This window comes from Amblyomma mixtum, chromosome 4 (assembly GCF_055824585.1).
Source record: "Amblyomma mixtum isolate Tamu chromosome 4, ASM5582458v1, whole genome shotgun sequence".
Taxonomy (NCBI): domain Eukaryota; kingdom Metazoa; phylum Arthropoda; class Arachnida; order Ixodida; family Ixodidae; genus Amblyomma; species Amblyomma mixtum.
The window spans coordinates 149,142,013-150,111,726 of NC_143015.1; the positions used below are offsets into that span (position 1 = coordinate 149,142,013).

The 969,714-nt window shown below is 47.4% G+C and overlaps 17 protein-coding genes, 2 long non-coding RNA genes, 1 other non-coding gene and 1 pseudogene across 41 annotated transcripts; 13 read left to right on the forward strand and 8 right to left on the reverse strand.

Moving 5' to 3' along the window:
* The first annotated feature begins 59,127 nt into the window (after window positions 1-59,127).
* On the forward strand, window positions 59,128-60,629 carry LOC149348726 (sorting nexin-24-like). Its single transcript, XM_089588292.1, has one exon. The coding sequence runs from the start codon at window positions 59,280-59,282 to the stop codon at window positions 59,787-59,789; it is 510 nt and encodes a 169-aa protein (XP_089444418.1). The 5' UTR covers window positions 59,128-59,279; the 3' UTR covers window positions 59,790-60,629.
* A 3,765-nt stretch (window positions 60,630-64,394) lies between these two features.
* On the reverse strand, window positions 64,395-584,737 carry wake (ankyrin repeat and fibronectin type III domain containing protein wide awake). Of its 5 annotated transcripts, XM_089588277.1 has the most exons (21): window positions 584,614-584,737; window positions 580,748-580,971; window positions 577,544-577,810; window positions 216,363-216,643; window positions 210,957-211,061; window positions 88,136-88,268; window positions 85,490-85,642; window positions 83,916-84,160; window positions 81,492-81,596; window positions 81,020-81,098; window positions 75,111-75,348; window positions 73,737-73,815; window positions 73,386-73,508; window positions 72,582-72,770; window positions 72,167-72,366; window positions 71,332-71,535; window positions 70,769-70,882; window positions 70,226-70,617; window positions 69,512-69,763; window positions 68,528-68,783; window positions 64,395-68,275 (listed from the first exon to the last, which is right to left on the reverse strand). In XM_089588277.1, exons 2-21 carry the CDS (start codon window positions 580,816-580,818, stop codon window positions 67,394-67,396), a joined length of 4,368 nt encoding a protein of 1,455 aa, XP_089444403.1. In that variant the 5' UTR covers window positions 580,819-580,971; window positions 584,614-584,737; the 3' UTR covers window positions 64,395-67,393. The 5 variants fall into 5 exon arrangements, with proteins under 5 accessions (XP_089444403.1, XP_089444405.1, XP_089444404.1 ...); XM_089588279.1 differs by lacking the exon at window positions 85,490-85,642; XM_089588278.1 differs by lacking the exon at window positions 81,492-81,596.
* LOC149348728 (uncharacterized) lies at window positions 152,652-154,617 on the forward strand. Its single transcript, XR_016292295.1, has 2 exons — window positions 152,652-152,790; window positions 153,970-154,617. It is a non-coding gene; the product is annotated as an uncharacterized LOC149348728 (long non-coding RNA).
* LOC149348729 (uncharacterized) lies at window positions 236,035-237,379 on the forward strand. The gene has a single exon (XM_089585893.1). The coding sequence runs from the start codon at window positions 236,107-236,109 to the stop codon at window positions 237,016-237,018; it is 912 nt and encodes a 303-aa protein (XP_089442019.1). The 5' UTR covers window positions 236,035-236,106; the 3' UTR covers window positions 237,019-237,379.
* LOC149348730 (uncharacterized) lies at window positions 348,336-350,059 on the forward strand (annotated as a pseudogene).
* Window positions 584,738-585,261: 524 nt separating the features above from the next.
* Window positions 585,262-595,626, forward strand: LOC149348731 (thymidine kinase, cytosolic-like). Of its 2 annotated transcripts, XM_089588290.1 has the most exons (7): window positions 585,271-585,706; window positions 585,769-585,800; window positions 585,906-586,019; window positions 586,106-586,199; window positions 587,839-587,928; window positions 591,640-591,759; window positions 592,973-595,626. In XM_089588290.1, exons 1-7 carry the CDS (start codon window positions 585,632-585,634, stop codon window positions 593,063-593,065), a joined length of 618 nt encoding a protein of 205 aa, XP_089444416.1. In that variant the 5' UTR covers window positions 585,271-585,631; the 3' UTR covers window positions 593,066-595,626. The 2 variants fall into 2 exon arrangements, with proteins under 2 accessions (XP_089444417.1, XP_089444416.1); XM_089588291.1 differs by lacking the exon at window positions 585,769-585,800 and having other exon boundaries at window positions 585,262-585,706.
* A 1,881-nt stretch (window positions 595,627-597,507) lies between these two features.
* Window positions 597,508-623,876, reverse strand: LOC149348732 (sorting nexin-8-like). 2 transcript variants are annotated; one of them, XM_089588283.1, is made up of 13 exons: window positions 623,679-623,876; window positions 623,399-623,526; window positions 618,701-618,827; window positions 616,589-616,812; window positions 616,146-616,260; window positions 615,204-615,325; window positions 612,141-612,221; window positions 610,348-610,508; window positions 609,065-609,197; window positions 606,505-606,573; window positions 604,513-604,605; window positions 601,404-601,559; window positions 597,508-600,311 (listed from the first exon to the last, which is right to left on the reverse strand). In XM_089588283.1, exons 1-13 carry the CDS (start codon window positions 623,698-623,700, stop codon window positions 600,234-600,236), a joined length of 1,509 nt encoding a protein of 502 aa, XP_089444409.1. In that variant the 5' UTR covers window positions 623,701-623,876; the 3' UTR covers window positions 597,508-600,233. The 2 variants fall into 2 exon arrangements, with proteins under 2 accessions (XP_089444409.1, XP_089444408.1); XM_089588282.1 differs by having other exon boundaries at window positions 604,513-604,650.
* On the forward strand, window positions 623,460-645,408 carry LOC149348733 (uncharacterized). Of its 6 annotated transcripts, none has more exons than XM_089588287.1 (11): window positions 623,460-623,617; window positions 624,402-624,620; window positions 625,153-625,226; window positions 628,259-628,372; window positions 629,186-629,224; window positions 630,447-630,511; window positions 631,714-631,808; window positions 632,946-633,036; window positions 635,185-635,509; window positions 639,565-639,750; window positions 643,201-645,408. In XM_089588287.1, exons 2-11 carry the CDS (start codon window positions 624,479-624,481, stop codon window positions 643,312-643,314), a joined length of 1,245 nt encoding a protein of 414 aa, XP_089444413.1. In that variant the 5' UTR covers window positions 623,460-623,617; window positions 624,402-624,478; the 3' UTR covers window positions 643,315-645,408. The 6 variants fall into 6 exon arrangements, with proteins under 6 accessions (XP_089444413.1, XP_089444412.1, XP_089444410.1 ...); XM_089588286.1 differs by lacking the exon at window positions 623,460-623,617 and adding an exon at window positions 624,072-624,120; XM_089588284.1 differs by lacking the exon at window positions 623,460-623,617 and adding an exon at window positions 624,080-624,111.
* Window positions 627,827-627,900, forward strand: TRNAT-GGU (transfer RNA threonine (anticodon GGU)). The gene has a single exon. It is a non-coding gene; the product is annotated as a tRNA-Thr (tRNA).
* A 3,384-nt stretch (window positions 645,409-648,792) lies between the features above and the next one.
* LOC149348735 (putative RNA-binding protein Luc7-like 1) lies at window positions 648,793-679,474 on the reverse strand. Of its 2 annotated transcripts, none has more exons than XM_089588299.1 (9): window positions 679,290-679,474; window positions 669,831-669,925; window positions 666,477-666,575; window positions 664,109-664,219; window positions 662,172-662,363; window positions 657,505-657,827; window positions 654,730-654,882; window positions 651,649-651,731; window positions 648,793-649,136 (listed from the first exon to the last, which is right to left on the reverse strand). In XM_089588299.1, exons 1-8 carry the CDS (start codon window positions 679,348-679,350, stop codon window positions 651,668-651,670), a joined length of 1,098 nt encoding a protein of 365 aa, XP_089444425.1. In that variant the 5' UTR covers window positions 679,351-679,474; the 3' UTR covers window positions 648,793-649,136; window positions 651,649-651,667. The 2 variants fall into 2 exon arrangements, with proteins under 2 accessions (XP_089444425.1, XP_089444424.1); XM_089588298.1 differs by lacking the exon at window positions 679,290-679,474 and adding an exon at window positions 671,291-673,881.
* A 421-nt stretch (window positions 679,475-679,895) lies between these two features.
* Window positions 679,896-714,448, forward strand: LOC149348736 (uncharacterized). Its single transcript, XM_089588293.1, has 12 exons — window positions 679,896-680,188; window positions 680,762-680,853; window positions 684,013-684,122; window positions 688,603-688,725; window positions 705,433-705,578; window positions 706,150-706,382; window positions 707,808-707,952; window positions 709,826-710,016; window positions 710,869-711,060; window positions 711,615-711,690; window positions 712,505-712,557; window positions 713,502-714,448. The coding sequence occupies exons 1-12, from the start codon at window positions 680,062-680,064 to the stop codon at window positions 713,619-713,621; spliced, it is 1,608 nt and encodes a 535-aa protein (XP_089444419.1). The 5' UTR covers window positions 679,896-680,061; the 3' UTR covers window positions 713,622-714,448.
* On the reverse strand, window positions 698,807-732,834 carry LOC149348737 (uncharacterized). 7 transcript variants are annotated; one of them, XR_016292807.1, is made up of 8 exons: window positions 732,326-732,834; window positions 729,367-729,690; window positions 728,666-728,830; window positions 716,466-718,607; window positions 715,365-715,406; window positions 711,532-711,662; window positions 708,523-708,624; window positions 698,807-699,678 (listed from the first exon to the last, which is right to left on the reverse strand). XR_016292807.1 is itself a non-coding variant. In XM_089588296.1 (4 exons), the coding sequence occupies exons 1-4, from the start codon at window positions 732,764-732,766 to the stop codon at window positions 726,225-726,227; spliced, it is 1,218 nt and encodes a 405-aa protein (XP_089444422.1). In that variant the 5' UTR covers window positions 732,767-732,834; the 3' UTR covers window positions 720,684-726,224. The 7 variants fall into 7 exon arrangements, 2 of the variants coding, with proteins under 2 accessions (XP_089444423.1, XP_089444422.1); XR_016292806.1 differs by lacking the exon at window positions 698,807-699,678 and having other exon boundaries at window positions 706,467-708,624; XR_016292808.1 differs by lacking the exons at window positions 698,807-699,678; window positions 711,532-711,662 and having other exon boundaries at window positions 706,467-708,624.
* A 13,386-nt stretch (window positions 732,835-746,220) lies between these two features.
* Window positions 746,221-753,943, reverse strand: LOC149348738 (uncharacterized). The gene is made up of 4 exons (XM_089588300.1): window positions 753,109-753,943; window positions 750,945-751,268; window positions 748,612-748,776; window positions 746,221-747,003 (listed from the first exon to the last, which is right to left on the reverse strand). Exons 1-4 carry the CDS (start codon window positions 753,820-753,822, stop codon window positions 746,521-746,523), a joined length of 1,686 nt encoding a protein of 561 aa, XP_089444426.1. The 5' UTR covers window positions 753,823-753,943; the 3' UTR covers window positions 746,221-746,520.
* A 183-nt stretch (window positions 753,944-754,126) lies between these two features.
* On the forward strand, window positions 754,127-758,572 carry LOC149348739 (centrosomal protein 20-like). Its single transcript, XM_089588301.1, has 4 exons — window positions 754,127-754,319; window positions 754,639-754,839; window positions 758,213-758,297; window positions 758,387-758,572. The coding sequence occupies exons 1-4, from the start codon at window positions 754,292-754,294 to the stop codon at window positions 758,469-758,471; spliced, it is 399 nt and encodes a 132-aa protein (XP_089444427.1). The 5' UTR covers window positions 754,127-754,291; the 3' UTR covers window positions 758,472-758,572.
* An 810-nt stretch (window positions 758,573-759,382) lies between these two features.
* On the forward strand, window positions 759,383-768,767 carry Hap40 (Huntingtin-associated protein 40 kDa). Its single transcript, XM_089588303.1, has 11 exons — window positions 759,383-759,487; window positions 759,656-759,702; window positions 759,830-759,902; window positions 761,296-761,587; window positions 764,641-764,698; window positions 765,448-765,507; window positions 765,632-765,720; window positions 766,523-766,610; window positions 767,263-767,309; window positions 767,384-767,439; window positions 768,171-768,767. The coding sequence occupies exons 1-11, from the start codon at window positions 759,426-759,428 to the stop codon at window positions 768,232-768,234; spliced, it is 936 nt and encodes a 311-aa protein (XP_089444429.1). The 5' UTR covers window positions 759,383-759,425; the 3' UTR covers window positions 768,235-768,767.
* frj (membrane bound O-acyltransferase domain containing farjavit) lies at window positions 768,510-784,758 on the reverse strand. Its single transcript, XM_089588302.1, has 8 exons — window positions 784,605-784,758; window positions 781,713-781,959; window positions 780,277-780,403; window positions 777,487-777,634; window positions 775,902-776,053; window positions 774,756-774,964; window positions 772,912-773,097; window positions 768,510-772,065 (listed from the first exon to the last, which is right to left on the reverse strand). Exons 2-8 carry the CDS (start codon window positions 781,928-781,930, stop codon window positions 771,720-771,722), a joined length of 1,386 nt encoding a protein of 461 aa, XP_089444428.1. The 5' UTR covers window positions 781,931-781,959; window positions 784,605-784,758; the 3' UTR covers window positions 768,510-771,719.
* Window positions 784,759-785,020: 262 nt separating this feature from the next.
* Blm (Bloom syndrome helicase) lies at window positions 785,021-820,464 on the forward strand. Its single transcript, XM_089588304.1, has 7 exons — window positions 785,021-786,836; window positions 788,739-788,932; window positions 791,821-792,268; window positions 801,016-801,312; window positions 809,538-809,720; window positions 817,263-817,784; window positions 819,593-820,464. Exons 1-7 carry the CDS (start codon window positions 785,121-785,123, stop codon window positions 820,067-820,069), a joined length of 3,837 nt encoding a protein of 1,278 aa, XP_089444430.1. The 5' UTR covers window positions 785,021-785,120; the 3' UTR covers window positions 820,070-820,464.
* A 48-nt stretch (window positions 820,465-820,512) lies between these two features.
* Window positions 820,513-822,876, reverse strand: aft (cap methyltransferase 2). Its single transcript, XM_089588306.1, has one exon. The coding sequence runs from the start codon at window positions 822,711-822,713 to the stop codon at window positions 820,743-820,745; it is 1,971 nt and encodes a 656-aa protein (XP_089444432.1). The 5' UTR covers window positions 822,714-822,876; the 3' UTR covers window positions 820,513-820,742.
* Window positions 822,877-823,095: 219 nt separating this feature from the next.
* Window positions 823,096-832,764, forward strand: LOC149348744 (uncharacterized). 4 transcript variants are annotated; one of them, XR_016292813.1, is made up of 4 exons: window positions 823,096-823,475; window positions 825,578-825,618; window positions 825,931-826,113; window positions 827,696-832,764. It is a non-coding gene; the product is annotated as an uncharacterized LOC149348744 (long non-coding RNA). The 4 variants fall into 4 exon arrangements; XR_016292811.1 differs by having other exon boundaries at window positions 825,931-832,764; XR_016292814.1 differs by lacking the exon at window positions 825,931-826,113.
* A 14,130-nt stretch (window positions 832,765-846,894) lies between these two features.
* On the reverse strand, window positions 846,895-849,476 carry LOC149348745 (uncharacterized). Its single transcript, XM_089541839.1, has 3 exons — window positions 849,458-849,476; window positions 847,775-848,386; window positions 846,895-846,902 (listed from the first exon to the last, which is right to left on the reverse strand). The coding sequence occupies exons 1-3, from the start codon at window positions 849,474-849,476 to the stop codon at window positions 846,895-846,897; spliced, it is 639 nt and encodes a 212-aa protein (XP_089397965.1).
* Window positions 849,477-878,929: 29,453 nt separating this feature from the next.
* LOC149348746 (ATP-binding cassette sub-family C member 3-like) lies at window positions 878,930-964,954 on the forward strand. The gene is made up of 27 exons (XM_089588307.1): window positions 878,930-879,027; window positions 885,319-885,477; window positions 893,965-894,099; window positions 894,860-895,000; window positions 898,018-898,152; window positions 903,511-903,572; window positions 908,102-908,212; window positions 911,956-912,087; window positions 916,013-916,175; window positions 917,361-917,618; window positions 918,315-918,518; window positions 922,146-922,292; window positions 923,552-923,648; window positions 925,965-926,167; window positions 927,702-927,878; window positions 942,844-943,011; window positions 945,184-945,365; window positions 946,148-946,223; window positions 948,724-948,937; window positions 949,787-950,097; window positions 951,174-951,506; window positions 954,940-955,041; window positions 956,909-957,079; window positions 959,497-959,655; window positions 960,667-960,833; window positions 961,646-961,840; window positions 964,804-964,954. Exons 2-27 carry the CDS (start codon window positions 885,322-885,324, stop codon window positions 964,952-964,954), a joined length of 4,350 nt encoding a protein of 1,449 aa, XP_089444433.1. The 5' UTR covers window positions 878,930-879,027; window positions 885,319-885,321.
* Window positions 964,955-969,714: the final 4,760 nt, after the last annotated feature.

A 969,714-nucleotide genomic window follows, 5' to 3' on the forward strand; every position in this document is an offset into this window, starting at 1 on the left:
TCGTGTATCGCATTCCCCTTAGCTGCGGCCGAATTTACGTGGGCCAAACGGGGAAATGTGTCAATGAAAGGTTGCGCGAACACGCAGCGTCGCTAAGGACGGGTCATGGCTAGAACCTTCCCCTGCACTGCAAAAAATGTAAGGATTGCGAGGGCGGCTGTCTGCCCAACTTGGGTGCGACAAGTATCATTGGGCGCGGTAGAAAGAGAGTGGATAGAGAGATATTGGAGGCTTCGAACATAATCGCCGCAGGTGACGATTTCTGTGTTAGTTCTACGTCGGTGTTTTTGCTGGGAAAAGAGCGCAAGTTTCTCGGTATCTCTTAGCAGGAGTGGCAGCGTTTTCATGCAGGTTTCGCGTTTCGCATGAGCTGTTTAGGTGCTTCGGTCATCCCGGGGGGTTTAGGTTCTTGTCTTTATTCTTGTCTTACGTATTTTTTTTAAAATTATCTTTGTTTAGTCCGTTGATACAGCAACGTCATGTTTTTATTTGGGTTTTTATCTTGTTCACACGTGCTGAATTTCGTGGCGCATGCTTACCGAGTGAGAAGTGTTTTTCGACCAAGCTTCAGTTGCTAGTGCGCTCTTGTCCTGTCCGTTCTCCCTGTGTTCTGCGTGTTTTTTCTGTGCGCCGTTTTTAGATGGATCGATACCAACTAGCCCAACTTTCTGCTTTTCTGACTCCTTCTGTGCGTCATCGGTGGCGTGACAGACGTTTCGAAGTGACTGACAAGTGTCCGCATTGTGGTGCTGCGCCAGATCATGTGTGACGAAAAACACTTGCTGTGGAGTTGCCCGGCTACAGCTTCCGTGAGACTGCGCTTCCTAAAGAAGGTAGGCCTGCGATGGGACGTTGCAGGCGACTATCGCAAGTGGACTCATGATAATCGCTTTATCGTGAACTTTTGCCACTTTTTAAGCGAGGCTTGTCTACACTCCTTCTTATAACTTTATTTCCCTTTTACATTATGCCTAATGGCAAACATCTCGAATAAAAAAAAATCCTTGAACGTCGACTTATCATGGGTGACCAGTTTCTAGGCAGTTTTATCATTCAATAGCCTTCTCCATAACCCTATGAGGTGTACTCGGCCTTGGAATAAATCTGAGTGCTGAATGCTCGTCTAACCTCCAAGTAGAAAACTTTTTTCAAAGCTTGAGGCGAGCGTACGTTGCCTCATTTGCATTGAGATTAAGCACGCGCCATGCAGTGCCGGTTCGCGAGGCGACCAATATTCCGTGGCCTTATATACGCTGACCCCTTAGCGCCGCTAGCGCCACGTCGGGGCCGACAGCGAAAATTTATTATTGCGTGTTCACTCACTACTCGTTTCGCACCTACAGATTCCAAGACAGTGAAAAGTAGGAGTGAACGTCCTTGGAGGACCAGTGCTTTCCGTAGTGAGGAATGCGATTTCGCAGGTGAAGGTTATAGGAGCGACGAGGAGGTACTAGTAGAAAAAAAAAAGGCTCTTGACCTTGGGTACGTGGAGAGTAATCACATAGCCGAATTCCAGGCTCAACGCATGGAAACTTAAGGGAAAAGTACACAGTGTAGGAGGGTTGAAAAAGTGGTTGGGTTTTCACGTAGTGAAACCAAGTAGAAGTGCGAAAGCATGTGTTTAGGCTGGATGACTCAGGGTTTTGCTTAGCTAGGTCGTCGACACGTGTGGCATTGTAGTCCGATAATAGTATTAGTGGATGAAGACGACAACGTGCAGTGCACAGTACGCGAGCGTGTTGCAGTTTAACTCGAGGCGTGATCGGTTGCGCAGATAGCACAGTGCTCTGGTGCACAGGCCAGCGAAACTGATCTGTTCGCGCCGCTGCGGGTTGGGAGTCCTTTTCCAGCAGTATTTAATTATTTACGTATTTATGTTATTGCGTTGCTGTGACGCTACGGTTGGTATGTCGTAGTTACTATGCTATTGGCACAAACCCACATTTGTCACTAGATCTTGCTCCGGGTTTACCTATCGGAATAGTACTTTCACACGAATAAGTTGCATACTGGGTGCTTGGCTCGTGGTTTGAACGTTCGCGAGCAATCCGGCTTTGTTCGCTTCTTTCATCAGTTTTCTTTATCACCGTGTGTGGTCACTGTGTTGTCACTGTAAGCTTGTCTGCATGGAGAAGTAACCTATTGATATCTTTTCTCGTTTGCACGTGAATCGAAGAAAACATGTACGGTTATACTCCCAGAACACTCCGGGTTAATCTCGGCAATATGTCCATTTGTTATCTCGGAAGTGCTATGTCATGATAAAAAAAACCCTTGTTAAGAACCACAGTAATATAAAATGACCCATTCAACTGTGTGGGTCACCATCTCTTGCCCTTTAGCCAGCATCCAAAAGCAAATTCCCACGTAGACTGCATTGGCAGGAAGTCCATGGTGTCTATTGTTGGCATCACAGTTGGTCCTCAGCGCTAGGATTCCTTGCAAGCTATTATGTCGGCACTTTGGAGCGTTAGAAGGTGGCGGAGCAAAAAACAGGAATACCTTTAAAAGCAAGAGCAATTCATAGTCCTCCCCACCTCATCCGTTTAAAATTAAAGAAACAAGACATAATAGGGGACCCAATCGATAAGCCTTCAAATCCCATTCAGGAGGACCAAATATGCCCCTTTACACCCATCGAGCTTTGACCGATTTGTACGGGCACGTAATCTTAACTGCGCAATTCGAATTAGACGTTTACTGCCGAACTCGGATATTTTGAATCAATGGCTATGTCGAAAAAGACATTATCCCCCTGAAAATCCTGTGTAAAAGTACAGGAAAGTAGCACTGTATATAGAACTGAAATTTTTCAGGCCATTACATCGAACTGCACTCCATGCCCCTGCAAGCGGCGCTTCTCCTAATCCCTCTCTTCCATCACTTTTCGTTCGCGGAGACGGGGTCTCCTGCACGGCCTTGGGCGACTGCTGGCAGAGGTATAGCAGGGAAACCATGTGACGAGGTAAACATAGGCTGGGATTGCGGGTGGTCTTCGGTCTTTTGCACTCATTTTCTGCGCCACGCAACTGTCATGCGGCGAATCCAACTTAACTAACTTAAGCTCAGAGACGACCGTCGCCCAGCGTGCTTCGCTGCCGAAGGCAGTGCGCAAACCAATTGCACCGTAACTTTAATGACTGATTAATCTACTTATGGTGGACTGCTAACAGGATCATAGCTCTTATGACAGACCCTGGCTAGTTCTAAAGCACCGTCCGCAACGGATTTGAGGCTACGCAGGTTAGGCCTAATTATCACTTAGCGAGCGGCACGTCGATGCAAGAAGCGTTTCGCTAGCGTGAGTGGAATGTATCCTCGCTTCTAGGTTACAGATTTACTGATCTACTGCCATTTTTTATGTATCGAATCAACAACATATCGAACTATTTCGCGATCCCCTTCTAGTTCGATATATCTGAGTTGACTGCATCCCCAAGGTGTCACGGAAATCCCTCAAAGTTATTGGAGGAGAAAAGAGGGTAAGAAAGAAAAAGAAAGAATTTTTTTTCAAGCGTCGAAGTTACTTCCCACAAAAAAGAAACTTTGTTTACTCCTTGTTTAATGGACCGAAATAACGTTGTCCCCCTCCCCTCCAAAAAAGAAAAGTAATTTTCCCCGGGGAAGTCACGCTGCTTCGAAAACAATGCTTCTAACGAGAAAACAGCACAAAACGAAGTCTGTAATGGCGCTCGCAGAGAAAAGCCCGCCAGCATCTTGTTTCGAATTGGAGCGCTCCTATTCAAGGGCTCTCAACAATGCCCTCGGGAGTACAAAGCTTCGAAGGCGCAGAAAGAGGCCCCTTGACTCGCGAACAATAAGCTCCCTGGATCCCCGCGACACGCACAAACACAGGTTGCGCCTAATTAAAGTGGAAGGTCCCGAGGTCCTTCCAAGTTCCTCAGCAACACTATAGCGAGCACCCTTGTCGATGAATATATTCAACAGAACAATGTAGTACACCGGTTCAGCAAGAATGATTAAAACGTGACCGCATCAAACTAAAGACGCTTGTTTAAACACAGCATACTTTGTTTACAGCGATGTTGAAATTGGAATCGGAATTTTATCTGCCTAAAATTCAGGTGGATTACTGGAAGTGACACGAATAGTTCTCACAACAAACTCTCGAGAAAAGACTGAAAATGTTGCGCACAAAACAATTAATGTGTTATTCGCACTAACGTAGAAAAGGGAAAAGTATGATTCAGTGAAGAGTAACTGTGCACTCTGGAATGCCGTCACTAATTGAATTAAACAATACTCTAATTGAATTAAACAATACCAGAATAGAGTTTGTGCAGTCTGTTAAAACTCTGGGCGTTTACTTTGCAGCAGATATGTCGTGGAATGACCATATTAATTACGTAGTTCAGAAACTTTCCAGAACCGTTGGTATCATGCGCCGCAATTGCTTTAATTTTCCTATGTCAGTCAACATGTTACTTTACCACTCTTTGTTCTCTTCTATAGCCAACTACGGATGTATGGTGTGGGCAACAACAACAGCTGAAAATATTAACAAACTCACAGTGTTACAAAAACGAATTATACGCATTGCATGTAAAGTGCCATATTTCTTCCACACTGCGAGCCTTTTCCATCGACACAACGTCACACCAATGAAGTCCATGTATAACTATAGGCTGTGCTATAAATATAAACTCGCCATAATGAAAAATGATGACTCCTTACTTACACTGGCTGGGCTAGAGCAAAGCAGAACTGTGTATGATGCCCGCGTAGCAGAACCTTGGAATGTTAAGAAATGCCGCACAAACTATGGCAAACAAATGTTGCAGCATACCTTACCGACACTTCTGAACCAGTTGTACTGCCACAAGAATCTTGATCTATCCAATATTTCTCTGAAAGAATTGCGCCAAATGTTCATGTAGTTTTTTTTCTTCCTATTACCACTTTGAGTGCGCCTGTCAATTTTGCTGTCATTTACTTTCTCCTCCCTGTGTTTGCCTTTATAGGCTCTTTGATCTAATGTAGTTCTTCTTTCTTTTATAAGCACAATGTACTGCGTATTGAACGTACATGTCTCATTCTCTGTACCGAACATACTTTACTTACATCTTGTTTGATGTCGTACTCCGCCGCCGTCAATGCTGCACTGTAAGAGGAAGCCAGGACCTCTCAAGCTGTCTATACAGCTTTTTCCCTGGCTGTCCTCGCAACACCCAGTTGCGGAAATAAACCTTCAACCTCCAACCTTCAACCTAATTGAATTTCTCGTTCTAACAGCGGTAGATCAAAATATATGGGAGCATACCAATACAAAACTACCAGAACAAAAACGCTCTTAACGCAAAGCCAGCACAGACACCACGCGTATTATTGAAACTCGTCAAGCAGCCATCGGTAATTTGCGTCTTTGTGGATGGATCCGGTGCATTGAAAGCAAAATCCCATTTTTGGAAATCGATGTGCGGCCGAAAGGGCATCTTTGCTCACCTTGTCTGTTACCTCTATGTGATGCCTGCATCGACTAGCGACAAGGAAGAGGTTTTCGCAACAGCCTATTTCAAGAAGGGATCTGTCGATGCTTTCTTTCAGCAAAGGAAACGTCCTTCCTCTTATATTACTTAATAGGCGTCATTCGTTGCGCAACGTCAGAGCAATTACGCTTTATTTCACCGAGCCACAGACAACAAGTATTAAGGGAGTAATTACTCATTGACATCCACCCAAGGGCAGCAAGATGTCAATGAGTAATTACTCCCTTATTACAAATCTACTCCACCTTGGGGGATTCCCCTAAACATTTGACCAGTCAACAAGTATTCTTCCATCCCGAACGCATGCTACAATCGAGAATGGAGGCTAAGGCGAGAATTTGGGCCCCTTTTCTTCTATAGATTTTAGTTTCCCCAGTGAACAAACTTCTGAAGACTGAGCTTATGCTATAATTCACGGGCACAGGGCCAAAGTGCACGTGAGAAAGCCGTGTCTCATGAACAGAAGAATCATCAGACTGACGCGTCATAAGTTGCATGCAGTGGCTCAGCAGTTCAGCACAAGTATTGATCGGAAGACAAGGTCATTTGTGACACGTGACCGTTTCCGAAACGATTGTTTCGTGTTATTCGTTATAACACTTGCTATTTACGGGACAAAATTGTACCTCGCGTTGTGTGAGTCATGTCGGATGTAGTGGATGCTTCCGGAATACCACATGGTCTTCTTTTAATGTGAATCGAAATTTCTCAATACCCTAGCGTTTCTGAACTTGGTTTCCTACACTGAAATGCAACCGCTGCGGGAGGGTTCGTACCCACGACCTCCTGTTCACTCACAGAATGTCACAGCAAGACTGAGCGACCGTGATGGGTTCAGTTCCGCGGGTCACAACAAGAATCGACCCAATAAGCCAATAGTCTATTGGACAAATGAAAGCAGCAAGTGTGGGATGCTCTGTCACAATCCACAAATACGAGAAACAATAAAGATAACACCTGTGCAGCGAAGCACGATTTCTTGCTTGGTGTTTTGTTCTGAGTGTGATATTTCTCAGGACACAAATGCAGCGCCAGAGAAAAGGAACAGAAATACCGTATACCACGACGGCAAAAAGACACCTTTTAACTATATGATGTGCCTTCTGCTCATTTGGTTTATTTCGAAGTTCTCCGTCTAACAAATGTTCAACTCAGCTCGAAAGGCCCCGCCGCGGTGACCAGTGGTTACGGCACTCGGCTGCTGGCTCGAAAGACGCGGGTTCGATCCCGGCCGTGGCGGCCGAATTTTGATGAAGGCGAAATTCTAGAGGCCCGTATACCGTGCGATGTCAGTGCACGTTAAAGAACGCCAGGTGGTCGAAATTTCCGGACTCCTTCACTACGGCGTCCCTAATAGGCTGAGTTGATTTGGGACGTCGAACCCCAATCACCAAACCAATAACCAATCAGCTCGAAAGTCAAAACTTAATTCCCACTCAAAAAGTAACTGTTGGCGCTCCTCTGTTTGTTTTCATTCTTTTTTAAACTAGAGTTCAACGCACTCCACGTCTCGGCGAAAAACAAGCACCCGGGAGAAATAAAAAAGTATACTTTCCTCTTGAACTTGACGAGCAAACGTTGACTGCACTGTAATAAAGCGTTCGCCTTTATATTGCTATGGCCTGTACAGTGTCAATCCCACTTTCAATACCAGGAAGCTTCCAGTGCGCGCGCCGCCAACACCGACTGTGGAGCCGCCTCGCCCACTACGCACGCCCAGCGCAACCGTTCACGCGGAGGCGGCTCTTCCTTTAAATCACGGCTGCACGAGCAAGCCGGGCGCGTCACGCATTCCCTACGCCACCGCTCGAAAGGGGAAAATGGGTTCAAAAGAAAGCGAGAGATAGAAAAGGGGAGAAAGCGATGGGAACAAGCGGCGCGGCGCCGCAATAGCATGAAAGGCGCGGGGCCGCGAACTCGCATTAGAACCGAGTATGCGTGACTCGTAAATAAAACCGATGCGCCGGAACGAATGGCAGCAGCAGCCGCACAAGCCGCCGCGCTGGAGGAGAAAGGGAGCTGCTGGAGAGGAGGATGTTTCGTCGTTCGGGAGTAGCGCGGTACGGAGCGGAGTCGCGAGCAAAAAAGTGCAATGTATACAGCACTCCTATGGGATCCAATAATAGCTTGTTTTGTAGACAAAGGCGTGGCTTTTCGCTAACGGTCCACTGGCTCTTAAACTTCTACGTAGCTAAACCACGTGTCAGTGTTAGAGGTAACCTCGCCTTTAATATAGTGAAACTAACTAAGGGCTGTTGAGAGTGGCGTCGCCTATCGGCTGTATTTTTTGTTCGCCGAAGTTCATTCTTACTTCAGGTATGAAATTTATTTTAAGTTCATAGGGGTTTAACTTCCCAAAGCGACTCAGGCTATGAGGGACGCCGTAGTGAAGGGCTCCAGAAATTTCGACCACCTGGGGTTCTTTAACGTGCACTGACATCGCACAGTACACGGGCCTCTAGAATTCCGCCTCCATAGAAATTCGGCCGCCGCAGCCTGGATGGAACCCGCGTCTTTCAGGTCAGCAGCCGTTCACCATAACCACTGAGCCAGCGCGGCGGCTGCTATGAAATCAAATGATAGCTAGGCGGATAGACAAAGGCGTGGTCTTTCGATAATGGTTCACTGGTTGTGAGGCTTCTAAGTAGCTAATCCAGGTGTCCGGGATAAAGGTAACCTAGCGTTTAATACGATGGCAGGCTTTTAACGTAGTTTAACCGAGTAGATGTGCGAAAGCATGTGTTTAACGTGGTATCGAAACGATTTAGCTTGCGGCTGCACAGCCACCAGAGCGGCGCATGCGTCAACCACAGCGTCTTCGGAGCACCGTAGTGGGCGGAGGCCCAAGAGGCGAACGCGTGGACCTGGTGGCACATGCTGAGTGAGACGAAAACGCCGTGCGAGCTCCCGGCATTATGTAATGCGCGCGCTAGTGACACATGGTCCCGTGGCGCCATCTACCAACACGGCCAGAAACCAGCTCAGCTCGCGAGGGTCGCCCTCAAGGTCAAGCTTCACACAATTTTCTGGGCCTCGGTTGGACCGCGTTAACGAGTGCTATTCGCGCTGAAAATCTGGAGTGGCCTACCCTAGTGAAACGTAGCCTATCGGCTGTAGTGTTTTGTAAAGGTTATTCTTAGTTCAGGTATGAAATTTAAGTTGAAGTTTATGGGGGTTTTAACATCCCAAAGCGACTCAGGCTGTAAGGGACGCCGTAGTAGAGGGCTGCGGAAATTTCGACCACCTGTGTTTCATTAACGTGCTCTGAGATCGCATTGTACACAGGCCTCTAGAATTTCGCCTTCATCGAAATGCGACCGCCGCGGCGGGCATTTGGGTGAGAAACCGAGCGCCACAACCACTGAGCCACCGCGGTGGCCTTAAGTATGAAATCTCATCTCCGAATTTGAAGGCCATCTTTGAAAACAGGTAATTAGTATTTACTAGATAATTATCTTGGAGAACGAAAACATACAGCAGTCTATAGGCAACGTGACTCTCAACAGCCCTCAGTTCGTTTCACTGCGGCTAGGACACTCCGTTTGTTTTTGTTACCTGTTGCTGGAACTCATGGTATGCAAAATGTTTGCTCAACGCCTAAAGGGTGAGTTCTGCGTCGACTGGGGCTGCAGCTTTCCATTTAAAGAGAATTTCGTACCACTTCTGCAGACGGTTACACTGTTCAAGAGAACAATTTGCATAAAATAACGAATACTGCTATTACTTTTACGCTGCAGTGAAGATGCCTCAAATGGGTGCGCATCCAGAGCAAAATCATTAGAACAAATGTGCAAGCGGTTTTTATGCGAAGCATACTAAAATAGCCCAACCCAGCTCCTCGAGCGCGGCGGTGTCGTTACCATTGACCTTTCGTGACCTCCATGTCATACCACGTGATGCGTGACGTCACAGCAGATGAAAAACGGGGGCCCAACTCGCGCCGTCGCGCGAGGCGTCGTGACCAAGGATGACCACGTGGTGCGTGACGTCACAACAGATGAGAAACGGGGCCCCAGCCAATACCTACTAGAAGTCTTTCTAGGAGGTATTGCCCCAGCTCGCGCCGTCGCGCGAGGCGTCGCGACCAATGTGTTTCCTGCTTCTGCCGCTAGGTGCGCTGTAGTGAACACGTGATGCTGGACCGGCGGTATACAAGGGGGTGTGCCTGCCTCTGCTAGGCGTACACGGGATAGAGATGCCTCCTGGAGACAGGGCTGCTCGTTGGAATGAGAAGCAAAAGTTGCGGCGTGCTACAGAGACTGATGATGAGCGTGAAGAACGTCTAGCCAAACGGCGTGCTCGATATGCAACTCGGCGACAATATGCTTCGCATCTGACTAGGCTTAACCTAAGCTAAGCCTCAGCCATTTTTTTCCCTGATATTTACGGAGTGATCATTGTTGGCATGCTTATAAGCTGCTCCCTTTCTTATTTTAGGCTGCCTGTACATCGCTTCTTTGTTTTCCTGTGGCCCACGCCCGAAAGTACTAGGAAGGTACTATTAAATCCTGTAGAAAAGATTTTTGTCCTACAACGGACGGAATCTGATTACAATAATAACGATCATTACGATTACGGCGATAATGGTCAACGCAAGGTTAAATCGTGCGTTCATTACTAAGCATTTGCTTTAATTGCCTGCGCTGAGAAGATATTCCCCTATATCGGAGTTTCAACATAACCTCCGCAGCGTCTCAGTTGCATAAGTTGCGTTACGATGATAATCAGAAGGGGAATTCTCTGCAGCCTGATAAGTAGGCTGTTTTTTTCTTGCGTATGCCAATATAGCACCGTATATAGCACCAAGCACCTTGCGTAAGCAATATAGCACCAAGGTCAAAGAAACCCTTGTTGAATTTTTCTTCCGGCCATTCGAAGTTGATTAAGAATGGCATTGCGTTGAATGCATTAAATTCGGCTTTCACAAAGTCCTTTTTCCATCGGATGGACAAAGCGTTCGCTGATCAGGTGACCAGACTAAAAAACGCGGGGTTCCCGGCCTCTGTGCTGGCTTCGGTGTCGCACCGGATCCTTACGGTACAGAAACAGACTGCAAAGGGAACTAGGTCGCATAAAGAGAGCACAGAGGGAAGGAAAAAGCTCGCCTGCATCCCTTACATACATGGAGTGTCTCACAGCCTTAAAAAGGTGGCTCGCCGTTATGAGGTGGACTTGGTGTTTTCAGCCAAGAATAAGGTAGGGCGGATATGTGCCGCCATTGAGAGGTGTGACGCACCGCGGGAGAGAAGGAACGCGTGTGGGGTGAAGCACTCCAACCCGTTTGTGGACTGTGCTTGCGGTGTGGTCTATTCCATTCCCCTAACATGCGGTCGACACTACACGGGGCAGACTGGACGCTGTCTGAATGTACGCCTCCAGGAGCACGCCAGGTCCCTTGACGGGAGTTCGGGGACGCACCTGGCTAAGTATGTAAAAAGCCACAAGTGTGCACCATTGTTCAAGGAAACGCGCGTTCTCTGGAAGCATAAAGATAAGACTTCCCGGGAGATTATGGAGGCCTTCCGCATAAGGAAGTCGGCAGATGTATGCGTGAGTTTGCCATCCTTGCTACTGCTTGACGCCGAGGTTGATTATCTTCAAAGAACACTAAACCATGATAACAGGTAGATTCGCTGTGATTTAACGTGTGTTCTTGCCTGTAACCTTTGTAACCGTGTTATGACTGTGCATCTAACCATAGGTTTCGTCTATATATTTTTTGTGCTTTTAATAAACTTTGTCAGTTGTTAGTGAGCACTTGTGTTGTTGTCACTATGTCTCTGTCCCTGTCCCTGTGGTGCCACACCAGTATGAATTCGTACCAACTCGCCCAATTTTCAACCCTTTTTAGCACCGTAGTTAGGCAAGAGCAGATGTGCAGATTTGTTGCTATAAATGGAGCTTAGTAAGTGAGGCAAGTATGAATGCAGGTGAAATCTTCGAATTTTATTGTTTTTCAATAAGATGCATACTTTAATGGTCAACAACTGAGCCCACCTATAATAGTAGCACTGAGCAAACCTCTGTTGTTACCCCAACCAGCATTTCTCAAATGTCTTGCGGGTGCCGAACAGAAGTCAAATGCTAGGCGTGGCCTCTTGCTTGCACTGGGTCAGTGTTTCGCGCTCAAGTAAGTGCAGTGCATCACAGTACACCGAAGTTTGGTTTCCTTCCTTCCTTCCTTCCTTCCTTCCTTCCTTCCTTCCTTCCTTCCTTCCTTCCTTCCTTCCTTCCTTCCTGCCTTCCTTCCTTCCTTCCTTCCTTCCTTCCTTCCTTCCTTCCTTCCTTCCTTTCTGTTTTCCTTTCTTCTAATTCCTTACCAGCTTAATTTTTTTGCTTTGTTACTTTATTTTTCCTTCTCTTCTTTTTTTTTTCAAGCCACTGTAACTCATTAGTTGTGGAGCTTGTCTGAGCCATTATTCAAATATAATTTAATCTTTCTTTCTTTCTTTCCACCTTTCTTCTCTCTCTTTATGTTTTCCTTTCCTTCCTTCATCTTCCTTTTTCTACTTCATTATTCATTTTTCTCACATTTTTCTTCTTCGTATCAGGTGGCGACAAGTGGAAATGAGGCTACATCCGCTCCGTTCGGCTAGTCTACGCTGAGCACCATCCTCGGGACCAGTTTCTTCTATGGGCCGCCGCCGTGCGCGCCACCGTGGGAAGCGACTGGCGGCCGAGACCACGAAGGGGCTGGAAGTAAGGAGGGCTTCCTTTCGTTGCCCTGCCAGGAATGCCGTAATTAGCTAATTAATAAAGTGCTCCCCAGACGAGGGGAAAGACAAGAGGGTAGAGAAGGGGGGAATAGGGGATGAAGGGAGGAGAGGGAGAGGAGTGCCAGCGTACGCGACGGCACGACGAACCTACGAAAGGGAAAGAATCTGGCAGCGTGGTTCTTCCAGGCAAGAACAGGACGCACGAACCAGACACCCAGCGCCGATAGCGCGAGCCGGATATGGAGCAAGCGCATTCGATCCGTGATTACAGCAGAGACAAGAGGAGAACAACACGGCCAGATTAAGCAACTGAGAGCGCGGAATCACGGCGGTTATCTCTTGAGATCTGCTCTTCGCCATGTCACGAGTGTGCTGCGCAAGTTCGCCGAAACAAGGACGGAAGCTGACTCTGACCAGACTGTAACTGTTTCGTTTGTGTGCAAAGTATACAAAGCATCTGCTTCGGATTAGAGCGTTGCCCTCACGAGGCGTTTTTGTAGAGCTAGCGATTAATGCGTCGTAGGCTCCAATATAAGCGCGCATTGGTCGGCGCCTCATTCGCTCTGCATGCTATCGAACGTATTCGTAGTAATGGTTATTGACGCTGTCATAGCTAAGCCTGGTTGGATGTCTGTGTCCTGCTATCCGACTGAAACTGACCAGACTGCGTTGCTTCTTTGCACGCAGCAAAACTGCGGCTTCAGTGTATCCCGTCGATAACAGCAAATCGGGTTCTCCTCTTATATGGCCGGCAGTAGTTTTTGGATCTGAAGTAACACAGACTGCAAGTATGCGGACGCTGGTTAGGTCACCTACCGTTCCTTTTGCAATAATTACAGCCCGCTGCCACGTATGTGCGAGTGAATACGCCATGGTCAAGAGAATAAAAGTAATACTGCACTACGAAAGGAAAGGGGTTGGGGAGGGAGGTCAGGTCCCCATTCAATTTGTTTGGCCTGTCATGTTTAACGCAGGTAGTTTGGGTTGGCGCCGCAGTGCGTTAATAAAGCGTCACGTGACCCTAACGTCATCTGCAGTACCTACCAGAAGCAGAGACACTTTGATCATAAAAGCTATGAAATTTTTTCCGAAACCCCACCCGTGAATACCCGTGGCCTTCTTGCGGATGTATGAATGGATGGATGCTAGCAGCATCCCCTTTGAAGCGGGTGGCAGCGGGTTCCCAGAGGCTTAATATTTTTCTTCTGTATATTAATTTAACCGTAGTTTGAAACTTCAAAAGCACCAACCAGAAATTCCCTCTTTTTAAATACAAGAACCCTTAACCTTTACAATGTACCAACCTTCGAACCTGAACGTCCGTTTTTAGGTCACTGTCCAACTTTTGGGCCACAGTGGGGTTAGCAGATAGTGGTGCCACATAGGAGCGGCATATGAAAACAGTCGCCACTAGACATCGTTCACTTCAGGGCCTCATTTCATGACTTCAGAAAAATGGGGGGGGGGGGGGGGGGGGGTCATAGCTTTACAGGCGACGGTCAAAATTGCAATACTCGAGTGTTTCCGCTTTTCGCTTCAGTCCGAAGGCAGCCGAAAATAACGGGATATAAACCGCGGCCTTAGGAACAGCGGCCCAAAGCTATCTCCAGCCGGTGAGCTGTAACGTTCCACCGGATGTCGGAAGTGGCGTCGTTATCTGCAGCCAAACCATGTCCACTGCAGAGCCAAGGCCTCTCCTAAACCTCTACAATTTAATTTTAGTGCTCATAAATTTTAATCATGACGTAGATACGAATATGTAGATATTTTTAATAATGTGTACAGGTTAAAAGTGGAGACAGTATTCTATCAGCTTCCTCGCGCACTGTTATCTCACAAAATCGCGCCTGCTCTTTCAGTTTGGTCGCAATCAGTGGATGCAGCGTACGTAATGATTGCAAGGCCACTATGATACCGTATTTTCTACAGGTTTTCTTCGGTTCTTACCATCCACCCATCTGAGTACATGTTCCGAGTCACAGCGAAGCCATTGGGCAATAACGCAGGGCTAAAATAATTACAGCGAAAAGTTCAAGTAAATAAATATATTTCAACGGATATTGTGAATGAAGATGAGGTGAACGAAGTGTCTCGGTGGTGCGCGTGTTCTCGGCTTGGGTGCCATGTGCCGTGGGCTCTGTGCTCCCGGTCTGTGCGCTGTGCCCGGGTCGTTCTTGCGTCGTCTTCGCTTTGGGCCTCTTCCATTGGTAGCAAATCACCGTACACGCACACCGTAATAACTCCTGCCATTGCAGGGACATCCATGCAGGGAACTCTTCACGCTTCTGTTAGCTGTGTATGCTGAGCATTGGTTGTTAAGAAATAGGAAGTCATATTTGCATAGCAATATGGACTTAACGAAAGCTACGGACGGTTCCTTCTGGGTCCCTACCTGTGCGAATCGTATGAACTTTGGACACTTTGTGTTTCGGACACTTGCGTTGCTTGTGAGTGTATGTATGTGTGTTGCATCGGGCGACATCGGTCGCCGTAGTGTTTCTTCTGTTTTGTAGAGGGACGGCTGTCCCTTGTATGCTCCAGGGTCCAAATAAACTTCTCTTCACACATGGAGCTTCGGTTTTCAGGGGCAACTGACGATTATAATTAGATAAAACGGTACCGAAAATTCAGTGGTCATGTCCCACGTGCCTTCTTTCTGCCTCTGCAGCAGCGCCATGTGTTCGCGAAAAGACCATAGTGCAAGCCGCGTTCACTTCCAATCCAACACATTTCCCTCTCCCTTTTGCCACGCGCCGTTCACAAAGCTGTAATGCTACGTCTGTGAACCGTAAAACACGTAAATTAAACAATACAAAAAATACACAATTCCTGCTCTAACCAGGGGCGCCAATGCAATAAATATTCAGGAGGTCCCTTGCATTCCTTTGAGATTACCTTTGCCTCACTGCTTCTAGCGCAGGAACGCCGTCACATTTTCTTCTTTACAGCTGCCGCATATTTTCATTTCGTTTTGTTCTTGTGAGTCGAGGCTAGTCATTAACCGTTAACTAATATTACGCAAGCCCCGTTTCAAGGAGCCCGCTCAGAGTTAACATCAAAAAAAAAAAAATTCTTTACTAGATGCGGAGCCCTGTTCGGGACTTTCGGGTCTTTATCACCGAACCCATTTTGACGCTATTTCCGGTACCACGCTTTCGGGTCATTAGGTAGTTAGCGAGAGTTTCACAACGTTCCCTGCGAACACCCGTTTCTCCTGTGCTCCACTGTTCCGTGTCAGCACGCGCTCGAATCAGCACGCGAACGTCACGCCCCAATGAGCGGTCGCCGTTCACGCCTGCATCCTGGTTTGAACGAAGGCGAATCCACCCCAGAATTCGAGGTGCTCGATGTAGCACGAAAGAGCAGGGAAGGTTGATGCATCCTTTGCCGTGAAGAGAAAAATAGGTAGGCGGTAGAGAGGAAGCGATTTTAGTGAGGAAGATACGAGGGTTTGGGTGGCATTACGGTGGGGAGGTTTCGTGTGACGGCGTTGTTTTTCATTTCTGTCAAACTTTACGTGGCACCACCGTGTTGCCCTTCCCTTTGACGTCGCTGCGCCCTGAGTGTTCACGGACAAAGTAATCACAGCCGCCGATGTTAGTTTTTGGCAACAACTGTGGACTTTTGGAAGTTCGCAGACTCGTCCAAGAGAGTTTTGAGTGGGGGATTGGCGTGAACACTCGACAACCAATTCTTTTCTGCGTTTACTTCCTTGATTATCTAGACGCAGTTAATGGTTCGTTCGGTGCAGGAATGTTGTCTAAAAGAATCGGTAGGAGCTCCTTGTACTTGCTTTCGCATCAGTTCTTGAACAAACTATAGGAATGCAAGAGTTGCTTTCTTTTGGAAAAGAAAATTACTTCAATTTTTCTTTTTGTTTTTCGGGCGTCGGTGTTCGCTTTGTTCATGATGTCTCTTTTCTGAAATGGATAAGTTTACTAAGCGTTTTCTTCACTGAAAAAAAAAACATAGCATTTGAGGTCTCGTTTATTGCATGATACGAGAACTTGCATGATATGAATGCCATGATACGAATGCATTCATGATACGAATGCATGATACGAATGGAGCAGAAACGTGGAGGCTAACAAAGAGGGTTCAGCTTCAGTCAAGGACAACGCAGCGAGCTATGAAAAGAAAAATGATAGGTGTAACGTTAAGAGATCGGAAGCGGGCGTGGTGGGTGAGAGAACAAACGCGGGTTAATGACATCCTAGTCGAAATCAAGAGGAAAAAATGGACTTGGGCAGGGCATGTAATGAGAAGGCAAGATAACCGGTGGTCGTTAAAGGTAGCGGAGTGGATTCCAAGAGAAGGCAGACGTGGCAGGGGGTGGCAGAAAGTAGGGTGGGCGGATGAGATTAAGAAATTTGCGGGAATACGGTGGTCACAACTGGCGAAGTATAGAGACATGGAGAGGCCTTTGCCCTGCAATGGGAGTAGTAAGGCTCATGATGATGATGATGACGACGACGAGAACTTTGATAAGGCAGGCTGAAGGATATGTTTGTGCAGAAAGTGCAGAAAAATTGATGGCATCCCAAACAGTCTACTCTGGGAGTAGGCGGGGCGCCGGATTTTTCGTGCAGTGCCTTAGAGGATGTATCTCACTGTTGTAGCTGATGTAGTTGGTGTTTCATATCCTTCTTCGGTCACCTAGCTCCTTATTTTTGACTAAGCGCCTTGAGTATTGGTGTGTTATTTCATGCAGGGCGCGTTTCTTGAACTTCTTTCATCAAAGTAAAAAAGCCACGTGGCTTTTCCAAAGAAAAATTACTTGCTCAAGGAAGAGGAGCTTGTCACCGTCCCCTTCCTCTTTTAAGTCCACCCATCGTTAAAGTGCAGAGTAGACTCGGTTCAGGTGGTGAATGCCGTTTCTAAGTAGCGAGAGATATCGCACACGATACCTATGCCGGGCAAATTACCTTCGGAAGCGAAATGATTTATAAAAAATGTGGTGGAATTAAACTATCCGAGCAGACAATGCTGGGTCCCGAAGACCAGAAGAGTTCACCACCCTGTCCTATTTGCATTGCCGTTAAGTAGAATCATTCAGTTAGAATTCCGGAACTTGTGTATTATTATCTGTGCTTGGTTACGGGAAAAAAACTCTCAGCACGCGGACAAGAGCAGGCTTCTTCCAACACTAATCCAGAACGCCAGAAAAGGCGGATTTATAGCTATTCCATCTGGGAAGAAACAATCTAATCATAACGCACATTTACCATAAACTCGGGAGAGAGAGAAAGAAATTTTAATGAGAGGAAAAGGTGGAGAGGTCGGCCCGTGGTAACATGGCCCTGGTCTGCTACTCCACACTGGGGAAAGGGAAGGGGAGGAAAGGGAAAGTGCGAATGAAGGTTGATGATGGCATAATACAGTGAGTTTCATGGGTGATGTCCACACACACACACACACACACACACACACACACACACACACACACACACACACACACACACACACACACACACACACACACACACACACACACACACACTCCCTGGCACTCACATGGCGGTGAGTAGGCGCACGTGAAGCTCCTGTCTTGAACACACACACCGACACATGTCACTGACACATACTGGAGTAGGGGCTGCATTAAAATCAAATGTAAACCATGTAAACTGCGTAGGAAGCATAAGAGGGTTCTCACGCAGCTTCCACCCTCTTCGTTCGATGACGTTCTACGTCACACCTGCGGTAACTCAGGACGTTCCACGTCCGCCGCTTGTGAACGTGGGTGGCGCTGATGAACACTCTCAAGGTTAGGTTATTTGTAAACATAAATACCCCCGAAAGCAGAAGAATTGACAGCCGTCGCCGTAGCACAGAGGTAGAGCACCGGATGCGTAATTCGGAGGTCGTGGGTTCGGATCCCACCGGCGGCATGTGGTTGTTTTTTCTTCTGCTTTTCTAATCAATTAGCATTAAGCGATAACATATTAAGTAATATTCTAAATTGATCAACACCACAAATTAAATAAATAAATTTTAAAAAATCCCCTGTGCACCTTGGTTTCTGTGGCTGTTGGCTTCTGTCATATATAGTGCACAGGCGGATACAGACGGGTATCCAGGCCTGTTTCACACAAAAACGTGAGCACGGCCTTTGTCACACACCACGAATCAGAACGCTTCGCCCTGGCGCCTAGAAGAGTTTCTTCAGAGAGAGGGTGAGAGTCCAGTTGTCTCACGGTCACTTCCATTGTTTTCTACCATAAACTAAAATTTCAAAAGGGAACCAAGCGAGCATAACAGGTAAGCGAAAAGAAATAAGAGCCTCTGGAACCGTTTCGGCACAGCACGGGAGTCGCGTGCAGGAACCTAAGTCGGCGCCATGGAGGAAGCAGACTGGGAGCAAAAGCGAACTGTGATACATTTCCTCCGGTCATTTCGCCCCGGCATTCCGCCACGAAAACGAAAGGCACGTCGCGTGCCATTTGCGCGTTACGCGAGCCCGGCGTCACGCCACTGCGTCATCAGGGGAACTGCATCCTGGCTCGTACGCACTTCTTGAACAGCCGTGGGCATGCAAGCACACATTGTATCGAATGGGAGCCATGTACGCGAATCAAAACTATTGCCGCCTCACACAGTTGCCTCCAGCTGTGGCGCATGAGCATGACATCCAGCAGCTTGTAAAATCATAAGCGGGCTTGCATCCCTTATACAGAGAATCAGGGATAGAGTGTTGAGCCATGGGAACGCCGTGATCGCTTAATTAGTGTTGCCTCTGGGAAGCGCTAGAACTAAAGCTGAGTGACTCTAATGACGCTGCTGCTGAGTCAGTCACTATACATCGCCCTTTCCTCAGTAAAAGCTTGCCGCTCTCCGCGTAGTTGCAGTTCATGACAACCCGGCCGCACTTTTATTACTGGAGCAGGCTAAACGGGAAGTTCTAGTGCAGAGGGCCCGAGACATGACCAGAATGAGTTGCCGCTCGGAAGAATAACCATCGAGCAGATTCAGCAGACTTATGAAACATCGTATTACGGCAAGTACCCTTTTAATCCCGGAATGCAATTAATATGTGCATTTCTACCTCTCTTTGTTCACGAATTTTTGTCCCTCCGTCCGTCCGTCCACTCACACCACGAGGAAACACGAAAAACAACTGCGCCACAATCCCTGCCGTGTGCAGACAGAATAGAGTTGAAAGAAACTGATGTGAAAGAAAATACTGAAAGAATAAGCCCATCGCAGCGACTGCTGCAGCAACTAATACCACCTCAAGAAGTTCTTTGATTTGGGCTAGTTGGTTCATATCTTGAAAGTAGTGCGGACAGCGCGAAAACAACAAAGACAAAGGAGACACGAATACACCCCGTCCTGATGTATTCGTGTCTCCTTTGTCTTTGTTGTTTTCGCGCCGTCCGCACTACTTTCAAGATAATACCACCTCCCTTTCAAATCGTACGCAGGTCGGAGAAACTTATGCATAGAACACTTGCTCGCTTAATAGTTAGCTTGCAATTACTGCGTTGTTAGCAACAACAGCGTTGCTGAAAAAATGGCTTCAAGTGGCATTAAGTGTAGCTTTTAGTCGGATATTTCGTAAATGGTCTGTATCTTCCACGTTCCTGTATATAAACGCGAGTAATAAACAACTTTATTAGGGGAAAAACGGCTGCGATGGTTGAGCGGTTTAAGCCATTGGAAAACGAAGCTTCTCTATATTTTTTTTTCCGGTGGTAGTATGTTTAAATTGTTTTGCACTGGATATACGATCCCGACGAAAAAGTTCGGAAGTTTTCGTATAAGTTCACCTTGATGTTTGGCCTCCGCTTGGGTTTGATATGCCGTTCAGGTTCGCCTCAGTTTCCGTACGATGTTCGCTTCGACTTGTCAAGAATGAGGGCTAAAATCATATCATACTTCATTAGCATCTATGAAATATATCTTCTCTGGCCCGCTGGCATCAGCAGTTTGGCTAACACTGGCGGGAAGATATGTGACAGAAGCGAGAGGTCAGACAAAAGTGGAGACATCGGTGCACAGTTAGAACACACGGACAGGTGCAGAAATGTGGCGTACGCCAGTCTGTTCTTTCATTTATTCATTATGACCCCGAGGTGCAAATCGCACTGCAGAGGGGAGCGTGAGTATTGTTACTTGGCTGGGTGACAGCACGAACGCGAGTGGCAGACGAAAGAGTGACGTTGCATGGCGTCGACGAGAAACCGAGCGCCGGTCGCTGTCGGCCGAAATTTGGAGACATGGTGAGTAAATCACCCATAATCGTACCGAACATCGTACAAATAGGCGCACGTGATCATGATTTTTCCAGAGCGTGGTGGTCGCCACTCGCGTTACCAACGAAAGCGATGAGACAGTGATAAACAAAGAACGTGCACAAGGCACAAACATGAAATAAAACAAATCTTCGAGGCATTACTCCTGTGTTAAATAAGCGTCACTCCAATGCTTAAAACTAAGTGCGAGCCAAAAGCTACCACAGCAGAAAACATGGAAGACGCTTAAGTTCCGCCTTAAGAGTAAAACACGATAGCTCCTGCTCTTTATACCATCTACATGACACCATTACTCCGCACTTTTCCTAGGCGCCCCCGTCCGCAATGGAAGCTTTTGTTTCGGCTTCTTCAGGAACAAACATGGAGGAAAAAAAAAACTAGGAGAGAGTGCGCTCAGCCTCTGCAAGCCATCCTCCTCTGACGCCGCTGCCGAGGGCCCTTTTGCGCACTGACTCTTGGGAAATAGGCCCTCTTCCACAGTTACTAGACTGCCAACCAGCGGTGCTTTTTATTGAACGTCCGTGCTCCGATGTAGCGCAGAAGCGCAGCGCCTGTGTTGCAGCTTCGGCGGAATGCGTACCGAGCTCGAGGTTGTCTGAAGGCTCCGCGTCTCAACACTTCTGTTGATTACACTCGAGTTTTTGGGAGCACTGTAGAAAAGTGGAGGTAAACTTTTCATCAAAGGGTGCGGCCGCGACCTCGTCACTGTTCAACTGTGTTTCATATAGAGAATAGAGAGAAATTCCTCTCGTCGTTATACACAAATACGGAGCGTTTATTTCAGCGCATGCTATAAGCGCAGAACTCGAGAGTAGACAAAGAAAACGAGCCTCTAAAAAAGGGTGCAGTGGCTTCCAGAGCGCTCACGGCGGACGGCGGACGCTCACGGCGCTGCGCAAGATACTATTTCTCGCGCAGGCGGACTTCGGCCCGCTCATGGGCCCGCCGTTCTCCGCTAATCTCGAGGCACAAGTCGCGCCGAATACGCTCGCGCTCCAACGTGAAATGCGGCAGTGAAGTATTTCTCTCTCTCGCTGTCGAGAGAGAGTGCCGGCGGCTTTACGTCTGCCCCTGCGCGGGGTCTCCCGGCCACTGCGCACAATCACTTACAAAAAGAAGTAAACTGTATGTACTACGTAGCCGCGCGCACGTAGCGTCTTGTCTCGGACTAATCGCGCGCTCGGCACACTGCACTAGCGGCCGGGGTGGGGCGCCCGGCCGCGTATACCGTCCGAGGTAGCACCAACGGAGCGTTCGTGTCACGCGTGCACTACCTGGCAAAGAGCAAGCGGGAAGTCAAGTCCGCCTGCTTGATGAACGCACAGAGGCTCACCATTGTTCTGTCACGGATGCGCGCACTGCCGCGCGCCCACAGGAGCGCTTCGAGACCGTCCGGGGTGATACCCAGCGTCCTGTAGGCCGCGAGCATCTCGCGACGCGGCACTGCAGAAGCGGCACAGCGAAGGAGCATGTGCTCCAATATCTCCACTGCGCCGCAGTCAGCGCACGCGTCGCTCAGGGATGGTGGCCGCTGCGGCGAGCGAGCAGTTTGTGCTCACCACGGAGCCGTCAGTGAACACAAGCAGATGGTCGCGCAGTTGCTCGTAGAACGAGAGAGCGAAACCGGAACCGAAATCCGGCTAAGAACTACCGCTGCCTTGTCACGTGAGGGCCTATTTCCCATGATGCTTTCCACTATATTTTTTATGACTAGGCTTCAAGATTGTGACGTCATGCTACCTCCTAGTTTTTTTTCTTCATCCATGGGAACAAACGATTACGTCTAGGGTGCCTCGATGCCAGCGCCGCCGTTCAGGGTGGTGCCCATGGAGGAAGAAAAACTAGGAGGGAGCATGACGTCACAGTCTTGAATCCTAGTCATAAAAAATATAATGGAAAGAATCATGGGAAATAGGCCCTCACGTGACAAGGCAGTGGTAGTTCTTAGCCGGATTTCGGTTTCGGTTTCGCTCTCTCGCTGTACGAGCAAATGCGCGACCATCTGCTTGTGTTCACTGACGGCTCCGTGGTGAGCGCAAACTGCTCGCTCGCCGCAGCGGCCACCGTCCCCGAGCGACGCGTGCGCTGACTGCGGCGCAGTGGAGATATTGGAGCACATGCTCCTTCGCTGTGCCGCTTCTGCAGTGCCGCGTCGCGAGATTCTCGCGGCCTGCAGGGCGCTGTGAAACATCCCGGACAATCTCGAAGAACTCCTGTGGCCGCGCGGCAGTGCGTGCACCCGTGACAGAATAATGGTGAGCCTCTGTGCGTTCATCGAGCAGGCGGGCTTGACTTCCCGCTCGCTCTTCGCCAGGTAGTGCACGCGTGACACGAACGCTCCGTGGGTGCTACCCCGGCCGCTAGTGCAGTGTGCCGCGCGCGCGATTAGTCCGAGACAGGACGCTACGTGCGCGCGGCTATGTACATACAGTTTGCTTTTTGTAAGTGATTGTGCGCAGTGGCCGGGAGACCCCGCGCAGGGGCAGACGTAAAGCCGCCGGCACTCTCTCTCGACAGCGAGAGAGAGAAATACTTCACTGCTGCATTTCACGTCGGAACCGCGTATGTGCGCTAGCGTATTCGGCGCGACTTGTGCCTTGAGAATAGCGGAGAACGGCGGGCCCATGGGCGGGCCGAAGTCCGCCTGCCCGAAAAATAGAATCTTGCGCAGCGCGCCGGAGCGCTCGTTCAACACGTCCGTCCGCCGTGAGCGCTCTGGAAGCCGCTGCGCCCTTTTTTAGAGGCTCGTTTCTTCGCCTACTCTCGAGTTCTCCGCTTATAGCATGCGCTGAAATAAACGCTCCGTGTGTGTGTATAACGACGAAAGGAATTCCTCTCCATTCTCTTCATGAACCACAGTTGAACAGTGACGAGGTCGCGGCCGCGCCCTTTGATGAAAAGTTTACCTGCAGTTTTCTACAGTGCACCCAAAAACTCGAGTGTAATCAACAGAAGTGTTGAGACGCGGAGCCTTCAGATAACCTCGCGAGCTCGGTACGCATTCTGCCAAAGCTGCAACACAGGCGCTGCGCTTCTGCGCTACATCGGAGCACGGACGTTCACTAAAAAACACCGCTGGTTGGCAGTCTAGTAACTGTGGAGGAGGGCCTATTTCCCAAGAGCAAGTGCGCAAAAGGGCCCTCGGCAGCGGCGTCAGAGGAGGATGGCTTGCAGAGGCTGAGCGCACTCTCTCCTAGTTTTTTTTCCTCCATGGTGGTGCCATCCTTTGACCGCTCCAACGCCGCCTCTCTCTCGCTGCGGCGCCATTTTGAATCACAGCGGTCGGTCGGGCTGCTCTCAGCTGCATGGTGCAAGCAGCTGAGCTTCCGTTTTTCGAGGCCCAGTGGCTGCGGACGATCGCTGGCGGCTTTATTTGTTTGACAGTGCTCTACCGCATGACTGAGGAGCTTGCCAAGTCCACCGAGGCAGCATGGCGGGTCGTTGTGTGCCAATGTGCGCCGGGTCAATGCGTAAACGCCTACGCTGTTTTCGCTTCCCTCGAGACTCTGAGCGAAGGAAAAAATAGGAAGCTCAAGTAAAGCGGGATCAGCCCTAGAGTACATTGCTTTAAATGTTACACCTCACTGTGCTTTTTTACCACTCTGTCTCGTTCTGCTATTTCGTGGTTTGCATCTTTTTTTTTTTCATACTTCGTTTTCATGTTTGCGGCGAAGGTTACACCACAATGTGCACAACAACATTTTTCCACTAAGTCTTGTTGACTTATTTCGTGGTTTTAACCTTTTTTCATGCTTTGCTTTTATGTTTTCCTTTAAGGTTACACCTCACGGTACATGCCCCACTTTTCTGTCCCAATGTCTTGCTTACTTATATTGTAGTTCGTGTTTTTTTTTATGAGCTGCAATTACAGTTGGCATTAAATGAATAATTTGCATTGTCTTTTGTTTTGTTCTCTGTACCCTCTGTAAGAGGGTAGGCTGAAAAGCTATGTTACATATTTGTCTTCATCAGTAATAAAGATCAACTTTTAGGTAGGAGGAGGAAGAACATTTATTTCCGCCGAATATGGCGCGGCAGCCACCTCCGGGTCCGCACGCAGGCGTCCGGGGAGGCAGTCTGTCGCACCGCCTAACAGCCTAACCCATCAGCACACAATTTTGTAGACAGAATAGGAAATACACGGATAGCCAACGTTAAAAACCGCGTTTTTTTTAACAAAACCCTCTATGGTCGATTTTTTTCGCAAAGCGTGACTTTTCAATGTAGATTAATTCTATTTCTAATTTAAAATTTTCAGAATTACTGCAGTTTTTTAATGACTAAAATCCGCCATTTTTTTAGCAGGTTTACATGCATGGTTTATTAATGAATACCGATTGACTTGAATAAAATAAATATGAAAAATATGGGTAGAATTGTGTTTCACAAACTGAGGAATCGCAGGAGAGCAACTGGTGCGTATGTCCATGGCGCAAGCGAAGTGTGCATGCGAGCGCACGCAAGAACATTCGGTGGTTGTGCACCCCTCATAAAAATGAAACGAGTGAGAAACTTCCAGTAATCCTTTATGCTATCGCCAACGAGGGGCGATTCGTTTTCTTTGGCCTCGAGAAAGAAAACGCAGGAGCAGTGGCAACGTCGGTATACGATGGCATCATTTGTATATACCAGCGCCCGCCCCATAAGCAGATGGAATTGCGCCCTTTGAGCAATAAACGGGCGAGCAACTCGCAGTTACTCTTTGAAAGATTAGAAGGCAGACAGACACCAGTTTTTGCGAGCAGCAGAAACGGAAACAGCCTGCGCGACGATAGCGAAACCAGCCGCAGCGCTCGGGCGGCTGACGACACGCGGGCGTTGACAGAACGTGGGAATTAAAATCCAAAATATCGTGGAAAAAACAGAGGCAGCAATTTCTTCTATCCGCATGGAGCAGCAGCACCTGCCCGGCAACAGATCTTTAAAATATTTGGTTTTTCAAACCAACAGACGGAACAGTAAATGTTCAACCTCGATCAGCTGGGGCTGTAAAATTAAGTCATGCAATTACGTCTTCGACCCTCGGATGTTAAAATGTCTATTATGAGTGAAAAGATACGCAGTGCGAAGTTGATGAAAAAGACTGTTCTAGTCAAAACCACCCTCACGCCCGCCGAGAGTAAGAGTGGCGCCGTTACACATGCTAGCGCAGCTGATGCCGTGTGATTCAATATGGCGGCACCCACGATGTTGTCTCCACCCTGAACGGCGGCGCTAGCACCTAGGCACCCTAATTACGTCACACTCACAGCGCTCCTGGTGGCCACCGCGAGAAGCGGAATGCTTCCGTTCTTTCAAGCTGCACAGGGCCTCCGCGGCTGGTGCATCCGGGATTTTTCAAGCCCTAACGACGCGACCGAGCCGCGGCAGCGCGGCGACGCCGACGACGGCGGCGACTGCGCCAGCTTTTCCGCCTCACGAGCTCCTTAACGCTCTCACTTTAATAACTATAAAATAAGCAACAACGCGAGCAAATATTCGGGCAAAGCTTACCTAATGAAGAATGCTGATAATGCCTCCTGAAAATGCTGGCGCTGTGCAGTGACAACAATGGGTTCCAGAAGGTGGTTTCATTCTTGCGATGAGCATGGAGCAAAACTGAAAGCAAGGTTTTGTGCGACATGAGATTATACCTACGCTAAGACAGAGATCGATGCAATATCCGTAGTAATGAGAATTCCTAATCACCTTATTTCGAATGCCATAGTTAGAGGTGATTAGGCTACTCAAGTTTTTTCTTCATGTTTTGAATAAATATTCAGCTTTGTTTCAGTTTCAGTTTATTCACTTTGAATGAAGGTTATACAAACAGGGTGATAAAAGCATCTGGGCCCTTAGCAAGCTGCTAGTTCGTGCCCATGCAATAAGTGTACAAAACAGCGTACCCAGGCGTCAACATAAGAGAAAAAAAAATGTACATTTTATATGAATAGAAGATGTTACACAAAACTACAATCAACTGAAGCAAGCATATGCAACCAATGAATGAAAGAAAAGACAGCAGAGGACGTTCGTTACAAGCATTGAATAATACATCAATACAGATTAAGAGTATTAGCTCATTCTATACAAACCAAGTAATACACTTTTTAGTGGACTACATTTCTGCTAAAGATTGAAAGTTATTTCTATAGATAATGTCCTTTACCAAGCGAGAGAAATTTTGACTTCTTTTAACCATTACTGGAAGAGCGTTCCAGATTTTTGTACCAGTATATGTTAATAATCGCCTGCTGTATGTGTTGTAAACGGCGGGTAAGTTAAAATTATAATTATCCTCACTTCGTGTGTGCCTTTTTGGGGGTATAAAGATGGTGGAGGGAAATAGGTTATTGCTTGACAGAATTTTATGCACAGCACAAGCTGTTTTGTAATCCCGTGTGACTGTGAATGGTATAATCTGTAGTTCGGGAAATAGTGCTGCAGTGTGTTCTCTGTAAGATGAAAAGGTTAGAATGCGCAGAGCACGTTTCTGCAGAATGATGAGTGGTTCTAGATATGAAGGATAGGTATAGCCCCATGGGTCAACGCAGTATGTGAGATGAAAGTGAAAAATTGCGAAGTATATTGCTCTGAGCTAGCGTTTTAAGGGGAAAGTATTGTCGGGCTTGAAAAAGTACAAAACATGCATGGCTTAGTTTCTTGCAGACGTAACTGATGTGCTCCTTAAAATGCAATGACGAGTCCAGCGTGACACCTAGGTATCGGCATGATTCGACTTGATCAATATCTTTCTGACCAATCCTAAAGTTAATAGAACCTTTGTTTTTGCTGCCTGAAGATGTGAAAATTGCGTAATTTGTTTTTGTGCAGTTCATCGTTAATTTATTGGCAGTAAACCATTCAGCTATATTATTTAATTCTTTATTAGCAATTTCTTCTAGTCTATTTATAACTTTACCGGAAATGAGTACAGCTGTATCATCGGCGTATATTACGGCATCACCATCTTTTAAGCAGTTGGGAAAATCAATTATGTATAAGGAAAACATAATTGGCCCTAATACCGATCCTTGTGGTACCCCATGTGAGACTGGCAAAAAGTCGGACGTGTCTGTTTCTATGTTGTACTCTTTGCTGTCGGTTTGTGAGATAGCTTCGAAAGAAGTTTAACGCTACGTCGCGGAACCCATAGCAAGCTAATTTCATCAATAATAATTCTTGTCTCCTGAGCAGGAACACATTCTCTTCCTCACTAATTGGTGCATATCTTGCGATCGCTCGTTGATACTTAAAAGTGATTCGGGATCCATAAAACTACAAAGGCAACAATTCATTTGACTATAAGGCCGTGACATGGCGCCAATTCAAAACTGCGCCAAGAACAGCAGAGCACAATTAAACCTGCCACTCCGCCGTCATCAAGAATGCGGGCGTGGTTACAAGGGCAATCTTTTCGTGCAGGCCGCAATTCCACGATAAGAGACGGCAGCCGTGTAATTGGAATTTCTCGTTGAGATATGTTGTTCTGTAATGAATGCTCGGACGGAAACGGATTACAAGAAACTGCAAATATACTTGACTAGCAATGATGTTTGCGTTGTGTTTAATAAAGAAGAGGATAACAGAAAATCCAGAATAGAGAGAACTGATGTTATTAGGAGCACTAAGCACGCCTTTGTATCACCACGGCATATACACGTTGCTGCATCCACGTTTTGTTGTTATTCCAACTGTTGCGAGATGCACTGCGTGACTTCTCTCCTGAAGAATTAATGCAATCATAATGGCCAGAGACGTTAAAGCAGCCGCAGTAGTCAGGTTTGCTTTCTGTTTTAAGAAGCAGAGTCTTATAAGTCTTTCAGGATTCTTGGTGTTGCGCTTATAATAAAAAAACATAGATAATAAAAAATGTTCAACATTACAGTTACTGAATGCTTCACTTTGAGCAGTCTAGAGAAGCCGCATGAGTTCAACCCCAAGTACCATCAGGGGCGCACGAGTTGCATCCCAGGTACTTTATGTTCAGCACACTACACCCAAAGTACCACCTGTGAGGCATGGTTCACACCCTAAGTACCATCGAAGGGGCCCAAGTTTCCAGGGCGGAGCCCAGGTTGTATACCAAGTGCCATCAGCAGTATCTAAAGTCATTCCTGCGGTTCTGTGTTCAAATAAATAGCGGACATGACCAGTGAGAACTTCTAGGTTTGATCGCAGTGTAAGCCACCGTAATTAAAGAAACGCTAAACAGAGCTGGCGTTGCGAAGGAACATGCCTTTTAACTCTGCGAACAACCTATATATGCCGTGGAGGTCACATATCGTGCCGCATTCGGCTAACCGGCTAACTACGACTTGTCGATAAATCGAAATGAAATTGCCTACCCCTCAGCGCACAGTTGCGAACAACGAGCGCGCTCGAGCGCGATGTCGAGCGGCCCAACTGGAGACGCCTGGACCACGGGGCCCGTGTCACATTAGATGAAGGACATTTGCTCGGGGGGCCCTTCCCATCGACCGGCGCTTTAATTTCGCATCTGCGCAAGCTGCCGCGGGCCGTGACGCAGTGTGTCTTGCCGTGGCTACCGATACCGTCCTTTCTTCCCTCATTTTCGTCTTCCTTTCTTTCCTTCTTTCCTTCCTTCTTTCTTCCTTTCTTTCCTTCCTTCTTTCTTTCTTTCTTTCTTGTCTTTCCTTTCTTTCTTCCCTTCTTTCTTTCTTGTCTTTCCTTTCTTTCTTTCTTTCCTTCTTTCTTTCTTTCTCTCTCTCTTTCTTTCTTTCCTTCTTTCTTTCTTTCTTTCTTGTCTTTCCTTTCTTACTTCCCTTCTTTCTTTCTTGTCTTTCCTTTCTTTCTTTCCTCCTTTCTTTCCCTCCTTTTTACTTCATTCCCTTTTCGCTTTATCTTTCTCTATTCCTTCTCTTTCTTTCCTTCTTTCTTTCTTTCTTTCTTTCTTTCTTTCTTGTCTTTCCTTTCTTACTTCCCTTCTTTCTTTCTTGTCTTTCCTTTCTTTCTTTCCTCCTTTCTTTCCCTCCTTTTTACTTCATTCCCTTTTCGCTTTATCTTTCTCTATTCCTTCTCTTTCTTCTTTCATTCCTTCGTTTTGTATTTGCTTTTTTTAAAAAAAACAGCCGTTCTTCAGCTTCACTTTTCGGTTTGACCGTCATCGCGGCAGCTTTGTCTTCACGTCTGTTAAATATCGTCCACTTTTCGCGCCTCACAAATGCTCAGCTGTTAAAATCTCGTTTTCATCGCTGCATTCTGTGTTCTTTGCAACGGCGCAAGACTGGGATGCTGCAGAGCTGGTGCTCCGTCATTATTAGTTCTGAACCTTTTCCGGTGCTTGAAAGCATTTGGATTGCCATGCAAAATATTATTTATTCGTTATGTCCCGAAGTAACGCGCTGCGAGATGAATGACACGCGTAACAAGGCGTTTCCGCTTAATTTCTACCCTGCTCAACAATATCAACTCTGGGAAGCTCGTTTTTTTTTGTTTTTTTTTTTCAGATATTCCCCCCTTGAGAATAAAGGTGTCGCTACCTGGTATTGAACTTGCCATCACCAAACTGAGTTAAATCAAGCGGTTTCAAGTTATGTTTTTTCTAGGATAAGATTAGATAAGATTTCCTACTTCGCGCTGCTACTCCAAACCGCGCTTCACTTCGATCCCGGCCGCGGCGGCTGAATTTCTTTGGAGGAGAAATTCGAGGCCAGTGTACTGTGCGATGTCAGTGCACGTTAAAGAACCCCAGGTGGTCGAAATTTCCGGAGCCCTCCACTACGGCGTCTCTCATAGCCTTAGTCGCTTTGGGACGTTAAACCCCATAAACCAACCATAAACCAACCAACTTCTTATTTCCCCCAGTGTAAGGCCTGCCCCCCCCCCCCTCCCCCCTCACCTTTTTCCGTCGGCCTGGTTAACCTCTTCCTGCTTGACCGTCTGTGAAGATTTTCCTGATGCTTCAATCCTCCTTCCTGATACAGTCTGCTTCACCTTGTATCTAGCCTACCATGCTACATTATGCCCCTTCACATCTCTCTCATTCATTCCTTATGAAGCTTGCCCTCCTTTCCTTGCGACACCCCGTCTAAAGCTTCCCTAACTCTAACTTCAGAGTGCCATCTTATACACACCAGACTACATTCCTCTGCAGCTATCTACGACAATCCTGGCCAGATATATATCTGCCACATATAGGTGTCCAGATATATGTACGACCATATATATCTGTCCGGCGAAGATGTAAGACATCCATCTCGAAAGAAAAGATACCCAATCAACGTCGTTCGTCCCAGAAGGCAAACATTGAGATAGTATGAAGAGACAATTGTTTCCTCCAAGGCTTCGGGCGTCCGTTTAGGTTCTGTTCTTCGTGCTCTATCGCCGCGATACAAGCTCGGTACCAGCCCGAACAAAAACTTTCTCCAGGCTTTCAGCAAGCGAGAAATTGGATTCTCAGCACGACCCTTGCGAGACAAAGGAAAAGATCGATAACATTGTTTCTCTTCGAGTGCAACGGCGTCTTTCTTAATCAAAGTGTCCGGGTCCACCAAGAAATCCCTCGGAGACAACGCAGTCCCGCGAACAGCCCGATTTAGCCCACTCAACTTTGAACAAGAAAAAAAAATCTACTAAGAGGCCAGGGAAAAGAACGGCGGAAGTAAATCAGATGGTCTTGCAAACGCCAACGCTAAACACATCACTGAAGAGAGGAAGGCTATTAATGCAACACATTGGTGAGCCAGCTTCAGTTAACGCGCCGCACTGTGGACCGAATGAAGAAAACATCAAAACCGCGGTAGCCGTCAGCGGCGCAGGAAACGGAAGCATAAACGCACAAAGGTCAAATAAAAGCAGGCAGGAGGAAGCGGTGTTCAAACGTGACCGGCATCGCCAACGAGCGACGTCTTCACCGCAACGCCCAACAGCGTTGTGTCGAGTCGGGCTTTGCCCCGAGGCGGCGAGGCCTCGCTAAAAAGCCAAACCCCAGGCGCGAACTACAGCGGCGGGGAACGCAACACACGGCGCCCATTCATCACCATCATTCCCTCCTCCCCCGTTTTCTCTCTTTCGCACACCTCCCTCCCTCTTGCTCCCTCCGACGCTCATCCATCCAGAGCTGCTAGTAGGTTGTTTGATTTGGTGCCTCCATCTATTGTTTTGTTTTGGTTTTTTTTTTTACTTTGTGGTTGCTCGGGAGCGGCGGCGTCTGCTCGCGTTCGTGGCGTTGCCCTGCAAGTTTCGTCTGCTCCCTGCTCGTCCCTCGGTCATTATGGCCGGGATGCCGTTCGCCTCGGCTGTGGCCGTGGGGATTGGCTTCGGATGCGGCTGTGGCTGCTGATGCTGCCGCGACTACTCTGAGCGACGATGCGCTGGAGCAGAGGCGATGCCTGCTGTGCGGGTAAGCTCTCTCCCTCCGCAGAGAGCGGGGTTGGAAACGCAGTCAAGGTTAGCGCATTATGCGTCTTTGATTCTCTCTCACCCTCACTGTGCTTCCTGGTGAGCAACTAAAAGACAGACTGGATATCGCTGAGAACGTAGAGAAAAATCAACTCGCTGATACACTGGGGTCTTTATACGGTGAGACAAGTTAATGAGCAACATATCAGCAACCAAACGGAAGTCGTGCTTCACTCCGTTAAGCCTACAGCGCCAGGAGCAGGGATTTGCAGTCATGTGTACTTGGCGTATGGCCGACATCCAGTGTCAGCTAAGTGCTAACAACAGCGTCATGCACCGCATAACTGAAATAAACTAGGTAATGGCGGATGAAACAGATAATTAACGGCGATTACATTTGCTACGGTCTTGGCTTTCAATTTATCTATTCTTATATAAGAGGTAGGGCAAAATTTTCCAAGCTTTTGCTTCTGATGCAGGTACCTGCGGGCGACGTTGAGTTAAAGTAAGAGAACAAAATAAAAACAGTTACTATCAGAACTGCTTACCATCAGAACCAGTCACCATCAGAACTATGAAACCATCTAAAATGCAAGGGGCAAAAGGCGGCTGATGAAGTATTCCGAAGTGCGTGCGCTGAAGCACTACATGCTTTCTAGTTACTGTTGTGCCGGTAAAAGCAAGTAAAGTCATACTTTATTGACTCTAACTAACCACGTACGCCTAACCATCGCTAACTACGTACACCTAAGAAACATTCCGAGGGCACAGGCTGGAGTCTGCTGGTTACTTAAGCGAAATAACCGCGCATAATTACAAACACGTGGCTTCAGTTTTGCTTAAGCTGCAAAGAAAGGTAAAGGTTTCAGCATTGAAATACCGGCACGCGTGTCTCAGAAACACCCCTAGGGCTCGCCGGGATCTAGTAATAAAGGGTCGAATAAACTAAAAAAAAATACGCAGCATAAGTTGGTGGTAATGACGCCATCGCAGCCTTGAGGGCACTTTCACGTTATCGGGACTGATTGGGCAATACGCGACACATGTCTTTCGGGGAGCAGGTGTCCCTAAGTGCTTCGTCGTTCGTTCTGGGTCGTTGTCACGACAAGAGTCATTAAAAGTTTTCAGGGGGATTCTTCTTTTTATGTTTTCTTTACCACTTGCAGAGACAACGCTATTAGGACCCATCGAAGGCTGCTAATATCTTCGCGCTGTCGCATGCATTTTATTCTTGAGAACAGGTTAAACATTTCAGAATTTATGGGTCACCGCCGAAATGAAGTTATTCATTTTTGAAGCAGTGAAACAAAAACTTCCAGACCTTCCAACACCCCGGAGAGCCCCGCAAATTCAAGAATAAGCAGCATACAGACTGTGTATTCAAACTGACTCTCTTTTAACAATCTAAATATAAATTTCCTGGTTACTATACTGTACAGGTGCTGCATATAAATGTGCTGCTCAGTACGTACACTGTATTTGTACAGTCTATATATTGCCTATAGACTTTCTTTTGGGGGCAAAAATAAACTTTTTTTTTCCACGAAGAAATAACGGTGAGTGTTTAGAGCATTCCTGTCTGCCTCCCGTTATAAGATCGCTCACACCCCTGCCCGAGTCTCTCTTAGGGTTCAGATGGGCAGATTGTCTTTAGGCAGCAAGTGAAAACGGGAGTTTTTGCACATGCCTCATTACGAAAACAGTCACCCCCGCAGTTATCGCTAGTAAAAAAGCTCTCAGGACGGTTACCACTGCAGAAGGCGAAATTCAGCGAGAGCTGTTTGCCGCGGGGCTGGATATATTATCATTGTTATTTGTCTTCTTCTCTGGTACAGCGTGCAAGACGTTACTATTCTGTCAGTTGTGACGTCACTCCGGACCACTGAGCATGGCTAGTTGCCCAAGCGCATTGCAGTGACGTCATGTGTGACGTCTCATGACCATTCAGCGTGCCGCAATGTTACGCTATCGCCGCGTAAGCAATATTCATGCCCTTAAGAGCTTGAGCTGCAAAACGAAAGACTGATTCGTAGAGATAACCATGATTATACCCATGCTGGCCCTTAAAAATTAAGTAGCATTTGGGAGCAGACCTGGAGCATTCAAAGCGCGCCTCTTGCATCCAAACACCAAGTGCGAGAGAAGACATGGCTGCAGTTGAGTATTTTGTCTGAACACGACTCAGTGGCTTTAGCGTTCAGCTACTGTTTCCACGTGACAAAATGGAATCTTGTCAGCGACACCGCAAACCGATGGAGGTGAAATGCATGTTTCCCATATAATGACCGATGACAGTTTTAATTAGGAGCCTTCTACTACGAGGAGAGAAAGAGAAACCATTTTATTACGACGTTGGCTTAAACGTGAAGGGTATACCCTGCGCTATAGGGTCACCAAAGACCACAGGTCTATCATCTGCTGCCTCAAAGCCGACATGCAGTTTTTGATGGTAAAAAACCCCAAATAGGCGATATCATACCTTTGAACTGCTCTTTGCGACTTGCTCCCATGGAATCCTCGTACGTCAGAGCGGTTCGCAAATTCTTAAGCCTTCCTCATTGGTTGGCAGTGAGGCTTCGGGTATTTTTATGTTCGCCATAACGACTGACAGGACTTGCGTGTCAGCCAGTGAAGGATCCTCTGCAAAATTGAGTGATTGATTGATTGACTGACTGACTGACTGACTGACTGACTGACTGACTGACTGACTGACTGACTGACTGACTGACTGACTGACTGACTGACTGACTGACTGACTGACTGACTGACTGACTGACTGACTGACTGACTCACTGACTGACCGACTGACCGACTGACTGACTGACTGACCGGCTGACCGACTGACCGACTGACTGACTGACTGACTGACTGACTGACTGACTGACTGACTGACTGACTGACTGACTGACTGACTGACTGACTGACTGACTGACTGACTGACTGACTGACTGACTGACTGACTGACTGACTGACTGACTGACTGACTGACTGACTGACTGACTGACTGACTGACTGACTGACTGACTGACTGACTGACTGACTGATTGATTACTCGAGGTCGGAGACCTTATTTCACTGGCTATGTTTATAGTGAAGGGCCGTCTCTGCCCCTAGTAATGATACGCGCCTTGCTTGTCGCCTATGGGTGGCTGTTTCGGGAGATCACGAACCAATTCTGTGTGTGTAGAGGCCGGGACAAGTTTTTAAGCGCAACTCCTATTTGCACGAAATCTTTAGAAGCGTTTCGTTCAAGCCAAACTCAACGTGAAGAGCACAGCTCAATCCGTGCAACGGGTCAGCCTTCGGTCCACTTCCCTTATTGTGCCTTCCTGCCTCACCTCGGCACAGCCCTGGGAGCTGTCAGGCTGACGCCCGCGGAGGCCGAACCGGCCGCCTCTGAAACCACTCTTTTTAATCTCGACGCGCGTTGACGGATGAGGTGGGATCATCAAGTCGCTCCTGTTCGTACTTTCATTCTTTCCTTTTCTTCCCTTTATCTTCCCTCCAGCGTCCCCTCCCCAGACCACACCTGCCCTCTCCCTCCCTTCCCCATAGACTCCCGTAGCATTCAATCTCGTTGCTGGCCCCCCTTTCATTTTTATTTCATTTCTCTGTTCAGCCTGTTGGATACTGGGTCCGTTGTAGTTGCTTATCTCTTTTTCCCTAGCCCCGTTGTTTCCCTAAATCAGCAGACATTTTCTTTTTCTGTTCTTCGCCCCTTCCCTTTCTTCCCTAGTTGTTCCTCCCAGTTTCCCTCAATTTCGCGGCGCGGTTCCTCGCCTAAGAGCCACTCCGGTGCTCGGCCGCGCTTGGCTTGACCTGGTGTGGCCGGAGAACGGCTTGCAAAAAAGGCGCCCGCTTTCTCGAGGGTCTTCAATCTTTGGGCGAGCGTTGCTGGGGGATGCCTTCGAGTTTAGTTCGAGAAGGTGGTGCCGGTGGCGAACTGACCGATCCGGGCGAGAAGGTATCCCAGTTTTGTCCGGGTTTCGCCAATCAATCACACCGGACTGCGAGGGAACAAAAGTTTTCCTGGACGGCTTCAGTCTGAGAAAATTTCTTTTCTGTGTACTGCTCCTGCATAGCTACTTTATGTACGCTCGAAGAGATGCCAAAGGTGCTTGAAATGTCGGACCTGCTACCGCTACAGCTGTGCGTTCATCGCTTTAATATATTTATGTCGATCGCAATGTCCAGGTTAAACATTAAGGCTCCCTCTACGAGCTTTTCTTGCGAAATAGTGGAAAGTTTCAACAAACTTTTTTTTTCCGAACCGTTGCTTTAGCTGATTTCTTAATCTTAGCTGGATGAAAGTCGAAGTTGAGTTCAAAAACATATTCCCTATAGTGCCAATAATAGAATGCGATATGGCAAGCCCAGCCAATACTAAACGATACAGTTTATTCGCCAGTTTTCCATACCTGGTCAGCCTGTGCTGCAAATGCAGGAGATGCTGTTCACTATCAGTGTAATATTTAGAGCCTGTTCTATGCGTAACCACCCAGTCGAAAAATAATACAGAACCATGTCAAAAATACCATAAAATCTTTTGTACTTTTGCTGTAACGACCAAATTGTCTCTTGTTTTCTTGTAGTTTTTGCAGTACTGTGATTTTTTCTGTAGTACTTTTCTCCAGCCTGTAGCTCTGTACTAACACAAAAATTCTGTTGTTTCGGAAGAAATTTCTGTTGTTGCTGCAAGTTTTTGGTGAAAAACATTACAGAAAATTTGCTGTGACTGCAAGAATTTTTGTTTTGTTTTTTTGACTGGGCACGCAATGTGTTACAAAAGAAACCTCTGTTGTTTCTACAGAAATTTATGTTGTTACTACAAATTTTTTAGTCAGAAACATTGGAGAAAATTCGCTGTGCCAGCAGAATAATTTTCTGATGTCTTTTTTGACTGGGCACCCAATGTGTTGCCGTGTTCTACAAAGTCAAAGGAGAAATAAACTTGAACTTGAAGGATAAAGGTAGACCGAACACAACTCCTTTGCACGTACCTGAAATCCGCGTGTAATGCAAGGCACCGGGGTTTCGGAGAAGGACGCTGGAGATCAGAGAGCAGTCCTGGAAAAGGAGACCGGATTCGAGGAAGGGGACAGCGAACTCCCTGAGGGAGCGAAGAATATTCCCAATTTAATTACGGTAATGACCCGAGACGCGGCGGAGACTGCGGAGTGCGCCCACCGGAACAGCCGCCACTGCATAGGAAGAAGAGGGGCGGAAGAGGAAGCCCTTCCGGAAGCAGAGAGGAAGCAGGCGAACTGAGGAACCGTGCCTCCACTTCCGCTCTCTTTTCCATCTCACCAGAAGTTTCAAACTTTGTCATTGTGTCTTCATTTTTCATTCCAGGGATCCGCGGGTGTGCAGTTCTTTTGAACGTTATTTTTTTTTGTTTAAAGACGGGCTTAGCGAATCCAGTAGCGCACAAAAACGGGAGCTAAGGTGTGAGAAACTGAGTTCGTCCCAATTTCGTCCTCATTAAATCGCACAGCCGTGTGGCATTTGCCCTCGAGAAGTATCGGTTCCCTTTCGAAACGAACCGGAAGTAGCGGCTTTCGAAAACGTATCGTTACCGCGCATCGTTAAGGCAGGCACTGGAAAGCAAAGAACGAAAAAAGTCATACGGCTCGAACTTGAGAAAGGCGGTTGGAAAATGACGCCTGCCCTTACCGGGCATACTCACCACCTTCCAGACCGAAGGAATTGGGATGTCAGTACATGTGCGGAGAGAGTATCGGTGTGTCTTAAACAGAGTCGAAGTTTTACTCAATTCCGCTTGATCAGTGTACATTCGTTCAGGGGCGGTCCCGTTAATGTATAATATGTATGAAATCTGTTGCATTTGAAAGAAAAAAAATCTTGTAGAAGTCATCAAGATTACACCTTTGCTGCTCCCGCTATAACTGCAGCCATTGGCCGAAAGCAGTAAAAAAAAAAGGCACCACAATCTCTTAAATTTCTCCGCAGTAAGTAGCCGGAAGTTGCAATCATCAATGATTTCGGGCTTTTTTTGTGACTCTAAAGCGCTGCGACAAAAACAATTAACAGATTTTTTTTGGTAAATCATGCTTCTTACAGTTCTCGAAGCCAATACAGCTATTCGAGCTACAATCGCAGGTCACGGCGTCATCTGCCACATGTTGTATCAATTGATGATACCGTCAGTCGCCAGTCTTGTAATGCCTCTTGGACGCTGTGTGAGCGTTACGTAAATAAATATAAAAATGAATCAACTTTAACTGCTTTCTTAGGAGGATGGTTTGTAACACGTTTGGAGCGCGGTAAGAATTAAGGCAAGACAGGAGATATTCCAAATGGCACCCGGCACGACCTCACCCCTGAACAAGGAGCCCCCGACGGCAGAGCTCAAATAAAATGTCCCCTCTTTCATTCCCCAAGAGAGCGAAATCTCGCATAACGTAGATCAGTAAATGGTTCGCAATTTAAAAACAAATCGCGAAGTTAATAGCATTAAATGGAACAAAAAGAAAACGTCTCGGTGTCTCAGTTCGGTGAACTTTGATGCTTGAATAAATCTCGGCCGAGTCCCCCACTTCTGCACCAGGGCTTAGTCCCATTTTCTAATCTATGCCAAATGCCTGCTCTCTTCAAACCTTCCTGGAGACTCAGGCGTTTCCCTCTAATCATTCCCTCTTCAGGAATCCCACTAAAGAAGATTCTGGAGCGGAGACGTGATTTTGCCACTCGGCAACGATTTCGGTTGGAATCCATCGCATTTGAAGAATCATGTATTAGCTTTTTTTTTATTTTCTGTTTTTTTTTTCTGCACTGCCAACTACGCCTGTCTCTATAGCCTGTAATTGCGGTCGTTAGTGCTCAAACTCCGCGGTATCCTGTGGTTGAATGACACCTGCGGAAATATTCGATATTTTCGTGGCACGTATTTTCGAGCGCTACCGCTTCCTCTTGGTTTTCTTTTTTATTTTCATTGCGACGAATATCTTTGAGGGCAGTAGCTTCCCAGATAGGAATAATAGAAGGTGGCGTACCGCTCTACCGTTGGGACGTGCTTAAGTACTTATCGAACGGCATGATATCTTTGAGAAGCGCATTCCTCTCGAAATCGTTCGAAGCAGATATTTGTGCAGGCATGAGAATTTCATTCACTAAATTGAAAAAAAGTGTAACTGAAATTATTAACTTTCATTCGATTAATAAGTTCGAACCCACAGATGGTGTAAATGCCTTTCTATTTCAAATCGTACGAATATTTAAGGTTGAGCCGATGCCAGCTATGGTTGTCGATAAAGTCCACTTAAACTGAGACAGTTTTTCTTAGCAGTTAATAGGGCCATAATAGAGCCTAGTATTAATAGACAAAGCGTTTAAATTATGCTTGCGGGGCCGCAGAATGCGGGTATGGCGTGTATTCTTTGGGGCACTAGAATTAAGAATACATGAAGCAAGCAATCCCTTCAAACAAAGGGAAACGTTGAGAACTATTGATCTAATCGTCTTTTTTGTTTGTTTATGCTGTCGCAAGACATCGAGGGGCACCTACAGATAAGGTAGCTAGCCGTGCGAGCTGTTAATATGTACATTTTGAAAGGGCAGTCCAAAAGCCAAAACACACAAAAGAAGACAGAGAGTACACTCTGACTCCCCACTCGAATTCATTTTAAAAAGAACACATTATATACGCTAACCATATACGCAAAACGTCTCTGCTACCTGTAGTTTTACAATGTTGATTTTGTTTTCAAGGATCCTAATCAGACAACAAGAGAGATTAGTGAAGTCTACCAGATATAAAGTGCAAAGGCAAATTTCCAGTCCCTCCTCCAGTGACCTTTCATGATAAAAAGATTACCTTTCTGGGTGCTGCTTGCGATGTTTGGTGTTTCTTTTTGTTTTTTTTTCTTTCGGTGTCAAGAGTGAGTTTGCGCTCTTTCTCGAATAATTTTCGCTTGTGAACCAAAACGCATTCTGTCCCCGCTTCTGTGTGTTTCGTTTCGTCTTTTTCGCGTCCATTCCACAGTAACCTAGCGATGTTTTGAGACAGGAATAAATTCCACGGAGTAAAAGAAAAATCATGCCGTCGGTGGAAACATGATCTTTACATGTCGTGTGTGGAGTGGGAACGTGTACCAACCGGCTTATTGTGGCGTATGTGTCTACTTTCTAAGGTATTTCTCATCTGCGATGTGTAGTCTAACATTTAAGGAATTCACCAGGACCACGCCCAACCATAACTGTGGACGTCGCACGCTCCTTTTAAACTGCAAGAGCGCCTTGCAACGTGCCCGATGGTCGAAAGAGGCAGTCTTGCGAAGTCTAACAGTAACATTGTTCCGGTGCTACCTAAGGCAACAAGACAGCTCCAACCGAGACTGCCACTATGCTGTGAACAGACAAGAATAATCAGATAAGCATATTGCCGTTACAAATATAATGTTTTAATTTCATTGGGGACGAAATGCGACTAAGGAATCATTTTGGGCTTTATTCGACAAATTCAGCAGACAACAGAATGGAAAGAGATGCTAGCTATCACATACATAACGCAATCTAACAGTCACTGAACCGAAAGAGCATAGGTGATGTCTTTTTTTTTTTTGTAGTTTTTATCAGTGGGAGATTTAAAAAATTCAGGGGGGCACTTTGTTGACCTAAACTGAGGTAAGGCGAAAGCCTTTAAAGGGAAGCTGAAACGGTTTTTTTGAAAATTCGAGGTTATTCAAGAATTCGAATCTATCAAGCTTCTAGATAAAGCATGCAAAATATTTTTGCACTAGCATTCAAAATGGCGACATAATCGTCGATTAAAACCGCCACGATGTTTAGGCTTCTCCTCGCTACGTTGGAGGAGTGCGAGGAAACTCGGCAGTGACGTCATTGTTGCCGAAATTTCAGATGTTCGCTGTTTACGCCTGCGTGCTACTGTGGGTCGTCAGATGGCGCCAAACAGTGCATCGCGAGCTTCACCTTCGATGGCGTCGGTTTTCTTCCATGGAATAGCCGTTTCTTCGCTGGAAACATACTGCCGTCATACGTGACGTCATTATCGGGGCCTCTGCCCGTCGCTGTGCACTTCAGAGAAGCTGAACGCCAACGGCGAATTTATTCGGCGATTACGACACCATTTCAAATGCTAGAGCAAAACAATTTCGCAGGCTTTACCTGCGCATTTTGCACATTCGGCAACCTTAAACGCACCGAATTCTAAGACCGCTTCAGTTGCCCTTTAAGCGCAGTATTGCTGCTTGTGTCACTGATGTGTGGTTAAGATGTTAATTAAGTACACAATTGTTTGTTGTGAATCTTAAATGCTGGGTACACTGGAGGGCGTTTGGGAGACATCCGTTTGATTCGACGCCTTTCTGCAAACACTCTCCAGCGTCCTAGACAAGGAGAACTGCATATGCGTTGGCAGGGAATATGTTACTATTATGTTTCTGCCACGTAGCGCCTACCTAGGTGCTCTGTAAATAGTTGTTTTTGTGTGTGTATATACACACACACACATATGTATATATATGCTTTGTATACAAAACCATGTAAATAAATACCATGAAAGAAAAGAAAAAAAGTAGCGCAGCCATTAGCACGCTCGGCTGCGGAAGGATGGTAGTTCGAATCCCAACGTGCGCAAAGATTTTTTTTTTTTTTGTGGTCTGACCAGAAAAAGCGTGACACCTCTGCTGACAACCTTTTGTCGACAGTGACGAGGCATTAAAGGCTTTCGCCTTAATAAAAGCAGTAGAAAGAACAACCATATGCTGCCGGTGGGATGCGAGCCGACAACCTCGTTCGCACCCACCGCGGGTTCGAACCCACCGGCGGCATGTGGTTGTTCTTTCTTCTGTTTTTTTTTGATCTCCCATTAAGAAAAACTACCCAAAAATTAATTCCTTATGCTCCTTGGTTCAGTGACTGTTAGCTTGCGTCATATACCGGGTGTTTTTTTTAGAAGGTCCAAAATTTAAAAAAAAACGTAAATGGCTTTAGACTTATTTTAGCACTGGGGCTATACTGGAGGCTACGGCGGGCGCCAGGCAAGAGGAAAACTGCTTTAATTAGTTCGCTGATCAACTAAATATGTTAAGATACTTTTCTAATATTTATTTTAGGGTGTATGTTGTAGCCGCAGAATTGGAGATCGTCCTCCGAACAGTCCAACCGAGAAAAAACAATTTTAATAAAAAATTTTTCACGCACATTACGAGGCGCGAAAAAGTCACCCTGGTAGGCATCTTCACACCGTAACTCAGCGGCGATGAGCGCCTCGGACGTAGTTCGCTCCGCCCTCCGCTTTGCGTCACGCGTCCCGGACGGGCGGCCTGCGCTATCGCTGCTTATCTCGCTTCGCTCCACGGCCTCACGGAATGCCGCGTTGGAACAAAAACGCACTGGCACAAAACGCAGGGCGGAGCGAACTACGTCACAGGCGCTCACAGACGCTGTGTTGCAGTGTGAAGCTGCCTACCAGGGTGACTTTTTCTCGCTTTGTAACGCACGCAAAAAATTTTTTCATTAAAATTTTTTTTCTTGGCTGGACTGCTTGGAAGACGATCTCCAATTCTGCTAATACAACATATCCCCTAAAATAAAAATTATAAAAGTTAATTAATGTATTCAGTTAATCACCAACTAATTAAAGTAGTTTTCCTCTTACCTGGCGCCCGCCGTAGTATTCTGAAATAGCCCCAGGGTTAAAATAAATCTAAAGGAATTTACCTTTCTTTAAAAATTTTGGACCTTCTAAAAAAATTGGCTGTGGCTTAGCTTGGTTAAGCCTGGTAATTGCGAAGCTCGTCTTCAGCTCGTCGATTGGAAAGCCGTTCTTCTCGTTCTTCTTCTGTCTCCGTAGTTCGCTGATGCTTTCTCTTTGCAACCTGCCGAAGCATATAGGCTGGAGGCGGCATCTCATGGGCTTGACGAGAAGAGCGCAGTCAGGCCGCGGCCGTCGCTATGCGCCGCGCAAGGCAACGGCGTGAGATGGGGCCCCGTTTTTAAGCAGATGGTATGACGTCACATAGGGCGCAGCGCCCCTGGTGAGAGGAGCGGGAGTCAGGCCGTGGATATATTCGCCGCGCAAAGCGACGGCGTGAGATGGGGTCCCGTTTTTACACAGATGGTATGACGTCACGCAGCGAGGTCACGCGAAAGGTCAAGCGTGGCTATGCGGCTGCGGCACGGCACGGGCTGAGGTGGTAGCGAAAGTAGCATTGCTTCGCAATAAAAAAACACCCGGTATGATTGGACAAGGTAGAGCAAAAGACAACATGGCGCCGCCAGGGTGTTCCCCTCATATCAAGATCGTCCCGTGCATTTTACCGCATATATGAGGAAGCTAAACATAGAACAGGCCGATGTGGGTCATGTCATCTAGAGAGGATGCGCCTAAGATTTAGAAGAGTAATGGCGGTGTAACGGCCTGGAGGCAGCACTCCAGCTCACTTGCCGTTTTGTGCGTCTCCTTCTTCGAAAAATCGTTGCTCAGAAAATAAAGAGAAGGGAAACTATAGCGGGTCCCATTTGTGCAGGCAATAAGTAACGTGAATCGACAAATGAATGTTCTGTAAAAAAAGGAGAGCTGAAAAAGGCCACCTGCCCATTCACGCGGTGAAGGGGCCGCCATGTTTTAAGCTGGGCACTTAGCCAAAGTAGCAGAGTAGCAACAAAAAATAAAAGGAATACAAATGACTCGAGAAGCGCAGAATAACGAGGGGCACCCTCCGGGAAGGCAGCGCACTCCAGGGCCCTTTATTAGGGACATACGTTTTCCCAGAAATCCCGAGCGCTTCAAATTAGGGAACTTGGGGGCCTCTCTAGCTCTGGCCTGTGGCCATTTTGCACGGAAGGAAAGAAAATGCTAAGCAAAACTTTATAAAGGTTCGTCTTTGGGATGTGCAAAGTTCAGTGCAGCACATCCAGTTCGAAAAGCATCGGATAGGTTTATATGGGAACAAGAGGTCCCATATAGGTCCAGTGTGGGTTCCGGTACTTGCATCATCGACCGGATATGTAAAATAAAAACGAGTAATACATAGGCTAAGTATACTAGGCCCGTTACAAGTGTCGTCGAGCGGATTATTTTTTTAGGAATAAACAGATCCTGTGTAGGTCCGGTACGTATGTCGCCAAACAGACCGACACAGGAACAAATAAGTACTGAATAGTTTAAATGTATCGTTCAAGTATTTAAGACATCATAAGTATACAGCATACGGACAGACGGTTTCTGCATGTGTCCGGCATAAATGGAACAGGTATTGAACGAACAGTCCGATTTGATGTGTGAAAAAGGCTCAACATGGCAGTTCCCATGTGGCAACAAGTGGTCAATCATTTGACATGCTTCAAAATATTAACGGCGCATTTTTCTTTACCAAGTCAGCTTTCCAAATTTGAAAAGGGAGCCAAAAACCATTCATTTTCCTTGCTCGAAAATTGACATCATAAACAAAACTGAGAGCCAGGCAGAAGCAGGTAAGAGGTACTTCAAGACGGAGTACAAAGGCCTGCTGTATGCAATAGGCATTTCATGACTATCGATAAGGTAAAGCTGCGCTATGAAGTTTCAAGTTATGATGTGCATAAAGGCGCTTTAGGTTGTTAACTGAAAGGACAGAAACACCGGTGCACGTGGGAAGCGTACTCTTGTTTCTCTTGTCAGCTAGGTTTCTGTACGCTGCACGCAAGTTTGAGAAGCACCCATGACCACAGACTGGAAATACGAGGGCGTAAAGTGAAGTCAAAAGAGACAGCAGGCAAGGAAGACGCTTTAGGCGCCTTTGTTTTACGGGTGCATTTGTGCGTGGCGTAAAATAGTGTCCACAGCAGTTGCGTGCTTCTATGTATCTGTGGGAACGTGTGTCAGTTCCCTCTTTGCTTGCGGCGACCATCCGGCGTCAAAGGTTTACGGGGTTCCTGACTCACGAAAACCTATCCCTTCTCAGGCTCGCCTCCTGTGCAATGAGTAAGGCAGGTATATCTCACAGAGAAGCCCGCGCCGCACACTTGGATTTCGGGTCTCATGTTGCTTTCTTCTCTTATTTGTTTCGTGTTTTCCACAAGCTTTTTCACTCTACTCCGGAGAAGTCCGACGAAGAAGCGTAGAAGACAGAAACTAAGGAAACAAAACGACGCCCACTGCTTCCCAGTTCTAATCGGGGAACTTCTCCCTTTTTCGGAGAATTTAAGAACGAAATTCGGCAAAAAGAGGACGTTCAGGAGTTTTCTGGGACATTAAGAACCGAAATTATATCTTTTTTTTTCAAACTGATGGATTTCCCAAACTGCTGACGAGAATTCGGACCAGAAGTAGGAATTCTTGGTTCTAACTAAAATTGTTATCGGCTACGGCACGAAACACCCATCTCTGCTACCCCAACTCCGATGACCACCTGGACCACATACGATCTTTTCCGCGTTTGTTCCCTCACCCACGCTGCCCGCTCATAACATGAGCTGCAAAGCATGATCAATGAGTTAGACAGGCGAAGCAGAACGGTAGGTCTTAAAGTTAACATTAACAAAATTAACATGCAGCGCTGACATCGTACAGCACACGGCCTTTGTGTATTTCGTCGCCATCGAAATACGGCCGCCACGTCCGGAATCGAACCCGCAACCTTGTAATCAGCAACTGAACGTCGAAGCCACTCAGCCACGGCGGCGGGTAGTTAGTTTGTAGAGGAAGAACTGTTGAGCCTGATGGCTGAGAAAACGTATTTTTAATATGTGCATGGTAGCACTTATATTTAAGAAAAATATTTCGACTGTGGCTGACAAAGCCAACTCTTGCTCATGTGGGAAGGATATATAGAAAACCGAAGTGCTGCAGCGTTTGTGAAAGCTTCAGGCGAGTAATGAAGATTCCTTAAAGGAAGGAAACCAAAGAGAACCTTCGCATTTATGGCACGTTCGAAGCCCGTGCAGGGATAACGGCAGATGGCGGACAACCGGGGCGCCAACTCAGAGGCTTCTGATCTTAAATTGCGCAGTGGGTCGCGAACCAGGGCCCAAGCCGCTGAACAAAATCAGCCTCAAAGAAAACAAAAGGCTTCTGCCGCTGGGGAAACAAGAATCGCTCCGCAAGATCGCTCCTCCCCATCGCTTACTAAGCCTTTAATTCCAACACTTGATTTGTGTCGCAAATCCGAGGCCGCGCACGGGGCTTTTGGAGGAAGTAAACAAGACTGGGGAAAAAAAGAATGAAAAGGAGGAGGTCTGCGGTGGCCCAAAATGCCCTGCGGGGGGAGGGGGGCAAGGGGGGAAGGGGGGGCGTGCTTCACGCCAACACCCTTTCCTATCTCTCGCACCAACCCCTCTTGCACAGTGCGGATTTCACGGCCCAGTCCACATCGGCAAAAAGGAAAGGAGAATTAGGGAAAACGGGAGTGGGAGGGCGGCTATATAAGCCTGGCATTTTCCTCACCACCACGCATCCCCATCCCGTGCATGACAGTGCAGCGCCAGCGCCCCCCCCCCTCCCCCCCTCCCCCCCCCCCCCCCCCCTCGCGTTGTCTAAAGCCGCCGGGTGGGCCAAGTCGTTCGGCTCGCGACGAATGCGTAGCCGAGATTATGGGCTCAAAACCACCCGCGCAAAACTTTTAACCCTCCTCTTTTCCGGCTGCCAGCCCCCCCCCCCCCCCCCCCCCCCCTTCGCAGCAACAGCAAAGGTGCCTCTCTCCTTCCCGATTTCTCAGCCCATACATCCCAACATTCTCTCATCCCTGCGCGTGCTTACAACACTGCTTCTTTTCTTTTTAGGGATTCACAGTAGCGTACGCACGTCGGTTCAGCCGACCAACAAAAATAGTATTGACGTGCTACCTGTTCTTTCGTTTGCAATACCTGGCCATCTTTAACCGTAGCTTTCTCTGTATGACCAAGACGTTGCGTACATCGTGAATAGTGAATGAAAGCCCCCTATCTATCTCTCTTTCTATCTCTGTTTTTATCTATCGCTATCTCTCTACCTCTCTTTTTAGAGCGTACGCTCTACTTCGCGGCCAAAGCTGCAAAAGCCAGGTCATCGCTGAAGACTCGACCTTGAATAAATAAAGTAAACATCGACGCGAGTGGGATTCGAACCCGCGGAGGCGCGAACAGAGCATCTTGGCTGGCCACTGCACGAGAGCACTATGCTATTGCCGCAGTTTTTTTTCTTTATTTCATGAAAATAGTGCCGAAAAGGAACCGTGAGGCAGCTGTTGATGCTTCTTTGTTGTTGTTGGCCTCAAAAAGATAATGGCGCATATCTACTGCGGGGGATTGGCCTAGACACAGGCAGCGACTGGCAGGGGCTCAAAATGTTAAAAAATGAAACAAAATCAAATTAAAGAGAAGGTGATAATAAAAGCACACACACTCTCGCGCTGTGCGTTGCACGTCGTCGTCTTCATCAACTTCCATCGGCGGCGCAAATAGCTTAAATTCGATCACAGCTCATCCTGAGTCTAATGTCACCAGAAGTGCTGACGACCCAGCAAAGCAAAATCATGAGCCAATCAGGCTAAACACATGCTTTCGCCAGTCTACTCGGTTGAACTATGTTAAAACCCGACCATTTCTTTTTTACGAACGGCATGACTAATATCCAGCTAAACTTCAGTTTCTTGCTGTGTAATCAGACACTTCAATTTTTGTTACTTTAACGTGCTTTTCTCCGTGCGTGTCGCGAAACATTGTTGAACAGTTGTAAATCGCTTACTGTATACTTCCATTTGGAGATATATTTAGAGCATAATAATATTAAATGCTTGCACCATTTCGTGCTTATTATTGCCCACCTGTTTGGTCTTTTTTTTTTTTTGGGGGGGGGGGGGGTGCGCCGTATGTTGCCACGTAAATAAGTTAACCAAATGGGCCATTCATCTGGACGGCGTTCCATCCAAGGTATGGGACATAGAGGAACGCTTAACTACAACACCTCAAAGCCATTCCCTATTTCCCGGATCTTAATTCTACCGCTTGTTGAGCGCGGTTTTTTGTTCGTTCGGATCCCCTTCCTGATCCCCAGCAGTGCCCAGTTGAGGCCTAGTTCTCGTTTGCATTCCCCACCGCACGCAATCTGTTTGCGGCTCCGCCGTTCCTTGCAGATCGTTATTCTTCCCTAGTTATCCAACATGCCCTCCCGCGCGGAGCATTTCTGTTCGCACGCACGCCTACACATAAGAACTATAGACTCGCGCTGTCCACTACGAAAGTGAGCCCGCTGCTGCATTAGCCGAAAAACGGTTGCTTCGCAAAGGCGCAAGAAAGTTGGAGAAATCCCTACACGGTCGGTAAGGTTGCCGTGGCATGCCCAACAGCGAATATATATCATACCCCGCAATCCCCTCTGCACCCAGAAATCCTCCGTTCTCTCTGGATAACTGGAGCCACCCGTGTCGTGTGCACTGAGTACTGCTCGTCTAAATCCCGCGCCATTTCCTTCCCCAGAAACGTCTGCGTCCCGAATGGAGTTTCCCTGTTTCCCCTTATGGCCCGTTTGTGTTTGTCTTCCTTGGAAAAGAGGAAGGGGACATGGAACCAGGAACTGAGCTGACTTGTCGCCGCCACCTTCCATAACTCCTGCTTTGACGCCCGCAGTCACGTGGTACACAAGCAGCTATGCCATTCCTTGTGTGGCCCAGCGGACGACACTGGAGGTGTCGGGCTGGTGTTCTGAAGTGCGTAACCGCCATTTTGGGTCCCAGTGCAAGACTGCTGGAGAAGAGATCAAAGACGAAATTGTACACCCGTGGCTGTAAATGGTTTACACTAAATGGTCGTCAGGAAGAAAGCGACTGAAAATCAACAGAAAGAGATTTTCGTGTCGCAGTGCGGCCCTTGCCAAATCATATGCTTTGCACTTGGCCTGAAGGGAAAAATGAATAAGGAGTGTAAAAGCAAAGAGAGAAGGTTAAAGAAAGTAAGTATGGAAGGAAGGAAGGAAGGAAGGAAGGAAGGAAGGAAGGAAGGAAGGAAGGAAGGAAGGAAGGAAGGAAGGAAGGAGGGCAGAAAGAATGTAGGAAAGGATACAGAAAAAAAGCAAAAACAAAGGAATGAAGGAGGGAGGCACGAAAGAAGGAAAGAAAGACAGAAAGTAACCAAGGGGAGAAGAAAGAAGGAACGAAAGAAAAAGAAAGGGAGACGCAGATGAAAAAAAAAAATGAATGAAGCAAGCAAGGCAGGAAGATAGAAAAAAGAAAATAGGCAGAAATAAAAATTGAAGGAAAGGAAAGAAGGAAGAAAGCGCGAAAGAAAGCGAAAGAAGGCGCGAAAGGGAGGAAGAAAATAGAGATTAAAACAAACAAGGAAAAAAACATTACAATATAGATAAAGAAACAGGAAGGAGTGACCAAGAAACAAGACCGAAAGAAAGAAAGAATTTAAGTGAGAACGGAAGGAAAGGAACGCGGTGTCCGGCTTGCAGAGTACGCTTTCATCACCTGCATGACGGCCGCGCCCTAGTCACCCACCCCCGGCGAGAGTGTGCACAAACGCGGTAGCACTCTCGTAGCGAGTCGACTGTGGTTCCCTTCGCACCCGCCCACCGCCAGGCGTGGGCTGCATCTGCAAGTCGAAAGCTTTCTGCTCCGCTGCCAGCTGGCCGGGGCTTTGCCAAGCGGGAAAGGCTTAGCGAAGCCGCGTACGCCTCATATTTTGATACGCCAACCCTCCTTACTTTTTGCCCAGGCTCCGATTAACTTCCCCCAAAGTGGCTTTGTCCGGTCGCGGTCTGCCGACCGTGTTTATCTTGGGGCGGCCGCGCGGGTTTCCCATCTTCATAATCCGCCAAGCCTATAACCCCACGAGTTCCAAGGCGCCGCCTGGAATAGACAAAAAGACGACGGGGGAGCGATAGTCACCTTATTGCGCCTTGTTGGATTTTTGCGGCAAGTAGGAGAACGGAACGGAGGAGCTGGAGATAGCGCGATATGTGAGCCTCGCCAAGGCTCCGACAGAAAGGTGTTTCTACGCCGCGTCGACGGTTTTTAGAGGCGAAACCACGCGGCGTTCGGCTCATTATTTGTTCGATATGTGGTAGCGTTAATTCGTTGACAATAGCCTAGCTCTTGGAGTAAGATCAACAACGGTGAAGACTCACCATTTGAAATGCTTCGGTTGACGAATTGCTACACTGGCCTCATAGTTCTTGTTTCATCGCTCCCTTCCCGCTCTCCCTTTTACGTACCCTCCTCCTTGGGTCAGGGTAACCAATCGGAAAAATCTCCTGGTTAGCATACTTGTTTACATTTGAGTGCTTTTCGTGCTTTATTTCACGGGCGGGAACTGTGAATATTGTCGGAGGTTAGGGTACCTTCTCGGGTATACAGTATGATTATTGCGGTAGTTTTATAGTAGTGAAATTAAATTGTAACTCTACAGGCCACTCCTGACGTGAGGCGAGGTAAACAAAGCACTCATCTGAGCAATGGCACGATATTGAAGCCAGGTAGTTTGCGTAGCTGAATTCTTTGCCGTCGATCTCTCAGGAAGCGCAGAGTAGCATGCATGCTTCACCGCATATATATGGTAAACAAGTGGCATTTGTGGAACAGCGAAACAAGTCTTTTCTTTGCTTCAATGATCTCCTTGCAACGCTATGCAAATATCGCCGCCTGGCGATATTTTCGCTGCGTGGCGGCGACTCGGTACTCGGTCGCGGTACATGGTGTACTAAAAGCTTCTGTTTAGCATAGCACGTACTGTGTTACACTTAATTACATGCATGCCGATCTCGTTCATGCAAACACGCAGTAAAACGCTATGCAAGTCACCCAAGATTTCTGGGTGAGTTATAAGGTGATCGAGTTTTCAGCGTATTGTTCTCATTCGAAAGAACGCTGGACTGTTGCATCAGTGGCTCTGAATTTAAGCAGTGCATGGAAAACGTGTTGCATCCGATCCATCGTAACTTGCGGCCTAAGGAAAAGCAAGCGATGTACCCAACACTGCCGGCGAAGCCCTAATCATGGCTCCCTTCATACGAGGAGCGGCTTTCCCGCAGAGCTTCGAGCATAATGGCGGACCTTCACGCAACTCTGCTCCCTGCGGGAGCATATGCAGGAGCACTACGAAACGCTCATGGAAGACAGTTGGGCTAGTTGGTGTGAATTCGTTAGTGACTGCGACATTGCAACTAGCGTGGAAAGCACAAGGACAGCGACAAAAGGAACCGACGGGACAGCACGCTAGACTTCAACTGACGTTTTAAAGAGCTCCGACAGGGACGCAAGACAGCAGGCTGCTGCAGTGACGGCCCGGGGGAACGTCCGGTGCCTGTGCCCTACATGCACAACTTGTCCCATCGCCTCAAAAAGGCCGCGGGAAAGTGCGGCATCCCTGTCGTTTTGACAGCCCCACAAAAGCTGTCTAGGATGTGCCGAATGGTCAACAATGCTTACCAGGCAAAAACCTGCGCAACAAAGCACGCCACGCGGTTTGTGAACTGCACCATCGGTGCGGTGTATCTTATCCCACTGACCTGTGGTAAATGTTATATTGGCCAAACAGGCTAGTGCCTGAACGAAAGGCTACGAAAACACCGGACTACAGTCGCAGCTCTGATGGCGGGGGGCCATTTGGCTGCACATTGCCGCAAATGCATAGTAAAATCAACAGGCGGTAATGAAGAAAAATGCGTTCCACTCTTTAGCCACACGAGAGTGCTGAGGCGGCTTCATAGGCAGGGTGATAGGGAGATATTTGAAGCATTTTGCATTGATAAGGCAGGGGACAAGTGCGTGAGCACACCCTCAGTAGCCCTCACGAAAAAAGAGATAATCTATCAGATATGTTTTAGTGCACTGTGGTTCGTACCTCGGGATGGTCTCCGAAGTTGTTCTTCTCTCCAGCAACGTGCGGAATAAGATGCAGCCGGTTACTGCCAGACAAGATAGACGATTTTATTTACAAAGCAGGTTATCAGGAGTCTCTCGGCCAAGAAGGAGGGGGCGACGGCCGTTTCTCGACCTCGAAGGAGAGGGTAAGGAGCCACCGGCGGGCGCACGTGTGCGCGACCAAAACAATTCCCAGAACGGGACACCGGAAGCAAACGCGTACACAAATACACACACACACTCAGCGTGCTGAAACCGGCCGTTATTCACGTAGCCCAGTCCCGCTGGCGCCACTGTCGTCGCTGCAGACGGCGCGTCGAGCCCAACACCTCCCCACAAAACTGTGCGGCACAGTCTTCGAACTTGCTGCACACAACAATCACAGGAGCTCGACGCATTGCTCCCACTTCATCGGTCAACAAGTACCCCTCGGTCCCCCGCCAACGCAGCACCCAACAATGCCATACCTCTCGCAAACCGAGGCCGCGAAAACGGACGACGGTATCTTACTCGCTCTCGTCATTGGCGACCATACGCGACATAGCGTCGGCATTTGCGTTTAGAGACCCCTTTTTGTACTCCACTACAATGTTATACTTCTGGAGAGCCAGCGCCCACCTTGTCAGCTTCGCGCTTAGTGGCGTGGTCAGAGTAAGAAATTTCAAGGGATTGTGGTCGGTAATTACCCTGATTCGTGCACCGAACAGCCACGTGTCAAGCTTTCCCAGCGCCCAAATGATGGCGTAGGCTTCTTTCTCGATTGTAGCCCATCGTGACTGGGCCGGGCTTAATTTCTTGCTCAGGAATGAAATGGGTTGCTCTTTTCCTTCGTAATCCAACTGTGCTAGACATGCTCCGACGGCATAATCTGAAGCATCAGTGGCCAGAATGAACTCTTTGTTCAGATCGGGTGTGCTCAACGCTGCGGCCTTTGTCAAACACTCCTTTACCTTTATAAAAGCACCCTCGGAATCCTCCTTCCACGGTATCTTCTGAGGCACGCGCTTTCCAGTCAGGTTCGTCAGTGGTAGCACCACCTTTGAATACTCCGGAACGTAATCCCGGTAATAATTTGCTAGCCCCAAAAAGCTACGCAGCTGCCTTTTTGTTTGTGGTACAGGAATTTCTTGAATGGCTCTAAGCTTTTCTGGATCTGCGCCGTGTTTTCCTGACCCCACGATATGACCCAGAAACCGCACTTCCTTTTGCGCGAAATGGCACCTTGTGACATTAACTGTGAGCCCTGCGGCCGCTAGCGAAGCCAGTACCCTTCCGAGGTGTTCGAGGTGCTCTTCCCATGTCTGCGAGAAGACGCACATGTCATCTATATATGCGCACGCATATTCACGGTGTGGTACAAGGATCTGATTGATTATTCTTTGGTAGGTGCTTGCCGAATTTCTCAGTCCAAACGGCATAACCTTCCAAGCGTACTGTCCAGACGAGGTGACAAATGCTGTGTACTCCTGGGCTCTTTCGTCCAACGGAATCTGCCAATATCCTCTTAGCATATCGAGCAGGGTTATGTACTTTGCCTGCGCTACCTCGTAAATTAGGTCACCTGGCAGGTTCATAGGAAACGCATCAGGCTCCGTTGCTTCATTCAGCTTGCGATAGTCACAGCATAACCTGACACTGCCATCTTTCTTAGCAACACACACCACGGGATGTGCATGGGAGCTTTCTATCGGATATATCAAACCCCACGACCTTAGCTCTGCCACCTGTCGGTCAACTTCCTTTCTTAGTGCCATGGGCACCTTGTAAGGGTACGCACGCTTCAGCTGCGCCCCATCTTTTAGCTTGATTTTGTGCACTCCCCAGTTGCAGCGGCCAGGTTTATCACTGAACACCTCACAGTGCTTCCCGATTAGTTCCTTTACCTGCCTTTGCTGCAGCAGATCTAAATGGCTGAGAGTTACCCGTTCCAGCTGCTCAACTGCTGTCGTTGTATCTGACCACGCGGGAAGTTCTCCAAACTCCGTGTCGCCTTCAAATACTATACCTACAGTGTTGACCCTCGCGTTGTATGGCCTAAGCTTATTTGCATGCACTGATCGGCGCTTGCCATCACTTAGCTCAATCGTATAGCTATATGGCCGCACCTTTTCCACAACTGTTACTGGACCTTTCCAGTGTGCCATTAACTTCCCATCGCCTTCTTTCTCCAGCCAAAGAACCTGGTCACCTGGAGAAAATTGTTTGTCGGTGGTCCTCAAGTTGTACCTCCCCACATAAGCTTGCTGCGTGAGCTCGCTACTTTTTGCCGCTTCCCTACTGGATTCCTCGAGATCACTTCTCAATTTCTCGAGATAGTCTGCTGCTGGCACTGCCAATGAGTCGGGAACAACCCAGTCTCCTGACCACGTCTTTTGCAGTATAGCCAGAGGTCCTACAGGCATCCTACCATACATAAGCTCGAACGGTGATTTACCCGTGATGGCATGTGGCACCTCTCTATAAGCCCAAAGCAGGAATGGCACCATTCGATCCCACTCACGTCCATGCTCGCTTACAATGTGAAACAGCATCCTTTTAAAAGTGCCGTTCCACCGCTGCTGCTCTCATTTGCCCATCGCTGGAGATCCTGTCGACTGCGCCAGATATGTTTTAGTGCACTGTGGTTCGTACCTCGGGATGGTCTCCGAAGTTGTTCTTCTCTCCAGCAACGTGCGGAATAAGATGCAGCCGGTTACTGCCAGACAAGATAGACGATTTTATTTACAAAGCAGGTTATCAGGAGTCTCTCGGCCAAGAAGGAGGGGGCGACGGCCGTTTCTCGACCTCGAAGGAGAGGGTAAGGAGCCACCGGCGGGCGCACGTGTGCGCGACCAAAACAATTCCCAGAACGGGACACCGGAAGCAAACGCGTACACAAATACACACACACACTCAGCGTGCTGAAACCGGCCGTTATTCACGTAGCCCAGTCCCGCTGGCGCCACTGTCGTCGCTGCAGACGGCGCGTCGAGCCCAACACTATCTGTCAAAAAACTTGCGCGTCAATTTGGTTTAAATGTTTTGCTCTTTGTTATGACAACCTGCTTCATGATAAAGAGAAGGGGGCGGGGGTACAGTCTCCTGAGCATGCGCTGAATAGAAGTGTAAAAATCTGTTATGTGTGCATTAAAACGTCAGTTGAAGTCTAGCGCGCTCTCCCGTCGGTTCCTTTTGTCGCTGTCCTTGTGCTTTCCACGCTAGTTGCAATGTCGCAGTCACTAACGAACTACGAAACGCATCTCGGACGCTGCGGGTAGCCGCTGCAAAGGTTGCACCACGGCCGTGGTTGCACGAACCGCCAAAGTCTGGGTGCGAGACGAAAGTGGTCACGTGATCCGCAACGGACCGACGCATAGTCTGGCGGCGGGTGTGCGGCTACTGTCATCTGTCTGGGAACCGTCCTGTAGAATGCGCTAAGCATTTTCGGCAATGTGTATAATGTTCTCAGGGGAGGATTCGCTGATGAGGCAGTCGCCCCCTTACCCCAATCGAGAAATTTTACATGAGAAAACCGTGCTGAACCCCATTACTTCGTACGAATTCAGTTGCTATATATGTCTTTCCTCCTGAATCGTTGCTTGTCTCGTAAATGGGCCGGCGGGCTCTAGTCAAGTCGCTTGCCTCTAAAGCGACTTTTACCCGCAGTCTCCTCCATCAGTGATGGAAATAAAGAGGTTATTATTATTATTATTATTATTATTATTATTATTATTATTATTATTATTATTATTATTATTATTATTATTATTATTATTATTATTATTATTATTATTATTATTAACTACATGGCTTAAATGGGACACCCCAACCATCCATCCCCTAGAAGCGTGAACCATAAATCCGCCCCTGGATGCTGATCAATTCGCTTTTGCCCTAGCAACTGCTAGCATTTAGGTATAGAGCCACTGCTCCAAATAGTGTGGGTCCCAGGTTCCATCCCCTGAACGGGACGATCTTTTTTTTTTTTTTTGACTTGCGAAACTTGTGAGAAAGATATGTAGAATGGTTCAGCTGAAATTCTTTAACTCCTAATTTACAGACAGGTTTGCATCCAACGAAAAATAATATCCACATCAGTTTGTTTAGATTTTTGAGGCTGCCATTTTGGTCGCAGCTGCAGCACAAGGAATTGTGGGAGTGCATTCGGGTGAAACCAAAATCGCGCGGCCGGCAAGAGTGCTAGCCTCGCCTACAAGCAGCCACTGCGCGGCATACAAAGTTTGGTTTGGCTTATGGGGTTCAGCGTTCCAAAGCGACTCAGGCTATGAGGGACGCCGTAGTGAAGGGCTCCGGAAATTTCGACCACCTGGGGTTCTTTAACGTGCACTCACATCGCACAGAACACGGGCCTCTAGAATTTTGCCTCCATCGAAATTCGGCCACCACTGCCGGGATCGAACCCACGTCCTTCGGACCAGCAGCCGAACGCCGTAACCACTGAACCACTGCGGCGGGGCGCATACGAAGTGATTTTTAAGGCGATGGAAGGTCGGATGAGTACACTTTAGCGTAATAACGTGTCATATCTCGGCAGGAACGTGATACCTAGAACATTCTTCCTCCTTTCATTATTTATGGGCCATTTCATCTTCTTACCCCTGGACAGTGGCATGGTTCTTCGGTGCGCATATGAATCTCTCTCTCTGTTTGTCTTCGTGCGCATCTAGCGCATGATCAGTAAATTTAATAAACAGGTGACTTAGCTTCCTAGTAAAAAAAAAAGAAAATTTGATTTCTCTTTGGAGGTTTACGAAGGTAAGCTTGGCATTAGTATCCGCATCAGTACAGCATTGGCTCACTTCTTGTCGACCCCACATTATCGTACAAATATCTCGGCCTCCACCTAACCCCATCACTATCATGGGTAACCCACATTCAGAAGATTTGCGCAGAAGCCTCACGCACACTCGGCTACTTACGACGTAACTTGAAGGCCGCATCCCCTGAAATAAAGAAACTAGCATACATGACATTCATTCGCCCGAAATTAGAATATGCGTCATCCATTTGGCATCCATCTCAAGCTTATCTCGCCGCCGACCTCGAAGCCGTACAGAACCGCGCCATCCGCTTTATAACATCTTCCTATTCAAGAAAAACCAGCATCACTGCACTGAAACAGGCCGTCTCCATTCCATCGCTCGTGTCACGCCGCATCATATCTCGCCTCTGTCTTCTGCATCATTTCTATTATCATCCGCGCTCACGCCACGCAAAACTAGAACCCCCCCATAGGACTTCTAGCCGCTTGAACCATAATCATAGCATCGCTCGCATCAACTGTCGCACGTTAGCACTCAGTTCTTCTTTTTTCCTGCACGCAATAGCTCTATGGAATGCCCTGCCAAACACCATTGTATCATGCACTAATCGCAAATCATTCCGTGAAATGCTAAAGGACCATTTTTCGTGAGAGCAATCTTTTCAGTTATATGTTGTGCTTAATACAGACAAGTGTCCTTGCTTTTTTTCATTCCTTAGCCTTTGTTTACTCATGTGTTAATTTTTTTTTACTTGTTACACATTGTATAACCTTTTCGACGCCCCTTACCTGCTGTACATTTCTATTCCTTTTCACTGTTATTTTTTTTTCTCTTTCTTTGTAGTGTTCTTGTCATGTTGGTACAAATCTTGAGTTTGCTCCCCCCTTATGTAATGCCCTCGGGCCTTTAAGGGAAAAATAAATGAAATGAAATGAAGTTCCAGAGGCCTCTTTCCTGTCAAGCATGAGCGTGAGGTGTTAAGTGGCTACAGCTAACTAAATTTTGTGTTTTGCACGCTGTTATTGTTTCGCCGAAGTCAGGCAATAAAGAAAAAAAAGTGGCTATAGCTCACTCGGTAGAGCACCGCACTCAGAATTCGGATGTCGTGGGTTCGAATTCCACCGGTGGCATCATGCTTTTTCTATTGCTTTCTAATAAATTATCTTTAAGCGATAAAATAATTACACTATTAATATCCCGTTCATCAGCACTGCAAATTACAAGAAAAGCTCCCCTATGCTTCTTGGTTTCGGTGATTCTTGGCTTCTTTCATGTATGACATAATGAGCCCCTCATTTCCTTTCCCTTGTCTGCTTAGAAGGCAGAACAAGCATTTATGCCTTTTTGTAATAGAGATACAGTGCAAAGACCGTTAATGAGATAGCGCTGTGGAAAATAAAACGTGTACGGTAGATATGAAAGTGACCTCGGACTTTATTCACGTATATACCCAAGAATTGGGATATTTGAGAATTGTTGAAGAGGTCCGACTTAGTATCCCGAGAGGAAACATAAAGGACAAGAAAAAATGGTTCTTACGTTATCGTTGTGTTCTGTGAATACTTCTCCCCGTCTCTTCGCAATAATCGTCATGCCGGCACCCTACATACAGAGGCTGGCATACATGGCTTTCGAAGATTTCTTTTTTTTTTTCTGAGCAAATTAATCGACTAATCGGGCAAAAGCATCGCACACACAGTAGAATATTGTGTTCTATTTTCTCTGAGAAGTAGGTTAACATCGGCATGTGCCTACGTTACCCTAAACTACTGTCGGCTGAAAGTAGGGTTTTGGGGGATAAGAGCCCAGACGCAAATCTAACACGCTGCGCCATATGACGGGCGTGGAAGCAACTGAAGTGTGCGGGCGGGTTGCGCGGTTTATTTTGAAAGTTACTGTCACATTTTGGCATCTTTTTTAGTAAGAGTAGCGATGACCCTTGGCTTGTGACTTCAATTTCATTTAGTGTGCCTCAATAACGTAGAGCCAACCTAATTTCAAAGAGCAGTCGGAGCAGTATTTTCAAAGCAACCGCGCAATTTGGCCAATTAACGAACCTGGTCGTTGGTTGCTTCTCCGCCCGGCAGGTGGCGCAACCTGTTAAGTAAGTGGAACTCGGTGACTTTAGGTCAGCCAGAGTTCCAGTGCTCTAGGTCAGTCTAAAGTGAGGTCAGCTCACTGATCTCCATCCGCAGTGGAGATCAGTGGTTCAGATGCTGAGATCACCTCGACAAACTAACATGCCTAGAATATTCTAGACACTGCAGACAAACTGTACTCGCAGCGGTCAGTAGTTTCTCAATAATTACTTACAATCCAAATAAACGTTGATGTTATGCAGGACACATTATGCTGCTTTGTCCACGATTTTTCCTCCCGAATAGGTCGATAGTCTGCAGAGAAGAAATTTTTTAATTCTGGCCACCAAATATGCAAGGATTTGCATATCACCCGCACCTGTAGGTGCGGGTGATTAAAATGCAAAGAGCGTATGATTACGGCAGGGCGAGCAAGAACGAAAACTATTCGACAAAGAAAAAATTGGTGGTACTTTTGTGAATAGGGGCTAATTCGTAAAAGCGTAAACACGCTTACTACTGCTCCCGTTACATATTCAGATGCTTTCAAAACAGAAACCGAAACTGCCCCATCTTCTTGATTCAGCGTTAGGGAGGGGGCGCGACATGTAGGCTCCCTATTCAGCGTGAGATCATCTCGCCATCTGTCGACGGTAAGGTGAGATGTCGCAACGAGCATGGCGCAGCCCAGGCCACGGGCCAGGCGTTTTCCGTGAAGTTGCGCGCCTGAGGCGTAAACACGCCCGTGAGTCGTCGTTCTACGCCCTTCGGCGCGATGTGACGGTGGTGACGGAGCGTGGGATTCGCGCAGCGCAATGATCCGCGTATTCGTGCCCGCGTACCGTCAAGTGGACATTCCGAACGGGCGGCGGTATATCGTGTACTGCGTCGAAGTGACCGTTTCGGGCGTCTGTCACCGGCTGGAGCGCAGGTACAGCACATTCCACTCTCTCCACAAGAAGGTCAAGCGCATGTTGGGCAGCCAAGCGCCTTCGGGGTTCCCGCCGAAGCGTCTCCGCGGCCTGAACCCGAAACTGCTGGAACAGCGGCGCGCGGGGCTCGAACGCTACCTCCAGGACCTAGTGCGGATTCCGGCCCTGTCGTCCCAGCTGCTCTCTTTCCTCGAAGTGCCTGCTCCGCTGTCGCCTGCCGCTAGCAACGGGTCCGTCGACAGCGACGATCAGGAGTTCAAACCCCTGCACCAGCCCATTCTCGGTTTCCCAAAGGACCCGTATTTGGATACTTCCAGCAGCGACTCGCTTCCCGACATCGTCATGCAAGGTGTCATGAATGGTCTCTTTGCTGGTTATGACTATGACGACTAACGGCAGCTACACTAATTTCGGTCGGTTATTTTCGATACGTTACGTCAGCGTGAATGATGTGCAGCTAGTCGTACTAGCCTTACTCCGCATCGCCTCCCCCTCAGCGATGTCTGCCTTGACGTCATCAGCGACGCGCGTTTTAGTTTTTCTGCATCTCTTAGAGGGATGCAGGGCTTCGCGTTGAATTTCCGCTTTTCGCAGAGTCACAGTTTTGGCCACAGCTCAGGTAAAGTTATATAGAAGCGTATTTTTCGTTTGTTGAGCAGATGTAGCGACGTTTATGTTGACGTTTAGTTTCTTCCTTACTACATTCTCCTGACAACCTTTAAAGTAACAATTACTAAGGCTTCAGTATTCGTGACTATTAAGTTTTTCTTATATAGCGAATTATAATGGTGTGTTACAATATTGCATTGTTGATGCTTTTTTTTTTTCTATTCTGTGTTGCGGTCCTGCAAAGCATCTATGGACATACTTGCCTCTATAAAGATATGCAAGGCATTTGCCAATGTGCGTCACAACTTTACCTGCACTTTAACACCATGTATTTGCAATAACAGGGCCTACAATATCTTGACAATCGATGTTTACTTTTTGATGTAATGTAAAGTAGCTAGAAACTGTCCTGTCTAATCAGACTGCCATGCAGTACTCGTGCACAATGCTGTTTTGAAATGTAGGTCAACATTGGCAGGTAGCGTAGGGGTGGATGCTTGTTCCTTTAGTGTTTTGAAAATATTTTTGAATTCACTTACAAAACAATTTGTAACCACTCAGCATTCCTGCTAATTTAATTCTGCTGAAGTCACATAATAAAGCATTATTTTGGAAACTGGTCAATTCTTTTCTGCTTTGATGTCCTGTAAGAACCAGGTACACTATAAAATATGTATGAAGCAAACCAACAGTGACTGAAACCAAGGGAAACAGAGTGGAATTTTTTTTTAATGTGTGCTGTTGGTTGGTTGCAAATTAGTAACGTGGTCATTTTATAGCTGAAAGATAATTAACTAGAAAGTAGAAGAAAAAACAACCACATGATGCCAGTGGTACCTGATCCAGCAACCTCAATTGTTATTGTTTCTTCTTATTTATAATCAGATATTATTTGATATTTCAATTAGACTGCTAATTTCCAATTTATCAACACCACAAATTGAAATCTTTGGGGCCTTTTAGAGCACATTCTTAAAGATGAAAGTGTGATAGCATTTGGAAGTAGGCCTTCCCCAGAAAATGGATAAAGGTGAGTATAGTAGGTGGATAAAGGTCAAACAGTGAGCCTGGTTATTATAATCACATATGATAATCAAATAGAAGTTACTGGAACATCTAGCCCGCATATTTTCAAATTTGGTGGTGCTGATGTTGTCACAACCCTTTCGACCAATCAAGGAATTTCAGTACTGAGAAACACACTGGTTTCGTCAAGATGATAACCGAAACACTATTGCATTAAAAACAATTCCCTGTGCTTTCCTTTGTTTTCGTCAACTGTTACCTTCCTTCATATGAATGTCATTATGATCCCCTCCATTCCTTTCCCTTGTCTGCTAAAATGCAGGAAAAGGTAGTTCGAGAGCAGCAGTAACTTCTGTCTATTAAAATAAATAAAATTAAATGGCAAATTGAGCCATTTTTCTTCTCTATGTATAAGTACTATGCACAGCATGTCGAGGAAATATTCAGTAACGAATGCAACCAGGAAATTTAAACTCTCGCTCCTGCATGCTTAAAAAATTGCTGCTCATTAATGACGACTTTGTCTGCAAGGAATACTTGCCTCTTTTGTGCTCCAGGTTAGAGCACCCTTACAAATGTTGCCAGGCTCATTTCCTAGTTTGTAGAGTACTCAGCCAGACTGCTTTTTTTGCTTGTTTGTTTGTTTTTTGCACACAACAGGGGTACTGGGCTGAAACATGACAGGCTTTTAGGGCATGGGATATGCCAAAGTAACCGTTCTTTCTAATGCATGAGTCACATTTTTGAGTTGGAGTCCCAATCCAACCCGCAACTTGCCTTGGTCTTTTGCAGCCACTCTGCATATTGACCTCTTTGAACCTTTCCTGTGCCTCACAAATGTATAGCTTTCAAGCCTACCATGTTTTTCTGATCAGACTGCCATAATCTGGCATTCAAAGCAGAATACAGCCGCTTCTTGGCTGCTGATTCAGATGCATTTGCATGGATTTCTTGCAATGTTTCCAGAGTGTACATTTCCATGTTTCGGTTAGTCATTTTCAGGTGGCTAGTCACATGTGCACTCGCACTTTTTTGTACTGCATTAACATGTAGCCCTTGCTTTTTCTTTAGCTAAAATCTTACCTTTTATCAACTTAAATATGTTTCAAAAGCACTGTAATTCCTAATGCCATGTGTGATACTATGAACGAACCTTACCAAGAATAAGAGACATTTTCATTTTGGCAGTCTCTTTAAATTTTGGTCTGCTTTTGTTGAAAAGGTGAGTAGAAATCTTGCTAAGAAATCCCTATGAAGGAAACCAAGGGTAGCATTTCAGTCTTTCTCTGCTGTGGCACCACAAGGACTTAGACGGTGTGACGACAACACACGTGCTCACTTACAACTGAATATATATTTCGTGTTTTTAATAAATTTTGTCAGTTGTTAGTGAGCACTTGTGTTGTCGTCACTCTGTCTACGTCCTTGGCCTTGTGGTGCCACTGCAGAGAAAGTATGAATTCATACCAACTCGCCCAATTCTCAACCCTTTTGAGCATTTCAGTCAAGTGAAAATTTTGGCTTTGTGGCTGTACAGCAGCTTTCTGGTAATATTAATATATACAACCTTTGGGAAAATTTACTGACCAAAAGGATGTGCTGCAGGATTACTCTGCGAGGCTCTTGTTTCACCTCTTGATCATCCAACTGTGTGAACATTTCAGACAGTAGTTTCCTTACAAGCGATTTGGAGAACTGGCAATGCAAAATTAGCCATGCTGTTTGGCCTAGATGATTAATCAGTGAGCTTTGCAGTCTCAGCATAGGCTTTACGTATTGCAACAAATTAGCTGTGATGATAAACTGCGCGATAATGAACTTTACAGATCCATGCTATAAAGTACGAAACAGACAAGAACACAAGTGTGAGCATTATCAGTTGGTAGAGAATACCAAAGAGGATCAGAAGGTCAGTTGACAGTGCCAGAATTTGTTTTCTCTTGTAGTTGCTTGTTCTGTTCTTTCTGTTCTTGAGTTGTAATAGCTACAGTTCATCAAATGTCCTGGATGCTAGGAATGCATGGGACGTTCAAAACTAAAGCTTTCTGTATTCACAGTTTCACTTCTTTCTCAGTTTAAAGCATTAAAAAACAGATGGGCTCTTAAATATTTAGAGTGCTGACGTTTCCATATTAAAGTTCGATATTCTTGCTGTACATGTAAGTTCAAGCCAAAGCTGTCTTTTTTGCCTTAGGTCAGCAAATACTGAGCTGACAGTCCATTTCTACAGTGCAGTGCCACACCGTATATAGTTTGTTGCATGTTACCAATGGCAGATTTGGTGTGGCAAATTTCTTAGTACTTGTATTGAAACTTCTGTCACCGATACTTGCCTGTTTGTCATTACAAACTACATACCACTATCTCAGCAAAACCTGAGCTGATCTGTATTCTTCCGAATCTCTTCACAAACCAAATTCCCTGTGTAAACACATATACCTGCACAGCATCTGTAGACTGCTTTTAGGGGTGTGCGAATATTCGAAATTTTCGAATATATTTCGAATATTATATTTTTAGTATTCGTATTCGATTCGAGATCCAAGTATTCGTGTTCTTTCGAATATTCGACCCGACGCGAATATTCGTATCTAGCCGAATATTCATTGTGAGCACCGGCGTTCATTTCGGTCCGCAAGCCCTACCGACAGAGACATTACAACATGGCGGCGCCCAGAGCAATGCGCATAGATGAAGGAAAATTTTTCCTTCGAATTTTTCCTTCGAGGAAGGAAAATTTTTCCTTCCTCCTAGGACCATGCCGCAGCTGACTGCGCTGGTGAGCTTTTTTGTGGCTATACCTGCGAAGCTGGTATAGTCAGCGCTGTGCACGAAGTACCTCATAGTACGTGCCAGGTCAGTGCCAAGTGAGAGGGCATTTTTTGTGGCTGGGGGAGTCGTTTCAGCTAGAAGGGAACTACTTCTGCTGACCATGTGGATCAGCTGGTTTTCCTTCACGACAACCTTTTATGTTCATCCCAGGCAAGCTGATGGCAAGCTACCCTTAATCAATGCTGTGTACTAGCCATTCTCTCTGATATTTCCACTCTTCTAAAAATAATGTTCGAGACTTTGATACTTTTTGTGCAGCCACACATGCATTTTGTGTTCATTTGATCATTTATAGTTGAACTCTGACGTTCTTGGGTGCTCAGATAAATGTTTTGTAGTGGTTAAATGCGTCTGTCCTTGATTATTCGATATTCGATTCAATATTCGGAATCAAGTATTCGTATTCGATTCGTATTCGAAAAATTTAATATTCGCACACCCCTACTGCTTTTCTCGAAGCTCGCTGCTTATTCATGAAAGGATGACACGTGGTGGAATGAATGATGAGTTGCATTGAAACAGTCACATGTATGCAAAAGAACAGAACGTTTATATACATGTTGTGCTTTCAACAGTATTGGAACAACATATTTTGTCAACACAAACAGATGCAACAAGAATAGAACATTGCACAAGGACTAACATACGCCAAGAGGGTTGTTGTTGCTGCAGCTGGTAAAGAGTCTATAGCATTCCTATGCTTTGGAATGGGAACATTGCGAGCTCCATTTAGTCACTGCTGTACCATTTAGCCTTTGGACTTTCTTTGAAGTGTGTTTTTGTCAGCTCACTAAGTGTCTGTCTGCTACAATAAACCAGATGTTAACACCTTTTCATAGCAGATGCATGATGCACGAACTTTTATCAACATTGCTTCTATATACACAATACTCTGGGTCTAGCACCTCATTGAAGTAAGATATCAAAACATTTTGAAAATTTACAGTAACCATTTTGATATTGGTTTCAGTGAAATCAAATTTCCAGCAGGTCGGTGCTTTCTTTTGCAACACTGTTGTGTATTCTCGATGTAATGCACACCAAATGACCTGGCTAAACATTTAATGAAGCAGAAGTCTGGACCCAGTTTGTGCACATTTGACAAGATGCATCACTTGTCAGCTGCATTTCGAAGCGCACTGCAAGGGCTGCACGCCTAATGTTGAAGAGGGGGCGATTTTGCCACTTCTTACAGCTCAGTACTGTGAGGGGAGAGAAGAAACAAAGCTGAAAACACGAAACACATCCTTTCATCTAAACACCAAAAATGGGAAAGTGCTAGACCTTTTAATTTGCTTCAGGATTCTACGAAGAGAGCAATGTACAACAGTGGCCACAACGACACGAGAAATATTTTTTCTTTAGTTACCGCAGCCTAGGAAAACGCACATATCACAAGACACACTTTGACTATGGCTGCCACATTAACACCCACCCATATGCGTCCAGTGTGTGCAAGCTGTTGATGGAATGATGGGTTGTATCTAGGTTTGGCTCTCAGGAGCATCATCACTTGAAAAAGTGTGCACTGCTGCCAATGGACAATTTGTAATTGTGCATTTATTTCCAGAATTGCACCCCAGAACTGTGTTATGAACTGCATGACATTCCTAGCGTATTTCTCAATGTATCACTTTCAGTTTGACTTCTTTGTGAGGAGAGCTCTTTTCAGTTCAAAGAAGTTCTTTAACAGATATCTGGCATTTTCAGCTATTTTTACTTGGCAGTGGCAAAATAACAAATGAAGGGTTTTTGACGAGGTTTAGGCCTCTCTCTCATCTTAGTTCTTTGCTTTATGCCATGCCGCTCTTTGGAATATTTAAACATATTTTTCTTCTATGTTAGAGTGAAGCGTCATGGAATAAACATTCAATTCGTGATCTTCAAGCTGCATTTCAAAGCACAATTGTATATTTGAATGTGAGGGAAATTTCACTGTTAGATGGAAAAAGTTGTCAATTTCGATCTATGTTATGCTAGGAGCATTTGTGTTCGCCATGAACGCAACAAGTACTACATGCAAAGTAGTCACTACCACTGCTTTGACCACATCACATAATGCAAGTAGTACTTGCTAAACCTTAACAAGTCACTAAGACTAAATACCTAATTTCAGTGGAGTTTAATTAATATACCTTGGTTGTAGCTTCCGAGTGGCATTTTGGTCAAAGCAAATGAAGATTGCTATCTGAAATTTTTGTACTTTATAGCAGCTCGAACAGGCTTATATATGCATTGCCTTTGTTTCCTGACAAAATGGAAAGCACTCCAAGTAGCTTGGTATATCCTGCATCAAGCTTAAACATGCAGCAATATCTTAATTTCCTTAAATCATATTTGCAATATTCCCCATAAATTCCTGATACAAATGTGTGAGGCCTGGTGTAGGAAATATTGACACTGAATTGAAAATGCTTGAGAAGTGAAAACTGCTGCCGCAGGTAGAATTCAGCGTAGTAAATTTTTGAGGACATACACAGGTTATTTAGCTAAGAACAACCTGTTTGGTTTAAATTCATGTCCTTATTTCATTTTTATATTTCAGTATGACTTCTTTGTGAGGAGAAATCTTTTCAGTCCAAAGGAGCTCTTCAACGGATAGTTGGCATTTTCAGCTGTTTTTACATGGTAGTGGCAAAATAACACATTTCAGTGTCTAAGCTGGTGCATTTGTTCAAAAACAGAATCCTTTAATTTAGTGACGTTCGTTTATTTAATGCCTGCTGTATAATCCAAATAAACCTAGCATGTGAATGGCTGCTTGGGAGGGACAGCGTCTTTTGGAGCAGAGAACAGAGAACAGACTTCTAACACACAAGCTGTCTTGCCGCAGCCTTTCCTCGTGGCAGCCAGTCCCACACAAGAAAGGTAAACAACAATGCTTACAGCAAACACAGAATGACAACAATCAAAATAAATTAGAGGAAAACAAGATGGCGCCCAGCACCACTGAGGATCCATACATACTTTGAAATAAATTAGGAGTGACATCAACCAAGTCACGCATTTCAACTCAAGTTACACTTTCCAAACATCTACTGATGCGTCCATCAAACCTTCAGAGTCTCTACGCGACCACACATGCGCCATTGTTGCGTGACTTTCAGCTGTTTCATGAAACCGTGAAGTGACATGGTGGCTTCGAGAGTCTGCTACAGCCCACCACGAGAGTGCAAACTAAGTGCATGGCTTCTCAGTTGCACCATGCCTTGACTGACAGAGAGAAAGGAATGCTGTCAAACACTACAGTCCAAAACCATTTAGCTGCCAGTCTAGCACTCTTTCTGAGCGCTAACTCGACATCTTTTTGAGTCACTGACACGAGTTTTGTGCACTTAAAATGCTGCACTTCAGTCTCGTGACTGTCGCAAGTGTACTTCAGAGACCAGTTTTTTCACAGTGTCACGTCACTCTGGAGACATCTCTGAAGAAGCCACAACCTTGCTTTCTGGTCATGCACGGCCCACCGACCACCATGCAGTGAGCTGTTCTCAGCGCCCCACCCAGCAGGGTCCACTAAGCAGATGAATCTACGTCTCCTCCGAGTTCCGTAACCTCACAAACAGCCTGCCCTTGGTCCAGGGGTTCTGCAGCCTCAAGGGCTGGAAGTCCGCGCTCAAACACCGCTCTCGTGAGCCCACCACAGCGACGAGGCAGAAGTCCGGCAGCCGCTCGTCGCCGTACAGGGGACCCGTCCTCCCCTTGGCGACCACGGCCGTGTTGAGCTGCCTGACGACGAGCTCCACCACTTCCCTCGCCGTGGTCTCGGGCGTCACGTGCAGCTTGATGCTCGTGCCGGGCGGAAGACCCGACTCGTACGCGGCGTACACCCGGAGTACGCTGGGCGCCAGAGCCGCCGTGGACGTCACGGTGTCCTCCGCACTCTCCTCGTCGTAGTCTTCGTCGTCGTTGAGATCGAAGGACACATTCCCGGCGCCATCGCGGCCTTCGGTCGAGGACGTCTCGTCGATGTCGTCCATGTCTTCCTGCGGCCTCTCCAGGGCTAGCCGCGACGCTGACGCGCAGCGTCTGATTTCCATGGGGGCACCGCCAGCTGTCCCAGATGCATTGGGGCCGCCGACGGTGAGGAATAGCTTGGCGTCGATGAGATCGTCGACGCGTGAGGCTCGCCGTGCCTGCGCCGAAGAGGGCGCCATGGTCGGGGGCACGATGGACGGCTGCGTCTGGCGCCTGCGCGTGGGGCTTGACGAGGTGGGCGAGGGCGCTGTCGAGCCTGGCGTCGTCCACACGGCGCTCATGGGGAGGCCTCCGTTGAGCGAGCGGTCGCGTGCGAACGACAGGGCGTCCATGATCCAACGCATGCCACGCCACGTCTGCTCCAGCTGCGTCTGGAAGTCCTGCAGCTGCGTGAGCCGGCTCCGAGCTGCAGCGACTTCCGGCGCCGAGAAGGCCTGCAGAGAAGGAACCGTGCGAGTTAGCCAAGAGGTAACAAAAGGGCAACATGCTTGCAGTAGGCCGGGACATGGTCCCTTTCAACTTTGGTCGTGATCCTTTAACCTGAAAGCTACCGGAGGACCCTGGTAGTGACCGAGGTGTAGGAGTTCACTTAATCAGCAATAATTCTTGATGTTAAAAGAGGGGCATTCATGAATATTGCTCTCAGAGAAGGGCTGGGGCAGCTTTCGGCCCGGTGAACAACGCACCTCTCGATTTGCGTGCTGCGCGAGCACCGTGTCCGTCTCGAGCATGGCGGAGACGCGCGCGTAGCGGGCGATGAGAGGCGCCTGGTAGGTGCTCAAGTGGACCACCTCAAACACCTGCACGGGCAGGGCGAGGCAGTCTGCGCGCGACGTGAGTTCGTCCCGCTGGCCGGGCACCGAGCACACGCTCTCCACGGCCGGCAGCACCAGCAGGAAGCTCACGCCCTCAGCCAGCTCCACCACCTCGGCGTCGTACAACCTGCACGCACAAGACGGTGCATCAGTCATTAGGGGGGCGCTCCTGATGACCACAGTGAGCGGGACAGAGGTTCTTACCATCACTAAGAACAAAGCAGTAGCACTTAAAGGGAAAGCATTCTTATTGCGTCTTGCGAGAGAGAATGAACATTTATTGTATACAAGGAGACAGGAGCGGATTGTGGGTGGGGTCCTCAGTCCAGGACTTCAGTACCTTCCGCAGACGCTATATGGTGATGGCGACTACAGTACCTCCTAGTATTCCAGGGTGCTATTGGCCAGCGTCATCTCTAACTGCTCCAGCGCCGCGTTTTGCGACTTTAAGCGACTGGCTTTAACTGTACATGTCCATGTAAGGTGTGTGAATGTAGGAATATCACCACACCAGGGACATATATCTGCATATAATGTTGAGTGAATGCGGTGTAGATGGTAGAGATTGGGGAAATAAATTCATTCCTCCCGCATTCACATAACCAGTCTACTGCGAAGGTTAACGTTCTCCAAATTAGAGCGGTTACCAGTGCAACATCGAAAGGCTCAGAAGGAGTTCTATGATTATAAGCCTCGCTGAATGCACCTAAGTCATACCTCGATTCCAAATATGCAAGCCTCTATCACGATATCAACTACGCATGGATCAAAGACGCAAAAATATCGTGATATCAACCACGCGTGGATCAAAGAGCGCCAACAGGAGACAATGCGATGCAGAATTAAGTGCAGTACCTGTGCGCGTCGTACAGTTCTGGCGGCACTTCCAGCTGAGCGAAGAGATTGCGGGCGGCCGCCGAGACTGCGCGCTGGAAGCGCAGCTGCGATTCATCGGGCTGCTGCTGCGGCGGCCTGCAGCGGTCGGCGGCCACGTCACCGGTGTCCGGCGCTGACGAGGCATCTTCGGGCCGAAGCTCGTCGCTGGACTGCGCTGGAGGCGAATGGCTGGTGTCACCGCCGAGGCTTTTCAGCCACTGCCACTCTTCCCTGCAAAGGTGTGTTGAAGATATCTTTAGACTCCACATATTACATCCTGAGCTATTTGTTCATCCTGGTATGCGCACCTGCGTTTACCTAAACTATAACAAAACCACTGTTTCCCACCTGCTGTGCATACAGGGAGGCTGCTGAGATTAAGGTCTACAGAAATTTTGGTATCGGTCTTCAAAGTGCTAGCTATAGACCTAGACAAGTTGGGCAAGTTGGTACTGTTCCATGAATTACAACAGCACGATATGGGGAGCCAGAGGGAAGAAATGCTTTGTAGCTGTACACATGATTGGCACTGTAAACTGCCTGGATTGTGTGTTGCTGCAAATCATGACAATGGAGACCTTTGCATCAGACAAGCACCACCTTATGCGTGACAAAGAGAGAGGTACGGAAAGAGGCGTTGTCCGTATAAACGGCAAGCATTTATAGAAAAGATGCCGAAGGATACGCACGTACCGGGAGACGTGAGGGTTGTCCCTTATGCGGCAGTGGGGCAGCACGTTGGGGTTCCGGTAGGGCACCATGATGCTGATGAGGTCCATGGAGCTCTTGAGCTTCAGGTAGCCCAGGTAGAGTCCGCGGGGCAGCGGCCGGCTGCTGGTCTGGTTGTAGGTCATGATCTCCTGGATGGAGGAGACCAGGAGCTCGGCAGCCGAAGGCAGCTCGCCGCCGTCGCTGACGCTGGGCATGCGGCGCTGGATCTTGGCCAAGGGGATCCAGCGCACGGACAGCGCACTCACTGTCTTCGGCTCGCTCACGTACTTGGCCACGCACACCACCGCCGTGCCTTCGTAGTCGCGCAGCGGCTTGTAGTACACCTGGCCCAGGTCTTGCACGCCCAGCGCAGACTGCAGAAGGAAAAGGAAGACAAGTGCTGTGTTTAACTAGCCGTAAGGGAAGCATCCACCAGTCGTCACCCGCTGCTCTTCTGACGTGCTAAATGCGGACCGGAAAAGTAGACCTCATCCACTTTGGCGGGGAAAGGAGGCGACGCCTCACCTGCATCTGCTCGACGGTCTGCAGCAGCTTGCTACGGAAGTGCACGTTAGACGAGCTGTGGCTCTTCTCCATGTCCAGCCGGAGGGTCTTGACGTCATCCCACGTGCACGCCACCTGCACGCCAGCGAGATAATCGTTTTAGTCACCAGTGCTAAGAGCATGCAGGCAGGCATTAGTCCCACGTTTCCGTGCAGATGAGTTTCCGTGGTTTAGAAAAAGCCGTTGCCGAGGCCACAACCACAATGCCCCCACCACATCATAGCCACTTCCTAGGAGGACATCTCGGGTGGGCATTTGCACGGCAGTCGCTTGTTCTTTATACTGCACGTACACTATTGTCTAGCATGCTGGTTAGGGCACTCGGCCATATTGCTCGAGGTGCAACTTTTGTATAGAGAGTGTTATTTTCACTCGGAGATCTTGGACAGTTACGCTGCCTCTGAGCTGCCCATCGCCCTCTGCTCCAAATCAACTCGTATCCGGTTCAGCTGTCCACTGACGCTCTCTCTTCACATCAAGGTACAGCCAAGTATAACTATCGAGCGAGTCAAAGGAGCACTCACCTTCATGAGCCAGTGGAAGTCGGTCTGGAAGGAGGCCGGGTAGCAGTCGTCTACCTCCAGGATGGGTAGTGTCTCCTCTGTGGTAACCAGGATGCGGTCCTCGTTGTAGAACAGGCAGGCCAGGTACACGCCCCGCTTCAGCGTGCGCTGGAACTTGGGCGCCGCGGCGAACAGCTGCCGGATGCTCTTGCGCATCTGCCGCCTCTGCAAGGGGCGAGCGAAAACGGCGTCACTGTCACGTCACGACTGATCTTTGTATGCCAAAGGGTATACCGCCTATGAAGCCTAAAATGCACCACTTGCTTTCGAAGGGACCGAACACAGCCGTCAGAAGGAACAGCCCTTAGAAAAATTTCTTCAGACAGTTTATAAACTTTCATAACGTCCATCGAACTTATAAACGTCCATAGACTTTTATTTATAAAGTCAATAGACTGTCTATAGACAACTCCTATGGAACAGTCGATAGGCTATACAAATCGAATAGACAGTCTATAGACAACCTATAGATTTATGGCCATACACTTTTAGTAGACTTTTGTCTATAGACCATGAATGACAAAAAGAAATATCTATAGGAAGGCGATAGTCTATAAGAAGTCTCTCGACTATCTATAGACAAATCGTAGAGAGTACTCTATAGGCAGATCTTATAGACAGTCGATAGATGATCTGTATTTTATGGCCATATACTTTTAGTGCACTTTTGTCTATAGATTAAGAATCGACCAAAGGAAATATCTATAGGAAGACAGTAGAGTCTATTAGAAGTCTATAGACTGTCTATAGACCATTTTTGTAAGGCAGAGTGCATCCAGAACTTAAAGGCACCCACCTGCTGCATGGGTGTGCTCTCGCACAGCTCCCCGGAGCCTCCCAGGGCCGACGCCGTGCCCAAGCCCCCGGCCGTGTTGCTTCGCTGGAGGTCGGAGCCCCCATGCTGGGGCCGAGACTCCATCACTTGCAGGAAGAGCGAGTCCAGCCGGTCGATGCGGCCGGTCCACCGAGGAGAACAGTCCTCCACGTCCCGCCAGCCTGGTGGGAAAGAGAAGCATCGACACACGACGTTAGTCTTCAGCAAGCATAAAGTGAGAGTGATACGACACAGCGAACAAGTAAATGTCTCGCACTCTTAACCCAAGCAGCATTGCGTATGATCACTTTTTGTGGGACGTTCTGCAGATGAACGTGAAATCAAAGGGTCGATCTCCTCGCAAGCGTATGAATAGGGCACGGGCAGTGCTTCTTACTCGAAGGCCTGGCACATAGCGGCCACGAGGTCTGGTAGGCGCTGAAGCCCTTGGCGTTGCCTGCGGCCACCCGCACGAAGTAGGGCGTGCCTTTGTCCAGGTCCCGGATGACGTACTCCAGGCACTGGACGTCGTTCAGGTCCCTGGAGCCCACGCCCAGGGCGAAGTCCTCGCGTTCGCACCACTCAACTGCGCACGCGGGGAGAAACGAGGAAGACGGAAAAGGACATCTTCAGTGACGGCCCAGAGCTCCTTACACCACGCTGAATATTCAGGCGATACTTAAGGTACCAAGGTGCAAAAACCACAGGTACAAGAAGGTTTACAAGGACACCTAAGTTCATTAGGCGTTGGCAGTGCGACAGCATTAGCAGCTGTTGATGCATTTACTGGAAGTAACATTATTTCCCTCCAGCCGATGGGAATGCTCCGGTCCGGTTACGTCACTTCCCGTTAATGGTATTGCATTAAATGTCAATTTGCCAGAACCAACAACTATGAAAGGGAAGAGTTCCAAGAGCGCCGAACTTGAGTATATACATGGCCATGTCTGCCATCAGCGTCATGGTAGATCGGCAGCGATTGTATCATGATCATCATTCGTGTTACTGACAGTGATATCGCTGTTTTTTGCGCTTTGAGCCTCTTCCTACATCAAAAGCTTGCGAGATATCAAAAATGCTTCACAAGCGCTGCAGGTCTTAGCTCGGACACGTTTCATACAGTACCAGGCATGTTAATTTCCGCTCCAGGGCGTCTAGAGTCACTTTCCCTGTCGCACTGGATCTAGTCGGGTGCACCTACCTCGGTACTTGGTGACAAAGGCCCTGGCCTGCATCGCGGACAACGGCGGCTCGCAGAAGCGCACCCGCAGGGCCTGGGTGCCCACCACTTCCAACGTCACGCGGCTGGGCGGATCCGGAGGCCCTGCGAAATGAAGGCGAAAGGGATTCCTCGGTTGAAGATCGGAAGAAGCGATGGTCAATTATTCCTCGCGCGCAACGACAAGAAGGAAACTGTAGCACTCTAAACACCAATACGACATATGGGAGGAAAAAGAGCTGTCCTCTACCCCACTTCCTCCTTACACAGCTTACTCCCTTTTTACTCCTTTCTATTTGGAGTGCACAGCAAGACGACAGAAGCTGGACTCACGGAGTTCGTCGAAGCCGGCCTTCATCTCCGAGATGAGCTCCAGGCGGCGCTTCCATAGGCTCAGCTGGCGCTCCTTCTCCTGGAAGAGGGAGGCATAGACGAACGTCAGTTGGGGCTTTTCTTTGCACACATGGCGATCGCGCAAGAGCCGTCCTGCCTGTTCGAAAAATCCGATGGACGTGTGTAGCGCATCCGTGGAAAGGTTTTAGGAAGCATCCGGTTCACTGGACTCTGTGCCACTTGTTCGCAGTGCAGCGGAAGCTACGAGTTCAAGGTGCTTGACAGCTTTTACAGTTCCACTGCAATCCTCACGCTCTTAGATGCTGAATGAACTGCTCCAGAAGGCGTCGCGTTCGCAGCTTGTAGAGAACATTTATGTTCTGCTTCACCCTCTTATTTCAGATAGAAACTTAGAAGCTTCGTTTCCTCCAGAGGTCTGTCTACCAGAAGTATACCAGAAGGTCTAAGGCAATTCTTGAGAAACAAAATGGCGTCTCTCGACCGAACAAAGGTCGTCGCTACCCTGAACAAACGCGCTGACGTGGAGGCACTTTAGTAATTTCCCCTCCACTGCGAACAAGTTGTGGTTGCCCATGTACTGTCGGGGACAAAAATCTCCAGGACGCGTCATCGGGAACCGAAGCTGATATCTCCGTGATTATCCGCTGGCTGGAGACCACGCTTATCAAGGTGAAAGACGGACTCGCGTGCTGTGATGCGTGCTAGTGCTAGCAGGTGACCGCCAACAAATGTGACAGCTATTAGCCAAAAAATCGCTTGTCGCGCGTCCTGGAGAATTACGTCCCCCATCATCATCATCAGCCTGACTACGTCCACTGCAGGGCAAACGCCCCTCCCACGTCTCTCCAATTAACCCTGTCCTTTGCCAGCTGTGGCCACCCTATCCCCGCAAACTTCATAATCTCACCGGCCCACCTAACTTTCTGCCGCCCCATGCTACGCTTGCGAAGCTTCTCTTGCAATCCACTCCCGTCACCCTTAAGGACCAGCGGTTATCTTGTCTTCTCATTACATGCCCTGCACAAGCACACTTCTTCCTCTTGATTTCGACTAGGATATGTCATTATCCTGCGTTTGTTCCCTCACCCACTCCGCCCGCTTCCGGTCTCTTAGCGTTACACCTATCATTTTCCTTTCCATAGCTCGCTGCGTTGTCCTTAACTTAAGCTGAACCCTCTTCGTTAGCCTCCTCGTTTCTGACCCATAGTACACCCTATAGTAATCCAGTGTGCCCCCTATACTATAGTTCGGCGCAGGGCTATCCTTCCTGTGACTTCACTCTACCCCGAGAGATCAGGCATACCAGAGCAGCGTGTGCCATAGTTGGCACAGAGCGTATCCCATGCAGCGTACCTTGAGCAGCGCGTTGGACAGGCTCCCCTGGTTGGCCGATGCGGAGGCCACGCATCCCGCCAGGTCGTCGACGCACCGGTGCGCCTCGCGCAGCAGCGCCTGCAGCTGCGTGGCGCGCGCCTCGGGCGTCGGGAAGCGGGGACTCTCGCTGGCTCCCCGGGACTGCAGGAGCCGGGCCAGCGAGGCCTCGCCAGTCAGCACGGCCACGTCCAGCGCCGTGAAGCCATCCGTGTTCACGCTATTTAGGGTGGGAGTAGAGGAAAAGAAAAAGAGGGGCACGCATGTCCTTCACTGCTCCGTCCACTGACGGTGTCTTCTCTTAACAAGAACCACTGTGAAAGGACGACATCAGGTCGTCCTGTAACATACACACACCAGGCATACAGAAGTCTGTCAAAAGCGTTCGCATGACACGGCATCGAATCAGCTCCATACCTCCGGGGCGAGCAGACCTCTCGTTGTTAAACGTGCGGAACGCTGGAGTTTATTGATGTCTCATAGGAGTAACCAAAAAATGCTCTCAATTCCCCCCTTTAATCATCTCTGTTATTTAGCGCTGCTACTATGGCCTCTCATTCTATAAGCACCAACTAGTCCAGCTTTCTGCCTTAAATGCCTCTTTCTGGGTTTTCTTTACCCCTGCAGTAGCGTGGCAAATACAACGATTTAGAAAAAGCGAGCATATTTGGACTCTTAAAGATTCCCTAAAACTCCGCAAAGATTCTCTTATTGGAAAATTTTACTCCGAGAATTCCCCGAAAAAGGGAACATTTTGCCGAAATAGAATATCGCTGCCGGAGTTTCAGGAACGCCTTACCCCACTGCAGGGCTGACCGCGAATCTTGTGGGCTGGACACCTTTGACAAAGACTGCACATGACAGTCCAGGGGAAAAATTCTCCGCCTAGAGCTTATCAGGAGGGAACTCATTTCTTGCGGATGAAAGGTTACAGGCCATGCGTGTTGCGATGGAAACGACGTGCGCTTCTCAGTACGGGTTGATCGTCGCATTCTTAATTAACTACAGCGGCGGAGGGAAATGTCATGGGGTCAAATAACTGCGAACTTTCCTTCGACGTGAGGTCACGGCACCAGGAATAGCGTGCAAGACGATAACAACAAGAGAACGGAGGGGAAGGCGTAAATGCCTCCGCCTTGCCTTCATATCGATAGTGAGGGCGGGAACTACTCTTCAAGCGCGTCCGTTTCTTATTTCCTCCTAGATTCTGGAACAAAACAACCGGCGCCACAACCTTTTGCCGCTCCAGAGCCACACGCACGTTTTCCAACGTAAGGTTTTTCCTATGCGTCATCGTTACCATAAACTGCGTTCACTGCTGCTCTCCCCACCCAGACAATTGATGAACGCAACGGTAAACATGGATACAAACCGATCAGTTGACGACCGGAACAGTGAACACGTATACAACGCCCTCAACGACGAAGTAGTAACGACAGGACAGCAATGTAACATGCCCAACAACTCTGGACAAAAGTAAAGTAAAGCGTTCCCAGTTGCTTTTCTATGGCAGTCTCAACTTTTCGATGCGATCGATGGAAAAGCTTTACAATAGAGATCTTGCAGCACGTCGGAAGAATGGGCCATTAGCTTCACTATTTCCGTAACAGTGCCTTACAATTTACAAATATCCCAAATTTTCGTCCAGGAATGTTGGACACGGAACTCACACGTATTTCCGCTTCATCCTGAGTCGAACCGCAGAGTCCGGAAAAAGAGAAACTTTCACCACTGTCCGGTGTATATCGCGGTGAAATGGTCAACTTCTAAAGGTCGCACAGTCATCGTGGGTCCATAGGGGGTTCCGTCAAGCGAACGACGACGTCACTATGCGAAGGGGTCATCGCGGCTTCATCGCGCACGTAAAACTGGATGACCACGAAGGATAGCAACGGCCGGGGGGAGAACGACGGGAACGACGACACCCGGTAGACAGCAGCTGCTCGTATTCGGCAGCTCCCCTAGTTGTCGCTCGCTCGGCAGCGTAGGCGGCTGTGGACCGGGAAAGCCGTTCGACCGTGACTCCTAACCCCTCGACGAACGGACGGACGGTGTCGAGCGTACTGCCTGTGTGTTCGAGAGCGCGTCGAGCGGAGCACGATGTTGAGGAGTGACGGCTGGCGGAGAGGGAGGGGGGAGAGATTCAGAAAGAAAAACCGTTTCTTTCGGGTCTGCACCCCCCTCCTGGGCCGGGCATTCTTTTTGCGGAAATGGCGCGGAGAAGACATGATGCACCGCGGCCGGCGGGCGAGAGGAGGAAGTTTACACGCTCCGTGAATGACACGTGTGTGGCCCGTGAAAAGAAAAGAAAAGAAACAGACCATAGAAGAGAGGGAATGTGCTGGCCCTGTTGAGATAGTAAAGACGGAAAAAGATAAAAAGAGTAGGAAAAAGCTCCGAAAGTGTTGCTAGTCTGCTCTATAGTCTGGCCGAGTGTTTTTGAGAACATCCTCACGTTTTCGCGCTGTTCTTCTTTCCGGATAAAAAACCACGGACCGACTAGACTAACACAGCCTTTTCTTTTGACTACGTGTTTAAAGGCATTAGCCTGACACACAGCATTCTTGGTCACCTGACGGCATCAGCAGTAAGACACTCAACGCGGAAAACTTCAGCGTACAATACCTATACTTTGCTTTACCCATGTGTAAACATGAAAGAGCTCATGCGGTACACGTTTCAAATCGATCGATGCGTTCGATTCTTGAGTTGTTTAGAAGAGGCACGCATGTAATTCCTTGGGGCATGGTGAAAAATATTGTTTTCTTGGTACTCAAAGCGCAAGACTACCGGCTCTCGTTCTTTCTTGTTCGAGTGCGGCGGAGACAGCTCTTTACATGCTTTCACTCGAAACAGGCCTCGCCAGATCCGAACGCCCCTGTGAAGCTTAACTATCAGCATAGTCTCCGCTAGCTCCAGGTCACCGCTGCAGAGAAACCGCTTGCCGGGCTAAGATTTTTATGCTCCCAGACGCTTCACTCGGTTCTTAGAATACAAGTAGAGCCAGCATGAAAGGGAACGTTTTACCAGTACCAATTCATAATTAGTTCCTCTGGGTGCATGATTTCATTGGTGCCTTTGCGAGTTCAACGCAACGGGAAATATAAACCACTCTTCCGTAAGAAAATCTGCGAAGGAAAATGAGTAGTGTTACATATCAACTGGAGCTTCGTTTAATTTATACAGGGGACGAACACATGACCGCATTGCAGGCAAGCTCCTGGTGAAAACGCCACCTTTAGCACAAGCAATGGGCCCTGTACTAAAAGGAATAAAGATGACGTCTTCAGCTCGAGCATTCAGCACGAGTCATTATTTAGTTTAGTTGACACTTCGCACACAGTTTCGGTGTTCGTGTTTCAGAGTCTATGTTCGTTCCCTCCATCTTTAAGCGCTGTTCGCAATAATTCGTTAGTGTTCTGTTATAGGCACGCGCCTAGAAATCACTGTGGTCATGCGATGTCTCGTATGGAAAAAGTATGAGGCACGGCGCCATAGATGACTTAGACGCCCCTTTGGCTTGGCTCATTCTTGTAGATCTTCCTCTTTTGCATTGACGCACAACGCTTTATGTCAGCTGTCCCAAGACGGCAGCAGCAAGTCGTAATATGATGCCGTTTACAGGATAAGACGTATAGATCAAGACAATGTTTTGCCTCGGAGGTGACCTTCCTGCCCCGGGTTCACAATCGAGGACAAAGTGTTCGTAAGTGAAAGCTGCAAGCGATGCACGCAATCTACCGACTAGTTTGACTGACATCTGGGCCCAGATAGAGCAAATGTGAGTATGCAGCCGGAGGCAAAAATGAGCAGGCCGCATGGTTTTCCGTTGAACTCTTCAGTGGGAAACTAACGCCACCTATGAAAGTCCAGGTGAGGAGAAAAGACTTGTCTCTCCCTGGTGAAATTCGGAATTTCGGGGTGCTGTATAAAACACCCCGGTAAGCACGTCAACAACAAACCTTGGGGTACGTGTAGGATTTTGACCATAAGAACCACGTCATCGCCGTAGTCACGCGACAGGAATGGCTAGCAAGCCCCTGACACTATTTATGAACTTGCTCGAGAGTGCAACGGCAAGCAACATGACAGCACTGCTTCAGCATTGCACTTTCAGCTGACCTGAAACTTAGTTTAAAACCTGAGTAGACCTGAAAGCAAGCCGCGAAGCTTCTTTTCCACACTGTCCCGGGAATTGCCGACCCGCAAACCCAGACACACACAGCAGGAGAGTGGCGTTCAGTACCCCACTCGTCGGAACTGGCCGAGCTGTGGGCATCGCCGAAGACAGATGTTCCCGGGGGGTTTAGCACCGCAGACACTTTGTTTTTCCTTCCAGTAAGTGTAAATATCCACGCGAGCCACCCATCCTGAGCGTTCGTTACTTCTTTCGTTCAGGCATCCCATTGCCTACGTGATGCGGGCCACGGAGCGTGTCGGTTTCTCTCTCCCCTTCTATTTGCTCTTCCTCTCGCTTTTCCCTCTTCCCCTGTCTGCGGAAGTCCCGGGAAAAAGAGGGCCGATCCCGCGCGTGGCACGTAGAATGCAGCGAACAGTATGGAGTCGAAGCGACTTTAGATCGAAAGCAGCGGTCGCACCTTCATCCCCACCTTCGTTATTAAAACTCCCAGGGACGTCATCTGGACGTCTTAAACGTCCTCACGACGTCCAAGGCAGTTCCACTGCACACTGGGCGTGGTGACAACCATTAACATCACGCCAAGTGACAGCCTCCCGCTCTCATAACGATCAAATGCAAAGCTTAGGGCAAAATTCCAATCGGTGATCCCCAGCAAGTCTTCTTTTCCCACGAAAGCGAAGAGCTGTTTCAATAGACGATTTGGATTAAGATCCCAAATTCTGAATGGACAGCGGCGGCACTCATCTTCCTCCAGCGCAGATTCTTTGGGCGTTCCAGATCACGGATTCGAATTCGCTATTACAAATTTTCCAACATAAGTCTTATAAGATCCCGTGATTTCGCCCAGTACCGTGACGGCCGCTATTGAGATGAAACTGAAACTTAGACGCATTCCAGCAACGTTTCTAGTTTCAGGGCGCTCAGGAGTACAAAAAAGTTCTTGTTTTTAAGCTTCGAACGCTTGTTCAAGAAGAGCGTCGTTAATTTTGCGTCTCATCTTGAGCAAGGGCGGACAAGCGCTTGTCAACCATTCACGTGCGCGAGTGCGTCGAACAATTCGAAGCGGCCGGATGCGCGGCGCGCACTGCGTAACGAACGTTCGCATTCCCAGAGCCGCACACGCTTCGAGCGTGCCGGTGCCCCGCTCCAGATATATGTGACAGCGTGCGTGCGCGTCCCACGAGTTTCCGAGGGCCGAAGACAGGAAAGAGGAAAGCGTGTAGGTATGCCCGAGGGGCCTTTCTCTAGATGACTCACCGGTATTTGCATCGGCGCATTACGCCCGGTGGCCTTCCCCGCGTACGGTATACATCTTCGTTAGAAGGCGTTAAGAAGTACGGGCACGACTCCTCTGAAAGCACGCAACCTCCACCCGCGCACCTGCTGGTGTAACTCGGTCGCGTTGGTGCACGGACTGCGACTACGTTCGACCTTTTACTTTCTTTTGACTGCAACAACAGTATGAGTACTTTTTTTAAAGTGAGAGGCGCAGGAGAGACCTTCTTCAAGGTAAAGTCGTGCCGTTGTTTGTCGTGACATAAAACTTTAGCCTTCGCCTCTTGGCCAAAGACAATATCCCTCATGTGGGCTTGAACCATACGGGAAGTGTGGGTGAACTCAAGGATGTACCACCTGTGCCTCATATGGTCGAGGTAAGACTGGGTGTGAATGCACAAACCGGAGAAAGGGGTGGGGTAAGACGAAGCATCACACTGCTGTACATGTGAAGGGGTTCAGTGGCGTAGCTCACCTGTTGACGTCAACGTCGCTGGACTCGAGAATGGAGCGTGCCCGTTCGATGTGGTGGTGCTCGACGGCGGCGAACAGGGCTGCGAGACAGAGGACAGCTCGTTAGGAACAGCGCTCCTGCCTTTGCCACTATGTCCAGCGATAAACGATGGGACGCCTGCCGGCTGGAGCTACTGTTATCATTTCACAACTTGTGGACTGTCTAGGTAGCTGTCTTTTACACTGAACAACATTGAGTCATGGTAAGTGTCAATGGACGGTGCGTATCATTTCAATTGAAAGAAGAATCGCAAGGCAGGAATGATTTCGGCTGGCTCTCAACGAAACAGTTTAGCTTTCGATCAGCAAAGACCTGTTCGCTGAGGAGCTTCGTACAGTCGGCAGATCCTAAACCTAACGTTCTCGGGAGGTACTCAAGGTAAGCACATTATTCGCGATCAGGATAATCCGCTGGACAGGCAGTGCTAACTCACCCTGGAGATCAATGTTGAACTTGTTGAGCTTCTCGAGCTTCTTGCGCTCGGACTTGGACAATGAGAACCCGTCGAGAAGCAGTTCCACACTACTCTGACGGAGGCCTGACGTCACCAATCACCACGACCACCACCGGGACGATGCAGGGTGCGGAGTTTCGGTTTGTGCAGGACACGGTCGAGGCGGCCGCCAAGAAGGTGGAAGGCAAGGCCAGTGACGGGTGGACACCGTGCAGGGGACGGGCGGTGTGAGAGTGGTGGACAGGCGGTGGAAGAGAGGAGAAGGAGGAACGGGAGGGTGGAGAGAGAACAGAGGACACAGAAGTGAGGTGGTGAGTGTGCGCAACCCACAAGGCAAACCGAGCAGACCAAGGACAGCAGTGTGGTGTGTAGAGAGAGGTGTGACCAAACCCCATGCCCTACACAGACCGTGTGGCCCAGTACGGAAAAGGTGCCACGGCACAGCTCCGTGGCGGCAAGAGCATGGCCCAATGAAGGAAAGCCAGTGCCATTGCTCAAGACCACCAACACAGTGTACTGTGCCGTGCTGCCTATAGGCAATAGCATAAAACACAAACATCATGGTGTTGTAGGAACAGTAAACTCTGTGTCGTCAGCTGTAGAAGGATGTTTGTGCTTTGTTGTACACAGTGGTGCATGGTATTGTCGAAATTGCCACTGTGTATCCAGTGCAGTAGCACACAAAACACCGCAACACATGCGGAAGCAACCGCCAATGGTACCTCATGCCCTTTTCGGCACTCAATACCAGCTTAGACACTAACTAAACATCTGCAGTAATCCTCCGTACCAACCCTTGAGCTGCGTAAGAGGCATTTTTCTACCTTCAGGACACGAAACAATGCTACAACAAAACCGTTATGAATCATTTCTAATTTACGAAATTACACTCGCTTATCTATTCCTGCTTCGCTAAAACACGCTAAATGAAATTATCACCGAGGATAAAATGTAAAGAGCAGGCCAAGATCGCTACCAAAACGAAACTATAAAATAAACATGCGTTCCACTCTGAGACGATGTCATTAAACACGTGCACCAAATAATTGCCCACTGGCAAACTGTTCTGCCTTGCGAAAATCCAAACGGAAAGTGTGTTAGAGAGCGTTGTCACAGGAAGCGCGATAAAGTGAAATAAATACTAAGAAAGACGTGCTAACACGACCGGCTGATATCAATGGCTCCTGAAGAATATACAGCCCGCGAAACTTATGCATCGTTCCAGCTATCACGAAAATCGTGACGGCAAACTAAATAGCGTTAACAAGGCAAAGTCGCCCCAACAAAACCAAATCAGCTGTGTATAAGGCGCTCCATGAGCATAAACAATAAAGGTAAACCTATGTAATATCAACCTACGGCCAACGAGGCTGTTTAGTTTAGGATGGCTGCTAATGCTCATGCAACAAACATGCAAGCCCATACATGCGACAAGAACCCTGACTGCGCCTCAAACTCCATGCTTTCTGTTCCAGCTACGATAGCCAAACACACAACGGACAATCTTCAGAGCCAATGCAGCACAGGGCACATAGATACGACAAAGCAGTGGCGTTTGGTCAAGAAGCACTCACAGATATGACAAGCAGGCGAGGAACAGACTATAATGCGAAGGCATGCAACGTGTGCGCTGAAACAGTGCTCTCCTCTGAACCTCTAAGCAGCCTCTCAGCAATATGCAAAGTTCGCTTTCGCCTAGACATGGACGTTTCCGTCGGACTCCCTATCACCGTGGTGCAATTACCCTGAAACTCCGCAGCTGACATAGGAACCTTGCTGTCCTAAGTTACGCGCACAACCTCCTGTTGGGACTGGGCAGTCAGCGTGCCGCGCTGTAAGGTCCTAGTCAATGCAAGACATCAGGAACAGTGCCCAACCCTTACAAAAAAGTTTTAGACAGTCTATAGAGTGTCTATAGACTTCTGTCTATAAAGTCTATAGACTGTCTATAGACAAAAGGTATAGGCAATGCAAATGCCATAGACAGTCTATAGACAATTTTTAGTTTTATGGCCATACACGTTTAGTAGTCTTTTGTCTATAGACTATGAATAGACAATAAGCAATATCTATAGGAAGTCAATAGAGTCAATAAAAAGTCTATAGACTCTCTATAGACCATTTTTATAAGGGAAGGGCGCAAAAAAAGGTCCTGTAGAGCTAACTTTCCGAATTGGTTCCCAAGCTGCGCATGTAACTGGCCCAATATTTGAAATGCACTCGCAAAGGTCAGTCCTACAAAGGGCCAGAGTGAAACCATCTTATTCTAATATCGGGCCCATTTCCTGTGCTGCTTGGGAACTGCTGACGGCCCCGAACTATGCCATAACAGGTCCGTCACGTGACCACACATCTGCACAAGTATACACGGTGTCGGAGGTGGTACGGAAGCATCGCTCTCACCTGGCACTCCCTTGGCGAGCCGACTGGGGACGCTGGGCGAGTTGGGCAGCGCCCCCGGTCGTGGCGAGTGGCCCGACGTCGGCGTGGTCTGGAACGAAGCTTCGTCGGCCGGGCCGTTGGGCGAAGGGGCCAGGCAGGAGGCGTGCTGCTGCTGAGCCGCAGCCGCTGCCGTCGCGTCCAGAAGGCTGTCGATACTGGCGGAACGGCGCAGCGGCGTCGACGGCACTCCGGGAAAGCCCGTGGCCCTGTCCCAGCGGACGCAAGGAAGGGCACAACGTTACTCACTGTTCATCAGGCTCCAACAACAAGCAGTTGCTGAATGACGCAATGATGATGACGTTAAAGAGTGTGTCTGACGTGGGTTTGGACATCCACCCGTGGACGTGGCCATTGACGTGTGCTCGGACATCCACGTATGGACATGGCCATGTGTCTTGGGAACCGTGTGAGCAGCTCACTGCGTTGTGCCACCAGCGCCTGCATTCTTTATTCTCTCTATTTTCCTGCCATTCACCCTTCCCTTCTCTAGAGTGGAGTAACAGCATAATGGGGCACTGAAACTACTCTGGACATACTGCGGACGTCCTAAACGTCTACAAGACGTCTACAGGACGTCAAAGGGAGGCTTAATACTCACTGGAAGCTTAGAGGCGTGTTGCTTCGGTCGATCTGTCCACATTTCCTCACTACACAGCCTCCTCTATATCTGCTCAAATGAAACCAAATTGTTAATTGCCTCAAGCTAAACGAACTGATTGAAGTCCAGTTAAACGCTCGTCTATAGTCAGTTACAACTCCAGAATGCAGCGGCGAATGCCCCTCAGAAAGGATGCCCGTCCAGCGAACGGCGTCATCCAGTTCTCGCTTTGCAGCAGGGGCTAGACAGGAAACGGACAGTGGCCTTTGTGCTCAGCGCTAGCTACCCTGCACCGTCTTTTCAACTTCCCATTTAACCCCAATGGACCCAAACCCTAACAACGAACGCCCGACTTCCAACGGAATGGGAACAAAGACCCTTCTTCCCTTTCTTGCCTAGCCTCTGCCTAATGACAACCAGTTGACGCCATTGACTGGAGGGCCTTCACTGAGGGGAGTTCGCCGCTGCATTCTTGAGCTGCAACTGACTACAGTCGGATAAAACTCAAGAGCGAAGCGGCTTTTCCCCGTCAAAGGAACCCACTTCTAGTCAATGGCGCCGGCCGATTCCCATGACCCTGCTAGGGTGACAATGCAGGGAGTGCCAGATGAAAGGGGATAGTCCCCTCCATGCATTGTCAAGCCGCTCCCTGCATTGTCTGACAAGCAGGTTCATGAGAATTGACCGATGCCTTTGGCTGGAGTGTCCTTTCTTAAAGGACATTCATCGCTGCATTGTTGAGTTCTATAGTAAAGCTCGACCAACTACCAGAGAGTCTACCCATTGCATGTCCTTCTGCGTACACGCATTCTTATCAAACGTTAAGTTTATCGAAGGCCGGACGCCAGAAGATAACGACTCGCGTAGGTAGGGGCGTCACGAACGGAGCCGATGTAGAGTTTAACCCGGACACGTGAAGGAAGTAGTGTATACGCACGGATCGAACACGGACGATGTGGAGGAGGCGGGCCCAGGCGGCGACAAGAGCGTGCTGCTGGCCGAGGGTGGCCGTTCTCCGGGCACCTTCTCTTTCTGCATGAGCAGCCGTGCCAGCTTGGCCAGGCCGCCGCCCACGCCGCCCTGGTCTTGCCTGCGTGACGGCGGGGAATAGAGACGCTCTAACTTCGCGACAGCAGTGGTGAATGGAGGAGAACGCATAAGGCGCTATCGAGAACAATTTCAGCCCTCGAAACCAAGTCAAACCAAAAGCGACGATAATATCACAAAATGAACAAGGGAGGGGCAAACCTAAGGGTGCTTGCCGACGTTTCGACAAGTATCTTCGTCTGACCCAGACGAAGAACAGTCCATTTGTCGAAACTTTCGGCAAGCACCCTAGACGAAGAGCAGTCCTGTTGTCGAAACGTTGGCAAGCACCCTTATACGAAGAGCAGTCCTTTTGTCGAAACGTCGGCAAGCACCCTAGACGAAGAACAGTGCTCTTGTCGAAACGTCGGCAAGCACCCTAGACAAAGAAAAGTTCTCTTGTCGAAACGTCGGCAAGCACCCTAGACAAAGAAAAGTTCTCTTGTCGAAACGTCGGCAAGTACCCTAGACGAAGAACAGTCCTCTTGTCGAAACGTCGGCAAGCACCCTAGACGAAGTCCTCTTGTCGAAACGTCGGCATGCACCCTAGACGAAGAACAGTCCTCTTGTCGAAACGTCGGCAAGCACCCTAGACGAAGTCCTCTTGTCGAAACGTCGGCATGCACCCTAGACGAAGAACAGTCCTCTTGTTGAAACGTCGGCAAGCACCCTAGACGAAGAAAGTCCTTTTGTCGAAACGTTGGCAAGCACCCTTATACGAAGAGCAGTCCTTTTGTCGAAACGTCGGCAAGCACCCTAGACGAAGAACAGTGCTCTTGTCGAAACGTCGGCAAGCACCCTAGACGAAGAGCAGTCCTGTTGTCGAAACGTCGGCAAGCACCCTAGACGAAGAAAGTCCTTTTGTCGAAACGTTGGCAAGCACCCTTATACGAAGAGCAGTCCTTTTGTCGAAACGTCGGCAAGCACCCTAGACGAAGAACAGTGCTCTTGTCGAAACGTCGGCAAGCACCCTAGACGAAGAACAGTCCTCTTGTCGAAACGTCGGCAAGCACCCTAGACGAAGAGCAGTCCTGTTGTCGAAACGTTGGCAAGCACCCTTATACGAAGAAAGTCCTTTTGTCGAAACGTTGGCAAGCACCCTTATACGAAGAGCAATACTTTTGTCGAAACGTCGGCATGCACCCTAGACGAAGAACAGTCCTCTTGTCGAAACGTCGGCAAGCACCCTAGACGAAGAAAGTCCTTTTGTCGAAACGTTGGCAAGCACCCTTATACGAAGAGCAGTCCTTTTGTCGAAACGTCGGCAAGCACCCTAGACGAAGAACAGTGCTCTTGTCGAAACGTCGGCAAGCACCCTAGACGAAGAACAGTCCTCTTGTCGAAACGTCGGCAAGCACCCTAGACGAAGAGCAGTCCTGTTGTCGAAACGTTGGCAAGCACCCTTATACGAAGAGCAGTCCTTTTGTCGAAACGTCGGCAAGCACCCTAGACGAAGAACAGTGCTCTTGTCGAAACGTCGGCAAGCACCCTAGACAAAGAAAAGTTCTCTTGTCGAAACGTCGGCAAGCACCCTAGACAAAGAAAAGTTCTCTTGTCGAAACGTCGGCAAGTACCCTAGACGAAGAACAGTCCTCTTGTCGAAACGTCGGCAAGCACCCTAGACGTCTTGTCGAAACGTCGGCATGCACCCTAGACGAAGAACAGTCCTCTTGTCGAAACGTCGGCAAGCACCCTAGACGAAGTCCTCTTGTCGAAACGTCGGCATGCACCCTAGACGAAGAACAGTCCTCTTGTCGAAACGTCGGCAAGCACCCTAGACGAAGAAAGTCCTTTTGTCGAAACGTCGGCAAGCACCCTGAGGTTTCTCCTCCTTTGTTCACCTTGTGATTATCCAGAACCATCTGACCAACCTCTCTCTACCAAAAGAGACAGTCTGATTTGGTATCAATTTTGGCCTCCTCGGTCATCTGTCGCGCCACAGTCGCGGTGAAGACGAAGAACAGCGTTTGTTTGACAATTTTTCAGACAGTAATAAGTTTATCCTCGGCCTGAATGCGGACAACGTAATTTACTAATGGGGGCGCTTGCTACTGGTATTTACACGGCTTAATGTATTCACCTGATTCGCTAGGATCAGTGCAAGCAGACCAATTTTATGTGATGATTAAAGGAACAGCCCAGTGTCGCCTAACCTGCCGCGAGTGTTTAAAGCAGTTAAATAAGCCCGTCTTCACGCCTGCATAACTGAATCAATAAGCTTTTGTCTGTTAACAATGTCTCAGAAAAAAATCCAAACACCCGTCTCCCAGACATCTTCTTTGGCTTCGGATGCTGTTTAGCGATTCATTCACCTGGCCCGACTACTTCAGGGAATGCCCCGACAGAGATATGCCGCAATAGGGCCTAGCACTCTTCAAAGCACTCTGAGCACACTGCTTTATTTAGTTTTAGTTAAGTACACATACGCTAGGCCTGCCCATCCCGCCTTAAAGAGTGCGTTTGGACGTAGGGTAAGGTGAGAGAAAGATAGACTCACTTTTTGGAGCTGGCGCCATCGCCTCGGTTGCTTCCCTGCGAGGCACCCGATCCCGCCGAGGAGAGGCTGTGGCGGGGAGACGGGCTCGGAGAGACGCGAACCCCATCTTCGTCCTCCACCAGCAGCTGGCATCCTGCGACGGAGACAAGAGACGCAGGTTAGAGAACACAAAAGCCTGCCTCGGTAATCCAGGAAAAACAACGACCACCGCTTCCATCACTATGTTTAGATCACTGAGCTTAGTATTCACCACACCATTTGGAGCAGCGTGCGTACAGAAGCCCACAAAAGTTTTCGGAACGCCGAAATCACAAAAAGCCTTAATTTTCTCGCCACGTAGAGGCACAGCCAGACATTAAGAAGTGCATGATGTTGTTCGCGGATGAAAGTACGGATTTCATCCTTCAGTTCATGGATGCAAGCTCAAAGTGCTCAGAAATTAAATTTTGTTGCAATTTTCGCGTTCCGAAAACTTTTGTGGGCACCTGTACAAATAAGCTTCAGTGTGAAAAGGAACACAATTATCTGCTTTCAGCATATAACTACTCCTTCGGTATAAGCGAAAAGCACAATTTTTTCTTTTGTTCTGCGGATAGTTTTCCTCTGAGCGGATAATGCTCACAGCCTACTTTAACTTAGGTGTCAAGTGACAACACATTTGTTCTTGTGTGCAAAATAATTGTGCTTCGTAATAGTGGAGCTATATCTTTACAGTCAAAATCAGTACAAAGGTTACCGGTTTCGTTTCGGTCGGAAAGAAACAAAAAAAAAATGAAGTACGATAAATTCCACTGATGCGGAGGAAATGCAAGACCATTATTCTCTACCGTCCCTTTCTTCGTGGTATCGGTCTTCAGCCCGAGCCACGAATTTTACCACTACCGCTGCTTGTAACCCCGTCACTATCACCAGTCATTGAAGTGTCCTTGCCGACTGCTATCTCCAGTGTTTCATAGCAGCCGTTGATCGCTTATAGCCGGTGATTACTTAGCCTAAAGCAGCCAATTTCAAATCGCCCCAGACTGTATACAGTCGTGTTCAGTGTGACCTGCAAAGCTCCGGCTATGATCTCATTACGCTTCCACACAGCAGTTGAGGACGCAACGATGCAGAGCGCTACCTGCAGGTTATGCAAAGGCGTGTTATGCAAAGGCGCAAGGCATTGCATGTATGGCGTGGCTCGCGTCCTGAAGTAACCGAATGCAACGTCATGTACAAAACTAAACTACGACGGCGCTGCTGTTAACCCTACTGCTAGGGACAAAAACTAAATGCGTTAACTGTTTCTGAACCACCGGGCTCACACGGCTGGGCGGGGCCCTGACTTCATGGGCAATTATTATGCGCTACAGGTTGTCGTAAGCATGGCAAGACTTCTGCACAGTGCTGTTACCGCTGCTGAGGGAAATCTGGTTTCGGAGTAGCATCTTGTGACAGAACACTCACACACATGAAAAAAAAAACCTTCTCCCCTTCCCTTCAGTCCTCTTTCTACAACACGTGATATTGCCTACTGGCTTGCGAGCAGTGAAGTTTTGCTTCCAAAGAGAAAGCCTTAGGAAAAGGATCATGACTCGCGGTAGCGACATCAGAGAGCAATTCCCTCCTCCCTATCTTCTTGGCAAGGAGCAGCGCGCATAGCTCGCGGAATTTGCAATACAGCATCGCAACAGAACCGAGTTGCTGGAATCGCGACGAGATACGGAGAGACCTTGAATGAACTGAATTCTTCCTTCGACGCGGGCACCCGCGCATTGTATGCGCAAAGTAATAACAAGAAGAAAAAAAAGACTTGCCACTCGGGGCGAGCAAAGAAAAATAGAAGCCACTTTTATACAGTGGAGAATGTAACTGCGCAGTCGCTGTCGTCCGGGCAAGTCTATAGGGCGAGATACGGATACGCTATATCTTCGGCCTCGAAGGCCGCTTCCCGAAGGACGTCGCGGAGGAAGCGAGCAAAAAAAGTGGAATATATACGCGAAGAATGAAACTATAATCCCGCGATTAGGTCGCCCCGGGAGGCGAATCTCCTACCCTTCGTCTCAGACTCGGCGAAAGCAAAACAAAATAGAAGCGTGATTAATTGCACGAACCCGCTACCAAGGCGAGACAATCAAAAGGGGAGAGAGTACAGCAGGTGAAGCCAAGAAAGAGGGGAGGGGGAAGAATATAGAGCCGGGTTATGTCACCACGATTATTCATTTCCAATCTTCTTTTGATCTTTCACCGTTCGGGATCCTGGACCGCATCCAAAATGGAGGCGACGGAAAGTAGCTCACATAATATATTACCAAGCTTATAGGAACAGCAGGTTGGAGGCAAGGAAGGAGAAACGGTTAAACGGATGTACGCGCCTGGCGTATTTGCGTACACGATTCATATTGCACACAATGCACGTCAAAGACGCGCTGGTATAGCGAATGGTCACCTTCGCATTAAAGAGGCTATTTCGCGGAGCAGCTATAAGGTGCGCGCCACGCTTTTAAATTAAGAGGGAGTCAAGAGATCCGAATCGGGAAATCGCTGCGCGCACACTTAAGGGTGCGCAGTTAGAAACCACTCCGCGATTTTAGAAGCGCGACCTGATATCGCGCTATTATTTGAAATCAGCGGAGCTAATGCCAAGCGCGAGCGCTCAGGCTCTTGCAGCGAATAAGCTGTTCACTAGAGGTTAAAGCAGAGCGCTTAAATCGAGCCGGTTGCGAAACTTTGTTTCAAAAAGTGGATAATCCCAGTAACCACTTTACGGGCACTTAAGGATTGCGGCGCCATCTGGAAGTGGCAAATAAAAGCTGCGGGCTGAAGTAGACAGGAACCGCGGCGCCATTTTAGTGCGGACATTGTTGAGCAACCGGGAGGAGTAGCGCGTGAAAGGGAAGACAGGAACGAGAAGAGAGGCAGATACGGGGGAATGGGGATATGGTGGTATAGAGGTATAGACAATGGTGACAAGATGCAAGGTGCGCTGGTGTAATAATTGTGTCAGCTAGCCGATAGTAAAGCAATGTAGCGGCATAAAGCAAGGAAACGAAAAGGGAAATGACTCATAAGAGAACGCTCGGGCATACGCAGACCGAGCTGAACAGAGGTTTCGAAATCGGTAGCCACTACAGTGCTCATGTCTGGCTGGTATGACTGTCCCCAGATCTTATAAATATATATACCGCCGACGACATGTCGACGGTTTAAAACAGCACCGCAGATACGACGATGTTTTACGCGGAAGCGCAAAGGCCCCATGTCGCAGAAAAGTCGGCGTTGCCGTCGGCGTCCCGGAAAAATCCGAATTGGTTAAAAAGGTGGCTGTTACGAGAAGCTCCCATAGATGGCGCCAGTCACATCAGTGGCGCATGGGTTGCGAGTCGCACACGCTGCCGCTAAGGTCACACAGGCACGTTTGTACAGCTTGGTTAAAGGGCTTTATATGTATGCAGTATGATGATCGTGATTGTGCAAGAGGAAACAATGCTCATGTCTGCGTACACTCTAAACAGAAAAGAGTAAAAAGGGTATAAGTTATCCTCTCACACCCTTTAAAAAGGGAGTGCGAGCACACCCTTTAAAAAGGGAGTGCGAGGAGAGCTTATACCCCTTTTACTCCCATATAGGTGTATTCATGTTTAGAGTGCGGGCAAGAGGAATCGCTCTCGCGTCATACCCTTAAAGGTGGAGCTTGAGTTTCCCACCAGTTTTTTTACTTCGGCTTCGACATACACAAACACTGCAGTAAAACGAAAGAAAATGCGGGCATGAAACAGAGGTACATTGGAGGACTGGGAGCAAAGCTGAAAAGTAAGCAAGCGATCCTCTAGCCTGCCTGTTAAGGTAACAGATAACAGGCAATACGCTAACGCAAGTGGAGTTCGCGCATCTGGAGAACTGGATACGACAGAGCTATTGTGTCGTGGCCAGAAGACCTGCAAGATGAAACTGGTTTCTTTGGATGGCCAAAGCAGAGCTGGCGAGTATCGAGAGCGAGCTCCGCGCATCAATTCGATCGAGGCGTGTCCGGTGAGCTAATGGAATCAATTCGCCGCGCACGGGAAGCGCATTTATGACGCCTCATATTTTTCTCGCTATCGCATTTTCTCAACTTTCGTTTTATTTCCTTCTTCAAAGTCGGAGCGCCGTCGGCAGCGTCCGCGCTAATGGCATCCCTGTCGCGGGTGCCAAGACGGACATCATAAAACGCGGCGCCGACTTAATTCGGCCGGGGGAATTTTCCGACCAGAGACTCGGGTGTCACACAAGGCGTATAGAATCAGCAGCGGCAAATTCCGACGCCCCACGGTCCGCCGGGAAACTGTCCGCATCTGTAGCGCTGTACAGGACGTACGAAAATTGAGAAAGGGGAAGAACCGACGATACGTACTGACGTCAGTAACTGGACAACGACTGAAGCGAGCGCTGGAATGATCAAGAGGTGTGAGTACTCCTTTAATGAGCAACAACCAGGAAAGTGGATAATGAGTCGCATGGCGAAATTACTGCAACGCAGAGGACAAGCCGTGAAAAGCACGCGGTCCACAGAAGGTTTGGCATCTGTTCGCTCCAGGTACGAAGAAAAAAAGAAAGGGGGGGGGGGGTGATATAAGAAGAACACAAACAAGAGTGCTGCAAAAAAGTTGACAACTAACATGGAGAGCCTCTGTCACCCCCCCCCCCCCCCCCTCTTCTGCATGTAGTAAATCATTTGGTTTTGAGGAAAGCCGCCGTAACTGTTCCAGTCTCGGTGGAACCCTCAACAGCGCCGTGAAGGAAAGGGCGAAGGGGATTTGAAAGAAGCAGAGAAAGAGAAAGAGGAGAATTGTAGTGGAGAGCTCTGGAATTAGTTCGACCACCCGTGGTTCTTTGAAGTGCACTGACACCACACAGCGCATGGACGGCTTTTGCATTCCAGCGAGCCCTCGCCGATGTTAAGACTTGCGCTTAAAAAAAAAAAAAAAACTAATAAGAGTGCTAGCTCCAAAGCGCATTCTAAACCTGTCAAAGTGGAGGAAAGAACGAGCCTCATATTTTTCAATAATAAATCAAAACTCTGCCCGGGCGGTGAGATGCACAGAGCCGCGTTCGCGCTAAGACGAGCCACAGTGCATATCAATGTTCAGACTGAGGTCGGATCACATGCCTGAGGTACTCGCCATAACTGGGAGCGGTGCATCTGGCGGAGAAATGAATTTGGTTGATTCCTCTGTACACCGCCAAGGTCGTCAAAAGACGTGCCCATGTGAACGTCCATAGTCTTCTCATTGTTCAATGCCAATAGCAGAAAAAACGTCGGATACGTTGAAGGCACGTAAATGGCAGAGAACATGATCGAAAAGCAGTGTCGAAGTACGGGTCCCGGCCGAAACATGGGATATAAACTGCTCTTCGTCCGTGTCCTCTGGCATACGTATATAAAGGCTATTACTTCGTTACAGGCGTAGCTTCATAGCCTGTGATGTCCGAGCTTTCAAGGGGAATCGCCATTTCTTCGTTATATACATAAATTCGTTATAAACGGTTTCGTTATAACGAGGTTAGACTCTACAAGTACATACACTTTTACTAAGACTTCGCCGTATAAATCAGTGAATCGTCGAAGTGAACTTCACAACGTTAATGAAGCGGGATTTCCACACCGGTGCCCATGTCTATCAACCGCGCTTGTTTTCTTGTATGTAAGAACCCGCCACAAGACAGCAAACGTGATATTCGCAAGCTCAGCAATGAAGCTAGCCCAGTGCCCACATAGCTATGCGAGAGCGCACTTAGTCCATGGCGAATGGAAATGAACTTATCGGAGACACCATTCCACTGCATCCTGATGGTGTCGGCCCGCTGTGAGAGAGTACAAGAAAAAATCTTCGTGCATTTATTAGTACAGGCGCGTCCAACATTGCGCGTGGCAGAACATTGCGGCCGGACACCATGTGACGTCACACTACGCGCCAACAGCATAGCAAACAGCCTAGAGAAAGCCCGTATGGATGGGCACGCCCGGCGTGCTGAAAACGCGTTCGGCGCCGACGGCGACGCGTTCCGAATGCCGAAAGGATGCCCTGCAACTGATGCCGCTGGCGCTTGCCGCCACCACTGTCGACGGCGTCTTTGAAGGGGAATCCCCTGCGGCACTCCTCAAACTATACGAACAACCGACGGACAGGGGAAGACCGCTGCATGATCGAGGCCGACCGGCGGGACGTTTTTTGAATGTGGAGGATTGCGCCTGTTTATTCGGTGCTCCGCTCGCTCTGGCATCATGCTGGAACGTGCGAAGCACGTTAACGAGTCGGCCATGCAGAGGTCTAAAGGCACGGCGCCTGCGAGCCGGTAGGTACTGACAGAGTCACCGGGGCTCAGTTTAGTGGTTAGTAAGAAAAAAAAAAAACAGTCAGTTGAGTGGTCGCCTACAGAGCGAAGGGGCACAGGCCGTGATTGATGACGTCGCCGGCGCCCAGTGTATACGTCACCGGCTTGGAACGCCCCAGATTTGACAGCTCTGGGGTGAGAGAATTCCCTGCCTGAACGGAAACGTAAACACAGCAGCGCTTTTGACACCGCGACGACAGATTTCAATGGTTTCGACAGGCGTCTTTCCAGTCATTGCTTTGACAACGTCTGGAAGCATGACGGGCTGAGACACGTTCTCTATCAGTGACTTGCCCCGCTATTTTTCAGACAGCTTTTTCAGACATACTAGGTGGGTGACTATGTCGGCTACGCAGAAGCTGAAGCAGGCGAACATACAATCACAGTCAGAGCTCTCCAGCCATAATAACACCGAATCTCCCCAGGGAGCCCATGTTTACCCGACGCGGTGGCTCAGTGGTTAGGGCGCTCGGCTACTGTGCCGGAGGAGGTCCCGGGTTCGAACCATGCCGCGGCGGCAGCGTTTCGATGGAGGCGGAACGCAACAGGCGCCCGTGTACTGTGCGATGTCAATGCACGTTAAAGATACCCACGTGGTCCAAATTACTCCGGAGACCTCCACTACGGCACCTCTTTCTCTCTTCCTTCTTTCACTCCTACCTTCCTCTGTTCCCTTAGGGCGTGGTTCACGTGTCCACCGAGATATGCGAGACAGATACTGCGCCTTTTCATTTCCAAAAAACAAACAATTTCATTTGACCTATGTTTAGAAATGTGGTGCTATGATGGGTTAGGCTAGGTTAGGTTCTATTAGACTTTCCGGCATTCATCTATGGGGCAGAAACGTGGAGGCTAACGACAAGGGTTCAGCTTAAGTTAAGGACAACGCAGCGAGCTATGGAAAGAAAAATGATAGGTGTAAAGTTAAGAGGCCGGCAGTGGGCAGAGTGGGTGAAGGAAAAAAATGCGGGTTAATGACATCCTATTCGAAATCAAAAGGAAGAAATGGGCTTGGCCAGGGCATGTAATGCGAAGGAAAGATAATCGCTGGTACTGAAGGGTAACGGTGTGGATTCCAAGAGAAGGCAAGCGTAGCAGGGGGCGGCAGAAAGTTAGGTGGGCGGATGAGAATAAGTTATCGGGGTTACGGTGGCCGCAGCTGGCGAAGGACAGTGTTAATTTTAGGGACATGGGATAGGCCTTTACCCTGCAGTGGGCGTAGTCAGGCTGATGATGGTGGTGATGATAATTCAGCCGACGTGACCCTCGCGGATTTCATGTGAACTGTTTCGCGCTGTCAAAACGCGCAACGAAAAGAAACGAAGCAGAGCGCCACTACTAGTTGACTCCCTTGATCCCAGGCGGCGCCACGATCCGCTAACCTCCAGAAAAGTGGTCGCAGGTCGTGGCCGGACTTCGAATCAGGGTTTCGCAATGGGCTGATTTAAGGAACTCTGCCCACATAGCCTCGATACCTCGTTTCGCCTAAGACCAGCTTTGATTTCAAAAACTACGTCACTGAACCGGAACTTACTAAGCTTTTACACGGCTACCGAACACGAGGCTATTGTACACGTTTCAGCCAGTTACGGCGAAGACCCATGCGTCACCTCAACGCGGAGTCATGCGTGCTTTCTCCCAGGGGTCATCCCGGGGGCGGTCGTCGTCATGAGCGGTAGATTTCTTGCCCGAGGTGACTAGTCGTCACTGCCTACTCGAAGCGGCACAGCGAGGCTGTCGTGAAGCACCGGTGTCGAAACACATGCCCGTCTCGTTCAACGAACGCACCCGCGGGCGTTTTTTGTCGTGCTTAGCATTTTTATGTCCGTTCAGTAGGAGAATATCGCTTTACACAACACCACTACCGCGGCGCACATTGGGGACACGTTGCCACTGCTGTCGGCGCCGTGGTATAACCGAATAAAAAGAAAGAGAAAAATGTAGAGTTCCGCCATTTCAAAGCACGATAAGTGGCACGCCTGCCAGCATTCCAGCTAATGCCGGACTGCAAATTAGCCGCTTTGCATTTGATCTGAGGGAAACTCTTGAAACCGCAAAGGGGAAATGAAGCCGCTGGTTGGACTCGAAAGGTTCGCTCGAATTGTGCGCACGTATCCTGCTACCCGTACAAGCAAACGAAATCAAGTCTTGTAACGTGTTTCTTTTTATTTTATTTTGTAATAACTACTTGCAGTCGTACATTTATTGTTCTTTAAAGCCCTTAATACTGTTGAAACTCGTTATAACGAAACAGTTTATAGCGACACAATGGGTATAACGAAGGAATGATGATTCCCTTGGAAGCTCGGTCAACACGGGCTATAACGAAGTTACGCATATAACGAAGTAATCGGACCCCTTCAACTTCGTTATAACGAGGTACATCAGAAACTCGCAGCACTGTGAGTAGGATGGGGTCCTCTAAAGTATCACGAGACCCTGCCGGTAAAAGCGAAGTCACGAAAAGGAAAGCGGTTGACCAACGTTATGGTACGAACGTATGAATGAATTATGAACGCACCGGGATTATTTATTATAAATCGAAATTTCAGCGCAGCCAGGGTTACTTCTGCATTTCGCTTCCTTTGAAATACTGCTGTCACTTTTCGGAAACGAAGCCGCGACGTCGTGTTCACTATAAAACTCCAAGTAATTTTTTTTTATATGCACCGAACATGAGCCGCTAAGAAAAGTAACGCCTGCAACAAAGAGAGTGCCGCTCCTCAAGTGTTTAGTAGCCGGCTGTTGTTCGAATTTAAATTAAATATTAAAAACATTGTCTTTCGTATTCTTTTTAAAGCCACGGAAAGGACGAGAACCGGCGTATTCAGCATGGTATGGCCGATGCACGTTAAAGAACCCAGGGTGGTCGAAAGTTCCGGAGCCCTCCACTGCGGCGTCCCTCATAGCCTGAGTCGCTTTGGGGCGTTAAACCCCATAAACCAAACAAAACCATGGAAAGGAGTGGTTTCGGAAATGATTAACCATGATTAACCCCTGTGCCGAGTCCGAGTCACAGGGGGCCATCCAGCCAAAGGCACCCACCGGTTGTCACGATATCATAGTTAATCCCCTTGCACTAGCTAGCGTGACGTCACAGAAGGCTGGCAAGTGCAAGGGGATCAACGATAGATTAACGGATTAACCCCTATATCATGACAAATGGCCCATGTTATTGGCTGGACAGCCTTCGATGGGGTACATTTGCCGCTTCGTACTTGACTTGTATACGACAACAGCAGTTTTTGTTAAATTATACCAATGTTACTTTGTTAGCCCAGAACGCAGCAATTAGTGTCGGAGAATCTCCTTCCCTCAAACTACTCCACAATTCTTAAGCCTCACAATTCCCTCTGCTCTTGACTATCTAAATCGAACATACTAGTGCACTAGCGAATACTTGGAGTGGGGCACACAAAAAATCGCCCAGTCATGAGAAGTACAGGCGATTACTTCCTGTCGTCAGATAACCATCCTCTCAAAAATTTCGTCCACGGATCAGTATCTCAGCGGCTCGCACTTAGAGAAGGTCACGATTGGAAGATTGCCCGATATTGCTTAATCCGCACAGGAGGCGCTCGCAGTGCGTATAATAGCTTCAGGCATCGACTATACGGACGGCCGCTGTGCCGCTGAATGCCCCGTGATAGGCAAATCAGAGAGCACCACAAGAAGCTCCACGAGCGAAAAAGCCATTAAACGTGTTTATGGTGCCGCCTCTAGAAATCGCGCTCTTAAGACAGTTGCGCCACCATGCGAGATCTACGTGCGATAGACTTCCCCACTCCCATAGCGTTCCGTTCCATGGCATTCCGACTCCCATGGCCACGCAGTACATCCACACTTTTATATTTCTTTTGTGTTTTTCAGAATGCCGTCCTGCTCTGACTTTGCAAGCTATGCAAAGCCAGAGCTCATCTCAATCACATAACCTGGGAATGCCCTCAGTCTCTCTCAGGGAGAAGATGCATAAAGTCTTTACACCATAGGGAGACCTTATACTGCTCAGCTGCCATCCGGAAATTGAACTAAAGACCGTCTGATGTGTGTGTCTCTATCTTTCAGTCCGTGTCTTTTAAGCGCAGGTATATTTCAATATGGCAAACCAACTCGCCCAACAAACCACTCTGCTAACCATCTGATCGGCCGAAGCCGCCACTGGGGTTCAAGAAGTAAAAAGGGTGTAAAGTTACATTCTAGTGCACACCCTTTTAACATGGTGTTTAAATATTGTGTAACGTTGTTTAATTTTCTCCAGTTCTTTCCAATTCCTTGAATGTTACAGCTCTCCCCACATAGTACTCCGGCTGTAGTTCACGCGGTTTGGTTCAAAAGCGACTTAGGCTACGAGGTGACGCCTGAGGTATTGGCATAAACAAATAAATCGGTAAGTGGTAGCCGAATAATAAATAAATAAATACGCGTTAAAGATAGGCCACAGTGTGACAGCACTTTAGGTGAAAAGAAGGGCTGTTAGCCTCGGCACCTTCGCGAGCTATAGAGCGTGCTTTCGAAGTGTTGCCGAGTAGCGCAAATGGACCGTGCCGAATGCTCCTGTTGTTTTTCGAAGCCATCGCTCGTAAAAAAAAGCCCGCGGCGGGGCGGTATTGACAAAATAAACTTGACGCAGAAGCTGGCGCTTTCCGAGAGCGACTGAGATTCCTTCGACCGAATTGCCGAGCGGTGCTGGAAGGGGGGGGGGGGGGGGGGGGGGGGGAAGAAGAAAAGCGGTGGGAAGCAGCCGTAAGCTGTTGACGTGACATGACAAAGTTACGAGGGTGCCTCCGTTTTTCTCAAGACGCAAACCTGTGCTATGAAAAGACCGTGAACCGATCAGTGAAAAAAATTCACAGGAACAATTAACTAATTACTTTATGAGTTGGCATTGCGTTAGCATTAGAACCTGTTAATGCATTTACCGGAAGTCACGCCACTTCCGGTCTGCGGACGTTACTTCGCTCCAGCCAATGGACGAATTTTATGAATGACGACGCATTTTTTTCCCCGTAGGACTTCTAATGTTACCGCTTAACAAGTGCCCAGAGCGCTGAAGGAATTAAGGAAGAAAGAATCCGAGAACAGCTGCTGAAAGCTACCGACTTAAGTCCACGACTTCCATAAAAATAATAGCGTGCTTGTATACAACGAACAAAGAGTGTCCCTTCTATTATCTGATAGTAATACTAATAAAAACCGTCTAAATATATGTAAGATAGAACTGCGACTCGTTCTTCTATACGCACAGATTGGGGCGGTTTTCAGACACTTCAGGTTCGTATACCCCAATAGAAGAATCATCCCCACTCCTCTAGGATAGCTCTTGAAAACGGCAAAAGGCTCCTGATAGCGTGGAACCGACGAATTCAGTATTTCGCTTATCGTAGGCACAATGCACAGGATGGATTCCATGGATGTCAAAGAGATATGCGACATAACTGACAGCTCCGTGAATTGGTGTCGATTAAGAGATAAGAAAATTAGATAGGACGGAGCAACGAGGCAGCATCTGTTGAGTACCGCTACTCGCTAACACCGATTCGTTCAGTGAGTGTCACAGTACATCTGCCACACGTAAACGCAAAGAGCCATTGATTCGCTAACGCATTCAAAAATCACTGCATGGTAGCTCACAATAACTCAAGCTGAAATCGCTACATTTTCTGAATTGGACGTAACAAAGGGTAATCGGTTACAGAGGAAATGCCGCTAACATTTTTTCGCCTCATTGTAAGGATGCCATACTTGCGCTGTGTAACTGTGCAAGTGTTGCAACGGTGTGTTCCAAAACGCATGCCGGTAGTTCTGCAGGAGCTATGTGCGAAGAACTGCAAGAGCGGCTGCACGTTGAGTAAGCCAGCCTGTCTTTGTATCGGGGCCGCTACATTATGTTACTGACAGAAATCATTGACAAGCCACTAAATAGACGGAAGAAAATTTGCACCAGTTATAAAATTGAGTGCGAATACTCACTATATCCCTCAGGATGCGCTGAAGGTCTCTGTCCATGAGACTGTTCGCTCACCACGATCTCTCTAACTTACAGTAGAACTCCAGAGAACACACAACTATACAACCATAATAAAGCAAAACGTTTGCATGAAGAACAAGATAAGTAGGATCAAGGCTGTTTCCGCTAACCTAATACCTGAGGCGAGATCACGCGCGAAAATCCGGTTCTCATTCTTCAAAACTGAGCTGGAATTTTTTTCCCAGCCTGAATTTGCGTCACAGGCCGGCTATATTCGAGAAGCGACGCCGTATTCCTTTTCACAAGTGCGCAACAAAGTAACAGCCAGCACTGCAACGCGCGTCTTAAGTCTGTACGAACATAATGGGCCCAACGCACGCAGTCTTAAAGAACAGATTCGCAGCTTTGGCGCAGTGTCTTCGGAGGACGCCAATGCCGCTGACGTCACCACTGCTACGACTCATGAATTTTTATGTCGCCAATACGGACATCGGTCGAGAACAACGACTAGGACGAGCGGACATTGGTAACGTATAATCATACAAGCTCGCTTCCAATATATCCAATAGCGGAGGCGTTCTATCATCCATATACCTCCGGGTCACCGTATACATTCCTGTTCAAACGCTGTCTAGTCACATATTCGATCATGCGGGACCTCTGACCCACGTGGATACCGAACCCTTCATCGTCTATAGCTTGTTTTTGTTCCTGTTCTTTTTTAACAGCAGTTCACATTTATTCGACTCGGTGTCCTCCAAGGCCCCATTTTTCCTCGGAACGCAGTCAATACGCAACCGCTGGTCGCATCAATTTCTTTCTTCGCGAAGAAAGGCTTATATCACGCTGAGCCCTCGTTTTTTTTAACGCAAGTTTCGCCCATACGCGTTGTGTGGCGCAACAACAATCGTTCCCGGTGAGGGTCGGGAAAGTCCGAGCCGGGAAATCGAACCGATCCGACGTGATCGCGGAATGCGGATTTCGCTTTAAAACACGCGTGGCCTCGAGTAGTGGGACGCGTCCAGGCACGTATAGTAGGTACTACATACATGCATGTATGTACACGTACCGTCGTGGGCAAAAGTAAAACACCCATCATGCCCTCCGAGATGACCACCTCGCTCGTAACTGAACGTGTGCTAATAATCTCAGAGGCCATGCACCCTTCCTCCTAGTTCCGACCCGTGCCGCTCTGCGTGGGGGCGCCACCTAAAGTGCTTCGTCAGGTGGCGCCCCTACGCAGAGCGGCACGGATCGGAACTTAGAGGGGTGTCTCTTTCATTTTCATTTGTCTTCACTTTATTTGTTTCATTCTGATTAGAGGAACCGGAGCAAAGGCAAAAAGCAAGAAGCCTGACAAAGGCCTTTGCTCCGTATGCAGTTCAGCACACAGGCGTGAGAAACACATAAAACCACAAGTGCCAAAAATTGCTTCTCTTTTCAGGGGACAAAAGGGATAAAAGAAGCAACGCTGAAAGGTCATAAATGCTGCCAAAGCACAAAGAAAAATAAATCAAATGAATTTAATATTTTCTTGTAATATTACATTCTTGAGTAACTTTTCGGGAATTGACTTGCTGAAATCTACTCTTTCAGAGTGACTTAGTAGAGACGGTATTTGAAACTGTACGTGTTGCCTACAGAAATTTGTCCTCACAATAGGGATGCTCTCGATATTTATATATACGCATGCCCACCGCTGCGGTGGCTCAGTGGTTATGGCGCTTGGCTGCTGACCCGAAAGACGCAGGTGCTATCCCGGCCACGGCGGTCGAATTACGATGGAGGCGAAATTTTGGAGGCCCGTGTACTGTGCGATGTCAGTGCACGTTAAAGAACCCCAGGTGGTCGAAATTTCCGGAGCCCTTCACTACGGCGTCCTTCATAGCCTGAGTCGATTTGGAACGTTAAATCCCCCGAAATTATAAAAAAAAATCTGATATGCACATGGACGAATTCGCGCGACATTCGATCCAATTGCTATAGCTGCTCGTAGCAAGGTCATGTCGTGACTGTCGCACACGATCAAGACGCGCTCGTTGGACTCGGTGGACAGCGACCTCAGCTCTACTACACCAGTCGTAAAGTGGTCGAGGCCTCACACAAGGCGTTTTTTTTTTCTTTCTTTTTTTTTTCTAAACGACGGGTATTCGCCTTGTTCTTATCTATACCTGCGCTGTCTGACTTCGATCTTCATTAGTTTTTTTTTTTTTGTCTTTTAAACGCAGTGGCGATGGATGCACCCTTCATATTTCAGTCTTTCTAGGGGTAAACGCGCTTTTCGATCGTGCACACCAGACACGCGTGGAACGCATGTTAACGAGAAAAATGTGACGAAACGATAGTCCCGAGGTTAAAACCCTTTCTTCTTGTTCTGAAGAGGGCAGCGCATTGTTGCACCGAAGGCGGGAGAAGCGAATGCCGAGGCGCTTAGAGGAAATTGTGTGGGAATAAAACGTGTCCAAATTGAGGCGTAAAAGCGGCAGGCGAGGCTGTGCATTATTAGCAGCTCTGGGCGAACCGAGTCCTTCGGCACGGGCGTCTTCAGTGCGCTGATGACTTTCCTTGGGGCGTACAGTGTAGCGCGTACAGTCAAGGTCATTACTTATGAGTTATTATGTATGAAGGTAATTATTAAGTGAGTTTTCTCTCTCAACTCTTATAAAAATGGTCTATAGACAGTCTATAGACTTCTTATTGACTCTATTGACTTCCTGTAGATATTTCCTTTTTCTATTCCTAGTCTATAGACTGTCTATGGACAAAAATCTACTAAAAGTGTATGGCCATAAATCTATAGATTGTATATAGACTGTCAATGGTATTTGTATTGCCTATAGACTATTGTCTAGGATTTGTATATAGACACCCTATATACTTTATAGACCGAAATCTATAGACACTTTTTGTAAGGAAATAATCATCACGCGAGAGTTTTCTCTCGCGTGATGATCACGAACTGTCCAATAAAAATGACCGGTGAAGGGTACGTACAGTCGGGCTCAAAAGTCCCTCGACCACGTGTTCCTCAAACGAAGCCGATAGCTCTGCCATTAGGCGGCGGCTGGAGATCACACTTGTGGAGGTGAAGGACAAAATTCTGTTCTTTGATCTCCAAAAGTGTGGGCTCCAGCTGCCCGCTATTAATAGAGCTATCGGCTTCGTTTGAGGAACACGTGGTCCACAGAGTTTGACCCCGACTGTACAGTCTTTGTGAAAAGTATACAGGCCAAGAAGTCTGCTTCCGAACCCTGCTGCATAATAAGTGACCCTAATCTTAACAAGGAAGGAGGAGTTTAAGTCCTCAACCGACTCAGGCTTAGGACTGCCATATGTGCTAAAGACCTCCGCTACACGTCTTTGAAGCAAACCACTTGGGCTGTATATTTTTGACAAAGATTGTATTTACCCGTCAAACGAGCTTATATTCTGGTATATCTTAGCTACATATAGGTTGCGTCAGAAAAATGTCCTTCTGCAGTACCGCTGCTGCTATACCAGTAATGCCCTTGCTATTATTCTGAGCAGGTAGAACCTCGACGGTCCGAACCTCACGGACTACAAAAAAAATTCGTACCATCCGAAATTTCGTGTCATCCAAAACGAACCAAACCAGCGTGCAGAAGCATGGCAAATGCATTCAGGCAAATGTGTTAACTGTCCACGGGGTTTATTTACGGCTGACGGAACGGCTGTTCACCACTGGCGCTGTGCGAGACGCGACTGGCGATCGCGACGTCACCGACGTGCGGGCAGTTCTCACTGCTAGAGTGTAGGGTTTGGCTTGCGCATTCGTATCATTCCTAGTGGCGCGGAAAGCGATTGGAACATCCGAAATTCTGTATATTGTATACAATGCACTCCGGCATAGGAAATTGGAAAATTCGTATCATCCAGAAATTCGTATCAACCGTATTCACATCATCATCGGGTTTCTACTGTACTAATAAGACGCGGCGCTCATTCGAAAGACAACCCCGCCGCGGTGGCTCAGTGGTTACGGCGCTCGGCTGCTGGCCCGAAAGACGCGAGTTCGATGTCGGCCGTGGCGGCTGAATTTCGATTAAGGCGAAGTTCTAGAGGCCCGTGTGCTGTGCGATGTCAGAGCACGTTAAAAAACCCCAGGTGGCCGAAATTTCCGGAGCCCTTCACTACGGCGTCCCTCATAGCCTGAGTTGCTTTGAGACGTTAAACCCCAATAAACCAATAAACCAATCATTCGAAAGACAGTGCATTGAGTTATAACTGAAGCAATACAACCCTGCAGCGGCGAGAGTCGAACCCATGAGGAGTAATTCAGCCTTTTCGCTGTTAATTAGATTCAAAGTGACAAGCTATGGATAGTCAGGAAAGTCCGCGTGGGCTGCAGGCTGTCGTTTTGCCAGCCGACTATGTTGTACCTCTTAACGCCGACAAGAGGGGAAAAAAAATACTGAACGTACGAATGATTGAGTTTTGTAGCACTGAAAAAAGAAAGCATGAGATAGAGAGAAAGAGAAAAGGCAAAATAATGTACAGTCTAAGTACACTCGAACACAGTGCTCATCCATATAGCCAAGGATTCCGCAGCGCGCTATAGGACGTATACGTAACCACACGGGATCGAGGACAGTGTGTATACCAGGCAGAGCTGGGCCCGAAGGCCGCCTAGAATCCGGTTCACCAGCGGATTCTTTTCCGAGAACCGCTTGGTGAGGATTACTCCCAGCGACCACGAACAGGAAGCCCCCAGGAGCCGGCTGCGCAGGAATTGCAGAGCCCTGAAAGCGTCGGCCTGCTCAATCACCGACGTCGAATTCTTAACGCGTCTGAAGAGGCTGCAAGAACACGCTCAAGTTCAAGGCGCCTGAACCCAGCCCTTCCAACTATATTGACAGCTGACTGCGAAAAGAAGCCTAGGCAAGCACTTGAAGGAATTTCCAGGGGTAGCATGGTCTCGTCGTCTCTGCAGGCGTAGGCAGTGAAGGTCGGTCATCAGTCGCCGTTACTTTGGGCAAGGCCGGCGAGGGGAATGTTTTATGTCCATGGTTCGTGGTCGCGTGTATGGCATGTACACCGTGTCTCTGCAGTCGTAGTGGTGGTATGCGTCAGTAGTATGGCCGGATACAACTTAACTCTCCAGTGAAGCTCCGCACACATTCATGAACAACCCCCCCCCCCCCCCCCCCAACACTACTCCCCTCCGCGACATAGAAGTTGCCTACTGTTAATCCTTTTTCTTGTTAGTTAAACAGAAAGCTAATTGCGAGATGGAATTTTAAGCGCAACAGATTTGATGCTTCTCACATGTTTCATAAAAATGAAGCACTAAAATGCTGGTTTCGATAACAGCTGTGATTAACGCCGTGTGAAGAGCGGGTGTTGGGAACTGAAGTTTGTTTTTTAATGCGTTTTAATTACTACCTTAACTTTCTCAAAAGCTGTCTGTTGCGTTGGCTGTCTATCTAGCGTGTTGTGGTTTGTGTGTGGGTGGGGGGAGAGAGGGGAAGGCCATAATGAAGCTCTCCTCTCCCTCATCGATGTAGAAAAGTTACCTTGGGCCCCTCCTAAAAAAAAATGACTACCTGCCTGGGTAATCAGTTATAGCATATCGGGAAAGCTTACAAAGACGCTCAAAAGCAGATTTATCTAGCATATTTTTATACCACGCATAAAATTAATGGCGTAGTAAACTCCTGGAACACACAAAGGAAGCAATGTTAGCAGCATAAATTATGTGTATAAAGGTAAACACGTGCAAATATCAAACGAAGAAACAAAAAGTGCAGTCGAACTGTGCGGACGCTTTATACAAGAAAAAAAAAGTATTTTTAAAGGTGTAGGACAAAGATCCTGGACACAGATTCTTTGCGTCAACGAATGACTGAAAATTTCAAATAAAGCTTCATTAAATAAAGCTTTTAAGATTTAGAGTTGAATCTCGCTATAACTAAATTGCAGGGGCCCGTCTATTGCTTCGTTATAGCCGGAGCTGCGTTATACCCCGTGTTGATCCAAGAGAAAACCTCCAAGAGAAATCCTCATTTCTTCGTTATATCCATTATTTCGTTATAAACCACTTCGTTATAACGAGATTCGCCTGTATTTGTACAAATAAAGGCTTTCTTCTTTTGAACTTCGACGTTTTCACAGCGCCAACTCCCGCACATGGCGCATATGCAACCTCGAATCGTCGACATGGCAGGGGGAAAGAGTCGAACGAGTTCAGCCAGTCCCACAGCCGCATATGCATGCAAGCGCCGATATGCCTTCCGGCTCCGAAAATCGGCGCAAGGACGCCGCGTTCTCGGACGGCGGGGAAGAAAAAAGAAACAAACAGAAAGCAGCGCGGTCGCCTACGCCTCTAAGGACGAATGAGACAAAGGAAGAATACGAAGGGAAAAAAAAAGTCTGCGCGGTGGCAACAATGCAGAAAAGGTCGCGCGGTAGCAGCGGCCAGGGAACTGCCTTCCTGGTATACACGTGCGTCACAAACCGAGAGCTAGCGTCTTGTAATCACCGACCACTCCCACCATAGCGCTGAGGGAAATGTTAGTAATGACAAAAGTGGGACTAGAGAGACTGCACTTGTACAGAGCGCTGTGCTTTGCGCCTGACTTCTCGGAACTATGAATACAGTAAAAAAAAGTATGCAGAGTGTGTCCTCAGACATGCAGCAGCGCACTCGCCATTGTATTCTATTGTGTTCACCTTGCTTTTTCGCAAAAAAAAGTTAGCGTGATTAAGCCGGGAGCCAAGCTTGACAAAAACCTCTGCTATGCTTTCTTTTTTTTTCGGAGTAGTTTGAGTGGAAGCCCTGACAATAACAATGTCACTAGCAACAAAAAGAAGAAAAGTTCTTCATTTCCATCCGTTTCCTGAGACTACAGTTCATAATAGTGCACGGCCCACCCACAGTCTGAGCGTCGGGAAGTTTTCCTGCACACAAAGCGCCGTACTCGTAAATAGGATCGAGTGCACCTGAGGTGGATCCGATCCGGACACGTATATTATCTCGATTGTAATAAAATTCTATTCATTTTTGCGCTTCGCCATTCACTCAAGCGTTGCCATGCCCAATTATATCGCGCGGATCACCAAGTCAACCGCGATGACGGGAATGCAACAGATATTGAATAAAAAGGATTTCTGTATTATATTCCATAACTGAATAAAGAAACAAATATATAAACAACGAATCTGCTATAATCCGCACTTCTCTTCCCCAGACGGCTCGACTAAATAAATCGGGCGTCCCCTATAGCCTGAGCCGCTTTGGGACGGTAAACCTCACAAAACCAAACAAATACGTATACCGGCCAGTCACTACCCTGTCTAGAGCTCGAGCGGTTTACCACATCGCCAACATGGAGACCCTGTGGCCATTAGAGGCAGACCTGCGTGTGTACGGGCTGAAAAAATGGCTGGAATTGTTTTTTTAAAGCGCAGAAAGACAGCAAACGAAAAAAAGAAACGAACTTGACAGGACAGTGCAGAAACGTCCTCGCAAGATAACAATGCGAGTGCACTCCGATATACTTCACTATTTTTTTTTTTGTTTCGCTGCTCTTCTCGGATGAATCAAAAGACGTCAGTCCCTCACTTCTCTCCGGCATGGCGTCGTTCGAACCAGTGACGAGGAAGTTCAGAAAGACGAAGAATTAACAGAATTAGAACACAACTGGTACCGTTATAATCCCGGATCGGCTCTTCTCCGATCAGCTCACCGCGACAACGTGGACATCACGCCACCACCCGCATGCACACGTAAACAGGTAAAAAAAATAAAGCCACCTCAACCAAAAGGCACTGCAGGAGTGCCCGCATGCGTTTATTTATTGGGAATCGGTCCACGCGTGGAGATGTATGCGATAACGGCAACGGGACGCACGCTGGCGGAGCCTGGTACCAAGCGTGTATACATACTCCAACGATATCAGATAAGCGTCTACGGCTCTCCCCCTGAGTGCGCAGATAAGAGGGCGCAGGTACACATGTCATTTATCAGTGAGTGCCTGCGCTCGCTCAGAAGGCCGGCCGCGGGCAAGATACAAGCTGGACGGCACCGAAAGAAAGTCGCAAGGCTGAATGTCAAGGCGCGTGCCGCCGATGCGACCCGATAATTGCTGAGGGTGTCAGCTCACACGGAATTTCTCGCCTGCTGCTGTTTTCTGTATTTTTTTTTTCATCAGCAAAGCTCTGTTCTTGCTCAGATCTGCATAGGTCATCATCATCATCAGCCTGACTACGCCCACTGCAGGGCAAAGGCCTCTCCCATGTCTCTCCAATTAACCCTACATGTCTTTCGCCAGTTGTGGCCACCGTATTCCCGCAAGCTTCTTAATCTCGTCCGCACACCTAACTTTATACCTCCCTCTGCTATGTTTGCCTTCTCTCGGAACCCACTTAGTTACTCTTAAGGACCAGCGGTTATCTTGCCTTCGCATTACATGCCTTGCCCAAGCCCACTTCTTCCTCTTGATTTCGACTAGGATGTCATTAACCAGCGTTTGTTCCCTCACCCACTCCGCCCTCTTCCGGTCTCTTAACGTTACACCTATCATTTTTCTTTCCATAGCTCGCTGCGTTGTTCTTAACTTAAGCTGAACCCTCTTTGTTAGCCTCCACGTTTCTGCCCCATAGGCGAGTACCGGTAGGATACAGCTGTTGTATACTTTCTCTTGATGGATATTGGTGAACTGTCATTCATGATCCGAGAGAGCCTGCCACATGCGCTCCACCCCAATCTTATTCTTCTAGTTATTTCCCTCTCATGATCCGGATCAGCAGCCACTCCCTGCCATAAGTGCACGTATTCCTTTACGACTTCCAGCACCTCGCTACCAATTGTGAACTGCTGTTCCCATACGAGACTGCATAGATGGCATGCTTGAAATGTGATATCTTCCTCTGGTGCTTCTTCCAGATTTGTGGACGCCAACTGAACAGTATCCGTTCCTTCTCGTATACGAGGTTCGGTGTACTCAAATGCGTACCCAGTAAAAATGTGCTGAGAGTTTAAAAATCATCACAAAGGAAAATCTCAAATCAGGCAACCAAATGAATGGAAGGAGCTCGCTTTTGAGATGAATGCCTCTGCGTCTTACGGTAGCTCGGGTACGTCTCCGGTCAGCCTGTCTGCATGCTTTCTTTCTGAGTGGCTTGAAATGTCTAAAATGTATTTATTCACTCTGTATATAACTTCCTTTTGTCTGCGTTTAGTCTATGGATTTTATACAGAAGAAAGCCTGCTAAAAGTGTACAGACATAACTCTACGCATTACCTATAGACAGTCTATACGATTTGCGTTGTTCACAGACCATACCATAAAATTCGTCTATAGAAGGTCTGTATACTTTATACACAAAAGTCTATCAACGATCTATATAAGATTCAAGAACTTTTTGCAAGGGAAAAATTATTACTCACAACGAAACATGGAGAGAGTTGTCCTCAGCGACCAGCTAACACAAAGATAGATGCGCCGCCTAGGAACCCAGAACAGTAAAAAGTTAGTAAAGAAACAATCGCTCTTGTTGTATAAAACTGTACAAAAACATCGCATAAAAAAAATTTCGAGGACACTTTGGCAACTAAAGTGCTGAGAGGCGAAAGCCGAGTACACTATGCCCTGACGACTTCCGGTGGGTGTGACGTCACACTGTACCCGTGGCTATATCGATACCCAAATTGTACATCTTTCGGTGATCTTAAGTGTTAATTACGCTTAATTACGCATTTTTTTTTCATTTAATTTGACACAAATCCGGCGTTTTTCCGACCATTCTGTGACAATTTTCACTATGCCGTGACGACTTCCGGTGGATGTGACGTCGCACCGTTTCCGTGACTATATCGACGTCCGCACTATTTCGACGCAATTTCGCCATTTCTGCCTATAATTAATTAACTTATAACTCTACAGTCATGAAACCTGGCTTCTAAGTTCATTTTTTCCTCCTCTATCTGAAGCGACCATTGTTTTTCTTCTATCTTTTTTAGTTCCCTAGTTAAACGCGTGTGACACGCTTTGTTAATCGACGACAGTATGAGCCATTAAAGGCATTCGCCTGAATAACAGCGTGGCATCCAGGCGTCTGAGCAAAGCGCGCATTTCGCATTAACGCGCCTTACGTTCCGGAGGCATGACGCTATTGCTAGAGCAATTAGTAAGATGCTTGGCCCAAACGTCTGCCGTTGCAATGTAACGCATAAAACACGCCTCTCGTGTCTCCACAAATCAAATGCGCTGCGCTGGATTAAGAGAAGCTCAGGTGTCTAGAAAAAATCTTACGCACGTGGGTAAAGGGAAAGAAAGATACTGCGTTGTGCCCAAGCGTGCGTTACCTGCACTTTTTGCGTAAACATGTTTTTCTCACTAGTAGGAATTTATGAGACGGACGCGCGAGTCACGTGACTTCCAGCGTAAATGGTCCGCAGGGGGAATGTTGGCAATACCCGCGAGATTTTTGCGCACTTTTTGTTTGTTTCTTTTTTATTTTTGCAGCAAGAAGAGCTTTCGTAAAAGGCGCCACAGTCCCGTACTGCAATCCGGTGGAATGCGACCGTTAATTGATTGCTCGATTGCGTCAATCCAACTCCGTTGCTTTCGGTGGAGGCAATCAGAAGAAGAAAAAAATCGGCTCAAACACCGGAAAGCGCAGTATGGGGCGGTTATCATTCCGTCTCGAGCTTTCTACTCTAGCGATGCCGCATTCTTGACGCGGTTTCCTCTCTCATGTTTCAAAAGGCGTGGGAAAAATAAAAAAATATAAAAAAAGTAAAACTCCCCCCAGAAACATTTAGCTGCGCGCTAATCCCTGGCTTCCCGTTTTGTACCACGTGGATGAATGTGTGTGTATATACATAGGCTGGACACGTCGCGACACAACGGCGCCGCCATCCGGCAATTTATTTCGTCCGCAGACAAGACACGCAAACCGGCAAAAAAAGTCTGCGCACTATAAGCGACGATCGGATTGCGTGAACGCTTTCTCGCCGGATAATGTGAACGACGCGTGGGAACACCCACAGAATCACATACGTTCGCTCTCGAAGTGCTTCTCATGCCACTAAGGCGCCTTGAGTGCAATACGTTGGATACAGTCAACAAAGCGCGTTTAGTGCAAGGAATGCGCTTTGCGTGTTATAGCTTTTTTTTTTTCTTGGGGGGTTTAACACGGAAAACAGGATGATCGGCCTCTCAATCACATTCCTACAGTGTTTACAGTCGGAGAGACTACTCCGGAGTATTGGCGCCTTGACGTAAGGTTTCAATGCTGAACATGTACGAAGTCCCAACACCTTCGCTGGCACACGCCTCGCATATGTGAAATACAATCACGTGTAACGCGGGCTTCAAGGCGTTCCTGCGCGAACGAAGTTTAGCCTCGCACACTACTCTGCGTTTGCGTTGTGGGGAATTTAACCCTGTGATTTTTCACTGCCTTCCCGTACAAATGGGGCATCCCACCATGCCTGCAGATGTTTGTCCGTTATGCGCTAACAGGGGCGAATTAAAAGGGGAAGTCCGGAGGTTCAGGGGGAGGGGGGCAAGCAATTTTCTGTGGGAAAACCACTTTAGTCACTAATTTCACCCCATGGAGAAGGTTCAGGAAGCGTATTGTGGAAATACGACCCCCCCTCCCCCCTCCCCTCAGTTACAGTGACCGCCGGCACCTCATAAGAATGGTCTATAGACAGTCCATAGACTTCTTATAGGCTCTATTGCTTTCCTATAATATTTCTTTTTGTCTATACATAGTCTATAGACAAAAGTCTACTAAAAGTGTATGGCCCTAAATCTATAGATTGCCTATAGACTGTCTATAGCATTTGAATAGCCTATAGGATTTTTCTAGGATTTTTCTATGGAGAGTCTATATACTTTATAGACAGAAGGCTATGGGCAGATAATGGACTGTTTAAAAAAACTAACGTCTTGAACACGAACTTCTTAGCCCCTACCCGCAGCAGCAAAAAAGAAAGCCCCAGAATTTGATAATTTTATAGAAGACCCTATTATATATTCAGCTTCAAGAGACACCTGATTCAGACATGAAATTATAACTGAAATTACATATGAAGCTAAACGTAATTGACATTGCAGGCCTTTCTCGTGGTCGATACACACTTCGGAAGAAAGTGGTTCATTCGAACATTGCGCGCACTTCGATAGGGTAAGACGGCTCGAATTTTTCCCCAGCAGTATACCGACGTACTGCTTCCAAAGAAATACAACGATCAGTAGCGCTACAGGACTACATAAACGAAGAGTCTTCCTAGACAAGTAAACCTACAGAATTTTCACATTTAGAAGAGGTGTAAATACAACGAGAAAATGGCCAGGGAATGCCGCACAATCACGCACTTCATAATCCGCCCTCTACATTTCCTTGGGACACCACTTGAGAACCTGCCACTTCCTAGTCTGCGTCCCCCTTTTTTTTAAACTACCTTTTACAGACCACCTTTTTTATAGACCATCCTTTATAGACCACATTTTTTTCTAGACCACCTGATTTTCTTGGGCACTTGAGCGCCTGATTGATTCCAACAGACATGAAGAATCTTTGCCGCATGCGCCAGGATCGCCATCTCTACTATCCATGCGGTCAAGATCCTCGCCGCCTTCGAAATATATGCGACGGAATTAAGTAAACACGGCACCAACAAGAAGGATCACAGCTATCCGTTAATCCTGCTTTCGAAAAACACGGCCGCAACAAGGATCTTGTCCGCATCGTTAAAGCATTATCAAAACTTTTTTTTTATATACATAAAAAACTAACGCCGCATCTGGCACCGACTGTCGCATTCCATACGGTTCCCTGATCCATCTTGCAATTTTTCTCTGTGTATTTTGCCCGGCATCTACGCTTTGCAGTAAGCCTTCGCCCTTAATACCTCCCCCCCCCCCCCCCCCCACTGCTTTCCCACCTGTAATCGTATTACACATCAGTTATTTATGAGTACTGTCAAAAACAGCCCCAGCCCCCCGTAAGAATCCGGCAACGTGCCACCGCCAAAGAAGCTGTTTTCAACACTCGCGCGCGGAGCCTATAAATGCCCCGCGTTCTTATCTTGTTTTCCCTCCGCTAGTGGGAAAAGAAATTACTTCGAATCTCTCTTCTTATTTCTCTCTCTAACCATTTAAACCCAAGGCTCCCGAACGGCCTTGCCGTCGTTGGCAACACGGATAAGTTTCTCCGCATCGCGTGTTTCCTTTGTGTACAGGCAAGAACGAGAGCTGTTCTCGTCACACGCTATATGGCTCGCGTGTGTGTGTGTACGACGCGGTTACACGTGAATACTTATACAGGGTGTGTTGTTTTCAAACTCGTCGCAAAGCTCCAGCTTATAACGCTATGGGAGAACTCTGTACGTTGCCTACAAAGTAATCGCGCTCCGTCGATTCTATTTCTATTCTATTCTCCTTGAAGTTAACTTCTGTGCAATATTCATAGACACACACACGAGCCACTGGTTCTGGTACAACTTATTTGTTGTCTGCCAGAACACGCGAAACGGCACTAGAGAATACAGGTCACGTCTAAATTTCATTTTTTTTTTCGGCGAGAAAAAAAAAAAAAATCTCATTGCATGGTTATATCCTATTTCCGCATGGTTATAGAACTCACTTTTTGTGACGCACTTAGCATCCACGCGTCTTAAAAATATGTTCATATGTTAATCAACTGCTTCTCTACAAGTCGTTGGTTCGTAGTAAACTAGAATATGCTGCATCTATCTGGGACCCCTATCAAGAGACACTAATATACCAACTCGAATTATACAGAACCGTGCGGCCCGTTTCATTCTCTCGAATTATCACCGTAACTCTAGCCTCAGTGCCATGAAATCAAGCTTATCACTCCCATTACTGACGCAACGTAGAAATATATCCCGCCTTTGTCTATTCCATAAGATTTACTATGATAACCCCATCCTTAAGAGAAAATTTATAACGCCACCTTGCTACGTTTCAGCTCGGATCGATCATCGTCATAAAGTTGGTATTCTTTCATGCCAAACAAACCACTTTTACAACTCATTCATCCCCAGCACATCGGCACAATGGAATCACCTTCCCCGATCGGTCGTCGAAATAAGTGACCATTCTGTGTTTAAATCGGCTTTAACTAACTTGATGGTAACATAGTACATGTAATTCTTGCGCCCTGCCATTTATTCTTTTCAGCATATGTTGTAGTTCAAACAGACCTGGTGTTTTTTTTTTGTTTTTTTCCACTTCACAATTTCTGCTGTTTAAGGGCATGACAGAATGTGTGCACCAGTGTTTTCCTGCCATTTTCAACAATTTCCACGTGTTTTTTTTTGTTTGCGTGGTATGCTTACTTTTATCCTTTGCTCATAATTTCGTGTTAAATGACTGTTAATTTGTTTGATTGTATTTGCTGTAACCTACTGATTTGCGCGAGCCATATTTTTGTTCATTTTGTGTTACTTGTAACTGCTGTTCTTTTGTCATTTTGTCTATTGTACCCCACTTTCCTCTGTAATGCCCTCGGGCCCTGAGGGTACTGAAATAAATAAATAAATAAATAAATAAATAAATAAATAAATAAATAAATAAATAAATAAATAAATAAATAAATAAATAAATAAATAAATAAATAAATAAATAAATAAAGGCTTTACCATGAGGTTAGAGGACCATCTACTCTTCCCTCTCCTAGTTCCCTGGATTTGTGCCTATGTGAACCTTCGGTGGAAGTACTGTGGTGCCGGAGCAGGGATTCGACCCCGCGACCCGAGTTCTGCAGCCAAACAGCAAAGCTAGTAACTAAGCCATCGTTACGGGCACCTAGGGAGTGTTCAACGAGACAGACCTTTCTACGCTACTTCACAAACAAAATAAATTAATAAATGAACAAATAAACAAACAAATAACAAACACAACGCGTGCCAGAAACTCCGTATTCATTATAATGATCAAGGGACTTCTGTACGAAGGTACTTCGTACAACCACATCCAGTTCCATTGCGCCAATGTGCGTTTCCTGTTCTGTGCAACTCGTAAGCGCGATGCTTAACTATTTCCCCTATACCCCAGTGAGGCAACTAAACCGAGCGACTTTCCTCATGGGGTACCCAGCTTTCTCTTACGTCACGTGCTTAGTATGAAAGCACGCACCAGAACGACGACCGATGGCAGCTTTCGTTTACGCAGTAACGGTGGATTTATAGCAAGGAGTGGAACGCGCTCAGCAACGACGTTCACGTAGACGGTCATTTTTCGTCGAGCAGCGCAAGAACGCCTTGCGCAGAAATCTAACCCTTTTCTCCAGCCCCATCTATCTTTTTCCGCCGTACAGAATACCGACGAACGTGCGTGCCAATCGGTCGGCAAGTTATGCAGGCGTTAACTAATGCCGCTTCAAGCGTATTCATCACAGCACAGAGATATCGACACAGTGTACTGTGGGCCACAAAATTCCGCGGGAAGCGAGTGTGCAGGGGGAAAATTACTTCGACACAGTGACGTAAGCCAATCGGCCGAAAGTGTGTGGGAAAGAGCATGCTCCATCAGCTGGTAATATTACCAGGCGGCTCGATTGCGAGGCAGCACAATAGTTAATTTTTGATGCCGCTAATACACTTGTAGGCATACCAGCAAGCCTGTAGGCATGCTAACGTTACGCATGTCGGTGCATGTACAGGCATGTTGGTGTGACACCTGTAATCAGAAAGTCCGTACGCAAGCTAATGCTATGTACGCTCGTATGAAGTCTACAGGAATATTAGCAGAACAGTCGTATACCACCAAGTCTGCAGGCATGCTAATAGTGTGCAGCCTGTCAGGAAGTATATAGGCATAATGGTACTATGTACAATTTGTATATACCAGCATGTCTACTGTCTGCGGCATGTTGATCCTTTTCTGAATCATAGATGATTCTGTGTACAGTCCCGCATGCCAGATCGGCCTTAGGTGGGCGAAGGTTTAGAATACTATGTGCCGCTTTTTAGGCACGAAGAAGCTAGTGTCGCATAAAAAAGAAAACAACGACAACCGTCTGCGTTCCTTGCAGGGAAAGGTCTGTCTGTCTAACGTAAATACAGAAACGCCAGTTTGGCCCTCAATAAACCTTTCATTAAGCGGAGCGTTAATCCGTTACGTTAGGCTGTGATTTACGGGTACAGGAACTCGTACACGTCCCATGAGAACAAAGCTGATTCAACTGGCTTCTAATATTAGAATGCGTGAACTGAACGTTAGGCCACAGAATGTAGCACATTTGCTTCCATTTCCTAAGCAAACAGGTATAAGCGGGCACAGTTTCACTAGTTGCAGAGAAGTACCTGTCCTATCTTCCCTGCTCACCCCCCCCCCCCCCCCCCCCCCCCCCCCCCCCCCCCCCGCCTTCTTTTACGTATAATAAACAGAGTACATTTCAAAGAGGGAAGCCTGAACGATGGCAATCGGAAAGATTGGTCTGCTGATAAGAGCGGCTTAAATATGCCACCGAGCTAGAGCGACTTCCGTCTCGACAAGGTCTCACGGCCGCCTATATACCTAACCACATCCTCTCGCGCAAAAGTTAAGCGAAGTGCCCCGCCACCCCCAACCTATATAATCGCCTATTCGAATGCGAACCGGCACGCGATGTGCCACCGACAATGCAGCAGTACATTCGGCTTCGCCTCCTCGACTTCAGCTCTCGCAAACGAAGGTTGTTCGTTCGAAACCCGATCACGCTCCCTCACCCCGAGTGCGGCAGCGCTTTCGACAGACGATGGTTCGAGCCGCGCATAGCCTTAATTCCACTACGCCGCAGCTATGCAAGAAGGACCCCGCAGCTTGTTCTCTTACAGAGCGCATCTCTGTAGTGCTCCGTAGCGTACCGCGTCGTGAATTCGCGATTGGCCGCGCGAAATTCTTCTTTTTCTGTCTCCCCAAAAACCTTCTCTCGCTCACTCTTAAACCAGGCGCTGGCGACCGACAGTCGGGCGCCGGCCACTATTATAACGTTCCCCCCAGGCGCGACCTATAAATGGAGCTTGAATACTAAGCGGAGGACGCTGCGTGGGAGCAGTGTCACCAATGCGAAAGTTCGAATCCCAGAATAGAAAGAAAAATAATGAAAAGCAAAAAAAAAAAGACGTAAAAGCAGCAGGCATGCTGCCGGGGCACTGCATACGAATATAACGGCACATTCCACAGAGCATTCTCTTTCTATCTCTTTTTTTTTGGTTCCCACCCTTTCTCGCGTAGTCTTCTTTTCATTCCAGGGTATAATCGTTACTTCTTTTCATTTTTTTCTTTTTCTGTTCGTTTTCACCGGGCCGGCTTCCTCGTTGCGGCACTGGCAACACGGGGCCACTCCGTCCGCGCAACCTGCGCGGGAGGAACGCACTGAGAATGCTAAGAGGAAGGCTGAGAATGACGAAGGCAGCAGAGCCTGCGGCGCTTAACCGCGGGCGTCATCGATTCCTTCACAATCGCTGCCCTCGGCAAGGAATCCCGGAACACGCTGCATACCTCCGAGGATGAGGAGGATAGAGCATGCGGCCACCGCGTGCTTGATTATCTCGCCGGTCGCGTACACGACTAACGAGGAAGATATAGATGGGAGATTATACGCTGAAGATTGGAAGGCTGGGGGAAAAACCACCCCCGTGTCGACGGATAACGCCCGGATAAAAAAATGTGGAGCAGAAAACTGTGGCGGGATGTTGGATGTCTCGTTTCTATAGCGTGTCTGTCTCATTTGCCTCGCTTCATTTTCGCAGCCACCTGTGCGTGTTCATTCGGTTTGGTTTCTTTTAGGGTTCAGGGGGGTTTAACCTCCCAAAGCGACTAAGGCTATGAGAGATGCCGTAGTGAAGGGCTCCGGAAATTTTGACCACCTGGGGCTCTTTAACGTGCACTGACATCGCACAGTACACGGGCCTCTAGAATTTCGCCTCCATCGAAATTCTAGCCGCCGCGGCCGGGATCGAACCCGCGTCTTTCGGGTCAGCAGCCGAGCACCATAACCACTGAGCCACCGCGGCGGCTCTAAATGGTTTATTTACTGGCTGATTATTTGGTTCAGTTCATTGGTTCATCTGATTGATCTATTGGCTGACTGATTCCCTGGCTGACTAAGTGATTCCCTGACTGACTGACTGACTGACTGATTGATTCATTGATTGATCGATTCATTGAATGACTTCACAGTTTGAGAACATTAATTGCGCGCGAGAATCTACGTACAGCGGCGTTCCTGCATTTGGCCTCCATCGAAATGCGACAGTAGAGGCGGGAATCGAACCCACGTCCTTGGGAATGCCACGGCGAGAACGAACGACGCGATTGCGCAACATTCCGTACATCGCTTTTGCCACTTGTACAGTGTCGTGCCCAGGAGCTGAACGTCGTGCACAGCCGATAAACCACCGCGAGAGATTCAGAATGGCAAGCTGCAGAATCAATGCATAACTGTGAAGTTGCATCGTACAGTCATACTGCAGGCTTTGCTTCGTGAAGCCTGAAGGTTGATGCGTTGCTACCGAAGGATAAATTCGCCGAAGAATGCGACATTCAGTAGGGAAAAAAAACCGCGCCAGATTCGGTCCCACATTTATAAGCTCCAGAGAAGAGGCTGTTTCTTCACCTTTTGGCTAAGGTTATACAGAACGCATACGCGAAGTGCTACCATTTACGGCAGACTTTACAGTATATAGAATATTACCGGTGACGGAGCCGTAAAGTACACGTGGAATGGCTCTAAAGGCCGCTAAACTCTACCAGCAGCTTTATGGAGACGGTATTCGAGTTCGGCGCCGAACAACTGCAAAGTGCGCGAAGCCGACAGTGGTGTATTACAAGTTATCCTTCTTATGACGCTTGTGAGGAAACGTATTCGTATATGCCTATCAATATACGCATATACTCACATATATATTTACCGCATATATCTATGTGTAAGCATATTGCTGCACCAATCACCTGCTGAGTGTGTCACAGGCAGATCAGTTCCAGTATCAGTGTGAAACAAACGAATCCAAAAACTACCGCGACTGCTTGAATTTAGTGTGCGTGTAATTGCAGTGACAAATTTACACGTCCGAGCAGTGTCGAACAGGTTCCCAAGAAGTTCAACCCAGACAAATAATTCACCCGAAAGCCTATCGACTAAGCACCGCCGAATGACAGTTTTCAGAAAGTATGGATAATTCCAGGTAACGGACAGTCCCAAACATCTGGTTTTTTTGACAGTGCATCATCGAGGGAGTAGAAGCCTTCTGGCTGACGTGGATCCTCACTAAAGGTGTCTCCACGTACTCTGTGCTGGGAGTGCAGAGTATAGTACATTGTAAGAGCACAATACTGATGCTCACCGACGCCGCCTCGTTCGTGACCAAGTTACTCAACGGGAACTCGGGAAGCGGCGAAATATGTAAAAAAAAAAGCCGATTCTTGAGCAGATAGAGGGCGAGCCGGCGCCACTGTGTCGCTCCGTGCAATGTACGAGGACCCGCCCTGCTCTCGAAGACGAGATCGAAATCTGCATACATTAACACGGGACACGGCACGCAGTGACATGGAAGGCGGCGTTTAGCGACATCGATAGCGCCCTTTATAATGGCCCTGTCCATGGAGAGGTTTAAACATACCATGATATCATTGTCTTATAACTTTTCCTTCGTTTCTCATTTTCGTTTTTTTTTTTTTTTGCTTCAAGCGCGTGATCTTTCATGAGCGTTGTTTCACCGCTGCTTTGACGCCCATTTGGTCTTTTTTTCTGTTTGCACCAGTTGGTACTACAAAACTACTAGTTTCGTTTATCAAACAATTTAATTTTTGTGTGTATGTGTGGAACAAACAAGCTATTTCACTTTCCTTGTTCTCACAGTTTGCAAAAACAGCCGTGCTTTCTAGCCCAAAATGAAACTGAAAAAATTCAGGAGGAGCGTGGGGGGGGGGGGGGGGGGGGGGGGGGCACTTTGTTGACCTAAAGTGCAGCACAGTGTTGCTGCTTGTGTCACTGATGTGTGGTTAAGATGTTAATTAAGTACACAATTGCTTGTGAATCTTAAATGCTGGAGACACGTGGATGGCGTTTGGGAGGCATCCGTCTGATTCGACGCCTTTCTGCAAACACTCTCCAGCGTCCTAGACAAGGAGAATTGCCTATGCGTTGGGAGGAAGTAGCGTAGCCATTAGCACGCTCGGCTGCGGAACGTAAGGATGATGGTTCGAATCCCATCGCGCACAAAAATCTTTCTCTGGCCTGACTAGAAAAACCGTGACATCTCTGCTGTCAACCTTCTGTCGACAACGATGAGGCATTAAAGGCTTTCGTCTTAAAAGTCAGTGCTACGGGCACAATCTTCGACGCTATCTACGTCATAGCAGGAACGGCCCAGTGACCTTGCTTTGACCCCCCAAACGCAAGTGAGCCCGAAATGGAGGGAAAAACTCACGGAAAGGGGAGAGAGACCGTTCATCCAGCTCATCGTCCGTCGACCCCGTCGAGCGGTTGCCAGCGCCGTTAACGACGCCGTTGACACGGGACACACGCTTATCGGGCGACAGCGACTTGGCGCGCTGATGCGGCTGTCCCGACCCGTAGCTGAATCCGAGGCCGTTCCAGGGTTCGGGTTCGGGGCTTTCGCTCCCCGAAAGACGTGGCTCGGGTGTGAGGCTTCGGCAGAACGCCTTGCCCCGTCGCACTACCTTGCTGAGAACGACGACCGAAGCCTCGGAACCCCGCCTCGCCCATCGAGAAGCTCTCCTGGAAGCCTGCGTTGGGGCGTCGACGATGATCCGAACTGGACCCTTGCCTATTGCTGGCCACAGAGGGTACGAGACGCATGGCGGGCCAGACTTACGCCGTCTGAACGCTTTGTCCATCATCTTGATTGCACGATGTGCGAGAACCACTTGAAAGTTTCGTGTCCCGGGACAGTTTCTTCTGATTTCAGGGCTCCTGGATGAATTCTAAGACTTGAAGAACTGCTGTTCTTTCAAGTGACGGTTCACAAATATTGCTCTCCCGTTGAGGACTCGGCGGAAAGGAAAAAAAAATCAATGTCCTGAGGGCTAAAGCGAACAAGGCCGAAAGCTACTCGACCATTGCGAACGTTGCACCAAGAAAGGCTTTGAGAAACAAGTTAGAGCTTTTCCACGACGTAGTTTCCTCGTAATCGGGACGTCGTTTGGTGGCACTTCTGAACCGGGTGAAAAGATGAAGTCTTCGGCTGAATAGCAGTAGAAGTTTGAGCTGAGATCACTAGAGGCACTTTGGTAGCTTGTTTGGATACTGAACTTGGATATTTGGAAAAGAGCACCACCCTTTCAAACTTGCGGGATTTATTCAAGTAGTAGTGAAACGCTGCTGGTTCTTCTTAACTGAGAAACGCCTTCACTAAACAGGCGGCCACTTCAATGAACAGCCGTCAAGGCACAAGATACAAGCACGGGGGTCTTTGGTGAGGAAGCAAAAAATAACTGAGGGATAAAATAAATACCGACCAAAGAATGGTCAAAACACTCCGAGGTTGCGTGATCGTTTGCGTCGGCTGTTTTACAATCGTGCCGTGCAGATGAGAGAGAACAGAGACGACAATCAAAGTGAACGCATGTGTCTTGCAGTCACTCTAAAATCAAAAGCAGCGTCGAGGGCCACATGAAAGAATGTTCAAAACTACTCATCAGTTGCCACCGATGCTAGCAAATGAGCATGAACGAATAGCCCTGCCTGAGCGGACTGTCCTCAGAATCGGTGTCTTCTGATTGTTGGTGACTTGGAGACTTCCGGACGTCACAGTCCACTCCGTTCCAGGAATATGAACTCTTCGAACCGCGACTAGCGGTAAACGGTTGCTTTCCCTCCATTTAAATCATTTTCAGAGGCACAACCCGATACGTGAAGGCTCACGCAATAGGCTGCGGTAACGCTGCTTAACGTTTGGTGCAAGCGGAACCAGCTATAAGGAACCAGCTAGGCAAGGACAGGGAGTTCCCAGAGTTCCATAAGCAGCCGCAGAAGCCGTTAAACCGCGCGGAAGGCGAAATCCAGTGATTTCTCACACTGGTCCTCACAGGTCTGTCCGAAACGACGGCTTCGACGACGAGAGCAAGGCGGACACCGACGAAGACACACGTCTCTTCTGCAGTCCGCGGACCTCTGGCGCCGGATCGATCATGTCATCAGTCGGTGACCTTCTTTTCTTCAGAAGTCATCGAGCACACGCTCCGGTCGCTGCTGCTAGCACGCACAGAAAACAGCTGGACGGAGCAACAGGTGCAGTGCAACCACGCTCGTAGGCATACATACACGCACGCGCTAACACAGTAGGCACTGGACGCAGAGGTCAGGCCGACACCGTCGACACTGTTGATGCAAGGGCCGGCTACAGTTGTAACGGAACGCGCCAGCGCGTTCACACACACACAGACACACAAGATTGAAGGGCGCGACGCTCGAAGTGATGATCGTCCCTACTCCCAGAGCTCGCGCGCTTTTGACGATTCGGGACGTAGCGCGAGAGCACTTGGCCGCTCGCACCGCTGCCAGAAGGAACACGTTCGCGCGAAGCCGCGTTCGGGCTCGATTTGAGCCAGCCGGTCTGCAAGTGAGAGGGGCGGCAAGCGGGGTTGCTGTGTCGGCGGCGAGCAACCTTGTCCTTCGAGAGGGGGAAAAAGGACTTGTCTCTATCTCTCTTTCCTTTTCTTTATTTTTCTTTCATTCCCTTCTTTTTTTCTCTCTCTCTTCCTTCCCCTCCCTTGAGTTCGCGGCGGTTTCCCGCTCTTTCGCGTTTCTCAAACGACGCACGTTGCGAAGAGCGGAGTGAAAGAGAGAGAGTGAGGAGGTTAGAAAGAGTGCAGGGGAGAGCAGTGGCGGAGGAGCGCAAAAGGCAGCAAACAAGCGTGCGCTCCTCACTCGCACTGCTGGCGCAGCGGCGACGGGGGTGCGATGACGCCTTCGTGGACTCGTCTCGCCGCCAGAGCTCCCGACCGCGCCCCCCACTCACCACTTGCTAGAGCGAGACGGTGATAGCGGTGGTGAGAAGGAGACTTTCGTCACGCTCACACTTTTCGCCCTACCCTGCCGTGACCTGGGCTCCGCTTATCTGTGTTTAACAACGCCCAAAGAGGGCGCTAAAATAAATGGCACCGGGCCGCGGCATTTTGTACTGAAGATTAGGATTCGTCGCCACTGAAAGGAACGCTGAACGGCGGTATGTCCGGCTCTTCACTAGACGTCACACTGTCACGGCTTCGGGACGCAAGTGTTCGAGTGCCGACTCAAAGCAAGGCCACTGCACGCCTTGCCGCCTCTATTATTATTATTATTATTATTATTATTATTATTATTATTATTATTATTATTATTATTATTATTAACACGGACTGCTGACAAGAAGATGGACACAAGAAAATGGAAGGGAAAGAGCGGCCAAATTACACGAGAAGAGGCACAACGTGTGTTTGCTCAGGAAAGGAAAGGGAAGGGGAAATGATGTAGAGAGGGAAAATACGACTCCTGTGCAACGACGCTCGCAACGAAAACGGAGCACAGAAAAAAAAAATCAAAGGCCCGGAGCGAAGAAAAACGAAAACGCAAGCAGCGCGCAAAGCACACGAAACACAATCGAAAAGCGCGACGACTCGTGAGAGTTTGATCAGTTATATCGTGATCGTCACTAAAACAGCGTCTTCCCACTCATTGGCCGTTCTACGACGGAGATTTTGTGGACTATCTGTCCAGAATGCCGATTGCTCACTGTTCACCAAACTCCACCCGCGGCATTCGGACAGCGTTGTCTGCTATAAGAAGAGTACTAACGTCCCATGGCCGTCGTCAGGTGGCATGCTGTAATACACGTGTACCCAAACAGTGACAAGCGACCGAATTTTGATCAATCCATGAGGCTTTTATAGAATAGTGATGCCATAAGCACTAGCGATGTAATCGCCAAGAAGAAATCAGTTTCATTTCCATTGCTACCTTTGAGGCGCCAAGCAGAATTTCTTTGGGTTAAGGGTGTGAAATGAGTTCTAGTCACGAGATTCACAGGCTTGCCAAGCAATCTACAGGCTTTACAGGCTTGTCAAGCAACTCACTGGAAGCCACGAGTATGAGTATATCCGGAGCATCAACCGAAGAAATCCGCCCAATCGATAATTTTCGAATGATCTTCAACAAATCGAATTCTCATTTCTTCGCGTTCACTCAACTGAAGCTCCGCTTAACCCCACCCACCACATGCAAAAATGTCCGGCTGCTCTGCATTCTCAGTGCGCGTTGAAAAACCGCCGGTGGTCGAAATCATTCCGGAGCCCTTGGTTAGCGCGTCCACCCTCAGTGAGACAGTTGCTGTGCTTTTATTGCGGTAGCACTACTAGGCACATTTTCCGATTTCGGGCATACGTAGTAAGGCCTTCCCGGTAAAGGCCTTTAGGTAGAAGGCCATGCTAAACCGCCAGCTAATTCTTTCCTTGCATCTAACCGCCTGCTCCACCTCCCTACCCTCCAACACACACTTCAACATACAGTCGTGGACAAAAGTATACAAGCCTCGTTCCCTTGAGTTCCGAAGTTTGCAGCTCTGTACGGGAGCGCCACCTGACGAAGCCCTCTCGCTGTGAAGACCGGCCCACTCTGCTGCCAAGCCGCTTTCTTGACAGCAAGAGGGCTTGGCAGCAGATGGCGCTCCCTTACAGAGCGGCAAGCTTCGGATACAAGGGATCGGGGGCACTTACTTTTGCACACAAATCTATGTTGCCCTAGTGGCACCCTGCGAGCTTTACCAAGAGTAGCCGAGCAACAGGTATTAAGGCGAAAGCCTTTAATGCCTCATGGTTGTGGACAGAAGCTTGTCAGCAGAGGTGTCACGCTTTTCGGTTGGTCGAAATGGTTATGACGTCAGAGTGCGCGGATTCGCAGTAATGAGGTCACCCACGGATGCCTGGCGCCCCCTTTTGGAGCAGACTACAACTAATAAAATAGTTGTCATTCGCTCCGACAGGGGGCGTAATGCGTCCGTGGGTGACCATATCACATATCTCATCACAGCGAACAGAGCCATAGAAACAACCAAAATTATCAAAGAAGAGAGAGAGAGTCGTGCTAAAGAAGCAGTCAACGTCGGCAGTCAAAGCGCGTGGTTGTAATGTGTAGTCAAAGTGTGTAGTCAAATAAAGCACTCGTACAGCTCAAACAGGAAAGGATTTGCCTTGCAGCACTCTAGAGAGCCAAAGTGGCCCTGAATTTTTTTTTATTCTCAACCATATAACGAAGCTTTTACGGCACACCTAAGGACCAAAAAGTGTCAGAACGGAAGGGTTCACCTTACTTTACACAGATTAAGAGCTTAAGGGCTGCCATAAGAGTTTACTGTGCGGCTAAGAGGCAAACCACGGTTGCCCGGTTACTTTTGGCAAAGGCAGTGCATGCGTTTGCACGTAATATGCAATGGTTTTAGTAAAACCAAACTCGAGTAACTGTAAGTCATCTGCTGGGTGGTTCCCCTGCCCGTTGGCTTTCCCCTTTCGCTTTGAGGCGAAGTGGGCGCAGCTCCCCTCCCTTCCCTTGCCCCCTCGAGGTCGCAGACCGCCCCAAGTGTCATTTCCGGACGGGCGAGAGGGGCGGAGGCCCGAAAAAGCTCCGCCGAATAGCTTCCGCCTCTCAATTAAACCGCTCTCCGCGCGACCTACTCTGCCTCAAATACACGCGAGGAACATGCTACAGCTCAGTCGTGACCTCTTTTTATTGACGACGGGGCAAGGGGGTGGTCTCGAGACCAAACATGGCGTCAAGTGTAATTGCCCAACGGGCCTTAGAGGCGGACATGTCTAGGTCCTTTCGAACCTGTGCGAAAGTGCGAAAAAAGTGCTGTTTGTCACTGTAAATCAAAGAACACTTTCACGGGGGTAACTCCATAAGCAGGCGTTTTTCAGTTTAAACGGTGTCAGCGCCGGCAGGCGCAGTACATCATCTTCCCTTCTTCGCCCCCTGCTGGATAGGAATGGGGAAAAAAATGAATTCCTACAGCATTTGTACTTCAGGGTCTTTAACCAGCAACAACCCCAATTGAGCCAGTATCAAGGTTTTCACTGCTGCATTTATTCTACAGTAGGCCAAACATATGGGGAAACGACAACTGACTCAGTATACAATTATTTCAGGCTTAGCGAGTGGCTGGGTTTTCCGGAAACGATGGAGAAAACAGCTCTGAATTACGATTTATGATATAATTTTGGCAGGACGATGACATTGTCAACTGTCGTCAAGTGGCATGTCAAAAATTAAACCGTAGAAATGGTACGACAAGATCGTCATCATCATCATCAATAACATCGTCTATGCCTCAGGCGCAATCTCGGAGCTCGGAGTCCTAGTTGTACGAAGCCGCCGCCCTCAAAGAACGCCACATATTCGGGGGACGTTGGTTTGTTGCATCCCCTAGGAGGAACATATAGCACCTCCACCAAAAGAAGCCTCATGCAATCGGGTTATTGCACCTCCCGGGACAAATTCCCGGCACGTCCTCCAAAACACGTCCCGTGGAATAAGGGTTATTGCATCTCCCGGGACAAACACCCAGCACCTCCACCAAAACATACCGTGTACGATGTCTCGTCGTATCGCACAGGGCTGATATCCCGGAGCTGCATTAAAATATTTAACATAGGTTGATTCAAATTCCAGAGATTCTGAAGGTCATCCGCAACGCGCTACTGATAGATAGCCGCTGGTAGCTAAAAATCGCTAGGAATTCTGCTGTCTCGTTCAAACTGCACCGTGATAGGAATGCCATCCTGTCGCGCGGCTGAGCCCCATCCGTTTAGCTGACAGTTCAAACTAACATGTACCAACTGCTTTGGATCAGATGCAATCGGTTCGGCGCTCCGTGTTCGCTTATGGGACATGCAAAACGTCGATAACATACGAGTGTTCGACATGTAACGAACGATCACTCGGTGGCATACGAAACAAATCGATTTTCATGATAGGCACATATGGCCTCCCGGAATCTAGACGCTGGATCTTTGTCAAGAAGGCACCCACTGTGTTCTGTGAAGCGCGATTTGCGGGTCGATGGTGTCGGGCACGTTGCCGGTTCACGGACGCGCCGCGTTCATGTAGTAACCCACTCGCTTTCCTACGCTCGCTTCTAAATACAGCGGGCTCCGTATTTCCCACCTCCGGGAATCCGGCCTCTAGATCGGGCCATATCCTTACACCCGGACGCGCTACTGCGTACAGATGGCTTCAATGCTCGTATTAAGACGAAAGCCTTTAATGGCTCATACTGTCGTCCGTTAACAAAGCGTTGTCACACGCGCTTAATTCGGGAACTAAAAAAGACACAAAAAACTGCGTGGCTGCATCAGATAGTGGACGAAAAAATGAACCTAGAAGCCAAGCTTTATGAGTGTAGATTAACTAGTTAATTAAGTATAGGCAAAGAGATCGAAACTGCGTCGAAATAGCGCGGAAGTCGATATAACCATGGGAACGGTGTGAGGTCACATCCACCGAAAGTCGTCACGGCACAGTGAAAATTGTCACAGAATGGTCGCGAAAACGTCGAATTCATGTCAATTTAGATGGGTAAAATGTGTAATTAAGTGTAATTAACTCTTAAGTTCCCCGAAAGATGTATAATTTGAGCATCGATATAGCCACGGGGAACGGTGTGAAGTCACATCCACCGGAAGTCGTGACGGCATAGTGTCCTCGGCTTTCGCCTCTCAACACTTTAGTTGCCAAAGTGCCGTCGCAATTTTTTTCGCCGCCAGTATGTAAACTTTATGTACAGTCTTGGGACAAAGACTTTGACCACGTGGTCTAATTTTGAGCCGCTCAAGGGAATTTTACACGGCCAATTTTACACGCGCTGGATACATGCTAGTTGTGATTCTCTGGTCGCCAAAGGTGGAAGAGTTTTCCTGAACTGAGCAGTCCGGGATGACGCATTTGTCATTGTTAATAGCTTAAGATGATCCCGGATAACTTTTTGAACCCATGTACTGCAGGGCGAGTCTAGCGCAAGCTTCACGATGCAACACAAGAACTTCCGCCTCGAATGCCCATCGCTCGAGAGGGCGGATTACTTTTAAATCGCTCACGTATGGGCCGAGAGGGGAGAAACACTTGGGAATGCAAGCCCCGCAAGTCTGCGCAGCATTTCGCTGTGCACGTAAGCGAATGTTTAGGAATATTGGGAGGAACAACTCGCCTGCTAAAATGAACGAAAACAGATGGATTGCGAGTCTGGAGTGAATCTGCCCATGCAGAACAGGTGCGTGTGCTGCCGTTTTCAAAGTTCGGAAACGGAAACATCTCCGCTACTTCGAGATATGTAGAACAATAAGCAGCCCAACACGACGAAGTCGAACCCGGCGTTGGAGAGAGCTCGTCGGAAAAATTCCACTGACATCCTGAGCTGAGATACGGAAGACGTCAACAACACTGTGCAACCTACTCGTTCTGCGAGCTTAACGTTAACGAGGCCGATAAGAAGACAAAGGTTAGCACGGCGAAAGCATGAGGCTAAAGTGTGGTTGTGACGCCACGGTTACGACGGTGATAATAATGAGGTTTTTTAATGACGCAAGGGCTGTTTCGGCAAATACTGCCATGGCTAACACGTGAGGTTTGCAAGAGGGTGGGCGAAGAGCCCACTTATCGCAAGCATTTCGCCTCATCAATGGCCAGCGGAAAGCTTGTACCGTATGGAAAAGAGGAGGGTTCCAGCGGAAGTGGGGATCGAACTCCACACCTTGTGCAAAAGATATCGTCGCGCTTAACCACAGGCTTCAGTCAGTGTCATCTCAGGCGTCAGTTGAGCCTGGGACTAGGCGTAGATTCAGGCTGACTCTCAGGCCTCAGCGCAATCGGACTGCAACCTCAGGCTAGGTGGTACATGATAAAAGCAACGGAAGAAAGGGCAGTACAGAGGGCCAGTCCAGCCGTGAGAAAAGGGAGTTTGTACTTATTAACCACAACATGTTCCCAAACAAGGAGACGAGATCAAAATGGATGGACTGATAGACAAAAACATCCATTCTGGTACATTAACACGTCTCACACGTATCTTCAGCTGTCTCCTCTCCGCCGCTTTCCCTGTCCCAATCGCAGCAACCGCCGCACACTTAACAAAAATGTCTTTAGACAGTGTGTGGACTGTCCGTAGACTTCTGTCTGTAAAGTCTCTCTATAGACGAATCCTAAGGAATAGTGAACAGTCAATACAAATGCAATAGACAATCTATAGATTTATGGCCATACACTTTACTAGGCTTTTGTCTACAGACAGTCTATAGACTATGAATAAAAAAACAAATATCTATAGGAAGGCAAAAGAGTCCATGAAATGTCTACAGACTGCCTATACAATGTGAATAGACAAAAGGAAATATCTATACGAAGGCAATAGAGTCCACAAAATGTCTATAGTATGTCCATAGACCATTTTTTATAAGGGACGTGTCCCATCTTCTGCACTATACGCTTTGAAGAGATGAATGTTCTGCCCTCCAGAACGGCGGCACGCGAGACGTGAGGTAAGCAGAGAGAGGTCTACAAGGCGACCGTTCACAAGCCGGAGAGCTGTGTTTACCTGTCTCGGGTAAAAACACCGTCCACGGAGCGTGCACAACACCGAGCGCAATGCTAATGCCGCCTGAGTGCTCTGGCGACGGCCAACAAGGAAGCGAGCGTATCTCGAAACCCCGCGCTTTTTCCCAATAGCGAACTGGTTGACGGCACATTGGAGCGCGAATATCAACGAGACCCGCACGCGCCGTACGTGTGCGAGCGTCGAGGAAAAGGCGTCGCGTACCAGGCCGAAAGTAGAGTCAGCCGGAATACGTTTCGTGCCTTCCGCTGGAGCCCTGGCTGGCTGGTATTTGTTGCCTTTCTCGCCCGGCAGGGGACTCCTGGAAATGCATCCAGCGGAGGAGGGGATGTGCAGGTATATGCGAGAGCACCTGTGTGGAGCGCCCGCGAGCCACCTCCTTTTGGCTCGGATAAACTATTCTTGACGCCTGGTCCCCTCGAGGCGAAGGCGCGCGAGAAAGTTCTGGGAAAATAAGCGGCGGTGGATATTATCCCCACGCCAGTGCTGAGGAATAACAGGACGCCTCGGGTCCAGGTACCTCAGTCGTGGGAGGATCGCACCTATAGCGCGCTTTTCATGGGCGTGCGCGAAATTGTTGGCTCCTAGCTGGTTGTGTGGCCCGCGAAGTACTGGGCGTATCCTGAAGATTAATATAATGAGTACGTAGTGAGTGAGTGAGTGAAAGTGAGTGTCCGAGTGATTGTGAGCGAGTGAATTAGTGAGCGAATGAGTGTCAGATTGAGAGAAAGTACTACACACACCACTACTGGCACTATATACACACTATACTACACACTACACAGAACACGTGTAATGTTCTGTGTAGTGTGAGTAAGTGCAGTGCCTGCAAGTTCGCTAGAAAATAAGAATGCACACTATAATAGTACACACACCACTCCTGCCGCTGCACACTACTACCACAAACACTGCTATACACTACACCAAACACTACACAGAACAAGTGTAGTGTTCTGTGCAATGTGAGTGTGTGTAGGGCCTGCAAGTTGGCTAGAAAAGACGAACTTAGGAAGCCATTAATAACTTCCCCAACTAAATGTATTAAAGACCTACGCTAACCATTGCGGTTAGTCTTAGGCGAGTAACGATTGATGTTTGAGCCAGTCATGGGACTAAGGCAACGTAATTAGTTCTCAAAGTCCACTGAAAAGCCTTTTTTACAGTCCATTCGCTCTGGCTTAGTGACTCCAAATAAATATATTTAGGGTTGTTCGTTTTCGGGTAAAACCCGATTTTATCCGATTTTTGCACCCCGAACGTGTTCCTAAAATATCGGGTAAAACCCGATTTTTCCCGATTTGTGAAACAATTGTGCTCATGAAATTGTGAAAACTGGGAGCCGTACTCGATCCGCTCCAGAAGCGGCTGCTGAGTCAGTCGTTTGATGACTACCGACCTCTCTTTATTTCCGTGATGGACGACGTAGGCTCGCTTCGCGAGGAGTTTAACCAGTACTTGCTGGAAGCAAGCCCCACAAATGAAGGTGTTGAAGTGATGGACTATTGGAACGACGCAACTGTGCGTTGCCCAAGGCTAGCAAATGCGGCGTTGTCTTTGTTGTGCCTAGCTAATGGCAGCTGCGACGTTGAGCGAACGTTCTCTCAGCTAAGGTACGTGCAGAGACCAGACAGGTCTCGGATGGGAACCGAGATGTTGCGCATGCAGACGATTATGTATGTTAATAAGGACGTGCAGAACGTCAATGACCAGCCCTCGTGAATAAAATGTTTTTTTTTTTCTCAAAACTGACCGTTGCCTCTCACTGTGAGTAATAATTACTTACCAAAGAAACGCCAAATTTGGCAATACTTTCTTGAAAGCAGCCAAAAATATAGTCCTAATTCTTACCCATCGGTTAGAGCAAATCGAATAAATTATTAGTTTGTAAATTTAACTCGATAAAACCCGAATTTCGGAGTTTTTCCACGAAAAACCCGATTTCTCCCCTATTATGAAGCCGAAAAATAACGCCCGATTTTTACACCCCGAATTTGAAAAAATATAACACCCGAAAACAAATAACCCTACATGTATTATGACAGAAGCCAACAGCCACAGTCTGTCATATTTATAACGAGCCCCTCATCCCCTTCCCTTGTTTGCCTAATACCTACATGTATTAAATATGTTCCCTAACCATTGCGGTTAGTCTTAGGTGAGGAGTAACGATTGATGTTTGAGCCACTAATAGGACTGACGCAACGCAATTAGTGCCCAAAGTCCTCTGAACAGCCCCCTAACAGTCCACCCGTCATGGCTCGGAGTCCATGCTGCCTGCACACGCTCGTAGGGTCACCCGCGTACATGAAGAGCAGCGCAGGTGGGGAGCGCATGTAGCCAGGACGGCCTCTCTGCTTACAAACACACGCCGACCCGAGGGCAAAATTTAGCCGCGCGCCACGCTTTAATTCGGAGGCGCTGGCGGATTCTGAAAAAAAAAAAAAAAATACAGGAAAGAGCGACTGGAAGCAGAGGCAGCACGCGAGCCCGGAGAGGTAAACTTTACCCGCAGGCTGTAAATCATACGGCGCGGTGGTGGTATACGGCGGAGGGGGCAGAAAGTCCTCCGAGACGGCTTACGCGTGCGTGACGTAAGAGGAGTCGGTCACGTGGTCCCCTGTTCGCGCCTCCGGTGAATCACCACTGCTCGAAATGTGCGGCAGTGGCGCGCGCGTGATCAGTCTCTCTTGCCAGGCAAAACATGTGCGAGTTGAAAATACATATATAAAAAACAAAAATCCGCCCAAACGTCGTAAAACAAATTCTCTTTCGTATTCAACCGAAATCCCTGTCAGCAGTTACGCACGGGCGGCCCGTTAGGTGAGATCGGATTACGTAGGCGTAATTTTATTGCCCGGAGGAGATGCCTAGGCACGCTTCGAAAGTGATTTACGATGGGGTGTTAAGACGACTAGCAGTTTCGTATCGGGAGCAGAACGGCTGTTTTACTAGTACGTGCGATGGAAAAACACCGCTGGCTTAACTCAACACTATTGCACTTTTTTAACACGTCAACACTCTGATCCGAGTTGAGGCCTTTGGAGGACAAAAGGCTCATTACAATGACTTACGTTAAATTCCTTCTTTGCGCCTATTGCAATAATGCTATTCCAGCATATTCTTAAATCATGCCAGCCAGTTCGACCTACCTACATTACGTTTTGGTTTTTTAAGTACGGGCTCCATCACCGGATGTCAATTTGATCGCGTTACGTGTGACATGTTCTCCCCATGTCTATTCACTATTTTCATTACAGATGAGGTATGCTAGCTGTACTCGCGTTTCCTCTGTAATCCATGCTTTTTTCTGCCTATCAGTAAAGAAGTAACCATCTGTGACCGCGCTCTTACGACTGTAGCCCTATATACTAACAATTGAGCAAATGTCCTAAACCTACGCGTCTACAGAACTGGAAAAGTGCGATGGTAGTACTAAGTTCCGTTGCAATTCAAAGCGAGGTGTTTTGAACACCTCTACCGAAGACAGCAGATAATTGCGTCAAATACCAAATGTAGAGCACTGAAGCAAGACGCCTGATACAAGTAAGCTGCGGGTAACGAAAGTGCAAGGGGTAAAACAGGGTCTGCTATACCCACGGCAGTGGTGGAACTTAAGTTTCAAAAGGGTTGAGAGTTGGGCGAGTTGGTATGGATTCATCCTGCTCTGGCACCACAAGGCCAAGGACGAAGACGGAGTGACGACAACACAAGTGCTCACTAGCAACTAATAGAATTTATTAAGAGCACAGCTACTTAACACTGAGGTTCATTATCTTGAAAGAGCATTAAACTATGATAACAGGTAGATTCGTGGTGCTGTAACACTTGTAATTGCCTGGCGCCTTTGTAGCCTTGTTCTGGACTGCGCATGTAACCGTTGGCTTTTTTGTATATATTCTGTATTTTTAACAAATTTTAACAAATTTTTACGCCGACGTACCACATACCCATACGCACGAACATTAATTATCACTGTAATCATCATGATCAACATCGTCATCATCACCCTAAATATGCCCACTACTGAACAGAGTCCTCTCTTATATCCCTCCAGTTAACATTTTCCTGTGCCAGATGCGGCAACTTAATCCCTCAAAACTTCCTAATACCATCCACTCACCTGATCCTGTAATCTGTGCCTTGATCCTATAATTGCGTCGATCCTCTAATCTGCGCCGTGCAAGCGGCATTGCTTACTAAACCCATCGGATAAGGATTATGCTGTCACAGAAGTTCAAGCTTAGTGAAATTTCAACACATACGGCCAGATAAGAGCCGAACTATGCGGAATGATTTCTCGCTTGACGTTCACGATGAACCGATCGCCATTGTACCAGCAGACGTCGTCAAGGTTGCTGTGCGTCTGGCCACAAATGTAACGCAGGACAACGTGCTATGCGCCGAACCGATAATCGGAGGTTCATTAAGATAGCAGACTAGAATACAGGGGAAAGGAAACCTAACTGTGGGAGATTGGGGATTTGCTATAGGACTAGATAGCAGCGGAGAGGTTGGGAAAGTCTGACCGTAGACCGATAGGAGAGGCCTTTGTCCTGCAGATGACACTACCTAGCTGACAGAGATGAAGTTGGAAAATACAGGATTCTTGCAACTGTGCTACGACAAAAGAGTTTTGACGCTCGATATTCCAACCGTCTCAGACTACCAGTGCCGAGGTTTCTGCAATTTCTGCTCCAGTTTTGGGGTATCCATTCAAATTACCAATCCCCTGGCGCTGACATAAAGCGGTCAGCGAAATATTGAGGCCGTTTCATCGGTTTAGCGAAAGATCAATTGCCTTGAAATTTAACAGGGCCATCCGCGGCTCCTTTGAGGCCCTCCAGTACTGTGATGTCTCACGTCCCCGTTCTGTTAAAGGTCATGCAGCCTAATACAACCTAATATAAGTGGCGTCTGTATTGTTTCCTCCCCCTTACATGTGTTCGTTTTAGTACTGCTATTTTCATGGTGTCATGCAATCACTAGCCCCAAATAAACACCTTGAGCACAACGTTTCTTGTGATTCCTTCGGACGTGTCGCATTCACTGGGACGCAAGCGTATCGCCATCTGGTGGATACTAAAGTAAATGGGTCGCCGTATCGAAGACCTAAGCATGCGAATCAAGAGGGCCGTCCGCGTGAACTATATCCGGAAAAACAACAAAGGCAAACATGCGTTGACCTTTCTTTGCAACGCTTGCGGTATTCATATCCAGAGGACAAAAGCCTATCTCCATCGTGAACAGGCACTTAGCCGGCGGGTCTTCTCCCACTATGAAGCCACACACCGAACTGTCCGCCCACACAAGCAACTCACGTAATGGCTACTTCCGCGAACATAGACGACGCTACGACGCCGTGTAGCAGCAGCTATAGGAGCAGCCGCATGCTAATACGGGGCTTCGGGTGCTAAGTGCTCGGCGTGCTTCTCGACGCCCACCGGATGGAGGAGAGAGGGGTTGTGGTGAGGAGGATGAAGAGAGGGTAGACGTCCTCGCCCTTCGTGTCTAAGGCTGAAATGATCCCGTAGCGCTAAGGGGTTCGCATAGGGCGAACCGTCGCGACGTCGTTCATAAACATGCCAGAGAAGAGACGGAGAAAAACTAAAATGAAAAAGAAAACAAAAAGCAAATAAACTGGCGATGGCCCCAAGCGCCGCCGTGGCACAGACGTCAAGCCTCCCCAGATGAGACACGTTTTTATTTAACATTCGCCAAGTGGAGGTTATTTACTTTGTTCGGGCCTTGAAGCGCTGCATCACCATGTCGCCCGTGGTGAGAGAGAGAGAGAGAGAGATAGACAGAGAGCGCCTTTCGCGATGTGAAGAACGAAGGTTTCTCGAAGGAACGGCTCGTATTCGTTACCTCCGAAAACTGTAGAACGCCACTTCCCGTCAACAGAGACTGCGAAAGAAATGTCTGAAGACACATACGGAACAGAACTGCATACATCTCTTAAACGACTACCGTCATCTTAGATTTCGTTTGTGGCGTGCGTTGACGAACATTTTGCCGGAACGGACACTTAAGAAAAATTGAAGGCGGCCTACGTCTATACACTACCGCGTTCTAATGACAAAGGCGTTGCTTCCACTGAAAGGCGTTTTTTTACAGCCTAAAAAAGGCCAGAAGGCACGCACATTACCGCCAAAGGCCGTTTTCCTTCACGGAAGCTGCGATGACGTCATGAACTTTGTTTTCGATCGCGGAACTTTGGGTCTAAGCCTCATCGTCGTACACTGCGCTGTGTTTTTTAGCATTTAACAGCATGCGCGTCGTGAGAAGGCATTGCCTGTTTCCAGAGACCCAAAGATCAGTAGCACGAAGCATGGATAAAGGTCGTAGATAGAGCACTAACGTTAGACCTACCCACTGTTCACGTCTCGAGTGTTTGAGTGAACACTTGCAAAATAATCTTTTGATCAACGCTAACAAACCGAATTTCTGCTCGGGTCTGTAAAGGATCACGAATGGCAGTTTGCCAATATCCCTCAAGAGAAAAGTATACAACAGCTGTATCTTAGCGGTACTCACTTATGGGGCAGAAACGTGGAGGCTAACAAAGAGGGTTCAGCTTAAGTTAAGGCCAACGCAGCGAGCTATGGAAAGAAAAATGATAGGTGTAACGTTAAGAGGTAGGAAGCGGGCTGTGTGGGTAAGGGAACAAACGCGGGTTAACGGCACCCTAGTCGAAATCAAGATGAAAAAATGAGCTTGGGCAGGGCATCTAATGCGAAGGCAAAATAACCGCTGGTCCTTAAGGGTAACGGAGTGGATTCCAAGAGAAGGCAAACGTAGCAGGGGGCGGCAGAAAATTAGGTGGGGGGATGAGATTAAGAAGTTTGCGGGGATACGGTGGCCGCAGCTGGCAAAGGACAGGGTTAATTGGAGAGACATGGGAGAGGCCTTTGCCCTGCAGTGAGAGTAGTCAGGCTGATGATGATGATGATGTAAAGGAGGTTTAAGATTCACCCTCCTAGCATGCTTGGACTTAGTGATGAAATCAATGGCCGGATAAATCTGCAGATACCGCACGTGTGTGGGAGACCCCAGCTATTGTCGCCAGTCGGTCAGGTGGCCGATAAGCATCTGGCACCAGGCACGGGATGGCACGGCGGGTGGCCCACAACACCGGCCAGCGACCCTCCTCGCTTCACCCCAGTTTTCCAAGGTCGCTTCCAGGGGGAGCCACGCGCGGGGCATCGACACAGTTCGGAAAGCGAGCGCTGGTATACGGAGGCCCTTCGGTATAACACGCGGGGAGCCCAGTCAACGACATATATCCCGTGGTCGGAAATATTTTTTTCTTTATTCATGAACACGGAGAAGTGACGACAGCCCACCGAGCATAGACCGGGCGAGCAACGCGTTATACAAGGGAGAAGAAAGTCATATCGCTTTCCTTTCTGCAGGTTTGCTGTATTTAGAAGTTGCGTTTTCCTTTAGGTATTTTATGCATCGAGTGCTCAAGGCGGTGAGAAACGTTCGGAACCCAGAAGTACTTGTTGGGCTATTTGGTTCATCTTAAAATTTCGAATGGCGCAAAGGAACACAGGAAGACACGGAGACAGAATCGTGTTCGTAAATTTTTATGCCTTGTTCTGCGAGTAGCAATTCACCGACTTTTATGCATAAATATTACTTTTTTTCTGTACATCTATATTTTTATTTCTTGTTGGCTCGTCCTGGCTATGATAACGCACTGATGATTATCGTGTACTGGCGTATTAAAGTGGTGTTTTCCGCAATAAACTCAGTTGGTAGTAGGAGCTCTTTCTGCCTCCGTGTCTTCCTGTGTTTGTTCCTTTTATGCCATTCAGAATTTTTGGGAACCCCTTTGAGGCTTGTCCTGAAGTGACGCCAGGATGTGGGCAAATGAAGCCATCGCGGGAATCGAGCCGAGGACTTCGCGATTCGAAGACCAACGCTGCCAATATTTAGCCGTAGCCGTATCAGTGACAGCAAGCAAGGAGTAAGCGGGAATACAGGCTAAGTTTTGCACTAATAAGGTACCGTCAGCGTCGAATTAAACAAGAATAAAACAACTCAAACGAAAACTTAAACAATCAAAAATATCACCGGCCGGAGCGGAAATAAAACACTTCCTTTACGCCTTCGGTGCGAAAATAAACCGCTCTGATATTCTGCCTCTTTAGTGTAATATACACCAGTTTTGCAGTGTGCCTCTCAATCTTATGTTCGCGTTTCATTTGACGGTGATAGTACAACGCTACTGCAAACCAAGATCAGTATCAAATCTCGAGTAAGTGATAATTTTTTGTCTTGGAATCAAAATAACTTGTTCATGTTGAAAATAGACGTTGAACATCGATAAAGTGATGATCATGATCCAAGATTATCGCCTCCACATGTGGCCATTTTTTTACCCCGGAAAACGATCAAGCGATGGTTCGGAATTAAGTCACGTTGGAGCCAGACAGTAAATATGATATGGCGCACTACGACAGGTACAATGCGCTTACGGTGTGCGATCCGCGGTGTGCGATCAAACAGCGCGTTTGTGCGAAACGTTTTGCGTGAAGTCGTACCGTAGACATGTCTTAGTCGAGTAAATTAGGGGAATTACCCAAAATGGAGTACATTTGGATTCAGACAGCATTCACGATTTCAAGAGAATACCCCTCAACTATTACTTTCAGAGAATTTCTTCGGCAGTACTTTCAGGTATGCTGTCGTGTACAGAAATGCGTCTGCCAGAAAAAGCCTTCTAAGTGCTGTATCTTCGACAAATATTTTCCGAATAAAAAAAAAAGACCACCCAAGCAGACACCTGCACATTCCTTCCATGAATCTCTTATGTCCAACTCATAGTAATCACCAAGATTTCGATAAGCAACACGTGCTTTTCTTCGGAAGCATAAAAGTGACCTGGAGCCGCGGCCTCTCGCATGCGCTATCGTACGCCTGCGAAATATATCGACCGTGCCAAAGTATTACGCAAATTGGAAATTAAGAGTCGCGCACAGACAAGGATACGGTATATCGCGAAGGCGGCTGCTACGAGGTTTATGGCGAGACCAGTGTTCAAGATTTTGAAACAAGGCTCAGATACATCCTACGCGCACCATCCACGAAGGACCATTGGGATGCCCTACTGGGAGGATTTCACAATCTGAACGCTATCTCGTGCGTCCGTTGCACATTTCCCTGGCTTGCCCGCATTGCGTGTAGCACCGTTAAAGTACGAAGTCAAAATAAAATAAAAAAAACTTTCAGATTACTGCGCGGCGGCCCCCGTTGGAGCAATGCGAGAGCAAAACGTCCTTTCCCGGGCGCGGCCATTTTGAACCGACTGGCGCGCCGCGGTGCGGGCGTTTCTGTGGGGATTGCGGGGCTGCGGCAGTTCAGCGGCCGCGCGTGCATATAGCCGCGCTTCGGGCGCTAAAGAAACATTGTCGAGCATACTTCCGCTGCGTGGCTGTGTTGCAGGAAGTATTTACGTGATCACAGCGATAACATTGACGCGTTTTAATGACATTTAGTTTGACATTCAGGCTAATTGTGCCGGCGCTTACAACGCGCTCGTGCTTATATCGAATTCCGTCTTGGTGCTCCACCGCAAAGAAACTTTTTGTTCAATATCAAGCGTTAGGTGTGCGGCTAGCATGCAGTTCCAATTCCCATGCACTCTTATTCCTTCCTGCCGGCCGGCCATAAAGGCCCCCCTCCACAAACAGGGCTTTCTTGTCGCCGCGCCAATTTATCAACAAATTACCGCTGTGAGCTCAACTGAGTCGCAGCGCCAACAGAAAACAAATTTTGTCATGGTTTATGCAACCTGGTGCATAAAAACGTACTTTCGCTTAATTTATCGAAGCTTGAATAGATATGAGCTGCTAATCCAGCTTTCACTAATTCTGAGGTCCGAAGTCGCGTTATTTTATTCAGGAGCTCTCGCCGCGTGTGAGAGCGTTGCGTAGCCGTTTGGCTAAGTGTGGAAATGTAATGAAATCGCCGATATTTTTCTATGAATAAGGTAGATACCGCACCGCTGCGGTGGCTCAGTGGTTACGGCCTCGGCTCCGGCCCAAAAGACGCGGGTTTGATCCCGGCCTCGGCGGCCGAATTTCGATGGAGGCGAAATTCTAGAGGCCCGTGTACTGTGCGATGTCAGTGCACGTTAAAGAACCCCAGGTGGTCGAAATTTCCGGAGTCCTTCACTACGGCGTCCCTCATAGCCTGAGTCGCTTTGGGACGTGAAACATTAATAAACCAAACCAAACTAAGGTAGATACAAACAGCAGAAAGATACTATAGATAAACCTTTACCGCCCAGATACCTCTGACATGCGTGCGGAAAAAGCAGCTGAAATCGGTAGCGGTCGTGCTTACAATCCTGTGCATGAAATGTGTTTAATGGGAACAAGAGGAAGCTCAGCGCAAGGATGCCGAACACGTACTGGTGATCGAAAACACGCGCTCCGTCGGGACCGAGAGGACTGGAAGGCGGCCCTGCTCAGCTGCCAGGAACTATCGGCCAAACAGGCCCTGGTTCGGCGGACTTGTGTAGCGGTCTCGACCAACAAAATCCCGAATGAGGGACTCCGCCTAGTATTGTAAGGGGTGAGACCCATTAGGGGCCTCTCCCCGAGCACCTCTCTGTACATTACTCAATAAATGCTTTTCTCCTCCTCTCCGTCGGGACAACCTTCAGTCTGCAGCTCGCCTATCCAGTTGCTACTCCACTGAGTCAAATCAATAGATCTACATTCTGATGCATAAAATTATCATAGATGATATCGCACGTAAAAGGCGACAACAAACGACACGACAGCGAAGAAATCTGCTTAGTAGTGCCGGTTTCCAGTCCGTACACTACCTGGTCGACTACCCTCGGATGTCACGTTAACGAGTATCTGCGCACAAGATAACCGCAGTACTGTCTGGAAGAGGGAAAATGTGAGCAGTGACGCACAGCACACACCCTCATAGGTTAGCTGATGGAGCACAGCAACGGCAGAAGCGAACACGTAAACATGCGTTCTACGCGCGGCGCCGGCGCGACCCGCAGTCCCTCGGGCCGCGCGCGCCGACAGATGGCGACTGGTGTCGAGTAGGAGCGCGCCCGCTACCTGCGTGCGAGGGTAAAAAAATCTGGTCTATATCGATGTCCGTGGCTGTTGTGACGACCATGTACTATATCGACGTCCACGGCTCTTTTGACATCTAAGTGTATTTTTCGCGTTTAATTACTACACCAAATAAATCAAACTTTTCCCACGGCAACATTTTGTCACACACTATCTGTCACAACCACACTTTCACTCCGTAGTGCAGGACGTCTTCCAAGGCGCTGCGTCGCGAACTATTAGCGGAACAGTTCAGGTGCAGGCCAGAGGCAGCGGTCAGTTCAGAGCACGCACGAGCATCGGAACGCTGTTTCACTCTTCGTTCGGGAGCCGAAGGCCTGTCTTACAACTGCCCCGGTGCGAAAAGGCGCCATCCTGACGACGGCGGGATCGTAGTACGGTTTGAGACCGTCCGTGTGGCCAATTTCACGGCCTCGGCGACGGTGATCAGTGGATGGAGTAAGGGGTTCGATGAGGTAATTGACGGGGGAGGTCTGCTTAAGAACGCGGTAGGGGTACTAGTTGAGAAGTTTGGAGGAGAGGCCGGAGGAAGTCACCAAGAGCCAGACCAAAGAGTCAGGAAGATAAGTGGGAAGAAGTGCAGAGGGATCACGGGTGCTTTTCTGCTGCTGCTGGGCGTGTGAAGTGAAAGACCGGGCAAGCTGACGGCATTCTTCGGCATAAGTGGCGGCTCGAGAAAAAGTCGTAAATTCAGAAGCATCAGGGCGGTAAGGGAGTAGGTGTTCATTGTGCAAGAAGGCTCACGGCGGCGTAGAGGAGAAAGTATGGAGAAAATCCGGGGGTTGCAAGAGCAGCGGAGTTATAAGCATAGGTGACGAAAGGTAGAACGCGGTCCCAGTTGCAGTGATCGGAAGCCATATACATGGCCAGCATGTCGCCAAGAGTGCGGTTAAAACGCTCAACCAGGCCATTTGCCTGCGGATGGTAGGCGGAGGTGGTGCGGTGAATGATGTTGCATTCCTGAAGAAGAACTTCTTCAAGTTCATATAGAAAGGCCGGACCTCTATCACTGAGCAACTCTTTGGGAGCACCATGGCGAAGTATGATGCGATGGAGGATGAAAGATGCAATGCCGTGGGCTGTACCAGATGGTAAAGGCGACGTTTCGGCGTAGCGGGCAATATGATCGATGGTAACGATGATCCAGCGGTTGCCGGCTGATGTGCTGGGAAGAGGACCATAGAGGTCAATGCCAACACGCTCGAAGGGCTGCGCTGGGCAAGGTAGCGGTTGCAGAGGAGCGGCGGGTCGGCGAGGTGGTTTTTTCGACGTTGGCATGCGGTGCAGGACAGAACGAACTTGCGCACATAACGGTACATCCCACAACAGTGTTACCGATGTCGTAGACGGGTGAAGGTCTTCAAGAAGCCGGCATGGGCACACTGCGGATCATTGTGGTAGGGAGAGCAAATGAAGGAGCGCAGATGGGTCGGAATGACAAGCAGCCACTTGCGACCATCCGGAAGGTAGTTGCGGCGGTAAAGAAGCTCGTCTCTGATGGCGAAATGGTGGGACTGACGACGGAGACCACGGGAAGGAGGTCGAGACGATTGGCCAGATAAGAAATCCAAGAGGCAAGCGATCCACGGGTCTCTGCGTTGCTCGGAAGCCATATCAGCGGGCTGAAAAGTTAAAAAATGCAGGGCGGATATAGAAGGCACTGCCTTAGAGGGCAGAGGGGAACGTGAGATGGCATCAGCATCGGCATGTGTACGGCCTGAACGGTAGACAACGCGGATTTCGTACTCTTGAAGTGGCAGAGCCCAGCGCGCCAGTTGACCAGAGGGATCTTTCAAAGAGTGATCGGTGACAACGTCAAAAGGGCACCCGTACAAGTAAGGGCGGAATTTGACGATCGCCCACAGGATGGCTAAACACTCCTTCTCAGTGACCGAATAGTTGGCTTCAACTTTTGTTAATGTCCAGCTGGCGTACCGACGCCGCTGACATCAGTGCGGAGTTTCGTCGGAGAACGAGGATCGAAATGACGCAGAATAGGTGGAGTGGTCAGGAGGCGACGGAGTGTCGTAAAGGCTTCATGACAAGCTTGCGACCAGGCCGAAAGGTCGTGGCCGGAAAGGAGCTTGGTCAGAGGGTCGATGATAGTGGCGAAGTTGTGGAAAAAACCGGCGGAAGTAGGAGCAGAGGCCGACGAAGCTGCGGAGGTCTTTTACGAAAGAGGGTTTCGGAAATTCTGCTACAGCTCGCAACTTTTCCGGGTCGGGGAGAACGCCATCCTTGGACACGACATGTCCGAGAATGATGAGCTGCCGAGCTCCGAAGCGGCACTTTTTTAAATTGAGTTGGAGGCCAGCGTCGGCCAGGCAGCGAAGAACGGTCTCAAGGTGCTGGAGGTGAGACGAATAATCCGGAGAAAAGATCACAACGGCATCTAGGCAACAAAGGCATATGTGCCATTTAAGCCAGCCCGCGGAGTAGGTTGTCCATCATGCGCTCGAATGTGGCGGGGGCATTGCAGAGGCCGAAGGGCATGACATTAAATTCATAGAGTGCGTTGGGTGTGACGAATGCAGTTTTTGGGCGATCGGCCTCTGCAGTCGGCACCTGCCAGTAACCAAAGCGCAAGTCCAATGAAGAGAAGAACTCAGCGCCCTGCAGGCCGTCGAGGGCGTCGTCGATACGAGGGAGAGGGTAAACGTCCTTGCGTGTAATCTTGTTCAGACGACGGTAGTCAATGCAGAACCGGATGGAACCGTGTTTTTTTTTTTTTTTTTGACAAGGACCACCGGCGATGCCCACGAGCTTTGCGACGGTTGTATCACGTGGAGCTTGAGCATGACGGTCACCTGTTCGTCGATCATGCGGAGCTCAGCGGCTGACACGCGGTACGGACGTTGGCGCAAAGGGGCATGTGTGCCGGTGTCAATACAGTGGGCAACGGTGGTTGCGTGGCGTAATGAAGTTTGCTCGTAGTCAAACGAAGCTGCAAAGCGGTGCAGGACGGCGAGAAGTTGGGCCCGTTGGGTAGGCGTCAGGGCGGAGTCGACGGAACGGTGAAAAACATCGAGAGGAGACGGATTGGCATTGGGAACAGGGGTAATGGCGCTGACATGAAGGCCGGCCGCGCTCTCAACGAGGGGGAATGCTGAGGCGGGATCGAGCAAGGCAACACTACCAATCAATTGGCCACGGAGTAAAGTGGTAGGGCAGGAGAACGGGTTGGACACATAAAAAGCGCTTGAGCCACGAAGAATTGTAAGCAGGGCATGAGGCAGCAAAAGAGATTTCCGGTTAGCGCATCTGAAAGAGGGCGTGTAAGTGAGTTGAGACAGAGAGAGCAGCACAAGAAAGAGACACCAGCACTGTAGAGAAAGGCGGAAAGTCTGTGTGCTGTGAGACGACCACAGTAGCGGCAGCAGCACGGGGTGCGTCGAAGGGAGCGTCACTGAAGGGCGATAACTCAAGCTGAGCACGGGCGCAGTCAATAACGGCGTGATGTGTGGAAAGGAAGTCCCAACCAAGGATGACGTCATGAGATGAGCGGGCGAGTACAATGAACTCTGTTGTGTAGGGGACGTTCTCGATAAGCAGGCGGGCGGTGCAAGCGGCTAATGGTCGAATGTCCTGAGCGCTGGCGGTGCGGAGAGAGACAGCAGGAAGAGGCGTCGTCACTTTTTTGAGTCTGCGACAGAAAGTGTGACTAAGAACGGAAACGGCTGTGCCAGTGTCAACAAGTGCTTCGACGGCGACTTCCTCAACGAACACGGTGATAATGTTGGCGGGCACTGAAACAGGTCTTGAGCGAGTCGCTGGCGGCGCAGTTCTTGCCTCCGGAACTGCGGCCGTTAGTTTTCCGCTTGCATGGCGGGTTGGCGGCGGAGCATCGGAGAACGTGATCGTCAGCCAGGGGAAATGAACGGTCGGAGCGGAACTGGTAACTAGAAGAAGAATCCGGAGGCGGCTCATGTGACACAGGCGAGGAGGACGGCGGAAGATCGTACGGCGGCTCACGTCTATAATTGTACGGACGAAGGGCGCGACTGCGGCACAAATGAGCCACGTGGCCAGCGACTCCACAGGCGTTGCAAATAGGGCGATTGTCTTGCGTGCGCCAGGGTTTGAGGGGCTGAGGCTCAGATCATGGGCGGGCAACCGGACCATAAGTGAGAGCTGTAAGTCGCTGGGGTTCTAACATGTGGTGAGGAGGCCTGTAGACAGGAGCAGCAGGTGAGGGCCGTGGTCGCCCCACAGCATCAGCGTACATTAGAGGAGCCGCGATCAGTGACAGCTGAGTGGGTGGAGGAGGAGGGGACAGTGCCTCGGCGACCTGCTCCTGTATGACACGCTGGAGACCGAGAGCGAGTGGCGGCGCAGGCGTAGGTGGGCAGGTAGTCAAGCAGAGCTGGCGGGCGACTTCCTCACGGACTCACTGCTGAATGTGCTGGAGGAGCGACTGGTGGTCCAGAGCACCGTCCCCGGGAAGAGCCAAGCCGGTTATTGTGGCGTCTTGAAAGCCGGCTCGGCGGGTGGAAAGGGGCTGTTTGCGCAGCTCATCGAAGCTTTGGCAGTAGCTTGTCACGGCGGAGACAGACTGGGGATTTTTCGCGACGAGCATCTGAAAGGCGTCATTATCAATGCCTTTCAGAATATTTTGGGTCTTGTCGGCCTAGCTTATGGGAGCGTTGATGCGCTTGCAGAGGTCAACGACATCTTCGATGCAGCTCGTAAAATTTTCTTCGCTTTGTTGTGCCCGACTGGGCAAGCGTTGCTCGGCACGAAGCTTAAGCACAGCGGGACGACCGAAGACCTCTGTGAGGCTGGTTTTAAGATTCGCCCAGCTGGAGATGTCCGCCTCGTGGTTGCGGAACCCCAGATTGGCCACGTCGCTCAAATAAAATATAACGTTGGTGAGTTTGACGCTGTCGTCCAACTTATTATACGCACTTACGCGCTCATAGGAGGCCAACCAGTCCTCCACATTCGTGTCATCAGTGCCGCAGAAAAAGGCAGGGTCACGCTGCCTCTCTGCCGAAACAGATGACAACTGAGGGAAGCGGTGATGCAGGTTGGGTCGGGTCTCAGGAATCGCGGAAATGGGAGGCATTCCACGGCTGCGAAGCTCCAGGGTGAGGGGATCGCTGTCACCTCCACCAAGCGTAGTGCAGGACGTCTTCCAAGGCGCTGCGTCGCGAACGATTAGCGGAATAGTCCAGGTACGAACCAGAGGCAGCGGTCAGTCCAGAGCACGCACGAGCATCGATGATGATGATGATGTCCTAAGGCTTAATGGCACATACCCACGGCGGGAGATTGGCCAGGGTACGAGCATCGGAACGTTGTTTCACTCTTCGTCGTCTTCTGCCTTAAGCGCCAGACGCCGATAGTTAGGGAGCCGACGGCCTGTCTTACAACGCATTTATCTTCAGAGAACGATGTAATAGTGCGGAAAAAACTGCGGACACTTTTTGCTGACACGAGAAGAGCCACATAATGTTCTCGCATTAAAACAAACGCGAAGTGGAAGCAGGCGGGTTGGAAGGGGACGTTACGCATGAGACGTGTGTCACACATGCACGCGTCCTAAAGATAAGGCAGGCATTCGCGACTTTAGAGAGGATTACGCCCGAGGGTTCATGATTTTTTAATGCCGTGGAGCCTGTTTTACGAACCAGGTGCGTGGGCTGTTGATGTGATAGGAAGTTAGCGCCCGCCAGCCCGGCTGCGAGCGCGGTTTAGCAACAGCTCCGCGTATACACCTGTCTGCATGTCGCGCAAGACTAATCTGCATGCGCGCTCTCTTTACGTAACTCCTCCTTTTGTGTCTTTGCAGTATGTGCCTTCTTTGTAAGTACCATCGCTTTATGTGCCTTCTTTGTAAGTACCATCGCTTTATGTGCCTTCTCCTAATATGTACACTCGCCGTCTAAAGTAAATCGAAGGTGACCTTGTCGAAAAAATTTAATTTCTTTAAATCTAACGCATAATAGTCCATATTTATTGGTGCACAGTGCAATTGGCACAATCACAATTAGGCTGCACATATCTACTCAAGAGTGCACGAATTGGGGGGCAATGATTAAATTTTTTTCGTTAATATTGCCTTCCACGGCACCTGTACACTCTGTACGTTGCTTCGCTGTATGTTTCTTTGCTGTATGTGCCTTAGCTTTCTGTGTATTCTCTTTGTGTGCCATTTCCTTTTGTGTGCCCTATTCTTTTGCCTTCGCGACACGAGTCTTTGCTCTATGTGGCTCCTCTGTATATGCCTTAGCTTTCTGTCCATTCTCCTTGTGTGCCTTTTCTTTTTGTGCCTTCGCTATATGTGTCTTCACTGTGTCTTCGCTTTATGTGCCTTTTCTTTTTGTCTTCTCTTTAGGTGTATTCGCTGTATGTAACTTCGCTTTATGCGTCCCCCACTCTGTGTGACTTCGCTTTATGTGTCTTCGCTTTATGTGCCTTCTCTGTGTGTACCTTTGTCAGATGCACAGACTCGGTAGCATGTCTGTCCCTTTTTTTTCCATTCTTTGATGACTTCAACCCAAGGCGCCAGTGCTTTGTGAAGCGCGTGAAACCGCTCGACAAGCCGCCATGAATAAGGTATATTTTCCACGGCCTCCGGTTCGCGTCAGCGTTGACGTGCGCGGTGAATACTTTACACGGGGATCTGACCACACCCCGTGTCGAGGATATGCTATGCATGCCGCCGACGAGGAGCGAATGCTAGCTGCGCCTGATAATGGTCGCGGAGGTGTCTACGCGGTATTGCAGTTACAGCGCTTTTCTCACTTGCTGGGGACAACTCAGTGGCTTGACTGCACTGACGCTCTACTTTGCGCAACCTGACAGACGGACGCGGTGAGGTGTGGCGTCTCGCCACTGCGCTTATCGCGTGGGCAGCTAAATGAATGCGGGGGGTGGGGTTCGCTTTTATGATCCAGTAACCGTCTACACTGTCAGCGCCGGACGAATGCCTTCAGCTTCTGTAGCACTCCATCGTGCGCATACCTTTGAAGCGTAAAATACAAATACACCTGAAGAAAAAAAAAACTAAACATGCCCGACGAGTAGTAAGTGATGAAACAAGGAAATGCTTTAAGTGTCACCGTGTAAAAGGACTCCTCGAAGAAACTCTACTACATACTATAAATGAAATTTGAATGAAATGTGGTTTTATGGTTTTATGGAGGTCTAACGTCCCAAAGCGACTCTGGCTATGAGGGACGCCGTAGTGAAGGGCTCCGGAAATTTCGATCACCTGGGGTTCTCTTTAACGTGCACTGACATCGCACAGTAGACGGGCCTCTATCATTTTGTCTACATCGAATTCAGTTTAGTTTAGTTTCTGGGGTTTAACGTCTCAAAGCGACTCTGGCTATGAGGGACGCCGTAGTGGAGGGCTCCGGATAGTTTCAAAAACCTGGGGTTCTCTTTAACGTGCACTGACATCGCACAGTACACGGGCCTCTGGAATTTCGCCTGCATCGAAATTCCACCGCCGCGGTCGGGATCGAGCACGCGTCTTTCGGGTCAGCAGCCGAGCACCATAACCACTGAGTCACCGCGGCCGGTTAGTTGAATGGAATAATCGTTCCCATTCAGTCAGCAGTTTATTTAACAAATGGACAGTAGACATCTCAGTTTCCTTTCACCGAGAGCTAGTAGTTTTGTTCTAACTCAAAGAGCCTATTTAAAAAAAATTCTGTAAAATCTTAGGTGCAACACCCTGTATATCGCGCTGCGAAGCTACGATGTCGTAGCACAATCCTCGTTTTCGATCCAACTATAGCCAAGCTAAAAACGAAGTCTCCCCTCTTCTATATCTTTTTTTTGCGATGGATTAAGGGCTCTTTAAGAAACTCACATAGACGGTTGCGCCTCCTTTCCGTGCAGGTAATTCTGAGAAGCTCTGTATATATCGATTAGGCATGAGGACCACGTGAGCCTATAGTTACTTAATAGGTTCCCAAACATAAACGCAAACTCTGCGTGCGCCTGAAATTCTCAGGGCCATTCTGCAGGCCGACCACTTTTCCCAATGCGGGTGTATAGCATTCACGCTACGTAGCCACCAAGTGGATGCGGAAGTTTGCGACCAGTTCACACGGCGGCCACGTATGTTTACCCGAGGAAAATTCTCATACGCAGACGCCATTGTAAAATAACACGGGGATTTCAGGCTTAGCCGCGGCCACGACGATTAGCCGCGCAGACGTTGAAGCCTACGTCACTTCTTTCCAATTACTCATCTCCGAGTGTTTTTCGTTGTGGGCTAATTGGCTTCTCCACGGGAATGACCGCGGTCGGCCATTACAGAAAAGCGCTACAGCCGTTACAGAATGCGCTACAGCCGAGAGTTGGTGACGAACAGTGGGAAGCACAGATCCGTCTCAGCTCCGAGACAGTGACTAATACACGCCGCGCGCGCTCTGAGCGTCCTTATCTGTTTACGAAGAGGAAAGCAGGGAGAATTTCTCGTTAATTAGCGCGACGACAGAAGAGACAGAACGCGTCTCACATATCACTTCGTTTTGAAAGAATCACTCCAGAATGGAAACCCGCGCCACAAGAAAGGCCGTTCCCAGCATCGGCCGCGTCAGAAAGGAACAGCCGAGCGCTTGATTTCGAGTGAAACTCTTCTTGGCCGCGCGACCTGCTCGTAAAGATAAGCATCTCTGGCGAAACGAGCGTCAATGACGTCAAAGAAGCTGGAACGAGCCCTCGCACCACAGGTGGGCAACTCGTGACGGAAAGCTGGAGGGGCGTGGACCGTTTCCGCCCGAAATAATAAACATTTCGTCGTAGTGACACGTCGTGAAGATACGGAGGAGGTAGGTAGACGACAAAACAAAAGTGTTTGGATGGTGGTTTGTGGTCTTCGCCCAGGGCGACACCGTCCTCAGCGTGCAAACAAGAGAGAAAAGGAATAAAAAAGGGACAGGAAGAGAGCGAAATGCCGGTCATAAAGGTGCAGACGACAAGGTAGTAAGCTAGCAGACGACGCACAAATACCAGGAGGTCGCGCATGGCATAATACGCAGGAACACTGCACAAAATTCCGTGACGCAGGCCGGATGGTGTTTTGTGCGACTCATGTGAAAGAAACTCCGGCGCGCGCCACGGCACAAAACATGTTTAGTAGCGAGTTCGCGCCGTAAAATTCTACTACGAGGAACAAAGGTTGTTTTTTGGTTTTCACACCCTGCATCCTTGTTTCCATTGACTTTTCTCTATTATGAAGTTATCCATTACCCTCCCTCAGGCCTGTTCCGTCTCATCGCATGTCAACCTGTTATGCGCCAGTGGCACAGGTTGAGTAACTCTTTCTTGCATTTGCCTCTTTTGTTGTTGCCAGACATATACAAAAGGTTGATGCAGTGACATCAATCAATCAATCAATCAATCAATTAATCAATCAAAGGAACTGTATTACACAACTAGAAATTTGTACACGAACATTTGGTCCGATATAGCCTTCGCGGCTCCTACCTCATCCAGAACAAAGAATTAATTGCATTGCAGCCACTCGAATTCTTATTTTTCTGCAGATAAAGGCAATTAATTACCAAGAAAGTGATATACTGAAACGTTGAATGTGATAGATAAAGGCGTTTTGAAGTGACATCGAAGTTTCCGTGGAATTTGATTTCAGTGTCTTTCAAGAAAGAACTCCATGCATTGCCCCATTTCCTTTTTCTGCAAAAACTAGCTTGTTATAAATTTCTCCAAAAGCAATATCCAGGACTGGCGAATGCTTCCCAACGCGTGCTTGTCAATATGGAGCTGAATCTATCATTAGTGATGTTAAATTGGGAGTTTCCCAGGGGTCTGTGCTGGGGACCCTGCTCTTCCTAATTTATATCAATGATAATAACGTAAATATCCAGTCGTACATAGGAATATTTGCCGACGATTGTATAGAAAAATAAGTTCAGAGAACGACTGCACTGCAGTTCAGAGTGACCTCAGAAAATACATAACTGGGGACAAAAATGGCTCATGAACTTAAACCTTAACAAGACGGTATACATGAGGTTTTCTAGACAGAAAATTCCAGGGAAGTTGCCGCACAGATTAGACAACACGCTTATAAGACTCGTCACAGAATGCAAGTACTTGGGTGTATTTTTGGTTGCTTCTTTATCTTGCAGTCGGCACACTGATTACACTGTCGCTAAAGCTTGTCATAGTCTGGGCTTCTTGAGACGTAACACTCGAGAGTTTCCTCAAAGCCCTCAGGATGTGTTGTACAAATCGCATCTAAGGTCAATATTAGATTAAGCTTGTGCCATATAGGACGCTCTTACTTTAAAAGACAAAATCAAACTACAAGTGCGGACATTAGCAGCCCCATATGTGCTTGGCATACCAGTACGAGAAAGGAAGTTTAGTTCAGTGCAGGCCAAAGGAACATTGCAATGGGACTTAGCACTGGAGCATCTCAGAATGATGTTTCGCTTAAAGCTACTTCATGCAATATATTGTTCACTTAACGGTGTCTCCCGCAACACCTATCTCTTTCCCTCTTATCACATATCGGCCCGTGTGGACCACGAACACCAAACTTCGGAGTACAAATGTAACACTGTAGCATACAAAGAAGCGTTCTTTCCAAAAACGATTCGGCAATGGAATCGCTTGCCTGCCGCTGTTGCACGGCTTTCTTCCAGCGAGGCGTTTTATTCTTTAAAAGTGATAAAACCTGTTTGACAGTGTGTTGTTGTTTTTCGCTGTTCTCGATGGTTATCTCGGAGTAGATCGCTGTTATTTACGAACTTTTAGCCTAGACGTGCATTATCTCTGATAGATATCACTTTGCTATATTTCGGTGTGCTTTTTCTACGTTTTTTTCTTTCCGTATTGACCGGAGTGCAATTCTTGTCATCGTGTCACGCCTGCTGATGTTTTTTTTTTCTTTTTTTTTATGTATACCACCATTCGTTAACAGTTGAATCTGTTATCCCCCCCCCCCCCACACACACACACACACTGTAATGGCTTACAATGACGCTGTGGGTAATAAATTCACAAAATAAGTTATGTAACCAAAAAATTCTAACCGTTCCCCATAAACGTTGTCTTTCTTTGTTTGCACTCCAAGCACTGCAATCCGTAAAATTATAGTTCGCATAAAGCGACTTCCTCGAAGAAGAGACTGCGGTCAAGAGCTGGTTGGCAAGAATAAAAAGCGCAACAAGACGACACAAAGAAGGAGGAAAAACGACAGGACGGGCGCTAACTTGCAACCAGAGCTGGGTTAGGCAGTGGGGTGAAAGTTCCGGAAGTAACCTGATAATGATAGAGGCCGAAAGAACAATGCAGGCGAAACAAGAGTATGTCAGATGATGAACCACTACGAGCGGCAACGACATCAAGTACGAAAAATATACCAGCAAAGCAAACTTGACTGGCTTTTACGAGCGCCATTTTACGGCCCCTGGAAACATGACATGTGTCTCGAACGTACACTCAGGGTAGAGATAACGCCGCGGCCAAGAGAGGAGTTCCAAAACAAGGGAGTATAGTATTGAGAACGGGCGCCGCGGTGCCCCTGACTTTATGACCCATGTACCAGCATCGACGCTCACCGCGCCACGTCAGGCACGTGGAACGGAAACGCGTGGCTACCGCTCGCTTGTTTTGCGTAAACGAACACTCGCGAGGGACCCTCTGCACACATGTAAGTCCCGACCGCTCTGTCCCGTGCGTTGCCACCCTCGAACGTGTGCTTACAGCCGACGTCATCATAAAAGCAAACGCCTCCGACGGACGCACTCGGCAGCTCGTAAACAAAAGATTTTTTTTTTATCGCGCACTTCTATCGGAGAAGTTTTGGCCGCGACGCAGCAGCTAGTTTAGTATTCTGGCGAAGAAATAAATTCCAAAGCCCGCACGCAACTTTGCTAGTAAACTCTTTTATCGATCGAGAGAGGGTCGCGTGATTGAGTGTCGGGCCTTTTTTATCGCCCGCAACCCATCAACACATTTTCCGGTGCCAGTTAGTTCCATCTCTGCTGCCCCCTTCGGACTAGACATTGATGATCACTTTCCTCCGTGGCTATTGATGCAATTGTGACAAGAATGTAATACACAGCAACGGGCAGCCAGACGAAACCGTTAACGGCATACTTCAAAGCACAGCGACCTCTGTGTGCTGATGGAGCCGCGTCTTCGTAGCCAGGTGTGGAGCTACAGTGTTGTTACGCAGACCACACTCCCCCCTTCCCCCCCCCCCCCCCCCCCCCTCCCCCGCGCCTGCTCCCAGGCGCCCGTGCGTACAATGAAGATACGTGTCGTCTTGGAGAAAGCAGGTGTAAAAATGAAGCGAGTAAGTGCTTGATGTTCTAAAAAACCGTTTTCCAAAGAAATAAAGCTGTTTACCTCTGTTTCTGCGTCGCAGCAAGATCAACATAATGATGAATTGTGAAGATCATTTAGCTTCGCGTGCGGTCCTCGCGATCATACCATTTTTTGGCAAATGTCATTGCGCATTATTCTGAAAAAACGAAACTGAATTGACAACACTGTTTGCAGCATCTGTTCAGGTTACGGCGCTGCGAAAATTCAAATGCGCGATTTATTCAAGGAGTTAATTAACGGCAGAAGATTCTGTCCACACTAAGCGCTGAGAGCGAAGTAAGCTTCTTAAAGAAATCTCCGGCGTGCACTACGTCCATTGTTGCCCATATGAGTCTGATCCGTATAAGGCACACGAGGATCAAAGAGTACGCGTTCTAGAGAATGTCATCAGCGGTAATGCGGTTGCGGAGGACCTAGATGATGATGACGATTGGATTTTAAAGACCGCCGTTTTAAAGATCGCATGAAGTTAGGATATAATTCTCTTTTTTTCCAATAGCTTCAGCCAAGAGGAACGGAGCCAGGGGAAATCCTACACCCAACCCAAAACCCAGGGTCACTGGGGATCGAACCCTCTGCCTCCAGCATACTCGGGGGATGCCGATGGACCTCGGATCGGGTGGACACAATGGAAAACGGCTACAAGCCTGGGAGATCTTTAATACACTTCACAGGGCTTCGTTTTTTACATGGATGTTAGCAGCCCCGGAGATGGAAATTCCACGTCGATTATGACTCCTAGATGCACTACCGCTTCCGGTAATGTCCATTGCACTGCATCATCGTGAACTGGAGCTCCTGGCACACTTTGGTGGTGTTTGATACTAGCCGCTGTGTTAACTAATTACCAGGTAAAGTTTGTCCTTGGGCTTCGCTCTCTGCTTCCTTTCCGGTCGTTCTTACGCAATTTCCGAGATACTTTGTCCTTGACCTTTGTCCGGAGGATCCACCTCCCCCGGTCCTAATTCAGCTCCTAACTTCCGAGCAGTGGGAGGCCGTGCTGCTCAGCTCCGACCCCGAGACCCAACTCCGGGCAGTGGAGCCAGCCAACGAGATCGCCATAAGCCACGAGCTGACGGCCATCTAGCGCGACCAAGATCTCACCTTGAACCACTTTCTGCCCGTGAATAAATGTTTTCCAATCCAATGTCCTTGACCTTCTGCTTCGGTTTTGTTTGGTTTCTTCTCATCTCTGGCCAGAAACAAACAAGCTCTCGCCCCGGTCAGTGACCTTTCTCAGACACGTGCGCGAAGAGGTGGGACAAAATTATGAAAGCCGCCGAGCACAGTATTTTCAGACAACACGCGCGCAATGTTGCAACCGGTACATAAAACCCAGACGGGAGCGAAGTCAGTCCAGGTGTGCAACACAGTAGATTACGAGAGCACCGCCGCAGAGAGCTAGCCAGTGTCGTCTGGGCCGCGCACACCACCCCATTTGCAATTCCAGCGTCTCGCGGACCCTCTTACTCCGTCACACCCGAAGAGCGCCCCAGCGTTTTCACGACTCCTAGTATATGCGGAGTGCCAAGGCTTAGAACGAGACAGCAGCGATACACGCGTATTCTTCAGGGTGTACGCATATAGAAGGCAGCGAAATACGCCAGCCGACATTATGCACTCCACGGCACCCGGAGGACCTTGGACAGGTCGAGACACTTACTCAAGCTCCGTCAATGTGTTTTTTTCGCGGCGCCTAGCGCAGGTTTCTTGAGTAAGACGGAGTCCCAGGCCGTCTCAAAGGCGCTTGAGTTCTCGGCGTCTACGTGTGCCTGTATATGTGGTGCGTAGCCTTTGGCTAAGAACAAGACCCCGGAACATCACCAAGAACAGCAGCGTCGAAGACATACCTGCGTCAAGGTCTCCGCCCCGACATGATGTGGCGGCAATGAGTCCTCAAGGCCACGAGTTTCCATTCAGAGGTGCATGTTTTATGGTAAGACGTGTGCGCGCGAGCGTGAGAAGCTAGCACATGTGGGTGTGGGTGCCCACATGCCGTTCCCAACGTCATTTGCGTGACGTGGGGGCGCTGGGGTGGCGTGTACTAAGCGTGCAGCTAGCTTCCTCGGAGGGCGGAAGGCAGTTTCGCGTGCATTGTGAAATGGTAGCTCGCATATATCGGCCCACGCTGGCGAGCGTACGAGTCACAGTCAGCGCAGAGATTATAACGTGTAAGCTGCCGGTATAGAGAATATACGTTGCAGTGGGTCGGCGAAAATCAAGTACGAATATTGCGCAAGGCGAGATTTCCTGCGAAATCTTGACATCTGAAGCGTGCACACGACCAAACGCATAGTATACACTTCTGGCCCGTCGGTGATCTTGACGGACCCTCAAAACAGTTTCAATACATAGCCTACAGATTGCCTGTATGGGATATCACTGAAATTTTCATGAGGGTAAACTCTGAGACAGAAATTTCGTTCCGATTGTGCGTTGGGACATGGTCTGCCCGTTCTGAAACAGTATACAAACTGATATAATAGCTATGAGTAAGAATTGCCTAATGACGTTGTGCATTTCTCTGGAGTGGAATGCCGCAACTACTAAGACACGTACTGAAGACGTTTATTTGGACCCAGGAGCACAAAACGGACAACCATCCCTCTACAAAACAGAAAACACATAGGATAAGACTTAAGACCACGTACTATGCCCGCTGACAGTTCACCATGGAACCTTGTATTAACGTCCTCTTCCCCAGCCCGCGTAGGCGCCCAAGTTTTAATCTCAGCCTGTGCGCCCCGCATCCGTCAATAATGCAAGCAGAGAAGAGAACTCGCGGGATACGATCTACTTCGCGTTCTGCTTAAAACCTTTAGTATATCTGAATAAAAACAACTCAGGAATCGAAGAAAACTTCAAAAAATCTCATTGCGAGAACAAAGTTTCTGCTGGCTGCTTGAATTGGTTTTAAGGAAACGGCAAACGGCAAGAGCGAGAAATTATTCCAGACCTCCGCTACGGCACCTCTTTCTCTCTTTCTTCTTTCACTCCCTCCTTCCTCCCTTCCCTTACGGTGCGGTTCAGGTGTCCGCCCAGGTATGTGAGACAGATACTGCGCCATTTCCTTTCCTCAACAACATATTTACCAGTAAATGTCGCACTTTTCGGTAGACACCTCAACCATGTCTTACGAGAAGAAAGAAAGAAATAAAGAAAGAAAGAAAGAAAGTAGGAAATAAAGGAAGAAGGAAAGAAAGAAAGGAAGAAAGAGAGAAAAGGAAGAGAGAGAGAGAAAGAAAGAAAGAAAGAGAGAGAAAGAAAGAAAGAGAGAAAGAAAGAAGGAAAGAAAGAAAGAAAGAAAGAAAGAAAGAAAGAAAGAAAGAAAGAAAGAAAGAAAGAAAGAAAGAAAGAAAGAAAGAAAGAAAGAAAGAAAGAAAGAAAGAAAGAAAGAGTTGCCCTAGTGGCTAGTGGTTTTCCACCGAAAAGTGAGACAGATACTGCATACGCCATTTCTTTTTCTCAAATACCACTAACACTAATGGAGGGCTGCTGAATTATTTCGATCTGGGAGACCACGGCAAAGCTCTCGGGTATACGAGAGAAATTTTGTGTATCCGGCTTCGAGCCCTTTGATCGCGGCGCTCGAAACGTCATGAGCGAAGGTATTCGGGGAGGCAGAACTTCCACACGTCGCGTCAAAATGCGCCAGGGGTGCGTCAAGGCTAAGAGCATGTACAGGGTTGGTCAAAAGTTCCCAGGCCACATGGTCCGCTTTTCATCGGTGTATCCTGGCACTTAAGATTCCGATAGAGCTATCGAGGTTCTCAGATGGTAGAACGATCCTTCGTCTATTCTCTACAGTTATTTTAACCTTCGAGGGTGTCTCAACAGCCCGACTATGCCGCTCAAAAGCAAACCCCGTGGCCTTGGAACTTTTGACTGACCCTGTACATGCTTACACAGGCTGGCAATATTAATGAAGTTTGAAACTTGTTTATTTTTTAAAGCGTCTTCTTTTCGCCGGGAAGAAATTTTCTCATTTTTTATATCCTTCTCTCTTCCGCTACTACGACAAGCGGTTATCTCTCACTCCAAGACGACAGAAGGTCTCGGCAGTATAAGGGATGTGAGGTTTAATTATCTCCACAACTCGTTACCGTCCCGACGCCACACTGCTTTTTTTTTTTTTTTCAACGCAGGCTATAGGCAAACGCGAAGTTCCTGCCTGTCGGAGATCACAACGAACGAGTTTGTCGAAGATATATGCTATAGACAAAGCAGAGAACGCAAAAGCTCCCAAGACAAAGTGCTCGCGGTGTACACAGAACCTGCCACCAAACCCGTACATGGAATCGTCTGGGCGCCAACTACACACTCCACTTTGCCTCTTATTATTTTGTCGCCTCGACGACCTTAGCGTGACAGGAGGTAATGAGAGACCGACGGCACGCCGCGCTCACCGGCCGCGCGCGCCAACGAGCTTTGAATGGCACGCTATATGAACCCTGCCTGCGTGAGGGGTGTGCGAAAGCCAGAAGGTTATAGCGCTGACCCATTAAGAGGTGGCGCGATATGCTGGCGTGCGGTGGAGGCAGTTGGAGCTGCAAATGGGCAAGCTTCGTAACATGTTAGCCAAGTTGTTTGTCGCTAAACAGTCGGCGCTACTAACCTACTCAACGGTTTCCGAGGGACATTACCGGGATCCATTAGGAATATACATGTATATTGAGCGTTTGGTCACCTGCCTGGGTAATGTGCCGCGGAGTGTTATGACCTCTTCAGTCGGCTTTATTTTCGGCCTCGCAGAATTCCTTTCGCGCGGTTCGGCTTGCCCCGTTCTCTTTGTGGAGTGCATGAGGTGATTAGCAAACAACAGGCCAATGTTGAGAGACGTCATAATCGGCCATAATGCAACAAAGTTGCGCAGTAGTCAACGCTATCTTTCGTGCGCCGAATTGATTGCTGCTGACCGATTCCCGTCGTATTTGTTTCTCAGTGACTGGAGACAGCGCAGTCGCCCACACACGAATAGGGCAACGCAGATCAGTAGGCACATGGGGAACATGTCCTCAGGAGCACAGCTAATCGCCCCATTGTTGTAGATATATTGGAACAGGCCGGCATTATAAAGGCTCAGAGTAAAGCCACCCATTCCCAGTATTGGGCCACTTGCCTGTTCTGCATGGGGAAGTCGTACTGCACTTGCAGACAGAGGACACAGAGATGGAATATAGAAGGGATGCGTGTAACTTTAAAACTGTATAAATATGAAAGAAAATTCATCATAATCATCATAATCATCAGCCTGACTAAGTCCACTGCCGAGCAAAGGACAGCTTCACTCTGCAGTAGGTGGCGGCATATATATCGTTGCGAAGACAAGCAGCGATTGGTTGAACCAGCCATTCGTATGGCATGCTTGTTGATTGCGTGGTGCAATTTCTGGATGACACATTTTCATTTCATTTATTTAACCCTCGAGGCCAAAGGCATTAAAGAGGAGAGTGGTTAAAAAAACAGAAAATACATAATCAGATGTGATGCATGATACAAAACAAAGTATTATCATAGTCCTGTTATACCATGTTAGCTAGTGCAGAACAAAAATGCTGGTTATCACTTATGTCGAAGATATCTGCGGGAAGGCGGTTCCATTCGCGTGATGTTCGAGGCAAGAAAGACTGAAATGCAGTTAGTGTTACACGTTTCAATGCCAACTTTGTGACGATGATCAATCCAGTTGGACACGTATTTGGGGGACGAAATGAGGGAATCATGTAGCATGGGATGATGGTATAGTTATGGTATGAACTCTCGCTGCATCGTTTAAGGGACTCGAATGCCTTCTGTGCACGTACCTTCACTTCATTTCACCGTTTATTTCCTACGATATTATAAAATATAAAAATGGGTTTGTGGCTTCGCGCGTCCTAAGTACTGTCTACTCTTTGTCCAGCGTCTATAAGCGCTGTACCGCTCCCTAGGTAGCTCAACGACCTGCACTGAGTGTGACTGCCGTGGCTTGTTCAGACGAAAACAAACACAAAAATAAAGAACTCCCGGAAATATTTGACCTCACGTTGGGAACGGAAGCGAAAGCGACGGCTGTCTCTCACGTCAATCGCCCACGGCATAGGCACGAGTTGCACTACGCCGCTGATTAGGCAGCCACACGACCGTGAGCGGGGTGGCGTAAACGTCATCAGATACGTCAACGCTCCATCCGCGCGTGGTAATACATAATGAGGGAAGCGGAGGCCGACGCTGCATTTGCCGCGCGCGGTATCCAACGTACATCGCCAATGTTCGCAGTGGGGATGCAAGGTACGCCAACGTGCGCTCGTCAAAAGTCTTGCAGCGTCCATATACTCACCTATGTGACTATGTTAATTAGGTGCTACAAGCGAGCAGTTAAGGGAAAACTTGAGCCGTTCCTAACACAGGCAAACTTACAGAAAACACACAGCGTCTACCACTATCGTCATCAGGTACCCTGGAACATTGCTTTTTCGCGTACATACTACGGCCAAAAAAGAATTGCTCACACGTTGCCGAACGTTCTTAACCGCTTCCACTCGGAAGGCGTGGATGTGGAAAGGGTTAAAAACAACCGAATTTTGCAGACATTCTTAGACATTCTTGTGATGCCAATAGAAATAATCAATGTGGATAAGTTTCACTTCATTGTAATTATTAGTGTTTTCGCTTTAGGGAAACGCGTTGCGTCCGTATGACTCTCTTCCCCGTATATTTGTTCGATCTTCATTTTTTATATTTCTTTTTTTTTCTGTAAACATTTACTGTTCTTTGCCTTGTAGCTTTGCTACTTCGAATCTTTGAAGCTTGTAGTCTTGTATGCAGCATTTAACTTTTTTTTTTTTTAATCTATGGGCTTTCTCTGTAATCTTGAAACGTGAAATATGCACGCTGTTACCGTTGCCTTTGGAGGGATGGAGCGCTGTCAGGCTGTGTTCACACAGCTTTTTCGCCACCCTCCCTTTTCACTTTTTGTGTGAAATAAAAAAAAATGTTCTGTTCTGATCTGTTCTAGGTCCGCATCCTGAAAGTTTTCCGATTTCTTGGAGCCTCAAATGCGGACGCGACGGCTGCGTGAGGACAGGCGACCCGCCTTTCCTGCTACGTCATCTCGACCGAAATTGGCCTAATATCGGAAATGTATTGGTGAAGGTCGGCCCTACAAGGACCGGAGTGAGAATAGGTGGTCGAAATTTCCGGAGCCCTTCACTACGGCGTCCCTCACAGCCTGAGTTGCTTTGGGACGTTAAACCTATAAACCAAACCAAACCAAACCAAAACATTTCAAATATTGGGCCGATCACCTGTGCTTTTTGGGGCACTTCACCTGCCATTGCATCAATGATTGTAGTACAATAGTGAATGTTAGAGAACTCGAGCGATAAACAGTTACGATTTATACAAAAGCGTAAACAAGCGCAGACAACTGGTCGGGGCTGATTTGAAGGTGGTAGGAGCTGCCTCTACGCAACTAACTTGCTCTTCTCCAAGACGGCGGTGTGCTTCGTTTTTCGCAGAAGAAGGAAACGTGATCAGTCCAAGACACCTCCATTTAGTGTACACGCGCAGAATACACGAATACGGAGAGGAGACCGTCGTCTCTTTCTCTTGAGGACAAGACCTGAAAGTCGGCTAAAAACAAGCCAAAGAAATGAACGCATTTGCGCACTATGTACGGCGACCCCCCACCGGGCCAGCGAGTGTGAGCCGTGCCCTATCATATCGCGTCCATCTGCGCGTCGTCGACGGAGAGGTCGAGGTCGACGGGACGGCCCTGGCCCGCCGTTAATGCGCAAGCACAGAACGACAACACCGATGGAGCACGCGCCGTGCGTTCCTCGCCCCGTCGCATCCACTAAACAGGGCCAAATTATGGCGTGCCAACGAGCGAAGCCTATAACGCGACACAAATTAACGCATCCCCGATGCCTCTGATCGCCGGGCGTCTCATTAATATGCATCGGCGCCCTACAAGCGCGCACATGACGGTGTCCCAAAAGCAGGTGAAGCGGCTCACCACAGCTGGAAAAGATCAAAGCGAAAGCCAGACTCGAGCAGCGCTTACGCGTAATGGTGAAAGTGTGCCATGGGCATCGTTATCCAGTCAACTACCATAAAGCCGGTGCTAGGGGCTCTGTCCCGAGATTGCTGTCATTGCGGCAGCCATCCCAAAGCTCATAGCCTGACACCTCGAATAGAAGGAGCGGGGGATGCAGTCAGAGATCGTACCTTTCACGCATAGCGGTAGTGACGCCGGGTGTCAACCGGTTCTCCGATGTGTACAAGCTTTACGTCGGTCATGAAGCTCTGCTTTCTTTAAGCGCAAATGTTCGAAAACAAGGGTATTTGACCAAGCCGTTGCTTCTTCCCGTTATTTATTTTACTTTTTTTTTTTTCACTCTGCGGGAGGATTAGGGAGGGGTCTACGGTGGGGAGGGGTGTGAGGGAGGGCCACGGAGTGGTCGCATTGATATACTGTATCGAGTGGGGGAAATAAGAGGACTTGTAAGAGACGACAGCAGCTGATATCGGAAACGTAGCGGGGCGAAAATGCATCGTACGCCAAGCAGTTTGGGCCCATAATGCTTAGCAGTTGCTTTAAGCATTCTGCTTTCAGTCAATGTTCGTAGTACCGGTTCCTTTATCGTGCACAGATATGCGGCTGCGCTCGGAGGTATTATTAAGGGAGGCCTAGTTCTTGAAAGACTCACGAAACCATTCAAAATAAACTTCAAGCGATTGGTAATCTTTGTAAGCTGACGAGAAGTGCGAATGATGACGTCTTTTAGAACTGACAAGCTATGGCACAGAAAACACACATGAATTCAAACAAAAGACCGTAGCGCCCAAACGAAAGCTGGCAACAGTTCTGCGCTATTCAAAACCATGACGGCACTGGGCCAGGCAGCTAAGTTATGAACAGTGTCATAATTTGAGCACTAAGGCAGCAGCAACTCATTGTTTCTGAGGACATCGGATGCAGTACGCCGCCGTCCGCCTTATTCAAACACGTGCCGAGCACTGCATTTGTTAGATACTTGTAGCTGGGCGTGTGGGCGCATATTCAGGAAAGACACAGTAGCGCAACGATACGAACACTAACGTAGCAAGGGAAAGGTACGAGCCTTGATTCGTTCCCTCACAACTTCCGTGATTGCATCTTTGCGCTCCTGTGTCTTTGCTGAAACTGCACTTGTAGGCCCTCAAACTTTCGATACGCCTCGGAGTCTGCCAACCGAAAGTCTGTGGGTCCCGTTTCGGCGTTCGCTTACACAGTCGACGGATACCTGGGACCAGTAATCATGCTATTTTGTCACAAGGGCTTCTTTCAAAAACTTTCACCTATTTATGACCTGTCAGTGCACACCCACATAGGCGAGCGTCAAAGTGCCGGAGCTATCCATGTTGTTACATGAGCAGGGAACAGATAGCGCATCTACGTACGTGTTTATGTTATTCCAGCAACGAATGGTTAAACAAAAGCCGCACCCAGTCAAAAGAAAAACGACAGGTTCGTGTCAGAAATACGGCAAAATGTTTCGTCCTTTTCTTGCAATGACAAATTTCTCTCGTGATTTATATTATTCTTCTTCAGTCATGTAATCCTTTCTGTAGCACTTTTCTGCTGTCTGTACTTCTGTATTGCTTTTCAGTAGTAACTACGCATATTTCTGATGTTACTAGAAAAATTTATGCGGTGGCTACAAATTCGTGGGCAAAGACATTACAGAAAATCCGCTGTAACGATAGAAAATTTCTCTTGAGTTTTGGTAATGGCATGTGTGCTCGATCCCACCCACCCCTTCCCTTGGTGTGATGTTGGTTGGAATAAGGGAGTAATCGCTCATTGGCATCCACCAGGCACAGGCATACGGCTACAGAGGAAAGCTACAGAAACTTCGAAATTCGTTTTGGTCCGGGATTCGAACCCGGGACCACCACTGCACCGGAGCAGTCGCTCCATCAACTGAGCTAACCGGGACAGCAAGCTTTGGATGAGTCTTGGAGTCTGCCAACCCACAGTCTGTGGGTCCCGTTTCGGCATTCGTTACACAATCGGCGGATAGCCGGGACCCGTAATCACGCTATTTATTTTGTATAGGGCCGCCTCACTTTCAAAATCAATCGTTCGCCCTGTTTCTTTCGCTTAGGTCAGTGCGCGTAAAAAGGTGCCCTGCTGAAATCAGGTTTTCGTACTGCTTGTTGATACTCGCCTGCAGCAGAATTCAACGCCACGACGTACCACGCCACCTGGGGCTGTGAAAAAAGCCCTTTACTAACCAAGATAACTAGTCCTAGACTAGAGTAGTGGGAGGCCTTTCTGAGTGACTCCGACCCGAGCATACAGCTTATAATGTTTTCGAGGGCCAAAGCGGAGGCGGAGGCCAACGGGATCCTGGAATAGAGAAGACTGACCGCTGAAGCTCAAAATACATCTCTCTCCACCCCCTATGCTCTAACTCACTCTTCCGGAATAAATGTTCTTACTACAACAACTACTCAACGAATGCACTACATGTAGAGGAACGATTGCCACGCTACGTCGGACAGCCCTGGTTTGCCAGCGTTCACGCGCACCAATTTTGGCGCAGTTCGATTTCCCGCGCAAAAATCGCGAAACACGCGCTAAAGCAAATAGCTGCGACGAGTAAGACGCGTAACTCTGCTGACTTCGCGGATTCTCTACAAGGGCTGTGCAAGGTGACAAATCGCTGAGCCAGCCACTGCTCAGAAAGGAGCGATGTTTACAAAGGCGAAGGAAAGATGGCGGCGCGGCATTATTACGTCCACGACCAGCGCGTTCCCGGCTGGTAAATACCGTATCAGATGACACGGTAGTGGGTCAAGGAAAAGACGGCCATCGGAGACGACGACAGCCGTGCAGAACGGGAAGCGAAAAACAAAAGATTGCCGAGGGAAAGGGAAGACACTATAGTTCTTCCACCTCTCACTAGGGGGCCATGAGAGGGTTGTAGCAGAATGGTATAGGTCTAGGAGAAGGGCGCAGAAGCAAGGGTACAGGTGGCACGATGCAGGAGAGGTATAAGGCGTGCTTTCTCTCTCTACATATCTACTCTTCCTCTCTCATCCTCTATTTTTCTCTTCTCCCCGAGGAAACAGGAAGCCGAGGCGTTGTTTGCCACGACCTCCGCGATCCGATCCAGGTGCCCTCGCCGCCCCGATCACTCATGACGTGGGAACCGGTCCCGACCTGCTTTAAATCAAAGCCCGACGGGTGCCTGCAGGAGCGCTTTCTCGCCGGCGCGTATACATTATATGCAGGAGCTGCTGCAAGACAAGGGTAAGGGAGGAGAGGGAAAGGGCGACGAAGCCGAGGTAGGCGTGCGAACGGCATGAATCATCTATGGCGCAGAATTAGGTGGCCACTGTATAACCGGGACGGAGGTCGAGCAAGGCCGATTGCGCAGCTCAAACTTACTCGTACGTTTCTGCATTTCTGTAGTTCGTTTTATAACGGCACCGCAGCGGTGGATTAGTCGTTTGAGCATCCGCTCTCGCATGCTGGAGGTGCGGGGTTCGATCCCCAGTGGTGCCGGGCACCCACCGGTGAAGCGATGGGTACAAGCTTTCCCCCGGCCTGGTGCTTGGCTGCTTTAGGAGGAAATGCTCGGGAGATGGGTCGTTGACCCCACCTTGATTAAAAGAAAGAACCTTGTGCCATGGCACTTCTTGGCGACAGATTCCCTTGCGCCATTAGAAGTCATCGTCATCATCATCATCATCATCGTTATGTACTGGCACAACCTACTCACCATTCATTATTGTGCATAAGGCTCTACAGAGCGCAGTGAGGAACTTCCGAGATCCAGCACCACCATCATCCCTATCATCATCTGGTCGTTATCAATATATTCGGTCCTGCCGCGTTCACTGTAAGTCGAAGGCTTCTCTCACTGGCTTCCGATTAACTCTGCCTTATAACATCAAATTCTTATCTTTTCCGATCTTCTCAGCAATGAATATGTTTAGCGTGGCCACCAAGCGTCCCAGAATAGATTGCTATAAGGAACAAAAACTGCTACGCGTTGTCCTCAATCTGATTTCACGGCATTGGTGACGCTGCAAGACCGCAAAGGACTCACTTGCAATAATTTGGGCATTGGGTCGTAAAAAGATAGCCCTTAAATGAATAAAATAATATGTCTGCATTCACACTTCGACCATGTTCCTACGTGGCACTAGCGGTAATAGAGGCCGTACTAAGTCCGCCGCTATGAGCGAGGGTGGCGCTGGTGAACACTCTCAAGGTTCGCTTACACTGCACATAGATACACACGAAAGCAGAAGAGTGGACAGCCGTCGCCGTATACCTCAGCTGTTAGAGCACCAGACGCGAAATTCGCACGTCGTGGGTTCGAATACCATAGGCGACAGGTGTTTGTTTTTTTCTCTGCTTTCTGATCAGTTATCTCTAAGAATAATTACCCTATCGTTCTCCCACTGATGAATACCACAAATTAAAAACAAGAAAGACATTCCCTATGCTCCTTGGTCTCTGTGACTGTTGGCTTCCGTTATGCATGCCATAACGAGCCCCTCATTTCCTTTTCCTTTATGCTCACTTTATGAAAGTACTAGCCAAACCGAGAGGGATAAACGGATGGGACGGATGTGAAACGTGCGAGTTGGCGAGCGAAATACTGCGTAAGTAACTATGTGTACTGTATGAGTCATACTTAAAGAGCACGAGAAATGGTTAAACCTGTTCTTGGCGCCGACAGGGGTAGGCTCAGGCCCCTCCTCAAGCTTCAGGTTCCTCCTCAGGCAGGTCCAGACTTCAGGCATCTCCTCCCGTACTCATTTTTTTCTTCGCTTTGCGGTGAAACCTATTTTTCTCGAGTTAACATCCGGCTAAACTAACTTTCCTTATGTTCCCTCTAAGTGTGACACGTACTGTATTATGAGCAAGAAAAGAAACACGAAGATGACAACTGAGCAGTTAACAGCAAATCAAGAAGCTCTTAGCCAGGAGAAGCTCAAAACTAGCTCAGGTTATTTTAACTTGGAAGGCGCGAAGACGTTTCTTCACAAGTTTTAATCAACCTAGCTTGTATTTCCTTTCAGGAGCTAATATGTCAGTATTCTCTTATTCTCACCTCAGTTTTTTTCTTGTTCGCACTTCATTCGTTGCTGATAGTACAACTCCTTTCAAAAACACACAACCCATTGCGTACGCTCTGTGGTTGTACCTTGTGGCTTAGTGTGCACTGTCATTACTTGCCAGGGGAGATCTCCCCCTTAACTGCTTGTATTCTAAGACGGACTGCCCCTGATCCAACACCCAAAAGAATCATTTGGGCTCCTGGCCACTAGGGCTTACGAGGTAATGAGGCCGCTGACGCGGCTGCCCGAGCGCTTACTCACCGGGCTCCTCATCCCAGCTCTTCTGGCTCGGAGACTAACCAGCCGCTGCTGCGATTAAGGGAAATAATTACGCCTTATAGCGACAACCACCGCCTTTTCCCGGCCCCTGCAATGGGCTGAGTAAGACGGAGGAGCGAACTTGAAGGCGCCTGCAGAAAGGTATCCTACTCTGTCCTGCAATCATAAAACATTACGATCCTAACACGGATGAGCGATGCCCGCACTGTGGGGAGACCTGTGATATCCTCCACATGGTGTGGGCATGTACTCAAAATCCCCATCTCCCCCCTTCCCCTACCCCTACCAGAGAGGCATGGGAGACTACCCTCCTCAACTCAAACGCTTGAGTCCCAAAGGGCTCTGGTGAAACGGGCGAGAGACGCGGCCTCGTCATGCGGTGTCCCGGTCTAGGGACGCCGACCATGTAGCGGGGCCACTCTGTGGCTCCCAAACTCTTCCATCAAATGAAAGTTTTCACCACCACCACCCTTAAGATATCTCGAAACTGAGAGGAACTCTCATCGCCACTCGTGCGAAACTCAGGGCTTCCAGGAGTGCTAGACAACCTCACTACGTGGCTTAGAAGGAAGCTTGTTTGGTAGGCTTCTCAATCGCAAAAATAAGAGTAGCTTCGGCAAAGCGCAGATACAGATACTCTCGTTGAAGCCCGTGTCGATAGACATTTTTTTACCCGGGACTCAAGTGCAACGAAACAAAGCACAGTGACGAGAAAACAATGATACGGAAACCAAGTCACGTGTGACCAAGCGTAAAGAGGGGTAGTAATTGTCTCAACACTGAACAAATGTAAGCGTCAAAGGAAAAGGGTTGAATTTAAATCGAGGACAACACAGCGAGCTATGCAAAGGAAAATGACAGTTGTAAAGCCGAGAAAAAGGAAGAGGGCAGAGCGGGTCAGGGAACAAACGCTGGTCAGTGACGTCACAGACGAAATCAAGAACAACATGTATTCAATGCGAAGGCGAGATAATCGATGGTCGTTAAAGGGTGATTGAATGGACGATGTAGACGATGACTTGTGAAAGACTGATCAACCATTCTTTATTAAGTAACGCCACAGGTTGCGCTCACACGAATCTCATTGTAGAAAAAAACACTTTCATTTGGTGTTTACCAAGCGCACACGTAGGGGTCCGGATGCATTCGGCCTCAAAATGGAGTTGTTGTTGACCACAGGTGAAAAATGGCACATATCCACCAAGCGAACGTGTTTAGCAGGGCTTCATTAATAACTACGCTCCCCTCTAAAAAGAAGAAAGAAGAAACAGCGTCATTACGGCCATCTTAGGACACTGATTCGCTGAGTGCTGTAGTAAGGCGAAATAGACTGAAAAACAACTACCGCTACTCCATCTTAGGCTTCGTAGGCAGAGGAAGAGGTCGACTGCGCATTAAACTTTCGTCGGATGCACGAACGCGGTGAAGAACGATGACGTCAGAAAATCCGAGTCTCAACGCTTTGTGGTCCAACCGACAGCCGTGTATAATGTATGCAGCTAGTGAACAACAACAATAAAAAAGGCGGACAAATCTAGCGGAACACAAGTGCAGCTTTCGAGGCAGAAGAAAAATGTGATCGGATGCGGAGGCCGTACGTCATTTTATCACGCGCTCGCGAGAGACCGTTGGCGCGATAAGGGAATCGGATAAGCGCTATACGCGACTCACATTTACCCGCGCGTATACGCTCGCCTCAAGAGAAACGTGCGAATGCGTGCGCGGAGCAAGCCATTATGGCTGAGAATTTACATTTTGGACACTTTCCCACTAAAGAAGTAGTCTTTATTCACCCCATCCTTTCAGCATGCACGCCGTTTCTCCTCACTTCCGCGTTGCAGAGATTCAAGTTTTATGGCGACATCCGTGTGAGACTCTCCCCCCCCCCCCCCCCCCCCCTCCCCAGCCCGGTTGCAACGTTGTCCCCGCCAGCGTCTATATGTCATGACAAAAACTCTCGCGCTCAGCTTCAGCGCCTTCAGGGATTTGCCTGGACCCTTATAAAGTGGTCTATGGTCAGTCTATAGATTTCTTATAGACTCTACTGCCTTCATATCGATATTTCCTTTTGTGTACTCATAGTCCATAGACAAGTTTACTAAAAGTGTGTGGCCATGAATCTATACTTGCAAGTCCCCTAAAAGTGTGTGGCCATAAATCTATAGATTGTCTATAAACTGTCTATAGAATTTGTATTGCTTATATAGACTGTTCTCTAGGATTTGTCTATAGAGAGTCGATAAAATCTATAGACAGAAGTCTGTAGATGGTCTGTAGACTGTATAAAAATTATAAGGGAAGGGCTAGCGCCTTTACGTGCAGCGCGCTTTCTGCATGCATAATGCGCGAAAGCACAATGCGGTTTCAAGATATAGGCGTCATCACCATCATGATCATCGTATGATGAACACCGGACGAACAAAGGCCTTTAGCAATGAGCTCCAAACACCATCCTCCTCCAGCTGTGGCAACCTGGTGCTCTTCAAACTCCCTAATTTTATATGCCAACCTGACTTCATGTCACCCACCCTCTGCTATACATCTGTCTTCTCTTGGAATACGACTCCCGTTACCCTAAGCGACCATCGGTTGCCTGTCCGGCTAATAGCGTGCCCTGCCCACGTCTATTTCCTGTTCTTGATTTCTCCTAAGATATCATTAACTTGTGTTAACGCTCTAAGCCAAGTTATGCTATTCCTATCAATTTACATATATGCTGTTGAAATTACTAATTCAATAGCTTTACGAATCATGACACATACTGTATAAACCGTCCTCATGTCTTTTTGTAACAAATCTTCCGTTTCCCATTTTAGATACTCTTTCAATGGCCGTGTGGTGGATAGGGTCTCTCAGTACAAATATCTTGGTGTCATATTCACGCATAACATGTCTTGGTCTAAACACATTGATTACGTATGTAATAAAGCACTACAAAAACTAGGTTATCTACGACGCACGCTACCCAATTCACCAAAAGACACAAAGCTACTGTTGTATAAATCTCTAATCCGCCCTGTTCTTGATTACGCAGCTGTAGTGTGGAACCCGTACAAGCAATTCGAAATTAACATGTTAGAGGCAGTCCAAAATAAAGCTGTGCGTTTGATATGTCATCGTTATGATCGCGATTTCTCACCCTCTTCTACACTTCTCTCATTGAATTTAACCACGCTGTCTGCCCGTCGCCACACTGAATCATTAAAATTCTTACATTGTGTTGTCAATTCCTCAGTAAGGTTCTCAGCTAACCACTACATTAACTTTGCACCATTATCATCTACAAGAAGTCATCACGAGCTTAATTTGATACCGTATTTTGCGCACGCTAATTTTTTCAAATTCAGTTTTTTTCCCCGTTCAATAGAAGCCTGGAATTCTTTACCTGGGTCCATTCGTTCTCGTCCATTTCAAAACTTTGTAACTGCCGTTGAAGACGCATAATAGCTGTGTAATCTTACCCTGTTGTTAACAGTTCCTTTCTTGTTTGATATTTCATTTGTGATTTTAACTTTTTGTATTTCTCACTTTGTACATTTTGCTGCATTTTGTTTCCTTGCATTTTGTGTTTTTCCCACTCCTGCCATAGCGCATATAAATTGCGCTGCAGTATGTATAAAAATAAATTCGAAATGTTACAGGTTTGTACCTTCCTTGCCAAAAGTAACCGAGCACAGGTTGCTTGTTTCTTAGCCGCGTAGCGAAGCACTTGCGGCACCCCTTGACTGTTCATCTGTGTAAAGTAAGCTAGGTTAGCCCTTGTCCTCACGTTCTGACCCCTTTCGGTCTTTAGGAGAGCTGCTCCACTCTACGGTTGAGAAGCAAAAACCTGTTGCTCGGCTACTTTTGGCAAAAGGGGGTACATCTACGGTTCCCTTTGGGCCTTACGGGCCTCTCACGAATAACCACCCGTGGTGAATGTAGGACAGGATGTTCAGCGAACCTCTAAAGGATACGAATATAAAAACGAGACACTGAATCGAGGAAGCAAGCGTTGTGCGCACGTATATCCAGGAATGGCATAACGGTTGGAATAGGAGACCAACCAAAAACAAAAAAATGTAAGACAGTTCTCGAGACTGAAGAGTGCACGCGGCACGCATTTGCATGAGACGGTGCACACGTCCTCCTGGCACGAGCCGACCGTTCATTAATCGTGAAAGACAAAAGACCTCGCTTTATTTTTTCTTTTCTTTCTCCTTCTTCGTTCTTTTCGTGGCGACATCATTAGGAAACGTCCTCACGGAGCGACCGGACACGTAAATAGAACGTGCGCGGACCACGCAATTATTATTCGGCCCCGGACGTGCGGCTCGCGGACGAGAAGAAAAGAAGAGAAAAGAACAAGGAAAGGATAGGCAGATGAGACCGACTTTGGCACCGTTCGTCCTTTAGTGCGTCACATTCTTACCAAGGACGTCCCTGCTGGCGGTCACGTACTTTCTCGCAGGCCTGCTCGCCAAACCTGTGCTAGGTAACAGGTAGCCACGAACCACCAGCGTGGAGATGAATACTAGGACTGGACTGGCGCTGGGCATCGCGGTAGACAGTATGCAGGAGAAAGAGTTAGGCAGGAAGGCCGGAAATGACGTCGCACGAACGACGTCATTATGTGGTAGTCAGCCGCTGACACGCAAACAGGATGTTGCACGCAGTAGACCCGTTCCGAGGTGCAGAATCTTCCCAGCGACACAACGCCAAGCTCGTACGGGACAAAGTGCGGCGCCATAGGTGTAGCATGCTGCAACTTTGCAACTCCGAGAGCCTTCCTGCTAGCCGGTGTGAATGTAATCCGCGGTGTCGGTGACAGGGACGGATTGTGTTAGCAACAAGTCTTCTGCTGTCATCTATGGCCACCTGCGGTCGTCTGTTGCTACTTGTCATGATCTCTGGCTATGTGTGGTCCTCTGTGCTATTTGTTGTCTGAGGTCACCCGTGATCATCTGTGACCATATGCGGTACTCTGTGGCCATGCGCCACCTATGGTGAGCTGTGGCTGTTAGCAGTCATCTGTGGCCACCTGTTAGCATTTGTTGCTCTCTGTGGTCATCTCTGGCTATCTTTAGTCGCCTGTGGTCTGAGATCACTGGGGGCAATCTGTGTCGATATGTTGTAATATCAGGTCATCTGTCATCTATGGCGAGCTGCGGCCATTTGCGGCCACCTGTGGTCACCTTTGGCCAGCTGTGGTTCTCTATACTCATCTGTGGCTATCTGCGATCCCCTGTGGTCTGAAGCTACCCGCGGTAATCTGCGTCGATGTACGGTAGTTTGTGGTCATCTGCCATCTACGGTGATCCATGACATCTGTGGTCACCTGTGGTCATCTGTGGTTATCTGTACTCATCTGTGGCTGCATGTTGCAATCTCTAGATATCTGCGTTCCTCTGTGGTCTGAAGTCACCCGTGGTAATCTGCGGTTTTCCATGGTAGTCTGTGGCAATCTACCATCTACAGTGATCTGTGACCCACCAGGGTGGAAATTTGGGCAAGTCGGTATTGATCCATAACATAAGAGTAGCGCAAAACCAGGACGACGGACACAAGGGGAGAGAACACACACCAACAACACAGGCGCTAACTTCCGACTGACGAAGAAAACCAAACCCAACCAAGTGAACGGAACCTGAGCAAAAGTAGCGCATGCGCTGACCTAAGATAAAAAATCGAAAAAAAAATCGAAAAAAAGGTGCGAAAATTGCGATAAAAAATGTGAGATCACGGCTGTTTTGAACCCAAGAAGGCCAGCTCTCGTTTAGACAAGGAAATGGAAGGAGTACTAACGCAGTTATCTTGTAAGGCAGCAATCTGTGCAGCGTCCACAATTTCGCGAGTTAGCTTATCTCTACTCTTAGCAACGACTGAATCCAAAAAAGGCACGCACTTGCAATCTTTGCAGTGCAAAGATTGCAAGTGCGGAAGTTAGCGCCTGTGTTGTTGGTGTGTGTTCTCTCCCCTTGTGTCCGTCGTCCTGGTTTTGCGCTACTCTTATGTTATGGATCTGTGACCATTTGCGGTCGTCTGTGACGAGCTGCTGCCCACGTGTCATTCATGTAGGTATGAGAGCGGGAGCACACGTTTCGGTCGGAAGGCGCGGCCAAGCAAGGAGAAAGGAGGAGGGAAGGCGGTGGTCCAGGCATAACGGTTACACCTTCGCTGCAGTGGAGGATGGACAACCTTGCAGTTCTCCTCTTTTTACGCGCACTATGTGTTATGCGGACCGCTTTCTGTAATCATTCGCAGTGCACCGGTTTAAAGACTCAAAAGGCCATCCCCTTCTCTTGCGCGTGGCACCTCAGACCTTTGTCGACACCACTTTTTTTTTACTGCATCGTGCGCGCTCCACTGCTTTTCGAATTTAAAGCAGACGTCTAGGCAGACCGGTTCCTCTGAACACGGCGAGACAGTCAGCGCTAAAGCACAGCGACCGAAAATGAGCCATGTGCACGTTTGTCCATCTTTCCTTTTCCTTCCAAGCCTTTCGGCTGGTATAGCCGGGCAGAGTTCAAGAACGAATCGGTGAGTGCCTTTCAAAAGAGGCGCTCCATTCAGCCAATGGCGTCGACCTGTTGTCATGCCTTCACGGTCAATCGCCTTGCAACTGCTAGCGCAGAGTCAGCTGGACTGACTAGCAAGCGCAATTGACCATGACGCCATATAACACTAGGTCTACGCCAATGGCTGGATCAAGGGCCTCCTTCGAAATGCATTTATCGATTCGTCCATGCCTTATATACCATCAAGAGCGTGTCTAGAGCGACCAGAAGCCGCGCCTTGTGAACACTCGAGCCCCCAGAACGCCTTCCCAGCACGAAGTGCAAGGCACACTTTTCCTGAGAGACAAAGCGGCGAGCTTTGCTGCCACGCGAGGATGAACAACTTCCTTTCCGACGTTGCTGGAAGCCATCGATTCAAAAACCGAAACCCACGCTGCCTCAGACACATACACACAATGTACGCGTGGCGCGCGACAACAGAAACGAACAACCCGAAAATAACTGCCAGTCTGCCGAGAGCGGTACAGACAGAGACTTGTAAACACTTCTCTCTCTCTCTCTCTCCGTGAGTCAGCGGAAGAAGTGCACTGAGAACGTACCAAGCCAAAGGAGGGGAGAGAGGGGGAGGGGTGGAGGGGCGAAGGGTGCGCTTCCCCCTACAAACACAGTTCTTCCCGTGACGTATGTGCTGCCCCCTCCGGACAAGGACGCCCCTGTCTTCAAAAACAACGCCTCACAGACGCTGCTGCCCCTGCCGCCGCCAAGCAAGTCAAGTCGGACGCTGTGACGTCAGCGGGGCAAGTGACGAAACGCGAAGTTTCGGCGCGGGTCTCCCCGCCGACATATATACATACATCTGTCTGCATGCGCCCGCGAGGGCAAGACCTTGAGAACGGCCGAGAAACAGGGAACAAAGACGCGCCGCTATTTACGTGTCTGCACTAAAGCGCCCTCTTGCCTTGGCATCGTACGATTGCCCGGTGTCTTAGAAACTTAGGTTCAAAAAAAGGAAGGGCACAAATTTAGCTTTCAACCGATTTCACCACCCGCCATTTCTCAATTCCGTATTTGAGAAACGTTCGTTTTCCAGGCAGCGCAGAAATAAGTAAAAAGAGCGGCATTGGGAAGAGGCCGAGATTTTATCGAAGTGTGAATAGGGAGGGTGCAACGCAGAGAAGGATTTATTAGGGATTAGGGGGCAACTGCTCCTCTCCCCTTCAGGCGGAAATTTTTACGTAGGGAAACCATGCCGAACGCAGGCCATAAAAGTAAAAGAAATACATAGCTCAGATGGACTCCCCCCCCCCCCCCCAGCCGACACCTTCGAGAGTGATCCATAATGAGCACCTGTGCAGGCGTTGGGCAAGCTAATGAAAGGCCACAAAGGAAACCAATGCAAGGCACGCAACACCAAGGCGAAGGCGGAAGTGGGACAACACTACACTTCCGACTAAATGCAGTACAAGGAAAGTGACATCAATGCAATGGAACTTAAAAGGCACATGATGATGATACTGATAATGACCGCTAGGAATGGGAGTTCCGGGCGATTCGATGTACTCCTTGATATAAAATGAATGACTTATAGCCTCTTGGAGAATGTACCGCTCGCAGCTTTTGGGTCGACGGACACCATGCAGTTCTCAGCCGCTCGCTGGCTTCCGCTGGTCCGTTACCTACCAAGAGTAAAAGTAAGAGTTACCGCGCCTTACCTTTTTTTGTAACCTCCTCCACGTCCTGCACCCCCCCCCCCACCCCCCCGGGATATATTTGTCTTGTTCTGCCCCCGGAGTGACTCAGTGGTAACAGCGCTCATTTCTCGGCCGAAGCATACTCGGGTTCAATCCTGGCCGCGGAGGCCGCATTTCGATGGAGCAAAAAAGCAAAAAACCGCCCGTGCGCTGTGCTATGTCAGCTCACGCTAAAGAACGCCAGCTCGCCGAAATTGGTGCCGAGCCCTCCACTAGGGCGCGTCTTTCTTTTTTTCACTTCCTCCTTCGTTCCTTTCCTCACGGCGCGGTTGAGGTGTCCACCTAGACTTGAGAAAGTTACTGCGTCACTTTCTTTCCTCAGAATCCCTTTTTATGCGAAGCATATTGCTAGAGCTACCACTCACGCCGTCGCCGTGGGACCCCCACGTGACACCGTGACGTCACACCACGTGACACCGTGACGTCACACCACGTGACATCGGATGAGAGAGCCGGCCTCCACCTCGCGCCGTCGCCGTGGGACCCCTAGCCGTCACGCCACGTGACACCGTGACGTCACACCACGTGACATCGGATGAGAGAGCCGGCCTCCACCTCGCGCCGTCGCCGTGGGACCCCTAGCCGTCACACCCGCGCATTCCCGCGCATTTCGAACGCGCGTTCACACTCGGTGTAGGTGAAACGCTCGCTCCACCGGGCAGGCAGACGCAGCTTCCGTGGCAATCCAGGCGCTCACCCAACGCGCGTCTCGGGGTTAGTCGGCGTTCCGCTGCAGCCATGCCGTTGTCTTCCCCCACGACGAAGGCTTCTAATGGTTGTATTAAAATGACCAAGTATTCAACCAAGGAAAGCCATGTATTACCAAGCCTAGCCACTAATATGCTTCGCATTCCCCAGGCTTAGCCAAGCTGAGCCTCAGCAATTTTTTCATTCATCATTTCATTCTGCAGGGTCCGGGTTTCCAACAGATGGCGAGTAATTTAATGCGCTCACTGGAACCAGAGCGAACAGCATCTGGGAAGATATGGGCAAATATGCTGAGTTACCTCTGCAAAACAGTGTATAGAGCGTGGCTCGACCACCCGAGGCGTCCCTCCATGTGTTTAATAGGTCCCTACCTTACCCTTCCTTGACAACGCAATTCCCTAGCAAACGGCCTAGAGCCTCGCTTTATAGATAAACAACTCTTTCAATTAAGTTTTGCAAGGAGCCACGCAAAGCCAGTGGAGAAGGCCGAAAGAGCGCTGGACAAAGCCTCCGCATAGCTGAGATATTCTTTGCCTACAGCGAAAGAGAACAAGTGACAGGTCGAAATGCGAGCTGTACACAGCTTTGGAAGTGGATTCGTGCGTAACCTTCTCCTGCTCTTGATGATGCTGTGTGCCCGACGTCGCGGCTTCGACATCCACCGATACGGCCGCCTCTCCAACGAAGGCTGCAAGCAGACTCGCGTCATCATCATCATCAGCCTGACTACGCCCACTGCATGGCAAATGCCTCTCCCATGTCTCTCCAATAAACCCTGTCCTTTGCCAGTTGTGGCCCCCATATCCCCACAAACTTCTTAATCTCATCCGCCCACCTAAGTTTCTGCCGTCCCCCCCTGCTACGTTTGCCTTCTCTAGGAATCCACTCCGTTATCCGTTAAATTAATTTCAGGCTGCCGGCCACTCTACAACATGCTCCAGTACACGGCAGTACTCCAACGTTGGGATCTAACAATGCAGTTTAACTCTCATGCCTGCAATTACACGACCAGCTTCTTATGTTAAAGTTGGAGTTGTTGGCCCTTAAACATATGCGAAGTTTCCCGCTTTCAACCCGATTTCACCAGCCTTCACGAACGATGTCGAAACCGGCCCACATCTGCGATCTAACTTCAAAACAACGCCCTTTGTAAACATCGCGAGGCCTGAAAGGTTACTCCCCCCCCTTGGTGGACAGCAAAGAAGGCGCTGTTCTCTTCTTCCTTTGTGCTCTTCTTTCCTACTTTTCCCGCCTCCTCTCCCCTGTCCCTCCCCCTTCTCTTTAACATCAGCGAAAGTCCAGCCCCGTAAATGCTTGTAATTACGCAGAAGCGTCACGCCAGAGTTCGAAGACTGACTCCGCGAGGAATGCGTGGCTTCGAACTCGGCGAGTTAGGTAAAACACAAGGAAGGGAATTTTACTGGGACAAAAAAATTGCCGTTAACGGCGCTACACGTGTCAAACAACCTTCCGCATTTGCTTGTCGTCCGTAAACGCTTTCTCCTGAGGTTCAGGACCATACCAACGGGCGAACAGTCGAGGACCAAAACGTAGTTCCGAACGGGCTGACCGACTCCTTTCGCGCTCTAAGAGACATACCGCAAAACCACACACACACACACACACATACACAAACCCGAGGATCTTTATTATTTAGATCACTGGCTGGCCGGTTCCGTAGAGTTGTTTCCCGACCCCAAAACCCGAAAATAGCACTCAGGGAACGGCCCCATTCTTACATACAGAAATTGATTTTCCCGGTCCACACACACTTGCGCACGGGACGGGGATTTCTGCTCCAAACCGCCGCATCCGGGGGCACCCACCGTGGCGTAAGTGGCTTTCACAACAACCCCCCCTCCCCGCTTTCACTGTCCAAATCCCGTTGGAACGCGCTACACGCATTGAGAGCTTATCTTATAGCGGGCCGCACTTCGCCGGTTCGGTTCGTTCTTAGAAGGAGCAACAGCAGGTTCCGAATCGAAATAGCCAAAAGCACGCTGGTCGAAACAGATTGAAAGCGAAGGAGAGAAGGAGAGAGAAAGACAGCGAGAGAAAAGCACCGATGCCCGAATGGACGCGTGCTGGTCTCCGGCACGTGTCAACAGTCGGCGTTGCTTGAGCGGCCGTTCTAAAGATAAACCTGTTATACGCGGAGCACCCCAACACGTGTCCGTCCGCCGGCCGCCGAGGAAGAGGAAACAAACCAAAAAAGAAGATACGCAGAAATAAAAGATAAGATATACACCGCTGGACGCGAGTGGGTTTGTATATATGCGTGCTGCGTGTGTTATGCCCAGGTCCTAAACGCGGCCAATAGTGGGGAGCCCTGCTGTCTCCGGACGCTGCAAGCTGCTGCTTGGTGCTTTGAGACGGGAAAGCAACGGAACCGGTGCCTAGCGGCGAAGCGCTCATGAAGTTAACGAGGGTAGAAGTGACACAGCGGCTACGAAGGCTAATTGGCACTTGCCACACGTCTGGCGTAGTGGAACTAGAGAAGAAAGATCACGCGAAAAAGTAGGACACAGGACAGCGGGGGACTTGCCAAAAATGTTTAAGGCAAAATGTCTAGCAGTGTTGCGCTTTTGAGAAGACATGGTTCCGGTCTAGTTGGTGCGATGCCGCTTGAGTGGGCCAGCTTAAACACTCGGTGATGTGTCCTGCTTGTTTTTCTACGTCCGTGTCTCAATGCTGAGGCTGCCCCACTAAAACGGACAAAAGCTCTTGGAAACTTCGACAGAAAATGGATACAGCACAGAATACGGAAGTTCAAACTAAGACCGTATACGTGTATTGTGTGCTGTTTCCCGTTTTGTGTCCAAATTTCGAAAAGTGCAGCAATGCCCGACCACGATTCTAATCAACCAACCCAGTTTGAAATGCTGTTAGGCCTACAACGCAGGACCATGATAATAAACAACCAGCCAAATTAAACCTCCATATTAGCGCAATCTACTCAGGGTAAACCGCCAGGCAGAGTAGATTTCAATTAGGCTGTAATCCCAATACACCCAAGCACAGTCATACGGCCACCAAGGAAAGCTTTCTCAGAAACTTCGCAGTTGAAGGCTACCGCATGCCTGAGTACAGATAGATGCTAAAGAGTGTGTAATCCATGGTTCAACTTAGGTTTTATTGAAAGGGGCTCAATGTGTGTCACCAGGCAACGAATGCGGATCGCACATGAGCAAGCAAATCCGTGCTTGCCGCATTTACGTCTATAACAAGCGCTGCTCCTTGCTTACTGTGTTTTAATGGCGTACGTAAGCAAGGGCGCAGTTTGCACGTCGCAAGCAATCACCTTTGCGTGTTCCGCGGATATCAGAAAGCAAAGCGTCAATACCGCCATTTCATCGATCGGTCTTGACTCCGCACTAAAGGGCAGTGGTTCTGACCGTCGACTCTAAGGTGAGGCGTTGCTCTTTGAATGTGCCCTAGTTCCGTCTGCGTATTGTAACCGTCCCCCACTTCTTTCCTCCGTTCTTCCTTCGCCTGTGCCTAGCAGCAGCGTGGAATGCCATTATTCACGCCGTTCCACGAGCCTTCCTTCAATTAATACTGTCTCTGTAACTATATACACGAGCAAGTCAAGACAGTGAACACTGCCGGCTGCTTCATAAGTCCGCTTACAGGTGCACTCTGTGGGGACGCCTTCGTCCCCTGCGTTCACTTTCCCGCATTGCACCCCACTGTTGTTAGCTGCCCCCGAAAAGCACTCCTCTCGGTTCGGTTACTTTTAACTAACAGGGGAGGGCGCTCGCGTCGCAGCGACACCAGCGCCACGGATGGCGTTTTGCTGCGCGCGCGCGAGGGATAGCTGGCTCTCTTCTCCCTGGGATCGGGAAGCGACCGGACGTTTCGCTCGCAGCTTCGCTCTTCGTCGACGGGCGCCTCTTGGTCGGAACTTGCTCCCGCCGAGCCCGTCCCGCTCGGCCTCGGAGTTTATCCCTTTGCCCTACCGTGGACGAACGTTCGCTCGTAGCCGTGCTGGTGAGTCGGACATCCTCGATTCCTCAGTGCATTTTGTTGCTAGCTGGCGTTATTGTTGTTATAGCAATAAATGCCTTGTTTGTGTCAGCCAGTGTGTCGTTCCTTTGTTCCCGTAGAGCAAGGCCCGCCGTGGTCGGTGTGCGCTCGGTAGCGTACGCGACCACGGGGTGGGGTCCGCGCGGTTTTGAACTGTGTCAGCCGCGCTTAAACGGGCAATACGTATTTATCTCCCCTATTTTAAACCCCACATTTGGCGCCCAACGTGGGGCCTGCTCTTGGAACATTGGACGACTGTCAGTTCGGTTCGAGGAACGCTCTTTGTCCGGACTTGACAAGTGGTAGGCCTAGTGTGAATTTTGATCGCTAGGACCTGCGGCATGCTTTCTTGAGTGCGAGGTGTATTGCGCTACAGCATGTTTGAACTTTTCGACATGCTCAGCATGTTTTTTTGTAAAGTTTTCTTCTTGGAGTTGCTTCAAGAACCACTTGGTCCGCATCGAGGGAGCGCGAGGCCTAGCGCCCGCGGAGTTGCCGAGCCCGAAGCGAGTGAGTACGGAAGCCGCGTGGGTGGTCCGAGTTTTCTGTATATATTTTCTCGCTGTCTCTTTTTCGACTCTGGGAGTCGCGGCTCAGGGAGCCGGGTGGCCTGGGACCACGGGTGCAGCTACGAGCTCGCTGGTATTGCAGCTCGGCACCGGGCGTTCCGACACCGTCCGATACGGTGGGCGCCGATCGCTCAGAAGCTGCTTTGTGCAGTGAGCGGGGAGGACCACCCCACAAAGCTGATGTCTCCTCGCGGCTGCGCGCACGAAACCCGTTTCGGGTCTTTCTTTTGTTGGGGGTCATCGACCCTCACTATGGTAGTGAGTCCTAAGGCTATTCATAGCTGCCTGCACCTTGTCAAAAGTGACATGACCACCGGACCGTGGTGCTGAGAGGGGGCGCACTTTGCTGGCCGCCCGTTTTTTTAACCTCGCATGAACCGAGCATTCTCGTTCAACTCAAGAAAGGGCTTTGTTCACTCGAACTTTGCGTTGCACAGCCGCCCGACACGTTTTGCTAGCGAGTTGAGCATTGAGCCACCAGGCCCGTGTGTACGCCGTTTCCCCTCCCGTGACCTACGTTAAAGGCGTGCGGAGTGTGTTTCGGAAATTTTTCAGATCCAGCGGAGCCACTCCGGCTTGCTGTCTGGTGCACATCGTCTCGCTGCCGCCTGCTGCGACGGAGCGGCTTGTATCCTGTTCGCCGCATCCATCCGGGGCAGCCGTGGCGAGACCAGACAGCAGCCACCTCCGGCTTCTGTTGCCCTGGCGACTACTGCGGAATCTTGGACTTCAGTGGTCAACTGGCCCTCCTCTTCGCGGGCCTGCGGGCACATAGTCCGCAGGCCATGCGAGTCGTCCCAGCGGAGACCTTCACGCCGCCTTCGGAATACTGCGGAAGACTGCGTGCACTCTGTCGGCGTGACCTCCGCTGCACGACCTGCCTCAAGTGCATGAAGACCAGGAGACTCCTCCGTAGCATGTAACTTGCAGGCGCGTGGGTCTATTTAAGGTTGGGGGGATGTGGGGACGCCTTCGTCCCCTGCGCTCACTTTCCCGCATTGCACCCCACTGTTGTTAGCTGCCCCCGAAAAGCACTCCTCTCGGTCCGGTTACTTTTAACTAACAGGGGAGGGCGCTCGCGTCGCAGCGACACCAGCGCCACGGATGGCGTTTTGCTGCGCGCGCGCGAGGGATAGCTGGCTCTCTTCTCCCTGGGATCGGGAAGCGACCGGACGTTTCGCTCGCAGCTTCGCTCTTCGTCGACGGGCGCCTCTTGGTCGGAACTTGCTCCCGCCGAGCCCGTCCCGCTCGGCCTCGGAGTTTATCCCTTTGCCCTACCGTGGGCGAACGTTCGCTCGTAGCCGTGCTGGTGAGTCGGACATCCTCGATTCCTCAGTGTATTTTGTTGCTAGCTGGCGTTATTGTTGTTATAGCAATAAATGCCTTGTTTGTGTCAGCCAGTGTGTCGTTCCTTTGTTCCCGTAGAGCAAGGCCCGCCGTGGTCGGCGTGCGCTCGGTAGTGTACGCGACCACGGGGTGGGGTCCGCGCGGTTTTGAACTGTGTCAGCCGCGCTTAAACGGGCAATACGTATTTATCTCCCCTATTTTAAACCCCACAACTCTAAATCCGAATTATCCTAAAAAGGGAGTAGAAAAGAAAGTAAACCATCCTCTAGCACAAAGCCTAAAAGGAGCACGGTATGCTCGTCATGTCCTAGGGTAGATGTCCATCATTAAAAATAGGGAATACTTACGGTTGGAAACGGAAACACACTCCGTTTTTCAAAAGATACGAAGTTCTTGCAGTACGGTTGGAAACGGCAACAGGCTCCGTTTTTCAAAACATGCTAAGTTATGGCAGTTCGGAAGATTTTAACCGATGTTTCAATCTTCTCTATTTGCTAACCCCAAGACCTGCGGTGCCGCGTTTCTCCTTGCATTGCTAACTGCTTCAAGTTACTATGCTCTGAGGTGGACATATGCCTCCACTACCAGCCGTAACAAAAAAAGTTTTAGTCAGTCTATAGAGTGTCTATAGACTTCTGTCTATAAAGTCTACACACTGTTTATAGACAAAAGTCTGTAGGCAATACAAATGCCATAGACAGTCTATAGACAATCTATAGATTTATGGCCATACACTTTTAGTCGACTTTCGTCTATAGACGGTCTATAGACTATCAATAGACAAAAAGCAATATCTATAGGAAGTCAATAGAGTCAATAAGAAGTCTATAGAATGTCTATAGACCATTTTTATAAGGGAGTAGTAAGCATTCCGTATATTTAGTGATAGAAATGTACCTCAGAAAATGGTCATCATTCTCTGCTCCTAAAAGGATGTGTGCTAAATGACTGTTTACTCCCTTTTTACTCTCTTATAAGGTAATTCATGCTTACAGGCGACTTTTTCAACACACCGAGATTTGGCTATATACGACGGCATGATAATATCACGGTCCCTTTGCTCGACGAGAGTCATGATGTGCTCCGTGATGCGTGTCGAATGATTGACAGTTCCGCCCACACATTCGGGACAATGATCGGGACGCCTTAAGGCTGGTTCCCATGCAAGCGGCTGAGCGAATTGAGCGGTTCAGCGGCGCGTCGGAGCGGAAAATTTTCAACCTGTTCGATCACAGCAACAAAAAATTGGCAGTGGCTTAGCTCTGGTTAGGCCTGGATATACAAGCGAAAAGCCGCAGTTATGCTTTGTTTGACGTCATGGCTGTCGCAGTTCGCGCACAATGCACTGGGAGCACCGCGGTAACGGTGTAGGCAATCGCGTTATATAGCCCTCCTTGCGCATGCGTAGTAACTGTGGTAAACACGCGGCTGCAACGAAAGGTCAAACGGTGGCGAGGAGGCGAGCGCGCAGTAGTAGCGGCGGTGAGGAGGCGGCGCACATGCGCAGTAGCGCGCGGCTGCGCCGAAAGGTGAGGCGGCGGTTGCGGCGGCGGCCGCTCCGACCACCTGCGCCTCTTCTGTGACGTCACTCGGTTCTGCGCACGCGCAGCTGTGGCTAATTCTGATCCCAGAGCATACGCCAGACCTGATGTTGACTAGCCTAGTGAAGCTTCTCGCTTCAAAACAAATGATCCCTTTCCTCTTAAACTGTTTAGATCACCGCTAAGACAAATAAGAGCCGCCACTAATAACAGATTTAACCTACCCTCATGTCACAATACTAAAAACAAGAGGTTACGTGGCGTCGTCTACAGACGTCTATACAGCTCGAACTGTACACACTGCGGCTAATGAGCCAACTACGATCACATCCTATATAGGACTCCAAAATAGAGTCACCTCCGGGTGACCTACCTACCGCTCCTTCTCTTGAGCGGTGGGAGACCGTGCTGGCTAGCTCTGAGCCCAGAACCACTATACCCAGAACGCAAGTTCTGGCGGTGGAGTAGGCTGACAAATCGCCGTGGGCTATGTACTCTCGACCACTTAACGCGACCTCTTAGCACCAAGCTCTTTCCGACGAATAAAATGTTTTACAATCAATTATGGTCAAATACTATTAGAATACAATGGTGCCCAAATATGGAATGAAGTACCACGTGACCTTAACCTAAATATAATTTTCCGCCCTCATCGAAAAAAATTTTTTTTGTCTTTCTAGAACTGTGGGACTAAATACGTTTGCTTGGTTTTGCGCACTTGCGAACTTATTTTTTGTCTTGTCTCTCGCGCTCGCCACATATTTTTCATTTTTTCTTTTTTTTTTTTAGAATATTTCTGCGCTTTACATATCTCAAATGCCGTGGTTACACTTAACGTGTTTTTGTATTTGTTTTTTGAATGTCTGCAATTCTTTTCTAAATATGTTGTATATGGACATTTTGCTAGCCAAGTTGGCAATGGGTCCAGTCAAGTTTGTATGTATTGATTTGTCAAAATCAATACACGCAAATGAAATACACAAAACGAACAAAATAAGCAAACAAATTAAAAATGAGAGAAAGGGATAGAACCTCCCCGCTCGAGAAGCACCTACGACTCAAAACAGGTTTTTCCGCCGCGGCGGCAGGATTCGCTACCATTTTCACTTCCATGTGAAACAGGCTTTACTTCGGGACCATAGCGGAGTTTGCGCTACTCGTCTACGCGTCGCCTATATTGGAAGAGAAAAAGGGAGGGACCAAGGTAAAAGCAAAGAGCCAAAGAAAAAAACAAAGGCAAAAATGGAACAAAGAAAGGAAGACAGAAGGAAACCAAGAAGGAAAAAAATACATGAAAGATGGAACAAAAGGATGACAGAGAGAGGATGTAAAACATTCTTTTTTCGCTTTCAAGTTTTAAGTTTTGTTTACGTCAGGCAATGGTTTGTTCTTTGTTTAAGGGAAAGAAAGGAAGGAAGGAAGGAAGGAAGGAGGAAAGAAAGAAAGAAAGAAAGAAAGGAAGAAAGGAAGAAAGAAAGAAAGAAAGAAAGAAAGAAAGAAAGAAAGAAAGAAAGAAAGAAAGAAAGAAAGAAAGAAAGAAAGAAGAATACTTTTCCCATTACTGCAATGCGGTTTCGCAGTACCCTGGAGCGTTTTTGAAAAATTGGCGGGGCTTAGCTAAGGTTAAGCCTGTATATCTCGAAGCGAAAAGCTGTGGTGATCCGCCATAAGCGCGTTTGCGGCGAACGTCAAACGATGACGCATAGCGCGCGGCAGCGTGCGCCTGTGCTATGGGCAAGGGCGCCTTATACAGTCTAGCCCGGTTATAACGAAGCCGGCGGGAATCGGAAATCACTTCGCTATATCCGCTATTTCGTAATATGCGGACTGCGAAAAAAAATGCAAACATCGGCATACCGATTTATTGCCGCTAAAAGAAGTCGTCCAGCTTCCCCTGAACACGTTTCGCGAGTGCAGACTTCAGGATTGCGGCTTCCATACCATCAAATCAAATCAAATCTTTATTTCAGCACCGCAAAAATGCTGAGGGTCGTGGACAAAAAGCCTCTTTATGGGCTTGACTAGGCCCACGGCCCTTTTCTACATGGCAGCATGGCATACAGCAAGAGAAAATTGTTCTAAGTTAATTGTACACAGCTCTCAGAAAAAAAAGAGAAAAAAAGAAAAAAAAGAAAGAAAAGGAACACAAATGGAAGTTCACAGAAGGTAAGCGACTTGGTACAGTTGTTAGGAATATAAATACAGGCATGTATGAAACAAATCTACTATGAAGGCAGTTCTTAATAGCATAGAAATATTGCATGAAATGTCAACAAGAGAATGACTGCAATAAAAACTAAACAATGACTAAAGAAATATAAAATTCGTAACAAAAAGAAAACCGAAAAAAAAAAAGAAACTTCTACCTACATTTGTTTAAGTATGAGGGAAGGAGATGACGCAACATTTGAAGTCCATAATTTGTTCGTGAGTATGGAATTTCCCAGGTTTCAGCTTTTCGTGTAGTACGAATACTAGTTTTTAGCTTTAGGTTTGCAATCTTAACTAATGCGGTATTATTCTTTTTTATGCCAGCTTCATAGCGCCTGAACAAGTTAGCATCGTACATGTCCGGGATAGGAAGTAAGTTTAATTCAGTAAAAAGTGGTTGTGTGTGACTGTCAAATGGTGTGTTCATGATGGCGCGAATTGCTTTCTTTTGAGGAATGTAGAGTTTATTTTTATTTGAAACAGTAGTAGTGCCCCATACCAGGTGACAGTAGTTTAGACTTGATAGAAATAATGAATTATATATTAGAAGTTTAATGCGTTTTGGTAAATATGATCGTAATTTTAAAAGAATACCAGACAGGCGAGAGACCTTTGTAGCAACTGATTCCACTTGCAAGTTCCATGACATGTGTTCATCGAAGAATATTCCGAGACACTTGACTGCAGGCACGATGTCAATCACTGAATCATTCAGCTTTAAAGCAGGTAACTTGCCCAATATACGGTTTTTTGATCTGAAGAAAACAGCTTTAGTTTTTTTTGTATTTATATTTAGTGAATTTGAACAACTCCAGGATGATAATTCTACGAGTGCTTGGTTGGCGTCTTTAATTATGTCAGCGGGGTTTGATCCGGTAAGAAGCATGGTGGTGTCGTCAGCATACATGACAAACTTTACTGCACTGTTAATGTTAATGTTGATGAGGTCATTAATGTAAATGCAAAATAATAGAGGCCCCAGGATACTTCCTTGTGGTACACCTGCAGTAATTAACTTCAAATCAGAATTTTTATTATTAATGACCACCATCTGTTTACGGTTCTGCAGGTAAGACTTCAACAGTTGTAGAAAAGTGCCACGAAAGCCATAATGACCTAGTTTTTCCAAGATAGTGATATGATTAATATGGTCAAATGCTTTAGAGTAATCAATAAATACACCTAATGTGCACAATTGTTTCTCAAATGAATCTAGAATAATTTCCTTTTGTGTTAAAAGAGCAGTTTCTGTCGACAAGCCTTTTATAAAACCAAACTGAGCGCTAGTAATGATATTATGTTTTGTCACGAAAGATGTCATCCGGCAATGTATTAGTTTTTCTAAGCCCTTTGAGAAAACCGGGAGTATTGAGATCGGCCTGTAATTCGAAAGATCATTTAGATCCCCACCTTTGTGTAAAACTGTGACTTTTGCAATTTTAAGTTTCGTTGGAAAGGTCCCGCAGCTGATCATAAGATTAAACAGATGTTCTAGCACAGAGGAAATTATATCTAACACGTGTTTTACTGGTGTAATCTGCAGACCGTATGCATCGCAACAGTTGCTGTTTTTTATAGATGCAAAAATGCTGATTACTTCGTTTGCCGTTGGATCTTTGGTTCCAACTGCGAACCAAAGATCTGGTCGAACTCCGGACTCTCGAGGTACATCCGTAGCGTGTTAACAGCTGCGATGGTCGCTGCGGAGGTGACCGGCTTACGGGCACAACTAGCATCGTCGCATTCGCTGTCGGAGGCGCTCTCCGCCAAGGTCTCTTCCATGACACTCCCGGCAACTTCTTCAGTCGTCAAGTCCTCGGTGGCAACAAAATGGGAATGGGAAATTGAAATCCCTTCGTTATAACCGCTATTTCGCTATAAGTGGCTTCGTTATAAACGGGCTAGACTGTATACCCTTCCTTTCAAATGCGCACTGCGCACGGCTGCGGCGAAGGGTAAAACGGTTGCGAGGAGGAGCAGCGGCGGCGCACATGCGCAGTAGCCTGCGTCGTGCGTGACGTTACTCGTGCTCCGACATAGCGCAGTGTAGACTAGCTCGGCGGAGCTTTTCGCTTCAAAAATTAGTTAGCCAGCTTACGACTTAAGAGGATTCACCTGTTTATTAAGTTAGCCAGATAAGTATTTAAGAGGATCCACCGGCGGCCGCCAACACTGTAATACTGTGGTGCAAAAAGCACATGTTTACCCCAAAAGGGCCATTTACTAAAAAATCGGCAGTGGCTTAGCTTTGGTTAAGCCTGGTAGATTGCGAAAACGAGCGCAGCGCTTCTAACGAAAGGAACGCGGCGCGCCGCGTCTAGAGAAGGAACGCAGTGCGCCGCGTCTACAGGTCACGCGTGGCTACCGGCTGCCGCTGCGCGTTGACTCGATTTGGTAGCCCATCTCTCACACCCTGATATGACGTCACGCTATGACGTCACTAGGCATGGCATGACGTCAGAGGTCATTCTAAATGTCACGCGTGGCTATAGTGAACTATACGCGTGGCTACCGGCCGCCGCTGCGCGACGACTCGACTTGGTAGTTTAGAAGAACTTCTTGTTGGGCAAGTTGGTGCATTGCTTTGAAGGAACCAAGTTGCGCTATAAAAAAGACAGCCACAGGAAAAAACCAAGGAGGCAGACAGGAGTTGATAGTTTGCGCTCTGTCTGTCTCCTTGGTTTTAAGCATGAAATGCTTTTAGCCCCCGTTGTCGGCAGTGTGGTGACGTCACGCCGAGACCGAGAGCCATCATCCGGGCACTGAATTCGTCATCCGGGCTCTGAAACGAGAACATCTGGGCACCGTACGAGACTTAACGAGATTTAACGAGACTCTCTAAGCCCTCCTACGCGACCGGCATGCAAGCGCCGGTTGGTCTCCAAAGGAGTCACAAAAAATAACTGCTGCCAGTGCCTTCTCAATGTTTATCAAGATATCAGTCGCTGTGCGTTTGATAATGCACGGAATTATAATTTCCGATTTCTAATAACGCGTGCAAAAAGCACATAAATGCCACGATACACTTCGTTGTCATACGTGATCTCTTAGGGGCTTCGCGCATCGAAGCAAAGACGCGCAGGCGCACAGGGGCCCGGGGGAGAAGCGCTGCGTTCAAAGGGCAAGGCATCGCGCCGAACGGGTGGTGGCGTTCCTCCCTTCCATTACGGTGCGGTTCGGGTGTCCACCGAGATGGCAGAGAATTACTGCGCCATTTCCTTTCCTCAAAAAGCCTTGCGTTCAAATGGCAAGGCATCGCGCTGAACGGGTGGTGGCGTTCCTCCCTTCCTGTACGGTGCGGTTCGGGTGTCCACCGAGATGACATTAGGCCCGTAAACATTTCATGCTTGCTCTACCCCTTCACCCCTTACCCTAGCCCATTATCATCCCTCCTTCCCCACTCCGGCATGCACTCTATGCCCAGAACCCGTCGCCTCTTCCCTCCACATCATTTCCCTCTGCCCGGCGGACCCTCCCCCGCGGGACCTAGAGAACCTCAAGACCTGGGAGGACTGGGAGACCCTGCTGCGCTCGGAGGACCCGGCCGTGCAGACCATCGCCACCGGCCGTGCTGCCAGTGTTATGGACCTTCGGAACATAAACACTTGAGTGCAGTGGGGTCGTGCGGGGACCCTGGGGCGTGCCCCGAATTCCTCTGTAAATAAAGTTTTCTCTCTCTCTCTCTCGGTTACGGGAGAGGCAGAGATTTCCTGTGGCTGTATTTCCTGTGGCTGTATTTTTTATAGCGCAACTTGGTTCCTTCAAATCGACTTGGTAGCCCCTCTCACACTCTTTCATGACGTCACGCTATGACGTCACTAGACATCGCATGGGTCAGAGGTCGTTCTTAAATGTCACGCGTGGCTACCGGCCGCTGCCTCGCGACGACTCTACTTGGAAGCCCATCTCTCACCCTGGTATGACGTCACGCTATGGCGTCACTAGGCATGGCATGACGTCATAGGTCATTCTAAATGTCACGCGTGGCTACCGCCCGCCGCTGCGCTACGACTCGACTTGGCAGCCCATCTCTCACCCTGGTATGACGTCAGAGGTCATTGTAAAGGTGAAACGTGGCTACCGGCCGCCGCTACGCGAAAGGCCGTTCATGAGCGTACTGTTACTTTCGCAAAAAAACTTTTGTTCGCCGAAACACCCGGTACACGGATCGAATCTCAACGCTCCGCAAGGCAAGAGAGAGAGAATGCTCGCTGCTTGTAAAGCCATCGAACCTAATCTTAATGTCATCTTTCCCAGCCCGCGTAGGCGCGCAAGTTTTAATCGCATCCTGCGTGCCCCTACTCCATCCTTAAAGCAAGCAGAGAAGAAAACCGCGCGGATTGCGACCTACTTCGCGTTCTGCTTTGCATCTTTAGTGTATGTGAACAAAAAGACCTAAGGTATTAAAGAAAAATTTAAGAACTGCATTCCGAGAACAAAGTTTATGCTGGCTGCTTAAAACGATTTTAAGGAAGCGGCAAGTGCAGTAACTGCCGCACTTTTCGGTGGACACCCCAACCGTGTATACGAGAAGGAAGGAGAGAGGAATGGAAGAAGAAAGGAAGAAGGAAGGAAAGAAAGAAGAGAGAAGGAAGAGAGAAGGAAAAAAAGATAAGAAAGAGAGAAGGAAAGAAAAGAAAGGAAGAAAGAAAGGAAAGAAAGAGAGAAGGAAAGAAAGAAAGACAGAAGGAAAGAAAATAAAGGAAGAAGGAAAGGAAAGAAAGAGAGAAGGAAAGAAAGAAAGACAGAAGGAAAGAAAAGAAGGAAGGAAAGAAAGAAAAGAAGAAGAAAAAAGAAGGAAAGAAAGAAAGAAAGAAAGAAGGAAAGAAAGGAAGGAGGAAAGAAAGAAAGAAGGAAAAAGAAAGAAGGAAAGAAAGAGAGAAAGAAAGAAAGAATGAAAGAAAGAAAGGAAGAAAGAAAGAAAGAAAGAAAGAAAGAAAGAAAGAAAGAAAGAAGTAAACCGTGGCCCGGCGCGACCGACCAACCTTTTAAAATTTCACATCATCCTATGATTCCACGCACATGGCATTTTTTTCCTAAACCTTCGCAGAAGGATAGCAAGGCACAACAAAGAGATAGAGGAATATGCGCTCAAACTTTCTAGGCAAAACTGGGAATCGCTATGCGACAAAATGGACGGGAATATAAGTCTGGCTCGCACATGGAGTTTACTCAGATACCTCCTAGACCCTGACGGATGTAAAACGGCCCAGAGGCAAAACCTCCAAAAGATCCAGCATAAACATGAGGGTACAGAGCAAGAGCTGCTCGATGAGATTCGATCTAAGTACATAGGGGACACCGAGAAGGTACCTCTGCATGGTTACTGTGGGATACCCAACGATCGCTTGGACGAACCCATTACTGAATCCGAAGTGCGAGCAGAGCTTGCTAGATTAAATACTAATTCAGCGCCCGGACCGGATGGGGTAAGCAACAAATTGCTCAGAAATCTCGACGACAACTCTATAACAGCACTCACTGCCTACATGCAGAAATGTTGGGAGGCGGGTGAGATTCCTAAGCAGTGGAAGTCGGCTAAGGTGGTACTTATTCCTAAACCGGGGAAACCTTTGTCGATCGAGAATCTAAGGCCTATATCCCTAACCTCCTGTGCAGGGAAATTGATGGAGCATGTAGTGCAGACACGTCTCAACAACTACATGGAAGACCACCATCTTTATCCTATCTCCATGGTGGGATTCAGGTCTCATCTCTCAACGCAGGACGTGATGCTGCAACTAAAACATGAAATTCTGGACTCACAAACGCGGGACGCGAAGGTCATTCTGAGTCTTGACCTGGCGAAGGCTTTCGATAACGTCACGCACAAGGCGATCCTGGATAATCTCAGCCTCCTGGGAGTAGGCCCGAAAACCTACAACTATGTTAAAAATTTCCTTTCCGACAGAGTGGCCCAAATTAACTTCGGGGAAAGTAAATCAGACTACATAGAGCTAGGTAGCAAGGGGACCCCGCAGGGATCTGTACTGTCCCCGCTTCTTTTCAACGTGGCCATGATCGGGCTTCCTAGCAAACTAGCAGCGATTGAAGGTCTCAGTCATTGCATGTATGCGGATGACATTACTATGTGGATTGGCAAAGGAACTGACGGTCAAATAGAGGAGACTCTCCAAATGGCCATAGGAGAAGTTGAAAAGTATGTAAATGATAGGGGGCTTAGGTGCTCCCCGCAAAAATCGGAAATGCTTTTTTACCAACCAAAGAGGAAATCACGGTCGGATCCCCCGCGGATATCTCTTAAGGCTCAGGGACTCGATATCCCGACGGTGGACAGGATTAGAGTCTTAGGGCTGTACATTCAAAACAACGGTTTCAATGGAGAAGCAATAAAGAAGTTGGAGATATGCGCGCAACAGACTATGCGGCTCATCCGCAGAATCGCAAATAGGCGCTATGGCATGAAAGAAACGAATCTAATCAGATTAGTTCAAGCCTTTGTAATAAGTAAGAATGCTTACGTAGCTCCTTTCCTTAATCTCAAGGCAGCGGAGAAGTCCAAGCTGGAAGGGATCATTCGCAGAAGTGTCAAGCAGGCGCTGGGTTTACCAATTCGGACCCCCACCGCAAAACTTTTAGAACTAGGTCTTCACAACACATTGGATGAAATTGTGGAAGGCGTGACAGTCTCGCAGTACGAAAGGCTGTCGGGAAGCGTTACAGGCAGGCAAATCCTCGCGAAACTAGGAATAAATTACGAGAGTCAGCGAGGTCCGAAAGTGGACATGCTTAAGAGCGTGCGCGATAGGCTGATGATCCCACCACTACCGAAAAACATGCATCCCGTCCACCACAAGGATCGCAGAGAGAAACGGGCTGAAGCCCTCGGCAAATGTTTCAAAAACTATCCGATAGAAGACGTGGCCTACGTGGACGCAGCTAATTGCGGGAGGGGGAGAATGGTGATAGCGGTAGCTAGCGCCGAGACATATCTCCGAGCCGGCGCTTCGATCACGACGGACAGTCCCGAAATTGCAGAAGAAGCCGCCATCGCACTTGCAATAGTGGGCACGGATGCGTCAATGATAGTCAGTGACTCAAAGGTAGCAGTGATGAACTTTGCCAAGGGGAGGGTCTCCCCTCTGACGAACGGAATCCTGCGGACTGCAAGGGACGACCGCAAAATTCGCATAGTCTGGACACCTGCACACGCATCCCTGGCTGGAAATGAAGCAGCTCACGAACTGGCTCGAGGTCTTGCTTTCCGAGCCAGTGGCCATACCGAGGGCTTCGCAGACAGGGATCGTCTTGTAGGTTACAGAGAAATCACACAACATTATAGGCTCAATCGAACAAAGTACCCCGCTGCTGATAAATCATTGACAAAGAGTCAGGCCACCTCTTGGCGCCGTGTCCAAACTTATACGTTTCCGAACCCGGTTATGTGTAGTCGTTATTATCCGGGACAATATTCAAACGAGTGTAAGCAATGTAAGGCCAAAGCGGATCTCAACCATATTCTCTGGAAATGCCCTTTTGCCCCCCTGGAGGGACAAAAAATAAAGTCACTTGAACAATGGGAGGCTCTCCTACTCAGCTCCGATCCGGAGACTCAAACAAAAGTCGTCCAACTGGCCGAAGACGCCGCCAGGAGCCAAGACCTTCTGGCCGTCGTTTAGGCGGGGGGCCTATATGCCCTTCAGACTGTTGGCAATAAACGTTTTACAATCCAAAAAAAATCCTAAACTTTCAAAACTGCCCAGCACGTTTTTGGGCCCAACCGTCGTCATCGCGGATGAAGCACTTGTGTTGTTTGGTCTTTGTTGTCCTGAGTGCGCTATTTTTTTCCACGATAGGGTCATCGCGAAAGTGGCGAAACAATGGCTGAACCTGGCACTGCAGCGAGCTGCGAACTCCAGCATGAGCATGACTGTGACGTGACCCTCGATTCCTTCGAAGCTCATTTAAAAGTCAATAGCCAAAGCGGCGTTTCCAAGAGGCGATCGGGACGAAATGTTAAGAGTCGATGCGTCTTATATACCACGACGCTTTCAAATCCTTCCAAAACAACACGACGTCTTTCGAGCTACTCTCCAGCGGAGAGGGAATTTCGGGCAAGCTTTGTAACGAGGAACACAAGCAGGGAAGGAGAAAAAAATTCAGGGGCCACTTTGACGATCTAGAGTGCGCGAGGCAAAAGCCTTTCCACGCAACCTTGGCCGCACGGCCGTAGGCACACTAGGCGGCTATGGGGTGACTTGGTTTGGCTAGCCATGACTAATTAGTCATGACCCATGACTTACTAGTCATGTTTGGATATTGACTAACTAGCCATGCTTGGTTAATGACTAACTAGTCATGACTAGTTAATTGACGACTGTTGAATGACTAGCTAGTCATGGCTAATTAGCTGATGACTAACTACTCATGATTGGTTAGTGACGAACTAGTCATGTCTGGTTAATGACTAGCTAGTAATGACTATCCAGCCTTGACACACCAGTCATGACTATTCATGACTAACCAGTCTTTGAGCAGTCATAACTAGTCATGATTGGTTAATGACGAACTAGTCATGAGTAACCAATCATGACTAACTAGTTATGAGTGATTGATGACTAACTAGTCATGACTAACCAATCGTGACTAACTATTCATGAGTAATTAATGACTAACTAATGACTAACCAGTCATGACTGGTTAGTCATTCCTTAGTCATTAGTAATGACTGGTTAGTCATTAACCAATCATGACTAACTAGTCATGAGTGGTTAATGACTAGTTCAAATGCCAAATGAGTAGTTAATGACTTCAAATGCCAAAGGCCCTGGTTCTATCTCAACCGCGACACTTTCTTTTAGTGACGTCGAAACGCGGACACATCTGCCGACACGGCTGCTAACGACAGTATGAGGCATTAAAGGCTTTCGCCTTAAAAAAAGGCAGGCGGGAAGAAAAAAACGGAGGACCAAATAACGCCGAAGAGCAGTCGAGTCCCCGTTTCCGTGAAACAGGGCAGCGAAAGAGCTTCGCGGAAACCGCTTTTATATATAGGCCAGGAAGCGGCTTTGAGAGCTGCGTTTAGCAACTAAGAGCACCCCCAAAATGCCTTTGGCTGAATCGCTTTCCGAAGAACTGATCGAGGTGGTTTTCGAACGGTTAATAAGCGTAAACGTGTCGCTCTAGAAAAACCGATCAATATCACGTATGGGGAAGGCTGCAGTCTTAGTGCTTATGACAGGGGAGCAGGCTTCGAAGTGTGCTCTGTACACCTATCGGTCAGCTTCAAGGTCGCTGCGCAGTTCGACATGACGAAAGTTGTAGAGCTTGAAAGACATGGAACGGTGAAAATACGAGGTAGACAACACTTCCGCTGTAGTTGGAACTCATCATGCATCGACACTAGTTTGCCAGTTAAAGGGGCTCTAATACGCCTATATGGGAGTAAAAAAAGGAGTAATTTTACTCCCTTGTTACTCCTTTCTATTCAGAGTACTGCAGTGTTGGCGGACACCAGGCAACAGCCGAATCGTGTTAATTAGTAATTTAATTAGTAATTAAATACCTATATTCTAATAGCTAACTTGGTTGAAGTTAGAAATTTACAGCTAGCCTTTACTAATGGTCATACTAGTTTCTAGAACATCGAAACCGCGATTAGTCTCGCCGCCGTGGCTCAAAGTTAGGTCATCCCTCGCGGAATTCGAAAACCGCGCGCCTAGCAGCGTAGCGCTCACAGCGACCTCTATCAAACCGCGCTACTCCATCGACACAGAGACGCACATATCACGTGACCGTTTATGCCCCGCCTCGACCGCAGCAGCAAAGAGCGCAGAGCACCGCGGCGCAGGCGGGGCAGAGCATGTCACGTGACTTGTTCGAGAAAGTCTAATGGCTTAGGGTTTATTGGGGTCTAACGTCCCAAAGCGTCTCACGCTATGAGGGATGCCGTAGTGAGGGGCTCCGGCAATTTCGACCACCTGGGGTTCTTTGACGTGCACTGACACCGCACAGCACACGGGAAACTAGAATTTCGCCTCCATCGAAATTCGACCGCCGCAGCCGGGATTGAACACGCGTCTTTCGGATAAGTAGCCGATCGCCGTAACCACTGAGTCACCGCGGCGGCTAACACGGTGTAATGCTAGTTGAGGTACTGAAGTCTTCACAGTGAGGACAGAGCAGGAAAAGTTTTGATCAGAATTCTTGAAATACATTTGTAGGGTTGTAAAATCACTAGGATTCAAACATTAGCAGGACGTTTACTTTGAATGTCAAACCAATATTTGTAATGCAATATGTACCTTTATTAGTTTTGTAGCATTAAAACAAGGTTCGATTATAACACGTAACGTTACTGCAACTTACACTACAATATTACGTTAATGTTCCGTGTTAACCATGTATATTTACCATCGACACGTCGACGCAGCTGTATTATCAAGATTCTGAAAACATATTACACTATCTCTTTCCCTTCTTTTCCATTGACTGAATTATTTTCATTATAATAAAGGACACAGACTGCACAGGCAGATTCCGCCAACGTCAAGAAAGGGTGTGACAGTTTATATTGTTATTTTTATTTAGAGTCCCTTTTCGTCATGCTCTGCATTTGGGACAGAATACGCCTTCACAAGCACTGCAGGAGGTCGCATAACTGAAAAGCCTTTAGCATGTCCAGTGGAGAGCACTAATGTCTTGGGCTTATCTTAATTACTTCAGCCGAGGAATGCTGGGGTCTGATAGCAGTGCTAGCGCGCGTGAAGCTGTCCTTTCCTCGGTAATATAGACGCGATTCGAGGAAATATGGGTCCAGACGTTGCTGATTACAAAGCAAGTGAGCAGTAAAACAATAACCTGCTCACTGCGTGTCTTGTCCCTGGTGTAGGCAGAAAAACACGGCGTTGCTTTGCGACCCGGCGGCGGAAAGCGTCGGTGAGGAAGCGATATCAGTAGTAAGCCGTGTATACGTTGCCGTGAATAAATGGGCACTTTTACGCGCGCAACGCTAATGCGCGTACACAGCCGGTAATCGGACCTGGCAGCCGGTAATCTGTTATACATCTACGCTACCATACATTTCTGCTATGCTAAAAACCTTTAATGAATCAGTGTGGACAGAGAAGGCGAAGATCGCTCTAGTATTACTAAGCGCAAGTATATTCCGGCTTATAGAATTGGAACGAAGACAAGTTGGTAGGGCGTGCGCGCGCGTGCGTGTGCGTGTGGGTGCGTGCGTGCGTGCGTGTGTGTGTGTGTGTGTGTGTGTGCGCGCGCGCGTGCGTGCGTGCGCGCGCGCGCGTGTGCGTGTGTGTGTGTGTGTGCGTGCGTGCGTGTGTGCGTGCGTGCGTGCGTGTCACGAACGGACGGCCGCTACGAATATTTACGGGGAATGCATAACCCGCTCATTCGCGCAGTGCGGTTCCATGACTCTCCTGCCATCTATGCGAAGGCACACGACCAACGCTCACCAAGCCTTCACATCTTGATCGACAGATGGCGCCGCCAACCAAAGTGCCGTTAAAAAGTCTCGTTGTTTCTGCTTTTAAGTCTTCAGTCTAGCAGACGATGCGAAAGGATGTTGACTAATGCCCGGAAATAATGCCACACACTTAATAAATGGCCATTAGAATGACCAAGTTAAGTCTGATATTGTTTCCGAACAATAAAAATCGTTATACTTTTGCTTTCCAACCAGAAAGCAGCGTCGAAAGGCGGTTCTTCCAAGGCTCGTACCAGCGTCTCCGACGAAAGTAATCGGCAGGTGGTTGTAGTTAGCGGCTATTTGTTAAGAAAAATAAAAGCAAAAATACATATGGAAGGAACAGATGTTGCTAGCCGCGGCATCTGCCATCGAAACCTGAAGCGCCTGAGCTGCAGCTAGCGGGAATAATTGGTTTATTGGTTTACAGTCGAGCCCACTTATAACAGCCGCAGATATAACGAACGCTCGCTTAGTACGAACGAGGGTGGTGCTACCGTCAAAATATATATAGGGGCAATGGCACAGTGTCTCACATAGAACGAACTGTTGTGACCTCAACACTCGGTTAGAGCGAACGCGAAGCTGTCGGGCCCCCGTAGTTGACCGAGCCGGCAGTGTTTGGCGCGGTTTCGCTCGACTGCGAACCCGCGGCAGGCGAATTTCGCGCACTTTGTGTTCCCCTGACAGAGCGCACAAAGCGTCCCCCGGCGCTCCTTTGCGGGTAAAATAAAGTAAAAAAAGAAAAAGAGCGCGTTGAAAAATGAAAACGAAAAAGCGTGCGCGCGCGGTGACGAAAGAGAAAGTGGCGCCGTGGAACTCGTGTGCAGCAGATGCCTTGGCGATGAACATATTACCGCGCTGGAAAAATTAGAAACGGCAGTGATGCGATCAGCTTTGAAGAAGCAGACATGCATCACGGACTTTTTTCAAAAATAAAATTAACTTTCGTCTCGCTTGCTCTTTTTGCCCGTATTATAGGTGGTCCACTTACTGCGAACTTTGGATACAACGAACAAATGCCGCGTGACGATCAAGTTCGTTATAAGTGGGCTCGACTGTATTGGGGTTTAACGACCCAAAGCAACTCAGGCTATGACGGACGCCGTAGTGAAGAGCTCCGGAAATTTCGACCACGTGGGGTTCTTTACCGTGCACTGACATCGCACAGCACACGGGCCTCTAGAATTTCTCCTCCATCGAAATTCAGCCGTCGCGGCCGGGATCGAACCCGCGTCTTTCGGGCCAGCAGCAGAGTGCAGGACAAGGAGAGGACAGGGAGAGGGAAAGAAAGGGGGGGGGGGGGGGGGTCGAGCGATAGTAAGAAAGAATAGTAGTAGCGCGGTAATGTACATTATGTACAAATACAGGACATAATCATGGGAAGTAGCGGGGCCAGTTGGTTCATTTTTCAACTTAAAACAGTGCGCAGGGACAGGACACAGTCGAGACAGTGCTGTGTCTGTGTGTTTCTCGACTGTGTCCTGTCCCTGCGCACTGTTTTAAGTAGGACACAATCGGCATTAGTGAACCAGAATAACCGGCAGCTGTTTGCAGAAACGGTGAATAGCGTTCAACGCAAGCGTTTCGCTCGCATTGGATCAACCGCATCAGCGATTTTGAATGAGCTGGAACGTTGTACGGTCGGTACCTCCGGTGTGGCACTATGCACAGAGCGAAAAAAAGAATCACATGTGTAACGTTGGAGCTGTGTTAGAGGTATACAGTGTATACACCTCCACCCGCTCTTCCGGTAGCGATGCCTTTGACAGCTGTCGGCTGACTGCACCACAAGCGGTTCTCTTTCTTTCCTAGACGAATCTATCTTTTTTCAGCAGTCATGCAGATCGGCCCCGCTTAAAATCACCGAGCTGAACAGAATAGCTTCTGTATGTGTACAAATATGGGAGGGGGGGGGGGGGGGGGCATTTTATCGTCCCCAAACCACGCATTGGCTGTTATGACCGGCGCAGTGGAGGGCTCCGGGTTAATTTAGACCACGTGGGTTACAACTTGCGCTGACATCGCAAAGCATCGGGTGTCATTTGCATGCCGCCTCCATCAAAATCCGGCCGCCGCTACTGGGATCGAACCTGCTACCTTGGGACCAGCAGCCGAAAACCAAAGTCACTGAGCCACCGCGACGAGTCCACTTTAAAATATTCTGCATTAGAAGACAAATATGAAACAAGGCACGCGAGAGAAGTAAACATGTGAACAGTACGAGGGAAAGATATGAAGGACGAAAAAAGGACAGAACACCTCGGCGATGCATCTGCCAGTTTTTCTTCCGCCTTGGGGAAAACAGGAAGGGAAAACCGGGAAAGGCCGCCAAAAAGGCATGCACAGCGGAATGTGCAAGTTAGGAGTTCCTGACACTGAATGTGTTAGCAGCTCCCCCCAAAAAAAGGGGAGGAGAAAGACTTGTATTGATCTGCTTTCCCAGCTCGAGTAAACATTCCCTATTCTGGCCGCCACCTTCCCTAAAGCGGAACCGTATAATATAGGGAGGAACGCCGAGTATACGACTGCGTGCTCTGCTGAATGCCTTGAGATACTCTGTAAAGCACTAGGCGGCAGAAGGCGGCGAGGTAAGGGCAAAGAAAGACTTAGTGCAAGCTTAGCGGGGGATTTTTCTTTTCAGTTTCGCCAGGTGGTAAGACTGCCGCACAAGCAGAATATTTGCCCTTCCCTTATTTACTAGAAGCGCGACTTTTTCGCGAATGTCAAACAGGCACGCTCGGCGCGCTCTGTAGGAAAGCTGCGTACGACTACAGGCCAGCACGAGTTGGCGTTTTCGAAAGCAGTAGTTGCTTCTAAAGCTGTTTCCGGCTCTTCCGGCATACAGCGGCGTTGATAAATTTGTCAGGAGGCCAGCCTTTCTGGTGAACCGTTTCTAGTGACAACTGACTGTTTTTCTTTATTCTTCTTCTTTCTCTTGCATGAACTGTGCTTTTTTGCTGCCTTCAGCTGTTACGCAGAACATAAAAAAAAAAGAATTATGTCCCTGTGCACTTCGCCACAGGGAAGTGGGTTGAAACGAAACAATGGATAAATCGAGGCAGTTCTAGGGTCATCAACATCATCATCAGCCAAACTACGGGCACTGCGAGATAAAGGCCTCTCCCATATCCCTCCAATTAACCCTATCCCGTGCCAGCTGGGGCCACCGTATCCCCGCAAACATCCAAATCTCATTTGCCGTCTAGTCTGTCTGCCGGCCCCTGCTACGCTTGCCTCCTCTTGGAATCCACTCCACTACCCTAAGGCACCATCAGTTATTCTGGCTTCGCACTGCATGCCCTGATCATGCCCATTTCCTCTTCTTGGCTTCGATTGCATTCGAAACAGAAAGGCCCCGCCGCGGTGGCTCAGTGGTTATGGTGCTCGGCTGCTGACCCGAAAGGCGCGGGTTCGATCCCGGCCGCGGCGGCTGAATTTCGATGGAGGCGAAATTCTAGAGGCCCGTGCGCTGTGCGATGTCAGTGCACGTTAAAGAACCCCAGGTGGTCGACATTTCCGGAGCCCTCCACTACGGCGTCCCTCATTGCCTGAGTCGCTTTGGGACGTTAAGCCCTCCAATAAACCAAACCAATCTAAACAGAAAGGAGCAAAAAGAGAGTAAGCTGCACTCAAGCACACTCCCTTTTATAACATGGAGAGCACTAGAGGACAGGCTACTCCTTTTCTTACTCCCATGCTGTTGTGTCAGTGTTTAGAGCGCAGCATATCCTTAACTCACATTAGCTTCCTTACTCCACCTTCCTCTTAATAGCCCGGCTTAACAATGCTATCCCTATCATTTTCCTTTCCGTAGCTAGCTGGGATGTCTTCAATATAATTTCAAGCATAATGCGATGGCATTTCCCTTATAAAATGGTCTATAGACTTCTTATTGTTAAATTGAATTCAGCGCAAAAAAACAGACAAGGGACAAAGAGAGACACACTGAGACAACACGAGCGCTGTGTGTCTCTCTTTGTCCCTTGTCTGTTTTTTTTGCGCTGAATTCAATTTAACATGCTTCACCAACTAGCCCGGCAGCTTGCTCTCCTGAACTTCTTATTGACTCTACTGACTTCCTATAGATATTGCTTTTTGTCTATTCGTAGTCTATAGACTGTCTATAGACAGGAGTCTATTAAAAGTGTGTGGCCATAAATCTACAGATTGTCTATAGACTGTCTATGGCATTTGTATTGCCTATAGACTGTTCTCTAGGATTTGTCTATAGACACTCCATAGACTTCATAGACAGAAGTCTATAGACACTCTATAGACTGCCTAAAACTTTTTTGTAGGGGTTATCTTGTCTCACAAAAAAATTTCCGGCTTCAATGTCACGAAAATCCCTGATTGGTCGAGAGACGTAGGTAGACCTTGTGACGCCATCATAACCTGTCAACCATGGCAGGTGGCGATCTGCCCACCCTTGTCAGATTGAATGCAACTGCCACCTGCCCCACCAGCAGAGCTAATCGGCCCGACATTGGAAACGTATTGGCAGAGGCCGGTCCTACAAGGTCCAGTTTGAAGCCAGGTAATATTAGGCCAATTACCTGCGCTGCTTGGGTGCCCACCTCGGCGCTGCAGTGAGAGTGTAGTGACGTCATCAACGCCACGTGACCACCAGCGGACCAATCGTAGGGCACCGACAGAACTGAAAATCTGAGGACCCCAAGAGGTGCAAGTTGGTTCAAACGCCCGAAATTCTAAAGGAACATGATGTAAAAAATAGCGCACAGGGAACACAAGGGACGGAAAGTAAACGACGCAGACAAGCACTATTCCCTGTGCGCTATTTTTTACATCATGAACGTTATCCAACTTGCCAAACTTTCCGCTTTTATAAAGGACCCCCAAAATTTTGGAAGTGAGCCCACCCCGGAGAATGGATTAAGATGGTGTAGTGGGTCGGATTAGTACAATTCCGTATGATAATCCAGTGGATGAAAAATACAAGTATCATGGCCGTCGCAGAAATACTGCGCATGCGCAGTGAGTGTAGTTGTATCAATCACCTTCAAAATAGAAAAAAAAAACGCAAAAATAAACCAGTCAGCATCAGCGCTTTCAGGGACACGGCACGGACTATATAGGCCCGTTACATGCAGCATCAAAGGCGCGGGCCCTATGCTCTGACACTCGGCTGAAGCGAAGCGTGATGATAGACTCGCGCGCCAGGCTTCTGACAACAGCACAAACATTCAATGCGCGATTTCAACGTCCAATATAACAACAAAGACCGTCAGTTTTTACGCGAGTGCAAACGTTGCAACGCTCGAGAGAGCCGAGGTTCCGAAGGGCAGAGTGAAACCGCGGTGATGAGTCCGCGTCGGTCCATCGCGCCCGAGCCATATTGGCACTTCAAGCGTTGGCCAACAACGCATTACGACGCACCCGTTGGCGCCCAACGCCCCGCGGACGTGTCACCCTACTGTGCACATAAAGGCGCCGGAGGTTCCCAGACGCACGCAATAAACCCGAGCACTCGCATCGTCACTGGCGCCCTGTCTATACCGCCTTCGCGGAACGCGCCCCCTCTGCTTGTGCGTGCGTGGGCCTTGCAGCCACGCGGGCTTAAATGGCGCGGAAACGCTATTGCACATAAAACACCTTCTTTGCACGGAAAAGGCAAACAAAAGAGGAGAAAAATGAGCAAAACGCTGAGGCAGTGTATGAGTATCGAGCGTTAGCAGTATCGAACAGTACTGTCATTAGGCCATCTTCGATATATCCGGTAGAAATGTTTCGTTATATCCGGATATAGACTTTTTGCCGGAACGTACTATCAGCAAGGAATGAAACCCGAACAAGAGAGCTGAGCCACGAAGCGCAAAATAAGAATATTTTAGCCCGAGAAAGCTCAATACTTGCTCAGGTTCTTTTGACTTCAAAGGCTCGAAGACTCTTCTTCAGAAGTGTTAGTCAACCTCGCTAGCGTTGCCACCCCAGGCGCTAATATTGCGGTGTCTTTGAGATGTCCCCTCAGTTTTCTTGTTCGCGTTTCATTCATTGCTGATAGTATACAGCGAAAGAAGACAAATCGTTTGACGCCGCTTCGAATGCCCTGCGTCAATTAGTTTGGCCGCAATGGACGTTTGAAGTTTCTAGAAGTCACGGTTTGGGGAACCAAAGGTCGTCGGTGCGAATTCCTGTGATGTGCTACGCTTTGATTCGACTAGTGATATTATGCTCCGTAATACGCTGAATCGTCTGATACCACTCCGAACAGTCTTCGCCAATTACGTGGTCCACAATCTGTGTGCCAATGGTACCATCCACTGGTGCCATTTTAACAGTCTTGTGTTTCATACTAACTCGACCTTAAGTAACGCGAACGTTTCAGCTAACGCTCTGAACAGGTTGTTTTTGTCTTTGTGAGGGACTATGGTCCCTTTGTATGAATAATCAGTTCAATAAACTTCTCTTCAAGCCCATAATAATGTGAGTGGGTTTAACGTCCCAAAGCGACTCAGGTTTCGTGGGACGCCGTAGTGAAGGGCTCCGGAAATTTCGACCACCTGGGCTTCTTTAACGTGCACTGACATTGCACAGTACTCGGTCGTCTACATCCAACCCGCGTCTTTCGGGTCAGCAGCCGCGCGCCATAACCACTGAATGTCCCACTTACCATTAGTGGGGCGCATGACAATTACCAGTGGGGCAAATCATCCGGTAACCATTGATTATTTTGATGGAGGCGAAATCCTATAGGCCCTTGTACTGTGCGGTGTCAGTGCACGTTGAAGAACCCCAGGTGGTCGAAATTTCCGGAGCCCTCCACTAGGCGTCCCTCATAGACTCAGTTGCTTTGGGACATTAAACCCCCATAAACCCATATATCCCGTGATTGATGCCAGTGGGTCATGTGACTTTGCCTGGGTTGACGACATTATCATGATGTGGGTAACGCCGATGACCACCCCCGAGATATCGCAAGGACCAAAGCTGTAAAAAAATGGTTGCCCTGTCTCCATACTTCGCAGAAATATGCCTGGCTCCAGATATACATATGCTAACTTTGTGGGATAGGTATGTGAAACATATAAATGGCAGTTCAATTTTACATCTGCTGGATTCACGCTCACCTGCTGGGTCCAAGCTACATAGTTACATCAGCAAAATCAACCACTTCACCCAGCATTTTTACTCGGCAATGAAATAGTGATTTAATGAGAACAAATCTTTAAGATTCATTAAGACACTGACGTCCTGCACGCACTTTGCTGACACTCAAGTAATACTGAGTGGTGAATACCAGCACGTACCTTTATTCCAAACGAGCTATTTCTTTTCAACTTTTAGACCACTCGTTGTTAGTCTTTTTTTAATTACAATTCATAAACTACGAATACACCAACGCGCCAGAATAAACTATATGCTCACGCTGCGTTTGGCACTATTAATGCACTATATGGTCGAGCTGCGTTTGGCACTATTAATCATTTTATGGCTCTGTCGCGCCAGCAAAAAGTGTCCGCACGACTATGTTGTTCTCTTGAGATAAATGTGTGAAAGTGTGTAACAGATAGTGTGCGATAAAGTGTTGCCGTGGGGAAAAAACTGGTTGATGAGGTTTAATTAGTTTATTAATTAAACGCGAAAAAAATACAGTTAGACATGAAAATAGCCGTGGGCTTCGATATAGTACATGGACGTCATTACAGCCACGGACGTGGATATAGTATGTGGACGTTTTGCTTTCGCACTGCTCCAACGCGGGTAGCCGCAGTGATCGCAAAGTTTTGACTGCCTCAATTGCCACTGCGCCACGAAACAGCACAACACACCCAAAAGTACTACTACAGCAACACCAACGTCTCCAGCCGCCGCCAAGACAACACCCATTAAGCACCGTATCATGATCGCCAAGCGCAGTCTCCCGAGGTGTGGAAATCAGCGACAGTCAGAGATCCCATAGGACACCTTCCTCGACGATGTCGATACACACACAGACGACAGCGTTCCCCAAGAGATTCTAGTCTGTCCATGGACGGATATGTATGTGGATACTTTGCTCGATCGTCAGCTGCGGAGAAGTAGCAGAGGCGACTTCACGGGTCGAATTGCGCCCGAAAAGAGGCAGGCAGCCCGGCCGGGGAGCATTGCTCTTGTTTCGGCGAAGGACGTCGCCGCGACGCTAGGCGGCGTCAGTGGCGGTGTGGGGGGGAGGCCATCGAGGACGCGTCGGCCCTCATTACGGCCGATACGGTCTGCCGGAAGGACGGCTCCGCTGGGACGCCGCCGAAGAAGGGCGACGCGCAGGCACATGGTGTGTTCTAGTGCCCAACACCCTCCTTCTCCTCTTTGTACCAGTGACGACACTAATCGCTCACCCGACGGGGCCGCTTGGACGCACCCTCCCCGGAGGCGACTCTAAGTGCGCTAGAGACACGCCATCCACAGATGCCGACAGCGGAGAAGTCAATGTCTCGGGTGGGGAGAGAGAGGCGCCAAAAGGTGTGGCTTTCCCCTTTTCCCCACGAACGCTGAGGGAAAAAAGGGAACACGCGGCGACAGAGGGAGAAAAAAAACGGGCGACGCTGGGCGCGATGTCCTTAAACCGCTGCAGTAAACAAAAGACGACAAAAAAAACCCTAAGGGAACCGGCGAAGGAGCAGACACGACCTTGGCTTGCGCCACTCCTCCCCCCCCAAAAAACAAAACAAAATAGGGAAAGTAATCAGAGCTAGGGAAGAAGGAAGGAGAATAGGGAAACAAGCGGGAGAGAGCTAGGTAACCGAACGTAACGACCGCAGACTCGGCGGGGGAAAAACAATGTGGCCGAGACGAGACGAGTGACCGCGCTTCCCTTTTCGATTGCAGCAACCCGACCGCGCAGAGTCCGCAACGACGCGTCAAATTACCCGGTCGCCTCGCCGGTTTCCCCAAAGGGGAGGCCGGGGCTTCATTCCTCGCCGCCTGGCTCCGGGAAAGTTGCAGGGTCGACCCCGGCGTGAGCGTTCAGCCGTCGAGAGCCAGAACTCGGGTGGACAGGGCGCCGAGCGATGGTACAGTGCCGTCTCGGTTCCAGAAAGTAATTAAAGGGCTACAGACACGAAATTTCGAATGCGAACTAGCAATTGCACTTGTTTAATGAGCGTAAGGAGATGCTTAGGGTTTATGGTGGTTTAACGTCCCAAAGCGACTCAGGCTATGAGGGACGCCGTAGTGAAGGGCTCCGGAAATTTCCACCACCTGGGGTTCTTTAACGTGCTCTGACATCGCTCAGTACACGACACTTGTTGCTGGGCTAGTTGGTGCATTTTTCTTCGTACAAAAGCTAGCGCAAAACACGACACACACAAGAAAGGTAGACAGGAAGCGCGTTGTCCTGTCTACCTTTCTTGTGTGTGTCGTGTTTTGCGCTAGCTTTTGTACGAAGAAAAAAGTACACGACACTCTAGCATTTCGCCTCCACCGAAATTCGACTGCCGCGGCCGGGATCGAACCCGCGTCTTTCGGGCGAGCAGCCGAGCGCCATGACCACTGAGCCACTGCGGCGGCTGTAAGAAATCCATTCTAGCAAGCTTCAGACGCAGGTGTTGACTGGAACTAAATTTAATACGATTTTGAATGTTCGAGGAGCCGATCGGCATTTCCACTCCCATCGATTGACGTCAGGCTGCACCTGTCCGAATTATTGTGACATCACCAAACCCAGTGGCTGTTCATAGGAGCAGTCAGTGCTTGCCGGCGGCGCCGCCGTCATGATGTGGTATAGTCCAGATTGGCCGGTCAAGCGTGACGTCATAGGCGACGACCGAGGCTGGAACTTACAGCTACGGAATCGTTCGTAATTGAGAATTCCCAACGCGCACTGGTGTATAAAGCTCATTATCATGATCGCTCGGCTAGTAAGCCTCTTGCAAGGCAAAGAAACTGACCCACAAAAACTTTGTGTCTGTAGTAAAACTGTCGATCAGTTTTAAAGGAAGCCTTTTGCTTGTCGAAAAGTCGCGCTATGGATGCTAGCTTGAAGCAAGTAAGTCAAATAGAAGTCAACGTGACATGAAATGATGAAATTGCTGTTGCTCCCCTCTATACTTCTCCTCACTATCCTCTCCCTTTGCCTTTCACTTCCGCCGGCTGCAGCTCGGGTGCTTAAGATATTAGATAGCAACTGCCGTGGTCGGCAAATTCTTTTCCTTCACATTTTTTTTCTTTTTTTTTTAAATAAACCACTACCCCCACCACCACCTCGAGCGCAACTAGTATGGAGCTTCTGTCAGCCCTTAGAACGCGGGGAATATGTGATGAATATGGACGGGAAAACTTCGTACTCTAAAAGCGAACATATTTTTGCTTCTGCATCGAACCTTAATGGCAGTAAAGTGACCATTGTCGGGAGGAGACCTACTTCGAAAAAAAAATGTAGGGGTGATCAATGGCATTGATGCGAAGGAAATGGGACACTATCTTCCTGCACAAAAGACATTTCTAACCCTGCATTTGAAACATGATGGTCGCTTATCCGCCACAAAAAACAACAAACAAACATTCACAGGACACCCAAAATTTTTATGCTCAGTAACGAGTTATTACAAAACAACTGTTCATTGTAAAATGCAATCACTATTCGAGGTAGCGGTTACATTTTCCGACGTCACCAACTAAGTTATTAATATTAATTGTGGCGTCAGCACCAAAGTGTTGTTCTCTCGGATATCGGCGTTGAAATCACCAACCAGTAACATGCCGGAGCAACTGTCATCGCCGTCTTTACACGCTTGGTGATGACTCCACGAAATTCTCAGAACCAATCGGAGACCTCTGAGGTGGTGTCATATCAATGATGACGTCATGTTTACAATATCCATTCAGAAGTGCCGAAGAGGTCACGTCAGTGATGAGGTCATGGTTCTGAGAACCAATCAAATGAGAGCGATGTGATAGGTGCGTATTCACGTCATCTGCGAGCGGTCACGTGATGTGCTACGCCGACGGCGGCACTTACGCCTGGTGTGAGCCAGTATTAGCTGCGCAGTAAACAACCAAGAAAGCAAACAGCAAACCAACGAACCAATCAAACCTTCCCTTCCGCGTTTCAGTGCCGTGCGTTGAATGTTATGAGTTCACACCAGCCGCAATGGCTCAGTGGTTACGGCACTCGGCTGGTGACCCCAAGGACGCGGGTTCGATCCCGGCCGCGGCGGCTGAATTTCGATGAAGGCGAAATTCTAGAGCCCCGTGTACTGTGCGATGTTGCACGTGAAAGAACCCCAGGTGGTCGAAATTTCCGGAGCCTTTAACTACGGCGTCTCTCATAGTCATGAGTTGCTTTGGGACGTTAAACCTCAATAAACTAAACCATAAACCAACAGCCTTCGGAGAGTTAACAAACGCCTCGCCTGACCAGGGTGGTAGATGAGGAGCATCTTATATCAGAACTCGATAATCTATGACGTAAAACGTTCCTATATTTCAGAGGTGGTAACGGACTGGTAAGCTCTATGGCACCAAGAGTGCTCTCTACATTTATGTCCCCTTCAGAAATGAGGTCAGTCATGGCATCCGAATCTCCGCCACTCTAAAGAGTTTCACGAACGATCGAGCACAGCGCTGTCGCTGTGCATGGGGAAACGCAGCGCTCCATCGTTGCTCCCTTCCCATTCGGCCCCGACAGTCGCCAGGAAGCGCCTCTCAAATCAATAGGTCGTAGTGGCGCTGGCCAAGCACGTGTATTATATATGACCCAGCGGACCGGACCATTAGGTCTGGCCGAGCAGTTTCTCTGCCCAAGTCGCTCTCGGGGGAAAGGGGGCGGGGGGTAAGAATGCTGGCGCGACAGCGAATCTCAGTCTATATACGGAAGACGGCGACTGAGGTCTTCCTGCCTGCGTTCGACCGACCAACACTCGGACTAAAAAATTTGTCTCGTATTGCCTGAAGCGCCGCTGCGACAAGAGTTGTCAGCATGAAATTGGCGAAAATACAGCAGGAAGGAACATAATGAATAAACAGCGCTAAAGACGAGGACGAAGAGCAAACGGGAGGCCAATCCCCCCACGTGGGTATGTGCCATTATAAAGAGGTGAAGAAGAAGAAGAAGCGCTGACTCGCAACCAACGTTTATTGAGGAAAACACAGAATGTACCCAAGCCAAGCAGCACCAATACCACAGAATCATCAAAAACCAAAAAACCATGTCATGACAACCCCCTACACATGCCCTGTTCAAGAAATCTAACCTCATTATCTGTTAAAGCAATGGAAGGGTCACTGACACATTCTTCCCCTAATCTCATGATATGTCCTTCCTCAATGATTTCCCGGTTGATCTTTGCCGAATGGGCGTCTAAAATAACTGTCTCTGATAGAAAAGGACGCACTCATCAATAGGAATGTTGTGAAAGTGGGCCGGCAGAAGGCGTTCGTGTTGATACGACCCGATACACGTTAGATGTGCTTCGCACGGTTCTCTACTGTAGAGCATCATGAGCGAAATTCGGAGGTCGTGGGTTCGGATCCAACTGGCGGCATGTGGTTGCTTTTTATTCTGATTTCTAACAAATTATCCTTTATCCACTACATCATTCCACTTTTCATTTCCCATTGATACATGCCAGAAATTACAAAAGAAAGAATAGAAACATTACCCTATCCTTTCTTTGGTTTCAGTGACTGTTGGATTCTTTCATACGTCATAACGAGCACGTCATTTCCCTACACTTGTCCGTACAGTCGTTGTGTATAGGGCCGTGAAGACTGCAGACGCATGAGTTTTATAGCAGACCACGTGACTGTAGCTGAAAGAACGCCGTCGCCTTTAAGCAACTGCATTCACAACCTGCTTATAACTAAGTTGGGCACATGCAACACATGCCGGCCCCTGCAAAAGGGCTGAGTAAGACGGAGGAGCGAACTTTAAGGCGCCTGCAGACAGGTACTCTACTCTGTCCTGCAACAATAAAGCATTACGATCCTAACACGGATGGGCGATGCCCACACTGTGGGGAGACCTGTGATATCTTCCACATGGTGTGGGCATGTACTCAAAATCCCCACCTCCCCCCTTCCCCTACCCCTTCCAGAGAGGCATGGGAGACTGCCCTCCTCAACTGCTCCTCGCTTGAGTCCCAAAGGGCTCTGGTGAAACGGGCGAGAGACGGGGCCTCGTCATGCGGTGTCCCGGACTAGGGACGCCGACCATGTAGCGGGGCCATTCTGTGGCTCCCAAACTCTTTTTCACAAAATAAAAGTTTTCACCACCACCACCACTCACTCACCCCCATACATAGGCACAAGTGGAGAGAGAGAGAAAGCGAAAAGCAGCAGGAGACGTATTCAAGGCACCCGCTATATACAGACAGACATCCGCCACGGCAAGATTATTGCAGTCGTCGCAATTCGCAGCCTCCCTTGCTTGTAGATCCCTTCTCTCTCGAAGACATCGTATACGGTCAATCCCGCTGTGCCACAAGACGTGACAGGAAATCCAGCAAGACAGAAATAGGGAAAAAAAGGGAAGTACATAAAAGCGAGCATTGTCGGCGGTAAGACACGAGCGCGCGGGAGTGGGGAAGGGGTGGTGTTGCCTCCATCGAACTTGGGGTCGTAATAGAAATTTACGGCACCAATATCGGAGGGGCTCGTCCGTGTGTTCGGCGGTTTCACCCTCTCCCCTGGCGGCGCCGGTCCTTCTCTTCCCTAAACAGGGAAGAGGAGAAGGAGAACCGGGCTTCGCGCTTCCCTCTGAACATATACCCTTTCCTCCCCGTTTTCCCCACACACTCTTCGCGCTCTATCCCTACTTCCCTCTCTTTTACCGCGCTCGTGTAGGCACAATCTGGACCCTTAATGTCCTTCATCCTTCGCCTCGCTTCTCGGTTTGTTCCCGCTCGCTTAGGGAGCGCCGAGACCCTTTCGCGGGAAAAAGGGAGCGCTTACGTAAGAGCATCCTGCTATAGCGTGGAGTAATTAAAGACGACGGTAGAGAACCCCTACAGCAGGAACCTCGGTGCAGGTGATGAGAGAGGACCGGAACTTGGCCGCACTTACTACTTGCGCCGTCCTGACCACGTGTTCGCAGGGCACCGCCCGACGGACTTCGGCGAGTCAGAAGCCGGGCCTGCGGCGGAGACGACTCCGATTTGTCTGGAGAGCCTGCGAGAAGCGACACAGCGGTTGATGTTGAATGTTTACTGGCAAACAGCTATTCGCGCGTAAAGAATACGTTGTTGGTTGAAAGGAACGCTGTATATAGTGAAGAGTTGCGCGTTGTTTGTTGAAAAGCTCGAGTTTTTTTTCGACCAGCAGCAAAGTTTCGGCACAAAGATGCCCTAGTATTAAGCCCCCATCGGAATCGGCCAGCCGCAACTGTCCACAGACTTCAGCCAATAAAGTCTATACACTCTGTGTACACAAATCCTATACACCAGTCTATAGGCAATGCAAATCCTGTAGACAGTCTGTAGACAATCTGTAGATTTATGGCCATACACATTTAGCAGACTTTTTGCCTATAGACTATGAATAGACAAAAAGAAATGTCTATGGGAAGGCAACAGAGTCTCTAAGAAGTCTATAGACTGTCTATAGACCATTTTTATAAGGGATAGCTGGTGCCCGTGAAACGTCGGTTCGGGGATCACCGCGTCAGATTCGGCACGAACCACACACGTGAGCTGAGATGCAGCGAAACTGGAAGTGGACAGATACGTCGGCTATTCCATGGGCAGAGCTAGCGGAGAGAGCAGTCGGTCTGACGGTCAGGTAAAGCGAGGGGAATCGTGATTCGGACATCAAATGGTCGTAGAGCTGCTACCTCCGGCCTGGTTCCCATTAACCGCCACAAACTGCGCTGCACCAGAACAGTTTATCCTAGGATGAATTAAAAGGCATGGACGCTAGCATGCAACAATCAAAGCATGAGCTTTACTCTTTCCGGAACTATACGCATGCATTAGCGCGCGCCGGCACGGGGACCCACTGACTGATATGGTTGGCTGCCCAAGTCAAGATTGCGATGCGAAGTTGAGAATTTCGATGTTTGCTGTCGACGGAGGTTAAAGTGGACGAAATCAATTCAGCGCGGTTCGCTGCACAGGATGCCCATCAGTCACAGTGTTACTTTCCTAATATATCGATCGGTCGATCTCCTTTGATCCATCCGTCGATCCATCCATTCGTCCGTCCGTCCGTCACTCACTCACTGACTCGATCGATCAATCAGTCAATCAGTCAATCAATCAATCAATCAATCAATCAATCAATCAATCAATCAATCAATCAATCAATCAATCAATCAATCAATCAATCGATCAATCAGTCAATAAATCAATCAATCGACATGGAACAAGAGTGTACTGGCTTGGTACGAGAAATATTTCACCTGCAGCTCAGTTAAACATACTGAAGCTTTATTTTTGTCGGCGCAAATTTCTGCTGGAGCCTGCAGAACGCATCTATCAGGACAAGTTAATTATAGGTCTTTTTTGCGCGCCCACCAGAGACGACCTCAGTCGTTTCCAAATTCTTTCACGGTTCTCTGCTAGAGTCCAAACGAGTCCAGTAAGGCGAACATCCGCCTCTCTCAAAAGGTTTATCGATCGAAGAAGGCAAGAATAAAAGAAAATGAAAAGTCCAATATCGCGATCAACACTCAGGGGTAGGCTTGAGCCTAGGACTCATTGCAGGCGCCTTCCGGATTTCTATAACCGCTCAGCACTGTATAGACTTGAACTTAAGATCTTCCCCGGGGCGCCGTCACAGCAGAACTTAAGTACCTGCGTCGGGGTCAAAGGTCGCGTAGCCGTCATTAAGGGTAAAAGAAAAAAAAAACGCACGGAAAAGTGGTTCGTAATCCGGCACTCGAGTCCAACGGTACGTGAAAATGAGTTCACCTTTTTTCCCCTTCTCCTTTATAATCATTTTCAACTCTGCCGCGATGCTCTAGCAGCGATACTTGAAACTCCGCTCTTCCAAACTCTCCCCGGGGCCAAAAAGGACAAAAAAAGATTAGGCGACAAAGACGATTCTTCGCGTATCCGGGGCCCAAATTTCACCGAACCCGAGCCGATTCGATACCGGAAACGTTAGAGAGCGAGAATGGGGGGCTGCAGGGGATAGAGCGTCCACGTCGCAAAGTAACTGCTCGAATCTGTCCGTTGCCATTGTGAAACGATGATTCCGCCGCCAACACAGCACTCAATATAGACTCCTCGAAGATTGCGCCACACTGTGTCGATTTACTTAGATACAAACGGTGTTTTTCGCCGGAAACGGGACGCTGTACACAAGCTGTCTACCTTTCGGGAGCGGCGGGAACAATGGACGTGCGTTTCGATGTTCTTTGAGCCCGCTTTGAGACACGTGGCTGAGAGCTTGTTCTCTTTGGAGTGGCTAAATCATGAACCCCGATGGTTCGCTGGAAACCGTCGTCTCGATACGAAGCGCACGGTGATTGCGAAGTTGAGGAGAGTGGGGGCGTTTGTACCTCGATTCCCTTGTACGTGGTTTGTTCTGACCCGCAGCAGAGCCTGAGAAAAGTTGGCCTAAAGGTAAGGCCGGAGCAGCCTTTTGTGACATTTAAATACACTTTTTTATCCACTGTGACGCAATACTGGTTGGCAAACAGTGCAGCGAAACAGTAGCAGTAGTGGTTTATTAAAATAATTAATTAAAAGGAAGGAAAAGATTTTTCCTAGCCCCGGTATCTGCCATCGCTATGGGAAGCACCTGAGCTGGGGCAGCTGAGACAGAGCGATAGCAGGCAGACTGGAGAAATGAAATGAAAGAGGTGAGGGCACAGGCAGAAAGGATAGAAGAGTTTCCTTTTCTGCATTAGGAGTAAAAAAGGAACTAATCTGTCGTCTAGCGAACTCCCTTTTAAAAGGAGTATACTAGAGGACGGCTTACTCTCTTTTTACCCCTTTCTGACTACAGTGTGGAGTGTTCGTCGGTCTCCCTTGCACCCTAACAAGGCAAGAGCGGGAGTAAGCTGGTGCAACATAGTGGTAGCACCATAGATGCCGCTCTGTACATGTTCTGCGTTTCCTATATCAGCCTAGCGCGACATCTAACTTTCACGGTTTCCTTCTTGCTGGAACGGTCTACCTGTATAACCTTCGTTACGATTTGTGAATGGGGGCCGTCGTTGTTTTAAATCTGCAGCGTCTTCTAGGAGAAATACGAAGTTTTCCAATAGACTGCCGATAGTGCGAAGTAGAGTCGTATAAGCGTTGGTACATCACACGGGCGACCAATGCTACAAAAAGAACTGTTTAGAGAGGCACCAACAGTGGCGCTGGTGTTAGCATCTTGCCTTTAGTCAGTTATGTCGCTAAACTTTCATGGGTGATCATTCTACCGCGCACGACATGCACTGAACCGGGATGCGAGTGACTTGCCCCCCCCCCCCCCCCCCCCCCCCCCCCCCCCCCCCCCCCCCCCCCGCTCCCCTGGGAGCTTGTTAGCAAATTGTGGCCCGTGCAGTGCGATCCCTAATTTCACGGACATGACAGCAAAATATAGGACCGAAATGCAAGTCCGCACAAAAAGGACGAGGATCTAACCGGTTGGCATTTCAGCAATAAAGAGGCGTTCTAGAAAGTGCCTGTTGCTCCTACAGTGTTGCTGCAGCGTAGAAATCCTGTATGTTGATACTGCTGCAAAGTCCCTATCGCACCTTCAAGAGCAGGTGACGAAAACATTGAAGCTATGCCACAACCCCTATGAGTTCAAGTGCAAGCATGACAGGTGTAGATGTGAGGGCACCGCACTGCAGCCATTAATTGCGTTGTAGTCGCAGGTTGCACCAGCTATAGCAAGTAGTAACAGGCCCACGGGAAGAGCCAAGAGTGACAAGCTCAGCTTATATTTACATCCCCAACTTCTCGAATCCAAACAGTTGCATTTTCAATCATTACAGTTTGGAATTCATCACCCTATGATATTAAAATAACTCCATCGTTACCACCATTTAAAGTGTAACTTACTATGTTTAATTCTAACTGATAGTATGCTGTTTTCTTGTTTGATTGTTTGTTTACTAGTTGCCCTGTGTTTGCCCTACCCGTTCAATCTCTTTTGTGTTGCAACATCTATATTTGATCGAATATATCATATTTACCTCATATGCCTGAACACACTTCTGTCGCGGCTGCTGTGGCTAGCAGTCAACTGTAATTAGTGTATCCATTTTATTATAAGGAGTCTCATCACCGCATATTGCTCTGGGACCTTAATCTGATGATAAATAAACCTTTGCAAAAAATTTCAGACAGTCTATATAGTGTCTATTGACGTTGGTGTATAAAGTAGATAGATTGTCTATAGACAATGCAAATCTATAGATAGCCTCTAGAATATCTATAGATTTATGGCCTTGCACTTTTGTAGGCCTTTGACTGTAGACAGGCTTAGAATATGAACAGACAAAAGGAATCATCTATAGGAAGGCAGTAGGGTATAAGGTAGGTACGAATTGCGCACAAAAAACACAGAGAGGAAAAAACAAGAGGGAGACTGAAAGAGCGCAAGAGTGTGTGTCTTTTGTGCGCAATTCGTATCTACAACAGTATGCACCAACTCGCCCAACGAGAAGTTCTTCTTAACTAGGGTGTAAGGAAGTCTATAGAGAGTCTACAGGCCAATTTTATAAGACAGTGTATACATGTACGTTTCATGTATTTAAAGAAAATAAACTTCAAACTTCACACCTCTTCACCAGGACGAGGCAGGCTTCAAAACACCCACACTTTGGATTACTGTGAACCGGTGCAGAGAGATCACATTACCACTGCGTTCTATGGCGTTCGCGCCAGTTGCACAGGGCAGTCCAGCGAACAAAAATTCAGGGGGCACTTTGACTGTCTAAAGTTCGCAGAGGCGAAAGCGTTTTCCGCACCACTTTTGACTGCCCCTGTGGCACTGGTGACGTCACCACTGGGTGACGCCACGCATAATTGACGACGAAGTAATGACAAATCACAAGTTAATGACTAATTACTGTTTAATCACTCAGCACTAATTGACTGCTAATTAATGGCGCTTAAGCTTCGCCTTTAGGAGTGGAACGCGACAGCGTGTTGTAGCGCTGCCAGGTAGTCCACGGTACGCCACCACCCGTTCGGCGCGATGCCTTGCCATTTGAGCGCAACGCTTTTTGAGGAAATGAAATGTCGCAGTAATTCTCTGTCATCTCGGTGCACACCCGAACCGCACCGTACAGGAAGGGAGGAAGTAGGAGTGAAAGAAGAAAGAGGGGCCGTAATGAAGAAACTGAAAATTGTATTTGAGGAAAGGAGCAACTGCCTCACTTATCTCGGTGGACACCCGTCAAAACGCGGACACATCTGCCGACACGGCTGCTAACGACAATAGAGGCATTAAAGGCTTTCGCCTTAATATGGCGGCGCCCAGGAAGCGCTCTGCAGTAAAGTGTCTACTATGTAGTACACCGACCTCTCCGTGAGTCGGTCTGCTTCTTCTTGGCGTGCCTCTGCCGGTGCTGCTGCGTCATGGCTGCTGCCGACTGCGCGGTGGTGCCGGCGTCGAGCTGCGCCTGGATGATACACAGGCTGGGCGTCACGATGGCCGGCAGGGTGCGCGCCCGCAGCAGAGGGGCGGGCTTGCGCCGGGAGCCCGAGGAGGCGGACGTGCCTCCCAGCAGCAGGCCCTGGGCCAGGCACGAGCCTCCCGCGGCTGCCGCTGAAGACGAGGAGGACACGCGCTCCGACACTTGGCTGCAGAGGGTGCAGGAGAGAGGAGGAGAGAAAAATACCAGACTGATTAGAAGCGAAGACACTGATAGCAATATTAATAGCCTTATTTGTATCATCTCCCTATACACAGACAGACGCCGACTGCTGTTCCCTCAATGCGGCTAGTAAGGCTTTCCGCCTCAAAACTATTCAAACCACCAGGAGTCGACAGTAGTAGAGGAAGTGTAACAATGGCCATGAACAGTTTTTGTCAAAAGTATATAGCCCAAGTGAACTGCTTCTGAGCTCTGCAGCGCGGCCCATGGTCTTTATCCCCGCCCGCGTAAAGGTCTGTCAAAGGCGGAGGAGCGGCTTCTGTTCCGCCTGTATACTAATACTTTGCTGTGCCCAGCAGTTCTGAAACACTTCGACCCTTCTTTCTCGGGCAGCTGTCCGCACTGTGCGGAGAAGTCTTCGGACATCTACCACATGGTGTGGGCCTGCCCCTCCAACCCTGCTATCCCCCCTCACCCCAACCCAACCCGGGAGGACTGGGAGGCGACCCTGCTCGGCTGCTCTGACCTGCAGGCCCAACGGGCCTTGGTCGGGCGAGCCTGGGCGGCGGCCGATGCCATTGGGGTCCCGAACTAGGGACCTCCACCTAGTATTTGTAAGGGCTGGCCCCCTCTGGGTCAGCTCATGCATAACCTCCTGTATTATACCTGTACATAAATGTTTTCTACCACCACCACCATCCTCTTGAATACTCGGGGACACTAATCTCACGAAGGCGGGATGAACGTAAGTCCTCAACCCTCCGAACCTCAGGATTATCAAATGTGCTTAAGAGCCCGGTGGCTCAGTGGTTATGGTGCTCGGCTGCTGACCCGAAAGACGCGGGCCCGATCCCGGCCGCGGCGGCCGAATTTCGATGCAGGCGAAATTCCAGAGGCCCGTCTACTGTGCAATGTCAGTGCACGTTAAACAACCCCGGGTGGTAGAAAGTTCCGGAGCCCTTCACAACGGCGCCCCTCATGGCCTGAGTCGCTTTGAGACGTTAGACCCCATGAACCAAACCTTAAGAGCCCCACTATATGGCTTGGAAGAAAACCCCTTGGACTGCCTATTTTTGACAACGATTGCACGTAATACACAAGTTTCGACCGCGTTAGTGGACCGTGCGTGAGAGGCGTGTAAGGCAAGGCATTCATTCGCATGGTGGAGCACACGTGGCACGTTTGGAGATCGCTGCAGTAGAAGCGACTGGGAGGAGCCGTCATCTTGCAGACTTGTATGTTTGCCTCTGAGGGCGTGAGAAAATCAATTTTGGACCCAAATCGCTACTGAGTTCTAGTGCACATCTTGAGAGGTATATAGGCACGAAAATACACGGGGATAGAAAACCTATAGGGGCATTTTGGCAGAATAAAGTGCGCTAGGCGGAAGCCTTTGTCGCGCTACTTCGACTGCCAATGACTGCCTGCATTTGTGACGGCTGCACCGCTTGGGAACCATCCTCCTCCACTAGCTGCCGCACACCGACTGACGACGGAGCAGCGCTCGACGCCGCCGCGCCGACAGCTCCACCTGTCGACGAAGATGGCAGCTGCGCTCGTCGATGAGTTACCCCAGGCGCTGTATGTAACACAGGACGGACTGGCGGGAGAGTCAGCCATTAAAGGCTTTCGCCTTAAAAAATAGGCTGCGGTTCGACTTGGCCGAACCGAGTTAACCTTAGCGAAAGCTGCGGCGCGAAGCTCTCGTTTGTGTACAACTCTCGACGCTCACGTCCAGCCCTCGCTCCATTACGCCACAGCCACGTGGTATCACGCGAAGCTCACGTGACTTCTTGCACACCTCTACACCAACTGTAAATCAAAGGTCAAGGTCAAAGGGCAAGGGTGATCCACAGAGTGGACCACACATGCAAGGAATAAGCGCAGAGCAACTCCAGCCATAGCTCAACCAAGGTCATTCAAGGTCGGCAGCCAATCACGCGAAGTATGAGGCATCTTAGTGGATCTTTCGCTACAAAACTGATGACGAAGAGGTCTAACTGCCACTGTCGTTTAGTGGCCAATGCAGGGCACGAGGTGATGGGATTCGATCGCGACCGTTATGGCGGCCGCGTCGGTTATGGCGAGAGGAGGGTGTACTACGGTAACCACCCGGAATGTGGTTACCAGAGAAGGAGGAGCAAGGGTATGGCGAGAGCGGATAAATATAGCACAGTCCATCTGCGACAGCTGTCGGAAACGCGCCGCCCGAAGAGAGTGGTTCTAGTGCGGCAGCTGTACTCCTCGGGGTACAACTTCCGTTTTCGATGTGGATGAGACAAGGACCTAATGACCTTCAATGCCTCACAAGGTCAAACCGAACATAGCTGCATGGTGGTACGGCCCAAGGTATGGTGGTATGACCACATGATCATATGACTATGACCATTGAGCACCTGACCTTGACCGCGACCTTGAACTTGGCATTTGATTTGAGACAGTGCGCCCCATACCGAATAGACGTTCAATGCTTTACAAGGTCAAACCTAACAACTTTGTGGTGGTATGGCTTAGGCTATGGTAGTATGACCACGTGATCATATGACAATGACCATTGTATACCTGATCTTGATCTTTGACCCTTGACATTTGAATTGAGAAAGTGGAGACAATGCTTAACAGAGCATTCGCTTATATAACCAGGTTCAAGCCGCACTAAACCCCAGTCACTTTTTTAGTGTTTTTTTGGGGGGAAAGGAATGACGCAGTAACTTTCTCACTTCTCGGTGGACTCGTAAACCGCGCCGTAAGGGAAGAGAGAGAAGTGAGAGTGAAAGAAGGATGAGAGAAAGAGGCCGTCGTGGAGGGCTTAGGATTAATTTCCTCCACCTGGGGTCTGACATAGCACAACACACGGGCACCTTCTGCGTTTCGCCTCCATCGAAACGCGGCCGCCGCAGTCGGTTCAAACCCGGGTACTCTGGCTCAGTAGCCGAGCGTGCTAAGCAGAGAAACATCGGCTGGGCTGCGCTTTTAGAGTAGTTGACTGGACAACAGACCTAGAAGAAAAATGACTATGTGTGGGAAACTAAAAAATTCAAGGCGGCACTTTGTTGATTTAAAGTGCGGTGAGGCGAAAGCCTTAAGCGCGGTGTTGCTGCTTGTGTCACTGATGTGTGGTTAAGGTGGTAAGCTTCGCCTCTAACAGTGGAACGCGACAGCGTCTTGCAACGCTGCCAGGGAGTCCACAAAACGCCATCGCCCGTTCGGCTCTACGCCTTGCTCGTCGGTAAATTGGTTCTTTAGGAAAGGAAATCTATCTGTCGCATATCTCGGTGAACACCTGAACTTCGCGGTAACGGGAAGAGAGGAAGATGGGAGTGAACGAAGACACCGTATTCTCTAGACGCGCCTTTGTTCATTCCAAACCATCGAGCTGGCATGGCGGAGTGGTTAGCGTGCTCGTCTCGCACTCCGGAGACCCTGGCTCGATTCCCCAACTCGACCAATTTCCCACTCGGTTTTATTTATTTAACTAGTCTGACAAGAAAGGCTAATTAGGCTACTTGGTCAATTAAGCAATTAACTAAGCTCAGTCCCACTCACTTGGAGCATCACTATACGATTCCTTTAAATGGTTGCATGGTTACTGGACAAAGTACAATTGGCCCCGTTTGAAATTCGCGCACTGTGACACGACCATTTCTAACAATCGAAACAAGGTCAGTGTAGCTACGGCGCGATGGCGCGACGGCGGCCACCCGAGGTCACGCTTTGGCTGTCGGAGTGTTGCTTTCGCAACAAAAAGAGTGCTCTAGACTATAGGGAGGTGTATTCTATACTATACAGATGTGGGTGAGAGAGAGAAAAGATGTGAGGTCGTTCTCATATTCTCAACATATCGTTCAACAGCTGTCGCAGAATCTCTCGTTAACACGTGGTAACCGTCTGTCCATTGTTATTGTTTCTTTACCTTAACCCCAGAGTAAGAGATATGCGGGTTGTGAGACATCACATGAGAGGGTGGCGTGTTACCCTTCGTTCGCAAGGCTGCAGGTGAACAGTGCAGGTAGAAATTAAACATGGCCGGGACACTTATGTGTGCTTTACACCATGGTGCAGGGGCACGAGTGCGTGAAGAAATTGGCTCAAGAAGCAGTGGGTTGGGAAACAGCTCTGTCAGCTCCCAGAAGACGAGTTCCTGCGGCGGTGGAGCACCCGCTTCATCGCCGCCAGCGGGGGCCGCGTGATGGTGCGGCTCCTGCCGTATTGAGTGTGTGGTTCGCGGTGTCGGTGCGCGTTCATCGTATTCAGTGAGCGTGCTTCCCCGCGATGCCTGGACATTATGGACCCTTTGAACATTTTGTGCTGTGAATGATTTTGTGTGAACGGCGGCAGCAGTCGCCGTCGTGTTCTTGTTTCATAGCTTGTTTGTACCGAGCGACACTAGTCGCTGCCTTGGTGTTTTTGTCTTTGTGAGGGACTATGGTCCCTTTGTATGAATAATCAGTCCAATAAACTTCTCTTCAAAGCTCGGACGGAAAGAGTCAAAAGCAACTCATCGAAAGAGCCCGGACAGCAGCCTACGCCAATGGGGTTACGGACTGAGAGCTCCAACCACGGCTACAACCTCCTAAACCATTTCATTAAAATATTTTCACCACCATCGAGAAGCGGTGATGAAATGTCGCTCATCTCTTGTTTTTGTTTTACATTTGTGTGTTTAGCCTATTTGGTCTAACGCGGTGGCCGCAATAGACGGTGGCGGCAGTTTTCCCTCTACGTAAAAAATTACCGAACTCACTTCAGAAATTCTAAAGTGTGCTTGGTGAAAGCCTCGTCCGTTCCGCCTCCCTGACTGTGCAGCCTGCTCGTGGCCCCCCCCGCCACCGAATACGGGCCGGTGTAGTTTCGGCTACTAGGCTTTGTTTCGGTGCAATGCCAGCAGTGGGGATGGGATGGCCGGGACCCATCCTCTGGGGATGCAAACCCCCAATGGGAGTGGCAGCGACTCCCAGACGACTGTGAGGGCCAGTCGTGCACGTGAGGTCCGATGCCTGAGCGGAGGCAGGCCTGGGTTTATACTCAGGTTGGACCCACGAAATCCGGCCCGGAAGGCATGTCAAAACGCCAAAAGGTTTCAAATACATGCTACCTTCCTTCCTCTGCGCGCGGGGGCGTGCAAGTCTGGCTACCGACGCGTCGGTTTCTGGTTACGGAGAAACCAGGTCCGCGCGGGGGTTCATAGTGGCCAGGCTCTGAGGACCGCCGCCTCGGGGAAGCGGCCTTACGGCTGGCCGCAGGCTTAACCGCTTGCGGGATGCCGGGGGATGAGGGCTTAGTACTGCCTCGTAAGAGTCTGGCGAAAACCGAAGACGTGTGGAGTACCGGTGGAGTAGGCCCGGGTCATCTCATCCTAAGCCACGTTCTTGGTTAGTGGCCCGGTCGCCCAGCCTTGAACACTCTCTCCTCTGTAGGAGAAGAGTAAGCTAGGGGAGGAAATAAGTGCATGGATGGTTGGAGGAAGCACAGATGGACCCCCCGGAGTCTGTCCAGTTCTGAGGCCGCGAGGCCGTTGACGTTCTGGACCTCCACTGGCTCGGGACTATCACACATACTTCCGGTGTCCGAAAAACCGCGAAAAACCTTCGACGGCTAGTAGCCGGCAGGTGGGAAAGGCCTTCTAGTGTGCGAGAGGAGCCCCAGGTAGCTACTGACCCCGTGTTAGGTTTTCCTGTCTCCGACGGTCGGAGCCCGTTGCGTATGGTGGGTGGTCGGGCATCCCGTGAGTGGGGCCGCACCATTGGGCAATCTCGATGCTCTCCCTGTCCTGGCCAGGTGGGCCAGTAATGAAGTCGAGATAATTGAAGGATCAGAGCAAAAAACCTTGCTGTCCCCATTCCCTTCCCACGTCCCATTTCCCTTTCCGCTACTTCCCAGGGGAGGTCAGGGGAGCCTCCCCGGGCCCGCTCTCTCGGCTGTGGGTCGCTAATGTAGCATTTTCCCTAATATTTTATTTTTCCACCCACGGGTGGTCAAAATACAACTTGCGTACGGGCCGCCTCTTTTATTTTACAATTGGGTTAAGCCTGTTGTGAGTAAACGGTGCAGGCAGGGGCCTATTATTTTTATTTCCTTTTCGGTTGCCCCAACCTATTCAATGTCCCTAGCTTTGCAACTCCATCGAGCGTACGCCTCCGAGCCGGACTCCGCATGGCTGGACGCTGCCTGCACGGGTGATGAAACGACAGCAGCTGCGCTGGACTCCTCTTCATCCACCCTCCTCACACTACCTCTCCCTCCAGACACCTTCCCAGAAGCTGCAGAGGAAGCCGCCATTGCACTTGCTATCACCCGCACGGAAGCCCGGTACATTTTAAGTGATTCTAAAGCTGCGATTCTCAATTTTGCTCGAGGCCGAGTCCATGTCCCTGCTTTTGGCATACTAGACTCGCCCGATGCACCCCCGCCCCGCCAAGTGGAGCTGATATGGGTGGCTGCGCACTCCGGGAATCCCGGAAACGAGGCCGCCAACCTTTTAGCCCTAGGTTCTTTAAGCCGGGCTCAGGTGGCCTCGGATCGGGGATTCACGAAGGAGCGCATGCATTCATTCAGTGAGCTGACCCAGGCATACAGAGCCTCATGCCAGCTCTACCCCCCGCCCTACCCCTCCCTAGATAACAAACACGCAACAGTCTGGCGCAGACTACAGACACACAATCTCCCCTCACCCCTTACCCTAGCCCACTATCATCCATCCTTCCCCACTCCGGCATGCGCCCTATGCCCAGAACCCTTCGCCTCTTCCCTCCACATCCTTTCCCTCTGCCCGGCGGACCCTCCCCGCGGGACCTAGAGAACCTCAAGACCTGGGAGGACTGGAAGACCCTGCTGCGCTCGGAGGACCCGGCCGTGCAGACCATCGCCACCGGCCGGGCTGCCAGTGTTATGGACCTTAGGAACATAAACACTTGAGTGCAGTGGGGTCGTGCGGGGACCCTGGAGCGTGCCCCGAATTCCTGCTGAAATAAAGTTTTTCTCTCTGTCTCATCTGGTGACATGTTCAGTTGTCGCATGCGCATTCGCTCCTTGCTCTTCTGGCGTTTGGTGTTGGGGGAATCCGGCGTCCGCTTCCCCGAGCCTCTTGGCGCGGAATCACTGGGCCGCTTCTGAGCCATGCGTCCCACTCAGAGAGAGAGAGAGGAAACTTCAGGGTCTCCCAGCAGGGTCTCCCAGTCCTCCCAGGTCTTGAGGTTCTCTAGGTCCCGCGGGGGAGGGTCCGCCGGGCAGAGGGAAAGGATGTGGAGGGAAGAAGCGAAGGGTTTTGGGCATAGGGCGCAAGCAGGAGTGGGGAATGAGGGATGATAATGGGCTAGGGTAAGGGGTGAAGGGAGTGTGTGTGTCTGTAGTCTGCGCCAGAGTGTTGCGTGTTTGTTATCTAGCTCGACTGCAACGAGACGTCAGGCGAAGGAGCGGCGACGCGGCGGTGTAGCTGCCACCGCCGACGCGCGCGTGCTCGTTCTAACCCCTACTGTGTGACGTCACGGTTGGTATGCACAGCTGGGCCCCCAACCGGCGTGCCGGTTGCTAAAGAGGGGAGGAGAATGCGCCGCTGCGCGGAGGAGAGGCCACAGTTGTAACGATTCTAGCGCACGGACGGACACCGCTTAAGCTTAGCCTTTAGGAGTGGAAAAAATGGTTATTGAGGAAAAGAAATGGAGGAGTATCTGTCTCACATATCAAGGTGGACACCTGAACCGTGCCCTACAGGAAGGGAGGAAGGTGGGAGTGAAATAACGAAGAGAGAAAGAGGTGCCGCAGTGGAGGTCTCCGAAATAATTTCGACCACCTGGGGATCTGGAACGGATAATCCAAATCATTTTAAGGAAGGAGAGCGCGCGCGGCGAGGCACGCCAGCTGTGCGTAGTGACGTCACTTGCTCCTCGTGCATGCGCAGTACGGCCGTGCAAGAGCACTCGAAACGGCGAGACTGTGGGAAACGTAGCTCATGAAACACCATATGGCTACGCGCAGATGTTGCTTTCGCAATCCACTGCAGGTTTAACCAGAGCTAAACCGCAGCCAATTTTTGTAATATAAATCGTGTCGTGAGCGTGTGCTTGTGTTCTGGATTAATTAGAACATCACGAGCGTACGAACTGTACATATGTGAATATGTAAATAGATTTCTTATAGTGTACCTCTCCCCCTTTACAGTTTATACAGTTTATTCTGTCACAATCTGCAGGAATGGTGCCGAAAAAATAGCCTGATACTAAATGAATCCAAAACAAAATGTATTCTTTTTCGTACACCCGGAGTCCTACCTGGAATATCTCCCACCATTACTTTCGATCCGTATACATTTCGGCTGGAAACGTGTGTGAAAACGCTTGGCGTTTTCTTTTCCGAGCACATATCCTGGAACGAGCATGTTCATCTGTCGACAAAGCTAAGTAAGATTGTAGGTACAATAAACAAACACCGTCACACCCTCCCACCAGCTACAAGAAGGCTCTTATATAATGCCCTTTTCTATTCACAACTCCGCTACTGTATACTGCTTTGGGGAAATACCACCAAGTCATACATCAATAAACTTGCCTTAATACAAAAGAGGGTCATCCGCATTATTGAAAACACATCATTTTGAGAGCACGCAGGACCCCTTTTTCTCAAACATTGCATTCTAAAAGTTGAAGATATGTACTCTTATAACCTGTTAAGTAAGTACAAGAATGCAATACAAGGAAAATCTGAGACATTTCTAGACTGCAAAAATCAACAAATACGTATTCATTTCGCTATCAGTCACCATGGCTCATCCCATTTTCCTGTACAATGTACGGAAAACAACGACTAAAACACGCCATACCGCATGCGCTCAATGAACTGGATGAAAAACAAACAGACATTCTGCAAATGTCGCACAAGGGAATTTTTAAAATTTTTGTTTAACCTGTACCGCGGATTTTTTTTCTTTTTTCTTTTTTTTTTAAATCTTGTTTCAAGTGTCTATTTTGTTCATTGTTCTGCACGTGACAATTGACTGCTCTTTTTAGAGGACTGTTTTATCAATTTTTGTAAAACTATGTGCTGTGCAAGTGCTTGCTGTCTGGGTGGCGGGAGCTTTGTCAAGCTGCAACTAAGCGGCTTTTTCTTCCGTCACCTTCCGTCACAAAATAAAGATACTTCTTCTTCTTCTTCTTTCCTTTCCAACTGTCCCCCCACCTCTTTCATTTCATTTCTACACACTGCCTGCTATCCTTCTATTTCTGCTGCCCCAGCTCAGGTGCTTCCAGCAGCGATGGCAGATGACGGGGCTAGCAAAAACATTTTCCTTCCTTTGATGTTTAATAAAACCACGTACTACTACTACTCGAATTCCTGCCGCAAGCTAGGCTCCATCTTAACTAGTAACTTTATGCTGCACGAAACGGTGAATCGTATGACACCATCCGGAACATTCTGCGGCAAACGGTTGGCATGGTACGAGTTTTTTCGGTGCTCAGCCCCGACTATGTATGGGAAACAAGAGGGCGCCCTAAAACCGCTCAGTCCCGCGTTATGTGGCAACCGTCATGTCAGTTGTTTCGAAGCGAAAGCTTCACTACGGTACCTCGTGCTTCGATCAGCATGTGCCTAGTTTTCACCTTCAAATGACCTTGAGCTTCGTAAGCAAACGAAAGGAGCGTAACTGGCTCGCTGAGACAATGGACACTTTAGTCGCGCTTTAAGCTACGAAACCGATTGAGCGGGAGCTTGCAAAGCAAAGTAAAGGCGCATAACTACCCTCTTGGAACAGTGGACACCTCAAACGTGCTTAAAGCAGCGTGGCGGTAGTGACAGATGTGCGCTCCATGCGTTGGCACTGACAACATTATGCCATTTTAAGGAAAGGAAGTGCGCATAACTGGTTCACTAGGTGAGTGGGAGCCTGACTCGCGCTTATAGGTACGCGGGGTGGTGATAGAGAGATGTGGGCTGCATGCGTGAGCGCTGACAACGGTGAGTACTCTCCCGATCATTAATGCCACCTGTCAGGGTGGGCGCGCTGCGCAATCCGTCCTCGCTTCGGCGGGCGCGGCTTCGGCCGCTTATCTGTTTTCAGCAGCGTTCGCTCCGGCGGACGCAGTTGTTGCTGCGACGCGCGTCTTTTCTTTCCTTTTTCTCTTTCCTCTGATCTTTTAACTCTCCTCTATCTGCACGTGGCAGCGGTGGTGGCTTGGATCGAGCCAGTAGGCAGGCCCGTGCAATTTCCTTTTCATCCTTCTCTCAGTCGCAGCAACAACAACAACGCGCTGCCTATCCATTGTCTGGAACGCACTCAACGTTACAGACGCCAAGCCGCTTAGAGTTGCCCGATACACCATAGCTTTGGCTCTCTAATCAGGTTCAGCAGTAGTTGAACCATAGAAAATTTTTCTTTACCTTAACCACACCGTAAGAGATATGCGGGTTGTGAGACACCACAAGCGAGCGTGGCATGTTAGCCTTCGGCCGCAAGGATGCAGGTGAACAGAGGAAGTAAAAATCAAAACATGGCGGGGGACTCACGCGTGCTTTACATCACGGCGCAGGGGCGCCAGTGTGTGTTAAAGCAATCGGCTCAAACAGCAATGCATGTAGACTGTACTCGCGTCGCTTCTTTGTTTTCGTTTTCATGTGCATGTTATAGAAACTGGTTTGGTTTGGTTTTATGGGGTTTAACGTCCCAAAGCGACTAAGGCTATGAGAGACGCCGTAGTGGATTGGTTGGTTGGTTTATGGGGTTTAACGTCCCAAAGCGACTAAGGCTATGAGAGACGCCGTAGTGGAGGGCTCCGGAAATTTCGACCACCTGGGGTTCTTTAACGTGCACTGACATCGCACAGTACACGGGCCTCAAATTTCTCCTCCAAAGAAATTCAACCGCCGCGGCCGGGATCGAACCCGCGTCATTCGGGACAGCAGCCGAGTACCATAGCCACTGAGCCACCGCGGCGGCTCCGGAAATTTCGACCACCTAGGGTTTAACCCAAGGTGGTCGAAATTTCCGGTGCCCTCCACTACGGCGTCTCTCATAGCCTTAGTCGCTTTGGGACGTTAAACCCCATAAAACCAAACCAAACCAAACCAAACCAGTTTCTATAACATGCACATGAAAACAAAAACAAAGAAGCGACGCGAGTACAGTCTGGTTATGGCGCCCATCACTACGGCGTCCCACGTAGCCTCAGTCGCTTTGGGACAATACACCCCCATAAACGACTTACAAACTTGCAGAGGCACCCGGCGTATAATTTAACCTAACGCGGTAGCCGAAATTCCGTACCGACGGAAGCCTGCACGACAAGTTTTATATACAACAAGACGTCCTGGTAGTCAATACACGATCAGTTAAAACCTTGCCGACTAATCTAAGCTAATACCCGAAAGAAGCCGGTTCGATCCCGGCCACGGCGGCCGAATTTCGATGGAAGCGAAATTCTACAGGCTCGTGTACTGCGCGATGTCAGCGCACGTTAAAGAACACCAGGTGGTTGAAATTTCCGGAGCCCTTCACTACAGCGTCTCTCATAGCCTGAGTCGCTTCGGGACGTTAAATACCAACAAACCTAAATAAATCTGAAATCCAAGCTACGCATGGGCTATCCGAGTGCACGAGATGCAGCACGGTATACTTAGTAAGGGCTCATATCTGCGCGCTATCATCGTCAAGAATATCATCTACTCTTGTAAACACATGTTCACTAGAATGGTTTACAAACTATGAATATTCGGAAGTTAAGAAAGCGTTCGTTGAACCATGTATGCGCTGAACACTTGTGCAATTAAACAAACATCAGGATGACAGCCAGGTAGGAATAACGACGCTGTCCTGTAGTTGGAGGAATTTTATTGCGTAGTTTATAAAACGGGCAAAATCTTGCTACCTTATATCGCGATGCCAGGGGTGCTAGACCTAAGGAGGATTTTATACCCTCTGTGAACATGAGCGTATTCACGCATTTTCTTATTTACGGCGAAATCTGTAATGGCACTCAAAGAGCCACATACGGGTTACAAGGGCGTAGTCAATGCTACACCACGCACGTATTAAATTGTGGAGAGGAGGAAAGCCTGGTACGGCGGCAGCGGCGAGCTAGGTATTTGGTAGTGTTTGGTGTCAGATATTCAGTTAGGTATTGGGTACTGAGCGGTTGTGTTTAGCCAAAAAGTGACCTAAATATGTGTCTTTCCTCAAAACCAAGTGTGAGCTTAGACCATAGAGTTTAATAAAAAAAAAATGGCTGAGGCTTAGCTAAGGTTAAGCCTAGTCAGATGCGAAGCATATTGATGGCTAGGCTTGGTAATACATGGCTTTCCTTGGTTGAATAATTGGTCATTTTAATACAACCACTAGAAGCCTTCGTCGTGGGGGAAGACAACGGCATGGCTACAGCGGAACGCCGACTAACCCCGAGACGCGCGTTGGGTGGGCGCCTGGATTGCCACGGAAGCCGCGTCCGCCTGGCCGGTGGAGCGAGCGTTTCACCTACACCGAGTGTGAACGCGCGTTCGAAATGCGCGGGAATGCCGCTCGAGGACATTCCGGTGTCTGGGCGATGGCATCGTTCTCCCTCTCCCAGCGCGTCTGTCGTGACGTCATTGTGTCACGTGGTGTGACGTCACCATACCACGTGGTCTGCACGGCGTGCAACCGCAGCGACGGCACGAGTTGGAGCCCCGTCTCTCATCTGTCGTGACGTCATTGTGTCACGTGGTGTGACGTCACCATACCACGTGGTCTGCACGGCGTGCAACCGCAGCGACGGCACGAGTGGGAGCCCCGTCTCTCATCTGTCGTGACGTCATTGTGTCACGTGGTGTGCACGGCGTGTAACCGTCACGAAGGGCTTGGGTTACCTATTGTAATATGCTTCGCATAAAAAAAAGGGAATGCGGGCGCCGCTACACACCATCGATTACAGAGAGGCGCAGCAATGCCGTGAACACGAGGTTTAATACTCGGCTTGGCTATGGTTGAGCGTAAAAAACAAATCGAATTTTTTTTTATGAGGAAAGGACATGACGCAGCAACAGTCTCGCTTGTCTTGGTGGACACCTGAATCGCTCATGATATGCAGCCCTCGATTATAGGTGAGCGGTTCGGATCCCTGCAGCGAGCTAGGCTCCAACTTAACCAGCAAGCTTATGCTGCACGAAACCCTGAATTGTATGACACCATCCGGAAGTTTCTGCGGCAATCGAATGGCATGATAGGATTGTTTCCGACGAGGTGAAAGACTTTCATGCCTCATACTGTCGTTAGCAGCCGTGTCGGCAGATGTGTCCGCGTTTTAAGGCGAAAGCCTTTAATGCCTCATACTGTCGTTAGCAGACGCGTCGGCAGCCGTGTCGGCAGATTTGTCCGCCTTTCGGCGCCACTGCTTAAAAAGAACTGCACCGAGGGTGGGAATCGAACCAGGGCCTTTGGCATTTGAAGCGGAGACGCTACCACTCCGCCACGAAGGCTCAAGGTTGGAGCGTGAATAAAGGCGCATCTAGTGAATCACGGTCGTAGGTTGCGACTGAGAGAAAAATGAAAAGGGAAAGTGCCCGGGCCTGCCAACTGGCTCAAGCCGAGCCACCACCGCCGCCACGTGCAGATAGAAGACAGTTGAAAGATAAGAGGGCAGAGTAAAAGAGAGAGTAAAGACGCGCGTCGCAACTACCGCGTCCGCCGGAACGGACGCTGCCTGAAAAAAAAACAGATACACGGCCGTAGCCCGAAGGCTGCCGACCTCGTCACCCCTACGCATCTAGTGAATGCATGGGTTTCATAAATAAAAGAAAAGAAATAAAGTCAACAAAAGGAAAACTAAAAATAAAACAGACAATAAACAAGAAATAAAAACAAAATAAAAATGGGATATGAAAATAAAAAACAATAGAAATAAGAAAAAAAGCAAAAATAAATAAAAAAATATGAAAAATAAAAAGTAAATAAAAACAAACAGTGCGCCAGGAAACGCTTTCGCCTTGCAGCACTTTAGAGAGCCAAAGTGCCTCCTGAATTTTTTGACGGGTGTCCACCGAGATATCCGAGGCAGTTACTGCCTAATTTCCTTTCGACAAATACAATTTTCAGTTTTTTTCATCACTGCACCTCTTTCTCTTTCACTCTCACTTCCTCCCTTCCGTTACAGTGCGGTTCGGGTGCCCACCGCTATGCCACAGAATTACTGCGCCATTTCCTTTCCTCAAGAAGCTTTGCGTTCAAAGGGCGAGGCATCGCGCCGAACGGGTGGCGGCGCTCCGTGGACTCCCTGGCAGGGCTGCAACACGCTGGCGCGTTCCACTCCTGAAGGCGAAGCTTAAGCGTCATTAATTAGCAGTTAATTAGTATTTAGTCATTAATCGGTAATTAGCCCCTAATCAGTAGTTTGTCATTACTTCGTCATCAATTATGTGTGACGTCATCCAGTGGTGACGTCACCAGTGCCACAGAGGCAGTCAACGTAGTTTGTTCTAGTAACGTTGGAGGCAGTCAAAGTGGTGCAGAAAACGCTTTCGCCTCTACGCACTTTAGACAGTCAAAGTGCCCCCTGAATTTTTTTCAACCCCAACATATAGCCTTAACAGTTGTCGCAGAATCTCGCGTTAACACGTGGTAACCGTCTATCCATTGTTATTGTTTCTTTACCTTAACCCCAGAGTAAGAGATATGCGGGTTGTGAGACGCCACAAGCGAGCGTGGCATGTTAGCCTTCGGCCGCAAGGATGCAGGTGAACAGTGCAGGTAGAAATTAAACATCGCCGGGGCACTCACGCGTGCCTTACACCATGGCGCAGGGGCGCCAGTGTGTGTGTGTGCGTGAAAGCAATCGGTTCAACAAGCAGTGCTTGTGCTCGCGTGGCTTTTTTTTTTTTTCTAATGTGCATGCCATAGAAACCGGTCATGGTGCCCATCACTACGGCGTCCCACGTAGCCTCAGTGGCTTTGGGACAATACACCCCCATAAACCGCTTACCAACTTGCAGAGGCACCCGGCGTTTAATTTAACCTAACGCGGTAGCCGAAATTCCGTACCGACGGAAGCCGGCACGACAAGTTTTATATACAACAAGATGTCCTGGTAGTCAATACACGATCAGTTAAAACCTTGCCGGCTAATCTAATCTAATACCCGAAAGAAGCCGGTTCGATCCCGGCCACGGCGGCCGAATTTGGATGGAGGCGAAATTCTACAGGCTCGTGTACTGCGCGATGTCAGTGCACGTTAAAGAACCCCAGGTGGTCGAAATTTCCGGAGCCCTTCACGACGGCGTCTCTCATAGCCTGAGTCGCTTCGGGACATTAAATCCCAATAAACCTAAATAAACCTGAAATCCAAGCTACTCATGGGTTATCCGAGTGCACGAGATGCAGCACGGTATACTTAGTAAGGGCTCATATCATCTGCGCGCTATCATCGTCAAGAATATCCTCTACTCTTGTCAACACTTGTTCAATGGTTTACAAAGTATGAATATTCGGAAGTTAAGAAAGCGTTCGTTGAACCATGTATGCGCTGAACACTTGTGCAATTAAACAAACATCAGGATGACAGCTAGGTAGGAATAACGACGCTGTCCTGTAGTTGGAGGAATTGTTATTGCGAAAGCAATACTACTTGCACTTTCAAGCCTTTGCCGTGACGCGGCGGTGCCACCATTGACCTTTCGCATGACCTCTGTGTGACGTCAGGCCGAAGAGCTGAGCAATTAGATTGGACTGGATTGCAATGCAATGCATTTGATTGGATTGGATTAGATTAGATTAGATTACATTACATTGGATTGGATTGTATAACCGATGCATCACCACAAGTCTAACCACAAGCACCACAACCAGCTACACTACCAGCTGAACCATGGCGTAGGTACGGATATTGCTTTGGAAATTACCGGGCTTAACCAAGCTAAGCCACAGCGAATTTATTGCGTAGTTTATGAAACGGGCAAAATCCTGCTACCTTATATCGGGATGCCAGGGGTGCTAGACAGAAGGAGGATTTTATACCCTCTGTGAACATGAGCGTATTCACGCATTTTCTTATTTACGGCGAAATCTGTAATGGCACTCAAAGAGCCACATACGGGTTACAAGGGCGTAGTCAATGCTACACCACGCACGTATTAAATTGTGGAGAGGAGGAAAGCCTGGTACGGCGGCAGCGGCGAGCTAGGTATTTGGTAGTGTTTGGTGTCAGATATTCAGTTGGGTATTGGGTACTGAGCGGTTGTGTTTAGCCAAAAAGTGACCTAAATATGTGTCTTTTCTCAAAACCATGTGTGAGATTAGACCATAGAGTTTAAAGAAAAAAAAGGGAAAGCGGGCGCCGCTACACACCACCGATTACAGAGAGGCGAAGCACTGCCGTGAAGACGAGGTTTCATACTCGTCTTGGCTATGGTTGAGCGTAAAAAACAAATCGATTTTTTTTTTTATGAGGAAAGAATATGACGCAGCAGCCTTCAGTGAATAGAGACTAGGGCTTAAATTGTATTCTGTTTTGGTGACATGGAGGAGGAGTCACTGACCATATATAGCCGAAAGAAGGGAAGACGTTCCGAAAACTCATACAGGATTTTTTTTTGGGAGCTCTCAGTGACCGAAGTAGTGGCATTAAAAGCGCAAAGTGCATGTTAAACGTTTTCTTTGTCGTCCAGCCGTCCTGGAAGGGTGATCATGGCAATATTGAATAGGAGGTGTGATTGTCTTGGTGGACACCTGAATCGCTCATGATATGCAGCCCCCGATTACAGGTCACCGGTTCGGATCCGTGCAGCGAGCTAGGCTCTAACTTAACCAGCAAGCTTATACTGCACGAAACCCTGAATTGTATGACACCATCCGGAACTTTCTGCGGCAATCGAATGGCATGATAGGATTGTTTCCGACGAGCGGTGCCAGCAACTACAATTACAACGCCGACAGCTTTTCAACCGAACGAGCTGCAAACGCTGTCGCGTCGACTACGCGTGGGAAACTAAAAGCAGCGCCCTAGAATATATGTGAGGTCACTCTGATATCTTTAAGGCGAAAGCCTTTCATACCTCATACTGTCGTTAGCAGCCGTGTCGGCAGCCTTGTCGGCAGATGTGCCCGCGTTTTAAGGCGAAAGCCTTTAATGCCTCATACTGTCGTTAGCAGACGCGTCGGCAGCCGTGTCGGCAGATTTGTCCGCCTTTCGGCGTCACTGCTTAAAAAGAAACTGCATCGAGGGTGGGAATCGAACCAGGGCCTTTGGCATTTGAAGCGGAGACGCTACCACTCCGCCACGAAGGCTCAAGGTTGGAGCGTGAATAAAGGCGCATCTAGGGAATGCATGGGTTTCATAACTAAAATAAAAGGAATAAAGTCAAGAAAAGGAAAAAATAAAAATAAGAAAATAAACAAAAATAAAAACAAAATAAAAGTAAGATATGAAAATAAAAATAAATAAACAATAAAACTAAGAAAAAAAGCACAAAAAAAGACAAAAATTAAAAGCACAGTAAAAACAAACAGTGCGCCAGGAAACGCTTTCGCCTTGCAGCACTTTAGAGAGCCAAAGTGCCTGCTGAATTTTTTTGACGGGTGTCCACCGAGATATGCGAGGCACTTACTGCCTAATTTCCTTTCCTCAAATACAATTTTCAGTTTTCTCATCACTGCACCTCTTTCTCTTCTTTCACTCTCACTTCCTCCCTTCCTTTACACTGCGGTTCGGGTGTCCACCGCTATGCCACAGAATTACAGCGCCATTTCCTTTCCTCAAAAAGCGTTGCGTTCAAAGGGCAACGCATCGCGCCGAAAGGGTGGTGGCGCTCCGTGGACTCCCTGGCAGGGCTGCAACACGCTGTCGCGTTCCACTGCTAAAGGCGAAGCTTAAGCGTAATTAATTAGCAGTTAATTAGTATTTAGTCATTAATAGGTAATTAGTCACTAATCAGTAGTTTGTCATTACTTCCTCATCAATTATGTGTGACGTCATCCAGTGGTGACGTCACCAGTGCCAGAGAGGCAGTCAAAAGTGGTGCGGAAAACGCTTTCGCCTCTACGCACTTTAGACAGACAAAGTGCCCCCTGAATTTTTTTCAACCCCAACATATAGCTTTAACAGTTGTCGATTTATCTCGCGTTAACACGTAGTAGCCCTCATGTCAAGTGTCTTTTTTTTTTTTAACTTAAACCCCAGAGTAACAGGTATGCGGGTTGTGAGACATCACATGCGAGCGTGGCGTGTTAGCCTTAGATCGCAAGGCTGCAGATGAACAGTGCAGGTAGAAATTAAACATGGCCGGGGCACTAACGCGTGCTTTACACCATGGCGCTGGGGCACGACAGCGTGAAAGAAATTATCTCAGAAAGCAGTTTTGAAAATGCGAACCGATTTTTTTCTTTAGCATTGAAGAAGTATTCGGTGAATTATCACCCCACTAAGCTATGAGCGCGATTCAGGCGTCCGCTGACCCAGGGAGCCATTCAGCACACTTGCTTTCCTCAAAATGATCGGAGTGTAAAACGTTGTGAACGCCAACGCCAAAGAACACAATGAACGCCGACGGCCTATAGCTTCACCGCCGAGTTTCTGCTGTCGGCCTAATGCTCGACTGGGTAGCGTAGTGTAGCATTTGAGGGTTTACAAAATTGCAGAGGCGCAATGGTGCCAATTTGGTCTAACGCGATAGCGGCAATAGACTGTGGCGGCAGCTTTCCCTCTACGTAAAAAATTACCGAAGACACTTTGGAATTTCCAAAGTATGCTTGGCGAAAGCCTCGTTCGTTCCGCCTCCCTTGCTTGGCATCTGGTGATATGTTCCTTCGTCGCATGCGCATTTGCTCCTTGTTCTTCTGGCGTTTGGTGTTGGGGGAATCCGGCGTCCGCTTTTAGTATTTTAGTATTTGCGAAGGCATTGGCAGCAGCGGCACCGACGAGCGAGCAGCATCTCAAGCCACATCTTTCATTGTGATCTTGCAGATACAGAGCTGCATTGACTGTTCGGGCACATGCGCATCGCTGGTGATCAAGAACGACGCCTATCACCCTGGAAGCTGCCTTCCTACGCCGCTAAGACCAACACCGAGCGCTGACATCGACGGAAGGCTACAAATACAGCGAGACTGAACTGGCCGATCGCATTGGCAGCAGCGGCACCGACGAGCGAGCAGCATCTCAAGCCACATCTTTCATTGTGATCTTACAGATACAGAGCTGCATTGACTGTTCGGGCACATGCGCATCGCTGGTGATCAAGAACGACGCCTATCACCCTGGAAGCTGCCTTCCTACGCCGCTAAGACCAACACCGAGCGCTGACATCGACGGAAGGCTACAAATACAGCGAGACTGAACTGGCCGATCGCATTGGCAGCAGCGGCACCGACGAGCGAGCAGCATCTCAAGCCACATCTTTCATTGTGATCTTGCAGGTTAGTGGAAGTCAGGTCCACATATCAATGTTTTAGGTATCATTTCAATCGCTGCTGCTGCTGCCAAGGTGTGACGTTTTGTGACAATGCCCCCACATTTGCAGTGCTCTGTGTGTTCTGTAGATTGCACTTCGTCAGATGGCACTATTGACTGCAGTGAGTGTGGTCACAGATACCACACTGGGAAATGCGCCGGAATTACCGATGCTACGCTCAAAACAAAGGGAGATGAATACCGTAAAGCCTGGCGCTGCATCTTCTGTAGGCGCTCGAAAGCACGCACGCCGGCTACGCAGGATGCAAAACTCGCCAGTGATGATAGCGTGGATCTGAGGATCTGGATGATGGCAATTAGTGATAAGCTTGACCAGCTGCTGCCTCTTAAAGAAACGATTGACGGTATCGAAGACTCATTGCAGCTGTTAAGCGACCAGTACGATGATTTGCTTTCACGCACAGAGCGGAACGAGCGCGAGGTGAAAGAACTAAGGAAGAGGGTGGAAAAGGTCGAAACACAGAATGATGCTGTCGCTCAACTGAAAGATGACATTGATGACCTTGAATGGAGGAGCCGCCGCCTCAACCTAGAATTTCATGGCATCCAAGAAACTGATAAAGAAAACCTGTTGGATAAGATAAATGCACTGACTGCCCAAATTAAACTTCCTGCACTCTCAGAGAATGATGTAGTGGCAGTTCACCGTCTGCCAGCAAAAAAAGATAAGATCCCAGGCATAATTTGTCGTTTCGCAAGGCAAGCTGACAGGGACGCGTGGTGGCAAAACAGAAAGAAACTGCAAGAAGCAGACGGAAATATCTTCGTGCTAGAAAACCTAACGAAAAGAACCCGTGCACTGTTGTTCGAAGCTAAGAACTGGGCAAAAGTTAAGAAATACAAATACGTGTGGCATAGCAATGGCCGAATTCTGGTACGAAAGGCTGATGGACTGAATGCCGAATTGGTATCGAGCGTTGGCGACCTGGAGAAGCTTGCCTAAAGGCGGATGACCCATGGATATGGCGTCCTACGTTTTGCCGCACGACTTCCAGAAACACATAGGGAAACCGTTTTTGCAGTCATTCAAATGCTTTCATCTGAACATAAGATCAATCAAATACAAAAAATTAGGTCTGGATTTACTTCTTGATGAGCTAAATGAGTCACTAGATTGTGTATTGCTAACTGAGACATGGTCAACGGACAGCACCGACGTTTATAGACTTGCTGGGTATGAATCTTGTTACTTAAATCGCTCCTCTGGAAGGGGTGGCGGAATTTGCATTTTGATAAACAAAATGTACGACTATGAACTGCTTGAAAATTTTTCCATCGTTACAGATGATTATGAAATTGTATCTGTTCTTGTTCACAGCAATTTGTTGGTAGTTTGTTACCGTCCTCCACATGGAAAGATGGCGCCTTTCTTTGACTACTTAGAAACGCTGTTCTCCTTTGTTGATATTAATCGTTATAGTATTATATTTGGTGGTGATATTAACATAAATATGATGAATGCTTCTTTGCAAACTAACTTTTCTGTTTTGTTGAACACGCATGGTATTAGGAACACTATTGATATGCCGACGAGAGTGACAGAAAGTTCATCCTCATTAATTGATGTGTTCCTTACAAATATTGACGCATGTAGAATCAAAGCGGGTGTACTTACGTCAGATCTCAGTGATCACTTGCCTATATTTTTGTGCGCCAAAAGTCAGTTCAGCAAAAATAAAGCACGACATACATATTTCGTTCAACATATGACACACTGCAACCTTTCCAAGTTTTATAGCAAAGTTTCACGCACTTCGTGGGATCAAGTTTTTGGTAGCGAAGATGCGAACGTTGCTTATGACACATTCATGAAAATACTGAAACCAATCTATGAGGAGAGTTTCCCTTTAGTAGCAAGGAAGAACGGTAGAAAAATCCGAAAACCATGGGTTAACGCAGAACTTTCCGCGAGGATTAGAAAAAAGAATAACTTGTACCACCAATTTGTCAAAAGCAAAGACAAAAAAATACTACTAGAATTTAAAGCTTTCCGTAATCGTCTAGATAAAGATATAAAAAAAGCCAGACGTGAATATTTAGACAATGTATTTATGCCTGCAGCAGGACAAATGGATGCAGTTTGGCGTAGACTGAACTCGATGCTAAATTACAAGATAGGAACTGAAAAAGTGTGTAAGATTAAAAGACATGATGCTGAGTTAACAGGAGAAACCCTCGCGAACGCATTCAACCAACATTTTGTTCAAGGTAACACCGCCATTTGCTCCAATGACCTAGCAAACTTTCCGCGTAATGATAACTCGGTGTTTCTGACTCCAGTAAGTGAAACAGAAACTGCAAGCATAATTCTGAATTTAAGAAATAGCAGTGCCAAAGACGTAGATGGAATTCAGGTGAAACCAATCAAACACGTTGCACATTATCTCGCTCCATGCTTAATGCATGTACTTAATTTATGCTTTCAGCAGGCCATATTTCCGCCCAAAATGCAGGTCGCTCGAGTAAGCGTGCTATATAAGAAAGGTGACAAAAATGATATGGGAAATTATCGGCCCATATCGATTCTCCCGGTCTTTTCCAAAGTCTTTGAAAAAGCTATTTTAAACCGATTGACAGCATTTCAAGAAAAGCACAAATTGCTAGCTAGTAGCCAGTTCGGTTTCCGCAAAGGATTTAGCACTGAACTTGCCCTCTTGACGCAGAAAGAACACATTTTAAGTGGTTTGGAGAAAGGTAAGCTAGTCTTGGGCCTTTACGTTGACTTCTCGAAAGCATTCGACACTATCAGCCACGCAATACTTATTAGGAAGTTAGAACATTATGGCATTCGCGGAAAGGCCGGTGTTCTTATGGAGTCCTACCTTAAACATCGTACCCAAATTGTAGCCATTGGTGATTCTTTATCAGATGCACTTCATGTTTCCCAGGGTGTGCCGCAAGGCAGCATCCTGGGCCCCTTTTTGTTCAATTTGTACGTGAACGATGTTTACGGTATCGCTCCATCCGCTACTTTTGTGAATTATGCGGATGATACAAGCGTGTTTTTCACAGGAGAATCAAGTGATCACCTAATAGCTGCAGCAAATGTAGCGCTTGCTAAGCTTGATGAATGGACCCAAAAAAATAGCTTGAAGATTAATGCTGATAAAACTAAAGCAGTTTTGTATCATACTAGGAACAAAAACATAGACACACAAAACACAATTACACTACGGTCAACTCCTGTAGAGATTGTGTCTAGTTTTAAAACTCTGGGTGTCATTTTTCAAAACACAATGTCATGGGATGCCCACATAGATTATATTACAAAAAAACTATCACAAATAGTAGGCATTGTTTCGCGAAATCGCCATGCATTCCCTCGCCACATTCTGATGCTGATTTATAATGGTCTTTTCTCCCCTAGACTTAATTATTGTCACTTGGTATGGGCATCGACTACTAAATCTAATATAGACAGAGTGCTCATTCTCCAAAAAAAGTTTTTAAGAGCTGTCGAAAACGTACCAATGCACTACCACACACATGAATTATTTAAAAAATACAATGTAATTCCAGTAACAAAATCCTATGACTACCGGCTTTGCAAGTTGTTCAAACAAGAAACTAAATGTAACAATTGTACTATTCAGAACATAGCTCAGCTAGAAAATAATGTAGTTTCATACCAGACGCGTCATTTTGAACCATGGAAGGTTAACACAAATAGAACTACATGCGGTCTCCAAATGCTGCAAAACAAGTTACCCCGATTACTAAACAGTTTGCAAGCTAAAAATATCCAACTCGACAATATAACTTTCAAAGCACTGCGCAATCTTTTCAAAACGAAGTAAAACGAGATTTTGTGTCTATAATATTTCCCCATGAATGTATTAAAAATGTGAGTACGTGTTACACTGAAATGTGGTAACAGTATATATGTTTTAGCGTTTTTTTTTCTTGTAATATGTTGTTTTTTTTCACTTTTTTTTCTTTACGTGTTGTGATAAAATATGCTGTGTATAAACTTTTTTTTACGACATTCCGCCAACTGCCAATGAAAGGGGGCCTGCGGCCCTGTCAAGCTGGCTTCTGGCAGCTTTTTCTGCAGGCTTCCTGCATCATGTAATGTGATGTGAATAAACTTCTTCTTCTTCTTCTTCTTCCCCGAACCGCTTGGCGCGGAATCACTGGGCCGCTTCGGAGCCATGCACCTCACTCACTCGACTGCAACGAGACGTCTTGCGAAGGAGCGCCGGTGCAGCTGCCACCGCCGACGCGCGCGCGCGCTCGTTCTAATCCCTACTGTGTGACGTCACGGTTGCTATGCACAGTTGCGCCCCCAACCGGCATGCCGGTTGCTAAGAAGGGGTGGAGAATGCGCCGCTGCGCGGAGGAGAGGCCACAGTTGTAACGATTCCAGCGCACGGACGGACACCGCTTAAGCTTAGCCTTTAGGAGTGGAACAATTGGTTATTGAAGAAAAGAAATGGAGCGGTATCTGTCTCACATGTTCGATCCCGGCCGCGGCGGCTAGAATTTCTTTGGAGGAGAAATTCTAGAGGCCCGTGTGCTGTGCGATGTCAGTGCACGTTAAAGAACCCCAGGTGGTCGAAATTTCCAGAGCCCTCCACTACGGCGTCTCTCATAGCCTTAGTCGCTTTGGGACGTTAAACCCCACAAAACCAAAACCAAAATCACATATCTAGGTGAAACCCGCCGCGGTGGCTCAGTGGTAAGGCGCCCGTCTACCGAGCCGGAGTACCCGGGTTCGAACCCGACCGCGGCAGCCGTGTTTCAATGGAGGCGAAACGCAAGAGGCGCCCGTGTGCTGTGCGATGTCAGTGCACGTTAAAGATCCCCAGGTGGTCGAAATTATTCCGGAGACCTCCACTACGGCACCTCTTTCTCTCTTTCGTCTTTCACTCCTACCTTCCTCCCTTCCCTTACGGCGCGGTTCAGGTGTCCGCCTAGATATGCGAGACAGATACTGCGCCATTTCCTTTCCTCAAAAACCAATTTACCAATTTACCATATCTAGGTGAACACCTGAACCGCACCGCACAGGAAGGGAGGAAGGTGGGAGTGAAAGAAGAAAGAGAGAAAGGGGTGCCGTAGGGGAGGTCTCCGGAATAATTTCGGCCACCTGGGGATCGGAATTATTCCGGAGACCTCCACTACGGCACCTCTTTCTCTCTTTCGTCTTTCACTCCTACCTTGTGCTTCGATCGCCGTGCGTCTAGTATTCACCTTCAAATGACCTTCAGCTTCATAAGCAGAGGCGCATAACTGCCCGCTGGGACGGTGGACACCTTAGTCGCGCTTTAAGCGACGAAACCAAGGGAGCGGGAGCTTGGAAAGTAAAGGAAAGGCGCATAACTAATGGACACCTCAAACACGCTTAACGATATGTGGCGGCAGTGACAGATGTGCGCTGCATACGTTGCCATTGACAACGTTGTGCCATTTTAAGGAAAGGAAGTGCGCATAACTGGCTCCCTGGGTCAGTGGGAGCCTGAATCGCGCTTATACGTACGTGGGGGATGAGAGAGAGAGATGTGGGCTGCATGCGTGAGCGCTGACAACGGTGAGCAAACTCTCCGGATCATTAATGCCACCTGTCAGGGTAGGCGCGCTGCCTATCCATTGTCCGGAACGTACTCAACGTTACAGACGCCAAGCCGCTTAGAGTTGCCCGATACACCATAGCTTTGGCTCTCTAATCAAGTTCAGCAGTAGAACCATAGAAAATTTTTCTTTAGCTTAACCCCAGAGTAAGAGATATGCGGGTTTTGATACACCACAAGCGAGCGTGGCGTGTTAGCATTCGATCTCCAGGATGCAGGTGGACATTGCAGGTAGAAATTAAAACATGGCCGGGGCACTCACGCGTGCTTTACATCATGGCGCTGGGGCGCCAGTGTGTGTGAAATCAATCGGCTCAAACAGCAATGCATAAAGACTGTGATCGCGTGGCCTTTTTTTTTTTTTTCTAAATGTCCATGCTATAGAAATGGCTATGTCGCCCATCACTACGGCGTCCCACGTAGACTCAGTCGCTTTGGGACCATACACCCCCATAAACCGCTTACAAACTTGCAGAGACATCCGGCGTTTAATTTAACCTAACGCGGTAGCCGAAATTCCGTACCAACGGAAGCCTGCACGACAAGTTTTATATACGACAGGACGTCCCGGTAGTCAATACACTAGATCAGTGTACAACCTTGTAGACTAATAGAAGCTAAGACCAGAAAGAAGCCGGTTCGATCCCGGCTACGGCGGCCGAATTTCGGTGGAGGCGAAATTCTACAGGCCCGCCGCGGTGGCTCAGTGGTTACGGCGCTCGGCTGCTAACCCGAAAGACGCGGGTTCGATCCCGGCCGCGGCAGCCGAATTTCTACGAAGGCGAAATTCTAGAGGCCCGCGTACTATGCGATGTCAGTGCACGTTAAAGAACCCCAGGTGGCCGAAATTTCCGGATCCCTTCACTAAGGTGTCCCTCATAGCCTGAGTCGCTTCGGTACATTAAACCCTAATAAACCTAAATAAACCTGAAATCCAGGCTACACATAGGTTATCCTAATGCACGAGATGCAGAACGGTATACTTATATGAAGTAAGCGCTCATATCATCTACGCGCTATGACCGTCAAGAATATCATCTACTCTTGTAAACACATGTTCACTAGAATGGTTTACAAACTATGAATATTCGGAAGTTAAGAAAGCGTTCGTTGAACCATGCATGCGCTGAACACTTGAGCAATTAAAAAGCCACCAGGATGACAGCGAGGTAGGAATAACTAGGCTGTCCTGTAATCGGGGAAATTGTATTGCATAGTTTATGAAACGGGCAAAATCCTGCTACCTTATATGAGGATGCCAGGAGAGCCAGACCATTGGAAGATTTAATACCCTCTGTGAACATGAGCGCATTCACGCATCCTCTTACTTACAGCAGAAGCTGGAATGACACTCAAAGAGCCGCATACGGGTTACAACGGCGTAGTGAATTATACACCACGCATCATTACGCATCACACTCTGGAAAGGAGGAAAGCCTTGCACGGCGACAGTGGGGAGCTAGGTATTTGGTACTGTGTTAGGTATTAAATGTTTAGTTAGGTATTGCGTACTGAGCGGTTGTGTTTAGCCATAAAAATGACCCAGTTATGTGTCTTTCCTCAAAACCAAGTGTGTGGTTAGACCATACAGTTTAATATAACAGAGGGAAAGCTGGCGCCGCTACACTTCATCGATTATGGAAAGGCGCAGCAATGCCGCGAAGACGACGTTTCATACTCGTCTTGGCGACTGTTGGCCGTAAAACGTGGATTCAGCCGTAAAAAATAGGACTCTTTTTGGGGCTAAGAAATGCTGTTAAATTTTTATATGCCAGCCCCACACTGAGCTTCCACTACAGTAAAATCTATTGAAGTGAAAAACGCCGTTTTGAAATATCTTAATCTGCACACAGAGGAGAGCATCACTTCCAAAGTACCGATTTCGAGGTAAATCCACGCTTTAGGTCCAACACGAAATCCCGCCTCTTCCCGGCATTCTGGCAGTGGACGAATTGCTGTTTAGAAAGACGCATAGACGGTGCTGTTAGCTTTCCCTGTAAGTAATATTTAGGAACCATAATGATTTAGTCCGCGAATAAGATTAGGTACAGTAGCGTGGGTTTTTGGGCTTGTTGGTACATAGTTCCAATATACTGTAGCGCAGCAAAAGACTGTGTCTTCGTCTTTTGCTGCGCTACAGTATATTGGAAGATTAGGTAGTCTAGTTCCCAGTCTAGTCTTATTTGCAGTTGTTGTTAGTGGCTATATATATGTAAAAAAAAATGGCTGAGGCTTAACTTGGTTAAGCCTGGAGAATGCGAAGCATCATCGTGGCGCGTAATTTGGAGGCGCACAACCACAGCGACGGCGCGAGGTGGGCCCCCGTTTCTCCACTGTCATGACGTCATCGTGTCACGTGGTGTGACGTCATGTATCACGTGATTTGGAGGCGCACAACCACAGCGACGGCGCGAGGTGGGCCCCCGTTTCTCTACTGTCGTGACGTCATCGTGTCACGTGGTGTGACGTCATGTATCACGTGATTTGGAGGCGCATAACCACGGTGAAGGGATGAAGTGGTAGCTACAGTAGTATGCTTCGCATAAAAATAAAAACGGAAGGAAAATACGTTGCTATCCGCGGCATCTGCCATCGAAACTTGGAGCAACTGAGCTGCGGCTAGCGGGAATAAAAGGACAGAGAGGGGGAAAGAAAGATGGGAGCAATAGTAAGAAAGGATAGGGGTAGGGCGGAAATATAGACTATGTACAAATACAGGATATAACCACTACGGCATTTCTTTCTTCCTTTCTTCGTTCCCTCCATCTTTTTATCGCTTCTCTTACCGCGCGGTTCGTGGTGACAGAAATCGAATCCCTGCCGGAGCTAGGCTCTAGCTTAACTAGCAAGTTTGTACCGCAGGAAACGCTTAATAGCACGACACCATGCCGAGCATTCTGCCAGGAGCGGTTGGCACGATACGTTTTTTTTCTACGCGCGGTGCCGACAACTACAACACCGACGGCCTTTCGATCGGCGGCCAGAATTTCTTTGGAGGAGAAATTCTAGACGCCCGTGTACTGTGCGATGTCAGTGCACGTTGAAGAACCCCAGGTGGTCGAAATTTCCGGAGAAGCCCTTCACTACGGCGTCTCTCATAGCCTTAGTCGCTTTGGGACGTTAAACCCCATAAACCAACCAACCAACCTTTCGATCGAACGAGCTGTATACGCGGCCGCATACCCTGTGACCACCTTCCGCCCTTTCATGTTGCACGAGCTGAAGCAGCAGACCCTTTCATACGCTCCTTTCTCGCAAGGCCATTTCTCGCGAAATCTGCTGCGTCTTCGGGTGGACAAAAATCCCACAGTGACATCATCATTTCCCCGAAAACTCTTCTTATAGCGCCAGGAAACTTCGCCAGCTAGGTTTCAGGGGAAATTTTTGGGCCGGTGAAGTGAGCTGAATAGCTTCGTAACATACGTTCATATCAAAGCACTCAGTGTGAAAATGTCTGCGGGAACCGAGACATCGCTTAATATAGGCTTCCAAAAAAAGTCGCAGCCTGTAAAAGATGTTGCCTGGTAAAAAGAAAAGTTATTCGTGTTAAACATGGCTATGTTTGCATTCGGTTATTAGGTTTCTCCCAGTTATAAGCACGCTTGCCAAGAACTTGCTAGCTGCGACGCGGAGGTCTGGGTAAAGGGGAGATGGGTGTTGAATCCAAGCACCGAGCAAAGTTAAGACCCGGCGCTTATCTCAACCAGGCGCAAGTCCGCCCGCCCGCTTTTTGAGTGCCCTCCATATCCGGTTCAAAGCCTTCGCATCTTAACGACTTCTTAAGAGCCGCCGCGTACAGCGTTTGAATTCGGGGCCTCGAAAACGAGGCTCTGACGTTAGAAAATTAACTCACTGCTCCTACGCAGCGCCATCTAGGGGCGCGCGGCGCAGGCTTCCATCCGGAGCTGTATGGCTGGCTTGAGAGCGCGTTAAAGCAGCACGTTTGTGCAAGTCGTTGCCTTGCGAATGTGAAGCTTGTATCGAGCGGCTGTTTTAAGATGCAGAGAGCTGATACGGCGGCCAGGAAAAAAAAAAGACTTTTCTGGACGCTTTGAAGACGAAATGAAGAGGTAATTATGCCACGTTGACAGGCGCGAAAGAAGTAATGATATTACTTGCTGGATACCAAGTTCGGACTGTGGTTTAATTTAGGGTGGATTTCGCGAAAACGCGTTTCGCGAAGTAGTAGTAGTAAAAATATTTATTGTTGCAAAAGGAAGAGTTAGGGAGTAAGGGGTGGGGGATAGATTGATGTGGAGCTTCAGTGAAAGGACGCACTTTTTTCACTTTTATCCTTTTCAAACGTTTACATTGGCATGAAGTGGAGCCTTTTAGTGAGTCAGTCGCCTTACTCAAAGATAAGGCAAACGGCGAGTTGCCAAACTTCAAGCGAAATGAGTGGGGAAATGTGTGCATACTTACGCCAGTGTGGAGGTTTTCGAGAATTAATAGTGTAGTCTTGAACACGACAGCGTTAAAGGTATCGTTCGATCGAAAACACCGCATCGGCGTCGTTGACTAGAAAAATCTTGATTGGTCGAAAGCATAGTGACGTAGATGAGGTGTTTCACTGAAAAGGAAAGAAGACGGCTAAGCGGAATCGAACCGATGTCCTGAGGAAAGTTCGTTCAGCGGGATAGATGGCGGTCTTGTACGAGTACCACAGAGTACACGAATTACATTACAGGCACACTTAGTTAATTATGGTCATTAATCAGCGTCATGGAATATAATCCAATTTTTATTTAACCATTAATATGTGAGACAAAAGTTATGCTAAGCAGGAAAAGTACGAAAGTGCTAACATGGAGGTGTACCTCCTGCGAGTAAATTCACAGAAGAGCACTTGCATGAGCAGCATTGCGTCACAAAAGGAATTAGTTAAGAATATAGACTGACGAATTTATTAAATACTGCAAGATGTTAAGAACACAGTCATAAAGCAGAACGTTTAAGTGCTTAGCTACTGATTTTTTAACATGTCGAGACGTTCCCGACATGTATCAAATAAAATTCCCCCTGATCCCGGGCGGAATTTTCTTAAGCTCCGAACATGTTGAGGAAGCCGAGCTGTTTTCCTTTGTAGTCGTAAAGCCAGTCTTTGATAGGTACTGATGATTAATCACTACTTTATTTTGAGGGAATTGGCTTGGACAGCCTTCCTACTTCGTTTGCGTGGAGCAGAAAGGAAAAACAGTAAAATCAATGCTAAATCAATGCAGGTCTAAAGGTAGTGTGCACAGAGTATATTGGAGAACACGGTGGATGCGTTCAACAAAAGAAGCGTGCAATAATTCGTTTGGCACAGACGAGATGGCTCAGTGGCTCTGGCGCTTGGCTGAACCCGAGGTCGTGGGTTCGAATCCCAGTCACGGTGGCCGCATTTAGATGGAGGTGACATACAAAAGTGCCAGTGCGCTTAGCTATGCCAGTGCAAGGTAAAACAACCGCATGTGGTCGAAGTTAATCCGCAGCCGTCAACTACAGCGCCCCTCATAACCCGTGTGTGTGTTCGGAATCTTAAACCCTACAACCGTACTACATCGTTCCATACCATACCATACCGTTCCACATCACACCATACCATACCATACCATACCATACCATACCATACCATACCATACCATACCATACCATACCATACCACACCATACCATACCATACCATACCATACCATACCATACCATACCATACCATACCATACCATACCATACCACACCACACCACACCACACCATACCATACCATACCATACCATACCATACCATACCATACCATACCACACCACACCATACCATACCATACCATACCATACCATACCATACCATACCATACCATACCATACCATACCATACCATACCATACCATACCACACCACACCACACCACACCATACCATACCATACCATACCATACCACACCATACCATACCATACCATACCATACCATACCATACCATACCATACCACACCTTACCATACCATACCATACCATACCATACTATACCACCTCATATCATAAAATTGCGAGGACCCTTTGGCAACTGAAGTGTTGAGAGGCGAAAGCCGAGGACACTATGCCGTGACGACACTCCGTTTGCGTGTCTACATCGATACCCAAATTATACATCTTTCGGTGATCTTAAGTGTTAATTACGCCTAATTATACATTCTTCCATCTAATTTGACACAAATCTGGTGTTTTTCCGGCCATTCTGTGGCAATTTTCACAATGCCGTGACGACTTCCGGTGGATGTGACATCACACCGTTCCCGTGGCTATACCGACGACCACGCTATTTCGACGCAATTTCGACATTTTTGCCTATAATTAAATAACTAATTACCCTACAGCCCTCAAACTTGGCTTCTAGGTTCATTTTTTCCTCCTCTATCTGAAGCCACCATTGATTTTCTATCCCTTTTAGTTCCGAAGTTAAACGCGTGTGACACGCTCTGTTAACGGACGACAATATGAGCCATTAAAGGCTTTGGCCTGAAAAGTAGCATTCGACACTACACTCATGCCTAATCATACCGTACCCCATACCATAACGAAACATTAAGGTTCAAACTTGGACTAGTTGGTGCAGTGCCCCCTGTGTTGCCAAGCAGCTACGTAGCGCCTACTCCCGAACACGCCGTACAATATCCTACAATACCGTACCGCACCCTGTCATACCATACAGTACATTACCATACTTTACCATACCACAACGTACCGTAGAATACCTAACCCAACCGTAGCATCGCATCACATCAAACCCCATTTCCATTGATCCCCAATTCCTTCCCCGACGGAGACGTACCGTGCCATACGGCACCATGCATAACCATACTATACCACATCACAAAGTACCATACCATACCTACCCCACCGTAGCATCGTATCACACCAAACCCCATTTCCATTGGCCTCTAATTCCTTCCCCGGCGGAGACGTACCGTGCCATACGGCACCATGCATAACCATACTATACCACATCACAAAGTACCATACCATACCTACCCCACCGTAGCATCGTATCACATCAAACCCCATTTCCATTGATCCCCAATTCCTTCCCCGACGGAGACGTACCGTGCCATACGGCACCATGCATAACCATACTATACCACATCACAAAGTACCATACCATACCTACCCCACCGTAGTATCGTATCACATCAAACCCTTACTTCCATTGGCCTCTAATTCCTTCCCCGACGGAGACCCTCCTGCCGACAGCTTCTCTCAGCAGTGCGCAGCGAACACTTTCGGTGTCACCTTCCGCCACACCATAACAGCTTTTTGCTTCCTCAGCTCAAAGTCAGGATTGCGAGTGACGCCTTCTGAGAGCCGCGGGGCTGCATAGTAGCTCCGAGCCCCCGCGTAGCATGCATCCTGCAAAGCCAGCGCTTTTACCGAGGCAGCTCGAAACGGCAGCGGATACCGGGAACGGCGGGGAGCCGTGCGAACCGTGACAGCTGACGCTCATAACCTTCATTTTCCGCCGCTACTTTTTTCATCCGCTCGGTGGAAAGAAGGAAAGGGTTCCGCGAAGCAGGGGCCGCACGATACTGTCGCGCGGCGCCGAAATGATGCGTCGTATATTTTAATGCGCAATGCAATTAAAGGGCAGCTGCATTAGTTTTAACGCGGAGGCACTACTTAACACGTCCACACCCAACCAATAATCTTGTGGCTTGCATGACCTTGAGCTTGACCTTGACCAACGTGCAGGAATAAAGTGAATATCGCCACGCCTGGGTTTCGAAACCGCGGCGGCGCGAACAGATCGGCTTCGATGGTCACTGCACGAGGGCACTGTGCTATCGTCGCAGTCGATCACGTGTCATGTTAAACTGCAACACACTCTCGCGGTGTGCACTGCATGTAGTAGTCTCCATCAATTTTCCAGCAGCGCACAAAAGCTTGTGCACGTCCTGCTCGGTTTAAATGGGTTGTAACCCTACGATTTCTTTTAGAATTTCGCGACAACCAAGGATTCAGATCTACATAAGCTCTACGTAAAGCACGCCAATATCCTTTTGCGTTTGAATTTGGTTTGGTTTATTGGAGTTTAACGTCCAAAAGCAACTCAGACTATGAGGGACGCCGTAGTGGAGGGCTCCGGAAATTTCGACCACCTGGGGTTCTTTAACGTGCACTGTCATCGCACAGCACACGGACCTCTAGAATTTCGCCTTCATCGAAATTCAGGCGCCGCGGCCGGGATCGAACCCGCCTCTTTCGTGTCAGCAGCCCAGCGCCGTAACCACTGAGCCACCTCGGCGGAGGCGTTTGAATTTAAAATGGTGACGTAATCATTAAGTCTTAGGCTTCTCCTTACAGCATCAGAGGGGAGTGGAGAAGCTCGGTGATGACGTCACGGAAGGCTGGATTTTAGGTGGCCCACGTGCATCTTAGGACACTCTTTAGGCACCACCTGCCAGCTTCATACTCGTGATTTTTCGCTCACAACACCGACGCTGGATTGGTTTGGTTTATGGGAGGTTTAACGTCCCAAAGCGGCTCAGGTTATGAGAGACGCCGTAGTGAAGGGCTGGAGAACGAGGCATTTAAAAGAATCGGTTTTGGAGAAAGGAAACGACGCAGTAACTGTCTCACATACCTCGGCGGACACCTGAACCGCGACGTAAGGGAAGGGTGGAAGGCGGGAGTGAAAGAAGAAAGAAGAGAAAGAGTTGCCGTATTGGAGGTCTCCGGAATAATTTCGACCACCTGGGGCTATTTAACGTGCACTGACATCGTATGTATATATATCAGCAGCACGAACACAACATAGGATGAAGAAGGAGAAGATAGTACTGAGCGCTGACATCGCACAGCACACGGGCGCCTTTTGTGTTCCGCCTGCATCGAAAATCCGCTCCGGCTTAGTAGACGAGCGCCTTAACCAATGAGCCACCGCGGCGGGTCAGGGGCATTTAACGCTATTTCGTTAAAAGGAACACCTGCTGCGTAAGAAAGACTCGGCGTCAGCGAATCGCGCTGCTAATTTCTCACCCCGAGCTCGGTGCGCTGGGACACGCTTCCTTCTGACGGGATTTAAAAGCCGTAATATTGATGTCTCTCCTTCCATCCGCTGGGCGCCGCTGGCAGCGCTGGCTGTATGCCGGCTGCATTTGGCAAACAGGCCACCAGAGATTGCAGCCTTGACGACATTTTGCAAAACAACAATAAGAAGACGTTGCAGCGACGACGATGACGACGAAAAAGGCACTCGAGCGCGAAAACCCCCTTCGAGATGCGTCAGCTTCGAGCCGATCGCATTGCGCTGTCACCGTGCACACGCAAGAGAGGAATGCCTCGGCAAGGATGCAGCTTGGAAAAGAGGGAGAGGGGGGCTATTGCGCGACCTACTGCCGGCGGCCGCCTTTTAATTAAGCACTGCCGCCGACTGCAGCGCAACGGCATGGCTGCGCCGCCGGGGTTGCAGATTTCACGCGCCGGAAAGTGGGGCCGCGGCGCGCTGAAATTGGAATGCGAGCCGCGGGCAGTCGTCTTCGCTCGCTCGAATTGACGGGAGGGGGGTGAATAAGAACAGCTGTCGCACGCGCCTCTGAAGCCTGGAATCCGGTGCTGCTTTCGGTTCCGTCGAAAGTACGGCTTCCTTCATTAAGCGCCACGACCCCCCCCCCCCCCTGATAAAAATGGTGTATTGACTTCTTATATACTCTATTCACTTAATATATATATTTCTTTTGTCTATTCGTAGTCTATAGACAAAAGTGTACTAAAAGTGCATGGCCATAAACCTACAGATTGTCTATAGACTTTTTATTGAATTTGTATTGACTATAGACTTCTCTACGATAGACAGAAGTCTATGACAGTCCATGGAGTGTTCAAAAAATTTTTGTAAGGGCGATTCTATACACACTATATATCACACTAAATTTATCTCCCATAACGGTGCAAATGAGCTTGTACTCAGATGAAAACTCATTGCCACGTACTGGAGGCTAACAAGGGGTGGATAGATCAGCACCCTTGGGGAAAGGTGCAGAGCAGAAAATTTTAGAGGGTGTAATGGTTACACCCTTGATAAAGGGCATTATTTTCCCATAACACCCTAAAGAAATGGATGCTAGAAGGGTGCACCACATAAGCGCATTTGATGTAGTGCATTAAAACGGGCTTTGGCTTCATGGGTGAATCAGTGGGAGCACCTTTCCAGCACTGATTACGTATAGGTGTTAAAGGAAAACAGCATACTTTAATAAGTGTGCAACACGCATTACACCCCCTAAAATTTCGTACTGTGCACCCTTCATTAAGGGTGCTCATCTCCGTAGTATTTTTTTGGAAATTGGTGTTTGTCTGGGGATAAGCTGATTTGCACCCTCATGGGTGAGACTTTGTTTGGTTTCGTTTTGTGGGGTTTAACGTCCCAAAGCGACTAAGGCTATGAGAGACGCCGTAGTGAAGGGCTCCGGAAATTTCGACCACCTGGGGTTCTTTAACGTGCACTGACATCGCACAGTACACGGGCCTCTAATTTCTCCTCCAAAGAAATTCTGGCCGCCGCGGCCGGGATCGAACCCGCGTCTTTTGGGTCAGCAGCCGAGCACCATAGCCACTGAGCCACCGCGGCGGCCTGAGACTTTGTTTAGTGGTATACATGTTTAGGGGAATCCCCCAAGGTGGAGTAGATTTGTAATAAGGGAGTAATTACTCATTGGCATCCACCCAAGCGCAGCTATACGGCTACAAAGGAAAGCTATACAGCTTTTTTCAGAAACTTCATAGTTAGAGAAAAATTGGTTAGCTCAATTGGTAGAGCGACTGCTCCGGTGAAGCGGTGGTCTTGGGTTCGAACCCCGGACCAGGACGAATTTTTCTTTAACTACGAAGTTTCTGAGAAAGCTGTATAGCTTTCCTTTGTAGCCGTATGGCTGCGCTTGGGTGGATGCCAATGAGTAATTACTCCCTTATTACAAATCTACTCCACCTTGGGGGATTCCCCTAAAAATTTGACCAACACAGTTCCCACTTCGAGTTATTGATCAATTCGCTCTCGTCCTACCATAAGCTTGCCGTCCTGGTTAGCTCAATTGGTAGAGCGGCTGCTCCGGTGAAGCGGTGGTCCTGGGTTCGAACCCCGGACCAGGTCGAATTTTTCTTTAACTACGAAGTTTCTGAGAAAGCTGTATAGCTTTCCTCTGTAGCCGTATGACCGCGCTCGGGTGGATGCCAATGAGTAATTACTCCCTTATTAGTGGTATACATAATATACGCCATGATCTTAAGGGGTAGTGTGGCAAACTTGAAGGTACCGCTTTCGTGCCGCTTTTAGAGACCGAGCACGGAGAAATGGTTTGCCTTCACTTGTCGTTCGCGCTTATAGGAAGTGAGGGGGAAGAGGGGGAGGGGAGGGGAGGGGAGAGGAGGGGAGGGGGGAGAGGAGAGGAGGGGAGGGGGAGAGGAGAGGAGGGGAGGGGGAGAGGAGGGGAGGGGAGGGGAGGGGAGGGGGGCAGGAAGTTGACCTTCTTGACAACACAGAACAAACTGAACAAAAATTATGTAACGCGGCAGTGGCGAAAAGTGTCGATTTTTTAACATCAAGGGTGCATATTGTTTGAGATTTCGTGGTGAACTGTGTATTTCGCAACAGTTTTATCTCGCTATTGCTCGACGATCGGGAAGAAACTCGGAGGTTAACGAAATCAGCTTGAAATTTAAGTTCAGGACAGCGAAGCCAGTTACGGAAAGGAAAATGACAGGTGTAATGTGAACAAATGAGATGAGGGCAGATTGAGGGAAAGGAAAAATGTGGAGTTGATGGCGTGCTAGTCGAAATCACGGAGAAGAAATGGACGAGGGCAGGGCATGTAACGCGAAGGCCAGATAACCGCTGGTTGTTAGGGGCAACGGTCTGGATTCCAAGAGAGGGCAAGCGTAGGAGGGCGCGTCAGAAAGCCAAGTGAACGGTCGAAGTTAGGAAGTTTGTGGGGACATAAGGTGACCGCAACTGACATATAGTTAAGTAGAGAGATAAGGGAAAAGCCTTCGGCCTGTAGTGGAAGCCGTTCGGCTGATGATGACGATTATGATGATAACCTGTACTTGACACACTCAGTATTAGGCTGCATGTATTCAGACTTTTACAGTGCTTAGGGTGCGTCCTAGAAAGCTTGTCTTGATGGGCTAAACCACTGCCTTGTTCACGCTATGTTTCGTACACAGGATGCAATTGACGGCCCATCTAGACTGACGCTCGCGGTGGCTAAATTGTGGCGTGAGCGTCGTGCCGTTGACGTACCACCTAGCAGTCACGTGACATCACGTGACTGATGACGTCATCTGCGGCGAGAAGCGGTCCTAGCGCGCCCCGCACAGGTGTCGAAGGAGTCTCTTCATTGCGTAGCAGGCAACGAAAGCATTGATCACATAAGCACGAACAGCTCCGCTGGGGAAACGCCTTAACGAGAAACTGTAATCGTCGGAAAATAACATTTTTGCTCTAATTAATCGGAAGTCCAAGTCCCACACGACGGTGGCCGAACAAAAAAGACGCTTTCGCAACCGCTGTAGCGGCAACGCCATCTCTTGCCCATTCCGAGAAGCTTAGGGAGCAATTAACGTTGCGCGAGTCGACTTCGTCTGCTTTCGTCACTCCGCCGCTGAGATGAGCTGGCGCTGCCAGCGCAGCTGTTACGAAAGCGCCTTTCTTGGTCCGGAATCACCGCACGTTATGCGGACTTCCGATTAATTCTCCCCCAATGAGGCAGGTACACGACCCGAGCTTAGCGTAAAGCAAAAGTTACCGCCAAATTCCATCCCTGTGGCAGCTTGAACGAAAGAGCGGTTTAGCCGAAAGAAACATTTTAGGAAGCGCTCTGAGCAGAGCAATAGTCGGTATATGTTCAATCCTGAGTGAAAATACGTCAGGGATATTAAGTTTTTTTTTTCTTGAGTAATACTGCATTGCATTAAATGATCCATCTGTGCCACGCATGGATCATTCTCCTCCGTCAGAGGGCAGGAGAGAAGTCAGGCTGATTCAGCTGATAGCCAGATGGTGTCGCAAGTTTTCAAATTTCTCGTACCTAGAATCCTTACACGATTTGCGCATACCTGTCTTGCTGCAGTTCAACAAACGCATATATTGTGTGAAGTCTGTACGAAGGAACTCATATGAAGAAGGTCGGGAGAAAAACTGGGCAGGCTCATGATACAGAACTCCAGAAATATGAGAGACATCTACAAGCTGGCAACAAAGATTTAAAAATAAACCGTTTCTGGAAAAAAAAATTACAGAAAGTCAACCCTAATCTGATTTCTAGCAATAACGAAGCGGCTTCTTCGACGACTTGAATTGTTTCACCATCTCCGCTCCTGACGTCACTTTGACGTCACAGGGCTCAAAAATCTACACGCTCAAACTACAGCTGAACACGAGGAAGAAACTCGAAGCGATTCAAGCCACGCAAAAATAAAATGAACAAAACCGTCGAGCGACGCAAAGGGCCGCAACAAAGAAACGTCCCATAGTCGGCCAGACAGAAACGCTCTCTCTCGCCCCTATGCCGACCTAGACTTGGATTTGCTTTTTTCCCCATATAATCCAAAAGCGAAGACAGCTTCGAAGCCGGGCACAAAAATAAGAAAAGAAAAAACGAAACTATGGATACGAAACCGCGGCGCCCTGTCAGACGGCCGGATGACGAGCACTTCCCGACGGGGACCCATTTTATCCGGGGACGCCATTTCATTGAGCGACTCAGCCAGTGGAGCGGAGCTGCACACAAGGCCGCCACGTTTCTGGCCGCACACACAACAGGCCCTCCCCGCAGGAACAAACGGGACGTTTCGCGTGGAGTTAAAAATAACCCCGTTTCCAAAGATGACGGTCCGTTCCCAGTCTCTTCCTTTTTTTTCCGTCTTTCTTTCTTCCCGCTCTTTCTTGAGCTCTGATTGGCTGTCCTCCCTCGTTGCGGCAAAAGAGCGGAAGTCCAGATGACGGCGAGGCGGGAAGCGATGTGATGGAGCGGCGCCTGAGGGGACCTGTATGGGACTTTGTCACCAAGAAAAAGAACACAGCAACAACAAAATAGCAGAGAAAAGAAGCGACGGTTTCGTAATTAAACGTAATATTCGTTTTTATTTAACACGAATCTATTGCCTGCCCCTGGCTTCAGCGAAATTTTGTCCCGAGACGGCAATATCAGCGTTAAATGAAACACGAACCGCACGGTTCAAACGCGACCGGCTAAACGAAAACGCATTTGTTAAGGCGGACTGAATAGCAGCCCAGTTGAATTTGATTTAGAAGGCGCGAAGATTGTTCTTGGAAACAGTCAATGGGCTCCGATTGTACGTCCCCTCTAACAACTAATATTTTCCTGTCTTTAGGTTCGCGTTTCAGGTTTTCTGTACGAATTTCCCTTCACACCACTGGTACGACGCGAAAACTCTTCGCAAGAGGAGAAAAAAATCCATGCCTGACTCTACAGGTATCACATGATCCAAATCAGGGGCACCGATAGTGCGAGCCTGGCGTCTCTATTTTTATTTGATTTTCAGCAAGGTATAAAACTGAAATGATGCTTCGACGACAACCACTTATACAGAAACCACAAAGCGGCACCAAGCTGACTTAATACCATAAAACACATCACTAAGACACACACGATCATAAGAGGGTAAGTCAGCATTACTGTCAGTTAGATCGTATACAGATGTCCCTGAGGTAAGCAGCAACTTGGTGGAAACGTCATTTGGAGAAAACAACTGGTTTGGTTTGGTTTACTGGTGTTTAACTTCCCAAAGCGACTCACTCAGGCTACGATGGACGCCGTAGTGGAGGGCTCTGGAAATTTCGCCTACCTGGGGTTCTTTAACCTGCACTGACATCGCACAGCACACGGGCCTCTGGAATTTCGCCTCCATCGAAATTCGACCGCCGCGGCCGGAATCGAACCCGCGTCTTTCGGGTCAACAGCTGAGCGCAAGAACCACTGAGCCACCGCTGCGGCGGTGTCTCACAATGGCGGTATATTATACATGTTTCCATGGGACGTCGTGTGCAAGAAGAAAATCATGCCCAGAGTTTCACGAACGCAGTGGAGGGCAGTAACGTTAACGCCTCCAACGGAACTTAAATTTGAAGCAGTTCCTCCAAGTCCTTTAGAGAACATTCAAGTAGGAACTGCAGGATCGGCGTCTTAACCAATAAACTACAACCGATACATTTTTGTTTCCTTTCTACTGAAAGTGCATCCCAATAAATAGACAGACAAACACACAAAAATCATTCCTTCAAGGATCAGATCCTACTGGTAAGAAGAGTCAATAGGCTTGCGGAATCAAGCAGAGCCCTGAAATAGGGGCTCCGACCATCGATAGGCCTCACCGACACCTCAGGGTAGGGCCCTTCAGGGACGGTCCAGGCAATACCTCTCTTGTATATAGCATAAATAAATGTTTTACACCACCACCACATCACGACAGCAACGTTGGAGAAAACGGGTTATAATGCTAACGCAATAAAAGAATACATCGCGCGTGTTTGAAAAAGTGACAGCTGACTTAAAGGTAAGGACGCCACTAGGCAGAGGGAAAAAAGTTTGTGGTAACGTAATCCTACAGGATGGGAAATCGTTTTTAAGGAGCGAAAGCAAAAGCAGTAACCAATAACTTCAATAATGAATCATGTAGACTTGTATTCGTGTATGAGTAACAAATGAGCCGCTGTACAAAATATACGTGCTATGACCACTTACTTTAACCCCTTAGCGAATAACTATAAAGGAATCAAACATATAATCAACATCTTCACATTATGCTTGCCTAAGTACCCATATTAAGAGCCGGTATAAAAACTTCTTTAGCACGGGTAAAATGTGAGAAATCGCTGTGTCGCCGGGTACAATTTGTGGAGCTTATCCAAGTTGCATGAAAGACCAAACCTAAGGCCCCGAACCGACTCCAAGGCTCACAGACTCTAAACCATATTTCATCCAGGGAATATCGTCCTATTCTCGCCACAAAATTTGTCAGAAAATGGGAATCGAGGCAACGGTTTGACACTGGCGGCAAGTCGCGAATTCGCGCCGCCTATATCTTCCTTCAGATTGCTCAGAGTGAAGCCAACTTTTTAGTGCGAAAGCACCTATTCAAAGGCTAAGCTGGAAAACGCGAGGTATGTGTGAAGCCTCAACCGTTGACCTTGACATCTGACATTTGGTCTTTAAACCTTGCCCTTTGACCTTGATCTCGTATGCGGTTGCCTTTGAGGCGGTGTTGCCTCATCCACTTTCGCACGTTATACTCGGTTTAGCTACGTTAAAAACCCTACCATTTTTTTCACAAGAAACAGCTAGTTACTGAGAGCATGTTGACATCAAACTTCATATGCAAGTTCCATGTAGTAATGCTTACACAGAATTCGAACGGTACTACTTTACAAGCAAGACCGAAAAACGCGAGGTATGTGTGAAGCCTCAACCGATGACCTTGACACCTGAAATTTGGTCTTTGACCCTTGACCTTGAACTTTGACCTTGATCTCGCATGCGGTCATCTTTGAGGCGGTGTTGCCTCATCCACTTTCGCACGTGCTACTCGCGTATGTAGCGATTTCGCTGCACTCGGTATCAAAAGGTTAACGTGGTCAAGGTGGACTTTATTTTGTTGTTGCCAATCCGAGTTCCAACCCCCACACATTTTACGAAAACGTCTCCGACAGAAAAAAACCTAAATCACACTAAACAATTAAAATCGTCCCCCTCGTCTGGAACGAAACGTAACGGAATCCGGCTTTTCAACACCGACTAAGAAAAATACACACAAAGTAACCAGTCAAGCCTGTTAAAGCCTTGAGCTGTCGCCACGTGTAGCCCCAGAAGCAGCTCTATGAAACGTCTTTCCAGTGTTTCGCAATGCACGGCGGCGCACAAGACGAGACGGAGGATATATAACGAGGACCTCAGTCCTAAGAGCACAAGGAGGGGGAGGAGGGTATTATTCGGTTCTAAAATAAGGGCTTCCTTATAGTCGGCAGGCACTGTATGCGTCGACCACGACGCTGACGAAGATTAGAGAGTGCGCCTACATCCTTGAAATCCTGTTTTGCAACGTGTTCTGTCCCGACAGACCCCCGTGAAAGAAGATTAGGGCGTTATGAAGGAGACGGATTTCTTCTTTCTGGACGGCGGTATTACGGACGGATTAATATCGTGCAACCCGACTATCTTGGGAAGAGCGTCTACACTAGGTCGCTTCGTCGCCTTTATACATATTTATACTTGATTAAAAAGGGCCTTAATCAAAAGAAGGCACACAGTTTCTCAAGGTAATCGTGTCGCATTCTCGCGACCACGGTATACGAAAGACTCGGCGGCATCATTTGTAGCCAAGCATTGACGGGGTGCTCTCTCATTTTACTCGGTACTTCAACAGAAAGCAAGGTCCAAAGCAAAGCTGGATAGAGCCGATGGAAGTGTTCTTTAAGCGAAATAAACACATTCGGAAGGGTAATATACTGCACGCCCCACAAGGAATGCTTACGAAAAGGATCATTCCCGGGCACGAGCGCGCACACGTACACTCGCCGTCAAAAGTAAATGGAAGGGGACTTTGTCGAAAAATTTATATTTCTTTAAATCTAAAGCATAATGTGGCAGAGAAGCGATCTCCTTCGCTAAATTCAATTGAGCGGGCGTCATGCGCCGAGAGCTGTGCGTCCCAGCCTTAGTGCTTCTCGGTCGTTGCGACCAGCACGCCCTTGAAACTTCTGTTCTTCCACTCCGTTAGAGTTTCGTTTCGAAGATATTCTCGCTGTTTTCCTGTTCGACGGACTGTAGTCACCACTACATGACAATGTGCATGTGTGCATATATTTATGTGTGTGCATATACTGGCCGTATGTGTGTGCATGCGTGATGGTGTGTGTGGATGTATGTGTGCCTATGTGTGCGTGTGCATGATAGCATATGTGCATATAATTGCGCGTATGTATGTGTGTATGCGTGAGAGTGTGTGTGTGCACATACGTGCGTATGCGGGCCTGTGTGGCGTGCGTGAGTCAGTGAGTGAATGGAATATTAGGCACTGGATGCAGGAAAGTCGTCCTGCAAAGACACCTTATTTGGTTGGCTGACGTTTTTTTGAGAATGTAGTCATGCGTGTGTAAAACCCCGCAAAGAGCAACGCTTGCCCACGTTCTCCGGAGAGACACAATTATTTCGCAGTCAGCTTGGTTTCATGTTGTAGAGAGTGGACAGCAAATGGAAGGAGATCGCTCAGGAACCACTTCCAAAGCCCTGACTTACCAACTATAAATCAGTGAAAAGTTCTTCGGGTTATTTCACGGCATACCAGAACAAGCAGTCCCAAGAAATGATTGGCGGAAAAAAAAAAGTTGGTTAGCAGTCGAGTGCATGCTACAAGTTTAAAAGGAGAGGACAAATTACACATTGGTATCCACCCAAGCGCCGCCATTCGGCTGCAAAGCCGTATTGATTTGCTGTATAGCTTTCCTTTAAAGCCATATGGCCGCAGATGTCAATGAGTAATTTGCTTATTAAATGTACTCCTCCTCGGAGGATTCCCCCGAAACTTTTGAGTAACCCTGTTCGCACCCCGACTTATCGATCAATCCGCTCTCGCCCTACCATACGCTAGCCGTCTCGGTTACCTCAGTTGGCAGAGCGACTGCTCCGGTGAAGCGGTGGTCCCGAGTTCGAACCTCGGACCAGGACGACTTTCTCTTTAACTACGAAGTTCCAGATAAAGCTGTATAGCTTTCCTTTGTAGCCGTATGGCTGCGCTTCGGTGGATGCCAATGAGTAATTTGCTCCTTTACTAAATTTGCTCCACCTTGGGGGATTCCACTGAAACATCTGACCAAGTTTTAGAACAGGCGTGGTCCTGCGGTCTGCACGACCGTTGTCTACGCTGAGATTTCACTGATGGAGGACCAGCAACGAAGCAGTCTTAGGGGAAACAAACAACCAGAAAAAAAACCACCACTCCCTCAAATGTTCTTCCTCGTAAGAGAGAAAGAAAATAAAGAAAAAAACAACGCCCTACACCGTCTAGTAGAGTAAGCAGAGGCGGGGCCGTCTGGAGCCGGAAAGCTAAACTTTCAAACCCAATTACGTAAAAGGTTGCCCCCAAGCTCCGGGCACCCCCACTGCGGCATCTCTTAGGATGCGCTGCGCGGCCGTGTCCGAAATAAGAAACTCTGGGACCGCCTAGCTCCGCGCAGCGTTCTCTCTTAGCGTCGCGACGGCAAGAACTTTGAGCGCTGCCCGCAGAGACTCCTGCTCGAACTGTTTCCGCATGAAAAAGATCCCTCGAGGCGGTCTGAGCGAAACTGCGAATGTGCAGAGAAGAGGAGTCGGCGGAAACGCAAACTACCGTCGATGCCAGGGCCCACTTTTAACCGGCAGGTGGAAAGAGAAAGGCCTGGTTCCAGATAAAGCATTTCCCCCTCCCCCGAAGAGAAAATAAAAATATTCACGCTTAGAGAGATTAGAACGAAAACGATTATTGAAGACGCAGGCAAAAGGAAACTCCGAGGGACTAAATAAGAAGTTACATCACCCGCTGGGCACGTCGCTTCCAGAGAGGTTTCTCCGGTGCTTGTTATCCAGAGAAACGAGAATTGCTGAATGTGCTGCGGTAGGAGGCATAGAACGGGAGCCAGTTCACTCCGACGGGGTGTTCTAACCGGCACAGTGTGCCGCTTAGAAGCTTTTGTCTGCTTTGCTTTTATTTCCGCTGATCACAGCGCTAACCCGTCTTCCTTCGAGGGACAGCAACGGAGAAATACACAACCCGCCTTTGCCTCGAGCATGTTCACTCAAGAAGAGAAGAAAGTTTGCTAGAGGACGTTATTCATGCTGTCTCCTATTGATGATGATGATGATGTCCTCAGGCTTAATGGCACATACCCACGGCGGGGGACTGGCCAGGGAGCATAGCGGTTCCTGCGCTTACGCACTTATACAGGATGCTTCACCTAAGATTTTGCACAGCCCTTTAAAATAGGCTTTTTGAGTTACAAGAGCGCTTTTTTGCGGCATAGCCTTGTCAGCGGAATAGTAGGTCAGAATACTTGCAGGCTGCTCACCTAATATTGAAAAGTTAGCTTTTTAACTATTCCAGTTAGGCTCCTTAATTATTAAGAGGCGTGTACCTCACAGTAAGTGATACCCATATAAGTTGTTAGAATTTCGAAAACGCGGTTACCATGGGCTCTGTGGCGCAACAAATTTCGGCTACACTGCACCAAACTACATGTGCTTTCGAGAACCTTGCAGGGAAAGCAACCTCTCGAGGGGACTAACTCGTCGAATTAGCCAAAATTTGTTGGGCCACAGCGCCGAGGGTAACCGCGATTTCTAAATTATAAAAGCTAATATGGATATTACTTACGGTGGGCTTACTCGCCTAGAAATAATTAAGGAGGCCAACGGTAATAGTTAAAAAGTTGACTATGCAATATTAGTTAACCAGCCTGCTAGTTAGCACGTCTTAGCTGTATTCTGATGTATTACACTAGTGACAGTGCAATGCTCAAAAAAGCGCTCTTGAAACTCAAAAAGCCTATTTTTAAAAATTGCGCGCAGTCTTAGGCGACACACCCTGCATATTACACAGGAATGGAGCGCAAGCGGAATGCTCTTGAATCTAGGCGCGACCACATTCTTTTCGAGCAAAGATCCGTTCGGATGCATACGCCGCCGTCTTAAAGTCAAGTGCTTAAGGCTTCGCCGAAAATCCGCCTTGCGTCCCGTGTATCCACGCACGAAATAAAGACAAGAAAAAGAAGCCCAAGAGGCTGGGGCACATTCACGAAGCGTGATGAAAAACGCAGCACGAAACCGCCTTCGTTATAAAACCCGGGCTTGCGCAAAATGAGGCCGAACAGAAAACAGGCCGTGGAAAGGAAGACCGTTGCGTAGAACCGTTCAAATTTTAATATAACCAACTCCGCTGCTTTCGCCGGACGCGGCTGCGAAATGACCAAGATTCAGGTTAGGGAGAAAACGAATATAACAGAGAATGGGGCGGCGCTAAGCGGATTGGCCAAAAGAGCCCGCGACAGGCATTCTGGGAAGAACAACCGCGGATCCAAAGGAACAAGAAAACAACCGAAGGATAAATCACGACGTTCTTCCAATGCTAACACACACAGTTGTTCGAATATTCCAGCGCTATTCTCCCAAACAATGTGTACGAAAAGAAGCGGAATTTGAATGCACGTCAGTAGGAAGCGGCGGGAAACGGAAAACCGTTAAACACATAAAGACAGTGGAGTATGAAGCGCTACGAATGTTAGGCCTAAGAGGATTTCTAGCCCCACGTGCGACTTGGTCATACAGGGATTGGAGATGCGGCTCGACTATTGCGCCTGGAAGGCCGATAAGCTCACTGGAAGTGAAGGAACGAAAAGATCGAGAATATAGGAAACAAAGCAAATATATACTGAGCAGCGACGTTTCGAGCGGTCGTCTTTTTAGACTCCTCAGTATTCCACGCAATAACCTAAGGCTTTCGCGAATGCCGTTGGTGGTGCCCGTATGTTCCCTCGAGTAATGCAGATAGGAAGGAGAGTTACCTATTGTTCTTCTAACAGCAAGAAAAGTAGCGTAGACGTCGGAATGCGGAACAGGGGACATAAGCTCTCCTTGTGTTTCCCAGTAGACGAAGAACGAAAACAACGTGTACTGCTTTCAGTCAGATACTGATCTAGATGCAAGGTATGACGCCGGGGACTGCGGCTGAGCGCCACCAAGCGTTAAGATAAAGAGGATAGCCTTTATATTTATATTAACCGAGCGCGATCACAAAGAGGCAAGCATTCCAGAATCCAGAGGACTGCGCCACGTGTAACTATAGAGCTCTGCGGACACGCCACTCGAGCGCTCTGCGCTCCAAACACGAGTACGACTGTGTGGGAGTGAAAAAGGAGTAAACTCTCTTCTAGCGCTGTCGCTTTTATGAAAGGAAGAGTGTTAGATAGCAGCTTACTCCCTTTTTAATTCCTTCTGTCCAGAGTGTATATAGAGAGCTGCGTCAATGAACACTTAACTACATGTACTCTATAGACTGATAGGAACCATGAACGTGTGCAGACAGTCATTAGTCGAAAGTCTAATAAATGTGTGTAGCCTTAGCACTATGGGCTGGAAACTTTCCCGGCGAACTGTCTACAGACGCTCCTCTACGGAATATCTGAAATGCACGGGTATGTAGACTCCCTATAGACAGTCGATAAGAACTGTCGATAGATATAATTTCTAAACGAAACTCCGACACAACTGAAAGGCAGTCAATCAACGGACTGCTTATATAGACTAGCCCGCAAGAATGTTCTACTAAATGCTTATACACAGTTTTGTGAACTGTGTATACTAACCGTCTAAATCTGGTCTAGGGACAAAATTCCGCTAAAAGCGGAATGCTACAAATAAAAAAAAATAGGCATTATGTGCGGTCACAAGTTAACAGAGACAGTCTATAAGAGCTGCCTACAGTCCCACAGTCTTCACAACAAAAGCTTCAAGATGTACGCGCTCAACACAAAATTTTATAAGAGTGCATACTTATACACGGTGCGCAAATATTGGACAAACAAAACCTACTACGGAGTATAAAAAAACGGCAACCATGTTCACAGCTGCGCGGAACACGCACGCATCCGCTTTCGTAACCTTGATGAAATAAACCAAAGAGCTGGAGGCGCACTTGTACTTCTAGACAGCGCGCTCCTACAGGAAATGACGTCACTGTACATCATTGAGGCTATCGTGGACATCCTATAGGCACATGTGAAATAAACCGCAAGGACACAATCCGATGAACTGTTTATAGACAGTCTGCAAAGTTAGAGGACAGACCGTCTGTATACACATTTCTCTGCAGAAGATCTGAAGAGCATGAGTCCATAGGCTGCCTGTTGACGACGGATGGGGATAAACTATAGTTATGGTTCGGATTTGTTGGTCTGTTTGCACAGCGTGGGGAGGCAGCGTGAAAAGTCGAGGACGAACACGAAAGGCGAAGAAGACTGGAGGTGAAACTGCCCACAATTTATTGACCATAAACAGCAGCATTTACACGTCACCGACGTGACAAGGAAACAAGAACACATAGCAACCGAGGGGGAAAAAAAAACATGTTTTGGCAGTGTTTCGTATCATTGGGGTGCTGACGGAATAACTTGTTTTAGATTTATCGAAGAATGACGTTTTGCTTGGATGATTTTTTTTCCTTGATTGGTTTTTGCGCTCGATTCCTTACTTCACGTGTGTCACGGCTCGCATATAAATGCTGCTGTTTGTTCTCAATAAATTGCCGGTAGTTTCAGCTCCAGCCCTATCCGATTTTCGTGTTCGTCATCGATTAGTCGCGCTGTCGTCCCTCGGTATACGATAAGAATAGTCGGCAGTGAGTTTGTGGGTAACAGTCAACTAAACGGATCAAAGCCATAAATCAGTACAGTGTTCATGAAAACTGTACCGTATGAGTACTGCACTGATTTGTGGCCTTCTCGTTTTAGCTGACTGTTGCTGAACACTGTAGTAATTTGTGGCCTTCCACTTTAGTTGACTAGGTGCCCATATTGTTCATGTACACTCCGTGGATTTTGCAGTCTATTGACAGTCATTCTGCCTATTCATACGACATCAGTGTATCGTCACTTAAACGACAATCAGGTTTATCAACTCTTGCCCATCGTCGTCGCATTGCTTCTCTTAGTCTGTTTCATAAGTTTTTTTACAGTTCCCTCGGACAACAACCCTATATCACACCGCCCGCTCGCATATCTCATCGCACCGGCCATCCACTGCAAGTGTCATGCCAACGCGCCCGCACCGTCACTTTTTCCGCATCCTTTTTTCTTCGCACTGCTAAAGACTGGAATGGCCTTCCCCACGACGTTGATGCCATCACCTGCCAATCAAGTTTTGTGAACAATTTAAATATGCATTTCATAAATATCATGTAAGCAATCATATTCAACCTATATTTGTACTCCCACCCCTTATGTAATACCCCCAAAGTGGGGTCTTTAAGGAAATAAAGTGAAGTGAAGTGAAGCCCTTAAAGGGTCAGTCTACTCACCAAGATGAGTGTATAAATAATGGCATATTCTGGTAGTTGGCACCATATAACATCAATAACGAGGGGTCTGCGCCCGGTTTAGGCAGGAATTTATATTTTATTTCGGCGTTAAAAGTCGCGTAAAAAAGCATGGTGGCGACCCCAAACGTTCATTTTGTTCAAGAAAGTGGTAGTCTTTTTTTGTAGAAGCATAAGTGAATATACTACGTACCATTTGTATGCCCCAATGTCAGAGAAACGCACGTTTTGTTCTAGTAAACTGTAGAAGGCGTACTGCTCGCTTTTTCTGTAAATCACATGAATATTTATAGTTACACGTACGCAAAACGCAGGCACATTCCCACTTTTAGTTCAGCGTATGCTAGCAGAGACGCAAAAATAAACTCAGCCTATAGTGGCGCCATCTGGTCGCCAGGACGGGAACCATTGCTGTAAACAAACCGACTCTCTACTTAAGCCTAGGAGCGGTAGAATCGTCACTCTAATTATTAAAATAAAGCAAATTTATATCTTATATGCTTTCTTATAGGCGAGATGAGACGAAGCGAAAGACAGGCGCCCCATTTATGGCCAGTGAACGCACTGAAAAAGGCAGCAACAACGAGAATTCAGTCCGAAGCGAGAGGTCCGGCTTCGACGGGCGCCGCCATGTTTGTCGCCGCGCGGCGGAAATCCAGATGGTTGCCAAATGAGACTACCATCTCATACAGATGTGTTCCCACATTAATAAATTCTATTTTAAAATGTTCTACCGCACTCCTTGGCACCACAGCTGGCTAAACGGTAATTTGAGCAAAGAGCTATCGGTTGCCGCAAAGAAAATATGGTCGATAAAATTCAGTAGACTGACCCTTTAAGATTTGTCTACGCTTCATGGACTTCACACACAGTAAAGAAGAAATTTACACTCGTCGTCGCAAGTAAATGGAAGAAATTTTGTAAAAAAAAATTGAATTTCTTGAAAGTTAAAGCATAGTGATCCATGTCTGTTGGTGCAAAGTGCAATTCGCACAATCACAGTTAGGCTGCACATATGTATTCAAGACTGCATGAATAAGGGGGGGGGGGGGGGGGCATGATTAAACTTTTTCGTTAATATTGCATTCCATTTACTTCTGATGGCAACTGTACCTATAAGACTTGCTTGAGCGTCTTCTTCTCTGCGTGGAGTTTATTTGTCGGCTGCAGTTCCCTTGGATCATGAAACCCCAACTATCTTCGCAACAAATCCTTTGACACACAGAAGTCTCCAGTATGTATGTAGAAAATAGTGCCAGTTTTTCGTAAGGGCATACAGCATGAAACAACACGCAAGAACAAAGGAAAACCGGCTTCCGACGAACCAAATGCGGCAATCGTTTTTCCACCGGCGAAGAATGCTTCCATCCTGTTTCGCAACATTGCCCAAACACTGAGCTGGAGGAGCTCGAAGCGCTCTCGAGTTCTAGCTCAAGTGGTTTCCGTTTGGTCCCGTCCATCATGGCGCTACCAATGCCAAGCGCCCGCGGCGGCCCGGAAACTCGACACACTTACGTCCGAAGGGCGTGACGCAGACGAGCATGACATATATGATAATGGCCTCCGAGATCACCCGCGCGCGGGTGAGCGTGCGAGTGATCTCGTAGGCCATGATATGATCTTCATCGCCGCATCGCCGCACCTTCCGGTGGCGCTGCGAATGCCAGCGACGCAGATATTTTCCATACGAATTACGTGTCAGAAAGGGTGAGAAAAATTTATACAGTATACGGCTCCGGTTATTATGTCGCAAGAGTCGGGCGCTTTTATTTCGTGCGTTGCGTTTCGTAAGAGACAAAGGAAGGGTGTACAGCCATATATAAAGCGGAATATGATCGGCGAGAAAATGGAGACCGCTTCGCCTTACGCAATAAACGAAGACATTACGATCACGGACCAGGCTCTTGCCTGAAATCATGACCGCAGATCGGCGCTGTGTGACATTTAGTTCTAAATTCCTCTTTTTTATTTATTTATCTTTTTGCTGCACTTAGAAGGTAATGCTTGTCCACAACCGAAACACTTCCTGACGTTGCTGCAGTCCTCCCAGGAAGTAAGGTTAGTGGCCAATAGAATTTACGCGCTGCAGAAACACTGCCAGCTAAAGGAACATGATGTTTAGTTGTTGTTGCTTCATGTTTCGGCGAAGCCATCATTGTCTGGAAGCCCGTGCGTGGACTTGCAAAGAACCTCGAAGAACTACCGGAGATTTTGTTTTTCAATGCCCGCCCGCGAAAGCAACTGGCGTCAACCGTGTTTTTAGGTGAAGAGTCAAGTCTAGATCACGGGAAACAAACAGTTACCAGCAAACATCGAATCAAAGAGTCGAGCAGTAACTCGTCAGGGACGTTATCTTTAAATCCCAGCAATTCGCGTGTTAAGGTATGTCAAAGGGAGCTGGGCTGCACATGCCAGTGATCCACTGGCGCAAAACGACATAGCGAGAATTTTCGCTTCCTACGGCTGCTGACTCGTCAGTGTTGCGAACAGCTCTAAACTGTCGGGAACTGGCGTTCAAATGCCGCGTTGAAGTAATTATCTTTGCCAATAAGAGGAAATTTCTGTCTTCGCCAGTACGCTAGCTCCCAGGCTGAACAAAGGCCCAGAGATCATATGGTGAAAATTCATTGAGCACATCACGTCGCTACGTTTACCTACAATTTTCTTTACAGCCTGAGCCCTTCCAAACCCTCACACACATTCATTCATTCATTCATTCATTCATTCATTCATTCATTCATTCATTCATTCATTCATTCATTCATTCATTCATTCATTCATTCATTCATTCATTCATTCATTCATTCAGCTTCTTCATTCAGCTTCTTCATGGCAGGCATTCTTTAACCACCAGTTATTCTGTGTTCTCCACCAACGTCCGCTCACCATGCAGTCGCAGTAATTAAGCCAGCCGCCAAAACTTCTCTCGGCCCTTGCGCAGCTTTCTGGATGAAGAAGCGTCTGCGTGGGGAAACCTTTATTGTCCAGTTACATACAATGTAAGGGCAGTTGCACAAATTGAGAGAATGCAACCTCCGCTCAGGTAATGCCCGACCCAGCATAGATGCCCCGTAGAGAATCACCTGGGCAAAACACGATCCGGTCGAAAATTACCCGTTATCTAATCATCCCAAACACAATTACGCCCCGGGGTATACGCCAATGAATGTTCCCCTATACACCGCCTTCTTTACTTGCTGCTCGTATATAAGGCCAGGAAGGAAAAGGCCGAGGTGAACACAAATCGCGCTGGTCTCAATCGGGACAGTTGAGAGCCATACGGAATGGGAATATATCCCACGCTCGGCTCAACTCGGCCGGCCCGATCAATAAGCAAAAAGAAAAAAAGAAAAAATACAGAGGTAATAAGGAAAAGGCGAGACACGAGCAGCAATTCAAACTTCCAGCGCTTATCTTATCTCTAAGATTGCCTCCGCCGGTGGCGTTAAGTCGCCTAAATACAGCCAGATTCCCCGCGCCCTGTTCCCGAGGGAAATTAAACGGGGAAAATAGGGAAGGCCCGACGAAAGAAAACGAAGAGTGTGGGAGAGAACGGTAAGAACGGGGAGACGAGGGGCGGGGGGGGGGGGGGGGGGGAGTTCTTGCAAGGGGCTCGCAGCGGAGCAACTTCTCATTTTCGCAAGCCTCCCAAGTACATCACATTTCCTTTAGCCCTCCACAGCGCCCCCCCCCCCCCCCTTCCCATCCCACCCTTTTCGTCTCCTCCCAGCTATTAACGCAGACCACCACCGCCCATCCCGTTCTATAGACCCGCCGACAATTCTCCGGCGCTTAGCCGACAGCCGGGTAACAAGAATAAATCAGCTCTCGCGCTTTCTCGCGCTAGTCCCGAGGAGGCGAGACTTCGAGCCCTGACCGACATAAAGCTCGGTGTACTGACAAGCAGTCAGACTTATTAACGAAGACCGAAGGCAGTGTGGGATGGAAACGAGATAATACGAACCAAATGAAATATACAAAAGAGAACATGGGGAACACGTCTAGGACGTACAAACTTCACGAACCTTCCGCAGCTAAGAAGTAAACGCAACAGGCCAGCTTTTAGCCTAGCCAGTGCTATCTTCTATTCTTTATTTTTATGTGATAGGATCTAGGACGCGCGTTTGTGCTGTCGTCGTTCCCTTTCCTAGCCCTTACTTGCTTCTCGGTATTTGTTCTTCGCTGCATACGCGCTGAGTCAAAAGATGCATTCAATACGTGCTTTGCGCCGCTGCCCCGACGAGTTCGTTTGGTGCTATTGTGGCGCCACCAAAGAAGCTGCGGCGGGTGCGACAAGGAGGCTCGTTACGGGGACCTTTGGATGGGTGAAAAACTCTTCCGTTTTTCTTGACTTCTTGGTCGCGCTGCGCGGACTCCGACGAGAGAGACAGGCTCGCCGGCTCAGCTTTAAAGGGCAGGTGTATAAAAATAAAAAATAACAAAGAAAAAGCACGTGGAAACGAAGATAAGAAAAAAAGAAAGGTCGGGTGAAAGGGTTAGGCGCTCCAGAAACGCGCGCGCACGTTACGCCTGCCGGTCTGAATTGGAGAACTAAGAGTAAGGGAGCGCCAGGAAAAGTGGGAACGCACAGGGCCTTGTTCAGCCTTTCTTCTAGTCAAAAACGTCCTCAGTTAATTTAGGATGATGAAAGAAGGATAATTACCAGAAAATTTCCACTTTGGCCGCTATCTCTCCTGAAACGTCACAAAAACACCCCTGACAGCTGTAAGTGCTCAGGGCTGCATTTTCACCGCGACACTCGTTTTCCAGCGGTGCAATGCGGCATTTCTAAGCCCCACCCTTCAACATTGGTTCCTTAGTACACACTGGACGCCTTATGAGCAGGCGGAGTACGAAAGCATATGAACCTCGCGAATGACCCTCAGAGACTGGTTCTCCATATGACGTCATTTTTTTTTCCTGTTTCCATCATAAGCTAAATAGCAGACTTCAATTCCTAATCGTGGCTCATGTATTTATGGGGCTCGGGTGCTCAGCCGAAAGACGCGGGTTCGATTCCGGCAGCGCCGGTCGAATTTCGATTTCACTACGGCGTCCCTCATAGCCTGAGTCGCTTTGGAACGTTAAAGCCCCATAAACCATGAACCATCAGTCTATAGCCGCACTAACTGATTTGTGCAATCAATCTCCGACAGGGCGCACAGCCCGTTCGAGGTTCGTTAATATTACATAGCTCTCGAAGAACTTGTGAACTATCACTATCAAATGCTTGCAGTGCATTCGCGGGCCTTTCTCCCAAAGTCCGCACTGCAGGCTGAGGTGAAAGCTGCAAAGCGTTTTTTTCTTTTTTTTCTTTGTGATTGTAGCCGAGACGACTCTAAACTAATCCGGGGAAAACTGAGCAAATAGCATTTAAAACAGTGTCCGCGTAGCATGCGTCCGGCTCTGTAACAGCCCCCACTACCGAGTCAAAGCCTGGCTCATTCCTTGGACTATATTCAACCACGTGCCCTCACGCTTGCTCTTGAGTTTAAGAAATGAGCTCCAACGAATGGACTGCATAATGAGGCAGCCTAATCAGGCTTTGTTCTCATTGCGAGATTCTAGGGAGTCGCTGCGCTGGATTATGCTTTGAGCGATATTCGAACAAATGAAGCTCCACTTGGAAAGATTAGCCGCAGGGACAGAGGTTCTTGTCCGATGAGTAGAGACAATGTGAAGGCGAGGACAAAAGTCTACTGGTGCAATGACACGGCAGCCAGCTATCCACGCATAAAAAAACGGAGACAATCAAAACAAAGCGAGATGAAAAGTCAGTACGTCGCACATTTCGTATTGATTTACGGGCCGTTCAACCGGCTCTCTTTGTCCTCAGCGGCCGGCACTTCGAATGTCAAATACACCGGGTTTCGTCTCGCTTGATTAAGACACTCGCCCGTAGTAACAGGCTGAGACAAAGTCCGTTTTCTGAGTTTCATTTTTCTTTGTTTTGCTTAACTATTGTTACCACAGTCTTGGAGGACCAGCGTTGAGAAATGTTACATACCGAAGGAAAAGAACCCATGTGCTTGAGCTCTGTGGGCCTGGTTTGAAACTATACAGGCTGTTTGACCTAAGAATTTACACGTGTTTCAAAACTGAGCTATTTGAGTGAGAACAGTGCTTTTTTTCGGCACGCCATCGTTACTGGTGTAATACATCAGAATAGAGCTAAGATGTGCTAACTACCAGAAATGGTTAACTAATACTGAATAGTTAACTTGTTAACTATTACCGTTAAGCTGCTTACGTACTGAGAGGCATGTGGCCCATTGTAAGTAATACCCATATCAGCTTTCAGAACCTCGATAATGCGATTACCATCGGTGCCGTGGCCCATGAAATTTTGGCGATTTCGACGAGTTACATGCACTGCAGAGGTTGCTTTGCCCGCAAGCTTCTCGAAAGCGCATGTAGTTTGGCGCGATGTAGCCAAAATTTGTTGGGCCACAGCGCCGAGAATAACCGCGCTTTCGAAATTCTAAACACTGATGTGGATATTGCTTACGGTGGGCTACACGTCTCTCAGTAATTTAGAAGCCTAACGGCAATAGTTAAAAAGGCAACTATTCAATGTTTGTTAACCAGCCTGCTAGTTAGCACGTCTTAGCTGAAGTCTTATGTACCACACCGCTTACAATATGCCGAAAAAAGAATTCTTCTGACTGAAAACGCCTAGTTTCGAAATAGAGTAAAGCCTTAGGTGAAACAACCTGTAGACGGGGCACAGCATAAGCTCCAAGCCTCCCATAGTCAGCGCCTGGTAACGGCTGCACCAAAGACCCGTTTTAAGGCGAAAGCCTTTAATGGCTAATACTCGCTGCCATAACTCTGTCCGTCCGTCCGTCCGTCCGTCCGTTACATTTGAAGTGCAAGTCAAAAAGTCATTACTAGTCACAAGCCGTGACTAACTAGTCATTAACAAGTCATGACTAGTAAGTCATTAACCAATCATGACTAGTTAGTCATCAACTAATCAGTTATTACTAACTAGCCAATAAATGGTCATCAACTAATTGGTAATTACTGACTAGCCATTAAATAGTTATCAACTAATTAGTAATGTCTAGTTATTCATCAACAAATCATGGCTAGTTAGTCATAAGTCATGACTAGCCGATCCAAGTTGCCCCATAGCCGCCTCGTGCGTGCCTACGGCCGTGCGGCCACAGTTGCGTGGAAAGGCTGTCGCCTCGCGCACTTTAGATCGTCAAAGTAGGGTGTGATTTTTTTTGCTGGGTTTTCATTCTCTGTTTGATTTGATTGCTTTTCCAACTTCTCTTGCTTTGTTCTTCAGAGTCTGCTTCTACACTCCAGCGGTACACTTGGCGCCAGTTGAGCGAGAAGGTCCCGCACCAGGCTTGCTTGATTAAGCGGGCGCGGAGTCAGTCTTTGTCCCATGAGGCAACCGCCATTCGACCCCTTTCGGTGGTCGGAGTGAAGTGTTACGTAGAGAGAGGCAGCAGAGGCTCCAGCACATTGCAGCTCCTCCTACTCTACGTGCTGCTGCTTCTGAAGCTTTGCTGAAACGTCACGTGACCAGGTTCCTGCTGGAACTAGCTTCCAAAAAGGAGTCCCCACGACAGGGATCACTCTGACTGGAGCTACGGCCACCTAGGAAACGCTGACTCTCAATCAAGGACGTACAACCGCCCTTGGCAAACACGAAGAAAGGACAAATCAAACGAAACGGGTAAACCAAGGGATCTCCGGCATCACGTATTGGTTGTCTCGGCCAAATTGCTCGCACTTTCCTTTCTTGCGTACTGTGCGGTCCGCGACTCGAACAGATGAGTCGACTGGGTTCTACTGATCTACTTGGGGAAGAGCTGTACCCCTGAGCCCTCGATCCGCCTCCATCAAGCTCGTCGAAGCTACTCGGTGTAAAGCTGAGCTCAAACGCCTCGCATGGAGCGAACAAGTTTGCTGGCACTGCCCGAGACTGATTGGTAACCGCCGCCATCTAGTTAGGTCATTTTGTGCCCCTCCCCCCTGCCTCCAGAAAGCGTGTTAATTGGGGAGGGGAGTTTATTACACAGGTGTCCAATGTAATCTGGCGGTCAGGTGAAAAATTTTTAAACTTTAATGATCGACTCAATAAGGCAATGGGTATAAAACACACATACAAGCACACACAAGCATGCACACGCGCACACACACACACACACACGCACGCACACACACACACACACACACACACACACACACACACACACACACACACACACACACACACACACACACGCACGCACGCACGCACGCACGCACGCACGCACGCACGCAGCTCTTTATTCGTAACGTATCGGCCGGGCCACGGCTGAAACGTTAGGTAAAGAGCTGTTTAGGTAAAGAGTATTACGCAACTAATTTCTTATTGGTCAACACCCAAAATGAAAAAAAGAAAATTTGTCTCATGCGTTCCTTACTTTCCATGACTGTTTGCTTCCTTCAATATATTGATACATGCATTCGAAGAAGAGACAGAAGTAGCGCATGCGCTAGAAGAGGAAGAAGTTAGTTGGCTCTCTCGCGCGCGCTCGAACCACTGGGGGACCGCCGCAGGTTTTTTCGTCTCTGCGCGGGTGCTCTTTTTGGCGTTGCACGCTACAGTTTGGTGGAGCAGTGCTGGGTACGCTTCCCGACCTGCGAACTCCGTACAGCGTCACTACGGACCTCACACCGGTTCACCAGCGACCCAGCCGCCGTCTCCGCGGAGAGTCGCCTGAATTTGGGCCCCTTCCCCCGCCAACAAGGACGACGCAGCCTCGACCGCCGAGTCCAACTGACATGGCCACTGACACCAGGACCCAGCCGCCGATCCAGCCTCTACCGTCGAGTCCAACTGCCATGGCCGCTGACACCAGGCCCCTGGCGCCGATCCTTTGCCACCCACCGCGAACACCGCCATCTTTTCACGGTGACGTGTTCGAAGACGCTGAGGACTGGCTGGAGACGTTCGAGCGGGTCGCACGCTACAACGGCTGGTGCGACGAGCGCAAGCTGAATAACGTCTACTTTGCCCTGGAAGAGTCTGCTCGGACGTGGTTTGAAAACCACGAGGCTACACTTCCCACCTGGGAGACGTTTTGCCGGAGTCTCCTGGCTACGTTCCCCAACGCTGACCGCCGGGAGAAGGCCGAAGCTGCGCTGCACTCCCGAAATCAGCGCACGAACGAAAGCGTGCGCATGTACACCGAAGACATGACCCGTCTTTTCAAGCGCGCCGACCCCAACATGACAGAGGAGATGAAGCTGCGCCATCTCATGCGTGGGGTTAAGCAGGAGCTGTTCGCGGGCCTCGTGCGCAGCCCACCCCGCACGGTGGCGGAATTTCTAACCGAGGCGACCACGATGGAGAAGACGCTGCAACAACGGGCCCGCCAGTACAACCGGGACATCAACTGCATGGTGCCCGAAGGATTTTCGTCGTGTCTCGGCGGCAGTGCAGACACCTTGCGTGAACTCATTTGCTCCGTTGTCCGGGAGGAACTGCAACGGATCCATCTGCCTCAGGTTGCACCTGCGCCGCTGGCAGCGCTGTCCGAAGTTGTCAGGAACGAGGTGCGACAGGCTGCGCAGGCACCTCCTGTCCCCGAAGCGCCATCCCGGTTCGATGACCGACCCACGTACGCATCTGTTGTACGTCGCACGACAGGCTATGGTCCCATTACCCCAACGCCTGGCGTGAGCAACATCGACACATGTCACGCAAGCGTGCCTGGCTACGGTGTGACCCCGTCGACCTCCGTGAGTAACATCGCCACGTATTCTGCAACCGCATCTGCTACAGCTGGGCCACGCCCTCGCAAGTCGGATTTGTGGCGTACACCGGACCGCAGGCCTCTCTGCTACCACTGTGGGGAGCCTGGTCACCTCTACCGCGCCTGTCCGTACCGCCAAGTGGGCCTTCGCGGTTTCCATCCCGACGCACCCTGCCCTCAGAACGGCGAACGACCGCATGAGATTGCACAGCATCTCTGGGCACGCCAGAACCCTGCCTACTCTGGAAGGCGCGAGTCCCGTTCCCCTTCGCCTCTCCGTTATCGCTCTTCCAGCCCTGGACGCCAGAGTAGCTCTGCTGGCCGTCGCTCGCCGAGTCCGCGTCGGGAAAACTAACACCAGCGACCTCTGGAGGCAAGGCCGCTGACGTCGGGACGTGTCAAGATCCTCCATCGCGGAACCCTCGAGCCGACGATACCCGGACGGAGAGAGGCAGCGACAGTATCAGATACGCTGCATCCGATTTGCGTGTGACAATTGATGGCACTGACATTACCGCGCTGCTCGATACCGGTGCTGATTACTCTGTTATGAGCCGTGCCTTCGCTGGAGAACTTAAGAAGGTTCTGACACCGTGGACGGGGACCCCCATTCGCACCGCTGGTGGCCACCTAATTTCCCCTGTGGGCAAGTGCACGGCTAGAGTTGGGATTAGTGGTTTTACGTACGTTGGTGAATTTGTCGTACTCCCCGAGTGTTCCAGAGACTTGATTCTGGGGATCGACTTCCTGCAGTCGAACGGCGCTGTGATTGACTTTCAGGAGGCACGTGTCACGTTCTCGACCAAACAGGCCGTGGCGCGCTTTGACTCCCGCGATCCCTGCAGCAACGCTCTGCGCATTGTCGAGAACGACGTCACGGTGCCGCCGCGGTGCAGTGTTCTGGTGCTCGTGCGGAACGACCTCTTTCATGACTACGAGGGCCTAGCGGACAGCCATAGTCCACTGCTGCTTAAGCGGGGACTTGCCGTTGCAAGAGGTCTCGTCCAACTACGTGACGGCCGCACCCACGTCCTCCTGACTAACTTTGCCAACGAATATCAGCACCTGGCCAAAGGCATGGCTATTGCCTTCCTCCACGACGTTGCTGAGGTTCCAGGTTTGTGCACCGTGGGAGGACCCTCTCCGGAGTATGCTGGCCCACATCACGTTCTTCAGTCAGTCAGAATAAATCCTGCCTTGCCGTCGGTTCAGAGGGATCTTCTGTCGGCCCTCTTGGCAGAATTTGCGGACTGTTTCGCTACGTGCTCGAAGGTCGGCCGAACTCCACTCGCCAAGCATCGTATCATCACTGACGAGACTACGCGACCCGTCTGCCAGCGCCCATATCGTGTTTCCCCGGTGGAGAGAGAAGCCATTCAGAATCAGGTTGCCGAGATGCTTGCAGACGATGTCATTCAGCCGTCCACTAGTCCGTGGGCATCGCCTGTGGTTCTTGTCAAAAAGAAGGAGAATACTCTGCGTTTCTGCGTGGACTACAGGAAACTTAACAGCGTGACCAAAAAGGACGTTTACCCGCTGCCCAGGATAGATGACGCGCTCGACCGATTGCGGAACGCCAGATACTTCTCGTCATTGGATCTTAAAAGCGGGTACTGGCAAATCGAAGTGGACGAGAGAGACCGGGAGAAGACGGCTTTCGTGACGCCTGACGGCCTCTATGAGTTTAAAGTGCTCCCATTTGGTCTGTGCTCAGCACCGGCCACTTTCCAACGCATGATGGACACTGTCCTCTCCGGCTTGAAATGGCAGTCCTGCCTGGTGTACCTGGACGATGTCGTTATATTTTCGCCCACCTTTGACCAACACTTGGAGCGGTTGCGCATTGTGCTACAAGCGCTCAAATCCGCGCAACTCACCATCAAAGCCGAGAAATGCCATTTTGGCTTTGAGGAACTTCGCTTTCTTGGTCACGTTGTCAGCGCACAAGGTGTTCGCCCGGACCCTGACAAGACTGCTGCCGTCTCAGGTTTTCCACGCCCAACTGACAAGAAGGCCGTTCGCCGGTTTTTAGGCCTGTGCTCCTATTATAGGCGCTTTATTCAAGATTTCTCGAAAATCGCGGAACCGCTGAACGCACTGACCCGTGACGACACGCCCTTCCTCTGGGGGACCGACGAAGAGGCTGCATTTGTCGAGCTTCGCAGCCGTCTGCAAAGCACTCCGATACTCGGCCATTTCGACGAGCATGCTGCCACGGACATCCACACTGACGCCAGCAATGTTGGCCTTGGTGCAGTACTGATCCAGTGGCAAGACGGTGCAGAACGGGTCATCAGTTATGCTAGTCGGACACTTACGCGCTCCGAGACCAATTATTCTACGACGGAGAAAGAATGTCTTGCAGTGATATGGGCCATCTGCAAGTTCCGACCGTACCTCTACGGACGACCCTTCCGTGTGGTAAGCGACCACCACTCCTTATGCTGGCTGGCGAGCCTCAAAGACCCCTCAGGACGCTTGGCTAGATGGAGCTTACGCTTGCAAGAATACGACTTAACAGTAGTTTACAAGTCTGGCCGCAAGCATCAGGATGCGGATTGTCTGTCGCGCGCGCCTATCCCAATCAATACCGAAGAAACCACCGATGATTTTCCTTTCCTGGGCTCTGTTAGTACCTCCCAAATGGCGCAGCTTCAGAGGGCGGACACGGAGTTGGCGCCGCTCATCGATTACCTCGAAGGCAGTGAAGCTCCCATTCCGCGTGTTTTTCTTCGAGGGCTTCACACCTTCACTTTACGGTCTGGTGTTCTCTACAAGCGCAACTTTGCCAACAGCGAAGAAGTGTTCCTACTTGTCGTACCATCACAGCTGCGGTCTGAGATCTTGAGTGCCTGTCATGATGCACCATCCGCCGGCCACCTTGGAGTCAGCCGTACACTCGCGCGGATTAGACAAAAGTATTATTGGCCCAGGTTACTCCCATCGGTGAGGGCCTACGTCAAAACATGCCGTGAATGCCAACGTCGGAAGACTCCTCCATTGAAACCGGCCGGATTTCTTCACCCCGTCGATCCACCGAAGACCCCTTTCCATCAAGTGGGCATGGACCTCCTTGGCCCATTTCCGAAGTCTTCGTCTGGAAAGCGTTGGATAGTCGTTGCGACTGACTACCTCACACGGTACGCTGAGACCACGTCTCTTGCCAAGGGCACTGCTGCTGAAGTGGCGCAGTTCTACGTCCACAACATTGTCTTGCGTCATGGAGCACCCGCCGTTGTTGTTACTGACCGGGGAACTGCTTTCACGGCCCGCTTAACCCAGTCCGTGATGACTCTGACGCACACGAGCCACCGACGTGCTACGGCGTATCACCCGCAGACAAACGGGTTGGTAGAGCGACTCAACCGCACACTAGCCGACATGCTATCAATGTACGTTGACGTCGAGCATCGAACTTGGGACGCCATTCTGCCGTACGTAACGTTTGCGTACAACACCGCCCTGCAGGAAACAACCCGACTGACCCCCTTTCAGCTTGTCTTCGGTCGCCAGGTGACCACTCCGTTGGATGCTATGTTGCCCGTCGACCCTTACTGCGACTCTGACGCTTACATCGACGTAGATACCTTCGTTCAGCGTGCTGAGGAAGCGCGTCAACTGGCCCGCCTGCGCATCCACCGTCAACAGGAGGCTGACGCCACTAAGTACAACTGTGGACGCCGTTTCGTCAGTTATGCTCCCGGCGACCTTGTGTGGATTTGGATACCTGTTCGTCGCCGCGGGCTCTCTGAAAAGCTGCTGCGCCGATACTTCGGCCCTTACGAAGTAGTGCGCCGCATCAGTGATGTGACTTATGCAGTTGCTCCCGCCCCGACAGCTTGTTCATCGCGCCGGTCGCACCGAACTGAAGTCGTACACGTTGTTCGCATGAAGCCTTACCACGACCGGCTACCTGACTGAACTGCGGTCCACTGCAGCTGTGTTCTACCCTTTCGCTGACTTTTCACTCCCAGCCGCATCGTGTCGATGCTGCAGAAGAGGGGGGCAGTGATACATGCATTCGAAGAAGAGACAGAAGTAGCGCATGCGCTAGAAGAGGAAGAAGTTAGTTGGCTCTCTCGCGCGCGCTCGAACCACTAGGAGACCGCCGCAGGTTTTTCGTCTCTGCGCGGGTGTTCTTTTTGGCGTTGCACGCTACAATATTATGCGTGTATAACATAAACAGTTGAACCCACTTATAAAGTACGTAGTTAAAACATTACGCACAAGAGAGGAGCTACTGCCAAGATATGTATTACAGCAATGGCACTGCATCTTACATAAAACGAACAACCGTGCCCGCAGCATTCGGTCAGAACGAACAAGGGGCGCCGAAAACTCTCGCCCGCAGTCGGAAAAATTGGCAGTGGCTTAGCTCGGCTATGCCAGGATATACGTAGCGAAAGCTAAGGCGCGCGGTGTGACGTCCTGCCAGATGGCGCGGCGAGCGCGCGGCGTCCCCCAGCTGCGGCGGTTGCTAGGCAACGGCTCAAGGTCGGTCTCTGTGCCTCCTCGGAGCACCGCCACAGCGAAATCGCAAGTTCGCGGCCAATGTAGCTTTCGCTACCAAAAGTTACGAAGAGGAGCTAATGAACGCGCTGGAAAGCTAGTAAAGCGTCGTGATTTAAAGAGAATAAACAACTTTTTAAGAAGCGAACAGCTCTTTCGTCAGAATTTGTATTTTCTGCTTTCGTATAGGAAGTCCACTTGCAGCAAATTTCGCATACAACGAACGTAGTCCACGTGACCGTCCGATTAGTTACGAGCGGCCTCGACTTATATGCTTGTCGCTTAGCCGGCTCTCAGGGGAGGGTAGGAGGTGAAGGAGGATAGGGTGCCGTGCGGATATATTAATTTCTTTCAATCAGTTAATTAGCTCTGACACACACTGCTCATTCCTTTCCTTTATTTGCTTTCTTTCATTTTAGCCCATTTGGCGTTACGGGCTCGCAACTTTTTATGTTCATTGTTCAGCCCTTATTCGTGGTCCCGTCCGTGCTAGATAAGACGAAGGAAGGCAATGCGCATACACCATACGCACGAGTGGCAATTAACGACAGTCGTAACCCGAGAGATCGAGGTCACTTTGAGCTTACAAAGGCAAAAAGCGCAGCTGTAACCAGTTCGCAGAGGAACCAAGATAGCGAAAAGACAACGGCAACGAGGAGGAATTCTTCCACTTCCCTGCCTCCAACACAAACAACTTCGAAAGAGCGAGATTTCGAGAGGCTGCGCTTCGCTCCTTTTAACTCGTCACTTAAAACGTGTTCGAAATTAGAAACACCAGAGGACCTCACCAAAAGGAGGACGCGCGGTTCTAAATTGAGCAACAACCGTCTGGCAGCCCGTCATTATCGGGCAGCGCGCATCGTTAAGCGACATCACGCTATGACGCAAAAGGCGAAGCCCACGCACGACGCTATTGGGACATGCGGCCGCGCCGTCGGTTGCAGGCGCGTCGTAATTAGCGGCACACGTCGGCAGAGGAGCGGTGCGTACTTCCTGATTGCCGCGCCCTCCAGTGTTGCGGAATCCGAGTGCAAAAAGCAGAAAAATTCAGTTCCGGATCTGTTCAGCGGAAAAAAACAACGAAGAAAGCGATAGTAAAGCCAGTGAGAGGGCGAGACAACAAGCGCTGCACACATTCTGGCAACGCTAATCCTACGAGCGCGCTTTGCGTCTCGCCGCTAACGACAAGTGTAAACACGCCGGGACAGACACTAACGAACGCCTGATCGTCAAACACTGCCAACTAATTGCAAAAATCCAACACCGCGCGCAATCCGTCTCATTCTTTCTTCCCTTTCCCTCAACACCACTCAGGTAAAGTTTTCTTGCATTATGTACTTGTTTGTTACCATATTCTTTTTCGTTTTGAGAGGAGAAAGGATTTTGCTGGAGATTCAATCAAGAACGTTCTAGACCGTGGGTGGTATTCGCATCAAATAGTGAGGAAACGGTTTCGAATCCGGCCGCGGCGGTCGAGTTATGGAGGCGAAACGCAAAAGACGCCCGTTTGCTGTGCGATGTCAGTGCACGTTAAAGATCATCAGGTGGCCGAAGTTATTCCGGAGCCCTCCACTACGGCATCTCTTTCTCTCTTTCCTCTTTCCCTCCCACCTTCCTCCCTTCCCTTACGGCGCGGTTGAGGTTTCCACCGAGATATGTGAGACAGTTATTGCGTCATTTCTCTTCCTCAAAAACCAATCTTCATTTTATTGCGAAAGCAATACTGCTCGAGGTTTCCGGTCTTGGCCGTCGTCCAGGAGAATCCACCATTGACCTTTAGCGTGACCTATGTGTGACGTCATGCCAGCTGTGGAAAAGCGGGGCCCCAACTCGGCTCGTCGCGATCGTCCCAGCGAATCCTCCATGCCGCAGCTGCGCGGCGCAGCCGCGAGGGGCGCTCGCTGTACGTGACGTCATGCCAGCTGTGGAAAAGCGGCCCCCCAACTCGTCGCAGTCGTCCCTGCGAATCATCCACGATATGTCGGATGATGTGTATAAGGTAAAGCTGCAACGATGTGCTTGCAGTCTTGCTTTCGCAGTCCACTAGGCTTAACCAAGCTAAGCCTCTGCAAATTCTTTCGTTTGCCCACCACGTGAGACAGTTACTGCGACTTTTGTTTCGTAAGCTCCTTCGTTTCGAAGGCTGCATCACACTGCATGCAAGCGCAGGGTAGTGTCAACATTTCATTTTTAAATTATCTGGACGGGTAAAAGCGATCGGTGCGGATGCGCAACGCTCACTGACTGTTGCGAGCATATCTGTTTTTCACTGGAAGTGGATCTGAGTGAACGTGGAAGTTGTTTTGAACGTATTTCGCCAAATGAACAGTAAGTTTGTAAAGCGGGTAACGTTATTGTTCACCGAGACTTAGCGAATACTATATGAAAACAGGCGATTAATAAATAGCAGCTCGAAAAACAAATTCTTATAGAGAAAAAAAATTGAAGAACAGAAACGTTTAATTAAGAACAAATGGTACTTTTTCGAGTTTTAAGTCGTAAGCTACTCGGCCTTTTTGGAGCACGCTCTCCACCGAACGACGGCGTTACTTGACAGTGCACTCTCCAGTATTCCAGTAACGAAGCCATCGTTAGGCAGCGGAGCAGCTAAAGTGTTAACCATTCGCAGACAGCTTTGCAAAAAGTAATGTTTAGCCTTGGCCGCTAATACAAACCCATCACAGCGAGCACAAAGAGGGCGACGAAACGGGAGCCTGACCTCGCTATTAGTGCTATTAACGAACAAACAAAAACTAAGGAGAAAAAACGGACCGACAGGACACGTACACCCACGAAAGGGAACCCGGATACCCGAGACGTGTAATCCGGCCCGCCGACTATCCGCTAACGAGGCCGAGCCAAGCCAAGTCGAGCCACTCGCTAAGCGGGCACAGCGAGACGGAAGAATGATCGATTTTTCTACGTTCTCCAGGAACAAGTGGGAGATGCCAATTAGGCCACTCGGTTCACTTGGTCTCATTCGACTTCGCGGAAGGGGAAAGGGGAGGTCAGTATTTCCTTGCCGGAAGTGGCACAGTAGAGAGAGAGAGGATTTATTGGCGGGAAGCTCAGAGGTCGGCCTGATTAGAAATGACGTGTCCTACTAGACAGTGCAACACAGAAAGAGAGAGGAGGATAGGTGATGATGATGATAGCAACAATGGTGGCTCGATGCGCACAGGCGAAGCAGAAGTCGGACAGTTGATGGATCAGTATAGCTTTAAGAAGGTAGAAACAATGGCCTTGTATTGACTTCAACACGACCTTGGTTTCACCCCTGACAATGGCCCAATGGAAGCTCCAAGGCTGAAAACAAAAATGTAGCCCAAGACAGCTAGGGGTCGCTGTCACCGCTCGGCTGTCATGCAGTTGGAGTTTCCTATTAATACAGTGTCCTACTGACCCATATACTGATTCGAAAAGGATCTACGGCTTATTAGAGGGCAGGGACTTAAAAAAATTAATTACACGAAGTCAAAGAAGCCCTGCTGCAAGTCGTGGAGAGCAACTCGAGAGCATTATTTAATGCGCACTAATTTTTCTTATTCATATAGACATAAATGGATATGCCTGTGCCTGATTGTGGCGCCAGCAACTCCTTTTCACGTAATGGAAGCAAAACACGAAGTGGCAACGAAACACTGAACAAAGCACAGCTACAGCACACACAATTCCCAATAGAGATAATACAATGAACACACCAGAGAAATGACAGCTGTAAAATATAAATATATAATTTAAGTAATGATGTTACCTAACGACGTAACTGACTTTTCAGGCAACTTGAGCATAGCTCCAAACAGCTGGATATACGGGATAAACTGCTTAGACAGCTACAGCGAGCGTACAAGGTTACGCTTTGCCGAGGAGGAGTTCACTTTGTCACTTTGTTGAGGGCATTAAAAAAGCTTGACCAGAAATCATACGCCTTTTTGCTTCTGTTCGCACTGTTTAAATTTCTAGCCGAGAGACACTTCGCGTCTTTGAAGATGAGGAACCCAAATAAATTAATCCACTAACCTGTACAATCGAAGCAAAGGTTCTTTTGGCTCTTTGGGCGACTCCGAAACAATCGGCCTAAGTTTCGCGTCTGCGCGTTTATAGCGCGTTTATAGCGCGCTTAAAAATTTCTTCGTCGTGATTTATTTAGCTAGTCGTTAATATTTTTTAAACTCATCATCATCATCAGGCTGACTATGCCCACTTCAGGGCAAAGGCCTCTTCCATGGCTCTCCAATTAACCCTGTCCTTCGCCAGTTGCGGCCACCGTATTCCCGCAAATTTCTTAATCTCATCTGTCCACCTAGCTTTCTGCCGCCCGGCCCCTACCATGTTTGCCTTCTCTTGGAATCCACTCCGTTACCCTTAAGGACCATCGGTTATCCTGCCTTCGCATTACATGCCCTGCCCAAGCCCGCTTCTTCCTCTTGATTTAAACTAGGATGTCATTAACCCGCGTTTGTAATCTCACCCACCCCACCCGCTTCCGAGGCTCTTTAAAAAGTAATGGCGAATCACGACGCAAAGATCGGAATAAGTTATAGTTTTGCATATTCTACAAAATGTTCAATGAAATACCCCAGGCGGGAGAAAAAACACCACGACAATTCATATTATGCCAAACAACTCGGAAGGCTGGCAGTATTTGTGAGAAACAATGAACAGCGAAGAAGGTCAATGCTCTGTGACAACTTTTCTATATATAAAAAGACCTCGACGGCAGCGTCAAAATAGTAAGCTTAATAATCAGTCCACCTGCTTTGACGGCCATTGAATTAGGTCGATCTTAATTATCAGCCGCTGTTGCATGGCTCTAATTGTCGTTGCTATGAATGCATGGCGTTGAAATAAGGGCAAATTATCTAGGAGCATAATTTGACAGTGCCTTTCACGGAACAATGTCTTGTTCGGCCTACAATATAGGTACTATATGCCGCTTCTAGTGTCTAAAATTATTGTGAATGCTCTTGGCTACAGCATACTAATCATATTGCATAACTCTTTATGAGCGTCCTTCATAGCCCGAGTTGCTTTGGGACATTAAACCCCCCTAAACTTAAACCTGAAACTCTTTATGGCCACTGTGGAGTTCGCTGGAAGACTCGAATGAACTTGATCCTACGTTCGCTGCTGTATAATATCGGTTACGACTTAGGCCTTGGTTCAGATACCAACTTACTAAACATTTTTGGCCCCAGATTTGAATCGTCTTTTGATGTTGTTTTCGAACATTTCCTACCGAGAAAAATATAAGGTGACCAATGTCCCCAAGCGGTTTCATCAATCAAAGGAAACTTGCTGCGTACGCCAGCGGTCCACAAGTTATGGAAAAAAAGTGAAAGATTATTATTTTCCTTTTCACTTTTATATGCTATCTCTGAGTGTTCTTTTGGCCGAAACTAATTATGAACCAAAAAGATATTCAGATATACTGCCAAACATTTGGTTTGCCCCTTTGGCAAAATAAACTCTTTTACTACTCATGATGCGAAATTTTACTATTTAAGAATTATGTTGCTCGCTTTATCTTACAATTACCTCGAAATACAGGACTGTAAGCAATGTAAACATAAATCTAATGCTGATGAGTCATTTTAACGGCGTCGTTAAAAAGTATTTCATTACTGGTTCTATTCTGAACTGTAATTACTTTCCTTTTCTACACGTCCTTATATCTGAGCAGGGGACGAATTATACAACGCTCTCAGAGCCCGCCTCTACTGGCCGGCCCTGGCGACTGTTGGGGCGTGGTCACGGTGTACCAATAGGAGCGGGGCTGGCAGGTTGTTTGAGACTGCCTTCGGACTGAGAGCGTTCCGTAATTCGACCCCAGTATTCGGTGTTGAAAAGGTTTTTCGCCCTTTTTTGTTGCTGATTGAGCTAATCTGATGCGTCATCATGTTTTATACGCAGAGTTGGGGACAAAAGTCTCTGGACCGCATATTCCGTAAACGAAGCCTATATTTAATAAATTAATTAACTTAGTTTTCATTTATTATATTTTTATTCTTAGCCGTCTCCTGAAGACCACACTAGTGGAGGTGAAAGTTCAAATCTTGCTCTTTAAACTCCGCTTGTGTGGCCTCCATTCTAAGGCAAATATTACAGCTATCGCTTCGGTAAGGAAGCACGTGGTCCAGAAACTTTTGACCCCGACTGTACACATTTAAGCGCACTTTCGCTGTAAAACTATAAATTGCCCTAGGGCTTCCTGTTGTATATTATAGTTGGTTTAAGCCTGTTGTACGTACGTGGTGCAAGCAGGGGCTGCTACTTTTCGTTCTGTTTAGTTAAACCGACCAATTGGATGCCTGCCGAAAAATGCCGTTTAAAGCTCTATGAGGCTATGACAGGCCGGATTTTCGTTATTTTGCTTCAATACTGGCGCAGTAAAGCAGTATTATTAATAACTGTCTGGAGGAAATAAATGGATATGTAACCAAAAGCGAGCCAACCGATTTCCAGAAGGCCTTGGACGCACTTCCCTGTAACTCCCGCCGCAGTACGACAAAGCAAGGAGTGCGGAAACCCGTGTCTTCGAGGTCGCGGTACGTGGTGCAAAACATGGGCTCCCACTAAACTACACCACGAACCAATCGGCGCATCAGAGAAGCTGTAGCTGGGGGAAAATAAGACCCGTTCTCATTAAGTCCGGACAGAGTGCTTCCGCGTGACAACCGGATTGGAAGTAGGAAAGGTCAACACTGGGAAAGACTATTCATTTCTTCTTTTCCGAAGTTCTGCAGAACAACGCTAAAGAGACGACAGAGCTTAGACAGCCCTGCCACCGTTTTTGCTTGTGCTTCCACACAGACTGTCTTTCTCAGAGGGTCAACCCGCTCCTCGTTTAAATGGCTCCTTGATACTCAATGCGATGGCCCTGGGGCAAATGGGAGGAAATCGACAGTAGCAAGAAAAACAAAAAAAGAAAAAAAACAGGCGTGAAGAAAATGAAGGACGCATCGGCACTGTGCCAATCCCGGACTCTTTGATCAGACAGACAGAAGAGGCGTGGGTGGAATAGAAGCATAAAAAAAAGGGTATCTTGATCTTCTGAACAAACAGGATCTAATTTCCTGTGAGGACGTACACCCTGGCTGCGACTTAAGGGAGCACTTTGAACACCATGCGGAAACGAGGCCGCGCTGAAGGGATGGGTCCCTTACCTGCGCTGCCACATGCTATTTGAGTAACGCAGAATTAGAGGTCTTTTTAGAAATACCTGTCCCAGAAGAGGCAGCGGTACCATGCCGCCAGCATGACAAAGATGTCTCATACCTTAATGTCGTATTGCAGAGTACGGTGCGGGACGTAGGAAATGAAAGACTAGGTCACAGCTTTATGCTTGTGAACCAATTAACAAAATTACAACATAAAGGTCAGATAGTTTCCTCTTTGATGACAACCCGAGATGATCAAACGCCCGCATCCATTACTAGCATGTGTTTGCGCAGTTCCGCTGTACGTCGAGAGACTGCTGAGAGAGAACACTCGTTCGACTCTGCTTTCTCCTTCCGAGCCTCTGCTCACCGACGCAAGGAGAAAAAAAAAGTAAGATGTGGAACGAGGCAGCACGGTATGGCACGGTAAAGTACGATGTTGTATGGTATGGTACGGTGTGATATAGTATGGCATGGTACGTTATGGCATGTATGGTCAAGTACGATGTCGTATGGTATGGTATAGTACGGTGTGATATGGTATGGCATGGTATGGTTAAGTACATATAGTATGGTGTGGTGTGGTATGGTATGGAGTGATATAGTATGGCATGGTATGGTTAAGTACATATAGTATGGTGTGGTGTGGTATGGTATGGAGTGATATAGTATGGCATGGTATGGTTAAGTACGATGTGGTATGGTATGGTACGGTGTGGCATGGCATGGTATGGCATGGTACGCTACGGCATGGTATGACTAGGTGCATATAGTATGGTGTGGTATGGTATGGTATGGTGTGGAGCGGTATGGTGTGATATAGTACGGCGTGGTATGGTTAAGTACGATGCGGTATGGTATGGTACAGTGTGATATAGTATGGCATAGTTAAGTACATATAGTGTGGTGTGATGTGGTATGGTATGTTGTGGCGCGGTGTGGTGTGGTATGGTGTGGTACGGTGTGATTTACTTTGGCATAGTATGGTTAAGTACGATGTGGAATAGTATGGTACGGTGTGATATAATATGGCATGGTACGTAATGGCATGTCATGGTATGGTTAAGTGCATATAGTATGGTGTGGTCTGGTATGGTGTGATATAGTATGACATGGTATAGTTAACTACGATGTGGTATGGTATGGTACGGTGTGACATGGTATGGTATGGTATGCTGTGGCATGGTGCGATAGGGTATGGTATTTGGAATTAGTTCTGTTGAGTCTGAAGCAGCGAATCTGTACAGGGGCTACGAGGAGTGCGCAGTGGAGGGTCTCAGCTTAATTCCGACTCCGCAAAATTTTTTGCCGTGCTCCAACGTCGTGCAGCACGCGGACGATTGCGAATTACAATACCATCGAAATGCGGACGCCACGGTCGCGGCTGGTAGCTTACCAGCCGAAATGAAAGCCACCGAGCCACATTAACGGGTTGGTAGAATAAATAACTGAGAAAAGGAATCTTAAAAAATACAGCCGAAGCTCAATTTCTTTAAACATCCCCATCATTTGTTCACACTTCTGCCCGCCAAAGAAACAACAATAAAAAGGCCAACCGAAAGATAGCGGGGGGGCATAAATATGGGATGAAAAAAAAGGACCAACCAAGGATCTTCCTAAACAGAGATCTGCTCTGCAACCAGACTCCTAGACATCCGCATCTTAGGAAACTAAAGAATGGCATCCTTCAGGTACAGACCTCGGCATCAATGCCAGGGCTCTTTGGGCATCTGTAAGCAACTAGGCTTCCTGGCTGCTCGTAAGGGCCCTGTCGGAGCATTGTGACTGCGTGGCCACTACAGTGAGACTGAGAATGAGACTGCGTGGCCACTACAATTAGCAGTGGCAGGAGACAGAAGCGCTCCCGCCACCACTCAGGACTAAAGGAGAAGACATGACGGGGGCTTCAGTGCCGACGTACCACGGCACTGCGGGGCTCATTAGTAGCTCTGTGCAGTGCGAAGCCAAGCCGCCGGCCTTTGTGTGCATGACGGACCCAGGACCACGGAGCCCAGGACCGACGAATGGAATCCCGCTCTGGTCGTGCGAGTGAAGGTATGGAGGGAAAGAGTGGAGTGGTGGAGAAATGATTGATTCGACTGCTCCCTGGTGGAAGCGAGTTCCAGCTAGAAATGATCAAGCAGGCGTGAGTATTGTTTTTGTAAAAACAGCGCGAAGGAAGAACGAAGACGTAACGAACAAGACAGCAAGTGCTCGTGGTGTCTATGTTTTGGCTTAATTTTTCGTGTTCTTTGAAAAATTAATTAAAACCAACTGGCCAAGCTTTTTATTCTAAATACGAGTTTCAAGCAGCCTTCTTGTGTGTGAATAATCCAAGCTATACACCCAAGCAGTTCAAGCCACAGCAGCAATGAGTCGGCGATTGAGTAACACGCCGTTGAAGTGTGTTGTTTCAATCAAAACATGTGCCTCCTCCCCAAGACAAATAATAATAATAATAATAATTGCTTATATCCGACTGACACGTTTTGCTTGTTCCTTCGAACTGTGGTTTCTCCAGTAGCGGGCTCCTTGCTTCCTTTTTTTTTCTCTTCTTTAAAGACAATTCTGTGTTGTCCTTTATAGTTCTTTGCCTGCCTTGTACTGCCTTAATGTGTTCTGATCACGTGTTGCATCGCTTTGTGCGTGCTGCTTTCCGCCGCTCCCTTTTTGTTTTTTACTCTTTTGTTATTCGCTGCTTCTGGTTATCTCTCAGACCGCAGTGCACTATAAATAAACAAGTTATCGGGCTTATAAAAATTAGTAACACACGCAACAACTCAACACCTGATTTTTCTTTTTTTTTCAATGCCACAAGTGTCACAACTGCAACGTTCACCGTCAGGTTTCCCGTAATGCAAATCAGTGCGAGACATCAAGAGCGATGTTAAGTTGAAATATAAATAAGGAAGTAGTAATTCTTTTAGAAATAAGGGAAAACAAGATTTTTTTTTTCTTTAGATCGTGCAGGTCACTAATTTTTATTAAAGGTTAGGGCAAAGTGGTCAAGCAACTGGAGTTTAGTGAACTAACGACCTCCACACTATGTCCAACTTTCACGGAGAAAAAGTTTGAAATTTGCTAAATTACAAAACGCTGCTATGGAAATAATTAAGGTTTATAGTCCATTTTTCAGACATGTAGCAAAATCTTTCGTTTAGTATATTTCCATCGATCGCACCGAACAGTTAAGACTGCCATGGAAAACCAATGGGGAACGCTTTTAATGATAGCGAAAACGCTAATAGAAAAAAAAAAAATATACAACACTGCCGTGAGGTGATATACGAATATATTGAGTGTTGTAGTGAGATCTTACAATATATGAGAAAAAAAATGCGTTCATAAACGGTATCCCGCTGAAAAATGCTATTGTCAAGAATTGCTGGGTATGCGGCGTAAGGATGAAGCAAAGTTAGTAGCTTTGTTTAAGGACCTAAAGGGCGATAACTACAGTAAGCCTATGGGGACGAGTGCAGTTCAGTGTGAAGGATTTCAAATAAATCGCACGAACGTCTGGTAGAAGTAACCTCCGCGGCTCAAACTAAAAGGAGACTCTACGTTATAAGAATAGTGATCGCAAGAAAAACGTAAATAGCTTTCCCAATTACACGAAAACTTTTTGCACATTACCGAAAAAGTTCTTTGCACCCAAAACCATGAGCACGTTATTTCAATCACCACCAAGATTACTGCGCATTTAATGCGGAACCAAGATATTCACAATGTGTCTTGGTTTGCGCCCATGGTTTTCTCCGGTTTTAAGAAGGCATAGAAGTAAAAAAATAAATAAATTACTGCTGCTATCGGCATCGTTATGTTCCACGCAGGCTTCCCTTGGCTAGAGCTGTCCGAGGCTAAATGAGTTATATGGGGACGCATAAGCCTCGCCAGGGCGGGGCTGTCTACGTGATGCGAATGTATGCCGAGCAGTGTCCCGCGCTAAGGGACCGCGCACAAAGGTCACCTTTGTCCGCCGATCGGGTTTCCCGTTTGCTCGAGAGCGGCTGGGAGCAAAGCAGGACAACCGGAGTAAGCGAACAAAGCGACGCACATGTTGGCGCAAGGTTCACATCCTCAGCATTCTTCGCCCGCAGACATCCTGGACGCAGCAGAACATGAGATCGCGGCGCTGGGCCCAACTCAACCATACTTGGTACAGACTGAGCGCATTCTACCGTACGAGGTATTTAAAGACCGGAAGCGGGCAGAGTGGGTGAGGAAACAAACACGGGTTAATGACATCCTAGTTGAAATCAAAAGAAATAAATGGGCTTGGGCAGGGCATGTAATGCGAAGGCAAGATAACCGCTGGTCCCTAAGGGTCCTTAAGGGGACTATCTCACGAGCATCGCGGTCTTTTGTGCTGGTTTTGCGTTGCCGTTGAGCAGCGCATGCTTTTGCGTTAGGTTTCCTGGGAGACTGGCTGTTTTCCAATAAAGCACAGTTGATAGTCCAGTCGTTGTGTGTTCCTCGTCTCTCCTTTGTCCCCGTCTTTTTGGCAGTTTTTTTTTCTTAAGTATGTACCAACTAACCCAGATTTCAACTATCCTGAAGGGTAACGGAGTGGATACCAAGAGAAGGCAAGCGTAGCAGGGGGCGGCAGAAAGTTAGGTGGGCGGATGAGATTAAGAAGCTTGCGGGGATACGGTGGCCGCAACTGGCGAAGGACAGTGTGGTGTGCCGCCGGCTAATGTAACAGACGAGCGCCAAGTAATGTGAACGGGCGGACGCGCGCCCGTCCCTTTCTAAAATAAATGCTTTCCTGTTCTCAGCCACCCGTCTGGAGGGTCGTTCTTCCCCGCGCTCGTCGGACACTCACGGCAGGCAGGGTTAATTGGAGAGACATGGGAGAGGCCTTTGCCCTGCAGTGGGCGTAGTCAGGCTGGTGATGATGAGAGTGGTACTGTTTAGGACAGGCGCAGGCCCTTTCTAACTCCTCAGTCCCTGGTTGTGCACGCACTGAATCTTGGGAACACTGTCTATTCGTATCTTCTAGGAAGCATTGTCAGACATGTGACGATCCGAAATTAATTTTTCCTAGGGCCCGATCATCTTTCACGGTGACGGAGTGGATTCCAAGGGAAGGCCGTCGTAGCAGGGGGTAGCAGAAAGTCACGTTTGTGGAAGACAATAGGAAGTTTTCCGGGATAACAGTTATAAAAGTGGTCTATAGGAAGTCTACAGACTTCTTATATTTTCTATTGCCTTCTTAGATATTTCCCTTTGTCTATTCGCAGTCTATAAACTGCCCATACACAAAAGTCTACTAAAAGCGTATGTCCATCAATCTATAATTCCTATGGACAGTCTACAGGATTTGTATTGCCTATGGACAATTTTCTAGGATTTGTCTGTATAGAGTCTAAACACTTTACAGACAAAAGTCTATAGACTGTTTAAAGGAATTTTCGTAAGGAAAGGTGCCTGGAGGTGGTCCAGGTCAGGGTTAAATGTAGAATATGGGATAGGTCTTTGCCCTGCTGTGGTCATAGTCACGCTGCTGCCGCCGCTGACGACTAAGGGGTGCAGTGCCACCAGCCCTGAAGCGAAGATTGCTAGCGGTGACTAAGTGTGCTCTTTTTCCACCCATATACACTAGGACAGCAACACCAAGAAAATAAAGCTAACAGATGCTTCCGCAGCGTGCACTTCTCGCACAGGAAAACGGCGTGCTATGTGTGTTTGCACACGTGGAAATACGAATGGCCTTTGAAAAACGTTTACATGGATTTGACCCCCTTTCGGGAAACGGAAGGTATCAACCCAAACGGGAATGTCGACAGCGTGGACGTCTTTTTTATTTTGTTTGTTTAGTGTTCAAGAAAATACTAATTGCAAAAAGAGAAAGTTCAGTGTTTACGCAGCAAGTGTTTCAATTTTCTCAGTTTGCCGTTCACCCGTGACACCCGTTCGATTTGTTTAGTAGCCCATTACAGACCACCGAATGATTCCGTGCAGTGCTGTGAATACCTCGAGACCAGCTTTGTTCGGTTAACCCACATGCCAAAATTTACAGAATTAATTTAGAAAGGCCACGAATTTTTTTTCTATGATGTCTCAACGTTATCTATATACTACTACCATAGATGGCCAATCGACGTTTGTCAATCAGGTACACACTACTGCGTCTATATTGTCCATAGAACGTGCAGATTTATGGCCTTTCACTCTCAGTTGACCTTTGCTGATGTGGAACGTCTACGGACAACTGTTACAGGCTATCAATAGTTAGTGTGCGTCCCCGCCTTGGTGGCGCAGTGGTTACGGCATTCGGCTGCTGACCCGAAAGACGCGAGTTCGATCCCGGCTGCGGCGGCCGAATTTCGATGAAGGCGAAATTCTAGAGGCCCGTGTGCTGTGCGATGTCAGTGCACGTTAAAGAAACCCAAGTGGTCAAAATTTCCGAAGTCCTTCACTACGGCATCGCTCATAGCGTGAGTTGCTTTGGGACGTTAAACCCCAACAAGCCAAACCAGTTAATGTGCGTACGTATTGAAAAAAGGGTTAATTGGAGAGACATGGGAGAGGCCTTTGCCCTGCTGTGGGCGTAGTCAGGCTGATGATGATGATGACGTACTGCTTATACACTGCGCACGCGCAATGAGTCGCCCTGCTTTCTGGCCTGACCTTTCCTCTATCAGTGCGCACCTTTACTCAGCTCAGGAAACGGCGCCCACAACTCTCTCACTTGCGCAACTAGCTCCGCAGGTTAACGCCCTCCTCCTGCGTAGAATTGTGCAAGACACCGAAGATTCTGCCAATGTCAGCAACGTATACCTTTCCAGGGAGGACCATCGAGACCTAGCAGGCCTGTCCCAGCTGTGCGCGCCAAATAAGCCAGGCACAACACAAGGAAGAAGGGCATGCGTTGTTCCCGTCTCACTCGCGCCCTCTCTCGGCCGAATGCTGCACCGTACACCTGGCCGCCCGGGGCAGTTTGCCGAGGCCCGATAAACGCCGGCCGGGCGAGGTGGGCAAAGAAAGCTCCAAGGCAAACAAGAAGGCCCCGCTGAAGGTAGAGGCAAGGGCGAAGCAATCAGACCGACGACGGAGGAGCTCTTTCGCAAACAAGGGAGGGGCCCCAAACAGTGGCAGCTATGGAAAGGAGGCCGGCCTGGGAACAACGCAAGAAGGAGCGGCGCAGGAGGAGAGCAGGGAAAGCCTTTCAATCTTGAAGCCTTCCTTCCACTCCCTAAATCCCTTTTCTCCCCGCTCTTTTTTTGCTCCTGGTCCTCTCTTGTAGCTGTTGGAAGACCAGCGGACATTCCAAGGTCGCCTACAGGAGGAGGCAGACTAGAACCATTCCAGTGCGGCAGCATTAGTTTGGTTTGGTTTTTGGGGAGTTAACGTCCCAGAGCGACTCAGGCTATGAGGGATGCCGTAGTGAAGGGCTCCGGAAATTTCGACCACCTGGGGCTCTTCAACGTGCACTGACAACGCACAGTATACGGGCCTCTGGAATTTCGCCTCCCTCGAAATTCGACCGCCGCGGCAGGGATCGAACCCGTATCTTTCGGGTCAGCAGCCGAGCGCCATAACCACTGAGCCACCGCGAGGGTCGTGGCAGAATAATAGTGATTATTGTTTGCCGCGGTACAGCGCTGGGGGAGGGGGGGGGGGAATGGGGGGAAGCTCAGCCTGGTAATTGCCTCCACGGGGTGGGTCACCGCAACCGGGTTTTGCTGGGAGGGGGAATAAGAGAATAGGGGAGTAGAAGCGGGTCGGGTTCGTGGCAGGGCACAGGGCAGGAGAGTCCGGCACGAGGGTGGGAGAATTAGTGTTGCCGTCACACCGAAGCCCAGCGGGTTATCAGAGACGAAATTCGCTGGTTGGTCGAGAGAGATCACGTGGCCTTGTGGCGCCACCCAGCCTAGGCAGAGCGTTGTGAGCAACCTAGTTTCTAGACAGCAACTGAGGGAACCAAAATCAAAAATAAAGAAAAATATGATATACACAAATCCCGGCTCATTCGCAGCATAACGCACAGCATAGCGCCTTCTGCGTAGGTACCACCCTCTACCGGGAACAACACACAGCCCCTTCAGCTAGGAAGACATGCGAGCAGCCTATGTTTCGTTTCGTTTCAAGGGTTCTCTGCCAGCTGGCTTTGATTCAGGGTCTACCCAAACAGCACAGGTAATCGGCCCAATGTTGCAAATGGATGGTTTCTCTCTGGTCCTTTGTAGGAACGGCATTTGCCAATACATTTCCAATACTGGGCCGATTACGTGTGCTTCTTGGGTAGAGTTGCGGTTGGTGCACCCTGGTATTCAAAATTGCTTGAGAGTGATAGAACTCACGTCCTGACCACTAAAGAGATTCGGTATTTGAGTGGCGCTACAAGACACTACTACTGCCACTACTGCCACTATGGCGCCACTATCGCTATTATCACCAGTACTACCTACGTATCATCCTTGGTGGCGCCCTTATCTTTTCAGAGGCCTCGCTGCTACAAATCGAGTGCTGCGGTCCCATTAAGCTGTACATGGGCAGCTCTTCCAGCTGCATCATGAGTAAATGTGCCCGATGACCAAAAAATTTGTTTTGATTTCATTTTGTGGTCATAACTACTAGACCCAGCAGCAAGCCGGGTTGTCCGCAAAACTGTGAAAAGGACGGAGCACTAACCTATCATGCTGATTCCAGAAGTCGATACAGCGTGGGGTCAGGACAGTAGGCAGGATTGTGTTCGATTAAGAATGCTAGCCGGAGTTACTAATGAAAGGTCAAACAGAATGAGGCTGTATAGGGGAAGCGGCTTGTCGGTAAAGGAGAACCACGTCACCGCTCATCGTTCAGTGCAATGTTCACACAAGCACAAAGGCTTTCATGGCATGACCGAGGCCGTTAGACATGTTCCAACGCTTTCTGTTCACCGTTTAACTTGTTACGGCAATGTTGAGGCAATAAGCAACGACTTTGTGAAAGCTGGCTTGTTTTGAGTGCATAGATGACCGCCGTGGAAACTTTGACTCTGACCACGCCCACTAATAGGTCACGTGAGCGTGACTAGCGAAAGTTTTGGCATACAAGCCACTTTGGCCCGTTCGCGTAACCTTGTTTCGCGAAGGAAGAAACCCAAATGACAAGGAGTCTTCGAACTACATCGTCATATCCGGGAGTCCCGCGGTTTCTGCTTCCTTCAAAGGTTTAACGTTGCCTAATCTCTGCCGGGCAACGGTACCTTAACTTAGCCCGTTAAAGAAAGTTACGTAAACCACCAAATCACACCTTCGTGCTTCACCATTTTCGCCCACTTCCACGGCCAGACTGAACAACGTTCTAATTCGCAAGCAAGTCAACGCCGCAGTTCCACGGTACGAAATGCTACGACGCAGAGGACGCTTATTATGGACATGGTTCCTCACATCCCTACCGATGCAAAATATCGATCATATCGCTTTGCTAGGAAACCGTACTTTCTCTCCATTTTCCCTTGCCTAAAATTCTCTGCAAAGCGCTACTTTCCTCGTCACAACGTTCGGTTACACGGGTTTGCTTTCTCGAAAACGAAGCCATCCATTTCAGTCCGTCTTCCCTCGCTTTACCAAACACGGCACAGTGCGTCTGTAGCCAGTCAAAACACGGCCAGTTTCCGCCTGAAGCAGAAGGGGAGTGGGGGTTGGAGGAACGCTGCCAAAGAAAAGGCTGATACAAATGGGGCGAAACGCGTTTCCGTATACGCACAGACCCGTTTAACAAAGGAAAATGCGCTGATCGAAGCTTTCCACGTTATTACGCTGCGCCTTTTCCCTATATCCCTTTACTCTCCCTGCAGTGAATTTGAGAAATTGAATGTGGCAGGCAGTTTTCAATATGTCGCGAGTGGCCCATCCCATTAGGGCGGTCTATATCTCCGCTCGAGCTAAGTTCCGTGCAGTGCGGCAGCAGTATGCTCGGAATTATGTTCGCTCCCTACTAAGGCAGCGGACCTGACAAGGGAACCATATTAGTTTAACCAGATGTAACGTTTGGGACTTATTTCCAGCACTCCATAACCGGCGGTCTATTAGCGTGTCACAGTGGATACTCAAACAAGCAAAACGTAATCACAAGTAGTCGGAAGTCAAGATCGAGTGAATAGCTTTGAAACAAAGTTAAACGAGTGCAATAACGCGGACGAACACAAGATAAACGCCAGTGCTGCTGAAGTATGCCTTCTTTTCCTTCCCACATACTTGAGCTGCTTTTACTTTTTTTTTTGAAATATAAATTACCTGGACCGACTGATGTTTGTGCAGACTTTACAAAAGACGTCTAGGAATGATGTGGTCGTGGGTGGCGCCAAACAGGATATAAGTGGCGGTCATTTGGGAAGGGCTGAAGGGAAGGAAGGTCTTTAGGGAAAGAAGTCGTTCTTTGGGGAGGCCTTTGCACTGCATCTGGTGCGACTCCGCTGCAGATGTTGTTGATGATGATTACTATGATGATGATGATGTATGACAATATTCTTCAATAACGTACCAAAATAGACATTTCCAGAGCTGAGATGGCTGGGGTGTGATTTCTTTAGCGAAGAGCAGGCAATTCTGCCGGCGTAAAAGTATTGGCAGCATGCTATAGAGAGATGATGACATCCCTACAAAGAGAAGGGGCAGGGATTCAATTCTCGGGCTGCCAAGTTGTGTATTGCGGAGGAAGGGGTTGGGGGTCAAGTAAAAGGCGTCACAGCTAGACCAAAGCGAGAGCCAAATGCAGTGGAGCGAATATTTGATGCTGAAGAACAAAGTACGGCCGGCACCTGGGATATTGAAAATGCCCTCCAAGGGTTCGATCCAGCTCCCCAGCAACTGTGCTTAGTGACCAACTTAAGATATCCGCGTGAAACAGACATACAAACGGGGGGCTCGAGTATACCTATTTCTGCGTGTTTGACATCGAACGCGTTCCAATTAAGAACAGGCGGGAAGGAGATGGGGTTAAAAGGAAAGAAAAGGAGCCATAAATGTCGCTCTGGGCAGAACCTTGAGCAAACTGTAAGGAACAGGACGCAGCGAGCGAAAAGGTGCAGAGGGAGATAGTTGTACCGGTGCGTATGAAGTGGAAGAAACGTATACAATGTTAGGACGAATACTCAGCCTGGATTCTTAGCGTTCACTGCTGTCTCTATGCTGGTCGTGTTTCTCGAAAACAATATATGCATGCCTAAAGCGTCGCATGTTCCTCAAACCCCCCAAAGGGCATTACAACTCCCATGAACGTCCTGCGGACGTTGAGGACGTAGGAAATCCATAGGAGTTCCAGAGCCCACTGGGCCAAGGCAAAGACCTTGTCATAAAAATAAAAAAAAAGCTTTTAAAGAAAAAAAAACTGAACCAACCAACCCGCCCCGATCTTCACAAGAAGGCCTAATTGGCTAGGCCGTGCATAAGGTATTTAGAATGAACAGAAGAGTTGAAAGCGACATGGAACTTAACTTGCACTCATACGAGCGTGCTATCAGTGGTCATAAATTTTTCCAGATTTCATTTATGATGTTAATATTTTCAAGCTCTTTCCGGATCCAGATAGATGCTGATTCATTTTTCTCACCGTATGTGGTCGCGTATTGTGCTATCTGTTTGTTTCCCCACGAGATTTGCATTAACCTCTATCCTGTAGTGTGTGTTCATGTCTTTTATTTTATGTCTTATGTTTGTACTGTTCACAGGAGGGTTCCCTGTGGCTGTATTTCAAAATTTTGCCTGCTGTCAACTTCCTACGGGAGACGAGGACGTGCGAGGCTTAAGGCCTTTTGCCTTGTCTTCCCCTTTCATTTGAGAGAAAATAAAGTGAACTGAATTGAGCTGTATACCATAACTGCCGCGCGTGCGGTTCTCACGATACTGCGCATATCCACAGCACTGAACAGAACTTCAAAAAAGAAGTGTTTGTGTCCCCCGAAGGGCGCTCGCTGTTGCTGCACGCACGGAGTCTCCGGGAAAGAATGTTTCGATCCACTGGCCGTATCGGAAGAACTGCACGGAAGGAAGGACAAGACGTAGAAAACAAGAAAAACAAGTGAAAATATAACATTCCACCTCCACATACACGGATACCCACCTCTGCGCCCTTGTACAAGGCTTGGCGGACAAGGGAAAAAAGAAAAAGGGTTCGTTCGAAATGGCCTGGACACGTGTGTGTCCCCGGCTCGACTCAGAACGTGACGTCCGCCGGTAATCGACGCACCAGCAGCAAGCAGAGAGGGCCATCCGACTTCGAGGCTGGAAGGGAAGTGCGCTTTGCTACTCAACCATACATGTATATGCCCCTGTCTTTCTCGTGCATTCGATAATGAAGGTGCGGCGCAAAATGTGAGGCTAAATCAGAATCTCCTTTTTCTTTTAATGTGACATGTGCAACGTTCTTCGACAAAAATTTTGAAGTTTGGAAGCCTGCGAGGTATCGGCATAGAAATACTGAAGGGAATGGTTCATTGTTCCGATATGTACCAAAATCTATCGTAGAGTGCCACAGAAAAAAAAGGGGGGGGGGGGGGAACGCTTTTGATGATAGCAAAAAAAGAAAATTCAATCCTGCCGACCACACATCTGCGGATATATTGATGGTTGTAGTCACACCTTGCAATATACAAAAGGTGCGCTCATAAACTCTTTCCCATTGAAGAAATTGGCAGTGGCTTAGCTCGGCTATGCCAGGATATACGTAGCGAAAGCAGGACTCAGCTCTGTCCTCCGGCTGCTGTCGCTGCTGCTAGCGGTCGAGACATCGGACGCTAAACGTGCCCGTCTCACAGCGGCATATTCACGGCGTTTAGCCAGTCGTCCAGCGCGCTGTTACTCTGTTTCCCGGGCGATTCGTTTCCTCTTCATATCGTTCCGATGTCGATGCCAGGCCTCCTTCTGCTTAGCTGACGTCTGGCAGTCCATACTGCCGCCTCAACTGTGGCTGCGGCGCACGCGAGCTCTCCTTTCCAATCCGCCGACATGCTATCGGGCATGCGACACAGCTGGCGAAGCGAGCGCAACGACGAGGCGAGCGATGTGACGTCATACCAAACGGCTGCGGTGGCGAGGCGCGTGGTGTGACGTCATTCCAGATGGCGCGGCGAGCGCGCGGCGTCCGTCAGCTGCGGCGGTTGCTATGCAACGGCTCAAGGATGGGTCTCTGTGCCTCCTCAGAGCACCGCCACAGCGAAATCGCAAGTTCGTGGCCAACGTAGCTTTCGCTACAAAATCTATTTGTTATCATCGCATAGAGCAGTTAAGACTGCCATAGAATACGAATTGGGAACGCTTTTTTGCGACAGCAAAAAAAAAAAAAAACAATTGAAACCTGCCGACGGGACATCTGCGGATATATTGATTGTTATAGTCAAACCTTACATTATGAAAAAAGCTGCGCTCAAACTTTTGCCCGTTGAAGAATGCTTTTGTCCACAATAGTTCGGTATGTGTACTGAGGCGGTACACACGAAGGAAGCCAACAATCACCGAAACCAAGGAGCGCTTATCCTTTCTTTTTTAATATGTGGTGTTTATCGATGGTACATCAATACTGTAACTAATTTGTCGCCAAAAAGTAATTGATCCGAACAAACGACCCCCGAATTTCGCGTCCGGTGCTCTGCCAATTGAGTTACGGTGGCGGCTGGCCAATGCTCTGCTTTCGGGGGTAGTTGCGTTTGCGCGTAACCTTAAAGGTGTTCACCAGCGCCACCCTCGTCCGTAGCGGTGGACGTGAGTTCGGATCCCACCTGCTGCATGTGGTTGTTTTTTTTCTGCCTTCTAATCACTTATCTTTCAGCGATAAAAATAGTTAGGCTATTAACTAACCATTGATCAGCGCCAGAAATTAAAAACAAAGAAGAATAGAAACTATCCCTTGCGCTCATTGGTTCCAATGACTGTTGGCTTAATATGTGTGTGATAACGAGTCTCGCAGTTCATTTCTCTGGTCTGCTCAATATACGAGCTGAAGCCGTGAGGTTTATGCAGAAGGAGGAACTACAATATCCTGCATGGACTGCACTAAGACTGCGTGTATCAGTGATTGAACTAGTCGCAGCGGTGCCCTATAGTGGTTCAAGCATCCGATTCGTACGCCGCAGAAGGATACGGGTTAGATCCCCAGCGCCACCGGGAACCCAGCGGTTTTTCAATTCCCACAAGCTTTCTACTGGCCTCGTGCTCGGCTTTATCCGGGCTGGAACTTTTGGCGCAACTGAGCCTTTAATTCCTAAACACGTCTGTCATGGCCCCCTTTGCTTAGCTCTCTGTGTGGCATTACATTAAATTCGCCATCATTAGTGAGACCTGCGGTGGTGGCTTAGTGGTGTGCTTCGGCACTCAGCTGCTCAACCCAAGGTAGCGGGCTCGTATCCCTGCTGCAGTGGCCACCTTTCGATGCACGTGAAATGTAAAAGGCAACCGGCTTCTGAGCGATGTCGGTGCACCTTAATGAAGGTCTAGATTAACCCTTAGGCCTACACTACGGAGTCCCTTAGAGCCTGTGTGCAAGTCAGCATCAAATACTACCACTATTATGAGTAATTGTGAGATTTGTGAATATTGCACTGTGAGATATTGTTAAAATCTCCTGTAGCAGACACTGATATTTGTTCTTAACGTTCAACATAGCCGTCTTAATTTCAACGTTGCCTCAACTTCCATATTTGCCCCTTAAATACGAATCCAACAGTTAAGGGCAGTACCGAAATGTACACTGACGCCAATGCCACCATTAAGCTGCCTCGTAAAGGAACAAAACACATGAAAAGAAGCAGTTTTGGTAACAAAGCGCTACGTTCAGAAGGAGTTCTTGATGTTTAGCGACGAATCACGAGGAAACTGCGAAGCAAAAAATCGTTGAGAGTTAAGTGTAAGCGATAACGACTACGCGCAACCTCAGGTTATTGCAAACACAATCATAATGACATTTCAGCACTATAGCTTTTGATCCGCGAACGATGAGTTCGGCATTGAATATCCATCACAGAGAAAACAAACCAAAAAACACGTGGTGTTCTACCATTCAAGAAAGCAAAGCTTTCGGGCCGCAATAGGTTGCAAGACGATGTTGTCAACGTCGATCCATAGGAGTAGAAGAAGGAGTATTGTGCCACTCGACTGAGTAATTCTGTCTATGCGACAGCCTCTCCCCCGCCCCCCCCCCCCCCCCCCCCCCCTATGTCGATGAAAAATCAACGCGAGTCATCCACTGCCGCTAGAAAAGGGAAGGCCTCCTGGATAAAAAATGACGTTGCCATTTGTTACGCAACAAGGGACTCAAGCATTGCGAGTAATGGAGAAGGGGATTCCCCCAGCGACGACCTCCAAGGACCATCGAGTCTTACTCGCAGCAAAGGCGTCGTGAGACAGCGCCGATGACGTCACAAGTGGCAGCAATTTTCCCAATAACATTCGTCACCACGGGCCCATGCGCCAAACTCGGCTCAGCGCCTCGGGATTCGCATTGGACGACGACACTCAATTCATCCCCCCCCCCCCCCCCAAATATCGGGGGAAAAAAGCGAAAATCGATCGTCAGGTGATAGACGATGCCGTCACTAGGCGACTAACAACGCCCTGCGGTGATTTTCGAAGTCGCTTGCACTGCCGTTGAAGGTGCCGCTTCAAGCTCTGCAACCCACCTCCCCACCCCCTCTCCCCCCGGGTCAAAAAAAAAAAAAATAAATACGCAGGCGTGATAGTCGCCGTGACGTCAGAGGCGTAAGTAGAATTCGGAGACAAATGGATGTCAAACCATCCAAATCGGCAACCGGCGATGTCGCTTTGTCACAGGGAAGAAGAAATAATGCCCGTGCCTTTTTTTTTCTTTTAGCTTTCTTTCAAGCACGTAACTGTGGGGCTAAGCGAATAAACAGGTAAAAAGGAAAAAAAACGAATCAAATGCTAGGTCTGAAAAGGAAACATGCAGAAATTAACAAAAAAAAAGTCCGACTCGTTTTTTGATTCTTGGCACTCCGTGCCTGTACAGAAAAAAGGGTAGGCCTTCGCTCTGGACTTCCCGGCTCCCACGCCAATACTAATCAATGCGACTGCATGCAGACGCGTGGGAACATAGTGTCATCAGGCACCGGCGCAGCATAAAAACGGCGAAGCTCGAATCGACGAAAAAAAAGGGCTCGGGTTTTTCTTTTCGTCCCTAAACACGGAGCCAATTGTCAAGTACAGACTGAGAGGCGACACCAGTCTACACGGAAGAGCCAGGAGAACAAAGTGGCGGGAAGCGGGGACCATGCATTGGGTGTCCGTCGATACAGGCCGACCTTGCGCAACGGAAGCGTGTGGGACGCGTCAGGAAAAGCGGAACGAGTGCTTAGTCGGAAACGGCGCCGCCCACGGGGCGACAAAAGTAGATGGAAATTACGGTTGCGCAAAACGGGTGAAGAATGTCACGGCTCGCATCTACTTCTCTTCCTTGACGCTGACGTCATGCCCAGGAAGAGGGTGCTACAGAATGTGACAGAAAGTAAAGAACAAAGTTGTGTTACTTGGTGTTTATTGGATAGGTGCCCCTGACATGGAAAGTAGCGAGGCATACGTAAAGGACCAGGAAAAATGAATTGGGTCACGTGAAGACCCCGTTTCTCGAGCTCATTGTGTTCTACGCCCTAGTCGCTATATCGGAACTATTCAAGGAGTATCAACTAGCGCAGCCTAGTGCAGTGTCTCAAAACCACTTTCCTTGTTTGTGTATTTACACGTGATTTAGTAGATGGCATCGGTTGTCAGAACCCTCCTTCCCCCCCCCCCTGCCCCCCCCCCGCCCTCACCCTTCTGTTCGCCTATTTCCGTGGCCTACACTGATGCCGCGGTAGGCACGCTAGGAGACACCGTCTCCGTAGCCGTCGGGGACACAGGCAGAACGTTAGGCGTTGTAAGACACCTTGACTTAAAACCCCTTGTGGCGGAGGAGGTTGCAATAGCGATCGCTCTAACTCAGCCAGGTATCAAATACGTAGTAAGCGACTGCAAAGCCGCAATTAGAAATTACAGCGAGGGACGCATCCACGAAATGGCGGTTAAAAGACTTTATCCCAGCCCACAATATTGAAATCATCTGGACCCCAGCCCACTCGGGTCTGGTTGGAAACGAGGCCGCCCACAGGCTCGCCCGCTCCTCTTTACCCCGGGGAGCCGTGGACACCTCATACGAATTCAGCACTAAAGAGGAAGCCAATACCTTTAATAGCATCACAGACATTCAGAAAAAGAACAAAAGGATCTATCCTCTTCCTGATAGATCACTTAGCTCGGCTGAGGCCTATGACTGGAGAAGACTCCAAGCTAGAAAGTTCGCATCCCCGCTCTGGAGGAGCTGGACAGGAGGTGACACGAGGGAGGATGCGGAGGTGTGCGAGTTCTGCGGTCATACCGCTACACTCGAACACATACTATGGAGACGCCCCAGTGCCCCAGGATATGGCAGAATTAATAATGCAGAGGAATGGGAGACCATACTTAGAAGTGCCGACCTTAGCATACAACGATACGCTACCCGCCTGGCAGCAGAAGCTGCGCGACTATATCGTTGCTGGTCTTCCAGCTGCGACGCTGCCCCTCCCCGGACGCCTGCGTGCGGACCCGGAGGGGCACGGGTCTTCTTCTGGCGGAAATAAAGTTTCTTCACTCACTCTTTTTCTTCTTTGATCCCGGCCCGCGGCGGAAGAATTTCCATGGAGGCGAAATTATTCCGGAGACCTCCACTACGGCACCCCTTTCTCTCTTTCTTCATTCACTCCTACCTCCCTCCGTTCTCTTACGGCGTGGTTCAGGTGTCCACCGAGGTATGAGAGACAGATACTGCGCCATTTCCTTTCCTCAAAAACCAATTTATCAAATTCTAGGGGCCCGTGTACAGTGCGATGTCAGTCAACGTTGAAGAACCCCAGGTGGTCGAAATTTCCGGAGCCCTTCACTACGGCGTCCCTCACAGCCTGAGTCGCTTTGGAACGTTGAACCCAAATAAACCAACCAATTTTTTTCTTCTCGTCAAATATAATCTTGTCAGTCATAAAAGCTTCATACAGGTTGTTTCACCTAAGACTTTACACAATTTTTTTTAAATAGTTTTTTTAGTTAGAAGAGCGCTTTTTTTCGGCATAGCATTATCAGCGGTGTAGTGCATCAGAACAGAGGTAACACGTGCTAACTAGCAGGCTGGTAACTAACACTGAAAAGTTAACTTTTTAACTATTATTATTAGGCTCATTAATTATTAAGAAGCGTGTAGCCCACCCTAAGTAATAACCACATCAATTTTCAGATAGACCCTCGGTGCTGTGGCCCAACAAACTTTGACGATTTTGACGAGTTACGTGCACTGGACTGGCTGCGTTGCCTGCAAGCTTGTCGAAAGCGCATGTATTTTGGCACGATGTAGGCAAAATTAGTTGGGCCACAGCGCCGAGGTCGTGGCCGAGGCTAACCGCGTTTTCGAAATTCTAGGAACTGCTATGGATATTACTTACGGTGGGCTACACGTTTCTTAATACTTAATAATCCTAGTAGTTAGAAAAGTTAACTTTTCAGTATTAGTTAACCAGCCTGCTAGTTCAACATCTTAGCTGTACTCTGACGTACTGCACTGCTAACAACTCTATGCCGACAAAACCGCACTTCAAACCCAAAAAGTCTATTTTTAAAAATTGTGTAAGGTCTTAGGTGAAACACCCTGTATATAAAGATAAAAATACCTTGTCGTCTTTACTGAGAGTTTTTTTTCGTGTGTGTGTTTTTCGCGCTACTTGTCCCGTCAGACGCCAGAACAGCCGACACGGTCCGCGCACCGTCGAATAATGTTAAAACGACGTCGTAATAGTATAGCCATGGGCGAAAAACAAATAAAAAGGAAGAAACGCAGGTCTAACCACGTGGCTATACCAATGACACAGCGACAAAAATCTCGTCCCGGCTGCTCGAATCGATTGCGATCGAGCTGTTTTTTCCACCTTGAACTGGCGACGAAGAAATATATATAACTTTTTTTACGAGCGACCTCTAACTCGCTAGACGAAGAGGGAACAAAAATTCGAGGCCAAAACCACAAGGCGCCAGCGGCTCGTGGCAGTTCCACGTCAGTCTTGCGCAACTTCGCGAACTGGTAGCTGTCAGGCAGGAAGTGACGTACGCATTAGGCAACCGAGGACAACGGAAGACCTCATCGCGGGTGAAGCCACGCTAGTGTAGGAGAGATGGCAGCGATAAAGCAACCCCTGCCCCCCCCCCCCCCCCCCCCCTTACACACACGCAGAGAAAGCAGGCGGAGAATCATTACTTTGAGCGCATTATCCTTCCTGCCAAAATGACAAGCGTATTGTGTTGAGCAAGGAATCCATTGACATTTCATGATCATTATGTAGCAAGCTGGTCGGTGTAATGAGTTTGTGAGGCAAGCTTCGTCGTTACGGTTCATGGTAGCGTGGGTGCAGCAATGGAAATGAGCGATCCTAGTTCGACCTTAGAATACTCGTGAAATTACACAAGGGGCCGCGACGGAAAGACCAGGAGATAGCCACATATAATCAAAGGTAAAACAGAACCGGGAAAAGATTCAGTGGGGCTACAGACAGCCACGTAAACGGACCTTATTTCCACCCCGTATGTGCATGTCTTTACTTTCACAAGCAGTCTCAGCAGCATACTTTGGGTCTTACCAAAGATATTTTGTGCCCGAGTAATATGTCCCCCGACAAGTGCTACTGAACGTGTTGTGTTCCACGAAACCTCTTCCGAAGGCAGGAGTCACTGTTCCTTGCTATCGCGTTTATTCCATCATATGCAAGAACAGGCAGCGAGCCAGTGTATACATATATAGCGATCCCTGACGTCCTGTACAAATATGCTCGGCAATGTACGGTCCAATTCGGCCTGGAATTACCCTGCTGCGATCCTGGTGCTCTCGCTATTCATCTACCCACAACTTCCTCCAGTCAGAACGCACTGACCAACACTGAGCAGCAGAAGCAGTGACGGCTGATCCATCGGGCAAGCGACGTGGCGAGGGTCTATGGGGACCAGAACTAAGGGCTCCACCCTGTGAGGAGGACACCCAGATGAGATGAAAAAAATTCAGGGGGCATTTTGGCTCTCTAAAGTACTGCAAGGCGAAAGCCTTTCCTGGCCACTATTTGTTTTTATTTACTTTTTTATTTTTCGTATTTCGTTCTTTATTTATTTTTTTGCTCCTTTTCTTAATTTTGTTGTTTTTTATTTTCACATTTTATATTTATTTTGGTTATATTCTTATTTTTGTTTTTTTCTTTTCCTGACTTTACTCCTTTTATTTTATTTATGAAGCCCATGCATTCACTAGATGCGCCTTTATTCATGCTGGAACCTTGAGCCTTTTAAGCAGTGACGCCGAAAGGCGGACGAATCTGCCGACGCGTCTGTTGTCGACACGGCTACCGACGCGTCTGTCGACACGGCTGCCGACGCGTCTGTCGACACTCCTGCCGACGCGCCTGCTAACGGCAGTATGAGGCATTAAAGGCTTTCGCCTTAAAAATGCTTCCTCTCTCTTTCCCGTAAGAAGAATAAAAGCACAGGAAAAGACCAGCATAATCAGTCAACAATCGCAAGCGTAGTAAGAGCGAATACCTTTCTGGATCAGTTGTGCCCGAAGTGCTGCGGATGGCAGCATTTTATTTGTTTTTCTGGCCCGAAGGGAGCGGGTTCGATCCCGACCGCGGTGGCTGAATTTCGATGGAGGCGAAATGCTAGAGGCCCGTGTACTGTGCGATGACCATGCACGTTAGAGAACCCCAGGTGGTCGAAATTTCCGGAGCCCTTCACTACGGCGTGCCTCATAGCCTGAGTAGCTTTGGGACGTTAAACCCCAATAAATCAATAAACCAAAAGCATTTTATTTTTGGTTCTATATAAATGAGCTGGGTCTCGGTTGAGTGAACACCAACATCTTCGTTCTTGAATTGATTTAGTACGTGTAAAGGTAATATTACTTAGCCCGGAACCAGCTGTACCTGTTCTTGCAAAGAACAGAGGTGAGGTACAATAAAATACGACGCTCCAGAGCAGTCACATCGCTTCGCATCTTGACGCGTTAGACCACGGGTGGTCGCTCTCGTTCTGGGGGACGCATCCAAATAGAAAATGGGGAAAATGGGTGGGAAGGGAGGCGCGGAGATGCGGCCGGTGGGGAAGATCGGGACAAATGGCCGAGGCCGGGCCTTTCAATATCTCACGCTCAACCAAAGCACACGGCGCTCGGCAGCGCAGATCGAACGAGGCCAGGGCTATTCTCGGACAAGAGGGGGTACGCGAGATCGATGACCGCACGCGGCGTCTTCCCTCTTCGCCCCTTTTTGCGCGTGGCATTATGTGTGCGCGCGGTTGCTGTTGTTTACGGCGCCACGTAACCCTTATGGGGAAGACGCCGCCGCCGCCAAAGTGAAAAGTAGGGAAAAGCAGGGAAGCGATGAAAAACTGGGGAAGTGGAGTAAGCGACGGCGATGACAGGAAGGGGAGGAGGGATGGAGTACGCTGTATTGGGACACTACGCATCCACTTTCTTCCCTATTTTCTGCCTTATGTAAACGGCGAAAATGAAAGCAAGGAAGAAATGAAATTGCGCTTCCCCTTTACTTCTCTTTTCTGGGAAATCCGGAAAGCGACGACCATTTTCCCCCTCCGACTACCCTGTACAGTTCGCATTACTGGCCTGGTGCGCTAGGAAGCCCGAGGCAGCGATATTCTTCGAGATACTTGATTCCCTGCCGGGGAACGAAGTAGGGAAGGAAGGGAGAAACCGGGGAACGAGGTACTAAGAAAAGCTAGCGGAAAATGACCCCAATGAGAGTCTGTAACTCAATAGAGAGAGAGAAAAAGAAAACATTGATTCATGCACTCCCGCCCCGTTCATCGGGGTTGAGGTTAATGGTTCTCCTCCAAGACAGAGAGCAGGTGTGGTGCAGAAGGTTGTCCCAAAAAGAGGTCGTTGTGCCGATGGCGGTGTGTTGCAGAGAAGTGATCGAGGATGGAGTGTGTTTGCTGTCGGACGGCTCCAGTTTGTGTGTGGACACGCTTGAGCGCGGATTCGTGCACTTCGTAATGGTAACTTAGGAGAGGGGCAAATAAAAATCGCGACAAAGGAGATGGGCAATGGGACAATTTATTATTAAGGACAAGCACCATATAGAACTGGTTACGTGATGATACGTTCTTTTTTTTTTTCAAAAGTGCCCCCTGTAAAGACCAATCTTAGCAATAAAGAGAAATAATAACCAAATACGAACGAAAAGAAACAAGGAGAATACACGCCTATTAGACTTTATTTTCTGATGAAAAAATGGCGGGTAAACTTCCGCATCTAGTGTGAAGTTTTGTTTTTTTTTTCTTCAGTAATCTCAAGCATCATACGGTCGCTCCTTCGAACAACGAATCATTGACATGAAATATTGGTGCAGCCGGCTTGTTTTCAATGAACAGCCAAGAGAGAACTATTCGATGTTTTTTTTTAGAGCGCAGCTCTTTGGCGTCCGTTCCTGGGTTTCGCGTCGTCGTCGGCGTCGGCCTCGTAACCAGCCCCGCCCCCCTTTCATCCCCCCAGCGCTATCGGCGTCAGCGGCATCAGTCAGTCGCTGCTATCTCTTCCCTCCTCCCTTTATCGTGTTGTCCGCTTGCTGCGCGCGCTTCTGCCCCCATCGTTTGCCGCTGGGTGTACACGCCGCCCCCCTCCCCCCTCTTCCTGCGAGTCTCCGGTTGTCAAAGCGCCGGCTCGAACTTAATTCCTTTCTTCGCTCCTCCTCCAATGCAACCCCTGTGCGGTGGCAATCAGAGAGCCAGATCGGTGGCGGCGGATCTGTATATGTGCACCGCCCGAGCCGAAATTGCGAATACGTGTGAAAAATAAAAAAAAATTCTGTGATAGCGCATACATGTGTTGCTCGATTTCTTTGCCTCAATCTATCGAAAAGGTGAAACAGCTTATTTGCTGCGCCCAAATTTCGCATTAGGAAGTAACGTAATCGTCGGTAATTTTTTCTTTTCAGAGGTGATTTCTTGGTAGTTATCTTGGGAGGTTATCGCTGGAGGTCCCGACGTCCCTGTGTTCGCTCAGCCGGACACCAGTGGAACTGTCGTTCTGCCCCGCCGGTCGTCCCAAATTTGTCCATGACCCTTTTTTACGCTTCATTCTCGTCGATCGAGTACCAACTCGTCCACCAAGCCACACTTCGACAAGTGGGAAAAGGGTGCTAAAATGCAAGCAGCTCCAGTGTAATAGTGAACGAAATAGTGAGTGCTCTTTAAATGTGGGCGACAAGAAAACCTTTGCTCGCTTTTTAAGTGCTTTTTACCTGGAAGTGTAAATGAAAAATGTATGCTTGCCCACTTCCTCGATTCGCTAGTGATTAATTTCGTTTTTTTTTACCCCTGCCCCAACTCGTAAACCCAGTAGAGGGCCGGACATTAGTGACCCTCGTCCTGGAGAAATATTAAGTGTTGATGGTGCAAAATGAGCCACTTTGCCTGGCCAAAAGTGGCCAAATTGGCGTGTGTATGTTTAACAAAGGCCATACGAATGAGAAGCGGAATGTATGTATGTATGTATGTATGTATGTATGTATGTATGTATGCATGTATGTATGTATGTATGTATGTATGTATGTATGTATGTATGTATGTATGTATGTATGTATGTATGTATGTATGTATGTATGTATGTATGTATGTATGTATGTATGTATGTATGCATGTATGTATGTATGTATGTATGTATGTATGTATGTATGTATGTATGTATGTATGTATGTATGTATGTATGTATGTATGTATGTATGTATGTATGTATGTATGTATGCATGTATGTATGCATGTATGTATGTATGTATGTATGTATGTATGTATGTATGTATGCATGCATGCATGTATGTATGTATGTATGTATGTATGTATGTATGTATGTATGCATGTATGTATGTATGCATGTATGTATGTATGTATGTATGTATGTATGTATGTATGTATGTATGTATGTATGTATGTATGTATGTATGTATGTATGTATGTATGCATGTATGTATGCATGCATGTATGTATGTATGCATGTATGTATGTATGTATGTATGTATGCATGTATGTATGTATGTATGCATGTATGTATGTATGTATGTATGTATGCATGCATGCATGTATGTATGTATGTATGTATGCATGCATGCATGTATGTATGTATGTATGTATGTATGTATGTATGTATGTATGTATGTATGTATGCATGTATGTATGTATGTATGTATGTATGCATGTATGCATGCATGCATGCATGCATGCATGCATGTATGCATGTATGTATGTATGCATGTATGTATGTATGTATGTATGTATGTATGCATGTATGTATGTATGTATGTATGTATGTATGTATGTATGTATGTATGTATGTATGTATGTATGTATGTATGTATGTATGTATGTATGCATGTATGTATGCATGTATGTATGTATGTATGCATGTATGTATGTATGTATGTATGTATGCATGTATGTATGTATGTATGCATGCATGTATGTATGTATGTATGCATGTATGTATGTATGTATGTATGCATGTATGTATGTATGTATGTATGTATGTATGTATGTATGTATGTATGCATGCATGTATGTATGTATGTATGCATGTATGTATGTATGTATGTATGTATGTATGTATGTATGTATGTATGTATGAAATAAGTATTGTGCTCCCCAGGCATTAGCCACGCGCGGACCTGCGAGGCCCTCGATTGTGCTAGCTCCCGTCAACATTAACGACTTGCCAAGAAAAAGAAAGTGGAACCGCCCAAATTTCTGATCATTAAAGCCTTACAGGCACGGGAAGATAAAAACATATTGCGCAAACTGGTTCTCGTACCACCCATCATTTCTCCTTTATATCATTCCATAAAGAACAACCAAATATACGGAGACTACAAAGCCGCCTTTCTTTTAAAAAAGTCAGGAGTAAGCATTACCTGACTGGGCGTTAAGAATAAGCATGTTGTTATCGTCGACATGGAGAAGCTCTCAGTGGGACAACTTGAGAAAAAAAAACGCAAAACAAAAAAAATAAGCCTTCTACTCCAAAGTTTTTCCCCCTATTAAACGAAGACGTCAACGTAATCAGTCCAAATTCGAGTGAACAAGCACGCCAAAACCGTTTCGACCAGAGACGTGGCCTTTCCATAGTGACCTTAAAATCGCCTTAAAGCACGTGCGGTCGTAAAGGATTGGGGCTGGGTGTATGGAGCGGAACATTAGAGAACGAAATCGCTAAAAGCCGTAAAAGTAAGGGACAGCTTGGCCTTTTCCGAATTTCTGTTGCTCGTGACATTCACACAAGAGAGTGAAGGCAGAAATTGGAAAGGAAAGAGTTTAATTTGTATGTTTTGGCTGCGACCTTCAACACAGGGCCTTCAGCAAAAACATGCGTTGTTTGCGTACAACAGGGCCTAACGTTCTTACGTTTTCTTTTTAAATTCGTGTTTGAAATTTCCATTTCAGCGTTCAGCGTGTGCGATAAGGCACACCATGCTTTTGAAAAGCCGAGCGTTCTCGTAATGGCCACCAATGTGAGTAGTCTCCGCGTTTAAAACATCCGCACGTTTAAACCCTCTTCAGTGTGCTACACCCGTTAAGCATCGAGTTTTTCGTCAGCCTAAAAGTCACGCCTTTTCTGCATTTGGTTTGCTGAGCGATATTTGCATAGCGCGTGCGAATTGTGAAACAACCTGTACACTCAAAGACGCTTATCAAATGAAAGGCCACGCACACAGATTGGGTACCCTGCGGTGAATACAAACAAAAAACAAAAATTGAAGGAAATATCGATGCAATGCGAACGACTTGTAGAGAAATACAAGAAAGAGGCACTTCATTTAAATGCATTCGTGTCCCATGGAAGATTAGCCACAGAGCTCCGCTCTTTCGTCAACACCAGATGGCGCAACGAAACAAGACGATTAAAAAATTAGTAAAAAAAGTTAAGAAGTGAACCAATATGTTAATGCCAGCCGGGAAATCCGCAGCCAGCATTTAAATGAATTCTGCTCCTCTAGCAAGACTATTTATTGCTCTATTTGTCAAAATTTCATCTCTCTATAGGCTCAGTGTAGCCCGACAATACAGTCCCAGAAAGGCAAATATTGTACGCGACCGGAAATGTGCGCAAACATTGTGGAATTCTTCGCCGTCGGCATTGGCTGAAATTATGTGCTCTCGCTTTTCACGGCGCTGCCATTTCGCTTGATTAAAAATGCGCACTCGGATTGCATGCGGGCAGGCAAAGTGGGAAACAATATACGACGAGATCATTTTTCCGTTTCTCAAATTTTGCTAATTTTTTCACCCAGCGCCATTTCCAGCCAGAATTAATCTTCCAGCAAGCAGCGCCATCTGTATGCTAGGAGAAAAACGAATAATGAGGAACTAAGCCGTTATTTTTTCTACCGCACGCAGCTGGACTCCTAGCTTCGCTTAAACGCAGAAAAGAAAACAAGGATACTGACACGGAATATGAATTCGCCGGAGACTGCAACGGAACGGGACGATTTGATGCCTGCGTACGATTGGTCCGACGTGAAATCGGCACTTGATTTGCCAAAAACAAATTATCGGGGCTGAAAAAAAAAATATTTGCGCACGCATCTTCGGTCCGTCGATGCATGTGATCAAGGATCCCGTTTTGAAATGGGGATTGAATTTCAAATGAAGTGACCACCATGGTCCTCTCAATAGCGACGAAAAAATAAACATCCCGCGGCTCTGCAATTTAAACATGCATATTGATATGAACATGGCTTCGGCAGCTGTCTCTTTTACAGAGCACAAAACACGCAGAACAAGACAACTGCGTCGTGCACAACCATTTGTTTATTATCGAGCGGGCGGTGCATGAATATACAGCCATGACCGGCAGAGAGAGTACGGTTCTAGAAGGAGCCCTGTATTGTGTGTGTGTCTTTTTTCTTTAAGAAATTCCTCCCATCTCCATCTCACCACAATTCCCAATCATTCACTATGCATATCGACTGGCTATTTGCATGTGGGGATTTTTTAAGAAACTCGATGCATTCGTACGGCGACATCCCTGCAAGGAGTAGTACGTATTGCAGCACTGCCTTCTCTTACATGTATTTATTATTCAAATATACATTAAGCGAAAAGGTTAATGCGGGCTTTCCTCGTGCATTCTTTTTTTTTTTTCGTGTGAGTGCCTTTCCCGACCTTCAGTATTTCTTTTTATGGCGCAACGAGCGACGACAGTTGTTGGTACTAGGATGTTTGCTGACTAAACAGAAATGAATGGCCTGTAAAACAAGGTCCAGCAAAATTTTATAATTAGGTTCGTTTATGGGGTTTAACGTCCCAAAGCAACTCAGGCTATGAAAGACGCCGTAGTGAAGGGCTCCGGAAATTTCGACCGCCAGGGGTTCTTTAATGCGCACTGACATGGCACAGCACACGGGTCTCTAGAATTTCGCCTCCATCAAAATTCGGCCGCAGCAGCCGGTATCGAACCCGCATCTTTCGGGTCAGCAGCCGAGCGCCGTAACCACTGAGCCACCGCAGCGGGGGGTTATAAACAGAGGTCGTAAAGCTTTCTGGGATGTAATAACCAAAAAGGGGTCCAGATTCCATGTTAGATTTCCCTTAACACACTGGATTAGCAGTTGCTAAACGCCAAGATATTAGCGACCATATTATCAGTGCGAAACTGAGGACCTCGATTCAAAACGTGACATTAAGCCAGAACTTCACGGTACAGCAGTTTACAAAGCTAATAAAAAGGTTGAATTTGTGTGGTAAAACTAAAAAAAGAAATGGTAGCGGTTGATTTAATATTGAAGCTCTCTTACAATTTTCACACTTTAATGCGTCTTACATATTTACACCTTTTACACTTCTCCTCCTCTAAGCACCTTTGCATACCACTGAAAAGGGGAAACTGCTCGATCAGGTAAGAGTTGACCCACCCGGAATTGGGACACTACGGTGCCCTGCACACATATGTAAAGTGCAGCGCACACTGCAACTAACAGCGCACACGATGTGAGCTGTAAGAACATCGGGTCGCTGCACGAAGAGCAACGAATACGATGACAGTGATTAAGCGCAAATGAGTGTACAAAAACAAGACAAAAAATACAACTCACTATAAGTGAAATCTGGGTTGAGGGCCGCTTCGTCACAAAATACAATTAAAAAAAAATAAGGCTGGCCTGAGGGAAACAAATTATGTTAATTGAAAGCGTTGTTCCCTAGGGCCTGATGACGAACGACGCTTCAAAGCGGATTTCAGGCTTAGAGAGAGGCGGAGATTGCATTAAAAAATGCTCAAAGGATAGAGGCAGCCCAGAAGACGAAAGAAATATGGCGGCCGGCGGGAGATAGATGCCCCATGCGGTGCCAGTTAAGGGGAAGATGAGCCGAGGGGAAAAACAAGGGAAAAAGGAAAGATATAAAATGTTTTTAAACAGACGTACCTGGGGCTTCAGCAGGGTCGCATCTAACTGTTACGAGCTTAAGCCGCGTCTCTGTCAGCTATTTTTTGGGCCGTCCCGGAATGGGGGGGGGGGGGGGGGGGGGGGGAAGGGACAGCTGACAGACTCACTCTTCAGTTTTCGCCCACGAAGAAGGGCTCCCTAAAAACGGAGGCCATAGAGACGTAGGGAAGTGGGGTTCCCGATTTTTCTGCGTCGAGACAAGGCCGCTGCTTTTGGCGTGGAAATATGTGTGCCCTGGACTCGCCTCCGCTGAAGTTAACACGTATAAAATATCTCGTTAGGAGCATGTCCGCCGCCGTACCATCGAGGACTGACAGTTTGTTTTTTTTTCTCTCCCTCTCTTCACCGTTTGATGCCTTAACTCGGCGCTGCTGTAATCTGATTACATAGATCGGAATGTGAAAATAAAAGGAAGCGAGATAACTTCAATCATTAATCATCATTAATCATTAACAACGGAACATACGCCAAACTACCGACCCTTTTTTTGGTAGGGCAGCCAATTTAAAACATTGATTGCTCCGAATCAGTGAAAAGTGTGGATAATTAAGATAGCAAAGGGCAAAATAATTTAAAAGTTCCAACAAACGCATGCTGCAGTTTTATCGCCGACAGGAAGTCTTGGAGGACGGCGTCACTCAAAGGTAAACTTTTCACAGACCCCAGACACTTTCTTGCGTGTTTCTAGGACTTGCCACGCGGTATAATATGACCGAAAACTAAGTAATTGAAGAACATGTAAGAGAACTTCACTTAACTACTTCGTTGGAGAAGTGTCTAAACTCCGTTAAGTGTCAAAACCACGAGTAGCTGTGCAGTAAAGTTACCAGTAGTTAATCATCTCAAGCCGACGCACGGGAATAACAGAATGTAATGTGAGGAACGAGCGCGAAAAAAAAGTAAAAAAAAATAAACATGTAGCCAGGAAGAAGGAACGACAGAAGATAACGAAAGAAGGAACGGCTTTATGAAAAAATTCTACAAAGAAATAGCGAAGGAATTAAGGAAGCAAATATTAGATTGAAGGGATGATGAACTGACCCGAGCAGCACAGCTAATCGGAACAGCATTGGAAATGTATTTTCAAAGACCGGTTCTACAAACGACCAGAGTGAAACCCTTCATTTCTAATATTGGACCAATTTCTTGTGCTGCTTGGGAAAGAACACGTAAGGAGCGCATACGCAGTGAAAGATACCGTGGAGGGAATGGGCACAGTTGTGAACTTGGGAGAAAAAAAAAAAAGTTATTTTACTCCGAACTTGGGACACGAAAGCGCAGAAATCGACGACAACGAGCACAACAACAGAAACAGTGGTGAATTCCGCCTAAATTTTCACCCTAGGCAGCCACACCTTTAGACACGAACACATCCCTTACCCAAATAGCGGAAGTAATCGGCCCCAATATTGGAAATGGATGGTTTCACTAAGGTCCTTTGCAGAACAGGCCTTTGTCAATGCATTCCAATATTGCGTCGATTAGGTGCGCAGCTAGGGTAATCTCTTCGATATATTTGAAAATGTGCGGCCCGAAAGCCACCCACATTCGAAGCTCAGTCGCACTTGTAAATCCTCATTTCAAACACTGTACACGAAATACGAGGAGGCCATGTCTGAAACGCTGCAGTTCCCATTTCCCCTAAAGAGCGCCTTAGAGCGCCAAATACCAGAATCTCGGAAGTTATTAAGACTCCTGCCTGCAGCGTCGCCCGACGTGAATATATATTGAACATTTTGCGTCCCCAGTGCACCTACTCAAAGCCGAGCCTGCCATTCTTGCTTGTCTATAGGTGGTGCTAGGGGCTTGCTTCCAGTAACATTTGAAGGGAAGAAACAGCGCGAAGGGACAGGGACACACGAAGAAACGACACACACACGAGCGCTCGTGTGTGTGTCTTTTCTTGCTCTTCTGTCCAGTAACACGGTGCTGGGCAGTGCTTTTGAGGCCGCTTATTGTAATACACGCGGCGAATACGAAGAAAATGGCCCGACAGAACATTGCGCTCGTCAGTTGTGCTCGCAAGAACCGTCCTCACTGCTTATGCTGGGGCGGACCTTGTGCTCAGTGAGGGGTAGGCTCGAAGCTCTTTGTCAGAATGCAGAAAACACAGCGACGAAAACGAAAATTCAACGAGAGCGGCTCGTCCTGTATTAAGGCAAGCAGCCCAAGAATACGCTGACCAACTAGCCACGAACAACTGGCTTCAGCTCTGTGATGACATGGTCGAGAGACTCCACACTCCAAAAGTCTGGCACATTATGCGCACCCTACTTGGACAGGGTAAACCTCGTAACACACTTCAAAAGCTACAGTTGGCCCTCTCCGTCTCGCAAGAAGAGCTGGCTGAGCAAATCCGAAATCAATTTTACCCATCCTCTACTTCTCCTGCCAGCTCCCCGTCATACCCTTACACCGAAGAAGAAGCAGACGAGCAAGGAATGAATTCCGACTTTACATTCGCCGAACTTCAGGCTGCTCTACGCTCCCTTAAGCGAAACACAGCACCCGGCCCAGATAAAGTTACCTATGGTATACTCCGTAATCTCCCCGATTCAAAACTAGACGAACTTATTCAGATTATTAATACTGTTTGGCGCTCCGGGAAAATTCCCGCTGCATGGAAAGAGGCACACGTAATTATGATTCCGAAACCAGGAAAATCCTCTGCGCTCATCACTAACCTCCGACCTATATCCATGACTTCTTGCCTAGGGAAGCTGATGGAGAAGATGGCCCTTACCCGCCTCGAATGGCACCTGCATACCAATCGCTGTCTTGCTCCCACTATGGTCGGATTCCGCGCCCACGTATGCACACAAGACATTGGACGGCAAATCTATGAGGATTTGTACGCCTTCCCAAGCAGCGCACAGCTTCGAGTTTTGACCGGCGTGGATATCAAAAAGGCTTTTGATAATGTCGCCCACTCCGCAATTCTCACCAACCTGGCAGACACTCGCCCTGGGGTCCGCATGTTCAACTACATCAAAGACTTTCTTACAGACAGGACCCTCCGAATCATTGGCCCCGACGGCACACCTTCCGCCCCCTTTCCCCTCACCGCAGGTACACCACAGGGATCCATTCTTTCACCTATGCTTTTCAACTTGGCAATGAAAGAACTGCCCCGAAAACTCGCTGAAATTCCTGGCCTACGCCACGCTATATATGCGGATGATATCTCTCTCTGGTCTACCACAGGAAACGCCGGGGAACTAGAATCCACTTTGCAGCAAGGCCTCGACGTCGTTCAGGAGCATGCACGCCGCATAGGTATGAGTTGTTCCGCCGAAAAGTCGGAATACATCGTGGTTTCTAACGCTCCTCAAAAAACCGCTTCTTCCTACCGCGAACTCATTCAACTCTCTCTCGCGCAAACCCCTATTCCCCGACGGAGCCACATCAAGATCCTTGGCTTCACTTTTCAACAAGATGGCAAGTGCAACGTGTGGCTTAGCCAACTCCTGCAACAACTGAACCAAATTCGCCACATGCTGTCCCGCATATCTCGTCAAAAGCATGGACTCAGAGAACACGAACTCTGTCGAGTTATAGAAGCACTCGTTTATTCGAGGGTCATGTACATCTACCCCTATCAACGCCTCACATCCTCTCAAGTAAGCAAACTGGAAGCCTCTCTGCGTCGCTTCACTCGATTAGCCATGGGAGTTCCCATCTACGCCGCAAATGCTCTGATCGCAGACGCCGCCATTTTCAACTCCCTCGAAGAACGCGCAGCAGCACACCACCGAGCCCAGATACACCGTCTCTCTACCTCCGAGCAAGGCAGAGACCTCCTCAGCCTTTTCGGACACACCATTTCCCAACTACCCCCGCTTCAACCATCTGCTCCCCCGTGGAAAAGCCTCCCGCGTCTTACTGTAAAACCCATTCCACGCCACATGTCTCCAACGATAAATCCCGGGCGGCGTGAAGCACTGGCGAACCATTTACCCGTACTGGGCCACGACACTTACTATACCGATGCCCATATCCTCGAGCACCAAGTAGTTACTGCAGTAGTCGGCCCTCGAAGCACCTCCACACATCTCCACACAGGAGTGCCCTCCTCAACCGACGCAGAAACTATGGCCATAGCAGAGGCGATTACGCTTCACGACCACCTGTCCTCCACCATCACCATACGTGCAGACTCTCAGGCTGCCATACGCTCATTCGAATCTCAAAAACTCCCTCCCCATATCCTAGACACTTTGCTGCAATACCTAACAGCCCACCCTACGCTCCATGTCCGCCTTGAATGGATTCCTGGTCATCAAGGTATACCGGAGAATGAGCTTGCTCATGCTCTGGCCCGTGAAAAAATACCACCGGGCCCTCCGACTGCCTGGCCAGCCCATTATAATCCCAAGGCAGACCGCGCTACACACCGACAGGACCGCCGCGAACACCTTCGCAATTTGCGGGACATGCGACGAACCCTTCCGTCACCCTCCCATTTCCTTTGCCGTGCTGACGCCACTCTAATTCGACAGGCACAGACTAACTCCCTTCCCTGCGAACTGTATTCCCACTATATCCTTCATAAACCGGGCAAACCCGCCTGTCTCGTGTGCGGAGAACATCCCTCCAACATTCATACATATTGGTTATGCCCCCGCGCAACTAACTCTCCCACCATACCTTCCTCGCATACCTTGCCTCCCCCCTTTCACCTCACGTGGGCCCGATGGACCGCTCCACCAACCTCTCTGCAGCCCACCCTCTGGCCGCTCCTCGCCGCCCACATCCGACGCATCCAAGGGACACGTGGCCCTACTCTCCCACCGCCGATAAATAGCGCCCACCAAACGGGCAACTAAGAAGGCTCGGACTTGAGCTGAAAAATAAAAGTTATCTCTCTCTCTCTCTCCTGTATTAAGGATAAGAAGTGTTGCAGGCGTACGACCAGAAATGTGCCTGAACAGCGTCTGAAAGGAATTTGACGTGCACTTGCACTTGTTGAACGGGCTGCTGATCGACTGCAACTAATTGTTAAACAGCTGTTTGACTATACGTAGCTAAAGCATGCGACCAGCGCGCATGTATGGTTGTGGTCAAATGTTTAGGGGAATCCCCCAAGGTGGAGTAAATTTGTAATAAGGGAGTGATTACTCATTGGCATCCACCCAAGCGCAGCCATACGGCTACAAAGAAAAGCTATACAGCTTTCTCAGAAATTTCGTAGTTAAAGAAAAAATCGTCCTGGTCCGGGGTTCGAACCCGGGACCACCGCTTCACCGGAGCAGTCGCTCTACCAACTGAGCTAACCGGGACGGCAACCTTATGGTAGGGCGAGAGCGAATTGATCAATAACTCGAAGTGGGAACAGTGTTGGTCAAATGTTTAGGGGAATCCCCCAAGGTGGAGTAAATTTGTAATAAGGGAGTGATTACTCATTGGCATCCACCCAAGCGCAGCCATACGGCTACAAAGGAAAGCTATACAGCTTTCTCAGAAACTTCGTAATTAAAGAAAAATTCGTCCTGGTCCGGGGTTCAAACCTGGGACCACCGCTTCACCGGAGCAGTCGCTATACCTACTGAGCTAACCAGGACGGCAAGCTTATGGTATGGCGATAGCGAATTGATTAATAACTCGAAGTGGGAACAGTGTTGGTCAAATGTTTAGGGGAATCCCCCAAGGTGTGAGCAATATTAAGGAAACGAAGTCTTTGGACAAAACCTCGAATTTTATCAAGCAAGGGAAGGGGAATGAGGGGCTCGTTATAAATATGACAGAAGCCAACCGCCACAGAAACCAAGGGGCACAGGGGAATTTTTTTAAATTAATTTATTTTATGGTGTTGATCAATTTAGAATATTACTTAATATGATATCGCTTAAAGCTAATTGATTAGAAAAGCTGAAGAAAAAACAACCACGTGCCGCCGGTGGGATCCGAACCCACGACCTCCGAATTACGCGTCCGGTGCTCTACCTCTGAGCTACGGCGACGGCTGTCAAACCTTCTGCTTTCGGGGGTATTTATGTTTACAAGTAACCTAACCTTGAGAGTGTTCATCAGCGCCACCCACGTTCATAAGCGGCGGACGTAGAACGTCCTGAGTTACCGCAGGTGTGACGTAGAACGTCATCGAACGGAGAGGGTGGAAGCTGCGTGAGAACCACCGGCGGCACGTGGTTGTTTTTTCTTCAGCTTTTCTAATCAATTAGCTTTAAGCGACAACATATTAAGTAATATTCTAAATTGATCAACACCACAAAATAAATAAATTAATTAAAAAATTCCCCTGTGCCCTTTGGTTTCTGTGGCTGTTGACTTCTGTCATATCTCGAATTTTGTCGTTATTTCTGCACTGAATTTGAGACTGACGTTTGATTACACACGAATCGTTTGATTACACACGAATCGTTTGATTACACACGTCCATCTCATCGCAGATAAGCCGAGCACCAGGCCAGGGGAAAGCTTGTACCCATTGTATCACCTGTGGCTGCCCGGCGGCACCGGGGATCGAACCCCGCACCTCCTGAATGCGAGGCGTATGCTCAAATCAAACCACGCATTCCAACCTGAGCCCCATATCGTCCTCTCTCTCTCCCAGAGCTTTCAGACTAGGCGCTTCAGGAGGCAGGAAAACTATGAAATGAAAAGTTCTGTATAGAGTGAACCGTGTCGATGTACGAAGTGAACCGATACCTATACGCATGCCTCCGAACTTGCTCGGGGACAACTCAAGAAGTTTTCTTTTTCTCATATTGCCTTTAATCAGCGCATTTTACACTGGTGTGCCATGTTGTGGTCTCTTGGACCTCTTCAGGCTGCCCGGAGCAGCTTTTTGCCCCAGAGTGCTAACCATATACGGTGAAATATATTGATTTCAGTTGAACGAAGGGACAAATGCACCCTCAAAGTAGCCCCTTCAGAAAATGACGTGGAACGATTGGCATGCCCTAACGGTTAATCCGATAACCTCCGGTTAATCTTCTAGTAACCGCAATCGCCCTGCGATGTCGCGCTACCAGATGATGCAAGGAGACGACGTCGAGACAACCGATCGACGCCACTGTCTAGAAGGCCTTCTTTGAGGGACATTTCCCACTTCTTTATTGAGTTGGCAGATACAACTCAGGCAATAAACTTCAGCAAACCCTATTCCTCCTCCTCCTCTTTCGTCTCTCTATTCATGCTTCACCTGGACGCGTCCTCCATGACCGCGCAACCACGTACGAACATAACGACGCTCCCATGCAGAGTCCCTGGAGCGCCTCCCTCATTTTGAAGAGCTGGCTGGCGCTTTCCCTTATCCATGATCGACGGCCATCCAACCGTGTAGAAGGCTGGCAGTCGTGCGCAGACAGCGCGATGTATCTCGTCGATAAACCTATATGCAGATAGGTACACGTACAGAGAAACAGATGCGCGCGCGCGCATTGGTGCGGTAAGCCGGCATCTTCTTACCGAGGCCCGTCAATAACCCCCCTTTCTTTTTGTTGCTTCTCGGTTTCGAGATCGCGTTTCGGGTTCGCTGCCACTATTATTCATGCGTCGAGCGATCCCTGTCCAGTCCCAGCAACAACGCGTTCCCCCGAAATTATTCGCTGAGGCGTCGCTCGTTACAGCGCTCCTATGATAAATGAGCCCGCTTTGCGAACATCGAAGACAGTGTAGCCGGCCCGTAGGTGATGTAACCAAGCATATCGAAGAACAGGCGAAATGCAAGCGTGCTGCTTAGTTAAGGCCTTGTTCATTTTGCTGGCGTCAATGACTTCGATGCTTGAGTGAAATTTGCTGCACTGTTTGAGCTCATCGCAACTAAAGCGGATTAGAAGGCTTGTGAGTACATGATGCATGCTGCTCGCTTTGTTGGAACAAGGTGTACTACTACGAAAAACAAAAATTAGACTGATTCGTTTGGTTTGGTTTATCGGGTTTACCGTCCCAAAGCGACTCAGACTATGAGGGACGCCGTAGTCAAGGGCTCCGGAAATTTCGACCACTGAAATAGGGTAAAGGATATGAACGATATAGAATTATCGATTTCGCATGTATGGGCATTAACCCAATAAAGCTGTCACGTCATAACTTTTAGGCGAAGCTTAAGATAAAGTTTCATATATGTAAAAAAATAGTAATAACAATGGTGACAATTTGCGAATTTTTCTGGCGTTTTGCCCCACTCTTCCCAAGTATATCTTTCAGGACACTTGAAATGCCGAGGGTCCGCCGTGGTGGCTGAGTGGTTATTGCGTTCGGCTGCTGACCCGAAAGACGCGGGTTCGATTCCAGCCGCGGCGATCTAATTTCGAAAGAGGCTAAATTCTAGAGGCCCGTGTGCTGTGCGATGTCAGTGCACGTTAAAGAACCCCAGGTGGTGGAAATTTCCGGAGCCCTTCCCTACGGCATCCCTCATGGCCAGAGTCGCTCTTGGACGCTAAACCCCCACGAAGCCATAAAACCATAACTTGAGATGAGACTGAAGAGGATTGCGTGAATTTTACTCACAAGATTTTCGCAAGCAACGCAAAATTCCAGTATCCTTTAGAAACGTTGAAAAGGCCTTCGTCGCACCCCGCCCTGAGGCCGCGTTGTTCTAGGGTTCGAGTACAGTGCGAAGCGACTTGAAAGTGATCCTTTTTAGGGTTTACCTACTGAGAATACAGTGGTCTCAAGCAGTTATTTTTTTCCAAAAAAGCTGAACAAATAAATGAACCTAGCCAGCCATTTCGGTCCTGTATTCTGAAAAATCAATTCGACTGAAGGTCAAGTGGCAATCAAACCAGAAAAAAAAATAATGTCATTATTCAGCCAGAGCGGCGCCGGTAACCTTCAAATCTCGTTAAGAGGCATTCGCCAGGCTATGGGTGGAGCCCTCATGTAGTCCCAGCACAGCCTTCCAAGTTCTAGGTGAGGACGTAAGGCGATTATACACTCTCAACCAGAAAGGAGTTAAAACGGAGCAAGCTGTCCTCTAGCGCCCACCCTTTCAGGGGAAGGATATATTAACCAAAATGGACTAGATTTCCGTCACAAAAAGTGCGGGACACTTAAGGCTGGCAACGCAAACAAATTCCCTCTTCAAAACATGCCAAGTTGAAGCAGTTACGATCTTAACCGTGCTTTCAACCTCTTCCATTTGCACAGCTCAACACCTCCGGTGCCACGTTTAAAAGTCTGCACCAAGTTACTATGCTTTGCAGTGCCAGTATACCTCCGCTGGAAAGAATAAGAATAAGCAGTGATGGAAATCAGCCCTGAAACTTGGGCAGCATACCCTGCCTCGTAAAGGGAGTGCGCTAGAGGACACCTTACTCCCGTTTTACTCCCGTATAGGGGAATTCGTATTTACAGTGTACTCCCTTGTTGCTGCTATATAGGGAATTCGAGTTTACAGTGTACTGCCTTTTTACTCTCATATAGGGGAATTCGTGTTTAGAATGTACAATCGAAAATTAAAAAGCCATGAAAATCCTTCCCAGGATAAAAGAAAATAATACAGCCCGATAAGCGGTCAACTGAGCCGCTAAAGGTTGTTTACACAGAGGAGAAAAAAGAAGCCCAAAACCGCGACGCTCTCGTAGTCGATGAAAACGTTACAAACATAGTAAAACAGATTGCGCGGATAATTCTGCGTCCGGGAGAGGTGGCAGGAGAACGTAATTAAAATTCCGCTTTGTGTACACAACTCGCAACAAATCGCGCCCTGCTCGAAGCCACTCGGAGCCGCGCCACAGTGGGAAAGCATCGAGGCGTGGGGCTTACACCGAGGTCTCGCATGGGCGCCCCGGTGCAGCTGGAATTAAAGATAAATGCGCGCGCACTGGGCCGTGACGCACTTCGGAACCCTGCAATTTCACACGTTCCCGCAATATCAGCAGAAGAGGAGGTATTGAGAGGAAAACGTATAAAAGGAAGCACACTTAGTATCACGCAGAAAGGATGAGGAAACACAGGATAAGCACTGAAAATAGAGGAGGAATGAAATAGCGATAAAAAATTGAGGGAATGAAAGGCACTGGACTGTCTCATTTCTCAGTGGACACCTAAACTGCGCCATAAGGGAAGAAACGAAGGTAGGAGTGAGAGAAGAAAGTGATAATGATGTGTCGTAGTAGAGGGCTACTGAATAATTTCGACCACCTGGACCTAAAACCAGACTGGCTATCAGGAAATCAAAGGCGCAGTAACTCTCTCACTTCTCGGCGGGGGAGGGGGCGGGACACCTCAACCACGTGATGGGGAAGGGATGAAGGTGGGAGTAAAATGAGAAATACAGATAGAGGTGCCGCTATGGAGGAAATTGAAAATTAGTTTTTGAAGAAAAGTAATTGCGCAGTAATAGTCTCACACCTCGGTGGACTCCCGAACCACCCGGAAGAGAAGGAAAGAAGGTGCGAGTGAAAGAGGTGCTGCAGTCGAGGGATCCGGAATAATTTCAACCACCCTGGGGATCTTTAACGCGCGCTGACATTGCACAGCTCACAGGCGCCTTTTGTGTTTCGCCTCCATTCAACGCCGCTATCCGGGGCCGGGTTCGAACCCGGGCACTTCGGCTGAGTTGCCGAGCGTACTAACCACCGAGCCACCGCGTCGGGTAGCGTACGAAATATTGAAAGAAGGCAGCGCTGCATGAAAAGATAGACAGAGTGCATGTCTCAAGTGAAATGGATAGATCGACAGAAAGTAGTAGAGAAATCGAGGGAAAAAAAGAGAGCAGGAGGGAACGAAGAGAGAACAAAAAAAAAAGGAAGCGTTCGTATCGGGCTTCCAACACGTCTTCTTCCACGCTCGGTCGCGTCAAGCGCGAAGCGTGTTTATTCCAGACGTGCATCCCGACGGGGCCGGAAGCCTCTGAGCGTGCGAAGGCGCGTGTTGCCGCCGCTGCCGCGCTTACGCTAATCAAACCCCCGCCAGGAGGCGCTCCATTAAAGACTGCACGCGCTGCGCATGCTCGACCACGCGTGAAGCGCACTTTTTGCACGCCGACGAGAGAGCGTCTGGAAGAAAGCAGGAAAGAAACCGCGACTCCTGTACACGACACGCTTCCAGAACGAACGGGAGAAGAATAAGAATGGCTACAACAAAAAAGAATCCCGCTTCCGAGAATTTCGGAAGAAACGGCGTGTAATTCCGTCGCTGCGGTGATGAGGAGAAGACCAGCGACGAAACAAAATAAAAAATACAAAAACAAACACTTGTGTTAGAAACGCGGGGAGCTCGTTAATCGCCCACACGTGCATGTAGAGGAGTCGCTGCAGCGTCGACGTGTTTGCATGCGCCGGATTAGCGTGAATAATTACGAGAGGCAATCACATCAGCCCCGGATTGCTTAACGATTCGGGGGCTGTTCTGTTCTTCTTCATAAAGGGCAAGATCTTTCCCCTTCCCCCCTCCTCGGCCCCCTCTTCCACCGCATCGTTTTTACGATCGCTTAGTTTATTATGTACGACCCTCGGTAGAGGGCACGTGTGAGCGGCGTTGTTAGCCTCCTTCCTCGTGTAATCACACCTGCTCCTCGCTTTGAGAGATCAAAATCTCCGCTTGGAGAGAGCACGTGTGTCGAGACTGCAGGAGTATCTATGTGTCGATCCGTAATAGCAGTATCATCAAATGCCGTTGAATAACGCGGATTACTCAAGTCAAAGAAGTTAGCGGCAAGGAGTGATCAGAAAGGAATACGGATTTCAGCGACGGAAGGTTCAGCCGCTCTCCGCCAGGTGAGCGAGCCGGCGCTGCAGTCGCGGCGTGGAGCTTGCGGCTGCGCTTTCCGCGGGCGGGACGCATAACATCAGAAACTTCTAGAAAAATAAATTGCGAGCTAGTTCGCCGACAAACTCTGGTCGCTTATTTGAGCGGAAAATGCCTTATATGACTTTTTCTCTGACATGCACTATTTTTTGAGGATCTCTAAGTTTTGGTCAACAGTTCGCTCATTTTTGGCACCCGTCGAATATTCAGAGGGTTCTGAACGGCAACAGCGGCAACAACGACAATAGTGTTCTTTCATGTTTGTTGTCGGCCCTGAATTTTTTTTGTGTGGAGCATTAGTTTGGACTTTTTAAGAATTTTTAACTTAAAAATTTTCAAGTGCAAATGACAAGGTTGTGACTATAGTCCAACATGCCTGATCATCCACTAAGTGAGGATGCTTTGCTTTGCTGGAGAGATTACCTTCTCTGCAAGCTTCTCGAAAGCACATGTGTTTTGGTGCGATGTAGCCAAAACTTGTTGGGCCACAGCGCCGAGGGGAACCGCGTTTTCGAAATTCTAAAAACTGATACGTATATCACTTACGGTGGGCTACACACCTCTCAATAATTAAGGAGCCTAACAGTAATAGATAAAAGTTAACTATTCAATATTAGTTAACCAGCCTGGTAGTTAGCACGTCTTAGTTTTATTCTGATGTACTACACCGTTGACAATGCTATGCCGAAAAAAGCGTTCTCATAACTCAAAAAGCCTATTTTTAAAAATTGTGGAAAGTATTAGGTGAAACACCCTGTATACTCTGTACGTGCGTTTTTACATAGAAGAGTGGTGGCTGTTAATCAGGGTGAGTTTGGATTGACCGACGGATGGTCCAACAAAAATAGGCGAAAATGTGAAACTCTAGGCGCATAATTCGTTCCTGCCTTAAAACAAAAGGCAACTCTGTGCGTAGTGTCAGAATGGAACAGCGCTCAAGACAAGAGTCGTCCTCGGGAGAACTACCGTGGGTGCCGCTTTGTCTGGCTAATAGGAGTATGAGCGCGCGTGCGTGCAAGCATTCGATAATGCACGCAGTTTCGTCACTATACGCGGTGCTTCACAAAGCAACGCGTCCGCCTTACCGGTTGCACAATCCGCAGAGCAACGTTCCCGCCGACGACTCGTGCCCACAGCAGAACCTCCATGCAATAGATTGCAGCACCCCCCCCCCCCCCCCCCCCCCCTTTCAATTCATCTCCATGCAAGGGCTGTTCGATAAGTACCCTCGTTAAACAGCCTGCATACGTGCAGGGAATTTGGAACAAAGGAGCAGGTACTTCTGACTAGGGACGTCTCGCACCAGAACTTTAGCGGCCGCTAAAAATACTCTCAGGCTGTACCCATGCCCTAACTTTGTATCCAAATGAGGCGTCCGATGGCCTTTTGTTCTCTAGAGGCAGACGGTGGCGATGATAAAAATTGATTAGCGCTTCAGTACGGTCCGCGCATTCGTACAAGCACGGAGCTAGACGTGCGTAAGGTCGAGCTAGTCTCGGTCTATAATTAGCGGCACTGCGGCAGCGATGCGATGAACAAAGCGGACCGGAGAGAGTACCGATTGACCAATGGGAAAAATACATATAGAAAAAAGTGATGGTCGATTTGCCTAGTTAGGTCAAATTCCAAATTAGGTGACCTAGCAGTTTGGTTTTCATTTCGGCTCCGGTGTTCAGATGAATGTCCATATATGCTGAATTGGTAATTCTGTACAGTTGTGGATCCGTGGGAGTCTTCCTAGCATTCCTGGCGCAGTGGTGCAGCGGCGTCATGCTCTGTAAAAGGATGATGGCGGTATCTGCTTCGTATACATGTGCCACCACCACGTGCAAAGCGTTCAGTGGTTAGCACGACAATGTGTCACGTGATCGTGCGATGTGGTGACGTCATTCAATGCTGAAGACAACCGCTTGATCTCGGAGAGGAGAGAGGGGAACGGGCCGGCTAAAACAGCTGACGCCGTAAAACTCCTGCCGATCCTGCAGAGAGCGACTGAGTCACATCACAGCCTCTAAATTTCCCTGGGACGAGGCGCCTGCTAAAGGGGCAACCAAAGCATCGAATGAGCAAACATACGCCCTTTCCAAACGCTTCGACAAACTGCAGACTCGGCAGCTCTATGTTTGCGCGAAACGTGATGTTGAACTACAAAAACCATAAATCGCTGAGCCAAGTCCTTGAACATCTAGTCTCCTAAGGAGACCTTCAACTCTGAGGAGCGTGGTGGCAGGCTTCATTTCGGTAAGTTACTGAACAAGCAATCAGATCTGATGACAGTGTTTCACAACGCTAGGCAACTCGCTGAAGAGGCGCAGACCAAACAGACTTGGGAAACTGATGCTCCTTCAATAACCGCCTCACCTCTTCGCAGGAGAACGTGCAACCGATGATTGATCGCGGCCTTTAAAAGTATCGACTGAGACCGCCACCAATCTCGCTGTCCGCGGCTTCACGAGCGCGCATTAACCCTCGTAAACAACGGAGCGGCTTTCTGGTCATTGGGGAAAAAGGCGCATATCGAACCAATTCCGTCTGAAAGCGGCGCCCCAGCTGCCCTATAGCTGTCGCGCTAGAATACGAAGAGTTTCGCGGATCGAAGTGGCTGGCCGGGGAGATACGTGACAGGCTAAACTTCGGGGCCTTTCCAGTGTCGGGGTGAGGACAATGCATGAAGCAACGCAACGAGTTCAGTGGCCTCGAACGGCGACCGACATAAACTGGGTGATAAAAGGCTAGCTTAGACACTGTACAAGTGTGCGACCGTATTGTGTCCCGATGAAGTAGTAGTCAAATTTTGGCCATGTTATAAGTTCAGCTCTCGTACCATTGATTACATGCTCCAATTATGCATTTGTAAATAAATCAGCTCGACTATTGCGTATAATGAACGGAATTGCCTAACCAAGCCCCCCCTCATTTTTTCATATTCTTGCAACGAAATCGAGAAGCTCTGTATCCATTCCTGCAATGTATTTGCACTCTATGCAGGAATACGCCTACACGGGAGTCATCTATCGCATTCCCTTTTATGCGAGGGAGTGCGATAGGTACAGTCTATGTCAAAAGTCTTAAAGCCAAAGGCTTTTCTTTTCAACAGCACAACAGAGCCATTACGGCACTATCAAAAACCGAATGACCTTGAAATGCTAGCAGAAGGTTTCTTCTGGACGTAGAGAAGCTTCTTGCTTGACTTGTGTTTTAATGATATCCGCTACACGGATCTTTCTAGGAACATTCATTTCGCTGCAAGTGAACGCTCTGGCCTCAGGACTTTTGACCAAGACTGTACAAACCGCTTTTACAGAGGCTGTACACTTTCCCCTGACAAGGCGTTCGGCTTCTCTGGGGTGAAACACTTCGAAAATGAGCCTGTGACCGTCGCTTCCTTATACACCTGTCAGACTAGAAGATTTAATGCCATTCAAACCGAATGGCATTCGAACCGTCGAATGCCATTCGGTCCATTTTGGTGCTACAAGGCAAAAAATAATGTCATTCGAAAATGATGGCAGTGGAGAGCAGTGAAAAAAAAAAGTGCAAAGCTTAAAATATCATTTCCGGCCATTATGCAGCACTCTAGCCATCCGAAGCCAAGCCAAGTACAAAGTCAGCCACATATTCGACAATTGTAAAAAACAAAATGGCTGACATGGCGGCGCGCAGGAGAGCGGAGCGTGGAAATGACTTCCAAAAGGTGAACTGCTCAGCTACATCTTTAAGTACTTCCGAGCTAAGCGAACATGGAACGCCAACCGGCAAGAAACACAAAACCCAAAATGACCGACGGTCGCGGGAGAGGCCCTGCTCCACGCTCGCCGCTTGCGTTGACTGCTGCTGAGACCAAGAGTAATAGCTGTCCACAAGAGCCTCTAGTATGAATAGGTTCATACCAAAATTAACATTTTTTTAGCAGTACTAAATAAATACAATTTCTAACTTTGGCAGTGCGCTCATTATTTTTTGCGTCGCTTGTTTCTGCTGCATATCTGGCGCCCAGATTAGGCATTCGGTTCGAGACATAGAGTTTCTTACAATTACCTAGAGGGAAAGCTGGCGGCGCTGCACTTGAGCCACTATGGACGCCCAAAGCATCATGGGGCGGTGAGCTACTTGTTGCGGCACAGTCGTAGTTTTTCGAAAACATGGAGTGGCACTACTAAGACGTTTCATTCCGAAAAGTCTGTTCGTGTGTGCGCAGACGACTTTCGCGCGAACGTAGTGTGCAAAACCCATAGTAGTGAAAACGCGACGACACACGACGCCAATAAAAGGTTTCACTTTTCCGAAATGTCATTAAAAAACCCCTTATAGTATTTAAGCAACAACATCTTTTTTGAAAACATATTTACTTTTAAATGTGTGCCGGTTGATTACGAAATATTAGTTTTTATAGTGTTCATTACTAGGCCAATAGGAGAGCGAGTCGTCTCTTATTTTGGGCAAGCTTTGCACTTAAATGCTTTTATGCTCGTTTGTTGCAATCATTAGACAAGATATTGAATATTAGGACGTTTGTAGATATCAAACAGCTTAACTTTTTTTATTATTTTTTGGCCAAAAGTTGCACTTCCGCAACAAGTAGCTCACCGCCCCATGATGCTTTGAGCGCCCATGGTGGCTGAAGTGGTCTCGAGGGGTCGCCATGCAAACTCCCATAGACGGGCTGCCAGCTTTCCCTCTAGGTAATAGTAAGAAACTCAATGGTTCTAGATCAAATGCGCATGAGTTCCCCAAACTCATTCGATGGCGAATGACATTCGAACCTAATGACATTAAATGTTCCCGTGTAGCAGCCAATTAATGACATTAGGAGCGAATGTCATTCGATGAGAATGACATTAAATTTGCTAGTCTGACAGGGGTATAAGACACAAACACTTTGTTCCACGCGCTCAAACGCCGAGCTGCCTTTGCGGCAGAAAAATTCATCATCATCAGCATACCTCTCCCTCAGCGACCCACCATTACTCCAGCAAGCAAACCTCGCCAGCAAGCCGCACGAAACGCTCGGAGCAACATGCTTGCTTTCGACCCGACTCATTACGCCAAGTAATGCGTCACAGAGGGCGCAGCGTAACACTCTCTATTCAGGCCCCTCGCTTTTTTACTACTCTTGACAGCCAGCGCAGCAAGCCCTGAGGGTGTCAGCGTGTTTTGCCACGCCGATCCGCACTGAAGACGTCACGGAATTTTCCCGTCGGGTCGCGCACCCTGACCGCCTCGTCAGCGCTTCTCGGTTGTGTCGGTGGCGGCGTTATTCCTTCGTGCCTTCGGGGCCGCGAACGGTGACGGGAAGGAGAACGGCTAAGGAAGCGAGTTTGACGCATTGCGGCTAGAGCTGTTAGAAGAAGAGGCTCCGCTCAGAGGGGAAACGGGGGAGAAAGGAATGAATGCGACACTCGTGAGAAGCGCTAAGCCGCGACGCTCTCGCGGCCACAGTCATGAAATAAGCAAAAACAAACAAAAATACAAAGCTGGAACGCTCGAAAGAAAGAGACCCGCCAGCAGTTTCCTTTTGTGAGATGTAAGCACGTTTTAAACTGTTAACATAGCGAAGGAGACCCAGAAACAGCCAAGATCGACCAGCGTAAGAAAAGAAAGAAAGTGTACTGTCAAAAAGCGAAGAAAAAAAAAAGAAAAGCACTGGCTGAGAACAGGAAGAGGAATAGTAGAAAGAGAAGCCTCATCATGTGGGATCTCGGAACTCTTCGAAACAGACCCGTAACTCGACGCGCATGGCGCAGCACTGTTTCATATTCGTTTCTTGATTCTGTTTCGCCGCGGTAACCGCCCCGAACCGGTTATCCGAACTCACTTATCCCTGCGGCACTTGAGCTGTCCAGCGGAGTAGAGACGTCCCCCTCTGGTGGGAATGCAGGAACGACAGAAAGTAGGAAACGAAGAAGCTATGAAAGAAAAAAATGGAAGGTGTAGAGAAGGAGAATTAAGGAAAGGAATAGGCTAATAAATTCGAGCATAATTAGGGTTTAATAATTCCGAGAAGTATCTATATGTGTGCACCATACAGACAGCTCTCTTGTTCGAAGATTCACAGTGGCTTTCGGTTGTTCGGTAAATCAAAAAGTAAAAAATAAATTAAGGAAGTAAGAAGCTCAAAAAGAGGAGAAACAGGGAAAGGAACGAACAAAATGAAAGAAATAAAGAAAGGAGCGAAAGGAAGAGTCGGAAGGACAGAAGGTAGAAAGGAAACGAGGAAAGCATGGGGGACAGTACCACAAAGAGAACAAAATCGAATAAAAACTTTTTTCCTTCCAAATATCTAGCTCACCGCACCTACTTTCGGTCGCGGAGAAGAACGGTCGAGAATTATAGAGTGGTTTCGGACATACCCGGCTATCACGGACACGCAGGCAGTGGGGAAATAAAATGGAGAAGGAAAAAGAAAACTGTCCCGTAGCGCGTGTCCCCATCGGTTGCACGTCCCTCTTGTATTTGTATGCTCCCCTCTCGAAGCCCTTGCTTTGCTATACTTTTCACGACGACTTCGCTTCCTGCGTTGTTAAACGACGAGTTGGACTCTGAACAGATCTCTCGTTAGAACGACACGGCTGCGACAGAAGGACAGCGAGAGAGTTGATAGAGATTGTGTTTACAGTCACAACTATGCAAGGGATAATTAACAGGGAATATCGCAGAAGACGCGACGGAAGAATCCGACAAAATAAGCATAATTTCCTGCGTATCTATTTGTACAGGACTCAAACTGAGCGACCTAACGAAGGACTCAGTAACACAACTGGCGGGCCAACTGGTTTAAAGCTAACTAAAAGGTGGGATGCCGGACAAGATGAAGAGCACTTACACCACTGCTGGACTAACAAATTGGAAGCACTTTAAGTATTGTCGATCAGCAGAGAGAGGCAGGACGGTAGGTAGGAGAACACCGAAAAACGTTGCGGATGATACAGTCGTGGGCAATATAAGAGGGAACAAGTTTTTTCCACAAAATTGCGAATTTTCTGTTTACTTCCTTACTGAATTTGAGAATGAATTTTGATATTACTTGCCGAGGGGAAAACTTGTTAGAGAACAGAAAAAAACTGTGCCGGTCACAGATAATTGGAGCAATAAAAAAAAAACTATTGATCAAACTTTGTTCCCTTTAATAATGCCCACGACTGTATAGTGCGAAATAGACGAAAGACAAAAGCAGAAGACAACATAGACGAGCGCTCGAGTGCTCATCTGTGTTGTCTTCTGCTTTTGTCTGTTTCGCCGCGCACAGTCCGCAACTAACTGTTACCAACTGGCACAGGGAACGGACGGACTGGCCAATCGATCCACTTTGTGCGCAATATAACAGAACCAAGCAAACGTGCTGAATAACAAGGACCGAAAGGATCAGGCGAAGGCACTGGACGGCTCATCGTTCCCTGAAGCAAGGCCGTATTCACTAACACTCTCTGAACCTGGAGGACCCGTTATGTGAATCTGAAACTGTTCACTACACAAGCGCCCGTTGACAGAGAACGCTGAAGCATATATGTCCCGATGAAACGGCCGACCGCGCCGTATCCTACACGCATAGCTCCATCACCGAAAAAAAAAAAAAAGGAAACTTTGGCAACTGAAGCGTTGAGAGGCGAAAGCCGAGGACACTATGCCGTGACGACTTCCGATGGATGTGACGTCACACCATTCCCGTGGCTATATCGACGACCGCGCTGTTTCAACGCAATTTTGACATTTTTGCCAACACTTAATTGACTAGTTAATCTACAGTCGTGAAACTTGTCTTCTAGGTTCATTTTTTCCTCCTCTATCTGAAGCACCCATTGGTTTTCTTCTAGCTTCTTTTTAGTTCCCGAGTTAAACGCGTGTGGCGCGCTTTGTTAGCGGACGACACTATGAGCCATTAAAGGCTTTCGCCTTTAAAAAAAATCTAGTGGAGCTTGCCAAGGCACACAGACAGCAACTTTTCGCTTCAGAAACAAACCACCGGTAAAACGAATGTGCGTGTGCGTGTCCGTTTTTTACTGCCTAAATGCGCTGCATGCCTTTGGAGCAGTAGGCCTTTTTTTATACGGCTTTGTTCCGCACTCAGGCGCTGTGGCGTTTACGACCGCGCTTAAGCGTGGCGAAGTTTGGCCGTATATACAGACCTTGCTTCGCTCTAGGCCAATAAGGCTGTTTTCTATAGTTCGCCAGCGTACAGCCTCAGTGTACTGTCCTTTTTCTTCGTTTTATTTATTCCCATTCCTTTAACGCTTTCCCTGAAATCCTCCCCTGCTGCAGAGACCTCAGCGTCCCTGGAATCCTCGGAGTCCGCCGATCGCTGATGCAGAGGACAGCTTTTACGCGTCAGGACGAAAGACTTTTGGTCCCCCCCCCCCCCCCCCCCCCCCCCCCAACCGAGTCGCCGTCGGCGGCTGTAAACGACTTCTCCCTCTTGTACAGCTTGCGTCTCGGCTTTCGGCTCTGGCTTCGGCTTCGGCTCCGCGGCCTCGGACTCACAATTCTCCGCCGGATGACAGCGCGCCCATCAAAGAGGCTTAACGCGCCCGCCGATAAATTCCCGCCCGTATTTCGTTTCCTCTTTTTTTTCTTCTTCACCGATTTCCGCTTCGCTGTGTGCGGACAAGGCAACGGTCGGTTCGAGAAAACGGTATAGGCCGGCATCGTACGAGTCTGGCGTGAGTACAAAAAAAAAATGCCAAAAAAACGCTTGTTTTTGCCATTCGAGGCTCCGGTTTACTTAGCACTTTGATGGGCCATTTTCCTTGCTGGGGCCACGTGTCCGGCCTTTAATAAACTTCGAAGCGACCTGAAACCAAGCACCGCTAAGAAACTTTGAAATGTACGATTGCGAGCCTTTCCCCGGCAGTGTACTCCTTAACACATGTTTATTTATTTTCACTTCCTAGGGCGCAACAAGAGAACTTCCTTGGCGAGCCGTAGTAAGACTTTGCAGCGCTCAGATTACCGCCCCCCCCCCCCCCTACTTGTCGTGCGAGGCAGAAAAGGAAAGCACCACAATGCGAATAATTCAGAACTAAGCAGTTCCTACACTCTAAACACAAACAGGACTATATGGGAGTAAAATGGCAGCAGTAGAACTTACCGGGCTAGTTATTTTATTACAGATGCAAAGAGAGAACAGCGCAAGCCAGATACGGACAGTCAAGAGGTTTGGTTGGTTTGGTTGGCGTCCCTCAGGCTATGAGGGATGCCGTAGTGAAGAGTTCCAGAAATATTGACCACCTGGCGTTCTGTGACGTGCACTGACCTCGCACAGTACACGGGCCTCTGGAATTTCGCCTCCATCGAAATTCAGCCGCCGCGGCCGGGATCGAACCCGCGTCTTTCGGGTCAGCAGCCGAGCGCCGTAACCACTCTCGGCGGGGCATAGTGAAAAGGTGTTTGTTTGCGTCTTTCTCTCTTCAGCGCCAGTGTCTCGTTCGCGCAGCTCTTACTTTTCAAAAGGAAGTAATCTGTCCTCTAGCACGCTCCGTTTTGCGGCCCGTGTACTGTCCGATGTCAGTACACGTTAAAGAACCCCAGGTGGTCGAAATTTCCGGAGCCTTCCACAACGGCGTCCCTCACAGCCTGACTCGCTTTGGGACGTTAAACCCCCTTAAACCAAACCAAACCAAACCTAATAAAAGAAGGCGCACTGGAGGGCAACTCACCCCCCCCCCCCCCCTTTTTTTTACTCCTTTCTGCTTAGAGTGTACGCACTCACGTCGTAGTCGTAAACAAGACGCTGCAAAGCTTGCGAGGAAACTTAGGCCTAAGGAAGATTAAACCAAGACGTAAAGCTCAGCGTGGGGCGGTGATACGCAATTACCATTATGCAAGAAAACCGAGATAAGCCAAGTATGGGGGAACCGACTTCTAAGAAAACTACAGTGGTGCAGAGGCGAAGGAGAAGTTCATGCATTATAAGACCACTGCTAAGCCACAAGCACGAGTTGGGTGTAGCACAATGCGCCTGCTCGGAGGTAACTCGCTCGCGGTTAATCAAGAAAGTACCGCACGCGGAGATTTTAAAAATTTTGCAAAAACTGCGAGAAACGCGTGGCGCCAGGTGGGGTGGGTGTTAACCTCTTCACGTGAGAGCGATTTCATCTATTTTTTACATTCTCTTCCCAAAAAGCACACCAGTGCAGCCGCTTTACGAATAACCAGGAACGACGCTTGGGGAGCGACAGCTGCTGAAAATAACAAAAACGTCCTTCGTTCTTAATGCCATGGAAGACAGCATCCATCCATCCACCAGCGCGTAATGCATACACAGACGTTGGCGCGACAACCGCAAGGGGCTAAGTTAATCCCGAATGTTTAACTAAGACCATGTATCCTTAGTGATTCACGGGTCAGGTTAGAAGGAACTCTAATCCAAGTGCTGCGGATTTAATAAAACTCGTCTGTGCTTTCTTATTCAGAGAGGTACATTAGGCAAATGAATAAGAATAAAAAATACAGCATACTGATCCCTGATGGAGAAGAAACAAACAAAAAAAAGTGGTAGGGATTTCACGTAGTTAAACAGAGTAGACGTGCGAAAGCATGCGTGCAGCATGGTTGGCTGATGGTTTTGCTTTGCTGGGTCGTCGATACGTCTGGCAACGATATTAGAGGTTAAGCTCTGATCGGGGCTAAGCTGATCTTATCTGTTCGCGCTGCAGATGGATGTTGATGAAGACCACGATGTGCACCGCGTGTGCAGCAGTTGAACACGAGGCGTGACTGGCTGCGGCGATAGCATAGTGCTTTCGTGCAGTGGCCAGCGAAGCTGATTTATTAGCGACGCCCCGGGTTCGAAACCCAGTCGCGGCAATATTTATTTTATTTCTTCACCGGCTGTTTCTGTGCTAGGTTTCGTCAAGGTCACCCTCAAGGTTACCCTCCCATTTACTACAGTTGGCGCAACGTTCCTCAGAACTAATACAAGCTTACCCGAGTTACTCCGAGGCTTCACACAAGATTCTTGATTGAAGCCGCTTCAAGTAGTGATTTCGCATTAAAAAAAAATACCAAGAGTTGTCCTGCACTTGAACCACAGCGAGCCCGACGAACCAAGTGTAGCAACAGCAGAGCGTTACGCCACACTACAGGGGGCGTTTCATACTCATCATCATCATCATCAGCCTGACTACGCTTACTGCAGGGTAAAGGCCTCTCCCACGTCTCTCCAATTAACCGTGTCCTTCGCCAGGTGCGGCCACCGTACCCGGCAAACTTCTTAATCTCATATCCGCCCACCTATCTTTCTGCCGCCCCCTGCTACGCTTGCCTTCTTGGAAATCACTCCGTTACCCTTAAGAACCAGCGGTTATCTTGCCTTCGCAGTACATGCCCTGCCCAAGCCCATTTCTTCCCCTTGATTTCAACTAGGATGTCATTAACCCGCGTTTGTTCCCTCACCATTTGTTCGCACTAATCCCTGCAAAACTATCACTGCCGAAGAGTGTGGTCGCCGTGGGGTGAGACAAGTATAAATCTGATCCCGAACCACTCGAGCTTCCACAGCCTGTTCTACGCAGACCGGAGGTTAAGGACAAGGGGAGAGGGTTGCCAGCCGAGAGAAGCCGGGGGTGCAGAGGGCGCTACCATCGGCGCCTCGCGGCTAATTATACGAGAAAACAGCGCCACGGCTAATGGACTTATCTCATCAGCCTTACGAAGGAGAAGGAGGCGCACAGCAGCCTGCTGTTTGTAGAACAGCGCCCCCCCCCCCCCCCCCTCCGCTCTCACACTGGCCGCAGCTAAGTTGAATCGACGGCTCGACAAGGCTGTTGCGTAAATGTTTCTCTTTACGGAAAGCCACCGCAGCCTACTGCACGAACACTCTCGGGAACGGCGGTCGGCATGCTTCACCACCCCCGCCTGAATCCCGTAGATCGGTGGGAGCCCCTTGTTTACGTAGTTGCAGGTTCTAGGTAATCTCCTCGTCAGAAAAACAATATGTAGGCGGTTTAGTTGTTTGTTCGTTTTTCTTTTTTTGAACGGGTACAGTTCAACATAAAACCTTGTTTATATTCTCAGCGAGAGGGTTAACGCAGCTCAGCTAGAATAAACCTTCACAATAGTCATTATTTGTAGAGGACGTTTTTAATTAGGGTGGAAGCATCACTTTCGCTGTCGACGTCGTATGTAGTGACCGGAAACTATAGCCAGGGCGGGTTAGATGATAAAAATAGTATCAAGGACATAGGAGGCGTTGTCGAGAAGGGGCATTAAGTCGTCAAGCGATGCAAGTGGTGGATGGATGGATGAATTCTACTTGCTTCTTTTAATCTAATCGAGAAATGAACTGCTACCAAACGCGGCCTCCTTTGTGGCGTTCTGGAGGCTCATAGAGAACGTGGGTGCCTTCGATAACGACATATTATATAACGGCAAGCTTCACGACGCAGTTCCCACACGGGCAAGCATACTATACAACCAAAGTTAAAAATCGAGCTGATTTGTTCTGGTTAAATGCTGCGACGAGTATTTTCTACAATAAAAAGTATTCTCGACACAAATACTTGCTTCAAAGGGCACGAACAAAGAAAATGGGACAGGACATAAGATACTCATGCATGTATGCCCTAACTATCTGTTTTTTTACGTCATCGAAGTAAAATCTCACTTAATACTTACAGTACACCATGTTCTTTTCATTTTTTTTTTCATTGCCGCCGTTTCAAGCACAAGGTATTTTTTGAACAGAATACCTTCTACGGCTATCTCTATGAAAGAAAAAGGAAACGCAAATAAATTGCAACAAAGGCGCGGAGAAATTTCGTTCGTTAGGCACGAGGGGAGCTTGCGCAGTAGCGAACGCTATTACTGTTAGGAACGCAAAGCTGCGCTCCCAACTTGGCGGCCGCGCTCATCTGCGAACCATTATTTCCACCGAGCGACGCGCCTTTTCGCAAAGTCCTATTAGCCGCGCTCCGACGCCTCTAACGACGCAGTCCGCACTACGCGACGGCGGAAACCAAACAAAGCGGCTGTGCCTCGTCGCGCGCTACAGCCCAACACCCCCTCCCGCCTACACTTTCACTCGTGTCACTATGAACCGCGCGGAGGCAAGGCAGAGGCTTAGAGAGAAAATAACAACAAAAATTGGAGGGGACACTTACACTGCGTCTAAGGGTGAGACGCGATAGCGTATTAGGTTAATTCCCATCTATGCAGAAGGTCATTCTCTACTCTACATTCATACAGCCCTCACACCCCTCCTGGCGCAGTGGTGCAGCGGTTAAGCAATGCGCCACTGCCCTGCGACGGTAGGTGCTCCCAGTGGTGCCCCTTCCCTCATAAAAATGGTCTATAGACTCCATAGATTTCTTGTAGACTCTTTTGTCTTCCTAAAAATATTTCTTTTTGGCTATTCATAGTCTATGGAGTGTCTATAGACAAACCTCTACGAAAAGTGTATGGCCACAAATCTATAGATTATCTATACACTGTCTATAGCATTTGTATTGCCTATAGACCGTTCACTAGGATTTGTATACAGACAGTTTACAGACTTTAAAGACAAAAAAAATTTATAGAAAAGATTCCCTTTTTAAGAAGTTCATACGGACCAAAAATGGCACTGACCTCTGCGCCTTTAAAAGCTTTCGCAATGCTTTAACTAAGGAGCTGAAGAAGGCGAGGGATATGTACTATCTGCACATTTTCTCATCTTGTTCAGGCACAGATGTACTCTCGAATAAATTAAATTCACTAATGGGACGAAATTCAGCAAAGGAAGCAGTTAAGGAAATTATCCACTAGGATGAAACAATTACTGGGCAGGCTATGGTTGATACATTTAATGATTATTTTGTTCATAGAGATTTTAACGCTGTATCGCAGGTTGCTTATAATGTATTAGGTCAGGCAAATACATATTCATTCTTCTTAGAACCCACAAATACAAGCGAAGTGCAGTCCATATTTTTAGGCCTGAAGAACTCTCACGCTTGTGATGCAAACGGTGTACTGATAAGGCCAATTAAATATGTTATTGATATAATAAGTCCCGTGCTTGCTTATATCTATAATCGCTCCATATCTTTGGGCATATTTCAGTCAGAAATGCAAATAGCACGTGTAATACGTGTCTATAAGAAGGGTTCGAGGCATGAAGTCAACAATTATAGGCCCATGACAATCCTTCCCGTGTTTTCTAAAGGCCTGGAAAAAATAATTCATAACCGTTTGATTTCATTTTGCAATAAACATAGCATTATAACAACATCCCAGTACGGTTTCCAAAAGAACCGGTCTACAGAATTGGCACTTCTGGATCAAAAAGAGTATATTGTCAGCGCACAAGGTGTTCGCCCGGACCCTGACAAGACTGCTGCCGTCTCAGGTTTTCCACGCCCAACTGACAAGAAGGCCGTTCGCCGGTTTTTAGGCCTGTGCTCCTATTATAGGCGCTTTATTCAAGATTTCTCGAAAATCGCGGAGCCGCTGAACGCACTGACCCGTGACGACACGCCCTTCCTGTGGGGGACCGACGAAGAGGCTGCATTTGTCGAGCTTCGCAGCCGTCTGCAAAGCACTCCGATACTCGGCCATTTCGACGAGCATGCTGCCACGGACATCCACACTGACGCCAGCAATGTTGGCCTTGGTGCAGTACTGATCCAGTGGCAAGACGGTGCAGAACGGGTCATCAGTTATGCTAGTCGGACACTTACGCGCTCCGAGACCAATTATTCTACGACGGAGAAAGAATGTCTTGCAGTGATATGGGCCATCTGCAAGTTCCGACCGTACCTCTACGGACGACCCTTCCGTGTGGTAAGCGACCACCACTCCTTATGCTGGCTGGCGAGCCTCAAAGACCCCTCAGGACGCTTGGCTAGATGGAGCTTACGCTTGCAAGAATACGACTTGACAGTAGTTTACAAGTCTGGCCGCAAGCATCAGGATGCGGATTGTCTGTCGCGCGCGCCTATCCCAATCAATACGGAAGAAACCACCGATGATTTTCCTTTCCTGGGCTCTGTTAGTACCACCCAAATGGCGCAGCTTCAGAGGGCGGACACGGAGTTGGCGCCGCTCATCGATTACCTCGAAGGCAGTGAAGCTCCCATTCCGCGTGTTTTTCTTCGAGGGCTTCACACCTTCACTTTACGGTCTGGTGTTCTCTACAAACGCAACTTTGCCAACAGCGAAGAAGTGTTCCTACTTGTCGTACCATCACAGCTGCGGTCTGAGATCTTGAGTGCCTGTCATGATGCACCATCCGCCGGCCACCTTGGAGTCAGCCGTACACTCGCGCGGATTAGACAAAAGTATTATTGGCCCAGGTTACTCCCATCGGTGCGGGCCTACGTCAAAACATGCCGTGAATGCCAACGTCGGAAGACTCCTCCATTGAAACCGGCCGGATTTCTTCACCCTGTCGATCCACCGAAGACCCCTTTCCATCAAGTGGGCATGGACCTCCTTGGCCCATTTCCGAAGTCTTCGTCTGGAAAGCGTTGGATAGTCGTTGCGACTGACTACCTCACACGGTACGCTGAGACCACGTCTCTTGCCAAAGGCACTGCTGCTGAAGTGGCGCAGTTCTTCGTCCACAACATTGTCTTGCGTCATGAAGCACCCGCCGTTGTTGTTACTGACCGGGGAACTGCTTTCACGGCCCGCTTAACCCAGTACGTGATGACTCTGACGCACACGAGCCACCGACGTGCTACGGCGTATCACCCGCAGACAAACGGGTTGGTAGAGCGACTCAACCGCACACTAGCCGGCATGCTATCAATGTACGTTGACGTCGAGCATCGAACTTGGGACGCCATTCTGCCGTACGTAACGTTTGCGTACAACACCGCCCTGCAGGAAACAACCCGACTGACCCCCCTTTCAGCTTGTATTCGGTCGCCAGGTGACCACTCCGTTGGATGCTATGTTGCCCGTCGACCCTTACTGCGACTCTGACGCTGACATCGACGTAGATACCTTCGTTCAGCGTGCTGAGGAAGCGCGTCAACTGGCCCGCCTGCGCATCCACCGTCAACAGGAGGCTGACGCCACTAAGTACAACTGTGGACGCCGTTTCGTCAGTTATGCTCCCGGCGACCTTGTGTGGATTTGGATACCTGTTCGTCGCCGCGGGCTCTCTGAAAAGCTGCTGCGCCGATACTTCGGCCCTTACGAAGTAGTGCGCCGCATCAGTGATGTGACTTATGCAGTTGCTCCCGCCCCGACAGCTTGTTCATCGCGCCGGTCGCACCGAACTGAAGTCGTACACGTTGTTCGCATGAAGCCTTACCACGACCGGCTACCTGACTGAACTGCGGTCCACTGCAGCTGTGTTCTACCCTTTCGCTGACTTTTCACTCCCAGCCGCATCGTGTCGATGCTGCAGAAGAGGGGGGCAGTGATACATGCATTCGAAGAAGAGACAGAAGTAGCGCATGCGCTAGAAGAGGAAGAAGTTAGTTGGCTCTCTCGCGCGCGCTCGAACCACTAGGGGACCGCCGCAGGTTTTTTCGTCTCTGCGCGGGTGTTCTTTTTGGCGTTGCACGCGACAATATTTTGCACAACTTCGAGATAAAACAAGTTGTTGTAGGTGTATTCGTTGACTTCACGTAGGCATTTGATTATATTCATCATAACATTCTCTTCGAAAAATTACAGCATTATGGCATCCGTGGGCTTCCGCTTACTTTGTTAAAAAGCTATCTTTCATATAGGTGTCAGTTTGTTTCTGTTAACACTTTGGTATCGAGCAAGAAGCAAATCATATCCGGCGTCCCACAGGGTAGCATTTTGGGTCCTTTGCTTTTTATTTTGTACATAAATGATCTGGTAAATATAGCTTCAGAAACTAAATTTATTCTTTATGCTGACGACACCAGCATATTTACTGCCTCTCCAAATGTCCATGACGCAATTGTAAAAGCAAATGATGTCCTGCGAGCGTTAGATATATGGACGAGAAATAACCACCTAAAGGTTAATGCTACAAAAACAAAAGCAATAATTTTTCAACCTAGAAGTAAACAAGTGACCATGTCTACTGACCTAATATTTAAATCTTCAAAGATAGAAATCATGCAGTGCGTTAAAGTTCTTGGAGTATATTTTTCCGAACACCTGCAATGGGATGATCATGTAAATTCTGTGCTGAATAGGTTAAGCAGTACGATAGGGATAGTAAATCGAAACAGATGTCTCTTACCTGAGAGAGTTAAGTTAATCATATACAGGTGTCTGTTCGCATCGTACTTAAATTATTCATTTCTAGTGTGGCGCACAACCACAGAGGGTAATCTAAACAAGTTATTAATAGCACAAAAGAAATTTCTACGCATTATTGCTAACGTACCATTCCCGCAATCTACCGCTCAGCTTTTTAAAGAGTTCAATATACTTAGAGTTAGTGAGCTATATAGGTTTAGGTTATGACGAGAATATATTAGTCAAAAGCACGGAAGCAATACCCTAACTGACATTGCCAGACTATGCTTAGCCGATCCAGTATACACCACAAGGTCTGCTCCATTTTGGAAAGTATCTACCTGCCGGACTAATTACGGTCGACAAATGCTGCGCGATCAGTTACCATGGATGCTAAATGACTACATAAATCAGGGTATTGACATTACTAAACTGACACTTTCTGATTTCATTGCCATGTTCACCTGTTGAAACTACTGAATCTTACTCTATTTTGTGTACCATGTGATTGCGCTAAATTGGTGTATGGAGTTTGTTTTAAGAAGTTGCATGTTTGTAACACTTGGTATGGTTCCATTTTTATTGTTGCGTATTTTGCTTTGTTTTTGCGCTGTTCTCACTGCTGCCAGTGCTTGAGGCCAAGGCCAACTCAAGCCGTGCCTGAACGGCTTTTTTCTTGGTTCTTTTTTTTTTCACTGTATAGTGAGAAAAGAAAATAAAATAACTGTCAAACTGTCAAGTCTATAGGCAGTCTATAGATGGTCTCAAAAAAATTTTATAAGAGTTGTGTGGCCCAGGTTATTCTCCCCGAGAGACCAGTCCTTAATTTAACTGCCACCTGCCCCACGGTGGGAAGTTTGCTCACTATCCGGTAGGCGGGTTGTGATGACGTCGCAAGGTCACGTGACCTGGGTGGCCCACCTTCCCCCTAGGTTGCCCTCTGGGGACCACCTGCCAGAGTCATGCCCGTCATATTTCGCTCACAACGCGGACGCCGACAACACCGACACCGGATTTGTTGGTGAACGGTGCCTGTAAGGCCATCGCGTTAATAGGAGAGACTGTTCATGATTCGACATCGCCACTGTTATCTGCGAGGCTGCGCGCGAAGAGACAGAAAAGATGGAGACCAAATCGAGGCATAGAAGCAGTATGAACACATTAGCGGTAGAAAGCCAAAGAGCCCCATTTTTTTTTCCACAAAACAAAACAAGACACAGATATGCTTCACCCTGTGTTTCGCCAATGATAGGCTTAACCGGTTTAACGCCACAAAACCCAGCGTAACTAACCCTCTGTGTGCTTCTATTTTCTCTAAGTCCCTCTCCCGCTCACATCCGCGGTGTCCGTCGTCTCCTGAGGGAGATGCCAAATGAGCCGTGAGAGCCGCTGGAGTGGACGCCAGGGCGAGAAGGAGGGATAACGGGGTGAGGAGGTGGCGCCGCCAGCACCGAGGACGCAGTCATCTTTCGTCTCCCTAATTCTAGGCAATGCTACGGAAGCTGAGGCCGCTAACAAAAACGGCGTCCTCAAGATTCGGTAAGCCATCGGCATGCTAAGAAAAGTACTCGTTTAGACCGGTACAAACGAAGATATGCCGGGTTTCGGCGGGACCTTCAGAAACCAACCGCACGTGAGAAAGGCTGGGAAATGTACTCGTTTTGGAAACTTATAGGTTAGTACCGTGGGTAAAGCCAAGAATGAAAAAAGAAGAAGATATCAGACGCAATCGAAAAAGGATAGGTGCTGCTCCAGCAAAACAGCATTCCTAACGACTTCGCTTGCCTTTCAATTTCGATGCGCCTGTCCTCAAGAGACAAAAAGAAAAAAAAAAGCACCGCTTACCAAGTCAGGGGAATTGGTCAAGACACGGCCATTTAGTTAAGCACTACCACACGCTTCCTCTTCTTCTTATAGGAACTCCCATGACAATCGAGGCATTCTATCGAGGCTCTCTTCTTGGTCTTAATTCTTTTCCTTTTTCACCTCCCTATTCTTCCAATCTCCCGTGAATAACCTATTCTCCACTTAAGCCGCTATGTACAGCCTTTGACAAAAGTTAAGACCCCCGGGGGTTTCATTCTGAACCATGGTGCCCGGTTAGTTATGCTCGACTAGTCTTCAAATTTTCTTGAAGGTTAGAGAACACTTAGTAGTTTACCCTTCGTAACTTATAAGTTCCACAGGTACTGCAAGAGCTCCACTGCTACGCTTTTAAGGGAACTCCTCGGGGCTCTTTACGTTTGGAAAAGGCTGTACATATAGTGTTTGGTTTGGTTTTGTGGGGTTTAACGTCCCAAAGCGACTAAGGCTATGAGAGACGCCGTAGTGGAGGGCTCCGGAAATTTCGACCACCCGGGGTTCTTTAACGTGCACTGACATCGCACAGTACACGGGCCTCTAGAATTTCTCCTCCAAAGAAATTCTAGCCGCCGCGGCCGGGATCGAACCCGCGTCTTTCGGGTCAGCAGCCGAGCACCATAGCCACTGAGCCACCGCGGCGGCGTACATATAGTGTGCCCTTATAAGTTTCGTGGGAGCACCCCACTGCATTGCAGGTGAACATGGTCCCGGGGTATGACTGCGGACATCTCTGCAGTACGAACATAAAAGTGGATCTGCTCAAATCCGGCTTCGGAACGCGAATCTCTGCATTAAAATTGAAGGAAGAATGGAGAGAGACCTCGACTCCGACAAAGAAAAGTCGATGCACAAGGAGGGATCGAACTTATTTTGTGTTTCGTCGTCGCACGAACGAAGCGCCGTCAGAGCTGCACGGAATATTACCTCCCAACCAGTTCGCGCGGCGCGAAAAACCATCCTCGTCGTCGGCGCCCATAGTGAACGGGACGGGGGTGAATGAGAAGGGGGAGGGGACCCTGAAGGGCGACACGGCCATTCTCATTCCGGGCCTAATGTACCGTCCGGTAGGGCGTGATTACATTAGAGGCCGCGAGACGACACCGGCGCATAATGGAACAGGGACGGCGCAGGGTCGGAGCAAGGGAAAAAAGTGAATAACGTGTGTACAGAGTGGTCGACGCGAGTATGTGACGTAACAGCGCGCTCAGAGGGCACAGTGTTCCTTCCCTGAGGAGTCCGGGCACGATGTGAGCGTAAGAGAGAGAGAGTGATAGATAAAGGGATGGAGAGAACAAAAGACGGAGATAATGGGAGAAAGAGTGAGATATAAAGGGGAAGGCACGGACAGAGATAGCGGGAACGAGATAGAGGGAAAGGAGAGAGTGAGACAGAAGGGAGTATAGAGCGGGAAAGGAAGGAAGGAAGGAAGGGGGAGGGAGGGAAAAGACGAAGATGGGGAAGGAGAGAGATAGTGGGCTTTTGGGAGAAGACATACAGTGATAGGGAGATAGATATTGGGAGTTATGAAGAGAGGGAGAGACCTAAAGAGTGAGAGAGATACATAAAATAGGGAAATAAAACGACAACGAGAGGCCCAACGGGAAAAGCAGGCACAAAGTAGAGCAAGTGCGCACGCACAGGTAGTGTGGCGTTATCGATCTTCGTGTGATAGTATCTATCGTAGCAAGTGCACGTGTATTCTTGTGATGCTCGGCGCATGCGTGACGTACTCAGTGTCTGTATATATACTTGTCAGGTTGCAATAAACGTGGCTTTTTCCTTTGGGCGTGGCCTGGGGGCCACGCGCTAGTCTTCATCCATGTGTCGTCCTGCGAAACACTACATGGTGTCAGAAGTGGTTGCCCAGGTTATACGGGGCCCACGGCAGACGTAAGGTTGCCGCCTGTGGCCGGCCGCCAGGAGCATCGTATACCAGCCGGATAACAGCCAGAAAATGTCGAAAGAAACGAAGGTTTCGTCTCAGCCTTTTTTGGTACAGCCGCCAGCGAGCTTCAACTTCGACAAGACGTCCGAGTGGCCTGGGTGGATACAAGAATTCGATGACTAACGATTCGCCTCAGGACTTAATGAGCGAACTCAAGAGGCTCAGGTGCGTACGTTGCTGTACACGATGGGACGACAGGCACGCAACATTTTCAAGACTTTCAACCTGTCCGAGGAAGACTCGAAGAAATACGACATGGTGAAGACACAGTTCGACACCCATTTTGTCGCCACAAGGAACTTAGTCTACGAAAGTGCGTGCTTCCATCGCCGCCACCAAGAACCAGGCGAGTCTGTAGATCAGTATGTTACGGAGTTACATACGCTGGCTGATAGATGCGACTACGGAGAGATGAAAGAGCGGATGATTCTAGACCGGTTTGTAGTTGGACTACGGGACGCAAAGTTGTCGGAAGTAGAGCACTGCACGGGCCTCAATCTGAGGCCCGAGCCCAGCCCGGGCCCGAGACCTGAAGCCCGAGCCCGGCCCAGGCCCGCGGCTTCAAGCCCGGGCCCGGCCCGGGCCCGCTAAGTTATCGCTCTAGCGAGCCCGGCCCGGCCCGTGAATCCAGGAGTGAAGCCCAGCCCGGCCCGGCCCGTTTCACAGTAACACTTGAGGCATACTGCTCACTCTGAGCGAGTAGACTGATACTAGACTGATAACAAACTGGCCGACAAAGGTTCTGAAACCACAGTTTGGCTTCCAGAAAGTTGGTTCTTTTTAACCAAGAAGGAAGTGATTAAAAGTAGTGCTCGCCAGGCCCGTCTTTTGGACAGTGATCTCGTGTAGGTGCGCAAAGATAAACTCGGAAGTTCCGAGAGCCAAATAAAAAGGGCTGCATACACGCGTAATAGACTACTTTCCATTCCCCCATGATTTTAATCAGTTATATTTTGCCGCCCCCAAAGTATAAACATTAAAGCTTCTTAGCAAGCAGTGGGATGATATTTTTTTAGTGAACGCGATCTCACAGGTAGAACTCGTAGCCGAACTGGTCGCCTTTCAGCAGAAACGAAATGCTAAAAGGCTTGAGTATTTCACGGGGTGTGTTTGAAGACTATAAGAGTCGTAAACTAATATGTCCTTCCCGAATGCATTTCTAATTGTTTATAGGTATGTTTTGGGATGACGAGCGATCAATGGCCAATTAAGGCCGGTTGAATTTTACTGCACCGCGGCGTGGAAATAAGGAAAAAATAAGTCAATGAATAAAGCTTAGTTTTTTTCTCAGCGCGTACTATAACTCATAGCTCATCCGTGTCGCTGCGTGCAATACCGCAATTGTGTACTTCACTCTGCAATAGTGAATGAAAAGCCGGACATCAGCCGTTTCTGTACGGACCCAAGCCCAGCTCGGGCCCACAGCTTTAAGCCCAAGCCCGGCCCGGGCCCGCAACTTCAGGCCCGGGCCCGGCCCAGGCCCGGCAAAATAAATCATGTCCCGGCCCGGCCCGGCCCGCGGGCCGGCCCGGGCCCGGGCTTTCGGGCTGGCCCGAGCCCGTGCAGTGCACTAGTCGGAAGCTCTTCAAATGGATGCGGCACTGACTCTAAAAAGTGCTCTCACCAAGGCACGCCTGAAAGAAGCTGTGCAGCGACAGCAGCAGGATCTTCGGAGCGTTGTGGACCGCGAAGTGCATGAATCCCTGACGAGGGCTGATGTCGACACTTTATAGGCGGACACCGAACCAGAGACGTCCGGATCAGCAGACGTGTGCCGCTTGTGGTAGGGGCCCTCATTCGAGGTCGTCGTGCCCTGCCAGAGGAGCACTGTGCTACGTGTGCCAGCGCCGGGGACATTTCGCAGCTGTCTGCTCACGGACACAAAGGACCACGGAACCCGAAACATGGCCTTCAGAGGTAGGCATCCGCAGTCCTCGGGGTGAGCAACCGAACGTGAACTGTGTGACATTTTCCGTGGGAGATTTGGCTGTGTCATCTGCAAAGGCTCGCTTTGTACAGATTGCTATTAATGGTGCAGTTGTTTCGGCGAAAGTTGACACGGGAGCCGAGGTAAATGTTGTCCCAGGGTCGTTTCCAGCGCTGCCGAAGGTACTATAGCCTACGGATGTTATTCTGATGGGACCAGGCGGTGGCAGGTTGAACTTGAAAGGAAAGTTTACTGCCGACATTCTGTGGAAGCGTGCTTCGGTTAGACAGGATGTGTTCGTTGTCGATTCAGTGAGCAATGCGATTCTTGGCTTACCCGCAATAGAAGCCCTGGGAATAGTTAAATTTGTGGACGAAGCATCAGTTCATCAGGTAGTGCAGACGCGATTTGGTTCCTTGTTCCGCGGTCTGGGGACCAAAAGGCGAATACTGTATTCGTCTCAAACCCGATGCAGTGCCCTATGCCATTCACACTGCTCGTCGCATACCCATCCCGCTGCGAGATGACGTGAAACAAGAGCTGAAAGAGATGGAAAAGAATGGGGTCATTCGTAAAGTTCAAGGGCCTACGGACTGGTGTGCTGGCATAGTGCCCGTCTTGAAGCCGTCAGGACAAGTGCGAATATGCGTTGACCTGACTCAACTAAACAAATCGGTGCAACGCGAAAGGTTTGTGCTCCCCACTGTTGATGAGACACTCGGGTTGCTCAGCGGTGCCGTCAAATTTTCCAAACTCGACGCAAACTCTGGTTTCCATCAAGTGAGGTTAGCAAAGGAATGTCAGCCGCTGACAACCTTCATTACTCCGTTTGGCCGTTATTGCTTTGAGGGACTGCCCTTTGGCATAACTTCGGCTCCGGAGTATTTCCAAAACCAAATGTGCAAGATTCTTGAGGGAATTCCGGGCGTAGTGAACCTAATGGACGACGTCCTTGTCTTTGGCTCTACTCAGAAGGAACACGACGAACGGTTGTTTCGCACCTTGGAACGCTTGGCCGAAAATGGTGTGGCCCTAAACAAAGAAAAGTGCCAGTTCAGTGTAAAAGAGCTTTGTTTTCTTGGGTGCCGCGTGAGCCAAGATGGCATACGCCCGGATCCAGCGAAGGTTCGCGCAATTGCAGATCTAAAGCCGCCATCGAACGTTGCAGAAATGCGCAGATTTTTAGGTCTTGCTAATCATTGTTCACGATTCATTCCAGATTTGGCTGAGCAAACGACGCCTTTGCGTCAACTGCTGCAAAAGAACACTGAGTGGGTCTGGGCAGCGCCTCAGCAGATAGCTTTCGATAGCGTGAAGAGTGATATCTGCTCAGATAGGTGTATGGCTAAGTTTGATGCACAACGTCCAACGATTATTTCTGCAGATACTTCGTCGTACGGCCTAGGAGCAGTTTTACTGCAAGTACAACCGAATAAAGAAAAGCGGCCAGTTGTTTTCGTCTCAAGGTCATTGACACCAACTGAGATGCGCTATGCGCAAATTGAAAAGGAGACTTTAGCTATAACATGGGCCGCGGAACGTCTCGAAAGCTATGTGCGTGGACTGCATATTACTGTAGAAACAGACCACAAACCCTTGGTTACTTTGCTAGGAAAGACTCCACTTGATCTGGTTCCGCCTCGCATTCAAAGGTTCAGAATGCGGCTAATGCGGTTCAGCTTTGAGGTGCACTATGTCCCGGGCAAAAATCTCGAAATAGCTGATGCACTCTCCAGAGCACCAGTGGCAGGCCAAAAGACGAAGAACTTTCTTTCGGTCCAAGAAGTCAACTGTTACGTTGCCGGCGTGTTATCTGAGTTGAGTGAGTCGCAACACTTCGGGCTAGTAGCCGAAGAACAGGCGAAGGACGAGACTTGTCGTACGTTGTGTCGCTACGTCCGTGAGGGGTGGCCTAGTCTACCTTCGTTATCGGCCGTTTTGAGGCCCTATTGGCAGGATCGCGCCGTTTTGAGCATATGTAAAGGTGTCCTCATGCACGGCACTCGCATTGTTGTGCCACACTGCCTTAGAAGCAGAATGTTAAAACTGCTTCATGAGGGCCACCAGGGTGTTGTAAGGTGTAGAGCAAGGGCAAGGGAGTCTGTGTGGTGGCCAGGTTTAAGCGCTCAGCTTGCGGTATTCATTGCCGACTGCCGCAAGTGTTACCAAATGGGGAAGTAGAAAGAATGGTAAAAACTGTGAAAGAGCTGTTGCTAAAATCTGGTGACCTACATCTGGCTTTGTTAGCATACAGGGACACGCCGGGACCCCTAGGAAAAACGCCAGCAGAGCTACTCATGGGGCGGCGCCTTCGCACTACCTTGCCTCTCCACCCAAAGAAGCTGGCACCAAAGACCCCCCAATCTCAAAGAAGCAAGGGAAAAAGACGCAGCTTTCAGGGAGACTCAGCGGCAAAATTATGATCGCCGGCATGCTGCCCGACATATGTTCCCGTTGGTGCCAGGTGATTCTGTTTGGGTCAAAGACTACAGGCGAAAAGGTGTGGTGCTTCAGCGCGCAAAGCGGCCACTCTCGTATATTGTGGTTTTGGAGAGCGGGGGTCAGATTGAACGAAACCGGCGAGCGCTAATCAAGCAGGCGCCAAACAGAGGCTCGGATTCCAGGGACGGGGAGTATGAATTTCTGTCTAGCCTAGATGGTACAGAGGAGAACGGAAACTCCGTTTCTATTGCACAAACTGTCCCAGACGGTCCCGAGCAGAACGGAACTGAAGCTCTCCCAAGTGATCCGTTGCAGCCGCCGCCGGAAACATCTTCGCCTGCGGTACAGGGTGAACATGTCACACGCTTTGGTCGAAAAGTAAGAAAGCCGGAACGGTACGGTATTTGTGAATGCCACTCGTGGAACCGCTTACATTGAATAGTTGTTGTATTTTGTTTTGCAAGTTGCTGCTTTAGTTTTCTCAAAGGGAAAGGGAAGATGTGGCGTTATCGATCTTCGTGTGATAGTATCTATCGTAGCAAGTGCACGTGTATTCTTGTGATGCTCGGCGCATGCGTGACGTACTCAGTGTCTGTATATATACTTGTCAGGTTGCAATAAACGTGGCTTTTTCCTTTGGGCGTGTGCCTGGGGGCCACGCGCTAGTCTTCATCCATGTGTCGTCCTGCGAAACACTACAGTAAGTACAACAAAAAAAGTCCCCACACAGCAAAGGTTGCAGTTCCACATGACGAAACAAGGGCAGAAGGACACGAGGAGCCATTGAATTGTCTTCAAACAGTGGCGCTTAGTTTTCAGCTATAAACTAACCAAGGGTGCATACAAATTTCATCGGAGCCTTGGCTAATTCGAGCCCCACAGCCTAAAGACGCTTCAATGCTTGCATTCGAACAGAAACGAGGGCTGCAGATAAGGTCAACGCGCCCATAAAGCAGGCAGGCGGCCTGGAAAGCATCGCGTAGGCCGAGTGACACCCATTCGCAGCAGGAATTAAGATGGCAAGAGCCTCCTCTCATCCCTCACCCTCCCGAGCCGAGTATGCGTGCGCAATCAATGAGCCCAATACGGCTCGCGCAAGGACCATTAACTGCGACAGGACACGTCTGGGGTGAAGCAGCAACTGTCCGAGTCAGCGATGTGATGCATGGCCGTAAATGTTTCGAGGTTATCTAAAGGAGCCGCCCGTTAAAAGAACCATGCGGTCCCTGTTGCTCCGCGCTGCCGAAGATTTATCGCCCGAAACTTGCTGACCGTGCATGTAGTCGAGGTTGCGATCAGGCCAGGCGGACGACACTGGCCATAAGTCAGAGGGTTCGATTACGTAAGCACAACGTCGTGTGCTTGAATAAAGAGAGGCGTGGTGTGTTCGTTGCCCCGACTGTACCATCTCTGGATCGAGGCGCGGCGTAAGGGCGTGAGCAATTACTACGACCGTTATTGAGCTCCTAGCCTGCTCGCACACGTTGGGACTCGCTTTCTTAGATGAACACTGATGACGTCGGACAGAAGTTAACCTACACTGATAGATTACCGCTTTCCAATGATAGATACGCTAGTTTGACTGCAAAGTTTTTAAAACCAAGAGAGGAGCGAGCAATGAATGACACACAGCGCTATAAGCGGCCGTTTCCACACACAAAAAAAGCTGATAATATCAGAAGCGATTAACTCTTGCGCTAACTCCTGCATCGCTGCCGCTAGTGCAACTTTGCCGAAGAGTGAAATAAAAGGCGCAGAAACCTTTGGATACTGCAAGCCTGTTCCAGGCTAACGACCACGTCTCTGCTTCTCTAGTATTACGAACGCTCGATAGTAGGGCGAAAGCACTATTGCGATGGGTAAACCCCGAGAAAGACCTTGCTACGTTTGTGAGTTTGGCCAAGTGAAATAAATAGATAAAAATAAATAAAATAAATATCCGCGACTGGAATTTCAACCCGTGGCGGCGCGAACAATCAGCTTCGTTAGCCATTGCGCGAGAGCTTTAGGCTATCGCCGCAGCCGAACACGCCTCGTGGTTAACTGCAACACACTCTCGCGCTGTATACTGCGCATCTTCTTCTTCGTCCGCTAATACTATTATCGAAGTAAAATTCGCGTTTTCAGCTATGTGACGGTATTAACAGAGATGTGCGCTGCATGCATTGATGTTGCCAACATTGTTGCAGAAACGCGGCACTGTAGCATAGGCTGCCGGCATACATTGGTAAATTGGCATTGATGATGTAAAAGTTGAAGACGCGCATAACTGGCTTCCTGGGTCAGTGGACACCTCAATCGCGCTTTCAGGTACGTGGCGGCGATGTCGACCTGTAAAAAACTGTGATTCTGCACAATATTTCGCGCTTAGCACTGCTAAACCGCCAGCCATTCTATTAGGTAAAGGCTCAATACGACTTCCTGGCAAATTAACTGCTTTTATCGGTTCTACAGAACAAACTAGCAAGCCTGCTAGGTCGTCGGGCAGTCTAATAGTTCAGTGACCAATAAGAGTTAAGTGAACAAAATGTCTACTCTAGCGGCTTCAAACCGAATTTGAGGTGACTGGATTTTCGAAAGTAAGGTTCAAAAGTCCTCGTTTTGAGGTCAACACGGCGGCTTCTAACACGGTGACCCTCCGAGTGCCAGTTGTACTCTAAACTGAAAAACCTGACACGCGTCTGCCTTCCCATTCTCGTTTAACTTCTGTCACTTCTGAAAACAAAGTCTGTCTGTGGTTCACATTCCTGGCATCGAGACCGACAATCGCATCCGAGCGAGCTACTTTCAGCGTACCCCTGCCAAAGACACATCGATCTAGAGCGATCGTTCGGCTGCGCGGCTTCCCAAAATAGTGGGACGCTCAATCGATCACTCACCCTCGGAATGGGTCGCTCAACCTTGCTACATCTAATCCAATCACTCAGTCTCAACTAAACTCGATTTGCTTATTCGAAGGGCCGTTTCACCCCGCGAGAATAACCAAGCGCTCACGTACACTTGGCGTCGCCTTGCAGTTGCTCAAGACATAAAACTCCCTGAACGTGCTCCGTGGGCATCTTTTCCCTCGGGAACGGGCGGCTCTTTAAATTATTGCCTCACGCTTTCATTCTGTCTGATGAACCCGCGATGGCTTTCTGCACAAAGGAATAAATGGCAAGCCATTGCTAAAACAGTGACACGAAGAAAAAAAAACGCAACCCAAGAAGCCAGAACATCGAAAAAAGTCCGCAAAGCGAAAGAACGAATGCAATGCTCGACGACGAAACATGACGCTAAGGCTGAGGCTGACAAAGTTTTACTAAGCGCGAAAGCTCAGCCAACAACATCAGCGCGCTTAAGACTCGCTTCAACCAGTCGTAAAGCTCTCTCCGTTGTTTTCGCCCTGCACTAGATAGATGGCGCAACGTAATCGCGACATGCAGCAACCACCAATGCCTGTAAAAGCAAAAATCTACGCCCAATTGCAGGATCCGACGCGAACCTCGATATAAAAAAGACAACAAAAAAAGTAAAAGAGGAGCAAAAGAGACGAACGCCCCACCAATGCCTCTAACGGCAAAAATCTACGCCCAATTGCAGGATCCGACGCGAAACTCGATATAAAAAAGACACAAAAAACGGTAAAAAGGAGCAAAAGAGAAGAACACCCAAACTCGCCTTCTTTTGTGGCCAGTAATGGGCCCCAAAGTCCGCTGCAATACGTCCTTGGAGGGGAATAAGCATGCTTTGGGGAAATGTATACAATTGCCCATCCCTCTGCGGCTTGTAGAACCGGTTTTTCCCGACGGAAAAAACAAGAACGCATCCCTAATGAACCAAACGAGCCGTACACACGGCCACCAGTCGAATAAGCGTTCGGGAGTCCCTTTTTTATCTTTTCGATGGGCCCTTGCTCTGCTGTTGCGTCTACCTGGAGATGGCAGTGTGTGGACGCAATACTCCTTCCCCAGGGGCCCCCTTACCTGTCCAAATTGGCTAGTGCCTGGCACGATGTGCACTCGCCTCCAAGACGCGCCTCGTACATTACCGCAACTGGGGACTTCGTTTCGTGCGTTCGTTTCTCCTCAGTCTTAGTGCTATTGCGGCAAAACAACATTTACAGGGGCAAATGATGGTACAAGGTCAACGCGTCCTCCGGTGCTTCGGACTCTACCTGAAAAGCCAGCTCCCAGTTTTTTTTTTTCTTCCTTTCTTCCCCATTACGGTGCCTTTAACTGACGTCATTCTGTCATGAGCACAGTCTGCCTGTCTCACAGTGTCTTTGTCGTTTATGTTTGATCGAGAACCTGCTGGCGAGCTCCCACCCTAATGGAAGCCAGCCGGAACTGGTTATCGGAAGCAATACCGACGCCGACAGCCTGAGGAGCCGACACGGCGCCAACCGAGAGACAAGAAATCGCCGAAAGGATCTCGCTCGGATCTTTGGTTCCTCTAAGTGCTTAGTACCATTTCTTCACACTTCATGCGCTGCGAGTGAGGCAAAAACAACTGTTCCCTCGAGCACTTTGGTCACCATTTATCTTTCTCTTCGTGTAAAATAAACCAGGCAAAATAGGGGAAAGACAAGGTAATAAACGATTACATGGTCACGAGAGTTGTCAACCTGTTTCGCCGAGTCGCGAAGCGGTGATGTAAAGCGCTATGGCCCCAATGCGAAGGACGGAAGCAAACAGAGATCCGCAGAAGTCGTAAGTTGAGCAGATGTTGTAAAGTGTCAAAACTCATAAATGCAAAAAAAAAAGCTGTGTGCAGGCGCTGGTGCTTTTGTTTGGTTTTATATATGAAAAGACGTAAGCCACAGCTACCTTGTGTTTGTGCGAGTGTACGCGTACGTTCAGAACGAAATCGTTTAACATCTAGCTGAACGTGAGCATTTATCCTTTTTTTCTTGTTCCCAAAAACTTTCTGCCCACAATATAAAAGACAAAGGAAATACAGTCGAACCTCTTTATAACGAAACTTTCTGTAACGAAATAACGGATATAACAAAGTAACGACGATTCTCTCTGGAAACTCGGTCACTACGAGCTATAACGAAACTACGGCTATAGCGAAATAATCGCCGGGCCCCTTCAACTTCGTTATAACGACGTTCAACTGCATACTCAAATGAAAACGGAAGAAAAAGACACATTCAATAATTAAATGAAAATTTCCTGCATGACATAAGCGTTTTAAAGACATTTCTGAAAGCGTTTCGATGAGTTTCGAATATGTTATTTGAATACGAATTTCTTTTTCATTCCGGAAAAAAATTCCTAAATCTCGAAACGGTAGTTCAGCGATCACGCATATCCAATTATGTCCCTGAATTTCTGCCAGAAACTGCAGTTTCTGAAGAATAAATTTTACCACGTCGAATCCGCAATGTTCATACGCAGGAGAGGCACTGCGCCGGTCTATTTTAGTCAGTTTCTATCCGTCGCTAACTGCAGGCGCTGTCGGTGACCGAGAGGGCAAGAATAATGGTAATTAATTTATCGTCCTACGAAAGAGAACGCGTAACTTTATATTCTCAATATCTCATTTGAGCCCACTTATAAGCTGCAGCCTGACCGAATTGGCGAATCTCCGGGCCCGAATCTTGCCACGTTCGTCCTCGACCGATGCCATGCAGTTTGCATTTTCATTGAAGCACTGAAATTTTTAAGCGTGTAGGTCTCCCCGTAGCTACATATATACAAATATTAACCTTATGGCTATTATTTTTGTTACAGCTATGTGGGAATGGCTGAATAACGCAATTAAGTTGCACGTAATGAAGCAGTTATGAAACAGCGACCTTATAACCTTGTACTTCAGCGGTCGCGAGCTTGTATCTATTTCAAATTTTTTTTTATATATTTCGTGTTTAGGCATTTTTCTATTGTTTCCTGGGGTTCTGAAATAGAGTTGATATACATTTCCGTCGCTATTTTCATGCAGATATATCTTTTTTTCTTTCTTTATTTCATTTCATTTTCTCACAAGAGAGAAAAAAGGAGCAGGAGCTAAAGGCTCATAGCCTGACAGAGGCTCCTGCCCCAGGTAGCACAATTTGGCATTTCAGTGCACACTTAATAAAAAGAAAAGATAGACAGGAAAACAGCTCTCAATTACAAAAAAAAAACACATTTGAACATATAAGTATTTCAAAATATAAAAGTGAACATATATATACGGGATTAGACAACACTTAGTAGAATTTAAGGGAAAAAAGAAACGCTAAATGCACATCTCGGCACTCTGCAAAACTCATGTAATTGCAAACACGCACACACAGATTACACACGCATAGCACACCGTACCCTGATAATATACGTATATACACCTTGATTACACCGAAAATTAATGAATGCAACAATGTCTTATTGAAGAAAAGAAATGGGTGTTTTAACAAATACGATTTGACATATTTCTTAAACTCCGGTTTTTCGAATTTAATTTCTTCTCCTATGTAATTCAGCAAATAAGGAACTTGGAAATGTAAGATCTGTCTGCCATAATTGAAGTGCTTTATCGTACCCGTTTTAACTAAGCCTAAATTTGTCTTCCTTAAAAGCTCTGCCAGTTCAGTACAGTTCAAATTCGAGCCAGTTGGCGCACGGCGGCAAATAAACAGCAGATACCACACGCGCGAGCCAAAGAAGAAACGGCACAAACGATGCTCCGATTAGCAACGAGATCTTTCTGTTCTCGCACTCTTTTTTCCCTCCTCTCGCTAATAACTGAACACCGCATATTGCGTAAAACCACACGCTAGCTTATTGCGTTGGAATTTACCTGAATCAGTTATTCATGCAGTGAAAACACTGCCAACCTTACGGCAGCGGGTTTTAGTAAAACCGAGTGGCTTTCCTAAAACCCCCTGCCATAAGGTTGGCAGTATTTGTAACTAGTAGGTAATTGATTCACATAAACTCTAACAAAATAAATACGCGTTAATTACAACATTAAGTTTATCCGTACAGTTGCGTGGGATCCGAAGGCAGGGCATATTTTAGAATGATCACGTTGATTAGAGTTTCACGTAATTGCAATAAATATTCTGCACTTTTGGAGTTCGAACTGTCGAGCGTCGGCCACAATAGAAACACACGCCTTAATTCAGAAAGCATACTTTTACAAAATAAACCGCGCGTGTTATCTAGCACTTCAGTGAGCGCTGAATAAAGCACACTGCACGCAATTAGTGATACACTGGAAGGGCTACATGGTTATTCAGAGTAACAAAATTGAAAATACTTAAGCCATGCCGCGTGACAGTTGCCCGAAACAAATAACAAAACGGCTTCACTGAATCACTAAACTAACCAGAAAAATAACACCGATAAATAAGTCAAAGCACTTTACCTTATTCCTGACGATTCTGTAAATGCGTTGTCGTTTACGCCTGCCTGAGGAGGCAAGGGAAAATATCTGACGCAGTTTGGAGAGCTGACACACGAGACAGAATCGATGGAGAAACAAACGGCGGATAAGAATAAGGCGCGCTTACGAAGGTTTAATGGGAACCGGTGATGTACAAACGGGTATTCAAGGAGACAGACGAATTTCGCTTCTTCCCAGGGTTGTTTATCGCTTGAACAGATAACGCGAGGGGGGGGGGGAGGGGGGGTGTAACAAAGAAGGAGCCGATAAGGCCTCAGAGAAGTACAGCCATCGAGATAGACACAAAGGGCGCACAAGTAAAGAGACTAGGACGGAGCTGCGCCACCGCTAAGAAGACAGGCGCAACCCTCTAGGGAGCTGTCCCGTAAGAACGCTAATGAGCGCGTCGCTTTTTCCCGATTCCCTAACGAACCGATTCCCTGATTAGGTAGTGAGGAGGAGACCGCTCGCGCAACTTCGCCGTCAGGTTGCTTCAGCCGCGATTCCCCGCCCTCCCCTCGCCTCTTCTCCCATTTACTCAAGGCGCATATCTTCGGAGAAAATAGTTTCGCAGGAGAAATGGGAGTGTTTGTGAGAGGGCCGGACCTTGCCACTGCGACGAAGTACAGCTGGACACTAACTACATGCAATGTCGAAATCGCCACCGAGCCCATGCGACATCGGAGTTCAAAGAGGCCACTAAATTGGAGACCTGCTTTACGAATTCCGAGTTCCTCGGTAGACTCCCCATACTTTGTGAGGTCAAGGGAGTTATACAGATCAAAGGACCATTTCAGCTTCCAACGAGAACCCCAATCCGGAGACAATGAACGCTGGGAGGAGGTTCGAGCTGAGAACTCGAATAGCGCGAGACGTGCATTTCACCCCGTTGCGAATCTTTGTGCAAATATTTTTTTTTAATCCAGCCTTTAAATGCAGGAACGGATTGGACTTTTACATTTGAGCTCTCCGACGTCCATCGCGTGCGCGTACAGTAACAATCGTATGCATACGTTGGCCTCAAATCAAATAAGGCATCTATGGCGAGGAATAAGAGGAAGAACATTAAATGTTAGCGCGGCCAAAAAGAATAAAAACATCTTGCAGGGTATTGTCCCTTTAGGCGCCATTTATCCTTGGAATTCAAAACAATCATTTTTCCGCCAAAGCCAAGAAAAGGAAGTCAAGAAATCCAGTTCGTTAGTTTTGCAACAGGACACATCACTGATTAATTTTTTAGGAGTGTACAAAGTTTCGCATAGACTGTCAAAACAGCGAACAACTGCAGAATTAAAACAGTAGATTGGTCAAATTAGCAACCCCGAGACCGCGGAATTAGGTTTTTTGTTCTTTTCGAAGATGCCCATTACGCTGAGAATTTAGAAAACAAAAATTGACATTAGTACTTATGGCAAAATCTGTCATCGAGAAAATGGTGTAGGACCAGGCATCGCCGTAGCTGTTTGAATAAATATTATTTGCTGCGTTCGCTAGTTGGCATAAAAAGAACCCTATTTGCAATAGGAAGCGCGATAAAGTTAACCGAAACCAGGAAACCACTGGTGTATAGAAAAATCTATGAGTTAGAAATGCACACATTTGTGTTCAAGGAGTCTCAACGAGCTAAATCACGCATCCAAAATGTATTTAGCTTTAGCCCTTACTCCCCCCCCACTCAGATGAGTGTCGCAGCAAAGAAAGGTACGTTAACCGTTATTTATGTGCACTTAATTTGGTGATTTTTCTTGAGTGTTGTTGAAGCATGCCAATTTTGGGTTCATTTTAAAGTAACAGTTATTAGTAACTTGTTATTGTATGCGCATTTCGGTAATGCAGCCTTTTTGAACCTTCAGAGTAATAGAATAATTGATTCAAAAAGCAGGAAAAAGGAAAGCAACCAAGAAAGAAATAAATGAAGAAAGAAAGAAAGAAAGAGAGAAAGGAAGGAAGAAAGAAAGAAAGGAAAAGCAGGAAAAGAAAGAAAGAAGGAAAGAAAGAGAGAAAGGAAGGAAGAAAGAAAGAAAGAAAAAACGAAAGGAAGAAAGAAAGTAAGAAAGAAAGGAAGGAATGAATGAAGGAAGGAAGGAAGGAACGAAGGAAGGAACGAAGGAAGAAGGAAATAAAGAAAGAAAGAAAGAAGGAAGGAAGGAAAGAAGGAAGGAAGGAAAAAGGAAGGAAGGAAGAAAGAAAGAAAGAAGGCAGGAAGGAAAGAAGAAAAAAGAAAGAAAGAAAGAGAGAAAGAACGAAAGAAGGTGGGAAGGAAGGAAGAAAGAAAGAAAAAAGGAAGGAAGGAGGCAGGAAGGAAGGAAGGAATAGAGAAAGAAGCAGGAATGAAAGAAAGAAAGAACGAAAGAAAGAAGGCAGGAAGGAAGAAAGAAAGAAGGAAGGAAGGAAGGAAGAAAGAAAGAAAAAAGGAAGGAAGGAAGGAAGGAAGAAAGAAAGAAGGCAGGAAGGAAAGAAGAAAAAGAAAGAAAGAAAGAGAGAAAGAAAGAAAGGAATAAAGAAAGAAGGTGGGAAGGAAGGAAGGAAGAAAGAAAGAAAAAAGGAAGGAAGGAAGGAAAGAGGCAGGAAGGAAGGAAGGAAAGAAGAGAGAAAGAAAGAAGGCAGGAATGAAAGAAAGAAAGAAAGAAGGCAGGAAGCAAGGAAGAAAGAAAGAAAGAAGGCAGGAAGGAAGGAAGGAAGGAAGGAAGGAAGGAAGGAAGGAAGGAAGGAAGGAAGGAAGGAAGGAAGGAAGGAATTGAAATTTTTGGAATTTTAAAAGTTCAATTTTTTTTAAAACGCCAACGACAGGAATCGTCTGCCTACCGACGCCGCACACTACTCCAGCCGTGCTCTATTCAAATCAGCCATCTAAGGACCCATATATCATACTTTAAAGCAGAGGCCTGACGTAATACCTCGCATATGGCCAACAAATAAATAAATTCATCAATAAATATGAAACTGCTAATACAGATATACATGTAAAAAGGGAGCGAGATAGCGGTGCTCTCTTCTTCGAAGCTCGACGAATTCCAGGCAGCACTTACGCGTCCAGCGAACTCCCTTGTCCAGCAACGTCGGCAGTGAATGCAGCACTATGAGCCCCTTCGTTCTGAGCTGCTGTCAGGCGCGCAATCCGTAAATAAAAAATAATGGTAAATAAACCTCACAACTCCTCACACGAGGCGCTTTTTATTCATTCTATATTAATGCACTGGACGCTCTATGACCTTTCCCATGCAAAGCCTAAAGCTGATTTATGAGCATGTTATTCACGCTTTGATGGACGGCGAAAGATTGAAGGGAAAGAACTGAAGTGGTGATGAAACGGGGAGCGAGGGACTGGAGCATCAAAGAGGCCACGTTCTTGGAGCAAAGCAGCGGCAAAGGCACAACAGCAGGAAAATCAGGATGAAAGAAGTTCTAAGAAATGTCTGTTATTATGCTCGAAGTAATTAACCGACCATTAATATTTTTTTTTTTTTTTTTTGCGGCCATCGTGCCTTTGGTGTCAGATGGACTGTTAAAAATTCGCGAAGTTTGCCATCTCGATAAAAGTAACACGCATTCAACATGTTCTGAAATGCAACGTAGCGCCTTTGATCGACGAGCATTCATCCCACACGCGTTACCGTACGCCGCGTTGCGTTAGGTTTAGCTCGAAGCCTAAGAATGACGTTGCATTCGACTCTATACCTTCAAGATCTGCTGCATTACGGATACGCGCTCAAAACAGGTAAGACAAAATGAGAATGCTAACTGGCCCCAGCTCAAGAAGGTGATTTGTGCGGCTCAGTAATCTTTCCAGCGTACATGCACGAAGTACAGCGTGCTTGTACGCACTTGTAAAGACAACTTATGTCAACATGAAAGGAAACATATCAGTATTCAACCCATCTGGTTACACCATAAGCATGACTGAGATCTCAAGAGAATTTTATTGGACCCCACGGTTACACGATAAGGGACCACAGTCCCTCAAAAAATACAAGAGTACAGTTTGCGACCAGTGTCGCTCGATTACGGAAAAGCGATCACTCAAGACACGACGGCGACTCCTGTCGCCCTGGAAACAAAAGTCATTCACTGCACGTAATAATGTCCACAGTGTCCATAATGTCCGGATGCCGCGGGGGAAGCACGCTCCCTAACTAAATAAGAAACGCGCAACAACACCGCGCACAGATCTCATTTATTTTAGAGCGTTAGCTCTAACATTCCCATTACCTAAGATCGCGTTGGTATAAAACATAAGGTCATGAAAGTGGGACCAGTGGGTGGTACCATTGGTACACAGATTGTAGACCACCCAACTGGCGTAGAATGTTCGGAGTGGCATCAAACAATTCAGCAAGTTACGAAGCGTAAGATTACTCGTCGAATCATTGCGCAGCTTATCATAGTGATTTGCATCGACGATGTTTGGTTCCCTAAACCATGATTTCTTGAAACTTCGAACGTCCATTACGGCCAGAATAATTGACGTATGACATTCGAAGTGGCGTCAAACGATTTGTATTCTTGCGCTGCATCCGTTGGCGTTAAAAGTAGATATGCGGATATAACGAAAAATTTATGCCGGATATAGCGAAGATGGCTAATGACGCAATATTCGTTAGATATTGCTAACACTCGATACTCGTACGCTGGCTCAGCGTTTTGCTCTTTTTTTTTCATAAATAGTTTCCAGCTGGGGAAATAACATACTAAACAGTGAAGTTATTCCGCCTCCAGTGCGGAGATAACGAAATTCTTTCTCGCGTAAAAGTCCGCTATCTTCCATCACGTTTCCCTTCCATATCGCGAACTACATCATCGAGGCCGCCGCGTCAGGGAAGGAAGCCGTTAACAGCGGACACTAGTGGGCCGCCACTTCTTGACCCGTATAATCAACAGTGGCAGATTGGGTCTCCCTTCATCCGCGTACCTAATCACTGTGATTAACGACGAACGCTGCCAAGACGCCACGCACAACGCCAAGCGCTGACAACAAGGACAATTATACGTCAAGGCGGCCGATGGCCCTCCCTAACCACTCGCACAGAAAGATAGAGAGAGGGGGGGGGGGGGGGGGGGAGGTTATGAGGACGCCTCTACGCTCCCCGGCAAGTTCCCAAGGCTGTGTTTATTGGGGCACGCAGGCGAGTGGGAAGAACGGAGGATGCCGGGTGGTAATTAATAACTTGCCACCTCTCGGCGCCGCCGGCGACTTTCGGCCGAATGATGTATCTTGGTTCCCTTCTTCTAGCGTTGTCTTTCCTATGACGTCATCTTGAGTAACGATGAGTGGTGCGGGGTTTATGTGAATTACGCGTCAAGTCGTTTCTGAGGTATTCCGTATTCGAAGAAAAGGGCAGACACAGTGGGGATAGACATGTAAAAAAGCACATCCGACTAATTCATCTTCAGTGAAGAGATAACGAAATTCCTTCTTGCACAAAAACTCTCTGTTACCTTCAACATGGCTCCCCTTTCATACCACGTACTACATCAAGATTGCTGCTCGTTAGTGCGGGTCACGAGATTAGATCATGCATAAACTATATGCTAAGCACTTCATTTCTGCATTAAACGTCACGCGAAGAGAACCACTTTTCTCAAGTAATGGTAGGTATTAATTAGTGCACATTCATTTGTTATTTTATCGTCGATCGAATATAACTACTTTCTTCGTTTTTTTTCTGTCTATCACTCCCCTAACGTAATACATCTGGACAGTAGTGGCATTATAGATAAGAACAAAAAAGAATAAATAACATAAAAGTTTTCGCGCGTGTGAGGTGAGCGCATGAACGTCCCTCGTATGACTTCAAATGTGCCCGCAAGAAACTAACATTAAATCCTAATCCTTAATAAACTCAAAGCAGATTTTTGTTTATCGTCGTAGCACGCATGGAACATTGAAAAGAGTCAACATTAAGAAACGAAGGTTGGCCCGGCTGAAAACGCAGCATCGTGTTACCAGTGGCAGCAGTTCATTCACATTCAAGCCAGAAACTGACAAACCGTCACGTACCGGTTTCACGAGCAAGGTAGGATTCCAGACAGGCTCGGGACTCACCTGAAAAACGACAAAAAGAATAAACAAAAGAATGAATAACACGAAATAAACCACATAAGGCACGGAATTGCACGAAGGCAGAAAATGATCAAAGAATGAAACAAATTTCACAACTGGCCCACTCAAACAAGCCAGGCTAATGATAAGACTGTTCACATTGAGGGCATGCCAAAGCTTGCACTGAGTGCCGTGAACCGCCCCAGCTACTGTGGTGAGAATTTTTCAGGCTGACAGGAGGTTTTTTTTACCATGTAGAAACAATCAAATCCAATGAAAGCAATGTTTATTCCCACCAAATTGTACACAAAAGTATTCTGGTCATTCTAAGCACACACTCCTTTTTAGTAGAACAGACATCACTAAAAAACTCATTATAAGAGAATAACAAGCATTATGGAATCATTAAAATACAGTAATAAAGAAAATCATTTTAACAGAAAAGGATAAACGCAGTCTCCCACTCAATAATTGAAACAACAACTTAAAAAAAAACTCATTTATCGCAGAACAAAGTTGAACATCAGTTTCTCAATTCTTTCATCATTTTTCATCTTGATTCTATGCCCCACAGTGACACAGTAAGTTGATTAAAAATGTCAGGTATATAATAATTTGTGGTTTTCTTTCCATAGTTTGTAAAAACCCTCGAGTTAACATATTTTTCTGTTTTTCGCAATGTTGTATCTCTTCTTAAAAATTGATTAAAAACATTCGAATAATAATAGGGTGTCAGCACTGTATACTTAAAAACCTCCTGCGCACGAAGTATACCCAGAATACTATATTTTTCTTGCCTGTCTACTTGTTCTAGTTCCATTCTATATGTTATACTACTGACAATTCTTTTGACTGCGCGATTAATAGCTTGCTTTCTATGGTCAGAACATGTGCAACGTTCAGTGAAATTAGGCCTCATGCATTTCAAAAGCGGTCTTAGATCACAAAGCCACGTTCATGCACCGAACCTATATCCTCCCGCTCGCCAGCGCAGGACTGTCACCGAGCTACAACTGCTCCAGCATGAGGTCGAGACTGAGGTTGAGGCTGAGTTCGTTGTTAGCTACTAAGCAAGCTAGGCAAGCGATTACTACCAGAAATCTCTTCGCTGTAGGGACATTTCAAAGAAAATCAAAGACAGCAAGAGCAGTGACGTCAAGAGGTCCCGCGCAGAGAAGCCCTACGCGCAGGTGCAGCGATTCTGCGAGGCTTATAAGTCACGACTTCTCGCTTCTGAATGACCCCCCGGAAAGTTAATTATCCTCAGATCGTGCAGAAATTCATGAGGAGCAGGCGCTAAGAACTTCCCAGTTTTGGGGGAACAGGACAGCTCATTAAAAACGGTCACAGACGCAGTAGACAGGAGCCGCACGGGTGCCGAGCTCTCAGACACGTCTGCCAACACGTCGACGCAGTTAATTAGGCATGCGGAAGTGGCCAGCCCTCGGGGCCGCCTGCTTGAGATTAGGCACGGCGGAGGTAACTTCGTTTCCGCGCTAATATTAGGCGAGGAGCCCGGTGAAGAACGGCCTCTTTTGAGAGCATAATTCCATTCCCGCGACTGTCTGTCCAATCCTGTCTGCCTTGTTAGGCAAGTGGCGAGTTGCAGTAAGAGTGAGTGATGCGTAACAATAGAAAGAAACTTCTGGCCGGATCTGTACATCCGAAACTAGAAGGCTAACTTAAAAGCGAGCGAAATAGGAACTGTACCAACCATGCAAAATAGGAAAAACACATCCGTTCGAGGAAAAAAAAAAAGAAAAAGGGGCCTACTCATTAAAGCGACAATAAAGAAAACGGCGAGCGCTACGGCTATTAACAATGGTGATTAAAAAGGTGATGGCACAGAAGAATCAGGAGGGGAGAAAATAGAGCTTCTGACAAGGAAATGCGGCACTTGCAGCGGTTTTTGCGCCCGAATGAAAAAGAAAAGAAAATGAACACTCCTCTGCAGCTTGCAAGGGCTGAATCGTACGGCTGGCTTACCAAGACATGTGACCTATTTTTTAAGCACTTCTTTTTTTAGTGCAAAACCACTATACCAACACCGAGCAAGAATCTTGTCTTCTCTTGTGTGAAGCAACGGAGTAACTTGGCATAAGCTCGGGTCAGTTCGGAGGAGCGTCGCGCAAGCTGCAGCCAATGGGAAGAGGGTACCGCGTCAGCTGCCGCCAAGTACAGAAAGAGTGTGACGATAAAGAGCGAGAAAATGCGGTTGCGTGCACATGCAGATGCCACAAAGAACAGGCTACGAATGAACACATCCTTTCGCACGTCCACTCGGTTTAACTACGTTAAAACCCTGCCACATTTTTTTTTTTTTAATTTTCAATGATTATGAACTTCTCCCTCTACTTTAGTGCACGTTAAAGAACCCCAGGTGGTGGAAATTTCCGGAGCCCTTCACTACGGCGTCCCCCATAGCCTGTGTCATATTGGGATGTTAAACCCCATAAACCAAACCAAACCCTCTCTTTTTTTTTGCAGGTTGTTTGGTCTTACGCCTCTCTGTTCGGTCGAAATAACGACGGTTTCGTGTTCTTTCCTCCCCTCTCGCTAGTTGTTCAATGTGAGCCAAGAATCAAGTCCAAGCCAAGCCAGGTCAAACCAGGTCAAACCAGACCAAGCACCACAGGTCAGATTCTATCCACGTCCAAGCGGTGGTTCTTATGTGCAGCACCTGCTTTAAAGACACTCTCGCAGAACCTATTGCGAACCCGCTGTGCGTCCTCAGCTCTGCGTAACGGTTTCTCCGTATTCTCAGTTCCGCTCGTGGATAGCGAGGACGCCTACTATTGTAGCTTGTGTGTTTGCTGGCAACCAATAAAGTGTATTGTACGTCTAACCCTAATCCCTCGAAATTGTTTACCTCCCTCCCTTCTTATTTCGCTCCATTCATTTATAATTACTTTTTTTTTCTTTCACCCCTCGTGAGCTACCATGCAAAGAAAAGTGCCACCCAGAGAAACCTCTGACCCTTCAAAAATGGTCTATAGACAGTCTGTAGAGCTCTTACAGACTCGATTGTCTTCCTATAAATATTTCTTTTTGTCTATTCCTAGGCTACATACCATCTATAGACAAAAGTCTACTAAACATGCATGGCCATAACTCTATAGTTTCTCTATAGATTGTCTATAGCATTTGTATTACCTAAAGAATGTTTTCTAGGATTTGTCTTTACAGAGTCTATAGACTTTATAGACACCAGTCTATGGACAGTCTATAGACTATATACACATTTTTTTGTAAGAAAAAGGACGAAACGAGTTAGCCAATCAACGTCATTCCGAGCCGCAGAGCAACGGGCCGGCGTAAATAGGACAAATCCATTTTTTCCCTTCAATAATAACGCCGTTTACACGTGCTCGAAAGAGTGCAGATCGAGTTGATTATTCGAGAGAAAGAGCGTCTTTTGAGAAAGAAAGGCGTGACTAGTTCTCTATTCTATCCTTCCACATTTTTGTTCACTTTCCCTCAAAAGTGGTCCAAACTCGACTTCTGTCGTGTTCGTGTAAACGTAGCAACTTTCGTTCGGTTAGCCCCGAGAGAGAAGGCACTCTGCCCAGAATCGATCATTATAGCGAACATCGTCGTCGGCGCGAAGCCAAAGCGAAAGCGCAAGAAAGTCCCGCCCCAGGGGACACAGCTGTCACCTCTCATACTGCAGCTGCAGCATGACGAGAGAAAAATGGCACCGATCGACTTCCGCTCGTCAGCTGGCCTCCCTTTTCGGTAACGAGTGGATTTCGATACTCGAGGAAAAACAGAAGAATTAGGGAAACAAAAATATGGGAACGGAGTAACGGCACATTAATACGCCTAGAATGAAAGAAATAAAGAAACAAGAGAAAGAAACAAAAAAAGAATGAAGAAAGAAAGCGCGAAAGAAAGGAAGAAAGAAGGAAAGAGAGGAAGAAAGGGAAAGAAAGGAAGGGAGAAGGACGGAAAGAAAGAAAAAAAGTCGAAAGAGAGAAAGGAAGAAAAAAGAAAGAAGAGAGCCGCGAGGCATCAAGGGCGACACCGTGGAAGACGCCCTCGCCGAGGAATTTGACCATGAAGTCGAAACCAGGCGAGCCGCAGCGGTGGAGAATATCCGAGAAGACCAACGCAAGCAACAGGAGCGGTACAACAGGAAGCGGGTGGAAGCGCCGACATACAATCCCGGAGATGTTGTACTAGTTGAGCGAGAACCGGCAGCAAGTGGGGAGTCAAGGAAACTGAAAGAAAAATACAAAGGACCGTATATCATCCGAGAAAGGCTTCCCAACGACCGCTACCGCATCGAAAACGTGCCTCCGGGGCGGCAAAGGCGAAGAGCTTACAGCAGTATTGCACCGGTTGACAAGCTGAAGCTTTGGGACCGGGAATTCCACGAGACAAGTTCGGAAGAATCGGGCCGCGAGGACGATTCCGACCGGGGCGGTCGGTGGCACAGGATGGCCGAATGTAAGCGCCAGCTCATCCCCGCCGACGGAGATCCTTCTCCGGAGGGCGAGCAACCCGAACTTTGAGTCCGAGCAACCCGAGCCGCCCGTGGGAGGAGAGAGTGATGTGAGGAGAGGATGAGGAGGACGAGCGCTCGCGCGGCGCGTGAAGAACAGACTCAGGTGTCGGACACGAAAGAAGCAACACGGCCGCTTGTTAACCCAGAGCTCCTTTGTAACGGAAAGACGAATAAACGTCTTTTGAATTGTTCGTTTATCCTAACAGAAGGAAAAGAAAGAACAGAAATAAAGAAGGAAGAAAAGGAAGAAAACACAAAAGAAAGAATAGACGAAAGAGAGAAAGGTAAAAAGGGAAGAGAAAGAAAGAAGGAAAGAAAGAAAGTAGGAAAGAAAGAAAGGAAGAAGGAAAAAAGAAAGAAAGAACGAAAGAAAGAAAGAAAGAAAGAAAGAAGAAAAGAAAGGAAGAAAGAAAGAAAGAAAGAAGAAATGGGAAAGAAAGAAAGAGAGAAAGAAAGAAAGAAAGAAAGAAGGAAAGAAAGAAAGAAAGAAAGAAAGAAAGAAAGAAAGAAAGAAAGAAAGAAAGAAAGAAAGAAAGAAAGAAAGAAAGAAAGAAAGAAAGAAATAGAAATCGACCAGAAAGGGGCAAAAAGAAACAAGAAGGGATGTGACCGCATATTTATCGACTAAAAAGGTGAAAAAAGGATATAATAGGGGGGAAAGAATGCAAAAAAACATGAAAAGTGGATGTAAAGCACAATAAGGGACCTCGCAGCTGCCAGTGAGATGTGGCGTGACTGTGTATGTCTTGTGCCTGATAAGTGTGCTATGTACCTTGACTTGTCATATCGCTAGACTAAAACAACGACGTGGAACTTTAATAATAGATTTTTATCTCTTTCTCTCTCTGTGTTTTTAAATCTGGTTCTGAAAACTGCTTCCTCTGTTACGCAGAATTTCCATGCGTACAAACAAACGGACGCGCCTTGCATTAATATCAGAGTAGTGGTCACGCCGTAATGTTCCCGTACTTCTGGTTTGACTACTGCATAACAAAAGAATCAGCAGAGCGAGCTTTTAGCAAGGATCCCAACATGTTCTTAATGCAAATATAAACAAAAATGTTAACTGCCGGCCAAGTTTCGTGAGCAGCGCGCGCTCTCCGATCGTAGAGCTGGTGCTGCTCCAAGATCGACTTATGCGTGTCATGTCGGCCGGACCGGTCCAGCTGAATACTAAACGCGAAACGGCACTGGGAGCCCGGTAGAGCAGAAACCAGGCGAAAAACTAAGACGAGGTTTGGTTTAAGTGACCTGCATACCAAGACTGTGCGGATGCATTTCACTTTAGGGAGTGGAACTCACTGGCATGCGGTAGTTCTTCAAGTACTTTACAAGCTCTATGCAGTGTTTCTTATTCTTTAAAGGAAAACTGCATAGGTTTTAGAAATCAACGAGCTTAAAGGGCTATTGAAGCGGTTTTAGAATTCGATGAGTTTAAGGCTTCCGAATGTGCGAAACGTGCAGGTAAAGCCTGCAAAATCGTTTTGCTCTAGCATTTGAAATGGTGGTGTAATCGCCGAATAAAGTCGTCGTTGGCGTTCAGGTTTCTCTGAAGTGCACAGCGATGAGCAGAGGCCCCGATAATGACGTCACGTATGACGGCACTACGTTTCCAGCGAAGAAGCGGTTATTCCATGAAAGAAAACCGACGACATCGAAGGTGAAGCTCACGATGCATTGTTTGGCGCCATCTGACGACACACAGCAGCATGCACGCGTAAGCAGCGGACATCTGAAATATCGGCAACAATGACGTCACTACCGAGTTTCCCCGCACTCCTCCAAAGTAGTGAGAAGAAGCATCGCCATCGTCGCGGTTTTAATCGATGATTATGACACCAGTGCTAGAAGCTTGATAGATTCGAATTCTTGAATGACCTCGAATTCTCAAAAAACCGTTCAAGCTTCCCTTTAAGAGGGTTGAATGTATGAAACCTGCAGGTAAAGCATGCGAAGTCTTTTTCAGCTAGCACTTGAAATAGTGAAGTAATCGCCGATTAAAATCTGGACGCCCTTCAAGCTTCTCCGCAGCACACAACGCTCATGATGACGTCATAGAAGGTATTGGTAGACCTCCAAAGTACAAACACCTGCTTTGAAGGAAAAGACCAACGTCACCGAAGGCAAACAATGCCGAGAGTTCGTTGGCAGCATCTAACGAGTCAGGGCAGGGTGCGGCTGACGACAGCGTTAATATGAAACCATAACTTCCGTGACGTCACGCTGAATTTTCCTGTACTCCTCCGGTGCATTGAGAAAAAGCGCAAAATTCAATCGTCGATTACGTCACTATCTTAAATGTTAGTGGAAAAACACTTGGCATGCTTTACCTACAGCCTATATAGATTTGAATCCTTGAATGTCGCGAAATTCTCCAAAAAGTGCTGCAGTTGCCCTTTAAAGTGCGTACGAAATGTGCAAGCGGTGTTTTATGCTTTAAAGTGCCTAATGTTGTATACATTTTTAGAATGCATAGAAACGTACAGTCTTCATTAAAAGTCTTCAAGCCGCGTGGTTTCCTCCTAGGAAATGGGGCACCCCAATGAGGAGGCAGTTTTGAGATGCGGACAAAGATTTTTTTCCTCCCTACGCAGCTTAAGAGTTTCAAAGGCGCCATCAGTTCGCCACTGCTCAGTCGCAAACCAAACCGCGTGGCCTGGACACTTTTGAGCAAGGCTGTACTTATCTAAACCTACGCTTAGCCAAGCCTACAATATCTTCGGGAATTCCTTTCCCTTCAGTCTATTCTACATTTCAAAAGCAAATCATGCCGCCTGTGGACTTTTGAACAAGGCGAAACATATCCTATATTAGAATTTTCTTTCCAGCCGTTTTGCATTAAGACGGGCCTCTCTCGCTAGAAGGTTGCCAAGGAATTGAGAAAATCTGTGCTGCCAATAAGCTAAGCACAACGACAGCACTGCGTATTGGCCCGTCCATCGCTGTAACCGACTCAAAAAACAACGCCCAAAAGCGACCTGCTGCCTGATCCATCACGCGTGTCATCCCATCTCGACTATGGTCGCAAACCGTATTGAAGTACAGAAACCGTACGTTTCCATCGTACTCCACATCACCCATGCTATGCCTCCCTTTGTTCGCTTTTCAAAAGGTACAAAAGCCACTTGTTGGAAACCATTTTTATATTGATTATTCTTTTAGTCGCTTCAGCAATACCTAAATGAGCTTTGAAGTGCGCCACACAAAACCCTTTTTGTAAGCCCTTTGTGCCGCATCATTTATGTTTGTGCTCCGACATTGGTGCTCAGCAGCTTCGAAATTCATTCCGAAACCTGAATTGGGTGAGACAAATGGCATGGTGAATGAAAGGGTGGGGGGAGGGGGCTAATGCTTAGAGCTTTGCAAACAGAGTGATTACGCAGCCAGTTATCTCAAAGGCCGCGGACAATGAGCCGGCAGGACTTCGCCACGCTTCGCTTCACTTCACAGCGAACGCAGAGAGAGCGTTTCAGGTGAGCTTTACGTCGTCAAGTATTATTCACGGCTCAGTAGCAACGTGAAGGTTTGTCCAGTTCGCAGCGGCTTTCGAATCGGCGATCCCTCGAGGCGACCCACCTACGATTCTAAATGCACGGTTAAGCTGTTTTCTTTGCGAGCACACGGCCGATAACAGTGGTGCACGAAAATGTTTGGACGGCGCATACAAGTTAGCATCGAAAACGGAGTCTATCATATTATGTCTTTAGGCATGAAGAAATTATAAATTCGTATAGTATATATCAGAAATGATCTCTAGGCAGCTGATTAATAAAACTGAAGGAAAATCACCAAAAAAATTCAAAATACAACAGTGAGAAACTGAACGCTTAACTGCTATGTTTTTTCATTTTGTAGCGAAAGCTACATCGGCCAGGAACTTGCGATTTCGCTGCGGCGGTGCTCGGAGGAGGCACAGAGACCGACGTTGACGAGTTGCCTAGCAACCGCCGCAGCTGGCGGGCGCCGCGCGCTCGCCGCGCCATCTGGAATGACGTCGCACCACGCGCCTCGCCACCGCAGCCGTTTGATATGACGTCACACCGCTTGCCTCGTCGTTGCGCTCGCCTCTGCTCGCTTCGCCAGCTGTGTCGCATGCCTGATAACATGTCGGAGGATTGAAAGGTAGAGCTCGCGTGCGCCGGAACCACCGTTGAGGCGGCAGTATGAACGGCGACTTAGCTTTCGCTACGTATATCCTGGCATAGCCAATTTTTTTGATCACCTCTTCATTGACAACCACACGCATGCACACACGCAAACACGCACGCACGCGCACACACACACAGGGTGTTTCACTTAAGACTTATACAATTTTTAAAGATAGGCTTTCTTACTTCGAAGAGTGCTTCTTTCGGCATTGCTTTCTCAGCGGTGTAGTATCAGAATACAGCTAAGACGTGCTGACTAACAGGCTGGTCAACTAATACTGAATAGTTAACTCTTTAACCATTAATGTGAGGCTCCCTAATTATTGAGAGGCGTATAGCCCACCGTAAGCAATATCCATATTAGTTTCCAGAATTACGAAAACGTAGACACCCTTGGCGCTGTGGCCCAACAAATTCTGGATACACTGCGCCATAATAGATGCACTTTCAAGAAGCTTGCAGGCGAAAAAAGCAACCCCTCCAGTGCACGTAACTCATCGAAATGGCCAAGTTTTTTTTAGGTCACAGCGCCGATTGCAACAGGGATCCCTGATGAAGTATTGTATTGAAAATTAATACCATTTCCTTCTGTTACTGAGGCGCGAGCGGAATATTTGTGTTGTGGTGTCAGATGACACCGCCAGGGCCGAAAGGGTTAAGGTGTGTAACAGTAATAGTTCAAAAGTGAACTCTTAAATATTAGTTAACAAGCCTTCTAGTTAGCAACTCTAAGCTGTATTCTGCTGTACTAAACCACTGACAATGCTATGCCGAAAGAAACGCTCTTCTAACTCAAAAAGCCTATCTTTCCGAATTGTGTAAAGTCTTCGGCGAAACGCCCCGCACATAGATGCATCTTTTTCCGACGAGCACAACTTTCCAAAACGCTACGGAGTGGAAAACAACATTCTAGGCTTATAAGATATATCCAGGCAACCTTGGTTGACCTTATCTCATTACCCAAAGAAAACGTCGCTTGCGTCAGTTCTGACGTCAACACCACACAGTTTCCACATCAACGAACTGTGCCTGTTTCAGTGCCTACGCTCCCAACGCGCTGAGTGGGAGAGACAAGCCAGCCGGTTATCATGTCGCTCTCCGCATTATAAGAGGACCGAGAAAAGGAAGACAGCAGCAAGCAACGATGCTGTGCGTCGCATTATAAATTTAAAATTCGGCCTCCATATTTGCGCCGGCGTCTCTAGGCTTTATTTTTGCTCGCAGCCAACGAAGCGGCGTCTCTTCCCCAACGGACCGTGCGGTGAACGCGAACGCCAGCTGTCGGCAATATGCATTCCACTCGGCTGACTCTTTCTTGCGCCTGGCTACGCTTTTGTTTACGGCTCGCTTATAAACGAGCACGTTCCTTCTTGTTTCATTTCGTCCCCCTAGAAGCAAAAAAATTGCGGGGACACTTTGACAACTAAAGTGTTAAGAAGCGAAAGCCGAGGACACTATGCCATGACGACTTCTGGTGGATGTGACGTCGCACCTTTCTCGTGGCTATATCGATACCCAAATTATGCATCTTTCGGGGATCTTAAGTGTCAGTTACGCTCAATTACGCCTTTCTCCATCTAATTTGACACAAATCCGACGTTTTTCCGACCCCTCTGTGACAATTTTCACTATGCCGTGACGACATCCGGTGGATGTGACGTCACACCGTTCCCGAGGCCATATCGACGTCCGCGCTATTCCGATGCAATTTCAAAATTAATTAACTAATTAATCTACAGTTATCAAAATTGGCTTCTAGGTTAATTTTTTCCTCCTCTATCTGAAGCAACCACTGGTTTTCTTCTATCTTTTTTAGTTTACGAGTTAAACACGTGTGACACGCTTTGTTAACGGACGACAGTATGAACCATTAAAGGCTTTCGCGTTAAATAGCTCTTTGACGTAGCTAGAATTCGACTCAGCAATACGCTGAGTCTGGAATAGAAAAGCGCATGCGCACTAGACTCCAGCGCAGTGGATGAAAGAGGCGTGCATTCGATAGCATGCCGATACTTGGGAATGTTGAAAAGAGAAGACAGGTGGGGTTTTAGAGGGCTTAAACCGATTAAATGTGCGAAAGCATGTGTTTAGCCGGGTCGGCTAATGGTTTTGCTTTGTGTTTAGGCTTTGCTTAGCTTAACACGAGGCGTGATTGGCTGCGGCGAAAGCACAGTGCTCTTCGCGCCGTTACGAAAGCACACTGCTCTCGTGCAGTGGCCAGCGAAGCTGCTCTGTTCGCGCCGCCAAGGGTTCGAATCCCAGTCACGGCATTACTTGTTTTTATTTCTCGAGCCTGACTAAGGTCGTCCTCAAGGTCAAGCTTCACACAAGATTCTTCGTTGGAACCGTGTCAAGTACACCTTTAGCACTAAAATTAAGGTGGGACTATAGAACTTTTTGCTGGGCTAGTTGGTCCATTCTGACATTGGTGAAAACAGCGCGAAAGAAGAAGCCCGAAGGCGAAACGAGGAAGTGACAGGAAAGAGCGCTGACTGACAACTGAATTTATTGAGCGAAACTCGCGCAATATATAGGAAGGCAGTGCCAAAGATAGTCAGATGCCATCCCTTTTGATATTCAGTTCACTGTTAGCTTTTTCACCTTGTTTTGTTTTTATCGCTTTTATGGCTCTTTGCACCATGTGACATTGACTGCATCTGACTATCTTTGGCACTGCCTTCCTATATATTGTGCGAGTTTCGCTCAATAAGTTCAGTTGTCAGTCAGCGCTCTTTCCCGTCACTTCCTCATTTCGCCTTCGGGCTTCTTCTTTCGCGCTGTTTTCACCAATGTCAGTGGGACTATACGGCTCATATGGCATCTTGGGTGCAATTAAAAATGAATTGTGCGCATCTGTCTAATATTCCTAGGCCGTACACGAACAGGTTTTTTGCCACATAAGCTCGTGTAATAAAAGGTGCCATTAGTCATTAGCATTCACCTGAGCACTGTCATATGGCTTGAAAGGAACGGTATGCAGTCAGCAGAGAAACCTCGTATTTCAAGAAAATTTCTTCCTGCTCCGGGGACCGAACCCCGGACAACTGCCGATCTCTGGGAGCTCCTCAATAAACTAATCTTACTAGCCTTGCGCTTAATGACTAATTGCCCCACTAACTGAAATATGCTCTGTTCTGGCATTAAAAAGCAGTCGTTTGTTTCCAAAAAATAAATTGCATCGGGAGAGCGTCCAGCGTGTGTCGCGTCTGCTTTGTCCTGTTCCAACGCGTTGTTTTACAGCTCAGCTGTTAAATATCCAATCCTGGCTCAAGCGGCGTCCGACGGAGGTGTAACACATTATGGAACCATCTCGTGGCTGCGTGACCAAGACGTTGCCAGAAAAGAAGAGCAGTCTGAGCACGCACCGATCGTATTTTCGTAGACTTTAGTCACCGCTGTTCTCGTTGAAGCCAATCACGTGACCAGTGCAGCGAAAGCAAGCAAGAACGCAACAGATGCAGCGATGACGTTATGATCTTCCGGCAGCAAACACATGCAACAGCTGTAATGATATTAATAAGAGATAATAATCGCAGAGTCATACTGTTTCATTATGATCTCATGCCACCAACTAGCTCAACAACAACCTGTTATCGAGTGCATCTCGGCTGGCAGTGCTGATGTCGACTCCGTTTTCCCCGTAAATATAAGGTACTGCATCTGCCTCGAAAGTGATAATCTCTTTTGCACTATATATTCTTTTCTCCAATTACTGCTCCGATTGAATTAGGACCACTCGATGTCTAGACACTGAGCGCAACGAAAATTCCTTCCCCAGACATTCTTTTCCATTCTTCCCAGCGCATTTTCTGAATGCTTCTTTATACCATCACAAGCATAGGCAAGCAGCTCGCTTTCGCCTCTACGGCTCGCGCGAACGCAGTAAGGGTACGGTACGGTCAATCGATGTAAAAGCGTTTAACGTGCCTGCCCGCCTAGCAGGCAAAGCGGAAAAAAGAAAGAAAAAGAGAAATGCAAACTTCTCGTCACGCTCCACTTGCCAGTATCGCGTGCTCACCTAAGCATAGGGGCTCACCTAAGCTTCTTTTGCTCAGGTGAGCTGGAAAACAGCAGAAGCAGTAGAACAGAAACAAGGGAAAGTAAAAAAGAAAGAAATTGGAGCAGAATCGGAAGAGTAGAAAATTACAGAAAAAGGCGAAGTCGGTACAGCAGAGTTCGCAAAGAAGAGACCTGTCAGACAAAGCCCGTACAGGCAGTGTTGGTACAGACACTGTAGGTACGGCAGAGTAGGTAGAGGCAAGATCGGTGGGTGCGAAGTCGGAAATAGAGAAATCGGTACAGGCAAAGTAGGGAAGTAAAATGTCCGTCAGGCAATGTTCGGACAGGTAATGTTGGTACAGATACTGTAGGTACAGAAAAGTAGGTAGAGGCAAAGTCGCTAAATATAAAGTCGGCAGATGCAAAGTCGATACGGGAAGAGTAGAGAAATAAAATATCCATCAGGCAATGTTCAGACAGGCAATATTGGTACAGAGACTGTAGGTACGGCAAAGTAGGTAGAGGCAAAGTCGCTAAATATAAAGTCGGTAGATGCAAAATCAGTACGGGCAGAATAGGGAAATTAAATGTCCGTCAGGCAATGTTCGAACAGGCAAAGTTAGTACACACACCGTAGGTGCTGCAAAGTAGGTAGAGGCAAAGTCGGTAGATGCAAAGTCCGCAGATACAAAGTCGGTAGAGGCTAAGTCGGCAGAGGCAAAGTCGTCAATAGCAAAGTCGGCAATAGCAAAGTCGCTACAGACAAAGTTGGCTAGAACAAGATCGAAAGCACCGAAGAACCCTAGAAGAGAAAAGGGGCCACTAAACAAGAAAAGCAGGTATAAAAACAAGGAAAGGAAGAAAGCACGCAGAAGGAAAGAAGGAAGAATGGAGACAAGAGGAGGAGGAGGAGAGTACGACGTCGCCCGAGTGTCTCTGGCGTCGTACGAGGGCACATGCCGGTGCGTCTCTCTCCGCCATCGTCAACCCCGCAGCCGTGCCGCCGCCAATCGATGCCAATGTGGGAATCGATCCCGTCTGCATCGATCGACGATCGAACTGCAAATTTCTACCGGCTGACTCTTCCTTTTTTGCCTCTCTTCTTTACGCTTCGTCGTTTCCATGTGTTACGTCCCTCTGCGCTTTCCACCGAAGCGAGGACTAAAAGTTAGAGGAGAATAATTAGAGGACTCCCACTTGTAAATATTCACAAAAAAAAAAATAGATTCTGCTACTGGGCTTGTTTCCTTGACGATGAGGACACTGATCATGATAGAGCCTCTTCTTTTACCTTTTCATATTTTCAAAGAAGAATGTTACCGGCGTTTTCCTAAATGGCTTCTTTTTTTTTGTGTGTCAATTTTACAGCCCGCAATATTTTGATAGAGTGTCGAAAGGATACCGTTAAATTTACTCCCTAAAGATTACGTTTTATGAATCTGATTTAGCATTTACAAAGTCAGGACTTCAGCTGCTGGGGCGGGCTTTCATTCAAATTAAACGATTTAGTACGAGCGCCAATGGCGGACGTACACAAGCTCGGATATAAAAGCTATATACAGGGCGTTTCTCCTAAGACTTTTCGGCAACTTTTAAATATCGGCTTTTTTTTTTTTAGTTAGAAGAGCGACGACTTGAACGCGATGATAATATCACTCGTTCTTTCAACCATCACCGCGTAGTTTCTCTGCTCAGCCGACCGTGGTCATATTAGCAATGCCTGTCTCCAAGTGACGGTCCTGAATTAGGCATAGCGTCTGCAACTACGGGTGCACAGGATCGGTATACTGACGAATTTCTCTGGAACTGCAAGTCTTCACCTCTGTCACCATATGCTTTTTTTTTTCGCATGCTTTCTTCCGTACCCTTGTAATTTGCCTCCTACACTCTCAACCCGAATATGCCTATACGGGAGTAAAAAGGGAGTAAACTGTGTCACCTAGCGCACTCCTTTTGTGAAAGGGAGTGTGCTAGAGGACAACTTTACTTCCTTTTTAATCCTTTATGTTTACAGTTTATGAACCCCAGGTGGTCGACATTTCCGGAGCCCTCCACTACGGCGTCCCTCATAGCGTGAGTCGCTTTGGGACGTTAAACCCCGTAAAGCCATAAACCAAACCTGTACAGTTTCTGCGTGATGTGCTGCCCTTTCCGCAGAGATGCTGCATGTTTCCTTGCGAGTCACGTGGATATGTAGAATCAATATTCAATCTAGTGCCAGCCCCCCCCCCCCTCCCCCCCCCCCCCCCCCCTCCCCGAGAAAAAAAAAGAAACATCAAACTCGGAGAATCGTCACACAAAACATTTCTCCATAGGATGGTATGGTTTCTAGTTTCTGGGGGTTTAACGTCCCTGAGCGACTCAGGCTATGAGGAACGCCGTAATGAAGGGCTCCGGAAATTTCGACCCCCTGGGGTTTCTTAACGTGCACTGACATCGCACAGTGCACGGGCTTCATAGAAAGCGGTGCAAAGACGGGCTCGAATCGAGTCGAGGCCTCCGAAGACCACGGCCGAGACCGTGCATGCTGCGGGTGATCAGTATACACACCAGTGCACCCTCTGAAATTACACAGGCGTCTGCGAGGGGCGTCTATGCGACCCAAACAGTCAGCGCGTCTAGGCAAACACACGCGGCGCAGGACGGCAATGCGTTGCATACTGAGAAGCCGTGAACCCAGCCACCACACACCTGACGGTCAACAGGCCATCAGCGCACCAAAACAGTTGCGACAGAAAGAAGACACCAAATACAGCAAGGTCGTGGGCGGAGGGAGGGGGGGGGGGGTGAAGGGGGGGGGGGGACTAGTGCTCATCGAGGCAGGAGAATCGAGCTGTAGTGCTACCCCACGAACACTTTCAGCAGCCACTGACCGCAGGGGAGAAGCGGGCGACTAAAGTGGAGTGTTCGGAGCGACGCGGCTGGGATCCCGCGGGAGGGACTTAGTTTAGAATGCATGAGCAACCGCGCGCACGCCCGCCCGGCCGTAAAGTAGGCGGTAGACCCGTGGAGGACAGAGCCAACGCCCTACGCGCTCTTTGGCAGGCTGAACGCGCAACGCGTCGCCCGTGCGGTGTGAGCGCGGCACGCGAGGCAGCCATCGGAGGACACGGGGTCCCGGGTGCACCGCGCAGAACGGAAATGGTCTAGCATAGTTTTGCAAATCTTCGAGATTGTGCGAGAGGGTGAGTGAGTGGACGATAGGTGTGTGCGAGTACGACTGAGGAAGAGAGTCAGTCTGTACGTGTACAGTGGGCCATTGTGAGGAGCGTGAGTGAGTGAGTGAGTGAGTAAGTGAGTGAGTGAGTGAGTGAGTGTGAGTGAGTGAGAGTGTGAGTGAGTGAGTGAGTGAGTGAGTGAGTGAGTGAGTGAGTGAGTGAGTGAGTGAGTGGAGTGAGTGAGTAAGGTAGTAAGAGTTAGTGAGAACGAGTGAGTCAGTTAGTAAGTGAGTGTCCGAATGGAACTGAGTGTGAGTGAAAGTAATGGACTAAGAGTGAGTGAGTGAGTGAGTGAGTGAGTGAGTGAGTGAGTGAATGCGAGTGAGTAAGAGTGTGCGAGTAACTGTGTGTGTGTCTGAGAGAGTGTCAGAGAGTGAGAGTGTTACTGAGTGAGTGAGTGAGTGAGTGAGCATCAGTGAGTGAGTGAGTGAGTGTGTGAATGCGAGTGAGTGAGAGTGTACGAGTAACTGTGTGTGTGTCTGAGAGAGTGTCAGAGAGTGAGAGTGTTACTGAGTGAGTGAGTGAGTGAGCATCAGTGAGTGAGTGAGTGAGTGAGTGAGTGAGTGAGTGAGTGAGTGAGTGAGTGAGTGAGTGAGTGAATGAATGCGAGTGAGTGAGAGTGTGCGAGTAACTGTGTGTGTGTCTGAGAGAGTGTCAGAGAGTGAGAGTGTTACTGAGTGAGTGAGTGAGTGAGCATCAGTGAGTGAGTGAGTGAGTGTGTGAATGCGAGTGAGTGAGAGTGTGCGAGTAACTGTGTGTGTGTCTGAGAGAGTGTCTGAGAGTGAGAGTGTTACTGAGTGAGTGAGTGAGTGAGTGAGCATCAGTGAGTGAGTGAGTGAGTGAGTGAGTGAGTGAGTGAGTGAGTGAGTGTGTGAATGCGAGTGAGTGAGAGTGTGCGAGTAACTGTGTGTGTGTCTGAGAGAGTGTCAGAGAGTGAGAGTGTTACTGAGTGAGTGAGTGAGTGAGTCAGCATCAGTGAGTGAGTGAGTGAGTGAGTGAGTGAGTGAGTGAGTGAGTGAGTGAGTGAGTGAGTGAGTGAGTGAGTGAGTGAGTGAGTGAGTGAGTGAGTGAGTGAGTGAGTGAGTGAGTGAGTGAGCGAGCGAGCGAGCGAGCGAGCGAGTGAGTGAGTGAGTGAGAGTGAATCGGTACGCGTGTGAGAGTGAGTGAATATTTGGTTTATTTGGGTTTAACGTCCCAAAGCAACTCAGGCTATGAGGGAGGCCGTAGTGAAGGGCTCCGGAAATTTCGACCACCTGGGTTTCTTTAACGTGCACTGACATCGCACAGCACACGGGCCTCTAGAATTTCGCCTTCATCGAAATTCAGCCGCCGCGGCCGGGATCGAACCCGAGTCTTTCGGGTCAACTGCCGAGCGCCGTAACCACTGAGCCACCGCGGCGGGGCGAAGTAAGTGAATATCTTGCTGAGAGATAATGAGCGAGCCAGTGTAAGTGTATGCGTGGTCATTTAGGTGGTCTTCATTTTCTTTATCTCGCACTTTTTTCATGTCATCATGCTTTCGTATCGTTCCTTTAACCGTCATAATTCGTCGCTATTCCATTCATTGATTATTTCCCTGCGCGTAAAACCAGCCACACTACATTCAAAACAGAACTGCATAGCGGTTTCAGGAATCCTAGTATCCCTGGTTCCTCTTCCTAATTAACCACCCTGCCTTTCCTTTTCTCAATGTCTCTCTCTCTCTTTGTACCCTCCCCAATGAAAAAAAAATAAAACATGCAACATCCTCGTGCCCGGTCAGAGGAAAAAAAGCTTGCTTAAACAACGCTGGCCTATTTCTTGTTCCTTATACAACCTTCGTCAAAAATATACATCTGAAAGGGTTTACTGCCAGGCCGAGTATTTAAAAGCTTTTAGTGCCCGTGGAAGGCCTAAGCGCAGAGTTGTAAGGGCGAGAGTCCCTCTAGAATTCTAGAGACTTGGAAAGCTGACGATAAGAAAAGAGCCGCACAAAGTGTCCCGAAGCAAAGTCCTTGTGATGTATATTTTTGACGAAGGCTGTACATGTAAGGCAGGTATTACAACCACCCATGGTTTTGAAGGATACTCGACTTCAATGTCTGAATAGTAGACTAAAACTGACCTTCAAAAGGAAGACGAATTGAGAAAAATGAGACACAAAAATTCAGGCGGCACTTTGACTGTCTAAAGTGCGTAAAGGCGAAAGCATTAACCGCACCACATTGACTGCCTCTGTGGCACTGGTGACGTCACCACTCGATGCCATCACATATAATCAATAACTAATTACTAAGTAATGATTAATCATTAATCAATGACTAATTACTTATTAACTGCTAATTAACTAGTCGAAATTTCCGGAGCCCTTCACTACGGCGTCCCTCATAGCCTGAGTCGCTTTGGGACGTTAGGCCCCAACAACAACAGCCGTGCCCGTCGGAAACACCGTCGAACAGAACGCAGTTTTGAGGAAAGGAAATGACGCAGTAATTCTCTTGCATCTCGCTGGACACCTGAACCGCACCGTACAGGAAGGGAGGAAGTGGGAGTGAAAGAAGAAAGAGAAAGAGGGGCCGCAATGAAGAAAATTAAAATTGTATTTGAGAAAAGGAAATGCGGTCTAACACAACTATGTAGACACCCGTCATCCGTTTGATTGACAGCTTGCACTGGATGTAACGCCGGACGGACGGGAGAATGAGTCAATAAAGGCTTTCGCCTTAATAAAAAAGATAGCGCAACAAGACTTGAAAATAACTTGAAAAAAGTAAAAAGGACGCCAGGCCTATACCCTATCCTGATAGGTCACGGTTTGCAGAGACTACAGAACACTGCGAAGATTTATTCAGTTTTAATGCGCTCCCAATCTCCAAAAGCATCACTCGAAGCGCATACCTTGCGTAAGAAAGATCGACGGCTGCGCCGTTGAAACTCAGCCTCAGCTGCAGCTTTAACCTAAGCCCTTCATGCCTAACTTAGTTCGTAACACACACGCACCCACATCGACAAAGTAATGATTTTTTCCCCGAACCACTCCGTAAACAAAGTTGTCGCATTAGTCGATTATACGAAAACCGCTTCAGATGCCACCACGCGCCGTGTTGACTTGTGCCCCGAGAAATCCGCAAGCATTGCACACACACACACACTCTCCAGGAAGCCAGAGCTGCCGTCAAGCACAGAAAATGTGCTCCACGTGTTGTTTGCGCAGGCGACGGCCGCCAAAATCACCGCGCGATACGACGTTCAAGTCGAGCGAAGCCGTGAACGGCGCCATCTAAAGTCGCTAATCTCATGCCCCGCTGCTCCTCAAAGCTGCCCGCTATTTTTCATCGGCGTCGAAGTATCCTCCACCCAGCTCCGAAAAAAACAAATCGTTTCGGTTATCAAAACAGACTCAAGACTAAGAAATACCCTCCCGTCAATGCGTGCACTCATGCGCAGCGCAATCTCGTTATTTCGAACTCGCATAATTCATACTTCCGGTTAATTCGAACTCACGGTTTGGCCTCGTCTGGATGAAGCGCAATAAGGAGGCTTCCCAATATTTCGAACTTCGCAATATCAGAACAGATATCTTCATTTCCAATGTATAGCCGGCGCGGTGGCTCAGTGGTTGTCGCGTTCGGCTGCTGTCCCGAAAGACGCGGGTTCGATCCCGGCCGCGGCGGTCGAATTTCGTTGGAGGCGAAATTCTAGAGGCCCGTTTACTGTGCGATGTCAGTGCACGTTAAAGATCCCCAGGTAGTCGAAATTTCCGGAGGCCTTCACTACGGCGTCCCTCATAGCACGAGTCTCTTCGGGATGTTAAACCCCATGAACTATAAACCATAAACCATCTACCATCTTCAATGTATGAAGAATATACAGTAATCTTTAAAGTAAGGCACGAACACTTTCAGGAGCAAATGTAAACACGTGGCGAATCTTAACACGGTATTTCAATCCGCCGGAGGCTACGAAAGTCTAAAAAAAATTAATCATACATGCATTACAAAAAAAAAGCTGCTCAAGAAGTCATATCGCTGCCTGAGGTTGGCTTATCGCTCAGACCTACAACCTGCCTCACATTTCCCGTACCAGACGGTGCATACGCGCAGCCGAGCAGAACTGAGTTCGACCGTTATCGACTCAGCACCGGACCCGAAGGTGCGCTCGCTAGCACACTCCCTTACACATACTCCCCCTGCACTTTCGCGCGGGTCAACAAAACGATCCGGCGGCGTCTGAAAATAGAGCGACAGAACACGCAATTGTCCCTTTCTCGGTTTTCGCATTGATACCATTGAGTCTGTCGTGTTGCCGTGATTTTAACGGGACAGCGTTAAGGTCCCGGTGTCGCGGAAAAACCGGCATTGCCGTCGGCGGCGTTGTCCGTGACTGAAACATCAGCGAAAAATGCCCAGTAGCAACCTCTGTGCAATTTTGCAATTTTTGCAAATTGCACAGGTTGCAATTTTTTTTTTTTTGGGGGGGGGGGGGGGGCGCCTTGTCACGTGACCTTGCGGCGTCATCACAACCTTCCCAGCGGATTGTAAGCAAACTGCGCACCAGGTGGCCGCCCAATTAATGATTTGTCACGACAGGTTGCACGGGAAGAGCAATCAGGGTTGCACGAGCCCCACCAGTGGCAGCACCTTCTATCGCAGGGCGGTGGCGCATCGCTTAACCGCTGCACCCCGGCGCCAGCCAGGAGTGGCACGAGGACTCCCAGGCGCCTAGGGATGTTAAGGAGACGATAACAAATTAGGAGTACATCCCATTTAACCCACCAACGCTATCGCGTCATACCCTTAGAGCGGAGCTCAAGGGTTCCCTCCGGTTTTTTCCGTTGTATTTCTTTTCTCTTTTGGGATGATCTCGCTCGAGTTCTGTTAACACCAGGTCATCCAGCTATTTTTGTTTGTTTCTTTCTTTGTTGGCTTGTTTCCTTGTTTGCTTCTTTACTTGCTTGTTTCCTTGCTTGCTTCCTTTCTTGCTTGCTTGCTTGCTTCCTTGCTTGCTTGCTTGCTTGTTTGTTTTTTGTTTGTTTGTTTACTTGTTTCCTTCCTTGTTTTCTTGCTTGTTTTCTTGCTTGCTTCCTTGCTTGCTTCCTTGCTTGCTTCCTTGCTTGCTTCCTTGCTTGCTTCCTTGCTTGCTTGCTTGCTTCCTTCCTTGCTTGCTTGTTTCCTTGTTTACGTGCCTGTTTCCTTGCTTCTTTCCTTGCTTGCTTGTTTGTTTGTTATTTGTTTGTTTGTTTACTTGTTTCCTTCCTTGTTTTCTTGCTTGCTTCCTTGCTTGCTTCCTTGCTTGCTTCTTTGCTTGCTTGCTTGCTTGCTTGCTTGCTTCCTTCCTTGCTTGCTTGTTTCCTTGTTTACGTGCCTGTTTCCTTGCTTCTTTCCTAGCTTGCTTGTTTGTTTGTTATTTGTTTGCTTGTTTGTTTGTTCATCCGTTCGTTCGTTTGTTCGTTTTAAAACTCATAACGGCTCTTAGACGCTTTCGGATGTTAAACTCCCATAAACAAAACGAAAGCAAACCTATTTGCATTAAGCAAAACCGCTCGAAGCAAAAGTAACGCAGACAGGAGGACCAAAATAAACATGCGTAGACAAGTTGAAGTAAGATATTCTACATGTGTGTTGCGTTTTGCCGTTTTGCAGTGCTTGGTTTTATTTCACGTATGTAAACAACGTTCTCCGCCCCGCGACTTGAAACCCCGCTCACTTGCATCGCACCTCGGCCTAAATGCGGCCGAATACTAATTTACAGAAAAGCTACTCCCAGAAACCTTAACAGGTTAACCTGGACGTAAGGTGTTATCTGCTTGCAGGCTGTTAATGTAAACAAAAATAAAATTTGCATACTCGGTTCCACCCAAGGTCGCAAAAACAGAGTCCTTGCGTGTTCATAAACACTTAACGCTTATTCTGTCGAGTAGAGTTAGAGAGGTTCAATGGAGGACGCTTATTTTATCGTTGTCACGGACTGTCCTCGTTTGTTAGAAGCAAAAAAAATAGGGCAAGGACGAGGGTGTGTGCTGCAGCTGACAGCCTCCGAGCCGTATCGGTCGCCCGGTAATGCTTCGCAGTGTTTACCGTTCTACGATTCCTCGCGAATCTGTGTTTTGTTGCGCAGGTGGTAGCTAGGTGCTTATCGGAGCCCTGACCGGCCGCCCTGCCGGACGTCGATATATGGAAAGCGATGTTTGTTTAGCGCAGGAACCTGACAGCACCTGCCGGAAAGTGGAAGTTTGAAAAAGGGAGGGGCGGAGTGGGGAGGGGGGGGGGGGGGGGGGCTGCAAAGCGAGGTAGAGAGATAAAGGAGCAGACCCAGGGTGTATCATTTACCGGAACGAAGGCACTTTGCAATCGCGCATTTCAACGACACAAAAAGCAGCTGCCAGTCCATGTGCTTCGCAAAAAGCTGTAGACCTAGTCGCCACGCCATCAGGTAGATCGATGAGCGCGCAGAGTTTGCCCACCTTCCTAGAAACTCCGGGGTAATCAAGCCTGGCATACGGAAGGACCGTGCTGAGCGATTTCGAGAACCATCAACGGGAACCGTTTCCATTGTCAGTTTCTTTCCAGCTTGCCTTCCTTTCTTCTTTGTTTCTTTTTCTTTCTTACTCTCTTTCTTCCTACGCTCGAGACAGGAATACGCCTATATGGGAGTAAAAAGCGAGTAAACTGTCCTCTAGTGCACACTCTTATAAAAGAAGGCTTTTTACTCCCTTTTTTACTCCTTTCCGTTTAGAGTGTATCTTTCCCGGTTTCGTTCTTCCATTTCTTCTTCTTTCTCTCCCCCTCTCTCTCTCTCCTCTATCTCTCCTGCCTTACTTCTCTACTTTTCTCCTTTACTTCTTCCCTTCCTCTTTCTTCCTTTCCTCATTCTTTATTTACCTATTTTCTTCTTCAACTTTTCGTTTGGTTCCTTCGTTCCTTGTTTATTCCGCTGTCATTTTTTAGCCGCGTTTTTTCAGTTTACACACAGACGTCGCTCGATGTGTAGCGCAAGTAAATGCGTCGTTTGTTCGACTACGAAACTAGAGAGCCTTCAAACTACCAGCTCGTTGGCCGCACTTAACCGTAACCACACCCAACCTAAACACCCGCACATCTGAGGGCCGCACAGACTGGTGAAAGCGGAAGAGGGTTGTAATTTGTTCGCAGTGCTCAGTAATGACGCTTAACACGGCGTTTCGGATACCTGGGACTATCGGTGGAACCGGCGTTGGAGCTTCCAATTTAGAAGTGAGCATTACAGATGCTGTACAGAGCAATCTGGTAAGATTACGCATAGACAGCTGTTAGAGGAGGGGAAGTGGAGAGGCAGTTTTGGTTTTCCGCAGTTAAGTTTGCAGCGCACAGACAAGCCTCGAAAGATCCCCGAAATATGTACAATTTGGGTATCGATACAGCCACGGGAACGGTGTGACGTCACATCCACCGGAAGTCGTCACGGCACAGTGTCCTCGGCTTTCGCCTCTCAACACTTTAGTAACCTGAGTGTCCTCGCAATTTTCTTCCATGCGATGGAGCGCTCACACACGTGACCGAGTGTGCACGGTGTGGTCGACGCACCCTCCTTAAGCCTCACCGTTCGATACTGGAGCCAGCGTATCGATCTTATAGCCGGCTCGTCGAAGCGGTCCACCAGTCGACTGCGGCTTGGGCTTCTCCCACCAGGTCAGCCCTCTTTTACGACACCCTAAGAGCTCGCCGCCGCTTCCCTGGCCTTCTCTTGGTGTCTTAGCTGTACCTCCCCCCTTGACCTTTATCGACGGCTGCCTTTTTTCCCAGAGCTTCCCCGTAGGGAGTCAAGAGGTTCATGACCTCGTGCTCCTGTGCAAACACAACGCGCAGCGCATCCCCGCTGTGCTGCACACGCTCTCCGTCCGATACGAAGAGGGCTGGAGACGGGAAAACAGAGGAATGACGAAGTGTTAGTTGTTTTGGGTTTAATATCGGGTTTAGTCAGTTCGCGCGCCTAAGATGTAGGAAACGTTAACCCTTAGAGACGCTATATTGAAGCAGCAAGAAGACGAAACCAAACAAATGCCACCAGAAAACGAAAACTATTGCTACATCAATGATGTTGTATACCGTTAACCCAATTTCCTCTCACTGGTTTCAGCTAGGATATCATTAACTATCATTTCCTCCCCAATCCACTCTACTTACACCTGTCATTTTCTTTTACACAGTCCACTACGCATAACTCAATATACATGGAAACATACCGTTATCATGGTTTATGCTTTATGGCGGTCTAACGTCCCAAAGCCACTCAGGTTATGAGGAATGCCGTAGTGGAGGGCTCCGGATATTTTCGACCACCTGGGGTTGTTTAACGTGCATTGACATCGCACAGTACACGGGCGTCTAATTTCACCTCCACTGAAATTCGACCGCCGCGGGCGGAATCGGAACCGCGTCTTTCGGATAAGCATCCGAACGCCATCCACTCAGCCATAATACAGCAAACGCCACCTCTATACCGTATACAGCCTTTTTTGAAGAATTCTGGTTAGCCTTTCGCTAAGGGCGACATTTCTGTACTTATCTTTTACCCCCCCCCCCCCCCCCTTTCTCATGCTTCTCCCCCAGTGCAGGGTAGCGAACCGGAAAATCTCCTGATTAACCTCTTCGCCTTTCCTCTGCCAATGTTATCTCTCTGGTTCACCTTTCTTGAAGCACTCTGTATATTTTAATGTACATGTAAATTGCACCTGCAATTTGTTGGCTTTAACATTCTAAGCCGATATGCGAACTATGAGGAACGCCGTAGTGAAGGGCACCCAACGAATTTAACACTCCCGTGGTTCTTTAAAATGCGCTGGCATCCCAGAGCGCGTGTGCGTTTTTGCATTTCGCCTTCATTGACATACGGCTGCCGTCATAGTGGATAAGATGCTAGCTTCATCAGCCACTTGTAGTCGGATACAACTCAAGAAAATAGCGGCAAAACAAACCCCAAATAATGCCCTTCAGCCAAAGGCATCGACCGTTTGTCATGACGTCACGGTTAAACCCATTTCACCGAGGCACGTGCCAGCCACCTGCGGTGTCACGCTAAGGGATTAACCGAGACGTCACGAAAAACGGTCGCCGCCATTCGCTGGAAGGCCCCCTTTGAGGGGCGTTTTGCCACTCCGTTCTTGAGTTGTAGCTCAGTATAGCGCACATTCGCTGGGGAGAAAAAAACATAGAGTTTCTTACTATTACCTAGAGGGAAAGCTGGCAGCCCGTCTATGGGAGTTTGCATGGCGACCCCTCGAGACCACTTCAGCCACCATGGGCGCTCAAAGCATCATGGGGCGGTGAGCTACTTGTTGCGGAACTGCAACTTTTGGCCAAAAAATAATAAAAAATAAAGCTGTTTGATAGCTACAAACGCCCTAACATTCAATATATTGTCTAATGATTGCAACAAACGAGCAGAAAAGCATTTAAGTGCAAAGTTTGCCCAAAATAAGAGACGACTCGCTCTCCTATTGGCCAAGTAGTGAACACTATAAAAACTAATATTTCGTAATTAACAGGCGCACTTATAAAAGTATATATGTTTTCAAAAAAAATGTTGTTGCTTAAATACTATAAGAGGTTTTTTAATGGCATTTCGAAAAAGTGAAACCTTTTATTGGCATCGTGTGTCGTCGCGTTTTCACTACTATGGCTTTTGCACACTGCGTTCGCGCGAAAGTCGTCTGCGCACACACGGACAGCGTTTTTGGAATGAAACATCTTAGTAATGACACTCCGTGTTCCTGAAAAACTACGACTGTTCCGCAACAAGTAGCTCACCGCCCCATGATGCTTTGGGCGTCCATGGTGGCTGAAGTGCAGCGCCGCCAGCTTTCCCTCTAGGTAATAGTAAGAAACTCTATGGAAAAAAACAACAAAAAAGCGGGCTACGGAACTAGAACACACGAATAAAATGAGACCCGTCTCCATGTCATTCGTTTCTTGAGTGCGCTATATTTTCCTGCTGTTTTAACGTTCTCTTGTCGCTGCGGCTGGTGCATACTCGTAAAGCGTTACGAAAGCCGCTGAGCATAACTGCATGCTCTGGTAGAATGCATACTAGAAAGACGCACACATAAGACACATGCACATTAGGCACAGAGAGACTCAAAACTGACAATAAAAATGAGCCATAAAAAAGAGGCTGCCTTTTGTGATGTTCTTCGCCCAAATAAACTTTATACTTCATCCTTGGCACGAAGATTTAGAGACAGATTCGTGCCTGATAAGAGCGTCGCGGCTGTACTGCTCTCGTCAGATGTAAAAAAAAAAAAGAAATACCCAGGAAGAAGTTACTGCCGTAAAATAATTTTCTTTTACAACGAGGAACAGAAGCGTGTAGTCGCTCGGCTGATAACCGTTGCGTCGAATGCCTTTTATGGTTTTCAAGACGAAGAAACTTATTCTCTTAGCTGATTAATCGCAAACACACACACAGCTCAAATAACAAGCAAGCAAGATAGTATCGACGACAGCTTCGGCGATCTTGAATTTTTCATCAGCAAGCGATGCCTTTCTACTGTCCTTGTCCCTCACGTCAGACCCTTTACAAACCCTCTCCCCTTCTCCGCCTCCGACCCTCCCTGTCTCCCCCGACTTGTCACCGCTGATGTTCGAGCAGACTTTGCAAGCGGGGACACTTTATCTTTTCTTGGCACCCCCGGAGAGTAGCGAAAACTGGAACTCCGACGACACCAAACTTGCTCATCACGAAAAGTTGTTACAGCGAGTTATCGATCTTACTATACGCCGCCTACTCATTAAGTGAAAGCCCTAACGTACAACGATGGATATCCGAGAGAGCGGCGTTGACACTGTAAACTCACAGCGAACTTTTAAAACACGAACAGAAAACGAAAACAAAAAGTAAAGGACTGAATTTTTCCGCTTTTTTTTTTCGTACGCGATACGCAGAGCATAATGAATGGCATGACAAGCGAGAAATTGATCGTTTCTGTTTTGTTTCGGTTTTCGGTTTTCTTTAATGAGTAAGTGATGCGACTAAGGAAGCCGTCAAACCGGTCTGGGCGTCTATGTATACGCGCTTTGAGTAGCTTCCACGGTGCCGTGAATGAAGCAATTCGTCTTCTGAAAACGGCTTCCAATAAAACAGTGACACACCCGCAGTAATGTGGACAGCTTGTAATTAAGACGAGCTTTCTTCCCGTTCAACCCCCCCCCCCCCCCTTCGTATCACGCTTCGCAGCGTGTCGGTAAAGTGAAAATGAAGAAAATAAAAAATAAAAACCTAAGTGACTAGAAAACAACTAATTTCGAAATTTCTCGCTTTTTATGTAATTCGTTAGTTGGTTTATGGGGTTTAATGCCCCAAAGCGATTAAGGCTATGAGAGACACCGTAGTGGAGGGCTCCGGAAATTTCGACCACCTGGGGTTCTTTAACGTGCACTGACATCGCACAGTACACGGGCCTCTAGAATTTCTCCTCCAAAGAAATTCAACCGCCGTGGCCGGGATCGAACCCGCGTCTTTCGGGTCAGTAGCCGAGCACCATAACCACTGAGCCACCGCGGCGGCTTTTATGTAATTGAATCATCGCTAAATTTTATCGTATAGGAGCCCCATTCAGAAAAAAAAGTTCGATCGATTAGGCCCATCTTTCATTTTGAGGTGCACGAACTCGTTGAAAAATTTCGTAATTAAAATAATCCTAGTTCATTACATTTTCCACCCCGTTTCAATATTCCGACCAAGCTTGCCAGGTTTTCCAGTCATATATCCTTCAATCGTATAATTAAATTTCTATCCCTTGTTTATAACTGCTCTAAACCATATCTGATCCCCCGTCGCGGGCAAGTGCGACTTTCACAGAGGCAAAGAACCACCAGCAATACCAAGATCCGCCACTAGTGCCGATATACCCGCGATTTTCGCATGCCTTTCGATCCCACGTATCACAAAAAAAAGTCTAGCCTAAAGGAAACCATGCTCCCTAAGAAGTGTCGAAATAGTAACGAAGAGGAAGTTTTAAGAAAGTTATCGATGAAGTGAAAGACTCATGTCGTATGTCGCTTAAAACAAAGTGCATAAGAGGTTGAGTTTTGAACTACGAAACAATGCATCCTTATTCGGGTGACGCACCACTGCGAAGAAAGTTCAACGACGCTGTTGGTCATGAAAAACCTGACGAGCTGCCGCTAGGCAGCGCTGCAGTCGCTGTTTGTGCTTGAGGTGGTGGTTATAATAATAATGCGACCGCACAGCCACGAAAACTAAATGTTGGTTACGAACACAAGCTATAGTGACAAGATTTCGCCCACTTACTGCTCAATACATCTATGCACGCACATTTCTGAGGTCCTGCAATTTTCAGTATACAACTAACTTGAAGATCTACATCTGTTATGATGCCTAACTTGACGACCACGGCATCAGTAAACTCTACAGAACGCCAAACTGATTGACGGGTGATGTACGGAAAAGACTATTGACGTTTCGGACAGAGCCTGTCCTTTTTCAAACAGGACAGGTTCTGTCCGAAACGTCGACTCGCAATGTTTACCTAAATGAAGCGTTTCTCAATTTCGCATTTTACCTCCAGCAACCAAGTACGTTTATCTTTATATACGCACTTTCAGTAGCTTGTGTGTGCGTGCGTGTGCGTGTGCGTGTGCGTGTGCGCGTGCGCGTGCGCGTGCGTGTGTGTGTGTGTGTGTGTGTGTGTGTGTGTGTGTGTGTGTGTGTGTGTGTGTGTGTGTGTGTGTGTGTGTGTGTTTTAAAGAAGGCAGCTCTTAATTTTTAGCGCTCTCTGTACGAAGAAGATATCCCTTTATTGAAAACTGGAGATACCTGCCTCATAATATACTCGACAAGCTGCTACAGATTAGGAAGGTAAAGAACCAACTGCTGCAATCTCGGGCAACACTCACGTACACATGCATACACGCATATTTAAAACGGAGCACAGTCAGGTCATTAGTGTCAGTCCCTCTCAGAAAGGTCAAAAAGGGCAGCTCGGAAAGTTAAGGTTGCGCTGTGCCCCAAGGTCCTCGAACATTAGGAAGGGTGAGGCAAGAATCGTGATGCGCCTTTCGCGGCATCTTCAGCGTTCATTCTTCCTTCATTAAAGGAGGCTGGAAGTTGCTTCTTTTAGCAACAAACTATATATAAAAAACATAAGGAGTCTAGCAACCACGCGCAAACCAAGCCTAACGCCTTCCCGGATTATATGAAGAAGAAGCTACCAGAGTGCGGTGGCTAAGTCAAGAATAAGAGGATGTGGCAGCCGCCCAGTGCCCTGCGCTACGCATAAATGCAAGACTCGAAACTGTAACGCTTAAAACGTAGCTATGCAAGCGTTTGCGCTCGTTGTTTTTAACCGTTCAGAGGCTGAAAAGGATTTAAGGGCGCCGAGTGCTGCTTTCCTTAGCATTAATTATCTCGTCCAGCCTCCCTCGCAAGAACATCAAAGTTCGCCAAGTGCAGCTAAGAAAGTTTAACGCAGTTATTTTTCTTCGGGCTCGCCTACCTAAGTGACTTTTGTTACGGAAAGGGTCATCGTTTAAGACTTAAGCCTGAAAGTTTAATGTCTGCGCCCGGGTAATATGCACGTGATGGCATGAAGAAAAAAAAAGTTTTGAAGCCTTTCAAGCACTCAAGTCCACCGCTCCCCGAAGAGATGGCAGTGGCAGACTAATGAAGAAAGATCGTAAATACGCTTTACCTGCCCTTCACAGCACTGACATGAGCTCTAGACTGGAGGCAAGAGTTCGCGCGGAAAGCATGAATACCTAAAGAAGACAAGGGATCAAACACGAGGCTCTGCACAGGTTCACGAGGGATGATCAAAAGCTCACGTTTTTAAGCTCCGAAGGAACAATAAGGAGAGAAGCTCCGGGGAAAACTAGATTTGATGTAGTCAAAAATTTACTCATCACTTGACTGAATGAATGGTTGGCTGAGTGAATGAACGTTCATACATTGACAAATTTAATCATTTCTTAATTCACTCATTAACATCTCTGTTCATTATATGTTTCCTTATTTACATGTTTAGTAACCAATGCATCGATTCTTTTTAGTATTTATTGTTTGTCACACTAAATAAACAATTCCCTGATCCACAACAATTCGATTTATTTATTTATATATTTATTTATATATTTATATATGTGTTTATTATATATTTATATATTTGATTGATTGATTGATTGATTGATTGATTGATTGATTGATTGATTGATTGATTGATTGATTGATTGATTGATTGATTGATTGATTGATTGACACTGAGATACTTCTGTGGTCGGCTGAAACGAGAAATTACACACAGGAAAGGCTTTATCCGTTTTCGGAGAGAGCTGTAATATGGAGAACACAGGCACCTGAGAACATCTGGATTGAGATGAATAATAATGAGCTAATTCTCGCCTGACTACATATGTGGTCATAAGGAGAATGCAATGAGAGTGAATTTGTTCAAAACTATTCATACAAAGTGATCATTACTAATCAGGATTCGATTTTACTTCCGCGGTTACAACTATAGGCGGCGTCATTCGTTTCCCTTTTCTTCGACTCCTCTCTCTGCCAACACCCACACCGCTTCGCGGAAATCGAACCAAGTCCGGACGCCCCACTTGGACGAGACGGATCTCCCTTTCGAGCTCAAAGCAACGCGATGGGAATTCTTCGCACGAATCCTCCAAAATGGCCGCTATCAATCTTGAGCACCAAAACTGCGGAAGCGGGGGCCGGGCCCGGCTGCTCCACTGTCGCGGTACACCGCTACGGCAATAAACGTCAACTCCGTTCAGTCGCTTTCATTTCAGCCTTCCTTCATCTCCCCCCCCCCCCCCCCCCTCGTCACTACTCTAGCTATAGTTGTACCCGCATCCACTTCCTCACTTCTAAGCACGCCAAAAACGGCCGTAACAGGTCGTAAATAACGTTAGTCGCGGCGAAGTGAAGTAAGCCAAAACTGGGCACGAGATCAGGCTGAAGTTAGATGCATCGCATCGCCTTGCAACGCGGTACCAAAAAAAAAATTTAAAAAGATAAGCGTACCAACCTGATTGCCGAACGCCAAAAGTCAAGTTGACGCCAGCGTCGGTTTCCCCTTATACGAAAACCAGAACCTCGAAGCGACAATTCTTGGATTGGACTGCTCGAGTTGTTCGTCGCAGCCAAGAAACACCGCACTTTGGACGTTTGCCAAAAGGCGGACAAGCCGATGGGCCTAGCGCATAAAGAGGAGAAAAACTTGAGAACTTCTCACGAGCTGAGTCTGATATCTCCGCATGCTGCGCACAACGTGTGCGTATAAAGCGAAGTGCTACGCAAAAAGAGAAATGCTCTTGCCCTAGGCTTACAGTTATTTACCCTGATATGTGCTTTGCGTTCTATTTTCAACCTCCTCTGTTATGTCAGCTTTGAGTCTGGTCATGGAAGACAGTTGGGCTAGTTGGTGTGTATTCGTTAGTGACTGCGACATTGCAACTAGCGTGGAAAGCACAAGGACAGCGACAAAAGGAACCGACGGGACAGCTGAAGTCTAGCGTGCTGTCCCGTCGGTTCCTTTTGTCGCTGTCCTTGTGCTTTCCACGCTAGTTGCAATGTCGCAGTCACTAACAGCTTTGAGTCGTTCTGCTATCTCTACAGGGTGTAGAACTTGTCGAGCCACATTTTGGGCTTCTTGCATACCTCCTCAGCATCAGGCTTATACAGCAGACGTCAGATGACGAGATATACTTTGCTTGACCTGCACTTCGCATTCTGATTTTGCGGCATAGAAGAACGGGACACAGTAACCGGATTATGCCTAGCCCTTCTCCTCGCTTATACCCAGCACCACTATTAAAATGTGGTCAATACCAAGAAAACAGCTGGTTTTGTTCCTAGCCAAAACTGTCCATTAAGAGTCAGTGGAAAATCTATCGATCAATACCTTATTAATTTCGTCACGATGCACAAAAAGAAAGGTTCGAGAGATGGAGGTCCCGCAAGTCCCCAAGAAGAATAAAAAGAAACAATACCTAAGTGAATTTAAAGCGAAAGAAAACATGGAAGTTAGCATTCACTCGAGCGAATACACGCGGCTACAAAACGCTAATCACTAATATAAGATTTGGCAGCGGGCCCAGCTTGAAACGCCAGCCCCGGAATAATTATTTTTCAACCAAAAAATATTTATGAAAGCAGCGCAGCATTCAATTTTGTAAGCTGGATACAAATAACAATGCCGTCGTTCAAACTCCGCACAACCTTGTGAGGATTACGTTAAACGGACACTAAACACAACTCCATCAAATTTTAGGGCATTGTAAAAGACAACCGAAAAGACCAAGAAGGACTTCGTGATCACCGTCTTGAAGCGAATGGCGGTCTAAGCAAGCCTCTGAGATCCGAGCGCACAAAAAAAAAAAAGCTGTCTATACGCACCCTTAGTTTCCTTGCCGAAACGGCCGGTGCTGGAGACACCTGAATTCTATTTTCTGACATTTCCTGGCTTGCAAAAGCTCCATTTTCAGTGAAAGTGGCGTCTATGTCACGGAGATCGGTTATACAGCCGAGCCTCGTTATAACGAAACGGTTTAGAACGAAATGATGCATATAACAAAGAAACGGCGATCCCACTTGAAGCTCGTTCCAAACACGGGCTATAACGAAGCTACGGCTGCAGTCAAACCTCGTTATCCCGAAACAATAGATATAGCGAAGGAACGACGATTCCACTTGGAAGCTCGTTCCAAACACGGGCTATAACGAAGCTACGGATGTAACGAAGTAACCACCGGGACCCTTAAACTTCGTTATAACGAGATTCGACAGTATATCGATACAAGCGAACACCCAGGCGCCTTTTAAGTTTCTCCTCCATCGAATGAACGGCGACCGTGCAGGGTACTGAAACAGTGCACTCCAGCCGAGCTGCCGAACGCGCTAAACAACTAGCCACCGCAACGGATGACATAGACGAACTTCATCTTTTTTTTTTTTTTTGCAGGATTACACCGAAGTCTCCTGTCTCGAGCGCCAGCTATACAGCGCAGACACTGAGAGATTTCGGCTGTCGGAATTAAAAGTTAAATTCAGATGCAAATTTTATTGACAGAAAACCATAACACTTTTGCTCTACGACCATAGAAAAAAAAAACGTGCATAAGATTCGTTACTAGAAACGCTCGAATTCCACCATTTTATTTATAATGCTCATTTCTCTTACAAATACCAGAGCGCTGAAAACGGATATCAGAGATGCGGCAAATAACATGACACTGTTATTTGCTCACAAAAATTATAATATCTTAGTCCTGTTTAAACGTACTTCCCAAAATCTCCTTCACGTGTTTCTACATTTCTATAGGACGTTTCGCTGCCTGTGATCGAGCTGCGCAGTGACTAAGAGAATCTATACTGCATACACAAAGTTACGAGCAAAGCTAGGGAAAAAAAAGAAAGCAGTATAAATAGGCATCACATACGACAGATGCATTGCGAAACTGCCAGACAAGCGCTTTTGTACATAAAGTGACGTCAGAGGCCGCAAGAACTGTCAAAACTATAACCTACATGCTTCAACGGAGCGCGAGATGCTCGATGCCCCAAAACCGATGACGTTAAGGACCCCAGGCTGTATGCATTCAAACCTCTTTTCGGATCCCTATAGAAAAAGAATCTATTTTCGTTACACGAAAAAGAGCACAGAAAACGTTCAAAAGCCGCAACGAAAGCACAGGAGCGAGCTTATCGAGTGTGCCACTCCGTTTCTTCCGGCTGTCAGAAGCATCGCCCTATTCAAGACAGCACGCTTCAGCGATGGTGCTCCATGAAATCCACGTCAAACAGTCGCCTTTCCGCGGCGATAGAGAAAAAAACAACAACACTTGGACCAGTCGCGCAATGGAAGTGCCAGAAGAATCAAAGACGAATCGACCCTAAAGCTGCCTGAGGGGAGCATCTGGAAAGGCCCCATGCCAGCTCCTCAACAGACGCCGGAAACGATTCTGAAATGCAATTGCACCGTGCTTTTCGAGCTGGCACTTTTGGGAAGGAAATGTAAAATCAGGAGGGAATGCAAAGCTATGCGCGATGAATACTGTTTTTTTTTTTAGTTGGTTTCGAAACGAAAAGAGTCGCGGAAAAAATAAAAGTAGGAAAGTCGGGGCACCAGCGAATTCGGTTTCCACTGGACATGAGCCAGAACTGTCTGAGCTGTCAAAGCAGCAAATCAGGCCAGTTAGCTGTACGCTGAGTTGGATTAGAACGCTACTTAATGAACAATAGATGGCATTGAGAGGGGGGAAATTGGCAATGGTTTAGCTCTCGTTAAACCTGGAGGATTGCGAAAGCAACCAGGAGAGAGAGAGAGAGGCGGTGGAGAGCGTGCGGCAGCGGCAACGACCCCGGCACGCCACTATGCGCCGCTACAGCGCATGCGCAACTGGCGACCGCGGCGGCGGCACCTCTGAGCCACCCGCGCAGCAACGGCGGCGGCGCGCCAGCCGTGCGCCGTGTGACGTCACTGCTCCTCGCGCATGCGCAGTATGGCCTTTCCTCGGCTCTGCGAAATGGCTCGGCGACTCGCGTAGTGTTGCTTTCGCAACAGAAAGAAATTCGATAATAAAGACTAAGCGCTGCGTTTTTGCTGTCTCAGTTTATTGTCCCCTTGGTAGTGTCTTGCAATGTTCCTGTAGTAGCGGGCTAATGAAATAGTGTCTGAGCCATGGGGCCCAGGCAATATAAAGGGTAAACGTGGAAAGCAATGACTAAATAAGGGAAGACGGTCCTGCAAGAACACGTAAGGAAAAATCAACGGCAAAGAATGTTTTACTTCAACCAAACGAGCTTTGCCAAGCACAGAGCCGAATTTGCTAGCCTACAACTGCTCAAAAAAAAAAAAAGCTTCCACCTTTAAAGCTTGCTTCGCCGTTTAGCTTACGAGTCGAAGGTGAAGCAAACAAAAAGTACAATTTAGAAAATGTACTCGCCTTTAAATCTAGCTTCTCCTTTGCGCTCCACTGTCGGAGGTGAAACAAAAGGCAGTAGTAAAGGCAAGTTCAACGAAACGAAACAAAGGTGAAAAACATTTCTCGTATCGCCATTCGAAGACTATGTATCCCGCCAAGCACACGTTACCAGAATAAACAGCGGTGTGCAGAACCAGCAAGAATCACGGATCATCTAGAAGCAAGCTGCCTAAAAATATAGTATGTAATGAGACTTTACAAAAGCGATAAATATAAAAAAACAGTGAACACTGGCTTCTGTTCGGGATGAAAATAACAAGGAAAAAAAATCTACAACATCACGCGGATCAAACAGGATCTTATAACCACTAGAGGACGAATAAATTTGAAAATCGATTCTAGTAGGCTAGGTTACAAAATTGTACCGATTTAGAAAAAAGTAATAAAACAAATCATTTATGGCCACTCAGGGCCAACAAAAGGAGCCCCATAAAAAGATAAGATCAAGGCCCTCAGAGCTTGAACTGGAGCTCAAGTCTTGAACTAGAAATAAGACGCTCTTTTATTTTTTGCAGTACGATTCCAGTCCGAAAGCAAGGGCCCTAGTGGAGACATGGACCAACAGAAAGGATGGCGAAATAGACGAAGGCGACAACTGGAAGACCACAGCTTCACAGAATTTAAGGCGAACGCAAAGCAGAGCTTAAAATATTCTTTGAATTGTGGTTAGCTACGTCGGCCTATTAGTTGCACCGGTACGCACGCGTTTCAGAAATTACCAGGGCTTTTGGAACGTTGTCAGCCTATAAGCCCACTGGTAGATACCACCAAAAATGTCTTTAATTTCGTGAAAAAAAAAAGTTATATAATAGAAACTGCTTCCTGTTTTGCTGTCTGTCACTGCAACCCGTAATAATATGAAAATGAAGCGTTTATGAATACCACAGAATGGCATTCTTGTGAAAAAAATTCGCCAACCAAAAATAGCGGAAAGAAGCAAGCTGACTCCCAGGAACAAAACGCCTGTCCTTGGAAGCCCTTCCTTCCTTCCTTCCTTCCTTCCTTCCTTCCTTCCTTCCTTCCTTCCTTCCTTCCTTCCTTCCTTCCTTCCATCCTTCCTTCCCCCCTTCCTTCCTTTTCTTTCTTCCTTTCCTTTCTTTCTTTCTTTCTTTCTTTCCTTCCTTCCTTCCTTCCTTATTTCCATCCTCCTTCCTTCCTTCCTTCCTTCCTTCCCTCCCTCCTTCCTTCCTTTTCTTTCTTTCTTTCTTTCTTTCCTTCCTTCCTTCCTTCCTTATTTCCATCCTCCTTCCTTCCTTCTTCCTTTCTTTCTTTCTTTCCTTCCTTCTTCCGTCCTTCCTTCAATTCAATTTATTTCGCATTTCTTTTACACGAAACACAAAACACTTCTCGAACCCCTAGGCTTCCTTCCTTCCTTCTTTCTTTCTTCCTTTCTTTACTTATGCTTTTCCTTTCCTTTTTCTTTCGTTCTTTCTGCCTCCTTTTTCTTTCCTACCTTCCTTCCTTCCCTCCTTTATTTTTTCCTTTCTTTCTTCATTCTTTTCATTCTCGCTTTCTTTCTTCGTCTGTTTATTTCTTTCATTCATGCTTTTCATTTTTTTCTTTCTCTATTTCTTTCCTTGTTCCTTCTTTCTTTTTCGTCCGGTCATTCTTCCTTCCCTTCTTCCTTTTTCTTTGCTTCTTTCCCTTTCCTCCCCTCTATCTTCCCTTCTTTTTTCTTTCTTACCTTACTCCTTTTTCCAATCTTCCTTTCTTCCTCCCTTTCCTTTCCTTTTTCTACCAGTCCATTTTTTTCTCTCCTACTTATTTTTAAACCGCGGAACAAAGCGGAAGCACTCAGCTCCGGATAGCTAAGTTTCGTCTGCACGATATGCTACACAATTTAAAAAAAAACTACGCCTTCGAGGCTTGCCACAGCGGCTTCACAGCGGCCCGAACCGCGTTCGGCTATTTAGAGCAACTTCCCGGGGCCGTACGCTGGTTCGAAAACCACCGAACGTTACCACTAGGTACGGGGCGCGAAACACATCGGAAGCATTTCCGCGTCGGTGCCCTCGACGACCATAACTCACAGCCGGCACTTCCTCGCACGCGGATACGTCGCCCCGATTCGCCGCTTTCCGGAGTGGCGAGATTTTTTTTTTTAAACAAAGACAGAAAAAGAGAGAGAGACGTAGCAGCGCGTAAAATATATCGGCAGTCCTTCCGCGTCACTGGCTTCAGGGCGAGACTTCTGACGCCCGTAAACTCGGAATGTGTTCCAGCGGCGAGCGCGACCGTGAAAAACGAAATAAGAAAAGACAAATTGCTGGCAGAAAACAACAAATAACAAATAGCTGCAGCTGCAGCATTCCACTTGGCCCCGCCACGGACGAAATGGTATCGCCTAGCGCCAGATAGCGGTTGCACGCAAGATGCAATTTCAGTTGAGAAGGAGGACGGGGGGAGGGGGGGTTAAAGCGGTTAGCACAGCTAATAAAGGCGGGAGAAATGATCTCCCAATATGTAATACCTCTTAGACTCTCCATGGGGTTCAATAAATAAGGATGATCGCGATGATGATGATTATTGTTGCAGAGCTGCAGTTATTTAAGTCTTCCCAAATTGCGCCTGTCCCCGACGCACTCTTAAGACATGGACAAGGATGACACGGCCTGCGTGACCGTGTCATCCTATCTTGCTGACTCCGTGTCTTAAATGTGCGTTGTTTTGCTTTGTTTTTTTTTTCAAATACGACCCCGGAAATCAACCGGAACCGCTGTCTTATCACGCGGTGAGCAATTTTTATCGCGCCTCAGCCATATACTCCCCCGTCGTACTTCGTAAATCGCGCTAATGGCTATGCAGTTTACGGCCTGCAGTCGAAGTAGTCATCGCCTGGCCCGGCCCCTACCTCGTCTCCCCTTTTGGAGCACTTGGCTTCCGAGCGGCTAGAGCGCAAATTCAATTTGGTGAACAAGGCCTAAGACATCTTCATAGCGTCTGATTTAATGGCACTGGAAATAAATCCGCTTTGTCTCCTAATGCGATAGCAATAAAGAGCCCATATCGCAGAAAAGCCAGCGTCGTCGTCGGCGTCGTTCTCCGTGAGCAAAAAGTCCCCAGAAAAGGCCCTTAAGTGAACCAGCTAGGTTATTTTATATTGGGGCGTCATCACAACCCGCCCGCCGGCTTGTGAGTAAGCTGACCACCGTCGCAGGTGCGAGCTGAATTAGTGACAAGTCGCGAGAGGTTGCGCGGGAAGAGCAATCCGGTTCACACAACTTTCCACAGGTGGCAGCACCCGCCATCCCAGGGCAGTGGAGCATCGCTTAACCGCTGCGCCACTGCGCCAGGAGAGGTGTGAGGACTCCCAGGGATTTATGAATGTAAAGTAGAGAATCACGAATTTCGTGATTCTCGCAACAGCGCAACAAATACAGACATAAGCGGAAAGGAGACTTGGACAATACAGGCACTTTCTGCCCTTTCATCTAACGTCCGGCCGGGCTTTTTGCGGTGTGCTGAACTATGATTAGGTATCTACCAACTTGCCCAAATTTCTTCACTCCGCATATATGCACCTAAACTCATTAAAGCTATCACGTGATACCTTCGAGGAGGTGCTTAAGTGTTCCCTCCATTTTTTTAATACGTTTTCATACGTGCTCTCGAGCACCACCGTATTTAACATGCAACATAAATCATGCACGCCCTCCAAGATGGAGGCGACAGTAGGCGCCGGCCGCACAACGCTCGCAATCGGTCACCGAGACCGACTGCAACGGAGCAATCGGAGAGCTGCGGAGGGCAACGAGCATATTGGGGCTGTCGCATGCCCGGACGTCAAACACGGCTCTCGCACGAATGAGCAGTCCGGACCGAGTGCATGATTGATGCGGGGCCTCTTAGCTGCCCCGGCGTCCATTTGGCGACGCGCCGTTGCCTAGCAACGCGAAACCAAGGGATGGCAAACAGAGCGAGAAAAAGACAATCCGGGACGCAATTCGCGAGGAATACGAGTGGGAAACACGGCTCTGTGTTTACTCCTGTATGCAAAATTTGCGCAGTGTACTATTGGCGCCCTGCGTAATTCCGTCTCCATATACTCGATTCGTGCTTAAGTACAGCCTGCCATACACTGAACACACTGTATATAAATGTATATATAATTCGGAGGTCATGGGTTCGGTTCCCACCGGCGGCATGTGGTTTTTTTTGCTGCTTTTCTAATCAATTATCTTTAAGCGATAACATTTTCAGTAATATACTTCATTGATCAACACCACCAAATAAATATAAATAAAAAATTCCCTGTGTTTCTTGGTTTCTGTGGCTGTTGGCTTCTCTTAAAAAGTATAACGAGCCTCTCATTCCCCTTCCCTTAATATATATATATATATATATATATATATATATATATATATATATATATATATATATATATATATATATATATATATATATATATTGATACATGCATTCGAAGAAGAGACAGAAGTAGTGCATGCGCTAGAAGAGGAAGAAGTTAATTGGCTCTCTCGCGCGCGCTCGAACCACTGGGTGACCGCCGCAGGTTTTTCGTCTCTGCGCGGGTGTTCTTTTTGGCGTTGCACGCTACAGTTTGGTGGAGCAGTGCTGGGTACGCTTCCCGACCTGCAAACTCCGTACAGCGTCACTACGGACCTCACACCGGTTCACCAGCGACCCAGCCGCCGTCTCCGCGGAGAGTCGCCTGAATTTGGGCCCCTTCCCCCGCCAACAAGGACGACGCAGCCTCGACCGCCGAGTCCAACTGACATGGCCACTGACACCAGGACCCAGCCGCCGATCCAGCCTCTACCGTCGAGTCCAACTGCCATGGCCGCTGACACCAGGCCCCTGGCGCCGATCCTTTGCCACCCACCGCGAACACCGCCATCTTTTCACGGTGACGTGTTCGAAGACGCTGAGGACTGGCTGGAGACGTTCGAGCGGGTCGCACGCTACAACGGCTGGTGCGACGAGCGCAAGCTGAATAACGTCTACTTTGCCCTGGAAGAGTCTGCTCGGACGTGGTTTGAAAACCACGAGGCTACACTTCCCACCTGGGAGACGTTTTGCCGGAGTCTCCTGGCTACGTTCCCCAACGCTGACCGCCGGGAGAAGGCTGAAGCTGCGCTGCACTCCCGAAATCAGCGCACGAACGAAAGCGTGCGCATGTACACCGAAGACATGGCCCGTCTTTTCAAGCGCGCCGACCCCAGCATGACAGAGGAGAAGAAGCTGCGCCATCTCATGCGTGGGGTTAAGCAGGAGCTGTTCGCGGGCCTCGTGCGCAGCCCACCCCGCACGGTGGCGAAATTTCTAACCGAGGCGACCACGATGGAGACGACGCTGCAACAACGGGCCCGCCAGTACAACCGGGACATCAACTGCATGGTGCCCGAAGGCTTTTCGTCGTGTCTCGGCGGCAGTGCAGACACCTTGCGTGAACTAATTCGCTCCGTTGTCCGGGAGGAACTGCAACGGATCCATCTGCCTCAGGTTGCACCTGCGCCGCTGGCAGCGCTGTCCGAAGTTGTCAGGGACGAGGTGCGACAGGCTGCGCAGGCACCTCCTGTCCCCGAAGCGCCATCCCGGTTCGATGACCGACCCACGTACGCATCTGTTGTACGTCGCACGACAGGCTACGGTCCCATTGCCCCAACGCCTGGCGTGAGCAACATCGGCACATGTCACGCAAGCGTGCCTGGCTACGGTGTGACCCCGTCGACCTCCGTGAGTAACATCGCCACGTATTCTGCAACCGCATCTGCTACAGCTGGGCCACGCCCTCGCAAGTCGGATTTGTGGCGTACACCGGACCGCAGGCCTCTCTGCTACCACTGTGGGGAGCCTGGTCACCTCTACCGCGCCTGTCCGTACCGCCAAGTGGGCCTTCGCGGTTTCCATCCCGACGCACCCTGCCCTCAGAACGGCGAACGACCGCATGAGATTGCACAGCATCTCTGGGCACGCCAGAACCCTGCCTACTCTGGAAGGCGCGAGTCCCGTTCCCCTTCGCCTCTCCGTTATCGCTCTTCCAGCCCTGGCCGCCAGAGTAGCTCTGCTGGCCGTCGCTCGCCGAGTCCGCGTCGGGAAAACTAACACCAGCGACCTCTGGAGGCAAGGCCGCTTACGTCGGGACGTGTCAAGATCCTCCATCGCGGAACCCTCGAGCCGACGATACCCGGACAGAGATAGGCAGCGACAGTATCAGATACGCTGCATCCGATTTGCGTGTGACAATTGATGGCACTGACATTACCGCGCTGCTCGATACCGGTGCTGATTACTCTGTTATGAGCCGTGCCTTCGCTGGAGAACTTAAGAAGGTTCTGACACCGTGGCCGGGGACCCCCATTCGCACCGCTGGTGGCCACCTAATTTCCCCTGTGGGCAAGTGCACGGCTAGAGTTGGGATTAGTGGTTTTACGTACGTTGGTGAATTTGTCGTACTCCCCGAGTGTTCCAGAGACTTGATTCTGGGGATCGACTTCCTGCAGTCGAACGGCGCTGTGATTGACTTTCAGGAGGCACGTGTCACGTTCTCGACCAAACAGGCCGTGGCGCGCTTTGACTCCCGCGATCCCTGCAGCAACGCTCTGCGCATTGTCGAGAACGACGTCACGGTGCCGCCGCGGTGCAGTGTTCTGGTGCTCGTGCGGAACGACCTCTTTCATGACTACGAGGGCCTAGCGGACAGCCATAGTCCACTGCTGCTTAAGCGGGGACTTGCCGTTGCAAGAGGTCTCGTCCAACTACGTGACGGCCGCACCCACGTCCTCCTGACTAACTTTGCCAACGAATATCAGCACCTGGCCAAAGGCATGGCTATTGCCTTCCTCCACGACGTTGCTGAGGTTCCAGGTTTGTGCACCGTGGGAGGACCCTCTCCGGAGTAAGCTGGCCCACATCACGTTCTTCAGTCAGTCAGAATAAATCTTGCCTTGCCGTCGGTTCAGAGGGATCTTCTGTCGGCCCTCTTGGCAGAATTTGCGGACTGTTTCGCTACGTGCTCGAAGGTCGGCCGAACTCCACTCGCCAAGCATCGTATCATCACTGACGAGACTACGCGACCCGTCTGCCAGCGCCCATATCGTGTTTCCCCGGTGGAGAGAGAAGCCATTCAGAATCAGGTTGCCGAGATGCTTGCAGACGATGTCATTCAGCCGTCCACCAGTCCGTGGGCATCGCCTGTGGTTCTTGTCAAAAAGAAGGACAATACTCTGCGTTTCTGCGTGGACTACAGGAAACTTAACAGCGTGACCAAAAAGGACGTTTACCCGCTGCCCAGGATAGATGACGCGCTCGACCGATTGCGGAACGCCAGATACTTCTCGTCATTGGATCTTAAAAGCGGGTACTGGTAAATCGAAGTGGACGAGAGAGACCGGGAGAAGACGGCTTTCGTGACGCCTGACGGCCTCTATGAGTTTAAAGTGCTCCCATTTGGTCTGTGCTCAGCACCAGCCACTTTCCAACGCATGATGGACACTGTCCTCTCCGGCTTGAAATGGCAGTCCTGCCTGGTGTACCTGGACGATGTCGTTATATTTTCGCCCACCTTTGACCAACACTTGGAGCGGTTGCGCATTGTGCTACAAGCGCTCAAATCCGCGCAACTCACCATCAAAGCCGAGAAATGCCATTTTGGCTTTGAGGAACTTCGCTTTCTTGGTCACGTTGTCAGCGCACAAGGTGTTCGCCCGGACCCTGACAAGACTGCTGCCGTCTCAGGTTTTCCACGCCCAACTGACAAGAAGGCCGTTCGCCGGTTTTTAGGCCTGTGCTCCTATTATAGGCGCTTTATTCAAGATTTCTCGAAAATCGCGGAACCGCTGAACGCACTGACCCGTGACGACACGCCCTTCCTCTGGGGGACCGACGAAGAGGCTGCATTTGTCGAGCTTCGCAGCCGTCTGCAAAGCACTCCGATACTCGGCCATTTCGACGAGCATGCTGCCACGGACATCCACACTGACGCCAGCAATGTTGGCCTTGGTGCAGTACTGATCCAGTGGCAAGACGGTGCAGAACGGGTCATCAGTTATGCTAGTCGGACACTTACGCGCTCCGAGACCAATTATTCTACGACGGAGAAAGAATGTCTTGCAGTGATATGGGCCATCTGCAAGTTCCGACCGTACCTCTACGGACGACCCTTCCGTGTGGTAAGCGACCACCACTCCTTATGCTGGCTGGCGAGCCTCAAAGACCCCTCAGGACGCTTGGCTAGATGGAGCTTACGCTTGCAAGAATACGACTTGACAGTAGTTTACAAGTCTGGCCGCAAGCATCAGGATGCGGATTGTCTGTCGCGCGCGCCTATCCCAATCAATACCGAAGAAACCACCGATGATTTTCCTTTCCTGGGCTCTGTTAGCACCACCCAAATGGCGCAGCTTCAGAGGGCGGACACGGAGTTGGCGCCGCTCATCGATTACCTCGAAGGCAGTGAAGCTCCCATTCCGCGTGTTTTTCTTCGAGGGCTTCACACCTTCACTTTACGGTCTGGTGTTCTCTACAAGCGCAACTTTGCCAACAGCGAAGAAGTGTTCCTACTTGTCGTACCATCACAGCTGCGGTCTGAGATCTTGAGTGCCTGTCATGATGCACCATCCGCCGGCCACCTTGGAGTCAGCCGTACACTCGCGCGGATTAGACAAAAGTATTATTGGCCCAGGTTACTCCCATCGGTGCGGGCCTACGTCAAAACATGCCGTGAATGCCAACGTCGGAAGACTCCTCCATTGAAACCGGCCGGATTTCTTCACCCCGTCGATCCACCGAAGACCCCTTTCCATCAAGTGGGCATGGACCTCCTTGGCCCATTTCCGAAGTCTTCGTCTGGAAAGCGTTGGATAGTCGTTGCGACTGACTACCTCACACGGTACGCTGAGACCACGTCTCTTGCCAAAGGCACTGCTGCTGAAGTGGCGCAGTTCTTCGTCCACAACATTGTCTTGCGTCATGGAGCACCCGCCGTTGTTGTTACTGACCGGGGAACTGCTTTCACGGCCCGCTTAACCCAGTCCGTGATGACTCTGACGCACACGAGCCACCGACGTGCTACGGCGTATCACCCGCAGACAAACGGGTTGGTAGAGCGACTCAACCGCACACTAGCCGACATGCTATCAATGTACGTTGACGTCGAGCATCGAACTTGGGACGCCATTCTGCCGTACGTAACGTTTGGGTACAACACCGCCCTGCAGGAAACAACCCGACTGACCCCCTTTCAGCTTGTCTTCGGTCGCCAGGTGACCACTCCGTTGGATGCTATGTTGCCCGTCGACCCTTACTGCGACTCTGACGCCGACATCGACGTAGATACCTTCGTTCAGCGTGCTGAGGAAGCGCGTCAACTGGCCCGCCTGCGCATCCACCGTCAACAGGAGGCTGCCGCCACTAAGTACAACTGTGGACGCCGTTTCGTCAGTTATGCTCCCGGCGACCTTGTGTGGATTTGGATACCTGTTCGTCGCCGCGGGCTCTCTGAAAAGCTGCTGCGCCGATACTTCGGTCCTTACGAAGTAGTGCGCCGCATCAGTGATGTGACTTATGCAGTTGCTCCCGCCCCGACAGCTTGTTCATCGCGCCGGTCGCACCGAACTGAAGTCGTACACGTTGTTCGCATGAAGCCTTACGTCGACCGGCTACCTGACTGAACTGCGGTCCACTGCAGCTGTGTTCTACCCTTTCGCTGACTTTTCTCTCCTAGCCGCATCGTGTCGATGCTGCAGAAGAGGGGGCAGTGATACATGCATTCGAAGAAGAGACAGAAGTAGTGCATGCGCTAGAAGAGGAAGAAGTTAGTTGGCTCTCTCGCGCGCGCTCGAACCACTGGGTGACCGCCGCAGGTTTTTCGTCTCTGCGCGGGTGTTCTTTTTGGCGTTGCACGCTACAATATATATATATACGCTACATATATATATATATATATATATATATATATATATATATATATATATATATATATATATATATATATATATATATATATACAGGGTGTCCCAGCTAAAAGTAACCAAGCTTTTAAAAAAGACGAAGTGTCCTAGCCCCGTGAGACCAACTGAGGGTTGTTGCCAGTCGCGTGTCCTAGTCTGCGGTATTTTTTTATTGTGCAAACGTAATTAATTAGCAGAGACTGATTAGCTAACTTTTTAATTATTGCCTTTAGGAAGAAAGTGTCAATGCAGGAATTGTAGATCCCATAGAAAAATAATCGGTTACGGTGTTTCCAACCAAGTACCACTGATACAGCTTCTTTTATTTGCCTTAAAGCCCGCGAAATACAAAAAGAACCACGTGATAGCGAAGCAATTTCAGCGCTCCCAGACGACCGATCAAACAACGACATTCGCTTATCTTTGCAACGCTGTCCCTAACGGGGTTCGGCGTTTTGCGATGGTTGCGAGATATACGCCAGCAACTCTCGTATGGGCGCTAGGGCGACCGCTCCTTCAGCGCGTGGCGGTGCAAGTTCGGCGGCACGGCCACATGCTTATCACTCGAGGCGAGGTTTCGCGTAAAAAAGCGCTCCATGCGAGCCGCGCTTCACTTCCTTGAAAAGCAGCGCCCGCTTACTTTTCATGACGCATATCTCGCCACCACCTCAAAACGCCGAACCCTGTTCGGGGCAGCGTTGCAAACATAAGCAGATGTCGTTGCTTGACCGGTCGTTTGGGAGCGCTGAAACTACTTCCTTATCACGTGATTCTTTTTGTATTTCGCGGGCTTTCTTTTAAGGCAAATAAAAGAAGCTGTATCAGTGGTACTTCGTTGGAAACACCGCAATCGGTTATTTTTCTATGGGATCTACAATTCCTGCATTGACACTTTCTTCCTAAAGGCAATAATTAAAAAGTTAGCTAATCAGTCTCTGCTAATTAATTACGTTTGCACAATAACAAAATACCGCAGTCTAGGACACACGACTGGCAACAACCCTCAGTTGGTCTCACGGGGCTAGGACACTTCGTCTTTTTTTAAAGCTTGGTTACTTTTAGCTGGTACACCCTGTATATACAATGAACTAGATGGCATATGCTTATAAAGTACTATGACTCACTCATAAAAACACAAGTGGTTTACTGACTTCTCGACAGTATGCAATCTCGTCATCAGAGTGGTACATTACTCTTCCAGGTCAGTGTTAGTAGGGGTTGCAAAGAGGCTGCTACAATGCGCATGAGTTACAGCCCAAAGAAAAAAGCTGAAAAAAAGAAAGAAAAAGATATTTTAGTGAATTTCTCTGTCCACTTTTCTCTATTTTCCTTTTTTTGCTGCTTCGGGTTGTAACTCAGGCGCCTTGCAGCAGCTTTCGTGTATATATATATATATATATATATATATATATATATATATATATATATATATATATATATATATATATATATATATATATCGCACCGGCGGCATGTGGCTGTTTTTTCTTCTGCTTTTCTAATCAATTAGCTTTAAGCGATGATATATTAAGTAATATTCTAAATTGATCAACACCACAAAAAAAAAATAAATACATAAAAAAAATCCCCTGTGCCCCTTGGTTTCTGTGGCTGTTGGCTTCTGTCATATATATATATATATATATATATATATATATATATATATATATATATGACGTTTGCATATCTGTGCTTAAGTTGTAAAAAGAAAGTTATCACTGCTTTCTGAGAGATATGCAAACACTGACCAGGTCAAAGAACACCAGATCTACCGTTATTATACCGATTCCATCCCAGTTCCCCTCTATTTTATTTTAATCCTTTTAACCTTCTGTCACTAATCCATCGTCACGGCCTCGCTATCCTCAAGATGACAGCCAATGGGCGCGGCGCAAAAGGCGAAAGAAATACAGAACCGAGCTGGAACGGTATCGTTCAGTCTACCAGCCCTGTTCGTAGTGGTATTCCGTTGTACAGGCGCCCCACGGCCGCGCGAAACCGAACCGACCTGTCATACGCGTACTCTGTCGTAGAGGGCGAAGAAGGAGGCAGGTCGAAAGGGTCGCAATCTGGATTAGGAATCGCGAGATTTCTCACCCCGTTCCTTCTCTCGTACACGTGTTTGTACTCCCTCTGCCCGCACAGGGCGACCCCCCCCCCCCCCCCCCCGCCTACCTCTACGGACTCGCTCGGTACACAGCCACAGGCTCGAGCACAGACTCACGCACAAAACGACCGAGATCGCTAGCTTTGCCCGATGTGTGTCACGCCACCAGCCGCGAAGATCTTCCCTCCTCCCTTTCTTCTCCCTCTACAACGCCTCTTCACCCATGGCGTGTTTCTTTTTTTTTTATTCCTTTCTTTCCGGCCGTAATTGCGTGCTGTAGAGCGACGAACACGCGGCGTCTGCAAAATGCCTGGGAAAGACAAGCGCACAGAAACGATGGAAGAAAGATGAAAGATGAAAAGAAGAAAGCTGCCAAAAGTGAAAGAAAGAAGGAAGGACTACGAAGTGTGCAAGAAGGACAGAACGAAAGAGAAAGAAAGAAAGCACGAAGAGTATAAAACGAAGGAAGATAGATCTTCACATATGCATAGCTATAGCTTCTGGCAGCACATCCGAACGTCAACATATTGACGCCGCCCTGGGCCACATGTGCTGCACTGCGCTACAGATAACACATTCCAGCCGCTAGGTACTACTAAGAAAGTAGTGCACAGAACAAGCGCGCAGGCTAAGCGCGAACGGAGAAGGAAACGTTCCAAGAAGGCGAGGAGTGCGAGACGAAGGGGCGAGAAAGAGAAACAGGAGATAGAGAGAGAGAGATTTCGGCTGGGCTGGCTGGGATTGGCAAACGACACCGTGTCACGCCACCCCAGCGCACCGCTGGCAGCGGCGAATATGTACCGCGCCTTCCCCAGCGCCATTACTCTCCTCTCCCCCCTTCTGCCACAGTGCGCACCCCTGAGGTTATGCGGCCTGATACGCTAAAGGCTGCGCACGACGGGACCAGGGAGACGTGATTTCCATGGAATGTTCACGACCTTCTTTTTATTCTTTTTTGTTTCTTCGGCGTGTAGATGCGCGTCCCATACAAGGAAGGAAGTATTAAAGGGCAACGCTGATGTGATCCGTTTCTCTTTTTTTCTTCGCTTTGCTTTCGATGGCGTGTTTGCTAGCGAGCGAGGAGCCCAGCGCTTCCCGGGAAAGCCGCCGGAAGGGATTAGGATTTGCCTCATTGATTCCTTAACGACGCTGGGGTTAATGCGGACGTGGTCGGGCCCCGTCAGTTGCACCTCGCCGATCGGTGTTGCCGTTGCCGGCGTAAGGACGCCGCCGCACTGCGGGTGATGGACTGGACGCGATGCCGCCGCCCACGTGCAATGAGCGCCATTTTGGAAGCCGCCTGTATTTCTGGTATTCCGCAGCATGTGTACTAGTTTAACCTCGTTATAACGAATTCGAAGGTTTATGGCTTAATCTCTCAAAGCGACTCAGGCTATGAGGTTTGGTTTGGTTTATTGGGGTTTAACGTCCCGAAGCGACTCGGGCTATGAGGGACGCCGTAGAGAAGGGCTCCGGAAATTTCGACCACCTGGGGTTCATTAACGCGCGCTGAGAACGCACAACGCACGGGCCTCTAGAATTTCGCCTCCATAGAAATTTGACCACCGCGGCTGGGATCGAACCCGCGTCTTTCGGGTCAGCAGCCGAGCGCCATAATCACTGAGCGACCTCGGTGGCCCCCGGCGATTACTTCGTTATAGCCGTAGCTTCGTAATGGCCCATGTTAACCGAGCTTCCAAGGGAATAGGCATTTCTTCGTTATATCCATATTTTTTTTGTTATAAACCGTTTCGTTGAAACGAGCTTCGACTGTATTTCACAGCATATGTGCATATGTACTAAAAGTGTCAAATGAAACACGAATTAGACAGCTGCAACGGGCGAAACAAAAAGGCGAACATTTTTGTTGAGAGAAACACAGAATACCAGAGCACGTGATTTCCGGGCACGAAGACTTGCGTAGGTGTGTGAATTATTCCTGCCTGCACTTTCTCCCCCAAAAATACTGTTCCTAGTTTACCTCTTATCACTTTTCAGTTAGGCCATTCGTCCTTCATTTGACACTGCTACTCACCAACCATGAATAACAGGTGTGCTTCTTGTTTATTGTCCAAGCAGTTTCTTGTCGACGAATGATCTTTTAATGCGCTAGCATTACTGGCAGCAGTGAGCGATTTCAGCGATATGTGTGCGGTCCTTCTGCGTCACACAAAGAGAAAAAAAATCCCTGAAAAAAAAGTTCCGCTGGTCGGATTTGAGCACAGGAATAGACGATATGCGAAATACGCAGCGCCATCTCTCGGCGCTCCGAGAACTAAGTCCTCCATGTTGGTACGGTAAAGAAAAAGAAACCGCTGCCCAGCGTTGGGTTAAAACTGCTGCGCTTCGTTTGAAAAGTAAAATACCGATGCAGTGTAGCGCTACCCTCTCCACTGTGAAAAGACACTACGATGCGTGCCAGGACAAGGTGCGTTCCAGCTTTTCGCTATTCTATTTTTTTACTCCGTCCCAACGTTTTAGTAACACAAAACGCCATGCGAGGTATCATGTGTCAGCACGCGGATCAGTGCGCAGCTTTCGCTTTCTGCGCTGATTTTTGACAAACCTCTCGAGGTGCTTTGCGTTTAAATTAAGATAGGGACCACAGCCTTTGTTGTCTCTGATCAAAATTAGAAGCCGATTTCGTGCATTTATCAACTCTCCGGTCGGGCGTGAATATATATAGACGCATACTTGTACAACGTAATAGAGAAGGTAATTTTTTTGAGCGGGCCAATCGCTCGTGCTGTGGCGAAATAAGTTCACTCGAAGAACCATATGCCGATTACTGCTTAGTTTGCTACGTGTTCAGTTAAGTTTTTCCCCTGTTCAATTAGGGCGAGAAGGGCGAGCAAACTCTCTGGACCATACGCATATGTTCGCGCGTTAAGGAGTCTTTGTGAAGCAATACACCCTACGTATAAAAACTGAGGTGCGAATGCTTTATTTCTTGAGGATTCCTATACCTTCGATATCTGCGGCAACGAAAATCTAAAAAAAAAGAAGTGAATAATATAGCTACTTTATTATAAAGGAGGGACGCATTTCTAAGCTAGAAAGTACGTGCAACAGTGTTCTGAAAACGCTTCAGGCCATCAGGTTTTATTATCGTTGTGGTAAGCTCCAACAGCTTGCTTCGCAACAAAGCCATTTTTCTAAGTTTGGGAGTAAGCTAATTAAGTTTTGGAAGCCACCGAACATGCTAATTTCGCCCCTGCACACACAGCTTGACCAGCGTATCGAGTCCGTGCATGCACCTACAGCTGTAGCATCTTTCTCTAAACAAGCCGCCGCGGTGGCTCAGTGCTTATCTGAAAAAAAAAAGCTGCGTCTTTGCTTTCAATATTTTGAATTATATGTGCATGCCTACTTTCCTCTTGTTAATGTCGACTGACTGACTGTGTCTTAAGCAGGACGCGGTTTCAACGAATTGCGGCGAAAATCAACCGACGGCGGGCTCTGAAACGGTGACGTTGAAAACCGCGGATGCGCATTGCACATTACATTAAAGGAATCGAATTACGCAGCTGATCGAGGGTCTTGTGTGATTATACTGCAATGCACGAAGCTCCTGGCGTCGGCGCGAACGGAAGTTCGCACTGTCACAGAAGTTTGTCAACACACGTGCGCACTCACCGCAAAATAACCGCTCGCTACCCTACCAGATGAATTCGTGTCCACCTGGGAATAAAATATCCAGGATAATGCGTGATGCTTGAACTGGTGCTTTAATGCGAGCATTAAAACGACAACAGCACACGGTCATGGTCCGACTTTCCAACCCACTTTCGAGTGCCGATTATTGCGATCATCAGCGCCAGACTTCAAGCGAAGCTGAGGACGCGGTAGGAGTAAGCTGGCGCTTATTGAAAGCACCTACATTTGGTCAAAGATCAGCTGTGAAAACAACGCAGCAACTGAAGCTTGCATGTTGAAATTCCACTCGCAAGAAGAAAGCGCGCATAGAAAACGATGCACCAGCTCGACGAGCTCGACCGACCTAAGATGGAAACCGGAAGTTGTGGGCGCGGTGTTGCCAGACCGCCAAGCAATTTCGCATATCGTCTATTAGTGATGAAAGCCTCATAGCCACGACGCCATAGCCTCATAGCCATAGAAGCGAACCTCATAGTCGGGACGAGTGCGGTGTTACTTGATGGACAGAGGTCTCTGCGGCAGCAACAGTGCCGGCGGAACTTCCCATGACGTCATCCTAGGTGGCGCGAGCGAACAGAAGTTGGATGACCTATACAAACTCCGCCTCCGCTGACGTCATGGAAAGCTGCCGCGTGCACCTCCGCGCGTCCCCCAGTCGCATCGGCCTCGCGAAAGACATGGACCAGGCAAAATGGGCAACGCTTTGGCGTGTCTTAAACACCCTACTGTTGCGCATAAAAGCAACAAAAAAGAATGATGCGGCATGAACAATACGGTGGTGGCCACTGCGGTGGTGGCGCAATCACTGCCACCACAGTGGTATTGATTCAGCAGAAGTTCAAAGAAGGTGTTTGCAATGACCAACAAAAGGTGCTTGCACTGGTTTGAAAAATAGCCCAGCAGTCGTAAGTGTGGTAAACTGCTTGCTAGCGCATTCAAACCTCGCTCTTGCAGGTCATGACTTGTTCTAAAAACCCTCACACTTCCAAAAAGCTCCCTACAGGCCGCCGTTGGTCAGCAGAGGCACCACGGTCTCATGACTGCACGGAGTACGCTCATTGTTTGCAACCATGGCAAACACGCAAAACACCGGAAAATGTGTATAACGTTCTCACTCGCCAGCTTGTGAAGGCAAAGTTTTCGGTTACGACATATGAGGACAGCAATGACGTTGGCCCTAGACAATGTCTCCTGAACAGCTGTTATTCCAAAAGAAAACAAATCAACGTCCTTATGAGTCACGCCATTTCTGTATCTACCCATTTAATACCTCGTGCATATAGGCGAACTGGGCGGACGGACGAACAGAAAGAACCACGCTTGTTACATGACGAACATTCTTAAACAAACATTTTGAATATTGGAATGTTGTAAGGTACTGTTATAGAAATATTCAAGGTAATGGTCCTTTGTTCCGATGCGCAGTAAAATCTTTCTTCCAAAGTTTTTCCATCGCCCGCATCGAGCAGTTGAGACTGCCATAGAAAAAAAATGGGGAACGCTCACGACGACAGCAAAAATGTGAACAGCAAAAAAAAAAAAAAATCAAGCCTGCCTGCGGAAGATCTGCGGAAATATTGGCTGTTACAGCAAAACCTTCGCAATATATTTTTAAAAAATCGCGTTTGCAAACCGGTCCCCGTCAAAAATACTTTTGTCGAGAACTGCTGGGTGTGAACTGTTTGTTTAATTAATACAGGGCACACAAATGGCCATTATGGCCGCTTGACCTCTTCCAGGCATCTTATCTTAATCTCCTTCCCCTCCTGAATAACCCCACGCCCATAAAGCAGCGCTCGCAAGAGTGCCTCGCCACAGGGCTTCCAACGGGAAAATCAAACAAGACTTTCGCCGAAAAACGGTCGTCCGTTCTTTGAGCGAACTACAAGTGTAGAATAATGCGCGACAGCGCAATACGCGCGGCTCCGACGCGTTAGCGATATATAACAGCTAGACTCGCTGGCCTACGCAGTTTCAACTATTCCAAACCCGCGTACAGGAAGCTCGGATATAGTATGCAAATGAGGAGGCCTTTCCAAACCTAGCCCTTCGGCCGTCGCGAAGCCAGAACAAGGCAAGCGAGTCGCGCATATTCATAGGCGCGCGCATTTTTGCATACGAGGCGTCCGCCAGTTACCCTCGGCAATTCCCGACGCACAGTGCGCGCGAGCTGGTGCCGACTCCCTAATCGGGAAGCGCCTATCCCTGAAAGGCCCGTTGCTCTCGGGAATAGGTTTGCATAAGCGCACGCTCGGATTGATTTCTTCATCTGCGTTCCCGCCCCAGTACAATTCTTTCGCTTTTATTTGCCGTAAAGAAGGGACATGACTGTGGTTTTTCTTTTCGCCGAACACAATACTTCTCACCGTTTTATCGGGAAGAATGCGAATGAACACCGGGGTTATCCCGAGAACTGCCGCAGATAAGAGGGCCATGGCCATTGATTTGACTCTGAGATAGACGCATCCAGCCTCGCATTAAGTGCTCCGCATATATTGTCAGTGTCAGCCAGCGCAGTGCAAGGGATGCGTGCATAGAAAATTTCTACATCTCATTGCTGGGGTAGTCCGACATGTTTAGAGAAAGGCCCCTTGCTACAGGACGCTAAGAGCGAATGCTCGAGCCACTGAGAAAACGAACCGTGAAAAGCGACTGTACGAGTAAAGCAGTGAGGGGTAATTGAAAACACGACAACGCGCTCAAATAACCTCGCTCAAAGATGCCAACAAGAAAGGGACTTGCAAACAATATAGCTGGAAAATTGGAAAATGGACGGCCACTTAAAATGTTCTCAAGCATGGCGTACGACGACGCCTCAACGTGAAAACTTCGAGCGCTGAAGTTTCCATTAACTTGAAGCACTTGAGATAAAACCCGCCTAATTAAGGGCATTTTCGTAACTGCTTATGAATTGTTTTTCTAAGTCTCAGAACTTCAAGACAGCGGACGTTCACTGTGTTAAGGGCCTATCTCTATGCAATCTTTTGTCATGTCACTTCCTCGAAATTCCAGGACCAAACACTTTTCTGAGCAGGCGTCTTCGCTCCTAAGCTAATAAGGAAGCAATTATTGGCTTGGTAGCCCCAAAGCAGAAAACTGAAAGAAAGAAAGAAAGAAAGAAAGAAAGAAAGAAAGAGAAGGAAAGAAAGGAAGGGAAGGAAAGGAAGAAGGAAAGAAAGAAGTAAAGAAGGAAAGAAAGAAGGAAAGGAATAAAGAAAGAAAGAGGGAAAGAAAGAAAGAAAGAAAGAAAGGAAGCAAGAAAGAAAGAAAGAAAGAAAGAAAGAAAGAAAGAAAGAAAGAAAGAAAGAAAGAAAGAAAGAAAGAAAGAAAGAAAGAAAGAAAGAAAGAAAGAAAGAAAGAAAGAAAGAAAGAAAGAAAGAAAGAAAGAAAGAAAGAAAAGTGAGGCAAAGGAAGGACAAAGCGAATGAAGAAAGACAGAAGGGACAAAAACAACAACTTTTGTGTAGCGTGGCCGCCGGTACTCCAAAAACTTGGCTCTCTCGTTGTCTAGCCGCTGTCGCAACCGCCACCCAAAGTAAGCGATCCGCCAGCTTTCGATCCCCCCTCCCTCCCCGCACCCGCAGAAACACGCCAAGCACACTGCAACAGGGCCGAATACACAGAACGGAAAGTAGGAGAAGCGGAAACAGCAGTTGAGGGGAGACTGGACTGTTGAGCTCCGCACTTAGCGTACACCGTCGGCTGCGAGGAGTGCTCCACAATCGCGTTGGTCTCCCGAATTGCGTGCAGCCCCGTGAAAGCTACCGGGGATCAACACAAAAGCCGGTGCGCTCCAGTAAGGCGGCCATGGGATAACAAGTGCTACCGGACGAGACAGCGGAGAAGGTGGAATCCAGAAGAGGTCGAACCAACAGCGGGGATATAGTTTGCTTTCAAAACAAAACTGACAGGGCACACTAAAACGGACACAGAAAAAAAATTGCATCGACGCCTAATCACCCAACGTGTTGGCAATGCGTTAGCATTAAAACCTGTTGATTCCTTTTAGCGGGAGTGACGTCACTTCCGGTATAGTGACATGACTTCCCTCCAGCCAATGGGAATTACTCGGTCTGATAACGCCACTTGACGGTCACTCCAGCCAATCGGCGAATTTCACTACCAACGAAAGATTTTTTTTTTTTGCGATTATGCCTTAAACGCTCCCGCATTAAAATTACCTCACTGTTCCGTACCGCGGCCCACGCCCCGTCGCCATGAATTCACTGTCTCGTAAGCCGCCCTAGATAGCACCAGCTCCGATGGGATGGTTTCTAACTGCATCGCTCATCACCGCCAATCGTTTTATTCGCACACAACATGCCGTTATTAAGACCAGTCTACCATCCGGGCTGAGGGTATGGCTAAGTCCTGACCCGTTCCCGAAAGCATCAGTACCCTTACTTTCGCAAGGTACGTGCAGTTAAGGTGCTAAAAATGTTAACGTTTCTCTTGTTTTGTCTTCCCACATTGTCCCTTTGTTGTTTTTACGTTCCTAGCTCTACATACGCCAGCTGATGTGAATAGTCATTTTATCAGCAGCCCCTTCGTATCATTATCCTGTGCGCAGCGAAAACATTAGCCGTGCGGCTTTTTGGCCGAACTACCCCGGCGCCATTAACTCTAATCGTCAACACCGTCCCCGTCAGATGATATATCGTCAAAAAGAGCCATACGCAATATCATCCAGGTTCTGCTACCACAGAAAATGCGCGGGGACACCCCGACCGAACACCTCCACCTGCCAGGTTGCTTCTCCGTGGTGGCAAGACACAGGAGACAGCATTCTCTATGGGCACCAGGTAAGAGCCGAAGTTTTTCAGTCACGACGTACTACGACGCCGACACCAACGACGACTGCGTTTACACAGCAGAGAGCCACTGAAACAGGCAACGCTGCGAAGACTGGACTGAACGGCCATGGAGCGCGCGTCCCCTGTTCTGCCCGTACCGACGCCAGCGCGGAAGCCAGAAGCGCTGCACGAAATTGCGGCCTAGGCAATGCGCGGTAGCGCGGAAGACAATGGGCAGAGAGACGGGGTCCGCTTCCTGCTGTCTTGCGCTCTTAGAGAGTAGGACGCTCGGGCCCTCGTCGTTCCCACGTTGGCCACCGACTGCTCGGCCACTGCTCGGCCACAGTTAAAGCGAGCGTTGTTTCCTTTTCTCATTTATTCTTCATCCCGCGATACTCCCAACATTAGCGACGCAGCACAAGAAAAAAATAAATAAAAGATGAGGTAGGCGAGACTGAAAGCAAGGGAGGAAGAGGGGACAGGCAGGCATAGGAAGTGTATACGGCGTGCGGCCAGCGGCTACCAGCACCGATGGCATGACCCGCCATTCCTCGCCTGTCGCGGAAGTATGCTCCGACTGAAGAGTGAACGGACACGCACGCTCTGTACATATGTTTGCTAAGTGCCTATGCATCGTGTAACGCAGGGAGATGACACAGAGGCTATGTTGAGGTGGAAGCTAGATGACGGAGGAGCGTCGTTTAGCGTTAGAGCGAACGCGCACGCCGCATTCCTGGCGAGCGTTACGTGGAACTAGCGTCAGAACTGAGTTATTGTCGCCACGCGCCGAATGCGCACTGTATGGCCGCGATGGAGAGATATAGTTTATGACGCTTGAGTTGTTTGCGTTATGGGTATATCTGGTTAACCGGTAGGTCGACTTTCAAAGTGACCGCGCCTGCCCGCCGTTGCTCCCACTTCTAGAATGAAGCTGGCCGCGGGTGTCTTTTACTCTCTTATCGGTGTTCCCTGATTATTGGCTCGCGTATTGATCATCATCAGCCTGACTACGTCCACTGCAGGCCAAAGGCTTCTGCTATACCTCTGCAAAGAACCTTGTACTGTGCCAGCTGCGACCACCTTATCATTCGAAACTTCTTTATCTCATCCGCCCACCTAACTTTCAGGCTCCCTAGCTACGCTTGCCTTCTCTTGGTATCCAGTCCGTTACACTTAATGACCATCTGTTATCTTGCCTTCGCATTACATGAGTTATCTAAGCCCATTTGATTAATTCATTTATTAGAGAGTATTTTTTTAAATTCTTTCCACTGTACGGTCCCTTGTATTTTAACCGCTCAAAAATAATTCCTCACTGGCGATAGAGGTATAATAGGTAAATACACAAAGAATTTTATACAGGTGAACCAGCAAACCAGCCGCGAAACGACTTTGTAACAATCTCCACTAGAGAATGGTTAAATGCCTCATCGTAACATTCCGCTGTACAATCTGGAACAGTAGTAGGGGATACGACAAATATTCCTTGGATAGGAGACAATGGAGCACTGGAATGCGCAATCAAACAACTGAACTCTGAAAAATGCAATAAATTTCCCAATACTCACCAAGCTTCCACATGCTCGAATGTTTATTACTCATAAGTAAAGATAAAGAAATTTGTTCTAGTCAGCTAGTATAAAGTGAAGGAAGGAATGTCAAACGGGTTCATCCTATCGTTGCCTTGCCTACCGTGCTCTTAATTATTCGAGCTTTTCTGGCAAGGATCTAGGAAATTTGTTTTATTCCGAGGAAGAAGAGAAATTTAAAACTGTTGGTTTTGCTTTCAAGTCGCAGTGTTTGAATGTCATGCAGGCTAGTCGGAGAATCGAACGATGCTTGCGCACGATGAAGCAAATCCAACGCTGCGCCATTTCTAGTGCCTGAAGGGTTACGAAACCCACGTTCATAGTAATTCGAGTGATGGACGTCTGGATGCGAACAAAGGTTAGAAGATGCGTATGAATGAGACCGTAAGAGTTGCGCCAGTTTAGACTAACAGGTGCTGAAAAGTGATCTTAAGCGCATCCGTAAGCAGAAAAAAAAATCCACGCGGCAGGGAAGACAAAGAGAGCTTTTCTTTGGGTCCTCTCAAAACAAACGCATGGAGAGCAGAGCTGTAAGTGTAGGGGAGGCCCAGACGCGCAGAGTCTCGGCACAGAAGTTGAAAGCGGTCTGCAGGGCAGGGCAGTCTGTAGGAAATGCGGCCAACAGAGAGATTATGGAAAACCGAGAAGTCCCATGGCAGCTGTGAGCTCCGTACTCGTTTCCTAACTGAGCGTTTCTAGCACCGCAACTAACTCTGCTATCTTTACATTTAAGTGAAGACCTTGACGACAGGCGACAGCCTTAGGGACACAGGGGATAAAATGAAGTTCGCCAAAAAAACAGGGCTTTCATAAAAGATAAGAGTAAGAAAAAAATCACAGGAACACCTAATTACCTTACGCGTCGGCAGTGCGATAGCATTAGAACTTGTTCATGCCTTCACCGGAAGCGACGTAACTTCTGGTCTGGTGACGTCACTTACCTAAAAGCCAATAGGAATTATCCGGCATGGTCACGCCACTTCCCTCTAGCCAATAGCAATTATACGGCCTTGTGAGGTCACTTACCTCCAAGCCAATGGGAATTATTCGGTCTGGTGACGTTACTTCCCGCCAGCCAATGAGTATTATCAGGTCTGGTGACGTCACTGCCCTCTGGCCAATGGGTATTTTTAGGTCTGGTGACGTCACTTATCTCCAGCCAACGAGAATATCCGCTCTTGTGACGTCACTTCCCTCCAGCTAATAGGAATTATCCAGTTTGGTGACACTTTCTTACAGCCAATAGGCGAATGGGCGAATGAAGTACGACACATTTTTCCCGATGAAGCTTTTAATTCTCTCGCATTGAAAAATAAAGGCATCACCGCCACCCGGAGCTTACGGAAGTAGACTGCGATAACTCCTAGAAAGTTTGCAAGCACGGATCCCTGACGCTAGGCCACACCATCATTCACATTATGCCGACGATCACGGAGGCTTTCATTTTGACGGCCTGAGCTTCTGGGAACAGTGACGACTGGTAAACATAATGAGAAGCATCGAGCCAAGGTACTAAACGAGGGCCATCGTCTGGTTAACCTCCCAGCTTTCTTTTCATTCTCTCTCTATCTGATTATACAGAGAAGGCTGATGGATATTGTGATCGATATCCGGCTAAGCTCGAAAGGCAGGCTAGCGGCGCAACGTGGCGAAAAAGCGATAACGCGTAAACATACTAGATAGCTTTCTACCTCGGGTTTACTATAAAAAGGCGCTGCTAATGGAGGAGAAACGATTACAAAACGCAACCTGTTGCTTTAGCGGGGGCCCTGATGACGTCGTTAGTGACGCTCCATATATAAACCAGATAGCGATTTACATTGGTTATACGAAGGCGATGAATTATGAGCGATCGCCACGGAAGCGTTAAGAGACGCAGACCGCATAGCTGACGTGCCCCAGGGGCTTACATACCAGTACGCTCTGGATGATGACGTGAGAGCAGCACTGATATAACACCGAACAATGTGTTTCATTCAACACACAGTACGCCACTATACTATACTATACTATACTATACTATACTATACTATACTATACTATACTATACTATACTATACTATACTATACTATACTATACTATACTATACTATACTATACTATACTATACTATACTATACTATACTATACTATACTATACAATACTATACTATACTATACTATACAATACTATACTACACTACACCAACTGCACTATGCTATGCTATACTATGCTACGCTATACTATACTGTACTACACTGAGCTGTACTGTACTGCACTATACTATACTACGCTATACTGAGCCATACTATATTCTATTATACTATACTACTCTATGCTACATTATAATATATTATAGTATACTATTCTATGCTACATTATACTAAATTATACTATGCTACACTATACTATGCTATGCTATTCTATGCTCAGCGGTAACGGTGCTTGGGTGCTGACCCTGAAAGACGTGAGTTCGATCCCGGCCTCGATAGTGGCATTTCGATGTAGGCGAAATGCCAGAGCCCCGTGCACTGCGCGATGTCAGCGCACGTTAAAGAGCCCCAGGTGGTCGCAATTATCCGGAGCTCTCCACTCCGGCGTCCCTCATAGCCTTAATCGTTTCGGGACGTTGAACCCGACAAATCAAAACAAATATATTAATCTCTGTTACACTATACCGCATTGTCCTATACTGTACTGTACTGAAGTGTGCTGTGCAGAAGAGAACTACTGAACTATACTGTATTATGCTACACTATTATAAACTATAGTGTACTCACTCTATTAGATTATTAACATATTGTTGCGGAAAAGAATATATTTACAGATATTTACAAATAGACAAGAACAGCTGCGAGCGGCACCGAGAACACAGTCCGAACTTCGTTGACGTCTTCTACTCTTCGCACTCGTGCCTTCGCTCTTCGTCGTCGTCGTCTACCCGCATCAGGACCCCCGGCTGCTGAAACGCCGTCTCGGCGTTAGGGCGGCGACGTATGAGCGTCGTGGTAAGGTTTAAGGCGACAGACGTGGACGATGTCGGTGGTGGCGCCAGATGACGAGGGCGAGGTTTCACGGGGAGCAATTTCATAGTTCACGTCGGTAACACGGCGCACGACACGGTAAGGGCCACGGTAGTGCGAAAGGAGCTTCTCGGAGAGACCGACGCTGCGAGAGGGCGTCCAGAGAAGGACGAGTGATCCTGGGGTATATTCGACGGCCTGGTGACGGCGGTCGTAGGCTGTCTTCTGGGAAACTTGAGAGGCTTGGAGCCTACTACGTGCTATTTGGCGCGCCAGCGTGGCCTGGGAGATGGCGTCCCGAGCGTAAGCAGTGGTGGGGGCTGAAGAAGGCGGCATGAGTGTATCCAAAGGCAAGGTGGGATGCCTACCAAACAAAAGGTAGAAAGGAGAATAGCCTGTTCTGTCATGAAGGGAAGAGTTATATGCAAATGTCACATAAGGCAAGGCTGCGTCCCAATCTCGGTGGTCTGGCGATACGTACATGGCTAACATGTCGGTGAGCGTGCGGTTGAACCTTTCCGTGAGCCCATTGGTTTGTGGGTGGTAAGCTGTCGCGAGCTGGTGCTGCGTGTCACACGAACGAAGAATGTCGTGAACTACTCTGGATAGAAAATAACGACCGCGGTCGGTGAGCAGTTGACGAGGGGCGCCGTGGTGAAGGATGACGTCTTGCAGAAGAAAATCGGCAACATCGGTAGCGCAGCTGGACGGCAAAGCACGCGTGATGGCGTACCGAGTCGTATAATCAGTTGCGACAGCGATCCACTTGTTGCCGGAGAGGGACGTCGGAAAAGGGCCAAGAAGGTCGAGGCCAACACGGTGAAAAGGTTCAGGAGGTATGTCGATGGGTTGCAGAAGACCGGCAGGCAGAGTGGAGGGCCTTTTCCGACGTTGACACAGGTCGCAAGCGGCCACGTAACGCTTGACGGAACGATAGAGACCAGGCCAAAAGAAGCGATGCCGCACCCGAGCGTACGTGCGGGACACGCCAAGGTGACCGGCTGTCGGCAGATCGTGCAGTTCTGCAAGGACAGAAGAGCGTAGACGTTGGGGTATCACGAGCAGGAGCGGAGGGCCATCGGAGCGTAGGTTTCGGCGATACAAAATGCCGTTCTGGAGCACATAAAGGTTCAGAGACGGAGATCGGTTTGCAGAACGGATGCCATCAAAGATAGGTCGTAAAGAAGAGTCGTGACGCTGTTCGTTGGCAATATCAGCAAGATCGGAGATAGCTAAGAGGCAGGGCAGGGTCTCAGCGTCCTCTAGGTCAGGTGGTTCCACAGGGTATCGGGATAAGCAGTCAGCGTCCTGGTGATGGCGCCCTGACTTGTACACGACGGAGTATGAGTATTCTTGGAGGCGCAATGCCCAGCGACCAAGGCGACCGGTGGGATCTTTTAGTGAAGACAACCAACAGAGAGCGTGGTGATCAGTGACAACAGCGAATGAACGGCCGAACAGGTAGGGTCTGAATTTAGCTACTGCCCAGACAAGGGCAAGACACTCGCGCTCAGTAATGGTGTAATTTTGCTCTGCGGCTGAAAGTAGGCGGCTGGCATAAGCGATGACTCGATCTTGACCCTGTTGACGTTGGGCTAGGACGGCGCCGATGCCATATCCGGAGGCGTCGGTGCGAACCTCTGTGGGAGACGACGGGTCAAAATGTGCTAAGATGGGCGGAGTGGTCAGCAAATGGACGAGAGATGAAAATGAGTTCTCTTGAGCAGGGCCCCAGGTAAAGGGGGTGTCGTTCTTCAGAAGATCGGTGAGGGGACGAGCGATGCTGGCGAAATCTTTGATAAAACGGCGAAAATATGAGCACAAGCCGACAAAGCTGCGCACATCTTTCGACGACCTTGGAAGAGGAAAGTCCTTCACAGCTTGAATTTTGATGGGATCTGGGCGTACACCAGAAGCGTCAACGAGGTGTCCGAGAATAGTGAGTTGGCGACGACCGAACTTGCATTTCGATGAGTTCAGCTGAAGTCCGGCCTTACGAAACACTGTCAGAATATTAGAGAGGCGCTCGAGGTGCGTGGCAAAAGTAGGCGAGAAAACCACCACATCGTCTAGGTAACAGAGGCAGGTGGACCATTTAAAGCCACGAAGAAGGGAGTCCATCATTCGTTCGAAGGTAGCCGGGGCGTTACAGAGGCCGAACGGCATGACTTTAAACTGGTATAAGCCATCAGGCGTCACGAAGGCGGTCTTCTCGCGGTCCTTTTCATCAACGGCAATTTGCCAGTACCCCGATCGAAGATCAATTGAAGAGAAATATTTGGCGCCGTGGAGGCAATCTAAGGCATCATCGATCCTTGGGAGTGGATATACGTCTTTTTTTGTGATGCGGTTGAGGTGCCGATAATCAACGCAGAAGCGCCAGCTGCCATCCTTCTTTTTCACCAGGACGACTGGTGAAGCCCAAGGACTTGACGAGGGCTCGATGATGTCTTTTGCGAGCATCTTGTCCACCTCTTGATTTATGACGGTGCGTTCGGCGCTGGACACTCGGTACGGACGTCTGCGGAGAGGAGCGGAATCACCGGTGTTTATGTGATGCGTCACCACAGAAGTCCGAGCCAGACCACGGCTATCAAAGTCGAAGATGTCGCGGAAAGATGATAAGAGGCACCTAAGATCGCGAGCTTGCATCGGCGGTAGGTCAGAAGCGATCATGTCGGCGTAGTCGTCCGTTGGGTTCGCTGTTGATGGGGCCGCAGGCAACCGGCATTGCTGAGTGGAAGGTAAGCAGCTGTCCACCACTGATATCACACATTCGGCAGCAGGGCACAGCGTGGCGAGTGAGATGCCTTGCGGGAGCGGTTGGATGGATGAACCGAAGTTCAGGACCGGAAGGCACGCTCGGTTGGCCGACATTGTAAATACAATGTGTGGAAGCGCAATGCTGCGCGTCAGGGCGACGTCAAGTTCCGGAGTGACTACGTAGTGACCATCAGGTACAGGGGGAACAGATGAGAAAGAAATGTAAGTTGCGGCTTGAGGCGGTAGACGGACAAAGTCGACAGCACAAAGACGGTGTATAACTGGGGACGGCGACTCAGCAGAAAGAGGAAGGTCAAGCTGAACAACATTAGTGGCGCAGTCAATGAGGGCTGAATGCTCAGACAGGAAGTCGAGGCCAAGAATGACTTCGCGAGGGCACTGGTCCAGAACAGAGAACAGAACGGATGTATGGCGGCCGGATATGGTCACACGGGCTGTGCATAGTCCAACAACATGAGCAGTTCCGCCGTCGGCAACGCGGAGAACGGCTTTGGGTGCAGGGGTCAGTACTTTTCGGAGGCGGCGTCGTAGGGCTGAACTCATGACGGATACGTGCGCGCCTGTATCGATCAGAGCTCTCACAGGCACTCCATCGACATGAATAGCGAGCAAATTATGGTGTGCGCGAAGGGCTAATCGAGGATTTTGGGACTGGGGCTGTACTGCAGCATCACCTCCAGACACTGCAGCGTCTAGGTTTCCGCTTGCGAGCGTCCGTAGGGGCCAGGAGAGGAGCGACGGCGTTGGGGCGAACGAGACTGGCGACGCTGGGGGGACGGGGAGCGGCTGGAGCGGGGAATATGGCCGTCGACTGTAGCACTGTGCTGGGCTGGAGGGGGCGTGTAGTGGCTGGGCTGTTCGTCGTCGCGGTGGGAGCTGAGAGGACGGTATGTGCTGCGACGGGACCAATAATTTCGACAGTGGCGGGAGATGTGGCCAATGCGGTGGCAATGGAAACAAATGGGCCTATCGTCGGTTGTCCGCCAGTCGTTAGGGTTTCGGCGACGTGGAGTGAAGTACGAAGGTCGTCCAGGAGCAATCGCAGTGATTTCGGGTGGTGGTGAAGACCGTACAGGGCTGACGGGCTGGAAACCAAGGTTGGCAAGCTCTTGGCGGACGACAGCTTGTACCAGAGAGATGGTAGGTAAGCGGGTGTCGCCATCATGTAGATGCTGGGGGGCAGGGGACATAGCTTCGAGCTCGCGTCGGATGATGCGGGTCACATTTTCTGGGGGCGCTGGAGTTGCCCGGTGTCGCAGGTCTTCACATGAAGAAGTCGCAGCCGTGTTGGGGAGGCGTGTGTACGGCTGGCTAATACGCCTGCTTTTGGCTTCCTCGAAGCGTCGACATTCCTTAATAATTCCGTCGACTGTAGTGCAGCTCTTGTATACGAGCAAGTTGAAGGCATCGTCGGCGATTCCCTTCAACACGTGGCCGACTTTGTCAGACTCGGGCATGTTGGCGTCAACTTTGTGACAGAGGGCCAGCACATCTTGAATGTACGACACATAGGACTCCGTAGATGTTTGAGCTCGGGAGGCGAGGTCCTTCTTAGCGGCAAGCGTTCGGCCGAGCGGCCGTCCAAACAATTCGCGGAGTTTCTCTTTGCACACGTCCCAGCTGGTCAGATGGTCTTCGTGTGTCTCATACCAGACCCGGGCGGTGTCTTTTAGATAGAATATTACATTTGCGAGCATAAGGGTCGGATCCCAGCGGTTGTAGGTACTCACTCGCTCGTACATGTTGATCCAGTCGTCGACGTCAGTGTTGTCGGTACCAGAAAATGTCCCAGGGTCACGAGGGGGAGAAAGAACGAGTGATGTCATGGCCGGGGCTGAGGTTTGCTGGGCGGCGTCTTGGGTCATGATGAGTGAAGGCAACTGGCGGCCGCTGCGGAGCTCCGTCGTCGGTAGACGTAGGGGAAATCCGCACCTCCACCAAATATGTTGCGGAAAAGAATATATTTACAGATATTTACAAATAGACAAGAACAGCTGCGAGCGGCACCGAGAACACAGTCCGAACTTCGTTGACGTCTTCTACTCTTCGCACTCGTGCCTTCGCTCTTCGTCGTCGTCGTCTACCCGCATCAATATGAACGGGTATATTAACCCTTCATATTAGCCACTAAGAGTGAGTTACAAGAGTGATCTCATTGGCTACTTGACCTTCCAATGTGAGAATACAGCACGAACAACAGGAACATAGAAGCAGCTTTTATATGCGGTTCTTCATCTACGGTCCTCGTTCTTTGCACCCTGTTGCCACAGCAGGAAAGCATTGCTAAAACAAAAAACTACTTTCACTCTGAAAAACACACGAATTCTGTGTGTCTGCTTAACAATTGTCAAAAAACACAAAACACAACCATCGAAAAACACAAGAAAAAATTCTGCTGTCTCAACAGATTTTCCTGCAATGTTTCGGGATCTGAAAACAGAAATTCTTGTAGTAACAACAGGACTTTGTGTAGTATTGAGCAGTCACCTGTCCTACGACAGAGCCAGTTCTGTCGCAACAACAAACAACGTCGTAGTACTACAGAAAAAAAATATGTCGTAACGACAGGACGACAGAAATTTATGTTGTACTTTGGACCGGCTCTATCGTATTTAAGAAATTTAAATTGGCCCACGTGGTATTTTTTCATATTAGGAGCACGTACCTCGCCACTCCGTGACTCACACTGCCACGAGATTCCGCCAGACTGCCAAGTTTACAAGGCTCAAGACAATTTTTTTTTTTTTAGGATGTTGAAAAACAAGAAGTGCGAAGTCTCGACAACTGGGCGCATACACAACGGCCAGCCCATTGTAAACGCCAAATACTTCGCAGATTCCGGTGACTGGGCGACTTCAAGACTGCCAAAACTTTTCACGTTCCGCTGTTTGCCGGCGCCATGAATTATGGGGCAGGTGAGAGATTCCAGGCACGCCCCTCTTTCCAGAAGGAGACGAGTGCCAGACGCAGCAGCATGCGCGCTGTTCGTACTTTGAAGAAGCCCACTTGCCCTACCAGCTTCAATAAACGTGCACGTATATCACGGAAATTAAATGGCCTGTGAATACTTCGATGCCGTGACTTAGCGTAGAAAAGAAAAAAAAATGTCCTTCAGGCTTCATGCGGTAAACGATAGTGCCAGAAAGGTTCGGAGACTTTTTTTTTTGTCGAATCTCTTCCGATAATCGCGTCACTTCATTTAGACCCCTTTCGGGCAGTGCGTTAGTAACATTCTCCGCACCTTTGAGAAAAATTGCTCCCTCCTGACGTCACCAAGCAAGACGAGGAGGAGAAATGACAGGAGAGGAGGAAATTAGCGATGGCTGTTGCGCGTAGACAGAGTGGACACGCTACAACCGCTCTGCGGAAAACATAAATCGGGAAAAGGCTGCACGCAAGAATCCTTGATTCGCATTGGCAAGTAAGAAGGTGATCACGTGTACCCGGGCAGGTGACGTCACTCATTTTAAACGCAATACAACGATGGCAGCCGATAAAGCGGTGACGATGCCGGACACAGCCCAAAAACCATCCCTACCCTACCTCCTACCTTTCGTAGTCATCATCATCAGGACCGTGCTACGCTTCAGCAGAATAAATTCCTCTACCATTGATCCTCAATTACCCCTATCCTACGCCAATCGCCGCCACCCTATACCTGCAGACGCAGTAACGACTGTTATCTCTCAAACACATTACAAACATTGGTACCCTATAACTTTATTGACCGTTCCTGAAACAACCGGACTTACAAAGTCTGGGCATTTCGAAATTCTCGTTACCATACGAGCGTCCTTGAAACACCAGCGTGCTTGATCAGCTGCGGCGTTTACACGTGAAAATTCGCCAATTCATACATTGTGGCGGTGTAGTTTAAGTCCAGACACACTCGCTTGTGTATTCGGAGCGCGAATTTCCTTCACCGGGCACAGAACTTCGGGCGGCCGTGACAAGAACCCCAACGTCCATGTTTACGTCAGTTCTTGCGACTGCAGCAAAACCTCGCAGCGAATTCGAAGCAACTAGACTAACATATACGAGCAAACTGGAGTATTTCCGGGACCGCAGCAATACTATTATGCGGCTCTTGAGGAAGAAATAAAACAACATACAACGCGCTTCTAGAGCAAACAAGCTTTAGGACTTTCGAAGTTCTTTCATCACGGAAATGAGTGCCAGGGAAGGTTTCTACAGCGACCGTGCGCCCCTCACTGCCGTGTGGCCGCGCAACTCGTGGCTCAAGCTGCCGATAACAACACGTCACGTGACTAGGTTGTCTTATGACGTCACTACATTTTAAGAACTACCATGAGATATCAAAGGGCGCAGGAGGGTTGGCGGCAAGAGAGAGACTTAGCACAGCGCCATCTGAGGCTGCTACCACGAACCGCGTTCTCAGGGAGCCAATGCGCATGCGCAGATAGCCTCTTAGGGCGACAGATGGCGCCACATTGCCGGCCGGCCGATTACGCGCGCTCCTTCCGCGTGGGGACAAATCAGCACGTGCGCAGTGGCGGCGCGCGGAAGCGGATCGTGGTACAGTCACTGGAAGTGACTCGGATACAACTTAAGTCTCCAGTGAGGCTCCGCGCTCATCCAGGACCACCGCACAGAATTCATCCACGACAAAAAGTAGTCCGTTTAGAAAACATTTCTTGTTACCTAAACAAAAAGTTAATCACAAGAAAAAAATTATAAGCTACAGAACTTTGACACCTGGAGTGTTGAATAAAGTTACATATTAAAAAGCTGATTTCATTTACTGTTGTGATTAGCTAGAGGAGTAACTGCCGCTTTTTTTAGTTGTATCCTATAGATTGCGGTCTATAACGTCGAGGACTTCCGCCACAACCGCAGCAGCTCCGCAGGTCACGTGACGATGTCGTCACTTCGTGCGGACGACGCCATTTCTGCGCAAGAATTATTGAGCGACTGACGCTGGTAAGGAGTTCCCACCTATATTTCTCCGTTTTCTGGACCGAACAGATAAACTAGTTTCAAAGTGTAGTGACAATATTTGCTGCAGAGTATCTCTCGAAATCGCTCGAGAACGCGCACTTCAAGACACGCACCGGGCAGCCTCTCATGGGATTACATGATGATAGTAGGCGCACTATGTTCTTCAGGTCAGATGTGAAAGAAAAGTACACTTTGTTTGTTTTTATCTAAGCACTCTTCCCTGCGATGTACGGTTCCTACACGACTTGAATTTTTAAGCACGGCTCCGAAGTGAAAAAAAAAATCTGTCGAGTTTAAACTTAACGTTCGCTTTCAAAATGCTCGCACCTGTACACACAAGTACGCAGGAGCCGAAAAAGCTGAAGATAAACTTCGTCCCTACAAACTCAAAGCCACCGGAACAAGTTTTCAGCACATCCGCGCTCCCGCTAAGCCTCGTAACGCGCTTTACGCGGCGCCGGAAGGACAGATGTGCAACCTAGCGCACAGCTATATGTGCGGCCGCAACACACTGACGGCGAAGGCGCCGCCGACGAAGACAGCACGAACGTAGAAATAAGCTACAAAAAAGCTTCGAAAGAGGGCGCAACACTCGCAAGAAAAACGCGGAGAGTCCCGCGCCCCGGGATGCTGCAAGGGCACGCGGGAACAACTTAAGCCTAAGAGCTCGGCAGCACACGCACGTCCTAAGGCGCGAGTGTGGCCTGCCAACGAAGTCACGCTCCGAAGGAGCGGAGCAACGCAGAGGCTCGACAGAGCGCTCTTCGGGAAAGTTGAGAGGCGCACCCCGCATCGCTTCAAACACAACGCATAGAAAAAAAAAAGCAACGTAGATTATTGCCTCTTTTTCTTTTCCTCTCTGTCCCGTTTTCCCGCTCTACCAACTCCCCTACTGCGACCGCCATTACTCACTGGGGAAAAGAAGATACAAAGGAAGGAAAAAGGGAATAAAGAACCCGACAGGAAACAGAGGGTTAATGCGCAAAACGCCGGCTTTCCTAAACGGTCCCCATCGCAACCTTCGTTGGCGAGGCTTACACTCCAACGCCTTTCCTTTTCTTTCCCTATACGCCGTAACAGCGTCACCTCGAGAAGTAAGAACTCTGCTCGGCTGTTTTTCAGGGAGCATATAACGAAAGCAAGCCCACGCGCGGAAGAAGGGCCTCACTAACCCTTTTCCGCAGTGAAGCGACCTAACCTTTATTTTTCCCTAAACTTTTGTTTGTTTCCACGTATTTGTTCCTATCCCTTTCCTGGGATCCTCCAAAGCTTTGTCCCCTTACCTGCAGGGTTGGGACCCGAGGAGAAGTACAAGCGGAATGGGGGAGCAGGTGCTACGTGCTTTCTATACGGGAACAGAGAGTCCCGAAAACGCCGAAAACATGACGCGAGGCTAGCTTCGCCACTTCATCGTCATTCATTTATTTTTCTTCTTCCTAATCTCTCTCCAACTTTCCCACTGCAAGTACTTGCATGCCTTGCTTCAAAGAAAAGGATGAGAAAACAGAGAAAACGCGTTGATATGAACCATGGCGCTCGAATAAACGCGATTTATATAAAGCGGTAGCGTGGGCGAGCAACTGTTCCTTATAGGGATACTGGAGGCGAGGGTTGGGGAATGGGACAAAAAGCTGTAAGTCAGTTCCTGCGAACAGACCAAAACCGTGCACTGTCTCTCTTTCTTTGTTCAAAGCAACCCAAATCTGATGCAACGAACAGACTGCCTCGAGTTTACCCCTTTCTGCGTTCTCCCCTTTCAGGCCCGGAGCTGGCGCCCAGACCGGCAACTGTCCCCATTTCGGAACACGAGGTAAAACAAAAAGAAGCCGGCAAAACCCGAGACGCGGCTTTACAAACAAGCACACCACGACGTTTTTCCCTCCCCCTTCTCGTTTTGAGAGTCGATGGCCTCTAGTAAAGGCTCCAGACAAAAGGAGAAAAAAGGAAACCGAAACCAAATTCGTGAAGAGAGAGAGTGGGAGGAAAGAAAGGGTAAGATAAAGATGTCAGTGCACTCAGTTCCCAGGAGTGACCAGCACGTTCCTTAAAAAATCCACTTTTCGCGGGAAAATGGGGACACAGGCTCTTTTCTTTCCATTTTCTGCGTCTCAGAAACACTGAGCGCTGTCCTTTTCTTCCCCATTTTCAGCCTACGTAACTTCGTTTTCCCTTTGGCCTGTAAAGCTCACGTACGTCCGTGCCGACGGACCGAAGAAGCCAACGCAGTGCCCATATAACGGCTTTCCTCTTCTCTCTTTATTCCTCCTGTGCGCCCCTTCTCGTTATGGTGGGTCGAATCCCATTTTTAAGAATCCTTTTGCTTCCTTTTATTCCCCAATGCTCAAAATATCTAGGACGCTTGCTCGGGCCCCATTTCAAAGCACGTCCACATTGTAGTATCTTACTCCAAAAGGCACGTATTATGACTTTAACGTGACTAAGAAAACACTAATGTGAAGTTCGTGCGAGCCATACCTTACTTATCGAAACAGACAGCCGCAATGACCATTGAAATGTCGATTGATTTCGAGATTCTACTTTTCTCCATCTTTCTTCTGTTACCATCCACGTCATGCGCCTACAGTAACACTGATATTCCAAGGAGGTAACATAATGCCTGCACCTCAGCGCCTCAAGCTTGAAGCCAAGGGTATTCAGCAGGTATAGAAGCAAAAAAAAACGGTTCGAAAAGCAAGACACTCGAATTTAAACATTCGAAACGCAGGCAACGTCGATACGCACCCGCGCGAGTGACGTTAGGCTTAAGGATTTCTGCTCGACGTCCCACGGCGTTGATTCGATCCGACGGAGGCGCACGAAACGGAAATCGGGTTCAATTTGGGAGGCGCGCGTCATTTCGCGCGCGGAAAAAAAGCGCGCGCGCGCGCGTGCGTGACGCCCGCATCGGAGAACTTTAGGCGGGAACCAATTTAGAGGGGAAATTGCGCCGGTTACGTAATGGCCAAGAAAGCGGGCGTCAGTATCGCGTTTGAGTCTGTGCACAGATTGCCAGAGTTAGCCCGGTGATTCCCGGGCAATGAAATTCCGGACAAAAAGGCCTGAACTTCCAGGATATCGCGCTTTGTGACCCCGCACAGCGCATGATTTCAAAAATAAATAGAGAAAAGGTAGATTTATAGAGGCAAATGAAATTTCTCAGTAGTTAAAGTAAACTGGCCTGCTCTCTCAACGCCCTAAAAGCAAGAAGTGTTTTCCGAACTCACGCGATAATCTGATTCATGAAACTCAAAACCTTTTGATCGCCTGATCATGAAGCGGCATGCCCTAGGAATTGCAGGTTGTCTCGAAGGGAGGGCTGTCTTCTTACATTGAGTGAATCACGGCGTGGCTTCTGCAAATTGGAAAGCTGGCACTTTTGATATTGCTACGAAAAATACAATATAGGCCGGCCCCGACGACAGCATAAAGAGCACGCAAATGGCATTTATTTTCATCAAACTGCTTCCACTCACTTGCCTTCGACATCGCTCACTTTCTTATCGCGTGATCACGTGTCACAACACGAAGAGGAAACGAGGCCAAACTGGCAGCCAATGCTCGTGTGTGCTTTTATCGGCGTATGCTACCGATAGTAACGGCTACAGTGCAGTCTTCTGTTGGCGTTTCGGAAAGGGGGGGAGGAAGGGGGGAGGGAGGGAGGGAGGGAGGGAGGGAGGGAGGGAGGGAGGGAGGGAGGGAGGGAGGGAGGGAGGGAGGGAGGGAGGGAGGGAGGGAGGGAGGGAGGGAGGGAAGGGGGCGCTACCTGCGCGCTACTTTCTGTCATTTTCGCTGCCACTGCATTTTGTTGATAGAACAAAAAATTCATCGAATCTAAGCCGACCAAAAATTTTCGTTTCTCGCGTTTTTAACGAAACTGTCGGCCCAGATTCGAACAAATACGATATCTCGGGAAATGCGATTTGCGCACCCTGCCAGAAACAGAAGTAGAGACGAAGTGAGCGCGGTAATTTCGCCATGTTTACGGAGGTAAAGAAGAATTTCACATCAACCGAGCCGCACCAATGCGAACTGAACCGTGGCCTATCCCCCATCGTGGGTGTGTGCCATGCCACCAAGGCAACAACAACACTAATGCGAATGAGCATCGGTGCCAGAATGAGCGCTAAGACGTTTTGCCGACTTTGTTGGTTACCAAGCATCACGAAGTGAACAGCGCGAACTGTTACGCGCACAGTATGAGGAAGAACCAGAACAGGACAGGCCTGTGTTCATCTATTGGTCCTACTGTGTGCGCCTCAGTTCACGTACTTCGCTTCGTGATGCCGGAATAAGGCTGTTCCTTCGCAACACATTGGCTGTCACCCCAAGAAAATGGCAGAGTTTTGACATAGTTAAACCGAGTAGACGTGCGAAAGCTTGTAGTTACCTCGTTGGCTCATGGTTTTGCTTTGCCGGATCGTCTGCACGTCTGGCGATGATATTAGACTCAGGTTAAGCAGCGGGACGATATTAGTTCGATAGTAGTATTAGTTGACGAAGGCGACGATGTGCAATGCGCAACGCGAGAGTGTGCAGCAGTTCAACACGAGGCGTGATCGGCTGCGGCGATATAACATGGTGCTCTCGCGCAGTTGCCAGTGAAGCTGATCTGTTCGCGGCGCTGTGGGTTCGAATCCCAGTCGCGGCAGTTTTTATTAATGCGAAAACATTTCTTGGCTATGTCGGCGGGGTGGTGTCACCAAAACGTTTCGGTTTCGGTTTTATTGGGGATTAAAGTCCCAAACCAACTCAGGCTATGAGGGGCGCCGTAGTGAAGGGCTCCGGATATTTCGACCTAAACGTGTCCGCAAAAGGTGTCCGCAGCAGTTGTGACGTTCTCCGAAGAGATAGCATCAAACAAATAGTTGTAATCGAAAGAGGATGATGTGAGGATGCTGCGCAAGAAAAACTGTGTCGATAGGATTATTAGTTCATCAAATAGAGCCAAAAATGCCGAAAAAACGACGAAACAGCGCGGACGTCGATAAAGTGAGTGGACTGGAAAACAGCCGTCGACGGCTAAATAGTGGGAAAATAGGCAAAAGAGTGAAAATGAAGTTTAAGATGAATTGAAATGTATTTGATGAATGATAATTAATCGAACAAAAAGTTTCAGTGACCTAGATTAATTCGTTAATTACCAGCGAAAACCATTAGATGATTGAATAGGCTGGACGGGGATGCAGTAAGTGCGCGGGAAAGCAACCACGGCGTCAAATTTGAAGAACCAAAATGGTTGATAGTGATAAAAGAGAGTATAATCAGGGTAAATAAACCGACCTTTAATTAAGCATGACATAATTACGCCAATTCAGTAGTGCCGCCGCGGTGGCTCAGTGGTTACGGCGCTCGGCTGCTGTCCCGAAAGACGCGGGTTCGATCCCGGCCGCGGCGGCTTAATTTCGATGGAGGCGAAATTCTAGAGGCCCGTGCACTGTGCGATGTCAGTGCACGTTAAAGAACCCCAGGTGGTCGAAATTATCCGGAGCCCTTCACTACGGCGTCTCTCATAGCCTGAGTTGCTTTGGGACGTTAAACCCTAATAAACCTAAACCAGCCAATTCAGTAGATAAATTGATTAACAAACAAGAAGACAATGATAAAGAGAGGCGACGAGTGGGAAGGAGGCGCCAATGCTTTCGCATTCTCCCAATGCGGGTCGCCGCTGCGATCTCTAATTTTTTTATTCATTTATTTATTCAAGATCAACGCTTCAGCGATGGCCGGAATTTTACAGCTTTGGTCGGAGAGTAGAGACTTCGTTCTTAGACACACCAGTATATACCTTTTGGGCACCTACAATATTCCATTTACAGACGGCACACATACAAAGAAGCAAAACGTCGCGGTGAGGATATCGAGCCATACAGGCACTCCCCAGAGAAAAAATGCGTGCCTCCCGCATCTGACACGACCAGAGGAACGCGGTCGTCCAAAACACGTCGCTTCCGTTACCGCTGCCATTCCATTAACTATGCACCTACGCAGTGCAGCAATATGCTCCCGCACCGATGCATATTATAGCATTGCGCTCGTAAAGACGCACTCGAGCGCGGATGGCGTCTCTAACCCACGTTGGCGGAACCCGAAAGGACAGCAGCGTTTATGCCGGAGAGGCGAGCGATCAGCTTTCACGTCGTAAGACAGCTCTTCCGCGAATGCACGGCCCCCGAAGCGTCAGACACGCTTAGCGACCGGCGCGTGCTCTGAATGTGATCCCTCACCGCGTAAACGAACGCCTGCGCTCTGCAGAGACAATCTTTTTGGAATCCGGTGCCTCCTAGTCGTTACCTCATATTCGCATGCGTGCGGGGAGGGGAGGGGGACTGGTTCCTATGGTCCCACGTGAAATTCATGCCGATATAATTTAGTAGAATGTCATTGCTAAGGAGAAACGCGGCCGTTTACCTGAAATTGCTTGAGCGCAATCGAACGTACTTATTCCAATGGTTCTGCACTTGAAATGTGCATGAGGCAGCTCTAGACTGCACTGAACAGGGCACTAACCAGAGCAGTGAACAGGGCATTGAACAGGGCACTGAACAGAGAACTGAACAAGGCAATGAACAAGGCACTGAACAGGGCACTGAACAGGGCACTGAACACGGCACTCAACAGGGCACTCAACAACGATCCGGAATAGACATTGAAGAGGACACTAGGAAGGAGACAAGGATCAGCACTGAACAGGGCATATTTCGGACGACGCGTGAAATTCCAGCTCTCTGGCATGGTGGCGTTATTTGTAAAGCTTTGGAGAACGCATTGACGTCATCGTGCTAACGCCTAACTGCAGCGCACAGTGCTGACGTCAGAGAGGGCAGCGCTTTAAGCCACCACAATGCAGGGAGCGTGTGCAAATACCGGCTTTTAATTGCCAACTGTATACTATACCAACGCTATCGAAAATGACGCCGGGAGGCCCGTCGTTACGTTCCCACTCCTATCTGAAGAGCTCAGGGCAAATTGTTATAAACGTTCCGCTCTGTGCGGTAATGAGCGTAGAATGGCGTGGCGCAAACGGAGGCTCTGGTGACAGAGGATATGATATTAGAAGCTCCATTGTATCAAAATGTGTCGCAGGTCATAAGATTCACCCATAGGCTGTAGAAAAGTGACGTCACCAGATCAACGGATTCGCATCGGACGGAGTAAATTGACGTAATTTTCAGTATAAAGGCATCAACAGCTGCTAATGCTCTCGAATCGCCAAAACTTAATGAAATTAGGCGTCTCTGCGAATATTTTCGCTGTGTGTTATGATACCTCACTCGCCGATGCAGTCTACGCAGTCTACGCGGATCTGCTGTTGAACTGTTCGCTGCTTATCGAAGAAAGCAGGCAGCTCTGTGATGATCTATCAAAGTAAACGCCGGGACCAGCGATCTGGTTGATGGCACATTGGTGGAGTGGAATTACCTTCCTGCATCACAGGCCCTCAATGACATAGTTTATTCGAGAAATAACTGCTAACATTGTATAAGTACCTGTTTCTTTTGCGTCACCACTCCCCTCGTCAATGCCTTTCGCGCTGAGAGACATATACGAGGGGGTACCCAAAAGAAACCGGACTTAATTTTGTTTGAACTTATTTGTTCACATTTTAAGCACAGACCTTCAATCTCCTTCAAAGTATTCCCCACTTGCAATGATACGCTTGTCGAATCTTTCATTCCATTTTTCAAAACATTGTTTAAATTCATCTTTTGTGATGCTTGACAGTGCCTCCGTCGTTTTGTTCTTCACCTCAGCAACATCAGCGAAACGCTTTTCAGTCACCTATTTTTTCATTCTAGGAAACAAAGAAAGTAGCAAGGGGCAAGGTCGGGAGAGTATGAGGGTTGAGGAATAGGGGTCATGCCATTTTTGATCCAAAATTGTCGTAGAGACAGGGCTGTGTGAGCAGGGGCATTGCCATGATGGAAAAACTTGTCACCCGACCGCCACAAATCTTGCCGCTTCCAGCGCAAACTGTTGCCCAATCTTTTCAAAACATCCAAGTAGAAAGCCTGGCTAACTGTCTGACCCTGCGGAGCAAATTCTCAATGGACGACTCCTCTCACGTCGAAAAAACAAATCAGCATTGTTTTGAGGTTTGGTTTCACCTGACGAGCTTTCTTGAGGCGAGGTGAATTTGAAGTTTTCCATTGGCATGATTGTTGCTTTGATTCAGGATTCGATTCAGGAACACATGAGTTCTCTCCATAGCATCGTCCTTGTACGTATTTCTTAATATTTCAAGAGTTTCCATTCAACTTTTTCCGACAAAAATCAGAATTTCACCGGCGCACGCTGTTCACGAAAATCAGCCATTGCAAAAACGACATTCACACAAAACAGTCGTCACTCTAAAACTCTGCCTAAACTAGTCTGACCTCCTTCAACGACGGCACTCGGCTTACTGACTCTGGAATGTTCATTCTATGCGCTCCTAGTGGCAAAACGCGGTACCACAGAAGCTTTGCCGACCAAAAAATTTAGTCCGGTTTCTTTTGGGTACCCCCTCGTATACCTTGTGTCCCAGCTAAATGTAACCAATCTTTTAAAAGACACGGGATGTCCTAGCCGTCTGAAACCAAATGAGGGTTGTTGACAGTCGCGTGACCTAGTCTGCAGTATTTTTTCGTTCTTCAAGGGTGACTAACTTTTTAATTATTGACTTGAGGAACAAAGTGTCAATGGAAAAGTTGTAGATCGCTTTGACAAACAGCTTACTGACACATTTGCAGCAAAGTAATATTTACGTAAAGCAGTTTTCTTACCGGTCTTTAACCATAACCCGCACAATAAGAAAAAGCTTCCATGTGACAACTGTGCCACTTCAAAGTGCCAAGACGCGCCTTACAGAATAAAATTCGTTTTTTCTGAAGTCCTCTCCTCGGTGATACTCTGGGTGCTCATGGGGGCAGAGAAGTGAGCGAGCAGCTGGTCACGTGATAACTTTCTTTTAAGGCCAATAAATGAAGCTACGTGAATCGTAGCTTGACGGAAACAGCAATACTAGCGGTTTTTCGAGGCGATCTAAAACTTTTTCATTGAGACTTTCTTCCTGAAATCAGTAATTAAAAAGTTAGCTAATTAAACTTAACTAATTAATTAACTTTGAAGAGCCAAGAAAATACTCAAGACTAGGACACGCGATCATGAACAACCCTCAGTTGGTTTCACTGGACTAGGTCTTATTTAAAAGTTTGGTTACATATATATATATATATATATGCGTGTGTGTGTGTGTGTGTGTGTGTGTGTGTGTGTGTGTGTGTGTGTGTGTGTGTGTGTGTGTGTGTGTGTGTGTGTGTGTGTGTGTGTGTGTGTGTGTGTGTGTGTGTGTGTGTGTGTGTGTGTGTGTGTGTGTGTGTGTGTGTGTGTGTGTGTGTGTGTGTGTGTGTGTGTGTGTGTGTGTGTGTGTGTGTGTGTGTGTGTGTGTGTGTGTGTGTGTGTGTGTGTGTGTGTGTGTGTGTGTGTGTGTGTGTGTGTGTGTGTGTGTGTGTGTGTGTGTGTGTGTGTGTGTGTGTGTGTGTGTGTGTGTGTGTGTGTGTGTGTGTGTGTGTGTGTGTGTGTGTGTGTGTGTGTGTGTGTGTGTGTGTGTGTGTGTGTGTGTGTGTGTGTGTGTGTGTGTGTGTGTGTGTGTGTGTGTGTGTGTGTGTGTGTGTGTGTGTGTGTGTGTGTGTGTGTGTGTGTGTGTGTGTGTGTGTGTGTGTGTGTGTGTGTGTGTGTGTGTGTGTGTGTGTGTGTGTGTGTGTGTGTGTGTGTGTGTGTGTGTGTGTGTGTGTGTGTGTGTGTGTGTGTGTGTGTGTGTGTGTGTGTGTGTGTGTGTGTGTGTGTGTGTGTGTGTGTGTGTGTGTGTGTGTGTGTGTGTGTGTGTGTGTGTGTGGAAGTAGTAGCCCGATGTTGGCTAGCTGCTCCTAGTGTCGTTAGTGTCCCGTTTCAGTCCGTAAACAGTAATAGGGAAAAATACTAGAGGGCGCGATTCTCGCTTCCATATTACCAAACGCACACTAGTAAATATAAGTGTCATAGAACGCTCGTTCGTAAACACATTGAAAGAAAACCCGGAAGGGAAACTCCTGTTAAAGCACAGCCGTATTCCGACAGCATACACACACAGGCGAACGAGGGCAAATCCTATTTGCTAAGTTTTTTTTTTATTACTCTCTTCCCTAGCTTTTCGCTTGACTAGGTCTCGCTCATTCTCCACCGGGAACTCTCTGCACCCCATTACCAAGTCCGCATTCGGTGCCGCATACAGATAGAAACCCTCTCCGGGCACTTTTATTGCGGCGTTGTTTGTCATCCACCCCTTCCTCAGCACGCGGGTACAATACACAGGCGTGTTTCCGTTTCAGCCTTCCTCGATGATTGGGCATCCCAAGCACCCATTTTCCCTATTACGTTTCATCTTAACCTCTTCCTTCCCCATGCTTTAGCTCGCTTTCCATTCCGACTTGTTCATACGCTCTTGTGTTTCAGTTCAGTTGTTTCTGTCATTTATTTCAGTCTTCGGCTTTGCCCACTAGATCCTTTTCTCCCTCGTGTACTTGCTCGTAGAAATTAGGGTTAGGGTTGCCTGATATGCACGGTTACTCTTCCTTTCCCACCCACGACACCCTTTGCTTTGTCGCGGAAGAAATGGGGAAATGAATGACTGATCGACTGACACCTTCTTTGCATGCCCTCTACGTCTATAGCTTCCATTTCGTCCTTTCCACCTCCAGCTCCTTTTCTCCTGCAGATTCCCTTTTCTCTTTCCTTCATCTCATTACCAGGCCCGTTGTGTGCCCTTGTACACGGCGCCTGTGCTTTCCCCAGTTTTATTTCTCTCCTCCCTAGCAGCCCTATCTTTCCATTTCCCCCGATTCCCAACTCCCACGTTTCCCCATATCGCGTTTCGCTTCCTTTTCTCCCAAATCATCTTCCCCATCCTCTCTTCCCGACTTTTTTTTTATCGCTCACAATCCCTCCCTCCCACAACCCTCGGACGCACCCAGTGTGGCGGCGACTGTTTGCGCGATGAAGGATTGGCGCCTTTCCGGCTTTGCCGGCAGCTTTCCCATTCTGAAGCGCCTTCCCTAATCAGATTTCCTTTCGTCCCGACACCCGATCGGCATTCATTCCCGTTGCTTTGACTTTTGTTTCCCTTTTCGCTCCCCGTCGTCGAAGCCATATACACTCCAACTTTTTCCCGAGCTCCCTACAGGCGCCTCCCGGGTTAGGGAAATAGAAAAAAAAGCGCTTTCTGCGCCGGGCATATTTCAGTCGATTCGCGTGCCTCGGCGTTCTTTCGAGGGCTTAAGCCTTCCTCCGATATTCTTAGTTCTTCTTAGAGCCAAAATAATCATCCTTTACGGGCGAAGGAACGAAGAGGAATAACAAACTCAGCAGCTCTAGTAAAAGGAAGGAAGCTGCGCTGAATGTGCGGAGATTGTGGAGAAGTTCAAAGATGCTACAAAAAGTCACACCCAGTCGAAAAGCACAACATAAAATTGTTGTCGTCATACAGATTTTCTGTAATATGAACTTTAGTAACAACAGAATTTCGTGTAGTTACTACAGGAAGGTACTATAAGACTACAGATAACAAAAGTACTTCAGTAAAAACTAAAAGACAGACAAATATGCCGTCACGACACAACAATTTGTCTTATTTTTGACAGGGTTCTGTCGTGTTCCTTCTGTGATTTAGCGAAAGAAAAAAGATCTCGTACGAACGAGGAAACGTTTACATAACGATATGACACTTGACGAGCGTTTGCGTAACCGTACCACGGATCGAAAATTTTGACTGCAAGCATTATAGGGCTTTGCACGTTTCCCAAAGCCGCACTCCATAGTGAACACAGCAATATGTTATTATAATGATATTGGTGCTTACCCGTTGTCTAAAAAACATTCAGTTTTTATGTGCTAAAGCTTTAGTGCATAAAAACAACAAAAAAAGAACACAACCGTGTAGAAAATACGGCAAAAAAATGTTTTGGAGTTCTCTCGTAACGAAACGAGTTCTCTATTGTTTTGCAGTAATTTTCTGCAATAGCTTTCTGTAATCGATTGTTCTGGAGCACTTTCCTGCAGTAACTACGCAAAAACCTGTTGTCACAACTAACATTTCTGTTGTTAATACAAGTTTTTGATCAAAACCGTTACTGAAACATTGTTGTGGCGACAGAAATATTTCAGTCGTATTTCTCGACAGGTTGATGATGATGATGATGATGATGATAATAATACAAAGAAAGGAAAAGAGATCAAGGATTAACAACAGAGAGAAATGAAAAAGTAACGGTAGGAAGAAAGAGAAAGAGATGAAGGGAAAGAGGGGAAGGAAAAGAAACTGAAAGAGAAAAATGCGTGCGGGTGTAAGCAGGAAGCAATCCACGGATCCCGAGGGAGACACGACCTGCGGATGCAAGCGAGAAAGACGCCGCCGTCGTGTGACGGGCCTGAGAGGATCGGCGAAACAAATGACGCGCCGAAGATACGCTGACAGTTGCTCGACGACGAAAGTGGCCTCCACGTTGCAAGCAGTCTCGATAGCTTCCGGAGAGAGAAAAAAAGTTGCACAAACACGCACACAACGGGAAGAGCCTGCGGTTCCAAGGCGTTCTGTTAAGAGTGGGTCGCAAAACTTTCCAGGGAAAAGAAAGCACGACTCATGAAAGTTAAAAAATAAATAAATAAAAGAAAGCGTCGCAGCCCGAACAATGGCCAGCGAGTCCTGGCGACACCACCCACCGTAGCAGACTCTGATCTTGCTGAGCAGGCATAAATATTTGTTTTTGCTTTCTACACCTACATCCAAAAGCAGCGTCAAGACTCGTTGGTTGCTTGGTTGTTTTAAATTTATTCCTCTGCTTACGCTGCAGTCACTGCTTCCTGCGCCGTTTTTATTTTCTCCCCGGGCGGTGTTTGTCATTTTCTCCACTTTGAGGGCGTCGCTTTCCCAAGCACGAGTAGCGCGTAAAGCGGTACTCTCTTCTTTCTCTCTCTCTCTTCCTTCTCTCTCTTTTATCTGGCTGAAGTTGACATTTTGCGTTGCATGCCACGTTTTCTTACACAGCTGTATCGTTTTCTGTCAAGTAGACGGTCAGTGAATGCTGCCAAGCCCTATGCTGAGGCGTCTAGAGCGTAAGCCCTACTTCCCGACCAAAGCTGCAAAAGCCGGGCCATCGCTGAAGCCCTGACCTTGACCATGACCTTGAATAAAAAAAATAAAACTAATTTTGCCGCGAGCGGGATTCCAATCCGTGGCGGTGCAGACAGATCAGCTTTGCAGAACAATGCATGAGTGCATTATGGTTTTTTTCTGTCATGGTATTTATTCTACATGTTTATGTACAGAAAGGATATATATATATATATATATATATATATATATATATATATATATATATATATATATATATATATATATAGCGAAGTATACGCTTCGTTAAAGGAAACATATTTATTCAACTCGGCGTTTCGATCGGAAGACCGATCTTCTTCAGGTCACACCTGAAGAAGATCGGTCTTCCGATCGAAACGTCGAGTTGAATAAATATGTTTCCTTCAACGAAGCGTATACTTCGCTATATATTCTTATAAGCAGTCTAGTACTTCACGCTTTCGCAACCTATATATATATATATATATATATATATATATATATATATATATATATATATATATATATATATATATATATACAGTGTGTGAGTCTAAAATTATTTACAGAGGGCACCGAGGTAGGCGCTACATGGCACAAACATGATAGAAAACAGAACTAAAAGGCCTGCAAGGATATATAACGCATCAGGAGAGGAAACCAATCCGGTAAAAAGTCCAATCCCTCGTAAGTGTAAGTCGCCTGCAGCACCATTCGGCTAAAATGAATTCTAGGCGGAACAACAGGTTCAACGTTGAGGTCCTGCATGGGCGTTTTCCAAAGGCGCTGAAGTCCAATCAGAAGAATCATATCATAGGGTTTTGATTCAGGTTGGGAAACAACAAGGTAGCGCACACTGTAGGAATTTAGGAGAAAATATTTCTGTAGCGTCCTCTGCAACCCATCCGAAAACAAAATAGCGTCCTTGCAGTCTATAAAACAATGTTCAATTGCATGCTATCGCAGGAGCAGGTCCCGAGCAGGTCACGCCTCGTGTTAAACTGCAGCACACTCTCGCGCTGTGCAGTGCACATCGTCTTCTTCATCAACTGCCATCTGCGACGCGAACAGATCTAATCAGCTTAAACTTGATCAGAGCGTCACCTGAGATCGTTGCCAGATGTGCCGACGACCCAGCAAGGCAAAACCTTGAGCGAATAAGGATAAAACACATGCTTCCGCACGTCGACTCGGCTTAACTACGGTAAAACCCTACTATTTTTTTTTTGTCCCCTATCCACAAAATCAGTTTCTGTGAATACTGATCTTGAAATAAATTCCAGCGGATTGCATTGTACGCCACATGATGTCGTGAAAGAAACTGCGCAGCCAGTATTTTCTAGCTTTTTAACAGCTGTTGAAATCGACGTTTGATAGCGGTTCTTTAACACTCTCTCCTGTTTTCCTTGATTCTGTATTAGTTTGAAATCGTCGGATTGCAAGAAAGCCCATTTGTTTCTTCCTGATTTCACTCTTCCATAGGGTCCTGTGTGATAGCTCCCGAATGCCTTCTGTAAACTATTTCTGTTTCATGTATTCGTCCTTGATAATGTTTGAACCAAAGCAGCAGGAGCAATACTTAAAGCAGTAGCAAAATCAAACATCCATTATTCTGGTCAGAAATGCCGTTGTAGTTTTCGTTCCAACAAACAAAATAAACAAAGGTGATTACAGGAATACAACGCATGAGGTACCCGACAAGTAGCATGTGGAATCATAGGAAACGAACCTAGCGCAAGACGAAACTGAAGCATGCATTACAAAAGATCAAACACTACAAAAAGACACACACAAAAAAAAAACAAAGGTGATCGAGAAATAACATTAGAAAAAGTGTCAGACACTTCACAGTTACTTCGGACTGCCTCCTGTGCGATCATAACAATTTGGAACGCGGAGGCTAAATTTGAAATAAATGAATACCGCAGGAGTATAAACAGAATAGAAAGCCATATTCACCAAACATCAATAAAACACCATTTCGTCCACTGGTGCTCACACCGTACGCACCAAAGACCGTTTGGACGGGAAAATAACATTTTTCTCAGCTCCTACAGCCATTTAAGTTATTTACTTTACCTCGTCGGCTCGTTTACCCGCGGCTTCTGTGTATGACCACCATTAACCAGCCGCATTACCCATAATGTGACCAGTGGATCACGTGGTCAGTGATGACGTTGCTAATGACAGACACGTGACGATGACGTCACTTCGCGCAAACGACGTCACCTCCGCACAACGATGTACAAAACTGCGGTTATTACTAACAATGAAACCACTCTCTCGCTTCTAATAATATCTCCCTATTCGACCATCTATGATACCCGCTCTCATTTTCCTCGGTCACTGCCTCTCTGTCGGACCAAACACGGTATAAAATCATTATCTTTTATTCTGCGAAAATACCTGACATTTTAGAAGATAACATATCGCTAAAAGACGTCACAGTGAAGAGCCTGAAACCATTTTGTTGCGTTTTGAAGACGTTTAACTAGAACTTGTTCTGAACAGTAACTAAAACTATAACACGGGTGGATTCTGCTTATGTTGTACACTTGGATAACGTTACTGTAAATATTCCATTCATGTTGATACTTTAGTTGTTGTTTTTTTCGAGTTTTTTTTCGAGTTTTTTGTAGCTGTCTTGTGAACCACTGAGGCAATAGGTTGCCTCAGCAGTGTGGGCGTAGGGTGCCTTTTAAGCTGCGCTCAAGCAGCTTTTTTCCTGCGTCCTCTCTCTCCCAGTGATACATGTACCACTAAGAGCTACAAATAAATATCAACAACTAAGCCTTAATAAAGAAAGAAAGAAAGAATGAAAGAAAGAAAGGAAAAGAAAAAGAAGGAAAGAGAAAGGAAGGAAGAAGAAAGAAAGAAAGAAAGAAAGAAGGAAAGAAGGAAAGAAAGAAAGAAGGAAAGAAAGAAAGAAGGAAAGAAAAGAAAGAAAGAAAGAAAGAAAGAAAGAAAGAAAGAAAGAAAGAAAGAAAGAAAGAAAGAAAGAGAAAGAAAGAAAGAAAGAAAGAAAGAAAGAAAGAAAGAAAGAAAGAAAGAAAGAAAGAAAGAAAGAAAGAAAGAAAGAAAGAAGAAAGAAAGAAGAAGAAAGAAAGAAAAGAAAGAAGAAAGAAAGAAAGAAAAGAAAGAAAAGAAAGAAAGAAAAGAAAGAAAGAAAGAAAGAAAGGAAAGAAAGAAAGTGGATGCTCTAGAAGAAGCTTGTCCTACACCTATAGGCGCGGCCCCGGCCTCTCGGGAAGCCCACAGGACGACGACCCAAGGTTGTCCTGCGGGAGAGCGTTGCCGCCAGAGACACATCTCGTGCAATAATGAATCGAGCATGGCACGCCTGGCAACCTTGCTGCGCCGCCGGGCCCCCCACCGACGAGTCAACAACACGGCGCAATCATCAAGATGCGATGCCGCGGGGGAAGTTGAGCTGCCCTGCGCGGAGTGCATTGTCTGTTTGGAACGGACGAAGCACCGGGAGGAACAGGCCGCCGGCACCGTGGCATCATCAAGAATTGAAAGCACCCTTCAGCCACGGCCCGGCTTTACCGGCTACACACACACAAGGCAATTCGAAAGCCCACCCGCTTCTGCAGTGTGGCAACCGGCGTCGTGGTCTAGCGGCGAAGCATGTTGAGCGCATCCAAAAAATATATATGAAAAGCAACTGCTTGTACACAGGAAAGAAAACTATATCCTTGTCTCTGTTGTCCATCTAGTGCCGCTAAGCCGATCTGACGCTGGTCCCTTTCTGCCCGGAAGGCGAAAGTATAAGGCGCGCACTCTAAACAATGCAGGAATTCTGAGAGAAGTCGGTTTAGTTAAGCGGCCTAAAGCTGACCAGTGGTAACTAGACGAGCATTATTTAATGAAAACAGTTGCGTTACGGATTTCCTCGGGGTTCTTCATTCCCTTCGAATGCCCTGCTGAAGTCCATTTCCAGCCGCTGATCTCGAGAAAAGTATCGCAATCCGTTTCATAGCTAATTCACCTCTCTCTCTCGGTCGAAAAGACAGGAGGGGAGCTACGTACCATAGTCTGTTGTGCAGCAGTTCACCATTACCAGCAGCGGCATCAGCCTAACAGCGTTCTCTGCAGGGCAAAGGCTTCTTCTACATCTCTGCAATCAACCCTGTCCTATACGCCAGCTGCGGCCATCCTATCCTCACAACCTTCCTAATCTCATTCACCCAACTGGGTTTCTGCTGCCTACTCTTATAATCCGTTCCCTTGCACTGATACGCCATCGCTTGTGTTCCCTTTGAATTACATGCCCTGCCCATAGCCATTTATTCCCCTTGATTTCGACTAGGATTACAGCAACTCTCGCTTGCTCTGTGACCATGTCTGCTATCTTCCTGTCCACTGACGTTACACACACCCGTACAAAAGTCACGACAAGATTTTAAATGCGCATAACTGGGTGTCTGGGTCAGTGGACACCTAAATCGTGTTTTCAGATATATGCTTTCAGATACCTGCAAAAACCTGCTCTCACAATATTTCGTGTTCAGCGATGCTAATCAATCCGATGTAGGTACGAATTGCGCACAAAAGACACACACAGGAAAACACAGGAGAGAGACTGAAAGAGCGCTTTCAGTCTCTCTCGTGTGTTTTCCTGTGTGTGTCTTTTGTGCGCAATTCGTACCTACAACAGTATGCACCAACTCACCCAACAAGAAGTTCTTCTTAACTACCTAATCAATCCGCCAGCAATTTTTTCTTCAAGAAGGCCTAGCCAGCAACACCACGATCATCTCCCCTTCCCGTTGAAACTGCGCAGAGCATATCCACTGGGCTTTATAATAGATTCAACTTCAACGCGTACTTTCGGTAAGACGCCTGTTTTCAACTTATTTGCCTCGCCTCATTAGCCATTCCATTTTCGAGCGATTGACACCAGCGCTGTCGCTTCAATCGCAGGTAGTGAAGTCTTTTGTGACAAATTGTGCGCGTGTTGAGTTTCGTAACAGTAAATTTCCGTTTTCTGTCTAGTCAAAAATTTTGAACGTTATTTTCATATTTATCCCAATTTTTCACTTCTCTTACTCTTCACGCAAAAGTCCCTTTATGTAACTTAATATTACTTTTACGTAACAACCCCAACCAAGTACCAGGACAGGAATCTGCGGTATTCTCAGTCTACTCATCAAAACCTACACGACGACATATGTGAAAATAAATACCCATAGTGCGAGGAACACCCAACGCATTGCCTAGTTACATGGGTATTTAAAAAAAAAAACAGAGAGCGACAATAAACCGCGCACCAACAATGATGCAGAGGGAGGCTTCGCTGTCTTGCTCGAAGCTTGAAAAACAGCTCAGAGTGATCGACTGAGCTTGAAAGACGCCAAAGGTCACTGGGGCCCTGTACAGATCTTCGTCGGGAGAATTGCTTTGTGGCAGTAAAGCTTTTCACCCACTCACTCTAAATAAATACATTGTACTGTTCTATACAACGCTTTATTCTTCTATAGCTGCGACATTATTTCTCGGTTTCGCAACGGTGGAGCCGCTTGCGACCAAATTTAAAAGGTCGTAGTACAAAAAATCATTACTGTGGGGTAAAGTCATCGCGGGTGTCACGTCTCAAGAAGCTGTGCTGTTACGTAAGGGTCCGAGATTTCGAAACGTGCTAGCTGTCACTTCATTAAAAGGGCACTGACGGCAACTTTATATCCAATATATTTTTTGTCATTCGAAAATCGATTATACGGCTATCTCTGGCTGTATTATTGTTTGTACGGGATCAAAGGACGCATTTATTGTTGAGAAGACTGGCTTTAGAAATTTTCCCGCAATTCGATTCAAACTCGTGACGTCAGCACTGAAAGAAATTCCGTGATCTCCACTTGAATGCAGATGGCAATTTAGCCTGGCATCAGGGATCGGCACCCCCGGAACTCTCAGGACGTCATCGAATACTGCATGCGAAACCGTCCGATGATGGAGCGATGCCTGTAAATGTTTTTGTTTTTGCCTAGCCTTCGTAAGCCTCGTTTTCGGTGAGTGTAGGCTTCTTTTGACTGCGCGCTGTTATCTATCTATACAAGCCAACTTAAATACCATCATCATCAGCCTGACTATGCCCACTGCAGGCCAAAGGCCTCTCCCATGTCTCTCCAATTAACCCTGTGTTTTGCCAGTTGCATTAATCTTAAATATAATAACACACATATATAACTTAAATACATGTGTGGCAAATGAGTGAGCTGCTCGGAGCCTCTGAACTAGGAAATATTGAGGTCAGCGATGCCACTCAAAATGGGGACAGCTGCACAAACAGCACGCTGCTTGAATTGGAATGGAGAGAAGTATACTAGCTACGCATAGTCTCGTCTAGAGGCGGGGAAAGAAGGAAACGAACGGGTCAAGTGTGTCCCCGTGTTCTCCCCCTATGGGAGCTTACTGCGGCCACAACATCGTCAATGCCTCTGGGCTTTGATTTGTTCTTCACCATCGCGGTCGCCGGAGAGTAGAGCTCTCTCGATCCGCTGATCCGAATGAGTTGACCGCGGGAATGGGCGGAGTGGGGGGGGGGGGGGGTGAAAGGGAGTAGGGACCTAGTGAGAGGCAGATGCAGCCTCATGGGGGAGTTCTGGCTCGCGGCTGGCGGTGAAGCCTCGAGGTTCTCCCCTCTGTCTACCCGGGATATAACTCCGATCCGGCGTCTCAGTAGTTACAGCCTCTGACCGCTTGGTTCATCGTCTATGAGCTCCCGGTCGGATGGCGCCGTCCCTAACGGTTGTCGTTTTGCTCGCTCGAGGTTCCGTCGGTGTAGTGTGTATGTTTGCCTTCTGACTTTCCTTCTTCTTTTCTTCGTCTTGTTTAGCGAAGCCTATCCGCCGAGCGGCTGGGGTGCTGTGTCGGAGCCGACAGGATTTGACCACTGGACGGCTGGGATTACAGCCTTAAGAGGTGCACGCGGGTAAGGGGAGTGGTGTGGGTAAAAGGCTCCTGGAGCGGAAGTATGTTCTTAGTTTGTGCGTCGTCTTTTTCTGCGTTCTCCTCTGGTTCTGCGCTGCGCAGGTGGTTTATTACTAGCGGTTAGCTGGTTCGGACTGACGATGCTTCTGGCGCAACGTGAAGCCGTTTGCGGCGAGCGGTCGTGAAATACGACGCGAGAATCGGCTGGTCTGTAAATGATCGAAAAGTAGGGTACATTAGTAATGAGGGCTCAGTGCTAGGCCATGCACGCTTGACTTCCCCGAGAACTGCGCGTTCTGATTAATTGTCTGTGTGTGGGTGTGCTTTAATCGCCAAAGGACGTCCTAGTTAATGAGAGCTGTAAGAGGCTGCGAACTAGAGTATTGAGCAATAATTTATATAGTGTGGTTATGAGGCCACAGTAGATGAGCGTGCAATAAGTCCAGTAAACAATATTCGTTTTATACTAGTTGTAGTCTTAGCTGTTAGCGATATCAAACGATCAATCAATCATCCAAAAAATCAGTCAATCATTCAGTCAATAAAACGGTAAATCATGCCATAACTTAGTCAACCAGTCAGTCAATCAATCAATAAAACAGTCAATAATACAATTAATTCTTGATTAATTTTTTTCATCATATGTATGCGCCTTATTAAGGCAGGACTACATAATAATTTAGAGATTTACCTGCCGTTCTACGGGCGGAACTGACGCGTAAATGCGTTCCTTACGACTGGGCTTCCGAATGGAACGGATTATCGCGCTTGTCCTTCTGTTCTTTTTGCTCCCGGCAGTACTCATAGAGGCCTGTGCACTCTATCGAGCATATAGTTTCTTACGTTACCTAGAGGGGGGAAAATGGCGCCACCATCTGTGCGATTTCCTTAAAGAGCGCCTCATCGACCACGTGGCAAGATGGCAAGACGGCTTCGTGTTTGGCCTGGCTTCAGTGTTCGGGCAAAAAACGTGGATCCTACCATCGATTCACAGCTGCGGCGCGATGTTCTCCACTCTGCACAGATTAAATTCCTTTTTTCACTTCTTTAACGACTTTACCACAAACAAATGTTTCTTATTAAGCTCATCTGGAAATTGTAAAAGGATTTCTTGCGAGCTTTGCCTCAAGAAATGCAGCACTGTCACGAGTGAATTCATGTTTTTAGCCGAAGACTAAAGCCAAGCAGGTACGAAGTGCCCACTGTTCGACTTTCTCTGAGCGGATAAAGTGTCGCGGGGCCACTTTTGGTAGCGATAGCTACATTGGCCACGAACTTGCGATTTCTCTGTGGCGGTGCTCCGAGGAGGCACAGAGACCGACCTCAGCCGTTGCCTAGCAACAGCCGCAGCTGGAGGACGCCGCGCGCTCTCTGCGCCATCTGGCATGACGCCACACCGCGCGCCTCGCCGCGGAGCCGCCGTTTGGTATGACGTCACACCGCTTGCCTCGTCGTTGCGCTCACTTTCGCTGCGTATATCCTGGCACAGCCGAGCTAAGCCACAGCCTAATTTTTTTGCTCTATGTAATTGTGTGTGAGGAACTTCCTCTATGCTACCGAGGCTATCTCCTTCTTCTTCGCCTACTACTTTTCCCTCTTGTTTACCTCCTCAATATTCCAAGTTTACGTGGACGATATGAACAGCCTATCCTCTCCTATTCATACGCCGACGTGTACGCAGTGTAAGCTACACTTGGGTGTACATACAGCGTACGCTTATTATTGCAGTGATGACTTTGTTTTGATGACGCTCGGGCAGATTGGCCGAAGAGCCCCATGACTACCAGATTTCCGGTCCGCTCGAGGTGGGGTCCATGACCCATTTTTCCAAGAATGTCATCCCAGAGAAACCGAGCACCACGCCCGGGGAAAGTTTGTATACCCATAGGAAAATTGGTGGATGCCCGGTGGCCGAGGGGTTCGAACCCCACACCTCCCGCATACAAGGCTGACGCTGAAACCACTATACACGACCGCTGCCGTTAGTGTAGGTTCATAAAGACAGGTGTCATTTATTATTGCCAAGATGCGCTTGAACCTGAGCTGCTATCTTATTAGTACGACGTATATAGAGTTTTGACTCTATCTACAGTGTTTTGTGTATGCCCACTCCTGCGATAGCCCCTGTAAGGGCCGCAGTATGTACAAATAAATGAATAAATGAATAAATAAATAAATACATAAACCACTCCAGTGCTGACGCAGAAGTGGTGCTGCGAATGTCAGGGCGTGCAAGCGCTGGAATGCATTTACGGATTAAGACACCAAATTTCCTTTTTTTTTGCCATTTCGGGTCCTTCCAATCACGGAGACGTCGCCCCGCTTTCGCTTGGCAAAAACGCCTTTGTTTGTGTCGCCAAACGAAGGCAAAGGTTGGAACAGAGAGGGGGAATTGAAGGAGGGCGTCGCCTTCCTCCGGCGGTGGCCCATTACTTCGCAATGCGAACGCTCATTTCCGCCCCTGATGAGCTCCTTCAATGACTAATGTCGATGTCTATACGCGGTGGCGTGGGCCCTTCCGGTGAGAGCTCTCTCGCGTGGCCAGTCTGTACATTACTACCGCGCGAAACATTGGCGGACTATTGAGAAAGGGGGGGGGGGGGGGCTAATCCGAACGCCTTATTCGTATGGGAGCTTGCCGATATGACTTGGAAATGAACACGAACGCTGTCCGAGCACCGACCTGTTACTGGGAACCGCGGAAACAAACACCATGACTACATTCGTGGTGGCGCGATTAGCGGATGAATTAACGATCTTCCTCGAACCACACTCAGTGCTTGGGGGGCTGGCGTGTACACGTTGCAAGTATGACCAGCCCGTGCTCAGTACGTGGTATCAATAATACCTGGCTCAGGGGCTAGGGAAAAGGCTTCAAATAAAATTGGATACAACGCAGCGAGCGCGTGTCCAACAATTCCGGACAAAAGCATTTTTGAGCGGGAAAGTTTATGAAGGCAGTTTTTTTCATGTGTTGTAAGTTTTCGCTAAAACAATCAGTATATCCGCAGATCTCTCGTTGTCGGGCTTGCATTTTTTTGCTGTTAACGTTCTCGCTGTTGTCAACATCTTTCTCCAGAGGTGTTCAATGGCAGTCTAACTGCTCGACATGAGCGATGTAAAAACTTCAAAAGAAAGATTTCTCTGCGCATCAGAACAATGAACCATTAGCTTCAATATTTCCTTAACATTAACTTTTTCTAATGTTATTTCCATAGCTCGGTGCGCTGTCCTTAATTTGGACCTTTTTCGTTAGCCTCCTCGTTTCTGTCCCATAGGTGAGTACCGGTAAGATACAGTTGTTATGTAGTTTTCTCTCTAGGGATATTGGTAGACTAACATTCATAATTTTCAGGACCTGCCAAATACGCTCTACCCTATTCTCATTCTTCCCGCTATTTCGCTCTGGTGACTCGAATCTGCGGTCACTGTGTACCTGACCTATGTAGACGTATTCCCTTACCTGATCCAAGCACAGTGAAGTATACGTATTCCCGTACCACTTCCAGCACCTCGCTGCCAATTATAAACTGCAGTTCCCTTCTGAGACTGCTGAACATTACTTTCGTTTCCCACATATAATTTTTTTTGTTGCGAAAGCAACACTACGCGAGCCACCGAGCCATTTCGCGGAGCTGAGGAAAGGCCATACTGCGCATGCGCGAGGAGCAGTGACGTCACTCGGCGCACAGCGGGCGCGCCGCCGCCGTCGCTGCGCGGGTGGCTCAGAGGTGCCGCCGCCGCGCTCGCCAGTTGCGCATGCGCAGTAGCGGCGCATAGCTAGCGTGCCGGGGCCGCCGCCGCTGCCGCGCGCTCTCCATCGCCCCTCTCTCTCTCCTCGTTGCTTTCGCAGTCCTCCAGGTTTAACCAGAGCTAAACCACTGCCAGTTTTTGACCCACAGCACTGCTCTGCCTGTCTAACCCATTGACCATGTTTTTGCAGTTCATCTCCAGAGTTACTTAGTAAGGCAATGTCGTCAGTGAACCGCAGATTACTGAGGTATTCTCTATTAACTCGTATCCCAAACTGTTTCCAGTCAAGGCATTTGATTACCTCCTGCTAACAAGCGGTGAATACCATTTGTAAAATTTTTATCCAAGGATGCTGGAAATGTGTACGCAAGTACATGAGGTCTCCCTGACCCACGCTCCATATTTGGAGCATACCATACCATAACTCCATGTATACTCGCATTTATACTCTATACATACTCGCATGGAGCATACTAACGATACTATAGTATCGTTGGTATGCATCCAGCCACCGTACACGAGAGCACCCCAGCACTGACGAAGGAGCCTGTAACCAAAAAATCAGTAACAAAGGAGGAAGCAAGGCTTCCATACGTCACCAGCGCAGTGAGTTCTCCATGGCAATAGGGACGAGTGTGCCCCATGGCAATCTCGCGCGCGCCGAAGTGTGGCCCAATCGCTGATCGATGGCGCCACGCTTCAATGCTCGATCCTGACTGATCGGGTCCCGCATAGCGAAGGCTGGCTGCGGTCGACCGCGGTGAACGGTACTCAGTCCCGCGTCGATACACTAATTGCGGGTCCGACTTTAGAACTAAACCATCGACGGTCGTCTCAGAAAGGGAATAAGCTTATTATTAAGGCCGTTGCTATGGCCTTGTCCCGATTTGCACGCATACTGAGGAGTTCCAAACGCGTTCGCAAAGTTTTGTTCTGTATATTAAGAAAGCGACAGGGCGAATCAATACGATTTTAAGCATCCTGTGATTATAAGCCACCTGAATCCTTTTGGCATATCTTATTTAGAGGGCAAATGAGAGTAGCCTGCCCCCCTCCCCATTCTGACATTTTGATTAGGTTAGGTTAGGTTAGGTTAGGTTAGGTTAGGTTAGGTTAGGTTAGTGATCTCCCGTTAGTACATGATGCCATTTTTTGGCGCGCAGCTGTTATGCGCCCGCTCCTATGTTCCATATCCTAGTCGGCGTCCGGGTTGTCAGAGTAACTGGCTGTCCAAGTAGAAAAGGAAACGCCACCTGGACAGCAACCTGGAATCTGGATTCACCTGAAGGAGACAGGTGGCCGGTAGTAGCAGAGAGAAACGCCACCTGCCACGGCGAGAGCGGAGGAATGGACAACCGGAAGGTGGCTGCCACGGGAAGATCCCTGGGGGTGGCTATAGCAGTGTAACACGCCACCTGCCAGCTATGGGAGGTGGTGTGTGCAAAAGCCGAGCTCAAACATCGCATTACCGACCCTCGTAATCGTCTGCCAATATTTTTTTTTCTCAATATCAAGCATTCACGGCACAGCACACGACATCTATAGCGCTGTCGAAGGTGAGTCCTTATCGGCAGGAAAACCTTTCTGACTGCTATAGCCGGGCAACCAGCTTCGTTTCGCGTTGAGCTCATGCGCGACCACCGTCACGTGACGATATGCATGACGTCAAACGGTAACTACTATGAGTCCGGAGGCAAGAAAACTAAGTCGGCGCTTTAACAGGGTATTGAATGCGAGCGCTACATACAAAGAAGTAACGTCGACGCGATCGGTTCGTCGTTGACCACTTCGGCTCGTTGTGCACGTACAAACACGCAACTGATAGCCACACATATCTCCTTCACTGTACGGAAACCAGACGCTTCAAACTTATACCTCGGCAGCTCGTGAGAGCTGACAACTACAGAAATGCCAGCTCGAATTTCAAATCACAAACAGAGCCTCAGGAAAAGGAATTTCCGGCTACACTTCGACGCGGTATAGTACAGGGGAAACCAACGTGAAATGGAATACTTTATTAGCACACAGTCAAAGGTTACTGCACTCGATTTTAGCGAGAAGAAGCGCACCTTTTTGTTTGCTTCTTTCCCTTTCACGCAGTTTTTCATTTTTCTATTCAGGTACAGTTCTTGTTGCAACCAGGCCTATTTATTTTGAAGTTCGACTCGACGTAGAAGTAAAAAATGGCTGAGGCTTAACTTGGTTAAGCCTGGAGAATGCGAAGCATCATCGTGTCGCGTAATTTGGAGGCGCACAACCACAGCGACGGCGCGAGGTGGGCCCCCGTTTCTGTGCTGTCGTGACGTCATCGTGTCACGTTGTGTGACGTCATGTATCACGTGATTTGGAGGCGCACAACCACAGCGACGGCGCGAGGTGGGCCCCCGTTTCTCCACTGTCGTGACGTCATCGTGTCACGTGGTGTGACGTCATGTATCACGTGATTTGGAGCCGCATAACCACGGTGAAGGGCTGAAGTGGTAGCTAAAGTAGTATGCTTCGCATAAAACAATTGCGGCTTTCGAATGCAAGCCGAGTGTTTCCTTCTGCTCAACTGCTAACCGTACAAGATGTGCGCGCAAATCTCGAAGAAGACCGACGACGGCCACTATACACTCCCCAATGCTACTCTGTTCGGTTAGTCCCCGGGGAAGCGAATCCCTAAAAGGGGAAAAAACAACTAAAGGGAGGCGAGGAAAAGAAGAGGTTGAAGCCGCAGCAGCAGCAGCGCCGCGTACCGGCGGCCGGCAAGAGTGTGACCGAGTGGCCCCAGGGGTCACGGGGTTGCTGACGGAGCCGCCAGGGGGTGATTTACGGCAGCGATTTAGTCCTGCGCGCCGGCTTCCCTGGCGGCAGCTGCAGCAGCAGTAGGAGACGACTCGCGAGTCCACCCACCACCAAGCGTGAGCCTTTTCCCCCTGACGTTCGTCTTTCCCTCATTCCCCCTGCATCCCCACATACAGTGTTTTTTTCCTTTCCTTGCCACGTTTCACACCTCCCTAGCTGGGGCCTCTTCCCGTTTCTCATCTGACCTCCCTATTTCCCCCCCGTGTCTCCCTGGGACTCCCTCACAAGGGCCTAGCATGATTATGGGCAGCGTTTATATGGCTTTTCCTGTGCTTCCCTTTTCACAGTATAGTGAGAAAAATAAAATGAAGAATGATATATTTTTCGTTTGTTTTCTTTCCCCTTCCGGGCGTCTTGCCTTCAGGCGGTCCCTCGTTAAGATGAACAACCTCGCTGCTCGACCACACGAAGACCACAGTGACAAGTCTGGTCGATAACAAGATGGCGGCGAGTTACCATACCACTACCATCGCAGTGGCGCAGCGGCTAAGAGATGCGATTCTGAACTGGCAGGTGCGCCGGTAGAAATCACGCGAGCCACGTCCCACTTCCCGAGCAACCTCTCGCACAGCTCGCGCGATGCTCCTGCGAACTTACCCGAGTAACTCGAGTAAGCACGGGCATTAACTCGGGTAGCTAGGCAACGGCACAAGCTCGAATGGTGAACGTACGCAGGGCGACAAGATTTTTGGTTGATGTTGGCGAGCGTACAAGTGCTTTCTTTCCAAAAGTTTCCTGCGCGATGGACGTGCCGATAGTAGGCAGTAGGCATAAGGACACCTCTGTGAATCGTTGTCGAACGTTAATCGCAGTCATCATGACTTTCTGCATCTATTCGGGACTGTTGATGAAACATGAATTCACCGCTGCATACCGAGGGAATGTCAACGTAGCGGACAACACCTGGCGAAAGAAGAACTAGAGACAGTTCTTTTGACGGGGAAGGTTTTCGCCACTGTCTTTTGAGACAGCCCAGGAACCGTCAGTATCGACTTCTTGAAGAAGCAAAAATCAAAACGAGAATCGTATTATACAACACCTGTCCTTTTCTAAAGAAACTTTCGCAGAAAAACCGCAAAACCCTAACAAACAAAAAATGTTCCTTCGCCAAGAAAATGTGCCTCCCCGCATATCGACCGCGGCAATGGCGGTATTTGCCCGAATGCTGTTTCGATTCGGTTCGTCAATCCCCTAGCCCCCACCTTTCTGCATTTGACCCCGTCTGATATCCTTTCATTCACAAACTACAAGACCTGCCTCCGTGGTGACGAATCCTTATCCACTAAAGATCCCATCGTGGCCGCGTCAATGCGTATTTCATTCATTTTGAAAATGCCTATGCTTTTATAATGAGAACAGCAGAAAAAAAAAACCCTGTGTGTAGCCTTCAACAGGCACCATGATGGGAAAAATAAGGTAGTTAAGTTTTCTTCTTCGGAGAAAGGTGTCAGACTTACCAGACTTGTCAACCTACCTTCGCATACGTACTTTTTCGGACAACAAAAATACAACTCCTCCTGCGAAAGAAAACACGATGGAAGAAATAGCACCGAGCACAGTTCTGGTTAACTTCGACGAGCAAAACCAGTGCCGATACGTGTGCGTCGGCTTGAGCGCAAATAAGCGGAGCTTGTGCGCACGTCCACGTCTGGCCCGAAAGACGAAGCCGCAGAACTGCACGAAAGAAAAACAGTTCTACGTGAAGAGCACGGCCCAACCGTTTTGTGAAATGTCAGAGGTGAGGTTTGAAAGCGACGCTAGTCCACTCTACCGCGCAGACAGGTGAGAAAAAATGACTGCAAGCCAGTTATACGTCCACATGTCGCCATATGTCACTGCATGTCATTAAATGACGATGTGTCATTACGCGTCACGATGTCGCCTGAGCGGCAAAACAGTAGTCACGACACACGTGGCCGGAGGCAATAGTGAGCAGTGAAAACAAACCAAGATAAGAAAAAAAACACTACGACGACAAAGCTATCATTGCTAGTACAATATAAGCAGGTAATAAATTTTTTCTAATATGTATAAACATGTTTTGTCTTTATTGAGGAGATGGCAATATGCACAGACGAAATGTGCACTGCAATCAATCTCCACCTGAAACATCAGCAGCGACCTGCGTTCAGAACATGCAGAACATGTGGCACGCAATCACAAGACTCATAAAACCGTGGCATGAGTCCGGGGAAGAGGGGGGGAGGGGGGGGGGGGGGACAGTACAGAGGGAAATAAGCAGTCAAAGTCAAAATACAGACGCCGAATTCAAATAACTAAAAACAAAACTTACGGTAACCAGGCGACAGCAAAATTCTGTTGCATGACTGAAGTCTTACAAGAGAAGAAAGCGAAGGGTAAGCCGATCAAAGGAGCAATTGTGAAGAAAATTAAATAAACATAATAAGACTACAACGGCCAGGAACAAAGGCTCGAGGGAGAACATCGCATCGACAGAGAAACAATCAATAATCTTTCTTTAAGGGCCGAAGAGCCAATCTTCGCTATGAAGCAAGGCGTAGGGGAGGGCTGCAGATTGATCTTCTTCTACTATAGGTTTTTCAATGCAAAACATAAATCTCAGTATGCAAGGGTGAATTATCATTACACCACCACCAAACAAACAACAAATACAACGACAGATGTAACGTGTACAATCTATATACGACTCGCACGGTCGTGGGAAGAGCCTGAGTGTGTCGTGCAGGAAGATATATGTGCACCCAGAGAAAAAAAAAAAACCAGACCCGCAGTACAGGAAAGTAATATGCGTCGGCTACCAGAAACTATGAGAGAAGAAACAACAGGAAGTCCCCACGCGCGCGAGCTCCAATGATGAAATCTGCGTATTGCGGAACGCGATACTGGCACGCCACCCTTTGACTGCGTGCTGTGCACAAACAGCATTTTATTTCTTTTTTTTCTACCCTTTCCACCTTCCTTTCTTCCCTTCCGCGTACTTCCGGTTAGGCGGTGCTGACTGTCGAGTGTCGTGTGGCTTTTGAAACCTCTGTCGTCGTTTTTGCACATTCCCGGAACACCAAACACAAAACTAACAAAGCAAGAGAAAAGTGCAAAGAGCAAACAATTCCCTCAATACCCCTTCAAAAAAAAACAAAACAGATACGAAACACAGCGGTGATTTGGTCATACAACCAATAAATACAATGTAATCTGGGCACATAACAGCGCAGACTTCACGAGGACACAGAAAGGGAAGACGAGACACAGCGCTGACTGACTAACTCGCTAGTAACTAACTCGTTAGTCAGCGCTGCCTCGCGTCTTTCCTTTCTGTGTGCTTTGTGCTGTGACGAACAACGAGCTAGCTCGAAATGTGTTACTCAAGTGGAATCTCGATCATCCGAACTCGGTTAATCGAAACTTCCGGTTTATTCAAATTGATTTCTGAATTCTCAATTTGAATTGTGCCCCTGATGTGGCAACAGCACATTTATGAAGCGCAGCTTCCAGTTCGAAATTCGCGTAATTTGAACAAAAATCTGGGTCTCTTTTGGGTCGAAATTGCGTACATTCGTATCTCATCTCAGACCTTGAAGCCATTCAAAATCGCGCCGCCCGTTTCATTACATCGCAGTACTCAAGAAATACCAGCGTAACATTACTAAAACGATCCCTCGGCCTTCAAACACTAGCAACTCGCCGTGTTATTTCCCGTCTATGCCTCTTTCACTCTTTCTTTTATCGCTCACCAAGACATTTGTTGCTGCAGCCACCCCCACGTACCTCATCGCGCCTAAACCACAGTAACCCAATCGCACGCATTAAAACCCGCACCTCCGCAATGAGCAGTTCGTTTTTTCCCGACGCCATAGTGCTCTGGAATGGCCTTCCCGACAACATAATAACATGCTCCGATCGCCGCCTTTTCCGCGAGAAACTGGCTAATCACTTCTCATAAACATATTCATACTGCGACACCGAAGTGCCAACTGTTCCTTGTTTTCTTTTTGTATGTTTATTTCTTGCTTTTAGTTTGTATATTATTGTAGTCTTTTTGTACCCCGTGTATTTTTCCCCTTTCTTTTTTTTTGTTCTCTGCTACTACCCTCCAACCTGTATGTACGCCCCCCCTTATGTAATGCCTTCGGGTCTTTAAGGGACAAATAAATTAAATGAAATAAATGAAATTCGGTTGCATTAAACGAAACGAAAAGGTGCCAGAGGTCAACTCCAACAAGGCGTGAAAAAAAAAATGCGATGCGAAAACACTGCTGACGACCCCAAATGGCAATTTCTATGTGCCCACCCCGATTATTTTTCACCTCCTTACTGGCCTTCTACTTGAATTTCTCGACATCATGATTTTATTATAGGCACGCCCACTGCAGCCTTACCGCGTCCTTCACCGGTGCCATTTCCAGACAGCCGTGCGAAACTTAGCCTACATGGGTAATTTTTTCCTTTATTTAGAGCCCCATTCCGCTTGTTGTGAACGGTTGTCTCGTATTTGTGTTTCTCCACAGCGACGACATAACTCCGACGGTCACATTCTGGCTCCAGTGTAGCAACACTTTATTTACTCCATTTCCTTCTTTGCTTTATTTTATTTTCTGTTCGTGCCCGGCAAACGCACGTGACGTAATGCCTTCATAACAGGCCACCAAGACTGCGCAGGGTGGCGGCTACTGGAGATATAAAAAAAAAATAAAGCGATAGGACGTGTACAGGGTGTGGCCCTCACTGCTGCTCCCTCCTGTCTGTTTTTCCTTTTGCGGAGCAACAAAAAAAAAAACATGCGAAAGAGACACCGGCAAGTAGAACCCCAGAGAAGAAGTTCTGGGGGAAGCGTACAGAGCAAAGGCTAATGGAAGGGGACGCTACAAAAAGAAACAGTACAACAGAATCCGGAACGGTTACAAAAGCGCCTGAGTGATGGCAAACCGCGAGGCTTTTCCAGCTTTGTCCCCCGCTGTTACGCAACTGCAAAAGACGACGGCTTCATGGTACGCAAACAGTCGCTTTCGGCGCGTTCCCGGATCACGTGTACGAGGCCCACACGCAAGAGCCACGCCCACCGAAAACAACGCTTACCAAGTGATTCGCTGCAACTCCACGTCAGAATGTTTGGTGGGTGCGCTTTAAATGCGTAACTATTTTTTCTACGCGGTTATAGTTTCATCCTAACTCCGCTCGTTTCATTCTTTCCAACTATAACCGAGGAGCTAGCATAACGAAAATGAAAGCTAACCTTAGTCTTCAGTCATTGGCTTCGCGACGAAAAATTTGCCGGCTAACTCTATTTCACAAGTTATATTATCACTCCAGCCTACACAATAATTTCTTCCATAGACCCTATTACTTATCACACCGCATTGATCATCCCCACAAAGTTGCCATCCCCTTATGCAAAACAGTTTCTTTCCTACGCTCATTTCTTCCCCGTACTTCTAGGGAATAGAACGATCTTCCTGATGAAATTGTATCTATTACTAACGTAAATAACTCTCGCAAAGCTTTGGCAGGTGTCAACTGCCAGCTTTTTTCCAGAACCTCCATTCCTTTCCCCATGGCCTGGCTCAGGTGTTCACTCAGGGTGAGGCAGTCGACATGGCTCTCCTTACGACCAGCTCAAGTGTTTATTTACCTCCCGAACTCGACACTTCCCTCGTATACCTCCACAAAGTGTCTCTTGTCAAGGAGGCTACAAATACATCCTAAAAATATTCCGAAACGATTCCTTGCATTCTCCTAAGCAATATAATTTTGGGGAATTCACAGCGCTAGTCGCAAAGAAATTGACAGCCAACGCGGTTTAATAGGCCTGCGTCATCAACGCCTCTAAGCAACTAAACGTTTCAGCATTGGCAACGTCCTTCGAATGGTGTACACTTCCACTCAAAGCGCAGAAGAACATGCCAGGGTTGAAATCAAATCTCACTGCGCCAACGCTGCGTTACGTACCGACAAAAATTCCGCTCTATCAACTCATTATCCAATACGGTGCTCGGACAGCTCACGCGCGCCCAGTTCTCCAATGTTTCAGCGCCCTACGTCACAAACCCGTCAACCGTTACCATGGCGACCAATTTAGAGCTCGCTGATGACCCTCGATGGTACTCGCGTACAGGTCGTTCTCGCCCAACTAACGGCGCATGCAAACACACTCCGCTCATGCCTATTCATGCTCATACGGTGTAAGGTCACTCGGCCCTCGCTTGCCGGCACAAAAAAAATCCCTAAAATCGGGCCAAGGAGAGGCGACGCAGAACTGTAGATTGCTTGCGCTTTCAATCAGCTCCCAAGTCGCAACATGAGATTTTTTTTCTGCTCTCTTGCACCTCCAAACGACATAGCCAAAGCGTGCGCAAAGAAAAAAAGAAAACGGATAGATAAAGTGCGCGCATTATCGCAAGGTGGCGCTAGTTTCTTTTCCTTTTTTCCCGCTTACATTCCGTATACGTCCAAGAGGGCACACGCGAAGCAACGACGAGAAACTCTTTCGCCGGAAAGATTCAATAGCACGCCTGCGTCTTACGCGGGGCCTCGAATAACGGAAAGGTCAACTCTGTTGCTTTTCAGGAAGGGGGGGGGGGGGGGGGGTGCTGAGCGGGAGGCGTCGGAATAAACGGCCATTCGTGGGGAAAAGAGGCGTCTAAGCCATGAACTGAACAAAAATGGATGGAAAAGGGGATAGAATGGAAACTTTGAGTGAGAAGAGGAAGCTTTCCCTTTTTCCCCATCTGCCTCTATTTCAAGGAATAGGGAAGTGGTGCGAGCGCACAGCAGGAAACCGGAAACCGGCGAAGCGGTCAAGATTGATATAACGTCGCGCTCGCATGAAGAGCGATTGCGGGGCAACAATGCAGTCGTGACAGAGCAGCGAGATGGATGCAAACAGTGGGAAGGGTGGGACGAAGGTCGGGGGAGGAAATGAGGGAATGAGGGAAGATCACACGCGAGATGAAAAGAAGGATGGGAGAAAAAGGACGGCTCAGCGGAACGTACCTAAAAACTGAAACATACAGGTTTCTTTGCTTTCATGAATATCATACAAGAGCGACACAATAATACAACTGTACACAAAAAAGAAAAGTGAATATAGATGCAAATACAGCCGCCCCTCGATAGGTCGCACTCGAAGGGGACCAAAACTTTGGACAAGGCGGAGTTTGAAATAAGGGGAGCGTTGTTGATGCACTTCATGTCGACGGGATCAAAGAAAGGGTCAGTTCGAACAAACCGGAAGTTCGAATTAGCGACCACCTCCTGTATATTATGAAGAGAAAAGTATATAACATCTGTATCTTACCGGCACTCTCATATGGAGCAGAAAACGCGCGAAGTCTAACGAAACGGGTTCAGCTTACGGACAAAGCAGCGAGATATGGAAAGTAAAATGATAGGTGTAACGTGAAGAGACCGGGAGCGGGCAGAGTAGGTAAGGGAAGAAACGCAGGTTACTGACGTCCTAACCGAAATCAATAGGAAGACATGGCCTTGGGCAGGGCATGTAATGCGAAGGCAAGATAACCGGTGGTCCTTAAGGGTAACGGAGTGGATTCCAAGAGAAGGCAAGCGTAGCAGGGGTCGGCAGAAAGTTAGGTGGGCGGATGAGACTAAGAATCTTGCGGGGATACGGTGGCCGTAACTGGCAAAGGACAGGGTTACTTGTAGAGTCATGGCAGAGGCCTTTGCCCTGCAATGCGCGTAGTCATGCTCATGATGAATGAATGATGACTGTATATTGATACCGTATATGGATCCACAGAATATACAGATACAAACCTATATACACACTGAAATGCATCTGCACGAAAAAGCAAAGGTGCCACTCGACATCACGACACAGAACTTGAGACTGCGGTGAAAAGAATAAAATAGCGTAAACAACGACGACGTATGAGACATGAAATCAAACGTACGAATCAAATTTGCGGTTTATATACAACCGGCAGGAGGAGGGGACTGAGGGAGGGAGGGAGTGGAGAGAATGCCATTGCGAAAAAACAAATGAGTTTCTCAGAAAGCCTTTAGAACCCAGAACTGACCTCGAGTTATACATTGTGCACAAAGCAATTCCCAGGGGGGAAGCAACCCTCTGAAGGCCTTCATTCAGGCGTATTTGCCCGTGCCCATTTAAGGTCAGGTTGCAAAGTTCAAAGAGCGGCTACGCGACGGGCAAGGCTGGCGGTCGCACTGGTGTCTGCACCGTGCGGTCAACGCGGTGTGAGAGGGCTTTCCCCCTTTCCTTCGCGGAAAGACAAAACGGGAAACCCGGAAGGCGCAGGCTGTAAAATATGCGAGAAGTAAACAACACGACCCAGGCCAAGAATCGGGGGGATTAGACACGCAGCCCAATCTTCGCCGAGCCCTGCGGCAATGTTTTCGCAGAGCGATGCAAAAAGGAGTGACGTAGAACGCCTGTGACGACAGCCGTGACGTCAGACGCGGAAGAACGCTACCTGAATTAAAGTAGACAGAAGGGTGTGTCGCTGATTCAAGTGTTTGGAACGCTGCGCCGACGAAAAGTCCGGGATTTTAAATAGATCGAAGCACATAGGACGACCTATGACCTGTGCTTTCTTTTCTAAGACGAATTGTCATTTATGCTAATGCTCCTAAATTTGAATCGGCAAATCGCTTACCATTCCGCTATAATGCAGCGCAAACACTAAATTTACGGTTGTGTGTTTTCGTTTGTAGCGGTGTGTTTTCGTTTGTTGTGTTACGGTTGTGTGGTGCGTAACAAATTAGTATATACAGATCATCGCTTCGAAGTAGCCTATGCACGACAGATAACTTATAACTAAAGTTCGTAGGTTTCTTTTCTTATGTTCATTCGGTATCGGTTTCAACCGACGACTGATACCTATAAGGTCAAATCTGACTTCAGATCCCGCCCACGTATATATGCAATATACGTCGCCCAGCGCGGCAAACAAAAAATACCAACGTCGTGGACCGGCAGGGATAAATAAAAAGCACTATCTGTAAAGTAACTAAAGCAGAACACGGCGGCAAAGTAGAACTGCGCCATGGGTGCTTTGGGACGAGTATTGTGACTGCAGCTGTGTATGCGCAAAGCGTTGCAGCCCAGGGCAATCTCCTCTTCCTCTATGTGCCATCATCAGATGTCGGGTGTTTTCGCCAATTGGGCATCTAACACAACTGTGGAAGGGGACCTGGGGCGTAGCGTTATTTGAAAAGGCGAACCCCCCCCCCCCCCCCCCCCTACTCCGCTGCCACTGAAAGTTCCCCTATTCGGGAAAAGTTGGGCAGGTGGGCTTCCCGGCCATGTCCGCGCACGCACCTCGTGGAAAATGGACACCCTCGGGGCTTTTCCCGAGTGAAATTCCGCGGCTATGGACGAGACAAGCCTGGAATCTTTACCTTTCGCGAGAGTTACTCCGTTTTTTTTTTCTTTTTGTTTTAGCGACTTTTTTTTTCAGTTTTTCTTTTTCGTGACACGGGCATCCCTGCAGGGGACTTTCTCCCCGTAGGTGAAAACACTATCTTAATGGGGTGACAGCTGGCGTCATGGACCGAGCTCTCTAAGTGGTCACATGATCCACGTCGGTCCGGCCAATCAGGACTTTGGAAACGGAGCTCTCATGTTGGACTACGGAGAGTGAGCGACCCTGGAGAATGTTTCGCATGCGGTTGCGTGTTGCAGGAGGGAGCACTTATATGGGAGAGAGGAATACGCTACAGATATCACCTATTCACCACGAGCTCAGCCTAAAGCCTGACAGTTCTACAGCAAGAGCTGTTAACGCCACGCTTTTCGATTATGCGGCGTAGGCGTCGTTAGCGTAACACACCAGGCGCAACGCGTCACGCTGGCTATCCTGAAATTCGCATTACCACAAATGCAAACTTCCGGTCAATGTTTTGTTGCGGCGCCGACATGAAGCCTCCTCTGTTGCTCTAGCCTTTGGTGTTTCACTACCAGGACCTACGCCCCACCATAGCTCATATTGAAAATAATAATAAATGCACTTTGATCAGACATTCAATGGGCAAAACTGAGAGCCAGTCCGCCGCAGCGGTGGCTCAGTGGTTATGGTGCTCGGCTGCTGACCCAAAAGAGGCGGGTTCGATCCCAGCCCCGGAGGCCGAATGTCGATGGAGGCGAAATTCTAGAGACCCGTGTACTGTGGATGTCAGTGCACGTTAAAGGACCCCAGGTGGTCGAAGCTTCCGGAGCCCTCAACTACGGCGTCCCTCATAGCCTGAGTCGATTTAGGACGTTAGGCCCCCATAAACCATGAGAGCCAGTCATTTATCAGAGTGTCGTAGTGGGTCACACCAGGAGGTAGTTGGTATCGAGGCTCGGACGGAGCCAACAAAAAAGGGAAAACGGGAAGAGAAGGGGATCATGGGGAAACCGGGAGCGACAGGATCGAGAGAAAGGAGAGGCGAGCGTAGAGGGAAAGAGGGAAGGAAAAAGCCGCGAGACGAGTTGTTGGCATGGGGTTCCGCCCTGTTTGCGAAACGGAAATGAGAATGCCTCCAGCGCGCGACGAGCCGTCAGCAGGAAGGGGACAACGTGACGGCGAGGATGACCCCGGGGGCAAAAAAGCGCCTGCCATGGGCTGACACCGCCTCGCGCGCTTGGCGCGCCGCAACGTGCCTGACGTCGGAGACGGTGAATTTGAATACCTCTCCTCCCGATCTCTGCTCGTCTCGCTCCTTGCTCTCTTTACTTTTATTGCCCCATTCTTTTTTTTTCATTCTCAAAGGGGTGCTGCGGCCGATCGAGCAGAAACGCCAGGCATTGCGGGAGTCAAGATGAAAGGTGTCACAGAGACTGCCCTCCTTGCACCCTCTGTTTACTTTCGTATTGCGTTATGGGTCCTTCCTTCGTTTCGCTTGCACGCGTTTTCTTCGAGTCCCAAGTCCCGACCTTCGTCCGAAGCGGTGGAGAGAGCGTGGAGAAAGGCAGCGGTTCCAAAGCGCAGGAAGTGGAAGCGTCACGGGTGAGTGACGGTTCGGGCGTCAAAACATATAAAGAGAAAGAAGAAAAGGAAAGAAGAAAGACGCAGAGATCGGAATAGAGGGAGGAAAACGAAAGAAAAGCGAGACCAAAAGGTGAGAAAGGAAGAAAAGGTTCAACGCTGTGCTAAGCCTACTGAAGAAGAAAAAGGCGAAGGAAGAGAGAAGGAAAGAATAAGAAAACGTGAACGTAACACTAAGGCAAGAAAGGACAAGGAAAGCGATAAAGAGAAAAATAAGAAAGAAGAAAGAGAGTTTAGTGCTTCACACATATAGAACGGATATCCAAACTTTTGAAACAAATGCGAATTTCATTGCGTAAGCAACACTGCGCCAGGTTTCGAGCCGTCGCGTAGCTCCCGGCGGTGGCCACGGTCGACCATTATTTCGTAGCCTATGAAAAGGTACGACTTGGGAATTGGTGATATCTATAGAGCAGCGATTTTTTAAAGCAGTTGTAGCCACTTGTTTTGCTCTTATTATTTCTGTTTGTTTTTTGTACCGCGCGATTCTTCGCATTTCATTCTTATTTTTTATGCTTGTTTTGCTATTGACCTCTCGATAACCTTATGTCAAAAGATTCAAGCATGTGTGCCTATTTCTAACCAGCGTTATAAAAAAAATAAATAAATAAATAATGCCATTAAGAGAAGGATGCGACGAAATCACAGCACTTACTTTATTTCTTCTACTACCACGCATGCAAACTTCGCCCTTTCGTCGTCATTCCTACAGTTTGGAGCGGCTGCCATCCACCATCCTTCTACCTTTCACAAAGAGGCAAAAAAAAAAAAAGACTGAAAACTATCAGGGTGTCATTGTGTCTCCGAAGCTTCTCGTCTAGAACATCCCGACGCATCGCTGCCGTCTCGAATCTCGCATTCCCGGGCACTTCAAAAGAACTCGTTCTTAGCCGGTGTTTGATATGTTGTGGAAACTAAGAGAAAAGTACCCCGCTCCAGTACTTTTTTCTGTAAGAACAAAAAAAAGCGTCCACAGTAACGACAACACGCAAGTTCAGGGGCTAAGAGTTGTCGCTCCATTTCTGAGGCGTCCAGTTTAAAATATATATATAAAAAAAGACGGCTGGACAGGAGGTCAAGCAGTCGTATATCTTTGTCTAGAATGCGAAGATCAAAGGCCACAATTTCGGCGTTGCTCGCTGCGACCTATCGTCAATGCGAGCCCTTCATCTTTCTCTTCAAGAAATCTATCTCTTTCAAGAAGACCGTATATAGGCGGAATGGAGTATAGCCCACGGGTTAGTACACCATCGAAAGGCAAGACACTGTGATAAAGAATCTCGGAAAAAAAAGCATAAAAGGGGGAACAACATGGCAGCAGTAACGTACTCCATGCTGGGAGTACATAACAGGACCACGCCCTCCATAGGGCTGTGCCCAAAAAGACTTACGTCAAGGAAGTTCCCCCGAGATCAAAACAAAACAAAAAAGTGGAGCACGGCAAACAAAAAAAAAAGGGCGAGGGAGGAGAACGCAGAGAGGCGAAATATTTCACCCGTACTGCTCCTCTGCTCTTGCTTCCTCGGTGTTCGCGCGAGGGCAGAAAACAGGGGACGGAAGGGAATCGACGACGAGATATGAGAAAATGCCGCCGACTGCGCACTGCGGAACAACCGAACCGGGAATGCTTCTCGGAGCTCTGGAGAGCGGTGGCAAAGCGCTGGTACGACACACACTGAGTACCGTGCGCTTGGCAAAAAAAAAAAAAAGAAAGAATAGTGAACAGAGCGTCTGGCGTGGCATGGGTAGTACAAGGACGCCAGAGAGGTCAAAAAGGAGGCGGCTCCCTAAAGGCTGGAAAGGCTATGAACAGACGCCACGGGTAACGAAGTGTTGTTGGAAGTTGGGGAAGAGCTTGACGTTAGGGACGGTATGACAATAAGAGGGCTGTGAATAAAAAAATTATATATATATATATATATATATATATATATATATATATATATATATATATAGCACAAATAGATAAACGTACTTGGTTGCTAGAGGGTAAAATGCGAAATTGAGAAAAGCTTCATTTAGGTAAACATTTATTGCTAGTCGACGTTTCGTACAGAGCCTGTCCTTTTTCAAGTCCTGAAAAAGGACAGGCTCTGTCCGAAACGCCGACTAGCAATAAATGTCTACCTACATGAAGCGTTTCTCAATTTCGCATATATATATATATATATATATATATATATATATATATATATATATATATATATATATATATAATATATCGTGTGTCAACTCAATTACATTTATGTTCTACCGGATCCATCCGATCTTCATCCCTTTCCTATAGCACAAAAAGACGAACGTACTTCGTACTGTTTGAAAAAGGACAGGCGCTGTCCGAAACGTCGACTCGCAATAAATGTTTACTTAAATAAAGCGTTTCTCAACTGCGCATGCATATATATATATATACACACACACACCACGGTAAGCTTCGGTTGGCGACCGGGTCTTTAGATGCGATGTGCAGCCAATGGAGAGGCCCGGTCGCCATCTGCCCAATAGCCGAGTCGGTTGCCTCAGACGTTTCAAAGCCGCGGGTATATCTGAGTGACCACTGACACAGGACCGACCGGACACGGAGAGGACAACGGAAATTGGACAGCTAATAGAATACGACCCCTGGTGCAGCAACTGGAGAAGGTCAATGCTGTCCGATGTCACCATGACGAAAGCAACGAACCCATTTAAACTATCTGAGGCGCGGAACAAAAGAGAAGCTCCCAAAAACAAATGCAATAAAGAGCAATATTTAACGAAAAAAAAACTAGGCGAAAACTTCTGCTCACTACAAGGCGCTTAGAACACAACTTTAATCTCAGCACAGAAGAACGGAGGTTGACAAACATATCTGCGGGGACATCGCACTAAACTTCCCTTCCTTAGTCTTTTTTTTTTGTCCTTTCATGATTCAATTTATTCGCGCCATCGCCCCCTTCCAGCAAGCGGCCTCAAAAAGCCCTTCTTCATTTTGTGCTTTTTTTCTTACTTCTACTGCCATCGTAGAGATAACACTCCAAAGTTACAACCTTAAACAATGCCGGGACCCACCGCTTACCCTGGGAAGAAAGAGTCACATGTTCTGTATATCGAACGGACCAAGTTTGCCGGCCGCACGAAGATGTACAATGCTGAAGCAATGCACAGATGTAGCGAACAACACCTCACTACGAGTGGTTCAATGCTCTTAAACAGCGACTCGCTACGGAAGCAAGTGACGCGTTAATAAAACAGTAGAAGAAAACAGGCTAACACTATAACTCGACAACGGTAACGGGCTGAAAGTGCCAGCAAAGGGGACAAGACAGCAAGAACAGTGACCACGCGCACAAGATTTTGCAATATAGCTAGCTTTCAAAAAAAGAGTGAACTATCAATTTTCTATCAAGCAAAGCAAAGCGGCCACCCGAAAAGTTGTGGAGAAACAAAAAAAAAGGCAAGCGTTTATCGGGACAGTTACAGAGCAGTGACTCCGTAACGTTCCCGACCTCATAAATTTTGCCTTACTTTTTTATTTTGTGCGATGTTTTTTTTTTGTGGGTAAATTTCAATGGCGAGGTAGTGACGTGAGCGACCAAAGAAAGGGTTTCGCATTGAATAGGGAAGAAAAAGCAAATAATGAAAAGTGAACTTTAAAACAAAAAACGGAGTTTGGCTTTGTTTTATAGGCGGCTCCGTAGGCGCGTCCCTGATACATAGAATAGCGTTCCACAGACTGCATTCAGTGAAGTTGCAACTGCGTCGGAAAGAGTTTTTCTTTATTTTTGTGCACTCAGATGGACATAAAAAAACTGAACCTAGACTGGCAAGGAGCAGCTAACGTTCAGAAATATTCTGTGGAAGAATACAGCTGCGCTCTTTCATAAGCATACAGTTTATCAACAATCATCATCATCAACCTGACTACGCCCACTGCAAGGCTAAGGCCTCTCTCATGTCTCTCCAATTAACCCTCTCCTTTGCTAGGTGCTGTCACCGTATCCCCGCAAACTTCTTAATCTCATCCGCCCACCTAACTTTCTGCCGCCTCCTGCTACGTTTGCACCCTCTTGGAATCCACTCCGTTACCCTTAAGGACCAGCGGTTATCTTGCCTTCGCATTACATGCCCTGCCAAGGCCCACTTCTTCTTCTTTATTTCGACTAGGATGTCAATAACCAGCGTTTGTTCCCTCACCCACTAAGCCCGATTCCGGTCTCTTGACTTTACACCGATCATTTTCCTTTCCATAGCTCGCTGCGTTGTCCTTTACTTAAGCTGAACCCTCTTTGTTAGCCTCCGCGTTTCACGCTCCGCCAGATCAACCTTATCTAGCGGCAAAGGTGGCGCTACAGTAGTCCATCCAGCATGGAGACGCTTAGGAATATTGGGAAGATGGGGTTCGGTATTTCGCTTGGCTATCGTTGGGCATAAAACGTGGATTCAATCGTAACAATACGACTATTCTCTAGGCAAATATTCCAGATATATTTTGACTGTTTTCATACGAGCCTAACACCGAACGTTCGCGAGCGTTAAAAGTGTTAAAGAACTGAAAAACTCACTACTAAAGTAATATAACTTGAGCACATAGGAGAGCATCACGGCCTGGCTCCGTTTCGGCGGCAAAATCCACGTCTTCGTTCCAACACAAGCCAAACCAAATAGGAAAACTCATCTCCCGGGAATTCCCACGCTATATGAAGTGCGCTTCGAGATATTCACAGTGACGGTGGCGCCTAATTTCCACCCAGGTAGTTTTGAGAAACCCTATGTTGTGTAGGGACAAATACTGAGAAGGGCACTTAATCATAATTTACGTGTGGAATTGCGATAGCATAGAGCGTCGTTTTGCATTACCTCACAGCGCCACCTCCCTTAAGAACCGCATAGCAAGCATTGCACCGATATGGCTCTCCATAAGTCTTTGTCATCACTTCCGTAATCGCGGTCTGTAATCGTGTCTTACGAGATGACGTAACACGGTCGCCCAGGCCTGAGCCTACCCCCAAAAGGCCGCCGACTCGCAGGGCCGACCGGCTTCCGTAGACGCCCTTGCATGTGTTGGTTGACGGTTCGACTCCCGATTAATAGCTGGTTCAAGTTGAGGCTAGAGGTTCTGAGCCTGATCTCACGCAGATTCTAACGCGACCAGAGTCGCACTTTGCGGCAATTTGGGCGCCCAGAATCTTTGCGTCAGAAACACCTGACTGGGCACGACTGGGCGGTTTTTTTTTTGGTGTGTATATATTAGAATATATTTTTTGCTGCGTACCTCGCGTGACTGGAATCATCTTCCCATAGGCATTGCCGACATCAATAATTATGACATGCTCCGCGAAGCTATAGCTAGCATGGTATACTCAGGTGTTATTTAAATTTGTCTCTTTGCTGCATTTTCTAATCTTATTCTTGTGTTTGCCACTCCCCTCTGTAATGCCTCTGGCCCTGAGGGGTACAATAAATGAAATGAAATGAAAAAATATAGATACAATCGCAAAGTGGAGTTCAGATGGTTCGATCGACATGAAAAATACTTTCAGAATTCTTAGTGATTAAACCAACTGAACTCGGCTTTACAATTCAAATTCTATTCTGATTCAAATTCTATTTTTCATTTTTCACAACTCCCCAAAGTGTGACTACGCCGGCAGACGGGTTTCTGATCCAGTGGGGCTTCTACGATTTCGCATAAAACCAGTAGAATGTTTGTCACAACAGTGAGACCGATTCCCACAATTTTTTGACAAATAGTTCGAGGAGGCAAACATATAATGAAAAACAGCGTAGCCAATCACGAACGAGAGAAATAAGCCTGCACAGAATAGTTCCAAGCTCTGCACAGGATATTGCCTACTCTGTTTTGTTTCTCTGTCTCAATTTGTAGATCTAAGAAAAAAAAGGCATGACGCACTACTGGGAGATACTTGCCAATACAACCTTTACAAAAAATTATTTAGAAAGTGTACAGACTGTCCATAGACTTTTGCCTCACAAAGTCTACACAGTTTCTCTAGACAAATTCTATAGACTAGTATATAGACAATAGGAATTCTATAGAACGTCTATGGACAATCTATAGATTTCTGGCCATACACTTTTGGTAGACTTTTGTCTATAGACAGTCTGTATAATATAAATAGGATATGTACAATATGAATGAGAAAAGGAAATATCTATAAGAAGTCTATAGAAAGGCTACAAACCACTTTTAAAGGGAAGAAAGAGGAACTGACTGTAAGCGGTTTCAAACAAAAAATATAACCTTGCAGGTCGGCCATGTTTGCTTCGCAAATAAATCCAGAGTGCCCACTTCTTCCACTCAATGCTCAGTTCGAAGGGTAAAAAAATTCAACACTAAAAAAACTAAAAGCTAAAAAAAAATCTCGTGCTTCACGCACAGGACCGCACAGCTCGCCTCAAGTGCGAAGAGAAATTTAATTACGAGCAAGGCTTGAGCTCCAAACGCAGAAAAAAAGATAAAAGACAGGAGTCCAGCATCTCAAGTTCTGCTCCACGTGCGCCTATATATCTCAAGCATTCACGAACGTGGTACCCACTCGGCGGAATTTAAAATTAATTTTCTCTGCACGAACAATAGGGTTTAGGCGGGGCCGGAACGAAGAGTGTTGTCGCATACCTTCGGTGTCCTGTTCTCACGGTCGTACTGAATCGCACGGGCGCTGGAGCGGTCATTCCGAGTCATAAATAAGATTTAGAAAGCAAGAAAAAAAAGAAGAAGACTACGCGGGGGGACAATTCCTGCACGTGGACAATGGTGCGACACAATGGGGACGAGCTCAATGGCTGCGAGGAAGCGGCAGCTTTTAAAGCCAGACACCGGCTTTAATTGGACAAGCCAGCCGGCTTTAAATATAGAGCCAGAGTAAAGCGCGCCAGATATCTGAGAAGAAAGGCTAAATTAAAAGTATAGAAAGATGACCTTCTACCTGCCGAATTCATTCAGTCGGCAGCGTGGTTATAAAAAAAAATGACGGACTATTTAGTGTGGTTACGTCAAATGTGAATTAGCCCTAACAAAAATTTTTTAGATAATCTATAAACTGTCCATACACTTCTGTCAATAAAGTCTATAGACTATAGACAAATCCTAGAGAAAAGTCTATAGGCAATACAAAAGTTATAGAGAGTCTATAACCATCTATAGATTTATGGCCATACAGCTTTAGTAGACTTTTGTCTATAGACTATGAGTAGACAAAAAGAAATATCTATAGGAAAGCAATAGCGTCTATAAGAAGTGCATAGGCTATCTATAGACAAATCCTGGAGAACAGTCTACAGGATATACAACTGCTGTAGACAGTCTATAGACCATCTAAAGATTTATGGCCATACACTTTTAGTAGACTATGAGTATGACTATGGGTAGACAAAAAATATCTATAGGAAGGCAATAGAGTCTATAAGAAGTGCATAGACCATATATAGACAAATGCTAGAGAACAGTCTATAGGCAATACAAACTCTATAGACAGCCTATAGACCGTCTATAGATTTATGGGCATGTACTGTTAGTAGACTTGTCTATTGACAGTTCATAGACTATAAATAGACAAAAATAAATATATATAGGAAACCAATACAGTCCATATGAAGTCTATAGACTATCAATAGACCATTTTTATAAAGAAGGTGCGCTAACGATCCGGTTTTCCGTTTAGTTTCGGTTCGAGGCACGGTTTAAGACGGCAATGTGATAGCGGTCATTCTGGATAAATCGCGCACGGATGACAGTTGATGAAGACAACGACATCCAAAGCACAGCGCGAGAGACTGGTAGTTAAAAACGCGGAATGGTGGGCCGCGTCGATGAAGTATAGCGATCTAATGTAGTGGTCAGCGAAGCTGATATGATTGATATGATATCGAAGCCGCCACGGGTTCGAAACACACTACCGGCGACAGAGTATTTTGCTATAAAGTGTTTTGCATAGTTTGCCATAAAGCCTGCTGGCAGGTTTCCAAGATTCTGGTGAGCAGGCTTCCATTATGCAACCTTGTGGCAACTGGTGTAGGCAACAAATCGTTGCACTGGGTAATCAATACTAATTATAAATTTCAACCACTGAGAATCACGGCAAAGGGCAGGTAGGTTGAAAGAGAGAGAGTGACAGTGTGTGTGTGTGTGTGTGCGTGTGCGTGTGTGTGTGTGCGCGCGCGCGTGCGTGTGTGCGTGCGTGCGTGTGTGCGTGCGTGTGTTAACGCGCCTTTCCTTCCTTCACAACCTCCTCTTTCTTCTCCTCCTCCCCTAGTGCGAGGCGCAACCAATCGGAGGCCGCTCTTGCCAACCCCGTTCTTTCTTTTTCCTTTCCCTCTCTCCAGTTCTTCCCCTGGCATCGACGGACGCCCAAGCGCTAGGAGACAGCAAAAAGAAATAAAGAAGGAAAAAAGAAAGCACGAACGACAAGAAAGAAAAAAGGACATCCTCGCGAAGAGATTGAGCGGGTAGAGGCGGGGCTTTGGACAAAACAGGAGTCTATGCACGCATCCCATTGCTTTCAGCGAAACCTCCGTTACGTTTGCGAAGTTCTCATGTTAGTGCTTTGCCACTATGCCTCCTGGGTCTTTGGGCGTATATGTGTTGTACACTAGTTAGAAGATCTTCTGATACATCACGCGAATATATTCTCTGGAACAACTTTTTCTGCTTCTAAACAAACTTCCTCCGGTCGTTTCTTTCATTGCGTTCCCATACCTATTTCCTTCCCATGCTTCCCCTTCTTTTTTCAGACGTGGACAGACGATGGCAGAGCTTGCGCAAGGGAAAACAAGAACTCCTTCACGGGAGTTGCACTACACGGAATCCGGTGTAAAGCAATAAATGACGCGTGCTGTGTCCCTGCCTGGTTCGGGACACGAGAGGTGGCCCCAACACCCCGGGAGTCCCTGCAATGAATGATGACTGATCCGAACGAGAAAGAATGGCGCGCTTCTCCAGAATCCCCAACTACAGCTGAAGTAAAGGAATCCCCGTCCTTGTTCTCGGGAAACAACAGCGGGCTGGGAGCGACGGCAACGCGCGACGTCCCTTAAAAGTAGAGAATAACGGATTGCACGCGTCGTGCCAAAGGAAAAGGATTCTCCGCAGCAGTACTAACCGTCGCCACACAAGACAAAGCAAGACAAAGCGATTCGGTGCCGGTCGCACCCTACAACCCCCCATTCTTCCTTGCCAGGCATGTTGTACCGACGAGTGGTGCTGAACTGCGAGCGTGTGTGTTCGAAGGCTTAAAGAAACAGAGAGAGAGGAGAAGAGAGAAAAAAAGAAGGAATGAAATACCGAAAGTAAGGAGGAAAGAAGGAAAGAAACAAAAGAGGGAAAGAAATGAAGAAAAGACAAAGAGTGAGAAAGAAAGAAAGAAAGAAAGAAAGAAAGAGAGAAAGAAAGAAAGAAAGAAAGAAAGAAAGAAAGAAAGAAAGAAAGAAAGAAAGAAAGAAAGAAAGAAAGAAAGAAAGAAAGAAAGAAAGAAAGAAAGAAAGAGAGGAAGAAAGGAAGAAGGAAAGAAGGAAAGAAAGAAGGGAAGTAAGAAAGAAAGAAAGAAAGAAAGAAAGAAAGAAAGAAAGAAAGAAAGAAAGAAAGAAAGAAAGAAAGAAAGAAAGAAAGAAAGAAAGAAAGAAAGAAAGAACGAAAGGAAGAAGGAACGGAAAGAGGAAAGAAAGGAAGAAGGGCAGAGAGAACGAAAAAAAGAACGAAAGAAAGAAGGAAAGAACAAAAGAAGAAAAGAAAGACTTCGGCCTTTGTAGCAGAGTTTTATCGCAGCGCGTCCCGTGTCGAAGTGTCCCGTAGAGCCGCAATCTTTCTCACCCAGCTCGACGTTCCTCCTCTTGCCGTTATTGGTTTACAGAAGACAAAGCACTGTTTTGTCCACCCTCCGCTGATGTGGAAACTAGCCGCACGTGCCCCTGTGTACAGTGGAAGTGTCCGAAAGCTCAGCTTACGAACTGAACCGCGTGCTGAACTCTCCGGGCACGTGTGATTGCAACAGGCGTCTGCCGCATCCCACTGGCTGACCTGCGGTCGCCTGTCCCGCATTGCGCTGACCGGCTCGAGGTCACTCGCACAACACCACGTACTTCCAGGGGCGGTAAACACCCTATGAAGGCAAAAATTGCGGGGACCATTTGTTAACTTAAGTGTTCAGAGGTGAAAGCTGAAGACACTATGCCGAGATGACTTCCCGTGACTACATCGATACCCAAATTGTACATCTTTCGGGGATCTTAAGGGTTAATTACGCTTAATTACACATTTCTCCTTCTAATTTGACACAAATACGACGTTTTTCCGACCATTCTGTGATTCACTATGCCGTGACGTCTTCCGGTGGATGCGACGTCACACCATTCCCGTGACTACATCGATACCCAAATTGTACATCTTTCGGGGATCTTAAGGGTTAATTACGCTTAATTGCACATTTCTCCATCTAATTTTACATAAATGCGACGTTTTTCCGACCATTCTGTGACAATTTTCACTACGCCGTGAAGACGTCTGGTGGATCTGACGTCACAGCGTTCCCGTGGCTATATCGACGACCACGTTATTTCGACACAATTTCGATATTTCTGGCTATAATTAATTAACTAATTAACCTACAGTCACAAAACTTGGCTTCTAGGTTCATTTTTTCCTCCTCTATCTGAAGCAACCATTGGTTTTCCTCTATATTAGTTCCCGAGTTAAACGCGTGTGACACGCTTTGTTAACGGACGACAGTATGAGCCATTAAAGGCTTTCCGCTGCGCGAGGACAGCAAAGGGACAAGAAGGCCACAAGAACATGCGAGCCAGCGAAAGACGAAACCATGTCGAACATTCTCCGACAGAAATTTTGAAAATGGGAAAATTATAAGATACTCTTAAGGAAATATTAAAGGTAGCGGTCCATTCTTCTTATATCTATCAAAATCTTTTTTTAATGTGTTTCTATCGATCGCATTGAACAGTTAAGACTGCCATAGAAAACCAATGGGCAAACCAAGACAACGACAGAAAACATTATATAAATAAAAGGCGTTCATCAAAGGTTTCCCAATGAAAAACGCTTTTGTCCAATATTGCTGGGTATGATCGGAGTCGAAGCTTTCGACTCGGGAGCTCTTCTTTTCACTATACGCGTTGACATGAGAGGACAATTGGCAACAAAAGCTTCTAGAACATTTGAACAGAGATTTAGGTCTCCAGGCGCTATGTTTGTCAGTTATCATATCAGTTAACTGGAGGGGAATATTGGTTGCTTCGGAAATTTTTTTATTTCGGCGATTGAAAAACTGACCTATTTTCAAGTAAGCAGGTATAGTTGGGTCCTAATTATGGCAGTTGCTTAGGCAATAGGAAACCCGTGACGGAGGTTGGCTTTTATCGCTGTGAACCGAAATGAGCCGACTTAAACTCGACACCATTCTGAATTCAAAACCACTCTATAAGATTTCCGCCTCTACCGCCCTTTCTAAATTAGCTCTTGGTTACCACGAATCCCGTTCTCGCGACAACGTAAGCGTACTGACTACACGGTAGATACAGAGACGACACTAATTTGCTACTCTCCCCCTTTCAACCACACACCGTTTTCCCGTCCTCCCTCCTTTCATCCCTAACATCCCCTGAGGCTCGAATCTCGGCCCGCAGGTTCCCCACTCTTGGGAGATTAATTGTCCCCGCGTAATTGAAAGCGCACCGCGACTGCCGGCGACGTGTGGCAACGGACGCCGCCGGCGCGTGCCACACAGCTCAGGTGGCGCTGCAGTCAGCACGTCTGGGTATGCAGTCCCGCACAGGGGCGTTGAAGGTACAATTTCCGCTCACATAGGAGAGAATGGGTCAGAGACAGAGAGAGAGAGAGATTTCAATTGCTGCGTCTGTCCGTCGCCCCACGCAAGCCCATTTATTACATGACTGCGTAATGCACAGTTTGTTTTCAGGTAAATGGCGTCGTTAAATGCTAATCGTAGTTCGTCGTTCTTGAAAACTCGGTTTCCTTCACCTTTTACCTGTTGAGGAACTGTTGCACGGAAGTCCGGAGTCTGTATACCCTGGATAATGTGGTTGTGGGACCGTGCGATTCAAGCCGGCCTGCATTATACATGCTAGTCTGGACCATGTGATGAAAGATCGTGTAAGCCTGCATCATGTGGGCGTGGATCATGGGGGCCTGGATCATGGGGGCCTGGATCATGGGGGCCTGGATCATGGGGGTTTGGATGGACTATATAGCCTCGGGTCTTGTGGGCCTGGACACTGTGAGATGGGTCATGTGGATGCCTTGATATTGCTGAATAAAATCAGGCCACATCGCTTCATATATCCATAAAGGCCCCGTTTGGTATTACATAAGGAGTGAAGTTAGCTTTTTTTAAAACAGTTTACATATGTATTCACAATGCAGGCTGTTTTGTTGCATCAGTCTCCAGGTTCATGGAGCAGGTTAAGCTTATCACGCCAACGAGGATATCTCGGGCATGTGCAGTGTTCCCCTCGATAATGTGGGCTTGTATAACGTGGCCCTGCATCACGCGGCCATGTACCATGCTGGCCTTGAAATGTCCGTCTTCATAGTTTGGAAGTGGGTGCGGTACGCAAAGTGGAAAAGAAAGAAGCGCTACTTTCGCCCTTACTTCATCGCTTTAAAGGTGGCCGAAAAGTTCAGAAAGCCTTTCTCCCTTTTTCTCTTCTTTCGGCTTTTATTCAGGCAGGACTCGACGAGAACCCCTTGCCAAATCTGCACGCATTTGTTAGGGCGAACAGATAAACTTATATAGGTTAGCTCGTGCTAACTTACAACTGCACCTCGTTTGTAGTCACTGTTAATATGTATACACATATGCGAGCTGACAGATTCTGCAGTGCTGCGCAAATTCAGTTTGTTTAGCTGTGGAGCGATGAAGAAACCGCACGCATATGAAATTGCGCCATTATGAAAAAGTGCCGGCGGGCGCGTAAACAATAAGGGTGAGAGACAAACAACGCGTACTAACACAAGCCAGAGTTGGGGCAGTTTTTCGTTTGATAAACAATGGCGCCAGCTAGAGCATATTTGGAGACTTATAACGAAGCGAAAGGTCACTTTTAACGCACAGACTTTGAAAAAGTACTGCATATGAAAGGACAAAAAACAATAAACACAGAGACGACGGAGTTACACTCCTAGTTATCGCGTTTTCAAGGGCTTCATACCGGAACGCATTGTTTGCGGCGGAGCAAGCTTTGTTCTTGAAAAACGATTCATTTAAAATGCCGCGGGTCAGTTTGCTCAAACTGGCACAAAGTGGTAATAGAGTGGTTTTCGATGGCTCAAAATTTATAGACCAAACATTTCGACTCGCCTCACTGCAGAGTTTAGGCAGCTAGAGATGCCCACAAGCACAGAGTCGCAGAGTTTGGTTCTCAGACAGCTGTTGTGACGTCGCTTGAAGCAACGGATATCCTGAGTACGTTTTGCCAGCTCCAGGCTTTTGGTACAAAATGCCCAGCAAAACATCTCCGACACCGACATAGTATGACAGAGCTGCGCGGCTGTGGCAGTATAAGAGAGAATACCTATTCTCCTCTCTAGTTCGGCCATGAGGTGCAACTGGGGGGTTACATCTATACTCTAAAAAAGAATACGCCTATATGGGAGTATAAACAGAGCAATCTGTCCCCTAGCGCACTCCCTTATAAAAAAGAGTGCGTTAGATGACTGTTTACTCCCTTTTTATTCTTTTCTTTTTAGAGTGCGGTGGTGCCTCTTCTCTTCCCTTTCACTTCTTCTCCACGCACTTCTCTCTCCCCAATCATCTGCATACAGTAAATGCTGAGATCACACAAGAGTGAAGAAGGTGTCAAATAAACATTTTTTTTTCTCCCCAAAGAAATAGAATAAAAGACTCAATGCTGCTAGCGGGTTGATCTTTAAAAATTTCCGGCCCGATGTTTTATCCATATCTGTTGACTTTTGGTCGCGTACTTGTCTCCGGTTTCCTTGCCTTGTTACGGAAGACTGAGGGCGTCTGAAGACTACGCGTTCTCCAAATGTCGCCGCCGAAACTAAAGATGCCCGTGTAGCGTTTCTCACGGCTGCAGTTGCAATTGCGAAAGATTTCTTCAAGATTACCTGGCGGGATAAGCGGCGCCACCATCTATGCGAGTTTTGTAAAGAGAACTTCGTCCACAGCAGGAATGCCGAGAGTTGTTGGCCAAATATTTATCTTGGCTAAAGGTTGGCCAATAATGTGGATTCGGCTTCTGAAACATTGCTGAGATTGTCTTCACTGAGAGTAGATTAAAATACTCTAACACCATGTTTTCCCTCGCTGAGTAATTTGATTCCAAGTTGATATTTGCGATTAGGCATGCATGGATGTTAGCAAAGTCTTTCTATAGCAGGATAGAAGGTCTAAAAAATATTAGTGGGCAAGAACAGTCGATGAACCTCGGTGCATTTTATTACTCTGCTAACCAATCAGAAGGAATTAACATTTCAATGACCCACTTTATAAGCAAGGCAGGGCATCACATACCCGGAAATTCTGAACAAGCAAATTTTCGAACGGGAAGTTCATTATGAATGCAATTTTTTCACATATGCTAAAATTCACTACCCAAACAGCACAGGAAATAGGCCCAATACAGGAAATGGGCCCAATACTCGAAATGTATTGGCAAAAGCCGGCCCTACAAGGGACCAGAGTGAAACCATCCATTTCCAATATTGGGCCGAATACCTGTGCTGCCTGAGTATAACAACCAATATGCCTGCAGCGCTCCCCACGGGAGACTTGTAGTTACTTGCTGTTAACGCTTTTGCTACCACCAAAAAAAGTTTCCCATTTGTTTTCTGCGGCAGTCTTAACTATTAGATGTCAGCGAATAAAAAACTTTAAAAGCAATATTTTACAACGCATAAAAATATTGAATCGTTATCTTTAGTACTTACATTACAGAACCTTACAATATCCAACAGTTGCCTCACAGCCGAAGTTCTCAAGCCCCAAAATCCCGGACTTTACAATTTCAGCGCTTATAATTTCATACTGACAATAACTTTTTCTACCGGTAGGAAGTGAAGGTTTGATAACCGGCCTTTTACTTGTCGCGGAGGATCAGCGTGGGGAGGGCGTGGATGTGGGCGAAGCGTCAGTCCACACTTAGCTTGTATCCGATTTTACGAGGTCCACCTTTTATGCATGGAAAACTGAAACAACGTTTTCAGCCGATTACAAGCCAAGCTAATTAACGAACTTCACAGTCGACGGTGTTATTGCTGTGGACAAGCGACCGTAGCGCCCTCATTCCCCTGCGTAACTTTGAGAAACTGCGTGGCAACAGCGATCGAATTCAAACGGCAGTGGCGTGAAGGCCGCACCGCTGCTATCTGCGAGCCAACACGGCTACATTAATTACTAAGACTTCGAGGACAAATTAAAGTTGGCCTGCGTCGATGGATAACCTCATCATAACAACACTCAACTTTCACTGAAATCAAAGCTTTCATAAGCTAGAAAATGCCTTTAAAATGCCCCCCCCCCCCCCCCCCTCGTTTCGTGAAGCAAATTGCGAAGACATCCAGGCAGTTCTTGTGTACGGATCTTTGAGGCTAGCCTGCACAGCCATTCATCTCGAAACGGTAATCACGGAGTCGTTTACAGAATGACGTCACGATTTGGGATCCAGTTATTTAAGCAGCGAATGCGCAATCTGTTGTCAAGAATTAACGTAGCCGAAACAATCAACTTTTGTTACAGAGAACAAAAATTGGGTGGAATAATCTGCCTCTCCTTAAATCATCACGTGACTTCCGGCGAACTCTGGCTGACAGTCTCGCACCCAAGCAAGCATCGCTGCGCGTCTTTGGGCCTAACGCTGGACGAACAAAATGAAAGCTATCTGGAGCTCACAGATGCTCACAGAAAGCCCAAACCGGAAGCGGAAGTACAGAAAGGGAGCCTGGAGCCGGAAGTTGTATCTCCCTGGAGATAAAAGGACGGCGATCGCTCGCTAACAATGAAGCTCGTGTATGTTAGCCCTAAACGACCTCCGCCTAGTGTCCCTCTATTCGTCACGGATACAACGCGTTCGGGACAGTGATTCGGTCTAGCTTTCTCGGTTCATTTTGTTCGGTGTCCAACGCCGAAGTTTTGCCGCCCGCGCGCAAGTAGTGTTCCTGTCGCAGACATGGCGGAACTGCACAATTCTATGGAAAGTTCACACTCCCATACGCATTGACAGTGAATACATGCCCCATCACAGCCTTCGCGCGGCTAAACGCGGCCACCAAAGGCGCTGGGCGAAATTTGCGCGTTCTGTAGCTCACGACCAGAATAAGGCCACTTCTAAGCGGCACACTTGTGAGTGCTTCTTCATTCTCACGCTTAAAGGGCAACTGCAGCAGTTTTTGAGAATTTCGCGATATTCAAGGATTCAATTCTCTATAGGCTGTAGGTAAAACATGCCAAGTGTTTTTGCTCTAGCATTCAAAAAAGTGACGTAATCTACGATTCAATTTTGCGCTTCTCCGCAATGCACCAGACGAGTGCAGAGAAATTCAGCGTGACGTCAAGGAAGGTATGATTTCAAATTACCGCTGTCGTCAGCCATGCCCTGCCCTGACTCGTTATACGCTGCCAAACAACTCTCGGTAAGGTTTGCGCCTTCGGTGGCGTTGGTTTCTTTTCCTTCAAAGCAGGCGTTCGTGCGTTAGAAATGTACCGATACATTCGATGACGTCATCACGCGCGACCCCACTTGGCGTTGTGCGCTGCGGAGAAGCTTGAAGGGCGTCCGGATTTTAATCTGCGATTACTTCACTATTTCAAGCGCTAGCCCAAAAAGACTTCGCATGCTTCAGGTGCTAGTTTCACACATTCGACCCTCTTAAGCTCGTTGATTTCTAAAACCTATGCAGTTTCTCTTTAACTGGCCCCGTGAAAAGTAGTCCTCGACGGAGCAAAATTTCTGCTCTTCGTATAGTTTATTGCCTCAATCAGGCCGCTTATAAGCGGCCCAGTTGCATCAATATCTTGTCTCGCACTTTGGAGGCGTTTGAATATGAGTGATTACTGAGAAGAAAGCTCCAAAATTTCGTGAACTGATGTGAAACGCTTAAAACGCAGCAAATGCTCTTTTCCACATAAAACGTCGCCATGTTTCGTTTATACTTCCTTTCTTCTAAATTCGTGATACTGAACTGTCCGTCCTCTCACAATGGGACGTGGGCTCTAAGACACGGCGTGATTTCTTTGTTCTAGTCGGACCACAAGGAAGGAAAAGGGAAAATATGCAAAAGCAGCCCTTTGAGAACACTCACAACGCTAGCCTGCGAAAATGAGAACAGAAAAAGATACATTATCCTTAAGTCTCTGTGGGCTTTTGGGAGTTCACTAGTGGTGCAAAGGCACTGCATATATCTGTACTGCCTTTCATACAGTCATACAGTGCAGCTTTTTGTCTTATCAATTACTTCCACCTACTACATTTTTTGATTAGAAGTAAAACCTTTCTGCCTTTGGCTTCAACGTCCTTAAAGCACACTGGTCTCTCGAGCATGCCTGTTTTTGCTACCTTCCTTATAAACTATTTCCAAAGGCGTTGCCTCATCGGGCAGCCCAAAAAAATAAAAGCAATCACAAAATTTCCTCCTTTTCCTTGTTAGCAACAAAAAATAAATAGTCTTCGCCTCGCGCCACGCTTAAATTCACTCATTACGCTATCTGCCCCGGCAGGATTAGATTTCCCCTAGTTTCATATGTACGGAGTGTGTCGATACGACGTGGTCCCCCCTGCTCCCACGAAAGCACGGCACACCGACTGTGTTGGACAGTGGCCGATCTATCATCGTTACTATAACTTATTCGCTGTTCCCTCGTTTGGCCAAGTCCCCGGCTGTTCTCGCTTGATTCCTGCACCCTCAGGCTGTTTAAGCAGCCCTACTTGGCCCGCTTTAAGACCGGCTCCATGTTTTCACTGTTCTCTCCACTGATACACTACTGCCGTCCAGTTCCGGACGACGAGTTTTCGCTCACACACATCGCTGTCTTGCGCTGCGTACAACTACTTTCTCTTATTGCTACCGCTTGGTCCGGGGGTCCTCAACGACGTTTTTTCTTTTCCTTTTTTTTTGTTGCGAAAGCAACACTACGCGAGTCGCCGAGCCATTTCGCGGAGCTGATCAAAGGCCATACTGCGCATGCGCGAGGAGCAGTGACGTCACACGGCGCACAGCTGGCGCGCCGCCGCCGTCTCAGCGCGGGTGACTCAGTGGTGCCGCCGCTGCGCACGCCAGTTGTGCATGCGCAGTAGGGGCACATAGCTAGCGTGCCGGGGCCGCCGCCGCTGCCGCGCGCTCTCCATGGCCTCTCTCTCTCTCCTCGTTGCTTTCGCAATCCTTCAGGTTCACCCACAGCCAAACCACTACCAATTTTAAGGCGAAAGCCTTTAATGCCTCATACTGTCGTTACCAGACGCGTCGGCAGGAGTGTCGACAAACGCGTCGAGAGGAGTGTCGACAGACGCGTCGGCAGCCGTGTCGACAGACGCGTCAGCAGGAGTGTCGACAGACGCGTTGGCAGCCGTGTCGACAGACGCGTCGGCAGCCGTGCCGACAGACGCATCGGCAGATTCGTCCGCCTTTCGGCGTCACTGCTCAAGGTTCCACATGAATAAAGGCGCATCTAGTGAATGCATGGGCTTCATAAAATAAAAGGTGTAAAGTCAAGAAAAGGAAAATAAAAATAAGAAAATAAAAACAAAAACCAAATAAAAATAAGACGTGAAAATAAAAATAAAAAAAACTATAAAATTATGAAAAGGAGCAAAAAATAAATAACAAAATATGAAAAATAAAAAAGTAAATAAAACCAAACAGTGGCCAAGACACGCTTTCGACTTGCAGCACTTTAGAGAGCCGAAGTGTCCCCTGAATTTTTTTCAAATATTTTACCTCGTGTCGGATCCCGGGGGCATATGCAATGACAACGTGAAATCGAGGGCCGAACCCACTGGAGGACCAGTGATGTTTTTCCGTCGCCATTCCTTCTGCAGTTCTCTCATTCCAGCCCCTCCTGCAAGCACCGAAACTAAATCGAATTATCGATGTTTTCATTGAAATCGAATTACGTGTTAAGCTTTTTTTCCATCTCGGTGCGTCTTCTGCGATACGAGGGGCCGCAGTTGGCGAAGAGTCCGGGTGACTTATATAAACAATCTTGAGTATATGCTCAAGTCTGCACTGCCCTACTGACGGACGGTGCAGATACCGGCTCTAATGCAATCACGACAAGTACAGGTTCAAGTAGGAATACTTGTAGCGCTAACTGGCACGTTAAAGACTGCGCCCCGCACAGGATCTGAGGACTCCTCTGCTAAACAGCTTCGAACAGTCTCGGGTTTCGCCTAACTCGCCTGTGGGTGGTTGTTTTTCGTACTGCCCTAGCTTTCTTAGTCTCATTAAGTACTCTTATCTTCAACTATGTAGGTGCTGGTTCATGATCTAAGCGAAGATTATGCCAATAAGTTTTTCCTCTAATTTTGTAACCTCTAATAATTGGCTTGGTTTATTGGTTTATGGTGGTTTAACGTCCCAAAGCGACTCAGGCTGTGATGGACGCCGTACTGAAGGGCTCAGGAAATTTCCACTACCTGGGGTTCTTTAACGTGTACTGACATCGTACAGTACGCGGGCCTCTAACATTTAGCCTCTATCGAAATTAGACCGCCTCGGCCGGGATCGAACCCGCGTCTTTCGGGACAGCAGCCGAGTGCCATAACCACTACCACTGAGCCACCGCGGCGGCCTAACCTCCATTAGTGTTAGTGCTTTCTCTGACATATATTAGTGTTAAACCCCAATTTCTGCTTGGATACGACTGAAAAAATTTTTTTGTTTCATTTCATTTTGTCCTGTCAAAGACATATTTTTGTGCACATCCAAAAAAAACTTTTGTCATTACTTCGTTTGTTTTCTCTGTCACATTTAGTTATGCTGTGGCACTTGTGATTATTTCTGTTTTCTCCTGCACTGCCGACACCGTTCTTGGCTGAGCCTATCATACGAATGCTCCCAGTTAAACTGTGCCAAATTCCACAATAAAACAGCAACGTCCGCACAACAGCATTTAGCGAAGCTTTTGATGCAGAAAACCGCAGCATCCTTGTGCTTTGCTGTGCAAAACTTCACAAAATGGCTTCCACGCAAGTTTAAAGTCCATCCACGACCTTCACCGCCTACGCTATCCCCAACGGTACGCAACGCGGTTCACAAGCTCCGTTCTACATAGTGGCTGCATGTAAAAAAAAAAAAAAAAGCTTTTAGAACCTTTCCTTCTCACTGCGAACTCCCAACGGTGTGAAAACTTTTCCATTCAGAGTTTCGCTCAAACTTTTATTTCGCGACCTATACGCTATACATAAAAGTTCAATGCGTGTTTCACCTTTATTTCGTTTTGTTTATTTATGCCTCGAAAGGCGCTCCCATCTCAACGCATACCAAGCAAAAACCCGCCCTCGGGGAGGTTATCCGCTTTAAGTGCGTGCCATACATTCCGCAGCTAGTCCAGACCTAACCAAACTTCGAGCAGTTCCATCATCCCTCACGCGGCTAGACCCGCAAATTACAGAGGCACGTAGGAAGCGGCGATCGAGAGGACAAAGAGGATAAAAAGAGAGAAAAGAATTCTAGCTGTTTCTCGAAAGGGTAGAGTTCAACGGCGATGCGGTCACGAGAAAGGCTAATCTGAAAACCACCTTGCACGCGATTGCGTTGTGCAGGCTACGCCGTTTCTTTTACGGGAGAAAATACGTACGACTGCGCATTGCGTACTTCATAAACAAAGTCTACCCGGACTTCTGGAACTACATGTATTAAGTAAAAGCACATGTGTTTTCTTTTTTCACAGTACCTTCTTTCTTCCTTCTTTGCAATCATGCATTGATCGCGCATACTGACGTCACGTGAGACCACAAAATCAAAGGTAATACTGTGATCACCTGCGGCCCCATGTTTGCTGACGCTTCTAAGAGAAGACGATGATTAGTGGGCCGGCTGTCTGACAGCGGTCCGTAATTTTCGGCTTTATTTTCTCACTTCAAAGGTTTTCCAGTTTTTTTTGGAGTGTGTCCTCGACGTGCGACGACCTGGGGGTCCCTGGCCGCCGGCAAAAGCACGTCAAGCGACCTCCTCGGCGCTGTGCGCCGTATCAACGCCGACACGGAACATCACCCCCAGCTGAACTCCACGCTGCACTGATGGCAGCAACGGCAGCGGCGGGTCCAGCGGCCCCTGTAGTTGCGGCTACAGACCAGGGCCCGGCAAACAAGAGACTGCGCGACGACCAAGCCAGCAACGAGCCTCTGACCGACCATCCAGAGGACATGGATCAAGCATCATTTGCAGTTGTATCGTACAAGAAAAAGAGAGCTACCGGTGTTCCTGTCGTCTTCAGGCCCACCGAGGAAGGAGGAAGCCTATGGAAAGCCAACCCCAACATTGTGGCTTCGGCGGTTGTAGCATCGGCTCAAGAAAAAGTCCTCAGCCATCGCATTCACAAGGATGGGAGCCTGATGGTTACAGTATCCACGCTGCCCGCCGCCAACCGTCTGCTCACGGTAACTAAGCTGGCTGGAGTGGCTGTAGAGGCCCGAGTCCCATACTCTTACATGGCAAGCTATGGCAAAATACAAGATGTACCTGTCACCTACACAGACGAAGATCTGCACGAATATCTACGCGACCAAGGTGTCCTGTCAGCGAGGAGGCTAACCGCCTACACTCCTGAGGATGGTGGAAAGATCAAAGAGGTACGCCGTCGCGCAGTTATATTGGAATTCGCAAAAGATGCGCCGCTACCAAAACGAGTAACGCTTGGGTTCTGTAGTTACCCTGTAACTGAATACGTCGGAGCAGCAACTCAATGCTATAAATGTCAGAGGCATGGCCACATATCAAGACACTGTAACGGCCCCGTGCGCTGCAAAGTCTGTGCTGGCCCCCACTCGCACAAAGAATGCACTTCGAGAGCGCAACCTAAATGCGCTAACTGCGGTGGCCCACACCCTGCTTCCTATGGAGGGTGTTATAAAAAAAAAGCAGCCACAGTTGCTCGCACGGCAGAGCAAACACAAGGGAAACCCCCTAAGCGCCATGAACCACCACCTAACCCCGACGTGGTTTTCACGCCTACGGCAGCTCTTTCCGAGAAGCAGTCAACACAGCGTGGCAGAGCAGCTGACAAGACCTACGCAGATGCGGTAAAAAAGAAGCGTGGGAAGTCTGTTGGTTCTCCTCCTTCATCAAAGCTGCTGCAACGCACTGCACAAGACCCGACAAACAGCGGCGCTCGCTCTGAGCCTAAGGCGCCCCAACATGACAGGAAGATCAGCGGCAGGCAGCAAACCGGAAGCTCTGAACAAGATGTCACATGCCTACTGATTCCGATGCTGTTTGCAGCCATCAAAGCTCTTATCCGTGCAAACCCCTCGTCAGGAGGACTCCCAGAAGTAGAAGCTGTCCTTGCAATGGAGCCGTTGGTGTCGGTCTCCTACGCTCCGCAGGGGCGTAATACCACACTTCAGTAATCATGGCTTCCACAGCGAGAACTTCACCGCAGCTGACAATCAACAACATCTTTCGTACATGCACCATTTTCCAGTGGAACGCTCGCGGGCTACGCTCTAAACTCTCAGATTTCCGACAGCTCGTGCGCGCGTACCGCTTCCCCTTCATAGTCATCTGTGAATCACGCGTCGAGGAAACTTTCCGACTCCACGGATACTATTTCCATCATTCACAACGACCAGATAACGTCAGCAGATTGCTGATAGGCTTTCGCAAGGATATCCCGGCCTCACCGGTTGATGTCCCGCCTCACAGCGACAATGAATACGTGTGCGCTGTCACAGTTATTGCCGGACAACAGTACACTTTGATTGGAGTATATCTTGAGCCAGGCACGCCATTTGATGCTTTGAGACTTGAAAATTTGATATCAAGGACGCCCTCTCCGCATATTATTTGCGGAGACTTCAATGCTCATAATGAAATTTGGGGCAGCTCACATACATGTGCCCGAGGTGCCAAGCTTGCAAAACTTCTCTCCAAGCATTCAGTTCAGCCATTAAATGACGGCAGCATCACCTACCTCCGAGGCCCGACGACTACCAGCAGCATCGACGTGACATTTGTCACAAGTTCATTCGCCCACAACTTTGGCTGGTGCACTGATTTGGAGACACGCGGAAGCGACCATTACCCAATCCTCATATCGGCTTTCCATGCGCTGAGGAACCCAAAGAAATTCCTTATAAAATCTACAGACTGGGACGCATACAAGGACGCTGTAAGCAAAGGAGTTACTGCGGCAACTCGCAATGAGGAATTAGCATCGACAATGGCGTATTGCCTGAGAGCGAGTACACAAATTACAGCTAAAAATGATAACCTACCTTCAAATGATGACACATTCCAAAGGCTTTGCGCTATACGCAGGCGAGCTGAAAGGAAAGCTCTGCGCACAAAAAGCCTCGATGACCTACGTGCATGCCGACGGGCACAACGTCACATTCGACGCTACATGGATAAACTGAGTCGGCAAAAGTGGCGTGACTTTTGTTCTACGCTGGATGTGCGCCAACCAGTAACCAACATTTGGCGGATAGTTAGAGGTATGCGCACGCCACTTCAACAACTCCACCCCTTCGCTGCACTCTCCCTTCACGAGCAAAAATCTATAAAAGAAGTCTCAGAAGAATACTGCAGGCTACTGTCGACAGGGTCAGGGCATTCGACACTCTCCGCAGATGGTCAAACAGGCATTCCAAAGGCGGCAGTGCCAGCGTTAGACCTGCCTTTCACAATGGAAGAACTATCCACAGCTATCGCGGAGACAAACAGACACACGCCTCCGGGTCATGATGAGGTGACCTATGACGCCATTGCTAAGCTACCCCACACCTCCCGTCTTCGACTCCTGGAGTATTACAATTCTTCCTGGATGGCTGGTGAGGTGCCCACGGAATGGAAGCTGGCAAAAATTGTGCCCGTTTTGAAGCCCTGTAAGCAGCCAACAAGCTACGCATCATTCCGGCCCATTGCCCTACTGAGCTGCGTAGGTAAGCTCATGGAGCGCATGATCTCCAAGCGCATAATTTGGTTCCTAGAAAGCCGAAATGAGTTCCCCCAAGAAATGAACGGGTTCCGTCAAAACAGGTCGGCGACTGACAATATCATCGCCCTCGTCTCATCACTTGAGGAGTACCTTCATGCTGGGTACATCCCGACAGCCGTTTTCCTAGACATCAAGGCCGCCTTTGACTCTGTCTTTCACCATGCAATTCTCGCCGCCTTTGCCAGTCTTGGCCTTGGAGGAAGGCTATACAAGTGGATTGGGCATTATTTAAAAGAACGGCAAATTTTTATGACCACTCCAGACGGTACAACTCGCTTTCACGCAGTGGAGAGGGGCGTACCACAGGGAGCGGTGCTCAGCCCTCTCTTGTTCAATATTGTCCTTATTCACATAACAAGAAACCTTCCGCGAGGGGTCCGCATAACAATTTATGCTGATGATATCTGCATCTGGACCGCATCACGTTCGCGCTATATCACCCAGCAACGTCTTCAGAGAGCGCTATTGCACGTTTCGATGTACCTGGCTTCCAGAGGTCTCCGTCTATCGCCAGAAAAGAGTGTTGCAATGGCGTTTACAAGAAAAACGATGACCCGATATCCGCTGCTCCTAGGCGGACGATCGCTGCCATATGTACGATCTCAGCGATTCCTGGGTGTTGTAATCGACTACAATCTGTCATGGTCACCTCAGATCAAAAAACTCCGCCAGAGGATTACTGCAGCATCGCAAGTGTTCAGGTTCATGGCGGGAACAAGGTGGGGTAGCAACTGCCGATCAATGCTTCTGCTTGAAAAAGCCTACGTTGAAGGAACCTTGCGCTACTGTCTACCAGTGCTTCAAAGATTATCTACATCTACCAATAAGACTCTCAATGCCGCACGGAACAACTGCCTGCGAATATGTCTTGGCCTCCCAAAAGGTTCCTCTGCGTCAGGAACAGTAGCGGAGGCAGGATGTCTCCCACTAGAGGTGATTTCCGCCCAGGAAACTATGCGTACCCATCTCCGCCATGTCCTGCAAGGGAAGAAACACTTCCTACACCGTGTCCATCTAACTCACAGCAACTCTAGCTTTGGCCAGGCAGTGCATCTCCTGCCCCTTCCTACTATTAATCAGCCACAGAAGCTACTACCTCTGGCCTTTCCTCCATGGACACTCTCTCCTCTAAAGGTGAAGAAGTCTGTTCCAGGTGTGAATGCAAAGAGCCGCATGCCACAGGCAGCGCTTCTGCAAACTACTCTCGCCTACTTAACGAAGGAATATACGCAGCACATCCATATCTTCACCGATGGTTCAACTACTAAAGAAACCTCTTCTTGTGGCCTTTATGTGCCCTCAACAAGCCATGCCCTTTCTTACCGGCTGCAGCGGAGGACATCCTCTACGACAGCTGAGCTTCACGGCATTAAGGAAGCTGTTTCTTACATCCTGCGCCGAACCGCCGGCCGTTGGGTTATCTTCACCGATTCAAAAGCATCTCTGCAGATCCTGGCCAACCTGCTGAAGAAAACGAATCACCAGCCAGTTTCCCTCGACATCGGGTATATACATCATTTAGCTATTGCCGCAGGCCACTGCATAACATTTCAGTGGGTACCTGCTCACTGTGGCATTCTGGCTAATGAAAAAGCAGATGAAGCGGCCCGTAAGGGCCATCAACATCGGAGATACATTCGAACTTTTTTCACGAAATCGGATGCGTCCCAAATGGCTAAAAGTTTTGCTTACGAAGAAACGTATCGGCTTTGGAGTTTGCCGACACATCAGTACCAATTTCTTCACTCAATCGACCCACATCTTAGATCAAGACTCTCACCCAGAATTCCTCGACAACTGGAAACACTTTATCACCGACTTCGTCTGAATTCTGCATATACAAACGGCTTGCGATACCGTTTTGGACAAACGAACAGTCCGCATTGTGACAATTGTGCCTCTATAGAAACTGTGGAACATATCCTACTTGTGTGCCCTGCGTATGCTAACGAGCGTGCGTACTATGAACATTGCATGCAGAAGCTCTGCCCAGTGCCCCTAACAATGGACAAAGTTTTAGGTCCCTTAGCCTGCTTCAGGCAACAGAGACTTGCAATGAACTTTCTTTTTACATATTTGAAAGACATTGGACATCTTGATAAGCTCTAAATTCACTTGCACGTTACCTTCATGCATTCTTCATGCAGTGAACTTCGTCAGCCCATTTGTCGGACTATGCGCTCCATCATTCCATAGGTTACATCAATACTCGCCATTGCATCCTTAGTACCCATTTCATGGCCGCATTTTATCTTCCGGTTTCTTTTTTTACCTCTTCCACGCTGCTCTCCTTCTGTCTTTTTCTCCAAAATTCCCCTTCCTACGCAGAGTAGCATGCCAGCGATTTTTAAACGCCGGCTAAATTCTCTGCATTTCATTAAAGAGTCTCTCTCTCTCTTTGACGCTTCTAATGGAACTGTTGTGTACACTCTAAACCAAAATATGCCTATCTGGGAGTAAAAAGCGAGTAAACTGCCCTATAGAGCACTGCCTTTCATAAAAGAAAGACTGCAATAGAGAACAGTTTATTTCGATTTTATTCTTCTCTGTTTAGAGCGTAGTTACCGTCATGTGCGTCAATGCTTGTTATTATGGACGACCTCATCCTCTTGGAGAATAACAAGAGGGATCAACTATGGGCTTTAGACTGCCATCAGGAGGGACCTAGCCTCTACGAACGGCACATTATATTCGAACGTCGAATGTTGTAACTCAAAAAAATGAATAATATTAACTCGTAACTTCCCAAGATTATAAAATATTACTGCAGAAACTGGTGATGAGTTAATAATGAACCTAGTACTGTACACTTGTTCGCCTTTTGTTGCTTATTTTGTTTTTAATTATATTTTTTTTTTCCTTGACACCTCGGACTGTTGTAAATGCGCCGGTATACATACTCTGCTCATGTAGTTATAGAAAGCCCTCTTCGCAGTTTCGACCTTTGGGCCTCCCGCTGTATACGTACCCTGTAAGCATGCAAAGTACTGTAAACACACAAAAAAATGTTAAAAGCTACATGCCTATAGTTCTGTGTCGAAGCAACACTGTGATATATGAGGCAAAATATTGTGGGAGATGCCGGTAGGCGGGCGTCATTACATTTCCAAGTTCAGCCAACACGGACGGGATTCGACACCGCGATCTCGGGCCCAGAAGCCAAACGCTGCGTCCACTGAACCGCCGCCGAGGTTCCCCGGTGCGACAGTTCCCCACTCCCATCTATGGCCAAATTTATTCTCGGTGCTGGACGAAACTTAAAAATCTACTATGCAAATTACCCACCCTGAGAAAAACTACGTGAACAAGGAAAAAATATACTTTTCAGTCATACTTTCGGAGCAGCAATCAACCACACAATGCTGTCCCGGCCTGGACATCACAAGAAAGAAAATAAAAGCAAAGCCGTTAAGTAAAAGTCAAACGAAACGAGCTCCCTTCATGATAAAACACACTTTAAACACGAATACTCCTATATTGCGCCTATAATGCTCCTATATAAGAGTAAAAAGGGAATAACCTGTCCTCGCTCCTTTTTATAAAAGGGGCTCCGCTATAGGACCACTTACTCCCTTTTCACTACTTTCTGTTTAAATTATAGTTACTCACTGTAACTCACAGTGCAGAGCAACGAAGTTATTCAGTGTAAAAAAAAATAGGAAAGCAGACACTAAAACTCTTAGTTTGTCTTGCCGCGGCTAAGCTAATAATACGGGACCGTCACAAGTGACGCGCGCTGAAGGGCTAACGCACTAAACCACTAGGACTTCCACGGACCCCGCGTGTGCGGCCGTGGAGCTACAACGAATATTAGACGACAACGCCACTGGCCCTGTGTCATTTTTTTTTTCTCATTCACTCGACATCTAACGCCCCACATATCGCCCTGGAAGTGCCGGCGGGCACGCTATATTAAACCACGCGGAACTGGCGGTAACTACATTTCTTCCTTTATATTTCTTTGAACTAAATTCGTCGGACGCCGGAGTAACAGAGTTTGGGAGAGTTTTCTGCTGGAAACAGGGCGTGCCAAAGGGGAAAATGGAAGCGCAATTCCGGACAACAGCGCTGACGCCGAGTGGCATATGAATTTTATTGCAGAAGAAAACTCTGAGAATATTTGAAAATTTTTATGGCAAGCCTCAACTTCTTCCCACAAGTCCGCTCTTTATAAAGCATTTATTAATGAAAGCAAACCAAGTCTATTACTTCAAGCTCTTGCAGTATATAAAGAACAACAAGCTCTACACTACAACAAATCCTGAACCATGTTCACAGTATTCTCTCCGCAGAGGACACAGAAGGACACCTATTACAAGAACAAACTATGGCCGGCAACATACAGACTTCCAGATACCTTTGTTGTTGAATCGTGTTGATGAATTAGTCAATTTTACGAAACCAATGTCCAAACATTTTCTAAAAACCCTATTGCTCAAGCATGACTTTGTATTTGTGCAATTTTGTGCTGTTTCTTTTGTTTTTTTGTACCTGAAATTGTATGTCTGTTTTTAGTATTACCGATTTTCTTTAGTAATGTTTTTTTTATAACGACATGTCTTGCTTTCAATATATTATAGCTAGATGCTCTGTTATTGCAAAGCAATCAGCAATTCTATGTTAGTCTATTTTGTAAGTATTTATGTGTTCATGCATGGCGCAAATCTATGTGACCAAAGATTGTGTACTCTTTACCTGCTCGCTGAACGTCAACCGGAGCGAAAGCCTTTGTCAGGCACTGCAGCCTTTAGCTTTCGCTCCGGCTTTCTGTAACAGAAAGGAACAAATAAAGAGAAAGAAAGAAAGAAAGGTGCATTTCTACATAGTTTCGTTTTCTCCCCCGTGCGTTCACACGCGGACGGGCGCATGCGTGTTTGAAGCGAGGAGGCACAGACCACAAGAGCCAAGTATAGCATGCTGATTAAAGCATGAGAGAACTTAGAAAAGAGGGTGCATTGAGCCGCGCTTTTTCCGATCCACTGCTGGTGCCAGTAGTCACTGCCTTCTTTCTCTAGAGAAGCCTTCTCTATCTCTCTCTCTCATCTTTCACCACGATAGAAGAGGTCTGCGCCCGGGGTTCAGAAATTTGCACCAGTGCTTCGGAAGTCTGGACTAGTGCTTCGAAAGTTCGCACCAGCATTTTGGAAATTTGCACCAGTGATTTGAAAGTTACATCAGCACTTCGGAAATTTGCACCAGTGCTTTGAAAGTTACATCAGCACTTCGGAAATTTGCACCGGTGCTTTGAAAGCTACATCAGCACTTCGGAAATTGCACCAGTGCTTTGAAAGCTACATCAGCGCTCCGGAAATTTGCACCAGTGCTTTGAAAGTTACATCAGCACTTCGGAAATTTGCACCGGTGCTTTGAAAGCTACATCAGCACTTCGGAAATTGCACCAGTGCTTTGAAAGCTACATCAGCGTTTCGGAAATTTGCACCAGTGCTTCGAAAGTTACATCAGCACTTCGGAAATTTGCACCAGTGCTTTGAAAGTTACATCAGCACTTCGGAAATTTGCACCAGTGCTTTGAAAGATACATCAGCACTTCGGAAATTTGCACCAGTGCTTTGAAAGTTACATCAGCGTTTCGGAAATTTGCACCAGTGCTTTGAAAGTTACATCAGCTCTTCGGAAATTTGCACCAGTGCTTCGAAAGTTACATCAGTACTTCGGAAATTTGTACCAGTGCTTTGAAAGATACATCAGCGTTTCGGAAATTTGCACCAGTGCTTCGAAAGTTACATCAGTACTTCGGAAATTTGCACCAGTGCTTTGAAAGCTACATCAGCACTTCGGAAATTTGCACCAGTGCTTTGAAAGTTACATCAGCACTTCGGAAATTTGCACCAGTGCTTTGAAAGTTACATCAGCGTTTCGGAAATTTGCACCAGTGCTTTGAAAGTTACATCAGCTCTTCGGAAATTTGCACCAGTGCTTCGAAAGTTACATCAGTACTTCGGAAATTTGTACCAGTGCTTTGAAAGATACATCAGCGTTTCGGAAATTTGCACCAGTGCTTCGAAAGTTACATCAGTACTTCGGAAATTTGCACCAGTGCTTTGAAAGCTACATCAGCACTTCGGAAATTTGCACCAGTGCTTTGAAAGTTACATCAGCACTTCGGAAATTTGCACCGGTGCTTTGAAAGCTACATCAGCACTTCGGAAATTGCACCAGTGCTTTGAAAGCTACATCAGCGCTCCGGAAATTTGCACCAGTGCTTTGAAAGTTACATCAGCACTTCGGAAATTTGCACCGGTGCTTTGAAAGCTACATCAGCACTTCGGAAATTGCACCAGTGCTTTGAAAGCTACATCAGCACTTCGGAAATTTGCACCAGTGCTTTGAAAGTTACATCAGCGCTTCGGAAATTTGCACCAGTGCTTCGAAAGTTACATCAGTACTTCGGAAATTTGCACCAGTGCTTTGAAAGATACATCAGCACTTCGAAAATTTGCACCAGTGCTTTGAAAGTTACATCAGCGTTTCGGAAATTTGCACCAGTGCTTTGAAAGTTACATCAGCTCTTCGGAAATTTGCACCAGTGCTTCGAAAGTTACATCAGTACTTCGGAAATTTGTACCAGTGCTTTGAAAGATACATCAGCGTTTCGGAAATTTGCACCAGTGCTTCGAAAGTTACATCAGTACTTCGGAAATTTGCACCAGTGCTTTGAAAGCTACATCAGCACTTCGGAAATTTGCACCAGTGCTTTGAAAGTTACATCAGTACTTCGGAAATTTGCACCAGTGCTTTGAAAGCTACATCAGCACTTCGGAAATTTGCACCAGTGCTTTGAAAGTTACATCAGTACTTCGGAAATTTGCACCGGTGCTTTGAAAGCTACATCAGCACTTCGGAAATTGCACCAGTGCTTTGAAAGCTACATCAGCGCTCCGGAAATTTGCACCAGTGCTTTGAAAGTTACATCAGCACTTCGGAAATTTGCACCGGTGCTTTGAAAGCTACATCAGCACTTCGGAAATTGCACCAGTGCTTTGAAAGCTACATCAGCGTTTCGGAAATTTGCACCAGTGCTTCGAAAGTTACATCAGCACTTCGGAAATTTGCACCAGTGCTTTGAAAGTTACATCAGCACTTCGGAAATTTGCACCGGTGCTTTGAAAGCTACATCAGCACTTCGGAAATTGCACCAGTGCTTTGAAAGCTACATCAGCGCTCCGGAAATTTGCACCAGTGCTTTGAAAGTTACATCAGCACTTCGGAAATTTGCACCGGTGCTTTGAAAGCTACATCAGCACTTCGGAAATTGCACCAGTGCTTTGAAAGCTACATCAGCGTTTCGGAAATTTGCACCAGTGCTTCGAAAGTTACATCAGTACTTCGGAAATTTGCACCAGTGCTTTGAAAGTTACATCAGCGCTTCGGAAATTTGCACCAGTGCTTCGAAAGTTACATCAGTACTTCGGAAATTTGCACCAGTGCTTTGAAAGATACATCAGCACTTCGGAAATTTGCACCAGTGCTTTGAAAGTTACATCAGCGTTTCGGAAATTTGCACCAGTGCTTTGAAAGTTACATCAGCTCTTCGGAAATTTGCACCAGTGCTTCGAAAGTTACATCAGTACTTCGGAAATTTGTACCAGTGCTTTGAAAGATACATCAGCGTTTCGGAAATTTGCACCAGTGCTTCGAAAGTTACATCAGTACTTCGGAAATTTGCACCAGTGCTTTGAAAGCTACATCAGCACTTCGGAAATTTGCACCAGTGCTTTGAAAGTTACATCAGTACTTCGGAAATTTGCACCAGTGCTTTGAAAGCTACATCAGCACTTCGGAAATTTGCACCAGTGCTTTGAAAGTTACATCAGTACTTCGGAAATTTGCACCAGTGCTTTGAAAGCTACATCAGCACTTCGGAAATTTGCACCAGTTCTTTGAAAGTTACATTAGTACTTCGGAAATTTGCACCAGTGCTTTGAAAGCTACATCAGCACTTCGGAAATTTGCACCAGTGCTTTGAAAGTTACATCAGTACTTCGGAAATTTGCACCAGTGCTTTGAAAGCTACATCAGCACTTCGGAAATTTGCACCAGTGCTTTGATAGTTACATCAGTACTTCGGAAATTTGCACCAGTGCTTTGAAGTTTACACTTGTGCTTTGAAAGTTTGCACACATCTGCACCTGCTCCTCACAAGAAATTGTTCAGCATGTAGGCCTGGGCCGAAAAAGACATGCGCGGCGGAGTAGGTGCTCACAAGAAGGCGTCACCAGCGGTCATGCCGTCCATGTCGCACAAACGGGAGCAGTGCGTGGGGTGCGATCCAGAAATGTCAAGGCACACAGCGTCAAGGTGCACAGCGAATACTGTGGGGTTTTTATGCGAAGCATATTAACGTAGGTTTCGGGTTTCGGGTGACGTCACGTGATGACGTCACACCGGCTGCAGATGGGGCCTCATATCGCGCCGTCGGACGTCGCCCGGCGGAGGCCTCCACGCTTCGGTTCGCGCCGTCGCGCGCGACGCGGCGGCGGCGCCACCATCGCTGCATCAAGTGATATGTGACGTCACGCCAGGGATGAAGCGGCGCGCGCCCGCCGTCGCGTCAGTCTCTGTGCCCGCAACCGCGCCAGCGTCTTTGCGCCGGGCGTGTATGCGGTCAAGATGCCTCCAAACGCTAAGGACGTTAGTAATAAGAATGCAAAACGAAGGCTGCTTCGCATCCACTGGGCTTAACCTTGATAAGCCTCCAACTTTTTTTTATTAATTCCCGCCGTCGCTTCTGTGCTTTGTATGCTCCGTCACATTTACTGCAGTTCGTTTCAGAAACTGCATTCGCAACGGTATATAGGACCTGACGCAAGACCTTGTACAGAGAACGAGGGGCGATTTTTGGGACATATCTTTTTTCTTTTCGGTGTCCTCGAAGCAGCCTTTTCGCAACTGGTTTCAGGGCTCCCTTCATCTTTTCTGCGCTTGGAAGTGCCATTTGATCGATTCATTTCTACTTAATCATCCCGCGCAGCAGGGCACGTGTGATCAAAAGCTGTACCCTGAACGACCGGCAAGATCCAAGCGCCTACTCCACCTGAAACTCGATTACCCGTCGTCCCCTCCCCCCCGCCCCTTCACTTTATAGTCCCTTTTGATAAGTTGGGCATTCCGCGATGACCGACACATATATGTTCATAAACGCTCCCTAATAAACGAGCGTACAATTTTTACAGAGTCTATATACTGTCCATAGACTTCTGTCTATAAATTCTATAGACTCTCTATAGACAAATAGTGTAGACTAGCTTATAGGTAATACAAATGCTAGAGACTGTCTATAGACCATCTATAGATTTATGGCCATGCACTTTTACTTTTGTCTATAGGCTATGAATAGCCAAAAAGAGATATCTATAGGAAGGCACTAGAGTCTATATGAAGTATATAGACTGTCTATAGGCCATTTTGTAGCATGAGCTATATTGGCTACAGTCTCGCCGTTTCGCGTGCTCTCTTGCTCAACCATACTGCGCATGCGCGAGGAGATTGCGCCGCGTGTATAAATGTGAAGGGATACACAGCTACTGCACCGTGTTCCATGAAGGAAAAAAGAGCTGAGCGGCGCAAGAGATTTTAAAAAATCAATTCACAGGATCCCGTGGCAGTTAGCCGTTGAGCCTAGGAAAAATGATACCAACCTGCCAATTTCACTGCCAATGACAATTTATACTGCACATTGTCTCGTCTTTAATTTAGTCAGTTACACGTACCGGATTTTCAAGGTTTAACAGCGTGGGAACCAAGCTAATAACAAGCTTAACCAAGATATGCCAATACCTCACGCTAGGTATATCGTGGCATAGCCCATTTTTATAAGGGAAGGTTCCCAAGCAGCTGCCTTAACTAAAATGCGGTCGCAGTATACGTAATTCCCCGTTTCATCACGATATCCATTTTTATGAGCCCGACGCGGGACGCCGGAAGAGTCCATCTCCGCACCGCCCCCGCTCCAGCCGTGTTTACCTTTGGCCGTTTTCACTCGATGGCCCGGAATATATCCGACGATGTGCGGTTCCGCCGCGGCGGTGACGTTTGCACAGCCGTCGGCCGCAGACCTCTTCGGGTTTACTTTTCCTACCGCCAGGATTGCTCGCGCAGCGAGTTCATTAAGGCAATATCTATCTTCATTACACTGAAGGCGTCTCTTGCAGCCGCTTTTTCTTCGTTGCTTCATGCCTGCTCCGTTTCCGCTCGCTTTGTCGCACGCGATCATTTCCGGTCGCTATCCCTTATAAAAATGGTCTATAGAAAGTCTATAAAACTTCTTATAGACTCTATTGCCTTCCTATATCTATTTCTTTTAGTGTATTCATAGTCTATAGACTGTCTATAGACAAAAGTCTACAAAAAGTGTATGGCCACAAATCTATACATTGTCTATAGACTGTCAATAGCATTTGCGTTGCCTACAGACTGTTCTCTGGGATTTGTCTATAGAGAGTCTATAGACATTATAGAGAGAAGTCTATGGACAGTCTATAGACTGTCTAAAAAAATTTTTGTAGGGGTGAGTCGTTGTTGCTGCGAGCGACAATGACGTAGACGCAATAATTTGAAGCTAGAATGTCTTGCAGATATCTATTCATGGGACTGGAAAATCTAACAGGACGAATATCAAATACAAGAAAGCTAATCACCGTGGAAACGGAGCTTTCACACGCTATACACAATAAACAGAAAGGAGTGAAAAGAGGGTCAGCTAGGAGAGCTGTGCACTTCCTTGTTACTCCCACACAGGCGCATTCGTGCTCAGAGTGTAGAGAAGGGCAAAAATTAAATAGGGTACCAATGCCATACGCCGTTTACAGAAGCAAGCAAACAGAGAGGAAATCAAGTGCTCTTTCTTTCTGCATGCGGATCACTGAGGCTAGGCAATATCGCCATCCAATTATAGCCAGCGATCAAGGAGTCCCTGGCGCACACCAAGTCATCATCGTCACCAGTGAGAAATCGAGCTTGGGAGAAAAAAAGAACGTTCCATTTTTAACTCCTAATTCCCGAGCAACTAGCAAGTACTTTTGCTGCCTCACATAACTGAACACTGCGCATCCACGAAAAAAAAATAAAAAATAAGCGCTCCAATTTTACAGAATACAAGTTTGAGTTTTTTTTTTTTTTCAGTGTTCCCGTTTAGCTTAAATTACTTTCATCCCATTCCTGTCGCCACTTCCAACTCCTTGCGATTAAACAGGCCTCCCTTTCCTCTGGATCTTTTCTCGCGCGATCATTTCCGTTCGCTCTGCGTCGTTTTTTGAATGGGACGACGCCTAGGTTAACGCTATGCAGTCTCAAGCTAGGATCTCTCTTGCGGATATCGTACACTATATTTGGAACTAGATCCTAATGCTCGATGTAATCAACACGTGTTCTCCGCTCGAGCGGTTTCCCGCGTGCACCGTAGTAGATGAGCACCGTTCCCTGGGCGTCGTTTTAGTCGCTTTGAAGAAGTCGGCAACGAGTGTGGATGATTGCTGGAACGCGTTCGCCTTTTAAAGACAGTTCTTCTTTTGCACACATCAATAAAATGCGTGTACGGTTGGTTTTGGCGGTCCCAGCGCTGGAAATTGAAAAGAAAACAATTCGGCAGACACATTTAAGAATGCCAAAGCATTATTAATGCGAGAGCATTATTAATGCGAGAGCATTACGGTCCCTGTGTGTGTTTACACCCACAAACACGAGCGCGCGTATGACGTCCCCAGGAACGCTGTGCGACAAACGGTGCGACAACCAATAGGCGCCCGTGTGCTGTGCGAAGTCAGAATACGTTTAAGATCCCCAGGTGGTCGAAATTATTCCGGAGACCTCCCCTACGGCACCTCTTTCTCTCTCTCTTCTTTCACTCCCACCTTCCTTCCCTCACGGCGTGGTCGAGGCGTCCGCAGAAAAGTGAGCCAGTTACCGCCTCTTTCATTTACTGATAACCAATCAAGGAGCCATCGTAACTACAGGAAAAAAAACATGGTTTGCAAAACGTAAGCGCAGGAGCAGCATGTTACGAAGGAAGGGGAGACGTGGTAACAGCCTCACTTCTCGGTGGCCACCCGAACCGACCAATGACGAAACAGGGATGAAAGAGCGGAGAGTGCGAGAAGAGTCTTGTGTGTGGAGATTGAGCAGCCCGACACACTCCCAACTCGGGCCCGCGGTGTCGCCACTCGCCATACGCGTAGAAAATAAATTCTGTCCTGCGGGCGCTGCTATCCAAATTTCGACAAGTTCACACACGGGATCAAAGCATCGGAATAGAAGAATGAAACGGTTTATGCATAATGCGGGTTGCGTAGTTCGTAAGGGCAAGGAAACCTCATATGCGGGACGTTTAATTAATTTGAAGGGGAATTTAGCACATATTCGAAATTGAAATAGCGTGGTCATGCCTAGAATGGCAGTGAGTCCCGTGAATGACTTGTTTGTTTTTTTGTTTACTCTTTGTATGAGTGTAAAACTTTTTATTGTTTCATTTCCTCCACAGAAACCAGAATGTACGCATTTTTGGATCCCTACCCATAAAAAATTTGTTTCTGTTTATAATGTCTATAGACTTTATAAACATCCTAGAGAACAGTGTGCAGGCAATACAAATGCTGCAGACAGTCAATAGACACTCTACAGGTTTATCGCTATACACTTTTAGTAGACTTTTTCTATAGACTATGAATAGACAAAAATACATATCTATAGGAAGGCAATAGAGTCTATAAGAAGTCCATAGACCATTTTTATAAGGGTATCCTGCAACACCCTTTTGCGTGAGGCTAGCAGTAAGTTGAGAATAAACAAAAATAAATTAAAAAAAAGCGGGACAACAACATGCAGGAGTAAGTTTCCGGACTCGTAAAGACTGGCAAGTGGATTGGCTGAAAAGCAATAACGCACTAAGTTTTCGGTGTGGCGACCTAATTTGCGCTGTAAGGCCGCAAATTAGGTCCTCCTCCCGCACATATAAACCTGCGCTTTCTTTGGGCACCGATGCCCCACACCTGGCCACGCTTGGCGACTAATTAGTCTCGCGCCTGGCTTAATGCGGTTTTAATTAATTACGACGCTAGAGCGGGAGTCACGCACGCTGTATACGATTAGAATGATCCCACAGCTGCGGTCTCCTGGCTGGCGCAGGTGGAGGGGGTGATGGAGAAAATAGGAGGAGGTGGATTAGTGGCAAAATCCAGAAGCGCTGCATCTGCGCACTCTCAGGGTTTACAGCAAACGCTGACGGCAGGAAAAAGTGGAAAACGATAACGGCGATTGAACGCAGACCGAGACGTCTGGAGACGTCTGGAAGACGTCTGGATCTTTCATTTCCTTTACATTGTCCCACACTGCTTCATTCGTTTCCCTCATCCTTTCTTTCATCTTTTTTTTTCTCCCTAAAGTTCCCGCTCTTCCCTGTGTCTTCACAAGCGCTACCGATGATTACCATTTACTGCGACGTTCAAGGAAGGGGACCCTTTAGGGGACCGATTTACTAGAAAGGCTCGTAGAATCGCCTTGCTGGGGCCGTGTTCTGTAACGATCTATTCCATTTTCCATTTAATTTCGCTGTGACGTCACTGTGACGAAAGAAACATCAGGCAGGAAGAAAAACAACTCCCCCACATTGACCTAAACTGGTAAATTGGTTTTTGAGGATAGTAAATGGCGCAGTATTTGTCTCACATACCTCGGCGGACACCGGAAGGGAAGGGAGGAAGGTGGGAGTGAAAGAAGGAAGAGAGAAAGAGGTGCTATAGTGGAGGTCTCCGGAATAATTTCGATCACCTGGGAATCTTTAAAGTGCACTGAAATAGCACGTGCATTCGGGCGCCTTTTGCGTTCCGCCTCCATCGAAGCGCGGCCGCCGCGGTCGGATTCGAACCCGGGTACTCCGGCTCGGTAGACGAGCGCCTTAACCACTGAGCCACCGCGGTGGGTTTTCCTTCCGTTTTTCGCTCGTCCTGAATCACTACAGAATAGAATGAGCGGTCTCCGAACATTTCCGAGATGTGCAAACATTCCTAAAAACTTACGCCATCTGTAAACGCGCCATTGTATGGAGTTCTCTTTCTCTTTTGCTGTTCTTTAATCAACTGATTTGGTGCGTACAGCCTGGCAAGAATTTCTTTGCTAAACGCTATCTTTGTTGATTTCCTTATAACATAATCTTTACCGCTACAAAGGTTAACTTCCACTGAACCATAATACACGTCTGCAAATTGCTAATACGCCTTTTTCACAAGATGTGCCGCCCTCCGGGGAGCGGCGAAAATTCATCTGCTACAGGCTGAAAGCAAACGGGCGTGGGAGACGCAGGCGCGTCCCTGTTCCACAAAGCGTCAGCTGCGCATGCCCAGTAGGAGCTGGCGGTTTGTTATCAACCATTCGAGCTAGAGGAGGAGAGAGTACGCATGCCTACAGCCATAGAGTTTCTTACTATTACCTAGAGGGAAAGCTGGCAAGCCGTCTATGGGAGTTTGCATGGAGACCCCACGTGACCACCTCAGCCACCATGGGCGCTCAAAGCATCATGGGGCGGTGAGCTACTTGTTGCGGAACTGCAACTTTTGGCCAAAAAATAATAGAAAAATTAAGCTGTTTGATAACTACAAACGTCCTAACATTCAATATCTTGTCTAATGATTGCAACAAACGAGCAGAAAAGCATTTAAGTGCAAAGTTTGCCTAAAATAAGACATGACTAGCTTTCCTATTGGCCAAGTGATGAACACTAAAAAAACTAATATTTCGTAATTAACAGGCGCACTTTTAAAAGTAAATATGTTTTCAAAAAAAATGTTGTTGTTTAGATACTTTAAGAGGTTTTTTAATGGCATTTCGGAAGAGTAAAACCTTTTATTGGCGTCGTGTGTCGTCGCGTCTTCACTACTATGGCTTTTGCACACTGCGTTCGCGCGTAAGTCGTCTGCGCACACACGAACACAGTTTTCGGAATGAGACGCCTTAGTACTGCTATAGTACTGCCACTCTGTGTTCCCGAAAAACTACGACTGTGCCGCAACAAGTAGCTCACCGCCCCATGATGCTTTGGGCGTCCATGTTGGCTGAAGTGCAGCGCCGCCAGCTTTCCCTCTAGGTAGTAGTAAGAAACTCTATGCCTACAGCGGCCATATAAAAAAAAAAAAAGAAAGGTGGATTAGAAGAAACTTCAGGCTCCCCTTTTAAAAATGGTCTGTAGACAGTCTACAGACTTCTTGTAGACTCTATTGCCTTCCTATAGATAGTTCTTTTTGTCTATTCCTAGTCTAGACTGTCCATACACAAAAGTCTACTAAAAGTGCATGACCATAAATCTATAGGTTGTCTGTAGACTGCCTATAGCAATTGTATTGCCGATAGACTGTTCTTTAGGATTTGTCTACAGAGAGTCTACAGACTTTATTGACACAAGTCTATGTGCAGTCTATAGACTGCCTAAAAAAATTTGTAAGTGTCTAGTCCGCCATGTACTGCGCCAAGCACGATTCACCTGTCCCAGCAAATTTTCCTAATGTGACCTCCCCCCTACCGTTCCCTACACGTCCTGCATGCGGTATTCTTGTCTTCGTGTTCAATACGATAGAGTTATTAGATACTATCGGTTATCCACTCTTAGTGGTACGCGTCCCACCCGAGTTCACCTTCTCCTCTCAATCTGTGCTTCTAGGCAGTGTGCGAAACCAAATAAACTCCCTTAAGGAGACACCCTGTGTTCTGTCCACATTGCCCTTCAATATAATACTCTAAACATAAAAGATTAAAAAGGAAGTAAAGTTGTCCTCTAGCACACTCCCTTTCACAAAGGGGTGTGCGCTAGAGGACAGTTTACTCCCTTGTCACTCCCATACAGGCATATTCGTGTTCAGAGAGTGAACAGAATGTAGAGAAGCTTGTAAGGGAGTTTCTTGCGTTCCACCTACACAGCGGATGCTCTGACGTCAGGGACAGGAATGCTTTCGTCACCGTTTTCCCATTTCCCGCGGACGACCACATCGAATGGGTCGTTAGCCTCCGTTATGTGCCACAGCAAAAAAAAAAAAAAAAACAGCCATTGAGCTGGTTTCGTTGCCACGTCAACGAAAACCGACCTAACGAAAGGTTTTAGGAAACTCGCCCAGAATCAGATTCTCGAAAAACACAGACAGATTAACACCTTTCGAGGGTCTAACTAGCGGATAGAGCGCTGCTTTAGAACGTGCGCGCTTGAAGAAAGCACAACGTGAAAGTTCGACCAAATGAAAAAGAGAGAGAGAAAGAGATCCTCGAAGACAATACAGGACGTCCAACGAGAACAACGGCTGACAATTCTACAAAAAAAAAAAAACAGTAAAGCAAATCATTGCAAGAAAAGCTGGAGTAGACAAGGGACGAATCCCACGAGGCGCAATCCATCTCAACTGGAAACTGGCCGCGGACAGCCGTCGTGCGTTCGCACCGCAATTCGTCCCGATTACTAGGTGGTATATGGCGCTTTCGCCGGAAGTAACAACGGAAGTCACCGGGGGCAACGGATCGCAACAGTAAGCAGCGCTCGGAAGGAAACTTCAGAGAGAATAAATGTGGAACAAGAAAAAAAAATTACTTATAGACGGCAGTTGACCTTCGCGTACGCTGCCGGAAAATAAAGCCAATCCAATCCATTTAGGCGAGTCTGCGATGGCGGAGTAGATTTCTATAAAGGTACTATCCTTACAAAAAATTTTAGGCAGCCTATACACTGTTCAGAGATTTCTGTCAATAAGTCTATAGACCCTCTATTGACAAATTCTAGAGAACCATCTATAGAAGTTTTTCAACACCACAAAAAACCAGGACACAGAAAAAACAAGCACAGAAGACGAGCGCCCGTGACTGTTTACTTGTTTCTTTCTGTGTCCTCATTTTTTGTAGTGCTGCAAGAACTTCAAGAAACCATGCTTCATCAACCAGCCCCGCGACATGTTTTATTAAGCGTACCGTCTATAGGAAATACAAATGCTATAAACTGTCTATAGACAATCTATAGATTTGTGACCATACACTTTTAGTGCACTTTTGTCTATAGACTGTGAACAGACCAAAAATATCTGTAGCAAAGCAATAGAGTCTATAAGATGAAGCGTATAGACTATGTACAGGTCATTTTAGCTGATATCTCATCACCGTCCAGCGGACCGAATCGACTAGTAAAAATTTCGCTTGAATAAGTTTGTTATTTTCAAAATTAATTTAAGTAGCTGCCGTCTTGCTGCATAATTTTACCGCACACCTCATCTTAGCTATTCAAGTTACCACTAAGTAACTAAGCAACTTTTTCTATCGCAAAAGCCCGCACTAGTTAAAGAGATCAATTTTAATATGTTCCGTAAACTCGCAGTCGAACTGGTGATAAGTTTTATGTGAATTGTGGAAAAACTTGTCGCTGATTTCGCTCGTCTCATCAACAACGCTTTTGTTTTTGCTTTTTCGTTGTACGAAATCGTACTCATACATCACCAGATTGCTTTTTTGCATTTCGCTAAGCGCGGAGGCCCTGTTTATGGTTTCCTTTATTTTATTTTAGCTTGGAACCGCCTGCTGTATGTTACCTACACGCTACTGATATTTACAACGAACTGAATGAAAATTTTGAAAATTTTGTTTCTACTTAAGCGATGCATAGTTTTCGGTGCGAAGGACCAAAGTAGGCCTAACTGCATTTCATCCAGCGAATCTCATCTGCTTCAAATGGCATTAACTCTTCCAGCGAGACACACACATAGCGCTTCGATTTTTAACGACATGCACGCAGATGCACTCCATTTCTGTCGGCATCAACTCAAATACGCTCAGACATGCCTACCCGGAAGACTCTCCGCACGCCAACCTTTCAACTGTATAAGATTGTGCGAATCGCGCCGCGTGACATCTGGAGGCAGAATATAGAACCACGCATAGGCAACTAACGCCGCGCACCTGACATCGGGAATATTGATGACAGTCGTGGTCGTGTTTAGAACAAGAACAAAAAAAAAAGAAAGCGAAAGTTTCGATTCGCGATATCGAACCGGTAACGCGGAACAGAGTTTAGACAAGCTTTTGCTTTCCGCGTGGCGACGGTGTCTCGCTAGGGTGATGTGGGTGAGCCCGGCTGTGCGATGGGAACTTAGCGTGACCGCGGCAGCTATCGAACCTCATCGTGTCGGCAACGAAAATGCCACTTCGATATCATCAGACTTAAATGTCAGCTCCCTCATCAACCAACTTGCAGGGGTCCACGTAAACAGACGCAGCAACGGCTTCCATCGGCACACTCACGGTTATCATGCGCGATACTCTGCTAATGAACGGAATGAGCAGTTAGAGAAGGCTATCATGCTTTCAGTACTTCCCGAGCACGCAGTAGAGATAGCGGTACTTAAAACCAAAAGAGACTCTGATGTATGCAGCCTTAGTCAAAATCGTTAAGGCCGCATTATCTGTTTTTGAGTCATGTAGTGGAACACTTGTGGAGCCCACAACACTAACAGAGTTCCGACTGGCGAGAATGACATTATCACTTAGAGTCCAAAGTTTCATTTTTAACTTCAGGAGTCACGTACACCTCACGCTCTAAGGCTAAGAAGCACACACTGCGGCCTGAAGACTTTTAACTAAGACTGCACTCGCTCCCAAGGAGCTACCTGCACCACGTGACCACAAACGTTACATTGTCAAGAGCGCCCCCTTCCCGTCACACACATGTCCCTTATCGGTCAGTCCGAACTGGGCAACATTCTCTTGGAGCAGAAGATGAACGCGCTGTTTATATATATATATATATATATATATATATATATATATATATATATATATATATATATATATATATATATATATATATATATATATATATATATATATATATATAGCGCAAACACTTACAAGCTTGTTTTGGGCAGAGCGTGTACGTCGTTCGCACAATGACGTCATAACCACGTAAGCGCCATCCATCGGTGAGTGCTTATCTTACCCACTGCGATATAAAAATGTGACCGACGGTGACGATGTGAAGGAGCATAATACGAGCACTGACTCAACCATTATTATTCAGAAGCAGACGTCCGATATAGCTTTATATAAAATAACGGTATTATAACAACATAACGAAAAATAATATAACGATTAATATTATTTTCACATTACATACCTTTCCAAAGCCCATTTTTTTCCTCTTGATTTCGACTAGGTTGTATTCCTCCTTTGCCCCCCCCCCCCCCCCCCCTGCACCGCTTCCGGTCTCTTAACGTCACACCTATCATTTCTCTTTCCATAGCTCGCTGTATTAACTTAAGCTGAACCCTTAAGGTCGTGCCGTGGGATCTCCGTCGTCTGGACCGCGGGCATTCCCGCCGCCGCCACTGCAGCTGAGTCAGGAAAAGGAGGACTGACGTCAACGCGGGCGCTCGAGTTTTACTAATGAGTCGAGCTGGAACCAACTCGGCTGTGGCTGCCTCGGGTTCGCCGTTCGCCCCCCGCTTCCTCGGCTTCTAAAAGGACCCACGTGGGTATTGCCACACTCGTTTGCCTTTGCCCGCGCCGCCGCCAATGAGTGCGTCGTCTGGCTTTACGGCGTGGTGGCCCGCGCCGGGTTGCTCAAGTGATAAACGGCTCGCAAGGATCAACCCGCGCCCAGGCAGTATACTCGTCACAATAAACACCGCTAAGGGGGGGGGGGGGGGGGGGGGCGTTTCCTTGTCTCTTCAGGGCTCTCACCCCTTACCCTTCCCTCCCCTCCTCACAGGAGTGTGCGCTTTGCCTTCCCATTCCATTGTTATTTGCTTGCAAAGAGGTGCCCAGCAGGGATCTCGGAGGAGGAGAGATTTCTGAGAATATATAGCGGAACGGGGATCACGGATTCCAGCTTTGCCTCCAGACGAGATAAACACTTTGCAGCCAGACAGACCATAGAGTTCCATACTATTACCTAGAGTGAAAGCTGGCAGCCCGTCTATGGGAGTTTGCATGGCGACCCCTCGAGACCACTTCAGCCACCATCGGCGCTCAAAGCATCATGGGGCGGTGAGCTACTTGTTGCGGAACTGCAACTTTTGGCCAAAAATAATAGAACAATAAAGCTGTTTGATAACTACAAGCGTCTTAACAGTCAATATCTGGTCTAATGATTGCAACAAACGAGCAGAAAAGCATTTAAGTGCAAAGTTTGCCCAAAATAAGAGACGACTCGGTCTCCTATTGGCCAAGTAATGAACACAATAAAAACTAATATTTCGTAATTAACAGGCGCACTTTTAAAAGTAAATATGTTTTCAAAAAAAAAATGTTGTTGCTTAACACTATAAGAGGTTTTTAAAGGCTTTTTAGAAAAGTGAAACCTTTTATTGGCGTCGTGTGCTGTACAGTTTTCATTACTATGGCTTTTGCACACTGCGTTCGCGCGAAAGTCGTCTGCGCACACACGAACAGCGTTTTCGGAATGAAACATCTTAGTAGTGCCACTCAGTGTTCCCAAAAAACTACGACTGTGCCGCAACAAGTAGCTCACCGCCCCATGATGCTTTGAGCGTCCATGGTGGCTGAGGTGCAGCGCCGCCAGCTTTCCCTCTAGGTAATAGTAAGGAACTCTATGAGACAGACAGACGCAGCGTTAAGCGGGGTGAGCTTGCGTCACTTCAGCGTACGTCGCTGCCTGAAAATGTGTCAGCGAGCGGAAAAAGAAAAGAGAAACTGAAGAATGTGCAAGACGCGGGACTGGAAATGGGCGCGGGCGAGCGCGGCGCATAACGTATAATATCTAAAGCAGCACAGGTAATAGGCTTAATATTGGAAATGGATGGTTTCACTCTGGTCCTTTGCAGGACCGGCCTTTGCGTTTCCAATATTGGGCCCTATTAGCTGCGTTGCTGGGCACAGCCAGGTTACATAGCCTCAGTGCAGCGCAGGCTGTGTACCGTGAATTAGCGAAGTGTGTATATTGCGTATTTAGTGCGAAAGCAGTACTTCACGAGGTCAACCGGCTCAGAAGAGCGTGTTGTCGGGCTAGTTGGTTCTGCATAGTATGTAAGAGTTGTATAGTAGTAAGAGTTGGTAGTTGCGCTCGTGAACAGTTGTATGTGTTTCTTTCTGTGTCCTGTCTAAGTTGCTGCGCAATTCACTTACATTCAACCGGCTCACCTTCTCTGTCCTGCAATAGCAAAACACTTCGATCCGAACACAGATGGGCGCTGCCCGCACTGTGGAGAGATCTGCGATATCTTTCACATGGTGTGGGCATGTACTCAGAATCCTCACCTTCCCCCCTCCCCCACCCCCACCCGAGAGGCATGGGAGACTGCCCTCCTCAACTGCTCCACACTGGAGTCCCAAAGGGCTCTGGTCAAGCGGGCGCGAGACGGGGCCTCGTCGTGCGGTGTCCCGGACTAAGGATACCGACCATGCAGCAGGGTTTTTTTTTTCTTTTTACCCTCAAACTCTCTTTGATTAAAGTTTTTCACCACCACCACCACCGGTTTGTGTGAAGCTTGACCTTGAGGGCGACCTTGAGCGAATCATAAATGAACACAATAAATATCGTCGCGACTGGGATTCGAACCCTTGGCGGCGCGAACAGATCAGCTTCGCTGGCCACTGCGCGAGAGCACTGTGCTACCGCCGCAGCCGATCAAGCCTCGTGCTAAACTCCAACCCACTCTCGCGCTGTGCATTGCACATCGTCTTCTTCGTCCACTAATGCTACCATCAAACTAATGTTCGCGCTTCGAGCTATGTGGCGGTAGTGACAGAGAGATGTGCGCTGCATGCGCTAGCGTGGACAACGTTGAGGCAGAAACACGCCACTAGAGCAATAGGCGTTGAAAACATTTCTGCTGAAACGAGGCACAGGAGCATAGGCCGCCGGCATACATTGGGTAAATTGGCATTGATGATGAAAAAGTTGAAAACGCGCGTAACTGACTGTCAGCGTCAGTGGACACCTCAAACGCGCTTTCAGGTACGTGGCGGTGGCGTCCACCTGCAAAAAAAATGCGCTTTCGCACAATATTTCGTGCTCAGTATTGCTCATCATTATCAGCCTGACCTGTTCCACTGCGGGGCAAAGGCCTCTCTTATGTCTCTCCAATCAACCCTGTCCTTCGCCAGCTGCGGCCGCCGTAACCCCGATAACTTATTCTCATCCGCCCACCTAACTTTCTGCCGCCCCCTGCTACGCTTGCCTTCTCTTGGAATCCACACCGTTACCCTTCAGTACCAGCGATTATCTTGCCTTCGCATTACATGCCCTGGCCAAGCCCATTTCTTCCTTTTGATTTCGACCGGGATGTCATTAACTCGCGTTGGTTCCCTCACCCACTCCGCCCTCTTCAGATGTCTTAACGTAACACCTATCATTTTTCTTTCCATAGCTCGCTGCTTAGTATTGCTAAACCACCAGACATTTTTTTTTTGCACATGGTTTTCAACTTAGTGTGGATAGTTTGCAAACTATGCGTTAAGTTTGCAATCTCGTGCCGAACGTAGTTTGTACCTTCCCTATGTTTCCATACGGCGAGTCCCATAATTCCACACGTATTAATAAGAAATTTCTTGGACTCAATATAGAGCATATGGAGCCTGTATAGACTATATGGAAGCACGTATAAATATTGCAGGACTCCATATGACGTAATGTGCACTGTATGGAAATCGTATGTAAATTATGCAGAATTCTTACGAATTCCGTACAGACAAGATACGGATTTCCATATATATTACCATATCTTATGGACTCCATATTCGCACAATTCCATACGAGCCTCACAGATGAAACGTTTCAGTATGGTTGTATATACGACCCGATGTAAGGCCGCCACAAAAGTCGAGAAGCATTCTTTGAACGAATCGCCAGTCGATTGACAGTTCCGGCTTTCAGGTGTAGCTATCCTCCTACGCGGAAGCCTCAAAATATTACCATACCTTATGGATTCCATATTCGCATAATTCCATACGAGCCTCACAGATGAAACGTTTCAGTATGGTTGTATATACGAACCGATGTAAGGCCGCCACAAAAGTCGAGAAGCATTCTTTGAACGAGTCGCCAGTCGATTGACAGTTCCGGATTTCAGGTGTAGCTATCCTCCTACGCGGAAGCCTCAAAATATTACCATACCTTATGGATTCCATATTCGCATAATTCCATACGAGCCTCACAGATGTAACGTTTCAGTATGGTTGTATATACGACCCGATGTAAGGTCGCCACAAAAGTCGAGAAGCATTCTTTGAACGAATCGCCAGTCGATTGACAGTTCTGGCTTTCAGGTGTAGCTATCCTCCTACGCGGAAGCCTCAAAATATTACCACACCTTATGGATTCTATATTCGCATAATTCCATACGAGCCTCACAGATGAAACATTTCAGTATGGTTGTATATAAGGCCGCTACAAAAGTCGAGGAGCGTTCTTTCAACGAATCGCCAGTCGATTGACAGTTCCGGCTTTCAGGTGTAGCTATCCTCCTACGCGGAAGCCTCAGAATATTACCATACCTTATGGATTCCATATTCGCATAATTCCATACGAGCCTCACAGATGAAACGTTTCAGTATGGTTGTATATACGAACCGATGTAAGGCCGCCACAAAAGTCGAGAAGCATTCTTTGAACGAATCGCCAGTCGATTGACAGTTCTGGCTTTCAGGTGTAGCTATCCTTCTACGCGGAAGCCTCAAAATATTACCATACCTTATGGATTCCATATTCGCATAATTCCATACGAGCCTCACAGATGAAACGTTTCAGTATGGTTGTATATACGACCCGATGTAAGGCCGCTACAAAAGTCGAGGAGCATTCTTTGAACGAATCGCCAGTCGATTGACAGTTCCGGCTTTCAGGTGTAGCTATCCTCCTACGCGGAAGCCTCAAAATATTACCATACCTTATGGATTCCATATTCGCATAATTCCATACGAGCCTCACAGATGAAACGTTTCAGTATGGTTGTATATACGAACCGATGTAAGGCCGCTACAAAAGTCGAGGAGCATTCTTTGAACGAATCGCCAGTCGATTGACAGTTCCGGCTTTCAGGTGTAGCTATCCTCCTACGCGGAAGCCTCAAAATATTACCATACCTTATGGATTCCATATTCGCATAATTCCATACGAGCCTCACAGATGAAACGTTTCAGTATGGTTGTATATACGAACCGATGAAAGGCCGCCACAAAAGTCGAGAAGCATTCTTTGAACGAATCGCCAGTCGAGTGACAGTTCTGGCTTTCAGGTGTAGCCATCCTTCTACGCGGAAGCCTCAAAATATTACCATACCTTATGGATTCCATATTCGCATAATTCCATACGAGTGGCTCATACGGAACATTTCAGTAGGGTTGTATACGACCCAATATAAGGCCGCCACAAAAGTCGAGAAGCATTCTTTGAACGAATCGCCAGTCGATTGACAGTTCCGGCTTTCAGGTGTAGCTATCCTCCTACGCGGAAGCCTCAGAATATTACCATACCTTATGGATTCCATATTCGCATAATTCCATACGAGCCTCACAGATGAAACGTTTCAGTATGGTTGTATATACGAACCGATGTAAGGCCGCCACAAAAGTCGAGAAGCATTCTTTGAACGAATCGCCAGTCGAGTGACAGTTCTGGCTTTCAGGTGTAGCCATCCTTCTATGCGGAAGCCTCAAAATATTACCATACCTTATGGATTCCATATTCGCATAATTCCATACGAGCCTCACAGATGAAACGTTTCAGTATGGTTGTATATACGACCCGATGTAAGGCCGCTACAAAAGTCGAGGAGCATTCTTTGAACGAATCGCCAGTCGATTGACAGTTCCGGCTTTCAGGTGTAGCTATGCTCCTACGCGGAAGCCTCAAAATATTACCATACCTTATGGATTCCATATTCGCATAATTCCATACGAGCCTCACAGATGAAACGTTTCAGTATGGTTGTATACGAGGGGGTACCCAAAAGAAACCGGCTAAATTTTTTGGTCGGAAAAGCTTCTGTGGCACCGCGTTTTGCCACTAGGAGCGCATAGAACGAACATTCCAGAGTCAGTAAGCCGAGTGCCGTCGTTGAAGGAGGTCAGACTAGTTTAGGCAGAGTTTTAGAGTGACGACTGTTTTGTGTGAATGTCGTTTTTGCAATGACTGATTTTCGTGAACAGCGTGCGCCGGTGAAATTCTGATTTTTTCTCGGAAAAAGTTGAATGGAAACTCTTGAAATATTAAGAAAGACGTACAAGGACGATGCTATGGGGAATACTCAAGTGTTCCTGAATCGAATCCTGAATCAAAGCAACAATCATGCCAATGGAAAACTTCAAATTCACCTCGCCTCAAGAAAGCTCGTCAGCTGAAACCAAACCTCAAAACAATGCTGATTTGTTTTTTCGACGTGAGAGGAGTCGTCCATTGAGAATTTGTTCCGCAGGGTCAGACAGTTAGCCGGGCTATCTACATGGATGTTTTGAAAAGATTGGGCAACAGTGTGCGGTGGAAGCGGCCAGATTTGTGGCGGTCGGGTGACTGGTTTTTCCATCATGGCCATGCCCTGTCTCTACGACAATTTTGGACCAAAAATGTCATGACCCCTATTCCTCAACCCTCATACTCTCACGACCTTGCCCCGTGCTACTTTCTTTGTTTCCTAGAATGAAAAAATAGGTGAATGGAAAGCGTTTCGCTGATGTTGCTGAGGTGAAAAAAAACGACGGAGGCACTGTCAAGCATCACAAAAGATGAATTTAAACAATGTTTTGAAAAATGTAATGAAAGATTCGACAAGCGTATCATTGCAAGTGGGGAATACTTTGAAGGAGAATGAAGGTTTGTGCTTAAAATGTGAACAAATAAGTTCAAACAAAAATAAGTCCGGTTTCTTTTGTGTACCCCCTCGTATACGAACCGATGTAAGGCCGCTACAAAAGTCGAGGAGCATTCTTTGAACGAATCGCCAGTCGATTGACAGTTCCGGCTTTCAGGTGTAGCTATCCTCCTACGCGGAAGCCTCAAAATATTACCATACCTTATGGATTCCATATTCGCATAATTCCATACGAGCCTCACAGATGAAACGTTTCAGTATGGTTGTATATACGAACCGATGTAAGGCCGCTACAAAAGTCGAGGGGCATTCTTTCAACGAATCGCCAGTCGATTGACAGTTCCGGCTTTCAGGTGTAGCTATCCTCCTACGCGGAAGCCTCGAAATATTACCATACCTTATGGGTTCCATATTCGCATAATTCCATACGAGTGGCTCATACGGAACATTTCAGTAGGGTTGTATACGATCCAATATAAGGCCGCCACAAAAGTCGAGAAGCATTCTTTGAACGAATCGCCAGTCGATTGACAGTTCCGGCTTTCAGGTGTAGCTACCCTCCTACGCGGAAGCCTCGGCGCGATCGACATCAGCGTACCGTCCGACGAACGTGTTTCGTAGGAAGCGGCCCCCGCCGTAGGGCAGCCCCCCCCCCCCCTCCCCCCTCTAACGATCACGTCGAGGCAGTTCGAAAGGCTGCGGTGGTCGTCGCACGCAGTCATTACGCCCTGAGCGGACGTCACGTCTGAGCGTGCACGCCCCTGCATCTAGGAAGAGGAAAAAAATAAAGATCGACAAAAAAAGACGGGGGAAAAGGGGACGGAAAAGAGGCTACAAGAACTGCTATCGTGCCTGGCAAACACGGGTACATTATTAGTACGCGTCTCACCTTGAAGATCGATATCGGTTCGGGCGGCCACAAAAGCGGGGCTCCAGTGGTGAGAACAAAAGAAAAATCGAGAGCTGTTCGATCGAATTACGCCTCGAGCAAGAAGGGGAGGTAAGAAAACAAAAAACAAAAATAGAGCGCCTTCTAGCGATCCCACCTTCTTCCAAGACTTCTGTGGCGCCTTAACATTCTTTTTTTTTCTTTTGGAACAAGCGGCAGGCTAACTGGTTAATTTCACGCCTCGAAGGTGACCCTTCCCGAAAGCCATTTGATTTCCTTCCTTTGGTCATTCTGTACACCTTCCCTACGTTCTGAGCACCCCTTTTATCCCGTACGTCTTTCCTTTACCCTCCGCTCACACAACGCACACACGCAAAGATACAAAGGTCTCCCGAAAAGTTCCAGGAAACCGCGCGGCTTTTCAGCCCAACAGAAAACAGAGCCAGTAAACTTGAAGAGGAAAAAAAAGAAACAACGAAAATCGACGCGCTCGAGGTTTCCCAGACAACGGTGCCCTGTTCAACTCCCTCATGCTCTGTGTTCCGGGATTAGGAGAAAACAAATTACGGTCTTCGAAGACAACTTCGAAAGGAAAGTTGGCAGCGCCGTAGGCTCGCCACTTTTCCTGCCTCCGTTCAGTCCGCTGCCGTATGTGCTTTAACGCGACAGCGGTAAGGGTGCCGAGTCCCAGAAAAGCCGGTATTTTTGTCCTTTGCGTCGTTGGCCGTGAGGCAGAAATCCAGATGGCAACAAACAATTTTTTAAAAAGCTGAAAATTAAACTGGCGTCACCTAAATTTGGGTAGGAAACGAACCCAGGACCTTCGGACTGGAAGACGGGCAACCTTCCAAAAGGCCACGAGGGTTTTTTTTTTCTTTTACTGCACAGAAGTACAAACACACTGACAGGCTTGTAACCTTACTTAACCAGGCCGGATCCCGTGAACTTGTCGTACATAGTCACACCAGTATCCTTCTATCATTCTGCTCGCAGATCTAAATTCCGGGAGAGCAACGGTGCTGGCTCAGTGGTTATGGTGCTTGGCTGCTGACCCGAAAGACGTGGGTTCGATCTCGGCCGCGGAGGTCGAATTTCGATGGAGGCGAAATTCTAGAGGTTCGTGTGTACTGCGCGATGTCAGTGCACGTTACGAAACCCCAGGAGGTCGAAATTTCCGGAGCCCTCCACCACGGCGTCCCTCATAGCCTGAGTCGCTTTGGGACGTTAAGCCCCGTAAAACATAAACATAAATTCCGGGAGACACGCAATGCATAGAGTAAAGGCAGCCAGACAGGAGGACGATCTTGCGCAGCATATACCCGCGCACAGAGACTTCGATGAACGTGGCGGCTCTGCATGACTATCTAACATGCGCCTATTCCCCGTGAGCACAAAAATTTGACATGGAACCTTATAACCTTCCACTGCAGGCAAAATATTTATAGTATAGAGCGTGATCGCAATGTCCTTTTTGAGAGTCCGTTGAAGAATGTCCCAAAAAAAGAAGAAAGCATGGCACCACGAAAAAACGCAAAGCAATGATCAATAGTCCCTGGCTGCTGACACAAACCGCAGTTCACTGTCCATGGCAAAAACGCCCGCTCAACACGAAGCCACGTTTTGACAGGTAAGGTTGGCGTGCGAAGTTTAAAAGAGAAAGCCTTTTCGGCCAATTGAACAGACATCCGTTGCACTAGATTAAATGCACAGTTGTCGAGAAAGGCGAGGTAAGGTTGCCAATGCATCGGTACCGGAAATAACATCTCAAACCGTGTGTCATCTGTTTTCTGGAGAGAGTGTACAAGCATTCTAAGGAAAAACATACAGTGAGGAAATGGAATCCGTCGGGAACTTCCTTAAAAAAAAAACTCAGAAAGTCTATGACCAGTAAACGCAAAACAGAATAGGCAAGTTGGTACTTAATTATCTGTTAATCCCAGCTACAAGGAAGGGATGGTTTGCCTTCTGGAGTCTGGTGGACCTCATCTTCAGCGTTCGTATGTCCATCAGCTTGAACCATAGGCCACGAAGGATCGCTGGTTCAAGCTGAATAAAGGCTGACCTAGCGAACGCGTTGTGGTCTTTGACTAGGTGGACTTTCTTAAAGGCATGTTCTGATGCGTACATGAGTAAATATGAGCATGCTAGTTAGGAATTAGGTATCTGAGTAGACGATGCTAACGAGACCCTATAACGCTATCACGTTCTACTCTTAAAAGAAAAGCTAAGCATCACCCAGTTTTCTGCAGTTTTCGTAGAAATTCAGTCCCAACGATTCCGTGCACGGCTAACAATAGGCTAACGTTCCATTCAGAAAATAGAAGAAAATTCACAAATATATATACGGCGCTTTCTGCAGTTCCAGGCCACAAGTCACGGAAATAGTTGACGCTTATAATATTGTCTCCACTGCAAGTATCGTTTCAAATTGTCCCCTTTAAGCAAAATAACTCTTTCAGAACCACCTCGACTAGTTATATTTCAGCCTTCCGAGGCACTGCGTTGGTTGGTTTGGTTTATGGTTTATGGGGTTTAACGTCCCAAAGCGACTGAGGCTATGAGAGACGCCGTAGTGAAGGGCTCCGGAAATTTCGACCACCTGGGGTTCTTTAACGTGCACTGACATCGCACAGTACACGGGCCTCTAGAATTTCACCTCCATAGAAATTCCAGCCGCCGTGGCCGGGATGGAACCCGCGTCTTTCGGGTCAGCAGCCGAGCACCATAACCGCTGAGCCACCGCGGCGGCTGCACTGCGTTGATACATTAGAGGTATTTGAATCTGTCAAGTGTCTTATACCGAAGGAAAAAAAAGACACTTGACAGATTCAAATACCTCTAATGCACTGCGTTGGTACATTAGAGGTATTTGAATCTGTCAAGTGTCTTTTTTTTCCTTCGGTATAGTTGGTTTTGGTTCGGTTTATGGGGACAAATTTTGCCAGCGAGTTCACACACGCACAAAATCCTTCCCTTTCTTTTGTAGCGAAAGGTGCACTACTATAGCTGCACGCATTTCGGAGTGAGCCTCTGAATGACCTTGAAACGACCTTGACATAAGACATGGCTAGTGTTGCTATGCACATATACACATGCACATGTAAGACATGACTAGTGTTGCTATGCGCATATACGTAACCATCTGTGGTCCACTAAGTGGACCACCTTTGACCTTGAACTCTGACCTTAAACTTCGGCAAACGACACACATTTCCCCGTAAGCCTTCGATTGACCTTGAAACGAACTTGAGATAAGTAATGGTTGCACATCTGCCTTGCCATGTGTGGTCCGCCTTGGTGTTGCTCCTCTTTACCTTTGACCTTTCAAGTTGTTTATAGAGGGCGGTAAAAAGCCACGTGGCAATCGCGTGGTGTCACGTGATTCAGTTCACAGTTGTGACGTCAGGAGCTGTGCCCGCTTTCGCTACGTGAAAACTCGGTTCAGCAGACTTGAACCACTTGTATTTTTTTTTTCTTTTCTGCCGGTACGAACCACCCAGCCGAGACCAAATAAAGTCCACCCGTCGGCTTCGCCACCTTCTCCTCCGGGAAACGCAGCTGCGAGAAAACTACAATTTCCGGTGCAGCACGCCCGGGGCGTCTCGAATTCAATGCACTCTTTTTGTGGCAAGGCCTTACCGAATTTCCGCGTGAGAGTGAATAAATTAACGCAAAACGAAGGACTAAAACCAATGAACGATATTTGGGAAGAATAAAAATGATGCAAACCGAAGGAAGTCGCGTAACACGTACGCAAATTCACGGATATAAAGTGACCGAAGAACCTGTCTCTTATTCCAATCTGCCGCAGTGCCCATTACTTGAATGCCAACGGTTCCGTTCAGCGCCGTAGACGTCAAAGGACCAAGAAAGTGCAGCGTACGCATCTATCACGTATAGCAAAGCGGTTAGCGAGCGGTTAAGAGAAACCGGTCGATGGGTCGATGAAGAATGTGCATATACGGCCCGGGACAGATATGGGCATTTCGCTGCGCAGCACAAAGTGCCGGTTACAGGCTCGCGAGCGTAACCGCTAATATAACGCTGTCGCAACAAGCCCGTCTCTTTTTCGATCTAGCCATGGTGAATAGATCCGGTGTGTCAAAGGGACAGTGCACAGATCTACGCGTATGGACTGAGTGGGCGGAAATACACGACTAGTCACTCGCCGCGGAACGCAAGAGGCATGTTCGACGAATGTGCTACACGGGCGCTGCGCTCTCAAAGGAAAGGAGGAAGGCAACACGGAGCACAAAATCGAAGACTCGACTCTTCTCGCTTCTTATACACCTAAAAGGGCGTTGAGATCATGGTGCCCTGTAGATGTGGAGGAACGGTGTGTATGCCCGTGCTTGTTTCACACGGTGGATACGTGCGTCATTTGAGCGATGCGTGCTGCTGTCGGCCTCGCCACGTGCTGTTGGAGTTGCTCAAGACACACGCAGTGGCGGAGGAGGGAATATAGAAGGGAGAGGAGGAAGCGGGAGAGAAAGTGAAAGAGAATAAAGGGAGGAAAGAGGGAGATAGGGGACAGCACTCAGTGATAGTGGACAAGAATAACGGAGAGAGAGAGAGAGAAGGAAGAATTAGCAAGAGGGAGAAGTATAGAAAGAAGAACTGCAGAAGAGGGGTTGCAGGAAGTGGACGAATAGAAAGAAGATGAAAGAGATGAAGTGAAAGAAAAAAGTTTGAGGTACACTTAACTTCAATGCTTGTGTGATGCAATAGCCTGGCGCCACTTGGCGCCTGAGAGCGACGAGCTTCCGGTTTAATTGACGTCACTTCTGACCTGCTGACACGAGTCATGAATGAGTGGTCGTACGGCTCGTACACACATAGACAGTCGCCGCCAACAGCATACGTCACTTCCGGCCTGGTGACGTAACTTCCGGTCTATCATGATTCATGACTGGTCATATTACTCATACAAGCATATACACTTGCCGCAAAGCATCACGGCACCCCCCTATACCAAGCGTTACCACATACTGCCTAGGTACCAGTGTGAAGTCACGGCGTCAACGCGAAATGGTCCGACGACCATTTCGACCGTGGTCTTACGTTACCTCATAAAAGAGGTGGATGAAAAAGTAGGAAGAGAAAGAGAAGGAAGTGGAGGAAATAGAGACAGGGGAATACTTTAATACAAGAATATTATTCGGACGGAAAAGCTCGAAGTGTTAGGATAATTTCGGGCTCATGTTCTTCTTTAGTTTTGGACGATGTCTGCAGCGAATGGGCGCTAAAAGTATTTCATGCGTAAAAAAAAAAAAGAAACAAAAAACATGCTACAGCTACTTGCACAGCACTGCAAGTGAATGCCTTGAAAGCTTGCTTCACACCTTGCTCACGTGTTTGCGGTGAAGTCCTCTTCTTTCTAAAGGCGGCACCAACGCATAAATGGGATAGATGTACAGCTTTTGTCGAAAGTAAAGAGCCCAAGGGCTTTTGCTCTTAAGCGGTGTAATGAGGCTCCCGTAATGTCAAGAGAAGTCCTATCTTTTGAAAGGGTCAGTACGGCAGTTCCTCCTCTCATCTCTAAGAGATTCGAAACTCTGGCGATGCATAACCATCCACTCAGTACTGCCTTGACTCAAACGCGTTGCGATCTATATTATTGACAAAGGCTGTACTCATGCGTTCATTGTCGTCCATCAAAAAGCCTATGAAAATGAGCTCCCACAGTACCCTCCAGGAATACGCAGGTTACATACTATCCATCAGCCACTTTGGTAGAAGATTCTGAAACACTCCCCTTCTTCATTTATTGACTCAGTCACAGAACCACTCATAAAAACACCCGCTCATTTATCCATTCCGTCAGAACGGATGGCGCACGGACGGACGCCTAAAAGATACCAGCAGAGCGCGGCGCTAAGACAGTGCAACCTTTCATGCCAACGCGCCAAATCCATGCAACGCTGCTGAAGCCACAACCAGGCCAGTCAGGCTAGTCGATAGCTCTCATGGCCAGCATCGCATCTACTGCACGCACATACTCCAGGCCTAGTCGCTTTGGAAGTGAGGCTACGAAGAGCATCCTATACGAAGTGAGCCTACTCAGATTGCGTCATATCAGCGTGAGGAGCCTTTATTTTATTTTATTCCACTTTTTTACGGACCGGCGAAAAAAACAAAGCGGCATAACTCGACAGAGAAGAATGGCGTTAGCTGAGGGAAACGAATTCCGCTGCTTCGTGCCCTTTCCCTGCGGGTGTGATCTGTCTCGTCCGAGCACACATGAGAGAGACTCATTCGTATGCGTCAACCACCTCGGGTATCATGAATCTCTCTCACAAAGACCTCTGCCCGATCTCAGTACGGCTTTCGTTTCCCGCATTCCCAAGGCGGACGGCTTCGACCGAGTTCCTTCTTCCCCTCCTTTTTTTTTTTTTATTCCTTTGCTTACCACGTGATTGAGCGCTTCCCCGGTTTGGCCAGCCACAACAAGGCGCTGAAATGGCGTGATGGAAGGAACGCCGCTACTGCAACGCGAACATCAGTGTCCTGCCCGTCGTCGACGTGCACAGCAGATATTCGATTCCGGACTACGTGCAATACCATATCGCATGTCTACGCAGAACAAACAAGTGGCAAAACGGAGAGGGTCGTTTCTGAGCTCAGCGAAGCCAAGCCAAGCCAAGCCAAGACCTTGACATCGTGACTCGCGTGCCTCACCCCTTCCCTTCCTAAAGCTTATGTCACATTTGGAGAGGGTGAGAGTTTCCTTCGATCTGACGGTGAGCGCAAGGGAAAAAAAGACAAAAAGCGCGCCCCCGATATTGCCGTCCCATTTGTCACTCGGATTCCTCCATCCGCGTCGAAGACTCTTGTCGACGAGACGCTTATCGAAGCAGCGCTCCTGGAAATGTGTTCGGGACGTTTTGCCCCCGGGTGAGACTTTATGGCTGGCAAAATGTCCTGTTAAACGCGGTGAACGTGCAGGTACTTTCGAGTGCAAACCAAACGTGTCCAGTGATCGTGACGCGTTATATCTATGCTGTGCCGGTGGGATGACTCAGGCCGCCAGTACTGTAGGAAAAGTAAAAATAAACAGTTCATTCCCGCTTGCCCCGCCATTTTGTGTCTATACGAGCAGCTCACATGTTAATGAGAGAGCTGTGGAATAGAAAGAGCAGCTTTTTTTTTTTCGGTGAAGACTACGTACAACCTTTCCGCTGTCGCAAATAATATCTATACGTCGCTGATTAATGGAAACAGTCGGCACACGTGAAGGAACTTTTTATTAGATATTTATGCAGTGACGTCGAAAATGTCTTGTGGTTATTAAACGAGCAGAGGAAAACTACTCAGAAAATAAAAAAAGAAATGCGAAAAGTATGCTTGCAAATAATTTAGTTATGCAGCAATCATTCTATGCTTAGACTGTGTTCCCTTTTATGCTGATGATGGCTGTAAACACAAGAGGGTACTAGCGAACCACACACATTTCACGCCGTTGAGAATGGTAGCCGTGACTATGTAGTTTGCCAAAAGCCCGTTCCAATAGCATCTAAATTCATTTCTTCAAAAAGAGATGTGTCTATATATTTTTCGCTTACTCTGTAGTTCCGGTATCCACTTGAAACCGCAGGTAGCAGCACATGCATATCACGGCAAGTAAAGAGAAAAATGCGCTCAGGACGGGGGGGATGAAGTCCGAAACCATTCAGCGAGATTACGGAGAACGTTAAGGTACTGGCGTTGTACAAATAGATCCCGCTCAACCACAGACACTTGGCAGAGTTCTGTCTATGATTGCAGTTCAGCATCTGTTCCCATCTGAAGTGCGCTATACAAAAGTGTACTACGTTACTACGCTGTCCGGTATGATGTGGACAAGCAGGGGAGCGGGAGTTCTTAAGAACTGTCATTTTCTTCCTACAAAGGGACCAAAGGGGTAACAAAAGGAGGGGAAAGGAGGAGGAGAGGAACAAAGAGGTCGGCTGTCGCAGCAAATCGTACAACCGCGGGTGTTCCCTTTCCCAACTGCCCACCAAAGTGGCCTACACGTCTGGAAACAATGGGCAGAGGAATTAGGACCACGCCCTCTCCCGGCGACGACAGACAAAAGCGGGCAGTCGAGCGAATGGACACCGACTTTGCCAGCTCTGGGCAGCCGTGCCTATATCTTTCCCTCTCTCTCTCTTTCTACTCTTTCCACGTGTCCGAAAGACGCCACTCTCAGGCAGCTGCGGTGAGATTCCCCCCCCCCCCCCCACCCCCACCCCCTTTCTGCTTCCATGGTGTGCGCAAAGCGGCAAACAATAGCGATGCGATCGCTCGATCTGGAATGACCGTAATCAATCCGTTTGCTCGACCCTCGGAACCCGCCCTCGGCTGTCCTCGAAAGAAGGGGAGATGAAAAAAATGAGCTACCATAGCAGCAGCTGTGGGCCGAATGTCAGAACGAGCTCTGCTGCTGTCCCAATCTTGCTTCTTTAGTTCTTTTTCGAGGAAGAAATGAAAGATACAGGAAAGTGAAGCAAGAGATGATTTCTTCCGCCTTTGTTCCGCAACGCCTTAAGTTCGACTAGCTGCGCCCCTGCTTCGAATTCAATAACCGATCAATTTTTTTTCTTCTTCGAAGCGTTTAGAAATCGGTTCGTCGTTTTATTGGCTCGGTCATTTTGAGATCAACCCATCCGTCCAAATAATGCACTTTGGAAGCTTTCTTTTTTTTTTGTTATTTTTGGGCAGTTCCCAATGGCACGCAGTGTCCTGCCTCAGATTTGTTCCGCAAATAGCCTGGCGAAGCTGTCTCGGGGGAAACGAAACACTCAAAGCACAATTCAGCACAGAGACACTGGTCGGGCAGAGCAATCGCGTCGTGGAGTAGACGCAGGAGGCGGAAGACAGTGACACCATTTCATGGTTCTTTAGGCCTGTCATTAGTCATTCTCTGTTGCGGAAGCTTATGCGTGAAGAGTTTGCTTTTTAGTTACTCTGCTATTATTTTGCTACATTAGACTTAAGCACGCAGTGTCAGTGCGCAATTCATCTTTAGGATAACATTTTCGTTAGTATTGCGGGCATATATATATATATATAGCAGACGAGGAAAGGGGAATGAGGGGCTCGTTGTAAATATGAGAGAAGCCAACATCCACAGAAACCAAGGGGCACAGGGGATTTTTAATTTATTTATTTATTTTGTGGTGTTGATCAATTTATATTACTAAATATGTTATATATATATATATATATATATATATATATATATATATATATATATATATTACGCGTCCGGTTCCCACTGACGGCATGTGGTTGTTTTTGTTTCTGCTTTTCTAATCAATTAGCTTTAAGCAATAACATATTCAGTAATATTTTAAATTGATCAACACCACAAAATGAATAAATAAATTAAAAATCCGCTGTGTCCCTGTGGTTTCTGTGGCTGTTGGCTTCTCATATTTCTAACGAGCCCCTCAGCTTATATATATATATATATATATATATCAGATAAACTCACCAGAAATTGAAAAACATAATTCACGACGTTTCGGCTGAAGGGCCAGCCTTTCTCGAAAAAGGCTGGCCTTCCAGCCGAAACGTCGTAAATTAAGTCCCTAAGCGTTCGACTCACCAAAATTGAATCGATGTATGCAATCAAAAAAATTGCAGGGGACACTTAAGCTCCGCCTTGGAGTTAAGACGGGATAACGTTAATAGCTTAATTAATGCCCATATATGCGGAATTGGTCAGCCTCGGCTATACATTCGTAGATCCTTGGAAGTCATCTTCTAAGGATTAACGCCAGCTCGACAATCAGCACATTGTCTCCGCCATTGTTATCATTCCGCTCGCTCTCACTGCACAAAATGCACCCAGCAAGGCTAGCTAAGGTGAACCAAGGCAGCACATGTAATCGGCCCAATATTGGAAACGTATTGCCCAACACCGGCCTTTGCCAATACACTTCGAATATTGGGCCGATTACCTGTGCTGCTTGGGAAACAAGGCGTACCCCGACACATCAGCCCTTTTCCAACCGAGTAGCCTCTTGAATTTATGCGGAGAACACCACACGGCCGTCCAATATTAATATGCGCTACCAAGACAAGATCCACACCTTTTACCTGGCTATTTTCGCCACAACCGTAACCATCATCATCACCAGCAAGGATCAGTCCAATTCGGGACAAAAGCCTCCCCAATGATCTCCCGTTAGATCTGTTCCGTGCAAGCCGCGGCTACCCCAGTTCAGCGAGTTTCCTACTTTCATCAGCTGATTCATGTCGTTAGCAGCTAATTATTCTGAGTGTTACCTTATGTTTACGCGAATACGGGCAAACAAACTCCAAACGACGTGATTTTCGCCCAGTCCAGAGATAACAGTGTGCCATCACAGCTAATATCTTAAGCAGCCACATAACGTTTCGGGCACTAAGATTTCCATTGATGCGGAAAATTTAAAGGCATTTGTAGAGCTTTCAGGGTGAAGGGCAGAGCGATATAGCGCTGCGAGCAACCCCTTCTCCCCCTCCCCATCTTTTCCCAAAGTAGACTCAATTCAAGGCTCAAATAAGAACACAGCAGTGAATAGCAGATTCCAGGAAGCGTCCACGCAGACATAGATGCAATATAAAAGGGAACAGCCAGTTTCTGCACAAGAATGGGTTTTGTTGTTATATCTGCACTTAATTTGAAGATGTCTCACGGGCATTACTCATACAAATAAAACTACTTAGTGAAAAAATGTGCGCCCGCTCATGCACTCAGAAAAATCATTACCTGAATGCACATAGTATTTTCTCGTTTATACTGCCGCCACCTGTAAGGCCGCGGTTAACCCCAGAGGAAAGAAAGTTCCTCATATAAGCACACATATTCCTGTGAAAACTTCCTGACCCCTATACCCTTTCAAAACTTCCATAACCCTGTCAAACAAGCAGCACGCCATAGGTTCACGCCACTGAGCCCACAATTTCAAGAACGTCAAACACTTCACTCGGCGACGTCCACTCCCCAAACAGAACTTGCCCGGGCCAGCCAGTAACTTGTCGCGAAACAACCTCGCCGGTGAGTTTCAACGCCAGCGCAGAAACAGTTCCCCCGCCCTCTCCTTCAACGGTTCACCCGGCTCACAAATACCCTCCGAAAGCATACAAATACAAACGTAAACGCACGCATATACACACACATACGCGCGCGGGCTCGCTAACATCCGGCACCGTTCCACCAAAAAGCTCTCTCGCTTCCAGGCTAAAACAACACACACACACGCGTCACGTCCTTCCCCCCCCCCCCCCCCCCCCACTCCTAGGCAGCTGTAACGGCATGCCTCGTGAACCCGTAGAGCAAAAACCGGAGAGTGGAAAAGCTGGGCAGGTTGAGTACCGCGCCCGTTAAAGGCACTTAGAGCCCCAAAGGATGTTTTCAACGCTCCCCGGAGCACAGGCAACCGCGGGATGCGTCCGAGAATTTTATGAACGCGAACTCGCCGCCGATGAGTTCGGGGTCGACAGTTCGTACAGTGAGCCCTTCCGCTGACACAGCACCCAACTCCATCTCCGGCTGCCCATGAGTGCTGCAGCGTTGACAGTGAGGGCGCCGGTGGCGTTCTCGACGCCAGTACTGTCAACTATACCGCGGTTACAGCGTTATATAGAGTTATCTTGTATGAGATGCGGCGCCGCTCTGCGGACGAAAAAAGAGCCCCAGAAAGAAGCCACGACGAGTCGAGAGCTATATGCGACCGGACGGAGCGTGCATCCTGTCGAGGACGCCACCCATCCTGTCGAGGACGCCACTAACGGTCGAGAGTGCGGGCCCGACGTTTTTTCTAGCTGTATGCGGCGGTCACAAACGGTCATATAACGGCGTCGCCGTATAACGCTACCATCACCGCTTGGTACGAAATGGACAATTTTCGACCAGAGAAGATCTGTTTACTAAGTTCCCAGTAAACTGTTCCTCCCGCTGAAGAGCACCACGCACTTCACGAAGAGACCGGTCAAAGTTTGTATAACTGAAAAGCGAGCACGTCCAGATTCTTAAACCAGCAGTTAGGCTATCTCCAGTGAACATAAGCTTATAGTGTAAGCAACCAAATGACGCAGTGCTTACGAAGTGCCTGAAAGGCTTCATCCACAGACTAGTGTAGTGGGACACCAGTTTGAAGTTTCTAAGGCTGCCGTCAGGGGTGAAGTGGCAAGTATAGTTGCAAAACTTCTGACCATGCAAGAGCTCCCGCTTAAGGCCTGACTATGAGTCAAGATCAGCTGAGACATATTACTGCACATTGACACAGAGCCCTTTGATTCTACAATTTGAGAAACTTCCCATCAAGTCCACGTATTGACGTCTGGCGCACTGACTGGGCCCAAATTGGGACGTTAGCTGACTGTTGCGACGCCTGTCGGCAGAAAAAAACATCTATGCATACAATACACATACTACGAGAAGAATGGTAACTGCGTTTGTATGTGCGATCAAAATAAGTGAAACAGATTCAGTAACAAGAATGCGCACATGTAACATCTTGTCCGAAAGTCAAGCTGAAATCTAGAAAGAGCAAAATATTTCAACGTCTCTCAAAATATTTTAGTGCTTTTTAAGTCAATTACGACGAACGGCTGCTGTTCTCACTTCCGGCTTTTAGATGGCGTCTCGGCGATGTGCAAAATTCCACATCGCGCTTTCCCCACATAACTTTGGTCCCATAACGAAGATGGCTGATCACGCGTTTCCTGTTGCAACAAATCAGGGAAAACTAGATTCCCGTTTGATATTTACAAAACACGTTTCAAGCATTCCATCCAAACACTTAGCGCCTGTCTCGCAGCCCTCGCAGTTCTTTTATAGAGACCTCCACCATCTTTGTTTTGGAAGCATCATTTATTAGAAAAGCGCACTTTTTGCAAACCCCCCCCCCCCCCCCCCCATACAGGAAATCGCCAGGCTTCGAAGTGGAGTTTTACAACTGCTGTGATCAGAGCTGCAACTTTTAAGAACTTCCGCACCCTGTTTCACATGTCCTCTGTGGCTCAAGCCACTTCGGACATTCTCTTTCAGCACAAGGTGGACGAGGGACTTCTCGGGTACGACATACGACGCCAACATCGACGCCGTTTACACCGGAGAACTGTTTAGTGCAACTATTTTCAAATAAAGCATATGCCTACAAAAACCATATCGTGAACGCGCCCTACAACGGAAGCCGGGGACAAACAACGACCCTCTTTGCCTTTCCGTCCCTTCTCCTCAAAGCGCTTAATCGAAAGCGTTCTTTTTTTTTTTCCTCTCAAGGCCTCGAAAAATGGCCCAAGCGATCGCTACTTATGCGTTGACCACAAGCGCCTCGACGAGACGCTAATGCGCGAAACGCGATAAACGATGAGCGCATTTCGGGCGCTCCGCATCTGGGCGCATGCGCGAGCCGTTTTGGAGCGTCTGAAGAAACAGCGAGCGTCTCCTTTATTTACGTATTTACGGTGCTCAAATCATAGTCTAGCCGCAGAATCACCATAGGGAGGAAGCTGGTCGTCCCGTATACGGCTTGGCGTTGAGAGAACAAAAAATGCCAACACGAGGTCGGTGCGAATATTATACGAACACAAGCACACCCATATACATACGCCCGCTTTCATGCATAACCGCCGGACGGGTCCGGGCGACGCCGTTAAGCGTTCGGAGCACGGCAGTTACGTTGTTTGTTTTTTGGTTTGCATTTGCTGTTCTTGCTTCGAAAACTTTTCGGCAGTTCCTAAACGACCACGTTTACTGGCTTTCTGTCCTTCGTTAGGAGGCAAATGAGTGGTATGACCCCTGTGCCCTCACTTAATCTCGGACGTTCACGGTGGACGAGAAATTTCTCGAATGGCCTTGTTTGCGTTGACTGAACACTTAACAACGAAGGCGCTCTCGGTGACCGTTTTGACCCCTACGTTTTGGACGCCCTGTACAGGACCGGCTCAGAGGTCTCGTAGTAGAAAGTGAGTGCTTCGAGAAATGGTGACACGTACACACACGCAAAAAAAAAAACGAAAGTTCCGCGGTTGGACTAAGCGGCGGTCGAGGAGCTCAAGCCGCCCGGCTTTAAAAAGCTCTTAAAGTTTAAAATTACCGGTACCTCCGGCAGCCAACACTTTAAATTAGAACAAAAAAGTTCACGTTGAGCCCAAGCTCACAGGATCGAATACGGGCAGCATGTGCCCTCACTACGGTCGGTATACCCTCACAAAAATTTCAATAAACAGTCTGTTTAGATGGCCAATAGACGATCTAAAGAAACGTCTAAGTTACGCCCAAGTTACGACCAAAGACGCTCACATGGCGAGCAAGTATAGCCGACGGGACTCGGTACTGTTTGTGGAGCACATTTGTGGTTGCTCTTGCTTAAGCTTGCCTCATTTTAGCCTTAATGGCTAAAGAGTAATGTGCCTCTGTTACTGTGATGACGTCACACTGCCACTGTAATGTCATTTCATGCGGACGACGACCACGAATCCCTATGGGGAGGGTGTCCGGCTCTGACGGCTCCCTAAAGTTTTCCTCCTAAAACCAAGTGAACAATATATGCTTTAAAGGCCTACTGGAATGCGAGTGGTTAGCAGCGCATATTTCATGCATATAGGGAAACGACGAATGCAGGATCACGCTTTAGGATAAGTTAAGATAGGTAATATTGCTAACAGATGTTTAAGCACCCGAACTCGAGAAACGAGTGCACTGTGGGTTAATTTCGGTTTGTTGACGTCGCTTTAACATGCAACGAAAGCTTAATACGCGACCGTTTTTGAATTTGGAGTCGTCAAAATACGGTCACAGCGGCAGGAATCGAGCCCACAACCTTGGGCTGGGCACTCGTAATCCATAATCACTGAGCTCTGCGGAGAGCACTCCCTGAATCAATGGGTAAACAAGAGTGAGAGGAAATTACGCAACCACACGTTTACCCTCCAAGGCTATAATGCTAACGCAACGAACATTTACGTATTTTGGTTGTTTAGACACGTATCCAAATGAATATGGGTGCACATTTACATGAAGGCGACGTCTCATCACGATTAAGTACTGCATAGACCAAGGAAATAATTAGGGCCAGTTACTGCAAACTGTTAATAATAAAACTGCGCTAAGGGGGCAAAATACTAATTAGAGAGGCTCTGCTTTGCTTTTGTTCAGTCTTTGTTATTATTTCATACCATCGACGCAGTTTTACAATGAACAGACATCTTTACCCGAAAGATGTTTTCTTTTTTCTTTTTGTCGTTGCTACAGCATGCTACGGCTCGGCTTATTCCGCACAAAGTCGAACATACGAGTTGTCACTGCAATGGAAATGAAGCTAAGGCGAACAGAACGTTTTTTTTTTTCCGTCTGAACAATTATAGTTCACTGAAGTAGAACGCCCGCGCCCTCTGTTCAAGAAGGACCCAGACACTGAACCACGCAAGCTATGAAAGAGCACAAATTCGTTTCTTATAAGCCTTACAGGCGCTTCTTCGCAACACGCCGGTGGCACGGCCTGTGGGGAAACCAATTTTTCGGTCTCGCTTCTTTTGCTGCTCACGTCACAAGGCGAGACCCTGTTTGGGCACTCCTTAAAAGCAAGGAAGGACAGCCATCCAATTTCAAGCGCAGTTTCGACATCCGATGTCTGACGCGGCTCCCCGCATAAGTAACCATTCGCGCGTTGTCCCCGCAAGGGGTCCTGTTACGATAACGCAACGTAACGCAACTCGTCGTCTGGTACATGTTTTATTAACAGCGACAAAAGCAAAACTGGTGCGTGTATGTGTCCATGTTTTATGAATGTGGGTGTCTGTGTTTGTGTGCATACGTGTATGTGCGATGGAACTTGTGCGATGAAACTCGTCTACCCCCCCCCCCCCCCCCCTCCCAACCTCTCCGCGAGAAAAAAAAAATGTGCGCGTATGTATGTGCAAATGCGTAAGGGCTTTTGTAGGCTAGGTCTTTCTTTTTGTATTTTAAAAGCCCCGAAGTAAAAAGTTTGATCGACTGACAAACTCTCTTCCAGCAGCGCAACTAAAAATTCTTATCTTTTTTTGTTCGCCTTACGATCCCTAACTTACAGTCAACCGTGATGGCCTTGTAGCTTATGGGCTCGCATGTCCCAATAATTTTTCTCTTCACCACCGAGAGAGGGCGCGCGCTTATAAAAAATGCACACGCACGCACGAACACCTACCGGGGGTAACAGGAGAGGGGGGGAGGGGGCGTTCGGGCCAGTGCGAGCTCCACTCGGGATGTCAAACGCGCACAGCGTGAATAACACATTCGAGCCACACACGCGCTGCGTTTGCCGCGCCCCCCTTTGGTGCACGAATGACAAAAAGGAAGCAAACACGGACGCCAATCGAACGCGACATGCATCGCGAGCACACTGCGCCGGTGTAATATCAGCACGCGTACATGTATGAGAGAGGCCAATAGAATACGCGTGTGCTGCTTCTCAGCTGAGTTGGGTGCAGCGCGATGGAGCACGCGAGCACTCCAGACTGATCCAGCGCTTGTATGTTCGGTAAAATAACACAGATGCCCATGAATCTTATAACGACGTCCAGCTCGACTGCGACCACTTTATACAGACATCACTCGAAAGATGCATGCGCTGTTTCGACTGGAAACGTGCTAGTGACCAGCGTCACAAACAATGGGTACGTATGATCTTATTGTGTTCACTTTTAATATATTTGATAACGAATGAGATTCAATTACCCTTGAACTCAAGCCGTTCACCTGTGATAGTATGTATATTTATGATGTGCTTAAGTACACATGCGAGCCATATAAAAGGGAACTGTTGATTGGGGTACAGCCACAAAATCTTAAGGTGTCCGTCAAGCAACCATCTAAATGAGCTCAATAAGAGTTCGTTCAATGAAGAGTTCGTGGTTCAGTTGCCTAACAATTTGACCTTTTGATCTGTTTTTAATACTTCTATCATATCTATTTCTATGCTACCTATGTTATTTGTTTTTACTAATGTATGTACCCGCTCCTGCTATATATATCTCCTCTGAGACAGCAGTATTTGTAAATAAAACAAATAAACAAATACATCGTGCACAAGGCGACTAATTTAATTACAAACTACTTTGTATCGGCAGTTTCGGTCTCGGTCGGAGCCAGCGCTGAAGTGCGCATCTTGATGTCACGGTCGACCGGCCAACCTGGATTATCGCAATACTGGTGACGTCGGGTGAAGAACCACTGGGTTCGATGACGTCATATTTGGAGAAAGTGCACACTGACATCACTGGATGGGCGTGGAAATGCTAGACGCCTGCTCAGACAAGATTCAGAATCGTTTTAAATTATGTTGTATACAAATGTTATGTTATGTTGGATACAAAATAATGGATACAACGAAGCCCTTAGAAGAGCGAGCTTCTAAGGGGAATCGTCATCCCTTCGTTATATCCATCATTTCGTTACAAACAGTTTCGTTATAACGAGTTTCAATGCATCGGTGACTTAGCAGCTCCTGCAGTTTGTTACCAAGGCAGCAGCTTCTACAGTGCTGCACCTAACTAGCCAGAGGGACGGCAGCGGGGCAGACGAATACCGACGACGAGTCCTCGTGCACAGTGCACTCGCTACCTTAGCAGTAGGCGTTGCTGCACGCTAGAGTAGCGGCGAATAAACGATCCGCTAATCGAGGGCACTGCGAGTGGCTCGAATGCGGTGGTACCGGTGGCGTGGGTGGATGCATATGCATCGCGAGACGCACGCAGACCGTAAACGCATGTGGCAGCTGGGGAAGGATTATCGGCCGCATCGGTAAGGAGGCGCCGCGAGATGAGTGTGTGTACGGGTGCGTGGTGTCGGTGTGATAAGGGCTGCCGCGTGCAGCAGTGCAATTCTATTTAGCGTCCGCCCTTTCTATGAGGCGGCGGGCAGCCACGAAAAATGTGGGATGGGGAAACAGCTAGGCCGGGTGTTTACTCGCGTCGGACACGCTATCGCGCGGCTCAAGACGCGGGTCTTGGCTCCGGAAGGAAAGACAAAAATTGCGAGTAGCCAGCCAGGCTTCGTCGTGTAAACATTTCTCCATCCATTTGTCCATACCCTCTATCATTCAGTGACTCTTTCATTCCTTCAATGAACGAATCATGAGTTGAATCGCCAGGCTTCGTCGTGTAGGGGAGAAGTAAACATTTCTCCGTCAATTTGTCCATTCCCTCTATCATTCAGTGACTCTTTCATTCCTTCAATGAACGAATCATGAGTTGAATCATTATTTCATTGTTTTACTTATTCACTTCTTCTTCCACTGCTTCGTTCGCTCAGTGACCTGTTCATTGGTTTATGGTTTATGGGGTTTAACGTCACAAAGTGACTCAGGCTATGGGGGACGCCGTAGTGAAGGGCTCCGGAAATTTGGACCACCTGGGCTTCTTTAACGCGCACTGACACCGCACAGTACACGGTTCATTCTTTCAGTCATCCGTCCTTCATTTCTTCGTTCCTTCATTCAGTGATTCGTTCACTGAATCTCCCATTCTTTTCCCAAGTCGTTCACTTATTCAATCGTGCATTCATTTATTCATACATTTATTTATTCATTCGACGGTGCATCTACACAATATGTGTCCAATGGGACCGAGATCCTTAGCTGTCCGACCGCCTTTATTTCAAAGCACACAGGCAAGCCGTAGGCCCTAGCCTCAATAACTACTTGACCATATCTCCTGAAGGCAGTCTAAGTGAGGTACGCTGTCCATAGAAGAGTAAAGCTCCCCCATACAGTGCATACATGAACGCAAGCTTCCGCAAGTGAGCTACATCACCTAATATGCCAACTAGGGCTCAGTGCAGCGAGGAAGGCGTGAAAGAGGAAAGAGAGAGAGAGAGAGAACCGCGGCGAGGACATCCAAGGCCAGGGAACACTCACTCGGAAAGCGCCGGAGTGTCTGGGTCTGCATTATAGGCTAGCATCCAAAGAATGAGACAACGCGTTTGTGCGGTAGACACTCTGTAGACTTCTTATAGACTCTATTGCCTTGATGTAGATATTTATTTAAGTCTATTCAAAGTCTACAGCCTGTCTGTAGACAAAAGGCTACTAAAAGTGTATGGCCATAAATCTATAGATTGTCTATAGACTGTCTATGGCATTTGTATTGCCCATGGACTGTTCTCTAGGGTTCGCCCATAGAGAATCTATAAACTTCGTAGACAGAAGTCTATGGACTGGCTGTCTAAAGAAATTTTTGTTAGGGACGCCACCCTCCGGACATCTCTGGCCTCACAAGAACGGCCCAACCACCCAATACACAGATAAAAAGAGAACCAAACCGACTGGAAAGTTCTGACCGATGCGGTACGCTTCCAAAAGAAAGTATGAAAGAGTTTCGGAGAACTTTTCCTTTGCCACACCACCGTCATCGTTTCGGTGAACAGCGCACCGCATACCACGAGTACCCAAAAGTTTACAGCCTTCGTCAGCCCGTCGTCGACCCGCGTGTAAAAAAAAAAAAAGGAACCCTCGCGGCGCGGTTCGAAGCTGCTTTCGAAATTCGTTCGGCTGAACGCGCGAAAGAGAGTCCTCCGACGCATACAAGTGAGGTTTGAAAAGAACGAGCTGGTTTTGAAATTTTCATCCGAAGTTCGTTCCCAAGCCAAGCCAGATAAGTGGCGCCCGCACTTGCCCCTACGCTTATTGTCCGATCACCGAGACCACCGAGTTGTGAAAAAAAAAAGTGTATGTGTGTGTGTGGGCCGGGAGCGGGGGGGGGGGGGGGGGGGGGGTTATCATTATGTTGCTGCCAAAGCACACTGATCTCGCCGGGCTGTGTAAAGGAGTTACAGCGGAGCTGTCGATCGAGCACACACTAGACTGTTTAGAACACCCAATTTAAAGAACACCCCGCACTTCTATAGGGTGGTATAGAGTTATTGTTATTCTTTTTTAGTCGTCTAGTGTGACAAAACATCACTGGGAGATTGGGTAAGATTCAGGATTTGATCTTTTCCATTTAAGTTCTGACAACCATCGTCTTTTAACCATACCCTCCAGTGCACTTGACTCATGCAGATAAGTACACGCATGAAAGAAGCACGCTGGTGTGAGAGTAATTACTGTATACATTTGTCAGTGGAACCCCTTTCACTATCCTTTCTTACAACTCCTCTAGTCTTCGTAACATTTTTTATCTTCTACCCAATAATGTATCTTCTACCGAATAATTTTTACTTCATTCGGCTGAAAATTAGGTGTGCAAGTAATATATATCGCAGTTTCCGCGGCCAGCAATGACCTTTTCGGTTCTTTGTTTAACTTCAGCAATAAAAACCACCACTACTGCAACTAAGCAGCCGGTGAAAATTAAGCAAGAACAAGCATACCCGGAAATACAATAAGCGACAACGCGAAATTTGCGTAAACAATATGAAACACAGTTGACCAGCATGTAATCAGCGTTCGACGCAAAGTTGCAACTGGATAAGCAAGCTGTCGAAACTAGTTCCGCCGCCATTAAACACCACAATGGTTATTTCCCCGACAGCAAACGGAATATGTTGGCGCAACACAAATACGACACGCCCAACATTCGAACTGCTGCACAAGACACTCGACTACAAACAATATAAGATCAGCGCTTCATTACGAATAATGCAACTGTGCTTTGGGTAAGTAAGCGTCAGAGTTTCTAGTTCACGCAAACACAGCGTTTGAGTAAACATCACGAGAGCACAGAACTCAACGAGCGGTTTCTCAGCCTGAGTTCCACAGGAGCACACCACGGCCAGTAGAACAGCCAGGAAAACACGCGAGGAACACGTCCCATGGTGAACAGTAAAGTGAGCAATTCCTGAAGCACACTAACATAATCGAACTAGGGCTTATTTCATTTCGGTTTCGCTGAAACCCAAGCAGCACAAATAATTGGCCCAATATTGGTAACATATTGGCAAAACTGATCCTACAAAGGACGAGAGTGAAACCAATATGGGACCGATTACCTGTGATGCTTGGGAAGCTTCTCCATTAGCTTTCCCGTTATTCAGGAGTTCCAGGTTCGCACATTCAGACCCGTCTTCCCAAGCAGCGCGGGTAATTGACCCAATATTGCAAACTGATGGTTTCATTCTGGTCCTTTGTAGGGGCCGGCGTTTGCCAATACATTTCCAATACATTTCCAATACTGGGCCGAGTACCTATGCTGCTTCGGTTGCTCCCATCAGCACGATCTACCACTTCTCTGCCATGTCAAGACCACTTCGCTCTGAGCATGCAAGTGTTGAAAATGGCCGTGAGCCCAACATTCGAGCGATCTCCGCTGCCGCACAGATTACCGGTAGTTATAGTTCTTAGTGCAATCCGAATCAGAGCTGTGGTTATAAATACTGATTTCAACTGGACACTGCTCTGACAAACAACGATGTCGTACATATCCGAAGTTATCAACACTTCCACAGTGAAATCTAATGCTTTGACGAAATCAGTTGAGAGAGAGAGCTTTCCTCGTCTCGTCCAGCGTTTTCGGTGCCGCAAAGTAATGTACCTGAGAAATACACTGAATTCGTTTTTTAAGTAAAATTCATAAACACGTGGCACAAAATGAGCTACGAATAACGGCGGCAGGCACAGTCTCTCATTACCCACCACAGGGCGACCAGGTTTGGCACTTTACTCGACGTTACCACGCAAGACTAATTATAGCGGTGATCCGAGAAGTAAAGTCCTCTAAGACAGGACTCCAATATTTTACAACCAATATTTTACAACATGCATAAAGTGCGCGGAATATACTTCTAAATGTTAAAATTTTCGCTGCGCTGAGTATCTACAGCTGCAGACTACAGAACTTTTATTCTCTTAAAATGGCATCCTCACTATCACGTTTAAGCAATCTCATCTACCTGCTTTCTCTCTTTTGTGGATATTACATTTAAGGCCCGCCTAAAAATCACATCTCACTAACATATCTAAAACATCTGAGGTGGTAATCACGTATACGTAACTTTTTTACACCAAGATTGAGCACCTCAATCCTTTACGGTTGCATCTGGTGCGGCCCTCCAGAAACATACCCAATGATTCCGGACAAAAGCATTTTTGAACGGGAAAGACTTTATGAAAGCAATTTCTTCATATACTGTAAGATTTCACTATAAAATAAATATAACCGCAGATCTCTCTTCGATAGGCTTGCATTTTTTGGCCGTTAACGTTTTTGCAAACGTCGAAAGCATTCCCGATTGCTTTTTGGCGGTAGTATTAATTGCTCGATGCCAGCAACAGGAAAACTTATAGATTTTGCTACACATCAGAAGAATGAAGCATAACCTTCCATATTTGCATAACAATGTCTTACAATTTTTCAATATTGAAAATTTTTGTCCACGAATATTGGATATGCATGGCTTCTCCTCGACATGTCCAACATTCTTAGACCAAAATTTTGAGCATACAAAAAGTGCAAGCTGCCTGAATATAAATATTGAAAGCAATGGTCCATTCTTCCCATATGTACCAGAACTTTTCTATTATAGTGATTACATCACCCGCATCGAGCACTTAAGACTGCCGTAGAAAACCAAAGGGGAGCACTATCGACAATGGCAAAAACGTTAACAGCAAAAACAAAATGCAAGCCTGTCGAAGGAAGATCTGCGGATATATTGTTTGTTATAGTGAAATCTTACAGTATATGAAAGTTGCGCTCATAAACTCATTCCTGTTCAAAAATGCTTTTATCCAAAATTGTTGGATACAAGTGCGCATACTCAATAAGCGCGGTGGGCCCGTCCAGGGGATTCCCCTAAAACATTTGGTCAACACTGTTCCCACTTCGAGTTATTGATCAATTCGCTCTCGCCCTACCATAAGCTTGCCGTCCCGGTTAGCTCAGTTGGTAGAGCGACTGCTCCGGTGAAGCGGTGGTCCCGGGTTTGAATCCCGGACCTGGACGAATTTTTCTTTAACTACGAAGTTTCTGAGAAAGCTGTATAGCTTTCCTTTGTAGCCGTATGGCTGCGCTCGGGTGGATGCCAATGAGTAATTACTCCCTTATTACAAATCTACTCATACTTGGGGGATTCCCCTAAACCATTAGGTCAAATCCGTCCAGCATATCGAAAAACCTCGCACGCAAATGCAATGGAAGAGCGCCGGTTACCTTTTCGCCTTCTTCTTGTGGAATGCCCGCTTCAGGCGAATGAGTAAGAAGGCTGCCTTGTCCAGGGTCAGGGTGCTGGACTTTGGCTCCGGCGGCGCCGGCGGTGTGGACCACATGGCGACCAGTTGAGATATCCTGCCGCGGTGTACTCCGAAAGGTCCGGGGTTCGAACGCCCCACTGGAACCAACGACGAAGGCCCGATGTATCCCAAGGAACCGCGCACTCAACTTAAAAGAGTCGCGACACGGGTTTCGGCGACGTTTTTTCGACGAAAGCTGTCAGGTCGTCTTCCGTGATGCACCCACAAGGCGCTAGAACAAGCGTCCCTCTGTCTTCTCTGTTCTTGACCTCGTGGTAGATGGAACTGGGTCCGTTCAAACGGTGCTTTCACGCCTAAACCGGGAACACGGCACCAAAAGGTCCAGAGTTCCACTGCAGACTTGTCCACCGGTGTCGAAGATAGGACTGGTGAAGATTACTTCGTAGCGAGCACTTATGCGAGGAATATCTCCACAGAAACTTGTACGAGAGCTCCACTGCTTAAGTCGCATACAGCTACGCTGCACATGGAGCGCTGGAGCTTGGCACTCGGTTTCGAAGCGGCCGAGAACGGCCCTTCGCCATTTGGGATAGTGCGAACGCGTTTAAATGCTCCAGCTTAATTAATTAGGCATGACAACTTAGCTGTTCACGCCAGCACCTGATGCGATTCCACTGATCAAATGAAAGCCCTCAGAGATTTCTCCAGTGGCAAAGTTGCGAAGTTAGGTTCCTAACCAGTTTGTATGCCGAAATGTCCCGCCACACGTGTCTGAAAGCGGCGGGGTCAAGAAAGTTCCTTCAGCAACGACCATCAAGGAATGGTGCAGAGTTGACTCGGACGCGTAAAATCGTTCACACTTTTGTTAGGAACTGCGTCCATCAAACGATCTACAACCACTGTCCAAAAAAAAAAAAACGCCCTCAGAGTCAGTACATTGGATAAACATAAACACAGCCCGAAAGCGGAAGATGGTATACGAAACTGTACGGCGTTTGACAAATCAATCGATCAAGAACGAATTTCTCAACAGCAGCTCTTAAGGCAACCGTGTATCGACGATTACGAATAGTAAGACAGGATAAGGGTTGCTCCAGCGTAGGGTTAAGCGAAGCCAACGTGAGGGTTCCGGAATGTTCGCTGAACTCGCGAAACGAAAAGGCAGCACACTGCCTTTGCACTAGTGAAATATAAATAACCACAAATGAACGCTTTCCTTAACCATCTGGTAACTGCAGTCCTACTTTGATGGTTTACCACGACGCAGGGATTCACCTCAACCTAACGACTTTGTTCACAAGCATTGAACATGCTATCCTGCAGTAAAAAGAAGAAGAAAAGGATCCGAGTATATTCGCAAGAAACTGGACGTCCCCAAGAATTCATAGTTGATTCGAAGACAGTGAGCGTAGAATCAGAGGCAACTCCTACATCCATCAAACAGGCCTATATGCAAACTACAGTCGCCTTTTGATTTTTTTCAGACGTTAATACTCCGTTCCAGCTTTTTCTCAAGCCATGGGCGGCTGAGTCACGTTGGAGCGGACTTCAGATTAACTGGAAAAACAAACTACGACCAATTTCGGACAGCATGCGAAGTAGTTAGAATTTTCCAAGACTCGCTTCGCAGAAAAATGCCGGACACTATAAGGCTCACGTTATCGACGATCTCTTAACAGAAGCACGCCTCTTTAACGAAAAATTTTAGATAACACGTATAGCTTAGTGATTCGTATAGAGGAACAATTACCACAACTCTCTATGTGATAACACGTATAGCTTAGTGATTCGATTAGAGGAACAATTACTACAACTCTCTATGCGAAGGAACCTCACCAACGGCACAAAGAAGGCCCCTAAGAGCTGGTAAATATAGTGCCTTCGGAATATCTAGCCGCCAGGCTGTTTTGGAACTAAGATGCGAAAGAACAAGCGATATAGATCTGAAAACGGTTGGATGTGCCAGATCAAATTCGGCCGTCGATTTTTTTTTTTTTTTCAAACTTCGCCCGCAATTCGTGGCCTAAACAGAACTTTTACCAATGGACTGAACATCGGCCGTTTATCGAGGGAAAAAAACGTCACAGGCAAAGCTCTAAGCTTAGCTAGTATCTACCGAAGACTTGGGCGGCACATTCGAAAGCTGCTTGAATGAAACCAAGGTAACGTTCTGTATATCACTCGCTCTTTGTTCGAAAATGTCGCTGAATAGAGCAACTCACGTTCATGAACTCAGGCCTTTGAATGACCTCTTCGCCGTAAGATCGCGTATCGAAATGTTCTCTAGACACAAAAGTGGATCAGCGAGTCAAAGGAAGAAATCATTCATCACCGCATAAAGCGGTGCATTCTGAGCTCGAAACGAAGAAAGAACTTTTGTCAACAATGAACACCACCTGCACGCGGCAGGCACTTGTTCTACAACCCGCGTCCGAGAAAACCGAAGCCCACGCAAAGTACGCCGCAAGTATCCGAAAAGTAGAGGTACCCGCTCAAACCACACTGCGCTGTCGGATTGTACGAACTTCTACGGATGCCACGACATTAGCACTCCCACCTATAGTGAACTGCTTTCAACAACGATTAAATGCCTGCTAAAATCTGACGTCACAGGTTCCTCTCAAATCGCCTTGCACTCTGCCTTCCACAACTTGCACTCTATCACCGTACAACACTAAAACTACACAGACTTTAAAAATAGTCGATACGGACCTGAGTCACAAAGACCACGGTAGTCAGCGGTAAAGACCTCGTCTTCATAAGGGCTAAGCCCGCCGCCGAAAGCAACGTGTTTGGTTTACGTGGTGGTTTACTTACAACACACTCGACCTCATTTTTTTTTTTACACAAGCGACGACGGACGTCTTCCAGGTATCCAAACGAGCGCGCGTTGCAAGCTTTCGTGAGTAAAGCCGCAAGGGTATCAATAAAACAAATGAAAACGACGGTGAACTACGCACTGAACCCCCACAACAACACTCCGCCAGCGAATGAGCCGTTCTGTACGATGACTCAAACGAAGCTGAAGCGTATCAGACAGTCGAGATGCACTATCCTGAACAATGTTCCCGTTTCATGAACGGGATTTCAATAGCCGTTATGCGGCCGCCGATGGATCTCGTAACGCAGGACAGCTAGCTATACGAGCGATAAAATGGGTACTGCAAAGTTGAAAACTTCAGCACCATATCTCAAACAACGCTGACGCCTGTTATTACTCTGCGTAGAAGGCTTTGCTTTGCTTTTTTTTTTTTCTGCTGTCAAGGGTATTAGAGAAGAAAAGGTTTCTCCCTCCACTCTCGCACTTTGATCAAAAATGTGACGCGAAAAATTATGGGCACCGTCACATTTTCTCCTCGAGCCGACGGCTGACGCCGCTGACACACAGTGTAGTCCAGCCGAGCGGCGCACTTGCTTTGACGAGCAAAGCCAGAAGCGACGATACCACGCAACGAGTGTGCCACGGAGAGAATGCTATCCGTCAGCCACTAAACTTGGCCCCGGAGGCATACCACCCAATGTCAACGTGCTGCGCACCGACACCGCCGCACATCGCCGTATTTTCTAACGTAATCACTCCCTAACAACAAATTTGTCACAGGCTTTTGACTTAAGATGCGCTTTCAGAGACATTCGCCCAGAAACGAACACCTCGCGACAAGAATGGGACAAATGCCTATCGCTGCTGAGCCGATGTTCTTGCACTGATGTAGCGTGGGTAGATGTTCTTGCGAATTTTCTTCGACAAAGATGTCTACGGGTCACCAGCTTCGGACCTCCGACGCACTCTCAGAACTTCTCGGTCAGAAAGAAACATCCGGCGACTAGAAATTGGGCGTTGTTGTACCGATGTACCCGGCCCCTATGCACACGGTACAGATGTTCCAGGCACCGATGTTCTCAGCACCGATGTTCCCGACACCGATGTTCTCAGCACTGGTGTTCCCGACACAGATGTTCCCAACACCGATGCTCCCGACACCGATATTCCAAAAGCGATGTTACCGACGCTGATGTTCCTGTTCCCAACGCCGATGTTCCCGCAAACTCTGGCCGTTCCCGACACCGATATTCCCAAACGCTATGATCCCAATGCTGATGTTCCTGTCCCCAACGCCGAAGTTCCTGCTAGCTGTGCCCGACCACGACGCCTGGATGTCACTGATCAAAGGGGCGAACCACAGACACAAGTCACGAGAGCACTCATGGAGCCCAGATTGGAGCAGCGATCGCACCGGAGGCTACCGGCAACGTCACGCACCTTGGCGCGCTCGGCGCAGCCTCCGAGATGCCGGGCCCGGTCGTCGTCTTTGTCGTCTTCGGGGCGCGAGGGGGCACCGGCCCGGGGAGCCTGACCGACAGACTGACCGCCGCCGCCGACTCCGCCGCCGCCGCTGTCGACAGACACCGGGAAAGTTCGCGGCCGCCGCCAGCTGATCACGCGCCGGGGCTAGCCCACCGCGGCGCCGGGAGGCGGGGCTCGGACCTGGGGCTCGCACCCTTCTCTCCTCTCTCCCCGTCGCCCTTTCCTCCTCCGGCGGCAGCGTCGACGGGGCCGGTGCCTCGAGTCGAAGGAAGCGAGCGCCACCTAGGCACCGGCAGCGGCATTCGCGACGGATAGCACGTGCAGGGCAAGAACCAGCGGGTGCGCTAACCATGCGAAGACTGGAGCGGACGTGCTCGAATCGCCACTGAAGACAGGCAGCAACAGAGATCAATTGTAGTTTCCCTTTTATTGCCTTTTTTGCTTTTGGCTTATTTTTTGCTACCTCAAGCTCGCAGCTTGACGTGTACTTTGAATGCTGCGCAAGGGGCGTTCATTCCACGGCAGGTTAACGCTGCGGCCTGAAGACTTTTGAGGGGGGGGGGGGGGGGGGGGGGGTGTACATGCACGCATGCATGCATAATTAAAAGAGGGTATCCGTCAGCGGCTTGCACAGTAGTATTGCACATAAATACACGCATTTCAAGATGAGACATTCACCCACCGACATTTCTGTCCAGGTTCAGCCTTTTCCAAGTCTTGACAAAGAGTGGGCTACGAACTAAACGCGCATGCGCAAATACATGTCTTGTTAAACGGTGCTTATTGTCCTCAACCGCAAACATTCGTGTACATAGGCACGAAACTGTAATTGTACGTTTGCGTATCGTATCAACACTTGTGTCTGGCTATATCTGTGACCCCAGTCATCCTCATTATGGGCGCTCAAGGTAATACGTATCTATACATACATGTCATATAAGTATATTTGCCCGGTATTGTCCTCTTATCCCCTTTACATCTCCTCTCCCTCTTCCCAAGTGCAGGGTAGACAACCGGAGCACTCGTCTGCTTAACTACCTTTTTTTCTACTTCCCTCTCTAAGCCTAAACAGATTGCAAATTTACATTATCAGTGTCAGGAAAGACTCGTGACTTTATTCCGTTCCTTCGTTCTGCACTATCATTACCTACTGCGCCAGTATATGGCTTCACATCGATGCGTCGCCCTCCCCGCTACTCTGCGAGCTCCCACAAGAAACGCGCAGGCGTCCGCTCCGCGGCGCCACATCCCTCCCCGCGTTCTCGCGCCGGGGCGCCGGCACAGCGGCCCGCGGAGCGACGTTTATTTATCCGTCGGCTGATCAAATCTGCGAAGCAACGTTCCGCAGCCACCACCGATGGGGAAGGCAATCTCCCAAGACTCTTTCCAGCTCCGCGTCCATGCACTGCAGCCATAAAGTTTTCGAGAGAGTACGGCGGCGGACGGGGGGAGGGTGCTGCGCCGGGGTTTTGGCGCGCTCGCGAGCTCCACCGCATTTACATCGGCGAGCACAAAATAAAAAAGAGTAAAGTGAAACAAAGAAGAGAAAGGCACCCCCGGGTATGCGACGCTGCGAAGGACCTCTTTCGAAACCCAGCACGAGCGCTATATATCGCTCGAAAGCGGCGGCAGCTAGCTCACTCCGCGATTCAAGCTGTGTAGCGTGTATTTTGTAGACACCCGGTTCGAGGTTATACAAGGCCGGTTGCTAACCAGAGCCAGTTTTGCAGTGACGGAACCGTTGGCTCGCCATTCCTGGGTTCCAGACGTCCCTTTGCAGGATACGGGACTTAGGCACATTGCGTTCTGCATCTGGTGGGACATCGCTGGGGAAGTTGCGAACGGAGCCCAGCAGAGATCTCGGTAATGATAGTTGCGTCACGAGTTGCACGGCTGGACATCGCAGAGACGTCACACGGGCATCGCATGGTCAGCGCATAAATTTCCCATGGATATTTCACGGACATTGGACGGACATTGATCGTGACAATGACAGCGCACAGATATCGCATTGTCATCGTATGGAAATCGCATAAATAATCCATTGATATCTCAAGGATACTGGATAGATATTGATCGTAATAAACATAGCTGAATATTACGCCATAAATTTTCCAGGGATATCGCATGGATACTGGATGGACATTGATCGTGACAATGACAGCTGAATTGTGGATTTTATTCTCCGGGCAGCCCATAGACATTGCATGAGAGTCGCATAAATATTCCATGGATATGTCATGGACCTCGGATGGACGTCCATCGTGATGACAGCTGAATTGAGGACTCCTTTTCTGGGCAGTGCATGCAGAGACATCGGATCAGAAGCGCATGGTCATCGCATAAAAATCACATGTACATTCCATGAACATTTTATGGACATTGGGTGGACATCGCATTGAAACAGTGCTCGCAAAGTCGACAGTATACATAAAACAAGGCATCGGTGTCGCGAAAGTGAATCGCCTACTATGATTGGAACTACGCGTCGATAAGAGAAGAAAAAATTACCGACGATTACGTTACTTCCTAATGCGAAATTTGAGCGCAGCAAATAAGCTGTTTCACCTTTTCGATAGTGAGTCAACCCCAGCTGCGGAGTTGGTTTCAGGGACAACGCCGCCGATGCCGACACAAACAATATGATACCCTCACTTCCGCAGCGCTAAGAACCAGGTCTAGCCGTGGGAAGGTGGTCACGTATTCGTCGACGTGCCGGGGCCTACGTGAAATAACCGGCGCGTCGGCAACTGAAGAGCACCCTATCCGCCACACAAGAACGGGGGGGGGGGGGGGGACCCTTTCCTCCTCTTTCTGCATGACGGCGACGGTGTTCTATGCAGTCACGTTATCTTGACTCTCTAGCGGCGTCAGCGGCATCCAGCGGTATCAGTCGGTCGTTATCAGTCGGTCGCTGCTAGCGCTGGGGGGATGAAAGGGGGGCGGAGCTGGTTACGAGGCCGACGCCGACGACGACGCGAAACCCAGGAACGGACGCCAAAGAGCTGCGCTCTAAAAAGTTGGCAGTGGCTTAGCTCTGCTATGCCAGGATATACTTAGCGTGAGCAGTGACGTCACGTATCTCTGCGCAGGCGGCAGCAGCGGCAGCGGCGACGGCGAACGCGCGCGGCGAGGCGCTCGAGGCGCGCCAGCTGTGCGCAGTGACGTCACTCGCTTCTCGCGCATGCGCAGTATGGTCGACGGAGGGATCACGCGAAACGGAGAGACTGTGGCCAATGTAGCTCACGCTACGAAAGAAGAGTCCATACTCCCGTTTTAATGCAAGATCTGACAATTCTGTGGCTTCATCAAAAGGCTTACAGACAAGCACGTAATACTGAGCTCCCCTAACTTCCACACTGAACTTTGGGCGTCCATACAACAAAGTTCATTTGCATGTATTACGCTGCAAATTATCTGGAATAATGCAGCCTCTGAGGCGAAACGAAGCATCGCCGCTGTGTGCAGCAGTGAAGCTCCGCCCACATTCGGGACCTACGCACAGAATTCCTCCACGACAAAAAGGCAGCCCGTTTTAAAACTTTTCTTGTTACCTAAATAAGAATCTAATCACAAGAAAAAATCTAATCTAATCACAAGAAAAAGCTAACAGTTTTGATGTCTGGCTTGTTTAACATATTCAAACAATAAAAAGCCGATTCCCTTTCCTGTTGTGATTGGCCAGCGGAGTAATACAAAAACGTCGTGGACCATCGCCCAGTGTTACCAGCTGCTTCTTTCTTTTTTAACTTGTATCCTCCTATAGCCTTCTTTAATATTAACGCAAAAAGAGCTGTTGTGCTTAAAGGTCGTCACCTGACTTCCTAGCACACGTGTTCTCCTCTCGGTTAGTTGTTCGTTTTCTGTTGCATTTAACCAGGTAGTTATTCTGAAACTTTATTGCCTTTTAGAGTTGCCCTTTACCGCAGTACACAACTGAGTACTTATTAATATAAACTGTTAGCTCCAAGTCAGGGCTCGTCCTAGCTACTATCCTAAGCAGGACATGTATTCGGCCAAACATTGCAAATGGATGGTTTCATTCTGGGCCTTTGTTGGGCCGGTCATTGCCAATGCACTTACAACATTGGGCCGGTTACCTGTGTTGCTTGTCCGTCCTTAATTGTTCGTCGTCTCGTGCTGTTTTTTTTCTTTTTACTCACAAACCAACTGGCCCAACCAACTGGCCCAAATGCCGACTCTACTGAGTGCATTTCGTTTAAGCTCAGTGAGCTCGAATGGCCTCTCGGCCTTTCACCGCCGGTTGAGCAGGCTAACGAGATCATTCACCTCCTCCGGACGAAACCCGAGCGAATGCCATTGGGTAAAGCAAAATTTGCGAAGAAAAAAAATATATAAAGGAACGCGGCACGAGGTGAAACAGAAAAAAGAGCGCGAGCTAGAAGTTCGTCTCCATGACAACCAGCTACCACGATATAGGTGGCTGCTTTGAATGGCATGCATCGAAGCCATGGAAATGCGACGCCGATTCTGCGAAGCAAAAGCAGCACAAAGGAGGCAAAGGCTCGCAGGGTTCCTGGGGAGCCCTATTCACCCCAGAAGTGAATACGAACTGCGAAAGGTTAAGCAATTAGCGACTCCAAAAACTTGAGAAAGTGCGATGCCAGTTAGGCTAGGTGTCTACAGTGAGTGTCTAATGCAAGTGCTTCTAGCAATTTTCTTGACAAAACTCCGGTTAAAACCGGTTCCATTGCCCTGAAGAGGTATGTACGAGTCACCACCTTCTCGAATGTTCGAGTTCCTTCCACTCAATGATCATATAGGATTATACTAATCCGACCCACTAATCCACCTTAATTCATTTTCCGGCGTGGGCCTACTTCGAAATTTTGGAGGGTTCCTCAGATTTTTCACATTTGGTGGTGCCCTGTAAATGAACTAAAGTGGCTGCTTGGGCTCGTTGTTCAGTGATCATCGGTAAAGAATGCAGCGCGAAAAGAAAAGGACAAACGAAGAAGTGGACATTCCTGTCCGCTTCTTCGTTTGTCCTTGTATTTTCGCGCTGCATTCTTTAACCCTGTGAATGGTCCACCGCTCACAGCTAGTAATCACGGAGTCCAGGTTTACGTCATTTTACGTCATTTTTCGGTTATTTTTTCATCAGAGAGTCCCGAGGTTATATCAAAGCGGCGCGGAATAGCTTTTAAACTTCGAATTCAAATCTCTTAGCAATGAATTCTTCTTTGGCCACCGGACAAGCGACAACAAAGCCACGAAATACCGAACTATCGAATTTTGTTAACAAAAAAAGAATGACAGCGTTCTACTCAGTGTCCGTAAAAAGAGTCTCTCTCTCTCTTTCTATCTCTCTCTTTAGATCACGAAATCTGACGTGAGAGAGCTGCGATAGCAATGGGACTTATTCTCGACGATTACTTTGGTGTTTTTACTCTAAGCCGAGGCTTCACATAAGCGGCATATTTTTTCTGGAAGATAATGGTGGGCGAAGGTGAGCGGCTGGCACGTCTGAAGGGTGGGGGCGTGGTGTCGGTGAGTAGGTGGACAGGCCCCTACCCTAGATGCACAGGTCATCGGCCCAATACTAGAAATGTGTTGTCAAACGCTGGTCCTATGTAGGGCCGGTGTTGACTAACATATTTCCCATACTGGGCCGATGTTCTGTGTTGCTTGGGTAGCTGGGCAGGCTGGTGGGTAGCGGTTCTCCGAGGCTTCATACAGACAACGCCGGCATTTCTGGCCAAGTGTCACTGATACTGCTGTCGCGTAAAAGGCCAGGTCACAATAATATACTGAGCAAGCTTCTAATTATCTTCGTGTCATGCCATCAGCCTCAAAGGACGCGGACAAAGTTATAAGAGAAAAAAACACTGGTAGCCATCTGATTCTTTGGGAAAGAAAGCCCCAGCCGAGGCTGTAGGGGGGAAGGGAACCTGCAGCGGAGGAAAGCACCTCAACGTAGACTGGAAATGAAGTGTGCGCTCGGATTCACTCCAACACTTAAAGGAGTATAGACACCTAATTTTGGTGAAATTTTTTCTTCTCTATAACGGTGCAGAAGGCACTATTACGCATAAATCACAATGTGGTGTTCACCTACGACTAAATAAACTATAGTCGAATTTTTCTGTCCTCCTTTTCCGGTTTCAACTACTGAACGATGGCTCTGACGTCAAAAAGTGGTTATAGGTCACGTGAAGCATGGAAGAACTGCGATATAATCGCTGCTTGATTCTTTTAATTCACTACAGTGCTGAAGCCTGCCTTCCTCAAGACCCGGTATGTCAACGTATGCAGAAGCACCGATTATATTGCAGTTTTTGATGCCTCACGTGACCTGTAACCCCTCTTCGACGTCATAGCCATCACATAACATGTTTACGCAAAAGGCGTACTGGCGCTAAAGAACGGAGACAACACACACAACAAGACAGGACTCCGTTTTTTTTGTTGTCTCTGTTTTTTAGCGCCAGTACGTCTTTTGCGTAAACATGTCATGCTACAACCAACTAGCTCAAATCAAAGTATCCCAGCCATCGTTCGGCTGTTGAAACCGAAACCGAAACAGCGCAAAAAAGAAATTAGACTGTAAATTATTTAACGGTCGTAGGAGAATACCAGGTGGTAATACGTGTATAATAATGCCTTACGCCTCTTTGCAAAGGAGAAAACACGGACCCAAAAGTTAGGTGTCTATACTCCTTTAAATGACAACAAACACTTTGGCGGGCCGCAGAGTCAGCGCTTCTGCCTACTTCACTCCACAAAATCTCCACTGCTCGAAGACTCCACAAAAAGTCCTGCCACCCACAGTCATGTCCCGAGTGGAAGCATCTCATGCGCAGCCCCAGATCTCATGTTTAGTGCCCAGATCCCTTATTTCCCTTAAATCCCCATTCTCCCCCACACACACACCATCCCGTCGCTATTTTTGCACCACCTGAGGAGCAGGAGAGGGGAAATTGTGGACAAAGCCCGACCGTAAAGTAGGCCAACGTACGAGCGTGTACAAGTAAGCGAAAATTGCACTACTCCTGATTGGCCGGTGCCCGTCAGTCACGCCAATGTGGCGGTCCTTACGACCACAGAGTAAAACAGACCCTACGGCGGCTACAGTCAACGGCGGCTAAACAGAAAAATAGATACGAAAAACAAAACCAAATCGGCAACAAACGTTCCGCAATTCGGGGAGTAAGCCACGCGAAAGCGCCATCTAATGGCCGTCACGGCGCCTAACAACACGGACAACCCCCGGCGCTCCGTTCGGGCCCAGCAGGGAAATACTCTGCCGCACCGGAGAGCATTATTTGCTCTTACGTACAACACGCTCGTATGTTACGCCTGCGAAAGAGCGGCACCAGCGGATAAGATGCGTACCAAATATAGGCCGGCCGTTTGAGGCCGTAACAATAAAGACACCACCGTCCAGAGGCTCCCACGCAAGCTCTAAAATTTCGCCCACGTCCGCGGAAAAAAGAAGGGGCGGTGCGAAATGCATAACTTCTGGCCCGATGCTCTTTCCTCCTCTCCAGCGTGAAGTCCGGTCATAAATAAAACAAAAAGGAGGGAATCCGCAGAAGCAGAGGGCGCCACACTCGCTGAATGTGCAGCAACAGAGCACGCCCAAGCCCCGTGTGTATCCGTAGATGTCCAGCCGCGGTGTCTGTGTGTAGCGCTTCGTCATTTCGAATCGGTGCCAGGCACATACACAAATACGCCCCGGAAAGATAAATAGGAAAGAAGAAACGGGGCGAAGAATTGGATCACTCGTTATTTGTCAAGTGCACTCCGAATAAAAGAGAAACGCCCCTTGCGCAAGTTGCCTCGGCGCCGATATAACGTGAGGCGCTGTCGAAGCGGGCGTCAGTAAGTCTTGCGCGGAAGGCTGTGCGAAGAGAGAGAAGCTCCTCTCGAGTGACGTCACCACCGTGACGTCGTCGTAGTCATCGGGATGAATGGAAAGCAGCGTTCAATCAATGCCCCCGCAAGATACAATGCAAGCGGCGCATATGCGAGGCAGCCTGAGAAAGCAGAAAAGAAAGCAGCTCTCGACATTATCATAACTCCCAGAAGTGCGCGTCCATCTCGAGTTCAGAAATCCGGTCGCTCGCCAACTTCCAGCCTCCGCTCGATCACTCGAATCGGGAGCTATCCGAGTAGCTGAAAAATGGCTTCACTCATTGACTTGTAGCAGCTTCGCGGAACTGGATCTACACTCTGTGCCTATATGGGAGTAAAAAGAAAGCACCTAGCGCACTCCTTTTAAGGCGAAAGCCTTTAATGCCTCGTCGTTGTCGACAGAAGCTTGTCAGCAGAAGGTGGCCAGCAGAGGTGTCACGCTTTTCGGTTGGTCGAAATGGTTGTGACGTCAGAGTGCGCGGACTCCAAGTAATGAGGTCACCCACGGATGCCTGACGCCCCCTTTTGGAGCAGACGACAACTAATAAAAAATACTTGTCGTCCGCTCCGACATAGGGCGTAAGGCGTCCGTGGGTGACCCCATTATATACTTCATTACTGCGAACAGAGCCATGGATACAACCGAACTCATCGAAGCAGAGAGAGTCGTGCTAAAGAAGCAGTCTAAGTCGGCAGTCAAAGTGTGTAGTTGTAATGTGTAGTCAAATAAAGCAGTAGTACAGCACAAACAGTCTCGCATTCAATGTCAAACAGTGCACCAGGAAAGGCTTTCGCCTTGCAGCACTCTAGAGAGCCAAAGTGCCCCCTGAATATTTTTTTATAAAAGAGAGTGCGCTAGAGAACAGCTTACTCCCTTTTTACTCCTTTCCCTTTATAGTGTATCAACGACGATAACGAAGAGGAGGTGGCGCGCGTGGCCACAGACAGAGAGAGAGAGAGAGAGAGGTTGATTTACAAGGAAAAGCAGAGAGGTGGGCTTCATCGATAATTAGTTTGCCAGCTACTATGCATTACAAAAGCAGATACCGGGCACAAAATTCGGTGGTCGCGGGTTCTTCCGTATGTTTCTGCACCACAGGCGAGCACTGACCAGATACAGCTGTTACATACTTTTGTCTTGCGGCACACTGCTATGCAATAATTCAAAACCAGAGGGTCCACACCCAATAGCTGGCCCTGATCCCCATTTCTTCCCACCCTTCATGTCCTTCGCTTGCGCAGTCCTAATCCCGTCTTCCCTAAGCACGTTGCACGGGCGGCGGCAACCGCCACTGGGGTCCCATACTAGGGACCTCCACCTAGTGTTTGTAAGGATCGGTCCCTTACGGGCTGATCCAAACATACCTCCTGTTCATTCGTAATAAATGTTTTCACCACCACCACCCCTCAAACTTCGGTAAGAAGAAACCTCACAGTCTCTGCTTTGCCCCCGCCGCGGTGGCTCCGTGGTTACGGCGCTCGGCTGCTGACCTGAAAGACGCGGGTTCGATGTCGGCCGCGGCGGCCGAATTTCGATAAAGGCGAAATTCTAGAGGCCCGTGTACTGTGCGATGTCAGTGCACGTTAAAGAACCCCAGGTGGTTGAAATTTCCGGAGCCCCTCACTACGGCGTCCCTCATGGCCTGAGTTGCTTTGGGACGTTAAATCTCAATAAACCAAACGAAACCAGTGTCTGCTTTGCACAGCGAACACCAACACATGCCGAGGTCAAACGTGACGCTACAGGCAAATCGAGCAGACAGACGCCACCCTTTGTCGAGCTTTCACCTCCATCAAGCACACAAGTTAGCAGAGACCAACTCCCTTAATAAATACCCGTCGTGATTAAGCAAGAACCAACGTGCATTGGCGAGCGGGGAACAAATTATAACTGGCGGCATCGTGCGCGTTCCTAACTTGCGGAGCCGACGCACGCAAAAAGAAAAGAGAGAGCCAAGGAGGCATAAATGAATATGTATATATACACGGGGCCTCCGAGTTGCCCATAGATTATTGGCGTGACGTCAGAGTTCGTTGGCATATCACTTTATATATATACACACATACATAAACGCAGACATAGCAGCCCTGTCGAGGGCAGTTATTTCTGGACGAGTACATCGAGGCCCGGATAGGAAGGCGCTCCTCCGAGCGCCAACATTCTCCAAATGCGAGTTCGGGAAAGACGCGTACGGAGAGCGCGCATTATTGGACCTGTCGGCTGGCAGCAGCTGCTTACGAAATGCGACGACTGCGAACTAACTCTCCGGTGCGTTCAGGACGTGTTGCAATCGAAGCAGTGTAGGCATACGTGCAAAAGCTATGCAAGCGCACAAACGCGCCAGAAAGTGTGCCGCAAACACTAACTGCACAAGCGTACGCTTTAGCCGCGATATAATTATTGCTTGTTTATTTAAACGCACACGCAGGAATACACACCGAAGAAAGCAGAGGTATGCTACTACAGGCGTTTCCTTTTGTGGATATGCGTACCGGTAAATGCGAATTTAATACCGAGGATTCCGCGAGAAACTTGGGAATGAATGCGACAGCCTGAGTAACAGGTTCTCAGACAGTGTTTATTAAAGGGATAGTGAACCAAACTTTTGCAGCTGCTCTTTTACATGTAAACAAGAGCTTGACTGCTAAAATTGACAAATGCGACACGCATTTTAGCGATAAAAGGCGGATAGCACGTTTTTGTCGCGATTTATGGCCGTATCGTTTCACCTGGCGGCCGCCTGTGGAAGCTGCGACAAGACGTCATAACACCCTCGCGCCCACTATTCCCACAGGAGCACGACTGTCACCGCTGCTAGCGGGTTTTCCCAGTTTTGCGCCGGCAGCGTCGGAGGTTGGGAGCCTTATCGTTTGGTCTACACAAACTGCAGTGCGACATCGCGCTTCGCATGAAGCGACCGGTTGCCTGTCGGACGATCGAGGGTGTCATGACGTCACGCTCTTCACCTCGCGCCAGCCGGGACAGCCGGGATCGCCGGGACAGCGAACGCAAGACACCGGGGACGCTGCTTCACGAACGAGCAGATCCAGAGAAAAACAAGGGGCAGACGCAACGAAGCAACTGCTTCGTTCAGACAACGACGCAACACTCAGCAGCAACGCCGACAAGCGCACGAGATCGAGGTCAAGATCAGCGATACGATCCAGATCCAGGTCGACAACGAGCAAAGAAAACAGCGGGTTCCAGGAACGCAAAGGGGACTTCCCAGGCCTGGCGAGCGAAAACAAGAAGCAAGATCTCAACCAGCCACAGCAGAGACCGGAGAAGAAGGTGAGCTGGCCAATTGGACATGACTGTGCAACCACTGTGTCACACTCTAAGACAATGCAACTTGAGGACAAAACTAGAACAGCGACTTGCTCAAAGCGATCAAAGGGTCAAAGAGTTAGAAGAACAAAACACGCATCTTAAAATAGAACTCCAAAGACAAAAAACACAATACATGAACGCACTAAAAAACCTCGAACACGCCAGACAACCCATGTCCATCACGGAGGCCGATCAAGTAGAAACGTACCAACGTAGGACAGAATCCGCAGAGGTGGCCGCCATAAAGGCGGCACAACACTAACTACAAGAAATCCAAGAACTCGATCAGGAGATGGTGAGAGCAACTTTGCTAGCAATAATGAAACACCATGTCAAAGTCAGTGAAGACCTGGAGAAACTGGACGGAAAATACAACTACATTAAAGGGAAAGTAGCGACTACAACGAAGGAAGCACACAGCAAACGCATGAGAGAACACATGAGCAATAGGCCCATCCATTGCGACGAGCAGGAAGCAAGAATACAAAATGTCTAACGGCAAACACACAAGGCTAAACAAGAAAGGAAGCTTGAAAATTTGGCAATGGAACTGTAGAGGAATAAAAGGAAAACAAACTCAGTTAATCCACCTCATAGAGAACCAAGAAAAACCGCCGGACATCATTGCCATCCAAGAATACGGGGCCAGGACTAAAACAAGCATAACAGGATACGAGATGTATGACGGAGACGGTTCCGGCAAGGCCGTCACCTTAGTACATAAGTCAATTACGGCAATCTGCAAAACCAACATACCGGATACGGACGTACACCACACTGTACTAGAAATTGTACCAGAAAAACCAGCGGATGACAGCGCTTTCATCATAAACGTATACAGCCCCCCAAAACAAAAGAACCCCAGAATACACGAACTGTTCAAAACAGCCAGCGATATGGCAGGCCAGAAGCCACTGTTGATCCTAGGAGACTTTAATGCGGCACACCCCATTTGGGGGTACCAAAAACTCAATGCCAAAGGTAAAAGCATAGCAGAAAGCGCAGAAAACTACTGCATGGAGCTAGCTAACGACCCCACAACTACGACGAGGATAGGAAACAGCGTCTGCAAAGACACCACGCCTGACCTAGCCTTCTCAAAAAACAACGAGAATATCCAATGGGAAAATACAATGGAAACCTTAGGGAGCGACCACTTCATCCTTAACTTAGAAATAGCCGCCGGAGAAATGAAGAGATGCCTAGGGACTGCCAAAATCACAGACTGGGAAGCCTTCAGAAACCACAGCGACGAAATAATAAAGCCGATAACCAACATAGAAGAGTGGTGCACGGAGCTTATGAAGGTCAGACAAAAATACACGAAGATGATCGTTCGCACGGAACAACACCCAGACGTAGACAGCCACCTTCTTCACCTATGGGAAGCACGAAGAAGCCTTATCAGGAGATGGAGGCAGCAAAAACACAACAGGAAACTCAAGCTGAAGATCGCAGAACTGACTAAGAAGGCATCAGAGCACGCAGACAACATCGCCACGCAAAACTGGCAACAGTTCACGGAAACACTTAGAGGAACACTAGGCACGGCCCGAACTTGGAATATACTAAGAGCTTTGATAGACCCCACAAAAACCAAAACGGAAAGCGGCAAGTCCATGAAAAAACTACTCCACACCTTCCCTGGAACGGAAGACCAACTAACACAAGCACTGAGGGAAAAATGCTACGGCACAATCATGCACCCAAAGCAAGACCAAGTATACACCGGCGAAAACAACCCCGAGATGGATAGGCCAATCACCGAGGAGGAAGTAAGGGCAGCCATAGGGCAAGCAAAAAAGAATACGGCAGCTGGAAAGGACAAAATAAATAACGCTACCATTAGAAACATGGGAGACACGGCCATCGCCGAGCTTACGAAGTACCTAAACGCTATCTGGGAAAAAGGAATCGTGCCGGCGGAATGGAAACATGCAGAGGTAATTATGATACCCAAGCCGGGTAAAAGACTCCAAATTGAAAACCTAAGACCAATCTCCCTAACCTCCTGTCTAGGGAAGATATACGAGAGGGTGATTAATGAAAGGATCACAAACTACATGGAGGACAAGGGATATTACCCTGATGCCATGTTTGGCTTCAGAAGGGGACTGTCCACGCAAGACGTACTCCTACAATTAAAGGAGGATGTCCTCACTGACATACCAAGAAGCGGCGAACACATAGTGCTAGCACTCGACATAAAGGGAGCCTTCGATAACGTGGGACATGCGGCCATCATGGAAGGTCTCAATAACATAAACTGTGGAAGCAGAGCCTTCCATTATGTCAAAGCCTTTCTCACAGAACGAACAGCTACGATAGGCATCGGAGATACAAGATCGGAGAGCTTCACGGTGCCAAACAAGGGTACCCCGCAAGGCTCAGTAATATCACCGCTACTATTCAACATAGCGATGATAGGACTCACGAAAGTACTGGACGAAATAGAAAACATCAGCTACGCAATGTATGCAGATGACATAACAATATGGACAACCACAGGCTCCCTAGCAGCTAAGCAAGAGCGGCTACAAAAAGCGATCGGCCATACTGAACAATACGCCAGGGCCAGAGGATTATCGTGCTCAGCAGAAAAATCAGAATACGTAAGAATCAAAAAAGGTACACGAAAATACGACTCCCAAATCACCCTGAAACTCGGAAACGATACAATACCTGAGAAAACGGAAGTCAGGGTACTTGGAATGTGGCTGCAAAACACAGGCCGATGTAGCAAAACCATTGCCTCTATTAAGAATACAACAGAGCAAGTCGCCAGAATCGTGCGAAGAATCAGCAGTAGAAAGAAGGGGATGAGAGAACAGGACACCCTAAGACTCATTGACAGCCTCGTCACGAGCAGGGTTACGTACAGCCTCCCCTACCACGAACTAAACAAGCAAGAGACTCTACAAATCGACACCATACTACGCAAAGCGTACAAAACGGCGCTCAAACTTCCAATGTCCACACCAACCGAAAAACTAATGGCCCTGGGAGTATCAAACACCTTCGACGAACTACGAGAAGCGCAACGTAGTGCGCAATTAGACAGACTCACTCAAACCAGAACGGGAAGACACCTACCGGAGAAATTACGGCTACCTCTAGGCACACAAAGAGACAAGGAACAGATTAATAATGAAGACAGAAACAACATCCGGGTAAGACCAATACCACGACACATGGATCCGAATTTACATCATGAAAGACGACAAGCCAGAGTCCGAGCACTCACCAGGGAACTCAGCGACAATCCCAACGTAGTCTACACGGACGCAGCAAAGTACCGATACCAACGCAAAACAATCGCCGTTGTAGCAGACGAAGGAGGGCAAGAAATAACCAGCGCAACGATAAACAACCCAAACATAGAAGCAGCTGAAGAAGCCGCCATTGCTCTCGCAATATCGCACGGGAACGCAACAGGACACAACCTCACTATAGTGACGGACTCCAAACAAGCATGTAGAAACTACACAAGAGGCAGGATCGACAGCATCGCCAATCATATTCTACACACGACGAGAAGACACAAAAACACTAAACATAGTATAGTGTGGGTTCCGGGACATGAGGGGATGAGGGGCAACGTGGCAGCAGACGAGTTAGCTCGAGGGTACGTCAACCGAGCAGACTCAGCACTTTGCACCACAGGCACCTTTGACCCAGTTACCCCCACGTACTCAGATATACTCGATCATTACAGGGGTCAGCGGAAACGCTACCCAGCCCCACACAAAAGGCTCACCAAAGAGGAGGCGGTAGACTGGCGCAGACTACAAACCGGTACCTACCCACACCTGCACAAACTACACAAGATTTTCCCTACACAATATGCAGACGAATGTCCGTGGTGTCAGGGTACACCTACACTAGAACATATCACATGGACCTGCCCTAAGGCAGACTTAGAGCCAAGAATAAACCCGAGTGTGATGCAGTGGGAGCACTTGCTGGCCAGCGAGGACGAGGAAGCGCAACGATTCCTTGTGCGCCGAGCCACGATGGCAGCAGTCAAGTGCGGCATCCTGGACCAAGGATCGACCACGGCGCCCAGTGACCCGTAAGGGTCAAGAACACCAATTTATTGACAATAAAGTTTTTTCCATCCATCCATCCATCGCGCCAGCCGGGACGGCTTGGCGCGCGCTCATAAAACATCGAAAAAAAAAAACCATCCGCTGAAAAATATGCGAAGTGACGACTGGATTTCGGTGTAATCACATTCCGAGCATCAATTTTCATTGTTTTTGCTCAATTTTAATATTTGACTTCAGTATCCCTTTAAAGTGTGTTTACTCTATGTGTGTGTGAGAGCGCGCGTTTTTGTATGAGTGTGCTGGACAAGACGAATGCAGCTGCTCGTTCGCCCTTTACTGTGCCCATAACGCCTTCCTTTTTAACCGATAAAAGTGACGCAGTAGCGCTCGTATGCCCGAAAGCTGTACACTCTAAACAGAAAGGTATAAAAAGGGAGTAATGTTGACCTCTAGCGCACCCACTTGTACAAATGGGTGTGTGCGCTAGAGGACAACTTACTCCCTTTTTATTCCCATGTAGGCGTATTTGTGCTTAGAGTGTACGGCGCCTTTCCTATCCTCCTGTAGTATTGTCTCCTGCGTGGGCTCAAGCCTGCAGTATTCAAAAAATAACTTTGAGATCACTTTGGCAAGTCGCACTGGAGCAGTGCGAAAGCGAAACGTCCACATACTATACCGACGTCCGTGGCTGCTCTGACGTCCATGTACTATATCGACATTCACGGCTATTTTGACGTCTAGGTGTATTTATTCGAGTTTTTTTTTCCGATTAACTAATTGCGCCTCATCGAGCCAAAATTTTCCCACGGCAACAATTTATCACACACTGCCACAATCACACTTTCACACATTTATCTTCAGAGAACGACGTAATCGTGCGTACAAAATTTGCAGACACGTGTTGCGGATACTTTTTACTGACTCGACAGAGACGTCGGTGCTCTCGGCGAGGCGATTTATTAATTATCTCGCATTAATAAAGCACCTTGCCGTTAGCGCGACTTTTCTCTCCTATTTAAACCATGAATTTATGGAGCCTTCCAACATCGACCCACTTTCTCACCTCACTGTAGTCCCTATTACTGGTTGTCGCTAGCAGAATGTCATCGTAACAATATTTCTGTGCCCGTTTAAAAGCCCTAAGTGGTCAATACTAACGCCGTTTATGTTCCAGAGAGTCCCTTACAGAGCTCTCGCACTAACAAAAGGAAGACGAGACTTTGATGTGCCGGGCACCAGGTAGGAGTGCAGCGTGTAGATGAAGCCTGGCGGTGCTGTAAGACGCCAAACAGCGAGACCCAAGCAGCACAGGTAATCGGCCCGATAGTGGAAATGTATTGGCAAAACTGGTCCTACACAGGACCGAAGATAAACTATCATTTCCCCTACTGGGCCGATTACCTATTCCAATATTCAATACCGGTCCAATATTGGCAATGGGTGGTTTTTACTTTGGTTCTTTGTGGGACCAGTCTTGCAAATCCATTTACATTATTGGGTCGATTACTTTTGCTGCTTCAGTCGCTGCTTGTCATTTTAATCTATCGACAAAACTGGTCCTACGAAGGACCAAAGTGGCACCATCCATTTCCAATATTGGGCCGGTTACCTATCTCAATGTTCAATATCGGCCCAATAGTGGGAATGTATTGCCACAACTGATACTACAGAGGACCAATGTGAAATAATCCCTTTCCAATACTGGGCGAATGATCTTTTCTGCTTGGAGACACGTAGCTTTTCTTCAAGCATCCACGTTGGTACAAAACGTCAAGCTTTGCATCAAAAACGTCATTGTGCACGGTGATTTTGCAAGACCGCTTGGAATTCAGCTAGGAGACTGGCTAACTGACCGAAAGAATACAGTGCTCCAGATTCGCATGCCAGAATAAATTATGTTCACATCTTATGCGTACTCATTAATGTTATGGAAAGAAAACAACAAACTGTCAACAAAACAAACTGACTTCGCTTTGTACCGTATTTCTCTCGCTCTCTCTTTCGAGGCAACCCGCAACCGTGGCTGAGTTTCTATGCCGTATGGGGACTGAACTTGAGGTCCCGGGTTCGAAACCTGACGTGGCGGCTGCATTTGGAAGAAGCATTTCGAAAACGCCCACGTAATGAGATTTTGGAGCATCCTGATGAACTCTACCAGGCGGAAATGAATCCTGAGATCCTCGGGTGCGGCGTCTTTCATAGCTTGCATGTTGTTTCGGCAAGCAAAAAGTAATTACCATTCATTCACTCATTCCTTCAGTACATCCGCAGGGCCACTGACATTACAGAGGGAAGTGACTACAATGGGAAAAAAAATTTAGCAGTAACTTGAAATTGAACAAAACATAAAAGCTCTGCAAGGGAAACTGCATAGCTTTTAGAAATCAACGAGTTTAAGATGGTCGAATGTGTGAAAGTTGCAGGTAAAGCGGTAAAGCATGTGAAGTCTTTTTGGGCTAGCATTTGAAATAGTGAAGTAATCGCCGATTAAAATCCGGACGCCCTTCAAGCTTCTCCGCAGCGCACAACGCCAAGTGGGGGGTGCACGATGACGTCATCGAAGGTATCGGTACATTTCCAACCCACAAACGCCTGCTTTGAAGGAAAAAACCAACGCCACCGAAGCCAAACCCTGCCGAGAGTTGTTTGGCAGCGTCTAACGAGTCAGGCAACGTAGGTAATCTAGTAATGTTGGAGTCAGGGCAGGGTGTGGCTGACGACAGCGGTAATTTTAAATCATACCTTCTGTGACGTCACGCTGTACTTTTCTGCACTACTCCGATGCACTGAGGAGAAGCGCAAAATTCAATCGTCGATTACGTCACTATTTTAAATGCTAGTGCAAAAACACTTGGCATGCTTTACCGACACCCTGTATAGATTTGAATCCTTGAATATCGCGAAATTCTCAAAAAAGTGCAGCAGTTGCCCTTTAAGTCATACAATGTTAGTTTACTTGGTGGAACCAACCATTAACCATTGTACACAATGGTGCCACACCAGTTAAAAGGCCTTCTGGGATAAACGCAGTACAAGGAGCCTGCGGATCTAGTCTCAGTTTCGATAAAAGACAAGTTACCCCCTTCCCAGCAAACGAGGTTTACTTCTCTTTTTTTTTTTAATTCAGCTCTAAACACTACCTCTATCGTTTTAGTATCGCCACAGCGAATAACGACAGCTCCTGAAGGTTCGTAAAAGAGGGCCATTAAATTCACACGCACAGTCTTTCTGAGACAAAGGCGCGAACGCAGCAACTCTGCTATAAAAATGGCTCCCGGAACAGTAACGGCATACTGTGAACACTGATCGCTCTTACGACTCAGTCAAGGTTGATATCGCAGAGATCTCAGAGGTGACCTTTCGGGAGAGCTTTGCATAAGCCTTCGTCTTTAAAGGGGGCGTATTTTATATAAAGTTACAACGGCGATGAAAAAGGAAATAAAAGACAGCAAAGACTAAACACTGAGATGATGTCCCATCAGTGATGGGCTCAACAAATGGCCTTCCGAACGAGTTTTGCAGGAAGAGTGGGTGAACTGATGCAGTTCGTAGGCGTTTCTTCGCTTCTTGGGTATTTTCTTTTGCTTTCTCTTTGGGTTTTATTTTCGTGTTTGTTTTTTGTTGTTCCGTAAGAGATAAACGCGTTTACGGAGTCACCCCACTTCGCTGCAATGCGCCCCGTTCTTGGAACAAAGCCCACGCTACAAGCGACGGCAGCAAGCTTTAGCTCAGTCGGCCCGTGTTTCACCTATCCTCCGCTCTAACACCACAGAGATGACGCAAGGCGTAGTGCGCTGTGCATTTTATGAGTTTTCCTCTCCGAAAAGAACCAGAGGAACCCCAGGTTGTTCATTTTTTTTTGCTGCGTTTTTTTCTTCGCTACCACTGTGGCGCAACTCGTCTAAATCTCGAGATCAGATTGCAGAAAGCCACCTGCAGACTCTACCGTTTTTCTCTTCTTTACAAAAATTAAAAAAAAAAAGAAGAAAAAGCGGAAGGGGTGAAATCACGACTCTGGAGAAAGACGACCTAGAAAGGAGAATATTTTACGGCGGAATTCAAGCCGCTCGTCTTGGATTCAGTTGGACGCGCCGAGCTGTGCACTGCGATCTCTAAGGAAAATACTCAGAGAGATACAGACACGAAATATAGAGCGCAAACAAACGATATGATTTGTTTCTTTAACGTAAGGAGATGCCTTCTAGCGAGTTTCAGACGCAGGCATTGAGTGGAACGTAATTGAATATGATTTTGAATGTCGTCCGAGGAGCCGATTGCCATTTCCACCAACATCGCGTGATGTCAAGGTTGCGCTTGCCCCAATTATTGTGACGTCACAGAATCAAGTGGTTGTTCCACGTACCTGCCGGCGACGCTCAAGTCATGAGAATGTGGTCAGGTTGGTCGATCGACGTTGACGTTAAGGTGCATTTCAGCGCTGGCGACGGCCGAAACTGCCAGTAGAAAATCGTTTCTAATTCATCGTTAACGCTGCGCACTGGTGTTTTCAGCTCATTTTCATGATTACTAGGCGCGTGAGCCTCTTTCAAGCGAAAAAAAAAAACTGACAGCCAAAAACTTCGCGTCTATTTTTTTTTTTTTTTGCGATGCGTTCGATGAAGAAACATATACGGATCAGCGGAAACACTTGCAGTATGGTGAGGCCCGATGTACGCTAGATGAACATTAAGAGGGTTTAAAATTGGGCTAGTTAATTGTGATCATGGTCTTTCATTATAACGCTTTTGAGAACGCTTAAAGGCGAGAGGGATACAACACAAAACACAGATTGCGCATCCGGTGTTATGTGTTGTTTCCGTCCTGTGTTCAAGTTTTTGTTTCGATTTTTCAAAAGCAAAACAAGAAAGACATTGATTAGAACCAACTAGTCGCATTTGAAACCCTCTTTTGTGTCTGCTGTCCTTGCAGGCCCATGCGTTACAATAATTCCCGTTTTCTCGCACTCCCATATACGTATATCCCCGTGATACGCTATTTCCTTTCTTCTTTCGCTATGTTCTTTGTTTATCACCGGCGGCCTGCGGCCTTATCTCACTGCCACGCGATGCGCGACGGGCTTCTCTGGAACGATTGTAACCCCGCGCAACCCTTTCTACGTCGTTTTTAGCGCCTTATCTCGAGACTCTGTCGTCACCTACAAACTCAACGCAGCCCACAGAGACGCGCATCCCGATCGTAGACACCGCCCAGCGCAATTCCTGCCGCCACGTTGCTTAATGCTTTGTGGGCACTAATCCGCCCTCTAAAGAGCGTCGCGCCAATCTGTCCTTCTATTGTTCGTGACACTGTCCGGGACTCTCGTCACACCCTTGTGACAAGAGCGTGAGTCACTGCACATTTATTCTTTCCTAACTCCAATGTCACTTCTGAGCTGCGCACATTTTTGGTAGTAGTTTTGGTCGTCGCGTCGCCTTCGATGCCGTTCTGGGGCCGTTGTCTATATGCTCTCCATTTTCCGTTGTCCATTCTCCGTTCATTCGGTCCTTTGTCAGTGGTAACTCACATATACCCGCGCCTTCCAAGCGTCTGAGGATAGCGACCCGGCGATTGGTTGACTGGCGACAGGACCTTACCATTGGCTGAAATTGGATGCAATACGCAGCCAATGCTGGGGTGCATCGCGGCACTCTGTCAACAGAAGGCGACCGAACCTGACCATTGACTGTCATTGGCTGAGATCTGTAGCCAGTGGTGAGGTCCGGTTGTCAACCACTGTTGCGACTGGGCCTCCCACCGCTGCCATTCACTGTTACGACTGGGCCTCCCACCCTGTCTCACTGTTAGGACTGGAGCATCTCAGCCTGCCGTCACTGTTGCGCAGAGCTGAGCAAAGAAACGGTCGAGGCAACGGTGAGTCAGCGAAACGTTTATGTACAGTATGTACAAGGGCTTTACATAATCGGCACAAGGGCCGAAACCACAACGGGCTAGCACAAAGGAGCAGGGCGATGCCCCGGGAGAGCGGCTCTCTAACGTAATGTCTCGTCTGCTACCCGTCTGCTGCTGCGGCTCAGTGCGGCTCCGTTTTTATAGCCTCCGGTGACGGTTGCAGCAGCCAGTCGTTCGAACCCTCCAATCAGGTCGCGCCACTGATCTCCGTTTGAACTGGACGAATGGACGAGAGGGGCTCGGCCGTTGAAAGTTAGCAGCCTGAAAAGGGCTGCCGGCGAAGCGTTGGTTGAGCTCGAGCCGACGCTAGCGAGGAGAGGGGGAACGCGCCGGGCGATCCAGGATGAATTATGCTGCAAGCCGCGACATGTCCGAGAGTCCGGGCTTGCTTTGCGCAATGGCGGGCGCACGGCGCTGGTTTCTACAGAGGCCAGCCAAATGCGTGCTCGGGCATAACACCACCCCAAGGCTGGGTCGCTTGCCACAGACACTTGAAAGCCGCGGGTATATCCGAGTGACCACTGACAGTGGACCGAACGGACGCCATATGGACAACGGAAAATGAAGAGCTTACAGAATACGGACCCCGGATATTATATTCCTCATCGCACCTCGTTCTGCGACGGACGCAATGAACTTACGCATTGTCACTAAACGCCGTATGTTGACTCAAGGCACCGTTACTGGCCGCTATCTTCTCACTCGCGTGGTTTCATTTATTGTGGCGAAAAACGCCGCCCACACGAGAGAGAGGAGGGTGGGGATACCGCGCCGATTCCCAAGTCTCCTGTTATGCGCGAGTGCTGTTTTCGCCGCAAGATCATGCATAAACGCAGCCCTAGTTTTCACCTTGTTATGGTTTCACTTCGACATTCAACGATATGTCACTTAGCAACATCTCTCGAGAAATAAGGGTGTACACATAACGTAGGCAAACGTATCCGCTGAAAGATCTGGACGAACCGTTGCATCTCAACTTACGAGCCAAACGGAATGCCAGCACAATATGAAATAGAAGAGCCGGACTGGAGCGATGCAGTTTTATGTCCAACTGGCAAAGGTTTAAAGCCGGTGTGTCAGAACAGAGATAGATAAAACTTCCCCAAGGTGTTAACGAAAAAAAAAAATTGACGACACTTGAGCTCCGCCTTAGGGATATCACGCGACAGCTTGAACAGGTTAATGCCCATATATGCAGAATTGGAAACCCCCCTCTCGAACACACACACATACACACAGTGATCGCTGCAAAGCTCGAAAAGTTCTCGTCCGAAAGACGACAAGGCTGAGAAGAGTTATCGGGTTTCGAAACTGCATGCATAAAAATGCGCGACCCGCAAGCCACGAAGGCGCAAGGATTCGCCTGAGGCGAGTTCGGGGTAACCGTGGCGGGGCCCTGTGCATGTTAATCAGAGCCAGCAGCGCGCCGAATCCCAAGGAGCGTCAGCGCGTTCCAGGTCTCAAACCCCGCGCGTTCACTCTGGCGAAAAACGTGCAGAATTCAGCTCCAAACTATACGAACAAGCTGCAACCGTCACTGTCGTCGAGGGACTCGGCTTGTTCTCAGCTAACGCCGCGGGGAGAACACGGAGCGCCTCTAGACGCCACCGTGAATGGCTTTACGGCACGAACACCGCTTTCGAAAGCTCGTTCAAACAGAACCAATCAAATTTTCATTATCGACTCTGTAATTCACATGCTATAGAATTTCTGAATACATAAGGTTTCGAATTCATAAGCGCGGAGCTCGCAGAACTCATTTAAAGCTGAAAGACTAACCCAGTAAGCAGGCGTGAAGCGAATTTTTTAATAAATTGATTAATAACCTGCAACCACACTCCGTCGCCCTGGAATAGGCCCTTACAAAAATTTTTAGAGAGTCTATAGACTTTCCATAGACTTCTGTCTATAAACGTCTATAGACTGTGTATAGACAAATCCTTTAGACTAGTCTATAGGCAACACAAATGCTATAGACAGTATATAGACAACCTGTACATTTATGGCCATACACTTTTAGTGGACTTCTATCTACAGACAGTCTATAGACTATAAATAGACGAAAAGAAATATCTATAGGAAGGCAATAGAGTATATAAGAAGTCTACAGAGTGTCTATAGACCATTTTTATAAGCGGGAGCTATACGAACGCCAAACGGCGGCTTCCACTAAGCAAGCTCATGAACAGACGAGAATATTTGCCAACCCTACAGGTCGGCAAGCCTTCACCTCGCTCCCATAGCTTCCCTATAGAAACTTATCCCCAATACACAAAAATAGAAAAACCAAATTGACGAACCACCTTCACCACGCAGTTGCTGTACCACCAAAGTTTCAGCACCAAGCAAACCGAATCAAACCGCGTTTTCCCTTTTATCCTTTCTTTTTTCCCCATCAAGTGCCGCTGCGTACGGGCGAGGCAGTTACCCAACCGACCTCAACTTTCCCTACTTCCATTACTGCTTCTTTTTTTTCCTGCCGGCAGGGAGTCCCGGCTGCGTACCTTTCCGCTACTCCCCTCTGCCCCCATTTCCCAGTAGAGTAAACGGAACAACTCACACACCACCGTCGTAAAGAGGCGTCAAAGCCCAACTTCGACAGAAAGTCCGACACTATATACCACAGTGAGGCCGCCGGCGGGTTTCGAAACTCTTCCCTCCCTAGCGAGAAGGGAGAAAACTTTGTCGCAGCCACTTCCAATATACACGGTGTGGCGCGCCTTCGGACCTCCTTCGCAATTGCGGCGGCTACGTTTTACTGCTTTCGCACCGTTCTTTCGGTGCCCGTATAAGCCGCTGTGAGTGAGGCTTTGTGAGTGACGGACAACTGCACTTAGTGCTGGGTTTTGGACTAGTCAAGTTCCCAGTTGCGCCATTCATAAAGCTGTGAAAGAAAAGTATACAACAGCTGTATCTTACCGGTACTCACATATGGGGCAGAAACGTGGAGGCTAACAAAGAGGGTTCAGCTAAAGTTAAGAACAACACAGCGAGCAGTGGAAAGAAAAATGATAGGTGTAACGCTGAGAGATCGGAAGCGGGGGGAGTCGGTGAGAGAACAAACGCGCGTTAATGATATCCTAGTAGAAATCAAGAGGGAGAAGTGGGCTCGGGCAGGGCATGTAATGCGAAGGCAAGATAACCGCTGGTCCTTAAGGGTAACGGAGTGGATTCCCCACGCAGAGTGGCACGGGTCGGAACTAGGAGGGGGGTCCGTTACTTTTGCACCCGATTACATACGTACGCCGGAAATCGGAAAATGCGACCGAAACCAAAAGGTTCCGCAGTTCCATTTCCGTAGAACCCCCCCACCCCCCCCCCCCCCCCAACTCTAAGGCCATAAGACAACCGGTCACGCAAACCACAGTCTCGAAACAGTGACACGCCCGAGGGCCCAATCGAGACGCCCCTCTATTCATATAGCTTTTTCTTATCTCTCCCTTACCTCCCTCACCTTTATATCCGCTCATCCCTTTCCCCCAGTGCAGGGTGGCAGAATGGTGCTATCTACCCGTTAACCTCTCCGCCTTTCCTCCTCCTCCTCGTCCTCACAAGCCGCAGCACCAACCATTGCAGTAATGCCATCCAACAACACACGGGAACGCGCTGTTACATGGCTAAACGAGAACAGTTCGTTCAGTTACACACGGTAGCTAGCGGACCGAAAACAAAAAGGACGAGAAAAAAGAATCTTAGAGGACGCTGCTCTACAATATCCCCGTCAAACCCCGCGTACAACAGAATGCGTCTTTTAAGACGTTTTTAAACAACGCGTCGTCAATTCTGCGGCCTAAGTGCCTTTGGATATAGAAGAGTGATCATTGTGCCCCCACGTATAGTCACTTTTTTCAAGAACTGTACAGCAACAGGGGTGGCCTCGCGAGTTAGTTGTTGTGACTAAATCAGCCTCACAGCGACCATGTGACTCCGAAGACTCTACCCCTTCACTGTGAGATTACTGTAGCGAGAGCTACACTACGCCAGCTCTTCGAGCCTTCAGCGTGGCACCCCTTGAGCGCCGTGGCCTTGAGCCGGTTGGTCACGTGGTGCGGAGCAGCTGCTGCTGCCGGCGTCGCGGCGCGGCGGCGAAACCAAGCTGCAACAGCTGTGCGCATGCGCCGTGTCGAGTGGGTGGGGGTGGAGTGGAGAGAGGGGGAGAGGTGCCGCAGCTGTGTAAGTAGGCGGCTCGGCGGAGCTCTCGCGTCACTCCAGGTCTAACCAGAGCAAAACCACAGCCAATTTTTTTCTAATTGCGATTTCATTACATACTTATATAACTCATACTTATAGAATTCATACTTATACAACTAAGTATGCACCGCAAAGGCTTTGCTGCATGTTTCTGAAGACATAAAAGACCCGCACCACGGAGCATGGATAAAGATTATAAAGAAGGAACATGCCGAACGTACGGTCGTAAAATTTTATGTACTATATATCGCGCTTGAAATGACCCGTAGCAAGCCCGGAGTAGATCAGAGAAAGATTCCGGTTTATACAACAATCGACTTTCACACGGAGCTCCCAACCTGCACGAACATTCAGTCTACATTGTTTTTTTGAATCATCAGCCACATGCACAAATTCCCAGCAGCTCTGGGTATGCCGTTTCGAGAACTGAGCTGCCGCCATAGTGTGCGTGTTGCAGCTAATATCGAGCGCGAGTACCTTTGCGGGAACACCCAGACTTGAGAAATATATTTTTATGAACACTGAAGAGCCGTTTCTCGGCCTGAAAGGCACATAGACAACAATATAAAGTTGAAGTCTAGCGCTATGTCGACGTCTAGCGCTATGTCGACATCTAGCCCTATGTCGACGTCTAACGCTATGTCGACATCTAGCCCTAGGTCGACCTCTAGACCTATGTCGACATCTAGCCCTATGCAGACGTCTATAGCGTAGAGTTCACAGCGCCGACCGGACCAACTCTACAGTGTAGTACAGTACAGTCGGCCCGCGGCTGCCTCGGCCAATCATATGCAGGCAGTACACGCTTCGTGGCGTCACGCTCAAAGCGCGCTGCGAGGATAAAAAATACAAAGAAAAACCCAAAACAGGCAGTCCCCACGGCATTAGCGGAGGTGCCCTATTAGGGAAAACCCCCATTACGAATGCGCCGCGCGTTCTTTTCCCTAAACGAGGTCGACCCGCATCCCGAACCCGTACTCCACGCATTCCCTTTTTATTTTCCCTCAAACCAACGAAGCCACGCGTTTCGCCTCACCGCAGCACTGCACGCAGAGCATCCGAGCAAAACGCGGGGCAATACGAGTCTCGACCAATCAGTGCAGAAAACAAGGCTCGGAGCACAGCCGGAATACAATTTGCATGTATGTTACTCGGTGATGTTTTTCATTTTTTTTTAACTACCGTCGTTTCCTCTACGCAATGCGCGCCTTACGCGCTTGTCGTTTGTAGACCGCGAAGTTGAGTTGTCGTTCGGTTCACGCAGCTGCTTGCGACCCACCGACAAGAACTAACGTGCTTAGTGAGCGGGTCAGCAAAGTCAGTTGTGAAGCGAAACTGGTAACAAAGCAAACAGTAATGTTATTACTTTGTCGTTATCACCATAATTATCATCATCATCACCTTGTGCACTGAAATCATACCGAGTAGCGCGAGCTTTTCTTTCTTTTTCATTGTGCAGGAACTTCTTACTTCAAACAATCGGCAAACGCAACAGAGTTCAGTATAAAGTTATGCCGATAACCTAGACACTAGCGTACCTTTCTCACCGAACCATGCCGTTTCTTTTTGGCGAACCTAAAGGTCTTCAGCGGCCTCTGTATTTGCGCAGAAATACCGCAAAGTCGGTCGCGTGTCACCGAATCCGTGACTGAGCCATCCAGTAGGCACGTGCGATGCAGATATTAGCCATCTTGACCACTTTTTGTTTCAAGCTGAGCAAGAGGCAACGCTGAGTGAGACACTGGACTAAAGGTTATCATCTATCCACTACCATCTATCCACCTATCCATCTATCCATCTACCATCTATCCACCAGGACTGACACTAGTACTGTTTCTGCTACTCTTACTTCGATGACTACTAGTATTCCTACTGCTACTATTCATACTGCTGTTCTACTACTGCTGTCACGACTACTACCGCTACCACGTCTACTACCACTACTATTATTAATATGGTACCGTCAGCGTTACCCCTCCTACTGCCGCTGCTACTACTACTGCTACAGCTGCTGCTACTGGTACAGCTACTACCGCCATACTGCGACTGCTACTTAATAATAATAACTTGGGACTTCAATAGGTCCTGCATAGAGCTACGCAAATTGCACAGTAAGGAAGCGCTGTCCTGAAAAAAAGTGGCATCACTCACAGGCTGAAAGACCATTCCAGTGCCTCTTTGTCAGCCAACGCCTCCAGACGTCGCGAAACTGCAGAGGTGACAAGCGTGCTTCGACGCCACCGAGTCACTCCAGAGGTACTGAAGAACAGCTCATCACACTGACTTCTACTGCTACTGCATGCTAGTGCTACTTATAGGAAGACTGCGAGTGTGCGAGTGTTACATGCATGGCCCGATAAGGGAACCATGGTCCGAATCAAAGGTGACGTCACTCACAGGACGACAGGCTTAGTAAGAACCTCATCACCAGCCGTGAACTATAGTTGAGCCTGGGCGTCGCGCATCTGCAGAGGGGACTAAAGGGTGCCTCGGCGACGAAAGAGGAGCTCACCAACCTGACGGCCAAGATGTCCTCGACGCCGTCGAAGTCCTCGAGGGCTACCGCCGCACCACTGGCACCACACCTGCCCCTGCCTCTTCTACCGCCACCCAAGTCGTTGACCGCGAACCCGGCGGTGGTGGAGGATGTGCTGAGGGAAGCAGCGGAGGCAACCGGCGCTCTGGTGGGGTCCGAACTCCGCGACCGCCTCGAAGACTTCCTCGTGCCGTTGCCCAGGGAGCCCGACTCGGTCTGGTCGCAGGAGCAGCTCAGCTCTTCAGCGCTGCCAGAAAGAAGGAAGAAGAAAGAAGTGGCGACGATGCGCGTCACACCATCGAGGAAAGTCAACGCCGCGCCACCGAGTGTTTTCCCTTCTGCCCCCCCCCCCCCCCCCCCCCCCTTCCCGTTCAGAGGCCGATTTGTGGCGCGCTTCATCGCAGACAAACCGACGCTTTCGTTCTTCGTCTAATGCGCCCTTGTTGAGTGCGTATGTATGCGAGCCGCGTCGGGTGTTTTCCTTCGGGCTTCAAATTCAAGAAGCCCAAAAAAGTGTACGACAGGAAAGGTATACAACGTATATATATACACACGGTATACAACCAGAGGCACGGAATACACTCTAAACGTAAAGGAGTAAGGAGGGACTAAGCTGTCTTTTTACTCATTTCTGTTCAGAGAGTAGAGGACAGCTTTACTCCCATATAGGAGTATTGGTGTTTAGAGCATAGAGTTTCTTACTATTACCTAAAGGGAAAGCTGGCGCCCCTTGTATGGGAGTTTGCGCGGAGGCCCCTCAAGACCACTTCAGCCACCATGGGCGCTCAGAGCACCATGGGCCGGTGAGCTACCGACTGCAGAACCACAGCAGTTGGCCAGAAAAATAATGCAAAAATAAACGCTGTTCGATAATCAAGAATGTCCTAACATTTATTACCCTGTCTAATGATTGCAACATATCAGCAGAAAAGCATGTAAATGAAAAGTTCGCCCAAAATAAGCCGCCCCATTTCACCCTAAATAAGCCGAGCACCAGGCAGGGGAAAGCTTGTACCCATTGCATCACCGGTGGGTACCCAGTGCCAATGGCAATCGAACCCCGCACCTCCAGCATGCGAAAGCGGATGCGCAAATGACTAGGCCACCACAAGTTCACCATCGCCATCATCAGTCAGGTCGATGATTCGCCCATTCATCTCCAATTACCCCTGCACAGTTCCAGCCATGGCCATCTCATTCCACCAAATTTCTTAACCTCGTCTAGACCCGCCACCCCCCCCCCCCCCTCCCAATTTCTGTCCTGCCCCTAAGCACACTGTCCTTAACGCTGTGTCTACTTTGTTACCATGACAGACCAATGTTTATCTGTTCTACTTCTTGCATGTCCTCTCAAAGTCGACTTCCTCATCCAGATCTCCTACTTAGTATGATGAATAATCGTGTTTCTTCTCTAATCTACGTTCGTATCTGTCTCCCCCTTAGCGTTACCACCATCGTTTTCCTCTACCACAGTCCGCTGCAATGTCCTTGCTTTCTTACTACCCGATCAATCTTATTAAGCGTTTCGATCTGTTCCGCTCTTCGTCCACCTACGCGTCTAACTAGGTTCGCATGCCTCAATCAGCTAACGCAAACTCGGCAAGAGGTACGACGCGCCAAAGCATAAATATGTCAGACATGAACGCACTAAGATGTCCCCAAATAACGTCTGAACCGAAAATAAAGCTTCGCATCGAATGTTTGCACACAAGATAGATCCACTGTCGCAGTTTTCTGCCGGTGTGGCAAGGCCGATCCTAATGCAATTTCCTCCTCTTCTCCCTGCGGAGATAACTTCCGGTCGGTAGAACTGCGACCGCTCTGGGAACATCGTGGTAACTCCAGAAAGCCTTTTTTACATCAACGATGTGGCTGGGAACAGGGAACGATAAATTAAACTTGCAGAGCAAATACGCTTGCTGTGGTTTCATTTCGATTGTCTCCACTTGAACCACAATTCGAATAACAATTTGACCTGAAAAGCTACAGAACGGATTAAGATTCTGTTTACTGCAGAGATGGCCTAGAATTAGACGGAGCACACGCCTCGTAAGAAGGGGGGGACCACACCATAAACACGCTTGTCATGGCACTCTTTGGACAAGCTTCCGATGCACCATTAAAATAAAAATACTAACAAAATTCCTGCGGTGTGCGAATATATACTTTTGTGAAACCGAACCGAATACGAATGGTGCAGCTTTGCTCCCGAAATGAATGCGAATAGCGCAGGTATACACCAAATGGAATAGTAATAGGGCCAAATCAAATACGAATCGAATATTTTTGAGAATATTCGCTGCTTCTACGAATATTAGTAAAAAAAAAAGAATTATACGGATCTAATATTTTTTACGAATGTTGGCTACTTCCATGAGTATTTGCACCAAACAATCGTACGAAACAGCGAAGCGCAAGCGGAAACTGTGATGCAGTGCTCGTTATAACGAAGTCGAAGGGGTCCGGTGATTACTTCGCTATATCCGTAGTTTCGTTATAGCCCGTGTTGACCGAGCTTGCAAGGGGAATCGTCATTCCTTCGTTATATCCGTTATTTCGTTATGAACTGTTTCGTTATAACGAGGTTCGACTGTATGCTTTATGGAGTTACAGCTATACCTGTCAAAACACGCAACACTGCTCTCTGCTGGGGACAACGTAACACCAAGTAAGTATTTTTGCTTCATGGTCGTCATGTCATACGTACATAAAAATCATCTTGTGCTACTTATGACGACTAACTAACCAGCGCCATACCTCGGTAACGAAATCAGCTTTTTAATGTTTGACTATCAAACAAGCCAGAGGTATCAAAATTATTGCGCTTATAATTTCGTCTCGCGATTAGCTTCTTCTGTATGTAACAAGAAAAGGTTTAACAACAGCTTACTTGCAAAATCGGCCGGTGATGGCGCCACCTCTATTTTGCTTTTCGGCTTTTTCTAGCAACACAAAAGCTCCGCTACGAGTGAAAGTAGCGTGTTTGCAGTTAGAAAGCGGTAAGAAATGAGGTAAGAAAATACCTGCTCTTCATTTTGCGATATTTTCTATCTTACTGAATTTTAGTTTTCAGTGAGACGACCCCCCCCCCCCCCCCCCGGAACGCGGCAACCTATACACTCAGGTCAACCTCAGTTTGACCTGAGTGTCCCTTTTATAATACTTTCAAGGAAAACGCACTCACATGGTGAGAATCTTGGGCACGGCGACAGAGGTGGGCATCCATTTGTTCCGCGTCTTCGACGTCTTGCTCATGGCGACCGGCCATCAAAGTCGTCTGCAACGGCGCCGGGCTTCACTTCCATGACGTCTGCACGCCCGGGGACCACGAAACCACGACCAGCTCGTCAAGACGGTGTTGCTCGTCGTCTCCGGCCGATATGTGCATCTGTCATCCAATTGTCTTCGCTGCAATCGGGAAATCCGTTGAGGCAGTACGAAAGTATCTATAAACGTTGGTACGAATAATCGTTTGGATTCCTAGCTCCAAAATGCGTCGCCGGTCATAAAACTCGCCCATTGGCTAGAGAGAAGTGACGTCATCAGGACGGAGCGTTCCCATTGGCTTGTGGGAAGTGACCTCACCAGATCGGAGCAAACTCATTGCCCGGAGGAAAGTGACACCACTTCCGGTAAAGGCATAAATAGCTGCTAATGTTGCCGCATTGCCAACAAACAATACAATCAGGCGTCCCCGTGAATTTTTCGTTTTTTCTTTGCTTTCAAAATTTAAAGAATTATAGATACCTAACTTTTGGGTACAGATACCTAACTTTTTGTGAAGATGACGTCACAGGTAAAGAGCCTGGGCGTCATTTTCCGCGAGAATATGTGTTGGAACTCGCAAGTCGCCCATATTCGTTCTAAACTCACTCGCACAGTCGGCTTGTTGTCGCGACTATGATTTCTTCTGCCACAAAACATTAAATTGCTACTCTATAATTCATTGTTTTTTTCTACGCTGAGCTACTGTTTTCTGATCTGGGGCACTACCACACAATCTAATATTAACATTCTTTTTAGGTTACAGAAATAAGAAATACGTATCATTAAAAATGCCAGCTTAACACCCACAGAAAACCAATGTTTGATGAATTGCAAATTCTACCCGTCAGCGCATTGCAAAATTCAGTGCTTAGTTCACGCTACCGCCGCGGCATATCCAAAAATGACACACACCTCAAAGATCTTGCTTCATTAACATTGCGAACCGATGTGTACAACACACGTAGCACTGACCGCTGGGCAGTTCCTGGCACCCGAACAAATTACGGGCGTCAAATGTTAAAATACTGTTTGCCAACTACTCTTGCTCCTCACTCTGAAAGATGATTGCATGTCATTCGTTTTCTCTTTTGTGTTCTTCCGAATTTTTCCTATTGTTTTGCGCTCATTCCTAACATATATAGTGATCATCATAGCTGTTTCTGCCAAGTGTTTGTTAGTAGGGTGTAGGTCTCGTCAAGCCTCCTGCGGGCTTTTTGCCTGCACCCGCAGCGTTGCAATGTACGTTGTGATGTTGAAATAAATTTGATTTGATTTGTTTTCTAAGTTTGTAATGAGCTAAAAGGCATTATTATACACGGATTACAACGTGGTATCTTCATACAACCGCTAAATAATTTATAATTGAATTTCTTTCTCGTTCCGTTTCGGTTTCGGCAACTGAGCAATGGCTGCGACGTCAAAGAGGGGTTATAGGTCACGTGAGGAATGAAAAGCTGAAATATAATCGGGCTTCTACATACATTGTAATTCCGGCTCTTCAGGAAGGCAGGCTTCAGCACTGTAGTGAATTAAAACGATGAAGCAGCGATTATATCGCAGTTCTTCCATGCCTCACGTGACCTATAACCTCTCTTTGACGTCACAGCCATCGTTCGGTTGTTGAAAACGAAATCAAAACATGACAGAAAAATTTGATTATAAATTATTTAGCGGTCGTAGGCGAATCCCATATGGTGATTCATGCATAGTAGTGTCTTCCGCGTCATTATAGAGAAGAAAACCTGGTACCAAAATTAGGTGTCTATATGTATACTCCTTTAACAGGGAGCACATGTGCTTTTCTGAGAGCAACTCCCAACAGCTTCGGTAGCTTTTGCATACTCTGACTAAATTTTCTTTATATCTGTTTAATTTAACAGATTGTCTTAAGCTAGCTTTTTCTGCATATTTGATTCGCAGTTAAACAATCTCTACAGGGTGTCCAAGCTAAAATGGATCAAGATTAAAAAACAAAAACAAAAGCCTTCTAACGAATTGAAATCAAGTGAATGTTGTTAGGAGTTATGTTAAGTACCGGCTAGTATTTTTTTTTCGTTCCGCTCATTTAATGGTTAGGTGACATTGATTAAATAACTTTTCCGAAATATCGCAGAGTTGTCGAGTGCCACCAAAATGGTGTGACCGAGTTGTTTCACGAGGTAGCCTTCGCGCAGTTGGTAGCGCTTTATCACGTCGGGAATGACAGCGCTGTAAGACCGAAGCGCGCTGTCACGTGGTATTTTTTTTTTAAATTTTGCGGGCTTTTATTTTTTACGGAATGAAAAGGGCTGCGCTAGGGTGTCTAGTCGGAAGCGCTATTTATATGGCGCTAGAAAACCTTTCAATTAACATTTGAGCGGCTGAAGTCATATTTAAAAAAGTTAATCTGAATGAATTATTAAAATAGGCGCAACTAAAAAACGGTACTTTACATAACCCCTAACAGCATTCGCTTAATTTCAATTCGGAAGAAAGCTTTGGTTTTTTTTTTTTTATCTTGATTCATTTTGGCTGGGATACCCTGTATATTGTTCAGCCTCCGGCCCTTGTTCGTTCCAATATTGGAAAATCTTGGGAAAGTAATGAATCAAATCAATAAGAATAATTTTATTGCACTTTCTTTTATATAGCACATTTTCTACCACACATAAGCGCGTGTTGCTTTTGGGAGGAAATATTGCTTTTTTGCACTCTTTAAGTCTGTTTATTTGGTGATATACTACACCAATTCACACAGGTAATCCGCCCAATATTGAAAATGTATTAGCAAAGGCCGACCTTACAAAGGACAACAGTAACTATTTCCAATATATTGGACCGACTATTTCTACTACTTGGTGCAGAGACGTCAGATATGAAGCCACGGTAACAAACAAAAAAGACGAACTGGGTGATTCTTATAGAATAAATACAAACAGAAGGTCGTACCTCTAACGGCGATATGCACTTCATATTTTCTCAAGAAATGAAAATGACCGACAACAGAGTTTAATTAAGCATCGCGTGTAGTACTTCAAATAAAGGCACGGCTTTGAGCGTTATTATTACGCAGTAACTTCTTCTGTATATTGATTTTTGTAACCACTCATGAATAAATTCAAGTTCAATTAAAAAAAAAAACTGACAACTAGCATGGCATAGAGAGAAGAGCGCGCATTTATTGCAAGCCTCTGCGCTCTAACCCCTTCGTACCAGAATGATTGCGAGAAATTGCTCCCAACGGAGTGTGCATCTGCCTCATGCGCGCGTCTACGAATCCGCTGACGACGACGCGTAAAAACGCCGGAAAAGATGCTGCTTACGCGAAAAAAAGAAACAGTAAAAAAGAAACATAAGCACGCGTTTACTGCTACGCGACAACCGATACACGGAGAGACTACCGTCTATTGCGCCGAAGCGGCGAAGCCCTGCTTAATCGATGCGAACCGACGAAAAAAAATGCAGCACCGCCTCCGAAGCGGGCCACGGCGTATTTTATTTTCTTTCCTCGACGAATGGGCAAATAAAAGCTACCGAACACACGCGACAAAGTCGTATTCGCCGCCTTTTTTCCTCCGAGACGACGCTTACGAAAGCAAGTCGCGGAATGCGCGACGGACGTACGACGCTGCGCCGTAATGATATTCAAGCGTGTTGCACCTGTCACCCGGGGAAGAGTCGCCGCGCATAGATGCGAACCACCACTTGCTCTCGGCGTCCTTTTCAAACAGCTTGCACGAGACGACGACACGCAAATGCACTATGAGCGCCACGTTCGAGTAGGGCACCTAATGCCTGCCTCACCTCATTCGACCGAGGACCGCCGCGTATCTTCGGAAGACAACTGCAACAACTTGATTCGAGGCAGACGACAGAGCGCAGACGGGCCGCGTTGGTTAGGCCTAGCGTTGCGATGCGGAATGACGGCAGCGAATGTTATCGTTACTTTTTGTTTTCATCTCCTCCTCCCGAGCCTCCTTTCCTCGCCCGGAAACTTCAGTAAAGTTTTCTCGCGGCCGGTCACTGACGATGGGAGAGGAGAAGGCGAGCCGTGAGTGGAGAGAGAGAACAGAGCAGGGCAGGCCGCGCGTGTAGGCAGGCTCGCCAAACCACTCTGAAAACGTGAGAAAAACAAAACACGTCGGCACCGCCGTCGTACTTTTACGTTCCGCCCACCGCGGCAACCTTTCGGCTGAGCACCGGCTGCTACTGTGCGTCGTGCCGATGCATCGGTGCACGCGTACACGCGCACAGGAATCGTAAACCAGGGCCTCAACTCCTCCTGACTTCGTTGTTTCGAGATAAACAATAAAGCGATGAATCAAATGTGAAACTTTTTCAAACGTAATGCTCTGCCTGCGCAAACACTTCCCGCCTCCAGTGTGTGTCGTCTGCTACAATCGCGCCTAAAGGCGTTGCCAGACTGCAATCGCCCAAAGGCTGTCTGCTCATGGTTTACACAAACGCCTACGTGAGGTTCCCTTCTATCTCGTCAAGAAGTTACAGTATATTTTGAAGCGCATACGAAAGTAAGTTCCAATGAAACAAACTAGCTGATAGTACTGCTACGATAGCAATTTGTTGATAATGGCAGTAAAACAGGCAAGCAGCATGTCAGCACTTGAATCCCTTAAATCAGCCGTCACAGCCGGCTTATCATGTTCTTTTCTTTTAGTTCGCGCTGTTTCACCATTGCGCGCCTTCTTTCAGTTGGCTTTCGCGCCTAAATGCGTGTTGGTCGCTGTGGAGCGCGCTGCTCGGTAAAACCGTTGAGCTTTTTTTGGCGCCAGCTTCGTGTTTCTGACCGGCAAACTGCAAAGCCATGCTTGTCATAGGATCCTGCGATTTGCCGGCGAGCCATAACAACGCTCACACGCTGCCGAGGGGTCAAATTCAGGTAACATTTCTACGCCCGCCGTATTGCGGAACAGAGTGTTTGAACTGTTACCCTTTCTGCAGCTCATTATTGGACCTATGTTTTCCGGAAAAACGTGAGTATGGTGCCTCGAATGTAGTACTGCATACTAAAGTACCAATACTATGTTTACAATTAAGTGCAGTTAAACGCTGACCCTCGTTTAATCCTTCTCCCACAGAACCGAGCTGATGCGGCGGTTAAAGCGCTACGAGGTCGCCAATCACAAGTGCTTAATCATCAAATATGCTGGCGACACCCGCTACGATGCCGAAAGCATAAGCACGCACGATAGGTAAGCGAAGGTAACGGCTTCAGGGCGTAGTCCGTTACATGCCTGTAAGCGTTTACATATGCCGTCAACACCGTGTGTGTCTGCAGGCAAGCCATGGCTGCGGTGAAAGCGACCACACTGTCGAATCTCAGGGACGCATCGTCACAGTTCAGAGTCATCGGAATTGACGAGGGGCAATTTGTAAGCAGGCGTTTCGTATTGCTCTTCCTTTGGTAACCATACGGTATCGTAGTGACGACACCCGAGCGCCAAGCACTCAACAAGTGAAACGTGTTGGAATAATAGCTGTTCTCAGCCAAATGTGTCATTTAGTGTGCTAATACGTGACCATGGGAGCGCATATACCTTGGTGCGGACGGAGGTTGAAGACCCTGTGTGTATTTTCCCGCCAAAATTCTTGCGCGACGTGGGAGGCTGCGCAGAAGGTCAAATTTCTTGCGGTTGCGCACCCTGCTGACTGAGCGCGCCTATAGCATGTCAGTATATAAATATGAAAATGCGCCTTTGCAAGCTTTATGAAAGCTTGCACAAGCTTTATGAAACGCATGGTGCTTGCGCTGCCTGCATGGATACTGGTTGACAGGTTGCCAATGTTATAGTGGCTAGTAATTAGTAATTGAGTTGCTAATCCCCTTTAACCCTAGGCAGGTGCTCAAGGCATCACAAGATAGAAATTAATGTGTTTTAAAGGGTGTGTAATTTTTGCTTGCCGAGGGTTCTTTCTGTCTTCTGCCTCTTCCTGTGTACGTTTGTTCGTGTGCGCAACGCCATCCCAAGAAAGAGGGTTCTTTTCGCTTCACATTTCGGCTAGGACACAAATGCATGGCACTGGATTGGGTTAAGCAAAATAAAATTCAGTGAACAACAAGATAGTTTAGGTGGATCCTCAGTGTAGGAAAAAGAAAAATTTTGTAAAATAAAAAGCATTGCAGCTTAAAATATTGGCTATGGAGAACAAATTTCTAAAACCTGGCTTTGAGTGCTTGACTTTTAGTCTATACCTTGAGGACGAAACGTTTGGTTTGGTCTTATTTATGGAGGTTAACGATTCAAAGTGACTCTGGCGATGAGGGGTGTTGCATAACTACTAAGCCACCGCAGGGGCGATGTAACGGACAAACGTTGTAAGATAGTTAAAACGACAAATTTTTCTGCGTGCAAGTGGCAATGAAGCTGTGCAGGTGTTGAAAATATGGGGTGAGGCATATACATATATTTGATCTACAAATGCAGATCAATAGAATTTTGTCATCCTCTTAAGTAAAATCGCATATATTCATAATTCTAGCTTTCAGTTAGGCATAGGTGACCTTCCTAAAGTGCAGGAAAGAATTGGTGGTGAGCATGACTGACCTTAGCAAGCAGAAACATTGAGAAAAAAGCTTAGTAGCCAAGCGCGTAGTTTCAACTTTCTTAATTTATTTTTCCTTGTCAAGGTGATGCTTGTTACTGTCATATTTCAAATAATGACACAAAATATCTATTCATCTTGCTGCAGCCTATGTCTTCTGGTCCATCAAGGTTGCATCTGTATACCAGCAAAAAATTTTTAACGTTTCACACAAAGCCTTCATAGCAGTGAGTTTACTGTCATGTCTTATACCTGTGTCCTCAGCCAAGGTTTTAAGGGGCGTCTTTATAAACTCGCCGACTAGTTGCTGCAGAGGCTCTGAAAATCTGGACATGGTCACGTATAAGTAATCTTCTCATTGCATGTGAAGAAAATCAGAATGTTCATATCGAAGAGAAGCCCTCTTTTCTGCGTTGCCAGTTTGAGGTACTGCAACCCTACTGCCACTGACGAGCGTTTTTCTTCCAGTTTCCCGACATTGTCGAGTTTGCAGAGGACATGGCAGAAGCTGGAAAAGTTGTGGTCATTGCAGCCTTGGATGGCACATACCAGCGTCAGGTGATAGTGTGAATTGTTTTATTTGAACGCAGAATGACTTTTTCTCATAGTTGTTGACTCATTTCACTCTCTTGTCCCACAAGTTTTGCTTAGTGCTCTTTTTTTTTTACAAAACATAATAAGTTCACTGTTCTGTGTTAACTTAGCATTATGCATGTCTCAGTCAAGTTTATCACAAGCTTTCTTAGCTTGAATGTGTACCCTCCCCCTTTTTTATATTATATAGTTTTTATATTATTATCGGGAAGAGTTAGCACATATGTGGACTTGAACATGCAGTTCCAATTGAGCGTATCCAGTGCCACAGGAGAAAAATGATTGTTCAAGTTGTCAGGGAGACACAGCCGTGCCCTGTTAATACGACCCCCATTAATATGGATGACCAGAATTATGGACAGTTTTTCTGGTGTCCAAACTTATTCAGTCTATTCACACCTGGTTAATATGAAAACTGTGCATGGGCTCCGATGCACAGAGATCATTGGAGCCTATGTATTTTTGCCACATTAATATGGACAGCGATCAGAAGAAAGCCTCGACTGCCTTGACAAGATCTTTCCTTTTTTGAGAGCTGGACACCAGCAAGAGGCAGTGCGAGAGTAGAAATGCCTGAATGGTGCCATTTGCTTCCGTCTTCATGCTTTACAGTGCTAAAGGGCCCAGTCTAAATGAATTATGATTTGTTTTTCTGTGTGAATGGATGTGAAAAAAACTTCAGTAGCTGTCAGCCAACTGAAAACAGCTGTGTGCTATCAGTTCATGCGATGTGAACAGCAGTAGTAGGTCTTCCCACCTTGAGGTGCCTTCGTGTGTCTGAAGGACCACTGTGCGAATCAAACTGCCCCATATAATCATTAAAATAAGGGTGACTAGGATAATGCAGTTTTCACTCAGTAAACATGTTCACAAACTCTGCCAGGTTTTTCAATTTGGTACCCTCGTTGTATTTTACTCTTCGAGCGCACAAAGCACACTTTATTCCGTTTTGTTTCATCTCTATATTTGTGTGTTGAATTACCTTGTTTACTATGAAAAACCACCTGGCACCTACTAGTCACTAATGGAGTTATACAATCCTAGTGTTTGTTGGACCTAGTACCTGCATGCATCCTGTCCACTCCTGTTGTTCTTGTTGTTTTGCACTACCCACATTTTTATCCACCAACTAGCCTGGCTTGCTGCTCTAATATAGCGCAGATAAGTTGGTGTGCATTTAAATTAAATCCATACCCAAAGCCTTAGATTGTGGGTCAACCACCTTAGCAGCTATAGGTGGAGACACTTGAAAGTGCATAATTATTACTGAGTTTGCTCGCGTAATGTAGCCACTTTTTCGCAAGAAAAGTTGACGCCAATTTAGGGGGGGGGTCAGTACGGGTCTGTCTATCCATCCATAACCAACAAAAGTGCGGGGTCAGCCGTGTTCAGTATCGTTCGCTTCGAAAGGTGTTTGCCTTAACACGGCACGACCTGACGACTTTGATAGTCGACGGCGCCAGCCAATCGCGGAGAAGGCGAACGTGGTGAACACTGCCCCTGGTCAGGTGCGCGTTTTTTACGATTGGTTAAAAAAAAAAAAAAAAAACTTGCAGGACGGTTGCGAGTGTGATTTGCGAATGTTTAATCCTTAGCTGTGGAGTAAGAGGGGTTAGACATTTTCACTCCCAATCTCGAGCTTGCTAGATCGCTCGGGAGTATAGAGGTCCTGCTTCCTCCGTAGCATTTTAGTATCAGCAGCAGCAGCATTTTAGTGCAGAGGATGTTTTATAACATTCTGGTTTAAATTGCTATGCTCCTCTCTGGAGCGCCGGCTGGTTTTAAGAGCAAGCCACGGCCGGCGCTCCTATCGCTCTATCGTGGAGGCAAAGCAACTTGGCGCTATGCCAAGTTCGCTGAGCGCCCCCCCTTCCCTTTCAGCAAGAAATCTGGAATCATTTTATCAGCGCGCAGTATCTTGGCGCGCTGCCAAGGTCTGCGCTTTGGATGCGCGAAACTGTGGAACCGACTAAGAAAAGCCAGCGCTTTGAAAAAAAGTTGATTCTCATGGACTAGAGTGTGTGTGCGTGTGTGTGTGTGGGGGGGGGGGGGGGATAGGGGTGCCCGTTATGTGAGTGGGTGGGTCCATTGGGCAAGTACTATACTATTTGAATTCATTGGGAAGTATACAGTAGGCTTATCATGGAGTTATGGGGGAGAGGTGTTAATAACAAGCAAGAACTGTCATTGCTCACTGCTGATGTACAAACACAATAACAAATAACAATTAGTGCCTGTTGGAAGCACTCTTCCTCGCTTGCCCCAGGGATGGAGCGATTACATGCATGCGATATATAGTTGATACTGAAACTGGCCTGGCTGAGCTGGTAGAAAGGATGACAATCTGGCAGTATAATTCTTGCTTGTGATTCCTAACTGTTGCTGTTGCTCTTTCACTTCATGCTGCTGCCTTGTATTGACACCACGAGGTGAGTAGGGAGTTTGTATGAGCTCGGTATTCTTTGTGGTGCATTTTACTGTGGCACAGGCACTTCAGTCGCATCTTTTACTGCTGCTTACCAAGACTAGCTGTTTATATGCATTGTTTCTGTCTGTCTTCAGCAAATTTTGTGACAAACTTCTCTGCCGTTTTCCTTCATGGGACATGCATTGTAAGGAAGACAAAGCGCCAGCCGCGCTTCGTCATCACTGGTTGCCCGTGCAGAAGTCTCCTGCTAGAGCTGTTCACACCCATTGGTGGTTCCTGCTCGATCTGTCTGAGCTGCTTTGTGTGCTCGTGGTGTCTTCATTACCAGTAAATCGCCTCTTCAAAAAGAATATTTTCAGTGCCTTAGCACTTCACTCGTTCCTCAGTTCCAGCGTCGTCAGCCTTCCACAACACAGACCTTGGCGTCACGCAAAGATGCTGCGCACAAGTAACGGCAAGGCGTGTTTATTGTGCTTTGATTGGGGCACCGTCAGCGCTGGCTTGCTGAGCGAACTTGGCAGCATGCCAGGACACTGCTGTGGCTGGCTGCGGCAGTGTGTGTATAAGAAAGACCGCCAGACTGTGCTGAAGGGGCGCAGTGCACAAGGCAACATCTGTTGCATTTTATGCACTCAAGTTCCGGAGGGTAGCCTAGTAGTTTAGGCCAAAATAGTAGTATAAAATTATTTGCTCTCACACCTTAGCTAACACTGAAACATCCATGTTGCACACTCGTGACTAACCTGCGAGTGTGTTTTTTTCCGCCCGTGGAGACTGCAGAGGATGAGTGGTACGTATGCGCATAAAGGCTGTGGGAAGAAAGCGGATTTTGGCTCTGGCCCTATTTAGCCGAGCTGTGAAGCAGCGCCCGCCCCTGTGTCGTTTCCATGCATGAGGCTTGACTTCCCACGTCTCCATAGTAGACTGTGTAGATATGCGCATGTACAGTCAGGGACAGAAGTCTCCGGACCACATGTTCCTCTAACAAAGCCGATCGGCCTGGTATTATTCGGCGGCTGGAGACCACACTTGTGGAGGTAAAAGCTAAATTTTTGTTCGTTCATCTCCAAAAGTGCGGTCTCCAGCCGCTGTCTAATAGTAGAGCTATAAGCTTCATTTGAGGAACACGTGGTCCAGAGACTTTTGTCCCCGACTGTACTTTGGCTCAGTAAATCTGCAGGTCTGTCTGTCACATACTAGCACTGCTGCAGCATATCACTCATGCATGCTGCCATTGTTGTTTGCAGGGTTTCCCGAGCATTCTGACACTCGTCCCTCTCTCAGAGAGTGTCATAAAGCTCTCCGCAGTCTGCATGCTCTGCTATGCCGAGGCGGCCTACACGAAGCGTCGAGGGCAAGAGAAAGAGGTTCGTGCATGGTTGTACTGACAACGGAGATTTATCAGTGTGCTAGTGAATTGGCCCCATACCTCTCATGCATGTTCAACAACCCTGTTAGTGTGATGACGAATGTAGGTACAGTAGACTCGATTACTCAAACTCAGAGGTGAACGGAAATTCACCAAAACTATGTGGAGTGCAAATTGGGGGAGTCTTTTTTTATTGCATTTGATGTTGAATGCGACCAAAGCATCAGTTCAAATAAGCCAGAAGTTCAAAGTAACAATTCAACCTGTACATGACACATATGTGGTATTAAGCAAACAAGGGAAGGGGAATGAGGGGCTCGTTATAGATATGAGAGAAGCCAACAGCCACAGAAACCAAGGAGCACAGGGGATTTTTTAATTTGTTTATTTTTTTGTGGTCTTGATCAAATAAGAATATTACTGAATATGTTGTGGCCTAAAGCTAATTGATTAGAAAAGCAGAAGAAAAAACAACCACGTGCCGCCGGTGGGATCCGGACCCACGACCTCCGAATTACGCGTCCGGTGCTCTACCTCTGAGCTACAGCGACGGCTGTCAAACCTTCTGCTTTCGGGGGTATTTATGTTTACAAGTAACCTACAGGTTTGACAGCCGTCGCCGTAGCTCAGAGGTAGAGCACCGGACGCGTAATTCGGAGGTCGTGGGTTCGGATCCCACCGGCGGCATGTGGTTGTTTTTTCTTCTGCTTCTCTAATCAATTAGCTTTAGGCCACAACATATTCAGTAATATTCTTATTTGATCAACACCACAAAAAAATAAACAAATTAAAAAATCCCCTGTGCTCCTTGGTTTCTGTGGCTGTTGGCTTCTCTCACATATATGGTATATTGGTTAGCAGCCATCAAGAAGCCTGAATTGTGTCAATGATGAACAGAATTATTAACCCATCTCACTTTGGAGCACTAAAATTGTTTGTGTGGCAGCTGATTTGTCAAAATTTGATTGCCGTGGCTGATATGGAATGCCTGCCATCTTTTTTATCTTTCCTTTGCTGAGGAAAGGCAGCACAAGGCATATTGTGAACTGTGTTAAGCCACTCATGAGAAGAAGCAAAGCTGATGATGAATTCCATGTTATGATTATTTTTTTTTGCATGTTGATCCCTTCTTCGTAGTCTGGTAGCACTCAAATTATTTACATCGTGTAAAGAGAGAGTTTGCCCTCAATGCGTGTTGTGCAAATTTTCAGGTGGAAGTCATCGGAGGTGCGGAGAAGTACATGGCTGTCTGCAGAGCTTGCTATTCACAGGACGAGGAAACACCCTCGTCCAAAGAATGCTAGCTTCATTTTTTCCTTTTCTTTCTCATTATTTGTCTCATTGCATATATGCAGTCATGGCCAAAATAACACAGAGCATGCTTCAGCATTCTAACTCATCTCTTGCGTTGCTGAAAGAAAATAGGAAGGTTTGCTGCGTTTGCGTTGGAATACACAAGTGGTACTTACTTCCGTAAATACCAAACGCACCTTAATTTTCTCGGTGTTACGTGAGAGAAACGTTTAATCACTGATGCACGCTCCGTGTTATTATGGCTGCGACTGACGCAAGCACGATACGAGCATGATATAATACCCAGTGACACACGTATGCTCAGTCCCTCTCATTTTTTCATTTGTAAGCTTGACCGTCCTGTGTCTTGTCCTGGTTCTATGCTGTATCGTCTCTGTTGTTTTATGACCTCTTCCAGCAGCCGGAAGGAATGATCAGCTCAAGACTGCAAAAGAAGGTTTATTCATGAATGATATATATGTATTCTGTAATTTGGTATTGGGACCACCACCTTGCTGCATTTATATTCTGCTTTATTTTGGAGCATTTCGTCGTTTGAGGCTGCTCGTCATATACATTTTATATAAATGGGATCAGCAATGGTTTGATCCAAGACCTCAAGCATTCGCCACAGAAAAGTCAAGCACCAGGTCAGGGAGAAAACTGATGGGTACCCGGGGTAACCAGGGATCGAACCCAACAGCTCCCAAGTGTGAGGCAAATGCTCTACCACAAGACCACTGCTTCAGAAGTATAGTTTTCATCGTCAGCCAGGTCAAGTCGACTGTACGATACTGGCTTGACCTATTTATCTCTAGTAAAGCTTTTTGACGGGCTAGTTGGTACATATTCATATTTGAAAGGGTGTGCGCTAAAAAAGACGTTCACAGGAAAAAAGATCCATCACGCAGCTCATATCTGGTTATCAGCGGATATATAAGTGTGCCTGGCATCTTTTGTCGTCATTAAAGTTGAAAGTTGCGCTTCTTTCCTCTCGTCTCTATCTTTTTTCCTGTGAACGTCTTTTTAGCGCACACCCTTTCAAATATTTATCTCTAATGAGCCCCACCCTGCAACAACCATGGCCTCACTATGGAAGCGCATTTTCTAATCTCATCTGCCCGTATAATCCTTTGCCACCTCCAGCTACATATCCTTTCCCTTTGTACCTAACAGGCTACCAGTTATATGTGCTCTGCATTAATGGCCAAATCTATTTCGTCCTCTTATTCCCAGCTGAGGTATTGTCAACTTGAGTTTGTAATCCATGCTGTTCTCTTTTCCTTTCTACACTGGCTGAGCTGTCCCTAAACAAGGATCTCTGTTACTCCCTCTGCTGTGGCCCTGTAGGTGAGCACTCTAGGGGTTGCATTAGTTGCATGGAATCAACTGTCAATAATGTGAACCAGAAAGGGACTGAAAATTTGGTCAAATAATGCAGAGTTTGGATTAATGATAGCCTTTTTAATATCTCTGATGTTTAAGGGACAAAAGTATCCATTAAAATAACCAGCTGTTCGAATCAAGTGACTTAGGTCTGAAGAAAGTCCACTGTACTTTCCTTTTGAGGGAAACTGATGAGCTCCAGTTCTTTTTTGGGAAGCAACGTAGTGACATTAAAAAATGTTTGAGAGGGAGATGCACAGGACAACTTGGTTTCACAATTTGAGATCGCCTGCCAAATGCACTCCGACAAATCTCACGTTAACCTTTTTTTTTCTCGTGGCTTGTATCTGCTGACACTCCTTTAGCCTAAATAGACTAGTCTGCCTTCAGTACCTCACTACCTGTAGTAAACTTGCTCCTGTGCAAATCAGTTTGCTATTGATTTCTAAGCCTACTGCTACACTTTACCTGTTCAGGTTCTTAAAGAATCAGTGCACCGCTCCGATTGATCCTCAGTTACTTGTCTGGACAGTGTCATCAGCAAATCAGAAGTATCGCCATTAAATCCAACCCTCTGGATACTTCTTAGACATGCAGCAGGAACTGAGTGATTTGTTCCTTCCCTGATGCACTGTTTGGTATTTTTGCCTCTTCCTATGGAAGACTGGTTTAAATGCAGTCCCTACAGGTTTTTTTTGTCATACTCACACATGCCCATTGGTGTTCCCATGCAGTATTTCACCGAGGTTGGTTATTAGTGATTAGTCACTGCCTGCTCATTCTTCTATTATCTGACTGATGACATGACTGTCACAAATCCTTTCCAGAAAGCGGCTTTTTTTTCTGTTGGAGACAAACGTTGCTCTTGTTTTATGGCTGCCAATAACCCTATTAATGTGTTGTAGGCAGTCAGCCCCACGCTAATTCAAAATGTTTCAGGTCTGACTTCACCGTTCTGATGGTTTAGCGTTGTGTGTATTCTTCCATGGCTCCTGCGCACTTGCTACATTTTTGTGTGTTTTGTCCTGTCGCATGTCTGGTATTTTTAGTTGCATCACTTTTTGCCTTCCTGCTGTATATGCGCGATTGCATCTCATCTGGTAATGGGTGTATGTGCAGAACCTCATGATGAACATCTGCCATTACATTAACAATGGAGTGGCCCAATAAATAAATATTGAAGCAACTGTTTTATACCTTACAAAATAATGGCAGCATGAACAATTTAATTGAGCCATTGAATGCTAATATTTGTTTGTGAAATTTGTGAGCATTCACTAAGCAAATGCAGACATCCGATATCTCGTTAAGTTCAGTGGCAAGGTTTTCGGGTTCATCTTGTACTTGCACTTCCTGTAGCATAATGGTTTTTTGGGGGGTTTTAACGTCCCAAAGCAACTCTGGCTATGATAGACGCCGTAGTGGAGGGCTCCGGAAGTTTCGACCCCATGGGGTTCAACGTGCACTGACATCGCACAGTACACGGGCCTCTAGCATTTTGCCTCCATCTAAATTCAGCCGCCGCGATCGAATCCGCGTGTTCGGGTCAGCAGCCAAGCGCTTAAAGGTCAACATGGAAGTGCAAATTAGTCATGCAAAGCAGCATGTACTGCTGGTAATAATAATCCTGTAGTGCCCACTGTAACTTTACTGGCTAAAAATGTCAGAATTTGTTTATTCTGGGAGAAGTGTGAATTCCAGGCATTGCATTTCCCAGCATATCCATCAAATATATCAGACAGTAATGGAATGATTTCAAATTCTTTCGATTTATTTTTCCAGAGTGTAATGAACAGTTCTTAAAATGAGCAAATTCAGCTAATCTCAAAATGAGCAAATTCCAAAGCTTTCTTAAATAAATCTAAGGGACTTTAATATTGTTGCAAATTATGGACCAGTAACTACCAAATGTAGAAGGTTCATAACTTTGGCATGACTTGCAGTGATGCAGGCAAGTAAAAAATTATGGGGGGGGGCGGTCATGCAATGGGGGTTGCAAAGTCGAATGCGAAAACATGCCATCGGTTTAATCCCATCAATTGTCCCACAAGTTTCCTGTATTTCGCCCCCATCAAAATGTGGCCTTGGAGAGCCGTGCTAAGTTCATGTTTGAGATCACTGCTGGCTCTTTGTGAAAGTCGACAATCCCTTTTCTTGCCCTTCGTATTTTACGAGCAGAAAAAAAAAACAGCAGATCCATACAACAATTGCGATTGTCTAAGAGACTTTACAATCCTGCATCGAAGTCTTCAACGTTAATTTAATGCAAAAATATTAAAGACTTGCACGATGTGCTACAAATACTTTGTTGTACACAATGACCAACAAGATGCTTCAAGCTGCATTGTCATACAATGCTGAGACTTATACCCCTGTCAAGCGGACAAGTTAAGTGCACTTACGGGGAGTGCGCTTCGGCATCCCGAGTGACACTTTGGGCTACGCGGTGCTAAACGGGAAAACGAAGTGCACTCATAGTAAAAAAAAATGGCGACAGAAAATGAGCAGAATTTCTGAACAGGACGATGGAAAAGAAAAGACTCACATTTGATTGCTTAACGTGATAGCGCAAATAAAACGAAGTTCAACAGTTTTTAGTGATGAAAAAAAAATGAAAATAGAAGAAAAGCCAAGACTATCCAGAATTTTGACAACAAACAAGATGGCGGCGGGCAGCAATGTTGCATCTAATCACGTTTACTTGTTTTGTTGCTTCGCTTGTAGCTATAACCAAGGAACTTTTTTTTCTGAAAACAGTGTTATAGCACGTAAAATAAAGTTTTAAGTACTTTTTATGCACTATAAAGTTTGTACATTGGAACCGCTGGCGTTGAGGCTACGCACTCGCAGCGGAGTGCACTATTCTGCGAGTGACGCTCCACCTGTGTCGTTTAGATGCGGCAAAGTGTACTTACAGCGAAGTACTCTCTCCATAAGTGCACTTAACTTGCCCGCTTGACAGGGGTATTATTTTTAAGCCTTGAAAGCTAAGTCGAAAACCCAGTGTATGTAGCGTTTTAAAGCCCCCTCACACTGGACCGTCACTGAATGAAATTAGAGGAGACCGTTTGGCAACTTGAAAATATGTAGACTCTTTATTGCAACATTGTCATATAATACTAAGCTATATCTCGCACACCGGTACAAAACAAAACTGTGTTTTCAAATGGAATGTTCACACTAGATGGGCAGACCATGCCCCTCTAGTGAATATTCTATTGCTGCACCTGGAAGTTTGCACTCTTCGTATCAGGAGACTCATAATGTGACCACGTTTTCACATTCCTGCAGCTGCTGCAAGAAGTAGCGGGACTGGCATGTAAACGAGAAGTCAAAAAATTGTCACCGGGTTTCAAGGAGTCCAAACGGAGACTGGTTACGTGCATAGTGTGGATCTTTGCCAAGGGTCCACCACAAACTGGCTGGAGCACTGCTGGGTGAGGGGACACATCCCTTATTGCTGATCGCTAGATTTTTGCCTCCTCGCCCAGCAAAGCGCCTCGACACTAGCAAGCCCCACTGTTTGGCAATGCTACCGCTCCAGCCATGTTTTACGGTAGACTCCAAACTTTTGACAAAGACAGTACCTGCTGCTATCTCACCATTACTGCACACACAATTCACTCGGTATGCACATTGCATCTTCCCCATAAAAATCTCCACACATAAGTAACACCAACAGCATCACCATCATCTGCAACTCAATACAGACTATACCATTAAAGGGGCTCCTAATACACGTGCTGTATTCCTGGGACGTTAAAAGATGCCGCTTCAGGAATTAAGAATCTAATTAATAGCAATCTCTGAACAGAATTACGCAGGAGCGTGCGACGGAGGAGGGAGTGAGCATGAAAAAGCCGCAGGGAAGGGCTTGCCAACTTTTGCGCGCAAATGTGCGTTCTCTGCTGTGCGTAGAGGTGTATTATTTGGCTCTGGCGTTCATGACAAGATAATGTAGGGATTGGGAGAGTTTATGTACTCTTCTCAGCAGGTGTTTCAGAGCCCCCTTAACACAAGACATGTTCTCTGTACACCCTTTAACTCTCTACGCATCCATTATCACTGCATACAGACACTGCAACAAGCATTCCCACAGACACATTGCATCCTGTCTTGGCAAACTCCACAAGTCTACTCGTTAAAGCACGGTTCATGTTCCTGCATTCCCTGGCTGATAAGACATCGCTTCCAAAGTGGTGCGTGTCAAACCACATTGCAAAAAAAAAAAAAGGTAAATGAGGTACAAATGGGCCTTTGGCAAGGATGGATACAGAATGATAACGAGCATGCTTCCAGTTCAATCCGATTGCCTGAATGCTCACTGAGGCACTTTCAGCTCGTTAAACATTTAAAAAAAGAGCAACAAGACTAATAGCGGAAGAATAAACCTCCTATGTTTCTTTCTGCTTCAAACAGGCAATTAAATTTTCCCTAAACTTCGTTGTATCTTGTGATGACCAGGTCAATTGATGCAAAACACATACATCATTCGTCCACCTTGTTAGCAAAAATATTGCAATACGCACATAAAATGGCAGGCGTTAAAGATGTCATCCAAAGCTGATTCTTTGTGTCCTTTACAATCGCTGCACGGTTTGAAAGTCCATTACCACAACTATGCATTCAAGATCCACCTTATAAAGCAGCTCTCCCCTCGCAGTCTAATCTTTCCATGCGCTCTTTACCATTTCTCTTGCGTGCAGTCAACAGTAATTCCCCAAATACGAGCAAGAAGCATACTTTGCTTTGTTTTGAGTAATCCTCTAGATGCAATGTCCCTTTAATGCTTTTCTAAGTTGAACGCAGAAGTAAACACACTTTCAAACAAATCTATTTCGTTCACGAGCGCAAACTAATGTGTTCCCTTCTATACTCATAACTGTAAAAATGAGTATGGTGTATTACCGTGCAGTATTTTACTTAACGGCAGACTTCGAGCACTTGGTAGCACTTTAACACCTGTCTGTGTGCAGCCTCTGTCCTTCTGCAGTAGACTCCTTAAGTGCACCGTCAACTTGTCCCATGCTTTTGTGTTTTCACTGCAATGTACTGCTTCAATCAAGCCTCTAAATGCAGACAAACATACTGCTAACGACTGCTTGAAATCAGGCAGCAAGTGCATTACATCTGCATGCACTACACTTGAGCATGTAAAACCGGTAAACAACAAAAAAAGTGTCATCCTGCTTAGTAATGAGCTATATTTCGATGGAAAAGCATTGCGTACGCCTAAGGGACAGTGCTCGGTAAGTATACTCTACACGAGAAAAGCTTGCCAGAATTGCCCACTGCACCTGAATTTGGGCACAGTCGACTTCAATCCATAGTGTTCACCTTTAGTGTAAAAAAAAAAAAAGGAGCATTTCACATCACACACCACTGTCATCGTAATGCAGTAACGAACCCTACATCATGAAGCTGCTGACTGGATAGCAAAGCACGAGTCAACTGTTTAAACTTAACAAGGCTACAACAGAAACAAAATAAGAACACTAAGTTCTCGAATGATCTTTGGGGCTCTGAGTACTGCAACTTTGTTAGGGCGAGTCTTTTTTTCTTGTTATGCCACTCCAACTTCAAGCATAAAATCCACTCAGTCTTTTGCTGACCAAAAACAACACTACGCTGAAGGCACTGTAGTTACACCAGCCATGGCAATGTGAGCTCCAAACAGAAGTCCAGGGTATCGCCCTTGCTCCTCGCATGGCCTATCAGTGGCTTGTGCACTTTTTGGCAATGCACGCGAAACTGGTGGTGACGTAGCAATTGGCCGTGCCGGTTTTGTTTTTTTCATCGCGGCACGGGTGTGCCTGCATTGGGGACCATGGCTGCCACGGCAGGTGCCATTCCACTCCACAGTGCTGCCAGCTGCAGGAGAAGAAAGGAAGGCTTTTAACAGCGACGCTGTTAAGCACCGTTTCTGGGTTTCGTGTCAGTGTAGCAGCAGTCACGCAACTGGTCAGTGTGTTGCCATGGGAACCATTCCTCGGGTGGTTACCGTGACAGGCAAAAGGCATGACAAGGGCGAAGGAATGCGTAACTGGTGGGTGGTTACCATGACAGAGAAAGGCATCACAAGAGTGGAGGAATCTCCAACCAGAGAATGGTTACTGGTGGAAGGAGACTGGTTACCATGATGGGAGGAGGGTATGGAGAGAGCGGAGGAATAGTTACCGTGAAAGAAGGAGGGGCATGGTGAAAGCATAGGAATGCACAACCAGAGAGGGACTGCCATGGTAAGAGTGGTTCCCGTGAAAGGAGTGCACACTCTGCACTACCTGTGGGGCTCAACTTCTGAGAAGTTTTTCTCTTTCAAGAAAAAAAAAAGTTGGCAGTGGCTTAGCTCTGCTATGCCAGGATATACGCAGCGTGAGCAGTGACGTCACGTGGCTCTGTGCCGGCGGCAAGCGCAGCGACGGCGAACGCGCGCGGCAAGGCGCACCAGCTGTGCGCAGTGACATCACTCACTCCTTGCGCATGCACAGCATGGTCAACGGAGGGAGCACGTAAAATGACGAGGCTGTGGCCAATGTAGCTCACGCTACAAAAAAATCGCCTGATCCTCGTCGGAATGGGAACTTCGGCGATAGCTGGGGCGGTGCAAATTGCTAATACCAGTCAGAATGTTCAGTAACTCTGGGAGTGGGATATCTGCTGCATTTATGCCGCTACACCCACCATTAGCACCATGGACAAGTTCTAACTAATGCCTTTTATTAAGTGTTTGAGCAGCTGGGTGTGCTGTGACCAGCTGCAGGGCGAACGTGCTTCATGCGTACAAAGGTGTGTTCCACGGTCACTCATTCATCCGTAAACAGCAGGTGTTCAGCATGACAGGGCATGGAGAAGGGAGTGGGGAAAATGCTCACCAACATGACCAAACATGCCACATACGCTGTCACAGCATTTGCCAAGCAAGTTGGCTCCAACTCTCCGAATGAGCGATGATGCAACCCTCACCTTGGCATGGCCATTGGCCTGGATGCGAACCAGGGCGCGGGTGATGCCACCCAGGGCCTCCATGTGGGCATACACCATCTGGCTCTCCAGGTGGACACAGTGCAGCGAAAACTGCGTCCGGTGCTCCAACTCCTGCGCCTGCTTCATCGGGTCCACCTGCACAGCGGTCACAGCAGCATTGCAGGGCACGAGCAGCAACAACCAGCTTCACCAAAGCTACAAGGCGCCACCTCATGGTTAAAACTCACGGCTTTACCTACAGAAATCACCATTGTGATTTTTAAAATTTTTGCATTTTACCTCAGCGGCAGCCCAGTGGTCTCAGCAGCCGCCTCGTTTTCGGAAAGTTAGCATTTAATCCCCACTGCCGCTGGGTGCCCACCAGTTCTCCAATCAGTGCAACCTTACCCTAGTGCTCTGCTCCGCTCGCCAGGGGTGAAATGCTTGGGGAAAATGGGTCTCCAACCCAACCTCGTGCAGACCAAAAATAACCTAGGCGTGACGTTCCCTAGCCAAGCTGGACTGCAATTACTACACTAATTGTTCAGGGCTATACAAGAAATGGACAAGATTTCATCGTTTTAAATGCAAACACAGCCTATTCCACGACAAGCGTACACCGTTTATACTCGTGTAAGGACCGCTTTTTCCCCATGGTCTTGACTGGGTGCAGCCCTTAAATGGGACCTGCAATTTTCAATCAAATTTTTCTGACTACAGCAAATCCCCGATTACACGTCCCTCTTACACGCTGTGGCACACATTTTTATAACAAATTAGCACAGCCCCAGCGAAACCTTCAAATACATAATGCATTGGAAGTATGGATGAAAGGTTGCTAGATCAGTTTACTGGCAAACATCACGTGAATCTAAGTAAAGGTCAAGGTCCTACGAAGATCTGGGGCTCGACTGACACTAATGAGGTAATGATGCCTCGGTCTACAGTTCAAAGCGGCGCACAACGTGTGCGATCCGCGGCCATCAGTGTAAGGTGGCATTCGCCTGGCCTGCTTTTCCAGGCTCCACTATCGAAGGCCTCGCAAAAATCAGTATGTTCATAACAATATGAGGTTATACTACTGTGTAATGGTAAACTGGTAACAAGGCTAGACTTTTTACAGTAAACCGTGACCAGATTCAAAGCACTTTCACTGTGGCTTCAATGCCAAGCAAGCTAGGCCTAGCGACACAGGGCGAATCGATGCGCTACTACAGCGCATATCACCTCAAGAAAACGCGCCGCTAGCGTTGGTACTCCCCATTCTAGTTCTTTGCACAGCACAACATTCTGTGCCTTTCCCGTGCGGACGTTGAGCACACAAGACAAGTTAGCAGCAAACAGGCACCGCATGTTGGCATTATGCACACATGAAGTAATTTTTTTTTCGGCTGACTTTTTTTTTTCGAATTACTGGCTGCCAAGTAGGAGGAGCAGCCCCTGCATAGCGGCAGCCCTTACACAAGTACATATGGTAGTTTTCTGTGTACATATCAAGAGTTGGAATCGCGTAGCGGGAAAATTTTAAGGCGGAAGCCTTTAATGCCTCATCGTTGTGAGCAGGAGTTGTCGACAGAAATGTCACGCTTTTCAATTGGTCGAAATGGTAGGTGATGTCACAGTGCGCGAATTCCAAATGGGGCCAATTGTACTTTGGCTAGTAACTATGCAACCAATTAAAGGGATCGTATAGTGATGCTCCAAGTAAGTGGGAATGAGTTTAGTTAACTGCTTAATTACCAAATTAGCCTAATTAACCTTTCTAGTCAAGCCAGATAAATAAATAAAAATAAAACCGAGTAGGAAATTGGTCAAGTTCGAGACGAACCCCTGTCTCCAGAGTGGAGACGAGCACCCTAACCACTCTGCCATGCTAGCTCAATGGTTTGGAATGAACAAAGGCATGTCTAGTGAATACCCTGTCTTCCTTCACTCCTATCTTCCTCCCTTTCTGTTACAGTGAGGTTCAGGTGTCCACCGAGATATGGGAAGCAGATACATTTTGTTTCCTCAAAAACCACTTTACCATTTGCTTAGAACCGAACCAGCGATTTCTATGGACTCCCTGGCAGCGTTGCAAGACGCTGTCACATTTCACTCTTATAGGCGAAGCTTAACATTTTAACCACACATCAGTGACACAAGCAGCAACACTGCGCTTAAGGCTTTCACCTCACCGCACTTTAGGTCAACAAAGTGCCCCCCTGAACTTTGTTTAATGAAGATTTTCTCTGCAATAAACGAGTCTTGCTCAACATACCCAGACAGAACTGCAGAATCGATTTTAACTAAGAACAAAAATTGGATGGAGTTAGTTTTCCTAAAACTAGAAGATGCAATATCTTCTAGCAACAGTTTCCTGCAAGTGTTTTAAAATGTTTTTGTTATCCCATCGAAATGTACCCATCCTGATTCTCTGGCCTGGTTCTATTTTTGTATATTCGCTTTCTTAATATTCTGTACCCTTCTGTTACCACCAGGCCTTCTCTTCTTAAGCACCTCCCGAATACAGAGTAGCATGTCGGCCATTATTATACGTCAGCTAATATAAGTTTTTTTAAGGCCTTGACTCATGAGTGGCGTGGATGGAAGTTGCAGACAGAGGCTGTCTGCAAAAGTGTCCACTCCGAATGACAATCATAAGAAAAGAAAATTGGAGTCTAGGTGGGAATCGAACCTGGGCCACCAGCCTGCGAGACGGGGGCGCTGTCACTGCCACGATACTTCGACGTTTGAAGCTAAATAAAGGTGCGTCTAGTGAACGCACAGCTCTTAAAAATGCATCTTCGAGGTATTTACCAAGGCCTACATGAGTAATTATGAGCACATTAACTACAGATGTCGCAATCAAGTGAGCACCAAACTGCCTCTGTGCTTGGCGTATAGTTGTAGCACCATCATGCGGCACCCACTGAAAACTCCCCTCTCACTGTTTGGCGCTGGTCCAGCAGATGGCGCAGGTGGCGGACCACGCACAGCTTTTGCATTTCCACACATAAAAAGACATAAGTGCACCTCATATTTTTTTTTGTTTTACTGAAGGGCCTTCACTCTTCCACATTCCACAAAACAAAGTTGGCATAGACTAGCCAAAGCACAATCCACTCACCGCTCCGAAGGAGTTGGAGGATTTCTTCACCATCCTGTTGATTGCCTTGTGGTGACCGAGCACAACGCCGCTCTCGTGGCGATCGCTTAGTGCCTGTAAACAAAAAGTGCCAGCAACGCACGTTTTCGACAGCATTGTCTGGCAACAAACCATGGCTTTCAGGAGCATATACCACAGTGTATGTTGGTGCACAACTGCAGCAATGAAACACCCACACATGGCCACATGTGCTGCTTAAAAGAGCAGGGATATGACGTTTTCAGGTTGTGCTTTATACCCGTGCCACACGCGCACAAGAAATGGCACTAAATGCTTAAGGCCTCAAGTTTGTTAATGCCATTATTTCCGGAGTTGGTGCTACACGTTCACATTTAATGCCATTATCGGAAGTGACGATGGCGATAACGCTTGCAAAGTAGTTAAAAGTTTCATCTGAATATAAACATTCTTAATGAGCACAATATATCGGGAATGTTGTTCAAATGTAATGTAAAAACGATTTTCCAGAAAATATAGCTGTTCCTGCTTTACAAGTCGAAAAAGTAGGCATAAACTCGCATGTCAGCACATAAGTCGAAAGTACCTGTCAATAAGGGTGTTTAAAATGGCACTCTTCGCATCGAAAATGCGGTATAGATGCGTCATCTGACTGAAAGTTAAGAATTAACCATTTCCTACTGGTTAGGTAGTCGTTACTAACAAAGCTGCATGCTTTTCTGTGTGTGGAATGGGAATGAGAGTACACGTTGCACGGGCGAATGAGTTGTGGCGAACTCAGTAGGTCGCGAATGGCAGTAAAGCTAATGCCATTAAATTTATGCGTGTGGCACCGCACGAATGCCATTAAAACTTAAGGCAGTAAGCACTTAATGGCATTAAGTCTGTCCGTGTGGCACGGGTATTACTTTTACTTTTTTAGTCCCTTAATAACGGTGGACAGGGGCCTAGGGATATCAGTACTGAAGAAGATAGAACGCCCTGGTGTACTATATAGGTAACTACAGCACTGCTCTTTGCCAGAAGTTCCAGTTTCAGTAAGGCGTGATGTTGGAAGATATATGAAAACAACAAGCGGTCTCGTGCACTCACAGAACTAGGATGCATTTTCTGCTGCTTCGTTTGCAGGCGCACTCGCAGGGTATGATGGAGGAGCGAATGAGTCACTGTTCTCGGAGTGGTTATCATTTGTGATGCTTTCGTGTACCCTCTCCCGACATCACAGCCCAATGAAAGTGAAACTAGAACTCTTAGTAAACAGCATAGTAACAAACAAATCATATCAAGCACACTGGTGCATATCTTTTTATGGCCCTGCAGACTGTAAACACACAAAAGGAACCTGATTTGGTTTATGGGGTTTAACGTCCCAAAGCGACTAAGGCTATGAGAGACGCCGTAGTGGAGGGCTCCGGAAATTTCGACCACCTGGGGTTCTTTAACGTGCACTGCCATCGCACAGTACACGGGCCTCTAGAATTTCTCCTCCAAAGAAATTCTAGCCGCCGCGGCCGGGATCGAACCCGCGTCTTTCGGGCCAGCAGCCGAGCACCATGACCGCTGAGCCACCGCGGCGGCAAAAGGAACCTGAGAACTTACTGCCCCTACTTCAAATTCAACAGGGCTGCAGAGCTCAAAATCCTCATCTGTGAACCAGGTTACACTTCCTTCTGGCACCACTAGTACAAGCGCCGGCCTTGCATCAAGCAAAATTCAAAAAATCACGCCAACCACTTCTCAAATCAATACGAACAGGACAAGAGCTCCCAAGAGTGTCATAATACAAAACAGCATTTTCGCTAAATAGTGCAACAAATGCAATGACCATCAGCATGCAAGAAAAGTTTAAATTAAGAGATACATATAACACAGACCTGTAATCAGCAACATAAAAAAGCAGCAGAAGGGTCCACAGCTGAGGTAGCAATTAGCATGCAACAGACATTTCACTAGATCTGACATCTAATAGAGACCTCTGAATAAAATGTGGCCCACCTTGAAAGCCACTAGAAGGTCCAGGAATAAGTTCAGCTCCTCTAGAACTTCCTCCTCTTCATGAAGAGACTGCAACAGAAGGACATTCAGAATGAACACGAGAACACTGATGCAAAAAGGGGCTAACTGACAAGAAATGAGCGCACAAAGCGGTTCTCTACTGGAGGCCCTTGAGGAAAATCCCAATGTTTCCACAGCTAGTACTTCTCAGTGTTTCCCTTTGCATTCCAGAGCTGGATGACAATCCCAGATGGAACCATGTGTTACTGTGAAGGGAATAATTCCTCGTTACGTAATTGAAATTTTAAAACCAACTGTGTAGAAGTCTAGTGCTGCAGTCAGCTCGTAGAACACATGGATCAATAAGTGGAATAAACTGGTATGCGACCTTGCATGCACATGGCCCGTAAAATAGGTTTGGTTTAGTTTGGTTTATGGGGTTTAACGTCCCAAAGCGACTGAGGCTATGAGAAACGCCGTAGTGGAGGGCTCCGGAAATTTCGACCACCTGGGGTTCCTTAACGTGCACTGACATCGCACAGTACACGGGCCTCTGGAATTTCTCCTCCAAAGAAATTCTAGCCGTCGCGGCCGGATCGAACCCGCGTGTTTCAGGCGTAAAATAGGCCCAATTAAGGGTGACAAACAGTTGCACTACCTCCCTTTGCCATTCACACCCTGTGTATCTTGGGCTGGCCAAATATATTCACTAGTGGGCAAATGACACTGCCGGCGCATTTACAGCCAACAATCGCAGTGCTAAACTGGACAGTTCAACAACAGCCCACAGCCCTTAACCAAATAAAAAGCAAAAGTGAACTGTAGTTGGTTATTATAGTAGAGGGTGAGCGAATATTTGGCTTCGAATAGCTCAAAATCTGTTATTAGATTCGTGCCGCACTGGTCACTATTCAAACCTCTTAAACATTCAGAAATTTCCTGTCCATCCCTGTTCATCTCAACTCTCAGTGAAACAGCGCAGTATTTCGAAATGGCAGCATCTTGTACTTGTAACAAGATTTAACTTGCCCTTCCTTTATATAATTTGCCGCCGCGGTGGCTCAGTGGCTATGGTGCTCGGCTGCTGACCCAAAAGACGCGGGTTCGATCCCGGCCGCGGCGGCTGGAATTTCTTTGGAGGAGAAATTCTAGAGGCCCGTGTACTGTGCGATGTCAGTGCACGTTAAAGAACCCCAGGTGGTCGAAATTTCCGGAGCCCTCCACTACGGCGTCTCTCATAGCCTCAGTCGCTTTGGGACATTAAACCCCATAAACCAAACCAAACCCTTTATATAATTTACAACCAGCATGCGGCACAAGCCCGTGAATAAAATCAAGGTCCTAAAAGTAAATAGTACATTATGCTGATTATGGACGCGACCACCGTGAATAAAATCAAGGCCCTAAATGTATATATAGTACATTATACTGATTATGGACGCGACCAAAATTTGTTTGCAATACCCGTTCCTTTTCATAGCTGTGATCTGTGGAAAAGCAATTGTCTTTAGTATCCACTAGCTGTAATATTCAGCAGTAATCAAAAACATTCAAAACTGTTCGAAAATACTCAATTCGCAACCAATTTTTATTATTCGCATCCGCTTTGCAACCAAAAATGTGATATTCACTCACATCAGATATATGAAAAGAAACAGTAAGCTACTTGTTGCACATCAAGGTCAATCGACTTGATTCCAAGGAAGCCACTAAAAGGAAATCATTAAACCTTGGCAAGTAAAACACAAATGACAAGTGGCAAGCACAGGTCGCCTCACTGTAAATGCAGCACTAATCTTTCACAGTTCATTTATTAAGTAAAACCTCGTTACAAGAGACACTCAAGGGACCCGAGAAAGACTTCTCTTATAACCAAGGTCTCTTGTAACCAAAAATTCTAAAAACACTGAAGAGTTGGACTAGATAAGTTTATTGCACATCAGCATATGAGTGTGCACATTTATGCACATTAACAGGAGATTGTTCAGGATGGCTTAAAGAAGTCCTTCATAGTGGTTTGTCTTTTTGTGAGTGCAGACTGTATTAGCTTCCTTCCCAACTTCTAGAGGTAAAGCACTTCACTTTGAAGTGAAGTGCTCCATCAAGTAACTGAGGAGGTTCACGATCGCTCCAAGAGGACATGCAGTCTGTGATATGGCAATTTCGGTGCAGCGAGACCGTAATCACAACTATGCGATGTGTGACATTCAGCTGCAGAATGGAACAGAATCGAGGCAAGGGAATAAAAAGTGCAGCATCACGTGAGCATATCTGGGTTTTGTCTCTTCTAAATAAGTGGAGAATTCACTCTAGGGACCCAAAAAAAGTTGTCCTTAGTAACCGAGTGTCTCTTGTAACCATGTCTCTTGTATGCAATGTTGTTAACATGGCAAACTTAGAAAAACCAGCCAAACCACTTTCAAGTGTCTCTTATAACCAAGTGTCGCTTGTAACCATGTCTCTTGTAACGAGACTGTACTGGAACACTGCCAGCATACCAATTGGAACGTATCACAGAACTGCCATCCAGCCTTGTTCCTTCCGCTACCACCGCACTCACCTGTTCTGAGTGAGCCTCGTGGATGGGCACAAGGAAGCTCTGCAAAGATCGCAGCGCCCTCTGCACAACGTTCCATGCATCGTTGCCTCCAGTTGCCCAGTCAGATTCTAGCTTGGATATGTTGCTCAGCGTTCTGGAAATAAACACAGACATCAATGTTGCCAGAGCCACCAAAGCCTGCAAGGGGAGGACGACAAAGACTCCCCAACGGTATTTCCAAGGCACAGAGGGCTCAGTGGATGCAGTGCAGGCCGCACTGACCAAAACAACAAAAACAAAACGTTTATGAGTAGTGCTCATCCAAAATCAGTGTGCCCCCATGTCTGCAAAGCGTGCAACTATACGTCAGTATTTGTCGCTCGTCTGAACTGCCAATGGCTAGCATAAACTGCCAGCATGCATTACTGCCACTAACCCATCTCATCTGAAGACTCGCCAAGGCAAACCATTCAAGTCATCCCACCGAGCAACTTTTCAAGTAGCCATGTTTAGGCCTGCCCTTCATGTAATGTACTGGTTCAGGGTCCATGAGGCACACCAATTAAAAATTCCACACATACAATGTTAATGCTGAAGCTGCTCCACCTGCTGTGTAGATATGAGAAGAGCTCAGTCAACGTTACACATCACAGCTTCTTCTATAACATGCCATTCTTTCACACACATGAAAAGGCTTCCCGAGAAACTAATTACACAGAGCAAAACAGAACTGCACGAAGACGACAGGACAAAAGAAGGCACCAATACACACACACAAAGCGCAGTATTCGTGCATTCTTTTGTCCAGTCGTCTTCGCGCAGTTATGTTTTGCTCTAACCATGAACCGACTAGCCCAACATCATGTCTTACTTTAATTACACAGTGTCCTATACCACCTAGCAACGCAGTGCAATCTCTGATGACATGACCGAACGCTTACACAAGTTTCTCAGTGCAAGTTAAGAGCCCGAGTGTAGCTGTCAAAGGTGTGTTTGGTTCTCGGGTGTAAATGGTGCTCCCTGGCTACATAGCGTTCAGTTAGACTGTTAGCAGATAAACATATGCATTGCACTTCTTAAATTCCCAAAAAGAAACCTTCAATGACTACGGAGAAGATTACCCACATGGCAATCTTCCTTCAGGTAAAATGATCGCTCTGTCAAGAGCCCCTTGAAAGGAACACCGCATCTTGCTGAGACAAAATAATGCACGGGAGTGATCACTATGATTACAGCCACTGGCTAAAAGCTTGCTCTAAGCTCAGCTGCGAGCTCATTTTTAATTTCTCCCTGTCGATACTCACGCAAACTCCCGGCCAACCACGAGAATGTCCACGGCGGCCATCTTGGACCGGTCAACCATGCGCTGCGAAGCCTCGCGCAGCTGGCTGAGGCAGATGTACACCTGGCGCAGCTGCTCACGCACCACGGCAAACTGCACCGTGGTGTCGGTCGACACCAGCTCCTATGCTTTCGGAGGAGAGAGCACACAATCAGACCATGAGCTCAGTGCAACACCCTCTCTCTCCTATGCTACACACTGCGAGAGATGAATTGCAAGTGAATCACCATCTGCGCACGTGTTTCATTACGCATCCGTCGTCTCCGTCCACCTCCGCTTGCTCTTCTCCCGCTGTCATTACTAAACCCAGACACTGCCTCTTCAATACGAAGATGCAAGCAAGTCTCTGCAGCCTTTCAATACGAAGTAGCTACAGCAAACTGAACCACCTTTTCCGTAAAAGGACCGACCACTGGCCAAACCATGTCATGAGATTATGGCGGAAATGAAAAGGTCACACCTCATATTGTAAGAACCGAACACTGCAATATGAAATGAATGAGGATTTATAATTTTAAATTGGTGTTGGAAATCACTTAAGAAGCCATCTTGCAGTGAAACCCACCGTTATCAGTGTAGCCCACCACATGACCACACCTCGATAAAATATTACTGATTTGTTTCAAGTGCCAAAATTTTTTTTCTTTGAGGAGTGTTTGCGATATTTCATATAGTTTACACCCTCCAGTGAGCCCCTCAAAAAAATAATACTCCCTAGCCATCGTCGACTATGTGCTTCTAGCTTTTAATCTAGATGACGCCACAGTGTTTTGATTTTCTAGAGTGGAGAGGCAACTACGGTCTACTAAAGCTTTTGTTGACAAGGCACACATCACTGCGCCAAAACAACTTTGGGTTCAGAAACTTAAATGGGCGCCACTCTGTGCTAAAAGTATCGTATTACTGTCTGGTGGGTGAAATTTATATTAGTTTATGGTACGGCACTTTTTCCAACATGCAATCACTATCGCACTCAATGACCACATGGTTTCCAGCATTGAGATACATACAAACGGGCAACTGCACAGATTTAAAAATTCTTGGTAAAAATTTTCTTCACCATTTCCAACAAAACCGCTGCGGAATCCGGCACCTTAGACAGCAAGCTTTTCATTGCGGCGAAAAAAAATAGGGTCCTTAAAATTCACTGTTCAGTCCCTTCAACAGCCACTCAACTACAAACAGTCAGCGTCGAAACGCCACCTGTGGCTATATTATGCTTACCAATCAGTGCAAACCGCTAATACTAATCACTAATAACTAGAGGCTGTCCCAACTGGCAACTATTCACTGCGTGGGAAGAAAAGGAGTGTTTCATCATCATCATCATTTATTTGACCCTTAAAGGCCCCTGGGGGGGGGGGTATTACATAAGGGGGGGGGGGGGGGGGTAGTACATTCAACATGACTCACATTGGTGGGAAAAAAAAGAATTTAAAAAAAAAGAACAAACAAGAAAACACACACACAACAAAAGCATAAAGAGAAATAAAGTCACGAAAGGGAAATGAAACAATTTATACAGCAAGATAACACATCAGACATTGTTTAAACCTTACTGGATCGCTTTCAATGACAATCGATTCTGGAAGCCGATTCCAGTCTTGAATAGATCAGTAGCCTTGGCTCCACTGACAGGAAAAGTTGTCACAGAGTATTGTACAGCTGGCCCTCCAATTGACTTTGCTGTCAGGCAGCTACTACAAAGCCTCATTCCACAAACAGAATGAAAACGTGCTACAGGACAACACTCACATCCGGCCTGCGTGCAACATCGCTGGTCAGGAACTCGTCTGGCACGTTCTTGCAGTACTCCTTGAGCCGTGCTTGAACATCCTGCACGGTGAAGGGGAACACTGAGAGTTGCAGTAGCTACAGATAAGGAAGAAAAAGAACAGCCAACACAAGCCGTATCCGAGACCAGACAAAGCGTCAGGCTCTGGACGCAGCCACGAAATTCCTTGCTTCAGCTGAAGCAAGAAAAACAGTGGCAAGGAAGAAGGGCTGTGAACTACCACAACAATCACATACTGAACACACTTCTTTACCACGAAATAGGTTTGTTTGTGGTTTATCGGGGTTTAACGTCCCAAAGCGACTCAGGCTATGAGCCGCCGTAGTGAAGGGCTCCGGAAATTTCGACCTCCTGGGGTTCTTTAACGTGCACTGACATCGCACAGCACACGGGCTTCTAGAATTTCGAAATTCGGCCCCCGCAGCCGGGATCGAACCCGCGTCTTTCGGGTCAGCAGCAGAGCGTTGTAACCACCGAGCTGACGCAGCGGATATTTACCACGAAATAAAGACTGGAAGTGCGTTAAATACACGGAGTAATACGCTGGGTAAGGCTTAGATTTGACAACCAAAACAACTCATTTCCTCTGCCAGTGCATCCACTATGCAAGTAAATACGGCAGTTTACGCAGGCTGTGTAACTAGCCCTGTCCAGGCATGCCAACAATGCTTCCCCGCCGCGGTGGCTCAGTGGTTACGGCGCTCGGCTGCTGACCCGAAAGACGCGGGTTCGATCCCGGCCGCGGTGGCTGAATTTCTTGAAGGCGAAATTCTAGAGGCCCGTGTGCTGTGCGATGTCAGGGCACGTTAAAGAACCCCAGGTGGTCGAAATTTCTGGAGCCCTTCACTACGGCGTCCCTCATAGCCTCAGTCGCTTTGGGACGTTAAACCCCAATAAACCAATCAAACCACACAACAATTTTTATTCGACGTGAGGAGTCGGGCTAGCTGGTAAGTGTTCGCGGTTAACGAGAGCAAAAACCGAAACGAAGAAGATGACAACAACACGAGCGGTCTCTCTGCGAAGCCGCCATGGTGGCTCAGCGGCTACGGCGCTTGGCTTCTGACTCGAAAGACGTGGGTTCGATCCCAGCCGCGGTTGTCCCATTTTGATGGAGGCGAAATGCTAGAGGCTCATGTGCTGTGCGATGTCAGTGCACATTAAGGTACCCCGATGGTCGAAATTATCCAGAGCCCTTCACTACGGCATCCCCCATAGCCTGAGTCGCTTTGGGACGTTAAACCCCATAAATCAAACCAAATTCTCTTCCCGCTCACCTTTTCGCCTTTCTAACCATGAACTTTCATTCAATACTGTGTGTAAGGATGCACATCTTTCTCCTAAACCTAGCACTTATAGCTCACCAGTGATTTAAATATCAGATTAACACTGCACTTTTCAGACTGTATTTCTAAGGACAGACTTGCTTAATACATTCAGTAAAAAATGGGAAGGAAGGACTGCCAACAGTGAAACTGGGTAGGGGAACCGTAGAGTTCCATGCAGTTAGCAAGAGCAATAATTGGCATGGCGATGTTTCATCTGCTACGGCAATGTTAGGAAATGCAAGATCTGCGTTGCTTGGCCAGTGCTTAGTCAAAAACTAGATCAGCTCCAGAACAATGACTTTTTCTCGAGGCACACCTTCAAAGAGTGTTATATTGTTGTTGATAATCTTGAATTTTAATAACGCAAGAGCAGTTGAGGTGACTGCCTTGGCACAGCATAGTTTTTCATTCCACTAAGTTGGGTCGAAGGCCTACTTTGCAAGCGTTTCACCCCACAGAAGCACAGCACTTGGCCAGAGGAAAGCTTGTACCCATTGTATCACCGGTGGGTACCCGGCGGCACCGGGGATTGAAACCCGCACCTCCCACAAGCAAGGCGAATGCTCAAACCACTATTCCCTCCGCTGCGGTGAGTGCGCCATTGATTTCAAAACACGCCCGAAACCAAATTCGTGTTGAGTGAAAGAACAGCTTCTCTTCCCCCGTCACCACCAATATGGTTTAGGATATATAATAACTGCAACTGTGGAGCACCCGCAATTCTAGAGTCGAATCAAGCTGTTCAGCCAAACACAAATTTCATATTTGCCATGCTCCGTGGTGGGTTAATTTCTCTTCAAGAAACTCGCAAAGGGAGGGAGTGGTCTCTCTCTTCACTACAGGTAACTCTGGAAACTATAATTAGGGCCAAAGAAAGCAAACTAGCTAAGTTCATAGTAAACAGCGAACTATGAACTTTGAAGTATGAAACTATGAACTTAATTAGAGAACACCAATTAGCCCAGCAACTAACTCTACTGAAGTACATTTCTTATACATCAGCCTCGCATTCCCTCAATGTTTCCGTTCTTCGGGGTGTGAATGTGCTCCAGACCAACATTGCAAGAGCGACGTACCGTGTGAGGTTCTTGGGTTTCTGCATTAAGAAGAGTGTGACCCCAGCTGAAGACAGCGCTGTGTTCATCTTCCTTCCCGTCCTTCTCCCTTCCTTTCTTTCGCCTTGTGCCTTTGCGCTGTTTACTATGAACTTAAAGAATACCAACTAGCCCAGCAACTACCTCTACTGAAGCAAACTAGAACAGTGCTTCTGATGGTCTGCTGGCTTTCCCCTTGCATCTTTGAATTCGCTGTCACTTTCTCATTCGGCTACTGCGTGGGCTCCTAGTGGGTGAGGCCCTGTGGAAGGGGTAGGTAGGTGGGTTGCTGATGGGTAGTGCTTCTGGAGGGTAGCGTTGGGTGGGCGGGTGAATCAAGGGTGTTGGCCGGTGGGTGGGCATCCCCCTATGTACTAAGTAAGAAGGTGCAGTGGGAAGGCGCTGCCTCTGCAAGGTGTAGGCTTCATGCTCTGGCCACCAACACACACTGGCATTTTTGGGAAGTGACCCTGCTCTCGCAGTAAAAATATGGCCGATTCCTCGTTAATGAAATATGCTGAGCCGAGGTCACCGTCAGTGCCTCCGACCGGGCGGTCTTTCGACCGGCAAAATACAGTCTCAAAATACGGCCCAAACTCACCGTGCCGCTAAAAGTGAGGAATATGCTGACCGCCTTGTCGAAGCCCAAGACAGGGTGCCTTGCCACAAGCGTAAGGAAACGCCGCAAGGCCCTCCGCCGCTCCTCAATGAAGTGAGAATCGGCTGTGCACGGCAGCAACAAAAAAGAAAGAAAACAAGCCTGTAATAAAAAATATGCACGTAGGTGGTACCAAAAGCATGCTAAACAGCACCCAAGAATAAGGCAAGCCACTAATCTTGACTGAAAGTAAGCGAGATAGGCAAGACAGGGTATCCTTCAGTGTATATCATAAATGTGCCATTTCCTTGTGAAAGCTGGTTTTATGCAAAAAGCTTTTTTTTTTAATTCACGGATTTTTTGGACTCTTCGATTAGTCTAAAAAATCAGTCGGTGACTGTAATACGAAGTGCAGGACACTGCCAGTCACGGTACTCGAGGTTTGTTGCAACGAAATATGCCTGCGCTCACTTTAGTTGTAAGGCAAACTATGTCTTGGGCGCGGACATAGCCTGTGCGAAGAGGCGCGACTCTGGCAGCGCTGACTGCTATGTATGAAACCGAGTATAAACCGCTAAAGCAATCAGCAACGCCTCGGAAGTGAACGGAACCTTGTTCCCTATTCGGCTTCTCATTGCCGACAACATTCAAGATGCTCAAGATCGACAACTCTTGTTCCGAACAAGACCACTCAAGAAAACGACCCGCAGGTTGCGCATGCTAACGCAAGCACCGGTATTGTCAATCCACTTCTAGGTCAAAAGCCGCAGTTGGTCACACGCCCTTTGCGCACATGCGTGCATGTATAGACCCTTAAGAGGAAGCTTAAGACATGACCATAACTTCCTGGTGCACACAAAAATCCCGAACACACAACTGTTTTTGTGCTTCCTCTCTAGAACTACAGGCAAGGGATGCATGCGATGAGTCGCAAACAACACTCACCCATGGCTCGTTTCGGAGGCAACTGAGGTACCGCCCGGTAAGGAAACCGTTGCACCAGGATGTCAAACAGCGTCACAAAGTCGTTGTACCGCCGCTCCACACGAGACTGGTACCTCTGCAGGGCACGTTCATACACAGTCAAGAAACACCAGGACAACGCCTCTTCATGAAGGTCAGAAAACCAAGCAAACAAGGGACAGAAGGGTAGCCTCCGTCTGCTAGGCAACATATTGGTAAGTGGGCCTGTCTTGCCAATGCAAGTTGTCACGAAGAAGACAGGCCCTCTTGTCGGAATGAAGACAAATGATGACAACAAGCCCTCTTCTCAAAAGTTCGGCAAACAGACGAATTCCCTCCTGCCCCTTGGTGCTTGTCAAAAATCCCATCGTTCCTGCCCTTTCTCCACCCAGAGACAAGACATGCACCAACTTCCGCAGACTGACCTGACTAGAGACCTCGTAGACGACGTGCTTGAGAATGATGCCTTTCTTCTCGGGCACCAGGGCGACACGGATGGTGTCTTGCGCAACCATCTGTTCATAGTTGGTGTTGAGGATGCGCGGGTCTGATCCGCCGGACTTGAGGTCCAGGCCCATTGTCTTGCGCCCGCTCAGCCCCAGCTTTTCGCGGAGTTCCGCTGGACTCGCCAGCGAAGGGTTTGGCAACACTGTCGGCGGGCACATGCAACAGCGTGCAGTCAAAAAAGTGGAAGCGCCAAGTCTGCAGCTTCCACTCCTTGGATGTCCCAACCAGCTTCTCAAAATGATGAAGTGCCAAGGCCAGTGTAGCAAGAGTTCCTCCAGAATTATTTTTATCAGAAATGCAGTATCATGATATCCTGCGTTAGTGTTTTGTGTTGTATCACATTTGTTCTCACTTTAGCGTATTTTGTATTGTACAGTCTTTGTCAAAAGTTACCAGGCTGCATGGTTTGCTTCTCACTCGTATAGTAGAGTCCTCACGGCTTCCCTAAAGATCAAAAAGTTATTTGAAGGTGAGAAGAGGGGTTCTTCTCACCATACAGGGATTTAGAGCTTGAGGGCTGGCATAATAGCTTTATGCTATTATGCTGCATCTGTTTGGGACCCCAGTCAAGAGACGCTCATCTATCAACTGGAATCCGTCCAGAACCGGGCGGCTCGTTTCATTCTTTCAAATTATCATCGCAACTCCAGCGTCACGACTATGAAAACAAGCTTGTCACTACCCCTGCTGTCACAACGTAGGAAAATATACCGTCTTTGCCTGTTCCATAAAATTTATTACGATAATCCCATTCTCAAGAATAAAATGATGTTACCACCCTTTTACATTTCACGTCGCATTGACCATCGTCATAAGGTTGGTATTCCTTCATGCCAAACCAACCATTGTCACAATTCATTCATCCCAAGTACGTCAGTAAGCTGGAATCACCTTCCCAGATCTATCATCGAAATTTCTGATAATTCTATGTTTAAATCTGCTTTAACCAACCTGTTGCTGTCATAAACTCGAGAATCCTTAACACTGTCATCTTTTTTTTCTTTTTACGGTTGTTCCACTTGTTTTATATGCGCGCATGTTACTGCCTTTTGAACGTGATTTCTCTTGTCGTTTGTTTTTATTGTATGCTGTTGCTTTTTGTTGTTTTCATTCTGCGATATGTGCTGCTAATTTTTTACTTGTTTTGACGTAACCTGTTTATTCGTTTTTTTTCTGTGAGCTTCATTTATGTCTAATTATTAAGTGTATTTACAGCTGTATTTTTTGTTCCACTTTCGTGTGTAATCCACTCCCCTCTGTAATGCCCTCTGGCCCTGAGGGTAATGAAATAAATAAATAAATAAATAAATAAATAAATAAATAAATATACGACTGAGAAGCAAAACGTGTATCCTGGTTACTTTTGACGAAGACTGTACATAAAATTATCTAAAATGTTTTTTTTTCTTTCACTCAAGAATACCCAGTACATCCAAAGAAAGGGACGATCTTGCCAGCGAAACTACATCCATTTTCAATAAAATTTATTTTACAAAGCTTTCACTAGCACTGCACAAGCACAAAAATTTTCTCCATACTAATTGCACAATCATATCCTTGCATATTCCTGCATTTGTATCTAAAAATGCAATATATTTGCATATACTGCATTAGCACAATCATATTCTTGCAATACTTAGCCAACAGTTTATATGTAAGAACAAGAACGATCTTTTCTGTAACTAATGCTTTTGTGCTGTTTACTTGCATTCTTTTACTAATCCCCCTGCAACACCTGTACAGCCCTGAGGGTTAATATGGTCTGTATTTTATTACACTGTATCACTGATTTGGCTTTGGGTTTTGCATTTTCTTTCCATTCATGTTAGCGCTCATTTTTTTTTTTAAGTAAATTTTCCAGATACGCCACGAAGCAGATATTGCTAACTGACTGACCGTAGCACCTATTGTACCAGAACACAGCCAAAAATAATCACTCGAGTGTAGCCATTATGTGAGCCTGCAACACCCCTCGTATAAAGCCCTCACTCAAGGGCCCTTGAGGTATCTGCAATAAAAAAGACACCCACCTTCGAGGTTAAGGAGAGACTTCTCGTCCAGCAGCCTGCCCTGCTGCGCGATTGCGACCAGGGCGAGGCTCTTGTAGAGGCTTGTCGCAGTCACAGGACCCTGCCTGGCACCGGCATACTCCCACACCTGCAAGCGAACCAGCAGCATTGCTTTTTGAAAGACTGAAACCAGGAGCAAGAAATATGGCTGCACATGTTTTGCTCAAGCAAACATGGCAAGCTAAGACAAGAGGAAAGCCACGTCTCTGGCATACTGCCTACCCTTTATGTTTTACTTTACTTTACTATACTACACAACACCATACTACACAAAGAAGCTAAAACACAGCGCCCTCTGTGGCACTCTACACGTGTCTCACTGTTGCTTCTACTTCAGCGCCCCCTATCCTCATCGCTCTCAGCTCCAATGCCTACCCCCACCACTAACACACTCCTTGCCCTCTCCCCCCTCCACTGCTCCCTTTCCTGAATTCTTAACGAGAGAGCATTACAAGGACCATGATGGTAAAAACTGTCCCGCGCCGGCGTCGGTGTGAAGCCGCCACCGGCTCAATGAAACACCAGCAACAGCAACTGGTAAGGACACTTCAGTGATGGGTGATAGTGACTGCGTTCTAGTGGTGATAGTGGCTTAGTGAAGTTAAAAGTAGCAGTAGTGGTTGTAGTGGAACAGTTCGTGCTTCAGACTGCATAACGATGGCACAAAAGTAGAGAAGGTAGAAGCGAACGCTCTCGCATTTCCTCAGCACCAATCCAATTGATGGCCCATTAATTTGTATTTTGTACTCTAGTTCAAGCTCCTGCTGCCTCGACAGAAATAAATTGTCTTGTTCCTCTTCCCTCCCCCACACCTGTGCCTGTGTCCCGAGTTCGTGGACGTGTAAAGGTGACGATGGTTGGCGCTTGACATGAATACGGGAAAACCCTTGATTACTGCATGTTTAGAGTGAGAGGCAGTCCAACAGGAAGGAGAATTGCAACACCATTCGAAACCTCTTGCACATACAGGCAGGCCGATGTTGGAGACAATGGGCCTGGTTTAACAACAGAAAATGAAAAAAAATAAGCAGGCCTGCCGTAAGCAGTTTTCCCTCGTAGTGAGTCAAACAACCCCCTGGCTGTAGACTACTCATCAGGAGTGCAAGCACTATCTCGGCTTCAGCAGCTATCTGACCTAACGTGAGTACCCACAGCTATCTTTCGCAGAGGTCAGAGAGCAGAATAATAATTTCCATTCTTGCTGCAACCTTCCGATGTTCCGACTGAAAGCTAAATGAACAATGTTCACAGTCAGTCATGACTGTTACCGACAAGAATCGCACAGCAATTTTAGCAAGCACACAAAAATTACATCCAAGACAGATAGGTTGAGACTAACCAAGGGCTACAAAAGGAGTGAGTTATAAAAGCATTACATGATGCACAAAAAATGTCAGCATTGTATGCTTCCCAGAAATTTGTGTTGAAACTCCCTCTCGCATTAAATACCTGCAAACCATGAAAACATTTGCTTCCAGAAATGGAGTTTTCCCATTATCAATAATGCAATTGCCCTTCTAGACTGGGCAGCACATTCCAGCTTCATTAGTCACCTATGAGGAAAGATAGCATGGAAATCTTATGTCACTGTGTAGAAGTATTAACAGCCGATAAAGTGCCAGAAAAAATAAACAGTTGCATAAGGCAGAACAGAGCAGGATACGCCTTCAAGCAATTACGACAACCGTGCCATTAAATACGGATTGAAAGGTTACAGCTGGACACCTGAAACTAAAATATATATATATGTATATATATATATATATATATATATATATATATATATATATATATATATATATATATATATATAACACAAGTGCAAAAATGTTCACTTGAAGCAACATTTCAGACATGTATGCCTTCAACATTTATAAATTCCAATGTGGTTGTCACTTCTCTGCCATGATCTAGAAGGTGAAGGGAGACATTGGGTAACAAAGAAAAATGTGTCGGCATATAAGGAGCCCACTCTTTAAAACCAACTTCAAGAAAGGAAACAGGCATGCAACTCTATCACAGCTACATATTTGCTCTGTGTGCTTTATCACCCAAAAGGCATCATAAATGTCCCCAAAGAACTATGGCGAGATAAGGAAACCTAGTTTATTGTTATCGCTATCTGTTGCCTCTTTGGTCTAGTGCTTGGGTCTAGAAGGAATTGTAATCGCAACCTCTTGCAACACTACAATGTTATGAAGATGATGATTGTGAATATCATGTTCATGTTTGCAATGGCAGTACAAGGGGGTGCATCAGTACTACTTAGCAAATAAAAAAAACTAATTTGATTACTAGTACTTCAAACATTTTTTTTGTGTCTGCTCTGTGCATAAGCGTAGTGTCCTATGTAGACAGAACTCACCACAGAGAGCTAGACCTCTCAACAAACACAAGAGACTTGTTTCACTTCTGATTGGTTTCAAAATAACCTGCCCAAGACATTGGAATACGTTTGTGCCTGCCAAGGCCATATGAGGTCAAGAGCTATCATTTTTATAGTTCCAACTTGCATGCCATAACAGTGAATGGGGCTGAACTGGTTTGGTTGGTTTATGGGGTTTAGCGTCCCAAAGCGACTCGGGCTATGAGAGACGCCGTAGTAAAGGGCTCCGGAAATTTCGACCACCTGCGGTTCTTTAACGTGCACTGACATCGCACAGCACACGGGCCTCTAGAATTTCGCCTCCATCGGAATTCAGCCGCCGTGGCCAGGATCGAGCCCGCGTCTTTCGGCTCAGCAGCCGCGCGCCGTAACCACTGAGCTACCGCGGCGGGGTTACCGGGGCTGAACTGTTGAATTCGTGCCGTGCTGGTACTTTTATTTTTTCCAATTTATTCAAAACAAATTTCGTTATAGCAAAAATGTTTTAAATAGAGCCTCCCACAGTAGACTAAATTTATTCATCCACACTTGCTTCATTTGAATTCAAACTCATGACCATGAAATGTGAGCAAATAATCCAGTGGAACAGGATATCCTGGAACACTTCCAATACTCTGAACTAATGCAGCGCACAGTAATATTGGGCCGTTGAGGTTGCATATGGTGCAAATAGCATCCTTGAAACTTGCCCACCCAAGACACTTTCTAAGGTATATCTCCTCAGAGCACAAAGTTCTAAATTTACACCCTTGCTGACAATGCCAAAGAGATGACTCCAATATCACAAGGCAGAAGGAGTAAATTTATCCCCAAAATAGACTGAAAGGTGCATACACACATGCAGCAGGGCGTTCCTGGAGATGCACACTTCTGACAGCCGCAGCTGTGGACAAGGCTGGTCACTCCCATACAAAACGAAGAATGGGAATAGAGGACGAAAAAAAAAAATCTGCTTCCAGTGCAAGGTCCCATTGAAGTGCCTATCATTGTTTCTTTTTCATTCACCTCCCCTAATCTTCTCTTGATAAAAGTTCGCCAAACCACATCTCTTCAGGCACAGTAGATCTGCACAAAGTTACATTACGATAGGAACGGGGGCGACAGATAAAGGACAAGGGGAGCTCTTGTTTCGCCTTATCTTTGGAAGCGGAACGTAGCATCGGTGCGCGAACCCCTCCGCTTCACCACAGGTCACGTGACCCAATCCCCTCTCCCCCAACGGCGCTGTTGTCCGCCTCCGTATATTTTTCTTCTCTTCCCTCAGCGCCAGACACGACCGCACGCGCGCGCAGATAATTGTGCGTATCTCCGCACACGTACCGCGAAGACAATTCAGGCCAATAGCCATTTCGTGACGCTTCGACCGAGCATGCGACCGCCGTAAAAGCGTTTCGTCACGACAGACTCGGTTCTCGATACGCTTCTCAAAAGTTCAGAGCGGAGCGCTAAATAAGCGCGCCCAACGCTGAGATAAAGCCGCAGCTTCGTCGAATTTAACTACTCTTTTAGTTGAAAGATAGGTGAACAAACGTGCTACGCAGCGGTTAACAGTGCAATGCGTGTTCAGCTGCGGCAAGTCGATTTTACTTTCACGGCGCAAATATACTACGAACCGAAATCGCCGGCAAGTCGAAGACGCGCATGAGAACTGATCAGAACTACCTGCGCACGGTGCAGCTTACGTCAGCGCAGTGCGATGCTTGTCCGTCTAAAATTAACCAAATGCACTCAAAAAGCACAATCGAGCGAATTTGCATATGCTGCTTCGACCACCCGCGGACGATCCGAAAGCGCTGCATGCGCTCGATCGCCACTACGTTAGTTTTTTCTCCCTTCGCTTATTTCCGACCACAGTGTCCCATAAGCCGCTGCAGACCGCTATGCCGGCAGTGAAAGCAGCGGAGTTCGTGTCTAGGAGAAACTATGCATACATCTGCATGTGTTACAACCCCAGCAAGTGCGCATTGCATTGTATATCCTTTCGGACGCACAACGAAGACTGTGCGCGCGCGCGCGCAACAACGAACTTGCCGAACGGGTTTCCAGCTGAGTTCGCCGCAAATGACTTTCGCCTAGCGCGCGAGAGCCATCGACGAAAAAACGCGGTCAGTAGTGGAGAGGAAAAGAAAACGAAAAATAAGAGGGTCGTCTTTCTTTATCCCCATGGCCCCCCACCTCAACATGTAATCTCTCCGGTGCAAGAAAAGGAGGCGTTTCCGCCAGTAGCACAGCGCGACTGCCCTTTTTTTTTTTTCCATCAGCAACTCCCCCACCTGATCCAACGTCTTCTTCGGAAGATTTGTCGACGCCAGCAGCCTGCTGAAAAGTTCGCGGTCGATTTCGTTTCTGTCGTTCGGATTCAGGAGGCTGTGAACTTCCTTGTAGAGAGCCGGAACAGCACCTGGAAGCGGCCGGGCGAAGGGACAAAAGTAAACAAAACCATAGCGCGGCCTGGCACGGCAAGGGTCAATCTACGCCGAACGTCAGCACATGTGAGAAGCATCATAGCCACCTCGAGACACGAAAACATGATGCCCGCATTAACGCACTCACCGACGCTTAGGTCGACCGTCATGCTGGCCCGGTGTTTTCACAGGGAGGCTGACCAATACCGCGTCCTTTCCATTACTTCACGCTTATTTCGGGAAACACTACCGGTTTACAACCAAACCGAACGTATCACATGCGGGTCGCATCGTTGGTCGGCGGCGATTCTCGCGGACAACTTTCTCCACCCCCTTTTCACCGGGTGAGCCGACGCGGCGGTGCAAGCGACCGGAGACTTCCTCAAAACTTTTAAGAGCCCGTTAAAGCATGCCTCATAAGAACTAAAAAATTAAACAAAACTTTGTGAACATTTCTAACATTGTTTACTTCATAAAGCGTCGCTGATATTCCGATATTGCGTGCACGTTACGTGCCACGTTTTCACGTCTGCTCCCGCTTGTCACTTGCAGCATGGCGGCTGTTTCGGTCCGTTGCCATGGTGAGGGACGTGAGTTTGACGCTTTCAACTTGACAGCTCGCCGCCGCTGCTTGCCAAAGCAATTATTCACAGCACCCCCGCAGCTCAAACGAAACTTGCAGGACGTCAGTTACTTGTCCGGCAGCCTTCACAAAACTTTAAACTTGTCTGCTCCTTGAGAGACGTGTGCGTGGTCGGACGCTGAACGCGAGCTGTCAGCGCGTTGCTTGTCGTTTTCAGTTCGCATTTGTCAAACCGCAAAGCGACGGTCGCATCATTTCTTTTTGTTTTGTTTTTGTTTCTTTATTCAGTTTAACGCGGGCGCACTGATCGAGGAAGTGCTTTCGGATCTGCAGACGTGACGTCGCTCCCTCAGGGCTGGCATCCGATGAACGGCCCGGTCATGAATGATGTCGCCAAGAAGCCCAGGACGCCGAAGTCGCCGGGCCCGGCCGGTTCGAGAGCTTCGAACTCGGCCACGACGAAAACGCCGACCGTGAACGGGAACCAGCTGGCCAACAAGGAACAGCGTAGGTTTCCAAGCGTTCTCAAGGGTATCTCGGTAAATTATGAAAAAGTACGGCGAACACCCATCGCGTGACCTAGTTTCTCGTTGGAGGGTGTTATAACCAGGGGCCGAATTACAGATCGCGCTTAAACTTGAGAGTCATTCGGCCCCAGAATCAATTACGGGGCAAAACGTCGAAAAGAGGACGTGCAACTAAGAAGTCTCTTTTTGACCAACCGTAACTATACAAATCTACAGGTTGTGAAACACCCAATGGGCACCGAAATTCGCTTGGATGTTTAGGACGTCTATGGGATGTCCAAGGAGTTTCATTGCCTATTTGGACAGTATAAGCTGTTCATCAAAACTTAACTGCAGCTCAGTTTTTCACTTCTTTTGTGCGCTCTTTTCAAGTACTTCGGATAGTTAGACAAAGTGGCGCTAATTTTCGCTGATACTGTGCTTGCGTTGCATTCGTTGTTTCTTTGCGCTGTGAATTGGTCTTTTTTGTTTTGTTTGTTTAATGCAATGGCTCTAGCGTGACCTTGACGCAGGTGCGAGATCTCCAAATGCCTCGGCTCGGGTGACCACAGAAAAACTCCGCCAGGAAGCGGCAGCTCTACAGAAGGTGGGGATGTGAGCTTTTCCACTGAAGGACATTATATATATAGGCGGCAGTGATGGAAATTTACGCATAGACTTTGCACACTAGCATGGGTTATTGCTCATTCTAGCTGATGGATTTATTTTAATGCAGTACAAATTTCTCATTACTTTCTGGCACAGCTTGCAAATGTGTGTCAAAGCCAAGAAACAGTTCTGTAGTTTTAACTTTGGTTGTCGATCCCATGACCAACTTCATTCATGTAGTGTGAGTGAGTTAGAATATCCACTCTTGTATTCAATTGTGCAATGCACCGGGCTCTTGCAGAGTGAGAATTGCTGTGAAGGCGGAGCACAACCTCTTTCGTGCTGCAGCTTTGATGGTTTCCTTATTTGGGTGGCTAGATGGTTTTTATTTATTTGTTTGTTTACTCACAGTGCCATGTTTAAGAGCACATCTTGTAAGTGGCTAATATAGCCTTCTGGAAGCCCTGTGCCATACCGTGTGTGGGAGAATTAGTTCTTGATGCCTAGTTGATACCTGATTTTATGAGTTCACATGAACAAGTTCTAATATTTCACCCCAAAATGTGTAAAATGGCTTTTATACTTTCAAAAACAGCTTACCAAAGTTGAACCGACTAAGAAGGTCGATATTACAAAGCATTGTTCCAGAGAACACGCAGAAAGAATAGGCGAAAAATAACACACAATTTTCAACATTCTCCCTAGACCACAAGACACAATGGCAGCACATGTCAGTGCACTCCACTAACCTGTCTAACATTACGCGAAAAATATCTGTAGTTAAGCACAGTCACACAAATGGAAAACTGGCCTGCCTGTACCTTTGTCTAGCCTTTGAATTTGCCAGGGGGGTTGCGCATATGAGTTATCATAGTCAAAGGTGCTCTATGAAAAAAGCCAACCGCCACAGACACCAAGGGGCACAGGGGATATTTAATTGATTTATTTATTTTGTGGTGTTGATCAATTTAGAATATTAGTGAATATGTTATCGCTTAAAGCTAATTGATTAGAAAAGCAGAAGAAAAAACAACCACTGCCGCCGGTGGGATCCGAACCCACGGTCTCCGAATTACGCGTCCGGTGCTCTACCTCTGAGCTACGGCAACGGCTGTCAAATCTTGGACAGCCATCGCCGTAGCTCTGAGGTAGAGCACCGGACGCAAGATTTGACAGCCGTCGCCGTAGCTCAGAGGTAGAGCACCGGACGCGTAATTCGGAGATCGTGGGTTCGGATCCCACCGGCGGCAGTGGTTGTTTTTTCTTCTGCTTTTCTAATCAGTTAGCTTTAAGCGATAACATATTCACTAATATTCTAAATTGATCAACACCACAAAATAGATAAATCGATTAAATATCCCCTGTGCCCCTTGGTGTCTGTGGCTGTTGGCTTCTTTCATGTTTATAACGAGCCCCTCATTCCCCTTCCCTTGTTTGCTTAAGGTGCTCTATGTTATGCAGAGTCAGTAATGAAATGTTTGCATATACAGTCCGGAGCCTCTGAAAAGGCACTGCCTGTGTTAAACTTCTTTGCTGCTGAAGCGTTTCACAGCTAAATGTTCAGAAATTCTTTGAATTTCATTTCGCCTTACATGCTGAATCTTGGCATATTGGCATATCGCTAATATTCGAAGATAGCTTCTGCTCATGTCAGTAGACTGCATATCCTAAACAAATGCAGTGCATCAGCTAATAAGTGATAATGAATAAATTTTCACATACCTAAACAGAGAGCATGTTATAAGGAACACAATAGTGTACAGTTGCAGAATGGACCACTGTGGTGTTTCTTATATCAAATTATTATTATTTTTAAAATTTTCGCAGGAACCCTCCTCACATAATTTTACAGCAGCGCAACGTGATGTGCCATTGTAAAAATAAGTTTGTTTTGTTCTTCACTAAAGGTGTTTCTGCGGTTTTAAGTTGTACAAAATAGTTTTCAGTTTTTCACAAAATCTAGTCTCAGTTCTGCACTTTGGTTGCGATGCATTAAAAAAAATTCGCTGTGGCTTAGCTTGGTTAAGCCCGGTAATTGCGAAAGCAATATCCGTACCTACACCATGGTTCAGCTGGTAGTGTAGCTGGTGGTGGTGCTTGTGGTTAGACTTGTGGTGATGCATCGGTTATACAATCCAATAAGGGAGTAATTACTCATTGGCATCCACCCGAGCGCAGCCATACGACCACAAAGGAAAGCTATGCAGCTTTCTCAGAAACTTCGTAGTTAAAGAAAAATTCGTCCTGGTCCGGGGTTCGAACCCGGGACCACCGCTACACCGGAGCAGTCGCTCTACCAATTGAGCTAACCAGGACGGCAAGCTTATGGTAGGGCGAGAGCGAATTGATCAGTAACTCGAAGTGGGAACTGTGTTGGTCAAAAGTTTAGGGGAATCCCCCAAGGTGGAGTAGATTTGTAATAAGGGAGTAATTACTCATTGGCATCCACCCGAGCGCAGCCATACGGCTACAAAGGAAAGCTATACAGCTTTCTCAGAAACAAAGGAAAGCTATACAGCTTTCTCAGCTTTCTTCAGAAACACAGTTCCCACTTCGAGTTATTGATCAATTCGCTCTCGCCCTACCATAAGCTTGCCGTCCTGGTTAGCTCAATTGGTAGAGCGACTGCTCCGGTGAAGCAGTGGTCCTGGGTTCGAACCCCGGACCAGGACGAATTTTTCTTTAACTACGAAGTTTCTGAGAAAGCTGTATAGCTTTCCTTTGTAGCCGTATGGCTGCGCTCGGGTGGATGCCAATGAGTAATTACTCCCTTATTACAAATCTACTCCACCTTGGGGGATTCCCCTAAACATTTGACCAATGCAATCCAATCCAAAACAATCCGATCCAATGTAATCTAATGTAATCTAATCCAATCCAATGTAATCTAATCCAATCTAATGCAATCAAAGTCAAATGAAGGTCAGTGGTGGTCACCGGCCGCGGCACGGCAAAGGTGTGAAAGTGCAAGTAGTATTGCTTTCGCAATAAAAGCACAAATGAACTAGAACTGATGCAATCCGCTTTCAGAGGGTGGCACAGTTCCGTGCAGAAAACCAGGGTCTCAAGGCAAAGGTGAAGCACCTTGAGGAAGACTGTGCTCGAAAGTCAAGGCAGCTTGACAAGCTCACTCAAGCAGCCAAGGTAAACTATGTGCCAGGCACTGGTTTGAAGCTTTTTCTGTTTGCGTTCTATTCGAGGGCAAATTTAATGAGGCGGTCCTCTCCGTCAGTTCTCTTGGTTTTTTTCTTGTTTCATTGATTTCGACTGGCAGACAATTTCCTTTATTGAACTATTACCGATTGGCACATGGTAAGCATTTCTTAGAACTGGTTCTGATGAAGAGTTGTATGTGACCTATTTGGTCTCCTTCAAAGTACTGCTATCCTGTCATCTTTTAGAGAACAGTTATGAGCATTTAATGCATCCCTTATGGAGCCTCCTTTTATAATTGTCTACTTTGCATATTGGGTTGCTATCAATGGCTGAAGTATAGATATCATACAGGTTCTATGCACCCTAAGGGTTAAAATATTTCTTCCAGAAGTCATGAAAGATGTGTGTTTAGGGAAAAAGTCATTGAGGTGGAACTACGACTCACATAGACACTGCAACATGATTTTGTAGCCTAGGTATTACTCCACAGGACAGGGAACATATCAAAGTGAAAAATTCCTGCGGATGTGAGGTGTACTAGGATCCAGGTGATTTTATGCTATTCTATTGTGCAATCTCGCCATGTGCTGTTTATTTGATTTATTTGCAAAAAAAACCAGCTGTACCTTGACAGCATTACTGCAGGAAAGGTAGAAGCACATCTAACTTGATCGCGTGGACTAATTAAGTGAAATAAAGGTGTTCAGACAACTCAAAAGTGAAGGACACTTTGAAGGACACTTTGAAAGTGAAGGACTCGGAAGTGATTCGGACCCAGCTGTGCTCTTCTCTTTCTTCTAGGACAAGGCAGCAGCTGCTCAGGAACAGAAGAAAGGAGAGGTGAGCATGCTGGGTTTTTCTTGTTTCTCTTTCTTCATCACTTCGTTACGATGCCCATTGTGTAAGTTCCATTTCTTGCTAGGGAATGCACATATTAGCAGAGACCTCCCAGACCCAGAGTGACCCTGTTTTCTCACGTAATTTGTGCCCTCGCGTAATTTGTTAGAAAAAGCTGTTGAGCGTGGGATTTTAGTCGCCCATTATGAGTAGATTAAAGGTGCACTGAAGAGGATTCTGAACTTGTCTTTTTGCCGCAGGAACTCGATCTACCCGTTCCCAGCATTCTTAGAAACTTCGACTTATTGCCCTGTGTGGCCGATTTCCCCAATTAAATCGAATTAACGTCCGGCTCCCGCCATTTTTTTTTAAATTCTGCCTCGTACGGTGGGCGGAGTCGACCAACGCGTGCAGCGCCTTTCACCCAGTCCCGTGGCGGCTTGCCGCTCTGCCATTGGCGGAGTAATACGTAGTAGTCCGTAGTAGCAAATAGTCCGCGCATATTTTTATTTCTGCGGGCTTATTTTGCGGCTATATTATCTGTGAATGAAACTATTTATTCATGGAAACCTAAAAAACAAAATAAAGCGAAAGCAAAGCCTCCACGGGACTGGGTGAAAGGCGCTCCACGCGTTGGTCGACTCCGCCCACCGTACGAGGCAGAATTCAAAAATAAAGGCAGGAGCCGGACGTTAATTCGTTTTAATTGGGGAAATCGGCCACACAGGGCAATAAGTCACTGTTTCTAGGAATGCTCGGAACGTGTAGATCGAGTTCCCGTGGCAAAAAGACAAGTTCAGATTCCTCTTCAGTGCACCTTTAAGTATATTTGGCACAGAAGTTTTGGTCGGAAGTTCTGTTGCTCCTCAAGGAAAGAATGGGATTCAGTGCAGTTTTGCTGTTGCATATTTCTTGCTAGCTTTTCAGTGGGTAGGGCGCGGGGTGGCTTTTTGAATCCCACATCTGCCTGCTAAAAACTTTTGTAGTTATATTTTATTTAAGAATTCTTGGAGCAGAGACTGCGTCTCTCACAAACAGCACTCGCAAAGGCAGTAGAATGTTTTAGCCGATGCAAAAAGCATAGAAGTGTGCATAAAGAAGGCTGTACTGAAATACAGATTCATTTCGCGGATGTTTTGGAAATGAATCTTGAAAGTTTTCTGTTTAGAGAAAAAAAAATCCTGATGGTTTTGGTTTTTTTTTTCTTTCTCATTGTCTCCCACAGGATGGCTTGAAGCAAAAGTGCGTCAGACTTGAAATGCAGCTGAGGGAAAAAGAAGACAAGCTGAAGTAAGTCCTTTAGATTTTTCAGTGGTTAGTTTCTGTAGCATAATTCTTTTGTTATTATTTTTAATTAGAAGAGTGCGAATATTCAAAAAATTTGAATAGCGAATCGAATGTTTTTTTATTGGGTTATTCGAGCGAATCAAATCGTGTATATTTAAGACGATTTGACACGAACCAAATATGTTTTCTACTTTTCGAATAGTTAGAACTACGCTCGAATAACGCCCATCGTATTTTTCTTTGGCGACTGTTCCAAGAACAGCCCTCACGAACGTCTCGTACCCAACTGGTAACTATCAGTATATGCGGGATGAAGGGTTCAGTGCCAACGCGCTCCATTCGTGTGGCAGCGCCCATAGTACTCTCACATGGCCTCTAAGACTGGACGACGCAGCTGGGCTCTGGCAAGTTGAGAAAACCCTCACTTGGTGCTCGTTCTTGACAGCAATCAGGCAACTGCTCGCACGATACTGTCACCGAGCTCATGTTGTGAGATGTTGCTCTAGTTTATTCTCTTTCGTAATCAACAGCAAGAGGTAATTTTCCTGTACGTTTAACTAGATGGTTATAGGGGTAGTATACTGGCCTAGTGTTGTGACCCCTTAGTGGGGGTTGTGCTGTGACTTTTAACAGCTATAGCTTTAACTTCATAAGTTGCAGCATCGTGCCATGGCACCGTCAATGGTGCTTCAATGTTTCACACGGTTGCTTGTTTTGTGCAAATATCCCCAGTGCCGCCTGGTCGGTGATACAATTGGTGCAAGTTTTCATCTGGCCTGGTGCTCGGCTTCTTAAGGGTGAAATGCTTGGATAATGGGTCTTCGAGCCCGCCTTGTGGAGTCCAAAAAATACCTTGTGCCGTGGTACCCGTTGACCAAAGGCTGCTCTTGCATCATAGATACTAATTACCATCATCATTGTTTTGCACGAATATTAGCAAAGGTAGCAAATATCGGTACAGCTAATCAATTTCGTTATATCATTATTCATTTCGTACTCGATTCAGTTTTTAGCTCCACTATCCGGATTCGGTTCGTTAACAGAGCTGGGCTACTAATCGATTTGGTTTGGAAAAAGTAATATACGCACACCCTTAATTTTAATGGTAGACTTTCAATTGGTATTTTTCTTTTTATGAAGATAGAGATATAAGATAAAGTCTGTTAACCTTGGTGCTGCTGCCTTCTTGATCTCTGAAACGGCAGGAAGCTCCAGGCCGCCCAGAGGCATTCGTCAGAGACGGCCACACCAGAAAAGCTGCATCCTTCCAAATCCCGACTGACGAACAGTCAGCCCCGAGGTAAATGAACTGCAATGCAGCTGACGGCTTACCTGTAGAGCCTGTTTAATCCACATGAAAAAAAAAAAGTGCAGAGGCTAGTGCCACAACTGCTAGGTTTTCATAAAAGTAATTTAGCCTTGTGGGATTTGTAAGTTATGGCTTTAAGAAGCGAAATTCGTTAGTGCCATAGACTCGCATGCAAAATTATTTTCATCTTTCAGTACTGCAGTGGTACCCCAATGGGCGCTGAAACTCCCTTTTGGGACGTCCTGGGGACGTCCAGTGGAATTTCAGTGCCCATTGGGTACGTGGTCTCCCCCCCCCCCCCTTTTGCTCTCTGCGTGTTAACTCTTTGCATTGTAGTTTCCACTTATAAAAGCCCTCAGCTGGTTGCAAAGTTCTGAAGATGGTTGCATGTTGTATGACAGAGCATGGTACGTGACTTTAGGCGCGTGGCTTGTGCATTTTCTACGTATCTTGTATTCAGTTTGGTACTTTTCGTTTATTTCAGAGTTTGGCAACTTGCGATAACACTGCTGGAATGAGAAGGCCAAGGAATACTTTTCATTTTCTCTGTCAGTTTAGTGAGCATGCTTCCAACCTTATATTTTGTTCCACTGTTCCTGTATTGGTTCTTAACTCTTAACGCTGCGCACTGTATGTTCTTTTTGTATGCAAATGCAGCTTTCCAATGGGAATTATAACTCCCTTGGATGTCCCGTGGATGTCTTGAACGACTGCAGGACATCCGTGGTAGTTTTAATGTCTACTGTGAAATGCATGTGACAATTTCTTTATCTTTCTGGACTCGCGCCTATTGAAGCACTCAATGTTCCATGCAGGTCTGTAGTACAGTGCCCTGTGTCTGCTCAAGGCTGATTGCATGTGATACCAGCCGCAGGTAGTTCATATTTTTCTCACTACCCCGGCATCTTATTTCTCTTTTTCTCACTGAACTAATTCCTGAACACAGTGCATTTTATGGCATGTTCCGCCTCTGTCACTTTTAATTTTTTTGTGTGTTTGGCTTTTTTTTTCATCAACGTACAGTATGGAAATAAAATTATTATTATTATTATGATTTCCTGGCTTCGATTATAGTAGGCAGTGTTCTTTTCCTTGCTCAAGTACTACAATGCCTTTCTCTCTCTTCAGGTTCGAGTGCGGAGCTTGCAAAACTTCGGGAGCAGATTGAACGTCTGGGCCAGGAGAATCGCCGCCTGACCTTCCAGCTGAAGGAGAAAGAGTGAGAGAACGACATGTTTAGATTTATCTTGAGTTGGGGGGGGGGGGATTTAGTTCCTCCTGTAGCGCTCGCAAACATTCAAACAACAGCAGAGTCAGTAAACTAATGATATTTATAAACTTTCATTTTGGGTGAAAAAAACAGCGCGAAAGGGACGGAAGACAAAGATGAAGGAAACCACAGGGACAAGCGCGGTTTCCTTCATAAGCGCGGTTTCCTTCATCTTTGTCTTCCGTCCCTTTCGCGCTGTTTTTTCCACCCAAAATGAACGTATACCTACTCGCCCAACTCTCCATTCTATATTTATAAACATTGCAAACTAGCTTTATCATGAGGAAAAGTACAAAAAGACTGCTTGAAAGGATACACTCATTGTGTTTTTTTTTTTGTTTCCATTATCGGTGCATGCTGTTTGAAATCAAGTGGGACAAGTTCTGGCAGCCATGATGCCATAGGAAGCATAAGAGGGTTCTCACACAGCTTCCACCCTCGCTGTTAGATGACGTTCTACGTCACACCAGCGGTAACTCAGGACGTGCTACGTCCGCCGCTTTCGAACGCGGGTGGCGCTGATGAACACTCTCAAGTTAGGTTATTTGTAAACATAAATACACCCGAAAGCAGAAGACTTGACAGCCGTCGCTGTAGCTCAGAGGTAGAGCACCGGACGCGAAATTCGGAGGTCGTGGGTTCGGATCCCGCCGGCGGCATGTGGTTGTTTTTTCTTCTGCTTTTCTTATCAATTAGCTTTAAGCGATAACGTATTCAGTATTATTCTAAATTGATCAACACCACAAAAAACAAAAAAAAAATCCCCTGTGTCCGTTGGTTTCTGTGGCTGTTGGCTTCTCTCATAGGACCCTTAATATGCTGTTCAAAGACAGAAATGCAAAGGAATTTGAAAATACATGAGTAAGAAAACCTAATAAAAAACGTGAAACTTGAGCATCAGCTTCTGACTGGAGTTTCAACTGTGGGCAGCACATTTTCTATGATAGCGAGAACTAGGTAAATGGAAAAAAGTGCACTCTGTAAACATGACTGCGCTGACAAAGAAAACGTTGGTAAACTTGTCTTTCATGGATACTCACATGTGTTGCTCCCAGCTTTCCTTGGTCTCTGATTTTTTTTTTATGCTGTTGTGGTCTTATATTTTTTCATTCTAATAACGATAAACTTTGATCAAACAAGCAGGCTTACCAAGTACCATTTGCACGGCTTTACAAAATTAATGTCAGTGTGTAGCTCTTGCTGTCGTAAATTTACCTCAGCCTGCAAATTACCAAATCTTGGAATCACCTTTCACATCATGACAGTCAGCTCATGCCAGACCAAACGTGTTCCTACCTTTGCGAAGTTTTGTCTCGGCCAGAATGAACAACATCTTTGCTTTCTCTTATTTGCGGAATTGCGTTTTTTTGTTTGGCATTTGTATGAGTTGTTCCATTTCGTGCGAGAGATTTTTCTTCGCGTCTTTTAAAACTACACTTTCTTGTGTGCAAAAGTGGTGTCTGAAAATGCTGCCTATAATCGGACACATCTTAAGCCTGCAGTGAAGCTCGCCTTCATTCGGGGCCACCGCACAGCAAGAAATAGTCCATTGTTAAAACTTTAACTAAACAAGAAGCTAATGAGAAGAAAAAAATTATAACCTCTAGAACTTTTACACCTGGCTTATTTGGTTTATGGTTTATGGGGTTTAACATCCCAAAGTGACTCGGGCTATGAGAGACGCCGTAGTGGAGGGCTCCGGAAGCTTCGACCACCTGGGGTTCTTTAACGTGCACTGACATCGCACAGCACACGGGCCTCTAGAATTTTGCCTCCATTGAAATTCAACCACCGCGACCGGGATCGATCCCGCGTCTTCCGGGTCAGCAGCCGAGCGCCATAACCACTGAGCCCCCACGGCGGCCCCACATAGCTTATTTAATAAAGTCAAACTTATAAATCTGATTTCATTTACTCTTGTAATTGGCTAACAGATTAATACAGGATGCTGCTGACTGTGGCCCAGTGTTTACAACTGCTGTTTTCGTGAGCTGCATCCTACTCTAGTGCATCTCTGGAGTTAACCCTAATGTCCTTGCAGCAAATTATAGGCAAGTGAAAAAAAAAAGTAATCAAAGATCGTTTCCTCATCTACAGCCAAGAGATTCGCCGACTCAAGTCTCAGCTGCAGCCACCGACAGCCAAGGCAGCCACAAACACAAAGACGCCCACAAGGACACCGACAAAGGCGCCCGTCAAGGCACCACCTCCGAGAACACTGCCCCTGCCAAACCGCAGTGGTCAGCGGCCAGCCGCTTCCAGCCGCGCTGGGTCGGCAACCTCGGCTGTGGAGCAGCGCAAGAGCGTTGCCACAGCCAAGCGGTCAAACACGTTCAGCGTCACTCGAGGTCCACCACAGCCCGACGACAAAATGGAGACATCGGCGATCTCCGTCGAGTCAAAGTCCACGCCCCCTGATGACGTGAGTAGCGTTTAACGTTCGGAGGAGGAATTACCTTTGGCATCTTTGGCTCACCGGGACAATTGCATTTGCATTGATCAGCAGGTGATGTGCATGTGATGTCTAAATTGGTAGCACAAGTGATGCGCTATCATTAGCTATACTTATATCTGTGAATATGCGCGGTAGCTGTAAGGGATCGGTAGTGTACGCGGGGTCATTGGAACGCGGCTGGGGGCGCTCAAAGCGAAGCGTCTCCTTTCTTGGAACGCGGCCGCTCGCGAACGCGCCGGGAACTACGGGTGTCCCCCCGCCCCGCGTTACCGATTTGCGCACGTGCTGGCACGAATGTGTATTTGTGTTTGTTTTTATTTTTATTTTGTGGTAGAGAGGGTGGTTTACCTTGTAGAAGCCGGAGGGCTGGCCATGCCCTTGAAGAGCCAATCATGTTAAGAGGGCAACATGATTGGAAGCTACCAAATGTGGGCCGGGCCTTTAGGGCTTTAAAACCGGGCTCCGGAGCCGGAAGCGAGGTTCTGGGCTAAGGTGAGATGCTATGCATCTTCGGCTATGCCGAGTAGGGGCCTCCCCTAGTGTTAGCCAGATCCGCCCTGTTGTTGTGTCCTTTTGCCGTTTAATTTGTCTCTAGTGCCTAAACTTGTATATGCAATGTAAATATCTGTACATAAACTTCAAGTGTTCGCCTTACCCCTGTATCTAAACTCATCACGAGACCGTCCCTGACGGGGCACCCCTGGTGCGAAGATCAAGCTTCAGTCTTTGAGTTAAACCAACCGTCTCTGGTGGGGCACCTCTGGTGCGAGGAAGAAGAAGAACCAGTGAAATTTACTATGCGCGGTAGCCTTGCTTGATTCAAACCCTGTAGTAGCTAGGTAGTGACGGCCTCGAACAAAAATTAGTTGAGGCTTGTTTTATTTGCAGCATTTGCTTCCCTTTTTTATCGTGGTTACAGGTGCACTGAAGAGGAATCTGAGCTCAACTTTTTGCCGCAGGAATTCGATCTACACGTTCCGAGCATTCTTGCAAACTTCTCATTATTGCCCTGTACGGCCGATTTCCCTAATTTAAATTGGATTAGCGTCCCGCTCCCGCCTTCTTTTTTTTTTTATTCCCAGTAGATGGTGCAAGGAGTCAAGCAACGCATGGAGTGCCTTTCAGGCAGCCCGCGTTGTGGCTTTGTTTTCGCTTTTATTTTGTTTCTCTCGGGTTTCCGTGAATAAATAGGCCTAGTCAGAGACTGCATAGCTGCAAATTAGGCCCATGGAAATAAAAATATGCGTGGGCTCTGCTTTCGCCGATGACAGAGCGGCAAGCCGCCACAGGTCTGAGGTGAAAGGTTGGTCGACTCCTCCCACCGTTGCGAGGAATTAAAAAAAATAAAAGGCGGGAGCCAGGAAGAGTAACCGGATTTAAATTGGCGAAATCGGCTGCACGGGGCAAATTGGAAGTTTCTAAGAACGCTCGGAACTGTAGATCGAGTTCCAGCGGTAAAAATACAATTTCAGATTCCTCTTCAGTGCACCTTTAATTCTTCATTCGTTTCCTTCATTTTCGTTCTTTTCATTCTGTATTCTTTTCTTTCGCAGATTGAATGATGTTTTCATTTGAATAATGTATTCATTGAAGGGAGGATGAGGGTCTTGAAAACTTGTTTTTTATTTTTCGACATAACTTGTTGAAACTTAGCACACATGTGTATCATAGAATGCTGATTTCAAATATGCATTTAGATTTCAAATATCTTACCTGGAAGAAAATTTATCTCAAAATAACATTCAAATTGGGTAATTTCTTACGGGCTTTTATAGTAATTAATCAGTTAAAGAATGATTTTTTAAGAATAAGCAGGCATTTGCAAAGGCCCAAAGCACATGCTAAAGCTTTCTTTCTTCCTTTAAACATGGTACATGAGCAATTAGGCCAAGTGTGGGCTAATTACTGCCACGTCATTTTTTCTTTCCAACTTTGTTGTTTATTTATGATTAACAAAATTAGTTTATAGACATTCTGTTAGCTTTAGGATGTGCTTTGGGCCTTCGCAAATGTCTGCTTATTCTTTAAAAATGTTTATTTAGCTGATAAATTACTAAAAAGGCCCGTAAGAAATGACCTAATCAGGATATTTTATTTTGCCATATATTTCCTTCCAGCTGAGATATTTGAAATCTAAATGCATATTCGAAATCAACATTCAATGATACACCCAGGTGCTAAGTTTCAGAAAGATATATTAACAAATAAAAAAAAAGTTTTCAAGACCCTCATCCCCCCTGAAAGATCCTGCAGTGTGTTGCACAGAATAATTTATCTGGCACTTTGATTTAATTAGCCGGGAACCCTGTTGTGGCATGCATATTCATTTAAAGGTGGTCGGTTAGTGAAACTGTGTTCGCGTCACAACGTGTATGGGAAGGAGATCATCCCAGAACGAATGATGTATTGTGTGCTGTTTAAAATGCAAGTGTTTTGCTGTATACATTCCTCACGGCTACTTGATGATTGCAGCGCGTATGATTATTGTGCAGTGATCACTGGAAGCTAATGGAAATATTACTCTTTAGTGCCAAAGCGGTTTCCACACGCTGTGCCCATTAGTGAAGTCCATTGTAGGGATATTGAGGATGAATTGAGCTTGATATACATTGGTGACCACATTCTAATGATAGAGGGGCTGCTTTAATTGAAAACATAATTTTTATAAGCTATCAAAGGCCAAAAAACAAAATGCTGTTATCGCTACCATGGGGAATTTTCACTGGCAAACTGCAGTGACATTAAGTAGTGTTTTGTGCGTGTGGATTTTTGAGACTAGAGCACCCTGGCATCCACTTCCAGGCAGCCTTCAAGGAGCTTCTTGTTCTATCTTATGCAGTCATCAACATCGCAAGTATTCATTAAATGACGGGGAGAGAAACATTCATTTTCAACTCTAAACTTCTTGGAAACAGATGCATCTTTTGGAGCCAGTTGAACACCAACAGAGCCACGGAAAGCCAGGCAGTGGAATTTTATTAAGAACAAAAACTTAAGCCACCAACAGGTCCAAAACCGAGCTGCTATTCACAAAGCAGAGGAAGCCGAAGACAACAACTATGGAGAAAGAGAAGAAGATGAGGAAGACAAAGACTACAACTATGAAGAAAGAGAAGACAAGGAAAATGAAGACTTAAACTATGAAGAAAGAGAAGAAGATGATGCCCCAACCAGCCAGTGGCCTATTGTCAGTGCCAGAGCTTGAGCTCCCCAGCAAGAATGTCGCAGCAAAAGGTAGTCCAGCAGCTGCTGCAATTATCACCTACATTCCAAACATTCAGAGCATCTTTTTGTTTTATAACTGGAGAACCACTTCGCCGTGAAAATGCACTGTGGTGGTCCAAAAGGCAGGCTGCGTGACAACAGGCATGAGAAGTGCCCACTGAATTTTGCCACCTGGGCAGTAACTTTTTTCTTTTATGTAAGTGACTGATACGAGACCGTAATGGAATTGCAATTCCTTTTTTATGCGAAGCATATTGCTAGAGCTACCACTCATGCCGTCGGCGTGGGACACCGTGACGTCACATCACGTGACACCGTGACGTCACACCACGTGACACCGTGACGTCACACCACGTGACATCGGATGAGAGAGGCGGCCTCCACCTCGTGCCGTCGCCGTGGGACCCCTAGCCGTCACGCCACGTGACACCGTGACGTCGTCGTGACGATGCCATCGCACAGACGCCGGAATGTCCTCGAGCGGCATTCCCGCGCATTTCGAACGCACATTCACACTCGGTGTAGGTGAAACGCTCGCTCCACCGGGCAGGCAGACGCGGCTTCCGTGGCAATCCAGGCGCTCACCCAACGCGCATCTCGGGGTTAGTCGGCGTTCCGCTGTAGCCATGCCGTTGTCTTCCCCCATGACGAAGGCTTCTAGTGGTTGTATTAAAATGACCAAGTATGCAACCAAGGAAAGCCATGTATTACCAAGCCTAGCCACCAATATGCTTCGCATCTGACTAGGCTTAACCTTTGCTAAGCCTCAGCCATAATTTTTTGCGACTCTCTCACAGAAGCCGCTGCAGACTTCGACGAGCAGTGGTATGACAGCGCCGCAGCCTGCGGCAGCGGTAAAGCCAAAGCCGACCGCAGCCGTCAAGCCGGCCACGTCCAGCGCCCTGCCGGATCCCAAGGCCGAGACAGTCAGGCGCAACATCGCGGCCAAGAAGATCCAGCGAGTGTGGCGGGCACACAGACGGGTACGCAGAGCATTCCATCTTCGCATCAGCTTTTCTGCCTGCAAACAGAGGTTTCTTGCAGGGGTTTCGAGTGGGGCCTTGCTTGCAGCTCGGCTCCTTTGTGGTGAAATGCTTGTAAAATGGATTTTTGACCCAACGTTGTCTAGGCGAAAAATGCCTTACACCACGGCACTCTTTGGCCAAAGCTGGACTCTCACCTTTAAAGATCTTCCTTATTGTCTTCCATCCAATTTCTGTTCTTGGTACACTTCTATAGTCTCGCTTTTTGTAGCTGTGCTGACACTTGCTCGGTAGCACAAAATGTATTTATATAGAACTTTTAATGCGTAAGCATTGCACGGCTATGTTTGCGGTTTCGTGTCATCACGAGCTTGTCTGCACGATTGAGTCCGAACGAATGGGTCTATGTGAAAAAGAATGGTACCATTGGATAGAGCATCAAAAAATGTCGTTAGGGAAGTTGGGCAGTTATTGTGGGCTAATTAGTTAATTAGAGCCAAAAAGTGGGCGAGGCCGGAACAAAAGTGGTGCCAAATTTGAAAACGCCGGAAATGTGGGCGGAGCCAATGCATGCCGCCAAATTTAAAAACAAAGCGTGGGGCTAGGTTTGAAAACTCATGCTTACGCATTTCTCCAGTGTGGGTGCCGCAGTGATCTCTAACATTTTTTTTTTAATGTGAAAGCATTACTAGTCCCATTACCAGAAAAGCCGGCAGCGCTCACGCATGTGTGTGTACTCGCAAATGGTACAGAAAATCCTAGCGATGGCAAGAAAAATAGGGTGACGTCACCAAGTGGCTGTAGGACCCAAACAGCTAGCAGAGCACCACCACTTCAGGCAGTCTTATGCATGTCGTTCGTCTATATATTCTCACCACTAGCCGACCTGCATGTGGCACCATTCATGTAATGGCATTCGTACCAAAATTTTGATGCACCCGTTTGTTGCACGGCGTTCCAGGTGGTGTCAAAACATTACTTGTTGCACATAGCTTACATGTAGTAGAGTAGAGAGGTAGAGCACCGGACGCGTAATTCGGAGGTCGTGGGTTCGGATCCCACCGGCGGCATGTGGTTGTTTTTTCTTCTGCTTTTCTAATCAATTAGCTCTAAGCGACGACATATTCAGTAATATTCTTACTTGATCAACACCACAAAAAAAAATTAAATAAAAAAAAAACCTCTGCTCCTTGGTTTCTGTGGCTGTTGGCTTCTCTCATATTTATAACGAGCCCCTCATTCCCCTTCCCTTGTTTGCTTAATTGCTTAGCGAGGGCCTCGGTTCTGGCAGCCTTGACGCCATAGGAAGCATAAGAGGGTTCTCACACAGCTTCCACCCTCGCCGTTCGATGGCGTTCTACGTCACACCAGCGGTAACTCAGAACGTGCTACGTCCGCCGCTTAAGAGCGTGGGTGGCGCTGGTGAACACTCTAAAAAAGGTTAGGTTATTTGTAAACATAAATACCCCCGAAAGCAGCAGATTTGACAGCCGTCGCCGTAGCTCAGCGGTAGAGCACCGGACGCGTAATTCGGAGGTCGTGGGTTCGGATCCCACTGGCGGCATGTGGTTATTTTTTCTTCTGCTTTTCTAATCATTTATCTTTAAGCGGTAACATATTCAGTAATATTCTTAATCGAACAACAGCACAAAATAAATAAATTAATTTTAAAAAAATCCCTCGTGTCCCTTGGTTTCTCTGGCTGTTGGCTTTGCTGTGACTGGTGTGAGGGGACACGTGATGAGCTGGTTTTAGATCTGCGAGGGATAAGTGATAAAACTTGTGGAAAAGGATGAGTCGGCAGATTTTGCGTTACAGCTCGAGGTCAGGCAGGTTAGCTCTTGACTTCACGGCAGTCACACTGGAATGATAAGAGTAGTCTGAATGGATGAATCTAGCTGCACGGTTTTGCACTGATTGAAGTGCTTTAGTTAGGTAAGAAATGCGAGGGTCCCAAACTGCGCATGCATATTCCAGCTTGGGACGAGCCAACGTTATGTAGGCGAGAGTTTTAATAGACGAAGAAGCTAGTGGCAAATTGTATGTCGTAAGTAAGACAGGACACGATTAGCTTCATTAGTGATTCATTAGATGGCCAGATATCGGCCCCATCCGTACTCCACATTTCCTGTGGAGTATGGAAGACACGCGGTGTGTCTGCTTGTGGAGTTGGTGACAGGCATGCTGCAGAAGGGATGAGAAAAGGGAGAGAGATGCACAGTACTCTGCTGGGTAATTTCGAAGTGCTCGGAACAGGATGAAAAACAATGGATGGCGATGGAAAGCAAAAAAAAAAATGCACACAAATAGTGCTCGCACAAGTAGGGCTCGTCCAAAGCATTTCTTTGGTTTGCCGACAGATGGCAGCATGGGTACTGAATGACCATTTTGGTACCGTTTTTGAAAAAAAAAACGTTACCGTTAAAGGGATACTGAAGCAAAATCTGAAAATTGAACAAAAAGGCTGAATATAGATTCTCGGAATGTGATTACACCAAAATCTAGTCGTCATTGTGCATATTTTTCAGCGGATGGTTTTATTTTCGATGTTTCATGAGCGCGCGCCAAGCCCTCCCGGTCGGCGCGAGGTGGAAAGCGTGACGTCATGGCACCCTCCCGCGGCAACAAATATGGCGGCGCCCTTCGATGCATGAAACCTCACTTCGGACTGGTTGCGTTGTTGTTACTGGCTTCTTCAGCGCGTTCACTGGCCATAAATGGGCCACCAGTCTTTCGCTTCATCTCCTGTTGCACACGATTCTGCCCCCTTTAGGCTAAGAGGGGTGTCGGTTTGTTGACAACAATGCTTCCCCTCCTAACCATCAGATGGCGCCACTAGTCTGAACATCGTCGCGCTTCTGTTTTAAAAGCGAGAATGCTAGAAATGGCACAAAGTCCGGAAAAAGTAGCTGCATTTAGCGGACGTAAGCGTGAATACGGTTATGGTATTCAGACAGCATTGATTAACATTTTGACATATCTGTGTACGCCGTGAGCAGACGACAGACATGGAAAAGCCGCGAGTAGCGATGGCAATCGTGCTTCTGCGGGAACGGTGGGCGCGCGGTTGTTATGACGTCTAGTCGCAGCTTCCACAGGCGGCCACCAGGTGCAACGATATGGCAATAAATCGCGAAAAAAAGCGTGTTATCCACCTTTTTCGCTAAAATGCTTGTCATATTTATCAATTTTAGCAGTCAAGCTCTTGTTTAGATGCAAAAGAGCAGCTCCAAAAGTTTGGTTCAGTATCCCTTTAAAGGGTTGAGTAGCATCCGGACGTTGAAGGATAAACAAATTATGATGATGTTTATGGAATCGCATCAGCCAGCGATGGAAGGTGGGAAGTACAAAATTATAATGGGATTGATTTCAGGATCGTGGTGGTTACTGGCTTTGATGCTCATGTTGCTCAGATCTGCTTCTTTCTTCATTGTACTTTATTCTGGACAGCGGGCCAGCAGTGCGTCCTTGGCTGGCTCCCAGGGCTCGCAGCTGTCGGAAGGCTCACACCTCTCGAGCAGTTCCCAGCTGTCTTCGAAGGAAAATCCTCCGCAACACAAGTAGAGGCAGCAGGTGGAGGTACAAGGGTCACTCGGGAACTGGTTTTGCTGGACCAAGACTTCCCTCTCATTCCACCGTATGGTCGTGGAGGTCCTCGCCACGCCAGCGAAGGTGTTCTTCCGGGCATCGCAGAGCGGAGCCGGTGACAGCTACAATACTCTGCTGCTGCGAATTTGCATTTGTGTTGTGCCCTGAAGACTTTGCACAGCACTTTTTTTTTTTTGGCAAGTTCACTACCACCATTTCGAGGTGTCAAAAACAAACCGTGTGGTTGGTTCCGTTGCAAGCGTTCATTTTAGTAGAGAAGACAGTGTGTGCTTAAGCAAGCTGCCGATGTTTTGTGCACCGACATTATGCATCTGTGAAAATGCTAACCACATGCGTCTTGTTTAAACAAGATGCAAAGCTAACACAAATAGGGCAGCTAGTGGTTTAGAATCTGCTTTAATTTCATTTTGTAGTGGGGCATTTTGGTAAACCTCACACTCAAGTGTATACGAACACGCTCCTTGGGACAACCTCTGTTGACTTGCTGAACATCGCTCAGTGTGGCTTACATGCAAGTGCTAAGTGTTATGCAATCAGCACTATGTGTATCTTTGCCGCTCTATGCGTGCTTGAACCATGCTGAGATATGACTGCTATGGATGTGTTCATAGAGGCCGCAACGAAGGCACAAACTGAAGCTTTTGCAAGTTTGTTATTGATGGGCGAGTTAGGAAAGCGTGGTAAACTCGAAATAGTAGCTTTCACCACCAGGATACTCATTTTCATTGCTGCTGTTTTAGGTGATGCATTCCAGTGATTCTTGGATAATGAACGTGCATTTAGTGAGTCTCGCTACCGGTCGTATATAATCGTAGTTTTGCAGCTTGTAGTGTCCGAGCAGAATGATCGAAAACTATGTGGAAGCTGCTTACAACATACTGGAGATATAGCAAATTCCACTGCTCTTCATACCAGCAACTGTGTACGAGTTATTAATGTAAAATTGAACATAACTGTTGAAGCGAATTCTGAATGCTTACTACCAGCTCAAATACTTTTGTTCTTGCACTTAGCTTCTTTGCAGAACATGTGCGAGCTTCTGCGGAAACCTCACCAAGGTTGATTATGCATTAACAAGGGCGTTTGGCAAATACCATGTAACTGGACGTGATCAGTGTGCAGGGAAAAAAAAAAGAAAAGCAATTTATATGTTACATCTGCTTGCAAATTTTTTCAGATGCCAGGATGTGTGCACTTGAGTATCATTCTCAGTAGCGCTCTTGACTGAAAGTAATTCTTAACTGTAAGATGTATTTGATGTCACCATTTTGAATTTAGAAGCACGAGAAGAGAGTGCTACTAACCTACAATGCATACCATTCACTCTATGTTGACTTGCACACTGAAGTTGACAACAGACCATTGTATAATGCACTGTTCAAAGTGTATCACAAGAAAGTTCGCCCTGTTCGGTTCTGTGAACAAGTGTTTATTTGTGTACTGTACAGTTTGTTACAAGTGGTTCCTGCTCCAGTGATTTGTACCTTTATAGCTGGAAATCAAGTAGTTTACTCCAGCCACAGCACTCTGTACTACTGAGAACATTTCTCAAGTCCAGGCATTCGGTAAACAAATTAACCAAAGCTGGCTTTAACCAACTGCTAGACAGGTGGTCCGCGGTGATGATGTATGTTATGTTTGGACATAAAATGGAAACTGTTAATTCCATATTCAACATGTTGCTTGTATGGCATTTCTCAGTGGTCCAAAACTAGCTTTCTTATTTCTCGGGGTGTTGGATAGCAGGCTAAATGTTTTGATTGATGAATTTGCTGCCGATATGCAGTTTCTCTCAGTGATGCTAGGCTAATCTACTTCTTTATTCCCCCAAGGCATTAGATATACCAAATGTTTTGGTTGACAAATTTGCAGCCAATGCGACTGCAAGAAAGGAGGTTCCCTACTCATGCTGTTCACATTTGCTTCACTTGGACAAGTATTGTCAGGTGAATTTATGTGTACTACATAATGTGAAAGCAGTGAAAATATATAGTGCCATGTGTTTGCCCACACTGCAAAAATAAACGTGTTCATAGTGTACTGTTTGCATTTCGAGCAAGAGACATTTTGTTGCAAGCACCAAAGGAAAAAAATTGGTATCGAGGCTGAAACAAACAAACAAATATAAAAAGAATGGAAACGGCATTGAACACGCATTACTGGCAACTTATTTTCATGTGTTGGCTTCCCTCCATACTTTCCTGGTCACGTATCTTTCCAGATTCCTTTATTGCTTCAGCCATATACCAGCAGTCCCAACACACATGGTACTAATTAAGCACTAGGTGTACAATTGTCTAATGGGACCAGGCTAATATATATTGACTCTACCTCTAACCGGCTATGAAGGCTGTAGAACAAACAGCTTAGTACGGTACTAAAGGGAACACAGAGCCGAGGCCTGTATTCTGGAAGTGCCCACTAGGGGAATCTGTTTACATGCAAGTTACTTGAACGGGGTATGTAGTTTTGCTTTTAAATAACTGCAAACGCTGCCACCACTGCAGTCTCGATTGCACTGGTTTTGTAGATCTCTCACCGCCATTGAAGCGAACTGCAACCACTTCTGATGTCCAACATTTCAATATAAAACAGTTTGCATAACAGTGGATTTATCTGGTGTAAGAGTGAACAATGGTTGCCTGCTTTTGAGACTAGAACTGTGTGGCAAGGACTATTAGCTTGCAGTACCGTCAGTGCTCATGCCTAGTGTGTGGTAGCGTAACTGCTCTAAAATGGCAGCAGCTTCTGTGGCATTCTGCATGGTGCAAGTCCGGTGAGTTTTAGGGGGGACTCCTCCAAGCAACAAAGGAAAGCTAAACAGAATCTTCGAAGTTCAACGAAAAGTAGTCCTGGTGTGGTATTCAGGCCTGGGACCTCTGCCTCTATACGTGATCACTCTACCAACTGAACTAAGCAGGAAGGCTGGTAGATGATAGCATGACAATGATTATCTTAAGGGGGGACACTGGTCTTGAAAAAAAAATTTTTATTAATGAAGTCAGGTACAAAATCTTCAGGGAATATGTATTTTTGTGTGGTGATTCTAAATATGTCATTTAATTTCATGTAAAACAATTCCTTGAGCACTTATGCACTTTTTATGCTAGTATTTTGCGGAGAGTTTTGAAGAAAATTTGCTGCGGGAAACTCGCTGAAATGTATGCCATTGGGTTCTCTTGACACCAAGGAATACAATAAGGATGAAATTGTCTTCCTGCCTATCATAAAACTTAAGTTATAGAGTTTTGAAGTTGTCGCTTCAGAACTGAGAAGGAAAATGTGTATTCCTGTGTGTGAAGTGGCAGCTTCAGTACCCTATTACTCAAGTTCTGTGATAGCCAGGATGATAATTTCACCCTTACTGTACTCCTTGGTGTCGAAAGAACCCAATGGCATACATTTCAGCGAGTTTCCTGCAGCAAATTTTCTTCAAAACTCTCTGCAAAATACTTGCATAAAAAGTGCATAAGTGCTCAAGGAACTGTTTTACATGAAATTAAATGACATACCTAGAATCAGCGCACAAAAATACATGTGCCCTGAAAATTTCACAACTATGACTAAATAAAATTTTCTTTTCTTCAAGACCAGTGTCCCCCCTTAACTCTAAGCAGGAACGGTAGATCTCCGATGTGTTTCAGGGGAACCCTCACCTTGGTGGAGATGAAAGGAACGTAGAGATAAAAAAGCGAGTGAGACTAGTGCCGGAACAGCGAGAATACAGAAGAAAATGCCAGCGACATGCCGGTCAGCGTACAAAACAACACGCAGCTAGCACGAAGCTTAGAAAAAAAACTGCACATTATTGTTGGAGTGCTAAGCTCCAAGTCTCACGTTTCGGGTCTCTGCGTTATGCATTACAACGCAAATGTTACCCAGTGGTTGCCATGATAACAGAGGTGGTTACATAACTGAAAAAAATAACAGGCAGCCAGCGTGATGCCCGAGCACCACAACTCTAAAATACATCGATCCAGTATATACAGTCAAGCCCACTTATAACAATATTCAAGTGCCATGGAAATACCATTGTTATAACCAATAATTGTTATAACAGGGTTGTGCCGAAAAAAAATAAAAGATGGCAAACTTCAGAGCATTTATTGACAGTAAATACCCGAAGGGGTTTGATTGTTCTAATGCCTGTAAAAGCTCGTTAAATCGAACTTCAGGAAACCGGAATAATGTTCACCGTTCACCGATGACCAAAGCACTGCCATCGCTACGCCACCGAGAGCTTCGCACACCTCCACGTCACAGGAATCAAGCCGGCTTTCCGGAAGTGATTCTTATGGGAAATTCAAGAAGCATGCAGAACCAAGGGTGCAGTGACAGCTGACAAGAGAAAAAAAACGCGCTGGCTGCATGCACGTGCTCTGCACCAACTGATTAGGGGTACGCATGGCGTGCGTAGCCAATGCAGCAATGCAGCAGCTCTCCTGACGCGATGGCGCCTGCCTCTTTTGCTATCGTGGCGTTGCTGCGCCAGCTTAGTCCATTGGTCGGCCCCCCACGTGCGCACTTTTGCGTTGTAAGCATGGTTTTGCTGGTGTCGTTGTAGCATTTACTTTTCTTTTTCTATAATAGTTGACACTCAATTACCAGATTTAATTGTTATAACCAATAATGTGCCTTGACAGCATTGCTATAAGCAGTTTATTTTACCATATAACACAAGGCAAAGCTGATGATGCCATGACTGACCATTATTATATCCGATATATTGTTATAACCAGTATTGTTATAAGTGGACTTGACTGTATATCCCTGCCTCGCAAGCATCAAAGTCTGGCCACTTAGTCTCGACATTCGTCTAAAATTTGTGGGCCAACAGTTTGCCATAGAATGTTCTGGATGGTATCACATGATTCAGCGTTTTGCACAGCATAAACTCACTAGTTACCCTCTAGCTTGTGGCGGGTATTCAAACCGGCAACTTACGTGAAGTGTCTTAACACTCCATATTCGATCGTTGCCTCAGCATCGGCTCATTCCTTTTGAAGACTGCCCCTCCCTTCCCATTGTCACGCTGGCCACTCTGCTCACGGCGAGGTGTGGTCAATACTGCATTATGCAATTTAGATTTGCGAGAAGCTACTTGCTTGGGACAATCACTTGCAGCGCAGTCCGTACCTCGACGTGGCCTCCCAGGAATACAGGAGTCTGGCTGAAATTACTGCGGCGAGACCCGCATCGTGCGATGCCACACATTTCTAAGGGCATTGGCAGAGCTGGCAATCCACCGAAATGATGCAGCGACAAAGACAAGTAACGTGCAGCCCTGCAAAGGTCGCCTCTGCCTTCAGACTTCCAACCAAACTGTGAGCACTGAAGTGGCACTTAGTGGACGCTTTGGGAACACGGACCAAGCTGGTTCCACCCACCCGAGGGGACAGGAGTTTGAAAGTGGCACGAGACATGAGACACAGCTTTTGATGTTCTCCCAAATTTCTTTTTTTATTTGCACTTACTATGTGTAGTGTGTGAAAACAAAAGAAAAAAAATGGGGGAGGGGGGGATAGAGGCACGTACCGTGCGGTACGCGTGATTGGAGTCTCGACAGTTTTGCATGCAGAAAGAAAGCAAAAGGGGGTACCACCTCTGCGAGGAACCGGAAATGTCGCCAAGAAAGGCAGACAGAGAGACAGAGGCTTTGCTGACCAAACAGCGCTGTTGTATGTACAAAAAAGGTGGACAGTGAGGGGGGGAGAGAGAGAGAGACAGTCGCTGCAATGACACCGGATTCCTCACTCGCCTTCATCCAGCTTGAACAGCTGCAAAAGTGATGGGGAAAAAAAAACGAAAAATTAGTAAGGGCACAGGTTTCCCTTATCTCACATGCCAAACTAGTTTACTAGGTTTGCAGTGGCTTTCAAGTTCGAAGCAAATAAAAAAAAATGGTACTGTAATAACTGTATTCTATTGCGCGCACTAATGTAATGTACATCCATTTTTCAAGGTTTTTTTATGGTTTATGAGGGTTTAACGTCCCAAAGCGACTCAGGCTATGAGGGACGCCGTAGTGGAGGGCTCCAGAAATTTCGACCACCTGGGGTTCCTTAACGTGCACTGACATCGCACAGTACACGGGCCTCTAGAATTTCGCCTCCATCGAAATTCAGCCGCCGCGGCCGGGATTCAACCCACGTGTTTCGGGTCAGCAGCCGAGCACCATAACCACCGAGCCACCACGGCGGCTAGTTTTTCAGTTTGGAGCCAATAAGAAACAAATGGTACCGTATTTACTCTATTATAACGAGCACTCTACTGTAATGCACATCCATTTTTCAAGATTAAAAAAAAAAAGTGCTATGACTTCAAATGTAACGCACACCAGATTTTCATGCTTTGATAGAGAAATAAGTGCATGAGGTCACCCGATTGCCACTTAGCTCCGTAAACTATATCACCTTATTCTAATTAAGAGTTTGTTTTCCTTCATCAGTTCCTTTGCGCAGTCATCAGCAGTGCATGCCTTGGCAGCACACCAAGACGCTGCACTCTGATATTATGGCGCCTTTTTCGTTCAACGGGAACTCCAGAGGCGGTGGCCTGCTCGGCAAACTCGGCAGAGTGCCAAAACGCTTGCGCACCCTGGACGGGAGCGGTGGCGGCAGTTTCGCGATCTGCACTGGGCTGGAGTTTAGAAAGCTTCCGTAAAGGTTGCCTTTTCTTTTTAATATCCTGACTCATAATGAACTGCGTGTTTTCGCACATAGCAAGGCAAGGTGCACTGAACTCACAGCGTGACGGTACACTTCTTCACTTCAGATGCTCGCAAGGGTTCTCAGTATCCATGACTGCGGTAGGCAATATCAATAATGTCGACTCATGAGATGTACCAAGCCGCCAATTTTGTGATGCCCATGACAATATGGTGTTGCTGGAGTAGTTTCACTTTTGTATTTAATTTCAATGCGTATGTCATTTTTAGGCAATTTTTTTTCCTGAAAAAAGGTGTGCACTACAATCGAGCAAACATGGTAATTTTCGGCGATTAATTTCGAAGTGAACATTTCACACATACGGGTGCACAAGAGAGGCTGTATGGCACAACTGGGCGTTTTCAGAGCCATTTATTTTTACAACCACGGCCATCACACAAAAACAAACGAAGGGAGCACTTAAATTCTGAAAATTTCAGGTGGCGACCACCGCACTCTAGAACAGGGGTTCTCAAACTTTTTAAACCTTGGGGAAACCCCAGCGTCTCTCAAAATGTGCTGAGGAACCTTGCGTGTATCAGCCTAAATTTAATTAATAATGACTGGCACTACAGGCAAACAGTGTGCAATGAACAATTACATTTAAAGTGGGGGTTAAGGGGGGACGAGGGTCTTAAAACTAACTTTTTTATTTCTGGCTAGAATCTCATGAAATTTTGCACACAGATGTGTTTTTCTCTTCTGATTCCAAATATGTAATCATAACTGAGCTGGTGGTCTTAGATCTTACAAAGTCTAGAATGTCATTAGTTATTTCTTACGCAGCTTTAATGAACTTTCTCATTGCATTTTGTTGCTTTTATTTACATGAATTGGTAGCCAGAGAGTTCCCATACCCGATGACATTCTTCGTTTTTCTCTAAAGGCATGTCATCCTGATATACTACGTCGAGATTAAAAGGTTGCAGTATTTGACACTGCAACTCGTTAAGCTAATTGTAAATTGCTATTTATACACGGCCTAAACAAAAAAAGTAAGAATGTCATCGGGTGTGGGAATTTGTTGGCTATCAATTCATGTAATTAGGTTTGGTTTGGTTTATGGGGTTTAACGTCCCAAAGCGACTAAGGCTATGAGAGACGCCGTAGTGGAGGGCTCCGGAAATTTCGACCACCTGGGGTTCTTTAACGTGCACTCACATCGCACAGTACACGGGCCTCTAGAATTTCTCCTCCAAAGAAATTCCAGCCGCCGCGGCCGGGATCGAACCCGCGTCTTTCGGGTCAGCAGCCGAGCACCATAACCGCTGAGCCACCGCGGCGGCAAAATTCATGTAATTAAAAGCAACAAAATGCAATGAGAAAGTTCATTAAAGCTGCGTAACAAATGACCTAATTACACTCTAGAATTTAAGATAACTTTTGATCTAAGACCACCAGCTCAATTATCGCTACATTTTTGGAATCAGAAGAGAAAAACGCATCTATGTGCAAAATTTCATCACATTCTAGCCACAAATAAAAAGGTCAATTTTAAGACCCTCGTCCCCCCTCAAAGCGTGAAAGAATCCCGCTCGAGAACCCCTGCTCTAGAAAGCAAGGCAAGGTGCACTGAACTCACAGCGTGACGGCGCACTTCTTCACTTATCCAGTCTGTGGTTCTCTTCACTACTTGCCCGCTCTTGCCTCCTATCTCGTGAACCCCTGCAAGCAACGGGAGAGGGAAACACCAAACATGAACCCACCCGTGCCCACCAAAATCACGCAAAATCACGAGTTCAATGAAAAAAAAAAAGCGTCAGATATCGTAAAACCTCATTAATTCTGCGGCCTCGACGCCAAAAAATAAGAATGTCAGTTTTATCAGTGAGCCACATTATCAAAGGATGAACAGATATGACACCGCAGGAAGTAGTTTTGTGATAGTACTTCTATTTCACTGAACACACTATGCCCGTAGCATGCACTTTGCGAAGACACCAGCTTCACAAGCATGTTTAATTTATAATAAATGTTCAACAACATGTACGCATCGGCAGTGATAAACACACAAGCACTATAAAACGTGGGTCACCTTTCTTGAGGTGCAGTGATTATTCCACGGCCACTTCCTTTAGTGCTGTTTCGCTCAGGTTTTTTTTTTTTTTTTTCACACACAAAGTAGCCCCTGCAAACGCCTTTTCCATGATGACCTCTTGAGTTTATTTAATACTGCTGTCACACGGGCGCTTTCGATCGCGATCGGTCTCGAGCGCGGTTGAAGTTTCAAGCGCGATCGAGATGGACAGCTGCTACACGTATCCACTCGATCGCGATCAACTAGTTGAAATGCTACATACGAGATGACGCTGCTTGTACTATCATCATCACCATTGATTTTTTCAATATCAATGGTGATGATGATATCAAACTGTGAGCAGAAAAAGCACCTTAATTACTTTCTGCTGCAACCAGCAGTGGACTCGATAGCGAACAGCAGCAAAACAACGCTCGGTGCACGCGTGAACGGTAGCGCCATCTAGTGACAAGGCGCCAAAGCACATCAACGCTGTGATGAAGTTTTCTTCCGTAACTACTGGTAGCTAGGGTCAGTGCATTGCAAGCCTTTTTTTCGTTCCAAGAAGAAAAACTGCAAATAGTAGAAAATGTAACAACTGACTAAAAGCAAGACAACTGCTTCGCCAGGTGTCGCTCTTGCGAGGTAAACACACTGCATTTAGTTAGGCCTAAGAGCTTGAAAATCACCAAATTATCTGAAAAACAGGGGTTAGTTATCGCTTAAACCTCTACGCGTGGGCGAGAGTGTGCGAAATAAAAGCGAACCGCTACCATTTGAGCGAGCTATCGCGTCGAAGAATCCAGCGGTGACATGTATTTATTCCGAAGCGGGCGAGCAGGGCGCCGCCTTCTTGTCAACGCATCCCCTCGATCGTGCTCCATGCGCTCGAGCAGGATTGAGGTCGATCGCGATTGAATTCGCCGTGTAGCAACGCCGGATCTGCATAGAGTTCGATTTCGATCGACTCGATCGCGATCGAAAGTGCCCGTGTGACAGCAGTATAAGATGCACAGCCTCTTTGAGCCTGTCACAATTCTACCTGACCTTTCAAATTATTTAGCCACATGCCACCGAACATCACAGAACGATTGCTCACGTGAGGCATACAGCAGTGCTGATTTTTTTAGCATCAAAACTAGCAGCCCTTGTTTCCATTGCTGCGCGTGATCTGCTGGGGGGTTTCTGTCGAATTTTTGTTTATTTTTTCCCCAAAGGAAAGCATGAAATCCGCCAGTTAGCTTCAGCACCGTGGCCAATCATGGCAATGCTTCCAGCACTCATGTCTTATGACATCGACCGTTGTGAGTTCAGCTGCAGTGAGTCGTAAAATTATGTGGAGATCATTATGAGGAGACCATTCAATCCCTTGAGCGACGCTAACGCATTCACACCAAACACGTGCAAACCAACCTAATAACCCATTGTCCCAATCAGTGATAAATGTAGATGCTAAGCAAAGGACTCTTGTTTATTACAAAGCACATACAAAGCACCACCAGCTCCCGCAGGGTGTCAGTGGAGTAGCTGGAGGCTGGCGCAAAGTCGGCAGGAGATACGGTGTTCACGGCGCGATTGTAATAGCGGGCGCGCTGTTGCAGGGTCTTTTCGACAGTAGTGGCCTCCGATAGAAACTCCGAAGTGGTGTTAGGTGGGTTTCGCACAAGCCCAGCGAACAGTTCTTCTTTTATGCCGCGCATCAGGTGGCGCACTTTCTTGTCCTCGGCCATGTTGGGATCTGCCCTTCTGAACAGTCGTGTCATGTCCTCATAATACATTGCTACGCTCTCATTGGGTCGCTGGTTCCTTGACTGCAGCACCGACTCAGCTCGTTCCCGACGGCCGGTGTTGACGTAGGTCGCCAGCAACTGGCTACGGAACCGTCCCCAAGAAGGAAACGTTGTCTCGTGGTTCTCGTACCACGTCCGCGCCAAGTCGTCAAGAGCGAAGTAAACATTGTGCAGCTTCCGCTCCGCATCCCAGCCGTTGTACCTGGCAACGCGCTCGAACTGGTCAAGCCAGTCCTCCGCGTCCTCAAACACTTCGCCATGGAAGGTCGGCGGCGTTCGCGGCTGGAGGACCAGGAAACGAGCAGCTGAGTTTCCGTTGTCAGCCATAGCTGCCGCGTCTCCGTTGTTAGCCATAGGTGTCGCGTCAGTCCTGCGCGTCGCGGCTGGAGCCCTGGTCTTAGGAGATAACGGGCCGAACTCTGGTGACTGACCTGGGAGTCGGCGGCTCGCACTGCGATGAATCGGAGTCAAATCCGTGTTCATAGACAGCCTTCGGGGCACGTAGATGTTGGAAAGTACCCAGCACCTCCACCAAAAATGTAACGAAGACAGGACCGGCACAGATCACAGTTTCAGCGAAGTTCAGCGCACAGCAGAGAACTCACAAGATGGCTGTCCGAACCACACACACACTTCGTCTTCTTCCACCGACACACGCACACTTCGTCTTCATCGTCGGCGCGCTCCCACGAGCACGCGCCAATATAACCACCTCGTTTAGTATAAACCAAAAACATCACTATAAACCATGCAACAAAAACTGCCATGACCATGACCACAAGAACACATTAATCAATGCACACAGAAATGGGCCAGACAGTGCACAGAGTTGAACAGCGGACGATGCACTACTTGCCTCCGTTCACGAGACGACCGCCTGTGGCGACTGTCGCGGCGGGAGCGGTCGCGACTGCGGTCACGTTTGCGGTCTCTCGAAGAGCCCCGGGAGTGACGTGACGAACCCCGTGACCCAGAGCGGCTGCGGCGGTGGCGGTCCCGCGACCGTGACCTGCGCAACAACGGCCACACAACGCAGACTGAAAAGAGGCAGCCAGAAAAACACAGAACCAAATAGCAAATGCGAACTGAGCACACACCAGCTGGGTTACACAACTAAGACGCTTCTCATCCTTTCCAAGTTTCCCAGGCGGTTGAATCCACTCCTGGGCCTTGAAGCGCAGGTTGTAAAGCAACCCTGAAATTTCAAACCTCCGGAGCGCAAGAACTTTCCTTCGCACTGATTCAGGGCTTAGATCAGCCAGGCCTGCTACCACTATAGAACTCCAACGAGCAGCCTAAGAGCAAACCTGGCAGCCTAGAGATTTCAAAGGGACACTACATAAACAGAAACAGGCATGACACACCACGCAAGGAACGAAGAATTACCGTATTTACCCAATTCCAACGCGCACCTTTTTTCGGGGAAAATACGTCTCAAAATCGCATGCGCGTTGGATTCGAGTGCAAACCGAAACTGCCCCATAGCTGCCCATCGTCATCGCCATTATACGATGTGGGAGCTCACTAACTGCTGGAAACATGGGAGCACGTTTGCTCGTCGTTTTCTGCGTCGCAGGAGCCGTTTTCAACCGGTGTGGCGCTTGTTATTGGTCGCGTGCTCAGCGACCACGGACCGCGTTCACGGCGACGGTATCCCGTGCACTGCCGCGGGCGGACGCCTCATCACTGCCGTTGCACGATCAAGATACGCGGATCGAAGAATATGTTGATGAAACAACGGTTATCGGAAAGGCGTCATTTCGGCGGTAAAGTTCCAAAAACGATGAGACTCCTTTCTGTTTTGCGGCCGACTCTCTGACAGAGATTACATCGTCCGCAGGCGGGGCACGCCGCGCCGCTGACGAGGTCGTGCATCATGCCGATCTCACAGATAACAGCGCTCCCGCGCCCGTTTTTACAGTCGAAGATCTTTATCTTTCGCTCAGACGCACTGACGAAGTCATCGATGCTCCGCAAGAAGCATCGCCGTTGCCGCAGTTACGCCTAGCAGCAGACGAACCTCCCGTAACAGGAGCTCTCCGCTTGCGCTTGGGGCGTCTTCCTTTATACTGATGCTTTGTCAGGAAATTGCGTGAGCGAAAATCTCGTTTCTCAGTCACATCCATAGCGGAGATAGGAGAAAAACCCGGGCAGAAGCGTTGGTTCACGTCTCGGTGGCGGCAGAACGAAGAAAGAGCGTCTGCGCCCGACCGTGCGGTGGAATGCTCGTAGCCAATGGAACGGCTCCGATCGTACCACGTGATTTGAAGGGCCAGTCGCGACGCTCGACTCGGGCGGGAAACGATCTTTTTTTTCGTATTTTTATCAAGAATGCGCCGCTGCCGAAGTGGCTTCTCGTAGACGATGGGTAGGCCTACTTCCCCGCGAATATTCAAGAGCGGGCGACGCCGTGGAGCGAAATGCCGCGTTCCCGAAATTCGGTCAAATTCGCACTTTCGCGAGCCACCGCGAGTGCTTTAATTGTATTTTTTACTAACTTCCCATTGATTATCGGCTTTGATTTTTTTACACATAAAAGAAGAGGCTTGGGGGAATACAAAACGCAAGAAAATACAAAATCGACTTCATCGAAAAAAATCGCGGTTTTTTTCACCCGCATCTCCCCTTAAAATATAAAAACGGTTGCAAATTATTTTCATTCGTGGAAGTCACATCCACGTTAGAAGCGGGGCTTGTAGTTTTTTTTTATTATTACCAATATCGGGCGCGCGTTAGAATCGGGGCTTGAAAAATTTTTTTTTTTTTGGTGCCGTAAATTGGGTGCGCGTTGGAATCGGGGGCGCGTTGGAATTGGGTAAATACGGTATATTCCTATCCTGAGAGATACATTTGCAGCAGGTCCGCTAGCCTATAAGTTCAGCTGAGAACGCGTAAAAATGACACATTTATTACTATTCTAGCAGAATACGCATTCCTAAGCATATAATAGAGTACAGAATGTTCCATCCAGACCTGACAGGCAACTACTGCCTTCCAAGTGGATTAAACACCTAAAGGACAAATCTTTTTCGGAAGTGGTACCAGAACGGTCATTTACGACCCACGCCTCCATCTGTCGATAATCGAAACACATGCTTCGTACGAGCCCTGAACGCCTTAAACCAGACACAAGAGTGCCAGAAAACACACAACAAGCTGAACTCATCGTGAGCCAGAAATGACAGCCTGCTTACGACGAGCTTAGCTCGTCCAAGTCCTCGAGTGGTGCAAAACTGCCAGCATTAACTGCATTGCGGAAGTGTCCAATAGGAATATGCTGTCCACTGCAGACCACGCCAACTGGCCAAAGCCTCAAACGCAGAGGTGAAGGTTACATGACAACAGCTGACCCATCTTTCATGTTATGTCACGCCAGCTGAAACTGCTCTCTCAACTGCACCGTCATAGAGCAAAAGTGAATATTTATGGAACTGGTGCTGTAAATATTTATAGTCCATATTAAAGCATTCAAAAGGAGAGACAGGCGGCTGTTGTAAACTTCAATGCGACAGGAAAGGAGCTTCTCCACAACCAGTTCGATCCGAGATGGCAGTTGCACAGTTTGCCCCCGCCCCCATTTATGCCGCGCTCATCTGGTTATGAGCCCTTGGTGAAGTTCCTGGTGACTCACCGACGTCGCACGGGCCGCTCCTCCGCCGCAGCCCCCGCCCGTCGGCTGAGGGGACTCCGGCTTCGGCTGCGGCTGTCCGGTCCGGCGGCCCGCCAGGGGGCGGCCCCCCGGGCGGCGGTGGCCAGGCGGCGGTCTGCGTCGCGCTCGGACAGCTGGTCGGCGCGTGCCTTCTCGCGCTTGTCGGTGACGGTCTGCCTGAGCTGGGCCAGCTTCTCCCGGATGGCGATGAAGCCCAGGTGCAGCTTGCCCCCAAAGTGGTCGGCCAGCCGCCGGTCGTTGTCGTGGATGCCCAGGTAGGCCGAGCACACATCACACACCCGCAGCTGCGACGAGGACGAGAAGAACGGGGGCAAGCAACGCATCAGCCTGGCGGAGCCCATAACCACTGCGACCGGCCAAATCTTTAGCTGGCGTGCGCGACGGCCGCGTTTTCCGTGCTCCTGCGGTTTACGACGAAGCAAACTTGAGGAAAGTTCAATATTAAGCACCGGCTTAGTGAGCCTGCGCTTAGATTTGATGTTTCCGCAAGTTTGCTCTGTCATAAGCTGCAGGAGCACAGAAAACGTGGCCGTCGCGCAAGCCAGTTATTTGGCTGGCTGTACTGATAAGACGTTAATCCCAGACACTAACGTAAGCGTCCAAATGCAGAAAGGACAGGAGAATGGCTGGGTTGTGAGGAGAAAAACTGTCTAACCCTCTTCCACCCTTAATTTATTTGATGAATTTGACAGCCATTCTGGAAAGTATGCCACCACATGGACCGTCACAAGTAGAAAGCAGCGCTGCCACCAAACCTCTTTTTGCTCTGCGGACAGAGTTGACTACACTAACAATTCTTACTTCTCCCTTTGCCAACTACCAGCAGGAATGAACAGCGTTTCACTTTGCAAAATGAAATTGTTCATACCTTACATATTCAGCATTGGCATGCACGTTATTTAAAAAAAAATACATAACTGATACAGATGGAACACCTCCACAGGTACCGTATTCTATGCTTTTTTCATCCAATTTCTAGAGCCCCGAATCTACTGGGTCTTTAACAGCCAATGTCAGTGACACACGCTCATGCAGCACAGACTCATGGTTTGTGCCTCATTTCTATACTAATAACAACTTACAAGCATTACAGTAATACAGTGAAATCTCGATACAACGAACTTCGCGGGGTCGCGAATAATCGTTCGTTATTTTGAAATATCGTAATAACGAAAGACTCGCGAAAAAAGGTAGTAGTATTACTGGACAATGAAAATACTGTACCTTCAGGAAGGGCACACGACAAGCTATGTAATTTTCAAACAGGAACGCAAACGAGAGGTTCAGCGCTCGTTTATTTGAAGAAATCCGTGATTCTGGCGGGTGCGACACAGGCGCCCCAGGACGAACTCTTCAACGTCAACTTTTTGGAGCACAGAATCAGGCACATCGCTACAACGTCCGATGAATGTGCGAAGTTTGCCTATGGATGCAAGAACCTCCGCACTAGACACAGGTTCGGCCGCTTGGTCTGCAGGCGGCGAGTCGGCATCGTCGTCCAGTTCATTTTCTTCGCCGCGCTCTCCATACTCGCGAACGCTGCTCACGATGTCTTCTACAGTCAGGGGCAGCATTTTCCGACTCGGCGTAGTCGGCAAAAGTTACAGAAGAGTCTACAGAGAGTTTCGCAGTGACTTCAGTCCGCACCTCTTTTGCGCTGTCGTCATCCGTGCTATCAGCGTCATCGCAGTCTTCTGTGTGAAGCGGCGATTTCACCAGGCCAGCTTTCCTCCAGCAGTTGTTGATGGTCGAGGCCTTTACGTTCCACCACACCCCAGTTACCATTTCGGCAGCCTGGCGGACATTTATGGCTGTCGGGAGTCCGAGCCGAAGGTTTAACAGCACTGCACTAGGCGCTTCCGAAACGATGTGTTTCCTTAAAGGGCAACTCCGGCGATTTTTCAGCCATTTTAAGTTAATGGCTGTTTTGTGTTCCTAGGAACCTCCTGTAATGTATACGATACAAGGTTTTCAAAAGCAACCGTAAAATAATTTTTAAACAGCAAAAAACGCAAAACTCGAAACCGAAACCGGGGAGGTGCCTTCGTGCGGTATTGACTGTGACGTCACGAGCGGGTTCGCCGCGCTGTGAAGCCCCCGAAGATATCACAATTACCCTGAGCCGCGCTGTCGACATGACTGAAAACGCGGAGGACAGCTTTTCCGAGACCAGCGAGTCATTATAAGCCGACTCATTCGACGATTTCGGACTAGACGAGTCGCCTTTTAGGTATGATCCACCGCCGAGCGAGCCAGCCGAGTCACACCACAGGCCGCGTCACCTGCAGCACGGAGACGGTCTGAACTCGGAGAAGTGGCTACTTGAGTCATTTCTCGTGCATGCATTTGTGACAGAGTCGTCAGAACGAAAGTTAATGAGATGCACCCGCCGATAGCTGTTCGTGTGGCCAGTGCCGGCCGACCCAGCCTGATGAAAGAATCTGCTGCCGGAACGTTGCCGCGGTGCACAACGTCCTTACAGGGGCATGCATCACCAACAGTCCTCTCTGCGAAGCTTTATCTGCATGGCGAGCTTTTCGAAGTAAGTTCACGCCAGCTACAGTTCTACAATCCAACATACCGCTTCTTGACGGCCGCGCTTCGTTCAGCTGGCCGCTGCGATAGACGGTTGTACTAGAATAACGTTGGCACAGAATATGCCTTCAAGCGCCAGTTGAATGAAGCCTTAGCGAGTCCAAAGCTCTCTTTGAAGTACACGCTGTCTTCATAGCAATCTGGCGCGAGCACAAGCGGGTATGCTTCCTCGGAGATCAGTTTGCACGGCGGACAGCTCTCACCAACTTATCGCGAAGGTTCTTATCGCTAGGAAACCTACGCTAGATCACGCCCGTTGTCACAGATCAAGAATTTGTGCACCCCACAGCACAACAGAAGTTGCCGTGACCCATCTCTCTGGCGTACACATCACATCAAGCACGTTGAGATGGCGCGAAATTGCACAGGTGGTCGAAATAATTCCAGAGAGCTCCACTACGGACCTCTTTCTTCCTTTCTTCTTTCACTCCTCCCTTACGTCGCGGTTCGGGTGTCCATTGCTGCGTCATTTACTTTCCTCAAAACCAATTTTCAGTTTTCCCCTGCACTGCCAGCGCCAGCGCGCACCCAACCAGCTTGACACGCCGCACCGCCAGTGACGTCACAGAACAGGGTGGCCTGTAGAAGTTGCTCGATCAGTGGGTGCCGCTCGCGTCGAGGAGCGCTTGTCTTCAAAATTCGCTTGCGGAAAAACTACGCCGGTTTCAGGTGCGCAATTTTACATGAGGCATCAGACTATCATAAAGAATACAGACTTAAAATTTCATTTCAATCGATGCACATCGAAAAATCGCCGGAGTTGCCCTTTAAGCGTGAACTGCCGTCGCTTCATCTTGACGCTGGCGCCCGCAGAATTCATCGTCAGCACAGTCAACACGCAGCGGCGAGAAATGACTAGGCCTCGCGTTCGCGGCGGCCGCACACAAAAAAAGAAAAGCGCGGAGGTAGTCTAGTCACATGCACACCCACGGCCGGTCTCACGCGCGCGCTCTCTCGCTCTCTCTTAAGGAGAGAGGAGAGAGCGCGCGTCGAGACCGGCCGTGGCACACCGTGGGAGAAAAAAAAAACGGAGGAGGAGAGACGAGCCAACTTCCGGTTGCGAGGCGGCTTCGGATTGGACTGGATTGTATCGGATGCCTGCCCTTGGCGATTAGCAGAGTTAGCGTGTGCCTCTCGGGGAGTCGGCTCACTTCTCCGGGGTAAGTTCGTAATAATGAGGTGCATTTATAATAGGTGGGCAAATAAATTATGCTCGTTATTCTGAAATGTTTGGTATTTTGAAATTCGTAGTAGTGAAATATTTTTACATTGAAAATATAGATATTTTGGCGGGGATTTTGAAAAAGTTCGTAAATATGAAAAATTCGTTAATGTGAGGTTCGTAGTAACGAGATTATACTGTATAATGTTCCCACATTTTTAACTAACATCAAGACAGATGGCTCTTAGCAAGAACTGCAACATTGTTTTCTACACTTTTAGCATATTGTACCTATGTGTCAAGCTTGCCTGTTGTTTCTCAAGTATGTAATTGCATACTTACTGCATAATTGCTACATATTTCCTTATTGGACATTTTTCAAAGAATTCTCTAGATGCTATTTTTTCTAATAAGTATGAACTGCAGAGTGAAATTTGCTTCATTCATTCCTATTAAGTGATGTCCAGTATCACGTTTGTCCGAAAGTGCTGTATAACTCGTGTTGCCTTAAAAATGTGCTTTTATAAGTTGTATTTATAGTTGTAAGTCAAGCAAGGGTTTCAGAAGCCACGTAAGGCTGCCTAGAACAGCTTTCAGCCCTGAAAACCCTCCAGCCTGCACTTGAAAAAGAAAACGAGATCGACTGATTGAACTGATTGATTGTTATCTGTCTTCACTGCTAATTCCAATGCCTCTTTGGCACTGGCAACGAATCCCTCCGATACTCACCACTGCCAACCAACACACAGAGTCTACTCCTCTTGTTGCTTGCTCACGGCCATGCAGCCGCTTTGGCCGATGATATCAGGAGAGCTGGAAGAGCTTTGGCAAACTTTGGAAACTGGAATGAAGAAGGTTTTGTCCGGTTCACCTTTTGCTGTTGGTACGAAGAAGCCGGCATGGAGTTTCGGTAGTCCTGTTCTGCCTCGGCCTTCTTCCGCCGGATCTCCTCCACTTCCTCGAGGAGCTTGAGCGACTCCTCGACATTGCCGTCGGCACCCTTGGCCTCGGCTGCGGCCAGCTTCTTGCCCATGTTCTCCGCCAGCTCGTGCACGCGATTCAGCTGCGAGGGGGGGGGTCAAAGGTCACGCCACGCACTTGCACTGAATGCACCCAGTGCGGCAGGCACAAACGCTCCGGTACTGGCAGATGTCCCGTACGCTGTGTGGTGCACACATACCGTATTTTCCGGTGTACAAGACGCACCCTTGTATAAGACGCACCCGCCATATATGCAGGCTGTCATTGAAAGAATTGGTATATAAGACGCACCCCAATTTACCCAGTTAGGCTAGTGAGGCATAATTAAACATGCTTATGCGGCCATCGCAAAATGCACCGTACGTGTGAGAAGTTCTTAAGCAAAGCTAAGTGATCGAAAAAGGCAACACTCACGCCATACCAGCCCACGTTTTAGCACAAAAGAAAAAAAGCGAAAGAACTCTCTTTATGTCCATAACAATTTATTTTTGCATAAAACCATCAAAGTCTTCATCTTTGGATGTGCTATCGAAAAGGCAACACGTCTGAAGCATTCTCTTCGCACTATGTACTTGCAAAGGGTGACTAAAAAAAAAAAATCGGCTTCTCTTGGCTTGTCTTGACAATGGCGAGAAGCGCGACTGTCGCCATCTTTTGGCATTTCACATTACCTTTGCTTGGGGCCTCCGAAACGGCCACGTGTTTAAGATCCCGGAAGTGGTCAACCCCGCCGTTTCATGATAAAGTTCACCTAAAAAAGTTGCGCACGGCGGTCTCCGTATTGAAGTATTAACCATGTTACAACCGCGTTATTGGTAGTAATGTTTTTTCGGTGAAAAAAGCTTGAACATGAACCTGAGTAATTTCTGAACTCGCAAAAAAAAAAACGGAAAATTCGCATATAACACGCACCCTTGTATAGGACGCCCCAGTAAGATTTTTGAAAAAAAACCGCGTCTTATACACCGGAAAATACGGTAACCCTTTCAGGCACCATTTTTTTGTTTTGACTGAAATCAATTATTTTTTCACATAAGTAGTATATTCAGGCCTCAAGAAAGGGAATTTGTTAGTTTTCGAACGTGAAAGACCAGCAGGTGAGTTTTTACAACGATGTGAAGAATTCCGTACAAAGTGTCAGATTTGTCAGAAATAATAACATCGGAATGTTCTCGTGTGTCAGGTGAACACCCTAGGTATCGTGGAATCGCTTTAGGTTTCGAAGGTTCACATTACGCTCAAAACTGAAGAAAAACAATGTTTTCACTCCCGGCAAAATCTGTCTGCACAAAAACGGCGGACAAAGTGTTACCTAGCTCGCTCTTATGTGAAATATTGTTTACTGCACTCACTATATGGTGAAAAAAAGCAACTTATTTGCAACAAGAAGGGTGCTCAATTTGACTGAAATAATGAAATCACTGTTAAGTGCTCCAGTCTCTCAGAATTAGCTGTAGGTCTGCCGCTTACACAATTGTGTACAAAGCACCTGAAAGGGATAAAAAAATACTTTGGGCTAGTTGGTGCACTATTAACAACTGAATATGCAGTGCTGAAAAAAAAAAACACTGCAACAAGAAGGATGTCCATGTCATTCTTGTTTTCTCTGCATTTTTTTTGCGCTGCCATGCGCAGTATGTCTGGAAGACTCTAGATACAATTCTGGCAGACCAGCTAAATGCAGCCCTGAATCCACCAGCAACATTCTTTGTATCATGAGTGAAACTGGCATATCTACGTTTCATTGCTGTAAGCGAAGCGTCCCGGTACCTTAGTACACTGCACCAGAGAGACATGCTTGATCAGCCAACCAATCGGTGGTCATACCTTGAGTGTCACTTCTGCGCTTAGTTCCTCCTGGGTCTCTGCCAGCCGCCTCTTGGCCTGCTCCGTTCGCCGATCACACTCGCTGATGAAATTCTGAAGGTGCTCCATAGCCTGTCCACGACACAACCCAAAATGAAAGGCTTTCTCAGAGCAACAGCAGCAAGGCCAACCAAGTACAAACACTTGCACAAGTCCACAGCCAACTTCCTGCTTTGCATTACACCACTGCTTTCAATAGCAGTCAATCCAAAAGAGCTTAAAAAAGTGAAGCAACAGATGTACACAACCTTTTCTACAAGAACTTTTCACATATAAATGCAATTTACCACCTTAAGTGTCCCAGATATCCAAAAATACCGCTTTATGTTTAAAGGTGCACTGAAGAGGAATCTGAACTTGTCTTTTTGCCGCGGGAACTCGATCTACACGTTCCTAGCGTTGTTAGAAACTGCGACTTATTGCCCTGTGTGGCCAATTTCCCTAATTAAACCGAATTAACGTCCGGCTCCCGACTTTTTTTTTTAAATTCTGCCTCGTACGGTGGGCGGAGTCGACCAACGCGTGGAGTGCCTTTCACCCAGTCCTGTGGCGGCTTGCCGCTCTGCCATTGGCGGAGTAATACGTAGTAATCTGTAGTAGCAAATAGTCTGCGCGTATTTTTTTTTCTGCGGGCTTATTTTGCGGATGTATTATCTGCGAATGAAACTATTTATTCATGGAAACCTAAAAAACAAAATAAAGCGAAAGCAAAGCCTCCACGGAGCTGGCTGAAAGGAACTTCACGCGTTGGTCGACTCCGCCCATCGTACGAGGCAGAATTAAAAAAAAGGGCGGGAGCCGGACGTTAATTCGATTTAATTAGGGAAATCGGCCATACAGGGCAATAAGTCGCAGTTTCTAAGAATGCTAAGAACGGGTAGATGGAGTTCCTGCGGCAAAAAGACAAGTTCAGAATCCTCTTCAGTGCACCTTTAAGCTCTACATAGGCCCACATATGTCTAGCTAAAACACACTAAGATGCAAGCCCTCAGCCGATGGCCAGTGTTAGATGCAAGATACAAATGTTGAGACAACAGCAAATCAAAAGGACTCACTGCAAGAAACATGATCCTTCCACATCAAAAGCCTTAATACTTTGTGCACTGCTGATCTGGTGCTAAACTTGAGTGGAAACCCATGGTTCACTTGACTACCATATTTACTCGCGTAATAGGCGCACTCGCATAATAGGCGCACCCCTAGTTAGGGCGCGAAAAATCAGATTTTTTTATTTCCGCGCATAATAGGCGCACCCCGAACTAGGCACTGTGGTCAATACTGTATTTACACGATTGCAAGCCGACGCCTCGCCACCCCCCGCTTCCCAATCTTTATTTTAACAAAGTTTTTGCTGAACTGACTACTAGTCCCTACTAGTGCTGCTGCCGTCGCAGTTTCTGCGGACCCACAGCACGTACAACGACATCGCGTAGAACAGCCGCACACAGTTTTCAGGGATGCTCACTTTAAACGTCTGTTTGGAAAGCTTCATCTCCAGCCGGAAACGTTCCCGACTTAGGCCCGCGAAAACCTCGGCGCTTGGAGTCGCGTACGAAAATTTAGGGACGCCGCAGTCGCAACTACCGCACTTCTCGTCCACGTCGTATTTTCCGACCTGCCGCACGCTTGCCGCGTTCGAGAGCAAACTCCCAGCCGTGTAGCTGTTAAGGTGCTTGCCTGTCGAGCTAAAAACATCAACGCTCCGCGGCAAAGCCATAAACCACGATAATTATCGCGCTACCGCAAATCCCGGCACTTGACACCAAAAAACAACAACAAAAAAAACGAGCTGGAGATGCTGATGGCGATATAGATAGCGAAAGCTCGCGGCGGAGGAAAACGATGATGATGATGAGCTTGGCCTTGGGCGGCGTCTGGAAGCTCCCGTGCGCGTGTGTGGCCTCCGCGAGCGCCCGTTGCGCGCAGCCGGAGCCGATCGCGGAGGCCTCGGCGCGTGCATTCCGAAAGTTTCGGTGCGGCCCTTACACGGACCTTTTTTTTTTTACATTTTCTTCGCGAAAACGGGGTGCGGCCCGTACATGAGTGCGTTTACGCGGTGTGTTCAATGTTGCGAGTCGAAAAATTTCCGTAAATTTTACCCCGCGTAATAGGCGCACCCCGAACTTTGAGCCGGATTTTCTGGAAAAAAAGTGCGCCTATTATGCGAGTAAATACGGTAGTCACACAATTCGAGGAAGAGCGAATCTTGCTGCTTCTCTCCAGATTGTCCGCTTCCTTTTACAAAGCAGCGCAGAAAATACACACGCCCCAAACGTTCACCCGTGATTTCAATACGTCAGCCTTTTTCCCAACTAACGCCACCACTCACGTCCACGTCATAGAAGTAGTCCTTCTTCTTGGAGGCGTTCTCATAGTCAGCCCTCAGGGCCAAGTCGTGGATCTTTGGACAGTCACCCAAATCCATCCTCTGAAAATGAACACACGCAAAGAACGAACGGCCTCTTAGCATAGCCACATGAAGCGATGTAGCCATGTGGTCATCAGCTCATGAGGCAAAGATACATAAAGGACCATCATATCACACAGCACTAGAATGCCACGGAAACTCAGAGCAACCCACAAACAGACGGCACTTCCTGGTGTCTGGAAAACAACTGCATCGATTTCGGATATACAGTCTAGCCCGGTTATAACGAAGTCGGTGGGAATCGGAAATCACTTCGCTATATCCGCTATTTCGTAATATGTGGACTGCGAAAAAAAAAATGCAAACATCGGCATACCGATTTATTGCCGCTGAAACAAGTCGTCCAGCGTCCCCTGAACACGGACTTCGCTGAGGCGAAGCGGTTACGAAATATAAAAAGAAGCGGAACAAGACAGGAAACCGTGATGGCATCAATGTGGGCAGAAAACAAGTGACATTGGCGTCACGCGCGATCTCAGTAGCGTTCGCCGTGCTCCCAACCTGGAACAGTGCGACACTGCGCTCAGTTGTCCATTCACCAGCTAGATCAAGTCGAATAACTCTGTCCTTATAAACAGCATACAACGATCCGCGACAACGATAAAAATGAGCCACGCTTCCAACATGCACAATGCTGCCGCGCTTTCTCCCTGCCTTGCGCACCGCGGCACTGACATAAAACAAAGCGCGCGCTGCCACACCTCCTGTAGACTGTAGTCCAGCCGTGGCGCCGACTGCCTGGGAGAAATAGAGAACCGCGATTGGCCAAGACGGCCGCTCTCTGTGACGTCATCGTAAAAATAAAATCGTCTCTGTTCTTTTTTACATTTTTCTCCTGCGCGGCGTGCTCTACCGCTCTACGCCGTGATGCCGTTCAAGGACGGCGCAACACGAGACCGGCGTGCCATGCGATGCAGTGAAGCAACCTTTTGCTCCGCAGGAGAGCAGACGACGCCACGAAAGGACGCCGTCAGCCGAATTTTGCTCGTATTTTCGCGGAAAAAATCGCCTCAAGGACGCAAAAATGTGTTGATTGGCAGATTATTTTTCGGTTGATATTATATCACTTCATTATATCCGCTGACACGCTCTTATTTACTTCGTTAAAACCGGACCCAAAATGTATTGAAAATGCAAAAATGGGAATGGGAAATTGAAATACCTTCGTTATAACCGCTATTTCGCTATAAGTGGCTTCGTTATAAACGGGCTAGACTGTATCGAACTCTTAGAGAATCATAAAATGTTCAACATCTTGATCATACTATATAAAAAATGGCAATAAATAGCTTACTTATAACCTAGAAGCAAGACAACGCTGCACTCACGCTTGTGACACGCTGCTTCATGTTCCCCACTATCATCTGTTTCGCAACTTATCTTTAATCAAGTGGAAGCTAAGAGTGTGATGTGACAGGTTCCACAAGTGTGTTGTTTTCATGTTCCCCAATAAGGTCCGACTCGCAGCTACCTGTAATGAAGTGCAAGCTACGAATGTGATGTGACAGCTTCCACAAGTGTGCTGTTTTAATAATTCCCACTATAATCCAACACATAACTACCTTTAATCAAGTGGAAGCTATGAGTGATGTGACAAGTTCCACAAGTGTGCCGTTTTCAAGTTCCCCACTATGGTCCGACTCGCAACTATCTTTAATCAAGTGGAAACTAAGACCGTGACTGATGTGACAGGTTCCACAAGTGTGCTGTTTTCATGTTCCCCATATGATCAGACTAGCAACTACCTTTAATGAAGTGCAAGCTATGAGTGTGATGCAAGAGGTTTCACAAGTGTGCTGTTTTCATGTTCCCCAATATGGTCCGACTCGCAACTATATTTAATCAACTGGAAACTAAGAGTGTGATAGACAGGTTCCACAAGTGTGCTCTCTTCATGTTCCCCACTTTCATCTGTCTCGCAACTTAATCCTCAATCAAGTGGAAACTAAGACCGTGATGTGACAGGTTCCACAAGTGTGCTGTTTTCATGTTCCCCAATATGATCAGACTAGCAACTACCTTTAATGAAGTGCAAGCTATGAGTGTGATGCAAGAGGTTTCACAAGTGTGCTGTTTTCATGTTCCCCAATATGGTCCGACTCGCAACTATCTTTAATCAACTGGAAACTAAGAGTGTGATAGACAGGTTCCACAAGTGTGCTCTTTTCATGTTCCCCACTTTCATCTGTCTCGCAACTTATCCTCAATCAAGTGGAAACTAAGACCGTGATGTGACAGGTTCCACAAGTGTGCTGTTTTCATGTTCCCCATATGATCAGACTAGCAACTACCTTTAATGAAGTGCAAGCTATGAGTGTGATGCAAGAGGTTTCACAAGTGTGCTGTTTTCATGTTCCCCAATATGGTCCGACTCGCAACTATCTTTAATCAACTGGAAACTAAGAGTGTGATAGACAGGTTCCACAAGTGTGCTCTTTTCATGTTCCCCACTTTCATCTGTCTCGCAACTTATCCTCAATCAAGTGGAAACTAAGACCGTGATGTGACAGGTTCCACAAGTGTGCTGTTTTCATGTTCCCCATATGATCAGACTAGCAACTACCTTTAATGAAGTGCAAGCTATGAGTGTGATGCAAGAGGTTTCACAAGTGTGCTGTTTTCACGTTCTCCAATATGGTCCGACTCGCAACTATCTTTAATCACGTGGAAACTAAGTGTGATGCGACAGGTTCCACAAGTGTGCTGTTTTCATGTGCTCCACTATGGTCAGACTCGCAACTACCATTAATGAAGTGCAAGCTACGAGTGTAATGCAACAGGTTTCACAAGTGTGTTGTTTTCATGTTCCCCACTATCACCTGTCTCGCAACTTATTCTTAATCAAGTGGAATCTAAGAGTGTGATGCAACAAGTTTCACAAGTGTGCTGTTTTCATGTTCCCCAATATGGTCAGACTCGCAACTATCTTTAATGAGGTAGAAGCTATGGGTGTGATGTGACACTATGGGCCACTTGTAAAACCGTCACGTCACACTCACTACTTCCGCTTCACTGCTCACAAGTTGTGAGGTAAGCACTGAAGCAGAAGCAACGAGAGCAACACGACACCTTCCACAAATGTTCTCAGCTCGCCTGCCCCCTTACTTTCGACTCCACTGCAGACAAGCTGTGATGCTGCAGTGTTGATTACAATTCAGAGTTCTTTTAATAATGTTGCTTGTGTAGTATGCCTTACAAAAAAGGCGTAATGGTGTTCAAAAAACAAAGCAAGTGCACTTGTTGTGCGAGACCTACTGTGGATGCGAGAATGTCGTGAGGGCAGCAGGCCAGGAGGAAGCTCTTGCACACCCGGGGGTCCGTAAAGTGCACCTTGTAGCGGTTGTTCTCTCCTACAACAGAGAGCAGGATCGCAGGCTGTGCAGTCGGGTCAACCACACACGAGCACAAGCACACTGAACAGCCTACCCATTACGCAACGTGCCCTCTTCTCCTGCGCACAACTGCAGTGGGACGGCCTACCTGCCCACGCATGACTACACTCACAAAGGACTCAAGCCAGAACAGCTACTGCAGTTCCACGGGAGGAAGAAGAAAAACCTGCCAGCAATGCAGAAACAAGAGTTGAATACTGCCTCTTCCTTTACCCATAGAAGATTCACACCATAACCTTCTTTCACAACAAACTGCAGGTCTAAGCAACAAACCAAGGTACTACCGACATGCACCTCTAATGATTGCAAAACGCAGCTTCTTCCGAAGCCAAGAAAAGCTCACAAAGATTGCTCGCACATAAGACATCTGTCCCATACCAAAGCATATGGCACCTTGTTGGCACTATTTCAACGATAGGTCTGGCTTCAGTAGAACTGCATGCAGACATGCACAGCAGAAGGAATGCCAAGCTATTTGAGGTCCATGCTTAGCAATAAGGTACATCTCGATAACCCTATGGAACACCAGCAATGAACCTATTTAAGCAACCAAAGACAAAAAAAGGCCCATTACACCCAGCGACAAATGCGTGAAAGACAGCTTTAACTGAATGAAGCATATTGAATGCTATTGCCTCGGAAGAGCAAGCTCTGCCATGGCTACACAAAAAAGCCGCTATAAACACTGGATGCAAGATGCAACAATGTTTTGTGGCCAAAAAGCCTGTACAGACATGGCGATTCAAATTCCTTATCGTGCCACAATGAATCATTACTGTGAATGTCAAAAGCAGAGAGAAAACTATGAAGGCAAGATTTGATTTGCACTGACATAAGGAAGCAAGATCCTAGCACCAGAGTGGACAGCACTCACAACAAACTTCTGCTGACAACCCACTAAAAGCCCAGTATGGACGCTGAGAACTGAAGCAAGCACCTTCTCGGGTGGAAATCCTACAGCCCTGCACATGCCACACCAGTAAAGCTACAACCACTGAAATGTATTGAAAGGCACTGTGTTCACACAGTAATCTTCATCCACGAAAGGACAAAAGATACGCTACTATTCAGTACACTGAACTGAAACGGCAAAGCTTAACCCAGTGGGAGCAAAGGGCGTTAATGAAACCAAGCATAACTGACGCCATGAGACAGCACTTCACGGTGTTCAGTCTCTGTTTCCACCCAAACCCAACATCCCAATCTCCCCTACAAAAAAAAAAGCAATTGTTCCATTGGTTGGGCACTCAAACTACAAAATGGCAATGGGCGTTACTTTTTCACTCATGACCAAGCATTGCGATGATGCTCATGTTGGCTCACCACTTGCCGCAAACGGACGAAGCAAAGCGCAGTAGTCCCTCCACGTCGGTGCCGTCGCCTCTCGCCACATTTTGTTAACAGGCAAACGAGGAAAGGCAGATTGATATTGACACGTGCGGTGATCATGCTCACGGCTCAGCGGGTGACAACACACTCCGCGATGGCAAAAGGAATGAGACAGCAAGAAGCACCCCGCCGGACAAAAAAAAACAACAAAAGAAAGGCAACAACAAACAGTAAGGGGAGAGAAGAAGAAAAAAAAAAGAAAACTGTGCTTGTCCGGTGGAGTGATTTGACGTACCCGGAGCTGCTCGCCGTCCTCTCACATTAAAAACGTACCCAAAACCGGGGGAGCTCCCCAAACACCGGCCACAGCGCTGCTTGAAACCCAATGCCACCACCTGCTCCTGTGCGTCCGCCGCCTCTTTTCCTTCCTTCCTTCCTCTCTCTCTCTTTCCTACACCCTTTCGCAGAGAAAAGTGTAGCACACACACACACACAGTAACAGGTGACACTATCCACTTGTGATGTTCAACAATAAACTTGGAAGGCATGCCTCCCCCGCCTCACGTACGGGAGAGGGGGTGTGCGGTACGGCAAGCGAGCAGAATAACAGAGGAGGAGTTGAGAGAGAAGGAATCTACGTACGAAAAGTGTGCAGCTCCCCGACGGCGACGACGACACGGTGGTTTTGAGAAAAAAAACAAAAACAAGACACTTACGGCTCGGAGGGGGGAGGGACGGCGCCATAGGCTCAAGTGTGTGGCACGGCTCACGAGTGAGGAGGAAGAGGAAGGAATTGCTGGCGGCCGCCGCTTCTTGCCGAAATGCAGAGAACATGCGGATAGACACCCCTCCCAAGCCCTCTAACCTGGCTCCCCAAGACTACTCTACCCTATGGCAGCGAGCAGAGACTGAGGCACTAATCCGTAAACCTTAAGACGGCACTGCTGTTTTTGCAGACTGAGGCACTAATCCGTAAACCTTAAGACGGCACTGCCATTTTTGCAAGTACCTACAATGGTATGTAATTAAACGGACACTAAAGGGAAACGTCTATGGAACATTCACGTATGCTGAACTAACATAATGCTTTGGGGATGATACCAGCATTCTTTTTCTGCCCAGAAAGGTGAATGCGGTGATGACAGAACATCAAAGGAACTTTCAGACTTCCTCCCTCCTTTTACAATCTGCTGAAATGGCAGCAGTGTTACACCATGTTTACGACATGTATGTCAGTGGCAAATAATATAAAATGAATTAATACAAAACCGCTATTCCCACCTATCCAATGGACCTTTGTTACAGCATTTATCAACAGGCAGCGCCATCACACTGCCTTGCCATGATACCCGGTTTATAAACCTTCATGCAATGGCGCTCTCACCATCCAGAAAGAGTGCAAGTGATACTTAAAGAAGGAAATTGCACTAAAAAAGACACGGACGAGAAAGGACATGGACGGGCGCCCGTCCATGTCCTTTTTAGTGCAATTTCCTTCTCTAAGTATGTACGACCGACTCGCCCAACAACGTGCTCTCTCGAGTGCAAGTGACCTTAAAAGTGCGGGCATGGCTTTCGTTTCTGAAGTTACGGTGCTGCGCGATGCCTTGATGGCAGTGAGCAACTTTTCATCCTTGTACCTCAACAGCACTCATTGCGCTGCATGCTTTCCTACTTGAATGGTCCCTCTCAAAATAGTATTGCACGTGACAGCAATGAAGCAGTCACGGACGGAGAATAAGTTTAGTTCTAAAGAACTTAGTGTTCCCCTTTAGTGTCCCTTCAAGGGGTGTTGTTGGTCAGATGATGAACAAAAAAAAACGCTGGATCTTAAGTTCAAGAAACACTGAAAAGCTAGGCCTTCAACAGGAGGCTGTGATGATTAGTTTGGGAGCTACCACAAATGTTTTCAAATGCAGGTTTAGGAATTCCACTGTAGGAACAACCAGTGGCTATCGGTGCACAAGCCAACAAACTATCATTTATGCTGTCACTTCCTCAGAAGTATGAAAAGCTTTCTTTATGTACACACTCAACACAACAGGTATCTGCCTTATGCATTGGTACGTACTCATAAAGCCAACGATGAAAAGTTATCCACAACAGTCAATTAACAATAAAGACAACAAGGCTGTTATTTTAGCAGGCTATTGCTGCATCAACCGTGTAGTAGGTCAAAGGTGCCATCCTCTACACCTCAAGCTTCACAGCCTCAATTAGCTAAGCACAAAAGGTGCTTTGTTGACAAAAAAAAATAATGTTCAAATCGTGCGGCTTCCAGTAAGTTTCAATGCTTATGAGTTAAGTAACAGCCTCACACATTTTGAACAAGGCCTGACAAGCCTCCTGTCCTCAAACATGTACACAAGGAAAGGAACTGTACTGACATTACTTCGGCAAAAACATCTGCGATCTAAGAAAACGGCACACAGGACACCGCCCATAACTCTAGCATCTCCAACAATCAGCAGTGTATCCACACTGGCAGGTGCAAGGTGCTTGGTTTAACTCAAGGGGAAAGCGCCCCCCCGAGCACAAGTACATAAAGACATAGGTATGTATGTATAGATATATCGGCAAGCCAAAGACTCACGCAAAGTACAGCACTGAACAACTACACTCTCCCGGTTCCAGGTCAAGAGACGGGCGTCTCTTTAGTGCTTCGCCTGGAAAAACACGGGAACAGACCTGTGTATAGCCCGGCAAAGCCCCGCACACGCACAGCCCCCAGCCCTTCCCCTCGCAACGCCTGCCTTTATTGCGCACGCTGTGCACTAGCTTCTCTCCTTTGCAATGTGTACATTGCATGCAGTGTTGCCCGATTCAGTCCCTGCGACAGACACCTCCTGTGGCACCTGATCACACGTGTTTCAATACCTGATCACCTTGTTCCAATACCTGATCACACTTGTTCCAATACCTGATCACACTTGTTCCAATACCTGATCACGCTTGCTCCAATACATGATCACGCTTGCTCCAATACCTGATCACGCTTGCTCCAATAGCTAAGCGAGCTGGTTTATTCACACGAGTATAGGCACCCAACTTTTGGGTGCGTGTCTTATTCTTTGTAATGATGAGCAAGGCATTATTACACATGGATTACCATGTGGTATTCTCCTATGGCCGCTAAATAATTTAAAATCCAATTTCTTTCTTGTGCTGTTTCGGTTTCACCGACTGAACGATGACTGTGACATCGAAATGGTGCTTATAGGTCAAGGAAGACATGAAACAACTGCAATGTGATCACTGCTTCGTTGTTTCAGTTCACTACAATGCTAAAAGCCAGCCTGCCTCAAAGCAAGGAATGACAACGAATGTAGAAGCAGAAATTATATTGAGCTTTTTTCATGCCTCGTATTACCTATAAACAAATTTTGATGTTACAGTAATTGTTCAGCTCCTGAAACCAGAACAGCATGACATAAAAATTCAATCATAAATTATGTAGCGGTCATAGGAAAATACCATTTGGTGATTCACACATACAAGTGTCTTCCGCATCACTGTAGAGAACAAAACATGCCACAAAAATCAGGTGTCTATACTCCTTTAAAAACTTTCATTTGTAAAAATTAGGTTCATCTTGGTTACTTCTACCACCCAGGTGTTTTTCAGAGCAAGAGAGCACGAGTTCAAGTGCACATCAGAGACCATTGTCGGGCACTAATGACGCATGCCCATCCATCCATGCCAACATGCTATTGTGATGCAGAACACAAGACCTGACCCAAAGAGATGCAAAAACATGAAACAGGCAAAAGAGGCGGGGCTAGGGTTGTCAGATCCACACATGGGGACCAAAGTGTATGGTGTCAACATTAATGCCAAACACGCACAACTTTAGACAGAAAAGGCTGTCAGGGTTGAATTCTTTCGAAGTCTGCATCACACTATAAAAATAACAAGGCGGGCGCAACGACACCAAAATCAACCTCTGAAGTTACTGATGCCATCTGATACAAGGAGCTGCTTCAAGACGCAAATCAGGCATGGCAACCATTTTGTTTCCAAAAGGGCATTGGTCTTCATTTCCCATTGACCTCCAGTCATATCCCAGTAGACTCCCTAATTTCACACCTCCTCCTGAACTACAGCCAACCCCTGCTATGTTTTCCTCTTCTTGGAATCCACTCTGCAACCCCAAAGTGCTTTCTGCATGGCATGGCCCAGTACTACTTTTGATATCTGCCAGGGTATCATTGAGTTTGTTCCCTATTTCACTCTGCCCTTTTCAAGCTTGTCATCCACATCCTTTCCTCTTCATGGCTTGCTATGCTGTCTTTAGTTTCTCATGAAAGTTGTACACTTGCCGCAATGTTGGAACACAAAACGATCAGCATTGGCCGGGCACAACTGTTATACTTTCTCTTTTGCGATACAGAAAGCTCCAGCTGACAATCTGACCGTGCCTGCACAACATCCTCCAACCCATTCTTCTTGTCCTTGTAACTGCTTTCCTCGTGACTGGAACCAGCATTCACTACCTAGCCCAAATGGATGCACACACTTACTTCCATCACTACACTTAAAGGGACAGTGAGGAGAGCTCTATCAATATTTTTTTTACAGTAAAATCCGATAGTTTGGCATTTCATGGCTTTGTTGCCACTTGGCCGGCAGCGAAAGATGCATTTATTTCTAAGAAATTTAGATTCGAAGTTGAAAAAGTTTTTCCCGCCGCTCTGATTCAAACTTGGGATTCTCCTATGACGACACAGGACTTAAGTGACGTGAAACATGACGTGCACATGACGTAACACAGACCCTGTGATTTCTGACAGCCAGCAGTGCGGCCTGGCAGTAGCCGAAAACAAAGCTACCGCCGGCCGCACGTTGAAGGCATCTATCTATCGGCTATTGCGGCCGTCGCATCGTTTATGTTTGCACCGGCATTTTGCCAGCGTTACGATGGATCTCGTTCTCGAAGTCGTCAACGAAGTTCTCGCAAATAGACACCTTTAGCATACCGTGTACCTTGTTACCGCTAGCGGAATACCGGGAGCCCGCCTACCACCGGAAAACAGGCGCTGATTTGTCCCAATGCTTCAGGAGCGCGTAGCTGCCGGGCACGTGGCGCCATCTGGCGACGTCAAGGAAATTTGCGCATGCATTGGCTGCGCCTCAGTGATGCATGGTTTCTCGGTTCCTGGTGTTGCTAGAACCATTCGTTCTAGCAACACTGTTTTGTTCTATGATCTCATCACGCTTGTACTTGCGAGTTTGGCCTGTGGCGGCGATACCTGTATTTTGGTTCTTGCTCTTTTCTACGTTACAAGAGCTTTGTTGTCAGTATGAGTGGCGTTTCTGTAATCAGGAGCTGGTATTCTGTCGATACAACCCAGCTTCAATTTCTCCTCAGTGTCCCTTTAAGCGTCGCTTATTCCTGACAAAGCCAACAACCAATCCCCGCGAGTGATGTAGTAGTACTTCTGGCACACAGGCATCTCAAAGGTCTCTGAGAACCGGCTTCTCCTGTTCAAAGGTGCACGGTGTCAAGCTACACGGCCTTTCCTATGAAAGGCCTCGCAGGTAAAGGCTCTGAACTCCAGGGGGAGGGGGAGGCAGCCTCCTAGAAGCAAATGAGGCTCTAGGCAGCTTGAAATGGCTCGGAACATCCTGTAAATGTTAAAAGGAAGTGTCTAGCTTAGATGGACCATGAAATGATTTCTATGGGCATATTCTAGTGCAACAGATCTGTAGAGGTCGTCTTTGTGGGTATTCGAGTCAAATATGAAAGCTCTGCATGCTCTATAATTTAGAAATATTTTTAAAAATCATTGCTCGCAGTAGCTCGCAACCAATTAGGGCAACACACCACACCGTGCGTCCCCTACTCCGATGACGTCAGTGGGACGAGCTTTAAGACTGGCTCTTCTGCCCTTTGATGTCATTGGGGTAGGGGACACATGAAGAGGTGTCGCCCTAATAATTTTAAAAATTATTTCTAAATTATTCGGTCCACGCAGCTTTCAGGTTTGACTAGAATACCCACAAAGACCACCTCTAAAGATCTGTTGCACCAGAGTATGCCCTAGAAATCATTTCATGGTCCCTTTAACTTTTTTTTTTTTAAATGTGTGTTAATATTTTTTGATCAGGTCTGGTGAGAGCAAAACTGCAGCAGCAACAGTGAGTGCCCATGGTGACCAGGATGGAAAACAAAATCTGCTGCTACTAACCATGGATACTGGTTGGTTGGTTGGCTTATGGGGTTTAACGTCCCAAAGGGACTAAGGCTATGAGAGACGCCGTAGTGAAGGGCTCCGGAAATTTCGACCACCTGGGGTTCTTTAACGTGCACTGACATCGCACAGTACACGGGCCTCTAGAATTTCTCCTTCAAAGGAATTCCAGCCGCCGCGGCCGGGATCGAACCCGCGTCTTTTGGGTCAGCAGCCGAGCACCATAACCACTGAGCCACCGCGGCGGCCATGCTAACCATGGATACTGTCAACAGTTTCTTCAATGCAGGAAGAAGCAGATTTCCAGGCTCCACGGATTAGTAAAAGACTGTGCTTCATACTGAAACTTCCAATTCCAACATATTACGCACAATGAACAACATTGAAATTTCAACTGCCCCACCTACAAGTTGCATTGCAAATCCCGTAGGTCAAATGAGACATCTTTAACAAAAAGGCCTTCGGAGAAATGTTACATGGGAGCGGCACAAGCCCCCTCAACAATAAATAACTGTCTTTGCTGCATGATCATGCTTATAATACCAGCAGATGCAAAGGTGTCTGTCGCAAGGCTGTACAATACAAGGGCATGGATGTGGGCCAGCTTAATTCATTATCCATGTCGTTTCTACAGCGCAAACAAAAATGGAACGACATGAAAGGCTTTGCACTACAAGAGCTGACTTCCAACCGACATTTATTCATTCGCCATCCGCTGGCATCGCATCATGAACAGATTGCGAGGACAGTTGGAAGTAACAGCTGTATAATGACTTCCGGGCATACGTGTTAACTGCACTTTCATCACCTCGATTAAAGCAAATTTGCAGTTTCTGTGGGCAAGGTTCAATACATGTAAGCTCTGTGCATGTTTTTACATAATTAGGTATGACGCGCCTTTATAAGGTTTACATTTTTTTTTCTTAATAAATTGGGGTTGGAAGCCCACGCTTGCAATGTGTCTGTTCTCCACGTCGTCCAGTTTGTGTCATCGCTGTAGGAACGCTGTAGCTACAATGCATGCAACCCAACGAGGTAACTGTTAGAAACGAAACAAACCGCGACGCACGCCCAGCCCACAGATCTTCTCCCAAGTCAGCCACAAACCCAGGCCCGAGCGGCAAATCCCTCAGCACACGGGGAAGTTAAAAGTCGATCAATCGTGACACCCCGTTTTTCCTTTCCCCCGTCTCTCCTTTAGAGCCCGCAAAGAAAATCGCAAGCGGCGCGACTCTCACGTCTGCGCAGTCAAGTGAACAGTCCAGAAAAAAAAAAAAGAAAAAGCAAGCCACGCAGCGAACAATGTGGATCGAAATCTTCCCTGACACGGAAAAAAGCGCTGGCCGCCTCCGCGGCTGTGCAAACACTCCCGAGAAGCACTGATACAGCTACATTGAAACCGCTACGGAGCAGTGGCTTCCTCGTCCAAAGCGAGGCGCTCTTCAAGAAAAAGCAAGCAGGCTAGAAATAAAATCGCGCCTTGGTGAACTAGGGCCTCGCAGATTTTTCAGGTCGACGCGGCCATTGCAAAACTCGGCTTTCTCGTTGCGTGAATTATTACTTCCGTTTTGTCGCAATTGAACGATGACCTGGTCTGTTCAGGCAATGAGCGTATGCGACATTTGTTTAGCAGCGTGTCGTCCAAAGTAGCAATCGTACCGTAGTCCACGTAAACGGCAAACCGAGGTATGCGCAATGAAAAGGTGTGCCACCGCGGCACACTCCGCTGTTCAGAGGCCTGACGTTAACCGCCGCCTCAAAAAACGGTTCGCACTTGGGGGGGGAAAAAATACGGCACTTACCATCACGGCCGGTACCCATTAGCTGGTCCAGCATTTGACGCATCTGTTCGTGAGCCGACATGGTGAGCTGCGAGACGAAGCTTTTTTTGTCTCTCTCAATACGCTAAAAAGCTTTCGCCAACGCAGCACACGCAACGCGGACGACACACCACCGCGACTCCCAGAGACTAATGGCTTGCTAATGGCGCCTTGCGGACGACCACTACACGGCGCTTGCAGCGCTTGCAGCGCTTGCGGTAATGTTGATGGGCCTTGAACCACTTGAACCATGACTTGAACGATAGACTTCATGCTAACTTTTAATATTTCTTGTAAAATACTCGTTTTTAGTGGCAAGAACTTCAAATTATGATTCATAAATAGTGATTTATGCCTCTTACTTGCGTTCGTCACACGAAGGTTACTGCGTGTAGGTAAACTCAACATCTTCCACATCTTTACAAACTCAAATATATTTTTAGCTGTGGCTCTACAAATGACACAAGTGTCTACTGACCTCCTCGTCAATAAATTGGTGACAAATACAGCCAACGCTTCTGTGGCATCACTCGTTTAAGTCACATCGCTCTCGATCAGAGCGCTACGTAATTGACGCGGTCAGCGCGCGAAGCACGCAGTAGCATGGTTCCCGCGGTCGGATGCTCTTTGCTCCGTTCTGCAACATCATCGGCGGACGGAAATGCTGTGCTGCTGCCGATCCCGGTGCCGTGCCTCCCGTGCCGTCTAGCGATCCCCAGTTTTCGAACAACAGCGAGTGCGCATTGAGATCGTCATGAGCCTATCCGGAGACATGGAGAACAACACTTCGCACATCGAAGCTGAGACCAGTTTCGAGGTGCAACTCTACATCTACGACCTGTCCCGGGGAATGGCCAAGACGCTTTCGCCCATGTTTCTAGGTGACGTCTCTCGCTGGCTCGCTTCTCATATCCGCCTTTTGTTGTCGCCTTTCTCTCCGTTTCTTCGAGAATTTCCCACCGATGACGACCTTGAAAAAGCGGGCTAGTTGCCGACAGCGCGTTTGTTTATAAGTGCGGCGAAAAAAGCGCACAGCGATCCTCGGCATGTAACCGCGGAATGGGGGGTGTGCGTTTATAAATAGCCTTTTGCAGGCCGGTCCGGCTCCTCTAAGGATATCAGGTTGTGATGAATGCCCCCGCTAAGAGGAGACTAGTATGTGCGAATTTACACGTTGTCTCCCTGTATCGTTTTTCCCAGTGACGATCGCTTTTTTTTTTGGTCTGTCAACAGTGCAGCAAATAGTTGACACGGACGGACGGACGTTCGACCGTGTCTCGTTTGCCGCATTGTTCACTTACTGCGGCCCGGTAGAATGAGGTTTAAAGTGAGAATTTATTTTGTCACTTTGTCTTCTTTATCTCAGTGATCGTTTTTCCCGTTTTGATTATGACTTCCTGTGTTAGTGGCTGTCGTTGCACTCATCGAGTCGCTTGTTCTTATGTTCCGTGCAGGAAAGCAGCTACCAGGTATCTGGCACACGAGCATCGTAGTGTACGGCAGGGAATACTTCTTTGGTGCGATGGGAATCGAGAGTTGCGGAGTGGTAAGCAGCATATCTTCCTCCTTCGCCGCAGCCCCGCTGTGTGTAGTGTCTTGTTTGAGAGGTCATATCACGCGCGCTCGGAATGCTTTATACCGATGTCGTGGTTTATCGTCTTAGTTGGCAGCGAACTAAGAGGATAAACCACGACGTCGGTATAAAGCATTCCGAGCGCGCGTGACATTCCCAATGCGCACTAAAACTCTCTTGGACGTCGTGTGGACGTTTAGACATCCACGGGACGTCCATGGGAGTTTCAGTGCTCAATGGGATCCCGGCCGAGCTGCGCGCGGTAGTGTGTCATTATGGGGCTGTGGATGTGGCGCGGTCTTGCGCTCGAGTTGCCCCTCTCGCGAGATCCAGTGCTAGACCCTCTGGCTCAGCTGTCGAACGGTTTCTTCGCCTCAGCTGTGCAGTCCTATCCTGTAGTGCACAGTGAAGGACCTCACAGTTGCACATCATTGATAGAAAAAAGCAACTGATTGATGAACGCACCGTGCGCAAAGCAAGTTGCTAATTCTCTTCGCGCTACTAGCAGTAAGGCAGCGTAACAAAGTAGCAAGCTCAGTAGCAGTGCATTGAGTCCAAGTAAACCTGGCACTCTGCTACAGAAAAACATAATAATACGCATCAAGGAACTTAGAATGTAGAATGTGGGAGAAGTTCTTAGGAAACGTGATCAAAAACTCATGTCTGGGAATCGGTGGTTGCTTTACTAGCAGTAGTGATGAAGTGTTTGAGCCTGTCACACATTGCTTTGCTGCATTTCAACATAGCCATTGAAATTGGCAGCCGTGCCAAGAGATAAGAATGAATTCTTTTACTTATAAATTTCTCATGTCATCATCTGCCTACATTAAATGGGAACTTATAAAGTTTGTCCTTTTTGCCCCCAAAAGAAAAACAGGAGCAACTCCTTTCTTTAGTTGTGGTCTCGGGGAGCATGGTAGCTGTTGGCATGTTTTGGTTTGTTCACCACTGAGAGGCTATGTGTGAGAGAGATGGGGGTGTTATGCCGACAGTAGTAGGATACAACTTTAAAAAACAGCAGTTGCTAATACTGGTCACGGTGTCCTATCTTACTCTGCTGGTCATTTACAACAGTGAACAAAACCAGCTTTTCAAAAGTTTGAGCGCATCAAACAAGCCAGAGGTATCGAGATCCTAGAGGTTATGTTACACTTGCGTCACTTGATTAGCATCTTGTCTAGGCAGCAAAAAAAATAAAGCTATTACAGCAGTCTATTTTTGGTCGCGGAGGAATCCTGTTTGGCAGTCCTGAATGTGGGCAGAGCTTCACTGCAGACTTGGGTTGTATGCGACTATAATCATTATGAGTGTTATAGTCCGGTGGCTGTTTGTGAGGTCACTCCAGATCCGCTTAGATCTGTTGGGAGCTTTGTGGTGTGGGCAGCTAGTGCAAGCATATATTCTCTCAAACACCGGTGCAGTGATTCAAAGCAGAGAATACCCAGAAATGCAGGGAGCTTCATAAAGCTTTTCTACAGCATACTGAACCTAGTGTGGCGTGTTAAGGAAACAAAAAGATGTGAACTGCATTGGACAAAAGCTTTAATTGTTGATATTTCACACTTTTCGTGGCTTTGGTAGGCATTCTTTTTTTTTGCCTCTTTCTACACTAAGTTCAACAGTAATAACTCCATTAGCGAGAACAACCTTTTTGCTTCAGAAGTTTATACCAAGTTTTAAGAAAAGTAAAGGCATATGCTTTTGCCACAGATAAATTGCATTTCATTTCGGTGCCGCATTGGCATGGCCATTGTCATTTTCATTTAATAAAGGAATACTTGAAGGAGCTGAATACAAAATTCTGTGATCACATACTAACAATAACTATTCAATTCATCTGTTAGTTGCCCACTGCTGGCCCATTCTTTAAAACCAAGAGAGGAGTGCATTTCATCCTTTACGCCCATTAAGATGCCTTCAAATGGAATTGTTTAAAAGAGATCCGGCACAGAAAACAATGCTTTACTGCTTCATTTTCAATGCATAGCTTATCATGCCTTGTAGTGTAGTGTAAAGGGTTGAGGGCAAATGCGGTGACAGTACTCCATTTCTGCATCAGTGGCTGTGAAAACGTAAATGCCTTGCTGCGAGCTGTCAGACTAGCCTGTGCATTCCTTCTCGTGCTCTCTGCTAGTGTTCCAAACTAGGGATAGTAACACGGTCTGTGAGGCAGACTTGTCTTTCGGCAGTCCATTCTTGGTAAGCAGCCAACTTGCGTAATTTGACAGGATGCCCGTTTGTTCTTTACCTGTCTTCAGAGTGTAACCCTTGTTAGAAACGTGCAGGCCAGTTTTCGGTGGGTTCGTACATTATGTGAACAGTGCTTTTTGACATCTGTGATGCGTCTGGTTCTTCAAAGCTCTAGGTTGCTAGAAAAATTGCCTTTCTCTCCTTGCTCACAATGCAGGATTAGTATCACAGCATCCCTGACATCAAGACCTAAGAACTGACTGTTGAAACATGAAATTATTGTTTAGTAGATGGATTTTATGTGCCAAAGTTACGCTGTGGGCTATCACACTATGGCGCGCCATAGTGAAGTGCTCCGCAGTTATTTTCAATTACCTGTGGTTCTTTTAGTGTGCATCAAAATCCCAATGCGCAGGCATTTTGGCATGGCATCTTCATTGAAAATAACAGCTAAATGCTTAAGGCACTGAGTGACTGTGGCTCATGAAATGGAATTAGTCTACTTTTGACAAAGGCTGTTTGTTCTTAACCTGTGCACATGCTACGTGATCAAGTTTGTCCTGTCATTTCCCTTCTTATACTTTTTATTTGAGGTCCCGCCATGGTGTCTTAATGGCTTTTGTGTTTGACTGCTGGTCCCAAGGTCATAAGATTAAATCTTGGCCTGGCCACCATTTCGATGGAGGTGAAAGGATGGCCATGCCCGTGTGCTGTGCGATGTCAGTGCACGTTAAAGAACCCCAGGTGGTATGAACTGATCCGGAACCCTCTACTACGGTGTCCCCCATAGCCCATGTGTCGCTTCGGGGTGCTAAACCCCACATAACACACTTCTTTCTTGAGGTTGCAGTTGTGGCGTTTGAGACCCTTATCTGTGTACACACCCGAGTTTTTTGTTCTGGAGAAAACTGACTAAGGGATTCGTCGTTTCGCTCTATCCAGGGAGAGACCATCCTCAAGGAGCCAGACCAAATCCTGAGCCTAGGTCGCACAGAGTTACCGTACAGCCTCTTCCTGGAGTACATCTTTGCCCTGGGAGAGTCCGGCTACAAGTAGGTCTCATTCTTGGTCTAACTGGGTAGAGCATCCACTTTTCTTTTTTTCCTTTTTTCTTCAGCCTTTTTTAGCTTAAAAAAGCTTCGAGTGACGGTAGCCCTTTTGTCTTTGCTAGAACGAGATAATCTATCGATGCAGACCAGCGTCAGTTTGTCCTCAGGGTTGCTTTAAGAAAGTGGCTGTGTTTATTTTTTATGAAGTGGTGCTTTCTGCGGATTTTCTTCTTGCAAGAATTTCTTGAAGGTGCTTTCGATCAGCAGAATTATCATTGGTGAATCATTGCCCATCACTGCCTCTGAAGCTTTCGCTTCTTTCATTGTCTTCGTTGTGTTCTAAGCCACGTGTCTACGCTGACACTGGGATCTCAGTACACATGCCTGTTGTCTGATCTGAGCATTTGGTGCCAAGTTGCGCAGTAACCAAGTTGTACACATTTCATTGTTGATCACTTTTGGGAAGAGGATGCACGTGTTGATTGTTCCTTTCTACAATTCTGGCCACAGTGACTCACTCAGTGGTTAGGACACTCAACTGCTGAGCCTGAAGACACCAGTTCAATTAAGGTCACAGTGACTACATTTGTATGGAAAAAATATGCACAGCACCGGTATACTGCGCGATTATGTGATTATGGTTGTGGTGCTCGACTGCCGACCTGAAGCATGCGGGCACGCTCCCGCTGACGGTGATCACATTTCAATGGAGGCGAAATGCAAGAGGCCCATGTACTGTGTGAGGTCAGCGCAGGGTTAAGAACCCCAAGTGATAGAAATTATTTTAAGCCCTCTACTATGGCTTCTCTCATAGCCAGAGTTACTTCGGGACGTTAAACCCCATAAAACCAAACCAAACCCTAGTCGAAATCAGGAAGAAATGGGCTTGAGCAGGGCATGTAATGCAAACGCAAGATAACTGATGGTCATTGCGGGTAACAGATTGGATTCCACGAGAAGGTATGCATTCCAGGAGGCAGTGGAAAGTCAACTTAGGCTGATGATACAGTAAACCCCCCCCCCGGCTGTTGTAAACTCGGATATAGTAAAGTGAAACTGCTGTCCCATTTCGTCTCCCATGGATGACTGTACTTTTTCCATTTCGTCTCCCATGGATGACTGTACTTTTTTTTTGCTTATTATAAAGGTTTTTTTTTTTTTCAAAAAACCGGCTATAGTAAAGAGCGTCAGGCCGTCGCTACGTACCTTCCGCGGAATGACGACAGCGCGACGCGCGCGAGGCCGACATTCGGAGGTAAATGCATACCACAGAAGTACTTGTATTTGGGCGTGTTGGTTCATAACTTTTCAGGAGGACATAGGGGCGCAATAAAAGACACGGACAGAGAAGTAGACAGGGACGAGCGCTTACTATCAATAGGCTTTATTCGACGTAGACCGTTAATATACCTTCGCTTTACCCAAGCGCCACTAAGCGAATCACAAGCACGTGAGTTCCAGAGAACACCAAAAGAATTCCGAAGGCAGGCGATTACAGAAATCTATCTAAGAAAACCATTTCAGATCGGCGAAGTATCACAGATGAATCACTGATGCAGTTATCTCCGTTTTTTTCTGCTCCGCGAAAGTTGTCCGGTCTATGTGCACGGATAAGAAGAAAAGAAAAACTGCAAGAGTGTGGCGTAAAACACCGTAAGCCCCACGTAACCTGCAAGAAAGGAGTTGTATATGAGTTCCCGCTCACTTGCGGGAAGGTTTACGTTGGGCAAACTGGACGTTGCCTCAACCAGCGCCTTCTGGAGCACAATAACTCATTAAAGAAGACAGGCTCCCATCTCCCGGAACATTGCAAAGAATGCACTAAGAAAACTAAAGTCGCCTGTTTTCCCCGCTTATCGGACTGCAAAGTATTGTTGAGAAGCTGCGATCAGATTGAACGGGAACTGATGGAAGCCTATTACATTAGAAAAAACGGAGATAACTGCATCAGTGATTCATCTGTGATACTTCGCCGATTTGAAATGGTTTTCTTAGATAGATTTCTGTAATCGCCTGCCTTCGGAATTCTTTTGGTGTTCTCTGGAACTCACGTGCTTGTGATTCGCTTAGTGGCGCTTGGGTAAAGCGAAGGTATATTAACGGTCTACGTCGAATAAAGCCTGTTGATAGTAAGCGCTCGTCCCTGTCTACTTCTCTGTCCGTGTCTTTTATTGCGCCCCTGTGTCCTCCTGAAAAAATGCATACCAGAGAAATAAAACAGTGCTCTTTGAGATAGCTTCACCACCAAGCTCAGAAGCTGTGAGGAGAAGCCAACTTCTTAGCGTCCTTGGGGCCGTGAGACAAAGCACACGGCGTGCACAAAAAAAAAAAAAATTAAAGCTGGCTATGAACGCAGAAAGAAGGAGGCGCGGGTCGCTGAGAAAGGAAAGACGATAGAAATGCAGTGAAAGAGTAGGGAAGAGCAGAAAAGGGCGAACATTCGCAGCATGGCAGTGCGAAGCACAGGGAAGCGGCGGCAAGAAATGAGTTCGTTATATTTGTAGCCGCATTGCATTTGTGCAAATGCGGTACTTCCTCAAGACGTAAATAAAATTGAAAGCTTGATAACATGAAATGTGATAACTGAAAATAAATAATTATCCCATAAATGGACAATAAGAGCAGGATGGAAGGTATTTGTGAGTGTTCCTTTTTATAAACCAACACTGTGTTTAGTAAGTAGCTAATTAATTACTGGAGAGCATCCTCAGAGCCATGCCATCGCCAACAAATGATATAGTAAAGACCCTGATATAATAAAGCTTTCTTGCTGGTCCTAGTCAAAAGGAGTTCTACTGCATTAGGAAGTCTGCGGGGATAAAATGGCCACAGCTGGAATAGGAGAGTGCTAATTGGAGAGATATGGGAGAGGCCTTGGCCTTGCAGTGGACGTAGTTTGGATGATGATGGTGATGATTTTCTGACAAAAGAACGTTTTCATTACATGAGTAAATAGGGTAAAAACTCTTCAATCCTACACACGTTATAGGTGACTGGGCTCTCAAAAGTCTATGCCTCAAGGAACTATGGCATGAAAATGAAGTCGTCAGAACACGTGCATGCACATATAATGTGCTGTGATAAGCACAGAAGTGGAGACATGTATTTGTGATATCCAGCGAAAATTAAGGTGTGAGCTACATATACACTCTTGTTGTTGCCGTACCGCTTAGCAGATCAGTTGTGTGGTTTCGCAACTGCTGATCATTCAGGGCAGCGGATGCAAGCCTAACCTCTTCTGCCCTTGTAGAGATGCAGGCAGAATCAGATATTAATGGCGACAAATTTAGTCTATTTAGGAGCCTTCTTAGGAGAAAGGGGGATATGGTTTTCAGGAAAATGGCCGCAGGTGAAATCAAGAGCTTGAAACTTAGTTTTTGTTACTTTTTTTTTTTGTGAAAGAGCTCTACTTGTGTAGAAAAGAATCTCACTCAAAAACACATGACCAACGGATTCACCAGCATACCTCAGCCGTGCCATAGGGGTTTGAGCATCTGTCTCGTATGCATTAGGTGCTGCTTTCAGCCCCCAGTGTCACCTACCATTCTCGATTGGGTACAGGCTTTCCCCAAGTCTGGTGCTCGACTTCACAGAGGCGAAATGGTCGGGGAAACAAGTCTTTGACCTCACCTTGTGCAGATCAAACATGTAAACCACGGTGTTCCTTGACCAAGCTAGCCTCGTGACGTTAAAATGAAACCCTCGTCATCAGATTCACCACCTAATGCACCATTCTTAAAGGGGCCCAGAAACACAATCTTAGTTAACTGTTTTGCCTGTTGATTGCATAAAGTGAGTTATAATGGTGCTATTAGCGTCGGTAATACCGCATACATTCCGTTTTTTAATATTTTAATGTCCTCCCAAAAACAACTTCATGGCTCTGATGGTGTCGCCACACAGTGGCGGGTTTTTAGCAGCGGATATGACATCATCTGGCGCGAGCTTGATGACCGGACAAACAGTAAATATACTGCAAATTGTGTGAATAAATAGACACATTTTGTCACCTGTCTGCGTTTTATATTAGATCAACAAAAACAATTTGTTTGTCTTAGATAAAAGCCCTGTAAAGCAAGTAAAATAAAAATACACCACCAGGGGCGCTCTGGCATGGAAACAACGCTGCCAGTCTCACAGAGAGCAGGCAACCATGGAGTACAAACTTCCGCGACGTGCTCTGGCTGGCTGTTTTGATTGGTTGCGCCAGGTGCCGTCATTGGGAGAGCGAAATGGGAGTGGGAAGCCCCGCCAAAATCGAGTTGAGGGCAGCGTTTTGTTTGCTTGCATTTTGAAATTTCTTCACTCAATAACTCCCGTTCCTGTGCATCGATTCCTGTAATTCTTTTTAAGTCGGCATCTGTGTCACATAAAGAACCCACCTGAAGTATAGCCGGTATTCCCCCAGGCAGTGTTTCGCAGCCCCTTTAACCTTTGAAAACACTGAAACTGATTCATAAACCTGGTGCTTTGTTCCTCGCAGACCGCACACGTACGACCTGTTCCGTCACAACTGCAACAACTTCACGCAAGAGGTGGCTGTGTTCCTCACTGGCAAGTCCATCCCGCAGGAGATCCTGGACCTCCCGGAGGAGTTCCTCAGCACGTGAGTCAGTCTAAGTTTAAACGGGAATAGCTGAGAGGCACCACTAGCACAGGTTCCAAGAAAAATAATTGACTGAGCCAAAGTGGACCTTTCAGCGAAATTTGGAATCTGTTCGTCTCGGGGAGGGTCATCAGAGTCATGCAGAGAAAAAAAATTTTCGGATGCATACTCTCGAAATCCTGGATGCAAGTGGTGCAGAAATGCATGCTTATCATTTGCCCACAGAAGCCCATGTATATTATTTTCAGGCGTTCTTCTTCGTCTACTACTTCCTCTTCTTTATTATTCTCGTTTCGCTTGGATAACATGGATAACCTTGTATGTATATGCATCTTTGTATGCGGTCCACACTATACAGGACTATATGTACTATCGCGCATGTTTATAAGGTTTGTCTGTACTCGGAGCCGCCAGCAAGCGGCTTCATCACTTTGTTTGTGACGCCAGATACGACAAGGTTTTTGTCTAATGATCGCAGCCACGTGCAACTGCTTCTACATCGTTTGATATTGTCACAGCTGCTTTCGATGCCATATCTCGAAGATTCTGCGTCAGCTTTAAACTGAGTGTTGCTGCGAACAGTGGCGTTTGTGTTCTTCAACGACTGCCGAGCACCCTCGTTGCTATCTTCACCACTGGGTTGTTCAGTTCTCTGTAGGCGCCAGTCAGCCCAATAAACAGTTTCTCTTGGAAGCCTTTTGCTGTTGTCACCACCACGTGACGTCTGGTGGCAGTGTTGGGTACTGATCTCCAGCATATGCTTATGTATGTCTATGCTTGTGAAAGCAGTGCTGGTTTCTGTCATCATCTATGTGCGCTTGGACTCAGATGAGCTCTGCAGTGTGGACTCAAAAGTGTTTTCACAAAGTGCACATACAGAAGTTTGTCATGGAAATGTGCTGTGTGAGCCTCTGAGTTCATTTCTACATTACAACTCCCAGACTTTGCTTTCCCTGAGCCAGAGAATGGAACGTGGTAGCTCCTCAGAGCAGGAAAGGTAGGGATGCAGAAGGCAAAAAATGAGCTTGCAGGAACCGCTAAAGGGTGGATTTTTGTGGATTGTGAGTGTTCTATTGAACGATAGGAATAGGCTCTGCCTCTCTGGGTTATAACTTTCTCCAGTGAGGAATGGAGCTGTGTCGGGTATCTTCACGCAACGAGGTCTGCCAAGCTGTCATTGGAAAGTGAACTTCTTAGTGGTTGGACACCTGTTGAAAAAATGCACCCTAACTGTACTACTGGAAGAGTTATCGGAGTTTAAACGCGATGTCATGTGGCTTTGTGATGTGAAGTGTACGGGGCTGAAACAACAAGCATTCCTGCAGTTGTACTGTTCCATTCGGCAATGACAAGGGCTGCTGTCAAATTTGACAGTGGGCTGTGGGACACAGCTGTCAACACCTGCTCCTAGAACAGGAAAGATTTGAGCTACAAAGCTCCCTCACCGTCTCCCCACTGTTCAAAAGCTAGATGTTCTGAGAGTCGTGGGAAGATCGTCAAGGACTGCCTGACAGGAAACTGCACAGAACTGGATTGATTCATAAAGAAATAACACAAAACATAGACTGATTCTTGAGCACTAATTAAAGGGTAGAAGTCGTTGCAATAAAGCTCAACAAGAAATACATTTAAACCTCGATATAATCAACACGGATATCACAAAGTATCAATTATATTTATTTTATTTTATTTATTTCACATACTGTCAATCCCATTGGGATTTTTACAGGATGGGCATATAGTAAGAAGGTACAAAGCGAATACAAATGGAATGGTATACATTAAAAACACAGTTATTTGCAAGTAATTACATGAGTATAGGAAAAAAAAACACAGATAACAGAAAATAAAACACATAACGAGAGAGTATTTTTCACAGAAAAGGGTGCAATTTCATACATTGTAAGTAATATGTTCATACAGGTGCTGTTACATGCAGTGATACAAGTGGTCTGTTGTACTTGAATAATTATGATTTAATTATCTATTTAATTATCGCGCAACTGTTCTTCTACCAAAGTTACAAATTTCTGCAAAGATGTATTAGTAGTAATAGAGGGGTTCAAACTATTCCATTCTTTTATGGCAAGCGGGAAAAATGAATATCTGAAACAGTCGGTTCAGAATGCGTACTCTTTAAGGGTTAATGGGTGCTTATGCCGGGATGGTCTGGATTCATCTACAGATATATATATAACGAAGTATCTATGTTTAATGTGTTATGAACTAATTGGAACAATAATATATGAAACTGTTCCTAAATATTGTTATAGGGGGTTCTCTACAAAGAACTGTGCAGTGCTAAAAGGTGTTCTATGATCAAACGGGGTTTGACATAAAACGTATATATCAGATTGCCGAGCACCCAGATGTGCTCTCTCTAGTGGCAGGCGTCAGGCTCCCCCTCATGACAGGAGTGGCTAGTGGTGCTGGGACAAGCATTTGCACCACGGTTCACAGTTTATCTTGCTCGTGCTGACAGCGCTAGATATAGGAAGGTATCGAGGCGTGGACAACTGGTAGTCATACGGTCGGCACCGTTAGCACCTCTCGCACCCGTCTATAGTGCCCCACAACCAGCAGCATGGTCGATTGCAGCCTTCCAGTAGTCATCCTCTGGTCACGTCAGCTGTCATGGAGGTAGTCAAAGCAGTGATAGTTTTCATTCTTCCATCCGATTTTTTAGGCAACACCGCTGTGATGCGGGAAGCCGCCCGCCCAAACTAGCATGTGATCTGTCGCCTCCGTGTGCGGGTGGTGCTATGCGGGGAAGCTACCATAACTGGCGTTTGGCACTTGGATTTTTGCGGTGTCTAGATTCACCGCGAAGGACTTCAAAACTGCATTAAAACTTTGCACAATGTTCCTCCCAGTTTCTGTCCTTTAAAGGGAAACTGCATCACTTCTTGAAAATTCCGCAAACTTCAAGGATTCATACCTATATAGGCTGTAGGTATAGCATGCCACGTGTTCTTGTGCTAGCGTTTAAAATAATAACGTAATCGAGTTGAATTTTAGGCTTCTCCTCAATGCAGTGGAGAAGTGCAGGCAAGTTTGGTTTGACATGACGGGAGGTGAGATTTCAAATTATCGCTGCCGGCTACTACACGCCACCGTGCCTTGTTTGATGCTGCTGACGCTCGTCCTGTCTGCATCTTTTCTGTGTCCTGTCTCCTGCGTAGTTTTATGTCTTCAGAATGCCAAACAACTTTCGGCGAACTTTGCCTTCAAGGGCGTTGGTTTTTTTCCTTCAAAGTAACACTTATGCGTTGGAAATGTACCGATGCCTTCGATGACGTCATCATGCACCCCCTCACTTGGCACTGTGCGCTGCGGAGAAGCTTGAAGGCCGTTGCGATTTTAATCATCAATAACATCACCATTTCAAGCCCAGAAGGAATTCGCATGCTTTACCTGCTGGTTTTACACATTCGTGGACTTCTAAAATCAATGCAGTTGCCCTTTAACTGATTAAATTATGCTTCTTCTGCTGAAGTTTTTGGCAAAATTTCGTATTACAAATTCCCTTATATCGAACCATTTTAAGATTTTTTTACCTATTCACTGCAATGAGGTTTGATTGTAGATAAAAACTGAAAGCAGGGCAGGCCTATACATCAGTATCAAATCATGGAGATGAAACAGCCATAAGGGTCTGTGAAAATTTTGAGCCTATACAATGAATAAAGTAAGGTATTCCTCAGTATTTTATTGGGTGACCTCAATGCTAAACTTAGGCAGAAGTTTGCAGGCAAAAACCCAGTTGAAAACTGTGGTGTGAGCTCCAGGTTTGATCAAGGAGAAATGTTGGTGCTGTTAGACTGTAAAGGTAACATAAGAATTATGAGCATGCTTGTTCAGAGAGGACGAGGGCCTGAGGCCTGACATTTTTAATAAAAAAGTGAAGTTGTGAAATCTTCAGGGAAAACATATCTTTATGTGCTGGTCCCAAATATGTCATTTAAATACGTACAAAACAAGTCTTCTTGGACTTTTACGGTATGTTACATGAGGTGAGCAGAGCATTTAAGGAATTTTGCTGCACAGAACTTCTTGAAGTGATTGCCATTAGTGATACTTTATATCAAGGAATGTAATAAGGGCAAAATTATCATCCTCCCCAAGGCTTCTAGCTTCCCACGAACCCACAAAAAATTGCAGATTTTAGCATTGTTTGCAGAATTGTTTGTTACCAGTAAGACTGTCTTTTTTTTTTGTAATGATTTTGAGTTCGTGGCTGTCAGCAGGAATAATGGAATGATGCAGTGTCGTTAATTTAATCGTCTAAATTTTCTTCAAACATGCAATCTTGTAACGAATGAAGTTCTGCTGGTGCTTCTACACGCTTTCTCCCCCAGCTGCTCAAGCAAACTAGTGATGCCAGCAAGCTGCCCGCACACTTCTGTGGAATGAATCATAACACTGGCACCAGTCGCAGGCAGTACTATTACCATATTCACACAAATGTAATGGCAGTTGTTTTTTTTTTTCCCCCAAGTCATCTGTGCTTGAAAGCACCTCGCAATATATCTAGAACTAAACTACGAACGTAATGTGAATTTTTTTTTCCTCTTCAATATACCCACTGTGAGCTCACCCATTAGGCTCACAAGTTCCGAGGAGAAACCAACTTCTCAATGCCCTTAGGCTATCAAGGCCGCATGCTTTAACGCGCGGGAGGATTCTCGCACTATATTGTGGATTCTTTTTGCTCACTTCGCGGAGTTCAAAATAATCCGCCACTGAAAATTCGGGTCCTTAGTCCTGCCTAGTTCAGTAATTGTGACCTGTGCAGTATTATGGACTTCGTTGCAGAACTGCCACACACCTCATAGAAACGTGTACATATTCACCACTGATATTTTGCACCCTGCGGAGCCGGCAAATTCGATTTTCTGGCCTTCCTCTTGCCACACACGTTTTATGAGGTCTCGTGTAGCGACAGCAGCGCAAGAAACGTAGCCTATGAAGATAAGTACCTTGAGTTTGTTTCATGCCCTATTAATTTTGGATCTATTAAATCTATCTGAAATTGGTGTTCTGCAATCATTAGATCACAATGCAAAAGAGCAAAGTTGTAGCTAGGCTTGCACAAAGTGCTTTAAAGGGCTTGCAACTGGTAAAAACGTGTATCATGATTATGATAGAAATGATGAGATCTTGCCTTATATTACAAGAATTGCGGACTGCAGTATGGTAGAAACAAGGTTTTATTATTATTATTATTATTATTATTAGTAGTAGTAGTAGTAGTAGTAGTAGTAGTAGTAGTAGTAGTAGTAGTAGTAGTAGTAGTAGTAGTAGCAGTATTAAAAGGACAGGGTTAATTGGAGAGACATGGGAGAGGCCTTTGCCCTGCAGTGGGCATAGTCAGGCTGAGGATGATGATGAATTTAACACTGAAAACCACATAAAACAAGCGGAAGTGATATCCTGTGGTATTGGTACATCCCACCACATGACTACTCCTCGTTAAGACTCCCTTCAGAACAAACTTGTTGAGACCATGAAAACTTATTCACCTTATCAGAAGTTCGTCTTAACAGAAGTGCCCTCAAAAGAGATACTTGAGCATGCTAGGTGTGTCCAAATATTGTTACAAGAAAACCATGTTTAAAATTGCCTTGCTGTGAAAGGATATGCAAATACAGCATTTATCCCACTATGCGTGAAGTGAGTGGAAGACTGAGGTGGCAAAGCAAGTTCGCATTATCTCACTTGAAAATAATCTTTCTGTAGTTCTCTTTTTCCGCCATCTTCAAAAATGCCCTGCTAGGCAGCCCTGCATTGTCTTCTCGTCTCGCGTTTTCTGCCCCATAGCTGTCACCACTTCTACAAGTAACTGCACTACGCGCCTTTCTGTCCGCCACAGGCAATGCTTGCGCGGCGTCGAGATTTGGCCACGTCAGATCTCTGCACCCAAGCGCAGGCGGCCTACTTTTTCCGCACCGGCAAGAGAGCTTCCCTTCAAGAATAAGCGCCCCTGGAAGACAGCTTCTCCACAGCTTTGCGCGAAGGTGCGCGGAAGATACCTTGCGGTGGTGCGCTTTCTACGTAGAAGCGATTTTAACGCTATAAGCCGGTGTCGGCGGCGTTGACCGTGAGTGAAAAATCTCAGAACCATTAATAAATAAAAACGAGTAGGAATTAATAAATTAATAAATAAATTAACAATACATAAAACCGCCACGCCAGCTTGATGGTTTGGACTGAACAAAGGCAAATAGGGGTGAATAGAGGTGTTGTCTTTGAAGAGTGCCTTAGAGACATGTACTGTGGTATCCATTCCTTTCGTGTGTACACCGAGATATGAGAGACATCTGTATTTCCTTTCCATAAAACCAATTTTCATTTCATTTTCCTTAAAGGGCAACTGCAACGCTTTCTTGCGAATTTCGCGATATTCAAGGATTCAAATCTATATAGGCTGCAGGTAAAGCATGCCAAGTGTTTTTGAACTAGCATTTAAAATAGCGACGTACTAGACTATTCAATTTTGCGTTTCTCCTCAATGCACCAGAGGAGTGCAGAGAAATTGAGCGTGATGTCATTGAAGGTATGATTACCCCTGTCGTCGGCCACACCCTTCCTTGACTCGTTAGACGCCGCCAAAGCAGGGTTTGCCTTCGGTGGCGTTGGTTTTTTTTTTTCCTTCAAAGCAGGCGTTTGTGCGTTGGAAATTCACTGATACCTTCGGTGACGTCATCATGCGCCCCCCACTTGGCGTTGTGCGCTGCGGAGAAGCTTGCAGGGCGTCCGGATTTGAATCGGCGATTACTTCACTACTTAAAGTGCTAGCCCAAAAAGACTTCCCATGCTTTACGTACAAGTTTCACATGTTTCACTTTCTTAAGCTGGTTGATTTTTTAAACCTATGCAGTTTCCCTTTAAGGCCCTTACGGCGCGGTTCAGGTATCCACCTAGGTATGAGAGAGACAGCCGTTGCTTCCTTTCCTTAAAACCGATTATAATTTTGCTTCCCTTAGGGCGCGGTTCGGGTGTCCACCTAGATATGAGAGATAGTCGTTTCCTTAAAACCTGTTTTCATTTCATTTTCCTTCCCATATGGCGCGGTTCGGGTGTCCACCGAGATATGAGAGACAGGCGTCATTTCCTTTCCTTCGGGCAAGGCGTCGCGTCGAACTGGCGATGGCGTTCGCAGGACCCCCTGGCAACGCTGCAACACGCTGTCGCGTCCCACTCTCAAACACGAAGCTTAAGCGTCCTCCAATTTTTTTTATGCGCTTTGTAGAAGCTGAGTCATCTGTGGTCAAAATTTTAATTTCAGCGTCTTCGCGCGGTTTCCCCTCTCCTTTCGTCTTTCGTCACTTTTTGCGCGCTGAAAGGTCAGCGCTCCTCCGCCGGCCCCACCGCCGACGCGCGCGGGAATTCCCCGGGAGGGGGGGGGGGGGGGGGGGGGGCGACTTGAGCGACGCAGCTGACTGGCCACGGTAGCTGCGTGACGTCAGAAAGAATCTAACCAATAGCCATCTCTTAACGGAGATACGCAGAAGCGTGAAACGGAGGAGGGCGCGAGCATGAAAAAGCCGCCGGAAAGGGCTCGCCAACTTTTGCGCGCGATTGTGTGTTCTCTGCTGCGTGTAGATGTGTATTATTTGACTGTGGTGTTCATGGGACCGCACCGTAGCGATTGAACGAGTGTAAGTACTCTCCGAAGTCCATGTAAATAATTGGAAACGGAGAAAGCGGGTAAAGAGGGGGGAAATCGGATCCTTAAAATTCAGTTGTCGGTCCCGTTAATCTTTATATTAAAAATATATCAGTGCAACGACATCACGACATACATAGCAAGAAGCCGCCGCGGTGGCTCAGTGGTTATGGTGCTCGGCTGACGACCCGAAAGACGCGGGTTCGATCCCGGCCGCGGCGGTTGAATTTCTATGGAGGCGAAATTCTAGAGGTCCGTGTACTGTGCAGTGTCAGTGCACGTTAAAGAACCCCAGATCTTCGAAATTTCCGGAGCCCTTCACTACAGCGTCCCTCATAGCCTGAGTCGCTTTGGGATGTTAAACCCCATAAACCAACCAACACATAGCAAAAGCCTGCCTCTAGCTGTGCCACGGCCGCTAGATACAAAGCGCGAAGCACCTCGCTTTGCGCTTTGCATCAAGCGGCCGTGGCTGTACATCTCAAACTACCCGCGCTGAGAAATAATCGGTCCTTCCTCCTCCCCCAAAGAAGAGAGTAGACCCACTTCCTGGCGGCTGGGGAGAGCTGTTTCAGGTGCCTTATTTCATAACAATGACGGGAACCGCCAGTCGTCATGTCTGCCTGTTTCGTGAGCGCTAGACCGGCGGCGGGGAAAAGGGCTATTTTTACCGACCGAAGCGCCGTCGCAAAGTTGGTGTGCCAACGAAACACCGCAGTGATGAAGATCGAGGAGGCAAGAAAAAAGAAACAAATTCTGACTGATACTTATGCTTTCCTCAACCTGATCATGGTTTTTGTGTATATATTGTGACGAATCCGATAACCGAAGACTCTGCGAGCCACCACCGCCGAATAAAGAGTGAAGTCGAAGGCCAGAAGTTCAAGACAATTTACACTACTCTTGGTAAATGCCAAAGTTGCGTGAGAAAAGGCGGAGAGAAATGGTTAAGGTATACGTGTTCACGTAACGCAGCGCAAGCCTCAGCGTTGTTTTTGTTTTTGAGAAAAGGAAAGGGCGCAGTCACTAGACTCCTTTAGCATACCGTGTATCGTGTTACCGTTGCTGGAGTACCGGTAGCCCGCTTACCGTCAGTGCGCAGGTCGCCTTGAGGGCGCCAGATTGCGCGCGCATGCCTTCCGCATCGGGACTGATCAGTGCGTGCGCACTGGCGGTGGGCGGGCTAACGGTACTCCAGCAACGGTAACACGATACACGGTATGCTAAAGGTGTCTATCAGGCACCTTTAGCATAGCGTGTACCGCGCTATCGCTACTGGAGTACCCGGAGCCCGCGCGCAGTCAGTGCGCAGGTCAACTTGTGAAGAGGCAACGTAGTGGAGGGCTCCGTATGAATTTTGACCTCGTGGGGATCTTTATCGTCTACTGACAACGCAGAAGTGAGGATGTGCTCGCGGAGAGTAAGGTTCCATTCCGGATTTAGCTGTAAAGAAGATAGTTAAAGGCCTACTTGACCGAAAGTTTACTTCGGCTAATTTTGCGCTGTAAATAGCGCACGTTATGAACAATATTTATATTTAATATTAGGGCTGTGAAGCGTCTAGAATTTTAGTTAGAAGCGTTCAAAAACCTCTGTAGCAGACGACGCAGTCCCCTAGCGGTGTGCTGGACAACTAACAAACCTGACCGGAAATGACGCACAATTGAGACACCGGCATCGCCGGCTCGCCAGTTTCAGGCGTTCAGAAGTGAGTGCGCGCTCCTTGTAAGCTCTTCTTCTGGCGCGTTTCTGGCTGTTTTTACCGTGAAGCTCGATGGTCTTCGAGAAAAATAAACTGCTAGCATCATGTTAACGAAGTCCGTGGCCGCGGAAAGGAATGCGAGGATTGCGGAAAGCACCATGTATGCCTTTCGGCCACTGCCCTTCACTACCGATCTCGAAAGCTGGTGTCAGCTGTCTGGCGCTCAGATTTTAACGTAAATTCCCCTCTCTTCTTCAAAAAATATAATGGTGGGTGACTGACGCTTCTGCCTCGCGCTAACCCCTTTTGTGGGTTGGGCTTTGTCAATAGACCTGTCCCGGTCTACATTATGCATCAGAGCACGTACGTGTTTCTGGCCCGATCGGCAAAGCATGCCACGAACCGAGAGGGTAATAATTCGGAGAAGAAAGGCTTCGAGGCGTGTCTAATCGGGAGAATAAAGAGGACGGAGGACCGGTCATCACAAGCTAGCTTAGCCGGTTCAGAAGCTAAAGTGGACGGTTTTGCTCATCGAGCAGCGCCTTTTTGACATGTAACAAGTGAAGGCGGGCTAGTTGGTGGTTGACATTGGAGTACGTATTGCAAAACGACGAGGGACGAATAGGGGAAAGCACAGGACAAGACGCGGATCCGCATCTTGTCCTGTGCTTTCCTCTCTTCGTCCCTCGTCGTTTTGCGCGGTTGCAGTATGCACTTCCTTGCCCTTTTGACGGCACGTTGTTCACACCAGGCAGAAGTCTAAGGGAAGGTCTGCTTCGTCTGAAAAGGAATCAGCATATGCACGCGTTTACTGAACGTACAGCTCTGCCCAATGCGCAATAATGCCGTCGTGCGCCGAGTGTATCTGCTGCCTCGAAGATTCGCAGGCCGGGCTGAGAATCCTGGAAGGCCACATGAGCGTTACTGAAAACGTCGAATTTCTTACTGCCTCACGCCGTTCATACTTGAGGTCGATTACAGGAGGCTTCAGCGTTACCATTCGAGGCTCGTCTCCAAGGCCTCAGAGAATTGAACGCATGTTATTTGAATGATAATATTTTCAAAGGAAGACAACACGTAATTTTGATTATATGTTCTGCATTATTACTCAGTCGGTACAGACACACTGCCTACGGTAATTTGCGCGGTGGGTGTAAACGGTCGACTGGGGTCCGGCAACCACGTCGTTCTGCCCAGCTGTGTGGTTTGAAAAGATTAGAAAAGCTTTTCCGTCCCTGCAGTACACGGGCTGTGAGTGATTCTAGGTAAATATAGAGTAATGAACGCAGCGCAAAAGTTTTTGTTCATTTGAACCGGCATGTATTTCTCAACGCGCAGTGGCTGGCTCGACCGAGGCGCGCAAACATGAACCAGCCCACCATCGGCACCGCATTGATGCCACGGTCCTCGAAGAGAAAAATATATATTTATTTTGCAACACAAATTTTGCTTCTGGCATATTATTTCGCTTAACGCAGCACTTAATTCTCTTCAGCTCTCTTTTTGCACATCCATCTGTTTTTATTGATTTAACTGGCGTTCACAGCACCTGTTCCAAATTTCTGTGCGCAGGCAGGAATACCTTTCGATGGGGGAGAAAAATGAGAAGCAAAAGGAGAAAGCAGGTCATTTTTTTTATCAAGACAACAATTGCACGCACAGCAGAGCGCACATGTGCTGTTGGCACGCGCGTGCCCGCTCAAAAAAGCCAACTTGATAATACAAGCACTTCTATTTGGCCTCCATTTGAATATGCTTCCTTTCTCCGCTATGTCCGAACTTTGCGCAAGCTGTAATCGAATACTGTCAGGCAAACAACGCTCACCAATTGCATTGCGGTGCGATCATCTTCGCTGAGGTTGAGCGAGGAGTTTTCTAGTCTACTACAGCAAATAAAACACGTTTAAAACTTTTTCTAGGGTCTTTCATCCGTTTTAAGATGTGTGTTTTCACATATAACCAGTATTTACCGCACAAAGTGCTGCACGCGCTACCGGTACCAGCGCTTTGCTCGGGCCGCAACGAGCAGACGCTCCGAGCCTGTCAGGCCTCCAGTCTCAAACATGCGTCACTTCCGGCGGGCGGCAATGGCGCCCGTTTTTCCAGTTTCGGTATTGAAAACTCCGATTTTTGCGCGCCTTTGGCACCGTAACTGCTTGAAACTGGAGCGTAATGTCTTGTAGGTAGCATAATACGGGGGTGTACTATGAAAAAACAACCTTTTTACGGTTTGAAAAATTTCGGTCAAGTAGGCCTTTAAGTGCATAGAATGACGTCATCACATAACGATCGGGCCACATGACGCGTTGGCCTCAGTCACATGACTGCGGACTACGGGTCACGTGACTGCATGTGTATGGATGCGCGAATATAATCCTCTAATAGTGAATCGATCGAATATCCTGCTATTCGATTCAATGAACGAATCAAATATTGCATGTTCAAAACCATTCGAAACTTTTCGAATAATAGACGATATGCGAAATACGCAGCGCCATCTCTCGGCGCTCCGAGAACTAAGTCCGCCATGTTGGCACGGTACAGAAAACGAAACCGCTGCCCAGCGTTGGGTTAAAACGGCTGCGCTTCGTTTGAAATGTAAAATGCCGATGCAGTGTTGCGCTACCCTCTCTACTGTGAAAAGACACTACGATGCGTGCCAGTACTATAGGTGCGTTCCAGCTTTTCGCTTTTCTATTTTTTTTTACTCCGTCCCAACGTTTCAGTAACACAAAACGCCATGCGAGGTATCATATGTGTCAGCACGCGGATCAGAGCGCAGCTTTCGCTTTCTGCGCTGATTTTTGACAAATCTCTCGAGGTGATTTGCGTTTAAATTAAGATAAGGACCACAGCCTTTGTTGTCGCTGATCAAAATTAGAAGCCGATTTCGTGCATTTATCAACTCTTCGGTCGGGCGTGAATATATATATAGACGCATACTTGAACAACGTAAAAGAGAAGGTAATCTTTTTGAGCGGCCCAATCGCTCGTGCCGCGGCGAAATAAGTTCACTCGAAGAACCATATGCCGATTACTGCTTAGTTTAATTGCTACGTGTTCAGTTAAGTTTTTCCCGTGTTCAATTAGTTTTAGAAGGGTGAGCAAACTCTCTGGACCATACGCATATGTTATGCGCGTTAAGGAGTCTTTGTGAAGCAATACACCCTACGTATAAAAACTGAGGTGCGAATGCTTTATTTCTTGAGGATTCCTATACCTTCGATATCTGCAGCGACGAAAATCTAAAAAAAAAAGAAGCGAATAATATAGCTACTTTATTATGAAGGAGGGACGCATTTCTAAGCTAGAAAGTACGTGCAACAGTGTTCTGAAAACGCTTCAGGCCATCAGATTTTATTATCGTTGTGGCAAGCTCCAACAGCTTGCTTCGCAACAAAGCCATTTGTCCAAGTTTGGGAGTAAGCTAATTAAGTTTCGGAAGCAACCGAACATGCTAATTTCGCCCCTGCACACACAGCTAGACCAGCGTATCGAGTCCGTGCATGCACCTAAAGCTGTAGCATCTTTCTATAATCAAGCCGCCGCGGTGGCTCAGTGCTTATCTGAAAAAAAAAAAAGCTGCGTCTTTGCTTACAATATTTTGAATTATATGTGCATGCCTACTTTCCTCTTGTTAATGCTGACTGACTGCGTCTTAAGCAGGACGCGGTTTCAACGAATTGTGGCGAAAATCAACCGACGCCGGGCTCTGAAACGGTGACGTTGAAAACCGCGGATGCGCATTGCACATTACAGTAAAGGAATCGAATTACGCAGCTGGTCGAGGGTCTTGAGTGATTATACTGCAATGCACGAAGCTCCTGGCGTCGGCGCGAACGAAAGTTCGCACTGTCACAGAAGTTTGTCAACACACGTGCGCACTCACCGCAAAATAACCGCTCGCTACCCTACCAGATGAATTCGCGTCCACCTGGGAATAAAATAGCCATGATAATGCGTGATGCTTGAACTGGTGCTTTAATGCGAGCATTAAAACGACAACAGCACACGGTCACGGTTCGACTTTCCAACCCACTTTCGAGTGCCGATTATTGCGATCATCAGCGCCAGACTTCAAGCGAAGCTGAGGACGCGGTAGGAGTAAGCTGGCGCTTATTGAAAGCATACATTTGGTCAAAGATAAGCTGTGAAAACAACGCAGCAGCTGAAGCTTGCCCGTTGAAATTCCACTCGCAAGAAGAAAGTACGCATAGCAAACGATGCACCAGCTCGACGAGCTCGACCGAGCCAAGATGGAAACCGGAAGTTGTGGGCGCGGTGTTGCCAGACCACCAAGCAATTTCGCATATCGTCTATTGGTTCCAAGACATGCCTTAGGTTTCTTTGGTGACGGTTTCGGGAACGGCCCACTCCGACGCCGCACGTCATTTCCGCGATCGGTCTGCGCGAGGTTTCATTGCCGCGACGCGGTCTATTCGTGTGGCGGCGTTCATGTTGCCATTCGTATGGCCTCCGAGATCAGGCGACGCGGCGAAGTTAAGTCAGGTTTAGCTAACGTTGCAACGATGCCCGATGGAAGAGGCAATGGCTCATATAGCCCGCACTCGCTCATCTACCGAGATGTGGCGCTAGTCTGTCTGCTGTCAGCAGTAGCAGAAATTAATTTTCCTTTGCGGATGAAACGACGGCCAAAGAGGATCAGTGTTGCGTCTTTTAAGAGCCGTAGCTGTAACTCCATTAGCTATATATTGCTATACCGCAGTGCCACCGCTAGCGCTTCGCTGTTATCGCTCGCACGCCTCTAGCAGCCATTATTCGTACGAATATTCCATTCAGTTCTTTCATTGTTAGATCCAAATTCGGTTTATTGCCAAAGCCGCGCGTTTAGTATTCGATTCGATTGTGAAAACGTACTAATCGCGGGCCCCCGACTTATGTGATGACGTCATCCCTTGCAGACAGCGGGAGGGAGTGCGAATGTTACAGCTGGCGCTGCAAAAAGAAAAGGGGCGATGTCTACTCAAGTTTTGTCGGTAGATTACTGAAGAGGGAATAAAAGTAACTGCCGAAAGTGTCTTCTGCGTCGAAGAAGGGCCGGAAATAGCCAAATCATAAGTAGTAGGCGTCTTATCGCCGGCATGGAAATGCGGACTTTGCAGCCGGGATTCAGTAGCGGTTCGGATCTTTGCCGATCTGCTGCCTTTGCGCGTGCGCAGAAGCTTCGATTCGGAAATGCGATCGTTATGAAACGGCGAGGATGAGAGTTACTCATTCCACGTGTAGTTCGCGCAGAGACGGATGACTTCCTTGTCGCGCGCGTGCATCTAGCTCCTCCTCAGACTTTCTTTTAGTTGTTTTGAACAATGCGCGCGAAAACCGCAATCGGCTTACGTAGCCGCTCCTTAGGTTTTGCGTGCACCCGCGAACGCGCGCTTGTCGGTTTGGCCTAGCTGTTCCTTCCGTCACTTTTTTTTTTTTGCGATTTTTGGCGCCGACTTATACTGTAGCTTCTTTCTCGGCCAGAGACTCCGCGTGGCCCGCGGAATCTCAGGTGGCGCGTTTCCTTCAACCCGCCCGGTTTTTCGTTCGCTCCGGTTTCGTGTGTCACTGTTTTCTTCTCACCTCTTTCTCGCGATCGTTCTTCCTCGTGCCTTGCCTCTTCCTTCGTTCCTGGCGAAGCGCCACGCGCGTGTCTCAGCGCTGAGACATGCGCCATTTTACCCTCTCCCCTTTTCGGCCGGCTTGTGGAGAGGGGGGAGACAGCCGAGCCCAGTGGCGAGAGAGGGCGCAGGGAACGCGGGGTTCTATTCCGAGGCGCTAGGGCTTTCTCTAAATAGCCGCAGGCAAGCAGCAGTGTTCGGAGGGTGTGGGTACACACTTGCCTGTGAACATCTGAGTTGAGGGAGAGGGTGGTAGCGTGGCACGTGTGATGCCTTCAGGATGATGAGGAGACAGGGTTTCTCAGAGTGTGAGGAGACAGAGGCGGAAAGAGCGGATTGGTGGCGAGGGTGTCGGAGAGGAGAGTTTTGGAAGTGTAAACCTGGCACCGGTTTCAAACTCCCAAAGCTGGACAGGCAGCGGCCTCCTACTCGCTTTTTTTTCCCTTCGGAAGTCTCTCGAGGAGGGCTGCTCCTCGTCGTCTGTCTGTACGCTGCTGTTGCCGCCCCCCCTGTGACCCGTCAACGCTACACTTGTGAGGTAATCGACGTCGAGCTTCTCAGCGCACTGTGCCATCTATCGATTGTGTGTTCTGTACATGTTCCGGGCTTCGATTGTGGCCGACGTTGCTGCCGCTCTCGGCTCTGCTCCTTAAATGGATCTTGTGAAGGCCGGTGTCATGTCTAACAGTAGGGTCTTTGGTGGATTCATTGCATTGTTTCCTCTTGGAAACTGAGACTGCATAATCTGTTTGCTTTTTTTCTGGTGGCCCAAGAGATTGCCCGTTGAAAGTATCGCCAAACCTTTTAGTCTTGTACCTCATGCTTTCATAACTGAAGCTTTGCCTTGTAAACGCATGGCTCAGCTGTGAATACTCTGTTAACTGGTGCAGATCAGTGCCCAAATATGTATCCTATATTTATACATTTTTGTGCAGTACATCTTAAAGAGTACAATTTTCTCCTGGCTTGTTTGTTTTTTCTGTCATTTTTTTTTTGCCTATAGACCGAGTTTTTTTTAATGGATGCTTGGATATAAACTGGGTGATTACATTACAATTTGCACCCTTTATCTGTTTTTGTCAGGACATTGCAGTTCTTGGTTATATAAAAGGGGTTTTAGCAGTTATGAGCAGCTGATTATTTGAGCCCTGTTGCTGCACCCAGACTTTTTGGTCGCTAGTGGCCGACGTTTTTGACATGGGTGGCGCTATTTTAGTGTTGCCTGAAAGCCGTATCAACACGACTACTGCACCTTCCTTATATTGTGTCACGGCAAGAAGCACTGGATCAACACGTCTAGGATTCGGCCTGTTTGTTTTGTAGGCACTCTGCGTTTGTGGCACCATGCCCAATTGGCCTATTATCAACTACGGCCTTTTTTGTGAGTCATGCTAAAATGAGTTTTGCCAAGCGACCCAAATGCAGCATTAACGAGTAATGGCAAGTGATTGAAGTGTGCTGTGTCTTTGGGAAAAGCATCGGTTCGAAAATACGTAGCCTGGCAAGCTTTCACTTGTATTTTGTTTGTTCTTTTCAATGTTTTTGTTGTAATTTTTTGTGTCTCGTTTCTTTTTCCTCTTCAATTTTATACTGCAGTCGTCCTGTTCTTCATCCTTGTTGATGTCTTGCACTCTGGGGACGGCAAGATGCAGTGGTTTCAGTTTCACCCTTTTTTTTCTTAGCAAATGCCATTTCCTGTGTCTCTTGTGCAGACCGCTGGGTGGCACGCTTCAGACTTACTTCGAGAACCTCTCACTCAGAGGTGAAACAGCGCGGGGATTAAGCTTTGGTGGAGGAGCTCCAACGGACTTCATTCCCTTCACACCCGTAGACCCGTGGACGACCAACAGTAGGGAATGTGAGTAACATCACATGCTTCTCTGATCCTTCAAAGTGAAAATGGGATGGCAGCGAAATCCTGCAGCTTTTCTCGGTGCAGTTTTGTCATTGACACTTGAGGCAACATGGAGTCATTTGTGTGGCGGCGACCTCTGGTGGACGGTACAGCAACTGTGCTTGTGCGCTGGCCATGTCTTTTGGAGTGCTGTCATTTTGGTGAAAAGCACTCAGTTGCCTTAAGTGTAGCAAGCTTGTATTTCATGCCACTAGATGTCGCTGAAATACAATGCGTCAGGTATATCAAGCTTTCACTGCTCACTAGCCTTTGTTCTAGAGCCTCTTGTGAAGATTTTAAAGGCTCACCTGCTAATATTGTTAAGTCCAGCATCTTTATGCTAACTCTGTAGCTATTTCGGTTAATGTTTACCGTAGCAATTTTTTCTGTTTATCTCATTTCCCTTTCCATCTAACAGCTCTGCCCGAGAAAGAGGTAGGTACCGGTGTTTTTCGTACATTGCCATTCTCTGAATCAAATGCTGTCACTTCTTGCTTAGGACAGTTTGCCGAGACAGGTCTTGATTTCTTTTCAGCTGCGTCATCGGTTGAACAAGTGAATCAACGACCCACACCTCCCCGGGCTCAAAGGATGTCTTCGGAGACAGCTTCGGAGCCGGCACCAGAACCGGCCTCAGAGCAACCGGTGCGCCCTGCTTCCGACTCGGCAGCAGCCGACAGCAATGGCGAGTTGGAGGACCGGCCTTCTGTGCCCATCCGAAAGTCCCGGCGTTACAGCGATCCACCCGTTTTCTACCCACAAGTTGATGTGAGTCTCTCTTCTTTCTCTTTACTTCGATACTGTCACGTTGTAGTGACGGCAGTCCAGCGGTCAGGAAGACAGCAACAAGACTTGCAAACGAAGCTCTTTATTTGGGCTGACTTGGGCCTGCAAAAGAACTGAATCACTCGGCGGCGGCGTAAGCAACAAACGTGCTCGTCAGTCGTCAAACTACAGATCCCCGCCGCTCGCGGCATTGCTCAATTTAAAACCGGCAAGGAAACTTCGAGATAACAGGTCAAGATCATCTACAGTAATCTGGAAAAACGTAGATGCAGCTCTTCATGGCTGTGATCAATTGAGATTAGTCCGGTCGCTTCTCGCGTCATGAACAAAAATGATAACACCCCTTTCCTGCGGCCGTGAGCGCGAACGAACGGAGACTACAATGATATGTGGCAATATTATTACTTATAACAGACTTTTAAATGCTACATTGGAGTACTCCTAGTGGGATCATACTCATTGCGGTGGTATAGTAGAACTTCTGACAATATGGATTCGCTGGATTCAAATTGATGGATAATTAGAACTGGTGCTAAAGGTTCTGTTCACTCCAATGTGCATTATAACTGGCAAAAGAAAAAGTGTTATTTCAAGCTATTGTGGACATGAACCGGTTGATCAGAACAAGAGTGGTTATGGCGTAAAGTGCTGTATATCATAAAAATCTCTCTGCTGAAGCTGCTCCAATGCATTTGTAGCCATGTTGGCACTATCAGCAGTCAATTGCAAGCTATGTGTGTCCTTTTGATCCCAATATCTCCTTGCGATTGTGCTTTTTGGAGCATCTTAGTGTGCTAGTGGTGCTTAAAAGTATAAAATGCCAAACAGTGGTGAGGGAAGACAGATAGACATACACACTCAAGTAAGTGCATTCAAGCAGCTGAAGGACAGGAGAAATATATAGGACCTACGAACTCGAAATAAAGTTAAAAGGTGCTTGCAGTAGAGCTAATTCGAGTAACTTGGTGTGCTAGATGGTGTCTCCGATATCATTCTCTCGCCTGTCTGTGTCTCTTCTGGTCCTCGTCATATGCGCTGCACCGATAGGAATAATTCTCTTGCATGTCTGTGTCTTTTTATACTTAGCAGCATAACACTGGCATGTTAAATGTTCATTTAGTACATGCATCGAAATCACACAGAACTTAGCGTTATTGCATTTTGCTGCTATCAAGATTGGGCTGCTACGACCGGGGTTCAAACCCACAGCCTCATGCTCGCCATTCTAATGGCACAGCCACTGAGTCGTGGTTCATATGACGAAAACCTGTCAGTTCAATAGGATCAAAGCCCTGAGAGTCGGTTTGATCGAAGCTTAACTATAACAGGGTCCACAATGCCTAGTGTGTCAGGTGTGTGACATTCTTGTCGAGAACGTGAAGCCATTTCGGTCGAACTGCTTTGCAGGGTGCTGCAGCGCTGAAAGAACTCGAGGGGCATCTGGAGAGCGTCATCAACGACCAAGAGCGTACAGCACTGAGGGAACTGCACGAGTACCTTGTGACGGACAATGGGGCATGGGCCCTTGGAACCCCACAGCTCGACCTGTTCAGTACGTTTCATTTTCATCTTCACCCCTCTGGCCGTACTGATACTTGAGGCCCCCGGTGCACGAAGTTTGCATTAACGTAGAACCATGGCATGTCATCACTCTCAAATGACCGTTAGCATGAAACTACATGTGTGCAATTTGCTGGAAAAAAGTGCACATTAAAATTCAGCCTAATGAACTGAGCAGTGAATATTGTCCTCGTGCCGTTCTCACAAAATTGTCCACATAACACACCAACTCCCATTTGCCAACAGTTTGTCGTCTATTTTTTAACACGTGTTGCACTGGCCTTGTAAAAAGTTTTAGCACAGACTCAAGACTAGGAGAAAGACAACACCCACACACAGGTGCTAAAAACTGAATAAAATTAGCAAATTAAGATAACTTGTGAAAGTTTGTGAGAGCAGTGAAATTGCGCATGCATACTCAGACTCGTACTACAAATCGGAGAGAAAATCCAAAATCTTTTCTTCACCTGGCAGTATATCAGTGCGGCCATTCTAATTTTAGGTTGTTTTTCAGTGCTTGTGCGTTAAAAATATGATATTGTGCTAAAAGTATGATCATTACCTGAAATAGCAACCTAGGGCGAGCAGTCTTGCTGCGAGCCTCTTGCATGTTCGGCAGTCATCACTTTTGACTTTTATTTGTTTAATATGTTGTGAGTGGTTTCTGCATATAAGAGCATAAACAAAAGATGAAAAGCTGTATTTATCGTCCACGTCGTATGTGATATATACCAGGCGTTACGCAGTTAAATCGTAACTACGGCATTTTTTCTACCTCATCTGATTTTACTGAAACTTTCACAGTACGTTCTCCACAGTTTTCTGGTCCTTTGTGCCAGGTATCGCCGCGGGGTGATGTTTTGTTGCAGTTCAAATGAAGTTTAAAATTTCCCACTTGTGGCCTCAGTCAGGGAGGTCTCTACGGGCAACCTTGCATGTGTGACATCACTGGACACACAGCTATCGATATTCGCTTTGCGTTTGCTGAAGGAGAAAATTTCGAGCTGGCTTTTGGTCATTTCAGGCAAAACATAACCCAAGCCCTCACTTACAGTTGCCAGTTTAGCCAATAAAGCGCACGCGATAGGTTTTGTGACAGTATCCGTGACGTCATAGGACAGTCTGTTGAGACATTTTTGGTCGAAACCCAGTTTCGGTTTTGGTTTCCTGATTTTTGATCTTTTTTTTAAACACTTCTGCTTTCTATTTTGAAGAATACCCTGGAATTGGCCTTTCAAGGGACAGCGAAGACAAATTGAGGTTGGCCCGTATCAAACGATGACCACACCAAAATGCCGAAAATGCCACTTTCACCAGCACTGAGAATGAAGCTTTTATAAGCTATGAAGGGCCCCAAACTGAAACATAGGTGTTCCCATCACCGGCTGATTTCCCAAGTAAGCAGCGGTGCATCGACATAACTTGTTGGGCACAGATGCCAGAGGCTAGGTTACGCCACTGTTTACTTCAAAACTGTGGTCGCGAAGTTCTCAGCGTAGATGTCAAGAGTTTCAATCGATGACGAGTTTGGATTGACTCAGTACTTGTGTCATTGTATGCTCTTCCTTGTCCCATTTTGATTTCACTCTCTTTAGTAGTTGTGAACGATCAACTCGCCCCACTAGCATCAGTTTTGAATCAAGTGGAGGAAAATCTTAAATGCAGTTTTCTCTGTAATAAATGCGTCTTTTGCTGCTGGACAGACATCAGTATACTCAAAAAGAGCCGTGAAATCGAATTATACAAAGGATGAAAATTGGATGAAGTTGTCCTCATTGTTTTTGTTTTTTTTTTTGAGAGCCAGTGTGGCCCAGTAGTTGTGTGTCGTCGGCAATCGGTCGCATTGAAACTTGTCGTTTTCGCAGGCAAGTTGCTGACCGACCCGGGCCTGTCGTCGGCCGTTCGGCTTTCGCTCCTGCGGGTACTGCAGGCGGCGGCCCTCAAGGAGGACGTCATTCTGTTCCTGCACCAGGACCGCAAGGGCCACTGCATCATGAGCTACGTGTATCGCATCGAGAGCCTGCCGACAGAAGAGCAGGACGAAGTGCTCAAGCTGGTGCGTTGCCCCTCCTTCTCTACTCGCACTGTGTTATGCATCGAGTCACGTTTCCGGCCTGCTTACATCATACAGTGCATAGGGTCTTGTTTTTCAGCGATAGCTGTTGATGGCATGAAGCCCCACATCCGCGACATTGGCGTAGACATCCTTACAGAGAGGCAATGTGAGACGAGGGTTGAGGTGGTTTGGGCAGAATAGCCGTTTAGCAGCGATACGTACATTGTACATGCATACATTGTACTATGCATTGAGTCACTTTTCTGGCCTGCTTACATTATACAGTGCTGCGGGAAAGGGCCTTGTTTTTCAGCGCTAGCTGTTGATGGCACGAACCCCCAGATCCGCGACATTGGCGTAGACATCCTTACAGAGAGGCAGTGTGAGACGAGGGTCGAGTTGGTTTGGGCAGAATAGCCGTTTTGCAGTGATACGTGCGCTGTCGCTTCCTTTTACCAGCATTGGTTTCATCGTGCATGTATCAAAATGTAACAGCAATCACTGGGAGTGGGAGCGCGATGACAAAATCTTCCATGCACACAGTCCCCGTCGAATCAAATGCGAACAATACACTGAAAATGGAAACAGCAAAGCGAGAAAATCTTAATTGAAGAGCAGATTCTAGAGCACTTGACGTTCGCTTGTATGGTGCGAGGACCATTGGCTGGAAATTATAATGAACACAGCCTGCATTTTTTTTGGCAGACCCTAACGTTTGTGTGTCGTTTTATTTGCATTTCAGTTTCTCTATTCACGTTTCATTTTCCACAGACAGTACTTGACATTTCTTTATAATTTGCAAGCGATACGTGCCGTTGACCTCTTCTTCTTTGCTCTCCTTGACTTTCACAGCTGTGCAACCTGTGCAGCAACGTCAGCAGTTACGACTGGCTGCTCTACATCTCTGAGTGGAGCGAGGAGAGTGGCCAGTCGTGCAACAATGCCAAAGCTACGGTTCGCGCCGTCGTTCACGGTCTCCTCAGTGATAGGCCCGTGGCACAGGAGCGCAGTGCTGCCCTCATGTTCAACCTCTCGCTCAAGGAGGTACGTTCAGCCGTGCCGCACCATCGTGAAAAGGATGCTCTCTTCATGGGCCCTTCTCTGTGTCTATTCCAAACCATTGCCATCCTTTGCCACTTCTGTGTCACTACATATAGGACTACCTAAAGGCATAACTGACAGGTATTACAGCGAGCGCTGTCGTAGTGCTACATCTGAGGATCATGCGAACTGCAGGGAAGGCTTAAAGAGGTGATCCAAAGGACAGTGTACCCAAGAAGACAACTTTAAAGAAAACGATTCTACTTGGCAGTTTATGATTTATTTGTCGAGCATCAAAGCTGCTCTGCACCCTGAAACCAGCTCGGAATTACGGAATTTGGAATTACAGAACCAGCAGTTCCGTAAGCAGTCCGAAATGGCGACCGGGAGATTTGCACTTGCAGCTCTTACATGCCCAGAGCTCACATTTCCAGGTTCTGAAAGAGGAATACATTCAGGAGATTCAGCCCCTACCATCTTATGCGTTTAACTGCATTGCTTAACATGAGACATGTTATAAGCACTCCATTCTTTGTTTTTGCTTTTTTTATCTGCAGCTTTTTGACGACACGGCAACCGAGCTTTCCACGGCCATTCTGCAGTACCTGCACGGAGACATCAAAGAGGAACAAGGTAAGAGGTATACGGGCCGCTTTGGAATTGCTAGTTGGCGGCACTTTGTAAGCGTTATGAAGTGTGTGGTGTTCTGTGGCGGACTTAACACATGGAAACGTGCTTTGCTGTAGCAAAGGTGGAAGGCTTTTTCTGTGTGCAGTTCATGTGCTTTTGATGCTGAGGGCACTATTTCTAACAGTAGAAGGTGGAGGGTGCCTCTATGGTGAGGTTATGGCTGAAAATTGAATGGACACCATGGAAGATTCTTTGTCCAAATTTTTTTTCTCTTAGTGGAATTTGACTGAAGGCCTTTTGCAGCTGTGCTGACATTCATTTGGCTGCAAAATGAGAAGCTTGGAGCTGGAAACGAAAGATTTTCTCGCACTGCTCGATTTAAATTTTCAACTTCGATTGTCACATCTTGAGCGAATTACTGACTCTGTGATGGCTGGCTGGAAGTTGATGGCTGTGTAGTTTAATTTCGGAGACATACACAACATGACAAGGGTACTTGATGTCACCACAGCTTGCTTGTGGAAATGGCTTGTGGCGCACCATCTCGGTCTCCTTCTTCGGGTCTTCTTCCGATGTATGAAATCTCTGTTTTCAGTTCAGGCATAGTAGCTTGTTTGCCATTAGCACACAGTGTCCCTTTAAGACATCTTCAGCCATATGCAATTACGGAGGAATGCGTGCGTTAAAAAACATTACTGAGCAAATTGCATCATCCAGAAGCAAGGGAGACTTGAGTGCAGCATTCCATTCACTGCTAGCGGTGATGTTGCTGTGAAAGCTTTTATTAAAGCTCGCCATCGCTTTTTTCCCTTTGCAGCTTTCTACTGCCTAACTGCACTGCTACGGTTTCTACAGATCAGCTACAATGATGTAAGTATTGAATAAAACGTTAATTACGGGAGGTGGGGGATTAAAGCACCCACAATAAAATGCATTTACAGGCAGTGCGCTTCAGCCCCCTCGAGTGCACTTTATGCTATGCGGTTCTAAATGGGAAAGTAGAATGCGCTCGTAGATACGAAAATGGTGGCTGGCTATAAACAAAATTTTCCGAAATGACAATCTGTAAGCATAACCTTCAGAATTATGCTCAATTGAAGCAGTAGAGCACATAAAAATGAACGTAACTTAATTTTCGGCTACGGCTACATTAAATTTGTTTCATAATAATAGTTTAGCAAGACAAGTTCCTAGCACATCCAAAGTCCGGACAACAAACAACATGGCGAACTAAAGCGCCTTTTTGTGATGTGCTATTTTGCTGGTCGCTATCGTAAAACCACTGAACAAACAAAAAATATACGCAACGGGTAAAAGCAACACTTATGCGCCTTTTATTATGTATTGCATTTTACGCCCAAAAGATCACTGCCGTCGAGGCTACATACTCGGCCCTTAAAGTGCGTTCTGTGAACGCCCTTTGACCTGAGTGCGCATTTCGGCGAGTGCACTTATGTTGCTCTGTTTAGCTGTGCTAGAGTACACTTTCAGCAGGTGGCACTCTTTGTAAGTGCACTTTAGTTTGCACACTTGATAGTGGTATTATAGCATCAAAATGGCCATTTCTTGCTTGCTATCAGTGAGGTTAAGAGAAATTTATTAAAGACATTTGCAGCTTAAGCGGAAACATAATATATACCTCCAAAAGCTGGTTTCCAATTATTGGGCACCGTGGAGCGAACATAGTGTCTCAACCAATTGACCTGGAAAGAGCATTGACGAGAACAAGGCAAATGTAGCTGTCGTGTAGCTACTTTCGTTGACCCTCCTCTCTCTCTCTCCTATTCCCACTCCCTCTCTTTTTTTCCCCACAGGTGCCCGCGTTGGTTAAGATGCTCGGGCCAGACCTACAGAAGTTCTCTGGCACCTCGGAACGTGTCAAGAAGCTCGTCGACGAGATTGGTCTCAAGCTGTCAGTGTCTATATCAGCGTGACGCTGTTGACTTAGATAATACCTTGGCCCTAATGCAAACTCGGAAGCGGATAATCTTGTCAGGCGAAGCTCTTCAGCTGGTGCACAGTTCTTCCGTTCTGAATATTCTGCTTCTTATTTTTATTACTCCTCCTCCTCCTCAACTGTGCAGTTTATTGTGGCAGCAGCGGCAATCATGAAGCCCCCTTTTTTCTGTAGTAGTAGCTGCCAAATGGTTTAACGTGCCTTTATTCCCCCGTCATTTCAAAAGATTTACTGGTATAGTCGTCTACAGATTAGCCGGTCAGGAGAGAACAACCTGCTCCGGAAAAGACTTTTTACGTATTTCTCGCGGTCCTTTGTTTTATACTTTTTACACTGATAAGAGAGGCTTTTAGCGGCACTTTCTACTCATGCAAAGGTTGTGTTGCACTTTCGTCCACTATACTGCGCACTTTTTTTCTGCATTACGACAGAGCGTAGCGCGCACAGGGCAGTGGTGCACAGCGACTGCCGAATCTGATGCATAACATACTCATCACTAAGTGATATTTTTAACTTTACATTACGGGCAAATATTGCAATATTCTTGAGCACAAAGCAGCTATCAAGCTTGTGCGGTTAGGAGCAATAAAGTAAGCTCGAATTTATGGTTATTGTTTTTTTGAGGCTGAATTCTGTGTTGGGACTGACACAAGTATCGAGTTATTATTATACATCTGGAGGCAGCATACATTGTAATCCTAAATGCACATTTATGCCAGCGACTAACCCTGTCAACTCTATGTTGGACAAACAATGTATGTGGCATTTGTTTGGTGAAATAAAAAAAAGTTTGTTTATAAAGTATACTTCGTCTGCTTACGATAACTTCCCGATTGTGTTTGGTTCATCATCAGCAGCAGCCTTACTACGCCCACTGCAGAGCAAACGCCTCTCCCACTGTCTCTCCAATTAACCCTGCCCTTTGCCAGTTGCGGCCACCGTATCCCCACAAATTTCTTAATCTCATCTGCCCACCTAACTTTCTGCCGCCCCCAGCTACTCTTGCTTTCTCTTGGAATCCACTCCGTTACCCTTAGGGACCAGCAGTTATCTAGCCTTCGCATTACATGCCCTGCCCAAGCCCACTTCTTCTTCTTGATTTCGGGTTGTATTCCCGTCTATAATCTCTTAAGTTTTCAGTGCGTGCCCTCTATCCGTGTGACATAGTGGTCGCTAGACACTTAGAAAACTCATTTCATAGCCGCTCTTTTTCCTTTTTTCCCTTTTGTTCCCCTCCCCAAGTGTAGGGTAGCCAACTGGGCATCGCCTGGTTAACCTCCCTGCCTCTCCGTCCATTTCTCTCTCTCTTCTCTCTCGGCTAGGATGTCATTAACCAGTGTTTGTTCCCTCACCCACTCTGCTATCATTTTTCTCTCCATAGCTCGCTGCGTTGTCCTTATAACCTAAGCTGCACCCTCTTTGTTAGCCTCCACGTTTCTGCCCCATAGGTGTGTTTGGTTATGCCTTGTGGAAGCCCTTTGGTGTACAGGCCTATGTAAGTATCGGTAATGTGTTTCATGCATTTCCAAGAGAAGTGGTTGATTCTAAAAATCTTGCATGACGTTCACAAAAGGCATAATATGCGACCTTTGCGATGGCACGGCATGGAATACATACATACCAAAGCTTGGTCAAGCTCTGCTACAGTTTGAGAGATTTGGTGAATAAGCATATTTAGGCCTTTTTCTTGAGAAACAAGGAACCAAAAACATACACTCACCAGAACTATACAAGAGTCACTGTAAAATGCAAAGGCATCCATCTGAAAGGGAGACAAGACAATTGCATACAGTATTTGTTCATAATAAAAATGTATTGTATGGCGCTATGTGGCTATGTTAATGCTTACGCGGCAGCAGAAGCCGTTACTGCTAAGAAAATTGGATTTAAAGCGAGGACGAATATAATTTGGCCCCTTTTGGTAGGGCGCTGCATTCTGATCGCAAAGACACCATTCGCACAGCTTTCATAAGCTAGAAAAGGCAAAAAAAAATAAGCATAGAGGCCATACTGTGGAACGATGACAATCTGGAAACAGTCGCGAAACTGTAACAAAGCCGTGCTCCTATTGGTCGGCACAGGTATCGACCAATAGGAGCGAGGCTTTGCGACCGTTTAGCGACTTTTAGAAATTGTGATCACTACATAATTTCGCCCCTGGTGTCGCCATCAGTGGCTGATTTCGCAACTAAAATGCATGCACCAGCAACAATGCTTCGGTGCAGATCTCGGAGGCTACGCTACATTGCCATTCACTTCAAAACAGTGGCAACCCATCCTTTTCGGTAAGAGTTTGGAGAGACTGGTGGGAAGATTTTTAAATCCAGTTTTTTTTGGCAATTTAAAGGCATCTTTGGCTGTCATACAGAAATTGGCACAGCCAGAAAGCCTGAGGATCATTTTTTACTGAGAACCACTATTGAATGCAGTTCTCAAATGTCGATTTACAAATAGATTTGCCCTCCCACCACTCAATACAAATGAATGACATCAATAACGAAAAGGACTCCGTGACCACCGTTTGGAAGGGAATGGGAGTGTGGGCTAGCCTTGGAGATTCACAACCAAGTTGTAGTATTGATGTCATTGCAGTTAACTCGCGAAAACGGGATGTAGAGGCGACAACTGTACATTTCATTTTTATTACAGCCTTTCCTAAAAAAAACAAGACTTTCATTTTTGGTGAAATAACTTCTTCGCCATTAGAATGCAGCAACCAATTAATACAGGCCAACTTGAATTTGCCTTCAGAGACTCTTGAAGCCACAAACAGTACATTCCCCAATGAAACGCCCAGCTTCAACAAGACGTGCACACTCACCTCGTAACACTGGCTGTTCCCAATATTTCATGCCTGTGGTGTGTGTGGAACGTCGGTTCACTTTATTTCTTTCTAGGCCGGAGTTTGCAGCTCGGGCATTTATCCAGTCATTTCACCTCGCTGCTACAAAGCACCGAAGAGGATTTCCACCAATTTGCCCATAAAGTTTCTTGCTGCTACTTAAAAGAAACCACTGTCTAGCAGGCACTTTAAAAAAGAAAGCGGACTTGCTTCTCAGTAGTAGCACTTCACAAGTTTCACAGCACGCGGATATTTTTTCACTCCTCTTGTAAGCATTGCGGACAATCTCAAGATACTGCATGGATTCTTTTCCTCTTGTTAATTTGGGTGCATATGTGCCATTTCTTTGTGAAACGGCACATGACTTAGTTCTATATGGTTTTGAGTTGAAAAACAAACTGGATCCATGTATTCATTCTTTCCTAGTTCATTCAGTTTCTTTTGTGAATTATCTTGTAAGTGGAAGCTTCCCAGCTGTCGTCTTGCTTCAAGGAAGAGATTTTGTGCATTTTTAGCCATACAGGTTAAACAATGAAAACAACTGTCTGTCTGGAGTGCATGGGTGATTGACAACCATATCAAGTAGCAACCACTGCTACAACGGCATGTACCACCTCTTTGGTTCCGTTTGGTTTGGTTTATGGGGTTTAATGTCCCAAAGTGACTCAGGCTATGAGACACGCCGTAGTGAAGGGCTCCGGAAATTTTAACCACTAGGGGTTCTTTAATGTGCACTGATATCGCACAGTACACGGGCCTCTAGAATTTCGCCTCCACTGAAATTCGACCGCTGCAGCCAGGGTACCACCTCTTATCCACTTCATCAATTCATCAAGCCTTATCAGTTCGTTCAGCACCTAGCCACCTAATCCTAATTCATCCATAGTCATCTAATCAGTTTGTGAAAAGCTACACAGTACTTTGCTGATGTCCACAGACTTGTAGCCACAAAGCACACCACCTTATCTTCAAGCATGATACTGTTGACATCTTCTTCTTGCATCGCGGTGTTAGCCTTCATTTTTCTTAGTCTAAAAACAAGATTATTTCACTTTGCGTCATATATACACTTTGAACTCACACCCATTTTGTCGACGGTCATTAAACATTCATCTTTCAGCTTCGCTTGTCTTCCCTTGGGCGTTCTTTCATCAGTAGTATAAAATAACTCTTCGATTCCCAAGATACCGTAAGAAGGCATCTTTGAATGGAGCTTCAGCGAGCCTGGCATGTGAACGTGGTAAGTTCTTGGTGACAAGTAGTGTGGAATAACACACTCTTGTGAAGCCTGGTAACCAAACACAGTGTTGCTTTGCTCCACTATCCGCTCAATGAAACAGTCTTCAAAACAAGACTCGACTGGGCCCACCTTGTTCAAGTACGTGCTTAATACAGAGTGCTGCGTGTTGTTCGCCAATTCACTGGGTGTCCTTTTTCAGGCATTCATTTCCCTTCTGCAGCCTTCGAATTTCATCAATTTTCTTACAAAGCTGCACTCTTAGTCGTTTCATGGCCTTCACATCTGTACGCTTACATCGTACAATGTCATCAATTGTTCCAGACGCAAATTCAACCTTCGCAGCAGCTGGGTGCTGACTTCCAGATTCTTGAGAGCCACTCAACTCTGCACAATCTCCGGAGTTGGAATCCAGCAAGCTACTGCCGAAACTCACTGGAATACAGTTCGAAGGAGTTGATGGTGGACAACGTTCGTCTTGGCAGTCAGTAGCTGGCGCTGAATTTTCTACACTGTCGCTATTTATTGCATTCAACGAGTCCTCTCTTTCGGAGAGCGAGCATAGTGGTTGCTCTTGCTCCAGCTTTCGCCGCTTCGTTGACAGCGCAGGCTTTACGTAGGATGCGTAGGAAGAAAAAATGCTTGGAACGGCAGTCCGTTTGAGGCGTCGCAGCTTTGGAGTTTGGCAGTAGTCCGTGTCCAAGAAGTGCAGTGAACAGACGAGGCTGGTGCAGGACTTGTCGTTTGGCACATAATCTTCTCTCGATATAGCTTTTAGCCATGTCCGCCGCAAAGCTTCATCAACCGGAAATTCGTGAAAACTGATCCCCATTCGTTTGTGGCTGTCGGACTTGCAGTACGGGACACAACAGTAAGGCATCTTTCTGAAAAACAGAAAACAGCAGCTGAAACAGCCTGTTTTATAGAAATAAACAACTTGTTCTGTGAGTGCAGAAGCTGCCATTGCTCTGAAGCAGAAAGTAGATTTGGCCTCTGAGAGCAATAGTTCAAACACTACAGCAGTACAGCAGCTCGGCGGGCCACGAGCGAATAATTTTGCCGATAGGTGGGCCAGCAGAAAGAACAACCGACAGTTTTGACCACCGTAATGTATGTATGCAGGGGCACGTTCCAAAACATGCCCACTTTCTGCGAAGAAAGAACTGTTCGGAAGCAATGCTGATGTACTGCGTTTATCTTGCAATGAAGGAAATCGCAACAGGTTTTCAGCTTCGACCGAATCACGACGTATTTAAAAAAAAAAAAAAAACTTCTGATTGAGCGTTTCTCAGCATCTCTGTCGTTTCTCGCTCTTTCATTTCCTTCGTTGCAAAAAATGACCGCGCTTTTAAACCCGCCAAACTTGCGGCGCCAAGGCGCTTCTTGACAGCATGACAACACAATTTAACGTGCAAACTAACGCTGTTTAATGCCTTTGAAACAAGCCGTAGTGGGCCTCTCGGTACCGAGCTCAGCACTGTCAAACCATCAAAATCTCCGCATCGCAGCGGGTAGCTTTCACCAGTATTATCCTCGTATCGTCCCACAGCAAGATAAATAGCGCAGAAAGCAAGCGAGCTACGCGCTTTCAGGTCTCAGCTGTCGAGCCAGCAAGCTCTCTCGGGCTAGCTTCCCGCGGCGCCAATACGCGCGCTTGAATTTCGCAGTGTAACTTATAGTGAGAGTGCAATGAGAAAACAAGACGCAAGAGAAGATGTGCCCCCTTACGTCTTGTGTCAAAGCGCTGTCATGTTTCGCAGGTTAGTTTAACATGCAGTAAGATGATTTAAAAGTTATCTTACCTTGCGGATTACGCAGGCAGCTTGGCTCGGCTGTGTTTTTAACTGTGTATCGACACAAAAACGTTGGTATCGACACACCCCAAAAATAATGGGATTATCTCGTCATGTTGTATCCCACCAAAACAATCGATTGGCCCAACAGAAAAATATGTAATTTGACGGTCTCTTACATGGTTTCTCAGCACAGCGCAAGATGACGCTGTTAACCAACCATAACCATCATCATCATCATTGTTGTCGTAGCGCCTTGTTTGAAGTATTGTTTACTGGAGCTGCGCACATTCATCCTGATCTATGCAACCAGAACTGTAAGCACTGCGGCTAACGAGCCATCAACGATCATATCCTATGGGATTGCAAAACAGAGCCACCTCCGGGTGATCTACCGCTCCTTCTCTCGAGCGGTGGGAGACCATGCTGGCTGTAGCCATACTAAAGCTCTCACCCCAGAACGCAAGTTCTGGCGTTGGAGTGGGCTGACGAAGTCGTCGAGGGCTATGTATTCTTGACCACTTAACGCGACCACTTACCATCAAGCTCTGTCCGACGAATAAAATGATTTACAATCAATCAACTCCGGGCCACGAGGAGGGCCGAAGAGGTCGCCGGACGGCATCGTCAGTCGCCAGTCGGCCATCTAGCGTCCGGCCTAGGAAAAGGCCCACAATGGAGATGTGAGGAGTAGCCCGTTTCGTGACCACAATGTTTCTAAAAAGAAAGTTGTTCTTTCCCCCTTTCTGCTACTGATCAACTTGCTGATCAGCTGCTGCTGTTTATCTCTTTATATCTCTCTTTCTCGCTGTCTAAGGTGTTCGTGCAAGACGTAGGGCATGGCGTGTTCAAGGTAGACATTGATATGAATAAGAATAAGAACGTTATTTTCAGCGCGGCTTGCTGCACTAGGCTGACAAGGACGCTGACCGATCAGATATGTTGCAGTGTATTTGACGTCCGGTGGAAGCCCGGCAGTTACCCTGCTTCGGGCATTCGGACATCCGTCGGACGTTTCTGTCTTTTTTACCCAAGGGAGAATATGAATGGGAACCCGAAGTGTTAGCGCACCTAATTCGCATTTGGCTGTACCACACTAAATCTTCCGTCATTTTTTTTTATACTCATTTTCCTCCTCTCCTGCATCTCGACCTTATCGTCCATATCCGATGTGCAGTGAGGCAAGTGTGCAGAAGTGTTCCCTTCCCGACTGCGCCTTGCCTTCTATCATTTGCTGACACGTGCTCAGTAACCTAAGCAGCGGCGGTGACCCTTGCCGATGGGAAACAAAAATAGTCTGGGAAACAGTAACAATAATAACAATATTTATTTCCAGTTTCATGTGCACACGTCATTACACTGCATGCATCCCGCTTGGCACAATTCTGCTTGAGTGCGCGGCACAAGAAGCCAGTGGCCCACGTTATTGCTAACACACATGAATGCTGGTAAGTATATAAGCATATGTAGTCCGAACACTTTTGGCAACCAAAATATTGTAGGATGGGGTTGTGGCTGAGCAGAACCTATAGGTCGCTTTGCAGCGTTCAGCAAAGGTGCAAGCCAAGCGTTCGGGCTGCGAGCGAGCGTCACACCTCAGGAACGTCGTCTTCTTTCACTACTACAGTTCACCACAGTGAGCGAGCGCGGCTGCTACACTACAATAACTATATTTCTACTCAATGAAGCATAAAAAATAAACAAATACATTGAAAGAGAGAATGACAAATACGACAAGTGAATTTTATTCGACACAACAAAGTCTATAGGCGTTATATTTTTGGAAAATACTCCTTTATATCTCATCTTTAACCTTTTTCATCTTCGGTTAAGTGATTGAACAATGAAGGAGCTGGCAGGCTTTGAGGCTGGTGGCGCCGAAAAACTGTATAAATTTAAACCTGTCTGCCGATCGCCGACATGACGGTCTTGAGTAGAACGCGGCTTCTGATGCGAAAACAGTTTCCAAAGAACACAAGCGTTCGACTCCAAAAACTGTTATTATCAGTTATAGTAGTGGCGAGAGATGATTCGGTCAGAATTTTGGCAGCACGATTGCTGACTTCTACCCTTGCTATATAATTCCTAACCGCCGCTTTGCTATCGTTGACGACGTGTTTCACGTCTGGTCGTGCAATGGCTATTGCAATCTCTCCCGCCTCTACCGGCGGTAGATCTCGGTTTCTTTCGATTCCTGTGGCGATCCCGGTGTCTAGGGCAACCGAGGTTACGTCGCCTTCTTTCCCGATCGCTGCATCGGTGTAGGCGTTGTTGTTGTTGCGACTGAGAGAAGAATGAAAAGGAAAGTGCACGGGCCTGCCAACTGGCTCCAGCCGAGCCACCACCGCTGCCACGTGCAGATAGAAGAGGGTTGAAAGATATGAGGAAAGAGAAAAAGGAAGGAAAAGACGCGCGTCGCAGCAACAACCGCGTCCGACAAAGCGGACGCTGGCCGAAAAAGCAGATAAGCGGCCGTAGCCGCGCTTCATCACCACCTCCGGCCGGTGTAGGCGACCGACCCCGGCGGGAGTTTGTCCAATTTGTTAGCGAGGTGCTTAGCTCTGCCTTTAGTCCTGCCATCGTCGTGTACGGGGTGCATGTTCTTCGGTATCTTCGCCTGTGGAACGCGACAGCGTGTTGCAGCGCTGCCACCCAACAAACACAAAACCTCCTCAGAAACTCCAAAAAAGGATGGAATGTCCCAGTCCCAGTACAGCATTTATCAAACGTTTCCAGACCATAGAGGCAAGACATAGAAACACAAGAAAAAAGGCAGTGCTCCCACTAAAGGTCTAGAAACGTTCTTTCGAGAGTTTTAAGCAGCAACAAAAAAAGAATTAATGCATTTTGGTCCCAGAAAGGTAACTGGGTATAACGTTTTCGGGACCAATGGTTTTCAACAAGAAATAAAAATTGACAGCTCGCTCTCTGTTCTCTCTCCCTCGCGCCACAAGCTGCGGGGAGAGAAGGTTTTCCTCTTGCACTCGCCGTTTTGAGAGATGGAACAGCAGTTTCATTCGAACAGCCGAAGGATACGGTAAACCCCGCATCTCTCTCGGCGCATGCGTTTCTCGCACGTGGGCCGTCGGCTCCATGCTGCAGGCAGGCGGCGGCGGTCTGCATTTTCATCGCGCCGCCGGCAGCGTCGGTCACCAGCTTTCACGTCTTCTAGCGTTTTCCCAGCTTACGCCCAACTTCAACATTGTGTTGGTCCCTCCAGGCGTCTCCGACTATCGGCACTCCTCGCTGCGCCGCTGTCTAGCAGAAGTGCAGTAATGGTCTTCCGTCGCTCGCCCGGCTTCCTCGCTGGACGGACGCCATTTTGCGCGCGCTTATTCGCGCTGCCCGAGACGTTCGAGCAGAAGCCCCAGCGCGCGGCAGTTCTTGCTCTCGTCACTACGCCAACTGGGCTGTCGTGGACTTCGTAGCTACGGATTCACGGAAGTTTTCCCGCGCACCTCGGCGTGCCCGTACCATTCCTTTTGGAACTGATGCCGCGGCGGCGCATCGCAAGTCCTTTGCGCAGCTCCACGGCCCTACTGATGCCGCTGTTGGTGGCGGCGTTCGCGGCAGCGGAGTTCGTGGCAATAGGTGACTCCTCGCACGCACCCTGCATTCCTCAGCGCCTCCGACGACTGCAGCACGTTGGTGGTGGCAGCGTGGCCATCTACTACGGTCTGAGGCGGGAAGGACCTTCGGAGACCCACCACTCTCTTTCTGCGAGTGTCCATGGATTAGCCTGCTCTACCTACTTCGCCACCGCGCAGCCATCCTGCCGCAGCGGTATAGTTTGTGCAGTGTTCGCGTGGTTATATTGACTCTCTCCCACTGGTTTAATCGTGCCTTGATATCGACTCCCAAGCTGGACTGTGCCGCATGCGCGGTCTGCCGCATCATGGATGCAGCGCGCCACCGCACGTACCTGAGCACGTTCACCTTCCCGCCTGGCTCCAAGCAGTCTTATCCCCACGCTTAGTCACAAGAAAATAAAACTCCCAGGATCGTTACGAGGGTGTAACGCGTATGTTTGAGCGCTCGCTGTGCTGTGAGAAGGCGCAGGACAGAAGCCTGCGTTTAATTTATGGTTTCAGCTGTTGCAGCCTTGTATTTCATCCCTGGGTTTCCGTAGGCAACGTTGTCAAGGTATGTTGGTTTATTTTAATTATTTAATTTATTTATTTATTTATTTAAGCATACTGCAGGTCCTTTTCGCACTTTTTTTATTTTCGCCTAGTAGAACTAATATTTTTTTTCTGTTTTGATAACACGTCGGTGAAGCTTGCTCCGAGTCTCTAAGCGTGAGGGGGGTTTCAACTTGAAGAAAATCCGTGACCTGAAACTGCGTGTCTGCAGCGTACGCCCATCTCGTCTTTTCTTTTGTCACCCAAGTTGCTCTTTACATACGTTTGCTCTTGCGTGTGCATAGATGCTTTTGTAGCCCTTAGAATGCTCGTTTAAGGTGCATCAACTTTCAGCCTGTATTCTGTTTTACTTGCTTCATATTGCAGATTTCTCACGGCTGGAGAAAAAAGTGGCCATCATTATATGCATGGCGCCGTAGTGTTATGTACACTGTGTATTAAATGGTGCATACGCTTGCGTCTGCTATTTGTATTCATTCAGATTTGCGCTGTTGAACGTAAGTTTTGTTCGGCACGGACTTTCAATTCGGTCTGTATTGTTTTTCTTTGACTGAAACATGAATGCATTTTGATTGTGGTGGTATATGGTGCGGTCGCCGGCATGGACGACAGGATGCAATTCGTGCTAAGAGCACAGCTAGTAAACTGAAATTACTTCTGTATGGCGCTGCTATTTGCTCTTATATGGGCCAAATCGGGTGACTTTTTGAGTTCATATTTCCTTTGTGTGCAAAATGCTAGGACATTTCACGTAAACGGATAAGTGCAGAACGGCCGAGCCAGCACGCATTCAGACGAGTGGAAAGGTGGATTGCACCACCTGTAACGTAAGTATGCACCTGAAATTTCGCACATATGTGCGCTTGGATGCCTGCAGGCTGCATGAAAAAGGAGGAATAATTTTATTGAACCAGAGCCGAGAAATCGAGCATTAACCTTTTGGGGCTTTCCATAGGACGCACAACTTTTTGGACATTGCTAGTTGTGGGTCGACGTTTTTTAGATGTGTTCGGGAAAAATGAGCACCTCCTGGGGAAATTCCAGATGTCCCGATGGGTCATTTTTGGGAGATTTTGAGGAGGTTTTGTGTTTGTTGGGCAGGGAGTCCACAGAACACCACCACCCGTTCGGCGCGATGCCTTGCCCTTTGAACGCAACGCTTTTTGAGGAAAGGAAATGGCGCAGTAATTCTCTGTCATCTCGGTGGACATCCGAACTGCACCGTACATGAAGGGAGGAAGTGGGAGTGAAAGAAGAAAGAGGGGGCCTTAATGAAGAAAATGAAAATTTGAGGAAAGGAAATTACGCAGTAACTGTCTCACATATATCTCGGTGGACACTCCACCCGTCAAAAGCGTGACACCTTTGCTGATTTTTTGGATTGGATTGTAAAACGTTTATTGCCAACAGTCTGAAGGGCATATAGGCCCCCCGCCTAAACGACGGCCAGAAGGTCTTGGCTCCTGGCGGCGTCTTCGGCCAGTTGGACGACTTTTGTTTGAGTCTCCGGATCGGAGCTGAGTAGGAGAGCCTCCCATTGTTCAAGTGACTTTATTTTTTGTCCCTCCAGGGGGGCAAAAGGGCATTTCCAGAGAATATGGTTGAGATCCGCTTTGGCCTTACATTGCTTACACTCGTTTGAATATTGTCCCGGATAATAACGACTACACATAACCGGGTTCGGAAACGTATAAGTTTGGAGACGGCGCCAAGAGGTGGCCTGACTCTTTGTCAATGATTTATCAGCAGCGGGGTACTTTGTTCGATTGAGCCTATAATGTTGTGTGATTTCTCTCTAACCTACAAGACGATCCCTGTCTGCGAAGCCCTCGGTATGGCCACTGGCTCGGAAAGCAAGACCTCGAGCCAGTTCGTGAGCTGCTTCATTTCCAGCCAGGGATGCGTGTGCAGGTGTCCAGACTATGCGAATTTTGCGGTCGTCCCTTGCAGTCCGCAGGATTCCGTTCGTCAGAGGGGAGACCCTCCCCTTGGCAAAGTTCATCACTGCTACCTTTGAGTCACTGACTATCATTGACGCATCCGTGCCCACTATTGCAAGTGCGATGGCGGCTTCTTCTGCAATTTCGGGACTGTCCGTCGTGATCGAAGCGCCGGCTCGGAGATATGTCTCGGCGCTAGCTACCGCTATCACCATTCTCCCCCTCCCGCAATTAGCTGCGTCCACGTAGGCCACGTCTTCTATCGGATAGTTTTTGAAACATTTGCCGAGGGCTTCAGCCCGTTTCTCTCTGCGATCCTTGTGGTGGACGGGATGCATGTTTTTCGGTAGTGGTGGGATCATCAGCCTATCGCGCACGCTCTTAAGCATGTCCACTTTCGGACCTCGCTGACTCTCGTAATTTATTCCTAGTTTCGCGAGGATTTGCCTGCCTGTAACGCTTCCCGACAGCCTTTCGTACTGCGAGACTGTCACGCCTTCCACAATTTCATCCAATGTGTTGTGAAGACCTAGTTCTAAAAGTTTTGCGGTGGGGGTCCGAATTGGCTGACAAGCTTCTGCTGACAACCTTCTGTCGACAACGATGAGGCACTAAAGGCTTTCGCCTTAATAAATCTCAGTTGATTGTGGGCGCTTGTCCTGTGTCCGTCGTTTCAGTTGTTGTTTGTGCGACGAACTAGCCAACACCTTTGCCTTGATTGCCCCGAAGATCATGGCTGCAAACAGGCCCAGAGCGCAGGTGACGATGACGCTAACAATGTTTGTCACCATGTTCCACCAGGTCTGGAGCTCTTGAAAGTTGAACGTGAACCGCCCAGCAGCTATGCCAGTGTTGGCCACAAAGTTCAACACGGCCTTGGACAACAACTCGGCCAACACGAACAGCGGATTGACCTGCGACAAAGAATGTGTCAGAGGTGGCTAAGAGCATCTTTTTGTTGTTGTTCAGCAGTAACACAGGGCATTGAGTCAAAATGGGCCAAGCATCCCCACCAAATGAGCACATGTGTTCATCCGTTCCCAAATGCCTAAGGTTACATTTTTATACTTATGACACAGTTGTTACGTGGTATGCGGGCCCATTTTTGTGTCGGGAATGCGCTCTACAAATTGGGGCAGCAAATGGAGAATCAGCACGTTCAGTTATGCACACAGTGTGATTGCGAATGATAGAGAACGCAGTTCAAATACAGAGCACAACAATATTTTATGATTTAAGTGTAGCGAGAATGACTGTCTTCACATAAAATAACTGTACGTAGTAGCTGTTGCTAAGCTAACAACTTTCATATCTTTCGCGTATAGTGCTGACATCATGTACTAGTATGTATAGTATTATGCCTGTCGTAACGTTGAAAGAGTTCCAGTGACTTTAGTAACGTGACGCCCATGGCGTCGCCATATTGAGACCACGTAGCAACCATTTGACCAATGAGAATGATGAACATTAATATAAGACACTGCATGATGACGATCATCATCACCATAATAACCATCACACCACTTGAGTCTATGCACTTCGCTCCAGTGAAAACGCCTTTATCCATTATTTCTGCTTTGTGCGAACTGCCGCTGCCACACTCTTCCAGCAAAATTTCAAGACATGACAGCTGGTTGTTATTCTGTCATCATAGCTATCAGTCTGTTATTCATTCATCTAGCTACGAATTTGTAAGAATCCAGTGGCATTCGTCTGCAATAAGAGGCCGCCAGTATGGAATTGAAAGCAATTAAGTCAACGAACGCCTGGCATAAATTATGATATTATGCGAAGCATACTACTTTAGCTACCACTTCAGCCCTTCACCATGGTTATGCGCCTCCAAATCACGTGATACATGACGTCACACCACGTGACACGATGACGTCGACAGTAGAGAAACGGGGGCCCACCTCACGCCGTCGCTGTGGTTGTGCGCCTCCAAATCACGTGATACATGACGTCACACCACGTGACACGATGACGTCACGACAGTGGAGAAACGGGGGCCCACCTCGCGCCGTCGCTGTGGTTGTGCGCCTCCAAATCACGTGATACATGACGTCACACCACGTGACACGATGACGTCACGACAGTGGAGAAACGGGGGCCCACCTCGCGCCGTCGCTGTGGTTGTGCGCCTCCAAATTACGCGACACGATGATGCTTCGCATTCTCCAGGCTTAACGAAGTTAAGCCTCAGCCATTTTTTGTATGGTATGGTATGGTGTGGTAAGATATGATATAGTGTGGTGTGGTATGGTATGGTATGGTATGGTATGGTATGGTGTGGTATGGTATGATATGATATGGTGTTGTATGGTATTGTATGGTATGATATAGTGTGGTGTGACATGGTATGGTATAGGGTGGTATGGTATGGCATGGTATGGTATTGTATGGTATGGTATGGTGTGGTATAGTATTGTATGGTATAGTGTGATGTGATATGGTATGGTTATAGTGTGGTATGGCATGGTATGGTATTGTATGGAATGGTATGGTATATGGTGTGGTGTGGTATTGTATGGTATGGTATAGTGTGGTATGGCATGGTATGGCATGGTATGGTACGGTGTGGTGTGGTATGGTATGGTATGGTATGCGTGTTTAACGTCCCGATGCTGCACCTTGGCCATGCGAGAAGCCGTAGTGGAAGACTGCTGATTAATTCAGGCCACCTGTGGTTCTCTGACGTGCGCTGCCATCGCACAGCACGCGGGAGCTTTTGCACTTCGCCGCATTCAAAATGACATTCGGAAGTTTTAGCAGGTGACATGAGCAAACAGATTTCTTTCTTCCCGCTTCCACGTTTCCATTTGCGCATGTGGACCTTATATCCAGATATAACCTCACAGAATGCCCGGTATAGGGGGCTGCGGCTCAGTCAAGCTGTCTATGACAGCTTTTTCTGCAGCTCCTCTGTCACTTTTTGAGGCAGAAATAAAATTATTATTATTATTATTATTATTATTATTATTATTATTATTATTATTATTATTATTATTATTATTATTATTATTAGAATACCAGATCTCAATCCGTGGAACTCGAGCCTCTTTCTCACCTCCCATATTGGATCAATGCCCAGAGTTCGGTAGAAATCAGTGCAGTCCCCGCTACTGTTGTGCCCCGTGATCCTCCGGAGCCATTCGGGTGGCCACTGCGGTCGACAGTGCTCGGGCGTGACAGTGTTGTGAACAACGAACGCATACCGGGCGCCCTGCTCCACCTGCGTCAAGATGAGTGGGCAGTGTGTGAGCCATGTCACATAGGCATCAAGCAAGCGCAGCAAAACAGACACTACAAGGAGAGGTCTGTAACAGCGACGAATCAGAAGTTCAAAATTAACAATGTTCAGATTTCACTCCTATATAGCGACAGCGAGTAGATTGACGTTTAGTTGGAGGCCCCACACGTGCCCGCCCAATGGGCACTGGAAGTGCCTTAGACGTCCTGTGGACGTCCAAGACGTCCATGGGACGTCCAAGGGAGTTTAAGTGTCCGCTGGGCGAACCGTTAAAACACAGCTAAAACACCGCTAAACCAGCGCAGAAAGCGCTAACCTCGAAGCTCTCGCTGCTGCTCTGGGTTAATGGGTTAATGCCCACATATGCAGAATTGGTCGTTCTCTAGTTTACATTCACATATCCCTAGGAGCCCTCATACCGCTCCTGGAGCAGTGGTGCAGCGGTTAAGCGTAAGCCACTGCCCTGCGATGGCAGGTGCTGCTACCAGCGAAATAGAAGACAGTGCAACATGTATCACCTGATAGCACAGGGCCCAGTGCCAGACGAAGCTGAACAGGAGGGTGTAGACGACGCTCAGGAGGATCAGCACCTTCCAGGGACGGTCGTGCATCGCTATGAGGAGAAGGATGCCCGCAAAGGCGCACAGCGTGACCACAAGCCAGACATCTACGGGGCCTGTGGGTTGGACCCAGGACTTGGCCAGCCGGGTCAGCGGCAAGTCCACGGCTCGCGCCGCGTAGTCCGGCTTCACAGCTGCCGTGTCCAGCAGAGTCGACAGCTTTTGGGCCAGCTGCAGAGACTTAGTCCCGGCTTCGTTGGCTATCTTTTCCAGCTCATTCACCTGCCATCGGAGGATGGAGTGGAGTGAGTCGGTAGCGTGGAAAGAAAAAAATAGCCGTGGTTCAACCCGACTGAAACGAGCGAAAGCTCACTTTGATTAAACTTTATTGCGTATCAACGGTTTGGCTTTGGGCGGCGACGATACATCGTCGAAGCGCTAGTACCGGTACGTCATGGCTTTCTGTGAACGGTAAGCACACGCCACACGCTTTTATATAGCGAACGGCGAGTCACGCGATTTCCGGCAGTTGCGAGAGTGCCGTCGGCTCCGCAGCGAGTCACGTGATTCCACAGTTGCGAGGGGAGCGAGCACCGTCGGCTCAGCGCGCGCAGCTGTGACGAGATGTGGCGAGTCACTTGACATTGACGTCAGAGTCAAACCTCCGCTCCTCGTTTGAAGATGACTTTCAGTTTCGTACGGGAGGAAGATACCAAGAAAGGCAAAAACTGCGCAAAAGTAAAGCGCGAAGGTAGAAGTGTGCAAAAAGTAAGGAGTGGAGCTTTCGCCCTAAAATTTCAGACGGTCAACTTCATTCATGCGGCATAGTGTGCGTTCACCGCTCTTCACATTTAGGGAAGGAGGGAAGGGAACAGAAAGAGGTTCGGAGGCGACAGGTGGCCTATTGGCTTGGGCGTCCGGCTCGCCTGCGAAAGGTGATTGGTTCGGAACCCACCACCGGGCAAGGGTGGGTACAAGCGTTCCGATGCCCGGCTTTATTTTCTGACATGCAGTTGAAACAAACGATGAAAGAAACGGTGAAGGGGCGATATGAAGTACTGGGAAGACCTGTGTTACGTTTTTCTCATGTGGCGTTTAAACTCCGTGTCCACACCACCTCTGAGGAGCTCACAGAAGCCACCTTTACGGCACAAATATCCCGTCTATCCAACTCAGAGGCTGGCCCCACTCAATTATCCCAAATAAGCCTGACCTCAATTACACACCCTACCGAGGGGAGCCCCCCTTCCTTCTAGCCTCCGCTCTAACCTCAACATATACCTCCCCCCCCCCCCCCTCATACCCAAGAACATGCACCCAGAGCGAGACAGGGACCGCAGAGTAGCAAGGGCTCGGGCCCTCAACAAACAGTATAGCGAGGACCGTGAGGTGATCTACGTGGACGCCGCAGAATATACGACAGGCTCTCATATGGCCCTGGCGGTAGCCAACAATGAAGCAAAGCTTCTAACCTCCAGCTCAATCATCTCCATTTCCACCACAGAGGCAGAAGAGGCAGCCATCGCGCTTGCTCTCATTTCTACATCTGCAACCGAAATTATATCATGCTCCAAACCTGCCATTCTCAGCTTTGCCAATTGCTACATATCCCGTACCGCTGCTCGCTTACTACGCTTCTGGCAGCCCAAGCGCCCAATAACTCTCACCTGGAGCACATGCCGGCCTCCCTGCAGCTAACGAGGAGGCTCATTCCTTAGCCCGAGGTCTCACATTCCGGGCAGGGGTCGTCGAGCCCCCTCTACGGTCCGGGGAGCGCCTGCTCTCCTTCTATGATATTCCGGAACAAGCGAAGGCAATGGTGTCCATCGAACCATTGAGCCAGTCACACTTGCTAGAGGCTTCACACACACACCGCGTAAACGTGGGGAGCGCGGCTAGAAATTATTTCGCACTAAAAACTGCTGGCGGTTATTATGCAAAAGCATGGGTTTTTGCTGATGGGCGCAACCGCCATGTACGTACCTCAAAGCACGATTGAGGTGTACATTGACCAAGGGAGCCAGTTATGCGCTCTGCTTTTCCTCAAAATCACCGGAGTTTAAACCTTGCGAACCCAGTGGTTAGAGCGCTCGGCTACTGAGCCGCAGTTCCTGGGTTCGAACCTAGCCGCAGCGGCTGCATTTCGAGGGAGGCGAAACGCAAAAAGGTGCCCGTGTGCTGTGCAATGTCTGTGCAGGTTAAAGGTGGTCGAAATGATTCCGGAGATGATGGTGATGATGATGTCCTCAGGCTGAATGGCACATACCCAGGGCGGGGGATTGACCAGGGTGCATAGCGGATCCCTCCATTATGGCACCTCTTTCTTCCTCTCTTCTTCTCCTCCCACCTTCCTCCCTTTCCTCACGGCGCGGTTGAGGTGTCAACCGAGAAATCAGACAGTAACTGCGCTATATCCTTTCCTAAAAAAGAAAAACAGCTATATCTTACCGGTACTCTCCTATGGAGCAGAAACGTGGAGGCTAACGAAAAGGATTTAACTTAAGGACAACGCAGCGAGCTATGGAAAGAAAAATGGTAGGTGTAACGTTAAGAGATCGGAAGCAGGCAGAATGGGTGAGGGAAAAAACGCGGGCTAATGACATCCTAGTCGAAATCAAGAGGAAGAAATGGGCTTGGGCACGGTATGTAACGGCGTGGATTCAAGTGAAGGCAAGCTTAGCAGGGGTGGCAGAAAGTTGTGCGGGTGGACGAGATTAGTAAGTTTGCGGGGATACGGTGGCTGCAGCTGGCAAAGGACCGGGTTAATTGGAGATGCTTGGGAGAGGCCTTTGCCCTGCAGTGGGCGTAGTCAAGCTGATGATGATGACGATGGTGACGCCGCAGCAACAGACACCTCACGCCAGTATTGAGCCATAAATTGTAGGACTTCGAACGAACTGGAGTCAGAAACACTCACATCACCCGCTGAGAGCCTGATCTCAAACGTTACATTCGAAGCTGTCGCACGGCCGTCAAGCTTGGAGCTGCGGACGAGGTTGAGAGCGAGGCGTCGAAGGTAAACGAACTCGTGGTCGGTGCCTGGGTCGTCAAGCGATGCTCTGCAGTCATGTGCCCATTCATAGGCGTCGGCAATTGTACCTTGTCCGAAGTCTTTGTCGCGTAGCTCCGCGAAGCTATCGTCCGGGCCTGCAGACTCAACGGTGTCGCTAGGCGCACTGTGCTGGAAGTCTTCATCCGTTCTGTGCTCAGCGCCCCTCTCCACGTTCACCGAGTCAAAAGCATCGTAGTCTTCTTTGTCAGGTAAAGCGGCTTTCTCTTGATGATTTAGTACAACTAGACACAGAAACGAACAGAGGAAGAAGGACAGAGCGCCGATGCAACACGCGCCCGAACACATGGTTCAAACAAGGAAGTGTTCACTTAGCACCGAAGCGAAAGAACTGGCGCGAACGTCGGCGGCGTGCTCGGCCGATTCCCGTAAAAAACAGCTGTGTGGCAATGCGTTCGCTGATAACGTGCCGCATGGCATTTCCTCCTTTGTTCACTTATCGCTCTGTGCCTGCGCTGTCGCGAGGATGTAGATAAGATTAAGCCTGGCGCGCGCGGGCTCACTGCCAGAAAAGTCCGCTTAGTTTCGCTTTCAATTATTTCAATCTTTGAGCGGACTTGGTGACTGAGAAGAAGCGGATATTTGAAAAGAGCGTTTTAACGTAGCTAAACCGAGTAGACGTGCGAAACCATGGGTTTGCCTGACTGGCTCCTGCTTTTGCTTTGCTGGGTCGTCGACATGTCTGGCGACGAAATTATTTCGATAGTTCTAGAAGTTGATGAAGACGACGACGTGCAGTGCACAGTGTGAGTGTGTGTTGCAGGTTAACACGCGGCGTGATCAGCTGCGGCGATAACGTAACAATGATTTCGACTACTGTTTTGGTGAACAATGCGCTTTGGTGCGGGGAGTATATGCTGCTATAGTGCCTAGAATATGCTGCTGCTCTGATGCATGTGTGTGCCTCCCAGACTTTTGATTTTTTGGAAGGTGGGTCATGCAGAGGTATGGCGTCCTTTTTTTTTTTGGTGTAAGCATGCTTAGATGTTTCTTTTCGGCACTTTATCCACGCAATACAGAAAAAAAAACTGCGGCGATAGCAGCTATGTGCTCTCCCGCAGAGGCCAGCGAAGCTGATTTGTTCGCGCCGCCTGGGGTTCGAATCACAGTCGCGGAAATATTTTTATTTTATTTATATATGGTTTTGCCAAGGTCACCCTCAAGGTCAAGCTTCACGCAAACTCGGTGAGCCGGTTTGACCTTGTGAGTAGTGCTTTTGCATTAAAAAGTTGGAGGGTACACTTAAAGGGGTGGAGACACCAAATTTGTCGTTCGCGCGTTCTTAGTTTCAAACGTTTCTTATGGCTCCAGGAAGCATGATACACACCCAAAGATTCATATATTCACAGTGAATAATTTATTATAGCATTTTTAGGTGAACGATTTTCGGTTTCGGTTTCGGAACGCCAAGTTGTACAGTGACGTCACAGAGGGCTTCGCTTGGTCACGTGGGCCCACAAAAGTTGTGACGCACTTACTGCTGCATCGTCTGCTTTCCCACACACGTGCTGACCAGCGCATGAAAACAAACTGCACGTCTAGTCCCAGCAACTCGTATTCTGATAGATCTGATTCCAATGAGTGAGGACATCGACTTTTTTTTTTGTTCGCACGCTAATATCGCCTTCGCGGGTTCGCGTGAGGATGCGAAACACTTTGCAAAATGCCAGTAAGCATCGCTGCGCCGCTCTACCGAAGCTGCGCCCACAACCGGTGTCACACTTCGCTGCCGTGCAGCAGTACCTGAGCGCTGCTTGGGATGGTGTACAAATATCACAAGAAAAGACAAGATCGCCTTGTTATCAGAACTGCCAGCTATACTCGAGCAGCGAAAAAGCATGTCTGCTTATGTTGGGAGCTTTCGGCAACGGCACCGCTCGCGGGCGCTCCGGGCGACGAGCTCTGCTGCTGCCTGGCTGCCGTGGTCGTCGCTAGGCCTATAGCCTGTTTAGCAAGCGGCCGGCGCTTCGGAAGTCGCCTGCGCTATAATAAAAGGCCTACTTTTCACAAATAGCTGTAGTGTTAACAGAATCATCTCACAATAAAATAATAGTATGGTCAATCTCCTCGACGCCTTCGGCAGCGGAGCTAGCGGGCGCCAGGCGAGCCGGACCCCAACGTCGCGCCAGCGGCAGCTGCTAGGCGCGGTTGTGAGAAATTTGCTCATATCACAGTTGTTACCTCTACTAGCAGCTCAGTATTGGTCAACGATCCTCAAAAATGACACTTTTTTCACATTTCTTGTCCCATGGTTTATTATTTACGTCAAGAACACTCTTTAGCTCGCTTTTATGACGTCGGCAGACGGTATCCAGGCTGACCTACCGGCCGGCAGACTCGGCGTACTTCACATCCGCACAAGAAAATACAAAACAGCCATACTACCAGAAAGGATGCTTTCTAGATTCGAGATACGACAGCATGACTGTGCTAAAAGTGGATCTTTCGGCAGCGACACTGCCTGCGGCAACGCCGGCCGACGACCTGCGCGCTGGTCCCAGACTGCCCTAGTCGTCGCTAGGCCTAGCTGCTTTCGCATATCGACTCCGCAGCTGAGGGCGCTTCGGGACTGGCCAGCGCTCAGAAACGTGCTCCGCTCGGCACCCCTTTACTGTGAACTCGTCCCATAATAAAATATATGTTCGATTTCCACGACGTCTTCAGCAACAGAGCTAGCAGACGGCAGGCGAACCGCACCAGGTAGCAGCAGCACAAAACCGGCTGATGAAATTTGCTTGCATCGCAGTCATCCCTTCTACCAGGAACTCGGTATTAGCCAACGATCGTCAGAAACGATGCATTTTTGATATTCATATATCCCAGGGTTTGCTATGAACGTGAACAAACAATACTATCGCGTTCTTCAGATGCCGGCGTTCGGCACGAAGACTGGCGCAGACCGCCCGGCTCCAAGGAGTGCGCCCTATGTCATCACGACGCTGCCGCTTCCCGTCGTTGTTGCCGCGAGCGGCCCACCGTTGACATCTAGCAGGCCGGACGCAGGCAACGAGCTGCAATCGGACGTTGCGACGCTGTTCGCAACGGCGCGCCGCAAACCGAGCGCGTGGCGGTTAGCAGCAAACACGGCTCGCTGGTGCGTCGACTGCGCTCACGCGGCTGTGCCCCGCTCATCGTACGTCACTGTATTTTGGTATGACGTCACTAAAACTATAATTTTTCTACACCCCTTGTGACGTCATGGTTGATGGCGCTAGCGATGGGTCTAGATGGTGAGAGTGAGCATTTAGGTAATCTTTGGAACCGAATTAAAATATTTTTTAGACGTTTGTTGCGTCCAACACCTGGCTGTGAGTGCCCTTGCATACATAGGAATCCCATAGCAGGCTTTTTATAGCTTCAAAATTTGGTGTCTCCACCCCTTTAAGCTCCGCCTTACCCAGCAAACCAAAAACCTTTCAGAGACGTCTAGTAGACGTCTCTGAGGGGTTTTTGGTTTGCTGGGTAGAGGTATGACACGATAGTGTTATTGGGTTAACGCCCACATACGCAGACTTTGTCATTCTCTACTTTACATTCATAGATCCCCGAGAGTCCTCATACCACTCCTGGCGCAGCGGTTAATCGATGCGCCGCTGCCCTGCCATGGCAGGTGCTGCCACTGGTGGGGAATGCGTAATGCAGGTTGCTCTTGCCGTGGCCGCCGCGATCTGCTCTGGCGGCGCTCTTCCCGAGCAACCTCTTGCGACCAACCAATACGAGGGGGTACCCAAAAGAAACCGGACTTAATTTTGTTTGAACTTATTTGTTCACATTTTAAGCACAGACCTTCAATCTCCTTCAAAGTATTCCCCACTTGCAATGATTCGCTTGTCGAATCTTTCATTCCATTTTTCAAAACATTGTTTAAATTTATCTTTTGTGATGCTTGACAGTGCCTCCGTCGTTTTTTTTCTTCACCTCAGCAACATCAGCGAAACACTTTCCATTCACCTATTCTTTCATTCTAGGAAACAAAGAAAGTGGCACGGGGCAAGGTCGGGAGTAGTGCACTGCACGGGCTCGGGCCAGCCCGAAAGCCCGGGCCCGGCCCGGCCCGCGGGCCGGGTCGGGCCGGGACATGATTTGTTTTGCCGGGCCTGGGCCGGGCCCGGGCCTGAAGTTGCGGGCCAGGGCCGGACTCGGGCTTAAAGCTGCGCGCCCGAGCCGTGCTTGGGTCCGTACAGAAACGGCTGGTGTCCGACCTTTCATTCACTATTGCAGAGTGAAGTACACAACTGCGGCATTGAAGCAGCGACACAGATGAGCTATGAGTTATAGTACGCGCTAAGAAAAAAACTAAGCTTTATTCATTGACTGATTTATTTTCTTATTTCCACACCGCGTTGCAGTAAGAGTGAAATTCATCCGGCCTTAATTGGCCATTGATCGTTCGTCATCCCAAAACATATCTACCTATACACTATTAGAAATGCATTCGGGAAGAACGTATTAGCTTAGGACGCTTATATTCTTCAAATGCATTCCGTGAAATACTCAAGCCTTTCAGCTTGTCGTTTCTGCTGAACGGCGACCAGTTCGGCTATGACCTCAACCTGTGAGATTGCGCTCACTAAGAAAATGTCATCCTACTGCTTGCTAGGCAGCTTTAATATTTATACTTCGCGGGCGGTAGAATATAACTGATTAAAATCATGAGGGAACGCAAAGTGGACTACTACGAGTGTATGCGGCCCTTTTTATTTAGCACTCGGAACTTCCGAGTTTATTGTTGCCCACCTGCAAGAGATCACTCTGCAAATGACGGGCCTGGTGAGCACTACTCTTAACCACTTCCTTCTGGGTTAAAAAGAACCAACTTTCGGAAGCCAAACTGTGGTTTCAGAACCTTTGTCAGCCAGTTCCTTATCGGTGTAGTAGTAGTCTACTTGCTCAGAGTGAGCAGTATACCTCAAGCGTTACTGTGAAACGGGCCGGGCCGGGCCCGGGCTGGGCTTCACTCCGGGATTCACGGGCCGGGACGGGCTTGCAAGAGCGATAATTTAGCGAGCCCGGGCCGGGCCCGGGCTAAAAGCCGCGGGCCTGGGCCGGGCTCGGGCTTGAGGTAACGGGCCCGGGCCGGGCTCGGGCCTCAGATTGAGGCCCGTGCAGTACTCTAGTCGGGAGAGTATGAGGGTTGAGGAATAGGGGTCATGCCATTTTTGGTCCAAAATTGTCGTAGAGACAGGGCTGTGTGAGCAGGGGCATTGCCATGATGGAAAAACCAGTCACCCGACCGCCACAAATCTGGCCCCTTCCACTGCACACTGTTGCCCAATCTTTTCAAAACATCCAAGTAGAAAGCCTGACTAACTGTCTGACCCTGCGGAACAAATTCTCAATGGACGACTCATCTTACGCCGAAAAAACAAATCAGCATTGTTTTGAGGTTTGGTTTCACCTGACGAGCTTTCTTGAGGCCAGGTGAATTTGAAGTTTTCCATTGGAATGATTGTTGCTTTGATTCAGGATTCGATTCAGGAACACTTGAGTTGTCCCCATAGCATTGTCCTTGTACGTCTTTCTTAATATTTCAAGAGTTTCCATTCAACTTTTTCCGAGCAAAAATCAGAATTTCACCGGCGCACGCTGTTCCCGAAAATCAGCCATTGCAAAAACGACATTCACACAAAACAGTCGTCACTCTAAAACTCTGCCTAAACTAGTCTGACCTCTATTAAGATCGACGTCAACAAGTCTCGCCGGGTGGCCGCCAGCACGCCTGCTTCTACTGTGTGTGGCTGCAATTGCAACTTGAGTGTAATTGCTTTCGGGCCTGCCGCCATGGACCGCACTCACAGAGAGGACCCAGGTGCCAGCTGACTTCAATTACGGAGTTTGCCCGGTTGGAATGCAGGACCAAAACGGACCCCCTTTCCGAAAGGTCTGCACGTTGTAGTGCCGGAGCTCCCATTTCGCTGGCTGGCCTCCCTGGAAACAAGCGCTGCGCGCTCGCCGACGCTCAAAGCAGGCCCAGACTTTCTCGGACAAGTCGCGACATGCAGCGTGACTCATCCCGACACCGCGGCGCCGACACGGACCCTTCCTCCTCTCCTCCTCTCCGTCGGTGCGAACTCCTCAGACGCTCGCCGGCTCTCGACCATTGGTCTAATTTGAACGGTGGCCAGTGATTGGAGGATTTGAACGGCTGGCTGCCGTAACCGTTTCCAGCGGCTTTAAAAGCGGAGCCGCGCTGAACCCGAGAAGCAGACGGGCAGCAGAAGAGCCATCACGCCGGAGCTACGCTCGCCGCCGGGGCCGCCCTTCTTCTGTGTGCCTGCCCGTGGTGCTCTTGACCCTTGTATCATGTAAAAGCCCTTGTACATACTGTACATAAAGTTCATTTGACTCACCGTCGCCTCGACCGTTTCCTGGCTCGGACTCCCATTCCCAACAACGTGTAGAACGCCGCCGCCGTCGCCTCGGGGAGACGAACGTTATCTTCCCCATTTGCCGTGACCGTGCCAGGGAACAAAGGGCCTCGTCTCCTGTTGCTCTTTGGCGTGCCAAGCACCGCGACAAGCTGGCGGGCATCATCTCCGACCCTCGCGAACGTCTCCAGGCACGGGGAACCACTTTCGGCCTTTTCGTGACCTCGCTTTCCGGCCTCGAGCGGCGGGTATCTTTGATTATCAGCAGATGTCGGTGACCCGCAGAAACCTTCGACTGGCCGGAGGCCATCACCTACCGCAGTCAACGCTACCTCGACGACAACCTTCTTTCCCTCAGACTCCACATGTGACGGGGGCGTGGCCCTAAGTGCAGTGGTGTGTTTGTGCGCACAAGTTTGTGTTGTTTGTGATCTGGGCCCCTCCCACCCCGGCGTGGGCGTCCTCAACCTAGGGAATTTAGGGAAGGAGAACAGTATAAAAGTCGACAACGAGTGCGGCAGGACAGCCTCCCATAGAGCCTCATTTGGAACCTCACTTCTAACCATGATGCAAAAAGATGTAAATAAACCCTCTTGTAATCTTCCTCCCACCACTTAACTCTTTGACTTGGCGGCACTTCTGTCCTGGTGGAGGAGGGATAGAAGCCCCATCTCCAACAACTGGTTGGCAGCGGTGTGATGAACCGGGTGACATGGTGCTGCATCTGCGGGTGAGTGTTTGGTTTTTGCTTTGGATCCTCCAGGCTTCAAATTCTGGGTTAATAATTTGAACTGCTGGTTGATCGGGTGTCTGTATGTCTGTAGCACAGGGGTAGTTGCTCAGAATCACCATGAGCGAGCAAAGCCAATATTTAAAAGCAGCGACCGTGGACCTGACGAGGTTGTCGAGGAGAGAACTGTTGTTCTTGTGCGATGAGTTAAGTGTGGATGTGGAATCAAGGCGGAAAGCTGGGCTAGTTGGTTTGACATAGTTAATTAAAAGTTAATTAAATGGATGTGGAGGAAAGAGGGAAAGATTCGGATATTATCCAGGCAATCAAAAGTTTTGAAACGGAAGAAGAAGCTGATTTTGAAATTGCTTGGGATAATACGCACAGGTGGGCAAAAGAACAAGAGCGTAAAAGAGCTGAGGAAGCGGAAAGAGAGGAACGAGAGGCACAGCACCAGGAGCGTATGGAGAAGCTAGCAGCGGAGCTAAAAGAGCTTAAACTCGAGGCTGAGAAAAGGCGGCTCGCAAAGCTCAACGGGCTTAATGAGGACGAAGTGGCAAAGTGACGCTAGTGGCAATGAGTGATGTCAGTGCACGTTAAAGGACCCCAGGTGGTCGAAATTTCCGGAGCCCTTCACTACGGCGTCCCTCGTAGCCTGAATCACTTAGGGACGATAAACCCCCATAAACCAATTCCTGACAGGCATCCAAAGGTTCCGGTGATGGGCAAATTTTCTCGGGCACTAGGAAACGAAGTTGCATTGTTTTCGCCGGTGCTAGTTCGAATCCCGCTGAGAGAAACTGTTCGGCGCTTCTAGTGGCCCTTCCTCGCATTAAGCCGTTGTGTTTTTGAAGCCTGGTCTCTGGCCCACCTGCCACGGTGGGTAGTTATAGTAACCACATGGTAATCATGTGGCAAACGGCTAGTCGCCTGGCGTGGTAGCCGATGGCAACCATATTGCAGCCTGGAGCGGTAACAGGGTGGTAACCAGGAGGTAACTGTGCTAGCGCACATTTCGCATCTGGCCGAACAGCGTAAATCAGCTGCCATTATTTTTCGTTGTATGACGTTGTCATGGCAACGACACGACGCTCCCGTTGTTTCCTCCGGCAGCTATCGGAGGGACCGACGCTTACCTCTGCACTGCTTGGATAATGGTACAGAGAGGAAGTTTCCTACGTCTGGCAGGGTTTCCTGCGGCTGTCTGAGTGGCCCGGAGACGCGGCATTTTTTGAGAGCGGAAGATCAGGAAGACTTTTGGCATGTGACTTATGATTATTAAATCGCAACCTGAAGAGCAGTTCCGTTTGTCAAATGTATTGGAGCTTACACGCAGGGCTGATATTGCCTGTAGGTTCGCACGTACGTCGCCCAACTTGATCTATAAAAAAAAAGTAGGATACAACTTAAAAAAACAGCAGTTGCTAACACTGGGCCGCGGTCCAACGCGTCCTGTATTACTCCGCTGCCCAATCGCAATAGTAAACGAAATCAGCTTTTTAATGTTTGACTACATAAAACAATCCACGTATCAAAATTCTAGAGATCATAATTTTTTCTTGTGATCAGCTTCTTGTTTACGTCACAAGAAATGTTTAAGCAGTGGATTACTTATTAGTCGTGGAGGAATTCTGTGCGCGGAGGCTGAATGTGGGCGGAGCTTCACTGCAGACTTAAGTTATCCGACTAATGAAGCGGAATTGAGGCTGATAATTCCTGCAGTTTCGCACGTCACCCACGCGTGGTTGCGAGCTCGTAGCCTTCTCTAACGTCGCCCCTGCTAAAACTTGAATAGTAGTCAATCGCGGAACTCGTTTGTGCGGAGTCCTTTTGACAGTCCCAAAGCAAAGATGCCGCAAAAGCGAATACTTTTGCTTTCGAATACTCAAAGAATTTTCGAAAACCGCTTCAGGAATATTGTCCAGCATTTTTTTTTAATGCGCTTTGTAGAAGCCGAGTCATTTGTAGCCAAAACTGAATTTCAGCGTCTGCGCGCCTTTCCCTCTCCTCTCGTCACATTTTGAATGCTGGAGGGTCGGCGCCCCTCTGCCGGCCCCGCCTCGGGGGGGGGGGGGGGGGGGGGGGGGGGGGGAGCTTCCCGACTCACCGGAGCTATGCGGGCTATGCGGTCGCAGCCATGGCAGCTGCCTGACGTCTGAAAGATACGGAGGTGCGAGCATGAAAAAGTCGCCGGTAAGGGCTTGCCAACTTTCGCTCGTGATGGTGGGTTCTCTGCTGCCCGTAGAAGTGTATTACTTGGCTCAGGTGTTCGCGACAACCCAATGCAATGACTGAGCGAGTCGATGTGCCTTCCTTGAAAGGTGTTTCAGAGCCGCTTTAAGGAACCCGTATGCGTGATGAAACGCTCATAGCTGCGACTGTTCTATCGAAACACCGCCAAAATTTGTTTTGATCACATGCAAAACGTCCCTTATTATAAAATAAAAAGGAAAAAGAAATAACCAGCGACGCGGCAGTCGACGTCAAGAAGTGGCGCGGAGCTGGGTTCGAACAGCCGGCGAATGCACTGGCCTGTACACTTGCCGTCGCCGCGTGGTAGCGGCGAAGCTCAGAAACCTAAACTATGCGGCCAGGCTATCCTTCGGTCTGGCGATAGAGGCTCTCCTATCGTCGTCACGCCTGCCGTTAAAAGCATGTAAGGGATACGCTGGTAATAGGCACCATGCAATAGGCGGGATTTTTACACTTGCATTGTTTGCCCTGTTGCAACACTTCGAAAGCGTCACGCAAAGTTCCGCAAGTGGGCTTCCCTGCATGCCGTAGTTAACCAGAATGAGATGGCGGAGCCCACACTAGGGGAACCATGAGTGAAAGCGACAGGATGAATGCTATGGGTGTAAGCGTTACGTATGTAACCCATTATGGTAGGATCAAAGAAAAAACAGCGCGTTTTTGCGATGCGATTGTTCGAAGAGGGCGGTATTGTTCACATCAGGTGTCATTTGTGGGAAAGCCCACTTGCGGAATTTCGCACCAGAAGAAGCTTACCAGCGCCCGAATGTGATCGGTACGCGCGATCCCAAAGCGACTCTGGCTATGAGGGACGCCGTAGTGGAGGGCTCCGGAAATTTCGACCACCTGGGGTTCTTTAACGTGCACTGACATCGCACAGCACACGGGCCTCTAGAATTTCGCCTCCATCGAAATTCGACCGCCACTGCCGGGATAAACGTCGGGGAGAAAAGCGAAGAGTGCATTTTTATCGTTTTTCTAGCACTTTACAAACTCGATCATCGAATAATTTGCCCATATATTGCGGTTTTGCCACGGTGGAATTTATGAAAGTTCCCTGGCGCGATAACGTTTGCTGGCGAGTATTAGAAAATTGTCGACTATAATCGGAAATTCTCGTATCTCAATTATTCGAATATGAATATAATTCGAATATTAATGTTATCATTGCGAGTAGTATGCCTAAAAAGTGTTGCTGTACTCGGTGGTATTCATCTTGGCCTTCGGGTTGTCGGCAGCTGGCAGTCTCAACAGCAGCAGCAGCGCCGTCGTGGCGTCGACGCATCGTGTGGGAGGTGCCGAAGCCGACCTCACGCTCAATGTCGTCCCCGCAGGGGGGAGGGGGGGGGGGGTAGTTTTAAAGTTAGAAACTTTGAAGTTTTTAAGTTTCTAGGCTTTTATGTTTTTAGGTCCTTATGTTAGGTTTTTAGGTTTTAAAAGCTTTTCTCGTGTGTTCATGAAAAAAAAGGTGTTGCCTGTTCCACCATATCGCGGTTCCACGCGGTCCGCACATCGCACGTCGCGACTACTAGCCTCACTGTACACAATGCGAATAATGAGCTGTGGCCATGCGGCCATAAATAAATCCTGTGAGCTGTAAACCGGCCTCTGTGAATAAATTTTGCACGCTTCTGCATATGAATATTCCTTTGTATGAATTGATAATTTTGCAACCCCGCGAGATTCGTTTTATCGGGACTCTACTGTAATTAGTTTCTCATGAAGCTGTGCTCTGAGCTGGTGAATTTAGCGCGAAAGATGGCTAGAAGGCAACAGCAATACTGTAGACCCCTCAACAGTACTGCCGCATGAACAAGCAAAAATCTGCTATATCACTGCCTTTACTATATCAGTTTTTGTTGATGGCGTGGTTCTGAAGATGGCTGCTCAGGCTACTTAGTAAATACGCACTGCTTGCTTGGAAAAGAAACATTTCTAAATGCCTGCCTGCACTAATGCTACCGCAGTGGCTCAGTAGTTATGGTGCTCTCAAAAGATGTAGGTTCAAACCTGCCCACGGCGGTCACATTTCAATGAAGGCTAAAATGCTGATGTCAGTGCACGTTAAAGGGACAGTGAGGAGAGCTCTATTAATATTTATTTTATAGTAAAATCTGATAGTTCGGCATGTCATGGCTTTGTTGCCACTTGGCCAGCAGCGCAAGATGCATTTATTTCTTAAAAATTTGGATTCGAAGTTGAAAAAGTTTTTCCCGCCGCTCCGATTCAAACTTAGGATTCTCTTATGACGACACAGGACTAAGTGACGTGAAACATGACAAAACACATGACGTAACGCAGACTTCGTGATTTCTGGGCGGCCAGCAGAGCGGCCTAGCAGCAGCCGAAAAGAAAGCTACTGCCGGCCGATGTGTTGCTAGAACCATTGGTTCTAGCAACACATCGGCCGGCGGTAGCTAGAACAGCAGTGTAGCGGTAGCAGTGTTGCTAGAACCATTGGTTCTAGCAACACTGTTTTGTCCTATGATGTCATCACGCTTGTACTTGCGAGTTTGGCCTGTGGCAGCGATACCTGTATTTTGGCTCTTGCTCTTTTCTACATTACAAGAGCTTTGTTGTCAGCATGAGCGGCATTTTTGTAATCAGGAGCTGGTATTACAAGCCAACTTCAATTTCTTCTCAGTGTCCCTTTAAAGGACCCAGGTGGTGGAAACTGTCCGGAGCCTTCCACTACGGACTCCCTGATCGCCCAAGATGCTTTGGGACGTTACACAACATAAACATAAACCAAACCAAACCTTCGTGCACTATTCTGATTAGTGGTAATGATTTATTTTGTCACTGCAAGGCAGGTGGCAGTTCAATAGCTTGTGAAAGGTTGCTCAGGAAGAGCGATCTGGGTCTTGCAAACCCACTGCGGTCGCAGCACATGCCATCTCAGGGCCAGCTCTTAACCGCTGCACCACTGTACAAGGAGTGGTATGAGGACTCTCAAGGATCTACGAAAGTAAACCAGAGGATGGCCTATTCCGCATACATGAGCATTAACCTGTTAACGCTATTGCATCACACCCTTAAGGCAGAGCTTAGGTATCTACTTCAGTTTTATTGCGCGAGCACTAAGGCTGCCACTCACAAATTTCGACGATCTTTGCCTGAAGCCCGCTTGAGCTTGAAAACTGAGCCTCGAACCAAAACTGAAGCGAAAACCGAAGTGCCAGTGCATCTAATTCGCATTTAGCTTAACCATGCTAAATCATCCATATTTCTTCTAATTTCTGAACAGCAAAACACAAATTTTTTTATTTGTCTTTAAATACACAAATGTCGAGGGTCTGTGAGCAGCACTCACTCTCAATCAGTGCAAGCTTTTCATACTACCAATGCTCAACAACTGAGAGAGAGGGGTTTATTAAGAGAGAAAGACACAGAGCTTGGCCTGAGGGATCTGGGTTGATACTTTGCACTGGGGAAAGGGAACTGGAGAGATGCAAATATATACCAGCCTAAACACAAACGTGAGCTCAGATCCGTGTGGTGCAAGGAACGAAGGATCACCTGTGTTGCTTGGAGAGCTTTCCAGCTCTCAACAAAGCTCTTCCTGGCGCTATTACGTTCATGAAACAATCGATTGAGAACCGATCTTTGAAATCAGGAATACAAGCTCGAATGTTGTACTCGAGCATTATTTTGTTTGCTTTCTTACCATAGTGGTGGCATAGTGACTTGAGCATCTGCCTTGTATGGAGGAGGTGCGGGGTTCAATCCAAAAAAGCGCTGCGTATCCGCTGCTTTTACAGAGAATACAAGGCTACCCTTGATCTGGCCGGTGCTTGGCTTCTCAGGGCTGAAATTCTTAGGAAAGTGCACACTGAACATGCTACAGGCCCGGTACTTTTTTTTTTTTTTCAAAGCTGCCATTGCACCAGTGAAAAATCGAATGAACATTTATTTGCTTCGCTTCACTCTCTGATGACTAGCAGTCAATCACTTTAGGCACGAGTACACAAGATTGTTCAACAGTCTGGCCTTAATTCTAGCTCTATAATAATTTAGAAAAACTGTTTTGGTGTCTCTCAACTCAACAGAGCCAATGAATGGTGTTTGTAAAATTCGTCCTCACAACTACTCTGGCATTACGGTTTAGGTTTATTGGGGTTCAACGTCCCAAAGCAACTCGGGCTATGAGGGACGCCGTAGTGAGGGGCTCCGGCAATATCGACCACCAGGGGTTCTTTAACGTCCACTGACATCGCGCAGTACACGGGCCTCTAGAATTTTGCCTGCATCGAAATTCGGCTGCCGTGGCTGGGATCAAACCCGCGTCTTTTGGGTCAGCAGCCGAGCGCCGTAACCACTGAGCCACCGCGGCGGGGCAACTTTGGCATTATACTATAGCTGTACTAATGACACTCATAAATATGATAAAGCCAGCTTGCTGAACATGTTTAATAAATATTTTTTTTGCAAGTGAGAAATAATCTTTAACAAAACAAGTACACAAGCATCATCTCTTTATCTGGTTCAACTACACAAAATTCATGCAAAAAAACTGCAAAATAGCTGCTGTAGAAGCACAGCTTCAAAATGGGAGCAGTGCTAATATAAAGTACATGCGCTTTGGTGGGATGAGAAAGGAACGCTGTTGCAAAATATCGCCCTTCAATTAACAATCTGCATGCTATACACTATATCATTAAAAGCACAAACCTAGCTCACTCTCCGACCGTTTAAGTTTTTTCAGGCACTTTCACACTCTCTCTTTTCTGCCACATGTCCCCACCAGCTTTGTTGTTGCTGTCTTCAACGTCCTCATCAACTTCATCCTCTTCACACGAGGCCTCATCTTCAGCAATTTCTTCACGATGCTCGGAGAGTTGCTCTTGTCGCGGCGGCTTGATCTTGGGACGTCGTGCGGATGAGTGCCTCAGTTTAGTTTCCGGCACCTCTTCAACGCGTTCACGTTGTGGTCTTCTGGGCGTGTTCCAATAGAAAGTGGCGAGGAAGTACAGAAATAACTTTCCAAAGACCATGGCCGCAAACAGGCCCAGGACGCAGATGCAGATGAGGTTGACAATGTTGTTGAGCATGCTCCACCAGGTCTGGTGCTCCGCAAAGTTGCGTGCAAACTGCCCGAGCGCGGTGCCCATGTTGGCGAGCGGGTTGAACAGGGCCTTGGACAACAGCTCGGTCAACACGAACAGCGGATTGACCTGCGACAATGGATGCACTGCATCACAGGTGCCAATCAACATCTTTTTACAGCACAGATCTCAGTGGCTCACTGGGCAAGTAAGCATCATTGTTGTTGGTACGATGCATCACGTTACCACCTCATGACGTCGCCGTCACATGGCACCACGAGGATCGTGCAACTAGTGATATCAATGGTGGTGCATAGCTGTTGGTGGACCCTCTTCATATCAGAGAACACAGCAAAGGCTTAAATCACAACAGCGCAAACAGCTGCACTGATCAAATGTAGTAATAAGAAAGCTTAATCGTAAAGGCATTTTTTGTTGCTAAACGGTAATACAGTGCATTCAGTCACAATGGGCCAAGCTTGTTCAAAACCTAGTAACGTGACTGTTTAGAAATGACTGCTCGAAATTAGTATAGTATTTACACCTTCTATTGCAGAATGACAAATGTTTGGCTACCAGACTTCACAGCCTATAACAGGTGTATGGCATACTGCTCCACCTAACTGCTAGCGCACACTGCATAGCTGTAGAGCTTATTGTTTGTTACAGATTTGCTTCATTTTTATGGAGTCACTGTTTTCGATGAGCCCTCTCCTCTCCACTCAGTATTCATAGCATAGCTCCCAATATCAAGCACAATAACAAGTTGGCCTGACTAGTTCTTTTCTGCTCTCAGAGATATTTCTTCAAAGCAACAGTTAGCACTGATAATGACTGAAAAGTTTAAATGAATGTACAAATAAACAGACAAGTTTTCTTTTAACGATAGTATCTAGGTTCGTACTATATAAAGCAGAAATGGCACAAAGCAGTTCGCTCACTTTTAAGACTGCAAAATGCTAGAAATGTGCAGAAAGTGAGTTGCCCAGCATTTCCGACCGTCACGTTTCAGGCCTGCTATAGAACTACTCATCATTAGACGTAAGCACATGCCACTCAAGAGATACTGAACCATACATTTGGAGCTGCTCTTTTAGATGTAAACAAGAGCCTGACTGCTAATATTGATAAATGCGACAAGGATTTTCGCGATAAAAGGCAGATAGCATGTTTTTTTCGCAATTTATTGACGTATTGTTGTACCTGGCGGCCGCCTGTGGAAGCTGCGACAAAACGTCATAACACCTGTGCGCCCACTGTTCCCGCAGGAGCACGACTGTCACCGCTGCTAGCGGGTTTTGTCAGTTTTGCGTCGGCAGCATCGGAGGTTGGGAGCCTTACCGCTTGGTCGACCCAAACTGCAGTGTGACATCGCGCTTCGAGTGACGCAATGTGACCGGTTGCCTGTCAGACGAGGGTGTCATGACATCACGCTCTTCACCTCGTGCCGGCCGGGAGGGCTTGGCGCGCGCTCATAGAACATCGAAAATAAAACCATCCGCTGAAAAAAATGCGAAGTGATGACTAGACTTCGGTGTAATCAGTTTCCGAGAATCTATTTTCAGTGTTTTTGTTAAATTTTAAGATTTTGCTTTGATATCTCTTTAATATCACACTTAAGAAACATGTCATGTACTACAAATAAGCACGAAATACACCATAGCAGGAAATCAGAAAACAAAGGCAATGCGCTGTGAAACTCAACAAATGGCTGCCCAGGCTAGCTGGCCTTGTTACCTGCCACACAGGGTCAATGTGGAGGCTTTCGTAGTACTTGTCACACTCGGCACTGTTCTCGCGTCCGAGGGCCCACTGCATCCAACTCGGGGTGTAGCCCGGGCGGCAGTGCTCCGGCGGAACTTCGTTTCGCAAGATGTACGCGTCTCGTCGCGCGTGCTCCACCTGTCACAAAGCAAAAAGGCAGTGTCGGTATAACTAATGTCACACATGCTCTCATCAGTCTCATTTCTCATGACCGGCAAGGTTGCACTAAAGACCCCAAAAAGGCAAGTCAGTGCTGCCTTTTATGCAAACACTATATTTGCAGCTCTCGAATTATGTGCTAGTCAATGATTGTTGATTTTGTTGAGAAAGCAACACCCTGACAGCTAAAGTGAGATCCCGGGTGGCCGCCGTAGCTACGCTGACCTTGTTTCAATTGCTCGAAATGGTCGTGACGTCACAGTGCGCGAATTTCAAACGAGGCCAATTGTACTTTGGCTAGTAACCATGCAACCAATTGAAGGGATCGTATAGTGATGCTCCAAGTAAGTGGGACTGAGTTTCGTTAATTGCTTGCTTTATTAACCAATTAGCCTAATTAACCTTTCTAGTCAGACCAGATAAATAAATAAAACCGAGTAGGAAATTGGTGGAGTTGGCGAATCGAACCAAGGTCTCCGGAGTGCGAGACGAGCATGCTAACCACTCCGCCATGCCTGCTCGATGGTTTGGAATGAACAAAGGCCCATCTAGTGAATACGGTGTCTTCGTTCACTCCCATCTTCCTCCTGCGAGGTTCAGGTGTCCACCGAGATATGCGAGACAGATACATTTCCTTTCCCCAAAGACCAATGATGGCGTTCTGTGGACTCCCTGGCAGCATTGCAAGACGCTCTGACGTTACGCTCTTAGAGGTGAAGCTTAACATCTTAACCACACATCAGTGACACAAGCAGCAACACCGCGCTTAAGGCTTTCATCTCACCACACTTTAGGTCAACGAAGTGCCCCCTGAATTTTTTATGGTCCAAGTATAGCTGCAGCCACACAGTGCCAAGAACAAGGTTAGTGGTCCACACCATCTTCAACATGTCTTACGGAAGTGAACTTTGTCTAAAACTGTGATTAGAATAGGTGAGGTGTGTAGGGTCCACAATTGCTACAGACACTGCTGTGCCTACTACTCCTAAAAACAAAGATGCCAAACTCTATGTCAAATGTAAAATAAGGCAAAAGAAAATTAATGCAAACAATGCTGAAATGAGCAGCACTCGACTCTGTGCTCTCCCGCAAGCACTACTTGCCACATAGGTCAGTTTACGCTTGTGCTCATAGCAATATTCACTACCTGCCCAGTGTGTAGCGGGCTAGCCAGAAAAGTGGTTCAAAGCCTTCTGAGGTGTCCACAGAGACCTGATGTTAGAGTAAAAGCGAGGACCGTAAGTGACTTGACAAGTACTCTGCATGAACGTTATCCTCTCTGGACACCAAATGACACAGGAAGTAAAAATTTGAGAAAAAATTTACTAAAGAAATAAGATCATCAATAAAAAGATGCTAGAAAATTCTGCACAATTCCAAAAAGAATTTTACTTCTCTAGGCTAGGCCTGCATGCTTGGAAATGCTATGGTACAAACAAAAAATAATCAACATTGAAGATATTTGCTGTTGCTGTACAAAACACAGGGAGGTGGTAGGGCACATACTAGGTCATCCCTTGAAACATTAACACCCAAGGCAATAACAGAGGTTCTCGGTGGTTTCAGGTTTAATAAAGCCGATAGGCACTGGACATGCTGAAAGGAAGAATCAGGAGAATATTTGCAGACTGGTGGCCAAAAATGAATAAAGAGATAAGCCAGGAAGAGATGGAAACTACCACAACGGTGTCAGAAAAAAAAAAATGCTGTCATTTGAGGAGTAATGTCTATGGGCCAGCCGACAAAAGGCACTGCCCAAGTCCAAAGGGCAAACTGTTAAACATCTATCAGTGCATATACATCCACATGACACGAAACATAGTAATTTCCAGTTGTATAACTTTGCTTTTGCTCGCTGCATTTGTAGTTTCCAGCCTGTGTTAATCATGCTCTTGGTAGACATGTGAGAGGCGTTTAAATTTATTTAGATGCATTGATAACTGAATAGATGATAAATGACCAAACAAACACAAAAAAAGAAAATGAACAAATGATTAAATCAATGAGTGAATGACAACAAACAAATGAATGTACCAATGAATAAATGAATAGGGGTGGTGTGCTGTGCAAGGTTTGATGTCCCAAAGCTACACATGGACCAGAATGAAGGGCTCTGGACTAATTAATAGCTGAATGAAATGCATCACCTGGTAGCAGAGAGCCCAGTGCCAAACGAAGCTAAGCACCAGGAAGTAGAAGGCACTCATCAGGATGATAACCTTCCATGGGCGGCCCCAAATGAACCCGATGAGTAGCACGCCCAGAAGACCGCAGAGTGGGACCGCAAACCGCACGTCTACAGGCCCCATGGTATGGCCCCAAGCCTGAGCCAGGCGCCCCAGAAGGGCATTGGCGCCATGGGGCAATTCGTCCGGGGTCACCACTGAGCTGGACAAGATTGTCGACAGCTTCTGCTCCAGCTGCGATGACTTTGATCCGGCATTTGTGGCGAGTTTCTCCAGTGTTGCCACCTGTCGGTGAGAAATGTAACACATCCGATCACAATCTATATTGTGATTGTATTACCTAACTGTGTCGCCACCTGTTGGTGAGAGATGTAACACATCCAATCACAATCCATAATGCGATTGTATTACCTAACTGTGTTGCCACCTGTTGGTGAGAGGTGTAACACATCCAATCACAATCTATAAATTACCTAACTGTGTCGCCACCTATTGGTGAGAGACTCAGCAACCAGTGTGAAAGAATTTCTGAAGAGAGTGCAAAATCACCATCCAGGTTGACTGTCTTCCCCAATTACTGTACACTGCCAATCACGGGTCAACTAGAAATAAAAGTTCATCCGAAAATTTTTCGCAGACACTGCTTGGTCGCGCAAGAGAGAAAGAACTCCATGACTGCTGTAATATCAGTTTCCGGGTATACTGCCTCTGCCATAAATATGTCACCCAGCTGCAAAATTTTTGCAGTGCAGCTGCTAATGACTCATTTGCCAACTCAGCGATGCCAGTTGTGATGGTGTTACCAGATCATGTGACTCATACAATGCTTCTGTGTGGTTCTCAGAATCACGACGTCATCACTAACGTGACCTTGCTGATGCCTCTTATTGGTTCTCATGCATGCATTCTCGGTAGCCACACTCAATGTCTGGCCCCTTGGTGTACATACTAAAGACATCTGCCATGACCGTGTACAGTATTTGCCGAAAGTAACCGCGCCACAGATTTTGCTTCTCGGTTCAGGAGTACTTATGCCACTCCTCAGCCTCTAAATCTCTTAAAGGTAAAAAGAACACATGTCCCCGCCATTCAGGGCCTTTTGGTCATTAGGGCTGCTTTAAGGGCTTCACTATACGAGTGAGAAACAAAACACACAGCCTGTTTATTTTTGCAGAGATAGCACCAAAACACACACTTCTGACTTATGCCAATCCAAAATACGGACAGACCTGAACGAGCCACTGGAGATTAAGCAATTCCAATACTGCTGAGGAGCTCAAAGAGAAAAAAAACTGATTGGCAGGAGCGGTGATTTAGCTGCGTCCTGGGAGGTCGCCACCCCTACTAATCTCTTCAGAATCAACGGGAGAGAAGTGTGCAACGGAGTTGGACAAACGGACTAATTATCGGTGTTGCCTACTTCTCTCCTACTGCTTTAGCCCAGAATTTAATAGGACTCCTGAGTTACACGCCCACATGATTCCTTCCCCATTCTATTCTCTGTGGTTTTAGTGTCCATATCCAAAAAAACCAAGGGATTTGGCACTAACGTCAAAACAAGCAATAACAGCTTGTATATGGTGACGGACGGGTGCTACTATAAAATAGTATTTAAAAATAGTAAGCACTATTTTAATATCAAGAAACACATGACTGGAGTCTCATGAACAGCGACTGGTACACCCGAGTGAACTCAAGGCACTCTGCACACCTTTACGATGCAAACAAGGAATTGACACTGCAAACAGCTGTCTGATGGCGCTATTTAGCAGTAACCAAGTCAGTTGTCACAATGCATAACTCATTTGGCCTCGCGTATCGAGAATATACCACGGTTTCCGACCATACTGATAAGTCGAGGAAGTCAACACTCGATACTTTCAATATACCAAAAGTTAGAACCTGGCGTGTTTCAATCAACGAGGGACCAATTTACTACAGACCTTTACTAAAGCCTCCCAAAGCTGTTCTCACTGATCATTGCTAAAAAGCAAGAGCATCTCCTTACAGCTATGACAGAACTGTTCACTGCGGGACGGACAAAAAAGGATACGCCCTTAACGACTAACCACTTAAATCACCACGGACGCCGTCCTCCGCTGACGCAAGCAGAGACCACACTCACATCGTCCGAGGAGAGGAGGATCTCGAACTTGACGTTCGACGGCATCTCGTCGCCGCCGAACTTGGCGCTGTAGATGACGTTCAGCGCCAGGCGTCTGAGGTATATAAACTCTCGATCGTGCGCGCCGTCCACGAGCACTTGGCTCAGCCGCAGCTGCTTAACTTGCTCGGCGCACTTCTTGGATTCGCGCCGCAGCGCCTTGCAGTCGCAATCGCAGCGCTGGTTACCGCGACTCGGCGCTGGGACATCATCCTTGGTCGCAGTCTCGCCATCGACTACACTCGCTTCGGTTTCGTCTCGTTCGTCTTCGACGGGATAACGGCTGAACTTCCTGCTCTCGGTCGCCGATCGAGCCCTGATCTCGCTGTAGATCTGCGCTCGGGTCTCGGGAGACGTCGTGTCCTCTGAGATGGGTTCGGACGGCGGAGCGCCGGAGCTCTTCTTCAACTTGGACTGGTGGTGTTGCTGCCGTTGCTGCTGCAGTTGTTCCTGCGCTCGCTTATTGCGTGCCTCGCTGGCGGTTCCCAGCATGTCGTGCGGGTTAACCCAGCCCTCGGTGTCCCCGAGAATGACGCGCATTCGAGATGTATCTCCATTGCCGAAACGACTCCTGTAGAAATCGTCGACGTCGGAGGCCTCGGGTTCCGACTGACTCCGCGTGATCGCGCACAAGGACAGTAGGAGGACACTAACGCAACACAACCTCGACTGCATCGTTGTTCGTAAAGGCACGAAGTTGATAATGCACGAGAGCTCAGCTGGCCCACAGCACGCGAAACTTAACACCACGCCATTCGTGTTGTGGGGCTGTTTACATTACTCAAGTAGGCGAGTGCGGTAATGGCAGTCGATGCCGAGCGACAAGGCCGTAGCTTCAAAACTTTTTCTAAACAAACTTTTTACATAAAAAAACAAATATTTAGTGGTATTTTGACAATTTTTGTAAAATTTTATTGCTTTAACATTCGAACGCTTGCTTAAATTATGAACTCTTGAACTACAAAAATCTCAATTAGGGTGTTTGTGGATAGTCGGCTCACTGTTTTGATTTTAAAGGGCGCTCGTTCAAAGTTGAAAGGTTCAAGAAAAAGCACTCTGTAGCTGGTTTCATTGTTATGGTTGCACGTTCTTGCTTGGACGGCTGCCCAACTGCCTACCAGCGTTTTTTAAACGATGCACGATAATGAATTCTGATACGGATCTGAAAGCAGGTCTGTATTTTTTTTCCGTTCGGGTTAATCGGGTGCGCAAATTATTGATTGCTGCGTCCTTGAAAATTGAGCTGAAATAGTTTCAGATATGAAGTTGACGCTTTTTGAGTTCACTTTCAGAGGACACTCGAAGGACAGAACACGAGTGCGGCATCTGACATGTGCGCTTCTGTTCGATCCTTCGATCGCATCTAAGAAGCGCGAATTATATGCATGCATTCATTCACTCGCTGGTTAATAGTACTTTGAGCTGGGGGAAGCAGTATGCTTTAACCCCTGATCTGTACGACCCTGCTTAAACCCATTCTTTTTCTTGCAGCCTTGACAGAAATCTTGGAAAATAACGGCGTATTGTCCTCACTGCGTGCCAACTTGCGATCTGAAATCCTGAAGGCTGTGGAGGAACCAGTGCGAGACGCGCCCCCCAAACTGCCGGAACAGAACTGCCTCATTAATGAGCTCGTACTGGAGTACCTCGTTTTCAACAACTACAAACGAACCGCTTCCATGCTGGGAGCAGGTAAGGATGTGCTGGTTTCGCTTTTGTTGCCAAAGCAACACTACGCGAGTCGCCGAGCCATTTCGCGGAGCTGATCAAAGGCCATACTGCGCATGCGCGAAGAGCAATGACGTCACACGGCGCACAGTTGGCGCGCCGCCACCGTCGCTGCGCGTGACTCACGAGGTGCCGCCGCCGCGCTCGCCAGTTGCGCATGCGCAGTAGCGGCGCATAGCTAGCGTGCCAGGGCCGCCCCCGCTGCCGCGCGCTCTCCATTGCCTCTCCCTCTCTCTCCTCGTTGCTTTTTGCTTGCTTACGAAACCATATGTGAATGTAAATTGGGTTTAACGCCCTGAAATGACACAGGGACTACGAGGGACGCCGTAGTGGAGGGCTTTGGATTAATTTAGGCCACCTAGGGTTCTTCAACGTGCCATGACATCACACGGATGCCTATTAATTCCGATGGAGGCGAAACGGGGCTGCCAAGGCCCGAGTTTGAGCCCGGTACTAGCGCAGTAGCCAAGCGCCCTAACCACTGAGCCACTGGATTTTTACTTTATTAATCTAAACTTAGAACGAATACTGGATATGGAATGAAAGAATGCAGCGTACTATGCCAATCTAAACTTAGAACGAATACTGGATATGGAATGAAAGAATGCAGCGTACTATGCCACATTTGGATGTGGCAGCTGCTTTTTTTAATATCCAACTCTTTTTGTGTCATCATAGATATACGCCAGTGTTTGATGTTAGCAGATAACGCTATTGTGCTTCCAAACTGGCTAAGTGGGTTTATGGGGTGCTAAGAATCTATGCTTATAATTGCAGCTGGTGTAGGAATCATTGTGAAATTGTTGAAAAGAGTGGTAAAATTTGAGTGCATCATAGATAGACAGCAACGCCAACTGAAACAGAAAAACAGGCATATTCAGCATGCTGACGTGAAGTTATTAAATCTGTAACTTTCATTTGATACTGAAGGTTTTACTGTATTTAGATTGTACTGAGCAATTCACACATGTAATCATTTTGAGCATAACTGAACTTGAGCTGACGAGCCGAAATAGAACACTGGCATTCATGGTCTCTGTAGAATTGACGTGCTTGTGTGGGAATGTGCTTCAAACTGCCCGGGTTCAGAGTTAAGCAGCTAACAATTCTTTTATTTTGTTCATGCATGCTGCAGACCCTTGCAGATGTGGATACATGAACTGCATAAATGGCTCGCTTGTAGCATTTCATCTTTTTTTCCACCATGCATCAACGCACATCCTTTCATTTACTGCATATTAATTTTTAGACCTACCATTCTGCTATGCCTGTCTAAGGCATTGATCATGCTTTGCAATTCATTCCCTGAGTGATTTAAAAAGGCAATGTCATCAGGGAATTGCAGATTACTGTCTAAGTCATTGATCATGCTGTGCAATTCATTCCCTCAGTGACTTAAAAAGGCAATGTCATCAGAGAATACAGATTACTGAAGTATTGTCGCCCTTTGTCGCATATATGCAATTTGATCCTAAGTTCGGGTGTCTTTCCTGATAAACTGAAAATTGCAAGAGTATCCGTTGTTCATAAAGGAGGTGATAAATGTAGCCTTAATAACTACAGACCTATCTCTGTCTTGCCAATCTTTTCTAAGATAATAGAACAAGTTATAAATACACGCCTTCTAAACTACTTCCAGCACAACGACGTCATAGTAGAACAACAGTATGGATTCCAAAAATCTAAGTCAACGGAGACGGCCCTTCTATACATTAAAGATCGAATAATAGATAACTTTGAGCATAAATTGTACACAGTAGGATTGTTTCTTGATTTCAAAAAAGCATTCGACTCTATCAAACATGAAATCTTACTGCAAAAGTTACCCAACTACGGAATTAGGGGTGTTGCTCTCGACTTAATTAAGAGTTACCTGTCAAACAGATTTCAGTACACAGCGGTAGGCAAAGTGCAGTCAGATATTGGTGTTATCGCATATGGGATACCACAAGGGTCTATACTTGGTCCATTATTGTTTCTGTTATATATTAATGATATTGTAAATATTCCACTAACCCCGCAAATTATCCTATATGCTGATGACACTAACGCCTTTTTTTCTGGTACGAATATTGTAGATATTGAGAGGCAGGCGAATGTCTGGCTGTGTAACCTATCGGTGTGGCTTGACGTAAATAAACTAGCCCTAAACACGAACAAAACAAAATATATTGTATTTCGACCAAAAAATAAATGTATGTCAGACATTCTTCTGCGCTTCGGCAATGAGCAAATTGAACGCGTTGCATCACATAAATTTCTAGGTGTAATCTTTCAGGAACACCTAAACTGGTCTACACATGTCTCAAAAGTTCGAACAGATATATCAAGAACGATTGGGCTCACCTATAAACTAAAGGATTTGCTACCGCCATGGTTAAAAAAGCAATTGTATTATGCTCTAATACACTCCCGTCTGCACTACTGTCTTCTTGTATGGGGTACGACCACAAAAACAAATTTAGAGAACCTACATGTACTACAAAAACATTTTCTGCGCCAAATAGAAAATGTCCCACGCCGAACTCATTCAGCACCGTTATTCCAAAAACACCGAATCCTGACTATCACAAACATCCTATGTAAAAAACTAGCACTAGCTATATACACTCAAATCAAACAGAATGCATCATCGTTCACTGAGAAATATCTTCATAAAGAACACATGTACAATCTCCGGCATACCATTTATAACAGAGACAGGATTCGTACAAACTACGGAACACAAAAGTTAACATATCAGATTCCTGACTTCTTGAATAAGCACGCCATGGTTATGAATATCATTACTGACAGTTCTTCAGCTCTAGCCTTTAAAAGAAACATTAACACATTTTTTTTGAGCACACAATTTTGACTATTTCCTTTTTTTTTTCTGGGTTCCAAGTAGACACCAGATGGTTTTTGTTGTGAATGTTTTATTGTTCCCGCTTGTTTATTTTCTCTGCCTATTACTGCATGCGATTTATTTTGGCTGTTTGTTTCCTCGCAGTATGACTTAGCCCTGTATGCTGTGCTGTATTAATGTGTTCCTTTTATGTTATTTGAAACTTTGTTTAACGATCTGATTGTACCTGCTGTTGAGTGATGTGTTTGGGAAGGGGGGAAGGGGGCCGACACTGAGTCAGGCATTAATTTGCCTTTATGTCTGCCTCCTAGGCACCTATTACTGCTGCCTGAATAAAATGACTTTGACTTTAATCCCCAACTATTCCCGATCCGGGCCTCTGAATACCTCCTGTAAACAGGTGGTGAATGGCACTGACGAAATCGTGTCTCCCTTTATTGTTTATTGTCTTAATTGAATGCTGTCCCTCGTATTTTTCACTCATCACAGAGAGCGGATACCAGCAAAGCCATGTTGGGCGTGCATTCTTGGAGAAAGAGCTTCAAATTACTATGTCAGAGGAGGCCTCTCAGCTGTAAGCTTCTGCATGTACTTCTGAGCTCCAAGTCGCAAATGTCAGTGTGCTTGTCCTTTCTTTTTAATCTGTGCTTTTTTTTTTCCCAGGCCACTGCTATATTCCATTTTAGAGACCCTTCGTAGCAGCGGAAAACGTGCGACCTCGTCAAAGAGTAAAAAAAGGACAGCCTGAGATGTCATCGTTGAAGTTACGTCTCAAGTAAAGCATCATGAAGCTAGTCTTGTTGCTGTAATTTTTTTTCAAGTTTTAAATAAATTTGTCATGACTTGTGATTGTTTGCCTGAAAACACTGTTCCTTCTGTAGTAGGTGAAGCCTGTGAACTGATGATAGCGATAAAAACTAATGGCCAGGAATAACAGCTTCTCGTTTTTGTGAAATTATATATATATATATATATATATATATATATATATATATATATATATATATATATATATATATATATATATATATATATATATATATATATATATATATTGTGAGCACTTTGTTCGCCTCCATCGTCGTCACTTCTCTGGCTGCGACTACATTCTCTTTCACCGGAAAATTGCCATCGTCGTCGCTTGGGGCTGGGCTGTTCGCTTGGAACACTAGAAGAACGGAAGATTGGGCGAGTTGGTGTTCCATGGCGAAAGTACATATAAACAGCGCTAAACGACAGGACGAGAAGAGGAGTAGACAAACATCAGCGCCGTGTTTGTCTACTCCTCTTCTATATATATATATATATATATATATATATATATATATATATATAAATGCGTCCTGCATTACTCCGCTGACCAATCACAACAGTGAACAAAATCAACTTTTTAATGTTTGACAATCAAACAAACCAGAGTCTCGTGATTAGCTTCTTGTTTAGGCAACAATAAACGCTTTAACAACTAGCCGATTCTGTTCCCGCCAGCGCTGCCTCGTTTTCATGCGTTCCTCCACGTCGTGGTTCAGGAATACATGTGCGATTGAGATAATCACCGCGTTTTTCCTTTCCTCGCAGTGTCCTCCTCCTCCTCGTCAGCGGTCATCATAAATGCATATTTAGCGGAAGCGTACAAGCAGGCTGGCAACGCTTGAGAAAGACCTGCTAATAAGGGCAGTGCTATTCACACGTCAAAGAAACCATGGAGTCCGGCACGAATGATTTTATGCAGCAATACAAAACTATCTCTTTGAAACTAAAGAAGTAAGTCCTCTTGATCTTGTCGTGCGCGAAGCATAGCGGAGCATTACTTTATATTGGAGGACATTTCTGCGACATGGTCGTTTGTTTTCTGGCCGAGCGCATAAACATTCTTACGTCGTTCAAGTGGTGTATTTTGTGCGATCCCTCATTGACGTTTCCGTCTTTCAGGCGATTTCTCCGCAAACCGAATCTAGCTGAGGTCAGCGACCAATACAGTGAGTTAGCTATATATCTTGTTGCATTCCCGAAGATATCGTTGCATGTCTTCCCGCATTGCAGTAGTTTGCGGGAACAATGCGTCCGTGTGCTGGTTCACCGAACCTCTTTCTCTCACAATTCCAGCTGCCCTTGGAAAACAACTCCAGCACCAAGACTGCCCGCACTATGCTGGGATGTGCAGTCTTGCCGCTGCCAAGTGAGTATATTGATCTGATTGATTATCAGGTGCCGAAGCGGCACTGTGTAACACACAAGTAAGCTAAACTGGGCTAGTCGGAGCAATTGCATCTTCGAAAAACGTAGCGCGAAAAACAAGACACAGGTAAGGTGAAGACAGGACACTGTGTAACACGCCATAATTAATAGAACTCCGGATTTGCCGCCGCGGTGGCTCATTTGCTATGGTGCTCGGCTGCTGACCCAAAAGACGCGGGTTCGACCCCGGCCGCGGCGGCTAAAATTTCTTTGGAGGAGAAATTCTAGAGGCCCGTGTACTGTGCGATGTCAGTGCACGTTAAAGAACCCCAGGTGGTCGAATTTTCCGGAGCCCTTCACTACGGCGTCTCTCATAGCCTTAGTCGCTTTGGGACGTTAAACCCCCCAAAACCAAAACCAAACCAGAACTCCGGATTAATTCCAACCGCACGGGGGAGTTATCGGAAATCTCACTTCAAGCCCGGCCACGGCCGGGTTCGAATCCGCAGCTTAGTGCCAGTAGCACAACGCTACAGCCGCTGATCCAGCGAGATGAAGAATTGTTGATTGATTTGCATTGTCGTAGTGTCAAGTAGGACGGGTGTACCTAATTACACTGGCATTTTACCCTGGCTGGCATTTTAATGTAAGACACAAAGGAAGGTCTTAAGCGGATTTTGTCTGGCCAGCTAAGGTATGCTGCGTGCGGCTGGAAAGATAGACAAAGAATGATGTAAAAATTTGCTTCAAGGACGGAGCGTATCGAACGAAGTGTCCTTTCTTTGAGTCATGAGGGGACAGTGTTGCTTTTCTGTTCGATGTTGCTCACGAATATGTGTGCAGCCCGTATCTCTGGCCCCAGACTCCTTTACTGAAACATCTGCTGCATTACATAAAAAAAAAAAAAGTACAAGCAAGTGAGGCAATGAAGCACAAAACTACATGTTTGGCAGCTGCCGCAGTACGAAGTTTGTTGTAATTTGTGTGTGCACATAATGAAACAGACACTTGCATGCCCTGTAGGCCTTCACACACCTTCGGGCACCTTATTGGTGCATCAGGCCTGGCTATAATAGGTGTCCTTGGCATTTCAGTGTATGCATTTTAGGTTTACACTTTGTCTATTACGCGCATTTTTACTCTTGCAGCCACATGTTACAAATCTTATTAAAGAAAAGTACAGGGCTGTTATCAGTTCAAAAATGTAACAGCTTAGCAGCTGTACCGCAGCCAAACTTTGGTGGAGGTTGAGCGTGTAAACGTTTCGATGGAGAAATTTCAGTGCCCATCAGTGAAACTCAGCCATGTTGAAAACAGAACCAGAGCCTTATAGTCCACTGTGCACATCCGGTGAACAAGGATGCAAATTCCTTTTTTTTTTTCCTCAACGACAGGTGCGAGCAGTCGATGGGGAACACTGCGGCGGAAGCGCAGGCGCTGGCGCAAGGGGCACGGCAGTTCTTCACAGCTGAGGCCGATTCCCACGCGCTGTTGTGCCCGTCCATTGACGAACACCTCTCAGCGGCGGTGCACTGCTTCTCGCGGGCCATCGACCTGTACGTGCAGCTTCAGGAACCGTCCCTTGCTGCCGCGCTGTGCACTGAAGCCGGCCAGTGCCTCCGCTCCATTGACCGCGCACCTATGGCAATGTCGTACCTGCAACGAGCTGTCCACCTGCAGAACAGGGTTTGTCTCTTTGTGTGTGCATGCATATGTGTGTGGTGTACTTCGTGCGATGCTGTGTTCTTCATGTTACTCTCTGCGTTCCCTATCGTCCATAAAGTAGTAAAAAGCTGGCTGTTCAGTTAACCCTTTGAAGGTTTTTGCCGTACATGTACGGCGGCGGTTTTCTGTCCCGCAAGGTCTTTGCCGTACGGGTACGGTTTCGATCTTCCGTTTGAAATTTTGCGCCAAAAGAACAATGCGTGCTCACTGGGGGGTGCTGCCACCTCTTAGGACTTACAAGAAGTGTTTGAATTTTGTGCTGCCTTCTTACGGAGATAAGCAGAACTTATGCCTAGCTTTAGCGCGGCGGCACAGACTGTGGCAACACCCCTTTTGTAGTTTTGGTTTTGCCGCGTGATCGCAACGGAGTCGTGCGAAATTTGAGTTTTCTTTTTGTCAGCACTATCTTGCAGGGGCTGCCGAAGTTGATTTCTATCTTTATTGGCGCTGCTCTTAGCTTGCTTATCACCGTTGCTCGCGAGATATTCTCGCCCTCTGTGGCAACGCGCCTACGCGATTTCGATTCCGCCGCGGGATCGCAACGGAGTCGCGCGAAACGTGTTTTCTCTTTGTGGGCACTGTTTTGCAGAGGCGGCGAAAGTTGATTTCTATCTTTATTGGTGCTGCTCTTAGCTTGCTTATCACTGTTGCTATTCTATTCTATTGAACATTTTCCAGTTGTGAGTGATGCTGTCACAAAAGTACTGTTCCTAATTTTTTTTTTTACTATTTATTCTCGAATATATACATTTTGTAGATTCAAGATCCGCAATAAAGTAATTTGACCACCTGGGAAAGTTTTCTTCAAAATAATTCGACCCTCAAAGGGTTAATTGCTCTGTGTCATCCCTGGGTAGACATGGACCTGTAAATGTACTTGGGCAGGGCATTCGATGCGACGTATATAACCGATAGCCTGCTAGGGTTACAGAGTGGATTCCAGAAGTGAGAAATGTTGCCATTGCAGGAAGATACAGTTGGCATGGATCTGTAAGTGTACTTGGGCAGGGCGTGCAATGCGGCAGACAGATAACTGATGGCCTGCTAAAGTTTGAGTGGATTCCAAACATGAGGAATGTCGCCATAGCAGGAAGATAAGAGATAGCCTGATTATCCTCGATATAATCTGATTGACCCGATCAGGAAGTTTATGCAGATAAGACTGGCTGGGGCCAGCGCAGGGTTAATCGGAGAGCATTGGGAGAGGTCTTTGACCTGCGCTGGACGTAGTTGGGTTAATTATGATGTAGACCACGCGGATGATTGATGAAAAGCTGTGTTAGTAATGCACGTTTTGCATTCACTCCTTGTACGGCAGCCATGATGAATATGTCAGAGGAAAAGCATTTGGCTACGTTACATACGAGAAAAGGGGACAAGGGAGTGAAAGCGAGAAGAAAACTTTAGTTCATTGTGTACTATCAGCGTCAAATGAAATGCGAACCGCGGAAAGCCTGGCCACAGGTCCCACTTACTCATCAGCCTGTCGACAGGAAACACAGGCACGCTCATCCGGTTTGCGATGCTTTTGCTTGCGTTTTCTTTGACGTTCGTTGTCGCTTTTTGCCACTGGAGCGCCACAATCATTCTTTCTAGGTATGGAAGCTTGGGCAGCGCGTTTCCGCTGGCGGGCGCGGCTCTGGCCCGCGTGGGTGAAGCGAGCGCTTTGAATTTGCTTCCGTCATCGCCGTGTTATCAGCGCTCGTCTACGATGCCAAGAAATTATACCGCGGCAAGCAAGCGAGCCAAGAACGCTCGTTTCTCTGAACCACGCGGGCTAGAGCCGCTGCCGCCAGCGAAACCGCGCTGCTCAAGCTTCCATACGTAGAAAGAATGATTGTGGCGCTCCAGTGGTAAAAAGCGACAACGAACGTCAAAGAAAACGCAAGCAAAAGCATCGCAAACCGGATGAGCGTGCCTGTGTTTCCTGTCGACAGGCTGATGAGTAAGTGGGACCTGTGGCCAGGCTTTCCGCGGTTCGCATTTCATTTGACGCTGATAGTACATATGATGCGATCGTGCTGACGGATCTGTTGTGGACAGAAAACAAACAAAACAAATGTTCTCAAAGTTTTCCCACAGGTAGCCACTGAAGTGCGTGGCTTTTAAATATGTGAATTGAAAGTGAATGTGCCTGTGTGCTAAAATTTCAGTGTGCACCAAATGATACTTGGCCAAAATCTACTCGCAGCTGGTGTCCTCATATTTTGCAGTCATGCAGATTCAAGACATGCGAATGCATTACTTTTAAAATTTCTTGCTTGCTTACGGGTTGTTCCACAAGTGAGCAAAATGCCCCTAAATCTGGTGTACTTGCTAATTGCACTTTCAGCTATTAATTTCATTTTACTCATCTTAAAGGTGCACTGAAGAGGAATCTGACCTCGTCTTTTTGCCGCGGGAACTCGATCTACACGTTCCCAGCATTCTTAGAAACTTCGATTTATTGCCCTGTGTGGCTGATTTTCCTAATTAAATTGACTTAACATCCGGCTCCCGCCTTTTTTTTTAATTCTCCCTCGTACGGTGGGCGGAGTCGACCAACGCGTATAGTGCCTTTCAGCCAGTCCCGCGGCGGCTTGCTGCTCTGCCATCGGCGGAGTAATACGTAGTAGTCCGTAGAAGCAAATAGTCCGCGAGTATTTTTTATTTCTGCGGGCTTATTTTGCGGCTATATTATCTGTGAATGAAACTATTTATTCACGGGAATCTAAAAAACAAAATAAAGCGAAAGCAAAGCCTCCACGGAGCTGGCTGCAAGGCACTCCCCGCGTTGGTCGACTCCGCCCACCGTACGAGGGAGAATTAAAAAAAAAAAGGTGGGAGCCGGGCGTTAATTCGATTTAATTAGGAAAATCAGCCACACAGGGCAATAAATCGAAGTTTCCAAGAATGCTCAGAACGTGTAGACTGAGTTCCCGCGGCAAAAAGACGAGTTAAGATTCCTCTTCAGTGCACCTTTAACATAGTTAAAACCGTAATGCATGTTGCGTGTGCTACTTTTTTACACCCAGTGTGCCATGGGCTATGTGGATGCGCTCCAGGAGCTCGCTGCATGCCAGATTGAAACTGGTGGGTATGCTGTAAGATACTGCGCATGTTTTCAAGCCTTGGCTTTGTATATATAATGCCTGTAGCCCAGTACTAACCTGTGAAGCAGAAACATGGAGGCTGATGACAAGGGATGAACTTAAGTTGAGGATAGCGTAGCAAGCTATGGAAAGGAAGGTGATAGGCGGCGTTGCTTTATGCGACAGGAATAGAATAGAGTGGGTTGGGTAACAAACTGGCATTAAAGGGACACTGAGGAGAGCTCTATTAATATTTTTTTTATAGCAAAATCCGATAGTTCGGCATGTCATGGCTTTGTTGCCACTTGGCCGGCAGCGAAAGATGCATTTATTTCCAAGAAATTTGGATTCGAAGTTGAAAAAGTTGTTCCCGCCGCTCTGATTCAAACTTGGGATTCTCCTATGAACTATTGGTTCTAGCAACACTGTTTTGTCCTATGACGTCATGAAGCTTGTACTTGCGAGTTTGGCCTGTGGCGGCGATACCTGCATTTTAGTTCTTGCTCTTTTCTACGTTACAAGAGCTTTGTTGTCAGTATGAATGGCGTTTTTGTAATCAGGAGCTGGTATTCTGTCGATGCAAGCCAACTTCAATTTCTCCTCAGTGTCCCTTTAATGACGTCCTACTATTGGAATGTGAAGCAGAGAGGAAATAACTGATGGTTTGTTCGTATGTAACAACGGATGAGAATGCAATGGAAACAGCTGGTGCAGCTGAGAGTTCATTGTCCTTGTGTTTGTCTATTCTAGGTGATTACTCTGGAGCACTGGCATCATTCACTGAAGTCTACGTGATAGCCCAAGAAAGAAGTGAGTGCCTCAGTTAAAGTTTCCATTTTGACCGGCATTTTTTGCAAGCCTGCTTGAGAGCTTGATGTTATGGCTGGACTTGTTTTTCTCGCTTATTTTGGCTCGTCTTGCTGCACTGGTGTAGGCATGTTAGGTGGCCGATCAATGGGAGCCATGGCAACAATTCTGGCCTCTGCGGAAGTCATGAGACTTCTCCTGCTTCTGGTACTACAGGTAATAATTTTTCTTTACTCACTACATCTTTTGCTGTTCTCTTTTGTGACCCTTCAGACACTTCTTTACTCCCCCCCTACTAAAAAAAAAATTTTTTCTTCTTGAATAATGTATGCAGGCCTGAAGAAAATCAGTTTGTTTTAAAAATGAGTTCATGAGTTCTAGGTTTTTAATGTCCCAAATCGACTCATGTTATGAGGGACGCCGTAGTGGAAAGCTCTGGTTAATTTTGGCCGCCTGGAGTTCTTTGGTGCAAATTTAGATTTATGACGCTCGGCTGCTGACCTGAAAGACGTGGGTTCAATCCTGGTGCAGCAGTCAAATTTCGATGGAGCTGAAATTCTAGAGGCCCGTGTACTGTGCGATGTCAGTGCACGTTAAACGAACCTCAAGTGGTCGAAATTTCCGGAGCCCTTCACTACGGCGTCCCTCATAGCCTGAGTCGCTTTGGGACGTTAAACCCTCATCAACCAAACCAAACCAAATTTAGATTAACTACGTATTTAATTTTGACCGATTGAGATCTTAGCTTTGGTAGAAATCGCATGCCGATATCTAAACGCTTTGGTACAGGAATCTGTTCCACCTTCAGTCGTTCTTAGAGCTCCACTCAGTTGCCGAATTCCATACTGACTCCTTGTCAGGAAAGATCTTAGGTACTGATCTGCACGAATTGCCTGTAAAGTCTTCTGCGATTCACCAGTGACCACCTTCGTTGGCTCTTGGATAGGGAGAACACCTATGTGGCAGTGAATGTCACTGTGTTGCCATTTGTGGCTATGTATATATGTTTTGTTTTCAGCCATCCACCCAGAGGATGCCTGTGGAACATGCGGCCCTGCTCGATCGCTACCTCTACGACAGCCCTGATGAGATAACACCAAGCAAACGTGAGTTTTGCGAGATGTGTCACTCGCAGCAGCACCAAACCAAACCAAATTTAGATGAACTGTTTAATTTTTGACCGATTGAGATCTTAGCCTTGGTAGAAATCGCATGCCGACATCCACCGATATCCACAGCTATGTTCTGGCAGGCCTTAGCAGCAAGACGAAATGGGTGATCTCTCAGTGTTTAGTTTATTTTATATGATGTCTCACTGCTTTGAGCTGACATGAGTGTGCTTTGAAGGAATGGCTGTTTTGATGCTACTGCTACATGCTACTGCGCATGTGTCAGTTCAGCTATTTTGAGATGTCATATAGTATTGATTGTTTTTCGAATCAATGGCAGTTGAAGACTAGCGTCTGTCCTGTGTATTTGTGTTCTTGTCCCGTGTGTTCACTAAGCGCTAGCAAATATGATTCCAAAAGAAGGAATGCTGCTTTGAAGAACAGCAGAAGCATTTTGCTCCCTAGCAAGCAAATGAACATTAGAATAGAGCATGGAACATTATGGGGTGATGTAAGAAAAAGGTGAACTCTCTCTCTCGTAAAAGGCCCAACTACAAATTTGATGCATTTTCTTTCGATACTGCTTTGGTTGTTTGAAGTTTATGCTAGTGGTTTAATTTTCCGCATACTTTTCATGTTGGTTTTGTAGCCAGCTACCTGAGCGAGGATGTCTTTCTGTTGCTGCGATCGCTTGTGGTAAGTTTCGTTTACTTTTGCTTTGCACAGAAGTGTTTCCGGTGCTTGATGAGGTGCCTTGTTTCTGCCCGTAGATGGCTTTCGAAAGCAAGGATCGCGAATCAGTCAGGCTTCTCCAGAGCCATCTGTGGTAAGGCCCTGCTACTAACTTGGCATTTAAGGGGGGACACTGGTCTTGAAAAAAAAATTTTTATTAATGAAGTCACAGTTACGAAATCTTCAGGGAATGTGTATTTTTGTGTGCTGATTCTAAATATGTCATTTAATTTCTTGTAAAACAATTCCTTGAGCACATATGCACTTTTTATGCTAGTATTTTGCGCAGAGTTTTGAAGAAAATTTGCTGCAGGAAATTCGCTGAAATGTATGCCATTTGGTTCTCTTGACACCAAGGAATACAATAAGGGTGAAATTGTCTTCCTGCCTATCATAGAACTTAAGTTTTTTGAAGTTGTCGCTTCAGAAATGAGAAGGAAAGTGTGTATTCCTGTTTCTGAAGTGGCAGCTTCAGTACCCTGTAACTCAAGTTCTATGATAGCCAGGATGATAATTTTACCCTTATTGTATTCCTTGGTGTCAAGAGAACCCAATGGCATACATTTCAGCGAGTTTCCTGCAGCAAATTTTCTTCAGAACTCTCCGCAAAATACTTGCATAAAATGTGCATAAGTGCTCAAGGAATTGTTTTACATGAAATTAAATGACATATCTAGAATCAGCACACAAAAATACCTGTGCCCTGAAGATTTCGTAGCTGTGACTTCATTAATAAAAATTTTCTTTTCAAGACCAGTGTCCCCCCTTAAGGCATAGCTTTAGCATTGTGTATCATAACTGACTTCGATGCCTTGCTTCTTGTAGGCCCTTGCTGAAGGCAGGAGAAAATGAACTTCTCCACGAAGCCGTTGACCGACTTTGCAAATGACTGTGTTACCACGAGTGGCTTTGTGGGAACAGGCTGTTGAAGTACTACAGTGACATCGACGACGCAACAGCTTGATGTCGACATACAACTTGAAAGTTGGTTTCAGCTGTTGCTGCTCAGCTTTGAACGTCAGAGTTCACGCATTGTGTTTTGCATGAGCTCGTGGCTGACAGTGGCTGCCCTGGATGGTGTTGAAAACTGACACATGCAGACTGATTTGCTTGCGAAGCTGTGTGTTGAAATCGGCAGATTGAAAACTCGAGTTACAAGAACCGTCACTTCAAAACCAGGCTGTGCTTTAATCGTTCAGTTTCCAAAATTCACAGAGTGCGCAACTTGTTGCGGGGTAAAATGACTAGCAGGTGTCAAACCATGGTGCGAGTAAGGCAGTAAAGGCGAAAATTGTGACTAGTTAGGAGAGCCATTCATGTGCGGAACGGCAACGTCACATCATGCACGAAACGTGGCAGTATTGTGAAAAATGGAATGGCGAGCTCTCTCATGCGTGAAAAATAAATAACTATATTGTCAAAGCTGACTCGTTTTATGCTGCATTTCTAAGACAGTGACAATAGAAAGACGCTTCCAGTATGTAGGAACTGGGGAATCACCGATTACAATCACAACACTGATCAATCACACCTCATGTTATACCCCATTCACGAGTGCAGTTTGAGGTGTCAGTGGATGAAATAAATAAATATGGCGAAAATATTTGTAATTAGACAAGATGCGAAATTACTAAGGTACCTTGATTGGGGTGTGCCTAGGTTTACGCAAATGTGTTGACGTTTAATGCTTTCCTACAAAAATGCAGTTATTTTGTAGAGCATCGTTAAATTACGCATTATATAGTAAAAAGAAAAAAAAAATCTGGTGTACAGCATGGAAGCACTGGTTGGAAAGTCGGGAAAGAATAATAAAGGCTTTGGAAGTAGCAACCATTGAATCATTTTGGTTTGCAAGAATATTATGATAAAAATGAGCAATTCATATAATCTGGTGTTCTAAAAAATACCGGCAAAATTGCCTGTGTGCATCTATCGAGAAGTAGCATATATAAAGTTAACTTCTGAGAAAGCATGCAATCGGAACACACACAAAAAAAATGCAATGAACATTTCATGCACATTGGTGCGAGCTTGTTCTAAAATACATGCAATTTGAACCCTGAATGTTCTCTCATAGGATGGGAGTAGCAATGAGAATAATCGTACCTCTACAGTAGTTGTGTGTGAGGTCGTTATAGGACTTCCCTGTCAGCGCTTTTTTGAAGGTGCTTTCAGAATGGACATAATCGACTGCTTGCAAGTTAACCTACTTTCGATATTGTACACATTTACACCGACTCCCTTGCCGCCCTTAAGCAGCTTAAGGCTGTCCGGCGCACATTCCAAGTTACACAATTCATTCACCAACTTTGCACAAAATACCCCTGTCCTGTGCGCATACACTGGATTTGCGGTCATGCCCAGGATCCGCATAATATACATGTGGATGCAATGACACACCTTGACACATCCGATATCCCGCCACCTTCCCCTCTTCCCTCAGATCCGTTCCTGTCCCATGTTTCCGAGAAACAGTCTTTGCGTCAGCGAACACGCGCTCTAATTCCTCCGTGTTCGTACCCTCTCCCCCGGAGTCTCACTCGGGAGGAGGAGGTATCTGTGCGCCGGATTCGGGCAGGAGCGGCTCTGACTCCTTCTGTGCGTCATCGGTGGCGTGACACACGTTACGAAGTGACAGACAAGTGTCCCCATTGTGGTGCTGCGCCCGACCAGTGTGATGAAAAACACTTGCTGTGGAGTTGCCCGGCTACAGCTTCCGTGAGACAACGTTTACTAAGAAAGGTTGGCCTGCGATGGGACGTTGCAGACGACTATACCAAGTGGACTTTAGATAATCGCTATATCACGAACTTTTGCCGCTTTTTAAGCGAGGCTTGAACTTTCTTTCCTTTTTCATTATGCCTGATGGCAAACAGCTCGAATAAAAAAAAAAAAAAGTCTGAAGCCTATCTTGATGGAAGGCTCTACTTGGCACCATTTGTCTCTCGGTCAGCCAACCGTGAAATTTTTCTGTTGAAACAAACTTGGAGTTTCTTTTCTCCTATGGTCTTTTGCAACTCGATGAAGCCACATGGACACTGAGAATTATAGCTGTCAACCTAACACTTAATTTTAACACTGCCTCTACCCTGAGTGTGGGCTTGAATTGATGCATGTTGCAACGTACAGAAGTGCTTAGGGAAAGCTTCCATATGGCCTAAGAGAACCGGTCATCATGAAGAGGTAGGTTTGTGGGATGCATTCAGAAGCTGGGAATGAGGTTGCGACTGAAACACTGAGAGAAATCAGTACACAATGCAACTTTGTCAGGAGGAGAAGGCAACAAAGATACCTGAGAAATGAGCATTCAGTATCGTTCAGGCTATCTAGAATTCATATGCGAGATTCTTAGCACAGGTGAAACGAAGGCATAACAGAGAATTGACGCATGCAGATGCTGCCTGTCCCATGCGCTAAGGATCTAAAGTGCGAAAAGCTTTAACCCTTTCAGGCGCCATTTTTTGTTTTCACTGAAATCAATTATTTTTTTACCTAAGTAGTATATCCAGGCCTCAAGAAAGGGAATTTGTTAGTTTTCGAACGTGAAAGACCAGCAGGCCAGTTCTTACAACGATGTGGAGAATTCCGTACAAAGTGTCAGATTTGTTAGAAATAATAACATCGAAATGTTCTCTTGTGTCATGTAAATACCCTAGGGATCGTGGAATCGCTTTGTGTTTGGAAGATTCACATTACGCTCGAAATTGAGCAAAAGCAATCAATGTTTTCACTCGCGGCAAAATCTGTCTGCACAAAAACGGTGGACAAAGTGCTACCTAGCTCACTCTTGTGTGAAATATTATTCACTGCGTTCGCTACATGGTACAAAAAAGCAACTTATTTGCAACAAGAAGGGTACTCAATTGGACTGAAATAATGAAATCACTGTTAAGTGCTCCAGTTTCTCAGAAAAAGCTGTAAGTTTGTCGCTTACACAATTGTGTACAAAGCTCCTGAAAGGGTTAACCAGGGCCTGTAGTTTGTTTTTCACAATCATTTTTTTTTGCCTTTCTGTCATTGGTAATGGCAACCTGATGCTGTGACTGACAGCTAAAGAAACAATGGCATTCGCTGGCTTTGGCATTGAAGGCATGTCTGACCAATGACAAGGAAGCAAAGGTATGAACCAGAAAAAGAATTGGTGCAAAGTACGATCCACATTTGGAATTAATCTCGCAGTGAGCTGCACTCGGGTATTGGATCGATGCCTTGCCCCGACTTCTTTTCCTGACAAAATCACGACAGGGGAAGACAAACATTTGTGGAATTTGCTCAAGAGGATAGGATAGAATTATTGATTGCTATCGCTTGTGGTTTCCACGCCCCCACTGTCGACAGTAGTGCTCTTTCCCTTTCCTCCTTTCCCACATTCGACTAGTTGAGCTTGGCACTTGGTGTGCGGTGCAGTGGCACCATAAACCGCCAGAGGAGGAGGATGGCGACGTAGAGGTGCCCCACAAAGTAGACGGAGTGGTAGTACTGCCAGATGCGTTCGACGTCGAGCAGCAGAAATGCGGCCAGCATGTAGGTGAAGGACTGCATCTTGCAGAACCAGAGGAGCAGGCGGCCAACTAGGCGCCCCACGATGGTGCGCCGTCGCTGCACCACCACCTCGAGCTGTTCCTCGCCGACAATGTAGGCGGTGGAGGTGACCAGGCAGAGGAAGTAGCCTGGCTCCAGCCCATGCCAGATGGCGCTCAGGGTCATTGTCAGCAGCGCCCTGTGGGATAGGGGTGGAGCTTGCTTTATTGCTGCAATAGCTGCATGGTCTACACTTTAGGGACACCACGTCTCGTGCGTCTACGCCAAGCCGCAGCGCCCCTAGCGGCCGTGCCGGAAACCACCGAGTGAGGAAGGATTGAGAGATGTCAAAGCACATTTCAAGTGAGGAGAAACGGCGGGCTTCACATGACAGCTGTATCTTTCCTCTCGTCGTGGCCATCTCCTCGCAACGCCAAGTGTGACCGACCGAGCTCGAGCGTGGAGTTTGCGTTTCATGCTACATTTACTGCACCTTTCCTTCGGTCGTAACCACCTGCTCTCAGTGTTAAGTATGCCCAAAGTGCCCAGTTGATGTCTGGTGACCCTGAAGACACAGTTACTGGCCACACTATCATAGTGACTTGTAAGGCATGAATCCCATCGTGGGTAGCAAGCTGTTTCGCACAAAGCTGATGTTCATACATCTCTGACATATGGCTATGAACAGACGTCATATAATCAGTACTGCCTAGGAGACAACCATAATCAATAACTTTGGTTTGAGTTGCTAAAGCTGTTGCATTTTACCGATGTACAGTCTTTGTCAAAAGTCCTAAGGCCACAGCAGCTGCAGCGAAATGAATGTTCCTAGAATGCTCCGTGTAGCGTATTATTCAAAACACAAGTCAAGCAGGAAGCTTCTCTACCGAAAGAAGAAACCTTCTGCTAGCATTTCAAGGTCATTCGGTGTTTAATAGTGCCATAATGGTTCTGTTATTTGGATGAAGCGAAAGGCCTTTGGCCTTAAGACTTTTGACCAAGACTGTACATCAAAGTGCACCAACAGCCAGGTGTGCAGTCTCACCTGAGTGGCTTGGGCAGTGGCAACCGCTTGTAGAAGTAGACGGCCAGCCAGAACTGGACGGTGCGGTTCCAATTCCGGATGCCCATACGCATGGTGGTGGTGAGCTCGGCCTGCGCCTCGTCAATATTGTGGATGGTCTCATAGTCATACTCGTGCTGCTCCCACTGGCCGCTCTTGCCCTGCCACCTGGTGGGTGAGATGGGTCATGTGAAGAGCCCCTGAAAAGTCTCCTTTCTTGTGTTCATGAGGGCGCCACTAATTGGTTTTTGAGGAAAGGAAATGGCGCAGTATCTGTCTCACTTATCTCAGGGAACACCTGAACTGCCCCCCTGTAAGTGAAGGGAGGAAGGTGGGAATAACAGAAGAGAGAGAGAAAGAGGTGCTGTAGTGGAGGTCTCCGGAATAATTTCGACCACCTGGGGATCTTTACCATGCACTGTCATCCCACAGTACTCTGTTCGCCTCCATCGAAACGCGGCCGCCGCGGTCGGGTTCAAACCCGGGTACTCCGGCTCGGTAGACGAGCACCTTACCACTGAGCCACCGCGGCGGGTGGCGCCACTGTTCAGCCACAGAAACCCAACAGCGCCGCCGCGGTGGCTCAGTGGCTATGGTGCTCGGCTGCTGACCCAAAAGACGCGGGTTCGATCCCGGCCGCGGCGGCTGGAATTTCTTTGGAGGAGAAATTCTAGAGGCCCGTGTACTGTGCGATGTCAGTGCACGTTAAAGAACCCCAGGTGGTCGAAATTTCCGGAGCCCCTCCACTACGGCGTCTCTCATAGCCTTAGTCGCTTTGGGACGTTAAACCCCATAAACCAAACCAACCAACCAAACCGAAACCCAACAGCCTGCTCTACAGTTATTAGTGGCATATAACAAACTTTTGTGCAAAATTTTGCTGTAAAAATTAACCGCTCGTATTCTGCACTGGAAAGCTTACTAATTATCTTTCTTGTGGTTTGAAAATGCTATTTAGGAGTGGTAATGTTTGTTTTCAATGGAAACAAAAAATGGTGCCTGAAAGGGTTAAGGGGGGACACTGGTCTTAGACCTATTTTCCTTATTTTTTGTCCAGTCCTAATGAAACTGTACCACCTTGCTCAGTTTTTTACACTGGTTTCAAAAATGAAATTACCTTTCTCATAAATTAGTTGGTTCCCAAGATAATTTTAATTAGTCGTTCATTAGTACCTCAGTGCAAAAAAACACTGCTCAATAAAATCATTTTTAACCAATGGCTACATAGTATGGTGAGTAAGGAGTGCAATAATCAAAACCATTTTTCCATTTTACCCTCATTAGTAATTTTACAGTACTTGCAATATCAATATTCAAGGCATAAATGTAATGCATTGATACTTTGCGAAATTATAAATTTTTGAAGTGCAACTGCACAAATCTGCTTCGATTATTGCACACACTGTGCCTCCAGCTTCCCTTAGCAAACAATATGACATCTCTATCTGTCCTAGATGTTGAGATATCAACATAAAAGACAGCCATTAAATTCTCTGCTCTTGCATAAATTCAGCTCACATGATGATCTGAATTCAATATTATGGTCAAAATTCTGATTTATTGAAGGAAAAAATTGGTGCAGTTGGAAAATAATAGCTGGAGATTCCACAAATGTCACTCTTTGAAAACCGATTGTTTTTGGTCATTTTTTGGTCTCGAAAACCAGTGTCCCCCCTTAATATATTTTCATTAGTGATAGAAAACATAGCCAAGTCAGCGTCAAATTTTTAACGCAGTTAAAAGTGAAGAGCTTGAATTCTGCACAAACTGTCAGTGCACAAAGAAGTGTGCGAAACTACTTCCAAGAAGTGAATAAAAATACGAACACATTCAGCAGCCCGTCAACGTCGGTTGGCCCAACTCCAGGGGCTGCCTTGGACTCGGCCGGGTAGACGCCAAGGCCAGCCATGATGCAGACACACTCGCCCAGCACAAAGCCAATGTAGAGCCGCAGCCGGAAGATGATGAACACGGGCGTCAGGTACAGCAGCTTGTACAGCAGCCCACGCTCGTAAAAGTCGTCGGTGCCAAAAAACTGCGCGTCACAGTGCTTGTTACGACCTGAGCACGAGGGCAACCATTCTTAAATAAAGATTAGTGCTAAACGCAGGAAAATTGATGTTGATCCACTGAAGCTTGCAGTGTAAAAGACGCTGGGGAAAGAGCCGTATACGAATGTTCACAAGGCAGTTCCTGCATCCAAGTTTCTTTCAATAACTAGGTTTGTAACTCACGATGGCTTTCGCTGTGATATTACAATTAGCACATCATTATGGCTGAACTGGCAGCATTATGCAAGCTATAACATTATATGAGAAAGCATGAGATGTTGTATATCTGTAGTCCGTCCGCAAAAATTTGAATGGTGAAACTTGTGATGCGTAGGCAGACTGCTACATCACAGTCCGTATATGAATGGCCACACGGCAGCTGTTACATCCAAGGTTTTTTTTTCAATTATATTTAGGTTTGTAACTCGCGATGGCTTTCACAATGGTATTACTATTAGCAGATTGCTATGGCTGAACTGGCAGCATTGTGCAGGCTAGAACATTGTATGAGAAAGCTTGATATGTTTTATATCAATCTGTCCACAAAAATTAGAATGGTGAAAATCATGATGTGTAGGCAGACCGCTACATGTTATTCTCATTAACCTGCCACCCGGCCCACATATTCTGTGGCAGTTGCATCAAGCTTACTTCAAGGCTTGTGTAAGCTACGACAGAGCACCTGAGTTAAGCCTAAAGCTTAACTTAAGGCTTAACTTTCAGGCGGCACATTAAGGTGTGTAGGCAGACCGCTGTGTGTTATTCTCACTAAACTGGCCGCCCGGCCCACACAGTCTGTGGCAGTTGCATCAAGCTTACTTCGAGGCTTGTGTAAGCTACAACAGAGCACTTGGGTTAAGCCTAAAGCTTAACTTTAGGCTTAACTTTCAGGTGGCACATTAAAGCAGCCATATCACTCACATCGGGTGGGAAGACTTGCACGAGTGCCAGCCAGAGCAGCGCGTATAGTGGCACCACCTTCATGCGGCTCAAGCACATGCTCTTGCGGTCAACTGCGTCCAGGTAGGGGGCGTTCAGGAAGTCGCGGTACGTCCTGTACCGGTAGTATGGCCCTGCATTTGGAAGGGGCCAGCTTATGCTGAGAGTTTTCGCAGCTTTATGAAGAAAGCCACATTTCTGTCTCCAAATTCATCAAATCTCAGGTATTTATGAGCAGTTATTGCTCTCAACATTCAGCTATAGTCGGATACAACCTAAATCTGCAGTGAAGCTCCGCCCACATTCAGCCTCCACGCACAGAATTCCTCCATGGCGAAAAAGTAGTCCGCTGCTTAAACGTTTCTCGTTACCTTAGCAAGAAGCTTATCGCAAGAAAAAAATTGGCTCTGGACTTTTGATATGTGTATTGTTTGATATAGTCAAACATTAAAAAACTTCTTTCGTTTACTGTTGCAATTGGGCGGCAGAGTAATACAGGACGCCGCGGACCGCGGCCCAGTGTTAGCAACTGCTGTTTTTTTAAGTTGTATCCTACTATAGTAACCTAGTAACACTATCATCATCTTCATCAGTCCGACTGCACCCACTGCACGCGTTAAAGACCTCTACCATGTCTCTCCAATTAATCCTCCCCTTGTAACCTAGCCTTGCTTAATTTGACTGCCTCTTGGCATTGCTGTTAACTACAGCTGTACTCAATAAATGCATACTCAGCAATGTACAATGCCACACACTCTGGTTTGTTCCTTGCGAGATACCTGTTAAGTTGTGCTCCTTAACCCTTTCGCTCCCAGGTTTTTTTTCTCACATCTGCACACACCCTGCTGGGGTTTTTTTTTTTCATTTTAGTTTCCTGGAAATTTTTTGCTAGTAACGCACTAAAATGCTCTGCAGGACATGTAGACATGTTTATTCATGATAATCTTATAGATATTAGTTGTAATGAATGAAATCTTCCAGCACCAATCTGGCCTGTCGGATTTCCTCTTCTTATGCAGATTTTTCGGTGGCAGGGGGACTTCATCGCTGTCATCACTCGACAAGGCACTTAGGTGGGCTCCTTCCTCGTTCTCATTATCATTGGACTCCGAATTCACAAGCAATTTTGAATTTCTTCGTCCGTCAAAGCGCGGACGAGTGTGGCACACAGCCTCATGGCTGAGGTGCGCAGACCAGAACGAAGTGACTCGGATGTGGAAACATGCGCGCCATCTTTTGTTTAAAATTTATCCTACAAGATCTATGAATTTACGGAGTCTCTCCATAGATGGTGCTACATTCTTGCATAGTTTTTTTTTTACATGAGTATTATCGGGAGCGGCAGGGGGTGAGTTAAAAAGCCAAAAACGAGTTAACTCGGGAGAGGCAGGGGGTGTGCATATGTGGTAGCCTGAGTTATCTCGGCAGTGAAAGGATTAAGGGTTAAGAGCCTTGCTACATGGCTTGGAAGCACACCCCTTGGGCTGTATATTTTTGACAAAGACTGTACCTGTTATGATTTGTAAATATATACAGCCTGAAAGGTGTCACAGTACTTATTCCTCACCTACAAGGACCCCGATATAACAAAAGGCATAGTCAATGACATCCCAGAAGCTGGCCTTCATGTCGCCTTCTTCGTACTCCTGCTTGTCACTCGTTTTCTCCTGGTGTTCCTCGTGGACAATTTGCTGTTCCATGGCCAGACCCGCCATCTGCACGTGGCAAACATGGTGCAAAAGAAAGCACTGACTTTGACGACGTCATCAAGGGCTCTATAAAGCACTTTTACATTGGCAGCTTTATGGTGGACCCATGAGAGTGCCCTAAGTGATAGCCAGGGACAAAAAAAAAATGGCTGAGGCTTAACATGGTTAACCCTGGTCAGATGCGAAGCATATTGATGGCTAGGCTTGGTAATACATGGCTTTCCTTGGTTGAATACTTGGTCATTTTAATACAACCACTAGAAGCCTTCGTCGTGGGGGAAGACAACGGCACGGCTACAGCGGAACGCCGACTAACCCCCCCGAGACGCGCGTTGGGTGAGCGCCTGGATTGCCACGGAAGCCGTGTCCGCCTGCCCGGTGGAGCGAGTGTTTCACCTACACCGAGTGTGAATGCGCATTCGAAATGCGCAGGAGTGTGACGTCATGTATCACGTGATTTGGAGGCGCACAACCACAGCGACGGCGCGAGGTGGGCCCCCGTTTCTCCACTGCCGTGACGTCATCGTGTCACGTGGTGTGACGTCATGTATCGCGTGATTTGGAGGCGCACAACCACAGCGACGGCGCGAGGTGGGTCCCCGTTTCTCTACTGTCGTGACGTCATCGTGTCACGTGGTGTGACGTCATGTATCACGTGATTTGGAGGCGCACAACCACAGCGACGGCGCGAGGTGGGCCCCCGTTTCTCTACTGTCGTGACGTCATCGTGTCACGTGGTGTGACGTCATGTATCACGTGATTTGGAGGCGCACAACCACAGCGACGGCGCGAGGTGGGCCCCCATTTCTCCACTGCCGTGACGTCATCGTGTCACGTGGTGTGACGTCATGTATCACGTGATTTGGAGGCGCACAACCACAGCGACGGCGCGAGGTGGGCCCCCGTTTCTCTACTGTCGTGACGTCATCGTGTCACGTGGTGTGACGTCATGTATCACGTGATTTGGAGGCGCACAACCACAGCGACGGCGCGAGGTGGGCCCCCGTTTCTCCACTGCCGTGACGTCATCGTGTCACGTGGTGTGACGTCATGTATCACGTGGTGTGACGTCATGTATCACGTGATTTGGGGGCGCACAACCACAGCGACGGCGCGAGGTGGGCCCCCGTTTCTCTACTGTCGTGACGTCATCGTGTCACGTGGTGTGACGTCATGTATCACGTGATTTGGAGGCGCACAACCACAGCGACGGCGCGAGGTGGGCCCCCGTTTCTCCACTGCCGTGACGTCATCGTGTCACGTGGTGTGACGTCATGTATCACGTGATTTGGAGGCGCACAACCACAGCGACGGCGCGAGGTGGGCCCCCGTTTCTCTACTGTCGTGACGTCATCGTGTCACGTGGTGTGACGTCATGTATCACGTGATTTGGAGGCGCACAACCACAGCGATGGCGCGAGGTGGGCCCCCGTTTCTCCACTGCCGTGACGTCATCGTGTCACGTGGTGTGACGTCATGTATCACGTGATTTGGAGGCGCACAACCACAGCGACGGCGCGAGGTGGGCCCCCGTTTCTCTACTGTCGTGACGTCATCGTGTCACGTGGTGTGGCGTCATGTATCACGTGATTTGGAGGCGCATAACCACGGTGAAGGGCTGAAGTGGTAGCTAAAGTAGTATGCTTCGCATTAAAACACTCGCTGTGCTGTGCGATGCCTAGTATGTTTTAGACACAAAGCATGACAATTAAGTGACATAAGACTGAATAACACAAATAAGAGTTTGGTTAACTTGCTTCCTAGTTTTGCGTGCATCTTTATGGAGCTGCTGACAGCATCCAGAAAGGGCGGCAAACCGACAATTAGCCGGTCACTTGACGAGAAATTCCGACAGGCCTTTGTAGCTATGTCAGAGAGGGCTGCAGGGCTGTTTTGTTCAAAAGTTGGGCAACATCATTAAAGAATTATGTGGGCATGTGTGTTGTTTAAATACAAAGGTAAAAAGATTGGCGAGATAGAGCTTTCTAGATAAAGAAGCATGAGAACATGTGTTGCAATAAAGAGCATTCTAGGCTGTGCACAAAGCAGAGTTTTCAATGGCTAAAGTCAATGTAGCCAAGCTTTCATTTCTTCCTTATGTAATGTCCTCTGTGAATGTTTGAGTAAAAATAAATTTATTCTTTTCTCTTTATTTGTTTGCTTTTATGTTTTATAGTTTTTATTTGTGCCTAGGAATGCGCATATACTGCAGATATGCCACATATGTGCATAATGTCATATACTGTGCATATAATAAATGTGAGTTGAAACCTCAAGCTCTTGAGTGGCTCCAGTTATCTTTGTCGCGAAGAAAGATAACACGTGGAGATTCTCTGTAGGCTATTGTTGCCAGAATGCCGCTACAGTAAAAAAGAAAAAGATCTGTACTCGCTTCCATGCAAAGGCGATGCTGTCAACTGCCTTACTAGTTTTCCTCGGCTGATTTCATATAAGGTTATTGGCAAACACCAATGGGCCCGACTGGCAAAGAAAAGACTGCTTTTGTAACACCATGTGAACTTTACGAGTATAACGTTATGCCCTTTGGACTATGCAATATTAGTGCTCATGGGCCATTTCTGGCTTTCTTCGACAACAGAAAATCATGTTTTTTGCACTGTAGATTTCATGCGCAATGAATTGCCTACCCTGAGAGTGAGCATCATCTGAATGAGGTTGGTGATGCCCGGCGGCGGATTAGTGCTCCACATCTTCAGGTACTTGAAGAATGCCAGGTACCCAAAGCAGAAAACGAAGCTGGCCTTTGCCCGATATCTGCAATTCGTGAGCACATGGACACGCACTATAAATAGACACTGTGAGAATGATGCATCGTTCTCACGGCAAGTCTGCATTGAAAAGTCTGTTGAGATGCGCTCAGGTATAGATGAGTAAAAGAAACTGGGTTTGCTTTCGTAGCCAGTCTATAATTCACTCTATAATCCAGTAATCCAGTCTATAATCTCCGGTCATGCGACCACCTTCTTTATATTATGTTTTGCAATTACCTCATTTGTTTTATCATGGATTCCACCTTCAAATTCTGGAATTAACCTAGTGTGCAAGGTGCCTTCAAAGTTTTTCACCTTGCCTGGAAACATTAAGTGCGGAGAGTGACGGACTATGATAGAAATTTGCCATTCTTGCCACTTAAGTGTTGTCAAAACTTTTGCAATTACTTAAGAGGTAACATGTAAAAACAGTGGACATGAAGAAATGGAGGACGGGAATGAGATTTATCTGTGGTTTTCAAATAAATTTAGTTGTCGCTGCAGAGCTGTTATGTGCGTGTTGCTTCTCCTCCTTGTATAGTGTTCTGTGTTTGTTGTCGCATGTAACATTATGTAAGCTGCTTGTGTGGTTTCCAACCTCAAAATACATATTTGAGTACTGGATACTTAAAAAAATTTTTCTTCATACATTCCTGCGTTTTTCATTTCTGTTGAACACAGTAAATCACTCATCAACTTAGCAGTGGAGATACTAAACGTACAGCTTTGTGAAAAAAAATACTAAACTCGACAAAAATGATGGAAAGAAGTAACATTACAACTTTATGACAGCCCGTACAGGTTCTTTGTTCACAGTAAACAAAATGTTAATAACCACAATTATTTACTGTATCTACTGCAGTAATAAATTCATCCCCTATATGTTCGTGCTTAAAGTTTTGTGCAAATTTAATTGACCACAAAGTATAATTTATCTCATGTTATTGGGCACACTTTATAAATAGCACCAATTTTTTTGTTACAAAAGAATGCAATCATTACGTTAAAAAATAAGTATTGTGAAATATGACATTGCGCATATCTCGGGGACAACTTCACGCATTTGGCTTATCAAATGGCATTTTGTGCTGGCAAATCACGAATGCATTCCAGCTCGCCTAGTATTAAAACCGTTCTGAAGCACAGGCAATATATTCTGTGCCGATTTCGAGAAAATTAATTTGAACAGCCTTGTACACAGATCTTTTTTTCTGAGAAAGCTGTATAGCTTTCCTTTGTAGCCGTATGGCTGCGCTCGGGTGGATGCCAATGAGTAATTACTCCCTTATTATAGATCTACAGTGTTTGCTCACTTGATGGAGCAGGAGGTGATGATGAAGGCATTGACGACGCTGACTAGGCACGGGTGCATGGCATGGCGCCCTGACACTATCAGGACCAAAAAGGCGCCCAGTGCAGTGCAGTAGACTCGGCGGTGCCGCACTTCCTTGATGCGGTGCACAAAGTTGCCGGCCACGATGGAGACCACGAGCAGGCCAACATAGGCGAAATCCGTCAAGCTGAGGGCCATGGCAGAGCACGCTTTGTGGCGACCTGGAGCTGTGAAAAGAGCACCAAGCAGTTGTTACTATAATTAGACTTGGTGTAGTGCATAGTTTTTGTCGAACATATCAAGTCGGTGAACACATGACTGGGGAGAGTTATGCTGTACAATACAAAACTCGACTGGCCTGACATGGTAGCAATGAAGAACCAGGATATGATGCTGCACATACTGTATACAGCACACAGTCTTTGTCGAAGGTGAACAGGCTTGTGTTAGAGCATATTCACAAAACTGTGTCCAGAGCATGTGGTGGTGGTGTTTTAATGTTTCAGGATCATGTTTGAAAGGTACAGAAAAATCAAATGAGCATCACCTGACTTCCTGATTTTGCGCATGTGTGAGACACCTATATAAGCTTCATGGCTGCGCTCCCTTAGCGACTACAGCCATCATGTGCAAGACCATATATATATATATATATATATATATATATATATATAAACGTAATTCGGTTGACACACGGTAGAAAAACAACAACTTTATTCTAACGTTTCGACCAGGGTCTGGCCTTCGTCAGTCTGGCCATCACTCTGACGAAGGCCAGACCCTGGTCGAAACGTTAGAATAAAGTTGTTGTTTTTCTACCGTGTGTCAACCGAATTACGTTTATGTTCTACCGGATCCATCCGATCTTCACCCCCTTCTTATATATATATATATATATATATATATATATATATATATATGCATGCATGCCTCTAAGTAGAGTGAAAGCAACCCCAGTAAAGAGAAAAAAACCATTGGAACCAAATGGACATTCCATTTGGTTTTCAAGTGGATTTTTCAATTCAAGCCAATTGGTTTCAGTTGTGTTCTTAGCCACCCGACCAATTGGACCCAATAAGCCAGGTAGTTATTACACCCATAGGATATTTACAAAATATAACTCACAATTAAGTTTTGCAAAATATGCAGTGTGAGAAACACCTCTACAACTTAACGTATTATTAATGTGAAAAAGGAAAAACTGCTTTGTGAGAACTGCAAGGAGACACTGCCTAGTGCTAATCAGCATTTTTACTACAGAATTTAGAATAGCATGCTTTTATGAAAATCAAGGCCAACAGACATGCATACATCACACACAAGAAATGCTATACATTCAGGCACTAGTAGTATGTATTAGCTCAATATACACATCCAGAGAACGCACTTCTGCTCCAATTTATATATTCGATTTATGAGGCTCTCATCGAGCGGCCAGTGGTGCCCACTGAGCGCAGTTATTTAATTTAATTTCAACTGCGGTGGTGGTGCAGATGATGAATACATTTAGTAGGTTAAGCTGCTGATAGCTCTTATTAGAAGAACCACATTAGTTCTGCCTTGTTTGTCAAATATGCAAACATTCATATGGATATGTTGGGTGTAGTTGGGAAGATGAATTGGTTGCAATGGGTAAGACCGATTGCGCTCACCAATTGGAAACCCTCCTAGACCAATTGGATAGTCCATTTGGACTATTCATTATTGGAACACCACTCCAATTAGAACCAGTTGGAAACTGTTTTTTTTTTTTTTAACTGGGACAATGAACCGAACTGACTCACTCTATTTTATATTACAGCTATTCTGGTTCATAAGCACCACAAAATGCATTCAGGTCTCTTGCAGTTCTTTCAATATATGTGGCACCAACAACCAGCTGGAATATATCATGCTTTTGCTAGGCAAAAAAGCTGTTTTAATTCGACTGAACTATACTGGCCGTAGTGTGCGCTTTTAATCACAAAATGAGGCATAAATTCTCGAGACCGCCGGGGCGCGCATAAGTGCCTGAAGTAGCAAAAGCTTATTTGTTCGATATATGCACAATCAAATACAGCGGCGCGCAGCTGAATATATATAGCGGAACTGTTTCTCAGACTTAACAGGAGATACCGACATTTATCTAAAAGCTTAAGCTAGCCAAAACTGCTGCTTTCGCGCGAAAATTCCTTCGTAATATATATCTGATTTTGCGCATTCTTACCCGGGTAAAAAAGCACACATCTACAGCATCTCCCGGAAGAGCAATCTGGGTATTCAGCACAAATTAGTAAGTGGAGACTGCATGGACAATTCAATTAGTCGACATATTATATGTGGTATGACATATATGTCTACATATCTTCGGGACATTTTAATATATGTCACGTAAATGAAATCGACAACAAGGATCTGTCAATTTTAGTTACTTGCCTCGGCGTTTGAGTTTATTACATTGCATGCACTAAAGTAAATCCGTCAAAACAACAACTCTCATTGAGCTCAGAGCCGTTAGAAAAGCCACCGTAGCAGAAAAACAATCTCTAACTTCCCGTTCAAAGCGGTTTCGAGAACGGAAATCCGCCTTTGCTGTTAAGCTTTTGTGCATGAGGGGAAGTTATCACTCAGGGTGCGCGCTCTAACTATTACGTGCATGCGTTGTGCATTCACGTTGTACTCACGCTGTTTTGATCGAAACGGCGTTGTCTTGGGCTAAAGGTCAAATAACTGTCAGAAAATAAATTGAGGCAAACGTGCCTGACCGCCAGTTTTAGCGCTCCGAACCCCAGGGCTCGCGCGAGAACGCGCCTTATCGTCGTCTTTGATCGAGCGGCCGTGTTTAGTACGCTCGAAATTCGGATTGCTCAAGTAAAAACAGATTACGACTTACCTGACTTGCACTGTTAAACTGCTTTCATTTTACGTAGCGGTCGTTGTTTCGCTGAATGAAGTCTATGGAAGTTTTGACATTGCTTTCGGACACAACCGTTGGAACATGGAGGAAAGAAGGAAAAGGAGAAGGTTTCCTTCCTCCATGCGTTGGAACGAGGAGTGGGAACGAACGTAAGCGGCGGAACCCCCGTAAAAAAAAAAAAAAAGCGTTAATAATTTACAAGTGTTTATATGTCTCTAGTAATCAGAATAGCGTGTCTTATTGTACTATTGGAATAAAATGTTGATTTATGATGCTAAAAACAATCTTGCACAAAGCATAAAGTAGGCGGAATGCAGCGCCCTCTATACTGCCGTTGGCAATGTCGATTTTGACATAACCTTGGACGTGCACGCCTGACGACTGAACTGTGGCGGTTTTTGTCATGTCGGCTGCAAGTTTAATTGTGAGCCTTCCTTCAAAAGTTTGTCACAGTGAACTTTGAGGCATAATGCCGTCTACTGTCACGCGGAAATGTCCACGCGTTTGCCTGAGACTAATCTAGAAGAGTGCAAAAGGCGGCTTCAAGAGCTTACCAATAAATCGCACTCTGTTAGCGGAAAGACCGCCGCTTCCAAGAGCTCCGGATTTACCTTCTACGACCAGCGCAAGTTAGTCGAACTCGTCGCTGAGTGTGTGACTCCGTATGAAAACCCGTCATCTTCGCATCGCAGCACAAGTGCCAAAGCTGGCTCGTTCAAGCCGCCACCGGCTTCAAGTGCGAGACGTGATCGTGATTATGACGTCGAGCGTGACGACGACAGGAGAGAGTTCAGCAGCGGCGGGTCGCCCTCGAAGTTCAAGCCTCCGAGCTGTGTCTTGGGCAGCGCTGTCGCGCACAAAACTCTGGGACAGTCGCCTCGGCGGCAGCGGCCGAACGGCGCTTTCAAGTCTCCGAGGAAGGTCGTCGCCGCCGGTGATGCGTTGTCGTCAAAGGTTCAGGTTTCCGAAACCCAGTTCCCACCTAGCAGCCCAGAGTTCGACTGGTCAGAAACCGACGAGCCAGATTTCATTGACATCCCGTCTCAGTCGCCTCCCCCGAGGGACCTGTCAAAGGAAAACCTCCGCTCTAGGTGCGACGACTGGGACGACGATGTCTTCGTTCCATCGCGAGCCTCTGTGTCCGCTTCGTCGAAGCGAACGACCTCGGGCGCACCGGTTCAACAGCTGACGAGTGGCCCGCTTTCGCCGAGCGGCAAGCTCGACGCCTTTGAACTACGTCAGATAGAGCAAAGCGCGCTGCTCTCCAAGCCGAACTTTCAAGCCGGCTCTAGTGACTCCGAGGCGGCCGCCGTGGTCTTGCGAGAGTACGACTACAAACTGTCTTCCCACATATGCACGGTTTTGGGCGAGACGAGGCAAGTTTCGAGCGACCTGCTTTCTCTTGTCGACCTGCGCGCCAAGGTCTTCCGGCAGTTCCGAAAGGCTTCCGGCAGTTTCTCGTCGCCGCTAAAATCTAAGGCCGGCGTAACAGGGTCGTCGCTGACCGGAGGCCGCCTGGACAAACCGGCCGACCACAAACTGTCCCCTCGTCTCGCTGCTTTAGGAAACAGCGGAGTAGAATTCCCGAAGCCCGGGACGTCCGGTGCGTTTTCGGACAGCACTTCTCACGAACTGTCGCTTTCCCACAGACTGAAAAGGCTGGGTGACGAGACGCTGAACAAGGCTTCACCGTCGTCATCAAACAGTCCCATACTTGCCAACTCCCGTTTGGCGGATTCCTCCTCGCTGAAGGGTTCGTCGCATTCGCCCTACTTCGACTCGAAGCCGTCCACTAGCAAAGCTGCCACGGACACAGAGTTCATTCAGGACTTTGACACCGAGGACGTGCTAGACCTAGACGGTGGTATTACAGAGGCCCAAACGCAAGCGCAAAGGGACGCTGACAACAACAGTGGATCAACGGGGAGGTTTGTTGGACAGTATCGCAACGACGGTGCATCGACAAAGTTCAAGGGTTTTGGCTTTCCTCATTCAGCCGAGCTCAGGGCGAAGTTTGCGTCAGTTTTTGGTCTGAAGCAGTTTCGTCTGAACCAGCTGGAAGCCATCAATGCTGCGCTGCTGGGGGAGGATTGCTTCATACTGATGCCAACGGGCGGGGGGAAAAGCCTGTGCTACCAGCTGCCGGCAGTGATGAGTGACGGTGTGACCATTGTCATTTCGCCGCTCAAGTCACTTATTCAGGATCAGGTGTGTGGAGGTTGTCGTGTAATTTATTGGATCGTGTAGTTTATTGTTATGGTGCAGTGAAGAGAAGCGTACACTAAAAGCATACAAAAAGGAATACAGACCTGCTGTAGGCAGTGATGTGGAGAATTTCTAGGAGAAAGAATTAGTGCCTTCGTCTAGTATCATTTCACTTGTCGTCTTTGCAAATCTCCTGTTGGTGCATACTAATTAACCTTATTGCTTTATTACATAATTTCTTCCTTTTAGCCTTCCTTAACGGGTCTAAATTATTTGGTTTTTCCTTCTTGTGAACACACTGTATGCGAAGCAATGTCCTTAATTAGTTTTACCATGGTTATACCCGTGCCACACGTGCACAAAAAATGGCAGTAAATGCCTAAGGCCTTAAGTTTGTTAATGCCATTATTTTCAGAGTTCATGCTACACGTCCACATTTGATGTCATTACATGAAAGTCACGATGACGGTAACTCTTGCAAGGCAGTCAAAAGTTTCATCTGAATATAAACAGTGCTAATGAGCGCAATATCTTCGGCACGTTGTTCAAGTGCAATATAACAATTATTTTGCAGAAAATACGGCTGTTCCTGCTTGACAAGTCGAAAAAGTAGTCATAAACTCGCCTGTCAGCACACAGGCCGAGAGTATCTGTCCGAAGTGCCGGTAAAAATGGCGCCCTTTGCATTAAAAATGCAGTAGATGTGCCTCATCTGGCTGAAAGTTATACATTAACCATTTGCTACTGGTTAGGAGGTTGTTGCGAGTAAAGTTGCATGCTTTTCTGTGTGTGGAATGGGAACGAGAGTTCGCATTGCACAGGCGAATGAGTTGTGGTGAACTCAGTAGGTTGTGAATGGCAGTAATACCCGTGCCACACGCTCACAAGAAATGGCAGTAAATGCTTAAGGCCTTAAGTTTGTTAATGCCATTATTTTCGGAGTTGGTGCTACACGTCCACATTTAATGCCATTATCGAAAGTGACGATGACGATAACGCTTGCAAGGCAGTCAAAAGTTTCATCTGAATATAAACATTCCTAATGAGCACAATATATCGGGAATGTTGTTCAAATGTAATGTAAAAACGCTTTTCCAGAAAATGCGGCTGTTCCTGCTTTACAAGTCGAAAAAGTAGCTATAAACTCGACGGTCAGCACACAAGTCTAGAGTACCTGTCAATAAGGCTGGTTAAAATGGCGCTCTTCGCATTGAAAATGCGGTATTAATACCTAATCTTACTGAAAGTTAAGAATTAACCATTTCCTACTGGTTAGGAAGTTGTTACTAACAAAGCTGCATGCTTTTCTGCGTGTAGAATGGGAGCGAGAGTACGCATTTCACGGGCGAATGAGTTGTGGCGAACTCAGTAGGTCGCGAATGGCAGTAAGGCTAATGCCATTAAATTTATGCGTGTGGCACCACACGAATGCCATTAAAACTTAAGGCAGTAAGCACTTAATGGCATTAAATCTGTCCGTGTGGCACGGGTATAAGGCTAATGCCATTAAAGTTATACGTATGGCACCACGCGAATGCCATTAAAACTTAAGGCAGTAAGCACTTAATGGCATTAAATTCGCCCTTGTGGCATGAGTATTAGAAATGCTGCTTTGTGTCTGACGCTTAGTCCTGACTGTTACTATTCCTTACAGATCTGCTAGGACCCTGCTATATTAGTCTGTAGGTCTTTACTATGGGTAAAAGTAAGTTAAACAAAATGGGTGGTTGTATTTATGCAGTCTTGCAGTTTAAAGTGAAGCTTGCTCTAAGATAAAGTCCTGCCGCTTATAGTGCTGTCTGTTTGCTACCATTGCAGAAGACTTGTAGCATCCCTTGTTTTAGGGATGCCTTTGTGTTAGGCTACTGGGATGAGTGACGGGCAGTTTTTTGCCGCACTGTTCAGGTGCTCAAACTGACATCGCTGGATGTGCCGGCCAATCACCTGTCTGGTGAAAATGACAGTGGGAGTGTGTACGCCGACCTGAGGTCCTCGCGACCGCAGCTGCGTCTGCTCTACGTCACACCCGAGAAGATCGGTGCAAGCGGTCGGCTCCTCGACGCTCTTCAGCGGCTGCATGCAAACAAGCACCTCACGAGGTTTGAATTTTGAAGCCCTTCTTTATACGTCCTCTTCAGACCTGAGTGAAAGTGTAATGTTGTCGGCGTTAAACGATGTTTTCATTTCTCGAACATGGGCGTTCCTATAAAAGTATGCAAAAATTCAGGGGCACTTAGACTGTCTAAAGTGCGTAGAGGCGAAAGAGTTTTCCGCAGAACTTTCGGTGCTTCTGTGGCACTGGTGGCGTCACATATAATTGAGTACTAATTAATAAGTGATGACAAATCACTAATTAATGGTTAATTACTGATGAATGTCTGAATGTTAATTAACTGCTAATTAATGATACTTAAGCATCGCCTTTAGGAGTGGAACGCGACAGCGTGTAGTAGCGCTGCCAGGGAGTCCACAGAACGCCACCACCTGTTCGGCGCGATGCCTTGCCCTTTGAACGCAACGCTTTTTGAGGAAACGAAATGGCGCTGTAATTCTCTGTCATCTCGGTGGACACCTGAACCGCACCGTAGAGGAAGGGAGGAAGTGGGAGTGAAAGAAGACAAAGAGGGCCCGTAATGAAGAAAATGAAAATTGTACTTGAGGAAATGAAATCACGCAGTAACTGTCTCACATATCTCGGTGGACACCCGTCAAAATTCAGGGGGGCACTTTTTTGACCTAGTGTGGTCACTGATGTGTGGTTAAGATGTTAAGCTTCGCCTCTAAGAGTGGAACGCGACAGCGTCTTGCAACGCTGCTAGGGAGTCCATAGAACGCCATCGCCCATTCGGTTCTACGCCTCGCTCGACGGTAAATTGGTTTTTGAGGAAAGGAAATGTATCTGTCTCTCATTTGTCTGTGGACACCTAAACCTCGCTGGAAGGGAAGGGAGGAGGATGGGAGTGAGCGAAGACACGGTATTCACTAGACGTGCCTTTGTTCATTCCCAACCATCGAGCCATGGCGGAGTGGATAGCATGCTCGTCTTGCACGCCGAAGACCGGGGTTCGATTCCCGAGCTCGACCAATTTTCTACTCGTTTTTATTTATTTATATGGCCTTACTATAAATGTTAATTAGGCTAATTGGGTAATTAAGCAATCAACTAAGCTCAGTCCCACTTAGTTGGAGCATCACTATACGATCCCTTCAATTGGTTGCATGGTTACTAGCCAAAGTACAATTGGCCCCGTTTGAAATTCGCGCACTGTGACGTCACGACCGTTTCGACCAATTGAACAGCGTGACATTTCTGTCGACAACTGCTGCTTACAACGATGACACATTAGAGGCTTTCGCCTTAATAAATTTGGCAGATGCGGGTCCAGTAGTTCCTTCTCCACATTTCTGCAGGTCTGTGCACCTTCAAAAAGAAACACGCAGCAATGTCTTGTGATGAATATTTAGTTAAGTACATGTGCAGCAAAATACGTGTGTCAGTAAAAAATTGCAAATTATGCTTGGTGAAGCGTGAGGAACTTAATGGGCTTCTGGAGGCTGGAAGCTGATGTAGATAAAGTAACAAATTTAAGGAGCTACTCAGAGCACCCTTGTCGGTACACATCTGAAAGGTGACTACAGAGCCACGGTAGTGGCTGAGTGATGATGTTGCTCGGCTGCTGTGGTGAAAGACGTGGGTTCAAATGTGGCGGTTACGTTTCGATGGAAGCAAAATTCTAGCGGCCCGTGTACTGTGTGTTGTCAGTGCACGTTAAAGAACCCCAGGTGGTCGGAATTATTCCGGAGCCCTCCACTACAGTGTCTCTCATAGCCCGAGTCGCTTCAGGGTGTAAAAATTGCATAAAACCAAAGGGTTACTACATAGGAGGACAGAGAATAATCTCTTACTACCAGTGACACTTAAGCAGTAGAACTGATGAGTTTAAAAAAAAAAAACTGCTGTTAATGACAGATGTGCAGTATGATGTACGGGGATATGTTGCGATCCTTTTTCAGAAGTGACTACTCTTCTTGCTAGCTAATGAATGCGCAGCATCACAATTTCGTAGGTTTGTCTGCACATTGTCGGTCAAACTTTCTGAAGGTGTGGTACATGGCTGATGGAATTCCACCGAGTGCCAAATGAGGTCTGCAACATAATCACCAGATGTACATGAAACATGATGCAGCAAAGAAATTTCAGTGCTATGGCTTATGGCTTCCTCTGCATGGGCATGAAGCTACAATGTTGAAATCGTCTTGCAGGGTCATAGGAATGTTCGTACAGTCAGCACCAACAATTTGCTGGATATGGGTGTGTGGAAAAAAAATTTATTTTTGCAAAGCCATGCAAGTAAAGGAAAATGTGCATTCTTCATCTGCGGGCAGCAATAACAGGCGACTTTGTCACAACGCAGCACTAAGAATTTGTTCCCAAGGAAATGCATCCCATAAACTTTTCCTGCCAACTCAATTTTCTGTTTTAGTGTACAGCTCAGAACAGAGATGATGCCACACATTTGATCCAGCTTACAAGAGATTTCAGCAGGTGACATCCCCTGAAATTTTTTAGGCAAGCATTCAGCGAAAGCTTTTGAATGGTACCAAATCGGTGTTTGTGCTGTAAGCTGATACCTGATGCGTGTTACCAAGCAGATAGTCCAGGCGTATTGTGTTACATGAATCACGTATTCCAAAGCCACAACCTTTAGTAGGTGTCATTGATTGCCTGCTTCACAGTGCTATTTTAGTTTGCTGAGGCTGACCACCAGCCTCAAAAACTATTGAGAGTAGTCAGCATTAGAATACTTCGTGTTTGCCTTATTTTGCCGACATATTAATGGTTAGGTCTTCTTGCCAGCACTGAGAACGTCTCACAAAGAAATATTTAGGAATATTAGCATTAGTTGGCTTTGGTGAACACACTATAGCAAGCAAATTGTACACACTGACGTGTTTGCTGTAAGAAGAACACATTTATTCAACATAGGTTCGTCATCGATGAGGCGCACTGTGTAAGCCAGTGGGGCCATGACTTCCGGCCTGACTACAAGCGCCTCAGCGTGCTGCGCGAGAAGTTCCCTGGTGTGCCGATGATGGCACTGACTGCGACCGCAACACCCCGTGTCCGCACGGACATCCTCCACCAGCTGGGGATGCGGGACCCCAAATGGTTCCTGCAGAGCTTCAACCGGCCGAATCTCTGCTACGAGGTCTGCCCCAAGACGGGCAAGTCGGTCGTCAAAGAAATCGTCGAGGTCATCAAGAACAAGTTCAAGCGGCAGAGCGGCATCATCTACTGCTTCTCCCGAAAGGAGTGCGACCAGCTGGCCAGTGACCTGTGCAAGCACGGCATTGCGTCCGTGTCGTACCACGCTGGACTTGCTGACAACAGGCGATGTAGCGTCCAACGTCAGTGGATTGATGACAAGGTCCAGGTAAGAGCGCCACCTCTCTTTTGGGTAGGTGAAGGGTCACTTTTGATCTTGAAATGCTTGGAACAGGCCTTGAGGAAAGAGCGTAACACGAGTAAAGTGAATTTTGAAGCAAAGATTAAAGTCAGCGGCAAGTTAGTGGTGTCTAGCTTGCTTTTAGCGGCAGCATAGACTTTTTTGTTTTGTGGCTTCAGGTTAACTTTTTCTTGCCCTGATGTTCATGTATACCACAGTGGATAAAGAAGACAACGTGCCCTGATGTTGATGTATATTATAGTTGATAAAGAAGACAGTGTGCCCTGATGTTGATAGTGGATGGAGAAGACAGTGTGCCCTGATGTTGATGTATACCATAGTGGATAAAGAATACAGCATGCCCTGATGTTGGTGTATACCATAGTGGATGGAGAAGACAGTGTGCCCTGATGTTGATGTATACCATAGTGGATAAAGAATACAGCATGCCCTGATGTTGGTGTATACCATAGTGGATAAAGAAGGCAGCGTGCACTGATGTTGATGTATACCAAAGTAGATGAAGATGGCAGTGTGCCCTGATGTTAATGTATACCATAGTGGATAAAGAAGGCAGCGTGCACTGATGTTGATGTATACCAAAGTAGATGAAGATGGCAGTGTGCCCTGATGTTAATGTATACCATAGTGGATAAAGAAGGCAGCGTGCCCTGATGTTGATGTATACCAAAGTAGATGAAGATGGCAGTGTGCCCTGATGTTAATGTATACCATAGTGGATAAAGAAGGCAGCGTGCACTTATGTTGATGTATACCAAAGTGGATGAAGATGGCAGTGTGCCCTGATGTTGATGTGTACCATAGTGGACAAAGAAGACAGCGTGCCCTGATGTTGATGTATGCCATAGTGGACAAAGAAGACAGCATGCCCTGATATTGGTGTATACCACAGTGGATAAAGAAGACAGCGTGCCCTGATGTTGATGTTTACCACAGTGGATAAAGAAGACAGCGTGCCCTGATGTTGATGTATACCATAGTGGATAAAGAAGACAGCGTGCCCTGATGTTGATGTTTACCACAGTGGATAAAGAAGACAGCGTGCCCTGATGTTGATGTATACCATAGTGGATAAAGAAGACAGCGTGCCCTGATGTTGATGTTTACCACAGGGGATAAAGAAGACAGCGTGCCCTGATGTTGATGTATACCATAGTGGATAAAGAAGACAGCGTGCCCTGATGTTGATGTTTACCACAGGGGATAAAGAAGACAGCGTGCCCTGATGTTCATGTATACCACAGTGGATAAAGAAGACAACGTGCCCTGATGTTGATGTATATTATAGTCGATAAAGAAGACAGTGTGCCCTGATGTTGATGTATACCATAGTGGATAAAGAAGACAGCGTGCCCTGATGTTGATGTATACCAAAGTGGATGAAGAAGACAGCGTGCCCTGATGTTGATGTATGCCATAGTGGATAAAGAAGACAGCGTGCCCTGATGTTGATGTTTACCACAGTGGATAAAGAAGACAGCGTGCCCTGATGTTGATGTATGCCATAGTTGATAAAGAAGACAGCGTGCCCTGATGTTGATGTTTACCACAGTGGATAAAGAAGGCAGCGTGCACTGATGTTGATGTATGCCATAGTGGATAAAGAAGACAGTGTGCCCTGATGTTGATGTTTACCATAGTGGATAAAGAAGGCAGCGTGCACTGATGTTGATGTATACCAAAGTGGATAAAGAAGACAGCGTGCCCTGATGTTGATGTATGCCATAGTGGATAAAGAAGACAGCGTGCCCTGATGTTGATGTTTACCACAGTGGATAAAGAAGACAGTGTGCCCTGATGTTGATGTATGCCATAGTGGATAAAGAAGACAGCGTGCCCTGATGTTGATGTTTACCACAGTGGATAAAGAAGACAGCGTGCCCTGATGTTGATGTATGCCATAGTGGATAAAGAAGACAGTGTGCCCTGATGTTGATGTTTACCATAGTGGATAAAGAAGGCAGCGTGCACTGATGTTGATGTGTACCAAAGTGGATGAAGAAGACAGCGTGCCCTGATGTTGATGTATGCCATAGTGGATAAAGAAGACAGCGTGCCCTGATGTTGATGTTTACCACAGTGGATAAAGAAGACAGCGTGCCCTGATGTTGATGTATGCCATAGTGGATAAAGAAGACAGCGTGCCCTGATGTTGATGTTTACCACAGTGGATAAAGAAGACAGTGTGCCCTGATGTTGATGTGTACCATAGTGGATAAAGAAGACAGCGTGCCCTGATGTTGATGTTTACCACAGTGGATAAAGAAGACAGCGTGCCCTGATGTTGATGTTTACCACAGTGGATAAAGAAGACAGCGTGCCCTGATGTTGATGTATACCATAGTGGATAAAGAAGACAGCGTGCCCTGATGTTGATGTTTACCGCAGTGGATAAAGAAGACAGCGTGCCCTGAGGTTGATGTATACCATAGTGGATAAAGAAGACAGCGTGCCCTGATGTTGATGTGTACCATAGTGGACAAAGAAGACAGCGTGCCCTGATGTTGATGTATGCCATAGTGGACAAAGAAGACAGCATGCCCTGATATTGGTGTATACCACAGTGGATAAAGAAGACAGCGTGCCCTGATGTTGATGTATATTATAGTCGATAAAGAAGACAGTGTGCCCTGATGTTGATAGTGGATAAAGAATACAGCATGCCCTGATGTTGGTGTATACCATAGTGGATAAAGAAGGCAGCGTGCCCTGATGTTGATGTATACCAAAGTAGATGAAGATGGCAGTGTGCCCTGATGTTAATGTATACCATAGTGGATAAAGAAGGCAGCGTGCACTTATGTTGATGTATACCAAAGTGGATGAAGATGGCAGTGTGCCCTGATGTTGATGTGTACCATAGTGGACAAAGAAGACAGCGTGCCCTGATGTTGATGTATGCCATAGTGGACAAAGAAGACAGCATGCCCTGATATTGGTGTATACCACAGTGGATAAACAAGACAGGGTGCCCTGATGTGGATGTATACCATAGTGGATAAAAGAAGACAGCGTGCCCTGATGTTGATGTTTACCACAGTGGATAAAGAAGACAGCATTCCCTGATGTTGATGTTTACCACAGTGGATAAAGAAGACAGCCTGCCCTGATGTTGATGTATACCATAGTGGATAAAGAAGACAGCGTGCCCTGATGTTGATGTTTACCACAGTGGATAAAGAAGACAGCGTGCCCTGATGTTGATGTATACCGTAGTGGATAAAGAAGACAGCGTGCCCTGATGTTGATGTTTACCACAGTGGATAAAGAAGACAGCGTGCCCTGATGTTGATGTATACCATAGTGGATAAAGAAGACAGCGTGCCCTGATGTTGATGTTTACCACAGGGGATAAAGAAGACAGCGTGCCCTGATGTTGATGTATACCATAGTGGATAAAGAAGACAGCGTGCCCTGATGTTGATGTTTACCACAGGGGATAAAGAAGACAGCGTGCCCTGATGTTCATGTATACCACAGTGGATAAAGAAGACAACGTGCCCTGATGTTGATGTATATTATAGTCGATAAAGAAGACAGTGTGCCCTGATGTTGATGTATACCATAGTGGATAAAGAAGACAGCATGCCCTGATGTTGATGTATACCAAAGTGGATGAAGAAGACAGCGTGCCCTGATGTTGATGTATGCCATAGTGGATAAAGAAGACAGCGTGCCCTGATGTTGATGTTTACCACAGTGGATAAAGAAGACAGCGTGCCCTGATGTTGATGTATGCCATAGTGGATAAAGAAGACAGCGTGCCCTGATGTTGATGTTTACCACAGTGGATAAAGAAGGCAGCGTGCACTGATGTTGATGTATGCCATAGTGGATAAAGAAGACAGTGTGCCCTGATGTTGATGTTTACCATAGTGGATAAAGAAGGTAGCGTGCACTGATGTTGATGTATACCAAAGTGGATAAAGAAGACAGCGTGCCCTGATGTTGATGTATGCCATAGTGGATAAAGAAGACAGCGTGCCCTGATGTTGATGTTTACCACAGTGGATAAAGAAGACAGTGTGCCCTGATGTTGATGTATGCCATAGTGGATAAAGAAGACAGCGTGCCCTGATGTTGATGTTTACCACAGTGGATAAAGAAGACAGCGTGCCCTGATGTTGATGTATGCCATAGTGGATAAAGAAGACAGTGTGCCCTGATGTTGATGTTTACCATAGTGGATAAAGAAGGCAGCGTGCACTGATGTTGATGTATACCAAAGTGGATGAAGACAGCGTGCCCTGATGTTGATGTATGCCATAGTGGATAAAGAAGACAGCGTGCCCTGATGTTGATGTTTACCACAGTGGATAAAGAAGACAGCGTGCCCTGATGTTGATGTATGCCATAGTGGATAAAGAAGACAGTGTGCCCTGATGTTGATGTTTACCACAGTGGATAAAGAAGACAGTGTGCCCTGATGTTGATGTGTACCATCGTGGATAAAGAAGACAGCGTGCCCTGATGTTGATGTTTACCACAGTGGATAGAGAAGACAGCGTGCCCTGATGTTGATGTTTACCACAGTGGATAAAGAAGACAGCGTGCCCTGATGTTGATGTATACCATAGTGGATAAAGAAGACAGCGTGCCCTGATGTTGATGTTTACCGCAGTGGATAAAGAAGACAGCGTGCCCTGAGGTTGATGTATACCATAGTGGATAAAGAAGACAGCGTGCCCTGATGTTGATGTGTACCATAGTGGACAAAGAAGACAGCGTGCCCTGATGTTGATGTATGCCATAGTGGACAAAGAAGACAGCATGCCCTGATATTGGTGTATACCACAGTGGATAAAGAAGACAGCGTGCCCTGATGTTGATGTATATTATAGTCGATAAAGAAGTCAGTGTGCCCTGATGTTGATAGTGGATAAAGAATACAGCATGCCCTGATGTTGGTGTATACCATAGTGGATAAAGAAGGCAGCGTGCCCTGATGTTGATGTATACCAAAGTAGATGAAGATGGCAGTGTGCCCTGATGTTAATGTATACCATAGTGGATAAAGAAGGCAGCGTGCACTGATGTTGATGTATACCAAAGTGGATGAAGATGGCAGTGTGCCCTGATGTTGATGTGTACCATAGTGGACAAAGAAGACAGCGTGCCCTGATGTTGATGTATGCCATAGTGGACAAAGAAGACAGCATGCCCTGATATTGGTGTATACCACAGTGGATAAAGAAGACAGCGTGCCCCGATGTTGATGTTTACCACAGTGGATAAAGAAGACAGCGTGCCCTGATGTTGATGTATACCATAGTGGATAAAGAAGACAGCGTGCCCTGATGTTGATGTTTACCACAGTGGATAGAGAAGACAGTGTGCCCTGATGTTGATGTTTACCACAGTGGATAAAGAAGACAGCGTGCCCTGATGTTGATGTATACCATAGTGGATAAAGAAGACAGCGTGCCCTGATGTTGATGTTTACCACAGTGGATAAAGAAGACAGCGTGCCCTGATGTTGGTGTATGCCATAGTGGACAAAGAAGACAGCGTGCCCTGATGTTGATGTTTACCACAGGGGATAAAGAAGACAGCGTGCCCTGATGTTGATGTATGCCATAGTGGACAAAGAAGACAGCGTGCCCTGCTGTTGATGTTTACCACAGTGGATAAAGAAGACAGCATGCCCTGATGTTGGTGTATACCACAGTGGATAAAGAAGACAGTGTGCCCTGATGTTGATGTTTACCACAGGGGATAAAGAAAACAGCGTGCCCTGATGTTGATGTATGCCATAGTGGACAAAGAAGACAGCGTGCCCTGATGTTGATGTTTACCACAGTGGATAAAGAAGACAGCGTGCCCTGATGTTGATGTTTACCACAGGGGATAAAGAAGACAGCGTGCCCTGATGTTGATGTATGCCACAGTGGACAAAGAAGACAGCGTGCCCTGATGTTGATGTTTACCACAGTGGATAAAGAAGACAGCGTGCCCTGATGTTGATGTTTACCACAGGGGACAAAGAAGACAGCGTGCCCTGATGTTGATGTATGCCATAGTGGACAAAGAAGACAGTGTGCCCTGATGTTGATGTTTACCACAGGGGATAAAGAAGACAGCGTGCCCTGATGTTGATGTTTACCACAGGGGATAAAGAAGACAGCGTGCCCTGATGTTGATGTATACCACAGTGGATAAAGAAGACAGCGTGCCCTGATGTTGATGTATACCACAGTGGATAAAGAAGACAGCGTGCCCTGATGTTGATGTATACCACAGTGGATAAAGAAGACAGCGTGCCCTGATGTTGATGTTTACCACAGGGGATAAAGAAGACAGCATGCCCTGATGTTGATGTATGCCATAGTGGACAAAGAAGACAGCGTGCCCTGATGTTGATGTATACCATAGTTGATAAAGAAGACAGTGTGAACTGCACTTTCAAGAAAATACAAGGGCTGTACTGAAAGTAATGCGAAAGTTTACATAATGTCTTCATTACCTGACCTTGCTTGTGGGAGGTGCTGGGTTCGATCCCCAGTGCCGCCGGGTACCCACCGGTGATACAATGGGTACAAGTTTCCCCTGGTTTGGTGCTCGGCTTATTCAGGGCGAAGTGCTTGGGAAATGGGTCTTTGACCACACCTTGAGTAGAGGAAAATACCTTGTGCCACGGCGCTCTTTGGCCTCTGACGCCCTTGCGCCATAAAAACTCGCTGTCATCATCTTTATTACCTGATATACATCATTCAAATTCTACTTGCTTGGACAGCAAAGATTTGTTTTTCTTTCGTAATGTACAGATTTTCACAAGTATGGATCTTTATTGTGCATATAGGGAGTGGACGCCAATGAGAAGCTATGGGTCATTGTTATGGGTCATTGTGAAGTTTTTAAGGAAGGATGCGGGCCGTCTGGCATCCATAGAAGGCTACTGAATGTATACAGAGGTGACACCACTAAGAAGAGCAATGTGCTTAGATGAATTAAGAAGTTTAAGCTACGAATACCAGTGTAAAAATCAAACCATACAGTAGGAAAACATCTACTACGGCCACTTACACAAATCATCAGCGAGTAGATGAATTGAGGCTGGCCGAAATGTATTGCTTGTGATGGAGACCACATTGAGTAGTACTGTGTACAGGGAAAGAATTTCTCTACAAGCATGTAGAAATTTCAGTGATGTACGCCAGTTAACGAAGTAGTTATAGCAACATTTTTATTACTTTCGGTACAACCCTCGTATTCAAGAATTATCGGGAAGGGTTTGCAACTAAAGCCACATGGCGGGCTGATACAGCTGGTGCATATTTCCGAGAGAAGAAAGCCTGCAGGAAACAAACAGATAACTGTGAAGAGGACCAAATGAGGACAGTGCTGGAGCTTGACTCAAATGCAATTGCAGTGGCATCAAGTTGAGGTCAACTTGTACTCCAGCTGGAGATGAGGTCCTGCTTTGTTATTGTGTAGTCCTCTTCTTCTGTGCACATTTTTTTCCAACTGAATTCCTTTTCTGGTGAAGTGGCTGCAATTAAAGTTCTGGTAATGTCCTTGCAATCAGCCTGCTTTCACCGCACTGCAGCTTCGTTTCATTATGCCAACCGAGTGAATGGGTATCAAAAAGAAAGAGCAAAAAGCTGGGGCAGCGTACGAGTATCGATTGTTTAGCAATATCGAATGAATATTGCATCATTAGCCATCTTCACTATATCCGGTACAAATTTTTCGTTATATCCTGTGGGGTTGAAATGGGGGAGATAAATCCGTTCTCCCCGTTTAAGCGCGGCTGACTCAGCTCAAAGCCACACGGACCCCACCCCATGGTCGCGAGCGCTACCGAGCGCACGCCGACCATGGTGGGCCTTGCTCTGCGGGAACAAAGGAACGACACACTGGCTGACACAAACAAGGCATTTATTGCTATAACAACAATAACGCCAGCTAGCAACAAAATACACTGAGGAATCGAGGATGTCCCACTCACCAGCACGGTTACGAGCGAACGTTCGCCCACGGTAAGGCAAAGGGATAAGCTCCGAGGCCGGACGGGACGGGGTGGCGGGAGCAAGTTCCGACTACGAGGCGCCCGCGGCGAAGAGCGGAGCTTTGCGCGTGAACGTCCACACGCTATCCAGGTCCCAGGGAGAAGAGACCCCGTAGCTTCCCGCGAGCGCGCAGCAAAACGCCATCTGTGGCGCTGGTGTCGCTGCGACGCGAGCGCCCTCCCCTGTTAGTTACAGTAACCCAACTGAGAAGAGTGCGTTGCGGAGGAGCTAACTACCGCAGCGGGTGCAATGCGGGAAAGTGAACGCAGGGGACGAAGGCGTCCCCACAATCCGGATATCTACTTTTTTTGATGTCAACGTATAGCGCGCTAGAATACAAATCGTTTGACACCGCTTCGAAATGTCAATTAGTCTGGTGGTAATGGATGTTTAAAGTTTCAAGAAGTCATGCTTAGGGGAACCAAAGGTCTTAGGCGCGAATCCCTGTGATGTGCTACGCTTTGATTTGACTAGTAATTGTATGCTCCGTAACGTGCTGAATCGTTTCATACCACTCCGAACATTCTGCGCCAGTTAGGTGGTCCACAATCTGTGCATCAATGGTGCCACCCAGTGGTCCCAGTTGAATGGCCTTGTGTTTGATACTAACGCAACTTTGAGTAATGGGAGCATTATAGGGTGTCAGAGCTAGCGTCCTAAAAGCAAGCTTTGCTGAGAGCCTTATCCCAGCTGCCCAATATGCAGGTCGTGTGTGCCACCATCGCCTTTGGGATGGGGGTGGACAAGCCGGATGTGCGTTTCGTGATCCACCACTCGCTGCCCAAGTCCGTCGAGGGCTACTACCAGGAGTCCGGGCGTGCCGGACGTGACGGCCAGAAGGCATCCTGTCTCCTCTTCTACAGCTACCACGACATGCACCGCATTCGCTCCATGATTGAGAGCGACGTCAATGCAAACGCATCCGCCCGGGAGACTCACATTGCCAACCTGTGGCACATGGTCAACTTCTGCGAGAACCGCACCGATTGCCGACGAGCACAGGTGTGTATCCCCTGATCTGCGATGATGGCGTAGGCGTCCGCACAGCGAAGGACTGTGAGCCGGTAGAAAAATAGGAGAGAGTATGGGGTTAGATTTAACTGTTATGCTATACTACATATACTTCGTTGTTTTCTTTCACTGACATTGTTTTCATTGCGCATGTACCACAGTATAACAGCTTTTGCTGTGTTCTTCCATTACACAGCATAGCACAAACATTTGCATAGTTTCTTTTTCTTTTTTTTTGGCAGTGTGAGATTTCTCTGGTTCCGTTCACTTTCCTTATACGCTAAAGCTAAAACTCTTGCTTTTATATATACAGTTGACTGCTGATAATTCAGACTCAGATATTTCATACCGTAAAAACCCGCGTATAATACGAACTCGAATATAATACGAGGCTAAGTTTTAGAGACGCGAAATGGGAAAAAAAAGTTTCGCCCGCGTATAATACGAGTGTTAAAAGCGCGCGGCACGGCGACATCACGTTGGCGAAACGCGACCCTCTATACTCCAGCGGCGCCCGATCGCCAGCGTGTTCGGCGGCTTCCGGCGCGGTCTGACGGCGCCCGGCGCGGAATGCAGCCGGCTGCATTTCGCGCGGGCCGCACCGAGAGCGCGCCGAAGCCGCCCACCCAGAATGCACCGCGCGCACCTCCCACGCCACTCCTCCCCTCTACTCCCTTCGCCACTCGCCTCCTCTCCCAGCCAGTTTTCAAACGAAGAACGTTCTGTGCATGCGCTGCCTCGCGTCGGAGCGGCTGGACTGTAGAGCTCCCGAACTGTGCCTGGTGTAGCGTCGCCGATCTGACGTATCCGACCACAACCGGCTCTCGCCCGCGCGCCGAGAACGTCGGAGCACGTGCGTTGTCAACAGGCGCACGGCACACCGCGACCCCCCTGCGCACCCAACGGATCAACAAAGAAACGACGTCGTGACGTCGTTTGTCGAGAGTAACGAAGCCAAGCCGTAGCCACGCCGCAAAAACAAAACCAAAACTTCGAGCAACTTCGAAAATTTTTGTTCGGATCCGCTAATAGTACGAGGCGGAAATTTAGGACGCTAATTATGGGAAAAAAACCTCGTATTATATGCGGGTTTTTACGGTACTTTTGGGCACTATTTCAAACAAGCTGGAAGATTTTGGTTGGCAGCTGTATTTAAATGCATCTCAAAGCCACCTAATTCGTGCTTTCGCTAAACTCAGACTTTTTGTCTTGCTCCAACTCTCCCTGCATTGAAAAGAGCAGTGGCCGTGACAACTTTTACTCAGAAGCAGACGTCTGTTACTCATTTTTCCGCCAGTTGATTTTTACGTTGTGCGAGATGATTTTTGACAGTATTTTGTGGGGCCGTTTGCTAATTCAAATTTTGGATAATTTGGACACTTTTTCTAGTCCTTTGAAGTCCTAATTAATGTGGTTTTACACAGTTGAGAAACCAGTGCATTAATGATAACTTTTCTTTTTCAACCACACAACCAGTTGGTTGAATACGAAAATACTGTTCAAATGCATAGACATCCACAAAGCAAATCACATTTTGTCTTGGCTCATATTAAGATGCAGTGCTGATAAGTCGAACAAAAATTTATGGTCTACTGAAGTTTGAATTTGCTTTGGTGTTCTAGATGCCATACTAGGCAGAGACCATATTTTTTTTTATTTATTTATTTATGGCATACTGCAGGCCGTGAGGCCCAAGCAGGAGTGGATACAGAACAGAACACAAATTGAGCAATAATACCAAAATGCAAGCAGAAAACGAGCAGCGCGAAATGACATGGTAGAGAAAAAGAAACTAACAAAACAAACTAACAATGGTCACTTATCAGGTCAAGAGACCGTACACACGAAGCTGATAAGCTGTTCCAGTCACTGATGGTTTGTGGAAAGAAAGAGTGCTGAAATAAGTTAGTCTTTGCAAAGTACGGGGCCAGAGAAAGGGGTTGGGAGTGTCGGGTTTGTCTGGTGTTCTGTAGATTAAGGAATGGCGAAGAATTAATTCCAAGTTTATGGTTAAATAACAAAAATAAGAATTTAAACCGAAGAAACTTGCGCTGGGACTGAAGGGTTGGTATGGAATTCGACTGCATTAATGCAGAGATATGCTTGCACTCTGCCTTGAGCACGTGCTATATCATAGTTACTTCTGTAATGAACTCGCTTTTTTTCCAGAAAAGTTGACATCAGTTCGGGGGGAGGGTTCATTACATGGGTGAAAAGCCCGTCGGTCTATCCGTGCGTCGTGAACGAAAGCACGTGGTCGGCAAGTTGCATCCCCCGTCACCCAAGTCCGTTTCGGTGGTGGGCCGCCGCGGTGGCTCAGTGGCTATGGTGCTCGGCTGCTGTCCCGAAAGACGCGGGTTCGATCCCGGCCGCGGCGGTTGAATTTCTTTGGAGGAGAAATTCTAGAGGCCCGTGTACTGTGCGATGTCAGTGCACGTTAAAGAACCCCAGGTGGTCGAAATTTCCGGAGCCCTCCACTACGGCGTCTCTCATAGCCTTAGTCGCTTTGGGACGTTAAACCCCATAAACCAAACCAAACCAAACCGTTTCGGTGGTGTTTTGTATCATTCGCTTCGAAAGGAGCTTGGCGTATCGTGGCGCGATCCAGTGATTTTGTGGTAGTCGACGGCGTTGGCCAAACGTGGTGAGATGGAGCAAACATGCTGAACATTGGCCCTGTAGGTCAAGTGTGCGTTTTTTACACAAAGTTACCGTATTTTCCGGTGTATAAGACGCACCCTTGTATAAGACGCACCTGCCATATATGCAAGCTGTCACTGAAAAAGTTCGTATATAAGACGCACCCGTGTATAAGACGCACCCCAGTTTACCCAGTTAGGCTAGTGAGGCTTAATTAAACATGCTTGCGCGACTATCGCGAAATGCACCGTACCTGTGAGCAATTCTTAAGCAACGCTAAGTGATCAAAAAAGGCAACACTCACGCCATACCCGTCCACGTTTTAGCAAAAAAGAAAGAAAAAACGATACAGCTCCCCATATGTCCATAACAACATTTTATTTCTACTTGAAACCTTCGAAGTCTTCATCTTCAGATGCGCTATCGAAAGGTTCACCCATTTCTGGAAGCAACTCGGCTGAAACATGCACTACATACACGGCGCAAAAAAAGTTGCAAAGGGTGACTAAAAAAGAACGCCGGCTTGTCTTGACAATGGCAAGAAGCGCGATTGTCATCATCTTTTGGTGCTTCTCATTTTGCTTGGGGCCTTCGAAACAGCCGCGCGTTTGTGATCCCGGAAGTCGTCATCCCCGCCGTTTCATGATAAAGATCACCTAGAATGTCGCGCATGCGGTCCCGGTATTGAAGTATTAACCGTGTTACAACCGCGTTATTGGTAGTGACATTTTTTAGGTGAAAAAAGCTTGAGCATGAACCGGAGTAATCGATGAACTCGCAAAAAAAGATGAAAAATTCGCATATAAGATGCACCCTTGTATAGGACGCAAGAGCAAGATTTTCGAAAAAAAGCCGCGTCTTATACACCGGAAAATACGGTATAAGAAGCAAATTCTCAGCGACAGAAGTGAGGGGTGGGTTCATTACGCGAGTGTATTCGATATTTCTTTCATCGACGCTTGTGCACTAATTGTCTGTGTAGTCCTTTTTCCCTGTTCTTTTTTTCCTTTCTTTAGTTAGTGGTCAAGATTGCACAGCTTCTGCTGCTATATATTAGACTCTCATTCATTTGAACTCTCTTGATTCAAACAACCTGTTTATTTGAATATTTGAACCGATGCCTTGGTACTGTCAACTGACTTCAAGTGCATTCCAACTCTGTTATTCTAACAAATTTTGATCCCTTTCTATGAATTATTGGGCATCAGTTGTGTGTTCATGTCAAATAATAAAATTTATTTATTTATTCAATAAACCCCTAAAGGCCCTCAATCGAGGGTATTACATGGGGGGAGCAATGACACACAACACAAAATAAGATTGAGCAAGCGCCAAGGTGCAATACATAAGAACAGAAAGCACATGTAGAAAACAAAAGAAATAAACAAAAACCTGTAGTATACATTGTAATTTACACGAAAAAATGAACAGATAGTGTTTTAGAGGCATAACAACCGCAGGAACAAAACAAAATAACAGAAAAGCTCATTCAAAATCATTCAGTTGTTAGTACAGCAGTGTGCTCCTTCATTGTTTCTACCTCATCCATGTTGAACAATTCAGGCTGTTCATTTAAGAGGGAGATGCAGCTTTCAAATCACCTAAATGGCTAAAAAAAAGTTTTTTTTTAATCATTGTATCTGCTCGTATATCTCGTTTTCTATGCTTTCCCAGAGTTTCATTGGTGAAATCCATCTGGAAGTATCCTAAAAAAAGTGTGTCATCAACCGAGATAGCACTGCATATAGGGGAAACGTTCGCCCAATTGGAGTTATTCTCCGTTCCGGTTCTCTGATAAGATGCATACTGTGTTAAGAAGATTTTTTTGCTCTTGTTTTGTCTGTTTTAACCTTGTTTCTTTTTTTGCACTCATAAGGCTATATGTTGTAGGTCAAGACATTCTCTGTTTTTCAAATATTTTAATTTTTTGTGTGAAATTTTCTTCCTGCTCTTGGCGTTTCAGCAGGCACTGTGTCCCAAAATATCAAAACGGAAAGTTTGTGTTTTGATGTTGAACCAATCATCTGCCACATTTTGTTAGCTCTGCAGGCTCTTCACAAGATTCAGAGGAAAAAGCAGTAGAATATGATTTTTATCAAATTTAATGCAGAGATTTTGTGAGAGTAGTTAATACTTTATTCCTCATAAGCTGAAAAAATTCAATGTAAACCATCAAGAAGTAAGAAAAAAATGGTTGGTGGTTTAGCATTGCTAAGCATGAAATATTGTGTAAAAGCAGTTTCTTGGTGGTGTACACCATGGCCACGATTGAGCTGGCCACTGACACAGGGAGCCAGTTATGAACTCCAGAAGCCTATTGCTCCAGTGCTGGGTTTCTACCACATGGTTGGAAACCCCGCCACTGCATGTAAAGCACATCTCTCTGTCACCATGCCACACCACATACTCAAAATGTGATTGAGGGCACTGCTGAAACAAGTAGCCAGTTATGCACCCCTCCTTTCCTCAAAGTCAACAGAGTCTACAAGGTTCATTACCAACCCATGCTGCCCACAGGGAGCGAGTTGCTTTTCTTTCCTTACCTCAAAATCAAGGGAGTCTGCAATGTTCTGTCAGTGTGCCATTAAGGTGTCCGCTGACCTAGGGAGCCAGTTGTACACCTTTCCTGTCTTTAAAATCAACTTGGCATTCTACAATGTTAATGTCAACCCATGCAGAGCACCTCCCTCTCACCACCACCAGGTACCCCAAGTGCAGTTGAGGTGTCCACTGACCTAAGGAGCCAGTTGTACACCTTTCCTTTCCTCTAAGTCAATGGAGTCCTCAATGTCCCCACAAGGTTGCACTGACCCCCATTGGCTCAGTGGCTGGTCTGCAGGGCAGGAGTGGGGTTTGATGGAGGTGAAAAAATGCAAAAGGCACAGTGTGCTGTGAGAAGTCAGTGCATGTTAATGAGACCTCCACCACCCCTCCTCTTTCTTTCTTTCTTTCTTCTTTCACTCCCACCTCTCTTCCTTTCCTTATGGTGCACCATTTCCTTTCCTCAAAAACCAATTTACCCTCCACTGTGGCAGCTCTTTCTTCCTTTATTCTTTCACTCCTTCTTTTATTCCTTCCCTTATGGCATCCTTTCCTCAAAACCAATTTGTTTCTACAATGACATGGCTTAGTGGTTAAGGCATTGGGCTAAGAAAAATGGTTTTTGAGGAAAGGAGATCACAGTAACTGTATCTTGGTAGCCAGCTCCTTAACCACTGAGCCACCCCTGCTAGTAGAGCTCTGCCACTGAGCTGGCTGGTGTTTTTTTTTTTTGGGTTAAAGTTATTCTGGAGCCCTTTAAAGATCCCCAGGTGGCCAAAATTATTCTGGAGACCTCCACTACAGCAGCTCCTTTCTTCTTTCACTCCCTCCTTTATCCCTTCCCTCTCACCCCCATTCCAGTGTCCACTAAGAGACATTTACTGTCCCATTTCCTCTCTTGGAGTTGTTCTTATTGGGACTGAAAGAAGGATGAAAAGGAAATTGCACCACAGATACCCCTTCCCACCTTCCTTTCCTCAAAACCAATTTCATTTTCCCTTCATTATGGCACCTTTCTCTTCATTCTTTCACTCCAACCCTCCTCCTTTCCTTTATGGTGCTTTGGGTGTCCATACAGACATGGGACAATTAGTGTGTCCAACCAAACTGCACTGACCCAGGGAGCCAGTTATATACCTTTCCTCAAAATCAAAGGAGTCTGTAAGGTTGTTAATGCCAACCCATGCAGCCCACATATCTCTCTCACTACTGCCACACCTCCTACCCCAAAGTGTGATTGAGGTGTTCACTGACCCAGGTAGCCAGTTATATACCTTTCCTCAAAATCAAAGGAGTCTGTAAGGTTGTTAATGCCAACCCATGCAGCCCACATATCTCTCTCACTACTGCCACACCACCTACCCCAAAGTGTGATTGAGGTGTTCACTGACCCAGGTAGCCAGTTATATACCTTTCCTCAAAATCAAAGGAGTCTGTAAGGTTGTTAATGCCAACCCATGCAGCCCACATATCTCTCTCACTACTGCCACACCTCCTACCCCAAAGTGTGATTGAGGTGTTCACTGACCCAGGTAGCCAGTTATATACCTTTCCTCAAAATCAAAGGAGTCTGTAAGGTTGTTAATGCCAACCCATGCAGCCCACATATCTCTCTCACTACTGCCACACCACCTACCCCAAAGTGTGATTGAGGTGTTCACTGACCCAGGTAGCCAGTTATATACCTTTCCTCAAAATCAAAGGAGTCTGTAAGGTTGTTAATGCCAACCCATGCAGCCCACATATCTCTCTCACTACTGCCGCACCACCTACCCCAAAGTGTGATTGAGGTGTTCACTGACCCAGGTAGCCAGTTATATACCTTTCCTCAAAATCAAAGGAGTCTGTAAGGTTGTTAATGCCAACCCATGCAGCCCACATATCTCTCTCACTACTGCCACACCACCTACCCCAAAGTGTGATTGAGGTGTTCACTGACCCAGGTAGCCAGTTATATACCTTTCCTCAAAATCAAAGGAGTCTGTAAGGTTGTTAATGCCAACCCATGCAGCCCACATATCTCTCTCACTACTGCCACACCACCTACCCCAAAGTGTGATTGAGGTGTTCACTGACCCAGGTAGCCAGTTATATACCTTTCCTCAAAATCAAAGGAGTCTGTAAGGTTGTTAATGCCAACCCATGCAGCCCACATATCTCTCTCACTACTGCCACACCTCCTACCCCAAAGTGTGATTGAGGTGTTCACTGACCCTGGGAGCCAGTTATGTTTGTTTCCTTTCCCTTTGTGACTGTCTCTCTTCATGTCCACCTGGGAATTTGTGGGTAGGAGGTTAATAGTGCTTTTTGCACACAGGTGGAGGTCGATGACCTCTATGGGCAATACAGAGTGGGAGAGTGTGGCAGCTAGACATGAGGAGGCCTGATTGGTTGTGTGGAGAGCATAGTGCGTTGAGTGTCCAGTGCAGCTGATTTGTTCTTGCCGCCACAGGTTCAAAACCCAGTTGCACGAATCTGAAAGGTATAATTGGTGAAAGCCGCCGCGGTGGCTTAGTGGTTATGGTTCTCGGCTGCTGACCCGAAAGACGCGGGTTCGATCCCGGCCGCGGCAGTTGAATTTCTTTGGAGGAGAAATTCTAGAGGCCCGTGTACTGTGCGATGTCAGTGCACGTTAAAGAACCCCAGGTGGTCGAAACTTCCGGAGCCCTCCACTACGGCATCCCTCATAGCCTTAGTTGCTTTGGGACGTTAAACCCCATAAACGAAACGATAATTGGTCAAAGGTCGAGGCTTCAGAGTCTCATCAGCCTTTTCAAGATTGCTAGCGAAGCAGTATTTTTCCACTAAAGAATTTTTTCTGAACACCGCATCCCCCTTATGCGCATCTCAGCTAACTAGCTAAGACTCAAGCTATTGTTTAGCCAGAGAAATGATACCTGCACCAAAAAAAAAAAAACTCTCTCTTCAAACTGATGAGGTTGTGAAAATGTGTTCTTCATGACAAAAGCTGCTTCGCCAGAAACTCCAAGGTGCATGCCTAATTTCTTTTTGGTCACGGCTTTTTTTTCCTCCAGGTTCTGCACTATTTCGGGGAAAATTTCAACCGCGAGTTCTGCCGGCAGAATCGCCGCTTTGCCTGCGACAACTGCCAAGCAGAAACACGCTGGGTCATGACGGACGTCACTGAGGATGCTCGAGAGGTGGCTCGATGTGTGGAGACCTTGAACCGGCAGCGTCTCAATGTCACGGTTAATCAGGTGTGACAGCTCTGCTGATGCCCGTTTTGGTTGTTTGCATTTAGTTGGCTAAGTTATGTCATTATTTGCTGCATCGCATATTAATTGACAAGATGGTATGATCGAGCAGTGAGAATGCTTGAACCCTGGTTGTTCGGTGGGTACCACAATTATGTGACCAGCAAAAATAAAAGCAGCTGCACGGAGATTGACAGGCTGGAAGGGAGCAAGGAGAGGCTTAGCTGTGAGTCTCTGCTTTGCTCGTTTGCTGTGCATACACCTTCTGTATTTTTCAGTTGTGTTCATAATGGACTGACTTCACGCAGTGTAATACTTAATTACTTTCCATGTCTGCACCTTGTAAAAGACTGTGCAAACGTGTAACAAACATAGACTGTGCATAAATATAAAATTTCTTTACACTTCTGTTCAGAGTCAAATTTCAGTCACATTGTTGCAGAATCCTACATTTTCCTGGGAAGTATAGAAGTGCTAACCAAGTCACACAGCCTTGCTGTTAATGTACTTACCAAGTCATCATGGTGTAAGACCTTCGCAATCTTGTAGTCTTCAGTTTCTTGCACAGAATACTCATACTCGCGGCCATGACTCTGTTTGTCCATCCGTCCGTTACATATGAAGTGAAAGTCATCTAGTCATTATTAGTCACAAGTCATTACTAACTAGCCATTAGCCATTCATGACAGGTTAGTCATTAGTTAGCCATGACTGGTTAGTCATGACTAGTCAGTCACTAACCAGTCATGGCTAGATATTAACCAATCATGACTAGTTAGTAATAAACTATTTAGTCATGACTAGTTAGTCATTAACTAATCATGAATAGTTAGTCATGGGTCATGACTAGCCAATCCAAGTCGCCCCTAGCCGCCTCATGTGTGCCTACGGCCGTGCGGCCAAAGTTGCTTGGCAAGACTTTCGCCTCGCGCACTTTAGATCGTCAAAGTGCCCCCTGAATTTTTCACTCCTTGCTTGAAGATTCTTCATTGTATCTTTTTGCTTTGTCCCTCTCCCTTAGAGGGAAGGGATAAAGCAAAGGAAAAGATGCTTGCGAGAGATGGAAAGTGTAAGGGAGATGAAAGCTGTGCTTACTTGCACGGGGTGGTGGAGTAACAAGTACTTGAACAAGGATTTGAACCTGCAGCAACACAAACGGATCAGCTTCGCTGGCCACTGCATTAGACCACTACATCATTGGCGCAGTCTAACATCCCGCGTGATAAATTACCAGTCTCTTGCGCCGACCTTTCATCGACTTCCATCCATTGACTTCAATCTTCATCGACTTCCATCCATGCGCAAGTCAATCCAACACTAAAAGCACGTGGACACTTGCATGTGCAAGTCTGAATTCGGGCTTGTGGCCACTTTGGGCAGCTCAACAGCAAAGGAAAAATCCAGGCACAGTTATCCCAGCATCAGTCGGCAGCTGCTTCTGCACTCGACTGTGGATGTGCGTCCAAGAGCTCCATCCACAAGTACTAGTAATGGATACAGAACACACTGCCCTCGCATTGCACTCTTAAATTTAACTGTTCCTGTAGTTTTTTATTTGTTCATTTAGTCATAGACTTCACAGGCTCTACCGTTTATAGAATGCCGTATTTACTCATGTAATTTGCGCACCCCTATTTTATTAACCTGATCTATATATAAAAAAAACTTTTAACTAGTGTATTTTGCATTCCATGCTACGTGAGCACTCCAGCATGTATGCGGGTGTGTGCAGATCGGCGGGTGGAGTGATTAGAGGGTGGGGAAGATCGGCACGGCCACGTTGCCGCCACGTGTGACTGTGAAAGGCGAGTGAATGATGAGGGGACGCCACTCCAAGGAAGCTGACACTGGCAAGGCAAAACCAGAGTGAAGTCATACGTGTAGTCCATAGTGCGAGGGACGAGTGCAACCGCCTTCTTTTGGGGCGAGAGTGCTAGATTCGGCCATGAGAACCAGCTTAAAGGTGCACTGAAGAGGATTCTGAACTTGTCTTTTTGCCGCGGGAACTCTATCTACACGTTCCGAGCATTCTTAGAAACTGCGACTTATTGCCCTGTGTGGCCGATTTCCCTAATTAAATCGAATTAACGTCCGGCTCCCGCCCTTTTTTTTTTAATTCTGCCTCGTACGGTGGGCGGAGTCGACCAACGCGTGAAGTCCCTTTCAGCCAGCTCCATGGAGGCTTTGCTTTCGCTTTATTTTGTTTTTTAGGTTTCCGTGAATAAATAGTTTCATTCGCAGATAATATAACTGCAAAATAAGCCCGCAGAAATAAAAATACGTGCGGACTATTTGCTTCTACGGACTACTACGTATTACTCCGCCGATGGCAGAGCGGAAAGCCGCCACGGGACTGGGTGAAAGGCACTCCCCGCGTTGGTCGACTCCACCCACCGTACGAGGCAGAATTAAAAAAAAAAGGCGGGAGCCGGGCGTTAATTCGATTTAATTAGAGAAATCGGCCACACAGGGCAATAAGTCGCAGTTTCTAAGAATGCTAGGAACGTGTGGATCGAGTTCCCGCGGCAAAAAGACAAGTTCAGATTCCTCTTCAGTGCACCTTTAAGCAGCACAGGCCCAATAATGGAAATGGCTGGCTTCACACTGGTCCTTTGTAGGACCGGCCCTTGACGATACATTGCCAATATTGGGCCAATTAGCTGTGCTGATGGGGAGCATGCATTGATTGCCTTTATCTGCTGTGAGAGAAGACTTTCGTTAACCGCTGAGGCATGCGTCATGGTAGAATGCGAAAACAACTGAATCATTGGCTGTTCAGTGTGCTCCCAGTCAACCGTGCCGTATGCGGGGATACCGTTTTATCGCCTTGTATTTCCTTTTGCCTCTAGCTGCTGGCTTTGCGATTGTATTGGTCCACATTCATCGCTTCGAGCGGCGCACGCACTGTCATGTCATCCCACGGAGAACTAATATTAATATATTCTAAATCGACAACAGCACAAAATAAATAAATTAAAAAAAATCCCTCGTGTCCCTTGGTTTCTGTGGCTGTTGGCTTCTCTCATATTTATAACGAGCCCCCTCATCCCCCCTCTCTTGTTTGCTTAATTGCTTAGCGAGGGCCTCGATTCTGGCAGCCTTGAAGCCATAGGAAGCATAACAGGGATCTCACACAGCTTCCACTCTCGCCGTTCAATGACGTTCTACGTCACATCAGCGGTAACTCAGGACGTGCTACGTCCGCCGCTTAAGTGCGTGGGTGGCGTTGGTGAACACTCTAAAGGTTAGGTTATTTGTAAACATAAATACCTCCGAAAGCAGAAGAATTGACAGCCGTTGCCGTAGCTCAGAGGTAGAGCACCGAACGCGTAATTCGGAGGTCGTGGGTTCAGATCCCACCGGCAGCATGTGGTTGTTTTTTCTTCTGCTTTTCTAATCAATTAGCTTTAAGCGATGACATATTCAGTAATATAAATTGATCAACACCACAAAATAAATAAATAAACTAAAAAATCCCCTGTGCCCCTTGGTTTCTGTGGCTGTTGGCTTCTGTCATATTTATAACGAGCCCCTCATTCCCCTTTCCTTGACGGCAATATATTGTATGCATTGCGTGTTACGATGATTGTAGAGGTTTTTTAGGACGTGTTCACGAAAAGTCTGTGCGAAATTTGATCACCTCCTAGCAGAAGCCTTAATTTCAGGGGAAAAAAAAGCGCCCAAATTACTCGAGTAAATAGGGTGTCACTCAATGAAGGTGTGCGCGTGTCCTTGCTGGTAGAGGTATTTGCTGCAAGGGAATAAAACAGTGAGAAAACAGAAATTATACTGCACTCAAACTATAGCAGCGAAGATTATACAAAAGGAAAAAAAAAATTACTGACGATTACGGAGCTTCCTGGTGCGAAATTTGAGCACAGCTTGATTTTGCGACATATTGAGGCAGGCAACTTGGACGATGCTTAAAGTTGCACTGAAGAGGAATCTGAACTTGTCTTTTTGCTGCGGGAACTCGATCTACACGTTTCTAGCATTCTTAGAAACTGCGACTTATTGCCCTGTATGGCCGATTTCCCAAATTAAATCGAATTAACGGCCGGCTCCCGCCCTTTTTTTTTAATTCTGCCTCGTACGGTGGGCAGAGTCGACCAACGTGTGGAGTGCCTTTCACTCAGTCCCGTGGCGGCTTGCCGCTCTGCCATCGGCGGAGTAATACGTAGTAGTCCGTAGTAGCAAATAGTCCGCGCGTATTTTTATTTCTGCGGGCTTATTTTGCGGCTATATTATCTGCAAAACCTAAAACCTAAAAAACAAAATAAAGCGAAAGCAAAGCCTCCACGGAGCTGGCTGAAAGGAACTTCACGCGTTGGTCGACTCCGCCCATCGTACGAGGCAGAATTAAAAAAAAGGGCGGGAGCCGGACGTTAATTCGATTTAATTAGGGAAATCTGCCATTCTGGGCAATAAGTTGCAGTTTCTAAGAATGCTAGGAATGTGTAGATCGAGTTCCCGCGGCAAAAAGACAAGTTCAGAATCCTCTTCAGTGCACCTTTAAGCTGTGCTTGAATACAATGCGAAGCATTGCGGGTTTGTTGCACAAGGCCTCTTAACTCTCGCACTGAACGAACACTGCTCAGTGGTGTAGAGGAGCGCGGTGCAACCCTTGCCGAGTTGCAGTGTCCTCTCCCGTTTTAGCCGTCCCCTGCGAGAACGCGTTGCAGTGTGTTTGTCTCATTGCCTCAAGGAGGAATGGTGGAGCCACAAAGGACATGTCTTCGTTTGGAGCGGGCTATGAGACACCCGCAACATTCACAGTAGCGCATGCTCGTCTTCATGGTAAACGGCGTGCACTCCACACATGGCCCTCATAGACACTTGCGTATGTGTTGGTTGATGGTTCGACTGCTGATTCATGGCTGACTCAAGTTGCGACTGGCAGTTTTTGTGCTTATTTGAGCATAATCAGCTAGGCAACTGTGCGAGAATGAAGGGGCCCACAATCATCGTGCTAGGAATTGCCTCACTTCGGCGTAGCTGTACATCATTTTTCGCAAACCCTGCAATGTGTGGCACCTGAAACAGAGGAGATGCTAGGGCATCTGCCTGCTACTGCGTACACCGTAGTCGCTTTTGTGCATGTGGTTGCGGTGTGCATTCTGAGCACGACGGCTCTCTGTGTAGGCGTTTAGGAAGCCACTGTGTAACAGCCGGCACAAACTGAGTGTGACTTCTCTGCCCTGCCCCCGCTCTACCCTCCTTCTCCATTTTCCACATTGTGCTCCCGCCTTTCTCTCATCCACTCCTACCCCTCCTCTGCCTTTTCCTTCTCAAGAAGTACTTTGATTTGGGCTAGTTGGTTCATATCTTGAAAGTAGTTGGGATGGCGCGAAAACAACAAAGACAAAGGAGACACGAACACAACAGTACGGGCGCCAACTTGCAACTGAAGTTTATTGCACCAGGCCCCCACATTTTATGCATCACCCGAGCCATATCTCGCAAGCCTATCACACAACAAAACGAAATTGTCATCAAAAGTCCGATAGGCGCTACTATTACAGATAGATACAGATAGATTACTATACACATGATAACATTTTCCTTATTTTATCTCAAGATTATAAGAGCGGGCAACCCACATGAAAGCAGAACGCATATCTGTCTGTAATAGTAGCGCCTACTTCCGGTGTTCGGACTTTTGATGACAATTTCGTTTTGTTGTGTGATAGGCTTGCGAGATATGGCTCGGGTGATGCATAAAATGTAGGGGTCTGGTGCAATAAACTTCAGTTGCAAGTTGGCACCCGTCCTGTTGTGTTCGTGTCTCCTTTGTCTTTGTTGTTTTCGCGCCGTCCGAACTATTTTCATTCTCTTCCTCCCTTTGTAGTCGCCCTACTTTCTTCATGCTCTTCACCATGCTCTTCACTTTGTTGTAGCTGTGCCGATTATGCCGACAACGCCGACGACCTGAAAGCTGCGCTCTAAAAAAGCAGTTGGCAATGACAACTGCAATTGCATTCTAGGGAGTTGGAGACACCCCGGTTGTACAGTAGTTTACAAGTGGCAACAGAGCAGTACAAAAGAGCAGTAACAAGGATTCAAAAAAGAGCACTCTGAACACGTATAAATTAAGTTTCATAGCACCTGTAAGTGCCTGTAGACTCTTCCAAAGTGCACCTTGTGACCTATCATGTGATTAATTACGCCTATGGAATGAGCACCACATTTTGGAAACAGTGCCATGTGCAGGACAACAAGGGAGATAGCCTTGAATGCTATCAATTTGTTGTGTTTGTCTTCCTCGTTGTTCCTTTCCTTGCATTGTTTCAAGTAGGGCTGCAGATCCAACAAGCCCAACCAATGCACTAAGCAGCACATCAAGCCTTTATTGCGTACCACCAGGGATCCCTGCTGCATAAGGCTTCATCATCATCATCAGCCTGACTACGCCCTCCGCAGGGCAAAGGCCTCTCCCATCTCTCACCAATTAACCCTGTCCTTTGCCAGTTGCGGCCATCGTATCCCCGCAGAGTTCTTAATCTCATCCGCCCACCTAACTTTCTGCCGCCCCCTGCTACGCTTGCCTTCTCTTGGAATCCACTCCGTTACCCTTAAAGGTGCACTGAAGAGGAAACTGAACTCGTCTTTTTGCCGCGGGAACTCAATCTACACGTTCCGAGCATTCTTAGAAACTTCGATTTATTGCTCTGTGTGGCCGATTTACCTAATTAAATCAAATTAACGTCCGGCTCCCACCTTTTTTTTTTTTAATTCTCCCTCTCACGGTGGGCGGAGTCGACCAACGCGTGGAGTGCCTTTCACCCAGTCCCGTGGCGGCTTGCCCCTCTGCCATCGGCGGAGTAACACGAGTAGTCCGTAGTAGCAAATAGTCCGCGCATATTTTTATTTCTGCGGACTTATTTTGCGATTATATTATCTGCAAATGAAACTATTTATTCACGGAAATCTAAAAAACAAAATGAAGCGAAAGCAAAGCCTCCACGGAGCTGGCTGAAGGGCACTCCACGCGTTGGTAAACTCTGCCCACCGTACGAGGGAGAATTAAAAAAAAAAGGCGAGAGCCGGACGTTAATTCGATTTAATTAGGGAAATCGGCCACACAGGGCAATAAGTCGCTGTTTCTAAGAATGCTAGGAATGTGTAGATCGAGTTCCCACGGCAAAAAAACGAGTTCAGATTCCTCTTCAGTGCACCTTTAAGGACCAGCGGTTATCTTGCCTTCGCATTACATGCCCTGCCCAAGCCCACTTCTTCCTCTTGATTTCAACTAGGATATCATTAACCCGCGTTTGTACCCCTACCTACTTCGCCCGCTCCCGATCTCAACGTTGCACCTATCATTTTTCTTTCCATAGCTCGCTGCGTTGTCCTTAACTTAAGCTGAACCCTCTTTGTTAGCCTCCACGTTTCTGCCCCATAGGTGAGTACCGGTAAGATGCAGCTTATCAATGCTTTGTTTATGTGCTATGTCTTCAAGGAATCTATCTACTCCTTGCTTCGTGCCTCCGCTTCATCTATCTATCACCCGCCAATTGGATCTTTCTATGTGCTATTTCCACACAGCTGGTGGACATCTTCAAGGGTGCAGTCAACAAGAAGACGAAAGACCTCAAGTGCGACACACTTCCTCTGCACGGGCGCGGAAAGGGCTACCAGCGCAACGACGCTAACCGCCTGATCCGGCGGCTTGTGCTTGATGGCTATCTCAAGGAGGCCATAACCATGAACTACCTGGATATGGCCATGTCCTACCTCCGTCCCGGAACCAAGCTGCCCCAGCTCCTGTCAGGCTCCAGCCGCATCACGCTTGCCATCGAGAAGAAGTCGCGGCCCTCCGAGTCGGCCGCACGTGCCGCTGAGGAAGTCGCGGCCGAGCCGAGCCGAGTCAATCCGGAGATCGCCAAGCTCACCGAGGCCTGCCACCTGGAACTGGTGTCGATCGTCAAGGCTCTAGCACTGGCCAAGAATACGCACTACAGCAACGTGATCCACATTGATGCACTCCACGGCATTGCGGAGACTCTGCCCACGACTGCGGAGGCCATGCTGCAGGTGCCGCACATGACCAAGGCTCTCGTTGACAAGGTAAGTTTGTATGTTCGCATAGCGGCGCCACTGTACTTAGATTGGGTGCATGCAGTTGTGATTGCTAACTGTTGCCGTATTTACTTGCATAAAAAACGCATCTCCGGCATAGTGCTAGTCGTTATATTTGAGGATACTTTAATTTCCTGCAAAATTGTTGTGCGTAATGAACACACCTCATAAATTAATGATGTTTTATGAGGTGAAAAATCCCATTCGTTGTGTGATTAAATATGGTACCACAGTGATAGGTCTCAAGTTACATGCATGGGTTCCAAGGGAAAGCAAGCGTAGCAGAGGGCGTCAGAAAGTTAGATGGGCGGATGAGAATAAGAAGTTTGTGGGGACAGGGTTATTTGGAGAGACATGGGAGAGGTCTTTGCCCTGCAGTGGGCTTAGTCAGGCTGATGTCGATGATGATGTGCTTGTCGAGGCACATGCACCTGCAGCAATATAGGTGGACTGACTGCATTTGGTTGGCTTGCCATGATTGATTTCTATCATTGCTGTGATTACCATAATTACTCACATTGTGAACACACTCGCGGATGAAGGTACTGGCTATTTTGGTTGTAAAAATATAAATTTCTGCAAATTTTTTTAGTGCATCACTGCGCATTGCACCTGCAAAGTTTTCCTAAAGTTTTTAGGGAAGGAAGTGTATTCGTTACCTCAGAAAATGGTAAATGCAGTAGTTTTAGGTTACAAGCGTGTGTTCAGGGGTTAACTTGTTTGAGCGCATGCTACTGGATTGTGTGGTTAACACTTCGACTGCTGCCAATAGCTCTGGTTCACTTGTGCTGTATAGGATAGCCATTGTATATAAGTGAACAGTAAGGAAATAATAATAATTTAAACACTGCGCAGCTCATGTTTGTCATTAAATTATGAGCGGATGGCAGCGATGCGCCCACTGCCCCGGCCGGTGGCGGTTTCAGACAGCCACCGGTGGAGCTTGTGAGGCCCAGGTTGCACTTCCCGAGCAACCTCTCGCAACCAGTCACTAATTTAGCTACTACCTGCCATGGTTGCCAGGTTGTGATGATGTCACAAGGTCCCATTGGGCACTGGAACTGCCTTGGACGTCCCAGGGATGCTTAGGACATCTGTGGGACATCCAAGGTACGTTCAGTGCCCATTGGGGTCACATGACCTAGGTGGAAGGTGGACCACTTGCTTTTCTCTATACGCCGACGCTGGGGTCGCCGCTGAGCGGGACCCTTAATGTTGTTGTGTTAAAATGTAAAAGTTGTCTTTGTGTGCCAAGTTTAGTGGCACACAAAGTTGTGTGGGAAGTTAGATGAATTTCGCGCACAAGCGAAGAGAAGCAATGACTTGGCTGATATCAAGACCTGATTGATCATGTGTGGATGCGATGCTCCACAATCATGTCCCAATGCTGGCTTCAAAATTTAGTATGGAAGTTTCTGTTTAGAAGCCTAGCCAGTTTATCATTGCTTCCTTTTGTGCAGTGCTTTCTGAGATAATATACTATATTTACTTGTGTAATATTTACACACTTTTTCCGAATATTAGTAGAAATCTTTGAAAAACTTATGAGGGAGTAATATAACGTTTGCATTTTGACAAACAAAATAATGGGCATATTCGTTGTGCCTTTCGATGTGTCCATCATGCAAGTTATCTGATATGATAGCCTGATAGGCAAGCTTGGCAATATTTTTCGAATTTGATCATAAACTGGAAGTTCTATTAAATTCACTGCTGTATGGAAAGAAGTGTATTTTCTTTTACTTGTGTGAATATATTAATTTCTTTTTTTTTTGTTGTCCTTCATTGTCTTCTAGTATGGTGCCCAGCTGCTCGAAGTGACAGAACGTTATGCGGCCGAAAAAATGGTGATTGAAGCGGAGATGGCGGACGCAGAAAACGAAGCCGAAAGCGACTTCCAGAACCCGAAGCCACCTCCGGACTTTGCCGCTGCCTCCACCAGCACAGCAAGCACTACCACAAACCTCAAACGTAAAGCATGGTCCGGATCCGGTGGCGGTTCGACGGGGAAGCGCCCACGCACATTCTACCGAAAGAAGACTGGTTACGGCGGAAAGTCACAAAACAAGTTTGGAAGGCAAGCGGCAGCTAAGAGAAAGGTGGCTGCGAAGACTGCTGGGAAAGCTACTACGAAGACAACTGGAAGACCGGCAGGTGGCTCTTCTTTTGCGGGCCAATCGAGTGGATTTGGAGCTCTTGCAATGCCAAAGCCAGCGTCGGCCATTGCGAAGAGCCGTTCATTTCTCACAAAGCCCCGTGTTTCAGAAATTTAATCGTTTATTTCGAAAACAAATTTACCAATCAGCCAAAACGATGGCCACTGGACCGTGCCTCTGCGCACTGTGTAAATAAGTTCCTTTGAGACACTCGTGTACATAGTTGCTGTTATCCCATTTTTGTTGACACCTGTGTGAAGAATTCAAAAGTGGTGCAGTGAGTGCGCATTTAAGGACAATATAAAAAACAAAAAACTTATGCGAAATGTGCTTCAGGGTTTGCTGCGTCCGAGGTTCTTCGCAGCTCTTGTGGAGCTGCCTTCTTAGGGTCTTATTGTGAAAAGTTAGGTTTTCCACATGCATAAAGGCTAGTTCTTTTATGGTGTATTGAAGAACGGTGTCTAATAAATACTTTATACAATGAAGTCACATTCTCAGGGAACGCTTTACTACAGTTCTGCAACAGCCTGTTTCTTTCACTAGTCGCAGACAAGCAGAGATTATCACACAACCAATGCTGGTCGTGCAAAGATTGTTTTATTCGCAACTCATGGAACACAAGGACACACACACATAAACACCATGGTAACATGTCTCTGCTAATGAGATGGATGAAAACGTCAAACATTGATAATGCCATATGAATGTATTGCCCGACGGTTGCTGAAGGTATAAAGTTCACACTCACACAAACTGCTGACATAGTCTACAGGTCATACGTTTGGCAGCTTCAATTGCTACCACCAGTAGCAGCCAGGACAGCAGACACAAACTTGTGCAGCACACTGTCGTTGACAGACTTGAGGAAGTTAATGAACCTCGAGTGGCACAGTGCTGGAAATGGAACGACTTCCAGAACCGTCGACGAGTGGTCCACTTCTACGGCTGCTATTTCTGCAAAGTACTCTAGGAGTGTGTCCGCACGTTCAACGTCCACATCTGAGAAGGTCCAGAGCGGCCATGCTCCAGGCACTTCTGAGAGTGTTACCAAAGTCGTCTTGAAGAGGCAGCTGAGCAGGTAGAGCACTCCAGCTGAAAACCGGCTCAGTGTCTCTCGGAACTTGACCACCAGTTGCCTTCCAAACTGCAACTCGGACAGTGCCCTTGAGATGTCAGCAGCAGACTTTGCATTGTCCTCCCAACACTCCACAAGAGAGATTTTCGATGCATCAAGTCCCTCGATGAGATCACTGTCTGAGCAAATGGAGTCTGCAAGTCCAAGCATCAAGGCCAAGTCCAGGAGGGCTGGTGAGCAGAACTTCGACAGGCCAGGGACCTTGCCATAGCGTCGACCGGTGCAAATCCAAGATGCACGTGGACCAGGCCTGTCCGACGGTGCTCGATGGTAGACGGGCTTTTGCAGGACAGTGTACTGGATAGATCCAAGCAGTTTGCGCAGCTCTTCAGTGTGCTCTTTCCACCAGTCGCTGCGGCCGTTGCGCTCGGCAAAACTGGCCACGTTCCATCCGCGGAAGCGTAGAAACAAGTTTCCCTGCGATAGGGGAAGTGGCGCCTGCGCCACCGGCCTGCACCCATAGCGGTCGACATACAGCGACGCCACTGTCTCCTTAACCCTCTGCAACTGCAGACAGCTATGCTGGTCCATGTCATTTTGGAACCAGTCGATGTTCTCGCGAATGGTCTTCTCCTGGAGTTCCTTGAAGTACTGCGCGCAGCTCTCGACCTGCGCCACAAAGTTGTTGGGCAGGTCTTCGAGGTGGGACAGACAGAAGGCCCGTCTCTGTTCGACAAGCTTCGACAGCGCCGCCACGTGGGCGTTAGTGAGCGCCTCCTTGCGGAAGGAGGTGCAGACGACGTAGACCTCCGAGTTGCCGGGCTTGCTACACACGGGCTTCTTGACATGCACGTGTCGGAAGACGCAGTTGAGCAAGTAGAGCAGGCAGACGGACGGCCTCTCGAAGAAGGTGAACATCTTGAGCACCAGGTTACCGCCGTCCGCGAGCAACTTGAGTGCCGCCACTACCTCTGCGGCGTGCAGCGGCGCGACGGTCGCCTCCTGCTCGGCGGGGTCGTCCTGACAGTCGACGCTCCCGTCTGCGGTGACCAGGTCGAACTCACTAGCTGTCCCCCCTTCCCTGGTCTCCAGAAAACGCTCGACGCGGAATTCAGGCGACATGACGTCGCCCGTTTGGTCCTGGCCGAAGTACCACTGCCTGAGCGTCGCGAATATGAGCCGGTCGTCGGTGACGGTTGACTTGAAGTCGTTCCCTTCGTAGTACGGGTTCAATGTATTGGCGAACCATGTCCAGTTGCCACTTCCGCGGTCGTCGTGCGAGTGTAGGTAGTGCTGGAGGGCCAGGATGAAAGCTCCAGGTGCTTCACACAAGTGGAAAGACCTCAGCGGGTCGGCCCTCGCGAGGTCGTAGTCGTGGAGCAGTTGGTAAAACTTGCACCACGCTTGAGTGAGCAGTTCCGGAGCTGCGGTCTGACGCACCCGATGCATGACGTTGCTGGCCCGGTTGGTCCATGTAGTATGCCGACGCCACTCAATTGGCTCCATGTTGTTCAGCAGGCCCTTCGTAGCATTCAATTCGGCTTTCATCTGCTGGAAGCCCGGTAGCGTCCAGCTGACGTCCGCCTCGGAGCAGATGCGACTCGGGCCGGGCGGTCGCCATGCAGACGAACCTTGGAAAGTGAACTGTCTGCGGAAAATCTGGTCCGCTTCTCCGTAGACAGACATCGCCGGTGCCTCAGGTACGCCTTCAATGGCCAGCCTGCACCGTCAGTGTGAAAGCTACTGCCAGGGAAACTCCCCCTGCTTTGCAGAATGCATCCCGATTGCTATAACTTTTATCGGTCAGACTCCGCCGCTAACGCGCAGTCGATTGTCAATTCAGCCACGCCACATGTCGGTTTGTTTAGGGTACTACATTTAGAACAACATTAAGGCTCAGCTTGTAATAAATGCCCATAATTAATAATCTACAAGTTATTTCTTGTGTAATTACAAGTTAACTAAGTAATTGACTAACATGCAGACTGCAACACTACAGCAAAATTCTATGCGCAACTGTGTCTACTTATAACCGCATTATGTAACGGTTTGAGCCGTCCGAGCCGTCCATACCAATTTGTGCTGTGTTGTCCCATTTTGTAAACGCTAGCAGTGTTTTCTGAACCACAAATACAGAGGCAATGAAAATATGTCATATTAAAGTTATTTATCAAAAATTACTTAGCTAAGGCTGCAACTAAACATTACCCCCTGCGGCGTGGCTGAAATGATGCCCATTGTGTGTACGGTTACTTGTGTTTGGAATGATTTTTACAGCCTGTGGTGTTTGGCTTTGTAACGGTGTTTTTGAAGGTGATTTTTCGAAGACCTTTGCTCAGTGTTAGTTCACTACGCTAAGGTGTACTTCTTTTTTATTAATCTGTGCTTATGGACTTGTGTTAACGAGCGGCAAGCGTGCGCAAACGGGCGGAGGCGTTCAACTTTCAGGTATCGTCTGCATTCCTGTCAGCCGTTTTGACTGAACCGCGCGTAGTCAAATCTCGTAGTCATTCAGGCGTTGTGGAATGCTGAAGAAAAAAAGAAAACAACGTTTGTGTCTCAAGCATTTCTCAAAACATACTAAACGCGCATTTACGGGGCCGTTAAAGTTTCTTGCGCCCGGTTGTGAAGTAGGATCTACGAGCGCGAGGCGACTGCTTTCACGAGTGTAGTGTTCTTACGCGCTCACGAATCAACCACACGATTTTAGAAGCTGTCACCTTGCGTTCAAAGCTTCCACTCCGCTTCCATCATAATAGTACCGGTCGATTTTTCAACTTAAAACAGTGCGCAGGGACAGGACACAGTCGAGAAATACACAGACACAGCACTGTGTAGAAGAAATTAAATGCATCATGCATTTAATTTCTTCTACACAGTGCTGTGTGTTTCTCGACTGTGTCCTGTCCCTGCGCACTGTTTTAAGTTGAAAAATGAACCAACTGGCCCCGCTACTTCCCATGAAGTACCGGTCGGTGTAGCGCTTATCAAATTTAGGATCTTATCAGAAGGGCGCTAATAGCACGGGACGTATAGATGGCAGCACAGGCCGGCACATTATTCCAGTAGAAGCACAATAACTAACCCAGGTGACAGCAAACATTAGAATGGGGTAAAATTATATAATCCGCCTTTTTCACAAGATGTGGCGCCGCGAAAATTCGTCTGCTACTGGTTGAAAACAGACGCACTTGGAGATGGAGGCGCGATCTGGTTCCTCGAGGAGCCAGCAGCGCCTGTGAAGCGGCAAGTCTTGACAGCTGCTGCCATCTGTCGCATGCGCCTGCTACTAACATAACATAAACTACGCATGCGCAATAGGTGCAGGAGGTTTCATTTTCAACCATTGGACCTGAAGGAGAACGGGCGTGCATGCGCAGAGCGGCTTTGTGAAAAAGTCAGGTTGTTGTGTAAGGTGCAGTAATGCTGCATGCTGCACTGGAATGATATGCTAATGTTAAAAATTTACAAATAGCATATAGTCTCTTCCACAGATTAGGTTAACAACCAAACTAAACATGTTGCTGTTTTCTAAGCGTTACTATAATAGTGAAATTTTTTCAGGTGCTGTGTTACAGGACTATTTCCACTTTTTGTAGAGTATTGATGTCGTTCAGCTAACAGTAACAGCATTTTTCATCAAATCTCCTGTATTGTGTCTGTCATAGATTCCATACATTGCACCAAATTTTCATTACGAAACTTTGCCATAACCCATTCACCTTTATCAGCTGCTGCGGTGGCTCTGTGGTGATGGTGCTCAGGTGCTGACCCGAAAGACACGGGGTTGCATTTCGATGGAGGCAAAATGATGGAGGCCCGTGTATATTAAGGAATCCCAGGTGGTCGAAATTATCCAGAGCCCTCCACTACGGCGTCTCACATAGCCTGAGTCGCTTAGGAGCGTTAAACCCCGTATACCAGACCAAACCATTTTCCTTTATCACTTGTGGGACGCTCTTGATAACTGGACATATACACGAGTGCATGGTGTTTGTTTGTGGGCAAGTGTACGAATTCCGTGTATTAGTTGTGTTGTGCTGCAATGATTTAGTCAATCATTGTTTTGCAAAACAGGTAATCACAAGAAGAAACATTTCAATATAGTTCCTTAATGAACACCAAAATATCTGCGCACAATTGGTTTTGCGTTCCGCATACAAATCCTACACACTATACCGTACCAAGATTGACAGCAAACAAATAATGTAGCTTGCCGGCTGCAGATCTGAGGTTGGGGGGACAAATGGCAAGGAAACTGGAGAATGAATCGTTGTAGCAGTAATTCCAGAATATAATCCCAGTACCTGTTTTGGATTTTCTTATTTTAACATGTGTTGCTTCTTTTATAGCAACTTGTCATCTTCGCACACTCTGTGATAAAAGTGTCATTGTACATGTGCATTGGGTATACGCATGTAAGCATGACTGGCCTATAAAGGCTGGTAGTGCTTGTATAAAAGTGCAGTTCGTGCCCTTGGTGTACCTGCTCCTGTGTCCATGCACTTTGAGCTGGTCTAGTAGGTGGAAAAGACAGCATATATTTGCAGGTCTGCTGCCGGCAGGGGTGTATGCAGTGTGCAGGGATATGGTGAGTTATGCATGACCCCTAAACAAGTGAACTAGGATCTCCTACCCTCACATGCCCTATACTCCGTTTCATACATAGCAGTCAACGCAGCGAAGGCTGCGGCGCCTGTTCGCGCTCCTCGTCCGCATCGTAATGAAGTGCGTCGAAAGTGAAAAGAGTAATGTACTTAAAATTAAAGTAAATGTTGGTCGATATTGTAGTATAATAATAAAAGCGTTTTATTTTGCAAAAAGATTGCTTTTTCTTTCATGTTCTTCAAAACGAGTGGCTTAGTTTTCTGTTTTTTTTTTTTTCCGGCTCCTCCTGTATCAGGTTTTCGCAGCTAGGCCGGCCGGTGATGTCGTCTGCTTTCGTCTTTCGGTTTCTGAGTCTTTGAAAATGGCACCGCTATCTCCTACTCGCTTGTTTTCTTCGCCCACTGCGGCTTCAAAAACATCTCCTGCTCGCCTATTCTCCAAGCTGAAGTCTCCGAAAATTTCGAAAGACTGCAAGCAGGTGATTGTCAACGTTTACTCTAGCGTAAGGAAGCGCTTCACGGAGAAGGCTGTGCGTGAAGTTCTCGAAACTGAGGTGACCGGGGTGAGCCCTCGGACAGTTGCGAGGTTCAAGAAAGAAGGTCCCTATACTGGAATAAGATCACCTTGTGTGCCGCATGCTAAAAAGTCGCTCATTGCCCGAGAAAAGCACTTCGCAATCACGTCCGTCGCCAATACACTACACTGCCTTTTCCCTTTAAAGCAGGTGAAGAGCGCTGTGTTTTTCAAGGTAGGCATTAGAGTTTGACAGTTTCGACTTTCTACCAAATGATTAATTTAATAAAAATAAACAAGAAATGATAAAAAAACCCGCCGAAGATCGGAAGCGAACAGAGGAGAAAAGCTGATTCTGGCATCTGAAGAGAACAGCTGTGTGTTTAGATTGCATATCGCAGAACTGATGTATTAGCCGGAGAATGTGCTGTGCTCCGGCGGCTATTAGCAGCCTTGACCAGTGCTGCCACCTGCACCACATCAGCAGCACAGTGCTGATGTCAGTTGGCTACTGTACTTCTGAAAATTTGAGAACAAGCTGTATTCGAGGGGAGCATTCTTTTTTCCCCATGGCAATGAATAACTACTTAGTGCTCTACGTTTTATTTGCAAATATTGCATATGATTGCAGTAACCTACAATACTGCAAGATTTAATGCCATTTTAAACGAGACCCATTGTATTGAATATCCTTTTCCATGTGATACTGTAAAACTGTCATTCACAGGTGATAGCAGTGACAGCTGAAAGGTAAAACGTGACAAATGAAAAGATATACGTGCAGTGTTAAAGTTGTAATGCAGTGGTTTTTTTATTCTAGACATTTTTATGTTTATTTAAAACCTGTACATTTTACAGCAAGACTCCCACAATACCCATCCATTTTAAAAAAGGGCTCGAGATCAGAAAGAATCCAGTAAATGTGAATAAGCAGCCTGGTGGAACAATATGTCTGTGTGATGTTTGGAACTGGTATTCACAAGGTGAAATTCTTTGTTTAACATGCATGGCAACCACAAATATGTCGGATATCTAGTTGGCAAGACAACTGTATGCAAGTAGCTGTTGAAAGCGAATGCGGTGTCTGTAATGGTGCCCGTGTGCTACTGACATTGAGAGGAACAGCTTCTTTTGACAGTATGCAGTATTGCTAGCTTCTTGCCAAAGCTTATTTTAGAGTTATTATACGCGAAAAGTAATGACATATTTTTCTTCATAGGTGTGTGTTATTGTGGTGTTTGTTTTCACTGCTGGATCGAAATCGAATGTGTTCACTTAACTGGTTTTATTGAGATTGTCATTTGAACCTAATAACATGAAGTCATCCCCTGTAGCAGCCTATTAAAGACATTGTGTGGTAATTTAATTCGCTCCAAATAACAATGATTCTTCTAATGCAACGGTGGCATAAATTTGCCCACATTAGGTGTGCAGCAATCTTGATCAATGTTTTGTTGAAAAACGGCTTACTTCATGCTACAGTGGTGGTTGGTGTCTTTGTTGCCACAAACAGTCACTCTTTTTTTTTTTACTTTCCACTCTTTCAGATTCATTGAACGCTGAGCATTGCTCCTGCACATGAAGCCTGGCTTGCAGGGATGCTTGAAATGGCCACCTGATCTCTGGCTTATGAGCACTTGAGCGTGCACAACAAGTGAACACTCTCCCAAAAAGTGCATCTTTTGAAATTAATTAGCCAGAGAGGTTCACACTGAAATGACGCTGTGCTTAGGTCAGACCTTTATGTTGACAGACATGTGGGAGCACTTTATATAGTGTTAGCGTTTAAGGCTTGCATTCCACATTATTCATCATCATAGTACAATGAATTGTATTGTTAAAATGGTAACTGCCTGATGCAACGAGGATGGTGACTGCCATTGCCTACTGCTCTACCATGTTTTTCTTGCTCTGTTAGTCCTACATAGCTTTCACTGAGCTGCTTCGATGCATGGTTCAGACATAGCAAGCATCGGCAGCTTTTTGCTGATACCACGCTAGAAAATCAAATTTCATTCGCAGAATAGCCAGATTGGAAGTTACATGCCCCCAAAGCCTTCTGCTATTGGCCGGCCATTCTCATGAGCCCTTTCGGGCAATGAATGAAATTTTGAGCGAACTGAGTGAACTGAGCGAAGTGATGAGCAACATTGGTTTGTGGCCCTCAGCTCATCGCGTGATGCCATCACGCGGCATGTCGTCGCGAATTTTTGTTTTTATGCGAAGCATACTTCTTTAGCTACCACTTCAGCCCTTCACCGCGGTTGTGTGCCTCCAAATCACGTGATACATGACGTCACACCACGTGACGCAATGACGTCACGACAGATGAGAGACGGGGCTCCAACTTGTGCCGTCGCTGCGGTTGCACGCCGTGCAGACCACGTGGTATGGTGACGTCACACCACGTGACGCAATGACGTCACGACAGATGAGAGACGGGGCTCCAACTTGTGCCGTCGCTGCGGTTGCATGCCGTGCAGACCACGTGGTATGGTGACGTCACACCACGTGACGCAATGACGTCACAACAGATGAGAGATGGGGCTCCACCTTGTGCCGTCGCTGCGGTTGCACGCCGTGTGAATCACGTGGTATGGTGACGTCACACTCCCGCGCATTTCGAACGCGTGTTCACACTCTGTGTAGGTGAAACGCTCGCTCCACCGGGCAGGCGGACGCAGCTTCCGTGGCAATCCAGGCGCTCACCCAACGCGCGTCTCGGGGTTAGTCGGCGTTCCGCTGTAGCCATGCCGTTGTCTTCCCCCACGACGAAGGCTTCTAGTGGTTGTATTAAAATGACCAAGTATTCAACCAAGGAAAGCCATGTATTACCAAGCCTAGCCATCAATATGCTTCGCATCTGACCAGGGTTAACCAAGTTAAGCCTCAGCCATTTTTTTTCTTTGTACAATTGAACATTGGAACGTAATTCCTGCCATAACACGGTCTCTTCCATTAATCTCATTTTTAACAGCTATCAGTGACACATGATGTTTTCTTTCTTGTTGTGTTCATTGTGCTTTGCTTCACTTTATTAGTTAAAGCCTATCTATCACATTGTTCGTGCTATGTATGCAAACATGCTAGATTAAGTCTTTTTTTGTGTGTGTGTTGTACCCTGCCAATTTTGCATGAATTGTTAACCCCACCCCTGCAATAGCTTCAATAGGGGCTGCAGTATGTAAAAATAAATAAAATATAAATTATCACCACATGCAGTTAGCACTTAACAAGGCAGTAATTACTCACTGGTGTCCTCCTGAACGGAGTCATACTCAAAAAATTCATAATTGAAGAAAAATTTGCTGTGATGAACGGTTGTACGTAGATGAATGCTGCTTGATTGAAATCTGCTCCACTTTGGGAACTTTGTGTGTAAATACATTGGAGTAATTTGTTCCGTGCTTGCCAGATTCACACATACGTTGTTCTTTTTAATCTGACGTTTTCTCAGCTGTATGACCGTTGACATATTTGTTTCAGCCAGATTTAAAATACATCTTTTTTTGCAGTAATTTTATATATTGTTTACCATCCCGCCTTTTATTGCTGAGAGCTTGTGAATGAGAACCTAATCATTCTATTCGGTAATTTGAGCACCACTGGTTACTTGTAAAAATGCTGTTTAAAGACATGTAAATGTTGAAATAACTTAATGAATAAATTGTACATGTAAAATAAGGGATGTGTTTAGAACCTTGCTAGAAAATATGTTTGTATGAAAATATGAAAGGACCTTAGCAGTTTGTAGTTTACCGATTTTGAAGTTGGATGGACATTTCTGAAAGCATTTTCCACACCCAAGTAATTCCAGCTACACTGTTTCATATGCACAAAGTAGTAGTGTCAAGACCATTTGAAACTGTTGAAAATAATGTTGATGAAAGTGTGTTGAAATAATTTGCTATTAAAAATCACCTTTGTTTGTCATATTCTTTCATGAGAATTCTTTAAATACCAGGTGTTTCAGGGAAGACTTAAAAAAATTTTTAAAATAGTCTTTTTGGGTAAAAATAGGGCATTTACAGCATAGTGTTACCAGTGTTGGTGGACACCAGAAAGCCGGTGAATTGTCTTAACTAATTTCTGATAACTGACTTTTGAACTATCACAGCTAGGCAACTCATTGCAATTAGAGATTTGTAGTCGGTCATTACTAACAGCCATATAAGTTTCTATAATTTCGAAAAACGCGATTTCCCTCGCCACTGTGACTTGACAAAATTTGTCTCTTTTGACTAGTTACATGCACTGGCGAGGCTACTTTGCCGGCATGCTTTTTGAAAGCGCATGTATTTTGGGACGATGTAGCTAGATTTTGTCGAGCCACAGCGCCGAAGATAATTGTGTTTTCGAACTTCTTAAAACTGATATGGCCGTTACTAACGTCTGGCTACAAATCTCGAATTTCAGCTAAGCGCCTAACTCTACTAGTTAAGAAGTTAATTATTAAAAATTAGTTAACCAGCTTATTACTTAAGAAGATTCTCCGGTTTTCCAGTGCCGGCCAACACTGGCAATACTATTCTGAAAAAGTCGTATTTTTACCCAGAAAACCTACTTTTGGAAATTTTTGAAAGTTTCTTTTGAAACACCTGGTATTGTAGCCTTTCATGGTGCACTTGCACGCAATTTCACTAGCATTCATTGCTTTTGGCCTGCTTGGGGTGCGTTCATCAGTGGTTTCTATTGTCTTTAAAACTTTTATTTTTTGCTTTCAGCTTGGGCGCACTGGGGCAAACCGTCAGCCCCAGTCTTTAACGCGCTAGTGTGGTTTCAACTTATGAAAGGCAGTGGAAGTACATCCTAGTATTGCAGTAAATGAATATAACTAACCACTTCAAAGATGAAATGATGCTTCAGAGTACTCATGGGCTCCTTGTTCTCAGTGAAGCTGTCTTATTTTTAAAGCATCAAAGCATCTGATCTCTGCTCACATATGTGTCTTGATGAGTGCCCGCATTGTATGTTGCTGAAGAAGCTAGTGCTGGTCAAGCTGCCGCGGTGTAGCTATTTTAGCAGTGCCATTTTTTCTCTTAGAGATGTTAGTTATGATATAATGGTCATATGCAAGCAGAACAGAGCATTTTAAACTTTTTCGCATGTGTACCAGAGGTGTTCACATACCAAAACTCTTTTCATAGCAGCTAAAGTAACTGAAGTAAGTTGGGCAACTTGGTTCTGCTTGAATGACTTCTGTAGTCCTATTTACATGGTCCATGGTGTCCTATAGACTTGGTAATTAGCTCTGTGGCACTTTTTAGGGACTTGTCTGGTTCACTGATAGTGTTTTGTGTCTGGAATGGCTGGATTTGCAGAGACCAAGTATTCTGTTGTGGGTCTGTGTTGTACATTGCGCATATTTAATCTTGGAAATAGCTGTCGGACGTAGAAGTTCAATTTCTCCTATCTCCGTTTAATGCAGCCGCACCAGCAGAAACATGGAGCCTCGGCGAGCCTGCAACATCTCTTCAATCAAATTCGCCCACTCACGATGTTGAGAAAAGCACAGACGGAAGCAGCAGCAGAACTGGATGGCCTCGACTTTGTTCCTCCTCGAGTTGGAAGAAAACTTCCGCTTCCCAGACTCGGCCCGCGGAGAAGGAAGTGTTCCGATGTGACTGTTGCTCTTGCATCACCACCTTCGAGCTCAACCTGAAGAGACATGCGCGCATTCACGGTGGAAAAAAGTCGTTCACGTGCACTGTGTGCCAGGCAGTTTTCACTCAGATGGAATACTGCAATCGACACTTGCTCAGGCACACCTGGGAGAGGCCATTCAAGTGCGGTATGTGCCCCTATTCAGCTGCCCAGAAGGACACCTTAGAGCGTCACCTGAGGACTCACCCTGTTAACTAATATTCTTTTGTGCGAAATATTGTGCGAAGAGATGAAAACATTATTTAAAGAAGTATAGACATCAAATTTTTGCTCCATGTTTTCTTGTCGCAAATGCGTTCGACATTACTATAATTGATCACCGCATGGTATTCGTCTATGGCCGGTAAATAACTTACAATTGTATTTCTTTGTGCCGTTTTGGTTCCGGTTTCACCAGTGGCACGATAGCTGTGACGTGTAGTTGGTGTTTAGGTCACTGGAGTTATGAAAAAAATGGTGTGTAATTGCTGATATGTCGTTTTTTTGTCATTCCAAATCTTGAAACAGGCTGGCTTAAGTGTTGTAGTGAATTAAAGTAATGTATCAGCAATTATATTTCAAATTTTGAGTGGCTCATGTGATCTAAATACCAACTACACATCACAGCCATTGTTTGGTTGATAGAAACTTGATAGAAACCTGGTAGAAACCTGATAGAAGCCTATGGTATAAACTGTGGATCCACAAGTGCAGCCTGACAACGCAAGCGCACACTCGCAGCAACTAGAGACCCTTCACGTGCAGCCAGTGCCGGACTTCCTTCTATCAGATTGGAACCTACAAGTGGCACATGCTGGCATACACCGGGGAGAAGCCATTCAAGTACTGTGTGTGTCCCCATTCAGCTACTCAGAAGTTGACCTTTCAACGTTACTTGAGAACTCGCTGCTTGTACTAGCATTTTGTGCGTGTGAAATACAGTGCAAAGAAGAAACCTTTATTTGATAGTTGACATTATGAGAGTCTTTGTTTGCCCCGTTGTACTTAGTCTTGTGGTCGTTGTAATGCTTGTTTCATGTGTTTAACTAAAATTCACTGAGTTATTAGGCTAAACCATACAGGTCTGAATGCAGGGAAATTTTATCTTTGATTTTGGAAATTGACTTCTTTAAAAATTTTGGGCATTCTCGTGCAGTTTGTGGTGGAGGGTAGCTGATTTTAAAATTTATGTGCTAGGTGTTGGCTCTGCGAGCGGATCGTACATAGTAAACCTTGTTATGGCATATCTTGTGGCACTGCAAAAAAACTGCAAAGTGGCAGTGCGGCCTAGCTGAAAACAGATTAAATATGTCTAGTTATCTCATAGAAGGTGATATCTGAAGAATTTCATGAAGGGCGCCATGCACGGAAGCTTTTATTCACGCAAAGCTGCAGAAATGCGTTATTTTCATCTGCTATTGAGGCAGCCCTGTGGCTGCTAGTGTCCCTGGCGAAAATCTTTCCCAGCCCAAATAGTTTATGGAACGATTTCCAGTTGGTTCCAACTGGATCCAACTGGAAATTGTTCCATAAACCAGTTGAGCTGGGAAAGATTTTCACCTGGGGTAGCTTCGAAAGCACTTAAACCATATCCCAATATCTCCACTACGCCCTGCTTTTATGCGAACAGGTGTAGTGCTGTTGCTAGTGGAAGGTCAGTCTCGCACACCCCCACAGGTTTCTTTCTGCACTCAATATTCCACATTATGCTGAGCCTCTCTGCAATGGTCAGCACTCGGAGCTTCGCCCTGGTACCAGATGTGCTCGATGGTGATGTCGCTTCGGGCAGCACCAGCGCATGATCCATGATTGCGCCTGTAATGTGACTACTCTTAGAGATGGTGCTGAACCACAACCATGCAGTGATGCCAGTCAGCCAACAATGCGGCAGTGGTGGTTGCGGTGCATGAAGAAAAATTAAAGTTTGCTGCATCTAGTCTAAACCGCAGAAACTGCAGAGAAGTCGAGTTGTGTGATATCAGTGCCTGCGAATGAGGAGGTGGTGGGGAAGCCGGGATGGCGAGAGTGTGCCCCTTGTAACAGAAGGGAAAGGTGCTTTCTGCAACGTCACAAAGACCCCTTCAGTCTTGTGCATGATGACAGAAACGCGCTAACCAAGATGTTTGCAATAGCCACTACGCCGCAAGCGGACACCAAATGCATGAAGTTTAATGAAAACTGAGTCGGGAACTTTGTACGACTACATCCAAAGTGGAACTGTCACGTTAACAAGTATGCCTTCACAAGGTTTTACTCTATTGACGAGAATATAAGGCAGCTGTTACTGATTCTTACAGTCGTAGTAGTATGAGAGGTTTTCGCTGTGATGAATGGCTTTGTAATCGGCATTGTATGTCAACATTGATAAATCGCATGTAAAGCTGCTGGCCACAGAACAGGTTATCCAGGTTGGTGAAAAGAATAGGTGGGCTGCACAGTGTTACTGAGGCAGGCCAAAAAATGGATGCGTTTAAAAATGTTATCCAAGTAAACCAAATAACAGGTGTGCTCAAAGATGTTTCACAGAGCCAAAGAATGCGTATGCTGTCCTGTACAGTATGTGTTATTGTTGTTTTTGGGTGGGGCGCTTGTCACAAAAAGGCTGCGCCAAACATGTTAAAACATTGCTTAAGATAACATCCTGAAATGACTGCATGGCATAAACGCATAAATGCATAAACGAGTGATGGGTCAAACGGAGGATGAACTCTAATGGGATGCTGTATGACAAGATGCTCCAAGTTAATCGTTTTTAAGAATATTTGCAGAAGTAGCCAATATGTGTACGAATATTTGATTCAGTTCTGTCACTGTGTGATTCATATTTGATTCTGTAGCGAATCTACACTATTCATATTTGATTCGGTTTTGAAAAAGTACTATTTGCACTCCTTATACCTAACTTAATGCACTGGTTGGTGCTCCATGGTTATCACTATGGTTTTTCTTTGTAAATTCTCTGCCTAGGTGTCTATGGCTGAAACCTGCAGCAATGAAATGTTTTAGGTGTGCTTGTAAGTGTCTCGTGACCACTAATGACTGTAAAGTTTTCAACAGAACAAACCAGTTTTGAACACTCATCTAGTTCAATGAAATTTCCTTGTGGTCTTTACTGAGACGAGGTGGCTTGGTTCGGAGCTGTGTAACATACTGCAAATTGTCTAATTGAGGTCATTGTACTGTTCAAGTAACACTTGTTGCTGGGCTAGTTGGTGCATTATTCTTCGTACAAAAGTTAGCGCAAAACACGACACGCGCGTTGTCCTGTCTACCTTTCTTGTGTGTAGCGCATTGTCCTGTCTACCTTTCTTGTGTGTAGCGCGTTTTCCTGTCTACCTTTCTTGTGTGTGTCGTGTTTTGCTCTAACTTTTGTACGAAGAATCATTGTACTGTGTACAGCTAAATTAACCCTGCCTTCACTTAACGCAGCTGCTGTGGTAGAAACCTGGAGCCTGGGTCGTCACGGAGCGCGTTCTCAATTCAGCTCGGCTGTGCTTGAGACTGAGGAAACCTCGAACAGAAGTGGACTCTGTCCGAGGCTTGCGCTTAGCTCTTCCGTGAACCGGAAACAGGCTGTCAGGGACAAGGTGTTCCACTGTGACCTGTGCCCTTACACCACGTTCTACAAGGTCAGCCTGAAGACGCACGCGCGCACTCACACCGGCGAGAGACCGTACAAGTGCCGGGTGTGCTGGTCTTCCTTCACGCAGGCAGGGAACTACAAGCGGCACATGCGCAGGCACACCGGGGAGAGGCCGTTCAAGTGCAGCATATGCCCTTATTCGACAATCCAGAAGTGTGCCTTGCAGCGCCACCTGAGGACCCACATTGCGGACTGATGTGCTTCAGCGGGAATTACTTTCAGAACACGATAGGGGATATTCAAAATTCCGCAAGTGCGCTTTCCCGCATAACAATGTTGCCCCAAACAAGATGGCTGACTATGCGTTTAGAGCTGAAACAAAGCAAGAAAGATTGGTTTTTGTTTGATTCTTCCAAAATACGTTTCTTACATTCTATCTACACCTTTAGCGCCTGTCCTGTATCCCACGCAGTTCCTTTATAGCGAAGTCGGCCATCTTGTTTGGGGCAACATTGTTATGCGGGAAAGCGCACTTGCGGAATTTTGAATATCCCCTATTGTAGGAAATTCTTAATTATTTTCGCAGCCACTGCTAAGTGACTTTAAGAAATAATACTGTGATTTACTTATCTGAAAGGGTGATGAGGGCAGAGGGGGAAAGCCCCTACTCCCCTACTCGTCCACTACTCGATCATTTATGGTAAGTACACGGTGTACGTTTGCTTGAAAATCAATTGCATATCAAGCAACAATACGCATAGCAAAGGATCAACTGGTTCAAAGTGACCACATGTAAACTGCACGAAAAATAAAGGGAAAACTAATATCCAGGCTATTTGTTTGCTTGCATTTAATACTTGAAAAGTGTGTCAACTGATGTGACGGGTTAAACTGGTGTTGCCCTGGTGTATCATGTTCAAGTGTTCAGTAAGTAGCTGATAAAAGATAATCTGTTGGCCATAATTTCTTCCAGGGCACGTGTTCTCCTTTTTTATGTGGAGGAAACCCCGTCGGCCTTAAAAAGGTGCTGAGAAACACTCTTTATTGGCCTCCATTCTTTCCTGCCCAACATAATGCAAAAAAAAGAGCATGCATAATAAGAGGTCTTCAAAAACATGGCGGATTTATAGTGACTTACTGTGTGTTGAAACCGTCTGTCATAAACAGGTTCAGTATGATTAGTCCCAAAATAAAGAGCGTAAAGAAAAGGGATACATGGATTTAGGTGCTCGAAGAGACCCAAAAAGGACAATGTAAGAAAGGTAATGGTCTTAAAGGGTCAGTCTACTCACCGAGATGAGTGTATGAATAATGGCATATTCTGGTAGTTGGCACCCTATAACATCAATAACTAGAGAACTGCTCCCGGTTTAGACAGGAATTTATATTTTATTTCGGCGTTAAAAGTCGCATAAAAATGCATGGTGGCGACCCCAAACGTTCATTTTTTTCAAGAAGGTGGTAGTCTTTTTTTGTAGAAGCATAAGTGAATATACTACGTACCGTTTGTATGCCCCAATGTCAGAGAAACACACGTTTTGTTCTAGTAAACTGTAGAAAGCGTACCGCTCGCTTTTTCTGTAAATCACATGAATATTTATAGTTACACGTACGCAAAACGCAGGCACATTCCCACTTTTAGTTCAGCGTATGCTAGCAGAGACGCAAAAATAAACTCAGCGTATAGTGGCGCCATCTGGTTGTCGGGACGGGAACCATTGCTATAAACAAACCGACTCTCCACTTAAGCCTAGGAGCGGCAGAATCGTCACTCTAATTATTAAAATAAAGCAAATTTATCTCTTATATGTTTTCTTATAGGCGAGATGAGACGAAGCGAAAGACAGGCGCCCCATTTATGGCCAGTGAACGCACTGAAAAAGGCAGCAACAACGAGAATTCAGTCCGAAGCGAGAGGTCCGGCTTCGACGGGCGCCGCCATGTTTGTCGCCGCGCGGCGGAAATCCAGATGGTTGCCAGATGAGACTACCATCTCATACAGATGTGTTCCCACATTAATAAATTCTATTTTAAAATGTTCTACCGCACTCCTTGGCACCACAGCTGGCTAAACGGTAATTTGAGTAAAGAGCTATCGGTTGCCGCAAAGAAAATATGGTCGATAAAATTCAGTAGACTGACCCTTTAAATATTGCCTGGTTTAGTTGGCTGTAAGGACGCAAGATTCAAGGACGAAGGAGCACCGACCTTTGAGCATACAAAAAGTGACGAGAGGAAAGGGAGAGGCGCGAAGACGCTGAAATTCAAATTTTGTCTACAGATGGCTCAGCTTCTGACAAAGGCGTTAAAAAAAATTCTTGCTGGAGGATATTTGTGAAGCGGCGCCCTTTAACATCCCGGGGGTACTGAGATTGAGAGCTTCTTTCATATAGCCCCTTAAAAAATTGAAATGGACACACCGCCCCGGTGCCTCAGTAGTTATGGCGCTCGGCATGGTGACCCGAAAGACGCGGGTTCGAACCCGGCCGCGGCGATCGAATTTCGATGGAGGCGGAATTCTAGAGGCCCATGTACTGGGCGATGTTGGTTAAGGAGCCCCAGGTGGTCGAAATCTCCGGAGCCTTTCTCTACGGCGTCCCTCATATAGCCTTAGTACCTTTGGGACGTTAAACCTCCCTAAAGCCATAAACCTTTAAGCCCTTTCCCGTCACCTACCCGAGGGAGCCGGGAGGCTGCCCTGCTCGATTGCTCTACCTTAGAGAGCGTCGAGCTCTCGTGGCTAGGGCCCGAGCTGCCGCGGAAGCCACAGGGGTCCCGGATTAGGGACCCTCCTAGAATTTGTAAAAGCCTGGCCCTCAGGGCCAGTCCCCACTCTCTCGTGTAAATAATCTTAAATGTTTTCCACCGCCACCACCACCACCACCAAGAGGCCGACAGGATAGCTCGAGGAATCACTACTTTCCGAGCATTCGACGAGACCGCGGAACTCGCGCCAGCACCCAAAGGAATACTCGGCCATACTAGAAAACTATAGAGGCAGAAGAATGCGATATCCCCCGCCGCACACATCTCTCAGCAGAGAGGAAGCTGTCACTTGGAAACAATTACAGACAGGCTCTTATCCGAACCTACACTAACTAAACAAAATGCACCCATCGATATATGCGGACAAACGTCACTGGTGCGACGAAAAATGCACTCTATACCACATCACATGGGCCTGCCAAAATATAGACGTGGTCCCCCCCCAAAAAATTGGAGGCTTATCAAGGTTAAGCCCAGTGGATGCTAAGCATGTCCTTAGCGTTTGGAGGCATCTTGACCGCATACACGCCCGGCGCAAAGACGCTGGCGCGGTTGCGGGCACAGAGACTGACGCGACGGCGGGCGCGCGCCGCCTCATCCCTGGCGTGACGTCACATATCACGTGATGCAGCGACGGTGGCGCCGCCGCCGCGTCGCGCGCGACGGCGCGAACCGAAGCGTGGAGGCCTCCGCCGGGCGACGTCCGACGGCGCGATATGAGGCCCCATCTGCAGCCGGTGTGACGTCATCACGTGACGTCACATTATGTGATCTCACTTCAAGGTCAACGGTGGCCACCGCCGGGAGGCGACCGACGGCGCGATATGAGGCCCCATCTGCAGCCGGTGTGACATGGATGGATGGATGGAAAAAACTTTATTGTCAATAAATTGGTGTTCGTGACCCTTACGGGTCACTGGGCGCCGTGGTCGATCCTTGGTCCAGGATGCCGCACTTGACTGCTGCCATCGTGGCTCGGCGCACAAGGAATCGTTGCGCTTCCTCGTCCTCGCTGGCCTGCATCATCACGTACGTGACGTCATGTCACGTGACCTACTTGAAGGTCAATGGTGGCCACCGCCGGGCGTCGCGCAAAGGCCCGAAACCTACGTTAATATGCTTCGCATAATATAAATCCCTAGTGCGGAGCATTGGGAGACTGCTGTCCAGCGACAGCTGTGATGACCAACAAGGTCTGGTACAGCGAGCTCAACGGGCGGCAGGGGCCAGCGGAGCCCTGGACTGATTCCGACTGAAGGCAACCGACCACTGATTAGAGGCGGACGGGGTCGACAGAGAAGACTTCTGGGGATACAACCAAGGAGAGAAAATCTCTGAAGATGCCCCAGAACCACATAAAAAAGAAGCACTAGAGTGCAATAAAGTTTTTTTTTCCTTCTTTGTCTTTTACCTTGAATATCTCAAGGTGTCTCTCTTGTTCTGCTTCCCAGATAATGGTAAACACGTATGCGGTAGTGATTTTTTTGTGATAGAAATTTATTCCAATAAACGAAAGCAATAACAGCCATGGATCCGCGAAAAAAAATGGCAAAGCAGTAAATATTAGCTACAAAACAATTTTCTACCTCAGTCATAAGAAAATAAAGTTGAGAATGAAATGGGTCGCCGCAACAAGATTCCAAAATCTGTACACGCGACAGAGTGTACAGCTCGTTCGGTCGAAAAGCCGTCGGCGTAGTGTGCACCACGTGTCGGAAATAATCGCGGGTTGTGTAAAAAAAAAAAACCGTATCATGCCAACCGTTTGCCGCAGAATGTTTCGGATGGTGTGATACGATTAGTGATTGTGCAGCATAAACTTACTAAAGTTCGAGCCTAGCTCGCGGCAGGGATTCGAACCGGCGACCTATAATCGGGGGTTGTGTAAAAAATCGTATCATGGTAATCTGTGGTTCGTGGGATTGATTGATTAGTGTGCGATGGGCGGTGACGAGTTAATGAAATCATTTTAACTTATTAATTAAAGAAATGAAAAAAAGGGGGTTCAAAGGTTTCAAAATGCTCACAATGAAAAGCAAAGGCTTGATGATGCTAAATAAGAAAACTTAGAGTAATTGATCAATTAATTAGTTGAAAGATTTGGGAAAAAATGAAAAATTCAATAAAAGGTGCAAACTTCCAGAATGGAAAGCCTAACCAACTACGCGATGGAGTCATACACTTAAGGCGGTGCTTCAGTGTCCTGCCCAGTTTCTTTTCTTTTCATGTACTATCGGGGACAGATGTGGTATACTCCATGAGGCGGGAGCCGGAGCAACGGAAAACTGCGGCATTTTGGCGAGCTAAAGCACGAAACATTGAAACGAGCCAAGCACCATGCCTGCTGATAATGAAGGTCACGCATTGGCTGTCTCGATTCTAGATGCCGCCTGTAGATGGCGTTGCAACGCAGTTTTCCGTTGCTGTGAACTATATTACGTCATTTATAGCTGCGTCTTTTAGCAACGACAATGGGGTAATCTCCCCAAGTGAGGCGGCAACACAGGAAAACACAACAGAGAACAGCTTACAACTGACTAGTCTTAACTGGGAAAACGCGGAAGCGAATATTCCTAGAACCACATCCGCAGGGATAGACGAAATTCGAATTAAGCTGATTAATGAACTTGGCCCAAGAAGCAAGGAAGCGCTGATAAAAGCTTTGGAGACAGTCATAACAAATCAGCAAATTCCGCACAGCTGGAGACAGAGTAAAATGAATTTGATTTATAAAGGGAAAGAGATAAGATGAACATAAAATCCTTCCGTCCGTTTACGATAACATCTTTTATGTACAGGCTGGCAATGCAGGCGGTGAAATTAAAAATGCAGTCATGGGTAGAAGGTAATCGGATACTCGGAGAACTTCAGAATGGGTTCAGAAGGGGTAGGCGTTTAGATGATAGCCTGTTCGTGCATACCCAATGCATAGAAATAGCTAAGGCGGAAAACAGACCTCTGTTTTTAGCCTTTCTGGGCATCCATCCATCCATCCATCCATCCATCCATCCATCCATCCATCCATCCATCCATCCATCCATCCATCCATCCATCCATCCACCCATCCACCCACCCACCCACCCACCCACCCACCCACCCATCCATCCATCCATCCATCCATCCATCCATCCATCCATCCATCCATCCATCCATCCATCCATCCATCCATCCATCCATCCACCCACCCACCCACCCACCCACCCACCCACCCACCCACCCACCCACCCACCCACCCACCCACCCACCCATCCATCCATCCATCCATCCATCCATCCATCCATCCATCCATCCATCCATCCATCCATCCATCCATCCATCCATCCATCCATCCATCCATCCATCCATCCATCCATCCATCCACCCACCCACCCACCCACCCACCCACCCACCCACCCACCCATCCATCCATCCATCCATCCGTTGCTCCGGCTCCCGCCGCGTGGAGTATACCACTTTTAAGGCGAAAGCCTCTAATGGCTCATGCTCGCGGTGTCCGTCCTTGCGCTGGAATCATGCCAACTGTGGCCTCTGTTTCACTACAGGCCCAGTCTTCCCTCGGGACCGATCCGGGAGTCCAAGGAGATCCGCGTCCTTGGTCTCTTCACACACCACCAACGCAGAATCGACACCACCCTAGCCAAACTTAGCACGGTGGGAGACCAGGTGGGCCGCATGGTCCGCCGGGTCTCCAACAAGCGGGGTGGATTACGAAGCAAGGATGCACTGCGGCTTGCCCATGCTTTCGTAACGAGTAGGATCCTCTACTCAAACCCTACTTGCACTTGTGCAAACACGATGATGACCAACTGGAGTTCATCCACCGGAAAGTCATCAAGCGGGCTCTCGATTTCCCGGTCGCAACGTCCAACCAGAGACTTCTGGCCTTGGGCGTGGTGAACACATTCCGGGAATTTCTAGAAGCCTACTTAATAAACCAATACACGAGTCTTGCACAGACCACGTACGGTCGCCGCCTCTTGGACCGGCTACACATCAAACACGACTACCACATTGAGGAAAGGGAGAGAGTGCCAGAACTCTGGAGACGCGCCCTCCGGGTCCGACCCCTTCCCCGCAACATGTCCAGAGAAGACCATAGCGGTCGTCGCCAGGCGCGCGCGGAAGCGTTGGCGCGATACTATGGTAACCAACAACACGTGTATTACGTGGACGTTGCCGGCCCACACCGCGGGGGGTGGTACACGGCCGCAGTCATATACAACACAAACACAGTTAACGGGCTCACTTTCAAAGCCTACAGCGCAACACACGCGGAGGAGATTGTCATTGCTCTGGTCCTCACTAATCACAAGTCGAAACACATCATCACCGACTCGCGAGGGGCCTGTCGGAACTGAGCTGGGCTCCACCGCTTGCCTGGCGCATACTGCAATATAGCTGCCGATGCGCAGATCCAACTCCACGTAACCTGATTTGGGCACCCGGTCACCAGGGACTCCAAGGAAACGAACAGGCCGATCAGGCCGCCCGCGCACTCTCTCCCCGGGCTATCTCCCTGTCCTTGGAAGGCTACTCCCAATCAGACAATCTGGCCCTTACATTCAAACACATCACCAATTACTACAAAGAGGAGCACCGGCGTCACCCGGCCCCTTGTAACGGTCTGGATCGCGCTTGCGAGCGCCTCCTCATCAAAATTCTCACTAACACTGTACTGTGCCCGGCGGTGCTTAAACATTTCAATACATCCTTTGATGGCGCGTGCCAGTTCTGTGGGCAGGTGGCTGGCACCTTCCACATGGTTTGGGCGTGTCAGTCAAACCCATCTTTCCCCCAAACCCCACCAGAGAGGACTGGGAGGCGGCCCTGCTCGGCTGTCAGGACCTAAAGACCCAAAAGGCCTTGGTTCGACGGACGCGGGCGGCGGTGCTTGCCAATGGGGTCCGGAATAGGGGCTCCACCTAGTATTGAGAGGGGAAAGGGCCGATAGGGCTCTACCCCAATCACCTTTCTGTAACAATTAAATAGCCGATAAATGTTTTTCACCACCACCAAGCGGTTCGGGGAAGCAGCGGTTGGTTGACCACAAGGCTTTCGCCAAGCACACTTCAGAACTTCCAAGGTGTCTTCGGTAATTTTTGTTCCCGATAGCACTTTCACGTAGACACCCCAAGAATATCGGATAAATCGACGTTGAAGAATACACATGAAGGTTTTACGGCATGCCAATTGCCTAGTTACCAAACACCACATTAGTCGCCTTACCCGACCTGAACTTACAGGTGGTAGTTTCGTCCCTGTATGCTTCCAGAAAACGAAGTCATCACTTTGACCACCCTCAGTTTTGACGGTTCTAAGCGCACTTCACGCCTAAACAACTATCTGCGGCTGCGCAGTTAAGGTGCAGGACCACATCGGCACACGTGACAGCGCCGCTAGCAAGAGACCTCTAGCCTACATTGATTACTCCTTTAGCCAACTATAGTAAGCTTGCACTCTCAATTCTCCTAAATACCTTGCTTTGGCGCGGCACCAGTAGCTTCGCAGCAAGAGGAGCAGGGGAAGGAAGTTGAATTGCTTACGAGGAAAGGAAAGGCGCAGTAACTCGCAATAGGTTTTAAGTTGGCCATATTCACTTGTCGGTGGACACATCAAGAACGCCGCGTCGGAATGAAGGAAACGAAAGAAGGAGCAGAGAAACAGAATTCGCGCCAGTTGCTTGAGCCCGGCGACGGGGACTCCATCCTAAGCATCCCCACGCGATCTCCTCGACCCCCCTCATGCACACACTTCTCGCTGTCTGGTCTCCGACGGTGAGGACGCAGTTGTCTGGCCAGTGACCTCTTGTACACGGAATTCCGGTTCGGGCGTCAGCGGGGCCAGCCGGGGGCTAGGCGCCGGACGTTTCGGCATGATAGTTTACGTTTCGTCGCCGCTTCTGATTCGTCAGTCCCGGGCCCCGAGCTGTCTGGGGACGGTGAAAGAGAGAGGGGGACACTACGGGGGACTGTGGAATGTGGCGGAGAGCAGTCGAAGCAGTGGCGTTGTGCTGGCTAACCGCGCGTGTGTGTGAAGTGTCGGCCGAGAGACGGTCGGCTTGTCGCAAAGAGAGTGGCCAACGAGTAGCGACTCCGGGGACCCGACATCGACAGCCCGACGACCGTCTCGGACCGGACCTCAACCACCCGAACAGCTTAGCCTCCGCCACTCCCACATTTACGAACTATACCCTAAATTGGTTCCTTTAAAAGTGCCTTGTATTTGTATTTCCTCTCGCCTGTCATATTTGATACTGTGTGTCAAAGCTAAAATTTGTTCCGTCTGTCCTGTGTTTACGCTGTGCTATTCTTGATGAATTGGTGAAAGTGCTGTTCTCTTTGTTAATTAAATTCTATTCACTCTCATTCCCGACTCCTGTGTCGTGCCTCCGGTCAGCGGCTGGTCAGGCGTGGACCTATCGCCGGTTAGCCACTCGGTCCTGCATAAGATCTGGCACCTGGGTGGAGGTGTTTGTCTCTCCTCCCCTAGAATTGGTAACAGAGTGTGGAGCCCATTGGTGGCGTGCACCCACTTTGTAACCAAGAGAAAAAAAGTGCCTGGGTCTTTGGTGACTCCGATTTCGAACTACTTTTTCTGTTTAATACGAGAGAACTTAATTCCAGATCTGGTTTGGTTTGGGGGGGTTGAAGGTCCCAAAGCGACTATGAGGGACGCCGTAGTGAAGGGCTCCAGAAATTTCGACCACCTGAGGTTTTTTAACGTGCACTGACATCGCGCAGTACACGGGCCTCTAGAATTTGTCTCCTACTTTAATGTATACAAAATGTTCCTAGAAGAATGCGTGTACTAAGTTTTGTTGCCAAATTTTTAGTATTTGTTGCTAACCATGAGAAAGAACTATTCTGCAAAAATGAGCACGCCACGCATGACTGACTTTTATACTGAAATCTACAGTCAAGGATTTCTGAAAAAAAAATGTGTTTAGGTCGAATTTACCATGAGTAAAAAACGGAAACACCCTGTTACCACTCATTAAACTTTCAATATTCAACGCATGCGGAAGACTGTTATCGCCCATTGCCTCGCACCTGTGCTCAAGATAGTGTATTCTAAACATATAAAAGACCTCCAACCTAAACATCAACACATTTTGCAATTAAGCTGGAAACGAAAACAGAAACGAAACTTCAGTGAAATTCTGTTTCTTCTAGGTTTAACTGAACTCCACATATAGTGTTTGCTCAACCACACTGAGTGTCCACACAAAGAAGTCATACAAGTTTGTGCTTAGGTTAACGTACAGTTAAGGCGACAGTGAGTGCCTTGGAGCGACTGTCCATGCTCCCGATAAGGTGCTGCGGGACTGAAGAGTCTGCAGAGGCCAAACACAAATGGGAGACATCCATTGCTACAGTCCTCTGCAGTGTGCAGCCGGTGCAAGTGTCGAAACGCATTTGAAATGATTCTCTTTCAGGTGAATGCCGCCACGGTGGCTCAGTGGTTATGGCGTTCGGCTGCTGACCCGAAAGACACGGGTTCCACCCCAGCCGCGGCGCTCACAATTCAATGGAGGCGAATTTACAGAGGCCCGTATACTGTGCGATGTCAGTGCACGTTAAAGAACCCCAGATAGTCGAAATTTTCGGAGCCTTTCACTACTAGTCTGAGTCGCTTTGGGATGACATGTTTACGCAAAAGGCGTACTGGCGCTAAAAAACGAAGACAACACACACAACAGGACAGGACTGGCGCCAACTTCCAACTGAGTTTATTCACAGAAAAACCACTTAAGAACCACACTGCATGCAAAAAGATACAGACAAACCAGATACAAGGGGTGATTTAACAAAGATGCACGCGCCAAACGGACCAAAGCAATGATTATAAAGCTGACAGAGACCAACTCAGAAACCTAATCTCTTCTTCTGACAATGACACAGATGGCTTGCTTATGCAGATATCGCCACTCTGCTTGATGTAACAGGCTTCTATTATTTCACGCTCTTATCTGTCTTTTGACCTTGCAATGAATTTGGTGTTCTCAAAACCAGGACGGCATTTGCAGCTTTTGCAGCTTTTGCAGCTTTTGGGAGGTTTTGCCCCCACAAACCTAAATCGAAACTCTTTCAGGTGACTGCGTTCACAAAGGTCACAAAGTCAAGGACGGCGAGGAAAAAGCCGTGAATCCGCTCTCTCAGCGGTTCAAGTGCTTCAATTGCAAAGTAACGGTTTTTGCTACTTTTCCTAAAAAGTAGAGAAGCGATTACGAAGCTCCACACACAAGAAGGTTTTTGTTGATTTATTGAAGGAAACTATTAGCACGCACAAGCAAACAGTTAAGAAAGAAGGGGATGCCAGTCCATGCGCATCTCACGACGTCTTCCGTTTGTACCATGCTCCACATTCCTCGTCGTTTTAAACCAGAAAGGAAAACTCGAAAGTTCACAAAGTGGAGGCGATGTCAATAAGGGGACATTTTGGTACCAATCCAAACTTCGACCTTAGTGGCTTTCATGAATATAAAGCTTTGAGAAAATACTGTTCATTTGTTCTCCAACGAGAACACCAGGGCTGAAACGGTTTAAGATGCGCTGCTTTTGTCATATTAGCAGCGGTGCTCTTCCTCGTATCTGCATGGCCATCACCTGTCCTGATGTGATCGCTTTTTGGGCTTCAGTGGCCCGGTACAGTCAGCGCCGGTCTATGGACAGACGACCGTAACCGGTGGACAGCAGGGCGGAATGTTAGATGGTCCTTCTTTCAGGCTGAAAATTTTCTTTACATCAGCTGAGGTCAGGCACCTGAAGAAGAAAAATGCATAATCATATTGTGCAACGCTGGATATCTTAAATTATTTGTCACTCTAGTTCTTTGCAAAACTTTAACAGTGGCGGCTACAAAATTACAAATTCCGCCTGAACGAATTAAACGGTGAAGCACTGTTACTATCCTGAGACTGCGAAGCGAACCTGTCTGGTTTGTTACGATCACTCTGGGCCAACGTTTGTACACTAGGCAAGCGGACACAAAATAAGGTGGCAGGAAATATGACTCACCACCAAAGAGTGAGTCACATTAGCTTGAATGTTTTTTATGATGATTTCCTTTTGCAACAGAAGGGCAGATTCCGTTGACCTACCCTTACGAAAACCATGCTGGCTTTGATTGTTGTTGTTGTAGCCTTTGACAGAATGGCACATACCCACACTGGGGGATCGGCCAAGAATCGGAAGGTAAAGGTTGGTATTCACCTGTACGTAGTAAAGGCAAAAGAAAAGCACACGGGAGAGGAACACCGGGGGTGTCTACCACAAGGAGGGCAGGAAGAGGAGGAAAAAAAATAATAATCAAACAAAAAAATATATATAGGAGTTTGGGTTGGAGAGAGAGTGAGAGAGAGAAAAGAGAGAGATTAATTCGAAAAATAATGAAGCATAAAAAAGAAAATACTGAAAGCTTTAGCAAGGCAGTCGCTGAGATTCCAGCAAGAAATTTTGAACAGTGTCACAAACAGACCTGTGGCTGAACCCAAGCGTGGTGGCACCAAATGATAGCGAGTGTGGGCTGCTCAAACTAAGGCCAAGTTGCTGTAAGGGCAACTCCAGCGGTCTTCTTCTCAAAAAGGTGAAACGACGACAATGTAGCCAAAAATGATCGATAGATTCAGGCTCACGGCAAAATGCACAGAGGGGAGATGACGCCAAACCAGATCTGTGCAGATAGAAATTTAGAGGGGGGATGCGGCAGCGCAACCTCGTCAGAGATACTTCTAGCTGTCGAGATGGACAAACTTTCCTGCTCCAGGAATATTTCAGACGCTGACATTCCGCCGATGTTAAAAGTGCTGTGTCCTGCGCGCTTAATAACGCTTGTCGCCGGAACCTAGATGCTGTGATATACGCTGTAGCCGGCATGATGGGCAACACGGAGCCGCCTAGGGAAGCCTTTGCAAGGTTATCCGCGATCTCATTTACAGTCACGCTGCTGTGGCCGGGTACCCATATCAAGTGAACAAGGCTCAAATGCGAAGGAAGTAGCGATAAAAAAGTGCTTAAAGTGGGACAGTCAACATGCGATGCGAGGGACGAACACAAAGATAAAGAATCGGTAATGACTGCCACTGCAGAAATAGAAGAATCAAGCTTGCGCAGGGCAAGAACTACTACCAGAAATTCAGCTTGGAAAGTAGGGGTGAAATCCGGAAGGCGCAGCGAAAAGGACCAGTCTAAACTCGGACAGAAAATTCCCACCCCTGCCTTTTCGTTGCACTGAGAGGCGTCGGTTGCTATTGCAATTTTTGTAGGTAGGGACCTTAAATGATCTTCTAATAGTCCATTTAAAATACGGGTGGTAAAAGTTTCGCGTTTTGAGGAAAAAGGTTGTCGAAAACAATGTGGACAGAGGACCCACTGCTTAGTGCTGGAAGGATGTTGTAAATCTGCACGTTTAAAGGCTCAAGCATCCTTTGCACGAACACAACCTGTGGGGTATGAAAACGAGGCCAGTGGACACCAAAAAAGGAAGTCGGCTGGCAACAGAAAATGCTTTGCGAACGGTGAAAATGGGATTCAAAGATTTTGAGGCAAGTCTGCACAGTTAAAAAGTGAAATCGGGATAACAGAGGGGGAATGCGGGCCTCAAGGTACAGCACATTGGTAGCCACGAATTTGGGGACGCCAAGGTACATACGAAGCACCTCCCTGTACAAAAGGATGAGAGGACGAAGTTTGTATGATGAAGCCGAGCCTGAAAACAACACAGAGACAAATTCTAAAATTGGCCTGACATACAATACGTAAATCATTAGGAGCGTATCCCTGCGCATACCGTACCTGTGACTGCATAGCCTCCGTAACATGCCTGCGGCACGAGTCCCTTTCACAGCAACATGGCCAATGTGAGGCCGGCAGGTTGAGTTTGTCGTCATAAATGACGCCTAGGTATTTTGGGATTGAACTTGAGGTATTGGTTGACATTTGCATGAAAGAGAGACCACAACAGGATCCTGTAGAGGAAAAACAAGGACGGCACATTTGTTAATATTTAATGTGAGGTGTAAACTGCTCAACCAGTGCTCGTGTTTTGTCCTTCTCTTGTGTCTCGTCTTTGATTGCGCTGTTTTTCCAATTCGTAAAACATGTACCAACCAGCCCGTATTTGCCCTCTTCTGGAACTCAAATATGATTGCAATTGATCATAGAGGGAATGTATATCAGGCGCAGCCGCAAAAATTGCAATGTCGTCCGCATAGACGTAAGTGCAAACATGGTGGTGGTGAGGAATGGAGCTCAGAAGGATATTGAACAGCACAGGCGAAAGGACAGCTCCTTGCGGAACACCTCTCGTCTGTCTGTACCTCTCGGATTGTACCCCATTATAGACGCAGAATTCCCTGTTATAAATGCAGATATCCAAGCAACTAAATATTCTGAAAACTGGAGGGACTGTAACCTGTGTATTAGGATGGAATGCTCAACACTGTCGTAAGCTTTAGAGACGTCGAGCGTAACCAAAGCAGCATACAGGCGTTGACGACGAGCTAGAAGAATACGACTCTCAAGATCTACATGTGCATTCCATATCGAACATCGCGGCCGGAAGCCGAGTTGACACGGGCTGAGAATAGTTCTGCGGTCCACGAAGGCAGAAACCCGCATAAGTAACACCCTTTCTATTAATTTTACCACTTTTGATGTTAGAGAAATAGGCCTAATATTTTCCAATTCATAGCCTCCACCCTGGTTTTTAAGTAAAGGGATCACCTTGGCCAGCTTCCACTCAGAAGGGATCCAAGCGTGTTTGATAGAATAGTTGACCAGGTGTAACGTTTCGTGTCGTTAGGAGAAGCGCCGGATGCTAGCGAAAGATTGAATATATGCAATAAGTACGGACATAGAAGATCAAGAACATGTTTTACATGTTTAGCCTGAATGCTGTCAGCGTCAAGGGCTTTGCTATTCTTCAAGCTTAGAAACGTGTCAAAACTTCAGATTCATCTGTGGGTTTTAAAAATGTGGTCTCAGGAAAGTCTTTCTGTGGACAGCACGAGACCTTACCTGGTGATGCGTCTTTTTTTGGACTGGCAGCAAAGTGGGCGTTAAAGCGGTCAGATAATGCAGATACAAAAATTTATTCACCATCAACGACGATCTCGACATATCAGGGTGATTAGGGCACTTTCCTAGCACGTCATTGATGACTCGCCAAGTTCGGTCTGGTTGACTCATAGACATGTCACTGAACAATTGTTAGTAATATTGTGCTTTTGCTTTTCTCAGTTTGGCTGTAATCTTGTTGCGAAGTTTTTTGAATGCTGCAAGCGTTAACTGACACTTGCTTTTCAAAAATGCACCGTAGAGTTTGTTCTTTTGACGAATTAACTGCATGTGTTCGGGATGGATCCAAGGTTTTAGCGCATGCCTATGAAGCTTAAGGTTTTTTAGAGGAAAACAAGAGCGGTACATTTTCAAAAACGTAGACATAAAGGCATTGTAGGCGTCGTTGGTCGTGTTTTCCTTGAGTACCGTAGACCAGTCGTTGTTCTGGATCTTGACACGAAATAAGCCCAATATAGAATAAGTAATGTTTTGATGCTTAATTATGGGCAGTCGTCGCTTTACTCGAGGAGTGTATCGGGAATAAGCTAAGAATATGGGACGATGATCGCCAATGGCAGAGCTTAAAGTGCCAGCCGCCACCACAGGAGTACTAACATTAGTTATGAACAGGTCCAAAAAATTGGCAGAGGCTTAGCTTGGTTTGGCTGGTGGTGTATCTTGGTAGTGCTGTTATATTCTGCCGTGCTCGTAGCGTGTCCCACCAGGCATCGGGTCCAGGAGCGCCGCCGCATTGCCGAAGGAGGAAGGAAACGTGGGCCGGAGACGGGGAGTAGGGGAAGTGAAGGAAAAAACTGTATTTACATGGTTACATGATTAATTACATTATTTACAAGTGCGGGACTGAGAATGGCTCTCAGTGGAAGGGAAACGTCTTCGTCAACCGTAGTCGACTGGAGCTAGCAGGCTTTTTTTCGGCCACACTCACGGCCGAGTTAAATATCGTTCGGTTTCCCCAGATCCCTGGCTGGGGAATAATGTTCCACGAGCACTGTCCAATCGGATGGACCGAAGGGGACGTTCTTGTTACCACCCACGGCTGGGCAGGTGCGGGTTTTTCCACTCTCTCGCAGCTGGGTCGATGAGAGGGGGAGATGCTGACTCATCCAGCCCTGCGGGAAAGGAATCTCCCGAAGTCTTCCAGCAGGTGAATGAACTTGCTTCCCCGCCGATTGCCCAGAACGCGAGTCGGGGACACAGAATTCTTCAATTAACCGCCAGCGTGACCGGCGCCGGCACGTCGCCTTCGCCGTGGTAGCTCGGACAATACCTCCGGCGCGTCTCCGGCCTTCGCCGCTATAGTGGTCCCTCCGCTCAAGGAATTTCGCTGGGGTTGCTGCTGACAATGGCCCTCGACATTCCTGCCACACTAATCCGCTGAGGCTCGGAGGGGCATTCCAAGCATCCCACTTCCCATGGTCGTCGCGAGGTTGTCGGCCTTGTTGATTGTTCACGGTAGCTGCTTGATCGGGCCCACGTGGTCCGAAGTACGGTCACAACAGCACGTCCGCCGCCCGAAGAGGTCTCGTAGTGGTTGCAGCCAACGCTGCTGCGCGCAGAGACCTGGAGTTGTGTCCGTTCGGCTTTTGGTCACAGCTGGGCCCAAAGGTTCTTCTTGCTTCGTTGACAGCTGTAACGAGCTCAACCAGCAAAGTCCAAAGCCCAACAAGCAGAAAGCGCCAAACCGACTTTAAGAACTGCCAAGCTGTTTTCGGTCAACAAAGTCTCTTTAGAGAAAATGAGCTGTCGCGTGAAATTTACTTCCTCCTCCGAAAGTTTCCAAGTTTGACCAAACCAGAATACACAGAGCTTGTTTAGCCAAAAGGGAAAAATTTCCTAAAATTTTTTTTTTTGGGGGGGGGGGGGGGGGTGTGCCGTAGCACGGTTTATGTCACAGAAAGCCACCGCCCGTGAGAGCACAAAGGGAAGGTGGAGCTGCTGAACACACATACAAAACAGACAAAAATGATTCCCGCTAAAGCAAAAAAACAAAATACAAATTTGCATAGCGGATTAACGTCCGGGGAGTCAGGAAAGGGCATTACACGGGAAAGCTTCGGCTGAGGCCATCAGCGTTGCCATTATCTCTTACGTTTCTGCAACGCATGTGAACTGAGTCCCGCAATGCCAAGCTCCAAAATTTCGCTCTCATTTCGCATAGGAGAGTGTAATGAACAAAAGACAAAAAACAAGCATTAAACTCAATATGAGATTATGCGTCATATCCGCCCCTTGCGCGGCCGTGGTCCGACAGCTGCTTTAGCAGATGAGACATTACATAATGCTAGGAATTTCAGCTTGCATTTCTGTACAGGAGAGTTAAATGAACAAAAAGAAACAAGCAATAAACTGAATAGGATTATTCCTCGAAACCGTCCAGAAACAACGTTACGATTGGAGGAATTTACTGGTTCCTATTCTTCAGCCGCCCCCTTCGCGGCCGCGGTCCGATAGCTGCTCTAGCAGGTGCAACAGGACACAAGGCTAGGAATTTCAGCTTAGGACCCTTAACTGTTCCTCGTCCAAGTCTCGTGGTTCTGAAGTTTGGCTGACGCTCAGAAAGCAGAACGCGAGAAGGGAACGGACGAGTGCGAATGCCGTGCCAGCGTATCCGTCTCTCTCGGATCGGGTTCGCGCGTTGCGTTCTCTTGCCTTGTGTTCCCACGGGGCGGGTGCGAACTCTTGAGCACCGAGGCGCCAAATTGGGGCGGCCACGCGGTTCGGATTTCAGTCGAGCAGTCAACAAGAGCCGCACTTTCCCCTTAATTAACTCTTCCCGTTTGGCCACCTCTGTGCGCTGCCGCTCCGTGGAAACCCTCGCAGTTGGTTTGCGTGGCGCGTCACTAGCAATCGCTGAACCGTCACAGGTAAAGTCGCTGGCGTTCGCCTCATCTCCAATTTGTGATCCAGCCTGCTCTGGCTCACTACCGTGAGAGTTTATAAGGGTTACAGGGTCACGTTTGCCCTCTTCACCCGCGTGCTCTGCTGGCGCTGCGAATTCTGGAGTCTTCGAACTGGTGAGGACCTGCGCAGCGTTATCTCCAAGACTAAGGCCCTTTTCTTTGGGCAGCCTATCCAAGCGATTTGGGAAAATCGAGGGATGCTGCATAGGCAGGTTTTGGGAGACGGCTGCCTCGGTCAGACGCAGCCCGAGCGGGCTCTCGATCGCGACACGGGCAGTAAGTTGGTCGTGTTCGATACCTTTCCTATCCTTATACTGGCGGTACAGCAGGCCAGAACGGAGTTGGAAAGGTATGTTCTTCCGTGACACACCTATGTCACTTTGGTGACTCAAGTTGCGTAGATTTTGGTCTTTCTCTTGCTCAGCGGTGAACGTTTCTCTGTCCACACGAAGGAGCTCGAGAAAGCCATCCGAGTGGGGCAACACAAGATCGGTATTCAATTCCTCACCTAGCCCCAGCTCATCACTTGCGCCTGATTCGGAAGACTCACTATCGCCTGCACTACTATCGGTACTCTTTACCCCTGTGCTAGTAGTGAGTAAGTCCTGGGCTGGCTCGTCATTAGGTAGCGCGGAGCCGTCACAGCTTAAGTCGCCGGCGTTCGTCTCATCGTCTGTTTGTGACAAAGCCTGCTCTAGCTCATCACCGTGAGAATTTACAGGCTTCGGGCTTACAGGTTGAGGTTTGCCCTCTTCAACCACGTGCTCCGCTGGCGCCGCGACCTCACGAGCCTTCGAAATGGTAAGGACCTGCGCAGCATTATCTCCAAAACAAAGGCCCTTTTCTTTGGGCAGCATATCCAAGCGATTTGAGAAAATCGAGGGTTGCTGCATAGGCAGGTTTTGGGAGACGGCTGCCTCGGTCAGACGCACCTCGAGCGGGCTCTCGATCGTGACGCGGGCAATGGGCAAAGACACACTAGTTTCTGTGGAGCATAACTCATTTTCGGGTGTTCGGTCGCGAGCGGCTGTCGTTCCGTTATCGTTGAACTGATCATGGTTTCGAGGAAGCGCTGAGACGCATTCCTCGCTTACGATAGAACTTGCAGTTGCCGCTTTCAGCGCGCGACTGCTTTCTGGAGGACTACATTTTTGCTCTGCGCCTACGCCTTTCTGGGTTGCAAGGACAATCTGCTCGGCATCGCGCTTTTCAGCTAATGCCGCGCTCTGGCTTGGAGTTCCACAGTCGCTTTCAGGTTTGTCCTCTTCAACTACGTGCTCTGCTGGCGCTGCGAATTCTGGAGCCTTCGAACTGGTGAGGACCTGCGCAGCGTTATCTCCAAGACTAAGGCCCTTTTCTTTGGGCAGCATATCCAAGCGATTTGGGAAAATCGAGGGATGCTGCATAGGCAGGTCTTGGGAGATGGCTGCCTCGGTCAGACGCACCCCGAGCGGGCTCTCGATCGCGACGCGGGCAATGGGCAAAGACACGCAGTTTTCATTGCCGACTTTAATTTCTTTTCGCGCCGAAACCTCCTGATTTAATGTCGAATTCCTGTCGGCGCGCTTCGCCTCTAAAATTTGTTGCAACTCCAAACGCTTTAGAGCAATTTCTTTATCTAACCTGTCAGCCTCCTTTTTAGCGGCTTCCTTGCGGTAAAGGCGTTCTTTTTCAACCCTGTCGGCCTCCTCCTTGCGTTCTTTTTCAACCCTGACGGCCTTCTCCTTGCGTTCCTTTTCAACCCTGACGGCCTTCTCCTTGCGTTCCTTTTCAACCCTGTCGGCCTCCTCCTTGCGTTCTTTTTCAACCCTGACGGCCTTCTCCTTAGCGTTCCTGATTCCCTCCTGAATGACTTCCCAGGTCTCCAAAATTTTGTCTCCCTCCTCCTTAGCACCACATTCCTTAATAGCCTCAATCAACTGCGGCTTTCTGTGACTTTTCCTGGCCTCAATACCCAGCTTTTCACACAGCAACATCAACTCTGGCTTCTTTAGCTTGCTCAAATCCATGGCAATTCTCGAACGAGGACTTTCAAAAATAAGCTGCTACGTGAAATGCTTAAGCGAGCACGTGCAGAAAAACAATCTACAGGTAGTGATAAATTTCCAGAGTTATCAAGCCTGGCAGATTCTTAAAGAAAGTCAAGCGCTCACCACTGCTGAAGCCAGGACCAAGCGTGATAGATCCCACCGCTGCCACCAGTTGTTATATTCTGCCGTGCTCGTAGCGTGTCCCACCAGGCATCGGGTCCAGGAGCGCCGCCGCATTGCCGAAGGAGGAAGGAAACGTGGGCCGGAGACGGGGAGTAGGGGAAGTGAAGGAAAAAACTGTATTTACATGGTTACATGATTAATTACATTATTTACAAGTGCGGGACTGAGAATGGCTCTCAGTGGAAGGGGAACGTCTTCGTCAACCGTAGTCGACTGGAGCTAGCAGGCTTTTTTCGGCCACACTCACGGCCGAGTTAAATATCGTTCGGTTTCCCCAGATCCCTGGCTGGGGAATAATGTTCGACGAGCACTGTCCAATCGGATGGACCGAAGGGGACGTTCTTGTTACCACCCACGGCTGGGCAGGTGCGGGTTTTTACACTCTCTCGCAGCTGGGTCGATGAGAGGGGGAGATGCTGACTCATCCAGCCCTGCGGGAAAGGAATCTCCCGAAGTCTTCCAGCAGGTGAATGAATTGCTTCCCCGCCGATTGCCCAGAACGCGAGTCGGGGACACAGAATTCTTCAATTAACCGCCAGCGTGACCGGCGCCGGCACGTCGCCTTCGCCGTAGTCGCTCGGACAATACCTCCGGCGCGTCTCCGGCCTTCGCCGCTATAGTGGTCCCTCCGCTCAAGGAATTTCGCTGGGGTTGCTGCTGACAATGGCCCTCGACATTCCTGCCACACTAATCCGCTGAGGCTCGGAGGGGCATTCCAAGCATCCCACTTCCCATGGTCGTCGCGAGGTTGTCGGCCTTGTTGATTGTTCACGGTAGCTGCTTGATCGGGCCCACGTGGTCCGAAGTACGGTCACAACAGTGCTCTTAGTAAAGCTTATGTTTATCAAAGTTTTGCCCATTTGTTTTACATGGCATTATACTCACCACACGAGGGCCCCCACGTGCTGGGAGATTTGTGCGTGCCTCGGTAGCCAAAACGAGCGGCTGACGCTAACGGATGATTGTCTAGAAGCTCCGAGCTACGCGGCCAAAGCCGGCGGCCGAGGTTGCGGATAACCGCTGGATGGATGGATAGGAGCGCTCCCTTTGAAACGGGGTGGTGGCAATTGCCACCATGCTCAGCTTTCCTTTCTTTATTTTTTATTTTTTGTTATTTTATTTTTAATTTTTCTTTTATCTTTTGTTTTATTTTCCTTTACTTCTTTTTTTTCTTTTTATTTTTTTATTCGCGGCAGCGGCACGCAGCTGCTGCGCGGCGTGGATCCGCTGGGACAGCAGCGACGAGCTGAGTTGGGCCCCAGTTTTCTCTCCGTCTGGCGTGACGTCACAACAGAGGTCAAGCTAAAGGTCAAACGTGGAACCGCCGGGACGACGCTGAAGGCTCAAAACCTAGCGCAGTATTGCTTTCGCAATAATACTAGAAGTTGTTGGAGTTACACGAGTAGGGGTAACGATTAGATTCCGAAAACCTGATGATGTTATTCTGTTCATTATTTTTTTCGTCGCAACGCTTTCAGTAGAAAGATTAATTTTCAAATCACCCCCTAAAACCAACCTCAAGCCATTCGTGGCGGCAAATTCAAGAACGGAGTCAATAAAATAAAAAAAAGACGTATTAGCGCAAGGGGTGCGGTACATAACACAGCAAAGAGAGTTGCTGTTTTGCAGGCACAGGTCCTCATAACTTGGGCGTAAAACAGTAAAATTTGGCAATTCATCACAAGACATTGTGTGCGAAGCATACATCGCTACAGCACCACCACGTTTTCAAGTTCGATGAGCAGAGAGAGAGAGAGAGAGAAAACTTCACTTCAACAGGAATTCGGGGCACGCCCCAGGGTCCCCGCACGACCCCACTGCACTCAAGTGTTAATGTTCCTGAGGTCCATAATACTGGCAGCACGGCCGGTGGCGATGGTCTGCACGGCCGGGTCCTCCGAGCGCAGCAGGGTCTCCCAGTCCACCCAGGTCTTGAGGTTCTCTAGGTCCCGCGGGGGAGGGTCCGCCGAGCAGAGGGAAAAGATGTGGAGGGAAGAAGCGAAGGGTTCTGGGCATAGGGCGCATGCGGAAGTGGGAAAGGATGGATGATAGTGGGCTAGGTTAAGGGGTGAGGGGAGAGTGTGCGTCTGTAGTCTGCGACAGAGTGTTGCGTGTTTGTTATCTAGGGAGGGGTGGGATCGGGGATTCACGAAGGAGCGCATGCACACATTCAGTGAGCTGACCCAGGCATCTCGATGAGCAGAAAAAAAAACCTATATCCACTCAGATTACAGGCGCTATCCTGTGAAGAAAACCAAGTTTCGGTTATCATTATAATAGTAAACCTGAAAGCAAATTGTTCAAGAAACAGCGTGAATTGATCAGCTTTGAAGAGAACTTCATTGGGCCGTTGTCTGAAAAGGGACAACCTTCCCTCGGTTGTACTGATGCCGCCCGATACACAGTGATACGGAACGGCGACAACAATCGCCCGCCACAAAAAAGATGCAGAACGGCGACTAGTGCCGCCCGACACACAAAGATCTGTTCAGCGAGGGACAAGCGTTTACGTGAACAACTGTTTACACTTCCAGAAATCGAAGTCTTCACTTTCACCATCGTCAATTTCGACGGCTCCAAGGGCATTTCACGCAGAGTCAACGATCTGCGGCTGCGCAATTAAGATATAAGACCACATTGGCACACGTGACAGCGTCGCTGGCAAGATATCTCTAGCCTAAATGATTGCTCCTTTAGCCAACTATTGTAAACTTGCACTCTCAGTTCTCCCAAATACTTTGCTTTGGCGCTGCACCATTAGCCTCGCAGCACAAGGAGTCTTTTGCGTTTCGCCAACATCGAAACGCGGATTGCGCGTCCGGGTTCTAAACCGGGAACTCCGGCTGTTCTTGTTGTTTTTGAGAAAAAGAAATGGCACAGTAACTGTCTTTTTTTTTATGCGAAGCATACTACTTTAGCTACCACTTCAGCCCTTCACCGTGGTTATGCGCCTCCAAATCACGTGATACATGACGTCACACCACCTGACACGATGACGTCACGACAGTAGAGAAACGGGGGCTCACCTCGCGCCGTCGCTGTGGTTGTGCGCCTCCAAATCACGTGATACATGACGTCACACCACGTGACACGATGACGTCACGACAGTGGAGAAACGGGGGCCCACCTCGCGCCGTCGCTGTGGTTGTGCGCCTCCAAATCACGTGATACATGACGTCACGACAGTGGAGAAACGGGGGCCCACCTCGCGCCGTCGCTGTGGTTGTGCGCCTCCAAATCACGTGATACATGACGTCACACCACGTGACACGATGACGTCACGACAGTGGAGAAACGGGGGCCCACCTCGCGCCGTCGCTGTGGTTGTGCGCCTCCAAATCACGTGATACATGACGTCACGACAGTGGAGAAACGGGGGCCCACCTCGCGCCGTCGCTGTGGTTGTGCGCCTCCAAATCACGTGACACGATGATGCCACACCACATGACACGATGACGTCACGGCAGTGGAGAAACGGGGGCCCACCTCGCGCCGTCGCTGTGTATGGATGGATGGAAACAACTTTATTACACACACACACACACACAAAAAAATCTTCCAGGGTGGTCCCCTACTGGTTCAGGAGTCCACGGGCCTGTGCTTCATGTAAAGCCCGATCCACCAGCCATTTCTGGCCGGCGGGTTGAGCGGTCCGTAAAGCAGCCTCCCAGGAAGAATGGGTGGGATTGGGGATGGGGGATACTGCCTTTGGGGAAGGACATTCCCAAAGGTAATGGAAAAGTGTGGATTTGGGCACGCCACAGGTGTTACAATCAGGAGGAAAGGTGGGATGAAAGCATGAGAGGCGGTGGGGTGAAATAAAGCAGCCTGTCTGTAATTGCCGCCATGTGGCGCTGGATAAGGGCGACAAGGTACTGTGGGGTGGTGGCAGTGTCATGCGGCTGAATTTGTAAATTGTGGTAATTTGTTGATATGTAGAGAGGACCGAAGGGGCTTCTTGCGCAGGGTTGGGTGCCTGATCCTCCGGGGTCCGGGAGGAGAGTTCTCGGGCCAGCGCATGAACGCGCTCATTACCGGGGATCGAGGCATGCCCAGGGACCCACGACAGAGTAACCGTTCGGTCGAGAGAGGTGGCCGTGGTAAGAATACGGTGTGTTCCCGGAGTCGCCACGCCCTTTAGGTAGTGGCGGTACGCGGCCTGTGAATCTGTGCAAATTTCTGTTATGTTTTTGTCAATGATGGAGTGGGCCAGAGCAAGTACGATGGCGGCTCCTTCCGCCTCTGCAGGCGAATTAGTTCGAATAATGGCGGCGGCCCCCACTGTGCCGTCTTCATAGGCTGCGACTGCCGTGAAATATCCTGGTTTAGAATTTTGTGCCGCGTCGACATAAAGGATATCGGAGCGGTTGCTGTATGTTTTGGTGTAATAGCTCGCTCGTGCCTGCCGATTACCGTGATGGAGACTAGCACTCATATTGCGCGGTAGGGGCTTCTGATATATGTGATCCTGCGTGCGCAGAGAAATCATGTAAGGTGTAGGACTTGTTGGGGTGGGAATTGGTGGATTGAGACGCAGCTTTCGCAGTAGGCATTGTCCTGTTTCCGCGCGACTCAGGCGGACTAATTGGTTGGTGCGTTGAGCCTCTATTAATTCGATCACTGTATTGTGGGTACCAGTGGCCAGGAGACGTTTCGTGCTAACCGTCCGTGGAAGACGTAAGGCAGAGGTGACAGCTGTGCGTATTAGGATGTCTGCCTGTTGTCTTTGCCGCTGAGTGAGTATGTGGTATGGAAGGTGGTATGTAATGCGGCTAATGATTAGTACATTTGTCATATTGAGGGTCTCGCGTTCAGACAGCCCATGATTGCGTGCTGCCACCCGCCTGATAAGTGCAGCGACCTGTTTGGTCTGTCTCTGCAAGAGCTGAAGGGTGGCGGTTGCATCGAGTGTGTTGTTAATTAGAAGGCCGAGAATCTTCACCTGAAGCACAATGGGCACTGGATTCCCGTACATGTGCAGTTCAATCGGGGGGTCACTGGAGAGGGGTTTCAGCTGCAGGAGTTCCGATTTATTTGGACAGCAACGGAGGCCTGTGTTTGCTAAATGAGATGGTGATGTCTATGGCAGATTGCAGGATATCCTGGGCTGTTCCAAGGGATCCTCCCGTTGTCCAGAGGGTTATATCATCTGCGTATATGGCTGTGTGGAGCCCTGGGACAGCAGCAAGGGCCTTTGCCAGTGGCGCTAGGGCAATGTTAAAGAGTAAAGGTGATAGAACCGCCCCTTGTGGGGTTCCCCGGTTAGGCAGGGGAAAGGGTGGGAGGCAATATCCCCAAGGTGGAGGTCTGCCGTGCGCCCCTGAAGGAAGGCCCGAATATATTGCCATATGCGGGTGCCACACCCCGTGGTGGCTAATGTCGTGAGGATATGGTCATGGCTTATTGTGTCGAAAGCCTTATGGATATCCACGGCCAGTATGGCTCGCGTAGAGGCTGTACGACGCTTAGTGCAAAAGAGGGACTCTTTAAGCGCGAGAAGTACGTCTTGCGCCGAGATGTTTGGGCGGAAGCCGAATTGAACGTTTGAGAGAAAGCCTGTGGTTTCTAGGAATGGTTGCAGGCGATTGAGAATGACATGCTCGAAGAGCTTGCCGACACAGCTCGTTAAGGAGATGGGGCGCAAATTTTGAAGAGTGAGGGCTTTGCCCGGTTTGGGTATAAATCGCATGCTGGCATGGGTCCAGGCTGATGGGAGCGTCCCAGCTTGCCAGTGATTATTAAAGAGCTCCGTGAGTTCCTGGAGAGAGACATCGTCCAGATTGAGTAGTGCCTTGTACGTTATGCCATCCGGCCCCGGCGCCGTAGAGCGGCGAATACTAAAGAGTGCTCGGCGGACTTCGTTTAAGGTGATGTCGGCATCAAGTTCTGGGTTAGGTGGAGGTAGATTGGGTGGATCTGCCGACTGAAGAGATGTGGGTATATAAGTGTCCCGTAGTTGGCCAATTACGCTGGTGCCCTTTTGGAGCTCTAGTTGTATTAGACGTTGTGTGTTTACTTGTGTCTGAGATTTAGTGGTTGTTGGATCCAAGAGAGCACGTAGGAGGGACCACGTGCGTTTAGTGCTTAATGTACCCTTGAGGTCGTTACAAAAGGTTGCCCAGTTTGCGCGGGCTAGCGTGTTCGCGTATTCTTCTGCCTCGCGAGTGAGAGCGGCTATGCGGAGTCGCAATTTACGATTGTGTCGCTGGTGACGCCAGCGCTTGAGAAGTCCCTGTCGGGCCTCCCATAGATGAGCCAGATGCGGATCAACCTGCGGTGCCTTAGGGGTATTTTTAATGCTTTTGCTGTTCGCCTGGATGGCCTTCACCAGACGGTCTGTCCAGTCAGTGACAGTACGGGGTTCTGTCGAATCAGTTGCCAAATATGAGCGCAATTTATCCCAGTCAGTGAGAAGCTGCGAACGAGGGATGAAAATCTTGGAATCATAAGATATAATAGTGGAGACTGGAAAGTGGTCACTTCCAAGGCTATCCTGGAGCACCGTGTGAGATTTAACGATTATGTTCGGTGTGGCCCATGTGAGATCGGGTGTGGTGTCGCGGGTGACGCTTGTGCCAATGAGAGTGGGTACGGTGGGATTTGTGATCAGGCTAAGGTTCTAATCAGCCATTGCGGTAGAAATCAGGTTACCTTTGGGGGTATCCGAGTTGTATCCCCAGTGCGTGTGACGTGCATTAAAATCACCCACCACAAGAAGGTTTGAGGAACGGAAGGAGCCCAGGATACCCGGAATAACTCTGCCTTTATCTTTAGGATTGCTGTATATGTTAATAATAGTGAGGCCATTTGTGTGTCCTGGTGAGCTGAGCTCTATCGCGGTATATTGAGTGTCCTTGTTGTCGGGCGTGTTTGTTGGTGTGCGGTCTAGTACCGGCATGGATGCGAGTGTCAGGATTGCCGCTGTGTTGTGCGCCTCCAAATTACGCGACACGATGATGCTTCGCATTCTCCAGGCTTAAGGGACGCTACATGGCGGTTCAAGCAAGCGGACGCGCGTCGCATCGGTTCCGCACATTTTGAGCAAATTCCACCGGACCAAATCATTCTCGCCACCGGATTTTATTCGGAAGGTAAAGATATCAAGTGCTGGATCCCCAGGATAGAAATTTCAAGAGGTAGGACCAGTTTTCGGCTTTCTACCGGACTTGAAAGTTATAAAGCGGGCGCCGGCCCGCTAACCCTAACGGGCCACCCAGCTCGACATCGTGAGAGCATGGGCCGCTAACCTTGTCGACGACGCCGACGCCTAGCATCGACGCCGTTTCAAAGACGGACCATATGGCGGGGCCCAGCCAAGACAACGATATGCCAGCACAATCGTCAAACGTCCTTCTCAACGAATTCCAAGTGATGGATGAAGACGACTTCGGAGACGCCGACTTGGGAAGTGAGGACGAGATCCCGTCCGACTCCTCGTCGAAGCCAGCCGGGTACAACAACGATGCCAGCTGGGAGCTTGTACAATCCAAGCGCCAGAGAAAACTTCAAAGGCGAAAGGAACGCAAAGGCACGGTAACCGGCCCGGACGCCAATCCTCAAGACGGAAAATTACCGGGTGATGCGACCGGCTGCAACAAGTATGGATCAAGGGAGCAGAGCAGGCCTAGGCGAAGAATGCCGCCACTCCCCAGAAGCGACTACAAGATCATTATTCGACCCAAGAAAGGACTCATGGTGAAGTCCCTCACCACCCACCAAGTAGCGCGCGCAATTGTCATGGCGTGCGGCCAGCAATGTAAGGACGAGGACCTACTTGTAAGGCTTCGCACCGGATCCAATATCATTATCGTTAGCACTCCGCACGAGCAAACGGCTCAGCTAGTGCGGCACATTACCCGTCTCAAATTCGACGGAAAGCCTTATTATGTAAACGCTTACGTGGCAGCACCGGAAGACGTCCTGCGCGGCGTGATCCACGGTGTAGAGCCAGGTACCCCTCCCGAAGAACTTAAAGCACACCTACGGGTCAGAACTCAAGGAGTGACCATACTTCAGGCAAGGATGCTCGGAAAATCCAAGACGGCAGTGCTCACGTTCGACGGCCCAGTCTTGCCGAAATTCGTCATTTATTACGGAGGTGAAGTACCATGCTACCAGTACCGCCCCACTAGGCAAGTGTGTTACGTCTGCTTCCAGCAAGGACACCGTTCCGACGTGTGCCCCACACCGAACATTATTGTGTGCGGACTGTGTGGAGTTTCAAACCCGCCCGCCGACCACGAGTGCACGCCCAAGTGCATAATCTGTGGCGAGGCACACAGGACCGGATCCAAGGAGTGCCGAGAGAGATTGAAAAAAGCCAGGCCAAAACCCACAGGAGAAAGAGGACGGAGCGACCAACGCGGGCGACCACCCAAGCGATGGCTCAGCTCAGAGGGAGAGACATCGAGGAGCCGATCGAGGTCCAACTCCTTCCCGCCTCTACCACCAGCCGGCCCACAGGAGGGGGAGAAGCAAGAGAAAAAGAAAAAGAAGAAGGTTTCCCAGACAAGCGGCAGCAAGGTGAGCTGGGCTTCTACCACTGCTTCGCACTCGGTAGGAAAGGGTAGTAACATAGACAACACAAACAACAAAGACAATCGCGTCACAGAACCGAAGGACGCGAACAGCGATGCGCTCAGACGCGAGCTAGAACTCGCTCGAATTAAACAAAACGAGCTCGAACGCAAAGTTGAGGAACTCACAAAAACACTAAAGGACCAACAGCGGGAACTCGACACGACTAGAGCCCTTCCAAAACAACAACCACAGGCATCGAATGAAGGAGACCTTGAAACACGAATGCAACAGATGATGCAGCAGATGATGCAGGATATCATGCAGCAAATCCAATCGCAAATGCAACAGATGCAAGTACAATTCCAAGGGCAGATCGCAGAGATCAGAAGCGCTTTTCGAAAACAAAAACATACCGAAAACATTAGGGAAAAAGCGTACAACCGTCCAGCGCTAACAGCTTTCGCAAGCGAACAAGGCAACAGCAGTGACGCGTAAACATGATCAATACGTATCGGCAAGAACAAGAACACTTAGATATTTGGCAATGGAACTGCAGAGGCTACCGCAAAAAGCAGGCCCTTTTAAAACAATATATAAACACACAACTGACACCTCCTGATGTAATTGCGCTCCAAGAGACTGGAATCAAGCCGACCTTACAAGGGTACGAGGTTTACGAGAGTCAAAACGAAGGTAAAGCGGCCGTCCTAGTCAGCAAAACCATTACCGCCATCAGGCACGATACCATCGCCGACACCGATATCGAGCACGCGCTTGTTGAAATTATTCCGAAAAAGCGACAGGGAAGCAGCACGTTCTTACTTAACGTGTACAGCCCGCCGAGACAAAGAAAAGCCAAACTCTTCGAACTGTTCTATGGAGCGCAAAAGCTGGCAAAAAAAAATGCACTCATCATCGTAGGAGATTTCAACGCCATGGACAGGAGTTGGGGATACCAGAAACAAGACATCAAGGGAAGAACATTAGTGGAAGTAGCGGAGTACTTTGGCTGCAGTCTAATCACAGATCCTGCGACCCCCACGAGAATCGGAAATAGCGTGAGCACGGACACATGCCCGGACCTCACCTTCGTAAGGAAGAGCAGGGAGTCACAGTGGGAAAACATGATGGAAAATCTAGGCAGCGATCACTTTATCCTCCGGACACGAATAGCATCCGACACCATAAGACGCCAGATTGGACAGGCGAAAATCACTGACTGGAACGCGTTTCGCGGGGCTTGCAACAAATCTGAAGGCGGTATCCAATCACTGGAGGAATGGAGCGGCATGCTGAGAGAAACGCGACAACGATGCACAAAAAGTCTAAGGAGAACGACAGCAACGCCTGAAGTAGACGCCCACCTCCTCAGACTATGGGAAGCGAGACGCAGTCTCACCAAAAGATGGCGGAAGCAAAAACACAACAGGAAACTAAAACTAAAGATAGCAGAAATTACGGCAAAGGCGGAAGAATATGCGATGCAACTCGCGAAACAAAATTGGGAACAACTCAGCGACTCGCTTAGGGGAACTCTAGGCACGGCCAGAACCTGGAATCTCTTAAGAGCACTAATCGATCCGACCAAAATAAAATCAGAAAACAATAAAGCCATCCACAGGTTCATCCACTTCTTCGAGGGATCAGACATCACCCTACTGGAGAAGGCACGAGAAAAATGTTTCGGCGATCACAACCCCCCGCGATACCAAGGAACGTATCGAGGAGCCGAAAACGAGAAACTCGACCGCCCCATAACTGTGGAAGAGGTTTACGCGGCCATAAGAAACACCACCAGAAACACGGCAGCCGGAGCGGACAGAATCGACAACGCCCTAATCCGCAACCTGAGCGACGACCTCATACAAGAGCTCGTCAGCTTTCTTAACAAACATTGGGAGGCGGAGACGGTTCCCGAAGATTGGAAACACGCCGAAGTAATAATGATACCTAAACCTGGTAAAAAGCTACAAATTGAAAACCTCAGGCCCATATCACTCACGTCGTGCCTTGGCAAACTTTACGAACGGGTGGTAACTTTAAGACTGCAAAATTACATGGAAGACAACGACTGTGTACCACATACCATGTTCGGCTTCAGAGCGAAGCTCTCGACGCAGGACGTTCTCCTCCAAATACAAGAAGATGTCCTGCGAAACGTACCTCGGACGGGAGAAAATGTCATAATGGCCCTGGACATCAAAGGGGCATTCGATAACGTCAGCCACGAAGCGATCCTTACGGGCCTAGACAAGCTGGATTGCGGGCGCAGAATCCACGGCTTCGTCAAAGCCTTCCTGTCCGACAGAACTGCCACCATCGGCATAGGAGACCTTCGATCGGACAAAATTCGCACTCCAAATAAGGGAACACCCCAAGGGTCAGTTATCTCCCCCTTACTTTTCAACATAGCTATGATAGGCCTAGCTCGAAAACTAGAGAACATCGAAGGCATCAGGCATGCAATGTATGCTGACGATATAACAGTCTGGACAAACACGGGTTGTCTCGGAGAGAAGGAAGAAAGGCTACAGCAAGCGGCCTCTTGTGTAGAGCAATACCTCGCAGAAAGAGGACTCGCATGCTCGACCGAGAAATCGGAACTGCTGAGAGTCTGGAGAGGCAAGCAAAACCGGACCGTCCCAACCAACGAGGACCTAAAACTCAACGTCTACCTTGACGGGACACCCATACCCGAAAAGACAACAATAAGAATTTTAGGCATGTGGGTTCAATCCAACCAGCGCAGTACTCACACTTTTACCCTGCTCAAAGCAACAACACTACAAGTCTCACGCATGATCACCCGCATCACCAACAGGCGACATGGCATGCGTGAAGAGGACACACTCAAACTAGTCAGAAGCCTTGTAGTTAGTAGAATCACGTACAGCCTACCCTACCAGTGCCTCAACAAAAACGAAATACAACAAGCGGATGCCCTGCTACGCAAAGCGTATAAGACAGCGCTCCGACTTCCGCGCAACACGTCAACCGAAAAACTCATGGCCCTGGGATTACATAACACATTTGAGGAGCTACGAGAGGCGCAGCTTGAGTCGCAAAAACTCAGGCTGTTGCAGACAACGACTGGAAGAGCGCTCCTGCAGAGGCTCGGATACCGCGAGCAGATGCGAGAAATGACGAGGACGGCAACGATCCCCGACGAGCTTCGCAAGACCCTCAAGGTAGCGCCAATACCAAAAAACATGGATCCCAACCTCCATCGAGGCAGAAGAGAAGCGAGGGCCGACTTCATCGAAAGAACATACGCTCCTCAAGCCACAACCGTGTATGCAGACGCGTCTTGGAGAGGAGGAGACACCAAAATCGCTGTGGCGGCGGTGGTCGATTCGTCTTTACGCGAAATGACCAGCGCGTCTCTCCGAGGCTGCACAGCTGCAGAGTCCGAGGAAGTAGCCGTTGCTCTAGCGGTGGCGGAGGGCTATAGAACCGGGCGGTCGCTAACAATACTCACCGACTCTCAAACAGCCTGCCGAAATTGCATGAATGGCAGGATAGGTCGTCACGCGCTCCGTATACTCCTCGCAGCGAGCGACAGAATTAAAAACCAGGAAGAACAAAGCGACAAGATCCCACACAAAATTGTGTGGGTACCGGGGCACACGGGGGTGGCAGGGAACCAAGAGGCCGACAGGATAGCTCGAGGATACATTACTTTCCGAGCATCCGATGAGCCCGCGGAACTCGCGCCAGCACCCAGGGATTACTCGGCCATACTACAAAACTACAGAGGCAGAAGATTGCGGTATCCCCCACCGCACAAATCTCTCAGCAGAGAGGAAGCTGTCACTTGGAGACAATTACAAACAGGCTCTTTCCCAAACCTACATATACTAAACAAAATGCACCCTACCATATACGCGGACAAATGTCCCTGGTGCGACGGAAAACCTACTCTCTATCACATCACATGGGCCTGCCAAAAGATAGACGTGGTCCCCAAAATACAAAACCCGAGTGCGGAGCAGTGGGAGACTCTGCTGTCCAGCGACCGCTGTGAAGACCAAGAAGGTCTGGTACAGCGAGCTCAACGGGCGGCAGTGGCCAGCGGAGGCCTGGACTGAGGGCAACCGACCACTGATTAGAGGCGGACGACTTCGACAGAGAAGACTCCTGGGGGTAAAATCAAGGAGAAAACGTCTCTGAAGATGCTCCCAAACCACAGGAAAAAGGACTAGAGTAAAATAAAGTTTTTCCTTCCTTCCTTCCTTCCAGGCTTAACCAAGTTAAGCCTCAGCCATTTTTTTTCAGAGGGAAGTAAATGGAGCAGTAACTGTCTCACATATCTCGGTGGACACCCGAACCGCGCGGTAAGGGAAGGGAGGAAGGTAGGAGTGAAAGAAGCCCTTTATGTTTTTGTGCAAATTGGTCTGTTGGTTTATTGGGGTTTAACATCCCAAAGCGACTCATGCTATGAGGGACGCCGCGTAGCGAAGGATCCGGAAATTTCGACCACCTGGAGTTCTTTAACGTGCACTGATATCGCACAGTACACTGGCATCTAGAATTTGAAATTGGTAAATTGGTTTTTGAGGAAAGGAAATGACGCAGTATATGTCTCACATATATCGGAGGACACCTGAACCGCGCCGTAAGGGAAGGAAGGAAGGCGCGAGTGAAAGAAGGAAGAGAGAAAGAGGTGCCGTAGTGGAGGTCTCCGGAATAATTTCGACCACTTGGGGATCTTTAACGCCCACTTTGCAGAATTTCACCTCATCGAAATTCGGCCGCCGCGGCCGGGATCGAACCCGCGTCCTGCGGGTCAGCAGCCGAACGCCGTAATCACTGAGCCACCGCGGCGGGGCAAAAGTGAAATCCTAGAACGCGTTCACTTTTTTGTAATAAGGCTTTCAAGCAGTTGTTTCGCCGTCTGTTCTTAATCCAGTCCAGTAAACAACACCTGGGTTGACTTTGTCTGCCAGGAAAACAACGCCATTAACCTCCTGGAGATTCCGTAGTGTTCATGACTGAGTACATGAACAGCGGCAATCATTTAGGGACATCTTGTCATGGAATAAATTTCACAATGCATAAGAGATGCATGCAGCGTTGGCGTTTCTCTGCCGGTTGCATTCCTTTAGCGAATAACTTCAACAGTGGATGCATAACTCAGCAACCGCAGAGAAAGGTTGGGGTGTGTGTGTGTGGGGGGGGGGGGGGGTGTAAGGGCGTTAATAGTGGTAGGTTTGCCGCCCATCTTGCCATGGAGTTGCGCAGGAAGTCAGACTCAGCGACGGCAGGTGGCGGCGAAAGCAGCAGCCGCGAATAGACGAGGACGATGATTGAATCTGGTTGATTTGGTTTATGAGGGTTTAACGTCCTAAAGCGGCTCAGCTTAATGAAGGACGCCGAACGTGCACTGACCCCACACAGTACACGGGCTTCTAGAATTTCGCCTCCATCGAAATTCGGCCGCCGCGGCCGGGATCGAACCCACGTCTTTCGGGTCAGCAGCCGAGCGCCATAACCACTGAGCCACCGCACTGGTTGTTAAATAATTTATAATTGAATTTCTTCTTAACGCTGTTTCGGTTTTATCAATCAAACTTCTGCAAAACTTCCTTGTTAGCTATTAGCTCTATATCATCCGCGCGCATTAGTGCCGGTGTCTCACCTCCAAAGTCCCGCCGCGGTGGCTCAGTGGTTACAGCGCTCGGCTGCTGGCCCGAAAGGCGCTGGTTCGATCCCGGCCGCGGTGGCTGAATTTCGATGAAGGCGAAATTCTAGAGGCCCGTGTACTGTGCGACGTCAGTGCACGTTAAAGGGACACTGAGGAGAAATTGAACTTGGCTTGCATCGACAGAATACCAGCTCCTGATTACAAAAACGCCACTCATACTGACAACAAAGCTCTTGTAACGTAGAAAAGAGCAAGAACCAAAATACAGGTATCGCCGCCACAGGCCAAACTCGCAAGTACAAGCGTGATGAGATCATAGGCCAAAACAGTGTTGCTAGAACGAATGGTTCTAGCAACACCAGGAACCGAGAAACCATGCATCACTGAGGCGCAGCCAATGCATGCGCAAATCTCCTTGACGTCGCCAGATGGCGCCACGTGCCCGGCTGCTACGCGCGCTCCTGAAGCATCGGGACAAATCAGCGCCTGTTTTCCGGCGGTAGGCGGGCTCCCGGTATTCCGCTAGCGGTAACAAGGTACACGGTATGCTAAAGGTGTCTATTTGCAAGAACTTCGTTGACGACTTCGAGAACGATATCCATCGTAACGCTGACAAAACGCCAGTGCAAACGTAATCGAAGCGACTGTAGCGACGGCCGCAATAGCCGATAGATGCCTTCAACGTGCGGCCGGCGGTAGCTTTCTTTTCGGCTGCTGCTAGGCCGCACTGCTGGCAGCCAGAAATCACGGAGTCTGCGTTACGTCATGTGCACGTCATGTTTCACGTCTCTTAGTCCTGTGTCGTCATAGACGAATCCCAAGTTTGAATCAGAGCGGCGGGAAAAACTTTTTCAACTTCGAATCCAAATTTCTTAGAAATAAATGCATCTTTCGCTGCCGGCCAAGTGGCAACAAAGCCATGACATGCCGAACTATCGGATTTTACTATAAAAAAAATATTAATAGTGCTCTCCTCAGTGTCCCTTTAAAGAACCCCAGGTGGTTGAAATTTCCGGAGCCCTCCACTACGGCATCCCTCATAGCCTGAGTCGCTTTGGGACGTTAAACCACAATAAACCAAACCAAACCAATCACCTCCAAAGCGCCCCTAGCGGCACGCGCGATACACTCGCGAAAAAAGCTCCAGCTGACGGGAGTTATGACGTCACCGCGTGAAGCGCACGTGATCGCGAACCCCCACCCAAAATTTCTAGGCTTGGCAGGAATAAAACGGGCGAATGACACTTCCAGAGATCGCACGTTACTTCGTCGGCAGCCCACGAGCTGCAAATTATCAGCCCACGATGGCGTCGGCGGTAGGCGGCGCTCGAGTATAACAAACATGGCGGCGCCCAGGTATCGAAACTAAAATCAGGGGAGGATACATACGTGCTTTGCCCTAATGCATGCTGTACCCTGGACAGAATTTTAAACATCAGCTTTTAAGAATGACAAAATGAGAAGTGTAATTATCTACATTTCGCACTAGACTTAATCAAGCCGCAACGTTTATCATGCGGCTTGCGCAGAAAACAAGCTGGAACAGTTACCTCCACTACGGCACCTCTTTCTTTCTCTCTTCTTTCACTCCCACCTTCCTCCCCTCCCTCACGGCGCGGTTCGGTTGTCCAGCGAGATGTGGGACAGATACGGCGCCATTTCCTTTCCTCAAAAACCAATTTACCAATTTTACCGTTTGCCAGTCAATCTCGCTCCTAAAGCCGGCCACGTACTGTGTTTTAAGGCGAAAGCCTTTAATGACTCATCGTTGTCGACAGAAGGCTGTCAGCAGAGATGTCACGCTTTTACTAGTCAGACCAGAAAAAAAGAATCTTTGTGCACGATGGGATTCGAACCACTATCCTTCCGTTCCGCAGCCGAGCGTGCTAATGGCTACGCTACTTCCTGCCAACTTTTTTTTTATTTATTGCTTGGCTTTGACACATAACATTCAGCAAAACAAACAATCAACAAAACACACTAAACGCTATGTACATACACACGGCAGCTTAAAAAAGAAGGTTTTTGTTCCTGGTGGCACCTAGATTTTTTTTTCTTTTTAACCCTCTTTAAAACATCTCTCCTTGGGCCTCCAGAGAGAGAGAGAGAGAGAGAGAGAGAGAGAGAGAGAGAGAGTGAGAGAAACAACTTTATTGCCATAGATTGGCGGGATTTACGGCAGGTGGGCTTGGTGTGGCCCCCAGGTGGGGGCGACTTCCTGGGCCCACGAAATGAGTGCCAGTTGGATGCTCTTGTCTGGCCTTCTGAGGAGTTGGTTCCATCCGTCTTCGGAGGGAGCTGGCAGTAAGGTTCGAGGGGGCGGATTTCCCGCGCAACCCCAGAGGATGTGAGCCTGGGTGGCGATTTCTCCCTGGTAACAATTTTGGCAGACGGGGTCGTATTCCCCGTCTGTGATGAGTGAAAGTCTAGAATGGCTAAGGATGGAGTGTGTCTGCAACCTGCGGAGCAAGGTGGCTTGCGCTCGATTCAAGTCGGGGTGTGGAGGCGGGAACTGGCGTCTCATCTCTCTGTAGAGGTTGGTAATTTCGGCAAAGGTCTGGGGAGCCTCGGCAAGAGCGTCTGGGTCCTTGGGGCCGGCCGCCCGGTTGGTTAGTCCTCGGGCTAGTCGGTCGACCCCTTCGTTTCCAGAGTTTCCCGCGTGGGCGGGTACCCAGACCAGGTTGATCTTATGGTCGGGAGTGCAGCCGCGAAGGATGCGTGCAGCGGGGTGGCAGGTAAAACCTGCCGAGTAATTTTGTATCGCTCTTTTGGAGTCGCTTAGGACTGTGCGCGTACGTGGGTCAGCGATGGCCAGCGCGATGGCGGTTTCTTCTGCCGCTGTCGGAGAGTGAGCTACTACTGTGGCGGCGGTGACGATAGTAGATTGTGTCGTGGTTGCACAAGCCACGTATGTGTTTGCACTTTGCCGTGCAGCATCTACGTATATTGCGTGTTCGTCGGCAAGGTATGTGGCGTCTAGTGCTTGGGCTTTCAGCTGACGGCGCGTATCATGGCGGCCAGGTAGCATGTTTTTGGGGATTGGTTTTATAACTAGGCGGCTATAGACCCCTATCGGAATGGGCGTCGTGGGGTGGACGTCGCCTATGGGGCTGATGTTGAGACGGTCAAGTATGAGCCGCCCGTGTTTAGTGCGGGAGAGGCGGTGGATTTGGGCGGTCTTGTGTGCCTGTATGAGTTCTGTGAGCGTGTTGTAGATGCCGAGTTGGAGGAGGTGCTGTGTGCTGGCGTACTGAGGTAGCCCCAGTGCCGCTTTGTACGCTGAACGTATAATGCTGTTCACAGCTTCCTCGTCCTTCCGGCGGAGGTGATAGTAGGGGTAGGAGTAGATTATCCTGCTAATGAGGAAAGCTTGCGTGAGCCGACAGAGGTCATCCTCCTTCATACCTCTGCGGCGGGTGCTGATGCGGCGGATAAGGCCGTTGATCTGATTGGCTGTGGTGCGGAGGCGCTGAATGGCCTCCGAGTTTTGCGTGTTGTTCTGTATTAACATACCCAGAACGCTGATGGTGCGGACCGGAGGTATGGGATGTGTGTCGACTTGAAGCACAATAGGTTCTTGCGGGTCGGGTACGGGCAGGCGAGCTCGTCTGTCCCTGATGACTAGTAATTCGGACTTCGTGGAGGAGCATGTGAGCCCGTTCGCCTGTACAAAGGAGTGCACTTTATCGATTGCTGTTTGGAGGGAGTTTTGGATTTCCCCGTCAGAGCCGGAGTTAGTCCACAGGGTAATGTCATCGGCATATATTGAGTGTTTAATGTGAGGTATCTCTTCCAGGAGCGGAGGGAGGCCTCTCATTGTAGTGTTGAAAAGGAACGGAGATAGGACTGCTCCTTGTGGTGTTCCTCGGGTGCCTAGTGTGATCTTCTCGCTGTGGAGGTCTGCAATGTGAAGTTCTGCTGTACGCCTCCATTGTACTAGGCCCTGTACAAGGGCACTGAGAAAACTGTAACGCACAAAGCTCGGTACAGTTTCATCCATTTCACAGTCGACAGAAAATCATTTGAAAACCGCGCGGAAAGGAATCTCACACTCGCTACAACTCCCCGGTAAAAGATGTAGTTCTCGTTGTCTAGGACGCTGGAGAGTGTTTGCAGAAGGGCGTCGAGTCAGACGGATGCCTCCCAAACGCCCTCCAGTGTATCCATCATTTAAGATTCACAACCAATTGTGTACTGAATTAACATCTTGACCACACATCAGTGACACAAGCAGCAACACCGCGCTAAAGGCTTTCGCCCTCACCGTACTTTAGGTCAACAAAGTGCGCCCTGAATTTTTTTTCGCGCTGATAGACTTCAACCACCGCGTGCTATTTAGACACGAATATAAATCCCTAATTGTGTGCACAAGCGGTTTCCTCTCCCTCGCACTATTTCTTTCGGAGCCACTTCGCCTTGTGTTCCCTGTTTATTCATAAGCAGTGGATGGAAGGTATGCAATGAATGCGAGTCCACTATGGTAGAATTTCCTCGTCGGTTCTATTCGGTTCTCATCAATCAGGTTTAGGTTTATGGGGTTTTACGTCCTAAAGCAACTCAGGCTATGACGGATGCCTTACTGAAAGGCTGCCTCTAGAATTTCGCCTCCATAGAAATTCGACCGCCGCGGCCGGGATCGAACCACCTGTTTGACTGCATGACTGCAGTGACATCGACAACGTGAAGCAACCATTAATTGCGAAAGTAAATCACAATTGAACTAGATTTTTAACTGAGTCATTACATCACTCCATTATCCGCGCATTACCAACGCCAAATCAACATGCACGTACACCGTAACGAAGCCTGCCACTACATAGATATTCAATTAAGAAACTCCTCGCGTTTTCCTCTAGTAATGTATGCTTAGTGGTGGTTGTTAACAAATAGCGCTTTGTATTTACGTAGGTCCAGGCAAATTGTCTTTTTCGAAATGCAGTCTCGGTGCCTGGTAATTACTTCGTTCGTATGGGTCTTTCAGGCGTTCCGCCACGGAGCATGCAAACTTCCCGTCCCTGTGTCCACTCCTTACATCTCGCTCTAAATAATTCTCGCAGTAACGCTGTCTTTCGCTTATAAAAAAAATTAGTCTACAGATTGTCCATAGACTGCTGTCTATAAAGTCTGTAGACTCTCTATAGACAAATCCTAGTTAACAGTCTATAGGCAATAGAAATGCTATAGACACTCTATAGACAATCTATAGGAAGGCAATATAGTCTATAAGAACTTTATAGACTGTTTATAGACCATTTTTATAAGGGTTCGTCTCTTGTTAGCATGCAAATATCCACTCAGCGCGGCTCCTATGATATATTGTACACCAAAACTTGTGGGGACGCCTTCGTCCCCTGCGTTCACTTTCCCGCACTGCACCCCACTGTTGTTAGCTGCCCCCGAAAAGCACTCCCTTTAGTTAGGTTACTCTAGCTAACAGGGGAGGGCGCTCGCGTCGCAGCGACAGCAGCGCCACGGATGGCGTGTTTTGCCGCTCGCGCGCGGGGGAAAGGCTAGGTCTCTTCTCCCTGGGATCGGGAAGAGAGCAGACGTTTCGCTCGCAACTTACTCCCGCCGAGCCCGTCCCGCTCGACCTCGGAGTTTATCCCTTTGCCCTACCGTGGGCGGACGTCCGCTCGTAGCCGTGCTGGTGAGTCGGACATCCTAGATTCCTCAGTGTATTTTGTTGCTAGCTGGAGTTATTGTTGCTATAGCAATAAATGCCTTGTTTGTGTCAGCCAGTGTGTCGTTCCTTTGTTCCCGCAGAGCAAGGCCCGCCGTGGTCGGCGTGCGCTCAGTAGCGTACTCGACCACGGGGTGGGGTCCGCGCGGTTTTGAACTGTGTCAGCCGCGCTTAAACGGGGAGAACGTGTTTATTTCCCCCATTTTAACCCCATAAACTCTAGAGACTACAAGTGAGGATTCACGGAGCCGCCGTAGCATCGCCTCTTACCGAACAAATCTGGACAAAAGCATTTTTGAGCAGGAAACCTTTTATAAACGCAATTTTTTTTATAACGTAAGATTTCACTATAACAATCAATACATCCACAGACCACCCGAAGGCAGCGTTACATTTTTTTTCTGTTAACGTATTTGCTATCGCCCAAAGCGTTCCGCATCGGCTTTCTGTGGCAGTCTTAACTGCTTGACGCGATCGTTGGAAGCACTCTAAAAGAAAGATTTTCCCACTTACCAGAAAAAATAACTATTACCTTCAATATTTCGAAAAGAGTATCTCACAATTTTACAATTTTCAAAATTTTACAACTGAGATTGTTGGACATGGTTTCATGAAAATCGTCATTAAGCCTAGTACACCGCTGTTGAGAGCGCGCATGTCGCGCCACCTGACGTCGATTATGTTGGCTTCGAAACGCGAATATTCCGACACCGTGCTGCCACGCGCGGCGGGCGTAAAATTCTCGGCGTAAAAAGAAAAGAAAAGATCCGTGCTGAAAACGAAACGCATATCTGCGCTGGCGAGTGCAATGGTTCCACAGCTGTTGCAGAAATGCCGTTAAGAATGTGGCAGGCTCAAAAATGAACTTTTGTCGACGCGAAAATGTCAGGGAGGCTGAAATGATAGACAAATTCCATGCGATACACATTTTCTGATGGTGTTTATTTTCTGACGGTGCGTTATGGAATGTGCAGCGCTGGCAGACGTCGGACGTGGGCGAGGAGGACACACAATTAACTGCGCAGATGGGCGTCCCTCTCGTCTGCCTCCGTCGTCTGCTGGCAGCGCTGGACATTCCACGACGACAGAACCCAACCAGCCAGCTCGGCAACAAACCATGCTCAAGCTCTTTACGTCTCGTGCGCACGAAGCTAGCACACTTCGACATCTAACGCGATCAAAATTAGCGAACTTCGCTCCTGATGATACCCCCACCTCCTACTGAGCAAACAGTCTTGATTACACCGCTGGGATTTCTCAAAAGACCGTTATTCTGATCCGCGCCGTAGAGTGCTTTGCTGTAATGCGCCGCTGGTCGATTGAACACCTGTTAAGCACACCGGCAGAAGGCAAAACTTTGGTCTTATAGTGTCAGTCTGTTTTATATAAAACTTCCTGGCTGATAGAGCCAAGCAAAGCATTGCGGGATTTTTATTTACTGAAATTATTTCAGAGAAAGAAAGCAAGCGAGGAATCCTTGAAAGCTAACACGGTATACGCCGCTGGGAAACGAACTCGCGACGTCTGCATGTGTCACCGCGCAGTGCTCAAGCTATCGCCCACAGGGGTGGCTAGCTCCGAGTCTTGCTTCGAAGATGTTAATTCATACATTAGGAAAGAAATATTGCCGCACTTTTGAATTTCACATCGAGCTCGTGCACACTGACAATCACAAGCGGTAGTTCCACGACCGAAGAACTTAGCCAAAGAAAGGAAGGGGCCCTTCGCAGTGGCTCAGTGGTTATGGCGCTCGGCTGCTGGCCCGTTAGGCGCGGGTTCGATCCCGGCCGCGGCGGCTGAATTTCGATGGAGGCGAAATTCTAGAGGCCCGTGTACTGTGCGATGACAGTGCACGTTAAGGAACCCCAGGTGGTCGAAATTTGCGGAGTCCTCCACTACGGTGTCCCCCATAGCCTGAGTCGCTTTGGGACGTTAAACTCTCCCAACCAAACCAAAGAAAGGAAGGGCTGAACAAAGCACGCAAGTATATAACGAAATTATTGAATGTGCTCTTTGTGACTTGTTTCCAGTAGAGCGGAAGGTACGAACACTGGCTTTTATAAGTGAGCATTTCTCACGCGCTCTCGACCAAGCAATACGGGGCTGAGAGCCATCGCCTCGCGCTTGTGCCTGCCGCTCTATTTAAATAGTTTTTGGTTTGGTGTAGTTGACTGCGCGGCCTTCTATAACTTGCACATGAAGCCTTTCTACAAGAAAAAAAAAACATTCGCCTCGAAATGAAAAGTGATAAAATTCTGTAAAGGGAAAAAATGATTAAGACGAGAAAAGACCCGCTGCGATTGAACTATTCAAACAACTGTTTATTTAGCATGCGTAAGATGTAATTAAACCAGCAACTTGTCCCACAAAAACAACAAACTGTTTTTTTTTGAAACATTCGTTGAACTTTTTTCCTTCCCTCGAAGACGCTCATCTGCATACGCGAACTCTTCGCGGTTTAGTCGTACTGCGCTCAACCTGCTGATAACATCCGCGTTTCGCTCGGGTTTCCCGGGAGGTGGCGCTGGGTGTTACATTGCGGCCGTACAGGTGGGGACAGAGTAGAATGAATTTCCTGTACTAGTGAAAAAAAAATTACTGCCGATTTGCCGTAGTCAGGTCAAGTGCCCATTTGGTGCACCAGCAGTTTGGTTTTCATTTCGGTTACGGTTAGAGACTCCGTTTTCAAGGCCAGGCAGGCTTCAGACAAAGATTGGTAAATCATACTTTAGATTCATCTTAAGGTTAATGGGTTAACGCCCATACATGCAGAATTTGTCATTTTCTAGTTTACACTCACTGATGGCTAGGACTCCTCAACTCCTCGTACCATTCTGGCAATATAACCAGGTTTAAATTTCATTTCCCACTGGCAGAACAATGCTTTACAGCATGAGAATTTATTCGGCATCTGACAGTTTGAAACCCGTATTTTGGTAAGCGTTTTCCAGTAGAGTATGTTTATCATTGATGCTCTCTCGTTCGTCCTTGTTTGACCTTTGCCACTACCAAGTTTGTATTTTGTTTACATGTTTGTTCATTTTGGCTCGGGGCTGAGGTGTTACTATTTTTGCCAACTGATAAGTCAGCTGGAAATAAAATTCCGCACATAGTTACGAGTCGTTTCCTTGCAATCTTTCAGCCTTGGTACTTACGCACTTGTTGCATGCATGCAAAATTGGCGTGGCGAAAAGAGTTTCGAATTCATACGAATGTGCTGCTTTTAAAGTGCCGCATCTTTCAACATTCCCCGACCACCGGATCTCTCGCGAGGCTTTGTAAAGCAAACCTTCACTAACAACCGCGACACTTCACTACTCTGAAGAGAAATGATTGCATACATTTGTTTTCTTAGTTCTATAACATAGGGACCTCTACTTTCTTTCCAAAATCATTAACATCTCTTTGTATCACCACCTTAATTATCTGCGTTATTCGGTATATTCTTATCTCTTTTACCCAACTTGCATTTCTTTTACAGTCACACTCTCTATCACGCTCGTTCCCTGCCATCCTCAGCCGCCATCCGACACGAACAGTCACAGGTCGTCGAGGTAAGCAGGCTGAATAAAATGTTTGCATTTTCATCATGACGCTCTCTCTTTCTACCCTCTCTGCCTTTCTCGAAGCCAACTCTTTCTCTCTCTCTCTCCACGTGTACAGCGCTGGCTGGATACGACTTGCGTTGAGGGAAGCTGTACATGTCGTCAGCGGCAGTGCTGCAAGTCACTGCCCCGCAGAATTTTCAGAACGGCCGCCATCGTGCTAACGACGGGAATAGTTACGCTTGCGCGGCCTTGCTCTGCAGCACGTGTAGGCGGTCACAGGTGCGCCCTTCATAGCTTCACAGGTGTGTACATTCATTGTCTTCATATGTATGTATGTATGTATGCGTGTGTATGCATGTATGCGTGCATGTATGCGTGTGTGTGCAGTATGTATGTATGCGCCCGTGTGCATGCATGTATGTATGTATGTATGTATGTATGCGCGTCGTTCTTTTATCGGGTTTAACGTCCCAAAGCGACTCAGGCTATTAGAGATGATGTATGTATGTATGTATGTATGTATGTACGTATGTATGTATGTATGTATGTATGTATGTACGTATGTATGTATGTATGTATGTACGTACGTACGTACGTACGTATGTACGTATGTACGTATGTATGTATGTATATATGTATGTATGTATGTATGTATGTATGTATGTATGTATGTATGTATGTATGTATGTATGTATTTTTATGGTAACTTTTCTGTCACGCGAGTTTTGCTCCGGCAAGGGTTTAACCACAGCGAGTACGAACACTTGACCGTAGATGTCTATACGCCGCGGTTCGAACACTTGTGCAGGCTACGAGTTCCTCGGCCATTTTCAATTTGTTCTTCGTTAGTTTTAGCGCCTTCGACTTTGAAAACGGTTATGGGAGCCGACTTGCACTAGCCTTCCTTGCCGCTTCCCAATCAAAGGTGTCAGAGGTAAGCTTCCAACAGTCCATACAAGCCATACGCAGTCGTTCGATTGCTGCTACGTTTTATATTATTAAGAATGCCCGTCTGCGCTTCGTCGACATCTTAGTAGACCGATATGTACCACTCGCTAATGACAGCGCGAAAATTCTCACCAGCACTTACAGCCACTGGCAGGTGTGGGGCTGTGTTAGCGGTGTGAATGTGCCAGTACAAATGTGATTACCAGTTAGCTACGATGACCAGTACAGACAGTTTTCTTCTATAATTTTTCCTTCTCTGTCGCGTAAACATTTCAGCGAGTAAGCATTCACCAGATGGCAGGGCAGTTCCTTTGCGACTTGTTCCCACACCAATAATTACTTCGGACTTGTATTACCTAAAATGTCTGGGCTGCCGCGTATGTCAAACGGAAGAATATCATCATTCAGTGCTGAAAGCAGTCAATTGGAAGTTCACAGCTTCTCAAGCAAAGTTTCAGTCATTCTATAAAGTAGTGATTTAGAACTACTGCTCCTTCTAAAAAGGGTTACTTTCCGACTAGGGCGGTACTTTATATCCACTTGTAGCGTGTGGTATGGAAACCAAACATTTGATACAGCAAGAATCATTTAGAAACTTGGTAACGAGCTTACCATAATGGTCACTGAGTACAGCGAGATGCTCAACGGGAACTAATTCCATTACGTTTCATGCCTGCTTTAGTGAGAACTTCACTGTTTATTTATTTTATCAAGCTACCCTTCTCCAAAACTTAATCACAGCTCAACTTTATGAGAGTGAAGACAGTGTTTCGAGCAACTGTGGCAATTGTAAACTTCGTACTTGCGGTATATCCGGCAGATGTTCAGGAAACACTGGAGAGTATCTGCGTTCGGTTCTTTCGTAACCTCCACACTTGCTCGCTGCAAAAATGTTGCTGTCCACGGTATACTCGAACCTAGCAATGTACGGTAGACGTAACACTTAAGTGTTTAGCCGACTACGCTCTTGCTGCAAAGATATCGACTGCACAGGTAAAGTAGTGTCCAATCACTTGCTTACCAATCGTCAGCAGTTGATGTAAAAGCTACGTAGCAGCGTTTAAAATGCGTAATAGAATGAAAGCTATCGACTACAAAAATTCTAGTAGCATACAATACAATGCCTATAGACAAAAGGTTCTTAACAAGCTATTCAGTGTCCGTCATGTTTCTACTCAGTAATAACTCGTCGATACTCAGACAACAGGATACCGATATTTAAATGAACTATGCTGATAAGAGTCTATATACGTGCTATGACTGACTTACCGACAGTTGTTCTAAGGACAGTCTGTTAACAGTCTTGCGACAATTGGTTATAGCAGGGGAATTCCAGCGTGTTAATATATTCTTTGTGCTCTATATCATTGAGCTAACCACAGATGAGAACAGTTTCTTACAACACTAAGTAACATTGATACCAGCATCTCGATAACGCTGTAAAAGCACTTCGCGGAACCTCTGTTCTAAAAGTGTAATGAAAATCGCAGAGGCTAACTGCTCCTTAGTAACAACTTTGTAACACTGTAAATGCTGTTCATGGAAACTTGTGTAGAGTGTTAATGGAATGACAAAACGGAAATGCGTGCCATCAAAGTGATGAAGTCCAGTTATTGCACACCAGAAAGTCAAGTACTTTTCATCTGACCACTAAACGCGACTCCCAAGGTTTTAAGACACTATAAACTGCATCTCACATGCATATAACGATCTGTTCATTCGTCTTATGTGTCATGAGAAAACACAACCTGCAAACAGGGACACCCTTATTATTACAGCAAAGCATGGCAAAACTCATCAGCGCTGAATGCAGTTCGCGCACTTAAAAACTATTGATCACCATAAATGTTTTTCAGCAGGTTAGGATAGTGAATGCCTGCAGTAGCTGGTGCGTATTAAAACAATTTTAAGCGGACAATAGATGGACCAAGGGGAATGCACACAAACATTTAAGAAAATGAACAATTTTTATTCTAATATTTATCCATGTTTCATGTGGAATCGAAATTTCCACTCGAAGAAACTAATATTTAATAAGCTATTATCTAATATTTAATAAGCTAATAATAAGCAATACAGTCTCAGCCTAGTTTCTCTCTCCAATATTCTTAGTGTAGGCCTTTTGCTCAGACCATTTCACCCCTTCACTGCGATAAATAGCAAGCAGGCCACAATGCAGGTTTTTTTTTTTTTTTACTGAAGAAGTACCCCTTATCTCTTACTTATGGGGTGGCTGGTGTGTACTGCATAGATTCAAGCGCAAATTAGCACGTGTTAACGCCGTTTAGTCGAGGCACAAAAAAAAGACTCCGGCGCCTTAAATTCTGTCTTGAACCTCCATATCGCTTGACGTGTGCAACTTGGCTAATCTCAGCTATGGTGGAGTAAAATAAGTAAAGGAGCCCTATTAGATAATGTTACGGGTAGGTAACGACGGCCTCCGCTACCGCGTTTATTTAAAGGATACAGCAGCAGCTATTACCTATAACCTTCTCTATCGTTATGTGCATACCTTCCTGCACATGATTCCAGTGAGTGATGCCTGTATTTGACATGGCAGCTTGCTTACACAAGTCTCGTTGGTTATAGAAGCAGACTGCCTATCAAAAAGCCAGGAAAGTTACTTTATGCTGTGTACGTCAAGCCAGCAAGAAAAGAATAAGGACACAGCAGTAAAGTTTATTGTGGTGGTACGAAAGGAAGCCAAGGTATCCTTGGAGATCGCGATAAAAGCCTTACGTGTATATTTGAATTTTAGTGTTACGGAGTAGGTAGGACAGGTAATCAGATAAAAACTAACACAGAGCCCAATACGGGAATACGCAATCCATAAGATGCGTCTGAGAGTTTGCTATGTAATCAGTTAGTAACTTTGTTGAGTGTATTCTTCAGAGCAAGAAATAGAACTCGTAGGAGGACATGAAATAAGGTTCATGCCAACTGCTTTTCACCTATCCTCAGACACCTATCCTTAAGGTGTACTCTTGATCCCGCATGTCACACAGTCAAATAAATTAAACGAATCGATACCTATATCTATGTTTATAACATGTGCTGGCAATGAGAATAAAAGTGCTTAAGTGACCTGGCTGGTACATTATTAGATGCGCCGTTCCGTTACTTGTCTTCAGCATTAGATAGCCTCCTTGTCATTGCTTGTCTACCACAACAGCAGCAACTGCCTAGGCAGCCTCCTTCATGTGACGGTGAAAAAAGCGGCGCGAGAACTCCATATATGTTTAAGAAAAGGATTCAAGTTATAGAGACATAGTAATCAACTTCTTTCGTAGTGAAACAAAGATAGACAAAAATCAGACTTGCACGTAAACACATCACTCCAGTCGAGTTTGACCAGGCTGCTGAGTAACAACATAAGAAGCGAAGTCAAAGGCTTAGCAATTAATACAGTGCTCTCTTGGGAAAGAAAAATTATGCCGCTTAATTATGCCGCCATACTGGAAGATTGAATGATATAATAGGCTACTACACGGCTATCTTTAGTTGTTTTCATGTCAAGATAATCTCCGCACGAATGGCAAAATTCCTGCTTGGATTCCTTGACAGTACAGTACACGTCAGAAAAAAAAATTCACTCTCAAATTCATTAGCTCTAACGTCATCATTATCAGCCTCACTGCGCCCACTGCAGGGCAAAGGCCTCTCCCGTATCTCTCCAATTAACTCTGTCCTGTGCCAGTTGCGGCCTCCGTATCCCCGCAAACTTAATAATCTCATCCGCCCCCCTAACTTTCTGCCGCTCCCTGCTACGCTTGCCTTCTCTTGGAATCCAGTCCGTTGCCATTAATGACCATCAGTTATCTTTCCTTCTTATTACGCATTGCCATAGAACTTGCCGATGTTTGTTTCTCTTTGAGCTGTCCAGAAAAAGTACCTGCGCCCGTGTGCTGTGCGATGTCAGTGCACGTTAGAGATCCCCAGGCGGTCGAAATTATTCCGGAGACCTCCACTACGGCACTTCTTTATCTCTTTTCTTCTTTCACTCCCACCTTCCTCCCTTCACTTGCGGTGCGGTTCGGGTGTCCGCCGATATATGTGAGATAGATACTGCGCCATTCGCTTTCCCAAAAACCATTTTTTAGTTAAAAAAATTCTTTGCAGATAATGCATCATGTTGGGCTGGAGCAGATCTGGGAGGTAAAATGTAAGAGCGAAGAGTACAGACGTGAAGAAACTTGTATAGAAAGCTGAAGTGCCCCTCTTTTAAGCAAATGAATCGAACTTTTTTCAGCAGGTACTGTGTCAGAGACGAGGCTTGTATTCATGCGAAGCCGGACAGACCTATGAGCGATAAGAGCCCCAGCAACGACCCTTCAACAGAGCAGCTGCGATAATATTTCACTCAGTAGTAGCCCGGAGCACATCACTCCAGTGCCTTGCTCTAGACAAGGCTGCCCATGTTTTGCACAACTTAGAATGCAGGGAAAACGTTTAAACAAAAACAAGTGCTCCAAAGAAGACACAAGTTGAATGTGTACTTAATTTCTGCTTTAAAATATTACATATCATTATCTGAAGCAATAAATGCCTCGTGGATGTGAATGGAGCGGGTTAAGCAGCTTATTGGAAATCTGAACGGTTCAGAGTGGGCAGCTGCAATAAATGCGCTGCTTGTAGCAAAGGAAGGGCTTCGGTTAAGGCCACGGTAATATTTTGTTGACGCAAGCTGAACTAGTGCAATGCAGCCAGCGAAAGGAACGCTAATGCAACAGCATCAGCGCGGAACAATCTTCGCTCGTCCTGCGTATTCCTGGCTGCTTCTCTTATCCCTCTGTTTTCTTTCCTGTCCTAGAGGGCAGCCAGCCTGGACACTGTTGTAGTTAACATTCCATTCCTACCCATATTAAGGCGATAGCCTTTAATGGCTCATAACTCGCGTCAATGACTCTGTCCGTCCATCCGTTACAGCATAAGTAAAATTCAAGTAGTCATTGCTAGGCACAAGTCATGACGAACTAGCCATTAACCTGTCATGACTAGTTAGTCAAGTAGTCATTAGTACTTACAAGTCATGACTAGTTGGTCGTGACTAATCAGTCATTAACCAGTCACGAACTATTCAGTCATGACTAGTTAGTCAATAACCAATAATTACTAGTTAGTCACGGGTCGTTACTAATAAGTCATGACTAGCCAATCCAATTCGCCCCATAGCCGCCTCGTGTGTGCCTACGGCCGTGCAGCCAAAGTTGCGTGGCAAGGCTTTCTTCGCCTCGCGCACTTTTTAGATCTTCAAAGTGCCCCGTGAATTTTTTCGTTCACTTGTTTTCAAGCGCTGCTTTTAAGCGCTGTTTTCGACCGCTACGACACGCAGATACTTGTTTTCAAGCGCTGTTTTCAACCGCTACGACACGCAGATACGTTCGGACGGCTAGGTTAAAGAGGGGCTCTATGTGTATTTCGTGTGGTCTTTCACATAATTATCGTGATTGTGAAAGCGGAAACAGTGCCCGTGTCTGCGTGAACAGGAGGAACCGCTTTCGCGTCATACCCTTAAAGGCGGAGCTTAAGAGTCCCGCAATTCTTTCTCATATGTTCCAGCCCGCTGTGGCTCAGGTGTGCACCCAGAATGAGAGGGTTTCCCTCATATCCTGTTCTCATTGTTTTTTGTCGGTCGTGTTCCGCAGACGATGGATGCGCTCCGCGCTGTCGAGATCGCTGCTGCGCTCCTCAAATGCACACCCCTCGGTATCGTGGCGCTGTTCGGGGCCGCGCAGACAACTCGCAACAACTACCCGGCGGTTGTCGGAGGACCACGCTGGACGCTATTGGACGCGGCTTACTTGGTGAGCATATGCGGCCCTCGGTTGCCCCTCTTTGTGAAAAGTATGCGATGAAAAGTGTTTGCTTTTTACCATGCTCTTTGGCTCGTAATCGCTAGTATTAGAAAATTCTTGAAGGCGAAACTAACTTTTGTCCTTACCCGCCGGAAGGAAAGGACTTCCACTCAAGGTTTTGAAATCCCTACTGTAATACTTCAAACGAAATTACTTGGTCTATTTCGTTTTGAAAAAGTGCGCACATGAGTGTGGGGAAAGTACTAATTTCCAGTCCCCAGGCTTCAGTACAAAATAGAACAGCATCAGTGGCACAACGCACCTGCGAAGACTCCTTGGGCACTGCGCGTGGTCCAGACGGTCAGGTCGTGGAGGGCGCAGAGTGCACACAGTCAGCGGGTGTTTGACCCAGTTCAACATGAGAAGAAACTGGGCGAGTCATATTGGGGGGAGGCGGGCTAAATCACGGCGGGAAACCTCGTTGTGGCTGAGGAGGTTCTGTGGCCAGGGTTGCCAAGCAGGCATACGGTTCTCATCTGGGACACACCGACTGCGGGTGAAGCACAATGCCCATGCGGCAAATTTTACGCTTTGGGCCACGGCTACGGCCAATTAGCAGTCTCTTTACGATGTCGTCGCTTGCTCACAGCCCTGACAGATTATATTGGGCCACGAATGCTCTCAGCACCCCTACGGTTTGAGCAGCAAGCGAAGCTCGCAGTTAAAGCCCTACTGACAAGGGGCACCCGGACGATGAGGATGTGCATAGCATCATCAAACGGAAGCATTGCCTCCGCGCCGCATACACACGGGCACCGGGAAGCGTAGAAGGGCAACCTTGTTACCAGACGAAACGCCACGGGCATCCCGCATACCATGCGGCGAAAAACAAAAATGTGGTAGAGTTTTAGCGTAGTTAAACCGAGTAGACGTGCAAAAGCGATGTGTTTAGCCTGATTAGCTCATATTTTTACTTTGCTGGCTCGTCGGCACGTCTGGCGACGATATTAAACTCGGCTTAAGGTCTGATCGAGGTTAAGCTGATGTGATGTGTTCGCACCGCCGATGGAAGTTGATGAAGACGACGATGGAGTGTGTTGTAGTTTAACACGAGGCGTGATCGGCTGCGGGGATAGCATCGTGCTCTCGTGCAGTTGCCGGCGAAGCTGATCTGTTCGCGGTGCCTTGGGTCCGAAACCCAGTCGCGGCCACATATATTTTATTTCTGCATGGGCTGCCGTTGCTATGCTAGGCTTTGCCAAGGTCACCTTCAAGGTCGAGCTTCACACTAACTTGGTGAGCCGGTTAGACCCCGTGAAGTAGTGCTTTAGCACTAAAAAAACGCCGGCCGTACAAATCGTTTCCTCCGAGCGTACGTACCGCGTGCTATAGTCAGGCCGTTAGCACATATAATTGCCAGAGCTGTCGACGAATAAGCACAGCACGGTTTCTGAACAGATATTACTAAGAGAAAGGAGGTTTTTATCTAGTCTCAAGATAATCCTGTTAGGCCCGACAGCCCGGCATCTGAGAAGTAGGTTGGAGTGCCTCTGCACAGCCACTCTTAGAGCACTGCTTAGGTGGACCGTTAGTCCTACCAGCAGGCATAACATATTGTTCAAGGCTGTGCCAGCTTGCCTAATAACGTTCGGGAGCGTGCTCAGCCCCTCGTAAGGTGGAAGAGCTAATGCAGACGTCGTTTTCTGCAGAGTGAGACAGGTTGGCGATTCTTGGTATAATGAGAACTGATGAGTCTCGGGACGTGGCACAGAGGTTCCTGGTAGTCAGACAGAAAACAATGGTACGACGCTTCCTATAATGCTTCAGATTTTGGACAGACTTTGTGAAGACTATTGACAGCTAGAAGACAAGAACCGGTGGGATGTGTGTAGCACTCGGACTTCGTGATGAGGCCTAGCGGTAAAGTTGCTTGCACCAGCCGGCAAGCAACGTGAGGCAGGCTCAAAATAGGCCGATGAAAATTCGATGAAAAGATAAAGTTGCCTGATTATGACATTCTGTATCTAAATAAGTGCGTACAAAAACCGTACCGATAGAACATAATGAACCGCTAGTTAATCCATTCAACCTCCGGTACTTATCAGTGCGCGAGCCGTTGGATGAAGTCGAATTATGCGCGACTACAGACGGTAGGCTCGAGATCAACATGCAGAATATCGTCTTCTCATTGTAACTGTGTTCACAAATCAGAACTTTTTTCCATCACGAACAGCCGCATCAACCTATATCCTCAAAGAGCCTCCCTCGGACTAAATGCATTGACCTTTCTCTCATGGATCGTTTTTCTGTGCTTTTATTTCACGAACCGAAAAATAATTGATCACTATCTTGCCCGTCTTTGAAGGTCACTTCACATTGTTAATTTAAATGTTAAGCTTAGAAAATATACCATCACACGACTGCCCTTCGATAGTACGTGTACCGGCTGTTTCAGCGAACAGTTGCAAACATTTTCAAACATAGGCTTTCTGGGGTAAAAATATGTCTTTTGCGGCACAGTATTACCAGTGTTGGCGGCCACCAGAAAACCGCTGAATCGACTAAAACAGTAAGGTGGTTAACTAATGTTTAATAATTAACTTTTTAACTAGTAGTGTTAGGCGCCTAGTTTCAATAAAAGATTTGTAGCCGGTCGTTAGTAATAACCATATCAGTTTTAAGAATTTCGAAAACGCGTTTACCCTCGCCGCTGTGGCTGGACAAAATTTCACTGCACCGTGTGAAAAAACATGCGCTTTCGAAAGCATGCAGGCAAAGCAACCGCTCCAGTGCGCGTAACTAGTCGAAAAAGTCAACGTTTGTCTTATCGACAAATCGCTTCTCCTCATGTCGAAAACATGCACATTCTCACTTTAGTATTGCTTTCTTTTATTTTTTTAGTGGCTGTTAGGCGTGCCAAAACATCGACCTTTTTCCTGGCGCAATTTTTTTTTTAAGCTATCCGTTGACGCATCCTTCCGCTGCGCATCGCCATTTCGCTTCGTAAAAAACTAGGTTCACAACAGCAGCTGGCGAGGTGCGGTGCTGGTCTCCCGACCCGCGACCTGCTGGCCCAGATGTGGCCCAGATGGGTATCTCGCCGCTTCGACGCCGAACACATTTCACACAACAGCTCGATCCCTTTCATCGGATCCCGTTTACGCTAGAACTACATTATGCGCATTAAACTCTGCGTTATTCGCCATACATCTCACTCTCGCCCGAAGTCGAGAGCCTAGCTTCTCTATGCAGAACAAGTGGTAACAGGATTGAAAGACGCTAACGTTCTTGCGAAACTACACGTAATCAAGTAACGTATGTTGCCAGGCTTGTTGGTTCTACATTTTTGAAAAAAGACAGCGCTATAAGTACACACACAAAAAATTGCGAGGACACCTTGGCAACTAGAGTGTTGAGAGGCGAAAGCCAAGGACACTATGCCGTGACGACTTAAGTGGATGGGACGACACACCGTTCCCGTGGCTATATCGATACCCAAATTGTACATCTTTCGGGGTTCTCAAGTGTTAGTTACGCTTAATTACACATTGTTTCATCTAATTTGACACAAATCCGACGTTTTCCCGACCATTCTGTGATAATCTTCACTAAGCCATGACGACTTCCGGTGGAAGTGACGTCACGCCGTTCCCGTGGCTCTATCGACGTCCACGCTATTTCGATGCAATTTCGACATTTTTGCCTATAATTAATTAACTAATTACTATACAGTCATCAAACTTGGCTTCTTGGTTCATTTTCTCCTCCTCTATCTGAAGCAACCATTGGTTTTCTGCTATCTTTTTTAGCTCCCGAGTTAAATGCGTGTGACACGCTTTGTTAACGAACAGACGACAGTATGAGTCATTAAAGGCTTTCGCCTTAAAAAGACAAGGAGACGCAAGCATGACAGCGGTGTACATAGCTGTACATCCCCTAGACGCCCGACAGCAGCCAAGCGCGAGCGAGATAGCCCGTGAGACATTGTGCCGTTGTAATGTGATCAGGGGATCGGCCCACTCCCGCCCTCATGATGTAAAAATATACTTTACTACTCCTTTACTACTCCGCTCTCGGTTCGGCACAGAAATGAGTAAAAAGGGAGACAACTAACCTTTAGCGCACACCCTTGCATAAAAAGGGGTGTGCTAGACGACAGTCCACTCCCTTTTTACTCCCATATAGGTGTATTGGTGTTCAGAGCGTACGGACCACCGACAGAGACGTCCGCCGTGCTTTGGCATCCGTGGTTGCGACAAACGATAAATACAACGCAGAAAGCACGTTGGCATACGTGTTCCTCGGACTGAGATGGCCCAAGCAAGTCTTAGGACTCTCTGTCGTCCCTCGCTCGCTTGGCTCTTCTCGGCATATCGCTGAACCGGCCGGCATATCGAAATGCGTTGACATGCACAGCATGCGTGTACGCGAACTGTCGACGGAGCTGTCTGCGTGACACCTTTAGGAGCCCACGTGACAAGGGTTACTCATTATTCGATGGTTCTGATGTCGTAGCCAGCCAGGTGCTCAGAGATTCAACCCGCAATCAGTAACATAAATAATGCGAAATAAATTACGTACCTTGCATATAGGAATACGGGGACGGATACCATGCATTCTGGATCAGTATGCACCGTTTGAAACGAAAGAACGCGAAAACCTAATATTTGGTGTCACCACCAGTTTACCGCTAGAATCTTTTCCAGTGGGACCAGCGTAGCATTGTTGCTCGAGGAACTAGCGGGTATTAAAAGGCATGTGATAGGCTTTAGTGTGGTTAGGAGGACAGATGAATCATATACAGTGCTGAAAGGCGGATACGTATTATAACATAGTATAGTGAGCCGGCAAGATTTACGTATGAGATTACTGACCAGTAAGGATATAGCGAGCAGCATAGAGAAACTTTATTGCATTAACCAAAAGGTGGAAGTTATTGCAGTAAAGCCTAATGATAAAGAGGTACAGATTGATATTTGTGCAGGGATACACTCCTACATCCAGTCATGACGACGAGGGCGCCGAAAGGTTTTATGAAGGCGCGAAATCGACAATGTGTACACTGTCAGCAAATTTCCACCCTTAAGGATGCGCTTCCTTGTCCATAACTCACCCCGTTGCACGCCCTTCCCCCCCCCCCCCCCCCAAGAAAAAAAATATAGGTGAAAAGTATGGCCATCAAACCTAACCTTTACAGTGAAGCGTGTTAGGTACAGCTTCACCCTTTTCCCGACTGTTTTGCAGTTTCACAGGTCATGATTTCTTTACAGTCGCACAAGTAACATCTGCTTATAAAACTCCAAGCAGCACAAGTTATCGGCCCAATATTGGATATGTATTGGCACAGACTGGCCCAGTATTGGATATTGGCAAATGTCGCTCCTGCAAAGGACTGAAGTGATACCATCCATTTGCAATACTGGGCCGATTACTTGTGCTGCTTGGGACGCTGGCCATTGCTGTGGTGCGTGCACCTGTTTGCAGTCGAGGTACATTTGTGACGTTTGCATGAGGTTTTTCGGAATAGAGTCGAAAAAGAAAACAGAATTTCCTGCTGAGAGAGAAAACCCGGTCGTTCAGTAACAGGATGCTGGCAGATAGCGCGGTTATCGTGCCAGAGGAACACGACCAGGTTGGAGCGTCGTTGGAATGAGCCATATATGCTACTCAGGTTGTTTTTTTTTTCAAAACAAAAAGCATCCATTATAATGATATGCGCAATGCAGGGGTCAAAAAACACCGACGAGGATGTGAAAATTTTAACATATGCGTTCGTACGTAGGCATGCAAAGCGAGAATAAATTAACCTAGAACGCAGGAAACAAAATATACAGAACGTGAAAGTGCGGGGTGATCTGAAAAGGTCGGTGATGTGGAAGAGAAGCTGTAAGTGAAAGGGTGGTATCGTAGAAAGCAACTGGGGTCTGCATCCCGCTGACAGCCATCAAAGGTTGGCCAACAAAACGAAAGAAACGTAAATACAGGAAAGCTGAGTGGAAATGTCGAGTATTGAAATCAAGGACATCCCGAGATGTTTTCCCATTAAGACCAGAAAAGCATACATGTACTCTCTTTAGAAAGGAAAAAAAAAAAACTCAAGGTTGAACGATTGAATCGGAACGATTGAATGGAGAACGAGATATAAGGAATGAAATGAGACTCATTGGCAACGTTAAGCAGTGCGACTTAAAAAAAAATTTGGCGCGTCTTAAATTCGATAGCTGCCTGTCGGCCATGTGCCAGCTCGTCTTTTAGTTCCGAGTTCGAAGTGTCAAGCGCGCACACTGCTCCCTCAACTTTCTAGCCGAAGTGCTACTAAGCTGATGCAGCTCAACGCAGACAAACCCACCACAGCCGCGCGTCCCAAATTTGCCCACGACACCCATATTATAGCAGCATTTAAATGAGCCATTTTAACCAGCCCCCATTTGGAGTCAATGACGGTTGTCAGCTTAACTAAAATAGCTTAGTTATCTATTCTCAGATTATGGCGGCGCAAATCACAGTCTTAGCCGCACGGATCAAACCTGTAGCTCTCCTTTGTAAAAAAGCTGAAAGAGCCTAGAACAGCCATAGAAATCATCAAAAAAGGTGGAGATTGCTGCATCTGTCTGCTTGCCGGCAAAAGAGATTGCCTCACTATACGGCCAGCTTAACCATCACCTTTCACTGCCGCTTTCTGATATCTTCGCTTGTGTCTTGTTGTAAACTTACAACGCTTCTCATTTATTTCTACCCTTGCAATAAAAACTTTAGTTGTTAGTTGGACTCGAGTTGTCTCTTCTTTTCTGTACGTCCGATTTTTTGCACTAGTTTTGTACTAATTGAACACCAACTAGCCCAACTTCAAGTGCTGATGAGCAGGGAGGGTTATTAGTAAAGTTCACAGAGCGAAAAAGTTCACAAATCAAGCATAACTTCTTCCGCAAACGAGAGAACCAGAATTGCACTTCCGAATGGCGATAAAAATATTATCGGCCATATTTTGCTCCCATCCTGGCAAGATGCAGGTTATGGAGCAGCTCGGTCAGGTGCGTTGTAGTGACCATAGGAAGCTGAGCTCTCGAATTAGCCTAGATTAGACAAGAGAAGGGATGAATGCACTAAAGAAGCACGTGAATGGTTTAGTGGTTAGAGGGAAAAATATGAATCCAGGGTTGCTGTACAGAGCAGGTATTCGACCTTATTGTTCAGGCGATCAGCGATAATCTTGCAGATATCATCACGAAGTGCTCAATAGAAGTAATGGCTATGGCAACTAGACAGAATACAGGCCAGCTCTAGCAGGAGACGCAACATCCGACTAAAAAAAAAAGCCTATAGGTCTATAGGTCTAATACAATTTCCACTAACTGTCAAAGCGAATCAATCAGCATAAGATAGCAGACATTCAGCCTAAGGTAGTCGACGTAAGGAAGGATGAAATGTACAGGATAGAGCTTGTCCTTAAAATTGGAGGTAGCCGAAAAGCGGAGAAAAAGAGATTAGTAATTGGCGAAAATAAGAGGTATATCTCAAAAGCAAAGGAAGGAATTGTAATTAACACTATGAATAAGAAAGTTAAAATTGCAAAATAATTCTACGCAGATCTCTGCAGTAGCCCAAGTAACTGGGATGTTAATGATGAAGCCAGTGGTCTGAGTGAAGTGGACATCCCGTCAGTAACAAAAGTCGGAATGAGGAAAGCTTTGCATGCAAAGCAAAAAGAGAAACTGTCTTTCAGGATCAGGCAACTGCAGATCTGTTGAAGAACAGTGGGAACATTGTGCTAGAAAAATTTCCACCCTGTATAAGCAGTCCCTCACTATGCAGGTAAAATTCTAGAGGTCCATGTAATGTGCGATGTCAGTGCTTGTTAAAGAACCCCAGGTGGTCGAAATATCCGGAGCCCTTCACTACGGCGCCCCTCATAGCCTGAGTCGCTTTGTGACGTTAAACCCCAATAATCCAAACCAAACCAAACCAAACCACTATGTTGAGAGTTAGAGAAGCTTGGAAGGAGGCTAAAAACATCCTAATCCATAAGAAGGCGGTTATTAAGGATTTGAAAATTTACAGACCAACCATCTCATTGCCCTTTCTTTATGAGGTATTTACCAAGGTGATCGCTTTTAAAATTTGGATCACCCTTAAGCCAACCAATCAAGGACCAGGCTAACTTCAAAGGTATTTTTTCTAACCTCACTCTGGTCGTGCTGAGATTTTTATAATCTCTTTGACGTCGTTTAGAATAAGGGGGAGAGGGGTAGGCTTGGAATTTGCACTTATCACAGCAAAAATGATTGAATCTGAGGTGTTTGTAAACACTTGCACGCTCTTGCGTGAGCAAGCAGGCCTCGTACAAAAATTACTCCTAATAGGAACGCGTATGCTCGCAAGAGGTTCCAGAGCCAGCATGTAGGCAGTTCTTAACCTTCATTATTAGTTTGGCAACACTACCTTGGCAACACTGTTTGCGGTCTGGTAATAGTTAAACACAGTTACTCTACTTTGCAGGTGCTGCTACTTTTGTCTGGTGGTTTGACCTTGGCCAAATGCGGCTTGATCATCGCACGCGTCGACCACTGCGAATTCCTAAGTGCCTCGACGCTCCGGACGCTGGGATCCGACTTTGCCATGGCCGCCTGTCTTGTACGTCCCATCTGTAGGATGTACGCAATGATAGTGTAAAAGCGAAATGTAATGAGGTTAAGATTCCTTCCAGCACATAATAGACGTTTTTTATCGATTGAAAGCAATTATTTCGCTAAACAGTTATGCTCAGCACTTCCAGACGTCTGTGAAGTACAAACATCTTGTACCGTCAATGAATTCTTTCCAGTAACTCTACCCGATTGGATTGGTTTTGTGGGGGTTAAACGCCCCAAAGCGACTCAGGCTATGAGGGAACGCCGTAGTGAAGGGCTCCGGAAATTTCGACTACCTGGGGTTCTTTAACGTGCACTGACATTGCACAGTACACGGCCCTCTAGAATTTCGCCTCCATCGAAATTCGACCGCCGAGGTCGGGATCGAACCCGCATCTTTCGTGTCAGCAGCCGAGCACCACAACCACTGAGCCACCAAGGCGATATGTCGGACAAAATTCAGTCATAGAAAATTACGTTCCCCTTAACGCCTGTGTCTGAAAGTTGCTGCAATGCATCTCCTTACACCCACGAAACAATTCATACAGTTTGTCTGTGTTCCAAATTTTGTCTGTACACCTTTAAACTCCTTGCTTTAGTCCGCGCTATTTCTATTCTCAAGCAAACCTTATGCGACAAACTCCGCTGGTCACCTACCCTGAGCTTGCCACTAAGAACCCCAACGCGCATTTCTTCTGATTACCAAAGGCGTTAAGATCATTGAGAACGTTCAGCAGTGTGCTATTCCCCTGCTCACATCGCAGGTGCTAATGCCCTTAATCGTTTGGCGACGCTGGCAGCGGTGCCTTCCGCCGTCGGCTTTCGTAGCGACTCTTCTGGGACTGCTCTCCACAGGGTGTGTGCTCGACTCCTTCCTGCAGTTCACGGCTCTCACCCAACATGAGGTAAGTCACGGCCTCCTTGCTACTTTCATTCATGCTGGAGTACTTTTTCCAATTTAAACTGGTCGATTTTCGACATAACCGTCCTCATAGACATATAGCCGAACTTCTTCCTTTCTGATGCGCTCCTCATTGCAGCCTTCGCCGAATAAAATTACTGTTATAACGATTGAACCAAAAAAAAGCCAACAGAGAGCACCATAGGGGGATGGAAGCCGACATGACACCTAACAAGGTCATGTGTTCCAAACCCTCACCAATGCCCAGAAAGTCTGGACAAGCCCATTTTTCAACGGGAAGTTGTTTATGAACGTATTTTTTTTTCGTATATCGTAGGACACGTGTATCGTAGGATATCGTATATCGTATATTTACTACGGCATTCAATATATTCGCAAGTTTATACTCGGAATGTTTGAGTTTTTTTTGTTATTAGCGTTTTTACAATCGTAAAAAACGTACTACATTGGTTTTCTATGGTAGTCTTAACACCAAACGCAAGCGATGAACCAAATTTAAAAGGAAGGTTGTGTTACGCATCGGAAGAATGTTCCATTACTTTTAGTAATTCCATAACTTTACCTTACCGTACTAACAGTTGCCTCACAATTAAAATTGGTTTCAAGGATCCCCGACTTGTGTCACTATGTTTTAAAAATATTCTGAACCAACTAGGTGCGCACACAAGTTTTCTGAAAGGAAAACAGCTGTTCGTGCACTTCGTACGTGAGACAGTTTTGCTGATGATTCAACGCTCAAAGCCATAGTCAGACGCTGAAACACAACCCCACCGGCTACAAGCACGTGTCACAGCAATCGCACATCGGCCGTGACGAAAAAAAAACAGCTGGATGAAATGTTCCCTGGCTCATCGCGGCGTACTCAGATACGCCCCTGACGTTACCAACATGCTCTTTTGATTTTTTTTCCTTTTTGGTACAGGGCAGGATGTTCCTTGAAACTATTTCCTGTCCTCCCATCATGACGGTATTTGTGCGAAAATGGAGGCAATGATTGTTTTTATTTTGTTATTATTTAGAAATGAGCTCTCCGAGATATTACGGCATCAGCAACCTGTCCAAAAACACGGCTATAAATTATCTGTAGTCGCAACAAAATTGTTTTAGTGTTCTGAGCCCTGATCTTTTCGGCTGAACAGAAATTCTTCTCGTGACGAAAGAAGCGCTACCTTAACAACAACGCCTTCTGTATATTAAGCAGTCACTTCTTGTTACAAGAAAAACTGTTCGATCGCGATGACAGGCGACTGCGCAGTAGAAGAGAAAGTTGTGGAGGGACAACAGGGAGGCAGAAAATTTGCGTCGAATTTTAGGACCGACCCTTGTATTTGTCGACCGGGGAGCAGAATAGGTACAAAAGGAAACCTTCCGTGTCATAGCCCTGCATCTATTTAGGAGAAATTTAAACTAGCTTACGAAATCTATTCACCCTGGGGCTTGCCATTTATGATACCAAACACAAAACTGCTGCAAATCAGGACAGAAAGCTTGAGTCGTTTTTCTCCTCAATACTCATTAACGCTGTAATCAATACACAGGATGAAGTACAACATGATAAATACGAGTGGCACAAGTTCTTGGGCTTCGAGCGCAGATTTTTTAATATCGAGAGCTAACAACGTACTGTCCAAGATAAATGCATTCCCTAAAGAATTGGTCTAAAGATGCAGGCACGCAATAAAGTATTTATTTCCGCAATTTGAAATCATTAGTGCTTTCAACATGTACAGATGCCGTCAAAAGTAAATGGAAGGCAATATTAACGAAAAGATTTAATCATTGCCCGCTAAATTCATGCATCCTTGAATACATATGTGCAGACTAATTGCGATTGTGCGAATTGCACTGTGCACCAACAAATATGGAACATTATGCTTTAGATTTAAATAAATTTTATTTTTTTTTTACAAAGTCGCCTTCCATTTACTTTCGACGGCGACTGTACTAATGCAAACTACAGCACCGCTAAACGATTACAAATAAAAGGAACTTTACCTTTCTGAGCTCATTAATTTCATTGAAATAGTTTAAATCGCCGTATCCTCACCGTCGCAAACTGAACTGAACTATTCCAATCGTAAGGGCAAACACTGGTTGTCATATGATTATAAGCTGATTGCAATCCTAAATACATTGATTGACGCAGAAATTATTACAACTACTGTCACCAAATTATTCATGCTGTCAGTTCAAGGCAAACAACATTACTTGACAGCCCCATTTTAGTTCATTAGTAGACCGTGCATCGCACCGTCACTGTCGTTTTACTGTGTCATGGTCATTCTTGAATGCATTATTTTCGCCTTATCTTCGATTCCCTACATTCTATATGACTCCATGTCAGAAATAAGCTGTACCTTGCCACTGTCTGCGAATGGGTCGAATACTTAGTCAAACGCTCTTCTTCCTTTGCTCACGTCATTCATCATTTCGTATTCACGGCAATAAAAACTGTTATATTATTCGGTATTATATAGCGAATATTTATTGGCTAGAGTGAGACATGTGAAATATTTGCTTGGTATTACTTTCTTTAGGGAGGGGGAGGGGGGCGGAATTGATGCCATAATAATTGCTGTAACAACACAAGGCACACACTTCGATCAATTTATGTTGCGTTACAATTATATTCATCATATGAAAACCACAATGCAGGTGTTAACAGTGAACACCACACAAGCAGCGACTGCTCACTGTCATGAAGCCCTCATTCATGAAACAAGCACCCTTAAGTTCTGCTGTCTTGAAGTGGCGGAATTCTCCGGCGCCAGCTTGCCAGCCTCTAACAAACAGTGCACACACAGTTACGCAACACACACTGTCTGTCACTGCTTAGGCCACTAGCGCACACACACTAGCACGCACAGTGCTCGTTTCTCTCGGAGCCAGGGTTGATACGACAGACGCGCACGACACTGTTGTTCAAAGAAAACATGCATGATTAAATAAGAGAAAATAAGGTGCAACCTAAGTAATTCTCGCAATTTTATTTCTTTTCAGTCCATTACTCTGTCAGAGAGAGAGCTTCGTGAATCATCCGTTTTAATGAGTTTCCTCGTAGCGGCGTCTGTGATAGGCAGCTTCTTGATCTCCCAACTTCAAGATTTGGTCATCAAGAAGCCTTCTCGAGCTCAGGTTTGTCATGCTGTATCTTTATCTTGGCGTGGCTCATGTCGTGAACCTACCAAACCTTGCGAAAGTATGAAAATTCAGTATGAACGTACATATGCGAATGTATGATCATTCAGTGTGTAAACGCCCTCACCGTTCGTGTTTCGGTTTGCGTAAGCAACGTCTGTGGTTCTCAGTCGGGCCCCTCATGCACCCAGAATTGTTACTTCTTGCTTTGCTTGTCCTCCCAATTTGGGTTACTTTTTGGAAGGATCCGTCTTAACGCACGGGCTTTCTACGTCGGGCTTTCAGAAGTTTACAAACACTCATCCGTCCACTATAGTGCGAAGCCCTGAATAAATCGAGTTCCTGGGTGTCAAGCCCAGCCGCGACTATGGAAGTTGCAAAACTACCACGCAAGATTGTTTTAAAAATAGAGCTAAAATATTAGTGAGCGGTTGTTTCACACCTGTAACAAGTGAAGGCGGGCTAGTTGGTGGTTGACAATGGAGTGCATATTGCAACCGCGCAAAACGACGCAGGACGAAGAGAGGAAAACACAGGACAAGACGCGGAACTTCAACTAAAGTTTACTACAGAAAAACCACATTTATACAGGAATCGTAATCACACCTGATAAACAGCCGACACCATCAAATAACACAGGCACGTGGTCGCGCGTGGCACAAGTTAGCGTCTAGATAGTTAAATTCTTTCTTCGTTAAAGATACTGAAGTGGAGCTGATGCAACGGTCATTTTCTTTTTTTTTATGCAGTAGGCTTCGAAAATTTCCCTGCTAAGCTGGGTCGTCAATTTTTTCACAACAATTGTGTCGCGGAACCTGGGCGTGCAGTTACTACAATGGCGACAATGTTTTGTCAGCTCCCCGCCCCCCGCCAATGATTCAACGGCTGCGCGATGCTCCTGAAGTCTGACATTCAGGCAACGTCCAGTTTGCCCTATGTAGCAATTCCCACATGTGAGGGGTATTTTGTGCACCACCCCAGTTTTGCAGGGGACGAACCTGTCTGCGTGCTTAGTGCGGCACTCGTTCTTTTTGCCACTTCCCTGCACCATATTGCACATGCCCGAAAGCTTTTTGAGCGACGTGAAGACTACCGGGACATCACATTTCATGGCCACTTTTTTGAGGCGATGGGAGATCTTGTGGAAGTATGGCATTGCCACGGGTCTCCGGCGTTGCGGTTCTTCACTTGGGCTGTGCTTCGGTGGGCAACGAGCTTCCTTGGCAAGGGCTTCTATCACCGAGGTGACTATCTCTCGAGGAAAACCAGCACTACTCACTCCACCGTGAAAGGTGCGTCCAGTGGAGCACTTAGCATTTTCTTTTACGCAAAGACCCACAAACAAGATGTTCCTTTTCGAGCCATTGTATCCGAACGTGACACGTGGCAGGACGCAATCTCAAAGTTTCTGCAGAAGCACCTACGCATGCTCAGCTTTGAGGACCCGTTCTTGATTAAGAATTCTGAAGATCTTATCCTATTTCTTAGTGACCATGTAAACTCAGGTGAATCGTTGTTTCCTTTTTCAATTGACGTTGTTGACCTTTTTTATTCCCTACCACAGGACAAACTGCTTTGTGCTCTTAAAGGGGCCCAGAAACACAATCTTAGTTAACTGTTTTGCCTGTTGATTGCATACAGTGAGTTATAATGGTGCTATTAGCGTCGGTAATACCGCGTATATTCCGTTTTTTAATATTTTAATGTCCTCCCAAAAACAACTTCATGGCTCTGATGGTGTCGCCACACAGTGGCGGGTTTTTAGCAGCCGATATGACATCACCTGGCGCGAGATTGATGATCGGACAAACAGTAAATATACTGCAAATTGTTTGAATAAATAGAGACACATTTTGTCACCTGTCTGCGTTTTATATTAGATCAACAAAAACAACTGGTTTGTCTTAGATAAAAGCCCTGCAAAGCAAGTAAAATAAAAATACACCACCAGGGGCGCTCTGGCATGGAAACGACGCTGCCAGTCTCAGCAAGAACGAGTTACAGAGAGCAGGCAACCATGGAGTACAAACTTCCGCGACGTGCTCTGGCTGGCTGTTTTGATTGGTTGCGCCAGGTGCCGTCATTGGGAGAGCGAAATAGGAGTGGGAAGCCCCGCCAAAATCGAGTTGAGGGCAGCGTTTTGTTTGCTTGTATTTTGAAATTTCTTCACCGAATAACTCCCGTTCCTGTGCATCGATTCCTGTAATTCTTTTTAAGTCAGCATCTGTATGACATAAAGAGCCCACCTGAAGTATAACCGGTATCCGCCCAAGCAGTGTTTCGCAGCCCCTTTAAGGATACTATAGATGACTACGGCTCAGTGGCCTTTCAGAACGCATGTGGCATGAGTGTAGGTGACTTTGTAGAAATGCTCCGTTTTTATCTTTCTGCGACTATAGTTAATTTTGAGGGAAAGGATTTCATTCAGAAGCATGGTGTGTGCATCGGTTCATGTATTGCCCCATTGTTAAGTGGCATCTTTTTATCATATTGTGACAAGCGAATCGCTGCAAGCCTCGACACAGCCCACTCGGCTAAGATTTTCTGATATGTTGACGATTATGTCCTTTTCTTAGAAGGGGTATCTCCAGAAGGGTCCATTATAGTAGTGAACGGAATCCTTAAAATCTTCAGTGAGTGTGCCTTTGGGTTGAACTTCACCTATGAGTTGCCATCGCATGGATGCTTGCAGTTTTTGGACATATGTATTGTCACGAGTGCTAGTGGAACCCAGGTGTGTTGGAGGTACCAGCCTCTCTCAAAAAAAGGTATTTTAAACCACCAGTCAGCTCATTCAAAGCAAAAGGGGAATAGCAAAAAACTGCCTGCGCGCTGCTCTTGATAAGTCTTGCCCACATGAAATGCAGGATAGCGTGCGATTTCAGTTACAACGTCTGAGTAGTGCTGGTTTTCCTCGAGAGAGAGAGAGAGAGAGAGAGACTCTTTAATGAAGAGCCGAGAGATGGTCTTGATTTGAAGAAAATAGCGCCAGCGCATGCAAACCACGAAAAGACAAGGACGAGACACAAAGCGCTAACTCACAACTAATTTTATTGAAACCAGGCAGCGCCTTTATATGACGAAGTTTCACTGAAAAAGAAGGAGGAGGGCAGGAAAGGTAAATATATCGAAGCGACCATCACAGCGAGCACACACATGAGCAAGCGGTAACGAAAACAAAAACAAAAAAGCTAACAAAGATTATTTAAGGGCGGCATCTAAGAATTCGAACTCGGATGAAAAAAGTGAGACAGACGGGGTGCTGACACACCTATTGCCAAGTTTCCTTATGTGAAAAGCCTCCAGACATTCACGTGCCTTCTTATCTGCGCTTTTGCCAAGAATCTTAGTCTGACTCAATCGTGCCTCGCATCCGTCGTAACCCATAATATGCGCTACCAAATGTGCATATTTATCCTTTAAATCTGATAAATTTCGGGCATGTTCCCCCAAGCGCTCGTTGATGCAACGCCCAGTCTGGCCGACATAGGTCTTCCCACACGTTAAGGGGATAGCATAGACCACTCCTGCGGAACACATGATGAATGGAGAGTCGTGCCTTATCTGGCAACCCCGCTTTCTTGAGCTGCAAATACGGGGGCACAGCTTTTTCAGCTTGTTGGGGGCGGAAAAAACGACACTCACCCCATGCCTGTCGGCCACTTTCTTCAAGTTGTGAGCAGTTTTGTGCAAGTAAGGCACCACCAACGGCTTCTGTGACCTGCAACGGTGGTCTTCACGGCGCCCAAAAAGCTTTCGGGCATGTGCAATATTGTCACGTTGTAGTGACGGCAGTCCAGCGGTCAGGAAGACACCAACCAGTCTTGCAAACGAAGCTCTTTATTTGGGCTGACTTGCGCCCGCAAAAGAACTGAATCACTCGGCGGCGGCGTAAGCAACAAACGTGCTCGTCGGTCGTCGATCGACGAATGCCCGCTGCTCGTGGCATCGTTCAATTTAAAGCCGGCTAGGAAACTTCGAGATAACAGGCCGAGATCATCTAGACTAACCTAGAAACACGTAGAAGCAGCTCTTCGTGGCTGTGATCAATCGAGATTAGTCCGGGCGCTTCTCGCGTCACGAACAAAAACGATAACACCCTTTTCCTGCGGCCTTGCGCGGACACTACAATGATACGCGCCAATATGGTGCAGGGAAGCGGCAAAAAGAACGAGTGCCGCACTAAGCACGTAGACAGGTTCGTCCCCTGCAAAACTGGGGTGGTGTACAGAATACCCCCCACATGTGGGAATTGCTACATAGGGCAAACTGGACGTTGCCTGAATGTCAGACTTCAGGAGCATCGCGCCCCTGTTGAATCATTGGCGGGGGGCGGGGAACTGACAAAACATTGTCGTCATTGTCGTAACTGCACTCCCAGGTTCCGCGACACAATTGTTGTGAAAAAATTGACAACCCAGCTTAGCAGGGAAATTTTCGAATCCTACTGCATAAAAAAAAGAAAATGACCATTGCATCAGCTCCACTTCAGTATCTTTATCGAAGAAAGAATTTAACTATCTAGACGCTAACTTGTGCCACGCGCGCCCACGTGCCTGTGTTATTTGATGGTGTCGGCTGTTTATCAGGTGTGATTACGATTCCTGTATAAATGTGGTTTTTCTGTAGTAAACTTTAGTTGAAGTTCTGCGTCTTTTCCTGTGTTTTCCTCTCTTCGTCCTGCGTCGTTTTGCGCCGTTGCAATATGCACTCCATTGTTTAACACCACTACAGAGCAAATCTCTCGAGTTGAAAAGAAATCAAACTTCAGCAATTATCTGTTCGCAAAGCACCGATGCATGAATGTGCGCCCGTATTCCGTTGAATCTGTGCAAAATTTCTTTTGTAGAATTTTTTTTTCCTTTTGCTGTGTTTTCTTGCAATAAGTTTAAATTAATGTCTGATTAAACATCCGTGCAGAAAAAAAAACTTTGAAATCACTGCGGTGATACGTATTGGAGCAATGCGAAAGCAAAACTTCCACATAATATGCCGACGGCCGTGGCTATTCTGACGTCCATGTACTATATCGACGTCCTTGACTATTGTGTCGTCGATGTGTAATTATCGCGTGTAATCGACTAATTGCAACTCATCAACCAAATTTTCCCCACAGCAACATCTCATCACGCACTACCACAATCAAACTTTTGCACATTTATCTTTGTTGGAAGACATAATCGTGCGGACAAGTTTTGATGCCGTGACGTAGAAATCTAATGATTTCGCATTAATCATAGCGCCACATCTGAACTCTAATGCAACCTTCGAGCACTTGTATTTTGAAATAACCACGTATAAAACTTGAATATTTGTAGCGGAACACTAATAACGATTCTTCTCGGGACTGTACAGGAAATGATAGACGGGGACACATCGTCGATGCTTGGTCGCCAGCTCTGTACGCCTCTGTTTCCGTGAGTATTGTCTGTTTTTTTTTTGCTCTTAGCGACTCAAGTGAAGTTTTAAAACATTAATGAAAATTTCAACTTTTAAGTGATTTTGTGCACGGCAGGTGCGATACTGTTCATTAGATGTTTAGCTCACACCAGGCTCCTTTATAAGGCAGCTGGTAAGATAGTTGACGCTAACACAACGACGTCACTCTCGACGACACGAGGCATTCACTAGGTTACCCGTGCCGCTAATGCCAGTGTAGTGGAACGGAATCAACACAACGGCAACTGAGATATAAATTTCCTATCACGACAGCTATCATATCAATTAACATTACCAGAATGGTAAAACATATTGGTTGATGGTGAATCAGGCTATGAGGGACGCTGTAGTGAAGGACTCTGGAAATTTCGACCACCTGGGGTTCTTTAACGAGCACAGACATCGCACAGTACACGGGCCTCTAGGATTTCGCCTCCATCGAAACGCAACCACCGCGGCGGGGATCGAACCCGCGTCCTTCGGGTCAGCAGCCGTGCGCCATGGCCACTCAGCCGACGCGGCGGGTAGGTAAAGCATATTATCTTCGTGGTAATTAGTTACAACTTGTGGTAATTAAGGAAAATTAGTCACAGTAGAATTTGCGGCTGCACTATTAGCCCCACGTTGACGCATATTTTATCACCTCTTCAAAATGTTTAGTCCTGTAATAGTATTGCTTGTGTCTAGACGAACCGTACGCATTTATCGCATTTATCGTAATTTGTCTAACTGGCGCTTTTCATTCCAGCTCAAGAAAACTCGCTTTAAAGATTATGACTTTTTGGTGCTTTTTGCGGTCATCCATATAAATCAAGACGCACGCATAAATACTCTTTCAAGTGCGGCTGAAGCGTTTTTTTTTTGGCAGCTTCAAGGATTTAAAAGACTCGTATCAATGCAGCTTGAACGTAAAGCATTCCAAGTTTGTTTGCTTTTTTTGCGCTAGTATATAGTGAGTATTCGCCATTAAGACTAGCTTCTCTCCCAGAGTCAGAGAAGTGAGGAAAAACTTGGCGATGCCGTCATGGGCGGTGAGATCTCAAACCTCCGCGTCCCTCGCCCAATTTCCAAACTCTACCGTGCGTTGCCGAATGCCGACATACAACGCTGCGCGGGGTTTGCCTTAGTGCTGCTCGGTTCCTTCACTAAAAGAGTTTCAACGCTGAAAAATTACTGCTGCCGTTGATGATGTCACCAGCCCCCCTTCCCCATCAACCTCATTGCCTGAACGCTGAAAGCTGGAAGAAGGTGAAATATGCCTGAAAACTGTTGCGGACTAAATCCGCAGTGGACACCTTTAGCACACCGCGTACCGTGATAGTGTTACCGGTACCGGACTACCGTGAGCCCGTGCGCAGCCAATGCGCATGCGCAAATCGCCTTGACGGCGCCAGACGGCGCCAGGTACCCGGAAGCTGCACGCGCGCATGCAGCATCGGGACCAATTAGCAAGTCTTAATCTTCATAGTGACGTACTCAACAGGATAAAAGACTTTCTTTCATCTCGAATCCTATTTACCTCCGTTAATAATTGCAACTCTTCTTTTGGCTCTGTAACGTCCGGTGTCCCTCAAGGCAGTGTGATTCGTCTCGTGTTATTTCTTATTTTTATTAATGATTTACCCGCATGTGTTTCTTCCTCCATTAGATTATTTGCTGACGACTGTGTGCTTTATCGTAACATCTCCAGTGACACTGACAGCTTTGCTTTACAATCCGATCTAAATGCAATAAGTGAATGGTGCTGTTCTTGGTTAATGCATTTAAATCTCTCTAAAACCAAAACCATGTCCTTCACCAAACATGCAACCCGGTTTCAAAGTTCTTATAAGATTAGCAATGAAGCAATCGAACTTACAAATACATATAAATATCTTGGTCTCCACTTACAGTCAGACTTATCATGGCATCCCCACATCAATCTCACCCTTGCCTCTGCTAACCGCTCACTGGGCCTTCTTAAACGCAACCTTCAACTCGCTCCTGCCCACTTGCGCAAACTTGCCTTCACCACCTTAATCCGCCCTAAAACAGAATACGCATCAGCCACCTGGAACCCCGACCAAACCTACGTCATAGATAACATAGAAGCCCTGCAAAACCATGCGGTACGTTTCATTTATTCAGACTATTCACGGAATACCACTGTCACAGCTTTAAAAGCACGCGCTCAATTAAAAGAACTTGCTTTCCGCCGTAAACTTGCCCGTCTTTCCCTTTTTCATAAACTTTATCATCACCCATCGCTGCATGAAGATTTCTTTCAGGAACCTGCCGCCAATTTTCCACGCCACGATCATCCCTTTAAAGTGAAGCGCACGCCATGCCGTACATCCCTTTTTGCAAAATCATTCATACCACGCACATTATCGAATGGAACCGCTTACCATCCAGTATCGCTACCGAATTTAACACATCTAAATTTCAAGACCTGATCTCCCCTTTGGATACCATCTAACGACATCGACAGTTCTAGTAGTGCCATCCTTTGCTATCCCATATGTTATGATGCACATGTTACTCTATGTATTTAGATTTAGTAATTCACCTGTTGTTGTTATTGTTCTCTTTATATTTCTTGTTCGTATTTGATATTTATTTGCATGACTACGTATAATAATTTGTGTTTTATTGTGTGCTTTTTTCATGTCACATTGCAAGTTTAGAATTCTTCAGAAGTTATCTCAATAATCGGCGGCAAATGATCCAACTTAGTGGTGTAAAATCTGACTTTGAAACAGTTACGGTTGGTGTGCCTCAGGGTTCAGTCCTTGGTCCGATTTTTTTTACCTTGTATATTAATGACCTGCCGCATTTCACACAACACTTCTCTGTTTTCATGTATGCTGACGACACTGCTCTTCTATGTGCTCATGAATCTACAACGGATCTTATTAGCACCGCAAACCGAGAATTGGAAACTTTGTGTAGCTGGTTTATTTCAAATAAACTTGTTGTAAATGTTAATAAGACAAAATGCATAATATTTAGGGGCTCCAGAAAAACAATACATGAAAACCTGCCTTCCGTGCAATGGCTGGGAACACCTATTGCACTTGTCAATAACATCACTTATCTTGGAATAATTCTAGATGAGAACCTGCACTGGAAGCCATACATTCAGGCGCTTTGTAAAAAGTTAGCTGCAGCATGCTTTGCACTCTACAAATGCCGAGATTATTTTGGTAATGACATACTCAGAACTATTTATTTCTCAATTTTTCAAAGCCAGTTATCATATTGCATTGAATCATGGGGCCACACCTACCAATCTTATTTGGAACCACTTAGGGTCTTGCAAAAAAGGGCAATTCGATTCATTTCACATTCAGGATACAACGCCCACACTGCTCCTCTTTTTAAACAGATGGATATACTGCCACTACAATCATTACTTGAATACAGGACTGTCTTGACAATACACACATGCCTTACAGACAATTACCCGTTACACTCATCGCTATTCTGTATCCCACCACTATGCACTCGCAACGCCACTCATAGAAATTTCCTTCTTCCGAAAACAAAAAATGTCTATGGAGAAAGAAGGATGGCCCATGTTGGTATTAAGCTGTGGAACAAGCTTCCAAGTGAACTCAAACATTGTAAAACTTTTCCTGTGTCACTGAAGAAATATTATAAACAATGAGTGAAGCCACCGCTTTTTCTTTTCTTTTCATGTATTTTTGTGTGTTTGTATCTGTTTGTAAAAGAGGCTTGGTGCTCTGAATATTGTTGCTCTATGTACCCATTTCTGTCTTTCTAATTTCATGAGCTTTTATATGAATGTAATTAATTTTTGTTATGCCTGCAATTTTCTTTGAAACTGAATTGCATGGATCCCAACTAGCTTCCAGCTAGGGATCCAGATGTTTTAACAAGCATGCCTTGTATGAATGTTGAGAAATAAAAATTGAATCAATCACTCAATCAAAAAAAAAGTTACCTTTCTATTGCCCTCCATCCCCTTTGGAGTAACCTCGAAAGAGCGCCTTTAAAGGTATTTTGAATAAATAAATAAATAAATACATAAATAAATCAGCGCATGCTCACTGGCGGTGGGTGGGCTCCCGGTACAGAGGTATCGGTAACACGGTAGACGGTATTCTAAAGGTCTCTAATAATAGACACCTTTAGCATACCGTGTACTGTGTTATCCTTAGCGTTACCAGAGTACCGGGAGCCTACCCACCGCCGGTGAGCACGCGCTGATTGGTCCCGATGCTGCGGGCGTGCGCGCAGCTGCCGGGTACCTGGCGCCATCTGGCGCCGTCGAGGCAATTTGCGCATTCGCATTGGCTGCGCGCGGGCTCCTGGTACTCCGGTAAGGGTAACGGTAATACGGTACACGGTATGCTAAAGGTCACCATTTCACGCTAGGCCAAAATTAGCCCGCATTTTTTATCTGCAAGCTTCACACATTCGATCCCTTGAAGCTCGTCAAATACTAAAACCGCTTGTTAGTTACCAACGCTATACCTGATTCCTTATGCTCAATCTGGTCTAGGATGTTCGCGGACATAATGCTAAAAAGACCATCAACGCGGCTACCGTTATTACGGCGAGGCGTCAGATGCAAGCCGCTGGTGCAGGCTCTAGCATCCCGACTACATCAGAGGTAAGCCATTCTTGTCGCTGTCTTTTCATCGTTTTGTTTCGCATCCTGTCAACTGGATTCAAAGTGCACGACGGACACACTGCCAACATATACAAAAAGTAATTGACGATCATCGCGATTCATTTGGCAGAGTATGCATTAGCAATAGTTTATTTATTTATTTATTTATATAGTACCCTTAGCCTCTCAGAGGCTTTTACAGGAAAGGGGGAATTGAATAACAAAAGATACACTGGCGTACAAATTTATAAGCACAGGAACTCAAATCAGGAGTAAAGTAAAGATATTGCCGCCGCGAAACAAGTCAGCATTTGGGGTCCAAAGGTGACAGTACAGAGTCGATCACACTTGTCTCGAGCGCTGGAAAGGTGCCATTCGGTGGAAATGAAGAAAAACCGTGAAGCAGGTATTGACTTTCATTGATAATGCTTGCGCTGGAGAGCAGCTGAATAGATCCGTGAGCGTACAGGCACCAGCGCCTTACCCCCAGCAAAGCAGCTGCGAAAAGATTTCAGTTCATTTGGTCCGCAGCACACCGTCCGAGCGCTCTAGACAAGTGTGATCGACTCTGTACATTCTAGAAAGTATTTTGTATAAAAACAGGAAGAGTGCACTACACCCAATACACAAAAATATGGAGAATCAAAGGGATTGTTCCTGGTAAATATTCAGACAAGAAAGAATTAGACTAATAAAAAACCTACAAGAAACAGTACTAGCCTTTGTCAGAAGTAAAAGCCCGCTTTAGTGAGAAAATCTGTACGGTGCAAAAACCTCCTACGGCTTGTCACGCAAATGTCAGAGTTAACATGCAACTGTCATAACATGTCATTCGTTTTTGCGAAAATCATACATTTGTCATACAAACGTCAAAGAATGAAATAAAATTGTATGACATTTGAATGGCGCAGCCAGTTTGAGGTTATTGCATCGTACGGCTTTTTTCAGGATTGCAGGGTGTTTGCTTCAAAGTAATGTACGAGCATTCCGCTAGCATTCATGGAAGTCCTATATATCAGAGAAGGCATGGCCAGAAATCATCTTATCCCCAGATGGTTTGCAACGCTGGGGATGCATTACGATCGAGCCACACAGTATGGCTCGGAAGCAACTCTCCTGGGCTTCAGACTTTCGACAAGGGGTGCACATGGCAAGAATAGAGGGATCAGCAGAACTAAGCCCGGATGGGAACTCGTAAAAGGTGCACTGGAGAAGAGTATGAACTCATGTTTTTACCGTGGGAACTCAATCAACATGTTCCGAGCATTCTTACAAACTTCGAATTACTGCCCTGTGCGGCCGATTTCCCTAAATTAAATCGGGTTAAACATCCCGGCTCCCGCCATTTTTTGAACTCACCGCAGACGGTAGGAGGAGTCAAGCTACCTTCAGCCAGTCCCGTGGCGGCTTGCCGCTGTGCCATCGGCGGAGTGATGCGTAGCGATCGGCAAAAGAAAAGAGTCCACGCGTATTTTTATTTCCGTGGGCCTAATTTGCGGCTGTACTGCCTCTGACTTGGTTTATTTACTCACAGAAAGCTAAAAGAACAAAATAAAAGCGAAAGCGAACCCGCCACGCGACTGGCTTAAAATCACTCCACGCGTTAGTTGACTTCTCCTACCGTCTGCGGCGAATTCGAAAAACGGCGGTAGTCGGGACGTTTAATCCGATTTAAATTATGGAAATCGGCCGCACAGGACAATATTTCGAAGTTTCTAAGAATGCTCGGAACGTGTACATCGAGTTCCCGCGGTGAAAACACGAGTTCAGAACTTCAGATTCCTCTTCAGTGCACCTTTAACACTAAGCTACATACCATGCCATTTGTTAGTGCATTCCATCCGCTGACTGCTTGAGGGAAGAAATAATGCCTAACTATGTCACAATGAAATCTAAATTCTTCTAAATGTTTACAGTGCTTTGATCGCGTGTTTCTTATTGATGAAGGTGACAGGCACTGGTCTATGTGAGCTTTCAGGGCTCCATTCAGAAGTATAAATATGAACGTAATGAGTAAGAAATGCGCTCGGCTACTTAGAGTGGGGAGAAAGCTTGATTAAGAAGATCGTTGAGAGAGTCACGTCTTCGATATTTATTATAAATAGATCAACCTGCCCTCCTCTGAAAACACTCTAGTTTCAATGATAAGTTGCTTTGTGTAAGGGATCAAGGTCACAACGTATTATTCAAGAATAGGAAGAATCAGGTATGTGTAGGCCAATAGCTTTGTAGCAAGGGATGTTTCAGGGAGAAATGTGCGACAAAAGCTTCACTTATTGTGAGAAACATTCCTGTTCCACTTTAGGTTGGAAGAAAGAACACCAAGGTATTTAAATTACTCCACCGATTTATTTGTTTGATTAATTCTATAAGGGAATATAAGTAGTTTCCTCATCCTCGTCACTGTCATAGATGTTTTCTCAATTTTTTCTCGGTTTCCTCCTCCTGGACAGAGCAGCCGCTCTGTCCTTAAGGGTTCAACTTAAGGGTTCAAACCCTACGAGCGGAATTCGTGATCCTGTTTGTCGGTCACTTCTTTCTTCCTTTCTTCTTTCACTCCCTCCTTTATCCCTTACCATACAGCGTGGTTCGGGCGTCGACTGAGATATGTGACTCACTCCGTCATTTCCTTTCCTCAGAAAACCAACCGTGTGACCAACTGCACACGAGCTTCGCTCTCCCGATCCAGCCTAAAAAATTGGCAGTGGCTTAGCTCGGCTATGCCAGGATATACGTAGCGAAAGCAGGCATGCGACACAGCTGGCGAAGCGAGCGGAGGCGAGCGCTACGACGAGGCAAGCGGTGTGACGTCATACCAAATGGAGGCAGCGGTGGCTCCGCGGCGAGGCGCGCGTTGTGACGTCACGCCAGATGGCGCGGCGAGCGCGCGGCGTCCGCCAGCTGCGGCGGTTGCTAGGCAACGGCTCAAGGTCGGTCTCTGCCTCCTCGGAGCACCGCCACAGGGAAATTGCAAGTTCGTGGCCAATGTAGCTTTTGCTACAAAATCAGTGTGACACGCCGTATCCCTTCTATACTCTCGCCTACCCGTCAACTGCCACCCGTCACACTGTCTTCGTATTTGCTTTCCCACTGCGGCAATACATAGCAATAAAGAAAAAAAGCGGCGATAGCATAGTGCTCTTGTGTAGTGGCCAGCGAAGCTGATCTGTTCACGCCGCCGCGGGTTCGAATCCCTGTCACGGCAATATTTACTTATTTATGGCATGGCCATGGTCATCCTGAAGGTGAAGCTTCACACAAACTCGGTGTGCTTTTGCACTAAAAAAACAACTTTGAGATCACTGCGGCGACTTGCATTGGAGCAATGTGAAAGCAAAATGTCCACATACTATATCGACGTCCGTGGCTGCTCTGACGTTCATGTACTATATCGACGTCCGTGGCCATTTTGACGTCTAAGCATATATTTTCGCGTCTAATCGACTAATTACACATCATCGACGAAATTTTTCCCACGGCAACATTTTATCACCCACTATCTGTCACAATCACACACACATTTGTCTACAGAGAACGGCGCATTCGTGCGGACAAAATTTGCGGACACTTTTTGCTGATGCGACAGAGCCATATAATGTTTTCATATTAATATGGTATTTTCACGTAATTTTTTTTCTTGTCTTATTTTTACCTTTAACTAGCCCCACTCGAGAATGTTGTCAAATATTATTACTATTGCTATCAGGAGGCAACATGTCGCCTTCATTTGTTTTTTTTTTCAGTGAAATTCGGCCTGGGCGCCGGCGTGTTTTCATAACTACGCTCTTCAGAGTGTTGTGGGTGGACGTCCTACGGATGTTGTTGTCCACTGTGGCCTACTATGCCTGCCTTTTCGCTAGGATCCCAGCCTTGGAGTGAGTGATTACCCCAGTCACAGTGCGAGCGGTATATTCGCTTCGTATCCAACTGTTCCTTTGCACCCAGTACACATTACGTAGCATTAGAAGCGCTCGGTAGCTACACCTGATGTTGATAGCATTCAAATGTATCCATTCAGACATCAGGCACAGTAAGTATCCACGAGAACAAAGGGTTCAGGGATAAAGAAGGAAATGGGAATACATCTATAGAAGACTTTATTGAGAACCGATTGGAGGATTGACTGAACAAAAGGTTCGCCGGGTGACTTTGACTATCACATCATATTTTGATAGTTGACTATGGCACCATATTTCTTAGAGTTCCCTGTCGAAGGTCCGATGAACAGGCTTTCAAAATAACGATAAATACAGATGGTTCGAAATCACATTACGGATTAATATAATATCCAGTGTCCCATAAAGATCCACGAAGAACCATATGTGCACGGAAGGCATGTAATCAATGTAAGGCCGCAATGACGCCATTCTTTTCGTTCGATTATTACAATCCGCCCGCCGGACTGACTGACTGCAGTCACAACGAGGTCATGGGCAAAAATGAAGTGCAAAAAGAACAAGAGTAGAATGTAAATAAAATGACCTCATCCCCCCTTCCGTGGACCACAAAGCACCACTTCACCATATACGGACGCAGTAATAAGGCCTGTCATTACAGAGACGGTCATGCATTCAACATCGTCGTGTTTGAAATGTGCCCGTTAGTCGTGCGCTCAGCGATGTTTGTAAACAAATAGCGCCTTGTACTTACTTAGGAAGTTCTAGTCGCGGAACATCACATTTTTAGAAATAGAGACTCAGTGTCTGACAATAACTGCGCGGTCATGGTCCTACAAGCGTTACGCTTCGGGCTCCCGTGCTCTCTCTGTATTTCTTTCATCAAATAAATCAGGCAGTGCTACTGGGCGCTTCTTTTACCACAATGCCGTGAAAACAAATACGAAGCAGCGCCCAAAATATCTATTTTTGACATGTAATCTTTAACAACAATGCTGGAACAACAACGACTTCATTTCTATCCTCCTTAGAGTAGTTCGTGACGCCGCCGCAGCATGGCGTTAGTTTCATGAAAATCGCCAATGACCGTTGGGCATTCTAAAAGACAGTGGGTGTTTAAGATGGGCTACGAGTGGGCACCCAAAAACTGACGTGTAGGACATTTTGTAGAAAAGGAGGGTTTATTGCGTCCACCCAGGCAAAGATGGCATCCAGCACGTCCGAGTGCGCATACCAGCACATCTCTCCCATCAGGACAGCGCGAGAAATTCAACAGTGGGAGAGGTTGCCACATTTTTGTGGGCAGCAGGGACATGAACTAGTGGCCCGCTGATGGTGCAGATATGCCCTGGTCGGTGCATGGAAGACGTTGAGTTTTGAGCAGGAGATTAATGGAACAGTCTGCAGAGAATTTACCGTGACGATTTCAATAAATGGCTGGGGCTCAAAATAAAACACCACAGCTTCTCTTTAAAAGCAAAAGAGCGGCCTAAAGGTATATAGAATTTCAGCACTCAAAAGTCAATAGGGCGCAAAAAATTCTTCAAACCGCATTTCAAAATGCGAAATTGTGAAGGTGATATGTAGTAAAGTTGATAGACTGACAACAATATTTGGTCAAAACCAAAAAAAAAAACGCCGCGCCATGTTTGCAGCCGCCGTCAACCTGCTTCAAAAGGGACCCTCCCAACATCGATCTATCCATTGGTTGCACACAGGGCATGTTCAGTAATGGATGTTTTCTGTAACCCCAATCTGTCTTAAAATTATGCTTTGTGTGAGCTTGATATTTTTGCATTTAGAGAGCTGCACGCTGGCTGGGCAGCACATGCAGGACGCTCAGTGTCACTGTGAAAGAGTTAGCGAGCTTTGAAAGACATTGGGCAAACTCTTTAACCGTGTTTATATTCATTCTCGACAATACCTGACCCACCCTCATAAAGCTACTATTGAAAGCTGATGTTTTTTTTTCTTTCAATACGTTTTGCCTTGGGACTTGAGCTCACCGCAAAAAAGATCGAATGCAAGCAACAGTGAATTCAGTGCATGTGAGAAGAACGGGAGAGGGAGGCGAACTCAAAAACTTATGCGAAAAAATTGGTATCATTTAGGAGATGTCTTGTAACTTTGCGCAAATCTCTAACAAGTGAATAAAGAAATTGAGAGGACACTTGGCAACTAAAGTGTTGAGAGGCGAAAGCCGAGGACACTGTGCCGTGACGACTTCCGGTGGATGTGACGTCACACCGTTCCCGTGGCTATATCGATACCTGCATTATACATCTTTCGGGGATCTTAAGTGTTAATTACGCTTAATTACACATTTTTCGATCTAATTTGACACAAATCCGACGTTTTTCCGACCATTTTGTGAAAATTTTCACTATGCCGTGACGACTTCCGGTGGATGTGACGTCACATCGTTTCCGTGGCTAAATCGACGTCCGCGCTATATTGACGCATTTGGTTGTTTTCTTTGCTTTTCGCTATAATTGCGTATAATTAATTACCTAATCACTCTACACTCATCAAACTTGGCGTCAAGGTTACATTTTGTCCCCTCTATCTAATGCTACCATTCGTTTTCTCCTATCTTTTTTGTTCCCGAGTTTAAATGCTGCCAAATGTGTGACACCCTCTGCTAACGGACAAGGGTATGAGCCAATAAAGGCTTTCGCCTTAATATGAATACCAACTCTGCCGCGTATGAGTGACCTCCAGCGGATACTAGCTCCCCGCATTCCGCTGTGCAACATCTACTCTATTTGTAGCGAATCATAAGCATAGCGAAAAAAATATGTTTGATCATTTGTGAACAGCGAACCCTGTTTTTAACCTGTGTTCTTCAAAAAAAAACCAATTAAATCTAAGTTGGTTACGTGGCTCTAGCCTGTGTTTGTACCTCTTTGCTATATTCGTGTTCACATCATCCGGACATCTTTGCGGAACTTCATTCTACTTTTAAGTCGTGAATCCCTCCTCCGTTCTGTCTCTGCATCGACGCTTACCGTTTTAATTGAATAATGGAATTGAGTGGGCGAGTTGGTTTTCCATCTTGACAGTGAAAGCGCTCAAAAGGACAAGGACGACAGAAAAGGAAAGACATACAAAGCGCTTACTTTCAACTGATTTTATTTCATGCGAAAGACAACTTTATACTCATGGTAATCACCTGCGCATGCTTAAAAGAACATTACCAACTAGTGATAGCTGGCACGTTCTTTCAGACAACCGGCATGCCCGATGTAAGATAGGACATCTCTTTATCCGACACCAAAATTGATGGAGCGCTTACGCAATCATCGCCCGCTCGTGCTATCTCAAGAGCCTCCACAATCTCTCTCGTTATTTGACATCTACTTTTAAAAAGTACCTTACACCTGCGAAGATCGGGACGGCAGCCTTCCTTGTTTTTCTTGCTTTTCCATTTGCACTTCAGACAACACAGACTCAAGTGCCCACCTCTTTTGTTTTCCACGTTGTAACTATGCTCTCCTAACCTCTCATTTATGCATCTTCCCGTCTGTGCTCTATATTATTTGCCACATATCAAGGGCACCCTGTACACGACGCCTTCTACGCTTCTTACAAATGGCTTTTGGTGCCTGATTGTGCAAGCGGCCTTTCCCTGGTTTCCCTGGTTTCCAGGTGATTACCCTGAGTATAAAGTTGTCTTTCGCATGAAATAAAATCAGTTGAAAGTAAGCGCTTTGTATGTCTTTCCTTTTCTGTCGTCCTTGTCCTTTTGAGCGTTTTCACTACCGTTTTAAGTTGCTTTATAAATTGTTACACCCAGTGACGAAGTGTTCTATTTCGTAATTTACTAATCAATACGGCTTTCTAAAGTTTGCAAATAAGTGGCCGCAGTATGCTTCGTTTAATAAGTAATCGTCTCCTTTTCTAGGTTGCTAATAAACAGCTCCATCGGCGTTAGTAAGGAGGCCGCTGTTCTCCTGTTTACAGCCACGACTGTTTTTGAATTGCTGATAACATCCTACTACATGGACCTCCAATGCGTTTTTGCATGCAGAATACGCTCCATGCTTCAGGGGCTCGTATTCCAAAAGGTATGCTCCTGAAAATTGCTGCCACGGTGTTTCCTGTGGAGCGCTCCACTTCACGAAGTGACTTCACGTCCCAGCTATATTCCTTTCACATCACCTTTCAGTTTATTATTTGCAGTATTAAAGCACAGCGCATGGTAAAAATTGTGTGCACACTTTGGCAACTTAAGTGTTGAGAGGCGAAAGCCGAGGCCATTATGCCGTGACGACTTCCGCTGGATGTGACATCGCACCGTTCCCGCGGCTATATCGACACCCAAATTGTACATCTTTCGCAGATCTTAAGTGTTAATTACGCTTAATTACACATTTCTCCATCTAATTTGACGCAAGTCCGACGTTTTTCTGACCATTATGTGACAATTTTCACTATGCCAAGACGGCTTCCGGTGGATGCGACGTCACACCGTTCCCGTGGCTATATTGACGACCGCGCTATTTCGACGCTATTTCGACATTTTTGCCCATGATAATTAACTAATAACCTACAGTCAGCAAACTTGGCTTCTAGGTGCATTTTTTCCTCCTGTATCTGAAGCAACCATTGCTTTTCTTCTATCGTTTTTAGTTCCCGAGTTATACGCGTGTGACACGCTTTGTTAACGGACAATAGTATGAGCCATTAAAGGGATCCAAATTCGATAAAGATATTACAAACAATTGCAGTAAAACAGCATAAGATAGATACATTTTAGAGCGAAAGCTCTACTACTCGAGGTAGAACTCATAGTTTCCTTTCGCTTTGCGCGTTTGACCTTGAAGCCCAACCAAGGTCAAACCAGGCACACACGCCCAGGACTAGCAATGTATGACAATGTGTCTTGCTGCGCATAGCCTTGATATTCCTATACGATATGGTCATAACTAATGACCAGCTTCCACGTGATCAATGACCAGCGGTCAGTTAACCTTTGATCTTGACCTTTAGAGTTAAAATTTGACCTTGACCTTTCGAGTTGAAACGTCAATCGATGACGTACCAATGACATCGCACCATTCTTCGCTATTGATATCGCCGGCTTTGCTTTCACTCGTCTACTAGGTTCAGCCTAGGGGAACGGCATCAATTTTTTTTTTTTCAAGTGAGAAAAACCACGAGCAACGGGTTAGAGAAGAACTTAATTAATAAATGCATATCTTTGCCATTTTCAAGACTCAAGGCAGCGTTGTCAAACTTTAACCTTCCAGGTTACGGCGATGTCGGCCCGTAGCCGGGCGCGCTACCCCGTGGGCCACATAACCTCACTCCTGAGTATCGACTGCTGGCGTGTCTGCGTCTGCTCATTCTTTGTACCTCTGCCGCTCTTTGGAGCACTCTTTCTGCCTTTCGTCTTCTGGATGCTCTCTGCACGCGCTGGAGTCGGACCGTCGCTATGCTGCGCGGCGTGGGCAGTACTAGTGCTCTGCCTACCCATCCTCTGCACTCGCCTCCAGAATTGGATGTGGGTAAGTGCGGCTGCTAACATTACACAGCTGCGGTCAGTACGATGCTTAAGGACTCTTTCACTATTGCATGCAGTGGCTCGCTTCTTTCACAAGGACATCTGTGTAGGTGCGTTCGGAAAAATCAGAGTGTAGTCGTCTTTTTCTGCACACCACCACACTTCATTCCACAGCACCCGGCTACTCCAACACTCAGCGCAAAAAGCCCCCACTACAGAGCTTACCATGTCCGTGGTTTAGTTTTGACGGGAATACAAGCTGCGCCACTGCGCGGAACAATGGACTCGGCAGTCGGCAGCGCTTCCCACCTTGGCATGGAATGCGTTTTACCAGATGGGGCTTCCACGCGCAAGTGATTCGGACCAAATTCGCGGACTAATAATACGCGCAAGCATTGGTCATCTGCAAATATGATGCCACAGTAGCTTTTGGCCGCAGCTACGTTGCAATTTTAGATCTAGAAGCGCGGAAAAATGCCATCCTCAATTTTACGAATTTCTCGATTCAACGAATTAATTCCTGGTTGCTCTTTACTTCGTTAAACCGAGTTCCAACTGTAAAATTTTTTGGTTCTTCTTCTAGTAGAGCCTCTCATTGGATATTAAAGAAACCTCCATTTAATTATAAAGCTTTAATATGTAGATACAGGCCAAATATAATGTCTCTTGTGTCCCTTTAACTAAATAGCTTTTCTTACAGGCAAAAGCGACTAAGGCTCGCGACGAGCGTCTCAAGGCCACAACTGATCTCCTCTCTTCGATACGCGTCGTGAAGATGTACGCCTGGGAAGATGCCCTGCAGGAGCGCATACTTCGCTTCAGAAACGCCGAGATCAAATGGCTCTTCAGAGTAAACCTGACGGACGCCATTTTGGACAGCATCTACTCATCCACCAGCTCAGTGGTAAGTGTGGTGCAAATATACACGATAGGCAGCAGCACCAGTGCCACTCCAAAAGCTGCTAACGCATATCTGGTTTTTCGTTTTATCAAATTCACCGGGGAAGCCGAGGATTCAACTCTGTTATCATTGCGCACGGCCAGAGTTAGAAAAGCCGTCACAGCGGACTCAAGCACGCCTCATACCGTTTGTGCATACAGTGAAAAGTCAGGGGTGTCTGTAAAAAAAAAGCATTGGCTGGGATCCAACCTGTTTTAACCTAGTTTACAGAGCGGAATCTCGATTAAGAATGATTGTACACGGTTTGCTGCGGTTTGTTTTCTCGCTGTCTCCTTCCCCAACGCAGTTTGTCGTCCTTGATGATAAGAATCATCAGATTCAACCAGCCGTCTAAGATACACCGCCGCCGAAACACTGGTTTCAGCGCGCGACTCCTCTATGGCTATCCGCGAACGTCAAGCAAAGTTTCACGCTTTTTATTATCTTATCAGATGAACGGCGAGTCACGTGCTTGAGTGCAACTGTGGGGTGAGTGTTGAATCACATGATTCACATCACATCATGTGATGTGATGTGAATCACATGTTGGGGTGAGTGTTGGGGCGTGCCCCGAATTCCTTTGTAAATAAAGTTTTCTCTCTCTCTTGAATCACATTGTTCAGCGCAAATGCGAAGGCGAGAGAACGCGGTCGGCTCCGCGCGCCGCAGCTGCGACGAGTCACATGGTATGAAGTCACAGCCACAACCCCGCTCCGCCGCTTGAAGCTCATTCGTCGTTGCGACATAACCTCGACGTATTGCATGGGCGAAGTAGAGCTTCCGCTCTATAACAACGTTATGACGGCTCTTCAAATCAGAAGGTTTATTCTCGTTATGTACGAGTTAGTATGCCCTGTTGAAAATGTATGCCCATCTTAACAGAGTTCTTTGTTTAATGCCTTCGGTGTACTAACGATTCAACAGATATTTTCACCAAAAGCGGAGTGGTGCGAATGATAGAATTCTGCTTTTTATTGATTGCATGCCTTTGAATGCAGGTAGGCATTCATTATTTCTTTGCAAAAAATTTGAAACGATCATGCGGACTCAAATTCAGAGCACTTTCTTAAGAAAGCTGTTTTTTCTTCCGCTGATGTACACTCAGAACTATACACCGCCCTAAACTTGAAGAACGATTTAGCTCTGTGCAATGAAATTGTTCAAATCGGTGGCAATGCTTGTATATGCGGGGATCGTGAAAGCGGAAATGGCTTTATTTGAGGGATGCTTCCAGTACTTATCGTCTGACTGAGCGGCCGCAGTTGACGCAAGATATGCCTCACCGAAGATAACCAGAAATTACTGCAGCACATTTAGCCTCACTAATCATGATAATTTACAAGAAGGTGCATAGGGTCGAAACAGCATTTTCATTTACGCGCATAGGAATATTGTCAATGAACCATTATAGCGTTTTCTATCATATGCGTTTCTCTCTGTCGGCCAACTTTCTGCGAAGAAAATTTCATGTATTTTGTATTTTGCTGTACATGTATAATGATACGGACGGTAGTCTGACGGCATGGTGTCGATATTCAAACGTAAGAAAGTTGGTTATTTTTATCAAGAGTACCACACCCAAGAACTCAGGACAAATGCATTTTTGAACGGGAAAGAGTTTATGAGCGCAATGTTTTCATATATTGCAAGATTTCACTATAACAATCAATGCATCCGCAGATCTCCCGTCGGCAGGCTTGAATTTCTTTGCTGTTGACGTTTTTGTTATCGTCAAAAGCATTCCCCATTGACTTTCTATGGCATTCTTAACTGCTCCAATACGAGCAATGGTAACATTAGAAAAGAAAGTTTTTGCTACAAATAGGCAGATTGGGTCATTATCTTCAATATTTTCATTACAGTTTTCCAATATTCAAAACTTTTTTCCAACATTGTTGGACTTGGGCGGGCTTGAAACAGTTTCTAACCATGTCAGATAAAGATGTCCGTTTTCTAAGCGCCATGCAGTTGACCGCGTGTGCCAATAGGCCTTCTCGATGCACAGAAGAGCACCTACAATGCTTCTTTAAGGACTGCTGCTTCTTCCTACCACGGGCATTCTCTGTTCTTCAACGTTTGTCCAGTTTCTTCTTCGTCATACCAGACAAACAGCAGCAATTCGCAAGATTACTTCAACCTCACGCACGCCAACTATCGAAAGCAGTTCTAGAAAGAAAGAGCGCCCAGCAACTGTGGCGGGTGGTGGCCTTTAATACAGGAAGCTTCGGTAAACTACACACAGAAAGAAAACTGTGTCAAACATAGCGACCCCCTCTCATAGGGCGAAGCCTCGCGGGTTTGTCAGTCTCAGGCATTGAGGAACAGTTTCTGTTTGTTGATCATTTTAAGGCGAAGGCCTTTAATGCCTCATCGTTGTCGACAGAAGGTTGTCAGCAGAGCTGTTAATGGTTATGACGTCAGAGTGCGCGGATTCGCAGTAATGAGGTCACCGACGGATGCCTGACGCCCCCTCTTGGACCAGACGACAACTAATAAAATATAGTTGCCCGCTCCAACAGGGGGCGTAAGGCGTCCGTGGGTGACCACATTACCTACCTCATTACTGCGAACAGTGGATATAACCGAACTAATCGAAGCAGAGAGTCGTGCTAAAGAAGCAGTCAAAGTGTGTAGTTGTAACGTGCAGTCAAAGTGTGTGCTCAAATAAAGCACTAGTACAGTACAGACAGCCTTGCAGTCAATGCTAAACAGTGCGCCAGGAAAGGCTTTCACCTTGCAGCACTTCAGCGAGCCAAAGTGCCGCCTGATTTTTTTTTCTGGTAAAATTGCCTCGGGAAAGATACTTGCACAGTAAGATTTCGTGAGAGGTGCCCGATCACGGTGAATCGCTCTAGCGAACTTTACAACAGCCTTGCTCGAGCTTAATAAATCTTCCTTGTTGAGTCAGAGGATGAAGTAAATGAACCAAATGACCCTTCAGGAGCTGCATATACACGGCTCCTTAATACTCTCATATCATCGAATAAAAGGCGAAATGTTCATAAAAGTAGCTACTACAATAAATGGCCGAAATGAGCAAATCTTTCCTAGAACCATTTAAAACAAAGATCGCAAACAATTGTTTTTAGTAAGGACGCGTCTAGCTTTTATGACAGCTCTTGTGCGGCCTCAGTAATACAATTTTTCTTTTTTTTTGATTTGCAAAAATGAATGCTTGAAGATACCTAAAATGGGATATATTTTTTTTTACAGAAGGAGTTATTTAAACAGGAAAAAAAATCAAAGGCACATAACTGAGTCCTTGAAACCACTTTTCATTTTCAGCGCGGGAATAAAAGAGCTCAACAGAATCTGCGTGATCTTGTAGAATGAAATTTTTGTTTATGCCATCTTGATATGCTTCCTAATAAAATTTGAAAATGGTAACAATTTTGTCAACTGAGCAATAATTTGCTCCTTAAGTATTACGAAAGGACTTCACAAAACGGAAGGTGCTTTGCTAGTTGTCCTCTTTTCTGACACCAGCTCCTGTTATGTTGGATCTTAGGTAGCGACAAGCCTACGTCACAAATATCCGAGCCTTTGCAACGTCTATATGAGGCGACTATGTGGCTATCATTTATATTGCAGCTTACGATCATCATGTTCACCACGCTTCCCCTCCTGGAGCCTGACGTCATCCTCACACCGGCGCTGTCCTTCTCCTGCGTGTCACTGCTGTCCATCACGGACCTCACCATGAACGGATGTGGACAGGCGCTCAGGAATATCAACCAAGTAAATGGTTATCTGTGTCCTAAAGCGGGAACATAAGCAAGGATTACATCTTGTTTCACATCGAGATGAAAAAATTTCCATGGCTCTGAAAAAAGTTGCAGTAACAGCCCAACGGGCGTTTTTGAGGCAAAAATGTTATTTCACAAATTACTCTGGTTTTTTCTTAATAACAAGCACGGAAAGCAAATGAACGTTTCCGATCTACCCGGCCTATTCTTCCGTCTTCTGAGTAATATCACATGTTGGAACGAAAAGATGAGAAAGTGCACACGGTGAACACAAAATAGGCGACACATTCATTCCTGATTCTAATGCTGGTTTGTACAGTGATTTGTGAGTGTCGTGTGATGACTTAAGCACATTCAAGGTGTACAGTCCGTGTTCGACGAGTAGTTCATTCTGCCCGCAAGTGCCCAGCATAGTGCCCTCTGTATGTGCTCAGAAGGTATGCTGCCTACTCAGCAGATGTTTGCAACTGCGCGTATTGTTATTGCATGCATTCTGTTTTTGTTCTCTCATACTTTTTAGCATAAGTTGCTTTTGGCTCCAGTTCTCTGCAAATTCAGGCCAACAAGGTAGGAGAACAGCAAACCTGTGGCCGAACAAGAGCTGAGGACATACATGACGTCGAGCAGTAAGCCGAATGTTTCCGAACAAATCCGAAAATTTTCCTTCAATGGTATTAAGCAGAAACACCAATCCAATGTTAAAGAATGGAAAGCGGTTCTTACGATTGATTTCGCATCCCGTCATCATTTTTTGTGGCAGTTGTCGCTTTAGCTTTTATTTAAACTTTGTTATAAGGGAGTAATTACTCATTGGAATCCACCCCAGCGCAGCCATACGGCTACAAAGGAAAGCTACACAGCATTCTCAGAAACCTTGTAGTTAAAGAAAAATTCGTCCTGGTCCGGGGTTCGAACCCGGAACCACCGCTACACCGGTGCACTCGCTCTACCAATTGAGCTAACCGGGACGGCAAGCTTATGGTAGGGCGAGAGCGAATTGATCAGTAACTCGAAGTGGGAAGTGTGTTGGTCAAATGTTTAGGAGAATCCCCCAAGGTTGTGTAGATTCGTAATAAGGGAGTAATTACTCATTGGCATCCACCCCAGCGCAGCCATACGGCTACAAAGGAAAGCTATACAGCTTTCTCAGGGTTTTTTAAACTTTAAACTTTAAAGCGTAGGTTTTTTAGAACGCAGACTTAAATATTGGGTCATTGCTGACAAATGCTTTCGTTTCTTTTTTTTTTTCAGGGTTCACTCTCACTGAAGAGAATCGCTGATTTCTGCACGGCCGAAGAACAGCACCCTAAGAGAGATATTTCCAATGCGCCTATTCCCAGGAAAAAAGGTAACCGGCCGAAGCCGTACTCGCAACATACATGAAAGCTACATTTTGTATTTATTGCATTTGTAATGATGTAATCTGTCTTCTGTCTAACGTTCAGCTTAAGCAGCTTCTGAAACTGTTGTTGTATGAGGGTTATCTATTATCGGTGCGGACTGCAAGGTAACCAAAGTCCATTAGATCAGGTAAGAGAAAACACCTTTTTGGTATCTCTGATCGGCGCCTTGACTAGTGTGTTTCAATAGCATCCCCAAAAGCTTTACCTGTGAAGTAAGGCAGCGTATAGACATTACGGTCTCCCTTCCCTATCTTTCGACTTGTTGCATTTGACAAGTACCTACATTATTAATGGAGCAGACGAGTACAACGCTTCTCGGTTATCGGCCCCGACGGCATTTGTGAATAACAAATGGGTGAAAATAAAAAACGAAACGGAAGGAAACTTTGGAAATACGTTTCTATGACGAGTTTTTACAATGAGAACTGTTAAATGACACTTTAAATACGTTTCCATGACGAAATTTTACTGCGATAGCTGTTTAACGCACAATTTGCGGTTATGTGTCGTTGGCGTTGTCGGCGTAGCACGAAGAACAAACCGAAGTTTTTAAGTAAAGTAAGTTTCTAAACTGCCGCTGCGCCGGCCGGCCCTACTTATTCCAAGCGCTAGTGACGCGGGTAGGGTGGGGGGAGGGGGGGGGGACACCCTGTGGCAAAAATCTTGCGCGACGTAAGAGCTCCGGTTCTTCCTCCTGCCCCAGCTTTGTCCTCGCGTGCAAGGGAATGCTTGTTTGCGTGTTGTTCGTGCTTCTCCTTGACCGTCCTGAGCATCGCAAGCACATTGTGAAGTATGTCAGAGGAGATGTCAAGCGGCTGCGACGAGGAATAGGTCGTGCGCAGCTGGCTGGCTGGACGTTTTTGATCGGTAACTGCATGACGCTGTGAACATGATGTATCTGAGCTAACTGCTTCGTCGGTCGAACTTCATCGAACTTCCCTTGTCAGCCGTTGTACCACTAGGTACTGAACAAACGCAGGAAAATGGTATTTTGTTGCCTCCCCAAGTCACCTCGAGCTCCTTCGTAAACGGGCTACAGCCATCGCAGGCGCAGACAAACTGCTAGCAAAGACATGCAAAATATGCGACGTCCACTAGTGCGTCTCTCATAGCCTCAGTCGCTTTGGGACGTTAAACCCCATAAACCAACCAACCGACGTCCACTAGCAGTTCGTTCTTTGCACTCCTTGGCAGAGAGAGGGAAGGAAGATGGCTTTCTTGACAACACAAAGGGAACAAGGGAGGGGGGTGGAGCCTCGGGGTGCTTTCATTTTGGCAAGATGACGTTTTAGTCGCAAAGCGTTCATCATTGGCGGGTTTTAAATATGCCCTTCGCTTCGAGGGGAAGTTCCAGTGGGGGACGAGGGTGCGATGAGAGTAAAGGTGCGGTGATGGGCACGATGAAGTTGAAGTTCGTTGTCTTTCCGGGTCAACCCAACCCAATCGGGCAGCTTGTCTGGGGACCACATTCAAAAAGCTCCAGTGCCAGAAGGAAGGGAAAACTTTATTTTCACTAATGCTTTTTCCTGCGGTTTCGGGGCATCTTCAGAGACGTCTTGGTTCTACCCCCAGGAGCCTTCTCTGTCAAAGTCGTCCGCCTCTAATCAATGGTCGGTTGCCCTCAGTCCAAGGGCTCCGCTGGCCACTGCCGCCCGTTGAGCTCGCTGTACCAGACCTTGTTGGTCTTCACAGCGGTCGCTGGACAGCAGAGTCTCCCACTGCTCCGCACTCGGGTTTTGTATTTTGGGGACCACGTGCCAGAAAAAAGCTTCGCTGTGCTATCCGGTTGAGCATGCATATATTCCGTTCTAAATCAAGTAAGTAACAGGTTGCATACAGTGCATTAAGAATGGACTTTCTGTGGAATCAATCCACCTCATTTAGTGAGCATACGCAACAGTAGATATTGTGTAGCCGCAGAAAAAAAATGTCAACTTGTGGGAGCAGCGTTTAACACACAAGCCTGCAAGAAAACTGTCATTTTTTTAGGTCTTCGGCACTTTCTTCAAGACTAGGAAAACCGAGTGCTGTCGGCCGCACGCAGTTCTCCTATTATTCCTCTGCCACCTTAGCCAGCTCTGCCATCTTAGCCAGAAACACGAGGAAAATATCCCCTGCGTCTTTCTATAGGCGATCAAAACACGTGGCAGTAACGAGCATTCATCAGCAGCCTCACGGACAGAGCACATGACTCTCTGAGCTAGACGTTTAAAGGATAGGTGGAACAAAACAGGTATATGTTCATCCCTCTTCCCTCGCAGGTTCCGTGACAATGACCAAATGCTCCTTTTCTTGGCCTCTGCCTGTGGATGGCAAGGCGGAAGCGCAGCTCGTTGACATCAGCCTGGATGTCGAACCCGGTTCCCTCATCGGTGTCGTAGGCTTCGTGGGAAGCGGAAAATCCTCGCTGCTCGCCGCAATTCTGGCCGACATGCAACTCAACGAAGGACACGTTTCGTGCACGGTGGGTACACAGTGAACGAAATGACCAGAACGAGAACCGCGGCAACTGCCCTTGCATACCCTGCCAGCGCTTAGGAAGTGACGTCAAGCCTATGGAAAAACACAATCAAAAATTTTCTGCCGCCACAAGTTTTTGCAGTATTTTAGGACACGGCTTGTAGTAACAACCCAAGTTCTTTTTACTAGCAGCAGAATTTTCGGTAGTACTGCGCAGTCCTTTGTCGTAGCGACGGCCCAGTTCTGTTTTGACAACAAGAAGTCTGTCGTTAAGACAGGACTACAAGACATTTTGCCTTATTTTGGGCGCGACTCTGACGTTTGTTTTCTCGACTGAGAAAGTAGGTTTGGCAGCCTTTGTAAGGATGGTGGGTTAAACATTAACCCAGCTTGGTACATAAGTGGATCGCATAAGTGAACCGTACATAAGTACATAAGTGAGCCGCCGTGGTGGCTCAGTGGTTATGGTGCTCGGCTGCTGACCCGAAAGAGGCGGGTTACATTCCGGCCGCGGCGGTCGTGCCTCAATGGAGGCGAAATTCTAGAGGCCCAAGGTGGTCGAAATTATACGGGACCCTCCACTACGGCGTCCCTCATAGCCCGAGTCGCTTTGGGACGTTAAACACCATAAACCGAGCCGTACGTGGAGAGGGGTGATATATATTCGGTAAATGTTTAAGAAATAATACGGAAGACTGGTTTGGTTTATGGGGTTTAACGTCCCAAAGCGACTAAGGCTATGAGAGACGCCCGTAGTGGAGGGCTCCGGAAATTTAGACCACCTGGGTCGGCAGCCGGGTCAGCAGCCGTGCACCATAACCACTGAGCCACCGCGGCGACCATAACGGAAGATTGAATAATAGAAACCAGAAAACAGTCGCACGAACTAACGCTAGAAATTTAGCAGGTTTCTATTATTCAGTCTTCCGTATAATAGAAACCTGCTAAATTTCTAGCGTCAGTTCGTGCGACTGTTTTCTCATAACTACTGAAAAAATAGGGTGCGATAGCAAGTACATCATCATCATCATCATCATCCTCATCATCTTCATCATCAGCCTGACTATGCCCACTGCAGAGCGCAGACCTCTCCCATGCCTATCCAATTAACCCAGTCCTTTGCCAGCCGCGGTCACCGTATCCTCTCAAACTTCTCAATCTCATCTGCCCACCTAACTTTCTGCCGCCTCCTGCTACGCTTGCCTTCTCTTGGAATCCACTCCGTTACCCTTAAGGACCAGTGGTTATCTTGCCTTCGCATTACATGCCCTGCCCAAGCCCATTTCGTCCTCTTGATTTCGACTAGGATGTCATTAACCCGCGTTTGTCCCCTCGCACACTGTGCCTGGTTCCGATCTCTTAACGTTACACCAATCATTTCTTCCCATAGCTCGCTGCGTTATCCTTAACTTAAGCTGAACCCTCCTGGTTAGCCTCCACGTTTCCGCCCCATAGGTGAGTACCGGTAAGGTACAGCTCTTGTATACTGTTCTCTTGAGGGATATAACTGAAGCATGACCATGCGTTCTCCATTTCAGGGCAGCATAGCTTTTGTGCCGCAAATTCCAGCCGTGCACAACATGACCATCAGAGACAACATCCTGTACGGCAGGCCCATGGACCTGGACTTCTACAGCCGCGTTATTCGAAGCTGTCAACTCACGAACGACCTCAACAGACTGAGCTCGGGAGACATGACTGAAGTCGGTGAGAAGGTACAGTTAGTTTGAAGCCAGAGAGAGACTGAGAGCACACACATTAAGTCTGCACTTTTTGCCTGGCGAGCCGAATGTCCGTCTTGTAATGCATCCGTTGTCCCTGCCTTCAGGCTTCTTTGAGCTGGATGAACGCTGCTTTGTTATACCAGGCTTACAAAGTTGTGCTTAGATGTTTTTGTTGACGTCATACACTACACCTGTCAGCACACGGTGTGAGCCTGCGTAAAAGAATTCCAAGGGTCAAAATTATTCCGGAACCTCCACTAAAGTGTCTCCCACTGCTCATGTGAAGCTTTGAGACTTTATATCCCACATTTCATGCCGCTTGCACGATGCAGGTATAAATAACGGCGGTACAATGAGAAGTTTTTGGTTTTTATGGGGTTTAACGTCCCAAAGTGACTAAGGCTATGAGAAACGCCGTAGTGGAGGGCTCCGGAAATTTCGACCACCTGGGGTTCTTTAACGTGCACTGACATCGCACAGTTCACGGGCCTCGAATTTCTCCTCCAAAGAAATTCAACCGCCGCGGCCGGGATCGAACCCGCGTCTTTCGGGACAGCAGCCGAGCACCATAGCCACTGAGCCACCGCGGCGGCTGGTACAATGACAAGTAAAATATTTTTATTGTGCACCCTACTGAAAGTTTCCATACGACGAGTCTCATAATTTCGTACGTTTACAGATGATATTTTATGGAGTCAGTATGGAGCATATGAAGTCGGTATGCACGATATGGAAGCACGTATGGGAATTTGTGCACTCTATATGACGTCCTGTACCATCGGGGACAAAAGTGGTATACTCCAAGCGGTGGGAGCCGGAGCAACGAAAAACTTCGTTGCAACGCCATCTACAGGCGGCATCTGGGATCGAGACAGCCAATGCGTGACCTTTATTATCAGCAGGCATGTTGCTTGGCTCGTTTTAATGTTTCGTGCTTTAGCTCGGAAAAATGCCGAAGTTTTCCGTTGCTCCGGTTCCCGCCGCGTGGAGTATACCACTCTTGTCCCCGATAGTACATTGCATGGAAATCGTACAGAGAATATATGTGGACTGCTTATAGACACCGTGAAGTCAAATTATGGATTTCCGTATATTTTTTCATACCTTACGGAATCCATATTCACATAATTCCATACGAGCGGCTCATATGGAACGTTTCAGAAGGCCAGTCTATCCACTTCGATCGCCTTTGCAACCGCATCTCATCCCCTTTGCTAATTTCTCAGTTTAAACGTCTCAACAGTTCTTCGCGGTGGATTACTGTAAGTTCCTCGCGGCTACGTCCTGAAGGTGGTCCATATTATAGGACTGATGTGCTAGTTGTTCAGCCCCATATAAACGCAGGACCACTGTAGAAGGCAGCTTTCTGATTGCACTTGTTGAAAGCGACGACTAGGTGTCCCTAGCCGGATTTTGTGCAGAACAGGCGCCTTAGAGCTATCGCGTTAAAATGCATTTCACTAGGAAAGACGCGACAAGCACCGTCATCTACGTTTATGTCAACGCATAATAGTAATTGAAAACTCGGTTAAGCGTCAGTTCTTTCTAAAAAATTAACGCTTTTCCCTTACAAAAATTTCTTTAGACAGTTCATACACTGTCTGTAGACTTCAGTCTATGAAGTCTGTAGACTTTCTATAGAGAAATCCTACAGACTAATATATAGAGGCCGTACACTTTTAGTAGACTTTTGTCTAGACAGTCTATAGACAAATGTCTACTAAAAGTGTATGGCCACAAATCTGTCTACTGTAAGTCTAATAGACACAGGTCTATAGGCGATCTATAGACTTATAGCCGTAAGCTTCCTATAGATATCTGTCTATAGACCGTCTATAGACAAATCTCTACAGAAAGGCACACAGACGCAGGTCTATAGACATACTATAGACTATCATAGACTTACGGTCCTGCACTTCCTTAGATTTCTGTCTATAGAAAGCCTACAAACTAATGTCTACTGAAAGTCTAATAGAGATAGGTCTATAGACTCTATCGACATTCCATAGGTACATGTCCTGGCAATGCTATAGACCTTTGTCCATAGACATTCTATAGACCTCTGTCTACTAAAGCTTTAGTAGACCATTCTCTATAGACAGACAGTCTACAACCGCTAAAAAAGGTCACCACACGGTCTTAACAGATGACATGACGATCAATACAGGTAGAATTTAGTTTATTTCCAAGCTATCCAGGGTGGGAATATGCAATGCATGCACCATAAGAATGCACCACATTAAAATAAATGTTGAAAGTAACACTCAGATTAGTTTCCTTAGAAGCATTCTTGAGGCCTGTTGCCTGCAGTAAATCATCCGGCCACGCTAGCTTGTACAGCGCAAAGGAAAAAATAGCACAAGATGAACTAAAAAAAAATCCCACTATCTCTAAACATGTAGTCAAGAGTTCGACGGAAATCCGTCTGGTCAGGCATGGTGATGCAATGAAGTGAAGTAGCAGTCACTGACCATAGTCGAAAAAGAAAGACGTTTCGAAACCCGTACGGGTTTCTTGTTCACAGTGAGCAGGACAAGAGCGGTGGCGAATTTATATCCGGAGAATGTGACGTAAAGATCGGGCGTAGATGCCGGGCATGGGGCCAGCGTTCTTGTTTAATGTTGCTTGTGTTGTCTGGATGAATAGCGATTCCAGCAGAAGGCGCGTCGTCAGGTGTCTCTCCTTAGATAAGATGGAGGCATTGCCCCAGTCAATCTGGTGGCCAGTGTCGTGAGCATGACCCGCCAGCGCATTTGTGGCATGCTTTTCGTTTTTCACATCACGTTGGTGGTCCTTTATGCGTCTTGAGAACTTCCCTGTCTCACCGATGTAGGCATGATTGCAGTTCAGGCACGGTATTTTGTAGACGACTCCTGGAAACTGCTCATTTGGTAGTCGGTCTTTCACATTCATTAGCTGATTCCGCAGCTTGCTGACAGGCATGTGGGCCACGCGCAAGTCGTATTTTGAGAACACACGAGACAGCGCTTCGCTGATACCAGGCATGTATGGAATGCCTGCTCGTGTTCGATACGTCCTACAATCAGTGGTAGCTGGATGTGCAGCTCGTTCTTGTATCTTTGATATGAAACGGCTCGGATAACCGTTGGCTGACAGTTCTTCGTGCACTCTTTTTAACTCCTTTTGTAGATCTTCTTGGCCTTTGCAGACACGTGTCGCACGTTTGGTCAGTGATGTGACGACGGAGGCTTTGTGCGCAACTGGATGATTTGAATGAAAATTTAAGTACTGGGCTGTGTGCGTAGGTTTTCTGTACACAGAGAACGAAAGGCGATTGTCCCTCCGCTCGACCAGGACATCCAAGAAGGGAAGGCGGTTTTCTTGCTCAAACTCGGCCGTGAACTTCAAGCTTGGTTCGACACTGTTTAGTTCATGTAGAAACCGCGACGCGTCCTCTTTCCTTAATATGCAAAAACAGTCGTCGACATACCGGTAGAAGACCTTGGGTGCTGGAGTGAAAGCATTCAATACCTTGTCCTCTAGTGCTTCCATGACGAGGTTTGCTGTGGTGACCGATATGGAAGCGCCCATCGCAGTGCCTTGGGTCTGTCTGTAGAATTTTGAATTAAAGGAAAAATACGTATTGCTTAGGCAGAACCGTAGCAGTGTGCTCAGCTCTGGAACGTCGAAGGGCGTACGACTTGCCAGATTGCAGTCCTTCTCCAACGCTTCCTCGCACGTGGAAACGGCTAGGTCAACCGGGACACTGGTGAAGAGTGCCGTGACGTCGAAAGAGACCATTACGTCCTCTGCGTCCAATTCCAAGTCATGCAGTTTCTGAACAAAATTTGAAGAATTCCCAATGTACGTCCTAGTCTTTCCGGATAAAGGGCTGAACACTTCGTGGAGGTACCCCGAAAGTCGATACAGTGGCGACCTTGTGAAGTCCACTATCGGGCGTAGGGGCACTCCAGGCTTGTGGATCTTCGGTAGACCGTATATAGCAGGAGCCGATCCATTTGTGCATAGGAGGCGGTAGTAAAGTTTCTTGTTATCCGGGGGCACGAGCTTAAATAGGTCCGCCAGCAGTTCTTGTAATTTCGTTTGCAATCTGGCCGTAGGATCGCGTGGTACAGACAAGTAGGTGCCGTCGTTCAGCAAACCGATCATCTTGTCATTGTATTCACTGCGGTTGAGCAGGACGGTAGCATTCCCTTTGTCTGCCGGTAAGATGGCGATCTCCGGGTTCCTTCTGAGGTCGCGTATGGCTCGTTTCTCAGCCACAGAGAAGAGGGGCTTATGCCGCCACTTCGAGAGAACGCCAATGGCGCGAGTGCGGGCTTCATCTCGGACGTTCATAGGTAGCAGGCTTACCGCACGCTCAACCGCACAGATTACCTTTTTCTTTTCTGGTGGGCGATCTGTATTAAAGTTCAAACCGCGGCAGAGGACAGAGGTTTCTGCTGCGCTTGGCTTATAGGAGGAGAGGTTCACCACAACCTGTCTTTTGTTCTCTTTTCTTGGAATCCGAAGAGCATCAATCTTCTTCTCATGCGATGCCTTGCAATGCCGTTCTCTTACCGCTGCCGTGTAGTTGGCGTGCAGTTGTACGTCCGGAAAGCGCTCTTGGACAATGTATTCGAGCTGTCTCCGCGCGAAAAACGAGTCGGTCTCGAGGCGCTTTATCTTCTGCCGGCATTCCTGAACACGTGCAAGTACCAGTTTCCTTTCGGCGTGTTGAATGATCTGGTGGCCCCAGACGGAGTGGACGGGAGTTTTGAGACGGAGGGACTTGGGTACCAGGTTCTCCCACCTGCATGTCAGGTTGAAGTCTAGATGGGTCTTGAAGGCTGCGACTCTTGAAGTTAGTGAAACAAAACGACGAATCTTGGTGACCACGTCTTGTCCGTAAATGCTCCGAAAGTTCATGTAGTCAAGAGTTCGACGGAAATCCGTCTGGTCAGGCATGGTGATGCAATGAAGTGAAGTAGCAGTCACTGACCATAGTCGAAAAAGAAAGACGTTTCGAAACCCGTACGGGTTTCTTGTTCACAGTGAGCAGGACAAGAGCGGTGGCGAATTTATATCCGGAGAATGTGACGTAAAGATCGGGCGTAGATGCCGGGCATGGGGCCAGCGTTCTTGTTTAATGTTGCTTGTGTTGTCTGGATGAATAGCGATTCCAGCAGAAGGCGCGTCGTCAGGTGTCTCTCCTTAGATAAGATGGAGGCATTGCCCCAGTCAATCTGGTGGCCAGTGTCGTGAGCATGACCCGCCAGCGCATTTGTGGCATGCTTTTCGTTTTTCACATCACGTTGGTGGTCCTTTATGCGTCTTGAGAACTTCCCTGTCTCACCGATGTAGGCATGATTGCAGTTCAGGCACGGTATTTTGTAGACGACTCCTGGAAACTGCTCATTTGGTAGTCGGTCTTTCACATTCATTAGCTGATTCCGCAGCTTGCTGACAGGCATGTGGGCCACGCGCAAGTCGTATTTTGAGAACACACGAGACAGCGCTTCGCTGATACCAGGCATGTATGGAATGCCTGCTCGTGTTCGATACGTCCTACAATCAGTGGTAGCTGGATGTGCAGCTCGTTCTTGTATCTTTGATATGAAACGGCTCGGATAACCGTTGGCTGACAGTTCTTCGTGCACTCTTTTTAACTCCTTTTGTAGATCTTCTTGGCCTTTGCAGACACGTGTCGCACGTTTGGTCAGTGATGTGACGACGGAGGCTTTGTGCGCAACTGGATGATTTGAATGAAAATTTAAGTACTGGGCTGTGTGCGTAGGTTTTCTGTACACAGAGAACGAAAGGCGATTGTCCCTCCGCTCGACCAGGACATCCAAGAAGGATTGGCGTTCTCTCGAAGTGGCGGCATAAGCCCCTCTTCTCTGTGGCTGAGAAACGAGCCATACGCGACCTCAGAAGGAACCCGGAGATCGCCATCTTACCGGCAGACAAAGGGAATGCTACCGTCCTGCTCAACCGCAGTGAATACAATGACAAGATGATCGGTTTGCTGAACGACGGCACCTACTTGTCTGTACCACGCGATCCTACGGCCAGATTGCAAACGAAATTACAAGAACTGCTGGCGGACCTATTTAAGCTCGTGCCCCCGGATAACAAGAAACTTTACTACCGCCTCCTATGCACAAATGGATCGGCTCCTGCTATATACGGTCTACCGAAGATCCACAAGCCTGGAGTGCCCCTACGCCCGATAGTGGACTTCACAAGGTCGCCACTGTATCGACTTTCGGGGTACCTCCACGAAGTGTTCAGCCCTTTATCCGGAAAGACTAGGACGTACATTGGGAATTCTTCAAATTTTGTTCAGAAACTGCATGACTTGGAATTGGACGCAGAGGACGTAATGGTCTCTTTCGACGTCACGGCACTCTTCACCAGTGTCCCGGTTGACCTAGCCGTTTCCACGTGCGAGGAAGCGTTGGAGAAGGACTGCAATCTGGCAAGTCGTACGTCCTTCGACGTTCCAGAGCTGAGCACACTGCTACGGTTCTGCCTAAGCAATACGTATTTTTCCTTTAATTCAAAATTCTACAGACAGACCCAAGGCACTGCGATGGGCGCTTCCATATCGGTCACCACAGCAAACCTCGTCATGGAAGCACTAGAGGACAAGGTATTGAATGCTTTCACTCCAGCACCCAAGGTCTTCTACCGGTATGTCGACGACTGTTTTTGCATATTAAGGAAAGAGGACGCGTCGCGGTTTCTACATGAACTAAACAGTGTCGAACCAAGCTTGAAGTTCACGGCCGAGTTTGAGCAAGAAAACCGCCTTCCCTTCTTGGATGTCCTGGTCGAGCGGAGGGACAATCGCCTTTCGTTCTCTGTGTACAGAAAACCTACGCACACAGCCCAGTACTTAAATTTTCATTCAAATCATCCAGTTGCGCACAAAGCCTCCGTCGTCACATCACTGACCAAACGTGCGACACGTGTCTGCAAAGGCCAAGAAGATCTACAAAAGGAGTTAAAAAGAGTGCACGAAGAACTGTCAGCCAACGGTTATCCGAGCCGTTTCATATCAAAGATACAAGAACGAGCTGCACATCCAGCTACCACTGATTGTAGGACGTATCGAACACGAGCAGGCATTCCATACATGCCTGGTATCAGCGAAGCGCTGTCTCGTGTGTTCTCAAAATACGACTTGCGCGTGGCCCACATGCCTGTCAGCAAGCTGCGGAATCAGCTAATGAATGTGAAAGACCGACTACCAAATGAGCAGTTTCCAGGAGTCGTCTACAAAATACCGTGCCTGAACTGCAATCATGCCTACATCGGTGAGACAGGGAAGTTCTCAAGACGCATAAAGGACCACCAACGTGATGTGAAAAACGAAAAGCATGCCACAAATGCGCTGGCGGGTCATGCTCACGACACTGGCCACCAGATTGACTGGGGCAATGCCTCCATCTTATCTAAGGAGAGACACCTGACGACGCGCCTTCTGCTGGAATCGCTATTCATCCAGACAACACAAGCAACATTAAACAAGAACGCTGGCCCCATGCCCGGCATCTACGCCCGATCTTTACGTCACATTCTCCGGATATAAATTCGCCACCGCTCTTGTCCTGCTCACTGTGAACAAGAAACCCGTACGGGTTTCGAAACGTCTTTCTTTTTCGACTATGGTCAGTGACTGCTACTTCACTTCATTGTATCTCTAAACATGTGCTTTACAACGCATGGCGTATCCTGGCTATGCCATTTTAGCAAGGTAATCTTGACCTTTTGGTTTGGTTTTATGGGATTCAAAGACCCAAGGTGACTCAGGCTATGAGAGACGCTGTAGTGAAATGCTGCAGAATAATTTCAGCCACCTGCGCATAGTACACCGGCCTCTAGCATTTTGCCTCTAGCAAAATGCGACCGCCTAGGCCGGGATCGAACCTGCATCTTTCAGGTCACCAGACGAACATGATAAGCACTGAGCTATCAAGCCGGTTTCATCATTCCAGTAAATACGCATGACAAATTCTAGGTGGTTTTCATAAAACATTGTAACTAAGGCCCATAATCCCTGGAGCAATCTACCTCTACATTGAATCGAAAACTGATACTGATCTCTGTATTACAGTACTGATACAGCCAATGCTGGTCTCTGCATGGCATTCATGTTAGATTAATTGGAACGGAAGACTTCGAAGAATTCTGCCACATATCAGCATTGACTCGCTACGAGCTGTTGAGAATGACACCCCCATGGAATGTATAATTCAGTGGTCTTACAAAGGGATCCGAACCGGAGAATACTGCAGAATTTATTCTTATACCCTCAATTGAAGGCCGCCGCCGTGGCTCAGTGGCTATGGTGCTCGGCTGCTGGCCCCCGAAAGACGCGGGTTCGATCCCGGCCGCGGCGGTTGAATTTCTTTGGAGGAGAAATTCGAGGCCCGTGTACTGTGCGATGTCAGTGCACGTTAAAGAACCCCAGGTGGTCGAAATTTCCGGAGCTCTCCACTACGGCGTCTCTCATAGCCTTAGTCGCTTTGGGACGTTAAACCCCATAAATCAACCAACCAACCAACCAACCAACCTCAATTGAACAAGCGCTTCAAAATGCCCTGCGTGAAGCTTGGTTTGTACGCCAATACTCAAACGCGCACAAGCCACGCAAAAGCTACCAGGCACACTTGGAACTAGTTCACCTGAGTTATGAGTCCATAACTTGCAGCACAAAGACGAAACAGCATACCCATAGATCAGCGCGGGCTCTTCACTAATATAAAAATGAACGAAAGCAATGAACGCGCTCAAGGTAGGAACTATTTCAGTGAAACAATTAACGTCGCCATCAACAGGCGCATCCATAATAACAGAGCGCGAGCTTAATTGCATTCGTGACGCAAATAAGCGACAAATTACATTGGCGTTTTCGTAATGTAGCACTCTAAGATCAGAAACGCATACTCTGCCTCTCGCACAAATGGTATTGGAGAAATCTGTGCACGCGTGATCAGGGTTCACGAACGAGCCTCTCGGAACTAAATGTAAGCCATCTCTTAATAAGGGAGTAATTACTCATTGGCATCCACACGAGCGCAGCCATACGGCTACAAAGGAAAGCTATACAGCTTTCTCAGTAACTTCGTAGTTAAAGAAAAATTCGTCCTGGTCCGGAGTTCGAACCCAGGACCACCGCTTCACCGGAGCAGTCGCTCTACCAATTGAGCAAACCAGGACGGCAAGCGTATGGTAGGGCGAGAGCGAATTGATCAATAACTCGAAGTGGGAACTGTGTTGGTCAAATGTTAAGGGGAATCCCCCAAGGTGGAGTAGATTTGTAATAAGGGAGTAATTACTCATTGGCATCCACCCGAGCGCAGCCATACGGCTACAAAGGAAAGCTATACAGCTTTCTCAGAAACTTCGTAGTTAAAGAAAAATTCGTCCTGGTCCGGGGTTCGAACCCAGGACCACCGCTTCACCGGAGCAGTCGCTCTACCAATTGAGCTAACCAGGACGGCAAGCGTATGGTAGGGCGAGAGCGAATTGATCAATAACTCGAAGTGGGAACTGTGTTGGTCAAATGTTTAGGGGAATCCCCCAAGGTGGAGTAGATTTGTAATCTACGAAGTTTCTGAGAAAGCTGTATAGCTTTCCTTTGTAGCCGTATGGCTGCGCTCGGGTGGATGCCAATAAGCAATTACTCCCTTAGTACAAATCTACTCCACCTTGGGGGATTCCCCTAAACATTTGACCAAGTCATCTCTTGTCGAGGCGACCTTTACACAGCTTTCAAAATTAAGTGCCCGCAGGCCAGCGGCTGCACCCAACGGCTCGGATAACAAGGATGGACGAATCCATACCTGTGCAACGAAAGGGGAGACAGAATGCAGCTCATAGGTTCTTCAACACGCTGGCCATTCGAGCCGCCAACGACTGTAAGCATTCCTCCAGCGCCGCTCGACTACAGCTTTGACAAACGTCCCGTACTGCAGCCTATAGCGTTACAAAGCATCTTTGGTGAAACGTCGCTGTCCTCGACGCGCACCGAGCGAGCGCCCACATGTAATGCACACCTCAAAAAGAACAGCACTCCATACTCAGAACAGGCGATAACACAAATATTAAAAAATAAATGTAATCCACCTCAGAACGCGAGTGCGTTTCCGGAGGTGCCAGGTAAATCGAACTCGCACGGCTCAAGCGCAGTTTCATTTCGGCCGTCATTCACGAGCTCGGCGATATTGCTGGCCGCGCGCGTCTACCTTGCAGCACGAAAAAGCCAGCGGACAGCTCGCGTGGAGCAGCTTATCATCACGGGTTTCGCACCGACCGCTTTTCCGCGTGTTAGGATCAAAATAGCGGCACAGACATAAGCGGCATTAGTCGAGAACCCGGTGGCTTCCGCTGCTTAGAACGCCGCTTACAAACGATAATAGGAAGTTTGTCGCTGCGCGCACAATCAGTTCTATACACACAGCTCTGCTTAGAGTGGTTAATAAGACCAAATGAATAAAAACTGATCGTGTAGACTTACCGTAAGTGGACGATTAAACAGGATAGATAAGCGGGCGAGTTGGTGATGCATAATGCAAAAAAAAAACAGCGCGAACAAACGGGGACGAGACGAAGAATACACAGGAACAAGCGCTGTTCTCAACTAAAGTTGAATCACAGGAAACACGCTTATAAAAGGAAACAGAAAACAAAAAAAAAACACCAAAAACAGAACGCATGTGTTACTATGTGATGTCCAGATATGCAACCTCACAGTCACGCAGGAGCAGGGATGGTTTGCTGACACACAATCTTGCTTTTTTTGCCATGTTGTACGCCTCGATAATTTCCCTGGTCAACTGGTCGGGGTGTTTGTACAAAATGTCAGTAAAATGCAAGGACGGAAAACAGGATTGACACTCTCGGCAATGATCAACTAGATTAGTGGAGCGATTAGATTCTAATGAATTGAGATGTTCTCCGAGTCGTGTGTTGATACAACGTCCCGTTTGCCCAATGTATATCTGACCACAGGACAGGGGGATTTTATAAACTACCCCTTTGGAGCACGGCACAAAACTTTTAGCGTGCTTAACACCACAGGACGCTACAGATTTCTTGGGGTTGCGGGACTTATTTTCTACTGCTGAACAAATTTTACTGAGCTTATTCGGGGCCTGTGTATTCTTCGTCTCGTCCCCGTTTGTTCGCGCTTTTTTTTTTGCATTATGGACGATCAAGCTGGATTTCAATGAAAGCACAATCCTCAAGAGAACACGCCGATGGCACCGACCGCAGTAGTATAGTGCCTAGAAATGTAGTAGTAGCGACACATCCACGCACATGGTTGCTTGCAGCCCGAATGGTTTTCCGCCGTCTCGTGGTAAAATCGGGAAAACGTGAAATCGAAACCAATTTCACGGTTGTATCTTTACCGCTCCCACTCTTGCCGTGTGTAGCTTGATCTGGTATCCAACACCACAGGACAAATCCGCGCGTGGAGATCGCAAAATCGCCCTAAATATCTTCCAGACAAGCTTGAACTACATTGCGACATCTGAAACGTGCGCTCATTTAGAGGGCTAAACCGCTGGTACAAGTTTTGGTTGAGAATAGGCGACCAGGTGGTTAGCGCGCCAATTTCTCCACTAAGCAATAAAAGGCGCTAGCGCCAAAGTCTCGGTGAAGAGATGTATTACATAATTTTGCTGCTTCTTTCAGTCCTGGCCGCGGCGGTCGAATTTCGACGAAGGTGAAATGCTAGACTCTAGAGTACGGTGCGGTGTCAGTGCACGTTAAACCTTAGCTGTAAATTAATTAAAAACTGACGACGTCATTAACATGGCGTTGTGCGTCGCAATACGGCAATAATTAATTAAAATTAATTAATTTAAAATTAACCAATATAATAATAATAATAATAATAATAATAAAAAATGGCTGAGGCTTAACTTGGTTAACCCTGGTCAGATGCGAAGCATATTGATGGCTAGGCTTGTTAATACATGGCTTTCCTTGGTTGAATACTTGATCATTTTAATACAACCACTAGAAGCCTTCGTCGTGGGGGAAGACAACGGCATGGCTACAGTGGAACGCCTACTAACCCCGAGACGCGCGTTGGGTGGGCGCCTGGAGCGAGCGTTTCACCTACACCGAGTGTGAACGCGCGTTCGAAATGCGCGGGAATGCCGCTCGAGGACATTCCGGTGTCTGGGCGATGGCATCGTTCTCCCTCTCCCAGCGCGTGACGGCGATCTGTCGTGACGTCATTGTGTCACGTGGTGTGACGTCACCATACCACGTGGTCTGCACGGCGTGCAACCACAGCGACGGCGCGAGGTCATAGAGTTTCTTACTACTACCTAGAGGGAAAGCTGGCGGCGCTGCACTTCAGCCAACATGGACGCTCAAAGCATCATGGGGCGGTGAGCTACTTGTTGCGGCACAGTCGTAGTTTTTCGGGAACACAGAGTGGCAGTACTAAGGCGTTTCATTCCGAAAACGTAGTTCGTGTGTGCGCAGACGACTTTCGCGCGAACGCAGTGTGCAAAAGCCATAGTAGTGAAGACGCGACGACACACGACGCCAATAAAAGGTTTTACTCTTCCGAAATGCCATTAAAAAACCTCTTAAAGTATCTAAACAACAACATTTTTTTTAAAAACATATTTACTTTTAAAAGTGCGCCTGTTAATTACAAAATATTAGTTTTTTTAGTGTTCATCACTTGGCCAATAGGAGAGCTAGTCATGTCTTATTTTAGGCAAACTTTGCACTTAAATGCTTTTCTGCTCGTTTGTTGCAATCATTAGACAAGATATTGAATGTTAGAACGTTTGTAGCTATCAAACAGCTTTATTTTTTTGTTATTTTTTGGCCAAAAGTTACAGTTCCGCAACAAGTAGCTCACCGCCCCATGATGCTTTGAGCGCCCATGGTGGCTGAGGTGGTCACGTGGGGTCTCCATGCAAACTCCCATAGACGGCTTGCCAGCTTTCCCTCTAGGTAATAGTAAGAAACTCTATGCGCGAGGTGGACCCTCATCTTCCTCTGTCGTGACGTCATGTGCCACGTGGTGTGCACGGCGCGTAACCACGGCGAAGGGCTGTAGTGTACCTCTTCGCATAATAATTAATAACAACTGATGATGTCATCGACATTGCGTAGGATGCCATAGCACGAAATCAAGTAAAACTAATTAATTGAAATTTCTAAAACTAATAAAACAATTAATAAATTACTGAAATAATTAAATAATTAAAACGCCATCAAATGGTGTAGTATGTTGCCACAGTAAATGTACTGCGCATGCGCGTGACGGCACCTATGACGTCATCACCACAGTAACAAGGGCAACAACAGAGGTGGAAATGTCTTTCGCTTCATCGCACAGGGCCCCCCAGAATTTCTATATTGACACTATAAATAAGGAGTCGTTGATACATCCTACGGTCTTGACTGAGCTTTTCTGATCCAGAACGAAGTCCTTGGCACACAATCCAATCGAAGGAAAGGCTGTACATCTTGCCGAGAGATTTCTACTCAACCGACCGTACGACTCGTTTACTGCGCATGCGCTGCCAGCAGCGGGCTTTGAGTAACCCCTATAGAAGCATGAACAGAAAGTGTGCACTTGAACAAACTATCGCTCCGCTCCTGGCAGGAGACGTAGGAGCATCGCAATAATTGACAAGTGCCGAAGGCGGTCGCCAGAGAGAACTACGGAACTTTCAGCCGACGGACATTGTGGGCTCAACACTGAAGCCGTGGTACTCATTCAACAGCATCACCTTGCTGCTGCGCTGAAGGCTGAAAAAAAAAATCGCTGTGGCTTAGCTTGGTTAAGCCCGGTAATTGTGAAAGCAATATCCGTACCTACGCCATGGTACAGCTGGTAGTGTAGCTGGTTAGACTTGTGGTTAGACTTGTGGTTAGACTTGTGGTCATGCATCGGTTATACAATCCAATTCCACCCAATCCAATCCATTCCAATCAAATCCAATGCAATCCAATTCAATCCACTTCAATCCAATCCAATCCACTCCTATCCAATCCAATGTAATCTAACCTAATCCAATCCAATCCCATCCAGTCCAGGCCAATCCAGTTCAGTCCAATCTAATCTAATCCAGCCTAATGCAATCAAGGTCAAATGAAGGTCAATGGTGGTCACGGCCGCGGCATGGCAAAGGCGTGAAAGTGCAAGTAGTATTGCTTTCGCAATAAAAGAACACCGTTCCCCTGTTAGTAAACGGACATGATGGATGGTTGGTTGATGGGGTTTAACATCCAAAACCGTCTCAGGCTATGAGAGACGCCGTAGTGAACAGCTCCGGAAATTTCCACCACCTGGGGTTGACATGACACAGTACACGGGCCTCTAGAATTTCGCCTCCATAGAAATAAAACCGCCACTAGCGGGATCGAACCTGCGCCTTTCGGGTCAGCAGCCGAGCACCATAACCACTGAACCACCGCGGCGGCTAAACGGGCATCTGAATATGTGAAAATGTCAACACGAGCCAATTGCAACAGCAAGGCTCGTGGCAAGAATTCCTCCGAACAGACATTTTGCTCAAAGGAAGGAATTGTGTTTTTGCTTATACACTGAAGTTGGAAATGCCCCATGGGCATTAATTACCAGGTCAAAGTATTTAGTTTGGTTCGGTTTATGGGGGTTCAACTTCCCAAGCGACTCCGGCTAATTATTTAGAACAGAGGGATAAGTGCGCTTTTCACTATGCTTGTGGAGTAATCTCTGGTTATGTACGAATAATGTGTTTCCTTTTGTAACTGTCATTCGGGTTCATATAAAGAAATACCATGACCAAAAATTCCAGTAAATGTGGAATATCGGGCGAAAAAGACAAGCTTAGGCTCTGGGACTTATCTTTCTGAGGACGGGAAGACTGCCTTCACTACTCCTGACATCCCGGCCATATCATGTCTTTCCTCAATGATAACCATCTTCAAGCTCCTCTTTCCTTTCCTTCTCTCTCCCCAGGGCACCAACCTGAGTGGTGGCCAGAAGCAGCGCATCTCCATCGCCCGCGCCGTCTACAGCCAGAGTGACGTATACCTGCTGGATGACCCGCTCAGCGCTCTGGACCCCGTCGTAGCCAGCTGTGTGTTCAGAAATGTGTTCGGGAAAAAGGGCCTTCTCCGCCAAAAGGCGAGTGTTTTGCTATACTAGCTTTTTTTCCAGCATTTCAACTAACTAGCATCATGTCTATGCACTAAATGTCTTAATAGAGCGCAAGACATCATGGGGAATGTGATTTGAAGTGTAAACCCGCCGCGGTGGCTCAGCGGTTACGGCGCTCGGCTGCTGACCCGAAGGGCGCGGGTTCGATCCCGGCCGCGGCGGCTGAATTTTGATGGAGGCGAAATTCTAGAGGCCAGTGTACTGTGTGATGTCAACCCCAGGTGGTCGAAATTTCCGGAGCCCTTCACTACGGCGTCCCTCATATCCTGAGTCGCTTTGGGACGTTAAACCCCAATGAACCTTTTCAAGTGTGAAGCTAATTTTTTTCCTTGCATCGTTCGAAATATGCCAAGAAGTTTTATTCAAAGGCGACCTCCTTCATATTTGACTATTAAATGTGACGAACTCGCCACATTTTCGATCACAGCCGCGGCGGCAGTATTTCGATGGAGGCAAAATAAAAGAAACTGGACGCGACAGTTAAGCTCCTCCTTAAAGGTATGATGCGACTGTGTTAATGGGTTAATACCGATATATGCTGAAATGGTCATTCTCTACTTTACATTCATACACCGCTGGGAATCCTCATACCACTCCTGGCACAGTGGTTCAGCGGTTAAGCGATGGACCACAGCCCCGGATGATGGCTGCTTCAAACAGAGCCAACGGTGGGGTTTTTGAGACCAAGGTTGTTCTTTCCGGGCAACCTGTGGCGACCAATCACTAATTTTACACTGTGGGCAGTTTTTCTCACAATCCGGTAGGCAGGTTGTAATGACGTTGCAAGGTCACATGACCTGAGTGACCTACCTGCCACCTAGGCGGCCAACCTAGGTTGCTTCTGTGGGGATATTTCAGTCACTGTAAACTGAAAAAACCAGTCACAAAAGACAAGGAACAAGAGAAGGAGTGTTCACGCCACAACGACTGCACTGTCAGCTTAAATTTATCAGAAAAGACATAGTCCCAGCAAGGCCAGCAGAGCATGCGCAACAGCAGCATCACAAATCACAGTGCAAAGGAGACACAAGATATCACATCTACCTTGACCCATCTACCATCGCCGCCGCGGTGGCTCAGTGGTTACGACGCTCGGCTGCTGACCCGAATGACGCGGGTTCGATCCCGACCGCGGCGGCTGAATTTCGATGAAGGCGAAATTCTAGAAGCCCGTGTACTGTGCGATGTCAGCGTACGTTAAGGAACCCCAGGTGGTCGAAATGTCCGGAGCCCTCCACTACGTCGTCCCTCATAGCCTGTGTTCCTTTGGGACGTTAAACCCCAACAAACCAAACCTAAGTACCGATGTACGCTTTTTTCATGTCAGATAAGCAGTACGACTAACTTTTTTTCATTCTAGGGTACATTAAAGCGATAGCGTTAAAGGCATCGTTACGCAGAAAATCCGGCGTCGGCGGTGTGAGCGAAAAATCAAGAGCATGACTCTGGCAGGTATACTGCCCAGAGAGCAGCCTAGGATGCAGTTGAGCCACCTAGGTCACGTGACCTTTCGGCGTCATCATAACCTGCCCACCGGATAGGGAGCACACTGCCCACCGTTGCAGGTGGAAGTTAAATTAATGACTGGTCGCTCGGGGAGAGCAACACGGGCCACACAAGGCCCACCGCTGGGAGCACCTGCCATCCCAGGTCAGTGGCGCATCTATTATCGGCTGCACCACCGCGCTAGGAAGAGCATGAGGACTCCCAGGGATGTATGAATGTATAAATTAGAAAATGATCTTCTGCATATATGGGAATTACCCCTTTAGGCTATCGCGCCATACCCTTAAGGCGGAGCTTAAGTGTACCCTCCAATTCTTTTTAATTCTAGGGGATACAGTTTGAGTCGCTTTTGGGCGTTAAACCCCGTAAAACCGATTTACCAAAGCACTGCAAATCATGCGACAAGTTGCCTTTCCGGTTGAGTGCCCTCCCTTCACTGTGTTTCCTGCTTCCTTCCTGCCACTTTTTGCGGTGTAATAGGCATGTCAGATGAATTTTTTTTGTACGCTTGGTTTATAAGAATGGAATGCCAGACACTCGAGTTCCTTTACGCTTTACATCAACTTTTTCTTCATTTACATGCAGCCGTGAGGAAAGACTATATTAACAGTCTCTTTATTATTTTTTTTTCAGACAAGGATTATGGTCTGCAACCAAGCAAATTACTTGAAACACATGGACCGGCTTGTCTTAGTGCATCTTAACGGCATTAGGGTGTATGACAAACTGGAAGACCTTCTGAATGATCCGAACTCACCGCGGAACTTCCGTGAGGCCCTCGGTCAGCAGGCGACTCAGCGTCGGAAAACACACGAGTAAGACTTGCACATCACTATGTATACAGGCGCCCAGATCTTTAGCTATATCATGCGACCGGCCAATTTACTATGCTGCAACACCATGAATGCTTGCGAGAAGACCAAGATTAAGCATCGGCTTAACCTTAGTCTTAGCACCGGCTGTGGTTAGTCTTGACCATATAATAATTTTGCTGCGCCATAAGGTGCTGGAGCACAAAAAGACGGCAGACGCTTCCGATACATACAGATATAGGTGCCTGTACCTTACAGTCTCAACGAACTAAATTTTTCGATCGGGACAGCACTAACCATTTTTTTGCAAGAGAACAAGCTCATTTAAGGCGAAAGCCTTTAATGGCTCATAATGTCGTCCGTTAACAAAGAGTGCCACACGCGTTTAACTCGGGAACTAAAAAGGATGGAAGAGAACCAATGGTTGGTTGAGATAGAGTAGACAAAAAAAAATGAACATAGAAGCCAAGTTTGATGACTGTAGGTTGATTAGTTAATTAATTATAGGCAAAAATGTCGAAATTGCATTGAAATAGCGCGGACGTCTGCACTGCCACGGGAACGGTGCGACGTGACATCCACCGGAAGTCGTCACGACATAGTGTCCTCGGCTATCGCCTCTCAACATTTTAGTTGCCAAAGTGTTCTCGTAGTTTTATAAAGCACTGCTCCGAATGCGTGATTTCTCACAGAACGGGACACTTGTCCCTTTCGTTGCTTTGTACAACTGGGACAAGAGTGTCAGGTTGAATGCAGAAAATAGTACGCTCACATTGTTCTTTCAGTGCAGGCACAGAGGGGCTCGGAGAAAATGAGGAAATTGGTCGAATAACTCAGGACGAGTTGGGAGAATCTAAAAAGGTGAGAATTACAGGCACATAATCTTACTGAAATGAATGTTCTTAGAATGCACACATTTGAACTTTTAGGATTTATAATAGTGCAAAGTGATAAAAGAGTGTGAAGGACTCTCACGTTATTATTTTATAAAGAAGTAATGGTTGCAATTGTATTTACAAACTCATAGTTTAACTTTATGCCGCCTGACGACTGCTTGCTTTTGAATTTTCTGGTCTGCCAAAACTATGCCTTTAAATATTTTTTGTGAAGTTGTAATTTCTGTTAAACGTTTCATCTGCACAAATTTATGTGCCGGGTTGCAACGCGGGTGTGAGCCGCGCAGATTCTCTCTAGAAACGAATCTACGCTGTGTTGCAAACGGCGTGTGGTCTTTGGGGAAGCCATTGAATGCGACATAGCATACAAGCCTTTCTTTCTATAAGCATTAGACCTGAAGTCTTGGGGTTCAGATGTCTGCATGCTCATTGCTATTTCAAGTTGCCGTCTGCTAGTTGAGATATCGATTTATTATAAATGATAGTGTGTTATTAGCGAGAACAAAACGTTGTTAAAAATGGCAGGGATCTGCCAAAAAAATTACGCCATATGGAACTTACCACACAAGGTAAGCTTTGGCTACCTACATAGAAAGTAAAACGATAGCGCTAACTTTGAGGAATAGAGAGCAACAAGTATTAGAGAACAAAGCCGACACCTACCAATATTATGCCTCAACCTGCCATAAGTAGCAATATGTTGTAAATAAAACAAGGCCGCCACGGTGATTGAGTGGTTATGGTGCTCGGCTGCTGACCCTAAGGACGCGGGTTCGATGCCGGCCATGGCGGTCGCATTTCGATGGGGGCGGAATGCTAGAGGTTCCTGTACTGTGCGATTTCAATGCACGTTAAAGAACCACAGTCGATCGAAATCTCCAGAGCTCTCCACTACGGCGTCCCTTACGTTAAAAAACCCCATTTAATCAAAATTTCCGGAGCCTTACACTACGGCGCCCCTCATAGCATGAGTTGTTTTCGGACGTTGAATCCCATAAAAACAAACCTAAATACAAATAAAATTGAATTAAAGTTGAGTTACTCTTGAAATAAAGAGCGAAAATGCCCCTTGCTGGTATCTTAAGTGCGGTGAAAATATAAGCGATGTTTTTTTTTTCTTTATAAGTAATAGATTGGATTGCAAGGAAAGACAAAAGCGTAGCCGGGCGCAGCCCAAGGTAGAGCGCAGTTGCGACGCCATGAAGTCACTCAGGAAATGAACTGCAAAGCGTGATCAATGAGTTAGACAGGCAGAGCAGAACGGTGGGGATAAAAATTAACATGCAGAAAACCAAAGTAATATTCAACACTCTAGCAAGATAACAGCAGTCCCCAATTGGTGGTGGGGTGCTGGATGTAGTAAGAGAATATGTCTATTTAGGGCAGGTAGTGGCAGCTGATCCGGATCATGAGAGGGAAATAACTAGAAGAATAATAATGGGGTGGAGCGCATATGGCAGGTTCTCTCAGATCATGAATGGCAGTTTACCAATATCCCTCAAGAGAAAAGTATACAACAGCTGTATCTTACCGGTGCTCACCTACGGGGCAGAAACATGGAGGCTAACAAAGAGGGTTCAGCTTAAGTTAAGGACAACGCATCGAGCTATGGATAAAAAAATGATAGGTGTAACGTTAAGAGATCGGAAGCGGGCGGAGTGGGTGAGGGAACAAACGCGGGTTAATGACATTCTAGTCGAAATCAAGAGGAAGAAATGGGCTTGGGCAGGGCATGTGGGGCGAAGGCAAGATAACCGCTGGTTCTTAAGAGTAACGGAGTGGATTCCTAGAGAAGGCAAGCGTAGCAGGGGGTGGCAGAAAGTTAAGTGGGCGGATGAGATTAAGAAGTTTGCGGGAATACGGTGGCCGTAACTGGCGAAGGACAGAAGGAGAGACATGGGAGAGGCCTTTGCCCTGCAGTGGGCGTAGTCAGGTTGATGATGATGATGATGATGATGATGTATTCTGGAGTAATGGGGCCCGAGGTTGCCACAAGACAGCCAGCAGCAGAGGATTGGGAGAGTCCTTTGTCCTGCAGTAAGCGTAGTGTGGCTGATGATGATGATAAGGCGGAGAAAAAGAACTCGCGGAAGCTTTCTTTTTATTTTCTTAATCATTATGACCAGGAAAGAGAGATTTTTATGGTTTATGGCGGGTTTAACGTCCCAAAGCGACTCAGGCTATGAGGGACACCGTAGTAAAGGGCTCCGGAAATTTCTACCACCTGGGGTTTTTTAACGTGCACTGACATCGCACAGTACACGAGCCTCTAGAATTTCGCCTTTATCAAAATTCAACCACCACGGCCGGGTTCGAACCCGCGTCTTTCGGGTCAGCAGCCGAGTACCATGACCATTCTGCCACCGCGGCGGCCCAAGAAAGAGAGAAGAAATCAATTTTCGATTCCTTCAGCGTACGTATGATTGTGCGTACTTGAGTGAGCGCACATCCTTTCTTTTCTTCAGACAGGTTGGCAGCTGCTGTGCTTCTTACTACGCCTGGTGCGGTGGCCGGCATTTGTGGGTGTGCTCGTGTTCTTCGGGGCTGCAGCTGCGTCGGCTTTCCAGCAGCTGTGCATCAAATGGTGGACGGACGCGTGGTCGGCTGGTGGCAGTGGGGGCTCTCCTCCAGACTACTTGCCATGGGTTTCCATCTTGGTGACGTTGTGCTTGATAGATGGTACGCGTCTCTCCTGCGCTCGTACATAGAACGCTCCGTTTTAGGGATTTGCTTCTCAATGACTGCACAGAATGAAGGCCATGAAACTCTAATGTTTTTTTTTGTTGAAAAATAGTGCTGTCGTTAACTGAACCGGTGCCGTCTTCCGAACAATTTTCCTTCTCATCTGCCAGCGAAAGCAAAATATAGGAGTGTGAAATCTAGGACAGGGCATCAATGTTAATTTTGCGCGTAAATTCATCTATCTTTTAATCTCAGCATGTAAGTACCTCCCCTTGCCTCTTGTGCATCATGAACAGGATTATGTTGTGAATCACGCGGCTACTCTGGTCACACTTGTAAAGTCTAAGAAAAAATCCCAAGTAGAGAGTACCCGCATTAATACTAAACTAGCATTAATGTACTAGCATAAATAGACTGACAGTAAACCAACATTCATTAATATTAGAATACTAGACAGAGTGCTCGCATTAATACTAGGCCCTTCCTTAATGGGATACACATGATACAAAAGCACTTCCTGAGGTCAGAATTCCCAAGAATACAAAGAGTCATGTGCACTGACGAGGTGGAATTGATTGCGTAGAAAGATGCCGGCTGGCGCAATTAGGGGAGTAGTGACGAAGATACTTATTTACAGATACGAAAATCCGTCCAACTTTCCCTCCTTAAAAAGTTAGAATCCAGCTGTACAAGTCTGGTATCAGTGCATGCAACCGCATTCCACTGGCTGGCATGCTCCGAACTGTTCTCAGACCGAAACGTAGCCAGTAGAAACAAATTTTCATCCAGCTGTTTGTCCAAAGGAAATCGAACCGAGTTTTCGCTCTGTGTCGCGATTATTCGCAGTGGCTCTGCGCATCGTGGGAAGCGTGCTACTGGCCCTGTCCGCGAAGCGCCTGTCGCAGTCCCTGCACAACGACATGCTGAGCCACGTGCTGCGGAGTCCCGTCTCCTTCTTCGACCAGTCTCCGAGGGGACGCATAGTGAACCGCTTTTCGGCCGACATCGACTACGCCGACACGCGCACATTCCTGGCCGGGAAGCAGTGCGTCCAGAACACGCTCATCACGCTGGCCAAGGTGGCCGTCGTTGGCACGCAGTCTCCCGTCGTGGTCGGGATAACCCTCGTCGTGGCAGTCTTCCTTTGCTACGGAGTGGTGAGCGATTGAAAGCCTTACTATAAGCCTGATTGCGAGAAAAGCCGGCGGCGTTTGCTAGTGTACGGGAATGGTGCAAAAGAGTACAAGAAAGAGAGTGTTCACGCCAAAAGCCCGCCTGCATTAGGAAGGATCAGGTTGGATTAAGTTGGTTTGGTTTGGTTTGTTGGTTTTAACGTCCCAAAGCAACTCAGGCAATGAGGGACGCCGTAGTGGAGGGCTCCAGAAAGGTGGTTCTTTAACGTTCACTGGATTATCGTGAATTATTGGTGAATTACTTGGAATGCGCTGCAGAAGGGCGGATTACGGTGGATTGTAGTGTATTACGGGTGATTCTGGTGGATTCCGGTGGATTAAGAGTGGACTGCATTGGTTAAAGTCGCAACTATAGGTCGAATAAAGTTGGATTACGGTATACTGTGATGAATTACAGGTGATTATGGCGGATTAAGAGCATATTGTGGTGGATTAAATGTTGATTCTGGTGGATTGTGGTGAATGACGTGTGATTCAGTTGGATTAAGTGATCAGGATGCGTTAGGGGTGAAGTTCAGTTGATTTGTGGGTGGATTACAAAGAAGTTAATGCTTTCCACTTCACAGCGCTCAATTAGTCTTAAGTGCCCTCCTTAACTTTTTTTTTTGTGTTGCAACATTATGGTGACCAATTTAACAGCACTGTAAATGTTAGGTGCGGCTCAAAATCGTGCACTGCTGTAGTGAGTCTTCGGCTTGTACAAGCCTTGCGACACATATTCACTTTTTCACAAGACGTAAATCTACTTCATAAAAATTTCTTGGTTCTGTGCTTGTACGTAGACCCATTTGGGCAGCATAATTGCAGCATTACTGCAGCAAAGCTGCTCGATTGACAGTTTGTAAGAAGCCATCGTGAAACACTGCACGCGACAAAATGTACACGTGTAGAGGAACTGCTCCTCAGCGTTGGTTCCTGGTCCCTCTGCATGTGTCGGTGTTATTGTATGCAGTGTTTCACCGTGTATTAAATGCTGCCCACGAAAATTTTCCCACCGTTAGGTGGCGTTCGTTCGAAGGATTTTCTTTTGCTACTTGCAGAACGTGGCGGTGAAGGCTTCGCATCGTTCGCGCTATTGCGAAAGCCTGGGAACGTCCCGACTTCTCCAGCACGCGACAGAAACCGTGGACGCACTGAGCAGCGTGCGAGCGTACGGCGTGGCCAACCGGTTCCAGAGACACTTCTTCCGCCTCTCTGACGCCATGATGCGGGGATATGGGAGTTACTGCGTCACATGCTCCTGCGTGCGCACACTGACAGCCATTGCGGGATTCCTGGTGGTGATGTCCACGCTGTTGGCAAACACCGTGTTCGCAGGCTCCGGACAACCAGACCCCAGCAGCCTTGGTCTGGCCCTCAGCTCGGCCTGCTCGGTAAGCGACTAAATTTTCTACGGCAGCTGTACAGGAAATTTTAGAGCGTCAGTTCTAATAATCACATTACTCAAGGTCGCTTTAGCATGAAACGCAAGGCTATTAAAATGGCACCAGTGGATGGTACCACTGGTACACAGACTGTGGACCCCCTAATTGGCGTGGAATGTTCGGAGGGCGTGGAATGTTCGTTGGCCTTAAAAAACTAGATATCCGGATATAATGAGAAATTTGTACAGGGAATAGCGAAGATGGCTAACGACGCAATATTCGTTCGACATTGCTAATGCTCGCTGAATCAGCGTTTCGCTCTTTTTTCCATGGGGTGAAAAGCCATACACTGAATAACGTTATAGGGTAACGAATAATCTTAAATTCTAACGAAGGAATATTAAGAAGAAAAGTAATGTATAACAGCCTGGTAAGTGTATAACAGCTTTTCGACAGACAGCGAAGCACTGGCAGTGTTAAGGAAATACGTCTACTTTGGACAGGTAGCGACTACAGTACGGGGCAGGAGAATGATGCAACTAGCACAATAAAAATGAGAAGTGCACTGGCCAGGTACGTTAAAGTCACAAGTGGCTGGTAACTAAGTTGGCGGAAAGTGGCCTGCTGTTTACATTTTGTATCTTTGCTTTGTAACCAATGACTAGAGAACAATTCTACCTCGGAAAGTTACTCAAGCTGAGGCTGTTTCTAGCGTCATACTACTGACTACAGAGACATGGATACTGCACGAATCCATCTGATTTCATAGGTTTGCGGTTAACACACATTGTCTAGAGAACAGTGCTATATTGCAAGTCTCGGCAGGTAAAAACTGTGCTCTGGTTTGCCGTCTTGGACTTACCACTTAAACGCACAGCAAGATTTGAGGGCCTTCAGTGAAAAAAAGCAAAGGCAAGTACAAAAAGGGGAAACGAGCGGACGGCACGGGCCCCCTGTCTGCTCGTTCCTTCTTGTTCTGGTCGACGAACCATACTCGGGGATAACATTTCACTATACTATAACGAACTATACTTGAGGATAACAGTTACGTTAGAACACATGTAATGTGTGCATTGCTTTAAGCGGAAAGTATTACTACAACCAGAGACTATATTCCGTTCCGTAAGAAGAAAGGGCGTGTTTCACCTTTGTAGGTTTGGCAGCATCTCCAAGAAAAGTTGTCGTGGAGTACAGCCCTAACTCCAATACATTTCAATCCATTTCGGCTTAATTATCATGGGTACCAGAAGCTCGAGAGTACCAGAAGCTTGGAAGAACGCTAACATTATCTTAATTCATAAGAAAGGAGACGTCAAGGACTTGAAGAATTACAGACCGATCAGCTTATTGTCCGTTGCCTACAAGGTATTTACTAAGGTAATCGCTAATAGAGTCAGGACAACCTTGGACTTTAGTCAACCAAATGATCAGGCAGGCTTTCGTAAAGGATACTCGACAATAGACCACATTCACACTATAAATCAGGTGATAGAGAAATGCGCAGAATATAACCAACCCCTATATATAACCTTCATTGATTACGAGAAAGCATTTGACTCAGTGGAAACCTCAGCTGTCATGCAGGCATTGCGGAATCAGTGTGTGGAAGAATGTTATGTGAAAATATTGGAAGATATTTATAACGATTGCACAGCTATTATAGTTCTTCATAAAGTCAGCAATAAAATTCCAAGCACCGGACGCGTAATTCGGAGGTCGTGGGTTCGGATCCCACCGGCGGCATGTGGTTGTTTTTTCTTCTGCTTTTCTAATCCATTTCCTTTAAGCGATAACATATTCAGTAATATTCTAAATTGATCGACACCACAAAATAAAATAAATAAATTAAAAATCCCCTGTGCCCCTTGGTTTCTGTGGCTGTTGGCTTCTGTCACAATACGGAAAGGTGTCAGGCAGGGAGACACGATTTCGCCAATGCTCTTCGCTGCCTGCTTACAGGAGGTATTCCGAGGACTAGAATGGGAACAATTGGGGAAAAGAGTTAATGGAGAATACCTGAGTAATTTGCGATTCCCTGATGACATTGCCTTGCTAAGCCACTCAGGACAAGAACTGCAAAGCATGATCAATCAGTTAGACAGGCAGAGCAGAACGGTGGGGCTAAGAATTAACATGCAGAAAACCAAAGTAATGTTCAACAGCCTAGCAAGGGAACAGCAGTTCGCAATTGGTAGCTAGGTGCTGGAAGTAGTAAGAGAATATGTCTACTTAGAGCAGGTAGTGACCGCAGATCCGGATCATGAGAGGGAAATAACTAGAAGAATAAGAATGGGGTGGAGCGCATATGGCAGGTTCTCTCAGGTCATGAATGACTGCTTACCAATATCCCTGAAGAGAAAAGTATATAACAGCTGTATCCTACCGGTACTCACCTATGGGGCAGAAACGTGGAGGCTAACAAAGAGGGTTCAGCTTAAGTTAAGAACAACGCAGCGAGCTATGGAAAGGAAAATGATAGGTGTAATGTTAAGAGATCGGAATAGGGCGGAGTGGCTGAGTGAACAAACGCGGGTTAATGACATCTTAGTTGAAATCAAGAGGAAGAAATGGGCTTGGGCAGGGCATGTAATGCGAAGGCAAGATAACCACTGGTCCTTAAGGGTAACGGAGTGGATTCCAAGAGAAAGCAAACGTAGCAGAGGACGGCAGAAAGTTAGGTGGGCGGATGAGATTAAGAAGTTTGCGGGGATACAGTGGCGGCAACTGACAAAGGACAGGTTAATTGGAGAGACATGGGAGAGGCCTTTGCCCTGCAGTGGGTGTAGTAGGGCTGATGATGATGATGATGATCATGGGAGGGGCCTCACTGTTTGCTGAGAAACTTTTTTCTCTGTGTAAAAAAGCGCATATACTCAAGCATGCTTTTCATCATTCACCTAGATTCGTTACCGTGGCGATAAGTCGAAATTAGCGTTTGCACGTAGTCTCGCAGCTATGTTTAAAAAAGATGTAACTACTCTGAAGTCACTAATGCTAAATGTTGCAAGCCTGGCATGAAACACCTTGTCCATTCTAATGCCCGGCTGCCATGTCATTGCTTGCCACAGAGTTTGAAGAACAGAGCCATAAAAACTAAGGAAACACAGAAAAGACACTAACTTGCTTATCCAGAAGTACTTCGGAAAATAAATTTGTGCAGTACATGTCCTTGACTTCTCATAGCTTGCAGCGGAACTGACGTTACTATTTCTTACATGCGTGCGAAGATGAGGATTTGACTCCATAACTGTATAACACAAGCGCCCAGTACTTTAGGATACAGTTCCTGGAATGTGTCCTGAAAGTTGTATTCGCATAAGGCAGCCTCCGCAAGATTTTTTGTGGTTCTACTGAAGGACAGCAAATGACGCACGAATAAGTTCTTATGTTCCCTCCAGGCCACTTTTGTTGAAATCATTTGTGATTTTTTTGTTTGGAACAGGTGCCCCTGTCACTAATGTTGCTGTGCGTGATGCTGTTCAACGTGCTGCAAATGATCGTCGCCTTTGAGCGGTGCGCGGAGTACACCGAGCTGCCTGCAGAGGTGGGTTCTTACTGCTCTTCCAGTTAAGAGTTGGTGAAAACACGCAATCTGGCATGCAGGCTTCACATGGTTGTATATGCCTTGTTTCCGAAATCAGCAGTTGCCTGCAAGTGCAATTACTTGGTCTTCACGCAGCCCTCTCTACGTGACACGGTCACGCCTTCTAGGAGGAGTTATCGTGCACACATTGCGCTGGTAGTATGTGTGATTCTGAAATATTTTTTCTCCCGAAGGTCACTTCTGCTTTGATTCGTAGGCAGGTTGAGCTCATCCCAAACAAAAGTCGCTTATTTTTATTTCCTTTTATGGACCTCTGAAATAAACAAGTAGTTTGCCAACAATAGTGGCCTGAAGAGATTCAGAAATGAAGCCTTACTACCAGTGAAATAAGAACACAATATTTTAGACATACCTTTTGACAAAAATCTCACACTCCTGCCTTGCATAAACAGATTAAAGTAAAGACCTCCTGCATTTATCGTTCTGACATGACAGAACGACAGCAAGCATGGTGTACTAAGTCTGCATAGAATTAGTGCAGAAGCCGACTGAGGGAAAAATGGTAGTCTCCATGAAATAAAGAACTAAACAAGAAACAGCATGGGGTAAATTTCTTTTCAGGAGAATGGAAGTCATGCACACACCAGTAACGTTTCATAGATGTGATTATATTTCCTCTTCGCATGAAACGTGCGTACCTAACACGCTGCTTTTTTTCTCATAAAAACCAGTAGCCTACATGCTAACTATGGCGAGAAAAGGTCACAAGAAACCACATTTTAATTTTATTCACCAAACTAGACAAGGCACGAGGGAGAGCAGCTCCCACGATTTTATGATGCACATATCCCCTACCATGTTAGCTCCGTGGAGAAAATCCACTCGTCGAAGCTTCCGGTGTTTGTACTGAAGAGGATAATTTCTTACACCTCCGCCAAACACATTTTTCTCGTACTGGCGTCAACACTAGTTGGGACATGAATCTAGTCACCAGACGCACGCGCCCTTATATTCCAGCGACTTTATGCTGCATCATTTTTCAACTATCTTAAAAGTCCCATGCGGGCGTCCGTGCGTCCCAGTGTGGGGACGCACGGGGGAGCGATAGCAAGAAAGGATAGGGGTAGGGCGGCATTACACACTATGTAGAAATGCAGCCGCGTTTCAGCGAGTGCCCTTACCAGCGCCCACATTTGGACCTACATTTTTTAAGGCGGAAGCCTTTAATTCCTCATACGGCCGTGACCAAGGAATGTTAGCAAGGGTGTCCGCGTTTCGGCGACACTACTTAGAAAAAGAACTGTGTCGGGACTGGGAATCCAACCAGGGCCTTTGACATTTGAAGTGGAGACGCTACCACTGCGCCACGAAAACTTAGGGTTTGAGCATGAATAAAGACTCATGTAGTAAATGCATGGGTTTCATGAATAAAATAAACGACATAAACAATAAAAATAAGAAAAGAAGGAAAATAAAATAAAAATAAGAAAAGAAACAAAAATAAATTATGAGAAATAAAAAATAAGTGCGCCAGGAAACGCTTTCGCCTTGCAGAACTTTACAGAGCCGAATTACCCCTGAATATTTCTTCTTTTCGCTGGAGGCAGAGAGTACAGCCTCAGCTAATTTCGTTCGAAGGGCACTCCATATGCGCTTCTTGGGGAAGCGATCTCGTTCATGCGCGAAGATGCCGCGAAGAGGCGGATCATTTACAGAAAGCAGTTCGATGCGGTCATTGCAAAATAGTAAGAAAAATTTCGAGTTCATGTCACGTCGTCACTGATGAGCAAGAAGACAATCTTTGCGTTTGCCGTCGAACTTCATGCGCTGAATTTTTTATTATTTATTTATTTTTTTGCTTTTGTAGAGTGACGTCTCACTCACTGGGCGCGAACACAATCCGTCACTGGCCTCGATTTTGTCGAGCTGGCCTAGCGAAGGAGTGGTGGAGTTCCAGAACTACTCAACCTCCTATCGACCCGGTGTGCTGCCCAATGTTCTCAGCAACGTCACGTTACGCATCAGACCTACGGAAAAGGTATGCGCGTGCACGCTTTCAACTGTTCCTCGCTAATGTTGAATCCTGTCCACACCACAAGACTCGGTAGTCACAAAAAGAAAATGTTCTAAAAGAAAAAAAAGAATTACAGGCCGATTAATATCCCCAGTTTTCGAAAACATTAAGGAGGGATTGCTGGAAAAATTGATCAAAAAAGCGGTTTTTCAACTTTGTACTATCAAAATGCCAGAATTCGTGAAGAAGGAATCCTCCAAATGATGCACTCATATAAGCAGTTGAAGATACTGGGTGTTTCAGCGAACACTTTAAAAAATTTAAAAAGAGGCTTTTCGGGGTAAAAATATGCCTTTTGAGGCGTAGTGTTGCCAGTGTTGGCGGACACTAGAAAACCGGGGAATCACGCTGTGTAGTAAGCTAACTAACCAATTTTAATAATTAACTCTTTAACTAGTAGAGCTAGGCGCCTAGTCGCAATTAGAGGTTTTAGCCAGTCGTTAGTGATAGGCATATCAGTTTTTAGAATTTAGGAAGCGCTGTTACCCTCGCTGCTGTGACTCCACAAAATTTGGCTTCATCGTGCGAAAATGCATGCGTTTTCGGAAGCATGCAGACAAAGCAAGCCCTGCAGAGCCCTTAACAAGTCGAAAAAAAAAAACAAGTAAAGGGAAAGTGAATTATCTTGAAAAGATGACTTTAACCTCAGCTAATAATTGGCATGAAGCGATTTCTACACTACAGTCTGCTCCACAAAAGCTATGTAGTGCTTCCGAGATAACCGAATGAATATAAATGAATGAAGATTTTTTATTACAGTATTCACTTTTAGTAAAATATCTGGGATTTTATCTTGACAGCCACCCCATTTTGAAGAGTAAGTTTGCGTACTTTTCGACGAAACTTCGCGCTGTGTCGTGTCTTCTGTACAATGGCAGATATTACGTGCCCTTCTCGCTGAGAAAAACCGATAAAAGTCGCCTGAGGCTACATCGTATTGGAATATGGAGTAAACTTTCATAGGTACAGCATATTTCGCGTGCACAAGAGATAAATGGTGTATTAAATTCCTTTTTAAAATCGTTTCTCGTTATGTATCTAGGAGCCATGTAGCATCCACCTTTACGTAGAGTCATGGCAGCAACTTATTTATGCTTGAAGGCAGGTTTTCAAAAGTAGGAGGAAACAACTGTTTATTTATATAAACACCCAACGGAAGGAAAACGAAGGATATTAAATAAGTTTACTTAAGGGGGGGAAAATAGTCATGGTTGGTACTTTTCGACATACTTTTTCGAAGAACATCGGCATGATCATGTGTGCTTTGAGGACAGTGCGCAAACAGTGTAACTCCTACTAACACTTTTCGTTAGTGGCAATAAAAGTATTAATCCATGGTTGTACTGCAAGTAACGCAAAAGTTGGCATAACTGTTTTGTTAACTGGCATACGTCGCGCAAATTCTGCATGCTTGTAGTGCAATTCAATATAAAGGTATTACTAAATGTAATCTCCGCCACAACCGACGCATTTCGGTCAGCGTCAGTTCGTATACAATAGCAGACGATTCATGTCAGTGGCTGTTGTTGTTCTACCGCTGCATGGTTTATATTCAAAGCTGGTACCCCTCGTTTAAATTTCGCAATCCATCTAAGCACATTGCTCTTGGGAATGGTGACATGCTCGTAAATATTCATCAGCCTTCAGTGAATGTCGAAGAACCTTTATCCTTCCCCGTCAAAAACTCCATGTTGCTTCCCCTTGACATCCATTGGCTACATGCAGTAAAAAAAAAAATCATTAGCCAACTGCGGAAACTCCATTTGTTACCTGCAAAACACCAGTTGCTATTATACTAAAAGAATTGTTCTACAAACACGTACAACGAACGATGTATGCCAGGTAATAAAGAAGTTATACCTACTTTTGCATTACTTTGGATACAACGCTTTGTTACTGTTTCATCGGAAGGAAAGTAGAATTAATTTCTGCTAAAATATGCATAAAACGGGGATATTAGCGTGGTAGCGGTAGGCTGTCAGTTACACATCAAACTATGCATCTCTTACAAGTAAACTAGTCGTCGTTGTTTCAGTTAAAAAAACTGAGATCACTGCGGTGACCCACACTGTAGCAGTGCGAAAGCAAAACGTCCACGTACTATATCGACGTCCGTGGCTGTTCTGACGTCCATGTACTATATCGACGTCCGTGGCTATTTTGACGTCTAATTTTTCGCGTTTTAATAATTCACTAATTACACTTCAGAAACCAAATTTTTCCAACAGCAACATTTTATCACACACTGTCACAATCGCACTTTCAGACATTTACCTTCAGAGAACGACGTCGTTCGGACACGTTTTGCGAATACTTTCTGCGGACGCGACAGAGCCACATAATGCTCACGCATTAAAAACAAGGACTGATCACACTTCCAGATCGGAGTCGTGGGTCGCACGGGTGCGGGCAAGTCATCGCTCGTGCTCGCCCTACTGCGCATGCTCAGACCGTCCGAGGGCCGCATCCTCATCGACGGCGTCGACATAGAAGAGGTCCCGCTCCGAAAACTGCGCAGGAGCATCACCGTCATACCGCAGGTGACTGAGCATGAAATATACGTTATGAAATAATGCACTAATACTACCGGAGTGATGGCTTTCTTCCCGGTTTAAGTATTTTTCAAGTAATGTACTCTGGCCAGCAAGCTGTCACTCTACCATGTAGAGGGGCCACTCTGTGGCTCCCAAACTCTATTTCACCAAATAAAAGTTTTCACCACCACCACCACCAGTATTTAGCGGCTGCTGTCTATTCTCGCTAAAGTGCATTCGCTTTCTGCTGAAATGAAGGACAATTTCATCATCGAAACTGAAATCAACGTAAACTGTGTAGCTCAATTCATCACTTTTTACGCGCCTTCAAACAGCTCTTCCTGTGCTCAACACTCGCACTACGCCATGTCATTTCCTGTTTGGGTCTACTTTATGCCCTTTTGCGTAACGCCCAATCACGACGCCCACTGCTATAAATGGCCAAGTAATAATGCCCTTCCGTCCTGTCCCCGATAACCTGCAAGCACGCCTTCGAGGCCATAAGTCTTCTTTCAAAAACTCATTATTTAACAACGTCATGCGCAGAAATTCCGGACAAGAGCGTTTTTCAATGGGGAACTGTTAACGAACTCAATATTTTCGCATGTCGTAAGATTCCGACGTCCATATATCTTCAGATCTCTGCTGTGGACCTTATAGCTACCTGCAATTTATTGTACAAAACGCACCTTATTGCTTTTCTATGGCAGCCATAAATGGCCGGTGCGAACGCAGGGTGAACTTTAAAACTCAAGAGTTTTCTATGCATCGGGTTATACTTATCTGAGCAATAAGTTCATAAAAGTAAGATACTAAATTCCGCGCAGTTAAGTCTTGCGCAAGAAGGCTGGACTTGCAAAGGCGCTCTAGATTATCTGCTTAATGACATCGCTTCACGCAGAAACAATAAAACATTTTGCGGGAGAATAAAACCCCATTTTTTGCACTTTAGGATGATTATGTATCGCTCACACGAACAGCTGCGCCATCTTGTGAATAAGGTTTCTAACCTTGCAGGACCCCAGCCTCGTGAGGGGGACTCTGCGGATGAACCTGGACCCCACGGACTCGCACTCTGACGCCGACATCTGGCAAGCAGTGGAAAGGTCCCACCTCGCCAGCGTCGTCTCTAGTGACGCAAGAGGGTTGCTACTAGAGACCACAGATGGCGGCACTAACCTCAGGTGAGGTGCTCCTAACAGTATTAAGATTAGATTGATCGTAGATGATCCTGATCAATATGAAGTATGTCTGAAGGAGAATAATCTTCTAGTTTCACTTAGCTGGTACTTGCTTCCTGGTTGTCGTCTCACAGAAAGATTATTATTTGTAAGAGTGGGTCCTCTTTATTGTCCTCCCTGTTCTTGCCTTTCACTCCTAACCCCAGTGCACGCAGAGAGTTCCACGAGGGAAAAATCGCCTTTAATAGCAAAGAGACTCCCGAGTCTGAAGAAGACAATATTGCTATATTTCCCGGCAATACAAAATATAAAATTCCCCAGAGCGGGGCGCAAGAGAGAAAGTACCTTTTCGGGTTTCACATTTGTGTATCTTCATTTCCAAAGCGACCTGAATTTACAAGATGAACCGAACCTGAAGGAGCAGTGTTGGTGATTCGTAATAAAAGGTTGGAATCGCTTGGGGCTAATGTCAGGAATCAATTAACAATAAACTCGAAAACACCAGAGATTAAACGAAAATTTCGGCTGCACAAAATGGCGGTCCGTCAAAGGAACTCGTGCAAATTCCATAATCTTCACACACAATTCGAGTAAGTGTCGGTTTCTGACATCTCTGCTGTAAGCTAGTTCCCATGGGACATGATGTCCTACTAAGCATCAGGCACAGCAGCATTCATGGTTGTAGAACGCTATTTGCTTTAATTCTCACACAATTTAAATTAGGCCGCCACATTTCTCTAGAGTTTCAGTACCATGGATAAAGTATCCGCGCGTTAGACTGAGCCAAACAGTAGCCGCTTATTTCATCGGCGCAGCGTGGGTGAGCGACAGCTGGTGTGCCTTGCCCGCGCCCTCCTGCGGGGATCCAAGGTACTCCTGCTGGACGAAGCGACGTCCCAGATGGACGGCGACACGGACCGACTCATACAGGCCACGCTCAGGGAGGCCTTCGCGGGATGCACTCTCCTCACGGTCGCCCACCGAATCCACACGGTGCTCGACTACGACCGGTAAGATGACCGAGTAACGGTAGGCTAGCCAATCTAAACAGGCATCCGAGGGATGCAACTCATAGCAGTAACATGTGAGCCCTTGAAATCAGCGCACTGAGTATTGTATCGGCGTTTTTACACCGCGTTTTCTTTTTCTAGTCCTCTTCTCTGTACTTGCATGCCGTAAGCCGCATCACACGGCATGTAACCCCTTATACCGTTGAGTCATACGCTGTCTAAAGGGCCTTCAACTGAAACAGCAAACGTAGTTCATGTTCTGGGGTGCATGAAACTAATACGAAATGCAGAACAGAGGTCCCGATGCGCATACGTATTTTTATTTTGTGTATTTACGGCGCTTCAATGGAACTTGCGTGTTGCGACCATCCACTGCATGTACCCTCAGTCGAACAATGACACATAATTGCATGACAAGTAAGTTCTTTTCTACAGTATCTTAATTGTTTTAAAAACACGTATACAAGTTGCTGCTGCAAGTAGTTCTTCTATGTTGCGTATTGCACACATGTCATTGGACTCTTAAACGAAAGTATAGCCGTAGCTAAAGTTTGGTTCATCCCTCTAAAGTAGTTTTAATGGTCTATCTAGGGCCGAGCGTGTCAATACTACTAAAAAGAAAAAAAACATGCTGGGAGCATTTTTCATGAAAAGTATATTCTGGAAGAAAAATGCACACCAGACACCTAAGCAGCCAACATTTGGTCCGGCTGACGCTAAGCATTATTATGGTATCACCAGCGTCCATTGAGCTTTTATTTCGTAAAAAAACTGCGCAGTTTATACAGGTGCTATATATATATATATATATATATATATATATATATATATATATATATATATATATATATATATATATATATATACCGCCGGCGCAGATGAGAGCTGGTCCCGTTTGCACAGATTGGGTTTGGGCGTCTTCTGGCATTTCAAGAGTGGGAAGAGTGCGGTTACGCAGCTCCACGATGGAGATTTCTACCCCGCACCTCCACCAAATGTAAGACGGGTACTGGGATGGTTAGAGTACTGTGCGCCGGCGGTAGACACAGAGACACAGGCCTCGTAGACACAGAGGTCGAGCACCAAGAGCACACACACAAAGCGATGGCAATGCCGCTCAACACAACGGTAAGAAGTTCGTCGTCGTCTTCGCTTGAACAGGAACTTCTTCGTCGTTACAATATATATATATATATATATATATACAACACTAGCAAATATTTGTGACCAGGTAAGGAACCAGTTGTTTGGCGAATTATACCTTTTTAGGAGCCGCAAAGCATAGATTTGCGTTTTATTTATTTTTGCATACTGCAGCCCCTGATGGGGCTATTGCAGGAGTGACGTAACACATGCAAAAAAGCGTAATACACACTATTAAGGCAGGGTTCAACACATCGAACTAAGTATATATAATATAACATACGTAACCTTACGCCGCCTCGATGGCTCATTGGTTATGGTGCTCGGCTGCTTACCAGAAAGACACGGGTTCGCTCCCGGCCGCGGCGGCCGCATTTCAATGGGGGCGAAATGCCAGAGGCCCGTGTATTGTGCGATGTCAGTGCACATTAAAGAACCCCAGGTGGAAGAAATTTCCGGAGCCCTTCACTACGGCGTCCCTCATAGCCTGAGTCGATTTGGGGTGTTAAACCCCCATAAACCATACATAGCCTATAATATGCTAAAGATCTTGTGAGGTAAAGCAAATTTAAACATTTTACAATGAATACAATTCGACACAAAACATCACTTGGCATGAATTGCTGAAAAAATAAGTTTAATGAAAGAGGTCGGCTCATTATAGTATTCAATTGTCCGTTGAAAAAAGTTGTAGATGAAATTATTAGTATGGGTGAAATGTATCCTAAGTTTCACATTATAACACCCGTTTGGGCATGGCATATAGGAAAAATATTTCACATTATCTGAAGGATACAATTAATTAAGGACGCAATGCAGGGACTTCAGTGCAACGATGTGTCGGCGCATGTTAGAGTGATCAGGTTCAAAGAAGACAAGGCACAAGAGGGTGAAAAATGGCGATTATAACGATGATATATGAAGGCAGCCGCTTTTACTTATTAGTTTTATTTATGGTTTAGTTTGTTGGGGTTTAACGTCCCAAAGCGACTGAGGCTATGAGAGACGCCGTAGTGAAGGGCTCCGGAAATTTCGACCACCTGGGGTTCTTTAACGTGCACTGACATCGCACAGCACACGGGCCTCTAGAATTTCGCCTTCAAGAAATTCAGCCGCCGCCGCCGGGATCGAACCCGCGTCTTTCGGGTCAACAGCCGAGCGCCTTAACCACTGAGCCACCGTGTTCTTTATTAAAGGCCTGAGCACATACCAGACAGTGTCCGTCACCATCCATGAGCAGTCCCATACTCGGCCGCAGCTTTTCTTGGCAATGAAGGGAAGGCTTGGGGTGTAGAGTGGCCGTTACTTTATCACTCCATCGAACTGTTCGCCCGCACGACAGTGCGCCTGGCCACCTGGCACGTTGGCCTCTGCGCGATAACTTCTGTGCGGCTGGTGTAGCTCGCGCCATCTGTGGAACCTTCTTGTAATTGGACACGCCTAGAAAATTCGTTGTAATCAAGAAATGCGTTTTTTTCGTTGCTTTTACGACATTAAAAGTTGCCATTGTTATAAAAAATATGCACTAAATAACAATAATGAACAGTATACGATGTTTTAACAGAGAACTACTAACTGCAAGCGGGGGCTATATTCCGCTCGGTAGGAAGAGCTCCTTGGCTTCCTCGGCTTTGCCAGAAAAAGTTGTCGCCGAGTATAAAATGCGCAACGACATTCCTTGCATTGCATTTCATACTTATGCACGTACTTTCTTTAACTAGATCGACTACAAATCTTTTAGCTGCTCCGGATGGTATTTATGTCCATACGTTAATGCTTCCTCTAAAAATCGGTGACCTAAGTTTCATTCTTTGTTGCAGGATTCTCGTCCTGGAAGAAGGCAAGGTCCGAGAGTTCGATTCCGTCTCCGCACTGCTTTGTGACCCGTCGTCAGCATTCTACGGCATGGCTGTGGAGGCCGGCATCCGTAGCACCCACCAAAACCGAAACCTCGAAAGCGCCGAGTTGTGACACACTGCTATCCCATTCGTCTCGCAGGCCATAAGATAATAAATTATTTTCGTTCCATTTCTACACTGCTTCACTGTCATTGTATATTGTCACGTTGTAGTGACGGCAGTCCAGCGGTCAGGAATACAGCAACAAGGTTTGCAAACGAAGTTCTTTATTTGGGCTGACTTGCGCCCGCAAAAGAACTGAATCACTCGGCGGCGGCGTAAGCAACAAACGTGCTCGTAAGTCGTCGAACTACGAATGTCCGCCGCTCGCGGCATCGCTCAATTTAAAGGCGGCAAGGAAACTTCCAGATAACAGGACAAGATCATCTACAGTAATCTAGAAAAACCTAGATGCAGCCCTTCATGGCTGCGAACAATCGAGATTAGTCTGGTCGCTTCTCGCGCCATGAACAAAAGTGATAACAACCCTTTCCTGCAGCCTTGAGCGTGAACGAACAAACACTACAATGATACGTGGCATTACCCCCCTTCCAAAGAAGCATCGTCTCGATGCTTTAAAATGAAAATAAACACGGAGAATGAAACTTCGAGTCCTTTAGCGTTCATAATATGGCTTCAGGCGTACGACATGTACGACTTCCGGGCGTGGGCGGCGTCGCTGAGATCCTGTCGTGCCGTCGGGGATGACTTCATAGTCGAGGTCACAGATGCGACGGAGAACCCTGTACGGGCCAAAGTAGCGTCGCAGCAACTTTTCGCTCAATCCGCGGCGGCGAACTGGTGTCCATATCCAAACCCGATCACCTGGCTTGTAATGCGTGTCTCGTCGGCGCAGATTGTAGCGTCGGGCGTCGGTGTGCTGCTGGTCTTGAATGCGAAGCCGTGCAAGTCTTCGGGCTTCCTCGGCGCGATGAAGGTAGGCGGCGACGTCGAGGTTGTCTTCGTCGGAAACGTGCGGGAGCATTGCGTCGAGTGTTGTCGTGGGCTTCCTGCCGTATACCAGCTGGAATGGAGTAAACCTGGTTGTCTCCTGGGTGGCAGTATTATAGGCGAAGATCACGTAGGGCAGAATAGAGTCCCACGTCTTGTGTTCGGCGTCGATGTACATGGAGAGCATGTCTGCGATGGTCTTGTTCAGACGCTCTGTGAGTCCGTTGGTTTGCGGATGATAGACAGTTGTCCTCCGATGGCTTGTCTGGCTGTACTTTAAAATGGCTTGCGTCAGTTCCGCTGTAAATGCTGTTCCTCTGTCTGTGATGAGTACTTCGGGTGCGCCGTGTCGGAGGAGAATTTGTTCGACAAAAAATTTTGCAACTTCTGTTGCGGTACCACTAGGCAACGCTTTTGCTTCGGCGTAGCGGGTCATGTAGTCGGTGGCCACGATGATCCACTTGTTACCTGATGATGAAGTAGGAAAGGGGCCGAGTAGGTCCATCCCGATTTGCTGAAAGGCGGTGGTATGGGGTTCAGGAGTCCGGCTGGTCTAGTCGGAGGCGTTTTGCGTCGTTGACACTCACGGCACGTTTTCACGTAATGGGAAACGTCGGTAGCTAGCCGCGGCCAATAGTACTTCTCCTGGATCCGGTGCAACGTGCGAGCAATCCCGAGATGCCCTGCAGTCGGCTCATCATGACATGCCTGCATAATTTCTTGCCTGAGATTTTTGGGCACGACAAGAAGATGCACTGTCCTGTTGGGCGCGAAGTTCTTCTTCAGAAGGACATTATTGTGAAGGACGAAGGACGACAGTTGGCGCTTGAACCCTCGGGGAGGCGATGCGGTCTTGCCTTGCAGATAATCAACCAGGCTTTGCAACTCAGGATCCGAGCGCTGCTGCTGCGCGAAACTGCTCGCGCTTACCGGTCCTAAGAAAGCGTCGTCGTCTTCCTCTTCCGGTGCTGCGTCGACGGGGGCTCGCGACAAGCAGTCTGCATCGGAATGCTTGCGGCCAGATTTGTAGACTACAGTTATGTCGAATTCTTGAAGGCGCAGGCTCCAACGAGCAAGGCGGCCGGAGGGATCTTTCAAATTGGCTAGCCAGCACAGAGCATGGTGATCGCTCACAACCTTGAATGGTCGTCCGTACAGGTAGGGGCGAAATTTCGACGTGGCCCAAATAATGGCGAGACATTCTTTCTCGGTGGTCGAGTAGCTGGCCTCGGCTTTCGACAGTGAACGGCTAGCGTACGCGATAACCTTCTCCTGTCTGCCATTTTTCTGAACGAGGACCGCTCCTAAGCCCACCCCGCTTGCATCGGTATGAACTTCGGTTTCGGCGTTTTCATCAAAGTGCCCGAGCACAGGAGGGGACTGTAAGCGGCGCTTCAGTTCGTTGAAAGCTTCCTCTTGCGGCCTTTCCCATTTAAAAGGCACGTCAGCCTTGGTAAGTTGGGTCAAAGGTTCAGCGATGCGCGAAAAGTTCTTGACGAATCGCCGGTAATAAGCGCATAATCCAAGGAATCTGCGTATAGCCTTCTTGTCATTAGGCTGTGGAAACTCTGCGATCGCAGCCGTCTTCTTGGGGTCTGGGCGAACTCCATCCTTGCTTACGACGTGACCAAGGAACAGCAGCTCCTCGTAAGCGAAGTGGCACTTCTCTCGTTTCAGTGTCAGGCCTGAAGACTTGATCGTTTCCAGCACTATTCGAAGCCTTCTGAGGTGGTCTTCAAAGCTTGAGGAAAAGACAACAACGTCATCTAAGTAGACTAGGCAAATCTGCCATTTCAAGCCTGCGAGCACCGTATCCATTACTCGCTGGAACGTCGCTGGGGCAGAGCAGAGGCCGAATGGCATCACTTTGAACTCGAAGAGTCCGTCTGGCGTGATGAACGTAGTCTTCTCGCGATCTCTTTCGTCGACTTCAATTTGCCAGTAGCCGCTCTTCAGGTCCATCGATGAGAAGTACTTAGCGTTGCACAGCCGGTCCAGTGTATCGTCGATGCGGGGGAGGGGGTAGACATCCTTCTTCATAATGTTGTTCAGGCGGCGGTAATCGACGCAAAAGCGAAGGGTGCCGTCTTTCTTTTTCACTAGGACGACCGGTGCTGCCCAGGGGCTCCTCGATGGCTGGATGACGTCGTCACGAAGCATTTCCTCAACTTGCTTGCGGATAGCTTGGCGTTCTAACGGCGATACGCGGTAGGGGCTCTGTCGCAGTGGTCGTGCGTGTTCGTCTGTGACAATGCGGTGCTTGGCAAGCCGGGTTCGTCGCACATTCGATGCTGATGAGAAGCAATCGGTGTACCTTTGAAGAAGACTGCGTATTTGGTCTTGTCTGCTCCGGGGTAATGCCGGGTTGATGTCGAACGTGGGTTGATGGCCTTGTTCAGATAGTTCTGCAGGTTGGTCGGGTAGGGCAAATACGTCTCTGATGTCTGCCAGCTCGTCGAGGAAAGCGATCGTCGTACCTTTGTTTAGATGCCGGTATTCTTCGGTGAAGTTGGTTAGCAACACCTGGGCTCGGCCATTTCGGATTTCGGCGACTCCCCTCGCGACGCCCAATCCTCGATCCAGGAGTAACTGGGTGTTCCCCTCGATAACACCTTCGGCATTTTCGATGTCTCCAGTACCTATGCCGACGCGAACACTTGATCGGGGCGGCACGCTCAATGCTTCATCGAGGACGTTTAAGGCAACGTGATGAGTCGCGCTCGTCGCAACAGGTATGGCTTTTTCCGTGGAAAGCTTGATCGACTTAGATCGAAGGTCGATGATCGCCCGATGTTCGTTCAGGAAGTCCATTCCCAAAATCACGTCTCTCGAGCATTGCTGTAGGATCAGAAAGGTTGTCGCATAGGTTCTCTCATTTACAGTAACTCTCGCGGTGCAGCGTCCTGACGGCGTAATCAGGTTGCCACCTGCGGTGCGGATCAGCGGGCCATCCCAGGTTGTTGTCACCTTCCTGAGTCGGACAGCGAGTGGCCCACTCATGACGGAGTAGTCAGCTCCGGTGTCCACCAAGGCAGTAACCGCGTGATCGTCGATCATAACTTCAAGGTCACTTGTTCGCGTTTTCGCATTGCACGTTGTCTTCGGTGTACGATCTCGGCTTCGTCGAGTAGTGAGGCTGCGGTGGGCGTACTGTGACGTTACTCCACTGGGCAACGGTAAAAGCTTCAAGTCTGGCCGCGTCGTCGTCGTCGGTGTCGTCGTCGTCGGAGCTGTCGTCGTCGGTGTTGTCGTCGTCGGTGTTGTCGTCGTCGGTGTTGTCGTCGTCGGTGTTGTCGTCGGTGTTGTCGTCATCGGTGTTGTCGTCGTAGTTGAGGCATGGTCTTGAGTACTCGTCGATGGAGGATCTTTATCATTGCGCTTAGAAGCAACCTCACCTCCAGAGGCTGCTTTATTTAGTTTAACCTTCGGGGGCTGGGGGAGCGTCCACGCACGGCGTAACCTCGGCTAGGAGAAACAAAGCGCGGGGACGATGGCGACGGGGAACGTGATAGGCGGCTCGGCGATGAGTATTCTTCCCGACGCAAAAACTCCTCGATTTCGGCTGGTCGCTGGCCGGGTCGGGGACGTGGAGCGTCGAAAGAGAACCCTCGGATGCCCAGTCTTCTGTATGGGCAGTGCCGGAGGACGTGACCGGCTTCGCCACAGTGGAAGCATAGTGGGCGGCGCTGGTCGGAAGTTCTCCACTCGTCGCATTTCCTCGGGTGCGCGCGTCGCTCGTAGGACGGGCGGGTTGGGGCGAGTGGGCGGCTGTCCAACGCAGCTGGCTGAGGGCGATAGGGGCTTGGGTCCCGTCGTCGAGGTGCAGGACGGCGCACAGCTGCGGCGTAAGTCATGGCTGGGGGCTGCATAGGCTGCATGGGT

Excerpts from the sequence above, each read along its gene's own strand:
- LOC149348726 (XM_089588292.1), top strand. The coding sequence starts at position 59,280 with ATGATCCGCGTATTCGTGCCCGCGTACCGTCAAGTGGACATTCCGAAC.
- LOC149348729 (XM_089585893.1), top strand. The coding sequence starts at position 236,107 with ATGCCCCCACATTTGCAGTGCTCTGTGTGTTCTGTAGATTGCACTTCG.
- wake (XM_089588277.1), bottom strand. The coding sequence starts at position 580,818 with ATGAGCAAGACGTCGAAGACGCGGAACAAATGGATGCCCACCTCTGTC. Across the intron at positions 216,644-577,543 it reads GAGGACATCTTGGCCGTCAG|CCAAGTGTCGGAGCGCGTGT; the intron begins GTTGGTGAGCTC and ends CACCCTCTGCAG. Across the intron at positions 84,161-85,489 it reads ACATCGTCCGTGTTCGATCC|GGCCACGGGCTTTCCCGGAG; the intron begins GTGCGTATACAC and ends CCGCTGGGACAG.
- LOC149348731 (XM_089588290.1), top strand. The coding sequence starts at position 585,632 with ATGCTTGTCATAGGATCCTGCGATTTGCCGGCGAGCCATAACAACGCT. Across the intron at positions 586,020-586,105 it reads AGCATAAGCACGCACGATAG|GCAAGCCATGGCTGCGGTGA; the intron begins GTAAGCGAAGGT and ends GTGTGTCTGCAG. Across the intron at positions 586,200-587,838 it reads GAATTGACGAGGGGCAATTT|TTTCCCGACATTGTCGAGTT; the intron begins GTAAGCAGGCGT and ends TTTTTCTTCCAG.
- LOC149348732 (XM_089588282.1), bottom strand. The coding sequence starts at position 623,700 with ATGACGGTCGACCTAAGCGTCG. Across the intron at positions 616,261-616,588 it reads TCTACGAGGTCTCTAGTCAG|AGGTACCAGTCTCGTGTGGA; the intron begins GTCAGTCTGCGG and ends CGTGCCCTGCAG. Across the intron at positions 600,312-601,403 it reads AGGCCAATGGCCATGCCAAG|CTGGCAGCACTGTGGAGTGG; the intron begins GTGAGGGTTGCA and ends CTTCTCCTGCAG.
- LOC149348733 (XM_089588287.1), top strand. The coding sequence starts at position 624,479 with ATGAACGGCCCGGTCATGAATGATGTCGCCAAGAAGCCCAGGACGCCG. Across the intron at positions 630,512-631,713 it reads GAAAAAGAAGACAAGCTGAA|GAAGCTCCAGGCCGCCCAGA; the intron begins GTAAGTCCTTTA and ends CTGAAACGGCAG. Across the intron at positions 639,751-643,200 it reads TGTGGCGGGCACACAGACGG|CGGGCCAGCAGTGCGTCCTT; the intron begins GTACGCAGAGCA and ends TATTCTGGACAG.
- LOC149348735 (XM_089588298.1), bottom strand. The coding sequence starts at position 671,360 with ATGTGGCGAGAGGCGACGGCACCGACGTGGAGGGACTACTGCGCTTTG. Across the intron at positions 669,926-671,290 it reads TCGTCCGTTTGCGGCAAGTG|GAGAGAACAACCGCTACAAG; the intron begins GTGAGCCAACAT and ends TCTCTGTTGTAG. Across the intron at positions 657,828-662,171 it reads CTTCGTACCAACAGCAAAAG|CTGCGGGTGTGTGATGTGTG; the intron begins GTGAACCGGACA and ends TCCTCGTCGCAG.
- LOC149348736 (XM_089588293.1), top strand. The coding sequence starts at position 680,062 with ATGAGCCTATCCGGAGACATGGAGAACAACACTTCGCACATCGAAGCT. Across the intron at positions 711,691-712,504 it reads AGACATCAAAGAGGAACAAG|CTTTCTACTGCCTAACTGCA; the intron begins GTAAGAGGTATA and ends TTCCCTTTGCAG. Across the intron at positions 712,558-713,501 it reads TACAGATCAGCTACAATGAT|GTGCCCGCGTTGGTTAAGAT; the intron begins GTAAGTATTGAA and ends TTTTCCCCACAG.
- LOC149348737 (XM_089588296.1), bottom strand. The coding sequence starts at position 732,766 with ATGTGTTCGGGCGCGTGTTGCATCGGCGCTCTGTCCTTCTTCCTCTGT. Across the intron at positions 729,691-732,325 it reads TCAGGCTCTCAGCGGGTGAT|GTGAATGAGCTGGAAAAGAT; the intron begins GTGAGTGTTTCT and ends CTCCGATGGCAG. Across the intron at positions 726,513-728,665 it reads GCATTGATCCAATATGGGAG|GTCAATCCGCTGTTCGTGTT; the intron begins GTGAGAAAGAGG and ends TCTTTGTCGCAG.
- LOC149348738 (XM_089588300.1), bottom strand. The coding sequence starts at position 753,822 with ATGCAGTCGAGGTTGTGTTGCGTTAGTGTCCTCCTACTGTCCTTGTGC. Across the intron at positions 751,269-753,108 it reads TCCTCCTCTCCTCGGACGAT|GTGGCAACACTGGAGAAACT; the intron begins GTGAGTGTGGTC and ends TCTCACCGACAG. Across the intron at positions 748,777-750,944 it reads ACTGGGCTCTCTGCTACCAG|GTGGAGCACGCGCGACGAGA; the intron begins GTGATGCATTTC and ends GCTTTGTGACAG.
- LOC149348739 (XM_089588301.1), top strand. The coding sequence starts at position 754,292 with ATGAATTCTGATACGGATCTGAAAGCAG. Across the intron at positions 754,840-758,212 it reads CGCTTCCATGCTGGGAGCAG|AGAGCGGATACCAGCAAAGC; the intron begins GTAAGGATGTGC and ends CACTCATCACAG. Across the intron at positions 758,298-758,386 it reads TCAGAGGAGGCCTCTCAGCT|GCCACTGCTATATTCCATTT; the intron begins GTAAGCTTCTGC and ends TTTTTTTCCCAG.
- Hap40 (XM_089588303.1), top strand. The coding sequence starts at position 759,426 with ATGGAGTCCGGCACGAATGATTTTATGCAGCAATACAAAACTATCTCT. Across the intron at positions 764,699-765,447 it reads TGCATGCCAGATTGAAACTG|GTGATTACTCTGGAGCACTG; the intron begins GTGGGTATGCTG and ends TGTCTATTCTAG. Across the intron at positions 767,310-767,383 it reads TGTTGCTGCGATCGCTTGTG|ATGGCTTTCGAAAGCAAGGA; the intron begins GTAAGTTTCGTT and ends TTCTGCCCGTAG.
- frj (XM_089588302.1), bottom strand. The coding sequence starts at position 781,930 with ATGGCCCTCAGCTTGACGGATTTCGCCTATGTTGGCCTGCTCGTGGTC. Across the intron at positions 777,635-780,276 it reads AGATGATGCTCACTCTCAGG|ATGGCGGGTCTGGCCATGGA; the intron begins GTAGGCAATTCA and ends TGCCACGTGCAG. Across the intron at positions 773,098-774,755 it reads GTTGACGGGCTGCTGAATGT|GTGGCAGGGCAAGAGCGGCC; the intron begins GTTCGTATTTTT and ends CTCACCCACCAG.
- Blm (XM_089588304.1), top strand. The coding sequence starts at position 785,121 with ATGTCCACGCGTTTGCCTGAGACTAATCTAGAAGAGTGCAAAAGGCGG. Across the intron at positions 801,313-809,537 it reads CCGATTGCCGACGAGCACAG|GTTCTGCACTATTTCGGGGA; the intron begins GTGTGTATCCCC and ends TTTTTCCTCCAG. Across the intron at positions 809,721-817,262 it reads TCAATGTCACGGTTAATCAG|CTGGTGGACATCTTCAAGGG; the intron begins GTGTGACAGCTC and ends ATTTCCACACAG.
- aft (XM_089588306.1), bottom strand. The coding sequence starts at position 822,713 with ATGTCTGTCTACGGAGAAGCGGACCAGATTTTCCGCAGACAGTTCACT.
- LOC149348746 (XM_089588307.1), top strand. The coding sequence starts at position 885,322 with ATGGATGCGCTCCGCGCTGTCGAGATCGCTGCTGCGCTCCTCAAATGC. Across the intron at positions 948,938-949,786 it reads GACGTTGTGCTTGATAGATG|TGGCTCTGCGCATCGTGGGA; the intron begins GTACGCGTCTCT and ends GATTATTCGCAG. Across the intron at positions 961,841-964,803 it reads ACGGTGCTCGACTACGACCG|GATTCTCGTCCTGGAAGAAG; the intron begins GTAAGATGACCG and ends TCTTTGTTGCAG.